General features: G+C 37.8%; 24 protein-coding genes and 2 long non-coding RNA genes across 65 annotated transcripts; 11 read left to right on the top strand and 15 right to left on the bottom strand.

Moving 5' to 3' along the window:
- Nucleotides 1–7,676: 7,676 nt before the first annotated feature.
- Nucleotides 7,677–42,649, top strand: LOC122844931 (unconventional myosin-VIIa-like). Of its 2 annotated transcripts, XM_044140791.1 has the most exons (49): nucleotides 7,677–7,697; nucleotides 11,549–11,619; nucleotides 14,337–14,450; nucleotides 14,630–14,782; nucleotides 15,158–15,342; nucleotides 15,448–15,569; nucleotides 15,693–15,835; nucleotides 16,495–16,608; nucleotides 17,327–17,480; nucleotides 17,556–17,632; nucleotides 18,283–18,402; nucleotides 19,395–19,537; nucleotides 19,624–19,834; nucleotides 19,927–20,062; nucleotides 20,564–20,670; nucleotides 20,787–20,828; nucleotides 21,816–21,953; nucleotides 22,737–22,895; nucleotides 23,247–23,339; nucleotides 24,192–24,286; nucleotides 24,994–25,078; nucleotides 25,411–25,629; nucleotides 27,676–27,993; nucleotides 29,111–29,320; nucleotides 29,682–29,858; nucleotides 29,937–30,026; nucleotides 30,379–30,509; nucleotides 31,283–31,409; nucleotides 31,745–31,864; nucleotides 32,330–32,503; nucleotides 32,574–32,801; nucleotides 34,213–34,383; nucleotides 34,583–34,700; nucleotides 34,788–34,914; nucleotides 35,061–35,230; nucleotides 35,312–35,502; nucleotides 36,231–36,352; nucleotides 36,421–36,578; nucleotides 37,000–37,153; nucleotides 37,222–37,377; nucleotides 37,456–37,561; nucleotides 37,938–38,051; nucleotides 38,662–38,740; nucleotides 38,812–38,927; nucleotides 40,158–40,343; nucleotides 41,074–41,190; nucleotides 41,279–41,362; nucleotides 41,443–41,562; nucleotides 41,748–42,649. In XM_044140791.1, exons 2-49 carry the CDS (start codon nucleotides 11,602–11,604, stop codon nucleotides 41,838–41,840), a joined length of 6,585 nt encoding a protein of 2,194 aa, XP_043996726.1. In that variant the 5' UTR covers nucleotides 7,677–7,697; nucleotides 11,549–11,601; the 3' UTR covers nucleotides 41,841–42,649. The 2 variants fall into 2 exon arrangements, with proteins under 2 accessions (XP_043996726.1, XP_043996728.1); XM_044140793.1 differs by lacking the exon at nucleotides 20,787–20,828.
- A 2,661-nt stretch (nucleotides 42,650–45,310) lies between these two features.
- Nucleotides 45,311–62,668, bottom strand: LOC122844941 (glycerophosphodiester phosphodiesterase domain-containing protein 5-like). Of its 6 annotated transcripts, none has more exons than XM_044140807.1 (16): nucleotides 62,551–62,668; nucleotides 58,616–58,807; nucleotides 56,640–56,743; nucleotides 55,519–55,612; nucleotides 54,793–54,852; nucleotides 54,136–54,234; nucleotides 53,961–54,054; nucleotides 53,279–53,424; nucleotides 52,385–52,467; nucleotides 51,816–51,966; nucleotides 50,779–51,003; nucleotides 48,163–48,320; nucleotides 47,941–48,088; nucleotides 47,280–47,362; nucleotides 47,097–47,176; nucleotides 45,311–46,244 (listed from the first exon to the last, which is right to left on the bottom strand). In XM_044140807.1, exons 2-16 carry the CDS (start codon nucleotides 58,790–58,792, stop codon nucleotides 46,150–46,152), a joined length of 1,797 nt encoding a protein of 598 aa, XP_043996742.1. In that variant the 5' UTR covers nucleotides 58,793–58,807; nucleotides 62,551–62,668; the 3' UTR covers nucleotides 45,311–46,149. The 6 variants fall into 6 exon arrangements, with proteins under 6 accessions (XP_043996742.1, XP_043996743.1, XP_043996747.1 ...); XM_044140808.1 differs by having other exon boundaries at nucleotides 58,616–58,810; nucleotides 62,551–62,660; XM_044140812.1 differs by lacking the exon at nucleotides 62,551–62,668 and adding an exon at nucleotides 61,646–61,795 and having other exon boundaries at nucleotides 58,616–58,810.
- Nucleotides 62,669–66,159: 3,491 nt separating this feature from the next.
- On the top strand, nucleotides 66,160–69,342 carry aqp11 (aquaporin 11). Its single transcript, XM_044141026.1, has 3 exons — nucleotides 66,160–67,174; nucleotides 67,425–67,541; nucleotides 67,656–69,342. Exons 1-3 carry the CDS (start codon nucleotides 66,583–66,585, stop codon nucleotides 67,760–67,762), a joined length of 816 nt encoding a protein of 271 aa, XP_043996961.1. The 5' UTR covers nucleotides 66,160–66,582; the 3' UTR covers nucleotides 67,763–69,342.
- An 8,466-nt stretch (nucleotides 69,343–77,808) lies between these two features.
- LOC122844838 (tripartite motif-containing protein 16-like) lies at nucleotides 77,809–79,992 on the top strand. Its single transcript, XM_044140633.1, has one exon. It carries the CDS (start codon nucleotides 77,976–77,978, stop codon nucleotides 79,641–79,643), a length of 1,668 nt encoding a protein of 555 aa, XP_043996568.1. The 5' UTR covers nucleotides 77,809–77,975; the 3' UTR covers nucleotides 79,644–79,992.
- Nucleotides 79,993–80,810: 818 nt separating this feature from the next.
- Nucleotides 80,811–99,400, bottom strand: rsf1b.1 (remodeling and spacing factor 1b, tandem duplicate 1). Of its 3 annotated transcripts, XM_044140626.1 has the most exons (17): nucleotides 99,202–99,400; nucleotides 97,040–97,131; nucleotides 95,440–95,532; nucleotides 94,663–94,868; nucleotides 94,450–94,568; nucleotides 92,417–93,547; nucleotides 89,919–92,386; nucleotides 89,543–89,824; nucleotides 88,771–88,875; nucleotides 88,601–88,680; nucleotides 87,537–87,591; nucleotides 87,341–87,453; nucleotides 86,596–86,663; nucleotides 86,258–86,471; nucleotides 85,966–86,180; nucleotides 84,590–84,769; nucleotides 80,811–84,088 (listed from the first exon to the last, which is right to left on the bottom strand). In XM_044140626.1, the coding sequence occupies exons 1-17, from the start codon at nucleotides 99,353–99,355 to the stop codon at nucleotides 83,526–83,528; spliced, it is 6,138 nt and encodes a 2,045-aa protein (XP_043996561.1). In that variant the 5' UTR covers nucleotides 99,356–99,400; the 3' UTR covers nucleotides 80,811–83,525. The 3 variants fall into 3 exon arrangements, with proteins under 3 accessions (XP_043996561.1, XP_043996560.1, XP_043996559.1); XM_044140625.1 differs by having other exon boundaries at nucleotides 86,602–86,663; nucleotides 89,919–93,547; XM_044140624.1 differs by having other exon boundaries at nucleotides 89,919–93,547; nucleotides 99,202–99,399.
- Nucleotides 99,401–100,719: 1,319 nt separating this feature from the next.
- LOC122844958 (F-BAR and double SH3 domains protein 2-like) lies at nucleotides 100,720–135,457 on the bottom strand. Of its 2 annotated transcripts, XM_044140849.1 has the most exons (21): nucleotides 135,225–135,457; nucleotides 132,410–132,507; nucleotides 129,253–129,298; nucleotides 125,419–125,495; nucleotides 123,818–123,962; nucleotides 121,074–121,207; nucleotides 119,744–119,798; nucleotides 119,525–119,653; nucleotides 119,312–119,434; nucleotides 117,604–117,699; nucleotides 110,806–110,922; nucleotides 108,782–108,880; nucleotides 107,553–107,705; nucleotides 107,274–107,408; nucleotides 107,104–107,187; nucleotides 106,642–106,825; nucleotides 106,340–106,563; nucleotides 104,809–105,004; nucleotides 104,670–104,722; nucleotides 104,553–104,621; nucleotides 100,720–103,955 (listed from the first exon to the last, which is right to left on the bottom strand). In XM_044140849.1, exons 1-21 carry the CDS (start codon nucleotides 135,243–135,245, stop codon nucleotides 103,872–103,874), a joined length of 2,322 nt encoding a protein of 773 aa, XP_043996784.1. In that variant the 5' UTR covers nucleotides 135,246–135,457; the 3' UTR covers nucleotides 100,720–103,871. The 2 variants fall into 2 exon arrangements, with proteins under 2 accessions (XP_043996784.1, XP_043996783.1); XM_044140848.1 differs by having other exon boundaries at nucleotides 104,553–104,722.
- A 1,265-nt stretch (nucleotides 135,458–136,722) lies between these two features.
- On the top strand, nucleotides 136,723–143,885 carry foxred1 (FAD-dependent oxidoreductase domain containing 1). The gene is made up of 11 exons (XM_044140830.1): nucleotides 136,723–137,047; nucleotides 138,244–138,464; nucleotides 138,632–138,742; nucleotides 138,895–139,013; nucleotides 139,086–139,180; nucleotides 140,010–140,111; nucleotides 140,363–140,439; nucleotides 141,336–141,496; nucleotides 141,597–141,726; nucleotides 141,801–141,905; nucleotides 142,861–143,885. Exons 1-11 carry the CDS (start codon nucleotides 136,876–136,878, stop codon nucleotides 143,113–143,115), a joined length of 1,548 nt encoding a protein of 515 aa, XP_043996765.1. The 5' UTR covers nucleotides 136,723–136,875; the 3' UTR covers nucleotides 143,116–143,885.
- Nucleotides 143,886–146,136: 2,251 nt separating this feature from the next.
- On the top strand, nucleotides 146,137–149,261 carry LOC122844859 (ATP-sensitive inward rectifier potassium channel 1-like). 2 transcript variants are annotated; one of them, XM_044140680.1, is made up of 3 exons: nucleotides 146,137–146,366; nucleotides 147,193–148,362; nucleotides 148,792–149,227. In XM_044140680.1, the coding sequence occupies exon 2, from the start codon at nucleotides 147,200–147,202 to the stop codon at nucleotides 148,337–148,339; it is 1,140 nt and encodes a 379-aa protein (XP_043996615.1). In that variant the 5' UTR covers nucleotides 146,137–146,366; nucleotides 147,193–147,199; the 3' UTR covers nucleotides 148,340–148,362; nucleotides 148,792–149,227. The 2 variants fall into 2 exon arrangements, with proteins under 2 accessions (XP_043996615.1, XP_043996614.1); XM_044140679.1 differs by having other exon boundaries at nucleotides 147,193–149,261.
- A 3,366-nt stretch (nucleotides 149,262–152,627) lies between these two features.
- On the bottom strand, nucleotides 152,628–198,081 carry vps37d (VPS37D subunit of ESCRT-I). Its single transcript, XM_044140836.1, has 4 exons — nucleotides 197,823–198,081; nucleotides 187,610–187,781; nucleotides 167,815–167,897; nucleotides 152,628–160,951 (listed from the first exon to the last, which is right to left on the bottom strand). The coding sequence occupies exons 1-4, from the start codon at nucleotides 197,943–197,945 to the stop codon at nucleotides 160,418–160,420; spliced, it is 912 nt and encodes a 303-aa protein (XP_043996771.1). The 5' UTR covers nucleotides 197,946–198,081; the 3' UTR covers nucleotides 152,628–160,417.
- Nucleotides 198,082–201,085: 3,004 nt separating this feature from the next.
- LOC122845003 lies at nucleotides 201,086–213,923 on the bottom strand. 2 transcript variants are annotated; one of them, XM_044140934.1, is made up of 5 exons: nucleotides 213,669–213,923; nucleotides 212,882–213,000; nucleotides 206,586–206,637; nucleotides 205,208–205,284; nucleotides 201,086–204,105 (listed from the first exon to the last, which is right to left on the bottom strand). In XM_044140934.1, exons 2-5 carry the CDS (start codon nucleotides 212,991–212,993, stop codon nucleotides 203,450–203,452), a joined length of 897 nt encoding a protein of 298 aa, XP_043996869.1. In that variant the 5' UTR covers nucleotides 212,994–213,000; nucleotides 213,669–213,923; the 3' UTR covers nucleotides 201,086–203,449. The 2 variants fall into 2 exon arrangements, with proteins under 2 accessions (XP_043996869.1, XP_043996868.1); XM_044140933.1 differs by having other exon boundaries at nucleotides 212,882–213,250; nucleotides 213,669–213,922.
- A 1,994-nt stretch (nucleotides 213,924–215,917) lies between these two features.
- rabep1 (rabaptin, RAB GTPase binding effector protein 1) lies at nucleotides 215,918–242,849 on the top strand. Of its 3 annotated transcripts, XM_044141018.1 has the most exons (19): nucleotides 215,918–216,085; nucleotides 219,849–219,977; nucleotides 220,323–220,526; nucleotides 220,859–221,019; nucleotides 221,397–221,516; nucleotides 222,039–222,174; nucleotides 222,497–222,675; nucleotides 225,359–225,466; nucleotides 227,088–227,549; nucleotides 228,243–228,347; nucleotides 228,518–228,634; nucleotides 229,988–230,086; nucleotides 231,104–231,244; nucleotides 231,873–232,062; nucleotides 232,189–232,200; nucleotides 233,244–233,299; nucleotides 241,254–241,352; nucleotides 241,500–241,616; nucleotides 241,784–242,849. In XM_044141018.1, exons 1-19 carry the CDS (start codon nucleotides 216,040–216,042, stop codon nucleotides 241,883–241,885), a joined length of 2,583 nt encoding a protein of 860 aa, XP_043996953.1. In that variant the 5' UTR covers nucleotides 215,918–216,039; the 3' UTR covers nucleotides 241,886–242,849. The 3 variants fall into 3 exon arrangements, with proteins under 3 accessions (XP_043996953.1, XP_043996954.1, XP_043996955.1); XM_044141019.1 differs by lacking the exon at nucleotides 232,189–232,200 and having other exon boundaries at nucleotides 215,919–216,085; XM_044141020.1 differs by lacking the exons at nucleotides 215,918–216,085; nucleotides 232,189–232,200 and adding an exon at nucleotides 218,246–218,339.
- A 3,745-nt stretch (nucleotides 242,850–246,594) lies between these two features.
- LOC122845043 lies at nucleotides 246,595–248,963 on the bottom strand. Its single transcript, XM_044141017.1, has 3 exons — nucleotides 248,090–248,963; nucleotides 247,712–247,897; nucleotides 246,595–247,562 (listed from the first exon to the last, which is right to left on the bottom strand). The coding sequence occupies exons 1-3, from the start codon at nucleotides 248,942–248,944 to the stop codon at nucleotides 247,350–247,352; spliced, it is 1,254 nt and encodes a 417-aa protein (XP_043996952.1). The 5' UTR covers nucleotides 248,945–248,963; the 3' UTR covers nucleotides 246,595–247,349.
- Nucleotides 248,964–266,338: 17,375 nt separating this feature from the next.
- LOC122845042 lies at nucleotides 266,339–268,822 on the bottom strand. The gene is made up of 2 exons (XR_006372970.1): nucleotides 267,356–268,822; nucleotides 266,339–266,995 (listed from the first exon to the last, which is right to left on the bottom strand). It is a non-coding gene; the product is annotated as an uncharacterized LOC122845042 (long non-coding RNA).
- A 5,131-nt stretch (nucleotides 268,823–273,953) lies between these two features.
- Nucleotides 273,954–295,319, top strand: mpzl1l (myelin protein zero-like 1 like). 13 transcript variants are annotated; one of them, XR_006372968.1, is made up of 9 exons: nucleotides 273,954–274,260; nucleotides 278,099–278,280; nucleotides 279,931–280,141; nucleotides 283,694–283,744; nucleotides 285,087–285,216; nucleotides 288,490–288,595; nucleotides 288,681–288,749; nucleotides 288,852–288,988; nucleotides 289,329–295,319. XR_006372968.1 is itself a non-coding variant. In XM_044141009.1 (7 exons), the coding sequence occupies exons 1-7, from the start codon at nucleotides 274,038–274,040 to the stop codon at nucleotides 289,422–289,424; spliced, it is 1,047 nt and encodes a 348-aa protein (XP_043996944.1). In that variant the 5' UTR covers nucleotides 273,954–274,037; the 3' UTR covers nucleotides 289,425–295,319. The 13 variants fall into 13 exon arrangements, 8 of the variants coding, with proteins under 8 accessions (XP_043996944.1, XP_043996945.1, XP_043996943.1 ...); XR_006372967.1 differs by having other exon boundaries at nucleotides 285,084–285,216; nucleotides 288,928–288,988; XR_006372966.1 differs by having other exon boundaries at nucleotides 285,084–285,216; nucleotides 288,871–288,988.
- A 3,592-nt stretch (nucleotides 295,320–298,911) lies between these two features.
- Nucleotides 298,912–311,057, top strand: lrrc32 (leucine rich repeat containing 32). The gene is made up of 3 exons (XM_044141007.1): nucleotides 298,912–299,280; nucleotides 301,292–301,385; nucleotides 306,252–311,057. Exons 1-3 carry the CDS (start codon nucleotides 299,150–299,152, stop codon nucleotides 308,115–308,117), a joined length of 2,091 nt encoding a protein of 696 aa, XP_043996942.1. The 5' UTR covers nucleotides 298,912–299,149; the 3' UTR covers nucleotides 308,118–311,057.
- Nucleotides 311,058–323,848: 12,791 nt separating this feature from the next.
- emsy (EMSY transcriptional repressor, BRCA2 interacting) lies at nucleotides 323,849–345,917 on the bottom strand. 3 transcript variants are annotated; one of them, XM_044141006.1, is made up of 20 exons: nucleotides 345,687–345,917; nucleotides 344,186–344,294; nucleotides 343,973–344,072; nucleotides 343,776–343,850; nucleotides 343,059–343,234; nucleotides 342,080–342,235; nucleotides 341,033–341,292; nucleotides 340,714–340,954; nucleotides 339,859–340,074; nucleotides 338,996–339,145; nucleotides 338,689–338,862; nucleotides 338,476–338,612; nucleotides 336,243–336,416; nucleotides 332,146–332,356; nucleotides 331,884–332,051; nucleotides 330,628–330,783; nucleotides 330,256–330,425; nucleotides 327,277–327,840; nucleotides 325,988–326,383; nucleotides 323,849–324,772 (listed from the first exon to the last, which is right to left on the bottom strand). In XM_044141006.1, the coding sequence occupies exons 2-20, from the start codon at nucleotides 344,289–344,291 to the stop codon at nucleotides 324,590–324,592; spliced, it is 3,813 nt and encodes a 1,270-aa protein (XP_043996941.1). In that variant the 5' UTR covers nucleotides 344,292–344,294; nucleotides 345,687–345,917; the 3' UTR covers nucleotides 323,849–324,589. The 3 variants fall into 3 exon arrangements, with proteins under 3 accessions (XP_043996941.1, XP_043996938.1, XP_043996940.1); XM_044141003.1 differs by having other exon boundaries at nucleotides 325,988–326,386; nucleotides 345,687–345,916; XM_044141005.1 differs by having other exon boundaries at nucleotides 325,988–326,386; nucleotides 330,628–330,780; nucleotides 345,687–345,916.
- Nucleotides 345,918–347,415: 1,498 nt separating this feature from the next.
- arhgef12b (Rho guanine nucleotide exchange factor (GEF) 12b) lies at nucleotides 347,416–387,031 on the top strand. Of its 2 annotated transcripts, XR_006372964.1 has the most exons (37): nucleotides 347,416–348,072; nucleotides 361,885–361,956; nucleotides 363,170–363,268; nucleotides 363,352–363,401; nucleotides 364,317–364,374; nucleotides 365,144–365,355; nucleotides 366,192–366,296; nucleotides 366,955–367,080; nucleotides 369,398–369,496; nucleotides 369,581–369,691; nucleotides 371,084–371,182; nucleotides 371,272–371,314; nucleotides 372,721–372,826; nucleotides 372,904–373,041; nucleotides 373,132–373,164; nucleotides 374,553–374,667; nucleotides 374,785–374,881; nucleotides 374,976–375,191; nucleotides 375,416–375,563; nucleotides 376,241–376,407; nucleotides 377,485–377,631; nucleotides 377,835–377,920; nucleotides 378,900–379,022; nucleotides 379,137–379,251; nucleotides 379,340–379,440; nucleotides 379,878–379,955; nucleotides 380,544–380,619; nucleotides 380,742–380,909; nucleotides 381,342–381,429; nucleotides 381,510–381,590; nucleotides 381,680–381,762; nucleotides 382,771–383,046; nucleotides 383,122–383,277; nucleotides 383,926–384,107; nucleotides 384,965–385,037; nucleotides 385,117–385,824; nucleotides 386,741–387,031. XR_006372964.1 is itself a non-coding variant. In XM_044141002.1 (36 exons), exons 2-36 carry the CDS (start codon nucleotides 361,920–361,922, stop codon nucleotides 385,128–385,130), a joined length of 3,906 nt encoding a protein of 1,301 aa, XP_043996937.1. In that variant the 5' UTR covers nucleotides 347,416–348,072; nucleotides 361,885–361,919; the 3' UTR covers nucleotides 385,131–387,031. The 2 variants fall into 2 exon arrangements, 1 of the variants encoding a protein (XP_043996937.1); XM_044141002.1 differs by having other exon boundaries at nucleotides 385,117–387,031.
- An 881-nt stretch (nucleotides 387,032–387,912) lies between these two features.
- On the bottom strand, nucleotides 387,913–395,258 carry tlcd5b (TLC domain containing 5b). Of its 2 annotated transcripts, XM_044141001.1 has the most exons (3): nucleotides 395,124–395,258; nucleotides 393,392–393,603; nucleotides 387,913–388,672 (listed from the first exon to the last, which is right to left on the bottom strand). In XM_044141001.1, exons 2-3 carry the CDS (start codon nucleotides 393,579–393,581, stop codon nucleotides 388,134–388,136), a joined length of 729 nt encoding a protein of 242 aa, XP_043996936.1. In that variant the 5' UTR covers nucleotides 393,582–393,603; nucleotides 395,124–395,258; the 3' UTR covers nucleotides 387,913–388,133. The 2 variants fall into 2 exon arrangements, with proteins under 2 accessions (XP_043996936.1, XP_043996935.1); XM_044141000.1 differs by lacking the exon at nucleotides 395,124–395,258 and having other exon boundaries at nucleotides 393,392–393,613.
- Nucleotides 388,551–408,553, top strand: rcc1l (RCC1 like). 6 transcript variants are annotated; one of them, XM_044140996.1, is made up of 13 exons: nucleotides 388,551–388,655; nucleotides 398,770–399,046; nucleotides 399,322–399,451; nucleotides 400,166–400,294; nucleotides 401,184–401,250; nucleotides 401,487–401,538; nucleotides 402,343–402,427; nucleotides 403,037–403,218; nucleotides 403,836–403,898; nucleotides 404,824–404,911; nucleotides 405,035–405,208; nucleotides 406,370–406,455; nucleotides 407,923–408,553. In XM_044140996.1, exons 2-13 carry the CDS (start codon nucleotides 398,771–398,773, stop codon nucleotides 407,998–408,000), a joined length of 1,410 nt encoding a protein of 469 aa, XP_043996931.1. In that variant the 5' UTR covers nucleotides 388,551–388,655; nucleotide 398,770; the 3' UTR covers nucleotides 408,001–408,553. The 6 variants fall into 6 exon arrangements, with proteins under 6 accessions (XP_043996931.1, XP_043996930.1, XP_043996933.1 ...); XM_044140995.1 differs by lacking the exon at nucleotides 388,551–388,655 and adding an exon at nucleotides 397,821–397,995; XM_044140993.1 differs by lacking the exon at nucleotides 388,551–388,655 and adding an exon at nucleotides 398,020–398,119.
- Nucleotides 408,554–409,762: 1,209 nt separating this feature from the next.
- Nucleotides 409,763–431,169, bottom strand: castor2 (cytosolic arginine sensor for mTORC1 subunit 2). The gene is made up of 9 exons (XM_044140999.1): nucleotides 430,853–431,169; nucleotides 422,867–422,937; nucleotides 419,960–420,153; nucleotides 416,855–416,987; nucleotides 416,657–416,780; nucleotides 415,773–415,883; nucleotides 413,955–414,037; nucleotides 413,514–413,608; nucleotides 409,763–413,189 (listed from the first exon to the last, which is right to left on the bottom strand). Exons 1-9 carry the CDS (start codon nucleotides 430,963–430,965, stop codon nucleotides 413,127–413,129), a joined length of 987 nt encoding a protein of 328 aa, XP_043996934.1. The 5' UTR covers nucleotides 430,966–431,169; the 3' UTR covers nucleotides 409,763–413,126.
- A 19,166-nt stretch (nucleotides 431,170–450,335) lies between these two features.
- Nucleotides 450,336–562,317, bottom strand: doc2b (double C2-like domains, beta). Its single transcript, XM_044140985.1, has 9 exons — nucleotides 561,667–562,317; nucleotides 498,344–498,423; nucleotides 479,881–479,955; nucleotides 472,747–472,856; nucleotides 469,266–469,392; nucleotides 457,457–457,614; nucleotides 453,020–453,101; nucleotides 451,405–451,501; nucleotides 450,336–450,505 (listed from the first exon to the last, which is right to left on the bottom strand). Exons 1-9 carry the CDS (start codon nucleotides 561,998–562,000, stop codon nucleotides 450,372–450,374), a joined length of 1,197 nt encoding a protein of 398 aa, XP_043996920.1. The 5' UTR covers nucleotides 562,001–562,317; the 3' UTR covers nucleotides 450,336–450,371.
- An 8,383-nt stretch (nucleotides 562,318–570,700) lies between these two features.
- Nucleotides 570,701–571,405, bottom strand: LOC122845033. Its single transcript, XR_006372963.1, has 3 exons — nucleotides 571,379–571,405; nucleotides 571,239–571,301; nucleotides 570,701–570,983 (listed from the first exon to the last, which is right to left on the bottom strand). It is a non-coding gene; the product is annotated as an uncharacterized LOC122845033 (long non-coding RNA).
- Nucleotides 571,406–572,487: 1,082 nt separating this feature from the next.
- Nucleotides 572,488–590,908, bottom strand: tmem248 (transmembrane protein 248). Of its 3 annotated transcripts, none has more exons than XM_044140988.1 (7): nucleotides 590,776–590,908; nucleotides 584,954–585,112; nucleotides 583,560–583,848; nucleotides 580,823–580,973; nucleotides 578,916–579,099; nucleotides 577,744–577,925; nucleotides 572,488–576,118 (listed from the first exon to the last, which is right to left on the bottom strand). In XM_044140988.1, exons 2-7 carry the CDS (start codon nucleotides 585,041–585,043, stop codon nucleotides 576,061–576,063), a joined length of 954 nt encoding a protein of 317 aa, XP_043996923.1. In that variant the 5' UTR covers nucleotides 585,044–585,112; nucleotides 590,776–590,908; the 3' UTR covers nucleotides 572,488–576,060. The 3 variants fall into 3 exon arrangements, with proteins under 3 accessions (XP_043996923.1, XP_043996921.1, XP_043996924.1); XM_044140986.1 differs by lacking the exon at nucleotides 590,776–590,908 and adding an exon at nucleotides 588,165–588,545; XM_044140989.1 differs by lacking the exon at nucleotides 590,776–590,908 and adding an exon at nucleotides 588,165–588,543 and having other exon boundaries at nucleotides 577,782–577,925.
- Nucleotides 589,512–605,885, top strand: lig3 (ligase III, DNA, ATP-dependent). Its single transcript, XM_044140984.1, has 21 exons — nucleotides 589,512–589,625; nucleotides 590,626–591,161; nucleotides 591,884–592,012; nucleotides 593,320–593,556; nucleotides 593,647–593,798; nucleotides 594,492–594,658; nucleotides 594,945–595,022; nucleotides 595,093–595,261; nucleotides 595,840–595,995; nucleotides 596,654–596,785; nucleotides 596,867–596,946; nucleotides 599,284–599,371; nucleotides 599,448–599,525; nucleotides 599,650–599,773; nucleotides 600,479–600,621; nucleotides 600,713–600,787; nucleotides 601,669–601,815; nucleotides 601,947–602,094; nucleotides 603,856–603,935; nucleotides 604,013–604,093; nucleotides 605,401–605,885. Exons 2-21 carry the CDS (start codon nucleotides 590,654–590,656, stop codon nucleotides 605,632–605,634), a joined length of 3,006 nt encoding a protein of 1,001 aa, XP_043996919.1. The 5' UTR covers nucleotides 589,512–589,625; nucleotides 590,626–590,653; the 3' UTR covers nucleotides 605,635–605,885.
- On the bottom strand, nucleotides 604,230–634,052 carry rad51d (RAD51 paralog D). 2 transcript variants are annotated; one of them, XM_044140990.1, is made up of 11 exons: nucleotides 633,666–634,051; nucleotides 633,526–633,587; nucleotides 622,530–622,648; nucleotides 611,612–611,693; nucleotides 611,331–611,465; nucleotides 610,713–610,808; nucleotides 610,516–610,609; nucleotides 608,881–608,951; nucleotides 608,491–608,646; nucleotides 607,180–607,330; nucleotides 604,230–605,627 (listed from the first exon to the last, which is right to left on the bottom strand). In XM_044140990.1, the coding sequence occupies exons 1-10, from the start codon at nucleotides 633,745–633,747 to the stop codon at nucleotides 607,217–607,219; spliced, it is 1,011 nt and encodes a 336-aa protein (XP_043996925.1). In that variant the 5' UTR covers nucleotides 633,748–634,051; the 3' UTR covers nucleotides 604,230–605,627; nucleotides 607,180–607,216. The 2 variants fall into 2 exon arrangements, with proteins under 2 accessions (XP_043996925.1, XP_043996926.1); XM_044140991.1 differs by having other exon boundaries at nucleotides 605,493–605,627; nucleotides 607,180–607,297; nucleotides 633,666–634,052.
- A 13,319-nt stretch (nucleotides 634,053–647,371) lies between these two features.
- Nucleotides 647,372–1,061,847, bottom strand: tmem132e (transmembrane protein 132E). Of its 3 annotated transcripts, none has more exons than XM_044140671.1 (9): nucleotides 1,060,720–1,061,847; nucleotides 777,586–778,546; nucleotides 716,271–716,411; nucleotides 707,697–707,889; nucleotides 698,970–699,113; nucleotides 686,029–686,234; nucleotides 675,582–675,861; nucleotides 660,033–660,227; nucleotides 647,372–653,630 (listed from the first exon to the last, which is right to left on the bottom strand). In XM_044140671.1, the coding sequence occupies exons 1-9, from the start codon at nucleotides 1,060,778–1,060,780 to the stop codon at nucleotides 652,560–652,562; spliced, it is 3,252 nt and encodes a 1,083-aa protein (XP_043996606.1). In that variant the 5' UTR covers nucleotides 1,060,781–1,061,847; the 3' UTR covers nucleotides 647,372–652,559. The 3 variants fall into 3 exon arrangements, with proteins under 3 accessions (XP_043996606.1, XP_043996607.1, XP_043996605.1); XM_044140672.1 differs by lacking the exon at nucleotides 1,060,720–1,061,847 and adding an exon at nucleotides 827,407–827,572; XM_044140670.1 differs by lacking the exon at nucleotides 1,060,720–1,061,847 and adding an exon at nucleotides 781,779–782,238.
- Nucleotides 1,061,848–1,066,999: the final 5,152 nt, after the last annotated feature.

Raw genomic sequence — 1,066,999 nt, 5'->3', positions numbered from 1 at the left:
TAGAGAATATTTGCATTTATAAAATTTTACTCCCAATTTGTCAGCTGTCCCTTCCTTGTTTTCGTTTTTCTTTCCTTCTTTTTCATTCTTTCTTCCTTTCTTCCTTCCTTCTTTCTTTCCTTCCTTCCTTCCCCACTCTGTTTTTTTCCATGTTTCATATTTACAGCCCACAGTATAAATATCATAAGTTCCTGTTGAATCTTGATATTTTAGACCGAGTGTTATAAACGGCCTGAGGTTTCTGCAGGTTTCACCCTGCTACAGTATTTTAGATTTTCCATGTGAAGGAACCCTGTTTTGTGTACAGCATCCCTATAAACGTGTCGTGCATGACTTATTTTCCAATATGTTCATGGCCTTGTACGGTACTGCTCAACTGTTACGATACCTATTTATTCTTTCTATCTGGATCGTCATGGAAACGCTCGCTTTTGAGGAGTCAGCATGTCCGGTTCGGATCACATGGAAGGCTTTGAAGCAGCAGCTAAGTCTTATTACAGTTATGCATTCATAAAGCCTCTAGCGTCTGAACATTAGCAACAGCTGTTGACCTCTCTCTAGGTGCTACTTCTCTTCGCTGTGCTCCTTATTGTTTTCAGTCGGACAGGAAGTGGAAGCTGCTCCGGTTCCAGCGTTTGGACCTGTAGAACCAAACGCCTATCGATTGGTTTGGATTTCATTCACAAAGACGAGGATAAAACACAAAAACCCACCAAACCCATTCATAAGGTTCTGCTGTAGTTTCAGTGTACGACGCAGCCTGAACTCACTGAACAGTGCGGCTGAAAAGGATTTGCCCCCTTAGAGGTTGTAGATGCTTCTGATCATGAAGAAAATTATAATATCAGGCAAAGATCACCAGAGTCCTTACCAGATTTTGTTTTCTTTCTACAGGTCAGATAGTTAAGGCATGCCTGGTTATGTCTTGTTAGATTGACCCCAAATAATTGAGTTAGTCATGATGAAACAAGGGGGAATTATATTTTTGAATAGTTTCTCTCAACTTAATTAATGCAGTCATTTGAAAACTGCATTTTTTATTTACCTTTACTTTATATTTGTCTGATATTGACATTTAATTGATGATCTGAAACTTGTAGATATGACAAAAACGAGAAATATTTAAGAAGGTGAACACTTTTTCACAGCACTTTGAACATTGTTAGTGTAATACTGCATTGTCCTCAAAACCAACAGCTAATAACTTCCATAGCGATAGATGAAGAGTGTATAGTGGGAAATCAGTCGTGCCAAATGTCAAATTGATCTTTATTCACAGAGTTTAGCATTTAATGCACAAAAATGTGTTTACAGAGGAGAACCTGGTAGCTTTTGATTTAAGTTCCTCTCAAGCTGCCAAGTTCTGCTCTCGTTAAGCCAACTGGTCCTGAATAATATTTCAGCTGTTTTCTTGCAGCTCTGTTTATAATTTGAACACAATATTGTGTTAAGGTTGTCCAGAAAGAAAACGGTTGTCAGGTGGCGACATAACTGGGTTAAAAAGTTACTGAAGATACTTGAAATGCCTCAAATGTAACTGGTTGAAGTTTTGAAAATTAGGCAGCTGCACGTTCAGATTTCTGACTCAATCACAAATATGAAGGAAGCACAAATTAGGACGCCTTAAACATAAGCCTGTCTTCTCCCTGTTGCTCCCCCTGTTTATGTTGTCTCCCTACATTCAGCCCCCAAATCCCGTAAAATCAGTCAGGACTCATTTGGCTGAGCATTTAATTAGGTAAATTAATTTGTTTCGTCTTTGTTTTTTATACGCCAAAGACGTATAAAAACAAACCAGAGGCAGTGAACAAGTCGAGCTGGTCTGCAAACCAAGCTGGACAGTTTTTACTCTGTAAATCACAAAAATAAGAACACACCTTTGAATCTGTTTACTTTCAGAATATCTGATTAATCACCAATGAGTTATTTATAAGATGACTTTTTAGCAATATTACTCCAAAAGACAAACCAGTTAAAAAGACGGATGAGTTATTGGATTCAATTTGGTCGAAATTCAGTTTAAATCAATTAAGCAGATTCCTTTAAAAGGAGTCCAATTCAGTCCAAATTTTAAAAAACAATCATCAAAAATGTAGTTGATCATAAGTTTTACATCTAAGGACACTCAACCAAGAGGCAAGAATGAGGTGACAATGGAAAGGAAAAACTGTCTGGCTGGTTGCTGAGAGCACAGAACAACAAGACGGAAAAAACAGAAAGTACACTGGGCCAGGTGTACTTTCTATATGGAAGAAGAATAAGAGAAAAGACAAGGTTAAAAGGCAGCAATAGCTCCAATAGTTAGTCTGGTCAGAAACAAGAGAAGTGAGCCAGGAGTACCTTTTCATGTAAGAAAACGTAAGAAAGAGAAATATGTTTTCACTACAAAACAAGCCTTGTTATCTCGGGATAATGAGATAATTATCAGCTCATCTTCAGACAATGCCATGAAAATACATTTCTAAGCCTTTATGCTCTCTCTCCTTCTGTAGCAACTAGGGGTGCACCGATTGCACTTTCTGCCCAATCAATGATCTTTAAAAAGTCTTTAAAAAGCCTGAACTGCCCATTTTGATTTTTTTGTTTGAAAAGTTGGTAAATATAGTGTGAAGGTTGCTAAGTCTGTGACTGTTGTTAACACTTTACGGAGATAGAGGCTAATTTTCGGAACGATTAGATAATTCGATCTAATCCTTGTTGTTCTTTATCTCCCAAAGTGAAGGAAATTGTGGCTGATTTATTGGTGCACCCCTAATAGAAACCACAGTCATCATAAGAGTACCTTCAGGCATATTTCTTGAAGATCATGTGCCACAGCAGTGCCAAAAAGACATGTGGCCTGTTACATTATGCTGCGTTGTGTCTTATGAACTGTGAGTTCGAAAATCTTTGGTACAAAAATGTTTATCAAATGTTTTGCTCTCCATTGTGTCCTGCTTTGTTTATTCACTGCAATGCTTCTTTATAATTGTTGTGTAATATGAACTTTTTTGCCAAAAGTGTTACGGCTTTCACTGTTAACCACACACACACGCCCCCACTCCCCAACACACACACGCACACGCACACACACACACACACACACACACACACACACCCCAACCGTCCAGCTACTAACCAAGCTCGACTGGAGTGTCTGGACCTTGAGTGTGTTTTTTGATAGTTGCTATATTGCTTCAGTCTTTTGCATATATAAGCATTTTCTGCATGGTCACTCCAAGTCAGGTTTTTAAATGAAGCCCAAATTCTCTGAACGGTGGTGACTTTTATATGAATCAAAAAGCGGCCGTGCATGTAGCAAAAAAAAGAAAAAAGACAAAGAAAACGCTTTCAGATCTCCTTGTTTCATCTCGAATCACAGGAATGATGATTTCCCTTCAGACAGTTGGTAAACGTAATTCGCTGTTGCTACTTTGATAAACATGCTGTGTGTAATTAAACGCCTTTGTTGCACACTTGCATGCACTGAGACAATATCCAGTTTTCTAATATTTTCTACGCAGTAATCTGCATTTTGCAGTATGTATATAAAAGTAGCAGCAGCTCAGTCTATTGGTGGTTTGATCCTTGTTCTGATGCACACTAATATCGGTTCTTTATAGTTACAAGTGAATCATCCACTGTTTGTGCTAGTTAATGTGAATTATTAGGACCTTAAATTATGGCATTTCTTCCACTGAACTGGATGCAGATTATTTTCCTTTTTAATGGAGATTGGTCAAAATTATTAGTGTAACGTTTTACCTGTTGCACCTTTTTGGAGAATAATGCTAATTCACTTTTTTAAAAATAGATAAAAATGTAACATTCGTCATGCTTGCCTTGATATGTGATGAAATGGCGGCTAGTTGAACTCACTTCCAGGCTTCTGGAGTTGAAATGGTTTCGGTTTGGTGACTCTGTTACCCCACATATGACATTTGATGGTTTCAGCGACTTACATTTTGTGAGGTACCAGATAGAAAATAGTCTTTAGGTTGATTCAGTCAAGGATCTTTTATCAGTATTTCATCAGCCACATATTGGCTCTGAATTTGGACTTAAATTCAACCAGTCCATCAAAACAGATGGCATGATGATCTTCACACATACAATTTAAAGAAACAATGATGGCCTTTGCATTTCCTCATAAGAGGTAAATGTGGAACTACTTTACTTTATAAGGTATCAATTCTTCAGGGCTTTGATGGCCATGAATCTGCAGATCAGTTCAGTGAAAGGAGGATTCAGAAATTCACACATTTTTGTGATGCAAGCAGGAAAGATGTGATCAATGAAACTGAAAATTACATCCGTAAGTCGACTTTTACTCTAGGATTGATGGATTTAAAAGCCACGTCAGTTTGCCCAGTGCTGCATGTGATCAAGTAGATCAAAATGTCAGAGAGAGAACATCTGGTTTCTCCTCTGGACCGTACCCGATTCGATAAACTGAGATTTTTCTAAAAAATTAAATAAAACAAACCTGACGTTGAATCTCGTCCACTCAAGGAATGAGCTTGTGATTTCTCTTGTATTTTTCTGCCAATGTTTATTGACTGGAGGCTGGAAAACCTACTGCATGGTGACTCTTCTAGGAGATGCTACCGTCTTTGTAACGAGTACCTTTTATCAGTATTTTCTAAGCTTGTTAATTTTATATATCCACTTTAACTTGCGTTCCTGACTGATATGTTTACTGATAGCTATGTACCGGAGAGCCGTGCTGTATGTTCTGTACCGTGTGCTTGTCAGTGCGTTACTTTCAGTGTGAGCTTTGCATTTCTTTTTCTATTGCGTGTTAGCTGATTTTGGTTTTCGGTTACACTGTGGTTATTTTATAGCTACAATCTAAAATACTTTTTTTTCTTTTGTATTTAATGTCAACTTGTGGCATGACTTTGAAATAAAACTAGAAAATATATCCTGAATTTGTCGATTTTGTGTGACAGCAAAACAAACTCCAATATTAATAAAAAAAAAAAGAAAAAAGAAATCACCACACATTTGGTCAGCTCTATTTTTAACATATTCTCTATTGATATAAATTGGTAATTGATCGTTTTGTTGCACAGCTAAGAGATTGTGACCTCCACCTCCTCCTCCACCTAGCCGGTCTCTGTTTCTGCCACCAGCAGGCTCCACCTCCGAGCTAATCGGGATCAGCGGCCATGAATGAGACCCGGTACTGAGACTCCTGAGATCTCCGCCGCTGACCCAGACATCAAGCAGTAACTGGGCCGCAAACGCTGCACCGCCTGCAGGAGCTTGGAGCCACAGCAACAGCAGCTTTCTGAGGGAGGGAAAACTTTCAGAGAACAATTTTTAAAAAACTGCATACCAAGATACTGGAGCAACACAAGTAAATGTAACTTCCACCGTTTTGTTTTTTGTTAAATAATCCTATCAACTGTGGAGCATTTACCAGAACCAGAAGAGGAGGAAGGAGCAGAATCCTTACACAGATTCCAGTGAGGTAAGAGTGGCAGGTGAACTGGGTTAAGAATTGTCTGCAGCCAGGCCACAGTGCGGCCGCTTGCCTGTAGATTTAGACTAAAGCCTCTTACTGCTCGCTTCGTCCTGGGCCAGCACTTAAGCAGCTGTTATGTACCTTTAAAGTAACAATCTGTAAAGTGGAACTGCTGTACGTTGTCTCAAACAAATGAGTGTTAGTTTGACGCAGTTAACACACAGTAAAATATCGGACATGTTTTTGTAATTATCAGTCAAATAATTCATCCGGTGAAACAAGAAGAAGCAGATGGAGATACTTTGAACAATAAACATTCTTTAGATTCAAACAAAGTTGGAATTAATGTTTAAAATATTTTTGACACCATGTTACTTTTAAAGGGAGCTGGTATGTCACCAAATGTCGCCAAGTTCTGGATATAGACATAATATAGACCCATTAATTCAAATCACATGTCCTGAATGAAGGAAAACTTATAATAAGGGATATAATGTTTTTTCAGATGTTCCCCTGATCCAACATACTTCAGTCAAATAACTTGTTACCTAGTTCCTTCAGAGCTGAATGCTGGTGAGGAGATTCATTCATTTGATTAGATGTGTTGGAGCCATAATGCATGAGGACTGGACTTGGTCACCCCTCCCTTAATGAAATGGATAAACAGCATCCTTAGTGTGTAATCAAATTCTTAAAAGTCTTTCTAATTAGCCAATGGTCTGATTATTTGGCATGTTGAAGCAGAGGATTATCAAAAGGACAGACATTTTGGATGCTGGTTTTAGGGTACATCCACATCAGCCCTGTTAAGTCCATGTTCATTGAACTCCAGTCCATTTGTTTCGGAGTGAAGATCCGATTTGTTTGGGAAGGTGTGAAGGTGAACCACAAAAGTGAACTCTGCTCCGTCTACAAACCTTGGTCTCGATTCGGTTGAAGTGAACCCTGGTCTAGTTCCAATGAACATGTGAATGCCGAGGGGACCACAGACCGCTCCAAATGCAGGAAGCAAACTACAGTACAGGGCATTCTGGTTAAATACAACCAATGAGCATGGCGCTAGCGGGAGAAAGGACTGGTTGTCTTTACAAAAAGCACAAGAGATATCCTATCACCACTCTTTTTTTGTTTACATTTTGTGAATAGGAGAGTTGTGTCTTTTTCAGTGGTTTGTGTGGTGTTTCCTTCAGTGGTTCTTGGTGCAGCGCCACCACAGGTGAGAAGGTGAACAGGTTTTTCAAAGAGTTTGGTTGGTTTGACACAGTGCAGTGTGAAACAGAACCACACCAGCTGAAAATGTGATAAATGTTGCTATTTTGATCCCCAATAAAATCGGGTCTACGAATCTATCAGGGGTGAAAACAACCTTAGTCTTGATGTTTTTGTAGGGCTGTAAATGTAACATGTTAATTTCAATCAATTAATTACATACATTTTGTATGTTACAAATTTTATTGCAACTAATTGTGTGTTTTTTTTTAACACAAAAGTCCTAAGATGGAGCCTATGTATGTGTGAGTTTCTATTATGCCCATAAATTTGATGACATCCACAACAGCAATGAACGACAATGTTGCTTCTTTTAACCGCGTGCAAGTCGATTTCTGCTTCAAAAAATGATTTGATGGCATGCTGCAAAAGACTATTGTTGTATTCAAGTTGTGCTAAAAGGAATTAGCCTAGTAGATAAACTATTCCAGCCTAAAAAAGCATCTCAGTGCTAAACATGTGGCATCACCACAGACGTCCCTAATGCTAATGTCAACGTCCACCAGCAAATATTTCGAGAAGCTCCATCAACGATCAGGCCTTCCTGAAACTTACAGACTCTGCAATTAACTTAATTAAAAACTTCAATTGAGTCCCACTGCTAGGTTTTATAAATGTAACTGTGAATAAAAGCTCCTGTTTAACACAGCTTACATCATCATGGTGACTGGGGGTGCAGATGTTAAGCATGTAAGCCTCCTCAGAGGTCATGTAAAGCTCTTTAACCTTAAGAACTGCAGCTGTTCAAAATGTAATTAAGGTTTAACTGCTTTGCTTAATGCTGGATCACTTTCCTGTTTATGATTTGTAAAATTTTGATTTATTTGTGCATCATAGAAGAAAGCACCTACATTTCTCAACTCGTTTTATTTTCTCTCAGACGCTGAACCTCGGCCATCTTGATGGCGGTGAGTTTCCCAGAGGTTCTTGGCCGATGATGAAAGTGACCCAGCCAGCGGTGCCTCTGAATCCCTGCCATGTGAGTGATTCGTGTGATACTTGTTAGAATAACAGTGCAGACCACAGACAGATTAACAGCCAGGAGCTTTAACGAGCCTCTGTGTGTAAATCTTCCAGCAGGTTGACTTTGAGTCTTGTGAGCTGTAAAGATTAACTAGTTTGTTTTAAAAGTCTTAAGATTTTTTTTTAATGGAAATCTGTAATAATCACATGCATCTTCAGTCCAAGTATTAATTAGTAGAACAAACATTTAAAACAGCAACTGAATAATTGAGATTAAGCTCACTGTGGAATACTGGCCCCAGCTCAAGTGAAGCACACACACCTCCAAACTGCAGAGGGTTAATTGTGCAACAGATTGAGGGGTCAGACAAAGTGCAGCCCGAAGACCCCGATGGTGATTAAAAACATTGGAACAGATTTCCAGCAGAATTAAATGTAAAATCAAAAAATCGTGAGATTGTTTAGCAATGAAGCGTCAGAGGATTAAAAAGCAGCTTTATGATTTTCTTTAAGGCTACGTCCACACAGCAGTTTTTGATGTTCAATTAAAAATTTCTGATGGAATCCAATTTTTTTGATCATTCATGCTGCTAATTAAATTTGACTGCAGCCAGAGATTTGTGTGAACAGTTGACGACCCCAAAAGCAACCCGCATGCACAGAAAAATGAAGTAGATGTCACACAGCTGCGAAATGTTTAGGAGAGTAATGGTGGACACTGCCGTCTATGGATTAGTTTTAAGGTTGTTGAGCCTTGGGAGCCCACAGTATTGTTACAAGATCACAACAAGACAAAGAAAACTAAAAAAGTGATTCATTACGTTAAAAAGAGTCCTGACTCCAGTCATAATGTTTTGGCCCCACCCTATTTCTTATTTATTGCGGTTTTGTGTCTGTGGTGAGTCCTTGAACTTGTCAACCTGGTTATTTCTGAATATTGTGAGGACTAAATCACTCATTTAGATCTGCTTAAGACCTTTTTAATTCAGGAGCAATGTGGCATGTTATTCCAGATTTCTGATTTTTATTCATCCCCTGTGTCTGCTTTGTTTTTGTTTGTTTCTAGTGACCAGTTTAGATGTTTTCTGAAGGGGCATTAACCTTCAGAAAAACCTGTATAAGAATTTTGAAAACTACTTAACATTCCCTCCCACTTTGCAGTAATGTGTCAGTCACATCCGTTCACCTCGAGGGTTGAGGATCTGGAAAAATGCCTAGTGATGTGAATACTTTGACTTAACTGAAGTGATGTATTTAGTACTTAGATGAAAAACGTAAACATAAAAGCTTCCAGTTTGATCTGGGTGTTCTGCATTGAGGCATTATCAGTTAATCTGGTAGATCCTTTCCTGTTGGATTGTAATTGGTCTAATGGAAGTTGTGGTTAAAGGAGAATCAGATCCATATGTCTGTACTGGAGACTGAGGATAAATTGGCTCCCTGCAGTTCAGGATAAGACGCTAACGTACACTAATCATTCATTATGGCTAAACCGAAGCAGTTCCTTCATACTTGTAGTTTAATAAAAAAGAAAAAAAAAGTAATGAAACATTTAGAAATGTTGCTTAGACCTTCAGAGTTGGTACAGGGGCTTGAAATCCTTGAATTCCAGTTAGTTCTTGATTTCAAAATCAAGTTCTTGGACTTGCTTGATATTCAAACTGAACAGTTTTGTCATAAAATTTAATTAAAAGTCAAAATTTTTAACTGTTATTTACAGTTGAAGCCAGATATTTTTATACAAAGAGACATTTTTTCTCACTGTCTGACGTTAAATTAGACTAAACTTTTCCTGTGTTCTGTCAGAATAACCAAAATAATTTCTACTCGCTAGCTTTTCTAACTTTCTTTGTATATTGTGATTGTTTCATTCTAATAAATATTTATTATTCATAATGGTTCAATGACTTTTTGATGTGTGCAATTAAAGTAAAGTTTGTCTTTATTGTTAGGTGCATAAAGTGTGAGAGAGACATTTCAAAACAAAATATTTTGTATATTTTAATGTATCTTTTTCCATTCTGTGGAGTATGTAATACTACCACATGAAATTATTAATAACATACAATATTGAATTGAAACTGTTGTTTTAGTTAATTTTTGTTGTTTTTATCTCCAAGGTGCAGCACTTTAAAAGTTTTAAAACTTACCTTAAAAATGCTGGAAAAGTGTTTCCTTGATACTTAAAGTTTAGTGGAAATCTGTTTTCTCAGATTAATTTCACTAGCTGCTCCAAATATGCTTTGATTTAGGAGATTCTTAAAACCATTATATTATTTTATTCCAGCTCCAAACCTCAATTTTCCTGCAGATTAGTGTCGCAAACACCGAAACTGAAGTCATTATACTGCAGAAGGTGACAGGACGGAGCTTGTATCTATTTAGTTATTGAAGTTTACTTTGGGGCATTTGGCCATATGCCACTTCAGCGTTATTGCAAACAAAGGGAACAGAGGAAGGACGACTCAGTGGGGGGGAGCACTAAGTGATTCAGCAGTCATAGCTGCAACTGTGGCTGGTACTTAAACCACAGGATTAGCCCCAGGAATCTGAGTAAGCCTTTAACAAGTCTCCCGTACTGGTTTGTTGTTTCCATTTGAGCCGTGCAGCGAGCAGCTGGTAGCGGCCATGCGCTGCCATACTTCTGCCGGCATTAAACGCTTTCTGAACGTCTTTCACCCAACTTGATCTGCTTTTCAGGCTGAACATTTTCAGAGGTTTGATTGTTTAATAAGCCATTTCAATCTGACCTACTAATCAACCAGGCATTGAAAGGCTTCAAAACCTAAAGGCTTAATCTCACCACTATCCAAGTCTGTTCACTATATTTTGGTGATCAAGTTGGCACTTTGCTTTGTTGAAAATAAATCTTAAAAAATGATATAGAGGTCACCAAAGAAATCCTACAGGCTGAGGATCAGATAAAGGTCTTAAGGTTGAGACTTGAGAAAATGCTCAATTAGTTTGTTTAAAAATCTAACTAAAACATGATAACATAAAGAGAAAATATCTAGAGTCAGAAATGAAAATTTTGATAATTAAAATAATAAGGTTTTATTAATTAGAATAAAAAAATTCCACTTGTTTTGTCATACTGGAAGTAGTGATAATGTTTTGGAGCGGCCCAGTCAGTTCCAGTTTGAATCTTAGTTCCAGTTTTCACAGCTGATAGTCCAGTAGACGCGGTTTGTTAAACTTTCAGCTGGTGCGGTTCGCTTTCACACTGCGCTGTGTCAAACAATCCAAACCCTTTGGAGAACATGTTCCCCTCCTCACCTGTGTTGGCGCTGCACCAAGAATCACCGAAGGGAACAACGCAAAAATCTCTGAAGACACTGAATGGAGTTCACTTGTTTCCAAAGTTTTCATTAGTTTGGGTTATATTTAACGTCTGATAAATTTGTTTAGGCTTTGATCACTTTTCAGTGATCATTAGCGGAGAACATGGTATATAATAGATTGAGGCATTTTCAGGTTGATTTTCAGGTTGATTTCCTTTTGTTTCCTGCTTCTAAATGAAAACATTTTCAGAATCTGTTTATTTCCTTTATTTTTTTGGCTTCATCCTCCTCTTATTCTATTCTAAATGTGATCTTTTTCTTAGATCTTATGCACACGTGCGTTGATCCATCATGTTGAGGTAAAAGTGGAAAATAACTCAAAATCCACAGAAAAGGTTTTGATTACCTTCAATAACTCTGGACAGCTGTTCATCAAGATGCTAAGAGGTTGTAGGGGAATATTTGTTGACTTGTTACCAACAATAGCAAGGAGATAAAGCCATTTAAAGGAGTGCAGGCAGTGCAGCATTGCTTTAAATATGTTGACTAAGTTGTTTGAGATCTTTTTTGTTGTTCATCTTTGAAGGTCTCCCTCACACGGTGACTTCTGATGTCCTCGGGGAAACTCAGACCTGAACCATGGTCATTCTGCAGCAGGTAGGAACCAGCTCATTGCTCCATGTTGCATGTTTTTGTTTCTTCTGTTGTATTTCTGCATGGTCGCTCTTCTCTTGATGTCTTACCAATTTAACTGAACAAACGGCCACATTTATTCACCTGTGCTGCAAAAAAGAGTATAAATGAAAAACAGACCAGTATAACAGATTAATGTGAGGATAAGCAACTTTGAGAGGAGATATTATGTAAGAAACTGTTACCCAGAGTTACCTATCATAGTTTCTGCTGTTTATATGTGTTTGATAGCTATCTGCATGGAGTTCTGCTTTGTCCGTATCCATTTTCACAATTTTAGACATCATGAAAAGGGATATATAACTATTTATTTCCTTACTTTAAAATGTTAAACATTTGTATCACCCGTTCATAACAGTGACTATAGCTGCATTTCCATTATAAATGTCTGCAAACCTTTGAAGATATTCCATTATTGTCGGAAAAATAATATTTCGCAATTGCGATATTTCCACTGAATATGAAAATCACATGTGAATAAGTTTGTTCATATGACAAATCATTAAAAAACATCATTCTAGTACTTTTTTCTGTCTTCTTTTTCTTTGTGGCAACCACCAGTTGTTAATACAAAAAATGTGCTTTCATTGTAGTTTTGCAAAATAAATCGATTATGATACAGCTGAAAAACCACCTCATCCCAGCATAAAGAGTTTTTACAAAATTAATGCTTTTCTGTTAAGCAAATTTATCTTCAAAACAATAAATTGTTCAATTAGACGGTCAGTAGAAACACAACTAGAGAAAGTCTGATTAAAATGCAAATGATTGGAAATCAATTACAACATTTGAGCTGCATTTAGTTATATCTACTGTCTTCTGGTCAGTAGACAGCTGTTCATCTTGATGAAGTTTAACATCAAGAGTTAAACTTAACTCTTGATGTCCAGAGTTAAGTTTATCTTAAAATAAACTTAAGATCACAGTTGCTTATTTTTTGTGGAAAAAATAATTTTCCTTATTCATCCTCATCTCCAACATTGTATCTTAATGGCGTCAGTAATTCTTAAATTAGTTTTCTTACTTCTAAAAAGTCCCACTTGATTACATTAAAATGAGCTTTAAAAATTCCGCAAATTACTGACATCCTGAGTGTAGGGCTACAGAGCCTAATTTCCTCTTTCGGTTGTCATGGAAATATGCAGATTTCATGCAAATTAAATACAATATGGAAGCAGAAGTGAAGACCTTATAACATCATCAGGAATTAATTACCGTATATTCAGCTGAATATCCAATACATGCAGAAATTTGTGTTGGACTCCAGCACCTTCCTAAGTGGATTTTAAACAGACGAATCAGACTTACTTCATATTTGTGCAGGTTTTAGTTCCGTCCAACTTAACAGCCAGTCAATAAAACAAAATTATCGCAAATTATCCTTATAACATTTGTAATTCACTATATAACGATGGACAAAATCCTGACTGCTATTGACCCAAACTAGCTAGCAAGCGATATGCATTTAAAGTGACATTAAAAAGGTCTTTAAAAGCCTTAAATTTGATTTGCTGAAACGTGAAGATGTCGTGTTACAAATGTGCATCAAATATTAATGGATTATTTCCCTCTTTTCAAATTTACCTAAGTTTGCAAGGATAAATTTAGTTGTAAAACAGACCAGATGATTGTTTCTTTCTAAATTTCACTAGAAATTGGTTAAATCCTCTGTTTGTTCTAAAATTAAACTCTGTTACGTCTCTTCCTAACGTCCCATCGTGACCCATTTGGCCTGAAGTTAAGCCTTTTTCAAACTAAATCCTCCCATTCAGTCAGCTGCCAGCAGAAAAATTAGGTAATTCTGATACTTACTGGTTATTCAACCTGCAGATCCAGACAGAAACAACAGGTTACATGACAACAAACCCACATCAGGCTGATTTTTAAAATGTTTCTCTCTGGATTCACCTCCACCTTCAGACACTAGGTGTCCTCAATGTTCCTCTCTGGGCTTCAGATTGAAATTTTACCTTAGTAGTTATATAATTATGTGGATTTATTCCCTCAACATTATACTGTTACATTAAGATGATTGACAGCTGTATTTTTAACAAAAATATCTCTTTCTAAGATGTTCATTTGTCATTTGATCCAGCGGTTTAGTAGACCAGATTTATCAACTCTGAAACTGAAAATGCTAGAGTGAAAAAATTTCAACATGGTGGTTTTCATAAATAAATATTGTGTCAATATTAAAATGAACAGTATTCACATTTATGTGTACGGACAGCCAAGGTTTTCCCATGTAACTGACTGATTCTGTGCTTTTAGTTTTCCTGTTCTTTCAACTTGTCCAACTTTGTTGAATGTTACTTGTCAAAATACAGCTAATTAAAGCCTCTCTTCTATTTCGGAATATTAATTGCATACATTTTGTTGAAGTTTTTAAATTATTGTTACAGAAACCAAAAGATGAAGTTAGAGCAGTTTTATGGATGTAATTCACCACAGAATCATCCAACTTGGCTCCGTTTGGCACAAACTGGAAGTCATCTGATAGTTCCAGACGCCTGTGAAAGGAGTATAAATACTTTTCTGTGCCACACTTAAGGCACATTAACCAGAGAGTGTGGAAAACATATTTTTCAGAACACATTTTTAGTTTTAATAGTAATTATTCTTTGTTTTTTTCTCCTGTGGCCTAAAATCTTAACATACATGCCTTGTTCTGCCTGATGCAGGGGGACTATGTGTGGTTGGACCTTAAGACAGGCCGGGAGTTTGACGTCCCCGTTGGAGCTGTGGTGAAACTCTGCGACTCTGGACAGATCCAGGTTCTGGATGATGAAGGCCGGGTGAGTCCTTGACCCAGCAGGAGGAAAAATCTGAGACCTTTTCGGCTCCTTCTACTAGTTCAAAATTCTTTAAATGAATTAATAACAATTAAACACAGTAAAAAATTGTTGACCAGAATAATCTATATAAAAATAAACGGATTTATTCCCTATTCCCTATTTTTCCCTTCCCTGTGCAGGAACACTGGATTTTCCCCCAGAATGCCACCAACATCAAGCCGATGCACCCGACGTCCATCCACGGTGTCGAGGACATGATCCGCCTGGGCGACCTCAACGAAGCCGGCATTCTCCGCAACCTGCTCATCCGCTACAACGAGCACGTCATCTACGTTAGTGACATCTCAAGTTCACAACAAAAACATTTGCGGTTTCCTGCAGTTTCACAGACTTCTGCAACACTAACTATGTTTCCATCAATCATATAATTGCTCAAATTGAAATTACAGAAATAAATTTGCTTAATTGAAACAAGATAATTGAAAAAATAAATAACGTTTTTTGATTTTTCACTAGTTGGTTTTTCACCTGAAATTAGCATTAGCGTAAGCTAATTTGAACAAAGTGTAAACTCAGATGTCAAAATCTCAAAGAAATAAGAAGACGCTGAAAGCATAACGAAAACATTCTCTAAACATATTTTTTTTTGTAGATCTAGATCTTGTAAGTTTTTATTTTACTTTATTTTTTCTGTTTCCCTCTCCCAGACGTACACCGGCTCGATCCTGGTGGCGGTGAATCCTTATCAGCTGCTTCCCATCTACACTCCGGACCAGATTCGCCTCTACACCAACAGGAAGATCGGAGAGATGCCGCCGCACATATTCGCCATCGCGGACAACTGCTACTTCAACATGCAGAGGAACAATAAAGACCAGTGCTGCATCATCAGGTGTGACTTTGTTTCCTCCTGAAGAACTGTGCAAAGGTTTTTGACTCACTCTCTTCTTCTTTTTTTATTCATTTTTAAATATTTGGATTTGGTTTTGTATGACAGTGGTGAATCTGGAGCTGGGAAAACTGAGAGCACAAAGCTGATTCTGCAGTTCCTGGCGGCCATCAGCGGTCAGCATTCCTGGATAGAGCAGCAGGTCTTGGAGGCCACGCCCATCCTGGAAGGTCAGCTTCAATCTCCACCCACAAAGTTTATGTTTGTCCACTTTATAAACAAGCAGGAAGAAATTATTGCACCCTTCTATGCTTTCTTTGTCATCTCCTGGTCTCATTTGTTTAACTGTTCAGCTTTTGGAAATGCCAAGACGATCCGTAATGACAACTCCAGTCGCTTTGGCAAGTATATAGACATCCACTTCAACAAACGGGGCGCCATCGAAGGGGCCAAGATAGAGCAGTACCTGCTGGAGAAATCTCGAGTGTGTCGACAGGTCAGATAATCCCACGTTCAGTTCAGATTTACTCCAGAACAGTTTTAGCTGAAATGAAATTGTATTCTGATCTGATATGTTCTCCTGTACTATTGGAATCTTCTATAAATAGAGGAAATCCATCCATCCATTTTCTGTACACCTTTTATCCCTAATGGGGTCAGGAGGGTTGCTGGTTCATCATTCTGGGCGAGAGGGGGGGGTCACCCTGAACAGGTCGCTAGTCTGTCGCAGGGCAACATAGAAAACATACAGGACACACAACCATTCACACACACACTCACACTTAGGGAGAACTTAGAGAGACCAATTAACCTGACAGTCATGTTTTTGGACTGTGGGAGGAAGCCGGAGAACCCGGAGAGAACCCACCATGCACAGGGAGAACATGCAAACGCCATGCAGAAAGACCCCGGGCCGGGAATCGAACCCAGGACCTTCTTGCTGCAAGGCAACAGCTCTACCAACTGCGCCACTGTGCAGCCAACAGAGGAAATATTTTCTAAAAAATATAGTTAAATAAAAAATATATCTAAAACAGATTTATGCTGGAGGTTTTGCAGACATCTACATATTTTCTGAATTTATCTAAAAAATGTGATTCTTACAGAGCAGAGTGAAAACTAACATGAATGCTGATTTGTTTTTCTCTCCTGCAGGCAGCCGATGAGAGGAACTACCACATTTTTTACTGCATGTTGAAAGGAATGGGTCCGGAGATGAAGGCTAAGCTGGGTCTGGGCCTGGCCAGGGATTACTGCTACCTCACCGCGGTAAAATTATTTACACAAATCAGACATTTTTACACTGTTTGATATTAAACCAGACAAAACTTTTTCGGCTTTAATTCAGTTGAGATTAACAAATTACTAGAATACCATTTTTGAAAAAGTTTTTCTTAACCTTGAGTCAGTAAGTGATATATGTCATTTCATTGAGATAAGGGGTAGGGTTAGTTAAGTGTCAAGGTAAGTCAATTATTTTGTTGTTATTTGCTGACAGAACTGGCACAACTTTATGAAGTCCTTAGGCCAACATTGACTCTAGTTGCATCTCCATCAGCATTTTTTTATCTGTATTTTGTAGTATCACATTAGAAAAAGTTTTCGGAAAATCTAAAATTTTAAATAATTCCTCAATTTTGCAAAGCTTGAGGTAGTTTTCAGCTAAAGATGGAAACAAATTGACCAAATAAGTTCTGATGTTGCTAATATTCCTGTCCACTGGTGGATCTGTGCCTTACCAGAGGCAAAAGCTCCACACCTCCACAACGTCCACACCTTGGGCCTGGTAGAAAAGACTTTCTGAGAAGTGTGGTTCATGCTGGCTGGCAACCTCTACTTCCTGTTTAGTGCAGCCATATGCAGCGTCAACATCTAACAAAATTCACTTTGCGTAGCGTCGTTGATTCACTCCGAAGGTTAAGTTACTCGATAACGACACTGCTCTGACCAAGAACTGTAAAAGCCTCCCTGTCCTCGCTGTTTCCAGGGTAACTGTACTGAATGCGATGGCCGCAACGACCTGGCTGATTATTCCAGCATCCTGTCGGCCATGAAGGTGCTCATGTTCAGCGAGACAGAGAACGTGGAGATTTCGAAACTGCTGGCGGCCATTTTGCACATGGGCAACCTTCGGTTTGAGGGTATGTGAACACCTCAGAGTCATTACTACTTGTGGAGGTGTGGAGGTTCTTTAACCGTATTCTCATCACCTGCAGCTCGTACGTACGACAATCTGGATGCCTGTGTGGTTGTGAGATCTCCTGACCTGGTGACTGCTGCTTCACTCATGGAGGTTTGTTCCACTCTAGAAATACTACCTACAAACGGATCTATGCTTGTTGATCTATTGGGACATCTTTTTTTTCCTCCAATAGCTTTATTTACAATAAGAAACACACAGGAACAAAATAAAACACAGACAGTAGAGAAAAACACATAAACATAAATACAGTATCTAATGGAATTATAAAACATGTAAATTATATTGTCAAAACTAAATTGGTGCTCGAGGGTTGTAGTTTTCCAAGGGCAGATATAATCTGTATTGAAGTCAATGCTTCAGCATAATTTTTTAGCGAGCGGTGCTAAAATGTTCGGACATTTTTTCAGTTTGAAGTAGAAAAATGTAGAATTTAGCCTTCAGAACATTATTTCTGACTGTAACTTCTATTTTATAGCCTTTTCAGATCCTTATTAATAGGTTATATAACTGATTCACAACAAAGGCTCTCTCATGGCACTTTACACAAATATATCTTTTTCCAATAGTATCTGATTACAGACAGATTTAAACTCAATTATATATTTTTCAGTTTAATTCGATTGTGTGGCCTGACAGCAAACATTTCCCTTTTATCTGAATGTCAGCCTTCACAGCACAGATAGCAAAGAGCCCGTCCGCTACAGAAAAAGCAGCACATTTTGCGTGGTTTTGTACTGTAGGTGGAGCCGAAGGACGTGATGGTGTGTTTGACCACTCGAACCCTCATCACCCGGGGGGAAAGCGTCACCACGCCTCTCAGCGTGGAACAAGGTCTGGATGTCAGGGACGCCTTTGTCAAGGTATTTATTATTTATGGTTTAAAGAGCAGCTTAATAAATTCAAACACAGAGTTGCGTTGCTGTGAGCTCCTTCCTAGAGGCTATGGCTGGATGTTTTATTCTTACATTGACTTCAATCAATGTAAGCCTCATCAACAAATTCTCACAAAATATATGTGAGCAGAGTGGTTTCTGAACTATACCTTTCAGTATGTTTCAGTCATAAAAATATAAAAATGATCATTTTGTTTTGGCTTTTGCTTTTTTTCCATCAGTGAACAACTGTCTGTGATTTGCTACCGGACTGTAGCAAATCACTATTTTTAAAAGCCAGGCCCAAATGTTTGTGCCATTATGTATGTGCTGTAATTTCTGTAAATAAATGAGAAATTTAGCATTTTGAATTCACACTCATGTGTGGTTTCTCCCTCTGCAGAGATCTTTTATAAACAGTCAAGGACTGTAAGGCAGCTAAAACCAGAAGTTGTCAGGCAATCAGCTTGGGGCCAAAATGATTTGTTCCAGGACAAGCTTTTTATTACTATGAAATCAGGCTCAAATGTCATATTTAAAAGCTTTCTTGGAAAAGCTTTGTGACGTTTCTGAAGGACTCCACGCCATCCCACATTTATATTTAACCTTTTCACGTTTTGTCAAGCTACAACCATAAACATAAATGTTTTTGTTGAGATTTTGTAAGACAAACACAAAAAAGTGTATAATTATGAAGCAGAAGAATAAAATGGTTTTCAAATGATTTTATAGGTAGATATCTAAAAATGTTTGTTGTGTGATTCTCCAGTTCTTATTAACATCTATCTAAAGCACTCTGCTTCGTCACACTTGAATTAAATAATTGAATAAGTGCAGCTGTTTGCAGGATGTGTATTTTTTGTCAGAGTAGTAACTCTATTGATGGAGGGGAGTCCCCTCAGATCAGTCTGTCTCCAGACAGGTTTGTGTTCTCACAGCTAAGCAATGCAGGTTTGCTGACTTTATGTTTTATCATGCAGGGGATCTATGGCAGGCTGTTTGTCTGGATAGTAGATAAAATCAACGCTGCCATCTACCGACCTCCTTCCTGCGAGAGTAGTGTCATCAGAAGGTCTATCGGACTGCTGGACATCTTCGGCTTTGAGAATTTTATCGTCAACAGGTGAGGAATACATTTTTTTTTTTTTTTTTGTGGGTTAAACTTCTATTAAGGTGATTTTTTTCTGAATTGTCCGACTGCTTGTGTAGCTTTGAGCAGCTGTGCATCAACTTCGCCAACGAGAACCTGCAGCAGTTCTTTGTTCGTCACGTTTTCAAGCTGGAGCAGGAGGAGTACAACCTGGAGGACATCAACTGGCAGCACATCGAGTTCACAGACAACCAGGAGGCGCTGGACATGATCGCCAACAAACCCATGAACATCATCTCCCTCATCGATGAAGAGAGCAAGTTCCCAAAGGTACGACTCGAAGGATCAAACGCAGTTTTATTCTGCAAAGTTATGTGTGGTGGAAAGAGCCTGAAAACAGTTTCTTGTCCATTTTTTGTCAGGGAACTGATGCTACAATGTTGTATAAGCTCAACTCACAGCACAAACTCAACACCAACTACATCCCTCCGAAAAACAGCTACGAAACCCAGTTTGGCATCCAACACTTTGCTGGGGTGGTGAATTATGAGTCCAGAGGTTTGTTCACCCTAATCAGAGATTAATCTTCTAATTTATGGTCTTTATGTTTAATTATATTAAACTAATCTGTCTCATAATCCATCTGAATTCATACTTTTTACATCCAAAATGTCTTTATACAAATGTAAAGACCTACAAATCTGATCAAAACTATTTTCTTTAAATGCACCACCTAATGCTATCATGCACTTTTTTGAGTTAATTCAGATTAAAGTTCAAGACATGATGGTTTGTTGAAAATAGAGATAATCTAGTTAGTCTATAAACTAAGAACTCCAACTATGAACCTGCTTATAGTAAACAATCTGAATTGTCCAATAATTAAAAAAAAGAACAGAAATTACTCAGAAAAAGAATGGTGCATTTGAAACATATTTATCAGAAAATCTGCACAAAGTTTACAGATTTTACTTTTTGTCAAGATTGTTTGTGTGTGAAGCTTTTGTTCAGTCTGAATGGGTCAACCAAACCCTCTCAGTGTTTCACATTTAATTCCAGGATTTCTGGAGAAAAACCGCGACAGCCTCCATACCGACATCATCCAGCTCGTCCACTCATCCAAGAACAAGTTCATCAAGCAGATCTTCCAGGCCGATGTTGCTATGGTAATGCCTGTTTCCTTTCTGTTGTCGTTCAAGGTGATGACGGGTGGTGCAGCGCTTCACCTCACACCTCCTCTCACTCTTCTGTCTCCTCTGTGTTTTTACTTTTTAAACATCAGTTTCTTTGTGGCTATCAGCAGCCCAGCACCTCCGTTCCCAAGGTAACATCGACAAACTTTGGTGTCTGTGTTTCCTCAACTTCATCCAAAGTCCAGCAGCGTGACTAGCAGCCTCCCACTCCACTCATTAGTCCTTTTCTCCGCAGGAATATGGCTTGTTGCAGGAAACAGCAACATATAATCAACACTTCATTATATGTATATATTAAAAGTTGCATCAGTGTCAATGACAAAATATTTCCTTATGCTGTAAGTCTCGAAATCTTCCAGAGGGAGTAAATACTCTTTTTCAGAAAAATTATTTTTTTGTGCAGTTTTGGCCAGAATATCGTGTGCATCTTCATGCACACGGACATGTTTCCTGGCATCTATAATGTTACACTGACAAATGGAATGTAACTGGGGCAGCTTAAAGGAAAACTCATTTGAGGTTTGAGGAAAATGCAGCTTTGAAAACATTTAACAGACATCTTGTGAAGATTTTTCCTTTTTTTGTGCTACAGCAACATGTTCCCCCTGTCCTGTGTTGTGCATTGTAAGCAATGTTAGTGAATGTGGTGAATGTCCTGATAAATATATAATGTTTAGTAAATTGGTTATCTTTACAATAAAAAATAATTAAATCATCAGTGGAAATATGGGTAAGTTTGCTGGTCAGCTGATCTACAATTGTTTAGTAAAATAATTCAGAAAGTCTGGTCAAAATAAGGCGAGATTTCACAGAACTGCATGTTTCATGCTGTTATTGGGACAAACAGAGTTCAACCATTCTCCTTGACCGTATTTTCAACCATGTTTTAGGGACAGAAGATTTTACTGTATGAGTTGAAGCACTTACTGGATGTTATGACAATCCCTTCTACATTTTGAATCAGATTCAATCATGCTTTTAATTTTTCTTTAGGTGATTTTCTTTTAAGCATTTTTACTATTATGATATTGTTAACTAATTTGTGGTTTGCAGTGTTTTTCTTCCTTTTTATTAGTTATGTATATTATTATTTTGTTTGTTTTACACTGTATTTTTAGGGGGTTGAAACAAGAAAGCGTTCTCCAACTCTGAGCAGCCAGTTCAAACGTTCCCTCGAGATGCTGATGAGGACGCTCAGTGTGTGTCAGCCGTTCTTTGTTCGCTGCATAAAACCCAACGAGTTCAAGAAACCACTGGTAAGAGTCTCTAACCAGTGACTGCTACGCAGCCTTCCACAAACAAAGAGATCCCTCATGCCAGGTTGAGCTAAGTAAGGATCCAACTCCCTGTGGTGGGCACAATGAACCCTGTAAAGGACATATATAACATATTTTCATTTTAAAAACTGTAAAAATGATATTATTGATTCTCTGTTCTGAGATTTTAGAAGAGTAAAATGTAGCATGAAGATGGAAGGAAAAATTTTGATTATCAGAGTTATTAGGAAGAGATTGTTTGCAAATAAATTCACTTCATCGTTGTTACTTTTTGTATAAACAACAAAAAATTATCAGCTACATAACACTACCACCTTTCACATTTTTTAAAATGTTTTGTTTATGGTTTATTTCTTTCCAAAATCTCGACACAATTAATAAATGGCGATGTAATCTTTCAGAATGCAGCTTGTTAGACTAGTGTAGCAACAGCTAACTTCACTGTGAGCTCTAAAATTCCACTGAAAACCTTAAAAATAACACAATTATAACAACTAAATGTTAATTTTTAAATGTGGTGTTATACCCGTTTTCACTGCTTTGGCACAATTAAATTCAAATCTTGTCTTTACTCATGTTATGTTTGAAATTACGTATAAAAACTATAGACTTGCAGCATTTCCAGTCTCCATGTTTGGCCAAATACAAATAAATCTTTCCTGGTGTTAATTATTAATGACAAAATCGATCAGATTTTTATCTTGTATTAGTATTCTTTTTCGTTGATAATGATGATTCGTGTTTCTGCGTTATTTTCCTCAGTTATTTGACAGTGAGCTGTGTATTCGCCAGCTGCGCTACTCCGGCATGATGGAGACGATCCGGATCAGGAGAGCAGGTTATCCCATCAGATACAGCTTTGCTGAATTTGTGGATCGATATCGAGTCCTGATGCCTGGAATCAAACCTGCTCACATACAGGTAAACAGCACCTTCTCTTTGGCTTTTACCTTATTCTCTTTTTTATCTCATTTCTCTGGAAACGGTTACATCAGTATTCTTCTGTTTTCAGAGCATTAAAGCATTTTTAATAGATTTTATTTTGAAAAAATCAAAATTGACATCAATAGTGAAATGAAATCTTTAAATTTTTTGTTTTTGTTTTTGTAAAAAAAAAAAGAAAAGGTGTTTTTTTAAACTGTAACTTGTCTTGATTTTATTAAAACATTTTACTAATGCAGAACTTCTTGCATATTTCTGACCATTTAAATATATTTTTTTTATCTTTTATTCCCCACTTTTGAGTTCATAATTTCTTTTTTTTCCATTCAGGATGACCTGAAGGGAACCTGTCAGCAGATAGTTTCAGCTCGGTTGGGAAAACAGGACGACTGGCAGATAGGAAAAACAAAGATTTTTTTAAAGGTTGGTTTTCCTGTTATGAAATTAAACTGATGAAATCATCAGTTTAATCTCTGGGCTGAAATACAGTTCAGTGAGATCTAATGTAGATCATTTTCCTGATTTGTAATGTGTTGCAAGAAACGTTTTTTTGTGGTCTATCATAAATCCATCTATGTTATTTATTTAGCTTCTTAGCTGCAGGCAAAAGAACAATTACTTTTTGAGGATTTTTCAGACTTCTTGTTGTTGATAGTTTTACAAGTAGTGGGTTCAAAATCAACATTCTGAGGAAAATGTTCTGATTTGAACCTTGAATTTTTAACAACATAAAGCCTTCCTGAAATTTGTCTGCTTCTCTCTGTGATCAGCAATGTTGATTAGAGTTTGTTTTAAAGGAGAAAGTTAAACTGTATCTATATGAAGTAAATTTTCAAGTGCATTACGAAGGATTTTGTGGGGCAGAAAAATTAATTTAGCAAAGCCAAACGTTTGATTTTACATAATTTGTAGTCTGAATTCTGGTCCGTGGGTCTTTCTTCTGTACAGTTTTTATGTTTTTGCTGTTTAACACAGGAAATGTGAAATATGTATAAGTATATTTTAAAGTCATCATAAACAACAAAATAATTAGAAAGGTTTTCTGTTAGATACATTTAACCTAAAAAGGGGCAGATTAATTTATTGAAGTAAAGAAAATCAAGATGAAATCATGAAAACCACCCAGAGCATTTAGACAGTGAAACTCCTCTGCAGGTGAACATAAACTAATCTTATCATTCCCATTAACAATTGGTCGAGCCACCTGAGTTACTCTGTGAAGTCGTGGTAAAAAGTTTTATTTTTCTTACTTTTGTTTTTGTGTTTTCCTGTCAGGACCACCACGACATGCAGCTGGAGATCGAGAGAGATAAAGCCATCACTGATAAAGTCATCCTCATCCAGAAATCTGTGCGTGGATTGAAAGCCAGGTTAGTGGAGGAATCATGGAAGCTGTGTGTTTTGAGAAAAAATATGTTTTTTAAATTTCTTCTCTTCACAACATTTGCTTTCATTTTCCTTTTTCTTCTTAAAATCATAAACTGAGCTGATCCTTTAAAGTACAACCACTTTAAAGGCTAATATTTGATTAAATTGCTTTTAATGCTTCTTAAACTATTTGCTGCCAAATTGTGGCAGTCGCCTGTCCAATCAGTGGCCTGAAGCATGCAGGTGAGGAGTTTACAATAACTACTACAAAGACCTAAGTTATTTTTTGAGCTTAATATTTTGTTTTTAAAACATCATTATAAGTCAAATATTATGTTTGAAGAAAAACAAATCAAAGCCGTTTTATCAGCTTGAGGCGAGTTTTCAAACCATGCAGCAACTGACTCTGTAAACCAAAAAAGCTGCATTGAAACAGTTGAAACATCTTTGCTAAATATAATAAAACCCTGTCTTCAGCATCTTTAATCCTACAGCAGGCCATGAACATAGCAAATCATTTACATACAAACTTAAAAAAGGGGACCAACAGCTGATCCATGTGGCACAACTGTATTAACTTATAGATGTATATGAAAATATATGTATGTCTAAAATATCTATGAATGTATAAACTACTTATTGAACTTCAAGGAATGGATTTTGCATGATGGAGTTGTGGTTTATTGTGTATTCTCTGTTTCTTTGACAGGTCAAACTTTCGCAGACTCAGGAGCGCTGTGGTTTTTATTCAGAAGGTGTGGAGGGGGTACAAGAGCAGGAAGAATTACCAAATTGTGAGTCGCTCTGATTCTTGGAGCGTTTTGTGTGGAGTTTTTTTTTTTTTAGATTCTAAAAAAGATGTTTTCTCTTAAAAGCTGAAGGAAGGGTGACAATAAAATCTTGATTCTTAAAGGGAGTGTACTATGCAAAATTCACATTTTGTACGCTTTTGTACTCTTATTGGAGGTTCTTCTGCTACTAAAAACAGTGCTTAAAAAGCTGAAATTTCCTCATCTGAGAATGATTTTAAAAAAACGTAACAAACATATTTTGTACAGCCCATAGACCAATCCTGAAAACTTTTCTGGGAAAAACGTGACTTTTGGAATAAATGTTTCTCCGTCAGATGAAGTCAGGCTTCATTCGCCTTCAGGCGGTCTGCAGGTCCAGGAAGTACTACAGAAGCTACCGGATCACTCGCTGCCGCATCACCCTCATCCAAGCCCGCTGCCGGGGCTTCCTCGTCCGGCAGACCTTCTGGAGACGCCTCCGAGCCGTGTTGACCCTCCAGGCCTACACCAGAGGCATGATAGCCAGACGCCTCTGCCAGAGGCTCAGGGCCGAGGTAAATGGTTACTACGTTTACTACTGCTACCTACACCTCATTGACCTGCCAGAAAGACATGGCGACTGGTTGTGAGGGAGTGCCTGTTAATAAATCTTTTAATATTTCAATACATTTAAAACAGAATTACACCAGGAAGGAGCAGAGGCCTGTGTGAAAGCTATCCTTCCCTTTACATATCAGCCAAATAGCATCAAATGCTTCCTGGTCATGTATTTGTTGCCAACATTCCCCGTTTCTTCTTCTTTTATCCAGCCATCATTATTTCTGTTGTGGGAATGACCAGAACAGGTGCTACAATACAGACATTTATGTTTTGTAACTTATAATTTATTCATTTGCCAAATATTTTTTTTTAAATGAATCCAGTTTTAACTGTTAAAATTGTGTCTTGAAAACCTAAATAAAATAAAAAAATTCCTTATTGAATTAATTATCTTATTTGCCTTCTAATTTAGTAATAACAAATAGATTATTTAAAATTATGTCCTACTGCAAAGAAAATAATTAACATTTTCAGACTTAAACATACACTTGATGATGTTGAAAGGTTTATTAGACTAAAAACTAAAGCATCATGTCTCTCAGATGTTTTGTTTTTATACATTTCACTGTAATTTTATTGAGTCTCATCTGACAGAGATGCTCTGTCGTTTGTGTTTAGAGGTTGAGGAACAGGAGCAAGACCTGATATAATTTTTGGTTATGAGAAGCGCAAGGAATGTTTTTGGTTGATTTACTAAAATAATCAAATCTTTATAACTTTGCAACTGTTTACATGCTACTCCCTTATTTATTTTAGATCTTAAATTAATTTATGTTATGATGTAAATTCATTCATTATGAATTTGTTTAAATCTGCTTTTTTTTAAAACAATGGAGCAGTTGTATAAATTGGCTTATTCTTGGTAAACATGAATACAAGCGAAGGTTCTTGAGTGCCCTCTACTGGCCTGGGGGTCTTAATAAGTGGCTCAGTTTGCTTATGCCTCTGGCTGGCTCTGCTTTAGCAATGAAAACAATGGTGTTCATTGGAGCTGGAGCAGCATTCGTTTCACATCATTATCATTATTACTATTATTATTTTTATGTTCTCACTTGCTTTGTATTTTTTGTATTTATATTGATTTTTTGTGGGTATATCTTTTTTGCTTCCTCGTCCTCATGTGTTGCCCTTGGAAACATAATGTCAGAAAGTAGATCTATTATTACCTGTGGGCCTTAAATGATTCTTCTGTGTTTTGTTTGTGTTTTGTTAAACAAATAAAAGTGTCTTTGAAAATGAAAAGATTAAAGGTTTACCATTTTGATGTGTATTCACTGTTTTTCTACTGTGAACTCCAGGCAGCACAAACCCATCTCCACTAGATTACACCAAAATAAAACTTATGAGTTCAATCAACAGTGCTGGGCTTCATAAAGGGGGTCAACATAATTCATCCTGCAGTAAAACTCACAAATTATTCCTACAAATGAGTTTTCATTTTATTTAGTTTTTTGTGTCTATTTGTTTTTTTAAGGAAAAAAAGTAACATGTCTATAAATCTTTTTTTTTATTACATCGGTTTTTTTACGTTTTAAAGATTTGTAGTTCTGTTCTGTATAATATTTAAAAAAAAATTATTTTTGTTCAACAACATTTTCATGAATATAAATAAAACGTGGCAATAAATTATACAAAAAGTAAAATATTTATTCTTATTTGTAATACTAATAATTACTATTCAGTGTGTTTGCACCGCCTTAAATATCTTGAAAACTAAGTTGGCCTTAAATATGCTAGTCACAGGTCTATTTAATCTTGTATATTCTATGTTTTTATTATTACTGGTATTATTATTATTAATATTGTTATTATTTATTATTTATAATAATAGAAAAAATAAGTAGAGCAAAATCAGCAACAAGTAGGGAGGGCTTTTTAATTTGAAACGAAACAATAAGGCGTTCACTAACCCAACTTTTTCTTTGAGTTTTGAATCAGTCAGGAAACAGCTGCAGTTTTAACGTCTGTGAACCGTGTCCTTCTGCTTTCTCATCTCAAAGCGTCAGCGACGCCTGGAAGCCGAGCGGCAGCGCCTGGCCGAGGAGGAGCAGCTCCGGAACCAGATGACGGTCCGGCGGGCCAAGGCGGAGGCCGAGAGGAAGCACCAGGAGCGGCTCTTCCAGTTGGCCCAGCAGCAGGAGGAGCGGGAGAGGGAGGAGAAGGAGGAGGCGCGCAGGAAGAAGGAGCTGCTGGACCAGATGGAGAGGGAGAAGGAGCAGCCTGTCGACCACTCTGACATGGTGGACCGGATGTTTGGTTTCCTCGGGGACTCCGGACCACTCCCGAACCAGGACGGACAGGCGCCGGCTGGGTTTGAAGTATGTGTTCAAGGTTTGATTAAATTTCTGCCAGAAAACTCAGAAAGTTTTATGTTAATTTTCCAGGAATAGCAAGAAAAATTCTGAGCTCCAAAAGTGAAAAATTTGCAATAAAAAAATAGAGAATTTGTACGATTAGTCTTAGAGATTTTTTCAAGAAAAGATCAGGAAATTTCTGAGCTCCAAATTGAAAATTTGCAAGGAAGCTTATTTTAGTCAGAAATTTGTTCAGTTTTGGGCTGCACAGTGGTGCAGTTGGTAGAGCTGTTGCCTTGCAGCAAGAAGATCCTGGGTTCGATTCCCGGCCCGGGGTCTTTCTGCACGGAGTTTGCATGTTCTCCCTGTGCATGGTGGATTCTCTCCAGGTTCTCTGGCTTCCTCCCACAGTCCAAAAACATGACTGTCAGGTTAATTGGTTTCTCTAAATTCTCCCTAGGTGTGAGTGTGTTGTTTGTCTTGTTTGTCTCTGTGTTGCCCTGCGACAGACTGGCAACCTGTCCAGGGTGAACCCGCCTCTCGCCCAGAACACAGCTGGAGAGGAACCAGCAACCCTCCAGACCCCATTAGGGACAAAGGGTGTATAGAAAATGGATGGATGGATGGATTTGTTCAGTTTTTTTTCTTTATCTACGCCCAGTGGGTCTAATATGTCATCATACGTATAAGCTTTGGTGAAAGTTAGATAAGATCATTCAAATACAAAGAAATGTACCTGAATTATCATAAAACACTTTTATCAGTCACATAGACTGATTTGGCGGTTGTGTACAACCTTTTACTTTATTTAAACTCAATGAAAACCATTTGATGCATTGTATCCGAATACAGCTCATTGCTAACTCACATCTGCAGAGGTCAAGATAAGAAAAGAAACCCTGAGAATAGTGAAGAATTGAGTTAAGAATATCCTCTAAAATGTAAAAAAAAAACTAGCATTATCTTACAACATCATTGCATCCCTACATCCCTACCAAACTATAAAACCTGTAACAGCCAAACTGGTTGTGGGTCTCATATGTTCTCCATATTAAAATAATTTCCTTGTTTGTTTATCCTGACAGTAAATCTCAGTATCGAGGTTCTGAAGGTCACGTCCCACTTTTCGGTGTTCCCTCAGGATTTGGAGCAAACTCCTCGAGGCGAGGAAGCAGAAGAAGAGATGCTGACTGAAGCGCCGCCATTGCCTGACGAGGAAGACGAAGATCTGTCCGAGTACAAGTTCTCCAAGTTCGCGGCCACCTACTTCCAGGGTCTTTCCACTCACACCTACATCAGGCGGCCGCTGAAGCAACCGCTGCTGTTTCACGAGGACGAAGGAGACCAGCTGGTGAGTTTCAGCTTCCGATCAGATTGTATTGACAGTCACATGACAAACACATACACATGTTTGTTTTCAGTTCAGGGTGGAGCAGAAATATGAACAGAAATAGTTCTGGCATGCATGGAAAATTGTGTGCATGTTGTTAATTCATTTTATTTATATTGAACCAATTCAGAAAAGATGTCATTTCAAGTCACAACATAAACAGTTTAAAGTTGTATCCAAATATATAGAGAACGTGATAAGTAAATCAAATTCATACAGATTCAGCTGTAGAGACAGATTGAATCAAAGAAGTTTGATTTGATCATAGAGTATAATGCAGTCAGAAATCTAATTTTAAAACCTCTTTTTCCGTGTTTTCCAGGCTGCGTTAGCCGTGTGGATCACCGTGTTGAGGTTCATGGGCGACCTGCCAGAACCAAAATGCCAGCTAGTCATAAACGACGGCAGTGAGAAGATCCCCGTCATGACCAAGATCTACGAAACCCTCGGTAAGAGGACCTATAAGAGGGAGCTGCAGGAGCTGCAGGTGGAGGAAGAGGTGAGGCGCTGCTGCACCGGGTCTTATCGCTTCTTTTCTGAGGAGGAAACTTTCAAACTTCCTCGTTTGTCTCTACAGAACAGCTCCATAGAGTCTCAGAAGAGGAACAGCATCAGACATAAGCTGGTGTCTCTAACTCTGAAGAGGAAATCTAAGATAACAGAAGAGGTGAGGTTTGCTCATGTTTACAGACTGGATTAGGGTTAATTCAGTGGTAAAAACAAAGGCATTATGGGTCAAATCTGCAGAAACCTTCGAAGAAGATGTTTTGGTTCTATGTTATGGATGCAAGTTATCGATTGAATTCATGTAAAACTGATCTTATTGATTGATTAACGATTTTTCTAAACATAACCTCTTAAAGTGCATTTTGCATCCCAAACTAGACTCTGTTTAATGAACAATTACAGTATTAATACTTTATTTTTTCAATTTACTCTCCAGTAAAAGTCTTTCACTCCTTTATTTACCTCATCTGAGAGCTTTAAAGCTGAAGGTTTTTTCCCTCTATCATCTGTAGGTCACCAGGCGGCTGACAGAGGGCGTGGACTACGGCCTCCAGGGCAACAGCATGCTGGAGGATCGACCCACCTCCAACCTGGAGAAGCTCCACTTCATCATCGGAAACGGCATCTTACGGCCAACGCTCAGGTTTGCAGAGCCGATCCAAAGCCTTGGTGGTACTGACATCCAGCTGCACTTTGGTAGACATTGACAATGTTTCAATTAGTTAAATTAGAATATTTAACTTAAAATATGGCTTGTTAAGTCAAGAAAATGGCTTTATTCATGTAAAAATAAAAACACCTACTAGTTTTGCACGGTAGCCCAGTTGATTGTTTGGGTGGTGCAGGTATGGATGATATATCATTGTAATGATGGGTTGTTAGGTTGTGCACATGATTGTGTTCAAACAGGACTGATTTGTGAGAATTTGGATGCAAAAACCTGTAGTGGTAATGTCCCAGAATTGCATAATTTCCTTAAACTTAAACTCTCATAAAAAGCTACATTCAGTTTCTGAATCTGCATCTGCTCTAAATAAGCAGAATCATCCCGGTTATTGTTGATGTTTGTGTTCAAAAAAGATCCAAAAACGAAAAGTACTTTTAGCAGAAATAGTTTTAAACCAGAATATTTAGATTTAAAATTTATTTAACAATAAGGAAACAGAAGATTTTACAAAAAAAAAAATCAGGAATTGGTAAAAAAAAAAGAAGAAACATTTAAAGCTGAATGTCTGGTCAGTTTTAAGTGAACTCTAGAGTTCATATAGAATTGATTTATTATTGAGAAATGGCTGCATTGCTTTAAGACTTGAACACCAAGAGGAAAACGAGATCCTCCGGTTCTGACTGAAGTGTCAGATACTGCGTGTGTGTTTGCGTGTGTGTGTGTGTTTTATTCATTCATCTCTGCTGCAGGGATGAGATCTACTGTCAGATCTGCAAACAGCTCACTCAGAACCCGTCCAAAAGCAGCCACGCCCGGGGATGGATCCTCCTGTCTCTCTGTGTCGGCTGCTTCGCTCCGTCCGAGAAGTTTGTCAAAGTACGAATGTTTAAGAGGAAATTATTTTATTCTATTTTACTGGTGGGGTTTTTTTTGTAATCAATATTTAATGTTAAAAATACGGATTATAGTTTAGGTGTTTGAAGGAAAGCAATATTCTTGCTTGTTTGTTTTTCTGAGAAAACGCCAATGGAGGCATTTTAAAAAATAAACTGTATGTTAATAGTTTTTAAACTGTAAGTTTAAAAAGTTGCTTTTATTTTCCAATGGCACAAAGCACACTGAAAAATAATGTGCTATTATAAAAAAGAGAAGAAAATCTTCCCTTCCTAGGAGTATGTTTGTTAAAAATGTTTTCTCTGCTGTGTGGTCAGTATTTACGAACCTTTCTGAAGAACGGTCCTCCTGGTTACGCTCCGTACTGCGAAGAGAGGCTGAGGAGGACGTTTGTGAACCGCACACGAACCCAGCCGCCGTCCTGGCTGGAGCTGCAGGTACAGACCTCCATGTCTCACTTGTAGCCCAAACCGCATGAAACTTCCTTCTCAACTCCTCTGGGATTTGGGAAAATCTGTATGTCTTATAGGAATTAGGCAGTTTTAAAAGAAAAATTTTTAACAGTTAAAACTGCAGAAGTTTCTTGATAAATGCTGTTATTGCATTTAAGACAATAAAATGTTTATTTTGTATTTAAAAAGTTATCCATTTATTTTTATCTTTTAATGTATTTCTAATATTTGATAAAAAAGGCTTAAGTGTATAAATGAAAAATCTACAGTGGCCATTTTTTATTTAATTAATCAATACAGTAATCCATTACTGAGATCATTGTTAGTTGAAGCGCTGTCGTAAAGTTTACAAACAGAATAAATCAGAACCAACATAACACAGCTTCTCCAACATGCTTCTAGTATTGTTTAGTTAGCATAACTAGCGAATGTATTTTTTGTTTCCTTGAGGCGACCAAGTCCAAGAAGCCCATCATGCTGCCTGTGACGTTCATGGACGGCACCACCAAGACGCTGCTGGCGGACTCCGCCACCACGGCCTTCGAGCTCTGCAACGCCCTGGCGGACAAGATCAACCTGCGCGACCGCTTCGGTTTCTCGCTGTACATCGCTCTGTTCGATAAGGTACGGCCCGAGACGCCCCATGATGTCATTCACTGTGGCGCTGCCGCTGACGGACGTGCGTCTCCGTCAGGTGTCGTCTCTGGGCAGCGGCAGCGACCACGTCATGGACGCCGTGTCGCAGTGCGAGCAGTATGCCAAAGAGCAAGGCGCCCAGGAGAGGAACGCCCCCTGGAGGCTGTTCTTCAGGAAGGAGATCTTCAGCCCCTGGCACGACCCCACGGAGGACTACGTCGCCACAAACCTCATTTACCAGCAGATCGTCAGAGGAGTGAAGTTTGGAGAGTATCGCTGTGAGAAGGTCAGCAGCCTCCATCTCTATGTCGAAGCAGATAAGATGTTTGAGAGTTCCTCACATCTTCTGCTGTGAAAATTAACTTTCAGGGAAGTTTTGAGAGATTTAAATTAGATAATTTTAGTAACTTTATTCAAAATGCATTAGATGAATTCTACATTTAAAATGTGTTTTTCATGTCTGACAAAGGAAGTCTGATTTTTAGTCCAGTAGACATTCATTGTTGCTCTCCATGAAAGAACTAAGCCCTAAAAACTTGATTGTTAGATAAGCATTACGTGCAGAGAGCTGGATCCGAGCATATTAATGGAAAGTTTAGTGGGAGGAAAATGTGCAGAAGTTCCAGGTGTAACAGTGAAGAAGCATCAGAACTTCTTACGTGGGCTATAAAGTCCTCTTTTCAGGGTGACGTCCTTTAGTGATGCAGTAACTCATGCAAAAGGAGCCCAGACCAACTGCTCAGTCCATATACCTTCAGCATATGGACTTATTCTTTATTCATTTTAACACATATTTGTGTTAAAATTAGGGCCAGGAACTTAAATCATTAATTTTGATATATTAATTAAACAGATTTATAAAAATAATTAATTGCTTTTTTTTTGTTTTACATACAAAGGTTCCAATCAGAATATGTTTCTAGCACGCCTGTAAATCTGACGCACAAGTGACATCCGCTAACATCAACGAAGGACGATAAAGCTACTTTTGTTGATCCTCTTTTGAAATATTTGCTTCAAAAATCAGTCTGATGGGACCCTGGAAAGACTATTGTTGTGCAGAAAGGGGTTAGTTTATCAGTGACACTATTCAAGCCTAAAATAGCATCTCAATACAAAACATGTAGCAATACACATGCTATTGCTAATGTCAGCGTCCACAGTTCACGTTTCTAAAGAAGTTTCTTGAATGATCAGGAGTTTCTGAAACACTTAAAAATTTAACTTTGCTCCAATATGATGGTTAAGTAACTTTTAATAACAGATTAAAAACAGTAAATATCTTTGTTGTTTTAAATTGAACATTTTGACAAGTTACAATTTTTGATTAAAATTACAGACCTTCAGTTAAAATCAGCTTTTGGTTGGTCTATTGTATTATTCTAACTTTCCTAGATACTGAATTTTAAGTTCATTTGCCATAACCAAACATTAACAGAAATCAGCACCAAAAATGGACTGTGCTGTCAAAAGTACAATCCACTCCTAATGTTTAGGGTTTAATGTGTGCCTGGTGCAGCTGGAAAGGTTTGGAAACTGATGATAAAAATTGACCACGGCTGTTCTGTGGTTAAGCACAACCCACACATAGAGGCACCATGCAGGATTTCACTGAGTCCGTATTTTAGTACCTTCAGAAGAACAGATTTTCAGGTCGTTTTAAACATTTTTGTTTAAACCGCGTCGATCCTTTGCAGGAGGAAGATCTGGCTGAGTTGGCCTCTCAGCAGTACTTTGTGGACTATGGCTCTGAGATCCTCCAGGAGCGCCTGCTCAGCCTCATCCCGTCCTACATCCCCGACAGAGAAGTCACCTCGACTAAGACTGCAGAGAAGTGGGCTCAGCTCATCATCAACGCCCACAAAAAGGTACCTGCTAAACGTCTCACTCTGAAAGGAGATAAACAGGCAGAACTGAGCAGCCGAAAATGTCATTATCTAAAAGTAGCATGTTTTGTATGACCCTAACCTCTTCAGAGAAACATATTAGGTCACCTTTAAAACAGCAAATCTTTGGTTTTATTTATCACTGTTGAGCGATGGTGATTCGCTGCATCTCGTCCTGCAGGGATTATACCACAAAAGGAGGCTGAACACTCAGAAGGTGAGGGAGGACGTTGTGGATTTCGCTCGGATAAAGTGGCCTTTACTCTTCTCACGTTTCTACGAGGCCTTTAAATTCTCAGGTAAGGAGGTCAGGTCATTCTTAACTATGTTTCAGAAACACAGGAGTGGTATTGATGATTTTAAATGGATATAATTGTCTGCTGCAGGGCCCAGTCTGCCAAAGAATGATGTGATTGTGGCGGTGAACTGGACTGGGGTTTACTTTGTGGATGAACAGGAGCAGGTTCTTCTGGAGTTGTCGTTCCCAGAAATCACAGCCGTGTCCAGCAGCAGGTAGGAGAACAGCTTATCCAATTAAATGTCACAATAAACTATTAATTCTCAGAATAATCAATTTCCAGTATAATTGTTAGTTGCAGCCCTACCATGTTTTTGAAGCTGTTACTATGGACTTTAAAGTTTAAATTTTAACTGTCCAGAGGGGGAAAACTGCAAGGTCAGAGTTTCACATTGGCCACCATCAAAGGAGACGAGTACACCTTCACCTCCAACAACGCGGAGGACATCCGGGACCTGGTGGTCACCTTCCTGGACGGTCTGAGGAAGAAGTCCAAATACGTGGTTGGACTGCTGGACTGTCCAAACCCTGGTGAGCTTCAGGGTCAGTCTGAGGGAAGGTTCAGCTGTCCTGAACCGAGCTGTGACTCTCGCTGTGACCTCTGTCCTGCAGCTGGCGTTGACTCCACCTTTCTGAGTTTCTGTAAGGGGGATCTGATCATCCTGGATGAACATGACGGAGAACATGTGATGAACTCCGGCTGGGCACACGGCATCAACGACAAGACCAAGCAGAGAGGAGACTTCCCTGCCGACTGTGTCTACGTGCTGCCCACCATCACCAGGCCGCAGTACGACATCGTGGTAAGAGTCAGTCATCAGGGTGAACTGCTTTAACGCTCAGTCTGAACTTATTACGGTTCTGTTCCATCCTGGAACAGCACCGCTCTTGGTGGTGTTCCAGGATCTTGGTGGTGTAACAGAGCTAGTCCTGGACTAGCTCTGTTAGTTCTGATTGGTTCTTCTTGTAGATTTTGTTCATAAAAGATGCCATAACTAAAAGTTGGCATAGAGACAAATTTTGAAAAGTGAGACACAGAAAGAGCACTGTACGCATAGAACTGTGCATACACTGCAAAAACACAAGGACCTCTTTTACAGAATTCACATTTTGCATGTTTTTGTACTTCCATTTGAGTTGTTGGCAAGAAGTTAATGTTTTCTGGTGTCTGGAGTAAGAGCCATTTAAAAAACCTCCCAATTGTTAAGTCACATCAGTAGGCACTGCCCCTCACCCAGCAACCCCAGCAGCGTTTCACCCGTTACCTAGCAACCAAAGCTAAGCTCCACCATGTTTGGTCAGCTGGTTTGTGGGAAAAATGTAATGAACATGTTTTTGATTAGGCCATGGACCTATCCTAACCTGTTAAAAGAAACATAATAACTCACCTTTAACTTGAACATCTAATCCTGACCCTGGGTATTTTTATTTTATTTTTTTAGAAATTACCTACTGTGTAATAATTACCTTCCTCAGTGTAGATCTTGTCGTTTTATTCTTGTTTATTCTAACCTGCCTGTTCTGGTCTCAGGCTCTGGTGACGATGACTCCCGATCAGAGGAGGGAGTCTCTCAGTTTGTCTCAGATGAGTCTTTCTGAGACGGACAAATCCAAGGCCTACACCCTGGAGGAGTTTTCTTACGACCACTTCAGGTGCCCGACCAACCAAATCCCTCTCACAGAACGGGCTGGGTGCTTGCTTTAACCTTTAACCTCTCCAGGCCGCCTCCGAAGAGCACCCTGAGCCGAGTGATGATGTCCAAAGCTCGAGGGAAGGAGCGACTGTGGAGCTGCGTCAGGGAGCCTCTCAAACAGCCGCTGCTGAAGAAAGTCCTGGCGCACGACGAACTCTCCCAGGACGCCCTTCTGGCCTTCATCGATATCCTCCGCTTCTCACGTTAATCACATCGCACTTCAGTACAACAGAAATTAATTAGAACAATTATTTTTAAACCATTTCAAGGTTCATAGAGTAAGAAAAGACTGAAGGAAATTCACTGCAAAAATGCAACATCTTCCCAGGTGTTTTTGGTTTAGTTTCTAGTCCAAACATCTTGGTACACTTAAAATAAGAGAAAACTAACTCATAAGTAACTTTTCAGCAAGACATAGAAACTTGTTTTAATATTATATTTTTATGTTTCTCTAGCAGTCAAGTTTTGCAGCATATCTCACATTAAATGTGGATTTATTACAGCCAATTAAAAATCTGCATTTTATCAGGTGTGTTGAGTGTTTTGGATTCGATGTGTCGTCTCTGCACCTGTCTGGGGTTTTTTTTTCCCTGACCGTCTCCGTACCTGTGATGAAATACATGGGCGACTACCCGTCCAAACGGGCGCGGTCCGTCAACGAGCTCACCGATCAGATCTTTGAAGGAGCGCTGAAGGCGGAGCCGCTGAAGGACGAAATCTACTGCCAGATCCTCAAACAGCTCACAGACAATCACATCAAGTTAGTCAATCTCAACTGAAGGGCAGCGATAAGTTGACTTCAGCTGATGCTGTGGTTTCTCTGTGAAGGTTCAGTGAGGAGAAGGGCTGGGAGCTGCTGTGGCTCTGCACTGGTTTGTTTCCTCCCAGTAACATCCTGCTGCCCCACGTCCAGAAGTTCCTCCAGGCCAGGAAGCACTTCCCGCTGGCGCCGGACTGCATGCAGCGGCTGCAGAAAGCCCTGCGGTACCACATGGCTTCACTTTCACCACATCCTTGTTTTCCTTCTTGCTTCATCTCGCCTCTTTCTCCTGATTTGTGCAGAAACGGATCCAGGAAGTACCCTCCTCACCTGGTGGAGGTGGAGGCCATCCAGCACAAGACCACGCAGATTTTCCACAAGGTTTACTTCCCTGACGACTCCGACGAGGTCAGAGGCGACTCGGGTTCAAAACGTTTGTTGGAAAACTGGAACCGTCTGAACTGAGGGATCTAAACTTTGTTCAGGATTTGCTTTATTAAAAAATAATTGCAAAATTTTCAAAAAACTGGAGAAAATTCTCAGTTTTGCTTTGATAAAATGTAAAATGTGTTTTACAAAAAAACAAAAACTCTTGTTGTTCTTTCTTAAATTGAAGAGAAAAGAAAAATTGGCTGCAGATTGATCTACATTTTGTTCCTTAACTTCCTCCAATGTTTCTATATTCGTATTGCTTGTCTGTAAACTGTGTACATTTGGAACCAAAGGCAAATTCTTGGTCATTTTTGGGAAACAAGCGTTTTCTTTGGCTTTCTTGTGATCTCAGGTGTTTGAAGTGGAGTCGAGCACGAAGGCTAAAGATTTCTGCCATAACATCTCCGGTCGACTGATGCTCAAATCCTCTGAGGGCTTCAGTCTTTTTGTAAAGATCACAGACAAGGTGAGGAGACTACGACAGAGTAGAGATTTGTTTTTTAATTATGAGAAAAATGTCATAATGTTAGTAGAATAAATATTACCAGAAGATAGTTGGACATTTACTAGAAAAAGCTTCTTTTTTTTCCTCATATAATTACAACTTCTTGTGATATGACTTTTTTGTCATATGACATTATTGTATAACTAAAATAATTTTCTGGTAATATTATGACTTTTCTCCTACTATTGACTTTTTTGTTATTACGACTTTTTTCCTCAAAATATTAGGTCATATTCTCGTAATACTCAAGCTTTTATTATTGTAATATTGCATTTTTATTTTTGTATGATTTATTTTCTCAGAATATTGACTTTATTCTCATAATAGCATTTTTTATTTGTGTCCTAATTAAAAAAAATTTAAAAATCAACATTTAGCTGTTAGATGTGGACTAAATATCAGATGGGTGAGTCAGATTTACATGTAAGAAAATCTGAAGCCATTCAAGTTCCTTCAGTTGTTTTCTCTTTAAACATTAAATATGTATCTTTTGCTTCTTTGTAAAATTTCCAGTTTTGCAGCAAAAAATTAAAAGAATGACCTCAAATCTCTCATTTTCTGTTGTTTTTAGGTCATCAGTGTGCCAGACGGCGACTTTTTCTTTGACTTTGTGAGGCATCTGACTGACTGGATCAAGAAAGCGAGACATGGTAACGGAGGCGGACAGCTGCTCTCGTCGCTGAAGCTCAGACTGTTTGAGCATCTCTGACTCTTCCTGCAGGCTCTACAGGCGCGCTGCCTTCACTGACCTATCAGGTGTTCTTCATGAAGAAGCTGTGGACCAACACCGTGCCAGGAAAAGACACCATGGCCGACTCGATCTTCCATTATTACCAGGTGCTTTCAGAAACGTTTAAACTGGACATTAGACATAATTAATGTGCCTACTCAACACAGTTCTCCAGAAAACTTGAGACTAAGATGTAGAAATATGGCGGCTATTTCTGTCCCTGGAGGATTTCGTTTTTATTTTGTGTTCAATTTATAACTCAAATAAAGTAGAATATTGTGAAAAATGTCATTATTAGCTCTCTTTTCAGAAATTAAAGCTCAAATATTACAGTAAAATGCGTTAAGCCTTTATTTCTTGGGACTCTGAATATTATGGCTTATAGATAATGAGAACCTCAGATAAATTAAATATTACACAAGATCAATAAAAATGATATTTTAAGCAGGAATGTCAGGTTTATGAGAACTATATTAATTTCTCTGTACTCAGTTCTTGGTTGGGGCTCGTTTTGCATGAATTACTGGTTCAGTAGAGCCTTTAACACGATGAATGCAACATTTATGTTGCATTCATCGTGCAACATATGAATGCAACATAAATGTTGCATCCCATGTTTCAGATTCATCTGAGCAAATGCTTCTTCCTACTCCCTCTTGAACATGTTATGTTCACATTACTCTTTTTGTTTTTGAACTATTTAAATTTTTAATTTGTTTTATTTATTTATTCATTTCTTTATGTTTTCGCACTTTTTCTTTCCACTCAACTTTCTGTGAATATGTTTGGATACAGCACTGTGGGCAACCAGATTCTTCAGCAATGATTAAGCGTACACTAAAGGAGTGCTATGTTAAGTTTGAGACAAGAGAATGTTTACTTTCTTATTTTAAAACAAATTACTTTTATTTGTACTTTAATGTATTTTTAATATTGTAAAAGACAAAGAATCTGCAGAATGTGCCAAATTTTTATCTGATTACTTGATTCATTATCAGAATATTTGATTACTAGAAAAAGTTTTAGTTGCCCCCTAAATTAAATTAAATTAAATTGTAATTTTCTTATACACTGAATTTTGGGTTTTCATTCTTTGTGAGCTGTAGTTAAAAAAAAAAAAAAGAAATGAAAACGTGAAATATATTTACTCTTTGTGGTGAATCTATAATACTAAATAAGATTCACTTTCTGAAATGAGTGATAGATTTTTAACTTTTCATGAAATTCTTCTTGTTCCAAAAATACAAAACATAAAAAAAAATAAAAAATTTGCCTTGATAAAGTAAAGGGATCCAGTTTTTGATTGTACTTAAAGAAAAAAATTTTTTTCTGTGCAGGAGCTGCCCAAGTATCTCCGCGGTTACCACAAGTGTTCGAGGGAGGAGGTGCACCAGCTGGCAGCTCTGATCTACAGGGTGAAGTTTGAAGAGGACAAATCCCATTTCCAGAACATTCCCAAGATCCTGAAGGACCTCGTTCCTCAGGACCAGATCCGACTTCTGTCCCCAGATGACTGGAAGAGGGTGAGCAGAGCAGTGAAACCGAGTGAGACCAGGTTTACTTTCAGCAGCACAAAGAATGAGAAAGAAATCAAATCTGGTTGGTTAATGTGATTTAGATGCCTTCATTTGAGACCTGCATTCATTTTCTGTGTATTTTTTAACAGGCTCTAAATGTTCCAGAACATCAAACAAAGTTAACCTGCAATAACGAAAAAGTTGTTTTGAAATTGTCTTTTTCTAGGAAAAAAGTCCAATCAACAAGTTCACATCAGAAAATAAATTTTCAAGCTACCTTCACTAATGAAGCTGAATAAACTCCAGAGCTAACTCACCGCTGGAGTCCTTCAAAAACAATAGGTTTTGGAGTGGCCTAGTCAAAGTCTGGACTAAAATCTGACTGGAATGCTGTAAAACCTTCCAATGTGAATTAAATAAAATAATTCTGGCCAAAATTCCTCTACAGTAATCAAAAAGACTTCTTAATTTCTGCTGGGAAGCAGGACCAGATTAGGCACTATATCTGTTACGTCCAAGTTGGTTTCGAACGCTTTTATTCACTTTTTAAAACTTCTTTTTATATTTACACAGGTTGTCTTTGATAATAGGTCTTAGCTGAAAGATTTGAGTTGATTTTTCTTTTATTCTTTATTCAGTTGAAAGCAAAGATCCACAAAGTAATGGATTTCTAGCACCTGTCCTAGTGAATGATGAGTTTATGTGACTCACGTTTTGGATTTTCTTCTCTCCTCAGTCCATCATGACGTTCTTTAACAAACAGTCGGGAAAAACACCTGAAGACGCCAAACTCTCCTTCCTGAAGGTCATTTACAAATGGCTGACGTTTGGCTCCGCCTTCTTTGAAGTCAAGGTGAAGATGCCAGAAAAGTAGTTGCAAAAAAGACCAAAAGTAACATATATTGTTCCTTGCCACATGTGATGTTTTTGATTTTCTGCAGCAAACAACAGATCCAAATTACCCAGAAACTCTCCTGATTGCCATCAATAAACACGGAGTCAGTCTGATTGATCCTAAGACTAAGGTGAGGATTAATCTCACGGTTTTATCTTTACAACTTATTGGAAATGTCATGTTAATCTGTGCTAATCCTTCGTCCTGCAGGACATCCTGACCACTCATCCCTTCACCAAGATCTCCAACTGGAGCAGCGGCAACACATACTTCCACATCACCATCGGGAACCTGGTGCGAGGCAGCAAGCTGCTCTGCGAAACGTCTCTGGTGAGCATCTGAATTTACTTTGTAAGGACGGTTCTGACCGTCGGCATAGAAACATGACAGAAAGACATATTACACAATATGTGTAAGGGAACCTGCAGGGGACAGACGCCCTGCAGGTGATTCTCAGGTGTTTGTCCTGCAGCTAATTATTCCCTGCAAACATGTTGTCTCTCCAACTACTCCAGGGATACAAGATGGATGACCTTTTGACCTCTTACATCAGCCAGATGCTGACAACGATGACAAAGCAGCGAACGTCCAGAGGAAACAGCAAGTGATCAGGCCACACTCCTGACCTAAATCCTACCTTTCATTTTTCTGTCCTGTCTTAAAAACTCACCTTTTGCCTTTAAAATCTCTCCTTCAGGACTTTCCTGTGTCGAACTGTTTCTGGATGATTAACAGCCTTGCAAAAAACATTCATACCCCAGGAAAAGTAACACACTTTGTCATGTTACAACTACATAGCTGAGTGTCTTTGTCTGCAGGACTTAATGTGACAGACCAACACAGAGGGATGATGTGGAAATACTTATGCTGGGGGTCTGCAGCTTTTGATGCACCCCTGATCCAAACATCTCAATCAGTGGACATAAGCAGGAGGTGATTCAGACTTTATGTTTAGTGGTGTCGAAGCAGAGATGCATCCTGAAGTTGCAACTTTTTCTCTGCAGCTTGAATTCCCAACTCTGATGAAATGATAGTTTTCAAAGCGTCTGCAGTCTGAACGATCATTTCGCTTTTTATCCGACTTTTACGTGACTGACGTCAGACATGAGTCATAATTCTGCAGCAGAAGAAGCCAAAGGCAGTAAATCTGGATGTAAACACCAGGTGAAAATATAATTCTGAAATGTATGAAAGAAGTTTGTGTCAGTGAATCACATCACAGTTCCACCACTCTTACGTCCAAGCAGACTTCTCCACAGAAGTTGTAGCCAATTCTCCACAAAAGGCCGTTACTATTGGCTGTGCTTTGTTTTTATTATCTTCCTTAGTCTTTTAGTGATCTTGTGATGAAGTTGGCTGCCACTCATCAAAAGATTTAAAATTGAGCCGTAGACGGCAGTGGCCATTATTATTTCCGTAAACATAAATAATAATGGCGGATCGCTGCTGAGTCACGTCTATGTTCTTCTTCTGCACACAGAAGTCTGATTGCAGTCGCATTTAATTAGCAGCATGAATTACCACAAAAACAAAGGGATTTCAGCAAAATAATTGACTCATACATTTTTAGATTTTAGCTTATAAGACATTAGAAAACCATCATTTTACTTAAACTTCACAATTAACCACTGCTCTGTACTGGTCTGTCACACAAGTTTCCATTAAAATACATTGAACCCAGTTGTTGTAACATGAAAAAGGTCTAAATTAATGTTAATCTTCTGACCTGAAACTGAAACGAAGCAATCAGACAACATGTCATATGACACCATTTCTAACCTTTCAAGTAGGTAAACATTTCATTTTTCACTTAACACCGTTATGGATTACTGCAATAAAATTCACTTTATTCTGGACGATGGTGCTCAAGACCAACTATTTTTCTTTTTTAGACTGTAAATATTAACTCCCACTGAGTTTCTTCACATATGTATTGAAGTTTAATTTTTACACCTTTAACTAATAGTTTTAAGTTTAGTTCTAGAGTGAAAACCTGCATCATGAAATCAAAAACAAAACCATTCATCCCCCACAGAAATGTCAATTAGACGCCTTTTCCCAGTCATTTTATGTATTTACCATAATTATTTTTTTTAGATAATCTTTCCTCTCTGTTGGAAAAAGTTTATTTGTGGTTTTAGATTAGAGGAAATGTGATTTGTTCTGCAGGTGTGCCACTAAATTAAAACGCTGTCTTTGTTTCATAAGGTTGGTTTTCAGAGACTCTGAACCACAGGAATCTGTTTCTAATCTCATGTTTAAATACAAGTAATTTAAGAATTTGAGTGTGAAGTCATCGTGTCTCACATCATCCATGTACAAAGTACTTTTATTAAAATATGTGGCATAACTTTATGTAGCCATAAATAAATTACATTTTGCAAAGAAAGTTGGATTCATTTCTCATTTAAATATAGTTTCTTCATTTTTACCTAAAAGCTATTGAAGATTATTATTTAGAAAAACTGCAAAAACACAGAATGCGTTCAAGTATTTTTGTCAATGTTCTAGAGAAAATATCTTAGTGCACTTTAAGATAAAACTAACTTACAGAAAGGTATCAGAGCTTGTTTTAAGTCAGTAATTTCTTAATATTGATGAAAAAGTCCAAGTTCTTGAGCAGATCATTTCACTTATAAAATGACAGAAATGTCTGGTTCTAAGTGAAATAATCTGCCAGTGGAACTGGTTCTTTACCAATATTTTAATTTAAAAATGCTGAATAAATTTGAAATTCATCCCTAAACGGCTCCGTCCATTACTACTTCTTGAAACAGAACGCTGCTGTGAGATGTCAACATTCTTCTTGTCACATAGCAGGTTCAAACATGCAGCAAACACATGAACCAGGCAAACTCCAGGACACGCAGACACAAAAACCAACAAACGCAACAGAAAAACACTGCAAATAAAAAACGCTGCAGACACAGGATTATAGTAAAAGTATCAAATCTAAAATTTCACTCTACGAGACTGAAGTGCTCCTGGCCACTAGGGGGAGTCAATCAAGGAGGTCGCATGGGAGTAGTAAAGACTGTAGACATACTTATGTATCTACGGTTAGAGCAAGGAAGAAAAGATGCGTCATATTTAATGACGTCGCTCGGAGGACAAAGCGTAGAATTAGACTGAATAGCTCTGCCATTGTGGATTGAGTACATTGTCACTGATCCCTGATCTAGAATTTTTTTTCCATATCGGGTTTGATACATATAATATCAGATCGGTCCGACTCTAATTTTGTGGAGCAACTTTGCAGCTTTTCATATTTAGAGCATTTTTCATTTGCATTTGTTTCGTTGATTGTGGGTTTTTGTTTGTACACATTCTCACCTGTTCGCTGCATGTTTGTACCTGTTGGCTACTTTGTTTCCCTGACTGTTTTACAGAATTCTTGAATCTCTGTAGCAATTTGAGACAGAACTCACCGCACAGAGATGATGCTTAGGCCTCAACATTTCACCAGTAAACACTAAGCTCTCAGTTGGAGAAAAGGACCCAGACCTCCAAAAAAGCTGTGCTGGTTGCTGGGAGACTGAAGAAGAACACATCCCTACACGTTTAGGTAGGGGGAGTTGGGACAGATTACCGGGCTTCAGCACAAGCATTTAAGGTTCTGGATAGGACAGTTTTAAAAAGGACTGTTGACCAAACTCAGCTTGTTTGAGTTCTTTAATAAAAAATACTTCGATGCCTACAACACAGAAATAAATAGATCTCTATGCTGCTGTTTAAAATCTAAAACATACACATCAGACTTCAGAGCTTCAATGTGATCATCTATCCAGACATTTTGGATTTTCTTCATACAGATTGCTTCTGTCAAGGTTTTGGCACAAAACGCTAAAAAACTTTGAATGGGCTCAACAAACAGGATGGTACAGCACTGCTGAGACTGATGGTGGAGGAACAGAAACCTCCCATCCAAATAAGGAAATTCCACATGTGAAAATATGTTGGTATTTGTATCTAGTATAAAATAATTATTCTCATAAAAAATCTATCTTTAAGCAACTAAACCAGCTTCATTATTGCTTCCATCAGTAGGAACATGAATCCAGTCAGAAATCCCGGCTGCTACAGATATAAATTGTTTATTGATGCTTTTTTCAGACTAGTTTCTTTTCACAGTCACATTGTGAAGCAAAGCTAATGGCAGTTTATTATGGTGTAACTTTATCATTACTAAAGGGGCAGTATTACGTGTTTTCCAGGCACATAGTGCCATTTAATAGCACAATCAAAGTAACTATGTTACCTTCAGTTGTAGAAATGCTATGTATATCAAATGTGACTAAAAATACATTTTACTTTGTGATTTAACACCTTGAAATTGAGCCTCTTTTTTCTGAAACTCTGCCTTCAGGAAGTCATCACAACATGGTTCCTCTATTAACCCTTTAACAACGTTTTTACCAGTGGTTCACTGAGAAGTAGCCCCTATAATGAGCTCAGCAGATACGCAGTTCCACTGGGTGTTTGCTAATTGTTGCTGGCTAGTCTGAAGGAACAGAATGGGGGTGAGGTGGGGAAGAGCTGCTCTGTGAATCAGAAGCTTGAAACCTTGAAAACTGCAGCTCCAAGGAGGAGCTGTGCCTCGAAGGTGGGGCTAGGCTCAGCCAGGCATTTTCCACAGCTTGAATGGTTGCCATGGAGATTGAAGATTTCTCAAGCATGCAGGAAATAATCAAGGCAACACTCCATGTATGATTTTGATGAGGGAATAACATTATAACATGATGGAAAGCTCAAAAAAGTAGATTTTTACATAATACTGCCCCTTTAAAGTAGAAATCACTAACAGAATTTAACCTGAGAATATTTGATGTTCGGATAGAAAGTTTGGCGTTTTCTTCTGACGTTGACGTGATTTGGTTGCAGTATGACAGAAACCCGGCAGTGTGAGAGGTTGCCAGGTCAGCTCTGCCTAGAGGGCTCCATCACGGTTGCCAGGTTGAGCATCTTCTCTGTTTGACAGTTTGAGCTGGAGACGGACCAGATGTCGGCCATCTCTATGAAATCATCAGAGAGAGAAATGATCATTAATACTTATGAGATGGAGCATTACTCTGCAGAAAAATTACGGTCTTGTTGAAAGTTGTCGACATCACTGCTGCAAGGAAGTGTCTTTAAAAAACCGGCAGAAGGTTCGGACTCCGAGTGGAGCTTTGTATTCGTTACTGATCCACCCACGCTCTCATTTCATCCTTAAAACCTTTGAAGAATCCGTCTCCAGATATTTCTTGACCCAGCCTGGACACTACAGCTGATGAGCTCAGCCTTCCTTACCTTGGCCAGGTCTCTGAACTCTGAACTCTGAACTCTGAACCTCTGGGTTTTCCAGGTAGGTTGCAGTTATTTGAACCTGACAGAACTGGAAGATAATGGGTTCCTGGTTGCTACACGCGTGATCCTTCTCAAATTAAATCAGTTAATTTGCGTCTTTTTATTCATAACACGCTTCTTAAGACCCTGTTGACTATTTGTAACAACAAAACATTTGCTGGTTCTGTGATCACAATATCTCAGCAATTTGAAGAATACTGAATCATTCTCAGAGACCTTGGGTCTTTTTTGTCTCTTCCGAACCAGTTAGACCATTAAAGAAAATTAGTTGCCTAATGGTTCTGCTCACCTTGATGCAGGATGTTGTGTAGGCCACACCTCATTACACAGATACACAGCTATCATTAAATCTATTCAGGATTCAACTTCATCCAGCTTGGAGTTAGAAAATAAGCCTAGAATTTATGATATGGTCAAAATACTCACCTAATATTTGTGCACAGTATACAGTGAATAATAATAATACACAATAGCTGTATTATATAATGTATAATAGCTGAGTTGTACTTTTAGGTCACCTGGTTTGTTTTGCCTGCAGCAGTCGTTATCCTGCTTCACTTCTCGGTCCGAGCAGAAAGCCAGTCTTCGTTCCCGCCATCTGCAGTTAAAAAAACAAAATCAAACAACATTTTTATCTGCATGCCTGTTCCATTTGTGTCTCATAAGGATCCAGACAGGTGAAAAAACAAGTGTTGGTTCACCTGTGAAAATAGAAGATGACGACGACCAACATGAAGGAGAGGAGGTCGGTGAGAATCCACATCAGGTTGTATTCTTCTGGACTCTGACACACACAGGCAAAAGTGTTGAATTAAATGTTTGAATCGTTTTTTTCACAGGAGAATATTAAAATAACCTGTGTGACTCATAATTTATAAAAGTAAAAAGCCAGGCACAAACTTTCAAAACCAGTCTTTCTTTTTCATTGTTACTTCACAGGGGCAGACCACCAGCGGCCCACCGTGTTACACTCATTTGGATTTGCATCAATTAGGGAAATAATATCCTGGAAGGCCAACCAGCAGGTGCAACTGGTTCACACCTGTTTTCACCCAGTTCACCTATAAACTGAGCTTCATCCAACTTTACCCTCACTGTTACTGGTGAATAAAATCCCTGTTTAAAATAAACAAACAAGGCTTATAATACACTGAGGGAAACCCTGTAATTACTTTATTTTAGTATGTTGTAGTGACTAAATTAAAAATATTGCATTTTAAAAGGCACTTTTGGAAAAATGTTGACACGTTGAAGAGGTTTAGTCCCATTTGTTACCAATAAATATCATCTTCAGAATAAAATGCACTCAGTTTTTGCACTTCAGACCTTTGAGTGAACAGCTCTGACTAACATCAGACCCACCATGAGGAGGAGCGGGGAGTCCAGGGTCCGGAGCAGCTGGGGGGCGTTGGTGGTGACCGAGTGGACCCCAGTGCACCAGGCCAGAGAGTAGAGCCACGGTTGGCTGATCACGTACAGGTTGGTGCTGATGTTCAGCGCTGAATACTCTCTGCAGGTGAGAACAGCAGCGGCGTTGGTAGAGAACCCAGCGGGCCGTCTCTGCTCCGTAACTAACACACAGACCTGGTGAGCTCAGCTGACATGGAGCTGTAGGGCAGGTTGAGTCTGACGATGTTGTTACGCTGCAGCTCCTCTAGAGGGAGTCGAGTCCCGGACGTCTGTTGGAGGTCGGGATCCGACTGGTGGACCCAGGATCTCTGATCGGACGGCAGCCACAGAACCTAAACTTACAGACGTTAGTGCCTGCTGACCAGAGTATCTTCATTCACCGGGAAGCAACTTTCCATCAAAAACAGCAGGTGAAAAAACTAATCCCACTTCCAGCTGCAGCCAACCATTATTCTGACCATTAATTGGAATGAAAACGGGCAGATGCTGCAGGTTTTTCATTTAACCACTTAAGAATCTCTTATGCTATTTTAGAAATACATTGAAAGATGCAAATTAACAATTAAATTTGTTTTTAAATGAGAAAATAAACATTTTATTACATGAAATGCAATAACAGCATTACTTTAGTGAACACCTGTTTATTTGAAGCAAAGGATGCATCTGCAGCTAAAAAACATCAACATGTGAACATTTCTTCTTGACTTAACATCAATAAGATCTGGTGAACTTTTATTTTTGATTCATTGATTAATAATTGGATAGTAAAAGACGCTTCATTGGAGTTTTTTTTTTCGTTTTTGTACAGAATCTGAACGAGGTGAAGCTAAAAGACTCACTTTAAGATAGAACACATTTACAGACAAAGTTTTTTTTATCTTTAATGTAAAATATATTTTTTGTACAGCTTTTGCTTAATTACTGCTCTAAGTATGTTGTTCTTTCAGCAATTTACCTTTTTTAACAAGTCTCAATACTCCAGTTAGCAATTAATCATAACTAAATTTGTTGATGATGATTTCAGTAATCGATTAATAGAGATTTATCATAATTAAATCTCTTGCTCTCGGTGAAGGCGGACTCTTTTTCCCTCTGCTCCCTCCCTGCCCATGCCTGCCCTGCTTGCTCTGTTTTTTATCTTTTTCTATATTTTTGGAGCCTTTCGTTGCACATCCTCCAAATCTACAAATTATGGATCTGGTCAACAGGTCTCTCAATGCAATTGATCAAATGTTCTCGACGAGACGACTCGACACAGGAGAGCCCTCTTGTCCTGCAGGGAGACAGCCGGTGGGATTCTCCCTGGATTTATTCATGATAACAGGATTTCTGCTGTTTGGAGCTTGCAGATACCTGTCTTATCGACAGACTTGGTCGAACCAGCGAACACTCAGGCTGTTGGTGTGGAAAGAGACACAAGTTGGATGTGAGTTTTGCTGAGAGTTGCCGACCAGCTGAGGACTCAAAACTCACCATCGGAAGGGAATCAATCTTGAAGAAGTTGCTAGTTTCAGCTCAGACCAAACTAATTTGGATAATTGGGAACTGAGATGGGGCTGCACAGTGGTGCAGTTGGTAGAGCTGTTGCCTTGCAGCAAGAAGGTCCTGGGTTCGATTCCCGGCCCGGGGTCTTTCTGCATGGAGCTTGCATGTTCTCCCTGTGCATGGTGGGTTCTCTCTGGGTTCTCCGGCTTCCTCCCACAGTCCAACAACATGACTGTCAGGTTAATTGGTTTCTCTAAATTCTCACTAGGTGTGAGTGTGTGTGTGAATGGTTGTTTGTCCTGTATGTCTCTGTGTTGCCCTGTGACAGACTGGCAACCTGTTCAGGGTGACCCCGCCTCTCGCCCAGAACGTAGCTGGAGAGGAACCAGCAACCCTCCTAACCCCATTAGGGTGAACAGAAAATGGATGGATGGGAACTGAGATATATTAGAGAGACTTTAGGGAAGATTGAAATTTATAATCTACCCCACCTAAGACATTCTGTATCTGAATTGGTTTTCCCGTGTTGCCTTGGAAGGGCTGCATATTCCCAATCTCCTTGAAGAAATGTAAACATAACGCTCCTTCCCACCTCAGCCCCTCCTGTTACCCATGGAGCTGTGGAGCTGAGCTCTCCCAAGGACATCAGGCCTTGATAACAACATCTTATCGGACTTCTGCCAGGAGGCTGAGCAACGTGGTTTTATGGCCCCATGATGTCACCGCCTTCACACATATCTTTGTTTTGTCTGAATGTTGCCATGTGCCTTTATGTGTTTTTAATTTTGTTACACATTGTAGAGTACTCACTATTTAGATGGAGAGACTCCTATTATTTCAACCCAGAGAAGGAATTAGAATGAACTTAGAACTTGGTTTAAACAAAATTTATCAGCCCTGTCTTGCAGTTCAGTATGATTTCACTGATTATAAAGCTGACTGTTGTTTACAATGGCCACATCCAAGCAACTTAATGGAAAGTTGAGTGGAAGAAAAAATTCTGGTTGCCAATTTTTGAATTCTTCCTTTAAATTTTCTGAGAAACTAAATTTTGTGCTTAAATTTTTATCTAATAAACATGAAATAAATAACTGTAAAAAAATATACTAGCTTCAGTTTTTGTACTGAACTACATGAAAAAAAATACTTTTAAATGATTAACATTGCAATTTATCACAATGTACCAGCTGCCCTTCCTTGTATGCACATAAATGTTCTATTTTGTACAGAAAAACAATTTTAATTCTGATTTAAGGAAATCATTTAAAGCAATTTAAACATTAAATAGCCCTGAATGAGTTTTACCTGCGATGACTGGATGGACGACACGTTGTAGAGAACATCCAGGGTTCGCTGGATCCAGCTGTTGCTGTACGGGTGGCCGTAGGGCGGGCGGTAGAGGTCAAAGATCACCAGTTTCTGAGCCTGACCCGCCAGCTGCAGGAAGTCCTGCAGGCTGCAGACCGACTGGTTTCCCGCTCGCTGCCGCTCCTCCTGCCGCAGCGAACCGGCTGTTCCAAATGGATTTTGCTTTAAGGTACAAAGAGAAAAAAAATAAATAAATAAAAGCCCAGTTATTTCTGTGACAACACACCAATCGATGCGTTTTCCATTTGCTGGCAGACTGCGTGTTGCTCTGGATTCAGTCATGAGGAAAATATGGTCAACATGTTCCAGCTGGACTTCAAGTTACAACCGAGCTGCTGAACCTCTGATGCTGCCTCCACAGGTAAAGATGACCAAAAAAAGCATTTAAAAAAAAGGAATATTTAATTTCTAACATGTCTTTACACTGCTGCAGTTTAAAAAAAATACTCTAAGGACATTTATTCAGTAGGGAGTAAGAGGGGAATCCAGTATGTAAGAAATAAAAATCTATTGTTAATATAAGTATTTCTCTGCATTTACAGTGGATGGCCAGTAGGAGGCAGTGTCTGAATCAACAAAGTCCAAATGTATGGATTATGTGCACTTTTGTCCGTTTATCCCAGTTAAATTCAAGCATTTTAAAGGTAAGTTTTCAAACTTCTTCAGCACCACACTTTGGAGATAAAACCAAAACAACTGAACAAAAAAATACGGGATTTCAATTCACTATTAAATATCATTTGTTCCTGTTAATAATTTGATTGTGATAGTATTCTATGTTCTACAGAAAAAACGCCTTTGTGTCTTTTTTATCAGGTGTATGAAATTATCTAGTTTAAACCGTAGCGTTTTGGATTGCACTTTATCACAAAGTTGCTAAGTTTTGCAATAAAAGTTTAATACAGGAATCAAGCACTTCCAAACCCTGGAAACACCAAATAGAGGTGCACGAATTTTCAAAGACAGAAACTCACAGAGAGGAACCAGGAGCCAGCGTTCAGGCCCTCCAGCTCGCTCCAGGTGAACATGGCAGCAGGGGCGCCGGTCCGGTTTGGGAAAACCTCCTGGACGTTGGTGGTGCGCTGCAGGTTGTGGTCGTGCATCAGGAAGGGCACGCCGTCGTAGCTGCAACCACACAGCAAAACCTTTTACATGAAATAACTGAAACAATTGATCAAATTAATCGGGATTAATCAGCTATTGAAATAAAGTTCAACTAATTTAGTTATCAATTAATCGTTTTAACTGAAGTATACAGATTCAGAAAAAGGCAATTTGCTGAAAGAACAACACTCAGAGCAGTAATTAAGCCAAAACTGTATAAGAAATATATAAATTTTTTCTTTAACATTTGATTGTTTGCATGTTTAATGTGTTTTAAATTCTGTACAGAAAGGCTTCAGTGGGTTTTATCTGATTAACTGATTAATCGTCAGAACTACTGATTCCTTATAATGTTAGAGTATTGTGTCGTTAGAATAATCAGTCACAGTCTGTTTTTACAGCGCAGCGTTGAGGTTTGGCTCATCAGCACCAAACGGACCTTATTGCAACGTCCGTCTCCAGGCCGTCGCTTCCGGCTTCCACCGCCTTCTCGAACGACATCATCGTGTTTTCTGGAGCAAGCTGCACAGCGGAGGAGAGGCAGAATCAGAACCCTCACATCCAGAAGCATAAATATTTAAATGAGTCAGTGAACAAACAGAGGCTTCGGCTGGAGAGATTTAAAAACATATGAAAGGTCAGAGTCGCAGTTTGACAGGAACTTTTCAGGTGCGTCTCAAAAAACTAAAAGATTTTATTTTTGGACACTCATTTCCAAAATATCTGTTCATTTTGATGTCTTACAGATAATCAGAAAAAATTTTATATTACATAAAATCATCTTTAAAAGAAAACAAAAAGCTTTTTAACATATAAATGTTAAAAAGTATAAATGTTTTGGCCATATTATGAGCTACACACTCATGGGGAAGACTGAACACTGAAGCCACAAAAGGTCGTTACTAAAAAACAAGCTGGGAGTTCACAGAGAGCTGCATGCAGGCATATTCATAAAAAGTTGAGTGGAAGGAAGAAGTGTACCAGAAAAAGGGATAACTGCTGTATTAAGAGGATTGTGAAGAAGAAAATATTCAAGAATTTAGGGAAACTTTGCTTTGATGCAGTAATTCATGCAAAAGGAGCCCAGACCAAGCATTCAGTAGTACATAGAAATGAACTCATGTCAACTTTTAACCAGTTTGTATTCAGATTTTTTTTTTTTAGATATATGAAGTTCTATAGAATCTAATTGTTTCTGGTGGGATCCATTGATTTCATTTATTTAATGGATAAAAATCCTGAGATCAGGGTTAATTCATAAAATTCACCTGACTAATTTCCTCTTCTAGAGCTAAATTGAATCTTTAACAGCTCTGACAGGCGGGCGGCTCACCATCGGCGCCCCCCGGTGGCCGATCAGCGCCGGCGCGGGGCCCAGCGTTCCTTTCTGTTTGATGCAGGGAGAGTACAAGCCCAGAGGAACCAGGTAGAGGGTCAGCAGGACGGACAGGTAAACCCCCACGATCAGCCCCCGCCTCACTGCAACACAAACATCAGGTTTCAAAACGCTGCGTCGCCGAGACGCTTCAAAAGTTGACAATACCATCCAACTGCTTGGATTAGGGGAAAAAAAAAACAACAAACAGATTGAGATGAGATTCGTTTCAATAATTGTTTTAGTAATGTCAGATCATTTCATGTATTCTGCATGTAAATGTGCAGAGACAGAAGCTGTGAGTTTGTCAAGATGTCAAAAAATAAAGTTTTCTGGGCAAAAAGTTCCAGAACTTTAATTCCTAAATTTTTAATTTTAGAATAAATTGAAAACATTTAGTGATCATTATGGCAGATTTTTCTACAGCAGAGTATGAAAGGAAAGTAAAAACAAAAGGAAGGAAGGACAGAAAGAAAGGAAGAATAAGAGAAGGAAAGAAGGAGACAAAGGACATTTGGTCAGTGGGATTAGGAATCCAGTCTGGAAAACTCTCATTTAGTCTAGAACTAAAAATAACACAAATCCAATTTGTTTCAGTGTTGAGACACCATTTTGTTTTTAACCCGAAGCGTCTCCTCACCGCTGCTGATCATGCGGAAGACGTGAAGGGCAACAGGCCAGGCCAGTGATGTCATCAGCAGAACGCCGCCGAGGTGCAGGTACGGTGCCGTCACCTGCTCAGGTGATCAAACGCCATCAGTGGTGATGGAGGAAGAGAAGGAAGAAGAGGAGGAAGAGGAGGAGGAAGATGTTACCTGGAAGGAAAGCAGCAGAGTCGTCCATTCTTCTCCCCACAGGTCGGATAAAACCGCAGTAGCTGCGATGGAGAAGATCAGGCTGATCAGGATCCCAACCTGAACACAAACAGGAAGAAGGAGAGTCAAAGGTCAGAGGTCAGCAGCCTTCCTGGTCTGAATTAATGAAATTCGCCTGGAGGCGCAAAACCAATGAGACTCTTTGAAAGAAGTAAGTTTTAGGGAAACTTAAGGATGTAAATCTGATTTTAGGTTTTAGAACAAAGAATCGCTTCAAACTTTTATCAGAATGAAACTAAATGAATGAAACGTTCCAAATTTATTTGTTCCTAACAGTTTTCAGCCTGATGACTAAACTACACTCAAAAAAGAAAACAGGCCATCCAACATTTACAAAAATTGAGCTGATTTGTTGCAAGTAATCCAATAAAGTTTATCCAAGAAAGTTGATGAAGTTGTCATGTTATCATCATTTTCTTTTTAATCTGGAGCTCTGTTCTCTTTTTCAGTGTTCAGGAGCCCTTTGACCTTCCAACGGCTCTCTGTCCAACCAAACGGCCAGGCAGAGAGGTAAGGAGGGGCAGCAAAAGCAAACGAGGTGGAGTAGCAGAGCTAGCTAACGACTGATGACTCAGACTGGTGCAGAGTTCAGGTTACCTTGTGACTCCAGTGTAAATGAAGCTTCTGGCCTTCAGACAGTAAACACACCGCCAGAAGCTGCAGAAAGAAACAGAACAAAAACAGCTTGAGACGCTTTGCTCACTTCCTGCTTTTGGCTCGCTGCAGGTTGTTTAGAGTTACTGCCACGTTTCTGGAAGCGCTGCGTGTTTTCCAGACTTCTTCAAAATGGCTTCCAGCTCTACGGCGTCTAATCAACCTGAACTAGCAGCTTAAAGCTGCGAAATCCTGACAAACAAGGGGCTTATTCTGTATTTTGAATGAAAACGGTTTTGCCTTTGATAGCAAATTAAAACAATCAGTACTTACAGAAAATTCATAACATGATCTGTGACACCATTAAACTGGGGTTTAAGCTGCGATATAAAAACACAACAATCTTCAACAAACAAGAAAGTTGGTATTTTCAGTAAATGTAAAGTCTATTTTAGCTTTTTAATCTTTCACAAAAAAAAAGCTCATAATTGAACTTGAAATAGTTTCTAATGTTTATTTGAAGCCTTAGGGTTTGAAATCTACCATTTTAGTTCACTTCAAAATAAATTATTTTAACTCAGAAGAAATATTAGCATCATCTGAACATCAAGGAAAAACTGCAGCACTCAGATGTAAATATCAACTCATTTAAAGTCGGATCATTTACACTCTGGTAAAACATTTAGAGAAAAATGTGATAACTACATGCACAGCATGTCGGCGCCTCACCATGAGCACAGTGACGTAGGTGAAGAACCCTGCAGAGATGACCAGCAGAACCACAGACCAGGGGAACCAGAACCCCAAATGACCAAAGTTAAACCTTCAAACCAGCAGAGGAGCAGAGAGAGGGTCCATTTAATACAGTAGGAATGAAAATAAGGTCTATTTAATGAAATAAAGCCTTGACAGAAAATAAGTTTTTGTTTTATCGACAAAATTGTTGAAAGAAACAGAAAAAAAAGGAAAAGGGGAAAAAACACATGGATAAAGAACCAGAGAAACACAAAAAGAAAGAAACAAAGATGGAAACAAACAGACAAAACAGAAACAAAGCAAAGAAAAAGAAAAAACTAAGTCTAAAGAAAAGAAAAGAGAAACAAACAAAAAACAAATGGAAGCAAAGACCAAAAAAAGGAGGAAAAGAGAAAACAAAAGATGAACAAAGGAAGAAAAAGAGAAAAAAAAACAACAAAGAGAAAGTTGTGAAAAGCACATAAAAATACTGAGCAATCTTAGTAAATTTTGACCAAATTTATATCAGTCTATAAGTGTTAGTCTTTAAAAATCACTTTTTAAGCTTATTTCTGACAGAAAGAAAAAAAAATCCTGAAAAAGTGTTTTTGAAATTTCTTTCTCTCCCACGAGAGTTGATAAGGTTAATCAGTGGCGGCGCGGTGGGGGATTAGTACTAGTTAGATAACATTCATTTCATAAAACTATCGAAATGTTTCAAGTATTCCACACAATTCTGATAAATTACAACAAGTGAGGAACACCAAGGAGGACTTAGCATTAGAAAATGAGTTGAAGTGCAGGAAAGGTTGACGCTGTTTAACCACAGCAGCAAACATCTGGCTGTGTTTAGGCCTGCAACAAGCAGAACTGGAAACCTTTCCAGAGGACTTGTGGAAACAAGTCTTTACTCAGTTTTAAAGCAACAAGAGTTAATTTCCCAGGAATTCATCAATTGAATCATCTAAAACAAGCAGGACAAACAGCGTGAGGACGAGCTGTAATCTGTAATCTGCTCCTAAACAAATATTCCCTCCTCTCCTTCATCAGGTTCCTGAGTAAACTACTCCAGGGTGTGTAGACCTAGTGCACACAGAGTAAACTGTTTGACCCACCAGTCAAAGTCGTTGTAGTCGTTCTCTGCTTGTCCCCAGAAGTAGAGGAAAAGCAGCGTCAGACAGAAAGCTGCGACCAGCAGGGCGAACGACGCTCCCTCCAGCTGTGGACGCCACAACCAAACAGGACGTTCACACAACGCCTTCCATCAAAATCATGCAACAATATTCTGACCTGATCTGATGATTTGTTTTATATTTTCATTCTCTGTGAGCCATTGGAAGGAAAAGAAATGAGGGCTGGAATGATGTAACTCCATGCATGAGAGCTTCACTTCTCAAAAACTCTCAACTAATCCAAAAATATTAGTAGCGTTGATGTTGCTCTTATGTTATTTCCATTTTTTTTTATCATTCTTTTAATGTCTGTGTTTGGTTTTTATTTTATTTTATTTTTTTATTAGTATGTGCAATATTGAACTTTTTCACTCTTTTGTTTCAGCTTTTCTGTTTTGTTTTTTTGTTGCTTCATTAGGCAGTTCCCTCTGTTTTGTTGCGATTCCAAAATCCTGGAAATTCACTAAAAATCCACAGATACCTGTATTTATTCATACCAATGCATGATTGTGAGTTTATTGCAAAAATTACCACAAAAATAGTCAAAAACGTTGGTTTTAAGTAACAAACTCCCACCTGCAGGTGGCAGTATTTCTTACTAGAGATGTGTGATACTACATATTATCAGTCTGTTACTAAGTTAATACAGGATCAGTATCGCCTATACTAATACTAATATTGATACCAGTACATTTTATTTAAGTTTTATACATCTAACTTTAAACCTCCAGTTCTTTTTGTAGTTTTTTTTTTTCTTTTAATTGTTTTGTTTAAAACTTTGACAGAATTTGAACACAGTTCATAGGTGTCTACAAAATATTTTAATAACATATTTGGGTAATTTTTTTCTAGGTAAAGAGCAAAAAAAAAAATGTCAGAGTGAATCAAAACAAACCTGTTTTGAGGTAGAGTTGAGAAGTTTCTCAAGATGAAACAAAAATTTTAAATGGAATCTAAAACTGAGGAATCGATTTTACCACAATCGATACTGAACTCAAAAATAATGGCAAAATCCTCCTAAACTTGTAACTTCTTGGCTTTTTATGAGTTTAAAATGGTGGTGGGAGTCGATTAAAATTATTAATCAAGTTAATTGCAGGGTGTGTAATTAATTAATAACAATCAATTGCATTTTAATTGAGAACCGTATTGACACAATAAGCAACAGTTTGAATTCAAAAACTCTTTTTCCTGCTACATTATTGAATAAATAGACATATGAGCTCAACATTAAAGATATTTATTGTTCTTAATCTGTTATGTTATTCAAACACCAGGTGGGTGTAAAATGTTGATTTTCATACATTTCATTTTTTGAAGCAGAAATGAAGCTGCAGGGTGTGAAGAGAAGCGACCTTGTCGTCCATCGTTTTGTTTGCAGATGTGGCTTTCAGATGTATGGATGTACCAGAAACACAAAATACAAAGGTTCCCCTCTGACTTTTTGTATGTAAAAAAAAAAAATGCACTAAACTTAGTTACATTTTTAGCACATTAAAATCTATTTAGCAAATTAATCAAAACTAAGGCAATAAGTTTCTCGCTGTAGTTTAAAACCATCTTCTTCAGAACATGCTGAACATTTTTTATGCAGTGGCAACTATTTTTTAAGCCAGGCATATAAAGTCTGATCTGTTCACCTCTGAAGGAAATTACATCACCTTTTCCTTCATAACATCCTTAATTTATTTAATATGTCATCATTCCAACCAGCCGGGCTTTCCTATAATGAGTTTCTTTGAGCTTATTTGGCAACATTTTTCCCCTCAGGCAGATTACAGAATATCCTGGCTGCAGGCAAGGAGAATGCAAGTTGTTGAGACATTTTTTCATGGTTCTGTTCTTCATAGTCTTGCGCAAAATTAACTATTTCCGGACTCCACCGCAGTCAGCATTTAAGCTGCCCCACAGTGTCTGACCTTGCTGCAGCAGCAGTCTTCTGGCTGACCCCTGCTCCTCTCGTAGCGCCTCCAGCGACAGCCGTACAGACCTGACAGACACCGCACGAAGGGCCCGTGTTCGTAGCGCTGCAGCAGTTTGGCGCGGAGGCCAAGCAGCCGCTGCGAGAACCTGGACGCCATCGCTGGATACGTCATGAGTCAACCACCATCCTGCTGACACACACATGAGAAGCAGAAAACACACCTTGAAACTTTATTATGACTACAGCCGAACAGCAACAACACATTCAGAAATGTAGGATGATCTTTGCTTTGTTCACTGCAGCATCCTCCGTTTTCAATCCCTCAGAAGGTGCTGGTCAGATTCTACCTCCAATCTGAGTTTTCCTTCCGGCAGATTTGAGGTCAACCTCAGCAGAGCCACACCCGAAACTTCATCCCTGTAATATCCGATCTTTTTTTTTCTTTTGTTCTTTGTACAGCTGAAAATATGATAAACCTTCCCGCAGGCAGCCAGAGGCAGAGTTGCAACAGCTCCTATTCTTATTGCGGAGGACAAAGCCGCTGTAACTCACCTGCTGGGTCGACTCACAGGCTTCCTCTCCAGTTACTGAAACATTCACGCATTTTGGCAGCTGAGAAGGTGATTCGCTCTGCCCACTGACTGATTCTGTCCATGTCAGTTATTCTGGTTTACAGCAAATCAAAACCCAAAATTCAATGTCTCTGAAAATATTTCTTCAGGCCAATGAAAAAGGATTTTTATTACAGATATTTGTGGTGGGAATCTTTGACTATCTCACAATTCCATTGAAAATTGATTTTGGATTAAAAACAATTACTCATAATGATTTCTGCTCTAAACTACAATTATTTAAAGGCTGTTAATGATTTATAACAGTTTGCTCTGCAAGGCAGAATGACAAATAGAAACAATAAAGTGTCTTATTTCACATTTATTAAGTTTTAAATATTAATCCAAGCATCCTCAAAAAGTCCAGAAAGAGAGCCACACGTTTCTGCAGGCAGCCTCCTCAACGAGCTGCAATTTCCATCCAGAGGTTTTCAGCCGTTTGACGGCCTCATTATTATTCTAGTTATTTAGTGAATAATCAGAATCAAATGTAGATAATGCCTCACTGAGTCGGATTCAAGTCGCCTACAGATAAAACAAAATGTCAGCGGAAGAGGACCAGTAGAACTGAAGGTAATTTAAAGGTAATTGTATTTATAAAGCCCATTTTCAGCACCAAGGCAATACAAAGTGCAATATCAACAACTCTGTCCGAACACATTTCTGCATAAAACATGCCAACAAGCTTCTGACCAATCACAGGCATGACTGACCTTGGCCCCGCCCATTTGCTTTGTTCCCGTTTTGCTCAATCTTCATTTTGTGGACCTTGGCCACACGCGGTGAGCGTCATGTCAAACTCAGTCTTCCCGGGAATTCAGCAAAAAGCTAACTGTGTCCAAATGTCGCCACGAAGACGGACTGGTTCAGTCATCTCTGTCTCTAGTTTCCTCCAGAGATGTGGACAAAGTGCTGTAAACCATCACGCAGCCGTGCCTTGTAAACATTCCAGCTGTAGACAATTCCTGGAAAAGTTTATAGGACTCCAGCTTGGAACGAGCCAAGAGCTCTGGGTCGGCCAAACGGGAGTTCATCAGATTAAAAGAGTCAGATATATAAATACGACAAGATATCTTGTTAGAGAACAAGATTTGTTGCAATTGTGGAACTTTGTGTGCTCAGATATGCTGAGTTCATCTCCTCCCTGTCGGCCTGATCCCGGCAGAAGGACCAGAGTCCCGTGTGGTTCTTATTTTTATAAATTTGCTACATTGTCCCCCTGACAGGAACAATAAATGTCAAAAATAGAGACCATAGTCGTGCACTGCAAAAACACCAAATCTTACAAAGCATTTTGTCTAGTTTCTAGTATGGATACCTCAGCATCACTTAAAAAAAAAACTAAGCTAACTTAAAAGTAACTTATCAGCAAGATATAGGAGCTTCTAGTTCTAGAATTTTAATTAAAATTAGTTCCATTGGCAGACTTTTATATATATACATTTTTTTAACTTGTTTTAAAACTAATGTTTATTGTACTGTAGGTATTTGTCCATGTGTGGTGACCGTGGACGCCCCTTAACCTCACATTCCTTACAAGACTTTCTTTGTGCACTTTTTCCGTCCACTAAACTTTCTATTAATATGCTATGGACAGAGCTGTCTCAACAGCATCTTTAGTAATATTTTACCTTCCTTGTTTAGTATCATTGATAGTTTGCTGCTGAACGTCAGGAGTCTTCTCCATGTCTTTATCGGCCATTTAAACATTTCTCTATTTTTTTTTATTAAATATCTCCTGTAGTTTTCTGGGACTCTGAATTTTGGGTTTTTATTTGCTGTAAAACATCAAAAATCAACACAAAGACATTGGAATGCATCACTTTTGTTGGAATGTGTCACAATCTATTCAACTTTCCCCTGGTCAATATTAGTAACATAGAATAACTTTTGATAATATTTTGAATCATTAAGGCATGTGTGGATACTTTGACAGAAATATCTGCTTTCCAGCTGCACTCCCTTATTTCCAGGCCTGAATGCATCATGATTCCTGCAATGAAATGAAACAGCAGAGCTGTACTGTTTCTGAACAGTACAGCTGTAGGTTGAAACATGACGACCAAATGAATAATCTGGGACATTTAGATTAAATAATCCATCCCATGTTGTGTTTACCAGTCGAAATAGCAATGTTAGTAAATCCTTCACTCATATAAACACCAAACTTTTTAAATAACTTCGTGTTTTTTGGAGCTTTCTGAGGCCTTTTACCATTTTTGAAGCTTATTTATTGCGTCAAACAGCACGTCTCATCGGGCTACCTTCATAACTGTCTCTATAAACAAAGAATGGAGCCGCTGAGCTCTGGGAAATCCGCTCAGAGGCGAATAACCCGTAACCAACATCGACACCAGCATCTTTTCCCATCTTGTTTCATATTTTTCTCTTCTGTTTCCGGCCGGTCTTCCTACCTCCAGGCTCTCGGTGAGCCGGCAGAGACAAACCCGCAGTGCAGAGCTCCTTCTCCGGCTGTCGCTCGGAGCAGATCGGCTGATCAGGAGGAGTCAAGCGAGCGAGAGTTACCGACACAACAACCGGAAGTAAAAGACTTGAGACTTTAAGAGGGGAAGGTGTATCAGGTTTTCTTTAAATTTAAGTAAAAAATCAGAAAATTAACAGTGCAAAAATACACCCGGCGTCATTTTTGCTGGTTTATAAGATCTGCACGGTACAAACTGAACACCAGGGGCGTCTCCAGATCTAAAGGGGGCCCAGTGATCATCTGGGGTGGCACACCAAAACTGAAAATATAATCAGAATACAAGTTTTATAAGTTTATCATCACATCTGAGTGAGCCAGGTTCTGGTTCTGCTGGATGTTTCTTCCTGTTAAAGGAGAGTTTTTCCTCGTCCAGGAGGAGTGAAAGTTGCATGACTGCTGGACTTCCTGAGAAAAAATGTTAGCAAACTTGATTTACTTTGCCGCTTTAAAAAAGTTTGCTTCTAATCTTTGATAAATATCTGAGAAATTTGTTGCCTCTTTAAAAGAATAACTATTTTATTTCTACTTTTATTTTTCTTTTTTCTTTAATGAGATGTAATTCATGAAACATGTAAAAAAAAAAGAAGAAAGGAAAAAGGAAAGAATAAAGAAGAATAAAAACCGGTTTCTATGCTAAAAGCAGTAATATTACTGGTACTTTAGGTGTTATTCTGTTGTGGCAATGCAATGCAATTACTCCATGGAAAAATGTAAACCTGCCTTCGACATATCTATAAATAAACATATTAATTTGTTCCTTATGTTTAGCCAAAGTTGTCAGGAGCCATTCTGGCTCCAATCAGGAACCAGAAACGTCTGGGGACAAACACTCACCTCACTGAGGAACTTCCAGAGGCGAACTTTTGTGAGTAAAAAGTGAAGAAAGAATCTAATGGAAGGAGAAAAGTTCTATAGAAAAACAAAGCCTCCAACAATCTGGTCCAACAGCAATGCTCTGAGGTTATATTCCTTGGTTAACATTCAGGGAGGGAAGAAAAGATGTGGTGGTACTCAGACATGTTAAAGCCTTATATGGATTTCCTTTTCCCCTTCACTTCTACTGTCTTCTTGGAATCGAGCTGCAGAAGGTCTAATTTCATGGTGGTTCTAGACCTGAATTACCACACATTTGATTGAACAGTAAATTATTGGGAATTAGGAGAGAGAAGAGGAAAACAAAAGGCCTCAGACTGGTGCGTTTACACTACGGCATCCAGTGCCCCAAAATGTGGGGCACTGGATGATTTGTAGAACAAGTAGCTGTAAACGATGGATGGAGGTTTCTTCATGTTTATCAATCTCACAGCAAACTGATACGTTGTTTGCTCGGTCAGATATGCACGAAAATCTGCAATAACAGTCCCTTTCAACCGCGATGTTTGGTTATAAAAGGTACTTTACGAAATTAACCTGCGCATCACGTTGCTTTCTTCATGTGGTGATACTTTGCGTTTTCTCTAGCCAGGTAAACATACGAAGGTAATAAAGAAGAAACATCGCCCCCTAGAGTCACAATGCGAATTATGTTTCTGATCATTTGTGTTTTTCCTGTTTTTCCACATTTTTACTGTGAGAAGAACTTAAAATTACTCGCATTATTATTTTTATTTCAAACTAAAGTTAATAACTTTTTTAGGTGAGTTGTGGTAAGAAAACTGCGTTTCTAAACCAGAAATTTGTTTCTAAACCCGGGAAAACAAATACAGTAACATCTTTCGATTTCTTTCAAAGGTATAAACATGGATCGGGGAATCCATGTTAATACATTTCCATTTAATTAATTTATAGTAACATAAGCTAATCATAAATGTCTCTCTTCGTTTTAAGTGTTCACTAACAGAGCCTGTATAATACTGTGGGCGCCACTGGTTTATTAAGAGCAGAATTTAAGTTTCTTGTCTATTTTTTCCTCCACATCTGGAGAAACTCTGTAGCCGAGATAGAAAATATAAAGAGCAAAGCAGATTTTTGTTAGATTTATTTTGAAAAATAAAGCGGAAGCACTAGAGATTTTCTAGCAAATGTACATAATTCATGCTGGTGACCCTGCTCTTCGGTGTCATCCATCGCCACCTGTTGCCAAGGTGATGCAAACACACCATCACTTGAGTCCTGTTGGATGTCAGCCTCTTTAAAGAGATACGACATTTTGGTGAAATATTCTGTGTTCTTTATACCAACAGTGACTCATTTATTAAAATATGTCCAAAAACATTAAACTCACAGTTAAATATGGCCCTGGATTAAATATCTGCAATGCTCAAATTCCTTTTTAAAAATACAGCTAATGAAAAATCCTGATATTTTTTGTTTATTAAATAAAGATCAATTTAAATGTAATGTAATATGGGCTAAATGACCATGAGGGAGGCTGCCTGCCTTATTGTGACACCCTTTACAAAAGGTCACAGTGCGTCTGTTGGGTGTATTCATGGAAGGTTTGGTGGAAGGAAAAAGTGTGGAGAGGATTGTGAAGCAAAACCCTTTAAAGAGAGAGACCAAGAAGCTAATCACACTGATTAAATTTATGCAAAAGGAGCCCAGACCAAGTATTTGGTGCATATATAGCTTCAGTAGGAGCACATTTTTCTATTAAAGATCTTGAAAACATGATCCTAAATAACAGATTTTTGGTTTTAACAAGCTGGAAGGCCGAATAAATGCAAATAAATAAATAAAAAGAAACATGTCTACATGAAAACATGAAAATATGTCACTTTGTGTACAGCATAGGATTTTTAAATTGAATTGTTGAAATAAATTAACTTAATATTCAAAATGTAAATGTAGTTTAATTGGATTTAAGAGCATTAACATAAAGCTGAGCAGAAACAGAAAATTAAGTCAACTTTTTGATATTTCACAGCAACATGTAAACGTATGAAGTTGCTCAGTGCAAACATTAACGTGGTGAAAATGCTGAGTAAGAATGAGACCTGCAGTAAAATCCCAGAGTCAAAGTGTAAGTAAACAAAGGAACACAGCAGCGATAAAAAACATAGTGTGATGCGCAAAGTTCACCTCAGAGTTGGACCCTTTAAAACAAGATTACTGTTACATAACCAGCAGAAGGTTCACCTGTTTTAAAGGTTCATAAACATAGACTATCCTCCATATTAACACTTCAGATAAAAACTGACTGCTGTCTGGAAAAGCAATAACTACGATGCAGTAAAAATATTCCCAAGTTGCTACAAAGTCTTTTTCTCACTGCTGTAACATTTGGGGTCAAGTAAACGATAAAACAGTATTTCTTTCACTGTTCTAACAGTGAACATACAGCAGGTATTGGCTTCAGACTCGATTGTTTTAAAAAGTGCTCAAAAATTAAAGTTTGATTTTTATTATTATTATTTTTAAAGACTAGAATTGCATAACTAAATATTATTTTTCTGTCTGCTTTACCTTTTCACAAGTTAAAGCAGATGTTACAATCAAACTGATTTTTTATTTTATTTTTACTTTCATGAAAATATATGAAAGTATTTCTACTCTTGCTTGAGTAAATGTTTTAGCTGTTCTGCCCACCTCTGGGTATTTGTTGCAGCTTCCATTATTAACCAAGACAACTTTTTATTCTTTTCTTATAGTTTATTTCGGTTTTTTTAACCCACAGACTTCCCACTGAGCGCAGCATAAGCAGCCCAGTTCTCCCTCCAGCTGGTCTCTTTCTCGGGAAAGTCGTCAAACTGCTGGAGCAGGAATGTTGTCGCCCTTCGTTGAGCCTGACAGCCGGTTCTGGACCCAAACAGATCAAGCTAACCGCGTTTCAAACGCGTTCACCCGCACTTCCGGTTGAAGCGTCAAAAATAAAAGCGGGTCGCCGGTTACAGCTCTGATTTCTCTCAGGCTGCATATACAATAAGTAAACTTTAAAGAATAAATAAAAAATAGAGGAGTAAATAATTTTCTATTATTCTTTTTTGTTGGACTTTAACTGTATTTTTACCCCTCAAAATGTTGGTCAAATAATAAAATAAAAAACTAGAGTTTATTTAGATAAAAACTTGAAGCAAACACACAAATAGAGTGAACTGAATCTCAAATTTGTTGTGGTCTATTTATTGTAATGATTTGGAAAAGAAGACCAAAAAAAAAAAAAAGAGAGAACTGGATTATTCACAGAAAGATCTGAAGTTATTTCCTTCAGTTGGAAAGAGTAAACATAAATAAAAGACAAAAATCTTACTTAAATATTTAATTGGAACATTCCTGGGGTTTTTTTTGTTTGTTTGTTTGTTTGTTTTTTGTCTTATAAGAAAATTGATCCAACAGCAAAATAAACCTATGTTATTTAAAGACCTGACGTTCCCTTTTTCAGATTAAATGAACTAGCATTTGATCAAAAGGTGTTAAACAATGTGACCAAACACGAAAAACGGTCCAAAAACAAGAATAGACCACTAATAACATTATAAATACAATGTATGTATTGATTTTTAAAAATCTTTATTCACAATCGCCCATTGCTGGAGTCACAAGAAATGTATAGACATAGAGAAAAATAAAATATAATGCATCAAACTGCTTAAAAATAATAAAAGTAACTTACATATTTACTTTTATCCAAAGTAGGTCTGTAAGTTATGTTTCTAACAAATTTATATTTCTATCACAGTACATTGCCGTATCAAATTGTTGGTCGTGCCTTTAATTTGAAGGTTGAGTCATCCTGTTTCACAATAAAGCCTGACGCCAACGTGGGTCTCCCGGACTTTGACACTCCACCACTGATAACTTAACTTAATATTCAAAATGTAAATGTAGTTTAATTGGATTTAAGAGCTAGTCTAAAAAGTTGCGCTCTGTCCAGCCAGCGGCTCGAACCTCGGGATAAACCCGCCTGTAAGGCTCCGGACCGCGGACATGGCTGACCTGTGGGTCTCGCTGGGTGTCCTGGCCGCCGCGGTGCTGCTCTGCGAGGCGACCCGCCGAGCTGCGGCGCGTTTTCTCCCCGGTGTTTGTTGGATTTACCTGCTGGAAGCGGCGTCCACCTTCCAGCTCTGCTGCTGCACCCAGGAACTCAAACTGCTCGCGGAATCCGTCCGCTTGGACCTGTCGATCAGCTTGACTCTCACTTACGTCGTCACCGTTGTTCATTTATCAACTTTCAGGGAAGCGACGTGTAATCCCGCTGCGGCTCTGGAGAGAGTCTGCCGCGGAACGGCGAGCGGCAGAGCGGCGGCGCTCCTCATCGCCGTCCAGCTGGGAGCCGCGGTCGCCGCACGGTCCTTTGCAGCTTCCGTTTGGTCGCTGGGGCTGTCGGATATGCACCGCCAGCACCAAAAGTTCGGGTTCCGGTGCTTCGACCCGCTCGGTGGGACTGTGCTGGAGGCTGCTGCCGTGGAGCTGGCGTGCGCTTTCGCGGTGCAGGCCACCGCCATGCACATCCACAAGCTGGAGGAGAAACTCCGAGTTCACTTCTTCGCTGCGGTCATCACCGCTTTGGTTTACACAGGTGTGTTAGCTTTAGCTCAACTTTTAGTTGCTGCCTGATCCTAGAATGAAGTTTTGAGGAACTTCACATGTGACCTTTGTTCACTCAAACATTGTCTTTACTGAATAAAAGTTCTTCATGGAATTGCATAATTTTTTCAATTAATTTTTACTAAACGTGAATGACTGTATTACGTTTGCTTTCAGCAAGTTTGGGTTTAAAGAGGATATTTATGTGCTTTTGTTTGTTTTGTCCTGTTTTGTTTGTGCAGGTGGGAGTATTTCTGGAGCCGTTTTTAATCCGGCCCTGGCTTTCTCTGTCCAGTTCCCCTGCAGTGGCCACACATTCCTTGAGTACTGCTTCATCTACTGGCTGGGTCCAACGTTGGGTAATGATCGTGTTTTCATTTGATTCCTCCTCTTTTCCAGTGTTTTGATTTGTGTTTTAGTTTCACATTGAACCCGCGGGCTGCGTTAAAACGTAAGCTGCTGTGTGCCTGCAGGCATGGCGAGCTGCATCCTCCTGTTCGAGAAAATCGTCCCTTTTCTTTCTGGACAGAGCACCGCTGAGATGGACAGCTCCGTTACGCAGAAAGAGAAGACGCTGTAGATCTTTGTTTTATTTAAGTGAGAGAACAATTCTGAATAATTAAGACGTTTGCTTTCACCACTTTGTTTAGGTCATTTATGAGAAGCAAAAATGACCCAACAGATGAAGAGTTAGACTTAAAACTTTGTTTTAGTGATAACCAAAAACTCAATGGTGACCAAAAATACCATAACTGTTCAACATAGACCAATATGGCTGATGCATTAAAGTTAATATTATGCCTCTCATTAAAAATCCCAAAGAAAAAACTGTATTTCATATAAAATGAAAAAAACAAAAAAAGCAGTTACACAAAGTTTTTCACTGTAAAGATGGTTCACAGTTTGTTTGGCTGCAACCTGAAGTGTGAAATAAACTTCAGTGGAGTTTGAAAACAAAATATGTGTTTAGGTTCAACAGTGTGTGCCCAGTTCATTTTTATTTAAATTTTTTTTGGTGGAGGGGCAGAAAATCTTTGGGAACCACTGCCTTAGAGAAAAATGTTTATTGTGTTATATAATTATATGAGTGAACCTCTTATCATATGATTTTTAATTAAATTTTTTTTGGAATATTGTTTAGCTATTTTGCTTATTTTAATTAAATAATTATATATTTCCTAAAACCAGCAATCCAAATGTATGGAGGTTTTGAAAATGCACTGCAAAATGTTAACGGCTCACTCTAGCAGACGACAGTAACGTGTAATCACCTGTTTTATATGTGTCAAATGGCTCCATAAGTATTCTATTAATAGTCTTTATGCTTTCTATGCAGTACAGTGAACTGGTATTCCTGCACCAAGTGCTGATGAACATTTCTAAGAATGCATGAACACTCCAGCTAAATGCAGCCAGATCAATATTTGGTGACAGTTTCTCTTGATAACTGTAAAACGATAGCACGCCCTGTGATGACGAGTTTTCTGTTTATTCCAACCACAGTGTGCAAATATTTACTAAAGAGAATAAAAGCCACAGAAACGGATGGCTGCACTCTGCCTACCCACCTGCCTTTCTTTCTAAAAATAGCTGATACTATGAAATATTTTCATATATCTGACAGCACTTTAATGTTTGTAATCATCTTTGTTTGAAATGAATTAAGCACAAAAGTTTTATTTTTCTTTTCTTTTGTAGATTAATAAATAAGGTAAATAGCATTTTATGACAGATTTGCTTCCACCAAAGTGTTTCTATTATTTTAAAAACTTTTTGTTGAGATTTCAGAGAGACAGTTAATTTATTTTAGATGAAAATAATGCTTTGGTCTTTAGGTCTTTTTAGCCAAGTATTGCTGCATACATCACTCTGAGTAATGATATGATGTGCTGCTACAAGTGAATGAAGTATTGACACACAGTGATGAGGATTGTAGTAATCTTACTTGTGTTCATCTTTTTCAAATTGAAGCTATTGCTAGTAGCTCATGTTGCTATGAAATAATGTATTTTTCTGATTTGCTGTTTGTCAGGAAGCTATACAGTATGTTATGTTTCTAGGAAACATGGCTTTGTCTGTGTGTAATAAAAGGCATTTATTTTTAATGATATGTGAAGTATTTTGATTGGAATAAAAAGTAAACAAATAGTTATTTTATCATTAATGTTTTTGGCTTTTTGAGTTTATTGTTGTTGTTTTTTCTGATATCCCATTCATCTGCAACAATGACCCAACAATAACATGACTTGCAGCACTTACTAAAACTGCAAGTGAATCGGATGGCATGACCTACCTTTTGGCTAATTTGGCTAATGATTACCTGATGACATTAGGGCGCTCAGAGCATTAAAAATTTAATTCTAGGACAGTTCATAGGTCCTTAAATGGTGATGTTTTGCCAAAAGTCAGGTTTGCCATTCAGACTCAGTGGTGAGTGAATTTCACACCCTTCATCCAAATACACACGCACTATTCAAACCAAGAACCCATCAAAGGAGACACACCTCGCTGGAAAAAGTGACAGCACTTGATATTACACAAGTCTAAATATGAAGAAATTAAGAGAGAGAACAAACTGACCCAAAGTTGGTATAAAATCACCACTGACATTTGATTCAATTTCATACTGAAAAAGTCAGTTACAAAATAATCAAAACCACAAAATTGTAGGAAAAAATGATCAATGATTGTGGTGTGAAGGTGCTATCATGCTGTTGATTGGAACTGCTTATTATACCAGTAGATATGCCTGAAGGTAAGAGGCTGTTTATATTATTCAAAGTCTGGATTTAGAACTGCTGGAAACATTAAAAATTAAATTACATAATAATAAGTATTTATTTCTCCATTTGCAAAGTGAATAAAGGTTTTGGGAGGAAGCTAACGTCAATCTCTCTTTTTAGCTATTTATGCTTTTAATTCTGTTAAATTGTTAAACAAGTATATTTTACATCATTTTTATCCTAATGATGTAAATAACAGAATCCTGTGTTGTGAGAAAGAATAAGTTTTTTTGTAAAAATGTAAACAGGTGATACTTTTTGATCATTCAGTTTTGCTTTAGGTTGATAACATTTTTGTTGAATAATTCTCTAATTACTGTTCATATGAATTTATTGGTAAGAAAGTAAAGTGTAGATATTTTTACCCAAAGCCTTTTCACAATAAATGATCTAAATAACAGATAATCCCCTCGCTGAAGTCTGGATTATCCAAAAAAAGCTCCATTAAATCCTGCTAGTCGCATGGTACCTGTTACATAACATGAACATGTGGCCTTTATTTAACTTTTACACTCAGATTGAACTAAATGTCAAACTAAAAGCAGCACTGATTACTTTGCAATGGTCATTTTCATAAACAAGACAACTAGCATGACATTTGGTGCGCACTGTTACTAGCAGATCTGCATGGAATATTTTGTTGATCTCATAGGAACTTGCAGCATCAACATCTTCCCGGTGCTGATGTGTGCAGACGACCTCTACTGGCAGACATGAGAACTCCATGTGCTTGAAACTTCCTGCTTCAACATCCTCGTCAAAACCTTTGTACTCACGTCTTCAGTTTCCCCCTCTTCCGTTTTCTGTTTTGTGCCCCAGAGTTTTTTTCTGCCCCATCTTTAGCTCCCTGTTGTCGAGTGCATTAATATAATAAAAATTTAAAAGAAAAAAAAAAAAACGGCCCTCAGCGTGTTCTCGAAGGGCCGCTGCCCAAGCTATCTGTATGGGAGGTGAGAGCGGCTGGTGGGGGGGAACAGCTGTTAAGTACATAAAATGATGACTAGGAAAGAATTTACCAAATCGTATTTGCGCCCCCACTAGTGCAGCGCCCCTATGCGTTGCATACACAACATACACTGAAAAAAATACCTCTTTGGATGAACATAAGAAAATCATGGAAAGGATTTCCACCTAATTACTTTCCTTTATTTCAGCCCCATGTAATTCTGTTACTCCTATTTAAAGATAGTGGCTCGTACGTTTTGAGACGGCAAAGGTCGCCAGGACCGGGAGTCGAACCAGCATCAAGGGGTAGGGCCTCCAAATGTGTGCTAAGCCGCTGCGCCACCACAGCATGCCCAAGACAATGGTACCTGCACACTACTTATGAAGTTGATCCAACTCATGAAAATGAAGTTAGTTCAACAAACACGCTTCATGCTGAAAGAAAGCTTTTTAATCATGTGGAAATCCTTTCTATGAATTAATTACATTAATTCAAAGACATTTTTATAAAATAGTTTTTTTATAGTTCTTAAATGCACTATAACAGTGCAGTTCTTAAATGCCAGTAGTGCCCTGCAGAGAAAAACAAATATCTATAGTTTAATGTGTAACTAAAACCGGTTTGAAGTTTGAAAACAGTTATGTCACGTGATCTTCCATAATCTCTCCTGATCCCCTGATCTCGCTAGACCCTCTGCGGAGGGAAATGAATCTGTCTAAATTGAATCACGTTGTCTCAATTTGAATACGTTATTCAAGTTGAGACAAAAGCGATTGTCTCTCACTTGTCGTCTTCAGCACAAGATCAGTCTGACTATAATGAATCATGTTATCTCAACATGATTAAATTTCAGAAACGTTAAGTTGTTGAATTTCTTGTTTATCCAACATGATTATATCACGTTTTTGTTTGAAACATGAAATTTTTAAGTTAAAAGTACATGATATTGTTTTGTTAATGTGATAACGCCCTGAGTTCTTTTTTTTTCAGTGTAGGCATCAATTTATTTACATATATGTAAATTTATTAGTATTGATACTTTAATTAAAGATGAGTTGTACACATTTATGTCATTGGGGCGGGGGAGCACCAATGACATGTTCACATACACCTCAGAAAGTATGAAGTTGCGCCCCTGATGAGAGAAAAATTGTATGTGTGTGTGTGACATTTTAATAGTATATATGTGCAATTTTAATGTTTTGATATTTTGTGTAAGAGTCTTTAGTAGTGCGTCTAAGACCAAACATAATTTTTGTCCTGAACGGTCCCTCATGTTTTTTCTCTATCAGTCTGAATAGATAATAATAAAACACTTTATATTTGCAAGAAAGCAGACATGTTCATCCTAAATCCAAAAGCAGAAAAGCAGCATTCAGCTTCTGTGTACCACAAATCTGTAATAATCTTCCAATAAACTTGAAGCTGAAACACTGAATTCAATCAATTAATCAATCAATCAAACTTTATTTGTATAGCAGAACTCAGCAGCAAGGCATTTCAAAGTGCTTTACATCAAATCAAACACAAAAACACAATGCAACATAGAATCAACAATAAAAACACAACATCAAGTCAGATTCCGTCAATAAATTTGCAATTGATTACGTTTCAAATACAACTTTAAATCCAGACTTAAACCCACCTTTAGAGTTGCTTTTGATTTGTAAGTGGAACATTAAATAATATATTTAATGTGCATTTCCTTGATGATTTTACTTGACAAAATGTAATGCTTGTTGCTGGTGTCATAAATTGCGGTCATGAGGTAGTGAGGTAGGACCCAGGTTGAAGTGAGCAAAGTAATGATTTAATGATGAATAACAAGATATACAATCCTGGCAGCAAAGGCGAGCAACGGCAATGACACTCACACTGGTAGCAGCTGGCATAAAGGCAAAGACATGAGACATGACAGTATAGACAAGGACCCGACAGGGAAACACAGACACAAGCGGGACTAAATACACAAGGGAGAAATCAAGGGGAAACCAGAGACGGCTGGAGACAATCAAGGGGTCGGTGGGACGACACGGAGACTCAACTGAACACAGAAACCTAAATTAACACCAAGAAAAACCAAATCCTCACAGCTGGTGTCATACTTGGTGACTGTCTGATGTTTTTCTGATGTAAAGCACTTTGAACCGCCGTGTTGCTGAAATGTTCCACACTAAGAAGCTTGACTCGACCACGGAGTTGTTCCAGACGTCTTGGATCCTTCCCCAGATTTGTGCTATGACTCCATCTGCTCTCAGAGGTCAGAGGTCATCTGATGGTTTCTAATCTGACTTTCTTCATCAGCTGAGATACTTTCTGTAGACACAAGGGTTTCACTCCACATCCTGTTCAGTCTGCTGATTGTTTCCATAGCAACGATCAGAAGCAAGACCTAGCCCCAGAAGTCCAGTGAGCTCACTGATGAGGTCATAGATGACATCATGTACATCACAATAGATCAAAGGTGTTCAAAAGCTTGAATGTCTTGCTCCCACATTGAACTCACACAACTTCAAAAGAGACCAAAGTTAAGAGCAGCAAAAATGCAATTTTTTCTACAAACTAGAGCCTTGTTTAAAAAAATCTTCAGGCCCCAGTCAGAAGATCCTAAAGAGGAGGAGGAGCGATTTACTCCCGAAAAGTTAAAAAGGAACATGGACCGCTTGGAGCAAAACCTCAGACCTGCGGCACACTTTATGAAGAACCTGTCCTCTTTAGTCAGCTGGCACTCTCCGTGCCGTACTGCCATATTTTTTATTCAATATATGTATGCAGTGTGCCATAGCTGGCTACTCCCTATCTTCTTGCTCCTCGTGTTTCTTGGCCTTACTTTTAATTATCTAAATACCAGAGGCTGGGAGATCACGTGGAGCATCCTACCTAATGTCCCCGAACCATTGCAACCTCCTAGACAGAACCTGGATGCTAGAGAGCAGGCCCGCCTCGCTTACAAGTCCGCTCAGAAAACTCAGAATCGTTTTGGACACACGGCAGACAATATTGAGAGGGTAAAAAATCTTTGCATGTGGGCCCGGCCAGAGATCACTAAACAGTTCTACTTCGGACTCTGGCTGGCATTTATCCTCTCCTGCCTGTGTCCATATCGGCTTCTGGGCTCCATCATAGGTGTATCTGTAGGGATCAAGGTTTTTATCATCGACTTGATCTTTACAAAGTTCCCGAAGCTACGGCAGTGGTTTCATGCCTCCTACAACATCTGGAGGAGCATACCCACTGACCGGCAGCTGAGGGGACTCAGATACATCCTGAGCGGAGGGATGGCTGCAATAAGGGCCGAATGGAGAAGGGTCCGAAGGAGAATTTATAAAGCTTTTCGCAGTGCGCGAAGAAGGTTCTTCTTTCGGGCCCGCTTCATTTTGGCCTTTAATAGACGGAGACAACAGGTACGGAGAAGATAGGGGACTATTACTTTCCTGGGAAGTAATAGTCCCAGGAAAGTAATAGTCGGACAGAAGTGTGTCTCAGGTCTATCAGGAAGATGACAGCAACTAGTTTTGGGAAGGAACAACCGATGGATGTCTATGGGAAAAGGTAAGACATGAAGTCACACCTGACGTTACAGTTTCTCCAGCCCCTCCTCTTGAACATGATTTTTGGAGAGGAGCTAAAAATGACAAAAAATCACAGAAATCTGACTGGGACTGAACATGTGTTCCAATTGGCTCAGTTAAATGAAATTATGGGATTGAAAGCTAAAAAGATTTGACAGGTTTCTCTCCGGGTACTCCGGCTTCCTGCCACAGTCTAAATTCACGACCGTTTAGTTAATTGGTCTCTAAATTCTAAAAAGGTGTGATTAAAACATTTCTTTCCTTTGAATAAGCCTGGGTTCTGTCTGTCTTCATGGGGTTTGAATGCTCTCAAAGAGGGTCCAAAACTATCCATCCATCGGGCCAGCGGACGACGTTGGCACAGGGGAGGCGACGAGGGAGCTCTGAATTTAAAGTTTAGATTCAAACTTTAAATTCAGACTTTAAAGTTTAAATTCAGACTTTAAATTCAGAATTTAAAGTTTAAATTCAGACTTTAAATTCTGACTTTAAAGTCAGAATTTTTATTTGTTTTTATTTATTTTTTTGGTGGCCCTAATCCTCTTCCGTAGTTTCCTCTGGACCTGTTCCTGAAAATGACACAGAGGAGCTCCAGCTGACGGATATCCATACATGGCTGTCAAACTTCCTCAGCGGGCCGTTCCATTTGTTCGTCAGAGGAAGGGGAAATTTGGTTTATAGTTTAGTTTTACCATTTATTTAATGTTTCTTCTTTTTGAAAGTTAGTTTTGTTCTGATATTCATTTGATTTACAGATTTAGTAATATTCTGACCAGTATTTTTTAGGTTCTTGTGTGTTTAATTACCCCATTGTGTGTGTTAGTGGTCTGTTCAGCCACTATTTAAGTTCCCCTCAGGTCTTGTTTGGGAGGTCAGTTTGTGCTTGGTTTGTTGTGTTACCACCAGAGTTACACTTTGTTATGTTGACCTCAGTTTGGGCCCTATTTATAAATTTTGAAGTATTTTTGGACTTTTTTGTAATAAATTAAGAGTATATTTTGGAATTCTTCAACGTGATAGATTCACTCGGAGTTCCTTAAGGCTCTGGATGTTGTAGGGTTGTGTTGGCTGACGCGACTCTGCAATATTCCATGGAAATCGGGGGCAGTTCCCCTGGATTAGCAGATTGGGGTGGTGGTCCCCCTGTTCAAAAGGGGGACCAGAGGGTGTGCTCCAATTACAGGGGTGTCACACTCTTAAACCTCTCTGGCAAGGTCCTCCTGGAGAGGAGGTCCGTTGGATATTTGAACCTTGGTTTCGGGAATAGCAGTGTGTTTTTTGTGCTGGTCGTGGAACACTGGACCAGTGCTGCACCCTCAGCAGGTTCCTACAGGGTGCATGGGAGTTCGCCCAACCAGTCTACATGTTGGTTGGACTTTTGTCTGATGTTTTGTGTTTATTGTTTTGTGGACTTGGAGAAGGCGTTTGACTGTGTCCCTCGGGGAGCCCTGTGGGGGGTTCTCCGGGAGTATGGGGTACCGGGCCCTTTTGATGTCAGAGTCTGGTCCGCATCGCCGGCAGTAAGTCAGGCTCGTTTCCGGCGAGAGTGAGTTACTAGTATTGTTTGTTTTGATTGGTGCTTTTCTCCACCAGGTGGCGTCAGAATAATTAAGATGTAATAATTTAGATTTTTTTGCATTTTTTTTACCTGACATGTTAATAAAAATCTGGATGTTTTCAGGTTTATTCCAGTCAGGTGATTTATCTGCTGGGTAAACAGAAACAAAATCCTGACCTGCCTGCTGGGACGGGTTTAATGTTTACTGCAGTCCAATCGTGTTAGAATAAATGTTTTTATTAATCATAAATTTGTTGATTTATTACTCAATTGAGTGATTGATTGTCAATCAGGATTTTCTGTCTGACTGATGGATGTTTCATCATTTTGGTGTTTAAATCTTGGTGGTTCTGTTGCTCCGGGTCTCAGTTGAACGATGCGGTTCTGGTTCTCATCAGAACCAGAAGCTTTTTACTTTTTCTGATGCGCGAGTTATTTTTCTGTTGGTTCTCAGATGAAAGTGAAGCTTTTCAAGTTAAATTAATGCAACTTTTTAACATGAATGTAATTTTTGTTTTCTGTTTAATAAAGCATTAAAGATCCTTTTAGTTTCTCTCTTTGGTTTTTTATTTTAAGTCTGAAGTGAATCCAATCCTCTAATCGGGTCAATGAGAGATGTTCGCATCCACCTCAAAAATATGTAGTTGCGCCCCTGGTTCTAATGGACAAACAAGCTCAATCTGGTAGCTAGTCTAGATCATTTAACTTGGTTTCTGTAGCACTTTTCTCAATCCGCCGCTCCTGACCAGGCTTTTTGACGTTTAGACCTTTGATACATCATGTTCAGTGGTGGACTGGACATCGGGAACACCGGGTCCAGTCCACCACTGGCTGCTGCTCCATTCAGGATTGCTGAGGGATGGGACCCAACCTTGGGTTCAGGTCACACTTATTAAAAACTGATCCACATGGTTCACTCGGCTCACTGGTATACGCCGGGCTAAAAGTCACGTCAAGTTTTTATGGAAAGCACATTAAAGTAGCAATGAAGTTCAAAGTGCTTTGCATTGTAAAAGCATCATACAGTCACCAATTATGAAACACGCAAAAAACATTATATTTTGTCAAATGCCATAATCAGAATCATCAAGCAAATATAAATCAAATACACTATATTGCCAAAAGTATTTGCTCACTCATCCAAATGATCAGAATCAGATGTTCCAATCGCTTCTTGAATATACTGTGGTGCTAAGCCATATAGCGATTTGTAAACTAATAGTATTTTAAAGTCTATTCTCTAAGCTACAGGGAATATCTCAGAGAATGTGGAAGGATTTGGAACTGGGTGATGTGATCTATTTCCCTGGTTTTAGTCAGAACATGATCAGCAGCTCTGGATCAGCTGCCTGTTTTTTAGGAAGACCAATGAAGACACTGCTGCAGTAATCAATGTGACTAAAGATAAATGCCTGGATGAGTTTCTGAAGATCTGGCTGAGACATAAGTTATTTAATCCTGGATTCAGAGGGATAGAAGACGACTTTGTAATTGTCTTTTTATTTCTCTGAAGTGTCAGGTCAGAGTCCATCACTCAGCAGACTGCCGTTGCAATAGGGAACAGACAGACACCTCTCACCCACTCCTTTCATTTTCTGAGTCTTTCTGTCACAGCAACACAGAAACACAGATTGTGCACAGGTGCTATATAAATGCCTGCAGAGATTAGATTACATTTTAAAGTAGTGAGTTTTTCTGACTTTGATGTTTTGAGCAGAAAATTCTTGCCAAACCATTTAAACTTTAAACTTTTTGTGGAATCAAAGCCTGACATTCCTGCTCAAACACGCCTTGAATCTGGGTGGAACCAAAGTCTGCTGAAGGTGGAAGCTGATTGGTTGCTGCCTCTCTGCACTGCCTTGATTTTCAGATCAGAGCTCAAACCAGTTTCTGTTTCAGGAAGTGAAACAGAAACCGTGCGACAGAGAGAAGAAATGGAGCAGAATCAGATGGACCAAAAAACTTTTTCCTGTTCGATCTGTCTGGATCTACTGAAGGATCCGGTGACTATTCCCTGTGGACACAACTACTGTATGAACTGTATTAAAACCCACTGGGATGAAGAGGATATGAAGGGAATCCACAGCTGCCCTCAGTGCAGGGAGACATTCATACCAAGGCCTGTGCTAAAGAAGAACACCATGTTAGCAGCTTTAGTGGAGCAGCTGAAGAAGACTGGACTCCAAGCTGCTGCTGCTGATCACTGCTATGCTGGACCTGAAGATGTGGCCTGTGATTCCTGCACTGGGAGGAAGCTGAAAGCCATCAAGTCCTGTTCGGTCTGTCTGGCCTCCTTCTGTGAGAAACACCTTCAGCCTCATTATGATTCAGCTACTTTTGAGAAACACAAGCTGGTGGAGCCATCCAAGAACCTGCAGGAGAACATCTGCTCTAAGCATGATGAGGTAATGAAGATGTTCTGCCGCACTGATCAGAAGTGTGTCTGCAGTCTCTGTTTAATGAAGGAGCATAAAGGTCATGACACAGTGTCAGCTGCAGCAGAAAGGACTGAGAGGCAGAGAGAGTTGGAGGAGAGACGAAGAAACATCCAGCAGAAGATCCAGAACGGAGAGAAAGATGTGAAGCTGCTTGAACAGGAGGTGGAGGCCATCAATCACTCTGCTGATAAAACAGTGGAGGACAGTGAGAAGATCTTCACCCAGCTGATCCGTCTCCTCCAGAAGAGAAGCTCTGAGGTGAAGCAGCTGATCAGATCCCAGCAGGAAACCGAAGTGAGTCTAGTCAAAGATGTTCAGGAGAAGCTGGAGCAGGAGATCACTGAGCTGAAGAGGAAAGACGCTGAGCTGGAGCAGCTCTCACACACAGAGGATCACAACCAGTTTCTCCTCAACTACCCCTCACTGCCAGCACTCAGTGAGTCTATCAAATTCTCCAGCTTAGAATATTTTCCTCTAGGATACTTTGAGGACGTGACAGCAGCTGTGTCAGAGCTCAGAGATAAACTACAAGACATCCTGAGACTCTCATGGACAAACATCTCACTGATGGTCACTGAGGTGGATGTTCTACTGTCACAACCAGGATCAGAACCAAAGAGCAGAGCTGGATTTTTAAGATATTCGTGTGAACTCACTCTGGATCCAAACACAGCATTCCCATGTTTGGGCCTATCAGAGGGGAATAGGAAGGTGACAAGGATGAATCAGCATCAGTCTTACACTAGTCATTCAGACAGATTCACTGACTGGTCTCAGGTTCTGAGTAGAGAGAGTCTGACTGGACGTCGTTACTGGGAGGTGGAGTGGAGCGGAGAACTAGTTCGTGTAGCAATAGCATACAAGAATATCAGCAGAGCAGGGGGGAATATGAGTGGATTTGGATATAATGATAAATCTTGGGCATTAACTTGCTCCCATAGAGGTTCTAGTTATAGTCACAACAACAACTGGACCTCCGTCTCAGGTCCAGTTTCCTCCAGGGTCGGAGTGTACCTGGATCACAGAGCAGGTTTTCTGTCCTTCTACAGCGTCTCTAAAACCATGACTCTCCTCCACAGAGTCCAGACCAAATTCACTCGGCCGCTGCTGGCTGGAGTTTATGTTGGTACATTATCCTCTGCACAGTTCTGTAAACCCAAATAGATTTTCTTTCTTCTCTCTGATTGTTGACCAGGATTTATTGTTTTGTTTCTCTTCAATTCCTGGTTTATTTTTGACTGTGTTCCACCAGCCATAAAGGAAATCACTGCTGATATTCAGATGTTCAGGTTTCCTTTCCACTGTTCTGCAGAACAAATGTTCTTTCTTAAATCAGCTGAGACTGAAGTGAACTGAACTTACTTTTTTTTTCTTTATTGTGATTCAAAGAAGAATCTGAAACTAGTATGAACTTACAGCTGATGCTGTTTTCTTGTGCATCTAGATTTAGATCAGAAAAATAAACGTCTGCTATTCTGTCTCTTTGGCTTTCATCAATAAAACAACTTGATTACAGGAAAATTTGGCAAAGGTTCTCCTCATCATAATAAATTGTGAGTTTTGTTGTTCTTCAGAGTGTCATGTCCTTCTGGAGAAGTTCAGATACACACTCAGTGTATACAGGCACAACAGGAGCTGCAATCTTACCAGAGTTAAAGAGGATTGCATTCAGCTTCAAGGCCAAGTTTCCAGCCTGGAATATTGTCCCAGTCCTCAGGGTAAAAACCATAACCGATGTTAAACTTCACAAATCTTCTATTGTTTGAGGGGGAGAGTTCGCTACAATGTTTTATGATTCACTAATCTGAAGAAAGTCTTTTCTGGGCAAATTTGACTCTTGAATATTTGGGACTCCAGGTAAAAATCCAGAAATGAGCTCAGACACAAACTCTCTGCAAAACTCAAAACTATGAGGAGCTTTTTCTCTTTGATCTTTTCTCTGTGATGTTCGTTGAGTTGAACTTTGACTCAAGATGTTAAACAGGCAACACACAATGGAGGATTCACTTAACTATCAGTAAAAGTGTAAACATTTCCAAGGTCTGTTTCACAGTTTAGTTTATCATCTACAATCGTCCCAAGTTGACTGTGTGGGTTTATGTTTTTATGCTTTCATGATGTAACAGACTTTGAACTTCTGCATTGCTGAAATGTGCTATGCAAAAAAAAAAAAATCTATTGATTTATTACACTTTTTAACTGAACTTATGTATTTCTCAAACTAAGTCTAGTAGTAAAGAAAATATTTAAAACATTCTAAAAACGTACATTTTATACAACATTTATGTGCTTACTGATGAACTCAGTAGAAAACGCAGCGCAAGACAAACATATGGCTTAAAACCCAGTTTATTATAAGAAATGTACAAGAGCCGATCCATAAGAAATAGCAGTAAACAAACAAAAGTATATAGCAGACAAAACACAATCCGTCTACTAGGAACTATGCACAGTGGACAGGGTTTCTTTCTTTCCAGCTTCATCATGAGGTAAAAAGGAAACAGTTAACACTTCAGTGGTTGGCACTGGTCTTTTTCAGTCTAATTCTGTTTCTATGCAACACGTATCAACACATTTCCCAGCTCGGCCCACCACAACACATTTTATTATTATACTTTTATATTTGGGTTCGCTAAATTCTGTCCAGCTGAAGTCTGGACATCGTAACATTTGTGTTCACTGAAAGCAGCTCGTAGAGTTTTTGTTTTTTTCCTTCTTGGAAGTCGAGTTTCTGGTCAATAGAGCGACTTTTCCTCTGGAGACGGCGCTCCGGAGTAATTTACAAAAATTTTACAACATTCTCTCTCAAACCAGGTCGTCTCATTCCCCTTCACTTGGTCAGCGCCTGCCTATGACACAACATCCTCAGCACCAACAAAACAGGTCAGGAGACACACATCTGCAAAACATGCCCAGATTGTTTAATTTTGCTATAAAAACTGTTGTGCCAATATTACTTCCCTACAAAAAAAAACAACAAAAAAAAACAACTAATAGAAACCCATGCACTCCCAAAGAATTGTCCAATATATTTCCTTTTTCATGATTACAAAATGCCTCTAAATATATTACAACAAATACTACAGATATACACACAGACAGGTTCCAGCAGAGGTCAGTATAGTCATTGGTTTGAATTTTTTATGTCCGTTCCTCCTGTGAAAAAAAACAACAAAAAAAACTTCTCAGTTTTACTTCCAAGCTGCTTATTACACAGATTTTTCATAATTTTGAACCTTTGGGGATAAATCCAGAAAACCCGACTCGGGTTCAAGATTATGAAAACAAACAAAGGAAGTGCTAGAAGATCTGGGGAAGAAGAGCGAGGAAAAATAATGTTAGGATGGATCCGCATGATTTTAAACATGCAACGAGGGACAACGTACATAGAAATAAGACACTTTACATTTTTACTCAAATAATGGTTTAGATATACAAATAAAAAAAATACAGAAAATAAATGAAATATGAAGACACTGAGATCTGAGGATTAGGAGTGACAATAGATTCATTTCCTCAAAACAATTCTCAATAACGGAGAGCTCACCACTGGTCTGATGGCAACACACAGAATTCAAATAATTACACAATGTATACAATGTACAAAAAAAAATCTACGCTATCACTCAAATACAAAAGTTCAAAAAGAAGGGAGGGGTGAAAAAAAAACCCAAAAACATGTTGGTCACTCTGATGCATTCACACCTTGAACACGAGACGGATGGAAAACGGATGGTGGGAAAAGAGAAGACAGATTTCCAGATGCTGGCCGGCGTCGTCCAGCTGTTCTAAGGGTTAGCTTATTCAATATGTAGTTTACAGAGAACCATTTATCAGCTAAAAACAGGACAAAGCCAAGAAATCAAAACTCCACTGTACAAGAAAACATTTATTTCTGGGAGCTAAAAAAAATTCAACTGGGTGTATTTATTTGAATAAAATTTCTTCCTTTTAAATATTTTAATAGACAAATCCCCCCCGAAATAGACCTGGACTACCACTAGGGGTCAGATTCTCTAACAACTAACCCCAAATTTAAAGTAAACTTGCAGTTCGCAGATTAGAAGCTTTAATTTCTGTGGAAATATTATTTAAGCCAAACATTGTAGGCCGGAACACTGGAGCAAATTCCAGTATTTACTCGTGAAGGTTAAAAATCTCTAAAATACTTTGCAATCATGTCCGTTTCAGTGGAAAAGCTGGTGCACAGATAAATCGGCCGATACTTGCATGTGAAACCGATCATATTTACTAGGTGTGCCAAAAAAAAAAAAAAACATTGATTTACATAAGAATCCCAAAGTATCGCTTACCATCATTCAAAATGTTCCAAAACCGATTTTATAGAAATAAAACAAATCCGTCTTTCAGCCTCCATTTTCTTAAAACGCGGTTCTCAGTTTGTGTTTCTGAACTGCAAAGCAGACTGGAGTAGATCATGAGGATCCTTCGCTCATTAGATTAAAGCAGAAATCATCACCAATAATCGTTTTGAATTTGAATCGAATCATGGCCTCAAAAATTGGCATAAGATCATAAAACATTCTCATCTCTATTGTCCAACTCCACCAAGTGGCTTGGTGGAGTTGGACAACAGATAACTCATCGACAACAGCGACTTAGTCACAACATCAGATATGGAAAAGAAAAAGAAAGAAAATCGGCATCAGCAGCTCAGGTTTTTCAAAGATCCTCAATCAGCCAGAAAGCTGCAATCGGTGCACCTTTAGCATGGAATGATCCTTTAAGTCAGACAAGTAATCAACTGTTCAAACCATTTCAGTGCCAGATTTCATGAATGTATGTTAGTGCTTCAACAGATACAAATCTACAAAAAAAGAAAAACAGCTGGGAGGAAAACCGACGACAGGTTTGGCAGTGGAGGATCTGATGATGTGTTGGTGCCGAGAACGAAGCTCCATGTCAAAATAAAAACGACAACAACTGTTGGAAGGGGGAGGGAATAATAAAGTTAAGCAATATAAAAATACAATACCACAAAAAAATAATAAAAATAATAAACGGTACACCATTTCTGTTGTCTTTTTACAATTGTTCGTTATTGCAGACGTAGTCCACCAAGTCTGTGACTCCTAACAGGTCGTCCTCCTCGTCGTCCTGCGCCGCCATTTCCTGTCCTGCCAGTCCGTTCGGGGCGGCGGCGGCAGCCGGTGTGGAACTCACAGTTTTAGGCGTCTCCAAGTGTGGAGGGGCGACGCCGTCCAAGTTCTTCGTCTCGCTCCGTCCGTTTGCAGGCTGCTTCTCTGCCGGGCGGCGGTCCAACGAGTTTGTTCCCTTTGAATGCTCCTTCTCCTCTTCCTCCTCCACCTTCGTCTCCTTAGGCTTTTCCTCCTCCTGCTGCTGCTGCTGCTCCTCCTCATCGTCGTCGTCATCCGAGTCGATGCGGTTCACCCGCTTTCGTATGGGCCGATCCTCCTCTGAAGAGTCGTCTGAGTCAGAGTCCGAGTCCGAGTCCGAGTCTCGAGACGCTCGCCTGCGTTTCAGCGCCAGCCGCCTGCGCCGCTGCCGGGAATCTTCTTCTGAGGAATCGACTCTTCGCTTCACCTTCAGGTCCTTCGACTCGTCTTCAGAGTCTCTGGAGAAACTCGCTGGAAGGAAGAAAAACGACGAGTGAAAAAACAGTAGGGCTGAAATGATTAAAAGGATTAATGGCGGTTAATTGATTAAATAATAGTCAACTAATTTAGTAACCAATCAATCGTTAATTGGAGTACAGTTGCTATTCGCCAAAACTGTACAAAAGACATTTTGCAGTTAAAATGGAAAACCTGTTTCTGTAAACCCGTTCTACCCAGAACTCCTCGAGTCTCACTTTTAGCTAAAGAAATGCTCTTATTACAGTTTAGGCAGCAAAATGTAAATATTGTTGTTTGAAAAAATTTATTGAATCATTTATTTGTATTTTAATGTACTTCTAACACTGTATAAAAAAAGTTTATGTGAGTAAATGAAAAATCAGCAGACTGTGCCAAATTGTTAATCAATTAATCACCAGATTAACTGATTAATCATCAGAGTAATCGATTAATCGTCAGATTGAGCTGGGCTGATCTGGGTCCGATTAGCAGCAGAGACGGTTTCTGACTGACCGTCGCTGTCGGAGCTCTCCTGGCGCCGCCTGGGTTTCATCTTGGCCCGGTTGGTTCCGGCCTGAGAGCCTTCGGACCCCGACGTCTCGCAGTAGTTCACCTCCTTCTTGTGGCTCCGGCGGGACCGCCGCCGACTCATGTCCAGGTCGCTGTCGCTGTAGTCACTCGACCGCTCCGTCTCTGCAGGGGAAATCGAGACTCGGTAGGTAAAAATAAACTATTTTAAATGTTGTTTTTTTTGACAAAAATCTGGAAACAAGACTTTAAGGTGTAGATTTCTTTATATTTAGAGATTTTGTTTTATTTTATACATAAATTTTAACTTTTTTCACTTTTTTCCCTAGTTTTTCCAAAAACTCTACTTGCTTGATGGATGGATGATGAATAAATAGTTGAATTTATGTTTTGACCCACTAATGGAGACAAAAGGTGGACAATAAACAATAGATAAACAATAAATAAACAATAGATAAACAATAGATGCAACGTTTTTTATTACTGGGTAATTGTCCATTACGAGAAGACATCACCAGTGAAACGATATTTAAACCTACAACTACTCTTAAGAACAACAAATCAGAAAACACAATTAAAATAAATATCAATTATTTGCACTATTGTTTAATCCAAATTAAGTCAGTGGCTCCATCAGGCCCCCTGGGCTTCAGGGGCCCCATACATGCTAACATTTTAACACAGACACATAAATGTAACGTTTGTTTATTGAGATTATAAATGCTGCCAAGTTTGATTTAATGGTTTCAGTATACATAAATTATAAGATTTTAAATTGTTTAACATTTATATGTAAGATTTTTAGGAGCAGGCAAGTTTACTTTGTAAAAGTTCAAAGAAAAATATTCATAGTTAAATTGATTTGTTACCATAACAACAATCTGACGCTGCAAGTTTAATCTTTGAGTTTGAGCTCCGTTTGTTCACAAATACAAATTGGTAAACTGCGATTATAATTTATTGCTTTTTAGGTTGGCCAGTTAAACTGCTTCCTTCTCCCAGATTAAATCTAACACAGATTAAGGCCTCATCCAGCTTTGCAGCGGCCCTGCATGAGTGAAATCCTCTGCACTGAGCAGAGATGAGGAACAAACAGGAGATTTAATTCAATGCTGCTGACGTGACTTTAGTAGCTCTTCCATTTCTGTCTGAGTTTTTAACAAGGTTACAAAAAAGAAGATTTTAACAAAATCTGTTTATTTTGGTCAGATTTATCATTAAAACATCATTTTTATTGATTTCAACCCTTTTAGAGCCACTGTTAATCTAACAATTAGAGGTTTAATTTTAATTTCCTCCCTTGTTCACGTTTATCAGGCAAACATAAAAGAGTTAAAGTCCAACTCCCAGAGTCTTCCTACCAATGTCGTCCTCCTCCACTTCGTCATCCGTCTCCTCCTCTTCATCGTCTGAGTACCACTTGGGTCTCCTCCTCTTCCTGGAGCTCTGCCTGCGTTTCTGCGGCCTCCTGCTCCACGACGACGCGTGGCGCCGCCCGCCGTGGCCGCTGCCGTTTGACTCCGCCTCCGTTTCCGGCTCCGTCTCGTTGTCGGACACGACAAACTCTTCCTCCGAGCTGAAACCGAACACGAGGAGTTCAGTGGAGACAGGAAACCACGGCGCCGAGGGCGAGACCGAGGGGTTCCGACGTACCTTTCACTGAGGCGAAACTCTTCCTCGCTCTCCTCTTCGTCCACGGTGCTGTCGCTGTCCAGGTCGTTGAGTCGCCGGCGCTTCTTCCTGCGCTGGGCGGCGTTGGGTCGCGGCGGACGCCCGTTCTCCTTCCCTTCCTCCGCCTGCAGGATGGTGGAGATGTCCTTGCCTCTGTGGCCCGTGATGTTGGCCATGTCCTTACCCCGACCGGCTCCTGCGTCAAGAATCATTATGTAAAAATACGAACATTAAAAAGCTGCTTTTCCAGGTTTTTTTTTAGTCAGGATGGAAAACTTCCCAGAGTATCAAACAGGATCAGAAATAAACATCCTTCCTACCTCCACCTTCTGCTTCTTTGATGTCTTCCTCTATGGCCTCCTCGATTGCTTCATCAAACTCATCAAACCTGTAAAACGAAAACAGTCGTTAGCCAAACTTCAAATTAATGAGTTTACACACTTTAAGAAGTAAGATTTTAATCACCATCTCAAACATAAGAACATTTCCAACATTTTCACCAGGATGGTTTTATTTAACATGAATCAGGGTTAGTAACAGAACGTAAATCACAACATTTACAGTTTTACCCAAATTGGTTCAGGGCTTGTAGGTTTTCCTACAGTAACATTCAAGGATTTTCAAGCTTTCAAACCTTTTCAGCACTACCCTTTGGAAATAAAAACAACAAAATAGAAAAGACCATTTTAAATCGATATCATATATAATGGATTACTGTGTTATTAATATTTTTTGTGGTAGTGTTCTACAGAAGGAACGAGGTAAACCAAGACAAATTTTAATGTTTGAAATGTCTCATACAGTTTTGTGTCTCGCACAAAGAAACTTTCTTTAGTAATCCCACCACATTTTATTCAGCGTGTGCGCCCCCTTCTGGATGCTTTCTGCAGTAAAATAAAGCTGCTGTTCCACTCTGAATTTCAAGATGTTGCACAAGTTGCACACATATTTCACAAACTTCCATTTTTATAAATAAAATGTGTGGTGTACGACTTTTATTTCCAGGTTAAAACCTGGAAAGAGGCTGTTTTTTCTTCTCCTGTTGCATAAATGTTTGCCTCAGACCTGTAGCTGATGGTTTTCTTGGCCCTCGTCGATCTGCGGCCCCAGCTCTTACTCCGCTTTGCTTCTTTCTTCTCCTTGATGACGATCTCAGGCTTTTCTTGCTCCACCTCCACCTGCGACGGGTTTAACATCTTTTATTTCACAAACATGAGCAGGCGAGCGAATTGGAGCCCGGCCAGGCCCGGTTTGTACTTACAGAAGGCGTGATGATGTTCTCAACGCTGATTCCCACATAAATCAGCCGTTCCTTCCTGCACAAGACGGAAACACATTCAGCACGCGCGATTAGAAACAGCAGCTGCAGTTTGAAACAAAACTAATGATTTTAAAACTATGACTTGTTTTTTTTGTTTTTCCGTTTCAAAATATAATAAAGAAAAACAAAATTGTGTTTTAGTTATTTATAAAATAAATGACATAAATGGAAATTTCTGATTTATTTTATTTTTTTGAATAGTTACAGCAAAAACAATTTTATGTTTTGTTGGTGCACCATTTGGGAAATCATGGATTAAACAGCAGGTGTGTTAAATTTTTACACTGTTCAATATTACATTCTTTTAAGTTTTGAAAACGGAAAGACAAGAAAAGAAAAAGGTTTTTTTTTTCTTCTTGCGATTTTGTTTTAAAACAGAAAAACCAAACAACAAACTACATGTGGATTCTTTTGCTTTGTAAATGTCATTAAACCCTAAAACATAAATTTAAGGTGTTTTTTGCCAGGAATATCTTCAGTGATTATAACTTAAAACAGAAAGCACAATATATGTGAACTTATTAAATGCATCAAATGAAAGACGGTCAAGTATGGAGGTCCAGAAATGACAAAAATAAAAATTAAAAAAAATAAGCAAATCATTAAATGACTACTGGAGTATGTTAATTATTTAAAACTGTAATACAAATTTATGACATTTAAAACCAAATATGTCTGATAAAAATAAAAACATTTTCTGAAATGTTGCAGGATACACATTAAGATAATGGCTGGATTCACGAATGTTGCAAGATATTGTGAATTTTGATGTTGGTCTTCCTTCTTAAAGCCAGTAGGTGGGGCTAAAGCTGCTCTGGTGATAATTGGTCAAAAGCAGACTTCCTGTTGAGGTCGCCCAATCAGTCATTAGGGGGCGTTTATAACAGCTTAAAGCATTTTCTGGTGTACAGAAGCACATAAACCGTGACAACAGAAGCCTGTAGTGGATCAGTGGAAGAGCAGAAACGAGAACTTTGACTGAAAGCAGAAGAAGAAAGTCCCACCTCCTCTCGGCCCGCTCCTTCTTCTTCAATGAGGCGTCGAGGTTCTGCAGCTGCTCCTCCAGTTTGTCGCAGAGCTGCTTCTGCAGATGGAAACAGAAGAACATCGACCCCTCATTCAGAGCTCTTTCCCTCTGGTGTCTTCGGTTAGCGACAGTCTGACATGAACGTACGTGCTGACAGGGCGGGCAGAACCATTCTCCGTCCGGGATGACCATGAGAGGCGGCCGCAGGCAGGCGGTGTGGTAGCCGCTGTCACACGAGTCGCACAGCAAGATCTGGAGACGACGGTCAGATCAAGTCACAAAAGATTCCGTTTTACATTTTGTTGTTCCGTTTTATGTAAATGTTTTCATTTTAAGGATGTTTTTGTCTCTTTTTGTTCTATAAACATAAAGGTTTTTATTTCTCCATGACATTCAATCAGGCCCCCAGCTTTGTGATTTTCAGTCATAATGACAATTTCTGGTTTTATCTGGTGATATTTTTACCCTAAAATATATAGAAATATAAAAAATACCCATACCTTCAATGAACAAATGTAACTAACTAAAGCTAAAGTATCTCTGACTCATGACTGCGCCTCATTGGTGGAAAAATAATTTTAATTTAATCGATTAGTAGTCAGGATAAACGATTAGTAAAATAATTGTTAGTTGCGGATCTCAGCGATTAACTTCAAGGTAAAACTTTGGCAATGGTTACAAAAGAAAAACAATATTCTAACCCACATATACAGAATTTCATTTTTGTTTTGTCTGTTTCTCATTTGTTGTTTCTTGTCCTCTTTGCTCATCTGATTGGTTCTTTTGCAGATCAATACCTCCATTTGCTAATCAGTACCGTTTGTTTTGTCTGCATTAATTGGTGATCAAGAAAAAAGAAAAATTATATTTGAAGGAATGGCTGAAGGTTTGCAGACCAGCGGAGGCCCCGCCCACCCACCAGCTCAGGATGATTTGGAAGACCACAGTGTTTGCAGGGGTCGTCGTTTGGAGGTAGGTCGTCGTCGGAAGACGTGGAAGAGTCCGAGCTCCGCCTCTCCCGGTTCCGGTTCCTCCTCTTCCGGTTTCGCTCGACCTTGTAGTCTTCGTCGCTGTCGTCCTCCTCCTCGCTCTCCTCCTCTTCGCTCAATGACTCCTCGCTGTTCTCGTCCTCGTCGTCTGAGGTTTTCCTTTTCCTGCGCGTTCGAGTGTTGGACCACCGAGTTCTCCGTCTTTTTCTCCCCTGAAGACAAAACAACTCAACTTAGTAACAAAAGTAATAAATCCCTGAGTCAGTTTAGAAATGATCAGGAATAACAATCAGATATTGATCTTACTTTGGGTTTTGGCTGGCCCTCCTGATCAGCCTTTTTCTCTTTGGGTTTCTTTTGAACAGTCTTCACTTCCTCCTTTTCCTCTTTCTCTTCCTCTTCTTCTTTCTTGTCTTGGTCTTCGTCACGGTCCTGAGGAAGAGGAGTGGGTGGAGGTTTCTCCGTCTTCTTCTCCTGAACCTCCACGGCCTTCTGCGTTGGCCTGGAGATCCTCGGCGACCGCCTCAGACACCGCCCCGTGTTCGTGTCCGACTCCGAGTCGCCGTGGCGATCCTCCCTCTGCAGCTCGGCTCTCCTCCTGTGCGCCGGTGGCTTGTTTCGTCGGCGTGCGCCCCCTTGTGGCGGAGAGCCTCCGTCGCCGTTCCGCACCTGTTCTGGTTTCCTGCCGCAGTCTGCAGGTCCGTCGCCGGCTGCTCCTTTGGTTCGTTTCTCCTCCGTATCTTTTGAGGACTCGGATTCTTTGCTTGAATTTGTTGAACTCGACTCAGTTTTGTTTTGCTTCAGAGCTTCTTCATCCGTTATTTCACTTTTTTGGGAATCTTCTTCCTTTCCTTTGTCAGGCAAAATTTCTTTCTTATTTTCTGATGGTGGGTCCTCGGCTGTCAACGACACTTTCTCCTCTTTCCGGTTCGATTCTGTTTCTTTGGGGGATTTTTTCTTCTCGGCAGGACTGGATGGTTTATCTGTCCGTTCGCAGGATTTCTGTTCAGAGGTTTTCTCATCGGTTTGCATCTTCGTCCGATTTTCATCACCCGATTCTTCTCCTGTCGGCCTGGAGTCGCATATCGTACCATCTTTGCAGTTTGAGTCTTTCTTTACGTCTTGCTGATTTTCTGAACTCACCTCTTCGACGTCGTCACTCTTCCTGCTGGGTGAACCCGAATCTGATTTGTCCTTGTTTACATGAGGTGCTCCTGTTCTCTCTCCTGATTTGTCAGTGATTATTGGTTTGTCTGTTTTTACATCAGCACACTGAATTATCGCAGCTTTAGGTTCAGCAGATTTCTGCGCAGGTTCTTTATCTGAAGGATCCTTTACAGTAGGATCTTTTATTGTTGAATCCTTCTCTAACAGATCTTTCTCTACAGGATCTGTCTTCATTGCATCTTTAGCCACAGGATCCTTTTCTGCAGGATCTTTCTCTGCAGGAACCTTTTTCAGCACATCCTTCGTTGCAGACTCTGTTTCTACAGAATCTTTTTTTGTTGAATCTGCCTCTGCAGAATCTTTTATTTTTGGATCTTTTGTCAAATCTTTCGCCACAGGGCCCTTATCTGCAGAAATTTTTGTCGTCTGATCCTTCTTTGGAGACTCCATCCCTACAGGATTTTTTGTTGTTAAATCTTTTATTGTCGGAACTTTTGACACATGTTTTGTTGAATCCTTCTCAGCAGAATCTTTCTCCACTGAAACTTTTGTCACCAGATCTTTCTCAACAGAATCTTTTTCTGCAGAGACAATTTTTGCCTGATCCGTTTCTACAGAATCTTTCTTTGAAGGATCTTTTTCTGCAGAAACTTTCTCTGCAAGATCTTTTGTCATTGAATCTTTTAGCAACTGATCGTTTGCCAAAGGATCCCTCTCTGCAGAAATCTTTGTTGAATCTTTTTCTGCAGAGCAGTTTTTTGTTTGATCTTTCTCTACAGGACCTTTTGTCATTGAATCTTTCTTTGGAGGATCTTTCCCTGCAGGATCCTTTGTCGTTAGCTCCTTTATTGTTGGATCTTTTTCCATTGAATCTGTCTTTGCAGAGTCTTTCTCTGTAGGATCCTTCTCTGCAGGAACGTTTGTCACCAGAACTTTCTCTACAGGAACGTTTGTCACCAGAACTTTCTCTACGGGATCCTTTATCGCCTGATCTTTCTCTACGGGATCCTTCATCGCCTGATCTTTCTCTACGGGATCCTTCATCGCCTGATCTTTCTCTACGGGATCCTTCATCGCCTGATCTTTCTCTACGGGATCCTTCATCGCCTGATCTTTCTCTACGGGATCCTTCATCGCCTGATCTTTCTCTACGGGATCCTTCATCGCCTGATCTTTCTCTACGGGATCCTTCATCGCCTGATCTTTCTCTACGGGATCCTTCATCGCCTGATCTTTCTCTACGGGATCCTTCATCGTCTGATCTTTCTCTACGGGATCCTTCATCGTCTGATCTTTCTCTACGGGATCTTTCATCGTCTGATCTTTCTCTGCGGGATCCTTTATCGTCTGATCTTTCTCTACGGGATCCTTTATCGTCTGATCTTTCTCTACGGGAGCTTTCATCGCCTGATTTTTCTCTACGGGATCTTTCATCGCCTGATCTTTCTCTACGGGATCTTTCATCGTCTGATCTTTCTCTACGGGATCTTTCATCGTCTGATCTTTCTCTACGGGATCTTTCATCGTCTGATCTTTCTCTACGGGATCTTTCATCGTCTGATCTTTCTCTACGGGATCTTTCATCGTCTGATCTTTCTCTACAGGATCTTTCTCTACAGGATCTTTATCTACAGGATCTTTTATCGTCTGATCTTTCTCTACAGGATCTTTTATCGTCTGATCTTTCTCTACAGGATTTTTTATCGTCTGGTCTCTCTCTACAGGATCTTTTATCGTCTGGTCTTTCTCTACAGGATCTTTCATCGTCTGATCTTTCTCTACAGGATCTTTCATCGTCTGATCCTTCTCTACACAATCTTTTATTGTCTTATCCTTCTCTACAGGATCTTTTGCCAGATCTTTCTCTGCAGAATGTTCCTCTGGTACGTCCACATCTTTAGTTTTGGTGCTTTCCTTCATGTCTTTTGCTTCAGATGAATCCGATTTGCCACCACTCAACTCTTTTTTAGACTCGGATGCGTCCGTTTCCACGCAGGATGACTTTCGCTCCGACTCTGCAGATGTAATATCAGAATTTGCTTCATCTGTTTCTCTCGCTTTGACCTCTGTTGGTTCGGATTCGTCCATTTTCTCCTCCTCTTCCTGATTGGATGATTTGTCCCCGTCTTTACACGCCGGCGTTGCTTCTTGGGGAGGTTTGGTTGTTTCTCTGTTTTTTGTTTTCTTCTCTTCCGTTCTTGTCGAGTCGTCCTGGAGTGATTTATTGCCGCCTGCAGCAGCAGAAAGGTTTTCCGTGGGTTTATCTTTACTCCTCTGTTTCTCGGGTTCTCCGTCCACCGGAGGCAGAACTTCGCCGTTCACATGATCGTTTATTCTCTGGACTTTCTGCTCTGGATTTGACTCGACAACAGACGGATTTTGTGCCGTGATGGTGCCATTTTTCTCACCAAAGTCCTCGCTGAACTTCATTCCCCGTTTCTTCAGTGGGATTTTGGCCTGCTGGTCATTTTTTACGGTTTGCTGGATCTCCTCCGAGCTGCTCTTCTTCACCTCCTCTCCCTTGACGGCGGCGCAGGGTGGCGTCGGGTCGGCTGGAGGCGGTTTGGAGTCCACCGCCTCCATCGGCTCCTCTTTGATGCTTTGAGCCGTCGCGCTGATGGTTTCTGAAACGAGTTCTGGCTCCAGTTTAGCTTCGATGACGCCGTTTAGTGACAGTTTGGCTTCTGGTTTCACCTCCGAGTTTTCTGTCCCTTCATTTTTGTCTTTCAGTTCTTCATCCGACGTATCGTCAGCCCTTTTTGTGTCGCCTTAAAAACAAGACGACGGATGAGAGATGGGTCTGGATTCAATTCAGAATTTGAATTCAAAAGCAAACCTTTGAATTTCAGTTAAAAAATGAATTGAAATTTATTTTGGATTTTCAAATCAGAATATTTTAATTGATACGATAAATGTCCACCGTAGAGCGCTGTATCCTAGAATGGAAAGTTTAGTGGAAGGAAAAATTGTCTAAATGAACAGCAATAAACTTGGCATTTAGTAAATAAATGGAATGTGATTATTTTCTTCCACTAAACTTTCCATTAATATTTGCATTACGGCCAATAGACAAAAAACTAATTTATCAAGACTATGGAGGCTTGTCACAATAAATTGTCCTAGAAATTATGGCGATAAACGATACAATTTTATTTTGAGACCATTTTCAACTTAATAACAGCATAGACTTATTAATTCTGGTATACCTATTCAAAGACTTTAAAAAAATCCTAAAAAATGTTTACAGTGGAACTGGAAAACATTTTTAAAATTAACAATATTTAAAATGGATAATGAAATCTATGTGACCAAAACTGCATTCTGAAAAATAACCATCCTTCAGCTTGGACAGAGAAAACAGGCGAAAGGGACAGGTGATGTAAACTACCTGTCTCGTTAGGCTGTCAAATGCTTGCAGCGTTTCTCAAAATGTCGGCTTTTCAGCCATATTAAAGGGGCGGCGGTCTGTAAAGAGCTGTTGTCTGTAGAGGAAATGACTGCGCCTTATAATGCAATTAATTTATTTATTGCTTATTGTGAGAGAATTTGAACAAAATTAGTGGAATACACTAACAATGCGGTGGATTTTTCCTCTGTTGATCTCCAACTGTGCTCCTATGGTTGATTATTTCATGATCAGAGTGTAAAAATGAGGCTTCAGCAGTCCAACCTTTGTCTTTGTCCGTCTCCCCCTCTGCTTTACTTTTCAGTTCCAGGTCTCTCTTCAGCAGCTCCGGGTCGATTTGTGTCTTTAGGAGAGCGACAACTTCAGCCAGGTCATTTCTGGTTCTAAAGGAGAAAAAAATAAACACATTTCACTGATCAGCCTGCAGACATCCAGACATTGTTTTACCGTGGTTGGAGCATTTAGCCGCCAGCCGACCTGACGATGCATTTCCACGACGCGCCGTCCAGGTCGTCCTGCTCCTCCACGTAAACCCGCACGTTGTCGTCCTGGTCCAGCTGGAACCAGTACATCTGCCCGTCCTTATCCCGGCCAATCGGCTGCAGCCGCATTTTGTCCGGATCTTCATCGTTGATGGCGGTTTTAAACTTCACGTTCTCGTCAAACTGGATCTCACATAAATACTGAAGCAAGCACAAGGAAAATAGGGAAAATGTGGCAAATGATGCAAATTGTTTTTACAAGAATAAAGTTAAAATATTACAAGAATAAAGTTAGAAGAAAATAAAGTAGAACTATTACAAGAATAAAGTCCTAATATGACAACAATGTAATATTTTGAGAATAAAATCATAATTTTCTGACTTTATTTTTGTAATTTTATTTTGCCATTTGCTGCCTCATCCTTACTAACCGTCTACTTAAAGCCAAGTAACTAAATTGAGCTATTTAAATTCTTCAAAGATTAAAGACGTTTGTGTCCAATCTGTATGCTTGTCTTTTTTTTTCTCATATAGAAGCAGATTAGTGAAGAAGAAACATTGTAACATACCTTGCAAATATTTCTAAAATAAAATCACAAAATCTGTGATTTTTACTGTAAGAAACAAAGAAAATACAAACAATGATGAACTCCTGAAGGGACTGGGTCAGTTTTGTAGCGGACGAATCCAAACCTGCTGAGTTTTATTAACTGAAATTAAATTGAGTTTAAACGCATAAAGAAATAAACTTTACTGTCCATCCGTCTCTTACCTTCAGGATGTCCGTCTTGCACTCCATGGACAGCTCCTTGTAGCCGTTCTGCTCCAGTTCCCACGCCCAGGTTGTGTTGAACTCCTGGCAAATCTGCAACAAAAACAAAACTGACTGACTCAAACTCCTGGGAATAAAAACTAGTTACCAAGAGAAACCATTAAACTATTAGCTTCAGTGATGTCAGATTTTATTAATATTACTACTGAATAACACAGAAACAAGACATGCAAAGTTTCATGTACTTATAACTTTGAATTGTCATCCATCTGCCTCTTGATTTCATTTCTAATCTAAATTGGAAAAATGTTGATTCTTAGAGCAAAATCTGCAGCTGAAAACAGAACTTTGCTGTTTTATGACACGTCAAGCCTGAGATTTGTTCTGCATTTAAGCGTTGGTCTCTACATATATTTATAAGTCACACCGGAAAAATGAACAAAAGATAAAAATTTGCCCCGGTTAGCGCTCAGGTTCAGGATTGATTGATTGATGCAAAAGCATTTCTCAGTTTCACCTTTGACCCGATGGCAAGAAGCTGGATTCTATGATCTTCAAACTAATTTTCATTCCAGACATGGAGTTAGTCTCTTTTTTGGTCTAATTTCAGTTCAGTCAGCATCCAAGTTTATCCAGCGTGGAGTTAGAAAATCTGAAAACGATGATGTCAAAATACTCACCAAGATAAACAGTCTAGATGCAGCTAAACTGGTTTTTGTTGTTCTTGTAACAATGACAGTAAAGATTTATTAGAAAAGCGAAGTTGAATTATGGCTGCCAAACATATTGTACTGCAAAGTGCAATTATTTTAGTAATCAATTATTCTTACGATTAATCAGATTAATAGTTACATTCTGCAGATTTTCACTCAACTAAAGTTTATTCTATCCACTATCAAAAATAGATTAAAGTATGCAGACATTATTCAATTTCTTTTTAAATGAAAAAACATTTAAAATTCACTCATCCCGACAATTCAATATTATTTTAACATCTTTGACGAGTCGGATGAGAAACAGAATCCTACACAAAAATCACATTAAACAAAAACATTTTTATTTTGTTATGTTCAGTAAATTTCTAAAAATAGAAGGTTTTTCAGCTTATGGACCAGAAGTCCGACAGATCGATAGATACTTTATTCATCCCTTTGGGGTTCACCCTCAGGAAAATTATGGTTCAGTCTCCCACACAGACCAACACATCAAACAATACCTCAATACTTATTTAACTTTTTTACATTAACAGCCTGATCCTATAGTCCCTCTGTTTCTATTGTACTCCTGTTTCCAGCCTCCAGTGAGGAGCTGAAGTGTTTTATTGCACAAGGGACTTTATGAAGGAGTTCCTCAGTCTGTTGGTCCTGGACTTTGACAGAATTAGTCTCCCACTGATGACAGAGTGCAGAGGGAGGCTGGTGTTGTCCATAAAAGCCTGGAGTTTCTGTAATGTTCTCCTCTCTGCCCTTGCTGCGAGAGTGTCCAGCCTTGTATGTAAATATTACATAAAAGCATGAAAACCACATTTCTTCCTTCTGCAGACATTTAAAATCACAAACGCAAACTTTCCCACTAAACAGCCTGGAGGCTGAGCGCTTACCTTGACCAGGTATTTCTCCCATCTGTCTGCAGAAACCGACTTCCCAATCTTCCTCAGCAACTTGACGTGAAGATCAACCAGCAGCTTTGGAACTGAGGAGACAGGCAGGGCAACGTGACCTGGATGACAGATTCACCCCTGAATCTGAGCAGATGAACAAGTTTTTAAACATGCTGACTCCTCCTCACCGTGGATTCACCGACCTGAAACCCTGGGCCCATATCAATATTTGGTTCTAAGAAGAGAAGTTTATTTGCAAGACAATTCAAAGTAAAAAAAAAATAAAAATAAAAAAGTAAGGCAACAATTTTCAAACAATTTAGTTATGTAAACAAATTTTTTTAGGCTTAAAATATTAATAAATGTTTTTATAGAAGCTAAAAAAAAAAACCAACAACTTGCATCTATAAGAAAAAAAGCAATAAAATTGAGTTTCACTACAGTACAAATCAGAATTTTAAACACATCATACCTAATGACTAGAACTGCAATAATAATGAAAATGTCAAAATTTCAGTTTATATAATTTTAAAAATTACCTTTGTGATGCTGCTTAATATTTGGATTATAAAATATTATCATAAGAGCATTTATTAAGATTGAATTTTTTACTGATCTGTAAACAAACCTGCAAACTTTACATCATTTGTAATATTTTTATTAAATACACAAAAATGTCGATTTCAAATGAATACAAAGAACATTTGCCCTTTTTATTAATTCACTTTCTAACAAATGAGTGAATTTGTTTGTTTTGACTGAGACGACCTGTTCAGTTAAATTAAAACTATTTCAACCAAATCATTTTGTTTGAGCAGTTCATGAAGATCAGAGAGAAATTTACAGCAATATAGATCAATGACGGTAAGTCGACACCATAATTTACAAATAAACATGTCACACCAACGTAAAGACAAATTAAAAACTCAAATTAAAAAGCATTTTTCTGTGATTTTGGGTTGATTCGCACTCAAAAAAAAAAAAAAAAAGATGATACATTTTAAAATAAAATAAAATCATGTATTTTTGTGTGTCTAAATTTAACATTCTGGCATTTTTACACCTAAAGACATTCTGTAACATTACAAGCTGCAGGTTTTCAATATTATGAAAGGGTGCGTTTTCTCTACCTGTTGCTGTAAATTGTTTTAAACAATAACATAGCGCCCCCCTTTGATGATTTATTGCTATTACATGTCAGCATTTGAAAGAAGCTCCTTGGAGTTGAGATAAACTCAGTCTAATCTAATGAACACATCACGCTGCTCTGAGAAAATGCATCACGTTGGGTCTATTTAGGACTTTTCATTACGATTAATTTAATAAAATAAAGTTTCCACAGTGCAGTTTGAGCACATGTTAATGAGAGGTAGAAATTAAACCCCAATCAGCAGCACTTCAAATAGGAAGCGCACAAAAATTGTCAAGTTAGCCACAATATGCACCGGAAGACAATGTATCGACATTTAAAACAACATAAAAACACATTTAAAATAGATTAAAATGTTATTTACAAAAATGAACATGCCTAAGTAATACAAGTACGTGCTGAAGTTACTTGCAATTAGGAAAATACATGACGAGAATTCTGCTTGGGTATTTAAATTAGTTTTATTTTGAAAGCCTATGCCGGATATCGTCACTCTTGCGGCTAACTTAGCCTCAGCTCAGCTATCCTCTACCTGAGAATATATTTAACTGTAAATAAAGTGCATAATCCAACATCCGTGTAACACTCTGACCGATTTATAAGCAGCATACAGTTTTACATCGCTCATTGCGAGAACTCGCATCACGCCCACGGACACACAGACAGTGTTTTCACCGCACATTTATGCTTGTGTTGTTGCACGACAAGCAGATAAAGGCTGGGGAAAAATTAAGCTCAATTCAAAAGCTAAAAAGTGACAGAAAACATCGAACAAATCGACATGTTTGCGTTTTAATCAACGTGAAAATAAGCGGGGAGACGTTTAAAACCTTGAATAGCATGGCTGGGAGGCGGTTGAGTTGAGTTTAAGTAAACACGAAGGTTAAAAAAATCCACACAATAACAGCTAACATTAGCGGTTAGCACGTTAGCTCAGTCCCATTATCATTAATGCAAGGCAGGAGCCTCTCCGCGTCCTCCGAGCCTCCTGCTGTGGGCTTTCTTGCCCTACCTGAGGATGTGTCCTGGAGGTATCTTTCCAGCTGAGGGAAGGTGAGCTCCGGCAAGTCCAACAGGGCTCCATATCGCTCCAGAAACGAGCAAACCACGGCGTAATTTGGACACAAACCGGGGGGAGAACTCGCTGTTGCCGCCGAAGCAGCCATCTTTTCCACACCAGTGTCAAGCCCCAGCGGCGAGAGTGCACACAACTTCCGGTGTTGTTACAAAATAAAACCATACCGGAACAAGCGATGTTAAAAACAAGACAGGTACCATGTTTTTGTTTTTTTTCACACTTAAATGACGTGTAAACAAAATAACATTTGTTTTCCTGAAAACAAATACATTTTAAAAAAGTATCTTTTCAAATAAATTGTAATCTTTTCTCTTGGATTGCAATGATATATTTAACCATTCATTTACTTTTGTTGTTAATATAGAAATAACCCAAATTGTCCCTTTCAGGATATTAGGATTTGATTGGATTAAAAATGGCAATATGTTTCACTAGAGATTAAGTATTTAAGTGTTTCCTTTGTATTTCAGTTTCATTCTACATGTTTAATAAGAGTCATATAGCTAACTTTAGTGGGTGATATATAATTATGTAGTAGAAATTGGAAGCTTATACACCGAATAAACAAACACAAATCATTTTTCCACTGTCTGAAGTTAAATCAGATTAAACTTATCTGATTTAACACTCAGACTGTGTTAATGGCAGTCTGAGTTACCAAAACAATTTCTACTCACTTTCAATTTGGAAATAACAACCTTTATGAAGTAACATACATTCATCATTAGACCCACATTTCTGCTTTTATTTATTTTTTGAATTGGTCTTACAAAAAATTCTAAATTTAATTGTCAGGTTTTCATTTCCTGTTAGAAGAAAGTCATAGTGATTAAGCAAAATTAAGGTGTTAACACATCAGTTTTTGTCTAATTAATCTATACAATGCATCTCACTTGGTGCTGGAGTTACTGAAATAAATTGAGTTTTCAACAATCAAAGTTAGCAAATTCATTTCTAAATAGACAGTTTCTACTAAAGATTTAGAACAAAAACTGGATTTTTATTTTGGTACAAGTGCATCCTTTTAATATCTAAATGGAGAAAAAAAATAAGTCTGAACAACTAAGTAATGTTATTTATTTAAATCACTTAAAATGCACTTAAAGTTTCAGATACCAAACATTTAAAAGGGACTGACTAATTTGTATGACAACGAAACAAATTTTATTATCCCTGTATCTAAAAACTCATTTATTTAACATGATCTTAAGCTGAATATTAAAGGTTTGCTGGGGGTCGCTGGCTACAGACCCCAGTCCAAGACCAGAGGTGAAGCTTGGAGTGTCGACGGTCCAGTTTTCTCTTCATTGCAGAAACAAAAACTGCAGAAATGTTCATCTGTTCATCCCTTAAATCAAAGTTGAGATTTGGAAGATGCCCGAAGTTCTGAGATCTTTGCAGACTTCATTATAAAAATATAACAAACCAGAGTGGAGAGTGGAGTCTTGGTAGTTTCGTTTAAGCTATCTTTATTTCACATTTATTTATACACAATAAATACAGTCAAACATCCACTGGTGTGTAAATCTGAAGATTTAATGTCTGCAGAGCCGACATTAAACATGGGAATTTAATCAGTGAACCGGGCGTTAAATCAGGACCAGTAGCAGGTTTAAAACAACAACAATAACAACGTCTCTGATGGAAACGAGACGTCAGTCTGATTTTATTTTAATACAACAGGGTAAACGCAAACTTCAAAAATAAGTTTGATGTCATTCAGATCTCAAGGAGATCAACGAGAACACAGCAACGAGGCTGACAGATATCTCTTTCCCTCTGATCTAATTATCTACTGTTTAATAAAAAGGTCTTTATTTCCGAATCTAATGAAACAAACAGAGAAAATGCTATAATTTTTTTTTTTTTTTTTTTTTTACAGATATCCATCTCCAAGTTTTCTGTAAACTATTCATGTTTCAAAAACAGAAGCAGTAAAGACACTACGGTGGCTATTTAAGGCTAAATAATAGCTGATAAAATAAATGCTTTTATACCAATACGGCTTTCAAACAAACCTCAAACATCAACAATACTGAGAGGGAACAAGAAGACGTGAAGAAAGTGCTTCGCTATGAAATGGGACAGTTAGCACCTGCTAGCATCTCCAGCCAGTAGCTGCTGGCGTCTCCGGCTAGCGGTGGCTAGCGGTCCCAGAAGACGTTAAGATGGAACAATCTGAATGATCTGCAGGGTTCCTGAATGGCTTCCATCGAAAAGGAACTCAAGATTTAATTCCTAAAATTTTAAAGATAAAAACATAAGGAAGGAAGGAGTGATGGAGAGATCCAAGAACGAAAGGAAGGGAAAAAGGATACAAAGAAGGAATCTGGGAGCGAGGGAAGAATGGACACAAGGAAGGAATAAAGGACAGAAGGAAGGATGGAAAAGAATAGATGGAATTAAGGATTGAAGGAGGGAGTTAAGGAAAGAAAGTTGACACAAGGAAAGAAAAAGGGACAAAGACAGAAGGTTGAGAGTGAGGGCATAAAGAAGGAAGGAAGGAAGGAAGGAAGGAAGGAAACTGAGCATTTAGGAAACAAAGTCTGGAGATTTTTTTCTTTCCTCGTATTTTTCCACTTTTCCAGACCTGAACAAACCTGAAATAAATATTTCAGATTTTCTTTCCTCAGACTGCGAAGAAACCCCGAACATCACAAAAACATCTAAATCTGGACCTCAGGACACAAAAACAACAGGACGTTACACTATGTGTGTGTTTACACTACAGGATTCCTTAAACTGCTTCTAAAGCGAAAACAAGGGCATAAAAAAACCAAAAAATAAAATAATATAAAGAGGAAGTCACTGAAAAGGAGAAAAACAAACAGAATTGCCACTTTTCCCTTGTTGGTGTAACCGTTTGCAGTTACGATGCGTCGAAGGCGGAGAGGACCGGCCTCGGCCGTGCTGGAGTCGGGATCAGACAGAGTTTTATTTTATCGGCGGGTCATGTGATCAGGAAGCTGCTGCTTTATCAGGAACGCAAAAAAATTACCAGCAAAAGATCGCTCTGATTTGCTCTGATTGGGTGCAAAAAATGTAAAAAAGAAATAAATGATTAAACCTGCCACTAATTTTAATCTGTAAGATGGAAAAGTGTGACATTTAATGTATTTTAATAAAAAATAAATGAGGATGACTTTGTAGTTACTTAATTTTCTGACAGATTTATAACTTAGGAAGATTTCCATCTTATTTGTGCTGTGAAAAATGAAACTAAACAGTTGAAAGTAGAATTTAAAAATATGGTTTTGGCCAAGAAAAGCCTGAATGGCCTCGACATTGAACATTGAATGAAATGAATAAAGAAATAACATATCCATGAAATGAATCGAACCTTAATCTTTATCACAGTATTAATCAGCTTGGGATTGAAAAGAATGACAGTGGGGAAGTTATCTTGTTTTTCAGCAGGAAATCAAATGAATATGAAGACAGGAGGTCATTAGCAAATTCTGCCTCTAATAGTCATGAGTTGAGTACGGAAGCTCTTAACTGCCAGGAAATAAATTCCTGTGCAAAATCTGTTTTAAACGAGAAAACATTCTGGTTTAATCAATGTTAAAAACACAAAATACTAATACAAGATTTATTTGATCTCAATAAAACTAAAATATCTTTTAAATCAAGAAATCTGTCAGAGGAGCGTATTTTTATATCTCGTTACAGCGCCAAACTTTTTCAATTCAACATTTTTTTCTTCTTTTAACGAGAAAACTTTTGCATTATGATATTTTTACTATTTTTGACAAGTGCCATTTATTTAACATCTTCTTCTCATTTTATTGAGAAAACCTTTCCTTGTTTTAACAAGAAAACTCTGTTGTTTTAGTACATTTTCTTTCTTTCCAATGAGAAAACCGCCGTTTTAACGAGACACTGTTTCTGGATTCGTTTGCATGCTGGCATTTAAATGCTTACATTTTTTAAGAAATTAGAAAATAAAATGAATTGCATTATAATGAGAGAAGCCAGGATTTTCTGTTGCACTGTACAAAAATATTGACGCCTGCAACTAAGCCGCATTTTTAACTACGAACTTCAACGTTTTATGTGGACTTTATGTGTTGAGTCTAAATTTAAATTACATATCATCATAATCAACAATTAAAACTATTAAAAGCTGAAAGGATAAAACATAATCAACATTATGGAGTTAAATTTGTTTTTCTAACGAGCTTTAGGGTAAATTTTAGATGCTTATTCTGCATTTGGTAGTTATTGTAAATTTAAAGCGAACCGGTTTCAATGAGGCCAAACTTACTGAAAATCACTGGATTATGTGGAGCTAATCACCTCCAGGAAGACAATGTGGCTTCAAAAATGTTCCTTAAAGTGCAATCCACTCTCCTGACCACGAGTTGTTCCCTTTTCTGTAAACTTCCCTTAATTTACCAGAAGGAAATGTCTTTTTTTTTGGTAACGTAAATATTCCAGATGCAGATAAAGCAGGTGATGTTCCTCGTTTGCGTTAACTGAGCAGGAAAAACAGACGATAAAGGCACGTTATTCCGACCCGCTGAGGTTTCAGACGTCTCCAGGCTCTCTCGGGGCGTCAAGCGTCCTCCGGTTTATTTGGGGGTGTCGGTGTCGGAGCAATTTCACACCAGCGTGATCTCCACCTCCTCGCGGCGCTTCACCTGGCCGCGAGGATGCTGCTTTGGGGGAGGAGGAGCTGCACGGACCTGCAACACACACACCAGGACCGACAAAATCACAACAAAGTTGCTTTTCAAAATACAGGCAGGATAAAAAAAACAAAAATACACCCTACTCTCCGTTTGAGAAATAATACCACTAAATAATACTACAAGGCTTGCACTCTTTTCCTACAGTAAAATTCAAGCACTTTTCAAGCATTGTCAAGGTAAGTTTTCAAAACTTTCTAACACCAAAACTATAAAAAAGGACAGTTTTAATTCATTATAATATATACATATATAATATATAATAATGAATTAATATATACCGTGTATATATATATATATGTATATATATATGAGTATATAAAATAAATATATATAGGAGTTTTGAATTTAACTACTGCTCTGAGTTTTGTTCTTTCACTAAATGCCTGTTTTTGAGTCTTTACTAGAATTAATCATTAATTAGGTAGAGATTATTTCAGTAATTCATTAGTCATGATTAATACAATTCATCTTTTCAGTGTTTGTCCAAAATAAAACACTGGACTCAAATTTTACAACACATTTAGTTTGTTATGTGACTCTTGTTTTCTGGCGCCATCATCTGGTGAGAGTTGTTACTGAACTGTAGCTTACAGGTCTGATGCTGCCGCCACCGCCGCCGCCGCCACTGCCACCGCCACCGCCACCACTGCCACCGCCACCGCCACCACTGCCGCCGCCACCGCCACCACTGCCGCCGCCACCGCCACCACTGCCGCCGCTCTCTGGGTATTTAGGAGGTTGAGGGGATCCTTGAACTGGACCTGAAGGAATGAAAAACATTCAGATGGTTCATATTTTATCTCTGTGAGCTCTTTGTTTTCACCGCAGACACAGCAGCTGATCTTACTGTGATACGGGCTCTTGTGCGGCGCCGGCGGTGGCCGGTGGTGTCCGTTGTGGTAAGATGGCGGCCGGCCGACGGGAGAGGCTGCGGCGCTGCAGGGACTGGACCCGGGAGAGGCGGTGGTGGGAGTCTGCAGGGGGCTGCTGTGGAGAGGCGCCTCCTGGAAGCGGTCGCTCTGAGCCGCGGCCGAGGGGGAAGCCTTAAAACGCAAAACGCAGCGTCACAAACCAGCATGCTGCGAACTGGATCAACTTCTGCACAATTCAAGCTTTAAACACAACAGCAGCTCCATTTATACAGCGATCTTTACACTTTAGAAAATTCAAGCACTTTTTAAGAATTTCAAGGTAAGTTTTCAAACTTTTACATTTCCTTGAAGGTAAAAACATTTCAAACTAAAAAAAAAAAAAAGACTCATTCAACATATGATATTATATTCAGAGGTGGTAGAGTAACCAAAAGTTGAACTCAAGTAAGAGTAGAAGTACTTCAACATAAAAACTCAAGTAAAAATAATAAGAATAATAAACAGTACAAAAACAATAGGCCTTTGCAACGCTTTGCTGTTCAGGCCTAATAATAAACAGCAATCTAAGAAATTACTCAAGTAAGAGCAAAAAAAAGTACTGAGTAACTGATGGAAAAACATTTAATATTTCATAATTACATCATCAGATGGAGTGGAACTTTTGGTAATATAAAAATATTTCATATAAGTGAAATCAGGTAAAATATTTATTTTTCCAAATCAATTTCTTTCTATATAAAACTTAGCAAACTTTATACAAACCTGCTGGTTCTGTGTGTTTGTGTCTGGTGGATTTTTGGTTTTTTCAAAAGAAGCAATACTACACAATCAAGTACAAGTAAAACATACAGGGTAGTAAAAGTACTCCTAAAGGTACATTTTATCCAAAAGCTTACTCAAATAAATGTAACTGGATAAAGTAATTTCTACCCAACTCTGATTATTTGTCACTGTAACTAATAACATCTTGTGATTGTATTCTACGTTCTACAGCAGGCAGAATAAAAATGACAAAATAGCAACATGCAACGTTTTGAAACGTCTCACACACACCTGACTGGTCGGAGAACAAATAACTAATTTGACCAAAAAAAGAAGAACTTTCAATAACCTTGTTTAGTGTATAATACATAAGCCAACCTTTATTTCAATCACACAGACCAATAAGTCATTGAGAAGTTAAGAATAATAGATATTCATTACATGGAAACACTCCAAGCAAATTATGTTCAGGTAAAGAGCCTTCCTGCTCAAATTAAATGCTTAAACAAAGAAAGTAAAAAAAATAAAATAAAATCTCTTAAAAGGTTTTCTGGCGTTTTGCAAATGAAAATAATTTTAACAATTCTAACTGACCTAAAACAAGAAAGGTTTAGTCTGATTTAACTCCAGACTTTGAGAAAAAAAAATTGATCTGTGTCTTTATTATGTGTATGAAAATAAAGTACATAACGTTTTCAAGGCTGCAAGCGCCCATATGGCCGTGTTTTAGTATCAGCAGCCTACCTGCACGCCGGCTTCTTTCTGCCCATCTCCGTTTTCGATGACTCCAGTGAGATCTTCCACCAGGACGGCAGGAAAGACGCCGACGGCGCCGTTAAACTCCCCCTCCCAGAAACCGTCGTCCTCATGAGTCTCTCTGCTCAGGATGCGGATGATGGCGCCTTCGGGGAACGAAAGTTCTTCGGCCGTTTGACCCGCGTAGTCGTACAGAGCCTTCGCAAACGACACTGACATAAACAGATTATTGTTATTTTATATGCTCGTCTGACGCTGATCAGCAGCAGCGTTGGGTTTGTGGGCCTCACCGCTGGAGTCTCCGTTGATGGAGCTGGCGGACAGTTCGGCCTCGGGTTCGGTGGAGTTGCTGGAGGAGTGGGAGCGGGCGTCCAGCGAGGCCAGGGACTGCAGCATGCTCAGCAGGCTGTTGGAGGACGGCAGCTGCAGGTATTTCTCTGGGACATAACCCACCTGTCCACTGCGGTTTCTGGCCTGCAGAAATAAAAATGTCAATAAACATACAGTATATCTGTAAAGACACAGCCATGTTTCAATCCACATGCGGGATTCCTGAGCAGCCATGAGAGCCGGGCAGCCTACACTTCGTCTTTTCCTGTATAAATAATAAATCCTTTATATTTATGCAGGGAAATCTCTTTTATTATGTGCAGATATACAGCCATTTTTTTAACCTCCTTTAAACATCCTGAACAAAACAGGGTGCACAAGATTTCTATATACACATACATGAACGTGTAGCAGCGTCTTACCTTGAGCCAGTCCTCCATATCTCCATCATCGATGACCTCCAGGATCTCCTGTTCCTCGATGGTTAGTTCATCTGGCTGAGACGCCTGCAGGCAGCAGATTAAACCGACTTCAGTTTCCCCCCGTTATAATCCCGGGTGCTTTTGGAGCTGCTCGCTCAGCTCTCTGTTACCTTGTAGGAGTAAAGCACTTTGCAGGTGAGAGGATAGTTCTTCAGGGTGCTGGAGGGACTGGAGCTGCTGTCGTCCAACACCTCACCGCTGTCCTCCGTCTCCTCCTCGTCTTCCCGCTCCAGATCAGCTGTTCCCTGAGAAAAATTACATCTTCACTTCTGCTAAATGTTACTTTAATTAAGCACAAAAAACTCCACTAACAGTTTTTTAGCACCATTTCTGTAACAATAGACAAAAACATTGAGTTTTGCTTGAATAAGGCAGGTTTGGGGTCTTACAGAGAGTGAAGGATCATGGGTATTGAGGTTGTTCCAGCGTTCGTTCTCCAGTTCCTCCATCACCTGGTTCATCGCGCTCTTCAGCCACGTTTCCACAGCAACTCCCGCCTGCCGCAGGAGGTCCAGTCGGGCCTCGGCCTTCACTTTCACAGTCTGCCATTAAATGATCATTTATTTTATTCACATACATTTACAGCTTCCACAGGTAAGTTAGCAAAGCAACCGACAATTATTTTAGTTATTTATTAGTGGATTGATTATTCTGATGATTAATCAGAGACAAAACATTTTGCAGATTTTTAATTTTTTATTTAAACCACTTGAGCCTTTTTTATACAAGATTTAAAAAAAAAAATACAAATAAACAAATAATTGAATTTCCTTTTAAATTAGAAAATAAAACTGTACTTCCCTAAAATGTAATAATAGCATTTATTCGGTGTACACTGATCCATTCATTGTGTTTTAGATTAACCAATCAACAACTGGATCGTAAAAGGTTCTCAACAGAAAAACTTTTCCTATGAAGAATTTGAACCAGAATTTGAAAACGATTCCACTCCAGGAGTTCTGGACAGAACATGTTTACAGAAAAAGAAGGGTTTTTGAAATAAAAGTGTATATTGTTTTTATATTTCTGGTTTAATTGCTGCTCTGACTTTGTTGTTTTTTTTTCAGCAAATTACCCTTTTTAGAGTTTGTACGCTACAGTTAATAATTCATTGATTACTAAGTTAGTTGACAATCACTTCAATAATCAGTTCTTCATGATTACTCGTTTCAGCCCTAATATAATTTATTCAAATTTCTATTGCATGATATTAAGTATACAGCATAAATTCAGATCAGAAATCAGAAACCATAATAATCTGAAGTCCAGGAGACACAAAGGACAAGTTTCCTTGGTAGGATGAACTAGATGCTGTTCTTGGCACTCGATCCAGGAGCAGCCAGCAACATGTTGTGGAGTCCTACCAAAAAGAGCCTCCGCTCTTTGACTTCTTCAGAGGTTTTTGTGTTGATTCCTTCAGTAGGAGTTGGTGCAGCGCCACCACAGGCGACAGGGGGAACAGGTTTTTCAGTTAGTTGGAGTGGTTTGACACAGTGTAGTGTGAATGCAAACTACAGTCCTGAAAATGTAACATGTTGCAATTCTGATCTCCAATCGAGCCAAGTCTACCAGGCTATTAGGTGTGAAAACACCCATAGAGGAGATTTGATCATTTCACCTCTGACCGCCGAAGACTCTGCCGCGCCACCTCCATCTTGGTCTCCACCTCGCCGCCACTCTGCTCAGACGAATCCTGATTTCCGTACTCCTCCAGGGCCTGAAAGCAAACCACGATGAAACATCGTCATGGCTACATCACAGACATCCAGAGTGTGAACAACAGAAGCGTGACTCATCCGACAATAAAAGAGATAAGAGGTGATGAAACTCTGACCTGAGTCATCCCTCAGCATAAATTTAATTTTGATTAAATTTATGCCTTAATCAAGCATAACAACCTCTGGGTTTATTTTTACCAAACTAAAACGTCCTGCTGCTCGACAGGAAGAGGGACAGATTCCAGCTCAGTGAAGGAAAACAACACGTCATACTGGAGATCAAGGGACAGATGTGTGTTAAAACTGAAGAGAAAACGAACTTAACAATATACTCAAATTTTGGTGTGAGATTCTTTAGATCCAGAAATCCAAACCGCATGATTTCCCATTATTAGTGCAAATCTTGCAATAAAAATAAACCTTGGAAATCCTAGCTCTAAACAAATCCTGGATTTTTACAGCCATCTGGGACTTTAAATGGCCCAATATCCACAGAAAATCCCAAACCAAACATGTACAAGTGTTAATTCCAAATGCAAAACATAATTATGTTTGCATAATTGCATAAGAGATTAAAAGCTCTTTAAAGAAGAGCTTTTAATCTGAAGGTGACCAATATTGTTTTTGTTTGGTGGCTACATTAGCAGCCTTGTATGTTTTTAATAATATGCTGACTAAATATGGGCTGAGCAGTGTATTTCATTGCTGTACCATTAATAATAATGCAAAGAACTGTTATTTTCATATTTCATAAATACACACTCTGCATGTCAATAAGATATTTAGTCTCACAGCTGACACAGATAGTAGAGCACAAGATACTCAAGCTCCCCCTGACAGGTGGAAACAATAAATAATACAAGTTTAGAGAAATTGTCTACTTGAGTCATGGCTTCAATTCAATTCAAAAGTATTTGATTTATTTCAAAGGGAAACTAAATGCTGCTGCTCAAATCATCCTAGTATCTTCAAAAAGTCATTGTGGATGGTGATGCTGCGAAAAGGAGGGATCTCAGTCTTGCCAGAGAATGAAGAAGCCTCTGACTGAACACCGTTGGTGTATGACAGTCTAATGACTGTTTCGACATGCTAATAGCTTAATATCCAGACAGCAGAGACAATATTCCACAATAACATGTCCTGAGTGACACCATCAGTTGTTGGGAAGCTCTGCTGATCCACCTCATTTGCTTTTGCTGCTCCTTTTTAAGTTTCTGTCTAACCGTTTGGTTAGAAAACAGAGCAGAAAGATGTTGGAATAGGGGATATGACATAAAAATATGCCCATTTCACAGCTTCTTAAACATTCACTGGGTTATCTTACACTAAATGTACATTCGTCAATGCGGTTTGCGATCTTCGACACCTTCTGTTAAAGAAAAAAAAAGTGTAGATTTTCGTGCTTTATTTGCACCTAAACCAAACAGAGATTAAAAGCTTTTTACAACACAGTTTAAGAGCTCACAAACAGTGAAATGGCCATTTTTGACTTGTGCATTCATCTGCAAATAATGTAAAAAAAAAAAAAAAAAAAAAATCACTGACGGCTAAAATGTTAAAGATAAAATATGCAATTTAAAACACAATCAATATAAAAACAATTTCTTCTCATTCTTATTATTTGAATAAAGTAATCAGTAAAATATGGAAATACTTACATCATTCCATATCCAATTTCTTTTGACAATATTTATATCCACATTTGTCCAGTTGATCTCATGTTATTTTCCTCATTCTTCTGGTTTTTTTTTTTTTTTTTAGCAAGCAGAAATAATTATAGTGATTCTAACTAATGTAAAACAAGAGAGGGTTGATTAAACATCAGACAGTGAGAAAATAGTGGATATGTCTTCTAACAGTTAATGACAAAAGTGATATTTTTACTGCATATGAGACACCAAGGTGTGTTTAATTTCCTCCTCACCCTCTGTGTGTGGATAATGCTTTTGTATTCTCGTGCTACACGGCTCGCCCACTTCCTCGCCTCTTTATCCAGGCTGTGCTCCTCAGCCGTTCCGCTCTCTTTCTGCAGCTCCATCACCTGAGACATAAAAACACCAGCATGAAAAAGATTAAATCCTGAAAACATGATTTGATAGACTTTATGTATGATTTTCTTGTAGAAATTCTGTGGATCTTTGCTAAAATAAAAAAAGAAACTACAAAAGGAGCAGCTTTTCCAAAATAGTTCTTTTTGATGTAAATTTATTCCTCTGGAGGGCGCTGCTGCACATATACAAATCATTTTAGGTTATTTCTCCCCTTTAGAATATATATATATATATATATATATATATATGGATCGGTCTGAAATTGTTGACAAGATTTAACATGATGAAAGTAAATACTGAAATTCTATTAGTTTTATATAAAGAGTTACTCAGCAGGGTGTTGCTAGGTAACCAAGGAATGAGTGACTTAGTGAGTTACTCAGCAGGGTGTTGCTAGGTAACCAAAGAATGAGTGACTTACTGAGTTACTCTGCAGGGTGTTGCTAGGTAACCAAAGAAAGAGCGACTTAGTGAGTTACTCAGCAGGGTGTTGCTAGGTAACCAAAGAATGAGTGACTTAGTGAGTTACTCAGCAAGTTGTTGCTAGGTAACCAAAGAATGAGTGACTTAGTGAGTTACTCAGCAGGGTGTTGCTAGGTAACCAAAGAATGAGTGACTCAGTGAGTTACTCAGCAAGTTGTTGCTAGGTAACCAAAGAATGAGTGACTTAGTGAGTTACTCAGCAGGGTGTTGCTAGGTAACCAAAGAATGAGTGACTTACTGAGTTACTCAGCAGGGTGTTGCTAGGTAACCAAAGAAAGAGCGACTTAGTGAGTTACTCAGCAGGGTGTTGCTAGGTAACCAAAGAATGAGTGACTTACTGAGTTACTGAGTTACTCAGCAGGGTGTTGCTAGGTAACCAAAGAATGAGTGACTTAGTGAGTTACTTAGGAGGTTCAGTAACTTACTAAGTCACTCACTATTTGTTGCCAGGTAATCAAATATTGAGTGAGTTAGTGAGTTACTCAGCAGGTTGTTGCTAGGTAACCAAATAGAAAAGGAGTTTGTTGATCCTACCAACGTAGCTTAGCTGGTTGTGAGAGGCTGAGAGACTAATGTCTTTGCTCTGCCTACATCCCCCAGAATGCTGTGCGGTTCTCGATTCAGTGGAATTATTGCATATTCTAACAGACGTATCATCTATTGATATTAATCACATCTATCATACTGATTTAATATCCAGTCCTAGTTTTATAAAAAGTACCATTCTGAGTCATCAAGACAGAAAACAGAGTTAAGATGCAACAGTGTGACTATGATGTGATTTTTCTCTTCGTTACGTTTCGAGTAAATGAATCCACATGACATCAGGGCAGTGTGTGCATGTGTGTGTGTGTTGAGGGAAGAGGCCAGGGTGGTGGGGGGCTGAGGTCAGTGTACTCTGATGAAACACACACACAATGCCTCCTTTTCACAGATGGCCCGTTCACAGGGCCCGGCCTGCTTCCCATCCAGCTCTGTTCCTCACCGGATCCCCTCGTCTACAGCGAGCGGCGCTGGGCGGAGGAAGGGAGAGAAAAAAGGAGTAGGAGAGGGACGGAGGGAGAGAGGCGGCGCTGCACCACTAAAGTTTTCTTTAGGAACAGGCTGCTGCTTGTTTGGCCTCCAATCAAAACAACACAAGCATTTGCAGTTCGAACAAATTGTCCAGTGTTGTCCAATGGAGCAGTGGAGAAAAGGAGCGCCAGTGATGGGCGAACCGCTGCTTCCCTTTCATGAGTCGTTAGAAAATCAGGGGAACATCTGAACTCCAGGCTCATCTCAAAGGGACATCCTAAAATATGTTTGTTTAAAGCAGGGTAAAAAAAAAGCCAGCCAATCAAAGTGAAGTGAACGAGGAAAATGTCTGAAGGAACAGTGAGGAGTTCATAGCAGGTTTGATGAGATGAAGAGAAATAAAACTTAGAGGCCATTTTAGGATGGATTTGATTCACACTCTTCATTTCTGACAACCAGTAAAAACAGCAGAGCGTTATCTAACAAATATTAAACTTAACAATAAACTTGACATGAAAAATTTGATCATAACTGATGGATGGATGGACTGAAGAACAGATGGAGGGATTCAACCTTTACCTAGTGAAAAAGAAGATAAAACCTGGAAATTCAAACATTTTTCATTCTCCTTGTTCCAACATTTCCAAACCTTGAAAAATCTTAAATCACATAGTCTAGCCTGAGTAGAAATACAGAAAAAACTATAACCGAGAAACAATTTTAGAGTTTAACTTAATCAACAGCTGCACCTCTGTGTTGCAACAATTATGCAATTAATAAAACTCCTTGCTGCTGGGTTTCACTTCCAACACGACATGCTAAAAACGCTAAAATCCCCCCATGGGAAACCCTTTTGGAACCATGCATCCTTTCTGTTTTCTGATTTGTGTTGGTCTGAGGCATTGTTTAAGCAGAGAGTGAGCGCTCCTGTCAGCTGTTTCTGAGCTCAGTGTAAACGCTTCCACATGCTGCATTGTGTTGGAATTTCCTAATAAAAAACATGCAAAACAAAGAATCAATCCAAACAAAGACAACACGATCCAAACGCTTCTGGTAAACCACTGATTTCTAGGATTTCTTAAAGTTCTTTTTCCATCATCAACAACCCAGTTGGATGCATTTCCTTCTTTTGCTATTAACCTCTGTGGACATTAGTTGATTCATTCATATTTTCTGGACTTTATGTCCCACTTGCTTGTAAACATGATAAATATGAAGATTTCAAAACACAGCCGGAGAATTCGACACACACTGGAAACTTTGTTTACGAGAGGGCGACATTTCTGCAAATCGTAGAAACGTTTCCATGAGGGGAAAGCTGTTTACAACCGGAAACCGCAAACTTTTAGCAGTGAATAAATCTGCAAACGTCTGCTTTCAAAAGGAATTTCAACACATTTTCTCTCAGATCCTGATAAAATTTTGCATTCTAACCAAAAAGTCTGATTACTGGAGATACAAACAACGTAGCTTTAAATTGTTGTATCAGAAAAGGAACAAATCAAGCAATTTAAAAAAATATTTTTCCAATAAAACTCACAAACTAAAAAAAAGGGAAGGGTGTTTCTAATCATAGAAAAACACACACAGTGAAGCTGGGCATCTGTTTTTGTTTCAAACAAAAAAGTTTAAGGTCTGCAAAGTTTTCCTAATACTTTTGATCTCAAAACACGATAAAGGAAAAAAATAAAATTATAAAATTATAAAAAATTACATGTACACTCAGAAAATTTGAATATTGTCAAAAGATGAGTGCTACATCCAGAAATACTCATAGAAAGTTAAGTGGAAGGAGATAGTATGACGAAATAAGTTGAGTTTCATCCTTCGGAAGCCAAAAATATCAAAACTACAAGAAAAAAAATGCTTGAAATATTTCACAAAAATGAACTCAAAACAAACATAAATGGAAGAAAATAAAATCATATCAAAACAGGAAATGAATGTATTTCCTGTTCTACATCAATATGATTTCTGAGACGTTTCTCATTTAAATTAAATCTCACTGTTCCAAGTGGAACAAAGCTCTTCATTAGACTTCCTGAAGGCCGTCAAAGCTTCAGGCTTCTCAAAACAGAGGCACAGAGTTTCCTCCTTAGAGTCTGGATTGTATTCTCACAGTAAGAGGAATATATTAAGCCCAAATTAATATTATTGTTAATAATATTATTGTCATTATTTTGTTACATTGTCTGCATTTGTGATAAAGGTGGGTTATAAAAGCTTTTCATTACTAATTATTGCTTTATTTATGCATTTATTTCAAACATGATAGAAGTATAAAATCACACACATAAACCAAGAATGCAGAAGACATATTTTTGTACAATAATCTTAAGACGCTCAAAAAGCATGTTAAGATTAATATAGCACTTAATTTTCATGCAAGTTAAGTGCTGTATTTCAGTGCTAATTTTAGCTATCGTTACATTGTAACTAGTTTATTTGATGTTTCTATTTACTGATATAATATAAGCATAGGAAATCTTGGTAACAGGTTTTGTTGGATGTTAATATTCTAGCCTTATTTTTCAGATACAGTACATGTAGCTATTCCCTGCGTTTCTTAAATGTTCTTTTCTCTTTCCCAGTTCGAAGAGCAAACCAACGAAAGGCCCAAGAAAACTAAATATTTTGGGTCACTCAAAAGGCCAGGCTGATCAACTTAAAGAGGCATTAAAAATATTTCACGTTACAACAATTCCAAGCAGCTCTGAAAAGTCTAAAACTGGTGATTTTGTGTTTTAAAAAACTGAATAAGTGTTCTCATATTAAAAAGTTTTACTAGTATACTGAAAGCCACAAGCTCAGGTCTGTGGCTTGTTTTGGTTCGTTCCACCGGGTCAGAGCGGGTCGGCAGAACCGTTCAGAGCTTCAGCAAACAACAGCTGTTGTTCGGCGTGAAGCGATGACCCAGATTCGGTCCTGCAGTCCGACAGTCAGCTTTTATTCCCACACTTCAGAGAAGTTGTGCAGCGGCTAAATTAGTGACAGCTGCACATGGAAAACAAACAGAGTGAACAGTTCATGTTAAGACCTGATAATTCTGCACTTTCAGCTGATTTCACAACTAACCTTCACCACTACGGGTAATCACTGGGTGTAAAATAAGAGACAAAATCTAACAGCAGATGACGGTTTAGTGCCTGTGTGGTCCGTCAGCCTCCGGGGGGGTTTCCATGGAAATCTGACCAGGTCACATGTAACGTACACATATCGACTTAACCAGGGCCAGGGCTAGTCAGCTGCTTTAGCGGATCATATAATTACCAAATAAATAATGAACAAGTGCAAATTAGCATGCTCCCTGGTTGTGCAAGACAATATTCAGTGGAATAAATTTGATTTTTATGGTTTGAATCAAATGAAGTTCAAACATTTCTGCATCAACAGATGAAAACCTTGGATCCCAAACTGTACAAATCAAAACACAACCTTATTCTTTCTTGAAGATAGAAACTACTTTAAAGCATTCTGGTTGGTTGAGTTAAAAATAGAATTTTTTTTGTAATCTTTCAGTGAAATGATTAAAACTAACCCTTAAATAAAAAACAGTTGTGACACAACAAACTATAATACACATGCATCCTCCTTTTTAAGGGGCTTGAAGGACTGGTCTGGAGTTTCCCAAAATTCAATGTCAAACAAAACATTTTGTCTCTGTAACAATGGCGGATAGAGAGGGAGAGGAGAACAGTTTTAAATACAAGTATATTAAAATCTGGCTGTACAAAAAGTTAAGGTAAGGCTGGACCGTCGCTCCTGGATTGGTTGTTTTGCTAACATCAGCCAGTAGCGTTTCAAGTAGCATTGTGCCCATCTATCTCTGCTTCCCAAGCTGCATTTTCTTCAGAAAATTTTAGATTTGCTCTATGGAAATTTCCGAGATTAATGTCAGAATCGAGTCAGAAGTATCTACCTTAAACTGAATTGTTTTCATACCAAAACTTTTCCAGACTCAAATTTCTAGATTGTTTTCTAGTTATATTAACCTTCCTAACATTCAGCCATAAAATATTCACCTCAATCTGCTGACACTTGAGCCTCAAACTCGAGACTCTGACTCAAGTTACACTGAAGCCCCAAAAATAAGATTTGACTTGGACTTGTGCCCTAAAGACTTTAAAAAATGACTTGTGAACACCTCTGGTTTCCACACATCCTGAATCAACAACTTGCCAAAATCACCTCATGTTTTTTCTGATTTCACTTCCTGTTTGGCATCTGGAACCCTCAGACCAGCTCTACTTCCACATCTGTAACTCTTTTACTAGTCTAGTAAAGATAGAAGCACCAAACTGTAAAAATGCATGCTTAAAGCAGTTTGTAAAGTGACTCTTACCTTTATTTTGTTAGTAAAAATTCCCCAAAAAAGCTTTTTTTTAAAGTGGCATTTCTACCAAACCCTGTTCAACTTGAATCTGAAGTTGTTTAAAGTTGAAAAACTCATTAAATTGACAGTGAGTCTATAAGTCAAAAACTAAAACAATGATGGCTAATGTGTTTAAAATTAAAGTTGTGATGTTTTAGTCAAAAATAAATAAAACCGAAGTAAAACCCATATTATTATTGTCCATTGAAAAACCAAAAATAATAATAAAATGTCAATTTTCCATATTTAATTTTCTTTTTTGGAAAATGGTCATAGAAAATTCTAGACTTTTCCGGACTGATAAAAGCCACAAACAGAAACAAATACTGTAAATACATGTAGTAAATCTATATGAATTGTTTTTCAGTTTCAGCTGATTATTTGTCTGCTACAGTTTTTGTGATTCAACAATGAATGAATGGTGGAACTGAACGCCTCACTTGCAAAATAAAACCTTCCCTCTGACTTTACGTGTTCCGTTTTTCTAGCTGCAGATGGGAACCCAGATTATGCTCATTAGTTCTGCACGTAAACCTTCTGGGTGTGTACAGGTTTAAAACAACACTGGATTCCTTCTGTACGCATTTGAGGCGACACAAAGCGTCCTGAAAACATGAATACATGCACCTTTCTGCACCTAGATATGTGAGGTTTTGCCAGTGCAGACCTAAAAAACTGAGCAAGCTAACAGAGAAATGGACTCATCTAAAACATGCACAGAAATGAGTTCCAGCTTTAATTTTCTCGTGGAGGAGATGACTGATTAGGGCAGACAAATAACAACAGAAAATCCAGCATTTACCTTATCTGAGTCAACGGGATGATAAAGGAAATCTGAGGCTTGTTGAAACACAGGATTCTTCTGCACAAACGTCTGCTGGTGGAACTCCTGGAGAAGCTGCACATTACAAACAAGAATCAATTCAAATGCTGAGTAAATGCCAGGAGGTGTCAAAACATTGGACCAAATAGAAACAAAACTGCTTTAAATATTTTTGGACCTAAAGAGGAACAATTTAGAGTCAGCAGACAGCTTTAGTCATTACAGCTAGAGTCTAGTAATCAGGCCTGAAATCACATTTCAGACCTCTTAGGGTTCATTCCAACCTAGGGTTCACTCTTAGGGCGGAGTGAACCCCATGAGTCATATAAAGACAGTTATAAAGTCAGCCTTCTAACACCTGAAGAACATTTCCAGGATTAAAGAACTAATGACCCAGAAAGATCTAGAGAAACTTGTCCATGTGTTTATGTTTAGTTGCATTGATTACTGCAGCAGAATTCAGTTTTTATGCTCCTCTAATCTGGAACAAACATCCAGAAAACCGCAAAACTGCTGAAACAGTGAGTTACTTTAAATCAAGGCTAAAAATCTTTGATTAATGAGAACTGAAACATGAACGATTTTCCTCTAGACTTTACATCACTTTCCTAAGTTATACCAGCACAACGTGATGTTTTGTCTGATGTTTCGAACCACCTTGTTGCTGAATTGTGTTCTACATATAAACGTCCCTTGCTCTCCTGCCACGATAATTTGCTCATACTTTGAGAAGAAACAAAAATCCCTCTTTGGGTCCAGAGACGCAAGCTGACCCGAAAAAACGTGAGCGGCTTTGGGGCGTGTAACTGAGCAGCGGCGAGTAACTCAAACTGCTTGAGTTAATCAGGAGAATCTGAATCAGCTGAGTTCAGCTCAGCTTCATTAAACTGATCAACATTCACACATTTTGATCCATTTAACAAAAACTCTTCACAATTTATCACTGAATTCATTTAAGTTACTATGACTCTAAGATTATTGAAGTTGGGTTTGTCAGTCATAAAAGCATCAACAATATTACAAAACAAAACAATAAGTTGGACAAAGACAATTTTTGATTTGGCAAGTCAAAGTTTATAATGATAAATAAATGTAAAAAGTCATTTATGCCTTTTTAAATTCTATCTTTTAGAACACAATAAAAGCAGTAAAGGTATTTTCTTTTTTCCATATGAATCCAATCTGAGAAATAAAGTCAAATTCAATGTTTTCCAGACTTTAGATCAAATACATAAATGTAAACACTTTGGCTCATTAATATTCTCTCTAATCTGTTAAATAACCTTCACCTGGTGCAATAAAGGCTCATCTAATGGTTACAATCAGCTCTCGTTCCTGCAGCTGTTGCCCTCCATAACTACAGTGAAATGTGTCTGACCTTTCACTGTTTTTCTAAGCTCACCCAATATTTCAACCACAGAGCTGCAACACTTTAGATAAGGCGGCTTTGTTGAGAGTTAAACTTTAACTTATTATGTCAGAACTGAAGCACTTAATGCAATAATTTATTTAAAGACAAATATTGGCGTCCTGTCCAGGGTGACCCCGCCTCTCGCCTGGAACGTTGGCTGGAGATAGACACCAGCACCTCCTGACCCCACTAGGGGACAAGGGTGTTAGTGGATGGATGAATGGGTGGATTATGTGATGCTCTGTTTGATTCCCGGTGTGGGCAGAACGAACTCACCCCGGCTGAGCTGTTCAGCAGCTGGGTGAAGGAGTCGTGCACCGCCTGCTGTGTCTCCAGCTCAGTGTGACAAAGCGAGACCAGGTAATCTTTAACCTGCTCGTAGATTCGACCGTCTAACACCTGAAACACGGGAGGAAAACAGAAAGTGTTATCTCTGGGGGGCATGAGGATCCGCAGTCGTTCAGATCCGGTTTGGACCGGCGGCCGCACCTTGATGCAATCCAGGAGGTCTGCGCTGTAGTAGCGCTGCAGGTGAGCGTTGGAGGCCGCCAGGGTGAGAAGATAGTCGTTTCTGGCATGAGTTGCTTTGGAGTTGCATTCACTCCTCTTTGCTTTCAGCTGAAATAAAATCAGCAAAAAACCCAGTTAGCTTAATTAAACATTACCTAGATAACAAGCAGGAGCTTTTTTAAGGTGTCAATATTCTACCTTTACACTGGCCCTCTGGAGACTGGAGCGCGACTGGAAGAGACTTAACTTTGATCTGAAAAACATACAAATTACTCGTTGAAACTTGCAATAGAAATACTTATTTCACAGTGAAAATGTGGTTTAAATTAAAACAATTAACCAGAATTTCTAACGGCCAGTTGAAGCTAAAGTACAGCTAAGTGATTAATAAGGATTGCTTTTATTTCTGACTCCCAAAAACTCAGGATGCATATAGAGATAAATTGAAAACAATGCAGACTGAAAAAACAGGAATAATAAAATTTTTCAAACTGAATAGTTGCTCAGAACTTAATTTAAAAAAATTTTTCTATTATTTTTGTTTATTTTCAGCCACAAAAACACAAATGATCCATCATAAGTAAATATAAAAAAAAAACAATTGAAATATTTGGCACATTTTGGGAATTTTACAAGCAACAAAAAAAAAATGCTTGCACCATTTTTTAGTTTAAATTTTTTTTCCCATTTCAAAACAATTTTTTTAACAATGACCCCAATTTACCTCCACAGTTGAACAAATTATCAGTAGTGCCATCTGTGTCGGCCAATGCTGGTCTTATATTTTTAGAACATATTGGTACTAATATTAACTGATTAATTGATGCTTGTTTCCATCTTGTTGCTGTTTGTAGACGTGAGGGGTTTGTGGGTCGTTTACCTGACAGAGAAGCAATAGAAATATTCACTAAAATTGATAGAAAAAAAACATCTTGATCGCTGCATGTTTGTGTCACAGAGGTTCAAAAACTGGAAAACTATTTTTTAAGAAACATTTTCCCCATTATTTGTGTGGAAAGAGACTGTTCTGAGATAAATTAGGAATTTATGTGACATGTTTGCTCACAGCGTCCCAAAGAAAGTATTATTGGTGCAAGAACAAGCGATCCTCCAGCAGTTTATCGCTCCTGAAAGCATTTCTTTATGAAGTCAAGCCGCAGCTTTTTAAAAACGTTCCTGATGGGCAGAAAAATGTCAGAAATGCAGTGAGTCACGGCGCCAGCTGCTTATGTTGTGCCAGGATGAAGAGCAGAGGGGCAGCTTCCTGGACTCCTCTGAGACTTTTTGTCTGTTTGAAACCCATAAAAACGCAGATTTTATATCTGCAGATCTGGCATCTTTGGGATAAAAGATGCCAGGGAGTGAATCAGTCGCTGGGAAGTGTGAATGAAATGGGAATTTTATAAGAATTCTGCACCGTGATGTTCTAGCTCTGAGCATTTTGCAGTTCTACAGCCCAACAGAAAGTGATTTTAACCAACACTTTGCTCTGTGAGCATTCAAATATGCTGGCTTGGATCTGTCGTACTTGGCCTCGAACTCTGTCTTCTCCCGGACGGCCTGCGCCATGGTCTCAGCCTCCTGGTACTTCTTCCTGCTCTTGCTCAGCTCCTTCACCGAGTCCTGCAGCTCCGCCTGGATCGCTGTCAGCTGCTCAATGCACTGTGGGGCCAAACACAGACGCACACACAAAACATTCATGCAAATGATTTATCCACCCAGAAAAGCATGCAAATGCTCTATCAAAATGCACAAAAAAACAGCTGAATATGTGTGACATGCAGAAAACATGGAGACATCTCCCCAACGCAGAGGGCAAACAAGAGCAGCTCTGTGAGGTGTGAGCAGTGAAACAGAGAGCGGCTCTTCTAATGTTTCTGAGCAAAAGGATCAGGAAGCAACCTGAGGCCTTTCACGATCTGTCACTCTGCAACCAGGCCTGTTGCAACAAGCAATAAATCAACTAATCCCATTACAAATTAAAGGAAGCTTAATAATTCCCATTTGCATAATTTAACATTTTTATCTTTTCTCTCTGTCTACCGAAATAAACGTAACTGTTCATCGTAATTTAAAGTTTATTGATATTTGAGAATGTGTTCTTGTGTTATTATGCCATTACCATTATATTACTTCAAAATGGTCTCAAATAACAATATTATCTTTTATCACAATAACTTCTGGGACGATTTATTGTCCAGAACTTTTTTTTTTTTATTGTGACAGGCAATTCCAAACTTTAAAACATTTTATGACAGTTTTATCTAAGAGACCGACACAAAGTAAAAGAATTAAAAAAAAATAAATAAAATAACACAATTCAGAATCTGAAAAGTGTGGCCTGCATTTGAATTCAGCTCCCCTGACTCGATGTTTTTCCAGCTTTTTTGGAGTATTTCTCCACCAGCTTTATCTAACTTCCAAGATAACAGTGAAATATCATTAAATATTATTTTAGCAGTCAAATCAAAGCAGTTTTTATCTGTATACAGCAACGTTACATCAATCAGTCCCTCCAGTTTTTTGAGATTCTGAAATTATGGAAATTCATGCAAAATAAACAGATTCTGACTCTGACTTTTTTTTTCTTTCTTTTTTTTACACTAATGCATAATTGTGAGTTTGTTGTATTTATTTATTTTTTTTTAGTAAAAATGGTAAAAAAAAACAAAAAAAAACAAGTTTAAGTGATGCTAACTCGCAGCTGTAAGTGGCAGTATTTCTCACTTCCACTGCCTCAGCCTTATTTAATGTAAATTTATAGTCCTGATCAAAATGGAGAAGGGTGAAAACATTTTCCATCATACTGATCAGATTTTCAAATGTTTTAATATTTATTTATTCTCTCACTGGAAACAAATATCAGTACAGTTTTAGTGGGTTTTAAACATTATTGTGGCAACAATAAATTAATATTCTTAGAAATGTATCATGATAAATGATAAACAATACAATACATGCCCACTCCTATTGCAAAGTCAAGTTTATTTTAAGTCATGTAAATATAAACAACATTTTTATGACAACTGAAGGTAACCTTGTTACTTGACTGTGGAAAATACATAGAAAAGCTCCTTTAAGGCGCCACAGAGGTTACCATGGAGATTAAAGGTTTTCTCAAACATACATGACGTAATCAAAGCAATTCTTAAGGTATGTTTTTGAAAATGCAAGCTGCAGGTCATGACAGATTATTTTACACAACCTAAGCTGTGTTTTAGTGACTCTAATTAACACTTCTTTAATCTTCTTTTTCCACTGTTTTTACTAGCCGCGGTTGCTCCCCAACGATCGCGTGCCTTTCAGTATACTGCTGAAACCTCCCTCTTTAAATGTCAGTGTAGCACATCATGAAGCATAATGGGTAGAATTAGGCTGGTTTTGACATCTGGGACAAAACCTTTAAAGGTCGGGGTCACAGTTTTAACTTCATCTCAGTTCTGCTCTGATGAAAGAAGCAGATCCCAGAACAGAAACAACTTTGTGATTCTGTGGGCGTAATCTTCAGTGAGAAAACTGCTTTTTGTGGTTGGTTGAAAAGGGAAGGATAGAAATTGCTGTGAAATATTTCTCTCACTTCATTTTCCGTCATCAAATGTGACAGAGTGAGATCATCAAGCGTGAACGTCTTTAAATGCAAAAATCTCCACAGATTAAGTAAAAATGTAAACTTTGTTTAAAGTTTATCTAAAAAAAAAGTCTTAACGGATCCAGGATTAAAAAGCTTTAGTTATTACAGCTACAAACTCGCCATCAGAGCTGAAATCTCAAGGCTGAACCTTCAGAGTCACATAAAGACAATTACAAAGTCGGCCTTCTATCACCTAAAGAACATTTCCAGGATTAAAGGACTAATGTTCCAGAAAGATCTAGAGAAACTCAGCCATGTGTTTATCTTTAGTTTTAAAATCCTGCAGCTCAGAGAACAGAAATTTAAATTATTTTGTTAGTTCATAAATCACTGAACGGCTTAGCATCAAGGCTAAAAACCCAGCTGTTTAGAGCTGTTTTTGATTAATAACTGGAACATAGATCAAATATATTTGATCTATTTGATATATTTGTATTTGCTGAATCATTTTGATTACGACATTTGACAAAATGTAACGTTTATTACATGTTTTCATAATTGGTGACTGCATGATGCTTGTATGATATAAAGCTCTTAAAACTACCTTGTTTGTGAAATGAGTTACAAATAAACTTGACTTGACTTAAAAAAGCCAGAAGTGAGTGAAACCGCAGCAGAGTTGTGTAATTAACCTGAATTACCTTCCTGAGCTGCTGCTCCTTCTGCAGCCGCGCCGTCTTGGCTGCGTCTGCGACCTGGAGCTTGTAGTTATCGCAGGCGCTGAGTCTGGACTGCGTGGCCTGCACGGTGCCCTCCAGGTACGCTCTCCACACACAGAACATGTTCCTGAGGAGAAAGAAGGACAAACATGCAGGAAGCAATGATTCATGGTTCCGAGCAACTGGTTCATGTAATTTCTGTGCAGTTAGAGAAAAGCATACAGGGTAACCTTCTGTGCAAATAACAGGAAGGTTGAAAAATAAGCAGGAAAACACATAAATCTATACTTCCAACATTAACGTAATTGAAAAGCTTATTTCAGTAAATAAACCTGAAAAGTCCCAGTTATTCAACACAAACACAGATATATAAGATATGATGATTCTGGCTTACCATTGATTAAATCCAGTATTATTTTTTCTTCAGAAAATTTGAATATTACACAAGAACAAAAAAGTGGTTTTAATTCAGAAGTGTGAAGAGCATCTATACTCAGTACTTGGCTACTGCATTAGTAATAGATTATTCTGCTGATTAAAAAAAATGTAATTAAGAACTTAAGCATTTTTTTATTTTTTTACAGAATTTGAACTGAGAAAAGCTAAAATGGCCACTTGAGTTCTGGATAGAACATACTTACAGACAAGTTTGTTTTATTCTTATCTTAAACGCAAAATGTTGATGTTTTCTGTCCAGAAACAAAGATTTACTACTGTTTTATAACAGTAGTAAACCTACTGATAAAGTCAAACGTCCTTGAGCAGCACATTACTTCTCATCAGGAAGAAAGGGATATAAACGACAATAAAAAAAACGCACACCTGCTCATAAATGTTTGCGCAATAAGTTGAGGTACGAAACAAAAAAGACAGAAGCACTTCTATCTTAAGTTATGACAGACAGAAGCAAACAATCACAGAAAGCAGAGTACCGTAATTTCCGGACTATAAGCCGCGACCTTTGTCTCACGCTTTCGACCCTGCGGCTCATACAACGACGATGCAGCTTATTTATGAATTTTTTCTAACGGCCAGTAGGGGCGCTGGAGCAGAAAAGGTAAGCGTGAGACAGATGGAATATATCTGTGGAGGAAGACTAATGTAACGTCGTGCTTTGTGCATGAATAAAATTAGCTTGAACAGACCCTCATCATGGAGAATGCAAGAAGAAATGCATATGATGCAGCTTTCAAGTTAAAAGCAATCGAGCTGGCCGATAAAGAAGGAAACAGAGCTGCTGCACGTAAACTGAAGACTTCCATGGTTTCAGTGCACAGGAGGAAGAGGATGACGGCTCTCCGTGACTTTTAACCGTATGTTAATTAAACCAGCCCTGTTAGTGCTGTTTTGCTATATTGCTGCTGTTCAGAAAGAAAAGCTACGGCATATTATTAAAACTTTAAAAACACTTTCTGTGTACCGTCTTTCTTTGTAAATATCTCATGTTTTAATGTAGGCACATGCGGCTTATACACCGGTGCGGCTTATGTATGTACAAAATGTGTTTCCTTTAAAAATGTAGGGGGTTCGGCTTATAATCAGGTGCGCTCTGTAGTCCGGAAATTACGGTAAACTGAACCAACCTGTGATCTGCTGGGTTTTCTGCAACGCTCTCCGGCCATTCCCTCTTCAGATACTGATTCGCCAACTTCTGTAGAGCCTGAAAGAATGAAAGAAAGAAAGAGAGAAAAAACAAAGACGTTGAGAATAATTGTAACCATATTAAACTTAACCAGCAATTTAACCCTTTCAAACCCAAGCTTCATTTTAGTTGTCAGCTCTAAAGTTGCATAATCATAATCAAAAGTAGCGTTGTATACTAACAAAAATGTCCTTTCATGGAAAGACGGGAAGAATAAGACAAATTTTGGAACTGTTGTTAATTGAAGCAGCTTTGGTGTGGAGCGTTGTGACGCATGATGTTGGAATCTGTGCAGTCTCAGCTTTTGTTTAATGTGTGTTTTATCTGTTCAGCATAAAGTGTTGTAGCAGCGGAGCCAGAAATATGACAAGTGGGATCGGCACAGAGGTTATTTATTATAATCATTCATTTCGGTTTACGTAATTCATGTTTGTGGCATTTAAAAATAGATCACTAGGGTTAACACAGAAGCAGAGTTGTGTTGGCTTCGTGAGGGCGGAGTTTCAGAAGCACCAGGAGTTTTTAAACAGAGTCCCAAGTCATAAGTCATAGCCTATTTGATATATTCAACATTTTTTTAACAACTAAAGGTGACCTATTAATTTGATTATGCTATAAAATGGCACTATGTGCCTCGAAAATACACATTCTGTCCCTTTAAATCACTACGATTAGGTTAGCTTAGCTTCCTAGCTTTTTCTTAAATAAAAAATACCAAGACTTATTCAAAATATATGCATTGGCTACATGGACGCAAAAAGTAAAAATGCAAAATGCTCACAAATAAGAGCAGCAAAGACATACAACATATTTTAAATTCAACATTTGAGCATTTTGAATCGATTCGTTATAGAATGTATTTTTTCTGCACCTCTAGTAAATACAACCAAAACAAACGTATTAATCTAGGGCTAGCGGGAAATATTTTTTATAAAGCTTACATACCGCAACAAAAATCAAAAATCTGCTCTTCCAAAATAGTTCTCAGGATATCAATTTGTTTTGGTAAAGTGCCAGAGCTTTCACCAGAAATAAATCTGTGCAGCTGTCTGAGGTTTCGCTGTTCAAACAGACAGAACTGACAAAAACACAACGCGTTTGCTTCACTTCTGGCTCCAAATAGAAGCAGGTTTTCTATTTAATTTCACTTTTTCTTCTTCTTTTTTTTTTTTTTAAAGAAACAACTATTTTAAGGCCCAACAAGCGCTCCTCTGTCTTCCTTCACCTCTAAAAGACAGGGCCGGTTTATGCGGTCCTGAAGCCGCCGAGGCAGCAGCCGTGAACTCATTGATCTCGGCAACCCGGGTGCCAAAGCTTCGAAGTTGCTACAGACGCCATCACTGTGGCCTCAGATAGAGGGACAATCACGGACTGAGCCGGACTAATGGACGCCCTGAATGGCAGAGGAAGAGCCACACAGAGGAGGGCTTCTTAACTGCAGCGTGTGATATGAATAGCAATGGCTGACAGCCGAAGCCGCCTGCAGGTGTAAGAGACGGAGGAAAATAAGAGACGGGTCTGAAAGGAGGAGAGCTGCTAAAGAGAGCAAACTGTTCCAGAGACGGTCTGACCCACTTTGATTCACACTCTCAATAAACAATCAGACATAACCAACAGATCAGACTAGTTAACACTAGAAAAACAGCCAGCTGGTCCCTGAAGGAGAACTGATTATCATTTTTCTGAATTAATAAATAGTGTATTTAGTTGCTCTGCCTGAACTGGGGATCTGATGTCCAAACTTTTTGTCACTATTATCAAGTCAAACTTTTACCAAGAAAATAAAAGAAAACTAAATTCAAGCAAAGTAGTTCCAAATTTTTACTTTTACTTTACTTTTTTGAGGGAAAAGGAAATTTATAAATCGTAGATACAAAACTTACAAGGGATTTTGACCCTCTGCTGTATTAAACAACAAAAACAAAAAACATCTATTTTTTGAATTTCTTGGGGTTTGATCGAACAAATTTACTCAGTTATAAAACCAGGACTTGGGCCACTTTCTTTAAAAATGCTTGATATATTTAGTTGAGTTCAATAAACTAAATAAAAACTCCCAAGTCAACTTTTCAGTAAAGATCTGGTTAGATGTTGTTCTACCCATTACAAAAGCTTCGTTATAAAAAGATGAATACTTTGTGCTGTACTTAACATTTTCCATTGTAAGAAAAATATGTCTGAACTAATTTGATGTTGAATAAAGGAAAACAGTCTGGAACAGGAACTGACATCCTGTTGAATCCTGACTTAACGTAGAACATCATCAGCAGAGAAACACATTTTTGCTTCTTTTGAAGTCGTGTAGAAAATGGCGAGGTAACATGGACCAAACAGAGCGGTCACAAAAACTCTTCTCCACTTGTTTGTATGAAACTGATCACAGACTGCAGATATGTTTTACTTCCTTCTGTTGGGAAACAAATCAGTGAATCTAAAAAGCAGGCAACAGGAAGCAAACAGAAACCGAACAGAAGAGCAGAAACTCTGAGCTACGCCAATACACTGTGCATCAGCCCCACATTCATACATTTAAAAATATTGTTTTGGTCTTATGTATTTATATTTTCTTAATACTTTTAAGCCACAATCATCAAAACTAAGGAATAAACATTTTGTGTGGAGTGGTTATAAATTTAATTGCTGATATATTATTTTTAATGACCTTCACGTTTGATTTTATGTCTTTTATTGCTTTTTCCTTAATCTGCATGGGACTGCAGATAATAATATATGTTATATGAAAGCAAATCAATTAACATCTGATTTATTTTTACCTTTCAAAACTGAAATAATGAAAAAAGAACAAAAACCTAATTCATAAATTGTCATGGAAGTGATCAGCCTTACGTTCATGCAGTAATTCATGCAAAAGGAGCCCCTGTCATGATAAAAACAACTTTCCTGGATGATAAATTGTCCCAGAAGTTACTACAATAAATAATAATATTGGTAACACATTCTCAAAAATCAATACATTTTAAGTTCTAATGAACCTTTAACACTGGAACTGAAAGACATTTTGAATATCCAAAATAAATTTTTAAAAATCCAACAGAAACAACAAATAAAATGAATTATGAAGTTTCTGTAAACAAAAGAAAAAACAAAAGAGCTTGTTGAGACCAAAGCACCAGACTGAAGAATTTTATCATCCAAGAATGATAAATTATGGAAATAATGAGATTGGTTGGTTTGTTGTGACAGGCCTAGTAATGAATCTTGATAATATTCAATAAATATGGTATTAAATACATGTTAAATTTAATTATACAGATGCACACAAAATAAATAAAAAATAAATCAGCGTTAAGATGTGGGTTGTTTGGTTGAAAACTACAAACATGGCCCCACTCTCTACAGCTCTGGAACAGATTCCTCACTGGGCTGGAAACCAGAGCCAACTGGGACACAGAGGAATTTCCAAATATCCCAACTGTGTCGTCAGGAAGAGGGGGGCAAAAAACAAACAACCATAAAAAACAAAAACTAAATCAACAAGACAGGAAGGAGGAAGTCAGATACCTGACCAGCAGTGGAAGCTGGGATGTTTTTTTTTTTGTTTTTTTTTTTAAGCTGTCGACTTTCATGGCTTATCTGGCCACAAGTGAATCAAAACCATTATTTTTTTAAATGCCACATCCTCGGCCCAATGTCTCTCGAGGGCGTAAAGAAGCATTTATTTTTAGCGTCTCAAATGACAAGGCGCTCCAGCGGTGGAGTTAACGAGCGTCGGCAGCGGGGCTAAAAGGACAACAAAGCGGACATTTTCACTTACCTGGGCGTAGTCCCGCTCTACCGCTGCCCTCTTCTGACTGAAGGTCCTGCAGAAACGAAAGAGAAACTGCAGTGATGATCCAGAACAATTAATTCATTAACACCACACCAAACAGAGAGCTACTGCTGGTCATTTAAATGTGACTTTGGTACCTTAAATTTATAGATTCTATGCAGCTTGGTGAAAAAAAAACTGTGTTTTTGGGCTTTTTTGCACTTGAGGTGCAACAAAACAAGTTTAACATCACATATAGTATTTAGGTCATTGTTGTAACCCAATGGCTGCCTGAAATGTAAAAATACTCTGTGGGATAAAAGCAGACGTAGTCATGGCCTCAGAAGAGGCCAGTTGTGCAAAGGGACAGTGAATGTTACAATCAATTTGATGTATTTAAAAGGATAAACAATGAGTTATCAAACAAACTATGAGAAATATTAATATCAGATGTAAAACCAACACTGGAAACATTGTAACCTGTTTAGGGTTATAAGCTTAAATAAAATACTGTCACACAGACATATCAGTGTTTACGCTGCGATGCATCCTGGGTAGATGAGATTTATTAGACTCTACGAAATGAGCTCCTTTCAGCCAGAACAGCAATTTTTAACTAATTCCCATTAGCTCCTGCTAATGGTGTTAGCTCCATTAGATCGTAGCATGACCATGTTTGCTTGTTTCAACAGATATTGCATGTAGAACGGCACATGAAAGCTTTGAGGCAGTGTGCCTCAATCCAGATGTTTTGTTGGCTTCCTTGACTTCTCGAGTTTTGTCTATAAACTTTAGTCCACTGTAACCTACCCGAGTCATCGGCCCAGAATGCATTGCACGGGTGAAAAGATGGAGACCTCCGCAGGCGTGATGTATAACAAAGCTCTACAATTTTTTAACTATTTATGAGTTTTTACATACCACAAACAACAATGGCAACATATTTGGGCCAATATGTTCAGCTAATCTTGGGTCTGTTTCAGACTTTCATGGCTATTTACCTCCAACATGCAGACATCAGATTCTGCAAAGTGATGAAGGTTTTAAGCTGATATCTTAAACCAACGAAAAAAACGAATGCCTCGTTTCCACTAAACGTAAGTAACAGGTCGCTGCGTCATTTTGTCTGTTTCCATTGTAAAAACGGTGTTAGAAACCTTCCTGTGAGGCATCGCTCAGAGGTTTACTCAGCTGTACTACATGTATATTGTGGAGTCAGAAATATTTACTCTACTGCAGCCAAAATGCACATTTATTTGTGGTTTCTCTCCACAACTTAAAATGATCATGAAGCAGGACCAAAACAGAGCTGTGAAAGGAAGGTTTTCAAATATAATTCAATATCATACTGGTATTTTTCAGAAAGTCTGATTTTTATGGGTTTCTGTTTCCAGAGCTGAAATTCTAACGGTTCTCTAGTCTTTGCTTTTAGTTTGCAACAGTGTTTTCCTGCTTTAATTTCCTTTCACAATCACCACAATTTATCGTCAGATGGTTAATTGGTCGGACTGTAAAACATTTCCCCTGAATCCGCTGCCTCAGATCTTACTCGTTCCGGTTTGTTTTTGTTAGATTAACACGTTCCAGCAGGTTTCACCAACATTAAAAACGGATCAGACGACGCGCTGAGAAACCTGGTGGCTGTAAAACCTTTTCTGGTTTGTTTATAACGCAGATGTAAACAGGATAATGACAACTCCAGCGAGGCTTGTGAAAACGTCTAAGAAAAGAAGTGAGGTCAGTGCCCTGGGAAAAACTCCCGCAGCAAAATAATCATCAAGTCATTAAACATGTCGAGACTCGGCCGCCTGCTCCACCCTGACTCTAAACAATCTGCCGTACTTCCTGGGAGCTTCCGCCTCTTCCTCTCCGTCGCGTTTGCATCGCTCCCTCTCTCTCCCCTCCTCCATCGCTTCCTGCCATTTTCCCCTGCAGAGCTTTTGCTGACAGCCACGAGCAGCTTCCAGTTTGCTGAATCACTTCAGCGGAGAGAGGAGCGTCGTTTCTGATCTGAGTGAAGCTACAGAACCTCCCGCGGCGAACGATGCGGGGCGGCGGGAACATCTGGCAGCTCTCTGTGACCTTGACTTCCAGCTGCCGAGCGGGCCTGAGCGCCAGCACCCGACCACAGACAGGAAGCGGGGAGCCAGAGATCGGCAGCTTAGCACAAAAAACATCACCGCAACCTTTTGGCTTTTTCAGCCTGAAAAGGGCTCCACGTGAACGCAGCTGAAGCTTCCTGTGTGGGTTTGCAGGTCCTGGCGTTTTCCAGCCTGACCTGATGATTTAGACATTCCAGACACAAAACACTTGATCTCTACTGAGTTTTCACATTTTATCACATTAAAATGTTGCAGATGAAAACCTGTTAGATACTTTAAAGTGGAAATGAAACAATCTGATATTAATATCTGTATTCGTCCTGATATCGAATATAATTCTAGATCAGGTATCGGTGACAATGTTCCCAATCCATAAGGGCAGATCTATTCAGTCTAATTCTTTACTTTGTGCTCTGAGCATAAAAAATTTAAATAAACTTTATTTATTTACATTATATTTAGGATTCCTAATTGAAGGTTTGCTGCAGTTTGTTTTTGTCCGATTCTTTATTATTTATTTTACTTTGGCTGTTATTCTCCTAACTGCACTGACTGAACAGATTCAAGTTGTGTACGTTGTGTTGTTTTACATGCTTGACCAAACTTGTGAAGGTACAGGTGTATTCAGGTGAGCTGTACTGGTACAGAGTTATCAAATAAACTTGTAGTTTAGTAAATCTATGTCTAGAAAAACAAAAACATTTTAAGTCAACTCAGCGCTGTCCTTCTGTATCGGATTGTATCACTAAACTTAACATATCAGTATTGGAAGTGGAAAAACGTGGATGGATGGATCCCTGGTTTTCACATTAAAAGTTTGAAACCCTATTAGATACTTTAAAGGTCTGGTGGTTTATTCAGACCTTGACGTTTGGACAAAAGAACTACCTCAGACAATCTAGGGCTGTAAAAAAGTCTTGGTTGCAGATTAACTCATTTTGTTGTTTTCGTTCACTTAAATGCTTCAGATGCTCCAACAAATTTGCATCAAAGACAAAGATAAACCCGATTTTGACTTGTAATTGAATTATCCAAACCCTAGTGTGAACCGGTGTGCTTACCTCAGGTCTTCCAGCAGCTCACATTCTGTCTGGTGTTTTGTCTGTAACTGGCTCATCTGCTCGGCCTGCGTGTGCTTCAGCTCCTGGGTGAGCCTTACCTGGCAGGGAAACCAAACCAAACCAGCTGTGATGTGAAATGGCTAACAAACCTCCTGATGGCCGACTTTCATGGCGGGTTTCCATCACACTCCTGAAGCTAAAGCGCCAAAAACGCTGCGATTTAACGGCAAACCGAGTCGGGTTGAATTAAACCAGAGGTAGCCGCAAAGTTAAGTTCAAAATAATTCATACAACCAACAGACTTTTTTTTTTTTATTCAACCGAGAAGCTACTTTTATGTTGAGAAATGAGAGCAGCGTCTCTCAAAAGATGAGTCAACGTCAAGGATTTTACTAACATTTTATCAAAAATCTGAAATGCATCAGTAATCCGTCACCTTCCACTTAACTGGATTAACTTTAATCTGCAGCGTTTTAAAGAGATTAGGCCTCTCACCAACAGAGGCAGACAAATCTTACCTCAACTGCATGATTTTATCACACATTAAGAAATGTTTCACTACATGACCGTTTGAAATGAAATACAATAAACAGATTTAGAAAAAATTTTTATAAAGCACTTCATAGGAGGCCACAGTTATATAATATGTACCTAATAGTTCAGTCTAAAGTGTGGCTGGTTAATAATCAGATAATTAGAAATACAGAGCAGCACTCTGCACTGACATGTTAGTTTTGTTGGCAGGTTTCTGTGCCATCACCCTAAACTTTGAACAAAGTGAAGCTAAAACTACAAACTACTTTAGGAGTTCTGGGTGAAACATAATTAAAGACAAAAAAGGGTTTTTTTCTTATCTTCAATGTAAAACGTACCTATTTTGTGCAGTTTTTCTTCATATCTGGATGATCTATTTAACAATTATTCATTCGCTAAATTAGTTGACGATTATTTCAATAGTTGATTAACCATGATTGATCTGATTCTGATTCTAGTCAGGAGTATGAATAATTATGGCCTCACCTGTTTAACACAGCTAGTCTAGAAGCAAACAGAAGAATCACATGGAAACAATACAACATTCAGAGCCGCTTCAATCGGAAACAAATGTTGACATAAATTCAGCAGAACAATGACGTCACTTCCTGTGTAGCTCACCTACGCAGAAATTCTTGCAACTTATCAAAGATTCTTAAACTAAACATTTTCAAATTAGGAGAGAAATAAAATCTTCTGGATTTTTTTTTATAATTTATTTACACCAAAGAAAGTCTGAAAACACTCAAAAGTCTTGATATCTGTTTGGACATTTTCTCTCTTCTAGAGCTGCAAGATCAAACTGACAGGAAGTTTCACATAAAAGGGACTACATAATATTGATAAATATTGGATATTCGTCATTATGGCAGTATTAATATCAGCCCAAATTGTCATATTGATGCACCCGAGTTATTATCCGTGTTAATTTAACATTGATACTAATCTAGTGGTTAATAATACAACAATTGCACAAAGTAAACAAGTGAAGCAGTACTAACTATCAGCGCTGATCAGGACAGAGTGTGTCTGTCTGACTGGAAGTGACACAAATATTACCGACCAGGTGTGATTAGAAGTGTTATCAACAGCTGCTCTCAAGTTAAATATTCACCATTATATAAATGCAGCAACCGCTGAAGAAAAGAATCAGATAGAATATACTTTGACTACACATTTTCACAAAAGTGGTGCGCAAATAATCAACTATTTAACCCTGAATGGCTCAAATCGTTACGCTAAATGCTGAAAATTCTGATTTATATCCTCCGCTTTTCATCCAAATCTGATTTTTCAGCCTTTCAAATCAGAAATTTATTCATTTTTTTTTATCTGCAAGTAATTTTATTTTAAGATCTTTAGTAAATACAAACAATTAGGCTAATGTTTCCCATACAAAGCTGCGCATTGACTATTACTACAGCTAGAAGCGCAATTTAACTGCATGCACAACCATAACCAGGTATACTCTGTCAATATGTCTGTCTGAGACGTTTTTAACAACTTTTTGGTCATCAGACGTTAAAGCACATGTCCAAAATACAAAAGAATACTGTCAGGATTGCTTTAAATAAGTGTAGATTTATGAGCCTTCAGTGAACTGAAACATATTTACGAAGAGGACTGGGACAAAAATGGTCTGTGCTGTTATTGAAATATGACACTATGTCCACATACTTCTACAGAGACTGATGTCTGCAGGGATTTGTGCTTTTAAGGCTTAACTTAATGATAAAACATGCACTGCAATGCTTCCTGGAGGATATTTTAGACTTTAAATAGCTTATAAGCCCTCCATCCTTTTGGAAATAACAGAAATATCCCAAAAAAGTTTAGAAATTGAATATACTACAGGTTATAAATATGCCAAACATTACAGTTAAAAGTAACAAAGCATCTCAGTTAAAAGTCAAAAATAGTTTCTAATTCCTATACAGCTGGAGGGAAATAGTTGAAGAACCGTTTTTCAGTTTCAGAGCGAACGAACCACGTTTGATGAGCGCTAAAAAAAAAACAAGGGAAAACTGCAGCGCATCAAGTGTTTTCAATAAGTTTTCTTCCTTTTAACTCACTTAAACAAACAACCGCAGTGATTTTGATGAAGAAACCATCAGTTTATGTGTTTTATGATGTTCAAAAGTGGAAGTGAACCAGGCGAGTAGCAACAAAGCGTACATTTCCAACCATTAAATATGCACCACTACGTCGAAGTAACGCTAGCTTAGGAGGCTACAGCCGCGGAAAAAAGGGGAGAGAGAGAGAGAAAAAAAAGAAATCTCACCTTTCTCGGTGGGGGTTGCATCCTTGGTTCTGGTCATAAAACTGATCCAACAAGTCCAAAAGTTTATCCAGAAAAGTTCGTACGAAGGGTTTTCGGGGCAAGATGGAAGCGGACGGATGGAGTTTCAGCCCGGGTCAAGCAACCATAGCGGGTCCAGTGAGCGGCGAAGTTGAGTCCCGTAGAAAACACTGTGGCCCCGGGGAACAGAAAACAGTGCGTCAATCAACGGCACAGGTCAGTATCCACTTCCGGTTGACGCCACAAAATAAACGCCAAGGCCCGCTGTATTATAAAACTCTACTTCCGCAAGGATTTTTCAGAGTAAAGTTAGGTGTGGACATTTTAATTATTGAACAATGGTGCGCAGGAATCAGTCTCAATGAGATCTACTTCGGTTTCTTATTTTAATGTAAACTTGTTTTATTTAATTGCTTAATAATTTAACATTTTACGGAACTTTAGTTACCTGGCAGTTATATTGTTGAACCCTTAGTTTATATAAAAACTATAATTGCTGACTATAGCCATAGTCAGCAATAATAACTATAGTTATAATTACATAACATCGGCTGCAGTATTTCAATATCTTCAAATGCTATCACTGGTATTTGGACAAGTTTATAATTTTATTTATTTATTTGTTACCACAAATCTTTATTGCATTATTTTTTTATTCCAAATATTTCTATTAAAACAATTAAAAACACCACTGGTTTTCAAGTTCTTTATAACTTTAATTTAGAGTAGAATATAACAGATTAGAAAGCTACCTATTGCTTTATTTATCTGTTATGTAGTTTTCCTGTCGTCCGCTATAAAATATGAAATGGTAAATGACTTGTGTTTGTATAGCGCTTTATCAAGTTACCACAATTGAACCCAAAGCGCTTTATACTGTATTTAAATATCTTCAAATCCAAAATAATGCAAAAATATTGAAAAGAACACAGATACATAAATTAGAGTGCCGGTTCTCCTTTCTATTGGTTCATTTAAGTCACGTGAAAGCCACTGCCTCTCATCTCAGTAAACTCCAGTTACCTTTTACATAGCTGTCATTTCCTGTTACATTTTCAAAATAAAATTCCTCTCCTGCTCTATTTTTCCACCACTATTGTAAAGAACATAAAAACAGTCTCATTCCAGTTACCCACCAAGTAGCAAACGACCACAAACCTATGAATCATACATCTTGCAATATATATTTATTTATAGTTGTGGCCATGGTTCATATAATTTTATACATTAAGCAAAATCATAAAATTTTTGGGAAAGTAACCAAGTAACTATGAACAAAACACAGAAGATATAAAATAAATGCCACAGATAGTTTTAATAAATACTTGCAATTAACAGCGTACAGTGTCTAATTTCTTTTATAGTAATGTAAATTAGTTTGGTAGAATTTAACGTGTCTGTCCCGCTTCTCTAAATCTTACGTCTTTACTTTTATTTTTGAAGAACAGACATGTGAAAGCGGATGTGGATGTTTCGGTTCATTTAGCTTAACTTTCTCTTGACCTCGCTGTCAGATTATAGACTTTGCACATTTTCAGTCGTTTTAGATTAAATATGATCTTTCGCCTGCCTTCACATCGGTCTCCGCCTTACTAGCGTTGGGGATGAATAACTAACTGAGCTCACAGCCAGGATGTGTGCGTTGAGACGGCTGCACAGAAGCGTATGGACTCTTCGTGGATCCTTCTCCCGTGGATCGCTCAACTGCACTGCGGGGACACAATGGCAGCCAGGCCGATGTGGAGGTCTGACTTTCTGCCAGAAGCTGAGCACCGGTGGAGCCTTACGGAACGACTTCCTTAAAGGTGGGAACCCTGAAGGATCTGGAACAGGAGTGAGCTAGATCCCATTTAACATATAGTCATATTTTAAATAAACTCGACAAATAAAGCTCCTCGCAGAGTTCGTATCACAAGTAGACTTTTTCTGAATATTTTAAATCTCGCCAATTATTCGGCATATATGGTATAGGCACAATAAATACATTAAAAATTGTTTTTCCTATTATCCTTTAAAGCTCTGTTGGTTTGTGATGGAAAATAAGACCGAGTCCAGCAATTATAGAGCTGTAAATCTTTGCTTTATGCAGTTCTTTGGACTTTGCTCTACAGTTCACAGCCTGACAGGCATTCCAAACAAAAAGGAGGGAGCGTCCTCCACTGATTAAAACCACCTGGCTTTTAAAGCATGGCCAGGACTAATTAAGGGGCGGAGACAATAATTACATTTCCAGGTAGAAGAAAGAAAACATTTGTGCTAAACAATATTCCTAGACAAATATTTACAGAATTACAAACCAAGCTGGGCCCAAACAAAACCCCCCAAAAAACATCTCCTCTCCTTCCCAAACAATGGACCTTCCCAGTGAGGTTGATTGGAAACACCAGGTCCTTGTCAGCATTGCTCATGGGCGCTTCCATGGCAACACATGACCTCAAAGAGAAGAGAGGATGATTAAAACAAAAATATTAAATAAAGCAAGAATATAGGAAGCACAAAAAAACAACACCTGTTAGGGAGGGGGTAAATCCCTCACAAGCTCCATGCAAAGTTACTGATTAAAAAAACAAAAAACAAAAATCAATTAATTTATTGATTTATCAGTCTCCGATTTGCAGTCTTTTTAATATGTTTTTGATCAATATTCAAGGTTGACAAAACTAGACAAGCTGACAGCAAAAGCTCTGTTTCCAAATAATGGTTTACATAAGAATAAAAGGGGAAAATAAAGCAAAGATTAACTTCTTTGTATATTTGCATTTCCTGCTACTTGTAGAGTTTAGGAGATTTTTGCCGTTTTTTTTTTTTTTTTTTACCCAAAAGAGTCGTTCAAACAAACCAAAGAAACACTGGTCGGTGACAAGATAGAACATTTGTGAAAAACACTGAAAGATCTTCAGAAACATCTATGGATCAAAAGCATCAACATAAAGTCAGACTCTTTGGAACCTGTGGAACTGGGTTTTGCAGGTCGCTGTGACATTTCCCACTTTTTGTTTAGACCTGGGAGCCCAGTTGGCAGCGGCGAAGAAGAAGGCGGCAGACGGTCTGCCGGGCAGCAACTGGATGCCCTTCGAGATCAACCCCAACCTCCCTCCTGAGAGGGCGGACATCGTGATCGTTGGCGGCGGCGTGATGGGCTGGTCCATCGCCTACTGGCTGAAGCAGAAAGAGAAGTTCTCCAAAGATATGCGAGTCCTCGTTGTAGAGAGGGACCCAACAGTAAGGACTCCGTTTTGGGGTTGGGGGGATTTCACAACATCTTTAAGATAAGATACAATCAAAGAGGTCGCCAGCTCTTAAAAAGTAGGGGGAAATCAGTTGTTCAACTTTAACACAGAAAACAAATGTATATAAAACCACTTTTTAACGCTCTTGACTGTGTCCAGTATTCCCAGGCCTCCACGGTTCTGTCTGCGGGAGGAATCCGCCAGCAGTTCTCCCTGCTGGAGAACATCCACCTCTCCCTGGACTCTGCAGACTTCATGAGGAACATCAACGTAGGTCAAAGTTCATAAGCATTTCAATCACCCAGTGCTTGCTACAGAAGGAAGCTTTGTGGAAATATTTTGGGAGTGGTAGCAGCTGAGAGCTACAACATAAAAGTAGCGGCTGGTTATCCTTTCGAATCATCTCCTCTGTTTCCCATCAGGACCATCTCAGCGTTGTGAATGAAGATCCCGTGGATCTGCAGTTCAACCAGTCGGGATACTTGTTATTAGCCAGCGAGGAAGTGGCTCACATCATGGAGCAGAACTACAACACCCAGAGGTGCCTGGCAGCGCGGTGCGCTCTGGATTTCAGACGGTTTGCCTTGCTAATCATCTCATCGTGTGATTCCAGGTGTGCAGGAGCTAAAGTTTCCCTCTTCTCTCCGCAACAAGTGAAGGAGAAATTTCCGTGGATAAACACAGAGGGCGTGGCACTGGCTTCATACGGTACCAGAACATGATTTATTGCATCTAATGTAGCAATATGCTCTGCATTATTCAGGCCCTAAATGAATAAAGAGCACCAGAGCCTGAGCTAATTCATGACACAATGTTTAGTTAGTATGATTTAATTAACCTCAGTTTGCCGTGGTGTTTTGCATTTGTGGTCGATCAAACAAACACAACTTTATCAGTTATAGCTAAACTGGAAAGGAAAACAAACAAGAATCTACCCAAATGGAAGTTGCCTGCTCAAGGTCTCACCTCAAGAAGGTTAAGAGTCCTTTCCTCTGTGGAATGTTGGAAAAGTTGGCAGACGAGGACAAGCTGTGGATCATGATATTGTGATCTCTAATGAGAGTAGTACAAAAGCACCAAAACTGGACGAGTGCATGTGCCAAGTGTCCAAAGCAACCTTAACCCTAACAGACATGATGACTTAAGGCTAGTTGCAAGAGAAAAAAGAAGCTTTCAAGACTTGCAGCGATATGCAGTTTAGAGCGATGACAGCTAGACTGAGACTTGACCATGAGGAATTGGACAGATGTCGAATACGGCGCTGCTAGGGAGGAAAAGAGGACGACCACAAAAAAGACTGACAGATCTTGTGAGCTGCTCTGAAATCTTTGACCAAGACAAACCTCGCTGATGCCGTTTTTTATTCTTATTATTTTTTAATGTCACCCAAAATTATTTATTAGTTTGGGATAATTGCAAGTTTTTGGATTGCTAACTGGAAACAGGCTAATTTTGATTCTTTGGCTGTTGATGAACCCGTATTGAACTTGGTTCTGCAGCTGGTTTAACTTCACTCTGGGGGTTTGGTGCTGTGCAGGGCTGGAGAACGAGGGCTGGTTCGACCCCTGGACTCTCCTCAACGCCTTCAGGAGGAAGGCCATGTCCATGGGGGCCATTCAGTGCTTCGGGGAAGTCGCAGGTGGGTCATACCTTCAGATGTTGGTCACAGTTTAGGTTGGTTTGTGTAAAGGCCTCCTTTTGTCCTCCCATTATACCCTGTAGTATTAACGTGACAACAAGCTGGTGTATTCCTTTCGATTAATACAAACATAGCAACCTGAAACCTGAAATGAGAACATGTCACATGTAATATGTAAAAAATATTATTTTTTGGGGGGGAGAGTGGAGGAGTTTTGTCTGTTAATCTATTAATCTTATTCTCATCCACAGATTTTAAACACATAAAACAAGTTATGATGACAAAAAATGGGGAACAAATGGAAAGGAGGACAATAAAATCTGTCAAAGTAAGTGGAACATCCAGAACTTCCTGAGAGGGATTGATAGGAAACAGTAAGACGTTCTATGTAATCTGGTTCAAAAGACTCACTGAGTGTAATGTTTGCAGATGACACTGAGGGTCAATGATTCAAGGGTGTGAGAACATGCTTAAAGAAAAGTCAGGTGGAAGAAAAAAGTGTAATAGAAAACCATCCACAAGCCTTAAATTTGAATTGGAAATAAGAATCCTAGAGAGAAGTTGAGACTTCACGTTGCTTGAAGTCCAAAGTGAATGCTCTGATGCTCTGAAAGCAACCTGGACTTCCTGAACACCTCTGCAGAACCACAGCATGATCTCCGTGCCACGCCGCATGGAGGCAGTAATTCATGTAAACTCTTCGTCAGGGCCTCATTTCTCTGTCAAAGTGATCCCAGCTGTGCTGAACAAACATAGAGTACAAAAAAGTACAAAATCTTACCAAGTTCAAAATCTTAGTACATTTTGAAACGGACCACTAACTTGCAAGTAACTTTTTAGCAAGATATAGGAGCTTGTATTAAGTTAATAATTCCTTAATAGTGATGAAAAAGTACCAGTTCGACTAGCAGATTATTTTATTCACAATATGGGAAAAAAAAATTATTTTTTTATAAGTGAAATAACCTGCCAGAGGAACTGGTTCTTTTCATTCATATTAAGGAATTGTTGAATTAAAATAAGTTTCTATATCTTGGTGAAAAGTTCTTGTAAGTTAGTTTTGTCTTATTTGTATTTGCACTAGAAACTAGACCACAAAACCTGGTAAGACTCTGTGTTTTGTAATGTGACCTGCTGTGCGGTTTCCCCTGACCTCTTGCTGCTGTTAAGGTTAACAAACACAACAGTGCAGGTCACTACATCAGTCGGTTTTGCGTCTCGCAGGTGCAGATGCCGAACAGCCTGGAGTACCAGCCGGTGGACTGTGCCCTCGTTGTGAACGCAGCCGGAGCGTTTTCTGGGAAACTGGCAGAGATGGTGGGAAGCGGCTTCGGCGCCAAAGACTCCCTCTCTGGATTTTTAGTCCCTGTGGAACCTCGGAAGAGGTCGGTCTCCAACCTCAGCCGCTTTTTCTTTTTGTTTCTAAAGGAGTATTTAGTTATGTTTTAGAATGTAAAGAGGAAAGCTGTTTTTGTTGTTTTCCAGGTATGTGTATGTGGTTCACTGTCCTGATGGCCCAGGCCTCGACTGTCCCTTCCTAATCGACCATTCCGGGGTTTATTTCCGAAGGGAAGGTTTGGGAGGAAACTACATCTGTGGAGTGTCGCCCGAGGAGGTCGGTTTCATCTCTGAGCAGCATCTTTTTGTCTGAATTGTAACTGAGAGGTTACCTCATTGTTTCCCTCTCAGGCGGAGGAGCCGGACACCAGTAATCTGGAGGTGGACCATCAGTTTTTTGAAGACAAGGTTTGGCCCAACTTGGCCAATCGAGTTCCAGCTTTTGAGAAACTGAAGGTACCTCAAGGCTCAATTTTAGGTCCCATATTTTTTATTTTTTTTAGTTTTGCATGTTTTAAATGTATTTTTGATCTTAAATCATGAAAAGCACATCATTTGTTTTGTCACATTTAAAAAATTTCCTATGGCTTTAATTTCAGTTTTACTAACCGTGATGAAAACTTTACACAAAACACATTTTTGCCGGAGTTTGATAGTTTCTCCTAGAGTCAATATATCAATATCAACATCAATATCAATATACACCTAAATAACATAAAATGATTTTTAATTTTTTTTTTACTTTCTAGTCATTACATCTACTGTAAGTTTCAACTATGAGACAATCAGAACCCAAGGCCACATTAAGCCAAGTAGACCCTTTGAATTTATTTTAAGTTGTGTTACCTAGCAACCCAAGCTGAGCTCTAGCCCGTTTGGTCGGCTGGTTTTACCGCTCTATGTGCTCTACAATGGCTTCTGGAAAAGACAACTGTTCAGTTGTTGACTTACCCTTCAGAAACCACTTGCTGCATTCTTGTTGGTTGTGCATGAGGTTCTACTAAGGCTTCTCTAAGATGCACAGTTGTATAACTGTGTATCTGTTTGCAGCCATTTTCACATGTGAGTGTAAACATTGATTCCAGGGGCGTGGCCAGCAGCAGCTTACTTGGATTTAAAGTTACATGGGCCTGAAACAGCTTATTCTCCAAGGAGATGAAAATAGCCAGAATGGAGCAGACTAACATCTCATTATTTAAGAATGATTTTTTGCAAAAGATGTAATGAGCATGTTTTGATTAGCCCATAGACCTATCCTAACCTGCACAAGGAAGCACCTTTAAAATTGCGTGAAATCCCTTAAGTCTATCAATCACAAGACCAAAACCTGAAATAAAAGCAGTTTTTCTGGACTTTTTAACATTAAAAACAGCATCTCATGGTCTGACTTGTTGCCCTTTATTCCTGCCAGGTGACCAGCGCCTGGGCCGGTTTCTACGACTACAACACGTTCGACCAGAACGGCATCATCGGGATTCACCCTGTGATCAACAACATGTACTTAGCCACCGGCTTCAGCGGCCACGGCCTGCAGCATTCGCCGGCGGTGGGCCGCGCCGTGGCGGAGCTCATCCTGGACGGAGAGTTCAAAACACTGGACCTGAGCGGATTGAGCTTCAAACGCATTCTGATGCAGGAGCCCATGCTGGAGAGGAACATCGTGTAGAAAGGGCTCAAATTCTTATTTATTTTATTCAGTATCCTGTAAGAAAGACGCTGCAGCTTTGGAAATATAGGGAACACATGTTTTTTTGACATTTATATGCCTTTTTCTTTATTTTTCAGTGCATATGAATCACAATTGACAAACCAACAAACATTGCAGGCATGTGCAAAAGTGCCAGTTGCACCAAAACCTATACAATCTTGTGTAAAAGGAACAGCAAATATTGTCATTTAAAAACTTCTATGTCAAAAAAGTAACTTTTTTTCTTGCTAAAATTTTCTAAAGTGAAAGCAGCAGAAAGGGGCTGCACCATAACACCTAGAAGGAAAATCAGCAACAACGACTTCAGCAATACAACTGCTGCCTCCCGTCACTCTGGGAAGAGTTGTAAGGACGTTTCCAAACTGTAGAAGTCCATCGTCCTACTCAGATAAATATTCAAGAGTCAGTTTTCTTTAAATTATGCCAAAGTATAATTAATGCTCAAAGAAATGGTGATGGTTCGTATGTAAAGATGTTGAAGTTAATTACAGGACAGTTAGAAAAAGAAAATGTTACTTTATTAATATTGAGGATTTACCTTATAAATGTTTTGCACTTTTGACCTACAGTGCTTTTCAGAAACTGTGCACCAGATGGCGCTATTTAGCCATTTAATCACTTCAGCGTTCGTCCTAATTTTAAGACTCTTGAAGACCAAGGAGACAGAAACGTCTCTGTGATTTGTTTTAATGTTCAAATGTTGTATCTTGATGTCCAAAAGTTGAAAAGATCTTATTTTTATCTTCTTCTACTGCTGCCAAGCCCAGGACATGTTTGTAAATTATATTTTTAATGTTGATAAGTTTATTTTTCTCCTGATGAAATAGAAGGTACTGAAAAAAAACCTACATATTTTTTGATACTTGCTAAAATCCCGTGAGTTTATTAGACAACTCAACGTAACACAGTCAACACAGAGACAGGTTGCAGTGCAGTCAAAACTACGACAGTATTACAGCCATTGTAGTTAGAAGAAAAGGACGAGAGAATTTACACAAAAAAAATTATTGCTTTAAACAGTGAGACAACTGGAAGAATAATGTGCATGAGACAAAACCAAGCGTATAAAGAAACCAGCGATATTATTGTAGTCTTTAAGAAACGTTGGTAGGTAGAGGGAGTGAGAACCTTTAAGTTTCTTTGCCCAACATTTTGACCGACACTTCAAGAGGCCAAACAGAGGCTTCATCTCCTCAGGAAGCTAAAGCTAGCTCTCTTCTTTTACCACCTGCTCATCAACTTTCATCTAGAAAAGAGAGCCTCCTGACCTGCAGCAGGTGGTGAGGGATTACCAACACCAACACCAATACCTACCCTCAAAGACATTTACACTCACCGACTACAAAAGAAGGTATTTTTAAGGGCCGCACCCACCCTGGGTATCATCTGTTCTTCTTGTTACTGTCTGAAAGGAGATACAGACTCATCTGCTACATCAGACAGAAGAGGAAAACTACTTTCTGCCCTCCAGCTGTCAGGAAGGTAACAAACACCCGCACCCAAAAAATGCGACCAAGAGTGAAATAACTTCTATAATTAAAAAGTGCAGTGCAGAATTAGAATTAGAAATAATAATTGTCCTTTTATTTGAGTTAAATCCAAAGTCACTGAAAGATTGTGTGCATTTGCCCTGATTGTGGTTTTTTGCTGTGACTTGCCACAAAAGCCATCAGGCTGTGCTTCCTCCCCGACTTAGCTTCCTGTGTCACAATGCATTTCACCAGCAAAAGAGTGAGGCACGCTGTTAAAACCACACAAACACACTCCTGTATCTCTGAGGTACGAAAACAGGCCCGCCAACAGGTTGGAACAAAGAAAAGTTTCAGATGGTGAAGGCCAGCCAGGTGTTGAACCTGCTGTATGGGTGTTGAATAAATCATGTATAAAGGTTAAAAATAAATAAATGCCCACTGCGAATGAAGATGTTTAACAAGGAAAATGTAAAAAGTTTCCTTCCTCTTGATAGACTGTTGGCACCAAAAACAGAGTATTAGGGCCATGCTAAGAAAATAAGAAAATAATTGCGAGAATAAAGTCACAGTATCAAAAATAAACACAATATTACAAGAATAAAGTCATAGTATTATGAGAATAAAGTCGTATAAAAATGAAGTTGTAGTTTCACGAGTATAAAGACAAAATGACGATTTTGTTCAGGCTTTATTCTTATAATATTATGATTTTATTCTCAAATTTTTTTGGCTTTATTCTGATAATTTTATTACTTTATTTTAAATAAGAAAGGATGTCCAAATAACAGCAGGGATGTAAACATGGTTAAGATTGTTGGCAGCGGTGATGGTTGTAGAGTATAAGGGCTGCAGAGAGGAAGGATCTGTGATAATGCAACTTTGTGCTTTTAGGATGCAGCAGTCTGGTTACTTAAAATGTGCATTCTTCAAAAAAAAAAAAAAAAAAAAAAAAAAAAAACAACACAAAACACAGCCAAATAGTACCCCATTTGCATTAATGTGGCAAAACAAAAAAACATTTCTTGTGCATAATATGCACCTGCTGAACTGATTTCCCTTCTGTTTAGTAAAAAAAAATTATTTTGAAATGGTAACTAGTTGAAACATCTCCTGTTGCTTTATTTGCACCACTGGACGTATGTTTTACAGATCTAAGACATTTCCCTGAAGAACAGAAGATGGAAACATGGTTCTCAGATGTAAGAACTGCAGCATGCAGCACAGGCATAGTGAGGGTCTCTGTGTCTCTGCAGCTCTTCATTTTGATGTAAATGTGGGGCAACCTTGCAGGTTCAAACTGGGGGAGGGGGCCGAATGAAATGCAACTGGAGGGATCTTTTGTGTGGCCTCCTGTAAATCCCAAATGTTCTCAAGAACTGAAAACAAAAACAGCGTGAGTGCTTGGGCCGGCCAACTTCGGTCGCCTCAAGTGACGTACCAACTGGCCCAACAAAGAAAAGCCCACTGAAGGCATTCAGTCGGCTGTTTTCCAGAATATTCGTCCCTCCCAGTCCTGGCCAGGCATTTACAGTGTCAAAACCATGAAGGGAGTCGCCCACCGGGAGTCCTGCAGCTGTATAAGGCCGCCGTACATGGTGGCATGTGGCTGGGATTAGGAAATTTCACTGTGGATTAAAATCTTTCCAACGCCTCCATGGCCACCAGCTAAAAGGAAGGGAGTCCAAAGCTCTAGCGCAGATCCAAGGACAACGCCGGGCCCAAAGTCTCACTGAGCAGGTACGTCCAAACTTTACTGAAACTCACAGCCAACTGCTGCTGCAGGACCAATAATGCAAGACAAGGTTTGTTGACCTGCTAATTGGTAAATTATCTTTTAGTAATGACAGAAGTTTTGTAGAATAAACAGGTGTACTTAACATTCATGGTATGTGCATGCTTCATTAAGAAGAACAATAGAAGTTTTTTAGTAACAGGAAATAAAACAATATATAACCAGAAATGTTTCCAGTTTGACAATTATGACAAAACCATAATGATATTACATGTCATAGAAAATTATAAAGCAACTCTTCAGATAATAAATATATACATACATTTTTTTATAGCATGCCAAGTTCATGCATGATCTTGAGTCTTTAACTGGATCATTTGATTTGAAGTAGTACCAAGCCCCTGTTCTGTTCAATAACTGAATGTATATGTAACACAATTACCCTGATGCACTCTTACAATGATAAAAAAAATGTTTTATATTCATTTGCAGAGGTCTGGCTTTACTACTTTATCCACAAGTATGAAACAATTCAGATATATAGTAATTTTAATGATGATTTTAACGATGACACTTTACAAAAAGTAATGTCTGCTAATGTTTTACCCAATTTTTGACACTAGGATGAATTTATGATGTTTTTGTCTAAATGATGTAAAACACTTTGAACTGCCTTGTTAATGAAATGTGCTATAAATATAAAATTGATAGAATCTCTAATTGATGTGGAGTGAATACAAGTAATTTTTCTTTCTACGTCTGATATTACAAGATTTGTTTTGATATTGCATAGATATTGTTTGATTGCTAATCCTGCATTTGTTGCTGCAGCTCCAGGATGTTCCAGCTGCTTCCTGGTCACATCCAGCCGCCTGGACACCGAACCCGAAAAAGTCGTTTGGTCACCAAAGACGGACACTGCAACATCGAGTTTGGCAACATTGAGTACAGTAACCACTTCGCCTTCGTGGTGGACTTCTGGACCACCTTCATGGAAATCCGCTGGCGCTTCGTCCTCGTCCTGTTTGTGGCTGCCTTCACTGGCAGCTGGTTCATGTTCAGCCTGTTGTGGTACTGGATCGCAAAGAGCAACGGGGACCTGACGGCGCAGAACCAAACAGCGGAGCACGTCCGTTGTATAGACAATGTTAACGGCCTCACAACGGCGTTCCTGTATTCTCTAGAGACACAAACCACCATTGGTTATGGTGGCAGGGCGCTGACTGGGCACTGTGCTGGCACGGTGGCTCTGATTATCATCCAATCTCTAGTTGGCGTCTTCATCAACTGCTTTATGTGTGGCATCATCCTGGCCAAGATCTCCTTACCCAAGAAAAGGGCAAAGACTGTCACCTTCAGCAACACAGCGGTCATCTGTCTGAAGAAAGGAAGTCTGTGTCTCCTCATTAGAGTGGCCAACCTTAGAAAGACCTTACTGATTGGAAGCCAGATTTATGGGAAGCTGCTGAGGACGACCACCACTCCAGATGGAGAGACCATCATCCTGGATCAGGTGGATGTTGACTTCATGGTTGATGCTGGCAAGGATAACTTATTCTTTGTTTGTCCGCTGACACTCTACCACGTCATTAACAGATCAAGTCCATTCTACGAGCTGTCCGCTGACACTCTCGACCTACAGGACTTTGAGTTGGTAGTGTTTTTAGACGGGACGGCGGAGTCTACCAGCTCATCATGCCAGGTACGAACCTCGTACGTCCCACAGGAGATCCAGTGGGGCTACAGCTTCCTACCTATCATCTCCCGCACTAAAACAGGAAAGTATCGAGTGGATTTCTCAAATTTTTCCAAAAGTGTCAGAGTTACCACGCCGCACTGCGTCCACTGCTTTGAAACGGACGTAGACCAGAGGACGCCCAACAAGGAGAACCACATCAACCATCTGAAGCTGGGCATTGACAACCCAGGCTTCCAGGTGATTGACATTCCTGACCCGGTGGATGTCACAAAAATGTGAAACATACCCTTTCTAGGGGAAAGGTAAAAGCTATAAGGGCCACTGAAGATAGAAATAAAAGGAAAAGAAAATTTCCACCAAAAGACTCAGAAATTTTGGAATTAATCTCAAAAATTTTCCAAAAGAAAAATGGACATGTGTCCAAAAATTTGAATTTGGACATTTTTGGAGCCTCAAAAGTTTAAAAATTTTTGCCTTTTCAAATTCAAACATTTTTCTAGAAAATATCTGACAATCTCAAAATTTCCATCTATTCTCTAGCAAATATTTGACTTTTCAAACTCAGAAATGTTCTTATTTTTTCTAGTATATTTCTGAGGTTTTTTTTTGGCAGAAATCTACCCTTCCTTTTTCTATCTGCAATAGCCATAATATGCCATCAAATAAAGTCAAGGAATAAGTATGTAGGTCGACTTTTATGAAACAAACCTTCACTTTTACTCTGTTTCAAGTATTTCAAGCACTACAGACTACAGAAAGGTTTGGCTGTGAAAGAGAACGGTGAAAACTGGCACCAGACTGGAATTAGACGGCTCATCACAATGAGACCTCACCTGGAGTTTTTATGGGGATAAATGGCGAAAGACACATCAAGGTTTTGATACGGTGAACATCAAAGAAATAAAAGAGTGAATGGCACAGTGGGCATTTTTTGAGAAGATTAGAGTCTTATCCTGTTCTAATGAGAAACCGTGGGCTCTAAAGTCTGTTATAGAGAATGTAGCAGAGAACAAACTCGCTTCAAACACTAACCCTGTGGTGTTTCAGTCATGTTGGCACGTCCTGTATCTCAAGATGACGAGGAAACGGCAAAGGTAGCTATAAATGTCATAATTTTGTTATGGCCATTCTAGATGCACAAGGTTGTAATATCTCAGGGAATGTAAGATCCTCAGCTGGAATAAAACATTTTTTCACTGTAATTTGTCTTACTGCTCATTATTGCCATAGTGATCACCCATAACTACAAAGTTAGAAACCCTGTTTGAGGGAACATTTCTCAGTGTAACTGCAGTGCAGATACAGGCTGGCAGAAGTCATGGTAATGTCTTGTAAATAAAAGTTAACCAGTAGAAATTTGTTTGGGCAGCCAGTCCAGGCCGTGAATAGAAATCACAGTGGTGTGTTGACATTTTGCAGTTTGAAATGAACCTCGAGAAGACACACAGTTACGCATCCTTAGACAACTGTGTACAAGATAGCTCTATACTCCAATATAGACAGAAACAAGTTGCTTTTTTAGTACTTTTCTTGTATGAAAACAAGTTATTTTGAAAATAAAAACCCAACTTTAATATGAGCTTTTAAATGAGATTTTCCACATGGAGTTTGAAAGTGAGGGAGTCATGGATCAAAATGTCAAGATACTAATATGTGTACACTAGCTCTATTTCATTTTGTTTTGTGGCTTTATGGATCTGGAAAAATACATACATTTATTTTCATTTGTAGTAAGAACAAGTTTCAAATTTATTAAAGAATGTTGGATAACAGAATACACTCATTAAAAACTCTTTCTACAAGCTCAAGCTTCACTCTTTGAAGGATGTGAATTAATATGACCTACAGCAACATTTCATTTTCCATTCCGATCAATAAAGTATTTTTCAATTCGAATTGAATTTGGGATTTGGTGCCTTGCTCAGTAACATAGCAAGAGGAAGATGGAATCAACCCGGCAACTTTCAGATTACAAGTTGCCCCTCCTGTCCAGTTGGAACATCGTTTTTTATGAGATGAAGTTCAAGAACGTGAAGGTTTTCCTCCTTTCTGTAATTCCACCCACTTTGTACCATTCCAGCAAAACGGCAATCTACAGTATTGTATGCTTGACAAATGGTTCTTAAGTTTAAAAGCCTTAGCTTGACTCCTCTGAACAATTGTCTTCTCTGACCAAAACGTGTGTATTTCCAGAAAGCATCCAACTTCTTATCACATGTCAACACACCTGTCGTAAACCTGTCAAGTTTAAGCACTTCCAGGTCCTGCCTATTATCTTCTGCTGAAATTTAGACAGAATATATCAAAATATGACAATTGAATGGTATTATGTTTGGCATGAGCTATCTTGTAGGAAAAAAAATTATAAATGAAAGAAATTTTCCACTAATATCTAATGAAAACTAAAGTTATTCTTATTTTTAAAAAATACATTAATTTAAACAGTTTTGTGGTGTTTTTGTTTCACTATTTAAAAGAAAAACATTGTTATCCAATAAGATTTTTTTTAGAAAATAGTAATTTTTTTGCAATTTCTTCACAAGATATTATGTTAAGATTTATGACTCTTTAGAAATAAGATTGTATTAATTAGTTGTATTAATCCTCGTACATGTTTGCTTTTTAAACATTTCTCTTCTCTTGACCAAATTGATTTTTTTTTTTTTTTTAAGTCAGCTGCCCCAGCTGCCCCGACCACTAGAGAGCATGAGTCCACTTCTTTGCTACAGTGTGATGATGTGTTTCACACAATTACTTCAACAATTTTTTTTTTCTTTCAAATCTGTCCCAGTTCTGCCAGCAGTCTCTCTTTCATAAGCTTATATGCTCAGAGCTACAGCCATTAAATTCTTGAAGCTTACACTGTCGCACAATTTCAGGAATCGCAGCAGGTAGAAACTAACATCACCTGGATAAATTCATCCTCCTCCTCATCATGCAGACCGGGCGAACCAAAAACACGTTGTTCTCTCAGAGACGGGGCCCAGTTGTTCTTTTAAGACCATCTTCTGTCAGCGAGGCTTCTGCTGCAGCTTTGATCCCATCTGGATTAGCGGGAGACAAGTTAACTGGGCCTCATCTGCATAACAATGAACAGTAGAGGCGGATTGGTAAGTTTGAAGCTGATGAAACCAACAAAGGTGGATTTAAAAAGAAGAAAGGGCGTACTTCCAACTCAGCTAGCGCTTCCCCATCCACAGTTACTGTTGGTAAATGGTAATTTTACCATTTTTATGGTGATTTGATTGATTTATGTGTCAATAGACTAAAATATTATTTAAGAGGTGCTCTTAACTTTATATGTGAAAACAGAAAAAAACTGCATATTAAAAAAAGGTAGCAGCATGACGAATAGAGTAAAAGTTATTAGCTTCTTAGCCTTTAAGACAGGGGTCACTGGAGCTACTTCACAGGTACAGAGTAACACGAAGGGATACTTGTTTGATACATAAATCTTCTTGGCTCAGATTTATAATAAGAGTACATATATATATATATATATATATATATATATATATATATATATATATATATATATATATATATAACTCCATGTGGTTTGTAGTGTGTTTTGTTGCAACCTGAAGTGTTTCCCAACCCTGGTCCTCAAGGCACACTGTCCTACATGTTTAGAGGTTTCCCTGCTTTAATGTGCCTGATTCAACTGATTGCAGTTCAACAAAAGCCTGTTAATCAGTCATCAATTGACATCAGCTGGACTGAAGCAAGGAAATACTTAAAACATGCAGGGCAGTGAGACCAGGGTTGGGAAACACTGAAATAAACATCAGTGGAGTTTGAAAACAAATTATGTGTATAGGTTTATGTCTGGTTTAACAATATGTGTGCCCAGTTGAACTTTTCCACTTTTTGGGGGATTTTATTGTAATCCATAGGGGGGGTCCAGAAAATCTTAGGGAACCACCTGGGGCTCAGTGGTACCATTGCTGCAGGGCATAGGATAGTTATAGGAACATGAACTGTATATATATTCCTTTTTTAAGCCAAATTGCCAGGTAATGTGGCTTGAAAATGAATTCTAAGATTTTTTCTCCTCACACCATGACCAAATTCAATTTGATTTGAATGTTTTTTTCTTCTTTTTCTTTCTTAAAAATAATTTGCAAATGAAATGAATAAAATATGATAAAAACATACTTTTATTTTGATCATTCTTATCTGTTGTCTTATCTGAATTAAAAGTTTAAGTAGAAGCTGCAAAACATGCTTGTAAAAACACGATGGTAGGTGAACTGTGGAAGAACAAGGAGCATTGGTGAAAATAAATCCCGATTCTCCAAAAATAAAATATTTATAAACAAATTTGATTAATCAATAAAATAAATACTACAATAAACTTTGAGATAAAAATTTTTTTTTTTTTTTGCCTAAACCCAAATTCTGATCATGATCGATTTGTATAAGTAGGGTAAAACATCAAAACGGTTAAATACTTTTTATAGGCACTGTAGTTGTGTCTTGTTTTTAATTTGATGTGACCTCTTTCTCCTAGAAAAGTAAAACTCTCCAGTCGTAACACAACTGAAAACAAAAGAACAAATTCATCTCCAGTTCCAAATGCTTTTATTCACATCTCCTGGATCCACATAGGAAGCAAATGATGAATATTTCACATGTAAACATGTTGCGTAAGGTCACTTGAATGTTGAAATGTTAGCAGAACTGTAGCAACAAGAGATGTTCCCCCACTGAGCGTCTTCTTCAACAATAAACCAGCCTGACTGTACTTAGCAGATAGCTTATGTAAAGCTCAGCATGCAGAAGAACTTTCCCAGCAGCCTCCTTTTAACCAGCAGAACCATTCAATGTGGGTCAGGAAGGAAATGGGAGTTTCAGAGCCTTTTCTTCAATTTTTCTTTTTATCTGGAACAAAACCCTCAGAAATAAGTGTTAATAAGATATCCTGTGGTTTTGGCACTGATAATGCAGTTCAAAAGGCAGTGACCGGCATACAAATCAAGACATTTTGTGGGAAAGTGATAGAATGGGTTTATTTACATGTCTGCAAAGAGACAGGAAGTGAGAAAGTAACCAGTGTTCGCTTTGACCAATTAATGCTAACCACCGCACAGCCCTCCTGCATTTCAATTAACCATTTAACTGTTAATTAATCTGTGCAGCTACTTTCATTCATAATCGATTCCTGATGTGTAATTAGACACTGATTCAATAACTTCAGTACCCAGTAAGAATAAAGATACCCTATTGATTTTAAACTCTGCCTGAGCATAAATGTAGTTTAATTTCCTTATCTGCATGTGGTCATTTTCATTAAGTCTTTATTTCTTTTTTTTTTTTATTGGTCTGATGTAGTATCCTAATTTTAAATGTCATATTTTCATTAATTGTAAGAGCCAATTTCATGTCTGGGTAACAGGAATTAACAGATGCCTTAGTCGTTTACAAAGGCATGTGAAATTATATTTAGCAATATTTTAATTACTATTTATTATTCAAGTGGATACTCAATATTTGGGTAATAGTGACACTGGGACCTGATACCATTGTCAAGAGTTTCTCTATTCAGGCGATTCATGACGTTATATTGATCATATCCAGTTGGAGTTCGTGCTAGTTTTTTGGAGTGAGTACCGCCCACTTCAAATTGAAAACAAATATTCTATCCAAACATGAAGAGTTCAAGTTTAAAATAACCATCCATCGAACGGAAATATTCAATCCTGAGGCGACTTCATGGAGGTGAGAGAGAGAAATGTCAGGCTAAATTTCAGGGGAAGAACAAAGGATCACTTCCCAATCCACCGACCTGAATATTTCAGTTTGGACTGACACGATGGATCAACAGACTGATCCATCCTCTGAGCCACGTTGCTAAAAATACTTTTAAAGAGAACCAGATAAAGTCCCCAAAGTGAGCAAAGCAGCTGCTCCGTCCTGGAGGGTTCCCGAGCTAAATTCGGACGTAAAAAACATTTTTGCTTTTTTTTAACGTCAAAATTTTAATGTCTGAATGACGGGAACTTTACTTTTCCGCGTCCACCCACACGTTTGGAAACATTTGTGTGTTCAGACCAAACGCTTCAGCTGCCAGTAGCGATGGGCATCATGTTTACGTCTCAGTACAGTATGGCCTAATGTGCTGGGTATAAATATTTCAGTGGGCGGCCTGGTTTCTAGTTGTCTCTCTTAGCTTTTAATGAGTGAGAGTCTCCTCACCGACAGATGGAGAGATCTCAGAGTGGTCATAATTTACCCTCCCATCAGGACCACTGATGTAAAACAGCAACCTTTTAGCTACACACCTGCCCACAGGCAGACAAGTGAAGATTTTATTGCTCCTGCTCGACATTTATTACCGCTATAAATCTGGACATGTGCAGCAGTGAGAAACTGGTTCTGAATGGCATAGTGCAAAACTCTTAAAGGTGACCTATTATGCTTCCTTGAACAGGTAAGGATAGTTGTATGGCCTGAATATCATTACTCTTTTGCAACAAAACATTCTTAGAGAAGGAGATTTCAGTCTGCTCAGTCCTGCCTCCTTTCAGAATAAGCTGTTTGTCACTTTAAATCCAAATAATGTGCTGCTGGCCGCAAAACTCAACATTTGCGCACTCACGTGAAAATGGCTACAAACAGAGGCTCAATTACACAACTGTACATTTTTGAAAAGCAGAAGTGGAACCTGCTGCACAATCAACAAGAAAGCAGCAAATGGTTTCTGGTTGGCAAGTCAACTACAGAGCCCTTGTCTGTTCCAGCGCATATAGAGGTCAAACCAGCTGACCAAGCAAGCTGGAGCTCAACTTGGGTTGCTAGGTAACGGCGCAATGTGACTCAACAATTAGGAGGTTTTTGAAAAATCCACATATTTAGTTCTTTAATCATTCAGTGAAGAAAAACAAACAAAACTATTTTTCCTCACTTTAATCTGACATCACATTAAACGTTCTTGTTTTAATTTAGCATTACCAGAATTATTTTTTATTTCTAAATCCCTCAGTGAAAAGAGGGAAGCACCTTATTTTTTATTTTTTTTACCTTTCAAACTTCATTAAAAAGAAAATGAATGGACCAAATACGCTAAAGTAGGACATTCAGTAAATTAATAAATATGTCCCGGTGAGTCTTGTTTGTGAGATTAAAAGTACATTTTGAAAAGAGACTAACCTTTTCATTAAGGCTACATTTCTGTTTTAAAAATGTATTTTTTTATTGGTCTGAAGTAAATTTGAATATTAAATACCGTTTTTATTACTTGTAAGTGAAATAACACCTTAAGTTTTAATTAAAAATAAAGATTTTAATTTTAATTCACAACTAACCTTCATTCAAATTTAGATATTGAGATTTATTTATTCATTTATTTTGTGTATTTGCAGCCAGAGTCCATCCAGCTCTCTCCAACTAACTGCTTCACTTTCTGGATGCAGTTTGCGTCTCCACATTTTGGTTTTAGTACTGGAAAATATCAAATTAGCTCATTTAGCCTCATGGTTTTGGGTTGGAAAGTAGCAGTCACTCAACCACAGCATTTTAAGGATAATTATGTTTTCTGCTGGCAGATAAAACCGAGTTATTTATCTGCTGCTGCTCCCATGATCACATCAAACAGCCGACGACGAGCTTCATCGTGTTTTAAATGTGTCGCACACGCCAACGTAGCGACAAGCATCAGCTAACTGGGATATTATTAGCTCAGCCTTACACGCTGCACCGCTGATCAGCTTTGACGAGCGCCTGCAGCGGCTTCGCGTCAGATTCCTGCGTGGCGTTTAAAGCTGGCCAACGTCTAGCTCTTGGTTTGTTAACAAGGAAAAGGCTGCTAGGACGAGCTCTCTTTAGAAAACACTTTTTAGGAACAGACTGGACAACAAAACAAAAACAAAACAAAAACAAGCACTTCACATCGATATTTGAGTTTTCACACACGTCCAGCCTGACATGAACCACCAGTTTCACGCGTCACTACGACACACCAAGAAAAACAGAAACCAGGACTGAGAAACAACAAGACTGAACTTTTTTAGTAAAATCTCACAGCGACAGTAGAAAGTCGATGGTGATTTGGTTTCACTGATTTTTTTTTTAGTCTGACTTGAGTTCATCGCCACCACAACTACAACTTATGAAGCCGTTTTTGTTTCCCTGTAAGAACCTGAGTGGGCGCACCATGTGTGAAGCCAGAGCCCAGTCGCATCAAAGCCCAACGTGACAAGAAGTACACCAAGTATTTTAGTCTAGTTTCCAGTACAAATATCTCAATACTCTCGAAATAAAACAAACACAATTGCAAGTAACTTTTTAGAAAGATATAGAGCTTTCTTTTTAAGTAAATAGTCCCTGGCAGATCATTTCACTTCTGCCAGTGGAACTAACACTTTTTTCAATCAATATTAATGAACCATTGACTAAAACATTGCATAAAAGTTACTTTAGTCGAATTTCCACTGTATTAAGGTATTTGCGCTACAAACCAGACCCAAATACTTTGTAAGACTTTGTGTTTTTGCAGTATAGATCATTTTGTTTTGGGTTTAGGACCATTGAAGATTAATAACCCTAAATCAGGTTCCTGAAAACTGTGTCTCCTTAATGAACTTTGGATAAGACATAAAAATGAGCAGCTAGTGTTTTAAATATAGATCACAAATGGAGGTTTTTAACACTTTTTTCTAAAATATTTACATTTAATTTCCACAAAAAGTGACACTAAAATTACCAGTAATATGCTTTTGGATTTTCTTGTCATTATGTTGGAATCTGTTCAGTTTTTTTTTTTTTTTTTTTTTTACCCCTTTTAAATCCAGTAGGGGGAAAAAACTATATCCTCTTTCTGCAAAATTTTATCTGTATTTTAAATCCTAAACAAAGAAAAAAAAGGTGGTTCTTTAAAAATACATTTCCTAAAGTAGATAACCTATGACTTGTAATAATATGTATATTTAGCAATATACATATTATTATAATTGTTAATATAATATAACAATTATATTATTGTTATATACATATTATATAGGTATAATTGTTAAAAATTATAGGTATAATTTTTAACAAAAAAATTATACCTATATAATTGTTAAAAATAATTAGATAATGCTACAGATAAAATATTTTTGTAAATAAAGTTATTAAATGGTGACTTTTTATGGAAATTTTTAAAAAAGATACGAGGGGTAATTTTAACAAAAAAAAAAAAAGAAAAAAAAAAAAAGATTATTGTCCATTAACAACCCAAGAAAGCTTTAATCTGGATAAATATTTTTGCATGTGTCCAGCTTTCCTTCAAACTCTTTTCCTGCAGCTTTTCTCATGACAAACGGGGTTCTAGTTTTAGCCATCGTTTGCATTTCAATTTACCAAATAATACAAACAACAACACTAAATCTGTAACAGATAACATAAAGGCTGAATGTTCTTCACCTCCCAGTCTGTTTCCTTGTCCTGTCAGATTTTCCGTAGGCTGTTTTTGAACTCTATTGTGTTTGTTTTCCTCAAAACAAACCAATTTGTTGTCAACAAAGCAAACAAAACAGAGACAAGCCGAAAATAGAAAAGCCACTCGGGTTCTCAGTCAAAATGAGCCGAGGAGCGAGGGAAGCATGAGAGAGTTATCACTTTTTAGTTCAATAGAAACTAGCAGGAGGATCTTCATCATTCTGGGTAGAAGTCATCAGCATTTAGTTTGAAATTAAAAGGTAAATCAACTTTTAATATATTTTTTAGGTTAACCTATAAAGACAATCGGGGGCCGACTTTTAGCTCCAACTTCAGCTCTAAGAATGCATAATTTTCATGAAATCTAGGGATGCACCGATGACAGTTTTCTGTTTGATCAATGATCTTTAAAATGTGTAAGTTAAAAAATGTAGATGTTTGCATAATTTTGAAAAAAAAAAAAATCACATTTTCAAATTCTAACATCTCAATGAACATTTCTTCATAAAACGAAGAAAATGATGGACAGCCCTCACCCTTCTCTTCATGAGACTTTGTTGAGAAAACAGTGTCTTCAGTCAGAGGCTTCTTCAAACTCACTGTAACACAGACGGCTGCAAGACATCTTTCTACAACAGCCCTCACCATCTACAATAAGTCTTCAAATGAATGAGTTACAACATTTCATTTCCATTTGGGATCAACAAAATATTTTTGAAGTTGAACTGAAAAAGCCAGACCTGACAATTCAGTATTTTTTTTGTCAGAAAAGTCGCTAACTGTGGCGACTGAATTACCAACAAGTTAAATTAAAGTCAAATTAAATCTTCTCTGTTTATTATGCAACTGGGCGCTGGCTTTTTGAAGGCATTTTCCTGTACTGGAACAAGCTGTTGTAAGCATGCACTTATGAGATACCGATGAGCGATGAACAAACCTATGTTTAAGAACAGAGCCAATCTGCTTTATTTTGTAAATTTCTGCAGGACAGGCGGCGGGGAAGAGGCGACATTCGCACTTTGCGGCTCAGAATAAAAACGGTGGCTTCCCTGGAAAGGAGTAAGCGGCTCCTCATACGGTAAACAAGGAGCTTTGAAGTCGGACGTAAAAAACAGGATTTACATGAATAAATAAGCCGCCCACCGACGAGCCGCGCTAATGAAGTCGCAGCAGAAAGGCTGAAAGAGACGAGTCTGCAGCCGCATTCCTTCCAACTTCCTGCAGCGTTCCCAATCCTGGGAAAGACTCCAAGCATGAAGGTCTCTGTTTTAAACGGAAAACAACAGGACTTTATGTCCAACACCACTTTACTGACGTCATCGTTCAGCTGGATGAGCTTCTCTTTGTTTCAAGCTGTATGAACTAACAATAAGATCCTTTTTCCTCTTCTTCCAACATCTGGCTCTGTGCTTTCATATTCATTGTTGTAAAATACAAAATACATTAGAAAATAATTTGAATTAACCATTAAAAACATGTTGTTCTCCATGGGGATGGGCTTCGATAGCAGCAGTGTTGTCTCTCTTATCTAAAGGCAGAAAAATACAAAAAGCTTCTCTTGGTTGCGTTTTTATGGGTCAACCCTTTCAGGTCCCTTCATTTTTGTTCCTCACCATTTTGTTTAGTGCCACTATAAACTGCAGTCTTTAACTACATAATATTCACAAATTTTCAGATTTTTTAATCACCAAAATTCCAGTTTAATGATTAAAATATGCAAATAGAAAATCTTGTGTCCATAGACTCAAAATCTTTATCAACTTTGCCCTTTCATCCACACAAAAACTCCGTTTATTTATTAAAACTCCGATCAAATTTGAGAAAACTCAGTTTGGGAAACGGGTCCTGCACATCGCAATCTGCGACAAATAAAGTGCCAATTAATCCACGTGCTTGCTTTGACACGATTCCTAATCTGCTTCATTTTATGTTTTAATAATCCGATACTCCAATACGATATTTAAAAGTAGTTGAGCCTATACATCTGTAGAGACAATCGAACCTCCAGACACCATGTTTAGTTTCTAACAGGAAGTTATGGTTCTTTTGAAGAAATCCGATTGGCTCACAGGATTTAGCTGCGCACTACACTGCCCCCTATAGGTTTGGCATGTTTAAAACAATGATTTGTGCAGATTCATCTGGATGAAAACTTTTCTGAAACCACATTGTCACATCGGGGGGGTTTTTAACAATGTGGCAAAGACCAAAAGAAAAATTAAACGAAAGTGGTGTCAAATTTAAGTTTGTGCCACTATCATTTTAAAGACAGAAATATCTTCCGAGTTCAACGATCAACTAGCTGGTCCACATTTTTCAAAATAATTTGAAATATGGTGTCAATCAACTATGATACGTTTGTGCAGCAGAAGTTTTTGTTTGTGTTGTTATAATTTTGTTGGGCTTCCATGATTTCACACCAATTTTGTTTAATTTGAAGACTGAATTTTTTAAAGTCTGGCCCAGGAGCTGGTATAACCAAAGAACACATTCAGAATGGCACAAAAATGGCTAAGGGCTGCAGATTGCTCCATTTGTTTTAAAAACTATATTAAAGAGAATACAAATTCCCTAAGAAAAAAGAAAATGTTTTTGCATCAACAATGCAGAAAATGTTGAGGGACCCGGGAAGGTTGAAACCAGCACACTGCAGCTGTTCCTGTTTTGGTTTTATGAAGTAATAAAAGCAGATTAGTGGATGTTTTGGAGGAGATTAGCTCACCAGAGTTGAACCTGAGCCGTTTCCCAGCCCATCCCCAGTTCTCCTGTCTGCCGCCTCTCTACCTTTCTGCTCATGCTTTCCTGCCATGGAGGACAACAGAAACGTCGGACCTCGGTCCTGCCTGCCTGCCTGAATGGGTGACTGTGACAGCCGCCGCTTGGCTCCATGGGTTGGAAGACCTCTCTAACTGTCTCTATACTGCCCCCTGCTGGAGCTTATCGGTACGGAGGCTCGGGCTGCTGCGGGTTGGGTCTGTAGAGCTGCTGCACCCGGACCGGCCGCCCGTTAGCGGGCCAGCCGCCCGGCAGCTGGCCTATGACCCGGAGGCCAACAGGCTGGCCGTGTCCTGGGATCGGGCTGCTGGGGCTCAAGATGTGGGTCTGGCCCACTGGGGATTCAGAGGCAGGGTTTTGATGGCTTGGCGCCGAGGCAGGGGGGGAAACAGGGTAATGGGGGACAAGGATGGCCGGTGTCAAGCCGTATCGGACCTGGAACACTCGGAGAGGCCCCTGTGCCACAAAGCCGTTGGGCCGCTGAGGCTCCTGCTGCGGTTCGGAGTCCTTCTTCGCCTCCGGGACCCGACTCTCCTGGGGTCTCTTGCTTTTATTTGGTTGCTTCCTGGCTTGAACGGCCTCCTGGATCTTCTCTGTTTGAGCCCGGCGGATGTGGTAGATCTTCCTGGAGCTCTGGAACGAATCAAGGAACTCATCCAGACTCACATTTCCCTCCATGAACTTCTCCAGCAGCTCCTGGGAAGCAGGACAGACAAACAGAGCGCAGTCAGACAACTTGCTACAGAGGTCCACCTCCTTAGCAAGTTGTCTGTCCTCAACTTGGCCAGTTGAGTATTTTGAAGTTAGATGTCAAGCATCAACATTGCTCTAGACATAGGCCTGTCAAACAATAAATCAATTAGTTTGTACTTCTATTTGAGTCTCTGCTGCTTCTACAAAACTACCTATAAAAAAAACAAAAACAAAAAACTACCCAGCCATGTTTTGACATAAGTTTTTTTGGTGTCCAAAAATGAGCTATTTCGAAAACCTCCAATTTGTAAAGCCACAGTGCAACGTTACCTAGCAACCCAAATCAAGCCCAGCCTTGTTACCTAGCAACCCAAGCTAAGTTCCAGCAGTTTTGGTCAGCTGATTTTACAGTTGTCCAATGGCTGCTGGAAAAGACAAGTATTTTGTTGTTGACTTACCATCCAGAAACCTCTTACTGCGTTTGTGGTGCAGGAGGCTCCACTTCTGCTTTTCAAAGATGTTGGTCATATATTGCACATTTGTTTGCAGCCATTGTCACGTGTGAGTGTCAACATTAAGTTGGGGGGCATGGCCAGTAGCAGGTTACTTGGGTTTAAAGTGTCCTAAAGAGTCCCAGACTGTAATCGCATTATCTAAGAATGATTTTGATTTTTTTTAAAAATGTGATGAACATATTTTGGGTAGCCCATAGACGTATCCTAACCTGTTCAAGGAAGCATAGTAGGTCACCTTTAAATATATATATATTTTTTTGCTTAGTAAATTGTTTAGGATGTTAATCTTTGCACAGAAATACATTTTAATGTTTGTAATTTATTAAGATTCTCTCGTGACCCAGACGTAGCTTCCTGGTGCAATACTTTGTATTCCCAGCAGGAATGACCATCTATTCATACTGAGGTGGGTGAACACCTGGGGCTGGATGTGGGGGCGGTACTTCCTGTAGGCCTGCTATTTAAAGGGTAAGGTCCTGTGCAGATGGTTAGAGGCCATGGGGTCAGCCCAGTGGGAGTTGTTTTCCCAGCTGACCAGATGGTGGTTTAGGAGGGCTCATCTGTTGTCCCAATCAATACCAATAAATATATTAGCTTCCTAAAATTAGAGCTGAGCTTTCAGTTTTTATTGATATAGAACCATCAAAAACATCTCTTCCGGTAAATGGTGGATCTTCTCGTATTCTGACTTTCTGTGGGCAACCAATGTGCAGAGAGACAGTTTATCTCCCATAGATCCCAGCATTCGCCTCATTATTAATGCAAACAGTCTTATAAATAAGACTGGTGAGAAAACAACAACTGAGTGCTTCTGGTGTGAGATGAGATCATTAACTGTGAAACAACAGAAGCACGTTTCAGTTCCTATTTAGAAAAAGTTTAGGATTTTACTTCTTTTCACAGATGAAAAGGAATGAAATAGATTAAAGTTTTTAAAAGTCTGGGTTTTTCAGTCTCTCATGATTGTTGCTCACATTAATAGTTAAAATAACACTCGTAAATTAAAAATATCAAACACTGTTGTGGCAATTCAGTTTTTAACTGTTCAGTTGAGGTTTGATTGAAGTATTTTCGGCTTTGAACAGCAGATAATTATATTTAGTCCAGATTCTAGAAAAACTTGTAAAATATTCCTGACTCTGGCACCAAAATCAGGAGTTAAGAGCTTTTGTACACCTGTAGGTTGTTTACTTTGGTCTGAATCAGCTGAGTTTGTCCATCTGTAAATTTTATTGGTGGTTTGGTTTTTTTTCCATACAGAAAAAACAAAGCGAACCAGAGCTTGTCATTACAAACCAAGTCAGAAGGTTTTGTCTGTTTATTCGACAGATGAGTCCGGAGCAGGAGAACCAGATATAAATACAGGAGGCAGATGTTAAGTACTGACCCAGTAGAAAACATGGAGAATTTAATCATCACCTGGGTTTTATTTCAGGTGAAACTATCTGAGCAGAAAATCAAAAATAATTTTGAGATGTCTTGAAGGTTGAACTGTTATGCTTCATAATTTTTTTTAAAAAACATCCCATTGTTTATTAGTTAATTTACTCAACATGGAATTGGACAAACATCTTTAAAGGTGACCCATTACACTTCTTTGAAGAGATTAGGATTGCTCTATTGGCTGTACAAAACATGTTCATTAAATTTTTTGCACAAAATCAATCTTGGATAATGAGATTTCCGTCTGCTCAGTCCTGCCTATTTTGAACTACTTTCAGAATGAGCTGTTTTAGGGCCTCTGTCACTTTAAATCCACATAACCTGCTGCTGGACATGCTCCCCAACACACCGTTTATACTCACAGGTGAATATGGCTGCAAACAAATGCAGACTTATATAAACGTTCATCTTTGAAAAGCTTTAGTAGAGTCTCCTGCACAACCAACAAGAATTCAGCAAGTGGTTTCTGGATGATAAGTCAAAGACAAAACACTTGTCTTTTCCCACAGCCATTGTCCAGTGCATGCATACAGCAGTAAAACCATCTGACCACACATGCTGCAGGATGTATTGGGGTTGCTAGGTAACGGCACAATGCCCATCAATGAGCTGTTTTTAGAAGCAGTAGAACCCCAAATGGAAGAATAAAAAATCCAAAATGGCAAAATCGATGGACTTAATTTTATGTCTATTACACAAAGTCCCAGTGAAACAGTTTGTGGTTGTAAAGTGAAAAACCTTTTATTCACTATTTCACCATTTAATTAAGGTTTAGACGACCAGAACATCAACGACACTCTGAGATGAACTATATATAACTTGTTTTCATATGGGTTTTTGTGTTTGTGTGAGTCTGAAAGGAAACAAAGGTTTAACAAAATATTTCCCAGGAACAGTTCAAAAACCCCCAAGCTCTTCAGCTGCGTTTCCTCACTTCATCTCATTTAAAAACAAACCAACTCTCAGACGACCTACAGGCTGACATATTTGATTTATAGGATGTCGGAAGAATACATCAAGTTCTCGACTCCTCCATCAGATTTGTTTGTTCATGTTGGTACCTGAGACTCAGGGCAACAGAAGAAGGGGTTTTTTGGCCCGAAACCTTAACTGTCTGGACCTGATTTCACAAAGCCCCAGATCTTCTTCACCATAACATGACTCTGAAAGGCTGTAAAGATTCCTGTCAACCATGAAAACTTAAATCTTTTTGCCCTCTAAGGTCTCAATTTGAGACGATTTAGATTCAAGCTGATAGTGAGACAGCAGAGAGGCCTGATTGTATTGATTCAGACACACCAACTCTGAAGCTTTGATTAAACACAGAGAAGAGAGCCTTTCATCTGTTCCATGCAGTAATCATAAACCATCTCTTCTTAAAACTTGTGATAAATAAGCTAAAAAAAATGGGAATTAAAGCAGCTGCCTTGTGTCGGATATTTACTGATATATCCATGAGGAGGTTTCTGAATGCTGCTGCTGCTTAATCAATCAGTGAACTGCTCGTTCGATGAGTCAGTCATGAAACTATTGATCGCAGCCATGTGAGGTGGGGGCGGCAGGCTCTGTGGATCAATGCATGCCTGCAACAGCAGTGGCAGCTTTCTTCTGTAAATAAGCTCTGCAACACGGTGGCCAGCAGGTAAGCAAAGGACTGTGGGTATTTCAGCAACGCCAACAGGCTTGCATTTGGTTCTTTAATTAAAAAGAAACGGGTGACGTTACATGCGAGTCATAAGCTACTTTGTTTAGGTTTGAATTGAGGCTGAGGGACTTGACTAAATCCGATTTCCGCTCTAAAACCAGAAATTGTTCAAAATAAAACCACTCATTTTGAGTCTTTTTTAATAACTTAAGATTAATAATAATTCTTATCCACCCAGATCTCAATATAGGAGCAAAACCCAAACCAAGGTGTTATGTTTTTATTACAGCCCTGAACCAAGGAAGAACTGTTCACACCAGTAGACTCAGTTTGACTGGGGACCAAAATTGCAACATTTGTTACATTTTCAGCTGCTGAGGTTCTTTTTCATACTGCATTGTCAAACAAACCAAACCCTTTGAGAAGCCTGTTCCCCTCCTCACCTGTGGGGGCGCTGTAACAAGAACCACTGAAGGAACAACACAAAACCAAATGTGAATAAAAATGGCATCGGATTTTAGACGGTGTAAAATTTCTCTTTTGTTTTTAGTTGAAGACTATAAGCCATTTCACCCAACCAGCACTAGACTAGTGTTTTTGCTTTGGTTGTATTTACCCAGAATGCCCTGCTCGCTGGAGTTCATTTCAACCAAGTCGAGACCAAAGTTAGTAAATGTTCAAGAGTTGGAGTTTGTCAGAGTTTGACTACGCATTCACATCTCCCCAAATGAATCAGACTTTCCAGACAAACGGACGGGAGTTGGATTAAATCAAATTAATAATTAGATAGCATAAGGTGTTTAATAAAAATTTATTTTTACAGAATTTGAACCAGATGAATCTGAAACTACTACTTGAGGAGTTTTCGATTGAACATATTTACAGACAAAGAAATTTGTATCATTTTAAGTGCAAATGCTTTTTGTGTTTAAACGTTTGGCCTTAATTACTATGTTATTCTTTAGGCAACTGACCTTTTTTGAGTCGGCATACTCCAATTAATTAATGAATAACTAAATTAGTTGACGATTATTTCAATAATTGATCCATTATGATTAACTGTTTTAACCTTAATTCTAATCACAAAGATTAAATCAAAGACATTTTGTGCATAAAGTATCCAATTTTTTATTTTGTCAGTCAATTACGCTGTCAACATTGAGAACTTATATATTATATACTGTTACTTATTAATGTTCTATCTCCAGCTGAACTCTAAAGTTGTGACTCTGCGGCTAACTGTGACATTAATGTGAAGCAACCTTTCAGTGATCGAGCCAAACTTCATTTGAAAACCCAGTAATGTGGGGTTTACAGTTTGAATTATTTACTGCACAGACTTGGAGACAACAGGTCTGAATCTACAGCTGCTTGTGTTGTGAGCTCACCCCGGTCGTGTCGGTGCATGCATGAAGGAGAATCAGCGCGGCTCAGTGACGGGAGGCCTGTAGGCAGCCCTATGGCAGCTTTAACTCCAAGCTGTTTGTATTTTTTTAGACACCTGTGAAAGCATCAATGTCGCCTGGTAAAACTATTTCAGAAACACACCAGCGAGTTCTCAGGATCAGGCTTCTCTTGCTCTCAGGTCTTCAGATGTTTTAATCATGAAGCAGCAGATTTCTATTTCAGACTTCAGCTTCAAAGCAGCTCAGCTTATTGTTTGACACAAAGGGAAACTGAACCAACAAATACTGACTGATTTTCATTCCCTGCTCTGTAATATTGATGTTGTGACAACAAATAAACTCAATTTTTAAGGTTCAAACATTTTGAATATTATTGTGACTATAAATATGGATGACAAGCTCCTTACTTTTAGCTACTTCATGGCTTCAGTTCATGTTCTCTTGTTTTTCCCTTTTTGTGGAGTGGGTAGGGGTGCGTCCAAATTCAGACAGATTCTTTGAAGGACCAGAAACGAGGTCCAGCCTTCAGATTTTTATCGCCTAGCAACAGTGACGTTGCTAACCTCAAGCTGGTAAAAAAATAAATAAACATTGAGCTCAAAATCTAGCACAGCTTTTTTATTACTAATTAAATCTCTTTAATTTGTTGAATTCATTAATTGTTTCCAAAATTATGATTGCAACAGTACAACCGCTTCAAGCTCTTAGTTTTTATAGTGTCAGAATTTCATATAATTAGATTTAAAAGTGAACCTTAAAAACTATCAATTGGAATGTATGTGTGACTGAATCGAAATGACTTGTTTGCATGACATTTCCTAAGAATGGGTGCTACTTAAACTAAACTGATATTAATACTGACCACCACTGACACAGGAAGTCACTGATTGCTAAAGCTTAGAAAAAAACCCACAACATACACACACACACACACACACATATATATATATGTACATATATTTAAATGGAAATATTAAAGTTTCAATGGTTTTGATATGAAAAACTATTGAACTAAGTAGTTAAAAGACTAAAGAAATGTACAAAAGATAAATAATATCAGGAAATATTGGTTGTTGGCCTCAACAGCATTAATATCGGATATCGATATTGGCCCTTTTTCTTTTCTTAAGTCAGTGCATCCCTAGATCAAGGGTTCTCTAAAGGAATGCCATGTTGTTGCATTTTAGGCAGTAAACTGTTTATTTTCTTATGTGAAAATAATTAATTTGTTTATTTGCATTTTTAGTGTATTTTTAATATTATATAAAAAGATTTAAGTGGTTGACTGAAAAATGGGCAGAATATGCCCTGTTTCAAATCAGAATAATTGTCAGAATAATCAATTAATAAAATAATTGGTGGCTGCAGCCCTAAATAAAACCCAATTTGCTCTCATTTTTCTCTTCAGTCACACAAAGACAAAGTCGGAAATTTCCACCCAAATCTGCGTTGAATATGTTTAAAAACACAAAGACTGTGAAGCATTTTTTATTGACAGCAGCTTCAGACACCGAATTCACACCATCTGGTTCAGATTAAACTCTGCTGCTTATTTAGTTTTAGTTAGAGAAGCATCGTATTGTTTGTCATTAAATGAAGCCTTAAGGGGAGCAAACAGGATGTTAACAGTCCACTGGCTGCTGCTGCTGAAGTAGGCTGGGTGTATGTATAGCATGACTAGCGGCTTCATACAGCAGATTGCATTGAAGTGTGTGGGCTTGCTCAGAGCCAGCCTGCAGATTTATTTATTTATTTCAAAATAAAAGCCCCCAGCAACACCGCTGCCAGAGCAGTGAAGCTCTGTTTTGAATTTCCAGGAGGAATTTTAGAGAAAAAGCAGAGCTGCGTTGTTCTTACCTCGGAGTGTTCTTCAGCACGTGCCACCTCCTCCTGCAGGAGGTTCTGCGCCGTCTGCAGGCTGCGCCTCGGCCCGCGAGCCTCTGCAACGACAGAGACACATCACTGATGCATGTGAAGCCATCAAGTATGACTTCACCACTAGCTGGAAGAGAAATCCAAAAACCGACAAACCGCAGCATAGAGAATTATTTTCCAGATCACAGAGAACCTCCTTGGTATGCACTGGTGACGCGATGGGCAGCTTATGGCCTCAGAAAACGTGGGAAAAGCAGCGAATCACCATTTGAGAGGATTTTACATAAACCAGTTAAAGTCTTGACTTTCCTCGTCACTTTAGGTCGCTTATATTTACTCCAATGTAAGAAACACAAATCCAAACCTAATTAGATAATTTTCAACATATTTCTGAGCACACATACGCGCATGCAGACCACCCAAACACGCACGCACTCACATTTTTGTTATGCAACAGGGCTGAATTATTCATGGCCTCGTCAATACAATAAGAAAGAGGGAGAGCCTTAAACAAATACATGAGGGGTGTAGTTCCTCTTTGTAGCAAAGGATTTCAACAAAAAAGCAAAGCTGTATCTGACTCCTCACCAAACTGCAAAACAAATTTAGTTTTTTCAGACATATTTACATTCACAGTTCAAATAAAATGATATATATCGGCCTGTCGCCATAAACGATAAATCAATTAATTGCACAATAAATTAAAACTATCAACTTCATTTTAATTATCGGCTTTATCATTTTTTATTTTTTTGTACTGTTTTTTCTACAATCTCCTCTTCAGTTCAACCTTATCAGTGGAGACACATTGTTGATGTTACCATTATAAAATAGCTCACAATTAAGAATTGGCAAAGCTCAATGTGATTTTCACAGGAGGCGGAGCGTTGTTGTTAGCAGCTGCTGAAAGTAACTAAAAAGTTACTTTTAGTGTAACTTAGTTACTTTCCAAATCAAGTAGTTAGTAATCTAACTAAGTTACTTTTTAAAGGAGTAATCAGTAGTCCGATTAAAGTTACTTTTTCAAAGTAACTATGCCAACACTGGATAATAATAATAATAATTAAATCTAATGATTACTGAAGGGCAATATAGTAAACAGACTTCATAATCTGCACTCTTTTGGTTGAATGCAGTATTTATTTACACTTTGGTGCTTTTATTCAAGTACATTTTTGTTAATGGAGACTGAGAATCAATTTTATTTTTGCTTTTGGTTGTTTTGTTTCTTTTATCAGTTCCAGTGTTGAATGTTCTTTTGAAAATAAAGTGTATCTATATTTGTCATTTAATGTCATTTCTATTAAATCAGTGTAAAAAGGTCTTTATCGGAATAATTTTGAGACAATTAATCAATCAGCAAAATTTGTTATTGTGACAGGCCTAGATATATATTTAGATAATGTTTGAAAAGGAGGCAGGCAAATGTACAAACTTATCTGATCCTACTGCCTTCCTGACATATCTATTACTTTACACATTATTTGTTTACAGAAAAATATTTATAAATACAAAGGCAGGTAGTAATAATACTTTATTTGTATAGCACTATTTTTAAACAAATGTTGCAAAGTTCTGCACATAAAATATCATATACATATTTTCATATAAATAAAAGAAAGCTACAAAAAAAATCTCTAAGTAATGTTTTAAGCTTTCTGGCATTTGCAAATATAAACAATTGTGGTCAAACAAAACCAAAATGAGAAAAGTTTAGTCTGATTTAACTTCAGACAACGAGAAAAAAATGAGTCTGGAAGTATCAGGTTTCTACTGTAAATAACGTTTCCAAATCTAAGCTTTTAATCAAACGATAGATTGAACTTTATTACCAAACTGTGCAGTTTGAATATCAATCACTTTCAAGGAAATGAACCTTGAATACAGAAATGAACCTTGAAAACCTTCTTATTTTGTTGATTTAAATGTGATAAATTAATTACAGACCCTGCAGTTAACTTGATTAAAACTAGTCCTAGTATGATTTGGCTCTTTAAGCAAAGTGATTTAACTTTAATTATCCCTGTGAACCTAAATAAATAAATCAAACATGCACATCTACGAGGTTTTCCCCTCAAAGACCACCCGGCTCGCTGCACTAAGATCTAAAGTAGCGTTTCCTACACACAAGTCAGAACTTTACAGACTAAATGACTAATCCGGCTGGGAGAACTGAAGGTGAGTGAATGTGTGATAATTTGTTTACGTCTTGTGGTTTGGAAAGCAGACGTAGAAAAGATTAGCATGTTTAGCATTTCTGGGGATTACAGAGCTTGGCAGTGAGATGATAAACCGTCTGGGTGAAATCATCCGGAACCACAGAACCGCAGGTGGACCAGAGGAACAGAGCGTTGGCTTCGATAAAAACCTCCTTTATATAAATTTGTTGACTTGGAAACTGGCATTTAGAGTGACCCGTTTATGACATGAGCGGTGTGAACACAGAGGGTCAAAGAGGATCCAATAAACTGGACTGGAAAGTGTGCTGGCAGATGAAAACGAACGGGTTCCCTCCGGACCTGGACTGACCTGCTTTCAGCGAAACGCTCGAAGATCTCAGCAGGGAGCAAACAAGCAGAGGAATTACTTTAAACAGAAACCGTTTGAGCTTCACACGCAGATGTTAGAGGAAAAGGATGAAGAGGTTGACGGCTGCTAAACTAAATACTGAAAGGTAAAGAGGGACGAAGAAAACGGAATCAACATTTTAAACTTCTCCAGTGCTCAGGTCTTTACTACCCTGTAGCCTGGAAAATTAGAAACAGCAGGAAACCAAGGAAGGAAATGAAGAAAGACAGAGGGAAGATGTTCCATAGAAAGTAAAGAAAGACATTTAAGGAATTTATATTTTATTTATGTATTTACTTCGAACATGATAGCAGTATAAAATAACACACATGAACAAGGAATGGAAAAGACGCATTTTGTTTTGCACCACATTAATCTCAGCATGCTTGAAAAAGAGGAAAGAGGGAAAACATTCAGAAGAATGTAAAGACATGACAAATGATGTTGGATAAAAAGGGAGGAAGAAAAGGAAGAATACAAGGAACAAAATAAGAATGGGAAGGAGACAATAATATCTTGTTTTTTACAAGAAATGTTTTAATGATCTAAATTTCTTTAAATTGAGAATGGTTCTCATAATGAAATGCAAAACAAGCTCATTTTAACAATAAATTTACTTGTTAAATTTAACTCTTTGCATGTCATTAAAACAAGTTTTGTAATGTAAAGTTTGTCATGATAATGAGATGCAAATCAAGAAACTCTAGTTAAAACAAAATGAGTTTTAGATTTCGTTATAACAAAAAACCTTCTTCTTCTAGACGACATCTAAAAATCCCAAGAGCTGTTGTGGTTTTACTATTACGACCTCTGTTTAAAAAATATCTTGGTTTTATTGAGACAAATTTCAATAGTGAGTGTTTTAATCTCATCAAAACAACGTTTTCTCATTTAAACGAGATTCTACTCCTGAATTTATTTCCAAGCTCTGGCAGTTGAACATTTTCTTGTTTACCCAAAAACTAAAAATAAAGTCTCATTCCTACAGCTGCAGCTGGAACTTTAGTCCATCAGATGGGAGAATAAAAGGCCACAGCCTGTCTGATAAATATGTTTGCAGGGCAGCTTCCTGTCACACTCACAGCGTGCCTCCACCTCCCGTGGATCGTGGTCGGTAATCACTCTGAACAGGCCTGACCCGTCTGACTGCAAAGTGTGTCTTGTCCCTTGAAGAGACGATGTGACAGCCGACGAGTCACGCCGAGTTCAGTGGAGACCGCGGGGCAAATAAAGGTCACAGTAATGACTCTAATAACTCCGATCCCCTCAGGGAAATCTCCACCATCCAGACAGAGCGCAGTAATGTATGCTGGCAATCCGTTTTCAATAAGATATCATCTCTGAATCTCATCCTCGACAGTCGGATCATTTCCCTGAGTCTTCAGGGGATATAGATGAGCTTTAAAAAGGTTTTAGACTGAACAAGTGGCCCGCATAACAGCCCTACAAGTAGAGAGACATGTGTCAAACTCGAGGTCCGGGGGCCAAATCCAGCCCGCCATAGCTTTTTATGTGGCCCTCTAGACTCTAGAGAAACATACAAATAGAACAAAATAACAGTTGTCTACTTAAATATTATTTTATCAATCAAATTAAAGTAGTTCTTATAGTCTCAAATTATATCAATCAGTCCCTCCTGTTTTTTTGCCATAGCGACATTTTTTTGCACTTAATATATAGTGGGGCTGGCCTTATATATCAATAATTGTCAACATCAATATTTATTTATTAGTTTTTTGTTTTAAATATCTGAAATACTGCTAAGCTAGTGGCATAACCGCTCCTGTTTTAACCACGGTTTTCACATAATTGTTTTATTTTTTTAAGTTATGAGGCGCAGTGGACAAACCTGAAACTGCTGCTGCCCAATTTACTCAGATTGTTGCTAGGCAACTACCAGAGTAGTGAGCTTAGCTGGCTGTGAGAGTTTGAGCGGCTATAGTCTTTCCCTCTGTCTACATATCCCAGAATGCTGTGCAGTTCTGGATCAGACTCCAGTGAAAATATTATACATATTGAAGAGACTATCAATAAATAAATAAAGAAAAAACAAAACAACAAAAGCAACAAATAAAATGAATTATGAAGTCTCTGTAAGCAAATTGTCCTTCAAAAAAAGCTGTTAGTTGAGTCCAAAGCACCAGACTGAAGACTTTTATCATCTAGTCTTTGATAGGAAAAAAAAAATAGAAAAGAAAAAAACAAAACAATCATGCAAATTAAAATTATTGAGCTTTTTAAATTTATGCGATTAATTTATTTAATGCTTATTGCGACAGGCGTAGATATGGTCCAAAATGAAAATGAGTGTGACACGCCTGCGTTGGAGGAAGGGCCTCATTCCTGACCCAACCCTGCAGACCCTGGAGAGGGGGATGATGGGGATGTAATGAGAGGTGACAGCCGACAAAACAAGTCGTCCTACAGCAGCTGTACTCGACCTATATTTTGGGAGTAGATGAGGGAAGTGGACCTGAGGGCTGCCGAGTGCAGCACAAATTTCAATTAACAAGTGAATGGTGTCAGTGCTGGAGTCAAACATTTTGTCTGGGTGCTGATATGAGACAATGGAGTCGCCGCCTCGCCGCTCTACGGAGACTTTCTGCTCATTTCACAAAAGAGCCATAAAACTAACAGGCAGGATTTGTCTCCTGGGACACTTTGAAACATTTTTAGTAAACTGAAACCTTGTGAAACTGCCATCACGGCATCTAAGGAGGCTTCAGGAAGAAGAAAGACATACAAGAACAAAAAGTTTCTCTGTAAACCGTCACATTATTTGACAAAAGCTTCCTTCACATTAATATTAAACAGCTGAATCCCTTTGCTGACAGGGAAATTACATATAAAAGTCTGGTGGCTACAGATGTGACAATACACCAAGGTTTTACAGATAGTGTCAAAACCACATGATAGAGAAAATAAACAAATGATCAGAGAATTATGTCTTTTCCAGGCACATACTGCCATTTTATAACACAATCAAGGAACTATGCTACCTGGAGTTGCAAATATGCCTTAAAGAATTCACTTCTTGATTTAATGCCTTGAAATTTGGTCTATGTCACTTTAAAAACTCCTGGTCTTTCTGAAACAGTGCCTTCAGAAAGTTATCGAAACAGCACACTTCTATTTACCCTTTTACAACATTTCTACCAGCGTTGCACTGAGAAGTAGCTCTTATAATGAGCTCAGGTGATGCACAGTTGCACCAGGTATTTGCTAATTGGTGCTGGATAGTCTGAAGGAGCTCAAAAGCTTGGAAACTACAGTTCTGAGACAGAGCTCCATCTTAAAAGCGAAGCTAGTCCACCCAGAGGTTTTCCACAGCTGACTGGTTGCCAAGGAGATAAAAAGATTTATCAAACATGCATGAAAGAATCAAGGCAACACTTCAGGTATGTTTTGGATGAGAGAATAACGTTATAACATGACGTAATGCTCAAAAAGTCGAAATTGCGAAGTTGTGACTTTTCGACTGCAGAATATCAACAGTTTTACACACATTTGTTATTTAAAAGCAGCTAATGATTCCTTCTCCCAATGAATTTAAAATATACTTATAAATACATATATAAACAAACTTATATTTACAAATGAACAAACTCCAGCACAAAAAGAAAGAAAACCTGGAGGGAAACATGATAAAACCCAACAGTACAGACAGACACAAACAAACCCCACCAGATTTATACTCACTCAAACATAAAACTCCACAACTCAAAGCAACAAGCAACCCAAGCTTCTTTTTATTGATTTCGTTTATCTAAAATGTTATCTAATGTTTTATTATTTATGATCTTTGATTTTATAACTCAAATCTGAAGCCACGTCATGCAAGTTGAAACATTTACTTACTTTAAAATGTATGTTTTAGTGCATTCACACAGTAGCTACACTAAAATGCTAAACTACTGTTGTTTGGGCTAAAAAGGACATTTTAGTTGATTTCTTATTAAAATTAGAACGACTGTAAAGGAAGAAGCACACAGTGTGAAGAAAAGCTCTACCGTTGTGTCTTCCAGCATCTCCATCTTGTTTAAAGTGGATTTCACACTCAGCCTCCGGAGGTTTAGGAGAAACAAACAAACCACATTTCATTCATCTTGGCGTCTGCTCTGTGTGAACTTATTGGGTTTTTTAATCTGATTATTTCTTTCCAGACTGCCAGATAAGAAAGTCTTTAAGTCACGGCTCATAGATCCGGAATGACTTGCCTGAGGTTATGTGGCCTGGAAATGTTTGAAAAGGCAACTTTGTTTAACGGCTTCACTGAGATTTATTTACATTTCAGGTTTTTATCTGTCTGTAGATTTGTCAGATTAAAAACACTTTGGTTCTTTAAAGCTGTGAGATTATCATCATTTCTGAAAAACCAGACTTGGAAATGGCTTTTGAAGCTGAAAGAAATTATTTAAATATGCAGAATCATTTAGAGTTTAGGTTTCCTGTAAATTCATATGCAAATACTGAAATAATCTGCCAGGAACGGTTCAAATCTAGCTGAAATACCTCCCCATCATTTCTCAACATTTCTTTGGTACCAAAGCTTCTTGTAAGGATTTGAGGTGTAATATTGTTTGTTATTGCTGTAAGAATTCTCCTTAATATAAAAAGGTAGATTTTACCAACTTAATTTCATTCTGATTTAAAGCAGAGCCGGTCAGTTTTCACAGATGCATCAGGAAAATTGAAAATCAGCAAAATAAAAATTAAAAAAATGGCAGAATCCTGTAGATTTTTTATTTAACCACTTAAGCTTATTTTATGCAATGTTAAAAATACATCAAATATGCAAATAAAGAAATAATTCAGTTTTTAATAATAAACATTTTACTGCCTAAAATGCAATAATGTAGCAGTGATGCAGATATTAGTGATGATGTTTTGAAATGTTTTTTGTGTCCGTATCAAATAAAAAAAAATAATAATTTGTAGCAAAGGATCCATCTGCTGCTCAGAAACACTTCTAACATCAACATGTGGAAAAAAGCCTTTTCTGCATTTTAGGACTGATCTAGTGTTTATTTTTTGAATTAACTGATTAATTTAGATAGATTTTCACCACTTGAGGTCTGGGTTAAAATGGACATATATTTTTGTACAGTTTTGTCTTTATTACTGCTCTGAATATATTTCAGCAAATATATTTTTAAATCTGTGTACTCCAGTTAATTAAACTAAATTAGTTGAGGACTATGTCAATAATTGATTAATCACGATTACTTGAATTAATCGTTAGTAGCTTCGAGTCACACCTGTATAATTGAATATCCATGAATAAATACGCTGTAGCTTTGGTCATAGTCTCGCATTTCAGAGCTCTTGCTTCAAGCCAACAGTCATTAAAAGTTTTAGAGCCACAGCAAAACAATCTGATCCCCTGTCAGGAACCGCCGGCCATCAAGTCCCAGACGTTGCGTTCAGGCAGGTTTGAAGTCAGCAGTGAAGTCGTCTACACTGATTTGAGATGAAGTGGAGTCAAAACAGGCAGCGTGTCCTCATAGGGCTGGAGCTGCAGCAGCACTGATTGATGTGACAGCTAGCGTGGATGCTGCAAAGCAGGAGCAGAAAACTCCCAGGAAACAGCTGATGCTAACATATTAACAGGCCCTCGGAAACCTCCACAGTCTTTCTGCAATATAAAAAGTTAAATACTCTTGTGATGTGCGTGGATTTGCAAAAAAAAAAAAAAAAAAAAAGTTGAGTTCAATGTCTTGGTTTTGGATTTACAGCCTCCAATAAAAGGACGCATTTGGAGGTTGTCTTAAAGCTGGGTCTAAGTACAACCTTCGAAAATTAAGTCAGTCTATAAGGAGATGAATGTGGTTTTTCCTAAACATCACTACTTTAGCATTAGAAGCTGGACACTTTTGATGTCTGAAAAGATTCCTGTCCCGTCCACTCCCACAGCCGAACCACAGTCAATACCTCCTTAAGTCCAGCTCCTTTGGTTTTTACAGCCTGCAGCTTTAAAATAAAACCACACCAGTAGTAATGGCTATTTTGCTGAGTCAGACAAAATAATGGCTTTATTTTGGGGATAATGGAGACTAAATGCTGTTTAAAATGTTCTGGGCTTCATTTTTATAGGGTGTTTTCACATTTGATATTCCAATGGCCTCTGTTTGATTGGGCACCAAGATGCAACATTTGTTACATTTTCAGCTGCTGTGGTTCTCTTTCTCACTGCACCGTCAAACCATTGAAACCACAGACACGAATACAGAAACGCCTCATTGAACGCCAACTCCTACGTTTCGCCGCCACTCCACAGTGGAGTGATCATCAGAGGTCTCCAATTCATGATGAGCGAACTTGATTCAACTGATTACAGGACAAACTGGATCTATTGGTTTTAACTTCCACAGGTAAGAATTAAAACAGATGTATATGTTCATAATAACGTCATTTACCAGAAGGATTTCTTGACTTTGCGGTCAGTACTGTGGATTTTCATGGTCAAACTCACTTCTAAACAACCAAGAAATATTTTCTGTGTAACTAAATTGGCCCAAAGTCACTACTCTGATTATAATTTCCTTAGGTTAACTAACTTTTTTTGTACTGTGAAGGTTTTCTAATGAGAGCGCTAATGAAAAACCACAGAACTGCTTTACATACAAAAGGATTTATGGAGGATAGGTGAGTCAGGATCAGAGCTGGAGCTGTTTTCCTCCAGTCTTATGTTTTACAGCTCCTCTCCAAAATGTTGGTGTTTAACTATGCTGTAACAATAATATTAGTTAATGACCCAATATTCTGAAAATGTGTGTTAAGGAATCAGGGTTGTATTTTCCATGACACTGTTGGATAATTTGCTTTTAGTCCTTGGCTTCAGCCTGTGTCTACTGGGACACTTAGAAGTCAAAAAACAAAACATATTTTTCTTTAACAGGAGACGTCTGTTTACAAAATTGTCTTTGCACACTGATTGAAATCCTGAGATCTAGTATTACGAGCTCAAAAGATGGATTTCCTAAGATCATTTTTCTCCTCAGCTTCAAGGCTTCATGTGACTCAGAGCAAGGAACCTGATATATACTGTAAATAGCAGAACGCTTTAAGCTCCAGCTCCTGCAATATGTGGAGGCATGTTTCTAGCAGTTACTGCGCAGCAGTCTGCTGCAATTTCCATTTGATTTAGTGCAGATAAACACACTATATCGGTTTTACATAATAGCAGCATGCTCCAATGCAAGGCTTCTTAAATCTCAGAGCAAAGACTGATCGGCATTCGGTTGCAGAGATTTAACATTGTGAAGAAAGAGCAGCTTCTTTATTTACACGGACTGAGGCAGCAGTGGAAACAAAATATCCCCATGTAGACTAATGCAAGCTAAATCACTGACAGTTCCGCATTAATTACATTTAGTGTTAATTAGTGGTGGGACTCGTGTTTAATTTTTAATCAAGTTAACTGCAGGCTCTGCAATTAATAGTTAATTAAGTTAACTATACTTACATTTTTCAAATCAGAAAGCCTTTTGCTGCTAAATTATTAAATGTTTAGACCTTCGAGGTCAACAGTAAAGACATTTATTGTTTTTTTTTTTTTTGTTGTGATGCTATTTTAGACTTGAATAGATTCACCGATATGCCACCTAATTTTAGCACAACTTAAACACAACAGTAGTCTTTTCCAGCGTTCCATCAGATCATTTTTTTGAAGCAAAAATTAAACCCCAGTGGGCCAAAAGAAGCGGATTTGTCATCCGTTGCTGTTGTTAGTGGATGTCACTTGCGCATCAGATTTAACGCCGTACCAGAAAAGTGCAAATACTAAGATTCTGGACACAAGACACAAAGCGATTGTGTTAACATTTATGTAAATAATTATCAAAATTAATGTGTTCAAGTCCCTGCCATAATATATAATCTATCTAGAGGAGAAGTAGCTATTTTAGCTTTCATTAAACGAGCAAGTAATAAAGAAAACCTGATTATAGTTTCTGTGTAATACAACAATTTAAATGCTTAAATTCCCTCTCATTTGTTCCATAGACGACACAACTTGAATGAGACCTGACACCAGATGTCGATTCCCCAGGATTTGTAACACAGAGTTGCCTATTCATCTGTGCATGACTGTTTGGGTCTTGTGAGTACCCCTGGGTGAACGTGAGTCTAGTGTAAAACTGCTTTGAGTCATCAGTATGAGCAAAAATGTGCTTTTTAAGTTTAGTCTATTTCTCATTTCTAAGAAGGAAGTCATTGATAGCGCTTCAGCTGCTTTAATGTCAGTTTAGTAGGTTTTTTTTTTTATCTCATAGAAACAACTTCTGACTCAGTGCTTCTGTGTTCTCCATGTCTGCTTTTTGTTCTCTGAACCCCCAGCTGGTTTAGGCAGAGGTCCACTCATACCTGCTTCTGCTGGAAGATTCCCTCCCACTATGGCCGCTTGCTTGCTTTAGATGAAAGTCAACAACTCGATGCAATCAGCTCATCTTCCGTACTGGTAGAAACGTATCAGGGTTTCTCGCAGTGTATTGTAAGCCTGGCGGGCCACCAGGCTTTACTTGGGCACCCACCAGGCAAAGCATTGCTTACTTATTTTAGTTTTTTTTAAATGTTTGCATTTTTTGAGAGGTTAGTAGTCGGTATTCAAGCATTAATCTTCCAATAACACATAATTATCATGTGATATTTTAAAATTTCCTGTCAACTTTAAACATTTTTTAACTCAAAAACATGGCAGGCTGCTGAATGAATGACTGCTCTAGCCCCCAACCATGGGGCTTAGCAAGTTTTCTGGGGGAAACCCTGTATATATTTACATCAGCCATGTTTAGTCCACTTTAACCCCACTCCAGGCCGTTTGCCTAGAAAATATGGATTGTTTGGAGAAGTGTGAATGCGTAATCTAACTCTGATATGAACTTTGGTCCCTCTACAAACCTCGATGTCGGTTTGGTTGATGTGAACTCTGGGGTGGTTTGAACACCTATGTGAACGCCAAGCGAACCAGAGACCACTTCACAAGCAGGAAGCAGACTACAGCGCAGGGAATTCTGGGTAAATACAACCAAAACAAACATGAAATCAGTGTCTCCTTTAGAAGTTTCTGTGTCACTTCCTTATGTGGTTCTTGCTGCAGTGCCACCACAGGCGAGAGGAGGAACAGATTTCTCAAAGGGTTTGGTTTGTTTGACTCAGTGCAGCGTGAAAGCAAACCAACACCATCTGGAAATGAAACAAATGTTGGAATTTTGGTTCCCCATTGAACCGAGTCTACCGGACTATCAGGAGTGAAAACACCAGGAAAGATCAACTCAGTAAAACTTTATTGAATTATATTTTGAATTGAATAGGACTGGATGTAACTTGATCATAAATTAAGGATTCCAGTTGAATTTGGACAAATTGGATTCCAACTGCATAAAATGGACCTGTTAGAATCCACATTGTCTGTCAACAAAGAAATTTGAAAAGAATTTGCTATACAGGCAAATTAACCAACCTTTTTGAAGATAAATTAATTGAAAACATTGCAAACTGACCAAAAACATGAAGAAAAACAGAAATTCCTCAGTTATTTAACTGCCCTGTTGTTCAAAAATACCAGTAATATCACTGAGCCGCCCGTCTAACAGAAATCCTTCTGCCCTTTAAACACGACACAGTTCCACGCTGCACGGCTGAACTGGCAGTGACATCGTCTCCGGTCAGAAGCTGCTGAATATCAATGAGGCTCGCTGATGGAGCAGCAGCTGGAAACGCCAGAAACATGAAGATACCATCAGTCAGTAATAATGACCATGATTCTTTCCACCCGAAAGCCTGCTAACTGAACTGTACTGAATCGCTGCAAGGACCTCAGGGAGCCAGAGGCTGCTGGGTGTTCAAAAAGCTGTCTTGAAGGACACGGACATCTCAGAGGCTTGGAAAAAAAATAAAAATAAGAGAGAAAAATAAATAAAATCATCCATCATGCTAGCTGTGAATTATGGCACTGCGGCACTTCAGGCCCATTCATGGCCTTTTGAACACACAACGCAACAAAATGTGTGATAAAAGCTACACAGCTTCGTGGAAAACGCCACCAACCAAAAGTAACGCCTTTTTACAGAGTGACATTTTCTCTGCAAAAAATCTAAAAATTCATTTTACTTTAGACATTCTGCTGTTGCTGATAATGATCACTGATAATGATCACTGATAATGATCACTGATAATGATCACTGATAATGATCACTGATAATGATCACTGATAATCTTTGTTGTCACATCCGAAAGGATCACTGTTGCACTTTAAAGTATCTTTCAAACTCTTACGCAGGTTTGTCCTTATCTACGTTTAAATGTTTTGTGTAGTTTCATTTAGTTTGCGACAGAAACCAGAAATACTGAACTTGCCATGTTCAGCTCATTGCTTTAGAGTGAAAATACCACAAGTACTACGACTACTGCTTAAAATAAACAAAGCTGTAATCACTTTGTTTACAGAGGCTGGCAGTGCTGTAGACGAGCTCACAGATGGTTTCCAGTTTCACAGTTTCACTGAACTAACACCAGCTGTCAGTAACACCCTCAACATCTCCTCTCATCCTCTCACTACGCGTCTACCACTCTATTGATAAAAAATTTAGCACTGAGCAAAATCAAACATTCACAGAGTCGATATGACCCAACACCTCATAAATGTCTACCCCACAAACTTCATACAGAAACAGTCCCGCAGACACTCCCCTTCGACTCAGAGTCATCGCTGAAAATTAAAATCTCAAAATGACACCAGGATCTCTGGAGGAAGCTTTTCTTTTGCTCCTTCATTCAAACCAATGTGGTTTGACAGCAAACAGTCCCATTTTAATGAGGTCTGACAGAAATTTAACCAGCTTCATTCCTGTTCTTGTCAATGGGAGAGAAGGGAAGTTAACATTTGGTCAGCATGTTCTCCAGCAGGGAAGAACCTTTAAAGATCACAGTCAGGGTTACCAGATTTGACTGACAGTTTCCAGCTCAAACACAACATGAAACCCCCCCAACTCCAAAACAACACAGCCCAAGACATAGTATAATAATAATAATAATAATAATAATAATAATAATAATATGTTTAGATATGTTTTCAGTAGAAATCGAGATCCATCCATTCCTCATCTTCAGTTCAATCTGGGTTTGGGTCATGGAGCAAAAAGGCCAAGAGTGAGAACACACAACTGCTGCAGTTCTCTTCCACACTGCACTGTGTCAAACAATCCAAACTCTTTTAGCAAACTGCTCCCTGCCTTGCCTGTGGTGGCGTTACACCAAGAACCACTGAACAACACAAAACCTCTGAAGAAGACACTGACCACAACTTCCATCCATGAATAGTTGACCTACACTGGACCTGGATCCACCATCCTATGATGACTCAACATTAACGTACAACTCCAGCATGAATTTGAGTTTACAGAAACTAAATAAATTATTTACCAGGAGATCAAAGCTCATAGAAATAACATTGGCTAGTTTGTTGTTAGCGATAGCATCGTTACCATGGACTTGTTGCTTAAAATAGAGGAATTCACTACACACCCAGCAGAAATAAGTCGACAAACATGTAATGTCTTTTTGGGTTTTTTTATCCTAAATGGTTCAACCAAAATGAAACCAAATGATTGTATTCTACAGGCTTTTGAAAACTTTCTCCTGGCTCGTCGTATAATATGAACTCTGCAGCTCCAGATATTTATGTGGATCGCCTCGATGCCCGGTTAATCCTCTAGATTATAAGATTATAAGTCCTTTTTACTGAGTTAATACGGATCATATTCTAAATATACTCATATTTTTTCGAGATGCCTCGTCTATACCAACCTATGTAGGGCTTTAGCGTACTCATTGTGATCAATTTTGCTTTGTTTTGAATCGTAGAGGTTCCCTTCCGGACCTCCATCTGAATTTCGCCTGTCATCCGGGTGACGTGAGTGAAACCCAGCAATTTATAAATTCTTTGCGACCTTTTTTAAATTCAAAATTCAGTGATCAGTGAGCGCTGAGATGAGTTTTTTTTTTTTTTTGGTTGTATCAAAATTGGTTTATTTTGAAACACTTATTTCAAATCACACAGGTCACATGACCAACAAACAGATGTTGCTACTGATGCAAACCACAAGGAAGACAACGGGAAGTGGTAGAACAGTGATTGCGCAATGTGCATTTTTTAATGACTTATCGCATTACCACCTTATTCACGTGTGATTTTTATCGAGTTTATTATTTAATGGAAACACTGCAATTGCAAAATTGTGTTTTTTGACATTAGCGGAATTTTGACAAATTTTGTGCAAATTTGCAAAGGAAATGCAGCTGGTGGAACTGGTTTGAAGATGATCAAGCACAATCAAGTTTCCTATAAAATAATAACAGGGAGAGTCACTATTAGCAGAATGAGCAGAACTCCACAGTGAGTGTTTTAAGGAGACAATGTGAAAGAGGAGTCACTGCCATCCACATATATAGAGCTCATCAATCACTGACAACGAGGAACAAATGGCCCTGAATACCTCATGAGAAATGACTTGAAACTCTTTTGTTCTGAACAGACTGTTAAAAGAACTTTTCAGCACATTATTAAACCAGATTTTAAAGGATGAGTTGTCGAGTGTGGGAGCTCAGGTGCAGCACATCCAAAGACTGTATAAATCATACAGAACCATTTAATACAATGCATTTTTTATTCAGTCATTCAGCAATAACAGTTCACTGCTTTTTTCTTTTAAATGCAACTACTCCTGCAATCACACAGCATTTTCAGTTTACTGCATTAAAGGCCTAAAGGGGAGTTGAGCTTATGCTGTTCCAGCCTCTGGGACAATGGGTGTGCTGGATTTTTTAATTAAATTCAAATTGTTTTAGGCTGAAAAACGCATGTAATAAGGTAGAAAAACAATAATAAAATTAACTCCTGCAATTCTAAAATAAGAGTTTCTCTCATTTATAGAGAAACATTAAGAATTACAACTTAAAGCATTATGTAATTATGACCCTGATGGCTACATTTGAGCTGTCAGATTAAATATAAAAACTGCCAGTGATGCATTCAAGGTCTTCAAATTTCTCTTAAGCTGATGAGCCATGCAGAAATAAAGCGCAAATGTTCCTGAATGTTTTACACAAGAGCTTGAATTCAGCACTGAGGCGAGTAATTTGAAACTGTCTGATTCACTTTTAACACAAGAACAAACCTTAAAATATGGAAGAGTTTAACTGCCAGAGCGAGGAAATGAAGTCTAGAGCAGAAACTAGTTATAACTAAATAAAAAATTGCTTGAAACACGAAACATTCTCAATACAACGAGATGAAAAACTTGTTATGCGCACATAAGCATAAGCACTGAATATTTTTCCTACCAATATGTGTACTGTTACACCTGCTAATGAGTAAATATGACATCCAAAGTTACATAAAAAAATATATTCAAGAGTAAATGGAACCAATTCAGAGAAAACTCATCTGAGAAAATAGTACGCCGAGATAAATTAAAAATATATTAAAGCTAGTTTTTGACGTAAAGCCAAGTACCAGGATGAAGACTATTAAAAACAAAACACTTCCTGTAGCGACTGCCTTAAACAGTTAGCAGAGGCAGCTGTCATATTTTCATCTCTGCTATTTTTTAACTACTTAAAAATAGACTTTGCCGACTTTAGAGCACTGATCTCTGGCTGGTGACAACGAATCAGTGTGTTTTATGTTTTAAATAGCAGAGCCAAATATATAAATGGAGTCACCTTAACCTGTCAGCCTCTAAGGCGAAACTGGAAAACAGACCGACTTCAAGACAAAGGTGGAAAGACTTTTACATCAAATTTGGTAAATGTTAACCTATGAAAGAAGATTAGGGTCCATGAATAAAAGAACTCTGTCTTTTTTGCAGAACCCAGAGTAATTCTGACTTGAATTCTGAAAAAAGTCAAAATCCTTAAAAAAAAAAAAGTCTGAATTTTGAGCTTAAAGTCCAAATTCTGAGAAAAAAAGACAACATTCGAAAAAAAAGGCAGCATTTTATTGTTTTTTTTCAGAGGCTCTAATCTTCTTCCATATAAATCAACATTGTAGAAATGAAAACAATCTACATTACACTTTGCTATTAAATAAATTTAAAAAGTTCAGATTTTTTTATTTTTGGATGCAATATTTGGCACATTAATTACTTTATCAGGCCCTATTGTGGCCTTTTGAGTCTGTATACTCCAGTTAACAATTAATCTATACTACATTATATGACAGTGATTTCAATAATTGATTAATCACAACTAATCTGATTAATCAATTCACCTTTGTTCTCCCTGACATGTCTTCTGGGCTCCTCCTTCTTCATGATGTTGTTCGTCCACTAATCCCACATCCGTCCATAATTTATTATTTATACCATGTTTCGCTGCTCTAGTCCTGCCGACCTCAGGTCCGAACCGGGTCCAGATCACGTCTGGATCAGTTGGCGAATGTTTGTAGTACCAAACCAAACCCTCTGGGGACTCATGCTGTTAAGGTTACAGGATTTCTGCACCAACCTTCTCAGATTGGACATTTCTGTGACCTTTCTTATGAGCACAAATGGCTGTGAACACGTCACAGAAATTGCACCATCAGTTATTTTATAAGGTAATAGTGGAGGAAAGCAAATTCCTGGTGGCTATAATGTTTAAGAGAAAGAAACTCAAAACCAGGACAGTTCAAGGTTTCTCCTCCACCTGGAGTCCCTGCAATAACATCTTACCAAGTATTTTCGGTCTCGTTAGTAGTCCTAATATCTTATTGGATTTGAAATAGGACAAAACTAACTTTATAGCGAGATACAGTTGCTTGTTTTTAATCAATAGTTCCTTAATAACCACATTATTTCAGTTGTGGTTATAACAAGGGTGTCCAAAGTGTAGCCAATGGGTCATTTGTGGTGTTTAACCTGATTGTGTTTGGCTCCCAACCACAAGTCAAGAGTGGTAAAGATTTGGCCAACAAAAGAGGAAACAATTGATGAGCCAAATAATTTGGAAAAGCTTTTTTTTCAATAAGAAAACACTCTGAACTGCTTTTTTATTTGTTTATTTTATATATTTATTATTAAGTAGGTAAAACAAAAAACAAGAAGAAAAAAAGATTACAATAAACTAATTAAATAAATTTTGTGGCCTCCAATAGTTTACATTTGCCCGTTTTGGCCCCAATACTAAAAATGTGGACACCACTGATCTATAACATGAGAAAAATGTCTTGCTTTTTTCATCAATATTAAGGAATTACTTACTTTAAAAAAAATCATATTTCTTGCTGAAAAGCTACTTGTAAGACCTGTAATCAGACAAAACTAAGAGATTTTCACTTGTAACTAGACTAAAACATTTGGCAAGATTTTGTTTTTTGCAGTGTTCTGGCAGCGTTCCCGTCCACAAATCCTCCTCAGTGAAACAGCAGGATGCGTCTAACAATCTGCTCCTCAGTTCGTCTCCACCGGGAACGTTTACGTCAAGAGAAGCTGCTTCATTCATCTTTCCCGTCCTGCTCCCCCCCCGGCGGCTCGTGGAGCCAAATGAGAATCAGATGTTACGCGTAGGAAGGACGCAAAGACGGACCCCCGCCCATCCTGCCTGCCTCGCCGGGGAGGTGGGATAGAATCTGTGCACCGCGCGCACATCGACAGGAAGTTTAGCATTCCACCCAACTTCCATCACTGCAGCTGAGGCAGAAATCTGGCCTTTTCATTACGCCACACTTGAACTTGAAGCAGCAGAAGACATTATGGAACGCTGACTTCATCACCTGCTTCTGAATCGACTCGCTGCGTACGAACCTTTAAAGCTTCTCTACCCAGATTAGAGTTGAGCAGAAAGGCTGAGGCGACATCGTCTGAGAAGGAATAACTTGCCGAAACAAAAAGAAGCAAGGCGCCCCCTCCCCGTCTTATAGCCCACAAATTCCTTGACAACTGCTGCAAGCTTCCTGCTGGCATTTGATATGCTCCATTTGGTTCCCATGACCGAACTCCAGTCATGCTGAGGTTTCTCTGAGCAGATGAAGGCTCGACTCGGTGACACTCAGAGGCTTCTCTGCACTCTGATGGGAAGCTGCCTTCAGTCTCTGAACCAAGAGGCTGACAGAGAGCTGAGTGGGATGTAAACACTACAGAGCTTGAGGCCCAGGATAAGAAAAGAATGAACTTACTAGAATAAAATCATAAAATTACAAGAAAAATGTTTAAATAATGAGAATAAAGTCATAATATTTCAAGAATAAACTCGCACCAGAACAAAGTAAATAATATAAGCATAAAGTCTTGATATTACGAGAATAACATTATAATACAGGAAGAATAAAGTCCCATGACCTGGCGACCTGTGGAGGGTGACCCCGCCTCTTGCCTGTTGACTGCTGGAGGTCGGAGTCAACAGGCACCCATCAGGACTGTACCAGGGACAAGCATGTAAAATAATGGATGGATGGATAAAGTCCTACAACCATAAAGTTGTAATAATGCGAGAATATAGTCATAATATGAAAATAAACTACAAAAATAAAGTCATATTACGAGACTAAGATAAAATATTGAGAATTAAGTTGTAATGAAGAGTAAAGTGATAATATGAGGATAAAGTTGTTGGAGAATAAAGTCAAATTTATGAAATTAAAGATACTGATATGCTGATGTGTTCTAATAACATAACATTGTTCTCATTATTTTGACATTCTCTTATTATCATGACCTTATCCCCATAATATGACTGTACTCGTATTACTACAACTTTATTCTGGAAATATTATGACTGTAATATCTTGACCTTATTCTCATAATTTTATTTCTTAATTCTCATAATATTCTGACTTTATTCTCACAATTAAATTTTTTTATTCATATTTTTTCGTAGCCTGATCCTAATACTCCGTTGTAAAGCACAGCTCTGCTTTCGATGTGTAACTGCAGCCGTCATGTTTGGGTGTCTTCCTGCCATTACCAGGGAAGACACAGAGGAGCCGCTGTGGGTTACTGTGTGTAATTAGCTGTGACCTTAAGTGTTTGGGACGCGACCTTTTCTGACTGATTCCTCTGGCTGTTTCCACTGAATCGTTTCAGACTGCTGAGGGCTGCAGGGCTGCGTTTATCGATCTGGCCATGGATACAAACCAGTGACCTTGCCATCACTGACATTTCAGCTGCATGAAACCAGAACCGCATCGCCCCATCCCTAAATCTGTGTCTCCTCGGCGGCGAGGCAAACTCACCCAGCTGACTCTGTTTTTCCCAGCATGTGGTTACGAGGTTGGACAGCTCCTTGTACTTCTCTGCCAGCTGGAGCTTGCCGTTGTTGAGGCGGGGTCGCCGAGCCAGGCTCTCCTCGGCCAGGCTCCGGTTGGAGGTCAGCTGCATCTCCCGGTCAACCTGGAGCTCCTGGAACTGCAGAAGAAAAAGAGTCAAACGAGGTCGATTTGTTTTCCGTTTAACAACATGACGCATGTTCGGACTCACGTGATGAGTCAGTCGTGCACGGAAAACATCTGCGCAGTCTGGGCATGTGGTGAGACTGTGCAGATGACACCTTAAAGTTCTGGTTTAGAAAATAAATCTGCTCCACACACTGAAATGTTACAAAGTTCCCGTCTTAGATTTTTTTTTTCTTTTTTTGCAGAAACACAATACCTTACCAAATATTTTTGGCCTGAGAGAAAGAAAACCTCACTGTTACCAGAATCTTTTTTAAAGATGATTATTGGGGAAAGTTAAAAAATGCCAAAACATGTTACATTCAAGAAAAATTGATAATTTATAAGAATTATTCAAACAACTATGTTGTGGTGATCTAGGTGCAACAGTAAAACAGTGTGAACTGCAAAAATATAAAATATTACCAACTATTTTGGTGCAAACATCTGAGTACACTTGAATTAAGAGAAAAACTAACTTACAAGTAACTTTTCAGCAAGAAATATGACCTTGTTTTAATCCAATAATTCATTAATGTTGACAAAAACATACCACTTCCCAACATTCATCTGTATGAAAACTTGAAAAAACATTTTTAAAAATCCAGCTAACGATTAAGTTTTTTCTCAACTGTGGCATTGAGGTAGGATCACTTGTGTTTGAACTCTCACTTAAGGTCAGGAGATGTGAATAATTAAAGAAAGAACAAAATTCTGCATCCTATAAAGGTGGAGTTATTTTCCTCTAGGAGACGGCCGGGGTAGCTTTAGAGCCACATCGATGTTTCTGCCTGTACCTGTTACCACCATGTGCTGCTTCAGCAAGTGGGACATGGTGGCAAAACATGTGGACGGATGGAATGTCCAGTTCTCTGACATGCAAACATTTCATCTTTTTAGTGCTTTTCTACATGTAGCCAAGTCTTTAGAAAAATAATGTCAAACATAAGAGATTATTCTCTGAAAAGTTTTCATCTACATGAACCCACACAATCTGCTCCTCATTGTTGTTTTAAACATGCCAAACCCATAGGGGGCAGTGTAGCTCAAAGCCAAAACCTGTCAGCCAATCAGATCGCTTCAAAACAACCACAACTTCCTGTTAGGCATTAAACATAATTTGCATGGACAAATATATCGGTTGAACAACTTTTAAGTAGCATGTTAGAATATAAAGTCATTAAAACACAACACAATGCTTATTGCGAATAATTTCAAAAACTAGTATGTGGATATATTGGCGCATTATTTGTCACAGACTAATATGTGTGGCATCCTAAATCTCAGTTTTCCCATGAACACACGCAAATACAAATACAGTTTTCATAAATTTTCCCTTTTGTCAGAGTTTTCATGTGGATGAAAGGCCAGAACGCAAGAAATGTTTCATTTTTCTTCTAGTACAGGTCTGGTGGTTGTATCAGGAGTAACGCCTGCATAACTCGTCCTTAATAATAATATTAATACATGAAATTTATAATGTGAATTTTAGGTCACTCAAAGACCAGAAAAAAAGTCATAGGGTTCCAATTAGCCACACATTTTTTAATAAATATATTGTCTATTCTTTGATCTCTAAAAGAATAATCTTTGTCCATGAGTTTATTTTGTTTTTATGACATTACACTTTGGCTAACGTTTACATTCATTGTATGCCACAAAATAAAATGTAAGCAATGATTTCCACTTTCAAGTTTATATACCAAAAATAATGTTTCAATTAAGGAATATTAAAAAAAGAGGAATAAAAACTTACATATTTACAAATGAAAAAAAGGGATGCAAATGTTCATGATGTCAAATATGTTGAGACAGAACTGGAAGTTAACATAAAAGGGCTTAGTTCAGTCAGGAGATTATGCAACTCCAAACAATGCATTATTTATTAGTTTATCTTAATTCATCTATGTATTATTTTCTACACAATTAGGATTTGTTCTTCTGCACATCAGCATGCAAGAGTCATCTCTTCAGATGCTCATAATGCAACAAAATGTTACAGAGCATCCAAACCCACAGCTAACCGTTGCCTAACTTCAACTACTCCAATACTTTCCACCAGTTTAGTCTTTGAAAAAATAAAATGATTATTTAAATTCTAAAAACATGTGGCAAAATGTGCCTCTAATATGAAGCAACAATGACGCACCAGAGTGGGAACGTTTCACTGAAAAAGCTTGAAGGAAATCTGCTGTAAATGAGGCCAGCTCTGTAGTTAGTTTTCAGGCTGATAAATGTTTGCTTTTAACACCAGCAGGACTCCCTGGAAACCAAGAAAAAAACTCAAACACAATCTGTGGGGGTTGGGAGGGGTTTCTGTGTGCAAATATAGGACATTGGTTGACTTTGTTCGAGCCGATGAGAAGGTGGGCTTTGTTTGTGGAGGAGAGACCATATCCTGTGAGAGCTCATGCTCTCTGCAGGTACAGGAAGCAGAGCAGCTAGTCTTAACACAGCCTGACTGAAGACAGGTTGGAGTGTTTGACGGCAGGTCATCTTATCATTTAATGCTGCACAGACTCAACAGATCCAAAATGTTAAGTGACCTGCTGGGGAAAAACTTAGCAGCTGAAATCATATTCTCAAAGTGACAGCCAGCCAGGCAGAGGTGAAAAACTTCTGCTTAAATAACATATATATTTTCATATTACAATCACAATTTAATGTTATAAGATGTATAAACAAAACTGCATAAGATTGCATGTTTTTAACATTTTTAATGTTTTTTTTTTTGTTGTTTTTACAAATAAAGCTCTTGATGTCACCTTGAACCAATGAAAGTGGAGGCAGACAGGACTGGTTAAAACATCACTACTGAGACTGAGATTATTTTCCCACCTCATTTTCCTCTCGGCGTGGTTTGATTGGGGACAACAGTTGCAAGATTTGTTACATTTTCTACTGGTGAGATTTGCTTTCACACTGTACTGTGTCAAATGAACCAAATCCTTAGAAAAACCTGTTCCCTTCCTCACCTATAGAGGCGCTGCATCAAAAACCACTGAAGGAAATGACACAAAAATCTCTGAAGAAGAAAGATCTCTGGTAAGTGCAACTTTCTTCTTCACGACATCTAAACAAAAATGGAGCGTCAGATTTTAGCGGCTGCAGGATTTCTTTAGTCTTTTTGGAGTCATTTCTCCTGCTAGCATGAATTACCTGTGCTGTAATCCAGTCCTGATTTTGGAGCGCTCTCCTGTCCGCTTGGTGTTCACATATGCGTTTGAACAGCATCAGAGATGACTTCAACCAAACCAACACCCAGATTTGTAGGCGGACCAGAATTCACCAATGGTTCGATTAGCATTCATCAAACAAACCAGAGTTTCTAGGCAAACAGATGAGATTTGGATTAAATCGGACTGAACAGGGATGGTGTGAATACACCCAATGTTTTCCACTTTATGCAGGAAGTTGTTGCTGAACAGGAGGGTTCCTTAAGTGACAAAAATCTGATTAATTAATTACAGACCCTGTCCCACCACTAATTTTGGTATTTTTCTTTACCTTTATTTAAACCTGCCTGCTTCCTTTGCTGCTGGTTAACCTGAATTTACAGAATGTGGGACAGTATAGGATATTTATTTTCAAGTGTTATATTCAGTTCCATCTGTAGGTGAAAAACATGCAAAAAAGAAAATCCAAGTCATTTGAATAATTCTGCAAGGCACAGTATTATAATATGTATTCAGGTGATTCATGCATCTCATGTATCAGGTCTACTGTTTGTGAATCTACAAAAATAAGTGAAAGAAAAGATTGGAACAGATCTGAGAGAATCCGCTATTTATACTTTAATATGCAATTTCCCTGCAGCTGCACACAGAACATACACAATAACATTTTGGTCTTTGCTAAAATCACAGCCCGTACAGCTGAGTTGCCGGGCTTAAGAGAAAATAAAGATTTACTTTAAGCTGAAGACAAATGTCAAACAGCCAAACGTGCAGAATAAACCTGGAAGCATTAAAATAGTGTGAAAGCGAGATCGTTTTGGGACGCGGAGCTCAATGCAGCTGTCCTGCTTTTGGGGGATTCAGATATTTGGACATATGGGGGAGGGGTCCAGAGTCACACTGTCACCAGAACAATAAAAAGCGCCATAAATAATTCAAATGATCGCTGTTTCCCATGTCCTCGTTGTGAGGACATGGAAGACAAAACCGGTCCGTCCCATCCCAGGGGTTCGGGCGGATACGTTTCTGACTCAATAGGGTCAGCAGTCACTTTGGTCCTGAAGGACCCGGTGCTGAACACCGCATCTGTCTCGCATTTTCATGGGGCATAAAAAGCCGGTCCCAAGTTTAAAGAAATTCATAGAATGTCCCACATTTTAGGACTGGCCGATGTGACTTAAAAATAAAACCTCAGATTTTTTCCAATCGATTATTTTTCTCGCTTTGTGTAAAACAAAAGAAATTACAAATTACAAAAATATTTTTAAAAAGTGACTTATTTAATTGACTTCTTCTGTGAGTTATATGACGGAGTATCAGGGCCAGGCTAACTCATTTTTAAAATAGCTTAATCATGAGAATAGGATATTCTATGGGCGACACAAAACATGTTCATAAGATCAAAATCATTCTTAGATAATGAAATTTCAGTCTGCTCTGTTCTGCCTTCTTTCAGAATGAGCTGTTTTATGACTCTGTCACTTTAAATCCAACTAATGTGCTGCTGGCCACGCCCCCCACCCAACTCAACGTTTATATTTGCAAAAATGGCTGCAAACAGAAGTGGTGTAAGGATGGTAAGTCAACAACAAAACGCTAGACTTTTCCAGCAGCCACTGTACAGCACACTGTGACATAATCAGGGGGTTTTGCAACAGTTCAATTTCCAGACAAAAACCCCCCTTCAACGTATTGCCAAAAAATAGCTGAGTAGGTGTTTTAAGCCCCTGAACTGGTTTTAGAAGCAGTTTAAACCCAAATAGAAATACAAATATGTGCAAAAGGTGCATTGTGCTAATGGGTCATCTTTAAAATTATGAGAAAAAATTTAATTCTAATGAGATAAAGCTTCTAGAGTCATCAAGATCTGAAGTGGCCAACTAAGTCTGTATGTTTTTTTTCTTCAAAATTTTCAAAGTCCTGTTACTGATAATAATTTGATGCTGATGTGTAAAAGTATTTTTTATCTCCGATACCAAAGTATAACTTCACAAGATGCTCAACATTCCTCACTTATCAGAGTTCTCATAAAATTACAAATTCGTTCTCCTAATATTATGACTTTATTCCAGCATTATTATGACTTTATCCTCAAAATAAAAATAAAAAATGTAATCATAACCTAGCCCTAAATATTACTTGTAGATTTGGCCTTAATTCAAAGTCCAAATAAATAAATGTTGTAAAATATGTTGGTTAAACAAGATGGTTGCCCTGAGAGTGCAGGTATCACTCAAGGAAGTGCAATAGTGAAAAGAAAAATCCAGATGTACCAAAAATTCAACCTTCAAAAGCCCAAAAATGTTAATCAATAGAAATCAGAAGAATTTGATGGCAATAAATTGTCCCAGGAGTTCTTGCGATAATCAATAATATTGTTAATTTGAGACCATTTTCCAGCGATGACATAATAACACAAGAACACATTCCTAAAGATGAATAAACTTTGAATTCTAATAAACATTTAACACTGGAACTGCAAGGTATTTCAAATACCCCAAATAAATAAAACAGAAACAACAAATGAAATGAATTATGACGTCTTTCTCAATGAAATGATCCTTCAAAAAATGGGCTGACTGAAACCAGAGCACCAGATTGAAGATTTTTTGTTTTTGTTAGAGCAAGAGAGAAAAAGAAAACTGGTAAATTATGTAAATGGGAATTACTGAGCTCGTTTTATCATCTGATCAATTTATTTATTGTGACTTGCCTACGAGTTTGTAGAATGTCCCACATAGTCGTCAATCCTTTCAGACATTAAAGCCCATTTCCCCCCTGAAAAGAATAAAAATGAAGTCTCGTTTTCATCTTGTTTATCCAACAACAACCGCTGTCGTCTTGAGGGATGGCAAGTCTTCTGCACTTTGATGCCTGGGCTGGAGGGGAAACTCTGACAGCATTTACTCTCCTCCACAAACGATGTTTGGGGATTCTGGAGAAGACGAGGTGCAGCTCTGTCGTTGTTGCGGTTTCACCCGTCTGGCCGCATCAAATGCAGCAAATGGGCGTTTCTCTTTCAACCTCGACAAGTCTGAGTCCTAATGAGGTTTCCACTGTCTGCAGCCATCAATTAAACACTCGGCCTGGGACAAAAGCCGCGGTCGGAGTTGCTTCCATGAAAGGGAATCTGTTTGCAGTAGACTTGAGGAAATCAAGGGCTGGCCTGTAAATATCAAGGCACCGTCTTTTTTTGGAACATTAGGGAAAAGTCTAAAGCTGATATGACGAGATTTATTGCAGTGGCGGATCAAAGGAAGATGTGCGATGTGTCATTGGTTGGCTTTGGAGCTCATTTGTTAAGCTGACAGGTCTGAGTGACACTTTCACTGTTTTGATATGAGAAACCATTTAAAGTTTGCATGTATTCCCTCTGTCTGATGCTTTGATTTTCAGACTTTCCTCACATCGCCTGGAGGTGAAATGACAGGACATCCTGACAGGACAAAAGGAGTCGACTCTGTCGAATCTTGCACAGGGTTTTACCTTTAAGGATGATTTTAAAAAACAATAAAACCCACAAACGGATTTGGAAATTGTCGGCTAAAGCAATTTAGCTGGGATGTTGAGCTGGGATGCAAAGATTAGAGAGCACCACTACAGATGTTTCTTTTAAGCTAGCAAAATGGGAAGAAACAAAGTGAACAATGGCACCAGTTTGGTACCTGAACACCTCACTCTTGATGAGAATTATTAGAAAACCTGCAAAAGAAGACATTTATTAGAGGTGAAGAATAAAAAAAGAAATCTTTAAAGAATCCCGAATCCTTGTCCTGGGAATTTTGATTATCAACACACAACTTCCTATAAGGAGTTTCAATCCTGTCTATTGCCATTGTTGGGAATTAACTCATCATTTTAACTAGCTGAGTGAAATGTCATCTGATGCATCTCCAGAAAGGAGTTAAACTGCACCAGGCAGACTGCAGCAGCCATGATTCACATTCATTACCGGAGATTAAGCTGAGCAGTTTACATAACAATCATAATTAACACAAATGCGTCAAGGCGACGCACAGTTTGAGCAGAGAAACGGGATGAGAAATGTTACACATAAGGTCCGGATTAGGGTTAAGGTTAGTCACCTTAACCCAGTGCTTCTCAATTCCAGTCCTCAGGCCCCCCTGCTCTGCATGTTTTAGATGTACGTCTTCTCCAGAGCAGCTGATTCAAATGACTGCATGACCATCAAGGGCTGCAGAAGCCTGTTAATCACCCACATATTCAACCCAGGTGTGTGGCAGAAGGGAAACACCTAAAACATGCAGGGCAGGGGGGCGTGAGGACCGGAATTGAGAAACACTGCCTTAACCATATTGTCCATGGCTAAAAAACCGTGTACACTCATCACTTAAGAAAATAGCAACAGGCTTCCCTCCAATTTACAAATGTAGCAAAATAAAGTTGCAGAAAGCAACCGAGGCACACAATAGAAACACTAAAATACATTGTTGAAATCAAGCATCTAAAACCAACTGTTAAACTGCAGAGTGCAACCATTTTCTCGATCTGTACATGTTTAGTGAAGTGGGAGGCTGTTTATGTTTTCATGCATCCACCTGCAGTGACTCTGGCTATAATCGTTGAGATTATCCAATCCACACAAGCTCTGTATTGGGTATTAATGGCACATTAATTACCACTTCTGCTAACTCTGACTAACGCAGCCCAAGGCTCAAGCAGCTCTGAGTCAGAAATTCAACTATTTAATCTCCATCATCCCAGGGTTTTAAATTTCAAACCTTTAAACCTGATTCTATTCCCAAAATGAAATGCGTTTAAAAAATGTTTTGAGCTAAATCCAACATTATTCAGCTTTTACCTTCTCGATGGTCACACACCTAAAGGTCCAGTTCAGGGATTTTAAAACTAATTTCTTAATTCTCTGATCTTATACCCCCCCAGTCATTCAAACGACTGACTGCAGGATGACTAAACCCACATTGGTTTATGTTTCACTGCACACACCCATAGCTATGGAACACCCAGCCTCCTGAATGCTTTTTATTGTCCACAGGAAAAAAAAACTCACAAACAGAGCTTTTGAAAAAGTTTCGGACCCCCCTGGTTGGCGCACTAAGTTGCATTCATCTGTGTGAGTGTGTGTTTGCATTCCCGATGCTGCAGGGGACATAAATGTATTAATACAGTCCCATAGCGTGGGAGGAAAAGCGACCGTAGCGATGGTTATGAATTTTTTATATAAAGACGGGGTTTAAGGAAAGGTCAAGGGTTAGGGGAGCAGCAGCTGTGGTTAAGAGGTTATCCTGAGTGATATTGACTTTAAATAAATTAAAGATGCTATCCAGGGGGGGTTTTAACTCACTAACTGAATGTCCACTCACATCAAAAACAGCTGAGCAATCAAAGATGGGATTTTACAAAATAAAAGGTTCTTTAATAAAAGCGACCTGAAAAAACAAAAATGCTAATTCTCCTCTGGGCCGAGATGCATCACTGACATCACAGGAGGTGAAAAAGTTTTATTTTTCAGATCATGAAAGAATCAAATTGCATTGAATCTTTTTTTATTTGAATACAATTATCGTTTTCTGTGCATATTCACAGCTGAGACACACATGGCTGTGATGGGATCCATATATCCTACCTCTGGTGGTTATGTTCACTGTTATAAAAAAAAATATCAGGAAAAAAAACCATTGGGACTTAAATGCAACATTAAAGAAACATGTTTAAGTGTTTTGTTTTTTTTATGTGGGTACAAAACAAAAGAATAAAAGAAAAGTAAATAGCTAAAAATATGAAGTTCAAAGTGCAAGACCTTAATTTTTAATTTATTGTTAAAAGTGAGAAGGAAAAAAATTATTTATCCAACAATTTCACCAATTGGTTATTGATTCTGAGTCGGTGCATATCATCATAAGACACTGATTTAGCAGCATCTATTCAGACATAACAGGGGGTGCAGGCCCCCGTTGGACCCCATCTAGAACCTCCTATGGATTGAGTCAAATACGAGGCACTCAAATGCTGCGAAGGACTTGAGACTTTAGCAACCTCACTGATTTAAAGCATGAAAATAAAGACAACATAAAGAAAAACTCAAATTGAAGTATTCAAAAGAGCCACCTTTTGTGATGTCATCAGAGACACGCCTGCACAGAGGCTGATTTTTTCGTGATCAGCCAACAATTGACAACATAACAGAAAAACACACTGAAAAACTGACCATGACATGTTGCTGTTTTGGTGGCAATGAATTAAAAGTGAAGTGGCTTGATTTTAAAGAAAAGTCAAGCTAACAGCTTTAATCATTGTAATTATCCTTATTTATTAAGGTAGAAACATATGAGGAATAAAACAATAGAAACTTAATAATTATGACTGATTTGAAGAAGTTTTGAGTTGGAATTTTCCTGAAATTTGTTACGTCCAGTGAATATATAATATGAAGAAACCCTCCTATCCTTCAATATATGAACCAATGTAAACCACAAAGAGCAGAGCAGCGCTGCATGGGGGTTCAACACTGCATCTGATGCTTCCTCCAACAGAGGGACCAAAACACAATACCACGCATTAAAAGAGCATAAATGTGATCATTGGACCAAAACTTAAAGCCTTAAATATGATGTGAGTGGGGAAGCCTTGGGGGAAAAAAGGAATTGGAAATCTGACCGCTCGCCACGCAGACAATCGATGAGCCATCACATATCTGCTTCACACTAACTGCTCACCGAAAACACACGGTTATTTTTACTTCAGTTATTACACATGATTTAAATTTTAAACGATTATCAGAAGTGGTAAAGAAGGATAATAAGCGGGTTAATTTAGCGGTACTTTGGCTGTTTGAGCGTGTAACAGAAGATGCCTACCTTCTCATTGAGTCGAATAATTTGGTCCATTTTGTCGTCGCTGTGTAAAAGCTCCCTCAGCTCGGTAGTGCTTAAAGCCCGGTAGCCGTCGGGACAGGAGTTCCCTTCCTTGGAGTTGGACATTTTTAAGCCTTACAAACTGCGCCTGGAAGACGGAAAGACGCGTTGCGAAGCAGCGAAGTCTCGCCGCACTCTCCTCACATCTCGATGGCATTGGAATGCGAGGCGCCCGCACGCGGCGTCAAACTGCAAAACCACAACTCTTCCTGTAGATCTTTCCAAAATAAAAGCTTTTCTTATCGTTCTGCGTTCGATTTGTACGGAGCAAAATTGGGGCCATGAAGTTTATTAAGCGTAATAATTTTTAAACTAATAAAAATGTGATTTGAAAAAAAGGTTGAAAACTGTTTTTCAGATTCAAGTTGTTTTCACTTTTAATTTTTTTTTTTTTCAGATTCAGATGGTACAAAATATATCCCTTTATACAAAATTATCCCAAGTTGAGCATAGCTTTGACGTTTTCTTTAATATTCAGCTATCCCAACATAAAAGCTATCGATGTTGGGATAGCTTTGGGGTAGCTCTCAACTTCAAGTCTGAACTTCCAAATCTGAAAAGAATCAGAAATAAAATATAAATTTATAATTTTGATCATCTGATAATATAATTTTGTTCAAATTAAATCTGATGTTGTGAATGATAAATATGTACTTAGAAGGAAGAATATATGTTTACAAAAGCTTTATAGTAATAAACAGTGTTAAAGATATCAGACCTTTCTAAATAATCATTTTTTTAGACTCCAGGGTTGGCTCCAGTGCATAGCTACTCATTTAAATAAACTCCATGTTTAAAGTGTATTACTCTTGCAGTAAATTATGACTGACATGCTATTATTATGTGGTTAGTGAGGGGGGGAAAGTCACTTTATGTAGGTCAGAAGAGTAATGGCTCACGGCTGTTGTAGTGTTTTATTTTCATTTCATTTCATTTTCTTTTTAATATGTTATTTATTGTATTTTATTTCGCATTATAATATTTACTGCTGGAATCGGATTAGGGACAGGCAGCCACTAGGGAGCGCCCAAGACAACTCGCAATTTTGGATCTATTTCCACCAAACAACTTTTTTTGTCTCATCACTATTTTATGCTTAGGTTCTTCTGCTTTTCAGATTCATGTTTTGTGCATTATTTTCTTCTGTGTGTTTCTTTCGCAGCACATTCCTAAGTCAGAAACACACTGTGGTCCTACTGAAATGAATCATTTTAATCCATAATAATTTCCCTTAGAAAACTTAAAAGTTTCCCTCATAACCTTTTGAGGGCTTGACCATTCTCTGATAATGATTCAGCAAGAAAAAGCAACATAGAAGAGGTTCTCTTTTCTGCTGAATGCAAGCATTTATTATAATTTGTTGGTCTCTATTGAAAGAGGAATCTGAGCAACAGTTTGGTTTTCCCCAAAACATGCCAACTCTGTGTTTCTAGGAATCCTGTTCTGTTTAACCATTTCTTGAAGTTCTTCTGGCCTCCAAACTTGTTTAGATTTTGTCTTGGCTGCAGGATTCTCAAACCCCCACATTTGCTACCAGACGCTGGTTATCCGTATAAACTTTGGTTTGAGAAAACAAAGCTCCTCTTCTTTCCTGTGGGCTGAAGAACAGAGTTGATGATGGATCTTTCAAAAATGGAAAGTACTGTGTTCTTTACTGTCTAAAAGATGAATCCAACCATGACTACAGACCTAAAATTACACATGTTGCGTTTTTGCTTGAGTGGTCCCTTCAAATTAAGAACCAACTAACCTACTGTTCTATGAGTGGATGAAGCCAATACTTTTTACTCTAACATTATTTAAAAAAGCAAATAATAATGAAGGTAGTACTTCTTTGATCTTCTGGTTTCCTTCACACCTGAAAGGCTTTTTCAGCAGTGACAACTGAATTGAAAGGTTAAGATAAATAATAAGAGGTGGAAGTCAGCAATAAAGCGTGTACATTGTTTTTTACTCTTCAAATAAGGCATAATAAAGGATGATGACATGGTCAGACACGTTTAAAAGGAAGAGAACCTCTCAAAAGATCAGTGAAGAAAAAAGAAAGAAAACCAACTGGCTTTTTATAGTCTGCATCTATTTTAGTTGTGTAAAAAATATAGGAATGCACCCAAGTTAGGGTTATCACAATACTAAAATCTTCAAATCGATACTAACACTATGAAAAATATTTGATACTTGATATTATTGCTGATACCGTAGTAACATTTCTTGAAGACAAAGTCTTCTTTCTAGTGAAGAGTAAAATGTCTGAATAAGTTTAATTACCATATGATGATATTTTATTTCCTTCATTAGGGCAAAACCAGTGAGACTGATTTTTGATAGATTATGAGACAAATTTAATTAATATTATTGTTTAATATCATGGATAGGCTTTCCTTTTCAGAATAGCAAATGATTACTCTTAGATGCATAATAAGGTCAAGTAATACTAAATGGAATATATATTTTGTGTTTTCTTTGACATCCTAGATGTCAGAGAAATTGAAATGATTCAACTTGAGTAACGATGACAACATAAATGTATGGGAGTAGTTCATGCTAATAAAAACACTATAAAAGTTTCTACCATAAAAGGTAAAATGTCTTCACAGTTCAGCTTTAAAGTATAACCACCCCTTGTGCCAGACACATTTTCAAAAATGCCACCAAAAATGGGCGGAGCCAATAATTAATGAGGGGAGTGGCCAAGTTTGGGGTCAAGTGGCTGGGCTAAACTGCTGAGTTATCCACTTTGTTGCTACATGTAGCAACTTTTCAGACGACATAGAGACTTTTTTAAAACAAGTGAATACATTTTTAAAGTGACTAGCAATAAATCTAGCAACTTTTTCTGACTATAGCTTTTCTGTGGATTTTTCTTCAACCACCAGGGTGCTCTTTGGTAGGAAGTGAATCATCCATCCATTTTCTAACACATGCACAAAACTGAGAAACACTATCGATCAGCGCTTGGCTTGTAACTCGTCGCTGGAGGGAGGGGGCTGTCTGTGCCATCATAACCACAGGAAAATTGAACTGCAGTAGCCACTTTTCAACCCAAGGAGGGAAGCACTGAGGGAGTTTTAGGAGAAACATAGCATCAAAACTAAACAAGTTTACACAAAAATGCCAAAGATTTGCACAGAAACAAAGAAAAACATTACCCCTCAAGACTAATTTTGACAATTTATTAGCAAAACAAAATGTTGATTTGGGGAAGATGCACAAAATCAGAATGTTGTCATGTTAAATGTTTGTTCTGCATCTTTATTTCAGCTTTTATCACTTCGTCTGTTAAACATAAGTACAACAATGGTGTATTAAGGCCATCGTAGGCAGTTTAAAAAAGGAGTAAATTTCCCATCTCAGAAATTTTCTAGAAAGCCCCCCAGAAAGTTTCTTAATTTGAACAATTCTAAGATTTTTCTGAAAAATAAAAGTTTTTGTGGTGGAAATTTACTCTTTTTTTCTATCCACAATGGTCCTAATACACTGCTGCAGTGGATAAATGTTAACTTCATAATAAGAAGAAATTTTATAACATCTGCAGATAATGCAATAAAAGCAGTGCTGATTAATTTCAGCAGATCACTTCAATTTTACTTGAGTCAGATAATAAGCTGGTTTTATATTTTACACTTTAATTTTTTTTTTTTTTTTTTTTGCTCTCCCACCACTTTTTCCCCAATCATTTCAGACTATATTCATCAGAAATATTTCACTTACATTTGAGGCTATTTCCTCAACTTATGAATAAAACACTAAATCTGTCTAAACGGTGCAGTTTTTAGAGTCTGAGGAGGGAGCTCATGTCAGGGAGATTTACTTCATTGCAGTTTGGGGAGTTGTAAACTTCTGAGGATTTAGTTTCCAAATGCTTTAGTTATCTACACGCTACACACAGCAATCTAAAGAAAAATGCTCTTTCAGAGCTCTTCAGCAAATAAAGCTTCTCTGAAAGGCTTCAGAAAGGCTTCTTCACTTTATCTTCTTCATTGATGTGATTTATCAAGAGTTTTCAATTATTGAGTCAAAAAGTTTTAATGCTGGCCTTCTGAGCTCAGTTACACACACACAGTTGTTCCCACTGTTTTTGCAAACATATAAATCTCACCTCAAGCTTTATTTCCAACTTGAACACTGTTGTTCTTAATTTTATATGATTCAAATCTATTTTCCTGCATAAATAGAAAATAGTTCCAAAGTGTTTAGTAGAGCTTAGGAATTGGTTGTATTTAAAAGTGAATTCCAATCACTCATATGATTTGGGTTTTATCAGGATAACTGGGAATATGCATCTGAATTTTAAGGAAAAATTGTTGATTTAGTTACATTGTTTTTTTTTTTTTTAATTCCTGGAAGGGCAAGGTGATTAAAACCAAAGAGTTCCCATATGGTAGAATTTATTGATTATTCAATGTTCACCTTATTGATTGTATGTATAGAGAAAAAAGGAACCTCAATTTTAGGAAATCAACTAAATAATACACCAAACGATACACAGTTTTTCTTTTTTATGAAAAGGCTGCCAGTATTTATTTTGTAAATATTAATCTAGTCACAAAGTTTTGTTTGCGTAATTATTTATTTTTGATTGTTTTGTTTTTTAATTGTGCCACCCCAAAATGTATGCTTTCCTGGTCAGTCCAACCCTGAAAATGAACATTTTCTGTGTTCTCTTTCACCATCTGAAAAACAACTCATCAATATGCTCAAAAGAACATAATTTGAAAATAAAGCATTTCTTTAATTATTTCATAAATTATCATTATTATTGTTATTATTATTAATGTTCACGTTTCTTATATATATATATATATATATATATATATATATATATATATATATATATATATATATATATATTCATCTCTGCTCTGCGTATTACAGCAGAAATGCTAATGTAAGGTTTTGGTTTTTTCTCTGTTAATTTAGGTTTCTGTGTCATTTTCAGTTAATTGAGTCTCCTTGATGTCTGGTCTACCTCTTGATTGTCCCCAGCTGTCCCTCGTTTCCCCTGATTACACCCTCCTGTGTCTCTTGCTACCTGTCAGGTTCTCTCTATGTCATTGTGTTTAGCTGCGTAACCAGTCGCTACCAGTGTCTGAGCTCTTAGCCGTACTGCTGTGCTGTCTGGATTCTGTTCTGTTGGTTTGGACTATCATTAAAAATCATCATTATTGCACTATGGCTGGGTCCTCAGCTTCCATCCTCACCTCTTCAACAGGCAAAAATGAGCCTACTGTAAACACAATCACATTTATGCGACGCTGTACAATTTTCAAACGTAAAATTACACCTTTTATTTTGAAAATAAAATAAAAAAAAACAGTTCACAAGGTTTTAAATCAAAAAGTTTGAAAAACAGCTATAAACAAATCTAGAAATGATCAGTAAATAAGTTGTGTAGGAATCAAAAAGTAGAACTGAATGTCCAAAAAGCGAAGTGTTATCTCCACCTGTTCTGCTTTTTAAAACATGAAAAAAATAATTAAAGATGGGAAGCAAAAGAAATCTGTGAAAGCTCTGGTCAGCAGGAAGGTTGGAGAAAAAAGTCTTTGTCCTTTTTTTAAAAAAAATTTATCTTATGCAATATCATCATAGTCTTCCTCGTCTTCTCCTCCAATGTCGTCATAGTCCTCGGTGGAAGCAGTGGAGGCGTTGTCCCTCGCGTCGTAGTTCTGATGAGGCGTAAACTCATCCTCCACCTTCACATAGTCCAACTGCTGCTCCATGCTCTCCTCGTACTCATTCTCATCGGCCAGATTTTCGTAGCTCTGACCCAAAGAACCATTGCATTTGATATTTGGATCCAAATCGCAGAGAGGAGGGGGAAGAAACTCGGTTTCATCCTCCACTTTGACGTAGTCCGGCAGTGGATCCACGCTCTCCTCATAGTCATTCTCCTCCGCCAGGTTCTCGTAGCTCTGGGCGACTGAAACTCCAGAGTTTGTGTTTGGATCATTGCAGAGCAGATTTTCCTGAACCTTGACGCAGTCGAGCTTCTGGTCCAGGGCCTCCTCGTAGTCGTGGTCACTCTGGTCATCATGCTCACCTTCCTCAGCCAGGTTCTCGTAGCTCTGGGCGACTGAAACTCCAGAGTTTGTGTTTGGATCATTGCAGGTCAGATTTTCCTGAACCTTGACGCAGTCGAGCTTCTGGTCCAGGGCCTCCTCGTAGTCGTGGTCACTCTGGTCGTCATGCTCACCTTCCTCAGCCAGGTTCTCGTAGCTCTGGGCGACTGAAACAATAAACTTTCTTTAGACAGTTTCTTATCCCATATGGAGAATTACAGAACACAAATCAACTTGGTTGGTGACGTATTATCTAACGGTGACCAGCAGATTGTTAATAGTGACTTATGATGCTTCCTTGACCAGGTTCGGATTGGTCTATGGTCTAGACAAAACATGTTCGTCACATTTGTTGCACAAGATCATTCTTAGATGATGAGATTTTAATCTGCTCAGTTCTGCCTATTTTGAGCTCCTTTCATAACGAGCTGCTGCCTCCCCAACTCAACGTCTACACTTGCAAGAGAAAATGACTGCAAACAGATGTGCAATTGTCCAACCATACATCTTTGAAAAGCACAACCAACAAGAATGCGGCAAGTAGTTTCTGGATGGTAAGTCAACAACAAAACACTTGTCTTTTCCAGCAGCCATTGTACAGCGCCTACAGCGGTAAAACCAGCTGAATAAACATGCTGGAGCTCAGCTTAGGCTGCTAGATTATATGTGTTTATTAATATACTGTAGATAAATGTGTCGCTGTAAGCAAAACATATTTATAAGTTCTTCTCCTAATTAAAACTCAGAGAATTCAGGAATGTAAATAAACTCCACATGTCTCATAATCTCATTTGTGTAGTTATGTCACATTCAAGCTTCCAGGAGAGTTGAGAACATAAATTCGAAGTTAGTTTATCACAGATCACATTAAAGTTGTTTTTTTTCAGGGTTTTAAATTAACAAACGTTCATATAAGAGTTACTCTGAAAGTATCTGCAGTGTTCAGTTGAACATCGTTTAATTCACTTTGTTCTGTTCATTTTAATCAACCTCACTGAAGCCCAGAAAAAAAAGCACAAAAGTCTGATTTATAATGTCCCTCACACTTGCAATTTTCAAAAAACTGACTAATCAAAAGGAGCTTGGCTTCAGAAGGCTTGACTGGCAGTGAATATGTGGCTTTCTCCTTCTGCGTGGAATTCAAAGTTTATTGTCAGATAGGTCAGCTGTCATACGGCGCCACTTTCTTTTTCAGTTCCTCGTGCAGACAGCTTGTGGCAGCGTCCAGTTTCTGTCCATAAAATGTGCTGGTAAGAAAATGAGCTTTACCTGCTGTGAGAAACTGTGTCCGAGGAGGAAGAGGAGGTGTGTTGTTGCCAGATTGCGTCAGCTGATATTTGTTGCTCCTGAAAAGTTTTGAGAACAAAAAAATATTGAAGTTAATTTCTTTGAACTAACATTCTGAAAGAATGCTGCATTAGATGAGTGGAAGGCGCAGAAATACAGTCAGTATCCATGGGCTTTATCAGCAAAGGTGATGGAATAATCATGAACAACAAATATGCTGTATTCGCATTAGAATAACTTTGCTTAAGAACTCAAGTAGAACTCTCTTTGAGAAATTGGAGAAGTAGTAGCCTTGTTGCCAATTTAAACCACAAAAACAATGCAGCAGTTGCACAAGTAGAAATATATGGCAGCTGCAGTGAAAAGCTTTTTAACTCGAGCTCCAGTTGTTTGAAGGATGCCTCATTAAAATCTTTTTGTAAAGACGTTTCTTCAGTCTTTAGATGCATAATATTTAGAGACCCATCTTTAAACTTCTTGTAATGCTAAAGTGTAGTTAGCATGGTCTCATTAACTGACCAGTCTAGGGGCTTTTTCAGTTTGTACCTGGTGTGCAAAAACGTGCATTTGAATTCATGGCACATAAGATTTTTCCAGTTTTGTAATTTTTCTAACCACAATGTATTTATTGGGATTTTATATGATAAGCCAACACCAAATAGTGCATAACAGTAAGAAAGAATAATTTGTTTCAAAATTGTTTACAAGTAAAAGTCTGGAAAATGTGCCATGCATATGTTTTCAACTCCCCTTAATAGTAGTTCCTTAATTAAATAGAAAAAACAAAATGTGAATATGTACGAGTTCTATCAGTTCAGTAATTAGAATAAACTAGAAAGCATGAACAAACATCGAAGAACTATAATTTCTGAACAGGGTCATAACTGAGCTTGTGGCTTGGTTACTGTTTATTTGTTGTTGCTCTTTACTAAAATAGTCTCACGTTTCCTACAGACATGTTGTGCTGTTCAAGCTGCTGGGTTCAACAGTTTACTACAGAGGAGAATAAATCTCACAGACTTACAACATTACTCCTGATACAGACACCTGGTGAGAAAATGGGGAATTTTCAGCAGTAAAGAAATATTTTACTTCATTCAAATAACCCACATCATCAAGACAAGAAGGGTTTTTGTTTTTTTTTAGCATTTTCATCGGAAGAATATTGCAGGTCAAGGTGTTTAAGTGTTTGACCGATCGATCAGTTTCTGCTTATTGAAAACTTTTAGTTATGTCCTGTTCCTGTCTGATCCTTCGACTGATACTTTAAAAAAGCTCTGCTTGTTTTTAGGATGCCTCAAATCAGGATGTGATTTTGCTATTCAGAGAAACTAAGACCATACGTATGAGAAGACCTTACTCGATTTTGACTTCAGGTCTTTCCTGAAGCTGTAAAATTCGGTGTTTGCCTGCTGAAAGAAAGAAGGAAAAATTATTTCAAGTTATTTGATGCTGTAGAAATGAAAACAAATAACATTAATACATTTCATATCATTGCGGCATATTGGAAGAGGCTGATAGGTGTTATTTTCTCAAAATCCAAACATTAATGATTAAAAATAGACTACTACAACCACTACTATTTTAGTTATAAAGCACTTTTGAACAACATCTGCAACAAAATGATGCTGTAGCAATATATAAATAAACATTCAAAATATGAAAAGGACAAAAGTCGACAATAGAAACAATAAAACACTATAACTGAAATAAGTGCAAAAGCCTCAATGTGTGTTAAAGAGCTCAAACGGAACAAAATAACAATAAACACAAATTAAATGTTACACTGGAATTATAAGCGTTGTTAAAACAAACTCAAAGGTTTTCCTGTTTTCATTTTTAGTCATGAAACATTTCAGACTTTCTCTCAAAATGCACTGATGTTATTCATGAAGCAGTCTTTTGTTGCATTTGTTTGCTCCAAGTTCATCTCTCCAAAGCAGAGCAAAGCCTGGCTCTTTGCTGCTGCTGCTGCAGCTACGCCACAGGGATCATTAAAGTTTCATCTGAGCCGATCAAATCCACAGGGTGCCTCTAATAATAGCATTTCATACAATTATAATAACTTCTCTATGGGGTTGAAGACCTCAGAAGTATTTGTGACGGTAGTAATGATGTTTGGTTTCCCCTTTCCTGTTCAGGACTTTCATGTGTGGCAGGAAAAGAGCAAGTTCTGGGTTTTCAGGTTAACTAAACACCCAGAGGCTGTTTTGAGTGAAGAGGAAACTTTGCCCACTTCTAATTTTGAGGTCTCTATTTACCAGTAAACGGACAGGAAATTGAGAGGTGCGAGAACTCACTCCTACAACTGAGCCACCAGACTTTGTTCACTTCTTCCTGAATTTTTTCTGAAGCACATTTTACGGCTTTACAACCAGTTTATAGTTTATATCATTCTAACATGCTGAAAACGTTCAGGTTTTCTTGTCTGTGATTGGTCACAGAAGAAATAGGCTTATTTTACAGATGGAAACAAATTTGTTGGAAATTCTGGTAAGAATGTTTAGAGCTTGTTTAAGGAATTCATCTTTTATTGTAGTCGCACTTTACAGTAAAAACACAAAATCTTACTGAAGAATTTTTGGTCTTGTTTTTACTATATCTTCATACACTTAAAATAAGAAAAACTAACTTAGAAGTAACTTTTCATTGAGATGTAAGAGCTTGTTTTAAGTCAATAATTCTTTAATATTGATTAAAAAGTTCTAACAAAATTGGCAGATTATTTCACTTATAACAAGACATTTTTCCCATGTTGCAAAGGAAATAATCTGCCAATGAAACTAGTTCTCTATCATCAATATTAAAGATATTATTTATAATATAATATTATTGACTTCAAAAAAGCTCATATAACTTGGTGAATCGTTACTTATAACTTAGTTTTGTGTTATTTGAAGTGCACCACAATATTTGCAGTAGAAACTGGACAAAAATACTTGGTAAGATTTTGTATTCAGTTTAGCAATAAATTGCTTTATCAAAATAAAATATCAGTTTGAGATCATTTTTTAGTTTTCTGACAGATGCCTTCAAATTGCCTTTTAAAAGATCCTCATATTCTGAAATGTTCACAATGTTCTAATAAGTGGAAAGAGAAATGGGCCCACATCCTCACACATGCTCCACCATACTTTAGACACCACATTCGTCCTTTTTATTATAATTTGCTGATTGGAAAAAGTCAAACATAGACAGAGAATATTTATAAGGGAATATTTATGAAAAGTCAAGAACTTATAGGAGAAACAATGTTCTATCTGTTTCTCTTGTTTCAACTCTTTCTCTTTATTTATTTAGATCTCTTTGTATTTCTCTCAGTGTTTCTCTCACTTTCTCATTTATTATTATTTAAGTTCATCATTAATAGATCCAGGTTCCACAGAAGCTGATATTTGCTAAAAAATAATTGTTTGCGGACACGGTTTAGTAGCAAACTAACAATGTGTGGTAGCCTTTGGGTGTTTTTTTTTTCAGCTCGTTTCTTATAACATCAACTCGTTTTCTGTAGAGATCATAAAAAAATATCTAAATGCACCGTTTCTAATTTTACTTGTTCAACATATTCAGATTTGTAAGAAAAAAGTAAAGAAAAGAATGTGTAAAAATGATCAATCAAGAGTCAAAGGCTTCTCGATATAAAATCAATTTAAACAAAAACTGACTCAATGGAACAAAGTTGAATTTTTCATCATCACTTAAAATCCCCCAAAACCTGCGATGCACTGAGGACAACGGAGACATTACTTCACAAATTCATTTTGGTCGTTTAATAAATTGATAGATATGAGTGACCTCAGCATTTTTGTTCATTTAAGTTATTTCAACTTGTTACTAAGTTGTGTTGTACAGTGCAGTGAAAAAAAATGCACTGAAATTAAAGACTGAGTTCCTCTAAAGTTTTCAGTGAGGTTATAATAACGTAGTAAGTTTTAAAAAATTATTTCAAGACTTTTTAAATATCATTACCAGAGTAAGTCTGTGTGCCGATTGCTTATTAAAGCTGAAATCAAAGTAAATAAAAAGAAGCATTTTTCTAATCGGTGCTTTTAGCCTTAATAAGAGCATCGTGAAGAAAACTGTGGCTGCATTATTAGATGGGATGTTTTAATTTTTATCTGAAATAAGTAAACATCACTGTGTTTAAAAGCCGAAAGCATTGAAATGAAAATAAACGCAGAGGTGTCAACACAAACACGGAAACATTCGAGGAAGCCTTATTCTTGAAAAAGAACAAAAAACATAAAGAAAACAAAACAAACTTGTAGAGGAAGAATGTAAAGAAATGAGGTTGGATTATATTTTTATTCTCTATTTTGTCTGCTTGCACAGGAAACAAGAAGAAGTTTAATCTGCTGAAGGCAGAACGCGGCGCAGCTGCATAATTTGATACATTTAATGATCTTATCTGGTATTATAATAACTTTGTGAGGAAGTTATAAAACAGAATGATGATTTTTTTTTTCTGTCCATCCTGCAGCTTTTTGACATGAATGTTGAAAGCAGATGTGACAGTCATGATACAAAGTTATGATGACACAAAGTTTTAAGAATTTTATTTGGAAATATATTACATTTTATTGAAAAACCCAAAACTGATATGCTGGGTACCAAGTTCTGGACCAATGCTACCTGACGGTGGCTCTTTCTAGTGAACCTCTGACCTTTCTGTTTGCCCTTAAATTTCAGGCCAACTTTTGATAAAAAATTATTAATTTCCCCCTTTTTTTTTCTTTGAGGGGGGGACCATTTCTGTTCTGATTAAATTAATGACCTAAAATTAGGATAAAGGATCATTTTGGTCATGATGAATACAGTAAAAATTGAGTTTGACAAAGAATTACAAGCTAAAAATATAATTTTAATCTTATCACTGCAAACAAAAACTAAAATATTATGAAAAACTATATCTGCAGCACTGTTACTGCTAAATCCATGCACTTATTTGACTACAATGTGTTATTTTTACTATTTAGATCTTCCCATTATAGAAGTTGCTGCTTTCAATATTCTTTCTAAATGTACTTTTTCACTATTGTAATCCCTATTTTTGCCCATTTTGGTCACAGAAACACTCCCCACAGTTTTATATGTTATTTACACTGTCTGGTAAATAACATAGATAAATCTATGTTATTTATTTGCAGCTCCCGTAAGCAGAATAATGATGCATTTTAAAAAAAATACGACTAAAGTAGCAGAGTGAGAACGGAGCCTGAGCTCTGGTCAAACAAGCATATAAAGATGCATATCTGTTTAACTCTGGGTTTACTTTTAGTTTGCAATGTGTGAAATTCTGTTTTGCAAAACTGCAACAACTCATACCACAAATTTCCTCATAGATTAAGTTCATCACTAAAGAAGCAGAACAATGAGTGACACAAGAGTGACATCAAGCAAATCAGTAAACCCAAACCTCCAAACTTGCTTCATAATAAGATGCAACAACAACTGAACAAGAATGAAACCACAGAACTATTTATGAAAGAAATGATGTAATAGTTGGGTGTTGCACCATGAACATCAACAAGGAGGAAAGTAGAACTAAAGGAGTTTTGATTTGGCGGAGTGAGAAGAAAAACACCTCTTTGGATTGAAAAAGTTGGAGAACTGAGTTTTAGATTCTTAAATCAGACTGTAAACGTCACAGTTGATGTTTACATTTGAGGCCCACGTGGGTTTGAGGATTTGGTTTTTTTTGTGTTTATAAGGTTTCTGTGTTCTGTTGAGTCTCTGTTGTCCTGTCTTCCCATTGACTGAGTGGACCTGTTCCTAGTTTCCCCTGATTTTCTCCCTGTATTTAAATCCACCTGTGTTCCTTGTTCTTTGTCCGGTCCTCGTTTTGTCGTCTTGGCCACTGTCTAGGCTGTCACCAAGTTGCTACCAGTATGAGAATTGTTGCTGTTGCTCGCCTGTAGCAACTGGATTAAGTACCAGTTGCTACCAGAGTCCGAGCTGTTGCTGTTACTCATCTGTGCTGCCTGGATTGTTTGCCTTATTCATTATTAACTCATCATTCTCTCACAATAACCTGTGTCTGCCTCACCACCTGTAAAACCACAAGCCATGAAAATGGGTAAGAAATGTCCAGTTCAGCCAACATTCACATGGGACCCACATAAAGCTGAGCGACTAACCTGGAACATTTATTTTCTGAAATCAGTTTGTGCGTCTAAAACAGAATTTATGTAAATTCGGAGGAGACACAATTAGTTCTTATCACAGATATCGTTTACAGCCACTACTTGTTATGTTTTGTGGTTTTTAACATAAAACCAGAATGCAGACAGAAGTTTAATTGCTGATGGTATCTTTGATCAGTGATTATAGGACAACAATAGACAATATAACTCCTAATGCCCTGCTGGTATTAGTACCGCTTTTACTCATTTTAACCCTCCTGTTGTCCTAAAATAATATTTAGTGGATCTTTTAGTGAAACTCCCCAAAGATCCACTAACATTTAGTGAATTCACTAAATGTTAGTGAATCTAATATTTAGTGGATCTTTGAGGAATTTTAACAGTGGTGGGTCATTTTGACCCGAGGACAACAGGACGGTTAAATAACGTTTCAGTAATGCACATCTCTGTTGTTGTACCATTTTTATTGTCATTTAACGTAAATTGCTGAAATGTAAAAAGTTTTGCAGATCAACCCATCCAGTTGTACTTTCCTTTGGATTGGAGTTAGCTAATTCTAATAATGGCACAGTATTTATGTTGACATTTTGCTCTTAATGTACAGTATCTAATCTTTATTCTGTTTTTATGTGTCTTATTTTCTTTTATGCATCTTTGTGCTTTGATTACCTGCCACCTTGCTGCTGTTGGGATTGCATTTTGCCTTTTTGAGGCAATAAAGGAATTTCTATTCTACTCCAGCGTTGAAATGACTAATCACAATACTCATAATGAAGTGATTATTCATCACTCAAAAAAAAGGCAATCTGATGAAAGAACGACATACTCAGGGCAGTAGTTAAGCTGAAAATGTACAAAAAATATACACATTTTGAATTTAAAATGATAAAAACCTTCTTTTCCTGAAATTACGTTGACCCAGAACTCATCAAGTAGAACTTTTAGCTTCATATTCAATAAAAAAATTTAAATAAAATCCTACAAAGCACCTGCTGCCATCCAACTATTAATTGATTAATCCAAACAATGATCATTTATCCTACACTGTACTGACGTTAGACAGATGTTAGAAGGATTTTTCTCAGGTTCTGATGCATCCTTTGCGACTAATGATCAAGTGTTCACTAAAGCAATTCTGTGTTATTGCATTTTAGAAAATGAAATGTTTATTTTCTTAAATAAAAAGGGAAATGAATTTTAATGTACATCTAATATTACATAAAAAGGCTTAACAAAGCAATGGGCCAATTTTTCCTTTGATTAATTCTTTAATCATCAGAAAAATCAGTTGATCAATAACTAAAATCACCTGTAGTAGCAGCTCTATTTTGTTCTATTCTATTTGAATCCAGAAAGTTAAGTGGAGATTGAAACTGGATGCAGGTGAGTAGATCAGGTAAATGGTTTCAGCTGAGCAATTCAGGAGACAAAATTAAAACACTTTTGTCTGATAAATTCAAATATTTTGAGAGAACAACAAAAAATAGTTAAAAAAATATATATCTCAGCTTACCTTTTCTGGAAATACACTTGTTGATGAGGATGAAGATGAGGCTGATCACCACCGACACAAAAACCATCCCCAGTATCACCAGCACCCAGATGTATTTGCGTAAAAGAGCCATGAGATCTCTGCCAAACACCACAACCCATTAAAGAAATGAAAAATTTAAAAAATGGTTCTCTTACTTCAACTGGTTTTCATCTGTTGCTTTTCAGTATACAAGGCTGTGGATCGGAAAGACAACAATTCACCACTTCCTCTTTTTCAGCGTTGACTAAGTCTTAATGTTATTTTGGTATCAGCATCTGAATGAGAGACTCAAACCAGCCTCCTGACAACCTCTAGGGACTGTTTTTGTGAGGAAGTCCGCCTGACGCTCTGCCAGCAAAAAAAGAAAGAAAAATGTTAACGGCTTTCTTTTTAGCTGGTTGACCTAAAAACCAGCTAAAAAAGTCTGTATTTTAACATGAAAACAGGAGGCAGTTTTTAATTTAACAGTTGATTCCATCTGGAAACATGTTTCCGCTTAATGTTTCCATGAAAATGCCCTCATTTATCTTTTCTCCCCAAATGTCCTGTACTCAACGACTTCCTGTTCGCTTCCAAGAACACATACTGCTTGTTCACAATTACGTTAAGGTTACATATTTTGACTTCTCTATATTAGCCCCAGCCTTTTGTGAAAACAACTGTTCTGTTTCTCAAATAGGACATAGGTAATTATGCTGTTAGGCTGACATATTATGTTAAAGTTTTAGCTGAAAAATCCCCCAAAAACTACAATGATGTGTCCTACCTTTTGAGCAAACAGCCGATAGAGCCGAGGCTGGGTCAGAACCGGCCGTCAGGCTCAGAGAACTGAAGGTGAATGTGGGTGGCATATTTCGGCAACAGTCATCATGTGCAGAAACTTTGCATAGCAGCTTCTCATTTTCTCCGTTACAGTGAAGAAACCTGCGGGTTGAGACTCTGCCATGCTCCGCTGACCCCAGCTTGTGGGGGTTGCATGTCTGACAGAGTCACAGAAGGGCAAAACTATCTGTGAAGAGGGCTTCAAGCCTCTATGTACTTAAATATAAAAATTTCTAAATAAATGCAAGGAAATGTTTCCAACTAAGAGAGCCAAAAATGTTAAAACCAGGGAGGGAAAAGTCACACACATCTGAGCCATTTGAAGTTTCACTTCCTCTGTTGACACCTTTAAGCAATGTTATGCACATATTTACTATAAATCAAATGTTTCAGGTTATCACACAGTTGCATGGATTTTTGATAAATAAACTTGATTTTTATTCAAGGTGAGTAACCAGATTGTATGTCGCTTTTAGCGACGTATTATGAGTGGCATTTTTTTATTGAGACACATGCAAAAAGCTCTGCAACCAGCTTTGTTTAAATAGTTGAATGCTGTAAACTAGTAGTATCCAAACTTTTTGCCATGAGGTGCCAAAGTTTTTAAGGGGAATGCACTCTGAGGCACAAGTTGTATTTGTTTGTTTTCGAAGAAAGGTGAAAATAACTTTCAGTGCCTCTCTTTTTTTATTTTTAATTTCTCAATACTAAACTAAACTTGCCCTATTGAAACTAACAAATTAGCCAGATTTTTGTTGAAAAGGAACAATCATTTTAACACAGACCAATAAACTCCTTATTTGTGTAAAAGTTTATTTGTTTGTTTTTCTTTGTGGAATATTAATTAATGAGCATTCATTTGTGTTTTGTGTCTAGTACACATTTTTTTATTTTAGGAAACTTTTCATCAACCACCTCTGCTTGCAGACCAGATTTGGTGCATTCCACTGTTGTGGTCAGGGCCCACAAAACAAACTGTGGACACCAGAAATTTGTATTTGAAATTCTGAATTTTACAATATCTAGGATAACTGGGTCAAATATTTGTAGGTTTCCTTCCACAAATGTCTGAAAGATTAACTGATACATTTGAAAAAGAGTCACACCTGTACATGTATTTCAATGACACACCTGATGTTCACTGCTTTCTGGTTTAAAACAATGGGAAAGTCAAAGAAGCCAAGATACCAGGAAGAGGAGTGACAGGCCATTGAGCCATGTATGTTTACACAAACATAAAAACGTACAGAAGATGTATAAGCAGAATATGTCATAAGTATCATGGACGCCTATTTTTTTCACATGTAGTGAATCACAGAATAAGAAATTCAAAAACTTATGTCACATTGGTTTACAGCATTGAATTGAGGGCAAAACTAATCTTAGAAAATGAAATGGCCAAAAATGCTACAATAACCCTTTACAACAACAACAATAATAATTCACACATCATAAACATTATTATTATTATTATTATTATTATTATTATTATTATTATTATTATTATTATTATTATTATTATTATTATTATTATTATTATTATTATTATTATTATTATTATTGCTGTTGTTGTTGTTGTTGTTGTTGTTGTTGTTGTGGTGGTGGTTATTGTGATTATTGTGATTATTGAGGTCAGCGTGGGGACAAGGTAGTTGGACTAAAAATTGCATAGATTTTTTTAACTAAATACAATTAAGTGTTTTTGTGGTTTATTTGAGAGGTGAAATCTAATACAATTTTGGTTTCTCATTGATTGTACTGACCTATTTTGATTCCTAAATATTAATTTTGACAAACATTGGCAAAGTTCTTAGGAAATTTAAATGTTGTGCTTTACTAGAAACTATTTTGTTTTTGGACACTATTTTGTGAGTTGACAACATGCCACTCACAACATGGCGGACGAGATGACGTATCGTTTCTACAGCGTAGAGAAGCGTGCAGCCCGCGGGGTGTGTACTTCTCGGTCTATGGAAAGTAAAAACATCATGATTCACAGGAAATGCTCCTGTTTCCTTTCAAACAAATCACACTGCAAATATTCAAAAAATGCCTATTTTACGATTATTAGAGACATTTAAAAAAATGGCTGAATTTATTTTTCTTAATTGGTCTTTTCTTAAACGTAAATATGCTAACATTTTTAATTAAGTCAAAGCAAAATAGGTTCGTTTTATTTTGAAACTCTAACCAGAAACTCTTCCCTTCCTTCATGTCTAGCTTCACAGCGGGTTGTGATGTTAGCTTGTTTTCTTGGGCGCTCCTAGCTGTTTCCCACGTCTCTGTTAACTACCTGAAGCTTCCCTCAGGAAACCATGGCCGAGGAGGCCGAGGGTTCCCCTTTGTCGTCCCAACATGACGGTAACTGTCCTGTGTTTGACGGCCTTCTCGGGTGGCGGGTGTAGGGGGGAGTGTTGACGGTTGACAGACCCGAAGGCAGCGGCCTCTCCATCCTTGACAACATTAGCCAGTTAGCATCATCAGTGCGACGTGTCACTGGCTCTTATTGAACATTTACTACCACCCACTGTGTGCTCTTACGAACATCACATTAACAATTTCAGTGTTACTAAACATTTAACTGACTCAACAGGTGTTTTATTATCAAATTTACCAACCTATAAACCCAACAGAATGATTTTAGTTACTCTGTACCACCACTCTCTCTAGCTGCTGTTTAGCTGTAAGCTTTATCTACTTAGACCAATTTGATCTAAATGTCGATTTTGTTCCTGAATTTTAAGCCTACCATGCAGTTTTGGTGGGTGATATCAGCCAGATGTAAAGTTCTGCGTATGTAGGATTGGACTTCCATGTGAGGCTGAATGATTCACCTGCTCATTGTATTTGTTTTGCAAGACAGCCAACTCTTCTATATTTGAGTAAGCAGTGGTTATGTTATCGATGTCACTAATAGTAAAGTTTATCATTGAATTTCTCATAATTTTCAGTCTTTGTTTAGCCACACTGAATTTCATAAAAGCATCCAATCCTCTACAATTGCGATCTGCAGACATTCTTTATCAATTTTGATGCTAATGTTGCTAAACATACCCTTAGAAATGTGTGCCAACCTCAGCTAGATAACGAAAATAATGAGACAGTCATAAAAAGAGCTGCATAATCAGTAGGATATCATTGCAGTATCAATATTGCATCAATAATGGACTAAGTGCAGTAGGTAGGCTGGAGTAGCAGTTCCCTAAGATGTGGTTGCTGGTATGCAAGTGTGAGAGGGCTTACGATCCAATTGAGCAGATAACCTAAATACCAAAAAATAGAAACAAAAAAGCAAAAATTTTATAAAAGACATAGAAAAACAGGCCTAGAATTTATAAAATTGGTTAATATATTGGCTCATGATAATGATAATGTTGCTGTCATACCTCTTTTTAACTGCTTGTTTGCACAACAAGGAGACAGGGTCATAAGCCTCTTACATTTTTTGTTTTGTGGGTCTGAAGCTGGAAAGCATTGCAGAATTTCACACGCCTTACATAAAAGGTCTGATTGCAAATATTATATTTGGACGCTTGTTCCAAATTTTCCTGTGTTTTGTGCCCATATCTGATATAGATTTTCAATATTTGACATTACTATTGTAATGTCAATTCTTTGTGCACAGATACCTGGCCAAGAAAGCTGATTCTGTTATAAATGTGCCAGTCCTTTAGTGTAAAACTCAGTGTTTACTTGTAATGACTTCTGGTGTTCCTCTTTGTGATTCGTAATTTCCTTATTTTTTTCCTAAATTAAAAGTAATCTCTGACTGAAACGGTTACAAGATTGACCTTAATGTCATTTTTTCTTTATTTGCCCCCCTTACAATTTTTTTGTTTTCACATTTAAATCTTTCCAACCATCCAGCTATTTTTGAATACAAAAAAGAAGTTTTTATGTTATAATGCAGTTCATTAAGGGATAAAGCTAGCCCTATGTGAAAATGTATATGCTACTAATCTGGAAAGGATTTCCAGTTCATCACAGGTCAAGGCAGAAAATCACAGGTAAAGGTAATTTAGAGATATCTTTCAAACTAACAGTTATGTTTCTGGATTGTGGGAGGAAGCCAGAGTACCCGGAGTGCATCCACAGGAAGAAAAACATGCAAACTCAACGACTGATAATTTCCAAACATGATGAGGAAGGAGAAATAGCAACACTGGTGCTGACCTTTTAAACTTCAATGCATGACTAAATACTGGTGTTTTTATATATATACTAACAATATTTCACTGGATTAAAAAGCTTTAACCAACCTTTGGTTTTAGTCACTCTGATCTACTTAAAAAGTCTTCTGTTTAGTAGACTGAAGGCTACTGGATTTTGTGGTGTTGGCTAGTTAATGTGTTTGTTTAAATTGGTAGTTTTTTTAAAACTACCAATTGCCCCAAGCAGTTGCTGTTACTGCTTGGGGCAGTGGAATTTAACTTTGTGCTTGGAAACACAAGGAATCGATGTGAAAATCCCAGGTTGGAGTTTGCTCAGCTATCACATGACCAGCACCTATCTGCTGCTTGAGGCTCGTAAATGTTTCCATTCGTCTGTCTGCATGTGAGAATGCTGCTGTCTCCCTGCTCGTCCTGCTGGTTTTAAGTGACAGGAATTAAATCAGGTATGAGCCGCTCTTGCTGTAGGAAAAACCTGTGACTGAATGTATTGTCAGGTTGGTTAGGAGAGGACACAGTCTCTGCTCTAGTGTAGGACTGAAGCTAAAACATGTCTTTCTTTTTTTTTTAGATGTTTTAACCTCTCATTCCGATTAATTACAAGATAAATATTTATTATTGTTTGATTTGCAGATGTGAGTCCAGTTAGGAAGACCTCAGGGGTGTGAAGTCATGATGATATTTTGCAATGAGTATATCATGGCTATACAATCAAAGGGCTATCTGCATGTTTTCCCTAACGGAGCTCTACTGTGACTCTTTATTGAATGCCTTTATTTCTTTCAGGCAAATGATCGATTACTTTCATCGATCAACTAAAGGTTAATTGATAAGCAGACATATTCTCCAAAACCCTAGTCTTATTTTGTATCAAGGTTTTTCTTTTACACAAATGGCTAAGTTTTCCATAGCATGCTGAATTTAAAAAAACAAGTACATCATTGTATTTTAGCATTTCTTTTAGTCTAATTTGTTAGATACTGGCCGAATAAACAGAAATTTGTTAAATTTAGACATATTTCTAAAATACAACAACAGAAACCTGAAGGGAAAAATAAAAGATGAAAATTATGAAATATGTGAAACGCTTGTAGATAGGAGGAGGACGGCAGACTTTTCTGTCGACTCCGTGAAAATGTGACATATCTCTACGGTGAAACTTAACAAGTTCGTCGAGTGTCTATATTTAAAAACAAAATTAGATAAAAATGTATTTTGAATCCCACAATGGACTCTGTGGACGATGTCGGTTTCCTATTGTGGGATACCGTCGCCATCTTTAACTCTGTATCGCTTGGGTCTGCTTAAGTTTGGATGACCAGCGGCGCCCTCTGCTGGATGGCGGCCAAACTGCAACACTAAAGGTCTGAGCAGGTGTTGTTAGTTAATTGATTGGAACTAATTTTAATCTGATAAACCATTAATCGACTATTCGATTTAACATCGGTTAGACAGCAAATACACTAATAATGCTTTTTTTTTTAACTGTGTAAATTCAGGCTCTAAAGTGTAATAAATATTTTCAATGGTTTTCTATGCATTTCTCTACTGAGGTTTTCGATTCTGTAAATTATGGGGGGCGGGGGTTGTAATATAAAATCAGGATGGCAGCAACGACAGCCATTGTCTTTATTTTGAAATTAATGGAAAATATTCTGTGGCATTTTTTCACTTAAAATTTTACTGACCCGTTTTTACTTACAGAGTAAGTACTGCCAAATTGTTTAGCAGCTGAAAGAGAGTTTGCTACCTTATAAGAATAAATTATTTATTTTTCTAGTTAAACAACCATATTTTCACAATATTTTGATTTGTTGTCATGTTGATTATGCTGTCTTAAACTCTTGTAAGTAAACAGTTCACTGTTTTCCTCTGTTTTGCTCCATTCTCTGTGGTTACATGCAATCAGCAGCTGACGAACTGTTGTGTGTTTGTTTCCTTCTCTCGTCTTCCAGAGGTGCTTCAGCAGCGTGTGGCGGCTCTGGAGCAGGAGAGGGCCGAGTTCATCCGGCTCAAGCAGCAGCTGGAGGCCGAGTTCAACCAGAAAAGAGCCAAATTCAAAGAGCTGTACCTGACCAAGGAACGTAGGTATCCCAAGATAGTGAAACTAGCTTTACTTTATAAATCATTGACAAGGAAGCACCAAGAATCAGGAACTTAAAGACGGTAGAAGTACATTTGTCTGTGCTGAATAAGGGTTTCCAATGAAAGAGGATTAGGACCAATAAAAAAATAATAATTTTGCAATTTTGATAAAAAAATGTTTAATCTTCTGAAATCAAAAGTCACAATTCCTTTTTTCCAATGGCCCTAATCCTCTTCCATAGTTTCCTGAAGATGCATATGAAGGGGAATAAAAATGTTGTTCTGTTTGTTTAACCCCATTTGTCTTGGATTTTTTCTCATTCGTGTCTTGTCTGATCCCCCAGAGGAACTTAAAAGACAAACCGAGGCCCTGGAGAACTCCCAAAGCGAGCTGAGCGCCACACAGACCCAGCTGTCTCAGGCTCAGTCCGAGATCGAGACCATCAAAGCCGTGGCCACTGTGTCGGAAAACACCAAGCAGGAAGCCATCGACCAGGTCCGCAGCCAATGGCAGGAGGAGGTGGCCTCGCTGCAGGCCATCATGAAAGGTAAACTCAGTGTCTGTTGAACAAATATAGTCCCTTTAATTTTTTTATGAATTGAGTTTGTGGATTATTTATGATTTGTGATATAGTTTTAAATACAGACACTAAAAGTGCTTGTATTGGGAAGGTGTGAATTTTGCAATCGAACTCTGATGCAAACCAAAAAAGTGAAGTGTGGTTACAATGTATTATTCTTATTATCATTCTATTTTATCATTAGTTAAGAAAATAAAGATTTAGTCTGCAATTAAAACTTAATAACAGAACTGTTAATGTTTCTGTTGTTTCACCTTTTACATCTAAACTACATGTTTCTTTTTATTCTCTGTCTGCAGATACAGTTTGTGAATACGAGGTCCAGTTCCACCAGCGCCTGGAGCAGGAGCGAGCCCAGTGGAACCAGTACCGAGAGGCAATGGAGCGGGAGCTGGGCGACTTGAGGCGCCGCCTCACAGAGGGACAGGAGGAGGAGAACCTGGAGGACGAAATGAAGAAGGTAGATAACCAGTCCTCACTCTGAGAACCTTGGCTCCTAAGAGCTCTGACTAGAGGCTTATTTTAAAATTGAAACAGAATACATAAATAAATAAAATTCTGGTTCTTTAAAAAAGTTGAAAAACTCATTAAACTCGAATTTTGAGATAAATGAGAGACTTTCTAGAAAAAAATTGGTAACTTGAGGTTTTCTTGCAAATTTTTGACTCAGAAATTTTCATGTTTTCTAGAAATTTTCTGTGATTTTTCTCAAACTTTCTGAGTTTTATGGGAGAAATTTACTCCTCCTTTTTGTGTGTATTTTTTTTCTGCCTACAACGGCCCTAATACTATGTATTTGTTAGTGAAGTGAGTTTGAAAATGGGTCACTTGTTTCAGGCTCAGGAGGATGCAGAGAAGCTGCGCTCTGTGGTGATGCCCATGGAGCAGGAGATCGCAGCGCTGAAGGCCAAGCTGAGCAGCGCCGAGGACAGGGTGAAGGAGCTGGAGGCGTCCAAGGTCAGTCAGGAATATTTGGTTTTTAAATGATGGCAGTTGCAATGTTTCCTATCATTTCTTTAGATTTAGCTCACGATAGTCCTTTCTTTAATAGGAGGATTATTCATTTCAGTTCAACTAAAAATACATTATTAATCCAAAGAAGAATTAAATATTGTTGGAAATCACATCGTCCAAGTTTTATCAAAGAGTTGTTGTAGATGCTTATTGTTGTGGCCAGTAAGAGTCTCGATTAGTGATGAGTAGTTTTGTAATTTTTAGTGATTCAACCAAGCAAACTGGAACAATAGGTCTTTTTGAGAGGCTGCTGGTATCAAAGAGTCTAATATTATCATTTTTAAGGCCAAGACCTTCAGAAAACCTTGATAATGATAGTCTGAGATCACTTTAAAAGAGTTTTGGCTTCTATTCTGGAAAGCTTTCACCATTAAACACAACATTTGTTTTGTTTTCCAGATTAGAAGATGTGGTTTGTTTGTGTGTGTATATTTATTTATTTATTTACTTACTTATTTTTGGCAGGTGAAGGAGCTGAATCATGTTCTGGAGGCTGAGAAGTCGTGTCGTACGGACCTGGAGATGTATGTGGCTGTGTTGAACACGCAGAAGTCTGTGCTGCAGGAAGATGCAGAGAAACTACGCAAAGAGCTGCATGATGGTTCGTTTCAGGGCTTCCAGTGGAAGCTTTTTGATTAAAAGAAAGCTTAGAAGTAGAAAATGTGTGTAGTATATTTGTTAAATAGAAAATTTGAGACTGAAAAGTATGCCTGCTAACATGTTAGCTCATTCCTTTTTGGATTTTGGAGAATTGTTTTAGATTTTTGTGGCCGGAAAAGTCTCTAGACCAGGTTATACATATGCAGCAACATGGGCAGATACATTTCTCTTGATTGATGTTGTTTCTCTTTAACATGCTAAACTCTAGGAATGTGTTTGAGGTTGAAGGTGCTGCTGATGGTAATCTCCTCTGCGTCTCACAGTGTGTCACAAACTGGAGTTGGAGCGACAGCAGCACAACCAGCTGAAGCAGACGTGGCAGCGGGCCAACGACCAGTTCCTGGAGTCCCAGCGCCTCCTGATGAGGGACATGCAGAGGATAGAGAGCGTGCTGTCCTCCGAACAGCTCCGCCAGGTGGAGGAGATGAAGAAGAAGGACCAGGTACAGCAGCGGTCACTCATCGCTTTGCTGTATGTAGAAGTTTCAGCTTTCCCTTGAGCTCGGTTTGATGGATGGTTTACTTTTGTTTTCCCAAATGAGGTTGGAAGTCGTAAATGACGAAAAAATGCTCCTCGATAAACACGTTGAAACATGACGCGCAAGATCCCGCCCCCAGCTCCATGCTGAAGGTTAAAAATCTGCTCACTGACTACCGTTGGTTTTAGCTGTCAGGTTGCCAACATAGCATGCTAAATGTTAAATGTACTCATGATATATAAAAGAAAAAGGGATGCAGGCCTTTGCTACTAATTGTCAGTATTTTGACAACTAGATAACCAGGTCCAAGGGTATCTCCCATTTCACAGATGAGTGAAAAGTTTTTATAAAAATAAATGGGTGTGGGAGAAAGAAGTAGGTCAGTTATGCTAGCTTGATTTTGATAATCTTAATATGTACGTCTGCTGTCGAATTTGGTGTTTTGGTTCAGTTAAAAAAAAGAGGGAGGCTCAATCCAAGTCCTTGGCAGTTCATCAGTAGAGCAGGGGTTTAAATTAGCTAATCAGCCACTGCTGGGTTCAGACGATCATTTATTAATAATCGCAAAATAAACATCAAGCCTGAAAACATAAAACTGTAATGGACTGAAAAATCTGTTGTTTGTGTTGGAAATGTTTGTCATTTTTTTAAAAATGTGAATCCTGATATGTTACTGGAGCTGTCGTCAGCCAGTTGCTATGGCAACAAGTCTGTGTCACAGCTCACACAGAGAGTGAGGGAAAAGGAAGAGTTTTAGAGGTTTTGAGTTATCTACTATGGTTTTCTGTGTTATTTTTCCCTTTACTGACACACTGCACTAAGTTAGTGATACCTTCATCTCTGGGCTTCATTTTGTTTGGATGGCAAGTAAAGGAATAGTCTTTTTGCCCTCCAGCATTGTGCTCATTAATAAAATGTCTGGATGTAAACAATGACATGTGCAACATGTCTGTAGTTTGGAAAAGTCAGAAATCTGTCAAAGTATCGAACGAGATATTTGAATTTCTAAAAAGTTTACTTTTTACACCAATTTTAAAAGTCAAGTTTATTTGTATAGCACATTTCAGCAACAAGGCAGTTCAAAGTGCTTTACATCATAAAAACATCTTTATGAAACTAACAATATGTATGTAACAATGTATATGTAAGTAAGAGCAAAATCCTTCCAGGTGCATGGCATCTACAACTAGAGGAAACAATTGACCAAACATCCAACAATTCAAACAAATAATGATGGAGAAAAAAGTCTGGAAAAGAACAAATCAGAACTAAAAGAGCTGCTGAGAACTGAGAATGATGCCACCATTCTCAGTTCATTTCCTGCAAAAATAAAAATAAAAAATTGGCAACTTTTTCCTTTAATTAAAATCTTGGATGTTCTTTTTATTATTGAGAAGATTGAGAAAAATGTCAAAAGAAATGTTTGAGTTTTTATTTAGTAAGTACTTTCAACCTGAGTAATTTGGCACATGTTGCAAATTGTTTGGACACTCTGGGCGCTAATTACATTAAAACTACCACTGCTGGAAGCTGACTAAGGAAAAATCAAGGGAATTTTGACATAAAAAAAAAATGTTGAGGGAACCCTGAGTTTGGGTGTTTTTCCATAAGGAAAGCTTTACGGTCACTGTAATCCGAGTAGAGAGGAATCCAACCAGCTGCACTGTGAGTGGATGGAGGAACTGGATCCATCTAACCTACAGCTTCCGGGTCTAAAAGGATTTTTCTTCTAGTGCTCTGATACCACAGGGCACCTTGAGAGGTTTAATGGAGCTCATTTCCCAGCAGACATGGTGCTGCTTTTGGGAACATGCAAGAGGCCAAGACCTCCTTGCTAAACACACGAGGCCATGAGGCTGTCTGGTGTAGAAGTCGAGGTCTTTCTGTCCATTTACTTGCTGTTTTGATTCTCAGTTTGAGGTCATCTTTCAACAACACTGTATTTTTTCTAAATTCAGATTTTATGTTTTTTGACACCCATCACTGTCCACAAGAACTCTTTGAAGAATTTGAATTAATATAAGTTACAACAACATTTAATTTCCCTTTGGGACCAATACTGTATTTTTGCATTTGAATTTTTATTAGTGTTGCATAATTTTTTTTTTGTCAAGTTAATTATAGGGGCTGTAATTAATTAATCACAATTAATCACATTTTAATCAATAACATTTTAGGACTTAACTGATTAATCAGATTAATTGAAATTAATCAATTATTAAAACAATTGTCAACTAGTTTAGTAATCGATCAATTGCTAACTGGAGTGTACAGACTCAAAAAAGGCAATTGGTGAAACAATGTATTCAGAACAGTCATTAAGCCAAAACTATAAGAAAATGTTTACATTTTACATTAAAGATAAAAACACCTAGTTCCATGAACTCTTAAAAAATGAAATACACTCTGTAAATCTTTTATCCAATGGAAAGAGGATTGTGAGAACATTATGCATTATCTAGTAACGTAAAACCCCCTCAGCATCTCTTAATGTTGTTATCTTTGATAGCAGAATTTGTCCAGGCTGATGACCAGATCATATCAGATTATACTCGTTTATCTAATAAACTCACCACTTAGTGAGATTATTGCTGGGAGGGCCAGGAAAATGGGACAAATTCTGATTAAGATCTGTCTTTCTTCCCAGGAGGAGGATGAGAGGGAGAGGCTGAGTCTGGTGAAGGACCTGCAGGAGGACGATGGAGGAGACAACACTGAGCCTCTGGAGGACTTCCTGGGGCTGAGCGTTGAGGAGGTACGTCATGTCATCTGATCCGTCCCCCCGAGACGCACTGCAGCTCGTCTCGGTGTTGCCTCTTGTTCTGTTCCCTGGTGGAAACGTGAGCTTCTTCACCTTCACGCTCTGACCTCACGTGTTTGGTTCCTCACTGCTTTAAACTGAAAACGTCTTTTTACGATTCTTTGTCTCCATCACTGGTTTTATATAAATATGGATCAAAAGTGGAACAAATGAAAGGAGCGAAGAAAAAACTTGGGGTGTTTTCAATTACACAAACACTAAAGAGAATAAACATTGTGATTTACGCTCAGATTATAAATATATAAGACATCTGGGAAATTTTACAGGTCTTTAATAGTTAGTTTTCTGTCGTCATTGTTTTAATTAGCTGAAACTTTGGTTTAAAACTATAAAACTTTCTTTTTAATGGTGAACTTCTGACTCTAGGTCAGCGGTTTAATACTTTGGTTTCAAAAGATTGTTTGAAGTCCTCAAAGTGTTGAAACCTTTTAACGCAGTCTCACTGTGACCAATCGCAAGCCTTGTATGTATTTTGTTGCATCTGTTGTCACTTCTGCCTAATTTCTCAGCATAAAAGATGATACTGCAGCAACTGTCGAGCAACCACAGCGTTCCTCTGATAGGATGTGCAAAAACCAAGAAAGAAAATTGGTCTTAGTAACGGTTCTGCAGAGGAAGTGAAAGTCATTGTGACTCCCAGACAGTTTAAAGAAGGGCAACAGCACTGCAAAATAAGTTGAATTCTTCAGCTGCTGCATGTAACAATGAACTTATGCTGTAAATAATTATTTCTTCCTGAAGCTGCATTTTTATTTCTCAGATATTTTGGGGGGCAGTAGTTTATAGTTCTAGGTAACTTATTAATCAACACTGTATCGCAGTGGGAAATACTACTCAAGTCTGCTTTCAGATATTTATGGAGTGTTAAAAGGGACAAAATTAAATAAATAAATTAACTTCAATAATTTCATGGTTAATCAGAAATTATGCAAAACTCAAATTTTGCATGTTTTTATTCTTCCATTTGAGTTTCTGCTGTTTCTAAAAATATCCCAAATGCTAAAAACGCAAACACTGTTTTTAGGCGCTGCGTTTATTTTTTGTGGTGTGTGGAAGATGAGCCGTTTCAAAGACCTCCAGATTATTAAGTCATAATCGAGGCCAGTGTGTGTTATCTAGTAATCCAAACTGATTACTAGATCAGTAGCCCCAGCACATCTGGTCAGCGGGTTTTACCGCTGTATCCGCTATACAATGGCTGATAGAAAAGACAAGTATTTTGTTGTTGATTTACCACCCAAAACCACTTACTGCATTATTGTTGGTTCTGCAGAAGGCGACACGTCTGCTTTTCAAAGATGTACGGTTGTATAATTGTGCAGCCATTTCTACCTGTGAGTGTAAATATTGACTTGGGGGGCATTGCTAGCAGCAGTTGGATTTAAAGTGCTCATTCTTGGTGTCACATTGTTCCTATTTAACTTCAGTAGCAGTTAAAAAGGTTTCCTAAAAAATATTTTCTCCAGCTTTGCTTCAAAAACTCGGTTGTTTTTTTTATTTAAACTACAAATTTTTATTTCTTATTCTTCTCTTATTTCTTTGTTTTCTCTGTCAGCCTCCGACCAACCACAGCGCTCATGGTTCCATACACTCCTTAGACACTGACATTGTTGCTGGCGGCCCTTTGGACCCCTACAAAGACAACCTGCGGAGGGTCCAGTCGACCGACAGCCTCGGGTCCTCGCTGTCTTCGCAGCAGGGACTCGGCGGACACAACCACAAGGCCAAGTCGGCCAGCAACCTGGACGAATCGGACTTTGGGCCCCTGGTGGGGGCCGACTGCGGCGTGACAGACAGTAGTTTTGGTGAGACCTCGTCCATCGGCTCCATCAAGCTGACGGCAGGTCACTTCCTGCTGACTAAGGACCAGGAGAAAGCGATAAAAGCCATGACGCCAGAGCAGGAGGAGACAGCGTCGCTGCTGTCCAGCATCTCCCACGCTCCGGACACCGCCTACTTACCGCCGTCCGGCTACCGACTCGTCAGCGACACAGAGTGGAACCTGCTGCAGCAAGAGGTGCACAGATTGGTTTTCTGTGCTTTGAGCTCCCAGTTTACTTCCTACCAGTACAGTGAACCCTCTCTTATTTGAAACTCCGCCTTCCTTCCTGTTTTGGAGCATAATCCCAAATTATATGGAATGATAATAACTAAACCTTTGATATTACATAAAATCTCAACAAAAGTAGTTTTGTTGAGATTTTATGTATTTTTCCCAATATGAACTTCAAAAAAAGATAAATACTCAGTTTTTTGTTTTCCCAGAAAAATATTAGGAGTGATTAAAAAATAGATTAGTAGCTTTAGGGAATTCTTGGTGTCATAATGTTCCAAATTATTGGTTGGAATTCATCTATTTGCCTTTTTTCTTTGTTTTTTAGTTAAGCATGTCGAAAATATATTTTTAAAAAAATGCATCTTGGGAAGCTGAAATACCTTGTAATGCTACTTGTGTTTGCAAGGAAGCCATTTTCCTTTGCTGTGATTGGCTGTATTTCCAAGAGCAGAAATAAGGAAGATGTTGGACTTTAGTTCTGCTAATATTTATGCTGAAGGGGACGGGGTCAGACTGTAAAAGAACAGAGGCTTTTGTTAAGTAAAAGATGAGAAGGCTCAGAATGTAGCCTTGAGGAACTCCAGATGTACTGAGTGCTGATCTGGACTGATGATCATTCATGAACATTTTGTTGTCACGTTTTTGTTGAACCAGGTAAAAAACGCTGGCAGGAAGCTCGGCCGACGCTGCGACATGTGCTCCAACTATGAGAAGCAGCTGCAGGCCATTCAAGGACAGGAGGCCGAAACACGAGACCAGGTACGCTGCTCTGCTTTCACTAAAAAAATCCAGATTTCTTTTTTTCTTATTATGAAATCATCATATTTTGCGACCTAATTTATTGTTTATTTTGAAGAAGCATTGGTGTAATTCAACTGAGATGCTTTGTGTTGGAGAAGTCTCCATAGTTTGACTGTTTTTTCTTGCAGGTGAAGAAGCTGCAGGCCATGCTGCGTCAGGCTAACGATCAGCTGGAAAGGACAATGACGGAGAAACAGAGTCTAGAAGAATCAGTAAAAGTAGGAAACGAGGAAACTGATGCTAAGGTATGCATCCTATAAATATAATGAAACCATTAATTGTAATGAATCAATTATTGAAATGATCTCACCTACGTAGAATTTGACTGAAAACAAATAAATCTGTTGAACGTGAAAGGTGAAAAAACACTATTAGTCCAACAGACCTTGTAGGAATTTTTCCAACATTTGTACAATTAAATCAGTTAGTTAAAGTCATAGTTGGCAGATAAGCAAAAAAAAGTTATTCTTAATGAGAATGTGACAAAACACTTCACAGCATTATCTCTGAAGAAAATACAAGACATCTTGAATAACTTTTCTCACATCAGAGAGCTGTAGGTGTCACAAGTGGGAAGAGAGCAGCTTTAAAGCAGGATGAGAGCAGCTGATATTACCTGCATTTCTCGCTAATAACCCCTGAGAACCACCAACATGCCGACTGGTTGTCTGTGACGAAGGATTTTACAGATTCTGCTTTGTTTCGAGTTCATCTCCCAACACCAAAAAACATTCTGTTGCTGCTCTGTCTGATGTGGAAAAGGAAACCATAGAGATAAGAATCTGCAGACGTATCTGCATTACAACATTGTACTGCAAAAAATAACCAAACCAAAGACTTTATAATTGCATGTGTGTTTTGTCTGTTTGTTAGTCAGAAGTTAATTTAAGATGCGTGATAGAGCTGTGGCCAGCCACGAACCTCTGGCTCATTTTCTGCAAGTTTCTGCTGTGCAAAGATCACAATCTGATGACTGCAGTTTATGAAGAAGCATTCATTTCAAGGGAATTTCTATTCATTTTTACATCTTATCTTTATCAGTTGTGTTCAGGGTCATAGCTGATGGTAGGCGTGTTCATTTTCACATTGATAGATGGATAAACATGTAACAAAGCAAACATGACAGCTGAAAGTATCCAACACAAAAGTACTGACAACAAAGATTTATGTGGTGGTTTATCTGGAGAGGAGCAGGAAGTGAGGTGAAAGGCTGTTTCCGGGCACTAACCTGGAGACTTAATGATCTGGCACCCTACCCATGTATTTAAAAGTTCTTTTTGCCAACTCATTCAGCCTGTATTTCAGTACAGGTCAACTACACCTGTGGTATAGAGTGCCTACTGAGAGTTGTCCTATTGACAGATTTCTCCAAGAAAGCAGTTTGTGTTCATTTTACAACAATAATCCACCGACATTGTGATCCATATTGTCCATTATCATGTAGTTGTGGTACTAGCTTCCTGTTTTCAAGTGAGATGCAACGACAGAGTCTTTTTTTGTTTTATTGCCAAAAACGTGCCAGCTATTCTTTGTTTACCTATTTATAGGTTTTATGAGTCTAAATTAGCAGTCTCTTCTGTTTTGATTTATCTTCACAGGTGTCTGCCCTCATGCAGAGAGTCCAGGAATCAGAAGCGCTGCTCAGCACACTACAGCAGGCCTTCAGTGAGGCTAAGAGGAGCACACAGGAGCAGATGGTGAGCAGCGTGTTCAGCTGTTAACGCCACACCGCCTGATGGCTTTATTGTCGGCATATAAAAGATGACAGCCAGCCTGAAAAGCTTCATCAGTTTGTCTTTGTTGATCATTTGCAGCCAAACTCAGCAGCAGCTTGTGGCTCCTGTCTGCTGGTTTTATTACTCCACTTAATCACTGCTTTTCACAACCAACCGATAACAAGACGAGGCTAATGGGTTTATAATATGCTGATTGGACTTTATTGTTAACAATTTTATTTTATTTTATGTTTTCAAAATGTTTTCAAAAAATAAAAGGAGGGCCTATTAGAGAATAAAATGGGAAATTGTATTTATTAATATTATATAAACTTGGAGTGACAAAAAACCCAGAACACTTTCCACAACAACAAAAAACGCAAACAGAAGATGCTTAGTTGAAAACATTTAGTTTTCTTTTGTGATATTAAAAGTATGTATGAATTCTAGTATCTTTAAAGAGTCGCTGTGAATGGGGAAGCTGTGGGCAGGCAGGAGCTCCACTAGCAGTCAGTCTAGCAACAAATTGAAGCTTTGAAGACTGTAGTTGTATGGCAGTCTCATTGGTGTCATAACATTCTAACAGCTCAATTAGACAATAACAGTTAAATCTCCTTTTAACTGTGAATAGAGAGATGCTGGAGTAGGGGATGTGATCCTTACCCACCATAATCATCGAAAGATGGTTTGAACTTCCTCCTCCTCTCTCTGCCTGTTAAGCTCTTCTGGGATTGGTGAGCTTTAGACAGACTATTCAGCTGCTCCAAGTTGTTACAAAAAAAACAACAAAAAAACAACCCAACTTTGGTGCCACAGTTACGGAAATAAAATGAAATAAGATCAAAAATCCTTCCTCCTGAATAGCTGGAAAATCTTTTGTTGTTCATGATGCTTAAGCCTAAAGATACGAGTTTAAATCACACCATAGATGAAAACCAACATCCTGGAGGAAATGATGATCCAAGCAGATGTGAGGAATAATTTTTTCTTCATTTTTAGGCGGTTCTGTTGAAGTCGAGGGAGCAGGTGGCGGATGAGCTAAGCCGACTGCAGAGAGACAACGAGAGCCTGCAGGGTAAACACCGACTGCATCTAGAACTGCAGCAGCAAGAAGACTGGCAGATGCCCAACACTGTGCAGGTACACCTTCAATGCACCTCACAGACTAAATCTGATTTAGTTAATTTACTTAAAAATTAATTATTTAATTGGACTGGTATAGTTCTGCAACTAACAGTTGTTTGAGTAATTGATTATTCTGATGATTAATTGATGAATTGGATAGTATAATTTACACATTCTGCAGATTTTTCATTTAACAGTTTAAGCTATTCGAATATTAGAAGTATTAAAAGATGCACATAAACAAATTATAGTTTTGGCTGTGAATATGTTGGGTTTTTTTTAGCAAATGGCTTTTTTGAGTCTGAACTCTCTATACAGTTAACGATTAATTGATTACTAAATTAGTTAGCAACTATTTCATCAATCGATTAATCACAAATGATTCAATTAAATGTTTCAGCCCATTTCTCCTACAATATAAAAAAAGAGCAGAGGTGAAAAGGCGCAGATGATCCAGTCAGATTTTCTGCTCATGTCCTGAAAATAAATAATTTAACAAATACAAATATAGGAAATATAAAAAGACACAACAACTGCATTGTTAAAACATGTGAAAAATAAACGTGTTGCAACTAGTTCAACCCAAACGTCTCATCTTGAGATTAGAAGCAGTTAAATAGTTCTCAACTGGATTGTTCTGCAGGATCTGCAAGGCCTGGTGCTGCAGTTGCGGGACGACGTTGTGGCGCTGCGGACGGCAGCTGATCACGTGGAGGAGAAGCTAAAAGCTGAGATCCTGTTCTTGAAAGAGCAGATCCAGGCGGAGCAGTGTCTGAAAGAGAACCTGGAAGACACGCTGCAGCTGGAGATCGAGGGCTGCAAGGAGGAGATAGGTGAGAGTCTGTAGCGTAAACGTCAGGCATCCTGCTGTTTTCTGGGCTTTTATTTTAAAAAAAACTCTCCTCTGTTTCTGCTTCTTTTTTTTTTTTTTTTTACCTCCACTGATCATTGTATTACAGACATCTTGGAAGGTATGAAAAGGCTAAACTTAACAGCTTGTGTGTTTTAACAGCACACAGTTTCTTGCAAAATTATTCACAGCCTTTGTACTTTTTCACACTTTCTGTATTTTATATGAAAGATTAGAATAAAGCAGACATAATAGACTCAATTTACTGCAGTTGAACTTTACAATTAGGGATTACTTAAAGTGAAGTCAGGTTGAATACAAATGCATACAATCCTTTTTGATTTTTAAGCAATAAATTCTTTAATTTTGTGACGCATTCATGGATTTCTCACATGAAGTTTGCCGTTTCAATGTGACGACAGAACGTGTTAAAGTTCGATGGGTGTGAAAACGTTTTGCAAGGCACTGTAGTTATCAGACTGAGCATAGCAGGCTTCAAAGCAACGGGCCTTTAGTGTCCTCTGCTGTGAGAAGGTTCACCTCACTGTGTGTTTGACACTTGTACAGGTTTGTTTTACGGTACAATGCAGATGTCTTAAAACCTCCCCTCATTTCTTGGTAATTTCATATTAAGACAGAATTACTAAAACAAATTTGATCAGGAGTTCTGCAGGCTTTCTGGAAAATGCTCAGTTTTTTTCTGCTCTTTTTCTTCAGTTTTATGATTATAATGTCATTTATTTAAGCGAGGGATAATTTAAGACTTTTGCACAGTACCATAGCTTTAGATGTGACTTTTTGTGTATGGATGTATGGATGGATGGATGGATGGATTCAAAACATAACAAATAATTAAAAACTAATAAAACCACTTTTCTGGAAACATCTGAAGTCTCAAACCTTTTTTTGCTAAAATAACCAAGTAGGTTTATACGTTTTTAAAGCAGATTGCCTCTGTTTTCTGAAGGTCTGTCAACTTTAAACCCCAGATTGTGTTGGTGTTGTTTCTCCAGCTCATCCGGTTCTGGAGGTCCGGTCCGTCCGGTAGCGTTTAGCAGCTTGTTGTGTTTGGTCTGTTGGTGTGTTTCTAACAAGCAGAGCTCAAACTAAATAATTCATGGATCAGAACTCCTGACTCTAATGATGCCTCTGCTTTCTCTGCAGCTTCGTTCTCCAGCCTGAAGATGGAGCTAGAGAGGGTTAAAGCAGAGAAGGACAAGGTGAGGTTCCCCCAGCCTCTCTGTGTTAATGTGTTCATCTGTACATCCATCTATTTTTCTGTGACGTGCGGTCAGGGGAGGGAGGTGAGGCAGACCTGTCATCATGGAAAAATAATATATAACTAGAAAATTCCTGAAGAAATTTAACTGGGGCCTGCCAAAGTGTGCCCGTCGGTTTGGACCCAGCGTTGTGATGCTAAGAATTAGCATCAATGCTAAAGAAAGCTGCAATGTAATCAATAGCATGTGGAGAATCACAAGAATGTTAAGTAAGCTGGACATGCAACATTCAGTATGATAAAGTAAGTGTATTAGCTAAAATGAGCAAATATGCTAATGTAAGCATAAATACTTTCAGTAGCATGTGGGGTATCATTAGAATGTTTACTGTCATTTACTTACTCCATTAAGTATACTAAACATGGCTAATAAGTCTGAAAAATAGAAAATAGCTTATTTAAGCTAAAAGGCTAATGCTAATCAACTGCCTTGCTGCGCAAGGCAGTTCCCTAACCTCGGATAAACAGATAATGCAGAATGATATCACTGCACCGCCTGCGGCGGTGCACTGTCCAGAGGGGCATTTTGAGGCTTTTATTTTGAAAATTTCAGTAAGCTTCATATTAAATGCCCACACTAATCCAATGTGTAAGAGTGCTTTGGATAAACCAGTCACATAAAGCCAAAAAACAATTACATGATGAAAAAATACCCAAGGCTTTTATTTTGAAATTTTGTTAAGCTTCATTTGAAAGGGTCAAAGTCATCCCATGTGTAACAGTCATTGGATTAAATCAGTCATATAACGCTCAAAAAAGCAATGACCTGATGTAAAAATTTTCAAGGGCTTTTATTTTGAAATTTTCAGTAAGCTTCATTTCATAGGGCTAGACTCATCCCATGTGTAACAGTGACAGGGTTAAATTAGTTATATACAGCCCATAGCAGCAAGTTTTTCTAAAGGCCAGCTCAGTCCTCCTCTGTTTTAACTGAACTACTAGTTCGAACTACAGTGATGCGTATTTGTAGTCCTCAGCAGCTCTCCCTGCTCTGGGTTCCGTTGCCATGGTAAATAATCCTCTCTGCCAGCTGTGAGTGAGACATCCAGGGGGAGACAATTCTCTGTTTGAGCCAGCCAGTTTGACTAAAAAAGCATTGCAAAAACTGTTTCCGCTCGGGAACCCGTAATACATATTCGAAAACCGTTTGAAGCATATGAGACGGCTATTTGTCGTCTCACATAGTCCCGCCATTTATATCTCTACCTCACTCACAGTATTAACAGCGATGAGATAAAAAAAGTGTGTGCCAAGGTCTGTAATTTTTCAGAAATACATGGAAGTGAATCAGTGAGATCTGTCTGCTACCCTGGCGCATGACTTTGCTCTGAAGCACCTGGAGAGAAAACTGTAAGCGCTAGATAATTTTTGAAAACATTTGACCGGAGCAGGCACGCGTATCAATGTCATGACCAAGTTTGATACCAATCATGCAATATTTGTGAGCGTGAGGCGAGTTAAAAATGATTTGGGGTCAAAATGTCGCTCTGACTCTCACTCTAGCGGAGCGGCCTTCACACTCTGATTTTTCCAAAAATCAAAAACTTTGGGTCGCTTAGAAAGAAGTTGTGGACAAACCATAATACATATTGACGTGCTGTCTTCACTTTAAAAGAGATCACGGACGTATCTACAAAATGAAGTTTGAATGGCGTTTCTACATAAAGTTATGACGACACAGAAAATCCTCAAAAATAGGGTATTTTCAGGATTTACTGGTTGCCTCATCCCCTTGACGACGAGAGATGCACCTGGTGAGCTCGTTAGTGATTTTGGGGTCGTTTTTTGCTTTTTACGTCGCCATGGTAACTCGAATCCCACCAAAAGTAATAGCACACCTCACGGATCGAGCCGCACGCTTTGATACCACTTTTGTGGGTGGGCTCATGAGCGGTACGAGCCGCATTCACGGTGACGGAAGAATAAGTTAAGAATAACTAGAAAATTCCTGAAGAAATTTAACTGGGGCCTGCCAAAGTGTGCCCGTCGGTTTGGACCCAGCGTTCTGATGCTAAGAATTTGCATCCATGCTAAAGAAAGCTGCAATGTAATCAATAGCATGTGGAGAATCACAAGAATGTTAAGTAAGCTGGACATGCAACATTCAGTATGATAAAGCAAGTGTATTAGCTAAAATGAGCAAATATGCTAATGTAAGCATGAATACTTTCAGTAGCATGTGGGGTATCATTAGAATGTTTACTGTCATTTACTTACTCCATTAAGTATACTAAACATGGCTAATAATTCTGAAAAATAGAAAATAGCTTATTTAAGCTAAAAGGCTAATGCTAATGAACTGCCTTGCTGCGCAAGGCAGTTCCCTAACCTCGGATAAACAGATAATGCAGAATGATATCATTGCACCGCTGGAGGCGGTGCAATGAGGCTTTTATTGAGGCTTTTATTTTGAAATTTGCAGTAAGCTTCATATTAAATGCCCACACTAATCCAATGTGTAAGAGTGCTTTGGATAAACCAGTCACATAAAGCCAAAAAGAGCAATTACATGATGTAAAAATTGCCAAAGCTTTTATTTTGAAATTTTTGTTAAGCTTCATTTGAAAGGGTCAATGTCATCCCATGTGTAACAGTCATTGGATTAAATCAGTCATAACGCTCAAAAAAGCAATGACCTGATGTAAAAATTTTCAAGGGCTTTTATTTTGAAATTTTCAGTAAGCTTCATTTCAAAGGGCCAAACTCATCCCATGTGTAACAGTGACAGGGTTAAATGAGTTATATACAGCCCATAGCAGCAAGTTGTTCTAAAGGCCAGCTCAGTCCTCCTCTGTTTTAACTGAACTACTAGTTAGAACTACAGTGATGCGTATTTGTAGTCTAAGCAGCTCTCCCTGCTCTGGGTTCCGTTGCCATGGTAAATAATCCTCTCTGCCAGCTGTGAGTGAGACATCCAGGGGGAGACAATTCTCTGTTTGAGCCAGCCAGTTTGACTAAAAAAAGCATTGCAAACAACTGTTTCCCGTTCGGGAACCGTAATACATATTCAAAAACCGTTTGAAGCATATGAGACGGCTATTTGTCGTCTCACATAGTCCCGCCATTCATATCTCTACCTCACTCACAGTATTAACAGCGATGAGATAAAAAAAGTGTGTGCCAAGGTCTGAAATTTATCAGAAATACATGGAAGTGAATCAGTGAGATCTGTCTGCTACCCTGGTGCATGACTTTGCTCTGAAGCACCTGGAGAGAAAACTGTAAGCGCTAGATAATTTTTGAAAACATTTGACCGGAGCAGGCACGCGTATCAATGTCAGGACCAAGTTTGATACCAATCATGCAATATTTGTGGAGCGTGAGGGCGAGTTAAAAATGATTTGGGGTCAAAATGTCGCCTGACTCTCACTCTAGCGGAGCGGTTTTCACACTCTGATTTTTCCAAAATCAAAAACTTTGGGTCGCTTAGAAAGAAGTTGTGGACAAACCATAATACATATTGACGTGCTGTCTTCACTTTAAAAGAGATCAGACGTATCTACAAAATGAAGTTTGAATGGCGTTTCTACATAAAGTTATGGACACAGAAAATCCTCAAAATAGGGTATTTTCAGGATTTACTGGTTGCCTCATCCCTTGACGACCAGACTTGCACCTGGTGAGCTCAAGTTAGTGATTTTGGGGTCGTTTTTTGCTTTTACGCCGCCATGGTAACTCCAAAGCCCACCAAAAGTAATAGCACACCTCCGGGATCGAGCCGCACGCTTTGATACCACTTTTGTGGGTGGGCTCAAGATGCACGAGCCGCATTCACGGTGACGGAAGAATAAGTTAAGAATAACTAGAAAATTCCTGAAGAAATTTAACTGGGGCCTGCCAAAGTGTGCCCGTCGGTTTGGACCCAGCGTTCTGATGCTAAGAATTTGCATCAATGCTAAAGAAAGCTGCAATGTAATCAATAGAATCAGTAGAATGTTCAGTAAACTGGACATGCACCATTCAGTATGATAAAGTAAGTGTATTAGCTAAATTGAGCAAAAATGCTAATGTTAGCGTGAATGCTCTCAGTAGCATGTGGGATATTATTAGAATGTTCTCTGTAATTTACTTAATTCCTTCAGAATACTAAACATGGCAGATAAGTAAGAAAAATAGGTAATAGCTTATTTAAGCTAAAAGGCTAATGCTAATGAACTGCCTTGCTGCGCAAGGCAGCTCCCTAACCTGAGAGAACCAGATAATGCAGAATGATATCATTGCACCGCCTACGACGGTGCACTATTCAGAGGGGCATATTGAGGCTTTTATTTTGAAATTCGCAGTAAGCTTCATATTAAATGCCCACACTAATCCAGTGTCTAAGAGTGCTTTGGATAAACCAATCACGTCAAGCAAAAATTACTAAATATTTGATGTAAAAATTGCCAAGGCTTTTATTTTGAAATTTTCAGTAAGCATCATAAGAAATGGTCAAACTCATCCCATGTGTAACAGTGAATGTGTTAAATCGTTTCTATAATGCTCAAAACACAAGTAGTTCTAAAGGCCAGCTCAGTCCTCCTCTGTAGTAACTGACAGTTCCACCATGTTGTAGTTCTAACCTTCAGTCTTTGTAGTTCTAAAGAGCAGCTCAACTGTCATGAGAATGAAACACAGGGAGAGATGGAATACTAATAGTTTGAAGCAGTTAGTTTTTCTGATCAAAGCAGGCCAAACATATCTTTACCTAAGTGTTGCCAATAGCATGTGGGGTATCATTAGAATGTTTTCTGTAATTGATTTACTCAATTCAGTATATTTAAAATGACTAATAAGTAAGTAAAATAGCTAATAGTTTATTTAAGGTAAAAGTCTTGTCTTAATGATCTGCCTTGCTGCAAGGCAGTTCCCTAACCTGAGAGAAGAATATAAAGCATTCTATTTTATTGCATCGCCTTACGGCGATGCATTAACCTGAGGGCAATATGAAGGCTTTTCTTTTGAAATATAAACATAAGCTTCATATTAAATGCTCACACTAATCCAATGCCTAACAGTGTTTGGGTTAAATTCCTTATTTACTGGCCTAAACAGCCAGTAGTTCTAAATGGAAGCTCTGTTTTAACTGAGTGTTAGTTAGAACTACAGATATGGTGTTCTGATAGTCCTATTTATTATCATTAGGTCAAAGGTTAATGCCATTGCACTGGCTTGCTGCGCAAGCCAGTGCCATAACCTGAGAGGAAAAGATTATATAGGCAGAGACCTAGGCACTGACCTGACAGAGATATTGGGGCTTTTATTGGGAAATTTCCATTAAGCTTTATTTAAAATTGACACATTAATCCTGTGTGTAACAATGGTTTGTAAAAATCAGTTATAAAATGCCCAAAACACAAGTAGTTCTAAAGGCCAGCTCATTCCAGAGTGTCCTCCCATAAATCAGCTGCTCTGGCCTCATGTGTTCCATGGTAAATAATCCTCGCTGCCAGCTGTGAGTGTGACATCGTGGGGGAGACAATTCTCTGTTTGAGCCAGCCAGTTTGACTAAAAAAAGCATTGCAAAAAACTGTTTCCCGTTCGGGAACCGTAATACATATTCGAAAACCGTTTGAAGCATATGAGAGGGCTATTTGTCGTCTCACATAGTCCCGCCATTCATATCTCTACCTCACTCACAGTATTAACAGCGATGAGATAAAAAAAGTGTGTGCCAAGGTCTGTAATTTTTCAGAAATACATGGAAGTGAATCAGTGAGATCTGTCTGCTACCCTGGCGCATGACTTTGCTCTGAAGCACCTGGAGAGAAAACTGTAAGCGCTAGATAATTTTTGAAAACATTTGACCGGAGCAGGCACGCGTATCAATGTCATGACCAAGTTTCATACCAATCATGCAATATTTGTGAGCGTGAGGGCGAGTTAAAAAATGATTTGGGGTCAAAATGTCGCTCTGACTCTCACTCTAGCGGAGCCCTTCACACTCTGATTTTTCCAAAATCAAAAACTTTGGGTCGCTTAGAAAGAAAGAAGTTGTGGACAAACCATAATACATATTGACGTGCTGTCTTCACTTTAAAAGAGATCACGGACGTATCTACAAAATGAAGTTTGAATGGCGTTTCTACATGAAGTTATGACGACACAGAAAATCCTCAAAAATAGGGTATTTTTAAGATTTAGAGGTTGCTTCGTCCCCTTGACGCATTTCAGATTTCACCTGGTGAGCTCGTTAGTGATTTTGGGGTCGTTTTTTGCTTTTTACGTCGCCATGGTAACTCCAAATCCCACCAGAAGTAATAGCACACCTCCCGGGATCGAGCCGCACGTTTTGATACCACTTTTGTGGGTGGGCTCGCAGCGGTACGAGCCGCATTCCGGGTGACGGAAGAATAATAAATAATAATACTTAAAGAGACATTCTATTGGGTGTAGAACAATAGGTGCCTGCCATGCAATGCATGGAGGCAGTGACTGACTTGCTTCGCAAGTCAGCCACTGCTCTCCTTATGCATTGCTATGGGCAGGCCCCAATAAAGAGACATTCTATTGGGTGTAGAACAATAGGTGCCTGCCATGCAATGCATGGAGGCAGTGACTGACTTGCTTCGCAAGTCAGTCACTGCTCTCCTTATGCATTGCTATGGGCAGGCCCCAAAAACATTCTATTGGGTGTAGAACAATAGGTGCCTGCCATGCAATGCATGGAGGCAGTGACTGACTTGCTTCGCAAGTCAGTCACTGCTCTCCTTATGCATTGCTATGGGCAGGCCCCAATGATAAAAAAATTTTATTGCTATTTTCACTCTGTGGTTTGTACTATAAAGTACCTAGTTTTCATTTAGCTTAACCAATTCTGATGATTTTTTTTCTTCAAAATCGCTGAATTTTTGCATTTTCCCATGCAAATGCTTGGAAGTGCAGCCAGTCAGGCAGCAGTAAGTTGAGCCTCACCTTGGATTGATCAACCTCTCTCTAACTGCACTGGCTGCCATTCAATGGGAGCATGTTCCCCTGTCTGTATGTCGCCAATAAAATTGAAAATGTACGTACTGCTTTTCGCTTAGGTATATAATGTACAGTGTCTTTTTGTCACCAACTGTGTGTAACGTGTTTTGTGTGCTGAGGAGCGATCAGAAACCACAGAGAACAGATTCGAGGTGAGGCAGGCAGTTCTCTTGTCTCATGGCAGGGGGCGCTCATGATCCCAGACATTGTGACTCCACAGCTGTAGAGTAAGAGACGGTAACAGCGAGCTAACCATACAGTGAAGCGCGGCGATATATTTGTAGTTTTCTCCTCTTACCACCGCAGTCACTTATTAATAATCGCAAAATTGACATTAGGCCTAAAACCAAACTACTGACACAGACTGAATGTGCTGCTCTTTGTGGGGGAAATATTTGAGTGGATTTTTTTTGTGCCGTTGTCAGTTTCTATGGCAACGAGTCTGCCCGGAGCTGGGCTGATACAGAGAGCGAGAAAGAAGTGGTTTTGAGTTGTACTTTTAACGGTTTCTCCTTTTGCTGTGGAGCACAGCACGAAATTAATAATGTCTACATGTCCAAGTTTGATTGAGTTAACGGAATTATTGTACCGCAGCAGCGCGGCTATGGACAGCATGTAAAAGGATAGTCTTTTAGCCCTCCAGCGTTGTCCGCATGCGCGAAATTTCCTTATGTAAATAATAACATGCAGGGGGTCTATATTTGTAAATATGATTATGATTAAGTCAGTGCCTCACCAGTTATGAACCTCTCCGCACCACTGCTATCTGTACATCCGTCCGTCCATCCATCCACCCATCCATCCATCCATCCATCCATCCATCCACCCACCTATCCTCTATCCATCCTTCCAAGTTTGTAATATTGATGTTTTAAATGTGCAGTAGGGCTGTGATTGGGCCAGTGTGTCCTCCTGACCCTCTGATGTCATCATGTTTGTTTTTGCAGCTACAGAGCTGTTTAGCAGAGAAGACTGAGACACTGGACAGCCTCCAGGCCGTGAAGATGAGCCTGGAGCAGCAGCTCAGAGAACTCGCCACTGCAAAGGTTTGTGCTGCTGTTACATCCAACTCATGACATGTTGGGGAAAAACATTTGTTAGTAATTGAACAAACTGAATATTCTGAATGAAACTGGTGAAATATGAAGCCTTTTGTGCCTGTTTTCCATTTATCCTGTGTGTTCCTACCATAGAGTGCATTAGAAAGTCAAGTTCTGGACGAGAAAGACAAAGCCCAGCGGCTGCAGACTGAGCTGGACGTTAGTGAGCAGGTCCAGAAGGACTTTGTCAAGCTTTCTCAGACGCTTCAGGTAACCAGAGACTGTTTAGTTCATGCACCGCTTTGCCTGTTAGTGAGTTTTCAGATTTCTACTCACCTCCCCCCACTGAATCTCACACAGTTTTCTTGAAGTGGCTAGGAACCGAGATCCAGACAGAAATGATGAAATCAGAATTGGCGTTTGTTTTTTGTCCGCAGGTCCAGCTGGAGCGAATACGACAGGCGGAGTCCCTGGATCGGATCAAAGTAATCCTGAACGACACCAACCTGACCGACATCAACCAGCTTCCAGAGACATGATGGCCTCAGACCGGAGACTGGGTTCAGTTTGGCTTCCCTCTCAGCCCCTCCCACCGACCCGCTAACGTTATTATCCGACCCGTAACCACACTGGAAGAATTTGGAATGACAGGAAATCCCGGCTGTCTGTGTACATTTCAAGGTTCGGATGGAATAATGAAGAAGAACACTACTAAAACGTGTAAATAATTGAATGTGTGACTGTGGATTGAGAGGCTGGAAGCCTCTCTCTGTGTGATGGGGGCTCTGCCTGTGTCATGTTTCTACTGTAGATACGACTGTCTGTATTAGCTCAACCAAAAACAAAGGTTTGTCGTCCTCTAATGCACTTTTCATCTCTCCGTCTCCCTCTGTGCTCAAGGCGATTGATAATTGCTTCTTTAATCCACTCACTTGTCATTCTTTTGTCTTTTTCTCTGCCCCCTTGAAACAAATAATGAAGGATGAGAAATACTTGCACAAACTTCAACTGGGATAAAAGGATCATAATGCAACCAATAGCTTCTATTTCTTTAAGTATTTCCTGTTTTCGGTCCTCATATTGTCTAACAAAAGTGTTTCATCCTTAAGAGCTTGTGTGGAACACTTTCACATCTGAATTTGTGGGCTTTAGTTTTCACCCTGACAGTCAGAAAACACTATTTAACTCCAGGAACACTTAGAGAAGGAAAATAAAAAAGAAACAATGAGACATTGTAATAGGATAGAATGGATTTTAACTTGCTTCTGTTATGGTTTCCTTTTTTTCAGGTATTTCTTGACCTCATGATCTTAATGTCTTTTTGAAGATCTTAAATGTTAGTGGGCAGAAGAAGTGGATTCTTAACGAGCTGTTTTCTCTCTTCCTCCCCCCTCCCTCCTCTGGCTGCTTGTCTTCACTAAACTGTCATGAAATGGTTCGTCTGTCACTACGAGAACTTCTGTTGTCTGTGAACTGATTTGAATTAAATGACCTCAAAAAGTTTCAGAGTTCATTCCTATGTGGAGTAACGGGTTTCTATACATTTAGAAAAACCAGGAAAATTACAAATGTAACATTTCTTAACATCAACCATCTCATTTATGATAATAGAGGTGAGAACTTTGGATGTGTTGGTTTTGTTTCCATAAAATTAACTCAATACTCACCTGCTTACCAGCTCACACTGCAGCACACTTACAAGTAAAAGTGTTATAATCAGAAACGTGACGTGAACGCGTTCATTAATTAGAGGTTTCTGTGCCCAGTTGGAAACTTGTGTTGTGTTTCTGGTACTAAATCTGATGCACAAGTGGCATCCATAAACAACAGGATGGAATGGATTAAAAAATTTTATCGAGCCACACTGTCGGCTATGACTACTATTGAAGAGGCATTTTTATTTTAGTGTTTGTTTTTTATTGTTCCCCTCCAGGGGGTCTTTTGTGGGCTCTAGTGTGTCCTTTTGTGAAAGCAGGCTGACAGGAAAGGGGGAGGGGGAGGGTGGAAGACATGCGACAAATATCGTCGGGTCCGGGAGTCGAACCCGCGACGGCCGCGTCGAGGATTCAAGGCCTCCAAACATGGGGGCATTTTAATTTTCAATATGTAATTGGAGTGTTCCTGTGCCTCTTTGTGATTGGTGGACCTGAAATAGGCGTTGTAACAGCGGACCACCCGTCATTGGTCCTCTGGTCATCCCGAGCCCTCACGTCTTCGCTTTTGACGGGCTTATTTAAACACATTTAAAGGTGAATATGACGTTGAGGGGTTTCTAAAAGTGGATTTCCTTTCATTTTGTTCCTCCCAGCTTGATTGATATCGCCTTCCAGAGCATGGTTCACACCAGAGGCAGCAACGTTCCAGGTCATAGACATTGTTCGTGGTACCTCTTCGCTTTAAATTTTACATTCCATAAACAAACTTGTAACATTGATTTTAGACACAGTGTTACACATGTCTTGTGATATAAACATGTTTCCATCAGAGCTTGATACTGTTGACAAGCCGCCATATTGAAATGCAAAGTCGGAGCTGAGCCCACTTTCCCAGTGGAAAATCCAACTTCGGAAAGCGTTCCAGATGATGTTTTCTTTTTTTATTGACTGGTAAATTGCAATTTCCCGGTTACAACTAGAACACAGGATTAATAATGGAGAAGTTATTATTCAAAAGAAAAATAAATAAATAATAAGGTCAATTATGTATTAAAGCATTAGGTAAGATTCCTCCTTTTAAAATTATTTGGTACATGTTAAGTGTATTGACATTTATTGGGCCATTTAAATATTTCTGCTTTTATCTTTTATTATGTTTCTATCCTCCATACCATACTTCAGCAATTATCAAAGTTGGCCTCACTCATGTAACAATAACCCGTCTTCAGGGGGTTCAACCATTTGGATTGATAGTATGTTGAGTGTATGTGTCAGTTTATGAAATAATTGGCAAATGGGCTTTTTTTCTTTTCTAAGTTTGATATTTAGTTGTTCTTTACACTTTGAAAAGAAGCAAGAAAAACAGATATTATGTAGCTCTTATTAGTTTATAATTCCTTTATTATGAAGAGCCCAATGTTACTTATTGGCCTGTAAAAAATCTTAATGCTCACATTTTCTTGTTTGATTCAACAGGGTGGATATAGATTCAGGGGTGGGCACTCCTGGTCCTGGAGGGCCGGTGTCCTGTAACTCTTAGATGTCTCCCTGGTCCAACACACCTGAATCCAACAGCTGAGTCACCTCCCAAGACAGTCAAGTTCTCCAGAGATGCCCTCATTATTTGACTCAGGTGTGTTGAAGTAGAGATACATCGAAAAGTTGCAGGACACTGGCCCTCGAGGACCAGGAGTGCCCACTCCTGGATGCATCTTTCTGGGGAGAGGAGCATGACTGTGAAGTTGGCCTCTGATTCCTTGTTGAGGAACGATATTAGATAGTTTAGTCGTCTAGCCCAAAAGAATCTGTGATGCACAGATCCACTTTAAAATGTAATTTAAAGGTCTAGTTGACCCCAAAAGGTGTTCAAACTAGGGCCCAGGGCCATTTGTGGCCTCTGAAGCAGTGTTGTAGAAAGTACTAAAAAAATTTACTTAAGTAAAAGTACAAATACATGGACATAAATGTACTCTAGTAAAAGTAAAAGTACCACATTAACATTTTTACTTGAGTAAAAGTAAAAAAGTACTGGCTTTTAAAAATACTTAAGTATTAAAAGTAAAAGTACTTCCTGAATGCATTACTTAATCTCTAATACAATATCATTAAGTGTACCTATCATATTTAATTTTAATACATGAAATATGTGCCATTTTAATTAACAATACCACAGATAAAGCATGTTTTTAGTGTGTTTACTCTCTGTGACAGTTTAGATTTAAATTTGTGATTCTATGCATCATAATTTCAGGGATGGAAACATCTTAAATCCACATTCCCATAAAAACACCTAGATATTAAATACTGAGAGCTGAAATAAATTTAACCAGTATCATTATCATTTCAAACTCTTCTTTATTCTGCTTTGCTTCCATTTCTGTGGCACAATCCGCAGTGGTTTCCTACCAACCCTAAAAGATACCACCCTGGACGTTCGCCCATATCACCCATGTCAGAAACCACAACTGTCTGCTCCATTAAACATAGAAATTAAGGCAAAGCCCCAATGGTAAACAACACTCAACTATGAATACTGTCCAAGGTGCAAGAAGCAAGAAGTAACCAGGCAGAAGGACAGTGACGGTTCTGACCCTGTCTGCCACCATGACAGGTTACCAACACAATCAAAGAGCAATGAGCAGCTCTGCTACACGTTCTTGTTTTGTTTATTGGCCAATTAAATAAATCTATATATTTTTTAATTAAATAAAATAATAATAGCTACTGCAGTGTGTGCAGAGCGTCACAAGAACAAAGAACGGCTCTCAGTGAGGCTTCAGTCCTGTAGGACTTAGTAAAAATCCGTCCAGAAGAATCGGATCGTTCATCACTATCACCATATAGCAGACTTTGGTCACAGCGTTGTCCCATATATGCGACACCTAAAACAACACTTCCACACAATAATTTAACGCATGACTGACAACTTTTTGTCATCACAGATGCACCATATGTGTCTCTGTACAGCTAGCTTTGCTAACATCACGTCCACATAGCTTACCTTCCTTTAAGCTTCCTTTCCAAGTGACGCTAAAAGTCGGACGAAGTTTCCACCGTATGTGAAAGTGAAGCGCTGCTGATTTTACATGTCGCCAAATCTTATGATTTATGTAGCGAAATTCTATTACTGACGATTAGATATAATCATCTCCCGCTTAGTGGAAACCACTGCGCATGTCTGGGAGCTCAGCCTCCGACTGTGACGACAGTAGTAGGTCACGTTAATACTTGGATTTACAGCGCCTTGTTAAGTCCCTGAACTTCATATTTTAACGGGGGAAAAAAGCGCAATGGGGTGATTCTCACGAACATGGTCCAACTTGTAGCAAAATTTAAAAAACATTATATACACAAAAAAACACTCACTCTTTATAAAACAGATCCTAATTTCACTTTTCACTGTAAAATTATAATCTATATGCACATTTTCTAGGTAATTTTAAACATTTTATTCTAACTTTGACCAAATAAATTCATTACCGTAACACAATTTTCATGAAGAAATTTGAAACCACAAAATCGTTTTTTTCAAATTTTTTGGACACCAAGGACTTCAGTGTGCACAGAGAGACAGAAATAAGCAAAAATAGGCATTTTTTTTACAAAATGTTATATTTTAATGCAAAAAATCATTTCATCACCGTAACAGTGATACAAATTTCAAAGTCAATTTTGATTGTGATTTTTTATCAAATCATTACATTGAACAAACAATATAACCATAACATAAAAGGGTCTGGCACATTTCATCAAGGGATGAATATAAAAGTAATTCACATAACTAATCTAAATAAATCCTCATACAGTTAACATAGCGGTAATGAAAAAACACATGTCGGTAATGAATAAGAATGTTTCGGTAGTGAACCCTTCATAACTACATTAATATTTAACTACCCAAACAATAAAATACCCTAGTAAAACATACATTTTTAAAATGTTAAGTTTATTAAGTTGACACACAAACTGAACAGAAAAATAGTCCCATATTTTTCCCAGCCATTTCAGGCAATGAAACAGTTTACCCTGTTTTCAGCAGAGGAAAAGCAGCTGATGTCTTCATCAAATGGCCCAGTAATCTGAGCAACAAAATTGTGTGGGGAAAGGTAAGACTCAATTGATATCAAATCAAATTCAGAAAATGACCCTGAACTACTGATAAAGGGAGACATAAAAAGATATGATGATGGATTTTTTTTTGTTCCTAGATGATTTGTGACCTTTTTTTCCTTCTAGGTCTGGCCTGATTTACCAGGCGTCATAGTTAATGAAAGTCTTGACTGCCACTTAGACACTTAGATTTAATGTACATACATAAAAAAACTAAATGTTCATTAATTTTAATAATTCATTGGACTTTCTTTTTGTACTTGGCCCAGATGTCTGACACCACACAGAAGTGTCTTGCGGATGAAGAGGTAGGCAGTGGTTCAGGAATAATTTCTTTGATGTCATCCAAATAATACCATACCTTCTCACCAGCAAACCTTATTGATGGTATGTAGAAGCGATTGTCTCCCGCACAGCTCATTGTATCAACCTCATACTGACCACTGGCAATCTGGATTAATGAAGCAAAAAAATGTTATCAACTGCGTTTTTCAGACAATTTGATTATTACATAATCATTACCCTGATATTACATGTTGACAATCTGAATCCAATACTTGCACACCTGACTTCCCATTCTCCACTCAGTCTTAAACCTACCTGTGTTACTGTGCCAGGATAGAGGTCTCCGTCATAGTCCACAAGGACCCATGTTCCTACTTTGATGGTCTCTTCAGATTCCCTTTGCGTGAAAACAAACTCCTTTGGAGAGAAGCAGTCACAAGAGTGACTACAGAAGCACGAAACTTCTCGAAATCTAATATTTCCTGGTTCAGTAGCAACAACCTGTGGAGACATTATGTTTAGTTTTATCTGCAAAACCATGAAAAGGTCAGATCTATAAAAAGAAATATTTTTTTTGAAATGCAAACTTACAACAAAAAATAGAGAAAAAATTGAAACCAAGCTAAAAAAAAAAAAAGCCAAGCAAAATAAAAATGAGTGCGCATTTGTTTAGTTGCACATATGGGTGCTCACCTGGTGTATTTTCATAGTTCCTGGGACTGATTTCAGGAATGGAGGAACGAGTTCCCCACATGCAGCAATATTATCCTCTGTTACTTCAAAAAGCCTAACAGATGAGTGCTTTGCCAGATTCTCTAGTAGAGCAGAAGCATTTGGGATGTCTGTGCCATAGGCCACCACACGATCTGCAAGGTTTTTAAGAGCACCTCCTACTCCATCAGGAGCTCCCTTCCCATGAGAGGCCTCAGTGAAGTTCCACGTCACAGTCTTAAACCCTTTCATAAAAGGCACTGTGGACGCAAGGTAGAATGCTACCTTATTCCGATATTGAGATGTTGGTCCATCGGACAGGAAGTGGATATTTTTTGCCAGGGGGTAGTTAGATGTTATGTATCCTAAAACTGGTTGCAAATGTGCCCATGTAGCAACAGCATCGTGCTGTAAACTGGCAGACACAGTAGCAAAGGACTCAGCCTGACCACCAGTGTAGTATAACACCCCTGTATGGAGTGTGACTTGCTGGTGGGATCCACCAAAGTGAGCGTCTTTTATTTCCTTGCTCCATTTGCAGGTGTAGTTTTCACTGTAATCAACATGGACTACAACATCATGCTGGGTCAAATTTTCTTTCAATTGCTTAAGATGAGTGAACTGGTGCCAAATGTTATACAAATGAGTAGAGATCCGGGGCAGTTCTGACTTGGTTAGCTCTACAAGTTTTTCAATAGTGACCACTTTTTTCTCCAGGGTGGTGGTTTTCATGTCAATTTCCGTGGTAGTGCCATTTTGCAGTTTCTTTTTTACTGGTGTTGACCTTGTTGTCCACTCAGTCCAAGACATAATGTTGTTTTTTGTAGTTGGATCCATGTTGACAGGGAAAGTAATATCTTTGCAGGCTTCACATCTACCATACATGCAATCAATGTTTTCCGAATCACAGACAGATGAAGCCACTACATCAGTAATAGATACTGTATGTATCAATCCAAGATGATGCATTTTTTTAATTTTATTTGAAAAATTCTCATGTATTTTGCAGGCACATGTTTCCTTATCAGTGATCTTTGGTCTCACTATCCAGAAGGGCCTCAGCTTAAAAAACTGGGAGCGGGACACATTGAGGCCTGGGTTCTCTTTAAGAAATCTCTTGTGGAGTTTTCCCATGGTGTCTGAGAGGAACCTCTTCCTATAAATTTGTCCACCCTTCCTGACTTCCCCAAGTTTACCATTTATTAATGTGGACACATCGTCTCTGTTCAGGAACAGTCTGACATTGTCACTCATCCTTCTTCTTTGGTTTCTCTCACCCTGCTTCTTGCGGTTCTCTCTCCTCTGTTTGGCTCGACTTGCAAGAAGAACTGTGGACCTGTTTTCCTCCATTCGTTTTATTTTTTTTTTCAGGCAATCTAGTTCCTTTTTCTTGTTACTAAGAATTTGTTGTGCCTTCCTCAGTTTTTCTCTTAATTTGGCTGTTTTTTTCCGCTTTGGAGTTGATGTTGCAGATGGATTAGAGTTCATGGTCTTTGGTTGGATGAATCTTTTACAAAGTTGTGGTTGAGGCTGAGGGTTGATTTGATTCACACTGTCATCTGAGGGAGGGGTTTCATTTAGTATGTATTTAACTGTTTGTTTCTTTTTATTATATCGATTAGAATTTTCCCTCCATTTTGTTCGCGGTTTCTGCAGCTGCCTGGGTGTCAGATCTGCAGCTGCCTTTAACAACCCTTTTTCCTTGCGCTTCTGATACCTGTTAAAATAAGATATCAATAGGAACATTTGTGAGACAGCAAAGTTAGCAAAGTCTGTACTGTATTTGTACAGTGTGAGCGTGAAAAAACAGAATAGAAGGAGAGACGAGAATGAGGGAAAAAGAGCGGGAAAGGGGAAGAGAGGGAGAAAGAGAGACACTACCTTTCCCTTTCCTTCCTTCTATACTCCTCTAGAAGGTCTGGATTGTTATAAATCTTCTGCCTATGTTTTTCCACCCTAGCTCTTGATGCCGCCCTCTTCTGTTCACTTCCTTTTGCCCTTCATATTAGGTGATATCAATTAGCATAAATTAGCTTAGAAATTTAGCCTAAAAAATTGAAAGTATAATAAACAACATTACAGTTTAAATAACCTATACATTTATCTATTTATTATTGCAAAATGACACTGTTCATCACCGTAATCTTGTTTCTCATTACCGCAACAGGCCTCAGATTACGCGGTAATGAAAGTTATGCATTACGGTAATGAATGACATCCACATGTGCTAGCTTAAAATTCTAGCATGTCGTGATGACTCAGTTAAACTTTTCTCACAAACAGTGTGAACTCCCTAACTTCTTCTGTACAAGAAAGTATCTTATTAACAACTTTTTAAGAACATGAGGTATTATACATTACGGTAATGATAACCTGTAGTGTAAAAATAGGCATATGGAAGGAGAAACTTAACAGTTGTCATGATCAAAAGATGTCAAACAATCTTACCTTGTAGCCATCTTTGTCTTCTCTTCTTTGTGGTGCATCATGGGTCAGAAAAACTTTATTTAAAAAAATGCTGTGAATATTACAGGACTTTGAACACGGTGCAACGGTAATGAGAGTTGAACCTCCGGACACTCACTTTTATTACAATATTCTGAATTACTTAACAGGAAATTATTATATATTATCATATTTTATTAATTTATGTATATTTAAACAAATTTATGATATTTTTTTATAAACCTGCTTGATTATTCATAATAATAAATTGAGGCGAAATCATTTTTTTCCCCTTAGGACACATTACGGTAATGAATTTGTGACTCCAAAAACAGTTAAAAAACATTAAAAAAATTATTTTGGTAGCCAACAATGATCTGTGCCAAATATTAGAAATAATGATTGTCCAAATAAAAGTGGATTATTTTGAGTTTTTTATGAGTATGACCCTAAAATTTTCTAAGACATTCAATAGGTTGGGTTCGTGAGAATCACCCAATGCGACTTGGATGTAACGAGTAACGGGACGGTTTTGTAGAAATGTAGTAAGTAGAAAGTACAGATACTTACTGTAAAATGTAGTGGAGTAAAAGTCGAAAGTATCCATTATTAAATATACTTAAGTAAAGTACAGATACACGAAGATTGTACTTAAGTACAGTAACAACACTGCTCTGAAGTGTTTTTGTGCTTCCCATCGAAATAGGACAAATCTATGACATTTACATTAAAATGTACTTAGAAAAATGTTAGATGCAACTCAAAGTGATCATCTTTTTTAACCCCTCTGGTTTCATTTTATTTTCATGGTAAATAGAACAATATATCGGTGCAGTAAAATCTGCTTTTAATCGCTGCATTCAATCGTCAATAAACACATCAGGTGTTTTAAAGGGAAGACTAACAGATTCTGTTTTATTGATGAGAATAGACAAAATATATTTTTGTTTTCTTCAATAGAGGCTCCAATAATAAGCAAACTGTGCTATTTATTTTCTAGCTTTGGTAAATATTAACATGATAGTCCAATGTCATGTTCCATGTTTTTCTGTGTATTCATTTTGTGTTTCTGTGTCTGAGTCTCCGTGTTGTCCTGTCTCTACGTGTTGTCCTGTCTCTACGTGTTGTCCTGTCTCTACGTGTTGTCCTGTCTCTACGTGTTGTCTTGTCTCTACGTGTTGTCCTGTCTCTACGTGTTGACCTGTCTCTCCGTGTTGTCCTGTCTCTACGTGTTGTCCCGTCTCTACGTGTTGTCCTGTCTCTACGTGTTGTCCCGTCTCTACGTGTTGTCACGTCTCTCCGTGTTGTCCCGTCTCTACGTGTTGTCCCGTCTCCCCGTGTTGTCCTGTCTCTACATGTTGTCCCGTCTCCCCGTGTTGTGCTGTCTCTACGTGTTGTCCTGTCTGTACGTGTTGTGCTGTCTCTCCTTGATTATTCCCAGGTGTGTCTCGTTCCGTGATTACCTCTTGTGTATATAGTGTCACCTATATACACAAGAGGTGTCTTTGTTGGGTCCTTGTCATTTGCACCAGTCAGTTATTCAAGTGTTCTTGTCCATTCGTGTAGCCTGTTGCTACCAGTGCTGAGGCCTAGCTTTCTGCTCAACTGTGCTGCCAGGTTTTTGGACTTTTGGAATTTATTTCACCATTAAACATTCATTTTTCATCTCATCCTGGTTCCACCGTGTTGTCCCTCACCACTTCACACCGCACTTCTTGACACCCAAAGGTTCTGAAAATACATTTTGTTTTTAGCAGAATAAAGGTTGAACAAGCTGTGGTCTATTTGACAAATGTTCAGATGTAGTTTGGACTGAAGATGACCTTAAAGTTGGGGTCACAAATGCAGGGTGGGCCATAAGTTTCCATACATAGAAAAAATAAACATTTTACATTGGACAACTGTTTTTATTGCATCGGAAGCTAACTTCATCGTCATGGCCAAGGAGCTAATCTTTCTTACAACATAATGGAGCCCAGATGGACAAAGAATGTTTGCATGGCTGTTTTATGGGCTGGGTGTTTGCTATGCGTTATATTTGGTGAGTATTAAACCTTAAAACTGATTAAAAATCTCGTTCAGTGATGCCTGAATCAGCAACTGTTTTTGTGATAAATCACGCTTGCGATGTTATCGTCCTCCAGCCCCTGTCCTTTGCAATGAAACGACTTTATTTAGTCTTGTTTAACTGCTGGTCACTGTGCACTTTTTAAAATAATAAAAATAAGGAATTATTTACTTAAAAAGCTACTAAATCTTGCTTCGTCTTAAGATATTTGCAATAGATATTAAGACTAAAAAATATTTGATTGTCTTTTGGGGGGGTTTCATTGCTGGTTGATAATGTTTCTTGGAACCAGATTAAGTTACTGAAAATTTTTATTTACTGAAAATTGACCATAATCTTAAACCAACAAAGTTTGTAAAAACATGGCCGGTACGTTTTCACACACCAACACGAGATAAACTTTTTTCTCTTCTGTTGTGAACTCTTCCTTCAACGCATTGTCTCCCCCGTGACCCTCTGCTGTGTTGCTATTGTTTCAGCTCTGACATCCTGTTACTATCGCGTTCAGTAGCTCACACCATTATTTTATGCTTTTTTTACTTCCTCAGTCACAGGACCTGAGAGAGAAAAATTGTATGCGTGTGTGTGTGACATTTTAATAGTATATATGTGCAATTTTAATATTTTGCGTAAGAGTCTTTAGTAGTGTGTCTAAGACCAAACATAATTTTTGTCCTGAACGGTCTCTCATGTTTTTTCTCTATCAATCTGAATAGATAATAAAACTGCATTAAACACTTTATACGTGTTGTTGGGGATTTATGTGGGTGTGTATGTGTAGGGGCTTTCCCTTTAAGAGGTGCAGCCCAGCTGCATGTCATGTGACTTGGCCCAGGAAGCCAAGCAGAGTGAGATTTCATGTCACCCATGTGTTCAGTCAATCCAGTTCAATCTGCATTCATCTTTGCCCGGACGAAGCATTGTGGGTAGGTTATGTTTAATATAGTATTATACATCATTATTTCTTACATTATTTCTGGTTATTGAGGTGGATGTTACATATTTCGAATGTGTATTGTAAGGACAGTATTTAGTTTGGTTAAACTTGTATGTACATGTTTATAAAATCATGTATCCTCTTTTATGTGTTTCAGTTTCACACTTCCTTGAAGTAAATAAACCTGTGGACAGAAGGTCAACTTTCCTCAGAGTCTTTGTGTCAGGGAAGAGTTTAGATGTACTGTCTAGTTGCATTTCATATGGCGAAGGCAGTATAGTGAAACCACAGCTTCTCAACGTGCTAGACATCGCAGTTTAAGCTGGAAGACTCGAATACGCATCGACATACCCAGCCAGTGAATTATTATAACATTCACCTCTCTGAATCACAACAAAAAAACAAGTAATTATGACAGAGGAAGCTGCAACGTGGGAGACACGATCTCAAGCTTCCTGTTCTTCTGCACAGTCAAGAGCATCTACTACAGAGTCTGCTGCTGCTAAAGCAGAAGCAGCAAAAGCACGCCTCGCCTTTGCCGAAGAGGAGGCTAACTTAAAGCTACAAAAGGCTAAATTGGAAGCATCAATGGACATTCTGACCATAAAAAAGGAAACCGCTGCAGCTGTCGCTGAAGCACTTGAAGCAGCTGCCGATTTGAAAAAAAAATCCATCCAATAATCAGCTTAACTGGGAAATATCTTCCTTAGAAGCCACCAAACGAACGAAAGAGTATGTTCTCAACCACGCTCAACAGTTGGATGTGGATAAACAGCTCACGCTTCCTTCCAAGCCACAGCCAGATGCTGATGTTTCACCTATGCATCTTATGCCAGACGTTAAGCCCATCATTCCAAAGACAGATAATTCTAGAACCTAGTTATTTTGCCAGGCTCCACAGCAGCAGCTCACTCATGAGAAAAACACAGTTCGACACGAGGATGATCATTTTACTCCAATACGACCCACCACGCCACAAGTGAACGTCAGTGATCAACGAGAGCCTTGTTTAAAAAAATCTTCAGGCCCCAGTCAGAAGATCCTAAAGAGGAGGAGGAGCGATTTTCTCCCGAAAAGTTAAAGAGAAACATGGACCGCTGAGAGCAAAACCTCAGACCTGCGGCACTCTTTATGAAGAACCTGTCCTCTTTAGTCAGCTGGCACTCTCCGTGCAGTACTGCCATCTTTTTCCTGCAGTACATGTACGCGGTGTGCCATAGCTGGCTACTCCCTATCTTCTTGCTCCTCGTGTTTCTCGGCCTTACTTTTAATCATCTAAATACCAGAGGCTGGGAGATCACGTGGAGCATCCTACCTGATGTCCCCGAACCATTGCAGCCTCCTAGAAAGAACTTGAATGCAAGAGAGCAGGCCCGCCTCGCTTACAAGTCCGCTCAGAAAACTAAGAATTGTTTTGGAAACACGGCAGACGACATTGAGAGGGTAAAAAATCTTTGCATGTGGGCCCGGCCAGAGATCACTAAACAGTTCTACTTCGGACTCTGGCTGGCATTTATCCTCTCCTGCCTGTGTCCATATCGGCGTCTGGGCTCCATCATAGGTGTATCTGTAGGGATCAAGGTTTTTATCATCGACTTGATCTTTACAAAGTTCCCGAAGCTACGGCAGTGGTTTCATGCCTCCTACAACATCTGGAGGAGCATACCCACTGACCGGCAGCTGAGGGGACTCAGATACATCCTGAGCGGAGGGATGGCTGCAATAAGGGCCGAATAGAGAAGGGTCCGAAGGAGAATTTATAAAGCTTTTCGCCGTGCGCGAAGAAGGCTCTTCTTTCGGGCCCGCTTCATTTTGGCCTTTAATAGACGGAGACAACAGGTACGGAGAAGATAGGGGACTATTACTTTCCTGGGAAGTAATAGTCCTTTAGAGTTGCTTTTGATTTGTAACTGGAACATTAAATAATATATTTAATGTGCATTTCCTTGATGATTTTACTTGACAAAATGTAATGCTTGTTGCTGGTGTCATAAATTGCGGTCATGAGGTAGTGAGGTAGGACCCAGGTTGAAGTGAGTGAAGTAATGATTTAATGATGAATAACAAGATATACAATCCTGGCAGCAAAGGCGAGCAACGGCAATGACACTCACACTGGTAGCAGCTGGCATAAAGGCAAAGACATGAGACATGACAGTATAGACAAGGACCCGACAGGGAAACACAGACACAAGTGGGACTGTGACGGAGGAGCCGTCATGAAGTAGGACATTTAGAGTCCATGTCAGTTATTCAGGCACATATACAATCACTTACTTTTTTGTTGCAGGTTAAGCTGAGAAGGTTCATTGTGGGTGCACACGCGGTGTTCCTATTTCAGTTAAACATTCATCCAAAATCCATTATTTTCATTATCAAACATTTTCCTGGTTTTATTTTCAAGTAGGTTTTTTTTTCTAGATGGTGGCTTGCTAGGAGGCAGTCACATGATGACTGCATGATGTCATCTGATTAGTACCAGGTGTTTTGTATTAAATTGTGTATTGTATTTTTGTTTACAAGTTTATTTATTTCTGTTATTGTTATTATTATTATTCTTATTATTATTTTGTATACTTTAAGAGTTTATTTGAGTTGGAAGTAATTGTTTAGTTCTTGATTGTTTGGAGTGTCTGTGGGCGGAGCCTGTGACTTTAAAAGCAGTGCTCTGTTCCACAGGCTGGCAGTCTGTGCTGAGACTCACGCTGGAGGTGAGACTGTTGACCCAAAGCCGAATAAAATTCTCTAAATACAATCTCTGACTTGGACTAGTCATTATGTGACTAAATCATAAGAGAACCCCGTCACAGGGACTAAATACACAAGGGAGAAATCAAGGGGAAACCAGAGACGGCTGGAGACAATCAAGGGGTCGGTGGGACGACACGGAGACTCAACTGAACACAGAAACCTAAATTAACACCAAGAAAAACCAAATCCTCACAGCTGGTGTCACACTTGGTGACTGTCTGATGTTTTTCTGATGTAAAGCACTTTGAACCGCCGTGTTGCTGAAATGTTCCACACTAAGAAGCTTGACTCGACCACGGAGTTGTTCCAGACGTCTTGGATTCTTCCCCAGATTTGTGCTATGACTCCATCTGCTCTCAGAGGTCAGAGGTCATCTGATGGTTTCTAATCTGACTTTCTTCATCAGCTGAGATACTTTCTGTAGACACCAGGGTTTCTCCACATCCTGTTCAGTCTGCTGATCGTTTCCATAGCAACGATCAGAAGCAAGATGGATAAAAAGCCTGATCTACGTAAGACAGCAGCTTCATCTGGAATGTGAGGGAACTTCTTTCTCTCCGCTTGTTTTTTATCACTATGGCGCCAACAGTTGGTGCTTTCAGTGACATTTATATCAATAATAATAACAAGCATGCAAATAAATTGTCTTGTCGTCCTTTTGTTGTAGCAAAAACAAAGATGCTGTCAGGATCTGGGGTTATTTGAGTTTGGTTTGAGGTTCCAGACCTCTAGTCTACCTGAGAGAAAGGCAAATTTATATCTTTGCACTTGATTAAACTAAATGGGGAGATGTGTTAGGATGCTTTTAATCTCTGAAAAGCAATAAAGGTTTTGACTGTCAAAGTGTTTGTGTATAATATTTACTGTTGGTTATAATTACTGTACTTCCCTTCGTAGAACCAAACCTGCACAAACCCAGGCGGACATGAAGATAAAACCTCAGTTGGTCCCAGCGATGGACAGCAGGTTCAGCCCAACCAGAGGCTGCAGAAAAAACACCGTTGTGACAAGTGTCTGAAACATTTCAGATTGAAGACTTATCTCAAAATTCATCAACGCATTCACACTGGAGAGAAGCGCTATCTCTGTGACCAGTGTGGAAAAACTTTCATTCACAAGAGTAATTTTAACATTCATCTGCGAATCCACACTGGTGAAAAGCCTTATAGCTGCAGTCAGTGTGAGAAGAGATTCAGACAACGGTCAACGCTGCAGAGTCATCAGCGAATCCACACTGGTGAAAAACCTTATAGCTGCAGTCAGTGTGAGAAGAGATTCAGACAACGGTCAACGCTGCAGAGTCATCAGCGAATCCACACTGGTGAAAAACCTTATAGCTGCAGTCAGTGTGAGAAGAGATTCAGACAACGGTCAACGCTGAAGAGTCATCAGCGAATCCACACTGGTGAAAAACCTTATAGCTGCAGTCAGTGTGAGAAGAGATTCATACGATCCTCACAACTGAAGAGTCATCAGCGAATCCACACTGGATAAAAAGCCTGATCTACGTAAGACAGCAGCTTCATCTGGAATGTGAGGGAACTTCTTTCTCTCCGCTTGTTTTTTATCACTATGGCGCCAACAGTTGGTGCTTTCAGTGACATTTATATCAATAATAATAACAAGCATGCAAATAAATTGTCTTGTCGTCCTTTTGTTGTAGCAAAAACAAAGATGCTGTCAGGATCTGGGGTTATTTGAGTTTGGTTTTGGAATTTTGTCATTTTTGGTGTTCCTTAGATGTTTCTATTTTTGTCTTGTTTTCCACTTCTGTTCTTCCTTAAAGTAATTAAATAAAGTTTATTTAAAAAGTGCCTGTCACAGACATAAAATCAAAATAGAAATCAGCCTTAAAGCAACAGAAAACATAAAACCAACATAAGAAACTCAGTAAAATCAAGAGATAAAAGCCTGGGAAAATAAAATGTTTTAGTTGCTTTTTAAAAACCTCCAGAGTCAGAAAAACGGAGCTGCAAGTGTAAACTGTTCCACCGCCAGCGACTGAAAGGCCCCCGTTAGTTTTTAACCGTTTTAATGGAACAACCAAAACATTCAGAGTTTCAGAACGAAGAACATGAGCAGCAGAATATTTAGTTAAAAACTGACAAAGGTAATCAGGAGCCGGCTCTTGTAATGTTCTGTATGTCAGCAGAAGTACTTTAAAACAAATCTTAAAATCACCTGGAAGCCAGTGGAGTGAAAATGGAACAGGAGAGATACGACAGAATTTATTGGATTTAGTGAGAAGTCTGGCTGCTGCGTTCTGTATTGATTGCAAAGGTGAAACTGAGGATTCATCCAGGCAGTAATAAAGGGCATTACAGTATTCCAGAGGAGATGACATAAAAGCATGAAGGATTTTCTCCAGGTCAACTCTGGAGAGCATTTGTCTAATTTTAGAAATGTTTCTGAAATGAAAGAAATAAGAACGGGAAACAGCCTGCATGTTAGTCGAAGCCATTTGATTCATCATAATCATCCAAACAGGAACCCGAACTGGGAATGCATATCATATTAATACATGACTGTGCTGCATAAACTCCTGTACCTAAGTGGTCCATAAAGGATCAATTTGAACTGGAAGAAATGAAGGAAACAAGATGTGGAAATGATATTCATGACGGCTTGTGTTCACAGCAGGAATGTGTGTATTTTATCAGCTGTCATCTCATTTATGGTTTGTTTAAATCACTTTTTATATGGATATATTTTAAAGGATATTTTAGCTGACCAAACCACACACAAGAAAATCACTAATAATCTTTATCTTATTTTCTAGCCTGCATTTAGTGCTTAGTGAAATTTAAACATGTCCTTCAAAATTTTGGAAGAAATATAACCTGATTGGAATCAGATTTATTTTATAAATTGAATTTATGACACTGAAGTTTTATCTTGTGTAATTTTGTCAATGTTTTTTTTTTATTCCTACACTTTAAATTCACTGCAAAAAATTCACCTGCAGAAATGTGCCTTCAAAAATTAACCTGAAAACCTGAAATAAAATTTTAAAAATTACATTTTTCAAGAAACATTTGCGGGAGAATTTTTTTTTTTTTGTGCATTTAGAGTAAAAAATATATATTGATAATTTCACAGAATAGATTCAGGGTTGTAATTTTGATGTGTAAAAAATGAGATTACATTTCTTCCATATAAAACCTAACAGCTAAATTATGACAGAAAACGTGAATAATGTTCCTAAACATTTTTCTACATTTTTTTATTTTTCAATACTTTTCAAGTGTTTGGCTTGTGTGAATGGTAATAATAAAGAGCAATAAATGTAGCGTCCCGGTTGAATAAGATGGTCTCTTAAACTGATGGTTCACAGTCCTTTATTGAACAGCCTTTTATTGTGAACTCACCGTAAGAGCTACAAAATATACAAATAAAATAACGTTAGCACTCAAACAGTGTTGTTCTGACCTTAACATATAAATCTTTTACCTTCTGTGCTAAAATTATGTTTTACAATAAATGTATTTATTAAAATCCAAAATCCCTGTCATGAAATAAAATGCAACGTATTTCAACTGTTGACGGTTGACCATAAAAATCAGCACCATCTAGTGGCAAAACACAACCGTCATACCCAATAGAGAAATACACGTTCGCAGGAAAAATAAACATATATACACGACAACACACTCATTCTCATTCACTCCATTTTATGGAGGGGGAACGGATTATTTTAGGTGGCTAAAATATATGGTTCCCCCCTCATAACTTTGTCAAATTTAGAGCAAATGGTACGAAACTTACATGATTTGTTGTTGATGATGAGAGGAATAAGCACAGTAAAAGATTTTCTGGTAAGTTAATTTGTTCCCATTTTATGGAGGGGGAACGGATTATTTCAGGTGGCGAAAACAGCTAAAATATTTGGTTCCCCCCTCATAACTTTGTCAAATAAAGAGTAAGTATTACCAAATTCACATGATTTATTGTTGATGATGAAAGGAATAAGCACAGTAAAATATTTTCTCATTTTATGGAGGGGGAACGGATTATTTCAGGCAGCTGAAATATCCAATCTCTCCTCTCATTCTCCCATAACTGGGGAATAATGAGCAACTGTTTCCAAATTCTCAAAAATTGTTATGTGTGGTAGCATGTAGTATACTAGAAATTTCCTCAATCCAGTAATCTGTCATATTTTACATTAGAACAAGATTTACCAGAAAGTCTACACTCATCTTTTCAGGAAGTCTTAATTTTTGTGCCTTGCTATCAGCCAGCTACCATCCTCTTATATCAGCAATGAAAAACTATAAATACACACTACGTATTGAAAAATTGTGTTTGGTGACTGACTTTTATTTCTGTCAAGCTGAAGTGACAAAGGTTGAAGAAAGACCGATTCTCTTGGCGTTTAAAATAACACAAAACAGCGTAAAAAGACCTCGTTTATTTAATTACTTTACAATTTTGTAAACAACAGCTGTCGATTAAACTGAATGTTACAACCTTGACATAATTATATGAGTTGTTTTACCGAGAAATCGATCAGAAGCGCCGTGAAAATGTTCAGATCCGCCTCTCTGGCTGCGATGCGCGCTCCCGACACAGGGGGAACAGATTTTCACAGGGGAACAGAATTTCGCACAAGACCGGCCGTTCTTGGTTTCGATTTGTAGAAATTCGGGCAGCCATTTTTCAAAAAATTTTAGGGCTCCAGGGCCAGCTTCTATGCCCTCTTTTAAACCAAGCACCCGAATGTTCTTTCTCCTGCCTCTGTTTTCAATATCATCAATTCGTTGTGCCATAGTGAGGGCCTCTTTCTCCAACTTTTTTATGCGGGCCGTAGCCTGGTCCAGGGCGTCCTCCGCGTCTGTAGTGCGTCGGGCCAGCTCCTTTATCTCCGTGGCCTGGCTCTTAAGCATTTCAGTCAGAGTGTCTACTTTCTGGGAAATAACTAATGAAATGTTCCCAGTGATTTCCTCAATAACTTGGCGGAGAGCAGGATCGAGTGTGGTGGCCCCACCAGCCGCTGGTAGCTTAGCAGCTAGCTCCGTGTTAGCCATGTTACCTGTGTCAGCCAGTTGAGACTCTACTTCGCAGGTTTTGTTAGTTTTCTTTAGGATTTTGGGCGGCATTGTGCTGGAGTGAGTCGGAAGAGCGTTTATCAGCGTTGTATTACCACATTTAGTTGGATAGTCTAGTAAGAGGGTGGTATTCTGCTCAGATATAAAATATATGGTGCTCAGCTCAACGAAGTCGACCGCTTGCTAGGCCGCCATCTTCCGGAACCAACCAATTTATATTTTTAAACTGGAAGAACGTCATCATAATAGCAGCTCACATATTTGCACGCACTGCAGACATGGAGGGAGGGTGGAGAAATGGCCGTTTTATTATAACGGTCCTCAACTTTGATTTTGACTGAAAAAACAGCTGCCGTCTGTTGTCCCTCCATAAAAAATAGCCCAGGTAAAGTTTCAGTAGTGAAGTATCCACACTAAATTGTTTTGGGAACTGTAGGACTCAAGATAATGCCTTCAAACTGTAAAATCGGCCAACATTCAGCTAACGTTTAGCTAGCTTAGCATGACTTTAGCACTAAGGAAAAGTTCACTGGTACATCGCTATCAGTACGCATTACTTTCCAGATTTATATTTCTGTGTAAATTCAAATCAAGTAAAACATTTCTTACCTTTTGTTCGGGGAAAACAACAAGCCAACTCTTCAAGTCCACTTTATCCATAAAAAAGAGCTTAGCTTTTTTTCTGTCCAAGGTATCCAATATTTCAATTACATTCAGCTCTCTAACTCTCACTTTAATGAGAAGAGTTTGAAAGTGGAGCGTTAGCACTAGTTCAGTGAGGGATCAGAGAGCAGAGGAAAAACAATAAATAAAGTTTGCCTTTATTTCTTATCGTCTTCAACGTAGAGCCTTTAAAACCACAAAATAAAATCTAAATGTTTTCCAGAAAACTCTGCCGCTGAGCCATAAGTTCAAGTTATGATACTCCCAGATATTCAGTTTCTACATGTTTGGGTTCTCAGCCATCCAGAACAACCTCCGACCCGCCCCACAAAAAACTTTTCAAGCAACTGACGCTATACTTTAAATAACACATAACTTGTATTAAGAGCCACTGTAATAAATCAACATTTATGAGGAATTTTATTAAGTGGAGTCACTCATTAAAACTTGTTTTAATTTAGATCGGTGACCCTGAACCAAACTAGTATCTAAATAACATTTGAATCTTAGTTTGAGTTCAGTGGATCACATTTGTTATGGATTGCTACTTACATGTAGGTCCTAAGGTGCAAACACAAGAATATTATTTTTAACCATATTTTATGTCACATTAAACTTTAACTTTGGGCTTAAGAAATGTTCCTGTTTATGATCCCCCCAGTAATGAGATGGGATTTATGTCCTTGCTTCAACTTCCAAACTTTTGACCATGTTGACCAAGTTTTCCCTGTTTCAAGAACCATTGGGTCGACTTCTTAGACTATGGACCTTACCAAGCTCCGCCCACAACCGACCCACGTGACCGCAAGTCTCACAAGCAAAGCCTCGTAGCGCATTATTTCTATGTAAACATGACTCCATTAGTGCATCATTTCTACCGGATTTTCACAATATATCATCTACTACAATAGACAGAGGAAATAACAAGTTCATGTCATCATCTGGGAGGAGGTTACTGGTTTTTCAGTCACAAGCTGGTTGCAAACCTGAGGCCAGCAGGTGTCAGTCAGTCAGTTACGGTAGATCTGAAATTTGGTTTGATGACCTCAATATGAGAAGCTACAGACTGATAAGAGGAACCATAGAGCTCTGTTAAGGTAAAGACGCCATTTGTTTGTTAAAATTTTATGAAATCTATTTGTTTTATTTGATGTTTGTTATGAATGACGTATACTCACAAACAAACGAGGCAATTAGTCCAACGTTTAGAAACTACAGCGGCTGTAATACGCCACAGCAAAGGTAAAATAACCCGAACAGGTGATCAACTCAAAACCATTCGTACCTTTTTAGTCTGTCTCTCTTTGTAGTTTAAGCACACTTGTTACCGTATCAATCGCCTGCACCCCGCAAGACGAGCAAAGATTACGTTAAAAACAAAACATTCGGTCCGTTACAACATCAAGTTTCCAGGCTTGATATTTATTTCTGGATTATTAATCAGCGCTTCCCTGAACACAGCGATGGCTGATTGACCAGCTGTACTTAGTGCTAGAGTGGCTAACACGAGTAACAGTTTAGTCCAAAGCCTTTTCTGCTAGGGTGACCAAACGTCCGTATTTCCCGGGATAATGTCCGTATTTCACGCCCTGTCCCGGGCGTCTCGGGATATTTTTAGAAAGTGAGGAAATGTCCTGTTTTTTGCAGGACCCGGTCCAACGTGTCGCAGTTTCTAGTCACAGTACACGTTGCATATTGATCTGTTTAGCTAACGTAAGACTGTGTAGCAGACAGGCTTCAAGGTGTAGACGTTGTATCAGTACTGCTATTATGCTGTACTTAGCTAACGGGAAGCTTGTGTTTGTGAGACGGCCACCCACGTGACCACGTAGAATGGGCATCAGCCAATGAAAAGCGGCCCCTCTGGTAAGGTCCATTTTATTAAAACTTAAAAGCACCAAAATAATTTAAATTGATAAGAACCTGTGAACATCCGTTAATAGAATATTTATAATATATAGCCTAATATTTTTACAACCAACCGTTCCTCTGGCTCACAGAGAAAGTCTCCAGTGAGTAGGGAGGTTCTTAATCTGGTTTATTTTAACATTTATTGTAAATGACTTTTCTAATATTTTGTGTCTCCTCATGTCATGTATTTGTTGACATGATAGTCGATGCTTTTATTTTGAAAGGGCTTGGAATGGTAAGGTGACTGACGCAAAACGGTAGAAGTAGCGCGGCCGTTGGGGCAGAGAAAGTTGACATGAACGAGTCGGAGTGAAGGGGAGATAGTTGGGGTGTGATTCAGGGTGACAATCGGTTGGTTGGCGCTTGGTTGATGAGGGAACAAGGTGAGTGTGTTGTCGTGTATATATGTTTATTTTTCCTGCGAACGTGTATTTCTCTATTGGGTATGACGGTTGTGTTTTGCCACTAGATGGTGCTGATTTTTATGGTCAACCGTCAACAGTTGAAATACGTTGCATTTTATTTCATGACAGGGATTTTGGATTTTAATAAATACATTTATTGTAAAACATAATTTTAGCACAGAAGGTAAAAGATTTATATGTTAAGGTCAGAACAACACTGTTTGAGTGCTAACGTTATTTTATTTGTATATTTTGTAGCTCTTACGGTGAGTTCACAATAAAAGGCTGTTCAATAAAGGACTGTGAACCATCAGTTTAAGAGACCATCTTATTCAACCGGGACGCTACATTTATTGCTCTTTATTATTACCATTCACACAAGCCAAACACTTGAAAAGTATTGAAAAATAAAAAAATGTAGAAAAATGTTTAGGAACATTATTCACGTTTTCTGTCATAATTTAGCTGTTAGGTTTTATATGGAAGAAATGTAATCTCATTTTTTACACATCAAAATTACAACCCTGAATCTATTCTGTGAAATTATCAATATATATTTTTTACTCTAAATGCACAAAAAAAAAAAAAAAAAAAATTCTCCCGCAAATGTTTCTTGAAAAATGTAATTTTTAAAATTTTATTTCAGGTTTTCAGGTTAATTTTTGAAGGCACATTTCTGCAGGTGAATTTTTTGCAGTGAATTTAAAGTGTAGGAATAAAAAAAAAAACATTGACAAAATTACACAAGATAAAACTTCAGTGTCATAAATTCAATTTATAAAATAAATCTGATTCCAATCAGGTTATATTTCTTCCAAAATTTTGAAGGACATGTTTAAATTTCACTAAGCACTAAATGCAGGCTAGAAAATAAGATAAAGATTATTAGTGATTTTCTTGTGTGTGGTTTGGTCAGCTAAAATATCCTTTAAAATATATCCATATAAAAAGTGATTTAAACAAACCATAAATGAGATGACAGCTGATAAAATACACACATTCCTGCTGTGAACACAAGCCGTCATGAATATCATTTCCACATCTTGTTTCCTTCATTTCTTCCAGTTCAAATTGATCCTTTATGGACCACTTAGGTACAGGAGTTTATGCAGCACAGTCATGTATTAATATGATATGCATTCCCAGTTCGGGTTCCTGTTTGGATGATTATGATGAATCAAATGGCTTCGACTCACATGCAGGCTGTTTCCCGTTCTTATTTCTTTCATTTCAGAAACATTTCTAAAATTAGACAAATGCTCTCCAGAGTTGACCTGGAGAAAATCCTTCATGCTTTTATGTCATCTCCTCTGGAATACTGTAATGCCCTTTATTACTGCCTGGATGAATCCTCAGTTTCACCTTTGCAATCAATACAGAACGCAGCAGCCAGACTTCTCACTAAATCCAATAAATTCTGTCGTATCTCTCCTGTTCCATTTTCACTCCACTGGCTTCCAGGTGATTTTAAGATTTGTTTTAAAGTACTTCTGCTGACATACAGAACATTACAAGAGCCGGCTCCTGATTACCTTTGTCAGTTTTTAACTAAATATTCTGCTGCTCATGTTCTTCGTTCTGAAACTCTGAATGTTTTGGTTGTTCCATTAAAACGGTTAAAAACTAACGGGGGCCTTTCAGTCGCTGGCGGTGGAACAGTTTACACTTGCAGTTCCGTTTTTCTGACTCTGGAGGTTTTTAAAAAGCAACTAAAACATTTTATTTTCCCAGGCTTTTATCTCTTGATTTTACTGAGTTTCTTATGTTGGTTTTATGTTTTCTGTTGCTTTAAGGCTGATTTCTATTTTGATTTTATGTCTGTGACAGGTACTTTTTAAATAAACTTTATTTAATTACTTTAAGGAAGAACAGAAGTGGAAAACAAGACAAAAATAGAAACATCTAAGGAACACCAAAAATGACAAAATTCCAAAACCAAACTCAAATAACCCCAGATCCTGACAGCATCTTTGTTTTTGCTACAACAAAAGGACGACAAGACAATTTATTTGCATGCTTGTTATTATTATTGATATAAATGTCACTGAAAGCACCAACTGTTGGCGCCATAGTGATAAAAAACAAGCGGAGAGAAAGAAGTTCCCTCACATTCCAGATGAAGCTGCTGTCTTACGTAGATCAGGCTTTTTATCCAGTGTGGATTCGCTGATGACTCTTCAGTTGTGAGGATCGTATGAATCTCTTCTCACACTGACTGCAGCTATAAGGTTTTTCACCAGTGTGGATTCGCTGATGACTCTTCAGCGTTGACCGTTGTCTGAATCTCTTCTCACACTGACTGCAGCTATAAGGTTTTTCACCAGTGTGGATTCGCTGATGACTCTGCAGCGTTGACCGTTGTCTGAATCTCTTCTCACACTGACTGCAGCTATAAGGCTTTTCACCAGTGTGGATTCGCAGATGAATGTTAAAATTACTCTTGTGAATGAAAGTTTTTCCACACTGGTCACAGAGATAGCGCTTCTCTCCAGTGTGAATGCGTTGATGAATTTTGAGATAAGTCTTCAATCTGAAATGTTTCAGACACTTGTCACAACGGTGTTTTTTCTGCAGCCTCTGGTTGGGCTGAACCTGCTGTCCATCGCTGGGACCAACTGAGGTTTTATCTTCATGTCCGCCTGGGTTTGTGCAGGTTTGGTTCTACGAAGGGAAGTACAGTAATTATAACCAACAGTAAATATTATACACAAACACTTTGACAGTCAAAACCTTTATTGCTTTTCAGAGATTAAAAGCATCCTAACACATCTCCCCATTTAGTTTAATCAAGTGCAAAGATATAAATTTGCCTTTCTCTCAGGTAGACTAGAGGTCTGGAACCTCAAACCAAACTCAAATAACCCCAGATCCTGACAGCATCTTTGTTTTTGCTACAACAAAAGGACGACAAGACAATTTATTTGCATGCTTGTTATTATTATTGATATAAATGTCACTGAAAGCACCAACTGTTGGCGCCATAGTGATAAAAAACAAGCGGAGAGAAAGAAGTTCCCTCACATTCCAGATGAAGCTGCTGTCTTACGTAGATCAGGCTTTTTATCCATCTTGCTTCTGATCGTTGCTATGGAAACGATCAGCAGACTGAACAGGATGTGGAGAAACCCTGGTGTCTACAGAAAGTATCTCAGCTGATGAAGAAAGTCAGATTAGAAACCATCAGATGACCTCTGACCTCTGAGAGCAGATGGAGTCATAGCACAAATCTGGGGAAGAATCCAAGACGTCTGGAACAACTCCGTGGTCGAGTCAAGCTTCTTAGTGTGGAACATTTCAGCAACACGGCGGTTCAAAGTGCTTTACATCAGAAAAACATCAGACAGTCACCAAGTGTGACACCAGCTGTGAGGATTTGGTTTTTCTTGGTGTTAATTTAGGTTTCTGTGTTCAGTTGAGTCTCCGTGTCGTCCCACCGACCCCTTGATTGTCTCCAGCCGTCTCTGGTTTCCCCTTGATTTCTCCCTTGTGTATTTAGTCCCTGTGACGGGGTTCTCTTATGATTTAGTCACATAATGACTAGTCCAAGTCAGAGATTGTATTTAGAGGATTTTATCAGACTGACCTACGAGACTGGGTGTCAAACATTTGTGAGGAGAGCAGGACACATGCTGCAGCCAATGGGGATAGGGATAACATTCATTTCCTCCCTGAGATTGTGCCACACATTATAAGACTTGCAAGTTACTTACCACTGTGGACAGGAATAATGGTTCCCCTCTTCAAAAGCACCAGTCTCACAGCAAGCTCAGCCAATGTTGAAGCCGAATTCAAAAATATAAAACATGGCCTGTTCAAACATGAGAACTTGCCCATTCGAGTGGATCGCTTCATTTCTCGGCACCTTTCCTTCATCGAAGGAAATATGCGGATTTGCTCTGCCAAAGCAAAAAGAGAGGAGGAACAAGTTACATCAGCAGACGTTGCAGAAGCTAATCCTGCGTCAGTAATTATACACAATGCTGAAGAAAAAACAAAAATGGATTCTAGCGATTTAATGGAATCTGATCCCGCCAAAAACCTTTCCACAGCAGATGAAAACGTGGTTGAAAACTGGAGAGGACAAATTCTTCCACCCAAAAAGAGGAAGAGGACTTCATACTTGAGTTCCTGCACTGAATGGCTCCATGCAGATTCATCATCTGGGACCAAAAGAGTGAAAGTGGGACTATTAAAAAATGGAAACATGCATCAGCCTGTTAAAGTTGGTAAACTGTCAATCTCTGTGTTAAACACCTGCTCCTTTGATGCCTTTTGTCAGTGCTTATGCTGTACTTTCTGTGACAGCTCTGCATTGCAAAATGTTGTCATGAATAACAGTGACAACCCTCTCCTGCAGCTGGTGAAATCCATAACTACAGATGGTGTGAACCCAAGGACATACTTCCAGAGGGCAGATCTGCTTAGTTCAATGTTTGCAAAAACACAGTTAAGGTCTGGCACTCACCAAATCGATGCACAGTGCAATATTGCCACCATTATTGGGAAGACAATGAGAAATGTGTCAAGTGTTTACCTCTCAAAACACTGCTCTTCACAATACTGCCACCTAAAAAAAAGGAATGACCAGGGAAGTACCATTTGTTTCACCAGACATTTCTGTCCTGAAGAATTCTGGTATGGCTCAGCTTCACACTTCCATAGAAAAAGGACTCTTCCTTCCACAGTCTCCCTGCCTCAGACCACTGCAGAATGAATCAGAATGTCCAGCAGAATTAAAAACAGGAGCCAGCACTTCAGGAAATGCTCTCTGTGCAGGAACCGTTACTCACAACTACAGTATCCGAGAAATAGCATGGATTGACACAGACCTTCCAAATTCAACTGAATTTGCTTTGAGTGAATTTCCCTCCACTATGGTTCTGCAAGGAAAAAAATTTACTTTGAGAGCAGTCGTCGCTTTCAGGGGAAGCTTGACCAAAGATGGACTGGGACATTACACTGCATACTGCCGGAGAGCTCCATTTGTGTGGGAGCTTTTTGATTACCTGGCAAATGTTGTGAAGACAGTGTCTGAAAAGAAGAAAATACTGCCACATGCAGTGTTATACACAGCAGATCTGTGAGGGGGAAAAAAAGGGCGAGAAAGTTTGAAGACCAGACCAAAGGCAAAAAGTTTCATGCCATGTTTACATACTCCTGACCAGAATTTATTTTTTTCCTTTTTGCAAGTTATTATGGAAGCCCATTTCCACCATGAAGGAAAAAATAAAAGACCAACAGGAAGTCATAATTTTGACTTTAAAAGTCATAATTATGAGATTCGAAATCATGACTTTCACAGTAGAAATTATGACTTTGAATTTCAAAATTATGACAGTCATAACTTTGACTTTAAAAGTTGAAATTATGACTTCAAGTTGGTCTTATTTTTTCTTTAATGGCGGAAATGGGCTTCCATATTATGACAAATGTTCCATATTTTGACTTTCAACAGTTTTGAGCTCTGCCTAAATCTCAAATGAAAGAAGTTTTCTACTCAAGACAGGAGAAATTTCAGATTATGAAGGCACTGTTTGTTGTTGTTTAAATTGTTAAAGTTCATTGTTCAAATCACAGTTTCTTATTTGACTGTATAATTAAATTGCATTTTCAAAACAGTTACTTTCATGGTTCATTACTTCTCAATTAGGATAGAAACCCTTTGCCTCACACTACAGATATTTGGGTGTGTCAATAGCAAACCAAGAGGCACATGCAACTTCATAAAAAAACAAAAAGACAATTACCAGAAATATTGTCTTACTCTAACTGTATACACGATTTATAATACCTTTTCTACCAAAACATAGCAACATCAATTGCATAAAAACGACACAGAAAACAAGACTTACATGACAGGAATGTGCTGGAAGACGAAGAACTAAAACAGAAAGCACAGCCTACAGCAGGTGAAATTAATTGTCCCCTAATTGGGTATAATTAGGGGATAATCATAACCAGTCACATTCAGCTGAATCTTAAACTCTGAAAGCGCCAAATAAAGTAAAATCAAATCTAGTCATTTGTATAATATAATCCTTGGGTGACATTGTGGTCCATCTTACATACCAGTTGGTGGTGGCGACATAATAGCGGTAAAGCAAAAAATTTCTTGTTTGGAGCAAAATGGGGGCGGATGACGTCATCGGCCAAAATTATAACTTTTAATATCTCAAAGACGAAAACTGCACAAACGAAAATTTCAACTGCACAAACCTGCACAAACGGAGCACTAACGAACTAGCCCACTTTGGTTTGTTTTGGAGCATATGGGGGGATGGTGACGTCATCGGCCAAAATTATAACTTTTAATATCTCAAAGACGAAAGCTGCACAAACGAAAATTTCAACTGCACAAACCTGCACAAACGGAGCACTAACGAACTAGCCCACTTTGGTTTGTTTTGGAGCGATATGGGGGGATGGTGAACTCTAGATGACCTAAAAAATAATTTTTAATATCTCAGGAACCAAAATTGCACAAACGAAAATTTCAACGGCACAAACCTGCACAAACGGAGCACTAACGAACTAGCCCACTTTGGTTTGTTTTGGAGCGATATGGGGGGATGGTGACGTCATCGGCCAAAATTATAACTGTTAATATCTCAAAGACGAAAGCTGCACAAACGAAAATTTTAACGGCACAAACCTGCACAAACGGAGCACTAACGAACTAGCCCACTTTGGTTTGTTTTGGAGCGATATGGGGGGATGGTGACGTCATCGGCCAAAATTATAACTTTTAATATCTCAAAGAGGAAAGCTGCACAAACGAAAATTTCAACGGCACAAACCTGCACAAACGGAGCACTAACGAACTAGCCCACTTTGGTTTGTTTTGGAGCGATATGGGGGGATGGTGAACTCTAGATGACCTAAAAAATAACTTTTAATATCTCAGAAACCAAAACTGCACAAACGAAAATTTTAACGGCACAAACCTGCACAAACGGAGCACTAACCATTCAGACTATTTGCTGAATTTTTTGACGTGGGTGGGGTGTCAGCTTCACACAGCTCAGATATTCACAGGGGAACAGAATTTCGCACAAGACCGGATCAAGCTCGAGAGGGCGCACCGCACACTGGCTCCACAGCCCGGGCCTACACAGAGACCAAGACCGGTGCTGCTCAGATTTCATAACTACCGAGATCAACAGCAGGTTCTCGAAGCCGTGCGGGGAGCGGAGACCAGCCCCTGATGTATCAGAACTCTAAGATCATGTTCTTCCAGGATTTCTCGGCAGACACCATGCGCAGGCGGAAAGGATTCGATGCGGTAAAGCGACGATTGCGGGAGGCAGGCATCCAGTACTCCCTTCTTTACCCGGCCAGATTGAGGATCGTACGCAATGGGGAAACAAAGATTTTTGTCTTGCCGGTGTTATGCACCATAACACTGGACACTACTCAGCCGCAGTGAGCTGCTATCAACCAGTGTCTTCTTTGTTGTTAATAAAAAACACACAATTTCCGCATAAAGTTGGTAATTTGTTGTACAATTCAATAAATTTGAACATGTAGAAATCATTTTGTTATATGGGCAAAAAGAAAAAATTTATTATCTTGGGTGCCTCCTTGTGGCCGCGTTTGGTCATGCTTCACCGGTAATGTGTGCTGCAGTGCATCAAAGTAAGCAAAACAATGTTTCAAAAATGTTGCAGTGACAGAGAAAAGCAAGAGGAAAAATGGAAAAAGGCCAAGGAAAAGGTTTGTTTTCATGTCTCTTGCTCATCAAAAAGCTTAGTGGAGCTGCAAATAGAAAATTAGCTTGATACCAATCTTGAATGCTTCAGTTTCAAAGTCAAAGATTTCTGTTACCGTCTTTTTTTATTTACGTGAAACTGAGTTTTAACTTTAAATGAGTTGATTCTCGTGGTTGGCCCTTTAGATTTCTGAGGGGTTTTTTTGGCTTCAAAGCGGCATGTTTGATAATAATTATAAATTCACAGTCTTTGACATTGTGAATTCATTATTACATGTTTGCAATGTTGCAAACAAGTATCTTGTAACTTAAAGAACAAAATAAATGAACTGCTTTGCGAGTTTGCATGTTCTCCCTGTGCATGGTGGGTTCTCTCTGGGTTCTCCGGCTTCCTCCCACAGTCCAAAAACATGACTGTCAGGTTAATTGGTCTCTCTAAATTCTCACTAGGTGTGTGTGTGTGTGTGTGAATGGTTGTTTGTCCTGTATGTCTCTGTGTTGCCCTGCGATGGACTGCTGACCTGTTCAGGGTGAACCCAGTTGACAGCTGGAAAGGCACCAACAGCCCTCCTGACCCAACGGGATAAGAGTGTAAGAAAATGGATGGATGGAAACTTTTATTTATCCATTTCTATATTTCTGCTTTCATTTGTTATGTCAGTTTCTGTCCATATCAGACATCATTTATCAAATTATCTTCATAGTTTGACAATTATCATTATTGATAATTATCAAATTATGTTAAGATAATTCTCAAGACAATTGATAATTGTCAATTATCTTTGATGTAATAATAACCTGTATGAGGTTCAACTATTCGGATTGGCAGCCTGTGACACTTATTTCTCATTACTTTTATAAAATAACTGCTCTGCCAAGTGAGCTGCTTTTCTTTTATACCTCTGGTATTGTTTTTTCACGCTTTAAAAAGAAGCAATAAAAACAGATATTATATGGAAATTATTAATTTCTAATTCCTTTTTTTTGAAGACCCCAGTGTAATTTATTGGCTCGTAAAGATTCCTATTCTCACTATTTCTTGTCTGATTCAGCAGTGTGGATTTAGATTAGAAGCATCTTTCTGGGGAAACCTGCAAGGGGCGACAAACAGCCAGAAGGATAAATCTGCTCTACGAAGAAGGTGTGGAAACAAAAAAGGAGAGGAACATGACTGTGAAGTTGGCCTCTGATTCCTTGTTGAGGAAAGAGATATTACAAAACTGTTATGTCGTCTAGCTCAATAGCATCTGTGGTGCACAGATCCACTTTGAATATATAATTTTAAGGTCAAGTTCAAAGTAGGGCCCTGTGTGTCTAAGGACAAACTACAAATCTGAACTTAAAATGTACTCAGAAAAATGTTAGATGCAACACAAAGGGATCCTCTTCTCCAAGGTTTCTGGTTTCTTTCTATTTTTATGGTAAATAGAACATCTATTGACTTGTATCTAAAAGTACATGTTGGTGCAGTAAAATCTGCTGCATTAAAACTTTGGTAAACACACCAACCGTTTTAAAGTGAAGACTAACACAGATTCTGTTTTTATTAATGATACCCAAAACTGTTTAGCAGTTTTCTCAAATCGATCCTCCAATAATAAGCAAACTATACCATTTATTTCCTAGCGTTATTAGTCAATACAATGGTAACCCAGAGATTCCCAAAATATGTTATATTTTATTTTTAGCAGATAGTGTAAAGGTTGAACAAGCTGGATCTAAAATGATCTGCACTTTTACAATGATCTAGTGCAGATCTGACACATTTATTTTGGAGTAGTTCTTAAAGCAGTGGTCTCAAATATAGTCTGTGCTCTTGCAGTTCTCCAGAAATGAACAAAAATACATATGAATGTTATAAGGCTTAGTGAGATTTAAACAAAAACAGGAATTGAAAATAAACAGCTGACGAATATGTTGACCTGGTAAAAATGCCTGTAGGCTCAGCCAAGATATGGCTTTAAAAGTCTCTTTAATTTTTATTTTGTGGTTCAGATGCTAAAAAGAAAAAGGAAAACCTTTAACCTAAGCGTTGCTTTGAAAGTGGTGAACTATCCCTTTAACAAACTGCCTGCTCGGAAGCTAGCAGTCGGAAGCGAACTTCATCGTCGTGGCCGAGGAGCTACTCCTATTTACAACAACATAATGGAGCCCAGATGGACGAAGAACGTTTGCATGGCTGTTTTATGGTCTGGGTGTTTGCTATGCGTTATATTTGGTGAGTATTAAACCTTTAAACTGATTTAAAATCCCGTTCCGTGACGCTTGAATTAGCGTTAACTGTTTTTTTCTGTGATAAATCACGGTCGTTAGCCCTGCGATGTTATCATCGTTGCTCCCCAGCCCCTGTTTTTTTGCATTAAAACGACTTTGTTTGGTCTTGCTGTAACAGCCGATGATAATTAAACACCCCGGAGCAGGATTTGTTGCTTATTTATTCCTACTTAACTGTCACAAGCTGGCCGCCTTGACGTTATGGATGACAAACTTTAAATTAACTGAAATCTGAATAGAGTTCGGTGGCAGACGATGGCTGCCGCCCTGTTCGCGGCTTCCTCTGAACGATAAAGAACGACTCAGGTCAGATACAATCACTGACTGGTTCGGTAGTTTTCATGTTTTAAAATCTTTTCTAACTAATAAAATATCTGTTAATATAATCTATTTTACAATTAAACAGGGGCTTTATGTTAGCCGTGTTTACATACGTGTCACCCAGTGGGGTGTAAAAATGGCTTTTTACATTAAAAAGCCATTTAATATAAATTTCAGCGAAGATGCTTTTATTTACAGTATTTTAAATAAACTATTTTGTTATGCTTCACTCACAGTAGCTGCGGGTTGCTTTTACTGCAGCACCACATCAGCAAATCCTCAGGATAAAATAGATTTTTATAATTTCCTTTCACCGAGCCTCACACATGTTGAGGTGTCGTCATTGTCAACACATCTGAAGAGCTGAAGCATAATCGGTTAAAAATATTGTTGTACAGTAATTGCAAAATTATAAAACGTTATAAAATCTTATAGGACTATTTGTTTGCAAATCAGAAAACAGGTGTAGTTAGATTAAGCGTGATGTTTGCACTACTAATTCAGTGTATCATATATTACCCAACATTCCATCTCAAGACACTTTACAAAAAATAGTCAGTTTAATTTAATCTCTCAGCTTCATCCTAGTCATCAAACTAGCTTAAATGAAGAGTGAAAAACTGAGAAAGTTAAAAGTTCAAATTCCAGCACTTAATGTAAATTAGAGAGTTGGGGTGCAGATTATTTTAGAAAATAATTATTCCATTGATGTTTTTTTTCTGTCGATAAGTCAATTAATTAGATAATGGATGCTTGATCATTGGTAACAGAATTTGGTCTGTGTATTTAGATAACTTTTTATTTTTATTTTTTATTTATCTTAAATGCAAAATATATGTATATTTTGTTCTGCTCTGGGTGTGGTGTTCTTTCAGTAAATAGTCCTTTTTAGTCTATTCTCCAGTTAGGGATTAATCAATTACCTGACTAGTTGACGATTATTTCAACAATCATTTAATCCTGAGTCATTACCAGGTCCTAATTTCATTTAACTCAACATGCAGCTATGATGCCAAAACTGTGTGGTAAACTAAGTACCTCCCACAATTCAACAACTTGTAAACCCATCTTTAGAAATAACACCTGATGTGGAGTGAGTGTAGGACTTTCCAACGTTGCTTCAGTTCTTTGAGAATTTTTCTGCATTTCAATCTAGCTGTGGCCTGGACTTTATTTATTTCTTATATATATATTTTCCTCCAGTCCCGCTACATAACATTTGTTTAGGGCCAAAAATGTTACTTGATCTGTTGAAAAAGTACAACTTATTTTGATTTAATTAAGGATGTATATATTCTGTTCAATGGGATGTTATGGATATCTTCAGGTAAATTATTTCAAAAGCACAGTTAGGATTTTCAGCGAGATATGGGGCTGCTTTTTAGGGTGTTTTTCCCAACCTGATAGTCCAACAGACTCGGTTCGATTGGAGTCCAAAGTTGCAACATTTTTTACATTTTCAGCTGTTGCGGTTCGTTTTGCTTTGGAAAAACTAGTTCCCCTCCTGTTCTGTGGTGGCGCTGCACCAAGAACCACTGGAGGAAATGACACAAAAACCTCTGAAGAAGACACTGAGGGCAACTTCCTTCTTCACAACATTGAAGAAGGAAGGAAAATGGAGAGGTGTCAGATTTGAACTGTTGTGTGATTTCTCTTTTATCTTTCCCAAAAGACCAGGAGCCATTAGTGCTCGGCTAATGTGTTTCTTTTGGGTGTACCCAGAATGCCATGTTCTATAGTCCACTTCCTGCTTTTGGAGCGGTCACCGATCCGCTTGGCATTCGCATATCATGATCCGTAACCTTGGCAACTACGAATTATTTTTACCTCTGGGAACAGCCGATTAGCATCTGAAAGCTGAAATAATACCCAAACTCCTCCATCGATTAATAATTTATTGTATCCCCTACTCAAGCCTCTCTCCGCCGACTTTCCAACAATGATTTAAAGAGGAGCAGCAAAAGAAAGGATGTGGATTAGCAGCGCTTGCCAACAACTAATGGTGTCAGAGGCCTCTTGAGATTTGTTACAAAACTGACTCCTACTGGTTATCCTTCCTGCCCACAGCATCACCATCCACAACAAGCCTTTGAAGATGCTTGGATGGTTAAGAGTTATAATAACATGTAACTTCCCTTTGGGATAAATAAAGTAGTTTTGAGTTGGCATGAATTGCAAATGGCAGCTCGACATATTCACAAGTATAAAAGTGCATAAGATCAGATGAAAGTGAGCATCAAAGCCACAATAAGGAGCTTTAAAAATTATCTGCTCACATGTGAACACAAAACTGCTGCCTGCATGTTCGTCGAATCCAAAACAGCCTGAAAACCTTTCTTACTAGAAGCTTTAATCAGAACGAGAAGTTCAGTCTGAGTCATTTGGGAATATTTTATGCAGCAGATCCACACAATTTCAGCAGTTTGAAAATGGATCTTTAATCCTCAGGCAGCAGCTTAAGAAACTGAAACTTGTTTTTTAGAAACACTTATTATCTTCAGAAGTCTAGCATGCAATAAGAAGTGGTTTGCGCTCAATCTTCCCCCTTATCATCTGACATGGAGGAAGTGGATGATGAACACTTCCTTCTTTTTTTTTTGTGAAATTGTCTCCAACTGAAGTTTTAATGATGCCAGAGTTGTTTGTCTTTCTGATGCTCTGGATTCCCTGCAGCCTCAATAATCGACCTTTTTAGATCCTTTGCTTGCAGCCAAAGCTGTGAAGGCCACATGTTTGAATATGTCAAGTGATTTGATTTTAAACATTTTTATTGTAGAAATATAGATAATATATAGAAATAAATATCCTTAAGGCAAGTTATTAATCATTATTATGCGATTACTAATAAGTTAATTCAAAAATAATCAACAAACCAGCTCTATGCTGTATTAAGTCAAGCAGAAGTCGCTAACATGTTAGCAGTATTTTTTTAGCTGCAGATGCATCCATTGTTACAAATGATCTGACTTTAATTTTCTGAGTTTATAAGTCATAATTCTGAGAATACTGTCTTCAGTCCATTGTTTAATATTAATAATAATAATAGAAGGAATTCTTTACTTAAAGCAAGCTCCCATATCTTGCTGAAAGTTACTTTAAGTGAGTTTTGTCTTATTTCTAGTGTACTAAGATACCTGTACTAGAGACTAGACTAAAAACATCTGATAAGATATTTTGGTTTTGCAGTCCAGCTGCTTGTTGATAAATGTTTCTTGGAACCAGATAAGCTCCTGGAAGCTGTGAGTAGAAAATAAACCTTCGGTTATCAAAGTGGGTGTGAACCTGGCCGATACGTTTCCACACACCAACCAGATAAAAAGCTTTTTCTCTCCCGTTATGAATTCAGCCTAATCTTTCTGTAGCTCATTGTCTCCCCAGTGACCACCTGCTGAGCTGTGTGCTGCTGTTGTTTCAGTCCCGTTACTAACACATTCCCTGACTCTTTTTCTCCCACCAAACAGTCACAGGACCTGCATATGCAATCACCGTATACGCTGACTCTGAAGTGATAGTGCAGAACGGCACAACGGCAGTCCTGCGATGCACCTTTGACTCCAGTGAAGTGGTGACCAAAGCCACCAGTGTGAGCTGGAGCTTCCAGTCGAATCAGCCCGACAGTCTGTACTACTCAGCTCCATACGTGGTGAGTCCCAGCTGCTGCTGCTGCTGCTGCTGTTTGTGTCCTTTCTGGAACATTTCCCACAATCCCAAGATGTTTTCCTGCCATTGTGTGATCTGTCCTGACACGTTAATAAAGGCTTCAACGGTTCCTCAGGGATGGATGTGCTAATTTGGTCAGACTTTGGTTTCAGATGCTTTTTTTCAGATTTTTGGTACCATGTTTACATGAGAAAGCTGCATGTAAACTGAAGCTGCTTGTGGTGTTTATATCTGGGGCTCAGCAAGCAAATAAAGTCGTTCATGACACTAATTTAGAAGAGAAATCAAGTTATAAATAGGACTGCGACTAACAATTATTTTAGGAATTGATTATTTTGATGATTAATCAATTTTAGTTGTCGATTATTCTGTTATTTATTTTGATAATTAATCGGATAAAAAAAGTGACACATTCTGCAGATTTAAGGGTTTTGACTTTTTTTTCCCCTGATTTTTGTTTTTTTCTTTTTATTTTGTAGCATTCCTTTAGTGTACGTTTGATCGTTTTGAGCAAGAACATATTTACATAGGTGTCTGTTTTAATCTTAAATTTGATGTTCATATTTTTTGTACGTATTTGTTTTAATTACTGCTCTGAGTGTGATGTGCTTTCTGCAAATGGCCTTTTTCTAGAGACCGTACAATCCAGTTAGTGATTAATCAGTAACTAAATTAGTTGACAATAATTTCAATGATCATAATTAATGCGATTAATCGTTTCAGCCCCTAGTGCTAGACTTATAACTAACAAACATTAAAGCACCTGGAGCAACACTGATATCCTTCAGGAATCTGTTGTCTGAAGGGAAAGCAACCTAAATGAACCCAGAAAGTGTCTTGTTCATGGAAAACCTGACTCTCGACCTGTTTGTTTTTTCTTTCTTTTCTTTTTTTTTTTTTACTGCCCGTTTTTGTTTACAGACAAGTCTGGTCGGGAGCCTTCCTTTCTGCTCTGATCTCCTGCAAAATGTAATGACACAGCCTGGGGGTCTTTAATTTGTCTTGCCTGAACAGATGTATGCCGTCAGCATCTGGAGAATGTGTGTTACACAATGAGCTAAGCTAAAAACATCTATTTTTTTTTTTTCCTGAAAGTTTAGACACTTTCCTGTTTAACAAAATCCTCTTAACGAACAACTCCATGAAACGGTTTGAGTCACTGATTGTTTTCAACATCTGGAAGGAAACTTTTATCTTTTTCTTTTGACTTCTTGAATCGTTTTCTGCCCCAGACCAATCCTGCATTATGTGCTGTGTGTGTGAAACGAATTAGGAACTTGAATAGTTAGAGGAGTTGGAGGTTTAAAAAGCAATTTGTAATTTTGTAGCTGCTTTGCACTCGTCTTCGTTAGATATGAAAAGTAGCCGTCTGCGTCTCCGGACAATTCATCCTGACTGTGTCATTTCAGGTCCTACTTGGGTACAGAAGAGGATTAGAGCCACTGGAAGAACAACAACAAAAACAGAATTCTGACTTTAATCTAAGATTTCTAACATTTGATCTCAGAAGATTAAAGTCAGAATTATTTAGTTGTTTTGTTTTTGTCAGTGGTTCCAATCCTCTTTGGTGTTTCTGCGTCTGATGTTTTCTGTTTTTAGTCTCAGATTTAAAATTCTTTCCTTTTTTTTCTAGATTCTTTACTTTGCCGACGGAAAAGCATATCCAGGACAAGAAGATTTTAAACACAGGGTTCAGTTTGTGGGAGACATCAACAAGAAGGACGCCTCGTTACAGCTGAGTCCGGCTCAGTTCAGCGACAACGGGACCTTCTTCTGCGACGTGAAGAACCCGCCCGACGTGTCGGGAACTCAGGGCCGAACGGAGCTCAGGGTTGTTCAGAAAGGTAGATTTAAAGATGTATTCACCTATGTAGATGTTCTTAAAGTGACAGTATGGCATAATAATGTGAGAATACCCACTCAAATATGAATAACTTTCATTTTTAAAGAACATTTAACACTGAAACCAGAAAACGTTTTAAATGTCCAAAATAAAACAAAGCGAATGAAACAATAAGAATTCAGGGTTTCCCGCAGAAAACTTGCTCAGCCCTCTGGTTGGGGTGCTGGGGCAGTCGTTCATTCAACGGCCCGTTGTGTTTTTGAGTTTAATAACGTTTAAAGTTGACAGGAAGTTTTAAAATATCACATAATTATGTGTTATTAGAAGATTAATGCTTGAATTCTGACTATAATGTCTAAAGAATGAAAACATAAAAGAAATCTAAAATAAATAAGCAATGTTTAGCCTGGTGACCCGCCAGGTAGCGCAGACTGACTACTTCATACTGGCTGTGAAATCCTTACAGTGTTTCTCAAAATGGCGGCTTTTCAGCGATATTAAAGGGGAGCATCTCTTTGACGATTGTCGTCCAAATGAGATTTAGTGCGCTCAATTTAATTTATCATTATTGATTTTTTTTGCAAATAACTACAATCTATAAATGTGAAGCAGAAAGAGGATGACAGGCGTTCCTGCAGCGGCTGCTTTGCAAACACCACCCAGGTGTGTGAAGAAGTGTTGCGCATAAATATTCCTGCATTTTTTTTTAGAATACTTTAGATATTCTAAACGCAAAATCTTTGACAAATAATTTGTAGTACCTCTGCGCTGTGATGTACTTAAAGTTTTATCACAATATTTTGTAGTACTATTGTTATAATGACAATCAGAACTATTTGTTGCACCTTTTTTAGGTAACTGTATGGCAGCGACTTTGTCACAGCAGTCATGGCTGTACAGGCACAAATACTGCTCTTGAAATTCATTCCCATTTGTAGTTAGTTTCTTAAGGATGCCAGAAAGAGGAAGTGTGATTTATATAATAAAACTACAAATTGTAACTGCATTTAATCATATTTTAAAATTTACTGATATTTATTGATGGTTTCATTATATATAAAACTAACAGTACAGACGGTTTTCGGAGTATTAAATATTAACATTACATTTGTTATGAGTAGTAAATAGAAATATAATAAGAAATTTATTACGTCAAATGATAAACAATACAATAAATGTCTTATACACGTATGTATATTCATATATGTGTATAAGACATTCATATATGAATATCAATGCAATTAATTCTTTTTTCCTGAATTAATTGCATTGAGTTTCAACAATAGAATGACAGAAAATGACATAACATTTTATATTTATCTAAACGGAGAAGAAATTGTATCCAAAAGTTTGTTTTTCTGTATCTTAAAATATAAATAATAAGGTGCAATTTTGTAAATAAAGTTTTCTTTTGTAGATAATTATAAAAATAAATAGTCTACAGCTCTACATCATAAAACCATAATGTGGGTGAATGAACTGCTGGAATGGCTCTTTTGAATGGATGGGGACAGTGACAGGGAATTAAAACTTTTAGTTCAGTTGTATTGTTTTGGTTTTGGAGAACTTACTTTAAAAATGCTTGAGAAGTGCTTGAATTTTAGTGCAGGAAAAGTGGTATTCGAGATATTACAGATAAAAAATTTTTAGGTCTTGCTTAATTGTATTTATGTCTATCTGTACATTTAGGGCTAGCCTCTCTGTCTTTGCAGGCTAAATAGATTTAGGCTACGTTCACACTGCAGCCTGAAGTGACCCAATTCAGATTTTTTGTCATCTAATTTTTTTGGAGTTATTCTCCACACTTCCAAATATATACGACCTGTATGTGTTCTCCAGTGTGAACAGCAAACAACCTGAAAGAGTACTGTATGCGCAGTAGAGGGCGCAATAACGTCACACATAGAGAGCGCGCTCAGTGTTTTGCCAACCGCCATAAAAAAGTAGTAGTGATCAGTGTTTGTAGAGGTAAACATGGATGCTAACGGTGGAGCATAGCTTACGATTTTAAAGGTGTTGTCCGTGCGAAGCCGGCATATTAACAACTTAAACCCTAAAATAACCCAGAACTGGACGACTTATGGGTTTTTCTGACACCCTTTTGTAACGGCCTGACTTGCAGAATTCTTGCAGTTGTGACTTGCCCTGGATTTTTACAGATGTTTTTAGGGGTGTCAGAGTAAAAAAGTTTGAAGAAAAATTAATCAGCTTACGAGTCTGTTTAGATCAAATTAGCTCCAATTTATTAACTAATGATGTGCACTTAGACCTTCTTTTAGTGTTGTAGTTTGGCCTCCATTCAGCAGAGGGCGCTGGTTAACCGCTGGCTGTAGTACAGAAAGAAAGATGGCGGCAGGGCCAATATTAGAACTGCAAATTCAAATGGTATAGTTTGGTGTGGGACACAAAATGCACTTTATGCAACTCTGTTTTGAAATATAGACACTTGTAAAGCTCCTTAATTTATCACCTTATTGGCGCTCATTCAGCTGAACTGCTTGACGGAGCATCAACTTTTTATTTAATTAGGCTCCTCGTTGTGTTTGAACACTTAACAAGTGTTGTTTGAGGGGAATAAGGTGGGAATGAACAAGCAGGCCCAGATGTGTCTGCTTGTTGTTTGTATCCAGCTACATGAAGCGAACAAGTGCATGTGATGACTTGTCATCTTTTTGGCTCAGCAGAATTTCAGATCCGCTCTGGTGGGAATTTGTTCTGCATGTTACACGTTAGCTGGAGGCAAACACACCTCTCTTCCTCTTTTCTCTTTGGAGTCACAGTGTCTGCTTTGGCTCGCCTTTCCAATACTGAAGATTAAAGTTAACCTTTTGATTTCTGTACCATAATTATGTCTGAATAGCCAATAGAAATTAAATTGATTTGGCTTTTTTCTACATAAAGTACTTTTGTGTACTGAACTTCCTGTGCACTAATCAGAAATAGGTTTCTCCCCCTGCACCATCAGGGGGAGAAAGTTAAGACAATTCCAAGGACCCTTGACTGAAAGGGGTCACCCACAAAACATGTTTTTGTGTTTGTTTGTTTTTTAAGAAATGGAAACAAATTTGGGGCCCTGCAAAGTGCCCAGTTAATCGTATTGTGTTTGTTTACTGTTGTTTTTACCAGTAAAAATTAAATTAAATTAAAAAGCACACATACATATTTGCACTGAATACCCGCCTGCCCCCCCCCCAGATCTGCATGAAGTTTTTCATTCCTGTTAGTGACGGTGTTCAGCAGCAGTTAGTAGAAGACAAGAAGACTATCGCAGCTACTATCCTGCCAAGAAAAATAACTGCTCTTTTTGAGCTGCTCTCAGAGAGAGAGAGAGAGAGAGAAAGACAGAAAGACAAGAGTGTCAATTTGTAACCCAGTTTTTCTCCAAGAAAGGTGGGTAGACTGTGTGAGATTATCAACCATTTAGAATAGTTAGCTTAGCTACAAACTACTTTTTGCCTCCATTTCACCAGCATTTAATGAATGAAGGAAACAATTTACCAACTTATTCATATATTTAACTTGTCCCTGTACCTTTTACTACACTTAACAACAGATGAGTCAGTCAGCAGCAGCTCAACCCCTTGCCCCCATCCCTGTGGAAAAGGTGAGCAACACTGATCAATGACAAGATAGTTAGCATCATTCCAGGAAATCTATGTGGATTTTTCCCACTTCTCTGCTCTTTTTACAATGACGCATCAAAAACAATATGTATATTACTGACAGAAATTCAAACTTTCTTTATAAAATGATAATAAAAAACAGCCTCCAGTCCTGCATTAGCTTGCATTTAAATTACAGATATCTGTTGCCACGTCCCTCCTGACCCGTCCTCTCATAAGTGAAGTTATAACAGTATATAACTTTTATAAAAAAATAAATGAATAAATAAATTAAACATATTTATTAAAACTCTCACTATGTTGTGACAATAGGACATGAGAGATTATCTGTGAAAAATGTATTGCCTCTACATTCTTCCAGGGCTCTAGAAATAACCAATCAGAGGCAGGAGGCGGGTTTTAGCGCTGTCAATCACAATCTCACGTAGCTGCTCATTCTCCTTTTCCATTGCTCTGTGCTATGCTGCAGCTAGAATAGTCTGTTATGTACTTCAACCTTTCTGCTTATAATATAGAATAATTAATAATAAATAGTTCAAGTTTACTTTTATGAATGCTGTTATTAACTGCAGACACCAAAAAGTGATATATATAAATGTTCAGAGTTATTTTATTTCTGTATCTTGCATCTGATTGAAATCTATTTTTGATTGCCATTTATGCTAGAGGATAGATATTATTAGGTGTTTTTTTTTTTATCCTAAAAGTCTTTCTCCATTTTTTTTTTTTTTTTACGCATAATAAAGACTTTGGAAACATGATGGAAAAGCACAATATGGCAAAACCTTTCACCATTTACAGCCGAGTTAATGCACAATTACAGTTCAGTCAACACAAAACAACATCTGGAGGCCCAGGAAGGTTAAAATTTCTCCTGTTTTGTGTTGTTCGGTGTTGGGTGTTACTTTGAAATGATTAAACTGTTACATTTAGAAATGTCTATTTAATAACAGTAGTGTGAATATTGTGATTGCTTTGTCAGAGATATTGTATGATTTCCAAACCTGCTTCATTTGAAAACGGCACAAATAATTTTCAAATCACCAAATAAGCTCCAGAGAAAGAGGGTGTGAGACCTGACAGTATAAAATATTCATATTTTTCTTTTTTTAAATTTACATAATGCTTTCTGTCTACTTTAGTTTCTTTCAAAAGTAAGTCTTTCATTTATAAAACTCATTTGTTCAACTCTACGCAATTATTTTGCAGCAACTGGTGGCAAAAGTAGCTAGCTAAATATTTTTATAAGTCACTGTTAAAGACAAAACAAATGTCTTGAGATTTATATAAAATTTTGCTTTGCTGTGTTTGCTGTTCCAGCAGAGTCTCTCCCTCAGACCAACACTAAGATTGTAATCTTAGCAGTGTGTGGTGCTTTAATTCTGCTCATCGCCGTCGCTATAGCTGCCTGCTTCGCCGTACGGGTGATTCAAAACCGGCACGATTACGAAGGGTGAGTAACTCTCCTCTGCTTGATCCCAACACAACTTGATGCTCTAATTTATGCAAACAGTTTGTAAAGACGCAGAAAAGAAGCGTGTTTTTTTTTTTTCAGCCATTTTCATCAAATTGTTTGGAAAAAGTAGGAATATTTAATACTTTACTCTTTAATCGAGTTTTTAAGTTCCAGCTATTGTTGCTGTTGTTGATTCTAATTGCAAATCCAGATATTTATTAGCCTTTAATTGCCTGGTTGATTGTTTTGGCTGCATGGTTTGGGTGCTTTTGTGGGCTTTTTCAAAGACAATTGTGTTCTTGATTTTAACTCCTTCTGCATGGGAGCTGCATCTTCTCTTTGCTTTCTAGGAAAGAATAATGAACAAAACTTTGGAGGCTTTAACTTGATTGTTAAATATTAAACTACACTTTGTACTATCTGAGATAGTTTGATCATGTCTTGCATGTCAACACTGAATGTAGATTTTAACCTCACACTTGATAGACGGTGTTAAACTTGTGCAGAGAGGGGAAGATCTCTTGTTTGAAGCTGTGGCTGCGTTGATTGGTGATCTTTGGGGTTGCTGTTTGCTCTGGTGTCAGTCATTGTTCTCCATCTCTGTGTCCTAACAACTAACACCACACTAACATTTTCATTTAACATCACTAGCAAACCTGCTGTCTCGTCATTCATTCACTTACATGCAGTTGTGTAACCTGATGTAACCTGTCAGCTATTCTCCTTAAGGAACAATCAGTCGATCTTTATCAATGCGTATTTATCTTTCACACTAACGGCACAGCAACAGGTTTATACATTAGAAATAAAGTTGAGCCATCCCTGTAAACCAGTGTCCCCCAAACCCCGGGCCACGGACCAGTACCAATCTGTGGACCAATTGGTACCGGGCTATATTTAATAATAATTAAATATTTCCGTTTTATTATTTGAGTCTGGAGGATCTTTTATTTTGAAAATCCTTTAACCGGATTCCCTCGGTTACGTCTTGCTCGCCAACATTGAGCCCACAAGCAGCAAAATGAGTCAGAAACAGATCAGATGTCTTTGGAAAGTTTCTTTATGAAGGGAAAAGGCCCAGAGAAGAGACAGGAGAATGGATTTATCCCGGTAGGTGATTCCCACATTCCAAGCTCTGCATGATGTGGTGACCGGCTCCTTAATGAGGGAATGAAGTTTCAAACTGATTTGCCACTAGAGACCATGAGCACCCTGTGCATAAGCAACACTTCGGGTGTAATTGTCTCCCAGATGGAACCGTCTGGTTGCACAAAAACAAGCTCAGCGCTCCCATTAGTCGTTATCGTGAGTTAAAATTTGCATGAAAGTAAAATGTTCAAATTTGTGGTGCATCTGTGTCTTATTTTGAAGGAATATGTAAACTTTACCGTAGCGACCAGAGTCAGAGCGCATTAGGGCAGTGGTCGAGAAGAGCTTGTGAGTTTTAGGAAAAAGGCGTTTGATAAAAGACGGCGGGAGCAGCCACTCTATTTGCTGCACCATGATTTGGAGATTAATTATGTACATAAATTCGAGTTATAATTTCAGCCTTAGTCCTCAAAATATCTAAAATTAAACCTAATTTAAAGTCAGACAAGACACAATTCGTATTACCTGGAATAGTTGCACCACTAGTAGGGGTGAGCATGTGTTGTTTCATTTCAAATTTTTAGTGATTTTGTGACAAGATTTTGGTTTATCATTGTCGCAATAAATTCCAATTATTGATGATTAAATTTCCCCTTAACTGTCCTTGTCCGGATTGAAAGTTTTATTATTTTTTCCCCACTGTTGGTTCAATAAAAGTGTCTATAAATACAAATAAATTTGAAGATAAAGTTATTGTGAGCAGTTCAGTGATGCACCACCACAACTTCTTTACGTTACTGATCTCCTAAAGAAGTGCTTTACAAATGGGAATGTTTTTCAAGAGCAGCATTTGTGTTTGTGGGGCTATAAGTGCTGCATCACACAGTCGGTGCCACATAGATACCTAAAAATGATGTCATCAATATTTCTTATTGTCACTTTTATCGTTATCACAAAAGTACCGCAAATTATTGCGATAGAACTTTAAGTCCATATTGCTCACCGCTGATATCTTGCATACCTCCATATTTAGTATTCATACTTTCAAGGTTTGTGACGTCTTGAGCCAACGAGCATTTGCAAAATAACAGAAATCAAAGTCTAAGACTGGATCCGAACCAAATTTGATGGAGTCAGAGTATAAATGTTTATGCTTCTTTCATTCACAGAAACATGCTTACACTGCTTGTGTGGATTATGTGACTAATACATCTCTATCTGCTCATGTTTACTTCGAAAATGTTAGCAGAAGGTCCTGCCCTCATAGAGATACCTTAGCAACCTGTCTCTTGTCATATAAACTCTCTATTGTATTCACAAAATTTAAGCTCAAGAAAGTTGTTCCCATGATTTAACACAATAAAAGTGAAGAAAATGTCTAAGACTTGAGACATTTCTCTGCATCCTCAGGTTATTGAGCCTTGTTTTCATATTAACATTTTAGAAATGATAAATAGAAAGTTCATTTTCTTTCAGTCAAAAAAGTCACTTTTAGATTGAGGACTAACAAATCAAGTTTTGGTAACAGAAAAAAATACTTTCTAGAATTCAGGTTTCTTTAATAAACATGCAAGTTACTTTCTAGAACTTGGAAGTTATTTTCTAAAACATATATGTTAAAACTTTTGGGATACTTTTTAAACTTCTTGGTTGCCTTCTTGAACTTTGACATTACTTTATATAACTGACAGGTCACTTTATAGAACTTTTAAATTGTTTTCTAGAATTACAGGTTACCATGTAGAACTTTTGCATTATTTTGTAGAACTTAAAGGTTAGGTTCTAGATCTTACAGGTTACTCTTAGAACTTTTACTTTCCAGAACTGTTACTTTTTCTGAATTTTGGTTTCCCAGAATTTAAACATTACTTTCTGTAACTTCTATCGAATGTAATGTTTACTTTGACATAACTTATTTTTTCAGAACATACATAATATCCGCCATAAATTTAGAACTAACAAGGAATAAATAAAATGTTAAGTTGCATCATATAGTACATGACTTGGGGGGCCATAATACCATCCAAATCCCGTTAGTTCACCTCTGACCTCCTCGCAGCTGCTTTGTTTCATCACTCATTGCTTTTATTTTTGTCTTGTGTCCCGTCATGTGTGTTTATGTTGCTATGACTGTGCACCGCTGGTTGCTCGACACCACTGCAAACCGTAACCCTAAACTAGATGTACGTCCCTGGAAGGCGCGAGCTCTGAAGCTCCGCGGCCGCTAAAGAAGGCGGAGTCCAGCCGGGAGGGCAGCAGGTCGACCGGCCCCTCGGGTCCGCTGCAGGTAGGAGCTCCAGGACGAGGAAATCCACGGGGTGCCACTATTTCAAAGGTTCTAGTCCTTTTTAATGATATCTCTGTAAATTCAGGCATGTTGTCAGGTCTGTCAGAAGTGAAGACCCAGATTTACGATTGGTTCTGGTGTGCTGCTTCGTCAGGTTGGTTCTTGAAATGACCGATTGAGGTTGATACAATATCAGGTCTATAATGTATTTTGGTGCTAAGCTGTTCAGTGATTTATTAACAGATTTATTTTAAAGTCTATTCTTTGAGCTACAGGGAGCCAGTGTAAGAACGCTAGAACTGGGATGAAGTGCTCTATCTACTTGGTTTTAGTGAGAACATGAGCAGCAGCGTTCCAGTTCAACTGCAGCTGCAAGATTGATTTTTTTTTTAGGTAAAACTTTGTTGCAGTAATCAATGAAATACAGATTTTTAAATATATCTTTTAAATCTTTTTTCAAACTGGGAATTTTATTTTTTTTAAGTCTAACTTTCCAGTTTTCAGGGTATTTTTAGTTTCACATTTTCTTTCATATAAATTTTTTTTTTCTTTGTTTCAAACTTTCCTTCTTTTGTTTTTGGCTAAAAAAGTTATTTATTTATTTTTTTATGACAAACTTTCTGGTCCCAGTTTAGCCTCATACCTGTTTGTTAATTTGCTTCTGATTATCTGAATGTTTTGATCTCCACTCACCGGTTTTCCTCTGTCGTGTGCATTTTGTTTTGTGCTTCAGGGCCCGGTGATATACGTCCAGTTGGATCACTCAGGCAGTAAAAACTCGTTCCATAAGATGGAGCCCGTGGTCTACGCTGACATCCGTAAAAACTGAAGATGGGGACCAAAACAAAACAAAAAAACTAAAAGAAAAGAAAAAAACAAAAGAAAACATAGTAAAGTATGAGACCTCTCATTTAGCTGCTCTTGGGAAGGGTGGGAAAGGTTTTAACAGGGACAGAACTGGTGCAGTTTCTCTCTCTACTCTTTTCTTTCTCCATATTTTCTCTTATGAAAGCATGTTATATGATAAACTAATGTATTAGTTGTTGACTTAAAGAAAAAAAAAAAAGCTACGAAAAGACTCCAGTTGATACTACATCATATCAGCCTTTAAAAAGTTCTCCAACACAGGGATCAAAGTAAAAAATAATGCCTTCATTGACATCATTCCAAGTGTAAATTATTTTATTTTAACCCTTGAATTGCTGTGCCCCCCACACACCCACCACTTAACCACCTGATAGCCTCAGACATGCTCAGCATTTCACAGATCTGCAGGCTGTTGCACCAAGTCAGCTAACATTTACTGACTTCCATATCTTAACAAGCGAAGGCTAAGATTTCTGTTTCATCAAATGAATGATCAGTTTCAGTGAAAGAAAGCGCCATTGCTCACTAGATAATTAAAACTGCTTGTGAGCATGCTGTATGAAGATCAGTTTAATGACTCATTTATCTCAATTTGATGGAGAACAATGTTTTTGTTTCATACAAAGTTATATGCATTTTTTAAGTTAAAGAGTTGTACGTCGGCTGACATCAGAGTAGGGCTGAATCCCATTAAGTTTAACTCTCAACCTCCAATGATAAATGTGTGAAATACACCCTAAGGAAGCAGGAAACTCCTTGTGATTTATTACAGTTAAATAAAATATGTTTTTACCGGATTTCAGACACAGGAAAACATACTTAGCTGCTTTTTGATTTGCGTCTTTGTCGTTTTGGTCACCTCAAACCTGATGTTTGGCATTTAAGATGTTCCGTACCAACCAGATGTCAACTTGCTTACCTTGGAGACGTTTCATACTCACGACTACAAATTAACAGTATTTTATACTGATAACCCACTGTAAAAACATGTTTACCAATAAATCCTAGGTAAAAACATATTTTTACCTATTTATTGTGGGTGAGTCAGTCTCACCCACAATAGATGAAAATAGATAAAAATCTTGAAAATCTTCCACAAAAAAACATATGGATTGAATTACAAGGTAGATGTTTAGACCGTTTCTGTAATTCATTCAAATCTCTGTGCCGTATTAACCCCTTACAGGAGAGCCCCGGTTAACGAGGGTATGTTTAACCTACTGCTTGAATTACATCCTGGCACATCAGAGACGGGAGGAAAATGGGATTCAGCCAAACGAGCTCAGATTGTTTCCTAAAAGTCAGGTTCTGCTCCTCATTTAAGATCCTGACATCATGGTGCTTTGAGTCAACAATGTTTACCCTGATAAGATGCAGGCAATGTCAAACTTAAAAAAAAAAAAAAAAAAGCAACGGTACAGAAGTTAAAAGTGCGCTGTAAATACACAACACTGTCTGTGCTTTCTCTGGTGATGAACTGAGAGAGGCGACTAAACCTACAGAGAAAAAAGGTAGAGTTTAGAAAGATGGTAAAAATGAAGCTACTTTTCAATTATTTTATGTCGGTTTTCTTTATCTGATGATGGCTGTGGGTTTTTTCCATACCTGACAGTCAGGTAGACTCGGTTCATTTAGGAACCAAACTGCAACATTTGCTAAATTATCAGCTGCTGTAGTTCTCTTTAACAACACTGCACTGTCTCAAATAAACCAAAGTCTTTGAAAAACCTGTTTCCCTCCTCGCCTGTGGTAGCGCTGCACCACGAACCGCTGAAGGGAATGTGAAGGCAACTTCTTTCTTTGCAAAATGTAGACATAAATGAAGTTGAGTCAGATTTTAGCGGTTGTAGGATTTCTCTCATGGCTTTGCCTGCTGGTGCTAGACTTGTGCGATTTGATTTGTTTTCTTTTTACCCAGAATCCCTCATGCTGCAATCCGCTTCCTGCTTCTGGAGTGGTCTTCAGTCCAATTGGCATTCACATAAGCATCCAAACCAGGCCAGAGTTCACTTCAGACCGAAGTTTGTGGGCGGACCAGAGTTTGCTTTTTTTGGTCTGCTTCAGAGTTCGATTAACTCCTCTCAAAACGAACCAGACTTTCTAGGCGAACCGACTGCAGTTTTGTTAAAGCAGACTAAACAGGGCTGGAGTGAACGGAGCCTTTAGGTAGAGCGTTCCCATTTGTGCACCTTACAAACAGAGCAGTGCAAGAAAAAGATCCGTCCAAACCTATGACTATATGCACTAATTAAACTTTTTAATGTTTTTATCCAAAAGGTTACAACACGTGCAGAATTTTTTTAATTCCGGTTTGCAGCACAGTTTCAGGAATTTAAACACTACTAATACCATTTTAAACTCTTAGCAACAGTTCATTAGATGTGATGGATTAAAACAAAAACATATTCTTAAGCATTTGGCTGCAGAGGATAATTTTGAGCTAAAATAGGGACTCAAAATTTAGTCAAACTTGAAGCAAAATACCTCTGTTGACATTTTGATACAGTCTAGTTAGAAGTACAGCTTGCTGGTAAAATAAATCTAAAGTAGCCTTTCGGGTGCAACAGTCTGCAGAAGCCGCAGTTGATCTCCATCATGGGCATCTCCATCGTGATCTTGTTTTGTAGAGGCGTATAGTAATGTAAAGTTAGATATTGGCCCACAGTAACATTGCATGCAGTTCTAGTAACATCTAGGAAGTGAAGTGAAGTTGGTACTGCTCACCCAGCTAGTGTTTTGCGCAGAAGAAGCCGCCTGACGTCGTGTTACTGTGAATGCTTCAGCTTTCTGTGAAGTTCTGGCATGTTGTCGTGGTACCCGTTGAAAAAAAAAGAAACGTAAAAAAATAATACGTAAACTCCCTTTTTGGATTTTCACCTCAGCAGCTTAAAAAAAAAATCAAGCATTTTGGGTTTAATTTCATTTGAATAATTGCGGGAGTTTTGGTTATTCAGCGTCATGTTAAATTATTTGCTTTTTGAATAAACTAGGCATGTTAATAAATGTTGCGCTGAGGGGACGTTTTCCTCTTTTTATAAAAAACAGGGAGATGTCATTTTGCATAACAAAACAACTTCTAAACACACGGTTTGCATGCAATTTACTAACAACAAGCATTTTTTTATTTTCCCCCAGATGTCTAATGTTTTCTGGTTTTCCTCATTAGCGGGCCAAATATGAACAGTTTTACTTTACAGATAGTTTTGAACTTTAAATGCATTCCAAGTTATTTTTTTTATTTCCTGTTGTCTTAAAGCATTTTAAAGCCAAATTTGTTTCCAATTATGTTGACGTTTTGTTGTGCAACCAGTCTGAAAGCCATCAGCTCATGGTCTCGAATGCAGTAATTTTCCATAATTGTGTTTGTTTGCTTAACAGTTGAAAATGTCGTGCTGTTTACTGTAAGTCATTCCAGTGTGGTGTGCCTGTGGGTGTCTTTCCAGAGGAAGGACGGTAGTTTGCTGAAGAGGTCCAGAAAGATGCTGATTTGTTTGTTGTTTTTGCTTAAAGTCTTAATTCTTTGTAACCAGACACTAAAACCTACACAGTGCCTGCATAGAGTACTGGTGTGAATGCTTCAAAATGGTCAGACTTCTTCTTTTAGTAAACACTTTAGTCCTCTAACCAGAATAGCATGTGAGCAGCATTTCCTTTAATAAGATCAGTCCAAGTACATGCTGTATATTAACCAATATAGGCTCATCTAAATGATGGAAACAACTTTTTCTACCTCAACAAAATCCAATTTTAGCAGTCAGATGAAAAAAAACAACAAAAAACAACAAAACTGTAAGAACTCCCAGCAGCGACAGTCCTGGCCACACAAGCGAACCTTAAAATCAAACCTCAAACTTTCCTCTTTCCAACAGCATCAGTATCTCACTGAACCACGAGACAAAGAAAAGAAAAATAATGCTTATTTCACAAAGCCAAAAAACATAAATAGCGTCTTACGTTTGCTCTTTGGTGGTAATAGTTCGTGTTGGAGTAAATATGTCCTCTCTGCTCCTGTAATCGTTTATTTCTGGGTGCTTTCTGACGGGTTTCACCTTTTTTAGCGGCAGATGCACTTCCATCGCTTTGACTGGTGAATGACGTTGTGAATAATTGACGGTTCAATGGACGGGTCAATCATCCAAATTGCCCAGTGTGCTCCAGAAATTTCCCTCTGTAGTTTACAATGTCTGACCTGAGTACCGAATGCTTTGACCCGCTGAGCTCAGAATACTTATAGAAGTATTCTTTTAATATTGGTTTCATTGCAAAACCAGTTATTACATAGAATGACTAACCAAGGATGATATATAGGTGGTATGGAAAATAACCAGAAACTTCAAATGGTACAGACGGTACCAAATTGTTCTAAAATTGCTCCTTTGGAAGGGTCACATAGAGTTTTATCAACTAACTCGTCCCCCAAATTTCTATGCTTAGCTGTTTTTATTTACTGGATTTTGGTACATAAATGGTCAGGTTCTGTGCTGCGGTTTTCTAAATGTTTTGGATTGCAACTACATATTTTGAACAGGATATTGGCATCACAAAGTACTTTTTTGGGGCAAATTCCGGCTGTGTGCCATACTCATTTACTTGTATTCAGTAATATGAGTGTAGATTTTTAGACCCCTTACGTTTTCTCTGGAGTCTTACTTTTTATTTTGATACCAAAACAACTCAAATTAAACTTGCGTGCAATAAATATAATACAATTTATTTTGGGCCATGCACGCCGTGCTAATCTAACAAAAATAGATCAGTCCTTTTGCAGTGAAGGATGTATTAGGCAAAAACGGAGAAAAAACCTTTCATTTTTACATAAAAACCCCAGAATTTTTCTCAGGGTTGAAACTAAGCTGAACATTCCGTCCTAAACTCTTTCAAAATAAAATCCCAAAACAGAAACTGTGATATTATAAAAGCCATAAAAGGTATCAAAACGCAAATGGAGTGACTCCAAGTCCATCTTCCCTAGATATGTTTGAACTTTAGTTGGTGTTTCTTCTGTAATATATGCCTCAATAGGGGAGATCCAAAAAAAGGGCTGTGTAATTTCTTTCTTTTATTTTATTTTTTTCTCTTCTTTGTCAGTTTATGAACCTTTACGACTAAATTACAAAAGAAATCCTTATTTTGACCATTTTAACTCCAAACAATGCAGGCACTGTGTCGTCTTCCACTTGACCCGTCTTGTTCGTCCTGGACCCAACAGGAAGTGTTCGGTTCTTCTTTTGTTTTCCCTTGCCGCTCAGCACCATGCATGTTACGGACTAACCCGACAGGAAAAGGAACAAAAATACTGACAAAAACCCTTTACTGCTGGTCACCTGGCTTCTAATCGTGACTTGTCGCAGTGTTTAGTGACGTTGTAAAAATTGTGATGTAAACTATAAATTATGAAAGACTCCCGATCCGGCTGAGCTCGCGCACGGCCGCCAGGGTTTCGGGTGTTACGCAGGGCTGGACGGTTCAGTCACGTCGAGTCTTGCGGAGCGTGCTCTGTGTTTTTCGATGGTTAGGTAGTTGTGTGTTATTTACGAATTGTTTGGTATGTTGTGTGAAATCTGCACTATGTCTTGCGTAACAAAGACAACGAATGCCCTGTGATTGTTTTGTTCTGTTTCCTCGAAATAACCATGGCCTCTGTTCAATGTCTTTAAAACTGGAATGTTGTACATTTAGTGCCTTTTTACATTTCATCAGCTAACTTGAACATCTGCTCAAAAATAGAAGATAAGATTCATTTATTTTCCTTTTATTGTATGTATTTTTTTATACACATAATATCGCCTCTGTATCCACTGTTCAAATTTTATATAAAACCTACTCCCGGTCAATAAAACAAAGTTTCTGCTCGTTATTTTTGCTCTCTCATCCATTTCTTTGGTTCTCGTTAAACCCTGAACTCTAGCTGTTTCCATTTCAAACGTGTGCAAAACTGTCAACGTTCTGCTAATGTCCAAAATAGCAAAATAGTAATTAGTTGGTCCAATCATTGGATTTGTTCATCTTCATGTGTGTGTAACCTTCCAAGCTGAAATATGTAACATTAATTTGTTTGGTTTATACTTTAAATGTAGCCGAAAGATAAATAACTGAAAAATTGTCAAATGTACAGCAGGGAAATGTCAATATATCATAACCTCACCTAAACTTTAATTTAGTGAAACTCATATTGATTTATTATTTAAATAAAGCTGCTTATTTTTGCTAATGTTGATCATTCTGGCTAATTCTTGAAACCTTAGTTTCTTTGAAAATATTTATATCATAGCAATAGAAAAAAACTTCTTATTGGAAAATGTGCTTCGTCTGCACTCAATAGTTGGTTGGGGCTCCTTTTGCATGAATTGTTTGGTCAAATATATGCATATTTTTCTACCACATTTTTTCCCTCCGCTAATCTTTCCTTGAACATGGAATGTCTGAAAAACACCCAACTTCTTTTGCGATGAGATTTTGTAGGCTATAGTCTTGTAAAGTATGTCATTGTGCCTAGTCTTTAATATATTAACACTTTTTTATTTTTACTTTTTGTGTGAAATATATCTGATGCAGCTGTTACACTGTTTTGTCCCTTTTGTGGGACAAAACACTATTTACATTCTAGTATCATTGACTAACCACGATTGCAAATGCCATAAAATAACATTTATGTATTTAAAATTATTTTCAAATAGATTTTATGCAAAGTTCTAAATTTGCAAGTGCTGAATTGTTTTTTTTTTTTGTTTTTTTTTGTTTTTTTGTTACTCGTCGGCCAAAAATATGTAAAAAGTAGCCCTCGGGGTATAAGGAGTCTGAAAGCAGTCAATAAATTTATATTATTGGTTCTTTTGTCAAATTTAGCCTTGGAATACTTTAAAAAGGGCTTTGATTAAGCCCACATTTACATATGTAAAGTAGTTTGTGTTGTCCTAAATGTCATATTTTCTTTATCTATAAGCAGAAGATATAACAGAAATAAAGGCTTTAAAACATCAGTTTTTGTGTAATTCATATACTGTGTTTCATTTAAAGTAACTTTTCAGTAAGTTATTAAATAAATGGGTCTGGAATATGTACTTTTAAAAATGCGCAGTAGGCTGCAATGCTTGGACATCACCAGCAGGTGGCAAAAGACTCCAAAAGGTGAGAGCGACACACCATCCTCGATAAAATGTGATAAAATGTGCGACAAAAACTTTCCTCGGCTCTTTGTTTATGTTAGGAAATGCAGAAAATGAGGGAATACCTGGTTATCTTCGACCTGTCGCTGCGAACAGCTGCTGCACCTGAAGCGAAAAGGAAACAAACCAACAAAAACTGCGGGATTCCCGGATGGATAAATCCCCTTACGTACAGGTGTAACATGATGCAAGGATATAAACGGTGATGGAGAAAAGGGGGATGAATAAGAAACCAAACCAGCTGTTACTGTGCGAGAGCCAGCAGACAACATGTTCAGGTAAGACGCTTCTTGTTGCTTTATTTAGACTTTTTGGTCAAGTTGTTTTTGTTGGGAGCGGTGGGACGTAACCCGAGTACTTCCTGCACGGACACTAACGGGGGGGGGGGGGGGGAATTTCCCCCAAATTTCTTCTTGATTAAATTACGTCATTAAACTTTATAGATGTTACTGTGACAGAAAGCAACTGGCAAATATCCAAATCTGAAGTGTTTCTGGTGTCTTCTCGGCGAATCCGTTTGTTTATCCCAGGAGCGTTTCAGCGCGGCTCCGCACCATTTAACCGTCAGAGCGTGAGGCGACGCGCCGAAAAGGCGGGGTCACTGACCCCAAGGTGACCTCCCAAATATATATTTGTGATAATTTTAATAAATCTGTAATAAATACATTCAGTAAATAAAAATGTATAATTACTTACACAGTAAAATTGTTAAATGTTTAAATAAATCTTATATGAAATCATAAAAAATATTTGTTTATTTAATGTTTCATCTGCTGCAGTCCACAATGAAATAACTTAAACTGTCTCATGATATATGAACATTAACATTGGTATTGGCCGATGTTAGGCTTTTTTTTTTTCTTTTTTAGCAAGTGTCGCTTCAATCAGTAAATCCTGGCCGATATTAATAACTCAGTGATGCAGCAGGATTCTGAGGTGTTGAACTGAAGCAGAGTTGTCAACAGTGATGCTTTTTCTCTGTATATCTGGTGAATTCTTGGTTAAAACAAGTCACTGAAGTTGATTGAAGAACAAATTGCATACTTTTTTTTTGCAAAGTATGCAAAAAAACTTTACTCAAGTAAGAATAGGGATACTTCCTAATAAAACTGGTTCATTTCATTTTATTTTGACTTTTTGTTTGTCTAATGTAGTTAGTTTTCATTAGTTTTTAGTGTACACAAAAAAGAAGGATATTATCTCTATAATTTCAAACACACAATAAACACACATTATAGTTCCAGTTGGTTGTAGTCTTTCCCCATTAATTTCAGTTCTTATTTATTTCAGTTAAAGGAAATGTTTTCTCAATTTCAGTTTTGATTATTTTGTTAGTTTTACTTAACTATAATAACCTTGATGAGAGCTTGTTACTGAAATGTAAAAGACGACTTAAAGTCCAGGTGGCCAGACTGTGAAAGCAAAACCAAAACTAAAGAATGTCAGATTGGATTAGAGCTGTTGGTGGAAGCAGAGGGGCTTTTCCAGAGCAGATGGAAAAGCCCCTCCATGTCTCGTTAGAAGGACGAGACATGGTGGACATCAGTCAGCACGTCTCAGCAGCACGGCTCTTCAAATGATGGAGAAATGATGGAGCACCTGTGATTGGATGGGAGGAACCTGAATGTCTGTCTGTCCACTTAGCTCCACATCCATCCGTCTGTCATCTATCCATCCATCCATCCATTCATCTGTCATCCATCCATCCATCCATCCATCCATCCATCCATCCATCCATCCATCCATTCATCCATTCATCCATCCATCCATTCATCCATTCATCCTCAGTGTTCTCACAAAGATATTTTTTTCTCAGTGAATGTTGAATTAAAACCTCTCATGACAGGCTGCAGCAGCTGCAGCAGCAGCAGCTCCTCTGGGTTTCCTGCCTTTCTCTAAAGTCTGGTTTCAGATCTCAACATGCTCAGAAAAGGTTTGACCTTTAAAGTAAAGATACTTTTACTTTAACATCTTCCTGCTGCTTCAGGCTTTAGGAGAAATATTTTAATGGTTCTCCTGGTTCCTGATGGGAGTTTTAATCACATTTTCCCATCAGGGTGAGACATGCCTCTACTCCTTTGAGACTCTCTTTATGTACTGTGACTCGTTAGTATTACAGTGATCATTTATAGTTTGTTTATAGTGTGGTTTTGGCAGAGAAAAAGCCACATGACAGCTCCCCCTGACTCCCACAGGCCTGAAAGGGAGTCGATCTCTCTCTGGGTGGAGACACCAAAACATCCCCAAATAAGGACGCCTTTTTTAAAGGAATGCAAATATATGGAGAGTTGAGAAGGTTCAGTTTCAGCTAAAATGCCCCAAATTCCAACTGCAGAGGTCCAAGAATAGTTTTTTCTCACTGGGAAACTGGAAAAGTGGGAGTTTGGGGGGGATTGTTCCTGGACTTCCCCGGCCCCTTATATGGCAGTTTCCCTCCCCCGGGTGGCGGGAGGGTGGAACCGGGCAGCACGCTCTCAGAGGGACGTGATGGCCGGTCGGGTCGGCAGACGTGGTCGCCCACATGCAGAGGCAGGAGTCAGCTGAGAGCCGTTGGTGTGCGGTGCAGGCGCCGAGCTGCGAGTGGGTGCATAAGGATGTAAAACCAGCGTGGTCAGGAGCCACTGAAAAGAAGAAGATTAGTCATCCGCTGAGGTAAATGGAGAGAGAAAACTGCTAATGTGGGATGTTTGTTTTTAAGAAAGTGGCACACAGGGCACCAAGACTGAGAGTTTGAACGAGAAACGCTTGGATTTTTCAAGAAACTCCGTCAGACGCCGAAAATAAAAAATACAGTTAAATGTTGATTTTTTAATTTAAAAAAAATTCAGGCTGAAACGATTAATCGAGATGAATAAATTTTTGAAATAGCCGTAAGCTAATTTAGCAGTTGATTAATTGCTAGCTGGAGTTTAGAGAATCAGAAAACTTAATTTGGAGGTTTCATAATGTTTCCAGACTGGCCTCTGACGTCACCCTGAACATCACAGGATGGGTCTGAAGACTAATTTAGTGATTGATTAATGGTTAGTTGGAGTTTACTGACTCAAAATAAAAACTTCATTTGGTGAAAGAACAACAGCAATTAAGCTAAAACTGTATGAAAAATATATACATTTTACATTTAAGATTACAAAAGTTTATCTGTTTGGGAAAAGGTTTTATACCTAGAACTCCTCAAGTGGCATCGATTTAGTTTCACCTGGTCCAATTCTGGAAATTCTCCTACTAGGCATCATTTGCTTCTGAATTATTCATATATATATATATATATATATATATATATATATATATATATATATATATATATATATATATATAAATAAAAGGCCTCAGCTTAAAAGTATAGTCTTTTGCTTCTAAAGGAATGCTATGTTATTGCATTTTAGACAGTAAGATGTTTATTTTAAAAAAATAACAGAATTATTATTTATTTGCATTTTTATATTTTTAACATTGTAAAAAAAACATGGATTATGTTTTAATCAAAAGGAGACTTTGGGTCATTATTTATTTTCCTAATAATTGCTGCAAAACAAATATTTAACATTTTAAAATTTGTTTATCTTTCCTTCTCTCTCTGAGAAATTGTAAAGACAAGAGAACATGCACTCAAAAAATAACCTGCAAAAACACAATCTTACTAAGTAGTTTTGTTTAGTTTCCAGGGCAACTATCTTATTACATTTGAAATAGGACAAGATATTTGTCCAATGTTATAAATGAAATAACCTGCCAGTGGAACTAGTACCTGTTCATCAATATAAGTTTTGTCTTACTTCAAAAGTACATAATATTTTCACTAGAAATTAAACCAACAATATTTGGTAAGATTGTGTATTTCTGCAGCTCTCCATTATTTACAGTTTAAAACATGTAGATGTGTGTTGATCTTTATAAATTTACAGTTGCAGTAAAAGTTGTTTCATTCAAAGACTTTAAGCTCTAAATGTGCTTTATTCCTTCTGACTGTTCTTGTTGAGAAGGTTTGAGAAAAATCTCAGCTTGAGATGAAGACATCTTTGGTCTTTATCAGATTCATAAACTGTGAACCTCCTCTGCTTTAAGCTCTGTGGCTTTTTTCTCATTTTAAATATAATCCGTTTCTGTGCTCCTTTTCCTTTCAGGCTTGCCGGTTTACATAAATTAAACTTACTGTGAATCAGGGAAATTGTATTCTTCTTTTTCAGCACAATAAGGCGTTTGTTTCACTGACATTTCCATGTGCTTATCAGCGTATCGTTACCATGGGTACTTACCATGACTTCAGTGCTAATTACTCCCACATTGTCTGCCTGCACTGTCACACGTTGTTTTGTTTTGTTCAGAAATCGTGACTCATCATAGTCTGTCTGACAAAACAGTCTTCTTAGCTTGTTTCAAAACAATAAGCCTCAGCTAGATGCTGAGAACCGATGGAAACCCGTTGACTGCTTCGTCATTCTCCGTAGTACCACAGAAATGCGATGCAAGAGAAGTGCCGCGGTGTTTCTACAAAGGAGAAAAGCCCCTTCTGTTTTTTAGGCACAAAAATAGCACTGTCAAAGGTCAGCATGTCATGATCTACGCAAGGCCCGCTTCCTTCCCCTTTTTTTTTTCAGCCGTATCACCTACAGCATGCTTCCTGAGTGTCTGATTTGTGTGATCTGGGCTCTCTGTGCTGCAGGACCATGGCCGCCTTCCAGCTGCTCTTCCCGCTGTGGGCCAGCTGTGTGGCCGCGGCCGCACATCCTTCCCGACACATCGCTCCATGCCAAGTTGTAAGTACAAATCCTGAAGTAACTGGCTGAATGGACTTTGGAAAAAGTTGTTTTTATTTGTTTGTGTGGATTGGAGACATTTTCTACCACCAAACCATTCATAACATTCTGATTACGTGCGGTGTTGAGCTTAATATCTCATGTTTTTTTATCAACGGCTTGTCTTGTAAGCATTTCAGGAATTCATCTTGTGTTTATATCGCTGTTAAAAGATTTAAAGTTCAACCTTTATATAATACTTGGATGCTTTTAGTGCTCATATTTCATCTGTAAGCCTCTACAATTGTTGTGAGATTTACTACCAGAAGATTGTTTCTTTGCTTACAAATTATTTTAGACTTTTCTGCACTACAAAAACACAAAATGTTACCAAGTGTTTTTGGTCTAGTTTCTAGCACTAAGCTGTCTTTTTTCAGTTAGCGTTATGTAATGTTATTGTCTGAGTATCTGCACTTTTTTCTTTTTTAACTGAAGCAAAGCTTGGAGAAATTGAATTTAAGGTGTTTCTTAAGAGGTACACTGCAAAAACACAAAGTATTTTTGGTCTTTTCTAGTGCAAATATCTCAGTACTCTTGAAATAAGACAAAACTTACAAGTATCTTTTTATGTAAACAATTCCTTCGTATTCATTAAAAACGTATTATGTCACTTATAATGAGACATTTTTCCCTTGTAGTGAACTAATCTTCCAGTGGAAGTAGCATATTTTTTTTTAATCAATATTTAGGAATTATTGACATAAACAACCTGATGTATTTTGCTTAAAAATGACTTGTAAGTTAGTTTTGTCTTATTTCAAGTGAACTAAGATACTTGCACTAGAAACTAGGCTGAAATTCCTTGATAAGATTTTGTGTTTTTGCAACCTAGAAGATAAAGCAATCAGAAAGTCGCTTGCAGTTGAGCCATTTTATTGTCTCAACACTGGGAAATCACCTTAAACAGTTATTTTGTTTCAGGTTTTCACTTAAATTTCTGGACCTATATATGTCACAGTTAAGGGTCTCTTTTGAATTTAATTAGGTTGCAAAAGCAGACATACAACAGTTGTGCAAAGGATTCGGTTTGCAAGGAGCTGGCATGTCTAGAATGGCACAGTTACATATGGTGGTGTAATCAATTTTAGTTAGTACAGACATCGACTCACCAGGTTGACTAATTTTCAAGGAAATAACAAAAAATGCGTATGAAGACTTGTCATGATGTTAAATAATTGCAGAAGTTGAACTGGTGTCATGCAGAAATCCACATGATGAATTTAACCTGTAACATATTAAAGGGCAAGGTTTATATGTGATTAAGTCAGAATCATATGGAAGTTAATGTGTGTCACTTTCATTTGATGAGGTCATGTGTGTGGCTATAATTATCCAGATATCAGTTCCAGTTTCACTTCTGTGATTTTTACAACAGGGACAACATGATAAAAATAGCAACTCAACAAGCCGTCTTCTTCTTTCTGTGTGTTATCTTTTATGTATTTGATAAATGCTGAAAGACCCAAACACAAACAATATTTGCAAACATTGTACTTTCTTAAGACGATTGTGGAGGAAATTTCTAGGGACATTAATCTAGGGTGACCAGATTTGGGTTTCTGACAAGGAGGACACTTCTTGTAAACCTTAGGATTCCTTCATTTTGTTCTCCACTTGTCTCTTTTTAAAATTTCAGACATAAATATTATGTATTAAGTCTGTGAGAGTTGTTGCTAGTTTTAATTACTTTTGAAACACACTCCACATGAACAGTATTCATAGGTTTTCTCAATTTTTTATCTTTTAAATGGCAGGTTTAGCAATTAAAGTATATTTATTTCTTATAAGAAAATACAAGATTCCTTCCCATATTCCTTTATAATTTATATTGGATTAGATTCCACTGTTTAGTTTAAAAACAGAAGTCAAATGTATTCGGAAAATTATAATTTACCCCAACATTAACAACCAGGGCCACCATTTTTTCCATTTGCATATTGGGAAAAATCCAGAGTTCTGCAAAAATAGCCAAAAATGCACACAAAAAATGTCCAGGCACCCGGGAGGCGCTATTTAGTTCTTACTGAAATCTAGGAGACAATTTTTTTACTTGTGAATGTAAATGAAAGGCAAAAGCTTTTATGTGAACCGTGTGGGTTACTATAAATATCTAAATTTCAGTTCCAGTTTTACTGCTCTTACTTTACCACTGATGCTACCTCATCATATGTCATAAAAGATACATACCATTTTTACTTTACATATTTTGCTGCATTCATATTGGAATACGAAGAGAACATAAGCCTTTACACACCTAAAATAATAAATTCCTACTTCTCAAGGCTACAGTATCAAACATTACCGTCTGCATCTCTAATAACGCAAAAGGAATGTAACATTTCATCATCGTTTCAGACTTTCTGTTCTTACCCTTCTGGTTTTGAATTCATCACAAAACTAATGTTCTAAATATTCAAAAAGAAAAATAAACTTTGGGTAGTTTCCCAAACTCTCTTCACACCTCTGCAAATAGAATTCAAGCTATCAGGAAATAAATCATGCATTTAGATTTATTTTTAACCTGCCCTGGTCAGTTTATGTGAGAATGAGCTGAAATGAACAATTGTGTGTATGTTCAAGGTAGTCACGGCTGTGTCAGTGCAGTCGGCTGGTGATGTCCCAGGGTTTCAGACAACAATTGAGGCCTATGAAACAGAGAAATAGATCTGGTAAGATAACACTTGTCAGACTGGCACTGTGTCATTTTTAAAAGGAAAATGGAAAGAATAAGGGGAAAAATGTGATTACTGATGTACATCGTCAGTGATGTGGAGCTTAATCATCACAGTTTAATCAGCTGATTAAACTGCAAAGTTTAATCAGCTGCTGTGTACTGTGTACAGATTAAACTTAGAATTTGAGTAAATTATCTTTTTGTGAGCTGGATAAGCTTTTCCAGAGGAGATAATAATTAGATTGCAGGTGATGGTCATAACTCCCATCGTGGTTTGAGCGGGTGCTTGATGCTCTCGTCGTCACAATAAATCCCCAGTTGAAAAGGCTTGAGCCTAATGGCCAAAATGATGGACTGACTTAACTGAGTAAAATTAATGCAACATCAAGGTTTAGTTAGATTATGACTTTTTAGAGATCTTGGAAATCAGAGGATGTCTGGAATAAAGAGGTCAAAAATATGGACATTGACATTCAGGCCCCTAGCCATGGCTGCATGGCGAGTGTTCAGGAAGACCTTCAACATTCCTGGTTTGTTTTTTGGTCTGACGTCCTGTGTTGCCTGATGCTTCCCGTCTCTTTCTCCTTCCTGTCCGGTCATTTCTGTTGCCAACTAACAAGAGCTGCAAAACAAGTCTCTGTTGACCATCCCTGAACTCTTTTTACACAGTTCAAAGCTGGTGCTTTTAAGGTATAGGGTATAAAATTTCTTTATAGTGCAAAAAAAAAAAAAAAAAAGGAAAATTTACTGCAGACTCTTTAAATTGGAGACCAATGGCGCTGCCTTTGTGAAAATTGGCAGTAGGAAATGTACATTGATGTGCATTAATTTTACCTTACTCTCCTTTCCAGAACTGATTGGATAATTTTCAAGAATAAACAGCATTTTCAGGCTCATGGCACGGTCCTAAACTCTTCTGTTTAGTTTACAATCAATCTTGGACTTTATTTTGCATCTGTTCTTGAATTTCTTTATGTTGATGCACAATTTGCTGCTTTTCGAGATATTTTAGCCTACTGGATTTTGTCAGTTGGGTGTGACTGATGAAACTAAAGCTTTCCAAAGACTGTAATTAATTAAAATTAATCTGTAATTCAAGACACAAGGACAGAATCTATGTATAATAACATCTTTAGAAAACAAAGGGTTTGGGTTTTCTAAAGATGCTCTGACTAAATCTGATGTATAACGTCTTGGCAAGAATCAGATGTAACAGAAACAGGCTTGTGGATACAATTTGTCTGAGATTACATACATATTTCACCATCACAGAGAACGGACTCAGCTTTCTGTGGCGTTTTCTCGTCAGTCCTCCCTGTTTGTTCCTCCATGTCTGATAACAGATACAAGATGTTTTGCCCTTGAGTAAATAGACCGGCATGTTTGTTTACACCCATCTCGTGAGCCCTGAAGAATGCCCGTTTCATAACACCGCAAATATGCCAGGAAGTTAAATGTAGTCGAGTGGAAGAGAAAACAGGGGAGGAGACAGCTTTATGAGCTGTTTTTGGACAGGCTGTTTGGGGCCATGTGGTTTATGTTACAAACTACACCTAATGAGTTAAATGCTTGAATTTATTAGGGTGGGAAATAGATGGATAATGACAGAACTTAGTAATAAAAATGTGTCATGTTTTTGATGTTGCTAAAAAATGTTTTGTTCATTTTCTGTTAATTGAGTTTAAAAGAAACAGTCAATGGTCATTTTTCTCAGACTAACTCACCAGCTTGTATCTCAAAGGACTTTATAGCTGCCAGAAGATTATTGATTATTATTAAGTTATCGTTCTGCTTTAGACGTTTAAAGGCCTTGCAGACAGGTCTTTATCAAAGTGAATATCTCCACCACATTGGTTGGTTTAAGAAAAGTGTTCATCCACAAAACCCCACTGAATTACACCCCAGAGTGTTGCTTTAAACATGCCAAACCCATTGGAGGCAGTATAGTGCAAAGCTAAAACCTAGGTCAGCCAATCACAAGAGGCTATGTGTTTTAGTGAAATAAAATGGAGTGTAGGTGTGAATAAATGGCCAAATGGTTTCCCAGATATCCCAGATAAGCTGGACTAGGCCTTGGTCTGAGTTATGCCATGGTAAAGACGTCTGGCCTTACAATGAATTAATCAAACCCTTGTCCTTATCTTTGTTTCCAGGTCCAGATGGATGTGTTCTGCAGCGATCTAAGTCTCAGGAGCGCACCACTCAACCTTCCTCAGGGAGTCCAAATGCTGGATCTTTCTCGAAACCAGGTTCAAAACCTCTCGCTGGAAACCTTAGGCTTTCACACCGGCCTTCACCAACTGAACCTTCATTCCAACAAGATCCACTTCATCCAGCCAGGACTCTTCAAAGACATGAAGGATCTGAGAGTCCTGGATCTCTCCCGGAATCACCTGAATGTTTTTGCACTCTCCAAAATAAACGTCGGCCCTCTCGTGGCTGTGGAGTCATTGGATCTTTCAAGCAATGGGTTGTACACAGGTATGTCAGACTACTTCCTGGCTGAATCCCCATCTCTGGCAAACCTTTCACTGGACAGCAACAGCATCACAAAAATAGCACAGAACACCTTCAGCAGATCATCATCTTTGAGGAAAATTAGTCTCCACAACAATGTCATCCTGGAGATAGAAGATGGAGCTTTCGACTCTTTGGATCATCTGACAGAAATTGATTTGTCTAAGAATTCAATCACCTGCATCATAGACTTCAATCTTTACAACTTGGAGGTCCTTAATCTCAGCAAGAATAGCATTGAGTTTTTCCAGAGTGTGAAGTCAGAAAACTCCTTTAAGCTTCGCTCTCTGGATCTGAGTGAAAACAAAATGCTTTACTTCCCTCTCCTCCCAGAAAAGAATGTGCTTGAATTTCTGAACGTATCACGAAACCATATTCAGACTCTCAACACCACAGGGAGTGTCCTGAACCTCACAAATTTGGATGATTTAAAATACCTGGACATGAGTCACAATAAACTCAAAAGTTTATCTGAGGTTTTCTTTTCCAATATGGAATCACTTGAAGTCCTCAATGTGAGTAACAACTGTATCAGCTCATTTTCTGTCACATCTAAAGACATTCTGCACAAGGTGAGGGTCATCAATCTAAGCCATAATTCTCTACAGAGTTTGACTTTTGGGGAAAACGCCCTTCACTCCCTGAAAAAGCTCTTTTTACAGGGAAATGATCTTGCTGTCTTAGACCAGCAAATATTTCAAAGACTGCCCAGCATCAAGTACCTGCAGCTCCAGCAGAACAATCTGCAAATCTGTAACAGTGAGCAAAACCAAAATGGCTTAAGGCTGAAGGGCCAAAACCACCAGGATCCAATTGGTTGTGTGTCATTCTCATCTGTTTACAACCTGCACTTCCTGTACCTCTCTGAAAATAATCTGAGGGCCATTCCTGCAAAGGCGTTTGTGAACACCCCTTTGAAATTACTAGACTTGTCCCTAAATCCAGGATTAGACATGCACCAGGACTCCTTGTTTGGCTTGGAGGATTCACTGGTCCATCTGCTGCTGAGGGAAAACAACATGTCAAGCCTAAACACAGACCTGACCTCCCTGAAGAGCCTCAAACACGTTGACCTGTCCACCAACCAATTGAACACCCTACCGACCTGGAACAAAGACTCCGCCATCGAGTCCTTGAACCTGCAGAACAACAACCTGGTCACCCTAGACCAATCCACTGTCCTCGCCTTGGAGCGTTCCTTAAAGACCCTATACATGGGCTCCAACCCTCTAAGCTGCTGCGACAACCTGGGCTTCCTCCACACGGTGCAGCACTCCACGATCGTTGTTCCTGACATTGAGACCGTGACTTGTGTTCACGAGGGGTCTCCGGAGCCAGTGAACATTGAGAAGTTGACCAGAGAAATGTGTCACCAACCAGATGCCCCAAACTACACGGCGGTTGTCGTGATGACACTGTTAGTCGTGATTATCCTGCTGGCGCTGCTGGTTAAATGTTTTCGATCAAGGAGACGAAAGCGCAGCAGAGGCTTTCATGCATAGCAAGACAATCACATTCAGAGTCAAAACGTTCATGAGACTGTTGAAGGTTTTAAATGTGAATGTGTAATCTGGAGCTTCTCAGAGACTGTATGGACTATTTGAAGCTCTGGGTTTGGATTACAACTACAAAGAGCCATCACGAGTTGACAAACACAGCTGTCAATCAGGCACATCTCCTACAGGAAGTCGTGGTTGTGGAGTACAACCTAGATAACAAAAAGACAAGCCAATGAAGGCCCTAGTTATTGTTATATTTTCTTACAACACAAGGCTGGACTTTTTGACTGAGTTTTATGTCAGTTTCATGCAGCTTTGTTTAAGGAACCCAAGGTTTCAATCCTCCTGTGCTCACTTCTTCAGGACTTTACACCACAGACCAGAAGCTGTTACCAGCACCAGTGCAGAGCTTTAAAGCCAATATATGTTGCTTGAATGAAGAAAAGTCATCTCTATGCCTGAAGCAGCAGTGTTAAATGATTGTTTTTTTGTACCATTCCTGATACCTATTTATTGAATGTAGAACCAACACTAAATCACTTTGCATAGACAGTAGCATCAGGAGACCGGACTGAAGTACTCTTCCGCTGTTGCAAGTCATATTTTCAGAAACGTGCTCTGAGGATCACGGATGTATATTAATACCAGTCTCTTATCTATATGTGAAATTTGTTGCAAAACTAAAACTTGCTTTAAAAACTTCAGCAAGCACTAAAAGGTTGGCATCAATATAGGAAATAATCTATAAAACCAAAGAAGTATAAGAAGTATAGGGGTATGAACCTTTAAATGTGTGAGTTGGTACATTTGTTGAGGTTGTATCCTGGACTTATGATAACAATATTGAAATTATCAACTCATAAATACAAATTTCAGCACGTTAAGGGACTTAGAGTAGTACTTATTTTTGTAAAAGTGGCTTTTCCAGAACTTCGTAGGTTGAAATGGTCTCAAATTTCGGGCATACCACATTGTCATTGATTCCCAAGTTCATAAGTGTGGACTGGTTATAAGGTATCAAAGTTTTTAAAACCTCTTAGTCATGCTCATCCTGTAGATTAAAGTAATTTCAATAAGTCACCAGAGGTGTTACCCCTCCCCCACATGTTGCTGTGCAACAGGTGACTACTACATATTTGGTAGTGTTGAAATTTTTCCAGTTGTGTAAAACCGTGTGAGTCATGGTGTGGGAGTCAAAGAATCCCTTTAAGCTAAGTTAAGCTGTTAAAGGTCCTTCAGTGGACAGGTGTTGCTAATTAGCCGTGGCTATAAGCACTGTTATTCAGACATCAGATCGTTTTGATCTGCATTTCTTGTGTTGGTCCGTTCCAAATAAACGGTAAAATAAAATAAATTAGCCTGTATAGCTACAGTTAGCATGCTGTCAGCAAGCAGATAGTCTGTTTAATTAACCAAGTAACATCGGCTTGTTGTACTTTGTTATGCTTTAAAAAGTAGAAAAACTAAAAGGGACAATAATCTTCTAAAAAAAGAGGGGGATGTTTATTTGAAAACAAAGTTTTCCATATTATTCAAACTTTCTGCTTAAGTCTACGTTGTAAAAAAAAAAAAAAAAAAAAAAGAATATTAGCAATAGATAACATTATTATACCTGTTACAAATGAAATCAGCTGAACAATGTTGCACATCTTTGTTTTGAATTATTGTGTTAATGTCATAAGATCACACTATTTAAATCTGAGATTATCACTCTGTCCAAAATCAATCCCAAGGATTACTTGGGGACAACTTTTGTTTGGATGGAACATTTCAGAAAGCCATGCTTTAAAACTCCTCATTGGACAAATGATACGGACATACACATGTTACAGATACACACACAAGTTAGTAACATACAGATGTTAGTCATTATAAAACACATTTTTCAAGTATACTGGGCCAAGATTTTCTAGTTTGTTGCTGTTAGTGATTTTAGAGCTGGGGGAGGTGGTCGGCCATGTGGCATTTATTTGGTCATGTGATGGTGATAGGGATGCAGCGCAGGATTGTAGGATGTTTAATAGAAGAAGTGAAGCAATTTCAGTGATGTGGTTGGTTTTTCATAATGTTGAAACTGTTGGTGAGTTAATGCAGTTCTAAAATTGAGTAATATTTCTAGTTTTATAGTCCTGGTTTTACAATGTTCCTGAAGTTTATTTTAAGGTGATATTTTTCTCAATGCCAACACTTTTCTTTATTTCACGATCCTATATTTTACAATGTTAAGTACTTCGATTCTCTAGTAAATATTGTTAAAGGTGGTAAACTATTTAAATGGTAACATAAATATATGGTTGACTCTATTATTCCAAGTTTACTGCAATTTATTTCCCTACAGCCTGATTCACAAAAAAGATTTGCACATGTAAACGCGCCACCTGTAGAGATATAACCAGTAATGCCTCTAAGTTTGAGTCTGGGTTCTAGTCTTCTTGCAGATCTAAGTTGATCTTGGGTCTACTTTAAATACAGACATACAGATAATTGACTGGTATATATTTTCATCTAGCGATTGTCAGAGCTTAAACAAAGTATCTGAGTTGATCCTTTGAGAGCTAAAACCGACTGATGGCGCTTTGTACTGAGATTGATTTCAGTGAAGAAAAGTTATTTGTTTTTTCAGCTAAAAATGAAGAAAACACTTCTACACAAAACAAAACATGAAGGTGTTTATCTAAAATGGCAATATACCCTCAGTGTAGTTTGCACTTTAATCTTGTATTTGTTTGGTTTTCTGTTTTGTGACTGTAAACACTAAAACTATGGTTTATATTCCATCAATGAGTGAAAAGTAATTTATTTTGTAAACTTTGTGACTTAAGATTTCCTACAGCATGTTGTTTGTGTTGATGCCACACACCTGGTGCTCTTCTTGTTAATAAAAATGTAAAAGTATGTTTTTGGATCCTTTTTTAACCAATAAAATGGATACATGTTAAACTATAGGTGACATTTATTCTGCACCCAGAATGCAAAGCTATAGTCCAATTGTAAATAGCTTAAAACCTACTGATGTCTTGCGTGCTTTCTGATCGAAGCGCTGGTCAGTTAGGAGAATATCAGCAACAGAGTTAGCAAAACTACTATAAAACAGAAACTGTGAGTGAAACGTTTGTTCCGAAGAATCACTTCCCGAAGCGCAAAACGTGAAGGCAGGTGTACAATTTTGACCTTGTTGAGTGGTACGCTGTCAACACATGGTGTGTCTCTGACACATGGTGGGTATCAAAAATGATTTAATTTAGCAGTTCAGCACTAGCCTGCATTAAATATCACGTTTGTATAGCATTTTAGCTATAGTAGAAGTTCTCTAGTGACAGCGCAGCTAACTTTTTAGTTAGCAGTGCCCACCATTGCTAGTTAGTACATCCACAATCTCAACTATTTATTTATTTTTTTTCCCTCCAGGGGGTCTTTTTGTGGGCTCTAGTGTCCCTTATATGACAGTAGGCTGACAGGAAAGTGGGAAGTAGAGGGAGGAAGACATGCGGCAAATGTCGTTGGGTCCGGGAATCGAACCCGCGACGGCCGCGTCGAGGACTCAAGGCCTCCAAACATAGGTCGCGCTACCCCCTACGCCACCGCAGCACGGCCCTCAACTATTCTTTAAACTTGATGAAATACATTGACGGTTTTTGAAGGTGGACATCTTTGAAGTAGAGACCAGACCAAGATGAGAACCAACGTGGGACCTCTGAATGTTTTCAACCTGGAGACACAGACCCACAGTAAAAAATGTTTTGACACATGCAGCTTGAACAAAATGATTGATGTTATTATCTACATGTTGGCTTCATTTTATATCATTTTGAGAAACTACTTGACCATCATACTCTGAAGATGATTATTTAGAAAAAAAATTTTTTTAGATATAAAAGGAATAAACTATAGATACTGCAAGTGTTTTGGAGACGTTTTGGTTGTTCTGATAAAATATTTTAAAATGGCAGTGAGTCACATTTTATAACATGTAAAATGGAAGCGTCGTGTCCTGGGGTTGTTTTGCTGCTGCAGAGACTGGTGCACTTCATAGACGGCATCATGAGGAAAGAACATAATCTAGGAATACTGAAGCGACATTTCAAAACCTCAGCCACAAATCTGAAGCTGGGATATGAATGGGTCTTCAAAATAGATGCGTCTCTGCGTCTGAACGAGGAAGTAATTCAGTCATTCATTTCCGGTGTGTTGGACTCGCCTGATGGTTTTGTTGCTGGGCAAAAGCCCTTGACGACGAGAGTTTGACACCCTGATCTACATCAGCACACTGATACTGGTACAAAGGTATGAGTATGTTATTATTATTATTATTATTATTATTATTATTATTTTATATTTCTGAACCTACCTCAGATTCTTTTGCAGGAAGCTGTCGATACTTCGTCTGGAAATTTAGTAACATATTAGCTGCTGATTTCAATACAACACAAAACAGAGGTACTTTTTTTAGCTGTCGGTTTCACTTTGCGGTGCTGCATTTGAGTGGCTTGTTTTAAATGGGAAAATTGTAAACTTACCACAGTGATATTGCTCTGTATCAGTTTACAGAAGGTGCTTTCCCTAGATAACAGTGACATTATGTGTTTGAATACATTACAGGCTTATGAGGAACATGGTTCATGCTAATTATGTCAGTATAACTTCCCCTCGACTGGAAAGGTCTGCAAATTACAAATTTGTCTTCATAATTCAGACCTACAATTACTGTTTTGTTTTTCAGATCTATCTTTTCATCAGAACGTGTTTTGTTTAAATACATTTGGAGTTTATCATGCCAGTAATTAGGGCTCCAACTAATGATTATTTTAGCAATTATTGATGATTTTACCAATCAATTATTCTAAGAAGAAATTAGCCCATTTTGCATAGTTTGTATTTGAACTATGAGCCTTTCTTATACAATACTGGAAATACGTTAAAATATATAAATAAATCATTCCTTATCATTCCTCATTCCTTATAAATAAGAAAATCTGCCAGATGTCTGAAGTGCAATAATAGGAAAGGAAAGGATGCATGTTCAGCTAAACAAATATTTCTAACATCATCTTGTGAAAACTTCAAACCTTCCTGAATAGTTTTTGGATCGATAGAGTAATAATTGGACTGCGAAAGTTGTTTAATAGGAGATGTTTTTTTGTTGTTTTTTTTTTCAGAATTTGAACCAGGTGAAGCTAAAAATGCCACTTGATGAGTTCTGTTTAGAAAACATAGTAACAAAGAAGGACTTTTTTCTCAGATGCAAAATGTTGCATCTTCAAAATAAGCCAAATCTTCAGCCAAAATCTTTAGTTTTGGCTTAGAACTGCTCTGATTATGTTGTTCTATCAGCTAATTACCTTTTACTGAATCTTTATACTTTAGTTAAAGATTAATCAAACACTAAGTTAGTTGTTGATTATTTCAATTGATCGTATCAAACCCTACCTGTAATGTCTGGAAACAAAACAAAACCTTTAAACCCAAATGGGACAGATAACCTTTTTAGTAAATCAAACTTAACGTTTTAATGCTAAACCTATTGAACTCTTTTTAATGTAACATTTCTGCTCTGATGAACTTCTTCTCTCCGCTTTCTGCTGCGTTTCACTGTTAGGAAATGAAAAATGCTCTGTTGTCCATGAGCGGCTCTATCTGGACTGTCAAACAAAAAGCTTTCACCGTCAGTGAGTCAGACCCTCCACCCGCTTCGCCTCCCCGGAGACACTTACTGGACCTAATTTACAGTCCAGGGTGGTACAGGAAATCATCCTGCAGCCATCCTGTTTCACATCAGTGAAGGGAAAACGACTCTTAATCACCGTCAGGGCGAAGCGCTTCGTTGGAAAACCGGCTTTCATGTGAACAGAGAAACATGTTTGGTTTGTGTTTTAATTTCTCATTTCTGGACGCGGTGATGCAGTCAGAGTGTTTGATGATTAAATAACAGCATTTAAAATAGAAATTTTAGCTACAAAACAAAAACACTGTCTGGTTGTGTGTCTTCTTTCTCTGTGGAGCTTTGGGAAATACCAGCAGTGATCTGGATCTGTTTTATCTGGAATCTGGACCTGTCTAGACTGTGTTTACATGAGTAATAATGATCCCTCTTAGCAAACTCCAATAACAAACACAGGGAATTTTGTCTTGTTCATTCAATTTCACACAGCAGTGCTACTCCCTTTTTTTTCTTCTTCTTTTTTATTCATTATTGCACAACCACAAAATAATTTCTAAGTGATGAGCTACAAGACATGGGTTCACCGCTTGTTGGGGGAAGAAACCTCAGAGGTTTTCTGGGTCGTTAGGTTTGTCTTGCGCTGTGGCTTTCAGTCACTGATGCAGTTTTCATCTCGTCCCCACAAGATTTTTATACCAAAACCTCAAAAAACAGACTAACCAAAGTAGGCTCTCCCACGCCAATAACACAGTCAGAGATGATTTTCCTCTGTCAGGTGGACATAATAGGTATTTCTATGGGGGTAAATCGATGACAGCTTGAAATCAACCTGAATGAACCCTGAAAAATATAGATAGAGATGAAAATATTGGGTGGTTTCCTCAGAGTTCTTGTCCTGTTTACATTTATTTGTGTAGCACACCTCAAAGTGATTTACGCAATAAAAACACAATACAGAAAACAGTTATAAAACATCAATAAACATTACATTTTGTCAAAGTCTAATGACTGAAAATGTAACAAATGTTGCAAATTTGGTCCCAAATCCAACTGAATCTACCAGACTATCAACACCCATGTGAGGCTCTGGATCAGCTGCAGCTGTCTGATCTTTTATATTTGTTTTTTTTAGGCAGATAACGCATCAACGGAGACTAAATACATCCAAACAAACTGTAGAAACAAACAGCAGATTCTTTCCTTTTGGACTTTGTTCCCAATAAATGAACCACTGGTGGATCAAACTAGACCTCTGCTCTGCAGATTCTGGGTATTTTTCCAGCACTGCGTCCTCTGGTCCGCAGGGATGACTTGGGTCACAAACTCTCTGAATTACAACCATGTTTGCCCCAAACCAAAACTGCAGCATGCGCTCCAGATTGGAGAAACGAAAACAAAGTTCAGGTGGTGTTTTACCAGCTTTCACAGCTGTTCTGCTCCACTCAAAGGCATCATCTCCTTTCTTTGAACGGACGTCTTCCTGTTTGCGTAAAACCCCACCACCTTTTTCTTTTTTTCAAATTAGTTGTTTATTAGATGAACAACGACAGAATCAGAGGAAGCGAATGGAAAATATTTGTGGTTCCCAAATTGGAAACAGACCTCAGTGACTTTTCCTCTCCCCTGTGAGTGGGCAGTGAGTCATAATTAAACCTGGACTTCTGGTTTGGTCCTGCTGAGATCAGAAGAACTGTGCTGTAAGAGGAACCGGGATCAAAGGAGACGCTGCTGACTCAGGCGCTGGCCGATCGTCAGAGTAGAAAGTGAGAAATGACTCTGAGCATCTGGGGAAAAAAACACTTTGATTTCCTTTTAAAGAAATAAAAATCCATCTTCTCAGATATCCCAATGTTTTAAATTAACCTAAAAAAAAAAATAATTTTCTGCTACCAGATGAAAGTCTGTCGGTCTTGTTCTGTTGTTGAACAAACAGACTGAAAAGGTTTTGACCGTTATTTACTTTAAAAAATATTACAACAAATGACAATATAATTGAATAGATTTTAGAATTTAAGTGAAAAAAAAAAAAAAAAAAACTGATTTAATTAAGTAAAGTGAAATATAACCATTAAATAGACATTGATGAAATCACTGGTTAAAATATGTTGGATTTACTAATTTATTTATTTTATTTTTTTTTTTGCAAAAACTAATAAGTATTTACTAAGTATAAAAAAAATTAAATACCAAATGTATGGTGGAATTGATTTACATTTACTGATTGTCTGGACAAAATATATTTTAGTTTATCAATTGCATGAATGATATTGATATCTACTAATTTCAAGGCTAAAAATGATGCTTCCTTTTTAAATATCCAGATAAGAATAATTTGGATTCAATAAATAAAATAAGTTACATCAAGCTGTTACTTGAAATAATGTCACTTTGTTTTGTTTTTTTAGACACTGCTGCAGTAATCGATGCGACTAAAAGATAAATCACGGATGAATTTATAATATCAACACATTATAACTGCCATTGTTATTCAATGCTTACATAAATTAATTGTTCAAATCACCTTTGAATTGGTACCACTACTTATTGTTATTAATGCATACAGTCATTTCTAAACTGAAAAAGTGTATTTGTTGAATAACACATCCAGTATTTGTGACAAGTAATGCTATTTTTCCCTCAGATGGAAAAGATTAGGTCTATAATAAATTTGTTTTATTTAAAACTACAAGCTTGACATCATGATGGGAGTAAAATTTAGCCTCTGGTTTGATGGTGATGGAGCTTGAATCTACAGATGTGGAGGATCAACAGTCTCATTTTCACAATCACCAACCTGTTATCTCTGTAACTTTGCCCTGAAGTAGCTGCAGCTGTAATATATTTACATTATCATCATTCCTTTTGCTGCTAAAACCAATGCTTGCTGCATTCAAGTCATACCAGAACATGTTCATGTAAATATAACATGCAATCCAGCCCATTTTTTGGTTCTGTTTCATGTCAGATAACCATCATCTGAAGCAGCTCTTTGCTGTAGATGAATGTTCCTGTTACTGTCCATGTTCACAGAGGTTGACTGAACCTCCATGATCTCCAGCGTTAGTGAAACTGGATGCAGATCACATCTTATTTCTCATCTTCAGTAACCCCAGCACTCCCACAGAGCACTTGCTGTCCCCATTTATCAGCAGAGATCATGGGAAAGGTCAGAGGTCAGCCTGACTTCCTGCAGGAACATTAATCTGATTGTCTCTTATGGATTCTGCATTAAGTCACACGTTGCTCTTGCATCCGAAGCTGTGGAGAAACAGTATGGAGGGCAGCAGACATAAATAAATCATGAATCTGCCATCTTGTGTTTCTGCAACAAACTGAAAAACAGATTTTCTCAACTCCACTTTGAGCTTTTGCCAAGAACGTTGTGTTTCGGCATTTTAAATGAGCTGGACGCTAATAAGAGCTCCTGAGATGAACACAGTGCAGGCCAGATTTCTCATTTTATTGTCCACACACAAAACAAAGGAGTTTGTTTCTTCTTTTTATTATTGCCGAAAAAGGTAAGGAAGAAAGTTATTGCAACAGTTGGGCTGGAAAATGAATGTTTTCCTTCTGAGGTAATTTTGATGTTAACTGATGTTTCTTATTTTCACCTGGAGAAGTGTGTGGATAATTCGCTTTTGTCTAACAGATTTGCCCTGAAGATCTCTCAAGTCAAACCAGCAGAACATCTGCAATTTAGTCAGATGCACAGAGAGAAACCAGGATTCTAGAGAAACATGAGCCTGGAAATTGTTTAAAGGGGACCCAGTACGCTTCCTTTTAAAAAAGTTAATATAGGTCCATGGGCTTTAAAAAAATACCTGTTCATTAAATTTTTTTTCCGCACAAAGTAATTCTGTTAATGAGATTTCACCCACTAAATTCTGCTTATTTTGAGCTCCTTTCAGAATGAAAAGTTTTAGGCCTCTGCAGTGATGGCATAGTTACTTTGAAAAAGTAACTTTAATCGGACTACTGATTACTCCTTTAAAAAGTAACTTAGTTATATTACTGACTACTTGATTTGGAAAGTAACTAAGTTACACTAAAAGTAACTTTTTAGTTACTTTCAGCAGCTGCTAACAACAACGCTCCGCCTCCTGTGAAAATAACATTGAGCTTTGTACTTGTACTTAATTGTGAGCTATTTTATAATGGTAACATCAACAATGTGTCTCCACTGATAAGGCTGAACTGAAGAGGAGATTGTCGAAAAAACAGTACAAAAAAATAAAAAACGTGAGTAATTTGTGTGGTCCACTGTTGTCTGGAAAACTCTAAGAAGGATTTTAAAGACCCCCCCCCCCAAAAAAAAACGAGCCCAAAAAGGCGCAACCCGCCACTCATTAAATTTGCAAGCGACTTAAAAAAAAAAAAGAAGCCCAAAGCCGCTTATAATAATCGGACTTGGCGACAGAAACTCAAAATAGTTCCAGTTTTTCCACCAACAAAATGCGCATCTCCCTCCATTGTTTACATTTCTGTCGCATAGAGACGTCGGTCACTCGACAAGACGCGTCGAGGAAATACGATTAAATTACAAAAGAAGATAGTAACGCAGTAACGCAAAAATGATTTTGATAAGTAACTGTAGTCTGACTACTGGATTTGAAATATCAACGCGTTAGATTACTCGTTACTGAAAAAAGTGGTCCGACGTCAGTAACGCGTTACAAATTAACGCGTTACTGACATCACATTTATGCAAATAATCTGCTGCCGGCCATCAGCCCCAAATCAACGTCTTCACCTTTTACATGTGAAAACGACTGCAGAGATGTACAACCAGACATCTTTGAAAAGCAGAAGTGGAGCCTCCTGCACAACCAACAAGAATGCAGCAAGTGGTTTCAGGGTGGTGAGTCAGCAACAAAACACCTGTCTTTTCCAGCAGCCATTGTACAGCACACACAGCAGTAAAACCAGCTGAACAAATGCGTTTGTCTCCTACTAATGAAGTGGGGTGATTTAAAAATCTCTTGTTTTCCGGATACCAAAAAACATCAACTTATAGCCAGAGAACAGCAGGATGTGTTTTGTTTTTTAGCACTTGGACTGTTTTTAGAAACAGTAGAAGAACAAATGGTAGCACAAAATATGCGCAAAAAGTGAATTTTGCATAAGGAATTGATCCAAAGCTAATCTCACCTGAAAACATTTTTTTAGTACTGTACATTGGATTTTGGTTGTTTACTTAATTACAAAATTTATGTACAGAATTCTCATAGTTTCTCTATTACATAAACAACCAAAACATAAACAACTGCTACTAATAAACTAAAGTTGGAGTTTAAAAACCGAGCTGTAGTCTTAAAACTGTTGGATTTCTTTTTGTCTGCTACAGAAACCAAGAGCAGTAATGCATAGAAAACTACTACTGACGTCACTTGGAGATGAGGAACTATTTATCTCATAATCTTGAGATAATAAAACTTGTTTTCCCAAGATAAATATTGTTAGTGAATTTGACCTAGAGAGCAGGACAGAGGAGCAGAAGATGTGACATCAAGGAACATTTCTCACTGATTGTACCAAAGTGATATTAAAAACATTAAAACTGGCCATTGTGATAATTTAATCATCTGGTTGTCTTGAAACAAGTTTGTTTTCTTGTTTGAAATTCAACACACTGATTTTGCTTTAAACAACATTTTTCATATATTTTATCATTTTTCTTGTGTTGTAAAATTGTTCTTACTGTTCAGTCTTTCTGTTTTGAGAAACTCATTTACGTGTTTTTAAAAAAAATTATTTTATTGAATTGATTACTTCAACAGAGTCTTCACTGGTCTGAATGAACAACACCAGTGAAAATGGATCCTATCAGAGTCAGTTCTTCACTGCTCGGACTTCCTGTTTTTAAAAGATTACATTTTAAAACTCTGCTGTTGGTCCATGAGCCACTAAATGGTTGTGAGCCAAAATACATTCCTGATTAGGTCAGTAGAGATGTAGTCAATCTGGTGATGAGGTGAATGCAGCCCAAATCTGACTTTTTCCAAACCTTTCACCACAAAAAGTCCAATTTGAGCCACTTCCATTTGAGGAAAGAAATCTTACCTGATTGTTTTCAAAGTATCTGGAGTCTCCATGGTCACGTCGCATTTTATCCAAATTTTATGTCATTGACGTGTGACAAGCATCATAATTCTGCAGCAGAAGAAGCAAACGTGGTAAATCCAGATGTAAATAATGACTGAAAATCCTAATTATGAAAACGCATCACGATCTGGTTCCGACTGCACATCCAAACAAAGTTCTCTACAGAAGTTTCAATCAATGTTCCACTGAAGGCCATGGGTATTAGCTGTGCTTTTTTCTTTATTAGCTTCCTTTGTCTTGTGACCTTGTGACGATACTGTCGACTCCCACTGCTGAAAACTTTAAAATTGATCCAAAGACGTCGGCGTCCATTATTATTTCCGTAAACTGAGCCCTGCTGTATGATGTCGACGTTGTCATACGGGTCAATTTGGAGACATAACTGCTCACAGAAGTCCGATAGAAGCAGCTTTTAATTAGTAGCATGAACAACCAGGCAGAAAAGAATTGGATTTCAGCAATAAATTGGAATTGAACATCAAGAGTTGCTATATGAACGTAGCCTCAATGCCTAGCCAGTTTAGCTAAATATATTACAATAACCAACTGATTTTTTTCTTTTTCAAATGATATGTTTAATTAGATCCTGAAAAAAGTATTTTTAACGTTAAAACCTGCCCAACAGGAAGTGCATCTAAAAACAGTTGTATTCACTGGCTAAGTGAACAAGCCGTCATATTTCATTGTTGAAGAACAAAGGAATGAGTATAAAAGCTACGACAAGCAAGGAAAATGAAGGGACCCCTGTCTGTATTAACCCTTGGGCCCCAATATGACTAAGCCCACCTCTGGCTATCTGAGGAGGACCAAGCAGCTAATCCTGGACTCAGACAAAAAGACAGTAAATCAAGTCAACTAAAGCTGGAGGAATGCTGCTCTAGACCCCGTGATAAATGGCAGACCTGCTGGCGGAAACTCCTACTCAGTTCTGTGATCCTGCAGAGTAACAGACCACCAAACGCCAAACTGTCTCCAGCTGTATTTTACCTGCGAGACGTTTTAATCTACTTGTCAAGCCTGAACTTATTTGTAATTTATTAATGTATCGTATGATTCACTGTTGCTTTCTTCACACTCACATGTTCAGAAACTCACCATACAGGTCAACACACAATGCAGCCCTAATGTTGTTCTCCTGTTAGCTGTTTCGTTTCTTTGGAAACGCAGACATATAAAAGTTTTTTTTATTAATCTAAATAATTGTTTAGCACACACTACAGCATTAGTAACTGCATTAGTTTTACATTTCACACGCATCTGTTGGTGCAAATCTTAAAGAACATTAAAGGATGTTTTGTTTTTTTAAATTAAATTTTACTTTTAAACTACCTCCAGATTTTGTGATTTATTTAATTAATTTAATCATTCAGTGGCATCAGAATCAGTAAAGCAGCATTACTGTAGGTGGAAGATTTCTTTTTTTCCCCCTTTATAAATGACTATATTACTCAGAAAATGAACTTTTTATATTATTTAATTTCCACTTGGGATCAATAAAGTATGTTTGAATTTGAATTTTAATGTATTTGATTGGATATTTCAGTTCAATTTCAACAATAAAACTTTTTATTTGTTTCACATAAATTGAGAGAATGTTGTCACGCTCACATTTTGTCACGATATAAACACAAACGTAAATATATTTCAATGGAATTTCATGTTGGACTAACACAGAATAAAACTGCAAACGTGTGACATGAAAGAATTAAATTGTTCTTACAAAATAAAATAAAAAATAAAAAAAAGAAATTAAATGTGTTGCATGCATTTGTATCCAGCTTTCCGGTGTTAATAGATCGCTGACGCAACTTTGTGACGCTTCCAGCCGCGAATGTTTGCCAGTCTTGTGTAGTTTTTTTCATGTTCGGATGAGTCAGCAGCAGTGAGCGTAAACTGCGATGTTCTGTCAGACTCGGTCATCGTTTTCCAAGCAGGGGTTCAGGCCTGCAGGCTGATAAGTCAGCATGCCCCTAAATGAAGCCACATGTGTGCAGGTTGAGGTCGACCCATCAGCCTCTGCAGGCTGGATCACTTTCAGCTTGAGGAGGAAAAACGCCGGCATGGAGTGTGCAGTGAGGTTTTTACAAGAAAGCTGAGACAACAAACCTCTGACAGCAAGCTCACAGTCTCCAACCATTATGAACCCCGCTCTCTCTCCACGGCAGTAAATATGTTTTTATTAGCCTCAGCAGGAGTGCATTCAAGACTTTTTAAATATATATTTGGCTGCTGAAGCTGAATTCAGCCCATGTTTAAGCAAATATAGGATCCCTAACTGCAGTCTGTAAAACCTCACTTAGTGATTTAAGTTGAAAGGAAAAATAGGTGGACAAAAACTACTCTGCATTTCAAATTAGTTTTCATGACCTGCAAAAGGCAAACTGAGCACCAGTTTTTATTATTTTCCAGATGATATGTTATATTTTTAAGAGTCTGAAAGTTACATTTTTGAATCTGTTATCTGTGTGTCAGAAGCTTTATTAATTTTGGATATTTAAACCAGAAGCTATCGCTTTCAGACCTTCAGGGAACTCAATTAAAAAAAATAAACAACAAATTTTAATTCAAAATCATAAAAACTTATTAATCCCAAAGGGAAATTAAGTGAAAGGGGAATTAAAATTAAACCTCTCCCATATGATGCATGTCCCTTTATCTGTTAAATCAAGTCTGAGTCATTTTAAAAAAGGTTCAAATGCATTTTGCACCTACATAGGTTATTGTTATCTTGTATTAACATTGTTTTTGATCTGAACATTCAAGCCGGACGAAAGAAAAAAAAAAACAGAGATACGTCAAGTGTGTTTCTTTCTTAAGATGGAGACATTTTTGTCTTATTTGGTCAAATAGTTAGATGTTTGATACAACTAACTTAACTTTCCCTTTTGATTAAAAATAATACAGCAGCTTTAAATTCTGACTTTTTTTTCCATACACTTTAAATAAAAGATGCTCTTCTTCCTTTCCCAGTTAAATTTGGTGAAAATCAGTGAAATGATTATCTTCTTTTTCAGCACAGAACTAACTTTCTGCCAACCTGGTGGGCAACTTGAACTGATTTTACTGTTTCTTCAAGACATTTCAACTCTCATCAACAAGCGTCTCCAGCTGAACTCCAGAAGTAAGAGTATTTGTAGTAAGAACAATATCACAATAGGGTCATTGGAGACTCATGGGGCATCTGGGATACATGAGATACTGGCTGTTGCCTCTATTCAGCCCAATGTTTGGCTTATTGTTGCTTGACATTTTTTTAAAAACTCCCTAATGATGCAATGTGAGTCGGTCTGATCAGATATCCCAAGGTGTGAATTACTGAAAAACTCCCAGGAAGACGAGTGAGAGCTGCAGATAAAGTGTTGGAAAGATGAAACGTGAAGCCACCTCAACTTGTGTTGTTTTTTCATGAAAGTGAAAGTCAGGAAAAGGGTTGGTTAATCATAATTGAAGTTAAAATTGAGGTTAATATAACATTTTCTATAGTGGATATTAAAAAGCAGAAGTTATTTTTTAAAGACTAGCTTTAAACTATTTTTATATAGCTGGACTGAAGGCACAATTGTTTCTGTGGATTGTAAATGTTGCAGAACTGTTCTGCAAAAAATGTTTGGAACAAGAAAATACACATACAAATATACTGCGCAAAAGAAGATCATTTTCCTCTGAGAGCTCAACGTTTCAGAGTGTGACAGGATATCTTGCTGGGGCAAAGAGGCCTCATACATTTACTTTTAAGGTTTTCACCACCAGATTAATAAAATGATAAAAGAAAGAGTAATTTACTGCTCAAACCAGCTTACTGCTGCAGAGGTTTCAAAATTTAGAAAGCAAAAATGAAAAATAATAGGCTTAGCAAAATATCCTTGAATGTCCTCAAGGAGCTGAAGGTATTGGCAATAGAAAAACTTGTGTAAGTCGACCTCTGGGTAAAACTTTCTGCTTTTGCCTTTTATATGTGAAAAGAAATGGGTCATTTAAGACAAACTAAGGCTTTATTCAGCTGATTTATTGTGCAGGTTAAATGATTTCTCACAGCTAGTCCTCTATTTTGAAAAAGTACAAAAGAAATGCAGCTGAAACACACTATACCAAGACAAATGTATTCTTCTCACTGCAGCTTTTTTTCCCTTCACTTTAACAACAAAACGATGGCACATCGCTTGTTTCGTCTTGTTTGAGTGAAACATTTGTTGGACAGAACCTGTCCTCCAGGTCTCTTTCTGGATCTGCTTTGAGTCTCTGAATTAAATCCGCTCCAGCTTTGTTCCCTTTTCTGAATCCTTAAGTCCCAAACGTGTCGGAAAGTTTATGGTTACAAATTCAGTCAGGATAAAAATACAGTTTATCTGATGAGAAAGGAGTCACTATGGACTGCTGTCAACACAAGTACAGTATGTGTTTCTGAAATGATGCAAAGTGGACCCAAATATTCTGAAAAGCTCCAGGTTATAAATGTGGGAAGGTCTCAAAGTCCTGCGGGTAAGTTGACACGCTGGAACGTTTTCCAGCTGTTCCGAACTAAAGCTAATCCTTTCACCTCGCTCGCATGTTCAGCAATAAAAACCACATGGGCCATTAGCTGTGGAGAGAGAAGACTAACAAACTAATATTTTACAAGAAAAAAACGAAACGGTCTGCTGGCTCTGAGCCAGAAACGGATCATCAGTCTGCTGGTTGAAAGTGAAGAAGTGCCCGAGTCCCTGCCTCAGAGCGTCTACGGATGCTCTGCCGGGCTGGCAGCCGCGGCCTCGTCATTGCTGCTGTCCACCTCCTGCTCCATGGGGCTGTCCTCCTCCAGCTGCTGGCTGGTGTAGTTGGTGATCTCCAGGAAGCCGCTGGGCTCCACCACAACATTAGATTGGCTGGAGTCTGGCAGGATGGAGAACTGAGGGATCACCTGTATGGATCACAGAGGCTCCAGTTCAAGATCTGCCTATAGCAACTATAAGCTAACACTGACTTTCTGCTTTCATGGTGCAAAATTATGTTGAGACCAGCATAAATTGTTCTGTTAACATTTAAAACTTTTCATGACTCATGTCAGGATTTCTCTTGTGTTGCCATCACTATGAATTTATGGCAGATATTTCTACATGCTGATTCTGGATCTTGGAAGAACCAGAGGATGAACGGGTGAACTGCTGGATGCCTGAATGGCTGGTTGAACAGATGCAGGAAAAAATATTTATGCGGGTAGATGGTCAGATGGAGTGAAGGATGGAAACATGAATGAATGAACAGTTGGATTAATAGTTGGGTAGAAAGATTGATACACATCAGGATGTATGAGGGACAATTTGATGAATGGATGGGAAGATTATGAACAATTGAACAAACGGAAAGATGGATGAAAAATATTTGGATGGGAGCACAATGACAGGATGAGGAGTGGATGAGTAAACAGTTGGCTTAATCAATGAAAAAATAGATTGATGTAGACTGTAGGACAGTTGGATGGATGGAGAACAAGATGGATGAACAGTTAGATGGATTGGTTCACAGAAGGATATCTGGATGTTGTATAAACAGTTGGATTGACTGATGGCTGGATGGATGGCAGGATGGATGGAGAATGAGTGGATTGATGGACGTCTGGTTAGTTAGTTGGATGAAAGACTGAATGATTTGTTTTAACCTTTGTTTATCCACAATTTAGTTAATCAATAATTAATAATTAACAGTTGAAAAGTTATGGGAGACAGCAGGAAGGAAAACAAGTCTAGCTTTTACCTCAAAAATAAATTTTATGGACTAAAAGGACAAAACTTGTTGGATGAATCTTATTTGAAAACATGGGGAGAAAACTAACTGCTTAAGAAATGTCTGAATGACTTTGGATGATGTTAGTTTGCTACGAAACATTTGGTAGAGAGATGATCATTTTTAAAAGAAGTGGGCTGAGATTTTATTTTTACTCTGCATCTAGAAACACTTTGTCTGCCCTCTCTGCAGTACAACATGATTTATCTGCAGCCAGCCTTCCCAGTCAGCGTCATAGCGACCTGACTGTTTTCTACAAGGTTTCAGTGAAGAAGTCAGTATGTGCCTGATATACTGACAGGCTCCGGCCGGGTGATTTATTACCTGCGCCTCTCAGTAACCAGAAACTCACCTCAATGACCTCCAGGTCGTCCTTGCTGCTCTGTGCCGCCAGGCCCTGCAGGCAGCTGAACTGCTGGGGCTTGGCGTGGCACAGGCCGGCCCCGGAGCTGCTGATGAACTGACCCGAGTCCAGTGTCCCCGACACGGACTGGACGTCCAGCGTCTTCCCTAGAGGGCCGCGGTCGCTGGAGGAATCCACCACCATGGGCTCAATGCTGGGGTCGATCTCCGCCTCCATCATGGAGATCTTCAGGATGTCTGAGACCGACGGCTTGTCTCCTGAAGGTCCTGAGCTGGACTCCGGCAGCAGCTTGGCAGCCGCCTCGCCGCTGCTGAACACCGGTGTAGGGTGGTGGGAGCTGCCAAAGGTGATCTTGGTGACGGTGGCACTCTGAGTGATGATTGGCTGCTGTGATAGAGACATTTAGGAGCAGAAAGACCGCATGTTTGTTTATTACATTACAGTGATACTGTACATAAACTAGTGAGGAATGAGGGTCTAACATATTGTTATTGCTGCAAATATGGCTGAAAAACGTAGCACGATAGAAGTGTTTCATATCAGTCTATCGATAACTATTGATTCGTTTTTTGTTTAAAATATATAAAATATTGCTAAACTGGAGCGTGACACTTTCTGGTTTATCCAAAGTTTCAACTCCACCCCGTTGTTTTTTACTTTTAAGCAGTTATGAGGCAAACTTGGAGCTGCTACTGCACAAGTTCAACAGATTGTTGCTAGGCAGCCAAAGAGTAAGTTAGTTGGTGGCACCAATGTGAAATTAGTTGATGATTATGTCAATAATCAATTCATCACAATTAATCATTCAGCCTTAGTCTTTATTATGCTGGTTGTTGTCTATTAAAACTATGAGGCCTTCACATAACAGCTGTTTTTCTATTTACTAATAACATTGGAAGGTCATGGATTTTATTTAGGGGTATCATTGAGGGAATCAATGCACTCTAATATTCAGAGTTTTATTTGGGAAAAAAGTGAAACTATCTGTTTCACATCACAATTATCCACCTTTGTGTTGGTTTTCTCCTTACTTCCTAATAAGATACATTGAATTTTGTGGTTGTAGCAAAACAATGTTGTATAACGAGGCCTAAAATTTCTCCCTAGTTTCCAGATAAAGATGAAAAGGATTCATTGTTTTCAGCAGGAAGCTAGGGAAACTCCAGCTCTGTGACACACACACACACACACGCACACACGCACACACACCGCTCGCCTCACGTGACTCTAATCAATGTAAACATGCGGCTGTCAGCTGCCTCTGGGAATTCACTCACCTGGCTGGAGGCGGGCTTCTCTGTGCTGACTGGGTGGTGTGCCTGTAGAGGCGGCGGGTGCGACATTGGGGCGTGCAGAGGCCTGTGGTGGGACGATGGCGCTTGCTGCAGCTTCGGGAGCTGTGGCGTAACTGGGGCCTTGGTTGGTGTGCTGGGAGTCGGGGTCTTCGCCGCGCTCTGGGTCGGTACGGTCACCCCTCTGTCTTTGTGAGGGCTTGGAGACGAGGGTTGAGGTTTGGGCGCGGTCTGATCCTGTGGTTTGGGGATTTTCTTAATGAGAAGAGGAGTTGACGAGGAAGGTTGGCTGATCTGAGGTTTGCTTTGCAGCTGCGGGGGCGGCTGCTGCTGCTGGGGCGGGGAGGAGACGGGGCGACTCGGCTCGGCTTCTGCCTGGTTCATGAGCAGCGGTGGCGGTGGCTGAGCTGCTGCAGGTTGAGTTGGTAGGTTGACTGGATCGGAGGGAGCCTTGTTGGAGCGGTAGAACAAACCGGTCTGGGGGTCCAGAGTGTCGCCTTCCAGCTCTGCCAGCTCTGCCACCGTCTCCGTTTTACTGTGATCTGCAGGCTGAAAACAAGAAGCCAGACTTGTGAACAAACAGGAACCAATCAAATATTACTAAAATCAAATATTACTAAAATCAAATATTACTAAAATCAAATATTACTACTTTAAAATGCTAGCCATCCCCATATTTGATAGTCAATTATCCAGATTAGGGGACTTAAAGTTTTTTCACAACATTTTATGTTATTAAAATAAAAACTGTTAATTTTTTGGGACCTTTGGTTGTGACTGCACAGCACAGCAATCATTACCACACAGACACTTAACACACCCATTTGTATTCTGCTTTTTTAGGACACCAGTCGCATATAGATCACTAAACTCCACACAGTAACTGTATTTAATCAGATTTTCAAATTTCTTGGTACTCGTTGATACGCTCATTTGAAAAACAGTGAGAATGTGCAAATAAAACTGCTGGCCATCCCCAGACAAGCATGTTTATGTTGTATTGCATTGTCATTTTCTTCAATAATGACAAATATAAAAATCCCAATAAATAAATACAAAATAAATAAATATATATGTAAATATCTATTTATCGTTTGTAATTTTTTTTAGCCGTCTCCCTCCTCAGATCTTTACTTGCCTGGACTGGCCACCCGTATGAATATTTTCTGGGGGCACCACTGACTGTAACATCTACTAATTTATGTCTACAAGTTCTATTATTTACCAGTTACCAGTTCAACTCCTAAAATACCAAAAATCCACTCAGAATTTGGTAAAATTGCCTTTTTAAGCTTTACATCTTCAGAATATATTTCAGAATACCATGACCCTGCTGACATGTCACTTTCTGTGTACTTTAAAGGAACTACAGGTTATATATTTTGCCTATTTCTTCTCAACTCAGCACAGATGGTGATTCACAGAGCCCATAATGAAAGTACATCATTTGAAGTGGTGCAGCAGTTCCTCTGAAAGCAGAAATGTGCTTCCTGTGTGGACTGTACGGATTGGTTTGTGGCGTTTTGTAGTTCTGACAAATTTAGCCAAAATCATGTTCACCTCTATTGTTCTGGAGAAGGAAACCATAAACTATTGGCCATAAATAAAGATTTTAGAGTTCCTTTCTGGGTAAAACCATGTTTTAAAGGCAACATAATATGCTTGAACAGTGTAGGATAGCTCTGTGGGCTATACAAAACATGTTCAATACATTTTTGCTCAAAATCATTCTGAGATAATAAGATTAGTCTGCTCAGTTATGCCTATTTTCAGAATGAGATGTTTTAGGGCACCTTGTCACTTTTAATACAAATAACTTGCTACTGGCCACGGCCCCCAACTCAACGTTTACACTCACACCTGAAAATCACTCGGATGTACAATTATATACTGTACATCTTTGAAAAGCAGAAGTTAAACCTCTTGTTGCAGGAAGGCAGCAAGTGGTTTCTATATAGTAAGTCAACAACAAAACCCTGTCTTTTCCTGCAGCCATTGTACAACACATGCAGCACATGGAGCAACACATTTGATCGGATGGTTTTACCATCCGATGGTTTTACCATCCGATGGTTTTACCATCCGATGGTTTTACCATCCGATGGTTTTACCATCCGATGGTTTTACCATCCGATGGTTTTACCATCCGATGGTTTTACCATCCGATGGTTTTACCATCCGATGGTTTTACCATCCGATGGTTTTACCATCCGATGGTTTTACCATCCGATGGTTTTACCATCCGATGGTTTTACCATCCGATGGTTTTACCATCCGATGGTTTTACCATCCGATGGTTTTACCATCCGATGGTTTTACCATCCGATGGTTTTACCATCCGATGGTTTTACCATCCGATGGTTTTACCATCCGATGGTTTTACCATCCGATGGTTTTACCATCCGATGGTTTTACCATCCGATGGTTTTACCATCCGATGGTTTTACCATCCGATGGTTTTACCATCCGATGGTTTTACCATCCGATGGTTTTACCATCCGATGGTTTTACCATCCGATGGTTTTACCATCAGATCAAACATGCTGCAGCTCAGCTTGAATTGGTATGTATTGGTGCAGTGTGACTCAATAATGAGGAGTTTTATGAAATGGCTCATATTCCAGACACCAAAAACATTTAATGGAAATCAGCTCCCCTTAACCTAAATTTTATGCTCTTTCTTTATTTTTTCACTAGTAAGAAAGGTAAGGATATTTGTAAATCATTATAAATGACTTATAATAACTTGATTTGGGCTGCAACTAAATAATTTTATCTAAATTTATTAAATATTTAGATGTTAAATATTCGTAGCTGAACTTGACTCAGTATTTCTTTGATCATATATTTTTAGACATTTGTTCTGAATCAGTACTCCAAAAATGAAATAATCCTGTCTTTACTTTAATAATCCCTGACGGCTCATATTAAACCAACTTCTTCTGTGTAATCTCCCATCCTCACCAGGTGAGACGCTGCGGCCGTGGAGGAGGAGGAAGAAGAGGCGGTGGCTGTGGCAGGTTTTGTTACCACGGTAACCTGGCTGCTGCTTTTGAAAGGCTTCCCCAGCGGCTGAGTGGACGACATCGTGGCGTCGCTATCCTGCGAGGGCGCCCCCACTCTGCTGGTTTTACCTGCGGTGAATCCACAGTCAGGCAGGTCGGATGACTTCATGAAAGGCATGACAGGATTCGCACGCGCACACACACACACATGCACACACACACACACGCTCAAGCCACAGTTTATTATTAAAAGGAAACAGACTAAAGGAAGTAAGTTTCACCATGTGGCGAATCTTGAAGGAGGAAGTAAAGTGTGTATTTTTAGGATCACCTGCTGTGACATGCTCAGAGCTGGGTTCGGCCTCTGAGGTCGAAGGTTTCGGAGATTCTGGACCGGCTTTCTCCTGCTGTAGCTGGATTGGCACGGCCATCTGGCTCAGGTCGATGGTGGGTGGTTTCGGTTTGGACTCTGCCTTCTCCTTCACTGCTGACAGAAAAATGACATCTTTTAGCTTTAAACTGATACTATTTAGACTTAATTCTCACAAATCTTTGATTTTACTGGTGTTTATTTTAGAAATTCAGATACAGAGCTGCAGGAACAGGAAGGCTAGCACTTAGTTTTGGTCAACATTTTCAGGTCTTCAGATCTAGCTACATTTGATTCAGGCTATAACTAACAATTATTTTATTTATCAACAATTCTGATGATTAATCAAATAAAAAATGGCACATTCAGCAGATTTTTTTATTTTACTCCTTAAGTCTTTTTTTTAAATACAAAATTAGAAATACATTAAAAGATGCAAATAAACAAATTACTAAATTCCTTTTCAAATAAGTGAATACACATTTTATTGCCTAAAATTAAATCTCAGCATTCTATTGAAATAATTGTCAACTCATTGACAATTATTTCAATAATTAATTCATCATGATTAATCGTTTCAGCTATGACTCTGATGTCATATCAATTAGATCGAAGTTCCAACTTTCACTATGCAACCACAAAATTTTTATTATTGGTTTCAGTGATGATCTGACTTTTGACTTTTGGATCATTAGCCTCCTGCATAACATTATGGCGTTCTTTGGTTCTTAAACAAATTAGGAGGTGGATCTTATTGCTAATCCAACACAAACAAACCAAAGCAAGGAGCTCACAAAAAGTGAGTATCGACTGCTGATGTCAGTGTCAGGATTTAAAATAAATGGGAGTTTATACCAGGGAGTTTCATTTTTTGGGGACTTTTCTGCCAAGTATAGATAAACATTGCTGGCAGTTTCAAATGAAGGATCAATGTCTGACTTCACTTTGGTGTGAAAAACATATCTGGAAATTTCTGAGCCATCAAGTCTGAAAACATTTAGCTTTCTTTCTTTCGTTGAAAGATAAAACCGTGTAAAAAAAATAAAATCTGAGAGCAGTCATAAATGGATGAATGGAAAGATGAGATGACATAAAAGGATCGAGAGATTTCCTGTTTGGATGATGTCATCCAGGTGTACTGTCAACACTGGAGGTAGAAACCTCCTGTTTCTCTTTCAGTGTCTCACCTGCCGCTTTTCCGTGACGTAAAGCCTCACCTGTGGTCTGCTGCAGCTCCAGCAGGGCTTTGATGGTGGAGGTGGCGGACTGGGAATCCGGAGCGCTCACATCCGGATAGATAATGGTTGGGATGGACTCCATGGCTACTTCCTGCTCAGTCCAATCCTGCTCTCTAGAGGACACGAGGTGCACTACAGGCTGCGGATCTGATGAACAACAAGTAAATCTGGTTTTAGAGGATCCAATAGGACATGCTGGTCAGTGGGTTTGAAACAAACCCGGGTGGGGACGGATCGGTACCTTGAGCGCCGCTGTTGGACGCCTCGCTGCTCAGGCTGGTGGCGTCTGCAAGAACCGTGCTGGTGTCCTTCACCGACCCGTCCTGGCCGGAGGTCTGAGCCTGGCTGACCTCTGCAGAGCGGGTCACTTGCTGCAGTGTCTCGGTGACCAGCTGCCGGGTCTGTTCACTCAGCACCGCCGTCTGGAAAACTGGCTTCGGCTTGATGAGAACCTGGAACAAACGAAGAGGGGTCGCTTTACCAACAGACGAACTTTTATCTCGATTAGTTCTGATCATGTTGGATACTAAAAAAATAAGGCTGGATGATATGGCTTAAATTTTTTTTTTTTAATTCTTGCTTTCTTTTCTAAAAAAAGAAATTACAGATAAAGTATTTTAAAAAGTAGATTTTATTTCAATCATTCCTTCTGTGAGTTGTACACGAAAGGAATGAGAATGTAATCTTTTATTAGCTCAATAAAGATGTAATTTTACGGGAAGGACGTCTTAAAATTACGAGGAAATAGTTGGTTTAATGAGGAAAAAAAGCTTGGATAATTTATTTATTGTGTAGGAGTTCTCATATAATTACTACTTCATTCTCCTAATATTCCAACTTTATTCTGGTTATATTAAAACTTTATTCTCATATTACTATGTAACGCTCTGACTTTATTACTAAAAATAAATTTAAAAAAGCCTGGCCTTGATAATTTGTCAGAGTTGACTTGAATTAAAAGTGTAAATAAATAAAAGTGGAAAAAACACGTTTTTAAAACAAGATGGCAGATGCTGTCGTCACTCTGAACTATTAAAATCCAAATAGTTCATTGGTGGGAAAATAAAAATCCAGATTTTATATAAAAAAAAAAAAAAAAAAAAAAAAAAATTTGAGTTATTGATAAAAATCTATTTATCCCCCAACCCTATGAAAAACCTGATTTTCTTTTTTTCCTATGAAAATAAAAACAAAAATAATGTTTTATAATGTTTTAATGTTTATACAGAGACCTCTCGGTCCACAATAATTGAATGTTAACTTCAGGTAACAAACAAAACAAACGTAAAAGCATTTTCTTTTTCAAATCTTGAACCAACCATCTCGTTTTCATGTAAATTTTCCCAAAGGGAAAATTAAATTTTGTTGTAACTTGTATCATTCATGTATTTTCAAAAGGTCGTTATCGATGGTAATTCTGTGGCAGTAGCAGTCAGTCTCCCAACTAATCTGAAGAGGACTCTGACTGAAAATTGTGTCTGTATATTAGCCTTATGTCATGCTAACAGCTTAATTTCTAAGCAGCAGAGATGATATTCCACAGTAAACATCTTGGATGACTTCATCACTTGTTGGCACTGATGGCGTAAATCCACCTGATTTGGCCGTATGGTTAGAAAGATGCTGGAGTAGGGGATATGATCTTTTCCCATCATGCCCAATGAAAGAGATTATTTTCATTTCCTTCTCCTTGCTCTCTGTGCATCCATGAAATTTCTTTTTCAACGCCTCTGAGATTTGGGGTTGTGGTTAAGAAAATATTTGAGATTTTGAGATGCTAATCAGCTGCCAAAATTGGAAAAACAATACCTTCTCACCATGGTTACACATGCTAATGACTGTCAGAAAGTTTAAAGAAAATCCTTTCAACTTTACAGCATCTAAAACCAGAGGGAATGATCCCCAAACATGGAATGACTTGAGCAAAAAAATAAGAATTGCAAAGTCTACAAACAAGCTAACATTACATTTCCAGAAAGCAGATAACAAAAGGGCACTTAAAGAAAATTGGAGCTATCCTTTTGAAGAACATTTATAATGTGTCATGTGGGGCAATAGAACAAAGATTCATTAAGTTTCACTAAAGTGCTCCAGTCACATGAATTCACTGGGAAATGAACTTAACCTCTTTAGAAATGAGGTTACCGGTGATCGCTGACGTAACATAAGGAGAAAAACTGAGGTTACTGACTCCTCCAGTGTCTGTCTGCTATTAAATGTCAAGTCATGGGTCTAAATGAGTGTAAATTATCTGTGTGAAATTCTGTTTTAATATCACAGAAACTGAAAACTACGATTGTTTTAGTCACTGAAAGTACTTTTTTTTTGTAGCCGAAACCCAGAATGAGGTGATTTTAGCCAGAGTTAACGTTGGCTTGACTGAAACCGAAGAGGTGGCTCACGGTTGTGGGCGGCTCATACAATACTGTACATCAGTCTGCACAACCAGCTGACTCTGACCTCATTTTCCTCCATGAATAAAAACTGAAACAAATTTACCTCTAGACTTCCATTGCAAGTCTGATATTGAAAGAAGGACTTCCTGTCTGCAGAAAGCAGGGGGTGGGGAGACATGTGTGAAAAAACATTTCATGTTTTAGTACCAACTGTTTTTATTCTTCCTTCCATCTCTGCTCATCATCACTGTTCCAGTGTAGTAGCAAGAAAGCAGCATGATGGGGTTTACCCTGTCACAATGTAACCCTCTGTCATAAATGTGAAAATCCCTTAGAGAAAAAAACAACAACGTATAACAGAAACATTTTGGGGATTTAATATTACAGTTACAAGTTTAGTTGTCGTTTCTTCTTATAGCACCTAATAAAGTTTCAGTGCTGCAAGCAGTCGAAACGTTTACGTGAAACTAGTTTCTGTTGTGAAATCCCAAAGAATGACTGCATCGAAGGATCATTAATAAGAGATGCATCACAATTTCTGAACAGCAAAACCCACAGTTTGTAACTTTTTAGGTGTTAGTGGGTCAGAAATACATAAATTTGCACTTAAAAAGTAATAATTTCTTTATAAAACTTTATTATCCAACACTACTGAGCCAAAATGGCCATCAGTTTCTCTTCTTTCAAGTGACATGTCTTTCAACCAATTGCGTTCATCTATGGCCAATCATATCCACCGTATTACTCTTACACATTTTGAAGTACTGTCATTTGGACTTTTTATTCAGTCATTTTCTGCGCTATTGTTATCACATTTGAACATGTAATAGAAAAAATTTGCAATTATAGATGATTCCTTGTCTGTAGATCTAAGTGTGTAATTAGAGAAAAAGAAAACAAAAAATCCAGATGGGACAAAAAAATGTGAGATTTCTGTGCTCAAACGTTGATCATAACAAAATAGTGTCAATTTTACTGGTCAAATTAAATTTTCATTGTTCCTTTTACAGAGAGACCCAGCTCCTAACTGGACTCCAAATGGTTGAAGAACTGCATACTGCCTGTATGCATTTTACAGGCGTAAACCCTCAACCAGCCCTCGTCTACTCTTGTTTAGTTACAAAGAGATGTAACTATCTCAAACACCCAACTTAAGTTCTTGGTTTTAACATTTCCAAGAAAGAACAGTTTGCATCCCAGAGATCATCTGAAGTCCGTGTTTTGTATTTATACTTCAATTTTTTAAATTGTTTTGGCTTTTTTTTGGTCACCCTTAAAGGTTTTAGATAAAGTTAATTTAAACATCAAGCAAATATAACCTGAATAGACACATGCCTATTTCCTTTTAGCGGGGGAAAAAGCTTCTAAGTAACTAAGGTCCTAAAGCAGCAAACCAACTCTTTGCCATCATACTACCAACACTGTTTGTTTTGTCAATCCATGAAGTTCTGCAGATTGTGCTATAAATGTCTGAAGTTTTTGAGTACTGTGAAACTAACATTTTTACTCAAGGCTGCCATACTGCATGAATCTCAACACACAGTGGACCAAACATCAGACAGACAGACAGACAGACAGACAGACAGACGGCACTCTTAAGTCCGTTCTGTGACTCATTTCTCTCTGAATTTAGGAAGTAGAGGGAGGAAGAGGAAAATGTTTAAGCACCACCCTACTTTGGTCGACTTATAGAACAGGGGACTTTCCTCATTGTAATTTTAATCAAAGACTCACTTCTCAAGAAGTTTGCCTTTTACAAACATTTTGCTTCATAAATTGCCGTTTTCTACAGAAAACAGCACTTGCCAAAAATAAATATTTCTTGTCTCCTCCTACAGTTAAAGTCGCATTTCAAAGGAAGCGACTCAGCCGGGGATGTGAATGTCCTCATGCCGTCATGTGTTGGTGACTTTATGAATGTTAAACTGACAGGAGCTCCCACCTGTGTCTTGCCCTGCTGGCCGTAAACGATCTTGGTCGGGATGATTTTGGTTGCAGTGGACTGAGATCCGCAGCTTATGCCTTTGGGTTGGGTGACGATCATCTTAGTGATGGGCCTGGAGGTGGTGATGATGGCCGGTTTGGTTCCCTGCACCGCCTGCAGACTCTTCTCTCCCTGAAATGTACGAACCGTTTAGTTCATTCAGGATTAAAAGAGAATACACATTTCTTATATCGCAAAACAAAAAGAACTTTTCAGTGACTGGATTACATATTGGTAATCCATATAGCTTCCCATTTTCCTGTAGATATTTAAAAATATTTTATGACAGCCTGAATATTGCAGTCAAAGTGGTCAGTCAATTGAACTATAGTTGTAAAGAGGTGATATATATTTAGAAATATAGCTACATCTACAAATACAGCTAAATTTGTTTAGATATTTAGTCACTCATCTCAGAAAGTGAAGCTCATGTCATTTTATCACAGAGATTGAAATATTTCCAGCCTATATTTTTTGAAATTATCATGATTATGGCTTACAGATAATGAAAATATTGATAAAATCTATACAATTATTATTTTAAGCAGAAATGTCAGGCTTCTAAAAAATAAAGGTAAATAATAACAGTAAAATTTGGGGGATTTAATGTAACTTAAAAGTTTAGTTGTTTCGTTTTATGACACTTGATAAAATTTCAGTAGTTCTAACTTGATAAAGTTCTGAAGCTTGTCATTTCACAGACATATATATCTGTCTGTGGGCTTTCTTTTTCAAAACCCAAAAGAAATGAGATTCTTTTGGGTTTTGAAAAATCATAATGTCTTTATGAAACTTTATTTTCTAACACTATGGAGCCAAAATGGCTGCCAGTTTCTTTTCTTTCAAGTGACTTTTTTGGATCAATTGCGTCGCTCCGTGGTGCACATATTTATATCTAAATATATATATATATATATATATATGGACATACAGCTAAAACAAACATATTTATATCTAAATATATATATATGGACATACAGCTAAAACAAATATATTTATATCTACTACTAAAACAAACTGAATGTTGTGATACGGTTTAATAATTTAAACTCAGTGAAATATTTCCAGCCTTGATTTCCTGTAATTGTGATGATTATGGCTTGCAGATAATGAAAGCCAGAAATTCTGTCTCAAACATGTGAATATTCCAAAGATCAATTAGAAAAAGAATAGAAAACAAGACATAATCGCATCCTAGTAGATGGCTGCGTAATGAAGTGAGAGCATCTTCTTCCTAACATCCGTGAATCATTTGAATCTTGTCTGTTTAGGTTGAAGTGGAAGCCATCTGAGACCAACAGAAGGAAATAGTTAGCAGAGTGAAAGAGAGATGGTGGGTTACCACTGAGACACAGTTAAGTCCCACTCTGCCCAGTCTCAGGAGATTAAACTGAGGTTCCACAGGAAGGCCTCCATGTGTGAGCTGTTAGGGGGTTTCTGGGGATCTGGGCTTATCTCTTCGCAAAATCCCCCGTGAAGATAATGTAAAATGATAAGTACCTTACATAATGTGTTTACATACAAAACAGCGCAAGGAGAAAAGAAAGTCCCAAATGACGGGTTGTAATGAGAGGGTTTTAGTTTGCTGTTTGTTCAGGAATTGGCTGGACATGCGACTCTTTCATTCTCTGTTTCAAGAGTCCAACGTCACAAGTACCTGCTTGGTTTTTTTTTGTCACACTTGAAATTTTTCAGATAATAAACATTTTTAGCTCCAAAAAAAAAAAATCCCAGAGTAAATGCAAAATGCAGGTTTTAAATTATAACTTCTGTAAAAAGCTATCCAAACCGACCTGGCCCAATGTGAAATTGTAATCGTCCCATAAACCCAACAACTGATTCTGCCACCATTAACAACAACTGCAGTCAAGTAATTGAAATACCGTCTCTCAAAGATTTTGTGATTGGTTTTTTTAGTTTTTTTTTTTTACTTTTTGTGCTACTTTGTGGTGCCACACCATGGTCCTCCAACTACTTCCCATTGTCTTCTTTGTGATTTGCACCATTGGAAACATCTGGTTGTTGATCACATGACTCTTTTGGAGCGGTCTCCGGTCATCTTGCCATTCACATATGCAGTCAAGCTGCACCAGAGTTCACTTCAACTGAACTGAGACGTAGATTTGACCAGAGTTCGAGGGTACACTGCAGCTCTGCTGCTAGTTTTGGAAGGAGCTTCATGTTGACTCACCCCAGGGTTCAGCAGTGTTGTGACCATACTCTTGCCCGGCAGTCCTTGGATGGTCGCTCCTTTGCCTGTCGTCTTCTGCACCACAATCACATTCGGCTTAGACGTCATGGGGATGGTGGTGATCTTTGTCGTCGTACCTAAAAGACAAGAAGTTTAGTTTGGAGTCCAAGAATAGGATGATGGACACGTTGAATGGGGAGACTGTAAACACACCAGACACGATGTTGCTGCTGATGATCTTCCCTCCCAGCGTGGCCAGAGACTTGGGAACCACAGTGATGATGCTCCCACTGGTGGTCTTGACGTAGGTGGTCCCTCCACTGGAGGCAGATATCCTGGCGCCAATATTGGGACTAACTGTGGGTCTTGTGTATGTTGCCTGTGTAGCTGCACAAGTAGATGCAACTCTGGGTTCATTTACTTTATTAGAAACCTCACACAAACAAAGGCTTTCTTATTGTTAGAACACACTTTCCGGATCTGAAGATCAAATAGATGAATAGTGGGTTTGGACTCTAACCTGTGGGCTGTGTGACCAGCTTGGTGGTCATGATGGTGCCGTTGCTGCTGACGACCATAATGGGCGAAGAGCTGCTGCTGGACAGAGCCACAGAGGAAGGTTTGGGCAGGATTTTACTGGGCTGTACCTGCTGTGTGATTATCTTCACCCCTGGAGATGCAAAATGCACTGATTCAGACAAACTGACTGCCGTACAGGTTATAAACTCAGAGGAGAAATTTATCAGACCAGACAACATACGATCGAAACATACTGTAAGTGCAACAGTTAAAAAAAAAAAAAGTTTTATCTACTAATTTATTTAATATGTAAATAAATGTAAATACATTTAAATCTATGTAAATATGTTTAAATCTATACTTATGTAAATAAAATAAAGATATAAACTTTCATTTTATATATCAGAATAATACATCTAATTTCAATAAACTTGAAATAATATAAAATAAATAAATATCTATCAAGTAAATATTTTTATCATGCAACCATTGTGAAACACAGAATTTACTAAAACTTATATACGATAAGTGTTATTGAAATTTTTTTATTGTGAACATTAAATACATGCATTTACTGTGAATCAAAATAGAATAAGAAAAACAAAACTAAGTAAAATGCTAAATTTTGTACTTTTAAGTTAAAAGTAAAAAAATAGATACAATTTCAAGAATATTTTTAAGCCAATTTAAAAGCTGACTAAAAAATTAAGAATGTTTGACTATTAAAACTCAAGTAGGTGTTTAGTTCTTTGTTGCAGCAGAATATACAGAGACCTACGGAAAGACTGGAAGAAATCACGAGATAAAAGAAGGTGAGAAAAGAAAGATGGAGTGAACAGGAAAAGAGGAAAGTAAGCAGTTTACCAGACTCCTGTTTGATCTGAATGGTGGGTTTGGTTCCTGGTGGAGTGGTGCTGCTGCTCTGGCTCTGACTGATGCTGGAGGCTCCTAAAGGCGAGCTCTGCTGCAGCTGCTTGGGCGACTGCTGCTTGGGAAACTGGGCCAGGATCTGAGTGGGGGAGCCCACCAGGGTCTTCGGCGACGGGAGTCTCGCAGAAGCAACCTTCACTCCAGCAGAAGCTGCAAAGACAACCACCAACAAATAAACACTAGTTTGGAAGCCGTTGACCCACATATCAATCTGTGTGAATAAGTTTGGATTCAGGTTTGTTTTTCAGATCAGTTCAACTCAACTAGTCAAAAGAGACAGTCACCATTTTTGGACAGCTTTTGTTTTAAAAGCAGCAATCTAGTAAAAATGTTTGGCTGACCAAGCTGCATGCAATAAATGATATTTACATCATTCCTAGCCGCCATGAATTGAGTTTGGCACTGCTGTCAATTTGAATTGATGAAACCTGCAGAAACCCTGTGTGGGTGCATCGTCAGTCTAGATCTATAATCGGCATCGCCAGTCTAGATCTACAATCAGCATCGCCAGTCTAGATCTACAATCAGCATCGCCAGTCTAGATCTACAATCGGCATCGCCAGTCTAGATCTATAATCGGCATCGCCAGTCTAGATCTACAATCGGCATCGCCAGTCTAGATCTATAATCGGCATCGCCAGTCTAGATCTATAATCGGCATCGCCAGTCTAGATCTATAATCGGCATCGCCAGTCTAGATCTATAATCGGCATCGCCAGTCTAGATCTATAATCGGCATCGCCAGTCTAGATCTATAATCAGCAGGTCAATCCAAGTAAGAGGACCTACATGGCGCCACAGTCGACATCACCACAGATGGAGTAGAGGACACCACCGTCGTCACGGCTACGGTGTTGGAGGAGGGGCAGGAGCTGGATGGGAAGACCACCGTCTGCTTCTGGGTGGGGGTGGTCAGAATGGAGGTGGAGCCCAGCTTGGCCATGGCGGCGGCAGCAGCATTATGGGCGTGAGACTTGGACAGGATGTTAGGGACAAAGCCAGAGCTTGGGGAAGTCGTCACAATGATCACCTGGCGAAACACGAGAGGTTTGAATGTTTGGGGAAAATGAGACATAGTAACACGAAGATCTGGAGAAACATGGCGGACCTTCTGCGTGGTGGTGCTGGTGGTCTGGATGGTGGGCTTGGTGAAGGTGATCTTGACGGGAGACAGGTGAGGCGGCAGTGAGTTGGCGATGCTCTGCATGATGTTGCTCATCTTGGGGCTGCCGCTCACCGGCACCGTGATATTCCTGGATACCGGTGGGGAAACCTTGGTAACATCCTTCAGCATCACTGGCGACGAGCTGGACGAGTTTGTGCGTCTTCGTTTGCGAGGCTTTTCATCGTCGTCGGAACAACTCACACCTGTGAGGAATGTGGAGCAGAAGGTTTAACACAACTAATCAGCGAGTGGATAACATGGAGCTCTATAGACCTCAATATATTCATTTTCAGACAGAAATGTGTGTCATGTCAGATATAGCTGAGCTGCCCAGTGGGGTTCCTCAGGGCTCAGTTCTGTTATCTATACTCATCCAACTTTTCATATCACACTATGCGTCAGACATCTACTTTGACTGTTTGAGTTAATAAAGAAAACTTTTCAAAATCCCCAGAGAAATAGGACAGATTCTAGTGCCCTCTGCAGGCCAATCAGAAGATTTGTCTGAACACATAAGCACTCATCAAAAAGGTTTGAACAAAAGACACTAAACAAAAGTTTTGTGTCCTTTTTGATCCTGTTATAAGTAAACAAAGTAAATAAAAGAAGGAGTTTCTCATTCTATTAGTCTTGCGCTGCATGTGCGTTAAGGAAAAAAATAAATGAGTAAAACAGAGTTCCTACATATTTCAATGTAAAAATTACAGACTTACATAACATAAACATAAAAAATGAATTTATAGCAAATATCTCTAGAGAGTTATGAATGTATGGATGGATGTGTGGAAATCTTCAGTTGTAGTTTTTGAAGGACTCCGGCTTTAGCTCCAGTTTTATCCCCTCAGATTGTTTTTACTAATCAGACACATTTTTCCATCCATTACTGAAAATGTTTTCTTTGCTCAGATTAATCCAGTTTATAGGTTCTGTTGCATCAGAAGCCTTACTGTTACTGCACAGTATTCACGTGGACCAGACGTCAACACTGACTTTTCACGTAGACGGTGCTCCCACTCGGCAGCACCACCACGTTGGACGACGGGCTGGCCGGTCTTGGGGATTTCACCGTGGCTCCAACAGGTCCGCTGGACGCTGTGGCGCTGGTGGGGGTGGAGGTGGTGCTCGTGTAGGAGTAACATACAACAACTGGAAAAAATAAGCAAGTTTCAAGTAGTTTTGCTTTTTGTTTTTCCACATTTGGAGTGCTGCATTATTACTAGCACATATTTTATCTTTGAGTTTGATTGGTTTTTAACCAAACTGATTGATCTTTTTGTCTTTACTATGTAGTAAAACCCTTCATAATCAGGCTGGGTGATATGGCTTAAAAATAAAATCCTCGATATCAAGTTCTGATTTCCAATTTTAATAAAAATGACAGAAAATATTTTCAAAAAGTGCCATTTATTTCAGTCATCCCTGCTATGAGTTGAACAATAGATTATTGTTCAACTCATAGCTACAGTATCTACGAGAATTTTTGTTGAATTATGAGAATACCGTCAGAAATTAGAAGAATAATGGCACAATTTTTCCCCAAAATGTCTTACAATTAGAGTAAAAGGGTAATGAGAACAAAAGGCCTTAATATTTTTTTGTTGAGTTCTCAAACAATCACTACTGTATTCTCAAAATATTACAACTTTATTATGGTAATATTAAGACTTGTAATGTCATGACTTTGTTTTTAATAAAGAAAAATAAAATAAAAATTAGTGTGTAGAGTTGACTAGAAAGTCCAAATAAATAGAAGCTGTAAAACACGTTTATCAAACAAGATGGCGGCCTCACATGTGCTGACATCACTCTGAACTATGGAGAGCCTTTAGGCGTGCTTTGGTGAAACAAAATTCAGATTTCCCAAAAATTTAATCTTCAAAAATTGGATTACGGTAAGATAAAAAAAATATATATATATCAACTTTGCCCTTGAAATGTGACATAAAACAAATTGATTTCAGAACTTTACCTTCTTTGTTCCCCGTTTCTGCCGGTAACAAAAGGGAGGCGTTCTGATTGGCTGTGGCGCTGGCCACAGCGTTAGCCGTGGCAGTGAAGGCCGTCTGAGGGACCAACCTGGGCATCAAAGGAACAAGCCGACGGCCTTCGATTGACCATTCAGACGAGTTGTTGGGACCAGACATGCTGCAGAAAAGGCAGAGCAACGGTGAGTAGTTCAAAATATCAGTCAAATGTGTCTCAGTAAGTGGAAAAACAGACTCTCACCAGGGAAAATGAAAAGTTTCAAAACCACAAACTACAAGACATATTGAAGAAAATGAAGTAAAAAAATCCCATTAAGGAATATCTGCCAAAAAAAATAAATGTTTTGCATTTTTACTTTTAAAAACCCCCCAAAAACAATACCTCCTTTTGCTTGTCTGTACTGTTTGTTTTGTATGCAATAACTGGTGAATTTAAAAACAAAAAACTGTAGGAGTCGGAAAAGAAACTGAGTTTTCACATTCTATTTGCTTTATTTGTGTCCTTATTCACAACTGGAAAATACTAAAAGTAGAATCCATCTTTTTAAAGACTGTGGGAACCTGGTCAGCGATGACAACAACATGTTGCTTATTAACATTTGTAGCATTCTTCAGCTTCAGCGATTAACAGACACGTGCTCCACACTGCATCTCCACTGGTTGCACAGACACGGCTGAAGCTCACACAGATCTGAACTTACTGATACGCAATGGTGGTGAGGCGTTCATCGTTAACGGCCCTGCGGACTTCTGCACGATGGCGCTCCGTCGAGATGCTTGGAGAATGAGGAAGACAAAGAAAATATATTCATTTAAATCCATAAAAAGTTCTTCTGATAAATTCATAATTTTTTTTTCTTTCATTGTGCAACATTTGACAGCTACATGAAGTAAATACCTGAGGATTTTAGTGAGCTCTCCTAACAGGTCCTTCTTGTCCTTCGTCAGGTCTCCCTGAGCTCGCAGGGCGCTAATAACTCCAGCATATGCTTCTAGCTCTGGATATGGAAACATTCAAAATTTAGAGAAACAGCAGCAACTAAAGCTTACAAGGCTTTGTGTATTGATATCAATGATAATTTCCTTCTGATTCTTTGTTTGCCAACCTTACCAAGTTTACGGAGAATCCTTTTACACTCATCCCTTCCCAGGTCGAGGATGGTGGGCCACACCACCGGCATGGTACCCGTCAGAACTGGTTTCTCCAGTTGGATCATTGGCTGAGAGAACAATGAGACAGGTCAGTCTCAATCATTATTTCACTGAAAGACAAGTGGAACAAATCCAATAAAATCGCAACCTCCATGAATTTTAATCCATCCCATTTCTGATAGAAAGAAACTTTGCTTGGAAATTAACTGTTGTTGCATCCAGAGCTGCAGTTTTGTTTTTAAACCGGAGGTTTGGAAAGCAGCTCAGAGAGTATTTTTCTGTGTATTTTTTCTCATTTCTGTCACAAATTAATGTACTTCTGTCAGTTTTGACTGTTTGGCTAATTTAAATCCAAATCTAATTTATAGTCTCTTAATATATTTAAATAAAAAAGATGATCATTGAAGACTTCAAATCAAAAGATAATAGTAAATATCTGTTTGTTTATTTTATTTAAAAACCTGACTTTCTTTTCCATTCCATCATCACTTCAACAGGCATTTGTGTCTTTTGTGTATTTTGTTTTGAGATCAGTATAATTTTGATGGGAGTTTAGGGACGTATGGAATAATATTGTACTCTCTTGTCTTTCAGTTGCATTACAGTACGTTTTTGCTCTTCCTTGTGTTGGTTAATGTATTGGCAGTAAAAGCCTGATAATCTCATCTCTAAAGAATCAGGTACCAACATTTTGCTGCAGTGTGGGTTTGCTGCCAGTGGTACTGGTTGGTTCATTGCACACAATAGAGAGAATAATGAAGGAAAACGACCCCTAAAATCTTCAACTTTAGCTCAAATCAACAACTACATGGTTAAACTAGCATCAAGAAAACTTTTCAGTGTCAAAAAAACCAACTAATTTAAATAACTGTTACCACTTCTGAAAATAGATTGCTTGAAATAAATCATTAAACAACCCAAATTATTGTAACATCCATGCCTATGTACAATACAAACCCCAGATTCACAATAAGAGCTACCTGCTCGCAGCAGGTTTTAACTGTGACAGCTGATGGTGCTACAGCCCTGAACTGGGCCTCTCTGATGTAGCAGAACCAGGCCCAAACAGACGCTGTTGAGCTCAACAGCTGTCTGCAACCAAAACATTTAGCCCAAACGTCACACAACAATCTAATAATAGCAGTTTTATAAACGTTGACCCGACAGGGTTAGGATATAAACCACTGAAAAAAAAAAAACATTTAAAAAATAGAATCCAATTGGTGAAGTTCAGCAGCAAACAACGACCCCCACACAGAGCTGAGTCAAATCGCTTCAAAATCTCGTCTGCGCTGCAGAAAACACCAGAAAATGTGCATTTATTGAAAGATCTGGTCGTATGTTTATGAAAAAACAAGATAAATCTTCAGCCAATAAATCAAGCCTGAGCATAAACCCGCTTTAAGCCGCGGTGTTTGGTTAGCCAGCTAGCTGTTTCTATGAACCAAATCAATTCTTACCTTCCGTTAGCAGGACAACATCAAGGCCTTCGTGCGTTTATAATCCACACAATCAGGACTCGATACGAAAACCTGGTCATTTTACCACGTCATGTTGCAATTCTATAGCAAACAAGCAGAAATATAAAGTCTAAACTGATAACAATAAGCAAATATCCCGAAGACGTCCCAATGTTTATATTGACTGCTCAGTTTCAGCGACTGGCCTGAAAATGTCTTCTTCATGTGAAAATGCTGAGGATTTGTTGTGATGGAGAAACGTTCGGCCGCCATCTACTGGTGGGTTAATGTACTGACACGGCGGGTTAATGTATGATTCACGGTTTCTGGGTGAATTGAGTTGTTTCAGTAACCCAATTTACTCAATTAAACACTATATAGAACTTTCCATTCAATTTATTGTATAAGAATACTGCAGGCTAATAAAAACAGTTTAATACAGAAATTTGGGCCAAAGGCAAGTATACCTGCCTAAAGGTTATTTTCAAAAGTACTTTTAATCTGACAAAAGAGCCTCATTGGAACACATATTTCAATTTACTGAGATACACCTATATGTTTAAGTTTGTAGACTGGTGCCTTTCAAAAGTATTCATAATCCTTTAACTTTTTTTTAATTTAATTAAATTTTTTTATGATTTGTCATATTACAGCCACAGACTTCTTATGTTATTGGGATCTACAAAGACTAGTTGAAATTTGTGAACTGGAAGAAAAAGCATACATGGAAAAAAGGATACAACTTATCATCAGCATTTGTGGGAATTGGTTTAAAAAAGTGTAAATATAAATACAAATGAGTAAATAATATTATTTGAAGATATTTATAAACATTGAGATAAGGAAAACAGCAAACTAGAATTCAAAATTAAATTTCAAGAATAAAATATCTGCTAAATTTCTGCAAAAAGTATTTATTTTGACCCAATAATTTGTAATAATTTTTTTAACATGTATATATTTAAAAGTAGGCACAAAAAAACTAGATAAAGGATAAGTTAAGCAATATTTAATGAGAATTTCTTCTTATTATTAAAAATGTATCAAATGTTAATATAAAATGAAAACACCAAAAAACTTCTAAAAACATTTATTTTATTATTATAATAAATAATGTTACCTGATTTATCACAAAGATCTAATAAATTATTATATTAAGCAAACAATTACATAATATATATGTAGACTTTCAATATTTGAAAGGCACCAGTAAGTACTGCTACAATTTTATTATAAAATATTAAAACTTAAACAGTTACAAAAATTGCAAATGTTTAGAAAATATTTAGAAAAATGTATGGAAAATATATCAACTAAACTCAATAAAGTTAACATTAAATACATTTTATGTTACTGTGTTTAAATGTTAATAATTTTATATTAATGTTTATTTATTGTATATCATTTATAACAATATATAATAATTTTAAAAAATCAACATATTTACTCTAAAAATTATTTCAAGATGAAATATCTGCTTATTATTATTATTATTATTATTATTATTATTATTATTATTATTATTATTATTATTATTATTATTATTATTATTATTACATAATCATTAGTTCTACTTCTATCTTTCATTTTTTTATGCTTAAAGACAATGAGTTTAATCACCAGTAATCGAAAGTAAGTTAAACAGAGAAGGTTAATTATGAGTTTAGAAAAATACGAGCAGTCCATGAATGCGTCGGGAGGAAGGTGGGTTTCTTCACTCTTCAGTGTTTTGGGGAGGGGGCACAAAGCGTTTCCTTTTTCCATTTGCATCATGCTTTATCGGAGCAACAACCAGAGCAGCTTGAACATAACATTAAAGTGACCATCCATCTGCTGAAGGAGCCGTCCGGAAACCAGACGCCTGCAGACCAGCGGAAATAAAAGCAGAAAGTTCATTTGGGCTTTTAGAAGCCAAAGTTTGACGTAATTTTCTCCGGGACACCAGGAAAAGACAGGAGGGTCAACATGGAAGTATTTCCTGCGGAAAAATGAAGGATTTTCTCCTTTACAACTCGAAGGTTCTCTGAGGACGGGAAAATAATATAGTATCATCGGAGCTCTTAAAGTTTTCCAGATGTCTTTTCTGATGCAAGCAGCGGCAGCTTTCTGAAACACCCCCAGAGATCCCTGCGGTTCTTCTGGATCTTCAGCAGCAGCATCACCGCTACTTTCACTTCCATGGATTTTAGAGGAAAAAACAACCTTCCTGGCTGAAAGGAGCCGGATTGTTCAGACCTTCATGGTGAAGCCGCCTGCTGACTGAGACGTGCTCGGAGCAGATGGAGACAAAATAAAGCGGCTGTTATGAAAATGTTATTTGGGTGAAGTTTGCGAAAGCTGACAAGGGAAGCCCAATGAGTGGCACACAGCCAGTACTCACTGACAGGTAGGATAAAATGTTTCCATCTACAGTTAACATACAAAACGTCATATTTTTAAAAAAGTTTTTACTTGTTTTTAAACACACTAAAACTCTTTGATCCATTCGACGAAGAAAAAAGTTACTTTTGTGGCATTTCTTGTAATTATACACAGACCCGACCTAAGGTATAAGCAAATTGAGCTACTCGCTAAAATCAGACCCTCCAGTTTTACGTGGAATTTCATGCAAAATCAAGAGATCTGTGCACTTTTTTTTTGTTTTTGTTTGTTTTTTTTTGCGCTTATGCATAGTTTAATTTATTGAAAATTTTCAGCAAAAATAGTTGAAACCATTTTGTTTTAAAGCTGCAATACATAACTCATAAATGTATAAATATTTTTACATATTTGTTGAAACTGTCACTATGCAGTGACAGTATGGTATGACTCAGACAATTTGAAAAAGTGAAGTTCCTTTGCCTTTTCACTGTGCTAACTAGAACCAACCAATCAGAGCCAGGAGGAGGGTCTTAGCGCTGTCAATCATCCTCTGTGTGGTGTTGCTCATCCCTCTTCACCTCTCTCTCTGCTGTGCTGTAACTAACAAAGCATGTTGTGAATTCTAGGGTTGATTTTTCTAACTTCTTTTATTTACACCATAATTACATACTTTTTGACTTTTGAAAAAAATTCTAAATTGTTTAACATTTAAATCTGAGGTTTTTAAGAAACTGGTAAGTTTACTGTGGAAAAGTACACATAAAAATCTTCATTGTGTAATTGTTGTCTTGCCAGAGTTACAATTTGCAATATTGTCTTTAAGTTTGAGCTTTGTTCTCAAATACATCTCAACTCGTAGTAACCCTGATTGGTTTTAATCACAACCAGTTAAACTCTACAAACCTCTCCCAGATTCACCAAATCTGGGTTGAAACTAAATATTCAGGTACAATCTTGGGCCACCCCTGGTATTACTTCCTAAATAAATTCATGATAGATTCTCAAAGTATTAAATCTTTAAATTAAAAGTGTCAGAATCTGTAAAAATCTACAATAGAACAGATTCTCCTATTATATTTAGGAAACATTTGTTTGCCATAATAAAGCTGCATGTGTCAAAGTTTGCTTTTTTATTGCTCAGAAAGTTCTCAGTACTTAACATCTCCCTGCCATAATAAAACACATTCAGTACGGAACTCCTAAAGTGCCAATTATGTTGCTCATATATCTGGTTCAGATACATGAGCACCATCAGATTCAAGATGACTCAACTTGCCCCTCAAATGCATGTCAGTGCATTTTAGTAAATTAACCGGTATTTATTCTAACTGCTAAGAATGCAGAACATTCCTCAAAGATTGTTTGTTAAACATTTTATGGCAATTTTGAGATTAAGCAGAGCAGTGTGTGAGCACGGCAGCCCATAAACCCAACACAGTTATCCCAGTTAAGTCAGGAGGAATGGGCCAGAATTCCAGCAACACTAAACATTTGATCCGAGTCATTCAGTTTAAAACACAATTCTATCAAATATTTAGGAAATTTATTTCGCAAATTTAAAAAGAAGTAAGTACAAATCTCTAAAAAATATTCTCCTCCATTATTCTGGATAGAAATAATTTTGGTAATCTTAACTGACCCAGAACTGGAAGATTATTGTCGGATTTAGTGAAACATTGAATAAAATAATTACAAAATAGTAATTATAAAATATGCTAATATTTGATTTTAAATGTATATTAATATGTTTAATGACCAGAAGAACCCCGTCGGAATGGGCAGTGCTTTGGGTTTTATGTCAGTGCACAAATTAAAATGCTCTAAGTTTAGCAATTTAGCAAGTTGAACATACAGATATTCACTTGTGTACAAATATTTACATGAATTCAACCTTTGTCTCCTGAGAGCAAAAAGAAACTCCTTGTATGTGCACAAAGATGATTCAAATGACTAACTTCAGAACTTTGCAAAGCTAACTTACTAACAGAAACAGGTGTTTGTTTTTCCACATTTCTAAATTATTATTTTTTTTTTCATATTAGTCCAAAATGAATTTTCAAAGTTTGTACTTAGGTTTTACATAATATGAAAAATTAGAGCCCAGTTGGCTGTGGATTTCAGTCGAATGTTTCCTAACAGAAGCAGCATGACTCACAGACAGAGCTGGACACTTCTAAATTAAATGAATAAAGTGGATCATCTGCCATCAAACTTTAATGTTGTCTGCTGGAAAGTTAAAAAGTTACCATAGCAACACTGACTTATGAACCTGCGAGTCAGATTCTGTCCTAGAGGAGTCCTCAAAAATTGGAGTCTCAGCTTTTATTGTGATGGCTCTAGAAAGTCAAAGAAAGTCACTTGATTCCTTATATCCACCCGGGAGGAAGTTCACTCGGCCGTCGTCCACTCAGCTGCTCTTCACAACAATGGGTCTCTTCTGATTTTCATCGCAAATTTCCACATAAATATTGCGGATGGTTTGGACCCGATCTGACTCTGGAGCAGAACCGGTGCAGAATTGTTCTCTTCCTGGGCTTAGCTGGGAAGATTTATTTGGTTTGGCACCAGAGCCTTTGTTAATCCAAGGAACATCCAACAAACTTTTATTAAAGATTAAAAAAAAATAATATCTGCTTTACAAGTTAGTTTATTTTATTATGTTTGTGCATTTCTATATGTCTAAGAAATGGCATGATTCATTCATAAATTACCTCTATTAGAATATGGCAAATGTGTCCCTTCTAATATAGAGTTAAATTATTGCTTTTTAAAAGCCAGAGGAACGTTTAAGAAAAACAGTTAGAAGTTTCATTTTCAGCTTCTCCACCCTCTTTTATTATATTTCTGCCTGGTAAACATTATGTACTCCTAAAAAAAGAGTGAAAATGTGCTCAAGACACATTTATTCCACATGGTGGAAGAATGAAATCGCTATTTAACTTTAATTTCTAACTGTGGGTGTGCAAACAATACTGATCCAGACCATTTTAAGAGGAGTTGAAGCAGGAAGGTGAGGCTGATTGTCGTGGTCTCTTCGTTCTTTCCAGGTTGTTGGCCTTAAACTGAACGGAGAAAACAATCCAACATAGCAAAAATGATTAGGCACCCAGTAATAAACTGATTTTCCCTGGCAGGTATGTGCTGCTCATAAAAGTATTCATGTTTTTACGCTTGGTCTTATTACAAATCAGTGATTCTTGAGAAGTCGGACAAAATGGGTTTCAATTCCCCCCCAAAATTGTAATTATTCATCAAGCTCATGTATTCAAATATGACAAATAATGTTTTGGAAATGTAAAGATGCTAAGGTGGAGGCTCCCAGTTGCAACGTTTTTCTTTTTGAAAATTACATTTTTAATGGACCTGACCCAGAACGTTGTCATCACCATCTGACAAAAATAAATATAAAATTATTTTTTAATGACCCTATTAGTGATATTTTTACTCAGTTTTACAGACAAATGCTTCTCAAGAAACAAAATAAGTATTTGAAACAAAAAATAACATAAAGTTCATCTGATGGAGTTGACGCAGAACTGAAGGTGGTGACAAACTAGTGAGTAAAAAGAAATACTTGATGCACGTGAAGTAAAGCCAATTATGTAAAATACATTAAAATGAATTAACTGCACACTTAAGTGAGATTTGTCAACACAATCACTGAAAGAGTCAGACTGTCAGTGACAAACTCTGAGGGAAGTGATGAAATGCCAAACTACTTCAATTTATATGATGGTATTATGAAGGATATTGTAGCTCATCAGGTCCATGAAATCTTTATATTACAATAAAATTAAGGATTTATTTTACAAGATTTCATCAAAGTTTTGTAAATTGTCAGTGGTTGTGGTTGTGACGAGCAACTTAGGAATAAAACAGAAGAAAAAGCTAAAGAATAACAAGCTAACTAGCTGCTTAGGCCTCTTGGCAAAGGAAGAGAAAGGAAGAGGTCCTGGGGTCCTCAGAAGTTCTGATGCCCCCCAATAATGCCTGATATTTTTTTACATTCTCTTTATGTCTGTTGACAAAAACTTGGGACAAATTTCAATGGAGTTGGAAAATATATAAAAATGATTTTTAATTCAATTTATTGGTACTTTTATAATTATTTATTTGAATACTTATACTTAATTGTCATAATATTTTATCTTAGTATTCCTTTAATTGTTTTAAACTATTATAATGTCTTGAGTTTTGCTCCAGGACAAGGGATTGTAAAGACACCATCCACCTACTACAATGTTGAAGATAAAAAAATATTCAGCAAACACCAGGAAAACATACATTGTTGTGCTCACATGGTCCAGGTTAGTTTAGACAGATATATGAAAAAATTATATATTATGTATATTTTATTCAAATTTTATGCTTTATCCATAGGACCTGTTTTGTTCCTCTTCTCAAGAATCTCTGAAATCCAAACTCTCACTTATCTTATTGAGATTTTATGTTATACATGTACAGCTAACAAACAAATTATGTTGTGAAAATATTCAATATTTTGTTACACATTTCTGAATGTGAAACTTGTTTATTACACAAGTTCTTTACACATAAAGTGAAATATGTCAAGCCTTTACTTTATGTAATATTAATCACCATGGCTTACAAATAATGAAAATCCTCAGACAGCTCAAATATCGTGAAAAAGTTGGAGCATTTTCATAGAAAGTTGAGTGGAAGGACAAATTATGTTAGAATTGTCAAGCAAAGTCCATTCAAAAATTTTTTGAGAAGTTTCACAAGGAGTGGAGACTACTGCAATGAGCCGACCATCAGCTCCTAATGTGTCTGTTTCTGGCTTTGATAAATTTGGCAGTTTTGGTGTGTGACTGGATTGGAACATCCAGTTTAAAAACTGAAGTACGTGTAGTGAAGAAATTTGGTTCCTTAAAGTACAATTTAATTAAAGCCTGTATTCTATTTGAGAAAATACAAAAGTGAGAATGTTGACCAGTTTTCTGGCATTACAAACAATTTAGAATTTGACAAGCATCAGAACATAAATATGTGGACTAATCAAAACAGGACTGATTGCTTAGTCAGTGCTGGTTTACTACTGCACAGTCTACTACATAGTTTGTGGTCTGTATAAGTTTTATTCTTTTTATGCAAACAATAACAAACCCAAAAACAAAAAATATATATAATTCTTAGTTTTGAAAAAAACTTTAAATTCTCATTTTTGTGAACTCAGTGGTGTGTCTCATACCTCAACTTAAAACATCTGAATCAGGTTAGGAGTGTAACTTTTCGAATGGTTCATTGTTTTTCTTTCACAAGGAAAAAATGCCATGCCGACCAGAACCTGTCACAACGAACCACTTGAGAAGCTTCGGTCTATTTACTGGTCAGATGTGTCCGTGTCTGGAGAACAAAATGTAAACTCAGGAAGCAGATGCTGTGTTCTGACCAAGCTTTGTTTTTTATTTCTTGTTTATCAGCAAAGTAAACCGAATGACTTTGAGAAGACGTCTTGAAAGCTGCACAGGCTTTACTCTTTAAGAAAAAGATGCAGTACTTCGTTTACTCTACTGCATCTGACAATCAAATAGTTATCTGGACATCAGAAGGCATCTTGTAGCAAATACCTGGTAGCTGTTTTAGATTAAGGTCATATGATGTTCACACCATAAACAAACTGCTCTAGAGTTCATTAGGAACCATACAAAGGTTCTTTTGGACTGGACCTTACTGTGGTAGCTGTGATCCCACACCAAGTGGAGAAATGTACCGAAGCTCAATATTAAACAGACTAAATGCCTCAGGTGTGAAAACGCCCTGAGGTGCATTCACACCGGTCCCGTTTGGTCAACTTTAATTGAACTTTAGTTCATTTACCTAGAAAGTCCAGTTCGTTGTGTGAATGCATAATCGAATCAAAAAAGCAAATTTGGGCCTGCCTACAAACCTGGGTCTCAGTTTGGTTGACGTGAACTGTGGTGCAATTTGAATGCACATGTGGACGCCAAGCGAACCAGAGACCGCTCCAAAAGCAGGAATCAAAGTAGTGCACTGGGTATTATGGGTAAATACAACTAAAACAAACAAGACAAAAGAGAAATCCTACAACTAATCAAATTTGACACCACTTCATTTTTGTTTATATTTTGGGAGGAAGGAAGATTCTTTCAGTGTCTTCTTCAGAGGCTTTTGTGTGGTTCTCTTTAGTGCTTCTTGTTGCATGATTGCCACCTGTGGTGGCATTTAAATGCATTTAGAAAGTCATTTTTGTGTCTCTGAATCTATAAAAATACCTGCATGAATTTTTCATTTGTTTAAAGTATTGCACAAGCTTGTGTTGCAGAGATTTGCTGCTGTTACTTAGTTATAGTTACAGCTGAACTCCAGCAGTGATTAGGTCACAGTTTGGAACTTGTTCAAGAGCCTCTACATGAGGAGAATTGAGTTTTAGTTGGCCTTTTGAGATATTTGTTGCACCACTCGTACACATAGTATTTGGAAGAATTGTGAATTTTTATGTACTGTATTTTCAGGGAAACTCAACAACATGGGTTGATTATTTTCACATGAAACAAGCTGACGTGTCTCTGCATGTCTTTTGTTTTTCTGTAAAATGACGTTCTATCTTCTGCATTTTTCTTTCCATATGCTTCAGATAGTCAAGGAAGTTTTGACCTGACTTGCTCTCTAGACATTTTTCACTCTTAAAATGCTCTTCCAGAATTTCTTTCTTTCTCAGTGTTGGATTTTTAAATTCTAATGCATCTCTGGCTGCATGTTTAGCATGATTTTCCTGATGAATTGTGAACTTTCACCTCTGTCAGGCTTTCACATTTTGCTCGTTTCAGTATTTCTATGTAGGTCGCACTGCTTCTAAAAACAGCTCAAAAACTTAAAAAAAAAAAAACACCCAGTTGGGTTCTGGCTATAAGTTAATGTTTGAAATTCAAAAACCTCTGGAATGCAACATCACAAATCAGCAGCTGCCTAGGAACCCCAGTGAAGCTCAGCCCGTTACCTAGCAACCCAAGCAGCCCTCCACTGTGTTTACCTCTGTATGTTCTATACAATGACTGCCTGAAAAGACAAGTGTTTAGTTGTTGACTTACCGTTTATAAACCACTTGCTGCATTCCTGTTGGATGTGTAGGAGGCTCCACATCTGCTTTTCAAAGCAGAAGTGGAGCACGCAAACAGATAACTGCCCATTTGTTTATATGCAAGTGTAAATGCCGAGTTGGGGGGCGTGGCCAGCAGCAGCTTATTTGGATTTAAAGTGGCAGAGGCCCTAAAATGGCTCATTCTGAAAAGGAGCTCAAAACAGGCAGAACTAAAATGTCTTTATCTAAGAATGATTTTGTTAAAAAAATTAAATGAGCATGTTTTTATTGCCCATAGAGCTATCCTAACTTGTTCAAGGAAGCATAATAGGTCACCTTTAATCATATTTTCCCAATTGAGTTAGCTGGACTTTTTATGGTGTGTTTATAGAGTGATTGCAGTGGTTTTTGTGTTGTAACATTAACTTGAAATCAAATGGGTAAACAGCAAATGATATGGGACAAAATCCTAGTATTCATCAGGGGCGCCATATGGGCGGGGAAAATTAGGACAATTCCAAGGGCCCCTGACCGACAGGGGGCCCTCCCACAAAATGTAGGTTTTTTAGGGCCCTGTTATTTGAAGTTAATTTTTTAAGTTAATTTTTTGTTATGGGGCCCAAGATTTCTGGCGGCGCCCCTGGTATATCATACATTTTTGATGCCTGATGATGAGTGTGTCTGAAGTTACTGAGGTTACACTTAATCTGATTACAGATGGTTTCTATGTGTGATTTAAATGACAAATCTGAAGCAATTACCAAATATAAATTGCCTTACTTGTTCACTACACAAATGTGACATTTATGGAAAAGTGGCAGAAGAAAATCCGTTGTTTAAAGAAGTCTTGTTTTTAGTTTGACTCATTCAGTGTAGAAAATCCAGGAGACAAGTGAAAGAAGGCATTCTGGTCAAATGTAAATTTATTGTTGTTTTCTTTGGTCTGCCTCTGGGAGTGGAGGCCACCTTTTGGATGCTGAGTGCTTCATTGTAACATCATTGTAGCATCTTCGCAATTCCAGATTACAAGGTAGCATGCACACATTCAAATAGTCACACAAATAGTCTAAAATTTGAGAAACATGCATTATTAATGTAATTACTTTGATGCCTCATGCAAACCTGATTTATCAAAGTCAATCAAGCAATTAGGATATCGTTTCCAGATATCCTTTAGGTAAAGCAGTCAGGGAACATGTAGACTTCACATTCTTTATATGTTATGTCAATCAGAGCCAAGTGAAAAGAATGACTCTCCTGGATTGGCTGCTTTGTAAACGTCAGCCAATATTGCGCTTAAGTATTACAGCTTACAAAGTTGGATTTTCTTTCAGATATTTAAGATTTGCTGTTCAAAAAAGGTGAATTTTCTGTAAATTGAAAGGGGGTCCATCGTTCTTCTTTAGTCAGTGAAGGTTTGAGTGCTTTAATGTCTGCATCAACACCTTGTCTCTCTGAGCTGAACCTGCTGGGACACCACTGCTCTTCCTGGGTTACATTGGGAAGCTATAAGGAAATTACTGCATGAAGTGAAATAAATAAGACGCATTAATCCTCCCTGCTGTGTTCCTGCAGCAAGACGTCAGGGAGGAGGGAGAGGGATGGAGTCAGATTGAATCTATAATCCTATTTTTCATTCAAAGGCAGCCAGACAAGCTCAGAGGATCTTTGTTTTTTAAAGCACTCCCCTCCTCATGACAGGAAGTGGTGACATCGCAGCTGAAAAATGTCCATAAAGGTCATCAGATCTGCTCCCTTCCTGAATAACTCAGAGTGAACACAGAGCAACTTCTGTTTTCTTTTTGTTTTTACCTTTGAAATGATCAAACACCAGTTCTGCATGCATTCAGCATAATTGTCTAAGATTTTCAGCTTCTCTATGAGGTTATAGCTGAATTTACAAGCATATAAAGAATTTAGATGCTCGTAGCGGTAGCCGCGTCATGTCAGTGAACATGTCAACATTCATTTTGGGAAGCTCTAATAATAGATCTCATTGTTAATTTATAACCAGCCGTTAATCATCTGGACCTTCACGGTATTTAGGGAAAGCCCTGAGTTTGACTCAAGAATGGAAATAAAGGGAAACAATTTTATCCACTCAGAATATTTATCATCAGAAAATGGAATATGTACAGCGCAGTGGCAAACGCACCAATGTGTTGGTTTCAGCTAATGTTCCCAAAATGATGACACATTTATTTGTAAGTGTTGTTTCAGCTTCAGCTGATTCTGTGGTTACAACTTTGCACCAACAGAGTTACTGCTTCCCTTTATTTTTCAAAATAAGACCCTCAAGTAAGATGTCTTGCTCAAAGCATTCTCCTACACATCCAGCACTTGTGTAATGACAGCAGTGTAATTACTCGTGTAATGACAGCAGTGTAATTACTCGTGTAATGACAGCAGTGTAATGACATGTAATGACAGCAGTGTCGGCCATGTGATTGTTGCCTCGCTGCACAAGTTCCATAGTTCCAGCAAAAGGAGGCACTATTCCTGAAAGAACCACAACTGCGTATATGTATATGTTAAAAACAAAATGAAATAAATAAAAAATAAACACATGGTCCTTCGCATCCAAATCAAACTTTCATATGAAAAATTCACTTGTGGGAAATATGGCAAGGTTAGATGGCACCGTATTGTGATGCATAAGAGCGACTAAAACTGCACAGGAAGTCCAACCAAAGGAAATGAACTCACTTGACAACAGTGGCATGATTCCATTAACTTATATGTTTTTAAATAACTTAATAAGATTACTGTTGCTTTTTATGACACAATGCAACTGAGTATTTGTTCTATGACATTTAAAAACCTGCATGACTGCTTCTGCTGTGCATATCATGTCACTAGTATAATTGAAACCTGAGTGGACAATCCATAATTAGACAACAATCAAACCAGGCAGCTGCAGTTTGCAACAAAAACACAATAAAACAACAGTTCCTACTTAATTTAGAAGCCTTTGTTGTTAAATGTCAAGACTGAAATTACAATCTGTGAAGACTGAAGGTCACTGGAAGGAGAAAAATAAACGAGAGAAAACTGACTAAAGGAAAAACCGACCAGTGTTGGACGTGAAGAAATTTGTGAAGAATAAACAAAAGTAATCCAGGTAATACACAGTTTGAGGTGGTACTCAATTCAAAGGTTTAATCAAGTTAATTGCAGGGACTGTAAACAATGAATAACATGTCTATTCAAAACCATGTTGAACCTTTATTTTACAAAAAAAAAGATTAAAAACCTTTTTTTGTAAGTGGATCCTTGATAAAATAGGCAAAATATTCAAATAAAAAAGCTAAATCATCGAATAAGTAGACATGAGTTCAACAACAAAGATATTTATTGTTTTTAATTTGTTATTCAGGCTTTTCCGCCATTAAATGATGATAAGTGCCTGCACTCTGCATCATTTGACATTATTAAATTTAATAATACGAAGTTATTAAATTAAATAATTTAATATTAAAATTAAATTAAAAATATCCGTTCCAATGAAGCTCATTTGACAGATTAAAAGAACCTTTTGAAAACTGGTAAACTTCAAGCAGGTTTCAAACATACATTATGGAGGCTTCATTTGTGTATTAAGAATGTTTTTCTTTTTTATTGGTCAAATGTAATATTTTAATTTGAAATTTTATGTTTTTTTGTTGTTTTTTTTAAGTACGTGGACTGTAGGAAAACATCCCTATAGCATGAAGTTACCATCACCGTGTTCCATGGTGGGGACTTCGTTCTGGATGAAATCAAAAATCACACCAAGGCAGATTACCGCTACATGCTAGTCAGCCGGCTGCTGAAGACAACTAGTTACAACAGATTTTATTTAAGTTTGTGAAAAACAAACGTCCTTTTCTTTCAACTTGTGAACTATTTGCTACTTTGTGTTGCTCTGGTACATTTACTCCCATATGCTGCAGCTGGTGGTTGTAAAGTAACAAAATGATAAAAGGTACAGGGGGTATGAATACTTTTGCCCTGTATTTCTGCCTAAAGAAAAAAAAAAGTTAATTCTTTTTCACTTTAAAGCGGTCAATTATGATTTTATCAAACCAGTTTAAAGCTTCCTGGTTGTAACTTTCCAACATTAAATGGCAACCAATGCATTTCATAAAATCACAGTAATATGTAATTAACTCAAATGGAACAAATCTGCACATTTTGATGATTATTATGCTTGAGAAAAACATCCTAAAGATTCAAGGATAAATCCTTCATTCTGTCTGGAACTTGGATAATTACGAAGTTTAAGTAATATTCCTGATGCCAGTCTGCAGCTGTATCTGCTGCTCTTGATTCTCTTTGCTTGTTTTTTTGCCTCGGATGCCAAAAATACCAGACCATTCCTCTGGGATGATAACAGGGAAGGAGAGCTGGAGAGCTGGAAGTCCAACAAGCTAAATATAAGAACATTCATTAAGTAAACGGGGCAGAATTGACATGCATGTTAATTTTTACAGTACACAAGTTAAATTTAACTCCTTTTTTTAAATTCTGTTTCTCTGCAAGTTTGTGTTTTTGTTTGTTTTTGTATTTTTTAGGGAGTAATTTAACATTTCTGATGTTATCAGTTCTTGTACATACAAGGGATAAGAAATTAGGGATTGTGTTTAATTAATATCCTTTGACTTTATTCCCAACAGATGAACAGCCACATTACAAGTCTGGTTTTTATGTCTAAAGTCTGTACGCTGTGAGTGCTTGAAATCAAAGTCGAAATTCTTGTTTTGGGGACATAGTTTGCCTTTATAGGCTGAACCTTTTCAGAATCAGCTTTATAAGCTGATTCTGAAAAGGTTCATAGTTTCCGACCAAATAACAAAAAAATATCACTGGTTGTTTTGGATGTTTAGTGCAATTATTCCACCAATAATAATACAGACAGACACCCTGGACAGACTGGCGATCTGTGCAGGGTGACCCCGCCTCTCGCCTGGAACGTAGCTGGAGAGGAACCAGCAACCCTCCTGACCCCATTAGGGACAAGGGTGAACAGAAAATGGATGGATGGATGGATTCCACCAAATAAATCAGAAAAACTGCTAAAACCGGCATTTGTTATGAGATCGTTAATGTAGTGCACTGATCCGATATTAATATCTGTATCGGTCCTGATATTGAAAACCTAGATTTCAATAGATTGGGTATCTAGAAATTATCTTCTGTGTTTGATCCAGGAGGGCAGATCTATTCTTTCTTTATGCTCTGAGTGATGTCATGCTTCATTATTTATTTTACATTATATTTAGAATTCCTAATTACACTTTCTGAACCACTTGGAAAAAGGTTTGTTGCAGTTTATTTTCCAAAATAAACTGCAACAAACTAGTCAACCTCTTGTCTTCGTTTTATTTATTTTGCTGTGGCTGAACAATTATGTTGTTCTTACATGTTTGATCAAGCTTGTAAAGCTATTGATCTATTTAAGTGTGGTGTAGAGTTATAAATTTGTAACTCAGGACATTTACGTCCGTGTTTAAAGCCGGAAATGTTTTAAGTCAATTCAGGACTGTTTATCTGTTTTGGATCGGGATCAGCCAATAAAAAGTGGAATCAACCCTAAAGTTGGTTCTTTGTTACGTTTTTACCAAAGTTATTAAAAGCCTCTTACGGCTCCGGACCTGCAGGTTGCAGACCCTGCAACAGATGAATGGATGAATCTGGAAGTTTCCTTCATGTCCTGGACGCTGCTCCACTAGCCGCCACCCACTGAGCAGGATGTCGTCTGTCCTTTTATCTGCCTCTCTTATCTGCTTCTGATCTCCTCCAGCCATAGCAAGGAGCTTCTCTTGAGTTTTAAGGTCACCACCTTTTTATTCCCCAATCCAACATGAACTTGGTTCTGCCTATGATTGCGAGGCTAAACTCCAGACTAAACATTAGCTTAATGTTTAGTCTAAACACAAAGGAAAATTGTTCTAACTCCCTGAATCTGTTGTTTCAACATTTCGTTCATTCCCTCCACTTTCCTGCGTTCAGACAGGATCCTTCACTCTGCAAGCTTTGTTAAAATTTCCACAGCATAGCCCTTGGCCTTCCCTCACAAACACCTCCTTCCCCTCCGTTTTATTTCGCAGCCTTCTCCCATGTTCAGGAAGCTGAAGCCGTGCCAAAAACCCTGGCCGCTGTTTCCGGGAATCTGTCCCACAAAGTCTCCATATAGTAAGCAGGCTCTGACGTGGGAGCCATTGTTTAAAGTCCAGGGCCCCCATTGTCCAGGGAGGAGCTGCTGGACAAACAAAATCCCCCCCCCCCCCCCTTTTGGAACGAGACACAGCAGCAGCAAAGGGGAACGAGGAGAGAAGGAGCCTCTGCTAATAATAAATGAACCTCCACGTTCAAATTCTCACAAAGGTTAAGTCAGTTAAACAACAAATTAAATGAGCATGGAGATGGTTCAGGTACTTGTTAGTGTAATTAAGGTTTTATCAAGTAATTCAGACAGGAAATCAGAGTATGTTGTTTTGTAGGGCTGAAATGATTATTCCAATTGTGACAAACCAATTGTTGAAATAATTGTCAACTAATGCAATGAACAGCATATTCTAAGTGTTGGGTTGGTTGGACACCAACCCAGTGCAGTGTAAAAGTGAACCACAGCAGCTGAAAATGTAATGAATGTTGTGATTCTGGTCCCCAATCAAATCGAGTCCACTGGACTATCAGGTGTGAAAGCAGCCTTAATTTGGGAAAAATTAAAACATTGTTTCTGTCAGTGATTTCTTTTGTCTCTCTCTGTTATTTGTCGTCTTTTCTTCACAGGACCCAGAGCATTCTCACAGACAAAAACACAAAGCATGGGAAATCCTCTTAAACACGAGTTTGACCCAACAGGTGAGACAAAGATATTTCTCTGTACTCTGCTTTAACGGCTCACTTTATTAAGAAAGAATTGGCTCGTTGCACTTTTCCCATCGTCTCTTTAGTTTGAATAATGAAATGAATACTCTGTCAGTATTTGACTGTGAGGTTGTTGTGCAGATGTTCAGAGACGCTGTAAGTGTTGGCCCCGTTGTTAGAGTGGTTGCCAGGGTTACGGGGTTGACATTAATCCTTCCTGCCCTTTTGTTCACCCTGAAGTCTTGAGGCTTCTCATGGAGTCCAGAAGACAACCAATTATCCACTCAGCCTTCTCACAGGAGTCTGTATAACTGAAATCCTTCAGTTGCTCCAGTTTGTCCAAATAATATTTTCTTAATCATTGTATTGTAGATTTAAGGAAGTTTAGACATTTGCTTTTTATCAGCAGACTTGTATATATGTAAATGTTTAGAGCATTTAAATGTTTAGGGCCCACGTGAACTTTCTGTCACGTGGGCCAAAATTGTCGGATCAAAGGTTCAAAAATATATAATTTTTGAAAACTAAATGGGAATGAGATCATAGATCCCAAACTTTTTGCAGCTTTCTGGATCAACTGAAGCTGATTGATTGATTGATTTTCTAGGCAGACCTGTGAAGACACTGTTGTCTTGATCAATTTTACTCAAGATAAATGCTTGGATAAGTTTCTCTAGTCCCAACAAGACGTCGGCCTTTTATGCAGCTAATAAAAGGCCGACTTTGCAGTCTTTTTTTTGTGTGTCTTTGAAGATTCAGGTTTGAATGTAAAATAACAAGTTTATTTTCATTTTAGAGAAATAAAAAGAGGATATTGAGCTTATCCACAAAGGCAGCTGGAAATTGAAGTCTAGCTTGAAGTCTAGCTTTTTGAGCTAAACTTCTTTCTTCAGTTCATGTTGATGTAAAACTCACCTGATAATGATGGTTTAACATCTTCCAGTTTATAATCAGATTGGTCCTCAGTGGTTCTTGTTGCTGCTGTTTCTGAAGCTCTGTTTGTTTCAGGCTGTTGATTTGTCATTTCCTGCAGAGTTTTTGTTCTTCAATTGGTAACACCTGCAGACCACAGTGACAAAAAACAAAAACAAAAAAAACAGGGATCTCAACTACATCCAGGATGGATTTTTAAAAATTTATGATTTAATTTCAGAGGCTTTTGTAGCATTTGTTCCAATTTTTTATTCATTTGTTGTAAAAATGGCAGGTCTGGTCCAGCGCTGTGTGATTATCCAAAGAGATAAAAATGGCTTTGGTCTGACAGTAAGTGGAGACAACCCTGTGTTTGTGCAGCTGGTGAAGGAAGGTAAGGCTGGAAGAGATGTAGACAAACATTGCAGCACATTTATAAAAGCAACGTCTCTCACTTTGCTTGTTTTTCTGATGCAGATGGAGCTGCAATGAGAGCCGGTGTCCAAACAGGAGATCGGATCATTAAGGTGGGCGTCATGCGTCACTTTAAGCCATTTTCCTTCTCCAAGTTCTAAAAAGGGCTTTTCCTCTTCAGCCATCATGGATGGATGATTTTAGAAAACCCAAGTAAACTATTTACATTGTATGTGTGTCAAAACAGACTTCAGTCAAATTAGGCATTTCAGATATGCAACTTATTTCCTTAGAGCAACTTTTATTAGTAGATAAAAGATTAGCATTAACTTAGTATTAACGTTGTTAGCCTAACAAAGGACTGTTTTCACTTTTCCACCATTTTGTGCTTTTATCTTTTAATGAATTCACTAAATGTAAGTAAACTCTGTTGGTGTCCAAACATGATACAATCTTTACTTTTAGTTTCATGGATTTTATTTTATTTTATTTTTCCTTGATAGTTTGGCCCAGTAACAACTTGTTTAAAATAGTGAAAGTAAGTTAGAAATTAGCATTAGTTCTTTCTTTAAATCTCCTGCATGTCAAACTTTTTATGAACCTACCTGAGCTCTGTTCTTCAAAACACGTTTTTATGTTAAAATCTAAATGTTGCCTCATTTTATTCAATTGTTTTTGCTAATCAAAGTTGGTGACATTTAGTTTATAAAGGAAACTTTGAGGCAGGTTATTTTATTCAACAAGTTGCTTAAATAATTGATTTCCACCTTAAATCAATGGACAAGAATGGAGGAACAAAAAAGCCTTATTGTCCATGCTGTTTTATTCCATTGTTATGCTTCATGCTATACCTATCTACCTACCTACCTACCTACCTACCTACCTACCTACCTACCTACCTACCTACATGTTAAATCTATAGCGTGTCTTCATTTGATTTATGTGTAATCGCATCAACATTGCATCTGCATGCACATCAGAGTCAGCACTTTTAGAAATTAATTCTTAGTTGTTGTTTTTTTCAACAGGTTAACGGGACTTTAGTTACTCGTTCAAACCACAAGGAGGTTGTAAAATTAATAAAATGTAAGTATTCGTCTCCTATTCCTGAATTTATTTGCATTTAAATTATAAACTTGCTAGAAATGTGGTCAAAGCCACAGTTCTGATGTGATGACTGGCTTGTTTATGTTATGTAAACTTGATTCTGTTATTTATTATTATCCTATTATTTCCCTTCTATGATGACCCTTTGAGAAAACTACAGAAGACGATTAGGGCCACTAAAAAAATAAAGACTTCTGACTTTTAACCTGTTTACGCACTATTTGAGTCTTAATACTCAAATCTGCCAAATCAATTTGAGACAGGCTTTCACCAACAAAATAGTTGACATATTCCTAAGAGTATTTAGTTATTTATTTGGATTTTGACATAATTGGAATTCTGAATTGGAAATCTGGGATTAAAGTCAGAATTCAGAGGAAAGACTAACTCAAAGTTAGAATTTTTTATTTATTAATTTTTTTGGTGGCCCTAAACCTCTTCCATATAAACACTATTCTTAGAAATAAGTTAATCAAACAAACAGGTCCAGTTATTTTTTTAGTATGATGCTAAATATTCAGTGACCCCTGAGAAGTTCAAATATATGTAAGCATGTAGAAAACCTTCAGCACCTTACAGCTATATAAACCCCTTTATATAGCTGTAAGGTGTATAATTACCTTATACGCCTTACAGGTGTATAAGGTAATTATACACCTGTAATGTGCAGCGCGTTACATATACGGCACTTCTTTTAGCCATTTAACTGTTAAAGGTTTGATCAGATGTTTTCCTCACTGTCTCTCAGCGGGTTCCTACGTAGCGCTGACGGTGCTGGGGAGGCCTCCAGGCCTTTCCCAAATGCCCCTGGAGGAGGCGCAGGAGCAGGAAGAACATGAAGAAGTCAGCATGCCTCTTCCTCTTTCAGCCCCCAACTCACCTGCACTGTCCGGCGCGGAGCGGAGCAGCTTTTTGAGCGGGAGCCCCCAGAACCACAATAACTGCACTCTGTCTGATGGGGTAAGACCACAACCCAGAGTACCCAGAGACAGTGCTCAAGTTGATATGGACTTACTTTTATCACAATATTTGGCAGTACTATTGTGATAATGATAAACGTGACGATAAAAACTATTTATTAGATCCTTTTTAGGTAACTGTATGACTGTAGCTGCATACCCGTTCAACATATAATTGTGTTAATTGGATTTATGAAAATGAATTTGCTTGATGGAAACATGGCAATTTTGAAAAAAAAAAACACATTAAAAAAGATAAAAAGTTTTTGCACTAGGATGAGGTGATTTTTTTTGGCTGCATCAAAACTAGTGTATATCATAAAACCTCAAGGAAAACACTTTTTTTGGCATCACAGAAGTCATGTGACCAACAACCAGATGTTACTGCTTGCAGAAAAGACGAGGAAGACGACAGAAATTCACTGGAGGATGATGCCAGGGCATGTTTTTTTAAATGACTTATCGCTTGAACAAACCTAGTATTTTGTTAAAATACATATTTTCCAAAAGGTTACTCAAGTAAATGTAACCAAATAAATGTAATGGAGTTACTGCCCAACTCTGCTCCAGACCTATTGCACTATTACTCAATCAAGTTACTGTCACCCAACTAAAATAAGTTACAACTGAATAATATAATTGACCTATCATGAACGAAATGAAACAGAAAAAGACCAACCTATAAAGTTGTAAAAGTGGGACTGAAAAAAACCAACTGTCTGTATCTAAATAAAATAAAATAAATTCTGGAGAGAGTGAATTTCACTCAACAAATGACAACACATATTTCACATTAGTGGAAGTTGTTGCTTCACGTGAGACTTTCTAATGTTTCAGGAAGGAGCTTCGGGGCCCAGGATCTGTGATGAAGATGAGCAAGATGATGGGACTCTCCTGAAGGAACAGAATGGTGAAGAACCGCCACCAACCAGCAGCAATGCTGTAAGTACAGCTTGTAACTGGACATAAATCAGTAACATATTCTAGTGTGTAAATATAAGCCTGTCGCAATAACCAACTAATCAATTAATAAATTAAAATGAGCTTAATAATTTGCATTCTGAGTAGTAATTTTTGAAGGAGAATTTTGTTTACAGAGATACGATTTGTTGTTTTTATGGTTTTGTTTGTGTGTGGTTTTTATTTACGATTTATTGCTTGATATTTAAAATGTCTTTCATCAAGTCATTTCTTGATTAAAGAAAATTTTAAAAATGCTTTTTGTATATGTTATGTTAACGTTCTTTTTCTTGCTCTGCACTGAAGTGTTAAAGGACAAAGTTCAGAGGCACATTGGTGATTCAATCTCTGCTACAGATTTAAAGGGTGACTTTTTAAAAAGGTGCCTCAGCTGGCCAAGAGCTAACGTTAGTCACAAGCTGTAGTTAAAGCCCCTCTGAAGCTACAGACTGCTTACACAAACTCCTTTATCACAAAAACCCTTTTATCACTGCATCTAAAAATAGCAAAGAAATGGTCCTACTTAGCAATCTCTGGGGGATTTCCCAGTATTCAGAACCAGACTAAACAATCACTTGGGTTCAGCTCTTGTGTTTTTTACGTGTGGTGATACATGTGTGTGTATGTGTATGTGCATTAGACCCACAGCACTCCCGTTCCAGAGGCGTCTGGAAAAAGAGAATCTCCACTTCAGAGTCCGGACGTTTGCCGCCGAGATTACCTGAATTTCTGCTCGTCCCCCGACACTGAAGACGCTCCTGACACTGTAAGATTTACTCACACACACCTACATACACACGTTTCCCATCTCCTTCTCCATCTTAGCCCAATTCTGATTTTGAAAATAAACCTTTGAAAATATATGTTCAGTATTACTGAGTTGCATGTGAGGGAATTCAACAACAGTTGGAGTATTTATTTATTTTATTTACTTTAAAAAATTCACATTTTGCACATTTTTTCATTTGGGTGTCTACTGCTTCTAAAAACATCCCAAGTGCTTAACAAACCACCCAGCTGTTTTCTGTAATGTTTATTGGTTTCTGGAAAATGAGCCATTTCAAAAACCTTCCACATTTAACATAAAGAAATTAGCAGGCACTGTTCGCCACCTATAGCAACCTCAGCAAAGCACTACCCATTACCTAGCAACCCCAGCGAAACACACCCCGTTACCTAGCAACCCACGCTGAGTTCCACAACATTTGGTCACTTGGTCCTGCCACTCTATGAGTTCACAGAGACCGAAGGCTCCACAGAAGGCAGAAGGCTCCACTTCTGCTTTTCAAAGATGTACAGCTGTATAAATGCTTATCAGTTTGCAGCCATTTTCACTTGCAAGTGTAAATGTTATGTTGAGGTTGGAGGTGTGGCCACCAGCAGCTTATTATTATTATTATTACTAATCTAAAGGTTAATACAGGATTACTTAATGTCTCCCAATGTAAAAATAAAAATACTTAAATGTCATGACCTGTCCATGTTTTTTTGTCACTCATTTCAGAAAGTGAAATTCATCTACATATAAGTTCATTACGTCTTCATTTAATATAGTTTTTATGATTGCGACTTAGAGACAATAAAAATTCAAAGTTTACTGCCTCAGAAAGTTCTGATATTGTGAAAAGTTATAATATATTCATTGAAAGTTGAGTGGATGGAAGAAAGTGGGAGGTACAACAGACATGGCTTATTAGTTGGGGTTTACGGAAAACCACTAGTAACAAAAAACTACACCTGTTATAAAGAATATAATATAAATACACCATGTTATTATGGGATTGGTCAACTTGCCATTTTAAGTTGGCTCCTTGTTTTATCTAACGTTAGCAATTAAAAAAGACAATGTGAAAGTAATTCTTCAACTTTTTGAGTATCATTTTTAGCAGATATTTTGTACATTAATTTAGCGTTGTGCGCTTTATCGAGTAATGTACTTTTTTCTGCTGTGGTACTCAAGAAAAGTAATATTATTGAAACATTTAGCTTAATGTTACAACAATTAGAACTTTAGATAGTTTGGTTGTCTACTAATTCTTCAATTTAAATTAGGAATGTAAATTACTGACATCTACAGAAAGATGTGCAACATGCTGTATGGGCATTTTAGAAAGGCAGAAGAAAGTCAGACAGAATTGGATGACTAACATTAGTACAGACTGCATATAAACTTCAGGAAACTGAAAGTTCCCATAAAATCTCCAGGGAAGTTCTATTTGCTTCTGCATATTTACACACTTCCTGTAAAAGCAGGACCTAGGGAGCCTACTCCCCTTCCGAAAAGCCCACAGTGTGCCCTAATTAGTCAGCTCCAGTGAAGTGATCAAACACTGTCTAGCTCCAAAAGAAACAGCAACTCTGCTCCGCAAGGCTACAGCTCAAACATCAGCAACAATTAGGAGCAGCGATTAGTGGGATAAGAGTGATGCAGACTGATGCTTAATTATTTTCCTGGGTTTGTCCTGGCAACACTACATAATCACACAAAAACAGTAGTTTGGGTGGCCAGTACATATAAAGGTCTGAATGTTTATGCACTCTCCTTACTTATTTGTCTTTTAGAAAAAAAATGTCTTAACAATAAAAGATAAGAAAAACCTGAACCAAAAAATTGCGCTGCTGAAAGTCACTCATTTAAACCATCCTGATTTTGACATGAAAGTTTTATGGAGACATTAAAACTTGTTTTATCTACTTTGAAGTGAAACAACACAAATTAGCTGAGTTTTGGTTCGCAAAAACATTATAAATCCTCATGTCTTGTTCACAAGTTAGTCCCACAAAATGTCCACGTTAGATTCCTGAAATTGTACTGTACATTTCTGAAAAAGTATTGTTATGTAATTTTTTTGATAAGTAACTTGCAAACTATTGATAATTTCTATCAATTAATGTCCGCATTTCTTGGAAGTCACCACAAGATTCTGGAAAGTAACCGTCAAGTTATGGGACAGTAGCTAGAATGCATCCTCAGTGTTCTGGAATGTAACCTGTACATTTTCTGAAGTTACCTGAATGACCTGTTTTCTTTGTGTGTGTTTACAATCTGTAAACCAGCATTTCTTCTTGAATGTGTCAATTAGGACTCCAGTCCTCATTCTTCTGTGGCAAGCCCTCCATACACCCTAAACCCCCAGATAATCGGAGCGGAGGACGACTACTTTGACTATCAACAAGAACAGGTAAAGTTTTATCAACCTGTTTTTACTTTTCACACGGAAGTGAACCACATGAAGCTTATCTGGTGAACATATTTCTGTCCTCAGATTAATGGCGAGTGCAGCTGTTTTCAGAGTATTGACTTGCTTAAGTCTCGACCGGCTCATCTGGCTGTCTTCCTCCATCATGTGGTGTCCCAGTTCGAGGCTGCTCCTCTGGTACGTTCATAAGCACAGATCACTGCCTTAACTATTATTTGACAGCGCAGTTGTTTGCTCAGAACATTGACAATAATGTTCATAATTGATTATACAACTAAGGCATACAGAAATACAACATTAAATGGTAATTTCCTCCGACAAATGTCTGATTTAAAAGAACTTTTCTTAAGAATAAACTGATGATTTTCCACATGCCAACAAATTTCAAAACCCTAAACTTTAACTTCTCAAAGCCTTTCTGAAATGAAAAGGAAGAGAAATGATAATGTTAATTCCCTGTAGCTTCTTGGTGTTTTATATTGAATGTCTTGTATTATTTCCCAAAGACATTCCAAAGAACTTGATGAAGAATTTGCAATGTTTGTTTGTAAACATTTAAGTTTCCATCCATATGCTGATCATCCAAAGACGCAACAAATCAATAAACTAAATAAGTAAATATATGAATACTTGTGATAATTTAATCAGACTATACATACACACTTTGCATAGTAGATTAAGAACACTCAACAATAATCAATTTGTTAAATACTTAAGTAAATGTGAAGAAAAGATCTAAATTTGTCTTCATTGTACATCAAAATCTTATGTAGATATATATTGGTAAATTTTTTATATAATAATATTTAGTAATTTATTAATATTACTATCATAATTTTATAAAACTGTGTTGCAGAACATTATGAGTTTCTGTCAGTCTAACCTTTTAAAGTGGGCGGGTCTAACACTGATTTTTACAAGGTGATTGGTTTGCAGGTAAACTCAGGGATTTGACCAATCATGTGGCAATTTGAATAAAGCAGCATCAAGGGAAAATGATTATATAAATGTCTCAATAATCATGTATAATTTGTGTAGCTAAATAATTTCACTGTTTTCAATATTTTTTGATATACATATATATCATCTTGGGTCTCCATAATTAATGGACCACATTTTTTAAAGTATTGTGGTGTGCAGCCTGACTTTGTGACGCTTAAACAGAAAGAGGTGTGCATAATATAACCACATCTTGTAAAAAATAACAACTTGATAACATTTTAAATTTAAATTGAAATAACAAATTGTCAAAATTAAAACATTTTATCAACTCAGGAAATGTGTTTGTCTGGTGGAATCTGGAAATATGACCTGCTGTGATGGTTTTCATGGACTGTTCAGTTTAATGTGTGGATTACACCTTTTAAACTCCAGGGTTTTTCATTGGAAAACAAAAACCGAAACTAAAATTTTTCTATAAAAGTAAGTGTAGCATATATAAAGTCATGTTATTAATAGAGAAATGCTGTTTTCTGAAAACATAATGTGTTTTTTTGTTGTTGTTTTTTTTTTATTGAGGGTGGAAAGTGGAATAAATTAAAACTCATGCAGTGTTTTCTTCCCTGTCAGCTTTGTTATCTCTATGCAGAGATGCACAAACAAACCAGCTCCAAAGAGAGTCGACGCTTCTTCATGGAGTTCCACTCCCTCTTCTTAGATAGAACAGCAGTAAGTTCAATCTCTGTTCTCCTTTTTCTATTTTATTTCTCTGGTTTGTTGACATAATTCTTACTCATTTACATTCTTGTCTTTTCCAGAATCTAAAAGTACCAGTTCCTGAAACAATAGCAGCAGAATTAGGTAAGGGAACCAAACATTAATATAATGCATGTTAAAGAATATCTGATGTTTAAACTATTAAAATAGGCAAATATAAGACTTTTTAGAGTTTTAGGTATTCTTGGATTTTAGGTATTCATGGGCGGCTGTGGTAACCGCATGAATACCTGGTTTCCTCTGTATAAAAGAAAAAGCAGCTGAGTAATTACAAAATGCAAGTCCTTCCAGGCTTTCTTGTGATTGTTTTGCAATCGAAATCACTGTTTTTGTGGAGCTACTTTAGAAATATTTGCAATATTTTTTATTTTTCCAAAATCTACTTGCAGAATAAAAAAATGAGGAAATAACAAGCAGACAGACATTTTTAAAGAACTTCAATTGGTCACTTTCCATAATGATCAGACTATAAGTTTACATCAAGTAGGGTTGAGGCAGCAGTGCAGTAGAAGTAATAAATACTTCCTCCTACAGGTGGGAGTTAGCTGTCACTTAAACCCAGTGTTCTTATCATTTTTGTGGAAATTTTGCAATAGTATCAAAATTATCCACTAGTGAAGAAAACTGTGGCTCTGTTGATTTTTGCATTAATTTTTGTGATCTCGGAATTGCAAAAAACTGTAATGTTTGTGATTCCCCCCTTGGTAAATCATAAATTAACTTATTGGAGTTTACAGGAGACATATGATGCTTCCTTGAACAGGTTAAGGGCTACACAAAACATGTTTATTACAGTTTTCTTGCAGAAAATCATTCTTAGATCAAGAGATTTGAGTCTGCTCAGTTCTGCTTATTTTGAGCTCTATTCAGAATGAGCTGTTTTAGGGCATCTTGTCACTTTAAATCCAAGTAAGCTGCTACTGATCGGATCTCCAGCTCAACATTTACACTCGTTCGTGAGAATTCCTGCAAGAGATGTGTAATTATACAATCGTACATCTTAGAAAAGCAGAACTGGTGCCTCCTGCACAACACACAAGAATACAGGAAGTGGTTTCTGGACGGCAAGTCAACAATTAAACACTTGTCTTTTCCAGCAGCCGTTGTACAGCACATACAGCTGTAGAAACAGCTGACCAAACATACTGTAGCTCAACTTGTGTTACTAGTTAATGGGGCTGGACTTGGGTTGCTAAGTGACGGTGCAGTGACCATTCAAAAAATTTATTTATTGCCAAAAAAATGTCTGGGTGTTTTTTTTTAAAGCTTTAGTTATTTTTAGAAGTAGTGGAGTCCAAAACGAAAGTACAAAAATGTGCAAACTTTGACTTTCACATAATATTTGATTAAATATGTTGCCTCCCTAATGCATGAGTGCGTTTTCTTCCCTAAATTTTTATTAAATGTTCTAACCTCACCAGTTCTTTCTGTGAAAGCACAACCTGACTGATGTGACTGTTGACTGTTCTTGTTGGTTGTTTGTGTTTTAGAGAAGCGACGGCTGGAGCTGATCCCAGAGGATCTTTGTAAACAATACACTCAGGTGTTACAAGACTCTCTTCTGTCAGACCTGCTCAAGAACCTGGAGGACTTCAGGTAACATCCACAGGAGAAATGGAAAGGTTTCCCTCAGAGATACAGAAGGAGTTGAACCGGTGGTCTTTGCGCTGCAGACAGAAGCGCAGCATGGGTCTGACCCTGGCCGAAGACGAGCTGTCTAAGCTGGACTCGGAGCGGGGGAAGGACCAGCCGGCGCTGGAGAAGGAATGCGCCTGTGCAGAACACATCCTCGCCAAGATTGAGGATATCCTGTGAGTGTCTGAGTGCGAACTCTATAAAAAACACTCATTTATCCTCAGATGTTAATGTGTGTGTGTGTGTGTGTGTGTGTGGTGTTGCAGGCCGACAACTCAAGCCTCCGAAGAGGAGAAGTGGTGAGAACAGGGACTTTTTATTTTCATGCATCATTAGTCAGCTGCGGGTCAGTCAGATAAATCTCGTTTTTGTGAGGTATCTTAGTTTCTGTTCTGCTTTTTCATTTCTAATTGAGGCACTGCAAATTTGGTCTAGTTATGCATGAAATGCCTGTTTATAAATACCTGTGTTTTACTGGTAAACATTGGTCTGCAGTACTATGCAGAAGCACTTTTAATTCCAACTAAATATTGCTGCAGAAGAAAAATTTAAAGAAATGAGTCGTTTTTTTGGAAATTATTCAGATTTCTTCAGTTTTTTGCTTTTTTTTCACACTGAAATGCTTGAGATAAGCAAAAATATTTCTATATTACTCAAATAATTTGAGTTAATGAGGGCTATTATGTAAAATGAACTATTTTTTTAGCTTTGCATCATGCTATAAAGTTATTCCCTCGTCAAAGGATTTATCTGCAATGTTGCCTTGATTCTTTCCTGCATGTTTGAGAAATCCTTTAATCTCCATGGCAACCATTCTGGGGTACCTAAGCGCTTGCTCTCACAAAGTGTTACCTATTTACACAAAGGTTCCCCTCAGACCTGCAGTCTGTAGTGAGGCTTCCGCCTCGCAGACCATTAATCCGACACTCAGTTCCTCCAGACTAGTGGCAGCAGCAATTAGCCGACACCTGGTGGAACTGTGAGTTTGGTGAGTTCTTAAGAACAGTTCTGGGATCATGGAAAAGCATTGTAGTGATGAAGTTGTGAATGGGTAGGAGGTTTTTAAAGGCCTACAGAGTCCCACTTTTCTTCACTGTCCATCATTTGTTCGCTCATTTGTTCTTTTCTATCTGTTTGTTCTTTCTGTTGTTCTTTCATTAGCTCTGCCAGTGTTTGATTGTTTATTATATTGTTTGTTCCTTCTATCATTTGTTCTATCCCTTGCTCTACTGTTCTGTCTGTCTTTCTATCTTTTTCTGCAGAAGAAGCAGCGGTCTCTACAGTCACATTATAGCTAGGACAGTCACAGAATTAGGTGACTAGGGATATTAAAAAACTGAACCATTTTTTGGTCTTTTTTATAGTTATTTAATGATTTTTTTTTTTAAAACATGAAATTAAATTTTAGACATTTTGAACTTCTAGTCATATGTTTTCTTGGAACCTACTATCAGAAAAACAACTTGCTCTAAAACACAAGAATCAAATAAATGTGTGTGTTTTCCTTGGTTTCTAGTACATAAACTTTGAAAACAGGGCTTTGCAGCTGCTCTGCTTATCTGTGATGATTTGAATCATTCAAGCCTCAAAACAATAAAAACAGTATTTAAGGATACAAATATTTTTTTCACTGCACTTGATATTCTGTATATTACCTAACATTGTGTTTTCTGTCTAATTTGTGCAGCCAAGCTATGCAGTATGTGATTCTGACCTACATGAAGCATCTTGGGGTGAAAGTGAAGGAGCCTCGCGGTCTTGAACAGAAACGTGCACGCATCACCTTCCTGCCCAAGATTAAGGTACAGCCTCCTTATTCTCATAATTTTCACTGATTCAGTGAAGAAAGTGAATTCACCTTTTCATTCAACGGTCTTATGATCGTACCTTTATTATATTTTTTATTGTTTTGCACATAGAGAGGAAGCAAACCTGAAAAAGATGGTGATTGGAAGAAGCCTCGGTTTCCCAACATCCTTCCTCCTCGAATTTTGAGCAGAGGGGACTCCACTTTGGGTAAGGAATTTAATTTTTATTGGTCTCATTAACTGTAATTAATATACACAAAAATATTGCAGTTCTACTTTTTGCATGTGTTGTCTCTGTGCAGTGGTTAAGTCTGTGGAGATCAATAAGCAGCGCTCTCCGAAGTTCTCTCCGCCGGCCTTCGTCATCCCTGAACCAGCCGACCATCCTGCCTCGAACCCTGGACGCAGCCGAGTGAATCAGCTCAGCCAGGGCTCGGACACCAGCACCCAGTCCACCATCTCGGTCACCTCCTTGGGTCCCAGCTCCACGGACTCGACTGGACAAGAAACTGACTCCAGTAAGATTTCTCTGCTTCTTGTTCATTTGCAGGTTTAAAAAAACTTGTAATTTTCTGAGTTACAGAATATCCCAGCAGTTACATCAATGCTGAAGTTAATGTTATCTGGTTAATGAAAAACTGATATGGTTTAATTAAACAGAAGTTACAAACCCATTCTGGACCGCATGGTTTCTTTATGCTTTTTATGTTTTTGGTTGTTTTTTTTTGTCTTTTCCATGCAGGTGTCTCTCCATTTTGCATCCAGTCGAGACTCAGTGACGCCCTGCAGTCTGCAGAACACCAGGACGGACTCTCTAGTCCAATCAGCACTCAGTTTGACTTCAGCCCGTCCAGTCTTGACCACCGAGAGGACGACCAGGATGCCTTCAGGTAAGTTTTCGCCTGAGCAGTCTTTAATAGATGAGACATGTTTGATTACACCTCAAAGGAAACTTTTGAATATTATTATTTTAAAAGTGACCAGTCATGCTTCCTTGAACAGGTTATGACTATACAAAACATGTTCATTATTTAATTTGACACCCCTAGTCTGGAGGATCCTCCACCTTGAGGTTCCAGCAGCTTCAAATAACAGTTTGCTGCTTTTAGGGCATTTTAACAGCTGCTCCCATCAGGCCACGCTAGGTTCAAATTCTGTAAAAAAAATTCTTCTTTTAAGCACTTTTTACTACTCAAGTCTTAATCGGTTTATGCAAAATGAATCAGCAGATCAGTCGGAAACTGATGTTAGAATTTTCTTAGCACCCTTTGTTACAAATGATCAAGTATTAAAGGAATCTTATGTTGATGTATTTTAGGGAATAACATTTTTTTGTTGTTTAAAAAATGAATTTAATTATTTGTTCATTTGCATCTTTTAATGTATATTTTCCATAATACAAGCTTGAAATGAAACATCTGCAGCATTAGCAATTTTTTTCTCCCATTAGTCGTCAGAATAATCAATCAAATAACTATAATAATCAGTAGCTGCAGTGCTAAAATATTTTGTCTGCTAATGTTTTCTTCTTGTAAAGTCTTCTATAATAGTTTCTGTCTGGCAACAGGATGGAAATCCAGCCCACAGTGGGTTCAGCTGACTTCCAGAGCGAGGACGACCAGGCAGGAGAGGTGGAGAGTGAGGAGGACCCTCTGAACTGGCAGAAACTCGTCCCTCGAGGCGTCTTGGCAAGTCTCACTTCAAAGGAGATCAAACGACAGGAAGTCATCAACGGTGAGGCGACAGCATTTTCAGTAGGGATGCACAATAAAGCATCATTAACATCAGAATTAGGCAATATTGGTAAGTTGTTTTTTTTGTTTTTTTTTTTAACATATTAGCATCAGTCTCAGAAGTAAAACGGGACCAATATTAAAAACAGATGTTTATTTTCATCTTTTTGCTTATAAATATATTAAAAATACATACATTTTAAGTTTGAAAATGTCTGTAAATATGTCCTACCCAGAACTCTTCAAGTTGCAGTTTTAACTTCACCTGGCTCAAATTCTGTAAAGAATAAAAATAAAGATAATGTTTTCTATTAAGCACCCAATTATTAATTAGGTAATCCAAATAATAATCAATGATGTTAAGTCAAGCAGAAATGACTGAGTGTTCCACTTGTTGATGCGTTTCCTTTGCTGGAAATGATCAATCTTGATCAAGGAATGATGTGTTATTGCATTTTAAGCAATAAAATATGTTTTCTTATTTTAATAAAGAATTTAATTACTTGTTTATTTGTGTCTTTCTAATATTGTATAAAAACTATTTAAGTGGTTAAATAAAAAGAAATATCTACACAAAATTCCAGTTTTTTTTGTTTGTCCTCAGAATAATCAATTACTAATAATAATTGTTAGTTGCATCCTTAAAATATGTGATACTACCAAATATTCATATTTGGTAGTATATCAGGAACAGCCATATCAGGAACATTAATTTTATGTGTCAATATCAGCTTAAATTTTTATGGTTTAGTTTAATATATTGCTTTATTTTTAACCATATTAAAGAACAAAATGCATATTATTCCCCTTAATAGGTCAAAAACAAATAAACAAAGAAAATGTATGCAGTAAAATATATACAGTGAGGAAATTATTTGAATTATCCAGCTCATGTTTTATATAGTAATACTGTATTAAGACATAAACAAAAATGCATTTAGCTTGAAAACAAAGACAAACTTATTTACTCCCACTTCCTATTCATACTGTATCTAAATATTCATGTTGGTGCATCTCTAATACTGAACCATCTGACATTATTTCCAAACCTGACTGAGTTCACGTCTCCGTCTCTTAGAGCTGTTCATCACTGAGCGCGCTCACCTGCGTAAGCTGCGGGTGCTGGACAGCGTCTTCTGCCAGAGACTGAGCAGACACGGCATCCTTCCGCCCGACGACATAAAGCACATCTTCACTAACCTGGAGGAAATCATTCAACTGCATGGTAATGTCACTGTATTACATTAGAGGCTTCCTGGTGACGGACGGCTCAATTCAACAACTCTGCCTTCAAAGAAACTTTCAAAACCTTCAAAAAGTCCAGTTGTTACAACCAAACTTGACCACGTCTTGTGCAGTTTGTGTATTCCTTGCTGATAAAGATGTCACCAGTAACAATGAGGTCTCCTTCCTCTCACTGTTTGATAGTTTCAATAACAGAGCAAATGACCGCCATCAGGAAGAGGAGTGAGACCTCTGTGATTGGTCAGATTGGAGATGATCTCCTGGCATGGGTAAGACTCTTTCTATGAAAAACAAAGAGTCCCGTTCTATTTTCAGAGTGCTTTCTATGTAAATGAGCAGAAATCTCTGACACTACATATCACCACAAAATTCTAACTTGATTTTTGAATTTGTTTAGTTTTTACTAGAAAACATTTTCTAATAATTCACATTGTCATTTCACAGGAGTGTTTTTTACTGTCCTGGTCTTTTGAAAACCTTTTCAGAGACAACTGGTAATAATTAGAATTTACTGTAAATACTAGGAATGTAGCAATAATGTAGCAATGAAATTCATATTTGGTGCATTTGGATCAGACCGAACAAATATAGCTCTGTTTCACACCTGGACACATATAGAATATTTGTGTGTGAAACTAAGGCTACATTCACACAGCTGGTAAACGTAATTTTTTTTTTTTTTCTAAAAAAAGAACAAACAAACCACAACATATTATGTTTGTGCCTTTTCCATATGTGGAATTAAATCTGATACATTTTGGATAGTTCTCAAAGTTTTGTCTGACTTTTATATCATTTGTGTGAGACGTGAGTCATAGTTCTGATCCAGAAAAAGCCAGACAGACAATAAATAGATTTATAAACACAAAAACAAAGGATATTATGTCTATATTTTCATTATGTTTTAGTTAGTTTTATTAATGCACGATATAGTTTTTCCCCATTAATAATTGTTTTTATTTAATTCAGTAGTTTTTTTTTTATTTCAGTTCAACCTCGTTGGAAACATTGTATGAGTTCAGGAAAGCAGCGTCTCGAAAGCATCCTTTCATTTCTTAAAAAGTGACTTCAGTTGTGGAAATAGTCACAAAAAATTTTTTTTACAACTCCATTGAAGTAACTTTGACCTACTTTATTTTTTGCCACAAGTTTTAGTTGAACCATTTAAGACTCCCATGAAAAAAATGATGGTATGTTGTTTCATAAAATGCAGCAACATTAAATGATTTGAATATAAATGTGCTTTAGTTCAGCGAGGAAGAGGAGAAGATAAAGAGAGCGATAGGAACGTTCTGCAGCAACCAGCCGTCTGCGCTGGAGCTCATCAAGACCAGGCAGAAAAAAGACCAGAGGTTCAACCTGTTTATGCAGGTCAGCACAGCATCACCACAGTGGTTTCCTTGGATGCTGGGTTTATTTCTGATTAAACAAAGAATTATTCCGTTCATTTTGTAAAAGATATTTTTACCAATCTTGGATTTTCAGGAGGCTGAGAGCAACCGCTTGTGTCGCAGGCTGCAGCTAAAAGACATCATTCCTGTAGAAATGCAAAGAATGACCAAGTACCCTCTCCTACTGGACAATATTGCAAAATACTCTGGTATGAATATGATTACATATATATTCTAAAAGGGGATCTTGAACTTTCTGGTTCTTTCTTTGCAAAGTCATTTTGTCTGTTTTCACAGAGGATGGTGAGGAGAGGGAAAAGGTGAAGAAAGCTGGAGAATGCTGCAAGAAGATCCTGAACCACGTCAACCAGGCCGTGAAAGAGGCTGAAAACAAACAGGTTCACACATCAGAAGATTCATGAAACATATTCAGTAATCAGCAGGGTTTTTTAATCTATTTGTCACTCATCGCTGTTTTCAAAGTAGACGTCATATTTTCACATTAATTAAACTATATTGTTAATATGGGTTTTATTGAATCACTTCTTTCTTTTACTTTACTTATATTGGTTGGGTATTATTTGTGTTTCGTAGCCATTTCCTCCCAGATTAACTTCATTTATGTTTCACTAATTGCTTCACAATTAATAAGAAAAACAAATATATAAATTAATAAGACAAAATATATGGAATTAAGTAATTAAATGAAAAAGAAAGTATCTTGATTTAATTTGAAGAGAATACAATAAATAAACTGTTCTTCAATTTGGCAAAAATAAATTAGATCTATTAGTGTAAGTACTAACTTTTAATGAGTTCTGTTTTATCTCAACAGAGATTAGTGGAGTATCAGCGAAGACTCGATGTCTCGTCTCTGAAACAAAGTGAAAACCCCATAATCCTGGAGCTCAGGGTGAGAAACGATTGCTGATTGAAAAAAGGTCATTGATGGATTTTAGCCATCAGACTGTTTTTGTTGTTTTTACTCTAAAACAGGCCTGTTTTATATCATCAGTCTCCACTTACTTTTGGAGTTCCACAAGGCTCTATCTTGGGCCCCTTTCTGGATCTCCAGTACATTTTGTCATTGGGGTCCATTTTCAATCAACAAAGAGTGACTGACAGCTGAAACATGCCCATCTTTCTCACAATGAATTTCTTCACCATTTATTCCAGATTTTTTTGTGTCATCTTCCTAATTGTTCAATTAGCTTATTGTCTCAAGGCACTGATAGATCAGTCAAACACCTGACCCGCCATGCCTATGATTTTTTGAAATACCTAGCTGATATTGAAACCTTAATTAGGTGCATTTGTTTACTTTGAAAAACTTTCAACAATATACAGTAAAAAAAAAAGAATTGCTACAAATTGCTAATTTGTGAAGCAGCTTTCCATTTCATATATGAACTAAAGAAACAATTGAAGATCCACTGTTGTAGATGTATTTTATCAGTTAATTGTCATTGGAAGTATTTGCTATGAACTTTTCTTGTTGCAGAATCTGGATTTGACCAAGAGGGAGATGGTATATGAGGGCCCGCTCTCCTGGAAAGTCAATAAGGACAAGACTATTGGTAAATATAAACAACCATAGATGAGAATACAGCTTTAGTTAGATTTATACATGTTTAAATTAGTGGTCAAGGAAGAAAGAGCATTCTAAAAATGCCAATGAGTTTTCATGACATCCTTTCAGAGCTCTACACTCTTCTTTTGGAGGACATCATGGTTCTGCTTCAGAAACAGGATGAGCGTTTGGTCCTGAAGTTCCATGGGAAGAACCTGACCAGCATTCCGGACGCCAAGCATAGTTTCAGCCCCGTCATCAAGCTCAGCACCGTCCTGGTTCGCCCTGTAGCGACTGGTAAGGCTGTCAGTCAATCCAAATACCTTGAATTCAAATACCTTAAATTTTTGCAATGATTCAAAAGCCCGAGTTAACAGCGTTCCTGTTTCCATAGTTTGAGTAGTCGGGATCCTGATTGTTCCCACTCACATTTGCAAGCTCAGCCTACAAGTTTAACATAGCATGTGGCTTTGGTTACTCACTGTGCAGAGCCATCTGCAGCGCCCCCTGGAGGATGCTATTGGTAGTAAATGTATATGGATGTACTGATATTCTGTTTGTTTTCACAATAGTTTTTTCAAGGAATCAGAGTATTCTCCTTCCAACTGTATTTTTGTCCCCAAAAACATAATTCAAAAATGCAGATTTTCAAACAGGTAGAGGTAGCACAGTTTGTTCTTTAATTTTAGAAGAGAAATAACTGACTGGCTGGCTGGCTGTCCTCTTCAGACAACAAGGCCTTCTTTGTCCTGTCCATGTCAGAGAACGGGGTCCAGATGTACGAGCTAATGGCGCAAAAGGTGTCCGACAGGAGAACGTGAGTTTTCATCCGAGACAAAACGTCACTTTTAAAGTTTTTCTGTCTCACCTGTATGTGGTTCGCCTCTGCTCATCCAGGTGGCAGTGTCTGATTACGCAGTGCGCTGACGCCATGAAGGCCAAAGCTCACCCCAGCGACAGGCCTCCAGCTCAGGCAGAGTGAGTTTGTCCACTCAACCTGCCTCAGCTCTCCTTGCTGATGTTTGTTTGTCTGCTCACAGTATGTTTTTTGTTTTGCCTTGTTTCAGAGCTGAACGGGTTGCAGTCGAGATCCTGAACCAAGAGATGCCCAAACAGAGCGAGACGCTGACTGAGAGCATACATTCAGCAGGTACCTGTGGATGCAAGAAAAAAACCTTCAGTTCTGACACTTTATTATTAGATTGAAACTTATTATCAATTGGAATCTGCATTAATAAATATCCAATTTATGTGGCAGAAATAAAAAATAAAAATGTATATAGTTGACTATTTTCATAGTTCAAACAACAAATATATATCTTAATAGGCATTAATATATTAGCTACCACAGAAGCTAACATCCACAGTCATCCTTATTTCCACTCTTGAGGGTTCAGCCAATCAGCGACAAGAAAATTAAATGCTGCTCCTGGATTGGCTGCTGTTTAAACTCCAGCTATTAATGCGTGAGGAATCAGTGCGCCGAGGTATTAAAGTGTCACAAATGAATTTTTACTGATCCCGAACTTAATTATTTTTTTTTTGTAGTTTAACAACATAAAAAAAGAATGTTCCTTACTTTATTAGTGTCATTGTTTAGAAAAAATATTATGCATATGTTGCATTAGAACACTTGTTAAAGACATCATTTTTAGCTTAGCCTAATTTTAAAAATATTTCTAAATTCTTTACCAGTTTTGGGTGAAGTTATTAAAAGCCACAACTTGCAGATCCCTGATCTACAAGTTAGGTCTTTAAAGACTAACTACACCCCAAATTGAACTGTTTTTGTAGATTAACTGTATAAATTGGGTCATAAGGGTGCCATCTTTTGGACATTTTAATTTAATTAGAATTTTTGGCCTAAAACCAACTCACTGCTGCCCTCTCTGGGTCGAATGATGGCTACTGCAGTCAAATTTTTCTATTAGTTACAATGACAGCCTTTTGGGTCAGCAGTGGTTTATAAAGATTTTTAAATCACAGTAAATTCAGTTTTGAATTTCTAATCTAATGAATTGTGTGGCCCACCAGCAGTTTAAAGCTGCCTGTTTTGGATCCCATGGCAACAAGTTTGGACACCACTCTTGTATATTACCATAACAAATAAATTACTATTTTATTAAGATCTTCAAAATAGTTTTATTCTGTGTCCTAGATAAAGACGCTCCATGTTCTCCTGATATTCAATCTCCCATCAACCCCTTTGATGGCTTGAAATCAGAAGATGAGGAAGAGGAGCTGGCGGCTACAGTCAGGCAGGAGGAAGATGGGGAGGAAGAGGAGGTGGACGAAGCTGAGTTGGAGGCCTTCCTGGACGGCCAGCTGACTGACAGACTCTTACAGGAAGGATCCCGCCAGGGCATCGCTCTTCCAGTCGAGGACATGGAGTCAAACTTTCCCTCCTCCAAAGCTGAAGAGGCTCTGCGGACGCGTAAGCTGACGGCGATCCTTTAAACTCCGAACGCTGGAAAAGCTGGTAGATAATAACCAAAGTCTTCTGTTGCAGTGGCCATGCTGAAGGAGACGCTTTACTCCCACATGATGAGCAGAGAAGTAGAGGAGGAGACAGAGGAGAACAAACCGTCTTCCGCAGGACCAGCGAATGACGACCTGCAGCTCTCTTCTGCCCTCACCAGGGCGTCTGAATCAGCACAACCTAACGGTGAGTCAGCGACTGAAACTGTTTTTACTCCTGGTAGTATGATAGACCAAAGTTCCAACATTTGGTACATTTTTACCTGCTGTAGTTCTTTTTCTCAAAGGGACCAAATTCTTTGAGACCCAGAGACTTTTTTTTGGTAACACTTAATTTGAAGGGGTGTGCATAAGACTGACGTGACACTGTCATAAACATGACATAACAACGGTCATGAACATGAAGGATTCTTTATGAATATTTACAACTGTTCTTCAAGTGTTCTTCTGTCATTAGCGCATTTAGTAGTGCATTCACAAAGTTTAATGATAGCGCTAAGACCCTCTTTTGGTTGCATTTACTGAGAATGCCCTGCGCTGTAGCATGCTTCCTGCTTTTGGGTCGGTCTCCAGTCCGCTTGGCGTTCACATTGGCATTCGAACCACACCAGAGTTAACTTCAACCAAACTGAGACAGAGGTTTATAGGGAGACCAGAATTTGCTTTTTGTCCAAATCAGTGTTCAATTACACATTCACATCTCCACAAACAAACCAGCCTTTTTAGACAGACTGGAGTTGGGTTAAAGTGGAATAAACAGGACTGGTGTGAACACACCCTTACTGAAGTTTAGATGTTTTGGTCCAGATTCTGAAACCCTCTGGTCTTTAACCAGGTGGTTTTGCGGGTCTGGACTTTGAAGCCGGTTCTGGGGAGAGCAGCACCGATGACGACGTCGCTATCGACATGAGGAAGCTGCTGTCCTCCTCCTCACAGGCAGGGGGCGACGGCCCCGACCTGAGCAGGCAGTTGATGACCCACCTGCGCCTCTTGCAAGCCGACCTGCAGTACCTGCAGGTAAAACACACTGGAGTTTGTTTTAAAATGTCTTTATCATTAACAGAAATCCTTGTAGCCATCATGCGATGGAAAAATCTTTAAATGTGTTTCAAATTATGTCTGTTTATTATTAAACCCTGATTGGTGGCAAAGCAACCTGCAGTGTTTAAGTTTGGTCAAATTGCTTTGATTTGCCCTCATTGGCCTGATAAATGAACCAATAGGATGTGATTGCTTATATTTTTTCTTTATGGTAAAAAAAAAAAAAAGAAAGTTATTTTTGATGTAGTGTAATGTCACTAATTAATAAACATAGGAGCTCAACAACCAGGATATTTATTGTTTTCAATCTGTTATTGTGGTTATTTAACCATCAGATTGGTGCAAAGTGCTTTTATACTGAGTAAAATTCAATACATTTTTATGTGTTCCAGTGAAGCTCATTTATCAAATTAAGAAGGTATTAAACATTTAATCCTGTGGATATGTGCAGCGGCAAACCAAATTTAAGTCCTTCTAGAACTGTGATTGAGGGCCACCCAAATTTATTCAGAGGCCCGCAAATGGCCCCTGAGCCTCACCTTGGACACCCCTGATTTACAGGATTTCAACATTAATGGCCACAACACCCAGCATGCTATAATTTGAAGAAAACAAATAGTAATTACATGAGTAAAATCTAAATAATTTTTTGTTCTTAAATGTTAAGAATTTTCTTTAAAAAAATGTCAGAAATAGAAAATGTGTCCAGTTTCATTTTCATGTAGCTCCTGCATCTTCGCATCCTGGATTCTGTAGTCTATGTTGATGATTTTTTTATAACAGTGACAGACGTTACTGTTGATAACTGTTTTGTTGTATTTATGTTATTGCAGGAAGTAGAGATGAAGTACAACGAACTGCAGCAAATCCACAACAACAGATCTGCAGACTCGGATGATAACAACGGTGGGTTTCAGCTCTCTTTGCGTACATGTGACTGTTTTTACTCCACCTGTCATCAAACACCCTGTCTACTTTGTTTCAGAGGGACTGCAGTGATCGTAGACCCGATCTGAGTCAAATGGGGGATTTCACTTCACTTTAAGCCACCGATAATGGAAGCTCTACTGGGCAAAGCATGATTATCATGTTTTACCTGCAGAGACCTTTCCCTATAAAACAATTAACTGTAAACTGATCGTAAACACTGGATGTATGAAATGGAAAAAGGGAGCTTTGGCGAGGCGTTCAGGACTCCATGGATGCTTCAACAGCATGGAAGTAAAAGTGCTATCTCGTAATGATATTTCCCCCGAAGAAAAAGAGATTCAGATGTTACTGCCAAGCCACAAATGTTTTCAACAACTCAGAGGCAGACAAACTAAAATATTGTTTTTAATGGATTGAGATAAGCAGAAATGAGAGTCACTGTGAAAAACGTTTTATGCCCAACGCAAACTCTGATTACTTGGATGTTTTATTTCACTGGTCACTGAAATCCCATTTAACTGATCCAGCACGTTTGTCATTTCTTCACTGATTTTTTTCACACATGATAGTCTGATAGATTTGGATTGATTGGGACCAAAATTGCAACATTTGTTACATTTTCAGCTGCTACGGTTCTCTTTTACACTACCTTTGAAAAGCATATTCCCCTCCTCGCCTGTGGTGGCGCTGCATCAAGGACCACTGAAGGAAACGATTCAAAAGCCTCTGAAGACACGGAGAACAACTTCCTTCTTCTCAAAATGTAAACAAATATGGAGTGACGTCAGATTTTAGCGGTTGTAGGATTTCTCTTTTGTTGTTGGTAAAAGACAACAAACCATCTGTTCCACTAGAGCTGGACATGTACGTTTGTTTTGGTTGTATTTACCCAAAATGGGCTCTTTGGATTATAAAGGTTGCGGACCCCTGATCTAGACAAAAATATTTGGTAAGATTTAATGTTTTTGCAGTGCATTCAAACTAGTTAAAAAAACCTTTTGTGTAAGGAAACCCAGTAAATTGCATTTACTCCTCATAGACAAGCACACAGTGACAGTGGAGAAGAAAACTTAAGGCATTCCAGCTTATATTATGAATATTGTCAGAAAAAGTCTCAGCTACTGTACATTCCCCATTTGGAAGCAATTTATATTTACTTGGCTGGTTTTAGGCATTCAGATGAAGCAGAATCCTGAATCAGTGCAGTCTTAGTAATATACTACAAAATTAAATATTACAAACCGCAAAATATTACCAGATATTTTTGATCTAGTTTCTACTACAAATAAATTGAAATGAGACAAAACTAACTTGAAGGTAGCTTTTCAGGAAGGTAAGGGGGCTTGTTTTAAGATAATTCCTTAATATTGATTTAAAAAGTACTAGTTTCACTGGAAGACAAACATATAACATGGAAAAAATGTCTTGTTATAATGTATTAAGTTTTTTTTTTTAAATTACAACAAGCTCCTACTAGTAAGTTAGCTTTCTTGTTTCAAGTGTGCTAAGATATTTGCACCAGAATCTAGACCCAAAAACAAACAAAAAAACTTAGTAATATTTAGTGTTTTTGCTGTGACGCCGTTTACCTCCTGTCCAGTTGAGTGGAGTTAATTAAACTCCATTGTTTTTGCTACAGGCTCCCTCTAATGTGTTTGGTTGATTACTTCTTTTTAAAGGTTGGACTCACTGGCCGTAAGACTGCGCCGAACACACTGTGGCTTTCACTTCTTGGACAATAAAGCAAAGACGGACTGAGGAGAGACATGTTGTAATGTAAAGATGTTTAATGTAAAATGTTTAAAGTGTATCAGCTCCGTGGTTTTATCCACTGTTCCTTGTTTTGCACCATGACGTCATGTAATGTATCGACACAAACTACTTAAAGAAGATTTATTATCAAACTGTTCTAAGCTGTTCCACAAGTGTTGCTTTTTATTGTTTTAATAATATAACAGTAGTTTCTCCTCTGTTCTGACTCGGACATGAGTTTTTCAACATTTTCTGGACTTGTTCTGTAGGCCAGATTCAAAACTTACCTGCTGCACTTTGAATTACCAAAAAGTACAAATATGTATTGGCATTCATTTAGCACAAGGGAATGAAAAGGTTTGTTTAAATGTCCAAAATGGAGGTATGAATTGGTGAACTGACCCGGAATAAATCTGAAGTTCTGATTTCTGAAGATTTTGGTTTCACCTTTTGGTCCCTTTAATCTTCTGCAATCTGCCGTGAAGCAAAAAAGGTTACAAAAATTCAAATCAATCTGCTGGCAAATATTTTAAGTCTCAGGGTAAGTTTGACTCCACAAGACGGACGTAAACAATGTTGACAAATAGAGGCTTATAGTAATGAAAGTATGTCATTATTTATCATCTTTATGTCAAATAAAGGTGTCCATAGCACCTTTAGCACCATAAAAGCAATCATTCAGAAGTAAGAATTAAAGTGAGGTTCTGTTTTATCAGCAATGGTTAGCATGCTAACTATTCAGCTTGAAGCTAAATATTTATCTTCAAATTAAATATAGGATTTAGCTGGCAAGCTAAATATTCACATAACAAGCCAACTAACACTTAGTTTGTAATGTAAATATTTTACCAGCTCAGAGACTGGGCGTTATGTCAAATCGTCATATGCTTAGTATGAATTGGCTGTATCTATCAGACAAGTATATGCTGTCATTACCATAAGATTTTATTTAATCTGCAACATAAAGTCATGATATATATATATATATATATATATATATATATATATATATATATATATTAATATATATATATATATATATTAATATATATATATATATATATTAATATATATATTATATATGCTATTCTGAGCGTATGATGATCTGACAGAACATGGGCCCCAATGTTCTGTCAGGGCCCACTTTTATTTAGTTTAAAAGATAAACGTACTTATCAAGGTTTTTCAGAATTATTTTTCCACAGACTTTAAAAAAGTTGCAGTCCACCGTACCGCAGGTAAAATAAAATTTTAAAAAATAATAAATTCACAGAGGGTCTGTTAAAAAACATGTGAAAGCAGTTGAGTTAGTCTTGTCAATCACTCTTTGTGCCCAACTGGTTTTTCTTCGCTCGTGTCCTTGAGCTCACGGTTCACCATCCACTTCCTGTATTTGGCCCTGGTCTTCTTGTAGCCGAACCTGGCGATGTCCACCATGAACACCCAGGCTAGCAGATACATGACCACGCCGCCGAGCTTCATTATCAGCAAAGTCCTGGGCGAAGTGAGCTCGCAGTAAAACATGACGGTCCCCACGCCGACGCGCACCGTGGCGAACAGCAGGATGAAGAGCAGGTCCACGGCGTCGCCCAGCAGGCTGTCGTAGAGTCCCAGCTGGCGGAGGAACCAGCGGCTCTGCAGCAGCGGGTTGGTGATCTCGCTGCCGAAGATCACCCCGCAGGTCTCACAGCCCGACACGCCCATCAGCAGCGCCAGGAGGATGCCCACGATGCTGGCGGCGTGATGAGCCAGCATGATTGGGCCCTCGCTCCGGTAGCACACGCACCAACCCAGGTCAAAGAAGAAGTAGCCGAGGCAGACTGCCAGGGCAGATATCTGGAGGTCAGTGTTTTCTGTGCCTGCAGAGGAGATAAAAAATAAAATCTTAATCCTATAAGAATGTAACTATTGAACCAATAACATCCGTCTTCAAAACATTTTTTGAGGTCTACAGGTTTAGTGTGATACTTTTAACCCCTATTCTTTGCAAAGCTAAACCCACCGAACCTGTTTTTGTATGGAAGTAAATATGTGCCGTCAGAATTTGAATAAAAAATACCTCTGAAATTTGAATGTTGTATATTAGTGCTTACTTTTTCAGTATTAAAATAAATTCAGAATATATTTTTAACCTAAAAAAAAATTCAATGTCATTATTTTTGCAGTAAAAAAAAATTCGGTGTAAATTTTTTTACATGGTTGCAATTTTCAGTTATTAAAAAAATTCACATTCCTATTTCAAAGTGATCAAATTTTCAATATACATATTTTTCACAGTTTAAATTTTCAGTGTTAAAAAATTCAGCATATAAAAAATTCAACTTTTCAAAATTCGTTGTGCTCAAATTCGCCGTCTCAAATTCACCGTCTAAAAATTAGCTGTCTCAAATTCAGCGCCTAAAAATTCGCTGTAAAATGGCCAAGGTTACTTCAGGTCACAGACATTAGCAATGGATGTCCGATTCCAACATCCACATAATCACGTGACACAACCGTCATATTGAAGAAATACCAGCATCACCCAGGCTGGCGACCATGGAAAATGACGCAAAACCCAACGGTGAGTTTAATGCTTTCATATTTCTATAGTATATTTTATTTTGTGCATGAAGTTTGATACATTATCTTAAAGCCTGATTTAAAACACGGGTTGGGCCGTTGTTAATCTTACAAATTGTAGATTTATTTGTGTTTTATATAGTTTCTATAATTTTAATGAGAGAAGAGCACAGTAGGATTGCCATCCCTTTAAGTAAAATACGGAATCGCCCCGTAACGAGACGCGATTTGTTCGGTATTTCTGTATGTCCGACAGTAACGCCTATCACATGCATATAAACATTTAGTGTAACAATAATTACAAAAATAAAACACAAGACATGTTAAGCTCAGCTAATGTGGCGGGAGCTAGTAAGGACCCCAGAACGCTTTGGACCATTGATGATGTCACGGTTGCCTAGAAACACTAGGTGCAAAAGAGGGTTAGCAGTCGTGGTGAGCCGTTCTCAACCTGCGTCTTTTTAAAACGTCCTCAACCGATACTCTACCATGTCCTAGCAAAGATACAGGAGAGGGAAGACACACATGCCATGCTGAACAGTGTCAGTGGGGATGAATGCTAGCAATTGTAAAAAAAAAATTAAGAGGGAAACTGAAGAAATTATACTGTCTCTTTATTCTTTAAAACTTATGGTACTGCAGTTTTAGTTTCTCTAGTGAAATAGAATGACACTTTCCATCTGCTAGATCCTTATTTTAATTTCTGAAAGGTGGGAACCCTACAGCACAGAGCTTTCCTGAGTAAAAGTGATCATTCTCATGAAGTGTAAATTTCTTTTTAACTAATCCTTTTTCAACTGCTACTTTGTCTTTTATATATTTTGTGACTACAGGGTAGTCAGGATGCTATTGTTGAATCTGCAAGCCACTTACTTAATTTACTAACTGAAAGACCACGGAGTGGAGGAAGAGGAGACCTGATGAAATTCTGGACTGGATGGGAAAATCTGCCAGCAAGTCTGTCTGTGGAGATTGTTCGTGGAAACTACACCACATGCTACAAAACACTAAGAATTCCTTGTCACTACTGGAATTACAACTCTTTCAGTGAGGATTTTGTAGCATGCATTTCCTCTACGCATGATCTGGCTTTGGCTTGCTTTGAGTGATTGACCTGTTAAAAAAAATAAATAAATAAAAAACAATCTACATTTAAGCTGTAGCAGTTCTTTGTTTGTGAATCAGTTTGTTAAAACAAAACAGTTTTGTTGAAATGTAGAATCAATTCAATTTTCTGATTTTGTCAGATCACAAGTTCGATACATATGTTTAAATGTGATCATATGTATTACTCATTAGAGCGACAACATTGCTGTTACTCTAATTTCTCTAGTTTTGTCAAATTCAAAACTAGAGGAACTAGAATAACACAATGTTCAGAGTAGATATTTCATTTCTCTGAGTCAGTACTGTTTGTACAGGCAGTTTTAAATATGAAACTGAAATTGTTTTTTTATGCAAAATTTTATTGAATGTACTTAGATGAGTTCATATATGCTTTAGGTATTAGAAAATAAACAACATAAGACAAAACTTTTTCTGATTCTTATAATTGAAGTAATGTAAAGCAATACAAAAATGTACAAATGTACCTAATGGGTTCCTTTTGAGTAAAGAAAAAAAACAAATTACAAATTTAGAACATTTTTGTTCTCTGACATGTCTACCATAAAAGCACTAAAATTCACCTCTGTGGTAACATGATCAGCATTTTGCTTTACATTTCATAAATGGTGAATTTTTAAACTGGCACGGAAGCATATTGCTGTCACAGGAAAAAAAATTGAGCGCTATCACGTTATAACGTCATATGTATCTTATTAAAATGTTATCTTGTTAAAACATGATTGCCTTTGTTGATTTTGGTTGCTTGGTTACAAACAGCCGTTTGCCGTTATTCAGCTATTGTTATTAAATAAAAATCTGAACATAAAATGTTCAGCAAATACATCTGAGCCTCCGTTATAATCTTAATAACCTCTGTCAAGGCACCGTGGGGTTCAGGAATTGGATGATGTGTACGACCAAGAACCCAGAGCAGGTTAGGAGTCATGTTGCTTCAGTTCGAAGTGGGTGATTGTCCCAGCCACTGCAGAAAGTATCCAGATCATCCTGCAGACATGGCAGGAAGACATAATGGCAACAGAAGAGGAGTGCTTCATTTGAAATGTCCAGGTATCCCTCTTCTTTAAGGTAGTGTATACGTCATAATAGATGCACGTTACAGCCATCCACAGATCTCTCCACAGTCGCTCAGTCCTTCAATTATGGAGTAATAAACGATTAAAAACTGCCCTTCAAATCTCATCATATTGAAGACCACACAAAGCTAATGTTACTATAGACATTCAAAAGCATCACATATTGAAACTTGTCATTTGTACAAACCTTTGATTGTGCACACTCTTCCCAGATATAAAACTGCTTCTTCCTGCTCCAAACGATCACGGAGTCTATCAAAAATATGATTCAGCAAAAGTTCCTTGAAAAAAGAAAAAAAACATTAAAAAAATTGCCAGTAAAATAAAAAAGTATTTTGACATCAGTAGGTCAGCATTGAGAAGTCACAGTAATCTAAATTAAATTATGATATTTAATCTAAAATAAGTTAACAGATGTACTTACAAGCATATATTTTCTTGAAAATTAGTTAAAATCAACTGAAAAAACAAAGGCGGTTGTTTATAGTGTTGCTAGGTAACAGAACGAGGTTTTAGGCAAAGTAAAAAGAATGTAAATTAATATTGTATATCAACAATTGTCAGATAAGAGAAGCAGTATTTTGGATGATGTTGTAATGAAGTCACCTGAACAATACGGTAGCTGAACAGAATGGGGTTGTGGTTATAATTAATGTCGGAAAGTGTTCACAGCCCCTCTTTGAAGCACACAAGGCAGCCATATTAGCGGTAGCATCTCCTGAAAAATTACGACTTTACTAAGACTGCCTGTCTCAGTCTCACCTAAGACAACATACAAACAACCCAGAATGTCGCCACCCATCAGTTCTCTTTAAAGATTCTAGACTTGACCCAAGTGGTATTTCTTTTTGAAATAAAACTGGGGAAATTGGACGTGGGACAGCGGGGAGGGGCTGGGGGTGCTAGGAGGTAGCAAGATGTAATATGCCGGCACTACACGGTGTAAGATTAACAACGGCCCAACCCGTGTTTTAAATCAGGCTTTAAGATAATGTATCAAACTTCATGCACAAAATAAAATATACTATAGAAATATGAAAGCATTAAACTCACCGTTGGGTTTGCGTTGCCTCCATGGTCGCCAGCCTGGGTGATGCTGGTATTTCTTCAATATGACGGTTGTGTCACGTGATTATGTGGATGTTGGAATCGGACATCCATTGCTAATGTCTGTGACCTGAAGTAACCTTGGCCATTTTACAGCGAATTTTAGACGCTGAATTTGAGACAGCGAATTTTTAGACGGTGAATTTGAGACGGCGAATTTGAGCACAACGAATTTTGAAAAGTTGAATTTTTTATATGCTGAATTTTTTAACACTGAAAATTTAAACTGTGAAAAATATGTATATTGAAAATTTGATCACTTTGAAATAGGAATGTGAATTTTTTTAATAACTGAAAATTGCAACCATGTAAAAAATTTTACACCGAATTTTTTTTTACTGCAAAAATAATGACATTGAAATTTTTTTTAGGTTAAAAATATATTCTGAATTTATTTTAATACTGAAAAAGTAAGCACTAATATACAACATTCAAATTTCAGAGGTATTTTTTATTCAAATTCTGATGGCACATATTTACTTCCATATTTTTGTGTCCATGCTCAGCATGTCTTCAGATTCAACTGCATCAGAATGGTTTCTGGTCTTTTTTGAACTTCTGGGAATCAGACCTCCAAAATTATCTTATTTGGTTTAAACATAGAGAACCATCTTAAATTGGCTTTGGATTTATTGTTCTGAGTAACAATCCGCCATGTTTGCCTTCGAACTGAACCATCGCATCACAGTTTCTGTGTTTTGCGCTGCTGACCTGCATGTGTGAAGGGCCAGGGACCGTCAACAAACACAACGTATGCCGTCAGCAGCACTATGATCACGCCATGGGTCAAGGTGACCAAGCGGCAGTTCCACTCGGGCCCTCGGTGAGAGAAGGTGGAGCAGAACAACAGGTAGAGGCACAGCCAGCCAATCAGGCTGCAGATCACCTCCAACGTAGGCATGGCAGTCTTGATGGACGTAAGACTGGACATGGACAAAGATATAGTAGTGTTAGCATGTTATGATGTCATATAGTTATTGAAAAGATGATAAATTTCACCTAGAATATACACTAAAATATATATTTAGGCTTTCAAAACGCTCTAATCTAATTGGTCAGTTGTGACCTCATCAGATTCCCAGGCCTTGTACAAACCCACCTGAATAAAGAATATTTTCTTCACATCATTTAAAAAGTTAATATAATACACAGAGAATCTGTTTCGGGATGGTTTTCATCCACGCTAACCCACACAAATGTACAATGGACTATTAAGGCCATTGTAGACAGAAAAAAATCTATGGAGAAAATTCCTGCCAAAACTCTGAAATGTTATAGAAAAATAAAGCAAGCGAATTTCTGAGTTTCAATAATCAAACACTTCCAACTTTTGAAAATCCAAGAGTTTAAAACTTTTCACTCAGAGATGTTTGTTGTTATTTTTGTATTGATTATTGATTATTCTCAAAATTTGAGTTATTTCTAGCAAATTCTCAACTTTTCAAACTCAGATTTCCACATTTTTTCTTTTTTAAATATAGACACGTACTTAGAACTCAAGTTTGGAGTTTTGTGCCTTTGGTAAGGCACCGACCCATCAGTGGGTCCGAGAGTTCGTGACGTCAGAGCTTATTCAGCAAATGTTTTTCCATCTCCTCTTTACCACATCCGCTCTTTTTCAGACAAGCCTAAAACCACTTCAAGTGAGCATAAAAAGTTTTTGCAAAATTAAGGAAGCTATTTCAAATTTTGCTGTTTCCATCAACCATTTCTAATGCAGTTCTTTAAAATGCGCGAAAACAAATGTTTATGGAAACGCAGTGACAGTATCGTGCTGTATGAGTAGCTACTCCCACAGCTACTCTATATTAGATATATTAAGAACAGGAAAGCTGGTCGGAGTTGATGGGACAGTCCTGAAGAAAACACAGAGCTACAGTGAAATTCTAAAGCATAATCATGTGTTAAGATGGTTTAGTCAAAGTCTAGACCTAAATTCAAGACTTGAACTTTGATGTTAACAGACAGTCTGACAGATCCTGAGCTACTTTAGTCACAGCTTTCACTCTGTAGACGAACAAAACTGTCAGAGACAAACCCAGAATACTTTTAGTAAATGTTGAATCAAAGGGGTTGAATACTTTTCTTTATGCAATATGCTTGAAACTTTTTAAACAGAGCATCATTTGGCTTCCATTTCACAACCATTCACTACTTTATTAGTCTATCTTATAAAATCCTACCATACATATGAATAATAAATAAATTTCCAAGGCACTTCTTAAAATAACGCAGATTTTTTTGTCATTACTTTTCTGCTTCGCATGAGAATTAAAAAAAAAAATCTTTTAATGTATTAAAACTACAATGCAAAGTCAAATATAATGACTTCCTTTACTGAAGGCTGCAGAAATATGAGAGATACTTAACACTAGTTTTATGCAGAATTTCTGGGCATGTTTTTGAGCCCAAAGTGTTTATTTTAAAAGCGTCTCTGACTCACCTTAACCCCCCGTTCTCTCAGTCCTCAGATTCATGTTGCACTGAGTTTTCCTCAGCCTGCATCGTCCTTCCTGCTCCATAAAGGCATAATAATAAAGACTCCAGCAGCAGGTTTCAACCAGACACACACTCAGTCTGCTAAGTTGGCAGAAATGCCTTGTGCAGGCCTCCGTAGACAGTCGGTGAATCCTGAATCCCTCCCTCTAGATCTCACAGTTTATCCTCTTAAAGGATTAGTCGCTACTTCTCGGCAGATACCTGCTTTTAGACGGGACGACCGATATGAAGGGGCTCATTCAGCAAACTAACAAAACCTCAATTTAGCAGTTGGTTAGATTAACTGTTACTTGTTTCAGGCATCAGCATAATTATTCGGCTGCAGCAAGAGGCATAGCGATAGATGATAATGAGGGGAGGTGTTAAAATGCTGTATTGCTGCTAGGGCTAAAACAGTTAATCAGACTGATCATGATCAATCAATTATTCAAGTAATTGTTGACAAATTTAGTAATCAATGGATCGTTAACTGGCTCGAAAAAAGGCAATTTTTTGAAAGGACAGCACACTCAGAGCAGTAATTAAACCAAAACTACAGAAATATATACATTGTGCATTTAAAATAAAACCCTCTTTGTCTGTACAAATGTCCCACCCAAACCTCCTCAAGTTGGAATTTTAGCTTCACTTTGTTAAAATTCTGTAAATAAAAAGTATCCATTTAGGCACATTTTGCTATTCATTTTCATATCTTAAAAGTAAATGGATTTATTGATTTCTTTTTTTACATCTTAAAAACACAAAAATAAAAAGTACAAATAACATCATACAGTCACCAATTGAGGAAACCAGTGACAAACATTAGGTTTTAATGATCAAAATCATATGTTTTGTCAGTGTTGTGGTTAAGGCAACTCTAAACAGGTGGACTTTAAGCCTTTATTTAAGGGAACTCTGTTTCTGCTGTTTTGCAGTTTTAAGAAAGTTTGTTGTACCAGATTTCTGATGCGTAGAAGCTGAATGCTGCTTCTCCACTTTTAGTTCTGGGGATGCAGCTCATTTTAGGCAGTGAAATGTACATTTTCTTATTTAAAACGGAATTGAATTATTTGTGTATTTGATGCATTTTTAATATTGTTTAAAATAAATGGTTAAGTGAAAAATTGGCTAAGGGTTTCATGTTTTTTTTATCTGATTTCTTGTGTTAAAATAACCGTCAGCTGCAATTGACGGTTATGACTGTGACTTTTATCTCTACAGTAATCTAATGCCATCAGCATAAATCTTTGTCTTTGAATGGGAATTATAAAGCTTTGGAGTGTCAAAGTCCAGAGTGGTGACATTTGTAAAATATAAACAGATACCAGGTGTAACACTCAGACGCATAGTAGCTCTAGACGCTGCTCTCACACCGTCTGATGGACTTTCAGAAGCGCCTCACTCCCTGTGTGTGTGTGTGTGTGTGTGTGTGCACAGACAGGAACAGAAGCAGCGTCAGAGCTGACTCAGGTGAGGCCTTTCCACCTGACTCACCTGGGAGCTCGTTCAGCCGCTGTTGATGCAGTTCTGATGACCCGTGAGGTTAAGGTCAGACTCTCACCTGACCGACTGTCCTGCAGCATTAACTCGTTTCCAGATCAGCTCTAATCCTGCACGACAGCGGATTGTCGCTTGATTGTGCACAGTTGAAGCAAATGCAGCTGTGCTCACTGAACTGCTTTTTGTTCTTAGTGCACATCAATAAAATGAAGAAGTGTTGATCTGTGCAGCAAAAATATTTAATGGGAAAACATGCAATGTATGAAAATACAATCAGGTGGTGGGTTGAGATGTGGACATGTAATTAATATTGTCAGGAAACACTGAAAATATAAAGATCCTGAAGAGGTATACAATAATTAGTTTTCAATTTGGTTTTTATTCATGCTTTTTGGTTTTGTTCCCTCTTGTGGCCATTTAAACTTTTCATGCCGTATTGGTTTGTTTCTTTTCATTTCCTTTGTTTGTTTTAATTTATGCCATGAATTGTTTTTTTATGTTTTCACGTTTTTCATCTTTTTATAACTCACCCCCCTCTTTTCATAGCTCTGTCTAATGATTTTCTTGTTTTGTTTGACATTTCCATCAAAGCAATTTTGGTACACATAAAACTTGTTTTAATCCATTTTGGCACTAATTGTGCATAATTTTGTTTATATTATTTATTTTTCTGCTACACTGATGTGGATATAAACTTTGTTTTACGTGTATATTACATTCAGACTGGTTCTATATATTTTCAACTATCAGTTGACAATTTAACAAATAGTATAGTATAGAATAGAATAGAAATATACTTTACTGTCTCACAGGGAATTCCAGGTGCACAAACAAGAAAATAATGGTAAGTGGAAGCATGGAAGACAACGCAAGAAAAGTTTCATTGCATAGCACATTTCATCAATACGGCAATTGAAAGTGTTATAAACGTAAATGTAAACATACAACGATAAACAATAAAACATTACAATGCAGAAGCAAAGTAAAGTAATTTGAAATCTGAATAAGCATTACAATTAATGAAGCCCCTCTCAGTGTAATTTTACTTATGCATTTTCATATTTAAACAAATATAAAATCAATGTAAAAAAAAGAAAAGAAAAATACGTATATAGAGTAAGTATATCCTCCGTTCCAGCAGATGGCGTTGTGCTTCCTAAATTAAATGACATTTTACTGTAAGGAAAATTGTACCGGAAGTGTGTACTTTTCTCTCTCATTTAGCTAAAAGTAAACTATAATGACAGTAAAACGTTTTATATCTCTTCGTCTTTTCTACTCCATGTTCTTTGGATTTTAAAATTAATTTCTTTTTGGGAAGGAACGTGAAGGTGACGGTGAGTCCAGACGCTACTTTGATAAAACGTGGAGCAGTTTGTTGAATCTCGCAACTTTTTCTACAAATTTAAGATTCATTTAAATGTTTTCAAGAATACAATTTCATTGGAAAAACGTGAACTGGTAAATATGCCTTAAGAGTGTTTTTACTATAATTCGGCGCTCATGAATTATTTAAAAACCCCTTTATATTTCATTGGTGGAATAATTTATACTTGGTTGTTTGTCTTGCACGTTTGGAAAACGTTAAATACGTTTAATCTCCACAAATTAATTCATTGCCAACAGCTCTATCTATCTGAATATTTGTGTCATACCCGGATTCTTTTTGAAGAGAAAAAAAATCAGGGTGTTTTTACTGAAAAAAACACAGTAAAGGAGAATGCACTAAATAAAATGAGAAAAATAAATAATTAAGTAAACTAATTAGTAAAACAGTAAGATTATAAGTAAAGTGAAAGATTTAAGTCACACCGGAAAGTATGATATATTTCAATATTTAAATTTTGGGTTGCAACATTGGGTACATTAATTACTTTACAATTTATTTACGTATTGCCCATTTTGACAGGATCAGTGTTTTACTAATTTTCTAACGTTTATTAAAAAAAAATATTATGTTATAAAATGACGCCATGTGTTGAATTTATTTTGCAGTTTTAAATTTAAAATACTTTGAAACTTCTCTACATTTTTTATTATATCCGAATGTTGATTTTAGTTACTATTAAACATCTTTAATGATATTTGTGTCCCTCTGCTTGTTTCTTCAGGATGGCTCTCCCGTGTCTCTGCCCTCGCCACATGCGGTTGGCCCTGCGTGTGTGTGGCTACGCGACACTCAGCGGGGCGTCCAGACCGCAGGAGAAGAGCGGCGAGCCAGTTTTCCAGTACGTCGGCGAGCACCGGAGGCCGACCCACAAAGTGTTTGTTTGGGGCTTCAGCTTCACCGGGGCACTGGGGATCCCCAGCTTCGTGGTGCCGGACAGTGGCAGGAAAAATCCTCGCAGATATCAGTACACTCCATACCGCCTGGAGACTGCAGAGCAGGTAAACCTCACTAGCTGCATTTCTTTTAACCATATAGAATTGCGCAAATTGACATGATGAAAATAAATGTGCTGAACAGAAACACACCAGTTTTTAGAAAACTAACTTTTTTTGATGGGTTCAGAATAGAATCTCACCGCTTTCCACATTTTTATTTATAGAGACATTTGAAAACCTTGTTGATCTATCACATAAGATCCAAGTAGAAAACATTGTAGTTTGTGATTTAGTGTAGTTTTTCGTTATCTTAAAGCTCTTCTGCTCTTGTGTTGCAGATTTCATCGGCTGCTTGTGGTTACGGCTTCACTCTCATGGCCTCTTCAACCAAAGACGTGACCAAACTTTGGGGCATGGGCCTGAACAAGGACTCCCAGCTGGGCTTCCAGCGCACACAACACAGCGCCCGTAAGAGCTGGACTGCTGCTTCCTACTTCTGTTCTTACACCGCAAAACCAGAAAATCTTACCAAGTATTTTATGTTTAGTTTCTTGTGCAAATATCTTATAACATGTAAGTTAGTTTTGTCTTATTTTACAAGTACCTTCCTAGTGAGGCCCATTACACTATTCAAGAATCTTGAACAGTGATTAATTCTTGAATAGTGATAAAGTGACCAATTTCACTGGTAGATTATTCCACTTATAACAAAACTTTTTTGTGTTTCCATTAAGCCTATTTATTTTCAGAATATCAAATTGCACAAATATATGATCAATGGAAATGCAGATTCTGTCAGTTTTAAGGAGATAAATGGTGTGAATACTTGTTTGCCCATTACACCTAAATATTTACATAAACCTTTATTTTTACAGAAGTGCCTGAAAACTTGTTTCTACTTCCAGGTTATGGTCTTTAGACAAAAAAAAATTAAATACAATTTTACTCATTTGTGTTAAAATAAATCTGCATTGTTACATAAATTGGAAAAGCTAAGGTTGCTCTGTAATGGGAACATTGGTGTTCAGGCACTTAAAAAATCCTTAAGACATCTGGGTTGAGTATTGTTACAAAGTTAAATTGATCTAAAACGGAAAATCTAATAGACAATTTCTTTGACATAGATGAGCTTTTCCCAGACTGAGTTTCTGAAGGAATGCATTTGTTGTTTCCTCCATCCAGATAAAAGCTACGACTACGTTCTGGAGCCGTCGCCGGTGGCGCTGCCTCTCTCCCAGCCTCAGCAGACCAGAGTGGTCCAGGTGTCCTGCGGCCGCGCCCACTCCCTGGTCCTCACCGACCAGGAGGGAGGTAAGAACCACGACGAATCCTGGACAACAAAGACCTCTGCTCATGTTTTCCTTTTATAAGGAAAACACGGATGAGGACAAAATAGAGGAAATTTAAGCCCCGAGTTTCAGCCATCAACCTCCATTTTATGTACATCGAATGAGATCCCACACTTTTGCTCAAAAATTAAAATTTTTTAGCAAAAATAGTAGCTCGTTTTACGTCAGTAATTGCTTAATATTGATAAAAGGTACTAGGTTCACTGACAGATTATTTCACTTATAACAACCCATTTTCCCATGTGTTTACTGACAGTGGAACTAATAATTCCAGTATTAAGGAAAAAAGTTCTTATAAGTTGCTAAAAAGTTACTTTTAATTGAGTTTTGTCTTATTTCAGGTGTACTAAGATATTTGGCCTAGAAACTAGACACAAATACTTAATTTACCATGTTTGGATTGGTGCACTGAAGAAAATTGTTTTCATGCAAACAGTGCAAAAGGTTAGTTTCATGCCCTGGAAGATTTAGTTTATAGTGACTTTAGCTGCTCTCCAGGAAGTTTGAATACAAACCGGTAACTGGTTTGTGGTAACGTGTCCGGGTTTTCTTTTTAACTTGTAAAGACAATCGTGGCCAACCCAAACCAAGGTTCTGCTGAAGATTATTAGATACTGAAGATTAAATTTTTTAAGCCAAGGGTAGATCTACTTTCACTTTTTCCATTTATTTCATTTTAGAAATAACTTATGTTGACCTAATTTATCAGCTCCTCCAACAGAAACTTGCAGCTCTAATTTAACCTGAAGTTGCTGCAGAAGCAAATAAACATGAATTTGGCTTTTTGTTTTCCCTTCTTCTTCATGGATCCTGTTGCATGGTAACTGCCTCCATCGTTCTGCCGTCTCCAGTGTTCAGCATGGGGAACAACGCGTACGGCCAGTGTGGGAGGAAGATCGTTGATGAAGAAGTCTACAGGTCTGTGGTCACACCTTCACCATGAAGTATGACTTGTTTACATTCATCATTTCCCAATCCTTATGTTTTCTTTCTTTCTCTCTCTCCTTCTTTCTTTCTTTCATTTTGGTCGTCTAACATTGTTTGCTGAAAAGTTAAATTTAACATAAAAATATACCATTTTTACCATAGTGTAGAGTGGCTGCAGTAACTGTGCTAACCTCCTGATGGCGCTGTTTCCCCCTGTGTTTCGTCAGTGGCAGCCACATCATTCACAGGATCAAAGGCTTCAGCAGCAGGGTGGTCCAGGTCAGTCGTCTGTCAAAAATATGCAATATGACGAAAAGAAAGGATAGTCCTTTTATAAATGAGAGGTTGAAAGTATAAATCAGGATCTGAATATTAGAACATATTGATCATATGTTCAATGTGACAAACAATATGTTGTTTGTCATTGGACTGGTAAACAACATATCGGACTGGTCAGAAGCTGGGAAGTTTGGAAAACTTTAAAGTATCAACCAGGGCTACAACTAGCAACTTATTTGAGTAATTTATTATTTAATTGATTATTGTGTCGATTAATTAAATTTTTAAAAATTGGCATATTCTGCCCATTTTTTGCTTAACCACTTAGGCTTATTTTATACAATGTTTGAAATGCATTAAAAGATGCAAGCAAACAAATAATTCACTTTCTTTTTTTAAATAAGAAAATAAGCATTTACTATTTAGTTTTTGGCTTAATTGGAGACATTTTACAGAATATGCAGCAGGTGAAGCTTAAATGTCTGGTTAAAGCAGATTTAGAAAAAAAGTAGATTTTTTTAATATTAAATGCAAATATATGTGTTTTTGTACAATTTTGGTTTAACTACTGCTTGGAGTGTGTTGTTCTTTCAGCCAATGGTGTTTTTAATCTGTATACTTAAGTTAACAACTAATTGATTACTAAATTATTTGACAGTCATTTCAGTAATTGATTAATGATAATTGATCTGATTAAGTCTTGTTTCAGTCCTAACTCAGTTCAAATCAGTATTTAGTTTTAGTTGAATCTTACTGCTGGGCTTGAATCTGCAGCAGCTCCTGATTTGGGGTTTTGTCCTCCAGGTGGCGTGTGGGCAGGACCACAGCTTGTTCCTCACTGACACGGGGAAAGTGTTTTCCTGTGGATGGGGAGCCGACGGTCAGACGGGTCAGTGACATTCACACATTAACCCGAGGAGAAGATATTTGACTGTGACTCTCAGTTTCATTGTGAAAGGGTCAGAACTTTGTTGCTGTTTTTTATGCAGAAATGCCCTCGGACAGCCATATTGCTGTTTCATTTCAACTAGTCCTCTTTCACTATCTGGCTTTTATATCCACAGGTGACATGAATATGGAATGTGAGAAATAATGCACTTTTTTTTTTTTACAATTCTTCACTAAGTAACTACAAAGACTGTGAAATGGTCAGAAACATGTGGATGGAGGAGAACATATGCAGAAAGTTGTGTCTCTGAAAATGTTTGGTTAAAGCAAAACAGAGGATACAGGGATTCATTTTTCAAACTTAATAAAGGTGAAAGAGACTCTAATGTCTCCACTTCTCATTTTGTTGCCAAATTTGCTGTCATGTGTTTGTGGAATGACAATAAAGTAAGTCTAAGTGTAAATCATGAGGTACATTTGCACACCTGTAGATTAAAGATGACATCACTATCAATAATCATTTGGAATCAAAAACTGATTTTGAGGAAACTAGAAACCTGAATCAAATCAAGTTGTGTTGATTTGGTTGATTAATGTCGGTATTTCTCAGGTTTGGGCCATCTCAACATCAGCTCCTCCCCGGTGGAAGTGGGAGGCGAGCTCGCCGGCGTGGACGTGCAGCAGATCAGCACATACGGAGACTGCAGCCTGGCCGTTTCCAGGGACGGTCAGCTGTTTGGCTGGGGAAACTCTGAGTACAGACAGCTGGCCTTGGCCACTGAGTCCACCCAGGTGAGGTTTTCAGTGTCTGAACAAGACTTCTGTGTTTGTGGTGGTGAGTTATCACTTCGGGCACAGGAAGTTTTTCTAACAACTGGTTTGACATTTAGACTTTGACCAGGACACCAATAGAGATGCATTGATCCGATATTGATATCTGTGGTTGTACTAGTAGGTTAATCATGTATGGAAGGCAGTTTTAACATGAAATAGGTTTCTTTTGATTGTCTGTGAAGCTGATTTTATGTGAAAAACGACCTGCCATATCTCCTGTACCTGAATCGCAGCCGCCTGTACTAGCTGGTCTCGTTTTTTTGGTTTCCTTTCCAAAGACACACCCTGACATAAAACATCAGATCTCTTGGTCAGGGGTGTTTAAAGATGGAAAGTAGAAGAACAAAGGGTAGAGAAGGACTAAAAAGAGGAGAGGTCTGGAAACAGATGCAGCTAAATGTGCAAAGACTTGTAACTTTTTCACATGAACGGAGCTTTCAGTTGGTAACATCAGATGAGGACGATGAAACGGGTAAGGCAAACCACTAATCAGTCCAGTCAGTGAAGTCAATGTGTGGCGTTGTAGCATGTAATCTAATATGTATGACCCAACGCCCCATAACTTTGTCTTGTAGCAGCTCAGTCAGAAGGAAGAAACAGCATCAAGCAAAATGAGACCACAAACCCACAAAGGACAGGTAGGATTACTTATTGAGTGGATAGCTATTGTTAGAATCAATATAATGAAGAGTATGATGTAGAACTGCATAGAAAAAGGGCCCTGAGATACCAGATAAATCAGCTCATTGCAACGGGTCTGAATTGACCGGAGAACTTTGTGAAAAAATGGAGGATTAAGATCATTTTTAAAATATGATTTAGTGTCAGAGCAGAGCCAGGAGCTGAGTAGTACATTCTCATTTCTTTAGACAATACTGTAATAAAGTCCTAAAGACCATCAGTCCACTGCTCAGGTGTATATTTCTGTTCATAGCAGGTTATGTTTCTTTAAAACTACTGTTATGCTGCAGAAAAAAATGACAGTAGGGTCATTAGAAAGTTGTTCAGCTGTTTTGCAGTTTTCTGGAAGTTTGTTCCAGATTTGTGGTGCATAGAAGCTGAATGCTACTGCTCCATGATTGGTTCTGGTTCTGGGGATGGAGAGCAGAACCAGAAGACCTGAGGGTTCTGGAAGGTTGATACAACAGCAGCAGATATCAGGAAAAAGTCTTGCTGCTTCGTCGTCACAAACCAGACATGTTAAAAAGACGGTACAAGTCTATGGACCCCTTTGGTTTAACGTATCGATTCGTGGATGAAAAATCGATACCTTCCAAGGGTGGAAAAGATTCTAGAAATATGTAGAATGGATATAATTATACAGCTCTAATCATTACACCCAGATTTGGGGCCTGATGGCTGGTATTTAGTTGTGATAACTGAAGCTGTGTGCTGACTGTACATCGTTCCTCTTTAAGTTGTTCCTCTGTGTAAAGTTTTAGCATCTCCACACGTCCAGTGCCTTACATCTAACAACTGAGCTACATCTTCAGTGATTAATGGGCAGCAGCTCCTGCTTCCCTAAGGTCACTGCTGATGTCTTGATGTAATTTCACCGTTTAGATGAACTCTCCACGTCATCTCCCTCTAAAAGGCTGTGGGAAGGTGGTTCAGGCAGCATGTGGAGGAACCCAGGTGGCCGTTCTCAATGGTGAGTCCACAAAGTGATCGTTACCGTTTTCTTGAACTAAACCCAGGAAGGAAAACGCTGACGTACACGGATTCATTCAGGTATCTGAAACCTTCATATCCTGACGTTTCTGAATTCTTCCAGAAAAAGGAGAGGTGTTTGTTTGGGGCTATGGTATTCTGGGAAAAGGTCCGAATCTCTCCGAGTCTTCGTACCCGGAGAGGATTCCTCCCACTCTGTTTGGACGCTCCGAGTTCAACCCCTCTGTGGCCGTCGTCAAGGTCAGGTGTGGCCTCAGCCATTTTGCAGCAGTGACAGGTGAGACTCAGATATGGTCACATTTTAAAGAAATTCTCCTTGACGTTTGAGTTGCCAGGTCATCTTTTAAGTAGCAGAAACGGAAACATCCGCTGGTTTCTCACTGTTTTAAGATTCTGCAACTGAGAATAAATGTTTGAAATGTTGCATTGATGCAGTAATTCAATGTTTCCCAACCCTGGTCCTCAAGACACACTGTCCTACATGTTTTAGAGGTTTCCCTGCTTTAATGTGATTGATTCAACTGATTCAACAAACGCCTGTTAATCAGTCATCAATTGACATCAGCCGGACTGAAGCAAGGAAATACCAAAAACATGCTGGGCAGTGAGTCTAGAGGACCAGGGTTGGGAAACACTGCGGAGCCCCAACCAAATATTGTGTGAAAAAATTAGCATATTTCTCAGAAACTTCACATTTGTGCTTAAGAAAATCTGTTTTTATTTTGTCTAATGTTATATTCTAATTAACTGTGACACAGAATCTAGGGTTTTCATGTCTATGGGAGTTTGTCTTGTTGAATAAAATGAATTTTTCAGTGATAATTTAATTTATTGAGGTTCACTTACAAATTCCTAATTATATAAACCCTTTTTCTCTAAACTAGGGGTCTGCAACCTGCGGCTCTGGAGCTGCGAGTGGCTCTTAATAACTTTGTACAAAATTGATAATTATTGATTTTTCCAAAATATGTAGAATGATAAATCCGGGTTTTATCAGTTTTTCATTTCAATAAATAGTTATTTATTGAAATGATTTATTTATTAAGTGAGACTAAAAGTACTGATGATGTATTTATAGATCCATTTTTCTGGTGCCATTTATCATTTTGGAAATTAGAAACTATGCGTCTCAAATATCAGGATCACATTGAAGAAGATGGGATCCTGATTTATTTTTTAAATGTAAAACTAGAAGTATAATCGTTGTATTTTAAAAATGACAACAAATTTTCTACAGTAGATGTTTATCAAAATGTCAGCTAACATCTGTAGCTCTGAGTTAGCTTGTTTTGCTGCAGGAAGACCTAAAATGCTCTTTGGATTGTTCAGGTTGCAGACTCCTGACCTAAACAAATCATCAGCTTGATTCTTCTGAGGCAGACGGACGTTTAACTCTGAGACGAGACGTTACAATCTGATGTCGCCGTCTGGTTTTCAGATCGAGGTGAACTTTTCGTTTGGGGGAAGAACGTCAGAGGCTGCTTGGGTATCGGAAAGAAAGACGACCAATTCTTCCCCTGGAGAGTAAGAACACTGAACGCATCTTGTTTTGTTTTTGGGCTAAAGGTTTTAAATATGTTGTACAAGTTGGGTATTTAAGTTAGCTTTGTCTCCATCTGGTCTTCATCTATTAAACTTTCAAATCGTAGTCATGTTTGTAATAATTCATAAAGGAACATTTGGTTGTTTAGTGACAGATTTACACTCCAAACACCTAAAAGATGCAGAACCTTTTTTTTTCTTCAACATTAAGTCAGAAGAAACTTCTCTTGTTTTAAATCAGTTATTCTGATGATGAACGTTTTTTGAAGGGTAATTTTGTTTATAGAGACTTCATAATCCATGTTATTTATGGTTTCAGTTGTTTGTGTTTTTTATTGTTTTTGGTGGTTTTATTTTAGATATTTGAAATATCTTCCAGTCACAGTGGGGAGTAGACTGATAAATATTAATAAATTAAAATGTATTGATTTTTGACAGGGCACACTTGCATTATTATGCCATTATCATTATATTAGTTGAAAATAGTCTCAAAATGACAATATTATCATTTACTGCAATAATTTCTGGGACAAATTATTGTCCATCAAAATTTGTCATGACAGGCTTATGTGTGTTGGAATATTGTAAGAAGACAAATGTACTTAATTTTCTTTAGTTGAATCAATAAAAAATACAAAAACTTTGGGTTTGATGAACTTTGACCTGAATATTTTCAGTGTCCAGGTCATTCATGAAAATGAGATCTAGATCTCAACAGGGTTAACCTGCTTAAATAAAGGAAGTATACAAATATTTCCAGTGTAGTTTGGTTTGTTGTTGACTGAAAAAGTCATCAACACTGATTTGTTTTTCTACATGACTTGTGAGTAATATATTTTGCTGCAGGTTGATTTTTCGTGGCCTGTCTCTTCCTATAAGAGGTTCCTGATGTTAAAACCTTAGAACTGACATGGAGTTCTTTCTTTGTCCCATAACTATATGAATAGTACTGTGCAAAAGTTTTAAACCACTATTGCTTTTGACCTACTTTGCTCCAAGAAGCCAGACTTTCACTTTAAAATAGTCTTAATCAGTATTTCTCATTCAGTTCTTGTACCTGACTGTGACAGAATATTGAGCCCTTTGGACTTAAAAATGATAAAAGCAAACAGCCGGCAGCAGATTCTTCACGGTTTCTGTTCTCTGCTGATATATTTTCTGTACGTTGTTGTAAAACTCCAGAACCCGACGGTTTATTAAACGTCTTGCATCTGGAAAGATTGTCTCGCCGTTTTAAACCTCTGCACCTGCTTGTTCCCCCAGAGAGCTTTTCAATTCGCCTCCGCAGACGTACATTAGCATTTAAACAGGATTTGAGGGCGTGGACGTCTCCGTGGAAACCCTGCGGGGTTTGGAGCGCACCAGGAATCAAAATAAACTGAAGTGTGAACAGAAAGATGGAAACGGTTTGTGCTGATGATGTTCTGATCTCTGCGTCTCTCTGTAAAGGTGACGGTTCCAGGTCAGGTGGTGGATGTAGCGTGCGGCGTGGACCACATGGTGGCGCTGGTGAAGTCTCTCCTGTGAGCTGGGATCCATCGGGTGATGACTGAAGGCGGAACCAGAACCAGAACCAGCTCTTTACTTCCAGACTGAATCTGGACTCATTAAATAGACTTTTTTCCTGAGTTTAAATCTCCAGTTGGTCGTTTTGCGTCACATGGAGATTATTTACTGCAGGAAGGAAGAGAAACGGCAAGGAGTTTGGAAAACGAAGCGGTGCTGAGGAATTGGGTTCTAGTTGTTTTTGGTACTTCTGAGTCCACCTGAGAAGATGGACTCAGGTTGTAATAATGTAATCCAACACTGACCATTTTTGCTCAAAAAAATATTTGCAAATAAATATTTTCATTTGCAAATAAAAATGTGCTTATATAATAAGCACATTCTGATAAGTCAGTTTGTTCTATTTTATGCTTCCATATAATTGTTTTTGAAAGATCTCCCTCCACTGAGCTCGTCAGTTTCTGAGACAAACTGGATGAATAAAACCTGTTAATTCACCGAATCGGTTTGTCCCAGCGCTGGGCCATTTGGCTTAAAAAAATAAAGGACAATAAAATCTTTTATTTTCATACCAGATCTGATTTTAATCTTTTTTTCTTTCCCTTACAAAAAATAAAAGTGACAGAAAATATTTTCCAAAAATACCTTGTATTTTCTCATCTGTTCTGAGTTGTAGGGCTACAAGAATTTTTGTTTAATTACAAGAATATAGTCATAACACTAACAGTACTAAAAATGCAACCTCATAAGAATGTAAAATTATGACAAAAAGCTTTGAGTTAACATGTGTGTTGACAAATAAATAGTCAGAGAAAACAGCTACTGAGAGCAAAGTGAACAATTAAACCGATTCTTAAAGGGATGTGAATACGTCTGTCAGGGATTGTAATGTGGCTCTTTTTATTTTTATTAAGAACTGGACAGAAAATGAACTAAACAGCCAAAACTTAAAAAAAGTTTTGATAAAGATTAAGAAAGTCTGGTGCTGGGATGGAGGAAGTTAGAAACATTTCCTATGTGATTTGAAGCTGTGACCTTTGACCTCAGCAGTGCTTTCCTGAAAGGTCCAGCTGCTGTTAGCAGGAACTTGGGGGATTTCGCTGATGATCTGCAGGATTTATGTAAGAGGTCACCATGTGGGATAACACAATATTTTTAAATTATTTTGTAGGGACTTTTGACCTTCATCTGGATTCAGTTCGAGATTTGAAGTGATTTTTATTTCAATCATCCCTTCTGTGAGTTGCATGACAGAGTATCAGGGCAAATCTATGGGAATTTATTATTTATCAGAATGGTGTCTTAATATTTGCAGAATAAAGATGCGATTTTACCAGAAGAACATCTTAAAATTATGAGAAACAAAAAAGTTGTTTTGACAAAAATGCTTGAGTAATTAATTTTGTACATTTTTTCTCCAAAATTGTCTCTATTCTGGTCATTTTAACACTTTATTCTCTTATTACAACAGTTTTCTGGCAACTTTGTTTTATTTTGTTGTAAAGTTCAACTGAATTTTAAAGTCCAAATGTTACCAAGAAGTTGACACGCTTGTGAAACAAGATGGCCGCCTTGGGTACATTTACATCAATACTTATTTATTGATGTAAATGTTTTGCTTCATGATTTATTACATGAAGTTCCAGTAAAATCCTTTGAGATTCCTGAACACCAAGAGTTAAAGCTAATCTCTCTTTCCTTTATTTCTCTCCATATGTAATCCTGGAGGCTTTGAACACCAGATTACACCTGGTAAGTACAAACACAGAGGCTCAAGAGAAAAAAAAACAAAAAACAGCTCGTTTATTTTATTTTCACACCAGAAGCTCCAAATGAAAAGCTTTTAACACGTTTCTTTGAAATGCAATCAGAAAAACAAAAGTTACCTTCCTGGAGTTTTAACACTGATAGACATGATTTCTACTAATCTGATCAGAGGTTGAAGGTCAGGGAGAACATCGTCACAACCTCTTCCACGTGGAGAAAATCAGTGTGAAGTGAGAAGTCCTCTCTGGTTTCACATCAGTACAGCAGGTCAGTGCAGGGTGGAGGGGGGACCTGTGTTAAAGTGCAGACTGGAGCCGGAGGGGAGGGGGAGGCGGCTTCAAGACCTAAATGGACAGCAGGGTTGGGAGAGGAACCTTCCTTCCCCCTGTGAACCGTAGCTTATGTTCAGCACATTTTCAAAGTGGCTCAGTAATTTATCACAACTGCAGATCATCATTCATCAGTTCATCGTCACACTGTGAGCAACGGCAGCATCAGAACGACCTGGCAGAGTGCAGCTTTCTATTGGCCTGCTCTGAGGTGAAACATTTGGTTTTAAAGTGTAAACACTTTGGAGGATTAGAGACACTAAAAAACAAAACAAAACAGAATTTGACTTTAATCAGAATTGCAACTTTTTTTTCTTCTCAGAATTGTTTGTGCACAATTTCATCCACATCTAATCTTAAAAGTCAAATCTAGTGTGGATGACGCTTACAATCCTAAAACAAGGTAGAAACAGCCGAGTGATGACCGTCATATTTTGAGGCAGAATTAGAATTCAAAGAATGAATTCAGAAAAAGTCTAAATTCTGAGGTTAAATTCAAAGTTCTGTTTTTATTCAGTGGCCCTGATCATCTTCTGTAAACCCTCAATAAAAGCTGAAGGATTTTTTTAATGCAGTGAACGACTCAAAAACTGGAGTTTTAAACCTGGTCTTACAGGATCAACAGCACATAATTTACTTCTAAAATTGTTTTAAGTAATTTTTAAATCAAACAGAGTTTTTAAAGATTATCGTGCAATGCCTTAAAGACGCATTAATCTGTGGAGGATTTATTTTGCAGCTTTCTGCAACAATAAAAAGCCGACAGGAAGGGAAAAGCACAGATAGTCGAGTTCCCTGCGGTTTCTGATGAAAATGTTGTTTTAAGCATTTGGAGAGAATCATTGAAAGTTTCGATTTTGGTTAAAAGAAATGAAGAAAACATTTCACTTTATGGCTCATATGAATGATCGTTTCTGCATTGAGAGTATCTATTGCTATGGAGGTTCAACTGACTCATGTTTCTGTCCTCAGTGTATTCTCTCCTCAACATGTCAAAAACAACTTCACCATTTCATCAAGATGTTTCAAATTTTAGTCGGTCTGTTAAGGGACAAAAAATAAAAAATCAGAACCCCAGCCCAACTTTTGGCTAGAAATAGATAAACAGTTGCTTGTTCTTGGCTGGAGAACTTGTGTAATTTGGACATCAGTTTTATGAATAAAAATCCTTTTAAATGGATTTAAATCAGGCTCCTGTTTTCACAGGGGATTCAGACAGAACTGAAGCTGATTTAACAGGTAAATCAGAAAAGGTTCTTACTGTTGTAGCTGATGGCTACTAGATTAAAACGAAGGCAAGTTCAAATATGGAGTTGGAAAAAGTGAATGTTCCCAAGAAGTTGAATTACAAGTTGCAGTTGGAACTTCCTGTTTACATGCAGGGACCAAGATCCAGATTTTAAATATTCAAAAAATTATTTTGGTATTTTCTAAACCTTTTTTTTATTATAATAGAGCATCAGTGCTTGTGCTACTTAGCAGTTTTTTCTTCCATCTTGTTTTTCTTTCCAATTAGATGTTTCTGCTGAGCAAAAATAGTTACAAATTAATTAATATATGACCCAGAATAATAATTTTGTCGTCATCTGGGAACCAGCAGAAACATTATGGCAATTAATTTTTTTCCAGATTGGCTAATATAAGGGAATGCAAAGCTAAGCTAGCAAGCCAGCTAACTAATATTTGCTATTGCCTCCGTTCCACGGTGCGGTTGAATATTTTCCAGAGCGTTGGACTGAGCAGGTAGTTGAACCCAAACGCAGCATCATGCTGCCACAAATATCACCTAGTTTGTTCAAACAGTGATGTTTTTCTGTGGCTCTGCCCCAACTGAATGTTTTACTGCTGTGAATTTATTCTGGTGAAGTAATTTGTCATTTTTTAACATATTGACATCAATCCGATAAAACTGGGCTGATGTTCAAACCTGATATTTATTTCCATCTGATGTTTCTGGAAAGGAAGCCGTTGGGTCATGTGACCGTGATTGTGATGAAGGGCAGGACTGAAGTTAGTGCTGCTGCTGTTTATGTCTTAGAAATAGTAGTGAAATAAGATATAAAACATTATATCCGTACATTTCTACAATTTTGATAACTTCAAATTGGTGACAATTGTCTGGTTTGTTACAATGTTTCTGTTAAAATCAGAAAACTAACCTGTAAGTTATTTAAAGTTCTTCCAGAAACCAGTTTAGGTTTTAGAGACAAACTTTGTAAAATATTTTATTTGGGAAGTTTAAAGCTGACCTGTGAACACTAAACAATAACAGTGCAATGATGATGGAGTGTCTTTAAAGTGTTGCATATAAACCTGAAATCAGATCTTTTAGGTTCCAATTTCAAAAGCAACCTCAATGATTTAAATATTGATTTATTAGATTATGAAGAGTAATTAATGCTAAATAGAAAAAAAAAAAAAAAAAAAGTTCATTTGAGTCACAGTTCTAAAATCAGCCAGGCTGCTCACAGTGTGAATTCACCAAACATCCCAAAGCACATCTTATGATTTCCTTCATGCGTCTCCAGACCAGACTTCCCATAATAACCACAAGGTGTGAAGGACTGGGTCAGGTCATTGTTGGTTCAGTTTAACATGGACTAAAAGATAAAATCAAAAGTGTAACCATGAAACCGCCTCCTTCACTGCAAACGTGCAGCAGTCAGACAAGGCATCGGGTTCAACGTTTAAGCACATTGGCACTGAGAAAACGATGGAGAGCTTACTGAATATTTCTTTGATTTGGAGTACATTCGTCATTCTTCCTTGAGAGGATTGAAGTAGGTTTTACAGTATGGTGCTGGTGGGAGGAAGCAGCTTGTAGAGGTAAAGAAACATCAAGTGTAGCAAACTAAAGCAGTGGCAGCCGGCGGCCAGCAGAGGGCTCCAGGGAGAAAAACGACAGTGATGGCAGCAGAAGCCTCCTTCTTCTCTGAGCTGATCCACAGCAACCCACCAACACACTCTTGGCACTTTTTGGGCAATGATAAACGTTTGAACAAGATGACTAGAAAAAAGAAAAACAAACAAAAAAAACCAAAACAAGGTGGTTCACTGCGCTGTGCTCTCGGTCCGCAGAGCCCTGATCACGCTTTGGATGTTCTCCTCCGGGACCTGGAAGAGACGCAGCGACAAGAAATTTAGTTCTAGTAGATGAGGTTACTTAGTTCACACTGTCTGGTAGTGAAAATGCAGAGAAGATAAACACAATGAGGAGAGGCAGACGACTGCAAATCTTACTTACTTAAAAATAAACATAGAAACATAAACGAGCTAAGCATCAAGTCCACCGTCTGCTGCATGTAAGATACCGACTGACCCACTTGATGACTTTGTGTTTCTGTGTTTGATGTGATGTAAAGCACCTTGCTGTTGAAATGTGCTACACAAATAAAATTTGATTAGACTGTTTGGATTTGACTACCGAGGTTTTCTTACCAGAGCGTGGTCAAACTTGAAGGTACTAATGTAGTAAGCAGGAATGTCAGCTGTTGCCAGAGGTTCTGATATCTGAGCCACGATGCCACATTCATCTGTAAAACATGTCAGAAAAAAAATATTAAAACAACAACTCTTCATCTCAATGTTGATGAAAACGGTTTGCACTGTTTTCCAAGAGCAAAAATACAAAACCAGAAGCAAATATTACAGTGGATAATCCATAATCCATAACAGATTCCCAACTTTCATTTAAGGAACAAATCAAAAAATTTATTAATGTAATTAAATTTGTTTATCCAATTAATTGTCCAGAATAACCAATTAATCGGATACTAAAACAGTTAATTTTAGGAGTCATTGAAGCTTTCTGTAGCTCTCAGACTGAGAAGAGCTACAGGAAGTCGTTTAATCCTTCAAAATAAAACAGCAGGAACTCACCAAAGCCTAAAGGTTGTCCTCCAATTCGAACCATTTTCCAGAGCTCACCAGAGGCGCTGGTGAACAGAACGTTGTTTGGAAACCTGGAAGAGAAGAAATGACGGATTATAACTGAAAAAAAAAAACAGATTTGAACGTTTATCATTAAAATCAGTTAAAAACTTAACAGATTAAAATCTCACCCCGTAGACATTTGAATAAATAACAACTAAATACACAAAACCATTTGGAATAATGTGTTCATTCACAGCATAACTTTGCTTTTTATTATTATCCAGAGCTAACTATGATAATAATTTAAGACATTTTTTAAATACAACCAGACTGACAACATGAAGCCCTGATGGATGGATGTTGTTGCTATGGAGACACAGCACAAAGAGTTATTATGTTTAGGAGACATAATACTTGAATCCCCTTTTTTCCATTAATAAATTAAACTACATTTTGTATTTACTCTTTGTGGCATCAAATCTGAGATATGTTAGTGTGATGAAATCATGAAGATGAAACCTGTCAGCTGGTAAATTTGATTTCTTTTGAATATTCTCTGTGACTTCATTTATTTCTTCCTCATACAGGAACTTTCTACATGAAGTGAAGCTGCAGAGTCGATGTTTGTATGTCGTCTCTACAAATCACCACTCATATGAAAGTATGGTTGTTGGTTGCCATGGAGACTAAACGCTGGCTGGGGAAGTGACGCTGTTTGATCTCCTAAATCTGAAGGAAAAAAAATAATAAAAATCTACATAATCCACAACATTCAGGACAAAATCTGTTGGTTTACTGGAAATATTTCTTTAAAATACAAGGTTGAGTTACTTAGCTTATGTAACATTTACTGTAAATATAATTTATAGTACCCATGTAGATATTTAGAAATCTGCAAGTAGTGAAAAATACAAGAAGGGTGATGGATTATTAAAACAATTGAACAACTGATTGTCCAGAAACTTCATTCACTATGAGACAGGGAATAAACAAAAACATTTCTGTAATTTTATTTGCATTAATGTTATTTTGTATTTTATTGTTTGGAAATGAGCATCTTGTTAAATCTGGTGTATTTACATTAATATTGTACCATCATTAATATTCATTGTTCCAGTAAATAAAACATATTCAACTATTCATTAATTATCCAAACATTTACCGTAATTTTTTTTGTACTTCTGACTTGTTTCACAAGTAAACTAAAGATCCTCAGTAGTTAAAATAGAAATGATAGAATAACAACAGGTAGATTCTTCGGCTCGTTAAAGAGAAGAAACTGTAAAGTGAAGATAAATAGATGACCTGTCCCTTTAAGGCAGAACATTACAGGAAACCTGGAGACAATTCTGACCTACATGCTGCAGAAACCTGAATCAAACCAGTTTGTCCATATATATAGATTTTTTTTAATTATTATTTTTGTTGTTATGATTTCAGTTAAGGCATCAATGACGTACCCACTTCTAGTTTTGAATGGCCAGGCTTTGATTATGCCGTTAGGGACGAGGTGGGACATGAAGCCGGATGCCTTTCTGCATGGGCTCCGAGCTTAATGAGGGAGATCATGGAGAGAAAATGGGGGATTTGGTGGAGAAGGAATGAGTCAGAACGACACCCACTGTGATTTAAGTACACGGCGTCCACCCAAGAGGTTCGTTATTGCTTAGCAACAAGCTAATCACCCCTTCAAACAGCAATCATGAATTTATTCCCCCGACACAGAAGTAACGACCCCTTTAGCAGAGAAAAACAACATCTTGAGGAAACAAGCGTGGGATCTTCAAGGAAAAAGAAAGATAATGAAGTTTTATTTGTGCTCACCTCTGAGCCGTCTGCTCGTCCATGACCAGCGAGATGTAGCCCTCGATCAGCGAGAAGGAGAAGAAGCGGATGTGACTGGAGTCCTCGCCGGACGCCCCGACCTCTTTTGACCTGGAGAAGAAACTGAAACCTTCAGGAACTTTAGGGTGCCTTTTCACTTTAAATTAAAAGAAAGTGACGACGTTGCGTCTAAACTCAACGTTTAAACTCGCAAATAGTGCAACCGTACATCTTTGAAAAGCAGAAGGAGAGCCTCCTGCACAAAACAGCAAGAATGCAGAAAGTAGTTTCTGGTTGATAATTCAACAACTAAACACTTGTCTTTTCCAGCAGCCATTGTACAGTTCATAAAGAGGCAGAACCAGCTGAACAGATGTGCTGCAGCTTTGATAGATGAATAAGATACAGCAGATCCATAAAATCCATACTTGTTGCTATCAAAGTTAGATTTTCAAATCTAACATTGATATATACTGTATATATAGTATTCATTTTGAGGCACGTTATAACTAGATGGATTCAATGAAGGAAGGTGTACTTTTTTATTGACTATAATACCTCACAGACATTTGATCAAATACGTCAATATAGAAACTATTTCAAGCACCTGGTGTTTCACTGCAACACAGAAAATTTGAGAGTCAAAGCAGGAAATTTAAATATGTGGTTATTTTTTCTCTTTGTTTGCTTGGAAAAGAAGAACGTGGATTTAATCACTTATTAACAATCTATTTTTATTGTCTTATTCAGACAATCTATTATCAGATTGGTCAAATGACTAAAAGATTTGTAATTTTGGTTCTAAAAGCAGCAACATGTTAGCCTCCTGTTTAGACTGAATCCTTTCAGGATGCGTTGAGTCCACGGTGTAGTGAGCGTCTTACCCTCCAGAATAGAACATGACATCCATGAGCAGCGTGGCCACGGAGGGCAGCGTGTCTGGGTCCAAGCTGGTCACACAGAACATGTTGCTGGGGCTGGACAGAGGGTGAATGATGGGGCGCGGCACTAAAACACGACAAAACATCAGTGGTTAGGAAGGATCAGCTTAAAAAAAGAAATACTAATAAACAAATACCTACCAAGTTTCGGCTTCACAAATCCGTTGGAGATTCCCAGATTGTGTGCGGCGACTGTTTCTCCATTGACAACCCGGAACAGTGTGAACTCGGAAGACAGAGTGTGCATGACCATGGGCAGGTCACGCTCTCGGACCTGATGGGGGAAAAAAAACAGCAACAAAAAAAAAGACAACAAAGAAGTTCAGAGAAATAGTAGCAAAAACTTTAGTCTGACTTAAGCTGAAGGGGCGGAGCTTAAAGGTCCTGAAAACAGATTTTCTTTAACTCACCCTGCACTTGGAAACTGTGCTTACAAAAACACAAAAGCTAAATATTCTTTACAGAAAAGTATTTTCATAAAAAAGAAACAAAATAAACAAAATAGCACTATTCTCTATTAAAATGTTCCAATGTCTAATGCTTGGGATCACTGGGAATCAACTCTAAAAAACCTAAAGAAATTAATTTAAACTAAATCATTAAAGCTTTAAGTTTGATAAATTAATTTGATTTTAATGCCTACTAAATGTTACTGTATTTAATCCCTATTTTATTTTTTTTTTTAAAGCAAATAAAAAAACCCCACAAATACAAAAGTTCTAAGTTTAACTTTTGTATTCAGATGTTTCTGGTCGGCCAGTAAATCAGAACAAGCTACGTCTGCAAACCGCCACAAAGCCGCTTCAGGCTGGGAGTTCATTTTTGCCTCACAAAGAATTAACTGCTTTTTGATGCATGAAAATACACAATGCTGTTGTTCTAGTTGTGCTAAAATGAGTTAGCCAAACAGTGAAGCTATTCCAGCCTAAAATAGCATCTCAGAGCAGCACAGACTAACGCTAATGTTAGCGACAACATTCCCAAAGTTCCATGAATGACCAGGAGTTCCTGAAACTCTTTACACCAATCTGATGGTTGGATAAACTAAATAACAGATTAAAAACAAATGTGTTTGTTGTTGAGCTAATATGTCTATTTATTATATATTTTAGCAGCAAAAATTAGTTTTTAAATTTACATGTTGCTTATTTTGACAGTATACAATTCTTGATTAAATTGCAGTTTAATTACAGATTCTGCAATTAACTTGATTACAAATTTTAACCAAGTCTTAAAGTAATTAAAGGCTTCTCACTGGTTTCCAGCTTTACAGGCAAACAGAAGTTTGTTTTTTTAGTTCACCACTTGCACATCCACATGCACTCGCAACTTAAATATTTCCTCCATAAAAATGTGTCTCATTAAAAACAAGGAAAAACAGAATAACCTAGTTGATTGTGTTGTAATAAATAATGTTTCAGCTCAATCAGTTATCCTCAAAAAGTGCTGAAAATGTATTTAAACAGGATTTAGTCACAAAAAACAGAGTCTCTAGTTATTCTGTGTGTATGAAGGGCTGGCATGTTTTCTTATATTTTCACAGACAATAGAGCAGAAAAGTAATATTTAAAATAATGAGGCTAATTTAGATTTTTCTGTAGTAATACTTTAGTTTGATTAGGAGTTATAACCTGTCTGAGGGCCCAAACTAGGATTAGAAACCCAAATAAAAAGGGGATTGAATGGAATTCAGAGTATCAATTTGTTCAATATTCACAGATCAGGCTAACGTCTATTGTCTATATAAATCAAGATAAAAATCTACTTTTGTTTCAGATTATAGAATAAGGAACATATTTAAAGACTTCTCAGTCTAAACGCTTAATATTCATTTATTCCTAGATGAGAGATGAGATGATGCAATCACATCCAAAGCAACATAACCGTGAAAACAGATTTTAATCTGGTTTTTTGTTGTTGTTTCCATATAGATTTGGTTGGAAATCTGCAGTAAATCCATGTCAGACGTTAAGTTGTTGATGTGGGGAACGCTGCGCTAAACGTTTGTCTTATGTGAAGCAGACAGTGTGGCGACAGGAAGCAGGTCTGAGTTTGGTACCTTGGTTTCCAAGAAGCTGAGCTGCTGATCCTCTTTATGTAACAGATTATCAACGCACACAGCCGTTATTTTCCCCCCCATTTAAAAAAAAAAAAACTAAACAGAAAAAAAAAAACAGAAGCTGGAGTGGGTCAGCAGACCTTGTTTTTCCTCAGGACTGAGGCAGTAAAAACAAAGAGTCCCTCTGGATACTCTAGAGGATTTTCTTCCCATTTAAAAATCAGACAGTCAGTCATCGGTTCATCTCATCCGCTGTTATTGCCTTTTTCATGTGGGCTCTGTGGACGTAAACAACAGCCTGCCAGCGGTTGCATAACAGACAAATAATGCAACAGTTACAGCAGGCCGTAAAGCTGACCAGCTTTATGCCAGCATGCATGACGTGACGGCAACCTGCTCAGTTTAAATCAAAATCATCATCATCAGCTCAATCACATCCAAATGTTTCCTTTAACGTCTCCAAACTGCATCACAGCATCACACATGGTTAAAAAGATGTTATTTACCTGCAATAAAGACGCATCTTGAAGTAGAACAGCAGCAAAAGTTAATCTAGAAACAGTAATTCAGGTCCTTTCAAGGCTACTGCTCGGGCACTTTTTCCTTCCACTAATCTTTGCGAGTATGCATGGATGCAATTCTGATCTTTAAAAACAGACAAAAAATGCCGATTTTTTCGACTTCCATGTGCGGAAGAACATTGGATAGTTTTCAAAGAATCTGGAGCTCATGTCGCTCATCTTATTCGACTTTTACATCATAAATGTGAGACGTGTCATAATTCTGCACCAGAAGAAGCCAGACGCTGTAAATCTGGACATAAACAACAAACAACAAATTTAGTTCTGACTACACATCAAAACAGACTTCTCTACAAAAAAAAATCTATTAATATCAGAGACAAAGTCTCAGAGACAGTTTCTTCAAAATTCATAAATATTCCATACGCTGTGTTCAAAGTTAATTCCTTCCCTGCAGCTCTAAGATGTTGGGCCTCTATATTCTCATTTTCTACATGACCAACATGCCAGCATGACCAACATGAGTGAGAAAGAAGCAAAACTACGAATAAAAGCTTGAACTTTCCTCCGTAGAGCCGGAGGAACAACAGATCAGTATCGATTTAAAACATTAATTTGGAGTCGGACTCTCCTTAAAGAAAAGTGACGGTCTGAAAGGACACTCACCAGGATGAAGTCGGTCTGATACGTTGACAGCATGAAAACAGAGATGTTGTGGTCGGCCAGTGGCGCGATGACTGATTTGGCGATTTTGGTGACGCCGATAGGCTGCGAGCTGGAAGCGTTGCCGCCGCCGGAAACCACGTTGAGCGCCAGCCATGTTGAATCGGCAACACTGATGAGATTTGACTGAGGCAGCTCTGAGGACGAGGAGGAAAGAGTTTTTATTCATCCTTTCTGTGGAAACAGCGGGAGTCTGACGTTTTCAAACAACTACCCTGTGAATGGACGCCTCTCCAAAAGCAGGAAGCAGGCTACAGCGCAGGGCATTCTGGGTAAATCCAATCAAAACAGTCTAGCGCTAGCGGGAGAAACGGATTGAGTTCTTTTAGCCTGAAACAAAAGAGAAATCCAATAGCCGCTAAAATCTGATGCCACTCCTTTTTGTTTGTTTGTATGAAGGAAGTTGCGCTCAGTATCTTTAGAGGTTTTTGATGTTTGTTGCAACGGCCCACAGGCGAGGAGGGGAACATGTTTTTAAAGGGTTTGGGTTTGACAGTGCAGTACGACGCGTTTTAGGGTCAATGTAGATAATCAATAAAGGGAAGAGTACATTTCCGCAAAAAAAATAAATAAAAAAAAATTCTAGAAAAAAGCTTGTAAAGTTCTGTGTTTGAAACGTCAAAGATTTGCTAGAAAAAAACTCAAGAAATTTCTCACTTTCAAAAGTTGACTTAAAACTCAGAAGCTCAGAAATTTTCTTGTCTATAGTTTTGTTAGAAATTTGCTTTTTTTCCTACATAGAACGGCTCTGATATCCCGTCGCAGTGCACTGTGAAACTGAACTGCACCAGTTGAAAATGTAGCAAAAGTTGCAATTCTCCAATTGAGTTTACTGGACCAACAGGAGAGAAACGACCTGCACACAATAAAAACTCATTAATCCTTAAATGTTACTAAATCCTTCTATTGTTTCTCAAAGCAGACGAGAACTTTAAAAACACATTTTACCAACACAAAATGAGCCTTTGAAGTAAAAAGCATTGCCATATTTGGATAACAATGTGCTGTTTGGATCAGCAGTGAATGGATATGTGGCTGCTTACCAACAACACAAAAAGACTAAATCAAAAAGATACAAAAAATTCACATATTTTCTCTACTTGAACAGGATAGTTATGAGTGAGAGCTGATTAACAGAAAATTCAATTAAATTCAAAGATAATGCCAAAAGGAAATATTTAATGATCCAAATATCTTCAGAGTTGTTGCGCTTGGTGATGCTGCGGCCACGAAGGTTCTCCAGTAGCAGTCAGTCTTGCAACAAATCTGAAGAAGCCTCTGACTAAAGACTGTTGCTGGATGACATGCCAACAGCTCAATTTCAAGCCAGAGAAGACGATATTTCCACAGCAACGTCCTCTGGATGACACCAAGAGCTGCTAATCCACCTCATTTGCCTTTGCCACTCCTCTCTAAAATCTCTGTCTGCCTGTTTGTTCAGAAAGACGTTGGAGTCAGAGACATGGTGAGAACTTCCTCCTCCTCTCTCAACTCTTTGGTCCTGCTCTGCATCCATAAAGTCTCCTTTTTTTAACTCCTCTGGGATTTGGGGTCAAAGTTCAGATGTTATTTGAGCTTCAAGAAGTTCACCAGCTGCTCCTGGTTGTAAAAAAAAACCCATCTTGTTGCCACGGTTACATCATATAACAAGTGTCCGAAAGCAAAAGAGAAAAAAGAAAGAGCAAAAATCCTTCCAGTTGCACAACATCCAGACACAGAGGGAACTGGTGCAGATTTTTAAAATAAGTTTTACTTTATAAGGGATTTATAAATCTCTAATTTTATTAAAAGTCAGAAAAGTTTGGGTGGAGCTTGATCGTTTCAAGAAACACAAGTAGGGCTGAAATGATTAATCGTATCAATTATGATTAATCGTTTAATGAAATAATTGCAAACTAATTTAGTAATTGATTAATGATTAACTGGAGTATTCAGACTCAAAAAAGGCAATCTGCTGAAAGAAAACCCACTGAAAGCAGTAATTAAGACAAAGCTGTACAAAAATATACACATTTTGCAGTTAGATATATATATATATATATAAAAAAACTTTTGCAACAACTTGGTAAAAACATTCCTACATATGTTTTTACAAAATTTGATAAAATAAAACAATTAAGTGTTCACTAACAAAATGCTGTAATTGCATTATAGGTAACAACATTTTTATTATTCAAAAAAGAAATTCAATAATTTTATCTTCATATTTTAGTGTATTTCTAATTTAGCATAAAAAATCCCTCCAACAGTTAAATGGAAAATCTGCAAAATGCCCCACTTTTTAAAAAATTGATTATTCAATTAATCATCAGAATAATCGACAGAATCATTGACTACTTATATAATCCTTAATTGCAGCTTTAAACACAACAATAAAAAAAATAATAATAAAAAAGGAAAAATCACAAAAAGCTCTTGGTGGTAACCCCTGACAACGTTCGGTCAGCGTTCGGTCAGAACTGTGTGTCCTGTTTACTTGATGTCATCTGACACAGCTTGCTTGAGTTTCACCTTGTTTCTTAGTCCAACAAAACACACACACACACACACACACACACACTGAGGCACTTATCAGTGTAAAATACCTGCAGCGGTTATGCAACACACAGCATGTGGTCTCCAGAGTAACCGAGGAGGGTCACTGTGGAAACGGCCGGGTAATGACACGGGTTCGTTCACTCAGGCCGCCACAAAGAACGGCGGCCGGCCAATTGGCCTCGCATCTATAACGACAGAGTGTGCTCAAACAGTGGCAGCCGAAAGTCGCCGCCGCTGGACACGATTAGAGAAAACACAACGTGATCCCCATCCACGGTTGCCACGGCGACTTCCTTAGAGAGAGAGGCCCACCTTTAAATCCTTCCTCGTCCACGATGATAGTGTAGTCCTCTGGAGTCTCCGTCAAACTGAAGAACTTGCATCTGAAAGGGAAAAAAACCCCAAAAAGAAACCCAGTAAGTATTATTACAACACTTAGAGATGATTCAGCTGTTTTAAGTGTTCAGAAAGGAATTAGATAAGCTGGGAAGTTAACCTAAAAAGATGCAAGGCATCCCCAACAAAAGAGGCAACACTTTTAACAGATTAATTTTATCAACTAATCACATTTTAGTTGTCTTTTTTTTGTGGGAGGATAAAAACAAACAAAAAAAGGGATTTTTTCCCCCCACCTACCATCTTGTTAAGGATCTAAGTGCACAATGTGCTCTACAAGACAACTTTAAAACACGACACCAAAAGGAAACGGAGCTTCCAGTCGTCACTGAGCTCTGCTCTTTGGTAGCATGAAGGTTTCTCAAAGAAAACAGAGACAAATCAGAACTTGGTTCCAGCATCTTTCAGCAGTAATAAGATAAAATAACATCAAGCTAAACGTTACAAACACTGGAGGAAAAAAAGAATAATCCAAATTCAGCTACATGTTGCAGTCAACTGTTCCAAAACGCTACAGAGTACGAGACAAGGGGATTGATTAAATGATTAAAAAATAGAAAATACTTAGTTGATCTTGGAGCAGTTTAAAAAGTTTTAGACTCTTTTTAAAAAAAAGTCTAAAAGAGTTATTGTTTAGATTTAAAGATTGTGGCTCATGTGACAAGAAGGATAAAAACTGAAGTCTGGAAACTTGATCTAATGAAACAATTACAACTCAGACGTCTTAAAGCTGTTAAACTCTGATGATAAACAGTTTACTGGTAGATGCAGGAGAGTAATGGAAAACCACCAGAACCAACTAACTTAAGATGCATACTTCTAATTCAATAAGAGTCCATGAGGAGTTTAATAAATGAGGTCGAACCAGTGGCTAATGTTAACATCCTGGTTAGAAATAACAATAGATGTAACATCTGAGGCATCGTTCTGAAGAACTGCGAACAAATCAAAATTAAGGTAAAACAATCTTGATTTAAGTTTTTTAGACTTCACCACCAGCGGGGCTTACAGATCTTGTTTAAATCTTGGTGAGTTAATCTAATTAGTGTAATATTAGACATTACTGAGAGGGGTAAAGGAAGCAATAATGAGGAACTGGAGAAAATGAAAACACCAATAGAGGAGGAAATGTTTATAATTGAAACTACAAACTACACAAATGGACAGAAAACGGGTAAAATTGAGAATTTATATCAAAAATAATTGAGGTAAATGTAGTTGAAAGTGTCCTATGTTTTCTGTGTTAAAACAATGTAAAATCAATAAAGACTAAGTGACAAAAAAGCTGTTTCCAGTGAAGTTTGTTCACGTTAACCCATGTTGCAGCAGAAGCAGAGCTTTTCCATCATGTCCTTGAACAGACAGGGAAACAGCATCAACATGAGTCTGGTGATAACCTCTCTGCTCACCGGCCTGCCGCTCAATATTTACACTTTATATTTGTCTGAACGGTGTGAAGGAACAGAAAGACTTCAACACTGAGGCTCCAACAGCTCTGCCTGTGAAGAAAAGCCGTATTTCCTTCTTGAATTAGATGAGCTGTCACACGTCGCCCTGATTTACGGCTGGTTTTGTAAAGACGACGAGGACCGAGCGCCGTCATTCCGGTCTGGGCAGATTCGTTCTCCTTTTATCATATTAATGCGAGCTCTGCTTAATGACTTTGTTTACTCTTTGACATGACTGAGTTCAGATTAACACCAGACAGGAGAACCGCTGCAGAGACGCTGGACACGAGTCTGGCTTGCATAAGCCTCCCTCTGTGAGCATGTTGGGAACTTCACATGCAGGCTTTAAATGATCCCCAAACACACAGGATTCACAGCTCCGGGTTAAATTACCGCACCGTGGAGAACTGGGATTAAAACAGAGTTTAATCATCAGGAGCATATAATGGGCATTTCAAAATAAAGTAAAAAGAAAATGTTCAGATGGTTTCCATTTACAACAGAAAGAGAAATACTTCTAGATGCAGTACTTTCAGAATTGCTTTTTGAGCAGATTTTAAGTTTTTTTTGTTTTGCTTTTTCTCACTTTTTCTAAAAAATTAATTACAAATGAAAAAGTATTTCCAAAAATGGCTTTTACTTCAGTCATCACTTCTGTGAGATATACATTTTTAGTTTAATTATAATAAAATATCTAATCTTATTTACTATAAATAAAATAATGCCATTTTTTAAAAAATATTCAAAAATAAATTTCATTAAAAAAAAAAATAAAATTTTGTATTATCTCAGGTCTTTTTGGGAGAAACAAATTAAGGACACATCCCTCAGTTGAGGCCGTTAAGTCGTATCGAGTGATTTTCCGATTCTGCAGAGGTGCTGACATTCATTTGGAGTCACGCTCCAAGCGCCTGACAGTAATCAGGATCTTTATCTTCCAGGAGCCGCTCTGAACCCGTCAGCGGCCGGGACGGTACCGAGCCAGAGTCCAGCTCAACCATTTATCTCCTGGAGTTTTTCAGGTTCAGGGAGCTTTCACCAGTTTTTAACAAACAAATAATCATATTTTGCCTCAGTCCCACTACGTAGGGCTAGTCTTAACTCACTAAACAAACTAGACTGACTGGATGGATAAATTAAATATTTATATTTTTACAGCAGGTTTTAGAATGACTATATATATATATATATATATATATATATATATATATATATATATATATATATATTTTACTAAATTTAAGCAATAAATTGAGGGAAAATAAAAAAATGCATGATTTATTGTATTATAAAATTTTTCATGGGAATTCTGATTTATAGTAGCAAAATTACTGTTAATATCTGAAAATCTCCAAAATTTAAAATGTTGTTTAAATTGATATTTAAATGTATTTTCTCCTCTGCAGATCCAGTGAAAACATCAATAAATTTCATTAAACTCAATAAGATATGTAGCCAATCTGTTGCCCCGCAGCAATTTAAAAAATTTTAATAAATCACACTTTTAATGCAACAAGTGTCCTAAAGAAGTCTTTAAGGCTTAATTACTGCTCTGAATATGTTGTTATTTCAACAAATTGCCATTTTTTGAGTTCTGATAATTAATTAGTAAATTAGTTATTTCAATAATTGATTCATCACAATAATTTCAGCCAAAAAAAGGTCAAAATCTAGTTTATAGCACCCCCCAATCCCCCAAAATAAAATATAAAGTCCTTGTTCTCTTGATGTCATTTTGCTGCACAAAGTTTGTGCAAATATTTCATGACAACACTGCAAAACTTTTGAAACAAAAAATGACTACATTTATCTATTTGGGAGGAAGAAGAACTGCTCAGATTTATTCAGGTTTTGGCCAAGAGGAGTCCTACATCAGGAGGAGCAGCAGGTAACACAGAATAGAGTGGAAGCTTATTTAAGAATAAAATAAGACGCTATAAACAGCAGCAGAAAAACAGAGCACTTTTCTTTTTCTTTCTGTAATCACCTGCTGCCGAGCTCCCATTGTGTTCCTTTGACAAAGCAGCACTTAGAGACTTTTCTGTGATGTTGTTAGATTTCATTTTGTGAATCGGTTCAAAAAAGGAAAGAAAAAAAAAAAAAAAAAGAGACGAACTGGGTTTTCAATTCTGAACTACAGATTTGAAAAGAACTCAAATCAATATCTGCCAAAACAGACTGTATGTTCTCTAAAGATGAAAGAAAACACTTGAAGAGGCTCATCAAAGAGGAGCCACTTCAACACTGGTGCCTCAGTGGAACAACGGGGAAAAACAACAAAAAAAATCCAGTGTGAACCAATGAAAACTTGGGCCCTGCAGTCAAATTATATGAACTTATGTAATCCTTTCTGGATGGCTGCCAGCTGCATGCGATCACTTAAAAAATGGCCCCGAACATCAAGTCTCATATGGGAGGAACTTGACTTTCTTCAAGAAATGTTCTTGTCTCATCTTTCAACTTACATACAGCAAAAACAAAATCTTACCAAGTATTTTTGGTCTAGTTTCTAGTGCAAATACCAATAACAAGTAACTTTTCAGCAATTTAAAGGAGCTTGTTTTAAGTAAATAATTCCTTAATATTGATTAAAAAAAAGTACTAGATCCACATGGAGAGTATTTCCTTTAAAATCAAGATTTAAAAAATGATTTACTTAAAGCAGACCTATTATGTAAAATTCTGATTTTGCATGTTTTTATACTTCCATTTGGGTCTCCACCGCTTCTAAAACCAACCCAAATGCTTAAAAACAAACAAATAAAAAACACCTAGCTGTTTTTTTGATGTCTGGAAAATGTGCCGTTTCAAAAACCTTCCAGATGTAACATCACAAATCAGCAGGCGCTGCCTGTCACATAGAAACCTGGGCGGAGCTTCAGTACACTTGGTCATCTGGTTTTACTACTGAATGTGCTGTACAATGGCTGCTGGAAAACTGTTTTGTTGTTGAGTTACATCCAGCAAACGCAAGGAGCTCAAAATAGGCAGAACTTAGCAGGTGAAATCTCATGAACAGAATTATTTTGTGCAACAAATGTAATCAACATGTTTTGTATAGGCCATGGATCTATCCTAACCTGTTCAAGGAAGCATAATAGGTTTAATTTAAAACACACTCCTATAGCTTGCTAGTTTTGTCTTATTACAAGTGCTAAGACATTAGCACTTGTAATAAGCAAATTTAACTTATGCTCATATGTAAAGAAAATAAGTTTTTAAAGTAGTTCTTCTGCAGGAAGAGGACTTTTGATGTGAGCTCACAGAAAAAGGTCATTCAAAAGTGAAGCTAATTGTTAAGCTAGCAGGTAATATTAGCCAAATTCCCTCATCAGGTAACGAGCCATTCATTTGGTTCAGGTGTGTTGGAGCAGGGATGCATTCAGTTGCATGCAAGAAGCTCAAGAGGACTGGAGTTGGACACCTGTGGTCAATTACATAAAATACACTGACGTTTGTATCTTTATCATGTGAAAAACCCTAAAAATGAAGGGGAAAGACTGCGCTTTTCAAAAAACTCACCAAAAAGTCGTGGTTATCATTTCAAATGTAGTGGAAATTAAAATTGGAAGATGACCTACAGAGAGCATCGAGTGCTCATAGCTGCAAAACAAGTGGTCATTGTTTACAGTTTATCACGTTTGTTTTTCTAGTTTATTTTAGGCAGCCTCCCCTGTTTAACTGGAGTAACTTGATACGAGAATCAATGTCAATTTAAAAAACACAAAAACAAGTCTTACTTTCTGTCTGAAACATCAGAAACCAAGAAATCTGACCCTGACTGCATGATGATAGCAAGCAATAAACCCATTGCTTTAATAGGTATTTGTATATTAAGCATAGGACACAAAGGAGGGATTAAATTATGTGGATTAATTGGGAATATTGCTATGAAAGTGGAAAGAAGGACAGAATAAAGGAAGACTGGACACAAGGAAGGGATGAAGGACGTAGATATGAAAAGAAACACAATGAAGACGGGAGTAAAGAAAGTTGGACACAATGAGGGAAGATAAGAGCCAAGAAAAGAGACATGAAGGACGACAGAAAGTATACGAGGGAGGTAAAACAAGGGGGGAAAAAAAAGAACGACAACATTTAAACAATGGGAGAAAGAAGAAAGTCAGCAAATATGAATATTTCCAAACTCTTATTAAAGCTGCAGTATATAACTTTTATTAAAAACATATTATTTTTCATGTTTTTGAAACTGTCACCATGTTGTAACAGTTTGATGTGAGAGACAATCTGTAAAACCTGAGCTCCCCTCCCTTCTTCCAGAGGTATCTAGAACCAACCAATCAGAGCCAAGAGGCAGGTCTTAGCGCTGTCAATCACTTCTTTGTGCCGCTGCTCTTCCATCACTCTGGTACGCTGCTACTAGCACAGCAAGTCATGAACGCTAAGGCTAGTTAGCATAGCCGCCAATGATGGAAGATAAATGGTTTTTCTGTAACAGTAAGTTTTTTATCTATCATTAGCACAGTTAGCAGCAGGTACATGTGGCTGGTTGACAGTGGTAAGACCCTCCTCCTGGCTCTGATTGGTTGTTTTTGGTCGAGAGTGGTGCATTTCTTCAGACAGAAATAATAGCTCAGGGTGGAGAGGATCCATATTTTTACAATTTTTTGACAATATGTAAAGAAAACATTTTTATAGGAGTTACATACTGCACCTTTAACTTACTATTTCTCTTGGTTTTTCTTTTCTTGAACTTCTACAAAGGTTCTTTGCCTTCGATTTGATTGCACAAAAAGTGCTCTATGAATAAAGTCTTATCGGTTGGTTGATTGATCTTACAGACTGCTCTTAGGAAAGTGTTCCTAGCATAAGTAGTTTGAGATAACGATTGATTAGATCAGCTGAGAAAGATAAATCTTCAGATATTATTGGTCCCCAAACTGTAATCAATACCAACAGCATGTGGCTACAATGCAACTTCAGGCAGTTTTGCTCCCGTCAGGTAAAGATTAACCTTAAGGGATTGTGTTTGATCAGCGATTAATCACAGCAGCACCGAGTTTTATCTGGGACACCACACAGAAGGGCAGAGAGGTAATTACAAGACACCAGCCACAACAGAACCAGAAGTAAAAACCGTTACTATCACGCTCATGAATGGGTGTTAGAAAAGTTTTCTGCAACATTCTGTGAGAGCGCAGATTAAAATCCAAGTTAGCCACAATGTTTCTGAGGTTTGTTTACATTGAAACCTGGGAAAATCCAAACAGAATAAATAAATAACAAGGTGGCCATTTTTAAAAATGTTCTTATATAATGTCATGTCAGGTTCAACAAATGATAATTAATGAATTATAATAAATATCAGTAGCTGACTTTAAACAGTCTTAATTCTGCTAGAAAGACATATTACCACAAAAGTGAAATTTTCATAATTAAATACAAGTTGGCCTTCTTTTTCAAAAATGAGGAAAAATATGTCCAAAATATTGCATTTTATTTTAGTTTTAAAAACATTACTCAAGAATGCTTGTTAATGTTAGAAAGATATGATGTATAAACTGATGCAATAAATCAGGGACGTCCAGGCATCTTGACATGCTCACCAAAATAGTCAGATTTATAGTGATTTTTTATTTTTATTTTACTTGCTTAGTAATGAATGAAACAGAACATTTTAAAGAAAGAAGAAAGTCAGTTTGTGGAATTACAATTGACAAACTTATTATTCTTTTATTAATTATTTTTGAACAATCATCACTTTTGCACTGGTAAATATAATTAAAGCACTAATTTTTTATTTTGTGATTCAATTTCTTTGATTATTATTAAATTTTCCAATCATTAAGCTATATTTTATTCCTTATGATTTTTATGAACTCATGTTACATTATTCTGAAAGACATTCATGCTTGCACCTTTATTTCTATACATACCTTACATAATTTGATTCTAATAACTTGGTATTGGTGGGTTGCATTAGGAATTTAGAGCTTTATTTGGACATATAAAAAGCCAACATAACATTATTTGTATACTAGTAGCAACTATGGTAGGGCACCAAAACAAGCTTTTACCCAGGGCCCGCTTCCTGCCATTTACGGCCATGACGACCGGGTCTTCTACATTAAAAGTTTCCGCATTTAAAATGCCCTCATCTGCATGCAGAACTTTGCCAGATCGGGCTAAAATTACCCTGACAGAAGCCAGAAAGCAACATAAACACCAACACCGGCGTCGAGCCACAAAGCTTCGGACTAACCCTCCACAAGCCGGACAGGCCCTGAAACTGTGAGCTGCTCTGACAACAACACCTAAAAGCAGCATGTTTGGAGCATTAACACAACTCCAGGAGCGAGCTGCAGCTCCAATAAACACCCTTTAACATGCAACCCCCGGTGTTTGCTGGCTAGGTTAACAACAGCAGCAGGAAAAGCACATAAAACACATAAAAACAGCTTTACACGGATAACACCACTCTTAAGTTGCCTACCTTGTTTTGGAGGCCAGGAAGGCGAGTTTTATTAATCCATGGGTGCAAATCTCGATCCCCTCTTTCTCTATACTCGCCACTTTCAAGCTGTGCTCTAAAATATGAAGCTCCATCTTTTACGCCTTCTCATTGGAGGAACGTCTAAAACTTAAAACAAAACAACTAAATACTGTGAGACAGAAAGCATAAATAAATAAATAGACACATACGGCAGGCTGGGGCGCATTAAACAGGGAAAGAAACGGGAAGGTAGGGTGGAATAAAGAAAGCTGAGGTAAAACCCGGACCTAATGTCAAACCAACAGCGGAACACCACACTTCTTCCGCTCGATGCTTTTCAAAATAAAAGCGGTTCAAATTACCCAACAGTGAAACAAGTTTCAGTCATAAAACGTCAAATTAATCATTACTCATTAATCGGCTTATGTCAGCCGATTAACTATGTAGTAAATAAATATACTATTCAGTTTACAATAAATATATTCCTCTCGTCAGTGCCTCAAACAAAATATATGCAAATGTTAGCATCTTGGTTGACGTGGACTTAAATACAAAAGTGAACAGAATACAATTTTTAATCAAGAAAGCTTTTTAAATTCAAATGGAGCTATATCAGTATTACTGTAATCACACAATAACGTAATGACTATGATTTTTTTTAAAGTAAGTTGGCAGTAAGCCAACTAGCCAGTAACAACTGCTGCTAGAAAATGCAACGTTCAACTGTTTCCCAATTGTCAAAGTTCTTATGGTGCTTTCCATCTGAACTCGGAAAGTTGGGGAAAAGTCAAACAGCTTGATGTTTGGTTTAATTAGAAACAATCAAAAGTAAAAATTTCAAGTTAGTTTATGTAACTTTTAGCTTTATGCTATCCACAGCAGCCATGTTGTATTCTAACTCAAAAATATTTAATTAGAAAAAACTTCTTTATGGATATTAAATGTAACGTATACATATAAATTTAATCAAGGAGTTGTTGTAGATAGTGATAGTTGTGTGCAGGAAAGATCTCCTATAGTGGTCCGTATTAAAGTAAGTCTGAAGAAGCCTCTGATGACATCATTCTCTTACTGTATGACAGAAATTCCTATTTTTGAAAGAACATCTAAACTACGTAAACAATAGCAACTGAACCAAAATAAAGTACAAAGTGCGAGACCAAATGATGTATACAAATTGTATATAAAAAAACAAAAATGGAAACGACAATTAGATAAACTGGTGTCCTTATTGTTGTAGTGTGTCTTCATTACAATCATTAGTAACATGGAGAGTGGATAACTGCGTAATTCCACTCTCTTTATTAGTGTACTTTTATTTTGAAGAAAACCTCTGAAAGCGGAAGGGACTCTAGCATTTCTGCAGTAGCTTTATGCGCTAAGGTACGCTGCTCCCCATGTTTGCTCACCGACTGGAATAGTTAGCAGCTGGTCGGAGTGAAACAAACAACTTGCCATTCAAACGAAGGGGGGCAGGTCTGCGCTGGACCGGAGCACCCTGGGAAATGTAGTTTTCTTGGGTACTGGCCAATCTCATGCTTAATACTGAAAGAAGCAGATATTATCCCTCACAATTTGAACTTTTGTATAAGTTTTAACACCATTTTCATAACGTTATGCCTGTTAGCTTCAACCAATAAATGATCCAGACATAAAATGGCTGCTAAATCTAAGGGATAAGATAATGTTAGAGACTAATAATTACACAAGCATTTATATTAAGAGTCCAAGGATGTATGAGGCCCTAAGCACAATTTAATTTGGGGCCTCTCTAGATTTTAAGGTGCTCACTCCTGTAGTTGGCTGGCCATATTTAGGAGTTGACATGTCACCGGCTCCATCCCTATGCAGAAGTAGAGTAAACCCCGAAAAACAGTGTTATAATCAGAGAGGCAGTAAAACCTCTCAATGCATTATCAGAAATATTTTTTGAGTCATTTTTGCCTTATCAACCAAGATCAGGGAGGGGTTTCACAATGGCTCTTTTGGCAGTATTGTTGCCTTGCAGCACAAGGTCCTGGGGTCTATCTGTATGAAGTTTGCATGTTCTCCCAGTGTATATGTGGGCTCTCTTCATGGCACTGACCAATCTAAACCACAGTTTCCTCCCACCGTCTAAAAACATAACAGTTAGGTTTACTGAATACTCTAAGATTGTTTTCTCACCTCATATTCTGGTTAGACTCAGTTCAATTGGTGACCACAATTGCAACATTTCTTCCGTGTTAATCGATTCAAACTAATTGAAAAACCTGCTCCCTTATTTTACTCCATAATTTAACGTCTTGAAATTGGTCTTCTGGCTTTTTAAAAACTCCTGCTTTCTGAAACTCTGCCTTCAGGAAGTCATCACAACGTGGCTCCTCCATTGCGCCTTTAACGTTTTTAACCAGCGTTGCACTGAGAAGTAACTCCTATGAGTGCAGATGCACAATCAGCAAACTCCACCAGGTGTTTGCCAATTGCTACTGGCTAGTCTGAAGGAGTTGAGTGGGGAGTCTTGGGGAAGGGAAGCTCTGTGCGGCGGAAGCTTGGAACATTATTATGTAAAGCTCAAAAAAGTTGAGTTTACATAATACTTCCCCTGTAAGGTCATGTGTGTTAGGGTCTCTCCAAGCAGATGAAACATCATAATCCAGTCTCTCAAAGCGATGACACCATAAAACGGGTCTCTCCAAACCCTCTGCAATCAATCTTTTGTTTTTGCAGCTTTACTAAGATCAGTATAACTTCCTTCTGGGTGTATCCAGAACAAAACCAAGCAGCGGGAAATAACTTACTGGTCAGCATAAAAAGAAATTGAAGCAGCATCTGTTATCAGGATGTATACCTGCTGACTGCAAACGATTCAAAGGATTACCTGCTGCTCACACACCTGGCCTCATTCCGCAACTCCCTACAAGGACGGAAAACATCTGTCAGACGTTGAGAGAGAAAGTTGCAGCTCTTGTTTTCTGACTTTCAGCTCATCTCACCTCCACACATGGATTGCATCAGGATGATTCAGTGTTGCCAGATGAGTCCTTAACAATCAGGATCGATTTGAGAAAATTATTTTGCAGAGCTCTTCTCCTGCTTGTGTTTTTGTTGGATAAAAGTAGACTTCTTCATACCTCTGAAGATTTTGAAGTCAAAATACTAGGAAGCAGCAGTTTTATCACACTTGAGAAAATGTTGATGCAAAGCGATGTGGACAGCATGTTTTTCTCTGAAGCAAACCATCAGCTGAAATGAATTAGAGTGCAGATAACACAATTCATCAACAATAACTGAAGCCTCAAAGTTTGCAATTTACACCATTTGGTCGCTGCAAACCCCAAGTCTTATTTAAGCCAGGCTTTTGCACTTAAATTACCAAAACACTTCAGCTCAAAATGTTTAGCTGTAAATAAAACACATTGTCTAACATCAGATCTGTCATTTTTTCCATGTAAAATGTCTTTCTATAGCTATTTGACATTTCTACACCCTAGGCACCCAAAACTCCTGAACTCCTGGAGTTTTTAGGGTTTTCTGTGCTCATTCAAAGTTGGGTCTTAAAAGAGAGTTCTTCCTTTCTACTAATAACTGATCCAATAATTGATCAATAAAATTTGTCTGCACTACATTATAACCTGGATCAAATTGGGATGATCTGATTTAATTTAAATTTGTCTTTATGATTGCGCTGTACACACTTAATTATTCAAATGAATGTAGAAACAAAAAAGTGCACACTACCTGTGTATGCTTTTCTGACATCCTTGGACTTGAGCACTTCAATTAATGTCAATAAATAATAGAAAGTGAATCCATTTTACATTTCCCCACCTAAAATGGCCAAAATCACACAGAGGCAATATATTGAAATATATATAAACTAATTTGTCATGTAAAGTACTTTGAGTTTTGCTGTGAATTAGCACTTTGAAATAAACTGAAGTGAACTGTTGGATCTGCAGCTGGGAGGACATGCTATGTCAGACTAAAAAATGCATCTATGCAAATTTTAATCACGGTGGATGGAGAGGCGTAGTGATGGATGCTGCAGTCATTTCTAAATCCTTTTTCTCAAATTCCTTGAGACCAATTGAAGCATCTCTGGTTTCTGCTTTAAGTGTCAGTTTTAAAACAAGTGTTTCTCTTAATCATTTAATCCTCTCAACTTTTGTTGAAGCAACCTCCCAACAAGTAAATTCTCCTGTCTTTCTTTCAGGAAGAATTATGTTTATTTTCTTTTAGCTCACAGCCTTCCCCGCCAGGGCTCTAATTGGAAAGAACAATTAGTCGTAACAGCAAACAACAAGCTAATCATTAGACAAACAAGAGCGGGAGCAGCGCCATCACGACAGGGAGATAATTCGGTCCACAGTGTTCGTTTGTTAACATGAGGAGGAAAAATAAACTGTTGGTGACAAGCAGCTCTTTTGCTGCCGACTTTCAGATGCTTGAAAGCAGATGAGAGGATAAAAAGTAAATATTTACAACTTCTAGAGAAACATTTCAAATATTAATAGGCTGAAGTAATCAGCAAGCATTCATTTATGAGTTTTATATGTGCTCAATATTCAGAAATATTCAGTGATTGTGTGTAGAAATAAAGATATTAAAAGGCAAATATCAACGTAGGTAAATCACAGTTGGCTAGTCCACTGTTTATTGTAACAAACTTTAAAGAGTAACCAAACCCCAATTCAACCTTTTTTTTGCTGACAAACTGTATAAATGAATCCTTAAAATGTTCTATCTTTTTGCTTCTGTGCAAATTTTGATATTTTCACGTACATCTGTGTTCAATTCTGCAATAGTTTGTCTGAAACCATCTCAGTGGATACTGCAGTCAAATTGTATGATTGGTTACAACAGTACAGCTTAATTTGATTGAAAGAATATTCAGAACTTTACGTCTGGAGAGAATATTTGAATTAGAAAACTGTCAATTCAATAAATAATCTATTGAATCAAGATGCATGTTTAAAATCCCTTAAATAAGCTTGTAATAAATACCTGGTACAAATAAAAAATATCTGGTTATTAAAACTGAATATTAACTACAAAATTAAACAGCCAAAATCAGTTATTAAAGCTCACATCTACAAACCTGCCAACATTTAATTAAGTTTATTTGCAGCGATAAGGCAGTTCAGAGTGCTTTACATGATATAAACATACAAAAATCAAAGGAATATAAGACTGCAGTGGCAAAATAAGGAGAAGTAATAAAAAGTTTTATTCCAGAGTAGAATCCATTTTTCTTCATGAGTTTATTGTTCTAGACTTGATTGCAAGGAACTCAGTGTTTCAGCTGTTTTGCAATCTTATGGAAGTTTGTACCAGATAAAAACTAAATGCTGCTTCTCAATTTTTGGTTCTGGGGTGCAGATCAGACCAGAACCAGAACACTGAAAGATGATACATCAGCAGAGTTTTAATGTATTGTGGTGCATTAAAGATTTATACATAATTTATAAACTAACTGAATTTTAAAGTCTATTCTCTGACCTACAGGGGGCCAGTGGAAGGATTTTAGGACCAGGGTGACGTGATCCTTTTTCCTGGTTTTTAGTTTTACTTGTTCTAGATTTTAATCCACTGCAAATCTGTCGCTGAAAATCTTCCACATTTTCTTCCCTGGATTTATTTCTCACAATTTTCATTGTCATTTTTGCTAGAATGTTCTTTTTTAAAGCATTTCGAGTATAAATGGAAGGACCTGCAGAGTGCCTCATTCTCACCGGAGAGAAACTGGATGGATGGCCCAGAAAAATAACAAATGGATGAATTGATAATGTCAACCTTAGCTGTGTTTCTGTTGACCATTTAACTTACCACTTCGAAAATAAATACACCAATTTTGAAAAACTCTTGATTCTTGATAAAATGTTTTGGCATTAGGGGAAGATAATCTTTTTTGGCCGTATCAAAATTGTTTCACTCAACACTTTTTCCCATCACGAGTTACATGATCAACAACTGGATGTTTTCACTGGCGCAGACCACGACGAAGACAACAGGAGGCAGTTGGAGGATGATGGCGGGGCATATTTTTTAATGACATATCACATCAACAAACTTATTTACATGGGATTTTGATTGCATTTCCTATTTAATGGAAAAACCGCATTGATCTGAAAGTTGTCTTCAGTTTTCTCAGTTGGGTTTAGTTTTAACACACATCCATTCCCTGGGTGCAGACAGATGGAGTTCAGCAGACCAAATGTTACCCTCCACTTGTCGTCCTTTCCATTTCCTTTTATTAACTCTCTGCAAATTGATCACAAAGCTCGTTCCTTGACATTCTGGCTGCCCCCGGTTCGGCAAGAACTCATTGTCTTTTGTAGTCTGTTACAGTTTGATGAATCGCACCGGTTCCAGGGATCACAGCACACACTCTCCATACCCCAAGACTCTGTTTTAAACCTGCACTAAGCCTGCAGACTTTTCAGGAGATAATAATTCATATTACTTTCCACAGTCTGAGGAGATGACAGTCTGCATAGCTTCTAAAAATACATGATGAAGGCGCAGGTTCATATATTTCAAAATAAATAACTCTTGTCTACCTGAATGAAGGCTGTGAAAAGTTTCCTTTGATTCTGTTTCACGTTCGAAGCCACAGCTGTCCTTGCAACATAAACCATAACATTAATAATTAAACACTGCAGGGGTGAGAATATTCACAGTACCAGTTGATGAATGAGCGTCTCTGGTTTTCATATGGGCCGATCTCAGGAGCACAAAGCTGTTTCCCTCTTCATGCTCCCTTAGAAAAAAGATTAAATCATACAGTGCATGTAAATGTATCTGTATGCACTGGATAGACACATATATTATGGAAACTGATTAGAGACAAAGAAAATTTTTTTTTTAAAAATGGGTATTTTTCTCTGAATTCTGAGAGAAAAGTCAGAACTCTACTTTTTGTTTGTTTTTTAGTGGCCCTTGTCCTCTTCTGTAATATAAATAATGTTTGTTTTATGATGATTTGCTATTTCTAGCTTTTGTAATTTATTTAGCTGGATTCATTCAGTTATTTTTGTCTATTAAAATAAACTGTTTTTGTTCATATCTTTTATGTTGTAGATAAAGCCATCTATCTCTTTATCAAGTGTTCAATATTTTCAAAAATGTCTCTCCAGGTTTTAGTACTATTTTCTTAATGTTTAAATCAGACAACTCCTGGTGCTCCCAGTGCCAACTACAGAAATACACTTATTGGTCAGAAAAACAATCTGAGCCAAGAGGAGGATCTTAGCGCTGCCAATCAAGCTTGCATACACACTGCTCACACTCCCCCCAGTTCACCACATCAGAGTCCGTCATGATTGATGGGATAGTTAGCATGTTAACCACTGATGGTGCAAAAAGTTTTCTTGCAACTGTTAGTTGTTTCTCCACCATTAACACATTTAGCAGCACACACACACACGAGCATGATTGACAGCACTAAGATCCTCCTTCTGGCTCTGATTGGTTGTTTCTGACCAGGAGCGTTGCATTTCTTCAGACTATCTCATAACATACTGTCATAACATAAGGATAATTTAACAAATGTGTTAAAAAAAAAATAAAAGTTATACTGCAGTTTTAATGTTGTCTTTGTTCACTCAGACTGCATTAAACAGTGGAATAAATGAGAATTCAAAGCTCACAGTTTTAAAGAAGTGGCAATGAGCATAAACACCTCCTTAACTTTGAAACATCAATGCCAAAAGACAAATCTACCAGAAGGCTGCCACAGAATGGAGGACAAATAAAAATCCAGATTGTTTGCTCGCCAGCCAAGGTTGCATCAGATGAGATGTGACGGTCAAGTCTAAAAAAGCCCCAAGTGTTTCATGCATCACTTCTGAGCAGCTCTGTGGGCCCCAGCGGACAGACAAACGATGCCAACGGCACAGACGGGTTAGAAGAGAGGGAAGAGACAGATTACAGAGGAAAGACTCCACAAGATCATTGGAAATCATTTGGGCTCCAAGACACAAATATGGCCTGAATGGTTACACAGTCAGACAGTCGGCAAAATAAAAAACATTAACCTGCAGCCAAAGACGCTGTTAGGACGTCACAGCAATTTCATTACAAATGTTCCAAAACTTTGGCAATAATCCACCAATGTCAAAAAACCACCACAACTTCGTAATTACAGAGTTCCCACTAAATTAGAAAATCACACATAACTAAGTTTATTGATTCAATATTGCACAGGTGTCACTCTCCAGTCCTCAGGGGCCGCTGTCCTGCAGTTTTTAGATGTGCCACAGGTACAAAACCCTGGAATGAAATGGTTTAATTACCTCCTCCTTGTGTAGATCAGTTCTCCAGAACCTTAATGACCTAATTATTCTATTCAGGTGTGGAGCAGCAGAAGCACATCTAAAAGTTGCAGGACACCGACTCTTGAGGACTGGAGTTTGACACCCCTGCCTTATTGCATTTTTTTATACCACAACCTGATAGCAGGCAGCTAGATAATTATTTCCCAAAAAAGGTTTTCAACTTGACTTGAATTGAAAGTGAATTTCTGTTTTTGTTTTCTTACATGTTCCTCTCAAATAATTATTAAACAACAAAACATGTTAATAAATGCAATAAACACATACTCCTCTTTAGTAAGAGGTTGATGTTTTGTCTTATTTCCTCTTTTAGCAGGAAATAAAAAACTGTTTTTAATGGTGCAAAGACTCATGACTGTAGCTCCTAATTAACATGTTTGTTTGTTTTGAGGCTGCTCTCATAAGCGAGTAATGAATCCCTGAGTCCACCTGGAGGAATGAATCAGATATTTTCTAAAAAAAACAAAAACATCAGGTGCTTCACATATTCAACCTTTGCTGAAGGATTTCACAAGCTGCAGGCTTCAGGCATGAATTACATGAAATTAATCTCTGGCTTTGACATTTGGATTGTAATTAAAATAAAGGAGGGAAAGTTGTGCAGACAGATTGCAGGTTTTCTGCAGCTTGCCTTGATTTCAGCCAGCATTCCTGTTTGTGTAAAAGGGGAACCGAGTTGAGCTGTAATCTTTTCCTTGTGACTCAGATCAAATCCTGAGAAAAATCAAGCTTCTGGCAGAACTCGGACCTCGCCTTAGAGGAACCGCCCACCACGACAGAACAAAACACAGATCTATGCAAACAAGATTCTGATGTTTGAGTGGGCAGAGACCCGCTTGCTAACCAGGCTATAAGAGTTTCCATTAACAGCTGATATTTACAAATATAATCTGAAATGCACCAAAGATGAATAAAATGTAATATCAGTCACATTCAATGTGACCTATTATGCTTCCCTGACCAGGTTAGGTTAGTTCTATGGTCTATACAAAATCTGCCTGAAAACATTTGTACATAATAAGATTTTAGGGCCTTACGTCTTTGAAAAGCAGACGTGGAGCCTTCTGCACAACCAACAAGAGTAGCGCATTTTTAAACTACACATCTTTATTATTTAATAGGTAAATTAGACTCAATAATTAAATCTTTTCCTTTGCAGTTAGTTAATCATTAGTGGTGGGACTCGATTAAAATCCTTAATTGAGCTAATTGGAGGGTCTGTAATTAAAAATAGGCAACACTTTGAATTCAAAAACGTTTTTTGGTTTTAGATTATTGAATAAATAGACATATGAGATCAACAAAGATATTAAGATATTATATCCTGAACTGAAATGAGAACCACTTAAACTCAATTGGAAAGCAAACTGCCACGTGTTTCAGGGCTTCCATATTGTGACATGATATTCACTGCCAGTGGTATATTTTTTAATAAAGCAAAAATCACAAGACAGAGTAAAAGCAGTTACTAACATGTGGGAACCGTTTCTGACATATTACCAATGAAACCTGACAAAAAGGGAACCTATTAATCTTATATTTGTGTTTTGTTTTTATTGCCTTGTTTCTATTACTGCATAACTCTTCTGACAGGCAGTAATGTTTTCTTCTCCTTCATTACCTGCAGAGAGTTTGGCTGCAGGACCCGATGAACCTCCAGAGGCACTCGCTCCATCATCCTATAAATTTTCCATCTGTTAGATGATAGATGAAAGCACAAATTTCTTCAATTTTGGTTGCTTTCAAACACATAAATCACAAACTTTTATATGCTGTGGAAATATGTTGAAAGTCTGTCTCCTGACAGTGACAAAAATGGCCATTCTCTATAGTTCAGTTCATGTTCCAGCAAAAAAAATAAAAAATTATCTAATGTGGACAGTCAGAAACTTCGGTCTCAACATTAGTTTTGTTTTTTGCTTATTTTATAACATCTTCTGTCAGAGTAGCAATAGAAATGCCAAGCTCAACAGATTTGTTTTCATGAGGGGAGTATAAAATATTTCGTGGTAATACCATTATTAGAAATAGCTTTGGGATTATTTCAAATAAAATGGACACGGAGGTGTAAAAGACAGGGAAAGAAAATCCACTCTTACACCTGTAGAAAGAGAGAAAAAACCAAGAAACCACAGAAACACTCAAGATATTCATTTAGAACAACAATGACTCCATTTCTATTCACCATATAATTGCGCAAAATAGAATTACAGAAATAAATTTGCGTAATGGAAACATGCCAATTTTGAAAAAACATGTTTTTCAAAAGGTTTTTGTGCTTGGCTGAGATGGCTTTTCAACTGCAATAATGTTTGTATATTTCTCAAAGTTAAATTTTTATATGGTATTATTTTTACTGTTGTGTTTTGTTTAAAATTATAATACCAACAGAAACCAGGATTTATAATATTGTAGCTACAATTGAAACTTTTTAGTCTGCAAAACTAAAACCTGAATAATATCAATTTGAAGGTTTGTGGAGTTTTTCTTTGGCCAAGACAAATTAAAATGTTGTAGAACTGAGCACTTCTTGGTTGTAAGAAGGTTCTGTGTTCTTTGTGTTAGTTTACATGAGATTAAGATGTCTTTTCTGCAATGCTGATGTAAAAAAAAAACAAATACATGGCAGATGTTTCTGAAATTTGCAACTTCATCACTTTTGTTGGACACAAGACAGACTCCTCAACACAACAATGTGCACAGCAGTATTAGCAGCACTCTATTTGTTTCTGCTTTTATACAAGGAACTCAACACGAGATAAAACCTCTAGAAAAATGGGATTCTGTTGTGCTTCTTCGCGCTGTTAATTTTCAGGTAAAGCCTTGCGTGATGAGCTGATCTGTTATTAACACGGAGCGCAGCAGTGAAGCAGCTCCTGTTGGTCTCCAGTCCAAACACACAACACCAACATCCACGAGGCTGCAGGAACCGCCTGCTGTTAGCGTGCTCTTTGGACCTTACCACACGGGCCGCTTTTCATTGGCTGATGCCCCTTTTACGTAGTAGCATGGCTACAACGTGCGTGGCCGTCTCACAAACAAACACTTCCCGTTAGCTAATTACAGCACAATGGCAGCACTGATACAACTTCTACACCTTGAAGCCTGTCTGCTACACAGTCTAACGTTAGCTAAACAGATCAATATGCAACGTGTACTGTATCTGACATACACTGAAGATTTTTATTTTAGCAGAAAAGGTTTTGGACTAAACTGTTACTCGTGTTAGCCACTCTAGCACCAAGTACAGTGCATCAGGCCTAGGCACACTCCAACATTTGCCAACAAACCACAGGAACCACCCACTGATTTCAAAAGTAACCTACAAAATGATGAATGCCCGACTTACCCAGCCTCGCAATAAGAATAGACATCTGTGATCTTGTCCACAGCTATATTGATGTAGAGGGTGTGTGGATCTGCCGTTTTCCTCATCGAGCGAAAGCATTTTGCTGTGACATGCACAATGTTGGAGGCATCGCGTGGCTCAAATACCTTGATCTCATCCAAAAAGATGACATGAACTTCATTGTAGTAGCTGATATATTGTGAAAATCTGGTAGAAATGATGCACTAATTAAGTCAGAAATACACTGCAGAGAATCAGTCAAAGTGGAAGACGCCATGTTTACATAGAATCAACGCAGAGAGGCTTTGTTTGTGACTTTTTCCCCCCCCTCCCCACCAGGGGGTCTATTTGGGGGCTCTAGTGTCCCTTATATGACAGTAGGCTGACAGGAAGGGGGAAGGTGTGGAGGGGAGACATGCTGCAAATGTCGGCCGGGTCCGGGAATCGAACCCACGACGGCCGCATTGAGGACTAAAGGTCTCCAAATGTGGGTTGCGCTAATCCCTTTGCCACTACAGCACACCCATTTGTTTGTGAGACTTGCAGCCAAGTGAGATTTTCTAGGTTAGTTGTGGGTGGAGCTTGGTAAGGTCCATTTGCATGAAGTCTGATGAACCACAGAAATTAAAGCACATCAAACACCTTCGTCTAAACCAGGGGTCTCAAACTCCAGTCCTCGAGGGCCGCAGTCCTGCAGTTTTTAGATGTGCCACAGGTACAAAACACTGGAATTAAATGGCTTAATTTCATTCCAGTGAAATTAATTAAGGTTTTCCAGAGCCTTAATTATTCTATTCAGGTGTGGTGCAGCAGAGGCACATCTAAAAGTTGCAGGACTGCGGCCCTCGAGGCCTGGAGTTTGAGACCCCTGGTCTAAAGGAATAACTTACAAACACATTTCTACAAAACATTCAAACTGATTGCAAACGAAACTCCAAACAACTACGAATCACCTGAATTCTCTTTATTTTCCTTCAGTGATTTATTTAATTCCTTTTGGAGGTTTTATCTCATAAAATCAAAAATATTTTGTGAGCTGCTCTTTTTCCATATGTACTGCACTTCTTGGAAAAAGATTTTTTGCTTAAAGGCGGTTTCAAGACAATATATTAAGGCCATTGCAAATAGAAAAAAACAAACAAAAAAAGAGTACATTTCCATGAGAAAATTCAGAAATTAATATTGGACAATTTTCTGAGCTTGAAATGTTAAACATTTGCTGGAAAATATTAAAATTTGAGATTAATTTCAGAATATTTCTATAAAAAAACTAACATTTCTACACACCAGGAAGTTCTCCAAATTGTCCCAAATGTAAAACAATTACAGGGACTAGAATTCACTGTTTATGGGAGTGTAAAATTATAGAGGCATTCTGGCGAGCAGTATGTGGAGAAATTAGCTCTGCTATAGGACAAACACTTCTCCCTAGTCCAGTCATGTGTCTCCTTGGGTTCATACCCAGTCATCTGGACACTCACAAAGAAACTGTGCAATTTCTATTGATGTTGGCCAGAAAATCAATAATGCTTAAATGGGTTGGTTCTGATGCCCCTTCGATCCAGATATGGAAAAATTTGCTTTCTGAAGTTATTGTATTAGAAAGATTGAGATATTGTATGAAGGGGAAATTTTATGCTTTCAAAAAAAGATGGGAACGTATTCTTGAATACTTCAAAATTTCAAAAATTAAAAACCAGTAATGTGAATCTGAATGACGTGTATGTATAAATTGGTTGCTTCTCATATGAAGCTGTAATTTATGTACATGCCTCCGTTCTTGATTTTGTCTTGTTTTCTGTATCTGTGCTGTATAAGTATTGCCCTGTTAATGTTATTTTCTTTTTTGTTTTTGTATAAACGTTCAAAAATACCTAATAAACATAATTCATAAAAAAAAAAAACACAAAAAAAAACAAAAAAAAAAAAACAAAAAACTAACATTTCTGAGTTTGAATATCCAAAAATATGCTAAAACAAAAAACTCAGTAATTTTCTAGGAAACAAAGCAGAAATATCAAAAGTTTCCAAACATTTTTTTGACTTTTTAAACTCAAATTTCCAAGGGAGCACAGACATTTCTTTGTTTTTCTAGAAAATGTAATTCTCAAAATTTCAGATTTTTTGACAAGTCTTTTGACTTTTCAAATTCAAATTACATTCTTTTCTAGAAGATTTCTGGGATATTTCTCAGCATTTGAGTTGTCCCTTGCAATTTATTTTTACTTTTGTAAGAGTGGAAAAAATGTGTTTGCTATTCTCAAAATGTGAAAGAATATATTGTTCCTCCATTTAGGTGTACATTGGAGAAGTTTGCAGCCATGGTTAGTTCAACACCAAGGTTCCCAATTATTTGAGGTTTCACATTCATCAGATGAACACATAAAATTCCGTTTAAACAGGGCAAAACAGAAGCTAACCATATACTAACTTCAGCGATTTTGGAGCGTAATGCTAACATAGAGAACCATGAAAACATCAAAAAGATTAGCACTCACACTCAGGGACTTTGCAAAACATAAATAAACAAACTTTTAAGGGAAAACTAAAAGTGTATTTAAGTATTTATGTTTGTACTTACTGTGGACCAGTCAGAACTTGCTTCTCAGTCGGGAAGGACAATTACAGCAGAACGTTTCGTGCTGTTGCCAAAGTCTCCATTAACACAAAAAGAAGTCGCTTGGTTTTCCTAGTACCTTTGCAAATAAATAAATAAATAAATAAATAAATAAATAAATAAATAAATAAATAAATAACAAGGCCGCCATGTGTAGTGATAAACTCGCTAAGCTGGCAACAGCAAACAACTTTCAAAACGCCGGTTTCATATTTGCCGTGGCTTTCTTGAAACGATGCTCTTGCTCTCTCTCCAAATAGCCACCGACTGGCCTGGCCTGCTCACTACTGCCTTTTTTCCTTCACCATTTATAAATCTTTACCGCTGTTTACCCAAGTGAAGTAACTTCACTGAAGTTAACCAGAAATTTAATTTGTGTCAAACATTTGTGCAGTAGAAATCTTTGTCTGTACCGCTTTCATTGTAAAGATTATAATAAATGTTTCCAAAGGTCATCAACCAGCCATATTAAGAAAATCAAACTATCAAAATCAACATACGATGGAAATCTATGTTTGTGCAACAAATTGCAGTTTTTTGTGTGTACTATTATAATCAAGATTTTTTTTTAAATCAGGTAATTTACTTTTTTTTAATGACAAACTAATTGCCCTATTGTGCTGGTTTGTGCAACAAACATTTGTTTGTTTTAAATGACCAACCACCCTGTCCACATTTAGAAAATCAACTAAAATATGGAGTCAATCAATTGTGCTACATTTGTGCTGACAAAATTTGTTTTACAAGAAATCAACTTGGCTGACCTTTGCTGACCTCTAATTAAAATGATAGCAGAACAAACGGAAATGGACGAACTCCAGAACCACACTGTCAACAGAAACAAGAAAAGACAAAATGCTTTCCGTCTGGCAAAGGACTAAAATATAATTTGATACAATGCATTTATATTCATACATTCAACAAACCAGAAAAAATTCAAACAAGTGCCTGAGTATTAAAAAGGAAATAGAACAACAAACAAAAGGAGGGATTTTAATTCACATCAAGTCACGCGTTCAAATAGTCAATACAGCAGCCAAACAGGCAATGCGATAGTGTTCCAAGGTACAAAATGTTGTCCAGAAGAAAACCGACTCTTAGCGTAATTTTAGAGCATCCACAGTCAAATATTTTCTTTGTTTATACAGAAAACAGTATCAAACATTAGGCAAAGTCATCTCATGACAAAACCATGAACATACGCATGCATTTAAGATCTTTTTTTTTTTTCCGTTTGTTTCATAATATTGAGCTTGCACACAAAGGCAGACAGGTTACAAAACCAAAACCACGTGTTGGTTGTATTCATTACGTATTCACCAGAGAGCAAGAGGGATCACCGTGTCAAGGAGAATATTGAGATGCCAACAAGGTTTCATGGCCATAAATCAATGCAGCTGGAAAAGCTGTTAACACTTAGGGAAAACAGAGGCGTGACGCCTGATGGGATGAATTAAAGATGTTAGTCCCCAGCTGCTATGAAGGTGATATAAGGGGAAAAAAATCAAAGTAAATGGATGGGATCTAATAATTCAAACAGTAACAACAGAGCCGTGGTTGGATCATTAAACAAAGGGACAGCAGTGCTGCTCATAGCTATCGACCGGCTGTAATCAGTGAGATAAAATGATGCGATTGCTAAAACCGTCAGCCGCGCCGACGGCATCGACACGCTCCTGAAAAACAAACAGAGTCGATCACTTTTAGGGACAAGAAGCTGTTAGCTAAATGACGAGTCTGACAGGAATTCTGACCGTTGAACTGTTTCTTTTTTTTTTGTTTGGTTTGGTTTTCCCAGTCTGTTTTACAGCGAGCGTGCAGTGGAAATTTACAAGACGTGTGGTGTGGTGAGTGTGTGGCCATGCAGAAAAGGTCGCATTCAGAGTGGTAAAAATCACAAACACATGACATGCATCCCAAACTACTGAGTCCTCCACATAAGATAATTAAAAACTGAATTATTTAAGTTCTGTTCAAACATAGGAGCAGGTCGGTAAACACAAAATGAACATCTCTAAGCACAAGGGCTATGCACTGAAAAAACACAAATCTTGCCAACTATTTTGCTCTAGTTTCTTGTACAAACATCGTAACATACTGAAAATAAGATGAAATTAACTTACAAGTAACTTTTCAGCAAGATAAAGGAGCTTGCTTTAAGTACATAATACCTTAATATTGATGAAAAGGTACTAGCGCCTCTGGCAAATAATTTCACATATAAAATGTCTTGATATAAACAATCTGCCAGTGGAGCCTGTGCACCTTTGAAAATGCACCGCTCCTGGTGAAAAACATCCAAACAGAGCTGTGAGGAGGGTGTTAGAACTGTCAATCAACCTAGTGTATGCTGCTCGAAGTGCAAATGGTGGATAAACAGGCGGCTAGGCCAAGTAGTTTTTGAATTTGTGGCAGGTTATGTTGTGGTGAACTAGCTATAGCGTACCAGGCAGCAAAGTAGAAGGGTAAAGACGAGAGTGATTGACAGCGCTAAAACCCTCCTCCTGGCTCTAACTGGTTGTTTCTGACTGAGTGGTGTATTTCTGCACTTAGAACTGAATCACTGAGAGAAGGTCGATTTTTTTTCAGATGATCTCTTCTGTCATAGTGTTGCAATATAATAATTTTAACAAATATGTAAAAAAACCCAACTTTTTTAAAGTTACATACTGTAACTTTAAAACAAGCTCTGTAACTTACTGCAAAGTTACTTGGAAGTTCATTTTTTGTTAATTCAAGTGTACTAGCAAAATTGTATTAGAAACTAAGCAAAAATACTTGGTAGGATTTAGTGTTGTTACAGCATAGACGTACATTCTGTCTGATACATGTGAGATCAAACACAGGCTGTAGGTGTGTTAAAAACTCTTCCCATCAATCGTTTTGCAAATTCTGCATAAACTGTTTTTGTCTTTGCATAAACAGATCACTGTAAACAATGCATGCTTTGAGTGTTGATAATACTTTTTTGTATTTTTTTTTTATGTCAGGGTTCACTCAGGGTTTCTGCAGGCTTAAATAATTTCCATTTCTTACCTAAATAAATTCTGAAAAATATGTGAGTGAGTTTTCACATCCCTATGTAACATTCCAAGTTCCCCGGACTCGGCCTTGTCTGCTCTTTGCAGCTTTGTTGCTACAAACAGCAGACAATGTGTCCTGTAGGGCTGTCATGAAAATAGGTTTTGCTAGATAATAAATTGTCCCAGTAATTATTCTATAACTTCTGTATCATTTATCTCCTTAATAATGATCTTTAATAATGGCATTAAAACACAAGTTTGGCCTCTCAAATATTAATCAACTTAAATTTTGTAAACACTTAACACTGGAACTGGAAGATATTTCAAATATCCAAAATAAAACACAACAAAAAACAAATAAAATGGATTGTGGTGTCTCTGTAAACAAAATTGTCCTTCAAAACTATTAATTATCATAATTGAGCTAATTTGAATTTATCATGTCATTAATTGATTGCTTATTTTGTCAGGCTTAGTGTTCAGCACATGGTATTTTTAGATAAAAATTAGTGTTTCGTGATTTCTTTTTCACACTTTTATTGTATTGCTTCTAGCAATAAAATAAATAAACCTCACAGGGAATTACTTACATTGCAAAGATACAATAAATGGATGCACTCCCATAGCAGAGGAGCTGATAGTGAATATTTATCAAGAATATTTTGATATTTAAAACGTCTAAATACATTATAGACCAGTTGTCAATGAATGTCTTATGCTTCCCTGCATCATAGGACTTGTAGTTTAATCAGAACTACATCAATGGCACCAGAAAAAAAAAACTGGAAATAAATGGTGGAAGGAAGAAATGAAACGTGAAATAGTTTAAACCTAAAAATCTGGGTGTATTTTTTTGAGTTTCTAAGGACTAATTTAAAAATGTACAGAAACTCTGTCACCTTTCCAAACTGTTGCAGAAAACCATTTTCAACAGTGTAAACACTACACTGTAACTACATTTGGAGCTGTCCAATCAGGCGGCATCGAGAGTTCGACAAGTGATTTTCACCAGCCAGGTCACCACTGAATGTCACTTTGCTGCTGATTAGAGCCTCTCAGCACAGCAAACCACAGCTTCAGGATGCTTTTTGTTGTTTTCTGAGCCCGGTGATAGGAAATGTTTAAACTCCTGTGTGTCTCAATAGATCTTAGACGTCTCTGTGTTTTTTATCCTTAATCTTAAAGGGCAGATTTCACCACTTTTCTGACACAATGAAGCCATTTGGAGGCAGGTTTGTAGGTAAATCAATCAAGACCACCATATATGAAGTGATTCAAAATAGAGTGATGAATTCTTTTCTCACTTGGACAATTGGATTATTTCAAAATTTATCAGCTCTGTAGACAAATAATTGGGTTGAAGATTCATTGCAAAATCCTAGCAGGTTGTCACAAATTGTAATTCCAAAGATACATTTGCTAAATAATTGTAAAAAATAAATAAATTTCTGAAAATATCTGTAAAGTGTTGTGCATATGCGTAATGGAAACGCAGCTACAGATTAGGAATTTTTCATGTCATGTCAAGGAGAGGATGTTAATTTTCTGCCAGAGGTTTTAGTCAACCAAAGTATTTATCAATTATTTCCATCTCATTTCCATATTTTGACCCTAAATATTCTGTCAGATTGGATCGTTAATGTTCAAATGACACTACTACCACTGCTCAGTCTGTTTTGTAAAACCTTAAATCAATAATATTAAACAGCAACATCTTCCCACACAGGTTCGTCTTTACAACACCAAACGTGAGAAAGAAGCAAATGTTAGTTTGATACGATGCACATTAGGAAATACTTGCTACTCTTAGTTTTTCAGTCACGCTCCCGTCTACATTTCTGCTTTATTTCACATGTTTTGTTTCTCTCCTGCTTTTTGTTTGGGGAAATTTATTCAGCTGCTGTAAAATGCCTCATCAAACAGAGAGCATTTGCTTCTTGTATCTTCACTGATCATGCAAGAAAGCTGAAGAGCTTACGAGTCAACAGCACAAACCCCGCCATCATTCTCCGTGTTGACTCAATATCTCGGGAAACGAGAATATATCAGCAGCCGTGCAAGTTGTGTTTTTAAATGCAGGAGATGTGGAAAGTATAATTTGAGCCCTGCTGACAGGAAAATGTTTTCCCAAAGAGTAGAGTCGGATGTCTGACGTGAGAAAAACGGAGAAGAGCTGAGGAAATGCAGGCGGAGGGGTGGGATCGGGTGCAGGCCTTCAGTCATTCATTGAGCCGGGTAACTCATTGGTCAGTGTGTGCCAGCGTTCGATTTTTTTGTCCTTGTTTTTGAGGCAGTCGAACCAATGCTTGAGCCTCTCTCCGTTCGCGTTGATGCCCAGAGACACGCCACCTAGAAGATGACGCACACACAGGATGGATGAAGAAGAAACTTTCAAACTATCTCTGTGGACTTATTATTCTTGCCTTTATAAATAAATATATATTAAATATAATAATGCAGCACGTGCTGCAAAAATACAAACTGTTACTCAGTATTCCTAATGCAAATATCTTGTACACTTGAAATAAGACAAAACTAACTTACAAGTAACTTTTCAATAGGTGTGGGCATTTTTGCTAACTTTGAAAAATATTTAGCGCATTTAGCTTTCAATTAATTAGGTTTCCTGGATAAATTGTAAAGGACTAGTGGGGTCTTTGTTGAATAAAATTTGACATTTGTGTTGAAGCTTTAGTTATCGACTTAAGAATTCATCAAGTAGTTACTGTTAAACGTTTATATTCATGATCTTATTTTGAAGTGTGTGAAATCTGCCTACAGTTCTGTTTCCTCTCTTCATCTTCTTTCTGTCTCTTTTATTCTCAATAACATAATTTCAAACATATATTATTACAGAACAAATACATTATGTCAAAATTAAATTGGAGATAAAGTGTTGTAATGTTTCCATGGCAAATATAATTTAAATTGAAGTTAGTGTTTTAGCATTATTTTATTATGCTAACTGCCATGTTTGTGTAGCATTTAGCGATAGCAGAGCTAGTGTTTATGATTAGTGCTTTAGGCTTAATTCAGCTAACTTCTTAGTCAGTGGATCCCACCACTGGAAGTCTATAAAGGTTTATATTTAAAGGTGATAAAGTTTGTTTATCTGTGGAGACGTTGAAATGAAACTGAACAGATGGACTCTTGGCTGGACAGCAGCTACGATGTGCTGCTGGACACCAACACACCTATTAAACCTGGTCTTCTACAGCAGGAATTGGAGCTGATGGATTCAGACTCACCGATGAAATCGTTTGATTTTCCTATGTCATAGTCCCACACTGTGACCTCCAGAGTCTTCTTAGTGAGGTCTGCATATTTTATGTCATAACAGAACTCCTGCAGGGAACCAAGCAAGAAAAACAACAGACGTTAGCTTAGACTTACCTAATGTGTACAGACAGTTTCTTTAAGTTTTTACTTATCTCCAGCCCTGTATCTGACTGTGTTCAGGGAATAACACTGAACTAAAAATAATTTGTTCTTGAAAAGGCTCTAGAATATCACAAAGACAGTTTCATCCAATTTATTTAGGTAAATCTTTGCAAATCAGTCTTCAAATGACCAGTAGCAGGTCGCCTGTAATTATTTTGGTATGGTCAATTGGCCCAAACATTACATAACAACAAAATAACATGCTGGAGTTCACATTAAGGTTTCTGCTCAACCTTAATCATTGCCCTGACGTAGGGGAGGATGCTGGACTCTGACGGAAAGGCCGAGAGATGAAGCAGGAATACAGGCAACAAAAATGTCAGAGAAAATGTCAAGCTGCTGGGTTCCAGGAAGGCTTGACCATTTCTATACGGCTGGATACATCCAAACTGAAACACCCTGACATCCAGAGGAAATAGAAAAACATGAAAACATCTTCAAAAATGACCTATTGTGCTTCCGTGAACATGTTAGGATAGGTCCATGGCCTATAAAACAACATGTTCTTTACATTTGTTTCATAAAATAATTCTTAGATATTGAGATTTCAGTCTTACTGCCTCTGTCACTTTAAATCCAAATAATGTGCTGCTGGCCACATCCCCCAACTCAACATTTACACTCAAATGTGAAAATGGCTGCAAAGAGACATGCAATTATACAACCATACACCTTTGAAAAGCATTACTAGAGCCTCCTGCACAACTAACAAGAATGCAGCAAGTGATTTCTGGACGGTAAGTGAACAAAACATTGATCTTTTCCAGCTGCCATTGTACAGCGCATACTGCAGTAAAACCAGCTGACCAAATATGGTGGAACTCCACTTGGGTTGCTAGGTAACGGGCAGAACTCCATTGGGGTTGCTGGGAATTGAGCTAGGCAATGACCAGGGCCTACTGATCTGTGACATTAGATTCCAGAGGTTTTCAAAACGCCTCATTTTTCAGACACCAAAAACATACATTTTTGGCTGGGTGTTTCTTAAGCACTTAGACTGTTTTCAGAAACAGTTGAGACCCAAATGGAAATATGCAAATATGCAAAGTCTAAATTTTGCTGAATATGTTCCCTTTCATATCCTGCTAAACCAGAACTTCTAAGGCTCAAAATATTTATGATTGTGGATATTAAGTGTGCATATGTTCAAAAAGAATTGAACACTTGTTGTAATCTGTTTCACTGGCTTTAATAAAAATATTTAGGAAGACGAGGTTTCAGAATTATAAATTGTTCTGTTTTTCTTACCGAAACGATGATGAAGAAAAGAAATAGGAAAACATGAACAACATCATCAGAATGTGCCTCTTTTCTGATTTGGCTTATGGGTTACAAAATCCCCTTTATTTTAAATTGAAAACCTAAAAACAGAGATAAATGAAACCCAACTGCAGCATTTTTAGGGGAAGTTGTGGTTTTTACCTCGTTGAACTCAGGATTGAGGGTCTTCTTCTTCACGGCCGTCTTGTGCTTCGACTTTTTGTTCTCGTCAGGCTTCAGGTACCTGCAGAGGAGAGAGAAGTTTAATCTGCGTCTGTTTCTCCAGCCTGGCTTCACAAAGTTGCTGTTATATTCTTCTGCCCTCAAGGGGGTGCTGCGGTAACACCTTGCATTTAATGACCCAGCCACATTACAGTACATTATTCACACTAAACCATCTAATTACCTGACTATAAGAGCCTCTGGCTGGTATTAGAGACTATTTATCTCAGTCAGGACAGACATTTTATTTTACACACAGCTGTTTAAGCTGTAAATGTTTATTATTATGTGTTTCTGATGGGTTTACTGAGAATATTGTGCATCATCTCACAGCAATAAATGATTTCACACCTGATCAATAGACCCGGATGCAACAATAATACTGTAAAGGATATAAAATAATCCTTTAAATATTGTATATATATTGTATATATCTAATACAATATGATTATACAATATGATATACAATTATTTTTAAGTTCAAAGTCAAACTTGTTTATGTTTTCTTTACTGCAGTTGGATGTTTTATTCCTGTAAGTCCTTTACATTCAACCACACTGGCTTTTAAAAGCTAGAACTTGGTTTACAAGCTTCAATTTATTGTAGGATTATACAAACAGGATCAAATATAAGCATATTTCTACACTGATATTATATATGGTTTAATGTCCCGCAGCTTCTCCTAAATGACTTCTGACTAAATGACTTCTTCCAGATAAATCCTAAAGTGCTAAACTAGATGTTGAATTAGATTGGATGTTTTGTGTGAACTTTCAGTTGGATAAAGTTCAACATCTGTGTTGAACCTTTGGTTGCAAAATGTTAAGAATTCTTCCATTAGTTACACGTAATTTTATTTTTATGCTTTTATTTTGAAGTGGCTGAAGACTGTTTAGGCTCTGAAGTCCCATTCTCTCTTTTTTCCCCCCAATAATTTTATTTCAAACAAAAAATAACAGAACCAGAATGAAACACAAATACAATAGAGAACAACATAAGATTAATACAATATCGAAGAGCATGAAAGAACATGTAAGTTATGTCAAAATTAAATTAGTGCTCAGGGTTGGAGTCTTTCAAGGGAACATAAATAATCTAAGATGGAGTTAGTATTACCAAAAGCTTCCGATAAACACTGTGTTGGTGTAGTGTTTTAGAATTAGCAGCTAATGCGTTGGGGTTAGCTCAACTAATTTTTAACTATCAGTGTCCACCTAAGCACGTTTGATTACACACGTGCTGAGAGCTGATATTCCACAGTCTAATATATATCTAATAAAGTGTTTGACGTATTTCATCTTTCTGACCGGTCATAAATAGGCAGGTTGAGGCGGAAAGTACCGTGCCACGCTGATAGGGGGCAGTGCTGAGCCCAATAGACACAAAGGGCAGCAGGTGTTTTTCTTCTACGCATTAAAAAGACTGAAAACGATAAAAGAAGAAATAACTAAATACAGTTGAAATAGAACCACTCCAGGTCATCTTCACTGAAGCAGCCAGACTTTTAAAACAAGGGTGAGTTTTAATGGAATGACAAAGATATTCATGGAAAATAAGAAGATATTTGGAAATGTTGGTATTTTAAAGACCAAAATGAAAATAATTCAGATAAATAACATGATTACAAAATAACAGTTCTCCAAATCAATTTCTTTCAATATACTGTAAAACTTATAAAACCGTAACAAAACCTACAGGTGTGTGTGTCTGCGTTTGGTGAAAAACTGTTGATTAAACCAAACTGGGTAGAGTTTTTTAACCAAACTCTACCCACTCTACTCACAGTGGGTAGAGGATCCAGAAACTTTACACAACTAAGAGTGGCAATATGTCATGATAAAGTTACTCTAGTAAAACTAAAACATAGAGGGCAATCAATAAAGTCCTAAAAGTAATTTTAGGTAAATGTAACTAGTTGCTACCCGACTTTGCTCACCAATCATGAACCTCACACGCTGAAATTGTGAAAAGTATTCTGAGGAATCTCAGCACAGATAAACATTATAACTAATTACAGAACCATCTGCAGAAACAGAGACCGATTTTCTAATCCTTCTTCCTTTCTTGTCTCGGTGCAGCTGCAGCAGTTGTGTGTAACGACCAAGAAGCGAAACCGTTCCGCCTCACATTCCTGGTAATTATCGAGGTGTTGCTGGTCTCCTGAAAACCTGCAGCAGGGTGTTTGTTCCTTACTCTCCATTTGAATTGACGCCAGTCGGTGAGTCAAAGCTGAAAACAGATTCTTTGTGACCACCGTTGCCCCGGGTGCAAGATGTGGACGCATCTGTCCAGTGGACGCTGCTCAGTAACCGTTCATTTTAATAAAGAATATCTGGTAATATTGTCTCAGGTTTACAGAGTTTCAGCAGCAATACAATCTCTGCTCACTGGACCCAGACTCCCAGTTATTTCCCCAGATACCAGGGAGTCTTTAAGGGAGGCTAAGTGGGTTATTGCTCACCCACTCGGCCCAGAGGGAAGCGGGAGCTGACGCCGCTGTTGATGAGGACACTGCAGTGGGTTTAATTGTTGTCATGTAATGGGACCAGTGACCTCCCCAGGCGAAACAATCTTCAAGCAGAAGTTATGATGCTAAGAAATGTCACTATCCTGTGTGTATCTTAACCACGGCCGGATTTACAAGAATCTGGGCCCCTGGGCTGGAGCCAGTTTTGGTGCCCTATTCTACTAATGTAAACTGCAGTATATAAAAAGATAATCCTAAACATGAATTGATGCATGGTAGATTGAATACATTCCCTGAACCATAGCTCTATAATGTTCCCAAAAATGTATGTAACCTCATAATTTTTGATTATGAAGTTATTTAAAATTGCTGGATATAAACATATTGCTTATATCTATATATCATAGGTCCATATATAATTCATTAGATTTGTTACGGTTTTAGCGATTACTAAATTAATTGACCATTATTTCAAATTGATTCTTCATGATTAACTAGATTACTCATTTTAGCCCTAAAAGCATGAGGGAATAAGATCACAACATGTTGTAAAGATAAAAGAACTACCTGACAGAGTAGCACTCAGTGTAGTATGCAGAACAGTGACATGCTTACACCTGTGCATGTATAAGTATCTTCAAGATCAGTTTTTGTGCTTTTCTTAATGTAAAAATACAATAAAACAATTTGTAGATGGAGGTTGTAACATGACTGAACGTTGAGAAACTTAAAAGGTGCGAAAACGTTTGAATCCCTCGTTTTTCTGCACTGCGTCCTTCCAGCTTTATGCAGATTCCCTCCACCTCAGACTGCTGAAAAATGTTTTGCCAGCCTTTCTCTTCTGAAACAAGTCCTGCTTTTGTTCTCGGGGTGTGCACAGAAGAGTCAGAAATTAATTGCACTTCCATTGCTCAGCCAGATGAAAGACTCGGGGAAAAATGTTCAGGTGCGATAAATAGGACTCTCCTTCAAATTGCAGCCCCTCGCCTGGCCTCTTCGCACGCTTGTCTTTCATGCTGCTGATAATCACAGGTTGTCGACATCTTTTTTGCTACAACATCAGCTCTGCCAGATAATCCATTCTGACACGTCTGCATTGTCTTGCACGAGCTAAAAGTAGCTTTCCAGTGTTTGGATAGGAAAGGAAGTCAATCCTCATGTGCCAAAGTTATTTTAGTCTAACAACTCTGTTTGGATATTTATATTTTTGGCTGTTGATGAAAAACGAAACCTCTAAAAAGCCAAGAAATCTTGTTCTCAAGTCATTTTCAGAAGTCAAATTTTGTGTTTAACAAATTCAAATTTCACCAAATGTCTGCCCTAAAGCAGTGGTGTCCAAACTTACAAATTTAAGCTGCTGGCGGGCCACAAAATTTACTAAGTTAAAAATGTAAAAGTTAATTTATTGTGATATTTTTCCATTTTTTTTAGGATTTAGGTTTACCTGCTCAACAATAAACAGTTTTTATGTAATTGTATATCATTTAAAATCTAAAACATTAAAAGGGCTTTGGACTGTTGCTTTATTAAAAGAAAAACAGACATTTTCCAAACTTTTGTATTACTGATAGAGCACAATGGAAACATTTATCTATATTAGTATAAATTAAAGGGCAGGCGATGTTAGCAAGTGAAAATGTACTGGAACAGGAAACAAACAACTTGGCAACTCATAAATATGTGAAACTTGAAGATATTCTGTGCTGCTTATTCAGCAGAAGTAATAAAGTAAATCTAATTATAACTGTAGTGCGAATGAGTTTGCCCCAGAAACATCAGAACAGATGCATTTGAAAGGCTCATTTTAAGATCTAATTTAGAGAAGTTGCGGAAGATTTTGAAATATTGTGCAATTTGCTCCATAAAAGGGTTTTCTGTCTGAGGGGATGTGCAGGTGTCTGAACACTGACGTTTTGACGTAGGGGTCGGAGAAGCCGTTGGCGTCCATAGCAGCAAGGTGAGCGCAGCGTATGATGCCCACGACCAGGCAGGACTTCTGGGTGTTGTACTTGAGGGAAATCATGATCCGTCCCCGTTCCTCCAGAGACTTGTCCTCTGTCTTGTTGACCTAATAAGTAAAAAAAAAAAAAAAAACAGATTTTGTAATTAATTTATAATTAGTTTCAGGGACATCTATCTAACAGATCAGGTGCAAATGATCATCCTCCTGCCTGAACCGCTGACTTCAAGGTCATCTTCACGCTGCAGGTTTTGATGCTCAACACCGATTTTTATTTTGAAATCCGAATTTTTCTTGGATGGCTGTTCACCCAAATTAAATGCAACCGCAGTGAGACGTCTGTGTCCTACAAGTTAGACGTCACACAACAGCTCTCTGTTTACGGGAGTCCAAGACAAAGACTGCATCCAACGTGTCGGCACTGCTCGCTTCAGCAAATGTTTATGTCCAAATTTACTACGTTTGGCTTCTTCTGCTGGAGAATTATGACGCGTGTCTCACGCTACTGACGTGAAACTGGAATGAAATGCAACCCGACTGTTTGGACTGCAGACGCTTAAGTAAAACTTAGTTGTTTAAATGCAATTAAACATGAAACATAGTTGAGAAGAAAATGGTTGATACTGAGGGTAGGAAATGTTCATAGAAAGGTGTGAAATGACAGGGAGTGACTATAAAATTATGGAGAAAACAGACTGTTCAGACAAAGATATTCATTAAAAAACAGAAAAATATCTATTTAAAGAAATATCCACAGACGTGTAGCTGGAGCCTCAGTTCAACAGGTGTTAAAAAGGTCAGAATATTTTATATATCCTGGGTAAAATGTCTAATTACTAATTGCTAACTAATTGCTGTCTTGACATTTGTGGGTCTTGAATATCACCCAATCAGTGATAGACTGATTGATGCCGTTTCAAGTGCTGAAGATGAGTCGAATCAAAATAAATCTCCCCCATTTTAAAATAAAAAAGCATGTTGTGGAAAATTGACCTGTTTAATATGTGCATTATTTTTCATCTATCCCCACCTTTAATCAGTATCGAAGTTAACAGATTGACACGAACGTGGCTTTTTTTTTAATGAATGTTTTTTAACTAGGGATCAGTTTTGTCCCTGAAGAGGACTGTAATATCAAACTGGCTGCTTCTCTGATACACGTCTGTATTAGTCACGCCGCATACCCACAATCCCACTGACAACGCTGACATGCGTCTCAGTCCACAGATGGCGTGCAACGTAAGAAGTTCACATGAGGCACGGAAGAGAACGAGATTTAAAATTAGTTGCAAAGTTTTATTTTTTCAGCACAATGACGGCCGTGACGCGACTGACACCGATGTCCACACAACCAACTGGACTGTGTTTGTTTTTTAAAACACAGAAAGGAAACAAGTGGAATTATTATGCTTTTAGCATCGTACATTAAGTACAAAATAATGTGTGTTTGACATTTTTAAAACAAAAACAATGCTGTATAGATTTAATGTAATCTTTTACAGTCCTTGACCAGGTGCTCTAAACACTCTATGGAGAAAAATACATACTTCAGAGTATAAAAATTACAGTCATGTACAGTCCCTGAAGAGGGATCCGATTTATTTTTCTCTCTCTCTCTGCAATGACCACTGACTTAGAAATGTAATTTGCGAGCACCACTATGGCAGCTGCTGATTGTGTGAATATGCGCAGGGTTTTCCTTTACCTCAGCTCTTTTGAGAAGACCAACATATTATACAGAGTAAGGAAGTTTATATCAGCGGGGAAAATGCGCAGCAGCTTAACAACTTCAGGCTTATCAAGAGCGTCTTGGAAGTGAATGGGGCTGGTCTGAAATGTGGCCATTCAGGGTTTGATTTCTTTCACTGAGCATTTCAAATTGTTATGCATTAAAACGATCCTTCCTACTTCATATGTGCAATATTATTTATGATGAAATGTATTTACTGTGACACTGGAAAAACGGTAATCTTAACTTAGCTTTTCCAAACAAATTTAAATTGATGTGGAAACTTATCAGCATTTTTTCTGCAACCAGATTATTTTATATTCTTCAAAACTGGTATTGATCCATACGTCTTCATGACGTCTGCAGGGGTCTTTATACTTCTTTATTTGGAACTTTTATAGATTTATTTGACTAATTTTTGTACTTGTTGTATGTAGATATATAGCGCAACAACAACAAAAAAGAAGTGTCAAACCTTAAAACAAAAATCAATAGCAGATAAAAGAATAAATAAATAAATAAGAGAATGAAATATTTCCAGCAGCCACACTGAAAGCCCGTCCCAAATTTATTTGATGAATTTGAGTTTTAAAACAATATTAGTCTGAAGGAGCATTTTTTATTTTTTTTTTTTATTTCATTTTGAGTAACAGAATTTTAAGATTGGAATCAGAATTCTGAGAATGAAGTCAGAATTTTAAGAGAAAAAAAGTAAAACTAAAAAGTCAAATTTCTGAGAGGAAACGGTGGAAATTTTGAAAAAAAGAATCCTAAGATTAAAACCAAAATTCTGGGGAAAATTTTTTTTTTTTCAGTTACGTAGATTTTATTTATAAAATGTCCTTCTAAACCAAAAATCACAACAAAAAGAACAAAAAGTTTGGAGAAAGAAAAACGCTGAAATGAATACGTAGTTAGCTTGGTGAGAAGCACACAGACGTTTCTGTCCACAGCCGTTTTAGGAGACGTTGCTCAGCAGCGCGTCCTGTGGCGCTCACAGCAGGGTACTAATCAGAGACCTCCAGGGAACCGACTCTCTCCACATGAATCACAGATGACTTTTACAAGACGTCTCCCTGGACCTGTGGGCTCGCCATCTATCTCATCTGGCATGCCAACATGTTTCAGCCGCAGCCTCGGTTTACTGTCAGAGCCGCTTAGCCTCACTTTTCTCCTAAGGAGTTTCCACATTAAAGATTTCCCTCTGGCGCTTCGAACTGCTTAGCTTTTTTTAACAGGAGATACTGAGATGAGAACAAACTATGAATGTACAAGCGGAGAAATAAAACCGCATCGCTCTGCAACACGTTGGATGGTCTGTACTTTCCTGGAATTTGACGGGTATTCCTGAAAATCACAAGTTACCTTTAACGATCAACTTCAAGGGCAACTTTGAAGTTACTTGTTCTTCAACTTAAAGGGGGCCTTTTATACAAACTTCACATTTTTCTTTTTCCATTTGTGTCTCTGCTGCTTCTAAAAACGAGTCAAAAGTAAAAAAAAACAAAAACACCCAAATATTTTTTGGCAATAATTTGATGTTTTTTAGTTACTGGAAAATGAGCTGTTTGAAAAGCCTCCCCACTCTTACGTCACATCTATGGGTATGGCAGCATCACCTAGCAACTCGAGGTAACACCGGCGTTACCTAGCAACAACAAAAAAAAGAACATTTTCGACTTTTGAAACTTGGATATTTTAACATATTTTCTAGGAGATTTTTGAGATTAATCTCTAAACTTGAGTTATTTGTTTTCTAGGAATCGTTTTACTTTTGAAACTGAAAAATTTCAAAATTTTTGTAGAAAAGTTGCAATTAATCTGAAAATTTCTGAGTTTCTTTGCCCAAATATTAAACTTTTCAAACTCCCTTGTTTCGTCTAGAAAATCTTAGAATTTCTTGGCAGATATTTACTCTTTTTTTTTTTTTTTTTATCTACAAAGGCCGTAACACTGTGGACTCTGTTTTTTAGAGTTGGGAAGGTTTTACATCATCAGATCTGGCAACCCTACTGAACATACCATTTTTGTTATTTGTAATAGCGAGGCACATGCACAACGGAGAGTGAGTTGGAGCCACAGATACATGAAACCAGTGTTCTGAAACGTATCCACTCTGGATAAACTTAAAAAAAAAATCATAATTTTTGTTCTTCCAAGACGCTGAATCCGTGTGAACGCACAGCTACAAAAAACCGTTTGTGGATCCACCTAAACTTGTCCTATGTGGGTGAGACTTCAGAGGACACGTCCAACCCCATAATGACTCTTCTCTTCCCGTTTCCACTAATCCACTCCAGCATAACCGCACCGCCATGCTGCTCTGTTTGCTTTACATTTCCCAGCCACTTGTTCTGTGGTCTGGAGGGAAACTCAATTAAGATCGGATGGAGGATGTTTATTAATTGAATTAAGCGCAGAGTATAACTGGACACCTTTAATGCAACCCTTAACATCAGCCTGATTGAAAGCAGTTAAATTGCTTTCTAATACAGTGAAACATACATAAACTCTAATTCACTCTCTCACTAATCTGTGTTCACTGTGTTTGCTCTCTTTATGGGATGCTCAGTTGAGAGAGAGGCCTTTAACACAGAAAGCCATTTCCAGCTCCAAATGGTCAATTAAAATGCATTTAAATTTTTCTTTTTGATGGTCCAACTATTAGACAAGATGTTGTCTATTACAGCTGCAGACGTTTCTGTAAAATTAGTCAAATTCTGTTTTGTTTATTTTTTGAATAAACAAAAAAACATAGCATGAAGCATGATGTCAAAACGTTTGTTCTGCATATTCAATTCTCACTCCTTAACCACCTACAATTACATGTAGAATCCGTAAAACAACAAATCTGGCTTTACGTCAGACTTTGACTGACCAGGTTTGATGCTCTCAAGGGTAAAGAACGCAGAGAAGAAGGTGGCAATGCACAAAAATCTCCTCCAACATAATTAGGTTACATTGTCAGGACGATGAATGTCAGAGCTTTAAGAGAGACATCACCGGTCAGAAAGTTACATTAAGGACAAAAATCAACAAAGTGCATCAAAAATATTATCAAACTGCCTCTAGAAACAAAACCAAAGTCACTATATTTACACATAAAGAGGAACCATCTGGACTCAGCAAACTGCTTCAGTTATTACAGCTAGAAACTAGAGATCAGGCCCCAAATCTGGGAGTAGTGATGAACTCTGACCTGAACTTTCAGAGCCACATAAAGATAGTTACAAAGTTGGCCTTCTATCTCCTGAAGAACATTTTCAGGATTAAAGGACTAATGTCCCAACAAGATCTAGAGAAACTCATCAAGGCACTTTTCTTTAGTTACATTGATTCCTGTAAAAGTCTCTTTACAGTTGAATAGAAGAAAAATCAGGTAGTTTCAGCTGGTCCAGTATGCTAAAAACAACTAACAGACCACCTGTTTAGAGTTGCCTTTGATTCTTGACCAGCACATTCAATGTGTATTGATGTTTTTAATGGTTGCACTTGGCAAAATGTAATGTTTGTTACTAGTTTTCACAACTGTTGGCCATATGATGTGTTTAGGACATTATGTGGAAATATTGCAGCAATATTCCCACGTAGTTTGTTTGGAGATTGGTCTTTCAAACGAACAATTTTTACACAGTGGCTTAAGGACAACAAAGTCAATGTTTTGCAGCAGCTACCACAAAATCCTTGGTCTCAATCCTAGAAAAAGTAATGGACAAAACCAAAAAGGTGTGTGTGAGCGAGGTACCCCACAAACCTGGCCCAATTCCACTGGTTCTGTTGAGATCAATTGGCCAAAACCCCAGGAGACTAATGTGAGAAGCTTGTGGAAAGAAACCCAAAACGTTTGACTGAAGAATTAATTAATTGGAATTAAATTTGCCATTTTGTTGTGCAGTGCTTCTTTCTGAACGCTCCAGTCAAAGTGCTCCACTGTTGGGCCGAATCCATCAATAAGACAGACACTGCCAGCTGCTGTATGAGACGATTAAATGGCCGGTCCCAACCGACATCCGGCGCTGTGACAGCCCTCCTTATCCCACTGCCCTGAGCTTTTACTATTCCTGTAACCAGGAAAAGTCACAGCTTGGTTTTACCTGTGAGTGTTACAGCAGCAAACTGGATCAAGAGAACTTCAGAAGAAGCAGAAAACTGGATTTAAAATGAATTAATAGACTCACTGGGAAGGTCGACCACATAACTAGTTGATGTTTAGATGAATTTTTCGTCAGGTTAACAATACTTTAAATGTCTTTTAAAGGTGACCCAAATTAACGTATTTTGCCCAAATGTGACTTTTTCATGGCAGTCTGAGCAACCCCTTACACACTCTTCAACCCCCAAATTTTATTTGTCACTTCCATAAGTGGAACTAAATTGCATCCGATCATTTTCAAAGCATCTGGAGTTTGAGCAAGCAAGTCACATTTTATTCAACTTTTACATCACCGATGGAGAAATTCATCGTCATAATTCTGCTCCAGAAGAAGCCAGACGCGGATAATAAATAATGGCTGAAAATCATAACTATGAAATTTCTGAAACGTTTCTGTCAGTGAAGTGCATCACATCCAAACCAATGTCTCTACTTTTGGTTATGGTTCTTACTTCTGGAAGTACCAGTACTTCACTGTAATTTGTAGGTTTTTTTGTTAATCTATAATCATGACAGACGTTACATTCTCTGTTTTCGGTTATTTTACAATATTAAGTAAAAATTGATTGTAAGTGCTATACTCTAATGATCAGAGCAAATTTAATCTGTGGCAGTGTTTGTGTGATAAGCTTTAGTTTTCATCGCCTATCGACAGATAAGAAAACAAAAAAGAATTTGGCTTAAAAATGATAAACTTGAAGAGAGAACCCAAAATGCTTTATGTGTTTGTGTTTCATTGTGTGGACAAAAAGCCAACAGAAGAAAACCTGCATCTCTGAAGCAACAGAGTTAATGAAGTAGCTAGATATGCTAGTGAGGGTTGTTTGCAGCCGCTTCTTCAAGTCACCATCCCTCCCCGCTATAACCGTATGTAACAGTAAAACAATATTGGCACATTTTAGATGTGATAGCTGCTATTCCCGCATATTTTATAGCCTAAGACCTCTGACGAAAGCTCGATAGCGAGTTGCTAACATGTAAACAAATGGAGGTTCCGGTTTACGGCTGAAGTCGCGTCCATAAATCACATAAAGCCTCATGGGGGCTAGAAATAAGAATGAGCTAAACCCATTGAATTAACGTCGAAAACATAAACCCAAGAATTCAAAATGGCTTAAATTTAGTAACAGCATTTTGTCTGGGGATCATGGTTTGGGAAACACTTCACCATTACTTTCGAAGTACTGATGAAGATGAAAAACGTGGTGGGCTTGAAAATCACAGACGACCTGAACCTGGTGATGCAGCTCAATGACCGTTGGATCCTTGTAGGATGTCAACTTTTTGCAGCCCAGCTGTAAATGCCAAACATTTGGTTTCTGTAATTGCTGATCAAGTGAAGCAGTTTTAGCTTGTCGTTCATTTTCTGTGTTAAATGAGCCGATACTAATATCAGCTCATTTATTGCTAGACTGTGAATCAGATCAGCACTAAGGACTTCTATGTGACCGGTAATCTCAACGAATTAGTAAAAGCCAAACACAGCAGAAAGCAATGTTTTCTTGGGTTTGGCCTGCAGGTGCATCTTTCACTGCAGAAGCAAATGGGTGTTATTCATGGAGGAAGACGTCTGATTGATATAAAGCTCTCTCTCTCAACATACATCATCATAGTGGCAGCATGTGGCTGTGAGAGCTGCTGCTGTTATTCAGTATTAATGGCACCTTCACAGCTGTGCAACCTGACTGTGCCTTCATTCATTCCCATACCAAACCACGCTATGCTAACCTTTAAACACTCTGAAACACACCCGAGCGTTTAAAGGTTTGTTTGCAGAAAATATTTTTATTCACTGGATCAACGGACAGATTTAATTTTCACCTCAGTGAGTCTGAAACTGATTCATGCTCAGAAAATGTTTTATTAATTTATTTTTTGGCCTTATTTTTTGCAAAATTTCAAGAAATGCTTCAAGAGACGTCTGACAGCCCACAGATCACAACCAAGCTCATTCTTTTCCCCAGCATTGATACTTGGGAGCTAATTCTCTGAATCTTTCTAGCATTTAATCTGCTCTTCAATGTGTGTAAACTTGTAATTTACTAGAGATCCTGATTCTCTGCTGAACACAAAGCTGTATTTTCCACATTGCTCATTTCTGCATGAATAAATATTAAGGTTTTGATCAAATTTTACCTGATGCCTTACCGTAATTTTTTCCCTAAACCTAACCAATTTTTGGGTTTTGAAGTGTCGGCAGTGTTTGCGAGGACCATTCGCGTAAATAATCCATGTAAAACATGCGACCTTCCAAAATCGTCAAAATCGTCAAAATTTTACGGTGAAGGAACCTGCCCAAGTCGTCACATATTGACGCGAAGGGGGTACCCTTCGCGTCAATATGTGACGCATGGTCAGACGGCGTCCCAACTCGTCAATATATGACGAGTCGGGTGTGAGAATGTGTTGCACATTCACACAGCAGAACTTGACCCTCAGTTTTGTTTTTATTGCTTTTTGTTTATACTGAATTAAACCTGACTGCAGTCAGACTTCTGTGTGAGCGGTTTAGGACCCCCAAAGCAATCGGCATGCGCAGAAGAAGAACGTTGATGTCACACAGCAGCGCTCTGTTTACGGAAGTGATAACTCATGGTGCAGCGCCACCACAGGTGAGGAGATAAATGGGCTTTTCAGAGCTTTTGGTTGGTTTGACGCAGTGCAGCGTGAAAGAAAAAACACACCAGCTGAAAATGTAACAAATGTTGCAACTTTGGTCCTCAATCTACCCAACTATCAGATGTGAAAACTCTGAAGAGCTTTGTACCAAAATACATTAAAGACCTGTTGTTGTACCAACCTTCCAGACTTCTCAGGTGTTCTGGTTCTGGTTTCCTCTGCATTACCCGAACCAGAACCAGAACCAAACCTGGAGAAGCAGCGTTCCTCTAATCTGGAACAGACTTCCAGAAAACGGCTGAGACGCTGAGTTCCTTTAAACCAAGGCATAAAGGCCACCTGTTTAGAGCTGCCTTTGTTCCAAAATAACTGGAAATTATACATTTTTTTGATGATGACTATTCTTGTTCATTTTTATGATTACTTTTGACAAAATGTAATGCTTGTTTCATAATTGGTTATTTAGTTATGTTTTTATGACGTGAAGCACTTTGAAAGGACTTGTTGCTGACTGTGGCTTCAGAAAACCCAGTGGACCAGGACCAGCAGGTCGTCACTGACTGTGGAAACTCTCTGATCTATCAGTCCAGGCTGATAGACAAACTTTATTTGTTTAAAAAAAATCCAACAAAACCTCCCATCATTTCTACACATTTATGTTTGTTTAGACTTTCAAACGCAATAGAATGCAGTTAATTTAACAAATTGAAAAATATTTTCCGTTTACTGCTGACTGAAGAAAAAAAAACAAAAAAAAACATTACCTTTATTGATTGAAGGGAACTGAACTGTGACTTTTGTGTCCCGCTACGCCTCTATCTATGATGTAAGGTTAAACAGTTTTGTCAGGTTATTACAGCTGGCATCAGAAACAAAAACTAAACAGTTTTATTTTTTTTCTTGAAGTCATTTTGTCCACTGCAGAGCTCTGATTTAGCTGTCTTCTTTGTGAACCATGGCAGCGTTTGACTGAAGCGTCCAATAACTGGTTGCAGAATAATGAACCATTTTCCACCGTTCTGTCAGGGAACAGCGAGAAAACAATGATTACGGCTTGTCTTATTTGTTACTTTTACTGACAAGACGCTTCGATCGCTGCAGTTTTCTTCATCAATTTTGAAAACGTCACTGTTAAGCAGCTTGTTAGAGGACAGTGTAAAGTCAGGCTTTTTTCATTGTTTTATGCACTGTTTACCACTACGACGGACACAGAAAGACAGGAGTAAATTTACACCAAAATAATTTCAGAAATTTTTTGAAAAAAAGAAGAAAATACTGAGTTTCAAGAGTCAAATTTTTTTTTAAATGTTTTTTTTTTCTCAAACATTTCTGGGTTTTTTGGTGAAAATGTACTCTTTTTTTATGAAGAGTCAAAAACTCCTAGAAAACACTCAGAAAGTTTTACATTAATCTCAGAAATTTTGTTGAAAGAAACTTGGAAATTTCTGAGTTTCCAAAGTCTCAAATTTGCTAGAAAAAACTCAAAAGTTCCTGATTTTCACAGGTTGAAAATCTTTGACTTTTGAAACTCAGACATTTCTAAGTGTTTTCTCAAAAAATCCTGAGATTATTTTCAGAATTCCTGGGTGGAATTGTACTCTTCTGTTTTTCTCATCTACACTGGCCCTAAAACGCCGTTGTACCACTGATCATTGTAAAAATGCCAGGTTTTTATGTTGTTAAAGTCAGACCATTTCAAAACTGGTCCACATGTGGGACATTTAGTCCCTTCAGCTGGAAAACAAAACATATTTTAGAAAGAAGATAAATTAACGCTGTTCTGAACACTCCTAACCAATTGGACTCATTTTCAGAAGCCAGTGTTCGTTTGAAGAAGGCTGGTTAGTGGAAAGAGAAACAGAGGCGCTCTATATCCCACCAGGACCTAATTTAAACCACAGCAGATTAAAGCACCAGGTAGTGAGCCGGTAAGTGGGGTGCAGGAGTGGATTATGTGTTGTGAGAGCATCAGAGTGGAGTGGAGTGTCATTGAACTGTGATTGAATACCCTTATGAAACTGCCCACACGGTTTGTAATTAATGCGGTGTAATTCTGGATCATCTGTGTCTAAAGAACGGCCCACTGAGCCCAGTAACAAAACAACCATAACAGATCCAAGGCATGTTCAACTGAACTGGGAAGTGATGTGTTAAAATTAACAATAGTCTTGCTGAAACATGACTTCTGAAAGGTTTATTTTACAGATAAATCTTTCAGATTAGTATATCGTTTGAATGCTGCACTGCAACAACAAAAAGGTTACTTTCTGTTGCAAATATCTTAATATACTTGAAGTAAAACAAAATTGACATTAATAGCTTTTTATCCAAATTTTGGTAATTTTCTTAATATTGATAAGAGATACTATTTTTTAATTAATAATGGATTATTAGATTTTTTTCCCCTCCTATAACATGGAAAAATGTCTCGTTACAAATGAAATAATGTGCCAGTGGAACTAGTACTTAAAAAAAAATTATCATTAAGGAATTATTGAACCAAATCAAGATTTTAAATTTAGCTAAAAAGTTGCATATAAGTTATATATTTGCACTAAAAACTAGATCAAAAACATCTGCTAAGGTTTTGTGATGTTGCAATGTGCTAATTTATGTTGTTCTGATAAGATATTTTGTTAAGCTTAATTATGTTAATACTCTACCAGGCCAAAAAAAAACAAACCCCAAAGTTGCCAGTAAAGCCACACACTTTTGTCATTGGACTGCATTTAGATTTGGTTACAGCACACATTCACTGTGTTGTTGTTTCAATAAGTTTATTGAAACTTTTCCTGCACAACCAACAGGAATGCAGCAAGTAATTTTTGGAGGCAAATCAACAACAAAACACGTCTTTTCCAGCAGCCATTGTACAGTGAATACAGCGGTAAAACCAGCTGCCTGAATGAGCAGGAGTTCCACTTTGGTTGCTAGGTGACAGGCTGGGCTTGGTTGAGGTTGCTTGGTAACTTAACATTCCAGAGGATTTCGAAACTGTTAGTTTTGCAGACACCAAAAAACATTAACTTATTATCAAAAAACTGCTGGGTGAGTTTCTTTTAGCACTTGCGTTGTTTATAGAATAAGTTCAGACCCAAATGGAGGCACAAAAACCTGAAGAATATGAATTTTGCATAACTGGTCCCCTTTAAAAATCAAGACATAAAACAATATGTGAGACATTGTTCATTTCCCATGTCGAATATAACAGCACAAAACCCCCCAGTAACATATGCAAGCGTTGGGTTGTACACTTACTGGCAACTGTTTCTCCAGGCAGTTGTTGAAGTTTTTAACTTGGTTGGGCTTCAGCTTCTTGAGGGGAATCCGTGTTTCACCGATAAACTCATTGTGGCGAAATTTGTCCTCATCACACACTGAGATCCTGAGAGACCAGAAAACATTGAGGGAAAGGTGAATACAGTGAAGATCATATTAAAGCTTTGCAGCTTAAATTAAAAAGATTATTTGGGATTCCAGCTGAAATACAGTTGTGTTGCAGTGAAAATGCCAAGAAGCGCTTTGTCAGACCCAATCAGGCTGACAGGAAATGATGGGATAATTATATGTATAAGTTGTGCAATAAGACTCACTGATAGATTTTTTTTTGATGAGAAGTCATTTCATTTGGATGGAAAAATCGTCTTGATTATGTAAAGTAAACATTTCAGATCAAATCAATTATTCATCTCTTTCTGTGCTCTTCTCTTTCACACAGTGCTTGAATTAAATCACTCTGTGAGATGTTCAACTTGTTTGTGTTTTGAGACACTTTAGAAATAAACACAATACTAATTTTTAAAACATGACTGTAGACTTTTAAAAAATCCCCATTTATTCGTTAGATAGAAATCGAGATCCTGGAAAGGCTCCAACACTAATCTACCAGCAGGAGGTCGACTAGCTTGATAAGGGAGCTTAATCTCTCATAAAGCTCAAACTGCATCAAAAGAAATAGAATAATAGTTCTAAACATTACTGTCAGAAAAGATACTATGCACTTAAATATGAATATACGCAAGATTTTCTCATTTTATGAATATTTAGCTCGATATTCTATGAAAATAGGAAACTGATAGACATTGGTTTGAGATGTTGGTTTAGGAGGCATAACATTGAAAAATTGTTGAGTTTTGCTGACTCAGTTGCTGATTTTGTCTAAATTACGAAGGTAGGATTTCAGTCAGAAAACATGCAGATCATAAATGTCAGTTTCTGCATCAAATCATGGGTGGAGAATGTGAGGAGTGTCAACAAATAGACTCTAAATCATATATGTGAATTTTTGTATGCATTTTCTAAATGAAAAGCCATAATTGAATGTTCATGTTGTATTTTTCTGTGTGTCTCATTGGTTTGTTTGTTGCCACATCCTCAAAGTTTCTTTAAAAAAAGGGAATGTGAGGAGAGGAAATGGAACTGCTGCATAAACAAACTTCAAAGTAAGAGCATGAATGTAAACGTCTAACAACTACTGGGAGGATTCTCAACAGTCAATAACCAAAAACCTTAACACAGATGTAGAACTTTGTTCACAAAACAGCCAAGTGAATTAACTCTTTTACAACTTAACTGGAAAAGTTAATTGGGGGGGAAGCTAAGTGAGCTTTCAGAGTTAGCATAAAAGGGCTAAAGTGATGAACAAATAATTTTTTAATATTCATATCTTGGAGACTTAAATTGTAACTTCTGTTTCCTGCTCTTAGCTGAATGTAGCAAAACTCGGTGTGATCTTCTCTGACCAGCACATCTGGCACCTACAATGCCACATTCAAAGTGATTCTGAAATGTCTGATTCTGAGTTTGAACTTCTTCACCACGTCCAGATGCACCAACTTCCTGATTTTCCATTTGTCTCGACAAGCTATTGAAACTATTGGTGAGTTTGTTCTAAGAACTGAACAGAAAAGGAGTGGCAAGAAGTATATCCTAAAGAACTACTGATCAACTCAACTTTACCAGAGCAGAAGAGACTCTGGTTGCTAAAACTATAAATTCAGGTAGAAATCACTCAGCGGTAAAAGATAAACAGTGAGCTTCTGGTTTCACTTTTCAGCATTTCATTAAAGTTATAATGGAAACCAATAATCGGAGCTCTCAGCAGACCTACAGTGTGTCTCCAATAAATGCAGAGTGCGGTCCCTGTGTGAGGGCTCTCTGCCCTGCATTGACATGATTCACACTCAGGCTCGTGTAGATGAATACTGTTTGTTTCAAGTGCTTTTCTCTGCATAATGAGCAGCCGTATAAAGACAAAAACATGTACGCCTTTGTACGCCTGATGGCATAATGTAGTAGGACCACAGGTTGCGTTGGCTGTTGTGCAATCAGACATTCAATATCAATAATAGTCCTGATAAAAAGAGGTGGTGTTGAAATCATGTTTCAATTTGCAGGAATAAATGAGTTGTGTTGTTTGGGAACGTGGAGTGCAGTCCACTGGAATGGCTGACCAGATCTCGCCTCACGCATGCTGATGCTTCAGGTCTCTGTTGCGATTCGGAGCGGCAACATTTCAGTTGCCTCTGATGCCGTGCGCCACAAAATCATCGGCAGCACACTAATGTGTTTGCAGGGCGCTGAGAAGAGCGACAGTCATTCACTGTGGGTCAGAAACTATCGGCTGCCCAAATACAGCAGATTGTCTCTGACCAAACACTAACTTCTTCAGCTGGAACAAGAAAGGCATAAATAAATAAATATGAATTAATTACTAATGAACTGAAAAGTTTAACGGCTCTAAAACTGAGCACAACGGTGGCTTCTGAATGAGAGGCATAACTTGCAGTGTTCTTTTCTGTGTTTATTTCCTTTCAAACAATTAGAATCTCAACAAAACAAACCCAGGAAATAGAACTTTAAAAAATGTCAAAAAAAAAAAAAGATTTGCAAAATAAAAGGTAAAAGATTTTGAAAGGGAACAGGAAGAAGCAGTGGCTTATCCTGAATTTATGTGCATTTTTTTAAGGAAATAATTTGATTCTATGCTATGCTGTTGCACTTTAGGCAAATTTTTTATTTTTTTTATCATTTAAAGTTTATTTGAAGTTTTTGTAATGTATTTCTGATATTATAAAAAAAATAAACATAAGTGGTTAAATGAAACATTTACAGAATTAAAATATTTATTTTTTCTGATTATCCTATTTATCGTCAAAATCATGAAATAGAGTAATTAATCACAAATTTAATTGTTAGTTGCAGCCCTAATAAATATATATATGTGTTTGCATTTCTACACTGTTGGATATTTAGTCGCTTTTACTGCTTGTTCTCAAATCAATCATGAGCAAACAAATTATTACATTTATTTATAATTTATTTTATTCCAGGTTTTCCTGCCTCCATCTGTTATCTTTAAGTTTTTCTTTTGACTTTTTAAAACCTTTGTTCTTCTTAGACTTCCTGCATTTATGCTTCTTTATTATCTCCCCAGTTCCTGTGATTTTCTTTAATTATGCCACTTTACCTCTCTTCCTTCTGACTTGGTTTAATCTGATTCTTTCCTTTCAGTCTCTTTTCTTCATTCTCGTCTCTTCCTTCCTAATTTAATTCTTGTGATTTACTTGAATTTCCCTCTTTCCTTACTGTAATTTCTGATTATTACTTCTCTTCTCAACTTCCACCCCCCCCCCCCCCCCCCACTAACTCCATTTGTTTTCTTTTTCCCCCCAAATATTCTGTACTTTTGCCTTTTCTCTGACACATATCTCTACGGTCATTTTGACGCTGAGCGTACCTGAGAGTCTTGCGGACCATATCCTCGTCGGTGATGCCGTAGTAGGTCAGGGTCTCGTTCCAGACGGGGTTGAGTGTGTTGTGCAGGGTCTTGGTTCTGAGTTTATTCGCCTGAAACACAAATCACATCCTCCACTTAATGCTCATGATTGAATACTGGTTCGCCTGACAGCTAAGGAGAGCTCATCCCCAGAGTCATTGAAATGCTGCCAATATATCTTTTTTTTTTAACTTCCAGGAAAATGTTCCACAGGGTCCTTGCGAGGCGTCTTGCAACGTGCATGCAAATATAATCTCACTGCTGCCTTGCAAAAGTATTAAATCAAAACTAATGGGGGGGATGGATTATCTTCTGAAAATACAGGCAAAGTCCAAAATAAAAAGCCAGTGGAATTGAACTGAATGAAATTAATGCTATCATATGTAGATAACATTTTTCTTTTATAATAAATGGATTCTCTAAAAGGCTGTTGTGAAGTTTTTATATTATTTTTTTTTATCCATTTTGGGTTGTGATTAATTGAAAAGCCTATGATGTTGCTTGTGATTCACTCCAATTAATTTACACCGAAATCAATTATATGAAACTGGAATAATGATTAATCTTAGTCTGCATTCAAGTATGACTGTTGATGATTTTGACAAAGACATTTGAGAAAAAGTAACGTTTCTTGCTTATTGTCTGTGTGTTCTCATAATGTAAAGCCCTCAGGGTGCTTTGCTCTGCGTGTTTTAGGTGTTTTCTTGCTTCAGCCCAGATGTTTGCTGAACTGCAACCAGCCAAATCAGGTGTTTTACAGCAGGGAAATATCTAAGCCTTGTTCCTTAAATTTGCACAAGAAATAAAGAAGTTATTGATGGTTCAGAGCTTTAACACAATTTTAACATGGAAAACTGGCAAGGTGTTAAATAAAAAATGAATTCATATCTGGAGCAAGAACCCAGATTTGGACCTCCACCAGCAGCAGTTCCAAGGCGAAGGGTTGGTGCTGCAAACGAACAACTGGTGTCATAATCGCTTCAGCAGTGGAGGCTAAAAAGGTGCTGCTCTCTAGACAATTACTACAGTACTTTCCCTTTGACTTCGAGATGTCTGCTCTAACTAGCTGTAATTTTAAAAGCCCCTTACATCTGAGACGGGCGCTGCAGTGGTGAAGCTAAAAAGAGACGTGTGGGAGGTCTGATGTGCAGGTGCACTCTAAAGAGAGATCCTCCTGAATGACTGAGGAGCAACACAAATACACACTTTTAAACACCATAATGGCTCCTGAAAGCAACTTTCATTTAAATCCAATAAACCCTGGGCTTGATATAATTATGTTTTCATGGGTGCTGTTAATATGTTCTCATTTGTTGGAATCACAACCTACAAGTAGAAAAAGCACAGTGCCAGTCTGCTGCATGGCTTTAAGGTTTTTATGACACTACTGGCTTTTATTGGGAGTTAATGTTTTAAAAAGTGAGCTCCACAAGCCAGGAAACTGCACTATAGATGGCCTAGTAAAAGTATTCAAGGCCGTTCAAATCTACATTTTAATGGGATTTATTATGAGAGACTAATACAAAGTTGAGCATAATTGTGTAGTGGGAGAATGTTTTTGTATATAAAAATAAATAAAACCTTGACTTTTTTGGTAGAATGTCAAGTGGTTGCAATTATTTTCCATCTTTATTTATTTTTTTCAACGATAATGGAAATATCTGAAGGCCAACTGTCATTTTGACAAATCATAATTCACACACTTGACTATCTGTTGCAGAGCTGCAGACATTTTCAACTTTGTGCTCAAAGTACATGATGGAAGTTTAACTGCAAAACCAATTAAATTGATCAAAGAAAAAAAACAAAAAAAACCCCATCTGCCTTTGACCTCTGACCTGCGCTCGACATACATGAGCTGACAGTTCACCACAGTGATGAACTGATTCAGTAACTATTACTAAATGCAGATCCCATCAAGATGAAGAAATGCACATTTGCACTTATAAAAAGTGTTTCCACAGGAGATTATTTAAATAGTTGCTGAAAGCTGAGATTTCACTAATATCAAGGTTTTTAAGCCCTAGCTAAATTTGTATTTTAACTAGGGCCAGAACTTTAAGGCTTTCATTTTGATTAATTAATTACAAAGAACTACTTGTAATTTTGTTGCATTCAAAGGTTCCAGCTGAGACCTTGGTAGTTCATGTTTCTGGTAGACTCATAAATCGGACTCTAAAGCAACATTTACAAACAACAGCGATGGACAACAAAGCCTGAAAAGACTGTTCTAACCCATCAGTGAAGCTAGCCTGAAATAGCATCTCAATGCTAAACATGGAGCAGCGCAGACATCCCCAATGCTGCAGTCCACATTTCTAAAGAGGGATTTGTTCAAAGAAGTTCCATGAATGATAAACACTTGAAAACTGAATGGGTATAATAAAATGTTGCACCAATCTGATGGCTTAATAGCTTAAATAAAAGATGGAAAAACAAGCAATTGATATGTTTGATGTTGAGCTCATGTGTGCAGTTATTTAGTTTAGCAGCAAAAGTAATTTTGAAATTGAAAATATTGCTTTTTTTTTTTTTTGGTAGATTTTTTTTGTCCTTCAAGCTATTAAAATATGATTAGTTAATTACAGACCGTGCAATTAACTCAATTAAAATCTTCAATGGAGTCCCACCACTAACTTTAATGTTACCTGTCAGTGCAGCCTAATCTGGAATAATTACAAGCATTTCATTGTGTTTGATTGTGGTTTCTGAAGTGATGAAGCTGTGATCCAGCTTCGCAGCAGAGCATGAAACGTCACTTCTCATTAGGACGCAAACATAACTTTTGACCTCTTCAGCTGGCCATTAATGAGGCTCTTCGACCGAGCCTAATGACTATTTTGAGGGGACGTTGACAGGAAGGAGACGGCATCGTGTTTTGCCGGCAGGATGTGCAAAGGCCCCCGTGAGGCCTCATACTGAGACAGGAGACAAATCCAAGTGGCAACAGGCCGTCATGGAGAGGTTTATTCGACTTGCTGGTCCAAGAATCCATGACAACTCAAATTTATTTGAGCTAAGCTGAAAGGAGCTTGGTTGGCATTAGTGGTGACACCCACCAGAATACAGAGAAATACCCAGAAACAACCCAGAATAAATTAAAACCAACGAGACAGAAAATAAAAACACCTGTCCTTCAAACTATCAAGACCCTAAAAATAATTGCTTTCATGTCAGAAACTGTAAAAAGGAGCATTAATATGAGCTTGAGAAGTTAATTTCCAAGCTATGGGTGCTGACACTGTTGCCATGACACCGTCTCACAGAAGATGCACCACTTTATCAGCGGGGAAAGGAAAGGAGAGCAGCAGCAGAAAGCCAGACTAAAACTGTACATCTTGACCTTCAGCATTTCAGCAAATGGCAGAAACTATTAGTGCATTTGTAAGAGCAAGGGCGTTTTTAAAGGATCCTCTCGTTTTTTCTCTTCATACGTGCAGGAAGCAGCGCTTCCAGAAAGTAGATGCAATCTTAAGTCAGTGTTTGGCTGAGTGGTGGTGGCTCATAGAGGATAATTACTGTTTGTTTCAAGCTAACCTTTGACTCATTCTAACTGTGCATTTCTGGTTCGAGTGATTACAGCTGCTATGAGTCTAAAAGGACATGAAATTGCTGTCAGAAAGATGCTTGACATAAAACGGCAGCACGTTTCCAGAAACAGCCTCATTCAGAAGAATCTAACAAGAGGACTGAGGATCAATCACTGCCTTTAACGAGGCAATATGTCATCAAAAAGCAGCTGGGTGTAAGGAAAGCCAAATATGTATTTCATTTTTCAGGGCCAGTTATTAACGTAGACTGTTTTTTTTTAGTTTTTTTTTAGGGTGGAATGACAGAAACGTTGTCAGAAACTGTTCCATTTTGTGCTTGCTACGCTAGGTTGAAGTGCAAAGCATCTTGATAAAAGTGCAAATGGGAAATAATCTTTGAAAAATCTATTCGATTTTATGATAAAAAAATTGTTACATTTATGATTAAAAAGCGTATTAGACAAATTTTTTAAATTTTTGCATTCTTTTTCTTATTTTTCCTTCAACCGGCTGAGTCCTCAGTAGCGCCCCCTGGTGACCTTCACTTTGAAAAACGCTGCATTTGTGGTAAATTTACAAATGTGTGCTGACAATCATGATCTGTTTCACCTCTAGAATATAAAATATGAAATATATAATTTTTAAAATTAAATCAATATATTTAATTATATTGAGTCAAATATAATTAATTCTATATTTAATATATTATTTTTGCATTTATTTCCAGTTTTAAACAACGAATGACATTTTAATAACTATTTCACAAATTATTAATTGTAATTTGGCACTCTTTGCTCTCTGTAGCATCCAAACCTTTAATCACAAAGTCCAATGCAGCGCTCTAAAGTGGAGAAATGAGTCTGGTGAGGGCTTTACTCAGGTAAATTGTTGCATTTCCTAAAAAAAAAAACTAAAACAAACAAAAAAAAAACATTTTCTTTGGAAGGATGAAGTTGTTAATAAACAAAGTGAATAAACAAAGCAATCTGCTCTCTTGTATCTCAGAAATCCTTCCCGTAAGAAGGGAGATAATCACAGATGATGTATACAGTTGGCAGATTTCCGCCTCAACCTCAGGAGATTAAATCAGAGGAGCCGTTTGATTTAAAGCAGCAGAAGACAGACTTGTTTGTAGGGGAATAATTGCATAATAGCTTCATTGAAAAGCTCTTTTTGAACTGATTATTGCTGATATTCCCGTCTATCTTTGCATCCTTGCTAATTATTACATTTGTGCACTTCTGGAAAATGAGCTGTGACACCTCAAAGCCCCCCTGTCAGTGTCAGGACACATGGAGCAACCCAGGGTTTATTTAAATTAGATGTGGCGACAGAAACACTATGTTCTGATTGCTGCTTTTGAGCAGAATGCTGCCTGGAAAACTCACAGTGACACAAACTCCTGTAGGCAACAATAAAGGGTGACAGACATGATGAGTGTTTCCCTCTGCTTGCAGACAACTAACAGTCTCCGCCTTTGAAGTGTTCCTCTATCTTTGTTTGCAGCTGAACCCTATGGTGCACAGACAGAAAGTTTGACTTTACACATGACCTATTATGCTTCCTTGAACAGGTTAGGCTAGATCTATGAATCATACCATAAACATGTTCATTACATTATCTACACCAAATAACTTCTAGATAATGAGATTTTAGTCTGCTCAGTTTCAGAATGGGCTGTTTTAGAGCCTCCTGTCACTTTAAATCCAAATCAGCTGCTGCTGCCCAAGTTTACACTCGGATGTGAAAATGGCTGCAAACAGATGTACAATCATATAGCCGTACATCCTTGAAAAGCATTAGTAGAGCCTCCTGCACAATCGGCACAAATGTAATGATGTCAAGATCTTAAGTTTCTAGGGATCTTGGTAGAAAAACAGGCCCCACAGCATCACAGATCTTCTGCCATACCAAGAAGTCCCACAATGCTTTGCTTTACACCAGATCCACCTGGAAGGATTACTTCAACGTTCCACTTAACGTCCCACATGATTTATGTTTGTGACGGCACCACATCGCACCCACTGACAAATTTTATGTTTTCAATGTGAAATTTTGCTACTTCATTTTGAGGATTTTATTCGTCTTCATTAGGAGGGCAGATAAGACAAGATGGCGGCATGATCAACGGAGAAGCATCCACGTTCATGCCTGAGAAACTGATCAAAGATAGAAAATAAGACCTTAGGAGCATTCAACAATTTCTACGTCCGTCACAGTTCTGGTGACAGTGTCGGCACCAGAACTGAAGGTTGCATCTTGAAAATTTCAGCATGAAAGACAAAGACTGAATAACTGAACATGAAGGTTCCCCTTCATAAATACATTTTAGTTTGAAAACAAAACAATGCAGTTTGTGTCTCAACTGGTTGTATTGATTTGTTGTGAAGCACTTTGTGATTTTTATATCTTAAAAAGCTGAATAGAAATAAAGTTACAGTTGCTTACAGATACATGCATACGAAACATTTGCTGAAAGCAGAAGAGCATTTGTCCTGAAAAGATTTTTATTCAGAAAAATATTTATATACATTTTGTAATCTATAGGAATGCCTGTAAATATATGATTATTAATAGAGTTTTTTTTTTATGATTATTGCACCATGTGCTGAAAAATATTCAGTAATATTTGTGGGATAGAAACCCATCGATAAGGAAATAATCTTACACATGTAGATATTTGACTTTGTACACATGATACATAATACAAATAACTGCAAAGCTGAAAATCAATGGTGGGACGTAGAAAAGCTTGAGAGGAAGAGGAGATGTGAGTCAGGTAGACGGATAATCAGACATCTTTGGCTTTCAATAAGCTGCTTTGTGGATTTTAATCATTTTCAGGATCTCTTGTGTCAGGATTAACAGAGTCGTCAAAGACTGCTGCCTGGTGCAATAAAAGTAAGACAATTCGCTGTCCCTAATAAAACAACCACTGAGTCATCTCGACTGTTCATGTCTACACGAGCACATTTAGTCAGTTTCATAATTTTTTCTGGCAGAAGAACCAAAGTTTATATTAGAGAATCTTTAACAGTTTCTGCTAAAAGTTAAATCTTTACTTTAGTTTCAACTTTTGACGTTAGAATGTCCAACACATTTTCTCCCTGTTTATCCATTCATCTGTCCGTCTGTGTATTATAGAGTGTGTGAATACTCATTTATGTGACCTATTTAGGACCTTTTCTGGGACTGCATATTTACCAACCTTATGAGGACCGTCGGGTCATTTACGAAGGAGAGCCTGGTCATGACGGTGAACCTTGTTTTTAGGTCGAGGGGATTAGAGGTTTTGTGTGAAACAAGTTCAGGTTGAGGATGTCGTAGGTTAGGGTTAGGTGTATACTAGTAATAGCTAAGGAGACATATACCAAGCTTATTCAGCCAATCAGAACGTGTTTCACCCTGAACAACAAAAACGGACCGGACACAAAGAAGAACATCTGACTGATTGCTGAGCATCCATCTTTAACACAAAGTTTCTCAAAACAAACATTGATTGAGGAAACCCACCCAGAACTGGGATAATAGAGGGCATACAGTCAATAACAGTGATGACACTCACCTTGCTGGCGCCAGGCAGTAGGTGCAGTTTGACGTAAGGATCCGAGAGTCCATTGTGGTCCATCGGTTTGAGCCCCTAGAGAGGCAGAACAGAAAGCTGTTGAGGAATTTATGCATATTTATATCTCACATAATGGAAAAAGGGAGACAGTAGCTCTGTCTTGATTACAAATGTGTGCAAAACTTTGTTGATAGTCCACTAATGTAAAAATAACAAAATTTTGCAATTGCGGTGTTTCCATTATATAAAAGAATGCAATTCAAATGATGTGAATACATTTGTTGAGTTGATATGTCATTAAAAAACATCCCACACCATCATGCTGCTACCACTTCCTGTCGTCTTGTTTGTTGTTTCTAACAGTAGTAACATCTGGTTGTTGATCACGACTTGTGTAATGCAAAAAAAGTGTTTCTATTGCAGTTTTGCAAAATACACAAATTTTGATACAGTTGAAAAACCATCTCATCCTAGCGCAAAAAACGTTTCATCAAAAATTTTGGAGTCGCCATGTTTCCATTAAACAATTTCATTTTCGTAATTCCAATTTGTGCAATTATGTGGTCAAAAAGGCAGCGAAGGAAGGTAAACCAAAGAAAGTCTTTTCCTCTCAGAACAGCAGTATGCATGTTAATGTTGTATGTAGCAGCTAATTTTATCATTTGGAGACTATAGTCACCAGCACATTGTGTGCTACTTATGAACCTGACAGGCTAGGGCAGGAAATCCTGCGTATAAAGACCCTGAATGGCTCCCAGAGACTCAGAGGGGAATAAGGGAGCAAACTCAAAACAGGTTTAACTTTCCCTTTAGGAGCAAATCAATAAGACTCCAGCTGAGATGAGGATATAAAGGTCAACCATACAACAACCATAATAGAGCAGGAACCAACTGGGTAAAGTGAAAGACCCTGCAGGGCTGCAGAGAGAGTTCTTTAGAGTGACAACCTGCTTCCAGGTTTTAGTCTCCCAATGTTTGACCGTCTCACGTGGAGGACCATCATGCTGGTCGCTTTTGTGGCAACAATTGGACCAGAAATGTTTAATCACAATTTTGCAGTTATTTCCTTGCAAAGGAGTAAACATAAATTTCAATGTGCTTTACAGGAACTTATGTGCCCCCTTTACAATCAAGCAGTCATATGATCAACAACTGAATGTTACTACTGGCGGAAAATATGAAAAAGACAACTAATGACTTGTTGCATGAACAAAGTCATTCAAGTGTGATTTCCACTGTACTTTATTCTTCTGTTACTTATTTAACAGAAGCACTGCAATTGCGAAATCAAAATTGTTTTTTCAACATTAGTGGAATATCCACAAAGTTTTGCACACGTTTGTAATGGAAATGTAGCTATTGTCAGGTCAGCGATGTTTCCTGCATGTGTAAAAATCTTTTAATATAAGGTTGTTATTCTTCTCCTTGTTAAACATTTGTTGTGATGTTTCCATTACATCCCAACTGTATATTCATAATATTATTTTTTTGTCAGTCTTACCACTGAGACCAGAAAATGCTTTCAGAGTGATTATTCCTGTAACTAAAAGGACCTTTGAAATACAAAATTGCTGAACTTCTTTCTAAATGTGAGTTCTGGAGGTGATTTAACATGTTAAGAGGATTTTAATCTGTGACGATTGGCATTTCAAAAAGAGCTGAAGAGTCCGCTTCATGTTTTTACAACTGCTAAATTTGCCAGTTTTATTATGTACAACTATTAAAAACAAACAAAAAAAACCCAGTAAAAACCCTGAGTCCAACTATAATTTATTCATAAACACTGAGTGCACAGAGGGCCATTCTTCGATAAAGGTACAGTGAAAAATTAGTTTCTCTTTTGTCTGATGACAGCGTTTGTTGCAGCTTGAGATGAACAATCAGTTTGATTTATTGGTGGTTTAAAGAGAATCAGCGTGAAATCATTTTGGCCTTTAATGCTAGAATTTTCTGTTATTTTGTAATATTTCTTTCACACATCTAGTTCTAACATTAAAAAGATGAAGTGGCAACATACTAGCTTTTTATTAGGTACACCTGTACAGGTACTTGTTTACAAAAACAGGAAATTAACCAGTGACACAGCAGCAGCTCAATGCAGTTTGACATTCAAACCGAGATGTTTTGGTGAAAAACTTTCACACAGCTGTTTATGATAGATTTAATTATTGAACTCATCTGGAAGTACAGTAAGTATTGGTGTTATGTGGTCACAGTGTTCAGTTATCACCAGGAGCTCTGAATAGAAGCATCTATGTGGCTTTGTAAGTTAGTTGCAGGCTCTGGTAAAGGTTTTTACCTCTCCAAAGTACTTTATCTAGTTTATTTCTGCATATTGGTGCAAAATGTTGAGTCATAATTCACAGAAAAGGCCCAACAGAGTAGCTGCATTTTGGCTTTAAGGGCTACAGTTCAAACCACGGCATGTGCTAGAAATTTAATCTGTGCTCAGAACAAATTTATTTCAATATTACACATTACCGTCGGCGTTTCAGAAAAGAGAGTGTCGGGATTTCTCGCCTCTGCAGTGACCTTAACATACGCTGCAGGGATTTAGTCAAAATAAGACTAGTGTAGAGTCAGCCGATGGGGCTGGTGGCGGTTAATGAGAAATCAGAGGGATGTCTTATCACTCTACCAGATGAGTCATCCACTCAGCGCTCTGCTATTCATCCCTGCAAGTCATCTGCAGCCCGACCTCAGGAACAGCATGGATATGTAACAGATGTCAACAATCACTAGAAACCCTCTGCTCGCTACTGCCTGGCTACATGTTTCTATTCCTATAAAGTGTTTCAATGTGAACATCATTGCTTTCACCTTTTTACCTCTGTTATATAATAAACCTTTAGCTTTTATCCTAAATCATTCTTCTTCTTTTTTTGTTTTAAAGAAATACAATAGCAGCGTTTTAATAAAAATTGGTTACAAATGTAATCTATAAAAGTAAATCCACACTAAATAGGAAAAATAAAATAAAGCAGATTAAAAGTGATCATGAAAACAGATTTTGTAATTTATTTTATTTATGACTCATTAAATAGGGAGTATTGCTAATAGATTAAAATAAGTATGATTACTGAACTTCAGTGGGGTTAGCAAGAAAAATCTGACTATCAATAAGGACAACAGTTTGATAGAAACTTTAATAATTGAGCTTACTGTACTGTTTTATAATTGGAATTGACTGGAATGCATTTGTGATTGAATTTAAATGATTTTTCAATAACTCAGGATGACATTTGTTGTGAGCAAATGACAATATTTGTCAATTGTCACATTAAAAAGTCTCAGGAGCTTGACGAGAGTCAAAAGAAGGGATTTTAAGACATTTCAGAAAATCGAGTTGATTTGCAACAATTGTATCTACTTCAGATAATATACAAGAGATCAGGGACTTCTACCATTTTTAAAATACATTTTATTGTCAAAAACATCATCTCTTTCATTTGTTTCATTCCCACCAATAAATTAGAAACATGAATGTTCTGAATTTCCTCTACAGGTTTCTTTATAAACAGCTCTGATTACTTTTGATGTTTGTTTGAAGTGTTTTGTTTTTACTTTTCTGCTGAGAGCAGGTGAAGTTTGTGATTGAGAAGTCATGCACTGTGGGTGTGAGCTGTTTATTATCTGCCAGTCTATTAGTGAATATGAGCACATCATTTCTTAAATTGAAGAAATTGATTTCCAAAACAAATTATTATTTCAACGCTGTGCACTTTCCAGTCTCTGTAGAAGCTGAATATGACACAAATAAATGAAATGAAGAAATGAATAAGGGTTCAGTTAAAGGTTAGAAATGTACAATGGCAACCAATTCTCCGTCTGAGTAAACAGCCAACATGGCCGCTACGTTTCTATGAAGTTATTTTTTTTTCTTCAGTGAAGCCAAATTGAAAAAAAAAACAAAAAAAATCAAACAAATGTTGTGTGCGTATTTGTCCACAGGCTAAATGTAGCAGTTCGCCTCTCAGCGCAGCACTCAGACGAAATTACTGACAGCGAAATGACACACTCGACTTCCTCTCCAATAAGGAAATCCTGTTTTGCATTCCATCTGTGCAAATAGAAACAAAGTGACAATGATTTCTTTAGCTGGATCTCAAATATGTCTGCATTTTCTCTGATGGTTTCAGATTATTTTTATATTCTGCTTCTGAAGAAAATATTGACTGTTCAGACAAAGGAGAATATATTATGAAAACCAAGTTAGACGAATAACCAGATGAAGGTAAACTTTCTCTGGGTGTCTTTTGATATGATTTGGATGCATCATTGAGATAGGGTAAACTATATTTAACAACCTGTCACTCTCTAGACTGATTCTATTAGTTTCTATATAAATTTTACAGTAACACTTGTGGCTTAAATGCTCTGAACAACTGCTAAGATCAATCAAGGTTTCTCTGAAGGATAATGTTCTGTTGAAAAGTTACTTTGAGACTGAAACTGTACATAACCAGGTATAGTTTAGTAATTGTTGTTTAGAAGACTTTTGGCAAACATTTTTTCTATTGGGATGATGTGTGCAGTAAACAGTGTTCAAAGCAATGTTGCAAAGTGAAATATTTGACCCCTATGTATTTACTGAGAGCCTCACATAGCAATAAATACACAAGAGACCATTCACAAAGACATATTGTCCACAGAACTCCTCTGGTGAGTTCAGGTCTCGACTTAGATTTCTTGTTGATCTGTAGGTTGAATCCCAAATCTCCATTTTTGAACTTTGCCTTTCGCTCAACATGTTATTGAACACTGTAGGTTGTCTTCTGGCAAGTTTATTTATGTAGCGTAAAAATGTACATTGTTTTGTTGTTGTTTTTCCCCTTAAATGAGCAGCAGCACCATGAGAGATGATTGGGGAGGCTAGAGTGGCGCTTTCATCTGCTGCTATTGTTGCCTTCAGCAAACACCTGAACTGCCACCGAGATGGAAGACATTACACGAGGTTGGCCTGCGATGAACAGGCAGCTGCGTCACACCGCTGATTGCACGAGAACGCCGTGAATACTCTGTTGATCATAATTACTAAGGGTTGGAGGGAAAATGACCCCTGCAAAAGGCAGATGGGAGTGAATCCACACCTTCTATCTCAGGCGTGTTCTTTCATAACAGCTCTGCTGAATAGCAGCCCGACATAAACGCTGCAAAATGAAGTTGTGCTCTTTTTCTGGGAAGAAATAATTACCACCACCGCCATCAACATCATCATCATCATCATTCAGATGAAGTCGTAGTGTGGCATGATGGTTAGGAAACAACACAGACAGAATGCCGATCTTTTTGACTTTAATTGGAGGATACGAGTTTTCTCTGTAGGTGCAGCTCCAACTTTTCTTGCGACCGACACTGAGGTGGATTTTTAGCTTTTACAGAAGTGAAATTGAACCCGCCTCCTCCAGTTAATTAGCTGCTGAAGACTCTGTGATTATTCCAAGCATGCAGCTAGCTGCTGTCAAATTTTAGATTTATGCAAATCTATTTGATAAAAGCAGGAAGTCCGTGGCAAACAGTAATGTAGAATCAGCATGAATGAAGCTGAAGTCTGACAGTCCAGGTGTCTGAGTTGATAAGATCTCAGATATAAAAGCGCATTCAATTTTACACAGTATTTAATATTTTCACCATACAAAAACCTAGAACTTCTGAGCTGTTAATGAATTTGAGTAATATTTTAAATGGTATACTTTTAGGGCTGCAACCTACTATTAATCTACCGATTGCTTAATGATTAATGGGATAAAAAGAAATTGGTGGATTCTGCAAACTTTTTAGTGAACTACTTAAGCCTTTTTATACAGTATTACAAATACATTAATAGTTGCAAATAATTCAATTGTTTTTTTAAATGAGAAAAAAAAAATATTTTAAGCAATTAAATGTTTACTAAAGCTAAAAAAATTGCTTTATCAACATGTGAAAAGCTCAGTTGTTTCCACTTGACTTACTATTAAAACAGTGTAGTGGTGAACTGTTTACTTTTTATTTATTAACCCAGTAATAATTGGACAGCCAAAGGTGCTTAATAGGGTACTTTTTTTCCCCACAGAACCTGAGCCAGGTGAAGTTTCTACTAGTCCATTTGAATTAGAAGTAGAACATAATTACAGACAACAGAGGGTTTTTTCATCTTATTTATGTTATTCACCAAATTGACTTGTTTTTTGAGTCTGTATTCTCCAGTTAACGATTAATTGATTACTAAATTAGTTGACAATTATTTGAATAATCGGTTAATTACAATTAATTCTATTAATCACAATGCAATTAATTGTTTCAGCCCTGCATATTTTGATCACTATTGAACACAAACACATTCACTGAGGTCACGACATTAATTTGTTAGAAGCCTTTAAATTTAATAAAATTATTATTTTATCACAAACTTAAACTGAGAGCAGCGTATTGGTTGACATTAAACTGTGTTAAGTGGAAGTGAATGGCTGCTACAAACTGAAGAAATGCTAAGTAAAAGCTGATCTGGTTCAGCGTTGGTATCAGGACCAATTCTGATGAAATCCTTGGATCAGAAATCAGTAAATAAATATCTATGCATCTATTTCAAGCTAAAACTGAGTTCCAACTTTTCTCAGTTCAAGAAAGTGAATTTATGCACACATTAATGCACACGTGGTCATTCACATCTGCAAAAACACCATTAACACTGGAAAACAGAAAATATAACAAGAACAGAAGATGCTGACATTTGACCCTGAAGAAGTTTGTAAACTTTGCTAACAAGCTCATTATACAAGAAAGTCTTGACACGTATTGTACCATTTATTTAGGACTACTGATCCACTCTGTGTTCTGGGCCAAAATGTGAAGTTAGAAATAGTTTCTAATTCTTATTTTAAAATCCAGATATCATCTTAAGACCCGACTGCTGCTGTAACCCCGACTTAAATCCCTGACTTTGGAAACCACTGAGCCAGACTTTGTTTTGTAGAACATGCATTGCAGATTCCAGAAGGACGGAGCCCCAACTACATTCTGCAAACAGAGGTTTGATAAATCAGAAAACTTTATGAAATAAAGATTCAAATAAGCCTAAAATGAACATGACATCAGTGCTAATGATGACTGAATGTCAGCCTGTCACAATAAGCAATAAATCAATCGCATGATAAATTAAAACAAGCTCGATCATTTCCATCTGCATGTTGATTATTTTTCTCATTTCTGTCTCTTTTTACCAAAGACTGGATGACAACAGGCTTCAGTCTGGTGGTGCTAGCCACTTTCTGAGTTGTAATTATGTTTGCATAAACTTCATAATTAATCGCATTTGTTCTGTTTTTTGTTTATTTATTTTGGATTTTTAAAATGTCTTCCACTTCCAGTGTTAAATGTTAATTAGAAATTAAAATGCATTCACCTTTGAGGTGGTGAACTTGGATCGTTATACTGTTACCATTATGTTACTTGAGAATGATTTCAAAACAACAATGTCATCATTTATCACAACAACTTTTGGGACATTTTATCAACCAGCAAAATTTGTTATGACAGGTATAATGTAAACGTTATTTTTTAATTGAATCCCCATAATGTCCCATGCTTAATCCGGGTTCTGGGCTCATGAAACCGACATGTTTATTTTGAGGGAATCATTTTCATCTCTTTTAACAGCCCTTATTCCCCGCATGAGGTCATCTTCTCCATCGTGCCATCAGCCTCTTCGTTGACAGGGGATACGTCTTCATTATCATAACCGAATGGCCTGCTAACACACATGTGCAGGAAGCATCAATCACTGTGAGCAGCAGATTACCACTTGGATGGGAGAGGAGGTTATTGATCTAATTCAGAAGAGACTGAACCAGAGTTACACTGAGGCGGGGGTTAAACCTTCACAGGGCGCCTGAGGTCAAGGGTCAGGCACTGGTTACTTTCTATCATTAAGAAACGATAGCAGCCGATATAGAAACTGTACAGGTAGGTCTCATTAAATGCTATAGTCACCATTGTTGATATTGTCACTATAGTCAACAAACTGATAATTGAAAGGTTTTTAGAGGAGAGCGTTTGGAGGACGGTGATCAATACATTTTAGGATTAAGCTGATTATATTGTGTTCTGATCGTTTCTGAAGCCTTGACTTCTTCCACTTCGGTTTTCCCTCATCAGTTCATTGCCTACTGTTCTTTAATGTGGTTAGGTCAAGTTTTTATGGAAAACAAATTTGAAAAAAAACAAAAACTTACCCAAAACTGGCGAAACAATGATGATTTTTTTTGCTTTGGACAATAATAAATTGAACATTGACCAACATATATGATGTGTATTGATGATTTTAATGATAGCATTTGACAAAATGCATCTTATGTTTTCATGATGTAAAGCACTAAGAAATGCCTTGCTGCTGAAATGTGCTGTAGGATTAAACTTGAACAATTAAAAGTGTTCAATTTAACACATTTAATTTGAATTTATGTATTTGTCAAACTATGTCTACCAGTAAAGAAAATATTGAAATAAACTTTCTAGCTGGAGCTGCATTGTAAAACACTACTATTGTACACCAAGTACTATTGATTAATAAAAACTGGAACATTGATCAATATATTTAATGTATGTTTGTTTGATGAAGATATTTGACTAAATGAAATGTTTAATGTTTGCTTCATAGTTGGTGTTGTATTATGTTTTTATGATGTAAAGCACTTTGAACTGCCATAATGTTTAAAAGTGCATTGCAAACTTAACTTTTATTAGTTCATTCCTTTGTGTTTGTGCTCTTGTAACCAAGAAAATCCAACTGCAGTAGAGACTGTTCAACATAAAGGTGGCAGTACTGAAATGGTATTAGGCAAAATATTGCAGAATTACATAAATTTACATGAAAACATCAAAATTTTCACAGAAACATAAAGATGGAAGCCTTAAAAACCCATTCAGACCATTTACCAGGAGAAAAAAAAATGTTTTGGGTTAGTTACACTTTAAACCATGATTTAAAAAGTCCATAAAGGTATTACTCAGGTTAGCTGTATCTGATGATGAATTTGGATTGGTGACATGAGGCATTTATGAATGACTTAAAAGAAAAAAGAAGAAATACTGCAGATGTAAGAAAACAGCAGCCTAGGTTTTGCTAAAATTGATAAAACTAAGGAAAATATTAGGTTAGTATTGACCTAAAAGCCTTTAGAGTGAAGAAACTCCAAACATTAAAAGGTTCAAAATGAAACTTTTACTTGTATATTGCTTAGATCAGTTTGAATTGTGTTTGGCAGGGAGATTCATTTCATTGAAAAATCATATCAGTGTGTTTCTCTCTGACTTTTGATAAAATAATTTAGCTGTTTTTTATACAAGCATTTCAAGCTTTAACACCAGACTTGGTTTAACACTGGAACTGTTTCTTCTGCTTCCCTGAACATGTTAGAATGGGTCTCTGGCCCAACTCAATGTTTACACTCGCACGTTAAAATAGCTGCAAACAGATGCGTAATTATACAAATGTTCATCTTTGGAGAGTAGAGGTGGAGCCTCCTGCACAACCAACAAGAATACAGCAAGTTCTGTTTGAATGGTAAGTTAACAAAAAAAACAAAAAACACTTGTCTTTTCCAGCAGCCATTGTACAGCGCCTATAATTGACCAAATGTGCTGGAGCTCAGCTTGAGTTGCTAGGTAACAGCGCAGTGCCTATCAGTGCCTATCAGTTGTGACTTAAAAAACATTCACATTTTTGTCAAAAAAGTGTTTTTTAAGAGCTTGGACTGTTTTTAGAAGCAGTTGAGAACCAAATGGAGGTACAAAAACATCTAAAAGGTGAATCTTGCATAAAAGGCCCCTTTTAAGGACCTGCTTCATAGAAAAGCTCCACTGACATGCTTTTAAGGGAGTGTTTTTTTCTAAAAGAGGCATTAAGAATGGTAAGACGTTTTAGGAATATCCTACTGATTGGTTTCTGAAGAATAATCAAATCAAAGGACCAAAGATGCATCCTTCCTCTCGTCTCTTTCACCTTCTCTCCTGGAGGAGACAGGAGAGAAGGTGAGAAAACACAGGGATACGAGGTAGACCAATGAGAAAACACATCATCATAATTACAACTTTGTGACTGTGTCTGTCTGAGTTCCTGCTTCCTTTTCACTCTGAGCTGCCGCTGCTTCATGTCAGACGTTCACCGATATCAGCAGTTTGCAGCCCGTCTTCCCTCCTAGTCTTTGTCAGATCTGCATACCTAGGCCAAATTTGTTTCAATTACTTTGTTGTCTTCTACTGACATTATGTCTCCTCGTTTTTTCCTACTCAGTCGGCCTGCCAGCGTGCCGGTCCAACTGCCAGCCGTCTGCCATCTAATGTGATGTCCAGATAGTCTCTATAGGGCCTGTCTGCTCACCACCTGCTGCCATTTCCAACTCTGATCCCACCTGTTCAGCCTGCAGTCCCTCTCAACAGTTTGATGCATAACATTTAACATGATGCTAAGATTAAAACCAAGCTACTAGCATGCAGTCAGGTTACGCCACATGAACTTGCTGAACCTGTCACGTCAGATCTTGATAACTTTCTAAGATTTTTTCTACATTACAACAACTTTTCTCTTGTAATTTTATGATGTTATTCTCGTGATTAAAAATAATGAATTCTAGCCCCACTTTGCTGTCATACTTGCTTTATTTGCTGCTGCCATTTTTCTGTTCATTCTCCTTTTCTGTCCTCCTCCATCAGCTCTAGTGTTCCTGTGTGAGCATTGCTGCCACCTACTGACCGGAGGCCTGTTTCTCAGTCAAACATGAGAAACCAGGATCTTGCAGTCCTGGTTTGGGATTCCTTATGGTTTGTTCTAGTCAAATCTTCTAGGCAAAATGTTTTTCTTGCATCGTGTCTGAAAACTACTGTACACAAACGCTGCACAAACTTTGAAGTCTTCACTAGAGTGGAAAGAAAAGCATAAAAAGTCCTGACCAGATAGGACTTGCCCCTTGTTCCCATCAGCTCAAGTTAAATATTTCTCCATTCTTGTATCAGGCTTTTAGATTTACCAAAAAATAATCATCATTATTACATTTTCCAAGACGTTTGATGACAGGTTCTGGGACCAGCAAGTCCACAAAGAACTTAACACAAGGCAATAATTTCTTTTACCAGATAATCCATCACTCCCAAAAATGACTGCAGATTAACAAAAAAGAGCAAACATCCAACAAACTGATGAAAAAAACCTCAGGGTGATAATCTGAAGGAGCTCAGGAGGGAGATGGCGCTGGGTCGATCAGGGAGACTGGGCGGATCAGAACTAAGGATTGATTTAGTGGAAACGGGTTGAGATGGGAGCTTAACTCAGCAGCTTACCTTTTTATACCTGGGAACAGGAAGCTTTATTCCATCAAACATAAACCACCAACACAAACAGATGCAATGAGAGCATGCAAAAGAAAAAAGACGGAGAAAAGAAGGACAACAGGTGAGATAAAAACTGAAACAGTTCAAAGTAAACAGATTATAGTTGCAGTGAGTGAATTAAGACAAAACGTTTTTACAAGTTCTGCCAACAAAACAATAAAAGGACAGACATTTGCATCCAGAAATTGACACATTGTTTACAACAGACTACCTGCTTGGTCTCGTTAATATTTCAAAATGTTTTTAAATTATCTGATTATCATAATTTCCAATGAAAGTGCTGGTTTATTTTTATGGTATTTCTCTCATACCTTGATAATGCTGAAGTCTATTGGCTAGAAGGTTTTCTATGTTCAACCTGCATTACGCGAAACAAGAACTAGGGTTCTTGTCAAATATTTTCTTCTCCATCTGGTTTTTAAACCTTCCGATCCTTGATTTTCTTCAAAGATAGAGCAGAAGACAGTAGTGGACACCACTAACTAATGCTTCTAATGCTTTAGTTAGCGACCCCAAGTTTGTCCTTTACTCACCAACCCACCTGGTTTCTGCTACAGGGAGTGGTTCTTTGGACCACACCTGGTCCAAAAAACTTTATATATACTCTATAAAACTGGGTTCAGTGTCATTCTTAGTGAGTATTGCTAATTTTGGAAAATTGACCACAACAAGGCTTAGTGAGAAAGCATAAAGGACACTAAGATGGATGGATTGATGGATTGATGTATGGATGTATGGATGGATAAACAGACAGATGGATGGATGAACAAATGAAACTACATTTGTGGTCATTTTAGCTCAAACAGGAACTCTTTGCTTTGATCTAAACTCTGTGTCTGATCTACCAGCTGATGCTGGATCCCACCTGATCTCATCTATCGGACGTCAGGCTCAACAGAACCAGCGTTAACGGCTCAGGGAGGAAATCACAATTGATTCTGCTGCGGCTCAGCTGTAGCACCTCGCTTCATCCTCTCTGCTCTGTTAGACATTTCATCAATATTCAGAGCTAAACTGTAACAACTTCAAACGAAGTTAAAACCTTCTGCATCATACAAGTAAAAAATGATGACACTACTTTTTAAAGTTGTTTTTGATGTAAAGCGGTAAGAACAAAAAACAGAAACAAAGATATTGAATGGTAAAAGATGTAAAACCTTCTGTATCATACAAGTAAAAAATGATGACACTACTTTTTAAAGTTGTTTTTGATGTAAAGCGGTAAGAACAAAAACAGAAACAAAGATGTTGAATGGAAAAGATGTAAAACCTTCTGTAAGAAGCTGAATGTTTTTTTTAGGTGTGGGCGTAGCAGGCGATAAGAGGGCAGATGGAAAGCAATGAAAGGGTTATTGTTGGTAAAGGTTGTAGAGTGGGTGGTGCTGAGCAGACAGGTCGCCGTCTTCTAATCAAACTGTCGGTGGATCTTTGATTCACAGACAGACTATAGATTTACTCAGCTTGGAAAAGAAAAGCATTAAGCTAACCCACCAAAACTTTATTAGTATAGTGCTTTAAAGCAACATCAATCCACATTTAATGGGCAGGAAGAAAATCATCTAAGTTTCCTCTTTTGTTTTAGGGATGATTGCTGATCTGGTGAACAGACAAAAATAGTGGAGCAAGGAAATTAAGACTCTTAGGGTGGGAATCTTTGACCATCTCATCAATCAGCACCGAAATATATTAAAGATTTGCTGTTGTTGTCATCACCCTTCCAGATAGAGGAGGGAGATATTTAAAAAAAAAATCACAATATATTATGTCACGCTCGGTCTTCCTGGGAATTCAGAGGAATTTTAAAATCAAATCTGAAACAAACCAAAGGTCAGTGAACTGGGGTATCAGTTAGCCGATAACCAGCTCAGCTACAAATGAATCACTGATGTTCGTCTAAACGAGTCACAAAAAACTGATGGATTAACATCTGAAAGTGATGAAAAGAAAGAAACAGTTTAGCTTTTGTAAGTTGATATAAACTGGACTTGACCACTGAGAATGAAAACTGAGGATTTCTATCAAACATTAGAGGATGTTTGTTGCACCAGGTTTTAAATGCTAACCTGGTGCAACCAGACGTCACAAACAACAACCTTCTTTTCACTGAAGAGCAGAAAGTCATTGACATCCAAACATTCATTTCTGAAATTCAATCTAAAAGTGCCAAATATGAAGAAGAGGAAAAAAAACTTATTTTACTTCAAAAATAGTTTTTCCAACTGCACATTTGCATAGAGGTCAATACATTTAAAGCTTCATTTTCACTAACTATTCAGACTTTAAAGTTCTCCCTGGAGCCTGAACTGAAACATTTGGTTTCTTTTTTATTTCCATCATTACTTAGTTTGCTCCTGGGATGGATTTTTTAGGGCAGCTGGTAATGGGTAAATTCAGTCATTTCAAATCTGTCCTAGTTGTGTGTTCATTTTTCCCCACATTGCAGAGTCTTTAAGACTATTAGCTTTATTAAAACCTGAAGACCTGTGAGGATCTGGAGCTGCTTTTCTGGAGACCTGGGGAAGTAAAGCCACCTTCAGATCTTCAGATGTCAGGGATTCGGACCAGATCAAGAAGTCCTTTATTTCAGTAATTCCATTCTACAAGGAAATCTATGTAACACAAATTTATTAGATGGAAATTAATGTATTTAAAACATTTAAATTCTGTTAATGTCAAATTTCTGTTGTACTTCATGCTGAAATGTTCAGGAAGTCCAGGTTGCTGTGATAATGGCCTTCAGGTTATTTGCAGTGTTGGTTCTGGTGTCTCTCATCTTCCTCTTTATGATAGTTAATAGGTTTTCTATGGGGTTAAAGGTCAGACCATTTTTTCAAGGTTCATTGGTACCTATTGCCAACTTTCAGGTTTTCATGATCATTTAGGCTGCAAAATATATGTTTTTATTGATCTCATGTAAAATTCTCAGTAGTGATTTCTGATATGGCCAAATGTAGGCAGTTACCCAGGGCGGCTTCTGCTCTAGGGTGACATGAGCTGTCACACTAAGTAGACAGTTTCGCAGTGGAATCTTTAGCCTATTTCCTTCATTGAAAATTATTTAGTGAACAAAGAGTAGGACTTTTTATAACTGTTTGGCAAATTAATTTGTGTGTTTCTTGAAGTGTATCTTATTAAAACATTTTTTTAGACAGTCCTTGTCAGTGATGTGGAGAAATTTGTGTTTTGATCAAAATGCAACTGAAGAACACATAATTTCACAAATGTTTCACTGATGGAGCAATTTATTTTAAATTGTATTTTCAACAGTATTTACTTTTTGTGTTTGTATTGTATATGTTTAACTGCACAGTGTATACTATGTTTGTGTCTTAGTATTCTAGTTTCTGCCACATTTGTAAAATAAAATATTAACAGAAATTGAGCGTGTCTGTGGTTGTACATGATAATCTAAATGATGTCACAGTGGTGGATGTTGTCCCAGGGCACCAAACAGGCTAGGACCGCCTTTGTATATTCTAATGCCACAATCATCAAAATTAGCAGAAATGACTCTTTGCATTTAATAAATCTGTACCAGTTTCCCTTTTTGAACTGAGCTACATTAACTTTATGATGGTATTTTAATTTATTTGGAGGCAGACGTCAATAGCTTTATTTTTAAGACCAGATTTGACAAATGATTTAATCTCTCAATTTGCTGAATTAACATCAACAGTTTTTCCAAGAACCCAAAAATTTGGTCAGAAATTCTATAAACCTGAACCAACTCATGGCTCAAGAAAACATGTGTTTTGTCTTAGAAGTTTGTGCCTCAGCAGCGGATCGTCAGGATGGTCAGCGACTATCACAGTACAAGTTTGCTGGCAAGACCGGAGACACTACTCTGGGGAAACTGTAGGGAAATATGGCAGCTGTTCCTGACTGAACACCGAACTGTGGGACAGATGGACAGACAGGCTAACAGACGGACTAATGTCACCATCCTGAGTCATGATAGTAAGAGGGCAAAAGAAGAGACCTGCTTTTCTAAATCAATGTGTCGCTTATGTTTTAGTGGCAGGCAGAAAGAAACTCTAAGAGTATCGGATGAAAAGTCAAAGACCTCCAGTCAGGAGAGACTCGATGCCAACAGGAACATCCGGTTAGAAGTTGTTATAATGTGTATTTCCTTTGAAAAAGGTTTAACAGCAACAGCTTGTATGAAGGTGAGAGGAGAAGGAGCTGCTCCTCCAGTCAGGCTTCCTGCAGGGAGAAGTTCACTGGAAAATTACAGCCGAGTGTTGAAGCATGGGCAGCCCAGGGAAAGTGAAGCATGTCTGATTGTGGATGCAGTTTACTCAATAACGTTGCTTTTTTGTGTAATGGCAACTTTATTTTTTTAGCTTGCAGTAAAAAATATTTTTAAATACTCAATACTGAAAAGGCCAGTTAGTTCACTAAAGTACAAAAAAACTACTTGGAAAATATGACCTTATTGTTTTTTTTCATTATTATTACAATGTCTTTACATTGTAATAAAAAAAGCTTTCAGATGTAAGCCCCTTCAATATGAATTTAGAAGAATATTTCCTGATCCAAACAGTTTCTGAGAATTCATCAGAATCTCTAAACTGAATAAATAGTTAACTGAGTTTTACTCAGTTACTGGTTTTATTGGAGCAACAGCCGGTTTGGCAGCAAAAGGAATCAGTGGTTAAAAAGCCCAATAATGGGTTTAGCAAACTAATTACACAGTGGGGACGGCCACATAACAGAATATATGAAAGAGTAAATTCATTTTCAGTGCTTGGCTAGGCAGCAGCTGAAGTCTATCTGCAGAGCAGTATAGAAAATAACAACCATAAATCAATGTGGCCTTCTGCCCACTCTGCTGTCCAACAGCGCTGCCAAGAACGGCTCCTCTGAAGCCCGGTTTCCTCCAAACCGGCTATTCACTAACACAAAAAGAGTTAGAGTTGCTGACGGCAGCGGCAGCCGTCAGGAACGTCACTTCATCATAGTGAAAAGGAAAAAGAGAGCCTTTTTCCTCCGGTATATTGTAGAAAAAGGAAGTTTTATTCTTTGTTAAAGCATCTTTATATGTCACCGAACCTGTCCAGTGAGCTGGTTCATCACAATCACCACCATGAGAATTATTTAGCAAAGGGAAGTTTGGCTTTGGAGAAAATGTTTCTGTAACGGAACTGATGCTGCAATTTTGCTCTCATAATTACACCATCAGTTTAATGAAGATGAGAAAGAGAAAAAAAAAAATCAGTGCCAGCAAAAAATAATAGTCAGAAAGTGATGAACCAAGACTCGACACTGTTAATGAAGGAAAAGTCTACAAGAGTAGAAGAGATGGTTTTAATTATCTGATAATATGAAATGCTAGAGAAGAGCATTAAGAGTTGTTCTTCTGAAGGTATACAACTAGTTAAGATAGGTAAGGTAATGTATTTTTATTTATATAGCACTTTCTCAGCATCAAGGCAATTCAAAGTGCCTTGAATTGCAAAGCAAATATATATATATATATATATATATATATATATATATATATATATATATATATAGATATATATATATATATATATATATATATATATATATATATATATATATATATATATCTTTATACAATAGATCAGCATACAGATGGTCTCTGAAACTTTAATTAAAACAGTGTTATATCTATGCTGTGCCACTAGGTGGTGATAAAATCAAAAGAAATAAGTTGAGCTTGGCTAAAGCAGTGCCAGGTTTAAAGGTGTTTCCATGCCTGACAGTCCAGCAGACTCTGAACTGTTTCAAACAAACCAAACCCTCTGAGCCCCCCTGTGGTGCTGCTGCACCAAGAACCACTGAAAGAAACGACACAAAACCTCTGAAGAAGACAGAACGCAACTCCCTTCTACAATACATGTAAAGAAAAATAGAGTGGTGTCGGATTTTAGCGGTGGTAGGATTTCTCTTTTGTCTTTGTTAAAAGACAACCAGCCATATCTTCCGACAGCGCTAAACTTGCACGTTTGCTTTGGTTGTATTTACCCAGAATGCCCTTCTCTTTAGTCCACTTCGTGCTTTTCCGGCCCACTTGGCATTCACATATGCATTCAAACTGCACCAGAGTTCCCTTCAACCAAACCCAGACTGAGGTCTGTAGGTGGAGCAGAGTTCACTATTTTGATCCGTAACAGATTTCATTACACATTCACACCTCCCCAAAAGAACCAGACTTTCTAGGCAAACGAACTTCAATTAAAGCAAACAGGCCACCTAGAGAGCACAGTAGAGGATTAAAGGCAGATGGAAATGGATGGAAGAATGGATGGACAAAAATATGGATGGATGCTTTAGGCCAAAGACTGGAGCAGAAACTGAGGCAGACATTTTCTAATAGTCTGCTAACATTCTGGCTTGAGGTTTTCAGATTATGAACACAAATATTTAAAAGATAATGTTGAAATGTATAAAATGTATTTAAAACAACAAAAAAAAAAAAATACAAAAAACACTACACTATTGCTGCTACAATGTTATGCTGCTTATGACATTTGTTGCCAAGAACATATATGAAGAATATGAAGTGGCTTCTGAAAATGTAATCTACTTGAGTCACAAATAGTCAGGTAACATTAAGTCAGCGTGAACCAAGAAGGTAATTTAAGAGATTTAATAAAAGATGCAGCAAAATATGGAAATAACACTTCCATAATTTTAACAGAAGCAAACCGCTTATTAAGGAGAAAATTACTACCACCGCTTGCCACTGTTTTCATTTTTATTATGATTTTATTAACTTTTTAAACATTTTCTGAAATTTCTGTTGTTTCCAGACTTATTAGGATTCCTGGGAGCTGCTGGTGTTCCAGTAAGTGTCTTCATTACCTCGTTTTATGACAACAACACAGAAACTATGAACATTATTCTACTGTTGTTGGCAGGGTTGGTAAATGTGGGACATCTAAAACAGCTTTAAAAATGTTAGTTAGCATGTTAGAGGGAAAATAGTTATCTGAACATTTGGAAAATATTTTAAAACCATCAGTTTATAGAAATCTGTATTTTCTGACTGATGTTTTATTGCAGTAAAATTAATTTCTCTCAAACGTGGGACACTAAAAAGACCAACATGAAGATGCTGAAGGCTCACCTTGGCTTTGTTGATGGTGCAGTGTAGCGCGTTGTTCTCCTGGTCGTACTGCAAACTGAACTCCAACGTTCCCAGTGTGGCTGCAAGAACACCAGACGACAAGAAGACATTAGGAGAAACTAGATGCTGAAAGGAAAACTTCATGGCTTGAGTTGAAATATTACAATATTACAGAAATATTACAGTACAATATTACAATATTACAGAAAATCTCCCTTTCAAGTGGTGACTGTGGGTAGTCGGAGTTGAGCTCACTTTCCCATTGGAACGTCTGAATTCCAGTTGATTGTTCCTACTGGGAAGTTGGAATTCCGAGTTCCGAGTACAAATGGAACGCACCGTTAAATAACGTGTGCAGTTTGGGCCCATCAGCTGCTACAGGCAGCTGGATTTGGACTTCCTCCAGCACCAGCAGCTGTGTTTCCATTGAGCATAAAATTGTGCAAATTGGAATTCCGAAAATAAATTTGTTTAATGTAAACACAGCAATTTAGAAAAAAAAAAAAACATTTCTTCATAAAAAATTTTTCCACTAGGATGAGATGGTGTTTCGGCTGTAATGAAAGTAATTTATTTTTCAAAACTGCAATGAAACACTTTTTTTTGCATCACACAAGTCACATAGTCAACAACGGGATGTTACTACTGGTGGAAAATATGAAGAAGACAGGAAGTGGTAGAGGGATGGAAGTTTTTTAAACATTTATGGCATGAACAAACTTACTCATGTGCGATTTTAAATGCCTTTCTTTTTAATGGAAAGGTTGTAATGGTAAAATTGTGTAGATCTGCATCTTGTTTGTGACGCACGTTTCTTGTTTCCGACATTTTAACAGCAGCCATAAAAAGATGTGCAGTTAATAACGACTGGGCGGAAACCCTCTGTTTGTTTCATTCACACTTTGTTATAAATATATATGAGCTGTAAACAACTTCAGTTTGTATGACTCTGTGATGGTGCTTGCTGATACCAACACCTCCCACATGTTTTACCTCCTTAAAGTCTGAGTCGTGTAATGTGGGATGAATCGAGACTCAGGCTTTGTTTTACATAAAGCAGAGTGAGGTTAGCGTCATTACTGAAACTTTACTTGAAAAATATACATGTTGCTCATTTGTGCAAATGAATCCACTTAGTGGAATCAAAGTCCTCCTAAACCAAGCTGCAGAAATGTCAAAATAAGTAGATCTCCATCAGTTTTACTTTGTGTCAATAGGTGGTTAGCTTCCAAAGCATCCAACTCCAAAAGATTTAAGATTAATCTGTGATTAAAGTGCTCCTGAGTCCACTAAAACTCAGTGAATCGATGTTGCTCCTGGAAAAAGCTGAGCTCAACACGGGCGCAAACAGAACCACAAAAACACAAAGATTTACTTGTTTCGTTTCCAGACAGAATAAAGCATTTAATGGAGTCTTCCCATCAGTTTTATACTTAGTGCTGCTGAAGAAATTTATGGAGAATATGAACTCTGCACACATATTAGAAATAGCTTGGGATTCTGCAAGAAAGTTCTGTTGAATTAGATAGATGGATGGATGGATGGATAGATGGATAGATAGATAGATAGATTTCTTAATTATTTAGTGTTTTTTTTAGAGCATTTTCAAGGATTTCCAGCACCAGTATCTGAAGAAAGGTTCGAACAGAATCTCTTGATAAATAATAATAATAATAGTAATAATAATAATAATAATAATAATAATAACACATTCATCTAATAACTGCATTGTTGTGTTTCACTAATATCCAAATTGCTTTGAGGTTCTGAAACACTGAAATGTGACAAACATCAAAAAAGGTGGGAAAACAGGAAGGGGTGAAAACTTTATCACACCGTCTGTTGCTAATCATCACTGATATGCATAACTTTTAAATAAAACTGGATAAAAAAACCTGAAATATTTAGAAGACATATGTCCTCCGCTTTAAACACTGCAGCCTAATTCCCAGGCCATGTTTGTCTGTTTATTCAGAGCAGCAGCAGGAGTCTATTAGGCAGGCTATGAATGTTTTGCTCATAACTGTGTTTTACACAGAGAGTGAGAACATCAGGAAAACGCTCCTGCAAACTCCACAGGATGATAATAAAGTGAAGCTGCCCTTCCTGCTTGCAGTGCAGCCTCATTTACGCGACTCAGGAAAAGGTGGAAACCGATTCTAATTCAGTTCAAGTAGCTACTTAACTGCATTGAAAGCAATAATTAACCAATTTAAGTGAAAAGAGTGAATCATAACATAACTGCCGCTAAAGGAAGGAACAAATCAACGTAATAATTACTTCCAGCCGGGTCTTTTATTTCAAGGTTATGAGTCATTCAAAAGGAAACTGACTTGAAGTTTGCGTTTCCCGGCATGTCGATTTCTTCGTTTTCACATCAGAGAAAAACACAATAATTCAGAATGAAGACAGAACAATGGCCGTAACCGCGAGGAAATAATAGGAACTTTCCAGTGAGAGGAGTTAAAATGTTTACAACATAATCATTTCCCCAACAAAATATAGCTATTCTTCCCCTGCTGTGTGAAATGATTTGTGCTCTGGGGGAAGACTCCACTTGAAGCGCCATTTTTATTTTCGAACAGAAAAGTCTGCTGAAAGGTCAGTGAAAAGTTAAACGTCAGCTGCAAACAAAAAGGCAGAGTTTGACCCCCATTGGAACATTTAATTTATTGCATTTTGTAATAACGTCGTAAAAGTGATGCCGTGTTTTTTACGAGCTTTCAGCGTAAATCTAAGTGTCGTCTGTTGCTGTTTATTAAGCTATAAAGTAAAAGGGACGTTTGATTTGAAATGGTTCACTCCATTTCTTCCATCAGGATCCATTAACCCACAAACACACCGAGCGAGCGTTCATGTGGGCAAACCTCAAGGCACATTAACCTGAGCAAATCTCATGGCGAAGCTCTGCCTCGTAGCAAAAACATGCAGGAGTCACCGGCCAACAGATGAACAGAGATGGAGAGAGAAACTTATCTGAACGATGAGAGAGGAGAAAAAAAAACTACTGAGCTGTTTCTACCTTGAAACGCTATGGATGGATGTTTTAGGGAAATATACAACCAACAAGAGGAAGGAAGGAAATAAAAAACGAGGGAAAACAGGAAGAAAGGACAGATGGAAATAAATAGGCATGAAGAACTGAAGGAAGGAAAGAAGGACGACAGAAAGAACTGGAAAGAAATAAGAAAGGGAGAAATTAAGGAAATAAATAAGGAAAGAAAAGATAGGAAGATGAATTTAAGGAATAATGATGAACAAATGACATATGAAAGGAAGTGAGGACATGAGGAAGAAAGGAAGCAAGGAAGGAAGGGTGGAAGAAAATGAAAAAGGAAAGAATAGAGGAAGGAAAGAAAGAAATAAAAAGGAAAAATAAAGGGGGACAAAGGAAGGATATAAATAAGAAAGGGAGGAAAGCAAGACAGCAAGTCCAGGAAATAAATGGGCGACTGGGAAAAGAAAAAAAAGCCAGAAACATTCAGAAATGAGGAAAAGAAAAGAAAGAAATAGACAGTGAAAGGAACAGAGTGAAAGGAAGAAAATTAGAAAGAAAAATTCAAAGGAATGACTGCTCTTTATGAGAAGACAAACATCTTTATTCAGAGTTCAGTCTCCATCTAAAGGCTCCAGATCCACCAATTAAATCCTCGTTAACGACTGAAAGACTTTCAGCTTTTCTTGGGGAAGCCAGTCCTGTAGCAGTGAGCTAAATCTAAAGACATTTAAACAAGCCTCTTGGTTCCATGCAGCCTGTAAAGCGTTGTGACAGCTGATGTGACGAGCAGCATGTTGTTGGTGTCAGAGGGCCTTTATGATCTGCTGTCTGTAGGGGTGTGTGTGTGTGTGTGTGTGTGTGTAGTGTTAATAGAGCCGATGACAGAGACACAGCCGACAGGAAGAGCAGCGTTTCTGACTGATGGCTCCTGTCAGAGCTACGAGTCGCACCGCACTGGCTCTATTACTCCCCTTCAGGCCAAACCGGCACTGACTGCTGCTGACCGACCGGTCACCTCCCTGTCCATGTTTCTGTTGGATAACAAGGACTTTCTCTGTACAGGGACAAACACATTACAATCTAATTATTGGCTTGATGGTGGCAGAGGGAAATGTAGGTTTTCCCTGGTGTGAGAAGAGGACAGACATGATGAGAGCAATCTGGGAAAATTACTACCAGTCTTTATTTTCAGGTAGGACAGATGAGCAATTAGACCATTTAGAAATCAAACTGCAGAAGCTGTTCTAAGAAAAATGAATTTTGTGAAAGCAAGTCATCACATCAAATCTTTTGGTTCATCAGTGAAAGTAACTCTTAGCCGTTTTCACAGCTGACAGTCCAAGTAGACTCGGTTTGATTGGCGATCAAAGCCGCAGCATTTGTTACACTTTCAGCTGCTGCGGTTCCCTTTCACACTTCACTGAGTCAAACCAACCAAACTAATTGAAAACCATGTTTCCCCTCCTTGCCTGTGGTGGCGCTCTTCCAAGAGCCACTGAAGGAAAAGACAAGAAAGCTTCTGAATAAGACATGAGGGTAACTTCCTTCTCCACACAATGTAAACAAAAATGGTGTCTCGTCAGATTTTAGAGGTTGCAGGATTTCTTTTTTGTCTTTGTGGAGTGATTTCCTCTATCACTAGAGTGGCCCCATTGTTTTGGTTGTATTTACCCAGAATGCCCTGCCGAGCATACGTTTGTAGGCATATTAGCATTTTTCAGAGTTTGATTACGCATTCACACCTCTCCAAATAAACTGGACTTTCTAGGCAAATGGACTGGAGTTTGATTAAAGCGGACTGAAGGTGTTAATGCCCCCTTATGAATGTTCTCACTAAACCTAGGAAAACATCTATACATCCATAAATAGATGGCTCTATGTCTGTCTGGATGGATGGTTGGGTCAATGAGTCAATGGATGGATAGATCAATGGACTGAATACTCAACAGATGGATGAAAGGTTGGTTCAGTAGATGGATGGACAAACAGACGGATGAGTTGACAGATGGGTATATTTCTAATTAATAAAAAAAAAAAAACAACTTTATTTATCCCAGTATCTATTCATCTTCCAGTCCAGCTTCAGGCCTCATTAGATTTCAACCAGCAACATTTCACTTGAGAAGTGTCTGGGTCTCGTCCGAGCGTCACTTCTATTTGACCTTTTTTCTATGAAGAACCAGACACTCTAATCCGAATCCCTGCCAAATAACGGGGGTCATGACCCCATCGTCGTCTAGAGGACGTTAATTTCTTCTGATCGAGACAAAAATGACAAGAGTTACCCTCATCTGACCCTCAGAATATCAAACCCATAAAATTCATTCACAGCACAACTCCTCCTTTAGGCGCTTGGTAGGATTTACAAGAATTTATCTGTATCCCAATAAATGGCAAATATTTGGTTTGGATTTTTTTTACGGTACAAAAGTCAATCCTACATAAACTGCTTGAATCCAAAGCACAAAGAACTTCAACAAACATGTTGTGTTACTGTACACCAGTTAAACGAACAAATTGCCCAAGTGTTAATTTGTCAGCACTCTGCGGTGCTTGAATGAACAATTAGATTGCATGCTTTGTTTCACCGTGCCATTTTGTGCCTCACATCGAAGCAGAAATCTCTCATGAGGGGTGACAGGTTCCGGAAAAGATTTGCTTCGCCTTTTAGCACCAAACCGATTTGTGGTTTGATGAAAGAGAGTCGAGGGTTCTGACCAGAGCCTCCTCCGCAAGGTAATCCGTTAACGGCACAAGCCGTAATTTACTGAAACACGAGAAAAACGTCTCCCAACCAGACAACGCTTTAGTTCTAGAGCCGATGGCTGCACACACTCGCATGTTAATGTGGATTCAAACATGGTGAAGCAGTGAACATCTCAACGTCTTTGGAGAGACTCACAGTCAGTTGAACTGTGAAGACAAGATGTTTAATTTACCAAATGCTGCTGATCACATCAGAGTTATATCAGCACATTAGAAAACTTTTAGTAACTTTAAACCATCAACAGAAGACAATAGTTTAATTCAACCAATGTTCAATTCATAATTCCAGATAAAAATTGTTTCTCTTTATGCTAAAAACCCCCCACAAATTTATTTAGGGACTCACTCGTGTGTACTGTTTTCAATACAAGCAGAAAAAACACTTAGTGATGAAAATAAACATATTAAACAAAAGTATTATAAGTAATTCATAAGATATTGCTATGAATTTTGCTTTCAGGAAGAACAGACTTTAAAGTCAAAGGGGTGTTAAAAATAAAAATAAAATTGCATTTTTACAAATACAACTTTAAAATCTGCAGTTCAGAGGATCTTTTTATTCACTTAACATTTTTCAAACCAGAGCCTGTTTTTTTTTTATCTTTAAGCCTAACTAAATATGTAGTTTGCAAACTAGACATTTAGGTTACAATCTAAATATTTGTCTCCAAACTAAATTAGCTAGCAAGAAAATATTTAGCTTGAAGCTACATTTTCAGTTTGTGAACAAAATATTTAGCTGAAAACTAGATATGTTTTGTATTCCTTTAAATTTTTCAAACCACAGAGCCTGTTTTCAGCTTTTGGACCTAAATATTAAGTTTATAAGCTAAATTTTTCATTTGAAGCAAAAATATTTAGCCCTAAATTGAATATTTAGCTTGCTAACTAAATATTTTTGTTTGAGACTGACATTTTTAATTTTTGACTTTATACCTTTACAAACAGCACCTATGTGTTATTTTCAACATTTATATTCACACGTTTCATGTTCTACTTTTGTACAGAAGAAGTTTTATATATCAGTAAGTCTGTAGAAAATGGTAAAAAGGTAAAGCAGGCTCTGCCCGTTTTATCAAGACAAAGAAAACCCTCTGCCGTCTACAAAGTAAAAACAGCACAGCAGCTTTTACACATCAAAAAAAACTTTTTTGCATTACAGGTTGTAAATAAATCCTTTCAGAAAATCCCATTACATACCAAGCGGAGCTGAATTTTCACCCTCCAACTATCCCAGAAGGATAAATAAGATCCATAAAACATTCTTCTGTGAATAAGCTGAAAACCAGCTTTTCTTTCTACAATCCTATTACAAAGACCTAATGTCAGGATAAGGGTTGATAGCGAGCGCCAAGCTGATACGGGGCTCTGTCTTCTATTTCACTATCTATAAACCTCAAAGTGTGGAACTGATGGGATCTTTCTTGTGTGAGGCAGAAGGTTGGATTGTGCCTTGCATTCCTTTTGAAATCTGCAACTTTAAATGTTCTTCCAAAGGGTTTGCAGGGCTGAGTTGTTAACCTTTTGCAACACATTGCATCTTCATGGAGCTAACTTTGGGTTTTACTACTTTTGCTCCTCAGACACGAGGCAGAATAAATTAGATTTGCAGCAAATTCAGAAAATGCACATCTGCACAGACTATTATACAAAATGTTTTTATCCAACACTCAGAACGCTTGAAAACGGCTTAATGGAGAAATGTTGTGATGATGTGCAGAGTGTCAGAAAGAAACAGAGCTTCTTAAAGAGACAGAGGCCAAATTTCAAGGCGTCAGATTGACTTTAAAGTTATGTTTGGTATAAACATTATTTTAATAGCAACTGAAGGTAATATAGTTACTTGATTGTGATATAAAGTGGCATTATGTGCAGAGAAAAAAACATAATACTGCCCCTTTAGCCAATTTAATTTTAGACATAAAAATAAAATCTATCCTGTAAACATAAATATACTGCTAACTATGTAACAACTTGTAAATGTATTAAAAACACACTCAAAAAAATACAGTCATAAATTTGCAAAGAATTTATGATTCTAAACTAGTGGTGGAATGCAATTAAAATTATTTTAATCAAAAACAATATATTAACAAAATAAGCACCATTTTCAATTCAAAAACCTTTCTGATGCCGATTTACTGGATAAAGAGACATACGAGTTCAACAACAAAGATGTCTATTGTTTTAAGTCTTGTTAAATAGTTTATTCAACCATCAGACTGGTGCCAAGTGTTTCAGGAACTCCTGATCATTCATGGAACGTCTTTAGAAATGTGGACACTGACATTAATGTTGTCTGCTGTGTGTTTAGCATTGAGGTGCTACTTTAGGCTTGAAGAGGTTCACTGATAGGCTAACTCCTTCTAGCACAAGTCTTTCAGCGTCCAATTAGAACAGTTTTTAAGGCAAAAATGAATCCCTAATGGGCCAAAAGAAGCGGCTTTGTCGCCCGTTGCTGCTGTTTGCACACATTACTTGTTCGTCAGATTTACAGGTGTACCAGAAACACACCCATTTTCTTTTGAAGAAAAAAATTGGTTAAGTGCATAAACATGTTTCATGTATTAAAGTCAATGTAATGTCTCTAATTTAAGTGTAGGTTAGAGGACATTCGATTAGAAAAATATTTACAAAAACATTATGAAATCATCTGGAGAAAAAAAACAAAAAAACAGAATGATTCCCAGTCACTTTTTATTCTTCTTCCTCTTTGCCCTCAACATGATTACCAGTTTTCAGCTCATGGTATTTATGTCTTGATGGAAACTGTTCAAATTAGAATGCCAATAAAACTTAGCCTGCATGTAATTTAATTAAGCACACATTAGTAGATCATTATTATCTGAAGCAAAATATACATGCAAAATATTTTATTTCAGAGTAGACAAACTGCACTAATGCAAAGAAATGCTATCTGTTGGTGGAGATATTTTTGGTGTTGATGTATAAAATTACAAGAACAAACAAACTTAGGTTTGCTCACATTTAGTGCAGTGACTTGCGTACAGGTTGCTACACTGTATTCATACTGTGTAACTTGTGAAGTTCCTGTTGGCAGTGTCAACTTTTTAAAGTTGCTCTTAAAATAAATCCAATGCATTTCCACGGAAAAACACAGAAATTTGGCATGCTTCGGTCCCCGTACTTCATTTCTTTTGTAACTTCCTCCACAAAACAAAATAAAGTCCACACAAGCATATGAATCACACAGGACTTCACACATAAATCCATTGTGATTTTAAGAACACTCCATCCATCAACCTGATGGTAGCTTTACAGATTAGTGGAGGTGACAGGAGCAGAGGTCAAGCTTATTTTAATCATGATGGCCAGTGAAGAGTAACACACTCCGATTCACACCTTCCTCTTTAACGACATGAATTCTGTTTGGATGCTTTCTGATCTGGGAATTTAGTGGGTGACTAAAAAGGACTGTATGTGGAAGAGCTGGAGAAAAAAAATCTTGGATTGGTAAATACAGTCATTACTAGCTGGACCAGTGAATTAGCCACATTATCAGTGTAATTAGTAGTTTTCATGCACACAGCTTGGGTTGGGAGTGTTTTACTAAATCAGCAAAGGCCTCTCTGGCACACTGATTGAAAATATCAGTAGAATGAATACCTAAAATTTATACTCAATGTGACACACTCCTCTCCTGCTGTTTGTAAAACTATCTGTCTTTCACACCAGCCGAAGAGCTAACTGCTACTAGAATTAGGCTGTGCTGTGTCAAGGACAGGAAGTGTTGCTGTCAAGAGGTAAAGACGTCAATAGAACAAGATGAGGGAAAAAGGAAAATGAATAAAATATTTGAATAATACCAACTGAGCTAAAAGTCAGTGTAGTCTAAAGTAGCTATGAGTGGTGAGTATCTTGTCTGCAGTGGATAGACAGTAAGAGCAATCTTCATCTTGGAAAACAGAAAATACTCTGCAAAAATACAAAATCTTACTAAGTATTTTTGGTCTAATTTCTAGTGCAAAGATCTTAGTAAACTTGACATCACAAAACTGAGTTACAATTATTTTTTCAGCAAAATACAGGAGCTTGTTTTAAGTCAGTAATTCCGTAATATTGATGAATAGGTACCAGCATTCACTCACAGATTATTTAACTTGTAACAAGACATTTTCCCATAAATAAAATAATCCACCATTGTCCTTTTTCGTCAATATCAAGGAATTATTGATTTAAAACAAGCTCCAGCTCTCTATGAGAGTTTGTTCTAAATAATCAACGAATGATCATGAGGATTTCTTCCAATAATAGAGCAGGCATACTTGAGCAGGGTTCCAATATTTTACTAATCATACTGAACATAGAGCAACAACACAAAAGTAGGTCAGTGGATAAATAAAACAAACTTCCTACTGGATTTGTCATGATAAATCCCTCTACGTCTTTAGACTGACCTCTTCCTGCTTTTGGCTGATATATAATATAACTGCTCATAGCTATAGTTTATAGAACAGCAATGAGCACCCCAAGCTAAAAAGTTACCTGGGCTAACACTGAAGCACTAATGATAAACATTAATTATGCTAATACTTAAGCGCTATGTCAACACGGTATTTACCAGAGGTAATGCTAAGTGATAAGCTGAAGAATACTTTATTGATCCCAACAAGGGAAATTCAACAAAAAAATTCAGCTGACATGGTATTTAGCAGAAGCTAATGCTAACATGATATACCAACACTATATTTAGGGGAGGTTAAAGGTAACGCACTATACAAGCACTCAGTGGCGCAAAAGTGTATGCAACGCATAGGCGCGCTGCACAAAAGGAGGCGCAAACACGATGTGGGGAGTTTTTTTTTTGTCAGCATTTTATGTACTTAACAGCTGTTAGTGTATGAAATGATCAATAACAGAGGAACAGCACTGATTAGGCGCCCCTCCCCTCCTGCCAGCCGCTCTCCCCTCCCATACAGATAGCTCTTGGAGCTGTGTGAAGCTGACACCCCACCCACGTCAAAAAATTCAGCAAATAGTCTGAATGGTTAGTGCTCCGTTTGGGCAGGTTTGTGCCGTTAAAATGTTCGTTTGTGCAGTTTTGGTTTCTGAGATATTAAAAATAATTTTTTAGGTCATCTAGAGTTCACCATCCCCCCATATTGCTCCAAAACAAACCAAAGCTTTTATCCACAGCAGCCAACTGCTGTGGATAAAAGCAGAGACGGGGAAGATCAGGGCGTCACCGGACGCCCTGATCTTACTTACTTATTCAAAACGATTTGAGACCGCTAGAATATTAACAAGAGGTTGAAATTACACTTGCTCTGCCGCCAAAACAAGATCGGGGGCGTTGGTGGAGGGGGCTCACTACAGTGTGGGTGCAGCCAATCCCAGTTGTGTGAGAACTATGTCAAAGTTCGCAAAACGTGGAGCTTTTCAAAATCCTTGAAGCCCATACACATTTAATGTAAGAAATTGGATGAAATGAAAGTCGTTGAATTGAAAATATATTTACTAAATATTAAGTACATTACTTGGATGAACTTTGAACCAATGACACATTTCCGTTTTACGCTGCAAAAACTTTGCTCAAGCAACTAGCAAATTGGCTGTGGATTTTTTTTTTCTATTTTTTGAACCGTTATAGGCTAATGTATATTTTTTACACGTTTGCTACATAATCAGCAGACAGTACGTCAACAATGTGAATATAATTGTTCAGACCACCTCCGAAATCAAAGCACAGTTGAACAGGTTATACACATTACGTTAGAGTCAAGGCTGCATGTCCTTTATTAGCAGGATTCAATTATTGTGGAGAGAACGCTACGTTCGTGAGAAAACATTGCTATCTTGAAACATTACTTGAAATGTTGTTCTAAGTCTTTATTGAAGTTCAAAACAAAAGGTACACATTGTACAACAGCTGAAAATCTGAAGAATTAAAAGAAGTAGCCCACTTTGGTTTGTTTTGGAACATGATGGGGTGACGGTGACGTCATCGGCCAAAATTATAACTTTTAATATCTTTTAATAAGCTGCACAAACGACAGGTTTAACTGCACAAACCTGCACAAATCGAGCACTAACGAACTAGCCCACTTTGGTTTGTTTTGGAGCAATATGGGGTGACAGTGAACACTAGATGACCTAAAAAATAATTTTTAATATCTCAAAGACAAAAGCTGCACAAACAAAAATTTCAATGGCATAAACCTGCACAAACGGAGCACTAACGAACTAGCCCACTTTGGTTTGTTTTGGAACATAATGGGGTGACGGTGAACTCTAGATGACCTAAAAAATTATTTTTAATATCTCAGAAACCAAAACTGCACAAAGAAAATTTCAACGGCATAAACCTGCACAAACGGAGCACTAATGAACTAGCCCACTTTGGTTTGTTTTGGAGCAATATGGGGGGATGGTGAACTCTAGATGACCTAAAATATAATTTTTTATATCTCAGAAACCAAAACTCCACAAACGAAAATTTCAACGGCACAAACCTGCACAAACGGAGCACTAACCATTCAGACTATTTGCTGAATTTTTTGACGTGGGTGGGGTGTCAGCTTCACACAGCTGACTTAAACCCATCTTTAGAGTTGCTTTTGATTTGTAACTGGGACATTAAATAATATATTTAATGTGCATTTACTTGATGATTTTACTTCACAAAATGTAATGCTTGTTGCTGGTGTCTTAAATTGCAGTCATGAGGTAGTGAGGTAGGACCCAGGTTGAAGTGAGCGAAGTAATGACTTAATGATGAATAACAAGATATACAATCCAGGCATAGATAACATCATGTACGTCACAACAGATCAGAGGAGTTCTAAAGCTTGAATGTCTTGCTCCAACATTGAGCCCACACAACTTTGAAAGAAACCATAGTCAACAGCAGCAAAAATGAGATTTTTTCAACTAACAAGAGCCTTGTTCAAAAAAATCTTCAGGCCCCAGTCAGAAGATCCTAAAGAGGAGGAAGAGCGATTTACTCCCGACAAGCTAAAAAGAAACATGGACCGCTTAGAGCAAAACCTCAGACCTGCGGCACACTTTATGAAGAACCTTTATGAAGAAGATATCAAAAATGTTGATATCTTTTATAAATAGTGTTTTGTGGTCAATATTATTTCACCATTTTATTAATGTGTGTTGCCAGTTTGGATCAGGCTTCCTATCAAGCTATAAGAATGATAGAAAACATGCAAACAAAATACCTTAGATCTGCAGCTCATAGGAGGTTCTAGACACAGGCTAACAGGCTCTTTGGCTCACTTGTACACGTTTATGTCCTGGGGGTCTCCGATGAGATGTTTGCATCCACCTCAAAAATATGTAGTTGCGCCCCTGTAAACACTGTATTTTACAGGCTGGAACACTGAATACTTGAATGGAATAAGACATACGCACAAGTAGTTACATGGTTCCTGGCTGAATAATGTGTTGCAAATATACAGTCATGGCAATACGCAATATTTTGAGTGCAATAATTGTTGGCTAATATATTCCAAGCTATATAAAGTTCCATTTGTTATGCTAACATTTGCACTATATTCATAAGAGGACTAGTCACCTCTGATTGATGAAAATGTGTTTATCTCTGAAAGAACACCTGCTCTGTTTTTTATGTACTCTAAACTGCTAATAATTATGTTATTAATTGTTTCAGCACATCTATATGGACATCATTTAGGGATTTTAGTTTGTGCAAACTCTTTCACGATGACTCCCGTACCCTCCGGCGACGCCCTGATCTTCCCCGTCTCTACTTTTATCCACAGCAGTTGGCTGCTGCCCTGCAGAGCTTTTCACATCAGCCGAGTTCATCTCCAGGACTGGAGGGGCCAAATTATAGCTGAGCATTTTATTTCATGACTAAAAGTGAATGTAATATCTCAAATACTTCAACCTAAAATGAGTAATTAGACATCCTGACAGCTAAGGTCAATGAAAGGAGAGGGATACTACAAAGGCAGCAGTGATTTCTAGAGAAGAGAAAAATCTCATGAAGGGATTCTTTTTCAAATCCAAGAGAGGAAATTGCATTTTAATGCAGTATTTCACTCAATTTATTTTGAAGGTGTTTTCTGGGGTATGCTTCCTCCAAATAATTGATATCTGAATCAACCCCCATCCAGATTCATAATGAGCTGACCTTTATTCTAAATAGCCTGCAGCAAAAATCCATGGAGAGCATTGATAAATGACAGGTTTGAGCTCCATCAAAACAACCCAAAATAAAGACTGAACCTGACTCCAGGCTTTGGTGACATGATAATCATGGAGGAGAGGCGTTTTTGCACCATTAAACAAGACTGAATTATCTACATGTTAAATCCACCAATGCATGGAGTGAATACCATTAACTGCTTCCATGACATCTCTGTGTCTTTTGTGTCAGCCTTGAAATCAGCTTGTGCTCATGCAGCTATTACAAATTAAATGAACAATAAAAAAAGATTTAATTTTTATCTGACTTACACAATTCTCTGGATAGTGTGGAAGCCATTCAAAATCATTATTTAACATCACTAAACTTACAAAAGCAAAAAAATACAAACATAAATATGTCCAACATTTATTCAAATTTGAGTAAACATGTTGCACTGTAGCTCAATACAATTCTGTTTAATAAATCTTTAACAGAAATGTCAGACATTTCTGCTTCAAAATCTGCTGATAATCAGAATCTTGATGGTTAGAATTTTGTGTGGTTCTAAAAGTCTGAAATTGTCACAATTCACCATGTTTTGATCAATTCTCTGCCGTTTACTAAATGTACCTATACATTTAGTTCTGATCTAAATATTTAGTTTCCAAGTTAAATATTCCAATCTAATCTGTCGTGCAGAAATATAATAGGAGAATCATTTTGAACCTAACATGTGAACAGGTGAAGGCTGAACTTTAGGCATCATAGAAAAAGGAATGTCAAAGATTGGAAACACAAAACATCTTTTCTGTTTTTCATTCACCTCTGAATAATTTAATAGATTGATTCTCCTCCAGTAATATCGAGCTGCCAGGTTGTCGCGTGGATTCCAGGTACGCAATCTAACTCTGAAGACCACAGCCTGCATTGCAGTTCTGTGATACAGTTGTCATCAACTGAGTAAATTCGCTTTATTGTGGAGGCAGAAAATCCATTATCCACAGAGTTTACCCAAAGTTACATTCTTGGCAAGAGAAAGATTAAAAACTGTTTAGCTTCTGGGCCAAACTTCGCCTGCATTTTCTATTCAGACATTCGAGAGGCAACAAAGATGAAGGGAGGTGCTGATCAAAAGTTGAGGCTGGCAGCCTCCCCCGAGAGAAGTTATCTTCTCCACCCTTCTGTACGTTCGCAGTAGCAGCCCAGTGGATTAGACAGGGGGACGAGGGCTTGCTGCTGTTGCTTTTCCCCTCGTGATGTGAAATTCTGTCGAGGGAAGTGACAACAGAATAAAAGGTAGAAAGGCCTTCAAGATAAGAAATGAAACCCTGCACACACACACACACAGAGATGTCACCTTTTGTAGTCAAGACACTAGCTGAATTTTGTATTCTTATTAAAGCTTACAACAGCTTTATAATTTCTTACTGTTAACACTACAGAAAAAAAACTGCTGAGTTTTAGGGGTTTTTGTATGATGGCATATTAGGGCTGTTGTAGATAGAAAAATAGAGTAGGAAAAAAAGAGGAGTAAATTTCTGCCCAAATGTTGAGATTAATCTCAGAAATTTTATTTAAAAAAATCTTTAAAAATTCTGTCTTTACATTTAAAGTTTTGAAATTCAGAAATTCCCAAGTATTTTTTAGGAGATTTTTTGAGATTTTTGGTAGAAACTCAGAAGCCAAAATTTGTTACCTTTTCAGCTAGTGCTGCGTCAAACCAATCAATCTAATTGAGAAACCTGTTTACCTCCTCACATGTGGTGCACAGCACAAAAAAACCACTAAAAGGAAACAACACAAACCTTCTTGAAAAGACACACAACACACAACTTGATTCTTCAAAAAATGTCAACAAAAAATAGAGTGGAGTCAGATTTCAGCACTTGCAGGATTTCTCCTATGTCTTTGATAAAAGACTTGTTGTAATGCAACCTTAAATGTCAACAGATAAATGATCCCATGATAAGCTAATGTACTTATGTTTGAGGGGGAAAAAGTTTGTTTTATCTTAAATCCAAAATGTATATATTTCTTGCGTCCAGTGAATCCTTTAAGTTAGAAGGATGTTGCTAAATAAGATTTCTTCTTTAAAATACTGAATAGAGAGATGAAAACTGGAACTATAGCCAACAAACTACAAAAAGGTCTACTAATCTAGTGCTGAATTTCACTGCTCTACTTTGTGATGTCAAAGGCTGTTAATAATAAATCACCCGCCCACCTCTGTACAACAGATAATAAACTGCTCAGCAGGTCTGATTGTGTGACATTATGGCGAGATCTGTGGTTGGTGAAAGCCTGTGTTCCACTTGGGAGACGCATGTTGCGTGAAAACAAACGTTACAGACAACGAAGACAGTCAGCCTTGTGTGATGGAGCGCTGCCTGAATGCTGCTTAATCTTCCTGTCTGATCCACGCCGGGCTTCGCCTGCGAAGCACCTGACGACGAAGAGTGTCACCGATAGCAGAACAAAGAGCAAATATCAAGCAACGGCAGAGCGCTTATCGGCAAATATTACTCCAATGGCTTCCTTGTTCTCACAGCTTTATATGGTTTGTGCTCAAGCTGTTGCTAAAGGGATGATGCACATCTCTTCCAGGTTTCCTGAGATCAAGGGAACGGTTACGTGTGTTCAGGAAGCCGACGGTTGGGTTTACATGACATGCCTGTCGGCTGAATCACTGCAGTATGGTAATACCTGCCTCCGGAGAGCGCCGCGTGTCAGAAAACATCCAACAAAAACATCATGTCTGTTCTCAGAGCAGGGGGCCGAACAGATATGCTTCAAAATGCGTCATTCCAGCTTTGTACCGTAGTGTACGTACAGTACTGTGCAAAAGTGTTGAGATAGCACTCATTTATTTGGTTTTTGCTTCCATTGTTTTGTCCTTTTAGAGGCACAGCAGGGTCCCTATGTTTGATTACCAATGGTGAGAGGTACGGTACGCTGTGGACAGGTAGAGTCCAACACTACTAACTCATGCCCTTTAAACCAAATGATTAAATATGATAATATGATCCAGTATCAGGGCCATGACAACAAAATAAAAAAAAATTAAATAAGACCATAAAGTCGTAAAATTATGAGAACAAAGTCATATCACAAGAATAAAGTCTAAATAATATGAGAAAAAAAGTTGTAGTATAATGGGAATAATCATAATATTATGACTTTATTCTTGAAATATGACTATTGTATATGACTATTTTTATATTCTTATGGCTATTCTTGTATAATTTTGACTTTATTTTGTCCAAATATTTTCTTTTTTTTTTTTTTGCATAATGACTTTATTTTCATATTATTTCGACTACTCTTGTAGGACTTTATTCTTGTTTTATTTCTGATTTTACAAAACAATGAGCAACATACAGACATTCAAGTTGTTTATTTTTAAGTTTGTTATTTTTTTTACTTATTTTATTTTTTATAAATATGTAGTTACGACAACAACTACATATATGTAGTAGTTGTTGCTCTTTTTTCTTCTGGGCAAAATGATTCTTGTAAACCGACGTAACACCATCGATTATGTTAAATTTGGCAAGCTGTTTTTATGTACTGTACATATTAAACCACAACGTTATTGACACACAAGTAGAGAAGTAGGAGAGACTGTTTAGCCAATCAGAATGCAGAACTGTAGTTACTATTATTATTCAAATCACTTTTATCGGCACCAAATTCTAATCCACTTTTTCCACCTTCGCTCATTGATAAGACTTTTTCAGTGTGGATAAGCCATGGGCTTTTTTCTGTGAAAGATCTATACTTAGATGGTACCTTTGCCTCATTTGCTCAATTATCTTCAAATTTTAACTTACCTGCTGTCCACTCTTTTAGATTTCTACAAGTTAGAGACTTTATTTGTCATCGTGTCCCAGGTTTTCCAATAATTCCTGCCCCCAGTATGGTTGATCAACTGCTAGAAATCAGTCCCACTCCAAAGGGTGTAATATCAAAAATATACAATCTCTTAATGTCCAAACTGTCTCCTGGGTCTGGCCATCTTCAGACTACTTGGTCTGATGAGCTTAACATAGAGATTGACAATGAAATGTGGCAAACTATTCTAGAACGCATTCACACCTCATCAATTTGTGCCCGACAGAATTATTCAGTGCAAAGTCGTCCATAGAGTACACTGGTCCAAAAGCAAACTGGCTCAAATCTTTCCGGACGTAGATTCAAGGTGTGTGAGTTGTGGTTTGGGTCCAGCCACTCTCAGCCATATGTTTTGGACCTGTTCCTCCTTATCTCAATTTTGGAAATCTTTTTTTGACTCACTTTCTGTAATCACCTCGACCACAGTACAGCCTTCTCCACTCATTGGAGAAGGCTGTACTGGGGCCACAAGGTCATCCCATCATGCTGACCTTGTGGCCTTCCTCTCACTACTGGCTAGATGTATTATACTGATGCATTGGAAGAATCCTCTCCCACCCACTTTTATCTCATTGGATAAAAGATGCCCTTTCATTTATGAAACTGGAAAAAATTAGGCATACTCTCAAAGGCTCTGAAATCACATTCTCAAGAATTTGGTCACAATTTCTGGACTATGTTAAGTCTTTGACATTCGATGTGACCCTATGAGTGACGCTCCCCTTACTTCCGAGTTGTAATGGCAAACACCCTTTATATAAGTCTTATAACAATTTTAGTAGCACAGAATACATTAAGCCACTTAGGTGCCCCGTCTTAGTTGTTTTCTGGTTAATTTATATTTTATTTAATTTATGTTACCTGTTTGTTTGTTTATTTTATTTATTTATTTTTTTTAGTTTCCTACTTTTTATCCACGTACTTATGGAAATAATTGCTAGGTTTGTTTCTCATGATATTACAGTGAACCCTCACACCTTTCACGGTCTCGCTGCTTCACGGATGTGCATTGTGTTCTGCATTCTGACTGGCTAAACAATCTCTCCTACTTCTCTACTTGTGTGTCAATAACGTTGTGGTTTAATATGTACAGTAGGTAAAAACAGCTTGCCAAATTTAACATAATCGGTGTTACGTCGGTTTATAAGAATTATTTTACCCAGAAGAAAAAAGAGCGACAACAACTACTAAATATATGTAGTTGTTGTCGCAACTACATATCTATAAAAAATAAAATAAGTAAAAAAATTTCTTTAAAAAAACCTTAAAAATAAAATAAGTACTATGTTCTCGAAAAACACACCTCCACCCCGGGCTTTAAGAGAAAAAAAAGCTACAGAGGTGAAGTCAGGATGCAGCGGCTCAGTCAGAAGAGCAGTGAAATACACGTGAGTCACTATTTGTCCTACTGTACTTTGTATTTTTCTTTTTTCATAATCATTTTTCATTTTCTTTCGGGTCGTGGTGGGGCGGCAATGATCTCTGCAATTCGGGCACGGGAATCTGCCTTCAGTTCGTATTGATGATTAAAATTATTATTTTACAGTATAGTAGTTATTTGTAAAATAAATCAATAAATAAATGTTTATACAGTACTTTTCTTTGTTAAGCAAATGTTTGGGCCTGTAAAAAGGTTTTGTTCTTTGGTTTCAATGTATTTTGGAGTATTTCATTGTATAATAATTGTAAAAAAAAAAATAAAGGTTACTACTTCGCGGATTTTGCCTATCACGGGTTCTCTTTGGAACATAACCCCCGCGAAAAATGAGGGTTCACTGTACTTCTTTATCTTCACATTTTGAGTTTATTCTCATAATTCATTCATTATTTGTAACTTTTTCTTATATCACCCTAATACTCAATCATAGGATGCAGAAGGGTGCTTACTTGAGAAGTAAAATTAATATATTATACATGGCATTCCACACACACAAAAACCATGGAAAACTTGTTGCATTCAGCCCTCTTTACTCTCGTACCTCCAAATAAAACCCTGTTCAACCAAATGCAGAGATCTATAACTCAGCTGTGCTGAACAGTCTCTGTCAACAGGACAGCTATTAGCTGGAAAATGGTATGAAAGAAGACATTGTTGAATGAATGTCATTGAATAGTTTGATTGTTTAATGGTGTTCCACTTCTTGTTCCCATTGAATCTGACAACACATGAAACTGTCAAAGTTAAGATTCAAGAACAGAGCTGGAAAATGGTTGAAAAAGCAGCAAAAGTCCAAAGAAACATCACAACATGCCTTTAGAAACCACTGACCTGGTTCACTTCAGGATTACGAGTCATTCCAGCCTCTTATAAGCAGAATTTGAAGAAAAAGGAACTGGTTTCAAACTTCTTCACAGCACCATGAATGTAAATCCGTTCTCTGTCACACAGTAATTACACGTTGTCGCAGATTGGCCCATTTCGCAGGAGTCCCATCCATCAATCATGTGGTTGCCTCCATGCTGTTATGCATTGTGCAGTTTCTCCTCTTGTTGATCTTGGATGTTCTCCCTGCTTGAACAATACGATCTGCGATAAGGTGCCTGTTAGGCCTGATAGCGCTGCTGATCAAACAAATGACTGAACGCTTACTTAGCCTGGAGTTTCCTTTTTCAATCACTTCTCATTTTAAAGGATCTGAAACATCCATCCCACGATAAAATAAAAATAAACAGAAAAGGGGAGGATTTATTTTTACTATTTACACATCAGGTTTTAAATCGTTGACTGTGGGTGAGAGAGTGTGTTTGTAGGCGTGTGTGTGTGTGGGGGGGTGTACTCACAGGCAGGCACATATGTGTTTATCTGGTGTGCTTGCATGCATGCATTAGATCTGTATAATGTGATTACGGTATCTGCCTGCACTCCGGTTCTTTCCAAACCACACAGAAACAGACAGTCTAATCTCGTTGGTTGCTAGGAACTGACCAAGCTGGGGAATGGACCAGGCAGACAATTTTGTATCCCCATCAAATAGCTCACCACATTGAGCTCGACTTGATCTAATATCAAACAGGGGACAAATGAGTGGCTGTGGACGGGGAGTATGCCTTTGGCTGGAGAAAATCATATTAGAAAATGCGCCGCTGCTGCATGTGGTCGCTGCGTGGCCGTGTGATTAGGGTAAGCTGAGGTCAGGAGAAGCATGGAAATGAGCAAAGGTTTTATCTATGACAGAAGCTTGGGAAGGGAAAATTAGATTAATCAATTTTCATGGATTCATTAAGTCGTTTCTATGAATATTGGGTGGAATTTTTTTGTCCATTAATAAAAGATTCAAAAAGAACTTTACTTGCAGAGCCTTGAAAAACTGTGTACTCAGGTTAACGTTGTCCCCATTTTGTCATTCTACAACCACAAACACTCAACAGACAAGTCAGGGGTAAAGCTGTGTTGAAGATTAAAGCAGGGTTAATCTTCTCGTAACTTATATTGCAATGATTTGGTCCAACCTCTCGTATCGTTTTAAGGCAACAAAATGTGAAAGAGTGATAGTCCTGATTCCATTGGGGACCAAAATTGTACCATTTTTGTATGTTTTCAGCTGCTGCGGTTCTCTTTCACACTGCACTCTGTCAAACTAACCAAACCCTTTCAGCTACTTGTTCCTCTTCTCTCTGCACCAAGAACCACTGAAGGAAAAGACATGAAAACCTCTGAAGGAGACAGGAGCGCAACTTCCCTCTTCACAAAATGCAAACAAAGATTTATTTGCAGTTTTGTCTTTTTGGATCCATTTCAGGCCGAGGCCGAGGTTTGTAGGCGGACCAGAGTTATAATTTTTTCAGAATTCGATTAGCAATCATACCTCCCCAAACTAATCGGACTTTCTAGGAAAACGGACTGGAATTTGATTAAAGTGAACTAAACAGGAATTAGTCTGACTTTGCAGGTAAACATTTTAACCATAGAGCTAATGGGGGCCTAAGACATTTTAGATATCAAAAATAAACAAACAAAACAACAAATACAATTTATTCTAAAGTCTCTGTACACAAAACTGTCCTTAAAAAAAAGGGTGAGATGAGACCAAAGCACCAGACTGAAGACTTTGGTCAATCAGTTTTAGGTAGAAAGAGAGAAAAGAGACAATTGATAAATCATACAAATGGGAATTATTCAGCCCGTTTTCATTTATCATGCAATTAATTGATTTACTGCTTATTGCTAAAGGCCTATGCAGAAACATGGATTTAATTTGAAGAGAGGGTCATTTTATAGAATCGAATATGAATTGGATCGTGTTGCTTTGAGAGGACATTCGTTGTGAGTTGATGCAACAAAAGCAAACAGAGCTGATATAATTCTCTAATTCCACTTCATCCATATCCAGCATCCCTCTTATGAACGACACTTTGAATTGGATTTCTTTAGATAACCTCTCCGATGAGTCCCACTCCTCCAGAGGAGCAGAAAAATCAACTCCCACCTCAGCCAGCGGAAACATGTGTAACTATCTTCCCCGGGTCTCAGCTGTGCTCATCCCCTGGCTTATTTACTGTACTTCTCGCCCCGTTAGCCTTTCTCATGATACTCTTTCACCTTTACAGTTCATTTTATTAGGAATCGCACAGCTGTAAACCAGAAGGAAGAAGAGGTGGATTTAGCAAGAAGGTTGTGGGGGAATGTGAAGGTAGAAACAGAAAGAGAGCAGCTTTTAGCAGACTGCTTCAATAAAAGATTAGTCACAGGAGTCATAAGGAACGACCAATGTCATTTGAAGAAATGACATTGGTTTTTCTATAGATTGTGTAACTTCTGTTTTGATTGAAACATGTTAATAAAAACTAGGAAAAATTTTATTTTAAAACACACATGATTCTAACAGAGCATTAAATACAAAATCTATTCTATTTTGAAATGTCTTCTGGATTTTCTTCGATCTAAAAATATAAAGGTGACTAAAAAAGACTTCCTTATTGTCACATATGTTCCTTACATACAAGCTCCTTCTAAAAACTCTTATAACATCCTATTTTAAAAGTTCCAACATCAAATTTACCCTGACATACATTAACATATAGTGGAAGCCGTCTTATGATACTGCAGAAGCGAATATCAAAAGTCTTCCTTATCTCTGCTCTTAGGAGAACAGCCAACTAGTGCCAAGGAGGACAGTACATGCACTTGGTAAAAACGTTCATAAAGTTTTAGTTTAGACTCTTTTAATGAATAAGGGACAATGGGGTAAACTTGATTTTTTGTATTATATCAAAGCTGATCAAAGGAAAAGTGTCTCACCTCATGAAACACGTCCAGTTTCTAGGAAAAATAATCATCTTCTGCATCATTAAAAAAAAAAAAAAATTTAAAAGCAAAGATTAGCTGCTGGAAGGCAGAGAATAGAAATGACTCACTGGCTTGTTTCCACAACATCCTAACAACCCTGCTGATGTAATTAGTAAAAGCTGTTGTTACCAGGTTTCAGCACCGGACATGAATTTTCTTATCAGACGTGATCAAAAAACCTCTTTCATTACGAAACAAGACAGATTTTAATTAACATCTTAGTTTTCCAAGTCTGGTTTGTTTAAAAGTAAAACAATGTTAGTATGTTGTGTTTAAAGGAACGAGGTGGGGGGGGAAAAAAATCACCTCGTTCCTCTAAACGAGGTGGGGTTTTTTTCCACCTCGTTTAAAGGAACGAGGTGGATGAGAAAAAGGCATTTATTCATTCATGTCTTTGTGAATGAATGAAGCTTTTTAGTGGATCATAAATGCAGATGTGAAGATGAATAATAACGTTGGTGATCACATGTCAAACGCCCTAATGAGATATTCTCTGATTAGAGATGTGTGGAGGTGATAGGATTTAGATACTGAATGAAATGAGGAGGGGGTTGTTGGTTTCTCCAGGCAACAGAAAAGAAATGACAACTCAATCGATAACCTGCTGGCAGACACCACTGAAATGATTTTGTTCTTACACCTGGGGTGAATACAGAAACGTCTCAAGACACACTGAGCCGTGGATTCCTTCGTTTGGACACATTAGTTCGGTTCAGAGGAGAAAACTAGTGTGTTAATGAAACTAAGTCTTTGCTTTCAATAATAGGAAAAGAACCTGTTAACTAAATTAAATAACTGTGTCTGAATCGGGGCTGAAATGATCAATCTGATTAATCGATTATAAAAATAATCTTCAACTAATTTAGTAATTTATCAATTGTTATCTGGAGTATACAGACTCAAAAACCCATTCACGTTTTGCATTAAGCGTCCACTAACGGAAGACTGTTACTGGATTTCAAGCAACAAAATGAAAACCATGGATTTGCTGAGTTGGTCTCCTCAGATCTTGGCAGGTATTGAAGCTTTTATAGTCATTAAATCAACTTTTTTCTCAGTTTTTCAACATTCTTGTGGCAATACTGAGTCTTTATTATGCTAAGAGCACAACTATTCTCGTAATATGACTGTTCTTGTATTTCAAAAAGAATTAAGTCTGGCCCTGATATGCTGTCATGCTTTCTGTACTAACCTTTGCTGCCATTTTTTTTTCCACCATCACAAACTTCTCCATCTCTATTCCTCCATCAGCTCTGTACATCAGCATGTATGTGTAGGCTACTTCTTTTACTGTAGAATAATTTGAATACTGATGCCACCTAGAGACCGGAGGCTTGTTTACAGTCAAACATGAACCAAGTCCTCCTGTTTCTTGCACCCCATGAGAAGTACTGGTATAATGGAGTTTTTACTATTCAGACCACTTGATGTAGAAAAAAAAAGTTCTATAATGTCAGAAAGACAGATCTAATAGCATTTGAAAGCTTGCAAGATTAGCCTATTTTTTAATAAATTATAACTCCCAACATAATCAAAACCAGACTGAGGGTTCTGATTGTGTCCTTCAGCAGCAGCTCTGAAGGAAATAATCAGTGCTATGCAGACAGAATCGACACCTTAAACTTTTTTTTGTTGCTGTTGATTCTGTTTTTGTTTATGCTGATTTGCTGAAAGCGAGGAAAAACTGGATAGCTGCATATTGTTTTTTTACTTAAAATCACATTTTAGCAAGAGAGCTCATAGAAAAGATGAGAAAAAGGCAATAAAAGCACTTGTGATCTTAACTGCACATGGGAAAAAGGTGGATTTAATATATATTTTTGGATGTAAATTTAATAAAAAGGGTGATACTGAAAGCTTTCACTAAGGCCAATTCGTTCCCAGCTGTCCCTATTTTATTGGTGCTTATATAATCCTTAACGTATGAAAATGACTACAGACTGTAAATGCTGCTGAGCAGAAATATGTCTGATCTTTGTTGTAGTAGCCTGGAGAAAGTCTTAGGTTTCCATTATCAGGTTTCACTGGCTAACATCTGGATTAGACTGTTCAGGCAGGTAATTACCATAAATATTACAGCTTTGCAAAAAAGCAGAAAACTGTGTTTACAAAATCCCAGAAATGTGTGATTGTTATTTATAAATCTGTGTGTTTAATACGGCTCATCCTTTGAGAAGCTGTCGCACTGATACTTCTCATTTGCATGCTGATTGTCTTGCCTGCCCACTCATTCATTAGGTTCGTCAATAAAAGAAGGACAACCTGAACTGTTCTGAGTTGGTTCACACAGGTTAGCTCAGGTGATTTTATGGAGATATTTATGTAGCTGGATATCATCATCTGTGATGACATCCCAATTATCTTCAAGAAATGTCAAACCAGTTGTCTTTAATTAATATATACTGCTTCCATCGACAATAAAAGGCTTTACATTTGATAATTAAATGGGCAGATTAACAGCAGAAATCAGGTTTCTAAATATTAAATGCCTTTAAGTCACTCAAAAGGAAAATGTTACAGGTCCCGAGTATCAGAACTGTTGTAACAGTGAGGATGCAATCTAGAGGAAAAACAGAGGAGTCAGCAGTGAAGGGTAGCGCTGCGTTTAGCATCCAGATTGCTTTTTTTATATTTGTAAACACACAAAACATTTGTATTAAATAAAAGTAAATCATTTTACATTGCCACTGGTCTGCTTTCATGAAAAGCGAAAAATTAACCTGATACTGTTGAAGAGAACCGGGGCATATACATTAAATTGAAGAAATCAACTGCCGCAAAACCGGAGTGTAATTTTACTGTATTCCTTACTTCTAAAATATAACGGTCCTACAAAGAGACGTTATATTTCAACGGCCCCAAATGAAGAAGTTAAAACATAACGGTCCTCAGAGCGAAAGGGTACAACAGCAACACCACCCTCGTCCGAAAACACCGACACAACAGTACACAGAAACCGAGGCTCAGCGACTCAACACACAAACATCCGACAAAGTCGTCTTGGTGGGCTTCTTTCACTATATACTGACCTAGAGGAAAAACAGGAGTCAGCAGCGAAACATGGCGCTGCGTTTAGCATCCAGATTGCTTTTGGGGCAAGTTCATCCCAAAGCCAACCTGGAAGCAACGCCCCCCTCCCCAAACGAAGGTTCTGCTTCGCCGCTACCATTCCCGTCCCCAGGAAAGCATTATAACTGTAAACAAAAATGCAATTTGTTATTTTATTATTTTCTTTTAGAAAATAGAATAAATTCTATCTTAAACTATTTGAAAATTAATTAAAAAAAAACTAAATACTGTAGTGGTGGGATTTTTAGGTGCACCACAAAAATAAGAGTAATATTCTAGCTTTTTATCACATCAACGCCTGGTTCATTCAAATTCGTTCTGACTGACCCAAATTACCCGATACAAAACGGCAAAGAACGTCAAAATGTCTTAAAGCAGAACTGAAGTTAAATCTCAAAATATTGATAGTTCATGAATATTATTTAGTGAAGCTCCTCCACAAAATATTCCAAGGATCCATCTCTCAAGCCTAAATCTTAAATAACTTTTCAACGTTTTTGTCAGTAAAAGCAGAAGTGGGAAGGTTTTGGGGGTGGAGCTACCATCCACTACTGTCCTCAGTTTATGATGTCATTGTGCCTCAGTCAGCCACTACAATGATGCTACTGCACTGCTGTTTATTAGTGGAAATGGGAGAAGCATTCTCTGTTTATGGAAAGCTGCTGCAAGTCTTCATAGGTGCAAATGACACAATTACACGTCCATCAATATGATTTTGAGATGCACTGAGAAATCCACTGTCGACTGGACCAGTGTGATAGTCTCTGACCAAACAAAACCCAACAGCACTTTTCTGAACCGACTCTTTAACTGAGTGAAGACGACTTGACGTTTTAACAACAGTGAGGCTTTAAAAATGAACAGGAAATCATCATATGAGCTAACGGATGTTACCTCACACAAGAAAGCAATAGTTATTCTAACTGCTGCTAAAATACTGTAATATATTAATTCTAATAATGTTATTTATGACATGATTATACTTTTATACTTTGTGTGAAAAGTCTTCTTTGTTTTTCTTCTAGTTATTTCTAAAAGAAGAAATTGGCCACAGCAGCTTCCCGAAACAGGTTGCCTGAAAGTTACATCATGTTTTCTTACATTTGAAATAATACGTCACTTCAGGTAGTTTCATCCTATCTGTGTTTGTACAGTTGAAATTATCAGTCCCACCACTACTCTGGGAGACGGTGTTTGAATTTTTCAGGCAGCCGGGCAGCTCATTATCAAGGCGGCACTCTCTTCCTGTCTGCAGGACTCTGATTGGCTCAGTTCGGTTGTTTTTCCTCTGGAAAGAACATTCACAACAGAACCAGAGCTAGTTTGGAAAAGGTGCAAACAGACAGGGAAAACATCCACAATAAAGCTGCCCGTAATTATCTCTAGCAGACATGTTTCCATGAAAACAGAGGTTGGTCTCTGCAGTGCAAAGCAAAACGTTACATTCCTTGCAGCAGGCGTTGCTTTTACCATTAACTTCAAGATGATGTGCTGCAGGGTAAGTGGAGCAGCCACCAAAGTAAAAAGTAGCCAGTTAATGCTTACTGGCTTCAAACAGAAGTAAAGCTGTGCAAAGTGTCACTTTGACCTTGTCAAAATGTAACATGAAAAAAAACCCTAAAGGGTTTTAATGGACTATTTTTTCCAGTGAAAAGCAAACGGCAATCATGTGTGAACTCCAAGTAGCAACAGCCCAAAGGTACATAAAATCTGCTAATGAACGCTAATGTATAATTCTAATGGTAGCATTAATGCACCAATGAATGTTACTGTTATCTACACAATGAGACAAGAAGTAGTTGTGCAACTTATCATAAAACTAGTAATAGTAAAGATGATCAAATCTGGCGGTGTGCCTTGCATTACATAAATCTTCTATATCCAGAATCAGAAGACTAATGAGGGCAGGTGTGATAACTGAATGTAGAAACCAGATCGTGTGAAAACTAAAGTTTAACACGGACAAACAACAGTGCACAAGAAGACGTGAGGAAAATATTAACCAAACTCCAAGTCAAAGCTAAACACAAACAGAAGAAAGAGGAGGACAAATTTTTGATTTTAGTGAGAAATCAAAATTTTTGAAAGACATTTTGTTTAGCCAGGAACAGATGATAAAAACACGCGCATCTCCAAATTGCGCATGGAAGGCTATTAAGAGCAAGAGAGACAGAATAAAACAAGTTGTCACACCACCAAGAGAGAGTCTTCAGTGTCATATTTAGACACGACAATTCAACCCTTCACCTTCGAAAGGTGAAGGGTTCCAGCTCATAAAGTTTGTAAAAAAACAAAACATTTGGTTTTGATCACAGCACTGTTCATAAAAAATATTTCAGATGTTTAAGTGTGATCAGCCTCAGAGATCAAAGAGAACAGATTTTGGTTTCTGTGTGAATTATTTCCTCTGATTGCTCTCATCGATATGTGAGCACAAACCACACAAACCTTTTTACTTGCATCCTCACATATGGCAGATAATATGATGAACGCACAGTCACAAATTGGCTCATCCTCATAAATTAATTCAAAGACAGGAGGTGATAAACTGAAACAGGAATGGCACCCTTGGACTGTGCAACGTTGGCAAATGCAGGGCTGCTGGAACCTATCCACTGGACTCTAGTGGTTAATATTATAAACAACTTTATATGATTAAAGAAGATGAGATTAAACATAACCTTGACTTCAAAAAAAGGAAAACTATGTTATAGGCCTATATAAGTAGCTGTGAAAATGTTAAGATACAGTGATTTACTGAAACGGCCACATCTTCTACTCAACACAGCGACCAGCTCTCAATGCTTTGAAAAGAACCCATCAAATCAAACGATTTTCTGTCTCAAGGCCACTGATGCACACTGTCAAAGTGACTCAGAGCGGCTCCAGCACAGAAAAGGTAATAACACCCAGGTGTGATCCTCAGGCAAAATGAAAGTGAATGGGCGTCCTTCAAAGTGATTATTTGATTGGCCCTTGCCTAGCTAAGTTTGGCCTCAGATAATTGGACAGATCGTTAGAAACGAGGGTTCACTGAGGATGCTGTTGCAAAAAGAGTTAAAATGACATACTTTCAGTAGAGAGTGAAACTGAAGGAAATTAAGTCAGGATTCCATTGAAAATATTATTGTTATTGAAGTGTATTTCACTCAGAGAGAATGATAGTGGAGAGTTGACCAGTTCAAAATGGAAATACTATTGTGGTTGTCTGACTGGTTCACTTTCCTGCTACACCTACGCCTTGATTTTAATCATCATACCTTGTTGTAAAGGGAAATATTACTGGGCTTTACTAAAGGCTCCAATTAATCTGGAAAGCGAAAGCCTTCTTTTATGTTTCACCCACCCAGCCTTAACAAAGCATCATCTGCGTCAGTGACTTCTGACTGGAGAATGAAATGACCCCTATGAATACTGAAGGCTGAACATTTTGAATGTTTTTCTTTTCCAACCGCGTCAAAAACATTCCTTATAGCACAGATCGCAGCTTTGCAAGCTCAAGGCCACTTTTAGAAGAGAAAAGGGTTTTCTTTCTCATCTGACGTTACCAGAAGGCATGCTGCAGTGTGACAGCCAGAAAAAAATTAAACCATAAAAGTGATTTTCTCTTTGAGCATTTGATTGGCTCGTTGACCTCCTGTTTTCACAGTAGCTGATTAGACTTTACTTCAGTCTGTGCTAGGTCAATCTGACATGTGGTTCAGATGCCCAGACTGCATGATCTGGCATTGAGAGCTAATCCCAGTGCAGATACAGTCAGGTAACAAATAAGACCACTGCCTATTAACTCTGAATTAATCTGGTCTTTGCACAGATTATGAGGGATAAACTGACAAAAAGAAAAAGGACTTACAGTTTACATATATAGGGATAATTAAAAAAAAAATTGCATATCTAAAATTTAGCACTACTAAATTGGTGTTTACAAATCAGCCAATCCAAGAGCACAATTAATTTTCTTTGGGGCTGCTTGGCTGTACACATAAGAGTGGATATGAGGAAGACGATGGATGTTAGCTTCTGAGGCAGTGTCAAGATAGTAGATCTACAGTTGAGGTTAAAATTATTTATATTTCTACCAGATGTGGATTTCCAATTATTTCAGTTAAACCAAGAGGGTAAAAAAAAGCAAAAAAGATGAAAAATTTACTTAGAGTAAGCATCAAATTTTTGTTCTTATCTAAACCTTTGTAAGTTTATCTTTAACATGTTGACATTGTACCTAGATATACAACTGTGCTGTTGTTGTGTGTATCTTTTGAGATTTGATATAATGTTGGAGCATGTCTCTTAATCAGGGTTCATTCACACCAACCACATTTGGTCTACTTTAATCAAACTTTAGTCCACTTGTCTAGAAAGTCCTATTGGTTTGTGGAGGTGTGAATGTACGATTGAACTGAGCAAACTCTTGTCCTACCAAAACCTAGGTCTTGATTCAATTAAAGAAAATCTGTGACGTGGCATTAATGCATATGTGAATGCAAGCGGACCGGAGACCGCTCCAAAAGTTGGAAATTTACTATATCACAGGACATTCTGAAAAAATACAACCAAAACAAACACAAGAGTCCAGCTTTACTGGTAAAAAGGCTTGTGGTCTTTGGCCAAAGACAAACGAGAAATCCTACAAGCACTAAAATCTGACGCCACTCCATTTTTGTTTACATTTTGTGAAGAAGGAAGTGTCTTCTTCTGAGGTTTTCATGCTGTTCCCTTCAGTGGTCTTTGGTGCAGTGCTATAACAGGAGAGGACAGGGAACACGTTTTTCAGTAAGTTTGGACCTTTTTACACAGACCAGTGTGAAAACAAACCACACCAGGTGACAATAGAACAAATGTTACAACTTTGGTCCCCATCCGAACAAAGTCAGGTGTGAAAACATCCTTACATTTATCCTGTATGAATACAGTTCAAAATGAAATATGGAAAAATACTTTTGTCTTTTCATTTAGGTTTTATATCCCTCTGAATAGTAATCTATGTTTTTCTTCTAATTGTTGAGCAGATTCTTGCATGTTTCTGCTGGTATTTTGACTATTTGTTGCAGGGAGGAGAAAAACAAAGGTGTCTAAAGCAGTGATATCAGGACATCGCACCCTAAAATCCCTCCGTCCCGCTTCAGTTTTGCTGAGCACCTCCATTTGACGGCTTAGCAGAGTTGTGATCACAGCCTGCAGACTCCAAGCAGTCGGTGAACGTTCCCATTCAACACTTGTGCAGGATGTGTTACACAGAGACAGCTGAACTCATGGGCTCTGTCCTCCCTCAGCCTTTCTCACTTTTTTTTTTAAAACCTCTTTTAGTATTGCATAATATATTTACTTGAGCAACTTTTTGGGGAAAACAATACTTACAGGAGTAATTTTTTTCTGTTTCTTTTATTTTGCTGTTTGCAGGTTTCTGCTTCTATTTTATGTGATTGCAGCATTTTTCATATGCACAGATTTTGGTTTCATTTGTTTTGTTTGTTGTAGGTTTCTGCTCCGTTTTGGAGGATTGCAGCCTATTTTGTGGCGTTTGTTTTTTGTATGCTGCATTGTTTGCATTATTCATGTGCTTGCTGCATGTTTGCACCCGTCAGCCGGTGAACTACTCCACTTGGGACGACTTGTGATTACTGTGGGAACTCCTTGAATTTGTAATCAAACTAAAGCTGCCCACAACTTTCAGGTTTCTAAAACTTTAGGAGAATTTGAAACCAACTCTCAACCTTGTCCAGAGGCTGCCAAACTTTAATGCGAAACTGAAAACGCAACTTGATTATCACAGTTAATAAAATACTTTCCATAGTTACTTTACAAACTCAGCATTCAGAATTATTAGATACACACATCATAGCTGTGAGGTCCTCTGTGACAATTACAGAGAAACAAATAAGATTAACTGGGAGCCTGACTGCAGCCCTCTGAAATTACATTTCAAGTCCCAACCGTAAATCTCTATTGAAACTAACTTATTATAAACCTTATTTCTCTCAATTCATTTTCATTTGACTTAATTGAAGCACATCTCCTTCAGTCACACATTGAGCCACGAGAGATACGAGTGACGCACGCAGCTCAACCGCTCTGGAGGAGGATCTCCGTTCTTCTAATCGGGGCTGGCTAAAATAATAATAAAAAAATAACCACAACACTACACTGTCCAGATGTGGTTTCCACTCTTGCTTTCTTCTTCTTGAGTTATTTTTCACAGAGGGATAGCACAGCATCTAATGAGAGGTTTAAAAAAAAAAACATAAAAAAAAAACGGGCCTCAAAGAGGATGACTAAGAAGTGAATTTATTTTAAAGCACCTTGTGAGCCTGTTGCTATACCAACCACAGGAGTTGACTTTAATGATAACTATCCACCGTATTTCCTAACTATGGGCTCAGGAAATGGAGCGTTAATGCTGCCTGTTGCGCTTGCGTTAAGGAGTGATTTACAAAAAAAATAAAATAATGGAACAGAAAAGCTTGTTGCTGCAGTGTTTCCTGATTAAATTGAAGAGGGGAAGGGATTTGCGAGCACGGAGTGTTTGGAGGAGGAGACAGACGGATTACATTATGTTCGCCAGCAGGAGTGTGTGGTCAGATACTGTGTTGTACAAGCCAGCAGGAAAATGCCTGCTGAGAGCTTCAGCAGGGCTGTAACAGATTTTCACTAGAGATACACCCACTACAGTCTATTCTTTTCTTCACGTGTCTCACCGCTAATAGCAACGACATGATGACATTCCCTTAAAAGAGAGTTTATTAATGTAGAGGTATGGAGATGCCGTTATGAGTTCAGGTGAGGCTCAGTTAAGTGGACTGGTTATAAAGAGGTGGAACCTCTGAGCGCTCACATTAAAAAATGGAAATTAAATGAATTGGTTCCAACTTTTCCACCCACAAGATCTGCAAAAATGTGCACAACGCTCTAATTGAGAGTCATTTTCAGCATAACAGAGGCGTTATTCCTCTGAGCAGAGCCAGGAAAAAGTATTTACTCTCACACAGATTTCTTTTTTTAGCATTTAAATGTTTCAGCTCCACAAATGTTAATATCAGACATAGAAAACCTGATTTTAATCAAAATGCAGATGCCAAATTATGATTTTAATTTTTTAAAGGGGCATTATTATATAAAACAGACTTTTCTGGTCTTCAATTTGTGTTTTATTGTTATTGTTGTCGCTTTAATGCATGTTTAAGAAACCCTTTCATCTCTACAGCAACCAGTCAGCTCTGCAGAACGACTTGGTGAACCTAGCCCCGCCTTCGAGATGCAGCTCCTCCTCAGAGCTGCAGTTTCCAAGCTTCCACCTCACAGAAGGAGTCCCCCATGACTCCTTCAGACTAGCCAGCAGAAATCAGGAAGCACCCAGTGGAACTGCCCATCTGCTGAGCTACGTCTCAGAGCAACACGGGTAAAATGTTGTGAAAAGGTTAATAGAGGAGCCATGTGCTGATGACTTCCTGAAGGCAGAGATTCAGAAAGAGCAGGAGATTTTTTTTTAAAGAAACAGAGGCTCATTTTCAAGGTGCAATGTCAAATGTCAAATTTCTTTTAGTTGACATTTTATATATACAGTATTTTTATAACTAAATGTAACATAGTTACTTTATTGTGACATAAAATGGCACTATGTGCCTGGAAAATGCATAATGTTGCTCCTTTAAATGAAAAACTGTTAGTGATAGTTAATCAAGCCTTTAAACGGGAATAATGCTTTCAGAACAATGTGGAGAAATTTTGGCAAAACTCTTGTAATTTAGTCACATAGGGGGTTTATTTGAAGAATGAACACCTGTCTAGGGATCCGGACTTTGACAGGGCCACTTCAAACCCATCATTTAGCTTTCTGATTCATTCTGAGACGGATTACTGGTGTGTATAGGATTGTTGTCCTGCTTCATAACTCAATGTGATGGAGCTCATGGGCGCTTTCACAAAATGTATTTTGACAAAACCTAAAGAACAGTTGTAACTCCCTCAAACACACTTAGACCCGTATTCAGTTCTGGTTTTTATTATCTGACTAAATTGCACATTCCTTTGAATGGGAGTACATTATTTTTAACAACAGCTCAGTATTTATGGTGAGTTTCTGTCCTTACTTTACAGTATATGATTCTTTATTCTGTTCTTCCAAAATGAACAAATGTACTCTTGAATCAGTCCGTTAGCTTAGCAGTCTTCTGAAGCTTATATACTGAGTGCTAATCAACACAATCCCACTTAAAAATATTAAGTCAAAAGTTGAGTAAATAGCTTTGTCAAAAGGAAATATTTACACAATTTGCAAAAGCCTGTAAATAGATGTTTCAAAATATTTTCCAAAAATAGTGCAACAATTATTCTGTAAAACAAATCAGTGACGAGGGGAAAAAAAAACTTCAAGAAGTTCAATATTGTTGTAGTAAATGGAGCTAATCCTTAATCTGACGCTTTAGTTGTGATTTCAACATCTGTCCAATCTGCTTTGCAAATGTTTCCCAAATCTTTTAAACTATGAGAACATCTCGTTTCCAAATATGACAAATATTCATATGACTGAACATGTTTTTCTGTCAGATTTATTCATCCTTTTGTTGATTCTGATCCAATTTAGGTCTTACCCAAGTTGAAAAATAAGACCCCTCTTCTTCTTCAGAGGTTATCTGAATCACTGTATTAGTTTAAGGGTATGCGTACTTTTACAATCAGGTCAATGAACTCTTTTTAATTTTTACATTTAGTGACTTGGCTGAAGTGTTTTCTAGTTGAAATGTTGAGGATAAAAGTTTTAAAGAAACTAAACATCTTAACAGGCCTGTGCAGACTTTCAGGAGCCACTATAGCGTCTATGTTGTCTTGAATTCAACATTACATAAGAAAATATGCTAGGTCATTGTTTGAGCTCTTGTTGCACATGAGGCTTAATCTGTCAGCTGGTGGGGGGGAAAGGACGAGAACATGACTCATGATTACTAATACCTTTCACCTCACGTTTAATAAATAAAGCCATGGGAGGCTTTTTATTGGCAGGAAGTAGGCAAAAGAAAGCCTCCAAGCGAACAATGTGTAAGAAAAGAAAATAAATAATAGGCTTTCTCCTTCTAGAGACTCAGAACTTGGGAGCCAATTACAGCAAGGCTTGGGATTAATTGAAAATGACCCCTTGGGCTTGATGCAAAAAGTGCTTTGGCTCATGAAAAATGAGCCTGAGCAAGACAATGTATGCAGGGGCTCATTAGGATGTTCAGCATTTCAATTCCAATTAATAACACAATTCATCTTCCAGAAAGTGAGAAATCAAAGACGGATTTATGCTGTGAACAACAGAGCAAATGAGAAACAGTCACAATGGAGGAAAAAAAAACTCATTCTCTAATTACTTTTATCCTCCACTGCTTTTATTCTCCAAGCAGTTCCTACATTCGTGGAAAGAGGCAAAGGGAGACTGATGCCGGCGTCCACCCGGCTCACACAGTAAAGGAGGAGCCATCAGTGCTGCATCTTATTGAATCAGCACTGGTCAGGCACCATCCTGCAGAAGATACAATCTCCAACAACATGGGAGGATAACAATAGATACACTGCCTGACCAGAACAGAGGCAGCGCCTTGCTGCAGCACAACTCACTCCGTATTCCAGCTGAACCACCAGGTTTCCAAGAGGCAAAAACATCCAGAAATCAATCCAACAATTTGCTCAACAAATGAATGGAGCTTGTAGGAATTTCAAGCAATTTTGGCGTACAAACTCCTGCTGAACAACCTGGAAGACCATCAAAACAAAACAAAAGGAACTTCTTTTAAAGAACATCACCTGCAGGATGGAAACATCATCATGATGCAGAACTACCAGCATTTAACTGGAGGGATGAACCACCAACCCAAACAATTTGAAGTAACCATCAAGTCCTGCTTTGTATAGACAAAGCCTAAAGAGTAATGGATGGGACTTCATGCTTTTCCAAGATCTGGAAGATTGTGCTTTTTGTACAGAGAAATATTTCCAGTCTTTATAGTGACGAAAAACATCGTAGCCTTTTTCCAGTGAACAGCAAAGAAGAGGGAGGTGCCACTCTATCCAACACTTTCTGTGGCACCACCACAATGGTGTGATGGAACATTTTAGTGGCTTTAAACATTCATTTCCATTCATTTTGGTACAGCTTGAAACAAGTAAACATGGATGAAGCTAATTTTATTTGTTCAATAAGCTTTTGTTTGTTGTTTGCTCAACCTGGGACGTGTTGTCAAACATTATTTCAGTGGTGAACAATCTACACACTACCTCACTGAAATCACGCATCTGAAGCTCTGGTTGTGATTGGTGGAGACATTTCCACAGGTGTATTATGACTACTACAGATCATGTAGCCTCCAAAGCAGAGAGATTCCCCGGTCCAGACATTAACATTCTCATACTCATTTCTCACTAAGCTGCAGCTGACTGGAGGTTTGCTATTAATCCGGCAGCATGGAGACTGGAGCCCGGCTGAAACTCCTCTGGGGTCTGTCAGTGACAACAGCCTCGTGTCACATCCTTTACACTTTACCATCTACAGAAAGACTTACACATATTTAGTCGGCAGTATTGTTGTCCAGCAAGAAGCACTCAGTTTATGTGCAGCGTTGTCAGAAACAAAGAAACAAAAACACAAACAAACGGTAAATGAAAGGACATAAAACATATTTTAGGTAAAATCTCTTTTATCTTAAGATAAAAAAAATGTTTTTTATCCTAAATTTTTTGGTTTAATTACTGCTCTGAGTGTGTACTTTCAGTAAATGGCCTGTTTTTTGTTAAGTGAATGCTCCACTTAATTAATTGATTACTAAGTTGACAATTATCTCAACTGATTTTCACAATTTATCGTTTCAACCCAGCAAGTCCACTTTCAACTTCAGACATGTTTCACTTTATTTTCACTGCAAATCAGAAAGTAAATGCAATTCCAGGCAAACAAAAAAAACAAAACAAAAAAAAAACAGCAGCCATTATAAAAGATAACAGAGTGGAGCTGGGATTTCTGTATGAGCTTTCACCCTGAAATGATTTATATTGAGTCTTTCATAGTCAGAATAGTGAAGAGAATCAATCAAAGTGATCCGGGTTTCTGTTTCTTTGCAGAACAACAACAGCTTTATCCACAGCAAATAACTTTTATTTAGTTGGATACCTGCAGTGAAAATTCTTGTACTCCCATCTAGATCCTGTTTCCAAACAAGGTTTTAAAATCCACAAAATACCAGCTTAAATGCTTACAAAACATTTAAGCCTTAGAAGTAATCAAAAAATGAACAAAGGGAATAGGTGTATATTATTATATTGTGGGGGAAAAGATTTAATCAACTAAAGCAAATACGCAGGGTCTCAAACAGCATATATGTGTAGTTAGTAGATTCCTGCCTCTGGCTGGGTTTGGACTTCAAGAGATTTAATACAGAGGTAAGAAGCAGAGCCTGGGTCCACTCAGAGCTCGGCCCGAGGCTGCAGCTAAACCAGCACATTACAAATGTCTTTGCTGGAACTGCAAACATCAAAGACATAACGACTACTGTGTGATTTAAAATTCAAAAATGTACATATTCCTTTGCTCCAAGCAAGGTAGGACAATTATGATGTTTCAGAAAGTTTAGTCAGAGGAAGAAAATAATGATGGGGATTCTCACATGAAACCTACAGGAACACCCAACTATTCATTCAAGTAAACCTTGCAATAAATTCATGTTTCCCTCAACGTTTTGTGCACACTAGGAATTTGATTATCGTCCACCTGCACAGGCTATTCCAAATATGTTCTGGTTTTGAATAAATCATTATAAAACTATCAGTGGGGAAAACATGTCAAATATACCAGAAATATTCTACAAGCGAGATACTGTATCTTGAGTGCCACTGCAATATTGCGTTTCCCTCTAGGTATTTGAGTTTATGGTTCCAACATTACTCTCAGATTAGGGCTGGCAAGTTCCTCAAAGATTACCATCTTAGTGCGGCAGATAAACCAGAATCTTGTCTTTTAATGCAGGACACTGGACTACAGACCTGTTGTTAGCACCTCGCCTTTTTAATGCTCCATATTCACAAATCAAATTAATAATGATTATTGTGCTAATATACTAAACGTAAACACATAAAACAAGCTAGTCAAACAAGATGACTTCTCAACTGTCGTCCGAGCTTTCACGAAGGCCGGAATCATCAATGAACAGCCAAGCAGCTGAGACTGAACCGGATGAAGACTAGAGGGGTCCTGGTTGGTTTGATGCCGCCATCGCCCGACTGTTGAATTCCGACACCGAAGACGAGGAATTTGATGGATTTGTAGAAGATGAATGATTGAAAAAGTGAGTGTATATTTTTGTGTAATACTAACAGTTATTGTTAATGATTTGAATAAAGTCTGACCTATGAGACTATTTTGTTTCACTTTATAAGCCTTATAATCCGGTGTATCTTATATATGAAAATAGATCCGTTCACCTGTGACAGACTGGTGACCTGTCCAGGGTGACCCCGCCTCTCGCCCGGAACGCAGCTGGAGATAGACACCAGCAACCCTCCCGACCCCATTAGGGAAGAAGAGTGTATAGAAAATGGATGGATGGATGGATGGATGGATGGATGGATGGATCCGTTCACTGACACTTCGTCTTATAATCCGGTGCACCTTATAGTCCAAATAATACGGTAGTTGATTAATCTATGACTGTGTATGTGAGTGTACCAGTGATTATGTGTGCGCTTGTCTGTGTGCTGTTATTAGAAAGTAATTTGTAGTTATATTTCATGTTTGTTTTTTTTATTATTGTATTGTATATGGATTTTTATATCCTCTCAAAGTACTCCAAATACAAATTAGCTTGTGCTACAATTTGGTACAGAGCATCAAATGGTGACATTCATGTTTGAGCTGTACGTTGTCCCTTTCTAGATAAAGTTTATTATTATTCAAATTAATAAATACATAAAATACAAAAAAAAAAAAAGAGTTTATAAAACTCAGATTGTAAACGTATCAGTTCGCTGAGATGACTTGACCAGAGCAGAAAACAATCACTTAAGAGTTCACTACAGAATATATCACAGAAAATGCCTCATCACAACTTGACCTGCAATGCAAAAGAGAAGAAGTGACACTCTGCTCACAGGTTAAAATGTTGCATTTATGTTACATGATGCCCAGGTGATTCAGGGTTTATATCAATACTATGAAACAACCAAGAGTGAACCTCCTGTAACAGAACCAGAGCTCCTGCTGCTCCTGCTTTTCTCAGTTGCAGGAGGGAATAGAGAATAGAAAATCACTGTCTACCACAGTGTCTTCAATCAGCGACATGAATTGACTGACTGAACATGTCACAGTCTGCAGCTGACTTGTCTTGCCTGAATGCACCGCATGATGAAGCACAGCCTCTAAATACTCTCGCTGGGTTCAGGTGTGTGTTGGTGCCTAATGAAAGCGTCGGCTTGCCGTCACTGTTGCTACTGTTCTCTGCTTCATTTCATGTGTTTTTATCAATGAAGGCTTTGTCTCACAGCCTGTGTTTTCTGTCATTACTGGGGCACAGTTCGTGGTGGAAACCCCCAGGTGGATGGGTTTTTCTGTTCCCTTCTACAAGCGAAAGCTACACGTTTTAAAATCCATACCCAATTTGTTTCTGGCCCATTCTAAATGAGTTTCAAGATCCCCTCCCCATTCTGCTCCTGTATGTGGCATTTCATTTGTGTGTGATACTCAGAAGGCAAGGGAATGCTATTAAAGTAAAAGAGGAGAATCTGCAGCGATGTTGGGGGCTGGGAGCAAACCGGGGATGTCGTGTTTACTTCCCTCAGGCGTCAGACGGCACTGAGGTTTAAACAAAAAACAAGATGGTGGAAGGTGTGACCACAGATCATTTAAGAGTCGCAGAGTGTCGGAAAGAACTGACATTAATGAATCCTCACTTAGCCCAGTGGGAATCACCACAAGGACAGCTGTCTGTCATATTTAATGGAACAGAATAAACTTCATTGTCTCGATGGGAAAATGACTTTTCAACTGTGAGATGCTCTTCTTAACAAAACAGCCAGAAAAGTGATACTTGCGTCAGTCACAAAAGGACTAAATGCTTGATAGGAATCACACCACACATCAGTGTTTTGCAGAGCAGTTATTTCACACACCAGTGGTGTCCAAACTATTTGCCACATTGACCAAAATCATTGAACATCCAAAACATACTAAGGGTTTTATAGATTTGTGTTATTTAAAGGTTACCTATTATGCTTCTTCAAATAGGTTAGGATAGGCTAAAAAACCATCTTCATTACATTTTTTGCACAAAATCATTCTTAGATGATGAGATTTAAGTCTGCTCAGTTCTGCCTCCTTTCACAATGAGCTGTTTCAGGGCATCTTGTCAGTTCAGATTCAAACAAGTGGCTGCTGGCCATGAGCTCCAACTCACTGTTTATACTCAAGTGAAAATGGCTGCTAATACATGCGCAATTATATAGCTGTACATCTTTGAAAAGCAGAAGTGAAGCCTGCCATCTAATCACTTTACAGGACAATTCATCATCAGTAAGAGTAAACCAGCCCTGTAAAACACCAAAGCAGCAGACATTACTGATCCACTCTTTATTCTAATCTCTTGCTCAGTTACACATCATTAGATATGGACCATCAAATATGCCCGTAATAATTGTTGTTTTGTATTTTTATCCAACAAAGATTTGCTACACGAGTGAAAAATAAAATCCGGTGCTGTGATAAGATTTCAACAGTGTTTGAGTCCCAAACTCTTCTCCAATCTGGGCATATTTTACCTGGGAGCACTACAGTGGTCCACAGTTCATTATAGCTCCACTCCTGGCAGAATAATTGATTTTCAACATGGAGGGTCTTGCACAGAATAAGGCAGGCCGGCGTGAAGAACACATCACAGCGTCTTGGTGGCGTCTCTGGAGTAAAGCCAACGAGCAGCTGGAGATGCACTGGCCACTTTCTGATTTAAAAGCCGTCTCTATAAATTACGTTGGATTTCTGCAGCTTTAGCTAGAAGAATGTGGAGGAATGCAGAACGTGCAGAAATGCACCAGCAATACCAGGAAGTGAATCCCTAGAGAGTATCAGCATGAATGTAATCACATCTTCAACAAATGTTCTTTAACAAAGAAAACAAAAAACTGCAACAAACCTCTGTATTTTTATTGAAAGAATATGAAATACAGATTCAGTGATCATATAATGGTTCTATCTAAACTATCTTTGAAAAGCAGCAAATTACAATGCATTAAGGAAGTATTTCTACCCTGGGAATATTTTATATATATTTATATATCCATGGAAACAGGTCTAGGTTCTAAAACAATATACCAAGCTTTAAAGAATGTATTTCTCCCAGACCTCCCTGGTCACAAAAACACTATTTCACAATTGCAGTGTTGCCATTAATTGGAAAGGAAATGAAAATCACAAGAGAACAGGGAGTCATTTTCAGTCACTTTCCTTACTTTGAAAATATTTTGTGCACTTAGCTTCCTCTAAATTAAGTTTTCCAAATAAATTATGTGCTAATTTACTTGGCTTTTTTTGTAAACTTTCAGTTTAAATAAATTAAGACTTCTCTGTTGACGTTTTGGTTATCGACCTTTAAGAATTCGTAGGCGTTCATAGTCACGCTCTTATTTTGAAAGTTTGTTTAAACAGCACTTACATTTCCCCACCTCACATTTTCCTTTTTTAAGAAACTTTATTGAGCAAATGGCAACAAAGGAATTGATGTATTCAGCAAACTGTGACATTTACACCAACAAACAATGAAGAGTGTTAAACCAACACATGCAAAAATTCACATATTTGAATTGTTTTGAGAAGCATTGTGTTGGTACTCCTCATGTTCTCCCACCATTCATTCTGCACTCAAACTCTTGTTAAAATGAACACAACAGAAACCAAGGAAGTGAGAAAAAAATTAGTTCAATTATAAAAAATTAAACCTTAGGAAGTAAAATCAGGCAGGAAATTCTGACGATGTGCATAAAAACTGTGTAAAATCGCTTCCATGGAATGTCTAACATTTATCAAACAAACAGGCGCTGCGGTGAGTTATTGTGAAATGAGTTTGCTTTGATTATAAATGTCAGGGAGAAGGTAGGAAGCTTTCCTCAGCCTTTACTCTGCTTGTATCCGAGTTTCCCAGAGAGAGGCGGACCAGAAAATACAAAACACCTCTGTGACTCATGTCTGCCAACCCCAGAATAACTAAACATCAAATAACATGTTGGATAAAGTCTTCAGAAACACCAATAACATTGAATTATGTTTGCATACTTTCTTTGCAAAAAAGATTAAAAATGCTTGTTTGCAATTTTTATAATTTATGGTTTTTGAAATCAATTTTGTTTAGAGAAACTTTGTAATTCTTTGTATTTGTGTTTTTGGTTGTTTTGTTTTTCTATATTGGATGTTTTAAATACTATTATTTGATATTAAATTAACAATTTATGTTAATTGTTCTTTAGAAATTAAGGATGATCAATTCTTAATAGGTCATACTTTCATTATATTAATGATAATATATTTATTACTTACATTACCACAAAATGACAATATTATAGTTTATTTCAATACTTTCTGGGACAAAATTTGTAATCAAACTGTGTTTTTTTCATGAAAGCAACAATTCCACTTAATGAATGTCCACTTAATGTCCAAGTCTGAGTTTGTAAAGAAATCAAAGTTTCTCTGTTTTAAACAGAGTTTTCATTTCTGTCTCGTGTATTTGTTTGCAGGCAAAGGCATTGGGCATTCCTGCTCCGAAAATGACATATTTCCATTATACAGTAGAGCCGTTTTCTGCCTACATACAGAGCTGGTAATCTTGAGCTTTTTTCCCCCTGACAATCACAAGTTGAAGGAGAAATCCATCATAACTCCACCTGTTTGCGGTGTGATGCCTTAATCATCTCCCGTTGAGTAAATGCTGGCATAATTCCTATGGAGTTCAAACAGAAGTCACACAGAAACCAACACTTCTAACGCGACTTGCCAAAGTGGATTTTATTCTAGTAGCTAAAACTAAATAGTGGCTGATTGACTCTCAGCTGGCAGGCTGTTCAGAACTGACTGGCCTCATTCATGTGGAAATGGTGACAGATGAAGTATGTTGGGAAGCTTTCTGACTGGCAGTCAGAGCCTGATATCACAAACTGAGCAAAGTATGAAAATCATTGAGGCCAAGCACATTTTCACACAGATTGTTTGGCATCCTCTGAAATGTGAACTTGTTCTTTCATTCAGAAAATGTCGCTGCCATGAGTTGGCCATCTGCTGATGGTTTCTCATGACTTTTGGAGAAAACTTAGGACTTCAAATGAATATGAATAAAAATGCTATGCTAACTGTTGAACTCATACTCTGACGTGTTCAGTTTTGTTATTTATTAATTTTTTTTAATTAAAAAATACTTTTTAAAAAATTCCTTACTTTGCAATGCAACAAATAATCTGTTACTGGTTGGCCCTGCGCCTGATGCTAATGTCAACTCCTCCTTATGAGGCTGTTGAAGCAGGAACCTGTCCAGGAGTTTTTGTGCAGATTTCATTAACTAATGGCTCAGCTTTTGAGAGGAAAATAATCCTTTGGCTTGGCTTAAAACATATTGAATGAGTCTTTATTACCGCTCTGCTGAATAATGAGGATTATAAAAGACAATATGGGAGTTTAAGGCATCAATCAGAAAAGATCAATAAATGACAGCCAAAACAGCAATCATGTTGCTAAGATATAAATTCGCAGCATCTTATAAGTTTTGTTTAATTTTTTCCATCAACACTACAGAGGCACACTTTCATACTCGCTGTTTGAGCTCAAGGAGCAAATATTTTGTGAAATCTATAAACACGTTTCCATTACAAATGTACACAAAACTTTGTTGATATACTGGCTATGTAAAAAAATAAACAATCGCAGTGTTTCATTAAATAAGAACAGCGATGAAAATTACATGTGAATGAGTTTGCTCACACGCCAATTCATTTGAAAACATGCCGTGCCATCATCCTTCCAACACTTCCTGTCGTTTTCGTCTTCTCCACCAGTGGAAACCGCCGGCTGTTGATCATGTGACTTGAATGATCCCAAAAAAGTGTTTTCATTGCAGCTTTTTATGAAATACACTCATTTTGGTGAAGCTGATAATTCTTCAAATCCCATCTCCAAAGCTAGTCTCATGATTAGATAATAAAAACACTTGCAGCATGCAGACAAACTTTTGAATAAACTGAAATGTACCCCAGGAAAGTGAAAGTCTTTCAGCGAGTCAGACAGAAAGACGGGAGCCTGCTGGGATCAAACCTTAGAAAAAAAAAAAAAACATAAAATAAACTCTAAAAAAGGTGTGATGAAGCAGACTAGTGAATTATTGTTTGAATCTCTGTGTGGGACTTCTGTTCCCCCGTTCTCCTCATGCAGCTCTAGCTGGTGGAGTGAGAAGAAATGTTCAATCAAGTGGAGATGAGCAGAGAGCTGCCGGCTGTTTCCTTTATTCATGAAAAAGTTTACATCTGAGCAGAGGTGAAAGTTTATTTACGCAAGCTTTGCACTCCCTTTACTGAAATAAAGTAACCTTTCAAAAATATTCTAATTTATGGAAAAATAAGGAATATTTGAGCCTCCATGTACAATTTTGACAGTATTTGTAGAAAAATAAGAAGCATTTAGAGAAAACAATAAAAGAAAATATGGAATCATAGACAAAAACCACCGAGATGCTCTTTTCGTGCCTCTATGTTTTTAAGGCTTGATATTCATTGTCCATCAGTCAGCCTCCAACTTTTTGCTGCAGCAGTCGACAGATCAGCTCTGCAGGATGGAGGCTTGTCATGCACCATTTCTTTTCAATTTCTACCACAACTTTCCAATGAAACGTACGACTCTTCGCAGGATGCGTGTTAGAGCCGACGCGCCGTTCTTAAGGAAAAGCCTGAGCGCTCCTTGTTCTGAGACGCTTCCTCATACTGATAAATTTCCCCATCAGCGATAAACTTGACAGAATGATGAAACTGTATGGAGTTCAAAATCTAAATGTAATATCCAGATGACAAATGAATTAATGACTGATGATAGTTATCTTTATGTTTTATTGATGATCTTTTAGCATCATCTTCCTGCCTTCAATATCTTTCTCCTCTAATCACCCAGTCCACTGTATTTACATTCCCAATTTCACCTTTGATGTTTCTAAATATGAATCTGTTTTTCAGCTCATTTCTAACAGCTTAGTCAAAACATTTTGTGCATTTAGATCAAAAGGTTTCTTTTCATTTGGGGTTCATTACACTTTTTATACACTTTGTTATGATTAAATCTGTTGCAATAAGCAATTAATCATTAATCACATGATAAATTCAAATGTGCTTGATCATTTTCATTCTGACAATATTTTTTGTTTACAAAGCCTTCATAATTCATTTTATTTATGGTTTTCCCTGTTAGTGTTTCTGATCTATAGTTTATTTATTGTTTTGGTTGCGGTGTATTATTTTCAATATTCCAGTCTTAAATATCCTTCACAAAGCTACAGTTTACTGGTGTCTGAGAGGATGAACCTGCATTATTATTATGCCATTATGAAAATGTTTTCAAAGCGACAATATTATTTTTTATCACAATATTTGATTGTGCTTATTGCCTGACAAAATTTGTTATAACAGGCACATTCTCATCCAATTTATTTTGGTTTTGCACTTCCTCACAAAGTTTGGCATTTTCAACTGAAAGTTGCAGCAGAATTAATAATAAATCTCCATAGTGGCTTATGTTTTTATGAAGCATCCATTCGACTAAAAAAAAAAAAAAAAAAAAAAAAAAAAAAACTTCTGAAATATCTGATGCATAATATAACTGTTCCAGCTGGACCTGCTAATGGACTTGAACTCTCTGAGGACGTTTAGAGCACTGAAATGCATCATCTGGTCACATCTGTGGGGGATTAAAGGAAGGCAGAACAACCATAGACACAAAATGTTAAGATTTGAAGGAATCCCAATATAGAGTTGTTACCATGGACGATGGTATTTTTATGGTGAATGAATTCAAGTCATAATAAAACTCAAGATGAGTGATTGTATGAGCACTGAGTAGTGAACAGAACAGATGCAGCAACAGTTTTATAATGAAACGCATTCATCAAAACTAGGACTCATCATTACTGTATAAATACCATTTATACAAGGATCCATCAGCAACATGGACGGGAAAAAACAAACATCCACAACATTTCAGTTAAATGAAAGCACAAAAATAATGGAACCCGGACATTTTCATCAACCAGGGAAATTACACCGAATGTCCCAGACAGAAAGTGGAACGTGGACATGTTATGCTAATAGCACTTAGCATTTGTTAACAACTCATTAGTGGAAGTGAGAGTGTTGCGCAACACAAATTATAATCCGAAATGGACACAATGCGCAAAACAGTAAAACATAATTTAATGAAGCTTTGATGCAGGTAAGTTGTCAATCATTTAATTAATAGTTACAGCCCTACGTTTATGTGCATTTGTTTGATTTTGATGATGGTATTTGACAAAGTGTAATGTTGGTTGCTTGCTTCATAATTGGTAGCCATGTCATGTTTTCATGGTGTAAAGCACTTTGAACTACCTTGTTGCCAAAATGTGCTACACAAATAAATTTAGCTTGACCTTAAGCAACATTTCTGCTTCTGATAAGGAAAGAAACCCACTGTCTTCCACTCCATTAAATGTGAATATTTCACTGTTTTGTGAACTCTTACCATAAAAAGTAATTTGGGTGGTTAAGGTTAGCACCATCTACCAGATGTTAAATAAGCTGGTTCACCTTGGTGTCAATCCAGATAAATCCTCAGATTTAGCATCAAATCTTTAATACAGATTTAGAATAATAAAGTTTGGCAAAACATCTAAAAACATGTAATATTTCCTAAGTGTTACCGATGAGAAATAATCCCTTCTTGCTTTGATAGTTCCTGTATTTTACTTTCCATAGTTTGACTCTCTTAACGTCTTTAGCTAGATTGCATAGAAATTTAATACCACTGCAACTTTGGTACAGCAAGATTAGAGATTACATGCATAATCTTACAACCCTCAGCAGTAAGACAACCATCTGGCAAGAAAGACATCCCTCGGCCCTCAGAGGAAATCAAATCCACCTTAGTAGAGTCGGAGGAAATCACACAATAAAAAAGGAAATCCTTTGTTTGACTTGTATCAGTCCATCTTAGCTCCACGAGCGTCTTCATACTGTCCTGTACTACTCACCGACCTTACCTTGCTAAGGGAAAAACAACTGAAAGCCAGAGGTTTTCTAGAGTAAGGAAGAGGTCTATTATTGATCCATCAGAGGTGAGGTAAAGTAAACCTTCAAAGAACAAAGTTCAGTATTTCCTGCCTGAATGGAAAGTTAACCATCTGGAGGGTTTATAACAACCACTTGCCTCTTAAATGAAAGAAAGCAAGGTAAAAACACTTTCATTTTTGCTGAACCCAATCTTTGTTTAGCGGAAAACTGTAGCTAGGTGTTTCATTACAAATATAAACACAACTTTAGATGCTCTAAAGGTTAAGGGTTGAAACAAAAGTCCAATTTATCTGAAGATTGGAGTGCTAAATAAATATGCTGAAAAAAATCTCTCAGCAACACAAGTTGTTCCCTGCTCTGTTACATAACCAGGAGTCCTAAAAAGCTTGAAGAAAGTGAAAGCAGATACTAATTACAACATGCTCAAAAAGGAGGTGAAGCTTGAGATCTTGATGGGTTTCTTAGCATTTACAGAAAATAAAAACGGTTTTATTTGTAAAGCTTCAAGTACACAAGATATCAGAACAGATGTCAATTTGTAGCCTTATGGTGAGTTCTTATATTAAGTAGTGTTTGACTCAGTGTTGCAATATGGTCTGTGACAAATGGTTACCTAGTTCACTAAATACCATCAGAATATCTCAAGAGATGAAGCCAAGCAAAAATACATAAAGCTAGATGCAGAATGGATAAAAACACTAATCGGTAGGGACGCACCGATTTATCGGCCAGCCAATTTATCGGCCCATCCCTACTAATCGGAAATGTTTCTTTTGTTCATCACCAAATTCAACAAGTTGATAAGTGGCTGGAATAGTATTCTTAAATATAAAATGATTACCTTTTATTCTCAAATGTTATAAACAAGGCATGAAAATCTCAGAGCAGAGCAGATTTCAGGGTTTCCAGGGAACAACAGGTTTAAAACATCAAAAACTGTCCAACATATTCTTTATTTGGTTTAGATTCCCTTTCATCACATGCCAGAGACAGTGCTGCCTCTTCTGTCATGTCTAAGCTGTGTATGTCAGATCAATGAGCCTTTACCGCCATCCATCTCTCTCAGAAGTCAGAACTAACAAACACATTTCTCAACAGGAACATGTTCACAAATAAGAGGCTGGACAGGATGTAACATGCTTCAGTATAGATACTAAACAGCGAGGTTCTGTGAATTACACAGTTTACACTATTAGGTGTGCAGGTACATAACCCTCAAGGTTTTGTATGCAAGGCAGCCATGCTGAATTTGAACTTGAGGTGTAATCAAATCAATGAAGTTTATTTGTAAAGGTAGACTTGTGAAGAAACAGTTGCAGTAATCAACAGGACTAAAGATAAATACATCTTCTCTAGATCTTGCTGGGACATTTGGTCCTCTACTTCTGGAAATGTTCTTCAGTTAATAGAAGGTCGATTATGTAAGTGTCTTTATGTGATTCTGAAGGTTCAGGTCTGAGTCCATCACGACACCCGGCTTTCAGGCCTGAAAACTAATTTCAAGCTGTAATAGCAGAAGCCATGTCCCCAGTCTTTAGGTTCAGAGATAATAACTTCAGTTTTTAGCTGTTTATGGCACCTCCATGCATTGATTTGTTCTGAGCCTCTGTTCAGGACTCTGTCCACTGTCTAAACCATAGTGTTCAAATCTGGAAGTCAATTACATAAAATTTATTCCGTGGTTGCTCATTATTCTGAAGCTACATCTTAAAATGATCAAGTGCATAAGGCAACTCTTCGCTTAGTTGGAAGAGCCACTCGGAAGTAAGAAAAACATGAAAGCTTTGAACTTGCCTGCTCAGATATCCCTAATGTACCTCATTAAACCGTACACGGTACCTTCATGCTTCCAGCCAGAGGATACAAAACAGACAAAAAGCAAGAATTTAAAAACTGGTGAGCTGAGCTCTCAGCGGACAGACTGCCCACTCGGAGAAGCTGTGGTTACATTAGGTGAGTTTTGATTCATTGTTTTCAGTGGGCAGAGAACTGATCAGACATTGGGAGTTAATTTGGGAAAATTGAGTAACTGATTTTTTTGTTTGTTTCTTTCTTTCCAGATGAAACACCGCTACAGGGGCCACCATGCTGCATAAACAGCAGGTGGATTTTACATTTTAAAAGCTCCTGAAGCGCTTAAAAATGTCTTCATCTGTGTTCAAGTAAAGTGTGAGAATCTAAAGCCAAACAACATTCCTCCCAGCTGATGAAAGCGCCAGACGTCAAATGGATCTGTATAATAGCTGGCATTATCATTACATAATGTGCTTAGCGGGATGAAGTGAGGGCAGAGGCAGAGTTTGCTTCTGCAGCAGAGCGACAGCCAACTTAAAGCACTCGGCTGTTTTTGTTGAGAGGCGGGAGGATAATAGCCCATAATGTGACCTCGCTGAAATCTATCCGGCTTTGTTGGGTCATTCACAAGAAAACAAAACATGGGACACCACAGTGACTCATTACTACTGGTTGGCAGCTTGCAGTTACACTCTTAGTAGGATTCCACGGTGCTGGGCCTTGCAGCGCTGAAATGGCTCTTTACATTGAACTGAGTATTATGAGGCTTGGGGGATGTTTTCAGGAGGATGCTGTTTTACAGAGGTCTAGAAACAGATCAGTTATGGGAGAAGCAGCAGATGGCTCTGTGCTTCCTTTTCTTATTTCCCTAGAAATAAGAACGATAAGTGTTTGGGAGATTATCCCCGGTGGACTTTACTGCCGACTTGTTTATTAGGAGGCAGTGTTGTAGCACTCGAGACCGGTCTTGGTCTCGAGACCATTTTTTGATTGTCTCGGTCTCAGGCGCTGAGGACTCGGGATTTTATTTCAAGACCAGCATACTGTCCAGTTTTTTTGTTAACATGTTTGTTTTCACTGGATGCAAAACGCACCGATTAAATCATGTTATTGCTTAATAACGTGATTTACCAATTACATGTTTCTGTTACTTCCCCCAATCTTCTCCCCACCTTTCACTCGCACGCAAGACAGACATGTGCAGTGGTTTTCTTTGAGCGGCAGAAGGTATCTGTCTAATTGTCAGTAATAGAATTGCGCTGCATAAATCGGGAGAAATCCGATGGCGACAGCTGATTCAGCAGCGCTCCGCTTTCACAGACTGTGGGGACTACGTCTAACTTTTTTTATCACTTAGAAAAGAGGCTAAAAAAAAGGTAAGCTCCGTTGACGTGATGTTAGCAAAGCTAGCTGTACAGAGACACATAAGCATTTGTGATGGAAAAAAAAAGAATCACTCAATGCGCTGAATTATTGTGTGGAGGTTTTGACTAACGTGTCGCAGATATGGGACAACACTGTGTCCAAAAATCTGCAATACAGTGATGTGACATTCACTAACGATCCAAGTCTTCTGAACTTCTCTTTGCTAAGAAGATAAATCTGGAGTAGGGCCGGCCCAAGGCATATGCAATCTAAACAGCTGCTTAGGCCCCAGGGCCACTAAGAGGCCCCCTCAGTGGAGCTGATCTTTTTTTTTTTGTAATAATTTCTGTCATTATAATATCAAAAACACACAATTTCACCATGAGGTGACTTGTTTTTACAATAATATATGTTTGATAATGTATGTAGAAATTATTATTTTATTGATAAGAAGAAAAAAAAAAATTGCTCTTGGGGGCCCCTGGTGGTCGCGGTAGCTACTGCATGCTTCGCCGATAATACGAGCTGCCGTGCGATGTGCAGAGCATCCAAACGTCCACAGCTCCGGTCAGCAGTTAAGTTAGCAAAACAATGTCTTAAAAAGGAATTTATCCTTCAGGGAGGGAGAAAAGAGGAAAATTACAAAAAAGCCAAGATAAAGTTTGTTTTAATGGTTATGTGATGTAATGTAAAAAATTATTAAAGCTGCTAATAGAAAATTAGCTTGAACGGTCCAGTTCAACAGCCAAACATTTATGCTAGGGTCTTTGTGTGAAACTGAGTTTAAACTTTAAATGAGTTGATTCTTATAGTCGGTTCTGCATATTTCTGAGGTATTTTGGCTTCAAAATGCCGTGTTTGACAACATTTGATAACAATAATTAAAACTTCTCAATGTTTGAGATTGTCTAGCAAAATATTTTTACGTTAGGCTACATAGCTGCTACATCGATGAGCTGCTCTATGCTGTAGTTGGGGATTTGTTGTTTGCTGCTGAGCAAAATCATTTTGTGGCTAAAACAAACATAATTTTGACATCAACTTCTAAGTTATGTGAGACTTCTGTTAAAATCATTTGAATGCATAGAATCAGTCCAGTACCAATCCACATTCTCAGGGCAGAAAGTCTCACCTGATATAAATAAAATTTTTAGGTATTGAGTAACACTTAAGAGAACTGTATTTAATCAAAGAATGTCATGAATATGTGTGTAGATCTGCACCGATTACAGTTTTCTGGCCGATCCCGGGTTGCCGATCTTTAAAGAGCCTGACCTGCCGATTTTGATTTTGGTTGATATGATTTTTTTTTTTGTCTTAAATGTCACTAAATATAGCAAGAAAGTCACTGAGACGGCAACAGTGGGGTGAATATTGTTAACATACCTGACCTGGTGGGTCGGTCTGTTAGTCAAACATCTCACAGTAGAGCAGAAGAGGACAGAGACTGATTTATAAACCGTTGCTGACGAAAATAAGATCAGTGGATAAGATGGGCTTCACCTGTAAGTATCGCCCAATCATGATCCCCCAAAATTAAGGAAATTGGCGCCCAGAAATCAACTGGTCGATAAATCAGTTGGTCAATAAATGTAAATGAATATAATGTAAACAGCACTGCCAGAAATGAAATACGTTTAATAGCAGGTGTGTGAATGACCTAATGATCGGACTGCTGATTGCAGCCAGTCCACATTATTACCAGAACTAGAGGACTCCAAAACCAAATGTCACTTAGGACCCCATGGAGTCTAGGACTCCATGGGGTCCAAGATTCCTGGACTGGAGTGTTGGAGCACTTTAAGTGAGGCTCCAGTCCAGGGCCGCACTTAAAGTGCTGATTTCTGATATGGGCACATTCCCAGGGCATTATCTTTTTAATTAAGTAGAACAAAGAGTTTGTTCTGCTTTTAATATTGGTTAAATTTATTTCAGTTCCAAGTACTTAATATTATTGTATTAACTACAACACTGTTAGGAGGTACACCATGCTAAAAGACGTCTGCTCTCCACTTGAAACATAACTTAATCCTGCAGGTTTTGTACTTACATAACCCAGATAAAAAGTAAGAAAAAAAAAAAAAGAGTTTTACTCATTTTCTGGATCTAAATGAGGACAGTGCATTGGGAAATATTAGATTATTCCTGTCTTACATTTGACTGCCGTTTCTTTTCCCGACATTATCAAAGCTTTGTGAAAAAGTGCTCTCACTGGGCCACTCAGCAGCTTCTGAAGACTTGGGAGGAAAATTACTTTGGTTTTAGCCACCTTGTTTTAGAGTCAGATCTCCAAATTATTTTAATTAACTACATCACAGAGCATGGCACAACCCCTGACTGTCATTTATTTTCACAGCATTGCTGCTTTGTTCAAAAGATCTGGGGCAGCATGTAAAAAAGTAAAACAGAAGGCGTTTTTATAATTGACTTTCTAAAGAAAGCTTCAGAAATTGGGTAACTGATTTATCATGAATGTGTTGTGAACAAAGTTTAGCAATTTATGTAAACAACCTTTTCAGTTCAGGGAATCAAATGACTGTTTTATTATCGCCAAAGTTAGTTCTTCTAAATCTTCAGCACTACTTATAGCGTTTAGTTTCACTAATGCCAAAGCTATACACAACACTGCATTTAGTGAAGTTAATGCTAAAGCACTAACTTAAATTCAAATCATGTCTGCCCTTGAAAGATTACAATCTTAGCACACTAATTTAATTTGACAATTTGCATGTTCTATAACACACTTAGATATTTTGTTCCTGTTTCTTTCTTCTTTTCTATTGTCTGTTTTATTTTGTACCTGTTTATTTCTTGTTTGAAATAAAGTTAGAGAAAAAGAGAGTACACAAGGGGAGAAAATGGAAATGCAGCATAACCAGACGTCCCACACTTCAAGCATAAACGCGTAATTTATAATAATCAATAAAACTTCAACACAGATGTCAAACTTTATTCAACGCAAAGGTTAAAAAAGTAAATTAGCGTTTAGAATTTATCTGGAAATCATTTAGGGAAAGCTGAGTGCACTAAGTGTTTTCAGAATTAGTTAACATGAGATGCACACATACAGTATTTAGCTTTAGGTTGCTACACATTGTCTTAATGTTAACAGATTTTCAGTTACTTTTCTCAATTACATTTATTGTGAGAATGAAAATTCTTGTAAGATAGTTATCACAAAAATGATAAACAATGCAACAAATGCCCACCGCTACCAAACACTTTATGAGCACATAAACACTTTATAAACCCATGGCAGTAGCTTTATAAGGATGTGTGATTATTTCAGTATATAAAAAAATAATAGGCTAGAATTTGACTTTGAGCTAACAATCAATCACTTGTTGATTATTTTGGTGCAAAATATCTTTTCTAACAAGCAGATTTATGATCTAAGATGTTTTTTCCATTTCTGAATAAATCTCTGTGATAAAGGTAAAAGAACACCATTCACTCCCTTCAGATATTCCACAGATCACTCTTGTTTTCCCTGGCTGCTTGTTATAAGTGAACGTTGGTGCTCAGCTCATGGATGGAGACTCTTATCTCTGAAAAACACAAGACACGGCTTGGCCATGTGGGTCACAGCGGTCACTTCTCTGGGCCCCGACTGGCATGTGGCCCTCAACAAGCACTACAAACCTTCATTAATTAATGTGGCACAGATCCTCATGTTCAAATGGTTTTTGATTACCCCCCCCCCCTTTGGGTGTGTGTGTATGCGTGTGTGTGTGTGTGTGTGTGTGTGTGGGGGTGGGAATGGACACTTGGTGGGGGATGCACTTTTCCCTTTCAATTAAACTCAAGTTTGAGTCACAATAAATTAGAAAATGTTGCTGTTATGCTGATTAGCCAGCAGGTTTTTAGCCAGGATTGAGATGTCCCTGTGTGATTTGGTTCATGAGGGAGAGCACTGCCTCCCCAACTCCACCCACCCCCCAGAGAGAAGCTTACAGATACTGGATCAAGTCCCGCAGGACGGTGAGGAGCCAATTTGGGACGGCAGTGGCTGCTTTAAAATCACAAACAGGAAAGCAAGCGATGCTTTTTCTCATGCATTTGGCGCAGAACAACACATTGAACGATATCTCTCCCAAGTTGTTGATACACTGGCAAATTCAAACTGAGGCAGCGTTTTCATTTTCACCACAGCGGTGCTTGCTACACCACCAGGAGGGAGGAATTACTTCACCTCAGTGTGTGATTCATATGTAGGAGTTCACGAATGATCGAATCAGCCTCGCAGCCAGTGTGATAAAAAAGTACTCGACTCTGCAACCTGGAGAAACACAGAGGCTAAGCTGGTAACTCAGCACGCTTTACATTCAACGCAGTTTGTTTTCATTGTTACAATGAATAACTAAATTAAAGAGAATTAATATGGCCTAAAACAAAACATCCTTCCACTCCAGTGGAAGAAGTTCATCTTTTTAGGGGTGGATGATATGGACTTAAAGGTTATCATGATATTTTGAAGTACTATTGTGACATCAATAAAAAGTCACAATATAAATTAGGCAATAAATCAATTTTATTTATTTTAGAAAGACTGATTTTTTTCCTCCAATGTACTCCTTAGGTTTTCAAAGTTCATAGGCCATCTTGTCTGACAAGGGTGTGTTACAGCTTCTACTTATCTGGACTTTGAACAAAAGTGAAGTCCGCAATAGAATATCAGGGCCAGGCTATAATACATTTTACTTTTTTAATTATGAGAATAATGTCATAATATTACCAGATTAAAGTAATGATTTTAGGAGAATAAAGCAGTAATTTCATAAGCAGTACAATTTAAAAAACTAAAAATCTAGAATGAGGAATGTTGAGCATCTTGTGAAGTTGTACTTTGGTATCATTTTACAGGTAAGAAAATACTTCTAGCATCAGCAACAAAGTATTATCAGTAGCAGAACTTTGAAATGATCACGCAAACGTCCGCGTCAATTTCGAAGAAAACCACGTAGACGGATCTTGATAACTATGACTCTAAAAGCTACTCTTCTAATTGAAAAACAACTTTTTACTCTAACTTTGAATGTGTTCTTTTGGTGAGATTGCTCCTTAACTCTGCTAATATTAGGGCTTATACATGACTTTATTCTCATGATTAAACAAACATTTTCATGAATTAATAATACTCTGTTGCAGCACTCACAGAAGAGGTGAATGAAATAAAAGCCACATTTGACAAAACATTTTTGTCATTTGGAATTTGTTATACAGAAAATAAAAATTAGATCTGGTACAAAACAATCTCACTATTTTAAACCACATCATCTAGCTCTCATATGAACTGAACAGTTATAAGCTCAAATAGGGCCACAATGGAAATTTTTACCTCAAATAACATTTGCAGCAGCTTTTTGTTTTTCCTGTTTTATCTTTGATTTTAACATTTTAAAACTTTGTGGCCGGGAATCATTTAAGCGGTAAAAACTGAATTTTCACAGTACTATACTCTTAAACTCACCTCTGTTGTTTCCCTTTGTTTTCTTTTCAAATCCCTGCTGTGAGACATCAAACAGCCACCAAACATTTTCAAGCCATAAATCATTCGAAACAGATTTCTATTCTTTTGTTTCCCTGCATGAGCATTATGAGTAATAACAGCCGCTTTTGTTGCCAGAAAGGGAAAGGTCAGAGTTGTTTTTCTTAATCACACACAGCTAAATCATTTTTCATACATAACTGCAAGACATCCTGTACATGCAAAATGTTTTGGTTTGGTTTTCACAGCTGAATCTGAGACCCACTGATTAGTTGTGTGCTGTGTCTAACTGTCCCCATGCGGATGAAAACCCATGATCCCACTCACCACTGTTCCTGCTTTGTCTACTTTTGTTCCCGCTGCAGCATTCTCTGACCCAGTAGTCAAGGCATTGTAATCTGTCTCTTGTCAAACCTATTTGATTTATTTAAAAGTTTGAACACGTTTCCTAAATATTTGCTTTTTTAATATTTGGGTGAAACATTTTGGAAATCTGGGGTGTTTCTGCGTGAAATTTGCATGTTCTCCCTGTGCATATATATGTTCTCTCCAGGTACTCCGGCTTCCTCCAACAGTCTAAAAACATGACTGCTGGGGTCATTGGTGTCCCTCCATTGCACTTATATAGTGTTTGTCCTACTTTAACACCTTAGAGTTTTTACTATCGTTTAGCTCACTTAGCTTCTCCCCAAGTAAATTTTTCTGGATAAATTCTAAACCATCAACTTACTAGGCTCTTTTGTCAATTTTCAGTTGAATAAAGTTTTGTATCTGTGCAAAAGTTTTCGTTAGACTTTAGACGTCTAACAGATGTATAAAGTCTAAAACCTTTGCAGAAACCAAAACCATGCAGAATTCATGCTCTTATTTTGAAATCTGTGTTGACTAATTAGACAGCAGTTCCGTTTCCTGTCCTCACAGTCTCCACCGTGATGCAGTGCATCAAATTATGTTTATTCTGTACCCAGAATGCATTGCTGTTCTATGGCCTGGTCAATGTCCATTGGACCAGACTAAGGGACGTCTGGTTCCTACCAGGGGAATTCAAGAAAAGTTGAAGGACTTCAGAAAAGACACCAACTGAACAAATATCTTAGGGGAAAACATAGCAGGAAAATTTGTCAAACTTCAGCAGATTTTTAAAAACGCACAATGGCTCCAGTTAGAGCAATCGGCAAAACTTGCATCAGCTACTCATCATGCTTGACTTGTTGAGGTTGGCAACGAATCTTATGTCTGACTTCAAGTTTTTCTAAATCACGTTTGTTATGAATTTGTAGATTAGATGGGACCAACCAGTGACTGTAGTTGAACATGACCAACACATACGGCCCTATATCACCCTGTGGAGCACAAACGTTTAAGAAAACGGAAAGGATAAACCAATAAAAATAATCGCAAGTAAAACCTTTTTTTCTTAGTCAACTTTATTTATTCGAATCAGCTGGTCATTACAGCAAAAGGCTGTTTTCTTTTGGTCAGGAACTGACCCATAACTTCAAATGTTTCCCCCGTGGAAACAAGCAGATCTCAACCAGACTCCAAAAGCATAGAATCGGTATAACTTCAGACACAATAAGCACCTTAATCAGCTTCAACAACATAATAAAGAGTCTACATTAATAAAGACGTCTGTGATGCCGCCTTTAAAGCAGTCCTGTTTCTGCAGCTTATGTTTCTCCGTCTCCTTTCAGCTCCCATGGCAGCAGCAGCAGTCAGGGATTATTGGGACATTGCATCAGACTCACTCACTTGTTATTCATTTCTTTCACAATGCATCATATTTTCATAATGCTTGCACTCATTGGATACTACTTTTAGTTGCCAACAAGCAAAGGAATGTCTCCTGCTTCGGTTATTTATTTGTTGGCGTCCTTGCTTTCCTGCTTGGGATTTTTAAAATTTTATTTCCTTGTGGGAAGCGGAGCTGACATTGTAATTATCCTGCCACACTGATGACACTTCAGGTGATTGCAAAGTCATTAGGATGATCCTCTGGCAGTTGTTTCTGTCTAATAGTCTTATTAGCAAGAGGATGGATAGGAACTTTGGTTTGATGTTTGCATAAACTGATGTTCAGCTGATTTACCTGAAACTTCGGCTGTAAAATGTTATCTCTGTGATCCACGGCTGTGTTTTTTCAGTTTATTGACAAAAGTTAAAAGCCTTGTGACACGGTGGTGGACATCTATGTGGGCGTCAACTGGGATCTCTGAACTTGTGCAGCCCGTTTCCAGGCAGATGAAATGTTACCAAAACAAATTTGTTTTAACATTTAGGGAATTGGCTCAGCTTGAACGAGAGATCAGGCTGGTTTCTGTTATTTCTCCAGAGATAAATTGTGTTGCTTCAAAAAGCGTTGGAAACACAAAATTGCCGCGGGGAAAAAAAAAAAGTGGCTTCCAGGAAACCGATCGGAGCCGTTGTCAACACAAACATAAACAAACTGATGTAACACCTGAACAGATGCTATTATTTTACAGAAAAACACACTCCCCACGCTTCTTAGCACCCCTGTTAAAGATGTGTCAAAAAATGCTAAATAAATTAATCTGCTACTGCTGTGGTTATTCCTCATACTGCTGACAAAGTTAGAAAAAACAAATCAGCTTACAATTACAATATATTTATTCTGTAGGGAAGAAAGTTCCATGTTCAGGAATAATTCATTGACTTCCTATATAATAAACATAATGGATCCTTTTTTATTTAGACTTTACTCTTAAATTGATCATAGATTGTCTGTGTGCTTTAAATTATTTTAGTTATAGGATTATTTCTCTAAGCCACTGCCCAACATTCATGTAAGGCAGATGAAGTTCCTTCAACCAAATCTGGAAGAGGAAGATTGAGAGAGGTAAAAAACAAACAAACAAAACCTGCTCTTAAATAAACAGAGTTTTTTTCTTCTGCCCAAAAATGTCTATATTATTTCATAAGATTTTCTTTATATTTTTTCAGGGGGGGGTTGTAATCACAAATAGCCACTACTTTTGAGAGTAAATACTGAGGTTTTTTTGGTCCAAAATACACAGCACAGGGATCTGGAGTAGATGAGTTTAGATTGTGTTACCATGGTGATCAAGCTAGGCTCAAACAGATCTCAATTTGCGATAGAGAAAAGAGCAATCAGCTGAATAAATCGGTAATCTTTCTAGCTGAACAACCCTGAGATGAACATTTCTTCAGTTGTTTCGTTCTCATACATATATAGTGAGATCCATATTCCTTCAGTGGACCAAGGTGCACTGATGCTGAGCAACAGCAAAACATGCAGCTCTAAAATGCAGCTTCAAAGCTCTGGCATCGGGATTTTTTCCCCCTCACCAACAAATGACTAAGCTCTTCCTCCGGTGTTCCAGTTTCAGAGATGTTTCAGCTGCTTTAGAGGATCAGGGAAACACTCGTTCATGATGCACATGCAGCTGCTCTCTGCTGCTAAAAACACAGCAACTGTACTGTAAGTGTTGTGTCACCGTGTCCTCATGATAGCGGTTGGTGTTAAATTAACTGAACTTTCAAACCCAGCATTTGTGTTTGTAGTGCAGTCACTCATGTTTGGCAAGTTAAAACATTGTTAGAAAAATTAATAGAGATTGATCAAAATTACTATTACAATTTCTCTTTGCCCTACTCTTCTATTTTTCTCTGTTCTTTTTGACTTGAACAACATTGACTTGTAATTCTGTGCAGTTCTGACTAAAGACTACTTAGTCAGAACTAGGTTCACACAGTAGGCAAAATCATATTTTCTGCCTTTATGCCACAATTTCATGTCTGAACTGCCCAATTCCAATCTTTTCATCAGCCCCCAAAATTGATTTGTGCCACTTCCGTAAGTGGTACCAAACTGAATACATTTCAGAGCGTCTGAAGTCTCAATGGCTGTGTCGAATTTTATCTGACTTTTACATCATTGACGTGAGACGAGTCACAATTCTGTACCAGAAGAAGCCAAACGTGGTAAATACAGAAGTAAAAAACGATTTCATTTTTCTTAGACTTCTCCATCTTGTTATGATCTGGTGACATTACTACAGACTCAACAACTTTCAAATCGATCCATGAACAGAAACAGCTACTCAGAAACAGCTATAATGCAAAGTCAAAATTATTTCACTGAAAATTAAGACTTCATAATAACTGAAGGAGACAATTACTTGATTGTGCTAGAAAACATGTGATACTCCTCCTATATGGTAAGGATCTACATCCTCCTGGGAACACACAAAGAAACGGCTGTTTTAGTAATGCTAGCTGTGCTAACTGCAGTAATTGCAAACATAAAATAAAAAAGAAAATTCAAAATATCAATTCTGTTCTTGCTCTTGAACAGTAACTGTTCTTACAGCTTTTACTATAAATAATTACTAACCACTCAGAGCTTAAAGGTCAAAACTTTTTTTTTTTTCAGTGCTGTTCATATATCTTCATATAGTCGAGCTCGGGGGTCTCCAACTTTTGCCCTTCCACTGTAAGTTTTATAAAACCAAACAAAAGCACTTTTTATTTTTATTTCATGTGCAATAAGAATAGGTCCGTTACGCTCTGTGGACAAAAATTGCAATATTTGTTAGATTTCAGCTGCTGCATTTATTTATTTTTTTTCACACTCAACTGACTTAAGCAATCCAAACACTTTGAGCAACTTGTTCCCCTCCTCGCATTTAGGGGGCGCTGAAGAAAATAACACGAAAAACTCTGAAGAAGACACTAAAAGCAACTTCCTTCAAAATGTAAACTAAAATGAAGTGACATCAAGTTTTAGGGGTTGTAAAATCTATCTATTCTAATCACAGCCATTTCTCCTGCTAGTGCAAGACTCTTGTGTTTGTTACGGTTGCAATACCCAGAATGCACTGCATTGGAGTCTGCTTCTTGCTGTTAGAGCTGTCTTTGGTCCTCTTAGCATTCACATATAATGCACCAGAGTTCACTTCAACCAAACAGAGTGAGGTTTGTGGGCGGACCAGCGTTTGCTTTTTTTTGGTCCACTTTAGAGTTTTCACACCTTCCCAAATAAACTGGACTTTTTGAAAAACTAACCAGAGTTCGCTTAAAGCAGACTACACAGAGCTGGTGTAAATGCATCCTTAAAGAGGAATCTGAATCTGCAAAAAAATTATTCAAAAGATCAGCCACAGCACAGCCAAGCATTAGACGAAATCTAAAATTTGCCATAACATTTTAATTGGTCTGTTTGTACGTAAATGGCTGGAAAACACAAGCGTTCACAAATACAGAAACACTTAGCAGAAAATATTTTCATTCTGAGTCAGAAAACAAGTTTCCAGCCAAAGCCAAAATTCCTCAGAGTCTCTCCACAGAAAAGTGAATTGTCTCACAGGCTGAGGACTGGTCTGACTGATTTTCTCTGTGCTTCTTCAATGAGTAAAACCCTGGCTGCCCAGTGGAGGTCATAAAGCAACATCTGGCAGGAGAATCCATCCTTTCTGCTCCCTCCCATCCCCCATCTCTGCCCTCCAACCCTCCTGTCCAGCTCTGGATTAAGAGCTGGCCTAACCCTCCCCACAGCATGCCACTCTGGGTGGATTAACTCCTGCAGAAGGCACACATTAACCTGCAATCACAAGCCCTTTCTGCAAAAGCATTCCTGCAGCAAACGTTCGGTAAGAGTCGTACACGATGGGAGGCGTTGATCCAGTTCAGCAGCTGAAACAGAAATACCTTCACTGCTTCTGATCCATCAGACAACAGCGTTGGAAAAATAAAGAGATTCAGGTAGAAGGAACAAATGGGATCAGAAAGCAGTTTACTTTCATTTTTATCTCTGACTGTTTGGTATTTTCATGGATATCCAGGTGGACTGCAAATAATGATTATAATATTGATTATTCTGACAATTAATCACATTAAAAAGGTTTGCACATTCTGTACATTTTTCCAGTTAACCACTTAATCTTATTTTATACACTAGAAGTACAAAAAAACAACAACAAACAAATAATATATATTTTTAAACAAGGACATTTTAATTTTATTGCTTAAGATGCAATCACATAGCTTTACTTTAGTCAACGCTTGATCATTTGCAGCAAACGATGCAACTGCAGCTAAAATAGATGTGAAAAGCTCAAATGTGTTTCTGCTTAATTTTACATCAATTCAATGAAGGGCTAATCTGCTGATTATTTTGGGGATTAACTGATTAATAAAGGTGCTTAATGGGAGATTTATTTATATACATTTACAGAATTTGAAGCAGGTGAAGCTAAAACTATGACACCCAGGGAATTCTGGGTAGAACATATTTACAGACAAAGAAGGTTTTTTTAATCTTACACCCAAATGTATATATTTTTTGCACAATTTTGGCTTCATTACTGCTCTGAGTAAGTCGTTCTTTCTGCAATAGGTCTTTTGAGTGCGTCTAATGATTAATTGATTACTAAATTAGTTGGCAATTATTTCAATAACTGATTAATTTCAGTTAATCGTTCCAGAAAAATATCCAGTTAGATAAATTTTTTTAAAAAAAGGTTAGCATCTTAAAGGTGAAGAAAGACAAGCCAGACAGACTGAATTAGCCTTTCTGGGAGCAATATGTGAAACAAATTCAGTCAATTCAGCAATATTTTCTGTATTGGATCAGTATTGATTGAAACTAAACCTCAGACGTCGGTAGTGGGTTTGGAAGGGAGAATAAAACGTGGATCCCTGGTGTTCGACGGTTTAATATTTCCATAAATCTCCAGTAAGATTAAATTCACAAAAAAGCCTTCCATCTTCATGCGTCAGAAACCCAAACAAAAACCAGCCAGCCAGACAGAAGTTGCCTTTCTGGGTACAGTACGTGGATGAGCTCCACTGGGCGGTTAATCTGAGAAGCCATGAATCACTCGGCTTGGTGAGACCAAACCCTCAGCCCACCCCCCTCAGACATGGGTGATTTTTAAAAGACGCACTCTTATCAACACAGACAGCCTCATGCGATGCTTTGTTGCAGTAAAAATCACACGCATTATTCTTTCAGAGGAAGCAGAGCTGAGCAGCAGAAGGAAGAGGGAGAGAGGTTGGATTCGCAGCAGCAACAGTTGGCTGCCTGTCGACTGAGACGAAAAGAGTTATCGGCGGCACAGAGATACTATGTTCATGTTCGAATCAGACGATTGGAGATAAAGAGAGAGACAAAATAAAAGCTTGGAGATAAAATCAGACTGGAGGGATGCCTGGGAACTGGTGGCAGAATAAGAGATGCAGTAAGAAATCAAACACTCACTGGAGTCGTCTGAGTCGTATCCCTCCACGTCCGGCTCCTCGTCCCTCCTGACGGCCTGCAGGGAGGCGGAGGCTCCAGCACACGCCCGCTCAGGGCTGTCCTCATTGGGGCGATCACTTTCTGAGGTGGCGGCAGCAGCCGCAGGCGTGGAGAGGACAGAGCGCAGGGGCCCGGCGTGGCCCGCTGGCTGGGGCGCCGCGGGGGGGAGGCCCCGCGGGTAACGGGGGAAGTAGTCGGAGATCTGCTTGATGGGCTGGATGGGACCGGGGCACACGTCAATGGCCATGTGCTCTTGGATACTGATGGTGGGTTTCTCGCCTTTGCGTTGTGTCATGCATGCGGTCCAGCCTGGAGCTCACTCCCAAAACAACGCAAAAAAAAAAAAAAAAAAAAAACCCTACAAAAGGTTTAAAAAAAAACAAAAAAACAGGGAGCTGCTGGGAGCGCTCCTGCCGCCTGTTGCTTCTCTGAACGGTGGACAGGTCCAGGTGATGTCGCTCTACATGGAGGCTCCCGGAGTGTGTCCCCACACCCAGACCATGCCGTCTGCCAGCCTCTCATACACACACACACACACGCTACTATCTACCCCCTGCTCTCTGCTAGTCCTATACCCCCACACTCTGCCCGTGTCTGCGCCGCATATCTGGGAGAGACGGAGCTGAGAGAGACGGGCGAGCAAGAGCGTAAGGGATTAGAGAGGAGAGAGGGAGGGATCAGCTGATGTCACTGCCTAGCAACCGAGTGGTAAACAGGAACCCTCGGCCGCGGCGCTTAATTATGATATTAACCCCATCCATCTGTCAGTGGGAGGGGACATCCAGAGACATGCCACACTCAAACACAGAGGAATGTGTGTGTGATGTGTGTGAAAATGAGCCATAAATTGATGTTTAGTGACTCAATTTCAGTTTGTTTGCTGCTTTTCAGTCAGTAAACCACAATGAGATATTAGGATCATTGTAGACACATTGATATATAAACATTTATATAAAAAGAAGTATGTTTCTGCCAAAAATTTTGACATTTTGAGATTAATATTCAACATTTTCTAGAAATTTTTTTTGAAAATTTCTGAGTTTAAAAAGTTAAAAATTTGCAAGAAAGTATCTTGGAAATTTGTACTCACTAAACAAACCAGACCTTTTGGAAAACCTGTTCCCTTCATCACCTGAGGAGGTGCTGGACCAAGACACACTGAAGGAAACAACACAAAACTCTCAGATGAGACTATGAGCCCAACTTCCATCTCCACAAAAAGAGGAAGTCTCAAAAAAAGCCTTCCATCTCTTCAAAAATGGAGTGGTGTCCGATTTTAGCGGTCGTAGGATTTCTTTTTTCTGACCAAGAGCCATTTCTCAAGTTAGCGCTAAACACATATACGCAATGAAAGCGTGCCAGAGTTCACTTCAACTGCACAGAGACTGATGTTTGTAGACGGACCAGAATTTGCTTTATTTAGAGCTTAATTATGCATTCAGACAATATCAATGCAAAAGTGTTAGTTTGTTGGATGAAAACAAACAGGGCCAGTATGAACGCACTCTGAAGGACCAACTAAAATCTTCTTCAAATTGAAAACATTAGGTATAAAACTTTATACCTATATAAAAGTATAAAGTATAAAAGTTTTTGTCTCTTATTAGATTTCTTCTTCCCCATTTTAATTGCAATAAGCTTTACTCTAACACAAACTTGTTAGAGTAGGAAAAAACTTAATAAAAAAATAAAAGTGTTTTCCAAAAATAAGAGACCTATTGTTCTTACAGACAATAGATTAAGAACAATCTCCATATTGCTCAAAGCAAAAAATTGGAAAACTGTACTTTGGTTTTAAATCAGAAAAACGTAATAAACCCCATTGATTCCATTAATACAAACATTTGATTACCCAGTTTTATTAGGATACTGCCTGTAAAGTTCATTGCTAAACAGGTAAAAATAAAGTCAGAATAAAATTTGTTTTGCATTTTTACTCTAGTTTTAAAATGTTTTAAATTTGGGGATTTTGTAAACAGCTTGGATATCACAGCATTCTTGAAATAGTGAAACTACAAAAATTTGGAACAAGTGCAAAATTGTAATACTGTCACCAAACTAAGTAAAAAGTATATTAAGATAAAAGTTTATGTCCCATCTGCCATCTACAAACATTTAGGGTTTTTAAAAAGATTTTGTCTAATAAAAGATAAACCATATAAAGTGGTTCCTGTTTTAATTTAAACATACTATAAACAAGTGGCAGAGCTGTCGACACTGGCAAAAATTATGCTTAAAGCCTCAACGTCTCTCACTTCATCCAATACTTTCTGTCACCAAACGTTTAACTCAAAGATTTAATCTTCTTTGCCCTAATAAATACATAAACACATTTGTTCGGTCTTTCATTCAAACACCACAGAGTCATTTTCACTTCCCAGTGCTCCAATTATGTACCCTGATGTTATCACACATTTCATAATTGCTTACCATCTGCTCCAAACGTGGACGTGGCTGTCAGTGTGCATGCGCCCGGCTGCAGCAGACATGCTCACGCTGAAGCTGCACTTGTCCATGCCGCTGTAAAATTACACCTTTCTTCACACCGGACATCGGTGATCACACGTCAACACCTGCGCAGAACACAGTGATTAGCTCTGCTGTACAGCCTGTCTGCATATTTAGGTCACATCTGACAAAAACGACTTTATTCCTAATAATGCCAGCAAGGGTCTGCGGTCATCAGGTGGTTGCTGTTACATAAAGACAAAAAGAAATGGCGTTGCAATTACTCCGTCCAGGTTTAGCAGAAACTCTCCGGTTGTACATTAACAAAAAGACCAAACGCCGCTGGCAGACAACAGGTGAAACAGCGCCATCTTGTGTTTGCTGTTAGCAACAAAAATAGATTTCACCAATTTACTCTCAACTCGGATGATGTACTTTTGATTTTTTAAAAAAGTATAAGGAAGAAATGAAAAAGGCTATTGTAGACAAGATAAAAAAGGAGAAGTAAATTTCTGCCAAAAAACTGAAATGTTCTGGGCAAAACAAGGACATTTCTAAGTTTGAAAGGTCCAAAATTTTGTAGAAAAAAAACTCTAAGTGAGATTACTCAAACCAAGGAAATTTTGTTTGAAAAGTTAAAAAAAATTCCACTTTTCAAATAAGAAATTGTCCATTTTTCTAGAAAATTTCTGAGATTAATCTCAGACTTTTTGAGGTTTTCAGGAAAGTTTTCACAACACTTCACTTCCTCCACATTTTGTTTAGCTACAGCCCTTTTGCAAATTGCATTACATTGATCTCTTTCCTCAAAACTCTATATACAAATAATGGGATAAGTTTAAGAGATTTCAGCAGATCTAGTAAGCTTAAACACCACAGCCTACCGGAGTATTGTTGGTTGTTCCGTCCATCTCACAGCGGCCCGTCCTCTGACGGCTACATTCTGCACGATAAGACAGAATTACAAAGATTGGGGGATCTTGACAACATAGCAATGAGAAGCCACTTGAATGACATTCAATGAATGACATTTAAGATATAATCATATTAGGCACTTTTTCCTAACCAATTATTAACATGTTTATCAAAAAAAAAAATAATTTTTTTTAAATGTAAAATTTTTTTAAAAAATCAACAGATGTGTCAAGCACAGGGGTGGGCAGTCCTGGTCCTGGAGGGCCGGTGTCCTGCAACTCTTAGAGTCTCCCTGGTCCAACACACCTGAATCCAACAGCTGAATCACCTCCTAAATGCAGTCAAGTTCTCCAGAGTCCTGCTAATAACTTCATTATTTGACTCAGGTGTGTTGAAGTAGAGACACATCTAAAAGTTGCAGGAGACCGGCCCTCGAGGCCTGGAGTTGCCCACCCCTGGTCAAGCAGATGGGGCTGATGTTATTAGTGATTTCTTCTTTTTAGCTACAAATGCATCCTTTGCAACAAATAATCAAGCAGCCCCTTCACTGAAGGAAGGATATGGTGTTGCATTTTAGGCAACAAATGTTTATTTTCTTATTTTAAAAATGTACAAAATAATTTATATATTTTTACTTTTTATATATTTACTCTAACAATGCATAAAATCAGCTTAAGTGGTCAAATGGAAAAATCTGCAAATGTTTAAACTTTTTTATACGATTAATCGTCAGAATAATCAATAGATTAATCGATCAATACAGCAGTTAGTTAAAACCTTATTGTAATCTAAGGTGCTGGCAATAAAAGTGGTATCTTTATTCCATCTATAAAATTATCTACCATGGTTACAGTATAAAAGTATGCAAATATGAGTTCACTGCAATACCAACTGATATTGAGATCAAAGATTGATTATTTAACAAAGGTTGATCAGTTTTTACAAACTGAACCAGATAATGAGCATTAAAATAATGACCAGATTGAAATGAATGGTTATTTTATCTGATGCTCCAGTCTGATGTGAAATGTGAGCAGAAGAGATGATTTGCTCACTGAACTGCGCTGCGTGTTGCTGAAAAAGCAAACAGCACGGTGACATTGGTTTTCAGGAGGAAATGATGCGCAATAGCAATTTCATTCTGGATGCTGATAGCTCAGAGTTGAAGTGCATAAGTGAACGAACAACAGCAGACACTGACGTCAGAGAAACAAAAGGCTGCTAGGTCAAATGACTTCTTTTATTTATTAAAAAAATAATTACCTTCTAAATTAAATTACTTCAGGTAAGCATTTACACTCAACACAAGTATGTAGTGCAAACAATGAGAGACAAGCTGGTTCCAGCAGAGAACCTCCTAAAGCTTTCCTGCCAGCCAAAAAAACAACGTTATTTGTTTAGAGGAAATATTATGTTTATCAGTGGATAAGCATGTAATATGTGCTGAATTATGGAAAACTGTTACCACAGAATATGTGAAATTTACTATCTGTCATTTTATTCTTAAAGTAAGCAATGACTGCATTAAAATAAGACAACAAGAAAAGAAAAGTCCACTGGAGGCATGCATCCAGTTGATTCAGACCAGAAACGTTAAAGCACAAGGCAAAGAAATACACAATGACCCGTGGCTGCAGGTCAGAGGAAAGGTCATCACTGCAGATGTCATATTCTCTATATGTGGACGAAAAACAATATAGAGCCACCAGCAGTTTCTGTGTGCAATTATTTTTCTTTAAATGAAGTCGTGAGCCAAAACCTTTAACTCTATGAGATCATGTGTTCTCTATTATTTTGTTAGACAGATTCGGTAAACACACCTTGGCAGTTTTCAAAGCTTCCAGCCATAAAGTTTGTAAAAAATAAAAGGGGGAGGGAAGGAAAACTGAAAAAAAAAGCTTTAAACTAAAATAAAGTTCAAAACTAGTTTTCAGATTTTTGTTTTGTTTTTCAGTTTAAAAATTTGTTTTAAGCCTCAAATAAATTTAAACTTTCAAAATTATTTTGTGTTTCAAATAACATTTCTGTTCAATTCAAATTTAAATTTTTTTGTGCTTTAAATCACATTTTTTCAGTTCCAAAAACCATTTCTTAACAAACTTTATGGCCACATTTTAGCTCCATAGTCTACATGCAAATAAGGTTCAACTGAACTATGTCACCTTTGCTAACTAAGTTAGAACTGAGAACAGTTCCTCCCCTTTCATATATTTTAGTAAGGTCTTATAAAAAAAAATAAATGTAATATCTTATTTAGTTGCTAACTCTAATTGTGCTTTCACTGAGTATAATTCCTGATTAATTGCCTGGATTTTTACACAAACCCTAGCAAAGTTATTGTTTATACTACTGAGTGCTAATAACACAAGGGAGACAATCTCTGTCAGAAAAAGCCTGTCACTTCTGGGAAAAATGTGATTTATGGCCTCTGAACAAGCACTTTGAGAAAAACACTACAGCCCTGGCCACCATCAAGCCTGTCTAAATAAGAGAAGCAATGAGGGTGACCTTTTCAATAATTTGTCTTCACAACAGCATCTGAAATTCAACAAACTCTTAAGTTTGTCTGATTTCCGTTAAGATAAATTAAAACTTAACCCTTTAGCATGAGATTTCTTTTCTTCAAGAATCAAAACACGAATTCAATAAACAGATCAGTAACATTATTAATGTTTTAACATATGAATAGAGGGTATAATTAAAGCTGAATCAATTTTCCAAACATCTAGCTCTAAAAGAACAAACACTGATGGATTTTGCTACCTACATGTATAAATAGAAAATAACCTCCACGCTTAGATTAATTGGAAATCCCCAAACTGACATGATTTAGAAACGAAAAAAACCTTTACCTGAGTCCTGCTTTTTATTGTGTTGTGATTACATCTCCCCTCTATTCTTGTAACATACTGCTGCCCTCTGGTGTTAAAAATAGAAACATGCACCTCACCCATAAAACCAGATTTGTCTAAATATGTTTAGACAATAATTATCCTTTTTAAAAATAATTATCCTGCCTTCGTAAAAATAATTTTCACGAAGGTAGTAAGCTTCAAGTAACCAACTGATAACTTTTTTCTTTAACTAGTGAATGATAAATTATTTTCATTCAATATTTTTGTTCAATTGGCGACATTGAAATAATAATAAAAAAAGATAATTTGTTAGTGATATAAAGTTTTAAAGTTTAGTTTGGAACTTTTATATCCTTGTGTGAGATATTTGACAATGTTTGTCTAAAAAATGTGGTCGACAATTTACATAAAGTCTAATGTATCAACTAAATATGCATTTTGGGCCCATTTCACAGCCAGTCATGGCTTTTAATCTGATTAGGTAAAAATGTTCCACTTTCAGAACATTCAGAATTTAAAAAAAACAAATGTTGAGCTAACATTAGCTAAAAACAAACAAAATATCTGTTTAGACTAGCAAGTGTTAGCTTAGGCTGGTAAAACTGAATAAGGTTAGCCTTCACTTTCTTGTAATTAGCAGAACTCTTCTTAAGCGGAACGTGAAAACTGTACATATTAAAACTTTTACTCACTTTAAAAACAAGGAGCCATTGTTAAGGTTTCTGGTAAAATCCCTGCCTCCCTGGTTGCATTGTGAGCTTCCGGCACACGGAGAAAACCTTAACAGGGGAACAGGATTTTGCACAACATTTCACAAAACATGTCAAATTAAGTCGAGACGGGACGTTTTATAAACGTCTGACTTTTGGCTATACAAGTAAAGTAAAGTAAAATAAAATAAAATACATATTGTATTTCTTGAATCTTAAGTGAAAATGACAACTGACAATCATTTAAATATGCCCTCTCAATTAAATTGATGGAGAATCTATGCTTTCATGTTGGGTAGCCTAAGCTAAATTCTACCTCTATTTTCTGATCATCTAGAAAGTAGAGGCAAATATTGCCTGATTCTTTAGAGCAAGAAATGATCAAAGCGTGAACTTGACAAGACAGATAAAAAAATTAAATGAAAGAAACAATTGCATCACTCCGACATACCTTATTCCAAGATGCCTGATAATGAGCCCTTTATTTGATTCAGGTGAGTTGAAGGCATGTGTCTAAAAGTTGCAGGATAGTAGCTCTCAAACTGGAGTTAGACACCGATGTAGGTTGTTGGTTGTGTAAACTAAAATAATTTTAAAAAATATTATTTTCTGTGCGCTGCACAGTGGCGCAGTTGGTAGAGCTGTTGCCTTGCAGCAAGAAGGTCCTGGGTTCGATTCCCATCCCTGGGTCTTTCTGCATGGAGTTTGCATGTTCTCCCTGTGCATGGTGGGTTCTCTCTGGGTTCTCTGGCTTCCTCCCACAGTCCAAAAACATGACTGTCAGGTTAATTGGTCTCTCTAAATTCTCACTAGGTGTGAATGGTTGTTTGTCCTGTCTGTTTTCTGTGTTGCCCTGTGATGGACTGGCGACCTGTCCAGGGTGACCCCGCCTCTCGCCCGGAACGTTAGCTGGGGATAGACACCAGCAATCCTCCCGACCCCATTAGGGACAAAGGGTGAACAGAAAATGGATGGATTATTTTCTGTTCAGTTTTTGCCCCCATGTACAGACCGATGGAACAGATTGACAGTAAAGATATGAGCTTCATAGCTTTGTGTTTTTTCAAACTTGTTCATACAAGGTAAATTTTTGACAGGTAATTCAAGGACTTGAAGCCAAATATAACAACAAGTGAGGTAACCACTGCTTGCAGACTCTTGCACAAGACAAGAGTGGGAATTATTTGAATCTCCTCCAGAGTGTGAATTTTGAATTTTAATCACTCCATTCCTGCTGACTTTCAATTCACGTGTCTGAGCCACCACAATTTAAAAACAACATTAAAGGGCTGATGATACCCAGTGGGTTTCAGAAACCACTCTTCCTTAGAAGTAAATAGACTATGACTAACGATGACAGCTTTTTAATGTTGATTTTCTCTTAAAGTCCTCCTACTGATGCATGAACATCAGAGTCCTCTGTAAATCATCTGCAGAAATGACTCCCATTTTACCTCGGCAGGAATTATGCTTACATGTTTGTTTTTTTGTGCAAGAAAATGCATGATTGTTGGTCTGTGTGTCGACCAATAGCTGTGTTTCTGTTAGAAACGTGCGCAAAACTTTGTCAATGTTCCACTAACACCATTAAATAAGAAACAAAATTAAAATTGCGCGTGAATATGTTCGTTTACGCGATAGCTAAGTCCTTTAACATGCTGCACCATGATGCTTAAACTACTTCCTGTCGTCTTCTTTGTGGTTTGGGCCGGTGCTAACATCCGGTTTTTGAACATGTGACTCATGTGATGCGAAAAAGTGTTTCCATTGCTGTTTTGCGAAATAACAATTAAAAAAAGTTCACCTTGCCTATGTAGCACTACTTAAAGCAGTTAAAGGACTAGATGGCATATAATACCAGAAGATTAGGTTCATCTACTGGAGCTGTTGTCAGTAATCAATACAAACAATACAAAAGAATAACTTCTTTCAATATTATGTATTTTAAAGAAGGAAAAATAAGTGACCACCACAAGACACAAACATACATGAAAAACCAAAAAATAAAGACAATAAATATATATACACAATACTGCAGTAAATCTTGTATATAAATGTGCACAAAGAGTCCTATCTTTCCCCAGTAGTCAGCACATTGTCTGACTGACACATTTAAAAGTCCATGTTTTAATTGTCCAATTGTTTGAGATGAAAATCTCCAAGCGCAATTTGTTTCCACCAGAGAAGGGATGAATAATGGATTGTGTGTCTTTGCAATGAGATGGAGGGGGAAATGTTGTGGACCATCAGGCTCCTACCAGACCAGTATAGCGTGAGTTTAAGGTTCTCCTGGCTCCAGCCAGTTGTCAGAAGCTCGCCATCCTTTGACCCTACAAAGGGATCACCTGGCCTGTATTAAAATAAACAGGACCAGTAAATTACCAGCCTGCTAGTTAACTAGACTTTTTTCAGATATTATATACAGAAATAAATGCAATTACATCCACAATGTAATTGTTAAGACAAAATAAAGATATCAGCATTTACCTCATTATCTTAAACACATATTGAATTTAAGAAGTTAAAATTGATGATCAAACAATTAGCATTAGCTACCACCACCAACATGCCAACCAAACAAACAACATTTGTGTTCACTACTCACCAGTTCCATATATAGTTCAGTGCATGACAACTTCACGGCTCCAAGCTCACTGGATGTTCAGATCTACATGATTTTTATATTGTGAGTATTAAAAGTGCATAATAAACAAAGAGATAAACCAATTGTTTGGAAGAACAAACCTGTAGCTCTTTTTTCTCCAGCTTTCCCCCTCACACCTGACAGGGAAAGCTGGAGCAGGCCTGATTAACCACTCAAGATGCAGTGATTGGCTGAATGCACTGTGTGACTGACTGTCACTCTAACCAATGGAGCAGCAAAGGCGGGATTAAGGGCAGTCTTTTACCCTGGGTTACACCTAGCGCCAAAACCTTTAATCAGCAAACAATTTTTTTTTCCATAATTGTCTTCAATTTCCATGAAACAATTTTAATTTGAATATGTCAAATTGTGCAGTTGATCATTTTCAGTTTAATCTGAAGTCTAATTTTCAGACTAATCTAGAAAGAACATGGAAATGTCTGCATTTCAAAAGTCCAAAATTTGCTAGGAAAAAATAAAAAATCAGAAATTTTGAGATTCATCTCAGAAATTTTCTAAAAGGAAAAAAAAAGTTGAAAGTGTTTGACTTTTGAAACAGTTTCTCATCTGTTCTTGAATTTCTTTAGATCGGAGAATAATGAGCCTCCCTTTAAGCCTTTGTAGCTACTTCATGTTGTCAGACAGGTACTAGGCAAGTAATGCCTTAATTCTAGATTAAAATGGTTAGTTAGAAAAAGTTAATTCTTGATTTAAGAAAGCACTTAATGTTTTAATATTTGACAGAGTGCCAGGATGGTTTGGTTAGCTTTTCATCATTCAACAAATGTAGATTGTATTTACGGACAATATATTTTAAATATGATTATATGATTTTAAAATTGGTTTGATAAACTGAAACATTTATGACCAAAGAGAAGAAATCTGGAGGGGAATGTTTAATACTTTTTCACAGGCCTCCAGAAAACTCATAATTCTTAATCAAATGAAAATTATGGAAGTTTGGTTCCAAGAACATCGTCAGCTTAGTCTTTTAATATGTTAAAAAAAAACAAACCAAAAAAACCCCAAAAAACTGTTCATTCTTTCCTTTTAATTTCAAAACTCATCCAACTTCCAGCACATAATATTCCCACCACATTTAACTTATCGGTTTTTACTTCATTTATTCCGACAGCTCATTAATTTTCCCACAGAAACCGTGACGGAGGCAAAGTAACTGGATTAAAGGACAGTCAGGGAGACAAAGTTGTTGAACTTTTGAGACAATTTATTTATTTAAATTTTAATTCATTTACAGCAGTTCCACTGAAGAGAAATAGGGGTTTGAATGACGCCTTAGCCACACGGAAACCTATGATCCTATCTAGTGTATGTACAGGGAAGAGGATGCAGCTGGACAGTGCAGAAGGCACAGAATTGGCTTAATACTTGCGTAAAAGCGCTGCTAACGTGTTGGGAGGATAGCGGAGTGTAATGACAGCACTGCATTTAAGGTTATTTTGTAAAGCAACCATCATTTTGAAACGGTACAACGAAAAAGGAGCAAGTAAAACTGCATTGAAAACCCAGAAATCTTTAAGTGTACACTTGATTTGTTTCTTAAGTCGGCGTGATTTACAATATGTGAAGCAAAGAAACGTAGAACTGGACAATGTTAAGGCAATCTGCAGTAAATCAGAGGCAATTCTAGCAAAAAAAAAAAAAGAGAAAATCACTCAAACATGGATAAGAAGCAGGCAAATTCAGGCTACACATGATAATAATAATGACAGTTTGGCATCAATAATCAACCACACACCCAGTTTCCATCCATCACTCCTGTCAAGAATGAGCTACCAGACTTCAAAGCAACAACAGTGGAAGCAAATGAGACGATAAAGTTAACAGATTGTGATACATCTGAATTAGGAAGACTTTGTTCAGAAAACAAAAACCGTTTTCAACCACTCACCAACACACAAACCAAAAAAAAAAAAATATATAGAGCATCTGATACCACAAAATTAAATTTACCACAAAAAGATACATCTTATAACATGTAAATGTCACGTAAATACCACTCAAAAACTGGATTCAAGTAAAGCCTTTCAAACTGAAACGAAATAAAGAGAAAAACAAATTATATCATAGTTTAAACTCACTTGGAATTGTTGCATCTCAGATTTAGATTACGCTGCTTATAAAAAAGTACATTCAACAGGTACATTAAATATGAAACAAAATTATAGTACAGAGGTAAGTCAAAGTTACCGGCAACCATATAACATGTCAAGCAGGCACACAGTAGATCTTATAACTCTGCTTCTCCTCCATAGAGACTGTTGGGAGGTTAGACCGTGATAACACAGTTAAATTAACAGAGTTTGTGTTCTTATTGTACAAAACAAATATTAAAAAACAAATGCGATAAATTTGGAAGGAAACCAATGAAGCTTATGCCCAAAACGTATAAACTGAGCAAGCACAGGAAAAACAAAACAAAAACAAAAACACAAGAACTGCTGAGTCACTGGTTGCCGTGGTAATCTAATCTCTGGAGAATTTACCAAAAAGAAATCTAAGCCCCAAATAAACAGTTACAGCGTCTAACCTATGAGCCATATTGCACATATTCATGAACAGTCACTAGGAGAACCCTCTGGTGGCTACGTGTGAATTTTTACACCTTTTTTGTGTTTAAAGTTGGAGATATGAAAAAAGAAATCAATTATCAATTGGAAAACAAACACCACAGAAATATAGTGGGAGTAAATGAGGCTTAATGCACGTAGGCTCATCACTCTTGGGGTATTTACCAAAAAACAGCGAGTCCTGTAGCAATGATAGACGCATTTTTTGAAAATAAAGAACAATGCCAATGTGTTGCTGTGTAAGTTGTGGATGTGAGCATGAAGTTGGTTTTAATCTGAAATTTTCACAAGATTCCACAATGCATGTGATGTCAAACTCTAGGCACTGAAATGCCAATAGAGTCCAGTATAGTCCAGGGTTGTGGTTTCTCACTACTCTCAAAACCGCAATATAGTCAATAAGAACATTTTGCTAAAAAAAAACAAAAAAAAAACAAACCAGAAATCACAGCTATTTCTAAATAAGTCACAATTTGTTTTGATTTTTTTTTTGTGCATTTCACAAAATAAGAAAACCCAAATTTTCTGACAATAAACACCCAGATCATACTGAATAACAGTATCTGATCTCAAAATGAGGCCAACTCAATGATGGAACATTTTTCCATATGTTTATAATAAAAGTCTCTATGAAGGAGATTTCAGAGAATGTCAGTCTGCAGCCACTTCTTTAATCTACAAATATCCCAAACCCACTCACACTTATTCACACAGCTGTGGGCTTTTGCACATTTTGTCTAACGGATTTGTGTCCAATGATAAATATGTGGTAATATTAATGCAGTAAAGAAGTTGCAATTAAATGGTCAGCAACACTTATGTAGAAATACATCTGTTAAGTGCTGACAAGCTTTTTTAAATAGTCCCCGACATGAATGTACCACCGCCTCTGAATGATGCTGTCAAACAGTTGGTTTAATCTGGATTTACGTTTTGACAGCACTAGCTAGTAAGTTAATATGATCTTTTTTTTTTTTTTTTTTTTTTTACACAGATGCAGACCAGTTTGAATTTGAGACAAATTCAATAAACATTACATGTGATGTCAATGAGAAGAAAACAGAATGTGCCAGAATTATGAACGTGCTCCAAATATGCAATAAAACTGCAGATGTGCAACTGGTGTGAAATTGCACTTTCAGGTGGCTCAAAAATATGACAATCGACGGATGATTTAAATATCGAGTTCCAGTGTGTGACATACTGGGGTAAGAGAAAAATAAAGAAATAAGTAAAAATTATTATTCTTTCGCTGATACGTAGTTTCTGGGAGTTCACTTTGTTGCAATTTCTGAATTTTGCCACTGGGTGTCACTATATACACGACACACTGGAGCTATAAATAGAACATCAAAGACAAAAAGAAAAGCAGGCAGTCTTAGCAACAGCAGGCCTAATAATCAGCAGGAAAGAACCAAAATAAACATTGGTCTGTGAAGGTGTGAAGGTGGGTCAGGTCTCATCTGATTTCAGCTGGTTCACCACGGGTAAGGCAAGATGTTATTGCGTTATGTTTCCAGGTGCAGCAGGGAAGATGTCTGCTAAAACTACACAAAGTGAGGCGAGATGGGAGCCAGATAGGTGAGAAGGGAGAAAAAATAAGGCAAAAACGCTTTCCGGGTGAAATCTGTTTGTCAACCCAAAGTATGCAGAGATGATTGGACTGATCGGATGCATCCATATATTAATGGATGCAATTTTCTTTAAGATTGGAGGTGCAAAATAAATAAGGGAGTTAAATTGTTTTTCTGACTTCTTTCATTCTCCTCGCCGTTTGAGCTGAGAGGACCTCCGACAACTCAACTGCATTTCAAATGACCCATCAAGTTTTTAAGATCAGTTTAAAAGCGGCTCCAAGGAAAATTCACAGTAAAGTTACTGAGTCCGGCCTTCATCTGTGTTTATCTAGCGGTCCTGGGATGGCACATGGGGGACATGGAGGGAAGGGGGGCTAAAAAAAATCCCAAACAAAAATAAACCAGAAAGAGCTTTTGCACAGAATGATCAAGAGATCCAACAAATATTTACACCACAGATACAGGCACTTGTATATCTTTGGTTGGAGAAACCCCAACATTGCGAGAGTAATGCATTCACAGAGCGTTTGTACCCCTTCATGTATTTCCAGGGATCACTAGGCAACTGGGATGTAGATTTTTTTTTTTTATTCCTTCTGTGTCTCTGAGTCCATGTTACAGGTAACCTCTGGCAGAGCTCTCTGCTGTCTTTTTAACCCTCTGACAGCGCCACCTGTCAAAAAAAAAAAAGCAAGAAATAAACGCAAGTCAGTTCAGCTTTCAACAGAACACGAAGCAGAGAAGCAGAAAGGTTTCTTTGATTTTCAGATCGGTCTGATTTGTCCAGTGTTAGAAAAGTATAAAATTAAGAGACAATTATGTGAGAGAAATTAGATTTTCATAAATTTACAGTCGCGGTGAAAAGAGTTTTTCAGTGGGAAAAATTTTTTATTTCCAGTTTCAGTGTTTTTACATTTAGAGTGCCTCCCAAAAATGCAAGAGTTGATTTCAAACAGGTTGGAAAGAATAACAGAAGATATAAAAAAGATCAACACTCAAAATACTGACAAAAACCCCCCTCCAATCTTATGAAATCCTTTCTATTCTCTTTTTAATAGACCAGAGAAATATGCTTTGACCATTACCGCTCTTTTGAACTGAACTGTTGTCTCATGGAAGAAAATGTTAATTAACCAAATGAACTGAAATGAATCTTCTTTTGAAGGTCTTCAGTGTTAAACCTGACTTGATCCCAGGCTTTTAGAGGCTGTGTATTTTATGAGCTGCAGAGTGATCAGGTTTTACCATTGAAGGCGGGAATCACCTCTACAGACTCAGAGGAAATAAAACGGACTATAAAACAATAAATGGCCAAACTCTAAATTCAAGGGTGCACACTGCAATGGCTGTAATGGCTACCATCATTGCTTTCAAGGTAGAAATAAATATTTGACATGCGCTGCAGTTTATAATCCATTTCCAACAATTACGCTGTCAAAGTGTTGAATAGTTAAAAGATGAAAAATTCAACAAATGTTCAATGTGAAGCTGGAATATAAATCTAAAAATTCACCTGATGCTAACATGACCAACTAAAACAAGTAAAACGATCCAGACAAGAGTCTAGAAGAGTCTGTCCACAGTTTGACAACGGCAACGTCACAGAAGACTGAACAAACACGAGGCAGAAAACTAAAGAGCAGAACAAAAAAAAGAAGAAAAAGTGGAAAAAAGGAGAGAGGAAAAAGAAAAAATGAAGAAAAATTGCTAAAAAAAAAAGAAAACAGAAAAAGGAAAAGAATGAGAAACTGAATAAAAGGCAAAAGAAGAAAATGAAAAAGAAATAAAAAGGTGAAAAGAGGAAAAGGAAAAAATGGGAAAAAGAAAAAAGAAGCAAAAACTTAAAAGGATGAATAAATGGAAGGCAAAAAAAGAAAATGAGAAAATGTAAAAAAAAAAAAAAAAAAGAGTGATTATATCTGTAATGAAATATCTTTTATGACTTCCAGCCAGTTTGCCAAAAGTGGCTGGCTGGCAAAAGTGTTGTCAATGAACAACAAAAGTGATAAACATGGTAAAGGTCAAAGGTTAATCTCTCTGTAAGTGTCAGCCTTACAAAGTGTTGAAGAAGAAAAAGACAAAGAGCTTTTCTTTGGGAGCTAATAAGTGAAGTTTCTTCATCACATTCCAACAAAGCTACAGACAACATCCCCACCCAAACTCCTTTAAAAGCAGATGAAAGTGGGTAATAAAAGCAGCTTCACATGAAGGTTTGAAGACATGAGAAGAAAAGCAGCAGTGTGATTGGATTGAGTCTTAGGACCAATCAGAGGTCAGCTGACGCTTGGCTGAAACTACCTGTTGAGGTCATAAAGCACTGCTGGTGTCTGTTGTACCTTCTCAGGACAGAAGTCAGGGTTGGTTTGTCGCACCTTGCCAGGCCGCCCCTTTATGACTGCATAGCAGAACATAGTGATGACCATGACAAACAGGAAGTAGCTAGTGTGCATCAGGTGCAGGTTGATGAGGGAGCGGTCGTCCTGGAGAGAAAAGAGTAACGACCAGGTTAAAGGTCAGAGAGTTTACAAATATTTCCTCATTGGTCAAATTACTAAAACTTCCCTCTGAGGGAGATAGATACAAGGTAGAGCTCTACATATTTTACTAGTTCAACCAACCATCCATCCATCCATCCATCATCTATTCATCCTTCTAAACAATCAACTGCTCACCTTCTAACATGGAGACAAAGAGATGAAGTTGAAAGATTTATATCTTCTATTTCAGGTTTGTCTGAGGTTATGTGTTTTTTTTTTTTTTTTTATTTTGTAAGTATATCCCAGTACAACTTTATAAAAAACCATCCTGTAATTTCCAAATATTAGCATCAAATATTTATTTGATTTCCAAAAGAAAATCAAATAAATATTTAAACATCTGAAAAATTTTAATCTGAGTTATTATTCAATTTTTCAACAATATTCCTGAAGAATATGGCTCTTTAGGAATTCAAATCATCAGAGACACTAAAATAGTAACTCCATAATAAAATATATGAACCAGTTTCTGTTGACCAGTGGACACAACGGAAAACCTTGAACTGACCAGGACAGCAGGATCACCAGGAACACAGCTGTGAAGTTTAATAAATCCTGGCTGCTATAGTCGGTGCTTTTCTCGGCTTTCAGAGCAGCAAGAGAAAAATGAGTAATGATGGGAGATTTTACAGTGAATTTCTGTGATTTTAGCAGCTTTTGTAGGCTTTTTCACACTGCTGCTGATGGTGCAAGGTCAGCTGGTGTCAGGAAATAAAAGACGTGATGTAATCAAAAACCTCTCTCCCTGTCTGGTAGACTTTCAACAACTTATTTGCCTCTCCAAGAGACAAAATAAACGTAAAATCTTCCTCTTCCGTCACTCCTGAAGCAAAATGCATTTGAGAATTTAATTTTTATTAATTTTAATAGTCAACTTCGAAGAAAGTAAAACTATTTTCTGAGCTTCTTTGAAAATGGAAACCTGGAACTCACATCTGGGACAATGACGGTGAGTTTGGGGTTGAGTGCATGATACACTTTGCCGATCGCTCCTTTGTAACACCAGAAGGGGTTGTAGTCCTGGCTGTACTTGGTGTCCGAGTCCCGGACCGTGGTGAACACCTTGTACCAGGACGTCGCGTTGGTGTACGTCTCTGGGACGCAGTGCGGCGGCTGCCTGCAAAGGGAAACGCAAAACACACAATCGTGTGATTTGTTGACTTTTGAAGCGACTATTTCACAATGAAATATTAACTTGTCATCAATGAATCAAGATTTAAAAGGGACCTGAAGGAAGAGAAAGTGGGAAAAACTGGGAAGTCTGAGTAGATTTCATGCACACTTTATATTTAAAAATATTATTTTTATAGCAGCAGATTCCAGGCATAATTACTGTCATACTGCAGTTCATTTAGTGGATAATAAGCATCTTGCAGGGTAGGAGAAGCTGGGCCAATAAACAGATTTTAAACAACACGTTTCTCTTAAATGACAAAAAGTGAAACTGAAATAATAATAATTTACTTTAATTATTCAACTCAAAGAATAAAACACCACCTGACATCAGAATAAATCTGATAAACTCTAAACCACAATATTTTTGCCCGTTTATTTATTTTTGTTTGCTTCTACAGTTATTGTTTAATTTCAGAAAGCTACATCACATCTCTGAGGTTTTCTGACTACCTGGAGCATGTTTCTATATTTTTTTATTATTATTATTATTTACTCATTTATAATAGATTCTTTTGCTTCTACAAACTCACAGCAGCGTATCTGATGCTGCGTCTGACACAGTTTCCCTCTCACATTTCAAACTGAAGCTGTAACTGTCTGCTGTGCAGAAGGACGGATTAAAGCTGCACAGAGGGATTTGCAGGTGTTGAATTGTTGACGAGATCAAACACCACGACTACATAAGCTGTTGGTAAATCACCTAGGAGCTGCTATGTGGGAGTAAAAGAGTGAAACGGCAACCCTGGGGTTTTATCCTACTCTCAGATTTGAATGGAGGCAAAAAACATGATGCAAACTTTCCAAACCTATAAAATAACAGGAGAAGAGACTCGTGGGGCTTTTTAATTTTCCTTTAATAAATCTGTAAATTCTGCAGTTATAGCATGAATATACCTCAACGAGATCATTTTTATTATTTAGTTTCTAAAGAGGATCTCGGGTCTCCAACCTAATGACTTGTGACTCGTAGTATAATAGGCTTAAAAATAAAATCTCAGATTTGTTTTAATACCAAATCCAATTTTAATTTTCTCACTTTTTTTTCTTTATGAAAACAAACAAACAAAAAATCTGCCTTTTATTTCAGTAATTTATTCTGTAAGTTGACTTGAATTGAAAGTCAAAATAAATAAAACCTTCTACAGAGTTTGGTGTTCAATGTCATGTGATCCAACTTAACTGAAGTTAGCTAGGATATTTGTTTGATTAGCGCTTTAGCTTTTGCTAACTTTGCTAAATGCTGCTGGCTAGTCTGAAGGAACTTTGTGAGAGAGTTGCGCACTGTGAAGCAGAAGTTTGGAAAACTGCAGATCTGGGGAGGAGTTGCGTGTCGAAGGCGGGGCTAGATCCACCCAGGCGTTTTGCAGAGCTGAGTGGTTCCATGGCGATTCAAGGATTTCTCAAAAATGCATGGAAATAGGCAACACTCTAGGTATGCCTTTGATAAGGGAATAACATAGTAATGATAATAAAATGATTTAAAGCTCAATAAAGATGATTTTATAGAACACTGTCCATTTAAACGGAAGGTGTGACATAGACATTTATTGTAAATTTCTGATTTATTTAATAGAAAACAATCTGGAAATATAAGAATTTTTTTTCTACACATATGCAGACAGAGGAGAGGCTGAGAGCAAACTGCGGGAAACCGTCCAACTCACACTGTGACCGGGAAGATATTGCTGGCTGCTGTGATGGTCATGCACGTGCTGAACACCACCTGCTCACAGTGGCCGTGCAGAACGCAGTCGTCCGAGTTCCAGGATACGGGCAGAGTGAACGTGATGTTTATTTCTTCATGGGCTTCCCGGCCTGAAATCACAGACACCACAGCAGAGCGTTCTTTAAATGCCAACATGTGGATCTGAGGAGACTACTCAATCAATAAACTGCATAAACGTTTGGAGGAGCAATGTTTTACCTGCTTTTAATGCAGCGGCAAGTTGCATAAGCAGAAAATCTGAGAGCTTCAGTAACAATATTATTAAACTACTTCCTTAATAATGAATGACAGACTGGGTTTGTGGGCTTATGCAAGATTTATTTAATGGAAAAAGGACTTAAGAAGATTATCAGGTGGACTACAGGACATGACAGAGGAGTGAAAGGAAAATCAGATTGATGCCACAGCAACGACTGAGAAGTAATTTGATAACCTGCCAAGCTTTTTCAGTTAGGTTACAGTTCATAAATTAGAAGATCTGTTGGAGAATAAACAGAATCATAAAATACTAAGGAAAGCATCAGACAGTCATCAAAATCTATAAAAACCAAACTATTCTCACAGGAAGCATGGTAGCGGCGGTATCATTGTGTGGATTAATTAGATGGATGGAGCTAAATAAAGACCAAAACTGGATGACAACTTGAAAAATTGTCCAGATAAGAGTGGAGGTTCCATTTCCAGTGAGATAACACCCACCACCCCTCCAAAAAAAACAAAAAAAAAAACAAAAAAAAAACAGCAAAGCCAGAAAGTAACTGTTTAGATCTGATGTGTTCAAATTGCGGCTTGATGCAGCCGCAGCAGAAACGCTGCAGTCTGCTTCACCTCGAGGGCTTCAGCTCCATGTTCAAGTTTCTGCCTGCAGATGCTACATTTTCACACATTCCTTCACTTTCCCACAGCGGGTTTTATCTACCTGCTTGCTAAATGTGTTTGCCTGCAAATGTGTATGTGACATTTATAGCAGTTTTAAACTTGATAAGGGAGAGAGCAAGTTGACCTCTCCCAGGAAAATCACCTTCATCTGAGCAGACTCATCCTGCTGATGTTAGGTTAAATCCACACCGGCGCTAAATATTTGCACGGCTTTCTATTTGCTTTGGTTATCTGCTCTAAAACAAAAGATTTATATGATAAAGCCAAATCATTCATCTATAGGTGAAACCAGAAGTTTACATACGTCAGGCTGAGGGAAAAGGTCTGCTTTGGCATAGTTAAAGTAATTTACTCTGCTGTGAAAAGAAAAAGAAAACATTTCTTTCCAGTCTGAACAAGTTGTGAAAACATTCACTCAGGTTTCGTACCAGGCTTCTCCCACAGTAAAATTCAAGAACTTTTCAAGGAATTTCAAGGCAAGCTTTGAAACTTTTCCAGCACCACACTTTGTAGACAAAAATAATACAAATTAACTAAAGATTAAGTTTAAATTCATTATGTTATATAATTTTATCTTGTGCTAGTATTCTACATCCTAGAGCAGGAACAAGGTAATAAATAAATAAATAAAATGTTTTTGTTTTGAAATGTTTTTCACACACACCCTATATATCTGACTGCTCCAAGAAAGTCACAAAAAAAAGTTTCTAAAAAATATTATCACTAAGATTTCTGGGATTTAGCAAATAGAAATTATTTTGGTAACTCTAACTGACCTAAGTAAATATTGTTTTCCAAATTTAGACTGCATGTTATTATGATTTTGAATATCAAGCACTTTACAAATCTTGAAATTCAAGCATTTTCAAGGTTTTCAAGCACCAGTATGATTCCTGACCATAAAGACGTACATATGCTGCCTGAGAAACTCTCAAGACCTCAAGAGTAGGAATCTACAGCGGCAACTAGAGCTGGACCAATCAGATATCAATATCCTGAAATAGAGACAAAATCTAGATCAGATGTCAGAGACATCAAATCCATAAGTGCAGATCTGGTCACTCTAACTCTATGCTTTGATCTCTGAGTTTTTTATTATTCTAAACACAGACATATATCTATGTCTGTGTTTAGAAACAGAAATATTTTAAGCTAATTCAGCTGTTTTTCTATACAGATCGCATTGGCTGGTTCTAAACCTCTTATATTGGTATCACAAGTGAAAGAAGGAGCTCGACATTTCCCTATTATTGGGATAGGGACCAAAAAAAGACAGTATAGTGTCACCACTACACAATGCTGCAGTAGCACAAAGTGTAAGTACAAAATGTCCACAAAACTATGTTGATATTCCACTAATGTCAAAGAAACACAATTTCATAATTGCAGTGTTTCCATTAAATAAGAAATACAATTAAAATCCAATTTGTTAACGAGATAAGACATTTAAAAACTTTCCATCTTTCTTCTCCTCCTTCCTGTGGTCGTCTTTGTGGTTTGCTCCAGTGTGAACTTCTGGATGTTGATCACGTGACTCGTGACTGCAATGGTGATTCCATTGCAGTTTTGCAAAATACACTAATTTCGATACAGCCAAAAACACCATCTCATACTAGTCCAAAAAGCTTTTTTCTAAATTGCCATTTCCATTAAGCAAATTTATTTTCCAAATATCCAACTGCACAATTATAGGGTCAATGAAAACGCAGCTATTGTTGGTTCGCTGTATCCAAATAAAGTCACCTGACAAACCCAGACAGAAGAAATGAATCCCATCCATCTATCTGCACACCCACCTGACAGGCCGACCTGCTGCCCCAACACTGTGGCGTACAGGTGGGTGATGTTGCGGGAGTAGCCTCCGAACGGCCGAACGGGGTCCAGCGTGAGGGTGATGGAGACGGAGATGTTGATGGGGCCCGAGTCCTCCAACAGCAGGGGGGGCTGTGTGCTGGAGCGGGCCTGGCCGCTGGTCACCACCAGGCTCTCCGGGGTGGTCGACTCGTTCAGGCCGTGCTTTATCGTCTCGTTCTCCGACACGCAGAAGTCCAGGTCGTTGAAGCGCAACAGGAACGTGTTCCAGTCCTGAGGCACAAAACTAAACTTTCTAAGGTTTCTGCACTGAGTTGTTGAGATTTGCATCCTGCTTACGCCGAGATGCAAATCTTTTATGCATGCAACTGCTGAGGGTGTTCAAACACAGAACAGCACAACATCAGAGTTTGCTTTCACTTTCTGCAGTCTGCAATTAGAGCTTTACACATTTACAAAGTCAATGAGGCAAAGTTCAGAGTTTGTCCACTTTTCCATCTTAAACTGAAAAATTCAAGCACTTTAAGCATTTCAAAGTAAGTTTTCTAACATTTCCAGGTCCACTTTGGACATAAAAAGTAATACAAACAAACTTAAGTAAACAGTTTCAATTCACAATTATTTGACATCATTTATGGATGGATGGATGGATTACTGTTGTTAATAATATCATGTGATAGTTGTGCAGCAGGGAGAAAAAAAAACAACTAAAATTTTATGTTTTGAAATGCCTCTGACAAATCATGCAAACCTAACAAAACACTAATTTAGCAAATAAACAAAAACAAAAAAAAAGAACCTTGAAATTTAAATAATTCTGCTTAACCTGTAAAATATAAGACAATGTTAGGAGTAAATACTCATTACACTGAAACAATCCAAACAAATCGTTCTATGGTAAACTACTTGCCTAATTGAATTAAATGTTTCAACACAATATACAAATACATCAAAAGAAATCACTTTAAAAATGTTCTCACAGAATGTTCTTGCCTTTAGGAAATAGAGATAATTTTGGTAATTCTAATTGGTCTAAAACAACCAAAGTTAGTCTGATTAAACCTGGTAGAGAGAAAAATGTGTTGGTCTTATTCTAAATGTTAGATTAATTTTTATTATAAGTCTGTGCAGTTTGTAGATAATGCAAGACTTTATACAAAGATTAAGCACTTTCCAATCTTAGAAAACACCTAATTGTAAGAAAAGCTGGAAAAATAAATTTCACCTAATTGAAATTCAAGTATTTTCAACAATTTCAAGCACCTGTACGAACCCTGAAGGTTTCATACACTTCACTGTAATTATCCTCCTAAAATGAGTAACTTGGAGAGAAACATTTACGATTAAATGGAAACAGTTTGGTGTAGATTTGTCGTACCTCTGTGAGCTCTGGAGACTTTATCTCCTTGATCTTGAAGAAATAACCAATGGTCAGGAAGGCGATGGCCACCGCACTGACACTGATCATGAAAATGACCAGAGGTGGGCGGTTGGTGATGTAGCCTCTTAGGTTTTCTATGGGATTTAGCAGGTAAACCTGCAAAAAAGAGACATTTCATGCCGAACATATTAAAAGGTGTCGATCATTTGGAGGTCACTGGACTATATTAATGGTGTGAAGGTCATTTGATCAGGGTGCAACAAAAAATGACTATGTTAATCAATTATTCTGACAATTCATTGATTAATTTGGGGACAAAAACTTTTTCACTGAGCTATATCTTTGTCTCATTAATTCAGAAAATCTTTTCCCAGTAACTGCTTTCTGTTCATCATCATATCCGTTTACTAGAGAAAGACCAATCACAGTTACAGCCACAGAGACACTTCCTGGCAAAAACTAAAACAATGACTCACTTTTGATAAATGGTTTTAATGTTCAATATAACTCTAAAAAAAGATAAAGAGTCAGCTCTGACAAGTAACCGCTCCAGTTTTATTGTTCCATGTAAGGAGAACAATTAGCATAGCAGAGCTCTGCCTCTTCAATGTGGCTTTGCTTTAAACCACACATTATCAGCAAGATGAATCAATAACACAACCTAATACTGCAATTAACTATGTAACTCATATTTTCTACTTTATTATGTGCAATTAAAAGGCCAGAAACGGTAATATTACCAACTTGTACCAACATTAGCTTTCCTTTTTAGACAATTTTCTTTTTTCATATTTGTATGTAAACATTTGTAGGTTAAATACTATATGGACTGTCAACAAAAGGCTTGTATGATGACATATTAGAGCCCTGGTAGATAGAAAAAAGGAGTACATTTTTAAATAAAAAAAGAGTCAGAAATCTTTAAGAATAAGCTCAGAAATTCTCCAGAAAAAAACAAGGAAATTTTCCAGTTTGAAAGGCAGAAAAAAAACCAAACAAACATGGAAATGTGTAGGTTTCAAAATTAGAATAGTGTCAACTTTTGAAACTCAGAAATCTATAAGTTTTTCTAGAGAATTTGAGCATTTTTGGTAGAAAATTGCTCCTTTTTTCTCCATCTCCATTGGCCATAATACAAAATTGTAGATTTGCAAGAATAATCAGAAAATCTCAATCCAAGAAGGTATATATTATAATAGATGCACAATATTATTGCTATAAAAGTCGCCATTGGCTGATATTAGTAATTTTTTAACATATTTGTACTGGTCTGATAAGTAAAACTGTGCTGATATTTTTCATCTTTTTGCTGTTTGTGTTTTTTCATTGTGTTAAAAAGGTAGGAAAAAAATTATAATGCAGTTAAATATATCAGGTATCAGTCTTAACAGCAATATTAGTGTATCGGTGTATTCTTCTATTATTTAGCTCTAAAACTGCCCCAGTTAAAACAAGAAGCAGCATTTGATTTACAGACCTGAGCAACAAATGCAAGTTAATGCCCATGTTTATATGTGGCTCATAATTCACTATAATGATGACAGGACTGGATCTCCTGGGTAACAGAGAAGCAAAGCACAGCATACACAAACACAGGAGAGAACAAAACCAGCAGCTCCATTCACTGCTGCACATATTTATCAACGGCTGGTTGGAGAAGCTGTTTAGACGGAGCATAGGTCAAGAACAAAACCTTTAAATGAAGCCATGATTCATGGAAAATGATTTGCAAAGTATTGACGACCTCTTGAACGTTTCCACATGTTGTCAAACTATGACCTCAAACTTTTATGTATTTAATTGGGATTTTATGTGGTAGAGCAAACCAAAGTAGTGCAGAATTATGAAGTCAAAGCTGTCTAAGTTGAATAAGTTAATATTTTATTTGAATGCAATTTTAGTTACAAAGACTTCCTAATCTGTTGTAATTACTGTATTGGCTGTTTTTATAGTTTGGATATTTAAAATATATCCCCAGGTCCAGTGTTAAATATCCTTTAGAAATTTATGTTTTATTGTTCTTTGAGTGGGAATACTTGTATCAATATGCCATTATTATTAGATAAGTTGGAAATTGTCTCAATGTGACAATATTACCATTTAATGCAAAAATTTCTGGGACAATTTATCACCCAGCAATATTTGTTATTGTGACAGGCCTACGGACAGCATTCATTTATTCCACTGAATGAAATCCAGTTTAACCCATTTGTTTCCATTGATGTGCGTCATTTCATATCAATCAATCAAGTTGTTCAGTGAAGATATTAAAGTGATAAGAACTGTTTGTTGCTTTTTTTATTTAGGTAACTGTGTGGCTGTGACTGTGTGTTACAGCAATAACAGCCCCACAAACACCAACACTGCTCTTGTAAAACATTCCAATTTGTAACGTGTTTCTTTAGGACACCAGTCGCATAAAGAAGGGGGATTTATACAATTCATCTGTAAATCATAACTGGACTTAATATGCATATTTTAAAACGTATTAATATTTATTGATGCTTTCATTGAACAAAGAGTGGCAAAAATAGTAAAAAAAAAAACACAACAAAAAACATGTTTGGGAGTTTTAAAGTCATTAACTGCAATTTACCATGGCAACAATACCATTCATGTTCTATTAATTATATAAGGAAATACATTATTTTCTCCTTAAAGAGGAGAGACAAAAACAAAATTAATTAATTAATGAATTAGCAGTACTTGCCAACAACTGATGGTGTCACCCTGAATATTTCACTGTGAAATAGAGACTCTGCTGGCCAGAGTCGCCAGACTGTAATACAGCAACAGCCGTCAGTCAGAGGCCTCTTCAGGTTAGTTGGAAGACCGACTGCTACAGCATCAACATGCACGACCACTTTTTGAATATACTTGGATGATATCAGATTTCCCTTTGGGGTAAATACCGATTAAAATTTGAAAGCAAGGGATTGTGTGAATGTAGAAAGCAAGGTAATATGCAAGGCTTATTAATTAACCTGTCTACTGTTACAGATAAGAAGAGAACACGATCTTCTCATCTATTGGCTAAGACAAAAATGACACTGTTACCCAGCTTTAAATATTAATTAAGCACCATGTTTAGCTAGTTTCGTCTAACAATTGTCAGGTTAAACTAGCTATCGGCGTTGCTGCAAAGATCAAACTAGTCTCCAGACAATGTCGTACGTGATAAAAGTTAGATAAAAAGCTCGCCACTCACCATTTTTCCTTGTTGTGCAATCGACGGGATGCTAGGTGTAGCTGGGAGGGAGCGCTGAGGGCCACAAAAAGGGCTGCGATGTCGCTAGCTAGGTTGCTGCAACGCAGCTAGTCTCCTCTAAATAAACCGCCGAGAAAAAAAAGTCTGCGCTCCAAGCTTTCAGCATACGAGACAACGCATATACTGCTTCCCATTCTTCGCCTTTAATATTTCCGCGACTCGTCAGAGAAATAAATATTTGTCTTTAGGTTTGGAATAACGTCAACATCTTCCTGCCGACATCTGATCCGCGCGTCCTCGCTTTGCGTAGAGAGAAGCGTCGCGGTCTCGTTATTCCCGCTCGACGTACGCTCGAAAATTTACTGTTGACTATGGAGGACAGAGCGGAGTGCGGAATTTACGTAGCGATAACGCATTTAGCGTGTTTACAAATGGCTGAGGGCTGTGGTTGCGTTAAGTTACCGTGGGAAACCTTAAGGTCACCGGGAACGGGATACCCAAGCGGCTGTGTATTTTTGTGCTGTGTTTTTAGTTGGACTTTTAATGTTTTTGTTGAGTTTATATCTTTTATATAGCATCATTTGATAAATTTAAAGTGAATTTTATGTTTTACCATCTCTAATTCCCGAGACTTTTTGAAAGCAACGGAATAATAATCACTTTTTTTCCCCCAAACAAAATATGTTAGGAAAACATAAGCGCTGTGATATAAGCGCAGTATTTATATCTTAAATTACCCTGGTAAGTATAGGTTTTAAGCTAAATGTCTCTCCTGTCTAAGCAATATTATTTGAAGTTCTGATTAAGAATCTCTGCAGGGAGAAAAACAAATTACTTTACCAACATTGTAAACAACCACCAAACTGCTCACACAGGCTGATCAGTATTTTGTTTCTACTTAAATGTTTACTACTCTGTTTCAGCCTTAGCCATTATTTTCTCCGCTGCAGCAGAGGGCGGTATGCGTCAGTTCTGCCACACATTTCAGGGTCAAAAGTGAAATTGTTGAACCGACGAGCATTGTTTGTCTATGGTCTGAGGTGCAGCTTGTAGCTAGCAGTGACGTTGTATTGCATCAAGCTAATAGACGTTGCACAGGGACTTACCGGATGTTAATGACTAATGTCTGGTTTGGCACAAACACAGTGACTCTTATCTGCGCGGTTTTTCAGATGGATAATCTTGGGATAATTTGTTTTGCATACGTAACATAATTTTAACATACATAACATCTTATGTCACATTCAGCAGTATGTGTCAGAAGATTTCACATAATAATATGTGACATCTTATTTTAATTTCATGAACAACTTTTATTTTGTAAATGAAAACCGGAAGTACTAACAACTATATAGTAGGTCTACATACACACCTGACACGGGGCAGTTAGCTGTATGCTAAATAACAAGGAGGAGGTAGCAGATTCATTTGTATCATCTCCTTTTACGCGTCTTCTACACGGTACAGTAAAAACATTCAAGTGTAATTACCGGCTACATTTTAGATATTGTTCAACAATGTCATGCTTCGTTTATTTTGTCACGTTAGTTGTAGCCAGTACAGGATAGTACTGGCTACAACTAATGCTAATTTCTAGTTGTCTTTGTGGCATTCAGCTTACTTTTATCTTTGTTAAAGTTTTCGCTTAGAAAATAAAAGACCGTGACCAAAAAATACATTAAATTGGATAGTTACACTGTTTGTCTAAAATTCCTTACTAGAAATACTAATATTACCATATAGATGCTGAATTTCTGTGCAAGTAAAATACTAAGATTTCAGTCAAAACAGCGAAACATTGAAAAATAAACAAATACAAGTTTCATAAATAAAATGTTTATAACAAAAGACAAATCAGTTAAAAGATATGAGGTATATTGCACGCAGTTTATCAAATGTTTGAACCAACTTTCTCCTGTGGAGCTCGGCAGCCTTTTCCTGCTCTTAATAGTTTTCAGAGGAGTGTGTGTTATTTGTAAAGGCCACTGAATTCTTCGTCAATAAAATGAAATCCAAATTTAAGAGATGATGATTTTGTGTTAAAACGATAGTAAACTTTACAGAGTTTTGGGGAGAAGACATTCTTTTCAGCGGCAGTGGAAAAAGTTTCAAGTCATTTTTTTTAAGCCGAATCTCTTTTCAAAAAATAAATATCACACGATACAACTTCAATGACTTGAAGACTTGAGTGCACAAGTTTGAATTTATGAATTTTTCTTTAATTCTTTAAGGGTGAAAGGTTATACACAGTCTCAAAATATAACTGCATCCTCTCTGATTATTGGATGTTTCTTCTTTTCAACTTGTCGATAAACCATACAATTTTCGTTTGTTGTAGTTGCTACACTCTCCTAATTCTGACCACCTTTCATTTGTGTCTGATTCTTATTCATATGTGATTTGAAATTGATCAAAATGAGCTTCTTCTCTAACTATTTTTTATTTTATTTTTCTGGTTTAGGCTCCAACTTCCCCACAGTCACAGCTACATGCAGAGGCATCTTATTTTCTTGGTTCAGAAGATCGTCTGTGTGGGCCGACAACCTTTTGGTACACTAATACGATTTAAACAACCTTCAACGTTGTGCAGAACATTTGTAATTTCATCTACCTCTGATCAGCGAAAATCCTTAGCATCCCATAAACACCAACTTCAAAAAAGACACGCTCCCTGGACTTCAATTCGCCGGTGCTTCTCGGAGTGGCCAGATATGTCGGAACAACGCTTCCTGGTGGAATACGCCAAACGTGGCACGGCGGGGTGCAAGAAATGCAAGGACAAGATCCAGAAGGGCATCGTGCGCATAGGGAAAATCGTGCCAAACCCTTTCAGCGAGTCTGCTGGCGAGATGAAAGAGTGGTATCACGTGAAGTGCATATTTGAGAAGCTGGAGAGGGCAAGAGCCACGACGAAGAAGATCGAGGACCTGACGGAGCTGGAGGGCTGGGAGGAGCTGCAGGATGAGGACAAAGAGCTCATTAATAAACACGTTTCAGGTGCCGCAGAGAGCCGATAAATCACCTACTGCTTAATCTAAATCTAAACAGGGTGTTCAATTCATTGATCTAAAATTAAGGCTTTAAAATGTCTTATTCACCTAAGAAAATGTACATTGACCTTAAGTTAATGAAAATCTCATTCTATATAGGTTAAAAAGGCAAAACGCAAAAGTTTGAATTATGTGCAAACATTTTCACTCACTATGTCTTTTTACTCAAAGTGATTAAGAATAGCAGTTAATAATAGCTGTTAATACTTACTAGCAAGAGTCATTAGCAATGTGAGAAGCACAAAGCTGCTGCCAAAAGCTACAAAAAACAGCCCAAATGTTAAAGTTTTGCATCCTGCATTTCTTTTGTACATCCCTGCTGTGATATAGGTCTTACATTTTATTCATAATGGTCTTCAAAAGCCTTAAATTTGAGCGACCCTGTAAAACCACTGGCTTTTTTTTTCCCATTATGAATCTTTAAATGTTGCTGGTTCAAGATTTGTCATCTTACCTGGTAAATCAGCGGGTTTATCAATAGTTTTATTAACCTTTTGGTAGGAAAAAAGTTTGTCTTCATAACATCCATGAAGGTTGAGGTGAAATGACTGAGAATCGAAACATTTATGAAGGCATTTTATGAAGTCATTCTCTAACTCTAAATTTGATGCTCGAGTCTTTTCTTTTTTTTTTTTTACTTCTATTGTTGTCAAACCTCCTGTTTTGTAGACCTGATGGCCAAAGTCAATGCTAGTCCTAAAAAGAAGGTCCAGGCAAAGTTGAACACCACTGGTCAGCTTATGGCGCCCCCTGCTGACCCTTCTGTCAATGCTCCGAGGAAGTTTTCTGGCTTCACAGGTAAAATACATTCACACCGGAATAATGCAACTAAAGTGTCTTTCAGTGCTGCCCTTACCTGAAATTATATTTTTATGATGCAGTTTAGAGGAATGACATGGAGTTTGCTGTAAACATAATCTCAGAAACGCAACGTTTTGGTTAAAACAGAATTAAAACTTTGTGAAAGTTAAATAAACAGCATTAAGCTTAAAATGAGTTTCACACAAATGGTTTAGACTTGAACTGGTCCCCAGGGGCTTCAGGTACGAAGCAGCTGTGGATTTTTCCTGAAACCTGTTGGCCGCCTAAATGGACTGGAAGCAGTCGGAACCAAACACGTTTCTTTTGTACTTTCCAATCAGTGTGAAATTGAAAACACATGAAGTGATCGAGACTTTACCCTTAACATGTTCATTGTTGCCAAGTCAGCTTTATTGAAAGCAAATCTGGGCTTGTTTGTTTTTCTTTTTCTGAAAGTCAATTGCAAATGTATTGAGTTGAGTTGTTTTTTTTCTTGTTTTTTTTTGGGCTTGCTTTTGAATGTGAAGATGGTTGTTTGGGTTTGACTTTCTTCAGAAAAATGGAAAACCGCTGTAAAATCTTTTGGGTTTGCGTGGTTGCCAGTTTAGATATTTTGGGGCTTGTTTTCATAGAGCTGGTTGCTTGTTTCTCTTGCAAGATCTGGCAACACTGGTTGTGTTTCCTGTGTGTGATTTTTTTTTTTTTTTGGTACAGTTAGATTGATTAGTTGCAAACTGGAATATAGAAACTTAGAAAAGGCCATTTGTTGAAATAACACTCTGAATAGTAATTAAGCCAAAACTGGTCAAATGAATATGCATTTTGCATTTAAAATAAAACAAACTTTCATTGTTTGCAATGAAGGTTTTACCCAGAACTCCTCGAGTGGCTGTATTAGTATTAGCTAGTTTCCGTGTTTAAATTATGTACAAAAACCCTCAGTCACCTTTTGCTATCCAATTATTAATCAGTTAAATTAAAAGAATCAGCTCAGCCCTACAATTTAATAAGTTGAGAAAGGGTTGAGCCTTTTATATGTTGGCTTTTAGAAGTATTTGTTTAGGTGCAAATCCATCCCGGGCTACAAAATGATCAAGCGTTATTGCATTTTAGACAATGAAATTCAGGACAGTTAGTCAGATAAACAGGATTCCTTTCAGTTTTGAAACTTTGGCCATAACTTCAGCACCAAAACCACACAGAGAGTAGAACTGGCAGATTTGTCAGAGTTAGAAATAGAAAGTGTAAAAATGTTTGTTCTTTTTTTGTTTTTCTTTTACCGTTCTGCTTCATTCTGTCATCAGCTGCGAAGGCTGGCAGCTCCAGCAGCCCCAGCAGCTCCGGCAGCCCCGGACTGTCGGCGTCCCCGGCAGCCAAAGCCGGCTCCAGCAGTGCCCTGTCCACTCAGCTCTGCGACGCCCAGCACAAAGATTGTCTCTTCAGGGAGTTTCGCAAACTCTGCGCAATGGTGGCTGAAAACAACAGCTACAACAGCAAGACACAGATTATAGAGAAGTTCCTGAAGAAGGGCACAGGAGGAGGTTGGCCTTAACTTTAGTTTACTGTTTGTTTTTTTGTATTGAGAGATTTAACCCTGTTTGTGTTTTTTTTTTTTTATATCTTTATAACAGATAAATTTCACGGAGATCTTTACCTGACGGTGAAGCTGCTGCTGCCAGGCGTGGTTAAAAGTGTTTACAACCTGAACGATAAGCAGATAGTAAAACTCTTCAGCCGCATATTCAGATCCAACCAGGAGGACATGGTGCGAGATCTGGAGCAGGTCTGTCCAGCAGCATTCATGGATGAATGATGTCAATATCAGGCTTTTAGCCCTTTCTGATAAGATAAGATAATATTTATTCTGTATGAAACCTTTAGAAATGTTTGTTTCATCTATGTCTCAGGTTACTGATACAAATAGATGTTTGTGTCCGTGAAATAGAGGTGGGGAATGTGGACTTAAAGTTTTATCATAAAATTTTTACTACTGTGATAAGAATAAAAATGACAATAAGAACTATTTATTCCATCAGTTCCATCAAACACAAATACAGCTCTTGAAAAACATTCCTTTTTGTTAGACGTTTCTTTAGGACACCAGTCAAATAAAGAAGTTTGATCTAAATGATTAAACTGAGGGTTATAACTGCATCTAATGAAATTTTTAAACTTATTTGTGCTTTTACTGAAGAACCAGTGGGAAAAACAGACTAAAATCCCCAACAATATGGACAGTTTAGGGGGTTTTAGCTTCATTAATTGGATTTTTTTATTTTTTTATAATTAATCAAAATTATTTCAAGAAATTTATAATAAATGATACAATAAATGCTGTAAAAGCATCTTTTGAACCAGCGATGCACAATAAATCGACATCAATATCTGTATCAAATGATTTTTTTTAGTTCTATGTATTATTTTTTTGCGTAAAAGTATCGTTCCTGTTTTTTTTGTTTTTTTTTTCTCTCTGAAGGGCGACGTATCAGAAACGGTGAGGATTTTCTTCGAGGAGAGCAAATACTTTCCTCCCGCTGCCAAGAGCCTCCTAACAATCCAGGAAGTAGATGCGTCCCTGATGCGCCTCGCCCAGCTCACAAAGGAGGACGAGCAGCAGAGCGAGCTGGAGAGCATCGGCAAAAAGTAACGTTTGGTCCTGTCAGACTGGGAGGCAGACTGAGTATGACTGAGCTTCATGTGACCATGAAGAAAAGATCTGCTTAAGTATTTAATGTGAATTTGTTTAAGTAGTTAAAATGAAATGCAGTTAATTTCAAAAGAGATGCCAGATTGATGCCTTTAACAGCCAGTAAGTGCTCATGTTGCTGCATTTAGTTTGAATTGGAAAAACCTTATGCACACAAACGTTCATCGGCTTCCTGCAGTCTGTAGCTCGGTTGTGTTAGAATCTCCTGCTCCTCTTTCCTAGATGCACCAGCAACGACCTGAAATGCATCATCAGGCTAATTAAGCACGACTTGAAGATGAACGCTGGCGCCAAACACGTGTAAGTGTTCGTCCCGGTGCGCCGCCCACATGAACAGGTTGAGTTTATTAACTCCTGCTCTTTCACTCAGGTTGGACGCGGTAGATCCAAACGCGTACGACGCCTTCAAAGCCTCCCGTAACCTTGGCGACGTGATCGAGAGGGTTCTGAGGAACCAGCAGGACGCCTCCAGCGGCTCTGGACCCAGGAAGCTCCTGACCGTGGAGGCGTCGCTCATGACGCCCGTCCAGCCGATGCTGGTGAGGCCCGACTCTGTGACATCACACTTTATGAACATTTCTGGGTTTCCTTTTCTATCACAGCTTTGTTAATAGACTGCTAAGTTACTCTCTCATTATTAAACTTATTTCTTTTTTTAGTTCTAACATTTATTATCTCTTTTGAGTGGGGAAGTACGGCTGAATACGGCAGCCCATTAGGGCCACTGCAGATACAAATTTTCAAGTTTTTTTGGCAGAAATCCTTTTTTCCCACTGAATTTTAAAAGTTGAAAATATTTAAAATTGACTTCTCAAGCTCTGAAATTTCCTAGTTTTTTTTTTTTTTTTCTAGAAAATTTTAGATTAGTCTCAAGATTAATCAACACTAAATCAGTAAGTGATGACGTTAGTAGTTGACAATTATTTAAATAATTGTTTCAGCTGTAATTAGTTTTAATTTGTGGTGAAAACAAACGGATGTCACTCTTATTCATCATCCGTTTTTCTCATCACGTAACAAATATTCACAACTTTGTGTTGATCTGTTGCATAAAATCCAATAAAATGAATTGAAGTTCGTCTGTCTGTGTTTTGTTTTTTTTCCTGTGTGATTCCAGGCCGAGGCGTGTAAATCCATCGAGTACGCCATGAAGAAATGTCCCAACGGGATGTACTCCGAGATAAAATACGACGGCGAGCGCGTTCAGGTCCACAAGAACGGAAACACCTTCAGCTACTTCAGCCGCAGCCTGAAGCCGGTGCTGCCCCACAAGGTCAGTCCTGTTAGTCTGGCATCAGTTTGTCTCTGCAAGATCTGCAACTTTAAAAGTCCCACGTTTCAACATTACAACACCTAAACTAGTTACTTGTCATGCTATTGGCTTCTCTGTCCACTAGGTGGAGGTGCAGTTTGGACTAAAGTATAAAAGTGCAGTGAAAATGTTTTCTAGAAGCTTGAATTTGGACTTATTTTGGTGTCTGAGGAGCAGTTTTAGCTCCCTGGAAGCTCCTTACCAATTCAGTCTGTCTTCCAAACAGCTGATTAAGCACTTAAGGTCTGTAATTAGACAGTTTATGGTAATGAAAGGTTAGTGAAGTGGAGGAGAGACTGGAGTGTAATTACAACAGTTTTCTGTAATTTTAAAATCATTTTGATTAATGTAAACACAGTAGAAGTGACTGAATTATTTCCAGTGAGAAAAGCAGAGTTAGAGTTGGGATTTTAGCTGTGTCACTACAACTACCTGACTCCCTAATGTCTCCTCAGGGTTTTAAACCCTGTGACAGAAATTCACTACTGTTTTGGAATCCTAAAATTTGAATCTGAAATCCTAAAACCAGTCATTATCAAAACTATTTGAATCCAACCAGATGTGGAGATGTTTTCTCCCAGATGTTGAGCAACAAAATAATAAAAGTTTTGCATTTCAGGTGGCCCATTTCAAAGAGTACATCCCTCAGGCTTTCCCTGGCGGCCACAGCATGATTCTGGACGCTGAAGTCCTGCTGATTGACACAAAGACCAGCAAACCGCTGCCGTTTGGCACTCTGGGTGTTCACAAGGTAAGAACCTCTCCTTGCTCTTTTCTTTTTCTCTATGGATTCAGTCAGTGTAGTCAGACTTCAAACTTCTCTTTCTCTCAGAAAGCTGCCTTTCAAGACGCCAACGTGTGTCTGTTTGTGTTCGACTGCATTTACTTCAACGGTGTGAGTTTGATGGAACGGTAAGCTTTTCCTTTTTCCCTGAAATAATCCAGGATTTAACTGAATAAAAACAAATCCTCATATTTATAAACAGTTTATCACATTTTAGATTTCATCCTTCAGTCTCCTGGAAGTCACACCTGCCACCAACTGTTTTGCATCCTGTTGCCCTTAAGCAGGGGTGAAAGTAGTTTTAAATTCTTGGGGGTACTTATGACAAAAGTATATATAAATATCAGTGATGTGAGGTGCAATGCTGGTGAGGCACTGACTTAATCATAATCATATACAAATGTAGACCAGCTGCATGACTGTCATACTGACAGGAGGAACCACAGAGCTTCTTTGTGTGCTTTGGAGTTTCTGTGCCGATTAATTTTTTTTTGTGAAGCGATAAAATCTGGGTAGCTCTTGAATTGCTACAAAATGGAGCTGTATTTCCCTCAGGCTACTGGCTGCAATGTTGACACAGCGAGATGCCATGACACCTCAATTCTGAACATCCTGGCTTGGAGTTCATCCCAGTTTTCCATGTCTGGCATATTAATCACTCATTTTAGCTTTTAAACTGGTTATATTGATCCCGTGTCCAGACAGATAATCAGTGGGTCTAGCATCATGACCTGTTCTGAAGGTCCTGCAGATTCCAATTTGTCTTCCTAACATGACGCCTCCTCATACCTCATACTGACAGGAGGAACCACAGACCCATGTTAAGTTAAAAGCACATCTTCTGAAGTTGGGATATTTTTCCTCCAACAGGTTCCAGAGGAATCGCCTCAAATGGATTTTATTTCAATGTGTTCAATGTTGTGAATGTTAGAGCCTCATTCACAACAGTGGAGCTATAAAGATTGAAAAAGATTATCATTTTGAAGAAAGTCTCATCAACATCAACATTTCCACTAAATAAGAGCCATTAAATATAGTTTGATGGAGGAAAAGCCTCTCAGACTCTGAGCTCAACGCAAGATGCCCAAACAATTAAAAAAAAAAAAATTAGACAATTAATTTAATTTTGCATAATTATCGCAGTAGTAGCCATTTGTTTATTAAATACTTAATAAAACATATTTGCCATGTTTGTTGTGAATGACATACACTCACAGACGAACCAGGTCATCGGTTTATTGAAAGTTCAGAAACTACAGCGGCTGTAAGGAGCCACAGCGAAGATAAAACAACCTGAACAAATGATCAACTCAAAACCACTCCTACCTTTTTACTCTCTCTCTCTCTTTGTCATTTAAGCACACCCGTTGCCGTGGCAACTGCCTGCGCGCTGTAAGCCGAGCAGAGATTACATTAAAAACAACATTCAGTCCGTAACAATATGAGGTTTTCAGGTTTTATATTTATTTTGTGATTATTAATAAATGCTCCCCTGAACACAGCGGCGGTTGATTAGTTAATTTTAAACTCCTGCTCTGCTAGTTATTTAGGTAATGGAACCGAAACGCACAGAATTGCACGACACCTTGTTTAATAAAGTTACGAAGGTTTTGATAAGCGAATCAGAGGAGGACGTTCTGGTCTCGGCCTCCTGGCGGCGTTCAGTTTGTTACCTAATGCCGAGATCAACTCAAAACCTTCTCCGATCGACGTATTGAGCCCCCCTGCTCTAACAAAGCACAAACAGTTCAGAAACGATATGAAATGGGGGAAATCTATTTATTAACTGATTAAATCGTGTTTTAGATTGTTCTTGAAAAATGAATCAGTCACGCCTGATTATTGGGTGCACTCACAGCTGCACTGTGCACCCATTGAAATTTTTACAGCAGACAGCCGCTCCCCTCTCATGCAGGTGCTGCGTACCCCCGCTAAATGTTTTAGGGGTACGCAGTACCCGACCATACCCGCCTACTTTCACCCCTTCCCTTAAGTAAAACTGAGGCATTCTAGTATTTACATCATTTGGCTAAAGTCATGGTTAGCAAAAAATTAGGGGAAGTGATACTGAGTTTCAAAAGTCAGAAGTTTGACTTTTGAAACGGAGAAATTTCCAAGTTTTTTTTTTTTTCTTTTGAGAAAATTCCTGAGATTATTTCCAAAATTTCTGAGTTTTTTTGTTTTTAGAATTTTTTTTTTTTACTTTTCAATCTCAGAATTGTACTAAAAAACATGAATTAATTTTCCTTAAGTCAAGTTGAAAATTGCACAGCATTCAAGTCAATCCCTCTTCTTCTACTTGTGCGATCAAAAATAGCCCAGAAATCAACAGGAAATGTAGATTTGGGAGTTTTGAAAAGGAAAATGTGAAGAGAATGAACTCGGCTATAATCTGCGGTTTGGTGATCCCACACAAATGAATAATTTGAAGTTGGCTTACTCTTTACTGGCGCCGTGTCCTCCAGGCCGCTCTGCGAACGCAGGAAGTTCCTGGACGACAACATGGTGGAAGTCCCAAACAGGATCCTCTTCTCAGAGATGAAGCACGTCACGGTAACTGCCGAGTCAGGCTTTCTGTTTCGTCTCCGCATAAACCTTCGGTTTTATATCCTGTCTGTGTGCATTTTAGAGGGCAGGAGACCTGGCGGAGATGATAACTCGCGTCATCAGAGAAGGACTGGAAGGCCTGGTGCTGAAAGACGTAAAGGTCAGTGGAGAGAAAAACATTGTCGGGTTGATCTGGGAGTGAACGGTTGAAACCAGTAGGTTGTTTTCCTGCTGTAGCTGAAGTGGTGAATTAATCCAGCGGGGCTTCTTCTTCTGTGTCTTAGGGAAGCTATGAGCCAGGCAAGCGACACTGGCTGAAGGTGAAGAAGGATTATTTGAACGAGGGAGCGATGGCTGACACAGCAGACCTGGTGGTGCTTGGTGCCTTCTACGGAAAAGGATCAAACGGTCTGTAAACGGCTGAGATCAAATATTCCTGAGATGTTTAGATGTCCTCATCATCACATTAAATTAAAAAATGTTGGAAAAATGTCAAACGTGAAATAATATGTGAATGGAACTAACAGTTTCATCAATACTAAGGAATTATCGACTTAAAACAAACTAATATATATTGCTGAAAAATTACTTGTAAGTAAGTTTTGTCTTATTTCAAGTGTACTAAGATATTTGCACTAGAAACTAAACATTACTTAGTAAGATTTTGGTTTTGCAGAGCCACCTTCTCACCAACTCCTTGCAAATGTAATTGTTTACATTCCTCTTTCAGGACTCTTTTTTTTTTTATTTTTATGTATTTTATTTTTTTTTTTACTTTTTTGTGGTCACTGAGTGCATAAAGAAGGACTGCGCGTTCTGCTGGCAGCAGTGCAACACAGTGCTGCGCTGGGAATACAAATGAGCATCGGAGTACTTCATGTGAAAAATATGCAGATGTAATGTAATGCATAAGGCAAGGATGCCACTGGGGGAGGGAGATTTATGAGGGGGGGTAATGGGTGTGAAATAAAACTGGGAACACAACAACAGGGGTTCAACTCTCAAAGCAGGGCTAATGAAACATCTCATGAGGTTTAAAGACGACGTAAAAAAGCAGGAACAGCAAATGTCAGGAGGTAGAGGGGAGAATAAATTCCCCTTTTTGTCCACCAGGGGGCATCATGTCTAGCTTTCTGATGGGCTGCTACGACCCGGATTCGAAGAAGTGGTGCACGGTGACCAAGTGCTCCGGAGGATACGATGACGCCATGCTGGCCCGACTCCAGAAGGAGCTGGATGTGGTCAAAATCAGCAAGGTCAGAGGAGGATCCACTTAGAGGCTGCTGGAATATGGAGCTGATGTAATACTGACAAATATTAATCTGTCATGTCTCTGTGTGTGTGTAGGAACCCGGGAAAATTCCCAGCTGGTTGAAAATTGTCAAGAACTATTATCCTGATTTCATTATCCGTGACCCTGAGGTGAGATTTTAACATGATTAGAGTAGAGGTCTTCAAGTCCAGTCCTGGAGAACCTTTAGACGTATAGATGTACATTACTAGATAGGACAGCATCCATTAGACACATAGCTAGTGACGTGCATCTGCTTGTGCCATTACCACGCAGTGAGTCACACTGTTCCCATGGAGGAGCAGGACTCTGTCACACAAATGTTTATGATCAGATTTGTATAAACTATGACTTAAATGAATGCTGAGAAAATTGCAGATGTTTTCCAGTCAGAATAGTTTTTGTCACTAGCCGAGTTTCCATGTTATTGTGCAATTCAACATTTCGAAGATAAATTTGCTTATCAAAATAGTTTATTTTGCAAAACTGCAATGAAAACATTTTTTTTTTTTGCATCACACGGGTCAGGTGATCAACACTTAGATGTTGCCACTACAAAGAAGACAAATGACTTATTGCGTAAACAGACTCATCCAAATGTGATTTTAATTGCATTTCTTATTTAATGGACGCACCACAACTGTGAAATTGTCTTTTTGACACTGGCAGAATATCGACAAAGCTTTGAGCGTACTTGTATGGGAAACGCAGCTACTGACAGCATAAGAAATTACAATAAGAAAAAAGTTTTCATATGCAAGATGTGCGTTCTTCCTAGATGTAAATCTACGAACAGTTTGGTTTCTGTCAGGTCTCTCAGGATGCAAAAGGTTACTAAAAACATTTTGCATTCACATAATTTAACATAATTTCTGCCGTAGGAGATATTGTTTGCTTAATACTTTATAAAACAACTTATTCTATTTAATGAGAAATAACTGTCCAAAGCGTCTGGAACAATGGTGGGCCGTGTCTCTGATCTACCTACTTTCCTCCGTTTCCTTCCCTGCAGCAAGCACCGGTCTGGGAGATCACCGGCGCAGAGTTTTCCAAATCAGAAATGCACACCGCCGACGGCATCTCCATCCGCTTCCCCCGCATGACGCGAATCCGCGATGACAAGGACTGGAAGACGGCCACCAACCTGCACCAGCTCAGGGTATCACTTCAACATTTACTCACCCAGCCTCTTCCTGCTCAGTTTGAACAAAATGGCCATCAGAAGACCTGATAGAAGGGTTGAAGGAGATCCAGACACCCGACCTCTGACCTTTCCATCCTTCTGCCCAGGAGCTGTTTCGCATTTCGAAGGAGAACTGTGACTTTAAAGTGATGGTGGGTCCTTCCACTTCTGACGACAAAGGCTCATCGGGAGGAGACAGCGGGGGAAACTCGCCGTCGTCCTCATCCAGCAGGAGCGCTCCGGCCAAAAAGACGAGTGAGTCCGATTGGTCAGATTATCACAGTGCTGGTCAAATTTAAAGACACCTCTGGTAGAAATCTTGGAAATCTCTTCAGATCTGCTTTTATTGCAGCAGAGTATGGATTTCCTGGAAAGAAAATCACTTTAAAATCTGCTACAATCATTGCTCCCCCTGGTGGTAATACTGTGCATGACAGAAAAGTGGAAAACTTTTTTTTTTTTTACTTTGTTTTTATTCATTTTTATACATACAAGTACACACAACCAAGACGACGTAAAAAAAGCAGGAACAACATTTTTACGTAGACAGGTATGCTGTCTGCTACCTGAGGGCTAGGACACGTAGCAGACCGTCACACTGATGGCCATTATAATTCTATAGAGATTTCACTAAAAAAAGAGGAAAAATCCCAAGTGCCTGTCAATTAGAATGGCATGGAATCACAAAAGTTACATGTCTGGCTATAAAACAATCCCATTTTTTCCTCAAAGTCTCTCTCCTTTCTCCTTCTGGAGATGTATTGTAAAAATCAACATTTCCATATTGTGGATCAGGTTTATAATATTCACAAGAAGCTTCACAGTGGGGTCAGAGTCTAGGCTGGAGCCAACATTTAGCAATCGCGTTCTTGCTTACAATCATAAATATCTTCAAAAGGTATGCGTCCTTATCACTGAGTCCTTCAGGAAGTGAACTGAGGTACATGGCAGGAAATGAAAAGACTAAAGTTATGCCCAGAATTTCATAGATTAACATCATTCCCGAAGGTCTTCAGCTGCAGACAATCAGCTGAAAAGATTGCCTGCAGTCCCAAAAGATATGAAAACAGTCTGCAGAGACCTCAGCGCGTTCCCTCCAGCAAGAGAACTGTGAACCACCCAGCCAACCAGGCGTTTTGGAAGGGTGTCTGCATCCTCAAAATCTTACATTTGTTTAAATTTTGTTTGTAAAGGTCATAAAAAGTCTTGAATTGAGTTGGTAAAACGTGCAGAAACCCTGTTTGGCCCTCAGTAATCAGTCCAGAGTTGTGAAAACACAAGAGTTAATTCACTTTAAGGCTTTATATGGGTGCTGTCAACAGGAGGGGAGGCTGTGGATGCTCAGTGAGAATCTCAAACAAGCAAAAAAAGTCTTGAAAACTGAATTTCCAATTGTTCTGAAATTGCGATGGGAACCAACTTTGGTTGTTGTCCTCAGGCTCAGCAGTGTTTTAGATTATTTATAAGGAGGCAACTTGAAGTTTTTCAGCTGATGTTGGTCCTCAACCTCTCTGTAGGTCTTCCAAGCACGATTTCCAAACATTCTTCTGTTTTATTAAAGAAGTCCTGGTTTGCTTTAGGGGAGGGAACTTCTGCAAAACTCAAAGTAGAGTTTGTTTCTGACCAAAGGGGGGAAAAACCCCCCAATGATCCAGGCATTGGAATGTACATGCCCAGAATGACCACCAGAGGGCAGAAGTAGTCGCAGCGTCATGAGTTACAGACAGTTGCTGGAGCATCTGACAGGCAACTTGTTGGGAGTTTACTTTGGTTCGTGTTCTAAAATTGGAGCAGAGATGTGAACGTTTGCGACCTCTACTTCCTGTTTATTACAGCCATGCACAGCGCCACCATCTGGTTGATTTGCTCCAAACCAGTAGATGAAAACACAACTGATTTGTGGTTTTTTTTCTTTTCTGCAACATTTTAGAAATTCAAATGTCGATGGAGACATAACTAGTGATTGAACACCTAAATTAATAGTAAAAAATGGTTTCTTCTTGCTTTCCTTCACAGGTAACAGCACCCCTACCAAACCAAAGGCTGTAAAATCAAAACCCCGTACTCCCACCTCTGAGGCCTCCAGCGCCAAGAAGGTACCGTGACACACACTTCACGACATTTACACACACTCAGCGGGGGAGAGGTGTGATAAGGCGTCCCTCTACTGCAGGTGAAGAAGAGCGAGGAGAGCGTTCAGAGCAACGGACAAAACAAAGAGTCTTCCCAGCTGCTGCAGCCGAGGAACGACAAGGTTGGTCCAAAATGTCTTCATCTAACCAGGTCAACCTGAACACTTCTAGGTGTCCAAAGAAGGAGAAGTGGAAGTTTTAATGCAATAGAAATTTATTTTACTGTGCACATTCAGTTCAGTCAAAAACCAAAACGCATAAAATTCAATGTCTTTATTTAAGATTCTCCCTTAAAAGATATAAAAGTCCAGCTCACATGAGTTTAAATTGTCTAGACAAGTTTTGTCTATTATGACAAATCCATCGTCCTTAAATCAAAGTTTAAATTCTCAACTTGAAGGGGAATAAACGGCTCCTGATTTTTCAGGAACATTTATTTAACAGACCTTTGAATGATCTGCAGCTAGTTTTCAGTAAGAAAATGTTATGAATCATATCTACCAGTGGGCTGCTGCTCAGTTATTTTCAGATGTTAAATCAAATGTGAACCTCTTTTTATGATTATTTAACTTTAAATACCCAATATTAATGAGCAAAATTTTAGCTGTACTGCAAAAACACAATTTTACCATTTATTATTGTCTAGTTTCAACTGCACTAACTCAAAATGTATTTTAAAAAAAGAGTATCAGTTCCACTGGCAGACTATTTCATTTTCAACAAGACATCTTCTCTATGTTTTAAGTAAAATCTGACAGTACAACTAATACTTTTCTGATCAATTTTAAGGGACTATTGTGTTAAAATAAGATCCTGTATCTTGCTGAGAAGTTACTTGTAAGTTAGTTTTGTCTTAGTAAAAGTAAGTAAAGATATTTGCATTAGAGACTAGACCAAAAATACTTGGTAAGATTTTGTGTTTTTACAGTTTACTTTAGTAGGGAACAGGAAGTGGGAACAAAATATGTTATAAACTCCTGCTTGTATTAAAATCTGGATAAATGCTTCATTGAAGGAAGAAATCTGAATATTTGACAGTTGTAACAAGACAAAGATCTGAGAAAAGTAAACATAATTCGGATTAAAGTGATGTGAAGGTTGTTCTGTTTCTCCCTGGAGCTGGACTGAGAACCCGTTAATTTAAGTTCAGTTTATTTCTATTAGGAGCTTCTTGATTTCAATGAACATGACATTTTTTTCCTCAAGTATTTTCAGCTCTTTTAAATGATTTAAAATTTTAACAGCACACTTAAAGTAAGAGAAATGCTCTACCACAAACACCTCATTGTGAGAAAGTAGGTCTCCAAAAAAAAAAAAAAAAAAAAACAAACCAAGGGAAAATCAACACTAAGATCAAGCAGATTTGAGTTTTGCAGTGAATCTTGTACCTGCAGCTCTTCAGGTTTGAATCAGTCTGTGCTCCTTCCAGACGCTGCTGGACATCTTCAGCGGGGTCAAGCTCTTCCTCCCCGTCTCCGTTCAGGACTTCGACAGACTGCGGCGGTACTTTGTGGCGTACGACGGGGACCTGGTGCCGGATTACGACTCCGCCTCGGCTACACACACGCTGGGCGACCCGGAGGGGGGCAGCCGGGCGCAGAGGGTTTCTCCCAGCTGGATCTGGGAATGCATCCGAAAGCGGCGCGTCGTTCCTCCCTGCTGAGAGGAAGACACGATGAGTGTTGGGGTCGGGTCGCAGGGCAGCTCTTCAGTTCAACGTTCTCTCAGGTCATTTTTTTTATTTAAGCAGCAGACACTAAGATTTAGACTGGAGGCTTTTTGTTTGGAGAATAATGATCCTAATGAAACTTTCGCAGCGCAAAATGAGGTCGCAGCTAAACAGGGGTTGACTTTTTACTACAGAAGCAAAAAAGATCATGAACTACAAATAAATACTGGTGAAAAGACTGAAAACCTTTGTGTGATGTCTGTTTTTTTGTTTTATTATAAAATCTTTGTTTTACAGAAAAAAACATAACAATGAATGTTCTAGTCTAGTGCAAATATAGTTTTGTATCATTTCAAATGTACTTACAAGTAACTTTTTAGCATGATCTTGTTTTAACTTTAAAAAAAAATCCATTGCACTGATCAAAATGTTCCAGTTCCACTGACAAATTATTTCACTTATAATATGAGGAAAATGTTTTATTATAATTGAAACTATCTGCCGCTGGAACTGGACCTTTTTCATAAATATTTAGGATTTTATTTTTACTTCAAACAAGATCCTGTACTGTGTTGAAAAGTTACTTGTAAGTTAGTTTTATTTTGGGCCACATTAAACTCATGAATGTACTCAGAAGGGCCACTTGTGGTGAAATTTATTGCTGAAACTACACAAACTGTTCAAACATGAATTACATGAAGGTTTTGCTTCCAGCTGAACAACGATTAGGTTAGAATGGCCTAATCAAAGTCTGGCCTTAAATCCAACAACAACAAAAAAATCAGTTAACAGTTGTTCTCCAACCAATCGTACAGCACTTGAGGTATTTTGCAAAGGTGCATGCCACACTTTTCAGATTTCTGTTTGGAAAACAAAAGAAGTTTTAGTCCACCTCTAATTTGTTAATCACATAAAATCCCAACAAAATATAAAAGATTATTTAAATTCATCTTTTGCTGATTTATGTGGCTTTCTGAGTGAATTTTAGCTCCTCATAAAGACGCCAGGGCTGCACAGTGGTGCAGTTGGTAGAGCTGTTGCCTTGCAGCAAGAAGGTCCTGGGTTCGATTCCCGGCCTGGGGTCTTTCTGCATGGAGTTTGCATGTTCTCCCTGTGCATGGTGGGTTCTCTCTGGGTTCTCCGGGTTCCTCCCACAGTCCAAAAACATGACTGTCAGGTTAATTGGTCTCTCTAAATTCTCTCTAGGTGTGAGTGTGTGTGTGAATGGTTGTGTGTCTTGTATGTCTCTGTGTTGCCCTGCGATGGACTGGCGATCTGTTCAGGGTGAACCCGGCTCTCATCCGGAATGTAGCTGGAGAGGAACTACCAACCCTCCTTAGGGACAAGGGTGAACAGGAAATGGATGGATGGATAAAGACGCCATTTTCCTTCCTTGTTCCAGCTTCCTGTCAGGTAAATGTTCTGATACTCAGCAGGTAACTGTCAGGTCATTAAATCGGCTGCATTTAAATCCGTCACTTTTCAAAGTGACACCTGAACCAGTCCATCAAAAACTCCAATCCAGCAACGTAAACGAACCTTTTGGTCATTGCTGCAGCGTTCCTCTGGTCAGGGGTCAGGGGTCAGTCTCGTCCAGCTTCCTCTTTCCTGACGTCTCTCCTCCTCCTCCTCTTCCTCCTTCAGCTCGACTCCACCACTGCAGGTCAAAATCCTCCTTGATGAGACAAGCCTGACACGAAAAGCAACATTAATTCACTGGACACTCGTTTGATTCATCTGATGATTCAGATCATGGTGTTTAACTTTTTTGTGTTAGTAGAAGCTAGATGCTCTTCTACTGCAGGTTTGATTAAAGTTCTGCAGTATTCGGATGAGTAACAACATAATAAATAGATCTATCATGAACAGAGATAACTAAAGAAAACTTAATGAGATCAATGGAAGACTGGCTGTGAAAATCTCCAATAAATATAGAATAATGTGTATCTCAATGAATTAGATAAGTTAGGAAATGTTGACCAGTCATTTATTTAAGCATATTAATGGAAAGTTGAGTGGAAGAATATAATGCAGTACAAAAAGGCACAAGAGCAGCAGGGAAGGCCCCAGCTGCTCTTGTGCCAGGATTGTGAAGCATTCATGAGTAAACAGAGAACTGAAAAAAAAAAATCAGGACTTTGAATTGCAATTATTGCAGTAAAATAAACCTTTATTCTACAACAAAAATGTCTAATAGGGCTAGTGTCAGATCAATAAACGTAGAGTTAAAACAACTTCTCAAGAACCATAATCTTGACTCCCAAGGAGTTTTTTTTTGTTTTTTTTTTCAGCATATGACCTTCCAACCACCTTCAGAACCAAAGAAACATTTTGGATCAGAGGGAAAAAAATCTCCAAGAACCAAAAGAAGTTCAGCTGCCTTCCAACAGCGAACAACTGATGAAGAAAACTCGACTAAAAATACCAACAGGGCTCTACAAAAAGTCACCACTGCAGGTTAGTTCAGATGTTGAGTCTAGAAGTGATTCAGGGCATGTATACTTTATTTTTAATTAAGGTGGTACGTCCTGTCCCACCTGCCTGCTTTCGCATTTTGCACAAAGTCAGCATGTGGATCCAGCTTGTAGGTAACAGCCTCTGTGTTCTGCATGTAAATGAGCAGCATGACTCATTATTTACAGCCTGTCTTTATGAATTAGACTGATGCGTCTGGTGTACTTTTCCGCTAAAATCCAGCCTGGAGATGTTTTTAAATGGAAATCAGGAGTCTTTATCAAACCGGGCCCCGTGGGCAAACAACTTTGTGCTCTCCATTTTAACAAGATGTTTTGACACCAGCAGAAAGCTCCTCTGACAGAACCGGCGCCGGCGCCGCTGCTCCTGGCACACCTGTCTGGAAGACTTGATGAGCGTCGCCGAGCGCCGACCCGACGCGGCGCTCTCAACTCGTTCCAGCAGGATTCTGGTTCTGGGGACGTGGCTCCATGACACGCCGAGGCCCGGCTGCGCTTCCCCGCTGCCGCTTCTCGTTACATGGTTGGTCACCTGCGGGCGCAGACGGCATCCCGGTTCAGTGTTTTATGGCTCATTACACCTTTAAAACAGATAAAACCGGCTCAACACATGAAAGGAAGACTCAAATTGTTGTGGAAAATCAAACACAGTTCCAAATTAGGGCGCCTGCACGCTTTTTTTTTTTTTTTTTTTCCTCTCTGCACCAGCGGTGGAAATGAGGCCTGCATTCAGAGCAGGAAACATCAAGAGCAGAGTCATCCTTACCAGAACAGCAACACTGAAGTCCTTCGCCATCGTCTTCAGAGCTGCTGCCACTTCCATCATCAAGGACATGCCTGGAGGCGCAGGACGTTTAGGAGAGGTTGCAACACGGAGAGAATATGTTCAGCGTCCTGAAGTCAGGATTTAGATAGAGCTCTAAATCAAGCGATAAAAATATTAGGAGTTTGGAAATCTATTTTTGCAGAGTACTACCCAGAATAAGATTATTATAATATTTCTTTTCATTATTTTGTAAGGTAAAAGTCAACCCTCATTAGAATGATTGTTTAGTAAGCCTGTGTTGATAAGCAGTAAATAATTTAAATTAAATCAAGCTCAATAATTTCCATTTGAACAGCTGCAGTCTCAACTAGTCCACTTGTTGAAGGACAATTTTGTTTGCAGAGACTGCAGTATCTATTTTATTTGTTTTGTTTTTAATTTGAGATATTTCAATTGTAAGTCAGCAAGTGGAGGTTATTTATAAAGCTCTTTTCACAGACATAAAATCACAAAACGCTGTACAATAAAGATCAACCTTAAAGCCACACAAAACATAAAACCAACATAAGAAACACGATCAATCGTGCAAAATGTGAATTTTTCAAAATAGGTCCCATTTAACAGCTCATCTAAGGTGACAAAGGGTTTGTTAGGTGCAAGTCATCCACAGCAACGCTTTCAGGAGCAAACCAAGCAGGTGATCAGATTATGGCTCCATCTACCATCCTGACAGGTGAACTTTAACCACCTGCTGCTTCTTTCGATCGTTTAGCTGAAGCTGTTGAGACGCACTAGTCAGGAGGAAAAGTGGGACTCTGACCTTCTGTGATATTTTCAGGCTGTCAAGTCCAGAATTTGTCCTTGAAAGCAAGTTTCTAGGACTTCTGTTCCTCACAAAGCTAAACTGATTCATGCCTCTGTAAGGTCTAACAGTCTATAGCAGGGACAAGGAAAAGAAACAAGCAACTAAATTTTATGCGTCACATAAACTAATTTTGGTAATTCAGGTAGGAAGAAAAGGTCAGTCTAATTCAATTTCAGGCAGCGAGATAAAAAAAAAAACAAAAGTGGATATTTTTTTATTAGGTTTATGAAAATAAGCGGCTTTTACCAGGTTACATTTTCCAAATTTGGGCTTTCATGAAGCTGCAGTTTTCACATCACACACATTTAAAGACTTCATACAGAAACCAAGCACTTTCCAAACCTTGAAAAAAAAATCTAGTAACATAATCTAGCTGAAATTCATTTTCAAGGATTTCAAGCACCCTTACGAACTTTGTCAATCGAGATTCAATAAATACATTAAATTAATAAGCAATAAAGCTGAATGAGCTCAATTCATTTCAAGTCTGAAGGGAAAAGACGAGCTCAAACATGTAACTTAATAAACATCCTTTTCTTCTGTCTTGCTCTACTTTAACTTCACTTCCACTGTGCTGCTGCTGCTGCTGCTGCTGCTGCTGCTGCTGCTGCTGCTGCTGTTATTTCCAACGATCTTTTTATGTAAATGTCATACTTCTGAAAACACGCGGGGCTCCTTTCTTCACATTCTAACCACAGATGAAATCCGTGCAGATGTGAACACAGCCTGGGGTGTGCCTGAGTGTGACAGAGCAGCAGAGAGACACTCACCTTCGTTCTGTTTGCCTCCCAGCAGAGGAGCGATAACAGCCGACACTGAGTCCACGATCAGCGCCTTGACAGAGCCGCCGCCGCCGACACACACCTCCACACAGAATGTGACACATTTAGACAGCTGTAAGGGTTTTATCCCTCCCCCCCTCCCCCAACTCCTAGAGGTGTGGCTGGTGTGTTTTATGCAAACGAACCTTGTGAAGGCCGCCGCCGCCGAGCCCGTACAGACAGTCGAGCAGAGCGCAGACGTCAAACAGGCGGAAGGTGTGGATCCTCTGAAGAGCTTCCATCTGCAGAGGAAATGTTTTCACTGTCAGCTGATTTCACGTTAAATATATTATTATTATTTGTGTAAAACGACTAGGGGCTGAAACGATTCATCCAGGGCTTTATCGATTAATGGATTATTTTAACTGCCATATTCTGCAGTTTTCACTTAAACTTGTTTTATGCAAATATTAGAAAATACATTAAAAGACGCAAAAAAAAAGAAAAAAAAAGATTGAATTCTTTTTATATAATAAAAAACTTTTTATAGTCTAAAAGCAATAATATTGCAGGCCTTTATGGAACACTTGAACATTTGTAGCTAAAAAAACTGAATTATTTCTCATATCAACATTTGAAAAGCTCAGCCATTTTCACTTGACTTATCAATACAGCGTGGAACCGATCAGTTTTATGGAAGAGCCGACTAGATCGCATAAGGAAACTGAACCAGGTCCAACAATTTAATTCATTTTTTAAATTTTTTAAAAAATGTGATTAATTGTCAGAATAACAGACAGATCAATCTCCATCCTGCAGCTCACCTGCTCGTCTGCGTTGTTGGTTTCGGTTTGCAGCATCTGCAGCAGGCGGCTGGCGGTGAGCCCGCCTGTTGTGTCGATGTAGATCACGCTCTGCTTCAGGCGGTACGCGATGTGCACCGCAACACCAAAACACACCTGGAAAAACACACGCAAACCGGTGGAGCTTTCCGAAACGAGAGCATCGCTTCTGCTCTAGGAGGAGAGATTCAATCTGGCTGGAGGGGAAAGTTTGTGAGGCCGGAATGATCTGCGCTGCTGGAGGAGGTCGAGGAAATGCTCACCTGAGATTTGCCGCTTCCTGGACCTCCTGTCAGCTCCGTTATCTCGCCCGTATACAAGCCTGAGTCCAGCAGTTTATCTAAGCTGCAAGAAACCAGGTACAACTCATTACTCACAACTGGCAGGCGGGGGAATAAACTATTAGCTTCAGATTAAACCACACTAAATACTCTGGGTGGGTAAACATGCAGATTCTAACTAGGGGTGAAACGATTAATCTGATTTATTGATTATTGAAATAATCGTCTATTAATTTAGACATCGTTAAGTATACAAGCTCAAGAAAAAGATCAATTACTGAAAGAACAACACCCTCAGAAATTAGTTAAGCCAAAACTTCACAAAAATATGTACATTTTGCATTTAGGACTAAAAATAAATAATAATAATAATAATAATAATAATAATAATAATAATAATAATAATAATAATAATAATAATAATAATAATAATAATAATAATAATAATAACAATAATAAACAACTTTGTTTGTAAATATGGAAATACCCAAAATTCCTCAAGTGGCAGTTTTAGCTTCAACAATTAATTGGTTATTATGAATGACCAGATCAGCTCTGCGCCGTATTGATGTGAATCAAGCAGAAAGGGTTTTTTAACGTTTTCAAAGATGGACTACACTGAGAAACTGTTAAAAACCTGAATTTGTTATGTCTGTCTGAACGCATCAACATCAAGTTATTATCAGTTAGTTGATAATAATAATAAGTTCTTTTCATTAAAGCTACGTTTCACTTGTAATTTTAAGACATTCTTCTGGTCAGATTGTCTTTATTCTGTTAATATTATGACTATATTGTTATGGCAGAATTTCTCAGTGCCACACAACTCCCAGAATTGACCATTGAAATAAAAAAAGACTTTCTGAAAATATTTTCTGTCCTTTGCCATTTTTATTTTGGAAAAAAAAGCAAGAAAAAAAACAACAATTTATTAAAATTGACTCTGGTATGAAAACAAAATAAAAATATCATTTTTAAGTCATATTGCCCAAATGTTTAATACCTGCGTGGAAGACTTACTGTACAATAACAGAATCTAAAACACTAAAAGCTAAATATTGTTCTGCTGTTGCTGATTCTTTATCGCCACTTAAAAGTTTGTTTATGAGCAACAGACTCTGGTTGAGTTTAATTAAAAGAACATACAGTCTGACTCAAGTAGACATTTTTTCTGCTGCTAGTTTTTCTTTCACTCATAGCAACAGATCTAAAATTGATAAGGCCATGCATAATCTTAGAAAAAAAATACTTTAGGAACTAACCCTACCCTCCAAGCTGAGAACATTTTAAAACCCTTTTGCTTTTTGATCACGTATAAAACTAACTAATCCACTCAAACGGGACGTGTGAAAGAAGCACTCACTGTAAGCATCATTTTGCTGCATCACTTAAAAAGATGTTTGGTATAAATCGTCAGTGTGCCAAACCAAATCCAACTATTTCTGTGACATTTACAATTCCCTTAAAGGAGCTCTCACTATGACTGGCTCCTAATTCTTCATCTTGTCCTGTCAGAAAGTGAAAGGGGCTCCTTCAACTGTGGGCGGCGAGACGCAGCGACTGAATACTGCGAGATGGAAACTAAATATGAAGCTGAACAAGAACAACGAGGGGAAGCAAAAAGACGTTGGACTGGGATTAGGAAGCGAGGCGTGACAGCGTTGAAGGAACGTCAAGAGTTTGTCTCTGAGAGGATGAAATGGAGACGAAAACAGGAATAATCTCCGTCTCTTGGCAAGAGTGAAGCTTCTGAACAAGTTGGTGAACATTTCCAATGAAGATTTCAGGTGAACTGAAGACAGACAATGCAGCTGGATGAAGCTGAATCCTTTTCATATGTCCTACATGGTGCAGGTCTGCTCTTAATTAAGGATGCAATCGTAGTTTGTCTAGAACGTCCAGCACATTTGAAAAGGTGTGAATGTGGATTAAAGCAGTGGACTCTGGTCCAGCTACAAACCTGGGTTTTGGTTTGGTGGAAATGAAATCTGGTGCGGTCCCAATGCATGACGGCAGACCGCTCCGAAAGCAGGAAGTGGACTACACCGCAGGGCATTCTGGGTAAATACAACCAAATCAAGAGCACTGGTGTGGCACTAGAGGGAGAAATGGCTTTTACCAAAGACAAAAGAGAAATTCTACAACTGCTATTTTTGAGTACAGTTTATGAAGAAGAAAGTTGTGGTCGTGTCTTTTCCGAGGTTTTTGTGTCATTTCCTTCAGTGGTTCTTGGTCAGGTGAGGAGGTGAACAGGTTTTTCAAAGAGTTTGGTTCATTTGGATCTTGTGAAAATGGAACGCTACAACTTTGGTCCCCAATCAAACTGAGTCCAACACATTATCAGATGTGAAAGCATCCTCAAGATGCTGCATAACTAAAGAAACATCTCGTCAAGATGATCTACGTAAATGTAATCTGTCACTGTCCTGGGCTTCAGAAACATTAAAACAACTTGCAAGATATAAATAAGTCCATACATTGAAAGGCTATCTTTTTTAATGCACAAATAAAATTCTTAAGCTCTGAAACTTTTCTAAAAACAATAGAAACAGCAAATGTGAGCTATAGCTTCAGCATTGATTTTTCTATACAATTTTTCCACATACCTGACCTTCTCCAAAAGGTCTCCTTTTTAGAAAAACAACAGTATGGATCATTTAAAACAATGTCACAACTTTTTAATGAGAAGTCTGAGAATTGATAAGAGTGATCAGAGTAGAGTGGTCCGTCTTGGTGGTTTGTTGCATGTTGGGTTGGACCTGATAGAAACATGAATACTGACAGATGTTTCATAAACCTGAATAAATGCAAACTCAAGCAGGTTTTGTCTCACAGCTTCTCTGTGGGTCACTGTACTTTACTTAGGATTGTATTATTCTCTTGTCAAATGACAAAACACTTGCAAGATATAAATAAGTTCCTTGTCAGTTTTTTTGTGTTTTAATTTAAAACAAGAGAAATAAAAGCGGTTCTTCAATTATCACTTGATCGTTCCGATTCTCTGTGACTACAGTGTTTGGATTTGTTGTAGTTTATGTGCAGACCGCAGCTCTTTACTTCCTTTCTTCTTACTTGTGGTGAGAAATGTGACAGGAATCCACATGAATTTACAAAGCCAAGGTCCTCCAACTTGAATGTGAAGCACTCAGTTCCTCCAACGTCTCTGTGAGATTGTCAAAAGAAGAAAATCTGTGTGGACAGACTTATTTGCATTACTGCTGCCTGTTGTGACAGTATTGTGGCGACGACTGCGCCGTTGATGGAACATCAAATCGTTTTCCCATAAGGACTCGGCGAGATGAAAGTGATTGCCCTTGAAAAGTCACAGATTAAAAAGGAGAAAACCCTGGGGCCGAACGCGTCAGCGCGCTCTGAACACTTGGACATGAAAGGGTTCATCCTGGTGTTTGATTGGAGGAAAATTCATGTAAGAGTTCAGATTTAAGTGTGTTGTGAAGGGGAGGGGTCGGATCCGCTTACAGGACGATTTCAGTCTACAATGGACAAATATTACACCATTTACACATTAGTAGAGTCTTATCTCTTAGTTCGATATTTCCACAATGTTTTGCACATTTTATTCCTGCATCATTGTCCCGATTATTACTGAGAAATCATTGTGAAATCTAGTTGACCTAAATCTACTCTGGTTCCAAGCAGCTCCACTTCCTTCATCTGAACTTAAGTTGCCTTGATCAACGTCGGTTTTCACGAGGTTTCAGTCATGCAGTTTATTACTAAAATAATCATTAGTTGCAGCCCTAAAAACCACACATTTTCTAACCTTATGACAAGAAAAGAGATCTAAAAAAAACATATTACAGGAACTTTGAGGGTCATTTATTGAGAACCATTTAGGAAGGTTAAAGGAGCCCTGAGCCTGAACCTCCAAACCTGATCACTGTCTGTCTGTTCAGCTACTCACCACTAGAGGGCATCCAAGGCACACTGCAACACAGCAGCTTCACCAACATGTATGATTTAGCTTGATATCACTGCTCCAACTCTCTAATTCATAAAAACCACTTAAAAAGAGCCACTGAGAGAGGAGGAAACACCTGTGGTCATTAATTATGCTGAATCTGACTGTAGTAAGGGTCCCATTCTATAAATTATGCCTTGCTGGAACAATTCACACATTTGTCAAGACAATATTGTGGTTTTTTTTTCCCCCCCTTCAAAGATGAATATTTACCCTTCCACGCTTCACCATACAGACAACAGGATCACAAAGCAGCTGCAGACATCAAACCTGCCATTCCCAGAACAGCAACAATGCCTCACCGACAGCATCTCTGCTTTCTTCCAAGTCATTAAGTTTTGATTGTGCGATGTGCCGCTGATTAAATGTTTTAATGTTCTCCTCTGCAGTGTTTGTTGTGTTTTTCAGTGGGAGGTGGTCAAGAAGAGAGCAGAGTTAATGCAGCCGATACATCTGAAGCCACTTAAGGACGGCCACACGAGCCAAATGGAGCGACAGGACAAGACGACAGTTTCAGCTGCCAAATTGTTCCTTCGGTTCGGGGCTGTGAGCCCTCTGGCCACTTCTGCAGCACTTTCCACTCGGCTGTATTTCTAAATGTCTAACTGCAGCGGCTGAACAGAACTCACATTCTCTGCTGGCGTCAGTAAAAAGCTCAAAACTAAAAACAGGAATTTCACTTCAGTTAATCTGATAGTGAAGACCTCCAACTGAATGTCAACAATAAAGAAAACACCCACGAGAACGACTATTTTTCAAGGTCAAAAGCAATTCATTTAAAAGTATAGAATGTGTCTTGATCTGCTCCAGGCTAAAAACAGTCAGACTACTACCATTTGAGGGTTTTATGCATCAGAACAAAAATGAAAAGGTTCTGGTATTTTTTTTCTACAGTTATTTTACTCTAACCTAACCCGAAGAGAACACAAACAAACTGCACAGCTTCAGTCTTTACTAAATTATGAGTTACCCCACACAAATGAAAGAAAATCTCACTAACAAATGTGGGGATGAGCAGAGGTTAACTGGGCTCTGTGGTCAGAGTGAGACAAGCACTGTTGACGCCACGTCAACTTTATCTTTACTTAGCAACTTTTCAGACCCTCTTGTGACTTTATTTAAGAAAACATGACAACTTTTTTTCTGTTGTCGGAGACTAGAAGAGAGACTACCAAGACACCTTGAACTTGTTACAGTTCTCATGCAAAGGACAATATATATGTATATATATAGAGAGGGCAATGTGATTTTAACACATTGTTGAAACACATTTAGGTTTTGGTTGACCCTTGACCTCCAGCTCATTCTGCACACCCCTTAGTTCTCTGCATGTGTGCTTTCATACCTATGGGCTACTTCACTCCTCTGTGGAGGGAGTTCCTGAAAAGTCCCCACTTGGGAAGTGCGAGAACTCAAGCTCCAATATGGCCGCTCCTCGCATCCACACAAAGCAAGCTTGTTTTAAACATGTTTATTTATTTATATACGAGTGAGCCTAAAATCAATGTCATATGTAACGCCTGCGACTTTAAATTAAAACAATTTAAAATGTTCATTTATGGAAAGTAGAGGTTAAAATGATCTTCATAACAGGCGCTACGAACAATGTCTACTTGGGTGTTGCAATACTAAAATCCCAACTCAGAGTGAAATGGGTAATAGATGGAGGTGGGCAATGGTTGCCAAGGCAAGTCATACCAAAACTGGAATTTTAGGCATTGCAATGATATATTGTACATAATGATATAGCATAGCCTTACTTTTGGAGTCCATGAACTCTACAGGGACGGCACAACTGACTGACGTTTACAGCTGGTAGAGCTACCCATGCTAACTACGGATAACGACAGGACATGCTACCCATGCTAACTACGGATAACGACAGGACATGCTACCCATGCTAACTATGGGTAACGACAGGACATGCTACCCAGGCTAACTATGGGTAACAACAGGACATGCTACCCATGCTAACTATGGAAAACGACAAGACATGCTACCCATGCTAACTATAACGACAGGACATGCTACCCATGCTAACTACGGATAACGACAGGACATGCTACCCATGCTAACTACGGATAACGACAGGACATGCTACCCATGCTAACTACGGATAACGACAGGACATGCTACCCATGCTAACTACGGATAACGACAGGACATGCTACCCATGCTAACTATGGGTAACGACAGGACATGCTACCCATGCTAACTATGGGTAACGACAGGACATGCTACCCATGCTAACTATGGGTAACGACAGGACATGCTACCCATGCTAACTACGGGTAACGACAGGACATGCTACCCATGCTAACTATGGGTAACGACAGGACATGCTACCCAGGCTAACTATGGGTAACAACAGGACATGCTACCCATGCTAACTATGGAAAACGACAAGACATGCTACCCATGCTAACTATGGGTAACGACAGGACATGCTACCCATGCTAACTACGGATAACGACAGGACATGCTACCCATGCTAACTACGGATAACGACAGGACATGCTACCCATGCTAACTACGGGTAACGACAGGACATGCTACCCATGCTAACTACGGATAACGACAGGACATGCTACCCATGCTAACTATGGGTAACGACAGGACATGCTACCCATGCTAACTATGGGTAACGACAGGACATGCTACCCATGCTAACTATGGGTAACGACAGGACATGCTACCCATGCTAACTATGGGTAACGACAGGACATGCTACCCATGCTAACTATGGAAAACGACAAGACATGCTACCCATGCTAACTATGGGTAATGACAGGACCTGCTACCCATGCTAACTACGGATAACGACAGGACATGCTACCCATGCTAACTACGGATAATGACAGGACATGCTACCCATGCTAACTACGGATAACGACAGGACATGCTACCCATGCTAACTATGGGTAACGACAGGACATGCTACCCATGCTAACTATGGAAAACGACATGACATGCTACCCATGCTAACTATGGATAACGACAGGACATGCTACCCATGCTAACTATGAAAAACGACAAGACATGCTACCCATGCTAACTATGGGTAACGACAGGACATGCTACCCATGCTAACTACGGGTAACGACAGGACATGCTACCCATGCTAACTATGGAAAACGACAAGACATGCTACCCATGCTAACTATAACGACAGGACATGCTACCCATGCTAACTATGAAAAACGACAAGACATGCTACCCATGCTAACTACGGGTAACGACAGGACATGCTACCCATGCTAACTACGGATAACGACAGGACATGCTACCCATGCTAACTATATAACGACAGGACATGCTACCCAAGCTATCTACGGTTAACGACAGGACATGCTACCCATGCTAACTATGGGTAACGACAGGACATGCTACCCATGCTAACTATGGGTAACGACAGGACATGCTACCCATGCTAACTATGGAAAACGACAAGACATGCTACCCATGCTAACTATGGGTAATGACAGGACCTGCTACCCATGCTAACTACGGATAACGACAGGACATGCTACCCATGCTAACTACGGATAATGACAGGACATGCTACCCATGCTAACTACGGATAACGACAGGACATGCTACCCAGGCTAACTATGGGTACGACAGGACATGCTACCCATGCTAACTATGGATAACGACAAGACATGCTACCCATGCTAACTATGGATAACGACAGGACATGCTACCCATGCTAACTATGAAAAACGACAAGACATGCTACCCATGCTAACTATGGGTAACGACAGGACATGCTACCCATGCTAACTACGGGTAACGACAGGACATGCTACCCATGCTAACTATGGAAAACGACAAGACATGCTACCCATGCTAACTATAACGACAGGACATGCTACCCATGCTAACTATGTAAAACGACAAGACATGCTACCCATGCTAACTACGGGTAACGACAGGACATGCTACCCATGCTAACTACGGATAACGACAGGACATGCTACCCATGCTAACTATGGGTACGACAGGACATGCTACCCAGGCTAACTATGGGTAACGACAGGACATGCTACCCATGCTAACTATGGGTAACGACAGGACATGCTACCCATGCTAACTATGGGTAACGACAGGACATGCTACCCATGCTAACTATGGCGACACGACATGCTACCCATGCTAACTATGGGTAATGACAGGACCTGCTACCCATGCTAACTACGGATAACGACAGGACATGCTACCCATGCTAACTACGGATAATGACAGGACATGCTACCCATGCTAACTACGGATAACGACAGGACATGCTACCCATGCTAACTATGGGTAACGACAGGACATGCTACCCATGCTAACTATGGAAAACGACAAGACATGCTACCCATGCTAACTATGGATAACGACAGGACATGCTACCCATGCTAACTATGAAAAACGTCAAGACATGCTACCCATGCTAACTATGGGTAACGACAGGACATGCTACCCATGCTAACTACGGGTAACGACAGGACATGCTACCCATGCTAACTATGGAAAACGACAAGACATGCTACCCATGCTAACTATAACGACAGGACATGCTACCCATGCTAACTATGAAAAACGACAAGACATGCTACCCATGCTAACTACGGGTAACGACAGGACATGCTACCCATGCTAACTACGGATAACGACAGGACATGCTACCCATGCTAACTATGGGTAACGACAGGACATGCTACCCAGGCTAACTATGGGTAACGACAGGACATGCTACCCATGCTAACTATGGGTAACGACAGGACATGCTACCCATGCTAACTATGGGTAACGACAGGACATGCTACCCATGCTAACTATGGAAAACGACAAGACATGCTACCCATGCTAACTATGGGTAATGACAGGACCTGCTACCCATGCTAACTACGGATAACGACAGGACATGCTACCCATGCTAACTACGGATAATGACAGGACATGCTACCCATGCTAACTACGGATAACGACAGGACATGCTACCCATGCTAACTATGGGTAACGACAGGACATGCTACCCATGCTAACTATGGAAAACGACAAGACATGCTACCCATGCTAACTATGGATAACGACAGGACATGCTACCCATGCTAACTATGAAAAACGACAAGACATGCTACCCATGCTAACTATGGGTAACGACAGGACATGCTACCCATGCTAACTACGGGTAACGACAGGACATGCTACCCATGCTAACTACGGATAACGACAGGACATGCTACCCATGCTAACTATGGGTAACGACAGGACATGCTACCCAGGCTAACTATGGGTAACAACAGGACATGCTACCCATGCTAACTATGGAAAACGACAAGACATGCTACCCATGCTAACTATGGGTAACGACAGGACATGCTACCCATGCTAACTACGGATAACGACAGGACATGCTACCCATGCTAACTACGGATAACGACAGGACATGCTACCCATGCTAACTACGGATAACGACAGGACATGCTACCCATGCTAACTACGGATAACGACAGGACATGCTACCCATGCTAACTACGGATAACGACAGGACATGCTACCCATGCTAACTACGGGTAACGACAGGACATGCTACCCATGCTAACTATGGGTAACGACAGGACATGCTACCCATGCTAACTACGGGTAACGACAGGACATGCTACCCATGCTAACTATGGGTAACGACAGGACATGCTACCCATGTTAACTATGCTAACCTCTAATAAAGAATGCTAATAATAGTTTAAAATGCCACCTCTGTAATCATATATGTTTAAAAAAAAAAAAACCTACGTAACCACAACTACTCACCTCTACTCCTAAAATATCTAATCATTGACCGTTGAAAAGCTGCTCATTGCTTCTCTATAGTTGCAATAAGAACGATTAAACATCTCAGTGATATTTATATTTTTGAGTCTTCAGTAGCATCTGGACAAAAGAAGACAAAATACTATTTTATAAACCGATAACTTACGAAAAAAGGAATAGGCTGAAGCCAAGGCTTAAGCTTCCCTTCCCTATTCATAGACTCAGCAGCCTACAGTAATAAAAAAATATGAGAACACCGTTATTTCAAATGGATCTACTGCAGTTCATGCTTCTGCTACATGTGAAAGTATAAAAAAAGATATTTCATGGAACAATTCTGTGTTTTTTGATGTGAAAAAAGGTTAGTCCAATCTACTCCATTTTATGTGCTGTATAAATAATGAAATAAAAACATTAAAAGCAGAATAAGACACATTAAAAACACTGCAGACTTCTAAAATAGGAAATAATAAACCATACTAGAATGCTGTATTGTTGGGTTTATTTATATGGACACATGCATTCCAAATAAATATATATGGTTATATGACCTGGACAGTTATTCTGTTACTACTTTTCTAGAGAAGCAGAGTTTGGCAGCACTGTAACCTTGTTCTGTTTTAGAGAGATATCACAGGTTTCATTTATAGAGAGCATTTTGTTAAGATGGAATAATTATTAGTTTATCCAGAAAGCAGAGAAAACTGCATTTAACTGTGAAAAAAAGACAAAATCTCTAATTGGTGAATCTCCAAACACAATTGATGACTGGTCTGTAAAACCGGGCAGCAGTAAATGAAAGTGTTATTAAAGCGTCTCATCGGAGCAGCACAACTTAATTTGGCAGAGCAGCCAAATTTTAAAAGTTACGAGCCAGAAAGTTAATTTTCAGTTTTACAACAGAAAAAAAAAATCCATGCTTAATGAAACTAATCAAAGGATTCAATATGATGGGACTGATAAAACTTCTTGAACAGGATCACAAACCTTACAAATGTTTCCTTTGGAGTGTTGATACTGGAGATAAGCCTTCCTGTAAGCCCCTGTGATGGTGTTGAGCTCCCTGTTAAATCTCCCAGGCCCTGACAGATGAAGCAGTGTGTGGAGAATTGACTTTACCTGGGATTTCCAGTGGAGAGGATGGCGGTGGAGCTCAATAGTTCCTCGTATAGATCGGCGCCTGACACTGGGAACGCCGTGTGTTGGGCCAGCAGCACCCGGCGGATGGCGAACAGAGCCTGAAACGCAGGAAACACAAACTCACAGCAGCGCTGCAGAGATCAGCTGCAACACGCACCAACATTCTGCAACCTCTGCACTTTTTGTGACTGGCGAATTATTTCTGTGTTCACTCAGTCATAACAGCCCACAGCATTACAGGCCCTCCACTAATCCTAACTATGCATATTTTGATCCTCTTTTTTCTTTTACTTCTGATACAGATATCAGAGGTTTATTATCAGCCCATACTGATCCGATACAGAAAAGCAGTACTGAATTGACTTAAAACACATATGTCAGAGTTAAGTATTAAGTAATGCTACATTATTCCATTTAGATAATGATATTTTATTAAAGGTTATTTGCATTTTACAACGTATTTCTGACATTGTATAAAATAAGCTTAAGTGGTTAAATGAAATATTTGAAGAATGTGCCAAATTGTTTTATTAGATTGCCGGTCAAAATAATCACTAAATTAATTTCTAGTGGCAGCTCTACCATAATGCATGTAAAGGTATATCTGGTGTTTGAATGTTTAAAATAGGCCGTTTTTAGCATTTTTAAAGGAGGAGTTAAGTATTTGAGGATTTCAGGTGTTCGTGGGCAGACGTGGTTTTGGTCCGCTGGATACATATTCTGCTCAGGAAATGACGTCTTCAGCAATCTAATCAATTCTGCATCAGCGGACCGAAGGAGGAGGAGCTGTGTGGGAACGTTTGGGACAACTTTTGCTGCTTGGTGGCGTCTGCAACACAACTAATCCCTCTGAGTTTTCTATTAACTGATACACAAAGTGACTGGAGTTTGTTGAAAATATGTTGACAAAACTTAAATTAATCTCTAAGATAATTAAGTGGATGCACTTAAAATGAGATGTAACATTAGCTGTCAGAACAAGGAAGTCATTTTATGTATTCTTGGCTCTTCTTCTATGCTGTATATTGAAATAAAAACTGCACATGAAATATTGCCTTGGCATTTAACTCAAGTTTGATCAATTCCAGAAACAATGATTGAAATAACTGTATTCATGTATATGCAAAGAAAACTGGAAAAGAAAAGAAAAGACAAAACCAAAGTGTGTATATCAGTGTAAAACTAGAAAATTCCTGAAGAAATTTAACTGGGGCCTGCCAAAGTGTGCCCGTCGGTTTGGACCCAGCGTTCTGATGCTAAGAATTTGCATCAATGCTAAAGAAAGCTGCAATGTAATCAATAGAATCACAAGAATGTTAAGTAAACTGGACATGCACCATTCAGTATGATAAAGTAAGTGTATTAGCCAAAAAGGATCAAAAATGCTAATGTTAGCGTGAATGCTCTCAGTAGCATGTGGGATATTATTAGAATGTTCTCTGTAATTTACTTAATTCCTTCAGAATACTAAACATGGCAGATAAGTAAGAAAAATAGGTAATAGCTTATTTAAGCTAAATGGCTAATGCTAATGAACTGCCTTGCTGCGCAAGGCAGCTCCCTAACCTGAGAGAACCAGATAATGCAGAATTATATCATTGCACCGCCTTTGGCGGTGCACTGTCCAAAGGGGCATTTTGAGGCTTTTATTTTGAAATTTGCAGTAAGCTTCATATTAAATGCCCACACTAATCCAATGTGTAACAGTGAATGTGTTAAATCGTTTCTATAATGCTCAAAACACAAGTAGTTCTAAAGGCCAGCTCAGTCCTCCTCTGTAGTAACTGACAGTTTCACCATGTTGTAGTTCTAACCTTCAGTCTTTGTAGTTCTAAAGAGCAGCTCAACTGTCATGAGAATGAAATACAGGGAGAGATGGAATCCTAATAGTTTTAAGCAGTTACTTTTTCTGATCAAAGCAGGCCAAACATATCTTTACCTAAGTGTTGCCAATAGCATGTGGGGTATCATTAGAATGTTTTCTGTAATTGACTTACTCAATTCAGTATATTTAAAATGACTAATAAGTAAGTAAAATAGCTAATAGTTTATTTAAGGTAAAAGTCTTATCTTAATGATCTGCCTTGCTGCGCAAGGCAGATCCCTAACCTGAGAGAAGAATATAAAGCATTCTAATATTATTGCATCGCCTTACGGCGATGCATTAACCTGAGGGCAATATGAAGGCTTTTATTTTGAAAAATAAACATAAGCTTCATATTAAATGCTCACACTAATCCAATGCCTAACAGTGTTTGGGTTAAATTCCTTATTTACTGGCCTAAACAGCCAGTAGTTCTAAATGGAAGCTCTGTTTTAACTGAGTGTTAGTTAGAACTACAGATATGGTGTTCTGATAGTCCTATTTAATATCATTAGGTCAAAGGTTAATGCCATTGCACTGGCTTGCTGCGCAAGCCAGTGCCATAACCTGAGAGGAAAAGATAATATAGGCAGAGATTTTTGCTGACCTGACAGAAATATTGGGGCTTTTATTGGGAAATTTCCATTAAGCTTTATTTAAAAATTACACATAATCCTGTGTGTAACAATGGTTTGTTAAAATCTGTTATAAAATGCCCAAAACACAAGTAGTTATAAAGGCCAGCTCATTCCAGAGTGTCCTCCCATAAATCAGCTGCTCTGGCCCCATGTGTTCCGTTGCTATGGTAATGGATCAGCTGCTTACTGTCATATGTGTGTGAAACAGAAAGGGGGGAAAAAAATTCTATCTTTGTGAGACACCCAGCCAATTAATATGGAAAAAGCACTCCGAACAAACCTTTGCCGTTCAGGAACCGTAATACATATTCAAAAACCGTTTGAAGTGTATAAGAGGGCTATTTGTCTTCTCCGATAGTACCGCAATTCATATTTTTACCTCATTCACAGTAATTGCAGTGATGAGACAAAAAATTGTGCAGAAACTTTTCAGAAATACATGGAAGTGAATCAGGGAGAGCGTCAGTTACCCTGTCCCATAATTTCACTCTGAAGCACCTTGACAGAAAACCGTAAATGCTAGAGAAATATCGAACACATTTTACCGGAGCAGGCACGCGTATCAATGTCATGACCGAGCTTGATACCAATCGGGCGATATTTGTGGGCGTAACGGCGATTTCAAAATCGCTTTGGGGTCAAAAATCTGCTTCAATTCTCACTCTACTGGAGCGTCAGTTGGTTTCAGTTATGCTCTGCGTTTCGGCAGTTGGAAATTTTGCTCTTTGTTCGCTTTTTACGTCGCCGTCATAAGTCCGATTCCTTATAAAAATAATAGCTCCCCTCCCGGGACCGAGCCGCACGTTTTGATACCACTTTTGTGGCTGGGCTCGCAGCGGTACGAGCCGCATTAACGGTGACGGAAGAATAAGTTAAGAACTAGAAAATTCCTGAAGAAATTTAACTGGGGCCTGCCAAAGTGTGCCCGTCGGTTTGGACCCAGCGTTCTGATGCTAAGAATTTGCATCAATGCTAAGCTTAGCTGAATGGTAGTCAATAGCCCTTGGAGAGTCACAAGCATGTTGACTAACATGCACTTGCACCATTCAGTATGTTGAAATTAGTGTATTAGCTCAAGTTAGCCAAAAGGCTAATGTAAGCATAAATACTTTCAGTAACATGTGGGGTATCATTAGAATGTTCTCTGTAAGTTACTTACTCCATTAAGTATACTAAACATGGCTAATAAGACAGAAAAATAGGTAAAAGCTTATTTAAACTATAAGGCTAATGCTAATGAACTGCCTTGCTGTGCAGATAATGCAGAATCATATTAGTGTTAGTTAGTACTACAGCTATGGAGTTTTTGTAGTCCAATTTATTAGTATTAGGTCAAAGGCTAATGCTAACGAACTGCCTTGCTGCGCAAAGCAGTTCCCTAACCTCGGATAAACAGATAATGCAGAATGATATCATTGCACCGCCTTTCGGCGGTGCACTGTCCAGAGGGGCATTTTGAGGCTTTTATTTTGAAATTTGCAGTAAGCTTCATATTAAATGCCCACACTAATCCAATGTGTAAGAGTGCTTTGGTTAAACCAGTCACATAAAGCCAAAAATGAGCAAATATATGATGTAAAAATTGCCAAGGCTTTTATTTTGAAATTAGTGTTAATCTTCATTTGGAAGTGCCAAACTCATCCCATGTGTAACAGTGAATGTGTTAAATCGTTTCTATAATGCTCAAAACACAAGTAGTTCTAAAGGCCAGCTCAGTCCTCCTCTGTAGTAACTGACAGTTCCACCATGTTGTAGTTCTAACCTTCAGTCTTTGTAGTTCTAAACAGCAGCTCAACTGTCATGAGAATGAAACACAGGGAGAGATGGAATCCTAATAGTTTGAAGCAGTTAGTTTTTCTGATCAAAGCAGGCCAAACATATCTTTACCTAAGTGTTGCCAATAGCATGTGGGGTATCATTTGAATGTTTTCTGTAATTGACTTACTCCATTCAGTATATTTAAAATGACTAATAAGTAAGTAAAATAGCTAATAGTTTATTTAAGGTAAAAGTTTTATCTTAATGATCTGCCTTGCTGCGCAAGGCAGATCCCTAACCTGAGAGAAGAATATAAAGCATTCTAATATTATTGCATCGCCTTACGGCGATGCATTAACCTGAGGGAAATATGAAGGCTTTTATTTTGAAATATAAACATAAGCTTCATATTAAATGCCCACACTAATCCAATGGCTAACAGTGTTAGAGTTAAATCTCTTATTTACTGGCCTAAACAGCCAATAGTTCTAATTGGAAGCTCTGTTTTAACTGAGTGTTAGTTAGAACTACAGATATGGTGTTCTGATAGTTCTATTTAATATAATTAGGTCAAAGGTTAATGCCATTGCACTGGCTTGCTGCGCAAGCCAGTGCCATAACCTGAGAGGAAAAGATAATATAGGCAGAGATTTTTGCAGCGCCTTACGGCGCTGCACTCACCTGACAGAGATATTGGGGCTTTTATTGGGAAATTTCCATTAAGCTTTATTTAAAAATTACACATTAATCCTGTGTGTAACAATGGTTTGTTAAAATCAGTTATAAAATGCCCAAAACACAAGTAGTTATAAAGGCCAGCTCATTCCAGAGTGTCCTCCCATGAATCAGCTGCTCTGGCCTCATGTGTTCCGTTGCTATGGTAATGGATCAGCTGCTAACTGTCAGTGTGTTTGAGACAGAAAGGGGGGAGAAAAATTCTATCTTTGTGAGACACCCAGCCAATTAATATGGAAAAAGCACTCCGAACAAACCTTTGCCGTTCAGGAACCGTAATACATATTCAAAAACCGTTTGAAGCGTATGAGAGGGCTATTTGTCTTCTCCGATAGTACCGCAATTCATATTTTTACCTCATTCACAGTAATTGCAGTGATGAGACAAAAAATTGTGCAGAAACTTTTCAGAAATACATGGAAGTGAATCAGGGAGAGCGTCAGTTACCCTGTCCCATAATTTCACTCTGAAGCACCTTGACAGAAAACCGTAAATGCTAGAGAAATATCGAACACATTTTACCGGAGCAGGCACGCGTATCAATGTCATGACCGAGTTTGATACCAATCGGGCGATATTTGTGGGCGTGACGGCGATTTCAAAATCGCTTTGGGGTCAAAAATCTGCTTAAATTCTCACTCTAAAAAAGCGGCAGTTGGTTTCAGTTATGCTCTGCGTTTCGGCAGTTGGAAATTTTGCTCGTTTTTCGCTTTTTACGTCGCCATCGTAAGTCCGATTCCTTATAAAAATAATAGCTCCAATGCCGGGACCGAGCCGCACGTTTTGATACCACTTTTGTGGGTGGGCTCGCAGCGGTGCGAGCCGCATTAACGGTGACGGAAGAATAATAAATAATAATATAGATATAAAGAGACATTCTATTAGGTGTAGAACAATAGGTTCCTGCCCATGCAATGCATGGAGGCAGTGACTGACTTGCTTCGCAAGTCAGTCACTGCTCTCCTTATGCATTGCTATGGGGCAGGCCCCAATTACTAAATGTTTGCTTGTCAAGTTGTCCTATAAACAAAATGTAAGGAAGTTTGTATACTGGTCTGCAGTTTCATTTAAGTGTCCTAGAATGTTCTCTGGAGCCAGTGCAGGCGGTAGGAGACAGAAGAACTCCAGGATCACCACAGGATGACGCCTCCCTCACCCTGCATGAAGCCGTTTCAGAACCAGAAAGCTCCTTCAGCTGCATCGTAAAAGCACAAAGGGGCATCATTGCAGATCCTTCCCCCTGGCAGCTGCCAGACTTTAAAACCATCACTGCTACAAACAGACTCAGACCCGGTCAACATGCAACTGGATATCTGATCAGCTTTTAAAAAAAAAAAAACTCTGATGAAAGTGGAGATTTGAAAAAACTCTGTATTTATGTTTACATGTGTACACGGGAAAACGGATATTTAGAGTCCCATGCTTTATAGTCTGTGACAAATAATGCACTAATATATCCTTGCTTTGTCATGATGCCCAACTGACATCCTTTCCTTGTGTTTTATTAACTTTATACTATAATATGCTATTTAGAAGTAGTTCAAACACAAAATGAACCTCCTTGTGTCATGTTTAATTCCTAACGGGAATCCTCCAGTAGAATAAGCTGCTAGTTAGAAAACCACATGGAGCGCCAAGCTGAATTTCTTCTATGAAAGTTTGTTCTTTGAAAATTTCCCTCCAAGAAACGAGGCTCGTTTAAACACACCGTCGGTCGGAAAGTTCCTGCGCTTCAACAAAGCCTCGACTCGCCACCGCTGCTCCACACAGTAAGGAGAAACTCTCTCCTGCATATCAATAAAACTTCTACGTTGAACCTCACACACACACGTCTCGCTTTCTCATTAATTAGGCAGAGGAAGACAACAGGCATCGACCGACACCCACCGCTAGAACAGACGGTGATGACAGAGAAGCTCTAACCTGACAGGCTTTCACACCAACTAGTCAATCAGCTTTCAAAGATATCCTGTTTCCAGTTTTTACAAGTAACCTCAAAAGGTCTTAGAACCAAAAAAAATAAATAAAACATTTCAGGTCCAGCACAGAGACAGGTCTAAACAAATGTGACTAAATTGATTAGCTTTTGAAACTCTGCAACAACGTGCTTTATATTTGTAAAACAAGAGAAAAAAAAAGGTGTAATTTATAGATTTTTTCCCCCAAGCTCTCAATCAGTTAGGATGCTTTAGGACTCTAAACTCCAGAGCACTTTAAGATGATCTGTGGAGGCTTTTTATAGATTAACCTTTAGGATATTTATTTATAAAAAAAAAAATATATATATAAAATATGAAGCTGTTGTAGATGCTTTAAAGAAGCTAACAATATTAGAATGATATTAGCTCTGTTAAATGGTGCATAATGTTCTGAATCAGGAAGCATGTCACGTTGAATTTTCAACTTATTGGTATCTGCTTGATTCTCTCCTGTTATATGTTCAAGTGTATGTAATCTGGAATTATTTCCCAACCAAATAACTGCTTTTACTTACATTCTTCTGCTTAAGCTGTTAGAGTGGGTAATTCTGAGCAGATAATTTTGAATTTTCCCATAAATAATCGTTCCACAAAGTGAGCACGATAAAGCAGGGGTAGGGAACTCCAGGCCTCGAGAGCCAGTCTCCTGCGACTTTTAGATGTATCTCAGCTTCAACACACCTGAATCCAATAGCTGAATGACCTCCTAAGTGCAGCCAGGTTCTCCAGAGTCCTGCTAATGACCTCATTATTTTACTCAGGTGTGTTGATGCTGAGATCCATCTAAAAGTCGCAGGAGACTGGCTCTCGAGGCCTGGAGTTCCCTACCCCTGCAATAAAGAATCCCCAGAAGTCCTTGAAGACTCCAGCAACCTGTAGATGTATCTCTGCTTTAACAACTCCTCAAGCAAAGAACAAGTTGATTAGAAGGGCTCTGCAGATAAAAAAAAGCAAAGTTTTACAATCTCAAGTCCCAAACAGAGACATATTAAGAATCTGTTGACTACGTTTAGGGTGTATTTGTACCCGAGACTTTTGGTCTGCTTTAAACGGACTAGAATTCGTTTTCCCATGGGTCCATTGCAAATACACTCAAGTGAGTCCTGGTGGGGACCAAAATAGTTTAAAAAGTTTCTATGGCAGTAATACGTGTTTTTAGAGGGTCCCAAGCTGGCAGATGTGGTCCACATGAACTCCCACCTCTCATCAGTTTTAAGACTTTGAACCATTTTAATGCACCCTCAGTTGTTTTATGCTTATTTATTGAGGAATAATTTATAGAATAGAATATCCTTTATTGATCCCCAAGTGGAAATTGTTTATTCGTTTACAAGCTACTCCAGCCAGGGGGTATTTCTGTATTTATTCTGGATTACGGCAGGATTGGTCCTCCATACACAATAGCAGGTATGGTGTTATATTCAGAAACTATGTGGATTAGCGCAAATTAATTGAAACTTTCACACCGTTCTTGTTAAACACTGTCATGCTATTAATCACATTCATGCTCATGATGTTTATGTAAATATTCAACTTAAACCTTTCATTTTCACTTCTTTTTGAAAATATATATGGATGAATGCTGAAGTGAGCAAATCAGATGTCTGCGATTATTTTCCTCCTATTTATTGTCAATAGCCTTTTCATTACCAGATTCAGAAAATACTATATCAACAGCATTACTGTCAGCATCATTTTTGCTCAAATTGTGAACAAGCATTTCAAATTGTTTGAAAGATTTGCTTCTTGATTAGCAGATCCTTCTGAACCCGACTGTATATTCATTTGGAAGAGAAGGCAAATCTGCTGGGTCTCAATTAGCTCAGACGTTGCTGGCACTCCAGTCTGTCCATGTATCATAGGATAGTGTGTTTAACTTGAAAATCCTTCAGTAGTTTTAATTAAACTTTCAAACTGCTGTTGTCAACAGGCGGCCCGGCGATGACCTCAGAGTCGTTGCAATTTGCGGACAAAACAATGGCTCAGCTGTGCAGCGGGAGGCTGACGGACCACGGGATGCCGGTTATCAGCTCAGGAGATAAATGTCTGCAGGCTGAACACACACAGGGCAGAAACTCTGGCTCGGTCACTGAGGTGAACCTGAACCTTCTGCAGGCTGCGAGGAGGAGAAAAGTAATATTTGAAAAACATGATGATCCCACGAGGAAATATGTTTGAAGTCGCCCTTCACTCAAAAATGCATTTTGGATGTTACTTCTGCAGGATTCCAGCTCACGTATTTGGATTTCAAATTATTCTGCATGTCATTTCTCTTCAGTAAGCTCAAGTCAAAAAAACGATCCTCCCAATATTGGAAAAAAACGAAGACGCTCTAAAAGACATTAAACACAAACATTTTACCTAACAGTCGCTTAGCCTTTCTAGCTTATTGACTATCATTTCTGCATCTCTAATAGGATTCGAACACAAAAAAATGTTTTAGCTATCCTGACTAAAACAGTAGCAGGTGAAATCTTTTTTCCACATACATCAATGAATAGCTTGTGCAATTAGTAACGCTTACTGAAGGCCAGACTCATCCTAGACCGGCGTTAACTTCTCTAGCTGGTTGGCTAGCATGACTACGACAGCCGTTTCACTGAGAAGAGCAAAGATCCTTAATTAAAAAAAAAAAGCCTGTCAACATTTCCAAACACAGCATGTTTTATAACAGAAAGGCTAAAATCTCAAAAAGTAGAAATAGGTATTTTACTTTTTTCAGCCTTTCTGTTATCTGTTGAAATGTTTGCTCTCGCTCGCTGTCTTGCAGCCTGAATGAACTTGCAGCATGTCATGGACAACTGGCTTCCTCTTAAAAAACTTCTAACACTGTACTTTAGCTAAATTTGAAGACTTCTTTTAGTAACAACTTCCCCACCAGGAAGTGTATCCAGTGCTATTTGGAAACGTTTGCATATTTTTACATATATTTAAAATTTGTACTTATTTTCTGATCAGTGGGTCAATCACGTGGAAAAATTGACCAATAAAATTTATAAATACATGTTGATTATGATTGCCTAATGATGACCTTATTGCTGCTACTATCATAATGTTGCTGTGATTGTGCAGCCTTAATATTGACTTTAATTTTCTCCACTCAAGCAGTCGGTATACTGGTAGCTGAAGATTTGGAAAGTGGGTATAAAATACATGTATAAGATTAAACACATTGAACACTGGAACATGAGTGTGAAATGTGTTTTGGGAAAAATCCAGAGGACAAGATGTGACATAAATAAATCTTTGCCTCCAGGTGCCTCTCCAACCTGAATGCGTCAGGTGAAGACCCGGATCAGTGGATGTTTTGCTAGATTAATGGTATTACCACCTTTGACCGCAACCTTTTGGCTGAAAATCCAGCAAATCGCTCCAACAAAACAACTGAACTCTCCTCCTGTGGCCTAAAACCAAAACACTGACTGCAGAGATTGACCTTGATTCTTAATCCCTGATCTTAAGGTTTAGATGCTTATTGTCCTCATTTATACATCTTAAAACCTAAGCTTCTTGTAATTCTACATGTAGCTGTTACATCAGTTTAGCCGACGTGGGTGTAGGGAACGATCAAAGCAGTCAAATAAATAATAAAGAGGTAGCTGTGGTTGCAGGTTGGAGAAAATGATGTCAATTCGTCTTCTTCTTCAAAAAAAAAACAGTCAAGTCAAATATGCTCTTTGTATTTAATCTGTAATGATTGAAACATTTAAAACATTATTTTTTTTATAAACAACAAACGAGATCTTAATTTTAAGTAAAAGCAGTTTTTATAAATCTTTCTGGATCTCACCTGATAATACAAAACATGTGCTGCATGTGGGAGAAAATGTGTTAAAATTAAATTTAAACAGTAGAGTGTTTCGCTGAAACACTACAAGTAAAAATAAACGGCATCTATTCTAGCCATTTAATTGTTTTCATACTTCTAACTTCAGCGATGACTGATTATATTGAAGTGTAATTAATACTGAACTAATTAACCTGATAAGAGTCATAAATACCTTATAGGAGACGGAGCATTTCTGTGCGAGATCCTCTATGTCAGAAGAGACAAGGTCCTCCACTGAAGAAACAAGAAGCCATCACTGAAGCTGCTAATCTTCATCATTTTACCATTAAAACGCAATAAATCCGCACAAACCTGTTCTAATATCAGCTGCCCGAAGACTCCGCAGCAAATCTTCATCCAGACCAGGACACATTCCTGCCAGTAACACCACCATTGTTCCTCATCACTCACTTCTGAGACGTTAGTAGAAACCAGCCAGCATCATTTGCCAGTTAACGTTAGCTCAAGTTGTTTTTAGCGTCCCGGCTAACTTTAGCAAACTTTTCCGTGTGAAAGCGGAATGTTTAAAATGCGCTCCTGTCGCCTCCGACTAAACTTTAGCCCTTAAAAGCCGATTGTTTGATTAGGAGGAATGTCAGTTCTGAGTAACTTTATTAGCTTACGTTAGAGTTTAGAGTTCAAAGTTGTAGCAAGGAACGCGTGTCAAAAAATTTGTGTTTGCTGCTCTGGTTTGCCGTAGCTCCCGCTCAATGCATTTAGGGAAATGTAGTATGTGCGCCCCAAACACGCTTTTTTCCCTTTGAAAACATTGCTTTCATCCATCATCTGTATCTTTAAGGGTTTAAATTTTGCGTCTCATACTTGTTAAAAATAAATAAATAAAGCTTTGGCTTTCAAATGTACAATATTTTTACCATGTTAAAAACCACAAGCCTCAGTGTATTTCATTAAAATTGTATGCAACCAATGTAAAGTAGTGACTGATTTACTGTGATGTGAAAGTAAATGTATACCTGGGTATGAAATTTACTATACAAATTAAAACCTGAAAAGCATGAGGCTTTTTTCATTTGACACATCCTTCACTAAGAAACAGAAAAACTTTGTTATTCTGCTTGATCTGTGCTCTTCTGGAGCAGCATTATGTGCAAGAAGAGCATAATACTGGAAAACATAGAGACCAATCAAATCCTCAATACTTCTATTACTCCAAAGCACATAGACTTTGACTCAAAAGCTTTGTTGGTATTCATTGTTCAAAAGCTACCTATTTTTAATCAAATTATATTCAGGTACAGTGAATACATCACAGACGTGTTCAGAGTGTCACAGTGTTACAGCCTAGTCTATTTAGACCAATATTAATATTCTAGATTATTCAAAATTTATATGTAGATGTAGTCCCTCTTTATTTAATGGGAGCTAATTATTTCCCTTTTCTCCTTTTCCACAGATAACAGGTTTTTTTTTCTGTTGAATCACTTTCAAATGTAATAAAAGACATGGATAATAGGTAAAATTGGCTTTTATTATATAACACTTCCTGGAAGAGAAGAGAAATTATGATTCTCTCAGGGATCAATTAGGGATCCATTAATAATAATTCAAACGCTAACATAATTTCACCTCAGTTAACAGTGCTGAGGGCTCAGTGGTACTGTGGTAATTATTTGCCAAAGCTGGATGTAAAACAAATGATTTTCTGTCTTATTTATAGCTGACTAAATGGGTGATAGGTTTGCTGGCCGTTTGGTTGGCTGATCTGCTGGACAGTTGACTTGTTAGCTGGTCGGTTGGGTGGCAAGTTGGTTGCCTAGTCTGCTGACTGGCTTTCTGGCTGCCAGGCTGTGTTACCGTTTAGGTTAGTTGGCTGGCTGGCTTTAGTTTGGCTGATTGAATCTCAGTCGGTTTGTTAACTGGCTTGGTATCTGGGTGTTCATTTCTTTTAGTTGACTAACACTTTAGTAGGTTGGTTTTCTGGTTGACTGACTGGCTGGCTAGTTGATTAGCAGCTTGGTTGACTGGCTGGTTTGTTAGTTGGCTGATTTGTTGACTGGCTTGCAGGTTGTTTTTCCTAGCTGACTGAATTTCCTGGCTGATTTATTGACTGATGGTACACTTTGTTAACTGGATGGCCAGTTGATTTTTAACTAGTTAGCCAACCGGTTGATTGGCCGTTGAATGTAAACAATATGTAATCTGAAAAGAAGCTTGATTATATTAAAACAGAACATACAAGTTTCAGGAAGGACAGCCACGCTTTTCCAGCATAGAGGTTAAACAAACTGCAGGAAAACATTAAAATCACCAAAGCAATCCTCTGAATAAGTCAAGAACTACGTGAAAACTGCTCATCCTGTGCACCTGCACGTCTTTTATTAACAGAATGAAGAGTTTGTAGCATGACGTCCATTCTTCTTGTCTGGCTGTGGTGGTCTTAATTACCTGTCAGTCACATGCCAGCTGCTCAGAATAATATAACAAAGAGCTTCTGTTAGTTAGAAGTTCAAACTTTCAAACATTCTTGATTTTTAAGAATTTTGATGAGCGTGCCACAGCTAGCAAGTAAAAGCCAGACAATTTTAGGTGTAGGCAGAAAGAAAAAAAGATTAAAAGTCTCAGAGATTAAGGTTGATAACACATTGAGAGAAGTGGAGAGGTAGCAGCGACACTCGTGCTCTACCTTAATAATGAATTGAGCTCTTTGAAAGAAGGAAAACTTCAGAAGTCTTCAACATTTGGTGCAGAAATACTACTAGAAACACAAACCCTCCTGTGATCTGTCAGCACGTCAACGCGGTACAAAATAATTTAAATAATGGCTCTGTTCCATTTATGACAAATCAAACTTATTTTGTCAATCATTTTCACTTTTGCACAGCCTGCCTTTTATGAAAAAGCAACACAAATATCAACCTATTTCACCCAAATTTCAGAAAGTGACAGCTGCTCTACACATGGTGCCTCAGATTAAAGATTTTTGCAAGTCAGTAAAGTAAAAGCAGCCTAGCATCATTTAATTATCTTAGACAAGAGGGTGGGAGGTAATTCTTCAGAAACAAAATGTCAAATAAAAGTGGTTCCTTTTGCAGTGCCACTTCAGAAATCAGAGAAAGCCCCAGAAACATTCAGCTGAGCCAAAGTATTTAACACAAAGTATGTTTAACAGATCAATTCAGTTACTTCAGCAAGTGTTCAGAGCCAACCCAAGCATTTTATCTTGTGCAAAGCAGCGGTTACATATTTTATTTAAAACTGAAGTTTACCCATTTGCATTACTGGAGGTAAAAATCTTGATTTCAAAAGTGGTGAAGTTTCTCAGTGGTGAATTGTCTACCTGAATTTCTCCAAGCGGACATCAAATACGTGTCCAGGAAGTTACAAAAGAAACCAGCAGAATATTCAGGCTGGTGGTAGTGATGGATTAATGTAATAGAAAACGTTTTCCTTCCCATACAGATCTCAATCTCATAAAACGCCTTTGGGTCAACTCAGTAATCAAATCAAATCAAACTTTATTTGTATAGCACATTTCAGCAGCAAGGCATTTCAAAGTGCTTTACATCAAATTAAACACAAAAACACAATGCAACATAGAATCAACAATAAAAACACAACAAGTCGGATTCCATCAATAAATTTGCAATTGATTACATTTCAAATACAACTCTAAACAAGTGGGTCTTTAGTTGAGATTTAAAGGAAGTCAGTGTTTCAGCTGTTTTACAGTTTTCTGGAAGTTTGTTCCAGATTTTTGGTGCATAGATGCTAAATGCTGCTTCTCCTCGTTTGGTTCTGGTTCTGGGGACGCAGAGCAGAACCAGAACCAGAAGACCTGAGAGTTCTGGAAGGTTGATACAACAGCAGCAAATCTTTAATGTATTGTGGTGCCAAACCATTCAGTGATTTATAAACTAACAACAGTATTTTAGCATGGTGTACCTAATAAATTGGTCAGCAGGTGTGCATAAAGCCTATAGCATTAAAAGAAACATGTGGTCAGTTTGAAATGACCATCTTTATCCCTGAACCTCTTTCAAAATAAATGTGGTGTATAATAAAAGAGAAAGCTGGGGCAGTTCTGTCTGAAGAGCAAGGCGGTCACTTTAACCTCTGCCATGATTTATCACAGCCAACATATGATGAATGTTTATAACATTCCCAGGCAATTTGCCCACTGAAGATGACCTACTTTACCAGTGAGGAGCGTGCATTGTTCAATATTAGTTATATTGGTAATGAATTAAGCTTACTGAAGTCATTTATCGGATTCCAAGGAGTTATTGATGGGGTTGAAAACACCTGTAGTCCATCACCGCAGCATGAGGTGGACTTACAGCAGGAAGACACTGTGTTGTTCTGACCGTCCGCTTGGCTATTAGCTGAAACTAAGCAGCCTGAATGGAGGGAAACAATTGATTTTATTCCTAATTAAACCAATTTTGTCTTAAATCTTTGAAAACTAAAGTATGTACCAACCACTTCTTTACAAAGTCTGATTTACAGTGAAACTCACAGTACCCACAGAATTCCATGGTGGATCGCTGAACAACACACACACACACACACACCCACACGCCCACACGCACCCCCCCCCCCCCCCCACACACACACACACACACTCAGCAGAAAATATAAAAGTGTTGCACTGTGAAGGACTGGCGACATGTGCAGGATGGACCACGCATCTTGCCCATGCAAGTATAAGCAAGCATAGAGAATGAATGGATGGATTTCATTGCCGCCAAATGTGAAAGGGACAGAATATTTACACCTGTAAGGATGTACCCCCACCAGCCATGCTCAGTCCACTGTAATCAAACTCCAGTTCATTTGCCTCAAACTCTGATGCGGGCCAAAAAAGTGAACTCGGGTAGTTCTATAATCCTGACTTGGTTGAAGTGAACTCTGGTGTGATTTGAATGCATATGTGAACGCCAAGTGAACCACAGATGGCTAAAAAAAGAGAAAAAACAGGAAGTGGACTACAGTGCAGGACATTATGGGTAAATACAACCAAATCAAACGTATGCATGTGTTTAGTGGGAGAAATGTTTGGTTTTAGTTTTTAAGTGCTTGAGAAGGAGTAGAAACCCAAGAGAAGTACAAACATGTGCAAAATGGGAATTTTGCATAATAGGTTCCCTTCAAAGTTTTACTTTTAATATTCAAAGCCTTTTCTAATCTCAGCCCTCCATATTTTACAGAACTTGTGGAACCCTTCGGGTTCACCTCTGCCTCCCTCCCTTTTTGCCCATCTGTCCACCATGGTACTCTGTTCTTTCAGCCCCTCTGCCCTCTGACCCCTGACTCAGTGCAGTGCCCTCCCTCTGAGACTTTGTCCCAACTTATGCCACACCATTCCTACTTCCACACTACTAAAAACACTGTTTGTTCATCTTTGCCAGTACTTGTAGGCAGTGATGTCCATAACACGTTACTTTATAATATTGCTATTACTTTTTGACTACAACTTTACAAATACCTCTTCAAACCCATCTGTCTACCACTAGGACTCTTTGCTACTGTCTATCCAGTTTGTCCAGTTATTCAATTACAGCCAGATAACTGCAACATATATCAAATAAATTAGACTAATTTCTACCACCATTTTTGAGGCTAAATTGTAAACATAAATGTAATTACCTGAACACAAAATACAAAACAACTAGACTAAACTTCTCAGGGAAAATCGTAATTTCAAGTAAAAAAACAATTTATCTCCTTTACCTTTCTAAAACATCCTCTCTGTTCAGATAGTTGCCTGTTCAGTTAAAGTAGTGGTCCCCAATGATTTTCTGGCCCACCACCCCCTATGGATTACAATAACCCCCCCCCCCCCAAAAAAGAAAAGAAAAATCAACTGGACACACACATCGTTCAACCAGATATAAACCTAAACACATATTTTGTTTTCAAACTCCACTGATGTTTATTTCACACTTCAGGTTCCAACAAAACAAACTACAAACCATCTTTACAGTGAAACACTTTTGTGCAACAGCTTTTTATTTTATTTTTTTTTTCAATCATCCATACCGCTTCCTGCACCCCCCTGCAATGACACTGCGCCCCTTAGGGGGCGTACCCACACTTTGGGAACCACTGAGTTAAAGTCTAGTAGGCCTCCTATAGTCAGACGTGAATTTATTAAGTATAATTAAATAAAATATTTAATAATCATGATGGTAGCCCTAACAGACAGGCCGAGCTCGCTCTTCTTGTATTTCTACAACCCTTCCTCTGTTAATCCAATAGCATTAATCTCCTTCACCAAAGACGAGCTGCATTCTTTGTTTTAATTGAAAATGCCCCAAATGTGGCACATAATCCAGTGTCAGTCACCTAAACCCGTCTCGTTGAACTGGATTAGATTACTTAATAAGGCTGGCATTGACGGGTCTGCCGGCTTCTTTGTGAAGATAAAATTGCAGAGGAACGTTTACAAAAGACCATCGCAGGTCTTTAAGGGAATGTTATGAACGTAAAAATGTAAGGAGGATTTTTTCCTAATTGGAAAAGCTTTCAATTAAAGCAGCTCATAGGTTTTATACCTGCGTGTCATTTTATGTCGGTTCTTGGACGGCCACATAGCGTTTTAATTAGCTAAGATATGCCCGAGTTGTCTTTGCTTTGTACAATAAAGCATTAAACAGCTTCTTGAGGAGTAAAAGAGCTCCATGATCACCTGACTCTGCACTTTTCAAACGTAAAATACAATTACTTTCAGTTTAAGGCTGGCAACAATAGATAATGGCTAGACAAAGTTTAGAGAGATTTGCGAAGGTTGAGGAAATAAAGAAATAAAGAACTTCCCAACTGATTGAATATTCATAAACTCAGTGCTGTGAGCTTTCATGTGGAAAAACAAAAATATAGAAGTTGGCTTCTCATAGTTAAAAGCTTTTTTTCTTTCTTTGTATTTGCTTTTTAAGGTCAAATTGTCTTGCAGGTGATGAGCATGGATGAAGAAAGCCCTGAGCCATCAGCGCCTTGCAGAGGACTCGCTGTGAACGCAACCAGACAAGATTTACAACCCACTGAGGTTGTAAATCCACGATTTCCCAGCTATTTAACGGAGGTTACTGCTGTAACGAGGGATTCTGATTGGTTGCTGCAAGCTGGAGAAACTCTAAAAAAAAAATTTAAAACACTCTGTTTGTATAGTAAATATGCACAAGACAAGTTATAATAATGAAAACTACTTTATTTACACAAGATTAATGATGAAAGCAACTTATTTTAATGTTATTCAAAGAAATGCCAGCGTTAGTGGGATATTTGCTGGTTATGATGGGAGTTTTACAAATTCATGACATTCACGACGAAGCTTGCGATGGCTTCCAACATGACCCGAACATTTCATGAGCTGAGCCCAGACTTCAAAGCGTACCGACTCTCCCTGCCTGCTGTGAAGGTGGAAACGCACTAAGAACACATTTTCACTGTCTGAGAGCTAAATTTGCATCCAATTACTCGCTGCCATACCTGCTGAGAACATATTTCTGAATTCTTAATGTTACTTTATCCACATTCGGCTGAGCTATGAAGTAAGCATGATATCAGACCTCCAACTAAAACCACTTTTGGATTTTGCTTCCTGATCACCTCAAAATCCAACCCCAACCTGCTCTGTCATGTGTGGCTCTTGGATGATGATCACCATTTACCTCCGAACTATTTCCCCCTTGCAGTTTTTAACTATTTAACCATTCATGAAAGGTTTAGAAGGAGAAAAGGTTTGGTCTCTGAGAAAAACATGATGGCAGAAGATGTAGGCAAAGAGCTCTAGGAAGGGGTTCAAAGTCCAAAACTGAATTATTTGGATGCTAGATCTGTGGACACGTTTAACACAAACAGTTTTTCTTGACATCTTTATTTTAATAAGTAACACCAGGTGATTTTAAGGTGCAATTAAATTATCTTATTTTGAAAATTAATGAAATGTTGTACATTGTTTTTAAACAAATAGAACCTTTTGCTAAATTATTAAAAACAATAAATCTATCTCTTTAATCAATGCTAGCAGGAGCTTTGATCTACACCAGAGGAATTTCTCTGATCTTTCAGCAAAGAGTTGGACTGACTGCTAACTTATGGACTACAAAAACAAATTTGGTTGCCAAAATCTTTCAAAAATAACCCGATTGGAGTTTCTCCTGCATTTTCAGTGCTAAAGCGCTGCTAGTACTCACTTAGCACCAGTTCCTTTGGTTTAACAGTAGAAACACTGACGATGGCACCAAAGAACTGGTTCTGTCTTAACATTTTATATTCCCTGGTCAGAGGGAAGGGAAATGGCTATATTCACTCACTTCAATTTTTTGCTGAAGTCGGACTTCGGTATGAACGGTTTATGACTCCGTGCGTTCAAAGAAGAAGAACGTTGTCATCACACACTAGTGCTCTGTTTAAGAAAGTAATAATGAGAGTCGTCTATGTTAAGATAGTTGACAAGGAGATGAAGGAAGCTAACAAAATACAGCACAACTACCATCAATGGCCTTTAGTGGAGCATTGACTAACTTCTCTAGACAAGTCTGTCTGGATGTGAAGTCGGATCCAACAGTGGTGGGCCTAATTTTCAGCCATTGTTCATGTCCAGATTTATTGTGTCTGGCTTCACCTGGTGCAAAATGATGATCCATGTCTCACATCAAAAGTCGGATATAATGCAACATGGCTTCAGACTGAAGACACTTTGAAAACAGATATCTATCCGATTCTACATATGGAAGTGGTACAAATCAGATTTTTTGGGGGGGCTGAGGGGGTGAATAAGAGCAGAAGTGGACCATTCAGACTGCCATGATCAAGACTGATATGGGTCACAGATTGGCAAGAATATTGGCTCAGAGTCACTTTTGCCTGTTCTGTGAATGTAAGCCAAGTTGAAGGGAAGGCCTGGTGGTTCTTTAATCTGGCTTCAAAGAACCAGTCAACTGCATCTACCATTGCCCTCACTTGATAATAAAGATCTTTTTAACAGAATATTTGACAGTCAATATATGATGTTCCCAACAAAAATGCTAAGAATGTCTATAAGTGCATTGAAACCCCCAAACCTACAAGACATACAAACATATTCTGACCAGATGTTTAAAATCTCCTCAGCTGTCTAGTCTCAGTTCAATGGAAGAACATTTCAACTCTGACCTTTGCCCTTCTTTTAAGAGCCGTATTGATTGGTAAATCCTCCATCTAATCCCTGGCATTTACTGCTTCCTCTAAGGACTGGGCATCAAGTGGGATTCAGGGTATCCTCAATTACTCTCTCTGTCTCAACTGTGAGCTGTTCAGATGAAACACTCCAAATTTCAGAAAACCAATTGCTTTGTAAAAGAAACAGAGAATCAGACAATCACATGAATGCTACTCAATGCATTGCAACAAAAGGGGTCTCCAGTCCTTGAGTTCTTCTTTACTGCAACACCCTAATCAAAAGTCTGAATTACTTCTTTAGCTTGCCATCAAGTTTGGCCTCATAACAAGCCATTCATTTGATTCAAGTGTGTTGGAGAAGAGATGCATCTAAAAGTTGCGGGATTGGGTTGGAGCAACCCTCCACTAAATTATCCAGGACCAGACTTATAGCAAATATCTCGAGGACACATAACAATCTCTGGGGACGTCTTATCGCTAGAATCCTTCCCAAAGTTAAGCTTGTCTTTCCTTCAGCTTCCAAGGCTCAGACATGGAGCAGCTGGGAGTACAACATGCTGACAAAGGACTACCTTGAGTCTCCGTGAAACTTTAAAACGCTGTCTTCCTCAACATGATGAATAATGCTTTTGCTGTCCTTCTTGACAAGGCTATTTTGCTACAGAAAAAAAAATAGACATTCCTTCAAGTCCAGGAGGGCAGAAAAAAAGAGAGATGAATTTATGCAGACAGCGAAGCAGCAGGAGGACATAAAGCTTGGGGAGTTCTCAGTGAACATCAGCTGCTGTTTGTAACGCATTTAAAGCTGCAAAAATAATGTTAGTTATCCAGTGTGCAACATTGATGTATTAAAGCTGCTGAGAGGATCCAAATGTATTTCATCTTGAATTTTCTTCATACTGTGTTTAAAATGCATGACAGAAAATCTCTCCACAACCTTCAGCAATGGCTGCACACATTCAGAAAATAACTCAAACAACTTTGTATGCTAGCAAAGAGAATTTACAAATATAGTTATTCACATCGTCATTGGATTTGATAATTAAGACTGCATTGACACCAGCCCTTTTCAGAAGTAGGAAACAAATTACAGCACAGGGCATTCTGGGTAAGTACAACCAAAAGAGATGTGTGTATCTAGCGCTAGCAGGAGAAATGGCTGGTGGTCTTTTACCAAAGACAAGAGAAAAATCCTACAACCACTAACATCTGATAAAACTCCATATTGGATAACATCTTGTGAAGAAGAATCAGTTCTACAGTAAAGAGTTAAACATCTACTGATGTCCTGCTCGTTTCCTGACGAGCAGGAAACGAACGTTTCCTGGCAGGCCCAAACATGTTGTGAGGGTCTGCTGGGAACGTCTGGCAGAATCCCCTAAGTGGATCCCATCTCTGAGGGAGGTGGGGGACATTGAGTGTGTTTTGTGGTCAATATCATTTCACCATTTTATTAATGTGGGTTGGATCAGGCTTCCTAACAAACTAGAAGAATAGAAAACATGCTAACAAAATACCTCAGACCTGCAACCCATAGGCGGTCCTAGACACAGGCTAACAGGCTCTTTGGCTCACTTGTACAAGTTTATGTCCTGGGGGGGGCGCCGATGAGATGTTCGCATCCACCTCAAAAATATGTAGTTGCGCCCCTGTAGCTGTGTACAACATATTGGTGTAGCGCAGGGGTCTCAAACTCCAGTCCTCGAGGGCTGCAGTCCTGCAACTTTTAGATGTGCCTCTGCTGCACCACACCTGAATAGAATAATTAAGGCTCTGGAGAACTGATCTACACAAGGTGGAGGTAATTAAGCCATTTCATTCCAGCACATCTAAAAACTGCAGGACTGCGGCCCTCGAGGACTGGAGTTTGAGACCCCTGGTGTAGTGCTTTAGCATTAGCAAAACTACTGTTTACAATTAGTGCTTTAGAGTTAGTGCAACTACCGTAACCTTTTAGTTAGCAGTGTCCACCCTGATTTCTGGTCTACATCTTAATAGCTAAAACATGTTGTCTACAGATTGAAGGTTTTCTTAATGCTATAATTTAGTGTTGATGCTCTGGAAACGTCCTTGAATATATTCACACTGACAGGCTTGTTTTGGGCTAAATAAAAGCCTTCCCAGACTTTAGGTAGCACTGCACTGATTGCTGATTTTATTTTTCATTTTTCCATCCTCTTGTGTTTATCTAAACTCAGTTGACAAAGGTAACATTTTAAAAAAGGTAACTTTTGACAATTAAACTTAAACGTTTAAATCATGCAAGCTCTGGGTTCCAAGTAAAATTAGAATTGGTATGTTATGTCTTTGTTTTAGGATTTTAAACAAATACCAGTCGCTGAGTAAGTAAAGTTTATTTATAAAGCACTTTTCACAGACATAAAATCACAAAGCGTTGTACAATAGAAATCAACCTTAAAACTATACAAAGCATAAGAAGGATGACATCTAGAGTTTAAAATTAAACCCCTTTAATGCCTGACACCAGCAATAATTGTAATTTTTATATTTGGATGCTTAACCCTGACCTCAATCAAACTAAAACGAGAATCTACGGTTTTTAAATGATGGGGATTGTAGTTGTTTAAGTGCAGAAAAAAAGTTGAACAAAGTTTAATAAACTTACCAGAGGAGGGCTTCATTATCAGCGACTGCTGTCTCCTTCCATGAAGAGATAAATCACTGAAGGCTGAATCTGATTGGATAGATGATTTCACCTGTCTGCCAAGTCTCACCAAAGTTCATTTTAAAAGGATTTCTAGTGGAACATCTAAAATCTTTGCATGAACTTTGATTAAAAAAAAAAAAGAACACGTTGAACCATGTTATTAATTCCATCTTTTCCAAAACTGCAGATTAGTTTTCAGATTTCAATAAAAGACAGAAAACTTAGTGTTCAGAACCCTTTTGCTGCTTGAAAGAAATGAAATAAATTCTCCATCATTATCAGCCCTGAAGGATTTATGTGCTGTTAAACGTTTAAAAACTACATAGAGTATATCTGTAGCAAGTGACAGGTGGATAAGCTGCATATTTTAGTGGGAAAAAAAAAAGTATCTGCATAGAACTTCATTTAATTTTAACACATGCTGTTCAAAACTGAAGAAAAGTAAAATATTGGTGCATGTTCAGCTTTCTTTGTGAAACTCTATGCAGCTGTGCCTACAAAAGTAAAATAAAAAAATGAAGAAACATTTTGGTTTCAGTATTTCTGAAATACTGAAACCAAAAGAATCAATGCAGCTACAAATACCAACGTTTCCCCTTTCCCTAATAAAACCTGTGACCCTGACAGTGTGGTACGCTTCATGTCTTCATAATCTTCCTCACAGGAGAAAGAACTCTTTCTAAATCCCCACACTGGTCTGGTTTTCTTTCTTTTTGCTTATTTACCTTTCAATTCTTCTGTCTCAGTGACAGCATGTTGGGCAGTACGCCAAAAAAAAAAAAAAAAAAAAAAAACAAGATAAAAAATAAAAAAAAACATGAGTAAAGGTGAAAAACTAGAGGATAGAAGAAAAGTCAGGCCTAAGACCTGAGAGCAGAGCTGAGAAATGCTTCATCCTTCAGCTGATCACCTTCACTACCTCTCATCTCTCTTGAGAAGGACAAAGATTATTGAGTCTTACCAAGTCATACGTCTGCTTTGGCAATTTTGCTTTCTTAAACCAGTTCATATCAATGCACGTTTAGTTTATTGATTTACTTATTTGGGTAGAATGCCTCAATAATTCATAAATCAGAGATACGGTGATGTAAACAGGGAAATATTCACTTTAATATGGACTGAAGCTGAAAAGTCTGTAAGAAAATCTCCAGAAAGGAGGAAGAAATACAGAAATACTGAAATCCTATTGAAAAGGTACAAAAGTCTCACAGTGGAATATTGAGAAATAGAGGATGAAATCAAGATTTTTGCTCACTAGTGTCTCGTTAAATAGTTAATTGTGTTTAGAGTTTTCTAGCATTTCCATCCAGACGGCGTCATCTGCCGCTACTTTCCAAAAACCCCGGCAAAAAAATGTGATTTTACATTTTCATTGGAAGAGTATAATTTAGAATTATTTTCTCGAGCGTCTCAGTAATCTTCGATCTCCAAAACTTCATTAACAAAAGCACAGAAAGCAAAGTATTTATGTAGGTGTGCTGAAATTTTTCAGAAGAATTAGTTGTTGGATAATTTTCGTTTACAAGTAATTCGACTCAGATGACAGCATGCATTCAGCTCTGTGATTTTTACACCAAATTTTCACATGGGCTTTACATATATATTGTAAAGATATAGAAATAAAAGTTTGCAAGTCTTCTAATTCTATCTTTAAAGCTTCGATGAAGTCTAAAGGAACATTAAAGCAGTGAATATCTAAACATTTTTGTGCTTTTTTCAAATCTTTAATTATTTCTGTTTTACCATCAACTGGCCTGGAAATATAGAATGTGCTGAATTCGGTACGTTTACACACAGAGCAAATATTTTATTTAACTAATTAAATTAAATTCAATTCAATTTTTGTATTTTTCAAATAAATCGCTAAATGCCTTTAATTTAAGGGACCCAATGAAGTGACCAGGAGTTAAAGAAGACACCTCTTACTGTGGACTTTGTCCATCAGAGCGTCACACATGGCGTCTTCCCACTGCTGCTGGAATTGTTGGATGGTCCCCAAACTGTGCACAGTGACGGGTGGAAAGCAATGATGTATTCACTTCAAAAACCAGCTGGATGTCAGCCTGGATATGATCAAACCAGGCAGAGAAAAATGGTCAAATTGGTCTCACAAGAGGCTACTTACCCCACTGTTCCAACAGAAAAGCAACAAAAAATCAGCAGGAATGCTTACCTCGTCTTTGTGGGTGTTTTGCACTATTTAGAAAGTCAAACAGACACAGTTTCTCTTGTGTATTGGATTCTCTTTAGTACTTTACATTTAACAGGAAAATACAAGGGTCTATTTTCAGCAGGATACAGGAAATTTAACAGTGCTCTGTACATTACAATATTATAGTCAGTGTGGTGGTAACTTGGTCCAGGAAAACTGGAGCCGTGAATGTCGTGCACAGTTCACTGTGTGGTTGTGAGGGTGGGGAATACAATTCAAAATTCTCATTTACATACTGTAAGGAGTCTCTGTTAGCAGCTTGAAGAAAACACAAAAACAAGAGCAAGATACAAAAAATAAAAAATAAAGACAAAATGCATGAAGAGGAAAAAATCTAACTGTTGAATATTTAATGCATGAACAAGTCAGGGAAATTCAGAATTAAGAAGCTGTTTGATATTTTCTACTTTGTGTTTCAACGGTCAGCAGTTTGGGCTCATAGTCACATTTAACACAGAACTGTCTGGTTTGTTTGGGACATTGACATTCATCCTGAAATTTAAAGAAAAAACAGAAACAATTTGAACAGACGAACTGATAAATGAAGTTCATGCTGTGGTTGAACGGTAAGCAAACCTTAGATGCGTTTCGACTGTAATTACTGTAGTCATCTGTTATAATCTGTCAGGTTTACTTCAGCCCCGTCTAAATGCTTTTGTTAAGAAGAGGAAAATTAAAATGGCCGACAAGAGTAGTTCTTCCTCAATTTTCCACAGCAATAAAATCCTAATCTCTGATTATTTCCTGGATTCTACATCCTAAAAGATAAGAAAACACTCTTCAAAAGCTTCACAGAAATGTGTAACAAGGAAAAAGTAGATTCATTTGAGATGGCAAAGTTCCACAGTAATTAACCTTTTGGTCTTCTACAGCATTTACACTCTAAAATATAAGTAAAACCAAAGTTCATAAAAATGTGTGACTCTTTAAAATTAATTCTAACGGTAGATGTCGAAAAGAAAAAATAAATTCTTTCTGGGATTAGAAACTGGAGTCTGAATTTTAACTGGATTCTTTCACAATGCTTGTATAAAAAATAGGTAAAACTTCATGGGAATGTGTAATAGGTATTAAAAACATGGAAACTTTATGAAACTTTTTTCTTTTTTCCCCGCAGTGATACAGAAAAACAGTTTTAAAGTTAATTTAACTACACCAAATGCCTCTTAGTCTGTGGCAGCAAAAACAGTTAAATTAAACCTATTTTTTCATAATAGCTACATTATAAAACATAAGTACAATCATTTTAAACTTTATGGAGAAGTGTAACTGGTGAAGCTTCGATTGACATAAAACATTAATCTTCACTCTTTTACAGCTTCAGTAAATAACTGTAAACTTTATGGAAATGGCAAATTGGCTCATTTTATAGCTGTTGAGATGAAAAGGGAGAATTTCACATTTTTGACACATTGACCTCTGAATTTTTCACAGTAATTGGATTTTAAAATTTAAGTAAAATTTCTCTAAATGTCATGAAAATACATAACAAGGAAGAAGAGAAGTTATTTTTAAATTACAAAGCCATTTTTAGCATCAACTAGACCAACTGCTGTGAAACAATTAGCTTAGAAATGTTTAACAGCAGTTACACTAAAACAAACGTGGCAAAAAGCTGTTCAAATTAACTTTGGCATCATTAGCTGCATTTCTACTGACAATCTAATTGAACAATTTGACATTTCAAAAATATATTTGCTTGATGGAAACAAGTCAATTTAGAAAAAAACCCCAAAAAAAACAAAAATCATTTCCATTAAAAAGTTTTAACCCATTTTTCCTCAAATAAAATTTGGCTTATTTTCCAGAACTGCAGTGGAAACACATTTTTTTTTCATCACACGAGTCACATGATCAACGACCAGATGACACTGCATAAACAAACGTATTTATGTGTGATTTCAATCACGTTTCTTATCTAATGGAAGTGTTGCAACTGCAAAATTGTGTGTTTTTTTTTTTTTACATTAGTGGTATATTGACTAAGTTTTGTGCACATTTGTCATGGAAACGCTACAGAGTGCCTTATTTACCTGCGACTTTGGCAGCTGATACAGAAAAAAGGCAAAGGCCAAAAGTAAAATCCCTCCAACAACAGAAAAGTAGTCCATGATTATTCTGCATGACGACAAACAACACTAATAATTCCACACTGAATTAAATGAAGTAATGATCTGTAATACAAACCAGTGACTGTAAACCCACCTTGAATGTTCGGAGTGATCTTAAAAATCCTACCTGACCATCAGGGCTGTTTTCTGTTGCTAAACTTCTCTTGAAACTTTCCCTTGGAGAAAATGTCGAGAGAACATAGCTTCTAGATAAAAAGGTCTACAGTCGAAACGCATCTTTAGACACCCCAAAAGTAATGTTTCACCTTGCAATCAAAACATTTTTACCGCTCATTCGTTTTTCTCACACAGAACATAAAGAGGGCATGCAGTAAAGCAAGTACAGTAAACTCAGTCCAGGATTCATGAATATCAACTGTGAGTCTATGTACATGTGGACGAGCTAAAGCAATATTTTACTGATAGTTGTAAATGTTAAGCTAAATTAAAGCCGGTTTTGTTCCAATATTTACATTGTTAGCAAACAGTTCCACCATGTAACTGCCACACAATCAAATAGCAAATGTCAAGCTGAGAGAATTAAACACGTCTGTTTCAGTTCCTCCTGTGAAACATGTGTTTGCATAATATTTCTGGATTGTGTCTAATTTAAGAACATGGGGAATGAAAGCAGGTAAGATGATGCCGACTATAAAAGGGACTTTAATAAGGTAAAATCAGTAAGTTGGGTGAAAGGAATAAAAAAATCAAAGCCCTTAAAATCCAGTGTAGGGAATTAGAGGAAACCGTCCTAGAAAGTCATTTTTCATCTCATGGTTGAGAGATGAATATGTTTCATGTGAGATCAGAGCTGGAAAAATGTTAATCTTCAAAAGTCATCTCTAGAAAAACGAAACACCGTCTGAAATGAAAACTATCTTTCTGGACGGTGATATTCTGTTTGAAATCTCAGTTTCTAAAGTTCTTTAATTCTCTGACTAATATTTAGGTTCAGTGTCAGGTATATTTTAAAAAGCAACAATTAACACAACTAAAAAAGATGGCTTGATTTCAGCTGATCTGGCTCGTCTGTAAAGTGAACACAACCTCACGAATACACCTTCACATTTCACACAGCCAGCGGCGACAGTTTCTTTCCTTCATCCTGGTCCGGCTGTTCCTTAACTCACTGTGGTCCTGCTCATATTGTTTAGTTTGGGGCAACTTTGCAAGCTTTAGTTTATTTATTCCAAGTTTATTGGAACTTATTAATAAAACATGGAATTCATATATAACGTGACGCGGCTAAAAGAATGGGACAGCATGAAATGGCTGTGATGTAAATGATGAAAGAAAATCAATAATATATTCAGTGACCTTCTTTAAGGGTGTTTCACATTTCTGTGGAGTTTAGAGGAGGCTGTGCTCAGTCAGAATGTATTCAGAGCTGTGTTTGAAATGTTCACTCAGTCAAAATAACATTTTCATTAGAGAACCAAGCAGGGGATGGTGGTACAGACACTTCACTGCCACAACACTTCATAATTGTGGAGGATAGTCCCAGTTATTTGCTATAAAAACCTCAAAATGCTAACTTAAATCTGAGCTGATGGTCGGCAAATTTTGCGGTTTTGACTAACATCTCAAGTTGAACTTTAATGAATTTGAGCATGAGTCACTTTGAACTTGAGACAATAAGCATCTCTGGACATTATTAAGCTGAAAAATCCTGATATATTTTTTATGTTAGCTGAAGCTTCCTGGGTTACAAAAACACTTGCATCAAAGTTAGTATGGAAACATTAGCATTCTAATGGATGAGAAAGTTGAACGTTGCTACAATATGTATGACTTAAGAGTGAATGACAAGGCAGTTCAAACACAGCAGTTCAAACACAGCTCAATTGGTGTATTTCTCAGTTTCCTACATTCTCAAAGCTTAGGCTTGCAAAGCTTGAAAAGGGAAAGGAATCATCAAAAATATTGATCTGTTAAAACTTCTGCATAGCAAATTCCCACATCGAACAGTCAAATGAGATTCCAGAGCAATAAAAACCTACATCTGTCACAGCAATACAGTGGAGAAACTTTGACCGACCACAAGATTCTAAAGATCCCAAGAGTTCAACCAGATTCCCATTTCTCCTCCTTGGAGAAAGAAACTTGTAACATTTTAAGCAACTCCAGTTTGACAATTATATACAAAGAGGAATGTCTGTATGTATGTAAGCCCAACATGACATGCGTGTAAAGCATGGTAACATTTAGTTTATTAATGTGTATGAATAATTGTTTAATTACATTATAAACATGTACAAATTTGGAAAAAGTTGGCTGATTGTGCCTTAGGTTACCTTTTCATGCGACGCTCATCTCTTCAGGCTGGAGAATAGCTGTAGTGTTTTACTTTAATGCTGTACTCAAGCCTCCTAACAGTGAGAAAACAGTGTCTGCACTGATATAAGTGAACTGTGACCATTTTTATAAGGCATCAGATTTGTCAGGAACACCAGGAACTGTAGTAGGGCACTGCTTTCATCTACCTACGAAATGTAGAAAAAATACCTAATGAAGATGAGTACAAATCATGAATGTGCTACACCGACGACAACAAAGGTTTTGCCAGTAAAAGAATGCTTTTTCTACTTTGGCAAAAACAAAATTATTTTAAAACAGGTTTTAATTAGAGTCTTTGACAGTTCCTTGTTCATCAAAGGCCTCTTTGTTTGGAGTAGGTACAGTACTGCAGAGTCCTGCTGAGCCACTGAAACACATTAACCCTTGTACTCCTGTCCGTGTCAGGATTTTGTAAAAGTTAAATCCTGAAAAACTGGAGCTGGAGCAGCTCTCATATGTATCCATGGCTCAGCTTCCAAGTGAAACATGTTTCCTACAGCCAAGATTTAGAGACGTCTCTTGTGATTGAGATCCTCTGGTTGAGTCTTTGGCTTCTTGCATTCTCTCCTGTGTGAGGATGTATGAGATTACAGCACTGTGCAAACTACATGGAACAAACCCTAATCAGAACAACAATTGTTGGCCTTAAAGTTTGTGTAAAACCATCTTTCACTTGCTTGAAAAAAGGGGAAAAATAGAAAGGAACTGTCTCTTTAGAAAGTCGACAGCAGTGCTTTCGCAATGCACCTCCAATCTTAGGCTATTTCTTTTATTCTGCGCATGTAATCATGGAGTTCCTCCGGGTCTTTAAAGCCCATATCCTGGCAAACCCACTGAATGTCCTCTTCGTCTGCTATGGGGATGGAGTTGTAGGGCAGCTCCTCTGTGGGGAGGGTGGTAAAGGTGGTAAACTTGACTCTCTTGCGTTTGGAGGTGGGTGAACTGGCCTCCTCGCCGTTATCCTTTGTTGAACCACCAGAGCTGCCATCACCCCTTCCATGGACCTGACTATGAACGCTGGTCTGGGAACTGCCACTGCTGTGGTGGTCCCCATGGCAGCAAGTTTGTACACCCTCCAAAGGGTTGCTGGGACTTTCCACCTGCTGTGGAGACAGGTCGCATTGGGCCCTGAGCGGCTGGCCGTTTCCAAGGAACACCCAGTGGTGAGAATGGTCCATGTTGGCCTGGCCTTCAGGAGGGATGCGCTTATGGCGGTATTTAAGCACAAAAACAATGCAGTTGATTAGAAACACCAATATAGCCAAGCAGAAGACGCCTAGCAGAGCATACATGCCAATCTCAAGATCAGTCATGTTGCGTGGCGAATGCACAAAATCGTCCCCCTCCTCTTCATCACTCTCAGTCGGCTGCTCTTGGTTGCTAATGGTGGGGAAATTAGTGTAATCAATGGGAACACTGGCTGGCTGCTCATTAGAAGTATCATAAATTCTTCCACTGATGTTGGGATCAATGATTGTCCGCCTGGTGACAGATGCCAGCTCAATCTCACCCTCTGTGGTCGTTTCTTCCTCAGAGTCTTCCTCTGGGCCAAAGCGGACCTTGACATAAACTGCAGCAGATGCAATGACGCTTTTGCGTTTGGTCTTCTGGCAGGCTTCGCAGATGGTCATCTCTACACGCACCATTTCTCCTGATCCCTCGCCTTCTGCTACCACCACAGGCCACCGTTGCTGTGGCTCCTGGGATACTGACACAACTTTGTCGTCCAGAGTAGAGGCATTGAGGTTGTAGTCTTTGAGATCAAAGTAAGTCAGAGGGGCGGCGGTGTTGTCGCTGAACAGCATCCAGACAGACAAACTGGCCTCCTGTCAGGGAGAAGAGAGACAGATTACATTTCTAGTTTCAACAAAAATAAGTTTTGACCCTTTGCAAGATTTCATATGAATGCAAGTTTCTCTTTTCCATTTACTTACCGCTGTTAAAGATGACCTATTATGTTTCCTTGAAAAGGTAAGAATAGGTCTATTCTATTAGAATAGCTGCTATATAAGACATGTTTTGTTTTTTTGCCTCCAGGGGGTCTTTTTGTGGACTCTAATGTCCCTTATATGACAGTGGCTGAGAAGGAAAGGGGGAAGGAGAAGGGGGAAGACATGCGGCAAATGTTGATCAGGTCCGGGAATCGAACCCGCAACGGCCGCGTCGAGGACTCAAGGCCTCCAAATGTGGGTTGCGCTATCCCCTACGCCACCACAGCATGCCCTATATAAGACATGTTTAACAGATTGTTTTGCTCAAAATCATTCTTAGATAATGAGAATTTAGTCTGCTCAGTTCTGCCTATGAGAATGAGCTGCTTTTGGGTGTCTTGTCTCTTTAAATCCAAATAAGCTGCTGCTGGCCATCCCACTCCAAACTCAACGTTTACACTTGGACATGAAAATGGCTGCAAAAAGATGCATAATTACACAACTGTACATCTTTGAAAACTAGGAATGGAGCCTCCTGTACAAACAACAAGAATGCAGCAAGTGGTTTCCAGATGGTAATTTAACAACAAAACACTTTTCTTCAGCATCCATTATACAGCGCATACAGCAAAACCCCACAGCTCACCAAGTATGCTGGAGCTCTGCTTGGGTTGCTAGGTAACCGGTATGGACTTCACTAAGGTTACTAGGTAACAATGCAGTGCTTGTCGAATGCTACCAATAAGGAGGTTTTTGAAATGGCTCATTTTCCATACAAAAACCCCCCAAAACATTTAAGTTATTTTTGTTGCTGTGTTTGTAATATTGTTTATTTTATTAAAACAGGTCTGTCTCTCTTGTAAACAAGATCTTAGATCTCAATGGGACAACCTGGACAAATAAAGGTCAAATAAAATAAAAATATTGCCAAAAAAACAACTGGGTGGTTTTTTTAGTGCTTGGACTGTTTTAGAAGCAGCAGAGACACAAATATAAATATAACAAAGTACATGATGCGTAGATTGTTAACAAGTTTAAAATTCATAAACTCCCAAAATATTGTCATTGGTTGTCTACTTAAGATGTCTGAAGGCATTTTAAAAACTGATCAAAGAATATCTAAATGGGACACATTAGGGGGATCGGTTAACTTACATCAAGTGAACAACAAGATGTCAAGTTATCTAAAAAAACAAGGTCAAAAGGAAAACTTTCTATTTGTACAAATCAATAAAAACATTGCTCTCAACATTTTAGAAGTTTAGAAGAACTTGTACCAGGTCTAAATAAAAGGGCTTTTCAAATTTTAGGATCCGTCTGTCAGAGTTGTGCATGAATAAGTTCAAATAAATTGCATTATTTTGTGGACTTTGAAATTAGCAAGGCAAATGAACTGAGCTCATTTCATTGTAGCAATATAAAACAAGACCTGGTTTCGAGTTTATTTGGGGTCTACAACTTTTTGCTGAAATAGAAGAAACTTGAGTGATTTCTTGTAGAAAAGAGTTATAAAAAACAATTTGAAGTTTGAAGACAGGACCTTGTTGTCTGCTGTGTATCATGTAGTCAGGAACACACAATGCCAGGGCCTCAACTATTACAACTGCAGGTTTTTGTGAAGTTTGAGCTGCACATCGGCTCCTTTGAACGTGTACGTTTTCTGCAGTCCAGATGCCAGAAAAGTAAAGGAAAAAAGATTTTCTTTAATGTTTTGTAAATCACTTGGCATATACATAATTTTGCCATATTTCTTAATGTTTCTGGTAAAGTTCTGTAAAAACCCTTCTACACTAATTACTTTATCAAGCCATTTAACAATTTCTATATTTATTGCCAATTTTGACAGGACCAGTCCTCCATAAATAATTAACAGTGAGTGCGTTGATGTGATCTGATGCCATACCAGAAAACAGCAAGATGCAACAGAACAGCATCATGTCAAGGTCAACAATAATAAAAATGTTTTGGATTTAGAGAAGCTGTCAAGTAAATTAGGTCATAATAACATTAGAGGATAATAAACAGATGAGCATAAGATGGCTAAATAAGCTAGTAGCGGTTCTTTAAATGTTTCCGTTTCTGATCTCAGTCAATAAATTCAGCTAGATTTTTCCTGTGCGTTCCTCTGAACGAGCACAAAATTATTTGCAGACATTCTCTTTAAGGTTTCTTTTATTTTTTAAGTAGGAAGCAGAGCTACAGCAGCAGGTTTGCAAAGATTACTGTCAAACAAACGTGTCATGGCTGTCGAGTTCTGCAGCAAGGGGAATTAAGGAAAACAGTTTTAACCAGACTGGATCTTGTTTGCGTCACTAACTTGCAGCTGAAACAGAGCAGCAACATCATTTACCAACTCATACAGGACACTTGGCTTAAAATATGTCTTCATTAGATGACAATATTTTTTGTTTAAATCAGTTCACAACAGAAAATCGATTACCAGGAAAACCTAGTTCTTCAGCGTGAACCGCGGATAACTCAAATGTTTTGTTACGGGGGAACTAACATGTAAAATCAATTTATTCTCACACAAAAAAACAAAAGAAAAAAAACATACCTGAAGTGTTGTGTTTATTCTTATGTATATGTTTGAGAAATTCTTTTATCGCCAAGGCAACGATTCATCTAAGCAAAATTCCTAGGTGGACTTAGACCCGCCTTTGAGGCACAGCTCCTCCTTGGAACTGCAGATTCCAAGCTTCTACCTCACAGAGCAGCCCTTCCTGACTTTGCTCCTTCAGACTAGCCAGTAGCAAATAGCAAACACGTGGTGGAACTGCTCATCTGTTGAGCTCATTGTAGGAGGAGCTACACTTTTCAGTGAAATGCTGGTAAAATGTTGTTAAAGGGTTAATAGGGGAGAGCTGTTCTGATGACAAGCTGTGGACTCTTCCTGTATTGACATCATTCAGAGGAACGTTCACAATCCTTACTCTGAGCATCTTTGACAGTCCATTCCCAAAACCTCAGGAGATTTTCTCAAACAACCGGACAGTCTTCCCCAAATTAAAGTCTCGACATGCAAAGGAACTTCTTGTCTCTGATGAGCACAAGAACAAACCAGCTTCAAGGTTGACTTTGGTTGTGCTGGTAAACAAAGAGATGCCAACAAAGACGCGCTATCAGTATGTGCATCAAATGATGAGTCTGTCTCTTTGTGTTTGTCTCATCTCTTCTTTTCTTTCACTCTTTATGTCTGTGCTCTCTCTGGAGAAAGATTGGATGAAAATCTGCCACAGACTGAGTTCTGCCATCCCTGTAATCAAGCAGGGTTTGATAGTGTCCTCTGTTAGCAGCGGGCTTAAACGTCAGCTAACATCCAAGACTGATGACAAGAGAGGCAGGATTTTGTTTCAACAGATTTCAGAAGGTGTCTAACAAATGTATACCCATTTTGCTTCAGGGTTGGAGACGCAATTCTAAAAAGGAAATCTGTAATCTCAGTAAAAAAGCAATAATATGGCTCCAATTATAAATAATGCACTGAATCAGAACCATCTGCTTCTATAAATCCATATAATGTCATCATTTCCATGAGCTCATTTGATTAAGTTTCACTCTTATTACATGCCTAAACGGAACAGCTTGCATTATAAAATATGCATGAGTTGAGCAAACATTTGCACCATCTTAGATTGTGACTAAATGACTTGGATTCTGTTATTTCAAGTGTAATTTATCCACCTGTGGAAGCATAAGCCACCCTGACAAAATTAGAGAAATTCCAAAGTGGGCGGAGTCAAGACAACAGGGGGCGTGGTCAAGTGTGGGGATGAGCAGAGGGGATTGGTCTAGCGACTATCGCCATGGTGATGCTTGCTACGCCAACCCCTGACTTGGCGCTTACAGAGTGTCTGAGAGAGAACATTTTATATCTGACTCAGACCAAAACGCTAACAGGATAATTCACCTGCAGTAACCACAGTTCAACCAACGGAGGGCAGCACTGAGATGATTTTAGGCAATACATTGCAGAACTAAACAAAAATGTCATAATTTGCACAGAACTCTAGATAACCTACATAACAGTTTATCAGCAGAAAAACGTTGATTTAGGGATAATTTGCATTTGGTTTACGATGGCGAAAAATGCAAAGGTGGCATTTTTTGTAAACGTCTATCAGGATTTATGTGTTTCATTCATTTCTACAATAGTGGACATTTAGAAAGTTTTCCAGTGAAACGAAGTCAAATGGCTTGAAATAGCTTCAGCCAGCAGCCTGGCGAGAGATGTGCCGCCGGAGAAATTGGCTGCCTTTTATGGCCTGGCCTTGGAGAGCACTTAGGACAATACATTACAATAATTAAATTTCAAGGTGGCCAAGAAGCAGAAAGCAGAAAAAATTGGGATTTAATGCCTGCTTCTCCTTCACTCATGCTCTTTGCGGATGTTACTGCATTTTTAGCAACGTTGGAGGAGGGCGAACACATGTTCACATTCTATTCTGGGTGAAGCGAGGATCCCAATTAATCCTTCCCACAGATCCACCTCTCTATGCCTTTTGCTTTTGCACAAATGAATGAAACAAAATCTACATATCGTTGCTGTTAATTTGAAGAGCAAAATCCATCTTGTGGAATACATTTGGACATATTTTAGGAGTGTTTTTGCTCCAGGCTCAGTTGGTATTGAGTTTGTTGTAAAGGAACAGAGTGGAAACTTATTAGTTCAGCTTTTATCTGGCATCCTCCCTGACTGCCGCTGAACACTGACAGCACGAAGCACTTCACTGCTTAGAAGAGGAACTGCTGCGAGCTTGTTGACAACCTTTGGAACAAATTTATTTCACCACACAGTTGAAATAAACTAGGAATTATTATAAAAACGTCTGAGGTCTTGATCCTGAAGGATTCTGTATTTCATTAGTGACCAGTTAGTTTGTTTGCATTTTAAATACTTAAGTAAGCAGAAACTAAATCTCATCTTTCATTTGTATGTTGATAAAAATGACCAAGCATTCTGGACATCAACATGATGTGGCCATGATGCTTATGGGATTGGTTTGCACTGCAAAAACAACAAATTTGAGTATTTTTGCATAGTTTATTGGGAAAATATCTTAGTACATTTGAAATAAGATTAAACTGACTAAACTAACATTATACTGTTTGCTTAAAACAAGATATAGGAGTTTGTTTTAAGTAAATATTCTCTTAATATTGAAGAAGTATTGACTCATCAAATATTATACCAGGGGAACTAATACTTTTAAAAATAAACATTAAGGAATTATTGGCTTAAAATAAGATCCTAAAATCTTCCTGAAAACTTACACGTTGGTCAGTTTTGTCTAATTTCAAGTGTACTAGGATGTTTGCACTAGAAACTGGACAACAAAAATACTTGGTAAGATTTGGATTCTGTTCTCACCTGCAGCATCTCTGTCACTGGGAAAAAGGCCAACTCCAGATGTCCAGGGAGAAAACATGCAGTCAACTCTCCAAAACCCTCTCACTGACCACGGTCTGCCTGCAGCAATGCAGCCGACCCAGTTGTCTTTTCACCAAGACATTCCCTGTGTAGCCAAACAACTCCAGATAGACGGAGTGTGACCAGAACGAGTTAGAGAAAAGGCTAACTTTTGTCCATGGACAAAAGGTGACTGGGTTTTTTTTTTCTACAGTGAGCTAATGGCATTACACTGCAGCAAATTTTGAATGTTTGAATCTGAATTTTTGGTGTTTTTTATGTTGACACTAATTCCCTCCGTCTGTCTTGTCAGCAGGAATTGGACCACAGGACAGATTCAAGTAGGCCGCTCTTCCCAACAGCTGTTGTCCTCTATGCATAGAGACACCAGCAGTGACAGAGGACAGTCTGGTTCCAAAGATCCACCTTAATGTTGGCTAGTCTTTTGCTCTTGTTTCATTTTGTTACGGTGGCCCAGGAAGGTCAACAAAATACAAAAGCCACAATGAAACCCATGTAAAAAAAAGAAGTTTATGCCAAAACAGAAATTATGGCAAAAATAAAATTTATGCTAACAACAAAAATATGCTAACAAACAGAAATTTGTGTTAACATGGAAATCATGGTATAACAAAATTTAAGCTAAACTGTTATGGTAAACATTATTTTCTTTTTTTGCTAAAACAGAAGTAATGCGAAAGCAGAATTTATAAACTTTTGTCTCCTTAGAAAGTAAGTGAATATATCAGATAATGTCCTTAATAAGTAACATAAACAAGCACACACAATCCCTGCTGTTAACTTTTTCATACTGGGTCAGAGTCGTTCAGGTAGTATTTTATTTTCCAGCCTCCTGTTCCCCTCAGGCCGATCATTGCTGCTGTTACCTGTTTGAGGGCCGTGAGCGTCTGGACACCGGACGCCTTGGCCACCATGGTGTGGCTGTTGCCGGGGCTGGGCTGCAGGGACAGGGTCAGGCCCGACACGGTGTGAACCCGCAGCTCCGTGATGGAAACCTTGTCGTCTGTGACGGAGAGCGACGCCTCGCCTAGCACCGCGTCCACTGCCAGCGGAGACTCCACCTGCGGAGAAGAAAAGATGAAGTGCTTTTATTTATTGGGTCTCCACATGACAGGATGAGGGGGGGCTGGCGAACGTCGCTTTAGTCCAGAATAGACAACAGCTTTATTGTCTTTGCAAATCTCATAAAGCCCATGACAAGCCAATTTTAGATTAAAGTGCTCTGTGCTTCTGTTTGTTGCAGTGTGTCTTGAATCCACGTGTCAATGCCTCTCAGTCTATCAAAGTGGGAGAGTGAAAAAAACAAACAAACAAACGATAAAAAACCCCCACTTGAGACGGAGTCCATCACCATCTGCTGCTACCAGACAGCAAATAACGTGAAGCTGTAAACGCATGTCTCACAGTGATGACTGGATGAAAAAAAAACAACACACACACACACACCCACATACCCGTATGCACGCACACACACATCTGAGTGTCCTGGATAATCCCAGCCCTTTGATAGGCGTCTGCACAAAGCCCCTCTGGCCACTTATAAAATATCACCATTTCACTTCACCGTTGCAGGCCGAGGTCATGAGGGACAGCTATCGCAGAGAAGAGCCATTCAGCCAGGCAGCGGCCTCGCTCTTAAAGTCATATGGGGAAATCAATTCCAGCTTCATCTGGAGCGTTTCATAACTGCAGAGTAGGAAAGCGTGTGAAAGCTGCAGCTGTGGCAGCAGCCGAGCGTTCAGTGTCTGACAAGCTTCCAAAATCACTGCCGGCCGGAGCCTTGAAGCAACCGGCGGTTGTTCAAAACAAACCTGAACCTGCCTGATTTACAGTCAGGATGACGAGCAAATATTCCATCTGATGGAAGCAAAGTGGTAATGATGGGGCACCTGAGAGAGCCCATCACAGGGTCAATGTTTTCATTCTTCCCCAGCTTCTGGGTCGGACAGGGCTGGCCCAAGATGGTATGGGGCCTTAAGCAGAACATGATTCGGGGCCCGTCTTCCTCTCCACCACTGGAATCTGGGAGAGACAGCCACGTTCAAAACAATGAACATCATTTTTTTGAGGTAAAATTAAACCTGCCTGTTTTTTTTAACTTGAATTTTAATTTTAAATAGACCAATTAAAAACATTTTTATTTCAAAAATGCAACTTTAAAGTTGCAGTATGGAACTTTTAGAAAAAAAAATGCTTGTTTTGGTGCTAGAGTTTGTTATGAGACAAATAATCAGTGAAAAGATAAATCTCCTACACCTTCTCCCTGTGCTGCTGTTGCCATTTGAAGAAATGCAGCGCTCTCGACCAAAGACAACCAATCAGAGCCAGGAGGAGGGCCCTAGCACTGCCAATCAACCTCATGTACTCACTGCTTAGTCAGATAAACGTACTGTTTATTTGCTGTCATCCAGACTATTATTCCAACTTATTAAATGTATAAAATTATGGGAGCGTGTGCTGGATCTGAGTTTGTGCACATCTAACTAGTACGCTAAAATAACTCAGGAGACAATGGACAGATGTTCCAGCTGTGCACCACATCTTATTTATCTGACAGCTCTGAAGCATCTGTTCGATGTCTGGAGAGGCGGAACACAGAGAGGCATGTTCTATTTGTTCATTTTCTGAACGCAGCTCTGTTTTTCCTCAACTCCCCCTCTCTGCCTCTACCTGCATGAAGCAGAGCTTTTCTCCCACTCTGCTCAGTCATCTCTGGTGCTAAGGTTATGGTTTTCAAGCTCGTCACCTCCTGACCTCTGCCTGGTCCGCTCCCCCGGCCTCCCCGCTCCTGCAGCAGGCCCTCGCCGTCTCGCCATCACCTTCTGCCGTCAGCCTCCATTACCTCAGCTTTCTGCTTTCATGCATTAAACGGCTCTTAACCTTGGCATTTGAGAAGCAAAGCTGACCTAAACCCAGCATTTCAAACTACAGTAGTCAGATTCAAAACTGAGCTCATCCATTTAAATTGATGTTTTTCCCAGATTGTTCTTTTTGCAACATTTTCTGAGCCATGTTTTACTGCCGCTGTTGATTTTACATTAAAAACACTAAAAATATACAGTGAGGACATTCAAAATAAGACCAAACTAGCTCATAAGTAACTCTTCACCAAGGTATAGGAGTTTGTTTTAAGTCAATAATTCCTTAATAATAATGTAAAAGTGCTATCTGCACTGGCAGATTGTTTAACTTAAAACAATATTTTCCCATGTTGTAAATGAAATGACCTGCCAGTGAAAGTAGCACTTTTAACATTTGCTTAAAAGTCAATAATTATTAAGTCAATAATTATTGACTTAAAACAAACTCCTGTATCTTCCTGTGTCTTATTACATTATACTAACATTTTGAACTCGAAACTAGACAAAAAAAAACTTGGTGAGATGTTGATGTTTTGCAGTGTACAATTCGCCTCCTGACCCAACTCTTTTGTGGTTTCGGATGGTTGACCCCAGGTAATGAAACTCCATGACCTTTAACCCTCTTTCTTTGCCCATCATCCTTTCATGCATAAACATTTTTTTTCCATGTCTTCTACTTCTTCTATATGTGGAAACCATCCACACTGCAGTAATATTGTGTTGTATCCACCGCATTTACTATCTGCATCAGTAATACCACAGGACATATGAAGATATTAATATATCATTGGAAATTTCTATAGTTAGACGTTCCTGGAGGCTATGAAATTCTCCCGCCTCGGTCCACCTCCATCGGCGTATCGCTGTGATGGATTAACGTGCCAGAAAAAAGGGAGTTACAGACATGGTCTCGTACACAAACCCATACATGCACGAGATTGTGAGACCACAAAACCCCAAAGCATGATGGTAAATGGATGAATAAAATAAACTCTTAAAGTCTATCTGGAGGAAAACTCAGCTGGATGATGGATCGCGCTCTGCAGGGAGTTCGTCTCACAACTCCTGATTTTAAAACTTTCCATTTCTGTTTCTGGGGACGAATTTGGTTCAGCCCGACAGCTAAATTAAGCGAAGCTCCAAAGTCTATTTGCTAATAGGGACAGAGACACGAGGGATTTCTCCAGAGCAAACAGATTGTCAGTTTGTGTGTGAAAACATGAGATCCAAGCAAGGTCAGATGGAGCATGACTGCGAAATAAAAAAAATATTTGCCTGCAATTGATTTTCTGCTGCTTCACATTCTGTTCAGCCGCAGCCGATGGTTTCAAGAGCCAATTAAAGCGACTAAAAGGAAAATCTAACACTGTAAAAAAATATATATAAAAAGATCAATACTGGGAACTATGTTCAAATGTCAAAACAAATTGAAAAGAGACGCAACGTTGTGCATCGATTATATAACAGAGAAATTTAATCACAGAAACTGATCTTCCACCAGGTTGCGATTCAATCTGAAGCATATTCTTCGGATATTTATTTCTCCGTTTTTATCCACTGCAAATACACAAAATCTTACCAAGTATTTTTAATCTAGTTTCTAGTGCAAATATCTCATTGCACATGAAATACGACACATATAACTCACATATAACTGTTCACCGAGATATAAGAGACAGTTTTGAGTAAATTCTCTCTTAATATTGACAAAAAAGTACGAGTTTAAATAAAAATATAGAAAAAAATATCTTGTTGCAATGGGAGATGGTTTCACTTATAACTATAACTTTTTTCATTAATATTCAGGAATTATTGACCTAAAACAAGCTTCTACATCTTGAAAGAAAGGTTACCTGTAAATGAGTTTTGCTTTATTTCAAGTGTATTAAAATATTTGCACTAGAAACTAGACAAAATACTACAAAAAATAATAAGATTCAGTTTTTACAGTGTTCAAACAAAACCAACTCTTACAATGAACTACATGTTGAAGACCAAATTTACACCTTAAACTTTCCTCTCTAATAAAATTCACCCCAAAAAGATTCAAACTTTGTTTTTAATTAGAAATGTTTCACGTTTTAACATTTTAAACTTTATCTAGACCATCTTGTCTAGTTGCTTTTCTCTGAGACTACAGGGAAACAATGTGAGTCCAGGAAGGTGATTGATTAGCCATTAAAGTCTTTCTCTCTCACCATCAAATTTCTACATCCTTTTACTGTTATTATTGACTTCACCAGTTGTTTTGATTATTTCTCCTGGATTTCTGTCAGAAGTTTCTCCCCAAATGTGAAAAGGAGCTCAGGGGGCTGATTGTCATGGCTGGTTTTTGACATTTTGCTGTAACAACCCTGTGAGCATCAGGACCCATTTCCTGTTCAGCTGGAAGCTGTTTTAGTTCTCGCAGCTCAGAGCCACATTCACAAGTGATTGTGAATGTGGGTCACTCATTCACAATCACTTGTGAATGAGTGATTGTGACGCAGCTTTCGCTCCTTTATTTGGTTTGGTTCAGTCGGAGCTTATTTTGATTTTTTTTAACTATACTGTTCAATACCAATATACTTCAAACTTCTCTTAAATCAGACTATTAAATCCTTTGGCTCCAAAAGTCCATTGATTGTTTAATTATTAAATGGCAAATTGGAACCCACTTATGTAACAATGTAAGTTAAGATTGTGTTTTTAACTCCTGTTTGATGTTAAATCCAAAACTTCAGCTTCGCCATCTTATGACTATGTCGTGAATTCAACTTTTCACAGCGCTGCCTTTGATCACATAATTATCACATCTCCACACGTTGGTTTTTACAACATACAACACTAAATAAATATATTTGTCTTGTTAAAACTATGAAGTTTTATTCCCACCCATAGGAAATGAGCTCATTTACACATCTTTATGTGAAAGGGACATAAAATGTTTTTCTATGAACAGTTTAGTCAACATGATCTAAGAGTTTGAGTTTAAAATAGGACTTTAAATGTTTGAAGCTGGAGAAAATTTGGGACAGCTTTAGTATTAAAATAAATTCAGGCTGTCAGCTTTAAATCTATTAATAATTGGTATAAAAATGAGGCTGAGATGCTGGAGTTCAGTGAAACACCCAAGAGTGAATGTAGAAAAGCTTTACTAAAAGCTAATGTTCAAAGTTTCAAGCTAATTATTCAGAAAAGTGAATAAGAGATAAAAAAAAAAAACAATCTAAACAAAAACACAACAGCTTGCTGAAGTTTATTATCTACTCTCCTGACATTGATGCAGTTTTCTGATTTTAAAATATTATACCGCAATGAAAGCTGCTCCGTTCTGTCGGAAATTAAACTTAAAACGAGCATTTGAAACATTAAAAATGAAAACCCAGGAGAGGGACTCTCTCCCTGACGGTTAACAATTTGTTTGTGAGGTATTCAGAGGAGCGCGTGCCGATGAAGTGCAAGCAATTTGGTCTTCATTTTCTTTCAGATTGCCTCATTTTCTTTTACCACAGTTACTGATTTCCCGTGTTTCCCAGAGCGTCTGCATGAAAAAAACCCCCAGATTGTTTTGGGATGAGGTGCGTTCTGGGGAGGAAGTGCTGCTGATTGGAACAACATTGGCATAAATAAGATAAAAAGCTCAATCATGACTCCAAATTGAACCCAAGTAAAATGATGTGGTCATATTATATTCTTATTTAGAAGAATTGTATCAGTTTGTTTGGCTTTGTACAAGACACAAGTGAGAGACTGTTAAGGATTGGTGCATAGAAATCTACTCCTATTGTGCCTAAAATCAATAAAACTAAAGATGTGTTCACACCTGAAGTTCTGGTAGACCTGGTTCAATTAGCAACCAAAATTGCATCATTTGTCATATTTTCAGCGGATGTGGTTTGCTTTCACACTGCGCTATCTCAAACAAATCAAAGCCTTTGAAAAACCCGCTGACCGTTGGGGTGCTGCAACAAGAAGGAAACAACACAAAAATCTGAAGAAGACATGAGCACAACTTCACAGAATCTAAACAAAAATGGTGTTCTGTCAGATTTTAGTGGTTGTAGGATTTTTCTATTGTCTTTGGTAAAAGACAATGAACCATTTCTCCTGTTAGCCCTGAACATGTGCATTTGTTGGGGCTGCATTTATCCAGAATGCCCTGTGTTGTAGTTCACGTTCTGCTTTCGGAGCGGTCTTCTGCCCGCTGGGTGTTCATTCAGACCGGACCAGAGTTCACGGCAAGCAAAACGAGGCCGAGGTTTTTAGACAGACCAGCGTTTGCTTTTTTTGTCTGCATTAGAGTTTCATTACACATTCTCAAATAAAGTTGAGTGTTTGCTAAATGGTCAGGTTCATCGTTACAGCTGAGTTGGTGCAAAGACGTCTGTTGGCTCCTTAAAAGAAACAGCTGAGAGAACAACGGAGTATTATGACTAATGCATTTATCCATCCATTCATCTTCTGCTTGTCTGAGATATATATAACATAAATCATATTTATATTCTTAATTCATTTTTTGACCCACAAAAATTTTAAGTTGCCAGCATTGAACACCACTAGTGCATGTAATGGATTCACTTAGAAACTTCTGATACAACTGTGGCTGATAAAGTCTTGATTACCACCATTTGAAAATTTCCCTGAAAACAAACACAGATTCTCACCTGAAGATTCACTACATGAAAAATATTGATTTAAGGTTGCTGAATAACTATGTCACTAGCATTCCTTTCTGTCTTCATGTTATTTTGAGTTCAGGTCCATTAGCTTCTTCTGCTCCAGTACCTCGTTGGGTTTTGTCAGTGAAGCTCCAGAAACAAAAAGCTCGTCTGTCACTTTGCGAATCTCAACCCATGCAAAATCTCACTGATGCTGAAGCGAAACTGAAGATCGATGATGAGCCCAAACAGCAGATCGACGGCGACCAGCTGAGACTCTGCCGGTTGAGCGCTCACTCATGAAGCGTCAAACTATGTGACCTTGTTCTCATGCACCTCTGACCTCTCTCCTCCTGACACTGCTTCCTGTAAGTCATACTTCAAGACGCTACAGAATATCAGCTGAAAGTTCATTCATGCACAAAGTTAACATGTTCCTGCTGTTAATTGTGGAGATGGGTCACCTTTTAAAGCTGCAGAATTTATTTTTATTTTATTATACTTGTTGAAACTGTCACTATGTTGTGACAGTTTAATAATCTAAAAAAAAAAAAAAAAAAAAAAAAAAAAAAAAAAAAAAACAAGCTCCTCTGGCTTCTCACGGGTCTATATAGAACCAACCAATCAGAGCCAGGAGGCGGATCTTAGCGTTGTTAATCACAGCTAGCACAGCCTGTCATGACTGCTTAAGCTAGTTAGCGCAGCCACTGATTATTGCAGATAAACTGTTGTCCTGTAACAGAAAGTTGTTTCTCCACCATTAGCACATTTATCAGTGAGTACATAATGTTGATTGACAGCACTAAGACTCTCCTCCTGGCTATGATTGGGTAGTTTTATATTCAGGCAGCAACAGTAACTCAGGAAGAGGGTGAAGGAAATCAGTCTATTCACATATTATTGTCTCATAACATGTAGACAGTTTTTAACAAATATGTAGAAAATAGTTTTTTTTTAATAAATGTTACATATGCACCTTAAACCAATAACACATCAACTCAAAGAAAAACGGTAAGCAGACCAGAAGGGATCATTATTCTGCTGTAGCCTTTTGGCTCTTAAGAAAATTCAAACTTGCGAGTTTCAGGAAAGTTAATTAGACCATTGTAAATCTCGCAGCTTTAAAGTTGGAGTTGTGCTCCGTGAGACTTGGTGCTAAAGTTTCTGGTAGTCAGAGTGGAGCTGCAGTAATGCCCTTCAGACTAATTGAGAGGCTGGATTTCCCCTGCATGTTGCAAAACAAGGTCTAACACAAAATCTTATCAAACAGAATTTGATACATGAACCCACCCTGAGTCAAAGTCTCTTGCCCCCACCCTGCTTCCTCCTGGGACGAGCAGGATAAAGATGTGGTTTCATCTTAGTTTATAAAGAGCATTCAGACAGCTTCCGCCTGCTGGAAATGGGATTGTACTCTGAATATAAATGAACAAAAATAATATTTTCCACGACTTTAAAGACAAACATCTATTCTCACTTATTTTGGAAGAAAAACTTGTTTCAAGAGGAATATACTATATACTCTTTGTGAAATGCAAATAAAAGACAGGAAAAGTCATTTCTTGTGTCTTTGCAAAATTATGAATTTTCAACTGCGGCTTTCATTGGTGTCTCAAAACAAATTAATACTTGATAAAGTCCCATTTATTTTATTAGGTTAAAATAAATCTTCAGAGCCCAAATTAGTATGACAAATTTAAAAAGAAAGGGTTTGATGTAAATAAGAGATTTATTCCTTGTGAGACAAAAAAAACCCCTCTATCACAGACTCCTTCAGCTTCTGCTAACTGTCCTAAATCTCTACATTTCCAAGATTTTCCACAGCAGTAGACCAACAATGTCACACTTCCATTCTAACAGAGGAAGGCTGAGCAGAAACCTCCCTAAATATTTAGTTTGTAAGCTAAATATTTCTCTCTCAGCTACACATTTAATTAGCCAACTAAATATTTAGCTTGAAGCTAAATATTTATAAATGCATAAATAATAATGAAAATATGACTTTGAAAAATGAACCCTATTTTTCTCCCATGAAAGGGGTTTTTATGTTAATTACAAATATAAATATTCAGGACTATGAGAATCTATGTCTGCTCTTGGAGTGTGTGGGTGATGTTAGCAGGTGGCCTGAAGCCAGAGTAATAGCTGACACCTAACAGGAGAGGATATCAAAGACTAAGGGTCAAAGTTTTATGACCTAGAGCAGGGGTAGGGAACTCCACACCTGAATCCAATAGCTGAATGACCTCCTAAGTGCAGCCAGGTTCTCCAGAGTTCTGCTAATGACCTCATTATTTTACTCAGGTGTGTTGAAGCTGAGATACATCTAAAAGTCGCAGGAGACCGGCTCTCGAGGCCTGGAGTTCCCGACCCCTGACCTAGAGGGACACAAGAACTGAAGTTTATGACCCAGAGGATCTCGGGAACTGAAGTTAAAACCAACAAGATATGGAAATGAAGGATGGTTCCATTGTTTAAGAAGAGACTTGTGTTTTAGCAGCTGTGTTTCTGTTTGTACCAGCCCTGTTTGACAATCACTGTAAGCTAGGAACCAATCACTGTAAGCTAGGAACCGCCCCAATGAGAATAAAGTAACTACAGGAAGTAGCGTACTTCAGAACGTGGTTCAGAGACGGACAAAGAGACGTTTTGGGCCACGTCCTCCGCTCTTATTAATGTTTAGAGAGAATGTTTAGGTACTAAACCTGACAAAAGGCTAAATGATGTAATTATTGCTGTTAATATTGACTGTGCAACTATACAAATGGATATTGCATCTTTATGTAACTTGGAAATTAGGCTTGTATTTTTTCCACAGTAAGCGAACTTTGAAAACAAGATTTTTGACTATATTTTGATAGTTTTGTGGCCTTGTACTAATTTTGAACACAGAGATTCTTAACCTGCTGACCCTTTGTCCTTGACATTACAAGAGATATATTGACATATTGGGATGTGCATAAAAGCACAAAATGCTTCTAGTAAAATGAGAAAAGAAATCATAATTAAAATTTCTTATTTTTGTATAAATCTATAATGTCCAGAGATGCAGGAAGAGCTTAAGTATTATGAAACAACACATGCCGCTGTGAGATCATTTTAAAAATGCTGCATTTACATAAAGTCCCAAAAGAACATGCAGTTTAAGACAGAACAGGTCTGATAACGTGAAACTTGTCCTGTTCTTTTTTTATGTGGACCTAAATGGCAGGTCATTGTTACCTGAGTACAGCATGTCTGCTGGCAGCTCTAGCCTTCATCCTGAAGAAATGACGGGCATTTTATTATGCTTTCCATCAAGGTAATTAACAATGACGAGCACAAAGACGCGCCGTGCCTCTTAATGTGCGTCTCACAAAACAAAGTGCTTCGCTTTCAGAGGATACACTGATGAAATACAAATGTAACTACTTGAAATGCAAGAAGAAAATGACAAACTTTTACCATGCTTTGAAATTCCCTGCTGTCGTACTGCTTCTCACAAATGCAAAGTAAGCAGATGGTCCAACTGCAAAATAAGCCACTGCAGACCACCTGCATGGTAAGAGAGTTCCCTGGACAGCTGCAGAGCTTTGCAGCAGAGTCTCCAAGATACAACGGCCTTCTTGGGACTCTTTCAAATTTATTGAACACATCAATGTTTATAGTCAGAGGAAGACGAAGGAGGACAGGCGGCAAATAAGAATTAGCAGGCTTACAATCACTTAGGAAGATGTTCACATGTATATTTTAGCTGCAGTTGTATGAGAGGCAAATGGTAAAACTTAAGTATTTTAATACTTTACTTCTTCCTACTGCTGCTGACAGAGCACTATTTGTGGGTCAGCTTAAACAAAAACGCTGAAGCACAAACTTTAAACTTTGTACGTCAACAGCTGAATGAATTGTGCAGATGAGTTTATTTCTGTTCTGCTGTCTGTCTGTGGATGAGATATGTTTGCAGATATTAAGGAATAATCTCTGATTTGAGGACCAGCAGTGAATTCTGCTCAAATCTGGCCTCTTAGTTCTCCTTCAGATCTCTAATCCTTCAGATTAAGTCTCCGTCTCCCACCAGGTTTCTCTGATTCGTGGAATTTTCTGTTCACCAAACAATTTGTCTTTATTTAAACTTTTTCATAAATGTGAAATGATGCAAAGATTCTGCCACTTTTTTCTTGATCTGATTTGCTATTTGAAATAAACTGATTTCGTACAAGTGTCTGACATGCTTCACAAAGAATTAAACTTCATATCAGAACTTCTCATACAGCTCAGAACCCACGTTTGATCCTCAAATGCGTACACGACTACTCATTAGATTTTTTCACTTTTGCCTGGAGAAAAAATGCTTTACAGTTCACATATATAAACCTTTTATTAAATACATTTTCTAATGTATTTAAGTTGCAAGACATCTTTCAGTGGCCCTCTAGTCGGGAAATAAGAAGCAATGAAAGGAGAAGGTTAGAGCAGCTGGACTCTTAAATTTTGTGAGAGAGGCCACTGATGGTTTCAGTTAACTAGAATGGATTATCGTCCTGCTGTGAACTCTGACTTATGTCTGAATTAATGTGGAAAGACATCCAACTGTGACACCACAGTGAGGTTGTGACACAACCTTAATTTTATTTGCTGTGTTATTCTTGAAGGATGTTAAATGTTTGTAGGTTCTTCTTTCAAATGTGTTTCTTTTGGAGATAAACCAAAATGGTGTTGGCTTATGTTGCATACAAAGTTTATTTCAGAATTAAATAAATTAATTTAATCAATTCGTTAAACAAATTAAGTTAGTTAATTTATTGATTAAATTAATATTATGTTACTTACTTTATGCTTACATAAAAGCAAGCATAAAAGTATTGCTCACTTTTATGTAAGCAATAAAAAGTATACGCTCATATTTGCCTCCTGTGTTGAACAAAAAATTTTATGCAGAGTCATCAGGCTTTCCTTTCACTCTGCATTATACAACTATTAATATTTATCACAATCTGAGCTCCATGGTAACTGTGTTGCTAATATTAGCAGGCTGTTTTATTAATTTATAATATGAATGCAAAGGTACAAGTTTATCTCATCATCATCATCATCATCATCATCATCATCATCATCATCATCATCATCATCATCATCATCATCATCATCATCATCATCATCATCATCATCATCATCATCATCATCATCATCATCATCATCATCATCATCATCAGTTTTTTCCTTTTCATTTAGGCAGAACTTTATGATCATACAACTATTAATCTTTATCTTGGCCTGAGCTCCACTTCATCAGTTCTAACTTTAATTGGCTGTGTAAACAGTGGATCCTCAGCAAACCACAGTTGTCTGCAAATAGTTAAAATCCACTAATATGTGAGAACCGTAGTGCTTATCATTTTAACAGTTTAAACCCCAATATGAGGTCTTAGCACTGCCACAAAAGATAATAACTACAATTTTCCATATCTCCACTCTTAAGGGTTCAGCCAATCAGCAGAAAGGAAAATAAATGACACTTCTGGATTGGCTGCTTTCCAAATGCAGCATTCTGTGTAGGTATCTGAGGTTCCCAAGCCAACATTTTACATATGTTCTACAGAAAATAAATAGGCTTAGAAGCAAAATTTCTATGAATAATTTGGAGCTAATTTCCACAGAAAATAATGTAGATTTTAAATTCTACAGTAGGGCTCTCTGTCAGCCCTACTTTTAGTGTCCATTGTCCACACTTAAAGACACTTTCCTGGTTTAATTTCTGATAAACCAACACACTTTTTTTAATGAGCTCAGGGAGAGGGAACATCAGGACAGTAAGACATCTTCACAAGTTTGCATCATAAGCTAAGACAAAAAAAAAAAAAGAAACATTCATTCTATTAATCAAGTGAATCCTGACTGGATAAACAAAACAGCAGAAAATTTGTGAGCTGGAAATCCCCCAGAGATATTTGGAGCAGGCAATAATTTCTTGACATCTTATTTGGACGATTTATTTGGTCAAAATTGAGTCGGCAAGGCAGGTTTTACTATCAGCTGTTCAATTGATGCGTAATTATTTATATACCCTTCAACGTAGTATAAACAAGCTATTGCTCATTTAAAGTGATGGATTAGAGGCACATCTTTTCTCCCTATTTTGCTTTGATGGAAGGCATCCATCAGGCAACAATTCTCCGCCCCGACAGGCTAAAACTGTGATCTTTCAGGGTGATCAAAACTCTCACCAACCGCTACCTATCTCTGTCCCCATAAATGACCGCTGAAGCACCTGTAAATCACAGCCTCGGCATAATAACTTCTGCTGCTTCCTTTAAAGGGACCTCTGAACCTGGAGCATTAACATGCAGGGGAGCAGCACAGCATGTTTACAGGGGCTGGGGTTTTGTTTCATAATGTAAACAAATGGAGAAAGAACAGAAAATTATGAAAATGTCTTTTTGTCTTATTGATACTATGAGAACTAGCTTTAGTTCCAACACCGATGTCACCAAATTAGTTGCTGAGATTAGGGAGGATGGCACAACAAGACAAGAAAACAAGCAATCAAACAACGGTTCTAAGGAAAGCAGAGAAAACAAAGATGAATACTATAATTACCTCCCAAAGTATGTGTTGCAGCCATCCATCACAGCTTATCGCCTGTCTTCGGCAGCTGACGTAGTTTGTGTGTGAGTCTCTCTCAATAATGAGGGATTATCACAAACATTTAAGGAGCTCTCGCGTTGTGCAGTTTGACTAAAACGTTGCTGTTTTACAAAACAGCTCTCACTGTTTGCTAATGTTGTTCAGTTTGATCTATTGTTATGCCACTTTGTCCTAAAATATCACTATGCAGGTTTTTCAACATTAAGATGATAACCAGAACCACAAAATAAACTGGAATTTAATTTTGCTCCAAGTATGATGTTAACAAACCCTTAAATTTTATACCTATAAGGCTCCCTGGAAAAGATTAGGGTAGGTCTACAGGTTACACAAGACATGTTTATTATATATTGATTATTCTGCACAAAATCATTCTTGGACAAGGAGATTTTAGTCGGGTCAGTTCTGCCTATGCTGAGCTCCTTTCAGGTTGAACCGTTTTAGGGCTTCTTGTCACTTTAAATCCCAGTAAGTTGTTGAAAATGGCTGCAAACAAATGTGCAACTGTATAACAATACGTGTTTGAAAAGCAGAAGTGGAGCTTCCAACACAACTAACAAAAGTGCAGCAAGTGGCTTCTGGGTGGAAAGTCAACAACAAAACCCTCGTCTTATTTTCCAGATATAAAAAAACATAAACTCATGTTTTCTTTAAGTGCTCAGGCTCTTTTCAGAAGCAGCAGAGACCCAAATGGAGGTAAAAAAGAAAACATGCAAAATGTGTATTTTGCAAAATAAGCCCCCTTTAATAATCATCAAACGTAAATTATGTAAGTCTAGAATATTCAAAGGATCTCCAGTGAAATCACTTATGTCATTAAGGGGACTTAGAGGACAGAGTCTTTAAGTGTTTTGTTTTCCATCTATCTAATGCGGCCCTTTTCTCTGGGGACTTTCTTAAAAAGCATTTAAAGATTTCCACTTCCTTTACCTTGCATCACATCAAGATGCATGCATGAATTTTACTTTATCCTCATTAGTGCTGTGCGGTTTCCCTTCAAACCCACCAGAGCCTGCAGTGTTGTGCAAAAGCATTCCCTCTCTTCAAGATCATTAGTAAAATATTTCAGATTATTAAAAAACATATTATAAAAATCCAACATCGGATTTAATTTACTAAGGTTAAAAAAGATCCAAACGAGCTTGGTGTGAAAATATAGTTATCTTCCATGTTAAGTTGTAATTTACCTGCCATATGTTCACTTTTAGTATCCACACATTGACCTGATGACTACCAGTCCTGTAGAACCAAGAAATCACTTAAATAAATCGGATCTCAAATCATGAAGTAGGCAAAAACATATATATATATATATATATATATATATATATATATAAAAAAAAACACACCAAGAGATTCAGAACAAAAGCAGCATAACACCTCAAGAACCGATAGGTCAATAACTGTCAATCCAGCAATTGACAGTTATTAGTCTGAAAAGGGGCTACGAATCCATTTCTAAGGCTTTTGGATTCCTGCAAACCACAGAGAATGATTATTCACAATTGGAGAAAGTATGAAATAATAATGAACAGTCCCAGAAGAAGCCATCCAACCAAAATTACTCCAGGATCATATTAAGGACTCATCTACAAGATTGCAGAAGAAGAAAATCTAAACCTTGCCCACCCTCAGTTGAATAGGTTAAGGTCATACTTTGTTATCCTAATAAAGAGCCTGGACAAAGATGGCTCCTAGGTGAGGCCAGAACCGCTGCGGACACAAAAGAGTAAAAAAGTTCTCTCTCACATTTTCCAAAAACATCTTGATAATCTCCAACACTGTTGGGAAAGTATTCCTTGGACTGATGGGACGTCATACTGACAGTGACAGTCACATAATCTGTACAAAAAGATCTTATTCTCCACTTCCTCCCTTAGCTACTATTGTAGTCTGAAGAAATGCACCACTTCTGACTGAAAACAACCAATCAGAGCCAGGAGGATGGTCTTAGCGCTGTAAATCATGCTCATGTACTTGGTCGTGGAAAAAAAACACTGTTATAGCAAAACTGCTTAGTCGCCATCAGTGGCTATGTTAACCAGCCTGAGAGTTTATGACAGGCTATGCTGGCTGCAGCATAGCAGAGAGAAGGGAAGATAAGCAGCGCCACACAGAGGGTGATTGGCAGCACTAAGACCCACCTTCTAGCTCTGATTCATTGTTTAAAGTTAGCACTGATAGCAGGCAGAGAAGCTTGTAAAGAAATATATTTTATAAATACTGCAGGTTTAGTTGGTTGTAGTTAACAATAAAGCTGCATGCATCACTAATGTTTGAGTTGCTTCACCTTCAGCACAGTGGAGCCCAGCTCCAGGCCCACAAGAATCGTCCTGTCCACCAGCTCTGCGATCTTTGGGTCGACCACCTTCAGGGAGTCCTGGACGAGGTCTGTGACGTCCACCTGCCAGTCTGGTCCCAGCATGGTGATGACTTGATCCGTTCCCTCCGTGGAAGTGGTGTGGAACTGGGTCAGCACTTTGACCACGGCCCGCTGGTACTGAAGGGCACACCCGCGATTCGTTCGCCGGTCGTCGTCATCTTCATCTGCATCGCTGTCTCTAGTGCTCCTTGAACAGAGAGGAGAAAAACACCCAAATATGTATTAGAGGGCACCTGTTATGCAAAACATGGGTCTTTACTGCTTCTATAAACAGCTTAAAAAACATTGATTAGTTTCAAAAGCCTTCAGAATGAAACGTTACACATTGCTCCGCAAAGCCAAACCTGTTACCTAGCAACCCAAGCTGAGGCCCAGCACATTTGGTCAACTACTATTTTAGAACAGAATATACTTTATGGATCCCCAATCACAAATAGCTTATTCATTAAGAAGCTACTCCATTCAAAGTGTTAAATATTAGCAAATAGAAATTTAACCATAAGCAATATAAAATGTATAAAAAAATATTCAAAAGTGTGATATTATAGATAATTAAAATATGGCCTCAACATAAATAAATAAACAAACAAATAAATAAAATAACCAGTACATACATGATAATATGTTAATCTATAAATTAATCCATAAATGAGTCCAGATTAACCTTAGACTTAAAGACACTCAGATTTGGATGTTCTATAATCTAATAGCTTTATTGATTTTATGCACTGTACAATGGCTGCTGGAAAAGAAATGCTTTGTTGTTGACGTACTATTCCAAAATCACTCGCTACATTCTTGTGGGCTGTGCAACAGACTCTACTTCTGGTTTTCAAAGATGTGTGGTTATATTATCATTCATCTGTTTGCAGCCATTTTCATGCGAGAGTAAATGTTGAGTTGAGGGGCGTGGCCAGCAGCAGCTTATTTGGACTTAAAATGACAAGACGCCCTAAAACAGCTCATTCTGAAAATAACTCAATATAGGGAGAAATAAGCAGATTAAAATTTTATTAACTACAAATAATTTTGTAATAAACATTTAATGAACATGTTTTGCATCACCTATAGATGTAACCTGTTCAAGGAAGCACAGTAAGTCACCTTTAAAGAGTACAGTTTCTGGTGAGTCCTCATGAAATCCTACTGGAATTGGAGAATTTTAAAGGTCTAAGAAATATGTCAGAAATTTATCTTCACAAAAATTCCTAGTAGTATCATCTACTTCATCATCTAGTCTAGATGATGAAGATCATCTCCTATTTAAACCAACAGTCTCTCACTAACTTATCCCGAGCACCAAGTCTACTTTGCAACATGATCCTTCTGTTCTTCAGGGCCTCTAATAACAGTATAATTTCACATCATAATACTGGGAAGAATCTTGGCATCTTTCCGAACAAATCAATCAATCTCTCGATTCTCGTGGCGATGAGGACAAAGTTCTCCAAGGCAGCAGAAAAAAAAAAGAAACGCTAATCACCTCAAAGCAGGGTTCTGGATGGATGCCCGTTTTTAATCACAGGAGCCTTGGGCAGCGAGGTCAGGCTTGCCAGGTGCATCCCGCACTAAGTGCAATCTGCTCGACATCAAGATGTATGAGTTACCCAACATCCCTCAACAGGCTGCACAATCTGCCAGGTCTGCCTTAAAAAGTGCTGCTTTCAAAAGACAGCACGGAAACAAAACGACTCCAAAGACTCTAAATAGGTTGCCTCGTCACACTTTGTCAATCCATTTGTTTATTACCCCAGGGTTTTGTCAAATCCATACTGCCAAGTTGTCAAAAGATGAAAAATAGTCGTTTTGAAAGAGCTAAAATCCCTAAAATATACATTTAAAATAATTTTTTCTTTCAAACTGCCAGAAGCCTGGAAAACTGCTGTTCAAAACCACTTTGAAATATTAGAGCACAATTTCTCAAGTAAATCCATATCCATAAATTTTAGAAAATTAAGTATTTAAACAGGATGTTATTTATATAGTACCTTATAATCATAAAGTCCTTCACAAAAGCATGAATACTTTTTTCCAGTTCAGAATATGAGACAATAGAGATGAGTATGGTAATAATTCTCAGATTATTACAACAGGATCAAATAAACTTGAGACGTTCATCCAAAGTAAAACCAGAATCAGAAATTATGACATTAAATTATGACAAAACTGTAATTTACTCTTCAACATTATCTAGGTACTGAATGTCTTCTGCATAGCAGTGATAGGAGATATTTATAAAGATAGAATATGCCTGTCGACAGAATATGGAGACAGAAAAATGAATACATTAAAACTAGCTGAGACCCCAAAACAGAGACTTGAGCTACACCAACAGAGACTGGATGAGGGGGAGATCTGTACTTAAAAGTAGCTTTAAAAAAGATATTTGTTCATATACTAAACTTTAAATTTTTTTTTTTATTTTCCCAAAAACTGACATTTACATAATAAATTACCTACAGCTAGACATTGACCAGTTCCCAGTGGTGGAAACCACTAACTGAAAGGTTGGCTGCTCTGACCCTAAAGGATTAATTACCAGTACAGTATTTAGTGGAAGCTAAAGGTAAATGCTAACTTCAACTGAAATTATATCTGCCCTTGAAGGAAAGCAAGCCCTGGGCACCAATTTAATTCTAACATTGTAATTTACATTTTCAACAATTCCCTCAGATTTTTTATTTATATTTATATCTTATCCTCTACTGTCCAGGTTTTATTTTGTGCCTGTACGTTTCAGGTTTGATATAAAGTTTTTGTGGAAAAAACCTTTGTTGCATAAACATTCTTTACCATCTTCAAAATAAGAGCATGAAAAATGAATGTGTAACTTATTAAAGATTTATTAACATTTGAAAACCAAAACTACAAGACAGGTGTTGAACTTAATTCAACTGTAGGTTCACAAAAAAGCCAAGTAAAGTAGTGGAAACACTCATTAAGGGGAAGCTAAGTACAAAAAAGCATTTTCAAAATTAGCAAAAGTGCTGAAGTGCTAAATAAAAAAATACAGCTAGAGCTTTAGCAGACGTGTGGCCACTGCTGTCAGTTTCTTATATTAAAGAGATTCTGTGGTTTTAGAAAAATCTCAATTTCAAAATCTTTATACTCTCTCTTGAAATGTAATAACTTCTTACAAATTGTGTGCTCCTGTTTGTCAGTCAGCTGTGGTTTGACCTTGACTCACGTCAAAAGAGGACAAGTTGACTGTGTTGGATGTTTTCAGCGATCTACAAAGTCCACATCGGGTTGCCAGGCTCCAACAATTACACAAAAATTAACATTACATTAAATAGTTCACAGATTGTACTTTAGGTCTTTCATTTTAAATCAATAATAAAAATATAGATGTAATTCAGATTTTAAATAAAAATGTTGCGCAACGATGGCCTGAAAATAATTGTGCAAGGTGCAACAGAACTTTGGACCGACCTCCAACATCTTCCATGCCTACCAGGGTATGAAACTGTTTTGGAATTACTTCAAGTAGATTTGAAAGCAATTTGATCAATTTTAGATGGAGTTCACTCATGAGTTTCATCTGAGAGGAATATACATGTGTAAAAGATTAGGATAGTATTCTATAAAAATATTTTATTGTTTATGTGAGGTCGGGTTTTGGGAAGTATATTATCAAAGGCGATGAAGGTAATTGAAGCTTGACTCAGAGGGGCTGAGTGCAAATGCCTGCTGCACATTTGGGTTTATTTGCTTAATATTTGAACAATTTCTCTCCACTTTACAACTATACTGTCTTTGCCCAAAACAATAAATCAACATAAAATGCTTTGCAATGTGCAATTCTAAAGTGGCAAAATGAAAAAAAAAAAAAAAAAAAACAGGTTCAAGGGATGGAAAAACAAACGGCAGAAAGATCCTAAATAAGAGTTAGTCTAAGTGTTTACCAACTTAACTCAGGTCACTGAGAGTTTGCCATCCAGACCGTGCACCTGAAAAGGTGATTTCTTTCCTCCTCTGGAAACATATTGTCTGGTCTTGTTAGAATCTCTGATACAAGAACATAAAGCTGCAGCTTCATTGCACATGAGTTGCTCATTCGATTACACTTCCTTTCCTTTTTTAGAGCGCCTTGCTGGATAACTCAGCCAGTGAGCAATTCTGCTGCACTGAAGCAAAGGCCCACTCCAGGCCGGGAGACCCCGGCCCGTTGGAAGGGGACAGAGTGACTCACGTTGAAGAAAACAACAGACAGGATGAGTAAATGGGAGACAGACTGACACTAGTAAAAAGACAATAACTCTATTGCAGACTGTCATTGTGATGATGAGCTACAGAAGTTAGTTAGGGTCAGCAAACAGTCCACTAAATTATCTTGAATGTCGTTTTTCTATCTTATAGCGTATAATTATTTACAATTATCTCTGAGGCTTTTGTACACATCTAATTTATCATAGCAAATCATAATGACTGTAAATAAACAAGACCAAGCTGTAAGCAAACAGCAAACTTGATTTAGTGCCATTGCTGATGCTGGGGTTACTCAGCCTCTGTGGTATAGTCAAAGTTTGTCAATAATGCAGATAGTTGTTTCAAACCTCTGGTTATACACACTAAAACATGACAAGCACCTATTTTACTTTTTATTACTGCTAATTTAGTAGCAGGGTTATAATAATTTAGGGTTTTTTAATTATAGTTTACATTTATTTTGTGACTTTTTGTTTGTGTAATTCATTTTAGAATGTGTTTCCTGGTTTTTGTTAATTATTATAAATTATACGTTTAGTTTTTATTACTTATAGAAGTAGTATTAATTTTTTGTACGTTGGTACATTTTTAGGTGCAGAATTAAAAAAGATCAGTGCATTGCATTTTCAAAAAATGTGTAAAATTATTGCTGAACAGCAGCTGGCTGTGAGGTTTTCTCTTCACTTTTGCTGTGGACATTTTGCGGACTAAGTGCCACTGTGGAGTATCATAATTTGTCCTTTGCTGACATAAAGTGTAAGAAAAAAAAATCAATCAGTTTGAAAGGCTAATGAATATTTTTATAAACACAAAAACAAAGGATATATTATGTCTATAATTTCATCATGTTTTATCTAGTTTTATAAACGCACGGTATAATTCCAATTATAATTTTAAAATTAATTACTATTTTTGTTTATTTCAGTAAAGGAAAATGTTTTCTCAAGTTCAGTTTTTGTTATTCCTTTAGCTTTAGTTAATTATAATAACCTTGTTTAGTGGCTATGCTAGAAGTAGTAAAAATAAAAGTTAAAAGACAAAATCGAGAAACGGCTTACATATGTTGTGATATTTCTCTTTAAAAATCCTGGACAATTTTTGAATACAAACAGTTTCAACAATCAATGTTGCAAAACTCTGATGATTGAGAAACTGAATAACATGTCATGGTAGTTTTCCTTGGAAATGATGGATTTTATTTTTTTCTTTTCTTATCTGAACCCTGCGGCAAAACAAGAACCAGGAAGATTTCATTGCTGTACAGAAGCTATCTGAGGTATTTTGTTTTTGCACGATTACCACATGCTTGTTATCCAAAGTGCACGGAGCTCCGACGTCTTCCAGCCTCCGAACTCTAATCTGGGATTTTACGGGTAGTTGCTTGTTTTGGTCCAATTAGATGCTTTGCCTCAGGTGGAAAGCAGCAATGCTTCCTCTCAAAATGATGCTCTCAAGAGCAAACGGTGCAGGGAGGCTACCTTGTGTGTGTTAAGACTCATCTTAACCTATTTCTAACAACAAGGCCGAGACGCAGACCTGACTTAGCAATGAGTAAAGAAGGCAGAAAGCTTTTCAGGATGAATGTGTGTTGCACTTTCCTGAGATGTGAGAAAATGGGCTGAGGGGGAGTAGAAGACTATAAGTTAGGCTCTCAATGAAGAATGCAATGGTTCTTTGATTTACTAAAATATTTCAAACAGAAAAGCCAAAACCAATTCCAGAACAAAATGTTTAATACGGGCATTAGAACCAACATGGATGGCTACCATCGCCGCTGCCAGGGAACGTCAACACAGACCAATTTAATTTCTACCCAACCCCGAATACAAATATTATGTTTACGGCGCAGTCAGAGAAATGAAGGAATTATAAATGAGCCTGGCTGCTTGGAAAACATATTGCAGAGCAACAATATTCAAAAAAACTATCCAGAGGGAATTAATGTGTAGTAATTAAAGATATTCTGATATTGTTAATATTTCTAAAACTGAGTCCAGACAAACACCGATATGAGTCTTTCATATAAGATTCCACTCCTGTACTAATCTCCAATATGTTATTTTTAAAAAACAAGGCATTTTTAATTCACTGATCACTAAAAATATATCCTTCGGTACAGCAAAACCGGTTTACACAGCTTGTAAGCTATCACTCAAAATGGATAAAAATACACTGTGGTCAGAACCTTAAACTAGCATGCAAAAGCTAAAATCAATAACTGATTGTGTTTGGGTTTAAGTTTTAGGTAAATTTTCACATTAATTGTATACTAAATTTAAAACAACTAAAAACAAACAAACAAAAAACAAACAAGCATGCTAATCTGACAGCAAACATCCAGTTAAATTTAGTGCATTTCAACTGTAAGTAAAATGTTCCACCCATGATGCAAAGTTCAGTATAAAATTGCCCTCTAAAATAGCAAACATAGTTTACAGAAGTAATACTCTATATAACCAAGAACTGACAAAAAAGCACAGAGGCCTGAGTCAACAAAGCATGCTAATCCTAATTTTAGTATGCTAATATCTCCAACAAATTTTAACCATCAGTTAGATTTTTCACCCACCTTATGAAGATTACTCTAGATTCACAGTAAACTGTGTGCAGAGGTTGTCCTCTACATCATTTAAATCAGACAAAGTCTGATATTATGTTGCTGAAAATAAAACATTACTTTAAACCTAATTGTGAATAATCTGGCTGCAATATCCTTCAGACTACAAAAGGTTTTGATAAAGATGCAGCTACAGTCCAGGCCTGTTTCTCCAAGTCATTTTCTGTGCATACCAACTTCCTCTCTGCCTTCATGACAGCAGTAATCAGGAGCCTTTAGTGAACCTTTTTTTTTGGCTGTTTTGATTGCCACACAGCTAAGCCACGGGATTTCCTCTCACCACAGGTGAAGCTTTTCTCTCCTGCTTGCTGTCATTTGATTTTACTGCCAGCATGTACCCTTTACTTTTCTGTGGGTTTCTCTGCCACATAAAGAAACTGCACACAAAGCCTGCCTGTCACTTTTGATGATGGCACATTCAGACTATGAAACCGTTGATGTCGTCTAGAATGGCCTTCCCACAGGAACCTCCATGTTTTCAGTGATATTCTGTGTTGGACATGTCCTTTCATATTGCGTGCTGTGTTTTGTTTTTCAGTTGCCTGATGCAGCAGGTACCAACTTGTTACTATATTTAAAGGTAAATTGAGCGATGTTTTCACACTGAAATTCGTTTGGGTAAAATATCCAACAGGTAAGAGCTGAACTAATGTGGCACCTTTGCTAAAAGAGCTGTAGCTTAGTGAGACATGTTGTTTAAATGGAAGCAGATTCTGATCTAGTTTTGCATTTCTTGATTGAGTCAGTTGTGAGAGCTTGGTTTTGAAAACTCAGAACTCATTTCATGGGTGATATACTTCTCACATTATGCCTCATGAAAACAGGCAGGAAAAAATTTAGCAAATCCGCCTATTTAACACAATTAATATCCAAGTACTTTCTGAAGTTACTAAATAAATGTACAGATACTTGCTTTGCTCTGGGTCACCATTATTGAGTTTTAGTTTTCGCTATAATGGGACCAAATTTCTATGTTTCAAAACCATAGAACCATCCATGCCACTAAAAAGTGGGAAACTTGACAGGTTGAACTTTTACCATGACAATACTGGCAAAAGATATTTAGGTAGACAATCGCTGTCACTCCATTCAATACTGCAATAACTAATTTCTGACGTCCATCATGGTGTCTCAACAGTATTAGATGTAGCTACAAAGGATCAGTAGACTAGCTGTTTTAATGCATGTTCATTTACTGGTTAAGTGAAAGCACAGCTTCTGCAGTGGTCGAGTTTGCATTTGAAGGTTTCACATCTGTGGGAGCTGTGGTTTCCCTTAAACAGTCAGAAGCCTGAATGTTATGTTAACTTGCCATGGCAACTTAACGCCAACTCTCCGCTGCTGGCTGAGAGATGGCCTAACAGCAGACAAGCTGTTATTGATGTACCAAGTACCTCTCACTCAAAGGAGGCTGGAAAATGAAAGTACTGAAACAGACCGTTGTTTGACTTCAGTGCACCACTCCTTCTAAAGCTACTGTCCATAATGCAGATATTCATAGGAAAAACGACAAAGTCACAGGGAAGGAGATAAAGGCCATTGTCCACGTGGTCAATAGGTTGCATTTGTGCACACAAAGTCCTTACGTTCTCGGGCTTTTGCCACAAATTAAGCGCCACTCATAATCACTCACTGCCACATCGATTGGCTGATCTTGTTACAGACTTGTACGTGCAGCACTTTGTAGCCATCAGAAACCCTGACACTGCAAAAAGAGAATAAATGAGCCTCTCAGGAAGATTATAAACAGCACAAGCTCTGCAGACAACAGCAGCTGGCAGCTATTGCTTGAAAGTTAGAATATTGAGACTGATGGACAGCATGGATTGCAGGTGTCAATATGTTTTTGCTTCAAATTTTGAGACAAAATCCAGAAAGTTGTTTTATTTTTCCGTTTTTTCTTTGAGAAATAAGAGCTATTCCTTCAGTTCACTCACAATTGAACCTCCAGCTTTATTTTAAATGCCATTCATCCTGTCAGCTTTGTGCAACATTTATTTTTGTATGAATATGCCCAAAGTCTTCATTCTTTAACTTTCAAAGTATGGTGGCACTCGGCCTTCCAGACTGTCTTTTTTGTATTGTTTCTCCTCCATATTGGTGTTATCTGAGGCGCCTCACCCTTCTCTGCCACTTCCTGCTGAGCAGCCACAAGCATTAAGACTCCAGGGGTCCTTTTATCTCCCGACTTTATCCTGGACTGGAATAAAGTCCTTGCTCATTGGACTCTCACTGCCACAATCACTCTGTAATACAGTAGCCTACTAAAGTACTTAAAGCCATTGAACTCTTTCACCCTTTTCTTAAAGAACAGTTTCAAAGGATTTTTGTGCTAGAAAACCCAAAGAAGAAGATAAATGTGAAGTGCAAGTAAAGCTGCACTTGTTTTTAAAAAGAAATTACTGAAAACAAAATTGTAAATGTGGAATGTATTTATCATTAGCCAGTATTCACTCAGTGTACTGACTAATGATTGCCAGAACCTCAGCAGTTAAAGCTCCAGGTTTTACAGTATTGTTGGTCTAGTTCCTAGTGCAAATATCTTTGTGCACTTGAAATAAGACAGGCATGAAGTGAACTCTGGTTCGGTTTGAATGTGTATGTGAACGCCAAGCGGACCGGAGACCCCTCTAAAAGCAAGGAAGTGGACTACAGTGCAGGGCATTCTGGGTAAACATAACCAAAACAAATGTGAGAGTTTAGCGCCAGCAGGAGAAATGGCGCAAGGTCTTTTACCAAAGAGACTAAAGAGAAATCCTACAACTGCTCAAATCTGATGCCACTCCATGTCTGTTTACATTTTATGAAGAGGGAAGTTGCAATCAGCGTCTTCTTCAGAGGTTTTCATGACGGTTCCTTCAGTGGTTCTTGGAGTAACGCCACAGCAGGTGAGAAGGGGAACAGGTTTTTCAATTACTTTGGATCTTTTGACAGTGCAGTGTGAAAGAGAACTACAGCAGCTGAAAATGTAACAAATGTTGCAATTTAGGTCCCCAATTCCACCAAATCTATTGGTGTGAAAACACCCTAACTGAGCTGCCCTCTCTTTTAGTCAAGCACTGTGTCAGTTTTAGTTTAAACTCTTTTAATAAGATGATGAAAATTGGCTTGTAATATTGAATTTTAATCAGACATGTATATTTTTCTTAAACTTAGTGAAAATAAAACCTGCAAATATGAATGAGTAGAGCTGCATATAGGATTCAACCAGATAAATACAGAGAGAATGTCAGTAGAAAGAACAAGAGGGAAGTAAAAGGAATGTAAAGGGCCGGATGTAACATGATGCAATGGCATGAAAGTTTTGACATGACTTCATCTACTAACATTTATCAATTTTTCATTTTTCAAAGAAGACATGAATAGGGTGAATGGGGATCCATCTCTGAAAACTAAACTTTCACCAAAGTAGGTTTTGCGCCCTGAACTCCAGGAACATGATTCAGAGAAGAGAGAAAAGACTGAACTCTCACTGGTGAGCAGGTGTGTGTGTGCGCGTGTGCGTGTGTGTGTGTAGCCCAGCCTCACCTTCTGTCAGGCAGAATGGGAACCCTCCAGCCTTTGATGAAGCTTAGAGTGTTGTCGGTGAGCTCCACCTGCAGGGGGAGCTTGGGCACCCAGACGGTGAGCTCCAGCGGCGCACTCAGGTGCTCGTAGCTGAAGATGACTCGGGCGTTCATGGAGCCCCGCGTCTCCTTGCCGTTGACGAACACGTAGTCGCAATTCATGGAGACCTGGAAGAGATCACGGTCAGCCGTCAGAGGCCATCTGTATGGTAATGGTCACATCGGCCGTGGGGAGAATCTCAAAGATTTGTGATGATACGTAGGGCGCAGCGTGAAGTTTCTGCTACAAATCACAGCAGAACACTTCATAAGGTTGGGCAGAAATGGAACATGCATTTGCTTCCCATGGATGGGAAAAGAAAAATGCACTGCAGAGGTGTGAAGATTTGATTTCTTTTTACTTTCTATGCCAGTATTGAGTTGTTAAAATTAATGAGATGTTACATTTTAAGTGCAACTGTAGATCTTTAAAGAAGAATTACTGTGCACATTTTCCAGATATTAAGACAAAAGATGACTTCACAGGATTTACGGACCATAAAAAAAGTCTATTTTTTGAATGACCTGTGCAAACCCAAAAAAATTGTATCCTGTACTTTGCGGTCCAAGAGTTTGGAAGCTTTTTATATTCTGACCAACACGACACTCGAAGAGCCTGCCAGCATTGAGAGAAAATCTGGAATGAATCGATGGAAATCAGCTGCTGTGTTGGGCCGCAGTGAGGAAACCGGAGGCTTCCTGGGCTCGGCAGAACAAAGCCGACAACAACTGCTGCAAACAAAAATGCTTACAGGCTGCGGGCTCCTCTCTAATCTCATTTGCATCCTTTATACAGCCAAATTAGTGCTTCCAAGTAACCCCAGTGTTTGTTAAGCTTGTGCAGAGCAAATTAGGCGTTTACACCAAGTCCCCGACACCAGAACCGTGTCGCCATAATCGTCTATGAACAATTACACGTAATATGCCACGAGAAGCTCTTAGGCAAACATGTCACTCTTCTGACATTTAAGATGAACTTTGCTTAGACCTGCTCATAAATAAACATGTTCACACATTTCACCTTTCACGACACATTCCTGTAATGGCATATCATTTGAGGCACAGAGAGCATGAATTCAATATATCGACTTTTCTAAATTTAACTCTAAACCATTTTTCAGATTTCCCATCAAATCGAAAACCCTCCACAGCTTCATTTAAATTATAATAAATATCCCCTTCCACCCCCAACAGTAAATTATTAACTGCAGAGGAACTGGAGGGCTTTGCTTTTGGGCTCCTGCTAAAGATTTATCAGATGTTGGGAGGTGGCTGGCATTGTAATCAGAGGATCTAATCTGTGGCCAATGGAGGTCGGCCTGGCCAGTCTTCTCAGGGCTGGGGATTCATCATAACTGGGAAGAGGTCTGGGTAATATAATTTTGCACATGCACACACCGCAGCTGGAGTGGAAGGCCTTGGGAAGATGACAGGGTTCCTCTCTTCGGTTCAGCTGATGCAATTTGTTTTTTTTTTACTGAATTTAAAGACAAACTTCAAATTTTGTAGATATGATTTTAATATCTATAAACTAACCAATTATGGCAGTCTTACAACATCAAATCTGTCTTATAACCTGTTGATAAACTTAATCCATATAAAGTTGTGTTCTCGATGTTTTCAGGGCTTTTAAAATGACATTTCTATTTTACTTTAGGGGTGAAATTTCAAGGAGTTTAACATGGAGGCTCCAACTGCTTACCAAAGATAGTTTTGTAAGGTTTCTTATCTTAGCATGTATGCCATTTTTGTTTTTAGTAAAAATCATGTATTCTCCAAGAAAATGTGACATATTTGAAATGGCATGTTAGAGTTGCACAAAATCAATCATAGATAATCAGATTTTAGTCTGGTCAGTTCTGTGTAGTTTGAACTTCTTTCAGAATGAGTTTAAGGCTCTGTCACTTTGAATCCAGATAAACTGCTGCTGCCACACCTCCACCAACCCAACACTAGCACTTGAAGTGAAAATAGCTGCAAACAGGTGCAAAATTAGAGAACTGTACATCTTTGAAAAGCAGAAGTGGAGCCTCCTGCACAACAAGAACATAGCAAGTGGTTCTCGAATGGTAAGTCAAGAATAAAACACTTTTAAGTTTTTGAAACAGCTCACCAAAAAAACCAACAACAACAAAAGAAACTTTGTTTTACAAAAACTGCTGATTTTTTATTTATTAATTGCTTAGACAGTTTCTAGAAGCCAAAAACTCAAATGGAAGTACAAAAATGTACAATATGTGAATTTTACATAATGGGTCCCCTTATACCAAACACCCAGTGTGGATGTGTAAATATATGCATTTTATATATATATATAAAATGTTGAGCTAGTGTTAACATTTCTCTCGTTATGGTGGGAATTGGAAGCTGTATTTCCTGAGGAGGCAAAAATAGTAAAACCCACTGATATATATGATCAGAGCTACAAGATAAACAGAAAACTCAACACTATGACCCCCAGCCAGCTATGATTAATCACAGTAGAGAGTGCTGACAGCATGAGCCTGGCGCGTACCCACCAACTGCCCAAAAAAAAAAAAAGTTCCCGGAGAGCTCTGGCAGCTACAGCCGCTGATAAACTTGGCCGGCTAATTGCAAGTCAAAAGCTGTTAGCGACTCTGGGTATCAGTGGTCCTGCGGGGGCTTGCTGAGGAGGGCTTTCACACTCCGAGCCGCCACATGCCGTCACACGGCCGCTAATGCTCTGTGGCATCCTCCATGGTGCCGGCAGATTGCCTGGGTGGAGACGGATTGTCGGAGCACCGCCTCGGATCCGTAGCTGCTCTCGGAGTGCCGCATCGAGGACCGGTCGGGTTAATGTGAAGGTGAGAACACCGAAGGGCATTTAACACATTTATTCCGTGACATTAACTGAACTAATTTCCCAAATAAAGGCAGCAGCTTCTGTCCTTTCAGTGATTTCACCCTAATGAGAGCTCTCTTACAGCATCGCTGATGATGCCATGCAAGTTAGTTCGCCCACATCGTGCAGAAAAAGCAGTGTGATGCTAGTATTCTGCCATTAAATGAACTGTTAGGATTGTTTAGTGTGGTTCTGTAGTTTTCTTACATGTGGCATCATATCCCATTGAATTTGTGGAAAACTGGAAAAATCTTCTGAGAATTGAAGGGCTCAAACATTTTCACTGTGCAAATTTTCTTACTCACGCTAACTTGGAAGATTCCATCCTTTTTAGAATTTGAAAAACTTATTTTCCACAAAATAATGTTCAGATGAAAGAAAGATCTCTTTTCCACTTATAACTTTGAACATTTTCGTCACTTTTATTGGTGCAGGTCAGTTGAAATTTTGAACTGTGTAAACAGAAGGTGGGATATCAGAGCTTGAAAAATGTCAGAAAACGCTAAATTATTAAAGTTTTTATTTGATTCGTAAAATCCACATTAAACGTTTCAGTTTAGTAGAATTGAATTTATACAAAAAATACTTTACTTTTTAAACCATAAAACACCCCAAACTGGTTTCATCAATGCAGATTCATCATCACATTTGTTAAATCTCATCAATAGATCATACACAGACTCAGAAAAAACAAAGAAATGCTTCTTTATAAGACCTGCATCTCTTATAACAGCTTGTTTAAACTGGGATGAGCAAATATTCAAGAAGGAGATAAAAGAAACAAGAAATGCAAAGATACAGCAACAAATTTAAAATCAGAAATGGTTGCCATGTCCACAGACTGCAGATAAATGTGGGTTTAGGACTGCTGAGTCAGGCTTTTCCACCTGAGTCTAGAGTCCAGTCCCAAGTAAACACATGAAAGTCCCAAGGTGAGTCAAAAACACAGGTATGCAGAGTCAAGACAATTCCAAACTTTAGATGTCGAGTCTTAAGTCCATTCACTAATTTTGACAAGATCTCCTTTGGTTTTGCCTTTCCTCTTTATCTCAGTCTGGCTGTATGATTAGAAAGATGTTGGTTTGGAGGATCCTAAGATCATCAATGGAGGACATGGTTTGATTTCTTCCTTCTCTCTCTGTTCTTTCATCCTGCTCTGCATTCTTTTCATGTCCTCTGTGATTTTGGATCATGGTTCAGGTATTAATTGATCTTTTGAGACGCTAATCAGCTGGTCACAGTTAAAACAATACTTTGTTGCCATGTTTGTGCAATATAACAACTGTCCAAGAGTGGATAACAAAAATGAGATCATGGGGTACGAGTTCATAAGTTTCATACTTCTTTATACTCCTTTTTGAGCATGTTGAGATTTATTGTGGTACAAAAATATATGTCTTTTGCATTCCTTGTTCATGTATGTATTTTCTATTATCATGTTTGAAAAAAAAAAAAAAAAAAATCCTTCCAGCTGCACAGCATCCAAAACCAAACCAGAGATAATTGTCAGAAAAAGCAATGATTCTACCAAAGAAAATATGAACAAAGGTTCTGAATATGAAAACCACAAATGGGCGGAGTCCAGTGTGCACTGGAAGAAGCCTGATTTTGATCAAAACAAAGACAGTTCTTGGACAGTCCTCTCTAATCCTTATAATGGACAGTCCTGAAAAGCCACCCAGATACCCCAGAATCCAGCAGCAGACACTCAAGGACCAGAGGGCTAAACTTCTAAGACCAATTTATAGTTTCAGATTAACATTAAATACATGTATTTGGATTATGCACAGGGAGAAACACAAACTCCACATCACTGTAGCTTCAGTGCTGCCTATTTCTATTAAAAAGATCAATAATCAACAATCAAAACCTTAAAGTTTTGAAGATTAAATGCTTCTTATAGCACTGAAAAATGTTCAAAACCACCTAGTAATTCATACCTCATTTGTGTTTGTGTAGTATGCTCCACTTCGATTGTTTTTATTGTTTGTCAAACAACAAGAGCAAAAAATGGGTATAAAAAAAACCAAAACAACTGGAGCCATCCTGTTCGGCACACTGCAGATTTTGTTTTAAAATTAAATGTTGAACTAAATTAATTGCTCTGACATTTTAACAAATGGCGTCGTCATTTAGGGATAATGCATGCGTTTCGGTGCAGACAGAGCTGACATATGGTTAGCACTGCAGGGACCGTGTCTTGTGGTTGTTTTGACATTTTTTTTCTCTATGTGATGAATATTATGCGTTTGCTTGAAGAGCGGCATTGTCAGCGAGTTCATTTAGCTCGGTTAGCTAAATGAAGCAGCCCCCATTAGCCTGTTGATGGTATTATTGATGATGAAAATGATCCATTGTTCGGGTGATCTTTGAATTTAAAGCCATTTGTTTAGATGTAATGAGGAACAAGCCTCATACAGGGCTTCATGAGGCTACCCAAATTTTTTTCTCTAACTTCTACAAGTATTTTACCATCAGGACACATAAGCTTTAGATTCCAGAGATTGTAAATGTCCAAGTGTGCTCCAGTTCTCAGTAATTATTGAATATGAACATGACCTTAATCTGAGATCTTGAACTACTGTCCACGTTAAATTCATGGTACCACCAAAGGTAAAATGTGTCACACTAACATGGAGGAGAAAAACATGCAGGGCACTGTAGGCATGCAGGATGAACACAGGCGTGTGATGAGATGTGCAGACACAGGGCCTTATCTCTGGCTTCAGATGGGGTTACGTGAGTCACATCCCCACAGGAGACAATGATCAGTGGGGGACGGTCGGAGTTGTCCACCACAGCCAGCAAATCCTCCCAGCCCCCTGAAACGCTGTCACACTTTTTTCCCTTTGGTTGTTCCACCTTCTACAGCAGCCGTGCACAAACACACACAGGTTCATGCACACACAAAAACTGGCTTATCTGCTACAGGCTCTACATGCACACTGCAGCTTAGTTATTTCCAGAGAAGAAAGAACTAAATAAATAAAAGCGACAGTAAAGAAAAATGACAGCCTCCCACCTATTTTTACTCCCAGAGTTTGAAGGAAAAAAATACAACAGCCAGTGGGTTGGCAAATATCCAAATGAGAGCAAGAGGTTTGAAATAAGGTTATTCTAACAGTGGAAGCCTGTTGTAGTTTTTGTTAAAGTGTTTGAGCTAAGAACCTTTGTAATGAATGCAGTACAGTCCTAACCTGTATCTACACTTCGGAGTACCTCCAGGGTATCTGTAGGTTACCCTATAGGGTAGTGTTTCCCAACCCTGGTTTTCAAGGCACAATGCCCTGGATGTTTTAGATATTTCCCTGCTGTAAAACACCTGATTCAGCTAATTCACAGTTCAACAAACACCTGTTAATTGAAATCACTTGTGCTGAAGCAAGGAAACACCTAAAATATGCAGGGCAGTGTGCCTTGAGGACCAGGGTTGGGAAACACTACTATAGGGTATATGCCTGCAGGATTCCTATTGACAACTTGCTGGGTAACTAACAGACTTTTAAGCTACGGCTACCTATGGGGTACTAATCAGGTACTAAGGGTACTTACATTGTACCTCAAGTGTTTTGCTGGCTAACTTACAGGTGACCTATATGATCCCAACAGGAAACTAGGAAGGGTGTTTTTGGGTATATATAGAGTCTGTAAGGGTAGTACTTGAGATTTTAGATGGTATGTAATTAAAGCGTACCTGTTAGAGTAGTTGGGTGATGCTTTCAGGATACCTATGGGGATAGATTTAGGCTTAATAGACTTTACCTAACATGTGCATAAAATTTACTTATAAGGTTTCTTTCACAAATTTAATTACAAAGAGAATCACTGTATGGTCCTTTTAAGGTCACGTAGGGCATCAACAGAGCACCTAATAGGATATGTTTAAGACCCTTTCCCACAGGTGTGACTTTAACTGATTCTTCCCTAGTCAGTCCCAGCCAGATTTGTCTACATGTGCAAATCTTCTCTGTTGTTTGGAACCACCTCAGGGTTGTACAAGCTGGATCTAGTTGAGTGTTCTGCACAAGCGATTTGATTGGCAACAAGCTGCATTCGTTGATTTATCTACCACAAATTGGGAGATTTATGCCACTGCAACAGTGAAGGTGGTACTTGCAAACTTCTCACACAACAATAACTTAACCACCATTTTCAGTCCACAATGAGGATGCAGTAATTGGTGAGATAAATAAATATAATGAGAGAATTTTGGAGAAACTGGCTGCCCAGGGGTATATCCACTAAATAATATTAGACTGTCGACAGCCCACACACGGTCTCACGTTACTTCCCATATTCACACATACATAGTGAGGAACACACTGCCAACGGAGACACACCCAACTTGGCTAGAACCAAACCAGACATTAACTGGCTACAGTGATACTTGACAAAGGAGAAAGGGCTTTAGAATACTTATAGGTATCCAACAGATGCCTACTGGCTACTTAAGGGCTTCTGTAATCAGATTACAGAGATCTGTGGGGTAATTCAAAGATACCCATGAGAACTGCTGCATGAAACTCTCAGGGTACCAACAGAGTACCTATTGGGATACCTTCAGAGTACTTACATTATGCACCTAGGCAGTATCAGTAGGTTACTTAAAGGGTACCTAGTAGAAACCTAAACAGGGTTGTTACTGGGTTTCTTCACTCAAATTACAGAGCTCTATGGAGTAATTACATGCTGCCAAGGAGACCAGATCTATGATAGATTAAGGATAACAACAGTATAGAATAGGATAGCCACAGGGTGCGTACAGGAAAGTAAGTCACATCACACTACAATGCAGCCCTCATAGGTACCCTGCTAGTTACTTCCAGGAACCCTTTAAGTACCCAGCAGTTTTCATGGGTTGGTTCCAAGTCTCTCCAGCCTCACCAGAACCCCTTTTATCCATTCTGAGGATCGTTTTATTGAACTGTCGTGACTCATGTATTTCCTGGGCTTGAAGGGCTCATTTTAAATTAGTTGAGAATGTTCAATGGCAGGATCGTCGAAGCAAGTCCACTCAATATCACACGGCCCGTCGCCTTGTCTTTAATGGATCATGAAAAATGATGAATGACGTGCTGAGGCCAGCCACCCCCTGCAACACCTGCTCTCTTCTATTGACAACACAATGCAGTGCAAATGAAGCCCCCACACCCCCACCTTCAAGACACAAGTCTATACAGTTGATACATTGATCAAAAACCTGCCATGGCCCTCATTTATAATTTAATTTGCTCTCTCTCAAGCACATAAGTTATTAACGGGTACAAACTCTAGTACAAGATGTGAAGAGCACAAAGAGAAGTTGGTCCAGTAGATAAGAGAGTGAATATACTGGACATATGCAGGAGCAGACAGAGCACAATAACAGCTAATGGCCACAGTCTGTAAAATCTGCCTCAGTCGACCTTCACGAGCTGCTCGACCATGGAGAGAGCTTTTATTAATCTGACTCCATGTAATTATCACTGAGAACAGATTCATTATTCTTGAAATGGAAGAAATAAGTGGGCTAAAATGTAAAGATTTCACTTAGAGGAAGCCAGTAATGAGCCTGACAACTTAAAGTTGATCACATTCTGACCTCCTGCTCACTCAGATTTAATTTCTGTATATGCTCCTGTGTTCAAACTGTCCCAAAACCTTTAAATAAGATCCTGGATTTGGAGACATGATAAAGTAGAAACAGGTTCAAAAGGAATTTTTTTATTTTTTTTTTGCTGCTTGTCAGGTTCTCTGGTAAAGGCAGAAGTTAGCTGAAAAACAACCTTTTTTTTGTTCATATTTGCTGCAGCTGTCACTGCGGCCCTGACTGAAAAACATGAGGCAGACGATCTGTGAAAAACTAAATTTGGCTCCTCCTAGTCTCTCTAATGCACAAACTCGTGAAAGGCTGGAAGAATCATCTAATCCCAGTGAGTCAGTGCAGTTACTGTGGTTACAAGCCTTCACAAGCAGCTTCAAAGGTAGCCTAATTCGCTAGAGTTATGCTTTAAGCATGTTTTTATCCAGAAACATACGTTAAAAACAGGTTTTACTATAATGAGGAGATGGTGCTGTTTGTACTCAGACAGCATCTGATAAATAATGCAATTTTGGACTTTTTCCAAGCAGAATCAGCTTCACAAAAACAACACAGTATCTATAATTCCTCTTATTTTTAAAGGTAATGGTGATTTGTTTTTAAAGTTATGCACACACTCTTTCAGACGAACAAATATGGTTTTAGCTCCTTTTTGTTTGTACCTCCAGAGAATCTTCAGTGGGTGTGTTTTGTTTGGGGTTAATTACATTTTCTTTTCTAAACTGAATAGATTTTATTGTTCAACCTACAAAAAACACAGAAAAATCCTGTTTAACAAGGTTATTGTGATGCTGAATCAAAATGCTCTCAAGACCAAAAACGAAACAAAACAAAGGTAGTTTGTGGTTTATTTTCATCTCTAAATGACTGCTTTCTGAAGCGATAGTCTCTTTAGTTTCCTAAAAAAATAAATCAACACTAAACACAAGGAAAGGCAGTCATAATTGCCAAAAAGGAGAGAAAACTGCACAGACCAGTAAATGGATGCATTATTTGTCCAACTGTAATGTTTCAAGTCCCATGCATTGAAACTCTGAAAAGTAACATATTTGGACACCTGAATGGCCATTCTCTGCCTCGTATCAGTTTAATGACCATTAGAGTTTCAACTGTGACTTATGTGTCTGTGGTGTGGACCCTCTTTGTTTCAAGTTGAAGCAGTCACTTCTGAAAACATGAATTGGTTAAACCCCAACTGAACAAAAACTGCCCTAAAATCAAAGTGAAAACCCTCACATCAGTTTCCACCGCCACGGTTTGAAAATGTGTCAATATGATGCAACATCGATTGGAAAACATCAACCCAGATTCTCCAATATGCTCAAATGGACTGAATTGGTCATTATCTTGTGCTTTAAAAGAAATGTATTTGTCATTAAATGAAAATCAATGGATTTCTCGTTCCTGGCAGGAGTTACTCCCACCTCTGTGACAGGACAGCTTTGAGAGTGTTACAGATAAAATGACTATAAACACATCTGCCTATCTTATGGTTTTGGAGAAGCAGATGGTTTGGCTGTGGGGATAAACTATTTATTCATATTTTTGTTACTTCTGGCTCAAAACAGTCATTAAAATCAATTTAAAAAAGAAATTGGTGAACAATTGTTGTGAAAATTTTACACAAAGAGGCAGAAAGAAGCGGAGCAGCAGCTGCTGGAATGAACCCAGCAGGAAGGAACCGACACATGGTTGCTATGAGATGTCCTGCAGTAAGTGGCACAGATTACCATAACAACCAGCAGCAACAGTGGCAGCATTTAGCAATTAGTTAAAAATTATAATAAAATTTAATTCAGTTAATTTATGCGGAAACATGTTGGATTCTGAAACACATGCAGATCAGAAACACGCATGTTCTGCTTCTCCGTGGTGACTCCACCACTCTACACTAACTTAAATGTCACTTGACATTTATAAGTGACTACATTTATAGATGATATTTGGGCTAAATCTAAATATGCATATAAGATCTCTTATGTGTATTTAGTGGCAAATATGACTGTTTTAAAATATCATTTTTATTCATTATATTTGGTTTTTTTCCCCCTCTGATTTGCATTTAGTCTTTTTTGCTGAATTAAATCTTACATTTAAAATGCAGTTACTTCAGAGGTGCATTGAAGGTATCAAGGTCAATAATTGTATTTTGATTGTGGCTTAAGCAAAATAACTGCTCTGGTTCAACAGATGCATCATTTTTTGCCAGAACATCCAGAGGAAGAGAGCGTGTCTTGGCAGCTCCAGTTTTATGTCTGACCTGCACTGTGTGCGCCATCATTACCCAAAACATCCTGTTGATGGGTAGTTACTAACAAATTAGTCATAAAGAAAGAATACCATCTATAAATTCAAGAGTTGTACATGGTTTCTTGTGAACTCCTAGAAACTTTGTAAAAGTGATTCCAGCCACTAGTTAAACTACCTTTTCAAAAGTTCAAACAACAAAGATACCGTCAGATGGACAATAGAGACCATAAAAGCTAACATGTATAGTATTATTTAATTTTGTTTTTGAGAGTTCAATCAATCAATCAAATTTTATTTGTATAGCACATTTCAGCATTGAGGCATTTTATAGTGCTTTACATCATATCAAACACAGAAACACAATGCAACATAGAATCAATAATCAAAACACGACAATAAGTCAAATTCCATCAGTAAATTTGCAATTGATTACGTTTCAAATACTGCCAGGTTGGTTTTTAGTTGAGTTTGCATATAAAAGGTTTACCTGTTACACCCCTACTGTGTTATATGGAACAAAATACCTGTTGCTACTTTTATTCCCACTCACGCTCACAATCACGCAGTTCAAAACGATGTAAACAGCCTTTCAAAGGGCTCCGGCACCGGGCTCCGTACACCTCTTTCACAGAATTTCGCTCTGGGACTCTGCCGTTCCTCACGGATTTTTGTGCAATTGCAGCCAAATTGTGCCAAGGAAATAAATGGTGCTCCTGGATTGGGTGCTTTGCAAATGCCAGCCAATGGAGTGTCAAGTAGCATTGCATCTTGATATTTCAGCTTCCCAAGCTGCATTTTCTTTTGAATATATTAGATATGCACTATGAAAATGTTCTCCAATGGGCAAATATTCCGTAAATAATCTGGATGAATTTTACTGAAAAATTTATGATTATTGAACATATAAGCAGGGATCCACTGCAAAGAGGGGTTTTGAGCTACACTTAGTTTTTCCACACACAGCTTTTTTTCCCCCATTTGCTTCTAACTTTTGCTCAATAAATCATGACGTAATGGTGGTTCTAGTTGAGGACAGTGTTTTTCAAAGTGGGGGCCACAGCTCACTGGAGAGTCAAAATTAAAGGCTGAAACTTAAACATTTGAGCAAACATCTCCATTTCTGTCAGTTTTGTAAACTTTTTTCAGAAAACTCCTGAGGTTATATAAAGTTGTTTTTGAAAGAAAGACTCAGTGTTAGATTTTTTTAAAGGTTGCCTAAAGGTCTTAAAGGGTGAGCTGAAAACAGGAGCCAACTGAAGTGTTGTTGTTCACACTGCTGCATATTTGAATGTTTTAACATACATTACTCAACATTTACTCTCCTAAACCACATCTCCCTCCACACCACCACTTTCATTAATCTCACCAGTGCAAAGCAGCACAATGTTCCCTATACAGTTATTAACTACAACTGTAGTTGACTTGAGTGTAAAAACAATTGCACTGTCTCATGTATTAGGGCTGTTATAGGTAGAAAAAAAACAAGAAGAGTACATTTCTGCTATCTCTGCTATTAAAAATTTCTAGAAAACAACATGGAAATTTCTGAGTTTTAGAAAGTCATTAATTTCCTAGAAGCAATTCAGAAATTTTGAGTTTTCAGAAATGCTCTAGAAAAAACATGGGCATTTCTGAACTTTTGAAATTCAAAAATTTCCAAGTTTTTGTTAACATTTTCTGAGATTAATATCAAAATGTCCAATTTTTTTCTTGCAAACTTTCAACTTTTGAACCTTTTGGCAGAAATGTACTCCATGTTTTTTTTTTATCTACAATGACCCCAATGCCTTGTCCTGGACATGGCCGACAAGTTGTTGAGTTCTAAATTTAATCAGTTTAATTGAAGTGTATAACTCTGGAGCTTTACTATTTTCCTGCTGCTGTAGAAACAACTAGAAACTTGGTGGGAACTGTTTCTGCTTCTGAAAGCATCTCATGAAGCTTTTACTGTTCATTTGTTTTGTTATCGATTTCTATGTAGAATCATATCTACCTCCCCTGATCGCATCCAAGGCAGGAATCAAATCAAAAACACATGTGGGGCAGCTGGAAATGTATTTTTTATGCTTTCCTGATGATGCGACTGTGGTTCTGTGGAGGGCTAAAGGGATTACATCTGCCCTGAATCACATCTCACAGACAGGCATGGAGGAAATGTGGTTTACCGTACCTTTACGATGTCTTCATTAGACGACTTGCACTGCACAAAGGCTGAGACGTCGGCAACGGCTCCGTTCATCTCTATGGAGACCATTTTGACGGGAATGGCCACGGTGCGTCCGGTCAGAATGGCCGTGTTGATTATCTCCGTGTCCTGTGGGGAGCGAAGGGGAAAAACAGGCGTTCACGCCACAGTGAGAGGCAGGGAGTGATTTTCCTCCATAATTCATCAGCGTAGGCGAAGTCCACATTTAAAAATCATTACCATCGCGGCCCCTGTGCCGTCCAGGTGACGCTCTCAGAGTCAGACCGCAGCTCATTTCGGTGCACTTAAATATCTTTCCTTGGATTTCATCAACTGACATTTTCATTTCAAGGGCACTTTACTCCCAATGAGTGAGTGGAAATAACAGAAAATGAGATTTGAAAGAACAGGAAAGTATTACCCTTTACTTTAATCATAAAGGAAAGTCGTTTTGGTTCCATATCGGGTCTAAAATTCAGGATAGACATTTAGAGTAGTGCACCACAGGGTGTGATGCATCTAACCTTTATATGATTGGAGTTATAGCACTTTAAGATGCTTCGTATTGTCGTAACACGAATGAAAATGCTTTATGAAGCGTTTCAGTAATGCTTCCTTTTGCTTCATATGGTATATTTTGTTCTGACCATTCAGTAAAGGTTTTCGTCCTTCGTGAACTGATTTTTGGGTAAACCGAAGAAAACAGCAGCAGCTTTTTTCAAAGAGAAACCATAAGTACAAGAGTTTCATTCAAGAGCATAAAAGAGAGCAGAATGGAGTTTTTAAAATTCATCCAATGCATAATTTCAGCGAGCTGGACTGACAGAGTAAATTCTCATAAAGTGTCTGTAAAATGGAGAATTAGAGGCTGTTGCAGTTATTTAAACTCATAATTTGACCCAAACTATTAAAAACTTTGAGCACCTGCAGGCATTTTTTATATTAAATGATAAATATTGCAAAAATACTGCTTGAGTGCCTTTTTTGATGACAGTTCTTATTTGTTGTTTAAAATTGAGATCGGATAAACATCCAGACATCTGTCGGTCAATTAATAATCTTTGTAGGAAGAATGACACCTTTGGTATATTTAATTTAAATAAATGTTTTCCTTCTGTTTACTGTCAACCCTGAATAAACACTGCTACAAATGGAATATTATCCTCTTTTTTAAATCCTCACCAATTTACTTAAACATATATGCACATTACTTATTTATGAGTTTTGGGGGGGATATGTTTTCTCATTCTTGGCAAAGGGAAAACCCAGGAGACAGTCTAAATTTATGAAAGTCTCCAAAAACTAAAAATAGTACATTTAAATTTCAGAGCAGCTCTCATTTTACAGTTTTAATGAGTCTGCAGAGCGTACAGTAGCATCTCTCCCCTCGTGGGTTTAATCTAAACTGCAAGGCAAAGAAGTGTTTAACAGTCAGAGGAGAATTACGCAAGCTCTGCACTTATTATGATTTAACACACAAAACAAACATTACACAACACTTGGGATGTTTGTGTTGGTTTTCTGTTTGACCCCCACTTGATATTTACTGTGCCGACCTCCCCCAACTCTGGGATCACTGCAACCTCTGTCTAACAGTATAAATTTGCATTTATTTGCAGTTCTTAAAACTAGAAATGTGCAAATTCATTTGTAAAGAGTTGGATTTACAAGCTGGGAGTAAACTTTCAATCTATAGTTTGAAAGTTTACATATATGTAATGTATGGAGTAAAATACATTACAGCAGGGGTGTCCAAACTTTTTGAAACACGGGCCAAAAATGTCAAGTTGAAACTAATCCAGCAGCAACATATATGTATTTTTTTTGGCATTTTAATTACAATTCCAACTGCTCCATTTACTGGCAGAGTAAGTTTACGTAGAAACATACAGGTACTGTACATGTCTGTCTCACCTTGCAGATGAAAGCTAGCTAAACTAATTTTGCTAGTTTGGCAGTAAGTACTATAGTAAATATCATTGGTATTTATCTTAGTATTACAGAGAGGAGGGTAAAATACTCAAAAATGTACATTTTTGATTGCTTGATTACAATGTAATGTACTTATACTATTTATAAGCTGGAAGAGAGGCGAAAGCTAGTTCTTAGCTTGTGGCTTGTTTATTGTTGTCATAGCAACTGCCTGCAAAGATTGTTTTCAGTTACAAAGTTCACAGAAGTGTGACATCACATGAGCACTATAAAAAATAATATCTAATGCAAAACACTTTAGTTTAAAGCATATAAACATTCACTAGAAGAAAAGTTAGTCACTAAAGGTCACTGTTGAAGTGACTTTTACTTTATCTATAGTCACCATAGCAACTACTGATTCAGCATTTTCTGGATCACTGTGCAATATTAGTCAGCAGGTTCTTCTTTCTTATATCAAGAAAGAATGTCCAACAGATAGTAGAGTTACAGAAGGAGGCTTTCTGCTGAATTTTAAGCTTTAGCTGCATCTTTTAGTTTCTTCCTGGATTAAAGGATTTTGTCTTTTTGCCTTTCTTTTTTTAAATTTGTCTAATTTCCGCAGTGGATTTTGTGTGGGTAACAGACTGGACTCTGGGGTAAAATCCTAATTGAGAGAGATCATCCTCCTAAGCTCCGCTCGCCGTTTTGGCATCTGGAGCGCATTCACCACACGGCACACTTTGCACATAAATGTACGCTGCTATGGGAGCTCTAATTATGCTTACCTGAAAAAAACAGTCATCAATGCACAGAGTTATCATTTCAGTAATTACCATGTCTGCAAAAGGCAGCCAGATTCCTGGCAGGTACAAAAACTGGCTTTGTTGATTTGGTACATACTGTTCTGAACTAATTTAAGCTTGGCTGCTTCAGTGTCTTTAACTATACAGAGCTCAGGTTTCCTCACTTTTTGGCATTTTATCCTTTCCCAGCAAAAAATTACACCACAAATATTTTAAGACAAAATAATTCTTTTCTCCTTAAGAAATGACAGAAAAAGTGTCAGTGTACATCAAATGTCACTGCAGAAAGGCCAAATTTGTGCCTTTGTTATGTTATTGAGTCTAGACTAAACCTCAAACATTTAAAGTATTTTACACCATTTATACATTAATCTGTTTTCAAGCCTTTGCAGAAGATTAGCTTCAAACCTCTGTCCTGTTGGGAGACACTGTGCAGAATGGAGTCAGTTTCTCTGTGAAAACTTCCTGTTTTGTCTAAACTCTGCCCAGAGATAAGAGTCATTTACTTGCAGTTATTGTCCCCGTTTTTAATGAAATCCATTAGCGAGCAGCTCCATCTGGCCTCTGGCTTTTTGTTTGATGGGTACTGAGGCGAAATATTTTAGTCAGACATTAACTCTTCAACTGTACATTTCACTGACGTGTTTGTGTGTGTCTATGAATGAAGGCTGATGTATATTAGCATATAACTTCTGGTTTTGTCTTCACCGGCCTGGGAAACAATGAATTAAAAAAAATTAAAAATTCTAAACATTGGGTAGATGTCTTAACGTTAAGCATTGCCACTACCACAGGTGATGCACGACTCACCAGGCTCCTTCTTGTTGGGATTTTTTTCCCTCTTCAAAGCAAAAAACCAAGTCAGGTGTTTTGCTGCTGATAGCAGCTGATTTAACCATGCAGTGATGAAGCCCCAAACACAAACCTGGCTGCGGTATTTTCATGTTTAAAAAATAAAGAAGGGAACATTCATAGCTGAGGGTTGTGAAAACCAAGCAGTAGAAAACTCTGCAGACTTATAGGGACCAGTATTTAGCAGGAATATAAGGAGAACAAAGATACACGCAGAGTTCAGCCTCTGTAGACGCTGGTTGGGTGAATTCATAAGCAGTAAGCCACTGTAACCCAACAAAACCAAAAAAATCTCAGAAACAAGATTTATCTGTAAAGGTTTTAAGTTTTAACTTGGGCAGAAAAAACTTTGCTTTGTTAAAATGTTTTCTCACATAGTCACTGATGATGTATGATAGATGGTCTCACACCAACACAGACAACATTTCTCTTTAAAGGGCCGGGTTCATCTTTCAATCTGCTTCAAAACAAGATAAGAAATTTCTAACTTTTCATTCTTCTTTGTTTTTTCTTCTTCACCAAATACTTTTCAATGACATAACAGAAAAATGAAAAGCCTAAAACTTGATGAAAACCCAGAGAAAACCATTCAGGAGCTGGACATCTTTTTATTCATGGTTTTGTACAAAACCGCCTTTATCTCTCTTTAAAAATGGATACATTTATGACAGTTTTGGGCAACGCTGAATATTTGTTATGGTCCATATATTTAAATAAAATGTTGTTCAGATGAAACTGTCGACTGATCATGGAAGAAAAGGCTAATCAACACTTTACACTCTCGCATCAGAACAGCAGACCTGGCTCTTGTAAAAAGCCAAATAAAAACAGCAACATGTTGGAGATCTTACTCTGTAAACTGTTCAAATGTAACACCTGGAACTAACAAAGTCACATGTTTAATCATCTTTTGTGTAACAGAGTAAAATCCTCACTTTATTTCAGATTTTGCCTAGAAGGAGCAGGTTTTATTCAATGTTTCTGTCCTGAAAGTTAATCCAACTTCTTGAGACAAACAAATTTTTGCCTCTTTGTCTTGTGGCAGGATTACTGCAGTGAGCCGTTTTAGAAATATTGCGATGACGATATCTAGGACTGTTGCTATTCGGGCACAAAAGCAGAAATGCTTACGGTATTTTTCAAAACGTTTCTCTTAAATAAGGAGCAAGAAGACTGATTTTAAGCGAGATTAAAATTGGGAAATAAAATATAATGAATGAATTGTAACAATGTCCATTACAATATGCGCAAAATTGACTACATTCCGCCAGTGTAAAATATAAAAAAATTACAATTTTACAATTGCAGTACTTCTTTTAAATAAGAAAGGCAATTAAAATCACACATGAATATATTTGTTCATGCGATAAGTCGTTAAGAACAACAAGGCTTTTGTTTTTCAACATTACAAGTTGTTCAAGATGAGATGTTATGTAATGTGAAAAAGTGTTTCCACTGCAGTTTCACAAAAATAAACCAATTTATGGCCAAAAAAAGCCACCTCATCCTAGCGCCAATGTTTTGATTAATAAAAAAATTTAAAATTACAAACTTAGTTATAAATTACACATTGATATGGTCAGTGGTAACACAGGTAATAAGTGTAATACAGAATTATTACTTATCCTCTAAAATTCAGTTTGAATAAGAGATTTTTGTGTCGTTATCACATGTGTGCATTTGATGAAAATCCCTAACAGTAAGAAAAAGGTCAAACTTCAGAATCACGAAATGTTTTGTTTTCCTGAAGAAGATTCATTAGAAGATTTTCGTCTTTAGAAACAAAACCCGAAAACACTTGCAGCAGTATGAGCCGTTTTTAAATTCACATTCTGCAACTTGGATTTTTATTTGCAAAAATGATTCACACATCAAACGTAAAAGGCCTAAAAGAGCAAAGTTTCTCTGAAAACAATCAGGTAACTCTATATCCATCCACCTTCTGATATTTTTTTTGTAACCATAAAACACCTGTCCTTAAAATACGACTATCTGTTGGAAAATTACTTTTAATTATTGGTTGTCAAAGCATGAACGAACTGACGCAGTGATGGCTAATTACTGTACTAGAACAAAAATGTCTGATATAAAAAGATCCAAACTATAGAAGTTCAAAATTGCAAAGTTCAAACGAAAGCTTCAGAAAGGACCTATTAAAAGATTTCATGAAAGTCTTGCTGATTGCTATGAACAGCAAAACATGAACAAGGTCTCAAGATGTTTTGCACAGCACTGGAAGGTAAACTAGTTGCTTCTCATCGGGACACTGACACTTCTTCTCAGTTAAAGTTGCTTTTTCAAGATACTCAACAAAAGATGCTGCATCTGAAGATGAAGCCATGATGCAAACCAACAGGACTCAGCCAGACACAGAAATCAGTGCATAAAAAGGCAAGAGAGATGTTTGGTTTGATTTGTACTTTAACTGGACTTTAGGTTAGGGGCTGTAATGAACTGAGTAAATGGGAGAGAAACGTAATTTTTTTATGTTGAGATTTATTTATTTTTTTAAATTCAATACAGATTCCATCAAAACCCGAGCAAGAAGACCAATGAAACCATTGCGGAAACTATCACATATTATGTAAGAAATTCTAATAACTTTCTTCAATTTGCAAGCTTGTAATATTTTATCTTATTTCCAGCAGATACTGGGCGCAAATCTTTCACCCGCAATGTTGACGTTAAATGAAGAGACTCCAGTGTGAGCTGAACTCATGAACTGAAAACTGTGCTAACATTTCTAATTATGAAACAAAAACAAGAGTCTGACAGGAGCTGAAGTTGTTTCACAAGACAAAGTGGTGGAAGCACCCATCTCTTCTCATTCTGCAGCGCTGCTCAACACATCTGGGCACAATATGCATGCAAATCCCGAGTGTCAAGGGAGGACAAGAAACTTTAAGTGAGCCTTATGTTACAGCAGATGGGCCATCCACAACATTATAACTGGAGCTCAAGTATATTTAATGGAGCTTCATATGCAGAGCAGATCTAATTATGCAAACAAATACCAGCCAACTGGGAGTTATCTCACTGACAAGCCCAGCACTGGGCCTTAAGAACTGCAGCTACGCACAAATAAACTGTTAGCATTATTTATATTGCTGCATATCAATTCAACACTCCTGCTGAGAAGTCTCAGTCTACAGACGTGACCTTTGTCCAAACCTAAGTGCTCTAGAGGAAACCCGACTGTACACAAGCCTCTAATCCTCATAATCATTTATCAAGTGCAGTAAAATGTCACTACAGCCAAAACAATAATTTAAATCTATGATGATTAGGGCAAAAGGCAGAGGGGAGTCTGACGCTCCCGACGTCTCTGGCTTGATTAATGTCCTTTTGTTTTCTTAATCTGTTTACTGCCTGCAGTAATTACTACCTGGTACCAGGAAAATACAGGGGACACTTGGACTTGTTGGCTCATAATTATCATCATGTCATCAGCGTAGGTGTTGATTACTATTATGTTTCATCATTTCACCCTTGAAAAACTGCAGAACAAGCAAAGCCTTTTACATTTTGTTATTTATTTTATTTTCCTGTTTCAATTTAATTCAATGAAATACAGTTAAGCCAAGAAGTCTTCAGGCACTGTAAAAAGACAACGTCCCCTGTCTGCTAATATATCAAGCTAAACACGTCTCATTTTAGGCTGGTCAGAAATAAAGTTATTTATTTTTACTAGAAACAAGAATGAATTTTTTAGCTTCTTCGAATCCAGGAGTTTGCATATATTTTCCTTATGATTTAAGAACTTCTCTCCATAGTTTGCTGGCAAAAGTAAATGAAGTCTTAAATTTAGACTTTCTTACTTTCCAACATCAAGTTTAGAGAAATATATTTTAATAATATGGCTGGATTAAGGAGCAACTGAAGTGGTAGAGATTCTGCATGATAAATTTGATTACATAGGCTATTAATATTATTTTATTAAATTAACATTAATAAAATATTGATTAAATATGCAATTAATACGTAAAACAGTATCAACATTTTATATATTAATTGCATAATAATATCTAATATGCAATTAAACATAAATAATAATGTGTAATTAATATGCGATTAATGTGTTATGCAGTTTTAAACATAAAGGTTTAAAACTGCATAACACTGGTAATTTGTGCTTAAGTTGTTTTCAATTTAGTTAATGAAAAAAATTATGAAAAGAAAATTTATATGGCTGCTTTGGACCATATTTATTAAACATTTTCATAAACACTTTGATGTAGAAACATTAATTTCAAATTTTAAAGGCTTTTATGTGCAGAATGAAAACAGGATCCATTAGGTTTTCAGATGCCCAGTAATTCTCTGTTGAGTGTTTTGGAAGGGAGAGAAAACAGCACCACTATAGTTTGGGTTGTAAAACACACTTTAGGTCTTTGTTAATATTAGTGTATCCCTCCTGTAGGATAAGAGTTCAACAACTCAGCTGTAATTTGCAGAATAATTACAGGTAACAGTAAGACTGGCTGCAGTTTACACAGTAATTCTGCTGCATGAATCAGGTAACTATATGATACCTTTACTGTTTCCCACAGGTTGCTAAGAGCAGATAAAACCAAAACATGGTTGGAAACGAAAAACAACTAAATGTTTTACTTTAAATAAGAAATAAGGTGTAAAAATGAATATTAAAAGGCCAACTTATTACCCTTAAATTAACACCATACCTTGATATCATCAAAAGCAAATGTTTTAATAATCTCCATGCTACCCAAATGTAAAAAGGATTGTGAGATCAAGGCTGATGAGATCAGGTCTGCTTATGGCTTCAATGAAAAACAGGGGGGAAAAAATCTGTTATCCTTTTGCCATCTGGTTTTAATTTTAAAAACTCAAAATTAAACCTGTACAGGCAGGTTGTTTTTTCTGTCTCTCTCATCAGGATTATGTAAAAACTAGCAATTTAATTTCATCGGGGTCAGGGACGCACAGTCAACCCAGCCAGCTTTTAAATTTCATCCCATTTCACTGAATTCAACTTAGGATTTAATAAAATACTTTCAGTTTTGAAATACAGATTTTCTTCTCTGTATTTACCTGTACTCAGTTTTCTGAACTTTATAAAGGGAATAATCATAAAAATCCAGTTCCAGACCTTGTGTGAAGTGTTTTTTAAAATCCTACTCACCATAGCCAGAGGGATGATGGCCTGAATGTCCCGCTGCACCACTGTGAGCTCCGTCACGACCTTTTCTGAGTCCGGCACCGGGTTCTGTCCCTTGTAGTCGATGTTCCAGTTGATCCTCCTGGTCACCGAGAGGCTGGTGAAGTTCTCCATCTCAAAATCCAACTGCATCACCTCCACGTTCCCCAGCACATCACTGCCAGATCAATAAAAAAGAAGAAAACACACAAAGCACAGTCAAAACATTTTTGATAAAAAACTCTGCAGACTGCTGGAAGAAACTCTGATCTTTCTGGAAATGAAGTAGAGTAATAATAAGCAATATTGTTGAACAGAAAACATTTAAAAGTTAATATAAGCCTGTTACTTAGCAACGCAAGCTGAGCTGCAGCACATTTTTTCAGTGGTTTTACTGCTGTAGGCAGTGTACAATGGCTACTGGAAAAGACAAGAGTTTTGTTGTTGATTCACTCTTCAGAAACCACTTGATGTATTCTTGTTGGTTTTGCAGGATGCACCACTTTTGCTTTTCAAAGCAGTTGTATAATTGTGCATTAGTTTGTGAGCATAAACTTTGAGTTGGGAGGGTGTGGCCAGCAGCTGTTTATTTGGATTTAAAGTGACGGAGGCCGAAAAATGGCTCATTCTGAAAGGATTTGACTAGACTAAAATCTCAATACCTGACAATGATTCAGGTGTTCTAGCAGCAAAGCGACAGGAAAGAGGAAGTGTGCACATTTATATTAAGGTCAAAATACAAGAAATATTTACATCATAGGAAGAAATACTCTATAGATATTAAAAAACATCACTCCTAATATCTGACTATGTCTAATTTATGTCATTTTTGTTCTAGGGTGTACTTACTTTATTACATTAAGCTGAGTTTTTTTTAGATGTAAGAACGGCACTAAAAAGCTTAAGGTTAGGATTTTAATCAGTCTTTCTGAGGTATTATGGCTTCAGATGAATCAGACTTCTTTAATATTTTGCAGTAGATCTGAGTGAATAGAAGCTGATTTCACCCGGTTTTTTTCTCCTTTATGCATGAAACGACTGAGCTTTGGTTTGGTTCACCTTATCTACTCATTTAAAGAAGTTGTCAAACCGTAAATGAACCAATGATTGGTTTTAAATGCCCAGATCTTTTTGTCGATAAACAATCAGCGCTCTTTAATCCTGTTCTACGTCTGTCCCTCTCGCCTTTAGAGTCCCACCAACAGAAACCTGTGCAAATCGATTTCAGATTTTCAGTTTCACTTTATTTTTGTAAATTTACATTACAAAAAAGAAAACAAAACTATTATTTAACAAATCAATAATTTACCAATAAAGGAATAGGATGAATCCAAGGCTTATATTTGCCAAAACCGATTCTTAGACTCACCACTCTACAATAATGAAATATATCTACTGTCCATATATATTGAAAAGTTCACAAAAATGCTGAAACACATCAAGATTTTTCTTTGCTTATTTTTTTAGCATGTTCCATTAACAAACCTTGTAAATTATAGTTTACCTATAATCTAGGTAAAACTATACTTACCTAAATTATAGTAATGTAACTGCTAAATTAAATCATTTCTGAATTCCAGAAGGAAAACTTTTGTTCAATGCTTAATAAATCATGTCCAGTATTTTATATGCACAATGTTATTAAATTTTAAAGTATTTGATATATCAGTTGGTTCACATTATCAGTTTATTAAAAGACATAATAGCGTCTTTTTGTGACTTTCTGAGCAATATGACAAATACTGCATAATCATGGAGGAGTATTTACATGCATTGTGTTTTATTTTAAACAATATTCCAATAGTTGTTGCATTTTATTTCTAAAATATTTAATATGAGGCTTCCAACTCGGTTTGTTGCCCAGAATGACACCTGACACGTTTTGGTGTCAAACTGTTGATTTCAACTCCATCTTTGCATCCGTTTCTCGTTTCCTTTTCGATTCCAACTCCATCTTCGTAGGTTTTTCTCATTTCCTTGCAAACCTCCCCACCCTCTCTGTTTGTTCACCTCATTTTTACTATCGCAAAACACGCCGGTGTTACAGGAGCGATGAAAGCCGACCTGTTATCAAAAGCCTGCACTCCAGTCCTATAATCCCGGGTTCAAGAAGCCCAACATTAAACTGTCTCGCCGGTTGTGAAGGGGCAAATTAGTTCCCTCTCCGCTCCTGATGGGAGTCGTTCCGCCCAGACGTTACCTTTTGCCGAGATTGAAGCGCTCGCTGTCTGCTCGCTCACAAAAGCAGGAGACCGCCCCCTGAATTTGGCGTGTGAAGCTTTTAATGAAAGCGAGATCAAACTCCGTAAGATCCTCCCCTACGCTGGGTTTCTCTCCCTGGAACATCATGAAGAGATCTCTGCCTATTTGTCTCGACATCACTCACTGAAAACAAACACCGCTGTCTGTCTGTGAGTCGGTGGAGCTGTCATCAACACGGCCCACCGGAGGGGAGGCAGCGCAGGTACAGTCGCTCCATATGAGGCCGACTGGCTGTAAGCTGGGAGGGAGAGATGGAGAGCTCCTCTATCCAGGTGAAGAGTTTTTTTCAGCATGAAAATGATTCCTGCTGCAGGCCGACTTAAACATCCACATAAAGCTGACATCAAGAGTGCACTCACACCAACCCCGTTTAGTCCGCTTTACTTTAACTTTTAAAACTTTTTAAAGCTGTCATGGTCAATTTTGCCTAGTATTTATTGGGATAAACGGTAACATTGTTTTACGACTACTTTCTGGTTCCAGTTCAAAGACCAATAAACTTTAATTTTGTGAAGAACAGATAACACTAGAACTTGGGGATAATAAAATCTAAAATCAAATGCAACACAACAATAAACACACTGCAAAAAAACACAGAATCTTACCAAGTATTTCTGTCTAGTTTCTCATGCAAATATTATAGTTCACTTGAAGACAAAACTAACCTAGAAGTAGCTTTTCAGAAAGATTTATTGCTATTGTAAGACCCATGTGACCTTTAAGTAATTAACTCTTGCTTTTATTAAAAAAGTTTGAAATAAACTTTTTAAATATTTATTTATAAATAAATATTCCTAATTATTCATAGATAGAAATATTTATATTTTCTTGTAAACAGTCTGTTTGCTTTTCATGAACATAAAAAATGCTAGAATTTGTTTAGGTTACTCTAGTCACATTTCTTCTCATACTGCTGCTAATACTCCAGTGGTCTTTTCTCAGGTTGCTCCTGTCTCTTTGTTTTGTATTAATATTTTTATATCTTTGTGTGAATCTGTATGTTTCCTCTTGCCTGCTCCTTTGCTAAAAGGAACACTAAGTGATATTTCAATAAATTAACCTGCCTCTTCTGCACTAACAGTCAGAGCGTTGGTGCAGATCTACAATCAGATTTGATAAGTGATGAATACACAAATTAATATTCAACCTAAGGGGGAAGAAAAAGACGGATAACTTCATAGCAAAGGGCAGAAGGAACGAACATGACTCAAGAAAGCAGAGCTCTGTTCCCATTAGGTTAACGATGTACATTGTGCAAAGGACAAAGTGTGTATATTAAAAAGCAGGCTCGAGGGGTTTTCAGAGCTGAGGGGAGGATTTTATACTTTGATCAGAGGTCTGTTTGAACTGATTTACAGGGAGAGTTCAATGGATCAAAGAGCTGCAGGCCGACAACAGCAGGAGAATAAAAACGATGTATGCAGAGGTTAAAATGGTTCAACAAAGAAAATGGAGCTCTTGAATAGACCATAATGTGCTCAGTTATGAGCCTATTTAACAACCTTTTCTCTTCTACTTTAGTGTTTTTTGCTTCTGAGGTTCTTCTGATGTCTACGCTGAAGACCAATAGTATTCAGATTCAGGTTTAAAAGATCTTAATTTTCCCTACAGCAGTGAAGACGGAGAAATCTGGAAAATTTAACCTGCTGAGAATCTGTGTTCGGTTACGAGAATACAGTCATGGTGTTGGCAGAATAAAGATGAATTTTTATCAGAAAGTAATAAAATCTGGGGGGGAAAAATTTGCTTTAATGAGAGAAAAGCTTCTGGAGCCAGCTCAGTTTGTGTAGTCCTTTTCTTCAAAATACACAGTTGTTTTAAAGTTCTGTTACTGACAATAACTTCATACTGATGTGTTGGAAATATTTCCATCCCTATTATCTGTTAAACATGTACCAAAGTATCACTGCACAAGGTGATCAACATTCCTCATTTTAATTATTTTGTCTTTTTATGTTGGATTTCTCTTAAAATGACTACTTTATTCTGTGAATGTTATAACTTATGGCAAAATTAAAACTTTATTCTGGTAATTGCAAATAAAAAACAAAGCCAGGCTCTAATGTACCATCAGAGTTAACTTGAATCCAAAGTCCCAATGAAACACAGTAAAAGCTGTAAAACACGCCTGTGAAACAAGATGGCGGCTCAGGGCATGGTGACATCACTCTGATCAATGGAAACCCAAGGAGTTAATTGGAGAAAGAAAAAAAAAAAAACCCCCAAAAAAAAGGAAACCACTATTTTCCAAAAATAAAATCTATTAAAAAAAATTACATTAATCGAGCACTAGAGTTTTGTTTGGATGTTTTTTTGAAAAGCACTCATCATTTTTAATTAAAGACACTAAATTAGACCATTTTCAGTCATGTTTGAAATCCTTCAAAAGAACATTACAGACGTCCAAATGAGCAAAATGTGCTCTTTCAAAAGAGACATTTTCTCCGTTTCAGATTTCCTCAGTGGTTGGCAGTCAGCACCAGCATTTTACAAAATGACTTTTTATCTTTTATCCCACTGAGTTCTTAAAGCAAATAAATAAAATAAAAAGAAATCCCAGAATCTTATTAAATGATCGACTTTTTCTTTGCGCAGCGTGCAATGGCGATATTACCAGGCTGATTTGGAGAGTATTATTTATCCCAAGCCCACCGACAGCGATCAATAATGCATTTGTTCATGCGGTGTTACCAAGCAGCTGCTATTACAGAATGAGATTGTTCCAGGTGGACGGATACAGGAAAAGACAAAGTACACTGGATAGTTCCAGCACTTAAGTAAAGTTTAATTTTAAAAAAAGAGGAGGAATTGTAGGAAAATAAGTGCAGAGCAAAAACCGATGATGAAAGAATTAGCAGAAGAACTAAAACTTTCACTTCACTTAGAAGTGACTGTAAAGCTGCATTATTGCTGCCATAAGTTTGTATTTTAACCTTAAATTTTCTTATTTCATTTTAAACTGGAGTATTTAACAGCTGAGATGGATTGTTAGCATCTACATTTAAGCAACATGGGACCCAAACCAATTAGAATCTGTTTTATTAGCAAAGATAAAACAAGGAATCTGACTTCAGCTTCAAGCGCTCGCTTCGTACCGACATTAATTAACTATTCCACTTGGATTTGAATTTCTCTTAACAAGCATTATAGCATTATAAAAAAAACAATATATTGTACAACTTCAGAATATATGGAGACTATAATGAGGAATAATGTAATACAAATAATTTAGATGCAAAACACAGGACAGGTGTGAGAAACAAAAACATTATTACATTTACTTCATTTTGAAGCCTTAGCTTCAGAGACAAACACTAAATATAAAAAATTTTATTAAATTCCTTCCATACAAGAATTCATTTCATACATTTCCATTCCTCTGGCTCCTTATTTTTCCACCTCCTCATAATGTTTTTTAAACTGTGTGCTACTTTATTTTATGAAAACTATTTCTATTCTAATAACTGCATGGTATCTCTGTTATAATTATGTTCAGTTTATCATTATTACTTTTATTGTTAATCTTTTATATACTCTTCAGTACTTGTGGTGTGAACCTATATACTTGATGCTGCTATTACACCTGAATTCCCCCTTAGTGAATTTATGAAAGGATATTTCTACTGTATTCTTTAATAAAGAATACAGTATTATTTTTCTATGCTATAATTTCCTTGGCACAGTTTCTTATTCTTTTCTGTTGTCATGTCTTTACACTGAATATGCATCCTTTTATTTTCTATATTATATTTTTACATAATATCTTCCTATTCTAAAATACATGAAGGCTTTTTGCTACAATGGGTGTGAATGTACAGAGACTACACAAGAAATATTATAGAAATCATTTCTAAATTCTCCTGCACTATTTTGCCAGAAAGTCCATCCATATTTTTAAGCAAAGACTGTTAACAAAATTTTACATTGAAATATCAAAAGAAATTGGTCATTTTAACTTCTTTACAGTAATTTTCAGTCAGTCTGATCAGAATAAAACATTAAAACCTGATTTGTGTCATGAATTTTGGTGAATAATCGTCATTTACCTTTCAGGTTCACATACCTGGTTTAGTTTTTGACTAAATGCACCTTGACACACGGTTCTCCCATCCACGCTTGACCCCTGCTGGACATTTCCCACATGTTGACAGGGTGGCAAAGATTACAAGACACGGGTCACCAAATATGGCAGGAAAGGTAAAAACAAGAGAGAAATGGTGGGCCATTTTCTGTTTCTTCCGGCGACTCCTCTTCCGGCCATAAGGGCGTCCGCGGGGATGCCGGTATGTGGAGCAGCCGTTGCTAATGTCTCCAGTCAAACTCCCATTGCTTCGGTTCTTAATGAACCGAATGCACTGCAAAGTTTGATAGATGGTTGCTAATTTTTAGTTGCTTCCCCTCAGTGGCTGGAGCTCAGAGGTGGAGCCAACCTTTGCTCTTGTAAAGCCCCAGGAGTAAAACGTGATGGATGTTCCGTCTCTGTATGTTTTTAGAAGGGATTATTTACTTGAATTCAACACCCACAATAAAACCACTAACATTTGAAGAAATGTTTCACATAGAGCTGTTCTGAATCAGATAAAATGTAAAAATAGAAACATGTATCCAAGAAAGTTTATCGGTATTTTAATGGGAGTAAATGGAACAAAACCTCAATTCTGATTGGCCAGTTTAACTGATGTGATTTAATATTCTAATCTTAAAGGTTGTGTCTTCATGAGCTGTAGGAAGAAAATCATAATAAATGTGATTAGATATGGTTCACTTACTGAAATAAGCTACTGAAATAAATCAAAGGTTTCAATATTATTCTATTTTATTGAATATGTGTTATTTATAATATTTTGACCAAAATCTGTGCTCATAATTTTGTTCTGCAAAATTGAAATAACCAATAGACAACTTGTTTAAGGTGCCACTGAAACAGTGGCGCCCTGGGTAGACAGCCGTATTGTCCTTTAAAAAAAGAAAGTCAATGCTGGTAACCAAACCTTCTTGCAAAATGTAGATAATCTAAAAAAAGGAAGCTGATACAGCAAACAATGTAGCTACATAATGTAGTTTATTCAGCCTCCTCATTATTTAGAAAATTATTGGTTTGTAAAACAGTGTTTTATTTTATGTCATTTTATTGTAACATCAAAAATGTACCAAAATAAAGCTAATCTGATTTGATTTGTCTCAGAAAGATATAGGAGCTTAAAAGTTAACATATATCCATTTTTAATCAAATTCACCTCACTTTCCCTAATAAACAAATCATTTAACAGAACATCTAAAGAATCCAAGAAAAATATCTACAGGTTAAGGTTCAATTAAAAAATGTAATCAGATTGATCACACTTAAAATGGAAGAACTTATCTGGTTTTTTTCTGTAGCAGAAAGCAGGTAATGTAGTCTACCAGTACTGACCAGCTACTAGAGGAAAACATCCTCCACTACATGTAAGTAGTAGCAAACTTGTTCAGGGGACAACTGACAGATAACATCATTTATTTTCTAGGTTTTGGTTGCCCACCCCTTTCTGATGCCACCCTGGGCACCTGCCCATAGCACCCATGTCAAAAACTGCCACCACACCAAGGTTTTAATACAATTTTTAAGAAAATGTGTTATTGTCTCAAACTAGCATGTTTGATGATCCTCAGTTTTCCATTCTTTTATATTCAGGAAGCTTTAAAGGAAGTCATTTTGTTTTTGTTCCTCTGCATTCAGTTTCTTTAGAACTTGTCCAATGAGGACAGTGGCTTGACCTCAACCAGCCAAGTGACCGGTGTAATCTGTGCATGTGAAATGTCAAGCTCGTCCATGTAGATGTTTACATGCAGACTCATGACGCAATACAAGAAAGCTGAAAAATGTTCAACTTATGCTGCCGTCACGGAAAACCTTCATCCATTGCTGTCGTTTGTCATTCCTCGTGAGTCGAATCATTACGTGCTGCTTGACCTCAGTAACCCTCCATTCGAGAAAGGCTGTTAGGTCAAGATAGTAGTACAATTAATCTGCGCTATGTCATATTAATAGCATAAAATTTTTTGATTAATTGCATGTAAGCGCGTTAATGTTGACAGTCCTAGTTTTTAGCTTTGCCCTATAAAATACTGTCTGCACTTTGTCAGCCAGTGCCTTTTCCTAAAGGGGTATTTTACTGTTACAAAAATGGTAGAAACTTTCCCAACTTCACTATAATCAATAGTTTATGACATATTTGTTGACCTTGAGTCTCTTATCAGGTCTGATATAAGTGTGTTTGTGTCAGAGGAGCTTGGGAGAGTGCAGACACTTTGACTTACCCCTGCTTCACTGCCTTGTTCTTGCTCACATTGATGGTGGTGATGGAATGCTTGGCGCCGGACTGCACCTCCCAGTCTACCTTCCACTGAGTGTTCTTGGATTTGGTCTGCAGCAGGTTCACCCCTTTCTTCGCCTTGACCCTGCGAGGAAACGTCAGGGGAGGAAAAAGAACGGCACCAGTCAGTTTTATTACAGGGTATGATTTATGTGGCGGGTCGGGGGTGAGCAGCCCCTGTGTGTGCAGCGGACCTCCACCTTGTGTTGCATCACAGCAAAAGCAATTCCACAGATGAATCAGCAGTAGAGATGAATGGAGACGGCAGAGCGGTGATGCATGAGGCTGGTGGGCTGGGACCAGTGCAAGTCAGGTTGTTCGCCAACGCTTTCCACAGCCCCTCAAACAGAAGCCACTGGGTATTTCTACATTATTAACTAGCAACATATGAAGGCTCCATTCATATGCCGGGTGGACTTGCGTATCACTGCACCTGCATTGCAATTTTTTTTCTTTCCAATTTCAATCGATTGAGTTTCTGATGCTAAAATATAATATTCTGTTCTTGAGAAATCTTGCTTTTCTAACCTTCAGCTCCTGGGGGAGAATGTCCTGCTGAGGGAACTCAAGGTTAAAGAGAGGACGTGTTTGATATTTTAGCTCAAACAGAAGTGAGAATGTTTGAAACTTCTAGAATTTACACTAAAATGTACCAAAACGTGAATGGAACAGATTGAACACTGAATATTTTACTGGCACAAGGGATGCTTGTTTTATTTAATTAAAACCAAATTCACTTCACTGTACAGCTAAAATAAATTATGTAAAGACGAGATTCATGATTTATATGAAACATATATTTCAACTTGAAATAATAATAATGATAAAAAAAACGTTATTTTTGTATATGGCCTGCCCTGGTTTAAGGATAATAAATGCAGAAAAGTAACAGCATCTCCATGCCAACCATAATTATGCTTACCAATCTAAATACAAGCAGAGACATGCATGCATGGCTGCACACACCAATTTACATAAGAACCAACATATGCTGCACATTCAGTAGTTTGCAGTGTCTGGAGAGAGTCGTCTTACACAACATAAAACCACAGAGAGCATACTTACAAACAAGCTTTATGTAACCACATTAACCTGCAAAACCTTCACAAATTCAAATGGACGCCCCAAAACTATACATGTTATATCAGTCTGCTCTGAAAGGGAATTGAAAGGTGGAGAGGGAATGCTATGTTGGTAACTATTTTCCTTAAAAGGAGTAGATGTGTTGCATCCACAAATCTATCCGCCCGTTACAGTATCATGTTTTCAGGCCTGATGGGGTTTTTTTTTTGCAATTATTAATAAGCAGTCATCTGAACACAGCGATGGTTGATTAGCCAATTTAAACCTCTGCACTACTGATGATCAGTCAGAGTGTTGGTTTGCGGGTCGCCTCTCTCTCGCTCTTTTTTTAAAAACTGAACCAAAGGACTGAATTCTACAGCAGACCTACATGTTAAGATAATCAAAGTCAAGCTAGCATACTTGACCTACTTCCCTCTCCCTCGTTATCGCTTTTAGTTACAACATTTTTCCAGGCCTTGTTATCTAGATCGTACTGTTGACAAGTGGTAGAAAAGGACTACCACTTTTTTTTTCTTTTATACACTATGCATACATTTAAGATTTAGCGCATTATGTTGTCAACCTGACAACATAAACCAATGGTAGTCATCGCCAGCAGTTTTTTGCCCTCCAACAGGGAGCTTGAGAGATGGATCTTGTGTGTGTGATGTCACATCGCAACGTGTTTGGATTTTTTTTGTATATTAAGTTGAGGACTTCTCCTGTTCTTCTCGTACTACCATGATTGTTGCTATTCTTAACATCCTTTAGCTTAGCCTTCTGAAGTCACTGTTAAGACTTCTTCATATCAGCCACATCCTCAGCCTGTCAGTGGCAACTCTCACACATGGATTTGTGCTTCCATTACAATTCCTCCTGACCTTAAACATGAATTGTTGCCATCTTCCTGATATATTCCAGCATCTTTGCGGTTTCGTCCTCTGATTGACTAGCATGTAATCTCAGGATGCAGAACTTTAGTTTTTTCTTGCATCACTGGCTTCTGTTTCTTTTAGCCAGGCTGTTATACCAGCAGGGCTGCTGACTTGCACTGCATTCATACTGATGGACTGAACTCCAGTACCTACCCTCACTCTGTAAGGTTGTGGCTGTTTTCATTGCGACAGGAACTATTTCACTCTACTAAGTATCTATAGACTGTTCATATGCACACAACGCAGGGCATCCTAGGTAAATACAACAAAAAAAACTTTAGCACCAGCTGAAGAAGGAGCTTGTGGTCTTTTACCAAAGAGGACAGCTAGAATCTGACACCACTACGATTGTCTACATTTTGTTAAGAGGAAGTTGTGCTCAGCGTCTTCCTCAGAGGTTTTGGTAGTCTTCTTCAGTGGTTCTTGATGTAACGGCACCACAGGCAAGAAGGTGAAAAAGTTTCTCAAAGGGTTTGGTTTGTTTGACTCAGTCTAGTGTGAAAGAAAACCGAAGCAGCTGGAAATGTAACAAATGTCGCAATTTTAGTCCCCAATCTAACCAAGCTAATCTTGTATGGAAATGAAGATGCTTTGAGAGTTGTCCACCATATAAATACATATAAAATAAGCAAATGAAACACCTTTTTATATTGATCAACATTCTCTACATCAATAACACCAATCAGGAATTTCAGTAACATTTGTAATTTTTGTTACAGTTAACTTTGTTTGTTAATGTAGTTACAATTGTTTTAATAATTTCTTCTGATGTAGTTATGCAAAGTATATTTAGAAGTATACCTACTCAATATTTTTAAGTGTAAATTTGTTAACTAAATGTTAGTTTGAATTCTTTGAGTTCCAGTTAAGATATTTGCTGCTCGTAATCTCTCAACACAGACCCAAAACAAACATGATTGAAATTTCTTTTAGGCCTTTTTTAAAGGTTTCAGCCACATAATATTCTTTACTTCTGCATATTATCCCTACATAAATCACTTCACATCAGGTTATTCCTGTTCTTCCAAGAGGCAAAGTCATACCAACTGCAGAATTAACAAAATCCACAATTAATTTTAAGAAAGTATTTGTTCCTTCTCTTTAAAGGGTCATGTGAAGCAGAAATCATACTTTCAAAGCCTTATTTCACCACTTGTTTTGTTCTTTCATCAAATCCTCCACATTAGAGAAAATGCAGTAATTATCTGCTACGGCAGAGATAAAAGAGAAATATGTAACGTTTACACAAGCCTCTTGATCAAGCCTGTTGCCTTTGAAGTGGGTTGAAAAGGAGAAACGTAATACCCTCAGACGATCACTAAATGAGGTCACCCATTTGCTGCTTGATAAGTGCAGCTTGTAAAAAAAAAAATACAGATCATAAAAGATGATAATTACACATTATTGTAAGGCATAACTATTTCCCAACGCTGCTCCTGGGTTAGGTTGCTACCCCAATGAATAATAGTTGTATTTGTATTCATTACCTGCTTTCATCAGCAGCTTATAAAAGCCACTACATATTCATCATCATCTTTTGAGAGCGGCTGTGGAGAAGCAAAGCTTTTAATCAGACGGCCCTTTTCACAGACTCCGCTCCACTTTTGAACCACAAATGAGAGGGGATGGAGCGCTCCCTGTGGGACCGCCGCGTGAACCGGGCTCCCCGCGGGACCACGTTAATGCTGATTAATGAAAGAGCATGGCTAATGTACGAGCCGAGCAGCGGCGGGCGGCGAAAACACACGCCCAGATTCTCAGAAGCTCTGCGACTCCTGCCGGGCGGAAAGGCAGCGTGAGCCACTTCAGCTGTTACTTACTCATTCCAGGCAGACGCCTTCTGCCATGGCAACAGCCATTAGGCCCGAGTCGGCTGACGGACTGCTAACCAGCAGAGCTTTTGGACCAGACATTCCAGGCCGGATTTCTGAGCTGCCTGGTGAATCCCCCTGGAGTTTAGCAGATTTTCTGTTTTGTTCTGTTGACCACAACACACCTTGATCCCTGATTGAAGCTGCTGCTGCTGCTCAAGCTATTTAGTTTTCTGTTAGCCAAGGAAAGGTTTGGGAAAATGTCAACACACATGATGTATCCTGGAGGATTTTTTTTCATCTATTCTTCCATCCATCTGTTTGTCCATCCATTTATCAATTCACACTTCCTTTTATCCATCCATCCATCCATCACCCTTCATTCTTTTATCCATTAATCTTTCCATCTGTCCCTATATCCAACCAGCCACCCTTCCTTCTTTTTATTTATTCATCCACCTATGCTTATGTCTCTCCATCCATCCATTCTTTCACTAGACCATTCCCATCCCTCCCTTCCATCCTTGTATCTGTCCATCCATCTGATCTTAAAATAAAACCACCACCCATCCCTCCATTATTGGTCTTTTTGTAGATCTGTTATAGAGGTTGAGAGTTGGGATAGAAACCCAGGAATCCTTCTCATTAGCAACAAACTCTGCATGTTTTTTCAGGCCATAACTAACATTTTATTCTTCCTCAGAGTTCTGGGTCTGCTCTTCTCATCTTGTAGATTCATATTCTTCTGGTTATGATTCATACCTCATGACTATAGGTGAAGGTTAGAATGTATCGATGGAGGTTTTCCTTTTGGAAAAACATTTTAACACAAAAGATGTTCTTCCTCATCAGGATAAACATGCTTTTCCGTTGCTAAGCGTTCCCCATTTTCCTTATTTGAAATCTGTTGCCTTCCATGGAAATCCATTTCTGACACTTGCTGTGGGAAATCCTGACAACTGCCTTTCCACCCTTCAATTTAATCTATCTGGCAGCTTTCCATAAATAAAATATGCAAACCAGTATTAAGTCAAATCACAGCTTTCAAGGCTTTAATTATTTCTTAATGGTCCATCAAAGACGTTTAGAAATAATGACTCAAGTGGGACACATTTGAACACTGGACATTTTTTTGTGAGAAAAAAAAAGTTCACTTTAGATCGTTTTGACTCTGTAAAAATAGTACGCATGTTTAATAATCTGTTATGTGGCACGTTCCGTTAGAGACAATCAGTGAGCTCATTGGCTGCATGCAAGGAAAGGTTTGATAATAGTTGCAATTTAGAAAGAAAATCTCCATTCAGTCGTTTGGAAAACAAACTTATCTCATATTTTACAGGTTTTATGGATAATGTAACCAACAATTATTCATGTTCACACAAGAAACAAGAAAGACCAAGCAGAGACCTTCCCTTGTCTGTTTTGGTGGGTTTTAAATATTATTAATAGGAATTTAATGTGACAATGATAAATAAAAATTCTTATCTTATCATGGCAAATGATAAACAATAAGCAATAAATCCCAACCCCTAATTCAAACCTCAAGTGACTTTTTCTTTTTCCCAAAAAAGCAACCATCGACAAATCCAGCAACTTTTTTCTGTCCTGCAGCAAACTACCTGCAGTCAGAGTGCAGAGCTGCAAATAAATCACACAGGCGAAGCTGAGAAACGTGATCAATCAACGCCCTGCATTCCAACTCCTGATTCGTCGTGGTGTGTCTGTGAGATAGTTTTATATCCGAACCAGCGCTGTGTGACACAGATATCAGTCAAGCTGTGCCATTGTAACCAACAGGAAAATTCAGCTGTGGTACCCACCGTTCAACCCAAAGAGGGCAGCACTGAGACAGTTTTTGACCAAATATTTCAGAAGTAAACACGTTTACAAAAAAATGTCAACATTTGTATAGAAACAAAAAGATGGCACCCTTAAGTACAAATTTAAACTGTTCATCAGCAAAAGAAACCACTGATTTAGGAGTTAGTTACACTTTCAAGTTGGATGCATAATCTCATTTTGGATTAAATTTTGTGTTTGGGTTGTGCTTTCCAATAAGGTGAACACATATTGATTAATCAGTGAGATTTCGTCTCCATTTCTAACCTCCCTTCAATGAATCCCAGTATTAGAAAACCAAACAAAATGATGGCATTAAATTCAGTTTCTTTCGTCAATCTGTTTACTACCATCTGCTGTTTCAAGTCTCAACATCAAACTTGTCCTTCCTAAAAGCGTCCACAGTTTCCTTGGCCCAGTAAAACCCGTAGCTCAACGCAGATGGCAACTCTTCAGCGACAAATATGTTTTCCACCTTGGAACACAAGCGGCAATTTTATCAATCATCTCAAACACTTTGATAACTGTGCTGTTCTTCTTCATGGGTGAACAGCTTTGAGGTTTTCTCTGCAAAATAACAGACATGCAGCTGGAAAACCAAACAAGATGAGGGAGTCTGCCAGGAACAAGCTTTATTTGTTCATTTATTATTTAAAAAAACAGGAGCTGGAGAATTCATTGTGTTCACTCAGGGAGCTAAATGCTCTTGGTGGTTAAAGGAGACCAAAGCAGCAAAAGAAAAAAGTAAAAGTTAAGGAACAAAAAGCCAAAGTTCAAAACACATCTGTGTTTTTCAGTTAAATAGGTTGTGCTTTGTTTTTGGAGCTGTAATTAAGAAGCAACAAAAGTCACCATTTCCAGATTTCTGTAAATCAATTGTGTCCAAACTTTCTGGACCACATTTGTGTAGTCCAATACTTTTTGTTAGTTTTTTTGTAGGAAAGGAATGTAATTCATCATAGATCCAAAACATAAAACAGATTTTGGACGTTTGCTGTCTTAAAAGAAAGGCATCTAGTTTTCAAATTCTCTTGTGCTCAATTTAATACATTTATTTTCAGTTATATGTTCTCACTTTCTTTTAAAATACTTGCTATATTTAGACAAATTTAGACAAATGTAGTGAATTACATAAAAACTAATTTGGGTGCATTTAAGTTGGCTTTTCAGTAACCATGAGTACAATGTGAAGAAACGTGGCTCTATTTTTAAAACATTTGAATATCAAAAGAAAAATACTTTGATTTGTCCTTCAATTTTATCCATTATATGAAAATTATGTCAATAATAATTTCACCCTGATTCAAAACTAAAAAGTCAACCACCAATTTTCTTTTTCTGGTAAAGTGCATTGCGATGACATTTGATGCTAATTAGTGCTATAAAGTAAAATAAAGTCAACTGAATTTAATTGAGTTATTGGATGAACCAATTTCGCATAATTTCAGAACTGCAGTTGGGGGCCACAAAATCTCAGTCCATGGCCCACAAATGGCCCCCGGGCTGCAATTTGTACAACCCTGCTGTAAATGCTAACAAGATTGGAGCCACTGTGGAGGAAAAAAAACATACCAATTTTAATATAAATGCTAAAGGTTAAATAAAAACTAATTAACTGAAGGATAATATCATAAGAATATAATATGCAAGAATGAATAGTTGATAAAAACCAACTCAGATAATAGCTCTTTATTCAGACCTCTCAGGCTTTCAGTTTGAATGTAAAACACAAAATGCCTGTTATAAATTTCAAGACAAAGGACACATGTCCAGAGGAGGGTTGGTGCTCTTTTGGGTCTGTGTGTGTCTGTGTGTGTCCCGTCTTCAAACAGCAGATTTGGTTTTGTCTGGATATAAATTATAATGTCCTTATTCATTGTATTATGGTCTCTCAACCACGGAGCAGTCTGATAGGGAAATAATGTCTGCGAGCTGCAGCTACAGAAACAATATGTGCTCATGAGTAAGTTTTTTATCTTTTCATAGCAGAATATCAATAGCTCACATTTTTCAAAGTCAAACTCTCAGCAGCCAATAACCCAAGCATGAGGCAAGCTCCGCCTTCACATCTCTGCTATTCATCAACTAAACCATTACATACCCAACAATCTTATCAAAGCAAAGACCTAAAAGACTTCAAAATTCTTGTTTCCTATAATTCAGTTTTTATAGATCCTCACTTATTAAAGGTCTGCAGCGTCACATGACCTCAATACTACAGGAAGAAAACGGACTCACTGACATTTGTAGCGAATTGGCGCAACAGAAATACTTCAGGATGCATAAGGGAAAATATTCACACTCTGACTTGAAGAGTGTAATCTCCACTATCCGTTAACCCTTTTATAAATAAGAATATATTTGATGAACAAATAATACACTTTATGATGCAAGTCTGATTTGAACTTCCATTGGACTGGAGACATGATTACATTGGCCATCAAAATGCAAAAAAATTATCAATGTCAATCATACTTTCCATTGTTATTTTTAATTGGAATGAATTAAAAGTTATCAACTCTAATTTGTTTGCAGTTAAAACTGTTTGTTTTAAGTTACAATTTGCAAAATACCTTTGAAGTTAGATGGCAACAAGTTTATGTTTTTGGTGTCTGTAAAATGAGCCATTTGAAAAACCTCCAGAAAGTAAAGTAACAAATCAGCAGGCATTGCACCTCTTCTATAAATCCCAGCCAGTTACCTAGCAACCCCAGCCCAGCTCCAAGGCCTTTAGTCAGGTGAGTTTACTGCTGTATGCTCTGTACAATGGCTTTGTTGTTGACTTACTTTTTAGAAATCATTTGTTGGTTGGGCAGAAGGCTCCACTTCTGCTTTTCAAAGCAGTGTAATTGCGAATCTGTTTGCAGCCATTTTCATGTGTGAGTGTAAATGCTGAGTGCTGGTCATGTACAGCAGCAGCTGATTTGTACTTAAAGTGACAGCAGGCGCTAAAACAGCTCTTTCTGAAAGGAGCTCAAAAGAGGCAGAACTGAATGGATTCAACTCTTATCTAATAAATGTTTTTATGCAAAAAATGTAGTGACCATGTTTCTATATAGCCCATAAAGCTATCCTAACCTATTCAAGAAAGCATAATTAATTCACCTTTAATTTATTATGCTGACTTGATCGTTATCGTAAATAAAACTTTAAACAGCATTTCCTCCAAAAACTTGTTCAAAGAGCTGCTGTCTTGGATGTTTTAGCTGTTGTCCTGTTTTAATACACCTGAATGAAATGAATGATTCATTATCAAGCCTCTAAAGAAAAACACCCTAAACATGTAATTCAATCACTAATTAGGCAGTATCAGCACAGGCAGACATCGACAATATGCAGTTATCATGGATCTTGGCAGCTGGAAGTTGAAGGAGTTCAGCTGTTGAAAAAGCTGAGCAAATTTTCTGCTTGACCAGTTTCAGCAACAATGACAAATCCCAGCATTGAAATGATAAGCTTCCCAGCATACAACCTAAAAGTTAGTTTTACAGTGCAAACAACTGCTAATTTTATTAAGCTTATTCTAATACTTTGTTGTTTTCATCTAAATATTTTAAAAACAGTTTCACATCCTTAAAATTATCTGAATGTGGAAAGATGAGCTGCTTAGCATTTGATACAGAATTAATTTTGTTTGAACATTTTCAGTCAGAAAATTATATAAACTTGCTTTGTACTATAAAAATGGCAGGTTTCAGTTGCCATTTTTATGCTAATTGAACATAAACACTACAATGCTGGCATGAGATACTGCTAATTTTATCGCCGTTTGAGTTAGCATTAGTGCACTGCTGTAACCAATATGTGAAGTTTTATTGTGCAGCTTAGACTTGACAATAACTGCTTCAAACATGGTTTAAGTACCAGTACTTCAAATAAGCTAAAATTAGCAGACGCATGCTAATGGAAGCAACAATTGGTAGTTTTGGGCAGGCATGGATGTTTTTCAGTTTTTCTGAAATATTTTAAAGAAAATGCAGCATGGGAAGCGGAAATACTTTGACACAATGCTACTTGACACACTGACAGCCAATCCAGGCGCACTATTCGCAAGTCAGTCACTGCACTCCTTATGCATTGCTATGGGGCAGGCCCCAATAAGGTATATTTGATGTTTTAAGTATTAAAATAGGAAGTTACAAAGTTTTTTTCTAGAGGGTGTCTCAACTATTTGGGGATATTCTAACTCCTGAGAATATAAGACATCCACTGCACTCCAATAGCCTCAACAGTCACCACATCTCAATCCTGTACAAGGTAGAATCCTGTCATGTTAACATGGACCATTGTTAAATTAATGAATTCATGTCAGAACTAATAAGTGTGTCTCCTCAGGCATGGTGTATCAATTAAAGCAGCCAGTGATTTAATAATCCACTAAAGTAGCAACGTGCATAGATGGTAATTTTTTTGCAAGCACGAAACTTTGCCTAATGAGACCTTGAATGTAAAATCGAGCACTTGTAAGCATACCACAAGCTGTTTTAAATAAGCCAAGTAACAGCTAATGTTACAGCTTGTTAAAGTCTTCAGTCGGTCATAAAGACCATGAAAGCAGAACTTCTGGTATAGTTCAGCGCTACATGCCTAAACATGGGTATTATCTTTCCGTTTCATCACAAGGCTTCACAGCCAGACTCCATGTGTGACAGATATACACTGGGGAAGGACTTCTTTTTCCTCTGGATTCACCACTAGCTGCTATCAAACATTTCCTCACTGTGACTTTGAACTGCATAGATGCTCTCTCTGCACTCTTGGAGCAAAGCTCAGGCTCCCTAACCCACAGGGCCGAGTTATGATGTATAGCCGTGTCTCTACTAAATTATAAATCTTAGCAGAAACACCAACACTGAATATAAAATTCTGAATCTTTTTTGCTTTATTAGCAACGGTGGACCGTTCAGAAAATTTTATGACTTAAGGACAAAGAGTACTGTAAGTGGCTAATTAAAGTATTTACCGCTCTGCTTTTCATTTGTCCATGATGTTTTATAGACAATGCAGGAACATAATAAAAATTTCCTTAGAGATTCCAAAAAAAGTTAAAATATCAAGCCACATTTTTAATTGAATATATGGTCTATTCAAAGGCTGCTGTCTCTCTGGCCTGGCACTCACCAAGCAACAGGATTCTTCCCGTAAAAACAAACAAAAGTAAATAGTAGCATTTGCACACTGCAAAAACAAAGTATATCTCAGTATACCCAACATAAGACAAAAACTAACTAGCAGGTATCTTTTCAGTAAGACGTAGGAACTTGTTTTAAAGCAAAATTTATTGATATTGATGAAGAAGTACTAGCTTCAGTGTCAGATTATTTCACTTAAAATGAGGAAAAAATGTCTTGTTTTAAGTTAAATAATCTGCCGGTGGAGCTAGTTCTTTTTCATAAATATTAGGGAACAATTCACTTAAACCAAGCTTCTATATTTTGCTGAAAAATGATTTGAAAGGTAGTTTTGCTTATTTCAAATGTACTACGATATTTGTATTAGAAACCAGACCAGGGGTCTCAAACTCCAGTCCTTGAGAGCTGCAGTCCTGCAACTTTTAGATACGTCTCTGCTGCACCACCTGAATAGAATAATTATGTCATTAGCAAGGCTGTGGAGAACTGATCTGCACAAGGAGGAGGTGATTAAGTCATTTCATTGCAGTGTTTTGTACCTGTGGCACATCTAAAAACTGCAGGACAGCGGCCCTCGAGGACTGGAGTTTGAGACCGCTGAACTAGACCAAAATACTTTGTCAGATTTTGAATTTCTGCAGTGCAGCTAGGAAGCTGAAAGGCCCCAGAACAACAGGAAAGATGGATCACAGCCAAGATTTAATCTAAAGCTTCCTGCTGTGAGGTGGCAGTTGCAAACGTTAAACTTTCAAGATGTTTTATTAATTTCCTTCCCAGAACGCCGGAACTGCCAAAGACGTCTTTGCCTGTTGGGATTCGCTTTGCAGAAAAATTCCTAAGGGAACGTACCAGGTGTGTTACAAGCGAGAGAGGGATTTGGGAGATGTTTTTTTTGAGCAGCTGAAGGTCAGAGTTACTCTCGGCATATTAAATAATGTTTCCCCACTGGTAACACGTAAAATATGTATTTTTTTGCCAATGGAAAGCCACATTAAACAGCTGAATTACAATGAATGTTTTAGTTTTATTCCATAGCAGAAAGGACGATTCAGTCAGAAGCAGAATTTGGAGGTTACCATGGAGATCATCAAGTGTAAATAGAAAACCTGAAAATCATCACTTACAAAAAGTCCAAATTTCATTGGACAGTTTTTTACTACTTTTAGGTTATTTATTTTGTGGGTATTATGGAATATTTTTTTCTTTCACTTCCCCTTGAAAAAAACATCAGATTGCCATGCAGAACCCTGTCATGATAGATTTTGCTGGGCGATAAAAGGTCACACAAGTTATCATGATAAATGATAATAATGTGATTTTTAGACTATTTTCAAGAAATATTTTGATGTGATAATAATAAAGAAATTACACCCAGTCAAAGCTCTATAAACTTTCATTTCTAGCAAACATTTAACACTAGAAGGCATTTTAAATATCCAAAACAAAATGACAAATAAAATGGAAACTTGTGGTCACTAGATATGGCTGATCAAGCATGGAATCAACCAATTTCTGAATGCATTCCCAGTCAGAAATCATTTAAGGAGAAGCCCAGACTCCAGGAGTATTGCGCCACAGATAAATGCTCATTTTCTGCATTAAACCACAGCAGCAGTTGTATTTAAACATTTGCAATCTGAAAGTTTAGCATTTGTTTTCGCTTGAACTGCTTTCCCAATGGAGTCCCCACAGATTGGCTCCACTGTTGCTCAGCTGAATCTAATTTTCAGTGGTAACTAATGAAAAGTCAGATTGCCACTATGGGGTTCTGTTAAAGGATTGCATCATCATCTGTACTGATAGCAGCAAGCAAGTGAGGGAATACGTTTGACAGGGTAAAATGATTGTAATGCTTCTAGATTAAACAAAGATTTGTCACCGTGTTGGGTATATTCTTTGCGATGCAACCATCATACGTGCTTGCAGACCCATAAAAATCAACTGCAGTGTGGGTTTCATGGGGGTTTCTGATCATCAAATGGACCAGGAGCTCCTTCTAATCTGTCAGCCCAGACAGATTGAGCTGTGGTATCTGGTGTTCACAAGTGGCTTGTTACTCTGCCGACCGGGACGCAGCGTAAACACACGTTTGATCGCGGATGGCTGTGACAACGGTTCACCAAACCCTTTTCGTGCCGCCGGCGGTGAAAGCAACACTGATGGATGGAGTCGGGCGTCACCGCCGTCCCTTAAGTGATGCGCAGATGAAAGCAGAAACGTAAATAAACAAGTGAAATGTCAGCACTCGAATGTCTCAGAGGCATTAGCTGCACTCGCTTTTACATTACAGCAGAAACGAGACCCCCTTCCACACAACAAGCTAAATTTGGCCAGCAAAGCCTTTCTGTGGCTCCGATGAGGGGCCACTTTACAAACTGTTTTTGCCACTTTGTGTTATTGCAGATGCAACCAGTTCCATTCCATGTAAGCATGCATTATTTAAAATAAGTGGAGATTTCTTTCTGTCCTTGCCCTTGTATTTGAGGAGCTTTTATGTCTGCAATGACATCGGATTCCTCTAATGCACAAACTTTCAGCCCTGGTTGTGTTTTTTCACATCTGTAGGAGCAACTTTAAAAGCAGAAAAAGTTTGCTACTTGTTTGGGAAACTTTCTGGACCTATTTAATCAACCATGCATCTCAAACAAACGGCTTCCATTTGCCCCTGACCATGCAGTTTCCTACAGATGAATACGCCACCTGTTCAACCAGCTAAAGACAAGAGAAGTTGCGATTCCATCGACCATTGAAAAGAGCGAATTGAACTTACTAGAAAATGCTTAACAGAAACAAGACAATAAAAAAAACATGTTTTTTGACAATGAGATGATTTTTCAACATTTCACAATACTGCACAGGAAACATGAGTCACGTAATCAACAGCCGGAGGTTACTACTGTCAGAAACAACAAAATTGGCGTCAGGAAGTAGTAGGCGGATGATGGTGTGTTTGGGTTTTTCTCCAGACAATGTGCATCTGGCTGCACCAGACCTCTGACAGAATCAATTAATAAAATGTTGTGTCATTCAAACGTGATGAATCCATAGCTCTTGAAAACATCTGACTTCAGTTTCTCCAAAATGCCACATGTAGCCACTCTCAAGATTAAGGAGGTCATCAGTCCAATGCTTGAAGAAGACACTGAGGCCTCCTCTGATGGCTGATGGCCATAGTGTTAGTCATGAGCACCAACTTGGGCAGAAACAATTCCTCAAATGATTTGAGTACCTCAATTATTAAAATTCCTTGAGGAAAATTTACCTCAAAGCTTTGTTAGTTCATGTTTTCTTATTTAGAGCACCGGGTTCCGGTCGGGATTTTATTTGTGTTGCATGGAGCTCTCACTTCCGCCTCTGAGTTGTTGACAAAAGCTAAGTGTTAGCGGCATAATGTCCAATTTTCAGGTTCGGCCCATAGGGATTTTATTGATTTCTGATAATGCCCAGGTTTTCAACATTTCATCATCCCCTCTTTCCTCTCTCCCCTCACAACACCATGCCTTCCCACCCCCCCCTCCAGGCGACATTTCCCGTATTTTCAAACCAAAAGTCCAAAGGTAAGGGGCAAGGTGAGACTTCATCTATTAAACTCACTGAAGACAAATAAACTAAAAGTTGGATCATAGACATTTTTATAAGTGTATTTGTGAGCCTGCCTCTTTATTATTAAACTGAATATAATTTCAGATTTTTGTATAACTTTTCTTCAGGTTATCTTAAAAAGCGAGTTATTATTATTATTACAAGTTAATTTTCTAAACTGTAAAAAAGTAACAGTTAGGGATGCTCAAATATGAAAAATTGATTAGTCAAATAAATAATTGGTAGATTACTCAATTACTAAAATATTCGTTTACAACAACCCTACCGCCAACACCATGAAATATAAATACATTTCATGCAACTCTTCACATCAGTTGCTGGCATGTTTTTTACTTACTTATAGAGTCAACAAGCTCACTCATGTGATTTCAATTTAATTTAGAATTGAATAGAGACACCACAACTGCCAAATTGTGTTTTCTCTACATCAGCAGAATATGGCCAAAGACTTGCAATGAAAATACAGCCACAGATCCACAGAAAAATGTTTTCTATTCACCTGCAAAACAAGACAATTGCAGCAGAGTGCAAACACTTCCTGTGACTCAACTCCAGATATGAAGTAAATGTGTAAACACAAAAAGACGATCAATGGAAAAGGGTGAGGATATAGACGTCAAGGTAATTGCCGCAGGGCTGTGACATTTTTGACAGGTGTGACGGGTGATGCGGTGAAAATATCCAGCGTGTAATAAGCGCTTTGCACGAATGACAGAAGGCTCAGGAACTCAACGCCTACAAGTAGAAGGTTTTTTTAGCGTGGTAACGCTCCGCAACTTCTCTGATGAACATGTCTTGCACCTCACAATTCTTTATGACACCCTTACAAATACCGCCATGTGTAGAACGAAAGTACACCCTCTTTAATTTACAGGGTTTTCCCTCTCAGGACAAACTAAAAGTCTTCCATTTTAAAAATGAAAAAAAACATCAACCAGGTTTTAGCAGGGTGGTAATCTAAGGTGTAAACACAATAATGAGGTAAAAAGACCTTCTCTAAGGTCATTGCTCTGTGACGGGCAGCAGTGTGAAGAGGTATAATAGATTCAGAATGTCTTTTTCAAGAGAGAATTGGCCAAAATAACGATAAAATACATACTTATCTCTGGATGAAAAAATTATTAGGAGAGCAAAGCAAGGCATTTCAATGCCTCCATGCACCGTATGGAAAACACCTAACTGATACTGTTGTTTCAGTTTGGCTCAAAACAGAGAATCTTCTCTGCCGCTCTGTGTCTCACTCACACATGACGGTTTACAGAGGATTAATTGCCATAGCAATAGAACACTGAGGTGAGCAGAGATGTAGAGAACTACAAAGATGGCGGAGCAGAATTCTAAAACTACAGTGACGCCATCTTGATGGAACAATTAATACTAACAAGATGGCAGAAAAGCAAAAAAAAGTAAGTTCCATATGACTCATGAAACTTGATGCTCCTAAACAGACAATAACTTTGTCAAAATAAGAGCATCATATTTTAGGTTTTTTTGAACAATAACAACATTTGTTGTTAATTTGTTGCCAAGAGATGAGCGCGTTTTCTGGTATTCAACTGCCACAAAGAAAACATCTGATTTTTACATAGGCTCAGTTCAAAAGAGCTTATGTTTTATAATCAATAACTTTTAACTATTACTTGTTATTAATTTGGTATTAAGAGTAAAGAGTTTTTTTTTTCTGGTAGCAAACTGCCATGAAGAATAAGTCAGATTTTTACTTTTGTGATGAATGTCTGTTTTATAATGTTTTTACCACCAGTGACAAAAAAATAACTTCATTTTTCTGCAAAATATATTCCTCTATTCTGCTAAATTCACCAACTGCAGAATTCTTAGTATAAAATAGGCAGTATTTCAAAAGAGCAGAGGAAACCTAATGTTTTAACAATATTTGTTGTTAATCTGTTGCTAAGAGATGAGTGTTATTTTCTCATAACTAACTACCACAAAGTAAACATCTGATTTTTACAAAAGTTAAAATCAGAAGGCAGTGCATTAACATTAGTACAAACAATAGCATTCGGTGCATCTTCCCTAGCTATTTCCCTAAAATAAGCTTTTTAGCAATTTTTTTTATTTCTTAACCATGTTTGGCAGACTGAATGGAGGAAGTTAACGAGAGACCACATGCTAGTGATACCCCACATGCCACTGGCAGCATTTAGGGCAACATTATCATTTTGGCTCATTTGAACTTGTACACTAATTTTAACATACTGAATGGAGTTTATCCCACCATATTGATCACAGACTATCTTTACATCAAGTAAGGCTGATGCAGCAGAATTAAAAAAAAAAAAAAAAAAAAAACCTGCCATCTGCAGGTGGCCATCATATGTTGCATTTACAAGAAATATTTTTTCACATATCCGTTGACACAGTCAGAATGTTGTGACAGTATAGTATGAGACAGATATTCTGGGTAAAAAAAAATCTCTGCCTTCTTCACGAACTAACTAGAAACGACCAATCAGAGCCAGAAGGCGGGCCTTACCACTGCCAATCATGCCTCTCTGCATGCTCTTCCCCTCTTTGCTCTCTGCTATGTTATAGCTTCTCCCTGTCAACCTGTTGTGAAGGCTAAGGCTTGTTATCATGGCCACCGATGACGGCAGATAAATGGTTTTCCTGTTACGGTTTGTGCCACGTTAAAAATAGTTTGTTTTATGTTGCTTTAGCTAATTTTGTATTTTGTGCTCCTTTGTCATGTTGTACCTCCCTCATGTGGCAGGTTTAGGTTACTCCACCCAGATTTAAGCAGCTTTTGCTCTTTGTCTGCAGGTCAGTTTTGTTTGAGTCCAGTTATTGTTCAGTTGACCTCAGTTAGGCCCAAATCCATGTTACTTATCATTTGACTTATTTTATGTTAGAGTTTGACTGTTAACTACTTTTTGGTATTATTCAATTAAATTATTTTCCAATTTTTGAACACCTTTTGTCTTTGTTTAACTTTGGTCTCTCATGTCATCCTTCTGGAGTCTAGAGGGTTTCATAAGAAGCTATGGGGGGACGGATTTGGCCCCTGGGTCCTGAAGTTTGACATGTGGCTTAGTATCAAAATGACTCCATGGGCTCCTCGTTACGACCCTCAGACAGAAGAGGTGTCACAGTCGGTATGACAGCTGCATAACAGCATCAGCCATGAGGAGCAGAGCTGCAATCTGCACAGATGTTCATTTGGCAGACTGCGACCCGACGCTGCAGAAAACCCTCACACTCATTTTGAGAGGCGGATAAAGGAGCTGCTCTCCTCCAGCAGCAAACAAAGAGGCCGGGCTGAGCAACAGGGCCGAGCCAACAGGGACAATATCGGCCCGTTCTGGAACAAATGGAAAGAGGGCGCAACAATGTGCAGCTCAAAGACACGATATGGCTTAATCTGACAATTCACTGGAGGAGAAAAAAAAAAGGGAAATAATTTCCTAGAACTGCACAGTCTGATTCAGAACCGCTGAGTTAAAAAGGTTTTATTTAGACTTGTTTTTTATGTATTTTTTATTTATGGACTGATGTAATCAGGAAACCCTGAGGACAGAAAAACTCAGTGGTTTGAAGAGCGGTGCAGATCTCTCATTACAGAGTTTATGGAGAAGATCTAGACAGAATAATTACAACTCGCACAAGCTCATCTTCTTCCTTTCAGGATCTCACATCTCAGAAGTTTAAAACCCAGTCGTGTTCCTGCTCGAGTCGACTGGATTCTGGCTGCAAAATTCAATTACAGGACTGAAACAGGGAATGTTTGTCTCTTCAGCAGATGAAAAAAAGAAGAGGAAGGAAAAAAAAAAAGGCCTGCTGCGGGTGTTGCGTTTTCACCCCTCGAAAGCGGCAGGGTGTAAAAGACTTTGTCTTCCTCTGGAAATTACACGCGGCTTTGCAATCTGTGCATGTGGACCATAAGCAGGGCGGGTAATCACTCGCAACATCTGTCACCGCCGACTCTTAGCTCCAGAAAAAAATCTGTCTTTTTCTCACCCTGAGTCTTTGCTTTTATTTCTCTTAAGTGTTGGACCAGGTTTATATCAGTTCATACAACCAAATGCAGAACTGAATGGTGATCTGATGACAGACAGAATGATGAGAGGAAAGAAACTGTTTAAGCTTTGTAGTTGTTGGCAAACTTGTGGCGTTCAGCAGCTCTGAGGCATTCTGGGAGAAACAAAGAATATTTAATTGAACCCTGAGGCAGGTGTCTGGAGTGTGAACTCAGCTGAGCAGAGCACAGGAGGCAAGCCTTACATCTGCATTTCTAATTAAGCTGACTGACCACATTCTAGTGATGTCCCTTCTTCTCTTTAGCTGCAGTGAAAAGTAAAAGAAATGACTTAACACAACTTTAAAGCAGATTAGCAACAAAAACCTGTTTCCTGCTTGCAACAAATTAGGATTTTTCTTTCTTGATGTGCAACACGCCAAATATTAATGCAAAAAATAATAATTTTGTTGAGTGGCTGAAAGGCAGAGCAGAAAGAAAATCCAAAGTGGGACTCTTTTTGCTTCACAGAACCCAAAGACACTAATTTTAGATTAATTGGTTCCTTTAAATTGCCCTTAGATATGGTTATGTTTCTGTTTTGTCCTTTAATGGACTAGATATTTCCAGGCTGTACCTAAACACTGAACAGATGCTTAGAAAAAAAATGAATGTGTGGAGGTGCCATAACTTTCTCCAACAGAAAAACCCCCCCTGAAATTATTATCTTCGGACCTAAAGAAGAACGATCTACACTCAGCACACAGCTTCAGGTATTATAGCTAGAAACCAGCGATCAGGTTGAAAACAAAAAAACTGTTGGTGCACAAATTTGATCGTCAGAGATGAAAACATGTTAAACACATAATCATAACAGTACCATCTATTCCCCCCCACAGCCTCTTCTCTCTGCGAGCCCCTGGATCTCAGTCACACACCTTCTGAATACATATACCGGAGCACTGAGGTGACAGCACTGGCTTGGAAGTGCTCTTTTGAAAGACAATTATTCTAAGTAGTTTTCCCATCAGCTACAGCGACGAGCGGAAGACCCTCGGGTGAGCCAGAACCTTTCCGAGGAGGCAATCGGGAAGAAAGCCACTGTCCAATTTATTTGATAAGGGGAGCTGAGCTCATACTCGCCAACAGATGCAGAGGGGAGGAAAATTGGTGCTGTGCTGCAACCCAAGTTACTGACATTTTTATATCACTATGCAACGTGATTATAATAATATCTCAGTCAAAGTTAAGTGTGGATGTCCAAAGTTTAGGGTGCAGTAGCTGCTGTCTGCAGTAACCGGGAGATCAAGCAGAAAGTGAAGGCTACTACTAGCTGCTGCCGCTTCTTTGCACCACTGATTGGGACAAAGCGTAAACTGGAAACTGAGCTTCCTTTCAAGCTACAGACAATAAGAGATTAAATTCTAAGATCTTCTCAAGCGAGCTGGTGATGTCAGTTCTCCTAATGTTCTCAACTTCTCTCCCCCGAGGAACTCCTGTTTCAGCTTGGACAGCTTCGCGTAAAACTAGCTCACCCAGGGGATCCTCACCCACACAGAAGCAGGAGTAAAAGAAATATCATCCTCCTCCGAGACACAGACACACACGCCCACGCCCACACACACTGATGAATCAACTGTGAATAAATAAAAAGATTACAAAGAAGGTTCTGCAACATCCCCTCCTATAAGGCTTAGAATATTAACAGAACAAACAAGGAATTAATATATGAAGAATAAAGATCAGATGTGTCACGGCAAAACCAGGAACAAGTCACTCAAGCAGAAATGGCAAAAAAAAAAGACATTAAACACCTTGTTTTTTGGCAAATTTACTAGTTTCAGTCATAAAAACCATCCCATGCATTACAGTGATTTTATACCTGATAGCCTGAAAGAACTGGTTCAATTGGGGACCAAAACTGCAACATCTGTTACATTTTCAGCTGCTGCAGGTCACTTTCACACTGCACTGCTTCAAACGAGCTTTTGAAAAACATGTTCTTCTCCTCACCTGTGGGGGCGCTACATCAAGAAACACTGAAGGCAACAACACAAAAACCTCTGAAGAAGAGTGTGAGCGCAACGTTCGTCTTCATGAAACGTATACAAAAAGGAGTGGTGTCAGATTTTAGTGCCAGACTAGCGCGCTTGCTTGGGTTTCATTTACACAGAATGCCCAGCGCTTGGCTTTTATATTTCCATTCAAACGTTTGTTTTAGCAAAACGTTTGAAAGTAACGCATGGCTATCATCATCATAATGTTTTAAGAAGACAGCGAAATGGGAAAAAAAAAAATATATAAGATTGACTGTAAATGCTATGAGAGAGGAAAATTCTCCACACTGCCACAAAGCCGCAAACTGGTAGGACATGAGAATAATCAGACATTTTGGAGCTAACAGGCATACAGTCCTGACTTCAGAGATGACAAAATCCTGCAGAAAGATACCAGTTGTAAGAAAACTTCCACTGATTGGAGGCATTCATGTCTGAAGGAAAACTTTTTAAATTCTCGTGGGGTGAGTGTTGTAAAAACACTTTTACTGTTTTTATAACACGAAAGCAATAGCACAAAGTTAGTGAGTTGTCCTGGAATAGGACATAAAGAACTACTTTGTGTTGTGAAACATAAAATCCCAATAAAATCCATCGCCGTTAATGGTTGTAATGTGAAAAGTTAATTAGGGTGTAAATACTTCCTATGGACCTCAGCACAGGCATCAAGGACCAAGGAGGAAACAGATGAAACTGTGATGCTGTTCAGGATGTGCAGGAATGTTTCAGCGCTCAGGAGAATGCAAGCAGGATTTAACAAGATCAGGGAAACATCTCAGTCACCTTTCCCAAATGAAAAATGACAAATTTTTATTATTTTGAGAAGAATCACATTACAGAGTGATCATATTCACACACAGATGTGATTGTGATGGCCTCTAAGGTCTTACAAGTCCATGCAGTCCTGCAGTTTATTGAATGAATTTTGTTAAGTACAGGAAATCCTATTTAAAAGACATCAAAAGCCTGACAAGCACTTTAAATATCACCAATTTTAATAAAGAGATATCAATGTGTCATTCAGACTTCCCAATGCACTGAACCAAACAACATTACTGACTTTTTTTTCTTTTTTTAATCACTGTGGAAAATCTGTGGAGTTTCAGAGCTTTAAATAAAACTCTCTGTTTTCCCAAGCTCTAATCAGCAGCATGGAAAAAACCTGTACATACGTCTTATTTGAAAGTGACAGCTCCACAGGCGGCCGCTTCCTTTCTCTGGGTCAAATCTACCAGTCAAAGCCCGTGAAAAAGGCTTTCCCAACAGTTTGATCAGCTTTTACATTTTTTTTTTTCAGTTCAAACACAAGCCTAAAGGAACGTAAAGAGCCGAGAAATTGATTCTGGCAAACGTGAAGCCATGTGCTGAATACATGGCAACTACCCTTTGGCATTTCAGAGTTGATTGGTTGTGGTTCTAAAATGAACTGAAGAGCGGAGGAAGAAATATTACCCAGCATCCATTACCAGATTGTGTTATTTTAGCCCCACTAAATGTGGAGTTGTGAGGGTTAGTCACAATCAGCAGGTGTCTTATCTGCAGTATCAGTAGAGAAGGATGTCTATGAAAATCCCTTATCGAATCCCTCGTTGCCCAGAAACAATGAAGGAAACGACACAGAAACCTCTGAAGAAGACCCTGAATGCAACCTCCTTCTTTGCTAAATGTAAATAAAGATGGAATAGCATCAGATTTTAGAGATTATAGGATTTCTCTTTTGTCTTTTTGGAGCCATTTCTCCTGCTAGCATTAGGGTAAATTTGTATTTACCCAGAATGCCCTGCGCTGTTTTCCTTCTTCTGCTTTTGAAGCAGTCTCTGGTCGGCTGGTGTCGGCACTTATGGATTTGAACTGCACCGAGGTTTACTTGAAACAAACCAAGACCATTTACAGATGCATCAGAGTTCACGTCTCCCAAAATGAAGGAGATTTTTCTAGGCAAAAGAACTAGAGTTCAATTAAATGAGACTAAAATCAACTAATTTTCCACATGTCTGAAACATCTTCACTGTTTACATCTCAATGCCTCAGAGTAAATTCTGCTAACATATATCCAAATGGCTAATCAAGTATCCATAATTAAAGTGTTCTCTGAGAACTAACTGATCCAAAACACAGGCTTCAATAAAGTGAAGAAAATCTGAGGGGAACAGTGCATCTCTAAAGATAATAAAGAAATACTAATTGCAGTACAAAGCACCAAGCACATGTTGGGGTAAAAAAGGTTATTTTCCATGAAAAAGCCAGACGATACAGAACCACCTCAAGTGCTGCCTGGGTAATTAGTTTCATGGATTGTTAAAAGGTTAGCAGCAATCTATAACTTCTAACTTCTAATGTCAATTAGGGACAAAGCAGCCCTCACATACAGTACATGGGCTCCACTGGAAAACTCCCTGTGGGTGTCTCATTAAAATGCAAATATTGTGATTGCCTACTCCAAGCGTACTTTTCCTCTTCCATTGCATTGTGCTATCACAAACTCCCCATGGAACAAATTATTTAGATGATGGTGAGATCCATGCTACAAATGTGCAGAAAATGCATTTGGCTTATAATCAGAGAGGAATCAAGGTGTAAAATATGCATTCTCATTGGAGCTGATTTTGCATATGCCTATTTGTCCTGTGTGTGTTGAGTAGGCAGAGGGAACCACAACAAAGCTGCATCTTCAAACTTTTTTAAATCCCCATTGATGTCGCACTTCGGCTGAATATTGGAAGGCTTATGTGTTAAGAGAAAATGAATCTAAAATGCCAATAAAAACACTTTTTATGTCAATGACACTGAACTGACATTACTCTACATCCATGTTTCTTGAATCAAATTGTTACTACTGCAGTGCTATTAAGGAATGTATTGACAACATTGTCAGTGACGGACATTTAACATAATTTGTTGATGCACTAAAAATGATTCAAATGCTAAAATAACCAACTGTGTTTTATAGATGAAAGATCAAGTTTTCATAGGCTGAATATCTGAATTTCTCATTGGTATTTTCCAAGGTGATTCAGTAAGTCTTTTTATCTCCCATTTTCTGTGCAATAAAGAATTTTATATATTTAGTGGAAATTTATGGTCAGGAACACAGTGCAATTAGTTCCTGGGACATTCTGTGGTCAAAGTCAGAACTGAGAGTTTGTTAATTGAACAGCAGACGATACATTCTTCATATATCTCATTACCTCATTGTTGTGTTTTTCCTTTCAAGGGCTTGGCCATTTCATCAACACTGGCAACATATGGTCAATGGCCAGGGAAACTTATCCTGCTGCCTTATTAGCAAAATGAAAGAAATGTCCTTAGCAATAAAATAAGAAAAATTCAATTACCTGGCTAAATGGTTGAGATGACGTAAAAAACGAAAAGATAATTCTAAATGTGGAGAGACGGACTGATGGCCTATTAGCGTTAAGCTATTTGCTTGACTTCCTGTATCGACTAGCTCTGCTGGAGTTCTGCTGCAGCTGTATGTTCAAAGGAACAACTGGACATTTAGTTTTAACTTTGGCTAATTTTTTTTTTATTTATGTGCTTTTTGTTTACAACAGATGTAAAATGAATTTCAAAGCAATTGCCCATAAAAGTTACAAAAGCTAACACTTTCTGGTAGTTGGTTATGAGCTGCTAGTGGTGAGGTTGTTTGAGTTTTATATATATATATATATATATATATATATATATATATATATATATATATATATATATATATATATATATATATATATATATATATATATATATATATATATATATATATTCATTCAGTGCTTATATAGACAAATCCTAAAAACTGAGCAACTAGCTGTCCTCCTGTGTTAATGCTCTTATATAAAAAAAATGATACATTGTTTTAACTTGGTTAATTATTTGTCTTTTCTGTAATGTGTATAAAATATCCGTTTTAAAAGGATTAAACCTTATTGCACCAGTTAGCTATACTCTAGGACCCAAATGTAATCTGCAATGTAAACAGGAGCAACAAGTGAATATTTCAGCTATTATTCTAGTAACTTTTGTTTCCATTACATAATAAATTAACAGATTGTACACTATCAATGTCATGAAGTATGTGGTGAGGATGAAGCGGAGGATCCAGGTGGTTGAGTTGTGATGATGATTTAATGATAAACACAATAATCCAGGCAGCACAGATGAGCAGTGGCAAAAGTTCTGAATCTGGTAGCATCTGGTAACTCCTGACAGCAGACAGTAGACATGAGATAAGGATCTGACCAGGAGCAGGGAACACAGGTGGGATTAAATACACAGGGAGACAATCAGGGGAAACAAGGACAGGTGAAAACAATCAAGGGGTAGCCAAGTCAACAGACCCTCAACAGAACACAGAAACCTAAATAAATGCACAGAAAAGCCCAATCCTTACTATCTAACTTTTAAATGAATTGCTTGTGGAAGTTTTAAAGTATTTTTATAGGCTACATCTTGCAGGAGCTAGCTGTACCTCAGTGCTAATGTTAGCCTGCATGTAAACGGCTTCAATTAAGATTCAATTTAAACCTGTTTTTTTATTTTCTTTAGTTTCAACTACAACTAAGAGGAATTTAGTTGCAATTGCTGGGGGGGGGGCAACATTGTTTTTGTTTGCTTGAACAAAATGCCCTTTGATTGTAACATTAGTTATAGTTTGGAACCGTTATGATGTTTAGCTTCACATTTTTGATCATTGATAAAACTCTAATAGACCAAGATTGCATTTTGATTTTTGTCCAGACAACTTCCCCTTCATCTGCACATTTTGTCTCACTTATTTGTACCGAGTCATCTAATTCAGTCACTGCTATCAGCATGTAGGGACATGTGGTGCAATGCTTCTCCATAGTGGTTACATCTGATGGAAATTGAATTATTTTTGTTCAGTTTACATAACTTTTCAATCCATCTTCATGTGCACTCTTGCCTCTCTGCCCTTTTACCAAAGAGCAGAGACGGTGATGACACGTTAATTTCAAGAAGATATAAATGTCAGGTTGAGCACTTTCAGAATAATAAAAAAAAGAAAATCAATGAAATATCAGTGTCTCTCCTTTGCATACGGAACATGGACTCACATTGAAACAGAGGTGGGGAGATCATTTCTGAAGAGCAAACATATTCTTGGGATTTGTTTTAGTTCTTTTTCTATTAAATTCAAATAATTTATTACTACCAACTTTCTGCTGGAACTTGTTTAAAGTTTTCTACCACAGAGTTCATAAATAAACCTCTGCTGCAGACATAGATGTGTGCCTTCATTACTCTGCTGATCTTTTCAGCCGCTAAACACTCACTTTTACCCCCCATTTACCTTTACAGCATCGCTTCAGTACACAGTCAACTCCAACCTGCAGGAGTTTAATTAAACCTTTACTTCTCTGAGTAATAAGCACAGCGGTTTATACAGATCATCAAACTGTTAAAACATGACCTTTTAAATAACTCTGGTTTTAAATAGCAATGCTCACAGTCTCCTCTGAGTGCCACCTAGCAACATATAGAAAACACACAAATGCAAAACCCAAGCACTTAAATGTGGAAAATAGAGTGATGAAAACAAATCTCACATGCTTCCCTGTAGATATTCTATAGACGATAAAAAGTGAGAAAAGTAGAGAGCGTGGTACCAGTAAAAACCAAAAATGGCAGAGCAAAGCTAGCAGGTAACAAGTGTTAATGAGTCGAGAGGTAAATGCTAGAAAATAGAGTCACTGATTTATTTTTTTAGTGAGAGCCGTTTCTGGAGTTAAGGTCTAAAGATGCTTAAGAATAACAAAACAGAGATGCTTGAAATTTTTCTAGCTTTCTTTCTGTGGATGTATAATCAACTTTCATTCTGTTTTATACATATAGCAGACAACAGTAATAGCATTAGTTTGGAAAAAGAAGTTTTTCTGGAGAGTCAAGCTAACGACTCATCAGAACAATAATTTTTAGTATAACCACTCTTAGAATCACTCCAGTTTCACAAAAATGTAATTTAATAAATGGCTGCAGTTTATGCTGTGTTGGGAAAATTCTCCTACATTACATTTAGGTATTCTGGTAGGCACTCTTCACAGCAAAAACCAGCAGAGCCACTGCGAGGTGACGCTTCTGAAGCAACAAACTGGAAAATTGTGTCTTGTGAGTTAAGGTCAGTTCATTTAGTGCTTGCAATACGTGATCATCCAACTTATGTTTCTAAACCATCTCAACAACCGGATTAAAACAAACCAGAATTTAATGAATTAATTTTATTATTCCCACAGGGAAATTCACATTTTAGTAAAACCCATCCAAAGAACAAACACACACCAAAAACTTTGGACATGACATGGGTAGACAGGTGACTGCAACCCTGGGAGGGGAGGGGGCGCTGACCTGTCATTACATGACAATTATAACATTGGATTAAGTTAAATGGGGGCTGGGGGGAGGATCATCTCAGGCAGGCACCGTGTGGGGTTGCCAAAAAACCTCTGCATATAGAGCAACTTATAGACAACAAAAGGATGGGAGGTGAGTGAAGGCGGTGAGTTCAAGAGCGTTGATCTTCACAGAGAACAGGAAAAGAATTGGTGGCAGTGCTGGACAGATATCAATTCAGTCATATTTAGTAAATCAAAATCCAGTGGACACCCACCTTCCTGCAATGAGTATTCACAGATTCTTCTGTGGAATGTAAAATTGCTTATTTGTGGATTTTTTTGTATTCATCATATCCAATATATTCAAAAGAAAATGAGGTTTGGGGAGCTGAAGTACCTCTGCACAATTCTGCTTGCTAAGCTACTGGCTGGTGTTTGCAAAGCAGCCAATGCAGGAGCGCCATTTATTTATTTTTTTGGTTGTACCACCAAGAGTGGAGATAAGATTGTAGATGATGGTTTATACAGTGATGCTAAGATAGTTTGCACTGTGTGTATTAATGGATATTATAGTATATTTAGCCCTTGAACTACTAAAATAGGCAATTTGAAGGGTTTATAGAGGTCTCAAGTTCAGCTATTCATGATGATTGTTGTCCATTGCCCCAAAGAATCTTTCAGATTAAAAGTATCTTTTGAAAACAGCCTATAAGCAGGTGTTAGTCGTACTTTTCATTAGACATTTTTGTCTAATGTTATTAGTCAGTCCCGCCAGTTTTTATGCAATACCACAATCTTGGAAATTCAAGAAAAATCAACTGATTCCTACATTTTTTTAGTAATGCATAATTGAATTTATTGTACATTTTCCAGAAAATGATGAAAAACTTTTGCTTTAAGTGACTGGTAACTCCCACCTGCAGGTGGCAGTATTCCCTACGTCTAACGTACTGCTGCTGCAGCCTAACATGATGTCAAGTTATAATTTGTGATCCATATGGCAAGTAAAAAAAAAAAAAAAAAAAATCACATTTAACATCATATATAAGCACAAGTATTGCTAAATTCCTTGCAGATACTCCTACATCACTAGAAAATCTGTGATTCTAATCACAAAAAATAGAAAAAAAAAAAAAATCACAAAAACAATTGTGAACTCCTGGCAGGACATATTATTGATCTAAAGTCACATAACCTTAAATGGTTTTTATTATAAGTGGCAGATTATTATTTAAACAAAAAGTCTTGTGTGTAATTAATCTACATAGTGTGTTTTCCTTTGATAATTAAGTTACTGAAATAAATGAACTTTTCAGTATGACTATATATAATTGGAGGAAAGTTATTTTTAAATGACTCTCTCATAACGCAGAGCATATGTGTCGTGAAGAAATGTCAAACCACCTATCTATGAACACTGACTGAAAATATATTTATTCTAGTCAGACAACAGAACAACTCAGACTTCAGCAGAACTAAATCAAGACAGGAATAAACGGCAATTCTTACTCCGACATTAGAAACTCGCAGCACAGATTTGTCTTTATGTTGTTTGGTATGAAAAAGCCAGTGTAGGATAGAAGGTTTTTCTGTCCACCGTGAGTGATGGGAAAATAAAAGGGGAGTGTATATAATCAGGAAGTGTTCTGCTAGAGAAAAAGTGGTGTGGCAGCTTTAGAAACAAGAGACAGGGAAAGGTAGTAAAGCAAGAGAAAATTCTTCTGAAAAGTAGTCGAAAACCACATGTACAAGGATTAAATCTACAAAGAGCTGTGTTCATGACCTTATTGTTGAGAACTTTCAGGGTCTCAGCAACTCCAGAACAAAATGTTGTTCAGGGGAGGACCTGCAAACGGACCAAAACCCACTTTGTGAGGTGGTCTCCATGAGCTTCCAGACAAACTCTGGAGCAGTTCACTTTGGATGTGAATACAAACCAGCCTTGATACGAACCAGCTATCAGAACTATACATCTATGACCATTTCTACTGTCAGAATTCATGCATATTGAGGTATATTAAGTGTTTGAACAAATAAAATAAGCAGTTAAGTGTCTGACTGCCACAGACCAGAAGCACATTGAATGAGCAGGAGATGCTCTGACCCAGACACCAATCTGGCACAGTTTGGTCTTTATCAGTGTTGCACAAATCCTTTACAGCTATCCTGCTTCTAACACCTCAGGTAGGTCTGTCGGCCCGTCCATCCGCCTGTCCATCCATTACCTGAACACGCTTATCCTTGCAGGGTCATGAGGGGTGACACCTCAGGTTTGAAGGAAAATTATTCATCTACTCCCTAATATGTAGGTGATCACTTGACCATTGTCTTGGGGGTCCAAAGACGAGCGTCAGGAGGTTATTGGTTGGTGGGGAAGTCCATAGATAGAATGGACGTATGGATGGAAGAGATTGAATGGATGGATGTAAAACAACCAACATTGACTTGATAAACTTGTTTCTGCAATGTTTCAGTCAGTGGTGTATTTATTTAGTCTAGCTGCACACATTTAAAGCAAACCAAGCTCAGAAAGCAGAGTAAGGTAAATAATCTCCCATTACACTGAGCATATAATCACTGCAGTCGCATTGCTTTGACCTTTTTATGGCTGGCTTTAATGCTTGCCGACCTGTCCTTGTGTCAACCCAGCCTTAATGTACTTCCCCAGGCAACATTTAAATCACTCCGCTCCACTTCCCTGCAGACTCTTCCTCTGCTTCTCTTTGTCCTTGTCTTACATGCTTTCCTCTTCCCTTTTTTATTTCCTCCGCCTGCTATCTGCAACCCTAATTGCCTCCCATTGCCAAATGAGCCAGCCATTTGTGCCTGGGGTTGAAAGCTGACGAGGATCCCAGCCTCTTCCGGTCCCTCCGACTCATTGGGCTAAAATGAAGACTTGGGAGAGATGAATGACTCTTGCTGCTCAGTTCAGATGCAGCGTACAATCATTTCCTGATATCCCAGGAGAGTTTCCTTTCTGGCACCCCTGTGTCTTTTGCTGCTTTTAGTGGCATGTCAATGTCATTCCCATACATCAGTTGATGTGCATGCTGGGTTACTGATGGAAGGAAGAAACAAACCCTTTCCCAGTCTGGCTTTGACTCAAAATGGAGCTTCACCATAAATTCTCAAACAGCGTCTTGAGACTTTTGCTGGAGGATAAACAGTGGGGTAGGCAAGGAGATGCTGTTCATGCATGCAGAGCAAAAGAATCTGTTGAAAAATTGTCGTGCTCAAACTGCAAGGTCAGGAGTTAAAGTGATAAAAGCTATTACTTCACACATGTAACTTTGGCAGGAGTTAAAGAAAGATGGTAGCATAGTGCTTTTAGTTTCATTTTTATGTCTCAATACAACAAATTTACAAGCTCTAGATCACTGATTGGTGGTAGTTTTATTAAACCTTATTGGAAATTTTGCTGCTTTATTAGCATGTAGTAAATGAAGTTTGTGCTTCTTATGCTTTGAGAGTGAGACACCAGCAACGAGTGGTACAGCAGTATCTCAATCAATTTTATTAGTAAAAAAATTAGTATTTTAAAAAATGACTTATTTCAGTGACTATCACTAAGTGAAGGATTATATAGATTTATCACACACAAATGTTTGAACCCTTTGTTCTTGGGATGATTTTCTGCTTACAGCTAATTGAAAACATGACATTCAAGACAGGAATAACATATCAAAACAATAAAAATATGTATTTTTAACACAGAAATGAGGAGTAAAAGAATCGTTAATATCTACTTAAAGATTATTTACAAAAGATGCTTTTAATCTGATAAACGCGCCTCATCGGAATGCAGAGTCTAATTTACTGGGACGTTCTTGTAAATGTTATATTCATATATTTCTGTGTTGTACTTGAAGTAAATAAATATTCAGTTTCAATAAGTCATACCTGGTAATTTTATATTTCAGGGACTTATTTGCGTATTACATGCCTTGGACTGGTCCAGAAGTGGTTAATAAAACAATTTACATAAAAAATGCATTAATGTATTTTTTTTTTTTCTACGTGCAATTTGAACAAAGAACATGGATTGCGAGACGATGATCTTGTGAAAGGGTAGAGCTCCCTTATTTATTTATTTTTTTAAATTAGGGGACTATAACATCCCAATCACTGGAGATTTTGCAAATGTTTTGACGATTTTTTTTCAAAAATATATATTTTTTTCCACTATTCTGTAACATGAGGTTTCCGTTTTCAGAATGGATTTTCCATTTTTTTGTTGGGTTGTATTGTTTACAAACAGATGGTATGTTGTTTTTTTTTCTTTTTAAAGATTGTTATACAATTCTTAAATATTTTTAGAATTATGACGACAATCCAAAATCATTATTTAACAAGTGCATTTTATGTTTACTCATGTTTATATTTACTAATCACTTTTTTTTTACTGCATATTTATTTTGTTTTCTTAAATAAAAACAGCATTTTTTCCTAAACCTTCCATAAAACCTAATATTTGAGCAGACCTTGTTATTTCTTTAGGAAACACTGCTTTACTGCGGCTGCAGGCCTGGAGTAATGATGCAGCCAAATCAGCTCCGTTCTAAGTCGATCTGGATAAACACAAGTCATCTGAGTGGAACAGGCATCTTAAAAAGCATTATTTGGCTGACTCACCTAATTTTTCCTTTTTTGTCTAAAAATAAAAAAAATTCCTTTTGCAGTATAATGTCTTTTCCCCATTACTGTGATCTTCTATCCAGCATTTCTTTTTTGCGTGAAATTTTCCAGCGGCACACAAAACATCAAATGAAACCGAAGGCAAAATGAGGGTGGGATTCTGCTTATTGCAGAAACAATAGCTATATGCCGGCATACACTACTTTCAGTAACTCCGTCTTGAAAAAATACTTCAAAATCAAAATAATTGACTGAGTTTGCAGCAGCCAGGGAGATGTGGTTTTACCTCGCTATATTTCTGGGCTCACAAGCGGCAGCTGGAATCGTGTTGTTTATCCAGTTGCTCCCGCTGAGTTGTCCTCCTTTATGGAGTCATGCTGGTGGCAAACCTACAGCTACAGAGCAGCTCCTGAGCAGGTGCCGACACATTTTCAAAACAGGACGATAAAAATACAGAACAGGAAACTTTGGTTTACCTAGACAAGAAAGCTTCAACAAATATCTCCCCCCTGCCACAGACTTCATAGAAGATGCAAACACCAGATCACTGTTGATACTGATCCGACTCCTCTGTGGAGTTTGAGGATTCGGCTTCAAATATGTAAGACATGTTTTGTAGAAATCACCCGAACAACCGACCGCAAAAAAAGGAAACACTGGAGTTTTTGTGTGAGTTCATCAAAAATCTGTACTTGCTAAAACCTAGAAAAATGGCCGAAAAACCACCTCATCCCGAAATACGTGTTTTTTTAAACTGGCGTGTTTTCATTGAGCAAATTTATATTTGGAATTTCAATTTAATTTACGGTGAATGAAAACACAGCTAGTCTTTAAAAACTGAACTTCAAACAGTGTTTATCTTGGTGGTTGCAACCACCAAGTTGCAACTTGCTAGTTCTTCATGGCTCACTGATCTACAATCACTGCATGATACAGTAAATTTAAACATATAGCAAGTTCCGTGTTAATCAGGGCTTATTTATTTATTTCCTTTCTTTAACCAGGTAAACCCCGTTGAGATCTAGATCTCATTTTCAAGAGGGACCTGGACACAGCAACCTGGTTACAAAATAAAACAAATTTTTACATATGCATAAGTGTATAACAATAGAAAACAATTTAAAAGCAGTGACACTGTTTAATAGAATCTCGTTGCCCGTTTTTAAGAACCGCTCGAAATAAATCCGATGAAATCAGTTCTGACATCTTGAGTTCAGACTGAAGCTGATTCCAGGCTGAAGGAGCCAAAACACTGAATGCTTGTTTCCCCTTTTCAGTTCAAACATGTGAAACTTGCAAAAGAAAAATGTTATTACAGCGAAAAGAATGGGAAATAACAAATTTATGTAAGAGAGAGCTTAAGTATGCAGGAGCCAAGTTGAGTAGAGATTTATAACTCAGGATCATCAGGTGATTGTTTCTCCGTACGCTTAAAGGAGGCCATTCAGCTTTTGCATACAACTCACAATGATGTGTAAGACGTCATTGTGACGGTTACAAACCTTAAAGCACAATGATACACAATATTCAATGATTGAAGGCATTTGGTCAAAGCATTCATATATAAATCATCTCCATAATCCAGAAGTGGCAGGAATGTTGCTGCTACCGATTTACTTCTAGCTTTGAGAGAGAAACAAGATCCATTTCGTTAATAAAACCCAATCTTTAATTTCAATGTTCGTAACAAATTTGCTATGTGATTTTTAAAAGAAAGCTTTTTATCTAGAATAAAGCGGAGATATTTAGAATTACTGAAAGTCAATTTGTGCTCCTACAGCAGTTGTAAGCAATAGAGGGATTTCTGCTAGTTTTCTAGAGTGTGAAAAAAACCATTGTTTTAGTCTTATCTACATTCAAAACCAACTTCAGAGTTTGTAAGCATGTTTGAACAACATTGAAAGCAGACTGTGTGATAGTGATGAAGAAATGCAGTAAATTATTAAATCATCTGCATAAAAATGATAAAAAGCATTAGACAAATTTTCACACAAGTTATGTATATAGATAAAGAATAAAAGTGGACTGAACCCTGTGGTACACCATTTAAAACAGTAGGAATAGAGGAAGTGTAGCCAGCCAGTTGAGCTCTCTGGGTTCTGTTTGACAAGTAATCAGCTGCCCACAAGGTAGCTTGATGTGAGAATTTCAATTAAAAGCGTGTGATTTACTGTGGCAAATGCCTTTGATAGATCAAAAAACAAAGCAACACAATGATTTTTGTTATCAAGAGCCTGGATAAGATCATTAAAAACCTTTAAAGTGGCAGTAACAATAATATGTTTTTTTCTAAAGCCAGACTGTACATTTTGTAAAACACAATTTGAATCTAAAAAGATCTTCAATTGATCTGCAACTAATTCTTCAAAAATTTTTGCTAAGATACATAATTTTAAATTGGTCTGTAATTGTTTACCTGTGACGATTCCTCACCCTTGAATAGAGGCAAAACAAATGCTGATTTCCAGACACTGGGGGTTTAGTTAGAGACCATCAGGAAGAAGATTTTAGCACCATAATTTCTGGAGAAAAAGTCCCACTTTTTTCTGCTCCTGCAACTTGTGTATGTTTTGTCTCTCTTTGACAGCATTTGTTGACTTTGCTTTAAATGTTTATTCATACTGACTGACAAGACCAAAGGAGCTAAAAGCATTTTTAAAGTTTCCGTGAGCTTTTTAAAAAGCAGGTAATTGAACCAGATCGATTCCAGATCTATACCAGATAAGCATGGTATAGATTTAGTGTTCATCAGAGAGCCAGAAAGGGAAGCTGTCTATGTGGCTGGTTTTATCAAACAGCAATCTGCAGCACAGACCTGAAGGCAAAAGTCAGGACAGTTCCTGCAGGGAGACTGGTGCTTCACATGATGCCAAAAGTCTTGAATAACAGCTACAAGGTTGTGTTTATGTGCCATTATCAATAAATTACATGAAAATGGTCTCAAGACGACAATAATCAGAGTAATTACTTGGACAATGTATCGTCCAGCCATATTTGCTCTCATGACAGGTTTAAGTTAGATTATTCCCAAGAACCGCTAAATATGTCACAAAGTTGCTAAATTGCAAACAGTGCTTGTTTTTTCCCTTCACTCACTCCCATGTTTGACCACGCCCCACTGTTTCATATTTAAAGATGTGTTGGATTTTCTGCTTTTAAATGGTGTTTAGTTCCACTTTAAAGATAATTTTCTATCAAATTTACAATGTTTGGCAATGATTTTTATTTTTCATGCTGGTGACCAGACTACGGCTTATGCATTTCCTGCAAACAACAGGTGGCAAACTATTTGTTCCATCAAAAGACCCCATGGTGTTTTTTAAAGCAGGAAATGCATTCATAAACAGCAGAAGCTGATCACAATGTACGGCCTGAAAGCTGACAGATAGTTGAGAAACCACCTGAGGGTGTGCTGAGCTCATCAGGAAGCTTTTACAGCCTGGTGGACATACACTCTGTGTCTGTGCAAGAAACTGGACTGATAAAATTGATATTGATCCTCTCAGACTCCAGAAAACAAAAAGATGTGTTTAATATCTATATATATAAAAGGTTGAGCTCTGCTCATCTAAAAAGGGCTTCAAATGAAATCAGAGCTCACATTAATGTGTGATGCATCTGTTTTAATGGATGCTATAAAGCTTCAGAGACTGGAGCTATAAAAGTTAGGAAAGTTCTTAAAAAGTCTCCAGTGGAGCAAAACTGGATCAGAACCTCTGATGCATGCTGGTCTGTGGTGCCAAGCAGGGAAGGATGGGTAATGTATGGATCCTCATGCATCTCGAAGCATTATTCCTGAGTAGTACATTAGGTTATGCAAGTTGTTATTTTATGCAATCCTGAATTTGGATTTTAAGCAGAAAGATAAAAAAGAGTTCATATCAGTTGGACGCTGATGTCAATATAACTAAAGTGGGAGAAGGGGGTTATTATGGAACAGGTTAGAGGAGACAGAAAGATTGAAGTTGAGACAGCTGAGAAGTGATGAGCAGCACAACGATTTATCAGGAAAAAAACACTTTTTCACTCATTGTGGCTGGAAGATTGCAGCTTGGGTTGATAAACGTGGTGGTTGCAGCATGTCATATATGAATACTTGTGATAATTGTAATACCAAAAGTGCCAAGAAACTCCACTTAGTTACTGAGTCAAAGCATCTGAGACAGAAATTTAATATTTTATAAAAAGAAATTGTCAAAATTCTGGTTCATGAGAACTTTATCACTGTTAATTTTCAAATTAAACAGGAAAAAGATGGATTTACCCAAATAATGAGGTCTTGGATCGCAAACAGAAGCAAAGTATATGATAAATGTATCCTACAATTTATTTATATATATATATAGCTTGTATATAAAGCTTTATATATAAAGTTATATGCTTTAAGCATGAAAGGATGTGTTATGATTTTAATTAATGGAGAGACAAATATTGCACGACTGGAGTACGACATCTCTGGCCTACATGTTCATGTTGTCAACAAGTTCCTTCTGCAGTGATTTATTTTTAAATAAGAAGGTAAAATAGTAAAAAAAAAAAAAAATTATATTTTTTCATAAAAGTTATTTTTGATGTGCAAATAAGCAATATAAATCCTTTTAAGATGCATCAAACATTAGATTTTTGGTCTTTTTGTGATGCCCCCAGATTGTACCAACCTGGGTAGAAACCATAAATTACCCTCATATAAAACCACAAGTTCAGGGTTTCACTTTGTATTGTATGGTTGTATTTAGTGCAGTTTTTCTCCAATGTCTTCAACATATTGGAAATGGAATCAATAAGTAGTGGAATAAATGAGCTCCTTTTAAAGCTTTAATGGCATTAATAAAATAAAAGTTCTACGCTAAATAATTAAAGCAAACTTAAGGGAATATAACAAAAACATTTTGTTATATTAAAACTAATATAAGAAATAAAAGTTCATTTTAAGCAAAACTGCCTTCTGTGCAGATATAGTTAAGCAATAGGCAGCTGCTGCTCATAAATCAAATATGAGAGAACTGAGGTTCAGAGTGGGACAATATCAAATATGGAGAGAAATGTGCAAACTCAAAATGTGCCATCTTTACAGTTGGTACCATTTTGCTGACAGGTCGGCAGCCTACTTATGAAACCAATAAGATTGCCATAATGGATGCCTTAAAACTCAGCTGAAATGAGCTCACCTGTTCTCTACAGTGGAGTCTAAAATAAAAAAGAAATAAAAAAACTTTATAAATTAAGTAAAAACATAAAGTCATAAATTTACAAAAATTAAGTTATGGCATCATGAGAGTAAAGTCAAATAAGAATAAAGTCAAAATGATTCAAGATTAAAGTCGTATTACAAGAATGAAATCAATATTGCAACTTTATTCTGACTATTCTCAAAATATAACTTTATACTAAAAATATACTTTAGAAAATATTACTTTATTATCTTATTTCAACTTTATTCTCATATTACTTTTTCTCATAGTATGATTTCATTCTCAATTTTATTTATTTATATTTTTACTATGGCCCTAATACTTTTTTTGTAGATTTCAGCTGATCAAAGAGAAAAATTATTCCAGCAGTAAGACGTCAAAAAACTGTTTTCTATAGTCAGACAACAGGCTCACTTGGTTCGGTGTCCTGATTCACAGGAGCCACTTCTTCAAAGCGAAGGCTACAAACACCAGTAGCTCACAAAGAGGGACTCTGATATTCAGATTCTTAATAGTTCTTGTAGTGAGTTCTGGAATATTAGACAAACCAAAACGGATCCCAGAGGCATCAAACAAAACTGTGATAGTTTCAATGCAGGCACTGTGTAACTGACCCTGATGATGGGAGCAATTGCTGGTCATTAAACAGTAAAACACCAACCCGGGTGGGGAGATGATAAATCCCAGACAGGAACGAGAAGCTCAGCAGAATCGGTCGAGGCCGTCGCCGTAACAACCGAGGGCTTAGCGAGGGACCAGGACAGAATTTCAATCATGCTAAAGGGCGGGTATCTGAAGAGTTATGGAGGAGATCAGATTCATGTTGGCTGTGAAATAAGGCTAGGACGATACCAGAGTTTTCAGAGCAACCTGAAGCCTCAATATGTGTGAACAGTTTTCACAGACGAGGGCAGCTCTAAAACATCCATGTCCAATCTTTTTAAGATACAAACTTTAAAATCTCATCCTAAAGAAAAACTTGCAAAAACGTTTATTTGCATTAACTCCATATGCTGGATGGCTGGAGGAACTGTGGTAAGGGGCCACACAAAATTATTCCAAGGACCATAATGGCCCCCACACCACGCTTTAAACACTCCTGATCTAAAACTTGAGCACCAAGGTTGGGAAATACTTCAAGACAGTTAAAATAAGGAAGGATATGGTTTCTTCTAGGATGCTGACATTTATGGAATATTATATAGAAATGAAAACAAGGGATTGATATTTATTTTTATTTTTCCATGACATCACAAGGAAAACGTTTGTAGAGTTGACTTAAAATACATCCTCAGCAGTGCCTCCATTTAACTCCAATGTTACGAATTGACCTATGAGAAGCTTGCAGAACCATGACATGTACCTTTCATCCTATTATCTCGAACAGTTCCTAACCAGGCAAACATTCACTCCTCACACAACCAGCTGTATTTTAAGCATTCAGATGTAGTTTTGAAAAATAGATCTCATCTTCTTTTATACCTTGCGTTGCACCCAAGTTCACACCTTTTTCTTTTCTTACTTCTGAGATGCTGAGGTGAAGGAAGCCGGAGATAAAGCCGGATTTTCCAGGCGGAGAGCCAAGTTGGCGCTCATTGTTCCCCCGGACACCTGTATCTGAGGCGCTTTGTGCTGTGAATGATGCTGCAGAAACGCGATGCACTGCTCGTGGCATTTTTTAAAGCATGAAAACGACTGCGACGACCCGCTGGTTTCTGAGCCACATAAAAGGCTGGCTCGCTGAAAGGTGTGCTATAGATAAAGGCAACACTTGATACATGATTTTTCCAAGCCGCTTTTTTAGTTTTAGAAAGTAAAGTGAGCAACGTATTAGTTTATTGGTGCCTGGTTGTCGTTTTTAAATGTCTGCACTGCAGCCTGAGAAGAGGAGAAAATGCTCAATTGTTTTTCAGCAACTCAGTTTCTTTTGTAATAAGAAAGTAAACAACAAAATGGCAAGTGGATTATCTCATGGAAACGCCACACCAACAAAGATGGTTGTTTTAAAGAATGAAGACCATAAAACGCTGCTAAATCGAGATAACAATACCTTATCAAAAATAAGTCATTTTCAGCTGCTGCAATTCACTTTCACGCTGTACTACCAATCAAACCAAATACTTTGCTTTGCACCAAGAACCACTGAAGGAAGTGACACAAAAACCTCCCAAGAAAACATTATTACAACTTCTTTGTTTACGAAATGTAAACAGATTTTAGCGGTTGCAGGATTGCCTTTGGTAAAAGAGTACATTTCTCCCAACTTTAGACTTGTGCATTTGTTTTGGTTGTATTTAGCCACAATGCCCAGAGCTAAGGTTTGCTTAGTGCTTTTGGAATGGTCTCCGGTTTGCTTGGTCTTCACATTTGCATTCAAACCGAACCAGAGTTCACTTGATTATATATTTACGCCTCTTTCTGGACTAATTTTCTAGGGTTAGAATAAAGCAGACTGAAAAGGGCTTGTGTGAATGCACCATAAGAAAATAAACATCATGACAAACAGATACTTGCTGGACCTATAATACTCCAGAAAGCAGGAATGAGATGCTGTCTCTCTGTATTGCTTTCCTTTAGTTGGTCCCACTTCGCCTCACTGCTGTAATTCCACACAAGGACATCTTTCCCAATATGGAAGGCAGCCGTGTGAACACAACTTCGCTCCCCTACAGCAGAAAACACCGAGCCCCGAGAGAGAGGGCACCACGATGAGGTGGAGAGCAGTTTTAGAAACCTGTTGTCAGGTCCAATTGGCTCTCGCTACCACATTGAGCTCTCCGAAGTCCGCTGAGGGAGAGGAATTACACACCTACTTGGTTGAGGATGGATGTGAGACACAGAAGTGCTGGAGGGGCCAAGCCTCTTCCACATCGTTGGCACCTCGGCCTTCTGCTTTCATCAGACTTCAATTAGCAGCAGTGTGTGATAAGAGGGTCATTCACATTAATGAACATGTAAGCTTAAGGCTGCTGGGGAAAGAGTAAAAGATGATTCAGCTTTTTCCCTGAATGGAGTGCAAAGATTTTGCTGAAGCTGAACGTTTTGTGTTGATGGCAAAGGAGAACCAGAAAAGACTGAAACCAAACAATCCTCTAGCACTCACTTTGAATTCAATATCAACTCTCAGGAGGAGGGAATAATTATCTCCCCTTCTGGTGACATGCAGCGATTTCCTTAAGTAAATGAAGTGCTAATATTCTGAACAAATGCATTCAAACACCTTGCTGAGTTGTTGCCTGGTAACAAGCTTTAAAAGGAAAAGCAAATCCTGATTTGATCTCAAGGTTGTGATTTTTTTTCTTCTATTTATAATCCTGTAGCATCTGATAAGAGGACTACAGAAGGGTCCATCTCCTGTGTGTGATCATACGTTAAATTATCTGTACGGATTTAACAGGATTAGTTGAAGGGTAATTTTGAGAGGAAATGTTTTCTTTTCCCTCTAGGATTCAATTTTTCAAACAGGGAACTTGACAATATGACAAGATCTTTATTAAAAATTAAACATACCAAGAAAAAAGTATTTCACTACATCAACTTGTTTCCAATAGAGCAACTTTGGGATGTGTGGGTGTGCACAATAATGTGGCCAGCAAATGCAGAAGCAAGTTTTATGAGAGTAAATAAAGAAAAAATAAGTCAAATAGCACTGTTGAAATAAAATATATCTTAATACAATCAATACTGGACAAATGTATTATTTAAGGATACTGATTATGTTATTAGATGATGTAGTTGCAAAGGGTCAGTAGTCATACTTTTAGAGGTGTGTGTCATGCTTGAACCAAACAAGTGGAGTAGCTTTTAACACATGTGTTGTTACAGTATTCTCCAAAACTGTTCCATCATACTGAGATCAAATCCACACCATGTTACAAAACTTTAGCGATGCGCCCTGTTCAATTCGTCAGTTATAAATCTAGCTTAACATGATGCAGTACTTCAATTTACTGCAGTACGAGTTAGCACAGGAAACAATAATTCGACTGACAGCTTTACAGACCTTATGCAACCAGGTTAATGATGTTAGTGATTTTTAAACAGACAGGAAAAATGTCATCTTCAATGACTTATAATGATATTATGTCTTACAAAGCAAAAACCTGATATTTTAACAGGGGTGAGTGGACTTCTGAGGGAAAATATATTAGGTTCTTTCATTTAAAACAAAAAATTAATTCCTATTGGCTTGCATGGGTGAAATATTTCCCTTTATCCAAACAGCGTCCATGAAACTGCTTGGTTTATCTGCCAAGTTTCTGTACCTGTAATTCTGCAGCAGTGTTGGCAGATCTGCTTTAAAGTATCCCACAAATATTATTTCAAACCCATCTGAATACATCTGATAGTACAAACGACCCTTTAATGTGGGTTAACCCAGCACTTTGGAGACTTGCATGGCCGTGAATATTGATAATAAAAAACTGAAACGATGTGAAGTTTTATCACATTTGTTCTAAAACGTTCCATTAGAAAGGCCTCTGTGGATTTCCATAAATATTCAGGAAGCTCTCCTGTTGGAAATGTTGATTTGGAGCCATATTCGTTTCAAATAGCCTTTAGTCTGTGGGCTGTAATGTTCAGTGATTATTGTGGTCTTTAGCTGTTGCTTTGTGGGTGGATAGAGAGCTAATGGGGGCTGCCGTGATGGAATAATTAACTGCAGTCAGAGCAAATACCCTGCAGTTCAATTTTCCTGCAACAACTTTCCTTCACACCCCTCAGAGCCACTGAAGGAAGACGATAATGATCAATACCCGTCTGTGGAGTGAAACACCCAAAACGAACAACGCTGTTTGTTTTAACTTGGTTTATGTGATCAAATTTTAAGGAAATAATGGCACACAAGAGAATATCTTCTGTTCAGTTGAGCTAGAAGCTAAATTTTAGTTTTGAATATTTTAAAAGCAGAGAAAAATGGAAACGTGGATAATTAAATAAGTACAGCTTTAGCTCTTAAAATTAATGGCTACAGTTAGATGTTTTTCCTGGTACTTAGAATGGAGAAAATGTGTTAATTTTGCTATGAATTAATCTGAAATAGCAGCACTGCTCTGTTCCTCTGGCTCCCTCAGCTCCAACATGCTTTCTAGTGCTGCAGTGAAAAGAAAAGCTTTCTCAGACAAAACACGTCCCACAAAGGAATAAACAAAGACAACGGGAATCCGTAAAGCCTCGTCACTGTTTCTTAGAAATGTATGCAACAAACCCGCTTTGAGGACACGAGCCTGGAAAGCAGGTTCATGTGCCTCCAACTTCACTGTGTAGTTTAAAGCAGCTTTCTGATCTGCAGAATGACTCCAAGCCCACTTCAAATAAGGGAAGGTGAAAACAAAAGAGAGAGTTCACAGCTGAGGTCAGAGCTGTGAGGGGTAGAGCTAAACAGCCGTTATGAGAGGAAGGCAGGGTAGAGCAAATGACCATAACAAATCGGCTCCAGTTTGCTGGAAGACATCAATTCGGAGGAGTGTGTTCTCCAAATGAGTCTAATTTAAATCAGCCTAACATAACATCCTTCCAGCAGTGGGAGCTTCCACTCAGGAACAAAGAGATGAGATGAAAGAAGGGAATGAAGAAAAGGTTTCTTCACACGGAGGTATGAGGAGCCAGGCTTCATTGGATGGGGGATGGACACAGGTGGGTGGAGGCTCAAACGACTGTTCTGTATGAAGCCTGAGATGCAAACAAAATGGCCCCCTAAATAACACCAGCCTCATATAAATGTGATTTGTAGGTAGGTGTTACCTTATTGAAGCCTGGAGCTTTGAACATGACACTATAGGCCCTTTGAAGTTCCTTTAATGTGAGCATCATGCTTCCTTTAACAAGTTAGGGTAGGTCTATGGGTTCTACAAAACATGTTCTTTACAATTTTGGCACAAAATCATTCTTAGATTATGAGATTTTAGTCTCGTCAGTTGTGCCTATTTTGAGTTCCTTTCAGAATGAACTGTTTTAGGGCCTCTTGTTATCCATCCGTCCATCCATAGACCCATCCATCATCTTACATGCTTATCCCGAGTGGGCTAGGAAGGGGTGCTGGTGCCCATCTCTGGTGGTCAATGGACAAGAGGCGGGATATACCCTTGTCAGGTCCATCGCAGGGTAACACAGAGATACACAGGAGAAACAATCAAGCACACAAAATTTAGAATTTAGAGAAATTAATTAATCTGACAATCATGTTCTTGGACTGTGGGAGGAAGCCGGAGTACCAGGAGAGAACGCACCCATGCACAGGGAGAACATGCAAACTCCATAAAAAATTCCCCAGAGTGGGTTTCAAACCCTGGACCTTCTTGCTGCAAGGCAACAGTGCCACCAACTGCACCACTCTGCAGCCTCTTGTCACTTTAAATCCAAATAGGCTTCTGCTGGCCATGCCCCCCAAACTTTGTTTACACGTAAAAATAGCTGCAAACAGATGTACAATTATACAAGCCTAGATCTTTGAAATGCAAAAATGGAGCCTCCTGCATAACTACCAAGAATGCAGAAAGTGTTTTCTGGATGGTAAGTGAACAACAAAACACTTGTCTTTTCCGGCAGCCATTGTACAATGCATATAGGGTTAAAGCCAGCTGACCAAAAATGCTGTCCAAACACCTGTCCAAATTCCAAATTGTCCAAACAATTTGGAATGTCCAATAAAATTTGCTCATAATGTCCAAATTTTGAGCTAACTTTTAAAATTTCATAGAAGAGAAAGAAAAAAAAAACCCAGAAAATGCAAATTGGACCATTTGGGGAAAATCAACAAGCCACAGATGGAAATGACATATATTTTTATGGTGAAAAGATTGGAATTGAGACGTTCAGACTGTCAGGAGAAAATCAAATATGAGTCACATAATCTGCAGCTCTTTGTGCTTTTACCTAAAATAACCATAAAAAACATGTAATAAGTGTAACAATCACAAGATCACAACCAGTCAGCAGATTGAAATCACAACTTTTCTTCCAGTATCCAAAAATTGTGAAGGAAGCATGGGAACAACCATTTATTCTTTTCCAAATGTTTCCCAACATATGGAAAAGAAAAATATTCAGCCAACATGTTTTGCTAAACCAAAGCAGCTCCAACATAATTACCATCAACTTTCTACTTTCCTAAATGGACACTGGATTAGGGCATTGATACGCCAAGTGGAGATAGTTCAGGGGACAGAACAAAGCAATTGGCCAAGTCAAAGTTCTTTTTTTTACATAAAAGCAAAATTAAAGCTCTGTGCTTCACTGAGTTGGCAAATAATCAAGTTAGGCAATCTGACTTTTCTTATGATTATGTGCCAAATCAGTATTGGCAGGCAGAGAGTGGCATACATGAGTTAAAAGCTCTCTCCCGCTGAAATACATTACTGCAAATCCAAGAATGATGACTGCTCCGGTTCAAATGGAAATGTGGTGAGAGTAAAAATTGATGAGGCACATAAAGCTGATTGTGCCACTAGAAGCAGAAAGGGGGAAAAAAAAAACAATTGATGCATTAACAATTATTAGATTAGCAGTCCTGGATGCCTGCCGTGCTTTATAAATATGCATCATGTCTTTGTCCTAATTCTACCCATTGAGAGCTTCTAATGGGATAACACTACATTATTTTATCCATTAATGTTTTATCATTTCTCCTGGTGCACTAAAAAGGATGAGAAATACTTCCAAGGTGAATTTATGTTGGCATACAATGTCACAATTGTATGGGAGAACATTTTATTCCAGTCTCATCCAATCAAAAACTTCTGGCTAGAAAGGCACACAATCACAGTTTCCAAGCTACAAGGTCAATGAACAATATGCAGTTAGCATTATACAGGCACAAGATCGCGCTTTACAACAGCTGAACCTCTCTTTAAATCCAATTAAACTCTCCCAGAGATACAAAAGCATTAGTGTCATCTGAAGATTATCCCATGGTCGTAGTGCTCAGCAACAGCGTTTCTATCAGGTTCAGAAAAAAGATTGTAAATAGTAACAATTGCTCCTAGGTGTGAAAAACACACTCAAGTAATAGGGAGGTTTACCCAGTATAGCTTTGTGCTTAAAAATATCACTGCTGTTTTCCTCTTTCTGCTTCACGGGGCCAGGAAACAAGATTATAAAAGTTCAGAGATGCATTCTTTACAATGTGTTTGCTTTCAAACCTAAAGAGCTGTGATACAGTGAAGGCAGAATGAATACAAATAAAACAGCAGAATATTAAACCTTAAGGGTTAATTAATGAATGGTCACTATGGACTCTGAAAGCCAAAAAACACCAACACTTTGTAAAAAGTTATCATCTTGGTAAGGATATGACTGAAAAAAATATCACAATACAAGCATTTTACATCAGTCTATAATTATTGACTAGTTTTTGTGTTTTAAATATTTTAAATATTACAAAATGTTGCGTAACCTTTCCAGTTTCAACATTTTTTTCAGATGTTATGAGAAATAGTGGTGAAACCTCAACTGCTGCAGCACAAGACACTCAACAGGTTGTTGCTAGGTAACTAAAGTTGGGGGGTGGGGGGCGGACTTGAAACTGATTGTTATTCAACAGGGGTTGCTAAGTAATTAAAGAGTGAGGGAATTAGTTGATACCACCCACCTAGCTTAGCTGGACATGAGAAGTTGAGCATCTAAAGCCTTTCCTCTGTCTACATCTCCCACAATGCTGTTCAGTTATGGATCAGAGTTCACTGAATATTCTATATATTGAATATTTTATCAGATATGTCTATCATGATATATATTGTCACTGATTCACTATCCAGCCCTATTTCAAAGTTAGAAAAAGTGGTAAAGAGCTAAATAAAAATTAGCCCTGCTATTAGCATTCCCAAAATGGGTGAAAGGTAGCTTCAAAACCCAATCGCACAATAAAATTTGTGGTTATATGGCTGTACCTTCCATTGTCCTCTCATTAAAAAGTTCGCTGCATAAAGCCGGAGAGGGGAAGAGGTAGCAGTAAACAAAGTGCCTATTCACGTTTATGTAGGTGATTTGATGTTCAGCTTTGCAAATAACAGCTGTGAGAAGCCCTCTCTGAAGTCAGAAGAGCACATCATTAAAAGCAAGAGTTCATTGCTGTGGGGAGACACAACTGCTTCACACTACATGTTCCTTTGAAACTGTAGCCCACTGGGCAGTGCAGTCCTTCATGCTGTGCAGAGCCATGTCCATTACTGCAGATTGGCTCAGCAAATCTCTTGGCAGGCCATCATAAAAAAACAGGAAGGAGAGGAGAGATGGGAGAGATAGTAATAAAACCCCACAGATTTCTTTCTATGACAACATGAAAGAAGGAGGGGAAGGTAAATGGAAGCTGCTTGGAGTGCAAAACACCTTATCTCTCTCTTTTTTTGTTCACTAAACCCATAATGGTTTTTAAAGATAACCACATGTGGTGGAGAAGTGCTGCTTTGTGCAGAAGGAAAATGATCCAATATGTGTGAAAAAAAGGTAAAAAAGTGAAACACCTTACAGTAAATGCTTCACTGGCTTTTTTTTTAATCGACCCTTACTTTATTCCCCTCTGATATGGAAGGTAAAGACAATGAGAAAAGTCAGTCACTCATTAATGTTGAATAAAAACTGGAGTTATGCAACATTTATTTAAGCTGCATAAAAGAGTGAGTGTACCGTTGAGCTAACTGATTACAGCACATTTAACTGCAGCTAAACACGTCTTGATGGATTAATTAGCATCCCAGACTCATGGGCCAATTTGCTTCATTCGCCATGCAGAACTTTTTTCTAAAGCATTGATAAGGTTTTCATTCGTTTCTTCTAATTTCATTTTTAACTTCTGTGTTAGTTTGTTATATTGCCAGCATGAGATCAGCAGTGAAGAACTGGAAGACCCTAATAGTTTTCTTCAGACTATTATTGACCATCTGGATGGCTTGCAAAGACTACTGTAGAATGATATGAAATATATATGAGCACAATAAGAAAAGGTTTTAAATGTGACTTGTTATGCTTGCTTGAACAGGTTAGAGTTGATCTACTGGTTATGTAAAACAAGTTCATTACATTTTCTTGCACAAAATCATTTTTAGATAATTAGACTTTTGAGCTGTTTTAGGGCTTCTGTCACTTTAAATCCAAACAAGATGCTGCTGGCCACGCCCCCCAACTCAACGTTTTATACAACCATACATCTTTGAAAAGCAAAAGTGGAGCCTCCTGTACAACCAGCAAGATTGTAGCAAGTGATTTCTGGATGGTAAGTCAACACTTGTAAAGTTCATACAGTTGTAAAACTAGCTGATCAAATGTGCTAGTTTTACAACTTACAATCCTTTGCTCCTTAAGGTGCTGATCCTACTTAATGTAACTGATGAAACTATGAAGCCTGCCTACCACTACAACAATCCTCCTCTCAATAGCTCAAACTATTTTTAGAAGAACATGTAAAGGTTTTGGAGTGATCTAGCGAACATCAAAAGTTAAATTCAATTGAGATGGTGAATAAAAAAAGTTATAGCAAAGAGTGGAGTAAATAATTTTTAGTGTGACTAGAAAAAACACCTAGAAAAAAACAAAACAACAAAAAAAAACAAATACTGAACAAAAACTAAATCCTGAAGTGAGACATGTGCTTTTCTGTACACACCTTTTGCAATAAACATGTCTTCACCAATAAAAGCCACTCCAAAACTGACTCTTAGCCCATACAAACTTCCCCCATACACCAAAAAACCCTCCAAATTTGAGTTTTCACAATGTCTTTTTTTCAGGGCTGCTGCAGAGAGGCGACGGTCAAGCATTATAAATCTAATAACACATCCAGCCCTGTGGAGGTCAGTGGGAGCTTATCGACTGCCCAATAAAAAGAGAAATTATTTAATGATAAGCTGGATGGTGTTGTGGTTCTTGCTTTATCAAACTTCATCTTATTGTTTCTAACTTTCCATCTCCCATTGCTTCCTGTGTACTTTCCCTTTCCCTCTGAGTGGATGTCTAGACATGGTTTCCTGGACTAATGCTGCTCATCAATCTACTCTTCCAGCTTCATATCTACTGTAAGCTGCTCTACGCTTATTGTCAGAGTTTTGTCAGTCTACTTAAAGCAACAAGCTGAGTTCAAATTACAGATTTGTTCAACTTGGACAAAGATCTGCCAGTACTACAGCTGCCTGCAGACTTCCTCCCTGCTGCTAACTGTGAAATACTCTGCCTTGAGATGGAAGATCTGAAAATATCAAGACCAACAATCAAGCTAGATATTATTTTTTGCCATATTCAGCTCTCCTACCCAATATGACATGGAGTGAATTGTGTGATAGCACTTGCCTCTATGACTAAGCTTTGGATGTTCAAGTGAATGTATCAAGGACTATCACATATTCACTGTGACAATTAGGAGCTTTGAAACAATAAGTTTTCTATCCCTAAAGACAAAAAACACTAACAAAAACAAAATTTAACAAAAGTACTCAATGTCAGCGGTCACTTGTTCCTCCTTTCCTATTCGACTGATTGAGTCGAATAGCAATAATATAGGACACAATACAGGACCATAATCCATAAGCCATAGTCATCACAATCACAAAAGTAAAGGCTTGAAAATTTTGACTTTGAAAATAATTTTTGTGTTGTTTTGCTTGTTTAATTGGTAACTGTCACAGGAAATTTTGATTGTTTCTTAAGGTGACAATGTAGTATGCATTGGTGTAAGTGGGAAAGTCGGACTTGCTTTATTTCAGGGGTCACCAACGTGGTGCCCAGGGCACCCTGTTGCCCGAGGGGACCTCGTCAGTCGCCCGCGGAGCAAGTTCTAAAAATAGCCACTGTCATTCGGGAACACTGCCAACGAAATTATTTAATTTAATGTTTTTACATTGAATTAATAACATTTGTTTATATTTAGATTTCTTTTAAAAGTAAATTATAAAAAATTTTTAAAATAAATTGCTTTATGCATAAAACTTTTTTCTATGCTTAAAGTTCAGAACTGCGCAGACGCCTGCAGAATTTTATCGGAGGGCAGCAGCGCCTGCAGCTGTACGGCTGCACACACTCTGCCTACCTTAAGATTTTTCCTTAAAGTAAAAAAAGAAAAGAATAATTTCTGAAACTTTTATTATCAAACCCTCTTTACAATTAACAAAATTGTGGAGAAAAAAAAAGATCTTATGTGTCAAAACATCTTGTACGTAGCACACGTCTGAGTCTGTGGGGGTGAAAGGGCACGCCAAAGCTCAAATCTTATTGGTTAGTTTGCTTTTGTTTATTTGCCAGCTTGGCGCTTTTTCTGTAAGCTAACAATAAATGAGCAGAGTTTGAACCTCCCGTAGTTCTAACAGTGGTTTGGATCCCGGTGGAGATTTTTACCGTGTGCGGTTCTGGCGGGTCGCCGGTTTATGAGCTTCTTTGATGTTTCCCGAATTGGAGAGCTGATGGGTCACCTTAGCTGACATCTGCCACTCTTCCTGAGCATCGTGATAAGACTGCGGGTCAAACAATTTAATCTAGTCGAAATGTTCCCTAATTAATCAAACATTGTTGCTTCATTTTCTTCTCCTTTGGACATCTGACACCACCTGAACCTGGGAATCTACATCCTCCTCTTTCCGTTGATCTACCAGTAGGCTTTGCTTCAATTTCTTTATTATTTAGCATAGTTTTTGTAAAAAAAAAAAAAAGACACGAAAAAAGGGTGCGCTGCTTTAGTGGTTTAGGTTTGTGATAGTTTTGTACCTTCCGATCTGTCTGACTTTTTTATGACACCTGCAGGTGTTGGCCAGTGGGTGACGGCAGCTTTTAAGTTCACGAAACCACCAATAATACTAATACTAATAATACTAATAAACCAACGACTCGCCAGAATCGCACACTGTAAAAAGCTCAGACGAGATCTTGGAACTACGGGAGATTCAAATTCAAACTCCACTCATCATTTTTAGCTCACAGAAAAAGCAAACTGACCAGTAAGATTTAGGCTTTGGGTGCCCTTTGACCCCCACAGACTCACACTAATGTGCTACATACAGGATGATTTGGCACAAAATAACATTTTCTTCTCTCCACAATTTTGTTAATAGTAAAGAGGATTGGATAATAAAAAACACAGTATCATTTCTTTTCTTTTTTTTTATTTAAAGGAAAATCTCACAGTGTGTCCAGCTGTACAGCTGCAGCTGCAACAATCCAGACTCTCAGTCACTTGTGGGCAATTTAGAATCACACAGAAAACCTCCAAAAGGGAATCAAACTTAAAACTCTGAACCAAGAACTTCTGATCACATAATAACAATTAACCATATCTGCCATGGTAAATAATTACTGATAACTATTGTCAGTAGTCCCTAACATTAATATGATCAGGCAGCATGTAATCATATATATATATATATATATATATATATATATATATATATATATATATATATATATATATATATTGTTATAAAGACTGAGCCAAGAAAATGTATGTCTGTATCAAACAAGTAGCCCTTTGTGTTACTCTGGACCTGTGAAGTAGCTCCCAGTCTTCACTGGTTATATGGCTATTTGACTGATTCCACTCAATCAGTCGAATGTTAGTGACATTCATACAAATGCCATGATCCAATTTAGTGTTTGACAGAATATGTCACAGGGAAGCACATGTATGTTTTGCTTTTTACAAAACCATAGTGCATTCTGCAGGCACCCATCAGTAAAACATGTGAAAGTTGCCATTTGGTGCCCATGAAGTAACTTTGTTCAGCTCCCCACATAACAAACAGAGGGTCCAGGAAAGCACAAAGGGCTGCTATAGGTCCCATTGGATCGGATATAGCCACCCAAGAAAAAAAACAACCTAAAACAACGTTTTGAGTGTGACAAAATACATTATAAAATATTTTCATTTTTAGCTTAAACTAAATATGTAGTTTCAACTAAACATGTAAGTTGCTAACTAAATTAGCCTGGAGCAACTATATCTTAGTTACTCCATGGTCCACAAATGGGCCTCAGGCTGCATTTTGGGTATAAGTGTTCAAAATGTAAACTTCAAATTAATTATTTATGTAGCAAGGTAAATATTTAGTTTGTAGCTAAATATTAATCTTACAAAATATTTTCATTTGAGATATTTAGCTTGCTAATTATATAGCTTGGAGCTATCTAGCTTTGAGCTTAAAATTTAGCTTGGAGCTAACTATTAAGCTTGCTAGTTATTTTTGCATGAATCTAATATTTATATTGAAATATGTACTTTGTTACTTTGTCAAGCTTTGAGCTGACACATGCAACTTTCTAGAAGCTTTAAAAACTCAAAACAGCTCAGTTTATTAAAAACTGTTCAGATGGATGGGGGTTTTTTTCAAGGACGCTGAGGGTTAGGGGTTGGATTCTGGAGTGGTACCAACTTTTCCCTCTGATGTTTCACCTCAAATTATTGCCTCATTCTGGAGAGGAGGAGAATAAAAGAGGAAGTTAATGTTACGGCTACCGTTTACTTGTTTTACTCATTTCTGCTCCAGTGCCTGACCATTTTAACACAAGTGTTAATTTTACTGTGAAAAGACGTGCCCTGCAAAGTACTTTATATAAACATTTCATGGTACAACCATAAAATTTTATGTATTTTGTTGGGATTTTATGATAAATAAACGCAAAGTAGTAAAGGAAGTAGAAGGGAAAAGATAAACGGTTTATAAAATAATTCACAACTAATCAGAACAGAGAGGCATTACTAGTCCGCCTCTATAACCAATTCAGAGAAGAATCTCCATGGTGACTCTGGAGGAACATCATCTTCACTTGTGAAACATGTTGGTGGTAGTATCATTCTGTGGGGTTGCATTTTATGTTTTGAAATGTCTCTCAAAACTTATACGCCTGTCTAGTCACTAAATTAAAAGAATCTCCCAATTTCAAAGAAGTTGTTTAACAAAGAAAATAGACTACCATTATTTCAATTACTCATCAAAACTGTGCAGTTTGAAGACCATGCACTTTGAAGGACTTGAAAAGAGCTAATTGAAATTCAAGCATTTTCAAGGATATAAACCATCCATGCAAACTCTGGAGAGGAAAAAAAACCCAGAACAATCTTTGATCAAGGAAGTTTGGTTACTGTAAGAAAAAACACTGATAGAAATACGAGGAGATGAAAGACTTTTGCAGTGAGAATGGGAGCAGTTGAAGGTGAGCAGAACGTCCCCCTTTCTCTCTCAGGGACGTGAGCTGTTAAACAGCCGTTCTCCGTGTCGCTTGATGCGACCTGACATGGTGCCCCCCGGTGCAGGCATGGCAGCTTCAGTCATACGATCTGAACATGCTCACGATCCAAGGTGAGAGGTGCTGACATCTCCCATCACCATGCCAACAAAAAGACAAGCCGGCTCCGGTGGCGGCGCTGACACGTGGCGACCATGGAGCCGGCAGGAAGCAAAGACTTGGGTCAGGAAGTTGCTGCATTCCCTGCAAGGCAATTACAACCACCCTTCCATTTTTCTCACAGTAAAATTCAAGCACCTTTCAAGCATTTTAAGTTAAATTTTCAAACTGTTCCAGAAGCACACTGAGGAGAAAAATATACTAACTAAAAAAAAAGGCTATTTCTAGAGAATAAGAAAGACCATTTCTTATTCTCATGTATTGTTCTTATGGAAGCTAATCTTGTGATAATGTTCTATATTCTACAGCAGGGATGGAGGAGAGTAAAACTAAATTTTACAAAAGTGTGTTTGCACACTTTTGCAAAACAAGGTTTTAAACACTTAAAAAAATAACCCAATTTCACTAATGCTTAACATATCAAATCAAATGCTGAAAAACAAAGTTACAAAAAATCTCTTAAAAAATGGTCCCGCTAAGCTTTCTGGTACCCAGAAAATGGAAATTATTTTGGAACAGTAGCTGACAGAAAATAAGTTCTGTTTAATTTTAATCTGATTTAAATTTTGTGAGAAAAAAATAATCTCTTTCTTTTAGGCGTATGAAAATATCTGGTTTTAACAGTAGGATTTTGATCAAACGTTAGATTGCATGCATTAGAAAACTGTGCACTTTCAAGAACTATACAGAAATCAAGCACTTTCCAAACCTTGAAATCACTGAACCATTTCCCAGGGCTTCATTCACCCTGTGGGGCTGAAGCCAGTAAGGCAGAATGTGGGTCACTTTGACTAGATTCCAGTGTGCTTTCTTCTCCTCCAGCCTTTACGTGGAGCCGTTTGAATTCTGCATGTTGTACCCAAGCTCTAGCACTATGCCGTTTTTCCAACAGCATTGTACGGATGAGGATAATGAGAACAGTCCATATGCGAGGGCTGCAGTGCAGATATGTTTACTTGTGAGTCAACAGGGTATAAAACAGCAGCTCATCATTGGAAATGCATGCAGTGCCAAAGCTCTTATTTACACTCTTACATAAACCTTTTTGTGTCCTGCGACTCAAGTCTGCCTATGAATAAACCATGGAACAAAACATTTCAAGCAAACCATTAGCTGCAGCCCTTTGGCAAAACAAAGTGGAAATAATTATAATATTCTTGGCAATAGTAATAGTTGGTAGGAATAAAGTGAAACACCCTTGAGTGTTCACAGATGGCAAACCTAACAAATCCAGGGATAAAAGCTAATGTTGTGCCACATGGCTGGATAACACACATGCTTTAAACACAGTCACTTTCTAATAATCTGTCAGATTGTAAAAACAGCAGAAGGGGCAGTTTAGTCTCATTAAAACGGCACATCATCATCATCATCAACGTGCGCTGGGTCAAAATTGGCTTCCTGGAAATTTATATGAAGAAACAAGATTTTAGAGGAACTAATTTCTCATTACCATAGCTTCAGGTTTCAGAAAACCTCTGACAAGGAAAATTGGCAGTTTGACCAATAAATCCTGACTATACCTCTTTGTGAAGAACTGAAAAGCATTTCTGAAAGTGTGTTCCATGAAAAATGAGGTGAAAAGAGCAATAGAAACATGTAAAGCATGGCAAACATAAACATGTCAGGGAGTAAAAATAACTTTGTATCGATTCTAAAAGTGTTGGAGATTTGTCAGTGGCGAGTCATCTGCACCTTCATGCTCACATAATGGAGTCATTGATTAGGTACGGAATGCCAAAATTACCAGATTGAAAGCACTCGGGGTGGATTTTTTACATTTTTTTCAAATTAAAATTTTTTAATTTTTGTGATTTATATGTAATATTTTCACAAAACGTAGAAAAGAACAATGTATTGTAAATTTTGAAAATGGTCTCAGATGTTTTAGTTGAAAGATAGGAGTACAGATTTCTAACTTTTTTGGTCGAATATTTTCAATTTTATTGGCTGAGAAAATGTTTTTGTGTAATCTCGGCTACAAAAACGAGAACTTTTTTCTAAAATCCTAGATGTCTTTTGCCAAAGTCTGTTTAGTAAAAAGTTGACTTCATTGATACCAAAATCAAAGTAAGACAAGAGACATAAAGGAAAAATACTTTATGCAATACTGCTTTGTTAAAAAGGCACCATTAAATGGCCTTTTTGGATGTAACTCTGCTGGGAGATAACAGCATAGAAACATCAATGGTGGTTTTGTGTGCTTGGACATATGAACCACGAATGCACCACACATCCAACACAAAGTGATAAAGTCATTAAACCTGTGACTGCTGCTTTAACCAGAGCTGCAGGAGGATGCCTCTGCATTTGCAGCGCACATGTTGTGAGCCGGAGCCGTCGCCCCCATGTGGATGGAGATGGCATGATTTTAACTATATTTCCCAGCAACATGTTCTCTGTTACTGTTTTGAAGAAGGTAACAGAAAACATGAAGGTGATAGAATAAGTTTAAGTGTCAGAGCATCACGAAGCCAATTATCACTCTCTGAACGAGGCCACTGAAACTGATCACATTATCGAAACAATGATATTTATTGATGCTCTTCTGAACAAACAGAGGAGAAAAGAGCAAAAATAACTTCAAAATAATGCTCTCAATTTCATTTTCCTTCAAAGTTGCAGTATGAACTAAAAATATTTTTTACATATTTGTTGAAACCGTCACTAGATTGTGACAATCTGTGGAAAAAAAATGAAGACACCTAATTCTCCTGCCTTCTCCCAGAACTAAGAAACAACCAATCAGAGCCAGGAGGTAGGTCTTAGTGTTGACAATCATCCTCTGTGTGATGCTGCTCCTGTGTCTCATTTTATACCATCATGACATGGAAACAATTTGAACAAATATGTAAAAAACTTTTTAATATAAGTCAAATACTGCAGCTTTAACATTATCAAGACAATGAATCAAAGTCTTATAAAAAACAACATGTTAAATGATTAAACTTTATTGGATGTTTTAAATAGTTTACCGTATTGGCATTTATCATATCGTTAGTTTTACTGTAAAACATAAGTCTTTTGACAACTACAGAGCAGGATTTCATAAAAGATGCTCTAAAAAGACTAATATCTGGTTTATTTTTCTACAATACAGAGCACAGTCCTGCTATGTTACCTGCCGATGGTTTCCTTTGTGCTGCTGTAATGCTGTGAGACCAACCAACATCTGTAAACATTACTCTTCTAAACAACCTAGCATCTCTTTAATGCAACGGATGGAAAAACTCCTCAGATGATAAAGACACAATCATGTTCCAAGCAAGTTCAATATAAACAAAACAACATCACATCTTCATGCCATACATCACTGCATTGCCATGGTAACTAAATCCAACACAGGGATTCTTCCTTCTCTGCATGATGTACGCTCACGTCGACACACACTGTACATTTCTGACAGTCTAACCGTCGCAAAAGACAAAGGGTCATTCCACAAGTGGCCATGTGGGTTTTGCTCCACGTCTCCAAACACATCAGAAAATGAAGGGATGGAGGAGATGAAAGGAGAGCTGGAGGAGAGGCTCTCTGATTCATCTTTAAAGACACTTATTGCATCTTTAATCATCTTCCTCGAAGCACAGGGACGGCCTGACGATTCGCCTTGAGAGCCGGTGAATTCACACCCTGGTGAGGTCACTTGCTCTCTGGAGGAGCAAATCTGGCCTTTTCTTCTCCTTCAGTGTTTTATAGCCCCTCGTTTCTAGGCTGAGAGATGCAGATGCCTCACTTGGTCAGCTAAATGCTCCAGCAGGCAGGGGACTGGACAGATTCTTCATGTTTTACAAGTCTAGCTGTAGCTTTTGCCCCAGCAGGTTCAGATGGCTGTATCCTCAGGTCACTTTGATTTAAAGGAAATATTTTTGTAATCTGGCTCTGATGAAGGCAATGAGAGTTGCTAAGGTTGCGTTCACACCAGTCAGGTTTAGTCCGCTTTAATCAAACTCCGTCCGTTTGCCTCAAAATCCGGATTATTTTCTGATGAGGACTAAAAACTCTGGTTTACCAGAAGGAAAGAAGGAAATTGCACTCAGTGTGTTCTTCAGAGGTCTTTGAGTCGTTTCCCTCAGTGGTTCTAGATGCAGCGCCACCTGGAGCGAGGGGAGGAACAGGTTTCCCAAGGGGTTTGGTTCAGGTATGAAAACACTGTAAAAGTATACCAGATGTATACTCTGATGCTTGAGAGTTTGAGCTTTAATGATTAAAGTCTTACTGCAACAAGAAGTGTGAGAATGTTTTTAAACCCTTCGTGCACATCTAAACCACCTCCAAAGCTCTGAATAAAACATTTCAGATGGAAGCTACCCCCAGGGCCCAGCTCATTTCACAAAAACATGCTGCCGTCGCCAAGTTCATCTCACACCTTCAAACAGGCTAAAGAATCACCACAGTTAATGAGTAGTGGGCTTTTCAGGTGCTGTTTGCTTCCTTAAATAAAAGGGACGAGTTGAAGAACAAGAATGCAGCTTCAACTAAAGAGAAAACAAACGGGTTTGCAAAGCTGCAGGTGATTCATATGTTGTTTTGGATGCAGTCTGCAGGAACTTCTCTTTAAGTAAGATTTAGAGAAACTGAGGTCCATTTGGATAAATGTGATAAATCACAGAAAAGGTAAGACACTTCTGATGTTATCTCTCTTCAGCCAAAGTTCACACACCTTGTAACTCTGCTCCAAACTCTTGAATAGGATTAATCTCAGTCCTGTAATGGCTGCAGTTATCGTTGTTGATGTACTTGTTGTCCACCACATTTTCCTTCCACCAAGATGTCCTTTTACATACTAGGATGCTGCACTCTTATGCAAAGTGTCAGCAACCATCTACTTGGAGAAATGCCATGTTGGCAGACTTTCCCATGACTGTGTAGTGTAACATTTCACATTGAGCATTTTTTCTTTTGACCTTATAGAAGAATTGGAATTTTCTTAGTTACTGAATTTTTGGTTTTCTTTATCTGTGAACCACAATCAGGCACATTACGAAGCTAGCTGTATCTTTTAGTCATGGTTGCTTGGTTACAGGGGCTTGTACCAAGAAAGGATTTCAGTTTCATTGGTTAAACAACAGGCAGAGATCAAGTTTTACACACAATTCTTCTATGTTTTTTTTAGATTAAATGTACAGATATTTTTTGTTGATAGCCTTGGATCCCTCACCAGCAGAATAGTCTGGTTCCATGCTTCTCAAACTGTGGTACTGGTGTCACTCGTGGTTCTGAGCTCCATAAAATCTAGTTTTTAAGTTTTATTCTCCACCCATAAACCAAAAATTCTTCAGTATTCTAAGAGTTCATCTAAAACACAGTTCATTTAATTTTTTTCAAAAAGATCATCAGACTTTGCACACATGATTACGATATCTTCAGAAAATCTGCTTCTACTGAGGGTCTTTGAATAGGGAAACATTTGGTGATAAGCTAGCGTTAGCTTCCTTCCTCTATTTCGACACGTCCTACTGAAATGTTTTATCACCTTTCCTGTTAATGGTGTGAATTACAAAAGGTTACGTTTTGCTTTCTAAAATCAGTGCTTTGCTCTCAAGGTTTGCAAAACTTAGTGATTTAGCATCATGTTAAGTATTTGGGATTTCATCCACAATTCTGAGAGATGACTTAAGCTACAAACCGACACAGTAAAACTGTTTTTCTGTGAATAATTATCCTACTGTTTATCTTGGGAAACAATATTATAGTAAGAATTCAGATTTATCCGAACACTGACCAGCTAGATGTTTGCACAATATTATTACTTTTGTTGTATGGAGGATCTTTATTTCAAATGTTTGTTTCAAACAAACATCGATTAAAAGACGACTCAATGCAATTATTTTGTCATTTTGGCGGTTCAGTGGCACCACTTTATGCAACTGTTGTCGAAATATTTCAAGTTCATATTGCCTGTCAACAATAACTGCGTTTCCATTACAAATTTGCGCAAAACTTTATCAATATTCCAATAATGTGAAAAAACAAAAACAATTTTGCAATTGTGGTATTTCCATTAAATGAGAAACTTCATTAAAATCACACATGAATAAGTTTGCCAATGCAATAAAACAATAAAAATCATGCCATCATCCTCCAACTACTTCCCATTGTTGTTTGTCGTTTTCGCCAATAGTAGCATCCAGCTCCTGATCACTTGACTCGTGAAAAAGTGTTTCCTTTGCAATTTTAATACAGTAATTTGGACACAGCAGGAAACCACCTCATCCTAGCATAAAAAAGTATATTTAAAAAAAAAGTAAATTGTCACATTCCCATAAAGCAAATTTACTTTCATAATTCCAATTTGCCCAATTACATGGTCAGTGGAAACGCAGCTAGTGTAAAGCAGAGGTCTGTAACTCCAGTCCTCGAGTGATAGAGCATTTTACTCCTAATAGTCTTTGTCTAATACAACCAAAGAATTGTATCGTCCTGCTTACAGACAACCTGATTTCTCTCTGTGTTGTCAGGTCAGCAACATGTTCTCATCCTTCATCTAATACAATCATATCCACCCACAACTTTTCAAGGCTTAATAATAAAATAGCTTTTTACTGCCAACATTTAATGATTCAATATGTACAAGTTCTGATCTTTCTGTTTTTATGCCTGCAAAATGATTTACTGTACAAGACTATCTGCAGGCAGAAAGCACACTGACTTTGAATAAGGTTTTTAGGAGTAACTAGTTCTTAATTAGGGCTCTGCAAAGCTCTGGGTTTAGGTCTGTAAGATATTAGAACAAGTGTATTTACAGAGCGTTTCATCATCATTCCTGAATTAGTTAATGAGGACCTGCCGTTGCTTCTCTCCTTCAGGCTTTTAAATGAACAAAAAGAGGAAAAAACTGCTTTTCTCAAGCTTTGTTAAGTGCAAACAATTCTTCATTTTCCATTTTCAAATACTGTGTGGAAAAGAGCAGTGGAATGATATGGGGCCTCCTGTTCCCTCAGCGTCTTTCAACCCGAGAACAGGTCAAACTCGAATTTAACACAGAGCAGTACCGTTTACCGTCACAGCCATTAACATCCCTCTGAGACGACATTCTGATATCAGAGAGAGTGGAAAATGAGCATAATGCTCTGAGAAAGGTAGTTAACATCCTAAAACTCAAATACAGAGGCAACAAAAGCGATTTGATTGAAATGAGAGAAGCTCTGCCAAGAAAATATTAAAAAGAGTAAATTGATAGCCACTAATGGACACCTATTAGAGAGATTTCTATAAAAGCTTGCATTATGATCCATTATCTCTTTTCACCTAACTCACCTAGAACATCTCATTTTCGTCACCTTTAAAATCTATATTTATTCAAAGATTTGTATTATGCTAAGAAGCACAGATGAGTCTTAAACAGGGTAAATAATGTAGAAATAATACAGGGACACAAAACATGAGGTATCCAAAAATAGCCTTTCAATGCCATCATTAATCTTTACTCCAGGTTTATATTAGATGATTCTTGAGGTGGGAGATATGGACCTAAAGTTTTATCACAATATCTTGTGGTACGACTACAATAGTGACTATAAAATGTTTAGCTCGTTATCCTTTCCAGGTGAAAGGAAAATGGGCTAAACAAGATGAATATATATCTTTTCTATTCAATAAATAATATTTCTAATTTCCCCCTGGAATCAGTTTGTTTTTCTCCACAATATGAGCCAGAAATATCCTGCAGTAGAGAAGTGGCATGCTCCAGTGTGTCACCTCCAGCCATGACTTGACCTTTAAACACAACCTACTCTGAGAAGCAGCCTGATCTCATGGGAGAAAAAAAGGTAAAGAAGAAATCTCTGGTCAGACGTCAACATTTCAAATAGGTAACCCCAGAGAGCTACTTCACTATAACACTATCTCTTCCTCTTTATCTTACCTGACTTTAATTACTGCAGGCGCACCACTTTGAGCAGTGAAGGGGAAATTAATGGGAAGGATGAAATACGTGATTACATGCTCATCTTCCTATAATGAACAGAAACGGCGAAGCAGCTTGAGTGGTAAGAGGCCAAAATGGCAAATATTACATGAATTGGAGTTGTTTAACATTAGCTGCACATGCATTCACTCCATGAACTGATGCCATCAAAGAATGCAGGAATTCATCTTGAGGCAATGTAAAAATGTTGATCTAATTCTGCTGCTGTGTGCTGGGGGTGAATACTGAGGCTGAAGAGAGGAAACTCATAGCAGGGATGATAATTACAAAGATGTGAGGATATTTAGACACAGAACTGGGGAAAAGTATTTGCTCCCCTTATGGATTTATTTTGGTGCACAGAAAAATATGATGGTGAGATCCATAATATTTGCAGAGTCTCTCTTTCTGATTGTTGGATCTTGAACTCTGACCTTAACTGGGACAAGTGAGACCCGGCAGTGATTTAGACTGATGTTTTTCACAGTGAGGGCCACCAGGCGGCACTGTGGGGGCCTCAGAAAGTTGGAGGGAGGTTTTGAAAAAAAAAGAATAATCTTAAACTTTTCATCATAATTTTTTAATGTTTTTCCATCATTTTTCAAAAAAGAAAAACATATATTTTCTGACTGGCTGCCAGTTAAATTTATCAACTTGCTTCACTCCCCAAACTAGTTTAGCGAGCAAAAAAAAGTCTCTGGCAAGAACAAGATAAAAGAACCTCTGCTGCAAAATCCATCAGAATAAAATCTGATGTGATTAATATAAAATATTCAATATTTTTTATAATCAAAAGAGGGGATTGTGATGAAAAATGTTACTATCTGGTAGTAAAGTTGTGATATATTATTTGAATATAAACTTTTCTGAAACAAACACATGGCCATCTGAAACCGTAAGATATGAGGAAGCATTTATTATAAATAAATGTAAAGGGTTTGGATAAAATCAACACTTGAAAATGAGTTGCATTTACTCTGGATGTATCTGCCTAATATTTATTTTCTTTTAACTAAAACATTTTTTTAAATTTATTTAAACTTTTATCTAGAAGATTTAAGAATCTGAAAGAGCAAATACTTTTTGCAGAACTGTTATTCTCGACAGCCAAGGTCACATGACAGCAATCAACATTTACATCATGGTTTTATTTGTAATGGTGCTCAACAACTTGTTGGCAACACTGACTGAGTAGAAAAAGTGCAAGAATTTTTTTTTTTGTGGAAAGATTTAGTTATATTTCATAATAGATTCCATGATTTAGGTTGGAAAACATAACTCCTGTTTATGTGTTAGTGATGCATCAAAATAAGAAAAAACAAACTTAATGAGCCTCTGTTGTGCATCTCTACTTGCCACTTTCACAATAAAAAAACAGAAAAATGGGATATTAGAGATGGAAAGTGTGTGTGCATCAGTGAACAAAGAAATGAGACTTACTTGAGGGTGAATTGTTCCACAGTGGAGTTGGGCATCAGGTAGAGCAGGATCTTCAGTGTTTCTCCAGGTTTGAGTGGTTTCTCTGGCAGCCTGAGGAACATGTTCTTGTCCAGCTGTTTGTCCACCAGCAGCTGCTCCTGACTGGCCTGGTAGAGGCTGATACTCCCGATGCGCAGCAGAGGGTGCTGTGACAGAGGTTCTCCTCTGGCCCCGCCACCCCCTCTGTGACCCTCACTACATTCTCCATCCAGATTGGGCTCGTGCAGCGTGTAGTACAGCTCGGCCTGCAGAGTCTCACTGGTTAATCCATCCAGGAGCCCGTCGCTGGAGCTTTTTCTGCGGCCCAGCGGCGCCACGTTGGCGTTGAACCAGGATGGAGGCAGCTCCAGCTGCGCCAAACACTTGGCCAGGTTGCCCCTCATGCGGCAGGACGTCTTGATTTCCCGGACGTCCCTGAAGCCGTGCAGTCGGATGCACGGCAGGTTGTCCTGAGCCTTGAAGTCGTCCCAGTCACGGCCCGCAATGTAGAAGAACACCTGGACGATGGGGTTGTTGGAGAAGACCCTTGCCTGGACAATGAAGGCCCGCACCTTCCAGCCGACTGTCAGCTGCCCCGGGATGTCCAGAGGGCTGGCTGGCTGCAGCAGCTCCTTGGATAGAGCCTGGTCCTGGGCAAAAGGCCCAAAGCTTATGTTGATGGCGGGGAGGTCTTTTGTCTGGAAAACCACAAAACTCTCGGAGCGCTGCAGCGGATGTCCAGAGCTGCTGCTGCTGCTCCTCCTACTGCCGCCGCCAACCGTTTGTCCTGTGATCTGGGCCTCCCGCAAGAAGAAAGCCAGTTGTGCATTGGACATTTTGAAGCTGGCAGGCAGATACACACTGGGTGGTGGAGCGCTGGCTGTCATCGCTGAGGCGCTGAACAGGACATCCGAGTTGGTTGGGGAGATTTTACCTGCAAGAGCTGGGAAGAAAGAAACAGGGGTCAGTAAACTCTTCAACAGATTCTTTAAAGGTGACCTCTTGTGCTTCCTTGAGGATAAGTCTATGGTCTATACAAAACATGTTCATTACATTGCACAAAATGTTCATTGTCCGATAATGAGATTTTAGTCTGCTCAATTCATTCTATTATGAGCTTTAAATTCAAATAAGATGCTGCTGACCATGCACCTTATCTTCACACTCACATGTGAAACAGATGCACAATAATACAACCATACTTCTTTGAAAAGCAGAAGTGGAGCCTGCTACACAACCAACAAGATGCAGCAAGTGGTTTCTGAATAGCAATTCAATAACAAAACACTTGTCTTTTCAAGCAGCAAATACAGTAATAAAACCAGCTGACCAGACATGTTGGAACTTCATTTTGTTCGCTAGGCAACTGGCAGAGCGCCATATGGGTTGCTAGGTAACAGCACAGTGTGAAAACAGGAGTTTTTTGTTTTTTTATGAGTTTAGTTTCTTTTAGTTTTTTGAGAGTGGTGACAAGTAGGTGATGAAAGAGGGGAAGACGTGTGGCAAAGGTCATCTGGTTGGGACCTGTGACCACTGCGTCAAGGACTAAGGCCTCCATATGCGGGTTGTGCTTTACCCCTCCACCATGACAGCATCCCAACTAGGAGCGTCTTGAAACAACTTGTTTTTCAGACACCAAGTAGCATCAACTTATTGGCAATAAAATGACTAGATGTTTTTTTAAGCGATAGGGCTGCTATTAGAAACACCTAAGACACAAAAGTATAAAGACATGCAAAAATATGAATTTTGCTTAATAATTATGTGGACAGAGAATCGGTGACAAAAATGAATGAGGAAGTGAGACGGAGCGTCTTTGTTGTGTCAGCTGAGTGACAGAGTCATAAAGGTCAACACACACTAATCAGATAATAATCTACTGCTGACACACGTCCAACAGTCTGGTTTATACTACTGGACTGTCAACAAGTCACACAAGGGTAATTAAATTTAATATAAATTTGTATTCAAAACATTAACCAAACAACAACAGGATGTTGTGAATGTATTCCTCTATGAGGTCCCAGATGCTTTCAAAATAATAAACATTTTGGGTACACCAATTGCAGTTTCTTGGCCAATCAAGATCTTTAAAAAGTCTGAATGCTTCTGATTTCGAACGATACATTTTTATTTTTATAAACATCAGATGTTGAAAGGTCATAATGAACTTCAATGTTCTAATCTTATTTTACTGAAAAACACTGAATAGCACCTGTGAAACAATGCAAACATGGCTTAACTTAGTGCTCTCAAATATAAATGAAACATCCAGGGCAGGGGTCTGTAACCCAAGAAAAAACAAAAAACTAATCTGTATTGAGCCGTGACAAATTAAAGGCCTTGTATGAGGCTTATGATGAAGGCAAAACAGGCTTTAAGTGTTTATATTCGCTATTTTAGCCTATTATCAAAACGACTAAGTCTATACATAATGAGTATTCATGTTTAAATGTTTATTTTCCTTGCAGTGCGTCCTGGAAGGAATGACTCACCACATGACTATTCTGTTGTACGACGGTGCTTTAAGCTTACCTTCCATTACAATATTAATGTTTTATGTTTTGTTGCATTGATAAAATAAAAAATAAAAAATACAATAAAAATCACTAATCAATTTATAAACACAACCATTATGTTATTAGATATATGTCCCTACATGGAAGGATTGTGTTGTTACGTGTTTAATGTGACTTCTGTTTACAGACATCACTGGACAGCTTCTCAACATTGGGCTTGTAAGATGTAACTTTAATCTTGACGCAGCAGCTAATGTAGTGCCTTTCATTTATTTTTCACATTTAAAAAAAGCAAAACTTGCACAACAAGTTAGATCACAGAGCTGTTCTTGAGCCTCCTCAGAAGCAGTATTTTGCTTTTACAAAATCACAAGGCTTGAGATTGACAACAAACAAAACAATTAAAACCACCAATGAGGTGTCCGGAGATTATCAGTATCCAAACACAGGAGTTTAAATGTAGATAAGATTGGTTTCACCCAAAATCAGAAATGTGGATGATCAGTTGGTGCACGACTAGGAAAAACGTATCCAGATATGCAGAAAAGGGTCAGCTGCTCAGTAAAATGCTTTGAAATCAAAACTAAAACCAGAATATTGTGGTCAGAAAATCTAAAAACTAAACTTTGATTTCTTGCCTTTATTTTTAAATCTAATTTTCAGCCATTCATCAGCTGCAGGTCAACAAAACAAATTCTACAGCACAGATGGGTTATATGGACTTAAAGTTTATCAGAATATTTTGTGGTATGCTTAGCCAAGCTATCAGCAAGAAGCCCGAATCGATTAAACAGCAGCATTAGCTGAAAAGGTTTAGTTTTCCAAAATCACTCGACAGGTCAAATGAAAAACTGGTTCTAGGAGACGTAGGCAGTCCAACAGGTGACCGTGTTTATGGTAAAGTAGTCTAAAGCATGGTAGTTTAGGCATCATGATATAAAGAGGTTTCTAATGCTATGCTACTGGACTTTATCAAATACCAGGAATACATGACATATATGAAGTTACTGCATTTTGTTAAGCAAGAAATGCTCTTCTAATGGGTGTTGTCACAAGACGACCACCCAAAAGAGACTAGTAAACAAACAGCATCTTGGTTCTAGACCAGCAACAATGATGTTAGGGAGCGACCAGCCCAAGCCCTCGACCTTAACCCAATACATAATTCATGATGTAACATCAGACATCCTGTTTCTGAGGAGAAATCAGGACTTGCACAGACACTGTGGTCCAATCGTCCTGGATCAGGAAACCGGTTCACAAGTGCAAGAAGTCGGTCGACTTCATACAACAGATGTGAAGAAGTCCTCAGAGACTGTACTTTTACAACTAATTATTAGTACTGTGAGTGACAAAAAAGCCAAATATTTGTTTGTAAGCAGCCCACTATTAAATTCAACTATGTTTGGATTTGGAACAGACTTTGCAATGTCCCCAAAATCATTGTATGGAAACAAAAGCCTTGAAGGATTTTGAGCTTTACTCACTTTTTTTAAAAACACACAACTATTATTTTTTAACCATCTGTAAATAATACACTAGCCTTAAGTCACAAAGTCAGAATCCTTCATTTTCAAACACCATTACCCTACAATTGTTGAACGAATAAAGTAAGAAAAATAAACTTAAGAGTGAAAGAAAGAAAATGAGACATACTTATGAGAATTATCCAGAGTTGAGCACAAACACAGAGTTGCCTGTCCCCATAGTCCAAATCAGAGATTAAAAGTCCCATATTCCAAGTGGTTTTATCATTGAAATCTCACCCTTTAAATCTAAATTCAAATTTAAAACCAAATCAAAGGTGTCCTTTTGAAGTACATCCTCTTCCAAAGCGGTGTTACTCCATAAAAATCTGTTGGCTCTCTTAAAAATAAAAAATCCTTGCAGAGTAAAGAATGAATGAGTGAACAAAACAGCTGAAAGCACAGGCAGTCCTTCACTCGCTCTTGTCCTCGCTGCCAGCTACACAGAGCTCCTTAAACTTGTGCTTCTCTTGACGCCTTGAAGCTAACTCTCTGTTAAAGAGTGGCTCAGCCTCACACGGCAGAGCAGCAAGTCCCAGACTGTGCATGGCTCCGGGACAGACCCTGACAGACAAGCTGAGCCTCCTCCCGGTTGGTGGGCTGTACGAGGACTATAGACAAAGCCTCTGACGCTGGCCGCCCCCCTTCCCAACTCTCACCCCCTCTGCATCCCCACATCTCGCCACACCTAGTCTCCAGTCTATAATCACCGTGTTAGCTCTGGGTGATAGTCAGGACCCGCAGCCCTCTGAGGATTCAACTTACACCACACACAAGAAACACACTCCTGCCCGATTTATCTTCTCCCTCTCTGGCTCTCTGAACGTGTTCAGGCAGACTCGTGTGAGCCAGAGAGAGAAAAAGAGGTGGGGGATGGATGTTTTGCTTGAATGCCTTAAGGCGAAGAGAGAGAGAAAGAGAGACAGAGAAAGGAGTGAGGAGGAGAAGTGGAAAAGCAGGGATTAGATAAAGGTTGTTGATGAATTAGCTTAGATATGCTCCTCCTTTCTCATACGCCGACCCCCCTTCAGAATGCTCTGGCCTCATGAGAACAAGGGGTTACCGGCACAGGGGGAGGGGTGCACACACTGCCATGCTGCCTCACTAACATGTGCCTGGAATTCCCATAGTGAAAGAGGAATCCGCGGACCTGTGTGTGTTGGAGGGGGGTCTATAAGCTGAAAGGGAGCAACAAAAGACGGACACTTACACCCATGGAGGAGACCCGACAGAGGCCGTCTCCTTATTACCCCAAAGCTCTCTAAATCACAGGAATGTGTACTCTCGTCTCGGTCGACTGACAAATCCACAACGTCCCACTCCAGAAGACATCCCACCGAGTCGTGCTCTGGGGTCCGCCATACAAAGCTCCCACCAGTGCTGCTGCATATTTTACAAGCCACACAACAACATAAAACTCAGACTCCACCACTAATCCGTGCCTCAGGAAAGGATCAAATATGTGCCTCACGTTTCAAGATACACACACTGTCTGCCTGCCAACTCCAATAATCAAAGTGGTGTATTTTTACCTCTCCGCTGTTAAAGGTCTAATATGATATCACCGATTTGTTTAAACAGCGTTGCTACTTTGCTTCATTCCTCTCACTGTCTCGAGGTGAATGTAGCCTTCAGCTCTGACAAAACTTGAATCCCCAGGTCTCCTGGCTCTTTAGCTACCTGTGAGGTGCCCTTGAGCAAGGCACTGCAGGGAAAGCATTTTTGAAAGGCAGGAAAACACCTGCTGCAGGTGCATCTTTTTCTTTTTTCTTTTTTTTTTTTTTTTTTTTGAAAAATGAGAGAAAATAAGAGGGCAAAGGAAACTCAAACTAGCACCTCTTTACACAGCTCTTTTGGTACTAATGACATTTATTGAACAGTAATTTGACAGGAGAGAAGGGGAAGGCTGGGAATCGAACCAAAGACAAAGCCTCTGAATATGGTGTGTCTGCTCAGTCAACAGCACCTGTTCACAACATTTTTTATTATTATTTGAGGCTTTTGAAGGTCATTCCCTTAATATTCACATTATGTGCAAAATGTAAATTTGAAACCCTGATGTTCTTAAGCCCAACACCATGCTCTCAATTACCACTGAGAGCAGAACTAACTGAGAACTTGTCTATGAAGACTGCAAACATGGTTGTGAGAGGAAGCATCTGTGGTAGAGTTCAATGTGCATCAGAAACAACTTCAACTTTGTGCTAAGAATTCAGACAGCTGTTGATTTGGTCATGCAAGGACCAGATATATATTAAAAGCATCTCCTGCAACCCGCACTGCCACAACTTCACAAAGTGTCTTTCAACCCTTTTCCAGATTTACAAGTAGACATGCACCAAACAACCATGATCTCTCTGCAATTTTGCAAGAGTAAATGTCTGGTCCACTGTTCCACAGTCAGGACAAAATAAGCCTGAGCATCTTTCCAATAACCATAGAGTAAACCTTTCCAGTGAAGCCATTCCCTGATAGTTGGAACACACACTCCAGTTCCATCTGTACATTATCTTCCATCTAACCCAGGGTTGGGTCACAAAGGCAGCATCCCTATCAGAGAATTCCCATTCTCCTGTCACTTGGGTCAGATCCTTCAGGTGGAGGCCAGTCGAGAAATGAAAGCACTGGGTCTTCCTCTGGATCTCTTCCCAGTGGGACAAGCTTGGAACACCTCAACAAGAAGGATTCTCTCGATGTGAAGGAGCAACTACTCTATTCTGAGTCCCTTAGAGATAGGGTGAGCTCCTCAGCCCATCTCTAAGGGAGAGCGCAGAGACCATGCGGAAAAAACTCATTGAGACAGTTTGTATCAAAGATCATGTTTTTTCGGTCACTACCTAAAAGCTTTTGAACATAGATGAGAGTCGGAAAGTAGATCAACCAGTATTTTTGCCTTTTGACTCATGTTCTCTCTTCACCAGGACAGACCCGTACATCTTTGTTCCTTTGTTACATCAAGCTATAACAAAGGAACAAAGTGTGTCCCACCTCTGTGAATCAGCCTGGATTCAGTTGGTTGGTGACTACAGGCAAAAAAAATATGCTAAACTGCCCAACTCATCCTTCAACTTGGCCAGTGTTCATTGCATTCTAATGTGCTTAATAGTAATTAGTTGGAGGTGCAATAGCTCTTCGTTTACATTGTAGTGGGTCAAAACAATACTTCATATTGCTAAACTTTTTGGTGAGTTTTTTCATACTGAACAGAAGAGATGGATATAATGGCAAACAACTATTCAAATCAATTTGATGGCGATTTGCCTTGTATTTTTCACAATACACGGGAGTACCAACATTTGTTTTTGTGTTTGGGTATGGACATTTGCAGTAGTGGTTCGTCTTTTATTGGGTTAGAGAAACAATATGATATTTCTCTCTTCTAATTTAGGTACAATATGGCTTACTGGGGGCTGCGTGACTGCATACAAATATCAAAGTAATGTCAATTTTGCCCTGAGGGAGCAATATTTATTTTACAGCAGGTAAAATACATATTGAACATGTCACAATTTTTATAGTAAACTCTATAAACACTGTCAATAGCATTTCTAAAGATGCTATTGACATAAAATTGTTTGTAAGAAACCCATACATAGAAAAAGACCAAAACAAACATTTAACATATGCAGCTTGCAAAAACAATCCAGTCTGATTAATGAGAGAAGAACTAAGGAGCCACCTTCAATGCTATCCTCCAACTCTGACAGGGGAGAGAAACAACAAAATACTCTTAGAGCTTGTAGAAAACAGCAGGACCTTAAATGCTCTGCAGAGGATTAAGAAGAAACTTTTCAAATGACTACATCTGAATTTTGAAGACTAAGGCCTGTAATAATAGAGTCTGAGGCAAGGAGGAGAACATAAGTGCACAGAAAATATTGTTTAATGCCATCTTACCTTACTTTCAAACTGCCTGTCCTGGAAAATAAATATTCTGGTTGATAAACAGAGAAATATAAATGTATATACTCTAATACTGGTATTCTGATGTTTGAAAATGGAAGTAGAGCTCAAAGGGTAAGTATTATGCAAAATTCACATTTTGCATATTTTTATACTTCCATTTCAGTCTCTACTGCTTCTAAAAACAGCCCAAGCACTCAAAAAAAAAAAAAAAAATTTGGAACTAAGTTAATATATTTCTGCTATCTGGAAAATGAGCCATTTACAAAAACCTTCCAAATGTAACATCACAAATCAGCAGGCACTGTCCCTCACCTAGCAACTCCAATGAACCCCCAATGCTTGGGTAACCTAGCAACCCAAGCAGAGCTCCAGGATGTTTGGTGAGCTAGCCATATGGACTGTACAATGACTGCTGGAAAAGACAAGTGTTTTTGACTTACTGGTCCAGAAACCATTTGTTGCATTCTTGTTTGTTGTGCAGGAGACTCAACTAATGCTTTTCAAAGATATACAGTTTGCAGCCATTTTCATGTGAGTGTAAACGTTGAGTCAGGAGTGTGGCCAGCAGCTTATTTTGAACTAAAGTGACAAGATTTCATAAAAAAGGCTCAAAATAGGCAGAACTGACCAGAACAGACCTTCTTTAAGAATGTTTGTGGAAAAAAATCCAATGGACATGTTTGGTATAGACCTATCCTAACCTGTTCAAAGAAGCACAATAAGTCACCCTGAAATAAATGCATACTGGTTTTTAGAGGAAACAATGATGGTATCTAGACAAACTAGAGATTAGATTTTATACAGCTGAATATTCCTCAACTCTATATCAGTTGAAAAATATTGTATTAAGTGAGAAAGCCCAAAAAACTTACAGCTGTGATAATCTGCAAAATACAGACTCAAGAGAGCTCAGTGCAAATCCAAACCACACATTGAGGTCAGTAAAGGCAGTTTTGAAAATGATGCATTTTCTTCTTCAAAATGAAAATTATGTACCACTTTAGATTAGTCTCACAAAATCCCATTAAAATACATTTATATTTGTGTTAGTAGTAGTTCCCGTACAACATCAGGTACCTTATTTAATTTCACTGAGCTTCTTTATGCAGTAGTAGAATCTATAACTGGGTTGTATATTGATCGAGCCAAAAGCACACTGTCAGTGGCGTCTGGCAAACTGCTGAGGACCGTGAACCAACACAGACATTCGCACATTAGACCTGAAGGTCACCTGACTACCACCGCCAGCCTCCTAATCCCTTTTCATCCCAATGAAAATGTGCTACGACAATGCATGCAATGAATGTAATAAAGCAAAACAGATCCTAACCTCTTCTCCGTCTGACGCCCGGGGTCTTGCGGCCCCATTCGAGGAGGTGATTACAACCTATGATGCATCAGGGTGTGCTCTTCTCATTTCACACTAACGGCATCAGTGGACCGCTGGGTTTGAAAAGGCATAGCGGCACAGATGGGCTCGCATTGTGAAACCTTATCACTTCCTTCTTTAGTGGAGGTTCTATTAGACCTCGGGCCAAATTGAATTGAATCACTTCCTGTTGTGCTCCCATTACGAGAAGCATCTGCTCTGGGTCTATGTGTGCTTTTGGTCAGGGAATAAGAGGGTCCCTTCATTTCATCACATTACTTTGACTGAACTCAGTACATTTAAATATTGGAGCTGATGTGACTGCATCAGATGTGAACTGTTTCACATGTCACATTACAACACAAATGCTTTGTTGGTTTTCTGTCAGATTTTTTTTTTTTTTACCTAGAAAGATAATTATGAAAGGGAATGAAATTAAACAGATTTGAGAAGTGGGGCATGCATTTGTATCCGTCAACCTGAGATATTTTTGTAGTACCATATTTTGTTACAGCAGCAGGATTGTTTTGCAGATTCTGTCACAAAACAAATTGCAAAGAATAAGTGCAAACTGAGTCAGACTTGATGAAAAACATCTGAATATTAATATTTAAAGGGACTGTAGATGCGAATTGGCTTTTGCTATAACCTGGCATGAAATAGTGAAATTTATGTTTGATCTGTATATTGTTCCTTTTTCTAAATAAAGTTAATAAGACAAGACCGTTCTGACAGGAGACACTTTAAAATATATCAGATTACATTTAGTGCCAAAAGACAATTTAAACCAAAAAAAACAAAAAACAAAAAAACTTTTGGCAAAAATTTGCTAAGGCCATGATTTTAGGTGACAATATGGATTTGGCTAAAATCAAATTTTTTGGGGGGGTGAAAAGATCAGAGATGAACCATTCAGGCTGCCATTAAAATGTCAGATATGAATTGAGTTTGCCTGCTGTGTGAACATAGTTTGAGTTTAAAGCTTTGGTGTTACTTTCTAACCTAACTCTACTCTACACATCTACGTAACTTTTCCCTGCCCCGTCTGCTGTGTTCCTTAATTTTTATAATGTTGTTTGATTTGTAATATTCTCCAAGAATCGCAGAACGGTTGGATTAAACCAAAGATCTAACTAGTAAAAGACTTAATTGTCTATAAGTCACAAACTAGGAGAATTATAGACAATTGGCTTTTTTGAGGAGCATCAGATTAAAAGGGGCTGAATATAAAGACAGACCACATTTCCTACTTCCACTTCAAAATTAACAACTTCTTTATGTTGATCTATCACATAAAACCCCATTAAAATGCATCAAACTTTGTGCTTCTAATGTGACAAAATGCCCCAAAATAAAAACATATAATGAAAAAAATACAATATGTATGATTTCTTTTATTAAAATGGCATTAAAACCAAACAGGATAGCAGTAAGCTGACAGCCAACTGCCTTTAGATGGAAAACGTTTGAAAAAGCCTTTTTAATAAATTTTATATCCCAGGAACAAAGTGTATTCAAGTTCTGCTTTTAACTCAAATAACCTTTTAAAGCACAGCCACGCTGTTCACTTTACCAAGGTACGCTCAAACACTCCAACTCTGAAGTATCTTTTGTGCTACTGTGTTTTTTTTCTTCCGAGGCATTTGACTGAATAAGGTGAAAAAAGAAAATCCTTGTAGCGTAGTGAAATAAAACACCTAACTGTATGTCTCCCTGCCCATGCAAAAGCTGTCAAACACAAAAGCATTCTGCCAAGTCTGAGGACTACAGAGAGGAGGAGGGCAGAAATCTGATCTCTAGAAAGAGAGGGTAAATATATCTGTAAATGAAAGGTAAGGATAAAGATTTTGATTTGGTTTAGAGGGACTTTTCCCAAACAGAACCGCTTTTGCTCTGGTGTGAGCACCCCCTGGGTTATTTGGACTGGGATTTCTGAGCTGCTCTTTGTCATAAGGATTGAGACACTGATAGTGATGCAGTGCAGGTTTGCACAGTTTCTCACTGAAGCATTTTTTTTCCAGTTAAAAGGAAAGGGAAATCTAGTTTTATATCAACATTCATACATTTTTGCCAACAGTTGAACACAACTGTGCACCATTCCAGGGTTTCTACCAGCAGATTTTTACCATCACTAAACATTAAAATGTCATCTACAGCAAACATCGTAATTCATGGAGACTTCTTAGCAAAACTCATCTGTCATCTTTTCATCATTGCTTCAAATAAGAGGAAACTCAGAGCTGACCCATCCTAAAACACCATCACTCCTACCGCACACCTCACCACTGTCTCACTGCCTCCACATTTTCTGCACCTTGACGATACCTCACCACAGGAAAAATTTCTTTAATGCAATTGAGGTTGTGCAGTGATAATACAGTATCCTGTCTTGCCAGATATATAGTATTCCTAGATGTATTTAGTATTTTTTTCAGGGTATTTTGGCATTTAACTCAATTTGTTACATACAGAACATTCAAAATACCTTTTATTTTGTCTACCAATAAATTTTGAAATATACAAGGTGCAATATTAGACAAAATGATATACTTTTTTCAATTTCAAAGTATGAGACATATTGGAATTCTGGGTGCTTATTGCCAATTTCTGCTTTATATTCAGGTAATCCAGAACATGTCTGCCCATTCGTTATCTCAAACTTTTAATAGATCCAAACTCTGCAACAATCAAAGCCTTTCATCTCAAAAGGGTTTGTATTATCACTCAATTAGCAGATTGAAATACACACAGTATAAAACAAGCCTGAACATGAAAACATTACTAGCACCTTGGACTCCCAGTTTGTCTTTTTTTAGTTCCTCTCTGTGTGCTCTGGGTATTCATATCAACTAGACCTGCACAGCGCTTTACCAAAGACAAGCTGCTGCTGGAATATTTCAAAACACGTCTCGCTTCAAGTTTCATCACTTTTCATCTTCATACAAAGCAAAATTACATTAGTGCTTCAGAACGTTTGCTGGGTGTGTGTACAGTATTAGCATGAAATCAAATCACGGTGGTAATAGAGAGTGAGGTTTATCGCTTATTCTACAGACAATCTTCTGTATATTTCACCTCGTTACGCCTTCCCTGAGGCATGTGTGAAACAAATTTTCATCAGATTTGGCTGATCTAGATCTGAAGAGCTGCGTTGGTTTTCACAGCAGATGAAAATGATGTTTAAAGGCCGTTTGAAAATGATCCCACACAGCAGACGCTTTTTATTGCATTTAAATAATACAATACTTAATTTAAATGTAGCATATTGTTCCTCAAGTTGGAAGTAATTGTTCTGTAAATATACATTTTCAAGAGAAATGCCAGTAGCCATTTTAATTAGGTATTTTACTATCAGTCAATCTACAGCTGACCTGAGACTGTTCCAGATTATGAGAACTTTATTTACATCTCCTCGACCAGCTAAGCCCTCCATTAAAATCCATTAAAAGCTCTTTTAAATGCTCTAAGCTTGGCTTTCCACCAAGCTATCATAAAATATTTTTGGTTTCACATCACCGCACAAATAACACTACATGTTTTGTTACTTTTTTCTTTTTGTCAGTATTTCTCAATTAATATAAAATAATTTCAAGATTTGAGGAACAGGAGCTCTGAAGGACTGGAATTAGAGTTTTCTTGTGTCAAAAGCTCAGGTAATGTCAGCGACTCAAAAGTTTTATTTACTTACTGGACTGAAAATAAAAATGGCTCTTTGGTTTGCAAAGGTTGCAGACCGTTGCCTTGGAGTAATCGCAGTGGCCTTCAGCTGACAGGATGTCTACTGGATATCATCATGGACAGAGTTACATTTATTTTGGTTAATTTTAGATTTTCAATTGACCACTGCAAATCAGTCCAAGTCAACCAAAAGACAGGACATAACCGGGTCTGGAAGCAGATGTAGGTTAGCTGATAATTAGTTTACATACTGAGGTTTAACATGTGAAGAAAAAACAAATCTGTATTTCCCAACTTGTCTGGTTGAAAGTGAAAAATAAAGAGAAGAAATATCAACATCTTTAGATCCTGTACTACTGAGCTCTTAGATCCGTGGTGGGCATACTTTTGCTAGACCGCTAATAGCAAAACTAATTTTTTGTTCCGTGATTTAGCATCTTTGAAAATGTTTAGCACACATAATTTAAATATTTTTTTCAGTTTAAGTCCTAAGGCAGTTATTTGGTTATTTTTCCAGTGGACAAAATTTCGACATGTAAGCTGAAGTTTTGGTTGTCAAATTTTTAATTCGATAAGTAATTATAAGTTCTTCAAGTAGTTAAATATTTATATCCAATTACTGAAATGGCTGAAGATCTTTTACGCAGCATTTCTGTTTCCTCTCTGGATGGAGTCAAACTGTTTGATTCCATCCAGAGAACCAGTTAATAAATTACAATCTCTGTGAGTAAGCTTGAATTAGGCACCACCTAAAACAAAATTCACACAGAAACCAAAGTTTTAGAAAGCAAAATAACTTAAGAGAAGTGAAGAGATAATGATCTGAAAAGCTCTTCCTCTAATGTTGGCAATATCTGAGCCGGGTTGAAAAGACACTTTGAAATCCACTTGCAATTTTGAATCAACCCAACCCTGTGGACAGGAAGAATCAGATGCAGGGTTGTAGTCTCGTGAATCTACAAGGTCTCAATTAGTGGAGAAGAAACTGTTTTATCTGTTTAAGGCCTTCTAAGCAGCTACGGCAGATAAGAGTGGTGAATTTTCCAATCATGTTCATGATGTAGCTTTTAATGAGGCATAATTTGCAGATTAGAAGGGAAGAATACATAACCAGTGCAACCCCATTAGAGGAAAAGGGAAACATTTCATCATTGATCTTTTTATATGTGCTCATAAAATCATCCATAATTCATAATAGGAGATGGCCTCATAGTTCAGCAGCCTGTTAAGATAAAGCAGTTACTTGTTAAAGTTATACAAAGCTGTGGTTTCCTGATTAAAGGCTTGCTAGGTATCTTTCATTTACTTATGTTAGCCTCCCTGCTGTGTGGACTATGGCCGTTTGACATCAAATATTTACGGACCAATTAGCTAAAAGCAGAGTTTAAAACAGAGCGACTGCAGAGCAAAAGAAGAGACATTTTTATTTTCACTCTGAGGAAGTTCAAGACGCCATCACCCACCAGCTTCCTTTATTCAGCTTGCTTAGATCAGAAGTTTGTTTTGCTAACAGTAACAAGTTCAGAGTCCCAGTCAATCACAACTTGTCATAGATTCAATTATCAATGAACTCACCTACTTTCACTTTATGCAAATCAATATTTTCCCCAATTCTTTATAGCAGACTCCCAGAACTTAGCCATGGTAACTTGAGGTTAGGAAAACCAATGAATGGAGTTGGAATAGAGAGGATATGTGACTACATGATGGACATTTGAGGAACGTTTAATTTCCAAAGCAACCGATTGGTGGAGCTTCACAGGTATCCTTTCCATCCAAATGTTCTTCCATTTCCCCAACAGTCCATCCAGCTATCCTTCCCATCCTTCCCTCCAACCGTCCACCCATCCAAATGCTTGTCCATCCATCCATCTTCTTGTCCAACCACCAGCTTCCTTTATCCATCCATCTAACCATCCAACTCTTCACCCAGTCATCTATCCAATCATCCATCAAATTTTATTTGTATAGCACATTTCAGCAGCAATGCATTTCAAACTGCTTTACATCATAAACACAAAGTCATGCAACATAGAATCAACAATCAAAATATTACATTAAGTCAAGCGCCATCATTAAATTCATAGTTGATTATATTTCAAACACAACTCTAAACCGGTGGGTTTTTGTTGAGATCCATCCATCCAATTGTCCATCCATCTATTTATCTATTTGTCTGTCTATCCAGCCACCCACCTGTCTATTTATCTATTATCTATCCATCTATCAATTTGTGGATTTATTCATCCATGACTCTCTTTCCATTCCAGTTTGCTGGTTTTGTATCCTGACTTCTGCAGAAATATCTGCTATGAATTCAAAGTCAAATTTTGTATTTAAACTTTCAATATTTGCTTGAAAATGAACAAAGCTGTTTAAATGTAGATCTAGAAAAGGGAGAGGTTTGGACAAGGAAAACGTGGATGAACCTAGGCTGTAGGAAATGCGAGTGAGCCTTTGTTGCTGCCTGAATTTGCATCAGAAATGAACTTTCTGAATGTTAAGTGAACCATTACAGTAGACGAATGGGCCTGAAAAATCCTAAACCAAATTTTACATCCTTAGACTCATCTGCATATACAAAATTTACATATACACAGGGCTATATACTGTCTAATCTACTCTATACTATATTCCCGTTCACCATCTATTTTCTTCATACATTTGCTTCCTAAGGAAGCTAACAAAAAAGCTTTAACATTCAAAAGCTTCAGCAGGGATGGGATTTAAAAACAACATTAACATGTATCAGAAAAGACGACCCCTCAGTGTAAGGTTGAGAGGAACACAAAGGCTAGGAGCAGGGAGGTGCCCTCCAGCTATAATCCACATTCTGGAGTCTGTGAAGTTATAGATGTTTCAGTATGAGCAGTCTAGTCTCTGCTCACTGCAGCTCCCAGCATCGCCCGGCCTTCTGCTCCTCCTCTGCCAAACAGAGAAACCGCCACTGCATGCATTAGTAGATGTATTGATGAAAGGATGCAAATGCCCCGTGGCAGAATGATCTGTGCCTGAATGCAAGCCGAGGCTGACGTAATCTATAGGCTCCAGACACAGGGTTTCCCACAGGGAATACTGTGTGTGTGGTAAACTGAACCTTGGAACATTATACGGCTGCCTTTAGAAGGAAGGATTTCCTTCACAAAAACAGTACTGCAAAAACATTTACTATGTTATTTGATACCTAATGGCACCCCAAGTGAAAATATATTCTATTATTTTAAAATATTTCCATTTTAATTGGTTTAAAAACAATAATAATGTGCCCCATGGACATAAAAACCAAGGCTGATCAAAGACCTTCAAAGTAAAGCCAAAAGCAATCTACAATAAGGAAAAATAAAAAAACAGATTAAAAAACAAAGAAAAAACAAACAACTACACTAGAAAACACAGAACAGGCATTAAGAACAAGCTGCAAGAACAGTAGGAATCTGACAAAAATTGTTGTGGCGCCTTTATTTCTTACCCAATATCTGTAAAACATGGCTCAAATAAAAGGTGAGAAAATTGCTGATATTTTGATATGTAAATTATGTATTTTCCCTGGATATAATCAGTTTGTCTTCTGTGAAGGTGCAAGAGAGGCAAATTTATCATTTATACTGGTCAATAATTTAATACTACATAATAGTTTACTAAAATGCAACAAACCTTGGCTCCCATTCTCTATAAAACATTTCATGGCATTTGATGATCGTTATGAATATGGCCATGTTCTACGACCCAGTTATTCCAGTTTGCCGTTTATTAAAGGTTTAAAAATTGCAGTGGCTGCAGTGTGTCACAGCAAAATGTAACGCTAATTAAGGCTAGGCACCTGACTACAGCCAAATATGGTAATAGGCAGTCAGAAAGGTTCGGCTGAGGCGCCTCTACACCAAACAGAAAGTAAGTGGAAGTTATTATATTCAAACTTATATTTTTGCATATATTTAGGAAGGCATTCAATAATAATAATACAGTATATATATATAAGTATAACAAATAAACACAACAGGAAGACAACAATAATAACAACAACAAAAAAACCAACACCCAAGAGTTTTTTCTCTTATTCAAGTCCGTTCTTTTGTATGCAGAGTGATTAATGGTACATCAATCAATAATCAGACTGTTTTTAGTCCATGATCCAGGGCAATAGGTCTGGAAAACTAAAGTAGTTTGGTTCAATTAAGTCCTACCGCAGAGCTGCGGTGATCTGATAGCTCGCCATCCTGAGTTGAAACAGAAAAAAATAGCTATATTTCATAAAGTATTTGTCAGGAATCATTCCAATGAATTTCAAGTTAAAGATCAAAGTAAAGTGCACTGTGAAGTTGACTTAAGTATTGTTTCAATAAACAATTAATTGGTTTTTGTTTTGTTGATTAACTCCAAATAAATGAACCAATTCCAGAGTTCAATAGACCGTCAACAAAATCAATGAAAAGTAACAAAGTATCCTAAAAAGGACAGATTTACAAAAATCAAAGGGTTTATTTAATACTTTGAGAATATATATTCTATTCAGCCACAAAATTAACAAAAAGAGAAGGTTCTTTTAATCTGTAAGACCATTTTTAAGATGCCAATCCATAGATTTTAAGTGAGTGTGTTGCCACCGCATTTCTACTATAAAAAAAAAAAAAAAAAAAGACGTAAAATAAACAACTCACCATCGAGTGGTTGCAAGAAAACACCCAATGTAATCCTTAGTCTATGTAATTAGGCTCAATTCAGCAATATTCTTCAGCGATTTTGAAAAACGGCAACACAAGCAGCTAGCCACAGCGACAGCAGCAACAGCAATGGAGGAGATCCGAGTCACGGGTTCGACTCCCGGTCCCGACGACTTTTGCTGCATATCTTCCCCCCTCTCCTCGCCCTCTTTCCTGTCTGCCTACTGTAGCAAAAATACGAGCCACTAGCGCCGCAAAATTCTTCAGAGAAAAAAAAAAAAAAAGATTCACACTTCTCCAAATTAACTTGATTTTCTAGACAAACACACTAGAGTTCAATTAAAGTTGACTAAGCAGGGCTGGTGAGAATGTTGCTTAGTAAGTCATCAAATTCTGCAGGAACATGCTGTGGCTCAGTTTGATCCAGGTGCAATAAACCAAAGAAAAATCTAAAATGTTGACGTTAGTGATGTGTGATGAATGATGTGTGAGGAATTACACACCACAACCAATGTGCTTCAGGTCCGACTTAATCATAATAAATGATCAAACACAGACCCAAGGCATTGCTTTAAAGATGTTAGTTGTCAATAGGTGCTGCTAACTCCAGCCCAACTGTACACCTACTTCCCAACTTGTTGGCATGGTGACCTCCATTCATGGCAGTGGCTTTGACAATGAAGCATGCACAACACAGAGACATTCAAACCACTAATGAATTGTCATTTGGTTCAGGATGCAAATGCCAGAAAATAAAAGATGCCAGAAACCTGTCCTTGAGGCCTGACGTTGGACATAACTGCCTAAAATGATCAAAGCTGCACTTCATCTGTCAAAGAAAGGAGAGGACGACCCGAAGAAAAATGTTCATGCTGACATATTTAGCTGATTCATCAACTTCACTGTGTAGAAAAGAGGTAAAAATACATGCTTTAAATCTGATGAGGACAGAATAAATGTATCTGGGACATGTCCATAAGCCTGTCATCGTTGAAAAAGAAAAAGTATATAATTACAAGATTTCACAATGGTACTTTGACATAGTAATGTCCAAATTACTAAGAGGAATGTTGAGAGGCTATGGTTTACTGTCATATGTTTGTTAAAATATACAGTTTTTTCTCCATGCTAGTTCAGGTGCATGCTGCAAAGTCAAAGACTCATTGCAATTGGCTGGGCTTGTTAGAAAATGTTCTTTGATTTGAAAGTATTGGGTTGAATTTAAACACATTAAGATTCTTTAGAACTAAAGATAAGTTGGATTTTCTTTTCTCTCCATATGAAATGTGTTTTTAATGTGTGCTAGAGAAATAACAAATTAAGCAAGATAAAAGTTTTATTTTAGCTAGTTTTTAATGTCACTTGGACAGTATAACCTATGCCAACCTTAACTGTCAGACTAAAATACCATCTGCAAAATAATAAAGGACACCAAACTAGTCCCCAGAGGAATCCCACAAAAATTAAAAGTGAAGCAGCAAAGACAGTTTAAATGGTTTAAATATGAGCAGCTCTTTTATCACTGGTTAAGAGGTCAAACAAACAATTAAAGCTGTTTAACCATTTTAAAATCAGATTGATGCAATTTAAGACTAAACAAAATTAAGTTACAGGAAGAATATCTTAATAGTTTTTGTATTTGGTTCCATGTTCTAGATTTTACTATATATCTCAGCCTTTTATTTTCCCACCAAATCCCCCATTACTGTCAGAAAAGCATCAACCTCATTTTCCCACGACGATTACTGAATAAAGCTTCAGCTCATTTCTGTGAAGCATTATAGACACTTTAATTTAAAACATGACATCTCTTCAAATGAAAAGGCCACAATGGAGACAGAGAAGACACTGGTGTGACGGAAAGAAAAAAATAAAAATAAAACAGGAAAACGAATGAACCTTCTCTTATGATTGGACTGAAAGAAAATATATAAAGTTATAGCCATGATGATGGGAGCACGTCTAGCATTACAGTCAATTTACTTCAATTTTATTACATCATTTAGACCAATCTGTCAATGGGTTTGCCCTAAGGACTGCAGGAGCAGTGCTGATGCATGCAATTTGCCAAGACAAGATGGTTCACACGTTATCTGCAAAATAATTCACAGTCCAATGCTGGATGTATATGGAAACAATCTCAATTAAGAGGGAAAAAAAAGTCTTTACTTTGTAAAGCTCATTTCTGTCTCTGGCTGACTCTTTCTGGCATTCCTCGTAATCACCAAGTCTAATTAATGCAAGATGGTGGCTTGTAGGTGTTACATTGGCAGTCTTTCACTGTATTCCACCAGATTTCAGCAGAACAGCTCTAATTGCAGCCCTTTGGGGATAATAAAGCTCAGCTGAATATTGGATCAGGAAACAGCAGTACACCAAGATACTTTTTATTGCCATCAAATCAAATCAAACTTTATTTGTATAGCACATTTCAGCAGCAAGGCAAAGTGCTTTACATCAAATCAAACACAAAAACACAATGCAACATAGAATCAACAATAAAAACATCATCAAGTCAGATTCCGTCAATAAATTTGCAACTGATTACGTTTCAAATACAACTCTAAACAAGTGGGTTTTTAGTTGAGATTTAAAGGAAGTCAGTGTTCCAGCTGTTTTACAGATTTCTGGAAGTTTGTTCCAGATTTTTGGTGCATAGATGCTAAATGCCGCTTCTCCTCGTTTGGTTCTGGTTCTGGTTCTGGGGACGCAGAGCAGAACCAAACGAGGAGAAGCGGCATTTAGCCGCATTTAGCCATGTATGTTTCCCCCCTTCTGATGTCTGTCATTGTTATGTCTGGGAAGGATTAAGACATTAAGACATACGAGAGCTGCAGTAGAAAGTGTAAAGATAAAAACAATATTTTCTTCAGCCTTTAGGAAGAAGATGTATTGATTATTTAACCACTTTCCTACCAAGCAGCAGCTAAGAAGCCAAAAGGTGAATGAGAAAAAAAAAAAAAAAGAAAAAAAAAATCGAAGGAAGGAAATGAAGCAGAAGAAAGACAATAATCCCCTCATTGTTAATTGACTGTTGACAGTAAATCCCTTACAAAGACCAAAATCAAATAGGCTGTAGACAGGGACAATGAGCCTGATTTATCCTTGTTGGGGCAAGTTGTAGCTTAAAGAAACATTTTCTTACTCAATAGCTTCAAATGTAAAATACTTGGGCTGCACAGTGGTGCAGTTGGTAGAGCTGCTGCCTTGCAAGTAGAAGTTTTGTCTAGAATGTTTCTGAGATTAATCTCAAAATTAGAGTTTTTCCGTGAAAATCTACTCTTCACCCCCCGACATCCAAAATGGCTTCAGTACGCCAACGTAGGTCAGGGAAGAACATACAGAAAACTTCTGATAGAAAACTTGTTAGAGGTTCATTCATCTGGTTTATTCATCTTCTAATCACTCAATCTGGTAGAAACAAACCCTAATAACTAGCAGCTGTAGCTGTAACAAAAGATGATTCAAGAAAGTATTGAATCCCTAAAGGCTGAAGGAAAAATGTGAAAACTCTGCGTCTATCATTGACCATGCAATAATGCATGTCTTTGTGCTGGTCTTTCACATAAAATAATTAGTTTTTACCCATGGTGAGATTTTTTTCTGAGTTCCCTCTAAATAACCCAGATTTAAGTCAATAAACTTGGTTGGTTCTAAAATGTTAATGTCTAATAGATTTAACTGCAGTTACTCTACAAGTGTAACAGCTGTTACTTAAATGACTGTAATGCTGTATTGAAAAGTTTTTGCATCTTTGCTTTATGAAGGCAAAAACTCTGACAAAATACTATGTGTATGAATGTCCAGAAAGCTGTTTTGCATAGTTGGCAGTATTTTATCATAAACCAGTATTCAAATGTTAACTTTAAGCTGTTTATGTCTCACATTTAGTGGATTCTGGAGTTTATTAACATTTTTATGATAAAAGGCTTTTGTAGCAACAGTATGAGCAGCTACAGTTAAGTTTATAAGTATTCATACTGTTGGCAGATATGTGTTTTACCAATATGTATATTCAGCATGTCCCCCCCCCCCCCCCCCTCAAAATGCCACCCTGGGTGGTTGCCCATATCAGAAACCGTATATCTTTGAAAAGCATAAGTGGAGCCTCCTGCACAACCAACAAGAATGCAGCAAGTGTTTTGTGGATGGTAAGTCAATACGTGTTTTGTAGTTGACTGCAGCTGCAACTCGACCTTCTTTTAAGAACACTGTGAAACCACATATAGGCATATATCCATCTACATATCATTTAAACAAATGTATTAACTTATTTTTGTTGTGTCTTGTGGCATATGCTGTGCTGTCAGATCTGCACAGGCAAGAACTCGCGATGAAATGCAAGAACTCGCGATGTCCTAGAATCGACTAGTCGGTTCAACCCCTATTTCAGACACAAAAAAATATTAACCAATTGCATGAAGTTGGATGTTTAAGAACCTAATCTCTGGTTTTAAAAGTACCCAAGACCCAAGTGGAAATATAAGAATTTGCTTAATAGACCCCCTTTCAAGAGTTGGGGCTCATCACTAAAGTTGAACTGTCAACCTACGTTGATTGTTTAAAAAAACAAAACAAAACATGCAAATGATTTAAATAATGACCGATTCCCCAGTAGATCGTTTTTTCCTCCTGTTATTTCATACCAAGCAAACTTTTGGCTTCAGTAAAATTTTCAAATCTGAATTTGCCAGGGTTATGAATAATTTTAAACTTCACCATCTCCTGAACCTTCCTGTTTCCAACTACTTTCACTGGCTGAGACATTCCCAAGTCTGTCACAAGATATAGACTTTCCAACAAGGCCCGGATTAACCCTCAGGCCATGTCCAAGTAGGAAATGTCAAAAGCGCCTCCCATAGGATACATCTGGAAGGCCTCTCGACACCTGAACTGCCTAATTTCAACACAGAGCAGCAGCGATTTCACTCTGAGTCATGCCTGAAACCCTGCAGCCCTGTACACTTTTCCTCCAGAGCTCCCAAAATGCTGCCAGCCAAGCTCAGTTTGCTGATTTGTATTCTGAATCTCATTGTTTTGATCAATATCTACTCCTTAAAATCTGTTAAGTCCAGCTGAAAGGGTAAATGATCATCACATTTAGTCTAAGCATCCTCATAATCTGCTCCACGATTAGAGAATTTAATTGTGAATATTTACCCCAGATGTTATCCTTCATTTGCAATTACACCCAAACTAATTAAATGTTTGCCGTTTGATTTAAAAATAAAAAGTGAAGCCATTTCACTTTCTGCTGCCTTTGCTTAATAATTCACTCAGACCAGGTACATATTAAAAGACATTAGCCATAATTAGCAAAGGAAAACTTTTCATCAGTTGACCAAACAGGCCCAATGAAAAACTGCTGTAACAACTTCAAAACTGTATTTGATCTATTTCTGGATGAAGGAAAAAAAAAAAAAAAAGAAAGATGCATTTTAATTTATGGGAGATCAGCTAAACCTTTCAAAGTTTTAGCTTATGATTAATATCTCACTTTTTTTACTAGCAAAATGAAAATGAGACCTGATTTTGTCCCTTTGGGAAAGCAGCAGTGATGAAACTGCATTGTTCTGTAGACAAACGTGTTATTTGCCAGGAGGCAAGGAGATTTCTTCCCAGCCTCTGGTTTCACTCCGATCATTAGATTTCAGTCCCTTTGGGGGCACTCTTCATCCCTTCTGTGGTGTGAATTTCATTTTGCCATGGCATTAACATTTTTCTAACCTTTGTTCCAAAATGCCACCAGAGATCCTGAATGGTCTAGTTTGAATCTATTTTTCCACCCAATGTGACTTCAAGCTTCTTATTTTCACCACTGAGAAGCTGAGGTATCTTGACATTGAACTGGAAATTATAAACCAATGGCTTGTTTAATGACAGGAATCCACTGATCTTTAGCTTTAGATTTGTTCACAGCAAATCTAAAACAGCTAATGCAGGTTGTTTGGTAGGACAATTTGTTTGCTTGAATGAAAGTATAGCATCATATTAGGGCTGTAAAGATTCCTCAAATAATTTGAGTCCCTCAATTATTAAAATTCCTTGAGAAAAATTTTCTGCCTCAAAGTTTTGTTAAATTATATTTTAGTGTTTAGTGCACTTTGTTCCAGCTGGATAATTATCTGTATTGTACAATGCTCTCACTTATGTCAAAGTTGTCTTTTATCCATAGACATGTCCTCGTTTCACATTTTATCTGGGGAATTCAGGGAATTAAATAGCTTGATGGAAATGTCCGGGTTCTCATTTTTCAGGCCACCAATAGATATCTTTAAATTGACTGGTGCGATTTATGTAACAACATACTTTCTTTCTCATAGAGCTGCTGCCTGGTTCAGAGCAAATGGCGGTGAAGTGCGCAACTGCTGTTTGCGTACAGGTGGAGCGGACACATGCAGACAGATTGAACAGAGCGAGCTTTGATGTTCGGCAGAAGGGTAGTTTATGGACAAAGGAAAAAATTTATTTCACACCATCTAGGTTGCAAAAAATGGGTGGCGAAGTGTACAGTGGTGTGTACGCAGCAGGATGTGTGTTTGTGTATGATGAAGGTGCCAAAGATCCCATCGCGCACATGGACACCAAAAGACAGTGCACAGTGAGACTTCATTTATTAAATTATTTGAAAATGAATAGGTGAAATAAAACCTGGTGTATAGACATTTCTAATGCATTTGTGTGAACTTGCTCCTTTATTGTTTGTGCTTTATTATTCATTATTAAATGTAATATAATTTTAATATTTTGTTCAGGTTGACTTAAAGTGAGCCATTATTGTTACAGGTCAATTTTCTAAGCTACGTAAAAGTAAATTAGTGATGTACAGCTATCAAAATTTTGGCAGATATTCATCCATCTTCTTCCGCTTTATCTGGGGGGTAGCAGCCTAAGAAGGGAGGCCCAGACTTCCCTCTCCCCAGCCACTTCTTCCAGCTCCTCTGGGGGAATCCCAAAGCGTTCTCAGGCCAGCCGAGAGACAGAGTCCCTCCAGCGTGTCCTGGGTCTTCCCCGGGATCTCCTCCTGGTGGGACGTGCCCAGAACACCTCACCAGGGAGGCGTCCAGCAGGCATCCTGACCAGATGCCTGAGTCACCTCAACTGGTTCCTCTCGACGCGAAGGAGCAGCGTCTCTACTCTGAGTCCCTCCTGGATGACTGAGCTTCTCACCCTATCTCTAAGGGAGAGCCCAGACACCCTGCGGAGAAAACCCATTTGGCAGATATTGATATTAATATTGCTGATATTACAGCATTTACCAATATTTTATTTTATAAATTATTTATTTGACTACTCGATTAATCAGAGTAATGATAGATTCCTCAATTACTAAAATAATTGTTGACTACAGCTCTATTCCTGCCAAGATGCCCGAAGAGCGTCTTAAAATTCACTTTTTGCCTGTTTCTCATACTTCTATGGCAGATGTTCACAGTATTATGGTCATATTGTGGAGGAACTAAACAGAAAAACCCCTGAAACTGGGAAATTGAAATATACGTCAATTTCCATTATTTAAGTCAAACATCAGACAGTCCTGGGTATTAAGCTGTCCAATAACTCTAGATTTCTAGCCCTGTTTGTTTAGCATCAGTGATGGAAAGGTTGCTTTGGAATATTTCTCCTACAATGCATTTCTAAATAATACTAAGTAATTAGCATCTTACACTGGTATTAAATTGCCAGAAACATCTGTAAACTGACATCTGCACAAATGTGAACACTACAGTTGTTCTGCAAGAAAAGTTTTGCTTCCAAGAATAACTTGTATCTCACAAATTCCAGACGATCTGGTTCAGTGTGACTTCAGTTGAAAGACAACTGCAGTGCAGACGCTGAAGAAAATTTGCAAATACAAAGTTTTCAAAGACAATTTCATAGCGATTGCACATTCCAAACATTTCTTCGAAACTTACAGGTCGACATCTCTCTATATCCGTTTACATTTGTTACACAAATGTGCCAATAGGAAGCTCACACCTGTACTTCTATCGACACCAACTGATTACAGCTAGCATCATATAACCTGTAGCTACAGAAGATTTTCTACAACAGATCAATAAATCATTGGTGATGTAAACTACAATACCTGAGAAAATTGCATAAATGAACAAAATACTTTTCTAAGCAGTGTCTTATGAGTTTCCAACTGTTTTTGAACAGTTGGAAAAAACAGTTGTTAACACTACTGATGCTAGTGTTAAAAAGGTAAACTGACAATTATTGACCTTGAGAACAAGCTATATTATGAATTTGTTAGGAGGGTGAAAAGAAAACTAAAATGTTGGCTAAAGACGTAAAACATTTCCCTGCAGAGTAAAAAAGATGACAGATTATGTAGTTTAGAGGAGAGGCAAAATAAATCCATTTTGTGAATAATTCAATATTTTCTTATTCAGTTATGACTTAATATTATCACATAGTTTCAGCTCTGGGACAAAACCAAAGCAACAATACCTGTTCAAGATGGAATCCCAGATTTAAGAGTTGGACAAATAAAGCCTCTACAGGAAATGTACCAGCTCTGCAATAATTCATAACGTTAGGAAGCAGTTTATTTTCCCTTCGTCTAAGATGAGGACTGGAAAACGGAAAATGGCTTTCCGTTAGCCCAACTGGGTTAATGCATTTTGATGTATGCATCCTCCTATCTTCTGCAGCTCCGTGTCTTTACTCTTTTAAAGAAAGCAATCATATAAAATGTTTGCTGGAAGTTAGAAAAAAAATAAGTAAACATTTGCAAAAATAGAAGTGATTAAACTCTCATAGGGCTCCAGAGTGCCACCAATTTGAGGGGAAAAGTGTGACTGATTTGTTTTTTTCTTGTTTGCACTGATGTGGCTAATATTTTCCATGTGGTTTCCCATAAAACAATATGAATGTTTTTCTGACACCAAAACTTACAGAAAAACAGAAAACATAAGTTAAGTCGTCAATCTCCACCAATCACTTCCTCTCACTACGCCCGCAGCTAATGCCAAGTCAGTTGCCCTTTAGCCGGATGCGTGTCATTCAGAGACGTCTTGCTTGTCCATATGTAACTTGTTGTCAGCTTATCAAATTTACTGGAATCCAACAGGCATTTTTATTTAGTCAAAGGTGTTAGAGAGACATTTTCTCCTAAATTGTAGGTGAAGCTTTTTCTAACAGGAATATATCAGACACCACTTGTTGTGACAAAGAAGTTCTAATTCTATTATACATATATACAGTACAGACCAAATGTTTGGACACACCTTCTAATTGAATTCAATTAGAAGGTGTGTCCAAACTTTTGGTCTGTACTGTGTGTGTGTGTATATATATATATATATATATGTATATATACATATACATATATACATACATATACACATATATATATATATATATATATATATATATATAAAATTTTTGCAAGTGATTTGAACTAACTCTCTTTTTCTGCCATAAACGCTTGAATAAATTACAAATTTTAAGTTTTTGTTTTGTTTAAACTTTATTGCATGAAAAAGTATATTGAGCAGTAAGTAGGCCTGTCACGATTTTACTGGGCGATTAATTGTCTCAAAAATTATTGCGATAGACGATAATATTGTTTGAAGACCTTTTTACACTGATTTAATGGAAATGACATAATAATGCATGCGATTTCCTGCCAAAGACAAATACACTTTATTTTCAAAAGAACACTTAACACTGGAACTGATAGAATAAACAAAACAACCAAAAACAAAAATAAAATGGATTCTCAGTCTCCATTAACAAAAATGTACTTGAATAAAAACACCAAAATGTAAATAAATACTGCATTCAACCAAAAGAGTGCAGATTATGAAGTCTGTTTACCATATTCCCCTTCAGTAATCATTAGATTTAAATAGAGAAGATGGGCACATCTGACTACCTGATGAAATAGTTCACACTACATGTTAGTTCACACCTTTTCCCCTTCCGACAATCTTAGAACGTTGATCATTCTAAGATTGTCACTTGTGATCATCCTTAGTGTGTGGTGTGTTACGGTAGATCGTTGTGGCTGCTCCGATCTAAATCAGGGGTTTTCCCCGACTGGAAGCATTAACGCAGCCTGTTGAATGTGACAGGTAGCCAATCAGAAAGCGCCTCTGTGCTTTCTGAGGGGAAATTACAGAGGGGAATCCCAAACAGCTGACCCGGTGCAACCGACATTGGAGATGATATGTGGAAACAACATTAAGGTTTATAAAACATTTTGTGCAAAGAATACAGAAATGACAGGGGAGGAGTTGGAGCGAAATCGCTACACAGGTGATGAACCCGGTAACTTTTCAGCTGTTCTTTGTTAACGTGACATAAATAGGTTCTAATGATTTTCATTCAGTCAGGACGTTACGCTGACACTAGAGCCACATGCACTGCAGGTAGATTGTAGTAAAGCATTGATTAATGCCTGGTTTTAAAATGAGTTCACTGGACTTGTAGCCATTATTTTGTGCCCATTGTTGGGCACCACACGGCACGATCGAAACTGATTGAACCGTTATACTTAGGATTTCTGTCAACTAATGTGTGGTCTCTCAGATTTTGAAAATGGGCCGACAATCGACCGACAGCTCTAAGATGGTGTAGTGTGAACTGGACGTTACACTGAGGAAATGAGGAAGGGAGGGTAAGTGGAGAGCACCAGAGTTTAGCCTTTTTTCATTCAGTGTCTTCAACAGAAAGAGAAAAAAGCTGGAAGAGACGATAAAGCCAATAATTAAAATGACGTCGATAGTTTTAATTTATCATATGATTAATTGATTTATCGTTTATCGCGACAGGCCTAGCAGTAAGCATATTTTATGGTTACTATATTAGAAAATTCAAATAATTACATGGTACAACTTTGGGTTCAAATCCAGAAACACACAATGGACCTTCGTGCAAAAAGCCAATCCCTGACTAAAGACGAAAATAAAGTAAGGCTTAGGGATGTCTGTGGCAGACAGAGAGAAACACTCTAAACATGGACACACCCATTCCCTTTGTGATCTCAGCCACTCTGGCTTTAAATGATCCATATAAAAGGAAACAATTCAAAGTCAACGATGAGGAAAGATATTCCGATCTTTCAGCGTTTTCACAAACAAACAGAAACAAGCGGTGAGATTAAATATTCACACAGCTCCTGTGCATGCAGACACATGTTTTATTGACTGCAAGCAAAGAACAATAGGCTCAACTTCTTAAAAGCACTCAACAAGCAAAAGGAACCAACACTTGGAAGAATCACAGAGTACGAGACAGTGACGTAGTTCTCCCAGCAGAACCATTTTCCCCGCTACACCAGAAAGTCTTTGGTTAACTCTTTGCTCCCGAGGCTAATGGAAAGCACTGAAGCGCCAGTCTTACATGCATGCATGGTGAAGCATTCACTGCCTGGGGAGATATTATTGCTTTGGGTTTGAAAAATGAATGGTGTGGGTGGGGTGAGGGGATAGAGAAGGGTTGTTTATGGGCCAAACGGCAGAGAAATGAACGGGAGAAATGACAAAGAGCCCAAAGATGGTGAAAGAGTGGATGCAGTGAATGTCAGATTGAGGACTGTTGTTTAATGGTTGCAGCAAGGAAAGAAAATTTCTGCTTTTGTTTTCACATCATTAAACCAGAGGGAGGCCTAACTGGCCTGCTTTAAAGGTGAAATGTGGCAGGAGTTACTTTTCATCTGCAGTAAAACCTGACTTTTAACTCAACATCTACATTTATATGAATATGGGTGTTTTAAAGAGCCCCTGGTGCATCTGAATGAACTAGAATACATTTAAAAAGTTGGTTTATTTTAAAAAGTAAAGCGTAGTCAAGAAGAAGATGAGACACCAGAACCAACAACGCAGATGACCTGAACACCTCAATAGGCCAACGTCTCTTTATCCGAAATACTTTTTTATTGGTTTAATGTAAAACTTAAAAGCTGGGGTTTATGTTTTTATTAGCTGTAAGCAGAGACGGTGATTGGAGTTTCAAACTCTGACCCGAGTCGCAATAACAAAAGCTTTAAGACTTCACCTGAGGTCAACATGTATCAGCTCTAAGACCAGATAGAAAGGCCATTAATGGCTCATAGGAATCTACTCGACTTCTGACAATGACCATACACATAGCTCTTCAACTAAACTCTCTATTAACACACTTTGGCCCAGAATAAACAATAACTGTTGTTTCACATAACACTGTGCCTTCATCATAATTTAAGGTTCAGGTGGAACTTGCTTATTTAGACTTTAAAAATGTCTTAAAGGTCTATTCAGAATGTGGTTTAACAATCTTAAGAATCCTCAGACTCGTCTTTCATTAAGAAAAAGCAAACTGTTGCAGATAGGTTTTTCATAAATATTATATAACAAAGACAAAATAAAAGCAATTAAATTGTTAAATCACTTTAAGCAGTACATAACTTTTTTGCACATCAAATAAAAAAGATAATTTCAAAGTCATTACCAACCTAACACTTGTACTTGAGAAAATCAATTGTGAATTTTTCTGAATACAATTAGTAAAATCTATGTGTTCAGTGGTTAGGAACATCTCAGATACCTATGCAGTTAATTCTTCTAGTTCATGTTAAAACTTCAAGACTGGTGGGCACCACTAACAAAAATAAAAATAAAAATTTGTAGTGCTAACCTTGTGACACTAATCATAAATGTTAGTTCTACTAAGCAACAACTTGGTATTTAGCTGTAGCTAATTCTAAAATGGTAAAGTTCTGCATTTATACATATAAAATAGTCTCTTTATTTTTTATGTATATTTCTGGCTTGAAATGAAGTTATTGGGGGGACTGCACAAACAGTCTTCACTAATATCAAAATAAGAGCAGGAATATATACGTCTATGTGAAGAATTCTTAGCAGTCGATAACCAAAAGTTAAAGACAGATGTCAAACTTTATTGAACCGAAAGTTTACAAAATAAGTAAATTAGCACTTTAGAGTGTATCCATAAAAAATAGGGAAAGCACATTTTTTTCAATGTTAGCAAAAGTGCTAAACAGAAAATTAGCTCTGCTATTAGCACATTAGCAGACGTGTGTAAAACACTGTATTCAAGATATAAATAAGTTATTGAAGTAGATAGTCGTAATTATTGGGCTGCTATTATTCAAATAACTGAAATCTAGAAATCCTTTCCAACAAGAAATAAAATTCTAGATGTGATAAAAGATAATTAATTTATGAGTCATATATTAATGTGACTATTTATTTCCTTACATTTTGAATAAAAAGAAAGCTCATCTAGACATTCCTGATGTTCTGTGTTTAATTACAGGCTCATTTCTATATGTGAAAAACTGACTTCCAAGTAATTAAAACCAATGATTCATGCACTGAATAGATTACTTGTTAGGCTTGTTAGAATATTTAAGCAAGCCCCTGAAGCCAGAGATACCCCAAAAACCAGTTCAATTTACAGAGGAATAAAGATGTGGCAGCTTCAAAACATCCTTGACCAATTTTACCAAACAAAAGCATTGATATAAAAAAAACGTGGAGGCAAAGATGTATCCCGGTTTTCAGTGTGTACTTTCTATTCCAGATATGAAGCCTCTGTTCTGCGTGACAAAGGTGCTGAATAAACACTGCTTGCAATTTTGTCTAAAGGATTACTCTGCCGGCTTCCTCCCTGTCATGGTGATAAAACGCTGGAATGGGAGATTAGCGACTGCAGTCTTGCTTGTTCTCGTCCATCTAGGAGGACTGAAGGGAAGAAAAAAGAGAGGCACGCCGAGGAGTCGGTAGACATGTTCAGGATTTGGCGGTTCAGAATACAAGAACCAAAGATGATAGAATCTATCACAAAAACTGGAATTCTTACTCCATTCAGGGACTATGAATATTTTCCAAACGGTACTTAAGTATCACAATAGTAATGAAAATGTGAAGCCTTAATGTGAATATAAAGAGAATGTTTACATACAGTCACCCTGAGCCTGATTTAATACATTTAAGCATGATGGATTTGAACAAGTGGTGTACACTGAATTTACAAGTTGGTAAATTCTTTATTTTTAGAGAAAAATTTCTACATGTTTTTGGTTCGATCAAAATAAAAATAAAAATTGGCTATTATAAAAGTGACTGGAGATTTAGATTGATTTTTGTTTATCAATAATTAATAAATGGGCAGAGCACCGACTTGATTAATGGATTACACAATAAAACCACTTGAAAATGGCCAATGTTGCCGTGGGATACATTTGAGGAAAAACAAAGTATTCAAGTCCTTTTTACGTTGATACTTAGACAACCCAGAGTATGAGATGTACTTGAATGCACCATAAAAGCAGCTTTTGGAAAATTCCCTTTGGTCTGGTATGGTCTAGCGCGACCGGACAGTACCAGCAGTACATCTCATAAGATGTGCAGTATTTTGGGTTGGTTAAATACTACAAGTATCCGATTAGCATAGACTGCTTATCAGGAAAATAAAATTGATTTGGGGTTAGAGTTTAGGGATATCTGGGATTCATCCATTTTGTTTTGGTGTCACTTTGCACAGTTTTCCTATAGAACACTGCATTGTGGACTTTCTCATATAAAGATTCGGCATTTGTTCAGGTATAGAACAATGTCATATCGGTTCTGGACACTTGTGCACCAAAGACAGGGTTGTATTGGATAAATACATGTACTGTAGAATTTTTTTATTTTTTTTTTAAAGAATTTAATGTACAGGACTGCATTTATTTTTAATAATTGTTACAAATATTAGAACAAATTATAGAAACAGGCTTCAGTATATACAGATAGCTCATCAATATTAGGTAAAAATGTCCCTTTGTAAACTTTACCTCAAACAACTTTTGTAGACATCGACATGGTTGACGCCAGTCGAGAGGTTTAATAATGAGGTGCAACATCTCATGGCACTGCAAAGCCCTTTCTATTACTTTTTTGTCTTCCCTAAAAAATGTTCAACCGTTTTAAAACCTCAGATCAAGCAGTGATATAACATCCAAACAGTCAAGGCTATCAACGCACATCTGCGGACCAATTAAAACAGACCCTGTGACCTGGACACAGACCCAATATTTCCAATGTACAGAGGATAAAGCCTTGATTTGGACAACAACATGACTGCTCCTCTAATACCATTCTCAGGACAAGCCCTCTGATCACAAACAGAATATATATCCCTTCATGTCATGATTACATGAGAAAACTGAATATTACAGCCTCACTGGAACTGATGGAGAGTGCTGGGATAGACTCCAGCCCTGAGCTCCAAAACCAAGACAGTGGACAGGATATGATAGACCACGAAGAAGTCATACAATTTTGTTAAGTAGAAAGTAGCAGTAAATCATACTTTTTCAGATTTATATTAATAAATTTGAAAAAGCATTCAGCTCCTTCAGTAAATATTTTGCAGAGCCATCTTTCATTGTATTCTTTCCTACAAGTTGTTTGGGGGTATATCTCTAACAACGCTGCAGATCTATTTTTTATTTTTTTTTTGCCCATACTCATTTGCCAAACAGGCACTGTTCCCTAAGTGTGAATGGAGAACACTTAATTATCTTTTTTTGTAAGGTACTTTAACACCATCAGCTGTTTTGCTGCAACCCCACAAACAACCAAATACACATCAACTAGTAAACTAAGCCAAATACTTAAGATAACTCCACAACTTGTTATAAAAACAAAAAAGTAGATCAACATACTTCAACATAGCAATGTTTTTTGTTTATCTCTTTTCTAAACTCATCTCACTCTAAGTGGTACAGTGTCAAGAAATATCTGGTTTTGTGGGGGGGAGGGGGGGTTATAAAACTTTTAATCTCCAACTTTATTTTAAATAATCGACTCAGTGAAAAATATTCACATCGAGGTCTGATAAGTCTAAATGCAGTCCATACTTCTCAAAAATCTCTATATTACTCTTTAATAATCAATAAAGTATATTCTATTCTATTTTTGCACCAAATCATTGGCTACACATCAAAGGCCAACTTCAGCCTAACCTGGTGTTCAGCAATACATTTTCTAACAGTACAGAACACATTGTCACTAACTTAATATGTAAATAAGCCATGGTAGAGTCAATAAGGGGGCAATTGAAAATAACTAAATCATCCTTCTTCTTTGTGGCAGCCCCTAGGTTTTGCCACCCTGTGCCTTGTTACAAAGTTTGCTGTGGTCATGTAAAGTCAAAATAGTGGATGAAATTCTGTGGTAGGATCTACCAGTCCTTTTTGATAAAGCTAATGCCATTCAGAGCGTCTGCTGAAGGGGACAGTGGAGGGGATGGCGGGCGATGAAGTAAGCTCAGCTCACAGCACAAGGTCAGAGTGCTGTTGCAAAAATAATCCCTCTTCTGTTGTGCAAAAGCAAAAAAGGCCAAAGGAAAAGATGTGCAATGAACTACTTGCTTTATCCACTTGGTCAAAGAAAGATTAATCTCTGCTGTCGCCACTGAGCAGAATAATGAAAACTAACTCCAAGAAGAAGATGAGAAAAGACTGACCTGAATTTGCCCCACTAATAACAAATCCAGTACTTAGGAATAAAACTGTATCTACCCACAATTTTCTACATATCTTCAATTCCTATGAATATTGGTTATCTGGTTAATTTGTGCTACCTATGGAGTATATTCAGAGTTGTGCAATTATCTTGCAACATGGGATTAAAAGGTTTAATGAGCTTGGAACAAGAAACTGAATTCATTTTCAAAATACAATTACTATCCAGGTAGGTGATAGAATTCTCCTGAGTTCCTGCAATACACATGAAAAAAAGGACATTGTAGTAGTAATAAAAAAACAACAAGCATTTGTCAATTAACGAGGTATAAGGTGGAAAGTAAAGATGGATGGTGGTACTGATGGATTGACAAGAGGACAGACTAATGCAACTAAAAATTTCATTAACTTTTGACTTTTCAACAACATAAAAACTACTCTTACATCAAATCCTCGATTTCTTTTTGTTCATCTGCTCTGTCTTTTCAAACCCCCACATGTGGCAGATACCCGCTCGTACGGGATCTGGTTCTGCTGGAAGTTTCTTCCTGTTAAGGTGGAGTTTTTCCTCTCCACTCTTGTTCCACACATTATCAGTATGAGGGATTGCTGTAAATCAGCAAAACAAAAGCAATTGTCTAAACTCTCTACATCCAGGAGGAGTGAAAGCTACAAGTTGATGACAATGCAATCTGCTGAGACACCTTTGACAGAAACTCTAAACTAATTTTGAAAAAAAAAAACAAACAAAAAAAAACTAAAACTTATGCATACTTCAATAAGTAAAATAAATTGGAATGATTGGATTAAAATTATGTTTTTGCATAGTGCCTTGAGACAATGTGTTGTATAAAACAAATTAGATGACTGGACGGAAAGAGGAGCAAATTCATGAACTGATGAATAAACAAGACAGATGGCCGAACTAGTTTAATGAAGGATCTTTAAAATGCAAGTCCCACTGATTGGAAACAGGGGTGTATTTGTATTTTTAGAGTAGAAGAAGAACCAGTTCATATTGGAGGCTAACTATAAATGAATCAGAACAAGATAGAAGTGGTCCAAGTGTACGATCCAGGTATTTGGTGGTGGTTTATGTTCCTTTTCTTTTGATTGGTGCTGAAGCAAGTTTGAAACCGCTTCCACTCAAGTATCTCCCATCAAGCACTTCAAATTTTGAACAGCATCACTTAAAACATCTGCCCCAATATACTTTGTGAAGCTTGCGGTAGTTTATTCTAAATAATGGAGCAGGGAGAGAGTTTGTCTACCCCCCGGATGACTACGCCAGCTCTATTTTCACTGTAAATCAATCTCTTGGCATCACCAGTCTGGGAGAATAAATCCTGTACTGCCTTTTGGAGACTCTAAACACTGTGCAAGATTTAATAGCAGCTTTTAATGAGGAATGTTTAAACTGGTGATATGTTTGTTTTTGTTGTACATCCTAACTTTGGAAGCAGCTCCATCTGGTGATTCCGGCACCCTCAAAAAGGACAGAGGATAAAAGGGAGTGTATTTTTTAAATGCATCTCCATTCTCCAATTCTGTTTAGTTTGTTTTCCACAAAGTGGAAAAGTTCAAGGTGCATTCATTTTTATTTTTGAGGATATGCAATATGTGAAAGAATTCTCTAAGTTGATGAAGTGTGGTGAATCAGTAAATAAATTCGCAGTGACGTTTCTTTAAAAAATTTTTATAGGGAGTAACTTGCTATACATTTTGTCATGTTACAACCAAAAACCTTAGAGTACTTTATTTGGATTTAGTGTTTGTGGTCAAAACAGATTAGTGAATAAAGAATAAAAGAAAAAGTATGCTACAACACTTCAAATAGAAAATGAAACATTTTAATCATTCTTCAGTGGACAATAGTTCAAGCTCAGCCAAACTGAATGAAGAACATCTGCAAATAATTTCAGGCTTTACTAAATATTCTCAATTAGATTCAGGTGAGAACTTCGACTAGGCCATCCTAACAAATGAGCATACTTTCATTTAACCTCATTGTAGCTCTTGGTGCATGCTTAGGGTGGTTGTTCTGCTCAAACTTAATTTCTAGAGTGACTAAGATTCCAAGTGACTTTTAGTTACATCCATTACCTGCTACTTCAACCTAAAAACTGACTGGCTTTATTTTAAGTGCATTTTTAACAGTAATATCAACAATGTTTCTCCTGATATTTCAAGCTTAACTTGTAGCTTGTAAGTTTTTCTTTAAAAAAAGAAGAATTTACACAAATGACATCTTTGGTCTGCCAATGAGCAGACTCTGCAGTAATTATGCAACCATTATAATTGATGAGCATTAAGGACCTCCACATCGGCATAATTACCCACAATTAAAGTAAATTTTTCCTAAAGGTAAAAACATGTCTCATCGAATATCCAGTGCCACTTACGACAATGCCACAAGAAAGCACTTATATATTTTAGGGATGCACAATGCACTGTTTTCATTTCTGAAACAGCGCTTTAAACGCTTAAACAAATATACTGAATTAAAAATGCATTTGATAACTCTGCACCAGTACAGCATACTTACATGCAGTAACAGTTTCACAAACTTTGTCAAATGTAAAAAAAAACAAAAAAAACAACAACTTTAATTTGGTCAGTCAGAGGCATTAGGAGTATAACAGCTAAAATAAAGAAAACAGAAAAAAACAATGCGTTGACGACCTTGGTCAAACATGTAAAATAAACTTCTACAAATCTTTCAAAAGTTCAAAAGGTGCCATTAGCAATTCTAAACAATATACAAAAAAAAAAGAAATCACTCAGCGTAAGAAATATTTATTTAAAAGAAAATAATCTATTCTTTACACATTTACACACTACTTAGTGTTTGTGTATCACATAAAATCCAAATAAAAACATAAAAGTCTATGAATATTCTTGCTAGGCGCTGTGTAGTGATGTCAAACTGCCTTCAGCTTTGGCAGTTTGAAGGCATGCAGCCTCCAGCTGTCTGGCACCACCTCCACCCGGAGGAAACCCAACTATTCCAGCGCTCCAGGTGGAGCAGCTGGAGTTGTCTGCTCCTGTCTGTCCTCACATCAGAGTCCGCCTCTACGCGGGACAGATGGGAACAAAGCAGGCGGCTGTTGGTTGGAATTACACAGGAGCGCTCATTGATAATGTCCCTGGATGAAGAAGTCAGAGGCAGGGCAGCAGAACAAGAACATCCATAATTTATGAACATGGCATCAAATAGGCACTGGAGTGAACTCATTTGTTGGAGTGTCTGGATGCATTTGCGTGCAGCGTTAATGTTAGAACCCATCAGATTTCTTATTATAAGCACGAGGAGATATTTTAAATACAATTAGGCTCTAAGTAACAGCTTCCCCTGATTCTAAATATCAGGTTAGTGGGGCTTTTTATGCAACACAGGGGATGTTAATTACTTTCAGGTTAAGGTAAACAAACCTTGTCAGTATTTCTGAATTTGTTGTTTAGATAAAAAAAACAATGCACTCATGTGCAGTATGACAAGTATTCACTGCAGCCGGAGCCACAAGTGCAGAGCAGAGACAGTACAGAACATTAACAAAACCTGGCTGGAGCGGGATGAATACAAAACCAGTGGGAGGAATACATTATCAGCATGTGAACTTGGGGCAAGCTTCAATGCTGCAAATCACATCCGACGCTCTCTTCCCGTTTAAAGGCAGGAGGATGGCAGCCAAACAGAGGAGCTTGTTGGAAACCTAATTGTCAGGCGATTTAGAGCTGCAGAGCAGATGTACACAGCTCCCCAATTACTACACAGCAAATATGCATTATCGAGTATCAAATTATTTCCCTTTGTAAGCTGGTTTTATGTGGTCCTTTTAGAGGATAAGAGTTTTAACTAGACTTTTTATTTACGCCAGCGGCAACAGAAAAACTGAGGTTATTTAACTGTCTTTTGGGAAATTTAGGTAGACACCGATAGAGTGTTGCCAAAGGACAAACTGCATCCAGGTCCTGTGCTATGATTAGATAACCTACTGTTTTCAACTTTTGGCATTTTAATTAAATTCTGTCAGAGTTACATCAGGATTTAAGCAAATGCAGTAAAACACTGGTTGTTTTTGGCTGAATTCACACCAGACCTGTATATTTTAGAAAATCTTCAATCTTTCATTGCTTACCAAGTCAAGTTTGTTTGATAAAGACAAAAAAGGAAGAAGAAAAGAAACTTGATCTCGGTTCAGTAGAAGCAAACTCTGGTGCTGTTTGAATGTTTGCATGTAGCTGAAATCCCTGAGTCCTTTAAATCCACTCTAAAAAATACCTCATGCCTATTTAGATAGATCAAATCAGTAATTCACAAAAATGGTGATTAAATGCTAATAAGAAAAGAAAACCAAAATTAGAGGCAACATATAAATTCAATTCAAATTTACTTTATTGATCCCTAAGGGAAATTATATGATGTTGTAACTCACTCATTCAGAATTCTTCAGAGTTATTGTATGTGGTGATGGCTGTGGGCAGGAAGGATCTCCTAAAGCGGCCTCGCTCCTTTACTTAACAGTTCCTTAAGCTCACTTTAGTGAATTATTACTAGGGAAGCATGTCACTATTCTGGTGGAGATGATTTTATCCACACAGAAATTTGGCCAGTCACACTTTGATATCACTTGAATGTGAATGGAAAAGAACAATCCAATCTGTTGCTTCAAAACATCACTGTAGCGGTTCTTTGGCTTCAGATGGTGTTATAATTTTTTCCTCTATTTCTGCTCTGTTGTGCACAGGCAAGTATCAATCTTGTACAGAAAAATGTTCAAGAATAGCTCAGCTAAAATAAGATAGCCATGTCGTGTTCATGCAAGCCTCACTTTTCTCCATTTAATTAGCTTAAATCATGAGGGTTTAACTGCACTGGAGTAATGTAGCTAACACATCATTTTTACAGGGACACACTGTCAACCCACCCATTATGAATGAATCCATCTGTTAGTTTAACAGCAACTAACGCAGCCCTGGAAAGTACCTTCCTTCATTTAGCTCAGGGAAAACATGAAACTGCTCCAGTAAAGAGACTTTTAAACATGCTCCAAAACCAACAACTGTGGTCAATCCATTGGTCTGTCCGTTGACTCCCCTCTCAAGCCATCTGTGGGCATCAACTTTCTTCAGATTTGGAGCTTTCCTTCACTGAAACTCAAGATTACAACCGTTTCATTAAAAATAGTTTCCAACAGAGACAATCTGTCCCCATTACTCGTTTTTACTTCTTTGGACCTTTTTCATGTTTCCCTTTCACAGATAATCTTTATAGCACACTCCCTCAATATTTTCCCGTTTTTTCAATAGGTAGTCCCACCTACTCAAAATATTTTCAATAATTGATTTGTCCATATAGACAGGCATGAATACTATGTCATTGTAAATGGATCATTTTCAGTGTAATTTCCTGATTCGGTAAGTGTGACTCAAAAGGTTAATGTTGTTTATTTATTCATTTTCCTATTTATTTTTGTTTCATATTTAAGATTTGTTTTTCTTTTCTGGCTCTAAAAGATGATAATAAATGCTCTTTAAGGGGTACCAGCCAGGATCTGTCTGGCAGTAAAGTCTTACACCCATTAATCCCTGTAATTTAGACCAAGCACAGGAGAACTGAGGAGAAAATATGTGAAATGTTTCAGAACTGGAGTATTTATGGGTGAATGAGAGGACGATATGAATTCTAGCACCATAAATAGAAACAACCGCTTACACTACAGAACACGTCCCGTTATTTATGTGGAAATATAATGCATTCTGACACTGACAGTCTTTTAGGGAAGTTACACAGATCCAGCCGGTGGCACTTCCACTCACACCGATTGTTCACACGGCTGCGTCTCATTAAATTTACTGACAGACAAAAATATCCATCCATCTCCCCCCCCGCGTCGCTCCACCTCCACCGCCCCTGGGCTGTGTGTTTGTTACAGTGCCAAAGCATTGAGGTTCCTGTTAATTAACTGCAGCAGTATTGCCACTTCTCACTGATTTTCACGTGTTTGGAAACAGCTTGCTGGTGCGAGTGCCGCCGTAAGGGCTGTTGATGGAGGCAGCACTCACCTATATGCCTTGTGAGTGCAACGGCACTTGCATTAAAACCTTTTATTAGTCTTCAGATGCAGCACTCCATATCTACCAACATGCAAGGAGTTGAAAGGATGTCTGAATTTAAGGGCTAAGTGGAATTAATGTTAATACTGCTCAACAGAGTCTGATCTTCATTCTCGTTGGAGTCATTTCAAGGCTGTCTGGTTGACGTTCCACATTATTAAGATGTTCATATCTCTGCCCGCATTAATTAGAGCCATTATCAAATTTCATTTACACTGAAGGACCATGGTTCTAATGCTTTAAAATGATAGAGTTACAATTTGGCTGGCATTGCTTCATAAATGACACATTTTAATCAGGAGTTTGGCAGATCTCAGGTCTGCACAACTGCGCATCAAATTAATTTACCCAAAGGGCGAGCAGTCCTTCTTAAAATTCAAGATTAAGCCCATTTATTTCAGTCAAGTTGTTTCAGTTGATGTCGACATGCTTAAAGTCGAAATCCAGTTCCTGGAAAGATATTTGGTCCTAAGCAGGAAATTTTTAAATCATATTCATAAACGTCAAATCAGGGCGGGGCTGATTGGGGAAGAACCTGTTACAGCCACGCCTGTGGAGAAGGATCGTTATGAGTTAATGTTTAAAGGTGCATCCCATGTGTACCCCACTTCCTGATCACTGAACCACATACAGAGACCCAATACTGATAAGAATTTAAGAGGGAATAGAAAATACAGCAATGGATGGATGATCAATGATATCCCAATAGGTGATCTGTTACCATTATTAAATTTTATGTTACCAAAAAAATTCCATTGAGATTTTTTCTTTTTGCAAAAGAGTCCTGGTCCAGACAGGAAGAAAGTCAGAATCTTACAGTGAAGAAAGTCATTCACTATTCTCACTAATGAGAATATAGGTGTTAACTCTTTGCTTATAAAAGATTTTATGAGGTAAATATGCACTCAAATCTGAAAACATATACATTTACTTTTTCTTGTTGGACTCACTGCCAGACAGATTTCCAGGGAAAAAAACATTTTAGAAAGGTTAAACTAAACCAAGGAGAGTAAAAAAAAAAACATCCCTTCAGTAATTATTTAAATGTCTATACTCTAGTCCCCAATTCCAGCATCAGAGCACCCAATGCATGCAAGAGCTGAGCAAACAATGTTTTGTATATAGGTCTCAGTGACAGTGCTGAGTGTTATTATCCATAGTTACAGTAGAGAATGCTTTGTTGGATATTCATGCTGAAATATGAAAATTGCCCCCCTGGAAAGGCAATATGCATCTAAAAAATTGAAACATGACTGTGTTTGGCTTTCACACTTAAAAGGTTTTGCATACATATGCAACTCTTTGTAAGTACCTCGCAGCATTTCATCACTTCAGTTCCTGCAGAGCTTGGCTGGAGGAAGACACTTAGGTTGGTGTCTGAAAATAAAACTCCCACATTTAAGATTGTAAGCGAGTTTTCAGTTTTATTTCTAATTCTAATAAGCAAGGTTGCTCAAAAATGTTGCTCTGTAATTTTTTTTTATTTGTAATATAAAAGGATGTTATTTTCACCCACAGACACCTTTGAAAAGACACTTTAATGAGCTGAAGACAATTTTTCTGTTCACAACAACTACACAAGTATAATACCTGAGGGCAGCCTAGTGTATCTGTGTCACGGATTATGAATATGATTACAGTTGTGGTTGAGATCATAGCACAGTGTCACAATAACGCTGTAAAATAAGAGTTTTATTCCCTTAATTCAATACCATCCACTGCATGCAAAATCATCCTCCCTTTCCCCTTACAGGTTTTCTCTATTTTTTATTCATCCCACTTATGTTTCTTCATTTCTTTTAACAGTAATTACACTCTCTTACATAACTTTTTTGTGAACTTTTGTTTGAGGATTTGTTTTTTGGACAAATATTTCCTCTGGTTTTGGAAACTGTGCAGTTGCAAAGATTTCTGATCCTGTTCTTTATTTCAGACAGCTGTTACGATGCAGAACCACGGCAACAAGTTTTTTCACCTACACAGCCAAGAGCTAATTAGCATGCGCAGAGCTCAAATAATACCTGAACTATAACTTCAAATCCCAGAGGAACTGAAAAGCAGGGTTTATGGATGCAGAACAGAACCAAAGAGAAAAGAGAGGAGGAGGAAGTTGAAACCATCTTCTCTGTATGTCCATCATATTAGATAAGGAAACAGACTAATTTCAGCCAGCTGACCACAGCTGGAAATCCTTCCTACACACAGCATCACCATCCACACTATATATACACTTGGGCAATACAAGTTAAAACATTTGACTTCACTTTGGAATCAATCTACAGAAATGCAACAACAAGAAAATCAAAAATATTTGCATGTTTGTAATAGAAACATGTAAATGTTTCTATTACAAACAATTTTGAAACTGTAAAAACCGCCTCATTCTAGTGTGAAAACTTTAGTGAAAATTGTGAGTTTTTTCTAAATTGAGAGCGTTTTCAATTTTGAAAAAAAAAAAACAAAAAAAAACTGATGAAAATGCTTTCTGTGCTTGCTGAAGATTGAGCTTTCCCAGCATATTTCTTTGAGTTGTTGAATGGTCAGTTACCATTCAACAACACAGCAAAATAAATAAGCTCATTTATTTTCATAATTCCAATTTGTACAATTATATGGTTAATGGAAATGCAGCCAGAGTCTCATATGGGAGGTCACCAAAGAACTCAAATCATTACAGCCTTAATTTAACCCAGTTAAGATCAATGTTCAAGGACCAGTAAAGAGAAAGGTAGCCTGGACTAAAATTGCCTCCATGGGCAAGTTCTGAGACAGGAAACACTGCTGATCTAAAAGACCCCAAGAGAAAACATTTTATCAAGTTTTTCATCAGGCTTAAACTTACAGCATTTTACAAAACAAACTGACAAACTTTGGGCGGTGGTACGATAGTCTGGAGCAGCTGAAGAAGCTGGAAGACTTGAAGTAATTCATGTAAATAGAAATTCTGCTAAACATGAAGGCTCTCAAGTGACCTAGTCAGAACATGGAGGTAAAGTCAATAGACACATTAAAACCCTTTAAATAGACTAACTCAAACAATTCTTCACAGAAGAGTGAGCCAACATCCTTAATAGTGATGTGAAAGACTAGGATCATTTATGGTAAATGCTTGGTGGCAATGGTTGCCTCCAGAGTTGGCACAACTATTCATTAGGTTTAAGGAGCCATTACTTTTTCATCTAGGGTCAGGTTGGTTGAATAGCTTTTCTCCTCTTAATTAAATGTTTTTATTTTAAAAATGTAACATAAAATTCTCAGGTGAAAAAAAAAAAAAAAGCAAAAACAGAAAAGATGTGGAAATTTTACCAAATTGTATGGCAATACTGCCAAGGCTTTAAATTTAATCAGATTAAGATGATGTTAACTTCTATTGAGTTTAGCAGGTTCATGCATTCTATTGTGTCAGTGTTAAGGCCAGTATTTCTCCTCTGCAGACTCACTCGGGTGTACTGCTGTGTGTTGCCAAAGACAACACAGCGTTGGGGGAAAAGCTGGCATAAATGTGCCAAAAACAAAATAAAAATCCTGTGTTGCCTCCAAACAAGTCAGTGCCACACACTGATGATGGGGAAACCGAGGCAGATCATGGGCCAATAAGATCCATCCTCTCCATGGAAATGTCTGCATACACAATGGATGTGAAAGTGACTGTTTACTCAGCCAAGTTACACTCCAGTTCACCAACATCCTCAAGTATTTGTGACAGCTTCAACCTACTTTTCACATCAACAAGATTCACATTACCTTTAGGAGGCTGGAGGAAAGAAAAAAAAAAATCTACCTCAGAGTTTGACCTTCATTCTAACGCCTGAGAGATGACGACCATATAAAGTCCCTCAGATTATTACCGACATTATTGCCAATATTTCTGACATTCATTTCTTGTACTTAAACTAGTATTGGCAATCCCTCTATCTTAACACTTTGGGATGAAGCTTGGATTATAAAGATGAATTTACAAAGAAACTTCCACTCCAAGGTCAGCCTTTTTAAAGATGGTTCTACTCTTATTTGCTTGACATGTCTTTTAGTGTGGTAAACAGAAATTCAGATTTAGATATAGAGGAAATAGGTCAGTATTAAATGTATTATTTATTCAGTGGTAAAAGCAAGATGATGTTTTAAGGCATAAATCATGCTGGATTCAAAATGATTTTTGACTAGTGCAGTGAGACATTGTGTCTTTTTTCTATATTCTATATTTTCTACTTTGTGTCTAATGTTGTCTTTCACATGTTTTCATTTTGCACTGAAAACGTATTGCAGTAGCTCAAAAGGTTACAACACATACCTGAAAGTGGACTTAATAGTTTCTGTAATTATTAAATTGATTGCAGGTTACTATTTGAGCCACTAGATGGCACTACATTTGCTACACTGTCCTGTTCCTTTAATGTAACTAGTGGTGGGCACTACTCACTGAAAAGCTAGTTGTACTAATCCTAAAGCCCTAATTATAAATGTTAGTTCAGCTAATGCTAAAGTGCCATACCAACATGGTATTTAGCAGAAGCAATGCTAAGGCATTAATTCAAGATTATGTCAATGACATAGTATAATTTATTAGTACACATGTACTTGTATGGATGCACTTTAGAAAGTGATTTTTTTGGAACAGATCTTTCACACGTTTTCAGTTTAATAGTCGAGTATTCCTAGCTTTGTTGCTGATTTAGCCTAATTGACAAATATCAGGCCTTGGTCACAAATGATGCAGGACATCAGAAGATTTTAAAATATTGCAATGCATTCTGGGTACAGAGCATACATTTGCTGCACTGCATCACAGGTGTGTAGAGATGCTAATTTTGGTTATCATTCTTAACAGACAATAACCAACACTTCAGTAGAGATGTTGAACTTTATTCCACTAAAGGTTTACAAAACTGCCAATTAAGTCAGCGTTTAGAATTTATCTGGGAAAAATTGTTTAAAGGAAGCTTTATATTAGAGGTTTTCAAAGTTAACTAAAACGCTAAGCTAAAAATTAGCTCCACTGATAGGTCAGTGGTACTGTGCCCACCACTGAATGTGACCAATGAAACCAATTTAACCTTCCCATTTTATCTGTTTATTCAAAACTAACATATCAAAGAAAGAAACCTATTAACTTGTTAAAACTGCATTCAAACAGTATTAAAGCAAAAAAATCCAACAGCATAATTTCTTAAAACTGATTATTAGTTTGTAGAAACCACTGGAGCAAAACAAATTAAATGGTATCACAGGCCTCTTCTGATGAGCCATGTTTTTATACACAACTAGAATTTTACAGTATGATCCAAAATGCTGCAAAGGAAGTGAGTTAGCTAGTTAGTAGCTTCTCATAAATTATATTAAAAAAAAAATAAATAAATTAAAAAAAAGCAAAAATCACTGGTCTCTGGTCCAAATTTGATCACTTCTACTTAGTGCACAATTTAAGAACATTTAATTATTTTTCCACTGTTTTGGACAATGGCAGCAATATTTCAGCTTAAACTAAAACCGCTTCTATTCAGGTCTTGCAAAGAACCTGATATTTCTTGTATTTGTCACGCTGTTTTGCTAACATTTTAAATGACTACCATTTACCACAGTTTTATCATTCCATATAGACGTAAAGGGCCAAACTACAAAGTTTAACACCAGGGTTATGGATAATCAGTGTGGTTGATTAGGTCATACGTAGGAGGAAAGATAAAAGGGACCAAATGGTTCCCAGAGTGCTCCAGGGCTCCATTAAGCTTCTGCCCCTTCTCACTTTTAATGAAGCTCGGAGTCATTTATCTCCAAGTAAATAATAATAAAAAAAGAGTTCTGGACAGCTGCTCTGGCATCAGACCATTTTGTCCTACTTCACCTGGGATGGGATCAGTCCTCCATTCGAATCGAAGGTCAGAGATAACGTGTCAGGTGGGAGGTAAAAAAGCTTAAATCTGTGGATTTCATGTTGTGATTGGAGCAACGACGGAAACATGCCCTAATAAACACATGTTCAATAACCAACATGGTTTATTTGCATTGATTGTAATTTCTTTTTAAGCAAAACATAATGAAAACCTTTTGTAATTAACCTACATTTTACTTTTTCATCCCTACAACCAAACCTTTGAAATATTCTTTTTATTTTCCCACATAATTATTTTATTCCTTTTACATTTTTGCAGTTATTTATGCATTTTGTACTCAAAAGCCTTATTTTCTTGTTTGGATATTTAATTTTTCCTTTCACTTTCATCCACGTTTGACATGTTTCAGCTCATCTAGATTTTGTTTCTTCTCCTTTTATTTATTCTCTTTGATGGGTGAATTATTAATAAGGTTACTGCATCTTTGCTCCAATATTTTCCTGTACTGTCCTGTCGTACTTCTATATTTTCATTGTTTCCTGATTACCCAGAGAGGGTTTCTGCTCAGAATGCTCGTATTTCTGATTTTTTAACACTTCTAAGAAAAACCAGGAGACTGGAGAGAAAAGAGGACTTTGAAGTTAATCAGAAAAATGTTAACATAATATAGGTCTGGGCTTTGACTGGACCATTCTAACTTATGAAAATGCCTTCATTTATCCATTAAGGATCAGTTTAGCCACTTGTACTATGTTGCTCTGATTTAACAGAGTAAAATGGGTCATTAACTCTGCAGAGTTGAGGTTGTTCAAGGAAACGTCAAACCATTTGCCTTGCAGGCCAAAATCATCAATTTTAAGCCACTTTTTTCCAAATTAAATACTTACTTTTGAATTAACAATTTTTTAAATGACCAGCAATAAACTGAATAAAGCAGAATGGTATTGCAGGTTCTAAAAAGGGCTTCTTAATAGAAAAAAGGGTACAGTTTACCCAGGTTTTTGAGTGAAGATTTTTTCCATTTTGAGAGTCTAGAAAATGTCTTTAGCCTATTTCCAGCAACAAAAACAAGAGTAAGTTGGACATTATTATGGATTTCCAAATGACAGAAATGTTTACTCTCTCTACAGTTATGTTTATGTCCTTCACTGGCTTTGGAATAATGTTAGCTTTAAAATTCTGAATTTTTCCAACACCATGGGAATGGTGTTGCTGAAAAAAATAAACAAATTTTTAAAAATCACATAACGTTTTGTTCCGCCCATAGGACATAAGAGCGCCAGCAGATTTAAAGCCTTGGATTGACTCAATATTTCTGTTTATCAATAAGGTTTTCTGTAAAATACATTGAGATGACATTTGCTGCGAGTCTGAGACGTGCAAATAAAGTTTCATTGATTTAATTTATCATTGAAGACTTCCACAGGTTACCGAAACTCATCAAAATGTTTCAACAAACCAAATATGTAGGTGTTAATTTATGGCCCTGCTAACTGGACATCTTATATTTACTTTTAGCACTTGAATCTAAAACAAAATTAATGTGGACAGGAGGAGCTCAGCTATTTACACTGAAGACCAACCTGAATTTTTGTAGGTCAGCGGGAAGCTTTGACTGACTGAACCTAGGCTGCCAAAAACTATTTTCACCTCCAGTTTTAAAGGTTTTTTCATGGGTGGGATGTCTTTGGCTTTTCTTCCTCAAAGGTTTGTCAGACAGGAGGCAGTAAAGGGTTGTGAAGACCTCACTTCAAGCAGAAGCTTTTGTTTTTCCGGCATCATAACATCTGTCATCGCTCAGATGCGTCTTCATTCAAACCAACTTCTACAGCTCAAATATTCACTTTTACTCGGTTTTTAAATCCAAAAAGAAAGAGGATCAACTTAAAGGTTACTAATCTGATTGGTCTTGATTCCATAATTATAAAACTTTAATGCTGCTAATGAACATTTCTACATGGTGAAGAGCTGTGATGCCTTCATGCTGGTGAACCTGAAAAAAAAAAACTCATACTTTCAGCTGTTTATATCAGTAAAACTGATGTAATTATAAAGCAACTACTGAAAATATACCTGCGACAGACTGGTGACCTGTCCAGGGTGACTCCGCCTCTCGCCTGGAACATAGCTGGACATAGGCACCAGCAACCCTCCCAACCCCATTAGGGACGAAGGGTGAACAGAAAATGGATGGATGGATGGATGGATGATGGATGGATGGATGGATGGATGAAAATATACCATTACACACCCAATGCTCACATTTTTATTGAACTTGCCATTGCTGTGCTTGGACTCAGCAGCTCTTTTAACAATGACCCTGTATGGACACTTTCCTTTCTGTAAAATCAGCACAAAACAAAAAAACCAAGAAACAAATTTGGTTTTGATTTGCTCTCATGAAATGTTTTTGCACTTTAAAAAAAAAAAGATTTTTTTTTACTTTATTTTTGCTTTCTATTGTTACCATTTGTCATGTGAATATATTATGAAAGTATTTTGTAAACACATATAATCTTTGTTATTGAACAAAATTCAATGGAAAAATTGCAAGAACACAATTCTCAAAAATTGGATGAAATAAAAATTGTTCGTTGGTATTGACAAACTTTTGAATCAATATCAAAAAATGCCTTGTTGCAACCTTTACTTGTTACTGCGTTGGCCACAACAGGACAAAAACAAAACATTTCTGTTGTAAAAACAATTTTTAATCACCATAAAGAAAATTTTAAATGTGTGAATTGTGTGTTTCCCTCAGCTCTAAACCAAAACACAAATAGAAATTTCAAAAACAGAAGGAAACCTGATAAGAATTTCAAATTAACTTTCCTGAAATATTCCAATTTATTTATAAAGCTTTTTGCTTCCGTGCGGTCAGTGCATACTGTTCAAACCCTACAACCTTCAATTTCACACGTTTTGATTAGAATTATATTATAATTGTTCACCCAGGAAATTATCCCTGATATCAAACATCTCATTCATTTTACAATAATTGAGCCCTTATTTCCGACAACATACATTCACACACAGCAGTGAAGTGCATCCAAATCCAATTTTTCACGGCAGTCTGAACGTCACAATTCCGATCTTTTCACCAAACAACAAACAAAACAAAAGCCTGAAAACTGATTTGTGCCACTTCCATATGTTGTTCTAAATCAAATACTTATCCAATTAATATTTTTTCCATAGCCTCAGCAGTCTGGATGACCCGTCATCAACTTGAGACGCGTCATCACCCTGCACTACAAGAAACCAAACACACCAAGTCCGACGTAAACACTGGCTGAAGCAAGCACTGTTGTCTGTTTTGTCTTCTTCTTGTCCCGTGGCTCAACAACTTTAAACTCGATAGACAGTGGCGTACATTACTACTACCGTAAACGGTGCGTTGCTATCCGACATCTAGTCTTTTTCTGCATGTGGACTGATTTGGGGTAATAAACCGTTCACAAACAACTCTAAATGCAGTCGCATTGCATGAACAATCACGCAAAGGTAGCACAATGCTACGTGACATGAAATTGTGTAGTAAATGATTATTTCTATAGTTGATTAGTTCCATTTGAAGTTATATTTAAGATGCATTGCAAGTTAGTGCAATAATGCAGTTATTACATCTACCAGTACATTTTCAGAATTACGTTGGGAAGCATTGTTAATGGGGCTAGTTTTAGCAAGCTAAACTAAAGATAAAGATAAATTAGGAATCATTACCCTACCTGCTTTTCCACCAAGTAGTCTTCCCATATCACCTCTTCTCTGTCATCTCTCTCCTGTCCACCAAAAAGTGAGTGTTTCTCAAAAATAATTTCTAATTTAATGTTTGTGGGGGAAAAAAAGAAAAATGTTCATCTCTCACATCGTTTCCTCTGAGTCAATGGCAATGGCAACAGCTGAACCTCATCATACTAATCAGCGGGATGTCAACCTTATTAAGTGGTGCATTTACTTCTGTAGGAAATTCCAAGAACACGGATATCCATATACCACACACTGTTTCCTAGTCAAAACAATTGGTGTCCTCTGGCTCTGTTCATCACATTATTAATGCCAGAACTCAACAGAGAGTTGGAAATACAAACTAGGCAACTGGCTCATACCTTCTGATTTAGCAAAACAGGGTCCACTTTGTTTAAATATGCCAATCAAACATGACTTTACGACCACCAATAGTTTGTTGGTCTCAATCAGTTTTATATTTACTTGCTGTTTATTACATTCCACCCACTAACAGGTGAATGAAGAGAAAAGCAATGTTTTTCACTTCAACTAAACAAAGATATGTAATTAATGAAGCATTTTTATGCATTTCTGCTTTTCTACATGTAATCTTTGCAGCTTTCAAAACATGAATTTACTGACAAAACTTGTCATGTTCAAGAATGAAGTAAAATCTTCCAAGACCTTTAGAGAAATATTAAAAACATAATAAGATACAAGCAAGTTCAAAATAAAAAAAATGGAACTAAATAACAGAAACCACCTAATTCTTTTTTTTTTTTTGTCATTTAAACATTACGCCAGCATACAATGTGTTGTAATTCTCCAAGTTATTAAAAAAATGTTAGAAAAGAAAGAAAAAAACAAAACGTTTCCTGCTGATTTCACAGAGATTCATTTTAACACCATCTGGGATCCTGATGACACAGCATTCTCTAAATAGGTCATTGTAAAAGTCACAAAAAAATAAAACCCCAAACATGACTCCTCAGCAGAAACCAGAGACGGTAGGTCTGAAAACATGTCTTAAAACAAAAGTGATGAGGCTTGGCTTTGTGTGAATCCCAAAGCTTCAGTGCCTCGGGTTGCTTGAGCGTCAAATCAGTGACAGCCTGACTTCCAGATCAGGAAAAGTTATTGCTCCATCACAGAAAGCCAGGAGGACATGTTGTTTAGGGGGACATAACTTGCAAGTTTTATTTTATTTTGAAAACAAAAAGCATTGATTTTTTTTTTAAGTCTGATCATTATTAAACAATGCAATCAAAAGTAAATCAGTATAAATCAAAGAAAAATTCCCATTTCAATCTGCAGTCCCTTTCATTAGCTTGTATTTCTTAAAGGTAAGTTTTCCCTTTAACTGGCTGCCGGTTTAGAGATGGACCATGAAATGTTGAAAGAAAAACGGTTATTACACAAATGCCCTCTGACCAAGAGTTGAATATAACCATCTTAATTACTCTCCATGCACCCAAATCATCAGGACAAAGGGCCTGGGGAGAGAGGGGATGAAATATTCTCCTCTTAATAAACTCACCTGGGGGTGCAAAGTCAGATATTAAAGGAGTCCCTGATAATTCAGATTCTTTACAAAGGTAAGAGGATAGGTGGTATTATTACTTGACCTCTCAAAGCTGGACACAAATGACACAAATGCAAACGAAGTGAAATAAATTCCAGTGTGAAATAAAAAGAATAATTTAAAAGTTCAATTCTGTGCATAATATTCTGATATTAATGCAAAAAAATCTTCAAGGTTTTGCTTGCAGCAGTCTAGCCTTCACAAAAAAGTGGAATTACTTATTTAAAAAAGGAAACTTTTACAATTTGTCCAATTGTAGCACGTTTCTGGTTGTAGCCTTTAACCCCATCATGTTAGCTCAAGGGCCTGGCCATGGGCGGTTCTATACAGGAGCCAACAGGGGCTAGGGCCCCCGTAGAACTGGTCCTGGTCCCCATTATGGGCACTTGGACCAATTCAATTTTTTTTCCATCACAGTTTTACTTCAATAATGAATAAAAAAAAAAAAAAGGTGTTGAACTTTTAGCTCCAGCTGATCATCTCCTAGATCAGGGGTCTGTAACCTGCAGCCCCAGAGCCACAAAAGTCTCTCTGGCATACTTAACATTATACATACTGTTTAATATAGTTAGCATATTAAACAGTTAAATATCACACTGTCTTTTTGTTCAGTTGTGTTTTGTAACCCCTTAAGGAAACATGGCTTCACATTGCAATCTCTGGTAAATTAGAACCACCACTAGGGTGCTAATTCAGTACTTTTCAACAGCAGACTTTACAAGAAAACTGTTATTCGCTTGAAGATTTTTTTAAAAATGGTAAAGAATCCCATCAGATGAAGAAATAACAGAAACTGAATTACCAAAGATGATTCTTGTTAAAAAAAATAAAACCCCACACACAAAAAAAACAATAACCTGTAGCGGCAGCATAGCTAGCCGCTAAGTACTAAGAAAAGTCACAGTTTAAAAACGTGTGAGCTGTTGCCAGGTTAAATATGTTATTGTTTATTGGGCAGAAAGAAAATATCTAAAATCTAATCTCATTTTTTGTTCTGCTTCTGTAGAAGCTAGCTTTAGTGCTCTAGCATGGCTAACTGATCTATTATTTATGCATTAGTGGTATTTAAACAAATCCCTGACACTAACTCCAGTGCCTTGCACAAGCTTTCCTAATTTTGAAACTCTTGTAGTTAGTATAGAAGTTCTCCGGTCAGACGAAAGAAAAGGTTCAATGAAAGCTGCACTTTTATACCTACATGCAAAACACCAAATTTAATAAAAACTTACATCCTGAACAACTAAATACAACTGCACACCACATTTGTCAAAGTACCAGTAAAAAAAAATGTAGAACCATGAGTCATCTTTCTCTTACATCACAATTATGTACTAGTTAGTGTTGGTTTATAATATAAAATCTGAATAAATTATACTGATGTTTGTGATTGCACAACGTCAAAAGGGATTTTCTACTTTTGCAAGACATTGCATAACCTTGTAAGTATTTCTCTATTTTTAAATTGGACCTTTGAGTAAAAACAATCATCAGCATTTTACTAAAACTACAAATTATGGTCGCAGCTTTACCTTAAAGCCCTGCAGTCGCTGCACTCAGGCTGGCAGTTAGAAATATTTTATTCATCTTGCTCACACTTCTTGGTATAACCTCACAATACGAATCCTTGAAATTTGTGAGGACCTTCGGTGTTAGATTTTCACACTTTTTTGTTACAACATGACAGTGACCAACTGAACAGACAGGAAAAAAAAAACAAAACTCTGAAAGCATTACTCCAGCAGTCCAGGTGCTCTTTATTCTTAAGGGACTTAAAGTGCAGAGAGCTTCTGGAAAGCACAATTCATTCAGAATGATGTTATTTCTGTGTAGCAATACTGTGGCGTGATATTTTCTGGTTGTACATTTATATATACATAAGTCTTCATGAGGTTCCTGGAAAATGTGCCAATATATCCAACTGATAATCTCAGCAGATTGTTATTGTTTCAACACGTATGTAGCTTCCATTTGGATGAGAGTCTGGATGGAGTGTATTGCTGCTTCACATTCCTCCCTGTCTGCATGTTTACTTTCGTTGCATCATAGGAAAATACAGAATTTTCTAGGGATTTACAGAGTTAGAGAAAGGTCTTCAGCTTTTTGTGTCATGTTTCAGATCCAACAGATCTTAGAAATAGACAAACATGACCTGAGTATCTACAATTCATTAAAGGAACTAAACTGTCTAAACCAATCTGACCCCATGTGAAAAGAAGAATTGTCTCCCAAACCCAATAAATGGCTGTGCAAAGTGTTTGTAATAATCTGGCCCTTTACTTCACTGTAAATACTCAATGCTGCTTTTGAAATCTTTCATCCTTCTTTATGTTGTCAGATAGGCTCTGTTTAGAGAGCTTTTTTTTATCCTTTGGGTCTGTCAGACAATCCAACTTAACTCAGAAATTCAGAAGGTTGGCATTTCCATTTTTTCTGTCAGGCCATGTTGGTTTGCTTTCCTTTTCCCATATCACCATTTGAAAACATTTTTCATATTAAAATTGTTTTGCTGATAAGAAACATTTAAGTATGTCAAAAAGAAAATAAATCTTTACGAGAACAAACCATTTTCTCTTATAAATCGCTGTATCTATAGGAGCAGGAAAAAAAAAAAAAAACAGCTTGTTTGAGAACCAGAGCCTCATGGTGGATTTCCTGTATCAGATTTGATTTTCTCATCACAGGTTGTGCCGACAAAATAGACAGCGTATTATAGCAAGTGAAATGTTTGACAGTCTTAATAGTACGTGCTTATCTGTAAAGACAGGGACACATTTCACTTCATCTCAAACATATTTCACTGGGATCAACTGCAGAGAAAACAGGAGTCAGTTTTAGTTTGTCATACATGATCAGCAAAGTCTGCATCATCTCCTACATATTAGTTTGCTCAAAAGCACTTCAGATATGTTTCTGTCCTCAACTTATCTCCAATGAGCCTCAATTCTAATTCCAGGCACTTTTCCAATTAATGAAATTAGCGAGAGAGCCCACTGCTTTAAATGTAGAAGGCATTAATTTACCGTTTAGCAATCAATACTCCTGGGTGGGAAACAAATAGTAGTGCTCTCTGCTTTTGTGCTGTTTTTATGCACTTCACGTAAGATAAAAGAATAAAACTTCACTTAATGCTGAGAGGAGGTTTTATCTCCTGCATACAAATTTCTTGGTTTTGCATTTCGCTTGGAATAATCAGTGGAGTTTATTGGTTTTATAAACTGAAAGAAGCCTGAATGTTTAGTTTTCCTGACAGGAATCTGGACTGTCTCTGCCATCCACAAGAAGACTCTGACAAGGCAGAGGAAGAGACCGCTTCACATTTCCTTTCTTACATGTTGGCAATTTGTTTTTTTACATTTGAAGACGGTGTGTTAGTTTGATACGTTACAGCAGATTGCTATAACAAGCAAGCAGTTCCTTGTTTAAGAGCGATTTTTCCTTCTATTTTTTTAAATCTGTGAACTACACTCTTATAATCAAGCAAAGGTTTTATTTTTCCTAGACTGCCTCCAAGTGCAGCAGCGATTTATTTTCTAAACTTTGGACAGAAGGCCAGTGTTTTCTGTTGATAACAAACATTTATCTAAATAATAGATCAATGGTGAGAGGTAACTGGTTTTCTCCCAGTTTAACCATGCTCACAGCCATTCCACTACATGTTTTACAGATACAACACAGATATTGCACGATTAATATCAAATTAAACCTAAAATAAAATAAAATGTTTAAAGTGAACATGTCCACTTCATTTAAAAAAAAATCTCCTGCACTTCATTATGACCACACACCTCTAACTTGCTCTTATCTGTGCAGCAGATATTATTCTATAAGTCTTCTGATCTTTTAAGATGCATTTTTTTAAAAAACAAAAGTTGAGTTTTTCTCCTTTTTATGGAAACAATAGACATTATTTTTGAATCCTTCCCAACAATCCCCACTAACTATCCAGTTAGTAACTTTTAATATTTTTCTTTTTTAAGTTCTCTGACCTTATGGACTCCAAATCATCACCTTAGATCTAAAAAGCTTTGCTCTGAAACTCTAAAAGTTGAAGTGTCAACAATGATGGCTGCAAGAATCTGGGCCAAGCTGAATCACTGCAGCATGAAAAGGAAACTTGTGGTTAGTAAGCATATTTCCTCAAGCCTGTGCTCTTCTCCTCAAGTCCAACTGTCCTTCTTAGAAATGAATTGAGGTGCAAAAGTGACACGGGGCTTGCAGAGACCAATTCGCTCACAGTGTGATAGGAAGGAGAGCAGCCACATCAGAAAAACACAGCAGCCGCCCGGCTTTCTTTGTGAATCTTCCCACAATTCCCTGCTGTCAGGACGAGTGTCAGGCCCTTTGCTCTCCCAGATGTTAGCTGGCAGGATGCTGCTGCGTGTCTGTCATCAGTCAGGACGAGTGACAGCCACATCGGCCGCCTGTCACAGCTGCCGTTCTTCAGGTCACAGACGGTGTCGGCATCAAGTGTCCGCTGCCGACCAGCCAGCAGCTGCAGACTCACAGACCCAACGGACACCAGGGGAGCTTTGAGTCTGGAAGGCTTTCAGCAAGAAGGGGTGGGACGGGAATGAAGATGTAGTGGATCCCAATAACAAAGGGATACTTACAGAAGTACCCAGGAGATTATTTTTGCCTGATGTACACGTTTGCAGTTTTTTCACTTTTGCTGTCTGACTTAAATCTTCAAAGATTATCCAACCAGATTTGTTGCATCATTTGAAAAAGCCAAAGGATGTTCAGTCATCATAAAACGCAGAAAGGCCTGATGGATTAAAAATAATCCCTAAATATTACATGGATAACAGATAAGCCAACGGATGGGTCTTTATTTAACTTTCTGAGTAAGCACCTATATACATGCATGCAGACAGGACATGCTGGATGCACACAAATGATGTTGTCTCAGCCTGTTGCATATATTAAGCATCCAAATGTCCCAGAGAAGTCCCTCAAAGTTCTGATGAAACTATAATTCCAGGACTGTAAGATAATATCAGAAATTTTACCTGCAAATTAATCATCAATGAACCAGTTTTATTTGTTTCGGCAATGAGGAAGTTCAGAGTGCTTTACATCTTAAAAACAGAAAAACAGAAGACACCACACAGTCAACAATTGAGAACACCCGTAAATATAACGTTCTGCCACGTGAAAATGTTGGTCAACGTTTCATTTTTTATGGTTCAAATGCAAATCTAAACAGTTGGGTGTTTAGTCTAACTTAGTGTTTCAGCTGTTTTGTAAGGCAAATCATTAGCTAGCAGGTACAAATAAGGCCAAAAGTCAAACATATAGAATAAATACACATATATTTGCTATAGACAGGAATATATAAATAACAATCGGGTTTGTTATTTACCACGGTTCTGTCTCTATCGCATAGAAACTTCTCTTTCAGTACAGTGGAATGAGGTTGATCTTTAATCTCCTGTACTGTACGTAACCGTTGCATTAGTTTGGTGTGGATGGCTTTAAATAGCAGCTGTATTAACTCACTTTATTTCATGGCAATTAAAACGAGGCATTGAAAAGCTATGAGCGGAACCTCTTCTGATTGAGTGTGCAAATAAATATTTAATCTGAATGAACGTGTGCACGAGTTACATTCATGCAAAGAGGAATGGAGCCAACTCTGTGGCTGTGCTGCTGTATTCTTATGCTGCTAGAGGACATATTGATCATTTTTCTCACTCTGGTAACTTGTTATTAACCTCTTGTTTTGTTTCCACAGAAGCCGATCCTGGGCTGGTCCTGCTGTGACTCTTGTTCATTCTGTTAAACTCCAGCCTTTTCCACTGGACATTTTTTCTGGAATTAAAGGAGTTAGTTTAACTCACTGTTACAACCAGTTTGTTCAGGAGCAGCAAGGTGAAAATTCAATGTAATGTTCTGGTTTTCCTTTGGTAAAATGGAAAAGGCGACTTTCTACTTTTTTGCCATTGAAGTGACAGAAAATGAGGTCTTCGACTCCAGTTCTCGAGTGCCAGTGCCCTGCAGCTTTTGGATGCATCTCTGCTCCAACACACCTGAATCAAAAGGCTGAATTACCTCCTTGGCAGCTGAGCCAGTTTTTCAGAGACTTGGTCATTAACCATTCAGTTGATTCAAGTGTGTTGGAGCAGAACCTATGAGCTAAATATAAGCTCCTGTATTAAATGAAGCATAACAATCAGGTTATATTTCCTAACTTTATAAACAAGTTGCACAGTGAATGAACTGTATATTTAAAATTGTCCTTTTCACAAACAGTGAAGAAGAACAGAAAGGATGAAAGAAAACAGAGGGTGAAGAATCAAGGGCAGTTGGGTGTTTGCAAGAATTGCTTCTCCTTTCAAGTGGCTGTGAATGCAGACAAAAACACATCAAGTGCCTCTTGTTGTTGTCGTGTTGCTTGTTCTTGTGAACTGGAAAGATGTGCAATAGGTGTTTGTATTCCCCTAAGAAAATACAAGGTGAGTAACGTGGGTCAGCGCTCGGCAGTTTCTCCTTAAAATTTAATGAGAATTAAAAAAAAGTATTCATATTTCTTTTCCTCTTTTTGAGAGCTTAGATGATGTCAAAACTGTACAAAAGACGCATTCATGGAAAAACAAAGGACTCTCTAGTATTCAGTGGCCTGTTGAACCACCTTTAGCTTCGTTTTCTGTTTGAATTTACGAGTCGCTCACATCGTGTGGAGGAATTCTGGCCCACTCTTCTTCAGCGTCACTTCAGCTCATTGAGGTTCGAATGAATTTGTTTCTCTCGGTTCCACCACAGCATTTCAATCAAGTTGAGGTCAAGGCTTCGTCTGGGTCATTGCATCATATTCATTCTTTTTCAGCCTCTCTCCTATAGCTTTGCAATGGTGTTTGGAATCACTAATGACCCAGTTTGGGTGAAGCTTTGGCTGTCGGACAGATGGCCTCTTGTTCCACTACAACTGCAAAACAAGTCTTATACTCTTCACCATTGTACGTGATTGTTAGTATGAGGCTTTAAAGTTGATATACTGTGTTTGGTTTTCAGAGGATAATACCAAAACATATCAGTACTTTTTAAATTTTGCTGGCGTTTCATTCACTTGAAAACTCAAGTTAAACCATCATGGTTTAAATCAAAGAGAATATATATCCTGAAAAACCTTTCAGACAGCTCATAATTGTGTCTTTTTAAAGCTGTCCTGACAAAAACTAACATTTTACATGATGACTGAGAGCCGTAGAGTAAGGCTACGTTCATACAACAGGTATATGTTACACACATCCTTTTTTTGATTTTTGCCCTTATGTGACCCATATCAAAGTTTTTTCTGGAAGTTTGAGCAACCCAATTCCAATCTTTTCACCCCCCCTCAAAAGAAATCTGATTTGTCCCACTTCCTTATATGGTGCTAAGTCAGATATGTATCTCATAGGTTTCAAAGAGTCTGGAGTCTGAACTCTTGTGTCGTATTTTATTCAACTTTTACGTCACCAATGTGAAACATGTCTTAATTCTGCCCCAGAACAAACCAGATGCTGTAAATCTGGACGGAGCCAAGCAGCTTTTTTTTTTTTCTTGGCTCCCTTCATCTTGTTTTGATTTGGTCACAATACTGTTGACTCTTGCTGCTCAACAGCTTCAAAACTGATCCATAGACAGCGGCGTCCATTATTACTCATGTAAACCGTCAGCTGTTGAGTGACGTTTACATCGTCTTCTTCTGCTTTCTGGATGTAAATTGTTCAAACAGAAGTCTGATTACGGTCTCATGATTCAGGTGTAGGAATGACCATGAAAACTAGTGGGATTTGAGTAAAAAAAATGGAACTGAGCATCAAGATGTTGTGTGAACGCAGACTAAAATGCATCTACCTTATTCTTCAGTGGTGTAGAAAGACACAATGAACAGGATAAAAGAATAACTCCTTACTGCACAAATGACGCAATAGCACAGTTACTAACCATGTAAACACCTTGCGACTCAAATCCAATAATCTAAAAAATAGCAATAATTCATCTCAAGCTACACTCACCCAGGTATGTTGGATGCTTGAAAAAACCAATTAGTTTATGATAGTACTTATACAACACAGAAATGTAACTTTTAGATGCTCAGTTGATGTCTAAATCTAAACACACACAAATACACACAAATAGAGGGAGATGTTGAGGTAAAAAGGACTCTGCCCTGACCCAGCAGAACGCCAAATTCCACACGTTTGATCCCAATAAACATGCTCTAGAAGAAATGCACCAAAGACTGAATGTTTCACAAGATTTCCATCCTTTTCTCACTAAGACCCACATAAACATTGTTTTCAGTGCGCCAGAAGAAAAACAAGACAATGATGCCAGATCTGTAGCAACGGCTTCAGATCATTAAAGGAGCAACAAACAATTACAACAAAACAAACAATTGCAGACATAAGTACAGACATTATCACATCCTTCACAAGTATTCCAACATGCAATCCAGCAATTCCTTTAATAATCATGAAAATGAAAAGAATAAATTATTTGGAAAATTTCCAGAGCCAGTAGCTGGAATAAGAGATACTGCGAGAAACAAGAAACTCAAAAACAACCCATTCATCATGTTTAGAAACCACAGCAAACCAGAGTCTGGTTTCTTCATTTTAATTCCTGGTCGGTAATGATTTTTCTGAGGCTCCCGAAGGTTTTCTGTGCATGAAACCTCTGAAGCAAACAAAAGACATTTCAATTTGGGGGGAAAAGGGTGAAAAAAATGCTGAAATTGGCAATGAAATGTTTTCCCAAGACAGCAGGAGAAAGCAAATGAGAGATCTGAAAGCCAAGCCAGCGGTGTCAACACTAAAAACTGTCCATACTAATTACTTCCCGGGGGGAGTTTCTACTTTTCTCCCTCGTCTGTTGTCAGCAAAGCCACCGATTTAACAGCAGGAGAATATTCCTCACTTCCACTTCCCAGTTCCATTTTGATTTACAACTATAATAAAGGAACGTCTTCTATTTTAATGCCACAACCGGGAGTGTGTGTATTGACGCTGTGGTGATGCGGTTCACAGAGTAATCAGGAGCAGTGTAACTCCAGGGGTGTTTTGACATCCCGTTTAAAGTGGTCTGATTATACTGACGTGTTTATTTATTGAATTCGCTCTGGGTTATCATAACTCATTGATGTCATTCTCACAACCTCTTTGTGTTTTGTCTTCAATCTCATTTTCTCAGCCTACCTTCCATCTCAACCCCCCTTCTTCCTTTCTTGGGCAGTTTTTCTCCTTCTCTGTTCATTCCCATCTTCATCAGTCATGCACTCGTTGCCGTTCCCTTATCTCCCCTAACACCCCTCCCTCTCTGTGCATCCCCTCCTTTCCATTCAAATCACTCACCTTCATTTCACCACCCTCTGGATGTATCTTCCCTTTCTCTCTCTCTCCCTCCATTTCTACATCCTTCCTCAGAAGCGATGGACCACAGACATGATAGGCTGATAGCTGTATGATGAACACTTGCAGGATCTGCTGCCGACCAACTCTCTTCTGTCAGTTCTGTAATGAAAAGTCTCATCTTGGACTGATCCACGGCTAATACGTCCAGAAAGTCAAATTCATCACACTAACAACCAAGGCTGAGTCTGAACTGTGCAAGAGGAGTTAATATGGGAGTGTTGTGAATCTACGGCAGGTTGTCTGAGCAGAGTGACAGCTGGGTAATGAAGTCCTGATGATCTTTATGGTACAAAAGTAGCTGTGTATAGTGTAGGTATGAGCTGCTGAGCTTTTTTACAGCTCCTCTGTGGATTAACTCACGATTGTTGCAGCTTTGTCTGCAAGTTTTCAGAAGCTTCAGATCACAAACTGTTCACAGAGACTTCTTCAGGTCCCTCAGTGCTGTGCATAGATGGCAGAAATATTAATGCAAACATCAAACATATTAAGGTTGTTTCAAAGCTGCCAGCGGCTGGAAGACCTGAAATCAATAATTAGAATGGGTGGGTAAATTTCTTTTTTTCATTATGCTGTAGTTCTTGCTAAGGCTGCACAACAAATCCAACTTTAGTTGGGGATGTAGGTTTCGAAAATCAATAGATGTTCCTGTCCTGAAAGTCCTCAAACGGGTAAACAAAACAGATTTACGTTCCATTCAGACCAGCCGTGTTTAGTCCCCTTTCATCCAGCTCTAGTTCGTTTGAGCTCGGTTCGCCTGGGAAGGTGTGACTTCACAATTAAATTTTGGATCTTGGTTCAGTTGACTTGAACTCTGGTGTCGTTTGAATGTATATGTGAACCCCAAGTGGACTGGAGACCCCTTGGTGCATTGCCATCACAGGCGAGGAAGGGAACAGCTTTTTCAAAGGGTTTGGTTTGTTTGATGCAAACCACACCAGCTGAAAATGTAACAAATGTTAAAATTTTTGTCCCCAGTTAAACCAAGTCTATTGGACTCTCAGATGTGAAAACACAAATTCTTCATGAATAGACTGAAAATATACGTCCCAATGAGGATGCATTACAGCAAACATCAACATTCTTGAATGTTAAAGACGTTTGAAGCGTTTCTACAGAACGTGCATTGGGTAATGGAGAAAAAGCAAGTAAAGCTGGAATGTGAACTTAATAAAACAAATTAATTGGGAAAGAATACATTAATTTACCATTGTGAGTAGACTGTCTTAATACTGAATTCCAATTTTTTGCTGAAATCAAGTTTGCTTTTTGGTGGTCGTTCAAACTATTCAGACTTTTGCTTAAACAGTTTACGTCCCCAAAGCAACCCACATGCGCCAAAGAAGAATGTAGACATCACACAGCATCACTCTGTCTATGGAAGGAATGATGGATACTGCAGTCTTTGGATTGATTTTACGGTTGACAGATGGAAGCCCACAGTATTGTCACAAAATGAAAATACAAAGGACGCTAAGAAAAAGAAAGCACAGCTAGAAGCTATGGCTTTTTATAGAGAATTCTCTGCAACTTCTGTAGAGAAGTCTGTTTGGATGTAGGGTCAGAATAAGTGGCAGGACAGTGATGCGATGTACTTCTTTTATTATTTTAATAATTATAATTTTTACCCATTGTTTAAATCCGGTTTACTGCTACTGACTTCTTCTGGTGGAGAATTAAGATGCATATCTCACATAAACCTGAAAGTCAGGTAAAATGCAACATGATCGCTGTGACAGCAGAAGGTTTGAGGACTATCAGATACATATTTTGGGGGGTTGATAGGAATTGGACCAGTTAGACCGTCTTCCGGGGAAGCTCATATCAAAACGTTTGATATGAGCTGCTGTCTGTATGTAGTCCTAGAAAAAAAATGTAAGTCCATAGATAGATCTTCTCTCTAGGATGGAAAAGAAACATGAAAATATACTGTAGTTTAATAACCAAGCAACCTAGGTTCCTGTACAAAGATCAACTTCCTATTTTGATTACCCTGGTTTCTAAATAGCTCATATTTGTTATTAGATTACTGGCTAACAACCTTTTGTTGGTAAAGTATACAGGCATCTTGTTTCTGGTATCAGTGTCGGATTCACTAAGGATCACAGTCATCTGGAGGAGTGATCTAGCACAATTTTAGTCACTTTAAAAGCAAACTGAGACAACTTGTCAGTGGAAACAAAGAAACTGACAGAATGAGTCTAGAATCCAAGGAACAAAGAAGTGCAGTGTGGTAACACAGGGGGTGTTATTTTGACCCAGTTGGATGTTACTGTTGTGAGTCTTGATGAGAATGAAAGAATATTACATGGTTACAAATACAAATGGAGGCGGCTTTGTATTAAAAACGTGTATTGCTGATGACAGTGTCATATCCAGTGGAGGGAACATTTCCGCTAATGTGGTAATAGTGGAGGTAATTTTTCCCTTAGTGCTTTCACTAACTTTGAAAACTTTTACTCCCCTAACAGTATTTTTGCCCATCAAATTACTTGTCTCCTTCATAAACTTTCAGTTCAATAAGGTTCGACATCTGTGTTGAAGGTTTGGTTATCAACTTAAGAATTCTTTATGTAGTTATTAAATTTGCACTCCATGTGCAGTTTTATCCATTTAAATACATATAACCAGTGGTGGAAACCACTATCAAAAAAGGCAGTTCCACTAACAAATCGTCAGTCCAATTGCTTAATTGCCTAAGTCTTAACTTAGGCTATTAGGCTGACAAAATCATAAACATTAATTCCGCTAAGGCTAAAGAGCTACACCAACTTTGTATTTAGCAGATGCCAGTGCTAAAGTCCTATCTTCAACTATATTGATACCCTGCATGTGTTTATGACAAAGCATGTGCTACAACATGGCATATGACCCTCACCAGGCTCAAACATGTCAATTCATTCCTGCCTCTACAGCTAGAGCTTCAGGAAGTGGTTCTCATGGTTTCAGCGTTTTAGTTGTTGAGTCTTACTAACACTGATGCTGATTTTACTTAATTGAACAGTCATAAAAATGTTTAGCGATGCATTCTGGGTACAAAAGAAATGGAATTTGAGACAGAATATGTGGAGAGAAAATTAAACTTCTGGGTAATCTGTTTTCCCCCCTTCAAAATAAGAGCATGAATATAATCATCTACAGATCTACAAGGAAATGGTCTAAATTATGGGTCCACATTGGCTCAGTCAAAGTCTGAACACATTTTCAATTTAGAATCCATGGTATAATTTAAACATTTATGCTACTAAATGCTCTCCATCCAATCTGATGAAGGTTGAGCTATGTAGAAAAACATCAATGAGCAAAATTATCAGTCACTAGCTGACCAAAGCTGGCAGAAGTCAGCATAAATTTTGGGTGGAAAGTACATGCCCATAAATCCATGCACCATGCTCCTTTATTTTCACAATCCTGCACTACTTTGTGTTGGTCTACCACATTAAATTCAGAGAAAATGCACACACATTTGTGGTTGTGATGTGACAAAATATGGAAAAGTTCAAAGGTTAACAGTCCCATTGCAATACAGAGTACCCAGTAGTCTGGGAGGGTGTTAGTGAATTAAATTACATTTGGCAGTCAGTGGAGGTCAGTGAATAATGAGGTGATGTGTCCTTTTTGGTTGATGAAACACCAGACGTGCCATTGCGTTCTGCACCATCTGCCAGGGGGCTTGACTGTGAACGAAGAGCGCAGCAGCCGTCATGATGACAGAAAACCAAGGCATGGATCAAGAATCGGCCGCCATACTGAGTCAAATACATACCAATTCTTCTTTTTTTTTTCCCCCACCAGGGGGTCTTTTGTGGGCTCTAGTGTCCCTTATTCCAAAGTAGGCTGACAGGAAAGGGGGAAGGAGAGGGGGAAGACATGCGGCAAACGTCGGATGGGTCCAGGAATCAAACCCGCGACCGCCGCATCGAGGACTGAAGGCCTCCAAATGTGGGTCGCGCTATCCCCTACGCCACCACCGCACGCCCACATACCAATTCTTCCAATGTCCAAATGCGGAAAGTGACACAGCTAAGACAAATGAGTCGTGGCGGGAGTAGGATCTGCAGTCATCACCCTTGACTCCACAGAAACCTCCAAACCCAGCCCAGACCTCCATCCCAATCCCCAATCTGCTTGGCAGCAGACAAAGTTCATTCTTGTCCACAGGGTCGCCAAGTCTTCAAGTCTTTCTAACTTTCTATTGGTATAAATATCCTGAAGATTTCTCTCCAAGCACCTAAACTGGGCCCAAAAGGACTGATTCAAGATACTTTAAATTCTCCAGTTTTCCTAGACAGCTCCTCTTTTTTTTTGCTATCACCCTCAAGGCCACAGAACCTACAAAAACACAGCTTTGTTGTGTTGTGCTAATAATAAAAATTAAACAGCTAGAAAATAGTGTTGCCGCATTCAATTTCTGGCACCTGCTGCACTTGGTGGGAAACATTAAAGTAACCAGAGAAAAACCCACTTTCTGCTCTCTGATCCGTCATGTAGTTTGTCATTTATGTCAAATCAGAAGCTATTTGCAGTCAGACATGGGGTAAATGAAAGATGTTTGTTTGCAATAAACAAGTGAGACCAGTTCATATTCACCCGCCTGGTTTCCATCAGACCTCTTACAGCGCAGAGAGAATCATATTTCTGTCGCATATAAAAGATGATCTGAATATAAACAAAAAGGTGTTTTCAAATGAGGATTTTATTGACTAAGTTGAACAACTGTATATTTTTTTTGTGGTCTATCACTGCCTGTACTGTTTTTTTTGACAAAGGTGGTGGTTTAAAATTAAAAATCTGCAGAATCAAATTTTTTTAATCCAATTAATCGTCAGAGTAATCGATAGAATCATTTATTAGTAAAATATTTGTTGGTTGTAGCCCTACTTACCATCCACAAGCAAGTCACCTTTCCCCCGGAACAAGCAACAAGGTTGCCAGTAGGAAGAAAAATACTGCTGATACAAAATATTTCAAGACGCATCAAATCGACAAGGTTAAAAAGATATTAAATTCTGTTTATGTATTTCTGTCACAAAATATATAATATGAGTCCTTGTCCTCTGCCTGCAGGTTTGCACAGGGATTTCACAAGAAACCAAAGCTGCCTGTCAAGACAGTGCAGGGTCAGGAGTTTTCCCTGTAGTCTGTGGGGACCTCCCCTCATCCTATCTGTGCCCTCCCGGAGCCTCAAACGCATCAGCAGAGCACGTGTGCATTTCTCCCAAACCGACTGAGACACTGTTCCAGCTGGTGACCTTTAGCTAAGAGGTGAATCTGTGGGGCAAATCCCCAGGGCATTGGCTTTTGCTCTGCCTTTCGGTCTCTAATTTCCTGTGCTGTATAATCAGGAATATGATAAAAACTCAAGCAGTCAGCACCAGAAATATATTTCAAAATGTGCAGCTCAGGCCTTTCTAATATTGTGAAATAAATCAGCGGTACAGTGGACACGGAGCCATTTCTTTTTATAACATTAAAGGTCACCTATTATGCTTCTTTGAACAGGCTGGGATAGGTCTGTGGGCTACACAAAACATGTTCATGACACTTTTTTTAATAGTTATTACAAAAAGTGTTCATTATCGTTCTTAGATAATGAAATAACAGGATGTTAGGCTGCTCAGTTCAACCAGAATGAGCTGTTTTAGGGCCTCTCATCACTTTAAATCCAACTAAGCTGCTGCTGGCCACGTTCACTCAACTTAATGTTTACTCTCACATGTGAAAATAGCTGCAAACAGATGCACAATTATACAACTCTACATCTTTGAAAAGCAAAAGTGGAGACTCCTGCACAGCCAACAATAATGCAGCAAGTGGCTTCTGGATGGAAAGTCAACAACAAAACTCTTGTCTTCTCCAGCAGTTATTGCAAGGTGTATACAGAGGTAAAATCAGCTGACCAAACTTACTGGAATTCTGTTTTGGTTGCTAGATAACAGTGCAGTGCCTGTCGATTGTGACTCAACACTCAACAATTGGGAGCTTTTTGAAATGGCTCATTTTCAAAACACCAACACAACATTATTGTCAAAAAGCGGCTCTGTTTTTTTTTTTTGCTGTTTTTCGAAGCAGTTAAGACCCAAATAGAAATCTAAAAAGTATTAAATAACTATTTAATATGACAAAAATGAGAAAAAAAAAACAAGAGAAAAGAGAAACAAATCTTATGAAGTACAAATAGATTGTAAACAAAATGGAAAATTAAGTAATAGTGGTGTTAAATCAATACTGTTGAAAATGACAAGTTGTGAACATTATTTTTTTTTATTTGCAATCTTTGCCACACTACTTACGTTATGAATTATTTTACTTCTTTCTATTTTTATAGCCAATTTTGGCTGCACCAGTCTTCCATATGTGCATCCATGTCACTTAAGTAGTAATTAAATAGTTTTAAAAAAATGCTAACTATCTCTATCCTCTCTCCACCGACTCCTCATGCTAGTGAAGAACATCATTTGCTTTTAGAAAATCCTCACGCTACCTCCATCTCCAGCATTAAACATTCATGGAACAATGATTTCAGCAAAAAAGTAACCACTAAATATTAATCTCAGAACACGTGAGCTCCACTCCCTGAGTCCTATGAATTAACGCTGATATTGTTACTGGTTGATCATATCTTTTTAAATCCTGACATTAGGGAACATGGGGATAATTGAGTATCTGTATTAAATCATTATAGTTATCAGGAGTAGTCTTGGCTTTTATCATGAGTGTTTCTTCTGATAATAGCGATATGCGTACAGAACGCAGACCCTGTTTGTCTGGAAGACAGCTTTGAACAGGAAGCGGCAGGGCGTCTGTTCAGATCGCAGTCTAGACTAACATCACTCCCAATTCAATCAGACCTCCACTGATGCTTCTTCAACCTCAGATCAATCAATCAATCAATCGCTCAATCGATATTCTGTAAGCAAATTATACCAAAGTATGATCTGAAAACCCTGCAAGTCATAATGCTGTACAGTTTTAAAGGCTCACCAGGGGTTCAGCGATATTAGCAAAAATATCAGCGGCAAGAAAGTTTATGTGATCATGAACTCACAGTGAACGTTACAATAATGTAATTTATTAAGGATATGCAATCATAGCAAAAAGCTGTAAATCTAAGTTTAATTACATGTTTGTGACCAAGTGTTAAATTTCCCATGGGATTACTAAACTATCCATCCATGTCCATACACCAGTCCCTCCATCGTGACAAACAGAGCAACCACTTTCTAATACATTTCTGTTTCTATTAGGGTTCAAGAAAACTGCAAACACAAGCAAGACAAGATAAGATTTAATATATCCAGTGTTTATGCAAATAAAGGCATCGTCAGACTTGGGTTTAAAGACAGCAGCTGAATACAGATGAGATCTTAAGTTTCAGGTGTAAATAGATCACACAAGATAAAAATCTAATCCCAGCACTGAGCTAACGGTGACATTGGGCCGATGTTATCTCTCAGCGCAGGAAAATAACAGCCCTGATCCATTTCTGTTGGTGATGATCTGGAAAATATGGGATATTATGGCCGACAGGAAATCTCCATGTGATTTATTCTTCACCTGAGTTTACAGCCAGTTTAAATGTATATTGAGTTGAGGGAATTGTTTTTATGTTAAAAACAATACAACTTTTGAAAAAAATGTATGTTTGCTCCCATATTAGATGCTACCCAGAGTTATTTTATACCACTTGGCAGGACTGTTTTAGTGCCTTTTCTTCCTATAAACACATATTTTATCATCTTCAAAGTTAAGATCAAAGTTTAGTTTTTGCAGATTTGTCTGTGGAGTGCAGAAAATTCACCCATATGTGGATTTTTCCATAAAATCTTTCAAAAGAATAGGCTTGGGAAGTTGAAATACTGAGGTACAATTCTACTTGATACGCCATTGGCTGACGTTTGCACAGCAGCCAATCCAGAACTGTTATTGGTTTTCCTTGCTGCTGATTGGCTGAACTCCCAAGAGTTTTGTGAAGGAAGATCATGAATGTTAGCTTCAGCGGTAGTACTAAGACGGTTTTCACTGTGAGTATTCCTATACATTGAGGTCTATTTGGTTTCTGAATTATTAAAATAAGACATCTTTTAAAAGGGATTTAAAGTATTTGCATTTTTTTGTGATTCACAAACGACTGTTTTTCATAACTTTTGCAAATACCAGGATCTACTGCAAGGTTTTTCACAATAACAGCTTTCACATTAGTTTTGGCGGTCGCTCAACGTGAATCTTCAAGGTTAATTATTAATTATGCTATCATTTTTGATGCACGCCTTTCAGAGACGTCTGCTTCTTTCATCAAGTCATACTTACAAAAACACTTTTGAATTCTATACTTGTCTTTAAACCTGCTGTGGAAGAGCGTGGCTTTCTAAGAACAAAGTTTTTTTTATTTAAGTAGATCCAGGAAACACATAAATACTTATTTTAAAGAGATGAACCAAATGAGTTCAGTTGTTCTTTAATCCATATCCTTGATATCCATAGAGACAATAAATACCTGAACATAATTCTTTAATGTATGAAGTGAGATTTAAAAAGAAATGTGATATGAAAATGAGTTTCTTTTTGTTTATTTATTAAACACTACTTAAAATGCTGCATTTTCCAGCTATTGTTTCTTGCATAGGACTTTAATGGTTTTAGAATTCACAGAATAAGATCCTGAGGTGAATATAAAACTGACATTGTTTACATATTTTCTGTTCCAAACTGGTTCTCAAAGCCTGTCTGTCTCCTGGGTGTTTCATGCTAGAAGACTCACGAAACAAAGCATAAAAAATACTTTGTCTCCTGGTTTTGCCCTTTTTCTCCATCAAGCTTTTATTATTGGAGGAAAAAAAAGTTTTTCTTACCAACATACACAAACAATAAGACAAAAAAGTTGGAACATCTAACTATTCATTTTTCCATTCCAGGTTGCATTAATGAAGTTATCCACACTCTAAGTTCAAACCTGAGTAGTCTAGGAGCATGTTGTGAGAAATTGGTTTAAATTGTTCTCACATGTCCAGGCACAGCACAAATCAATACTTCTGCCTTTTGATCTTCTTGCTGCTTTTGTGTTAAGATGGAGAAGAAACGAAGCAGATACTAACTTCCTGCTCTTCCAAATCTCTAAATGGTCTCTGCTGTTTATGAAATTTAATAACACCTTCTGGCAAAGCCTGACCTTTTACTCAGTGGTCAACATTTTCTGAGTATTGATGCAGACTGAGAGTGCATGCATTTATAGACCTTTTGCATCACTGAAGCATATAATTATGTATACAATTAAAGCATAAAGTTTTTTTTTCTTTATTTCATTCTAAAAGAGGATGAACATTATTGTATCGCTCTGGTAGCGATCCATATTTCTGTTCACTGTTTCCAAAGGAAGAGGTACTTTTTCTAATGTGTTTACAGCAATTGTTTTGTCTGAAATTGTTTGTCTTGAAAGCAAATGTTATTTCCTGACTGCACTCACCAACTACTGGAAAGTAAAATGTTTTATCTTCTTTTTTTTTTTGCATAAATGACATCAACAATCAGTCTTAATCCCTATCTCAGAGAGTCAGAAGAGCTCTCACTTCTCCTGTGTTTCATTCTTGTTGTATTTAGAACAGATTTTACAATCGTTCTCGTCACATCGAGGGAATTTTAAATGAATTTGTGATTTTTTGTCATACAGGCCCGTTCACCACCTGAGAGCTCTTTGTTGGCCTACTTGCGGTTTCTTCAATTTGTAGAAGCTTGAAGTGCTAAAAGAATAGCTGCAGATAAATTTTTAAAAAGCAGCAGATTTTGGGGTTCTTTTTCCCCAAAATATTATCTTTAAAGGTGTCTCCTTGATAAATCTTTTTTTCTTTTTGGATTTGTAACCGTTTTGACTTCTATTGATTGTTTATAAGAAAGCCTGGTAATTGTTTTTATTTTTTTATTTCCATGTTGTTCCCTTCTGATCTTTTAAGCCCTTTGGAAGTGTTTTTGTTTGAAAAGTACAATAAAATAAAGCTAAAATAAGGATAATGTTGATTTATAAATGCGTTTATAAGGGATATATCTATATTGCCTTTAAGTTCACAGTTTAATTTTAGATTAAGTTTTCTCCTTTTCCAAATAGTTTTTCCCCTTTTTGTCGTCCTTTACAATTAGATTTTGTGCATAAAAAAAATCATTATTTATTTGTCACTTTGATAATCATCAATGCAACTTTCAAGACATTTTCATAGAAATATAATTCTTAGGTAATTTCAGCTGAAAAGGTAACCAGAGACCCACTGTTTCGGATATTTTATTAACTTCATTTTTTATTTTTGGATTCAGCAATCTAATAGATTCTCAGTTTAATAATGTGAGAAAGCCACAATTATATTTCTTCAGTCAGTACTTAACACAGTTAACAATTGTATATAATCTTTTGTTTTTATGATGTGAAGAACTTTGAAATGCCTTGTTGCTGAAAGGTGCTATACAGATAAAATTTGATTGATTGATTGAAGTTTTTAAGAAAATGGCCGCTGATCAAACTGCCTTCTTATCAAAAAAAGTTACAAGTTTAACTCACCAATTCATTCAGATCACAGAAAAGAAACCACAGATGTGAAAACATCATCAGATGCCAACAGTACAAACAACAGTTCATGTACAAAAGTCAAAGGGCAGACTTTGAGGTCTTCAACCCAGAGAGTCTTCCAACTTCAACAAAAATATATTAAACATAATACAAACTTTAGTTATTTGGCAAACCCTCCTTAATTTTAAGTGATCATTAAAAGCATTCATACAATGTTCCACAGTCCAACTCCTTCACTTACACAAACAGAGAGGAAAAAACAGATCCTTGAATAATTTATCACCGTGTCCCATTCACTGCTGAATTACAAGTGTGGGCTCAGGTGCAGAACACTGTATTCAATATCATCAGAGCATTAGCTAACGCCCAGAGAAACCAAGAGCAGTAGGCTTTAAATCAGAGATGCTGACCTGTAAACACAACATCTGATTTCTCTGTGTCTGCTCGGAGCAACAGATCATCCTGGATTAACTTAGACAAATAACTCCCACTCACTCCCTCTATCAGCTCCTGGCAGCTTTAGTCAATATCCACTTCTTCTGCTGCTACTTATTCCCCTCTACTCTGCTCAGCTCTGCAGTCATTGTTCACTGATCGTCAGAGCGCAGTTGGACAATCTCTGAAAACCATGTGAATATTTATACAGAGCATTATTATCATTATTATTATTATTTTATATTCAGTGGGGTTTTTCGTGGGGTTGTTTAATCCAGAGGTGTCCAAAGTGTGGACAAAGTGTGTGATTTTGTGTGGCCCTCAGTACAAATTAGATTTTCCAACTCAAGGCTGGAGGTTGATGCAGATTATTAATAATAATAATAATAATAATAATAATAATAATAATAAAAATAATAATAATAATGAGTGAATAAAATTTGCACTTATTCATGATGGTGAATTGGGGCCATTTTAAACAGAAAATGAGGAGTAAATTTATGGCAATAAATTTTAAATTTTACAAATTTTCTAGAAAGATTTTGAAAATATTTCAGTTTCAAAATAAAAAAAAATGTTTGATTTTGTGAGCTCAGAAATGTTCTTATTTCTGACATTATTCTGAAAAAATTTTTTTTGCGAACATGTACTCCTTTTTTTTCTATCTACAATGACATTACACCGTTGCACTTATATGATGCCTTTCAAAAAAGTTTCTCATGAATACTTTAAGTTCATAGTAAACAGTAAAGGAAACACCCAAACCGTGGTGGTAAACTTGGCTAAGTAAATAAGTTGTGCCTGAAGAGAGAGAGGCCTATATATTGTTGTTATTGCTTCTAAAATAAAGACCAAAAATCCAAAGATATCCAAAGATATTAGAAATAAACAGTTTTAAACAATGCTGGCAAGGATTTTTGCTTGTCCATTAACAAGATAAAGCTGCAATATTTTATTTCAAATATGTAAAACGACAAAAATAAAATAGAAAAAGCAAGAAAACAAACAATATATCATTATAATTATTAAACATAAAAAAACTAAACTTTTATATCCAGTTTGAAAAGGAGCAGGAAAAAGGCGAAGCTTATTAAATCTCTGAAATTGTCTTCTCCAAATATGTCTCACATTATTTGCACATCAAATTTTGACTCCATGTTACACTTTTCATTCTTTCCTACTATGTATAATCTTATATCAGATCTACAATGATTTACAGTTTCCTTTTTTTTCTTTTTTTTTTACAAATGTATTTGATTAAAAGGGTAGAGAGATAAAGGGAAATTTTGCAATAAAAAAACTGAAGTAAATAAAGAGACAAAAAAATCTAAATTAGACTTGCCAGAAGGATTATTGGACTCTTAGGAACCTGCAGTGTGATATTTTGAATAGAAGTGTGCCGTTGTATTCAATCTATTTGATAATGCTTAATTACACCTGTTGATTTGAGAAGCTGTTTGTTGTTTTTGGTTTATTCAATTTATTTTGTTTTTTTTTATTTCACCAGCTTGGATTAGTTGTAGATACAAAACGGTCTTATAATTTTATGTTACCGTCATGTCGTAATTTTGAAAGAAGCTTGTTCAGACCAGTACATGTTGTGTTTTTAAAGTGAGCAATCTCAAAATTATTTTGGTAAAAAAATAAAAAATAAAATCTCAATTTGCAGCCCTCCGTTACTTTGAAGCTGACAGTTTTGTCCCACTTCTAGTTTAATCAACAAACAGGGAATCAGGTTCCCAGCCAAACTTCTCTTTTTTCCTAAAGGAATAATTTAATACAAAGTGAGATTCAAAATGTTTCACCCAGAGAGCCGACTGCTCCACCATGCTGACCGCTGCTGTCTGTCAGCTGCAGCCCAGCGAACACCCACAGAGTCACTGAGGCACCAACACGTCAGTTTAATCAAATTAGACAGCGTAGTTAGTGACGCCGCATTGTCCTTGTTCATCTGTGGCATCATTCCCACCACACTCTGTTCGTTCTCCCCTTCCTAAGCAGAGGGACCGGGACACTGCTAATCGCTCACAATGGTGGGATCAGCAGCAGCAGAACAATGAGGTCTAAATGTCAGAGTCCACACCTGCCTGACAGTCGGTGAGCAACAGCTTGTTTCTTGCAATGGCCTGGAAGAGAGCTGACTTCCTCATGGAAACGCACAGGATCAGATCACCTTAGAATTCTTTCTAATGAGGAAATAAATGCAAACCTCAGTGTTTTCTCTGGTTTACAGGGTCCCGCTAGACCTAAGAAGCCTTTCTAAAAAATCTGAGGTATTTATAGGAGATCCATTATGAAAAATCTGCAATTTGCAAATTTTTATACTTCCATTTGGGTCTGAACTGATTCTAAAACAGTCAAAGTGCTTTAAAAAAAACAACTTACCGTTTTTTTCTGGAACATGTTAATGTGTTTTGGTGTCTGGAAAATGAGCCATTTTAAAAGCCTCCTGATTGTTCAGTCACAAATTAGCAGGCACAGCCTGTCATCAAGCGATGCCCAATCAGGTACCACTGTATGCTCTGTACAAAGGTTGCTGGTAAAGACAAGCATTTTGTTGTTGACTTACCATCTAGAAACCAGTTTCTGCATTCTTGTTGTTTGTGCGGGAGGCTTGTCTTCTGCTTTTCAAAAATGTATGGTTGTATTATTGGGCATTTATTTGCAACTATTTTCACATGTGAGTGTAAATGTTAAGTTTGGGGAAACAAGGCCAGCAGCACTGTATTTGGATGTGACCAGAAGGCTTTAAACAGCTCAAAATAGGCAGAACTGAGCCGACCGAAATATTATTATCTAAAAATGCTTTTGTACAAAGAATACAAAGAATATCTTTTGTATAGCCCATAGACCTCTAGGTCATTTAGGTAACAGTGTAGTGTCCCCATCAAATATGACTAAATAATATTTGGGGGTGGAGGGGTTGAAATGGCTTGTTTTCCAGACACCACAAAACATTAACAGCAGGGTGGTTTTTAAGTCCCTGGACTGTTTTTTGAAGAAGTTGAGACCTAAATGGAAATGGAAATAAAAATTCTGCATAACTGGTCCCCTTTGAAAATGACAAACAAAAAGATAAACACCATTAAACACAAGCTTTAGAATAAAACAAAGATATTTTAAGAATTAATTATATACACATAAGCTTATATACACAAAACCAAAAGAAAACATGCCAATTAAATCTACCAAAAATGAACAAATAAAGGCAAATAGAGAAAAACAAGTTAAAACAGAACACGTTGTTGGCCTTTTAAAATATCTTTAAGTGTTATTGTTGTCGAGAAATTAATTTTCTTTTATGTAATTACATGTTCAAATATCTGGCTTTTCCAGTGAAAAGTTGCATTTTCATTGTGAAAATAAAACTGTATCTGACGCTCCAGAGCAAAAGTGTGTCCTATTCTGAATGTCTCCAAAACCATGGTACATAATTTTTTTTAAAAAAATCTAGAATTTAACCTTTATTTATGCTTTGAAAACCCGCCAGCGAAAGACGAACACTTCACTTTCAAATATGCCACACGTCTGTTTATCCTCCTCATTTTCCTGCGCTCACGTCTGAAAGGGGACTGAAATTGGCCTTGGCACCAGCGGTAATTGTCTCACCAGAGCCTTCCAAGGCACTACAAATTCCTCCTACTCGATGCTTCACTTATATGCAAGTGGCTCTTCCTTCTCGGTAACGCTCAGCCTAATCTTGTAAGAGCACACTGCTTTCAGCCGACCTGAGGACCTTGGAGTCGGCTCTCACCTTGTGATTAGTAGAGATCACTTCATGGAGAAGAAAAAAAACCCACCTATGCTGCGGTGGAGAGAATGCGACGCAACGAGGAGGTGGAAGAGAGGACTTTTCTCCGATGTTATTTGACAAGTGGGCCTGTGCTGCTGCAGGCTGTCACATCACACTGATGAAGCAGAACACCCAGGCCACTTTTAATAAATCACTGCTTTCCTTCAGTGTTCCAATCACATGGAGAATTAGCTCTGAAAATAGCAGGATATGCAATATTCAGAGGGTGCTTGTCCTATTTCAACATAAAAGAAGTTAACATGAAGTAGCTGGGGTTTTTTGCATGACGACAATCCCATTAAATTACATGTTATACTTGATTCGGCGTCTGACCTGACAGGAAATCAGGTCGGATGATGTACGCAGCTACTAGAACATGTTAAAGCCAATGGGGCCTCACAGACAGCTAGCCATTCCCCACAGCTGGGTTTCCTACTGCTGACCAACATATAGTTTGTTTAAACTACAAAGAAATTGTATGTGAAGTGAGAACACAATCTGCAAATTTAAGTCTTTTACTTGTAAAAAAAAAAAATAGCAGTATACTTACATGGTAAAAGCCCAAAAATACAGAAAAGAATGAAAGAGTGAAATGGCAATTTTGTTTGAGCAGCTACTGCCAGATGGCTCGTGTTTATGCTAGTCAGATTTCTGGTGCAAACGCTTAAGAAAATATTCACATTCATGAGTCTGGTTTCCCGTATAGGGACCGTCGAGTCGGAACCTGTATGTCAGGAAGAAACTGGATCAAAGCATAAAGAGCTGGAGACAAGTGGTATGTCTTCACTGTTAGTCTTCAGATTAAGACAACTGACTATTGACGTTGAGCAATTTTCGTGACGTTTGGGACATTGAACGGTAAATGGGAAAGTTCCAAACCCAGGACCTGCTTGACCCACCGTGGATCTTTTTCAGGTACATTTTTAATTGAGTCTTTAAACTGATCAAATGTAAATGGAATCCTTTTACACCAAACAGAACCTTTCACATCATGTAAACATTTGGTTTGATCTTAAAAATCTGATTTTTATCTTCTAAAATATGAAAAGAAGAGGTCTGGCAAAGTCTGTCAGTTCCAACGTAACTTGCAGGATTTCATCTTTTTCCACTTATTCATTAGCTGGAAAATCTTTGTATTTTAGTTTTTCTTGACTTCAAGAGACTACATAGGCACCCTTTTCCCCAGAATGCCAGAACTTATTAATATCAACTTAAAGTCTAACTAAGCCCCAAATAGACTTATTTTTTTTGCTGATAAACCTTCTAAATATGTTATTAGGGTTTCCATTTTTATCTTTCTGTGTTAATCTTGATATTTTTGTTTCGATTTAAGTTCTGCAATATTTTGTCTAAAACTGTCTCAATACTGACCACAGCCCCCACTCTTCGCCCTCTTGACCACGCCCCTCTAAATTTAAAATCTATATAAGCCGACATATTTTTAGATCCTTCTTGAAGAACACATACTGTTTATGCTTTTCCTGAACATAGTAACAAGTTTGGTTGGAGCTACCATTATTTATGTCACACCTGAAGGTGTTTCATGCTAAAGAAAAGTGAAAGAAATAATATTGTGTTATTTTCTGCACCAGCACTGTTTAGCACACAAGAAAATATAAATGTCACACCACCACAAAAAATAGCAAGCTTATGAGCAGGAAGAAACGTCTCATAGCATCAAGTCCATGAGGACGAGGTCAGGCAAAACTCTGACCCATTTTAGATTCTGCAGCAGAGTTAGCAAATCTGACTGTTGCTGTATGAACACACTTCTTGTCTATTTAAAGTAATCTTCTTAGTTATCCTTCAGCGGGTGCTGCTGACAGTCAGCTAATGTTAATCATCCACAGATCTTAAGTGAAGCTGACACCCTGATAATAAGCCCATGTGTCCTGGGAGCTCATTTGACACAGAGATAATTTGTCTGCATAAAGCGATTAGCTGTCTAAACGGGCACCTGTCGATCAATCACCATGGTTTATGAAAAGACGACAAATGTGCATATGCTAATTTTTTAAAAATTTTATATAATAAGTTCAGCGCCGATGAGAATTTGAAGGCATCCGAGTCAAAAAAAGGAGCCTCAAAATGTCAAAACATTTGACTAATCGAAGAAGGAAATCCCATCAAGATTTCTGTTTCATTCCAAGCGAAAAGTAGAAATGAAGAACCGACATGGCCGACAGAGAGAGAAAGCTGACTGATGGGTAACGTTGGCCCCGTCTTCGCCGTCGCCTTGCATCTTCTCCGGAGCAGCCAACTCCTCTGTGATATTAATGTCAGCTGCTTTTTTGTAATTTGACTCGGGAGTTCAAATCTTGTCTTGGCTTTGCCTCGCTCGTATGTCTGAGGGCTTTTACAGCTCTAACAAAGAAGAAAGCAGAGACGCTTGTTGGGCTTTCAGTTTCAAACAGATGTCAGCGGCACCTAGCTTTCTGCCACAAACTAGAATAAGCCCACTTCTTCTTCTTCTTCTTCTTATGACAGAAAAAAAGGTCATTTGGCAGCACAGTCTGCATTTCTTGCGTGTGAAGAGGCAAATGGGAGATTTAACTCACAGGTGACATCTTTTGTGGAAGCTGCAAACTGACTGGTTCTTGATCCACATCAAGGCTGGGTTTGATTCCCTATACTATACTATAAAGATGAATTAGCACTTTAAAACCTTAAAGTGCTTTAACTTTACAGAACTGCAGGTTTCAAGGATGACAAGACAATATTTTTCAGATTTCTAAAGAAACTATTTGATCACAGGACATATTTCCACCAACTACCATAAAAAGGTATTTCCTCCTTACAGATATCTTCAGACTTGGCTTTTTTGTCTCACTTAAAGTCCTTCAAGCATATGAGTAAACACAAAGAGCAGCCTGGCACTGATAAAAAATAACTTCCTCTGTTAAAGGGGCAGTTTTATTCATTTTCCAGGCACATAGTGCCATTTTATAGAATAATCAAGTTACTATATTATCTTAAATCGTTATAAAAATGCTGTATGTATCAAATTTAACTTAAAATTTTCTATCCTGATTTAATACCTAGACATTGGGCCTCTGTTTCTTTAAAAATTCCTCTGTCTGAACCTCTGCCTTCAGAAAGTCATTGTGATTGTTCCTCTAATAACCTTTTATTAACATTTCTTGCATTGAATGACTATCTGAATATCTGTCTGAATGACTATTCAGTGGCCTAGTCAAGCTCCTGGCCAGGATTATACAATACTGCCCATTTAAGTTGTTAATTACCAGTATAAACAACATTTTCTGTTTCAATTTTACAAGCCAAACCTGTAAGAAGACATCTATTAAAAATAACCTGTCTGACAAGATGAAGCTGCTTATGAGACATCCAAAAGCAAGACATCATGTCCTCATCTAGAGAAATTAAAGAAAACAAAAGAAACAAAGCTATCAAAAATAAATCTGTCCATCTGAAAATGGTTACAAAGCATTCTTTACGGCTTTGGGACTAAAGGGAACTACAGTAAGGCAACATTCACACAGCAGGTCCTGATGCTCAATTCCAAATTTTTGCTGAAATCTGATATTTTTTGTGTGGTTGTTCATACTAGTAATTATAACCAGCTACAGTGAGGCTAATTTGTGAACGGCTTAAGACCCTAAAGTGACCCACATGTGCAGAAGAAGAACGACACACAGCAGTGCTCTGTCACAGAAGTAATAATGGATTCCACCATCTATTGATAAATTGTAAAATTTATTCAGCAACAGGAGCCGACAGTATTGTCACAAGATCACAACAAGATGAATGAAGCTAATGAAAAGAAGAAAACTTTTGTGTAGCACTAAATGCAACTTATGTAGGGTAGTCTGGATGTGTAGTCATTAGTAGCTACCATTTCATTAAAAATGTGTGCAAATCGTTGTTGACTGTAATTTATTGTCGAAAAAACACTAAAAATAAATTGAAACCACATGAAAGTAAGCTTGTTCACGTGATCACTCATTAAAAATCATGGCAGCAACAGTTTTATGAAATATGTCAATAATTCAGCAACAGTGTTAGCGCTCATCGTCTATAAGCCATCATATGAGACAGCGACATCTTACTCCGGTGTGTGCAGAGTTTTGGGCAAATTTTCGTTGATGATTTTACACAATAGATATGGATTCAACATGTTTGAATGACGCACAACATTTTAGGAATTGTGCTGTCACAGCTCTGGTGGAGCCAGCTGTGCATTGTCTGAAAAAACCCAAACAAATCACCTCCCTCCCCTTCCTATCGTCATCTTTGTTGTTAAGGTCAGTCGTAACAACCAGCTGCGTGAGGCAGAAACAGTGTTTCTATACAGCCCAAAACCCACCTCATCCTAGCACAAAGACTTTTTATTGAAAAAACAGTTTTTCAGAGAGGCTGTGCTTTCCTTAAGCAAATAAATTTTTGTACTTTCAATTTGAGCAATTTTGTGGTTCATGGAAATGCTGTTTCTGGCGGAAAAAAGTCAGATAAAATGCAGATAATTATAAGAGAATGAATGGAATATCTTGTATTATTGTCAAACACTAGAAAACGATGTATTTCTATATTTGTACTATAAACAGTTAACTCATAAATTTCATCCATCATTACAGATTGAGATCATTCCTGATGTATTTTTATCTGCTTTAGACCTTTTTTGAGATGTAAACAGCCAGATAAATAAATAAATACAAATCTTTAACCACAGTCTCTGGTCGGCTTGAGGATGGATCGGGTTGAGCTCTAATAGCTTAAACGACCCGATCCGACGGGGAAAAGGTTAAAAAGGCAATCCATCAATAGGATGAGGGTCTCCTCTACAACTGACCATGACCTCCGCCCTTCCTGTGGAGGGAAGCTCCTGATAAAACCTGTCTTACATCGATAACAGATCACATTACATGTTTAAGAGCAGGCCTTTCCCTTTTTGTCTCCATTCTCCTTTCAATCTGCCAGCTCAGCCTAAAAATGTCCAGCAATGACAGGAGGGGTCAATTCAACTGCACTTTCCACCAGATTTTCATATTCGATCGCATGTTTTGGCACTCTTTAAATGAGGTGATCTGCCAAGGCAGAAGAACATCAAAAGGGCCTAACTGCTGCCCTCAGATGAATATCTCCGGCAGAGAGGTAGAAAACAGAGCAAATAAGAGCCAAGAGTCGACAGAAACAACCTGGAAATATGCAGAGAGTACCTGAGGAGCTTGTGTTCGGAGTGGAGAGATGGAAAATGAAGAGGAGTCTTAGTAAATGGCTTGAACTGGTCGACTGGAGCTGACTGTCAATTCTAGACCTGGTAATCAATACAAAATATGACATCCATGTCTTTACAGCCACACTGGATGATACTCTGAGAGAAGATAGTGGAGGAAGGCGTCACATGACTGGGCGGGGGAGAAGGCGAATCGTACGGAGGCTGCAGGCCACAATACAGTCCTGAGTTTGATTCAGAACCCGGGTCTTCTGCTTCTGTCTCTGCTCTTCTTGTTCAGCTTCTGTTCAATAAAACCTTTTCACAACATCCCACCCCCTAAATTCACATTGCTTAGTCGGCATCCAAACTATAAGAGAAATTTAAGTTGACCAACATTAAAGGAGAACAAAGGCACCTTAAGGTGGACTAAATTGTTAAAGTAAACGACTACAAGTGTTCTTAAATATTTTTGATTCAATTAGTTGTACCAAGGCACGTTTTATTGTATTCATTTATTTTTTATGGTCAATTTAATCCATTAAATTGGATTTTAATCAAACACAATTTTAATCGTGTTTGTTATTCAATGGGAACACCGCAATTGTGACGTCAAGTCAAGTAGAGTTTCCATTGGCCATGAAATTGTATAAACATTTGCTTAATGGAAACACAGCAATTAAAAAAAAGTTTTTGATATAAAGTTTCTGCTAAGATGAGATGTTTCTCCGGCCATATCACAGGAGATGTTTGTCGCAACACTGCAATGAAAACACTTTTTTTGTACCGTACTAGTCACATACTCAACAACTGGATGCTACTACTGGTGGAAACGACAAAGGAGACATCAGGAAGTGGTAGAAGGATGATGGCACCATATGATTTTACATGATTTATTGCATCAACAAACAGTCATATGCGATTTTAATTGTGTTTCTTATTCAATGGGAACACCGCAATTGTGAAATTGTGTTTTAGGCATTAGCAGAATATCAAGTTTTACCGTTTTTCTAACTCAGGTTATGTTTTGAATTTGGACCAAAAGGATGAATTTTGGTCTCATGGAAACACAGAACCTTCCTCCACAGGCCAGCAGTGCCCCCCATGTGGCTTGTGATAAACATCAAGGCTTTTAAATAATATATCTATTAGTTAGCAGCACATTACAACCATCACAATTCTTTTGCATGCACCAGAGCTAAAATGTTCTCCCTCACCAGATGAATAAAAGCAAACAAATGTGTGCTAGTCTTTCAAAGAAAATCCCAATAAAATCTATTAAAGTTTGTAGTTACAACATATAATGTGAAAAGGCTAGAGAGGCGTAAATACTTTTGCAAGGCTAAGATGTAGAGATGTTGGTCCAATTAGTCCAGTAACTTGGTTTAAAACTAATTATTTAACCACATAAAAAAGAAAATACGTCTGAACCCATTTTTATGGACCATTGACCAATGAAGTAATTTAATTTTCATATGTCTGACCTTAAGATGAAGGGTGACTAACACAAGGTGATTTATAACTAATATCTTGCCCTTTTTAAAAGCCCCCATAAAAAAGGTCATATTTTAGTATTCAAACACTCTCATTAATGAAAACGTTGCTTATTAGAGTGAGTTAAACTGACCTCAATGTGTCAGATTTATTAACGTTAAAGGGCAAAAAAGCTTAAATGTTACCTTTGTTGTTAAGAGACAAAACTACCACATTTTTACAGAAAATTTATTTAGCAAAATCAAACTTGTTTATTCAAGAATTAAAAAACTATTGAACAAAAATATAAAGTGGGCTTGTAAACTCTAAATATTAAAAGAATCACTAGCTATGGTACAGGAGGGGTTCTTTTCAGCTATTCTGAACTGAAACAACGTCCCAGACAAAGGGCTCAGACAACAAAGCAGCCTTTATGAAGAGTAGGCTTTATGGGTGCAGAGGGTGAACAGCAAAGAAATCTTTCTGCAAGTAAATTCTCTTTAAAATGTAAAACATTTCAAACTCTTGCCCCTAAAGGCTAAAGGTCAAACAGAAAGTAAAATCCAAAACAGTGGGGCAAAAACTGGGTATAGAGTGTATGCTAGGGTGACCATATTTTCATTTGGGAAAACCGGGACACCTTTCGGGGGGGGGGATACCGCGACACGTTGGACAGGGGGCGAGGGGGGAGAGAGATGTTGACTTGGAGACTCCAAGTACATAACAAAATACAATTGATGACTAAAAAAGCGGATGCTGCAAGTTTGTCCATTCTCAAATCCACCATTTTTGGATGGAGCACTTCAAAAGTAAAAATGAAAATGTTAACCAAATGTGTTCTGCATCTGATTACATACAAATAAGAGTAATTTTGAACTGCGAATCTTTCATTTTGTTGATAAAAATTCAAAAAAAACAATTGTATTTCGCAGGCAATCTACAAACCAGCAATGAATAATGATTTAATGGCTCACATGGAACATGAGCCTAAAAAAGAGCAATTTGTTCCCCACACAGCACATCAGAAGGCTTTATTTTTGGCTGCTGTAAGTGGCCTGCAAAGTATCACTAAAGATAAAGGGGGACAGATAGCAAGCCTTGGTCCCTAATGGTCCTCATGTAGTATTTAAAGGAGGGTAAAGGCAGCACCAGAGTCTCCTGAGCCCTGACCTGGAGGCTAAACAGTATGCAGGCAATGGCACTGTCTCACTGCTGCAATGGGCAACCATTGTTGCATGGCATAGACAGCAGCTGCAAGACATGAATCCTGCACACCTCAGCTTTCCACTATTTAAATGAATTGTTTTATACAGGCTTTTCTTTCTGCTGATTAAAAGTTACAACAGAAGCAAAGCCATCTAATCAGTTCTTCCTACAGAATCTATACTGTAGATGTTACTTTGGCCATTAATAACAGTGGTGGTATGTGGGGGACAATGGTCCTGCAACTTTCTATGAAATGGAACTAAATAAATAAACAGGACAAATGTTGTTTTGATCAACCTAAAGGGGCTTACATGCAATCTCTTGTTCGCCCAGGCTCTTATTTCGCATGACAGGACTTATGCTGACTTTCTTAAAGAGGCGGTGACATTTTAAAAGCCCAGTCCCAATGTTGGTTGCACTTTATTTTATCTTGCATGAAAAAATAAATACAGCACAAAGCACAGATCCCCTATTTGGTTCTGATTCCTGGAAGAAACTGAATATTGTTGCTCGAACAGCTTTCTGACAGTAACTGAAAAATTGGACCTTTATCAAATCTGATATATCAGCAAGTAATAATGAAGCTTATCCAACTAATTGGTAAATATTGCTTTCAACAGTTTTTAGACACTAATTAAATCCCAAGAGAAAGCTGTTTTCTCTAGTTATACAGCATAAAACAACACATATCTGTCCATTCTCCACCTCTTGCCACACACTGCTGGTCAGCAGGTTTAAAAAAAAGCACCTAAATGATTCCATCAGGTGTCAATTTTGGCTGTTTACGTATATTTGCAACTAAAAAGGACATTTAACTTCAAACCACAAGCAGTCATAGTTTGTTGACCTGCTGATTGCCAATCAGAACTTGTCAAATAAAAATTGTCCAAATCAGATCTCTGGCTGCACCTGAAATAAATACACATTGAAGACAAAAGTGTTTGAAGAAATGTGCTTTGTGCTCAACAATTTAGCATCTTTCTGCATAGCTCTTACAACTGAGTGTGATTCTTATAAGTGAAAGCTTCTCATGTTATCTGCATCGGTTTGTGTCCCTCCTTGACAGATAAAACCTGACTTTTCTTCCAATGTTGATGCTCCTGGCTATGACCAGCTGTGTCACGGCAGCAAAAATGGAGGAAAGCAATAAAAACAGCAGAAAAACAAAGCTCTATATTCTAGAATCTGGTCATCAGCAGAGCAAGAGACAATGTTTGTCTCTTTTAATATTGTTTCGGTGCAGATTAGATGGATCAGACCCCCTCCTTTTCAGGAGCTGATGGCTGAATGGATAGTTGTCGCCTCAGCCTGAAGCTACATGAGGTTTTAAAGGTAGACAGACAAGAGTCGAGAAGGGAGTGGTCTGGGGAAGGAGCCCCTGTTTAGTCTGCAGATTGTTGAGTTTAGTAGGTTTGAACCTGATTTTTTTTGGTTTGTTCTCCCTTCTTATCATGTTATCTGAACCGTTTTTGTTTCAAGCTAGAGATATTCAGAATGGTAAAGTACTAAGTGATGCTGCCCCCCACCAGCAGGCAGTGAGAGCAGCGACATTTCAGTGATCCTTTTAAAATATTTTTAATTAGAAGGAATAAAACGACCTCAAACTATTGAGGCCTGAAGCACCTCTTATTCCTGAATGCTGTTAGAAGAAGTCAAGTACAGATTTTTTTTTTTAACCTTTTGGATTCCAGCTGACAATATAACTGTAATTACCTTCCAACACATTCAGAAGATGTTAATCTGAAAGGGTCACTCAGCAGTTGTGAATAAGCAACAGAGAAACGTGTTCGGCTTCAAGGTGTTCGGCGTGGAAATTGCAAACACCCACAGCATCTTGACTTTGCTGTCAAAGTCAAGATGCTGACTTTGAAAGCAAAGGGTCAATGTGATATATAGTTTGGATTTATATCACATTAGAAAAGGGTGACATAGCAAATTTTCCTTTCACTGGTGAGTCTGTGCCTTACAAGAGGAATGCACTCCGGAAATCTTCAGTGGAGGGCGATCTCCATCTTCCTGAGATGTGTGATTCTTGCTAGTTAGCAACCTCTGCCTCCTGCTTATTACAGCCGTATGTAAAATCAACATCTACTAATTTTGATTCGCTCCAAACCAGTAGATAGAAATGCGCCTAATTTACTTTTTTTGTGACATTTAACAGTGCACTTTTTGAAAGAAATTTGACTTTGCGTTCTTGCCATATTCAATGCCTTTCAATTGGCCTCTGCAAGAAATTCCTGCCCAATAGGTTACTCCCCCTTCCAGTAAATCATCACAACAATGATTCTCCATAATTTACAATCACTTTTTGGATCTCAGCAGGCATACAGTTCCACCAGGTGTTTGCTAATCGCTGCTGCCGCTAGTCTGGAGGAGCTGAGTGGGGAACTCGGTTGGAGACTAAACACCAAACTGGAGCTTTGGGGTAAATAGGGAGCATATTGTAAGTTTGTACTTCCGCCTACCTCCTTTCTAACAAATAGTTATGTAAATATGCATCATGGTGTCTGACTGTAAATCTGAATATATTTGAATTGTGCACAAACTAAGCAAAGTATTGGCACTAGGCACTACTTATGTGTTGCCATGTTGACTCATGGAAGAATCAAAGCAACACTCAGAGTATGTTTTGATGAAGGAATAAAATTATAACATAATATGAAGTTGAAAAAGTCGATTTTACAACTGTATTTAAAAATACCAGCTTCCTTAAGACACTAAAAAAATTTCCAGAAATTGACATTTTGCAACTTTTACGTCAAATGATGCCAACCAGAAAAACACAAACTACTTTGACACCATTTAAATTGTTTTCTGTTTGATTTCTTGAAATAACACATTTTTATCAACCTGAAAAAGGAAATAATAATAAATCGTCATATGATCTGCTTGAAAAAGATCTAATCATCAAGATTTCAAAGTCCTGCTGACTAAATTCGACAATCTCTCAGTCATTGATGCTTCACCAGCTATTTACACTGAATGGTCTGTTAGGAACAGGATAACAAGGTAATTGATTAAAATGAAATAAAAAATAAACGTTTACAATCAATATCACAGTTTCCCAATTGCAGTTCCATTAGGAACTGCAAATCATAACAAATGCACTTGAAAGTATTATAACAGAGCAGTTGGCGACCGAGTATCGTGTTGCTCGGGTAGTCTTCATTATCAGATGACAATAGCTGGTAAATGATAGCAAATAGAGAGCCCTGTAAGTTGAGATGAAGTCAGATAGACATAATAAGGTTATACGGGCCACATGCATTCATAACTGATTCAATCACAGCTCAGTCTGTGATCAAATAAAGAGAAGAAGCACTTCCCAATAACAGAACAGCTGTAATTTCAAGGCTCTCAGTGCGTCACTCCAATTATACTTGTGTTGTTAAATGAGGGTGTGCACAATGAGAGTCCTGCATCTTCAGCACATATACCTCCATATGAGGGATCACTTTGCTACACTTGCAGCTAAAACCAAAAACGAGCCCCTTGCCAGTCTCCTCTGTGTGTTTCACATCGACACGCGCGGCTTACGTTTGCGTGAATTTCTTCCAATCGATTGGTACGTACACGTGTCCCAATTAAAACGAGAATGGATCTTTGACGCTGCGAAGGAGTGACTCAAACTGTGCGCTCCTCAGCAGAATGCAGAGACGGCTGCCGATGCTGATACGGGATTATCCTCTGCTGGATTTCCACATTATACATCTCATCTCCTCCTGCAGAAGCCGCATTGCATAATAGCAAGCTGGAGCTTAGCGAACTGATTGCTGAAGAAGGGATCTCATAGGCTGCACACCCACCTCTTTATCTTCCTGTTCTTATTTCTTCTCCTTCATCTGCTCTGGAAGGAAACACTTATAGGCTTTTAGACATACTGACATTTTCAGATATTGCCTTTTTGGTCTAATAATGACCGTGTACGAATCCAAAATGAGGACATTTCAATTGCTGGCCCAAAGGTAAGAAAGTGATGGAAGAACCAAATGACATTTTTGTTGAAAATACCATCTGTCCACTGGAGGAGAAGATGATGACAAAGGCTTTAATCCATGATGGTACTCGAATAAGAATTTCCATCTACTTTATTGGGAAGGAAGAAATGGGCTTTTTATTTAAATCACAATATTTATGGTGTTCCTATTAGGACAACAGTTACTTAAAGAGAAGTGATTTTTATCACTAACCTGTACATTCTAATTGCCTATTTAGTTATAATTTCTACTTATTAGTATGTTTTGATGCTCTCATGGAACCGACGGTGGCGAAAACAGTAAACGTAACATATTTAATCTCAGGTCTTCCAGACATCATTAATTGGAATTTATTGTTGTGATAATGATACAATTCAATTGAAATGAAAGAAAAATACTCTTAATCCAAAAGGGAAATCAAATCTGACACTGTTTCTACAGAAACTACAATCATCTCTTGTTTTGTTCACATTTAAGATGACACAAAGAACACAAACCAACATGATAAATGTCCATCCCTACAATTAAAACAACAATAAAACGTTTGACTCTACAGGAAAATTTCCACTTAAATCCATTGAAAACATGGTGCAAAACTATTCTAACAAAACATCTTGTTTACTGTAAATGTGAAAAAGAGAAGACATTTCAAACTCCAAATTTACGTCGTCTAATGATGCCATTCTCAATCCAAACTTTACATCCATTTACTCACGTTACCTTCGTTGACATATTAGACACAGTGAAGGCCATTGGTTACATTTACCAAGAAAAGGTAGATCTTTTCACTGGGAATGGACTTGAGAGACTGCAGTCAAAGGCGACCAGCAGGTCACCAGTCCATCAGTGTTCAGAGTGGATATCGACAGGCTGAGCAGAGACCGATCATTCCTCTAGTGGTAATTACCACTGCCAACAAATCAGCAGGTATACAGCAGTGTGTACATGGGTGATGCATGATGTACTGAGCAGAGCCCAGGAGTTCTAAAACCAAACCTTTGCTGCACATTAATTAGGACTTCAAACAACTTGAACTCCTATGAATGTAGGATTTAAAGTTTTAAAGATAGCACTATTAGATGCTTGAGTCTAGCAAAAAAGTAAATACCAAAATAGTGGGAGTACACAATAAATCAACATTCACATTAGCTGATGTTAGTCATCTTTTAGCACAATGGTTCTATAAGTAAAATTGAGACGGGTAGAGGCAGCTGGGGAAGGGAGAAGAATGGCGGACTAAAGAAGAGAAGAAAAGAGAATGGAGGAAAAAAAAACTAATCTAAACTGTAAACTAAAATAAACACAATGAGAATAGGTGAACACACCCACGGATTGAACTACAATGACAAAATATATGGGAATAAATACATGAACAGAAACACAATTGAAGCTTAAAAGTAATAGTCTTCTCTTCTGACGCTTCACTTTTCCCATGGACAAGTCACCTAATTTTAGCATTGCAGCACAGTTTGCTACAAAGTTAGAAAAGTAAAATATTTTGTAATATGGTTGTATGAAATTTTGTACACTTTATGATAAAACAAGCCATCATTAGCAGAGCAGGACAGCTAGCTGATGCAGTCACTGTTTTAAAATGATATGAGCCTCTACTCTGAAATTTGTCTGATATTTTTGGTACATTCTGACACAGTGTGTCAGAATCTAATAGTCTATGTGTAGGCTATGTGGTACAGCTTACACATAGACTATTATTTCCATTCTAGCACAACTCGCTATTACAGCAAATCAGAAAAGTAAGAAGCTTAATCACTTTAATGCACAACCTCAAACTCTTTAGTACAGTTTCTCTTTCCCTCCCTACTCTTTAGGAAAATAATTGTCACAGTAAATCTATTTTATTTATGTATTTATTTTGCTGAGGACCTTGACTTAACATCAGTAATTCATAGCAGTAAGTCACACGCTGCCTGTGTTTGAAGAATTAGCTAATCAGAACAAAACCTCACAAATATCTAGAATAATGGATTTATGTAAATCTGATTGGGGTGAAAAAGTCATAACTGGAAAAAAAATTAAAGGGGGAGTAATAACCGTGAAAATATTATCAGTTAAAATACATCCTAAGATAAGCTACTTATGTCAGGACAGAAATAATATTGTTGTATGATGCGGTGCTGTACTTTGACAGAGCATCAACTGGAACGAAAAGGTAATTTATCCGAGTCAAAAAAACGCATTTGCATAGACGGCTGCTAAGATATTACATATTAGTCTTCAGAGAAGAGAAAAGCGAATCATGGCGTTCCTTTCTTCTGGGGAAATGCTTTCCTTGCGTGTCATTTTGTTCTCTCTGATAAAGCTGTGTGAGCTGAAATGTTTGTGCAGCGGTGATAGCAACATTCAAAGGCGTTTGGTCTATTTTAGGTGGCATGACGTTGGGGGCAATGCGAACAACAGAAATATGAATGGACGATAAGATTTACAACCTAATAAACGCAAAGTGCGGTGGGAAACAAGCGAGGTTTCATCTCCACTGTCAGCCACTTGCTTTCTTCAGAATCTGGGGTTTCTCTTAGGAAACCTGACCGTGTGCATCGCCGCACCGGGGCAGAATGGAAGGAGGTGAGGAAACAATGCAGAGGAAGCTCGTAAATTAGCAGCGGCCATTAATAGCCTGCTTGACATTTCTGAGAAGACGCAGAAATCTCGTCTGACAGAGTATCTGCTGTGGGTGGATGGGAGTAATGATGGTGGGGAGGCGTAACAATGTCATGGTTCAGCTGGTCTCCCTGTCAGCTGTTCCCTGGATTCCTCAACGTTTCCTCATAATGATAGCAGACGTTTAATACTCAAGGAGAGCTGTTCGTTCAGCCACAGTTTAAAAAATAAATCTGCTCACGTTTGTTTCAGACTTGACAAAACTCTTCAAGAAATATCTTAAGGTCTGAAACTATGGATGTGTGGATATGTTGTAAACTCAGGATCGACCCAAAACTTTATTTGGGCTCAAAGCTAATTTTCATTAGGGTCCAACATGTCATACCAACATGTCAACATCAGATGTTTTATCATTCTTACTCTACTAGTAACATAATTATTATCATTAAAATCATTTGTAATCATGTCAGTGTTACATTGAGTTTTGATTTTATCCTTACAGGAGTAGCAATCTAAAAATAAAGTATGTTCAAAGACAGAGTGTTAATTTAATGCACCACATTATTTTAATTACATCAGCTAATAAACACTGCATTTATAGTGAACAAGTCTGGTATCTTAGTGGCAGCAGCAATGCGACAAACTGGCCACCTGTCCAGGGTGTAACATACCTCTCATCCGAAATGTTTGCTGGATATAAACACCAGCACCCCTCCTGATCCCACTAGGGACAAGTGTGTATAGAAAATTGATGGATGGATGGATGGATGGATGGATAGATGGATGGATGGCAGCAGCAAAGAACAGGAAACAATTAATCTACTATTTGTGTACCAACAGTAAAAACAACCATCATGCTATCTTTGTGCTCTTGGGGGCCCGTCCAGGGTGAGGGGGCCCTAAGCAGCCCCTTAACTCACATATAAAAAGAATAAATAAATAAAATTATATATATATATATATATATATATATATATATATATATATATATATATATATATATATATATATATATAATATATGCCTTGGGCCAGCTCAGTGTAAAGGACAAAAAAAAGAAAACCACATGTTGGATGACCCTCTATAATCCTCCCCAAAGTGAACGAAGGTGGTTCTACAAGATCCTGATTTATGGGGTGAACTTAAGATTTTTTCATGCATTGTTTTTTCCAATGCATTGTGTATTGTTATTTATGTACACTTGGCCTTTGACGTCAATATTTAGATCTCAAAATACCTGAAATGAAATAGGACATGCTTTCTTTTTTCTATGAGCATAATTTCTGTTCACTGCTGTATGAGTCCTTCATTAATTTAACTCGTGTGTTTTTGCACTGACAGAGAGCTGGTAACAATTAGCTTCTATTGGCCAGAACAATTCATAATCAGACAAGTTAGTTGTATTTTTTTATTTTTACCTTCCTTACAAAGATTAATTAGTGTATGAGTTGCAGCTCCATCCATTTGGTAATTTGACATTTATGATAGTAAATTATTGTACCATTTCCCTGGCTTGTTAACAAAAATCCGGCATGTCTTTCTAAAGTCCTGGCAGGTTTGCCAAGGAAATGCAAATGTATCAGTAAGTTTGCACTGATATACAATTTACAAATGTATATATTTAGAAATTAATATAAATGATAACGGATACAGATGACTGAACAAAAAGTGAAATGGATGGATGCATAGATGGATGAATAAAGATGGATGGATGGATGGATGGATGTGTATCTGATATAATCCGTTCTTTATTCTCAGAGACTTTATCACATGTTCAGTGGCGATGCTTCAACCTCAGACCCAGCGTCCGTCCCAGAAACACACAGCTCCCTTCATCTTTGTGTGTGTTTGCTTTCTCCTTGCTTACCTCCCTGCAGATCAGAGACAAACGAGCGCCTGACCTCCCAGTGTGCTTCAAACTCACACCTCTGTTAATGACTGGGGAACCGAGGGGTTAACAAGCAGAACCACCTCTGGATGTGTCAGCCCAGCAGAATAAAGCAGGAATTCACTCACTAGTCCTGACAGAGCAGATGAAACAGGCATCCCCGCCTACATTTCCCACACCCACCTTGTATCATCAATATTTTGTACCTACACCAGCTTAGAGCTTGCCGGTAAATAAGACCGCCTCCTCATCCTCTCCGGACGCTCATTAAAATTTGAGCACCAGCTCGTCTTGTCAAGCAGAGAGTCTGGTTTCTGCTGGGAACCACACATCCTACCTGAGCCCAACTCATCTGTGTGGCAGGAAGCTTTATGGTAGGCAGAGGGGACAAAGAATGTAATTAGATGATCATTTTGTATCATTTTCATACTTTCTAAAGTTTGTTTTTTGTTTCTCAGACTTTGCAAAAACATTTGCATGCATGAGTTTGTCGACGTTTAGTCATTTTACAATGTCAATCAAAGACTATTTTATATAGATTGCATGTGACATCAACACAAAGTAGTCCATCGCTAGAAAGAACATTAAAAAAGCAGAAATCTGAAAAATGTGACATAAGTCATAAAATCATCATATTCTTATGTAAAAATATCACGGTTTTGCGATATCATGGTATAATTATTACAGCCATAAAATGTGTTGTTTTGCATTTTCTTTACCATGCACATGCTCAAGCGATTTGCTCCTTAAGTATTTGGGCTGACCGTCACGCTTTGATTTGGGCAGATGTGTGAATTTAAGTAAAGTTTAAAATAAGCCCGTCACCATGACCTCTATAGTCATAATCAACTTTAATTGTCTCTATAAGCTGTTTTTAGATCACAGGACAATGAACTTTCATTCCCCTGCTGTTTGTGCATTTATAGCTGATTAATGATTAACATAATTAAGCTATACTGACAAAGTTAATAGGATAACTGTGTCTCCAGTGCTTTAATAGCTAAAACAAATCAGGTTAAACAGCACGACAACAGTTGCCTTTGTATTGATGAAATGTATCATGTCAGGAGTTTTTTTTGCACTTCAGACTCAGAGACAGTTTAATGTAAACAAAGTCATATAAAAACCTATAAATCATATAAATGCAGAAACTCACCATGTTTGTATAATATATTATCATGTTTGTACAATGTAAGTATCACGTTATAATATGATAGTGTTTGAAAATGTATTTGCCTCTTTGAAGGCAATACGACTAGATTCACACTAACAATTTTATTTTCCAGTCAAACCTTCTTGCCCATTTATGGACTCCTGAGTCCTCCACACGGCCATCACAGGTCCGAGTCCCGGTGTTTGTAACGTAACGTTTTAAAGTGTTTGGAAGGCACTGTACGGACTTGAAATAGAAATAATCTTCCAGACTGTGGAGGAACCCGGGGTTATTTGACCCAATCGATGCCACATGCTCCTCAGTACCAACTGAGCTGAGTGTAGTTAGATAGCGGGACACCCTCCACAGGACAACGCCGAGATGCTCCCTGTTGTCTCTGGAGTGATGATGAATATTAAATGTGACCCGCAGGCCTTGAGGAAGCGGTACAAGATCTGCTGACCTGACCTCGTGCCTCTGTGCTTTTCTTAGTCACATCTAAACCAACAACCACTTATTAAGACACGTCCCTGCGCAACAACTCTGTCGCTAGGGCGGCTAATTACACGGGCACGGCTCTGCGTAACTCATCCCGGCTTCCTTCATGCCTGCACGTTACAGGTCGTTTTCTACCAAGGTTGAATTGTATTTGTGGAGGTTATCCAAGACATTATGGATCTCCAAGCAGGAGGGCAGCAGTCTGACAGCGATTGCATGAGCATGACTTACCTAAACAACGAGGTGACGAGGCCGCCATCAGCAGCCACAGGTCAACAGCAAATGCAAGAGAGAAGAAGAAAAAAAAGAATCTGTTAGAGTGGACAGTAGCTGCATTTCCATTACAAATTTGAGTAAAACTTTTTCAACGTTCCCCCAAAAGAAAAAAACAACAAAAAACACAATTTTGCAATAGTGGTGTTTCTTCTAAATAAGAAAAGCAAATAAAATCACAGCAAAATAAGCTTGTTCACCAGATAAGTCTATAAAATTAATGGCGAAAGCCAGCGGACATGTCAAGTTTTTATCTTAAATGGAAAAAGTACAAAACAATCTTTTATTCTGGATCACAATTGGATCATAGAAATAAAAATGTTATTTCTATAAAAATAAACATCTTTATAGAACTGTAAAAATGTTCATAGCTCAAGTGCATTTTTTCTCAGAAATGCACTTGAGCTAAACACAGTGAAGGTTTTAAAAGAAAACTATTATTTCTGTTGCTGGAAATGAACTACAAACATTTTATAGAGCATCAAAATAGAAAATAATTGGACCGAAAAGTTACATAACTGTAAACATTGAGGCAAACGATAACGTTGGTTTGGGTAAAAAGACTCACTTGTTTAATATATTGACGTGCAAGAAAAGGAGAAAAAAAATTTGGTTATTTTTGTGGTTTTTATTGGAGAGAAAAGCAAGTTTTGGCAGCTGACAAAATCTTGGGGATTTTGTCCTGCGGTGCCAAAAGTTTGGACACCAAACAAATTTTGCTGGACAATAAATTGTCCCTGAAATTATTGCAATAGAAGGTAATATTGTCAATTTGAAACCATTTTCAGCTAATATAATAATAATGGCATATTAATGCAAGCTCATCCTCTCAAAGACCAAACTAAAGAACATTTAACATTGGAACTGGAAAACATTTGAAATATCCAAAATAAACAAATAAAGCAACCAAAACAACAATAATAAAAAATGAATATTGAGGTCTCTGGAACCAGAATTATATTTCAAAATATCAGTCATTCAGCTTAGACACGGAAAACAGGCAAAAGTTGCAGGTCGTGAAACTAACTTGTTTGAAGTGGGTGTCAAATATTAGCAGGGTTTCTCAAAAATGATTATTAAAGAGCTCATTTTAATTTATCATGCAATCACTTGATTTATTGCTCATTGTGACGGGCGTAGTCACCACTAACATAAACAAAGATCTGAGTCTAGCGTTAGCGGGAGAAAAGGTTTGTGGTCTTTTACCAAAGACAAGAGAGAAAATCTACAACCACTAGAATCGGATGCCACTCCATTTTTGTTTACATTTTCAAAAAAGAAAGTTGCCCTCAGTGTCTTTTTCAGAAGTTCTTTTGTTGTTTCCTTCAGCAGTTCTTGGTGCAGCGCCACCACAGACGAGGAGGGGAACAGGTTTCCAAAAGGTTTGGCTTGTTTGGCCAAATGCAGTGTGAAAGAGAACTGCAGCAGGTGAAAGTGTAACAAAAGTTTCAATTTTGGTCCTTGGTTGAACCGAGTCTACCAGACTATCAGGTGTGAAAACATCCGTAACCACAGTTTTACACTTCTGAGTTGAGTTGTCATCTGGAGAGCAGTATGGACCGTATTTGCCTCCTCCATTATCATCATCATCATCATCATCATCATCCTCTTCCTCCTCCTCCTCCTCCCCGGAGGCTCTTTTAGTCACTGGAGAAACTCCTCTGAACCTCCTGACTCCTGACACAGTCAGTCAGCGTGAACACATCTCCCCCCCAACGGTCCGTCTCAGACCAGGAGACGCTTTCTGCCTTAATTACCACCATGATGTTGTTCAGTTCATCAAGCGCCGACATTTACTCATGGGTTGCTCACCTGCTCTTTTAGATAAATACAGTAAATCATGAACAGTGGCTGTTTGTGAGTCACTGTGGTTCGACTTAAGTTTTCAAAAACGATCCAAAGTGCAATTTAAAGCTGGAAAATAATAAAGTGAATATTCTTATGTAAGGAACAGGCTTAGGTAAAGCCCTGGTGTCATGTTTTAGAAACATACAGGTCATCCATCTTTTCTGATGCTTCAAGTAACATCTTGTAAAACCAGAACATTTCAGGAGAAGTAATAAAAAGTTACATATTTGCCTAATCCTCACAGGACCGACTTTTAAAAATGTAAGATGTTAATGAATGATAGATTAATATAAGGAAGTAGTACTTGCTGAGTAATATATTAACCAGTGATAGAAAGTGCTGAATCGGCGGTTGCTATAGTAGCGTAGGGTGGATGCCATAGAATGGTGAGAGATAAGTGGACAGAACCTCAGACCAGAACTTTATCCCACTGTGCCAAAAAAAATACATCACTTATAAAAATAATAAGAAAAAACAATCAGAAAATCATAAACCTTGATGTCAACCATATTTGTAAATGTTTATGGATCTACAGTGTTTACAGTGCAGATTTGCTGGCACTTCAGATGATTGTTTTTTTGGTCCCATGGTCACAAATATCACAAAAATTCTTAAACATTTTTTTTTTTACATGCGAGACAAAATATTCTTTCATAGTAATGGTGATTTTGTTGTCTTTAATTATACTTTGATAAAAACAAGCAGCTTACTAAACAGAAAGCACTGGCCAACTGTTGCAAAATGATCCCCAAAAATGTTTTGGAAAATTACTTATTATTTAACCTGGTATCTGTGGACGACTCTTGAATGTACAGATTGCTTTTCAACAAATCAATGACTTTGTTTACTTGTGAATTTATTATATTATCAAATAGATAAAAACAAGAAAGGTATCAAGAAATACTTTTTTCTGTTTTTAAATTTTTTCTCCCCTCTTGAAATGGAAAAAAAAAAGTTTTATAAAGAAAAAGAAAAACTGTGCAGAAAAAAAACATCAACAGTATTATCTAGATACAAACAGGGATGTAAAAATGTATTAAAGTTGTTGAAAGCAGTCATGTCTCCATAGTCCTATAGTAACGCCCGCTCCGTTGTGCACCTTGGAGGCAGCAGTCTGTTGCTGTAACTTCAGTTGGAAAATATCTGCTGTCCCCAATTTGTCGAGAAGATGTGGCGACACTTAAATCAAATCAAATAAAAGCTTGAGATAAGTAAAATTCAAAGCGTTCAATGTGAGGTTTTTAAAGAGAAAACAGCAACTAAACAAGCCAATGATTCAGATAATATCCCTAAAAAATAAAACGGTGATGGACAGGTTACCAACTGGCTGCCTAAAATTCATAATGACTCATCTGTATTGTGAGCATTCGCCAATGTTTTTCTCTTTGCAGCCATTTTACCCATAATTAATTTTGGGGGTGTCTTCATGTTCTACCTGAGCAGCCAGGTTCATCTCATGCATGCTGAACATCTCTCCCCACATGAAGCTTTTAGCTTCTGAAATTGGTTGGCATCCAAATGATTGGCTCTGCTGCCAATAGCAGCATTTCAGCAGCGAGTTGCTTTCAGACGCCCAACATGCCAACAAATAATTATGAACCTAGCAACTGAGAAGCTGTACAGGGAGGGAGCTTTAAGGAGTTAAGAAGTGTATATGCAGAGGAGATGGACCGGATTTAATATTTCAAACAGCAACTGTGAAAAAATTTTAAAAAATTACTTCTGCTGCACTCAAATTTGAAGAGATGTCTCAGTTTCTCCAGTGAAGGTACAGTGCAAAGCATCGTGTTGCTTTGAAACAGCTGCAACAAAGCATCCATTATCAGACAATGATGGTGATGATTGAGATGGATGCTTTTAAGAGAGGAACACTAAGGCTGGCAATACAGGCAACAGTGGAGCAGGGCTTTTAAAAGTGGTCCATGAGTGCTCCCTGCCAGAGGGTTAATGAGGCTTGGTACTCTCTATGTGGGAGTGATTACGTAAGGAAAGGCACCTCTGTGTTGTTTAGTAAGCCGAGTGTATGTCCAGAGAGATTGGATAGTTAGGGATTACTTGATTAGAAATCTTGGAAATACAGAAATTTGTTAAACTAATGAGTGAAAAAGTGGAATATGTAGCTGATGAGCTGCTATCCAGTTGCCTTTTCATCCATTTCACATTGTTTATTGAGTGTACAAGTGCACAAAAATGGTATAAGGACACAGTATGAGATGAAGCTCACCGCATTTCAAAAAATGAAGATGGAGAGGCAAGCATAAAACATGTGACACATTTCCTTTGTTCATCAACATGATTCCAGTGACAACATTTTAAAAACCCCTCAAAACTCAGTTGCATGTCTGTCCTCTTGAAAGTTTTAAAGCTGCAATGCATCGCTTTTTTACACATAAGCTGTGTTTCCATTGACCATATCGTTGCACAAATTGGAAATACAAAAGAATTCTTGCTTAATGGAAACATGGATGGATGGACAAAATCGTTTTTTGATAAAACGGTTTTGAACTAGGATGAGGTGGGGGGTTTTTTCGGCGGTATCGAAACAAGTATTTTCCAAACCTTCCTTGGAAACACTCAACAGAGGCTACTACTGGTGAAAAACACAAAGGAGACATCAGGAAGTGGTAGGAGGAGGATGGCATGTTTATTGTAACTTATTGCATGGACCATGTTATTCATGTGTGATTTGAATTGCGTTTATGGTTTAATGTACAGATTATAAAATCTAACAGAAACACAGCTAATGTGTTTTATATAACTGTTCACACTGTCACTATATCCTGAAAGTACAATATGTAACAATTAATCTGTGATTTTTTTTTAGCTCGTTCCCCTATTATTTGTGGTACTACTGCCATCTGCAGAAATGCACCACACCCGGTCAAAAACAACCAATTAGAGACAGGAGGAGGGTTAACATCCTGAATGCTGCTCAGTGTGCAAATAATGGAGAAGTAACTTAGTGTTATAAGAAAATTGTTTATCCGAGATCATAAATGGTCATGCTAACTAGCATTAGCATTTCTCATTGGCGTAGGAACCAGGGGACATGTATTATGTATCTTCCGCAAACACTGGAAAATACATAATACAATATATCTATATATATATCTATATATCTATATAGATATATATATATAGATATATATATAAATCTATATATAAATATATATAGCTCAAATAGTTGAATGCTTTCAATTATATTATGCTTTATGTTTGAAATAATAAAAAAGTTAATTAAGAACACTCAAACTGCATCATGAAGGACTCTTGGCAATTTATGCTGAAAGTAATTGGTAGTTGTTCTAAAAGGATAAATGTTGATTTTAATAAAGGTCAGTCAATAGTTTGCTATTAATAACAAACTATTATTGATTATTTTCAGTGAAGAAAACCTTTTATTTGAAGAAATTACTTGGCAAGATTGACTGCCGTTAGCTCACAGAATGTAGATGTTTCCTGTAATTAAAAACAACAGAAAAAAAAAATCCATATTGCATAGTTTAATATGCAAACTTATTGCTACTTTATGGAGTTTTATGACTCTTGAAGCAGTAGTTTAGTTCAAAAAATCTAACAGAAATCTTCACTATGGTAAAACGTTCACAAAAATATTAATTAGATGAAGAGCAGAAGGCTAAATATGTTCTTCAAACAATCTGAAAGCATGGAGATAAGTGACGAGCTTAAGGTTACAGCCGGCCAAACTTTTTAAGCAAACTCCGCCGACTCCTGAGGGCTTGGACAGCAGATCCGTCAGCAGCATTAAAACCGGACGACATGGGATCTTTGCTTCACGCTCTAATGGAAAATTGGATGCAGATTACTTCTGCGGTGGCTGCTTTGTTTTCTTGGGGAAAACAAAAGCGAGCAGAAAATAAGTATATTTAGTTCCTGCGCCGGGATCGAACAAATGAGTCCCCGTACGGACACAAACGCGCCTAATGCCCCTGTAAGAGTGAACACGCACACGCTCAGACAAACAGCGGCCCAATTTAATCAGCGATTCATTGCTCGTCCTGCGGGCCGTGACGTGCAGCGCAGCTAAGGAACAGTCAGATTTATCATTCTCATGATTCCCCAGTAGTGTGAGGATGGACCTGTGCCTACAGCTAACTGAGAGGGAAATGGGGAATCTGGTGATGTGATAATAAATAGACTTACTGCTCAGTGAAATGTATAGGGAGTCGACCGGCTCCGGCGGTATCCCTGATGTGGGAGATTATATTTGTGGTTTGCTCAAATCTAAACACCAAAGGGCCAGTGAAGGACCTCGCTGAAGCTGCTTTATCTAGAAGTTATGCCATCGCCCCAAATAAAACCAGTTAAAGAGGTGAATTGAAGACATATGCGCATTTGTTGGAGATGTTTTGATCCTGTTTTATGTTATTTGCGCTGCTTCTTCTTCATTTGTTCTGCAGTTCTCTCCAACGTCTGGATCAGAACTGTTTGGTTGTTTGTTGGACCTTGTGTCTGAAATAAAGTTTCTATCCACATACAGAAATGGGTAAACAATATTTAAGCTCCTATTCCTAAATTCCTACATAGGTTTTAGCTTTGTGCTACACATGAGGATGAAACCTTTTATGAAACCAACCCCACATATTTGACATTATTTGAAATTCATCGAGACAACAGCAAATTAAAGTTTGTATCACTTGTCTGTGGTTATTTATTGCATGTTTTCCCCTTTCCCCTATTTTCTGACAAATTAAACCTAAACATAAGAGAACTATCGTGCTCTTTTATAGCAATCAGTTTTCTAATTGAACTGACTGTCACCTGTGCTTTAAGACTGAACTCAAAGTGCAGCATATAAAATTAAATAAAAACATGCGAGTTTTTGCCTTTTTTTCGCCTGTGGGTTTGGGCAAATTGTTCCAGTCATGGTGGGTTAAGCCTGTTCCTTCCGGCGGTCCGGTCCTGCATGGGAAATGTATCCATTTACACACTGAAGCACAAACTTGATGTCTTATTAAAATTTATTCACTCTACTCCAGCTCTGTCCAGTGACCCTGAGGACTTGTGCATTGTTCAAACACACACACTCAGTTATAAAGGCTCTTCGTTGTGTGATGGTGTTTTCTTGGGAACCAGGAAACTTGTCTCAACTTGGCGTTAGTATTTTCTAGCGCTGTACACCAGATGTTGTCCTACTTTACTGTTTGGAGGGGGCTTGGCTTCGTCACGCATGGCTGGAACATCATTGTGCTTGGAGAACGTTCAACAAAAGTGCAAGCTGCTACCACGACGGTCGGTTGCTCCCTGTCAAACAACACGTCTTTGCCGGGCTTCACTGTAAACGAATGGCCTTTACCTCAGGCTGCTTCCGGGGTTAAACAAGGTTAAATGGCTCTGAGTCAACATTTAACTAAATATCAACAAACCATTAATGACGGTTGTGATTAAATAAGCATAATTAGTCCATGGATTAAAACACTGATTCCAGACTTTGATAATGAGAGGACCTCTACTGTTTCATAACAAAAGTTGAGCTGTTTATGCCAACTCCCAACTGAAATAAAGGGATGCTACACAGTTTTAATATCCACATTTTTCCAGGCTCAGATTTCCTGAGTTTCAAGACCTTTATTTGATGATTTATAATAGGTTGTTAAAGTGGAAATATAAACGTTGAGCTTAAATTGTGAAAAAAGACAGATGGATAGATTGATGGATGACAGATGGATGGACAGGTTTATTTAAACCAGGAACTTGTTTAAATGAACAATGAACTTGTTCATTTATTACCTGTTTATCCAGGTAATAATGCTTGTGAATACAAACATTTTTCCCCTGCTGTTTTTATTCTTCAGACCTGCAAAGTTAATCAAACTCCAGCTTTTCAGGCTGTTTATGAAAACTGGAAGTAATAATTGAGTTAATATTTTTCTCTGATAGTTTTTGGGACTCCAGAGTTTTTCTGTCTCAGCTTCTCATCATTCTAATCACCATAAAAGAGCTCGATTATGTGGCAGAGATCATCTCCGCCTTTATTCTCCTGACAGCCATCTTGATGAAATCCCCATTAAGTCGAGTCCCTGTTCTTCCTCACCTACTCTTCACCCTCATATCCCCCCCCATCTACACTCCAGCACTCCCATTTGCTGTTCTGGAAATCGTCCTCCCAGCTTTTAGCCCCAGCTTTGTGGATTAAAGCTGCATTGATGCTGTGACCTTGTGTATTTCGGTGGCAGTTTGTGAGTTTCTAATCAATGCAGCAAAAGCTAAAAATGGCCTCCAGACAACAGCTGATGTTTTCCCCGAACAACAATTTATTTGTGATATAAATATCAGTTTTTCTGAGCTCTAGCAAAAAAAAAAAAAAACCTTCTGAGAAAACTCACTGAGACGAAAAGAATGACCAAATTATGGATAACAACATGATTATACAATGTATGACTGCTACAATGGGTTGAATTTAGCGAGCTAAAATGGCCGTCTTTTCCACTCAGAGCATTAGGCAGCTATGAGGGCAAATCCATAAAATCTGTTTCTCTGTAGAGGTGAATGTAATTATGGGACATGAAATACTGTTTTTCTTTAGTTTGTTTGACAGAATTTACGTAGAATATAAAAATACGGATGTTCTTAAAAACTCCACAGGGAACAATGCATTTACCAGCTTAATAAAAGGAAAACTATAGGCTCCTGAAAAACCTGCAAAAGTAAAATTCAATTAAGCTCCAGAACAAATTAATATCCAACTTATGTGAGAGACATTTGGTTTCCTCAGCCACTTTATTAGGTGCGCTGCACATAAACTAGCTAGTTAAATGCAGTTCCTCAATGCATTTGGGAATCTACATGTGGAGAAGACGGCTCTATTATGTTCGAATGGAGCACAAACATGGGAGAGAAAGCTGCATTGAAGTGACTGAGTATTTTATAAACTGCTGATTACTTAGATTTGTACGCACTGCCATGTCAGAGTTGCAGAGAAACAAAAGGTCCAATAAGACAAAACCTATAGACACCTTCCAACGCAACGTCATGTGTGCAAGATCCCGACCCCAGGCCGCCTGCTGGAGGAAAAAATCTGCTTGTGACCATGACTACCACAGGTTTTAGCTGTAAAGTTGCCAACATAACACTAAACCTTAAATGTATGCATGATGTATTAAAGAAAAACGGACCCAGTGCTTTGCTACTAATTGTCAATGCTGTGACAATGAGATATCAAGGTCGGGAAAAAGTTTTAATTAAAAAGAATAGCAAGGGAGAGGGAAGTAGGTCAGTCATGCTAGTTTGACTTTGACAATCTTAACATGTTAATGTGCCGCTGAATTCTGTGTGTTTCAATTAAGTTTAAAAAAAGGCAACTCACACATCAACTCTGACAGATCATCAGTAACACAGGCGTTTAAATTAGGTAATCATCCACCGTTGTGTTCAGACGATCACTTTTTAATAATCAAACATCAAGCCTGGAAACATGATACTGTGATGGACTGAATGTTGTGAGGGAAATGGTTGCATTTTTTTGGTGTTGAATCCTGAAACGCTAGAGGAGATGTTGTTCGTCAGTTGGCATGGCGATGGATCTACATGTAGCGAAACTGACCGAGCAGAAACAAAATGTGAGTGGTTTTGACCTGTTCAACGGTTTTCTGCGTTGTTTTACTGCGGCTTCACAGCTGTGGATGTCAAGTAAAAGAAGAATCTTTTTGCATGCGCAAAATTATAAACAAACAATAACATGCACAGTGTCTACAGTATCTGGTTTGTTTGCACAAAAATGCTCTAAAACACTTAGAACTGTCTATTTTAACAGTTCGAACACCAAATGTACCTTAATATGCATTAATACACAGGAGAAACTGTCTTAGCACCATTTCTGTATACACTGTAATCCAGACTCTTCCTCACATTCCCTGCATTAACAGAGTGTGAAGGTTTAAGTGAAATACACATTCATACCGATGAGGATCAATCCACACATTGATGAGTTTGCTCTATGATCTGAAAAACTAATAGCTAAAGTTTGAGCCACTCTTTACGTTCTGCATCGTCTTTCATCAGGAAAACATTGAATTGTCTTGTGTAGCTTAGCGGGAGTGTGTAGCAAACAAAAAGCAGGTGTTCAATTAAAATTATGCTAAGAAAAACAGATGGGATGAAAATTTTACTATGAGCTCAGAGCATCAGGAACAAGAATGTGGAGCTTTTTGTTTTCATTTGGCAAAAAAAACAAAAACAAAAAAAACATCTGCTCATTATTTTCATCACTGTACTGATGTCACAACAGGAAGATAATTCACTGAGTAGTTTTATCAGCGACTGAAGTGCATATTTTCACTTTCAATCGTTCATCTAGGTGATTATTAACTAGCTACAGATGGAGGAGAAGGTCTGAATATTTCTGAAACAAACTAAATGATCCCAAGCATTTTTCTGCTGAAAACAAAAGTCAGCCATGAGACATCACACTCCAACCAAGTGGGACATCGCATCGTCATCTAAACCACGATCAAAAAGGTTTAGTGATCTTGTTTTGACATGTTGGAGCAGCCCTCCAGTTTACTCAACAGGCGTGAGTTGCTGATTTCCCATGAGGCAGGAAAAGGCGCCTGGCTGCCCCGCCAACCCCACCGCCTCCACCTGCAAGTCCCTCCCTTTCCTCTCACAATCCGTTGCTCAAACCTCATCTTTTTATCGCCCCAGTTCTTTTACTTTCCTGTCCTCTCACCCATGGAGCCTATTTCTTCACATTTACATCAGTCTCTTCTCTGAAGCTCACAGCTCACTCATCCTCACCCGTCTCTGCTTGAGTCCCCCGAGGGTGGACCATTAAGGACAGCGGATTAAAGAGGATGATTTCCAAGCTGAAGATCCCGACAACCTGAACAACTCGGAGGATCGACGGCCACACAACACGACGCTGACATTAGATTTTATTTGATTTTATTTTTTGTGGTCTGGCTTCAGAAACTCACAGTCAAACTAGAATTAGACTAATAAAGTGGATGGCAGAAGTTGAATTGCTTCAAAAACTCTTACCTACAGCCAAAGCAAAACAGGGGAGAAAATGTAAAAGGGGAAAAGTAAAAACAAGATATTGTGGTTATATAAGTTTGTACACCCTTAAAGGGGACCTACTATGCAAAATTCACATTTAGCAAATTTTAGTACTTCTATGTGTGTCTCAATTGCTTCAACAAACAGCCAAGTTGCTTAAAAAGCCATTTCTGGCAATAAGTCAATGTTTTTGTTGTCAAGAAAACAAGCAGTTTCAAAAATCTTCCGATTGTTAATTCACAATTAATGGGCACTGTGCTGTTACCTAGCAACACATGTAGAGCTCCAGCACATTTGGTCATCTGGTTCTACTGCTGTATATTTTCTGTTGACTTTCCATCCAGAAACCAGTTGCTGTATTCTTGTTGGTTGTGCAGGAGGCTCCACTTCTGCTTTCCAAAGATGTACAGTTGTATAAGTGAGCAACCATTTTCACGTGATAACATGTAAACGATGAGTTAGGGCGGAATAGCAGCAGCTTATTTCAAAGTAAAGTGACAAGAGGCCCTAAAACAGCTCATTCTGAACGGAGCTCAAAATAATTTGAATTGAGCAGACTAAAATCTCATTATCTAAAAATTATTTTGTGCAAAAAATATAATGAACATGTTTTGTACATCCTCTCCTAACATGTTCAAGGATGCATAGTAGGGTACCTTGACCATAGTAGGGTACCTTCTTTTAAGAATTGGGGTAGAAAAAATAGTTTTATTTAAATGTATGCTTATTAGAATTGCAACAATACCAAACATGTCAAATACTATCAAGAATATTCCTCAGAAATTTAAAAAGGTGTTATATTCTCAAAAAAAACAAAAACAAAAACAGACTTATTCTTATGGTGACCTTTTCTTACAGTTTTGTCTGGCTGTTGGGTTCTTTGGGAACTGCCTGATAACACGTTGCTAAACTTGTGAAACCAGCAAGTATTCTTTTAGCTGTTTTAATCATGCCGTCTTCTTCCAAACTGAATCATTTACATACTCAGTCCTGTTCTGCATGTGTACATTTCTGCACCTACACCATTAGTTTTGTTTGCTGGAATCTTTTTCTTTGTTTGCCTGAAAATTGCACTTCATAGAGTCTGTTGTTGCGCAAACATGGACGGTCAGTAGCCGATGTTGGCCAGTTCTCAGTCGTCCTTGGATGTTTCACCTTTCTGCAAATGCAGAAAGTGTTGCGTAGAGACCAGAAGGTACTCCGAGTCACAGCGCGCCTGCAGGCAAACACACTCCATGTCCCAATTTTGGTTTGTTAGTTTGTTTTATTCATTTCGTTCTCATTCAGGAATCTCTCCGTCTCTTTTCCCCCCTGCCCCAAGAAACGTACTTTCTGTCCTACAGTGCATCTATCAAACTGTCTGATCAAGAAGAGAAATTATGTCATTCTGAGTTTATGGGAGCACAGCTCTGTGGCAAGGAGGCGCAATGTGAACGAGGCATATTTGGAGATTGAGGAGAGTGAAATGCATACAGCCATAGCGCCTGTAGCAACTCTCAGGATGCTATCAAACCTGAGTGCTGTTTCCATCTGGGCGGCAGAGATAAGAGGCATTGTTATACACTGAGAGAGACTCCATCTATCCAGCCAACTTCCCTCGAGGCTAAATAAATCTTTATGTTTATTCTATAGGTGGCTGTTACAGCAACCAAATCAAATCTATGGGAAAAATTATGTATTATTTGTTTCAGAAATCTTTTAATCATGATTTGGTACAAAATAATGCAAGAATAAAAGAAAAAGGGATGCAGTGCTAAAGGTGTAAATTTACAATGGGGAATCATCTTACAAGTAAAAGGAACAGTAGCCTATCCTAGACAAGCTTTCATCCTGCAGTATGAGAACATAATTGTCTCTGTAAAGCTATATAATCCCAATCACAAATACAATCCATGTAGGTAGGGTATGTGGTAATCAAAGCACTCAATGCTACAAAGCCGCCTGTAGCTTAAAGACGCCACAACAGCATGAAGCGCACCACTGGGCGACCTGCTTGGGAAGCTCCAGATCTGCCACTTCTGCTTCCATGTGACAATTTTGTTTTCTTCTGCAGGAGGGGAAACAGGCAAAGCGAATGTAAATAAAAGGCAAAATGGAGAGGAAAGCCCTGTCGTATATAAACAGGATGGTGAACCTCAGAAAAAAAAAACCTTAATGGATTATTTAACAGGACACATCCGCTTTGCATGGCTGCTCACCGTCTGTTACGCAACCTGCTTTTTCTCCGGCGACGGTGCCAAGTGTCTCGGCGTGACAGCTGGCACACCTGATCTATCTGACTGGATTAGTGCAATCAGCAGGCAATGTGCTTAAAGCTAACCAGAGAAATGGTGGCACGAGAGCCAGTGATAGCGCTAGTCAGGTATGAAAATAACTGGAATGGCTCCATGGCAGCTTCGCTCCTTTGGAGGTGTCGCAGGCCTCATTTAGTGCTGACTGGAAGTGCCACCTTTGATTTTATAGACACTCTGCATAAACAGAGTGTTCACATTTTAACACTGCAATGTATAATAGCTTCATTGATTACTTTAAGTATGCTGAGCAGAGAGTCAACACAAAACTGTTTTTGCTACACAAAACAAAACAATAGAGATATTATCTTCATAATAAACAGTTACAATAAACTATTAAGCCAAATCTTAATAGCTTACTTTTAGCATTCATTTTGTGCTTCATTTTAAGTACGAGAGGTAGTTCAAATGTTTCATTGAGGACAACTCTTCATCAAGCTGACATAGCATCAAATATTGCCACAAATATTTTCTGATTAATAGAAGAAAAAGGAACACAAACTGATTCTGTAAAAGACAAAAAGGAATATATAGTTTTTTTTATAGTTCTTAAGGAATTATCATAATTTTTGTTTATCAGGGAGAGTTGAAACTAGGAATAGAAGCAGTTAGCTACAGACGCAGTTAGCAGGGCGGCACACAGCTAAAATACTGAATGTATTTTTTTCAGGTTAAACAATAAAATATAAACTAACACTCTTCAGAGGAGGAACATTAAAACAATATTACTGAGATCTATATTTTCACCCAATGATTTGTTTTAAGTTTACAAGCTAGCATTAGGAGTGTAGCACAACGTAATGCTACAGAAAATCTGCAATTGGAAATATGCAATTTATGCATATTTTTCTAAAAATAGTGTCCAGATCTTCAAGGAAATTGAAACTGTACATGTTTTAAAACTTGTACAGTATGAAACATGTGAGCATGTTCAAACTTGCTCACAACTTTACATGTGAGCAAAAACATGTAAATTTTGCTCACTTTAAGGACTAAAGGTGAGTAAAACTGCTAACAAATTGGCCTCAAGTAAGAGAAGCACTACTTCAATATATGGTTACTCATTCAAAAAATTACTACAGTAAGAGTCAAAAAATATAAAAGGATATTTAATTGATGAGTATTTGAGTTGTATGGCTTAATCCAAATAAGCCATAGAACGGATGTAGATAGTTAGTCTCTCATGATATTGCTGAAGTAAAATGTGTGATGCAGTAAAACTACTCCAAATAGTTCTTATTTTTAATAATTACTTAAGTAAAGCAACTGAAAGCTAACTAAATACTGAAGCAAAAATGTGAAGTTATTTGGGATTCAGACCCAATATCACTTTGTTGTATTTGTTTTAATATCTCTCTAAATTCATAATTATATTTTAGTGATGTAGCAGAGCTGATAGAACCCAGGATTTTTGGAATTGCAGTGGATTTTAAGAGTAAAAATTTGTAAAAAAAAACAAAACAAACAAACAAACAAACAAAAGAAAAACAGCTTGATCAAAACAAGTTTAACTCTCCGAATTGCGGGCTTCAGCATCAAGACAAACGTGAGTTGAAAAAGCTCTATGTCCAACATTTGACCTTCTGATTTACTGCACAGAAATTTAGAGCAGTCATCTTGTGAAAAGATGCCTTTCATTGCATGATTTCATGATTTCAGAGTCGAAGATCTTTGGCTTTGCAAATCTGTATTTCTATACTTGGCCTCAACTCAATCAGATAAACGCTCAGCTTTGACACCAAGCAGAAAAGAGAGACGTCGTCCTTTCACACACCAGCAGGCTAATTTGCCTGATCCTTGTAGGTCAGTACACAGTGGAAACAACCACACAGGAATCTTTTACTGTCTTGGATAAAACCTCCCACTGCATGTTTCTGGTTGAAACTAGTATTGAACCTGGCATAACGAATCACCACTCTCTGGGTTCCATGAATGAGCAATTCTAGATAAATACCAACTGTACTTTTATTTACTTGAACCGTTACATTTTTATTTACCATATAAAAGCACTTATGAATAATAAGATAATATATTCCAACTATTTGTGTTTTTAGATTTTATAAATAAGTCTGATTAATGTCTTAGCGAGTCTCATGAGCAAACACTACAGCTTTTCTTCAGCGTAAGAACTTCAGTCAGCATTAGTAGATGTAAATCCTTTAACTCTCTATGCTTTAAGGTGTTAATCCTATCATTATATTGTTATGGTTTAATTTTAAGAGGGATTCTGACTGTTCTGCCCAGATGTTACAGGCTTCTGCTAAAACATGTACTCTTCACTGTTTTAATAAACATGGTGCACAATATTAGCTATTAACATTAAATTGTCAAAAAAGCAAAAAAAAAAAAACAAGAAAACATTGAGTCCTTATGGACACCATGTTCCTTCACCTGATTTCTATCTTCAACATTAATGATGATGTTTCCACTTCCACATAAACAATGCGGTGGAGACCCATACCAAATCAGATTTCATTTGTGTGCTTAAAATAATATTTGATTAGAGCACCTGGTCTTCTCTCAGTCCATATCCATAATGTGAGCTAGAAACATTCAGAATTTCACCCAATTCAACCAGAATAGCAAAGCAGGAACAATGTTCACTGGGTATTTCCTTTTGACACTCCTAATGGATTTGATTGTTTCTCAGTTGGATTGTACAGGATGTGCATCAAATTAAGGCCCAGTCTAAACCGGAAAGACTCACTGTCATTTTACAAAAGTCTCCACTCGTTCTTAATTGTTTGTCTTCCCACTTACTGGTCTGGTGGAGTAAAAACTGCGTTTTGCACGGCTTCTTTGTTTCCACGTGGATGAAAATATTTCTGGAAATGGTCCCGTTTGGATAATTTGTTTTCTGAGACAGACAATCTGTTTTGGAAAATAACATTTGTGTGTGTAGAAGGGGCCTAAAACAGAAATAAGAAAATCTAAAGACATATTGTTATTTTTCAAGGTGTATGCAGTACATCTCGAAACACTGCTTCAATACTGGGGAGACGCTGAATCTGAATGTCGTTTCTAACAATTAAGACTTTCCCCACCATGTCTTCAAACTGGTGCTCATCCCTGAACCCTGGTGGCGCCGGTTCTGACCAAGTAACCCAATAGACTTCTGTTGACTCCCATTGTAATTGGCAATTTGCCCTAACTTTAAGCAAACAAGCACTTTATTGGCTTAGGTAGGTCTATTATAAATTTAAAATGATACAGATCGTACAGGAAACACAAACCAGCTACTGTAGGCTAAAGGGAAAACTAAATGAAAACAAGTCCACTTAGAAAGGATCATAAATGTATATGTAGTCCAGAACTGTAATGTGCTGCTCTGAAAGAAGCATTCAGCAGCAGCAGAGAGTAATGTAGTGGAATGACCTACTTCACCCACATTTGCAGCTAGACTTATAAAAACAGAAGGTACAAGAGGTCGGAGGTTAACCCAGTGAGGAGATATTTTCTTAAAAATAACTTGCCCACAAGAATGACTTGAGGTTTGGCAAATACAGCCTCCAATGAACATCACAGATGGAGTAAAAAACCAAAGCAAAATCCACTGCTTCTATTTATATTAAGAGGATTAATAGCAGCCAGGTGCTGCTAATTACTAGCTCTTAATTAAGTGATTAACAGCGAGTGTCACAGCCTGTATAGAGGCAGAAGTTTTGGCAGACTGGACCAGAGAAGAGACTTCAGCAGTGATCTCCACACCAGCAGTTGTTTCTGCCTACTAAACTGCAGAGTGTTTATAAGCCCTGCTCCAGACTATTTGAAGTCTACCGCTGTGTGTGGAGAGAGAATCTTCACAAGAGGGAAACATCAGAGAGAGGTCAAAACCCGAAAGGCTGAGGGAAATTTTAAAAGCCTCAAACCTTCACTTCAGACTCCAGACATGTCTAAACTTGAAATAATTCACTGGATTAATCAGACTAATCATGAAGAATTGATTACTGAAGTTATTGTCAACGGATTGAGTAATGAATTTGACCTCGTGTTACGTTAAGATTTCTGTAGGTTTCACTAAATTCAAAAACCATCATGATTGAAATGTAAGACCTGTATCCCCACAGAAAGGCACAGAAGGAAATCACATATTTTATTACATTAGCGGCGAGCTGTTTCACTCAGAGGCCAGACTGGTGCTGAAATGGTTAATCAGATTAATAGTGATGAATCAATTACTGAAATAATCCTCAACTGATTTAGTAATGGACTGGAGTATACAGACGTACAAAAGGACATTTGATAGAAGAACAACATATTCAGAGCAGTGATTAAACCAAAACTGTACAAAACATTTTTGCATTTATGATAAGAACCTTAGTCTGTAAATATTTCCTATCCAAGACTCTGCAGGTAGCAGTTTTCACTTTACATAATTAAAATACTGTAAAAGAAATCTGAGCACATTTTGCTATAGAATTACTAATTGATTAATCCAAAAACTAATCACCAGATCAGTCGTACACTGTAATGATGTTAAGTGAAAAGATACTTTTCAACATGTGAAGAGTGCTGAGCTTTTCACATGTTGACGTAGGAAATATATTTTTTGTTTCAGATGCATCCTTTGCTACAAATGATCAAGCGAATACTAAAGAAATACTGTTATTGCATTTTGAGCAACAAAATGACTTTATTATTCATTAAAGGAATTAAAGTTCAGTCTCATGACTAACACTGACTGAGGACAATTTGCATCTTTCAGTGTATTTCTAATATTGCAAAATCTCCAGAATTCATCAGGTTTTTTAATTCATTTAATAAATTACTTGTCAGAATAATAAATCAATTGAATACTAAAATAATTGTTAGTTGTTGCCCTGTACATGTTGTATGTTATGCTCTGAAACTCATGAAGGAACAATGAATATTAAATGAATGGAGGTAATCAGTGAAACAGGACTCTGGTCCTTGGGAACCTTGAGGAGCGGCATGCGGCCCGCAGCATGCCGCCGCCTCCTGGTTTGTTTATCTCCACTGCTATATACTGCAATCTCACTCCAGAGTGACTACAGCCCATAGCTTATGTGCATTCAGCTGTGATTCAATAAAATGTCACAGGGTGATTCAGGACAGCTGCTCAGAAGTAATATACCTCTTTACAGAGAAGCAGGCATAAGGTGCCCTGTTAAATGATGAAGAGATGTATGCTCATACAGTGTAGCATACCAACTGCTTTACATGCTGGAGGAGGACGCCGCTGATGGCACTTTAACGTGATTTGTGAGACGCCGTATGCATGAGAACACATCACTGTACCCTGAAAGACAACAAATACCAGAAATGTTGGGGTGTTTTTTTTTTTTTTATTTTAAGACTGAAAATGGATCCAAAAACAACATCTCAATGAGTCTCCATAGTTACTCTACGGCTGCAGCTAACAATTCATTTAATAATTGATTATTCTATTTATTATTCTGACAATTCATTTTCCTGGTGATAAATCAATTAATCACATTAAAAGTTGTTTGCTTTTTTTTATTTAACCACTTAAGCATTTTATATACACTGTTAGAAATACACTAATAAATTCTAATAAATAATTCAATTCCTTTTTTTAAATAAGAAGCCAAACATTGTGTTGCCCAAAATGCAATAATAACATTCCTACAGTGAATCTTTGAACATTTGTAGCAAAGGACTCATCTGCAGCTAAAACAATAATTCAAACATCAGCATATAAATTGCTCAAGTTTGATCTGTTGTTCAATTTGTGGAAGCAGAAGGTGCTTAATAGAAGGTTTTTATTTTTATTTTTATTTTTTTACAGAATTTGAACCAGGTGAAGCTAAAACTATACCACTTAAGTTCTGGGTAGGACAAATCTACACATGAAGGAAGATTTTACTTGCATTTATATATTTAAAGATTTCACTTAATTGCTGCTCAGAGTGCGTCATTTCAGCAAATGGTCTTTTTTTGTGTCTGTATGCTCAGGTTAATGATTAATCGTTGACTAAATCAGTTGATATTTCAATAACCCATTAACAGCAATTCATCTGATTAATTGTTTCAGCTCTAACTCATCCATATCTGTGGGAAAACTTGATTTTTATTATTCATACTTTCGGCAAGGACAAATAAACACTCCTAAGGGATGCTCATTATTTTTTTGTTTTTTCTTTAAAGAGAATCTAGTCATTTCAGAAAATGCATGAGCCCCTGGAAGAAAATGAAAGCTAAAGGGAAGCAGATGTTTGTCTGTTTTGTGATCTTTAGTCTACATATGTATGAATCCAAGATCATCTAGAAGTTGAGCTCTGTTCTGAAAATGTCACATATTTAACTCTGGCAACAACCAGTGCAAAAATGGTTCCAGCTTATGGTTCAATTTGAGATAAATTCAACAAATAGATTCATTATTCACGGCTGACTGGTCCTCCACAAAAACAGAGGCTCCTCGCGCCACCTTCTATTGTCTCCATTTTCTCCCAAGACGCTGCAGCAACTTTGGTGTTTTAAATAATGGAGGAGGGCTGAAATTTGTCCTGAAATTTTAATTGTGGTCTGGTCTGGGGATGTGCATTAGGGAGCCAAGATGGAGCAGTGGGCGGGAATGAACATTAGCGCTCTCCAACTGCCTCAGGCCTCATTATGAGGGGAGGAGGAGGAAGGTACAAGGCAGGGATGTTAGAGCAAAGAGACAAAGTAGAAACAAAGAAAGCCTGGGGGGATTTCCACTTGCAGTCCTCCCCGGAGAGCCGGGTCCCAGGAGCCACAGGAACACCATTACAGTCTCCCACAGTATTGATCTGAGGCAGAGCAGACCACCCACCGACAAAAACTTCTGCAATCAGGTTCAATTAGGTCTCATTTATGAGCACTTGGCTGGCGCCCAGCAGATGTTCACATCTCAGGATGATTTATTAGTAATGAGACAGCTAAACAACAGAGTTTGACCAGGAGGGATTGATGACCTGAACGCAGAAACCTGGAAAAGCGAGGGATTTTCTTTTTACAACTCTGAGTGAATTTTTTTTTTTTATTTTACTTTATAGTAGGATAAACTTCTTCCTGGGATGAAATCACATTTCAAATGCAAAGATGACAATGCCTTCCTATTTTATTTCCCTTTCAGAGCTGAAAATCAAATTTTTATTGAAAAGAATAAAAATTCTTAATTATTTAATTTGCTTTCTTTTCATGGGAAACTCCTCACAACCTTCCAAAAAACAGGAAACACAATGAGAAAATTTTTTAAATCAAAATAATTATTTATAGATATAGAAAAAGGATTAGCTTTTTTCTCATTTCTTTTCCAGGACTACAAGAATACATACTTACATATATATAATGCCTTGAAATTGATAATGGATTTTTGTATGTTTATATGTGCTTATCACAACAAAATGAATTTATTAATAACTTAATTCATTTAGAGTTTTTAGAATTGGTTTTATTTTTTTGTATTTTTCCAGGCCTTGTCCTGTTTCTGTAGTGTGCCTATAATTGTATTAATATAAAAGGCAGCCTTTTAAATTTATTATGTAAAAATTTAAACTTTTTTAAAATAAAAAAGTTTATTTTTTTGTATTTTTCCAGGCCTTGTCCTGTTTCTGTAGTGTGCCTATAATTGTATTAATATAAAAGGCAGCCTTTTAAATTTATTATGTAAAAGTCAATACGTTTTCATTTGTTCCCAAGAAAAATTTTATTGTTATCATAAAGCTCAACCACCAAGTATCTTCAGAGAGTGGTTATGGATGGTGATGCTGTGGGCTGGAAGGGAATAATTGTCTAAACCTACAACATCTTAACCAAAGAAATTATGAAATAAAGTCCAGAAAAAGTATGAATCAGAACTATTATAGTTAGCATAATGTAATATACCAAAAAATAATTCCGGATTTCAAAGCATTTCCTTTGTCATTTTGACCAAAGCGAAGTGAAAACGTTCAAAGTTGAATCAAAATACCAAAACCATGAATCCTAAAACTGGAGCGTCTGCATTCTCCAGTGCAGTCCTCTGCATGTCTCTGCAGCTCAGTCATAACAGATTTGGATGAACTCCTAATGCTTCATTAACATTTTCACAAATGTAAGTGGACATCTTTTGAACTGCATCACTGTTTATCCAAAATCACTCCTCATCACGTTATCGCAGTACTTGACCCTGAACCCCCCCTTTACTGTAAAATCACAAGCACCTCGCACCAAGCCCAAGTGGTAAAGTGAACAGCAAATAGCTGTTTGCAGCCAATCACAAATGACCTACATGCTAATTAAATAGTCTCCTTCGAGGCGCTGTCATCTGCAATGCAAACAAAGTCTATTGTTCAGTAAGCAGCTTTCAAAAGCCCGTATGGTTGGTCATTTGTTGCCCCATATGGACCCGAGCGCTGCAGAACATTCTTGAATCATACCGTTTTATTCGAAATGGTGTCAGTTTATTCCATCTCTGTAATAAACAGATTCCTTGTTTATTACTTACTAGTTAAGCTCTTTAAAAAAAAAAAATAAAAAAAATAAATAAAGAGGATAATTATCTTCCATTTGGGTCTTAACTGTCTCAGAAGAAAATACCATCCAGCCATTTTAGGCTTTAAGAAAATGTTGTTTGGAGTCTGGAAAGCAAGCCGTTTCAAAAAGCTCCCGGTTGTTAACCCGTAACCAAGGAAAACTGAAACGTTACCTAGCAACCCCAACAAAGTCAGCTGATTTACGGCTGCATAATTTTGTATCTGTTTGTAGCCATTTTGTTGTGTGAGTGTAAACGTTGAGTTTGGGGGCGTGGCCAGCAGCATTTGGATTCAAAGTAACAAGAGACCCTGAACAGTTCATTCTAAAAGGAGCTCAAACCAGACAGAAAAGTCCAACGCTGTCCAATCAACTGGTGATAAATTTGCACTTAACCCATGACAGATTTTTTTAAGGATTTACTAACATCCTGACGTAAAATAACACATTTTAAATAACACAGTCATGTAGTTTTTTTTTAGTTTTTTGTAGTTTCATCTACTGCTACTTCATGATTTATGAAGGAAAACAGAAGTCAGGGGCTTTTCATTTCATGTGGTGCTCTCTTTAGGTACAAGACTTTTATTTTCTTTGGCAATTTTACAAATCCAGAGCATTACGGTAATTATTAACACCATGCCAAGAAGAAGAGTCATCAGCAATGTCCTTGAAGAAGCAACTGCTGCAATTGATCAATCTGAGAGTCCTTATAAGGCCATTTTCAAACTGTTTGTAGTCCATCACCCCACAGAACGGAAGATTACGCACAAGAACAAAACATTTAGGACTGTTGCCAATCTTCCTAGGAGTGAAAGTCCAAACTCAGATCATGAAATAATGAAAAACCAACCATCTCCATTTTAGACTTTAATGATTTCACAATTTTATGACGCCATGCTTAGAAAACCACTGAAAATGCATGACTTATCTCAAAGGATTGTCTTAAAAACAATATGGCAGCCACCAGGACAGAGACCAAAGTAGAGATGTTTACAGTGGACCCTCGGTATGCATGGTTTTTAGGACCTCAGAACTGCCCACAAATAGCTGAAATATGTTAATACTTGGAACCCCCTTTACAAATGCTTGTAACTGCCAATGTTAGTAGTTCAAGCAACAAACATACCTTAATGTGCATTAATAGACTCAATGGAAATTGCCTTAGCACTACCGCAGAAGAACAGCATCTACAATCAGCCAAAGAAAATAAATGTCACTCCTAGATTGGCTGCTGAGCAAATGCTAACCAATAGGACGCCAAGCAGCATTGCAAGTTGGTATTTCAGCAATATTTTAGATGCACCCCATGAAAAGGCTTTCCCCAAATATTTTTGTGTTATGATCCATGAGATGATGAGATTTCATGCACTCTGGAACCTAAAAATCAGCTTTATGTCTGCGAAAAACACCCGACGTTAAAGAAAAGCGGTGGAGATGATTGTCTTTGCCTGTTACGTTACAGTCACTGAAGAGTAAATCTACTGTAGCAATGTGAAGGAACTTTGCGTTTAGACCAGGGGTCTCAAACTCCAGTCCTGGAGGGCCACAGTCCTCCAACTTTTAGATGTGCCTCTGCTGCACCACACCTGAATAGAATAATTAAGGCTCTGGAGAACTGATCTACACAAGGTGGAGGTAATTAAGCCATTTCATTACAGTGTTTTGTACCTGTGGCACATCTAAAAACTGCAGGACTGCGGCCCTCGAGGACTGGAGTTTGAGACCCCTGGTTTAGACTGTTTATCAGGTATTTTTTTCTGTAATTCCTACTTCATGTCATGTTAGATTTATTGTACAAATACGGAAAGTTTCAAATTTTAAACAAAAGTAGTGATGGCAAACATACCAGGAGATGGACTGTAAAAATACAGAAAAATACTGAATTCTATTTTCTTCCATGCATTTTTATCAGTCTTTACTCCTGAGACAATGTCGAATAATGCAAAAATAAATAGATAAAAAAATAAACAAGACAAAATGTGTTACTTCTTAGGCAATGTTGGAAACTATGACAATGAAAATCACCATTTTGTTGCTCAAGAAGGAAAGGGAAGCTTTCTTTGATTGGAGCCTCTGCAGGGCAGTTTCCCCAAATATTGAAAAGCAGTTCGATATGCTTAAAAGAAAGATGACAGATTGTGTTTTTGTACAGTTTTGGGGAAAATAGTCAAATTCTTCACTGGTTTTACAAAGAAATGTGAAAATATTATGGACTTTAAAGGCTGCTAGAGATTACAAAATGCACCTGTATGTAATTGAAGAAAATCCATCAGTTCATATATGGGCAATACAAAGATCTAGGGCTAATAACAGTGAGGATTTTATCGCCAAACGCTGGGAGCAATCAATGACAGGAAGGATGAGAAGCAATAATGGCCTGCCTGCATGATGAGGTTAACCCCGCTGCCCCATCTTTGGCCATAAAATAAAAATAAGGGCCCAGAGCGCATACCTCATACTGCCATTAGCCTCGATCATTCAGTGCACATCTAGATAACGCCGGCAATCCTGAGGAAACGATTGCAGCACAATTACTCAAGTATCCACATGTGAACCCGCAGCCACCTCTGTAGCAGAATCCGCTAAAGGAATCCTTTCAACAGTTGTTAATGCGGTTTAGGAAAAAAAGTATTTGTTCTCACCACTGCAAATTGGATTTTACAGACATGTGTCACATTATTTACATCTGGAAATTTTGCTCATGCACACAGAGCTGGAGGGCAGCTGGAGGGACTATTCTATTCACAGCAAAGGGAAAAATAAAATAGAAAAACTGTTGAAGAACAACTCAAAATCTCTTGTATTGTTATTTATTATCTCTCTTTGTGTTGCCTACAGACCTGTTTGCATAGCAACCGATAGACAACAGCTCCACCGGTGTATCAACATTCAACACCAAAAAGCACGCAAACATATCCCACAAAAACAGCAAAACATTCAGTCCGTTACAGTTTTATGTTATCTGGTTTCCGTATTGTTGACAATTAGCAAAGCAAAAACATAACATTTAAGACTTATCTTTTTTTGTATGTGACGTCACTTTGGTCACTTTAAAACAGTCTAAGTTCCCGACCAATTGGTTCACGCCTTCATGTGGTGATCCTAAATATGAAAAATGTCACTGCAGCTAATAACATGGTCAGTAGATCTCAACCAGCCACGCACAACAAGCTGCCAAGAAAAACAAGGAGCAAGAGGGTGACAGGAGACAGGAGACTTCTGTGAATAAACAAAAAGAAAATTCTCCGGTGCCTTTTTGGCTTCATTTTAAGTAATAATTGAGCTCTGAGTGACTTTATTAATCAATCTACAGCAGAAGAACTTCAAAACACTGTGCCGAGTGTTCCTCAGTTCTTACAGCACTGGTACTTGGTTGAGATTCTTCCTCTATATAAATAAAGTTTCATGAAAGCTAATCTGCATTTTAATTTTCCCTGACATGACTCAGTAGCTTATGAAGTATGTAGTTTATTTTCTTTCTCTCTCGGTTCATACAAGGGTTACCAAACAATTTTCAATTTGGAGCTTCAAGGCTCTCACAAACCTAAATATTCACAACAAACAGTCAAGTTTCCGACCATCTATGTTCAAAAACACGTATTTATCAAAACAAGAAATAAAAGATGTAATAGCACATAATAATTACCGTTCAAATTAGGTTCCTGGTTCTGTCAGTATAACATAGGGCAAAAATGAAAAAAATAAAAATAAAAATAGTGCTAATATTTACTTCTTAAAAGCAGGAATAACTCTTCCAGAAAATGGACTGGAAAACAAACCATCAGTCTATGGGGGAAAACTTACATAACATAAGCTAAAAATACCTTTAAATCAAAAGGCAGAAAGTTCCCAATTCAATCAATAAATCACTTTTTGTGTGTAAATTGGTTTTCAGCATTACAGACTTTTGTTGACGGGGTTGACTAAGCTGAGATAAATAGACAGTAATGTGTTTTATATATGTTTATCGTTCATAGATGTTTTCAATTGTTGACCCTTTGACCTTTGGTAACTTTCTCGCAACACGGTTGAATTAAAAGTAATCATTTGGGTCTCGCAGCTCTTTTATTACCGGTCACTTTGCATTGCTTTGGTGTGGAAGGCTTCAAATTACATCCTCCTCTACCACTTTTCTAATGCCAGACTAAACAAAAAGCAATAAAAAAATGAGAGCGCCCTCTTCTGGATGACAGTGACAGTTTTCAGGGATATAAATCTGAATGACTGAAGAGGCAAACTGTTGCTTTTGTGCATAATGTGAAAAGCTGTTTGCTTGTATCAGTAACTTCTCGAAATCTATTTTCAGAATTGCTCATCATTTAGAAAATATTTTTTTTGTATTAATTGTGACCCTGAAAACACACAAAACATAATTTTGCTAAGCAGACACAAGAAACCTCTTCTCTTTTCAAATAATAAGCTCGTATCCTTGAACATTTTCTGCAGCGAGGCTTTAGACAGGTTTTCTCACGCCTCACAACGCCCTACAAGCAGTGCCTTGTTAACGTTACACGACCTTGAATTATGAATAAGTGCAAGACCAGCAGCTGAGCACAGAGAGGTCAGAGTGGGTTAATTTCCTCCATCACATCAACCTTCTCTCCGTTCAGTTTACACCGGCTATTCGCAGCAAACACAAAGCTCAATGGAAGAAAGAACTGGATCTGTAGCGGCACAAACGACGGTCGGGGTCAGCAGAAATATTACAGATAAATTACTGGAATGTTACAAACAAATGTCTGTCGGAGGCTCTGCTAGTTGATGTATCTGAATGAGGAAACAACATCCAGACAGGACAGAAGGACGTGCTGCATGATCCTTTGTAAGCTTAGACTTTGTAATTTGGTGTTAATGATTCTAGGAAAACCTGCTAGGAAAAACTGATGATGATAAGCGGCACAATATATCTCAAATTCATCCTTACCACGCGATAAATATTTAAAATAACTGCTAAATTTAAATTAATCTAAATTAGAGACACATATGGTCATAATCTGTTCATTTAATTCTTATTTATGTGAGGTTTGCACGTTAGTAGTTGTTCAAGACCTTTAACCTTTTCAAGAAGTCAATTTTGGATGTTTGAAGACAATTCTAGACAAAAACTGATTTACATTCTTCTAATTATTTCTACATTGTTCAAATAAATTGGCTTTAATGGCTTAAATGTAAATGACTTTATCTGCCACTTATTTATGTATGTTTATTATTTAAAAACTAATCAAGGTATAAATTTAACTCCCTCAAATAACTAATGTCAAAACTAATAAAAATAATTAAATGAATAATGAAAATGAAAATTAGGAAAATTAGAAATGAAAAAATATATAAAAATCATATTTGGTTTATTTGAACGTATTAGAAAACCTTTAGAACTATATACAAATAAAAAGAACAACTGTTTGAAAATGTTCAAAGTTTGTCCACTTTGGTTTTATATTAAATGGAAAAACTTTAGATGGACATTAATGTAAGCATGTTTAAAAAAATTATAAAGATCTGCATTTAGCTCCCTCAAATGAACACAAAAAATATTTAGAATAAGAAGGTAAAATAAAAATATATTCAGTTTGATTTATGTAAATATATTAGAAAACCTTTAGAAATATGTGCTAATTTAAAGAACACATTGCAACTTGAAGTCATAATTAAAAGTGACACATGCAGATTAAACAACCATTAAACCTCAGCTGCTCAAAATAAGGTCATATTTGTTTTCATATTGATTTAGCCTATTCAGGATCCTGTGATTATTGAATTTCCTTCATATTTGGATCACAAAAAGCAGCGTGAAGCCACGAGTGGAGGGAGTTAGGGTTGGTGGGGTCACAGTTTATCCCCCACTTCATAACAACACCAGACATGTTCAGTTGCTCCACTGACCCAGATTGTGACATTAAATACTAAAGTAACAGGCTGCCGTCCCTTTTCGCTCATACCAGCAGCAGTTTGTGTATTTTACAGCAAGAGAGACATATTGGTTTACGAAACTCATCTTGGGCAGAGAAAGCAATCCCTCCCAGTGGCCCCTGAAGCTCCAAGCTCTTGCAGAGTAAGGATTTCACGGCTCTTTGATTACTCTGGAAAATATCTCAGCAAAATCAATAGCGTGAATGCCTGGCTGGTGGCTGCCGCCGCGTATTTATTACCCTAACATCAGTCTCCAGGTAGAAACCGATGCTTGCTGTGGGCTGTGATACAGTCTGCAGGCAGGTTTCAATTTCCTGCCTTTTCATCAAAGTCTGTGGGATGATTATTTATGACACCAGACCCCCCAAATCGCTGCACTGACATGCATATTAATTGTGTTTGTCCTGTACAATGTGGTGGATACCTTTCAAAGCTGTCGTGTTGGAAAGAAATTCTTCACAAGAAGAGATGCTGAGTAAGAACAACTGACTTAAAAAGGACCAAAAGCTGGCAGAGATAGAAGAACAAGATTCAAATCCTCTGGGTAAAACTTCCTGATGCAACTGAAACAGGAGAACATCTGTGGCTCCAACCAGACAGACACGAAGGAATCATTTCTCACTGGAGTGTAATGGGTACTATCCTGTTGTAGCTGTTATGGGTTTCAAGAAAAGTTGGGTAAGAAGATTCTTTGGGGTATTGTGAGATCCTGAGATATTAAAAGGTCAAGGATTTTAAAAAAATGGATGAGCATGAGCTTTGAAGACTCTTAGAGTCGAATGGTAAAACTTCCTGACACAACAGAAACACGAGAACGTCTGGAGCTCCAACAAGATGTAGCATCAAGGAATCATGTCACCTGAGTTTAACGGGTATTATTCCTCCTAGACTTAGACGGTTTTCACTCCAAAGATTCATCGGCACAATGTGAGCTCTTGTTGCATGACAGATATTTAGTTTGGATTCCAGGGTTTCCCCACTTTTCCCACTGTAATATTCAAGCATTTTCAAGGTAAGTATTCAAACCTTTCCAGCACCGCACTTTGGAAGTTAACTAATTAACTAAAAAAGGCAGTTTCAGTTCACAAATTTATGGTATTTATGACCGTTATTAATATTGTTTTCTGGTAGTATTTTACATTCTACAGCAAGGACAAGAAGAAATAAGTGTGAAAAAAAAAACCAAAAAAAAAACGTTTTGAAATGTCTCTTTCTCTTACCTCATGCACCTGACCAGTCTCAGGTCTGACCAGTCTCAGGTCTGACCAGTCTCAGACCCGACTGGTCTGAAAACAAAACACTAATTAAACAGAAAAAAAAAAATTCCCCCAATTTCAATATTTGTTTGAAGAGGTTTTGCTACATAATAGGGCATAATTTTTCCCATCAAAGTGAAAAGTCTGACTGTTCTCTCAATGCTACATCAAGCCACATTTCTCCTGTATGTTGATACATTTATGAACTTTCCTCTCAGAAAGAAATTCTTCAGATAGAGAGATGCTGAGTAAGAAAAACCAAGCCGACTGATTTAATAAACAAAAACCCAGATTAGCTGACAAAGATAGATGGTTGGAAGGTTTCCTGTCCGTCAAACTGAACAGTTAAAACTTAATGAATCAGAGAAGTGGGCCTGAAACTCTGGTTCCAAAGATATTTTTGTATTCAAAAAAGCAACAAGTGGTGTACAGTTGTGGCATAAAGCTTTAAAGAGACAGTATTATGTATTTTCCAGGAACAAAGTTCTAGATTATTGCAGTGTTATCTTTAGCGTTACATTCCAATGTCACCAGATGACTCCAAACCCATTCAAGCACTGAACAGATGATTTAAACAAATCAACACCAGGAGGCGCCATAACTTTCTCCAGCTGAACAGAAACAAACTGAAGTTTTTATTTTGAACCTAAAGACTCAGCACACAGTTATTACAGCGATCAGGTCCATAATCTGAATCACAGATTATGATTCAGATTATGAGTCCTCATAATTTGAATATTCGGAATCACACAAAGACACTTATAAAGTTGGCCTTCTATCACTTGAAGAACATTTTCAGAATTAAAGAACTAGCAAGACGTAGATAAACTAGATCTGGCAGGGACAAGTTTTATCTTTAGTTGCACTGATTCCTGCATCAATGTCAATATTGTCTTCATAGGCCTGCCTCGTTCATAGAAAGGACTTTAAAATACGTACTTCTGTTAGTGTATAAATCACTGAATGATGGCTGTTGTTGTATCAACGTTCCAGACTTCTCAGGTCAAACATGGGGAAGCAACATTCAGCTTCTATGCACCACAAATCTGGAACAAACTTCCAGAAAACTGCAAAACTGCTAAAACACTGAGTTCCCTTGAATAAAGACTGAAACCCCACCTGTTCAGACCTGCCTTTGATTCATAATGGAACATTCATCAGCATATTTCAAACATTTTTGCTCGACGGAATTTTATAAAATTTAATATCTGGTTTCATAATTGGTTGCTGGGTTTTTATAATGAAAAGCATTTTGAACTGTCTTGCTGCCATACTAACAAACATTTGCCACCTTTTTCGTAAATACATATTTTTTATTCTCCAGTTCCATATTTTTTACTTAAAGTGTACTATAAGAATCTCATGCCTAGTTGCCTTTCAAAGCTGCTGTGACTTTCATCTCACACTGCGTACCTACAAGGTATGAGATCTCGCAAACCAATTTCTATTCGCTGTTTTAGTTCCTGCTGTTCTTAATGGCCGTGGATACAAAGGAGACTGACATACATAGAAACTGTTTATTCCCTAAATTGTGGTGGAAACATTATCCTTTCAAAAGCAGAAATCCTAAAAAAATAAAAAATAAATAAAGAGTTGGAGAGTAAGAACCAGTCAAAAGAACCAAAATCTTGGATGTTTCACAAAGATTATATGGTTGTGAGTTTTCCAGCCTCTGTGGTTGACTGCTGAAACTTCCTGAGGCTAAAAAAAAGGAAATAAACTGTCTGGAGTTACAAATTCTGTGCAAGCTGATGATTGTTGATTTCAAATTAAAAGGGGTTTAAATTGAAATTTAATTCCAGTCTAAGATGTTGCACATTCTGATAAGGTCTTAATGGAAAGTAAACACCTCAGTCTAAATAACTGGAATGAAATTTAAAATTAAAGAGCCAGTAAGTCCTTTTCAAATACATAAGTAGCAAACAGCAACTTCTATGTTGGTATATGGTAATTTTAGATAAAATTTTTTATGGAGTTACCGTTAAAGATGACGTTATTTCTATACTATATTCCAAAAAAGGAGCAATAATAAATACCATGTCTCTTTATACCCTGACAAGCTCTTTTCAGGGTGTAAAAAATGTTGGATTCATAAAGCCTGAAGGCAGCAGGAAGCCTCTTCCAGATCTTCACCTCAGTAGATGCTGAGATCTATAATTTTCAAACCTCATAGGGCTCTCTGAATTGCTGAACTGCTACAACCTTCATCTATACGAGTAAGTATTTATTGGAAGCTAATGATATCATGTGAACTATTTTTAACAGCAGAGGAAAAAGAAGACCACTGCATGTACAGTATGTTATTTGTCAGTAAGAGTCGGTTCAGTTCTAATACTGGTGGTATTAGAACGTTGAGTGAAACGACGCGATAAGTTCATGGTATACAACAATGCATACACGTATAAGAAGTAATTGTTTTAACTTAGAGACAGTTCATTTGCTTGTTTAGTTTTCCGGCAGTTAGAGAATGATTTAATATTTAATCACAATTATTGAGCACAGCAACTTAATATTTTAGGGGGCCTTTTCTTTCTTTCCTTTTTAAACAAAATTCACATTTTAACATTTTTATGCTTCCATTTGGGTTTCTAATAGAAGCCCAGGTGCTGAGCTCCAGCCATTTTGTGGCATTAAGTTAAATGTTTCTTTGTGTCTGGAAAATGATACAAAAAGTCACACTGCGCTATTTTACCTAGCAACCTAAATGGAGCTCTGCAAAGTTTGTCAGCTGATTTTTTATTTTATTTTTTTGCACTGTACAATGGCTGCTGGAAAAGACAAGTGTGTTGTTGTTGACTTATTATCCAGATGCCACTTGCTGCATTCTTGTTGGTTGCGCCGGAGGTTCTACTAATGCTTTTCAAAGATGCATCTGTTTGCAGCCATTTTCACATGCGAGTGTTCCTGATGAGTAGTGGGGCGTGGCCATCAGTAGCTTATTTAGATTCAAAGCAACAATGCCCTAAAACAGCTCATTGTGTAAGGAGCTCAAACTAGGCAGAACTGAGCAGACTCAAATCTCATTATCAAAAAAGAATTTTGTGCACAAAATGTAATGAACATGCTTTGTATAGGCCATGGACCTATCCTAGCATAATAGGTCACCTTTAATTAAAAGGAATTAGGGAAAATCCCTCAGCTTGCAAGAGTTGTGATGGCGTCCATGTCTGTGCCCATCTCTAGCTTACAACAAGACAAATATTTAACCAAGGGTCCAGACATTTTCCCTTCAGCTCTAAATGTTGCCTATGGAATATTGAAACATGACATTCCATTGAACATATGTTTTGATTTGCAGATTAGGTTTCGAAAGCATAAAGCAGTGCTGCATGTGTCACATCAGGATAAAACAGATCTGTATGTTGATGTAGAGACACATCCAGCTGCCAGTTGGTAACATCATCCCTCAAAAGAAGAATTATTTCCTTTTGCTACTTGCCTGCATGTGTGAAATCAAGCAAGTCATGTTCCTTCTCAGATGTATGTGTTGATTGATAATGCAGCTATTGGGGACGCAAGGCAATTCATATGCAAAGCAGATCTTTTCTTATCTTAACTTTCTACTGACACAGAGATAATTCATAGCGGAGGATACATTCAGTTGCATAGCAACATGCAATTATGCAGGGTGTCTGGAGAGTGGATGCTGGCTGTATCACTCTCCGTTACCTCCCATCCACACCAGAGTTGGTGGTTTTCCCAACTCTGTGGCGTCAATTAGCCATGTGTAGAACGAATCCATGGCGACTCATAACACGCTCACATGACGAATTCTTTAAGTTCAAGTCACTTAAAAGGGCCTTTCTTCAAAAGAAGTGACAGTGGGAAGATGAAACGCTGCAGTGGGCGGAGTGGGATAAAATGGCTGCAGTGGGGCTCAGAAGGAAAGCAGATTAGGATTTCTTTAGGGTGCTGTGTGACTGTTTGGCAGGAAGAAAAACTGAACTGCTTTTATTTCAGGGTCACGTGATGCACCTGAAGTTGATGAAGTTCATTTCATCTGCGGGTAAAGGAATAATAAGGAGCAGACAGGAGAGCTGCAGGTGTGGCTAATGCAGCATTCAGAGTGTCTTCATCTCACCAGGCAGCGAGTCAAAAATGAAGGAAGATTAGAGCAGATGTCCGTCCAGCCATCATCACTGATTATAACCCAACCACTGTAGAAATATCTGAAAACTTCAGTCTCAAAAATCTAACATACATTTAATTACTTAGATTTTTTTGATTTTACCAAGACAAAAAACAAATTGAGACTAAAAACCTATTTTTCAAGAGAGTTCTGTCCAAGAGGCAGCTACAAATACAACACAAGTTACAGAGTTAAAAGAAAATGTCAAGCCATAATAAACAGGAACCAGTATTTGAATCAACCTCAAAAACGTTTGGTTTGGACATAAAAGAACTAAAGAAGATAAATGGCAGAAAGAAGCAGAAAATCATATGAGAGAAACGTCAACACTTCTCAGTGCAACTGGATGATGAAGAGTCCAAGTAATGCCCTGTAAATGAAAGTTACCCAATGGGAGTTCCTTCAGGCAGCCACACCAGGCGTCCCACCCAGGAGTATGAAGGGGTCCTGGGAAGCCTAGGCTTTTCTGCTCACTGTTCTTCATCTGTTTTCATGCCTTTATTCAGGAAACTGGGCTTTAAATCAACTCCCTTAAACTTCAGGTGTACCCCAAACCAACCTTCAACTAAGTGCATTCATGAAATATTTTCTTTGAAGTCTGAAGTCAACAGACTTTGTGTTCAATCGAGGGAGTGAGTATTTTGACTCGGCCACCCTGCATCTCGCCAACGGACACCGACACATCAGCGATTAAAACTCCTGGATTCTGTTTATTTATGTAATGGAGCTGAGCGGCAGCTCGAAGCGCCACATGCTGAGAATCCATTTCAGTGTTTTAACTGAATGTAATGAGGCGGCGTTTGATAGCCGGCGTACACAGAGCGGTAATGGATCAGGCTCTCCCTGGCAGATACGGATCTCTGGAAAGAGCCTGAATCACCGGTGGGTAATGATCCAACAGATCAAAGTCAGCATGATAAGTAGGAAGTTTGCAATACTGATGATTATCAGCGTTTGATTTTAACTAATGGCGTGCCTCTCCACTCATTTGTGGGGTTCGTTGTGGTTGTTGATTAATTTCCCTGGAAAATAAAGATTGTAGTCAGTGGAAGTATAATCCATCTTGGGCATGAAAAGCAGAAGAGCAGCTTTAGATAACTTAAAACAGGGAGGTTAAAGGTCATTCCAAATTAAATTTAATACCTGTATCAAAAGAGAAGTGCATATTTTATATCATGACAAAGCTTTTTTGCCCAGAATGCAAAAACCCTTCTTTGTCTAAATATTTTTTACCCAGAACTCCACTTATTAATAGAAAAACAAATCAGCCCTTCATTGTAATGATAAGTCAAGAGGAAAGGTAACATATTTTAGCTGCACATGCGTCACTGCAAATAATCAAATATTCACTAAAGGAATGAAAGGTTGTTATTGTACTTTAGGCCTCAAAATGTTTATCTCCGTACTTAAAAGAGGAAATTAATTATTTGTTTGCATCTTTGCATGCACTTCTAGAATTGTATAAAAAGGCTTAATTGAAAAATCTGCAGAATGTGCAAAATATTTATCTGACTAATTGCCAGAACAATCAATGCATTAATTGATTATTCGAATAATCGATAGCTGCAGCCCAACATGCGACTCAAACTTTTGCCTGAGAGAAAAGTCCCACGAAAAAAATAGACTTCACTTATATGAAATATATATTTCATTTTATATACGAGATGAAATAGTCTAACACCAAAATTTAACTTACATATTTTCCAAAGAAAGTTTTAAGACTTTAATTTCAGACCCATGAATTTAAGACGGTTTAAGGAGACGTGGACAGCCTCTACTTCAACTTCAGTTCAGTCGGATTAGATCCAAGATGTGGTTGTCCAAAAGGAAGCAGCGGGACTCCTCAACCATCCTCTAAATTAGAGGATCTTTAGGAAAAGGAGCGCTCTAATGGCGAAGCTGCAGCAGCACTCCCGAGAACTTAATGAATAAGACATTTCATGATGATTTTGCTCATTAGTCTCTTTGCACTGCGGATTCCTCGCTCTGCTCCTCCGCCGTGGGTTTCTAACGTCTCGTTTTAATGAGGTCCACGAGGGAGTCGCCGCCTGCCCTCAGCGGGGTTCAGAGGTCGCAAGTTGTCATTTTCACTTACTGAGAGTCTTGTAGAGAGGCTGGCAGTGACTCGCTGCCGTACAAATTGACAATCGAGTTACACTCCTCACTGTAATGGCATCGTCCTACCTGCAGGCCGCTCTCGCCTTCTGAGAGGCTGATGGTGGAAATACCAAAGATGCTTTAAAGGAGATGTACAGGACGGGGGAGGGGCCTATTAGACAGAAATACAAACATTTAGAAATCCACAAAACTATTGTGGATTTGTTTGGTTATACCTAGAAGGAAGGGAGGAAAAAGAAGAGAAAAGAAAGAAAGAAAATGTAGTAAGGAAGGAACGTAGGAGGGAAGAAGGGGAGGGAAAGAAGGAACATAGAAAGGAAAGAATGTAGGAAGTAAGGGCATAGGAAAGCAGGGAGGTAGGAAGGAATCAAGGGAGAAAGGAAAGAAGGACTAAGTAATGTAGGAACGAAGAACAGACAGATAGAAAGGCAGGCAGGAAGGAACTGGAACCAGTTTGGTGACCCCACTAAACTGGTGTCACCAACTGGCCATTTGGAGCCATTTGTTAAAATGAATTATTTTCAGTTCTGAGTGCAGCGCTGCTCGCTCCATATGATGAGATCTATAACGGTACCAACAGAAAACCGCTGCCAACCTCCTCAACCAGCTAAAACGCCACTCAACACCCACCAGACGCTTTTCAGAACCAGCCACCACTTCAAAAGCTGATGAAGAGCGATGAAATGATCCCCGCCGCTCTCATTTAATTTTCACACATCAGTATATTTATTGAAATACTTCCTATTTCTGATATTTCCAATAAACTGCTGTCTGGTTGCAGCTGCATCACACCTGTTTAAGCTCTTAATTTGGTAACTATGCCAACCGGTTTGGTGTTTGTCTTGCAGACAGGTGGAAGGCGACGCATTTGAATTTACTCCAATGCTCACTACGACCCTGGAATCAACTTATGTAAAGACAGGAAAAAAAATCCAGGCATATTCACCAACAATAACCAAATGACAACCTGTGAACACATAGAGACTTTTTAGATTTATTTATAACCACTTTTTCACCCCGAGTCATTTTTTATGCTAATTAATGCATCAGATGAAGAGCAAATATTTTCTGAACTCGCCTCGGGGACCGAGCAGATGGTGTGGGTCAAGCCACCTTACAGAGCTGCCAACCCTGAAGGAATTTCATTACTTGGAGGTTTTATTTGACGGCTTCGGTGTCCCATGATGGACGACTGGAGGTGTGGAAGTTTAGCTTTCGGTAAGGCTACAACACCTGGTTTCATAAGCGGCTTCTCCCTCGGTGAAAAACACGGATTAAATTAGCACTTTCCTTTCTCTTGACCTGAGAGAAGTCGACCTAGGCAGCATCCGAAGCTCGAGTCCAGATGCTGTTTCTTGGGATGCTCAGAACTTTGTGAAGTTTATCCGTCAGAGTTTTCACTAGTGCGTGTTTTCAGTGGCTAAAAATGGACAAAAGCATTCTAGTAATTAGACAATCTCTATCCAAACCTGGATGTCCTCAGAGATAAAAATAAAAACTAAAAATAAATCAGTGAAACTCACAGAGTGGAACATGTCACCATGGCAGATCATGAGAAAATGTGACACTACCAGTGTTTCCAATTCGAATTCCAAAAATATATTTTCTTAGTGAAAACATTCTAATTTTGAAAAAAATTTGGTTTTCAATAAAATGTTTTTGCTTTATAATGAGGTGGCTTTTCTGGTTGTATTGAAATTGATTTTGAAAATCTGTAGTGGAAACACTTTTCTCGTTTCACAGGAGTCGTTTGATCAGCACCTGGATATTATCACTGAAGGAAAGAAGATGTCAGGAAGTAGTTGGAGGATGATGGAGCGGCATGTTTTTTAGTGCCATATGTGAACAAAAGTTAAAAGATAAAAAGTTATGCATCAATAAAAATAGCCACAATGAACTCTGGGTAGCCGCCACTGTTGTAACTGGATGAGTCCAGATTATTTTGGATACTTTCCCATTCTAAAACTCTGCAACGGCTAATTTAGTTGTTCATGATGAGAGCGTTGGCGATGCCATGGTGAAAGTGCAGCTTGAGCAACTGTTGCCAATATTTAAAGTATTTACGTCACAGATGATTATATAAGGATCAACAAAATGGTCCCTCGTTCACGTCCCTGTCAGCTGCAGAGCGACCCGGTCCTCTCGCCGGCCCTGAGCAGACTGACGCTCTGACTGCCACACTGAGTTTAATTAGCCGCCCCTAAATTTGGAGCACACTCCATTCTCTGATTATTACAGTGCTGCAGAGCGATTTCTCTTCTGGGCCTGCAGTTGGGGTGGGGTGGAGCAGCAGATCGACTAAATGTCACAGAAAGAAACCGACTTATTTAAAAGGCTGCTGGATGTCTAACCAGGTGCTCTGTTAGAGGAGAAAATGTTCTGAATAATTGCTACATCCAACGGCTAAATCCAGAAACAGATTCAACAGCTACCATGGCAAACATTCAAATTACACAACTTAATGGGTATAACAAATACTAGGAGTCATGGCTGACAACTCCCTCTCCTGGAAATATGAGTCAGATGTGTAACTCCACCAAATCAGATCCACAAAGGATGTTTCTTCTTTTTTTAAAAAAGGAGAAAAGAAAAGAAAATCTCACACAGACACGGTCCCTGGAACAGATTAGGATAGGTCTATACAAAACATGTTCAGCAGCCATTGTACACCGCATACAGTGGTAAAACCAGGTTACCGAACATGCCAAAGTTCAGCTGGGGTTGCTAGGTAATGAGGCTGAGCTTAGCAAGGGTTGCTAGGTGAGGGATGGTGCATGCTGATTTGTGACGTTGCATTCGGAAGGTTTTTGAAATGGCTCATTTTCCAGAAACTAAAACATTGACCTACTGCTGAAAACAAGCTGGGTGTTTTTTAAAGAGACTTGGTTGTTTGTAGAAGCAGTGGATACTCAAAGTGAAGTACAAAAACATACAAGATGTGTAATTTGCATAATCCGCCCCCCTTAATGTAATGATGTTGGCTGAAAAGCTTAGAACCAAAATAAACTAAAGGTCTGATGTCGTTGTCTCAATCTTCCAGACCTCTCAGGTGTTCCGGTTCTGGTCTGTTCTGGATCCAGAACCAGAACCAAACCTGGAGAAGCAGCATTCAGCTTCTATGCACCACAAATCTGGACCAAACGTCCAGAAAACTGGAACACAGCTGAAATACTTAGTTCCTCTAAACCCAGGCTAAAAATCTACATGTTTAGAGATGTCTTTGTTTACTACCTGGAACATTGATGTTACAGCATATATGATGTGTCTGGAACTTGGCAAAAGATAATGTTTATTGCAGTTGATGACTGGATGATGTTTTTATGAAGCACTTTGAACTGCATTGTTGTTGAAATGTGCTGTACAAATAAACTTAATAAAGGTCTCTAGTCCAGAGGACCTAATTTCTCCACCATCGTTGCTCGACGACGGCTGTGATGGGAGCTGAGGGTCTGCTGTTTATGCCGCTCTAACAAAGGCATCAAAATACACACACCAAACAGAAAGTCTGTTGTCTCTTACTGTGGCAGAAGCTGCAGGCTGCCTTTTTCCTGACTGCAGCCACATCTGCATTCAATAGCTTCTGCTGCTCATGATCAATAGTGGAGAGGCTTCAAAGAGGACAGAGATGTGCCAGAAGGCTCCGTGGAGAAGATGTGCTGGGGCAGAAAACATCACGGCTCAGGGATCCCGGCTCCTGTTCCGCTGTGTTTTACATCTGCTCGCTACACAGCCAGCAAGCAGGCGCTTTTATCAACACCTCAGCTACGGACAGTCCTAGTCTTCAGAGACGAAGGCAAGAGAGCAGAACAGGACGGAGAGCTGCACAGGCTACAAGACGTAGCTCTTAATTGGAAAGTAGCTTCTAGAAAGAAAAAGATAATCCCTACATATAAGCTGATTTCAAAGTGAATGATTGGAACGATTAAAATGACAAGCGGTACAAGTGCGTCTCCCGTGGACATATAATTAAATCTGGTTGTCATAACGAGACAAAAAGAAACGATTATTATTCATTAATAGAACGAAACCGAGCCGATGGTGTTTAAAGATGGGGAAGGAAATCTGACAGAACAAATCAGTGGCTTTGCCCACGTTGGGCTCTGGACATGAAAATACATTTATAAAAGAATATTTTTTTGGTTTAATTATTCTGCTGGCTGACAAACGGGGACATATTTACTTTGTAGAATGTGGAGCAAAAAAAAAAGAAAAAAGAAAAGAGACGGTGATTACAATGCAATCACGTCCTGATTGAAAATCCTCAATGGGCCGGCTAAAGAGGCAATTATTTTGGCTGAGGTTGGTCCTGATTGCGCCTATTAAGTGGAAGAAAAATATTATCAGATTGGAGAATGAGGTGGACAGCTCTGCTTTAGTCCTGACGTTTCCCTCCGGCGATATTCTAAAACAAAAAAGAAAACAGACGGAATCAAAGGGATACAAAATTGGAGAAAAATTTCTGCAGATTTGGGAGTTTTCTTCAGTTTGACTAACACAGAGGTGTCCAAACTTTTCACCGCGTAGCACGAAATGGTAGTTGAAAGAACTCGCAAGCCCCAAACAGCATTTTTTTATTAAACATGCAAAATCTTATTTTATTGAAATTTTCTTTTCATCAACTTGGATGTTATGAGTTAGAACATTTAATTTTCCTCTAATATTTTTGAACTGAACATGAGGAATGAAAACCTTAAAGGTTTTTACATCAACTTTAAGATCTTTCTGGTTGTTTTAGAAGATACAAAATATGAATCGGCTAATGGAGAGAGCAAAATGCTGGAACTGAGCTCCGGTGACGTCCATGCTGGAGGCAGTGTTTCTAGTTATGGGATAATAAAGCCAGTGTGAGATTGACCTTGCATAAATGGCCTTGCTAATAAAGCTATTAGGGCCTAAATAGGCCCTGCTTAATCACCAGAGTTATTGCTGCTAATATCCCAGACTGATGCGATTTACAATGCTAGTAGCTTCTATGCTATTAAACAAAGATCTCAATTCAGAAGCTTTAAGGTTTTGCTTTTCTCAAATGTAGTTCTTGGACTGTTTTACCCTCCGATTTAGCAGAACTTCCTGCTGGGTTAAAACCTCCTGTGCATTACTGAGCTCCTGTTCTTTGTAGATGACATTTAGAAAGTTTGAATGATGTCAGACGTGTACAGGTCTGGTTTGTGAAACTTCGCACTTTTCTTCAGTGATAACAGTGAGCTTTATGAAAAAACCAGTCCGGCCTTCTCTCCATCTGACTAGATTTGACTCATCGTTTGGGCAGCAGCAGATTTTAGTCCAGCTAACATGTCCATTTTGACCAGTTTATTTTCATCTAATGGGCATTCTGTGTTTTATTCCAGATCTTGAGCATTTGAAGTCTGTACTTGCTTAGAAATGGCTTCCAAAGACTTTAACCAAGTTGTGTAAAATGGGGAACTTTCCGTCAAATTTTTCTGCCGTGATGACCTTTAACATCGTCTATTAAGATATTTAAGTTATTGTGAGTATTTGGCCTGTTTTTATAATTATCAACCCCTGTGGACTAAAACCCACAAATTTAATATTGTTGCATGGAGTCACAGTTAGCATTGGACGGATATTTTAAAGAATTGTTGCTTTTTGTACAAAATGCCAAACTAATGTTGACGTTTTTAAATGCAGCTAAACATTGACAGACAATCTCTAGACTGAATTCATCAGCTCATACTTGAACACAACAGTAAGAGGAAGAAAGATAGGAGTCAAGAAATTGTCTTCATGATTCAGTTTGTTGTGGATGTGAATTCACAATCTTAAAATACACTTTTGTTTGTTTTTAGCATTTGCTGAGTCCTGATTACCCGCTAAAGAGCTAAGAAAGGTATCAAAATGCTACTTCCTGCTGGAAGAGTACACAGTTGAACCCTGAAATCTGCAGCAGCTCAATCATAAATAACGCTCTTACTCCGACTGAGATGTTTGACAAATAAATCTGCCAAAGCCAAATGATTTGAGACCGATTATCCAACAGTGTGCATGACCCCCCTCACACCACCCCCCGTCATTCAAACTAATAAGGTTAGCTTCCTGCCTTGCAAATTTAGCTCAACACCTTTCTGTCCCACTTACTGCCTAAAATATGACATCTACTAATAACCCCGCTTTCCCAGGGTTCCTTTGCACTAGTTGATGCCTTTGTGATCACAGAGGAAGACATCTTGTCATTTGTGCACTGTAAGAGCCTGTGGAGGAGTCCTAATTCCTGCTCCTCTGAAGGACGAATTACGTTCCAAAAAGCCCTTTTTCTCCGAGACAATGCAGGCGAGAAGGGAGTGAGCTGAGAAGTTTGCGGTGGGAGAGGCAGGCTGTAATTGGTGCTGCGCCTCACTAACCACCATAGCAAAAGGTGTAACAATGGGTGATGGAGGAGCATACGGCAGCAATGAGGGAGGGAGCTAGCAGGAAAGATATGTTATCCTATAGGCTATTAAACTATAGTCCATGAAGTTACACTAAATGTGCAGTTTTTGGTTTGAATGCAAATGTGTTTTTTGAAAAAGCTTTACTGCCAGACTAACTCTGCAAATATACCGTCCTGCTCCCTGCCTGACTGCATCTACGGCCTCAAAAGTTTCCAATCAATAATATATAAGCCTGTCACTCATTCACCAGTTAAAGTCGGACATGTTCCAGGTGTGAAAGATGCTGGTTGTGTTTAAAGTTTTCACTCATTCTCTGGAGTTTACTGTACAGCAAGTGTTTTATTTTTTAGTTACTACAGTTGTAGAAAAAAGAAAACACTTTCTATTAAAATTCATAATCAAATTTGTACCAGTTTCAAAAGTTATTTGAATCTAAATTCAAGTGTAAAAAAAATACACACCAAACACCCAAACACTCATTTGGTAAGTCAGTCACAATGGAAAGAGTTCAAAAACACGACTCTTAAAAAAAAAAAAAAAAAAAAAAAAATATCAACCCAGCAGCTTTTAAAGAAGTATTGCTTCTTTTTGCAGTGATAGTTTACTCTCACTACTTCCTGTTAGCATCACGCTGGACACTCATTTGCTCTCAGAACCGTCTCAATTCTCTGTACACTGGCTACGTTTACACAGCAGGTCTTGACGCTCAATTCAGATTTTTTTCTGAAATAATTTTTTTTCATGTGGTTCTTCATGCTACTAATCAAAATAACCACAATCAGATTTCTGTGTGAACAGTTTACGATCCCAAAGCAACTCAAAGCACAGAGGAACACAAACGCCACACACCATCTGATTTATCGTTGCCGATTTCCTTAATTTTGGGAGTATCGGTGATACTTCATACTTCTATGAAACCGATCTTATCCTGATCTTATCTACCTCAGCAAAGGCCTAAAATTCAACCCACTAGGTTATGTCTGCACGTTTGTGGTCAACAATAATCCCCCCACTGTTATCAACTCAGGTTCTTTCTTGCTACATTTCAGACAAAAACATTAGTATTGGCCAAACTCAAAGTCAACAGGTCAGGATTTTTTAAAGATCGTGAATCGGCGATCAGCAAGAAAACTGCCTGGTACAGTTGAATACAGATGTGGCTGCATACATGGGTTGCATGATGACAAAAAAAAATGGATTTAGGTTGCATTTGAATATTAAACAAAATGCCAGACACAGTTTTAGGTTGATATTTAAATGACAGAAACACAGATGCTGCGTATTTGTTGACTACATGTCCAAACAAACTAAAACTGCAACTTTGTGCTCAAGTTAAAGTAGCTGAAGAAGGTTGAGAATTTCAGCTGTTTTTATCCAGAATCTCGTTGTTTTGGTTGGTCAGGGTTGCAATGCTCGGTATAACTTCTATAAATTCACCTAAGTGGCTTGATAGAGCTAAATCTAAGTTTATAATGAACCATTGAAAAAAATGAAACAATCAAAAACAAAAGAAAGGCACAGTGAAGAGTTGGACACTCCCAACCTCGTCTTAATTCGCTGGTTCACTTTCTTCCTCCTTTAAGAGAAATCAAAGATCACTTCAGCTCTCAGACACAAAGACCTCCTGGCAGACTCATGATGAAGCCCTAATAAAATTAATCAAAGAGCGCCAGCTAATGCATGAGCTAAAGAGCAGAGCTTTATGTACAACCACGCAGCCAGAGAAGTGTCTGGACATCGTTTCTCCTGGATAGGTGTGTCCATATCGCTCAGGTCAGTGACTCCTGAGCCTTTTGCTAACCTCTCCTCTCCCTCATTAGAAAGAGCAGCCTCATACCCGATCAGAGGCGCTGCCATCGGCTCCAGGGCTTTCTGCACAACCTTAGCCGTTTAATATTTATGCAAAGCTCCAGAAAAAAATAAAGATACATCTTTAAATCATTGAGTAAAGGCACACTGGTGTGAAAACCTTAATCTACTCCTTCACCTTCTTTTACCAATTTTCCACAATTCTCCATTTCCAGAGTCTTAATCTTTGAGTTAATCTGTAATCTGCAGGGATAGCTAAAGTAAGCACAGTCCTCAAATGAGATCCAGAGTTTGACCTTGATAAGTGCATAAAACTGTCAAAGGCTGCTTCTGCACCCAGCAGTAAATATATGGTTAGGAGCACAGCAGCTAGCAGCTCCTCTCTCTCTCTCTCTCTCTCTGTCAGGTACTCCAGTCTTTGGCAGCGCGCCACTTTGGAAATAACAAATCATAGCAGCAGCTGCACTTATCTCAGGATATGCTTCCTGTCCTTTCATAAAATTAGATGAATAAAAAGCCAACTGTGTCCTGCAATTTCCTTAATTTTATACAACTTAATCAAGCTGAAGCTAAACAGAGCAAACAAAGATGCCTTCTGTTGTTTACCAGGGTTGGAGAATGAAAAAGTTGACAAATGCATATTTCTCAGTCCTTGTCCAGCAGCTGTCCCTTGGCATGCTTAAGGAGCAAATCCAAACAAATATGTTCAACAGCAGGGGAAGCATTATGGGTATGAAGCAGAAAGTCAAATATGTTTAGTATCTTTTTTTTTTAATGTCACATTAAAATCAGTTTAAATAAACCAATGGTGGAGTCAGGCTGTCTACGGTTCTATAATCTGGTTTATTTGAAAAAAAGATAGTTGATGGTTTTCTTTTTCATAAATAGCCACAAATATACAAACACACACTGGTATTGATTGGTGCTTAGAAATGGATTCACAGTCATTTAACTGATAGAGAAACAACCAGCTGTAAAAACAGTGACATGTTGCTGGCGGGCAGACGGATGGACGGACGGATGGAAGAATGTTTATTAAGCCTGGAGCCAAACCAGTTGGATCCATGTTGAGCAGAACTGACCCTATAGGTGATGCAGCAGCACCCTACCCCACCCACTCCACCCCCGTCCTCCAACCTTACCTCCACCTCCTCACTTAAAGAGAATGGAATATACTGATCCAATATCCACCACACAGAACCTCCATTTTCTATCTGCTCCCTCTTAAGAAAGTGGAAAACCCCAAAATCGGACTACATTCAGTAAACTTGTTTCACTAAGCCAGCCAGACTTTCCTTTCAGGTTGTTGCTTCAGGAATTTAATGATTTACTTGAATTTTTCTACTTTCTTATCTGTTCAGAGATATGAACCTTTTTACAGCCAACGTGGCTCATAGTTGAGCTTTTTCTCCAATGCAATCTAAATTCAAAGCTTTTTTCTTTTATTCTTGTTTTCATTGTTGGTTTATCAGAAAGTCACTTTCCAGTCCCTTCACACACTGGGGTTCTGGCTTCACATGCTCTGGAGAGACACTTCAACCAAACGAAGCCACATTTTGTTGCTTTATTTCACTCTGACTGCTTTGTTGTAAAAAAAAAAAAAACAACAACAACAACAACCCTGATAGTCACCAAACTACTGACATTAAGGGATTTGGAAAGTCAGAACAGAACTTGGTGTGTTGAAAGCACCAAAAAGTAGATTTGGAAAATACACAAAAAATATTGTTTTTTTTGTTTGTTTGTTTTTTTTTATCAGAATGCCTCATGGACGGTTGGAACCAGAACTTGGAACAAAATACACACATATTTATATTTTAAGTTAAATTGGTTTGGAAGAACTTTTGTTTCTTTTTAGAAATTGAGCTTTTTATCTCAACCTTCACAACCCGGACAAAACTACTGAGAGCACTTTACACTGGAGTCACATTCACACATTCACACCACCAACACACACACAGTTATACACCCATACACAGACTGGTAGGCAACTTGGGCTTAACTGCCTTGCCCAGGGGCACATCGGCATGTGACAGGAGGAAACTGAAATCAAACCTAGACCAAATAATCTTGTCGCTATAAGTAATTAATCAGTTAATCACATGATAAATTAAAACCATCTTGATTATTTTCATTTTGAATATTAATATTTTTTAAGGGAAATTTAGTTCATAATACATTTTATTTATGGTTTTGGGTTGCTTGTGGTTTTTGTTTCTTTTATTGTTTTTGTTTGTTGCGATTTAATTTGGAGATAATATCCACATCAAAAGAACAAGGTTTATTTATATATTGGGCTTTCAGAGGGCAAACGTTTCAATATATTACTTGAAAACGGTCTCTAAACAACAACATTGTTTATCACAATAATTACTCTGACAATTTATCATCCAGTAAAATCTGTTATTGTTACACGACTACTTGAGAGCCATTTTTTCCTTTGCTGCAGATAAAAAAAAACATTTTAGAGCCACAAACGTAACATGACTCCTAAAAACAAGAGCTTGTTTTCATACAGGAAATTTGTTTAGATTTTTAATCTAAAGAAAGGCAATTTTTACCTTTGCTGTTAAGTTTACAACATTTTCAGGGAAGAGGTTTTTCCCAAAGTGGGAGAGGTAAAAAAAAAAAATAAGGAATACCTCCTTCACAGAACAAAGGGTGTATCTCCATTAATATTCATGAAAAACAAACAGAATGAGAAATATTCATCCATATCATCCAAACATACGACTGCATGCTGCTCTGCATGAGTCATGAGAGTCAGAGGGGTTAATACAGTGGTTCTCTCTGTGGACAACAAACTTCAAAAACATGATTCAGCCAGTTCAAACTTACACTGAAATGTAAATGGATTTATTCTAATGACAAACTGAGTTTAAAGCCTCAACTATTGAACTTTTAACCCTACAATCTGCTCATTAGTCTCCAGCTGTGAAACAGATTTTAAACCCCAGTGGCCGAATGGCCTCCGCTCATAGCAGGGCTAAAGACCACAGTAAGGAACCACTGTTTGAACTTCTCTGCCCACAAATTACATAATGCACAATCACAGCAGGCTACCATTTATTTGCATCACTAGATGCTCATTTATTTAAATTATGATTATTTCTATGTCAATTTGAATCAGCAGACACAGATGGAATGAAAGAGCTGAAGGAAATGAAAAAGATTTGCAGAGTGGTGATGCGGGTTGATGTAAAAGAAGTTCAAGAGTTAATATGGTTAATTAGAACTCCTGGTTGAAGTGAGTTAAATTTAAAACTTTTTATCACTACTGGGATATAAAATTGAGACATGTAAATTACAAAAAAAATGAATCTCAAACTCTTATCATTTATGGCTTTAGTTTCTTTCCGATTAATATTATTGACCTCTGGTGTGGTTTGCCTCTTGAACATTAAATAATACTCTTCATATGAGTAATTGATGGCACCTTTTAGCAACACCTGGTGTGAAATCCATGATTTCATTGCATGTCAATAAAAGACTATATTCTAATTCATTTCAATAACATCCTTCCTACTGGTCACCATACTAAAAACTGTACATAATTGTTTTAGTTTTACACCAGCTAGCATCTGCACTGCAGCACTTATAGCTGGAATGTGTATCTAGAAATGTTAACATTTAAAACTCATGGGAAGCAGGTTCAGAAGTCATTGGTTATTATATGGTGTTTTGCCTGGTTTTTGTTAGCTTTTTTGCAACACAGAAGGATTGTGTGAGGATTTGAGTTTTCATCCATCCATCCATTTTCTAACACCCTGGTCCCCCAGTGGGGTCAGGAGAGGTGCTGGTGTATCTCCAGCTAACGTTCTGGGTGAGAGCCGGGTTCACCCTGGACTGGACGCCAGTCTGTCGCAGGGCAACACGGAAACAGACACACCACACAACCATGCACACACACACACACACACCCACACACACACACACACACACACTTGCATTTAGAGAGACCAGCTGACCTGACATTAACCCGGAGAGAACCCAGCATGCACAGGGAGAACATGCAAACTCCATGCAGAAAGACCATGGGCCGGGAATCGAACCCAGGACCTTCTTGCTGCAAGGCAACAGTGCTGGATTTGAGTTTTCTGTGTGTTTATTTAGGTTTCTGTGTCAGTTGAGACTCCATGTTGGTTGATCCCAGCTGTGTCTTGTTTCCCTGATTATTTAAGTCCACCTGTGTCTCTGGTTTCCTTGTCACGTCCCCGTTTTGTCTGTCGTCTGTTCTGCTTGTAGTTGTGTCTGTAGTACCAGTGCTACCAGTTCTGAGCTCCTAGCCTTCTGCCCACCTGTGCTGCCTGGATTATTGTTTTCGTTCATCATTAAATCATCATTAAATTATTCTCTATACCTGAGTCCACCGCGTCTTCCTCATCACCTCACCCCACAAATTATAACAAATTAAAAATAAGAACTGAAGCAATCTACTTGTTATTTCTGGTTTAATCCTGCAACACCACCAACAGATAAGGGAAAGTAATATTTTACAGCTTTCATAAGCTTCAAAATGTTTGCAATACTCCCTGACCTATTCGTAGCTTGATGTTCTAATAGTTCAAATAAAAATAACACATATGAAACTAAATCTCCACTTATCCCTGATTACATACAAGTTAACATTAGCCCTGTAGTCCCAATAGCTACTTTGTAGGATAAGAAAACTAGAAGTTTAAATAAAACAGGCTTTGCTTTAAAAGCTGTGTGACATTTTATTATCCATGCTTTATCAGTGCCAGCTGTTTTAATATTTAGTTGTCACATGCAAGTGTTGATTAGACAACAAGCTTGAATAGTTATAAAAACAGGAAAATATTATTGCCATCTTCATGAAATCTCTTAAACTTAATCACATTGTATTTCTGAGCTCAAGAAAATTCTATTAGTCAACGTATTTTTACCTTCAATCAGCGAACTGCAGCATGACTTACAGCTTGGACAGAGTGCTGGAACATTTGTTTTCTGGTTAATTTATGCCATCTGAAAATTTGCATTTGGAATAGCTATTTATGAATATTTGTTTGTAGTGCTCTGAGCTATGAACTCACAAGCCTCTGCTACAGCTCTGACATTTCCCTGATGGCTGCGCATCCTGCTGATTTTTTTGCACTGCTGCTTTGTAGTTACCCACGTATTTGCATTAAAATTTAAGCACTCTTCAGTGTTTGTGATGATTTGCATGATGTTGTTTGCTTTTTAAAGGGTGCGCACTTGACAGTTGGATCTTCAGACAGCAAGAGCATGAAAAAGGAAATGGGAGTCACAAGCAGATGATTCTGGATGCCACAGCCATCCACCACCATGACGCTCGGGCGATTCAGGAAAGGAAAAGTGGGAAAAGAAGAAATCAGTTTATTTTATGACAGTTGATTTTCATACACCAAAATCCATAAATAAGTTGTAGGTTTTTTTCTTACTGTGCTGTTTTATGATTGCAAACAAACTAGAGAAACTTCACATCTGGTTAAGAGGTGAAGTATTACTCTTACCTACAGTATGTAGCCCGGTAAGTATATTTTATTTCAGAAAGAGATCAATGTTCCATCTTAACTTCTATAGTAAATGCAATTGAATAGTTGTCATAGCAACATAACATACAATGGGAGGTTTTGTAATGTTTGTTCTCAAGAGTCAGTAAAGTAAGTTAAAGGTCGTCTCCAGGTTGGTTTTTTTCATTGACTGCTTCAATTGGTCAAGAATTTGCAGCAGGCAAATCAGATGCTGGATGCAGATTCTCTTTAAAGGATGCATTTGATTTGCTTACTGTGGACAATGATGGAGAATGAGCTACTACTGGGTAACAACAACATATTCATGTAAGCTGTAGCTTGAGATTTATTATAATAAATAACCTTTATACAGATTTTTATAACAATAATAACTTGCCTATGAAATCTCTATATTTGTTTTCATGCTGTGTTTAGTAACTGCATACTAGAGATTATTTGTACTTTTTAAATTTGGACTACATTGTTTCCTAATCTTCCCACTAACACTGAGGAAAAGGAAAGTCTCTAGGTGGTACAACATACATTTTATTGTTGCATTTTTTGTGGCTTTTTTGTATTGTGACTTTTTGTGTTACATTGTGAATTTGATGTCATGTTGTGGTATATTTGGCGGTGTGGCTTTTTGTTCTTGTTATCTGATTTTAGTGCTGTATTGTCACTTTTTGGTGTGGTGACCTTTTGGTGTTGTGTTGTGTTTTTGGCTTTGATGGATTGTGTTTTTTGTTGTGTTTGGGATTTTTAAGTTGTGGCTTTTTGGTGTTGTTTTGTGACTGGTGTGCTGACAAAAAGCCACAGTGAGTTTTGCATTTTGTTGATCCTTTTGGGCCACCGTAAGTTACAGCCCAACGATGAATACCCAGTCTGACTGAAGTGAAGCATTTCTCTATAAACAAACTGCAGTATGAAGAACCCTTAAGTCTGAAACTAGTTTCAAGCCTCTACGATTCCTTTGAGCAGAACAATCTGCTCCCACAGATGGGAGATGAGCTGACGGCGACATTAACACATGTGATCAAATGTCAGTGTCTCATTTTAAAGTGCGCCGCAACTGATTTACCCCCAGCTGTTAAACAATGCGTCATAAACCTGAAAACAACAACTGGAAGAAACAGCAAGAGTTGTCGCTCATGTCCCGGCAGACCGAGGAGTCGTCGTCTTCCGTCTGTGAAGCTGAAGGTGGCGGCTATTAATCAGCATGTTCCCTTCAGCTTTGCATTTAATTGGCCTCTACTAACTTGATGGAGTGGAATAAAGAAACAAACTTGATTTACCTGATAATACCAGCGACACCCTGACACAGCATAACAGAATCATTGGGAGTGAAGTGGAGCAGATCAGAAGTAGCGGCTGTCAAGGTGATGCATGTAGAAACAGATCAGCCTAAAATAGGACTGTCATGACACATGCTACTATCAAGAGGCAGAAGTTGTCTCCTATTACGTTGTTGTCTCATGATTAATCTGTTGCATCTGGCTTTGTGCAGAGACATGAAAGGAATTTGTAGAAAAATAGATTTAGTGTAAGGGAAATACATCTAACTACACTGGTCTACCTGAACCTGTTAAACAGCATCATGTTGGGGTTTAGTACTTCATGTTTGTGTGATAAAATGCTAAGATGGTGAAGGTGACATGGAGAAAGGCTTCTGCTGCATTCAGTGTTTGAGTACTTTGAGTTTGCTCATCTTCTGCTCATCGTCCACCAACAATGGGACGATTTGGGTCTCTACTGGTTGTAAAAACAGCCTAAAGGCTTGAAGAAAAGGTAATTTTTAAAAACTAAAATGATCAAAAATGTTATTTTTATTTAAACCTATGCAACAATTAACTAAGCATTAATTATTTTAGTAAAACAAAGTAATTAGATGATTTTTAAAGAAACTAGATTGTGGATCCAGAACCTCGTATGTTTTGTTTTGCATAACTTCCTTGTTAAACGAAAGGCAACCAGTTTGCTTTTTATTTCGGGCTAGGTTGAAGAAAACTAAGCAAAATATATTATCTACTCTCAGTGATGAAATCACAATTTAGGTCAGTCTTCATTTAAAAGCAAGCAAATTTGTGTGTACCAAGGTATAATTTAGATTAGTTTTTCTCAACACCTTATATGCACAACAATACCAGTTTAGACTTTGAGCAACTTGCTAAAACAGTATTGTGTAACATTAAAACATTCTTGACTGCAACTGTATCTATGGTTGCTCTTCTACTCTTCAATGTTTGTTAGCTTCTCCTGCTAATGGTAGCTTCACCGCATCAGTTCAGCGTTACAGCGGCTGATGACGGTGCTGTGATTCACTTGTCTGGTGTCTAATTTTCAAATATTTTATGTTTTATTGAGGGTTTCTGCACATATGTTTTGGCAGTGTTGTAGTCGTGTCAAAGCAGCAGCTTATATTCAAAAACTGTTTTAATGTTTGTCTGGATGCTGTCCGCTTCCATGGAAGGACAACAGAATATCGTTCTTATAAACATAATTACTAAAATTACGATACACTCACCGTGTATCCCTCAGAAAAATTAACCAATTTAAAGAAAGAAATCCTTCCATGAGTGATAGCACGAAAGAGAGTGTTTATTTTATACAGTTAACATCGGTGCTGTTAACATCGGGTATGAAACGGTACTACCACCGTTTCATACCTGAATTCAAAGGTGCTGTGATAGCACCTTTGAATTTTAATCATCAGAGTACCAGGATGTGTCCCGTTGTTTTAAAAGGTTTACGACAGTCTGCTTTTTCCCATCGACACTCTTCCTGACCGCTCCACACAGTAGGGGGTAAAAAAAAATATATATATATATAGTAAAAATAGTTTCTATTCACATGGATTTTTTTTGTTCTCTTGGAAATTATTTTTGGTGATAAATACAGGAACAACCATAAAACTAAAAACATCCACAATAGTGTTAATAATATTAATAATACAATAATCAGTGCAAAGTAGCCAAAATATTCTTTGATGGGGGCGGTGAGGGACCTGGATAATAGACAGGGGGGCCAAAATGGTTGAGAAACACTGATTTGGAGCATAAATCATCAAGTATATGTTGTCTATGAAAATAGAAGGAAACCATAAAGCTTGGAAAAGATGATCAATTTGTGTTGTGTCTAACATTTTTGTAGGTAGATTTTAATTTAAAATATTTTATTTTGTCCAAATTTATTTAATTCTTGAATTGGGGCCCCAAATGTCCCAGCAAAGGTCATTTGAGCAAAGGGTGTTCACTTTGTCCACTCCTGCTCTATCCAGAGGATATGGAGTGTTGGATCTGCATGAAAAAATGCATCTAAAATAGTATTTATGGACAACTTTCTCCAGCACCATTACATGCATGATCACATCTTTACTGGCCTCCCTTATTAACTCAGCCTTCATCTGCAGAAACCCCCATCATTCCTCAGAGCTTCCTGATCTGAATTTACCATCGAGCTTTCCTCATCTCACTCCACTAGCTGTGTGATTTGCTGTTTGCTTTCTGCTTCAACCCAGTGGTGCGGCTTTGATGTTCCCGTGTACGTTACAGGAAGCCATCAGAACGAGGCGCAGATGCAGCTCGGCGTGACGCACAGCAGTGCTCCTACAACGGGACGCTTTGCGGTGCCGCTGAATGACGAACGACATTTACATTTTCTGCTGTGTGCGATCACGAGCAGGACGGCTGGAAAGAGCGAGACATTTTCCAAAACAGCGCACACCCCCAGCTGGGAGCCGCTTGTCCTTGGTGAGGCCTTTACAGTCGGCGGGTTCAAGCTGGGAATGAAGGATCGCAATGTCTCCATTCGTGACGTAGACGCACACAAAGCTTAATGAGACATGAAAGAATCTTGTTACATTTTATGGGTCCAGGCAATTATGTAGTCAATAACAGGCTTTGAGTCAGCAGTTTGATAACACACGGATCAGTCACAACAGGAAAACTACTGGCAGCATCTGTCTATAGTTTTACAGATGGCTGGAAGCTGGAGACCATTTTTCCACCTAAAAACAACCCGGCAGGTTGCTCATTTTCTCAGAGCAGCATCAGGTTCTTACACATTAACTGTTCAGCATTTCCATCAGCTGATAAAGAGTGAATTTAGGATCAGTTCCGGTGGTTTTTGTTGATGTTTCTTTCCTTCTGCCTAATTGAGATCAGATATCAGGAGAACTGGATGGAAGAGAATTTTCTCTTCCTCTGTTGTAGACCCTCTCTGCAGATGTTGCATGAAAACGTACAGAGGAACTGTTAAGAACACTGTTTCTTATTTCCTGTTTTGGAGGTTTTGGTTTACTTTAAAGAAAAAACGTCACAGCTACATCATTCAATTGTGAACATCAAATATGAGAATTGTGCAAAATTCAAGAGAGAGACATAAAATAGACAAGGTGAATCAAGGACATTTCTCCGAGCCAGAACTTCTCAGAAATTAAGCATTGTCCCTGTGGCATGTTGGCAGTCCCTGGAGTCTATTCTCTAATCTTATTTCCTTTATATAAATTACCAAACATAAAAGCTTCATTTAAACGTTCCTCCATGGGAGGCTGTTCGTCTCCCTCCTCCTCTCAGCCACTTTGAGGCTCTCCAAAAATGATTTAGGAATGACTCACAACAGTAATTACAATCTGCGACCCTGCCAGATCCACTCATAACATTAAGAAGTCAAACAGTGACAACACCAGAGTGCACAACGGTGGGTGTTGTACCTTCAGCCAAATTTTATGAGTCCGTTGAGGAGGGCTGACAGCTCTGGAGGCCTGAGCAGCCTGACAAATAGAAAACATCTCCTATAGCGACGGGGGAGGAGGAGGCGGGGAAATCGCGGCTATTATTTTACCCATAGCAACACAAAGGTGATGTTTATGTTGGAGCACAACGCACAAATTCATCCACCTAAAGAAAACGTTGAGACTGAACTATTGAGGGAGTACGAAAAAGAAAAAAGGACAACGTTTACAGATAATTGGCAAACCGGTTCTTTCATGTTGATGAAGATTAATCTTGGCACGAACAAGGGATGATCAAAGACGCCTGTCACTCTTGAAAGGAGTCGAATAAACATCCAGAAACAAGCCGGGATCAATCAGATCCTTCAGGCGTGACTTTCTGAAGTCGTTGGCAGCTGAATATGGAAAAAATTAATTTGGCCCAAACATTAAAAACAGCAGCAAAGTGAAAAAGAAGCAAAACCTGAAACAAATTAGAAACCTGCTGCTCGTTTTGAATCTAGATCTGTTCCTCTTCCTGCCTGAAGCCCAACAGACGCTTCCTCTCTGTTTTTATTATAAAATCAAATCCTCCACAAAGATTTTTGGAAGAAATGCAAACATACAGGCGTCTCTATAAGGACGTTTCCCTGCTGTGACTTGAATTGCTCCTTCTAGCGAAAAAATATTTCTAATGCCTATCACAATAACTAACCCTTATTAAATATGTTCTATCATGAAGCCATCATTGTTTTTAAATATTGTTTTAAATAGGGATGCAGAGATGTGAAACCTGGGACCAATCTCCATACCCAATATGTTACTGCAGATGCCTCATATTTATTCAGCAATTTAGCAGCAAAAAAGGTTTTTGAATTGAAAAATGTTGCTTAATCGTATTTTGGTTAAAATGCAATGAACTATTTAATTACACTGAAATACATTTGATTAAAAATGTAATCAGATTCCACCACTAAAATGAACATTGTATTTATATCAATCCCAGTTTAACTTGCTGGACTGACATGCTAAAACAGATTCCCATGTTGATGTCGATATATTGTGCAACCATAGTTTTACATATCAGTTAACAAAAAGACTTTATTTGAGAGAAGGAAGGAGAAAGCATGCAGCAAAGATCATCAGGTTGAGACTGGAACCTGACAGGACTGAAGCCTCTTTATATGGACTGTTCTTTGCCCCTTTACCACCACAGCAGCGCTTCATTTTTGTTTTAACCAATCAGCTCTTTCCTGTAAAAAAGCTTTATCCATTTAAATCAGATTGCTAAATGGAAGCCATTCATGACAAACCTTTCCTTCACAGGAAATCAGACTCAAAAGAAACCAGGATTTGATACGGACAAGTCTGATTGGAGTGTCTCTACTTTTTAGACCAACTCTTCACTTATTTAACAGCTTAAATTCAACAAAAGTGAAAAATATCTTGAAGCTTCGTGATTAGAAGACAACAAATATAAGCAGTCAAAGACAAAGGCTTCCACTTGAGAGCTTCAGGAGAGCTCGGCTGTCTCTGATTGGTTGTTTTGGGACACACGGCTGGTTGGTTTGAGGGAGTTTTCTTCAGGAACTAGCTCTCTGCCTGGTCCTGTTCGCCCCGGGCCAAGTCTCCCCACATGAGATGCAACTGGAGCCGTTTGTGTCCCAGTTTTTTTTTTTTTGTGTTGTTTTTCCACTTAGAGCTTAACCAAGTGTACTTCGAAAAGGCAGAGACATCAATTTCACTGGTGCTCACCCTCCTCCGTTGATGTATGGTCTGAAGAGGAATCATGAAATGTTCCTCCTACTTCACAAATGCACTTACTGGACTCGGCTTCGGAAGAAGAAAATGATACAAAGAGGATTTCTTAGATTAAAACCTTAAGTGTAATTGATGGCAGCTGGTGGCAGAAAGCAGAGAGCCACTGAGGAACGCAGCCGAACAGAAAATGAGCCGGTCGCTCATCAGGCAGCGGGCCTTCCTCCGTGTTTCATGGACTGGCTTCGTGAGCGGAGCTGGCAGGCCGAAGATGTTTACTGACAAACAAGAGGAAGAGCACTCACAGAGGATATGTTTACAAAATGACACCAGGATGAGTGAGCGTCGGCTGGGCAGACAGTCTACATGTGCAGATTTGATAAAGAAGAGTGACGGCGTTTACAAAAATTAGATTCAATAACAGTGGAAGAGCGGGAGCCTAATATACAGGTAAGTGATTCAGAAATTAGATAAGAGCAAAAACTAAAAGGAGGGCATATAGTGAATGGAGGGGGGAGCTAATATATGTGATAAGACACTGAAGACTGCAGCAGGGTGGAAGTGACTTTGAACAGGCTGCTGCTGACGCCTCATCACATAATAACCAGGATTTGTTGGCTGAATTACACTTTGATGTTTAGTCAGAAAAAGTAGGAGGAAACATGTGCATGAAGGGCAACAGACCGACCCAGTTCAGTTCCTTTTGGAGCCCCAAAGGTAAAATTTGTTTTACTGCCATTTCAAGTATACAGCACAACATGAAAGTAAATCAACAATGTGAAAACAGACACAGATTTATAGATCTGAAATGCTCACGGATTGTGACTTAATCTTGATGAGGATTTTGAAAGAGCTCATTTTCCAGACACCAAAAAACATTCACTTATCGTACAAAAACTTGCAAAAGTTGACTGAAACTATTAATCCGATTAATCGTGATGAATATGTTATTGAAATTATTTTCAACTAATTTAGTAATCGATTAACTGTTAACTGAAGTAAGCAGACTGAAAAAAGACAATTTGTTAAAAGAGCAACATATTCAGAGCAGTAATTATCCCAAAACTGTTCAATAATGAAATGGTTACATTGAATCTGCAGAATGGGCCAGTTTCTTAGCCAATTAATTTATTAAATGTCAGAATAATTGATAGATTAATTGCTTACTGATGTAATTGTTAGCTGTGGCCTTAAATGAATGAATCTGTTCTTTGTCTTTGTAGAAATTTGCTGCAGACGCACCGAACCCAGCAGTGTATGTTTCTATCTTTTATTGACTCTTCAAACATAAACAGTCAAATATCTGCATCCCAAATGATTGTGTTCAAACTTTTTATAGTTCCCTCTGCTGCAGCAACAGCAGATTTACTGTAATTGTATTTTAATACAGTTTCATTCAGGAGAGATGGTAAAACTTTATTTGAAAATGAAAATCTTGGAAAGATTACTTTTCCCCCCATTAAATTTATACAATTTTCAAGCTGTAGGTCATTAAAATAAAGTCTGTAACAATTAGGCTGTTTAATCTTAATTTGCATCCCTTTCTTGGGACTACAGATGTGCTTTCATACATCCTGAACAATCTACCAGAGATTTCCAGATGTAAAATATTCAGTTTCGGCTCATCTTGACTTCAAGTCAATTAATCCTGCAATGCATTTTCATCTGGATAACATTAGACCAAAGTTTTATGCATATTATATCTGTATAGTTTCACTGAGTATCATTTCAAAACAAAATATCTATTTGTTCCTGTGCATTTTTAGAGCAGATTTTATTCAATTTCAAAGATACATTTTTTTTTTTTTTTTTTCCCCCCACCAGGGGTTTTTTTTGTGGGCTCTAGTGTCCCTTATACAGCAGTAGGCTGACAGGAAAGGGGGAAGACATGTGGCAAATGTCGTCAGGTCCGGGAATCGAACCCACGACGGCCGCGTCGAGGACTGAGGGCTTCCAAGCGTGGGGCGCGCTAACCTCTACGCCACCGGAGCACGCCCCCAAAGATACATTTTGACGTCATCAACAATGGGCGCAAGCAAAACAGAGAAACTTTTGTTTGCACCTTAAATATGAGGAACTAAACTCAAGGTAACATTCAGCATTTAGTCTTTTTAAGAGGATGTGGGCAAAAAGTGTTTCAACTAATGAAAACAGGAGCCGACGAAAATGAGACAATGAGAATAATTAGGTGAACAAGGCTAAAGCATGAGAAGAAAACAGAAAAGATGAGTTAACAGCTGACTTTAGTTTGAAGGACAGAACAACATTTATTCAAAAAACGATGTAATAAAACATTGCAATTGCTCAAAAATCTAAAAAGTATAGATCCTAAGATCTATAGATTAGTCTTAAATTTGCCAACAATCACAAAAATATTAATAAGGAATGAAAATATGTTGGTTTAAAAAAAATAATAAACAAGTTAACAATATAATCGATTTAAAATCGTAGCTAAATAAAGTTTGGGAAACTGAGCTAAGGTAGGCATTATGCTACATAACGCTGCTGGCTGGTGTTTTCAAAGCAGCCAATCAGGGAGCTCCATTCACTTACATGGGCTGATCCCCCAACAGCAGAAATGAAGTCTGTAGATATTAGCTTCTGCTGTCGTGTTAAGACCGTTTCCTCTTTGTATTAGTGCCTGATAAGGTATGTTTTCTGTTTGAAATGTTAAAACAGGCACTTATGATGCTGCTCTTAAACTCTTACATCAGTTTCTTTTTGCTCTGGATAATTTGAACACCAATTCCAGTGGTGCCTGGTTGGGCCCAGCAGCCATTAGCAACATTAAGTATCTCAGCAAAATTCAGCATAAAATAACTGGGGGTCCTTTTCCAAATAACTACTGAGGCGTCCAAAATCATAAAACACAGTTTGAATATGTTTATGCATGGGATGGGAGCGGAGATGTGAAGGAAGGGGTAGCCGGGCAAAAACTGGGGTTGTCTGATGACATCAACTCATTATTTACATCTTCCAAAGTCTGGCTGCAAGTTACACTGAGGACAAATGGAGAGTATGGAAAAGAAAATACATTGAAAATTAAATAGAGCATATTTCACTGTGGAGCGTGGAGTCGAAAAGAGCTACAAATCCTCACTGCGAGTAATAAAAGACAAAAACATTCCTTTTTGTACAAATTGAAAACCAGATTAGCTTTGTCATGTTTTCATTCCATTGACCTCTCCTTCAAAGTTATGATCTGCTTTAGCTGCTACAACACAAAGCTCAGTTCAACCATTAATAACAGACACATTGTGAACAGAGAAGTTCAAATATGTGCATCTGAAATCTCAGCGATGAGATTTAGACCATTTAGAAAACAAAAACAACTTTGTCATTTGCCAATTATCAATGTGAATAAGTAAAGATTATATGTGGAGTTCCATGAGAAAGTATTCTCGGGCCACTTACGTTTAATCTCTAGATTCTCCCCCTACGTTAGATCTAAATGTGCTGTTGTATGGTTTTTTTTTCTTTGAATTATTTTGTTAAATTCTAGGACACAATTTGAGCAAAACTTTACTTAATACTTTAATAACATATTAACACGATAAACAGAAACATTAGTAAAACAAGAAATTAATGTGCAGTTTCTCCTAAATAAAAACTTTATAACAAATTAAAAAAAAACTCTTGAGGGGAAGTTGCAAAACTATAACCCGGTCACAATAACAAAATTTATTGGATGATAAATTGTCTCAAAAGTAAATGATAATATTGCTTTGAGACTATTTTCCGGTATTAAACTGGTAAAGGCATATAAATACAAGAACACATTATCAATAATTAATAAACTTCAAAGATACATTTTTTTTTTTTTTTCCCAATAAAACCAATGAGTGTTTAACACTGGGACTGGAAGACGTTTTAAATACCCAAAATAAATAAAAGAACAAAAACAAAGTGAATTGTAACGTCTCTGTAGAAAGAATTGTCCTTGGAAAAAAGTGGAGGCTTTTGTCATCCAGTTTTTGTTAGGGAGAAAAAAAACAAAACAATAAATCATGGAAATGGACATTGTTGAGCTCGTTTTAATTTATCATGCAATTTATTTGTTACTTAGTAGGTTTGGCCTACAAAACTGCAAGCTGAAAATAAACCTTCAAGAAGCAATCTGAAACTGAAGTATTGATCTTACAAGTTGGTATCGATCTGATACTGATAACGATACTATAGATATTTAGAATCGATCTGTCCACTTCTAACTGATGGCTCCTTTTAATCAAAAATAAGAACATCACTGTGTTTAAGATTTCCAAAAACAAGCTTAAAGAATTTATCCATTAAGTTTTAGGATATTTGATCTATTTTATGGCATTATGCGGTTCTTGTTCTTTTTATGTACTTTTTTTTTAAGTATAATGAAGGGTTTTTGGGTTTTTTTTAGATTATTGTCATAAAGTGATGTGATGAGGTGGTGAGGCAGACGCTTGTAGACCCAGGTTGAAATGAGATGATGACGTTTAATGATGAAAATCCAAAAATACACTGACCAAACAGAATGCAAAAAGTCCAAAAACCTGGCAGCACAGCTGAGCGGAAGACTAGAGCTCAGCACTGACAGCAACAGGCTACACGAATGAATGAAGAGCCTGGAAAGACAGCTTCAACAAGACAACAACAAACAACTAGGACCCGACGATACACAGAGGGCAATCACTGAACGAGACACACCTGGGAACGATCAGAAAAAAATCTAATCAACACAGAGAAAAACCCAAATCCTAACAGTTACTTTTGTTCTTTTATTGTTCTGCATTAAAGGGATTTTACCCCATTTATCAGGACAGCCTATCCTTGCGCTGAGGTGGACCAGGGTACCTGCTCTACAGCCCAGTGGGAGGAGACCCCACATGTGGCACTACTTCTCTGTTTGCTCTGTCATCCAGATTTGTAAACACGATGCAGATGCTGTGAAGCCCAGCAGCGCCACACCGGTTTGTGTATTTGCTTCTGTGTTCGCTGGTCCAGAAGTGAAATGAGGCGACTGCAACCCCGGCCTCTTTGTTTGACTGTGTGGTGATGAGCTGAAGTAATTAAAAGATACCGAGGTTGTGTTGCTTCACACAATTAAGGAAAATATGAACGGCTTGCATGGGAAAAAATATTTAATTATTTATTCAGGCATTTTAACTTCTTGTGTTTTGTGTTAAGATGTTTGTCAGTCAGATGTGCTTTAGTTTAATGCTGAGAGGAAAATGTGAATCAGACGCTAACTTCAGAAGAGAACATTTATTAATTGAGAAATGGAGCAAAAAGCAATTGTGTATTTTGAACCAGCAGTGGACCTGGACTGAGCAGCCTGCTGGTTAACCCATAACACCATGAGAACTTGTTCAGGTCAAATAGGAACAGTTAACCAGCTTCTGTCTTTTAGGCTTGTACGTTATACACTGTAACCAAAAGCTGTGAGGATATAACAAAAACGTAGGTGCTGTTAATTTTAAAGTGTTTTTCTAAATGTTCTGCTGACTTTTTTTTTTTTTAATAGAAAAAATACAACTTCATCCATCGACTTTAAGATTGTGATGGAATATTAAGATCAGACTAAGTTACATTTTTTAAATTACGAGAATAGTCACTAGTAGGAAAAAGATGCAATGTTACCAGAAGAAAGACAAACATTTTAATTAGAGCATACTTTGATAATATTACAAACATAATCGTCATAATTTGAAGTTGAGAGAATAATTAAAAACCCATACCAATGTTTAGGTTGACAAACTGCTCAACATTCTTCATTTTAGTTTTATTCTTTTGTGGAGGAATTCTCAAGAAACGACTTCATTCTCCTACAACTTCAGTATTTTAGTTACAACTTTATTCTGGTTATATGACTTTATTCTGGCATTATTGCGACTTCATCATTGAAATGAAATAAAAGTGTTTATTTCATTCAATGTATCAATAAATGTATTGATCCTAATACACTCTGTGTTAGGATCAATAACTGGAACTGAAGTAAAAGTTAATATGTAAAATTAGATTAAATAATTAGAGTTATATAAATTATGTTGCTTTTCGCAGCAGCATAGTAAAGTCATGTCTGTTTTCAAATGGAAACAACAAAATAGTACATTTATGGACTACATAAGGATTATATTTCTGATATTTTCTTGACAATAAGTTTTACTTAAATACTACAAAACTGCAACATTTTCTTCTTCTAAAACTTTCCTCTTTTTTGTTTGCACTAATAAGCACTTTATAATGAATTCTGCTTAAGTTCCATTTTAAATCATACCATATATTTGACACATTATGGTCCTAGAAACGGAAGCGCAGTGTGACTGAGGCGGCCGGTCGGCGGTGTGCACACTCAGCCTACCGAGGCTAAACCAATTAATATGCAAACAGGCACTTCCTGCTGACTGAGAGTGCCAGAGGCTAAACTAATTGCCTCAAACATATTTACACTTGCCATTGCAATGCTCATTTTGAAAGAAGGACACCCTAATGCAAACTGTAGCTTATCAACATCTGCAGCATTCGCCTGCAGTGACCGCTCGGACTGCGACGATAGCACGATAAAAGGGTTCTTTTCAAGCTTTCCTGCAGCTGCTCATGGCCACCTGACTACCAACGCGCTAAAATAAAAAGTAATCATCCTTCTCCAAGGTTTAACATACGGGACGGAAGAATGGTAGCGATGCAATTTAAACTGGGCTGCAAGGCAACACAGAGTGCCAACATGTTCTTTTCCATTCAGATGAAAGTCAATGAGGGTTGACCGCAGCATATTTACAGCAGCACTGTCTGCACATTTGCGACTAATGGGCAACCATAATAGGACATGCTCAAATTTGTACCAACATGCACAGTAATTTAGCACCTTTATTTTCAGCTGAATTGCACGTGTCCAGGCTGCTGTGGAAGACGACGTCTATTCACACTTTAGAGAATCTGCAGAGTCGTGGGAGGACACACGAGAAGCTAAGGCAAGGTGAAAAGGTTTCTGCTACAACAGTCATCCCTCAGGAGAGGATGAATGTGATTTTTTCACATCACCGGAAATATGCTGAATTAAAAAAACAAAAAACAAAAAAAACAAAAACAAAAAGGATCCTAAAAAACATCTGGTGAAAAAATGGCCTTCCTGATCAACCAACCCGTCTCTACTAATGGATTTCCTCCTGCATGAATGGAAAGATTCACCATTGTCTTTATGTTTAAAAGTTGAAAAGTGGGAACTGGTTTTTTTCTACGCCAACAGTTTTAAATCATTGTCCAGGCAAACCTGCAAATTAAATCTGTCAAACTTTATCAGCGTGCTGCCTTCGTCTGAGCAAAAATAAACAGCAGAGCTGACCGCTGCACTTCAATCATCGTTTTTCCTCAGGCAAAATGCTCAAGTTTGATCAGTACATTTTTGATCTCGATGTATTAAAACACACAGAAGAGCTGTGTTTGCACAGCGGTAATAATTTTATGACTTGATGGATTAGGACGCTGTGTTTGTATGGTCACCCGTTATTTTATGAAAATACTGAATTTGTCATTAACGGCTGGAACCTCATTTTCTCTCAATAATAAATCAGACCAAACTTTGTCATTTTAGGTCAGAATCACTAAAATTATTGTTTGTTTGTTTGTTTTTTTTGCTAAATGTCCTAATGAAAGGATATGTAAGAGATTGTCTTGCAAATGAAAACATCCTTTAATAAACAAATCTCTTACATCAGAGGTTTCATAAAATTTTATTTTAACTGACCTGAAAGAGAAGTTTGGTGAGAAAAACCCTCTCTTCTTTTTATGTGTTTATACAAATCTACCAGCTGTATTTGGGCGGATCAAATCAAACTGCTAATCTTATTGATACCAAGTTGTTATCTGTATCTAATCAATACTACTTTGCTAAGACTGATACTTTAGTTTCAGATTGCCACTTGATATTTTAGTTTAGTTGTGTAGTTTCTCAACTCTTACTCAGGAAACCTTTTGTTTCGATTTGTTCTCAAATTATAACTTTTTGAGGAAAATTAGAAAAATCTTTTCTAGGATGGAACAAAATATTTCAAAGGATAAAACTGTTCAATAAATTTGATGTTATATCAAATTTTTTAAAACGTATTGGTATCAGTATTGTTATTGGTGATACTGACTCTGTATTTGGTATCTGATCAACATCAAGATACAGCATTGCGTACCTCAACTCCCTGCTGTCATTGAAGCAGGTAGTTATTATTTTCCTATTTTACTTTAGGAAAATAATGGACGGTGTCATAATACCGCAGTCTTATTTTACAGAACTGCCCTTTATTTTGCATTTTTAAAACATGATCCTGCACTTGACCAGTTACAGATTTAGAAGAGTTTATGAAAAACAAAGCACCACTGTGTAGGTTAACTGGTGTAAAATATACTCTGAGAATAAAGTCTCTCATGACAATTTAACCTTTTGATGCCTGAAAAGGAAAGAAACAGTTTTTTTAAAAAACAAGAAAACCTCCTTACGGCCGACAAAACTTTTAAGATAAAAAAAGAAAAAAGAAAAAGTACTTCCATGAAAAGCATGAAACACATGCAAGAAGGAGGCCAACTTTATCACATAATTACATGAGGAATATGGAGATTCAATGAAGTGTGACTGAATGGATGGGTAATGACGCGTCGTCAGGCTCCATTTGGTGAACCATTTTTATGTTCTAATAGCTGTTCACACTTTTGTAGTTTCATTAAAAAAAAAAAGGTGAAAATGAAGACATGACGGTCCTCCTCTATAAGCAGCAGGTTAATATCAGGGAAAATGTACGGTTCATTTCATGCGATCATAAGAGGTTTTCTATCTTTAAGAATGTATATGCAGAGGGTAAGAGACGAAGACGGGAGTCAGCTTCCATGTTTCGCTACAACAAGACGGGAATGGCTGCTACTCGAGCATTGTGTGGGTGAAACAAACACCGATGATAGTCCAGGATGTTGTAAATCCTGATCATCATGGGCCATGCTGTAATCCAACTATTTGCAATTACATAACGTTCTGCTGTTTTCTATCACTCTCAGGAATGCACTGCGGTTCATGCAGGTGTCGGCTTGAATTTCTTTGTTCCGCAGCGCACATTTCTGTTACTGTGCAAAGAGAATAGAAATGTGTTGGAACCCAGAGGCATTACTCACTGCACTGCAAAAATACTAAATCATCTTACCAAGTATTACTAGTAGTATACAGGAAATAAGACAAAACTGGCAAGAAACTTCTCAACAAGATGTAGGAGCTTGTTTTCAGTCAATAATTACAGAATTTTTTTATTTTTTTTTAAATACCAGTTTCACTTTGAACAATTAAAATAGGCCATTATATGTGTTCTTAAAGGGATTTTTTTCTCGTATAAAGATATTTATAAGTAACACTTAAAACATGGGACACCAAATATACAGTATGGTTTATTAAATGTACCGTTATACATTTAATACAATTAATAAACTGTCTTGAGAAGCTGAATTACATCGTGATCAGGATAGAGAACCTTTAAACCCAACAAGAGTTTGTAGGTAAGACAAATCCTCCCAGCAAATTTAAACTCATTTGTGCAAAAACCGGTTCTGTATCTACTCCTACTAATGTTACCTGTGCAAAAAGGAGCCTCAACTCACAATGTTCAGTAGTTTTGTTTCTTTATAAGTTGGTGACCCAGGTGGTGAGGGTGAAATAAACTGAGTAAATGTCTTTAAAAGTTTCAATGTTCACCTTTGGAATAATTCTACAAACTCACTACAGAAAAGGCAGAAGAAGAGTTTACTGGGGTTCCGACACAAGTCTCTGAAGAAGTTTACCGATGCAAACTAAACTATTGAGTCTAGAAACTGAATCTAATAACATCAGCTCAACTGAAGCACCTGTATCGTTCTTAGAAACAGACAACGCCACCAATACACACATCTCCTTGGCCGGCGGCCGTCATGTTGAGGTCTTCCCCTGGATGCTCAAATCCCCTCAACTTTCCTCAAACATTTGCGGGATGTAAACTCTGATGCAGAGCTAATCTGACAGGTTATGGGGTCAGCTGCAGCATCTTGGTGCAGGAGGAGACACAAAGGCTGGAAGACTAAAAAAATAACCCAGACTGATGATTATGTACAGAATTCTAAGGTGAAACTCAGGGAACATTTAAAACTCCTGGACTGATTCTTTTACACATCCTGGGTGCCATTTGGCTTGCTAGTTCAGGTGGTTGATGCAGATGGAGAGTTTTTATTTTTATGTTGGGTAAATAAAAGATTACCAACAATGGAAAATGGTAGGTACAACATGCAATATTTGTCTCGTAACACCAGGATTTTTGCTAACTGATTAATTTTATAATGAACAGAACCACATCTATCCAGTAACTTTTACTGAGAAGTAAAGTTTGACGCAACCAAAATCTGGTTTTCATTTATTTATTAAACTAGGGTGAATCTAGGAAGAGTATTCAGAGATAAAGTGACTCAAATCAGTTCTTATTGCTGAGAATACAGATTTAATTACATTTTTTTTCTGCAGCTATAAGTTCAATGCATTCATTTAAATTATATAAAGCTATTTTTATGCTTTAAAGATGTTCATGCAATTAATTGCATTCTTCACCAGAAATGTTTGTACTCGTGTTTCTGGTATGCGCGTAACTCGAACACACAAGTGACATTCGCAAGTAACAGCTATGGACAACAAAAGCAACTTCTCTTGTTAATTCCTGCTTCAAAAACAATCTGATGGACTCTGGACGGGCTTCTCCATGAAAAGATCTAAAATGATTTGCACGCTCCTCTCTGACAAAAATCATTATTTACTATATAGCTGATTGTTGTCAGGTCTCTTTAAAATCTTTCTGGTTCACAAATACATTTGCGTCAGCAGCTTTGGAATAAGTCACAAAACTTTTGGACACCCCTGACCTAAGGTTTTCACTCTGAGCATCTTTAGTTTGACAGTTTACTTCCAAAGCCATGATGAACAATTCAGAAACAGGATTGTTTCCTAGATTTATTAGATTTATGTTGCACTGCAAAAAGGGCAGAGGTACTTTAACCCAAAGATTTGTTGTAAACTGAATGAGGAGAGGAAAATCAATTAGCACATGAATCAATTAACACAAAGAAACAATGGTGAAATGAGAAAAGATTGAGAACATATTCATTTTCTTCAAGCTGCAGTCACACCGGGGCCACTGAGGGAAAATGAAGCAAATGCTTAGTGAAGTTAAATCACTCTGTGATTTATCCAACAGTGAATAATTACTTTTGTAAAGTTTTTTTTAATTAAACAAGTTGGATAGAATGAAAAGGTGTGATGTTTTATTTTTACTTTTTTGTCGTAGAAGAACAAGGAATGTTGTTCAACGACACAACGTAGAAGAACTTCAGTGCATTCAACAAATACGGAATATATATATCTATATACACACATATGAACAAGTTAAAAATAAAACAAAAAAAAAACTTTACTCAATTCAAAAGCCGTCTTTACACAAGTCTATGTAAACATCCGGCTTAAACTCTACGTAGAGCTGAGAGTAAGAAAATGTACAGAGCTGAAAAGCCATTCTGAGCACAGGCCATCAAAAAAACAAAACAAACAAATGTAGCAAAACAAAAAAATCTTTAGAGCTGCAAATGTCACATTTCTGGAAAAACACAGTTTTAAATTTAGATAAATATCTACTATAGTCTTTGTAAAGCACCATAATTTTATCTCTATTTTTAGGATTTAACATAAAAACAAACATAAAATTTTAAAAGTAGGAAGGACAGTTTTTTTTTTCCTGCAGGATGTAAAATTATGTTAAGATTACAACATAATGTGAAGAAACAGATCTGTAAAGCCTATTTACTGGTTCTTTCAGTGAAAAATCAATGCAAACATTGCAGGAAAAAAAAAACCCTGTATTTATTTACAGTAACTTGTGTTGAGCCACAGCTTGCACTCTTTCCTAAAGAGCATCGATTTTCATCAATTAAAAACGAAAGTTTTGTCTTTAAGCATTAAACCTCCACAAGCAAACCCAGCTGGCTTCAGATTTCTTCTTTTCCATAGAGAGCAAAACTAAATTGACCAAAATATGTAAATTGCTGTTATATTTAGCCCCTACCCAGATCACTACAACCTCATATTAGTTATGTAGCCTGAATGATAAACAGCCTAACACGGCGTTCATCTAATCTGTACCAGACAATGAGATTAGGCCCACTGTGGATGTAGCTGTGTGCCCAGCAGCAGCTCAGCGCTGCGTGGGAATCATCGCACTCTAATTGCTGTGGGAGTTTCAAGCATGGCAGCCATGTTCTCCTGTCCTGGGAGTTCGAATGCTTCTCACTGAGGACAACTCAACAGATCCGGAGCTTCATGTCCTAGTGGGTTGACAGCAGATTTGAATTGATTTTAATCAACATCTTTACCGATTTAATAATTGTGACAGATTTCTACTTTTGTACGAAGACTGAAAGAGGAATCATTCGATTTGTTTTATTGTTTATAATGACAAAAAAAAAAAAGCAAAGAGGATAACCAACAATTATGGGTTTTTTTTAAGCATTACTTATGTAAACTGTATTGTAGTTGTGCAGACAGGCATAAAGAACGACTAGTGAAATTATGAGGGGTATGTTGTGATGGAAACAGAGAAATTATTGATCTTTCCCTGCATTCAATGCGACAACGTTGAACCACATTGACGGCACGATGAAAGAAACGAAATATTTCTACTTTAAAGCTGCTCATGTAAACTCTTCCCATAAAGGAAAGCATTAAATGTGACTCTGCTGTGATGGAAAGTAAACATCTGAGTTCAGGACAAAGAGGAAAACAGAACTGTAATGCGTTTTATGGAGTGAAACATTTTTCAGCACCTGATCTTACTTTCAAATAAGGCTTTTAGAAATCTGTGTGACATACCTGAAACACAATGTGGCCCTTTCAGCGCGCCCTGAGGTGCTTCGCTCCACGGCTGCTCAGAGAGTTTCATCACACAGCACCAGGAGCAAAAAGATGGCAGACACAACATGAGGTGAAGATCTTTGTCTGGGACACAAATTTCATTCAACTCCATTGATTTTGCTTAATTTCAGCTCTATGTAAAGTTTAAACTCAAAGTTTACATACACAGTATCAAGAGACCCTTTTTGAAAATATCTAGTCAGAATGAATGTCAGACGGCGAGTTAAAAAAAAGGTGAAATGCCTCTTTATAAAATGAGTGTGAAGATCTGGTTGGGTCTGTGTTTTGTTGAGTGCACCAGTCCCTCCTGAAGCAAAACACTCTTGGATCACTATACTTTAAGTGACACAATAACTGTGTTTTCATCACAAATGTCTGCAATTTGTAATTTGTCAAAATTTCGCTAAATAATACAACTCACAATAAAAACTGCGGTGTTTTCAGTAAATAAGAAATTCACATAAAATCTCATATGACTTATGATTTTTAATGACATTGAGCAAACAAACGTTTGCTGCCATCATCCACCTGTCACTTCCTGTCCTCTTCATCACCTTTTCCTTCAGTAGTAACAAGTGTTTCCATTACAGTTTAGAGAAAAACAATAATTTAATTCTAATACAGCCAAAAAACCACCCCATCCTAGTGCATAAACGTATTTTCAGAATTCCATTTTGGTCAATTCGGTTAATGGAAATGCAGCTACGTGTCTTTTTCTAGAGTGATGGCACATATCTGCGTCATGCGTCTCATCTGTCACACAAGTGAAATAAATTTACATTTTTCAGACTCATAATTTTAACCAGTACCAGACTGGAGCACCACACCATGGCTCTGTATCAGTCCTCTCAAGGCTGCCGTGATGACATGCTGCAACATTGAGTGATAACACTGTGGGGTAACTGTAAGTAAAAAGCATTAATGTGATTTTTGGGGGGGATAATGCGTATTGATTAATATTCCCCGCAGGCTTCGACACTGAATGAGCCTGCCTTTCATCTCAGCTAAAAGCCAGGGTGCCTCTGATATCTACCATCAGTACACAATGGAAGGAAAAAAAATGTCACCGCCAACATTGTAATTTAATTCTTTTTTTCCTGCAAAGCCAGGGTGATAGGAGATCTGGACTATTGGCAATAAAGCTCACTGTGAGTGTGATTAAAGGCAGCACAGAGAGAACGACTATCAGCGTTTTGTGTACAAGTGTGTGTTTCAGTCACGCAGGATCATTACGCATCAGCCATGAGGAGAGCGGATATCAAGCTATCTTTTTCAAGGTTTCAGAGCATCGGCAATCTCTCTTCATCAGCTCTGGTCGGGACTGCAGCAGTTGGTGGGGACTGTCGTAATGCCTTATCACACCGCTCTGGTGTATTAATGCCGTCTCCTCACATCCTGTGGCATACTGCCAGGCGATAGGCTGAAAATATGAGAACAGCCAGTCAAACTCAAGTATTATCAAGTATTGATTGAGTGGTTCTCTTCAAGGTGATGCTTGGGATTGATGCTAGATTACTTCCTGAGTGTGCCGTAAAATGGTAAACAACAGCCCAGGCAAAGGATTTGACAAATAGAAATCCATTTATTTTCAGTGGTTTACACTGGATTAGGACCAAAATACGGTGGTAAAAACCAGTGAGAACGTGGATGGGCTTTGCAGGGGTCTTGGGATGTCTTTTGTGGGCAGACAGCATGTAAGATTTCCCCAGATGTTCAGAGCAAAGTACTTCCCAACGGGAGGTTTTGTTTATTCATTGTCTTGGTAGCAGCATATCTGGGTCCTTGGTGGGTGTGAGTGAGTGTAGTTGCAGGATATCATTTCACTAAGGTTCACATGGCTTGGTCAGGCCGAAACTGATGGCAGAGGAACCAAAATCTGTCACGATTTGGCAATTTTTAAATGAACTAATTTAAATCGAAACAACATTTATGTCTTTCTCTAGACTAGGCAGTTTGGACTTAAAGTTTTATCGTGTTATTTTATAGTGCTGTTGTGATAACAATAAACGTGACAATAGCTATTTATTGCAATTGTTTTTAGGTAACTGTGAGGCAGAGTCTGCCCATCAACACAAAAACATTCCCATTTTAATGCACTTCTTTAAGACACTGATCACATAAGAAAAATGTGATTTGTATCACTAAACTGCACATGGTAACTGCTTTTGATCATATTTTCAGTTTTATTGATATTTTTTGATACTTTCATTGAACAAACTGCGGGGAAAATAGTAAAACTAATAATCCTGACAGTACGGACAGTTTAAACGTAATTAATTAGAGTTCACCATGACAACGATAAATCAAAATTCCTATCATGGCAAGAAATTTATTCAAGTAAATGATAAATGATAGGATAAATGCCCACTCCTACTCCTGTCGACTGATTGGTGACTATAAATGTGTGGTTTTGAAATGTGAAACACATTTTAGAACAAAGAAAAGATAGAAACATGAAAACTTCAGCACTTTTATAGATTTATTTTAATTAGGTTTAAATGAAACAATTCAGTCTAAAGTGAGTTTGGTGGAACTTGAGCACCTAACTCTTTTCATTCTGTTTCAAAGAAAAAAATTAATTGGTTTAAAATTCAGACTTTAAATAGTTTTGGCCCTGCAGGCATAAAGATGACTCAGAATATTCAGAGAACTAGATATGAGTAGTAACTGAATCATGGACGACTGTTCTTTTATTGCTGGCCTTTAGACTTTAAAAAGTTAAGTGTCGGTCATTGATCCTTCAGTTATACTTCAAGAACAAGAGAAGCAATACTTTAAATGTCAATGCTGTCTTGAGGTAAGCAATACAGTGCATAAATAGTTTTAAAATATTTTCAGGACCTTTTCCAGTGAGTTGTCTAAATGTCATAGGATATGCAAACCTGCAACATCAGCTTGTTTATATCGAGCAGAAGCAAAAAAATGGTGTAAGCAGATAACCAAATATCCAAAAATGGCACCAGAGTTATTGTTTATATCTGCAACAATATATTTCTCTAATTTTGTTAGGTGAAAAGCTTTCTCCACCTAGATGTTCACAGAGAGTTCGTGAAGCATCTGCAACTCTTCCTGCTTCTGGATACGACAGCCTATTGGACTGTCAGAGGTCACCGGCCTTCAGGAAGGTCAGTCATTCTGACGGCCTCACTGTGATGATGACAAGGACGAAGAGAGCAACACCCGTCAATCAGGGAGTGGTTACAATGTCCCAATGGTGAGGCCCAACAGATTACACAATCCCTCAAACGCACTTCCCTCTGTGAGCTCATTGTGTGACCTACAACTAAGCAACGATGGCTCACAGCAAGAGGAACGGCTTGAGATTCACTGAAGGATTTCTGTGTAGTTTTAATCTCAAAATTTTACATTTTCCAAAATTCTAAACTCAAGAGTTCTCAGTTTTTCAACTGTATATACTAAAGTTTACAATTTGTGACATTCTCCATTTTGCTGTATTTAGACTTAGAATATTGCTCCAGGGGGAAAGAAAAATGCAAAGAAACAGAAATAGACAGATGATAAGTATCTGCATGCAGGATGAATCGACCAATGGTTGAACAGATTGACCAATGGATGGATGAATGGACGGACGAATAGACCCACAGATGAACCAACGGATAGAAAAATGGAGGAATGGATGAAAAGACATGAAAAAAAAAACAACCTTTGAGTGCAGTAAAAATAAACTCTTGGAGCCAGAGAGGTGGCTGCAGAGCTACTTGGAGACATCCTTGAACAATATCAACCGATACAAAAAATGATTTCCAGAAAAAGATAGCTGTTCGGATCCAAAAAGCAAAAGAAACAGTTCTACAGCACGTTGACATAAAAACTATAAAATAAAGTTAAAGAAGGAACAATAAAAAATGACTGTGGTATAATTTAAATCCATGTTCTGTGTGGAAGTATAATTATAGTGACTTGTGCGATAATAATATATAAACTGCAAACACTTTATACGATTTTCACAAGATTGTGAACATCCTCAAAACATTTATTTTGCTGTATTTCAACAGTTCTTTATTAAAGTACCCATACATTCATAGATATAAGGAAAGTTTAAGGTTTTTATTTTTTTTGCTCACTTCAGGCAGTCTGTTGGATTTGTTGCCAAGGGGCTTCTTAATGTTTCAGAGAGGTGAGTAATAATTCTTTATACAGCACCCTCTCCCCAACTTCGCCATAAGAGTCTTTTACACATTTAAGAAAATGATAATTTAAAAATCTTGCCTATAATTTAGTTACACTTAATGTAAAATTAGTGCAGCTCTTAAAGCCAATTAAGTGTACTCTTAAGGCAAATTAATTGTGCCAGCATAAGAGTCAGAGTAGCTGAGTCATGCTGTGAGAACTGATTGAACTCTCTGCCTTTCTCCTAAAATTAAAACGTAGAATAGAAGTGAGTTAGAAACTTTGTTCCCTAGATGAGTTAGCGTGACCTGGGACCTTCAGTACACATAAGACACAGTTGAATATGCCCAATTCCTAAACTGGAAATTATCAGGAGAGCAAAAAATTGCTAAAGGATCATTTTTCCATTAATTCAAGAGAAAATATTTGGTTCAAATCACCTTTTTGGATCAATCATGTCTTTGGTTTTAGAGAAAAGAAACTTGAGTGGTTCTAATGAAGGACACCCAGATATTGATGGTTTCTAACGACTACCAATGCCGAACATCACACACACACGCACACACACACTGGTGGCTCACTTAATAAAGAAAATGGGCCAGAGAAAAGCTGCAAATACACACATTCTGGGGCTCAAATTGATTCGCTCAACCTTAAACCGTTGGAGTGTCCCGTTCAGATAACAAAGCCGTTGGCATTGTTGTGCTTCATCTGGAATCATATTAAAAACAAGCTGCTCCAGCTCTGTTATGGATATACGGACCCGTAAGCTGCTTTTACATGCGTTTGTTAAGTCATCTGATTCTTGTTTGTATTGATGTCTATTAGATATATTCAAGATTTAAACATCTATTATATTATGAGTTGCATTATCACAATATGTTCCTGGACTTTATCCATCTGCATGCTTCCTTGTTAAATCCCATCCCAAATGTTAAAAAGATTACAGTGTTCCAGACATGGTGCGCTGCATTATGTGGATTGATGGCACACTCGGCAGAGAAAACATGCGTTATCGTTCTACTGTCCTGACTTCACCGGTCGGACTCCGAGCACCACAACTTCCAACTCACAATGTTTCCAACCACAACAATGTAATGTTACATTATCGAAGTTATTTCAAAAAGCATTCATCTACAACAAATATTGAAACACTTTCACTTTTTCTAAAAGTTAAACAAGTAAAAACATGTTTGGTGGATGTCTTTCTTTAAATTACCAGCATTGCTGCTGCTGTGTAGTCATTCTTTTTTTAATCCAAGTATTCTGTTTTTAATAACATGACGGTTGTATTTGTATTGTAGTATTTCAGTGGTACGCCTGAACTTCCCCAAAAATTAAAGAATATTTCTGCTATATTTTATTCTCCATTAAGGTAAGGTTTTTATTGTGTGGTGGCGATACATTTTTCATAAGGCCAGCAACACTTTTTAAGGCAGTTCACTTTTTTCTTTGCCAAAATTAACTCGATCTCTAAGCAGATATTTTCTCTTCTTTGCGACCTCTGTAATGCAAACAGCTCTGGTCTTTCAGGGTCTAAAGCCATTTGCTCTGACTTTAATTCATGGAAATATATTCTGCATTTCTCCCTAAATGCACGCATAATGCCCCATTTAGATGGGGGTAAACAGTCTGAGTGCAAAAAGACACTATTTGTAGCAAAACAAATGTCAACAATTTGAAAAACACTTTGCAAATACCTTTAGGATGCTTTTTCTTCTCACAGTGTGAATGTTGCAATATTAACCTCAATTTTACAACAAAAACAACCTGCTGTTACTCCAAACTTCTTCTATCTGTTCCTGAATGGAGATATTAGACATCAGGGTAGTGGTGCAAATATGTATAAATGTAAGAGCTAAATTACAACCAATAACAGAATGTTTTACTGTATGCAGTAGCATGAATGCACTTTTATGAGAGATGAAAAAGATGGACCAATCAGGCTTCCAGTATGAATGTTGCCCTTCTAATGTTATTTGTTTAAACTTTGTTTAAACGTCGCAAGTAAATTAAACAAACATTGACCATTAAATTTAAAAGCCAGAGTGTAGGGTGTTCATTTAAAACAAGCAATTTTAATCATTAATATCCATAACATTCTTCTGATCTTTATGAAACTAAAATGATGAAGTTTCATTTTGCATGCATTAGTTTGTCGGTTCTTTACTGGCTGATCACCAGTCAGGAGGATCATGGACGATTTTGTTCACAGGAAGATTAGTAACATTACTAGTTACAGAAAAATAACCATTGCTGCACAAATCAGTTGAAATTTACATTGAAGGATTTGTTTTACATGGACCTGGTAATGGGTATAACCTCTCAAGATGGCTTCCACCGTTGGTATTGATGCATATTGAGGTATGTTTGATGTTTGCACTATAAAAATGAGCAGCTATATGCTGGTTAGAAGGAGTCTGTTACTGAACTAATACTCAGTCAGTAGAGGCATTACTATTAAAAAAGGTGTGCAAATTTGTCTTGATATTTTGCTACCAAAAAGCTCAGGAAGTGTTTACACCCATCCTGTTGTTTGCAGTTTGTTTTTTTTTGGTTGTTTGTTTCTTGTAAGTACTGTTAACATCATGGGTGAGTAATTAAAGCGAGCAACCTTTAGCGTTTTGTTTGTCTCCATCTAGAGTTGTGAAAGAGTTCACACATATGATGTGATTCTTACACAACTCCAGCAATTTTTGTACTTTTAGTGTGAAAAGGTAAAGAGAAGAATATTGATCTTAGGAAGTTTGCTTCCATTGTAATGTGTTTCTGTAAAGTAACAATGTGTTCAAATAAACATTTGGAACTCAGACCGCCTATTTTTTTAAACATGTTACTCTCATAATGCACATTTGAGAGTGTTACTCTAATTTCTCATTACAGGAAGAAGTCTTAGACGCGTTTCCCGCCTCAGATTACGAGGAGCGAAAGCTTCATCAAAGTTTCCTCACTTTCTTCCAATGAGCTAACTTTTGGTGAGGTAATTTTGCTGCTGCTGAGAGGAATTCTCCTTATTTCAGAAATCCATTCACATTTTCTCTCCTGCTAACATCTGCTGAGTGGACCAGAAATATTACCTGTCCACCATGAAGTCCTGCTCAAGGACACAGAACAATTCTGGACATCTGATGAGCTTTCCTCTAGGCAGATTACAATGAAATTGCCAGAGCCAACTCATGCATTAAATAGGGTTAGTCTGTTTCATTTTAAGGACTTTCTTTTAGCAGAACCTTCATGGATTTTATTATTTTACTCAAACCCTCATTAAAGGCAAGATTTTGGACTTTTTATTTTTAAATCAATGGATTGAATAATATGTCACCACTAATTTGAACACCATTATGCAGAAACTGTGGCCTCTGAGGCTGGAACATGAACAGATTTGCTATTTTTATATTTCCAGGATTGAGACCTAACTTCCATAATTAGACAGAAATTTCTCCACTTCAGACTTCAATCAGCAGCTGATGTCTTGCAGCAGTTCTCCCTCAATCAGGCGGGCTCTGCAGGTACCAACATTCACTGCATGTTTGCTGGCCTCTCAGCCTCCACTTTGATCCCCGGTAAGTGAACAGCGTGCTCAGTCGAGTTGAGATGAGGTGACAGTCTGGGCCTTTTGAGAAGACTCCATTTCTTCGCCTTAAGAAGCTCTTTCATAGCGGGTCACTTTCCATATGTTCAGTGAAATGCTGTCTTCTCCTTTCTTCAGACTCTAACTGGATCAAAGCTGTGTGTTCAGCATGTTACAGAGAGCTTCCTGCTATTTCCACACAACAGTTCTGTTTAAACCCAGATGGATCCTAATACAGGTGCTGTGATTTTTGGCAGATGATCAGCAGATCCTCACATTCTGACATTTTATGCTCATATTTTGGATCTGATCTGAGGAAACGTCCAGGGAATAAAAAGCCACAGTCAATATCTGTATTTCTATTAACCATAAAATTTTGCAAATTGAAATTCCGAAAATAAATTTCCTCAATGGAAATACGTCACATCACAAGAGTCACATGATCAACAACCGGATGTTACTACTGGTGGAAACGACAAAGAAGACAAAAGGAAGAAATACAAGGAATATAAGTTCCAATATAAGTTTTTTCCGAAGAACGTGCAGCTAGGTTCACCAGAACTCTCTCAGCATTGCACAGTTCATAAATAAGTTGTGCGTCATTCAAACGTTTTGAATTCATAGCACTTCTGTACAGTTTTCCCAAAAAGCTGCATCCTCTGATGGCCGATAGATGACGAACGGCAGCGCAGTGGCTGAAATATGAACACATTTTATAAAACTGTTTACATCCATCGCTGCCTTGATTTTTAATGACTTAAGTGAACAGCTTGTTCATTTCAGTTTTTATTTAATGAAAACATTACAATTGCAAAGTTAAATTGTTCTGACATTAGTAGAAAATTCAAAGGTTTTCCACACATTTGAAATGTAATATTGTTTGTTGGGAAAATGACAATCAGGCAAACAATTTGAAAAAGAGACGCAATATTTTACTATTAAATGTCAGCACTAAAACAACTAGAAAACAAAAGTACAGGGGTATCAAATTTCACAAGTCAAGTTTTTGAAAAATAGCAAGAAGAGGGAAGCAGGTTAATTTTGCTAGCTTGACTATGACAATCAACATGTACTTGTGTCTGTGGGATTCAGTGTGTTCTGGTTCAGTTAACACTAAAATAAAATGACCGCCACATCCACTTTGAAGATCATCAGTAGAGGAGGCGTTCCGATTAGCTAATGGAGTGTTAAGATCATTAATTAACCTGTTGAGCCCAAAATTTATTGATAATTATATTATATATAAGTATACTCACACAATTGTTATCGATAAGCTGAAACAAACCTTGTTTCAGCTCTTATATATATTTATATATATATATATATATATATATATATATATATATATATATATGTATATATATATATATATATATATATATATATATATATATATATATATATATATATATATATATATATATATATATATATATATATATATATATATATATATATATATATATATATATATATATATATATATATATATATATATATATATATATATATATATATATATATATATATATATATATATATATATATGTTGAAGTGTAGTTTGACATTTATATTGTGCATCAAATTTCACTTTTATTTAAGTTTATAACTAAGGTTGGAGTCTAAAAAGAACCAACTGGATGTTTGTTAACTAGGAAAATACTCCATATAAACAGATCAAAATAAATCACTTAATTCTTCTTACAGTAAAACTGTTTTTATTCATATAGAAATAAACAAAGCTCTATTTCTATTATGTATCAAAATATATGTTATACCTTTACTAAGTAATACAGCAGAGAGCTGCATAAATCATTTAAAGAATCAATAGATAAGACCTTTTCTCTGAAATTACACATGATTTTTGTATTTTTTATTTTTTTCCCCAAGGACACGCTGACTTGTGGACATGCTGGGTGTTATTGGATGAAGTTAACCACTCCATTTCTGCCTCTGCTGCTTTGGTATTTCTCCTTTTTCACACTGAGAGTGTCTCATTAATGTTGAAGAAAAAGGCTCCTCCAAATAGTGATAGTACCTGGATCTGAGAGCTGTTTCATCAGGTTTTTAAAGAAGCCTGTTGACAGAGCTGCAAGATAAGAAACTGTGATAGATGATGGTTGTCAGGTTGTGCAAGTCCAACCTGGAAGAAGAGCGTGAGCTTGTACTTTTACTGGTTTAGTCTCCGTCATTGTTGGCTGAATGTTATTTCTCTGATTGCATGGATTCAAATATTCAAAATTCTTTTTAAAAAGAAGAAAGAAACTGCTTCAGTTATGAAGGCCGAAGACATGAGAGCTGTTCAAACCATTTATCCATCTGGTACTTTCCCTCGTTTAAAGCAATAAAACCCTCTAAAACTTCACCAATATGATCTGGACTCACGTCTCTGCAGGTGAGTCCAAGTGAAACCAGTGCAGGCTGCTGACAGGTTCGTTACTTTTTGACAACTTAGACTTCAACACCAATGTGAATTTTTCCTCTCAGGGTCTAAGACAGTGGTGTCCAAACTTTTTGCAAACCGGTCAAAATCATCTCAGTTCCTCTCAGACGTTTGCGAGAGAGAAATTCAGTTGCGTTTCCTAACTTACAGGTAACACCAGAACAAACAAGTGTCCTTATTCTCAGACTCCATCTAAGAACATCAAAGTTTCTCTTGCATTTACCAAGAAGAAGGAAAGCTGGACCAAATCAAAACTTTATGTCGACGAATGCATCTCACAACAGCAAAGAGGTACGTATGTTGCTCTGTACATAACTGAATTATTTTATTATTTATCAAACAGTACAGTATTTGTAATTAACAGTAAGCTCGATTAATTATTCGGAGTAGTTTAAAATGTTTCTATCTAAGGAAACCCAGTAGACTGCATATTTATATTGCCTACTGTAAAAATGTTTTTTTTATGGAAAAATTATTTAGAAAATTATTTCACCTACTTGAATTTGCCATTTTGTATTTATGATATTTACTGGCATTAATTTAGCCCTTAAAATACCATAATTTTCAGATATTTATTAGTCTGATTACACCATTTTTAAATATTATAGGGTGTGGTGATTATACAGTAACTCAGTATTTAAGTAGAATTTAAGTCAGTTACTTTTTTACTTGAATAATTTCCTGGATAGCTTTTTTTCTCTTACTTGAGTAAAAATATGTGAAAGTACGTAGTTGAGTTTAGTTTTGTGTTCATCTGGTAAACTAGGCCTGTTATGATTACAAATTTTACTGGACCCAGAAATTATTGTATAATAGTGTTGTTGTTTTGAGCCCATTTTGAAGTAACATACGAATGATATAAAAAAAAAGAAAAAGCAAATTTTCCTTCTAAAAGACCAAACATTCTCCTTTTGTAAAAAACTCTACATTGAAACTGGAAGACATTTTTAACGTTCAAACTAACAAATAAAAAGCAATAAAACCTGCACACGACTAAAACCATAAATAAAATGGATTGTGATGTCTCTGTAAGCGAATTCACTCTTTCAAAAATATTCAGGATGGAAACGATCGAGCTCATTTTAACTTATCAAGCAATGAATTAATTGCACATGGTGACAGGTTTACAGCATTTCTATTCATGACCTGCATGTTGTAAATAGTAGAGCTGATTATTGAATTTTAACATTTTAAGAAGTTTTTGCAGATTTTTATTTTATTTTTTTTAAGAATGACACCAGCGGTTGATGAAACCCTGAACCATTTGTGAGTCAGGGCCTTCAAAGGTACCCTTGATGTGGATCGGGACAGAAAGACGTGCCCTCTGATGGTTTTCCGTGTGGATCTCACTACGGCGAAGACCAAAGAAACACAACTCAGCGTGTGTCTTTTGATTCTTCAACATGTTGTTAAGTGCAAAGCATCGCAGCTTCTTTTTTTATTCAAGCTGCTTCCTCTGAAGTTCTCTACAGGACGTGTACAACAAACTCTTTTGACTGCAGATGTAGGTGGGAGATGGGATGTATACATCTATATAGCAAGAGGAAGAGAAAAAGGAAAAACTACAGAGGAATCTTAGGCCAAACACACATGCAGAGCTACAGGACCTGCACTCCCACATGCAGGAGATGTCTGCTGTCTTTGCACAAATACAAATTATTTCTAGAAAAGCAGCTAGTAGTCTGGTGTTCTTCAGTGCTGTTTCTAAAGGTCAACAAATGGATGTTTGAGTGTTTAAGAAGAAATTTGACATTTTGGGATGTGTCCTTATTCTCTCAGCCACAGGAAGATGCTGAGGTTGGCTGATGTATCTGCTTATTTTTTCATTCATGGGGTTGAAAATCACAGAGCTGAGGCTTCGGAGGAAAGGAGATGAGATGCTAGAGGGTCAGACAGTTACACCAACCAGGGAGGAGGGATTCAAACAATAAAAGAAAAAGTGACTTAATATTAACTTGTGCATAAATGTCTGTGTTCGCGTTGAATGTTTTAGTTTTAAATGCAAAACTATTTTTTCAAAGAAGTGAAATTGGTCTCTAATGGTCAGCAGGTGCAGAGGACGACAGCAGCAGCAGCAGCTCAGGCTTCTGGCTGCAGTCATATTAGAGCTGAGACGAGCCAAGAACAGGGATGCTGAAGGTCCGACAGACGTTTGGAAAACTTAATGCTTTAAGATTAAGACTGATTCATTAGTTCACTTTTAATTAAACTTTTGATATGTTTCATAAGTTTTAGAAAGGTTTATTTATTAAGAAGAAAAACCGTCGGTACGGCATGATACATATCGAAACGGCAACAGATCACCATAGCAACGGGTCATGGTTCTTATTTTTATTGGTTTTTTTTTTTAAGGGCACTAGAGAAGCAACAGAAAACTTTCATTTACAATTTAACAATAACCGTTTTCAACTTTGCTGCCATGTTCTCAGGTCGCTACTATAACGGGCTACGATCAGGAACAAAAAGGTTTGCAACATCGAGTCGTTTTAAGAAACATGAGAAATAATCATGACATTTCCATTAGTCTGCATTTCCTTAGTCTGGTCCATGTGTTTGCTTCCAGCATAAATCATTCAAAACAGGTGAATAGATGACTGTGCTGACAGAGATTGAATTGATTTAGGAGGCATGAATGAGATTATCCCCAAGGATTTTATTGCTTTTAATTCAACCAAAACGAATTCATCCATCTATGAAAGCGACAACAGTTTAATCAGAGGACCTCATGGTCAGCGTGGGTCTAAGGGAGATGCTGCTTTGTTAGTCTATAACAGATGCTGCTCCTGGGTTACACATTATACAAGTTTATTCTAACAATCAGCTGCATTACGTTGCTAATTCAGTCAAGTTCTGATGTATTTGCACAATATGCTCCATAAAGGAGCCTGTAGGTGCTCCTCAGCGTATGTGACTTAATAAACTCTCATGTTAATCAATCGGACGTTAAACCAGCAGTAGAAAATACTGAAAGGTTCCAATAATTCACAGGCACAGTGGCTTATTTTTAACAAAACGACTCAGATAAAGCGGTTGAAACACAGGGATTTCACAAACACTAAAATCTAAAATGAAAGCTCTTTGTTTCCTCTCATCTTTTACATGCAGATTACCACTGAAGAAAGTGCAGAACTTCTCCAACAGTTCAGTCTGCTCCCAGAGCTGTGTTTCAGTTTTAACATCGAAATGTTGCTCTGTCAATTTGTCTAACTTTGGGAAAGCAAGATATTTTCATTCAGCTTTTTGATCATTAAAACCATCTGCAGGTTCTCCAGTTTTACTGGTTTTAAAGAAAAACCAAGAGTACCTGTCTGCAGCAGAAACTCTTCTCCTGTAAATCTCCAGGTGTATTTGCACCATATAAAACTGGAGAAATAGTTATCAAACTATACGCAACCTTTAGACTAAATGAAAAAGAATAAAAATACAATTCACTTTGCTCTTTTTTAGAAACATAAAGGCATTTGAAGCAGAAAGACTAATAAGATCATCATGTGAGGAAAATAAACTGTTTCATTACGATTAGTCTAGAATTCACAACAACAACAATGTTTTCCATGTTTATATAATACACAGTTTCTTTAGTAAGGTTAAGGGAACATTTTAACAAACAAGTTGATGTTTCAGTCAACATAATCATCATCCAGTTACATTATGTGAATAATTATCTGAAAGCATTGCATATGTAAGCATTTGTCTGAAACATTTAGTCTTTTTTTTTTTTTTCCCCAGTAAGGTGAAGTGAGACTAAAAACCTTCTCTTCTAGATGTGTTTTATCTTTTCACGTGACAACATGAAGGATATGTTCATTTGTTGTCGCCTCAAAATAAATCAACACAGCCGATGATGTTTAAGCAATCCGCAACAAAAGTGAGTAAACCCATCATTTGAAAATTTATGCTCAGGAATTGCTGAAATGGCCGTTTCGAATTTTTCCACAAATCAAAAATATATTCACAACTTAACATTAAGATTTTTTTTTTTTTTTTTCACATTCAGACGATACGACTACAAAAAGAGATCAATTTATTTTAAGCCTGTTTACACATCTCTTTCTCTGTGGACGGCTCTCTACTCTGTTCATATTGTGTACTAGTGGCTGATAGAAGCTGACTAAGCTCATGAGCTGCTTAATGCACCTTTAAGAGAAATACTTTCATCTTCAACGCGGTACTTTCAGGCATTACACCGACAGAAACCTCCTCTTCAGCAGTTTAAGACAGCAGCCGATCAATGATACAGGATTTTTTACATGGGTCAAATATTTTGCTGATGCGTCTCCAGGTGATATTCCTCCCTCCAACTTTAATAAAAAACACCTAATTTAAAGCCAAATGTGACTGTCATTGAACAGACTTTCAGATTCCTGTGCCTCAGCTGACTGAGCTAATGGATGTTCGGGAGTGAAAAGATGTAGCGGAGAAATCCTTTTTCTGTGCAGGCCAGGAAGAAAAATAAAAAATAAAAAAAGTACGGATCTCACTGATGGATTACGGCTTTAGATTGACACGGATTACAGTCAGCAGGATATTTGATGGAAGTTTCAGGCGGTTTTCATGAGGTCGCTACACTCATTTCATGACAAAGTGCGGCCAGAACAACAATCCGAGGGCTTAAAACGAAGAGAACATGAACAAAGTTCGACTTTATCCACTAAATATTTATGACGAAACAAAAACTGGAAAGGAATCTTTAGAAAAGATGGCAATACATAACGTCACTTTTAAACTTAACTAAGAGCTTTGCTGTTTGGGAACAATTAGACTAATAACCTTGCAGAATGAAGCAGGAATAAACTCACTGAACTCTACATACATGACAGGAAATTTAATATAATTACATTTGTAAGTATATTTCATTCATTTACAAAAGTGCTAATGAGCAGAAATGGTGAGTTCCTTTAAGTCAAGACTAAAAACCACCTTACCAGAGTTGCCTTTGAACCATAATAAGTGGAAAAATGACCATCATATTTGGTGTGCGTTGATTCTGATTTTTTACCCAAATAATTAACCTATAATCATCATCAATGTCATATTTGTTCATTTCAGTTGAGGTATTGGATATTTGAACAAGTGTCCACTCTGGTTTTGTGCTCTCACTTTTATAGTAGCTTTGATGTGTAACCATGGCAACAAGTTACTGCTTTTACAACTGGGAGCAGCTGATTAGCAAATTTTATCCAGTTCTTGTGTTAAGTGTTCTTTAGAAATTAAAGTTTATTGGTCTATGAAAGGATTTGCATTATTATGCCAATTATCATTTTGTTACTTGAAAATTCTTTCAAAACCACAATATTATTTTTCATCACAATAATTTCTGGGACATTTATTGTCCAGAAAAGTTTGTAATCATCATAGGCCTAGTTAGTAGCTTTTGTCAGTCAGAGGCCTATTTAGATTTGTTGAAAGACTGACTGCTACTGGAGACCCTTCCAACCCAGAGCATCACTATCCAGAACAACACTGAAGATTCTTGGATGAGTTGAGTAACGACAGCATTTATTTTCTCTTTGTGATTAATATTTTTTTCATTTAAATAAACTGAACTGCCCACACATGCGTCCGTCAGTGCAAGAGATGGTAACCATGGAGACTAAATGGAGAATGCTGGACAAGTCACCCCACTCCTGGCAAGTCAAAAGATGTGAAAGGTGCTGAGAGATGGTTCACACTGTTAGAGGAGATCGGTCATAAAGAAGGAACGCTTCGTTGTGAGCTCTCTGTTGAGGCAGCTGACTAGGAAAAGTGTTTGTTCTGTTAAGTAAGGAAAGGTTTTACAAAACAAAGCAAATAATTAAATTTTCTTTTGACTCAACAACAAAATATGCAACTTCCTTTGTGGCATAGTGTACGTCCTCGTCTTTTCTTCATACCAAGGAAGTCGGTATGTGACCTGCCGACTGCAGTTCTGCACGTGGTCACAGTGAAAGGATCGGCTTTATCATCAACTTTGGTGCATTATTATGGGATGCTAATGGCTCATAATCTCTGGATGTCATAATGACCACATTAAATCCTTCTGAAACAAAATAAACATAACTAATATCCGATATTCTCCCACTGCTAAACTAGTTTCAACATAGCTAGGACACCTTTGGCTAAAAATATCAAAACAGAAGCACTTATTGTTCTGAAATTTAACAATAACTCACCACACTTCCTCGTTAATTTTGCTGTAATTTTTACCCCTTTGTGTCCTTACCAGTTAGAATAAAAACAAAGATTTTAAATCGGAAATGGTTCAGCTAACAGTGAGGAGAAGTGCAATATAGAGGAGAGAATCATCTGAAGACTGGCATACATAATACAATACTGTTAGATTTAGTTATTACAAAGAATTTTCCCCAAATGTAACAATGACAGGTTTTAGCCACTATTATTTCTAGAAAAGCATAGTTATTTATATTTCACAAATATTTTTAAGTCTAGTTGGGATAATTATTACAATTTAGCAGTGGTGGGCAATGCTAAGTTTGCTGCATGAGCCCTAAAGCACTAATCATAAACATTAGTTCCACTGAAGTGCTACACCAAGCTCGTGCTTGTGTATTTAGCACAAGCTTAGTTATGCTAACGTGTGACATTATATATTACAACAGAGTACATTGCCCTCAACCGCATCACATTTATTATTACATACATACAGTTGAGCTTTAGGAAGTGATTCTTTAAAGTAGTCAATAACTAAAACTTCCACACGGATGCTGAACTCTAGTCAACTGAAAGTTTACAAAACAGTCAACTCAATTCATGTGGAAAAATACATTTAGGGAAAGTCAAGTGACAAGACATGTTCAAAGTTAGCAAAAATCGCTAAAGCACTAAACAAAAAGTGCTATTAGCACATAAGTGGAATAAATTAATAAATCCGCTTTTAGCAGCTTTTTTTTTTCAAGCTGAATTAAATGTTAAATGTTTAAAAGATAATAAGAAGAAACAGTTCAGGTAAGACTTCCTGACAGCAACAGAGGATTAGAGGTAGCCTAGAGAATGAGAAAATATTTATTTCAGTAGTTTTGTCCCACTGAACCTTGTTTAGCAATAGCTTTTTTTTTTTTTTTGATTAAAAATGAAACTGAACTTGTTCATAATTTGTGAGGTTGGTGAAACTGTGATGCAGGGATGTCTCAGGATGTGGGATTTTCTCTGAGGAAATGTCGAAAAATATCCTCAAATGTTTCATTTTTTTCTAGCTTCAGAGGAAGCTGTATCCTCTGAATTTGATAAGTGCACTTCAAGTTTCTATCAGTCTGTCTCGCTGTGTGTGAATGTTGACACCTCCAGGATATGATGCTTCATTTTAAGCTACTTAGGCATTCTCACTCTCCTACGGAGCTTCCTGCGTGGAGCACGCAGACAATTCAAAGGCCACCCGCTACTTTTCCAGCATGTTTGCTGCACAGACCGGATTTGGAGCTGGCTTCACATAGCGCTCGGGAAAAAAAAAGTGACTCAGGTTTTTTGCCGACGGCTCAAATTACAGAGTATGAGTCACTATGCTGTAGCCTCACTTCTGCAGATTGAGAAAATAAACATTTTTTTCTAAAAAAAAAAAAAACTAACAAAACAAAAAAAACAACTTCTATGATCTGAACAAAGCAGGAAATGGCGAAGGTAGATGGATCAAAGGGCTAAGTGTGTGAGATCTAAATACTAAACTAACTAAACAGTCCTAAAAAGAGGAATTAACCCAACTATTCTGATGCAAAACAAAAGCCGGCAGAGGTTAAACCTTCATTATGTTGGGTTTTTGTCATCAGGTATCTCATGGCAGACGGATTCTTTGGTTGTCCTTGAAGGATTTTCTTCCTCAGGCTGTGGTATTCGACAGATTAAAAGTCAACAAGGTCAGAGTCAATGCAACTGTTCATGCTTCTGCACAAACAAGCACAGACATTACAGAGTCTGTGTTCAGAAACCGGGGAAAATCTGAATCCTTTTCAGAGGTTATCAGTTTTTAGATTGACTTTTGATCCTTCTTTAAGATTCTGCTTCATCAGAGATAAGAGAGTCTTACATATCTGACCAGCTGCGTGATAATCAGCGTTTTATTTAGATCGACACAGAGTGCCGACTAAATCTTCACGGCAAAGCCCGTGTGAAAATCCTCGGTGTGTGGGGTTTTGTGTGACATGAGGAAAGCCGTCAGATTTCGCCGACGATCGTGTCGAACACCGTGGCGGATCGCGCCAGCATGTGTATCTGAGTCACAACGCAGCAGCATCCCTCAGACTCTCAGCGGTTGGTCTTGTTCGAATGTATAATTCAGCCTGCACCTCACTTCGCTGCCAAAACGCCAAAGCAATCCCCTATGATTTTCACTTTTGTTTCCTTAAAAACGGGCGACTAGTCGGAGGAGCTCCAGACAGACTGGAGCTCTTCAGACTTCCGGAGTCGCGGAGCCAATTTTACCCCTCTGGAGAAAAATGAGCCCTGGAAACACACTGAAGGTCAAAGTAATATCAGCAAAAGAAAGACTAAAATAATGATTGCATTAACATGCAGCTGGGGAGCCGTGTGCTCTTTACAGAGATCCAGAGAGGCGGGGGTACAATGGCCGTTCACTCTGCATGCTGCCAACAAGCTCGAGGGGGAGCAGCGCACACAAAACAAATATGAAAGCAAGTTTTGGCTCTCAGAGGCATGCCTGCTTGCAGCTTTGCACACTAATATTCACAGTAACATGGGGGAGAAACGTGCCTGGGACTTTGTGCTGACTTTATGTTTGATTTATTATTTATTTTCACAATGTAACGCTTTATTTCTGCCTGAGTGCACTTCTATTTTTCGAGCTTTGTCCTTTTTTATTTCACTTCCACCGTGACATTTTCATTTGGACGCCAGTTTATTCACGAGTGCTTGTGATTCATCTTCATCCCAAAAGTAAACATAAAGAAGTGAACTTGAAAAGGCGTTTTTTTCCCCCCAATGCATCGAGCTTTATTTATTGGTCCCAGCAGTAACAACACACACCTAAACTTCCCTTATTCCATTAACTTCCTGTGTCTCCTCCTGGGGAATCTCCACCTCCACCCAGGCCAGCTGGGAAATTCAATCCCTCCAGCAAGCTTGCAGGTCAGCAGCTAGGCCTCTGTCCAGCTGGCTGTCTCTGATAAGTGCCTAAAAGGAAACAAAAACCCCACGTTGGCTCTTCGAAATCACTGAACTCCCACCCTGAATAAACAAACTTCTCATCTAAACTTTCAAAAAAAAAAAAAAAGGAAAAAAACCCCGCAGTGATTGGTTTCCTTGATCTTGGTCCTTCTGGTCGTCAAAGTTCAGCTCTGCAGGTGAGTGAAGGGACGTGGTCTGACTAGTAACAGCTTGGACCTGATTTTTCAGTAGCATTGGCTTCATAGCTGCGTTACAGCGGCTGCTCTCCAGCACAGGGAGCACCAAACATACGGACAATGTCACGGTCCATTTCCTGTCAGATCCCAAGATATTTAGACTCTTCCGCCTGAAACACAGTATCCGCCATCAGGTGGAGCAAACACAATATTCTGTTGCAGCAGACTATCAGAACCATCTTCAAACTATTTAAAATGCATGTTAAAATGACAGGTAAAAATCCATCTATATCAAGACGTCTGCTAATGACTCCGCCGTGACCCTTTAAGGTCTTTGTGGGTTGAGCCTCTCAGTGGTTTGCTTAGTGTTCATTTGTTGCTAGAATAAAAATAATTTCTGTAAAACGTACACAAATTTATTTATGTGTTTATTTTTTTCTTTTGGCATTGTCTAAAGATTGTGAACTGATTCTGGACCAACTGTAAAGACAACCAATTTCCCAACATACTGATAAATGAATGGGAAATGACAGAAGAAAACCGTTTTGGTCTTTTGAGTCCTTTCAAGTGGAGAAGCTGCACAAACCAATTGGAGAACTTGACAATGTGAATCTCAGACGGATCTGTTTGTTTCTGTGGGTTAGTTTAGGGTGAAGGTTTCAAACTTTAACCAGATGGTTGCATCTGTAGTGTGTGCTTCACATGATAGATAACTATGATAGACATTACTACATGTAGGATAATCAATAATATGTGATATTACAACAAAAGCAATAAAATGTGCATTCCTGTTTTGCCATCAAACCAATTAGACCATTCAATGTTATTTTTGTTTACATTTCGTCATTTAGGAATATAGTAAAATGTTGTTTTTTGTTTTTTTTGCCATGTTTTACTGGCGTTCACAACTTGTTCAGTTAATTATTGGCAAGTTTTATAAAACAAAAGGAAAACTTGAAGACTTTTATGATATTTGGTCCCCCTTCCTATATTTTGTCAAACAATTTGACATGTAAACTTAATGTTTCCTTGCTTTTTGTGTAGATAGTGAGCCCTGGGGTTTCGTGTGTTATTCTTTATTATTATTATTATTGTATTTTTTATTTATTTTTATTTTTTTTGGGAGGGGGTGGCAGCATTGTGTTAATTTTTTTTCCATGTTCTTTTCTTGTATGTCTATATAGCAGAAAATTCTAATAAAAATATTTTGGAAAAAAAAAAATACTGGTTCAGAATAAGGACAGGAGGCTGAATTTTTGACATTAAAAACAGCTTACCTATCAAAAACAGATGTTATACGATGGATTTTGTTGCGTCACATTTTGTGTCTCAGTGATTTACTTCCTCACTACATTTCCTGGTGGCTTTGACATGCATCCTGCAGCTGATCAGCAGATCAGCCGTGGGTTGTGTCACATAGGCGTTTTTCGTGGCTCTCCTGATGGGCATCACATTAAAGATTTGAGATATGGTGCTTTTAAAACCTATTAAAAAAGGCTTAGCCCCGCTGACCTGGTCAAACAGATTTTACCGTCATCTATTCATGGAGATCGACCTCCAAAAGCTGTGCCACTTTTTCTCATTCCTGCCCAAGCCTGGATTTGAAGAGCTCTTTTTCAAATGAGCATTATGTGAAATAAAACCGTCTTCCTGCTTCTACTGACTAAAAGCATGATGTATAAACACTTAAAGACACATTACCCCACTTTAAAAACCCCCAAAACAAAACACTGAGATTATTGCAAGTGACCACAGGAGGTCCTTCTGTGATCCAAAGTCAAAGCTGTGATGATTGTTAATGCATCTGGTCAAACAGCTCGACTTTAATTGGAAACAGACGTGGATAATGAATGTTTAGTAGCAAATTGAAAACCCAACTATCAAGTGGTATTTATGCTGATGCTTAACAATAAAAATAAATCAACAAAATAAATGTCTTCAACTTCTGAAGTGGTTGATTAACAAGAACAAATTCACTGTTTTGAGAGCTTAGTAGGCATATTTCATCCAAATAAGGCGGACCTCCCTGTTGCGATTCAGGAAATGCGTGCCGCTGCTCACAATAGCAGTTGTCACAAGCATGAATCATTATTCAAAATTTACAGAGCAGCTCCAGCATGCTAATAAAAAATGACAAAGCCAAAGCTCCTCTGTGCCGCAAATTGCAAAACTGTTTTCAGACGCAATAAATATAAAAAAACTGGGGAAAAAAATAGAATGAAGCATAAAAAAAAAGCAAAAACATTGTGAATTTGGAAAGGAAAAGCTAAAAAAGCTGTTAGATCAAACTAAGTGACAAATTAATCCAAGTCAAAATACCAAAAACAGTTAAAACCTGCAGGATTGTGGCGTATGAGACCCACATCAGGCATGATTAGAATTTAAACATCTACAGACAGTTTGAAGTCCTGCTTATGTTCTTAAGTAAAATACTAAAAAGAGTAGAATTCATTCCAGCTCATGGTTAATGTTGCTTTAAATAAATAAAGCAGCACAGAGTTAGCATCAGTATTCATTTCAAATCTTGTGTGCATGAGATGAGTTCTAAATCCAGGAGTCAGTCTCTTTTGACTCTGTCTTTGTTTGCCCAACCTCTTGATAAAATAGCTGCAGTTCACACTCTCAGTTAGTATCCACTTTGAAAAAACAAAACAAAAACAAAACAAACAAGAAAACACACACCTCCGGTTATAGTCCGCTTGGCAGCACAACCATTAAAACTCTGCTGGCTCAAAGATGTGAGTTGGTCTCCATGTTTGACTTTGCATCCATGTTAAGGTGACATCATATGTCTCAATAGGAACTACAACCCCACGTTTACTAAATTTCACGTCTCACACGTCCTGCAACCTAAAAATACATATTTTGTAAACTTTGGGCAAAACACAAAAACCAAAACATCCGAAGGCAGGTGGCTCCAGATAAACAGTAATGCTGATGGCGTGGGATTTGATGGAAATATCCATTCTTTCTACCAGACCCCAACTACATAAATTATCCACAATGGATGAAGCTCCATATTAGAACATTCACAATGAAAAAGCACACCAGAATTAGTTCATTATAACAGCAATAGCTAATGGCTTCATGTTAGTCAAATAATGAAATGTTTCAGCCTGGAGAAGGTGTTCTTGACAGCTGCAGCAGAAAAAAAAAGATCTAGTTTTCTTTTGTATTTTTGCAAGTTTGAGTTGAAAAAGAAATAAAGTAAATCTGGGTTAAATTTATTCAGATTAACAGGATTAAACCTGGATGTGTGAGATGCATGAGTTCATTTCCGGAGGAGGTGGAGCTTGCTTCACTTCAAATCACACATCAGAAAAAAATAAGCATTTTGAATTTTATAGATCAAGGAAGGATCTAAGAGTGGATTTTATTCTTTAAAACATAAACAACTTTACTTACTGTGCATGATAGATTAGTGACAACATCTATCAAGGTTTTCAAATATTCAGTTTCAACAATGCAAACATTTACAGTCATACTTTAAGTTTTTTTCTTTTTAATAGATGCTGGAGAAAGTGCCAGAAGAATTAGATTTTTCTCAAATTGTATTCAGCAATTGTATTTAATTGCTGCCCCTCACCAATCTGTTGCTACACGGAGCTGATTCTTCTGGTTGAAAGAAGTCTACAACTGTCCCAGAATTCACTGGAAATATTTCCAGAAAAATAAAACATTGATGAGAATGATGTGGAAGCTATAGTCCCACCATGCATCACTCTTACTTCTGTGAATGAAAACTAGATGCTTTTATACAAAAAAAAAAAAAAAAAAAAACGTTTGAAATTAAATTAGACCAACCTTCTATTTTTTTTTTTAGGTCACTTAGAGTGCTTTCACACCAGCCCTGTTTAGTCTGTTTGAATTGAACTCCAGTTCATTTGCTTAGAAAGTCCATTTCGTTTGGGGAGGTGTGAATGTACAACCAAACTCTGACAAAAGCGAACTCTGGTCCGCTTACAAACCTTGGTCTCAATTCGGTTGAAAGGAACTCTGGTGCAGTTCGGATGCATATATGAACACCAAGCGGACCGGAGACCACTCCAAAAGCAGGAAGTGAACTATAGCGCCTGGCATTCTGGGTAAATGCAACCAAAACAAGCGTGCCAGTCTAGTGCTACTGGGAAAAATGGCTTGTGTTTTGTTTTTGTTTTTTTTAACCAAAGACACGGTGCAGTGTGAAAGTGAACCCCAGCAGCTGGAAATGGAACAGATGTTGCAATTTTGGTCTCCAATCAAACTGATCATACTATCAGGTGTGAAAACCCCTTTATATAAAACTAAAGTGAAATTGTTTTGACATAATGACCAGAGGAAAAAAAAAGAGACGCTTGTAAGCTTGGAAACACTATTTGAACGATGAAGTTTAAGGGTCATGTTAAGGGAATGTTTTTGCTGCAGGAGGAACAGGCGTACTTATTAAAATACATGAAAAATGAGGAAAGAACATTATGTGGAAATATTGAACCAACATCTAAAGACATCCACCAGGCCAAAGCTTACAGTCAGAGAGGCTACAAAGTGGCTTCAGGACAGCAAATCTGTCAGTAGAAATGGGCCAAAACTCCAGCAACTATTGTTGATGCTTAAAGGAAACGCAACATGTTTGAAACAAGTCATTCAGTTTTCAGGCAAAATAGCGAGGAAACAAAAGCAAACTTCTGATTTTAAAGACATTAACAAATCAATCATCTTCTTCTCTTCATTATTGTGGCACTTAGCAAAAAGAAATAATTTTGGTGATTGGTGAACTGACCTAAAACAAAAGAGCTTTAGTCTGACTTAACTGTAGACTTTTTATTTTGGTGTATGTAAACTACCTCTAAATTAAAACTACATTTGGTAAGCTCAGAGTCCCAGAACAGATAGTCTGACTAATTAATGGCTAATATCAGCTTCTTGGACTCAATGTTAGCAAAAATAGTGTAATATTCTGTGAACTAAGCTGTTTTATGTCCACATTTTAACTCTAGTCTGTTAAAACCAAAATGACAAATACACCGATATGTCGTAAGGCATTTTAAAAATAGCAGTGTTTAGGTTGTGCTGTAAATTTTCTTTTCAGTTTCTTGTGTGTGATTAAGTTAATCTTGTTGAATAAATGGATTACAAAGTCTAAAATGGGAACCTTGTAATGGACCATTCCCTGTGAAAAGGCACCTGCCCTGCAGCATGGCTGCAAGGATTATCCAACTACAGGAAATGGATGGATGGGTGACTGAAACGAACCCTCTGCAGCCTAAATACATGAATATTTTATTATTCACTCTCTCCCCATTATCACAAAGCAGTTTCATTCTGGCAGAAACTCTCCATCTCAACAGATGGAAATGCGACAAAGAGTTGGCACATTCAAACAAAAGCAAAGGTTCACAGTGAGATGGGTCCAGAAGAAAACGACTCCTCTTCACAAAAATCAGCTGCGGATCCCGAGCCAAAGAGAGAGAACATTGTTTTGGTCGTGGAGGATCTGCTTTTGAATGTTGAGCAGATAATGAATGGCCCAATTAAGCCGTGACATTTCTGTCCATTTGCAGATTTCTCGTTAACAAAATGCTGCTTTGCAACTTGTTTGCCTTCCTTGGTGACCATGTGAGGGATAATGTTGAATAGAGACTGGATGCACGGAGCTGCGGCCTCAACTCAAAGCTTGACTCATTAGTTGTTATGGTCACAACATTTTTATATTTCGAGCACAGATAAATTAAGGCGAGCCTTATTTTTTTTTTTTAAATCCATGTGAAAAGTTGGACAACTATAAATTTTAATAAATGACCTAATTTCCATTTTCATAGAAAATAAAATTAAATTTGTATTTATATTTATATATTAATATAGGAAATGAACCGTACTTTTAAACCAAGTTCTCAAATTTTACATTTACTAGAGTTATGCTTGGTATGGATGGAATGGTTTTTAATAATATAATGTTGATGTTATTACAATTACTCAATACGTATCTGCATTAAGCAAGTTTAATGGTTTAGCAGAGTAAAGTGAGTTCCAATCGGTTCATCCTCAAAAGGAGATGGTTGATACAGAAACAAAGATGGCGGAGGCATACCAGAACAGGGAAGAGAAATGGTCCAATCCGAGTCCAGTGTGGGATGAAAAAGGGACTTCATGCAGTTTGGTTTAGAAATATAAACGCTCAATAAGATCCATCCATCTACCCGAGCTGCATGACCATTACCGTATTGTTCAGACTATAAGCCTCTATTTTTTCCCACATTTTGAACCATGCGGCTTACAGCCCGGTGCGGCTTTTCTATGGGTTTTTCTTCAACCACCAGGGGGCTCTTTAGCAGGAAGTGAATCATTGGAAGTCAAAATTGGAAATCACAGAAGAAAGCGCTAATTTTCACTAAGAACAAGCACATGCTAGCAGCAGGCATGACGGAGACATTTCTTCAAACTCATATGATGCAGCTAATGATCCGGCAGTACAGGAGGGAAATAGAGCCGCTGCATGTAAGCTTGACGTGAATGAAACCATGGTTCAGAGTAGGAGACGGATTAGGTCACTTATAAGGACGCAGGAATTCCACTTTTATTCACATCAATAAAATCTAAGTAAGTTTCGTTATGAAAGTAAGATACAATCTTTTAATCCACCATAAGGATATGATTACTGAAGACATGTTTTTATTTAAAGTTATGAATAATCCATTGTGACAGTTTTCCACTGTTTTTAAAAACGTTCTTCCTAGATATCAGAACATAAACATTTTTCCTTACGTCTTCCTAAGCCTGGCAACCTTTCCCGACAAATTCCACGAAGCCAGGAAAAGGTGGGAGGAGGTAAAATATCTGACTTTTAAAACCAGACTAGCTAAGCTCTGATACAAAACTAAGCTAGAGGAAGAGAATTCACTTGAGGAAATGCAGCTGAAGCGTGGCGGAGCCTCATCCTGATGATGGGCCGAGGTCAGGGTCCAGACACACAGTCACAACCCTGACTCCTTTTGGCAGGACGGGTGAGTTTCCTTCTGTACTGGACCGGCCCTCCAGAGGGCTGGATGCCAGTCAGCATCACACACTCTGCTTCACCAATCAGTGTGGAGGAGCAGAGCGTGGTCTCAGTCATTTCCAGACAACACCGGGAAAAAGGCACCTGCTCCAGACGGGCAGCGGGGGATGCGTTCGGAGAGAGAGCATGTAAATTAGCTGGAGGTTCTGCTGGCATGGCTTTTCCAGCTGCTCCCAAACACTAGCTTGGTCCCCAGGACTGCTGTCCTCAAGAATCTGCTGGCAGCACCTATAAATTATTTCAGCCTTGTGACACTATTCTTGAGGTCAAGTGTAGAAGAGAGACAGTAAGAGTTAATATATGGGTTTGCTTTTAAAGAGAAGAAAATACCAAATATATAATTTCGGTGCTGATGGCTGGAGTGTCTGAATGTCACTTTCAGACCCGAATACTTTAAAGACCAGCAGCTCTTAGACTGGGTCGTTCAAAGAGTGTTTCACATTTGTAGTAGAAAAGTACATCCGAGTCATTAAAAGAGTATTATCCCACTGCCATCTCCGTTAAACCTCAGATCATGATGCATTAGGGAGACGACTCGTTATTTGCCAGGGTTGGTATTAGACATGCAGGGATTTGACCTTTCATGTAAGAATTTTGCCATAAGTAAACAAAGAGCCGTGAAAGCAGGGAAACAGCTAAATTTAAAATTTAGAAATACATTTTTAGCTTCAAGTAATCACAATTTCCAAGCATAAAATTCCCCATCACTCTGCTCTGATTAACATTTTTCAGTTAAAGATGCATCAATCAGATATCAGATATTGGTATATGGATCAGTCAGATATTGAAAAAAATTCTAGGTCTGGTATTGGCAACAATGTGCCGGATCTATCAAAGTTAGATCTATTCAGTGTAATTCTATGCTATGTGCTTTGAGCAGCATCATACTTTATTTGACATTACATTTAGATTTTCTAATTGTACTACCTGAACCATTTGAAAGAAACTTAGTTCAAGTTTTTACATGTTTGACCAAGGCAGTCAACCTACTGTTTGGGCCAGTTTCAGTTTTTTTTATTATTTATTTTAGATTAGCTATTATACTAACTTCCCTTAAGGTGTGCTATGCTGGTGCAGAGATATAGATAAATATAAAAAACTGTAATTCAGCACATTTATTTCTGTGTGTAAAAAAATAAACATATCAAAAGAGATATTTGGTTTTTGTTCTGATCTAAGTCAGCAGACATCGAAAACATTTGTTAGTAGCTGCGTTTGCTGCTCTCTGATGGATAAAAAAAAAAAAAGTATATAAAACAGTCGAAAGAGGAGGAATCTGTGCTTTGGGCTCTCAATGAGGAGTTTCAGCTTCAGATGGAGCCAAATCTGCCATCTCAGAGATGAATCGGCTTCCCTTTTTTTTCCCAAAATGCTTTCCTTATTTCAAACAAACAGATTTCTCTCACCTTCACTGACACCATCACCACCTTAGAGGTTTCTTTATTGGATATTAGGGGCAAACAGAACATTTCAGAGCTATTACCATCACTCAAATAAACACTAGAGCATCCGCAGAGCCAATTATACAATAGCTCTATTTTCTGCCTTCACATTATGACCTGCATTTGCTGTGCTTTTGTTGATTTCTGTGGTGATTCAAGAAAGCGGAGAAAAGACAGCTAACCTCACAATAACCATTAAATATCTCATTAGGTGGAGAAAAACCTTAACACACTAAGAACTGATTCTTTTAAAAATGACAATGCCTGACACTCTGGTATTTACAGTTTACAAAAGCAACAAATAACACAAACGGCAAATGAGTATTCAGAAATGATTGATGCAATAATAAACCTAAATGCTGCTGACGGAGCTGGTGAAAAATACATTTTGTGTATCACACTTTAGTTTTTTCATCAAAAACTCAAGCTTTGATGTCACCTAATTAAGTTTAGGTATTCCATTTTATTTTAAGAAAGAATTAACATCTACGGGGGGGAAAGACAACGGAAAACAAAGAATAGTCATTTTACTTTAATGTAGGGAATATTAACGAAAAACACAAATAAGGCTAATTATAGTAAAGTTAGAAATTGATTTGAATGTTGGAGTGGAAAAAAGTCTAATGTTTTCTTGTAGTCAGCCATCATGTCTACATAGCAAACACTTCTCTGTCCAGAAACCTTCTAGATCCTTCAGTAAATACATTCAGGCTTATTAACTCAAAGCTTCAGCTGCCAGCTTGGATTCTCTGTAGGACTGGGATCTGGAGATTGGCTAAATTTGGGTCCTTTTTGTCCTAAAAATCAGCCCCAACAATCCCTAGAAGACAGATCTTCTCTAAAATAGTGGTGTGAAGTTGAGCTTTGCCGTAATTAGAAAACCGGTCCAGTAACATGTTGTTTTCATTCAAGCCCGTCACAACAAGCATTGAATCAGTTAAACAAATAAGAAATTCAAATGAGCCCTATAATTTCCATTTGGATAAAAGTTGTTATAGAGAGCCTCTCCTTTAACATCACATATTTCAAGAGTCTTATATTTTGAGAAACGCTGCAAACATTTGACAAGTACCAAGTTATCTTGCTCTACTTGTCATTTTTGCCCACCTTCCCTGTCTAAGCTGAATGACTTGTTTTTTTTTTATCTAATTTTGTTTACCAACACACCTCTTGGTTTGTGTTTGGGAGTTTTATGCTAGGAATGAATCAGACTCTGGCTAATGAACTTCTGATTGTCCAGCTAAAAGTTACAGAATTGGGACTTAATTCATATCTAAAGGTTATAGAACATCAGCTATGAAAAGACGGGAGTTTAACACCCCTGTTTTCAGAAGGTTTTCATGAAGAACCTGTAAATAGTAATAAAAAAAAACATGAATAAATATTGCCACAAAGCTAATTTTGCCTGTTCTCATCTAGCTCCGCCTCCGCCAACAGTCTGAAAAGTCAAATTCCCAATGTTAATTATAATGACTGAGAAAATGACAGGCTTTAGTAACTGACAGTAAATAGATAAGATGGGGGTGGGGGATCTCTAAAAACAAAACCGTCCCCATCACTGATCAAAACAGTGTTAGAAAACAGAATGGGCCGGCTGTTCCACCTGACAACTTCAGCTGCTACAATTACACTCATTACTCGGCTTTAAGCTGATTAGCACCTTACCCAGTCAGCACAGTTTTTTCATTGGGTCTCAAAACAAACCTCTCCTCCCCAATAAAGCCAGTTCTGTACAAGTGGAAAAGATGCTGATATGGACCAAGATGTCAAGACCATCAGTTAGGTAAGTGACACCTTCACTGCTGCTGTCAGTGTTATGGAAATCTCTGCATCACCAGCAGAACAAGAGAAGGGAGGTCAGTGACTCTACATGGAGGAAAACGTCTTTTAAATGGCTTTCGAAGAAACAGAAGAGATCCAGTAATACTTTGGCTTGTATGATGCACAGCTGCAGCGCTACAGTTAATAAATCAAACAGGAAAGCCGACTCCAGCATCTGTTGTGCGGGAGTTGAAATAACTGAACAATAACCAACAAACATAAGTGTATTTGTATTTTTTTTTTTTTTTGCAAGGCCACGGATAAACTAGGTAACCAAATGAAAGGAGCATGCATCCTCAGCAAAATCCAACCTGAATAAACACTAATAATGTGCAAAGCTCTCATCTGTCTCCTGACTGAAGAAAAGGGATTTTTCAAAGCAGCATTCTGCATTCATCAGCAGCAAAATAAATAAATAATAGAAAAAAAAAACACAATTAATTTCTAAGGAATAAAAGAAAAATCCTTCCAACAAGAAACACCAGCATATCAAAAGTTGACATTGACTGCTGAGAATTGTCCTATCACCAGGGTCTCCGCATGTTTCATCAACTCAAATTTAAAGACTTTTCTAGTCTTTTAAAGGCCATTATAAATTCAATTTAATACCCGTCATGATAGAAATCTACAAAAGAAAATCACATATTTTACATAGGAGTAGTGCCAGGCCTTTATGCACAGAATGCACATAAGTTTGTATGAGTTAGCGACAGATGTGAACGTCGCCCAGGCAACTGCCAGTAATTTACACTTTCAAATTATAGACACGAAAACGCAAGCTAGCTAGCCAGTTAGCTATAAAGTGATTGTTGTCAGCTAGTTATCTGCCAATAATCGTGGCAGGCGCAGAAGATAATAAAGATGTCTGTGTGTGACTCCAACCAATGAGAAACTAATACTGAGAAAAATAAACTACATGAGCAAGATTAAATAGTCCTGCCACAACAAAATACCTGTGAAAAGATCTATGGTTATTTAAGGCCAACTCACATATTTTCTATTTAATTTAAGAGATTTTAAGGCTTTGATTTTAGATGCATGGATTTAAGACTTTTTAAGAATGTGCAGACATCTTGTTATATGGGTGTGAACTTGGATTAGGCCGTTCTTATTCTATAGGAAATAACTAAATGTTACAATGAATACATTATTAAGCGTTTTGGCCTTTTATCCACAGCAATACTGTCTCAACCTGCAGTGTTTGCTCTTACTGTATTTCCAGTCAGAGGTTTCCTCAGATGTGATGCAACTAAAACCTCTACTGGATACACTTCCTGTCCGCAGCTGTCGTAGATAACAAGAGGTGTTACAAAATCAAATCATAAATTCCCTTGAGGAAAAATGAGGCATATTCTGTGATAATCCCTGCATTTGACTCAATCTGTCATGCTGGTTTTCAGTTTGTTTTCGAGTAGATTATTATTATCACTCCATTCTGTTTTCTCCCTGAAATCATCGTTTTCCCTTGTGTGTTTATTTTGTGTACATTTATTATCCTCCCTCAGTTACCTTGTAGTCACATTGCCCCATGCAGCTGCCAAGCATTATATTAAGTGGATCCACCTGATCCTTGCCTTTGCAGTCACTCCCCTGTACTTAACTCTCAAGTTTACCATTATTACTCACTGGCTTCTACTGTTGTACTCAGTCTGGATCCTGAGATTTGTTGTTCATCATGCATCATGTTGCAAAAATATACGTAGAAGAGCATTTAATGCCTAAAGTGACACTGAGTCCCATTTATTTATATTGCACGACTTGTTCAACGTAGCCAAGATTTGCCCTGTGTGACCATGGTGTACTGCAGTGCATACAGGGTTCACCTCTGACCCCTGCAGCGGCCCCAGGCCCCACCACTTTCAGTCTTAAAACCACATAAACCTGAGCCGCGAGTTTCATAATCCTGCCACACACAGAGCACTATAAAACATATATAGGTGCCCTCAGATCGCCGCTGGTTCTGTCCACATGCAAGAAAACAGCAAAACTGTGACCTCTGGCCTCATGTGGACAAACACTGTGACCCCTCTCCAACTCCATTAGAGGCGCCATTCAGTGGAGAGTTTTCTCTCTTTCACTAGCAAATGTACACTCGCAGCATAATCCCTGTCGGGTAAGGCATGCATTTTCATAAAATAAAGTTTTTGCAAAGCTTATGACAGGAATAAAAATTGGTAATTCTGTTTGCAAGTTCGGGTTAATTACATCACAAAAGGCACTAGAATGAAATGGATCAGCTAGCTTTAGCAAACATTGAGCAATAATTTACAAATCTATAGGTGAATGGTAGATATGAAAGTATTTATTTAAGATTTTGTGGGACTACTTGCCTTTATTTGCAGCTTTCAAACAAAAAAATGGGCAGACAAAAAGTCGAGAATTCACTTCAACTTTACATGTTTGAGTCAAAATATGAGGCCTTAGACCTTCAAACCAAAATGGATGCAGACATAGATGGTAAAGCTAAAGCTAACAGTGACTTCAGAACTTTAGCTAGTTATAAATCTGTTTACAGGTGCAATTTAAATTAAGTTCATTATTGTTGTTATTATTGTTTTCCCGTTTTCTTTGGTCAAAAGAAATTAAATAAATAAAATGGCTTATCTATATAATAATTATTTACAACATAAAAATAATTCAAATCAATAAAACAAGCAAAAATAACTCCAGCCAGTCACAGTATGTCTTTTGTGATGTCACCAGAGTCACATGTCCTTAAAAACTGGTTAAAGTAGGTAAGATTTTTATCTTGATTAAAAAACAGTTTCCAACAAAACAAAAAGAAAAACATTTTACACATGACAAACAATATCTCAAGTGAGTTTAGTTGATTTTACCGGAAAGTCTGGCTGGTAGCTTTAATTTCTGGTAATGCTTTCTGATGCCTGTGATATAAATACCTGAGTTTATTTTTACACAAAATCCTGCAGGCCTGCAATATATAACAGCTTCAAAGGATTCATTTGTTGACTCAAACGTCAAGCTGGTTGCCGGTCAGTCAATGACTGTCAAGGTTCGGTGCATCTGTCAAACTTCCTACGGCATATTATTTATGTCATGCTTGCTCTGTTCAGATTAGAGTGGGTATTGATTGAAAATATCAGACAATTGGAGCAGTTTTGTAAAAGAAATAAGCAAGTAAGTGCTTGTCCAATCTGCAGAAAAATGTATCTCTCAGTTTCTTTCTTTTAGACAGCACTATTCTGATTTTACCCTGTCAAAATGTTGTTATTATTATGGGTTTAGCTGTTTCTAACCTCTCTGTAGGCTGGCTTGTCTCTCCAGAGACAGGCAGACAGCCCGCAGACTCCTGCTGTCAATCAAACGCTCTGCCGTTATGCACTCTAAGAAGCTGCACAGCTTAAATTAGGTTTTAAAATGAGGTAAAAACAACTAATTTCATCAGAATCTAAACATCTGAGCCAGATGAGACAACGTTTGGGTGGGAATTTAGAGAAATGACAATACTAATTAAAAACACAAAAACAAAAAAACAAAAAAAAGTTGGTATGTTGACAGAATAATGTAAACAAAAAATCTTACTAAATGGAAAACGAAAGGAAATAAAAACATTAGAGAGGTTTTTCCTCAAACAGGTAGAGAGAACAACTAGCACAGCAGGAGGGAAACAAACAAATGCTAACAAAAACATTAGTTCAGAGAATGCAAGAGGAAAACTTGTCTGCAAGGAAAACCTTAATGCAAGGACTGGAATTAGAGCTAAATTTAAGTGGTTAATTTTCAGATCTAAAGTGTTTCTCTGAGTAATCATGACTAAACCTGAACTGGGATTATAACCTGTATGAGAAATGTGCAGCTTTTAATTGAACTTCAACAACTCCCCGTTTCTGTCCCGCACCTGAACGTCTCATGATGCTAATGAGCTCAGATTTTAGTCTCTAATCCTTGGAGAGGGAAGCAATCAAAGGAGCCAATCCACTTGGCACAGCAGGTGGTCCGCCTGCTCAGGGTCTGGAAAGCAGGTGAGGCTTTGATGAATAAAGACTCCTGTAAAAGCCGCAGACGGGGGACGCTGACAACCGCAGCGCAACCTGAGGAGTTGTGTGTGGAGCCGCACCTCATCCCCGTTCCTCTCCACAGAGATGACGAGTGAACAAATCGCCGAGGAGAACCACAGGGGAGCTGGACCCGCCGGAGCCGTACTGATCGGGTTATCTGAACCGTGTCTCAATGTTCCTGACATAGAATGAGTTGGCTACCGATAATCTGATTTATTGATAATGATGATTTGCCAGTTGAGAGAGATTATTAACATCAGTGACATCACAGATTCCTGTTTATGTCGAGCCTGTTGTTGTTGGATTAAATGGTCCAATAATCTTCTCTGCTTTAGAATACCTTTTTATTTGATTTTACTGATTGTTTTCAGGAACAAATTTAACCAAAGTAGCCACCATTCAACCCAAAGAGGGCAGCACTGAGACGGAATTAAACAATGACAAAGCAGAATTAGAGATTTACACAAAAATAATAATTTGCACAGAAACATAAAAATGGTACCCTTAAGGAACAATTTATGTTGTTTATCTAGCAAAAATTAATTGGCTTATTGTTTAGAGGCTGTCATTGTACTGTCATCATTGATCTGAATTTGTCACTAATAGCCAAAATTATCTGTTGGGAGTGATGGGGGTAGGCTCAGGTTAGGATTTAGTTGCTTTTTTGTTTTCTACTTAAATAGAGAAAATGGGTTTAGTGTTTGTTTTTTTTTGTTTGCAACAGTCAATGTTGAAGCAGCTCACATATAGTTTAATTTATGAATTTATCTCACATCCTTTTGTCTGGAGGGTGTTGTGTCCTTCAGCTGCCACAGATAAGCTGCGTATAATCTGTCATTGACATGCCACACATGTAAAACGCTCACAAGAGCAAACTAATCAAAGTTACCTTGAGAAGCTGTTACCATCAGCATCCTGCTGAGCCTCTGTGGACATTATGGGAGTCCTGGCGCCCCCCCGATTGGGGGAGGGCTCAGTCCAGAGTGCCTACTTCTAGTCACTTCTCGCAATCTGTGAAATGACTTTAAAGCGTTTTGCTCTCATCTGCACATTTAAGCCCGTGTGCTGCTGGTGTGGCAGCTTAATCTTGATTCAGTCGATCTGTGTGACCCGTTTCTTTCAGCCATGCGCCTGCTGACGGGACTTGAGCTCCTTCCTGACACGTTTTCATCGGAAGAAAGACAGCTGCTGCAGGTTGCTGAGGGATCTGGAAATCAGATTGTCAGCTGACCCAGTGCTCTGCTCCCTGGCTTCAAAAAGCACTAGTTGGTGTCAGAGTCAATGATGCCATGTAGGTGATTCCTGCACGTCAAAAGGAAAACACCTTCGTTCATCTTTTTACTCTAAAATGTGACTTAGACTAGGGGTGAAACGACTAATCGGGTTAATCGGCAATGGTAATTTAGTGATTGATTAATCATTAACTGGAGAATAAAGATGCAAAAAGAGTTATTTTCTTTGAGAGAGCGCCACAATCACAGCAATAATTAAGCCAAAAATGTACAAAAAGTTGTTAAAAATGTGCAAATTTCAAACTCTGGTTCAAATTCTGTACTCCTAATCAGCATCTTTTCCTGTTCAATTATTGATAAATGAATCAAAAAAATGAATCAGTAGCCCAACATTGCATTGTTTTAATATTAATTCAAACAGAAAGACCTGAGCTTTTCACATGTTGATATTAGAAGTATATTTTTTAGCTTCAGATGTATCCGACATTCACGAGACGAATGCTGTTATTGCATTTAAAGCAAGAAATGTTTATTTTCCTATTTAAAAAGAAATTTAGTTATGTGCTTATTAGATAAAATGGTTTAAATAGAAAATCTACATAAAGTGCTGTTTTTTCTTCTCCATCGGATTAATCAATTAATCATCGAAATAATTGATTAATAAAATAATTGCAAGTTGCAGTCCTAATGTAGACATGCAGGAACAAGATTTCATTACCATGCCTCAATAGCAATTCCTACAGCAAACAGGTGGCGTAATTAATACAGGCATTTTATTATGTTTATCACATCACATGACCATCTACAGTTCCCAGAAATGACTCTGTTTCCATGAGTTTGTGTTGCCAGTTGGGCGAATAAACAAAAACGATGCAACAGCTGGTCCTCCGGCAGCGAAAAGCCCTCCACTTCCCACCAGATGTGATTTAAGGCCGGATGCATTAACCATATGCGTGTAAATCTCTTTAAGACCGGGTGAGACTTTTGCATGCCCGTCGCTTTACAGCAACATGAATGCGTCTGCTCTTCAAACATCTTCCATACCCAGCCTCCCACCCTGGCGGGGCGTCGTCTAGAAGGTCAACAGGCAGCGCCTGAGTCTGGATCTGAATATTTTAACTTCCCGTCATTGTTGTTCTCATCTAAGCAACTGTAGGCCACACCGATGCTGCGTCTCTCAATCAGGTCTAAAAGCTTTTTGTCCTCCCCCTCCATGTCTTCTTCACTCTCTGCAGGCTAACAGCCAGATTTATATTACCAGAAAAACTGGCAGGAGGCAGCGTTCTGGAAAAAGCGCCAGCAGCAGCAGCCGGATATGCAGGTGAGCTTCTTACATTGTGTTTATCTTTAAGCACACATAAAACCAGCTTCTTTCACTGATGATAAAAGCAATCCACTGAGAGCCTATTCAGGACCTGGACTGGATTATTTGGAAACTTCAGGATACAGACAGCAGCAGGTTCCCATTACGTTTGTTTTAAAACAAAAAGTTCACTACAAGCCACAGCATTTTAAATACAGAACAGATAAAAACCAGAATATCAACCAGATATCACTAAGGATATAAAATGAAAGTTGGAAGGGAAGGAAAGAATTTAGGACATAAGGAGGAACAACTAAGGAAAGAATAATAAAAGGACCATAAAGGAAGAACAAGAGGAAATTGAGAAAGGAAAGGACTAATGAGAGGTAAAAATACAAAAGCAAAACCACAAGAAAGAATAGAAGGATGTGACGCAGGTAGGACGAATACAAGAATCACAGAAAGAAAGAAAGAAAGAAAGAAAGAAAGAAAGAAAGAAAGAAAGAAAGAAAGAAAGAAAGAAAGAAAGAAAGAAAGAAAGAAAGAAAGAAAGAAAGAAAGAAAGAAAGAAAGAAAGAAAGAAAGAAAGAAAGAAAGAAAGAAAGAAAGAAAGAAAGAAAGAAAGAAAGAAAGAAAGAAAGAAAGAAAGAAAGAAAGAAAGAAAGAAAGAAAGAAAGAAAGAAAGAAAGAAAGAAAGAAAGAAAGAAAGAAAGAAAGAGGACAAGAAGGAGGAAGAATGGATGCTAGGAAAGAGACGAAAGCAGAAAGGTCCTGAAGAAGGAATGAAGAAAGGAATCAAGGAAGGAACTAAAGTAAGGTGGACACAAGAAAAAAAGAAAGGAGGGAAGGAATGAAGAAAGGATGCAGGAAGAAAGAACAAAATGATTCAAGAAAAGAAAGAGAGGATCAAGGTAAGAAGAGAAGGGAAGGGAAGTAGGACACAAGGAAATAAGAAGGTAGGAAACACAAACAAGCAAGTTGGGAAAGCACTGGTTGAATTAAGGGTTAGATATGAAAGCAAGGAACCAAGGAAGGACATGAGGGAGGAAGGAGGAATACAAGGAAAAAAGATAGGAAATAAGGAAGACAAGAAAAATGGAAGGAAACAGAAATTACAGGAAGAAAATATCTATTCATGTATTTTTTGTTAGTAGTTACAGTAATTCAGAGTGTATGTGTGTGTATGTGCGTGTGCGTGTGTGCGTGTGTGTGTGTGTGTCTCTCTGTGTGTGTTGGGAGTCTTTCATTTCTAATTTTGATGTTTAATAAAACAGTCCAACCATGGAGAGGGTCTGCAAAGGAACCTGTGGCTAAAAGGCCATCATATAAAACAAAGGTTGATTGTTCTTATTGTGTAACTTTGTTTACTGTGCTGAAGTTCATTAAATAAACTTGAATTGAACACAGGGAGGGAAACAGAAAGAAAATACAAATATTATTCCAAACTCTTGTTCTGCTCTTCCATATTCATCAAGATCTGGAAATTCCTGAAACCAAATTGCAGTTTTTGAAGAGTAAGAGGAATTTTTGACAATATTGTGTGTTGTATCTCAACTCTGAACTTTGTCTCTACCAAATGTTAAAGTGAGAATGACATAAACATCTTTATATCATACCAGATAACAGCAAAACCAATAGTGATGCTCCAAACACTCGGATTACCCAGAGATATTTCTGAACACAGTGGATGTCGACTGTCTCTAGCCGTCTTCATTTCACCATTCTTCACTTTCACAACCCAGTTATTTCCTCACATGTAGACATGTCTGCTGTTGTAAGGACCATCAGCTTAAGCCTATTTTGTGCAAGTACTGGAAATGGCTATAGCGGTTCGGTGGGAAAACAATTAATTCATTTCCTTTTACACAAAGTCTTTCCAAGCGTTGCAGACATAAAGACGTTTGTTGTGTCCTGTCACCAATGCAAACCCAGCAGTAACGATCACAAACACAAAGCTCACATAATAAAAATGTAGAAATCCAGGACAAACAGGAACATAACTGGTATCCATATCACAAAGCTGACATCGATTATAAAAATCAATTGGTTGTACTTACCTAATTCATACGTCCAGACAGGTCAGCAGGAGGAAAGAAGGGGAAAAGGGAAAAGGGGAAAAGTTTATTAGTCATCTGTAAAAACATAGAACTTGGTTTATTTATAGCAATATTTCTTTTATTCAAACTGTTCAATGACAATGCAAGTTTTATGAGACCTAAGTGTCAAAAGCAGCAAACTAAACTCCAGTCAGACTAAGGCCCTGTTTGGTTTGCATTAATCCAACTCCAGTCCATTTCCATGGAAAGTCCAGTTCGTTTGGGGAAGTGTGAATGTGAAATTGAACTCTGATGGGGACCAAAAGAGAACTCTGGTCTGACAGGGTTTCCACCAGTGTATTATAAGCCTGGTGGGTCACCAGACTTTACATTTATTTAAGTTTTTTCTTTTTAATGTTTGCATTTGTTAAGGCTTTATAGTTGGTGTTCAGATATTAATCTTCCAATATTCCAATGACATAATTATTGAGTGATATTTACGTTTTGTGGCATTTAGCAGATAGAAATAATTTTGATTATTCTAACAGACCTAAAACAAGAAAAGTTTATTCTGACTGAACTTCAGACAGAGAAGAATATAACTGTCTTTTTATAAGATGTATGGAAAATATCTCAATTCAACTGTAACTAATATTTTCCCAATGTGAGCTTTTAGTCAAATGTTAGATTGCACTTTACTACAAAACTGCAGTTTGAATATCAAATACTTTATAATGAAATCAAGAACTGTCCAAACCCTGAAAACAATTTTCAAGGATTTCAAAGACCTGAACAAAGTCTACAGCAACTCTGAAGAAACTTAAATACGAGTTATAGCAGCAAGTACATTCCCTTTTGGATGAATAAAGCATTTCTGAATTGAATCTATAACCATTTTACTTAAAATTTTGCACTTAACAATAATTAATAACATAAGAAAGAGAGCTGGGTGGTTCGGAATCATTAGATATTTGATTTGATTCCAAGCTGACATTGTGGATTTTGTCCTCAAGATGACCAGCTAATCTACATAAACAGAGAGTCAATTTTAAAAACACAAACACGCACATAGCGTGATGCAACTACCTCAGGGCTATTAAACAGAAACAGCAGGAAGGCTTTTACTGAGCTTGATTCTTGCTAATTGCAACGTTGGAATAAGATGAGCGTTTTTTTTGGACAAACCGAAGCAAAAGGGAGTAGATCAAAGACGGAGCGATGCAACTAGAGAAAACGCATGTCAACGTATAAATCATCCATGTGAAAAGCCAGCCTGCGAGGCTCAATATATTCTTTCTGTGAGAATATTCTGCTGACTTACAGGATATCATCATGTTGTCATGCACCAGGAGCTGGGCAAATAAAGCACTCTGTATGCAACGCGGCGTGGAGAGAAATGTCTCTAATCAAGTGAGCAAGCTCAGGTTGTGAGGACGACAGACATCTGCTGGAATACGTTACCCAGCTTTCCGTGCAAATGGTATCTGCCTAAAAAGGTCAGCGGCGGGGAGGGGCATGCGTCGGGGTGGAGTGGTGATGCAGAAGGGCCCAGCAAAAGTTCAGCTGCACCTGAGCTGGGAATCTTTATGCCCTTATTGACGAAAGGTCGCGGTAACTAACGATCTGTGGGAAAAGGTTGCAGCTGTCGAACAAGTGCACCTCACTTCATTTACATACCACGCCACCGCGCATAACAACGGGCCATCATCGAGCGGGACGCGAGTCATCACTCAGTGGAGGCTGCCGTGAGAGCGGAGGCTGGAAAAACCCGAAATAAACTTTTGATTTCATCTCAAATGTCAGAAATCGAAGTTTAAAGAGCTCTGACTTTTATCTCAGGAGAAAAAAATGTCAGAACTCTGACATTAAAGCCAGAACTAAAAAAAAAATAAAAAATCAGAGAATTCTGACTTTTCTCAAAATATTGAGAAAAAAAAAAGTAGAAATTCTAAAAAAAAATAATAATAATAATAATAATAATAATAATAATAATAATAATAATTCTATGATCAAAGTCAGAATTGTGAGTTTGAAATCAAAATTCTGACTTTTTGTCAGAAATTTGATTCCTGACAAATTCTGATTTGAGATAAATTAGAATTTTGAGATTAAAATCAGAATTATTTTTTTCCCAGTTGCCCTAATCCTCTCCCCCACAAGTAGCGCATTCAACGAACTCACCGCTTTAAAAATAAAGAAGCAGTTTCTTCAGCAAATATATCAGTTTCAGCTGCAGAATGCATTAACAACAGCTGCCTGTGATCTGATTTGACTTTAAAAAATTAATACTTTCAAAGTAGTACTTTGAAAAGGACGAGGAGCCCCAGAGGAAAAAATGCCGAGGCAACGCTGCACAGACAGTCAAGGAAGCGGCAGCCTCCAAGAATAGGAGCTAACTGCAAGTCTCCTTTGATGCTTTCAGGTATAGAAGTCTGAAAATGATCTCAACGGACGTGATTCGGGAATATTTGGTCAAATCCAATGCTGCCCCCACTGAGATGGAGCCTCTCTGCATGAAAGAGAGTTATCATCCAGTGCTATGCAAACTTTTCGTCTGCAACATAGACAAACAAAGAGCTGCTGCCTTTGGACTTATTCTCTGAATGTTTCCCCATCTCCACTCGTTAGGGAGATTGTTTAGGCTCCCTAAAGATACAGGCTTCAAGAATAATCATTTTTCCCTCTCTTTGAGAGAAAAATATCTATTTTTTTGTAGACCAGGGCTAACTTTTTTTCCACAAAACCTTTGACCACATCACATTTAACCATTTTCTTAAAATCACTGTACTTTCAGTCAATACTGACTAATAAATGATAATCTTGTAAACATAAAGATTGCCTGACTGGCGACCTGTCCAGGGCGACCCCACCTCTCGCCCGAAACGTTCACTGGAGATGGACATCAGCAGCCCTCCTGACCCCATCAGGGACAAAGGTGTACAGAAAACGGATGGATGGATGGATAAACAAAGGTTTGGCGCCACTACAGGCGAGGGGAGGAACAGGTTTTGTTTTAAAGGTGTAGTTTGTTTGAAATAGTGCAGTGTGAAAGTGAACCTCGCTAGATAAAATGGAACAAATGTTGCAGTTTTGCTGTGAAAACCCCCTATAAGGCCAGAGCAAAGGTATTTTCTCTGTTGCTGTTTGTGACATCTGGAAGGAAAAGAGTGCTACTATCCTGTTACTGTTCTCCTTTAGGCCTTTCCAGATTTGAAGCCCTTAGTAAAATGCTTTCGCAAAATAGTATCTTAATTTTCTCCGTTTTTATCTGCTGTGGGAAAATGTGTCGCCTTCAGTCGGGTGTTATTGCAGTGCAGATTTGCATTTAAGCAGAACTCATTGGTACCTGCCAAGGCTCCTCACTATGATCTACAGGGAGATGGCGGTACTTGGTGACATTCAGAGAAGCATCCAATAATGAAATCAACTCCCGATAATGAAAACGTGCAGCTGTGAATACATTTACTGCCCTGCTGTGACACTGCGGTGCAGGATGAGGCCAGTTTTGATCTCCCCACTGGTGGTTTTTGAGTAGCCTGCATGCAGCTAGAGGAGACAGATGTAACTGTGGGAGACAGGTGTCAAGATAATTAATGGTCAGGAAATGAAACCCAACAGCGAAAGCAAATTTCTCTGTGTGAGTTATTTGATGAGGCTAGCTGTAGAGATATGTAAGATACACAGTAAACAAGTCAAAGAAATGTCTGACCACTGCATTTGAAGGAAAAGATCTCATTGTAGAGTCAGCAGCATGTACATGAGAATGATTGACAGCACTAAGGCCCTCCCCCTTAGCTCTGATTGGTTGTTTTTGGTCCGGAGCAGTGCCTTTTCTTCAGACAGCAACAGGCATCCATCTTTTCAGATTATCTCTCATAAATATATTTTAAAAAATATGTAAAAGTTTTATACTGCTCTTTTATAGCCTCTTTTAAGCAAGAGCATAAAACATTTTGCAGTAGGAAATAAATGAAAAAAGTCCAGGGAAAACTTTGAATGATCTTTAGAGGCCTGAAGAACTCAAGCCTAGATTACCTTAAGAGATTAGAAGAAAGTCTTTCTTCTCAGCATGTCAAATCCAAAGAAAAAAAATCCATCTTAAATTAATTGTCTGAACCCTCCATCTTAGCACATTTACCAAGTACACAAAGACACAGACGTACAAGCAGCCAGAGTGAGGCTTAAATCGAGTTAACCTGTAAATCAATGCTGGGGTGTCTGATGTTATTTAAGGAGGATAAACTTGCACCAAGTGTGAATCTAAAATTTTTATAAGCTATCAAGTAAATTTACCACTTCACTACTGATTTTATGAGTTCTTATGAAAAACCTCCACAACTGTTTCCTCAGCGAGAGCAGGCCGGGACGCAACACAGCTCTCTGGATGTTCAGGAGTCAGCTCAGCTTTTAATGAGGGTAAAAGGACACTGCTCATCTTTTTTTCATGGCCGTGTGGGCATGGATGGAGACCTCAAAAAAAATAAAAACTTAGTAATAAACAAGTCTTTTTTGGAGGAGGCCCTGTTGCATAAATATTTTGGACCCGGCTGTCCACAGTGAAATTCTCGAAGGGAAATCTGAGGGATGCCATTGCTGCCATAAGTTTTGAGAGCAGTCCCTTCATTAGCATCTGTGTCGGCGGTTTTCTCCTAATGCCTCCCTCAGTTTTCCGCTCGCCCCCAGCAGAACCGATGTTACGGTTGAGGTGGGGCTCTCAGAGTAGCAATAACCGAGGCCAGAGTCGGTCCATCTTCCACGGACCTTATTCCCACAGGCTTAGTTTCTTAGAAGATGTCATAAAGGAGAACACATGAGACGGACCAGAAATGTGTGTGAATTATTAATTCCCTCCAGTTTCTGGAGGAACTTTGCCTCTGTATGTGTGTGTGTGAGCATGCCAGCAGACTCCTGGCTAACACTTTAAACTTCATACGAATTGATTCAAAATTTATGTTGTCCGCTCCTTTTGGCGCTGAAGTTATTGCAAAAAAGAATAAATAAATAAATGTTACATACGAGTTTGCCGTTTGAGTTCTGCTTTTCGCATTGAGGGTTTATAATGGAAAGGAGGTCCAGTCATTTAAAGATCAGTCAATTTTAAAAAGGAAGCTTTGTTTTCATGAACTTATACTAAGTGCTTTTAATTTTTTTAAAAATTCTAATATAGAGCAGTTTGTAGCTCAGTTCTCTAGGACAACAAGGATTCAACAAAAAACAAAACAAAACCTAAATATGGCTTATAGGGGATGGTTGGGGAATCCTGTTGCATTACACTTACAAGTTGCAAAAATTGACATTTCTGGGGTTCGCTTGTGGCTCTTAGAAGCAACTTTGTACTTCTCGCAAAGTTGTGAGCCATAACTTGCCTCTATGGCTTTAACCCATCTTGGTACTGCACCAGAAGATAACACGCGATAACTAGTTAGCTAATATACTAACCAGCTAACTAGTTATTGCTAGTAAGCAATAAAAAGTCATCACAGGAAGGTCATAGGTCATCATTAGAATGTGTACATTAGGTATTTGAAATCTTAATTTACTTTTTTCTTTTTAAGAAAAACGTAAATGTAGCTAACTCCTGCATCATAAAAAGGTCCAAAACACAGAAATACCAGAGTAATTTCTCAGGAGGTTTTCGGCTCACTCAAAAAGCACTCACAGAGTTCTCTGGTTTCAAAAAGAATATTTTCTTTACTTATAAAAATAACAAAAATATTCTCCGAGTTGACTTCATACAAAAAAATTTTAATATAAAAGTTAATTTAGTGGTAGGAAATGTGTTTCACTCCTCACTCCTTCAGCAAACAATCAGATCAATCAGAGCAGCTGGTTCTGCTTGGTAATCACAGCAGGAGGCTGAGTGACAAGGAGGAGGGTGTAAACAAAACAAATGAATAAGGAGGAACAATAGATCTACCATTCGTATAATCTTGGATCTGTAACATTAATAGTTTAGCAAAAAAAATTATTAATCTAATTCTTAATAGGCTCCAACATCAAGACTCCCTTAAAAGTCTTGATTATTGTGTTTTTATGTGTACTTCTAATCAGTGAAACGTTCATAACAACTCGGCTCAGGCAATTTACCTTTATGGTTAAGGTTATGAAAAACTGGTTAGGACTTGAGATGTACGTCTTTGTTCATATTTAGCCGATTCATTAAATTCTTATACATTAAAATTGATAATATTAGCATGATCATGCTATACCTGATACTAAATAAAAATCAGCAAGTGTGATTTAGGCACACAGGAAACTTCACTTTTAGTACATAAAAGAAATAAGCAAACATTTACATTTTGAGACGAGTTATTCCCTGCAAATTGTGGCAATAGCTTAGCAGAACGGGTCATGTTTGTTGTTTTGGGGACAACTAAGGTTCAAGGTTAACTCGGAGTTCACTTCTTAAATCATTAAAGCAAACCTTTGTCGCTGTTGTGGTGCTTACCCTTTCCAATCTTGTAGTTGACATGTGTAAATGTATCCCACAGCCCAGACGTGACGGGAGAAAAAAAATGTTGATTTATAGCCGTCATTAGGCTTGCTGAAAGAAATGATGCTGCTCTGCTGATTGGGGCACTTCACCAGAAAATGTTCATGCTTGAAAACAGTGACAGGATCAAATCAGAGATAGATTTGCTGTCTGTTAACATAGTGAAGGTTGTTTACATCATTAAAATTCAGATACACTGCCCTTCAATCTTATTGGTGTGGTTAGAAAGAAGATAAAGACGGTATTAAGATGGATTCTGATAATACGCTGTACAACCAGACAGCACTTTGTCAAATGCGTGAGTCAAATCTATTTGTGAAACATATTAACTTAAACAAACAACAAGATGAATGTGCAAGAAATAATAAGGAAATGGAAGAGAGAATAAAACTAACGAAAAAAACTGTTTACCAGTTTTGACTCTGACCGGAGTCACAAAAGAAAAGACTTCAGACTCAACTTAGACTTTTGTCATATAGACTTGACTTGTACTGCTGGTTCAGTACTTCAGTTCTTCTGTTAGCTTCTATCACAACTACCAATCAGAAAAATGTCATGAAGGAAACATCATCCAAAGATTAAGCAGCTCACTATAAGTTAGATTTTTCCTGACTGAGCTGCCATTGTGTTACTTTGTATAGTTTTCACACAATAACATTTAAAGTTTGTTTTTTTAAAACATTACAACTGAATGTTCAAACCAAGCTATGTTCATAAAGCAGGTCTTGATGCTGAATTTTGCTGAAATACATTTTGTCTTTTTGCATAGTTGTTCATGCTACTAAGTGCGACTGCAATCAGACTTGAGACTGAGAACGGTTTATGACCCCAAAGTGACCCATGTGTGCAGAACTTAAACGTCACACAGCAGCTCGTTGCTAACAGATGTAACGATGGAAACTGCTGTCTATGGATCGATTTTGATCCATTTTAAGAAATTAGGGATCATAAGAAGAAGGAAGTTTTTTGTTTTTTTTAAATAATACACTACTAGAAAAATCTAAAAATAAAAGCACTTCTTGTTCTGTTCTTTCAGAAGTTTAATACATTTACCTACTAAAGGCTCTCTCTCTCTCTCTCTCTCTCTCATTATGTTGTAATTTAAAACTTCAATTTCAATATTCTTCTGTTAAGAGCTTTAACTTTCAAAGCCTACCTTTACTGCCATCACATTCTGTACCTTGATAAAATATTGTAATTGGTTTTATCCTTCAGAACAAGTGTAACATTGGCTTTTAATTAAATTAAAGGTTGGATTTTTCTTATTCTTTCAATGTGGGATCTGCTATGTGCAGTAGGAATTTATTTTTAGCCATTTTACATCCTCTACTTCTATAATTCACTTCAATTCCATCCATAAGTGCACGCGGCGTCACTTGTTATTTCCTGGTATTTTTAACTGTGATAAAGACTTCTAATTCTGAATTTACATCTACAAGGTTTCTGACCTGCCAGATCAAATGCTTCTGTAAATATCACCACTAATCGAGGCAAACAAATGGCAACTAAAAACAGTGGAGGGTTCACAGCAAGCATGTGCTTAATAAGGAAGCCACACACATTACTGCAAGTGGCTATTAATCATAAGCATTGGCAATCTAATCAATTACCCAACAGAGAGAGGAGAAACAAAATCCATGGGCAGCAGAGTCAATGAAGCCAATGAACTCTGACCTTCTCATCAATCACAAACCACCCACGCTAATCAGACAACTGTAGCTACATCAACGGAGAGCGAGTGCAGGATGGGGAAATGCAAAGTTATGCAGTCCACATGCCAGAACCACTGAGAAACCTCCCAGAGTCCCCCACAGTTCAGAGGAAAAGCAAAGAATGAAAGTCTGGGTGTGAATGAGTGATAAGGAAGTCAGAGGGTTGGGAGACACATCAGTTATCTGCTGCTGGCGCAGCGTTCACCTCTGCCAAATAGATCTGTCAGAGAAGAGCTTTTCAAGGCTCCTGAAGGAAAACTCGATAAACAAAAAGGCAACCCGGGCGTCTCCCGGTTTCTGGGGCCAAAATAAACAGGCGCTGAGCATGGCATTATTGATAGACCATAAACTACACCTGCTGTTCCCATTCAGTGTCACTTACTGCCGTCAGAGCGCTGGGCACAACGCTCACTTCCTGTTAGCGCTCTGGAATATTTCCTTGTGTCAAGGAAGGATTCAGAACTGGTAAACATTCTCAATTTTTCTGGTTGGGTTTATTAAATTAATTTGAACAGCGTTTGACAGATCCACCAAATTGCAAATCCTTTTAATTTCCTTGTTTTCATGTTTAAAAAGTGCCAAATTCTTAGTTGAAGTAAACATTCTTCACACAGTCACTTCCAAGTGAAACATCTTTGTACAGGGGTGTCATTCTAACTTTTTTATCACGGACTTCAATGGTTTCTATTCTACAAATGAAAACAAAAATACATATTTTGTGCCTGTTCTCTAAAACAGGGAGATTATTACCATTTTTGGAGAGACTTTAATGCATACCTTTCAGCATTTTCCTGTTTGAACAGCCAACCGTCTCTTAGATGTTGATTTTAAGCAAAGTTATTTTAATTTGTGTCCACTCCTCCACCACCTTCTTCAGTACCACCGACAAACACCTCCACAGCATGATGCCATCACCACCATGCCCAACAGGTGTTCCCAGTGTTTGCTCATTTCAAAGCTTCACCTACACTTTTTTCAACATTTTATTTTTTTAATTGTTGCCAAACAGCTCAATTTTTCCCTCATCTGACCATCAAACATTTCATCCAGCTACAGTCGGATTTGAAGGTGTGAGTTTTGCAGCAGGGGCTCGTCTCTACGCTCTACACCTCGAGGGCCAGTGTCCTGCAACTTTTAGATGTATCTCTACTTCAACACATCCGAGTCAAATACTGAGTTCATTAGCAGGACTCTGGAGAACCTGACTGCATTTAGGAGGTGATTCAGCTGTTGGATTCAGGTGTGTTGGACCTGGGAGACTAAGAGTTGCAGGACACCGGCCCTCCAGGACCAGGAGTGCCCACCCCTGCTCTACATCCTCTCAGTTCATGGTGATGTCAAACCGGCTCCCCTGTGGAGAGAAACCTTGGTGCTCCAGTAGTTTAATGCAGTAGTCTCTGCATTACATCTGAACATCCGAACCAATTTCCTTCCACCCAAGGTTAAACGTTTGAGTTCTTTCAGATTATGCTAAAGTGGTGAACCACCTGAATAACTTACTTGTGTGCTACTGCTTTAACTACTTAACTTGGAATTTGCATTTGTTTAGAAATGGCTCCAATTTATTAGTGTCATTATTTGGTCTTGCATGTGTTAGAACCTTCAGCGCAACTTACTAAATAGATTTTGATGGATTGAAGGATACATTTGAACATGCCTGTTTAATCTTGACCCTGTGCATGTCAGAGGAAATGTTCTAATAATTTCTGAATATTGTTTTGCATTTACATGATCTATTGTCACTGCACCCTGGGAAAAATGATTAAAGAAACAATTTAAACCTACAAATTAATGCTTTTCACGTCCTTTTAAATCTATCAAAAAGGCTTTCATCTTTAATAGATCTATGAAACAATACATAAAAATCATCATTGATGTGTCCAAAACTGCTGTGAAGGTCACCTTGAACTGTAACAGGACGGCATAATGGAAGAAAAACAGCATTAGCAAAGGGATGAAGGCCATTGAGCACCGAGGCCAGAGTTTTAAGTAGCAATATTAGAAAATAAGTCTTTTGAATACATTTTCTCTTTGTGGTTCTTACATAGTGCACAGATAGTGTTTATGATAGGGAAATTAATTGCTGTTGACCCCGAAATAAAACTGATTTAAACCTACAGAAAAGATTTAATTGAAATTTAACATGGAAAGACACCAAGAAGTATATCAACAGATATTACTACCCTAGAAAATGTTGTATTTTATGTTATTTGTGTTAGTCTTTTGTTGCCAAAGTGCTAAACTCTTGTACCAGTTTTAATTTTAGGTCATCTTTTCTTAAGATGTCATATTATGCCCCATTTGCATTGATTATGACATTAATCCCTATTATAGTTGATCAACTAGAAGAAATCAGAGAAATTTTTACACCCAATTAAACACCAAAATAAATTAACCTCTGACAGCAGATTTCTTTTATTTATAGAGTTTCACTAGTACATTTATAACTGAATACGAGTCAGAAGGCAGTAACATACTCAGAAATTGTATGCCAGTAAAAACAGTATTAATTTAATATAATCAGAGTCAAATACAGAGTAATTGTTTGATCAGAATATCTGATCTATTACTTTTGTGAAAATGATAAAATAGAGAGTGAGTACCATATAACAGAAATAAAACGAATTATTTTGGACAGATACTGAGATGGCAAAAGAAATGACTAACATCAGCCGATATGTTGATGCCGACATACTGTGGATCCGCAGTTAGAATAAAACATCTTGTGTGAAACAGGCATTTCCAAAAGTCAGCTATAAATCAACCAAAACGTGAGAAGAATGAAAGCTGAACAAAAGAAATGCCTGGAACTCTCACAAACAGGAAAAGTTGATCAGGGGTGATTAATATGAAGATGATGACCAAATCTGGCCAACAAAAGTCTACTTGTTACTTCAGAATTATTTTAGAAGTGTTAATGACTCTTTTTAGTTAACCTTCTCTAAAAATCTTGAAGACCCTGATGATTGGCCAGAGAAACCCAAAGCACATCCTCCACAGACCACGACTCCAATCTATACGCTCCTCTCCTTGTATTGCAGCATCCGTGAGAAGAAGGTAAAGAAAATGCTAAAATAAGCCTGGAGGAGATCATAATAAATCAGCTTCAACTGGCGGTGGAGCACCACAGGAAGGGCGATGGCCTGCAGCACAATGTAAAAAGGTGGACCGTGAATGTCTTCTCTGAGCAACCTCAACATGTTGCATGAGAAAAGGTCGAGCTGAGGACTAACTACAAGTTCAGCAGGTATGTAAGAATCAGTCTGCTTAAAAAAAGTTTTACTCCTCTCTGTTTTTTGCTCCACAATCCACCAACCAGAACATTTCCCCCCCTTAGACATTCCACCTTAATGCTTGTTAGGGTTCTCCCACTCGACAACCCTGCAAGTTTCTTTCATTACAAGCCGCCTTAATTTGCAGTTTGGGGATAAAATTATTCATGCAACAAGGACCCCGGTAAATTGGCCCCTCACCTCTTCCAGGAGCTTCTTCCTCATTCCCCTCCCTACATGTCACGACTGATTACTGCCAACAAAATGTCCCATAGCTCCATGCAACCCCCGCTCCATCTCTTCCATAAAAAATATATGTATGGTCAGGAGGAAAAAGAACACCAACACCAACAAAAAAAAAAAAAAAAAAAAAGATGAAGGAATGGGGAACTCATTATATTACTCCCTAAACATCAGCGCTGCTTTGTTTACCAGCAGGACAGCGTCTCCTTTTGGTTGGAGAACCTTGTAAGCACTCAGCATTCTCTCCCCATCTCAGTCAGACAGTGTGATCGATGAAGGCTGGATAAACTCATCTCTCTGCAGCGCCCACTCTATCGCTTCAGTCCGCAGACACAATCAAGGATTACTGGCCACCAAATGAATTCACCAGTTTAGCAAATAGGCTGAGAGGCAGTAAGGTGACGATTTGCCTCCCTCCCCACATTCCGCCCAAATAAGGAGAGTGAGTAAGTCACCTTTGATGAGGACTTACAGCCTTCTGGATATTGTTATGCACCTTCTGGGAAAGCAGAGCTGAGGAGGGTTTGGGAACAAACGTCACCAGAAATGTTGCAAAAAAACATTTTGCAACATTTCAGCCGTACAGCTACGGGCTTCCCAATGGAGAAATAATTAATTATAACGAGGAAAAGATTTAAGAAAAAAGGTAGAGCTGCAGTAATTTAGCTCTGGAATATATAGCTCTGGAAAAAATTAAGAGACCACTTAAAATTGTCAGTTTCTCTGATCTTACTTTTTATAAGTATATGTTTGAATAAAATGAACATTGTCCTTTTATTCTATGAACTACTAATTGTGATGAATCCAATTAGTCATTTCAGCCTTACTTTACATCTATGCTTTGTTCGTGGAGGGATTTGTAATTTTCTTATTGAGAAGAGTCCAAAAGAACCTGAAAAGGACGGCTGTCTGGGAGCTGGAGACGGCTGCAAAGCCACTGGAGCCCACATCCGAATCAAGGGTGTTTCACAAGCTTGTCAATATAATGGAAAGCGCTGTACCACCTGCACACAACATGCCAATTAAACAACAGGCTCAGGCCCAGGATCCTCAGCTCCAGCGCAGTAAGGACGTGTTCAGAAGGTCACTGCTGCCCATTTCAATAACATTTTACAGAGACTCTCTGCAGTAGGAGAGGAAACTCCTTCAGGAGAAATGCATCCTCTTCTCTCCATTATATCTGTTGGTTTCTTGGTTAATTCAACATATGCTTTTTTTCATGTCCTCAGCTATGCCCCCCCCCCCATTAAGAGGAATGAATTACTGCTCAATTCAAATCAATCTCTTGACTTTAGATTTCCCAGAAAGGTTCTCCAGTGCCTCTCACAAAGGTCAAGTTTTAAGCAACCAAATGAAAGTTTAGGGCAGCCGCAAAAAGTCCAAAAGTCTGATTAAATGCAATGTTGCATTAATGCTCAATCCTCAACTAGTACATTCTGTGAAATTACATACGGTAATTCTCCCCATATTTCTGGGCTTAAAAAAAAAAAAAAAAAAGAGTGATTTATACACATTTTTAAAATTATACTTCCAAGAATAACAAAGAAGCTCAACACCTCATTTAGGCTCAGCCAGCAGCGATAAACCAAAATCCCCCACGAGTCAAAAGTAGAGGAGCTTTAAAACAATACGCTTTTCATTTTCTATCCAGCTGCTGGGAGTTATTAAATTTCACCACAATTGCATCAGGAAGCCTCCGATGGTCCAGTTATCATAAAATCTGTGACAAACTGACTTTCATCAGACGAAAAAAAAAAAAAAAGCTAAAAGAAAGCAGCTTTTGTTCTCATCTGCCAGAGTCTGGCTTTTAGGACATTTACTTTAAAGGATACTAGAAGAAGTGTTTTGTAGGGATTAAATAATGGAGACACTCACTGACAATAACAGTTAGTCATGTGAGACCTTGAAGTAACAACATATAAATGTAGACTACTGAATGGTACAGCGCCTGGCAAAGGCATTCATACCAGTTCTTTAAGCATCCTGTCACGTTACAAACACTAATGTAACTTTTTTGGGGGGAATGATGTCATAGATCAACTAACGGTAGTGCATTATACAGAAGAGAATATAACAAAAATATTTAGTAGAGCAACCTCTTGCTACATTTCTCACTGCAGGTATGCCTCCACCATCTTTGCACAACAGACTGAATCTTTTGCCCAATCTTTGTATATTTGTTTAATGTCAGTAATCATATTCTTACCTTAGTTGCTCACTTTCAGAAAAATCAGAATCATTGTTTCTGTCCAAAGTTATTTCAGATTGTCACACATATATCAGTTACATGCCAGATAAGAGGTTTTTTTTGGTTTGTTTGTTTTTTAGATAATTTTTGATTTCTTTAAATTCAGCAATTCATATGAATGTACTTATTTTGTAGAATTGTCTTTTTAACTTTACAAATTAGCTCAAATGTTCTGTGTATTAATCCACAAGCTTCTCAGGGAAGCTGTGAACTGCAGTGACCAAGTCGGATTTGTGGGCTAAATTCTTGGACAATTTTCCGAACGCCAAGCTAAGCTAAAATAACCCTAACCCACGACAATTATTAGTTTAATACCCAGCAGCAGCTGGGTTGTACTTCAGAACCAAAGGACGAAACAAACTGATCCGACTAAAGCAGACCAAATGTGACACCCCTAATGAATGCAAACTTCTACATTTAATAAAAAGAAATAAATGCAACTCTTCCTACAGCAGACTGAGTCTTGGATACCTAGCACCATTTTTTAAACCTGTGCCTGTGAGGCCATCTGAATTAAAAATGTCCTGGCACTGAATAAGAAATAAGCACCACCAGGGCCATGTTTTCATTCAATTTAAAATGCTATTACACTCTAATAAGGCTCATCAAGTTTCAACATTTTTAACTTTTAACATCTAGAAATGTCTGGAGCAGGAACAGCTGATTCACATAAAATTCAGATGCCTCTTCATCCACACGGCCCACTGACTGATGTGACACTATGAGGCTCGCTTAAATCCTCGTGTATGTCATCTAAAAGGCAGATTACTTCTCTTGTCATATCCGGGTGGTTTGTGCCGCACCGGGCGAGCCAAGATAAAAGAAAAGCGCAGCGCTGAATTGTTATTAATTTATACTTCTGTTATTATCATCTGTTCATTAGCGGAGACACACCAGAGCGCCTTCTGACCCACTTCTGCTCAGTTTAGCAAAGCGGCTGCTCCAACTGCCACCACTGTAATGTTTCCATCCACAATGAAAACTTCTTGATGAGATGCATTATAATGAAGAACACTAGAAATACAGAATTAAGAGGAGTTTTTTTCTCTAGGTTCTCTTTCCAACTTTGAAACACTGAATCAATTCTCAGCAGCCATTGTTTTGTCATGCTGCAAAACTCAATCGGAAACAGAATCATCAGAGAGAGAGATGGTCCCAAAGCAACACTAATACATCTGATAAAAACTAAATATGCTTTGCCAGCAGAAATTGGCAAAACATGTAATGCAAGAAATTTAATATTTCTTGCCAGTCATCTAAGAAAATGAAACTCCTTATTAAATAACAGAGGAAAATATTCTGTTTCTTGTAATTTTGATGAATATGACTTAAACACAATGAAAACCCAAAATTCAGTCTCTCAAACTTAGAATCTAATGGAAAACGATTAGAGCCACAGAAAAAATAAAAATAAATCTGACTTCTGTTTCAGAGTTCAAACATTTTCCTCACATTTCAGTCTAACCTAAGAATTTTATTTTTTCTCAGGATTCAGACTTTGATCTCCTGAGATCAAAAGTCAGTATTTCAGCCTGTCTCTAGTTCCATAAAATACTGTGAAAACAATCATTATTGGAAACTCATGGTGTCATCCTAATCAGCTAATTAACTCAAAACACCTGCAAATTATTTTTTTAAGCCTTTTTAACAGGCTCTCACTCTGAGTCAGTCAGCTACACAGTCATGGGAAGACTGCTGACTGAGCAGATGTCAAGAAGGCGGTCATGGACGCCCCTCACAAGACATAAACAGTCATTGCTGAAGAAGCTGGTTGTTCACAGAGTTCTGTTTCAAAGCATATTGACAAAAAAATTGAGTGGAAGGAAGAAGAGTGAAAGGAAAAGGTGCACTAGCACCAGGGAGAGCAGCAGAAGTTTCTATTACACCTACATTTATCGCCTTCATGCCACGCTGCACTGATGCAGTAATTCATGCAAAAGGAGCCCCAACCGAGTAATGACCGATTAGAAATGTACATACAGAGAGCCTGACATTGGTGCTTAAAACAACTGTTTTTCTGAGGCACTGAGTTTTGGCTTTTCTTTACCTGGCAGCCATACTCATTAAAAAGGGAAAAAAATAAAATATTACCATCTGTCACCTTCTGAGATGACTGGCAAGAAATATTGCACTTTTACGCAATATGCAAATTTTTTGAGACGTACAAGTATAGGATTATGCAAAAAAAAAAAAAAAATATATATATATACAATAAAAAATGCTGTATTATGCACATACTAGAGATCACATTTTTCTTGGAAAATAAACTGTCAGGTCAGCGTGTGCTTGTGACTTGGGCTGCTACAAGAATAAGTCTATTTCTCCAGGATTAAACCTGCAGCACATAATGATTAAGGTCCACAGAAAAAGGCATAGAAAGAAAAGGAGACGTGGCAGCATACTTAACCTTGGTTGCTTGCTTGGCTGTTATCTCCGTTCTCCGCTTCACTGGGGAATTGAACTCAATCTAATGAGGAATTCTGATTAATGAGAAACGTGACGGACTGCGTGTGAGGCTCCATCAGAGCTTTCCTCAGACCGGCAGGAGGCGCAGGGCGTATTCACAACCAGAATTACCGCTTATTGATCCCAGACAGCAACCAAAACATCGTTTTCGTTAATACCTCACTCTTGAACGAGAGCAGCAGCATGAAAAGAAGAAAGCCCAAGTGTATGCTCATATCAGGATTTTCTCTGATGTTTTTTCCTTGCTCTACGATTTGGGAAACAGACGGCTCAGTTTTACTTGTAACTCGAGAAAATTTGTCCAAACATCCAACCTCATTATTGATTTAAGTGACACCACTGCCTTCTTGTTTGCTTGCTGCAAAGCAGCTTTAGCAGTCTGGAGCTCTGTGTTCAGCCAATCAGCTCCGGCTAATATATCAAACTCAGCGCTGGCAGCTTCTGGGCCGCGGGAGAGAATTATTCTGGGAGCTGATTTCAGATGAGGGACATTTAAGCTCCGGTTCAGTCAGTGAAAATAAAGTGTTCGGTGTTAAAAAAGGTCCGCAGGAGCCACTAAACAACACAAAGCTACGGGCTGGCGATGATTCTGCAACAGATGTTGGATTCACAATACAAAACTGCTCCATACAAAGATTTGCTCAAAGAAATTATAGACTAAAGGTCACATATTTCATTTCAAAGCCAGGAAATCTAAAATTCTAAACTATAAGACATAAAAAAAATAAACTTACTCTCTCTGAAAAGCTTGTCATTTGCTTTTCAGAGAGAGTGGTTTTAAAACATTCTTTGGCTTTGGAATTATTAAAATAAATTTGCCAATTGAAAAAAAAAAAAACTACATGTTTTTTTTGATAAAAAATAGTTTTGTTTTTTTTTCCGCCTTTCAGCTGTATAAAAATTTGAGTATTTCACAAAACCGCAAGAGAAACATTTGTCTCTCATAAACCCAATTACCAGAAAATATTAGAAATTAGATGAGGTTTTTTTTTGTCATTTAAAGATTTATCATTACAATCAAACCACTTTTTTAAACCCAGTTCTTTTTGTACCAACTGGATTAAAAGGGGGTTTCATTATATATTAAACTTAACGTTTCCAATAATCTTAACTGTAGCCAGTTAGCACAGCAGCTTAAGAGCAGGATTTTCCCAGTATTTAGTTGTCAGGAAAGTGTCCTTGTTATCAGCTGAGTAAATTAATTAGTTCCTCGTTTCCCTGCTGGCTCTGGTTCAGTCGTACTGGGATCCAGTTCAAAATGCGGTGCAGCGCTGGGTGCCACATGTCCTGTGATATTTAACTTGGCTCGGCACTGTGCTGACTCCCGCAGTTCTCTGACAGGACCCAGACAGCAGGCCTGTTTATTTCATCACCGCCGTCTTTAAATCAAGTGCCTCAAAAAACGAAAACCATGGAGGGGGCTCCGGCAACCCAGGATTTCAATCCAGTCAAGGACTGCACTTCAACATTTCGCTGATTACTTCCCTCCTCTGTAGCTGCTAATCAGTGAAAACACTTTGATGTTTGGCTTAGGAATATTCCACACAATTTTAGGCCATTTGCTACAGGGAGCAGTTTTCCTTTTTTTACTTATTACAGCTAATCAAATCCATGTAGCAGACGCTGATAAACAAGCCTGCAGAGACAGGGATTGCCGTTTTGCTGAGTTGCTCATAATGCATCTGCACCAAAACTGCAACCAAAAGTTTCTTTTTTTTTGTGATATTCCACAGATGAGTTAGAGTATTAAAAACTGACAAGGGTAACTATCGGTAAATGATATGGAATAAAATACTAACTAGTAGAACTGTGACTGATTTTGTTGTGAGCAAGCAGCTAGCTAATAGCTAATATTAACTGTTTCATCACTGGGGGAAATAAATCTAATGCAACATTAGCCCAATTCAAAAACTTGGCAGGACTCAGTGAAGGTTTAAGGAGTACTCAGCAAATGGGATTAGGTCAAATGTTTGACAGTTTGCTTCCAAGCAGTCATATTTTCTCGGAGTCTTTAATAATGTTTTGATCCAAACATCTACAATTTCTGAAGGTTATTTAGCTAAATCTAGGAAAAATGCCAATTTGATCATCAGAAAATATCTTTGCACAAAGAGAAAAACTTTGAATAAAATTAATCAAAAACTTGTGTACCATTCATTTTCCCTGATGCTGATTGGCTGAACCACTAAGAGCAGGATTATGGAAGACTGTCGACGTTAGCTTCAGAGGTCACGCCAAGACTGTTTCTATCGTGCTTATATAGGTATACTTGATGCTTGAGCAATTAAAACTCATTTGTTTTCAATAGGGGAGAGGGTTTCAAGTATTTGCAGATTCCACGGCAACTTTCCCTGAGCCCTGAAAATACCAGAAGTTCCCTCTAATCGGTCTGAACTGCTGTTATTTTCTCCATATTTATACCAAAGACAGGCAACTTTCAGCTATGGTGTCCCCACTTGACCATTAATCTTAGTACATACTGTATTTGTGAACATGTATTTTGACGTTTTTACAAGGTAAATTTAAACCACTGTGTCATCTCTCGAGAACCCTGCGAACTGTTCCATCCATGAATGAATCACATTTTATCTTCCTCGCTGTTTACAGTCAACCACACAGAAAAAAGAGGCACACAAGCAGTCACGCAAAGAAACTGAAAACAGAGTCAATCAATTCTCATGAATCCTCTCAGGTCTCCACACATTAGTAGAAGAATTACACACATGAACGCCAATCCACTTTCATTATGCCTACATCCAAGGCAGCAAGAGATCGCTGCTTACCTATTCCAATCTGATATAAATACCCCACAGTGATTTCAAATATGCTGCAGTACTGAATGACTCCTAATATCTTAATTTATCTTTTTTAGTTGTTTTGTTTTCATTTCACAGGTGACAAAAAATGCCAAATTAAACCAGTCAAACGTTTGGCATTAACTGAGGAGATAAGTGTCAGAATGAGGACGGTCTCATTTAAAAAGTAAACACAAATCGGCTGAATACCGGCCCATTAACTGCAAACAAACCGCTCCATTACATGCTAACACAGAGAGGCAAATGAACACTTGTTTAACTCTGGGGATCATTACATAGTAAATGTGGCTGACAAACATCTGGTCCAGTATACACTAATAAAGACTTATCAAGCACAAGATTGTGTTAAATTAGTCTAAACTGAGGAATGTCAAAATAATTTAGCCAAAACATAATGTAGAGCTGAGAATCAGTTTAGCTAAGGTAAAATTTAAATAAAAATATCAAAAAATAAGACATCTTCCTGGCTTTCTGTGTAGGATAGCAGCCCATGAGACAGTTTTTATCTACCAAAATTTGCTTACATTACATCAATACATCAATACAAACAAAAGAAATGTTGGTTTTCTGTGATGAAGACCAACATTAAAAACAGAATCAACTGGCACTGAAAACACAGAACCGTGGTATCCCTCTGATGCTGCTCATTCCTACTGACCAATTAGAGGCCACTGAGTGCTGAATTAAACGTGTGTGTGCCATGTTTGGACTACCTTCCTCTTTTATACCTGCACTGCCAAATCAGAGGTCTAACCCCAATTCTACTTACAAACACGGTGGTTAAGTGCAACAATCACACTTTGAATGGAACACATTGAAGGCCTCAGCAATAAGAGACATTTATAAAAACTACACACATTTTTAAATATCACCTGCTAAATTTGTCTGCTTCTAGCTCCCTGGCTTAAGGCGCAGCATGGTGAAATTTTTACGAGAAATTAATATCTTTAAAAGTCATCATGAGACATGTGAAAAAATATATTTAAAAAGCTGCTATTAAACACTGATAACTAAAAGGTTAGTTGCACCAATCCTGAAGCATTAATAAACATTAGCTATGCTAATCACAACATGGTATTTAATGTAAGCTAGTGCTAAAGTACAAACATATATTTGAATTATAGCTGCTCTTAAAGACGACAATCCTCGAGAACCAATTTAATTTTGACAATAGAATTTACATGTCGTATAATGCCCATAGATATTGTATTTATGCCTTGTTCTAGGGGAAAAGAGAATGTACCTGCTGTGTAAACTTCACCCACTTCAAAATAAGAGCTTGAATAGAAACATCTGCTTGAAGAATCTTTTAAAGTTGATAACTAAAACCTCAACACAAATGTCAAAATGCTTTCAACGGAACGTTTTCAAAAACAGCCTTTTAGTAAATTAGTACTTTAGAATTTATCTGAATAAAACAACTTAAAGAAAGCAAAGTGCACAAAACATTTTCTAAGTTAGCTGATTTACAGCAGAGAAATTAGCTCTGCTGTTAGCGCCTTAGCCAAAGTGTGCATTAAAACAACTGAAGCAGATCAGTGGATCAAATGACATGTATTAAACCATTTCACCCACCTGGTTGTCTTTTCAACTGGACATTACATGTAGGTAATGTGGCTTTTCCTGCCCCGTTCTCCCAGGTGTTATTAAAGGCCAATTGAATCATATAATAGCGCACTGATGAACCGTTTACAAATACTGTGAATTTTGAAGGAAATTAGTTGTGCCAAATATAATGGTCACAATGTGTCTGCTTCCAGCTCTCTGACTTAGCTTACAACTGCACAGTTATGCTGCTGAACACAACACAGCACCACTGCAATAAAGCCAACATTAACCCCTGTTTGGGGTTCAATGTAAGCCCTTTCCAAGCACACAGATGTCCATGTTTACTGTTTGAGCACTCACTCAGTCTGCTTGAAACAGACTAACTAAATACTGGCACATTAAATTTTGAGACCTACAGAGCAAACACCGGCGAATTAAAAGCTAAGATAGACCGACTGACTAAACATTGGCCCATCAAACACTAAGGCTGGCAGACGGACCCGACAGCATAGCATCTGTTAGGCTTTTTCTCTCTCTCTTTCTCTCTGTCTGTTTCTCTCTTTCGCAGTACTGGCTACTTAAACCTAAGTGCCGTCGAGATTACGCCAACAGCTGAGTGGGCAGAATGAACCGGATCCCATTCACTGGTCGCCCAAGATTTTCAAACGGTGAGACTCAGTTATTCATGAAAAACAAAAAGCTGAATTTAAGATTCAGATGCCGTAATCATAGTGTACGAAGTCTGATCTAATATGATGCACTCTATGAATGGTCATTTCCAAGTCTTGGAACAAATTCTAAGCTGTATTTACATCTGGACTTTGACTAGGCCTTTCTAATAAATAAAGATCTAAATAAATTTATTGTAGCTTAGGGTTTAATTTTTATTTGGTTAAAAAAAATATTCAGCGGAAGACAGAGAAACAGAGAAGTTCCTCCATAACCAAAACCTCAAAACAGAGGTCAAACTTTTTTCAACTTAAAGTCTACAAACAGCACAACAAATTAGTAATTGATATATGATAAGCTAAGGGCATTAAGCATGACGAAGTTAGCAAATGCCCTGAAGCGCTAAGCACAACATTATCACTGCTATTAGCACATTAGCAGGAGGCCATACATAGATACATAGACATTTAACAAGCAGGCTGAAGGAAACTTGCTGCTCCACATTTTATGCAAGAGCAGCAAAGAAAAGGGCGCAGAATATAAATGGACTTTTGTTTGTACTTTAAATATTGTGCATTATTTTTCTGTCACTTCATAAATCTGTTGAAGTGGAATAAATTAATTGAAGTTGTTGGATATTATGGGAGAATCTAGCTTTGTGGGACATGAGTACACCATCAAAGTTTCTTGAAGTGTCAATAATTTTGTAAAAATAAAAAAAAAAGAAAAACAAACACACACACACACATACACACACACACACGCCCACAAACACACGCGTACACACACAACAGCTAAACATGTGAGCTTTGCTATGCTGGATGAAATGTGGTCAATGCACGCAGCTGTGTTGAATTTTCTTTACCAGAAATGCAAACAATTGCTTTTGATGTAGCTGTCACAATTAGAACAACAAAGCGTGAATATTCAGGGGAGATGATGAGCAGGAGGAAAAATCACGAAGAGGATGAAGATGAAAGCAGAAGGAAGAAAAAAATAGAAAAGAAAAAAAGAAAATTTGTTTAAAAAAAAAAAAAGACACTTGACAGCAACCTAGATAAATTTACGAGTCCAGAACCATAAAACTGGGTTCAGCTCCATTAGAGTGTTATTTTATACCACAACAGTGCCCTCCCCAGGACGGAAAAACTGCTTAAATGAAGCAAACACTTCCAGTGTGTAAGGAGCACAATGAAGCAGCAAGACAACTGTTGTTTTATTCCGGTCCCTAGAGCTGTTTGGATGCCTTAAGTCCAAAACCAGACGGATGACTTGTGAGAGTAAAAGGTAATTTAGGTCCAGCCTTCAGGGAGGCAAATGCAAAAGGGGGAGATCATTTCAGCAATTCAGGGAGATCAATGTGCAAGGCTCACTATAGAGGAACGGCAAAATAAGCAGTAACTCAGACTGGGGATGTGCTGCACCGTCCCTGAGGAAGAGTCTGTTATCCGTAATCAGACACCAACAAGCCAGCAGTGGCCAAACAACACGGCAAACAGACACTACCTAGATTTTGTTGGTAAAAACAGAGTGAAACTTATAATAAAGACAGATTCAATATGGACTTCAAGAATTTCAAGGCAGCCTTGACCGATTATTGATATCAGCACTGGATCAATATGTCGAACATAACTAGAACATGAGAACTTTCTCTGGCTTACGCTTCACTTTGATGATCCACTGGTTGCATCACAAATATGTGGAGATAAACGTGAGCAGCTGAAGTTAAGACGTGTATTAGCCGGATCTAAAGTTGAATCTTGATCAAACATTTAAAAGTTAGCTTACAAAGCTAAAAAGGTAGCTAAACTAACCGTAAAGCACTAATCACAACAAACTGTAATTTAATGAAGTACTAAAGTGCTAACGTCAATTCAAATTGTATCGGCCCTTGAATGTCTACAACCTTTGAATACAAATTTAACTTAGACATTATAAATTACATGTTCTATTGTGTCCCTAGATATTTTTTTGTTGCGTTTTAATTACTGCTGTATTTATTGTTTTTGGTTGATGGGTTTTGTTTTGGATGTTTTAAATATCTTCCAGTTTGAGAGTTGAGTGTTCTTCAAAAAAATTTAAGTTTATTTTTCGTTGAAGGATTTTGCGAGTCTTCAATTATTATGTCAATGTCAATTACATTACTTGAAAACAGTTTCAAATCAACTATTTTAATCATTTAACATGAGAATTACTGGAACAATTTATTGTCCCTCAAAATGTGTTAGCATGACAGATCTGTGTCCAACTACTTAAAGGGGTTTCAGCACAGATGTCGAACAACTATAGTATGACCTCTGACCTGGTCACTGTTCAAATATATCGATGTTAATGGAAGTTGCATTGCAGGAAATCATGCTGAACAAAAATGCACACACACAATAGACCCAGAGGTCTCTTTTCATTAGTTTGCTTTTAATTGAGACATATTTTATTTATTTTTAAAAAAGAAAACAGAAAAAGATAATTAAATCAGATATTTTTTATTTTATTTTACAGCATTAGATGTGAGCTGTAACCATCATAACATTTGGGTTTCCATTTTTTATTAAATTCTAAAGTATTCAGGGGTGCATGTAAACGTTTATTTGAATCCCGAAGAAAGAAAGACTTCATATTTAGAAAATGAGAAACAACAAAACAGTCAAATCTAATGGTTAAAAATAAAAAAAATAATAAAAAATTAAATCTGGCCATTTCTCTGTAGGTAATTATAAGAAATGCACAAAATCAACATGAATCCTTTGGCTCTTCAGCCTGACTCGGCATGCAATCCCGTAGATTTGCCCTATGAGCTAAACTGTGTCAACAGGAAGATAAACAGAGTCGGTTAAGAGGTCACTCTGAGAAATTAAACACTCTTAAATCCCATTTGGTGACATCTGGTGCCATTCCAGCACTTTGAATCATTCCCCATGTCTAAGTGAAATGAATTAGTAATAACGCTTTTCTTCATGTGCGTTCTTTGTGCTTGTTTGGCTAAAGCCGCCTGGTAATGATCTGCTCTTCATTATGTTTAGGAGTCTGACCTGATAGCTTCAAACGGAGGAAATGCTTTTTCTATATGGGCTATTATTCTAGACCTAAATGTTGCTGCTGTCAAAAAAAGACAACCAAGAGGAATAAATTAGAAGCGAAGCGACAAAAAAACAGTTTGTCTATAAGGGAACTCCTGACTTGTGAAACAGAAATATATACATCTTATTGATTTCACAACATGCTGTTTGCAACAACACACTGCAAAGAAATGCAACAACAAAGCAAAACATGTAAACATAACACCAATTTATATGCATCGACAAAGGAAGAACACCACCAACATAATCACAGAGAAGGAATGGCTGAATCTGTATACAACTGGGAGCATCAATCAGCATCGGCAGACCTTGTCGGGGTTTGACGGAGGACAAAAACATTGAGTTTGTACTGAAGCAGGTGGCCTAAACATTTCACTATGTCTGCAATGAATTTGAGTTTAATTTAATGACTCAAGTGAATAAACCTTTAGTGCAGATGCACTTGTAGATCAATGAGGTCCAACTCCTCGAGGAGTCTACTTCAAGTGGCGCTACTTCAAAATATTCATGCTCAAAGACATGAAAACGTATTTAGTAAAATGGCCACTGAGTAACTGATGTGGTCATCATTCGGAGAAATATAAATTAAAGTGCAAATTCTGGCATAATAAAGACTATCATGAGGAAATCCACACAAATAAATAGGGCTGAAACGATTAATTGTATTAATTGTGACAAATAAAGTAATGAAATAATTGTCATCTAATTTACTAATCGATTAAGCATTAACATGATGTATGCAGACTTAAACAAGGCCACTTGCTGAAACAACAAATACAGACCAGAAATTTTACCGAAGCAAGAGTAGCAATATTTCATAATAATATTACTCAAGTAAAAACTAATGTGTTGTACGGCTAATTGTAAAAGTCTTTTTCTTTTTTTCCAAAAATACGCCAGGTAAATTAGTCCAAGAAGGAATGTTTTTCCCATCCAGATGCTCAGAGCTTACAATTCTATCTCATCTTCTGCTGTTTATCAGGCCACAGCGCTATCAGAGATCACCAAACCTCCGTCTCTCCAGGTTGCTTCACGGGAAGCTGCCCAGAGGGCATCCATAGTTGAAACCCCTTCAACTGATTCCTTCTGATGTGACAAAGTACCAACTTTACCCCGAGTGCCACCTAAAAGGTCAATCTCAAAATTATCCCTGAGGGTGAGTCAGCCACCCTGCAGAGGAAACTCAGTCAGTTTTATTAGCAAGATGCACTTTTGGTCACCAGAAGGAAAAAAAAACAACAAAACCAAAAAACTAACTTGTGAGCAACGGGGACGGTTAGAAGGTAAACTGGAAGATCAAAAGCTTCTGATGATTTTGAATAAAAGAGGATAGAGAGTGCTGTGCATTTATGCTAGGGTTGCAACTAATTATTATTTTAGTAATCAAATGTTCTGAGACTAATAATTGATTAATTGGATTTAAAAAAATGGGAAAAATTAGCTGTTTTCCTATAACCACATGAACCTTTTTATAAAATACAATATTTTGAAATATGTAAATAAAGAATTCAATTCTTTTTTATTGCATACATTTTATTGCATGCCTTTGGTGTCTGCTGGAAATTTTGTAGCAAAGAATGAATCTGCAGCTAAAAGGTATACATCTGAAATCAACACATGAAAAACTCAGGTCTTTCAAGACAATATAGGGCTGTCCGTCCATCCATCCATCCATCCGTCCATCCATCCATCCATCCATCCATTTTCTAACAGCCTTGTCCCTCGTGGGGTCAGGAGGAGTGCTGTGTGTATCTCCAGCTACGTTCCGGGTGAGAGGCGGGGTCAAACTGGACAGGTGGCCAGTCTGTCGCAGCAGTATAGGGCTGATCTGGTGACTATATTTTGGATCAATCAATTAAGAATTGAAGAGTAAAAGGAGATTAATATGAAACAGAAGTTGAACCAGGTGAAGATAAAACTGACACCAGAGGAGTTCTGGGTGGAATATAGTCACAAACCAACTTCTTCTCTGACTATGTTGTTCTGAAAGTAAATAGCCTTTTTTAGAGTATGTCTATCTAGTTTATGATTAATAAATAACAAAATTAGTTGATTATTTCACTTCATTTATCACAATTAATCTTTTCATCCCTACTTCACATACTCTGCCATTGCTCCTTTAAATTCTTGGAGTGTCACATGTCACGCATTAACAGTTTTAACAACTACAGTCAATAGAAGAACATCATTTGTCTTGAAAACATAATAAACTAAAGCATAAACTTTAAGCCACAGCTGCAGAGTAAAGACTGGGACTAGTTACCCAACATCATCCACATCAACAATGTAAGCAAACATAACACTGCCAGTCATCCACAAATATTATTAAAAGAAAAACACACAAAATATTAGTTTAAAACCATTTTCTTTTGGGATTTCTGTGTAAAAGAGAGGCAGACAAGTTCTATTATATTCACAACCCGTCTCAGGAAAAGGAAAGAAAAACAAAATGAAAACTACACAGCTGAAATGGAATCATAATTTAATTTCTCTCAGCTGACAAACTCCAAGTGGACCTCCTTCCTGCCATGCATGTGATTAAAATGGAGGAAGGTGGGGGGCAAAGAGTTTAAACATGCACTTTCTCTGCTGAACTCATTTGAGAACTGAAGTTAATTGCATCCTCATCAGAATCCAGACAGCGACATTTAGTGCAGTCACCCCACGACTTCATTTGCTGCTTCATCTTTGTCAAGCGAGACTAATATTTACCAAGCCGGGCGCTTGCAGGGCGCATCACCGGCAGTAAACAAGAAGACGGAGTCTATACCCACAGCAGAATGTAGTTGTCAGTAACTGCAGCCACCAAGTAGATGAATGATAAATACTTAAAGAGAACATGGCATTTTTCTCCCGTGAAAGACGAACTTGCAGAAAGGAATACCTTTCTGCATGTTTCTCCTGCAGCACTCCATCAGATGTTCTCAGCAACAAACGACTGGAAGAAAAATCTCCAGGGTTTTATCTCTGGGAGCAGATAAAAACGGCCTGGAATCACTAGCAGGAGAGACGCAAACAAGCCCGCTGATATCATCACACGGTTGAGTAAAGAGCATAACAAAGGGCAGGTTGGTCGAACTGTGCCGTTACAAAAAGGAAAACTTGATGCCTGTTGAGCTGCACAACAAAGAATTGACTAGGGTGGATCTTAAAAGGGAAAATACAAGTAAAAGCATATTTGTCTGTATTTGCTGTTTTTTATTTAATTGAACAAACAATAAAAACAAAAAAATCTCTGAAAAAAAAGTTTCAATGAATACTTTAGAGAAAAATAATGAGAACTTTATAGTTGCTTCAGAATACTTTAAAAATAAAAATAAAAAAAAATAATTATTGAGTATTTCAGTTGCCCTTACACTTTACCAGCGATAATTGTGCAGTGGCTCTTTTGTACGGGGAATCTATTTTTGAACAAGTTATAATAGGCTTATGGACTACAAACCATATTCATTATATTATTGTTAAGTCAACAAAAAAACTCTTGTCTTTTCCAGCAACCATTGTACAGTGCACACAATAAAACCAGCAGATTAGATATGCTGAAGAGCCATTTCGGTTGCTAGCTAAAGGGTTGGGCTTCGCTAGCGTTGCTAGGTAATGTTGCAGTGCTCGTCCATAACTACTCAACAATCAGGAGGATTTTGAAATGGCTAATTTTCGAGACGTCAAAAACAACTTTTTGTTAAGTGTTTGGGCTGTTTTTAGAAGCAATAGAGACCCAATTGGAAGGATGAACACATACGAAATTTTAATTTTGTATCACAGGTGCCTTTCAAACTTCTTCAACTACTTTTCTTTTAAACAGATGTAAGGCACCAAACCTTTGACATGTGTATCATGTTCTTGTCCTTGTGAATGTTGTAGAGATTTGTTACCAGCTGAACGGTGGTTTTACGAGATCAGCGTTTTAACTTCAAGAGAAGCGATAGCAGTGCAAGCTGTGATTGAACTAAACCAACTGGTTCATTTATCAAAAACATACTTACACAGAACCTTCATATGTGGTTAAAAATATTAAAGCATCCTCAACAAACAAGCTAAAATAACTGGTCTGGAACCAGTTTGGTGAACGGGGGGTGTACTATAAACTGACACATCTAGAACAAACACCAGAGGGAAGTGCTGATAGGACCATGAGTGTATTAAAGCTTATATAGTCTATAATGAGTGATTGTCCGTCCATCCATCCATTTTCTATTCACCCTCGTCCCTAATGGGGACGGGAGGGTTCCTGGTGCCTATCTCCAGCTACGTTCCGGGCGAGAGGCGGGGTCACCCTGGACAGGTCGCCAGTCTGTCGAAGTAGTGAGTGATTGTCACCAGATAAAAATGCTCAGACACACCCGATGCATGAATCACCTTGTCAAGATCCTGGCTGCCCCAGACAGCCAGCATTAGGGAAGACCAGGACATCTGAACATGCCATATGGACACAGGTAACAGACTCATTACTACACCATGCGACAGCCTGCATTGTGTCTGGATGACCGACCTTAGCTGGATTAAGGGTAAAGAATCCCATGTGTAGGAGGAACTGAAACATCAGAGCAAGGACTGATCTATTTGACGAGGTGCCAACACCACAAAGGATGAACTGACAATGTGAGTTACTGTCCATTAGTGGATTTACCTCACTGTGGCTGGCCATTGTCTCACGAAACACCAACTCTACGCCACCACGTCTTTGAACAACCCACAGCTAACTGATGTACTTCAACTAGATCATGAGTCCTGGATGGTAGATTGGATTAAAGGTGCTTTTTTTCAGCTCAATCAGTACAAAACAAGGTTAAATAATAATTGGTAGAGATCTCCAGAGAAACTTACAGAAACTCCACTAATTAACTGTTTAGTTGAAATTAAATGTTTGATCGAAGTCTTTGTGAAGGTAGAACTGGCATGTAGAGCTTATGGTCCCCAATTCAGTTGTCCTCTGTATGATTACGGAGACCTGTACTGCATGTCTTCACCTATTTGTTGTGTAATAATTGTCAATAAACACTACTTGTGCCAAAAAAAATTCCATGAAATCCAAAAAATAATAATAATAAATTAAAAACAACAACATAGTTTGCCAAGAATACATTTGCGGAGTGTTCTGTGAAGACTTAAGAGCTGTATAAAGCACTGATATGAGACTTTTTTTTATATACTTAGGTTTTTGGGTTGGCTTTTAGCAGACTTAGAAATTAGAAGTATTTATCATCAAAATAATTCTATATTAATTTAGTTAGACCTGTCAGATCGCACAATTCTAGTGATTTTACGTGTCTCAAGAAGGATCAGCTGGTTGAGGATAAGACAAATCCATGAATACCTAATAAGACTTTGGTGATCCAACATTCTGTTTGTAGTAAAATATTCTTGATAATATCCTCCTTGAGGACATTTTTCATTGAATCAACAAAAACAGGAGCAAATTGTGTCTTTATGACAGCTAGTAATAAAGTTGCCCATTATGTGATGACAGCACTGGGTTTTTCTTTGAGCTTAGGCTCTTTTATTTCCTGCTTCAATTGCCATGAGAGCAACCGATCATAACATTTTAAAAGCTTACAAAGATGTCTGAAGTGAAGTATAAATAAATGAGGCATAACCTCTATGCACTGTGCATATCTGAACAATATATTTACAAGAAAGCACAGAATTAGGCCATAACTCACTATGAGGGGACCCACTTCACAGTTTGCAGTCTAATGAGTCACTGCTTGCGAACAACTGGTGGATTTTTGTTTTCTTAATTGTGACTAAGAAGCTTAACCCAAACCCTGAAGAAATGCTTGACATCATATGAATGAGGCCAGTTAGAGAGCATTGTTTTAGCTACCGAAGGCTCTTCACCTTCAAATCCTCATCAAGTATACACTGATCAGGCATAACATTATGACCACTTGCCAATTAACAGCCTGTTGAGGCTTTGATTCCATTAGAGCCCTGAAGGGACGCTGTGGAGTCTGCGGCACCTTTATGTCGTGTAATGTTGTGGAGTGGAGCGTCAGTAGAAGAGATCAGTGTTTTTGCTTTGAAATTTGTTTCAAGTAACAAGTGAACAGAACTAAAGAGACACTTTCCAATCCCTAAAAGTTTTTTATATCCCATCTCGGCACCCTTCTAAAGGCCTCTCAGTAAGGGAGCACAAATATTTCAAAAGACTTTTTCTAAACACAGAGAGCCTGAGATAAGATTAGCTAATACAGCTGCGAATGGGAGATAACTGTAAATCCACACGTCTTGAGGCAAGAGTTCGCTCAGAATCACAGTGGGATGACCTCCAGAAACTTGCTACGACAAATAAAGGGACACCAGCAGATCTCTTTGAAATAACGTGGCAAAAGGCTTGAATACGATGAAGACAACAAGCAGAGGCATTGATCTACTGTTAGTCCTAGATAACAAATAACAAAAATGAAATCCATGAATGATCCCAGCATGGCAGTCAAGGAACATTAGGGTGTTATCGTTCAGTCATAACCCTGAGGCGTGATGGCGGAGACTTCTGCAGGGTGATTTGTATGCAACGTGCATTTCCCTTTTCTTTCCAAAGCAAAGGTAGGAGAAAATCTCACTGATGCTGACAACACGGGCACTAGTCTTCAAGCTGGCAAATAGCACAAATAATAAATACGGGACACCTGTTGTGCGATAAGCAGCCATGAGCCAGGAAGACAGTTTTGCTTTTTTGTCGAAATTCATCTGATCGGAAGCAAGAATTATCCACCAGTGGAGCGCCAGGCTTTTTCCTTCCAAGACAAACAACTCAAGTGATATCTGCTCTGACATCAAACATTAACAAACTGGGAAAGCCGGATTAAAAGGCTTTCCAACCAAATGACGACAAACGCACCGGAGAACCTGGTTTATTATAAAGTGAATGCTGAAAACCTGCTTCACTTGCCAACAAATAGATGAGACAACTGTCCTTTTTCCCTCTCACTTCAAATAAACAGAGTTCTGTTCTTCCACATCCGCTAGCCCAACACTGTTTACTTTCAAACGCAGCACAATTTATAGCAGCAGATAACAGATAAATCTCAGACTTTATAACAAGATAAAATGTTCTGCTGCCGACACTCTACAGTAATGGATCGGAGTGCAGTAAAGAGAGCTGTAGAGTGGGTTTAGGTGATATAATGGTAATATCATATACCAGGAGTATGTCCACCACAACATTGTTGCTCTTAGTATGGTCATCAAATGTTTGCTGCTTTTATCTATGCAATAAGAAAATAGGTTGAAACGGAGTAGTTCAGTTTATGCAAACAGAACACTTCCTGTGTCATCATTCTTTATTATCCACAATTTCTCGAAAGGGAACAAAAATTAAGAGCATACAAAATATTTAAATATCACTTTAAAGGGATCCATGAGTATGCTGTTTTGAACTGCAATGCATCCTGAGAACATTATGTTTGCTAGGTGCTTTACGTACTAGCCCCATCCAGTTAGGACAGTCATTTTTGTGCAATGAGAAACATCCAGCCTTTTCAGTTTGAACCAGACCATGTTGAAATACAAGGTAATGCAGAGATGACAAGCGGAAATGAAGATGGGGACCAAACAGATGAAGCTAACCCAAAATGAGACAGTATGTTGCGAAAAGCTCCAGTTTATAACAGCTCAAAAACTCAAAATATTCTCAAATGTAATAGAAAGTTATGTTACAAAGACAAATAACTTTGAGTCTTTTTTTCTTTTTACACAGAGTAATGTAACCTCACATTTCTCCTGTAGAGTGTGTTCACTGATCAGGAAAAGATATGTTTTTGCACCTGGCAACCAAGTAGCCAGTCACCGATCATGAACGTTTAACATAACAGTCAATGCGCGTCACCAGAGCATTTAAGGACAGTTCTCCAGACAAAACACTAATTTATTTAACCATTCTGCTCTCATCCCATTATGATCAGAACATAAAGGCACTTTAACTCCTCTGTTTAAGGTAGAGAGACTAGTACCCACCATTATTCTCCCTATATAGCCTCATAAAAGTACTTCAAAGTGACACAACTTTGTAAATAAACCAAATTTATCCAGCCATTTTATGATCAACCATCAACATTTATTGATGTAACGTTTAACAGTTTTCTATACTTTAGAGTTGAAAGCGATGAGTCATGCTTTGAAAAATGTGCAGAGGCAGAGTTGATTGGGGATTGTAGAAAGTAATTAGAAAGGCGAAGCTTAAAGTCATTAATTTGTCAGTTCTTAGTAAATCCTGACTGGGTGAGATGTTCCTAGTGCAACACAATCAGTTCTGTTAAGTTTCACCTGAACCCGAAAACTTCTTGGATTCTAATTGAAGGACAAACCAAAACCCAAGCAACTGGAGTCCAATGTTCAAGTCTGATAGAAATGGCATGTATTCATAAAACTGCATCACGGCTTATTCCAGGCATAAGAATATTGCCATATGATTTATGTAATAAATCAATCAACCAGTGTGAAGCTGCATAATGACTCGGCACCCAAATTCCTACTTATTTTATCCTTTAAGGAAGAGTTTCAACAGGGTAAAACTGGTTAAAACTGCATGAGGAAGGAAGTTTAGTTCACTTTCATTTACATCACTTGACAGAGTTTTGTTTCCATCTGCTAATGCCCCATCATAGGGACACACTGTTTTTGACAAGGCACAGGCAGCTCTTACAAAGCCTTCTCCGATTTGAGAAATGGGAACATGAAACATGAATTGTTCATAAATGAGCAATGAATGTGCCTCTTTTGCTATACAAATCTGATGCGACGTTGTATTTGATAAAGACAGAAAAACAGAAAACCTTAAAAACAATCCAAAAAAGAAAAGAGATAAGACCTGCAGAGAAGCACAGTCAGACTTCAATTAGGATATTCAGCCTGGTATAAGACTCCCAATGATTAATTGATTCATCAGTTAATCACAGAAGATGTTTGACTTGAGTTTTAATCAAATTAATCATATTTTAAGTGGCCCATGTTGGAGGGGAAATAACAAACTGATGAGATAATTCAGTTACTTCTTTTAATTATTTCCCTTGCCTGCCAAGTTTAATGTACATCAAAGTCGTCAACCATAAAGTAAGTTGCATAAGAAGGGAAGAGAGGAGCCGCAGTGGGGAAACCTGAAAATCAATGCGCCAAAGAAATTCAATGAAACGAGCAACAGGTTCATACAAGTCACTAAATGGTGGACGTTTTTTCACACCTTCCCTGGTCAATCGACTGGATAGAAAATCCATTTCATTTGGGGAGGTGTGAACTCTGATGCAGACCAAAAAAGTGAATAAAAAACCAAGACTTTGGTTCAGTTGAAGGGAACTTGATTGCATTTTCAATGCATATGGGAACTCCAATGGAATGGAGACTGATCCGAAAGTGGACTACAGCACAGGGTATTCTGGGTAAATACAACCAAAACAAACAAGCAGCGCTACGACAGGTGAGGGAGGGGATGGGTTGCTCAACAGGTGTGGACAGCATAAGATGAAAATGCAACAAATGTTTCAGTTTTGGTCTCCAATCACACAGAGTATACTGAGCTATCAGGTGGGAAAATACCTTAAAAGTTCAACTTTGGTTACACTTTTAAAGCCCAAACTTAATCACATCAACACCAAGAGCTCATGTAAACATACGTTCTGTATTTTGGATGAGAGTCACCTGATTTATACTTTCTAATAACTATTTCTCTGATTTTCATGGAGTGTTTTTCAAGTCCAAGGTAGCCATGGATACTGATTAACCACTGAATGGACTGTCCAGATACAGGTGTCTTTATACTACAATCAATGGAGACACACTGAACTCAATTTCTATTTCCCTCCCTGTGAGACTAATACAACTAACTGGCTGGACCTCTGTTGAATCAGGTCAGTCACTTTAAAGGGGTGAATATTTACGCAATCACTTATCCTATGTGGCATATTTTTATTTAATTTCCATCAATCTGCAGACATTAGTTTTCACTTTGACATTAAATAGTTTCTTTTGCAATTAAAAAAAACAAAGTTGATCATGATTGATGAGTAAAATCAATAAAAAAGGGTAAAACGTCCAAGGGGTGAATACTTTTTATAGGCACTGCAAGTGCAAAGACAATCACTCAACACTGAAATCAGTACGTCATTCATTTTAAGACCAATGAGCCAGAGAGAAGTCGACAGTAGGAGGATTGATGACCGGAGCGTTGGCCAGAAAAACAGTCCAGCCTGCACCAGTATGGAGGAAGGAGACCAGGCCCTGGAGCTATGGCTGTGTGCTGTAGCATTAAGGTTTTGAATTTGATAATATTTGGAAGAGAGCAGCAGAGGGAAAACATGAGGTAGAGCTGGAAGTTAACAGATCAGAATTTAAAGCCAAAGTTACCGATTTGAAGTGTGAAATTTTGGTCTTTTGTGAATGATTCTTTTTTTTGATGAATCAAAATACTTCAAAATTAACTACAAACCTTTATGCTTGAAAATTTGCATTCTGCAAAATGTACTCAAAGCTCAAGGCTTAGAAATGATTTGACAATGCTTTCCTCCTTGAACAGTATTTTCATCCTCTTTCATATGGAACCACACTCCTCTGGTGTGGAAAATTGAAATCTTTAATAGCAGAAAATCACTGTTCCTGCCATCCCTTACTCCCCATCTTCATTTCCCTCTCTAATATATAATCATAATTTGACAGTGTGGAATAAAGAGCATAAACACTGTGTCCATATTTGTAGCTTTCGCAGTGAAGGACGGCAGCAAAGCTGACTTCTAACTGCTGGTGGAACACCAAACATCACCAGTTACCAACACTGGAATATATTACTGGACAACTAAGATGAGGGAATAGATACTGAATCTGTTCCTCACACAGAAATATCCAACATGAACTAAAATTGTAATCATATAACTACAGGAAGAGAAATGACAATAAGTACTCAACTAAAAATGTAAAAAATGAATATGCAGCTTTGAAAAGCTGAAAAACCTAGTCATCATGCTACTTGACATGCTATTGGCTGGCGTTTTCAAAGCAGCCATTTGATTGGCACTAATTGGCTGTAACCTCCAAGAGTGGAAGAGTATAGAGTATTTGATCAATATTAAGGAATTATTGCCTTAAAACAATAAGTCAATTATTGCTTTGACTTATTATTTTAAGTCAAAGCAATAAGTCAAAACATTATTTAACATTAAGTACCATTTACTTAAAGTAAAAGTTAACATTTAGTTGATATTAAGTAAATGTTAACCTTAACATTTATTTGTAGATTAGCTTAGTTTCAAGTGTACTATTTCTACTAGAAACTAGACCAAAAATACTTGGTAAGGTTTTGTGTTTTTGCAGAGCATCACTGGACAAAAGGAAGCAGCATCATAATTAATGTTTATTATAGACTGGATCAAAAAGGGAAAATAATCTTGAATATTTTGTGAGATAATATGCTCTAGACATGAATCAGTGTGACAGATGCATGAAGCATATCAATCAGTTTATTTGATAGACGACATGATTCCTAAATGTTAGTTTTCCCCAATCAGGACTGCAGCTGCTAGAAAATAAACAAAAAGCCTGCCCTTTCACTTCAGCTCTGAAAAAAAATTAAAAACCATTCCTCTTTTTTGTGGTTCCTGACCTTTCGTCTGTACCTTTCAGCACCAAAGTGCTCTTAAATAATCTAAAATTGCTTATTAACAGCCACTCATATTGGGAGCTTGTTCAGTGATGCAATTGTTTCGTTTTCCATCACCTGAGAAATCTTCTGAGCTCAGTTTGAGCAAAACTGATCAATAGGAACATGGTTAGCGACGCCAGATGTGGGTTTCTGTGAACATGTTGGATCAATGACCCTGCGGCACAGACAGCTTAATTACAGCAGTTTGGTAGCAAAGATCATAAGGCGGTGACAGTTCGAAGCAAATCCTGGAGACAAATTATTAAATTCTCACTGCCGCTAGACGAGTAAAACCTATTTTCCTGATACATGAGTAGAAGCAATTAAATATCCTTCAAGGCTTCTTTTTCCTGCAAAAGAATTTTATGCTCTTAAAAACTCCCTTTATTAATATGCATACAAATAGACACGCCAGCGTCTTTGGTAAAGTGCAGCAGACAGATGCAGGATTACAGCAAGAATTTTGGAAGAGAAATAGACAAACAGTGGTCAGTGAATGTGGCATGTGGGAAACGATCGATACTAACGAGATGCAGCTCTGACCTTTGATGATGTTGGTCACCTGCACAAGTTTTGCCGTTAAATGAGAAGGCGTCTCCCTCTTCTTTCACAGAATAATTACATCTTGGTCACTGCAGTGTGCCCAGCAACCATTACATACTAAACAGATGCCAAGCAGTTATTTGGAAACATGCGGGAAAAAAATGCCTTTTCTGTCCCATCACAACAAATGTAAACATGTTTTAAAAAATGAGATTTTAGTCTGGTCTGATCAGAATACTTTGAGCTTCTTTCAGAATGAACCTTTGTAAGGCATCCTGTCACTTTAAAACCAAATAATCGAAGTTATTTACTGGGACAGTAAATCACTTTTACCAAATATGTAAAAAAAAAAAACAAACAAAAAAAAAATATATATATATATATATGTTTTATAAAACTCTCACTACGTCCTAGCAGTATCAGATAAGACAGATTGGGGCTGCAACTAATTATTATGTTAGTAATCTATTATTGATGATTAATTGAATACACAAAACTGCCACATTCAGCAGATTTTTCATTTAACCACTTAAGTATTTTTTACACAATATAATACATCAAAAATATAAACAACGTTTCAAGTGGCTGTTTTTTAAAATACGTAAGCACTTTATTGTGTAAAATGCAACAACACAGCTTTTTCTTATTGTACACTTGATAATTTGGCTAATTTGTTGATCATTTTTTGGATTAGCTGAAAGAGTTCAGTTAATGCAGATGACGGTAGAGTCTGTTAAATGAAAACTTGTTCAGACATTTTTAACAAAAAAATAAATAAAAAATTTGAAGATCCTTCTTTCCAGCCGGAACCAATCAGATCCAGACAGATCCAATATTATCCATCTCGTGTCATTACGTGTTTCTTAAATGTGCTATAAATAGATCTTAAAAACTGATTAAACTTCAGAGAGGAGATTGCCATGTGACATTTAGGCCCATACCTGCATGAATTCGTGAGCTGATCTGTCAAAGCAGTTGGATAATGTCTTCTGTGGCTCTGTCGGGAGAATTTGTCACCTGAAAATGTCAGCATTTTAAAAAGATCCCATTCATCTCATCGCTCCAGCTGGGGAATAGCGCTCGTGGTCAGCCATTTGATACAACAGAGTAAGCTGTCAGAGCACATGTTAATATTTCTTTATTTGCCTGGGTAGTAAAGTCATTTGGTTCAGGAAATTCTTCGACAAAACTTGCAACAGGAGTTCCATATTCATTATATTTAGTTGGACAGAGGAAACAAATAGTGGCATTAACGAGGTTAAGTGTCAATAACGGCCAGAAGCAGGAAATTAAATGAGTTTTCTGTCACAACTCACAGCTGCAGAAATATTTATTAGTGAGTTTACGCTGAAGCTACTGATCACACCGTTTACCAACAAAGCTCAGTAGGACCATTCAGCACATTTAGATTTGCATTCAGAATTGATTATTCAATTCCTTATTCCGACAATTCATCGATTATTCATTTGAGAAAATTGGAACATTCTCCGGATTTTTCAGTTAACCATGAAAGCCTTTTTATACAATATTAGAAATAAAGTAAAAGTTCCAAATAAATAATTGAAATCTTTTTAAATATCAAACAAATTTAAAATGCTAAAACTTTGAACTCTGTTAAGTGTACGCTTGATTATATGTAGCAAAGGATGCATCTTCAGCTAAAGCATACTTTTAACATATGAAAACCTCAATCCATTCTGGAGAAACTAAATGAACTGATTAATAATATCTGCATAGCAAAAACTGCTGAGGAGGAGGACGTTTTTTTCTACAGAATTGGAATCATTGAACTGCTGGATGGAGAGCTGGTGACTGTGGATGCTGGCAGGGGTTTCATTGTCATGTGGAGAAACCAGTTTGACATAATCTGAGGTTTATAGCAGGATCCATTATCGACCTGGAAGGAGCCGTTACAGGATGGGAACACTGTGATCCTAAATGGATGGACATGGTCTGTAATGGAGGAACTAAATAAAAGTCCCCCGCTGTAGAGTTTGACGATCGCCACTGGGTGTCGGTCAGGACACAAAACTCAAGATCGTGCTAATCGTCTTCTTTATTGAAAAATAGTGAAAATTACAATCAGGGTTCTATTCAGGCAGACTTGCATTTCTCTGTGTGGTCTGGTAGACGACAAAGTAAACCCTTAAAGCTAAAGTGTCTTGCACTCATTAACCTGCTATTAAGCAAAATGAATTTACTGAATTATAATATTCAAATGAACTAAATAAACTAGCAATTTAAAAGTACACAGACCTACCAACCTTACACGCCTGCTAGTGACTCAACAATTATGCTGTCAATTAATGGAGAGCAAATACTTAATGGGAACCTATTATGCAAAATTCATGCTTTTCAAGTTTTCATACTTCCATTTGGGTTTTAACTGCTTCTGAAAAACAAGTGCTTAGAAAACATCCACCTGTGTTTTTGGCATTAAATTAATGTTTCTTGGTGTTTAGAAAATTACTAATTTCAAAAACTTTCTGAATGCAAAGTCACAAATTGGCAGACACTTCCTTACACCTAGCAACCCCAGCCCGTTACCTAGCAACCCCAGCTAAGCGGAGCTCCAGCATGTTTGGTCAGCTGGGTTTACTGCTGTATGAGCTGTACAATGACTGCTGGACAAGACAAAGTTTTGTTGATGATTTACCATACAGAAACCACTCACTACATTGTTGTTGGTTGTGCAGGGAGCCCTACTTCTGCTTCTCAAAGATGTACGGTTGTATAATTGTGCATCTGTTTGCAGTCATTTTCACGTGTGAATGTAAATGTTGATTTGAGGGGTGTGGCCAGCAGCAGATTATTTGGCTTTAAAGTGACAAGAGGCCCTAAAAAGGTTAATTCTGATCTAATCTGATCTGATCTGATCAGAGTAAAGTCTCATCATCCAAGAATGAATTTGTGTAAGAAATGTAAGGAACATGTTTTATATACCAACATTACACACCGTGTATGTGCTGTAGAATAGATCTATAGAAAATAGATTTATTCTAACCTGTTTAAAGAAGCATAATGGGTCACCTTTAAATGGACTGGATTCATTTAACATGAGATTTTAGGTTCAAATATTTTCTTACTAACAAACGAACAAAGAATTATCCTTTAAACAGCATTAAAACTGAACAGTGACAATAAATTGCTAATTATCATAGTAATCATATCTAAACATTTCTTGCTGAACTTATATTTCCAAAACAAGAAGAGACAACAGCACCAGAGACAGAACTTAAAGAACTGCTTATATTGGTTTCACACAATAACGCACATCACAAAACTGGTTTGAGGCAGCCATACTATAATCCACAATGTTTGATAAAGCCTTTATCACATGGTCAGCAACAACTCAAAGGGCACAAGATGACCAAATTCTAACCCCGACATCTGAATGTCACAGCTGATCAAGTCTGATCGGATCAGGCGAGGGGGGTTTTTTTACCCCCCATTCTGTCATCATCCATCTTTTGTTAATTCCAGCCACAGCTTCCTGTCCTGGAAGGAGTGACGTCCGGTATGATCTTCTGCTGCTTCAAAGTTTGACATGTTGCGTGTTTAGAGATCGTATTCTCCATACCTCAGTGTAAGGAGTTTTTATTGTGCCAACATTACCCTTCTCTGACCTCCAACCAGACAGCCCATTCTCCTCTGACAAAAGAATTCGTGACACACTTGTGTTGCTTAATGGGTACTTTAATTTTCTTGCTAGTCTCTATAAACCTGAAGGGGTAGTTGCACATAAAAATCCCAGTAAATTAGGTCCATTTACTGGGAGCGTTGCTCGTTTTATTGACCAATTCAACAGTTGTGTTAGCAATCAGTGGAACAGGATATCTTGTAAAGCGGCCAGTGAGTGTTTTATCCAAGATCTTTCAGTTTTAGTTGATATTTACTGATTAAGGTTTTAATTCACCAACTGATATAGCTGGAGGTCTGTCGTTATTATAGGCAGCTGTCTAGACTCATCTTGTCACAAGTAGCAGCTACTGATGCATCACTATCTACAAATAGAAAGAAAGCCACTTTCTAGCGCCAGTATAATGTTGCTGGGTCACTTTGCTCTTTTAGCTGGCATTTTGTTTACTACACTTTCTGCACTTTATTGTTATAACTTAATGTAAAAGCAGATTTTTATAAAGGTTGTGCTATCCAAGTCATGCTAAATCTATTCTGGAAGGGATCAATGATCAGTTGTCACAACAGATTTTATTTGAGAAACATTTATTTCAGATGTCCAACCAATACAGTACCAATATTGTAAGCTGCTCGGTTTTTATAAATTTAAATAAAATATTGTCACACGGTTGTTGCCATGTTGTTTAAGCTGCAATGACTAACATACATAGATGACTTAGGCTAGTAGCCTGTCCTGGTGTATGTTGTTAATATGAATAAATTAGCATTTATTTATGTTTTCTCTTTCCTACAACAACAACACCCTGATTAACAACAAGCAGATGTTCTTCCATAATCAGTATGTACAGTCACCCCAACCACTTACACCGATGAGGTTACTAATTAAGCAAATGAATGCATTAATTAGGAAATGTTTCAGTGTTGTTCTCGTCTATCTCCAGACACAAGTGGAAGTCGTGGAAGCTGTAGCGATGACAGCCAACTGGAGATGTGAGTAAAGGAAGTTCCAGCTCTGACTGAAAATCTGTCATTGTCACGTTTCTCAGCAAGCATTATTTTCCAGAAATGTGAAAAAAACCAAACAAAACAAAAACAAAACAAAAAAAACACAAAAAACAAACAAACGAATGACATCATGACAAAAGCAAGTGGCCCCTTCTGCCTCCACAAACAGCAGGGGGCCTGGCACATTAAACATGGATCACATCCTTAAAGTAGGCCAGTGCGGCTTCACAGTTACTCTTCATTCTAATGTCTCTGCACTTCAATATGCTATCGAGCTTAGTGCTGAAGCTTCACGCTGCTTTGGTAATCCATGAAGCTCTTAGCATCATGTAGCATTAGAGAGGTAAACATTAACTCCGTATGTGGCATGGCCGCCTCCTTCATTACAGGAACCACATTTCTGCTGGTGGGTTTTTGTAAACTGGAGTCGGTATAATCTTTATTCAGAGCAGCAACAAGTTTCAGATAAAACTGCATTTAAATGTACCATGTTTATACAGAAGACACGGCATAAAGGGAAGAGGATTCGGGCCACTTTAAAAAAAGAAAAGGAAAAATCTGAGAAAAATGTCAGAATTCTGAGATTAAAGTTAGAATTCAGAATTCTTTAAAAAAAAAAAAAAGTCAGTCTTTAATTTTAAGATTCAACTCAGAATTTTTTCTAATTTTTATTTTATATTTAAAAGAAAAAAATAATTCAAAGAAAAAAAGACTAGGTATGCCTCATGTAGTACAAATAGATCCAATAAGTCAAATGATCATGATGTTAATCTGTGTTATATCCAAACAGCATGAATGTCCAGTACAACTTGAACCTCTGTTTTCCAATAAGTAGCCAAATTTGGAACAATCCCATATACAGCAAGTTTAACAATTCATGCATGAATCTGCAGTTTCAGGGATCCAGAGATTCAGCCTGACTGACACAGATAGGCTTTAATTGGCCATTCGAGCTTCATGCATGTAAGAATCAGCTTCATGCATGTTCTCTTGAATCTAAATATTTCAAGTCCAGCTCAGTGGAGTGCTATTTGCAATGCAAGCCACATTCATATATACCCCTTCCTGTTACTTTTCTTTTCCATACATAGACGATTATTCTTCCTCCTGAGCTGCAGCTGCTCCCTGGAAACAACAGGTGCTGCTGCCTGTGCCTCTCCATCACACTAAAGCAGAGTGATGGTACACTCAATGTCACAGGCTGGCTGTTTGTCATATATTATAATAAAAAAAAATTGCTAATGATGTGTTTTTTCAACGACAAAAATAAAATCATGGTCAGATTCCCGCTGACGTTTTTCCCAAATTTAGCGATTTTACAAAATCCAGGACAAAGCTGCCAAGTTGGCAGCAGTGAGAGGAAGCGAGGCGTGAAGTTTACTGCCGCGAGTAAAGGGGGATGTTTACATGTACGTCTGTCAGAATAACTCATTTTATTCTAATAACAGAATGCCAAATAATATTAACAACACTCCTGTCACTTCAAGGATAAACGTGACAGCAACAGAGGTGGGTAATAACACCGCTTTAATGAGCTGGAATCAGGATGAATGAGCTTCATTACAGATTCTGTTTAATTCAATACTCAACCAGCTAGTTATAGCCAGGTTAGTAAAAAAAAAAAACTATGCAAATGGCACCAATAAACCAGTGTAAACACACCCTTAAAGTACAGCAGCTCTACTAAATGAGATTCTTGTTGCCTCACCATTTAAATACGACTTCTGACTAAAACAAAGGAGGCGGATTAAATGGCAAATGAACAAAGTTGAAAACCAAAGTCACAATGAATCAGAAGAAACATACGAGGCAGTATTAGAGCCGTACTAAGATAGAAAAATACAGGAATAAAGTCATAAAATTATGAGAATGAAGTCATAGAATTTTATACATAAAGTCAAAATAACTTGAGAAAAAAGTTGTAATATTTTGAAAATAGCGTCATAATACTACAACTGTTTCCTGGTATTATTTACTTTATTCTCATACAACTTTATTCCCGTAACATAGCGACTATTTTACAGGTGGCTGTGGTCCCTAACCTCCACAAATACCAGGGATTCACTTGATGCCATTATAAATTATAAGATGGGAAAATCAGTTATGCTTTCTGGAATAATCATCAGCATCAGTGTTTCCTCAAAATAAACGGATGAATACATACATAGATGTTTGAGTTCTGTTGGGGTCTGCTCTTCAGAATGAATCTCAGCTTTGATGAGATTCTCATACTGACACTGATCTTTAGTGTCAGTATGAGTTCATTTGGTCCATAATGAATCCATAATGCCTACAATAAATGTAGATAACAGTACTTGCTTGGCAGCTCAGTCTGAGGCGTTCTTTGTGCCGACGGTACAAAGGGTGCAATGCAGTAGTGAATCAGGGCTGGACGCTCAAGGATGAACGTTTCATTTTACTTTAATGTTATCCACTTCTCTCCACCCATCTCCATCACCATGGAAATAATGTGAAGCGACTCTTTGTAAGGGTCTTTTTTGAAAATGGAAACAAAGGATTTCATCAGCACATTCCACATCTAAGTAGACATCTGATTTACTACTCATCACTTTCAAAGAGGATTTTTTTAAGATACTTGGAAATAAAAATAAATGTGTCTTCATGTCAGGAAAATGTGTTTCCGTTTGAATATCCTCGGCAGTCTTAATGACATAAGGTCAGTCCCTCAGATTATGTCCGTATTTCGATTTAAGCGGTTTCTCATCAACTTCTACCCTCATCCTCGCCCATTTTAGCAAATGGCAGATGACAGACTATGTATTAATCTGTGAAAGTGAGTGACAAGCGCATCTAAAAATACACCAACACGGTAAGAAGTTAACACCGCTTAGATGCATTAAAGAGCGAAACAAGACTCTTATCCTGCGCTTTCAAAGAGTCTCACTCATAGATAATGTATGACACTAAAGCAAAGCAAGTCCAGCTCATCAGTTCAGGCGTGACTTTAATGTATAATCTCAGTTTCTTGATGCGGGCTGGAGTCCCTGAATCCAAACGCAGCTTCAAAGCAGCGAACAGCCTGGCCTCTTGAGATAGGTTTCTGTTCCACAACACGGGACAGCGTGTCGAACTCCCCACAGCAAGCCTGGAGAACATGCTTCACCGTGCCTGTTAAACCGCGCTAAATCACGTTCCACTCCTGGCCATTTTCACAATCTGCTAATTAACCCGTTTCCCCTTTTCTATTTGCAGCCCACCGTACAATCACAATCACGTTAGGTTGCTTTCAGTAACGGCAGACGCCGCCTGGCACCTATTGTCAGACTTCCATGGGGACTTCATTTTTTTTTAAAAAGGAAGAAAGAAATCAAAGTGTTATTTTGAATGCTTGAGGAGAAACTTTGTACACTTTCCCCTAGAGTAAAATGTAAGCACCTTCAGGCATTTTCAAGGAAGGTTTCAAACTCCTCCAGCACCAAATCTTGGAGAAAAAAAAACAATACAAATGAACAGAAATAGACGGTTTCAATTTTCTGTCATAATCCCCCAGTTTCAACATTGTTTAACATATAAAATATAAGCCGACCATTATTTCAAATAGAAATCATCAAATTATTGAGCCATCAGGGAATATTAAATATTTGTTGCAATTAAAGAATCCAAACAAATTGTGTTAAAGTAAATGACCCTCCTGCTCAAAATGAATGATTAACCACAATATACAAAAAGTTACACAAAAAAAATGTAAAAAAAAAATAAAATAAAAAAAAATGCTTTAGCCAGGTTTTCTGGTATTTGGCAAAGAGAAATAATTTTGCTAATTCTAATTAACCCTAAACCATATAAGTTTTGTCTGATTTCAGTTGCGATAATGAGAAAAAAAAAATTTGCTTTTTGATTCAGCATATGAAAATATCTGGTTTCAAATGAAATATTAGATTGCACTTTATTACAAAACGGTGCAGTTTGAATATCAAACACGTTCAAGGTTCCATTGCTTCCGATTCAAACTCATAGAAGAAATTTAAAAACAGTAACATTTCAACCAGAAATCCGACTTTGAGTACCATAAACGAGAGATGAGTGACAGCTAAGCAAATGAGAGCCACTCAACGTTTCACAGCGACGTAACTTAATGACTGAATAATCTTTCCAGTTGTGAAAGGAGCATTTCTCTGTTTGTAATTGAAAACAGCAGAAGCTGGAACAAACATAACATGCAGGTAGCTGCCAATCAAGGCCTAATTGGATGTTTTATGCCGGCAGATTGAGGAATCCTGAGGGGAAGCAGCCATTAAAACTAAAGAACTTTATGGCTGAGAAAGCAAAAGCAACTTTAAAGGAAGGAGATTTAAATATCAGTGCAAAAACACTCACTGACACTTTAACATTAATTCTGGCACAGATGCAGGAAGGAACATGGAAAAGTTGGCTGCAACACTTGGGGAATGGCAAAAAAAATTAAATATGATATATTCTGTGGAACGTAAATGGAAAAGAAAAGTCGACTTAGTGAAGAATTTTTAAGCAGATTATATCCAAAACAATCAAAAGAATATTTGGCTTAGGAAGCCGAAATACTTTTGTGCGATGCTACTTGACATGCTACTGGCTACTGTTTGGAAAGCAGCATTTATTTTGGTTGATACTGATTGGCTCCAACCTCTAAGAGCGGAAATAAAAAGGACTGCAGATGTTAACTTTCTGCATTCAATAGTAGTTAAGATTCATTTACTTTGGAAAAGAAATTCCTAAATTAATCTTGCCACATTTTCAATTCTGATCATCTTGTTGAAAAGCTTGACCTTTTCAGATTTATATAAATAAATATATACATATATGCAAATATATACATATATATATATATGGGAAGCTCTTTTTTTAACAATGTCCAAAAGACTCAATTTTCAATCATCTAACAATGTTCTGTGTACAAAGTCAACATGCTGCCCGATATTTATTTTAAATAAAGCCTCTGAGGATTACCAAAGAGTTCACATTTAATCACTGTACGTCTTGTTGCAAACAGTAAATTTAAACAGCCGGGTTAAACCTCCTTCCTCCTGCTTCCACTGTTAATCTGGAATAAGTCAAGCAAACAAACATTTGTATTCATTTGAGCTTTTTCATTCAACATTCAGAAGACCTGAATTAAAGAAAAAAATGTAAGCAGATTTATCTCCAAGATTATGAGGCTTTAACCAGCAAAAAGTGTCATTCTGCAAGAATCTGACCTAAATCCCAGATAGTCTTTACTGAGAAGGGAAGGGCTATAAGTAATGTCAACATTAGAGTTTTTACTTTTTTTTTGGCATGTGGCCGACAAAAATCCAGACGGATTTGCAAGAAGAGCATCAGCCGTGTTTGCCAGCTCTGCCCATAACAGACTGAGAGAAGCACAAGTCAAGACAGCCAAGTAATATTTAAATAATGACTGTCACCACTAAACACAGCTCAAAGCGAACTGAGGAGCTTGTTGTCATGGGGCGCCGAGCGGAGAGGGAGTTGTTCTGAAAAACTGTTCCGTTACATGATTTATGGTTTGCACATTTCCTCACAGACCAAAGGCTTTTCACTTGATAAATATCATTTTCAGTCGAGCTTCTAGGTGGATTTGCTGCGTCACAGCAGAGGCAAGAGACTGAACCTCGAAGACGGCTCACAAATGTATCACTGAGCTTGAAGAATCTTCAGAATTACAGTATGAGTCAGTGTACAAACAGGGAAATGTGGCTTTTCAACCACTCAGAATTTTAGAGCATTCAAAAGTAACCACATTTCACCAGAAAGTCACAAGCCAACAGAAACCAGATACACAACACAAGCTGCATGTCAAACTGTCTAGGCCACAGTGAAAGCATAACACCGCTCCTGACCAATCTTGAAAAATTCCAATAAAATGGGCGGAGCCAAGAGACATTGAGGGGCGTGGCCAAGTGTGGGGATGAGTAGAGGTGGTAAATGGGGCAGTGGTCAGGATGAAAAGAGCACTGTTGATACTTCTAAACTTTGTTGACATGTTTAGCAACTTTATAGAAACTTCTACAAAGGTCTGTCACAATACTTTTTGCCAGATGATGAATTATTATGAAGTTATTGCAATGAACAATAATATTGTTTTGAGGCCATTTTAAAAGTAATTAAGTCAAATAAGTTAACTAATTTAGTAATTGATGAATCGTTAACTGGTCTACACAGACTCAAAAACATTTCAATTACAGAGTAGAAATGAAGCTAAAACTGCACAAAACCAAGTAGATTTTGCATTTAGGGGAAAAAAAAACTTTGTAAATATGTTCCACCCAGAATTAAGTGGCACAGTTTTTGCTTCCCCTTGTTCAAATTCAATCAAAAAAATCTCTTATTAGGCACCGTTTGATATCCAGTTATTAATTGGTTAATCCAAGAATAATGTACAGTTCAGTCATACATTGCATTATCATGTCAAGCAGAAAGGGCTGAGTTTAGAAGTATTGTTAGAAGTATTTTCTTAGCTGCAGATGCTAATGTTTAGATGTTTACTAGAGGAATGTCATGTTATTCCATTATAGGCAATAAAATATCTTCCTATAAAAAAAAAAAAAAGAGTTATTTCTTTGCATCATTTAATATAGTTCAAATATTTTATGAGACTTAAAAATCTCCAGAATGTGCTAATTGTGTTACCGGATTAATTGATTAATCGTCAGAATAACTAATAGATTAATCGATACATAAAATAATCGTTAGCTGCAGCCCAAAATTGTTTCAATGTTTTTAGCTGCCATTATTGTTTGAGGTATTCAGAAGCCACACAGTGTCAGTATTTGATATCCTAGTGCTTTCTTCATAAATGGGAGGTATTAGTGATTTTAATGGACAAAGAATTACACTTTTTAGAAAAACAATGACACAAACACACACATCACCCCACATTCATTTTATCCCGTCCCCCTGATTTCCAATTGTGTTTGGATGAACAGTGCATACAGCTCAAGCAAATCATCGGTGAAGAGTGTGGGAGAACACAAGAAGTAGCTTAAGTGGCTGAATGACTGAGTGGGGAAGCGTGTGGGGAAGAGGGGGGTTATAAATCTAGGACAGTCACTGACTGCAGGGTGAGGGGTGGGAGGGATACCGAGGTAGAGAGGATTTCAGAGAGAGAGGGAGGGAGGGGCATAAAAGCAGCGAGAGAAAGCAGAGAAGCGGCTCAGACACATTTCTCATTGTGAGGTGGGGGATTTGATTCATATTAATCATCAGAGGGGAGGGAGTGACTTTAGACTGCTGTCACAAGATTAAGAGATGTATTTCAAGTACGTCTTAGATCCAGAAATGAGGTCCACTTAGGCTGCTGATGCTTTCCGGAAACCATGTCGTCTTTTTACTGGAGACGCAACAGTGAAGAGTCTGCAACATGTGTCAAACTGAAGGCCCGAGGGCCAAATCCGGCCTGCTAAAGCTTTTAACGTGGCCCTCTAAACTCCAAATGGATGATTAAATAGAGGCTTTGAGATAATAGTCGTTTGCTTAAATATTATCACATCAATCAATCAAATGATTTTTTATCGGCATACTGCCAAATTTCATCAATTAGTCCCTACAGTGATATGCTGATTTTTTTGTGCTAAAGCATAATTGTAAGTTTATTTCAGATTTTTAACAAAAATAGTCCAAGTGACAATATTGGCTCTTATTGTCACAGATGCTTAAAGGAAATCCTGTGGTTTGTTCTCAGCCTCATGTCGTCCTCCCCTTATTGTCTCAAACCCTCCACCCCAGTGAGATATTGATCATGTCCCCCAATGAATTTGAAACTATTGTGTAGTTGGTTGGCCTGTCACCATTACAAATTTTGCTGGACGATAAATTGACCCAGAAATTATTGCGATAACATTTTGAGACCATTTTTATGTAATATGATAATAGCACAATAATGCAAGTACATGTTCTCTCAATAATCAATCACTTTATTTTCTAAAGTACATTCAACACTGGAAATAGACGTCTTAAATATCCAAAACAAAGCTGCAACTAAATTACTTTAGTAATCAATTTTTATATTGATTATTCTGATAATTACTCGGATATATTGGGTAGAACATATTTATAGACAAAGGCTTTTTTGAATCTTAAAAGTAAAATATATATTTGTCAAGTTTTGGTTTAATGACTTCTCTGAGTGCGTTTTTCTTTCAGCCACTGGCTTCTTTTCAAGTCCATGTAATATTAATCAGTTATTCAAGATGACGATTATTTCAATTATCGATTCATCACAATTAAGAAAATTAGTCTTTTGAGACCCAATCAAAAATGAATAAATAAAACCCTCAAAAACATTTTTATAAAACAGGTTTGGAATTTTCTTTAAACAAAATTGAACTACAAAACTACAAAAACAAAAACTTCCTGCCATCAGCCATCAGCTTTTACCACAACTTTGTGAAGAAACTTGACCAATATGAGTTACAACGTTTAATTTCCCTTCAGGATTAATACAATATGTTTCAACTGAACTGAATTATGAGATGTGCCTAATACTCTCAGTGGTCTAGTCGAGAGCTGCTTCTTCACTTATATACACACATTTTTGCTCCTTAAGCTTAAAAAAAGCATTTCTTCAGTAAGGATTTGAAGAGCAGATCTTTATTTGAAGTTGTCTGACTCACCAAACGTAATGCTGAAGAGTGTGGCACATCGATCGATGTGGTGAAAGTTCAAAAGCAACAGAAGTGGATATGAAAAAATAATAATAAAAAAAAAAAAACAGAGCAAAATTTTAGGGAGACAAAACACGTTGGTCTGAAGGCTTTGATGTCAAAATAAATGTGCTCAAAGACTCAAAAAGTATTGGACCTTTTTGGTACTTTAAAAATATCTGGCCAACACTTTGGCATCAAAAGAAGGACCAGAATGGTGACTCGTGCATTCACAACATGGATGTTGAAAGATATATTAACCGAGTAACAAATGTGAGTATGCTTCAGAGAAAATGTGTCGGGTTGTTTTTGCAACACTGCCGTGTCACACAGATTTGTGATTGTAACCACAGAATCAAGCTGCCCTGTGATATTCACGTTGAGACAGGATTATTCCTGATGTATGAAGTTAAAGCAGAGATGCAACAGATGGACAAACTTTAACTTTTTCTAATTATAACTGGATCAAAGGGTTCCTCCCATGATGAACCCTCGTGGAAATAAAATTTAAAAAAAAAATCCCATTTCCAAAAAGTCTTTCAGCAAATGAACAGAGAACACATTGTTCCACATTGGAAATTTATGTGACAACCAATTTCAAAACTGCAAAATGAAAAAGTAATATTGGTAAGGGTTCTCAGATTGTGCTGAAACAAACTGGCAACAAGCTCAGCAAGTTCTTCTTCAACAAAGACACAAAGCAAGAATGTACAAAATGCTCATCTAAAGCCTGACTACAGTCATGAGTCAGTGAAAAACCCTGGGCTCCTTTCAGACCAGAGAAAATCTATGATGTTAGACTTTCACTTTGACCGTCTCCATCCACAAGTCAGACAATATTTTACATTTAACAGGCTTTTTAACTAACCATAAGAAACCATATTTACAGATGGGGGTTTAATGATATATTAAATCATTTCATGCATGTAAAGCACCTTGAAGCCACTTCGGATGGGATTTTGGTCCACATGCATTACACTGATGGGTCTGGAAATAATTACATTTTTATATTATATATCAATGCAATCGCACCTTTTCAAAGATCAATACACTTTCATTTGTAAAGAACACTTAACACTGGAACTGAAAATTACTTTAAATATCCCCCCCAAAAACTTAAAAATGACCAAAAAATTATAAAACAAAAATGGAAATAAAACCCCACACAACTGGAATTGCAAAACTGAGAAAGTTATTTTGAATTTGATCAGTCTTTTCTGATGCGATACTTCACAAAAGTGCATAAAAAAATAAAAAAAACATTGATGGAAACACATTTAATGCAGATTGTGGCACCAAGAGGGAAGAAGGACCTTATAGCTATTTTGTAATTAAAGTACAGTGGCCCAGAAGGGTCAATAAAATGAAAAAGCCACTAGTAGCTAGATCAGCTAAATCAGAAGTGATGCTAGCATGTTTATCATAATGTTGGCATCACTTCCATTGCGACTTTTGTTGTGTTAAGGTTTTTGTATTTTGCTGATCCTTCTGGGCCACCGTATTAAAAAATCCAAACCTGTTTAAATGCTTTTGAGAACTTAACACAATGTGCAACCTGAAATCAGCCACAAACCCTCAGATAAATACATTTATGTACAACAGAACTTGTACTGTCTTTACAATAAAAATTTATGGAAACTCTTAACTTTAAAACATTTAGAAACCATACAAAAATATTAAAACAATTGAAGCGTAGTTCAATTTTTAGCTTTTTGATAGAACAATAAAGCAGTTATTACCTATTAAGCAATTTTAAGACTTTTGCAAGATACTGCAAGAGATCAAGGAGTATCTTGCTTGATTTCCAATGTAACTTTATTAATTTCCAGGAAGGTTACTTTGTGACCCAGCCAAATGTCAAGGTCTTTGGCGAACACGCAAATTATCTGAACAAGAATCGAAACGTAAATAAATGAGAGAAGTAAAAGTGATTATAGTCAGGCCGACGAATTAACTAAAAATGAATAAAAAAACAAAAAACTTGTTGCATATAAAAAATTGTGCTGATTCACATCAACTTGTGTTTAGAGGTTGATCAACAATGTCGCAATATCTTATTGATTCTATTCTGTTCCTAGATTCAATCCAGCCAACACTTTTTACCTTTTAGTCATACAAATTATTATTGTAAATCCTCCATTATCTTCTCCTTCAGCAGATACGGCTATAAAGACGCCAAACGGCAAGCAACAACAATTCATTCATTACTGTATGATAATAAATCCTCAGAAGTTCCTCCCAGGGGCTTCAGAGGATATCGTCCTAATTAAAGCACCTGATTGAGTTTCAGCCCACCCAGGTGAATTTACTTTTAATTGAAACGGTCTCTTCAGGGCTTACGTTATTCAATTTACTTGCTTCTTTTTAAACATTTATAATCGATGGTTTCAATTACTGCAGTTATTAAAGGTAATCTTTCATGAAGGATTCCTGAAGAATGTATAATCACTCACAAATTATTAAGGGTTTCATTTGCTCCTACTTCAATGACGAGTCAAGAAAATGTATTGAAATAAAGCAAATATTCCTTTTTATGTTGCAAAAAGGTCATTAAGATTTAATAGTGCAACATAAAAAGTCAAGTATGCGCCTGCTTGCTTGACACTAAGGTAAAGTTTGGAGTGTGCACGGCTGCAGTCAGCTATAAATCTCAGTCATCAGAATTACATTTAAAAAATACAATAAAATCTCTCAGCTTAGACTGGGAAAACAGTCCCAGTACCGCAAACTAAGTACTTTGTACTGGGTGTGAAATGTTTGTTTCATATCTCTGTTGTCCAAATGAAAATTATTGCACTCACTTTAGTTTACCAAGGTATTTATTGCTCACTGTCACAGGCCTATGGGTGTAAACTTCTGGTGTCAACCGTAAATGCAAGCTGCACATCAACTCAGTCCAGCTACGTCTCTGTTCTTGTCAGACAGTCCATTTTTGAGAAAACGTGACAGATTGCAACATTATAGCGCTACAAAAGGTTTCAAGGTAAGTCATCACTTCTGGATTTTAAACGGAGAAGCAAAGAAACCACATGCTGTCATCTCTGAGAAATTTCAGGACTTCATTTTAATTTTCATTTTAAAGCAGCAACAAAAAAAAGAGTTGTAGTCTTGTTGGAGGAGAGGATTTATTTCTGGTAAATAGAGACAACAGAGAGCTAAAAAGCCCCAGTTTATAGCAGTTGTGTATAAACTAAACAGTCTAATACCTACTTATAATGAAGGGATTAGCAACCAGATGGAGCAACAGTGGATCAGCAGTCAGTCTGCCAATCAGAATGTGGATCAAATGTCACTGGCCGCCCTACCACCCTCCCTTTTAGCAGTAATGAGACATGACGAATGTGGCCTCTCCCATTTTCTGCTCAAACTCCACATCTGTTTGCTGATTATGTTTGAACCCGACCTTCATTTGTAAACTTTAAAACAGATTCCTGCTAATGGATTCCTGGAAGATACGAAAGTGTTTATGGAACGGTGATGACACGGCCATTTTGTTCCACATCTTTTTCTCTTCTATATGTAGATTTTCAGAGGTTTAGTGGAGACCAAATTCAGCAAAATTTCTTGCAAATATGAAACAATACAAACAGATAGTGTTAAGGTTAATGACTTCCCTGCTCAAACTTAATGCTTAAGACACATTATACAACATCACTCATAAAAAAAAAATCTCTAGAAAATTATGTTTTCTAGCATTTAGCAAGGATTTTAGAGACACTCTTTGTAATTCTAACCTACAGCAAGAAAAGTTTGGTCTGATGTAACTCTAAATATTCTTTTACAAACTTATTGCAATTTTCAACGATTTTATGCAGAAATCAAGCACAATCAAACACCTAATTGAAATTCAATCATTTTCAAGGATTTCAAGCACCTATACAAACCCTGAAACAATCCCAAAGTCCTGGAGGAACAGATAAATATTTGCGCCAACAATTTCAGAAATCTGCCTGGTTTTGTTTGACCTTCTGCCTGAAATCAAATCTGCTCCACTGACAATCCCGTCAGCATGTCCTCTGTCCCACTGCGCCTCTTCTCAGACCATCTCTTCTGTTTACAGTGTTGCCTAAAGGAGTTTTACTCGTCTATAACAGTCTCCCTTCTTGGCGTAAGCAGCTGTTTCCTCTGTGTTTAGTCCTGCTCTTCTGAACGTCGTTTAGTCTCATTTAATCTACATATAAAAAAAAGGTCTGCGCACTCCTGAATGCACTTAGCTGCTTATATGAGATTGTTCAGCTTGTGCTTGGATTTTATATTCCGAGGGTTAAACCGGTTCTAAAAGTGCTGCTGGGAAAAATTCACAAGAGTGTGAGGTTTGAAGAACATCCAGGACATCTTTCCTCAGAGAATTGGGAACTTCTTAGATTGAACTTCTTTTAAGCAAAATACTTAAAGTCTAGTTGTTCAGTTGTTGTAAATGTCTATTTCATTTTGCTTTAAGTCTCAAAACAATTTCCAAAGATCAGTTTATTAACTCACTAAGTAGCATTTAATTAAGACTGCTCAGTTTGTGTGATTGTCAAAAAAGAAAAAGTGGAATTGATTCACTGGGATGTGGATTTTTATACCGAACAGTAAAACTTCTTAAAACCAAACATTGGCAACTTCTCAGTTCTTTTTGTTTATTTCATTCTTGTACAGTTAAAAATTAACACAATTGATTAAAACTAAAGTTCTGAATGAAAGAGTGCTGTAGTTAGAAGAAACATATCTTACATGGTTCTTCTTTAAGTTTTTTTTTTTTTTTAGCAAAATCTGCAACAATATTACTTATATTTCAGCTTTTCAGAAGAGATAAGATATCTTGCAGTAAACAGGCTTCGTCTACTTTCTGGAAATGTTCTGCTACAGTTACTTGATTTTGACAGAATATTAGAGACAAGTTGTTTTTTGTTAGTTTGTTTTAAATACAAGAATAAAATTGTATTATTATGAGAAGTCTATACCAAACAGTTAAAATGAGAAAAACTGAGCATCTACTTTGTACTGGTTTTACAAATCAGCATCAAATTATTATTTAATGATTAAATAGTAATTATTTTTAGTTCATAATTAGCACCAAATTGCATGTTGATCTAACACTACATACTTTTAGTTAAATGCATTAAACTACAGTACAGGAATAATTAAGCATTTAGCGATAAATTAAACCACTTTCATTGAACTTTATCATCTCATGCACGAGGCATAAAAACAAAAATGCCTTCCTTGCTTCAGAATGGCCAGACGATTACTCTGGGGGAATAACCTCAACCTAATTTTAGGATTCACATGGATCTGTGTTTGAATATTATACTATGGTACAAAGTTCTTAAAGCTGGCACTTGATGAATCCCATCATGCATATCAGAAAGAGTTATGGGACCTGTGGGAGGTAATTAAAGCTGGCAGTCACAAACTCAGGTGCACTAATTAGTAGTTTAGCATAATAAGATCATTTATTTCTGAGTCCATGTTTAGAAGACAAGCTTAAGACTGCAGATTATCCCATGTTATTTATTCCCTATTAACAATCCCCAATAGATGTGCTTCATACCAAATGTTCCCCCTCAAAATGGACATAGAACTTTATCATGGTATAAATTACCATCAATAGAGTTTCTCAGATCATAACAAAAAATGTAAAATCAACATAACTGTTTTTTTTTCCTCCCTTTCATCAAACAACACACATTGATGATTTATGACAAGCTGCCACCACTCAGCCTGCAGGAGCTAAACTTCACAGCTAAATCACATCCAAACACTCTGCCTCTGGCACGTCGTCCCATCTGGAAAATCACCCCATACATGCCAGTGCTGGGTTTCAAAGACATGTTAGGAGAACTTCTTACTTCCAAACTTCCCTGCTATCCTTTTCAGAGAAGACAGCGGCCGCCGTCTTCTTCCTAATGATGTCTCGTCCGTTGCAAATTTTGCCGGATAGTAAATTGTCCCATAAGTTATTGCGATAAACAATAATATTGTTGTTTCAAGGACATTTTCAAATAATAACATGGTAATGACATAATAATGCAAGTACACCCTCTCAAAGATCAATACATTGTCATTTCTAATGAACATTTAACACTAGAAGATTTTAAATATCCAAAACAAATAAACCAAACACTCAAAACCACAAACAAAATGGATAGTGAAGGCTCCGTAAACAAAATTGCTCTTTAAGTTAGTTGAGACCAATGCACTGTCGTCATCTGGTCTTTGGTAGAAATGGAGTCCAGAGAAAAACAAACAGTCATGAGTAACACTTTATTTGACGAGTTGTGAATAAGACTGTCATTACACCATCATAAACATGACATAACACCTGTCATGAACATGAGTAAGTCTTGTGATGGAAAAATTACAATAAGGTCACTTCTGCTAGTCATGTTATATGAAATGCTTATGAACTCTCACCAAAAGAACTATCTGGGTTTCCTGTAAAAGGTTGGAAGTTGTTTTCTACAGCTGCATTAGAACCAGGCTGTCTCCCTCTGTTGTTAATTATTTATCCTTGGTATAAAACTCATGTGTTGTCCCTGCCTGACAGAGCTTTTCATCCAGACCTGCTTCATTACCGATTGTCTACAAGCTCTCTGTATTGTGCACAACATATGAATAAACCTGATTGAGTGATTTTACCTGGATTTTACCTTGGAAATAGTATTTTTTCCACGACAGTCTTCATGAATATTTATGACTGTTGTCATAAAGTGTCATTCGGTAAATCATGACACTTTTAATACAGAGTTGAAATTATTCAAAATGTCTTTGTTATGACAACTTGACATAAACAAGAAATTATGATCTGACATAAATTTGTCAGATCATGACAAATCAGTTTTCTGATTAAACTTTATTAAAGTTAATTATGTATCTTTATGTTATTAAAGCTAAATTTTAATCAGTTGTAATTTTATAACAAATTTATGTTATAAAAAAAAAAGTTTGCCTTTTTGGAATTCAGAAGTTCATTTTTCCATTTTATGTTGCTGTATGTTCCTAAAGGAACAAGTTCTCAGCTGATTTGTAAATGGTTGTTTCTTTTAATGATCCGGTGAATCTGGAAAGTGCAAAATCATTAAGGTAGGAAGTTGTAATCCAGATGCCTGAAGCCCGCATGCGACAGTCGGCCAATCAATACATCTGTATGCCTCCCTGGAGATGATGTCATATCTATCTCCTATTAAAGGACGGCCAGGTAGTAAACGACACCCACACCCGTCACACCACATTAGGTCTACAGTTAACGATTATTTTAGTAATCAATTATTCTGACTATTAAATCGGATAAAACATTTGGTACAGCTTATTTTTTGTTTAACCTCTTCAGCTTAATCTTATTACGAATACATAAACATTTCAAATAAATAATTCAATTCCATTTATAAATAAATATTTTATTGCCTCAATATCAGCATTCTTTTAGTAGATTCCTGATCAGTTGTAGCAGATTATGCATCTGTAGCTGAATGTCTCAAGTCTGCTCGACTTCACATCAATACAGATCCAGTTCAGTTGTAGCTAAATGAAGGACCTTACAAATCTGGACTAAGAGATGCTCCTACATGTCCTCAATCATGTCTCCTTCATGTGACCTCTTGCCTCCTCGACCTTTGCTCTTCTAAACGGCAGTAAGAGAATGGAAACGTCAAGTCATGATGGATGTTTCTCCCAGGGTGGAAAGATGTGAAATAAGGTAATGAAGAGCACTGAGTCACAGTGGGTGGCATGCCTCTGTTATTGCTGAACTAACAGGAGGATGTACAAGGTCATGGAGACCATTAATCTGACCAAAAAACTCAAACGAGCCAGCGCTGGTTGCAGAAAATTGGAGTTAACTTGTACTCTAAATGATCAGGATTATTTTAGCAGGAAAATGTGGAACTCATGCTGATAGAAAACCCTTTTACACCCTTCAAAAATATTAAAGTCTAACAAAATATTACTAAGTTTCAGATAAAATCAAAGCACCTAAAGGAGGAAAAGGTTATTTTAGTAAGACTGAAAGTCTGGAGCTCCGCTGCTGAAAATCAGCAGGGACAGATGGTTAACCGAATGGTAAGAAATCCCAGAGAGACTTCCTGCAGATGCATGAAAGTCTTCCAAATGATTTGGTTATTTGCATTTAGCAAATAATTAGGCTAATTTGCAGCAGTTAGCATCAGGTGATGGGACAGCTGGCTACAAATAAGGAAAAACATAATGATTAAAGTGTAAAATATGCTTATAGACTTCAGGTAGAAATGACCAGACAGCTGGAAAATACATAGAGATTTATGCATCAACACCCGTCACATCCAACAATTACAGTCTACAAAACCAAATCTATCAAATGGATCTTTAATTTTGCTTTTCCATTTAGATAATAGAATGGAATGCACTGCATGTGATTGAAATATAGCAAACATCATTGAAATGTCTGCATTATATCCCACTATAAAGGAAAATCTAATTATTGGGTAAAGCACTGACAAGTTGAATAAAGGACGAGCAATTCTGTTCGTCATGTTGGCCACAAAGGAGGAAAATTGGAGTCGGGAGTTTTTCTGTATAAAAATTATCGTTTAAAAAGTTTACCCCAATAATCATCCTCATCATTTATTCTCTGCATTTCTTTGTGCTGCAGTAAACTTTCAGCATTTAAATACTGAACACAATATTTTAGTGCATTCTGTGAAGACAACATTTTTTATAAACTCATTCTAATCACTACAGTCACACTGTTCCTACAATTTAAAGCCCTGCCAATGTGGTAGAGGGAAAAACAAATAGAAAGTTTCAGTTTTTATTCTTTTTTTTTCTTAGATAATGAGATTTCATTCTACTCAGTTCTGCATATGATGAGCTCCTTTCAGAATGAGTTGCTTTAGGGAGTTTTGTCACTTTAATTCCACATAAGCGGCTACTGGCCACGCCCCCCAGCTCAATGTTTACATTCACACATGAAAATGGCTGCAAACAGATGCGCAGTTATACAAACATACATCTTTGAAAAGCAGAACTGGAACCTCCTGCACAACCAACAAGAATGCAGCAAGTGGTTTCTGCATGATAAGTCAACAACAAAACACTTGTCTTTTCCTGCAACCATTGTACAGTGGTAAAATCAGCTGACCAAATGTGCCAGAGCTCCTATTGGGTTGCTAGGTAACAGGCTGGATTGGCTAGGTGAGGGGCAGCGCCTGCTGATTTGTGATGATTTTTAAAGTTTTTAAAGTATTTCATTTCCCAGACAACAAAAACATTAACTTATTATAACAAACATCTTGGTGGGGTTTTTATGCACTTGGGCTGTTTTAGAAGCAGCAGAAATCCAAACTGAAGTGCAAGAGTGAGCAAATGTGAATTTTACATAATAGGTCCCCTTTAAGTCACTGGCAAAACATTGACTATTTTAAAGCTTCAGTAAGATTACTAATTGTAATTTTACCGAGAACTGAAGACTGAAAAGTGTCATGCACTATGAATACATATCCCTCTCTTATAGCTCTTAAAAACAGAAGTGCGTTAATAGAAAGCCTTCGGTTCAGCCGGTCAAGTTTCCAGGTCAGAAAAACCCAGAATTCTGGATTAACCCACAACTGCTTCCTCGCTAAATCCGAAGCAGAGTTTCCAGTTTAATCCTCATTAAAACTGTGCCGGTGACGCGGCCGGTTCACTCGGTCACTTCCCCGCCCACCGCAGTGAACGGCCACACCGTCGGCTGCACAGCAGCGGAGTACCGGCTATGAAAAATGACTTCCTCAACAGCGGAGAATGTCACACTGCAATCGTATGGCAATTCCACTCCTTCCACTACCCACAACCCCCACCCTCCCAGTTTGCACCTCATCTGATTTCCCAGGGGGGCTGGAGAGCTTGTTTTGAGAAGTTGAACCACCCATCATTCATCGCGGATCATGCTGTCAGATCCACACACATCCTAAACACAACAATGAGGTGGGCTTGTGCGATTGCCTGTTACTGCTCAGCAGGATTCTGAATCTGAATTTTTATTATCCTCTTTCAGAAACAAGTAAATCTTGTCAACAAAAGTCTTGTTCACAGTGTGAAGGTGGAGAGAGGTAACTTGATCGTTTTGTCGACTACGTAATTTGGCGCTCGTTTTACTGCTCAGATCTGTGCTTCTGTGACCTACAGATTCTTTTATTTAATTTATCTCGACTAAAACTGAAGTCAAAAACCTGCTGGGAGAAATCAGGAACAGCTTGGATTAAAATTCTGTTTTTGAGGACCTTCTCATTTAAGTGAGAGACACAAATTGAAAAGTGAAAATATTTTCCGTTGAGAGGACATGTTTTGCCTTTTGTCTGCTAAATCATTTTGCGCATACATCAAATATTAGAAAATGGTAAAAGCGACAAATTTAAATGTTCTGTTCATGACAGTGTCTTACAGTCACTATGAAAATATGCAGGAATGTTCTGCTGTCTTCCGCTGTAAACCAGATTCACTCACTGTATTCCATTTTGTATTGAATTTCTATTGATTCCGTTTCTCGAAGCCATATTTTTAGTCTTGGAACAGTACAGCAAACAAATACTGCACAAGATGTTGGGATTAAATCCCATTCAAGCCACGTCCTGTGCGAATGTTCTCTGGGTATCTTGACATTTTCTTAGTGTAATTGCAGGTTCTTAAAGGGAAACTACTATGCAAAATTCACATTTTGCATGTTTTATATTTCTATTTGGGTTTGTACTGCTTTTAAGAGCTCTTGAAAAAGTCATAATCTGACTAAGTTTTTGCTTTTGGTGTCTAAAAAATGAGCCCTTTCAAAAACCTCCTGCTTATGAAGTTACAGTCAACAGCCACTGCCCTGTTACCTAGCAACCCAAGCGGAGCTCCAAGACGTTTGGTCAGCTGGTTTTAGCGCTGAGCTCTGCAATCAAACTTACCGTCCACAAACCATTTGGTGCATTCTTGTTGGTTGTACAGGAGGCTTCACTTCTGCTTTTCGAACATGTACGGTTGTATATGCTTCATGTGAAATTAGAGGGTTACAATTAGACTGGTCAAAGTGCAATTAATTTCTACAGCTTACTGTTTAATCCTGTATTTAGATATTACGTCGATCAACACAACTTTATATCAGTTCACAAAAATAACGACAAATATTTTGTCATTGCTGTGTTGTCAGTTTAATGAATGTAAGAAAGTAAGATCAACAAATGGTTCAAATCATGTGCAATAATAATTAAAGAGCACAGAACTGATGTTAAAACTGTATTGCAGGTGTTTTTTGGTGGCCTAAAGTGGGTGCAGCTAAACTTGACAGTGCCGGTTCTAGCCAATGCCCCCTGAAAATAAAACATGTCAACAATCAGATTCATGTCCTTTTCTCCAGGTACTAAAACACATCAAGCTACACTTGGCATCACCAAAAATAAACCATTTCTGGACTCCACTCTGCTCGTCATCCCCCATAAACAGCAGTTTCAGCAGCACACACAGTCAGAAGGTTAAACATCACATAAGATGTGAACCAGAGTAAACAAAAAAATCAATACTTGCACTACTTGCAGCCTTCCCCCCCCCCCCCCCCCCCTCAGAAAAGAAAAAATTTGCAGTTCACCCTTTACAAAAAAATAAATAAAATAAAATAAAAATAAAAATCAATGAGTTTGGTGGAGACTGAATAAGACATGCTGGAAACCGGCAGAAAAGGGAGAAATGGATATGGACTGCGGCCTCCTCCTTCCAAACAGCAAGGCGAGTCATTCTCAGACATGTCGCTTCCTTGAATTGCAATCAGTGGTGTCAAAGATGCATGGCATGCAAGCATATGCTGCGGCAACCCACCCGCAGGGTAATTAGCGCCACTCGGAAAAGCAACTGTGTGCAACAGACGGACAAGGCAGATGAACGAATGGATCGACAACAGTTTGACAGATTGGGGTCAGTTTATGACACCCTTAGTTTTTTTTGTATGGGAGCAAAAGTGCATCAGTTAAAAAACTGGAAGTGTATAAATGGAAGTCTAAAGAGAAACATGTGTAATAGGTGGTGAATTTTAAGAACACTGAGTGAAACTTGTACTGACAGTCAGAGATCCATCTAAATGTCATAAAGCACATTTTAGATTGGGAAAAAAAAATTTATTTTTCATGTGTTTGAAACAAAAGGGAAAACTGAAAAGCCAGGAGTGCAGAAATGTTCTCCAGTGCAATAAATGTCTGAATAAACTTTAAAATCGATCAATAGATGTCGTCATCCATTTTTATGTTTAAACAGTGCACCACTGAGTGACGTCTGCCTTCAGACCTCTTGGGTCGGTAAACCATTCACACAGAATTTTGATTGTAGTCACATTTAATTTAGTAGTATGAAAAAAAATATGGAATTCAGAAAAAAAAAAAAAGTGGAATTGAGCATCAAAACTGGCTTTCCAAATGTGGACTTATTTACCAGACGGTCATTTAAAAAACAAATACAATTGCAAAGAAATGGTGGCAATAAATTCAATAAGTAGACTCAATTCTATTTTCTTTAAAACATACGTTGAGCCTTTCTTTACATCATTCTGGTTTTTGTTTCTAGTCAGACTGTTTTTTTAATTACATAATCTATTTGGAATAAACAGCATATCAGAATTTAGCAAATTTGGAATTCAAGCAGATTTAAAACATTAAAATCTCTTCCAACATTCTTTATTTTAGCCGAGCAGAAAAAAAAAAAAAAAAAAAAAGCAACACTGGAGGCTAGAGTGACATTATAATGTTGAAATGAATGCTTATGAACGCAACAGATGTTTTAAGTCAACTTATCTTGAGGTTTCCAACACTTGAACATCATCTGTCACTGTCATCTTCCAAAGTGACGTAGCATTATTGTTGCACTGATTCAGAGCTGTGTCATTATGTCCCAACTTAACTTGAAGGGTTTGGAAGTGAACCAAAACCTTCACCTGGGTTCCTGTGCCAACATCACTGCAGGCGCAGGAGAAACACAACACTGGAGAGCCAGTCTGCTTGTTGAAGCAACATGTGGATTCAAAACAAAGCCGGTGGTCCCCAGAGGCACGCAGCAGGGAGCATGGCGCACCGTCCTCTGCTTTCCTCCACATTCGACATATGTTTGATATTCTCCACATTGTGCAGAGGAAAACGTGTCCCCTGGAGGATGGGAATCCTCTCGTATTCAGAAGAAAAAAAAACAATGTGTTCAGGCTTGCTCACATTTGTAAGCCTGACTGTACTGAGCCAACAGCAGATATTAGAAACTGTGAAAAGAAACCCAAAAGAGAAGAAGCTCCGTTCCCAATACTAGAATTTAAATAAGACTATTTTCTCTACTGCACCGAGCTCTGCAGCTTTAATACACTTTGATAAACCTTTTTCTAGATACAGTTGTAGTACATACAGGTAACCCTGACACTGTCTAACGTTGAGTTCAGTGCTATTTTTTGTGGTTTCCTTGACTGTGCCCTGTGTTTCACCTTGAGGGAATCTCAACAAATTTTGATGATTTGTGATGGCTTAAATCTTTTTTATATCGAGAAGTAACTTTTAAAACACCCTAGAAAGAAATCAGGTCAAAGTTCAAACTTGTGATTTTAAACACCAGTGATTCCATAATATTGATTTTAAAAAAACTGCTAGCTCCATCGGCAAATTATTGGCAAATTATAATATGGGGAAAATATCTTGTTATAATGAAATTGTTTGCAATTAGAATTAGTAACTTTTTTATATCAATATCTACAAATTATTGAGTTAAAAAAGCTCCCATTTCTTGGATAAAAGTTATTTGTAAGTTAGTTTTCTCTTATTTTGAGTGAACTAAGACTTTTGCACTAGAATCTAGACTAAAAGCAGTTGGTAAAATTTTGCATTTGTTTTGAAGTGATATCCTTCCATTCTCATTCTACTGTGGGTTTCATTTTGTTTACTAAATTTTGCGATTCCATCCGCATCGTAGAACTCATAGGACTCTACAAAGGGAATCACAAAACGGTCAAACGAGTTTCTAAAGCCTTCCAGTAATCCGCTGCCTGTCAATAACCAAAAGCAGCTCAGTGAAAGTTGTGGCTCCAAACCCTCCGACTACAATACCATCACTTCAGTTTACTCTGATCTTAACTGCATCCTCTCCTACATGTCGGGTTTGATACGATGCTAGCTGATGAAATGATTCCATTTGAAAGCGATCGTCCTTAGCCTTTGATAGGCACCTCAATTTTACCCAAAGTTCCTCTCTACAACCTTTAATCCTGTTTGGGAAGAGCTTGGAAAATCGTTTTCTGAATAGGAAAAAATGTTTTCAGCAGAACTGGGTGAGACTTTATAGTCAGGCTAATGTTTACTGAAGGGCAGTGAAGTGGATCTAAATGTCTTTAAAGTGACAGATTGAGCTTTTTATTTGCATAATAGATACACAACAAATGAATAAACTCTAAATTAATCTTCAACATTTTAACTGTCCTACATTAGCATTTTTATCTGAAGCGAGGCGAACCTCCATGAGGCGATAAGACAGATTTCAGAATGAGAGTGAAGTCGTCTGTGTGGAACCTTTAATTTTTCGAGCTCTTATCTGCTCCTGATTGGCTCCTGCATGTAGGCCAAGCCCTTCTCCTTGGCGTCCTCCGAGATCTCCTCTGATTCATTATTCAAAGCCTCTTTAAGGTTGGGGCTCAAAAGAGCAGACACAAAGAAACTTTATTGTTTTTTGGTCCAATTTACTAATCTGTTTGGACCGTCTGCCTCCCAGCCGTTTCATCAGAGAAATAAAAGCTGGAACCCTGAAAACTGAATCGTGCTCCATATTACAACACTAAATAGCAACCCAACCCTTCTAGCCTGCATCAAAAATATTCAAACCAAAACACTCCCTAAAATTAGATATTCAAGTTTCTCTTTTGTGCTCTTTGTATTTACCTTGTCTATTTGTGAATAAAAAAGGAATTCAGGGAAACAAACAAAAAAAAGACTATATGAATCTTTACCACACCATGAAAGTTTTCTTTACATTTCAGCTTAAAGGGTGCCACTCCTTTATACAAGCTACAAACGGTTAGAAGACAGAGCAGCTTCCACTACAGCTCAGATTAGCATATTTCTCATATTCGCTAATTGGTATATTTTCTGGTTAGTTAAATGGAAGCGAAATCAATCCAGTTTCCATTTCTGCAAAGTGCGCCCCCTGAGATCTCCCCAATATCTCAAACAAATTTAACCAGCTTAATTGAGAAGGGTCTCACTGTACATCCACAGGGTGATGGGAGGAAAACTGCTCAGCTGCTACTGAACATGTGCTGCTCATTGACTTTAATGCCTTGCTATAAGGGGACATCTTGCATTTTGTATGAACATTGTGTGAGTCTTTGAAGCATTTTTTGTAGACCTTGAAATGTTTGCAGAATCACAACAGGTCCTGGAGCTACAGTATCTTGCAGGATTTAAATTAAGTTATTTTACTGCGATTTTATGTGATGGACCAACAAGAAGTAGTGCGCAATAAAAATAACGTATGTATGTTATTATTCTTTCAGAAAACTGCAACTCTGCCCATTTTAGTAGTTCACGCAGAAAATGCATGTTAATATAAATTAATACGTACAGTGGAAAACGTCTTAGCACACCTGGAGAAGCCAACATCTACTGGCTTCCTTATTTCTGCTTTGAAGGTTTCAGCCAATCATAACTGGAATTTATGAAAACATTAAATTTAAATTCTGAAGAAAGTTTTGATGATAATTGATAAACGATACGAGAAAAGCCAACCTGTAATACAGGACTGTGTGGATGGCTCTTATTGATTAAGCCAAAACTGACATATGCGAAGGGTTTTTCAGTAGTCGGACTAAAGAAAGAACAACTTTGCTTGGTTGATAGAACTCTGACTCATTTACTGTTTGTTATGACAAGTATTTATCCTATCAATTTGTAATCTGGTCAGTAATTTTGTATACTAGTTTGAAGCAGTTCAGCATTCTTCAACTGTAAAAGATACATTGTTTTTCCGAAGATATAATTTCAAATACTTGTGATTTGAAGATAACTGCAAATATTTGTAGTTGCAATGTGGAAAATAAGAGAAAGTCTAAGAACATCTATCAGGCTCTTTCAAGCATGAATAATCTGATGTCGTTTTGTGTGCCTTAGATCGTTCTTCATAGGCTTTCAGTGAAATTCTTGAAATGCTTCATGGTCCTAATATAGCAAAGCAGAAGTTACAACAACAGGCAGGGATTTCTTTCCTCCACAAGTCTTTTGTAACTTAATAAATGAATTGATCACACCGGACCTTCATCAATTTGGTAAAAGCTCCAGGGCCCAAAGTGCAGCCAGTAAAACAGAAAAAAAATAGACAAGTCAGGAAGAAACCTTTTATTCCATTATGCAGGAATAAGTGTATCCATAATATTTTTTGCAGTATCGCCTGTGGTACTCAGAGCTGGCCTTTAAAGCTGCTTCTGTAGAAGAAAATTAAGCTGCACTCCAGTTGGGAGCACACTAGAGAGGAGTTTGATAGAAAGAGTAATCATTTATTGTTCCCATAAATAGAAACTGAAGGTTCTCCTGTTTTTCTACTGAGCTTTAAGGGCTAAAATGGGTTCTTAGCTTCAAGAATAATGTGCAAGACCCAACTTTAAAAACAGTTTGAATACTTTTAACTGTTAAGTGCAATTAGTATTGATTTTTATGAGATAAAGATAATGTTCCAAGGAAGTCTGGATCATATCCTAAATCAATAGCCTGCTGGCAAAGAAACAGAAACATCATAAAAATGCTAAAACAAACAATGCAAGTCTGTTTATTTCTTCCTCTTTGCTGTGTTTGTTTCTGGATTTCAATGTTTAGAGAGTATCCCCTTATCACTAGCAGTAAGTGTTTGAATTATACATGAAAACAGCAGCAACAGAGCCCTCGCGCCTTTTTTTAGTCTGTGGTTCTGCACACAACATGATCACTGAAGTCAGGCAAACCCACTGCTGTCGACGCTGTGGTGTGGCCTCATTTGTAAAGCATTTGTTTCCCCGTGTTTAAATCAATATGACTAAGATTTGAACTATATTTTCAGCAGATCAGCACACTCTACCCTCAAAAATCCCCGACTACGTTATTGACTGACAACGCAGTAAACGGTGGCGTGTGCACTACAAAAACCCATCGATTTTGGCTTCAAAGCAAAAATCCGGCACGTTCCAAGGACACAAAGACACAGAAAACTATTTTGCATATTTCTTTGTTTCATGTCACGTCAGGAGAAGAAAACTCCAGAATGAAAAATAAATGCAGTTGGAGTTTTTAGCAAGTCACAATTAAAGAGGCTTGAACAACGTCAGCCTGCTCAAGCCTCTTTGAACAGTGAAGCTGGCAGGAAAGTTGGAAAAAAAACGTTGGGAGAAGAAATCAGTGTTGATCAAAGTGGGAATGCTTCCTGCATACGGCGCAAAATGCAACCCACAAAACAGGGAAAACAAAAGGGAGGAGAAGGGAAAATGTTGATGTCTCGTCATGTGGGAGAGATGAATAACAGGAACTGACAGCTCCATCCAGCATCCTGAGGCAGGTAGCACACGCATCAACAATCACAACACCAACTTCAGCCTCATGTGGTGTTCAGATGCCTGTCCAGCATCTGGTGAATAGTTTCACTACTTTTTTAGTCTTTTTTTTATTAATCAAAGATTTAAATTGGGGATTTAAAATATGGAATGTGAATTATTGAACCACAAATAGTCATTTCAAGATGATCTAGAAATACAGTGCCATAGCAACAACTGCCAGCTTGACAGTCCTGGTGATATTGGGGGGTTGGGGGAGAACTAAACTTAAAAAAGAAAAAAAAAAAAGAAAAAGTTTTACTGCAGAGGTATAATCTCTTCAACAAAAGCTTATTGGAAAATCCAACTTTTAATCTGAAGGCGTTCATTAAGGGCGTGGCCAAGTGTGACTGAACAAGGATGTGGTCAAGATGAGGGAACACATTTTGCCAACTTAGCAATTTTGTCACTACATTAATCGACTTTTCAGAGAAGGTTTGAAGGAATGATTAATTAATAATTCATGACTTCCCGTTTCTCTAAAGTATAAATGCTACAGGACTCAGAGGTCTATGTTTTACTCCACTGGCCATTCATGAGTGCTATTAGCTATTTTCTGCAGCATGACTGACTGGTTATCAAGTCTCCTTAACAACCAATACAAGCAATCTACATGCCAGCTGTCTGTTTGAGATGACTTACGATCAGAAATGTAAACAGAATGTCAACTGAAGCCATCTTCTACAGAGACTGATCGAGACGACTCGAAATGAAAAGTCTAAGATCCCCGTCTCCATCTGCTCCAACTTTGCCTGATGCTTTATGAGAAGACTGACTGCTCCTCTTTATTAATGTGGCTTATGCTTTTCCCCTCACTGAATAATAATTTTAAAAAACGATACTAAAGATACAGGCTGGATTTTTCTACCTTTCATATTATTCCACTGCAATGAAAAATGTATTTGTTTTAAGGCTTTATACACAACTTTACCAGGAGTTTCTAAAGAGTGCTACAAGCAAATTGACTATAATGTGATAAAATGGTCTTAAATGAACACTACCAAACAAAATAAGGAGCAACCTCTGCTACAGTCAAACAAAACATCAAAGGAGACTGGAGACAGAATCGACACATATTTGTTCAGGTAAAGCATCACAGCAACTGGCATGGGCCGAGACCTATTTGGCTTCTGGTTTGATTGATAGGGAGAATTTGTGTCCACTTTCTGGAGGCTTTTCTAAGGGCACGAGTAGTTCAAATGAATGGCCCATTTCAGAGTGTTATGAATGATGAAAACATGAAAACAACAGAAAAACAGCTGTCAAAAGAGAAACAGCTAATCTCTTTCATCATAGGTTTAGCCACAAGCATTGGAGCTTTTTTTTTTTCTTTACTGAAAATTTGTCGATGCTTATAGGTGAAGCTGTTTTTTAAAGTTTACTTTAGTTAATTTAGAGGACAGCAATGCTAAACTTATATTTGAGAACACCACCTCGTGCAGTTAAAACAGAGTTGTATTGTTTCACAGGTATTGTTCAATGTTTTTTTGTTTTTTTTAAAAACAAGATTGGAATAACATTTAAGATTCATTGTGACCTTATAGCAAAATGAAAATGCCAAAATCAGAATCAGTCAGACTGTTTAAAGAACTTTTTGTTCTCTTTTTGTTCTATATTTCATGTTTGTTATTAACCACAGTTGAATTGTTCTGCTTTGTTTTTAATTTGGTCCATGAATAAATTTTGACTTGTTGGAGTGACAAATACAAGATCATGAAAATAAACAAACAAAAAAAAAATTGAATAAGTCAAAACTCGTATTTTATCTTATATCTAAGTAAGTACTAGTTTCAGACCTTCTGCTGGTTTATCAGTCATTAACCCAGCTGCAGATACATTGCTGCTTAATCTCACTTAGGGAATGTGTTCCCCTCAATGCCTGAATGCACAGGGTGCAGAGAAAAACATGGAGACCGGTTTGAATATTGCTCTACCAGCTGCCACTCAACCTTTTCTCCCAGATTGAAGCACATTAACCAGCAGAGGATGATAACATGGCAGCAGCTGGGTAAAAGCTCACGCAGGTCCAGTATCCAAACGAGAAAACTCCCCTCAATTTTAAAACAATGCCATTTCCCTCTGAACAATGGGAAAGTGAATCCCACTTACATTTACGGCACAATAATTTACTATTTATTCCCATAGAGAACAGAGGGAGGTTGTTTTTGTTTGTTTGTTTAATTTACTTGCCACCCCATACTTTAAATAAGATTTTTTGGACGTTATAAAATGAACTTTGAGTTTGAATTCAGCTTGTTTACAAAATAAATCATTTCAGGTTGTGGTATAAGCTCACAGCTGATGAACATACCGTCTTTAAGTGGCTTTTCATGGCTGTTGGTTTCAGGTCCTGATTATAAAGAATGTGATAGGACAGCATAAATACTTATCGGCTAATTCAATTTATGATATAATTACCCTCGCAGTTTCAACTTCCCCTGGTTCAAATTCAAGATAATTCTTATATTTAATATATTCAATTATTTATCAGTTAACCCAAAAAATCATCAATAGATCAGCCCTACTCTTTGAGCATAAGGAGCTGAGCTTTTCACATATTTATGTTAGGAGTATTTTTTTAGCTGCAGGTGCATCAAATGATCAAGTGTTGTCTAGAGGAATGCTAATATTGCATTTTTGTCAATAACATTTTTTTTTCCCATATAAAAAGAATTGATTTCGTAATTTGCATCTTTCAATGTATTTCTAATATTTAGACCTTCTAAAAAAAAGGTCTAAATGAATAAGCTGCAGAATGTGCCAATGTTTCATCTGACTGATCATCAGAATAATCCATTACAAAAATAATCGTTACCAAGATTTCATTGTAATTCACTTATTTCTGCTTTAATTTTATAGCGGATGATCTTAACAAACAAAAACTTGAGCCAAGATTAAGTCACCATCTGAGAATTTAAATGACAGTCGGTGGATTCACTGCTGTGTTTGCAGACGGTGTTGACACGCGGATGACTCGTGCTTCACGCAGGGCACTCCCAAGCCACAAATCTTGTGTGCGATTATCACCAGGGGAGGACGGGTCAGTTCGTAGTTTGCGTTTACAGCCAGACGTGTGTGACATGATCTAACAACATTAGAAAAATGTCACAAATCATCTCCAGAGACGACTGGAAAAGTCAGACATCGAGGCTAGAAGTCTGACAGAAACGTCTAGCTCGCTCTCTTCCCCCCATCGCCGCTGTCCATGTTCTGTCTGCCTGACGCCGAGAAGCAGGAGCAGAAATCTAGCAGCAGGAAAAGCAATCCCACAGCTGAGAACAACAATGTTCAAGAGAAGAATTAGAGGTTTGTTGGATAGTCGAGGATGAAGCCAAGGAGTGGCTGCCAGACTGGAAAGGGTTCATTCCCAGAGTCTGTTAGCAGATTTGTAGCTCTGGGAAAATCAGAGTGGGAAGACAAACTGCAAGACATGCTGGAGGATAAAAATCTGGTCGTATTTCTTCAGTTTCCACTGCAGTGGTTTCAGGGAAATCCTTCACACGGACACCACTGGGGAAATACAGCTGATATGTAAAGCAGAAGAGGAAAAGCTTCCTTAGCAGACATGGCTCATCTGTTCTGACTTTGTGGATATCTCAAGATTTTCCAGCCTGACAAATGAAACCTACTGGATTTATGTGTGATCCTAAACATCCACAAATGATTAGTTTTCATGCTTTATGGTATGGAGAAGGAAGTTCTGAGATTTGGAATTAAATCTCAGAGCTCAGTCATAGCATGGCCTTACAAGAAACAACAGCGAAGGAATTAGAACAGATACAGCGCATCAAAAAATATTCATAACACACAGCCAGAGCTGCGATGGAATGGTTTACATTCATGTTTTAGAAGAGATCTTGCTCCAGAGCAGCTATTACAAATTCTTCAGAAATCTACTAACTAGCTATTTAAGGAGGACATCAAAAACGTGCAGGACAAAAACATCAGGACTCACCTTGGATATCCTGGTCTACCAAAATATATTTTTTAGCTTCAACATTTTCAGATTTCAGGGTTACTTCTTGCTCCTGATGTTTTTCTTTTGAGATTCATACCCTTGGAGCACAAATCATAAAGTCGCAGTGACATAGCAGAGGAAAAGAAAACTGAACATTTATTTAACCTCAAGAGAGAATTTCAGTCAATTAAAAACATTCAATCTTTTGTAAAAGGCAGCAAACATATTGTGCACCAGCGAATGTCCTCCATGCCTCATGCCGGCGTTACATATGTGGACATAATGGCTATTCCTGTTCCAACTGTATCCCTCCTAGAGAAATTATCGGGGGCAGTTTCAGTGCAAGCTGCTCTTCATCCAGAAAGCTCATTCTCCTTCAGGGTGTCAGGGGAGACAACTTATTAAATGTGAGCTATATAGCCTTGTTGAGACGACCGGAATTAGAGGGAAATGATTACACCCTAGTAGCACCGTAGATTGAGAGGAGCAGGCCTCAGTGGGTGTCACGATATCAAGACAATAAAGCCGGATAAGAGTCAGACCCAGATGAAATTCCTAAGGTAGTTCACTTTCTGTGTACCAATGTCCACATATGGGGCTGTGTGTGTGCACGTGTGTTTGTTTAGTTATTTAGGACCTTTTCTGATACATTCACTAACGTTTTGAAGACCGATGGGCCTTAAAGGGTGGCAATGCCCTCATGGCCCCCCTTTTGTAGGGTTACTCTGCAAAAAACTCACAATCTGACTGAGAATTTTAGGTCTAGTTTCTAGTGCAAATATCAGAGTTCACTTGAAATAAGACAAAACTAAGTAAATAGAAGCTTGTTTTAAGTTCAGTTCTTAATATTGATGAACATACCAGCTATAAGTCAATTAATCTGCCACTGGAACATCACATTTTCCAACATTTGTCCAGATTATTGCAGTTATAACTTGTACTTTTCATCATTATTGCAAAAGCATCAGAGCAATGCTTTTACCAGCATTGCACTGAGCAGTAGGCTGAACAATGAGCTCAACAGATGCACAGTTCCACCAAATGTACCTTCATATGCAGTAATATGCACCATAGAAACCATCTGAGCAGTACCACTAACATCTACAGTCTCTTACTTTTGCTCTTGGGGATTCAGCCAATCAGAGACCAGGAAAATAAGCAGTGCTACTGGATTGGCTGTTTGGCAAACGCTAGACAGTAACATGTACAGTAGCTTCGCTCCAACATTTTCCACTCCAAATAGCAGAAATGCAGCGTGACAAACATCTGTGAGCAGGCAAACCTGTCTTTGGAGTTACAGTCCATATAAAACAAAGTTGCAAAACAGGTTGAATTGATGAATACTGAACCAGTTGATCCCAGCCTATTTGCAGTTGAGTATTTGTGGATCAAAATTTGAGTGGAAAGTAACTCCAAATGAATTTTGTGTTCTAGCTATTAAAACAGGCAGTTGTTACCATTTTTAAAATGGCCTCTCAAGTTTTGTAGCTGAAATTGTTGATTGATCGTTTTCAGTTTTAATTTTCTGAGAAACTTAATGTTGAGTTTTTATTGGCTGCAATCAAAAAAACATCCTAAAAATCCTAAATATACTACTCTGTCATGAGACTTTGATAAACAAGCTTCACTTTTTCAATTTAATGTAGACAAATTAAACTAAGCTGACTTTCCTTTTACTCGGCTGCACCTGTATATTAAAAAAACATGAACTTCGTAAATGCTACGTCGCAAATTGAAGACAAGATTATGTACACTTGATAATCCATTTTGCTGCATGTGCATGATGCAATAGCAAAGCGATCACCTGCCACTTCAAATGAATAATTACCCTGTGGAGTCTAATTATCTTGTACAACACAGCACTCAAGGCAATGAAAGCCATGCAGGTGGTGCATTATTTCTGACAAATTACTTTCAAGTATTTCCAAAAAGGAAGGCGCGAGCAACAAAAGGAACATCTCCAGCACAATGGTTTGTAAAGAAAATGCAGATAGCATGCATCATCATGTCTCAATTTAAACATTAGATTAAATAAAGTAGCCGTTTGGTTTATTTTTAGCTAAACTAACCAACACAAACTGATGGAAAACAGAGAAAATGAAAAAGATTTAGATTTTCACTGGTCATGGCCATCTGGATCAATTGTATTAGGGTGAAAATGACGTTGTCACATTGAATGAAAAGACACCAAGCAACTTGTTCCAACACTTTGTTCAAGCTGTGTGCACTGGGGGTGAAAGATGACAATGAAGAGCACATAATCCACTGCATAATTAAAGATATTCACAGGTTCAAACATCTCACATCAGTTAGGAGCAAAACATTATGAAAACTGTGACAAGTGAACAGAGACCTCCATACTGCAGTGGCAATAAGTGTTTTCTTCATATTAGATGAAGAGGGCTTAGATGAAGTTCTGCCTTTAAACGCAGACAAGATTATTGAATCAGATCTTATTCGTACTCCTCAATTATCCATGCAAATCTATTCACAAACAAGAAACTTTGTTAGACCCTCAAAGTTTCAGTCATTCAAAAAAAAAAACATGAACAACCTAAAACTATGCTGGCGTTTGTTGGCTTTGATTCATGATCTGCATGTCTGAGTGACTGTTTTCTTCTTATTCACTTTCTGGACAAAAAAAGAAGTCATCTGAATTTAACAAAGCAAACTGAACATGCTTTTGGATAATTGCTGCAAGAATGATTGTCTTTCAGCTGGCAAAAGTTATTTCACCCAAATTGATGCAGTGAGTAGCTTCTCTTTTCTTTAACAACCATGAAAAAAGACGCATCCGGTGGAATAGATGAAAGACTGAAGGGTCAGATCATTGGAATCAACAAAGAAAATATCCAAGATGTAGAAAGTGTTATAACTGGTTTGAGAACCATTCATTGTATTAATAAAACTGGAAAGAAAAGTGGAGAACCGCCACCTTAGAGGAAGAACTGTGGTTGGAAAATATTGAATAATTGTGTTTGCTGTTGTAGGAGAACACCAAAGAAAAAATGACTTGGATAAGAGCCACATCTATGACAAACATCAGGAGCCGTACTGCTTGGTTCCACTTGGAGGCGAGTTGAGAGAAAAAGTGATTAAAAAAAGTATTGGTTATTAGAGAGACAGATTTTACCAACAAATGAAATCTAAACCTTTAAAGGAACATTGTACTACATATTTTAAAAAATTTTAATATTGCGTAAAAGTGCAATTTTTTTGCCAGTCATCTCCGAAAGTAAAACTCATTATTTAGAATAATTACCAATTACAGATCAGAAAAAGCCAAAATTGCATGAATACTGCAGAAAAGGTCATTAATGTCACACCCTAATCAGATCATTAACTCAAAAAAAAAAAAAAGGAAAAAATCCTGAGGTTTAAAACTGTCTCAACTCTGGGTCAATCAGCTACACAAACATGGAGACAACTGCTGACTGGACCGAACAGAGTTATGGACTGCCTTAACAAAGGGGGGAAGACACAAAAGGTGACTGCTGAAGAAGCCTGTTGTTGCAAAGTTTTCCGTCCAAGCACATCAACAAAAAAATTGAGTGGAAGGAAGAAGTATAGTTCCAGCAACCCTGAACCAGCTACATCAAAGGTGTCTCATATGGGGCTAAGGAGAAAAGGAACTGGACAGAGTTTTTCAGATGAAAATAAATTCTGCATTTCATTTGGAAATCACAGCCCCAGGTTTCACACAGAGCCATTTGTGGATTTATCCGGTTACTAGGGCGACACGTCTGAGAAAAATCCAGCCAATCTGTGCCTGTCGTTCTGAGTCAACAAACACTGTGATGGTAGCGCCCTTCTTCTGTCTGAGAACCAGCCACCATGTAACTCAGTGACTGATTGTTACCCTGAGATTGTGCACTTCCACTTCCTCCTTCCTCACAAGACAGAGGAAAAAGGTACACCTAAAATTTAACAGCACTCTGAACACTTCAGGAAAGAAACATTTCCTCACAGCTGAGGAGAGACTCTCACAGTAATCCAGCAGGGTTTCTTTTACTATATTATTTGGTGATTTAAACTCAATTAAACATACATTGAATGATATTAGAAGTGTACAGATCAACATAATTGATTTTAAATTTGATTCTTTGCAAAATCAATTTAATTCTTTGAGGTTTTATATGACGAACGCTCAACTTTTTCCTGTGTTGTGACAATTTTGGCAAATTTGACAAAAGGGTTTTGCTCTTAATAAGACATACTCCAGCAGTTAATATGTTATCATGAACGAACAGGTTCAACTTTGATTTCAGGGAGGACAATAACATGAGAAAATCTCCTTTTAGAGGAGACGAAAAGAAATCTTTCACTGTTTGTGAATTGCCTCACTTAGATATGGAGAGAAAAAAGGCCAAATGAGCCAAAAGGGGATTGTTGAGAATGTTATCCAGTAAGCCTATATTCTAAGTTATATTCAGTAGATGTAGGGCTTTTCAAGCAGAAAACCAAAAAGCAGTGCTTTCAGCACATTGACCCTTACGCGTTTGAGACAAAATGCATGAATGCCTCGAGGATTTTAAACATTTTAAGCATAAAACCGCAGACAACGTTCAGCTGGGAAAATGGGTAACGCACTGCAAAGAAATTAATTACTAATTCAAGCAACTAAACAAAAAAGTCCTCCAGCTCAAGATCTTGCCCATTAGGCTACATCTTGTGTGACTGGTGCTTTACAAAAGGTTCATTTCATCGCTGATAAAGAACAATACAACAGAAGAGATAGCTTTGAGCAACAAAACAGAATAAAAAAACTAAAGTCAAGCCCAATTTTTGCATTTAAATGGTCAGTTTCGATTCTACTATTAAAAAGCAGAAAAAAAAACTGTAGTAGTTGTAACAATGCAAATAACTGAATCGACTAGATCTAATCGATTAACTGATAATATTTTAGTCTAGCACTTTGGCTGCCACACAGCTGAGGGCGCCACTGATCATCTTTAAGCCGAGAAACGGACCAAACGGAGTCCGTTGTGGAAGGCAAGAAGTGCCGTATGTGGTTCTGTTTTGAAATGGACAACACGCAGTAAGCTCCTTATGTTATCACCTTGAATAGTGTTGATTTAACCGTCAGCTCAACCAAAAATGATTGAGGTGCTACGAAGGCGAGGATGTGATGATGACAGAGAAACTGAAGGGATCGTGTAGAAAAATTGTAACAAGTTGGGGGAGAAACCCCCCCTAGAAAAACATGATGCAAGTTTTATAATTTGAGAAAAACTATTTTTGGTTTATTCAGTCACAACTGACTAAAAAAAACATTTGAATTATAATGCTCTTATTTTATACTCATAAAAAAATGTAGCCCTTTTAAGTTATGGAAAGTCAGCCTGCCCTCTTGATGCAAAAAGAAAGTGACCATTTAGTTAGTTGATCGATAAGATCAACTTATCAACCAACTAATAAGTTGAATAATCGATAACTTGCATCCCTAGTTGTAACTACGTCCAGCCTCACCTGAAAAAAAAATTGAATTATAAAGCTGAAAATAAACAGAAGATGTGTGCATATTCGCTTTAACTCTGAGCACAGGAAGAAAATTATATATGTATCCACTTCTCTGCACTCCATCTTGTTCTTTATTACTATTTTCTGAAGCCTGAAGCAAACGGCAAAAAAAGTCCTGCTTCACGTGCCAACTGTGAAGAACCAGCTAAAAATAAAAACAATATGCTTCATTAATGCAAACACAAACAAAAGTGACAGGTGCACCGCTAGCAATCCAGCTTCTTGACATGGCCAGCCTCGAGACAGAATGACTAAACAGCAGCTTTAACTCATTAGCAGTCAGAAAGTGTTAAAGTACGAAAGCCAGCCGCAAATACATAACAGTTGTGCTTGAAAACTTAGGCAGAAACAGAGAAGAGGTTTAATTTCTGCTCATGTACATCAGGAGAAGTGTGTCACACTGCCGCTTTTGTCTCCGCTGTGAGCGCCGCTGGTGCTGGGAAGGTTGCCAGCTCCATTCAATCCATGACTGGACAAACGCCGCTCCTCGTAGGCACGAGCGAAGAGGCAGACGCGCCCGCTTACATCACTACATCCACCAATGTAACGGTTAGACGTAATCCGCTCAATCCATTTACCCCGGGTCAGCCGCAATGTCGTCTTCCTGGAGCGCGTCCAGCTCTTTGTTCTGCCGTTTGATGCCTCGTCCTTTTGCTTCTGGCGGTGAACCAAACTGGATCGATTTACATATTAGATAAAGACGCACGCGCCTCTTAAATGTATGAAATACTGCCACTGCGTCACTCATATGGAGATTAACTTGTTGATTTGTTCATGGGCAGTTGCTGCTCAGGGTTTCTACACTGGTCCCCAAAGAATAATTCAAGTATTTTCCAACTTTCCTAGTGACACACTAATAAAAACAATACAAATGAACTAAAGAAACAGTTTCAATTCCATATTATATGACACCATTAATACTATTCAAACCTGAAGTGTAAAAAGAGAAAGCAAATACAAATTCAAAGGAACTGAATAAAAAATTGGTTTAGAACAGCAACAATGGAGAGAAAAATTAATATGATGAAGCAATATGACATTGACTAGGGTGAAGTTTTGTTATTTATTTTTGTTTATTTTTGGAGCATTTCATATCTGTAAGAGTCTTCTGAGCTAAACAGTTAATTTTCTTTTTTGTGTGTGCAGATATGAGTTTATGCTTCTTTCTGCTCATTTTCCTTCCTGAAAAGGAGCAGAAACTATTCATATTTGTTATTGAGTATATAAAATAAAAACTAAAATGAATATCTGGTGATAGTATCCTACATTCTACAGCAGGGACAAACTACACTAAAACTTTAACAAAGTTTTATGTGTGGAAATGTCTCTCTTACACACACACTCTATACACCTAACTGGTCTATAAAATTTACAAAAAAATAAATAAATTCTGATATATGTCTTTGCAAAATTTTCTGGCAATTAGAAATAAATTTGCTGATTCTAACTAACTTAAATTAAGAAAGATTAAGTCTGATTTAACTTCAGTGAGAAAAACAATTTGCAGGTTTCTTGTCTGGTTTCAACTTTAAATAAGGATTTCTAATTTTATCCTTTTAATGAAATATTAGAGTGGACTTGTACTTTGAACATCAAGCACTTTCAAGAACTTTATGCAAAAATCCAAAACTTTTCAGATCTATTTCAAGAACCCATACTAATGATTCTGGTGCTTTCCTCTCCTCTCTGAAAGAGAGAAGATTAGTGTTTTTATCAATCTTGTGTAGAATAATGCTGTGGTGGCGTAGGGGACAGTACGACCCATGTTTGGAGGCCATGAGTCCTCGACGACGCCGTCGCAGGTTCGATTCCCGGACCCGGCGACATTTGCCGCCTGTCTTCCCCGCTCTCCCTCCCCCTTTCCTGTCAGCCTACTTTCATATAAGGAACACTAGAGCCCATAAAAGACCCCCTGGAGAGGAGAAAAAAAAATCTTGTGAAGAATAAAAAATTCCCAAAAAACTAGGTTGGTGTTTAACATTTCATTAATCCGTCAGTCTATTGGCAAAATGATCAGCAGAATTATGGAAATAATTATGAGGTGCAAACCCATTAACATCCCCTCTGCTTTAGAGTCCGAAGGTTTATGTCTTATTTCATATACGTGCATAAATTTTACAGGTAGAAATGGCGCAGAAGGCAATTAATTTCTTCTTCTTCACTCAGATCTTCATTCATATCAGCTCCACGAACACTGCTCTGCCTCTGACACTCCAAACCTTTACATGAACAGGAATGGGAAAAAGTAAACAAGCAACATTCCACCTGCAGAGCAACAAATAATGAAATCTTGCCCACAAATCTCTGTAAGTGTGTATAAACCTAATTACTGACAAGTGAAATACCGAGCTAATTAACCATCATAAAAGGAAGTGAGGCACCCAAGAAATCTAAACCATCCTGAATCAATATGGAAATTACTAATAAGGAAAATATTCTGGGAATCAATGTGCAAACTGAACTTGACATTAAACCAAGTGAGTGTGAAGGATCGGTGTGCAAGTTCTCAGAGTCGAAAAATGTGATTCAAGTTCATTCAAGTTTGAATTTAATTGTTTTGGAACAAAGACAGGATGTGGCAAAATATCTGCAACCAATGCAGAAAGCAAGCATCTTCCAACCAAACATGCTGCACTAAAGGAAAGGAAAGATAAAGTACAGAGGACCCCGAACAGAAGAGTCTGCTGAGAAATGCAAGAATCGCAACAGTATTCCCGAATTCAACTATTCATTGAATTCTCTGTGGAACAACACCAAAATACCATCCAGAACCCATCCAAGCGTTGAACAGATCAATGTGTGGATGTGCCACAACTTTCTTCTGCTGAACAGAAACGAAACTGAAGTTGTTATCTTTGGACCTAAAGAGGAACAATCTAGGGTCAAGGCACAGCTTGGATAAACCAGAGATCAGGCCTGAAATCTGGGACAAGTGATGGACTCTGAATTGAACCTTCAGAGCCACATAAAGACCATTACAAAGGCGGCCTTCTATCACCTGAAGAATATTTCCAGGATTCCAGGACTAATGTCCCAGCAAGATCTAGAGAAACTCATTTATCTTTAGTTGCACTGATAACTGCAGCAGTGTCTTTACAGGTCTGTGGTCTGTGAAACCTTTGTATCATCTGTCAAAACACAGTGAAACTCAAATCCAGCAGGAAAACCACCACTTACAGGTTGGTCAAACATGAAGTGAATTTAGGTTTGTTAAAACAGAATTGGTGAACAATGAAAAATAAACATTGGGATTCTTTGTCTTCTCAAAATATTGTCAAAATTGTCTTTTGGTCTTGCCAGTATCAAATCATCAGCTCTGCTAAAAACAGCCATTTTTGACTGATCATGAATACTGTTGGGTCTTTTCATATCCCCAGCTGCTGTTAAAGCATCCTGCCTAAAACACACGTCTAACTCCGAATTACAGCTGATAAATACTGATTAGAGATCAGAAATGTCAGTCGACTTCAAAGTGGTGTTCACCAACCCCGAATGTTTATTACAGAAATTAATGTCTGTTGCCGTCTATAAATCAGATTTGTGCAGATAAGACTTCTTCAGGCATCCTCCACAATCGTATAATACAAGCGCAGGTGAATCAAACATCTACTGGAAAATAGGCTTTTATTGATGTAATGTTATGGTTCAATGGTGGTTATCTAACTGCAAAATTCAATCTCTTTTTTTCCAACCACTTTTTAATAGAAATAGTTACACCATTTGAGTTTTAACACTGGAACATATTTAATGGAAAAGCTCAACTGTCCTCTATGAATGTAAAAGGTTGACACCAAGTGTAGGAAGAAAAACTGACTTTTCATGTACATTTGAGAAAGGTTTCCACTTGACTTGCATTAAAGTGCTTTAGGTGCCAGTTTGGATGCCATGTGGGGCATTACTGAAAAGGGTGAGCTTGTACTACAAAGGATGTATAGGAGACGGTTAAATTGTCTGAAGTTGCAGAAGATCCAGTGGGGAAACAATGACACAGGTGTATATATATATATATATATATATATATATATATATATAAATATATATATATATACACACACACAAACACGCACACACACACACACACACACACACACACACACACACACACAGGGTCAGTCAAGGACATGGTAAACTGCTGCAACCAATTACCAGGACAGGGTGACACAAGAGGGCAAAAGAACCAAAACACAAACAAACTAGCAGGAGAAATGGCTTGTGGTTTTTTACCAAAGACTAAAGAGAAATCCTACAACCACTAGTACTAGCACTTAGTGTCTTCTTCTGAGGTTTTTATGTTGTTTCCTTCTGTGGTTCTTGGTGCAGCACCGCCACAGGAAGTGGGGCAGGGGAAACCAGGTGCTCAAAGGGTTTGGTTTGTTTAACACAGAGAAATGTGAAGGCAAACTGCAGCAGCTGGAAAAAAAAAAAAAAAAGCAAAGACATAAATGTTGCAATTTTGGTCCCCAATACAACAGAGTCTACCGGACTATCAGGTGAAAACACCCTTAGGAATCACATACCAATCACAACTTTCTCTGATGCTACGGTTGTTTTCCAACACCAGGTCCTAATTCTCTTCCTTTACATAGGAAGAGAAATGGGAGTTTCAGCTGCCGAAGTTAATCTTGCAAAGTGGTTACTAGAGTAGAAATCCAAAGTTTCTGGGGACCCGGATTCCCTGAAGACCTTCTGCAAGTTAGCCTGCCAGCCACAAACCTAAACGTATCGGCATTTAACGATTTAAAAGTAGCACATTTGTTGTGGGTCGTCCTGCATTAACTTAATCCTAATCAGAATCTGACCACAGGTTGGGGTGGGATTTGGGTAGACGGAGCGCTGCAGCGTGCAGCGGTCTCAACACAACCCATCAAGGAGAGAACATGCCTTACAGCACATATAAGCTTGTCTTTTGGGTGACAATAGTGAAATTGAAGCAAGACTTAATAAAAATGAAAAGCATAAAATAAAAAAAAAGTCTGCACTCTGTACTGTAGAGTCCAAGGGTTGGTTATGCAGCAAACGTGCACGTATGAAAGGGGAAATTGCATTTCGTCTCCGTGCAGCTAATTCTGACTGTGGATCCACAAATGAGCAGACAACCCTGTGGGGCACCGCTACTCAACTCTACTCTAATACGTGCCTTGTAATGACACTTCCAGCCCAGTGCTGTAAACAGGATTGCTTTGCTGCATCAATAAAAATAAGGAGTGGGACACTGAAGGGAAGACGGAAAGAGATTGGTCCCCAGACATTTCCAGACTAGATGGCTGTTTTCTATTGCGTCTCACATCTTTTTGTGCAGCATATTTCAGCCTATGTAGGACATATTGTCATGGACATTTGTTTATCAGTGTCATGAGAGCCCTTGGAGTAGCAAGAAATGAGAGAGGAGGAAATCAGGAGGCGGATGACAGGTGCTTAATATGTTCAGAGTGTGGCTCCCAGGAGTGGGTTGGTATTTAGATCACAAGTCCAGTCCAGAGGACTCCAGCAGAGATAATTATTCAAATGGTTTCCTCATCAACCAGTCAATCTAAGCTCGTAAAAATAGTCTTTGATCCTGCGTGCTTAAGTTGAAAGAAATTCAAACAAATCTGCTGGCGCTTCTAAAAAATACAAAAACAAGATTATGAAAGCTGTATTTGTGTCTGAGAGAGTGTATGAGAGTGAGTGCGTGTGTGTGTGTGTTTGGAGGAGATCGGAGAGAGAGGGCTGTGGGGGTCATAAGCCACAATGACCAATCACAACACCAGCTGCCTCTGCAGTTGCATGTTACAGATAATTAGCACCATCACGTTTAGTGCAACACAACCGTGACACTAAGGGGGGGGAAAAAGACCAAATGAGCGTCTTCTTACTCACCACATGAAAGCACCGCGGCGCAGATGATGGGAGTCCATCTGAAATCCCGCACACCGGACATGGTAGAAGAAATCCCAACGGATGGACCTTAAAAATCCCAGTCGTCCCAGTAGTTTCGGATCTGTAGTGGAGAACGAAAGCTTCGCCTGCGGGCGTGAGCTGGTGCGGGGTTCTCCAACTTGGATGATGCGCAATGGACAGATGTGTATCTGGGCGCGTGACAATGCGCTGTCGAGGTCTTAGCAAAATGAAATAGAAATAAAACAAATAAATAAATCGCTAGAAATGCATTAGAGTCCAGTTTCAACGTTGCCGGAGTCCGATAGACGTCTGGTTTCTTTCCGCAATTGGGGGATAAAGTTGTTTCACTGGTTTCATGTGAGAAACTCGGTGAGCTGCTCCACGCGCTCTGCAAGGAAACCCGATCAATTCACCCCCAGAAAATGATCAATTTTGAGTGGGGAAAATGACGCGCGTAGCGGCTTCAACGCAGGAGTCCCGCACGCCTTCTCCAAACAGATCCAGACCAGAATCACAATGAAGACGAACAGGAATATGTTTTCGTTCTGCAACTCCCGTGTCTCCACTTAGCAGAAATTAAATAGAAATCATTTTCTAGCACAAATTATGGAGCTGGTGAAGAAGAGAAGCGGGGAAAACGGGGTTAGAAAAGAGAGGGGGGCATCGTATGGATCCGCACTGCTCGGGTTCGGCTGGCACTGACTTCTCTAGGTTTTTATCAACAATCCACAGCGGAGACCAGAAGCCGGAACACAGTCAGAGTGGAAAGAGTCAAAGCTGAAGGTTTAAATAATCCGAGGAAAAGAAACACGGGATCCGGTTCGGTGCTGCTTGAAACACAGCCAAGTCCGCAGAACTCCGCGTTTTTTAATTTTATTTTTTTTAACTCCCCTCTCTGGGTGTGTTTTAATCCCAATTTTTGTGCTGTGAAAGCACTTCTCAGTTGGCACGTTTCGGTGGGACAAGGAGCCCACGCGCACGCTGATTGTCTCTCACAAGCTCGCGCGGACAGGTGTGCAACTCCGCTCCCAAAACAAGTAAACGTGCTCACCTCGAAATGCCCAGAGCCGCAGCTCAGTTAATCAAAGTGACCGCAACAGATGGCAAACTTCCGGTGGAAATGTTCAAAATAAAGTAGACATTTTTAGAAACCACACGAGGTTTAGAGTTTTATCTAAACCTGCCCCTAATTTGGGGGAAATATAGATATTTTCAATAATAAAATAAAAATGGATTAGATTATCAGTTCCCCACCATCAATACACCATTAATATAGGATGCCAAGGCAAAATGGAACAAAAAAATAGGAAAATTTGTATATTGAAGATTATATTAATATGAGTAGCAATTATAAATTATTACCTTGCTTTTCAGTTTAATTTGTATATCCCCGAGTTTTGAACTTTAATTACTAACATTCTCATCAAATATGGAAAATAAGGACAGTGAAAATTAATCAAGACAGATTGACATATATAACTACCATTGCATATAAAATAAAGTAGCAAGATATCTAATAATACATAGAAGCACTTTATTCTGCACATTTTGAACATTGATGATTATATTAAATATGTTGTGCACTCTAAATTAAAATACTTTCCTGAAAAATTATTCTAAACAAGCTGCAGCCTTCTTTATTAAATCAAATTTTATCACTGACACAAAACGCATTCGCTGTATGAAAGCTTTACCTTTATAATGGGTATTGCAAATCCTCTCTTGGATTTGGCTTTTATTTTCGAATCCGCGTTGCTGATTTCCGGTAAAACCCTTATTAGGCATGGTGAGCTTCACGTACCTCAAACCTGACATTATGGACTGAAATTAATCACGTGTTCTTGCCTGGCTCAAAAATCATTTCCCTTTCACTGCGTCGTTATCTGATAACCTGATTAGGCTATTTATGATGTTAAGTTTAGATTAATTAAGAGTAAAGCAAGAAATTAATTTTTCTATATGCTCCTATTTATATTCACTGGGGTATACAGGTGCATCTCAGTACAAGAGAACTTCAGCATACTAGAAACCAACAGGAAGAAAAAGTTAATTTATGTAGAAAATGAGTTTAAAAAGTTTGTTCCATCCATCCATCCATCCATCCATCCATCCATCCATCCATCCATCCATCCATTCATCAATCCATCCATCCATCATACATGCTTGTCCTTATGGGTAATGAGGGGTGCTGGTGCCCATATCCAGCGGTCCATTTGTTATATAGCTAATAAATGTTAAGTCTTTGTTGAATTTTATTGATTAAACTGAAATGTAATGAAAAATGAAAGTCAATTTTATATACATATATATATATATATATATATATATATATATATATATATATATATATATATATATCTTTTCTTTTCTAACCCCTATATATATATATATATATATATATATATATATATATATATATATATATATATATATATATATATATATATATATATATATATATATATATATATATATATATATATATATATATATATATATATATATATATATATATATATATATATATATATAAGATTAATTTAAAAACATATATTTTTGAACAGCAAACTGTTGTTTAAATGTCATGATTGTATCAGCTTCTTGATTGTATTTCTTGATACAATCAAGTAGAAAACTGTTGTTTTCCAGTAGTTGTCCAGTAGAAGGTTTGATTTACTCTACAAGGAGAGTAAACCTCAACAAGTTGCCACAAAAGAATCTGGATGTCTACAGAGTGCTGCATTCAATCATATTAGTTGGAAAGTTCATTGGGTCAAAAGCTGACACAGAGAATAGCACACAATCTTGTTTTGGATTGTTTAGTAGAGGAGGTCGTGAAACAAAGTTCATTTGAGAGTTTAGAGGAGATTCATAAGACGTAATGATTAAATAATTAGTGCTAAATTAGTTTTGATGGCATCTTTCCTTTTGTAATTTCTCATATTATAATTAAATTCACAAATACTTTCTTAATTCCAAAGGATTTTGCAACTGATATGCAATTTTCTTCAAAGGTTTGTTGTAGATGCTGGTGGTTGAAGGGCAGGAAGATCTCCTGCAGCAGTCTGCATTACAGCACATCCGAAGAAGCCTCTGACTGAAGACAGATTGTTGTATGACAGTTAGATATATTTTTTTAACAGACTCCAGAGTGTGAGTTTTATTTTATGTATGGTACTTCATCTTCCACCAACTCATTCCATGACTGAGGCCTTTACACCACTTTTGTTAATTTTATACACTAATAAGTGCCAAAGTTAAAATGAGGGCATACACATCATAAAGTTTGATCTGATAATGGCTGGATGATTAAGGATTTTATTGGCTTGTGGGTGCGCTCATTTCTGAAGATTAATGTAGCAAGAAATGTTCATTAATATAAAAAATAAAATAAAAGAGACCTCCACAATGTCCAATTTTTATTAAAGTTGTACAACATTACAAAGACTTGGTAAAACTGTGGACAGCTGCTCAACCTTTTGAGGCTAACGCAGATGCAGTCAGTGCTATTGCTTACCAGCCTATGTATTTTTTATCAGATATTGAGAAGTTTAAAAAGCCCCTCACCCTGACAAATAAGTAAAAAGTAATCATCTTTGTGAAGATGTGCTGCTAAACCAAAGGGATAAGTTAGGCAGAGTGCCTCCAGCTCTATAGAACACGAGTCACATGGAAGGCTAAAGCTGTCCTTCCTGACCCAAAAATGGTACAAAAGTTCATTAATCATTGTTATAATTAGCCTCATTAATAATTTGACCTGATAGGCCCAAATAAAGACTGTAGTAGCCAACACTTGTGTCCTGGTTGTATCATGAATGCTCTGTCAGTTGTATTTGAACTTTTCTTTCCATTGGTTCTTTGCTAGCTGGAAAACAAATTGCTCCTTGAGGACAATAAAATTTATGTTGACCTTGATCTTAAAGAGGAATCTCAGTGTTGTCCATAATGTTCTTCATTTTATGAAAACTCCTCCTTTGAACAAGAATCTGTTGCAAACACTGAAGGATTGAAGCTTCCTTAAGAAGTCACATCTACTTTGTTGTGTCCTGTAGACAGTTTCACTGTTGCATCTCCAGTCCAGTTTGTTGTCCAGATGAACAAAAGGATATTTATGCTCCTTCACTACCTCTATTTTCTCTCCCATGATGAAAACAGTGCTTGACCTAACTCTGTTTTTCTAGAAATCGACAATAATTTCCTTTGATTTTATTAGCTATAAAACATAATCATCAAAAATATCATAGATAAATGATGAAAAATGCACTTTATGTACTGAGGGAACATGAGAATTTCCCTTTTCGATTCAGTTACTAAATCAATAACTTTCCAGTTACACTCTAATTCTTTCCAAACTTTTGAGGGACACTAGAAAAGTTTGATATTGTGCCTGAAGTTAGGGGCATCCATGGCTGTTTATTTGGGGGAGCAGCTGTAGAGGTCACACAACTCAAATAGGCATAAATAAATAAGTACATTTAAGCACTGAAGGACTGAAAGCTGGGTGCAGTGATGGACTCAGACCTGGACCTTTAAAGATGGAGTTACAAAATTGGCCTTCTGTCACCTGAAGAACATTTCTTGCATGACAGGACTAATGTCCCAGCAAAATCCAGAGAAACTCAACTACATGTTTATCTTTAGTTGCATTGATTACTGTAAAAGTGTCTTCAAATGACTCCCTAAAAAAATCATACAGTTGCAGCAGATCTAGAGCACTGCTGCTCAAGTTCTCACTAAACCCAGGAAGGTAGAGCACATCATCCTATTTCCAAAGCCCTTCCACTTGTTCCCTGTAGCCCAGAGAACAGACTTTAAAATACTGCTGTTAGTTTATAAATCATTGAATGGTTAGAAACAAAATAAATAAGAGATCTGCTATCAGTCTTCCTGAAATATGCTACACACAAATAAAGTTTACTAAATATGAAATATTTCAACCCACTGAAACTTGTCATCTCCTCTCAGTTATATTCATGAAAACATATTTTGTATATGAGACTGTCTTGGTTTCATTTGATTTAATCTGCAACTTTGGTTTTCCAAAGCAAATGGCAAACTCCATAAATCTGTTACTCCCTCTCCTCAGTGGCACTTCTACTTTGGGCTGCAGGTGAGGTGTTGTTACTTCCTTAAGAGAGTATCAATATTTTAAAAATACACTAGTATATATAGCAGAATATGTATGTGTTATTTTCATATATTTTATTCTATAATTTACTAATTTACTACACCCATTACTGATGCATGTTTAGTACATTAAGACCGAATCAAACTCCATAATACAACTTTTCCCACTTTGTGGCCTTTACTTTTAAATCACTTAACTTGAATTATATTTGGGTTTCATTGATCTGCCTGTAATTGGATTTTGAATCTGAGTTTGACTGTAATGAATTGGATTGTGTCTGTTTAAAATAGAATTGCGTGTAATTGGATTTCAACTGAACTGGATTGTTGTTGTTTTTTTTTTAAAAAAAAAGAACAGTCCTGAGATGACCTTTGAGGAGGAAAAAAAATCATCGAGGAACTATCTAATAAAGCTTAGTGCTTTATTAGTAATAATTAGTAACAATTAAACCAAGAAGCACAAAATGGAGTTTTCCATTTATGATTTTAATTTAAGGGAAACAAGCTAATCAAGCATTGATTAAGCACATTTTGTTGAACGTTTCAATAGTCACAGTGAGGTCAGGTTGCTGTCCAACTGGTAGAGTCAAGAAATCACTTAAATAGAACCTAACATCATTAAACAGGAAAAAAGCAAAACATCAGGCACAGATGATCATTAACAGAAGAAAAACAAAACAGTCATTGACATCCAGCAGTTCCATCAGTCTGGAAAGGATTACGGGACTGCAGTGAACCACAGTGACAGCCATTTTCTACAGATGGAAACACACATGGGATATTGGGGGAAATTTGTGAGTGTCCAGCAAATTTTTTGAAAAGAGCAACTTGAGTAGTTGCCCAGGGCAAAATGAGAAGGAAATGATCTTTATTTTTTATATAATTATTTCTCAGTTGCATATTCAATAAGTTTGATTCTCTTTTTTAACCCAGAGAGCAATTTAGACCCACTTGTGTTGAGTAGGCTCTAATGCTGAGCAATGAATCAATAAAAATATACTGAACATATGTCTGACAGAATATTCAATCACTTTACTGAACTTTGATCCAGAACTGCGTGGCATTCTGGAGGATGTAGGCAAAGGAAAGTTTTTAGCTTTTGTTATCTAGCAACAACCTGTAGAGCAACTTG

Source organism: Gambusia affinis, linkage group LG15, assembly GCF_019740435.1.
Source record: "Gambusia affinis linkage group LG15, SWU_Gaff_1.0, whole genome shotgun sequence".
Classification (NCBI taxonomy): domain Eukaryota; kingdom Metazoa; phylum Chordata; class Actinopteri; order Cyprinodontiformes; family Poeciliidae; genus Gambusia; species Gambusia affinis.
Note: the sequence above shows the minus strand (reverse complement) of the source record. Positions and strands in the feature narration are given on the sequence as shown.

Bases quoted from the DNA above. Each gene is read 5' to 3' on its own strand.
- rad51d (XM_044140990.1), bottom strand. From the start codon at position 633,747: ATGGTGGTGTTACTGGCAGGAATGTGTCCTGGTCTGGATGAAGATTTG. The intron at 633,588-633,665 runs GTTTGTGCGGAT...TTGTTTCTTCAG, and splicing joins GGCAGCTGATATTAGAACAG to TGGAGGACCTTGTCTCTTCT. The intron at 622,649-633,525 runs GTATTTATGACT...CCTGCGTTTCAG, and splicing joins AATGCTCCGTCTCCTATAAG to GCTCTGTTCGCCATCCGCCG.
- arhgef12b (XM_044141002.1), top strand. From the start codon at position 361,920: ATGGGAAATCCTCTTAAACACGAGTTTGACCCAACAG. The intron at 363,402-364,316 runs GTGGGCGTCATG...TTTTTTCAACAG, and splicing joins CAGGAGATCGGATCATTAAG to GTTAACGGGACTTTAGTTAC. The intron at 379,441-379,877 runs GTTCACACATCA...TTATCTCAACAG, and splicing joins AAGAGGCTGAAAACAAACAG to AGATTAGTGGAGTATCAGCG.
- LOC122844859 (XM_044140679.1), top strand. From the start codon at position 147,200: ATGTTCCAGCTGCTTCCTGGTCACATCCAGCCGCCTGGACACCGAACC.
- emsy (XM_044141003.1), bottom strand. From the start codon at position 344,291: ATGATCCAACTGGAGAAACCAGTTCTGACGGGTACCATGCCGGTGGTG. The intron at 338,613-338,688 runs GTGTGTTTACAG...CTTGTCTTTTAG, and splicing joins CAGCAGCAACATCGTGTCTG to GTACGACGACAAAGATCACC. The intron at 326,387-327,276 runs GTGAGTGAATTC...TCTCTATCACAG, and splicing joins AGAAGCCCGCCTCCAGCCAG to CAGCCAATCATCACTCAGAG.
- rabep1 (XM_044141018.1), top strand. From the start codon at position 216,040: ATGGCCGAGGAGGCCGAGGGTTCCCCTTTGTCGTCCCAACATGACG. The intron at 228,348-228,517 runs GTACGCTGCTCT...TTTTTCTTGCAG, and splicing joins AGGCCGAAACACGAGACCAG to GTGAAGAAGCTGCAGGCCAT. The intron at 241,353-241,499 runs GTTTGTGCTGCT...TTCCTACCATAG, and splicing joins GAGAACTCGCCACTGCAAAG to AGTGCATTAGAAAGTCAAGT.
- castor2 (XM_044140999.1), bottom strand. From the start codon at position 430,965: ATGGAGCTTCATATTTTAGAGCACAGCTTGAAAGTGGCGAGTATAGAG. The intron at 413,609-413,954 runs GTGAGTTCCTGC...CATGTTTTACAG, and splicing joins AGGACAACCTTTAGGCTTTG to ATGAATGTGGCATCGTGGCT. The intron at 413,190-413,513 runs GTAAGAAAACCT...CGTCTCTTCCAG, and splicing joins TCAAGTTTGACCACGCTCTG to GTCCCGGAGGAGAACATCCA.
- tmem132e (XM_044140670.1), bottom strand. From the start codon at position 781,857: ATGGGACTTTTAATCTCTGATTTGGACTATGGGGACAGGCAACTCTGT. The intron at 699,114-707,696 runs GTGAGTAGGATT...CGCTCCCCACAG, and splicing joins CCATCATCCCTCTGGCTATG to GACACGGAGATAATCAACAC. The intron at 686,235-698,969 runs GTACGGTAAACC...GATCTCTTCCAG, and splicing joins CTAATGAAGACATCGTAAAG to GTCTCCATGAATTGCGACTA.
- aqp11 (XM_044141026.1), top strand. From the start codon at position 66,583: ATGGCTGACCTGTGGGTCTCGCTGGGTGTCCTGGCCGCCGCGGTGCTG. The intron at 67,175-67,424 runs GTGTGTTAGCTT...TTGTTTGTGCAG, and splicing joins CACCGCTTTGGTTTACACAG to GTGGGAGTATTTCTGGAGCC. The intron at 67,542-67,655 runs GTAATGATCGTG...GTGTGCCTGCAG, and splicing joins CTGGCTGGGTCCAACGTTGG to GCATGGCGAGCTGCATCCTC.
- rsf1b.1 (XM_044140624.1), bottom strand. From the start codon at position 99,355: ATGGCTGCTTCGGCGGCAACAGCGAGTTCTCCCCCCGGTTTGTGTCCA. The intron at 97,132-99,201 runs GTAGGGCAAGAA...CTGTCTCCTCAG, and splicing joins CCTCCAGGACACATCCTCAG to TTCCAAAGCTGCTGGTTGAT. The intron at 88,876-89,542 runs GTGGGTGGGCGG...CGTCGTCTCCAG, and splicing joins TTCCAAATCATCCTGAGCTG to ATCTTGCTGTGCGACTCGTG.
- mpzl1l (XM_044141008.1), top strand. From the start codon at position 274,038: ATGCTAAAAAGAAAAAGGAAAACCTTTAACCTAAGCGTTGCTTTGAAA. The intron at 274,261-278,098 runs GTGAGTATTAAA...CCCACCAAACAG, and splicing joins TTTGCTATGCGTTATATTTG to TCACAGGACCTGCATATGCA. The intron at 278,281-279,930 runs GTGAGTCCCAGC...TTTTTTTTCTAG, and splicing joins ACTACTCAGCTCCATACGTG to ATTCTTTACTTTGCCGACGG.
- LOC122844931 (XM_044140791.1), top strand. The intron at 19,538-19,623 runs GTGAGGAATACA...CTGCTTGTGTAG, and splicing joins GAGAATTTTATCGTCAACAG to CTTTGAGCAGCTGTGCATCA. The intron at 32,504-32,573 runs GTACGGCCCGAG...CGTCTCCGTCAG, and splicing joins ACATCGCTCTGTTCGATAAG to GTGTCGTCTCTGGGCAGCGG.
- lrrc32 (XM_044141007.1), top strand. From the start codon at position 299,150: ATGCAGAGGCAGGAGTCAGCTGAGAGCCGTTGGTGTGCGGTGCAGGCG. The intron at 299,281-301,291 runs GTAAATGGAGAG...TCTGTGCTGCAG, and splicing joins AAGATTAGTCATCCGCTGAG to GACCATGGCCGCCTTCCAGC. The intron at 301,386-306,251 runs GTAAGTACAAAT...CTTTGTTTCCAG, and splicing joins ACATCGCTCCATGCCAAGTT to GTCCAGATGGATGTGTTCTG.
- LOC122845003 (XM_044140934.1), bottom strand. From the start codon at position 212,993: ATGGCTCTTTTACGCAAATACATCTGGGTGCTGGTGATACTGGGGATG. The intron at 205,285-206,585 runs GTAAGGTCTTCT...AAAACTTTTCAG, and splicing joins AGACCTGAAGTCAAAATCGA to GAGCAACAAATATCAGCTGA. The intron at 204,106-205,207 runs GTAAAGCTCATT...TTATTGTTTCAG, and splicing joins GACACAGTTTCTCACAGCAG to TCGCCCAGAGCTACGAGAAC.
- doc2b (XM_044140985.1), bottom strand. From the start codon at position 562,000: ATGACACAACGCAAAGGCGAGAAACCCACCATCAGTATCCAAGAGCAC. The intron at 498,424-561,666 runs GTGAGTGTTTGA...GTGTTCTTGCAG, and splicing joins ATACGACTCAGACGACTCCA to CCACACTGGGAACGTTGGAG. The intron at 479,956-498,343 runs GTGAGCCTTCAG...CTGCCTCTCTAG, and splicing joins GCACCATCAACAAAGCCAAG to GGGCTCAAACCGATGGACCA.
- LOC122844958 (XM_044140848.1), bottom strand. From the start codon at position 135,245: ATGCAACCCCCACCGAGAAAG. The intron at 107,188-107,273 runs GTAACAGAGAGC...TGCTGCCTGCAG, and splicing joins AAGTGCTTTACTCCTACAAG to GCGTCTCAGCCAGATGAACT. The intron at 103,956-104,552 runs GTAAGCTACAGT...TGTGTGTTGCAG, and splicing joins GTGGCGGCAGCATCAGACCT to GTCCGTGCAGCTCCTCCTCC.
- lig3 (XM_044140984.1), top strand. From the start codon at position 590,654: ATGCAGAGGCATCTTATTTTCTTGGTTCAGAAGATCGTCTGTGTGGGC. The intron at 599,372-599,447 runs GTAACTGCCGAG...TGTGCATTTTAG, and splicing joins CAGAGATGAAGCACGTCACG to AGGGCAGGAGACCTGGCGGA. The intron at 600,622-600,712 runs GTCAGAGGAGGA...GTGTGTGTGTAG, and splicing joins ATGTGGTCAAAATCAGCAAG to GAACCCGGGAAAATTCCCAG.
- LOC122844838 (XM_044140633.1), top strand. From the start codon at position 77,976: ATGGAGCAGAATCAGATGGACCAAAAAACTTTTTCCTGTTCGATCTGT.
- rcc1l (XM_044140993.1), top strand. From the start codon at position 398,079: ATGTTTTCAAGAATACAATTTCATTGGAAAAACGTGAACTG. The intron at 398,120-398,769 runs GTAAATATGCCT...TTGTTTCTTCAG, and splicing joins CATTGGAAAAACGTGAACTG to GATGGCTCTCCCGTGTCTCT. The intron at 403,899-404,823 runs GTAGGATTACTT...TTCACCGTTTAG, and splicing joins CACAAACCCACAAAGGACAG to ATGAACTCTCCACGTCATCT.
- tlcd5b (XM_044141000.1), bottom strand. From the start codon at position 393,611: ATGTCCAGTCTTACGTCCATCAAGACTGCCATGCCTACGTTGGAGGTG. The intron at 388,673-393,391 runs GTCAGCAGCGCA...TCTCCTCTGCAG, and splicing joins CTGGCCCTTCACACATGCAG to GCACAGAAAACACTGACCTC.
- LOC122845043 (XM_044141017.1), bottom strand. From the start codon at position 248,944: ATGGATCCAACTACAAAAAACAACATTATGTCTTGGACTGAGTGGACA. The intron at 247,898-248,089 runs GTGAGCACCCAT...ATGTCTCCACAG, and splicing joins GAACTATGAAAATACACCAG to GTTGTTGCTACTGAACCAGG. The intron at 247,563-247,711 runs GTAGGTTTAAGA...TCATTAATCCAG, and splicing joins ATCCTGGCACAGTAACACAG to ATTGCCAGTGGTCAGTATGA.
- tmem248 (XM_044140986.1), bottom strand. The intron at 583,849-584,953 runs GTACGACAAATC...TTTGTGCCTCAG, and splicing joins AGTCTCCAGAGCTCACAGAG to GACTGGAACACGTTCCTGTT. The intron at 580,974-583,559 runs GTGGGTGTGCAG...CTGTGATTTCAG, and splicing joins GCAGCAGGTCGGCCTGTCAG to GCCGGGAAGCCCATGAAGAA.
- LOC122844941 (XM_044140807.1), bottom strand. From the start codon at position 58,792: ATGACGTATCCAGCGATGGCGTCCAGGTTCTCGCAGCGGCTGCTTGGC. The intron at 48,089-48,162 runs GTCTGTGTGTTA...TCTCACCTGCAG, and splicing joins ATGTCAGCTGAGCTCACCAG to AGAGTATTCAGCGCTGAACA. The intron at 47,177-47,279 runs GTGAACCAACAC...TTTTAACTGCAG, and splicing joins GTCATCTTCTATTTTCACAG to ATGGCGGGAACGAAGACTGG.
- foxred1 (XM_044140830.1), top strand. From the start codon at position 136,876: ATGTGTGCGTTGAGACGGCTGCACAGAAGCGTATGGACTCTTCGTGGA. The intron at 139,014-139,085 runs GTGCCTGGCAGC...GTGTGATTCCAG, and splicing joins CAGAACTACAACACCCAGAG to GTGTGCAGGAGCTAAAGTTT. The intron at 141,906-142,860 runs GTACCTCAAGGC...TATTCCTGCCAG, and splicing joins CAGCTTTTGAGAAACTGAAG to GTGACCAGCGCCTGGGCCGG.
- vps37d (XM_044140836.1), bottom strand. From the start codon at position 197,945: ATGTCCAACTCCAAGGAAGGGAACTCCTGTCCCGACGGCTACCGGGCT. The intron at 187,782-197,822 runs GTAGGCATCTTC...TTTCTTCTGCAG, and splicing joins TTATTCGACTCAATGAGAAG to TTCCAGGAGCTCCAGGTTGA. The intron at 167,898-187,609 runs GTGAGTTTGCCT...CTGTCGTTGCAG, and splicing joins GGAAAAACAGAGTCAGCTGG to AGGCTCGCGGGCCGAGGCGC.